The sequence below is a fragment of the Mixophyes fleayi genome, chromosome 6, assembly GCF_038048845.1.
Source record: "Mixophyes fleayi isolate aMixFle1 chromosome 6, aMixFle1.hap1, whole genome shotgun sequence".
NCBI lineage: Eukaryota > Metazoa > Chordata > Amphibia > Anura > Limnodynastidae > Mixophyes > Mixophyes fleayi.
Genome location: NC_134407.1, coordinates 87,738,608 through 88,892,040, shown reverse-complemented (window position 1 = coordinate 88,892,040; position 1,153,433 = coordinate 87,738,608). Strand labels below are relative to the sequence as shown.

At 39.0% G+C, this 1,153,433-nt stretch overlaps 1 protein-coding gene and 1 long non-coding RNA gene across 4 annotated transcripts; one reads left to right on the top strand and one right to left on the bottom strand.

Annotated features, from left to right (window-relative positions):
* Window positions 1–223,304: 223,304 nt before the first annotated feature.
* GRID1 (glutamate ionotropic receptor delta type subunit 1) lies at window positions 223,305–1,046,304 on the bottom strand. Of its 2 annotated transcripts, none has more exons than XM_075217027.1 (16): window positions 1,046,002–1,046,303; window positions 1,043,613–1,043,768; window positions 755,719–756,003; window positions 599,118–599,323; window positions 429,414–429,467; window positions 404,331–404,504; window positions 384,643–384,804; window positions 382,055–382,174; window positions 321,624–321,725; window positions 317,791–317,988; window positions 313,879–314,203; window positions 312,058–312,196; window positions 274,008–274,203; window positions 252,793–252,959; window positions 238,519–238,759; window positions 223,305–223,952 (listed from the first exon to the last, which is right to left on the bottom strand). In XM_075217027.1, exons 1-16 carry the CDS (start codon window positions 1,046,078–1,046,080, stop codon window positions 223,524–223,526), a joined length of 3,033 nt encoding a protein of 1,010 aa, XP_075073128.1. In that variant the 5' UTR covers window positions 1,046,081–1,046,303; the 3' UTR covers window positions 223,305–223,523. The 2 variants fall into 2 exon arrangements, with proteins under 2 accessions (XP_075073128.1, XP_075073129.1); XM_075217028.1 differs by having other exon boundaries at window positions 223,868–223,952; window positions 238,488–238,759; window positions 1,046,002–1,046,304.
* LOC142160333 (uncharacterized) lies at window positions 916,199–937,105 on the top strand. Of its 2 annotated transcripts, none has more exons than XR_012693162.1 (3): window positions 916,199–916,252; window positions 917,765–917,949; window positions 936,820–937,105. It is a non-coding gene; the product is annotated as an uncharacterized LOC142160333 (long non-coding RNA). The 2 variants fall into 2 exon arrangements; XR_012693163.1 differs by having other exon boundaries at window positions 916,208–916,258.
* Window positions 1,046,305–1,153,433: the final 107,129 nt, after the last annotated feature.

Genomic DNA, 1,153,433 nt, shown 5'->3' with positions numbered 1-1,153,433 from the left:
ATACAGATGACGTGGCTTGCTTCTATAGGTCCAGGCTTCAGGAGGGTGCAGTGTAATGCAGGTCATAGGCCAGTTCAAACAACACCTTCCAAGGGTGGGGTCTGCTCTCCAGATGATTCTGCCGCCCAGAAACCAGTTTTAGCTTGTCTATTAGCATTATACAGTCAGTATCACTTTAAACATTTATTCCCTAACATTGCTAACTAGAGTATGCAATGTCCGATCTCTTTGGTGAATGAACTGGACAACTGCTGATGAAAAGGGGATTAAAATTATACTAAACATGACATAGTTCCTGCAACCTGAACCTTAAATATTACTAAAGTGTACATATAATCTTAATATATATATATATATATATATATATATATAACTATAAACTAAATACCATCTGCTCAAAAATCACTGTGGAATGGAACCCTTATAAATATGAAATATATAAATAAATGAATGTGAGAGTGCGACTGTATGCGTGCGTATTTTATCGTGCGATCGTGCCGTACCACGTGTTACATGCGTACTGATCGCAATCGCATGGTAAAATAATATTAACCAATATACTTTTGTTCATCCAATTATATGACTTCGACAAAACTTTAACTTGATTTTGGGGAAATTAACTTAATTTAAATATAACTCAATTGTATGCTGCTTAGAAAGAGTTTGCACTTCAGAGGCCTTAGTGAAAATATTGCAGAGTTTAGTGTAGATCTACTTTATGTTAGTTCCTATAAAGAGGGATAAATTATGATTAGTTACCAGCTCCTTAATCTTAAGTAACAATATTTCTTTCTGTGCTTCTCTTTATTCCTTAAGGCATTAGTGCATTGAGATGGACTTTCTCTTGATTACACACTTGTGAGACTCCAATAGAGATCTTAGAAGTTTCTAGGAGGTCATCATGACTTAAATATTTTTAAATGGTGAAGTGTACTTGGTCTTTATAATATGTATCATGTATTAAAATCTCATTCAGTTTCCAGAAACACTGTCTAGGGGCAAGGCGATCTAGGGCTGTAGAAAGAAAAATGGGGGTATGGCCTAACTATGTGGACTAAAAAATATTAGCCTCTGTAACAGGATGAAGGTTCCTGTGACTTACAAATAGGTAGTTCAATCTAGAGTAGCTTGAATGTGGTTGGGAGTAGAAAGTAAAGTCAGTATGTGATGATTTAATCAGGGAATAGTAGATATTATCCATATTGTGAAATGTAAAATATATTATCTTTGTTCCTGTCTTTTATTGATGAGGTATGTCATAAAAAGGATTCCATAGTAAAATGTATATTTGTCATGCTTAATTGAGACATCATAGACAATGGTATCTTTCACAGTTTTGTGTACAAGTAATCACTCTAATCATGCATTGCATTTTAACTAGCACATTCTTACAGCATAACTTTATCTAGCATGGGCATAACTACTTTTACAGAGCACAGCAGTGAATAGTAGGACCAGCAATACATATTCATAAACTCTGGATATCCTTGCTTTTCACGGAGGCTGGCACATGCACAGTGGAGTTCAGTTACAACTTTCAGTTAAACTGTAATCATTTTTAAGAATTAGAATAATTATCACAGCAGAACTAAATCCCAAATAAGGGTCCTTTCATAATTATCATAATCTTTTATTTAGAAGGCATTGCTGATTCTGTAACACCAGATATCAGTCTTACAGGTTTGACAAACATGAGTAAAATAAATATAATGACCAATACAGATAATAACAGTGATATGAATACAATTAAGCAGAATAATGCCTGCATGAGCCATCATGAGCTAGCAATAACAACATGAGGTAATGGTGGATTCAGTTTAAGATAGTAAGATCTTTTGAGGGAGACAGACCTGAGATAAAAGGAGGAGAGGCACCTGCCTGTGAGAGCTTGCATTCTAGAGGGTGGGGGGTTATGAGAGACAGTAGGAGCAAATGGGGCAAGAGTAAATGTGGTGAATGGATGAGGTAGTGGAAAATAAGGGTTTAGGGGAGAGGCAAGCATGAAGTTGTGATTTTAGAGGTATTGTTTGAAAGAATGAAGGTTGGGGGAGAGTTTGGTAGGAAAAGACAAGGAGTTCCATAGGTGGGGAGCTACATGGAAGAGTGGGATAAGGTAATGAGAGGAGAAAAGAGTTGAAAGGTAGAGGTGAAGTGAAGTAGACATGCTTGTGTGTTATCAGAAATATATGGACAAGGCCTTGTAGTTGAGGATAGGAAGTTTAATTCTTGAGGCAATGGGGAGCCAGAAAAGGGATTTACAGAGAGGAGCAGTAGATGAGTATTGGTGGAAGAGGAAGACTAATCTACTGAGGCATTCAAGAGGAACTGGAGAAGAGAAAGATTGGTGTGGGGAAGCCACTAAGGAGCAGGGTACAATAGTCAAGATGCTAAATAATGAGCAAGTGGACCAGCGTTTAGATTTGTCTTGAGACAGGATGGGGTGTATTTTGACAGGCTGCAGGACTGTGAGAGAGTTTGGATGTGAAGGGTATGTCAAGGATGATTCTGAGATAATGCATGTAGGGAATAGGTGGAGAGAGTGATGTTGTCGAATGTGAGGTAGATGTGAGGAGGGATAGTGACATAAGCAGGGAGAGTGTTGATAAACTCTGATTTGGGCAAGTTACTATTTGAGGAAGCATACGGTCATACAGGTGGAGATGGCTGAGAGGCAGTTGAACATAGGAAAGTGGGTGAGAGGTTGTGGGAGTGCAGAAATTGTAGGAGGTTAGACACTTAGTACTCCTGCAGCTCAGTGTGCATATGGGCGTGTGCGCACACTTGTGCATGCGTGCACTTTTGTGCATGCATTTACGCGCATGTCAGTGTGTGTGTGTGTGTGTGTGTGCATGCGTGCTAGTGAACTAAGTGAGTTCTCTGTACAGTGGTACGGAATTAGTGGCTATATAACTAGCTGATGATGAAGAATATTATATATTAGGTACAGAGTGTGTAGTAGATAGACCTGTACATAATTACTTTACACTAGTTTCAGTGCACACCCAGATCCATTGAGTCAAAATGTACTTACCTGAAGCCCAGCACTCCCAAGGTTTGGCAGGTCCTCAAAACTTCCTATGCTTGCTTATTGTCAAATTTAAATTGTCCTGAAAGTGACCTCATGTGGTTGGTGCGGCCAAATTGTCAGGAGGTTGTCAGTTGATGTGGGTACTACCTTGCTGCTGGATGTGGAAGTAAAAAGCAAGCGGTGTTGATATCCCTTTAGTCAGAGCTAGGCCATTCTCCTGGCAACCACTGTTAAGAGCATGTAGATTCCCCTTAGAGCAGAGCATACCTCTTGACTGTCCCTATAGTCAGGACAAAGTATTGAGTCCATGACACACCACAATCAAGACAGTTGGCAGACAGTCTCTCTCCTACCTGTCTTAAACTCTTTTCCTGCTTGGCCAGATCCTGGAATGTTGGGGCCTGTCTAGAAAAGGGGTAGATGTTATTTACCTCCTGGTAAGCCAACTAATAAACACTCTAAGCCCAACAATCAACTCCAACACTAAATTAAGGCATATTTCCCTGAATGAAACCCCGCAATTAAATTATTAGCACACCCATTTTCAATATATAACCCCACACAATACAGCAATCAGTAATATATCTTCACAATCCTGAAATAAGTAATGTCCTCTACAATACAGAAATATGCAATACCCCCCCCACATTATACCATCCCTACCAACTTTCACAAAGTACCCAAACCACTCCACATTACAACAATTGACTGTACCCCCCCAACTCCCCCCACTAGAGCAATAACAAAACCAACCCTGCACTAACTCAACAGTCACTGCTGCCATTCAATCATCAGAAAAGATATTTGATGCATAAATATTTTTAATACCAAAATGTCTAAGGTAGAATGCCCTGTTTCAAAAGGGAATCTTAAAATGCATATGCAATTTAAGATGTGTCCATTCAAAATCTACTACTGTCTTGAGGCTCCATTTGCACTGAGGCAATGGCCGAGATGAGAAATGGCTCCCTTCCTAATTCCAAGGGTCCTGGAAGATAGACTGTTGAAGCTCATTTAGTTATGGGTCCATATGTGATAGACAGCCAGCACAAAGTGCCTGATAACAGTATCAGAGCAGTAGACCCAAAGTAACCCCTCCAACCTTAGTGTTTACTTGGAGCATGGCTGAAACTGTTAGTGATGGGGAGCCAGGGTAAAGGTGTCACGGTCGTCTGTATTTCTTGATCCGATTTGGGACCCTTGGGACGAGCTGGAGCAGGACTGAAACAGAACCTAGCAGCCTGGATGATCTTCCTGCTCATGTTCTTGTTGCATGTAGAATATAGAAGGGATATGAGCAGTCTGGAAATGCTGACAGGAACAGAGCACTTGGTAATGCTGACAGTTACAGAGCACTTGGAAATGCTGACAGGAACAGAGCACTTGGAAATGCTGACAGGAACAGAACACTTGGAAATGCTGACAGGAACAGAGCACTTGGTAATGCTAACAGGAACAGAGCACTTGGTAATGCTGACAGGAACAGAGCACTTGGAAATGCTGACAGGAACAGAGCACTTGGTAATGCCGACATGAACACTGGAGTCAAGAACTATCCTTTGGAGAGAAGTGTGTTGTTCTGGCAATGAACAGATCACAGCAGCAGGTTTAAATAGGGTGTCACAAACAACTATTGGCTGTACAGTTCATGTGATCACAGTTACTGAAACTGATTGGTCTGGAAAGATCACCTGACTGCATCCAAGATGACCGCGCCCATGCAGCAGAGCAAACAGTATGTGTTTGTTTACAAACGGAGGTGTAGAGGACGGGAATGCTGCAGACGACCATAAGGAACCCAGGTAGCCATGATATGACAGCGGCAGATGAGGTAAGTGTGGCTAAGATCCCGATGTGTGACAGTACCCCCTCACTTAAGAGTGGCCACTGGACACTTAGATTGGGGCTTAGTTGGAAACTTGAGGTGAAATTTTTTGATGGGAGATGGAGCGTGAACATCAGAAGCTTTGATCCAGGCCCTCTCTTCTGGACCATAGCCATTCCAGTCAACTAGATATTGTAAGGTCTTATGTCGAAACCGAGAGTCCAAGATCTCTTTAATTTCATATTCGTCATCATGTTCAGTCTGCACATCAGGAGAAACCAGTTTGGGTGTATAAAACCGACCAGTGGTTTTAAGAGAGAGATATGGAAGGAGTTGGGTACCTTGAGGTAAGATGGTAAATGTAATTTGTAGGACACTGGATTGATGACCCGGGATATGTTAAATGGTCCAATAAAGCGAGAAGCGAATTTCATAGATGGAACTCTGAGGCGTAGATTGCGAGTAGACAGCCAGACTCTGTCTCCAGGTTTTAAGCTTGGAATGGCTCGTCGCTTTTTGTCGGCCTGAATTTTAGGTAGAGATTCCCGTACCTGGCACCAGTGGCCTGCAAATTTTTTTAGGAAGACTTCAGAGGCAGGCACTGAGGCTGTTGGAAGTGGAGTAAACAAGGGTACTCTGGAGTGTAGGCCATAGACAGTATGAAATATAGTGGAAGCAGAGAATTCATGATAATGATTATTAAGAGCAAATTCTGCCCAAGGAAGCAGATCTACCCAGTCGTCTTGAGAAGAGGATATGTACAAACGGAGGAATGTTTCTAGGTCCTTATTGACTCTTTCCGTTTGCCCGTTGGATTGTGGATGATAGGCCAAAGAGAAGTTTAGTTTGATCTGTAGTGCTTGGCACAAGGATCTCCAGAATTTAGCCACAAACTGAACTCCTCTATCTGAGATGATTTCTTCATGAAAACAATGCAAACGAAAGATCTCCTTTATAAATAGCTGAGCCAGTATAGGTGCTGATGGGAGGCCACGGAGAGGAACAAAATGTACCATTTTGGAGAATCGGTCAATGATGACCCAGATGGTATTAAAATTATTAGAATTAGGCAAATCAGAAACAAGGTCCATAGAAATATGGATCCAGGGTTTGTTGGGAATAGGCAGAGGCAAAAGTTGACCAGCTGAAGATTGTCTTGAACTTTTATGTTGGGCACATCTGCCACATGCGGAAACAAATTGCTGAACATCCTGATGAAGCGTGGGCCACCAGTAACTTCTCGATATGAAAGACTGAGTTTTGCGGATGCCCACATGACCGGCAAATCCTCGAACAATGTGCCCATTGGAGCAATTTTTTTACGCAGATTCTCAGGAACAAAAAGTTTTCCCCTGGGGAGGTGTATTGTCAGGTCTACTGACTGCGATGCTGAGTGGGCTGATAATAGGCCGCGGATCCACAGTGATGGAATCTTCCTCTTTCACTATAGAACGTAACAGAGCATCGGCCTTGCGATTTTGAGAACCGGGACGGAGGTAAAATGGATATCAAATAGAGAAAAGAATAGTGCCCATCGGGCCTGACGTGGGTTCATGCACTGTGCAGTTTTAAGGTAGTGCAGATTCTTGTGATCCGTGTATATTGTGACAGAATAACGAGCTCCCTCAAGTAAATGCCTCCACTCTTCAAGCGCCAATTTGATGGCAAGCAGTTCTTTGTCCCCTATGGCATAATTTCGTTCAGCTGGTAAAAATTTTCAGGAGAAAAACCCGCAGGGATGCCATTGCTCATAAGCTGGCTTTTGGGAAAGAACTCCCCCTACTCCGACAGATGAGGCATCAACTTCCAAGTAGAATGGACAGGTTAAATCTGGTTGCCTGAGTATGGGAGCAGAAATAAATGCTTGTTTCAGAAGCTGAAAAGCAGATTGGGCTTCTTCAGACCCCTTGACAGGAATATATCCTTTCCTGGTGAGGGCGGTGACTGGTGCTACCACAGTAGAGTAGCCACTAATAAATTTTCGATAATACTTAACGAATCCCAGAAATCGCTGGACTGCCTTCAGTGTAGATGGTTGAGGCCAGTTAAGAATAGCTTGCACCGTCTTTTGGTCCATACGGAGACCAGTCCCTCAGATGATATTCCCCAAAAATGGAATGATTCAACTTCGAAGGTGTACTTTTCTAGCTTGCAATACAGTTTATTCCTTCTGAGACAGCTGAGGACCTCTTTAACATGTCTGCGATGGGACTGGATATCAGAGGAGAAAACAAGGATATCATCCTAATATACCACAGTAGTATGGTATAGTAGGTCACGAAAGATTTCGCTTATGAAATTCTGAAAAACCGCTAGGGCATTGCTCAGACCGAATGGCATGACAAGGTATTCGTAGTGCCCATCCCTGGTGTTAAAGGCAGTTTTCCATTCGTCGCCACGCCTGATGCAAATCAAATTGTAGGCCCCGCGGAGATCTAATTTCGTAAATATTTGAGCACCTTTGACTCTGTAAAATAACTCTGTGATGAGGGGCAGAGGATACCGGTCCTTGATGGTAATGTTGTTGAGACCGCGGTAATCGATGCAGGGACGTAATCCACCATCCTTTTTCTTTACAAAAAAGAACCCGGCTCCTGCCGGAGAAGAGGATGGGCGAATGAAGCCCCTTTCCAAGTTCTCTTTTATATATTCAGACATAGATTTAGGGGATAGAAAGAGGGTAGACTCTGCCACGCGGTGGAGTTTTATCCGGAAAAAGATCGGACAGTCCCAATCCCTATGAGGTGGCAGAGTTTCAGCTGCCTGCTTACTGAAAACGTCTGTGAACTCTTGGTAGGCAGAAGGAACTGGCAAAACTTCTTTATCAGAGGTGGAGCAATGTGGAAGAACACGTTGTAAACAGGACCCGTTGGAGCCCATGCCAAGATTTGTGGAGTCGACCAGTCGATATGATGGTTATGCGTTTGAATCCATGGAAACCCGAGAACCACAGGGCTAGTGGCTTCTGGTATGACCAAGAAGGTAAGAGACTAGGAATGCAGAACTCTTATTTGGAGCATCACTGGAGAAGTCTGATGCGTAATTGTATCCACTGGAAAACGGCTACCATCAACCGCAGAGAGAAAGATGGTCATGGGAATTTTCACTAGTGGAATGGCTAGTTCAGCAGCCAATTTGGCAGACATGAAATTCCCAACTGCTCCAAAATCTAGCAGGGCTGAAATGTATTGGGAGCCTTGAGCGTGTTTCAGGGTGACTGGGATAATACAGTCCTTGCCTTGTGGGGAGCGAAGGGCAACTCCTAAGCTCACCTCCTCATTGTCAGCTAGTAGGGTGCATTTACCAGACTTGCGAGGCCAATAATGTAGCAGATGTCCAGAACTAGCACAGCATAAGCAAAGTTTCTCTCTAACTCGCCGTTCTCGCTCGGTAGGAAAAAGGCGTGCTGTGCCTAGTTGCATGGGTCCTTCATGAAAAGGAGACAGTGCACGGACCCATCGAGTAGGGCGGACTTGGGGTGTTTCAGCCTCCTCCTTTCTAGAGCTCTCTCTCTGAACTGAAGATCAACCCAATTGCAGATGGTAATCAACAAGAGCATCATTATTCTAAGACAGCTCAGAGGAAAGTGTTTGAAATTGAACGGCATATTGGCCCCCGGACTGCTGCCCTTGCTGAAGCCGCAGAATATCTAAAGCGGCTGACGTTGTTCTTCCAGGCTCATCGAATATTTTGCGGAAGGTAGCCTGGAAGCAATCAATATCAGATAAAATTGGGGCAGATTTTTCCCAGATCGGTCATGCCCACGCCAGAACTTGCCCTAATAGTAGCAAAATAATATAAGCAGTTTTGGTACATGCAGTAGGGAAATTCCCAGGTTGTAATTCAAAGTGTATACTACACTGGTTGAGAAACCCGCTGCAATTCTTCCGATCGCCATCGTATTTACCTGGTGTGGGAAGATGGAGTGCAAGAATCTCAAAATTTGCCCCTGGTTAGTTTCTTGACTCTCAATGCGTTCAGCTAATATTTGGACAGTCCTCCCTCGTGTATGTTCACCTAGCGGATCCATTTGGCCAGAACAAACTGTCACGGTCGTCTATATTTTTTGATCCAATCCGGGACCCTTGGGACTAGCTTGAGCAAGACTGAAACAGAACCTAGCAGCCTGGATAATCTTCCTGCTCATGTTCTTGCTGAATGTAGAATATAGCAGGGGAATGAGCAGTCTGGAAATGCTGACAGGAACAGAGAACTTGGAAATGCTGACAGGAACAGAGAACTTGGAAATGCTGACAGGAACAGAGCACTTGGGAATGCTGACAGGAACAGAGCACTTGGGAATGCTGACAGGAACAGAGCACTGGGAAATGCTGACAGGAACAGAGCACTTGGTAATGCTGACAGGAACAAAGAACTTGGTAATGCTGACAGGAACAGAGCACTTGGTAATGCTGACGGGAACAGAGCACTTGGTAATGCTGACAGGAACAGAGCACTTGAAAATGCTGACAGGAACAGAGTACTTGGTAATGCTGACATGAACACTGGAGCCAAATACCATCCTCTGGAATGAAGTGTGTTGTTCTGGCAATGAACAGATCACAACAGCAGGTTTAAATAGGGTGTCACAAACAACTATTGACTATACAGTTCATGTGTGATCACAGCTACTGAATCTGGTTGGTCTGGAAAGATCACCTGACTGCATCAAAGATGGCTGCGCCCATGCAGCATAATAAACAGTATGTGTTTGTTTACAAACGGAGGTGTAGAGGACAGCAATGCTGCAGACGACCATAAGGATCCCAGGTAGCCGTAATATGACAGCGGCGGATGAGGTAAGTGCGGCTAAGATTCCGATGTGTGACAAGAGGTAAGAGACAAGGAGCAGGAAGGAGAGGAATGGATAAACACATTTTGCAGGGAGGCTGCTCCCAGGAAGCAAAATGATTTTGGGGTCGACCACTAATTGAATTGGGCTGGCCCGATTAGCGGCAGGTCTCTTACAAAGAAATTTAATAAAACAGAAATAATGAAGCCTTAAGTGGTCTCATAATTGGCCAGTCTACCAGGAAAGCTCCTGTTGAGGCCTATGGTCAATCCGCACTTCTGGGAGCACACAAACAGACTGTGCCTACATGGGCCTTTTTTTGAAAGGCAGCCTGGATCTGCAGCTCCATCAAGCTCATTCTTAATCTGGCCATAGCTATGGGGCTCATAATTACTAGTTATGCCCCTGGCTTCTATAGTATATTCTGTCTGGCTATGGTACCCAATTCACATCTAATTTCTGGCAAGTAATTTCTTGATTTCAGTTTAGATCTTGCTTTTGTCAAAGTTGTATAATTGGATGAACGAAAGTATATTGGTTAACATTGTTTTGTTGTGGGAATACACGTGGCATACTGCGATCGCACTGTAAAATACGCACGCACACACTCGCATTACAACATTTAGTTATTTATATAATTCATATTCATATTGGTTCCGTCATACAGTGATTTATGAGCAGATAGTATCTAGTTTATTATTAGTTTATATATTATGATGATTATATATATATATATATATATACACCTTAGTGTTATTTAAGGTTCAGGTTATATAAAAGGTGTCATGTCTGGTATCATATTAATCCCCTATTCATCAGCAGTTGTCTGGTTCATTCGCCTAAGAGATCGCACATTGCATACTCTAGTTAGTGATGTTAGGGAATAAATACTTAAAGTTATACTGACTGTAATGTGTACATAGACTAGCTTAAACTGGTTTTTGGGCGGGAGAATCATCTGGAATGTTGACCCTCAGCCATAGAAGGGGTTGTTTGAACTAGCCTATGACCTGTTTACATTGGACCCACCTGAAGTCTGGACCTATAGAAGCAAACCACATCATCTCCATTGTTCTCACTGTAACACTGAGTGTATATAATATAGCTGTGCTCCTACTGGTTTTCAGTCATTCTCTGACCACAGTATTCTAGAGTAAACTACTGTCCACTGGTACCCGTGGGAACGCAGTGAAAGCAATGCTAGCGCGGTATGTATGTATCTTTTGGTATTGGATGTACTGTATTATAATCATGTATTAAATTGTTGAATTTTACATCTGCTAAAAATAAATTACTTTGTGCTTCTGAAACACAATACAATCGCGTATGCAATACTTATTTGAAAACGATAGAATTACTTTAATACTTTAGCACATTAAACATACTTTAATGATCTTTCTGAGAGAACAAGCCAGAGGCTCTAGTAATAATGACTAGTTATTTCTGTTCCCTTTTTCAGAGTTGCACCCAATAATCTACTGTCTGTAAGGATGTGTCATAGGTACCTTCTCATGGTCATTTCAGTCTTCACATTCATTTTGATAATTGTTCCTGCTGATATTCATTTGAAGTCAGTAAAAAAGGTTTTGGGAAATATTGGGACAGCCATATTTTAAACTTAGAAAGGCCAGGCAGACAGAAGGTATTTGCTAATCATAGAAGACTTTCCAATCTTTGCTTTAACATTGGAAATTTGGTTTGGCTGTCTACAAGGAATATAACTGTGATGAACAAATAAATCTATTTTTTCATCTGACAATTATCAGTCTAGATGCTTTTTTATTTAATTGATTGTTCAAACAATTCGGACGTAAGGATATATATATCTTCCTGTCTTCTTCAAATTAATAATCTATTAAAAAGGGTAAGGGCAAAGGTAAAGTCTTCACAAAGTGCATCAGGGTTACAGAGGGGAAATTTGAACGGAGATTCAAAATTCTCAAAAAAGTTATCCACCATAAATGGGTGAGAACATTTTTGTAGGCAGGTTTAAACCTTTTGTATTGCTCAGAATGACCCTCTCTGTGGATAAGTCCTCTCCTCCTTCCTCCCCTAAATCCACCTCCCTCGCTATCTTGCTCACCCACCACCGTCTATATGATTCCTGGCGGCTATGTAAGTCTGCTGCCAGAGATTGTACACACTTCTCGGGCCCTGATGAAGAGTACATAAATAATCTATTATTTATGTTTCATTTTATAATTGAATTAGAATGTGACTAGGAACAAACCCTCCCACCTCCACTGAAAACATATGGCTTGTGAATACCAGAGAAACAAGTTTTGAGCAGTTGGTCAAATTAGAATATGAAAGGCTATGGCCTGGCTTCCTGTGAAAGGTAAACTCCGCCCGCAAGAAAGATTTTTAATATACGTTTCACAAGGAAGAAGTCCTTTTGGTGAGATGCTCCCAGCCTGACCAGTCATGCAGACAGAGCTTCTAGATGGACATGCAGGAAAGTGAGTTGCCTGAGGGCTTTGGGCCCTGGCTGGCAGAATAGATGTTAGAATGGAGTTTTTGAATGAAATGAATGAAAGGTGAGTGAGTCTGGAAATATAAATGTTGTAATGTGTTTTTGAATGGAAGATGGTCGAATCTGGTTGCATATGTGTAGAGTATATGAGACTGAATGATCATTAGTTGTAAGTGATATGGAAGTTTGTATACAGATGGTAAATGTGAATAGTGCTGAGTTCAAATAAAATGGAGTTAGTGAAGACTTTGGTTTAGTATGGATAGTGTTACATAACTGCAGGCTTTGTAATAATATTGCAATGCTGTGTAGATATAACGTAGGTAATGGTATGGTGTTAGTCTGGTTTGTATGGGATTGTCTAGTCTAATAAGAACTGGGCCCTGTTGCTATGAAAGTTGCATTGGTAGTAAATTAGACCATTACAAGCACATGTGCTTAAGATAGCGGACAATGTGTTGATTCCTGTAATACTATACAAATTCCTGGAGTTCCTATTATATTTAGGATGGATTGTTGGTTCACATGGAAGCTTTTGTGGTTTTGTCAAAGGTTATTGTTGGAAGGCTAATTGAAATTGCAAATGTTGTGTAATATAAGTGTATGAAAATAGTTTGTTTTATGCAGTTTAATGTAAATGTATAGAAGAGTATGGAAATGTTTGTGCATAGTTTGTTTGTTAGATAGAATGGTGGTGTTGGAAAAGCATTTCATGGGAAAGTTAAGAAACCGTGTAGATGGTATTGGAAAGTCTGCTATGCTGCTGAGGATTTAAATGCATAGCAAGTGATTGGATTGTAGAGGAAGTGGTCAGATTGATAAGTATAACGTTTTGTTATACTGTTGGTTTAAAGGGTAGTTTGTAACCCTGAATCTCTGAAATAATATGGTTTATTGCTGGAAATGTTAATGTACTTAATATGGCAGTAAGGATAAATACCATGTGTTTCGAGCATGCTGAGTTGAGATAATAGAGAAAATGGATCTAGTATCTGGCATGCTTATAAAATGGCTGCCAACTAGAAACTCTCATGTGAAGGGAATGTGGATAGTGAATAATGGTTGTTGGACTTTGACTGAGATAAGTCGAGTTAGGTAAGTAGGGCCAGATCATGCTGGGTCTGAGGTAGGGTGAGGAGAGCAGCAATTTCATGTTGTAATGATGACACCTATGATGCTGCCTTCTTTCTGGAAGACGCGGTCAGGCTAATTAGATACCCTCGAATAGTGGCCTTATGGGCCTCCGATAGGACACCCGGGGCTATGTCAGGGGTAGAGTTCTCTAGGAAATAGTTAGAGATGGAGGTTTTAACACATAGGAGGGTTGCTTGATTAAGCAGGAGGGAGTGGTCTAAGGGTCACCTGCCAGGAGGTTGCGGCTGTTTGACAAGGTCTAGAAGAAGAAAAACCCCTGAGTTGTCTGACCAAGAGAGCAGAGTTATTCATGCTTGTGTCACGTGAGGAGTAAGATAATGAGAAACGTGGAGCATATCTATGCTAGTGTATAGTTGGTGTGGGATTGTAAAAGGATTTCTGGGGATTTAATTTCCTTAATAATCTGGCAAATGTATGGATGACCATTTAATACCATTAATTATGCAACCAACTAATCGCAGATGATATTTATGATTTAATATGAGAAATATAATTCATCAGCCTGTCATCAGCTTTAATTATGCAACCAACTCCTCGCAAATATACGTATGATTTAATATGAGAAATATAATTCATCAGCCTGTCATCCGCTTCCCCTGTCATATGCTGCCGCTGTCATCTGTTGCCCCTCTCATCCGCTCCCCCGTCCTCTCCTTGTCATCTGCTGCCGCTTTCATCCGCTCCCCCTGTCCTCTCCTTGTCATCCGCTGCCGCTGTCTTGCGCTCCCCCTCTCATCCACTCAACCTTTCATCCGCTCCTCATGTCCTCCCCTTGCCATCCAGTCCCCATGCCATCCGCTGCCCCTGTCATTCACTCCCACTGTCATCCGCTCCCCCTGTTCTCCCCCTATTATACGCTGCCGCTGTCATCCGCTGCCCCTGTCATCATCTCCCTCTCTCATCAGTTCAATTTGTCATCTGCTCCTCCTGTCCTTCCCTTGTCATCTGCTGCCACTGTCATCCGCTGCCGCTGTCCTCCATGAGACTCTCATAGACACTTGTGAAGGCAGCTGATCCTTCTCCGGCTGATCCGCAGTTTGAAGCACAGAATGAGGTATAGCACATGGGTAAGTACAGCACCACCATGACATCAGGCTAGTCAGGTTTGCTACATACAGAACACTTTTAAATTTCCCGCCCCTCAGCTCAGTGCAGTGAATAAATTAACTGACGTCACTGAGGGGGCGGGAAGTTTAAACGGGCTCTTTTACACAGCTCTGGCACTGCTCGGAAAGAATAATACCTTGTGAAATGAGAGCGGTGCCATGGCTAATACTAGTGTGGTATAGATTGTTGAATTTTAGATTGTTCCTAAATTGTAATTTTTTATTCTTTTTTTCGAAAATTTCACATGCGGCACCTGTGGACAGTTCTCCATCCGCATGCCAAATTTCAGTTTAATAACGTTAATACTTTTTAAAATGTAGACACTCAAACACCATGCCCCCCTCTCACAGATTCCCTATGGCAAAATGACATTTTTTAGATGTAACCTTAATATAAGGGCACGACTGTGCCCTTATAATATATATATATATATATATATATATATATATATATATAGGCACCAAAAACTCTTAATGCTCCTAGTGGCTGTGGGCCATAAGGCAGTCCTCCAGCAGTAGATCCATGTTGCTCCACCTTCCCTAGTCATGGCCACCTCCAGGCTACTCTTTTTCTTTTAAATGGACTGGTTGGAAACCACACATAACAAAGAACTCCTGACCCCCACCCTTTTTTAATGCTGGGGGAAATACATTCATATACTCCACCCATCTACTAAATTTGCAATTGAAAAATGCTTTCAATACACTTCCTGGTACTACCTCCTTTGTCAGACCGGGTTCACATCATTATATGACACATGTCCTTTCCTCCCTTCCCCCATTTTACCTCCATATGCCCATTTTTTTTCAGATTCCAAATCCAAAACCTTTCAGTATTTTTGGGGAAAACTAGTAGCAAAACCAAAATACAAAGATGTTTTAGAACCAAAAGCACATCCAAAACCAAAACAGGTCAGCGGATATCTGTAATAAAAACATAATTAATTTGATTTTTCATTTTTCTACCATGGCTGATATAATAAAATAAATCTGCATTAAAAAATTAGTAGATGTGCTAAAATGATGACAATTTATATGAGGTGTGTGCTAAATTTCATAAGATTGCATTCATATGTAAAAAATATGTCTTCACTCATTGTAAATGTAATGATCCAACTAGACAGACAAGGTTACCAGTCCCTACTAAGGGAAGTTTCCTTGTGGCCTCATTTAGTTATGTTTATAAATTTTGAAAGGCAGGTAATTTGAAAATATTTGGAATTAATACTATATCTCTTGCTTCTTTAATTGTTATTCAAAATGTAGTGTTTATATGATATTGTACCCACGTGGACTTGTATATGTAGGTAAGACCAAAAGAGAACTATATGGTAGAGTTGAAGAGCACTGTAGACATAATAAAAAAGGTATGAGTATGGAACAGTTTTAAACAGGTGTATGGAATAGATTCTAAAGGATTTGTGCTTAGGGGATAAGAACTTGCGGTTTTCTTTAGTATGAAATAGAGAGAAGACAAGTGGATAAGCAAATTACAATGTGATTGGAACTGAGCTCAAATAATTAATTGGGGTGTTGTATGTTTGTATGTAAACATGAATGGTCGGAGGTATTCTAGCATTTCATTTTAGTTGTGTTTCTATTTATTTTTGGTACTGACATACAGAATGGTGGGAGACAGAGACAGGATTCTAAAAGAGGAGACAGATATTTAGCTGGCAATCTGCAGACAAAGGCTGCAAATAACATTACACATTTGTACTGTAGTTCACCTAAGTTAAAGAGATACAGGTGAAGGACATATGTGTGACAAAATAATAATAAAGAGTATGATTTAACATCTTTTCCACAGCAAGCAGCAAACTGACATGGTGTGTCTGCAACCAAAGGGCTGTGGGAGGAGTGCAAACTATTTAAACCTGTCTGTTTCATTGCTCACTTGTGACCGATGTCAGATAGTGGCCGGTGGCAGGGGAGTTGGTTTCTGGCTATCTAGTGTTAGGGTAACAAGAAAGAGTGTGAAACACTATGCTGTCAATTTTCTTTTCCAACTTTACAATAAAAGCAAAGTGAAAAGTAAGAAGCAGTTATTTAGTGCATGACCCATTGCTTTAAATTTTGGATACTTTAATAAATTGAATGAAATTGAATTTGTGATGGATGAAGAATATCAGCTGCTTTGCATCCACTTATAATAATTATGGGTAATGGCAGCTATGCCTTTAGATGGAATATTCCTACAAATAATCTACAAGTGTTCCCTCTGTTTTTAAGTAATCTTTAGTATTTAAGTACTGTGGAAAAAAATCCCTTCTTTTTATTCCATCAAAAGAGTGATGTTTTAAAATTAAATATATGTATTATGTAGTACATTATTTCAAGTAAGGATACACAGCAAGGAGTTATTACATTATTAGTTTGGTTAATTACTATATACAACTAGTTTAGCTACAATGGGCCTGATTTATCAAGGCATGTGTTTGCTGGTTTAGAACGTATCCTATGCAAAATTATTCTGCACATGCCCAGAAATGGGATATATACCAGTAAACATAGCCCTGCCCACTTCTTCTTTTCGGACACAAAGGTTGTTTACTTCAGCCTATGATTTTGGGAGTGAACAGGACTAGGAAGAGAGGGGCATGTCAAACTCAAGTGCATGCAACCACATCCAAATCAAGCTCTGAGCATTTCAAAGTTACTTGTTTTCTGCTGTATTTCTTGTTCCAGCTACAGGGCTAGTTATCACATGCTAAAAATGCATTTTTTTATTAGCACTTCAGATGTAAAGAATGTCACACCTACATAGGATACTTGAGATGGTGCAAAAGGTCTTAAACTATTTAAGAAAAATGGATTCTGAATTAAGTATTTTTACTATGGAAAAGAGCATAATGGATCATATGTACTGCACATAAATTTAGGGGTATCTAGTAGGCCAGTGTTACTTAAATCCGGTCTGCAGGAACCGCTGATAGTGCAAATTTTTTCAGGCCTCACAGAATCATTATAAAAAAAATTAGACCACCTGAGATTCTTTTAAATATAAATAAGTAAAATATAACTGTTTTCCTGCTGGGTGACATGGAAAACATGCACTGTTAGTGGCTCTAATCACTGGATTTCAATAACACTGTGGTGGGCAATTATGTACCACTGGTTGTGTGCTTTTAATACGCAATTATGGATGAACAGAGTGCTAGGGATTTGTGTTTCAAACTCAAAAGCACATCAACTGAGCACAAAAAAAGAATGCTCTGGATCTTTCTTTGATATTTAATTATTATTACTCTGTCCCTAAGATCATTGATGTCAATTTGTACAGTCGGCACAGGTTAGGGAGGGATTCAGAGAGTTTTAGATACAGTTTGGACTGTATCTTGTTGAAGTCAGTATTACTGTGACTTTATGTTAACCTGGCATTTACTAAAAACAAGACCAATTTATACTCAGAGATGAAAGGTAGTGATCCTAGTACCAATAAACATCACATAATGTTAGTGTATATAGTACAAAGGACTTAGAACTGGAAAGATTGTGAATCTGTGAACATACGATTTGCAATGAGTCAAATTTTATTTCACATTATTCGTTATGGATTGATAGATACATTATTATCCCACAGAAAAACCACCATTTGTTAAGTGTTTCTTTCCTCAATGCATAGTGCTTTCATGCTTTTTTTCTTCAATTATTATTTTTTTATAGCAGTAATTAAGCTATGCCTTGTATATTCTACCCATCTATAGCTTTTTGTAAAAGAGCCTTCAGTTTTACCAAAAATACAATAATTTAGGGTAGTACTCAACAATGCCTTTAAGTGCTATGCTGCTCAGAAAAACATTGGACAGTTTGTTTTGTTTATTAACTTTGAATTTAGGTTTAATCTTTACACTGAACCAATTTAATCAATTGGCTATCACCTTTTATCAGTCTAGTGTTGTGCAAATTATTATTATTATTATCATTTATTTGTTGGGTGCTACAGGGTTTTCGCAGCGCCTTACATAATACGAACAGTAGACCATACAGGGTAAACATCACAGAACAATAAACACTAAGTACCAATGCTTCGGAAACTCCGGGCAGACATATGGAGTGAGGGCGGAGCAGAAGAGTCGGTATGAAGACAGGAGGGTAGAGGGGCCCTGCTCATACGAGCTTACATCCTAAGGGAGGAAGAAACCTAAGAAATTAGACATAGGTTTTCATGACTTTAAGCCAGTCATGAGAGAATTGTGGTAACATTTTGCACAAACCAAGTTTCAGGTGGAGCACACCATTTTATATAGGTGCAAAGTTCTGCTGATGTAAACTTTGCACTCTGCTTTCACTGATTTCACACTAATTCATACTAGCTGACAATTAAAGCCATGTGATGAGCATATGAGGGGTTGTGGTGACACAGTTGTGTCATTGTGGCCCCCCATGCTATGAAATTCCATTTAATGCCTACTGTTCTGTGAGTCCAGGAGGACTCCCCAAATATCAGGAACCTTCTGGAAATCCTGGAAGAGTAGGCAAGTATGCCCTATATTTGTAAACTCTCATTTTATGAAGTCTATGAAGTGACATGGGACTTACTGTAAATAAAAATGAAAACATGCATACATGGATACCAGTAAATATTGGCATTAAAGCTCACAGTTTATTAAAACAAGACATGGTGGCAGAAACGGCATATTGCAAGTCAGCTTCAACTAGCAGAAACCAGACAGTGTATGGTCAACAGGCAGAAACCACTGGTCCCAGGATATAATCCTTGATGATTGCTAAATCTGGTGTCATATTGACTACACCCCATTCTGGAATCACAATGACGTGCCCACATAAAGCAGTTCAAGGGAACCGTGCACAAAAGAACCAAGGGCCAGGTTACTTTGAAGGGAGCAGTGACCTGTGGCCAACCAGTGGCAGCACCATATGAATTAGTTGAGAACTGCAAATGCTTTTCCGACCAACTGTGCCTGCTCTGTACGGAGGGAGAGAAAATTGTTAAACACGAACATACAAATGTAAATAAAACAGATACAGATGAAGAAAGGGATTTCCTGCAGCAAGAAAGAGGCCCAGCAACCACTGGGAAGAAAATATATAGAGAAGCTGAAGCTCCTTCCATTAACATTATTGGTTACAAGATGCAGTGGAACTGAACACCGAATAGGTAAGCAGAATGACACATGCACAAACTCATGTGTTTAAGTGCGGTCGGCTTATGGCCTCTCTTGTCAATGTGTGGTATATTTGGGGTACTAGAAACACTAAAGGAAAGTTCCACCAGTAAATTATGTGAAGTTGGGGGGGGCAAATGTGTCATTAAGCAAATATTTCACTAAACAGTTTTGAAATTTCACTAACATGTATATTATATTGTTAGTAAATTATTATCCTTTATTTATATAGCACCATGTTGCTCTTAACCTTGAAAAGAAGTCTGATCGATCACTCATAAAATGTATTCATCAGTAAATTGTAGATCAAAGAAACTTTATTTTCTAATGGTGATTTATGCTCCAGGTGACAGATTCAGGAAAACTCTTATGTCAATGCTAGCATCTTCATAATAGCTGGGTACTTTTGGGTACATTATCTACTCACCAAATTGTAATGTTATTACAGTCTGTTAATCGCTACCTACTCACTCCACAGATCTTTGACACATCTTTTTGGGTAGCTCAGTGCAGTTGCAGGCTAATATTTACTCACTGCATCTTTGCTGCTGAGGTGTGTGATCAACTTTACTATTAATTGCTTCCCTATTTAAAGGTGGTTTGGTGTAATTGCTGAGAAAAAAAGCACATCCCACAGTGTGGAAAAAAAATATTTATTTCACAAAAAGTTATAAAAAAAAAATATTGTAGCAGACCCTGCAGACACTCAGCAGGAAGGGGGTGATGATAATGTAAGGAAAAGGTGGTATGTGTGATCTCACCTTTTTATCTCTGGTGCAGTACCACCACCCAAATATCCACTGTTTCATTGAGGCTACAGAAGGGTTTTTCTTGACAGGGGTTGATTCAGGAGACCTTTTGTGTCACCGAGCTTTCTGATAGAACCACACACATAAGCAATGCTTTAAAAAAAAACAAAAAAAAACAACAACACGGCACACTTATCAAAGGGAGAAAAGAGTAGTGGTAGATTGGTGGTAAAAACACTTTCAAAAGCATTTTGAATTTCTTTCCTGGGTGGGTTTCTTTCCCTAGTGCTGGGGCTACATTATATTAAAATCTCTATATAGGTATACAAAGCTGTCCATAAGCCTCAATTATAGATGTAAGCAAAGATGAATAAACAGAAACTCATGGTGGTGTACAACCACAATGAGCAAAGAGATACTAAAACTGGCACAGGCAGTATCTCATCTTGCTCTTCGACCAAGTAGAGGTAACAGGCTCCTGTGCGAGTTTGTAAACAGGTTCTAATCAGGATATATAAAATTCTGGCAACGGTGTTGAGGACCATTTAATAAAGTTATTTATGACTATTACTGTTAATCAGCTTCTTGCAAAGTAGTTCTGATTTAACCTAAGAAATATATTTATTTTTTTACCATAAATCCACAGGACCAATTTATTTATAATAAACTTATGCTTATATTTTCAGGACAAACTGCACACCAGATGTAGCTTCATAAAACTCTTATATAATACGGTAAACAGAGAATATTATACATACTCAACCACCTATTAACATTTGTGGTATAGCATAGATGTTCATACAATATATTACATTCATTGCCTGTTTTATAAATATACATGTCATAGTGTGTATATGTTTCTCAGGTATTGTGTCGTGTAAATCTGTGCCTGTATCAGTTTCACCTCTTGTTAAAGGTGTGTGAATAAGCTTATACTGTGTGGAAAGAGGGCGTAGTATAAATCAGTGCCTATTGTGAAGGGTGTGATGATATTTGTAATGTGTGTGTGTCGGAGGAGGGGGGAACTATGGTGAAGTTGGGAGAGAGAGACTCCATTTTAAGCATTCAAAACACACATTTCAATCTTCCACATACATTTTACAACAATATAACCTTGGATCTGAACCAAAATCGTATTCTCATACTATAAACTTCTTCCACTTATTCAGCCATTACTCACTATCCACATTCCACTCACATGGAAACTACTAGCATCAGAGCAAAGACAATTTTTTTCCTTACATAGGAGCCATTTTATCTAATCAAGATGATCACATTAACTTACAATGGCAGCCATCTTGAAAGCATGGAATTACATTGATGCCATATTAACTAAATCAATTTCTCCAGCAATAAACTGCATTATCTCAAATGTTTCACATTACACATTACCTTCAGTCATTGCACAATAGGACTTACAGTTCAAAGAATATAGACTATAAATATATACTCCATTCAAACACCATCATAATTTTTCACTGTGTCTCATATATTGAATGTATAGTATAGTCTCACATTTGCACAGCATTGCAGGAGTTAATACATCTTACCACTATATCTAGCTATACTGCTCAATTATAATGCTATCTCAATTGTATACAATTCCTATTAATGAAACCTCAATTTACGCAGTCACATATCATACAACCTCCATTATCAAAACTACACATTGTCTTACTCAGTCAAACTTTTGCAAACTTACACAAACACCTCATATACTATCTTCTATTACACAGTACTTGCAATCCCAATACAATATGCACTGAAAGACAATTCCATTACAATTCCAAAACAAACTATAATACATTTTCCATACTAATGCTATATACTATTCTAATATAAATGGCCTAACAGGCGACCTCTCATATGCCCAGACCTCCATTGCATTCAACCACTAAAATAATGCAAACATGGCTGAATCTGAAGCTAATATATTAGAGAATGGAATATAAAATAGTAATAATAAAATATATATATATATATATATTCTACAAAAATTATGCCCCCCCCCACTCTCCTCTCCAATGGTATGGGTATCAATTAGGGAGGAGAAGGCTAGGAATCCTGATCTAGTTTTCTTCAGAGTGGGTAGTTTATTACACATTTTGGACAAGCGTGTCTGGGACTGGCCAATCTTACCTCAATTAATTATCCCAAATGGTGTTAATGTGTGTAAATAATAATATATATGGTAGCAAAATCTAAAATTTGCAATATAAAAATCACCTTGAAAAAACAAAACAAGATTTGTATAAAACTGATATTCAGATTTGGAATCAATTATAAAGTTCAGTTCCTAATGATCAGGCACTTTAGATTAGATGCTTGCCCTACCTCCTACATAACATTATTCTTGGTGCTGAGAAGAGCAATCACTAATTCCTATTGCAGTCACGGAAAGTGCTGCTCCATAACTATAATCAGCCTATGGCAGGGTTTCCCAAACCTAGTCCTCAGGGCTCCCTAACAGTGCAGGTTTTCCATATCTCCTTGCTGTAGCACAGGTGTGTTCATTACTGACTGACACATTGTAACAGATCCACAGGTGGTCCTAATTATGTCACATGTGATCTGGAAAACCTGCACTGTTGGGGAGCCCTGAGGACTGGGTTTGGGAAACCCTGGCCTATGGAATGGTCAGTTAGTACACCATCAGGGCTTGGGTTACAGCATTGCATGGCAGATGCTCTCTATTAATTTCATCAAGCCCAATGTTCTCCACAGTTGAATTCCCAGACCCCAATCTATGCAGGACTTATGCTGTTCTCTCTATTTCAGAGTGATCTCTTCTAATGACCTCCACAGCCAGTGATTGGGGTTCGTCCTGTCCCACATAGAAACAGGGGGGATGGGGTAAAACTCTTTCTGTCACAGTGAATGATTAGACAAGCTTGCTATAGCTATATTAAAAACCATAATTGATATTCTCATTAAAGATAAAAAAAAATGTTTAACAAATTGTATTGAAATAGAGTGTATTTGATATTTAATTTTCTACTCCCTTCTGATAAAGTAAGCATATTTTAACATATACTAGGGAAGGCAAACTAAATGATAATCCTAATTCTTCTTCCTATCTTTAGAATGAGCGCTTATTTTACAGTAACCTTAGGCTAAAAGATATTTTAATAATGTGATGTCAACCTTACACTGTGATTCTTATAAGTGAATGAAAGCATTAAGTATTTTTATCTTTTATGTCTTCCCACTTGCATACTTTGACAATTTATGAAGAACAATTATATTGAATTGCATTAAAAGTTCTCTTTAACCTCAGTTCTGATTATGGTAACTTTGGCATTTTCATGTAGTGCATTTTCCACTTTTATACTTAATGTTAATAATTATACTCTATTTATGTCTTAATCTTCTTTCCAATATGGCAATGTAATAAATGTGAAAGTGAGTGATTTGTTCTTGGAGTCTCTGTACAGCCTAGTATTCCATCTTCTTCAGTGTATGGCAGCTACTTACTTTTTTCTTTGTGTTTTGCCAAAAAAACTTGAAAAATGTATTTGTCTTGCCAATTCATTTGGTAGTTCATATATATTAGTTTAATCATACTCCCCCCACTTGCATAAAAACAGTCAATTTTAAATTATGCTGATATCTAAACTTGTATTATCTATAGCGTCACAGTTCCTACACATAGGCATTTTTGGCCTGATTCAGTAAGGTATGCAAAAAGAGCGTAATGTAGGTATTTTTAAAAAAGCACACAGAAATCGGGCATACTCATGTCCGTATTCAACTAGTAGCAGATGTAAAGATACATCTATTGTTGAAAATGGGTCTAGGTGAACCCTGTTCTAACAACCAATATAGAGCAAGACACTTCCACTACATGTGGAATATAAAGTTTCAAAAGAACACACAGGAAAAAAACAACAAAACGATTCAATTAATGTCACCTTTTAATTATATATTAATAACTAAACATAAAAACAAGATTTGAAAAAAAAAAATCAGAAAATACATTTATAAGGATGATATAAATGTCTGCTCTACAGAAAATGCATTTTTACAGTTGCTCCTGATTGCAAACATAAGTTCTAAATTGGACACGCGACCATCATCACTAGTAATCGGCATTTACACCAGACATGTAGCTGGTGCAAGTGATACGACAGAAAAACATGTACCTTTCAGATCCCCAAATCAGATTATATTGTTTGCGCTCAAGCTTGGCACACACTTACTGTACATTGACTAACTACATAAGACCAGTCTCAGCCCAATTCCTACAATGAAATCGTAGGCTGTAGCAAAGGTACTTTTTTTGCTTAAAGATGAATTGAATGTTTCTGCATTCACTTTTGTATGGTGCGGATTTTTTCCTGCGCAGAGCTTTTATTACGCAAAATACGAAACGTATAGGCATTTACATTATTTAATGAATCAGTCCCTTTATGTTAATTATTTGAATATTAGATGTGGAGATAATTAATGGATTTTCAGATTTCGATGGTTGTTAGATTTTCAGTGGTCTCAAACTTATGGAGCAGAATGCTTGAAGTTCAATCATAATAAAATTAGCTCAGGCAATAATATGACCATAGTCTGTATATCCTGCTACTAAGTTTTATGTTAAATGAGGCACCACACTAATGACTCAGGTTTGGGTAATGTTTTGGCTCCCTATTTTCACTTATTGGGTTCCTCTTATCTCCCCTTTAACTCTCCTTTATTATTTTTTGTTAAACACAATATATGTGACACTAAAAATGCAAAAGAGGTCATTTATGAAGTGCAAATCAGCTTTGCATAATTTGTGCTCCTTGATTTGTGAAAGTGTGCTTAGTTCTACGCAGGGGCAGAACACTACATAACTGGGCCCCATAGCAAAATATTGGGGTGATGATCCGACAATACTGTTCCTTCCATGACCCCATTCTGCACTTCTGAGCTGCATGCGGGGAAGCGCATGTGCAGAGATTCTCCATATGGACTTCACTGCACAGTCTCTGCGTTGATAAGAGATGGTAGTGGATTAAAGCAGTAGTGCTTTGGAGCCATCTACACTGCCAAGCACTGTACCTGGCACAACCTCTGCAATAGAGATAGAGTCACCAGTGGTTGACTGCCAAAGAGATTGGGTTTGCAAGGCATATGAGATTTAAATGTGTGTGAATGTCCTCCACTGTAAAATTTTCAGTAAAAATAATTTGTGCCTTAAAACTTTGTTTCCTGCCTAATTTCTCAAATAATAGATAAAATGGGAAAGAATGTGCAATGTGTGCTGACCAGTTCCATGTACAACTGTACATAGTGTGAATAAGTTTATGTCTTACACCTCATTAGTTTGAAAGTAATGATACTTTAAGCCAATAAAAGATTTGCACAGTCTGATGCCCATTGTCATAGTTTAAACCTCTGTAGTGATCTATAAATTGCTACAACAACTTTGGTATGTGCAGTAGTGGATTCAGGGGGGGACACTGGGGCATCTGCTTCCCCCCCCCCAGCCATTACTCCATTCCAACAATGTTAGTGAGCAGCAACACAGAGGAGCTGCTGCCATAAGAGAAGTCAAAAGAAAAGAATACCGTAGGAAGGTAACAGAGAACCAGATGAGGAAAGGGGCACAGTCTGGTTATAAGGAAGGGGGCACAGTGTGTTGATGAAGGAGGGGGGCAGTATGATGACGAGGTAACAGTGTGATGAAGGAGGAAAGCAATGATGAAGATAGATGGTTTCTAGTAAGCAAAATTACATTTTACAAACAAAGGTGCTGATTTCAGATGCTGAAGACAATATCTACTATGGTCTGTGATCATAATACCACCCTGTAGTGGCAATACAAATGAGCTTGTAATAATGTGCACCCATCACCTATATATGCCGAAGGCAGACATTTTAAGGTCTGAGCTAATATGTTCAGCATCATATTTTAGAAATTTCCCATACCTGCGCAAGCCTCTCTGCCCTTCCCTTACCTGCCTGAACCAGCCTCCCTGCTCTTCCCTTGCATGTGACAGATCATTCCCTTGATATAATGACATAGGTATCAATATACAATATTGGTAATTTGTCCATTGGTAGAAATATATTTGTATTATGGTGCCGCCCCTGTTTTTTTTTCCCTTCTGACACACACACACACACACATACACATATATATATATATATATATATATATATATATATATATATATATATATACTGTATATTAGACAGCATCTCATGCTTCAAAACCCCAAACTGGAAACTCTGGTTAACTGTATTTTTAGAATACAAATGGATCAAGGTAAGTGCCTTCATTTAGCAAATTAAGGCATAAATGTTAGGGGTTAGGCAAGTTTCTTAAATACATATTATGGTTATGGAAACACCCTTCAGCAGATAACGCGATCAAGTAATCAAGCTGAAGAAAAAAAAGATGGTAGAGTGTGCTGTGGAAACTGTGGCAAGTAAACTACTCATGGCAGTAAAAATGGTAGCATAATGTGGGATATAAATATATATTCAGGTGCAATAATAATTCTTATAATTATTCTTGCATCTGTATATAATTTTCAGGGAGTCTGAATGGTTTATTAATTTGTAGAGTTCCATAACTCAGACAGAAGTTGATTAAAAGTAGATGCTGAATTTACAGTGGGTCTTTACTTGAGTAATAATAAAAATAATCTTTATCCACCCTTGAACTGTAGATTTACTACTTCAACATTGAAAATGCATTTGTTACCAATACCCTAATGTTTCTATGATAATTTAGAACAAAACAAAAAGTTATAAGTAATATAATAAACAGCATTACTCCTTTACAGTGACAGAAGATTTCTTGCTGTTGCCAAAGCAGGACCTTTGAGAAAACAAAATGTCAATTTTGAAATTCTAATTATGGATTATATTCTATACAGCTAATATAAACCAGTAAACCAATAAAATAATTAACTAAGAAAATCATCTGGCTGAATTCCAAAATGTATACTATTTACGCTAATAGGTGCATTAGCTGCCAGCATGAATATTTTGTTACCATTTAGCATAATATTTGCTCTACATCAATTCAATTTGCATGTAGAATATATTGTAACAAACCTACATATTTAGTAGAAGACTCAACATTCCAAATGATTGTAGCATCAGTGTTGTAAACGAGATATGACAGTAGCCATAGAGTATGGTTTTAGCATACACTCTTATTCTAAACTGGAAGCCCGCAGTAAAGTATGCCTGTCTCAAGCACATGAGTGATACGCAGAACTTAAAATAATTTCACAGCACAAGCCATGAACATTTACATTATCTTATATTACTATAATGCCTATATTACCATTCTATTTTATTGATATAACCATATATAGAATATAGCAAATATATTGAAACATTAATATAAACATATACATGTAGAACACACAATCAATTACTCAACATGTTTGTGAGCTCTGTATGAGAAATAACTATTCTCTGTACCCAGCATCTTTTATGGATTTGTCTCTGACCTTCGTTTTAAACAAACATTGAAAAATGATGCTAGTTGAAGTGAAGACAACACCTTGTACTTTGTCCTCACTTTAACAGAGAAATAGAGGTGCATCCATTAACTTGTCTCAAAGCTTTCCTGCAGCATAGTGTACTTTCCATTTATTACGTGTTCACATAGAACTCCACAGTGTGTGAACAGGTCCTTTTGCTTATATTTTGTATTATCAGATTCATAGCATGTTTTATGTACAAGTTCGAAAAAACCACATACCCATTATGGTATAAATTTTCCTAATAGGATGTCCCAGATAATATACATGCTGGTAAAACACACAAATTATAGATATGTAGAAAGTGTAATGTCCTTGCTCTTCAAGTTTTAACAGATTTAATATTTACATAATATAAATTTGAAAACAGACCCATTTTATATTATCAAATAATTATATATTATTAACACAATGTTGGGAACAGATATAAACATATTAGGCCCCCAAAAATTGTGTCGTCATTTTACCATGAAACACCAAAAGTAAATAATTTTCAATAATGGCAAAATAAGTAAAAAGTGAGTTGAAAGCGAGGCTGGCTGCCGGTGCCAGAAAAATAAATATCAGGTCAACATTTGAAAAGCGAGGCAATTGTCTGGGCCCTTTGGACTTCCAAGAATCAGTTGCTTCACACAGATGCAAAGTAAAAAAGAACAAAAAACATTTCAACTACAAGGCTAGCTAAACACACATATAGGCTAGTTCATGAAGATACTAGGAGGTGGGTTGGGACCATGAATCAATTTGTATAATAATTAATAATTTATTTGTTTGTTTTTATTAAAAATTAAATCAGTAAGAAAGCAAATACCAGGGATTATAATTAAATAATATTGCCATTTTCTAGATATGGGGTGCAACCACTAAACTGAATTCAGTGATAGTAGAAGAGAAAAAGAAGTGTGTTTGAGGTAGTGCGCTATGTTTTCCCTTATTTATTATTTTTTAATAAATATCAATTGAGTTTAAAAATTAACCTTTACTTGTTATTCCATAACAATTATTCAATATAAAACAGCGAAATATAAAAAAGTGCATGTGAATAAATCAAAATGTGAATAAGAATTGCTGGGTGCATTTGGATTCGCTCCTATATTGAGTGAGGTTTTTGTTCTCAAGATATTCAGGCATGCAAATGAGGGGGGTTGCAATCGTCTCTAGGAGTTTATGTTACCTTTTATATGTAATTGGTAGCTTTCCTTGTATTGAAATTAGGTTCTGTCAGCTTTTCCCTTCATTTCTAAGTCTCAGCTGCTGCTCATAGTATTAACACTGGATACATTTAGACTACTTTGTTTTTAGTTTGTGAACAATGTTCATCAATGTATCTATTTGTATCCCTGTGTTAGAGCTTGCCTGCTGAAGGATGTGTGTCTACATCCATTCTGTAAAAGGAAGTGATTTGCTGGTTATCTCCTAAATGGTCCGTTCTGTCTTGTGGCTTTTCTGGAGCGATATTGAACCTAACCTCCATTTGTCACATATTTCTGCCTGTGTCTTATAGTGCTTCTTCTTATTTAAAAAGGAGCTCAAATGCAGCCAGCAAAAAGGCTGACGTGCGTTTCGCTGGATGAATGGCTTTGTCAGACAGGCCAGGGTTAGGATTCTCCAGAGAGCAGAAATACATGTAATATTCAAACCAAAAAAAAAAAGTATAGTCAGTTAGCCAGGGATAAATACCAGGAGCGAAATGAAAACATAAACAAGGCACATCCACAACAAAGAATATCAGACAAGATTGAGGCAGGAATAACACAAGGATATGGAAATGAAAGGACCTGTTCTGCAAACCATTACTGGAGAATCAACGTTCAATACAGCATGTTCTTGGGCCTATAGCAGCTGTCTTTTCCTTTGGGTCTGCCATCAGGTACTTTTATGCCCACATGACTTGGAATAGCAAATAAATATAGGGACAAATGCAAGGACTGATGAGAATGAGTTCTCTGTACAGTGCTGCGGAATCAGTGGCGCTATATAAATAAATGGTGATGATGATGATGATGAAGGGCAAACTGAGGGTGACAGGATCAGGACAAAGGAACATGAGACAATGGTAAAAAGGGAAAAAAGGATACAAGGGACACAGACCAATACAAAGCTGGCCCTTTCTTTATTTCTTTTCTTCTATTCTTACAAGCCCTTATTTTTGTGCCATCTTCTTCCTTCTGCTCTTTTGGTTTTCAGCATCTTCTTGTCTTTTCTATCTTTTACTTTATTTTTCCTTTACCATCCTGGTGCATACAGATAGATTCTCAAAAGTAAGTCTTGTACATAGACAATCCTCCCCGTGAAAGCTTCAACTAATCAGAGTGTTCTGGGAAAATTTCAAATCTGCTTTCAACTATTCAGAGCTCTTAGGAGGGCCAATATGATATTCTCTACAAATCAGATAAGTCTGTGCATTCTGTGTGCAGAGGATTGCTTGGGATGGGCCTTCATGTAATGTTTTGTCTTAGTCTATCCATGGTCTTCATGTTGTTAAGATATGAGGATTTTGTTGTTTGTTTGTTTTTAGATTAGATGAAGGGTAAGTAGTTTGAGATTTAATAAAATGTGTTAAAATTTGACTTGTAGTCTCCCATCAGCTGGTGAACCATAGATTATGTAAGTCTATCCATCCCCAAACAGCATGGAAAATGAGTGGACCCCAGGGGGTGATTGGAAGCTTCACTTTTGGGGCTTTTAATTCCACCACTCACCTGAAATAGGGGGTGAGAGATATAGATATATGTTTGTTCATTTATTTATTTATTTATGGCTAATTATTTAAATCCTAAATAGGGAAAGCCTAGCAATTCAATAGGAAATACTGCAGTAACCAATGAAAGACTGGTTACCAAGGCCAATGCTGCTCCAGTAAACTTCAAGGTACAATTTTGACACATAAAAATCTGTTAATAGATAAAAGGTAGAAACTTAATTTAAACAAATTACACGTTATAGCACAACAACTTCAACAATGCCAAGTTTTATTGATCATTTTCTGCCCATTCCCATACAGCATGGAAAATTTGTGGTTTTAGGTTTCAACTGGAAAATATTCTGAGAAAATCTTTTTTGAAACTGCTCTCAACATTGGCTAGAGATTTTTCGTGCCAATTTTCATGCAGATCTGTATTACTATTTTTTTAATCTGAAAATAGGGGGTTATAATGGAAAGCTCAGTTGAATGTTAATTATACTGATGGCTACCACCTTCATATGAGTACATTTCCTAACTTTAGTCCTTAGCCATACTTGTTTTTATTGCATCGTGAGGACCCAAGTCTGGATCAAGGCGCATAGGGACACCCCTTTCCTAGTGCCCTGTCAACAGAACAATAATATGGGTATGTGTAGGAGATGTTTGTCACCAGAGTTACTACTTGAGATTTACGCTTTGACTCTGCATTAAATACTGACACAGACTGCATAGTGAGAAGAGTTTCATATATTTTGACTGTCTGAGGACATCCACATTCCCGCATACATAAATGAATAACAATGATGGGGAAAGGATCATGTATTTTGGCCTTCTGAGGAGATCCGCATGATGGCATACACCAACACCAAGCCCTGGAGGTTACAGCCCTGTTCAACCACTGCATATGATTACAACAAGTTTTATCCCTCTTTAAAGATGTTATGCAGTTCTTTATGTAGAATTTCTCCTCTGACCAGGTCCAATCTTTTGGTATGGATGATTCTGCCATGAGGCACTCAACACAGTCACACTTGCCGGGCACCCAGCATGTTTGGATAAACTTCATCATGTGCTTCTCCACAGCTTGGATCTCCTGTCTGTCCAAGGTTTTTCGCCGCATTTCTCCTGAAAGATAGTGCAGTAGTCCATTAAGACCATGGAAAATACAGAGAAGGCAAAGTGATTTTGCCTTACAAAACTGTGTGCTACTCCTACCTGTGAAAGCCTTGGCTGGGCACTGGTCCTGTGTCTACACATCGCCTCTTTTCTGACGTGGAAGTGTCGACCGAACACTTGACCACTTGTCCCCCTGTCAAGGGGGGATTGCTCTTCATCCGACCTTTCGCTTTGTAGCTTGACCGATTCTGAAAATAAACGGATATATGAATGGCTGAGGTAAAAGTTAAACGCATATATCAGACACAAGATTTCCAACTTACCATCTGAAACAATGTGCGTCTCGTCCAAATTCTTGCCTTTGAATTCGGCCAGTCTGCCACTCTCTACAGCCAATAACAGTTTGCTGATCTTGGCGAGTTGGAGGGTACCTTCTGGGATTTGGTAACACTGCAAGTGCACCCTGATGTCGTGCCCAAGGAAGTCCACCAACAATTCCACTTCTGTGTCATTTAGGTTGAGGAACTTTGAGAAAATGGCAACATGCTTTCGAAGCATGGGGACTTTTCTCCCTCATTTTCCCCAGATTTCAATGCGAGTGAAGTGCCGGCAGAGCTTTCTCTCATCCTCGGAAAGCGCTACGGCTACATCTTCATGGAGATTGGAAGTATCTCTTGAAGAGAAGGTAGTCAGCAGCATCTTGGAACTTTCCCTTCCACTTTTGATTGAACAAGAATACCTGTGTCAGGGTAGCTTATGCAAGCAGTGCCAAGTGGTAAAGTGTAGGGTCGGTGGATAGACCACTTCAGTTGGTTTATTGCTTCTCATTGAGGTACAAATGAATCTTTTTCACATCTTCACATGTGACAGGTAAGAACTGAGGCATGTTCCACTTGGAATCCTTAAGAGTTTTCAAGGCAGCCGATGAGATCAATTCATTTCATCTCCCCTCATCTATCTTTCTGAAGTTGCGTGCTTTTTCAACTACAAAAGTGCAGCCCTCCATCATGGCTTAGCACTCCACAATGCTCACAATCTTTTGCATGCCATGCCCGATCTTGAGTGCAAGCGAGGGTGTCTTAAATGTGCCTGTCTCCTCGTCATAGCCAGCTACAAGGCTCACAATGTCTATTACGTGCAGAAAGTTCTTCCATCCTATCATAAGGCATAGCTCTTCTGTCCTGTAGCAGTAGCCTGCCCATTTCCCTAAGCCTCTGATGGATGTACTCGTGCCTGTCAACATCTTAACCGACCTATTTAAAGAAATTCCATCCTATCTGCATGATGCATTGGTGAAATTTGACCGAGAGTAAGATTTTATCTGGGGTTATATCATTCAAGAGTTTCCAAAAGCCACCACTGATGTTAGGTTGAACAGGCTGAGCAAAGATGCACAGTGACTGGACTGTTTTTGCCAGGTCTAGGGTTGTTGCCCCTTTGGTTTAGCTTACATCTTTTCATGTATCACCAAAGGTATTTTCTTACAAACAAGCCTTGGCAGGCAGCACAGTGCATGATCCCCTCGGCATCCATCTCTTTGTGTGGAAGTTTGCATGGGACCAGAATGCCATGCCTTGTCCTCAACACCTCAGAGTTATGTGCAAAGTTGCTCCTATTGCGAAGATGTGTGTCAAGTTTAATCTCATTGCAACTCCATATGCCAGACTATTTTTGAGAGGGGCTTCTCACAGTACAGGCAATACCCCATTTGTTATATGCCCTGGAGCCATCTCTGTTCCTAGATAGTGTTTGGACAGACAGTGCATCGTCTTTTAGACCCTCCTTGATTAAAACACCACTTCAAGAAGGTCAAGACTGGTCATACATAGAACACATCTCTGGATACCTGCACTTTGCTTCGCTGGCGAGCAATGGGGCATGACTGCTGGTGTCTGAACCGCTCTCTTCTGAAGTGTCAGGGACAAACTAATTGCCACTGCTGTTCGAGTTATAATGGGCTATGTCATTCTCCACTGTCCCTACTTTACCTTCAGCAGCAGACAGATGCAACCGTATCTTGACGTTTGGTGTATAAAGCATTCCCAGGAAAGCTGCAGTCATTTCCTCTTCCTACTCCTGCTATATATGTGGATGGTCTGTTGACCTCTAGTGGTGCAATGCACACACACACTCTCCCCTCCACATTGGACACACAAGACTTTTGGTCTGACAAATGTGACTCACAGGGAAATGCCAGATTTTTATACCAAGCATATCAGCAAGGTCCCCTGCATTGATTAGCCTTGGAAAGCTTTGTGGGGACCTTAATTTTTCTCTCCACAATGACTAAGGTCCCCACAGTGTTGGTGTGTAAACAGGTCAATGTCTCCACAAGCATATGAATGCGCACACACCCCCACACAAATACACACACACTCTATACTCACAAAAATCACACATTTTCAAAAAATGAGCACTGTTACACAGACCCTTCTTAATCTGTTGATACTAATATGCGGCTGATATTAAGTTAATAATTTGGCCCATACCACCACATTTGTTTTGGGTTGGTTTATGGTGTAATGTGCAAAATGATATTATAATGTTATGTTGGATATTATAAAATTCTTTTAAATTCATCTATCACAATATTTCTTATTAAGATTATGTTACTTTCCAATAACCACTTTATCTAACTAGTTTCAACATCCTGCAATCTTCTCTTTACTCTTCTCTTCTGCCTCTGGCATGAAGATTGTCTTTTCTCAATCTAAAACCGTTACTAGTTTGACTTTTGCTATGTTCCAGTTGTAGTTTTAAAATTCTTAGCTTAATAAAACTATGCATCTTCAGCAAATATATGCTGCAGTTAATTTCCAATATTAACGGATGATTTTAGCTTGACCCTGAAAATAGATAGACACCCATACATTTTCAAAATGGATGGGTATTTATTTTATTTGGAAACAAGAAGTTCAATGAAAAAATACTTTTCAGTGAAAGCCATAGCTTTTTTGTGACAATCCAGTACCATGTTTAAGATCTGTGAGTCTATTGTAGAGATGGTCACTGACCCCCGTGTTTTGGTTTTGGATTCGGTTTTGGATCTGGATTACCGTCGTGTTTTGGTTTTGGTTTTGGTTTTGCAAAACCGCCATTGCGTGTTTTGGTTTTGGTTTTGGTTTTGTTTGGTTTTGTTTTGCTATTTTTTGGGAAAATCCATGTTTTTGGGCCTAAATTAACCCAATTTAGTGCTCCAACTGTTTTAGAGACAAGTAATCTAATTGTTGAGGTAATAAATCATCCAAAAAAACAGTTTAATTCTTCGTTGGTAGGCCTATTCTACACACAAAACAGATTGTCTTCCTCTCCATCTATGCATATTGGCAATGCAGCCATCGTCTTTGAATGTATATTACACCCTACACTTATAGTTAAATATGTAAAGAAATGGAAAAAGCCAGTTTGCTTTCTGTCTCTCAAGGCCCCCCTCCACTTGTATAAAATAGCAAAAAATTCAGCCATTATAGACTGTACAATATTAATTGACATGGAGAAAGCCAGTTTGGTTTCTGTCTCTCTAGGCCCCCCTCCACTTGTATAAAATACTAAAAAATTCAGCCATTATAGACTGTACAATATTATGAAAAATGGACAAAGCCAGTTTAGGGTCACTCTGTCTATGACACCCTACCCTTAAGGATAAATTGCCCTAACAGCAGCCTTTCAAGATGGTATGTGATATGGAAATGCCACAAGTCCCTTTCCTCTTTGGGGGTAGATTGCACCCTACACTTACATAGAAAGTTTTAAAAAGATGTTATCGGCATCATCTTCAGCTTCATCCTCACCCTCATCAGTGTGTACGTCATCATCACAGACTATCAATTCATCGCCGCTTGAATCCGCCATTAGAGAACAGTCAGTGCTTGGATGTCTTGGATGGTGAAGGCCTTCCTCGTGGAAGATGTAGTTCATTTTTATAAACATCATTTTCTCCACATTTTTGGGAAGTAACCTTCTACGGCGATCACTGACTAAGTTCCCTGCTGTGCTGAACACTCGTTCAGAGTACACACTGGAGGGTGGGCAGCTTAGGTATTGCAAAGCAAGTTTGTACATGGGTTTCCAAATGGCTTGCTTTTCTTCCCAGTAAGGAAAGGGACTGTCTGACATTTCCATATCAACTACCTCTTGAAAGTAATCCTCCACCATCCTTTGCATGTTTATACTCATATTGGATGGGCTTATGGGCAAAGTGACACTTTTTTTTGAAAAATCCTTCAAACCAGCCCAGATGTTAAATTGTTCTCGTCTGCCCCCTGTGTCTTCCCTGCTTCTTTTTTGGAAATTTAATTTTTTACGAGCAACAGCTTGAGAAAGTGAAGGAGGACACGTCGTCAAGCCGAGGCCCAGTTCAGCGGCCAACTTGCTGAGCAATAGCTCCTTGCAAAAGTTCACATCTCGCTCATTTACAAGTAAAGACTCAATGTAGGTTTTAAACCTTGGATCAAGCACAGTGGCCAAAACGTACTGATCCGAGTTCAAGATCTTAATAACTCGAGGATCATTGTGAAGCGAATTAAGTACTTGATCGACAAGGCCAACATACTTTGCTGAATTGCTTGCTTTCAGCTCCTCCTTCATTTTCTCAAGCTGCTTTTCCAATAGTCTAATTAAAGGAATGACTTGGCTCAAACTAGCAGAGTCTGCACTGACCTCACATGTCACAACTTCAAATGGTTTCAGCACCTTGCACAGCACTGAAAGGATTCCCCACTGTGCAAGAGTGAAATACATCCCCCCTCCTTTCCCAATGTCATGACTTGTGCAATATGCTTGGATGGCTTTGCGCTGTTCCTCCATCCTCTGAAGCATGTACAGGGTGGAATTCCACCGAGTTACCACCTCTTGCTTAAGTTGGTGGCAGGGCAAGTTAAACTGCTCTTGGAGCTGCTGTAATCTCCTACATGCTGTGGCTGAATGCCTGAAATGGCCTGAAATTTTACGGGCCACCGAAAGCATCTCCTGCACCTCACGGTTATTTCGTAGGAAGCTCTGCACCACCAAGTTGATGGTGTGAGCAAAACAGGGAATATGTTGGAAATCACCCAGCTGTAATGCTCGCACTATATTGTTGGCGTTATCTGAAATGACATACCCTGGGGAGAGTCCGAGTGGTATAAGCCATGCATCAATCACATCTCTCAGTTTGCGTAACAAATTGTCAGCCGTATGCCTGTTAGTGAAGCCGGTGATACAAAGAGTGGCCTGCCTGTGACAAATGTTACGTAGTGGTGTACATGCTGCTGCTGTTCCTGCTGGTGAAGGTGAATGACCAACCCAGTGGGCTGTCACAGTCATATAGTCTTTGGTTTGGCCACTTCCACTTGTCCACATATCTGTGGTTAAGTGAACAGTGGGCAGAATGGCATTTTTCAGCGCAATCTCTACATTTTTACACACTTTTTGGTATAGTTGTGGAATAGCTTTACGGGAGAAATGGTGTCGCGATGGAATTCTGTAACGCGGACACAAAACCTCAATTAACTGTGAAAAACCAGCTGCGTTTATTGTGGAGATTGGACGCAGATCTAACACTAACATTGCAGCCATGGCGTCTGTGATTCGCTTGGCGACTGGGTGACTGCTGTCATATTTGCTTCCCCTCGCAAATGATTGTTTCACAGTTAATTGCTGAAATGTAGGACTGCTCATTTTATTCACCTGCCTCTGGGATGACGATTCACCCCCAGCAGCAGCAACAGCAGCAGCAGGACTAACGCTTTCTTCAGAGGAATCAATAATAGTGCCGGAGTCATCCAGCCTTAAGTGGGATGCCGGGCTAACTCCGAGCGCTACTGAGGATATTGATGAGGATGGTGTGGTGGGTGTATTTTGTAGCCGTCGGTATGTCGGTGAGCGGAGGGTCTTAGCTGATGAGGGAGTGCTTGTATTCTTTTGGGAAGAACTTTCAGCTTTTCCCAACACTTTGCCATGAACTCTCGTTAGATGGCGTAACATAGACGAGGTTCCAAGATGGTTAAGGTCCCTCCCTCGACTGACTGTGGCTTCACATACACTACAAATGGCTATACAATTGTTGTCTGGATTTGGGTAGAAATAATTCCACACATAAGAAGTGGATTTTTTTGTTTTATGCCCAGGCATGACAATGGCCTTTTTCTTGTCACGTGCCAGAACTGCTGCCACTGGTGCAGGACTTACACAAACAACCTCATCCTCATCAACATCCTCATTAGCGCCCTCGTCGCCTACACAAATCTCCCCCTCATCCTCTTCTAATTCCAAAGTGGCATCCTCAATTTGGGTATCACCGGCTACACTCGGGCTATTAAGGCACACATCAGCAGAATGCTCACGATTAGACATCCCACTGTTGGATGGACTCTCCACAGGGATTGTTGTCATTTGTGAATCAGAGCAAATATTCTCCTGTAATGCCTCACTGGTATCTTGCAGCTCAGCTTTGACGCGTAACAGTAGTTGTGCACCAATTGTAGCCTGGGTAACTTTTTGGGATCTGCCACTAATAGCCAAAGGTGAAGGCCTCATTCTCTCTTTGCCACTGCGTGTGTAGAATGGCATGCTTGCAATTTTTTTTTTATCGTCACTTAACTTTTGCTCAGTTACACTTCTTTTTCGCTTCAATACAGTAAATTTTTTTTTGGTTTTTGTTTTTTGCACTAATTTGAAAACACTCTGTTGTTTGACATCGCCTTGGCCAGATGACGTACTGGGAACACTAACATCAGGACTGGTGACAGAACCTGGTTGCTCATTTAGATCATATGTGGACTGCTTTGAATCCATTCTGAGCGCAAACCACTGAGGAGTGCTAAAAATTATTGAGTAGATACTGCTGACAGATATGACTTTTGACAGCCAGAAATATTAATGCACAATTAGGGAGGACACCCCAAAAACACTGAGGAGTGCTAAAAATTATTGAGTAGATACTGCTGACAGATATGACTTTTGACAGCCAGAAATATTAATGCACAATTAGGGAGGACACCCCAAAAACACTGAGGAGTGCTAAAAATTATTGAGTAGATACTGCTGACAGATATGACTTTTGACAGCCAGAAATATTAATGCACAATTAGGGAGGACACCCCAAAAACACTGAGGAGTGCTACAAATTATTGAGTAGATACTGCTGACAGATATGACTTTTGACAGCCAGAAATATTAATGCACAATTAGGGAGGACACCCCAAAAACACTGAGGAGTGCTAAAAATTATTGAGTAGATACTGCTGACAGATATGACTTTTGACAGCCAGAAATATTAATGCACAATTAGGGAGGACACCCCAAAAACACTGAGGAGTGCTAAAAATTATTGAGTAGATACTGCTGACAGATATGACTTTTGACAGCCAGAAATATTAATGCACAATTAGGGAGGACACCCCAAAAACACTGAGGAGTGCTACAAATTATTGAGTAGATACTGCTGACAGATATGACTTTTGACAGCCAGAAATATTAATGCACAATTAGGGAGGACACCCCAAAAACACTGAGGAGTGCTAAAAATTATTGAGTAGATACTGCTGACAGATATGACTTTTGACAGCCAGAAATATTAATGCACAATTAGGGAGGACACCCCAAAAACACTGAGGAGTGCTAAAAATTATTGAGTAGATACTGCTGACAGATATGACTTTTGACAGCCAGAAATATTAATGCACAATTAGGGAGGACACCCCAAAAACACTGAGGAGTGCTAAAAATTATTGAGTAGATACTGCTGACAGATATGACTTTTGACAGCCAGAAATATTAATGCACAATTAGGGAGGACACCCCAAAAACACTGAGGAGTGCTAAAAATTATTGAGTAGATACTGCTGACAGATATGACTTTTGACAGCCAGAAATATTAATGCACAATTAGGGAGGACACCCCAAAAACACTGAGGAGTGCTACAAATTATTGAGTAGATACTGCTGACAGATATGACTTTTGACAGCCAGAAATATTAATGCACAATTAGGGAGGACACCCCAAAAACACTGAGGAGTGCTAAAAATTATTGAGTAGATACTGCTGACAGATATGACTTTTGACAGCCAGAAATATTAATGCACAATTAGGGAGGACACCCCAAAAACACTGAGGAGTGCTAAAAATTATTGAGTAGATACTGCTGACAGATATGACTTTTGACAGCCAGAAATATTAATGCACAATTAGGGAGGACACCCCAAAAACACTGAGGAGTGCTACAAATTATTGAGTAGATACTGCTGACAGATATGACTTTTGACAGCCAGAAATATTAATGCACAATTAGGGAGGACACCCCAAAAACACTGAGGAGTGCTAAAAATTATTGAGTAGATACTGCTGACAGATATGACTTTTGACAGCCAGAAATATTAATGCACAATTAGGGAGGACACCCCAAAAACACTGAGGTGTGCTACAAATTATTTAGTAGATACTGCTGACAGATATGACTTTTGACAGCCAGAAATATTAATGCACAATTATGGGGGACACCCCAAAAGCGCTGGGGAGTGCCAAATATGAAGAAAAAATAATAAACCTCTATCCTCCTCTCTGCACTAGCGATTTTGGTTAGAGCAATTGCAAGAACAATATGGTATTCTCTGTCCCTGCTCTAATTAGCCTATGACTACACCCTGCTCTCTCCCTCTGTCAAATGGCGATGGATTGCTGTGGAGGCGTGTATTTATAAAGTTGAAGTATCGCGAGAACCGAGTCCCGAGATCCGACGACGTCACAATGACGTTCGGCCTCGATTTGGATTCGGAATGGGCGGGAGAGTACCGAGCTGCTCAGCTCGGTACTCGGATACCCAAAGTTCGGGTGGGTTCGGTTCTCGGAGAACCGGACCCGCCCATCTCTAGTCTATTGACCTAATCAGATTGCAAAAGTCTGGGCATCCTTATTTATTTTCTATTACATCTGGTGGGGACCTTAATTTTCAACTTGTGCAATGGATGAAGTGTATGTAACATGCTCCAGCATGTGTTTTATAGGATTGGAAAAAAAACAGATTTTGGATGCTAGCAACAAATGCTTTGGACATCAGTAGCAGTTTGCTGGGGGAATGGAATAGGATATCTTTCAGCATGGGAATAAGGATTGGAGGAAAAGATGCAATCTATCATTGTCATCCTTCCCCATTCATCATCTGTTTTTTAACTTTATACAAATGTATGTAAACTCTGTTTACCCCTACTTGTTGGGCTTTCTACTGAACTTCATCATTATAATTATCTTCAGAATAGTGAAGCAAAAGCAAGCTTCAAAGTTTGTAGTAATGGAGCTTAGCATTTTCTCTGTAATTAATATGCAGATTTTTCTGAATAGGAATGAACTTCTTGTCCACAAAGGTAACAAACAAAAGGTGCATTTCAGGAATGTCAGGAACTATATCATAAGTGGAACTATGAAAAGGATAGGCTGGTGCTCTAACTGTTATGAAGCACAACTATGAAAGCTACTTAAAACACTATGTAATTAACAGTTATCTTGACTTATTTTCTAGAGTGATCTGTTGGAGTGCCTATTATTGGCTCACTTCTAGTGAGTATATTCGCAAAGATAAAGTGGTTGTAATTTATTGTATAGACAGAAGAAATTGACTTGCCTGAAGACTCTGAAATCTAATTTAGTTGAACAGCTTATTGTTTGGATGTTCTGAGTAAGGATTCATACTATTATCTGTATATTTTATATATTTGGTTTGTTTTTTATCATTGTGCTTCATAAGAGTGAGAGTGTCAGCCTACCTTTTTTATAGTTTTATTTAGATTTAATATTGTCTGGTGTAACTATTTTAGGTATTTGTGCAGGGTACACTCATCTGCACACCAGTAGATTATATTTAAGTTTTGGCCTTGGTTATATCACAAATGGATTCAGAGTTCTTGTACAACAATTGTCAGTGGTTTGGAAGTCCATTTGCTGGAGTGACATATCAAGATTATACATTGATAGCAGAGTGTCAGGAACTCAGGATTGCACTTGGGTAGCAGAGAGTCAGGAACCCAGGAGGGCACATGGATAGTAGAGTGCCAGGAACTCAGTATTGCCGACTGGTAACAGGATGCCAGGAACTCAGGATTATACAGTGGTAAAAGAGTACCAAGAACAAAGAATTGCAAAATGGGAAAAGGCTACCACAACTACAAAGTCCACTGTCAGAAGGGACCAGAGGTTCAAGTCCTTACACTGCAGCTACAGATGCTAGAAGTACAATCACAATGTATTCTCTATCCATCTTGGGTTTCTCTATAAAAATTACATGAATCAAAGAACAGGTTTATTCCCACTGGACAATTTCTGCATACACTTTTGATTTATTTTTATGTAGTTGATTTATTTGTATTTAAAACGTTTAAAACATTATATAAAATTACTTTCTAAGAGCAAATCATACAGATAGAAAATTTGCAGCATTAATGCTTTAAGTACTAGCTTGATCATGAGATTTAAACAGAGTACAGAATATTGACCTTTCATCCAAAATGATCTTACAGTTCTATTGCATCAAAAACTGTTTCATTATTTTATCAAGTGTATCATTTAACAAGACAGCTTGACAATAACTTCTCAACATGTCAAAGTTTGTATTGGTTCCTTATAAAAGAACCCTACTATTAAATTATTTTATTGCAAAGATGACATTTTTTCTTCCACTATCTTCAGATGATCCCATATATTACATTAATACATCTTTAGTGAGAAGTAAAATAATATGTGGCTTTATTGAGTTGTCAGTCACTTATCCTGGCAGATTTGTGGAATACTTCACACCCTTGAATGCAATGCAAGATATATTCAGGTTTAAGGCAAGCTTTTGTGCCTGATTTCACTTTACACAATGGAATACTGCAAAGCTAGATATATTGACTTTTGAAAAAAATAAATAAATATATAAACTTCTTTTTGGAATATATTATTTTCATTGTGATTCATCAAAGATTCTGCTTGATTTCTATATTGTTATGTGTACTGAAAATACAAGCAAATGTCTCTTATTGATCAAGCCATTTTAAGGAAGCTGCAATAAAGGACAGCACTCTACTTTAATTATACTCAGGATATAAAGTCAGCTAAGAGATTTTTAAACCTGCATCTTAACTCTTACAGTGCACCCACAGCATATACACAGCGGAGGTGACAATTTTTGTATATTTAACCAATTTTCATGGGAATGATGTCTATTAAGTCTGACAGAACATGTGACATAAATAACGTAATTTCTGCCCTTTCCCTTAGTGTCTTCACTAAGCTAAATTATAGTCTTTACTGCTATGGGTGAGCTTTAAAAAGTAACATTGATGCCGTTTGTCAAAGTCGTATAATTGGATGAACGAAAGTATATTGGTTAATATTGTTTCATTGGCCGATTGCACTCAGTGCTACACGTGGCATACTGCGATCGCACGGTAAAATACGCACGTACACATTCGCATTACAACATTTAGTTATTTATATAATTCATATTCATATTGAATCTATTCTACAGTGATTTATGAGCAGATAGCATTTAGTTTATTATTAGTTTATATATTATGATTATATGTACACCACAGTGTTATTTAAGGTTCAGGTTAAAGATATGTGTCATGTCTGATATCATATTAATCCCCTTTACATCAGCAGCTGTCCGGTGCATTCGGCGAAGAGATCGCACATTGCATACTCTAGTTATTGATGTTAGGGAATAAACCTTTAATATGATGCTGACTATAAAATGCTAATAGACTAGTTGTAACTGGAGTCTTGGCTGGAACAAAGGAGCACATCCCCTGGAGAGATGACCCCCACCTTTGGATTTTTTAGTTTGAACTAGCCTATGACTTGTTTACCCTGGACCCACCCAAAGTCTGGACCTATAGAAACAAGCCACGTCATCTGCATTGTTCACTCTGTAACACTGAATGTATATATATCATAGCTGCGCTCCCACTAGCTTCAGTCTACTCTGACCACAGTATTCAAGGGTGAACTACTGTGCACTGGTACCCGTGGGAGCGCAGTGCGAGCGCATGCAAATGCAACAGTATGTATGTATCTTTTGGTATTGGCTGCACTGTACTGTATTATATTATAATCATGTATTGAACTGTTAACTTTTTACATCTGCTAAAAAAATCATTTTGTGCGTTGGAAACACAATACAATCGCTTGGGCAATGCTTATTTGAAAACGATGGAATTACTTTAATAATTTGGGGGCTCTGAGTTTGGAGGTTACATTATCAGCAGGTATGCAACGCTTACGGTTTTTGGTTCCTCAGCAAAGTGTGGATTGACGAATGCGTCTCATACGGGAAAGAACGCAATGGGTTCAAGACCCGTGGTTCACTCTGTGTTGCGAAACCGAATGTCCGTTGTTGCATAATCTGAAGAAATGCTAACTTGAATCTAGCGACAAGAAAGAAAAATGTTTCTTTTTATTGTCGTGTTACGTTTCAAAGGGTATTGCATTGCATAGGGTATGTGTACTTCCTGCCTTGCGTATGTGTACTTCCGGTAATGTTGCCACAAGGTTAAACAATCATTTTGATAGTTGTTATACATGTATAGTATAATCACTTGTGAAAGCCTCTGAAATATTATTACTATTGTTGATAACTTTTTGATTTTCTGCGCAGAAAAGGTGTATGTTGTGTGATTTTGTGATGTAGATACACTGTTTTATTGTTCATTGTGTTCAGTTGCTGTCTGACAAGGCGGGTTGCCCAACTGAAGGACGGTATACAAGGCAGGTATACCGAATGCGAAAACAAAGGGGGTTTTCGCAAAAGCGCCACCAATAGATCGCAGAGTTTACTGCTAATTAGTATCAGTAGGCAGTGCGATCTAACCGCACGACAACCATTAGTGCGAATTGGAAGAATAGCTTGGAGGAATTATATTGGAAAGGCTGGTTGATTGTATCAACTTAATGCTACCAGTTATAATAAACTCAACAGATTTTGTGGTAGAGCCAGGGTATCAAGGAGCTGATAGCCCTTGGGGCCCACAGTGATATTTCTGTGTTAGGGGTCCACGTTTGCTACGAGAAGAAGCGAGTGGACGCGGCTAGAGGAAATACGTCCACGGCCATTAGAGATCTCTAGCGGTAGAGTGTTTATAGTAAAGGGTTGAAATTGTTTGCTGAAAGGATATGTCTGTGTTCAGCATAAAAAGTATTGTTCAAAATAAGTGATAAACATACGCTAGAGATGGCCAAGATACTGCCTATGGAAGGTCTTATTGATTCAGCAAGGTTTCTCATGTGTAAGAAGTATGGGGCATAAGCAACGGCGTATTGCGACACGTTGGTCGAGATGACCAGAGATTGTGTTAGGCCTTTCCCAACAACAGGGAGTTTTAATTGAGAGGTACTGAATGATGTTAAAGAAAAGGTATGGTTGATTAGATCAACAGAAGTGAGAACTAGACATGATGATTGTTTAAAGTTGTGGCAAATGGAAGGCAACACGTGGCAGAGCAGAGAATGCACAGCGGAAGTAAGTGTGGCGAAAAGCGCGAGCACAGCGGAAATGAGCGTACCGGAAGTGAGCGTTCCCGGAAGTGTGCGTTGCAAAGCGTGGAGAACTGAGCGCAAGCATGCCCCCGACAAATTCGGTTGGGGCGGAAAGTACAGCCAATACCAAAAATGTAAAAACTGTAGCTAGTAACTTGTATGTTGTTTTAAGTAATGTTTAAGGACAAAGAAAAGGAACGATCCCACCAGCAGGGGCAGCGGCTGAAAGTGGTGAGAATAATGTAAAGGTTAACACAGGGGGAGACATCCATTGTACTGCAATAGCAATTTCAGCAACTAGTTCTGAAGATAGTGATTTGGTAGGCTCACATCCTGTTTGCACAACAGCAGTTCCCAATGGGAAGGTGGACAAAGATGGTGAAGTTCCCTTAAAACATGATCCATGGACTGGGTCTGAAATGTTTTCAATTATGTCTGATTTCCCTGATCCTAGAAATGATTTGGCCAAATGTCATAAGTTTATTAGATATTATGGTAATGTGTACGAGCCAACTCATAATGAGTGGCGAGTATTATTGAAGACCTGTCTTCCTCTCAATACTGATATACAAAAGTTTTTTAAGAATTGTATATTGGAGGAGGATAAATCCTTAACTGAGGATGATAATCACGACAATATTAGACATATAATCACACAGCTGGCTATAGATTTTCCAGTGATAGTGGACCGGAGTAAAATTTTTACTATCAAATAAAAGGACAGTGAAAATGCAACAGACTATGTTTGCAGGGCTCTGATAGCGATGGCCAAATATACTGGGGTATCAGACATAAAGGATAATGTACACTACAGGGAGGTTGCTGTTTCAGTTCTAATGGATAGCCTCAGGGAAAACTTGAAAAGAAGGGTGCAAACTCCATTACCACACTGATGAGGAATCACTGTAAGTGTTCTCAGGGAGTCAGTTATAGGTCATGATAAAAATATATGTAACAAGGAAAAAGCACAGATTGGTAGGCTAATGATGGTAAGTAGCCCAGCACCAGAGGGACTGCACACAAGACTACAGTATAATAACACCTGGTTTAAGGAACAGAAACAACATGAGAACTCATGGAAGTGTTTTAGATGCCATAAAACAGGACATCAAGCAAGGGGCTGTACAATGACAAGAGCGAAACAATTAGACTTGGGCCATCTAAGGGGGAATTACATAGACACCCACAGAGGTTTTCCAACAGGCATCTGCACACTTCACAACAGTAAATGTTTTGAGGGAGAACTATAGTCAACTAAAAAAAGATCAGGTTATATCTGTAGTCCTACAACCAGGCAAGGCAAAGGTTAAAACTGTGGTAAGTGGGGGCGTGGCTTGGGCGCCATTTCCGACTGCAGGCTTTGCTGAGAGCTCCGCTTCGTTCGGTCCAGAAAGCCCATATAAACCGTGCCTAATTCAGACAATACCTAGTCCCACATGTAGAGTTTGTCTCCGTACTTATGTGGAGCACCTTTGTGCCCCGAACAGAGCGGCAAAATGCTCCGTATCTCCACCCGGCCCTTGCTGAGGTCCTCCTGCGCTGCTTCTCGGAAGTTACTCCCCGCGAGTGATCAGCACCGGACCTACCTGGCGCCCAGCAGGAGAATACAGAACTGGGTCGGGGGTTCTCCCGAGTAATCCTGGAAAATTCCTGCCTCATTGTGCCCCTAAAGTCCAGCATGGTGATTCGGCTCTCGTGACCCCGCAACCCGGCACAGCAGCGCTTCCTCCCAGAGTGAACCCGCAGCCTTACCTCATCCTTGTGCCCTCTGGACGGTGATCGGGACTCCCTGCTGTTTGTTGCCTGTCCCCAGGCTCCAGCCGGCGGTCTTGCGTGCCGCGGATGGTTCACTTCCGGTTTGTGGATCCGAATTTCCAGTGGAGACACCCGATACGCGGAGGTAAGAGCCAGCCACAATTGCTCTCCTCCTCCTGCTCCCACGGCTCCTGTGCCATTCTGAGTTCCCTGGCCTGTACTAATTGAGATACCAAGGCAGATTGGAGGAATAACGGGCCCCGGACATCATTGCTATCTCTGGCCCTCCTCAGTGTACTTATCTATGAGCTTAGCAGTCGGAGTGTGTCTCAACCCTGCTTACAGTATCGGTGTGGTGTCAACGTGATATTACCTCCAACTAGGATGTATGCGACCTTACAGCTACTAGTAAAGTGATCATTCACCATAGCTGCACACAGACTTCAACACCAAGTCTAATACAGATCCATTATTCCTAGCTGTAAAAAGCTTTATAAAACAGCTACTAACTTTCCTCTGCACTCACCAAGCAGTGCATGCTGCCATCTAGTTGTCGTTTTCTGTATCACTCAAACAAATTTCACCACATTAATCCTTTCTCAGATTCAACTGAAACCCACTCCTCAGTACGTGGCTTGGTGTCCAGTTACATCGGATCGCCACAAGGCGTCCCTACATAACATCAGGGTAGCAGAAGTATCAACCTTCAACTCATCCTTCACCTGGTAGCCTTCGTTCTAGCCATAGTCCAACTCATCGACATACGCTGCCTGCTACCAACACTGTATGGTGTCCCCTTCTACTGATTGAGGCCCTGCACGTGACATTGCTAGCACTGCGAAGGGTCCCGTGCTCTCCCGCAATCTTTCCACTTCACGAGCTGCAGATGCCTGGGTCCTAACCATACCATTCTACTCCCCTTGGCCCTGAACTATTTAAGGCGAAGCAACCAGGGCCCTATTAAGAACCTCTTGGGCCCCTGGGCACAGCAGTGCACCGGGGCCCCTATATATACCCAAAAAAAAAAATGATTATAAATGTGGGCCCTGCAGCCCAGGGGGGCCCACCGGAGGCAGGAAAAAAAAAACCCTGCAAAAAAAGAAGAAAATACTTACCGTGCTGTCAGCTGGCGATCCGGCTCCCTCCCTGGTCTCCTCCTCTGTCGCGCTCCGCAATGGATGTTGGGCGGGCGTGATGACATCACGCCTGACATGCACTGCCAGCACATCGGAGGAGGAGACCAGGGAGGAAGCCGGATGGCCAGCTGACAGCACGGTAAGTATTTTCTTCTTTTTTTGCAGGGTTTTTTTTTTTCTGCCTACGGAAGGCCCCCCTGGGCTGCAGGGCAGCCGGGCACCTGCCCAGCATGTCCAATGGGAAAGACGGTCCTGGAAGCAACCATTCTCCCCTCTCTACTTTCTTTACAACCTGCTGACTTTGCTCTACCAGGATGCCTAGAGGAGAAAAAAAAACTCCAGGAGGAGATCTCCTCCCCTACCTCTCCAAAACTGTGGTAAGTATTAGCGTGCAGGTTTAGAGAAAAAAATACTGATTTTAAAAAAAAGGAATCGATCTTGATTTTACTTGTTTGTTTTATGTTGTCACATGCTTGCTTTTCTGATCGCTGGCCGATGGTAAATAATGAAAATGTTTGTTTCGTTTGTTGTTTAAAGATAACTATCTTGTTTTTTTCTTCTCACAGATAAGGGTACACAGAAGAAATATAGACTTTTAAATGGGTGGGATAGAGAAATAGAAAGATTACTCTTGAAAGACTAATTAACAATGGATCATTGGAACACTCTTTGTTTTAGGCTGCAGTGACTCATGAAAATTTGTTTGGCTGAGAATCATTATCCAAAAATGAAGAATGTACATACTTTGCTCGAAAATATCGTTTTATGTATCTCAGATGAATCATCAAGAATTATTTTTTTTATAATTCTTTGTCATAAGTCAGGAAGTCAGTTGCAAAGGTATGTAGTCAATGTGAAAACGAGTTCTTAATGAACAAATGACGGACGACACTGGATTGCACGGTTGATGTAAGAACCCCTAGTCAAGTATGGGGAGGGGCCATAGTTTAACAAATAACTAAGGGGATTAGTGAAAGTAATACAGCCATTTTCCCATAGAGTCCAATCCAGCTGTCATTTTTGCTATAAAATCTCCCTTTCTGCATGTATGTTTGTTTTCAAACCCTTGTATTCAAATCTTTGTATTCCTATTATTCAGTGCTTTCTTATTTCTCGTTCTTTACATCTATGCTAGTATCTCTCTCTCTCTCTCTCTCTCTCTCTCTCTCTCTCTGCTCTTGTAGAGATAAAAAAGACATAGACACAGTCTCAGTAATGGGGCTAAGACATATTTTTTTGACATAAGACAAACTCAGGGATATACACACTAGATTGACATGAGTTACAGAAACAATCAGGGGTTTGGTGTATAGAAGCTGCTAATGTTAAGCAGAAAGTTTTTTGTGTGGTAATACAATTCATGTTTTATAGATTGCATATCTGTTTTGTTTTTTTTGTGTTTTGTGCCTCCTGTACAAAAATGTGCCTTTATATGTATGCACAAAGGGTGGGGACAGGAGATTGCTGGAGGTTAGACATACAGAGATGCATCTCTGTGTAGAACATTGGAGTAGGATTTGTGCCACAAGATATGACATAATGTGAAACCCTAGAAAATGTAGAATTTTCGTGTTTTAGATTTTTTACTGTTAAACTGACATGTACTGGATACTGTTATATTTGAAAAAAGTGTTATAGAAATAGACCCCTTTGCCTTTCCCACTTAGTCAAGTAGCTGAATGTGAGGTACTGAGAATGGCATGTGAGTTGGCAGAGGAAAAATCGATTGATATACATTGGTCTTCAGCATTTTTCTATTCTAGGGGCGACGTTGAGTTGACTGAAAAATCTTTTATAGCAATACCAGCACATGAGTAGGACACTACATAGAGGACTTTACACAGTGACACAGTTACCAACTGAAGTAGCTGCTAGTAAAATCCACACTTACACACACGACCATACATGGCTGTCACACCAGGGCGAACATAGCTGTCAAATGGACAGCAGGGTTTTATGTGATCGCTGACAAATTTATGTTTTGCTTTGTTTTTCGTTGTATTGTTTTAAAATGTGAACACACACACACATGCACGCATACACATATTGATTAATATATGAAGATTTGTGTTACCTGAGGAATAAACTGTCTGGAAGGTGAAGAGATGTGGTGAGGAGTCTGGCGGACCCTGGAGAGATGGACAAGGAAGACCAGTAGCTCCCAGAGTGTATCTTCCAGACCCAGCGGTGCAAGCACATGGTCTGGCTCAGCTGGGTACAGAAGGTATGTGCAAGTTGGTAAGAGTAGATTGGGGTGCACCAGATGTTTCTTCTCAAGCTAGTAGGACGGCAACGTCCTGTCTTGATTGAGAGAATGTTAGGAAGATGATACCAATAGAGCCATCCCATATCTCTCCTGCAGATGGGTTTTTCTCCAGGTAAAACAAATCCACGTCATCCAATTACCACCATGCAGGATCCTCAAGTATACACTGGTGTACCAATGAAATATGTCTGGGTAAAGGTGTATTGAAATGTGTCTAATGTATTACTGTGTCATACTCAAAGCTTTTGTTATTCAATGTGATAGCCCTAGAGTTATAGTAGGTGATAGGGGTATTCATGTTATTGATGATAGATGTATAAATGTATAAGTAGTGGTAACAAATTACATACTTTCGATTAGCCACAAGCCAGTGTGAACATAAAGTAATGGTACTAGGTAGAATGAATTGAATAGAATGAGAGTTGGAAATTGAAGTGGTTGATAGCTTTGGCCACTAGTCCTTCCCCGCTACCAAAGATCACTCCTGGGCTGCCTCTTAACCTGTCGATTTTTAAAATGTTCTTGATCCCTCTTGAGATGAGATTGTAACTGAGAGGCTAGTTTAGACCTTGAGAGGGAAGGTAAATGGTGAGACAGTAACCGAGAACGTCCAAAACACTGTTTCCTGAAAAGTCAAACTAACTGTCAGGATGTTGGATCAGGAGAGTAAGTTGTGGAGCAGTAATTTCTTAGGTTCAGGTTATTTGACAGACAGGTACCGGGTATAGGCTACCAGCATCCCGACTTCAAGGGTAGCAGAGACACACTGGTGCCCATTTCACCCACTGCAGAGGCGCCAACACTCAAAGAAGGGTCCAAGTGCACTCAAGAATCTGTTCTGGGAGGCCTCAAAGGCAGTTAGTAGCACCTGGGCCAAAGGCTAAGACAGTTGTTCAACATGAAGTTGTAGTTTTTCCTGTTCTGTGTTTCTCTCATCACGTTCTCTTTTCAGGACAGTCAATTCTTTTGATTGTTGACAGGTGATCGATGCTGGTTCAGGAAATGATAATGAGGTATTGGGGATGAAGGAGAAGTTCAATTCAGAGGTAAAGGAAAATTTGGAAACCTTGGAGCTTGGAGAAAGTGCGAGGGGCTATTGTTTGAGTAGCATTACGTCCGTAAGTACGTTAACCACATAGTTAAAAAAGAGGTACACCCAGCAATGCCAGTCCAGTAATATTTGGACTTGAGCAGGCATCCTTGAGAATGATTATCATTCTTGGGTGGGTAAGGTTTTAGACCAAACATAATGCTGGGCGTGCTCTCACGTGCCTCAGTGATTATGTAAAGTAGGATTAGTTCTCTTTCCACTAAATATTCTTGAGATACCCGAATTATGGGTGGGAGGTGACTAGGGGAAAAGTACAACACCTAGGTCCCTTAGTCTGGAGTCTCCCAATAGTTTGCAAGCCATTCACTGTTTCATGTACAAAGAAACCTGAGTATTGGGAGACTGGAAAGAACGAACAGACAATAGCCCGCCCACAAGTGTTGATGAAAAGAACTGATGACATTATTAAAAGTGTGTATATTAACGCAAGCTGAAAGAGATTGTATATGACATTATTGATAGACATAGGATGATGCTATTGATGAACATGAAGTGTTTTAATGTATTCTGAGCTTAAAGACATGCGTTGGACAGATGAACCTGTTAAACTTGAAGTACTGTAGTAGAGTATTCTGTATAACCGATACATGTTCTATTGTACTCTGTACCTTTCCAAATAATGTATTACATGTTTTATTGCACCCTTGAAGGGCATACAAAAGGTTATCTCCAAGCTCCAGAAATGTACGGTCTATAGTAAAAGAAGAAATCGTTTTGAGGATTAAGACTCTCTCTTATGATAACTTGTTTAGATCTACAGACAGCATGGTCATACACCAAGGGGGACTTGCATTACATAACAATGAAACATGGTACTAAGGTCCTGCATATAACATCTTTAAGGTGATAGTTTATTATACTATCAAAGGGTGGAACTGTCGAAGTCGTATAATTGGATGAATGAAAGTATATTGGTTAATATTATTTTATTAGTCGATTGCACTCAGTATGCCACGCTACACGTGGCATACTGTGATCGCACGGTAAAATACGCACGTACACATTCGCATTACAACATTTAGTTATTTATATAATTCATATTCATATTGAATCTATTCTACAGTGATTTATGAGCAGATAGCATTTAGTTTATTATTAGTTTATATAATATGATTATATGTACACATCAGTGTTATTTAAGGTTCAGGTTAAAGGAAATGTGTCATGTCTGATATCATATTAATCCCCTTTACATCAGCAGCTGTCCGATGCATTCGGCAAAAAGATCGCACATTGCTTACTCTAGTTATTGATGTTAGGGAATAAACCTTTAATATGATGCTGACTATAAAATGCTAATAGACTAGTTGTAACTGGAGTCTTGACTGGAACAAAGGAGCACGTCCCTTGGAGAGATGACCCCCACCTTTGGATTCTTTAGTTTGAACTAGCCTATGACCTGTTTACCCTGGACCCACCCGAAGTCTGGACCTTTTAGAAGCAAGCAATGTCATCTGCATTGTTCACTCTGTAACACTGAATGTATATATATCATAGTTGCACTCCCACTAGCTTCAGTCTACTCTGACCACAGTATTCAAGGGTGAACTACTGTGCACTGGTACCCGTGGGAGCGCAGTGCGAGCGCATGCAAACGCAGCGGTATGTATTTATCTTTTGGTATTGGCTGTACTGTATTGTATTATATTATAATCATGTATTGAACTGTTAACTTTTTACATCTGCTAAAATAAATCACTTTGTGCGTTGGAAACACAATACAATCGCTTTGGCAATGCTTATTTGAAATCGATAGAATTACTTTAATACCGTTAAATATCACAAATGTTATAGGCTTTATTGATGGGAAAAAAACAAGAATGTATAAAAACACTAAAACACAATTTTGATTTCCGGTAAGGAAACCGGAGCACATGGAGGAAACCCACACAAACACTGGGGGGACATGCAGGGGGAATATATTAAGCAAAGCTTTTTGTTGGCTGTTTTAAAATTGCTACACATTGCTGACAGTTTTAGTCTCCAACCCACAGATTTACTGTGCAGCAGTTTAGAGGGTAAAAACTCACTGGCAATATGCAACGGTTTGAAATTGCAGTCTATTTCCAACAAATTGCCAGAGGTTTGGTACAAAAGTTAATTTTTTCTTAAAAAAAAAGCCTTTTAATTGTGTTTTTCTGTTGACTCTCAAAATCCATGGGATTTTAACCTGGGATGCACTATAAAAGCCTGACCACTCCCTCATTATAATTAATAGGGGCTGGTGATAGGAGTGTAGTATTTGAGACAGTGTTTGTTGCTTGTACATACATCTGAGGTTGTTAAGAACTGTTTTGTGACTTGTCTTGTGGATTTTATGATCTTGTTACATATTTCTCTATCATTGCTGTTTGTTGACTATTTTCATTAAAGTTCTGTCAGTGTTTTTTTTGTGTCAATGTGGTGTAATTGTCAGTGTTTATGTATTATATGTTTTTCTCTTTGTTTAGTGTTTGCTCTGTTGTGTAGGGTATGGAGAAAAAAAGTAGAGAGGATGAGATTGTGGACAAGGAAGAATGGTAATTAGTGTGGGAAGGAGAAGAGGAGACTCATGAGGTTTTAAAGGGGGCACGGGCTGATGAGGGTAGCCAGGTTGTAAAAACAAGTCTGAGAGAAATATCAGATTTTCACACGATGAAAACCATGTGCTTATCACTAGCATTATGCCCTGTTACGAACAAATATTAGTGAACCATGCAACCAAGAACCCCATAAGCTGCAAAAACATCTATGGACAAGTGTCTGTAATGCAGATGGGCCCATAAAGAAGACTGTGGGCCACTGCAGGAAAAGGTACTCTGACATTAAGCAATTCTTTTTGGAGAAAACAGCTGAGGAACGAAGGGCAGCTGAAGTCACAGTCAAGTGTCCACTCCTAGTACGAAGGTATGACTAATTCTAAAATTCATAAAGGGCATTAACATGCATTTGAGTGACAGCCCTCCAGTACACTGGTGAGTACACCTTTGAAATTTAATTATTAGATTTTTTTTTTTATTAACTAACAAAGTATGATAAATGTATCAAAATCAATACAAACACTGACAAATTAGTGGAATATGTCATGGGTATGATATGGTTTCACTTAACAGCATAAACATAGCTATCAATATTCTCAAATTAATATATTGTCCTTGCTTCAATCAACAAGTTCATCACAATGACAACCGTCACTATCCTCAATGCAGCGACCCTTACATGAGGAAGTTGTAGTTAATTCAACTTAAAAAACACGGAAAATGTTATGCAAATATTGTTAAAGTACTAAACTGGTTAACTGAAGAAAAACAACTGTGCTGCCAAATTATAAAAACTTACATATATTGTGGTTTAAAATTACATACGTACCTATATGTTTTCATTTACAGGAATATCCAAATAACTTGAACGGCACAAATAATTTGAATATGTACCTGCAGAGGAAGAGGAAGATAGCATGATCACTATTGAGTTTGTGGAATTTGACTTTTCCCCACTTGTCCAAGTTGAAAACCAACAATATCAACAGCCTGACCATGAGGCTATTCCTCACCCACCAAATGACCCTGTAATTGGCAGGGCAGCTGCGGTGGCATATTTTAGATACATATAAACTGAATTTATGTTGACCCAAAATCATCAGATGAGCAACATTAATATACAAATGAAAGGATAGTAAAGGACTTTAGTATTTACATCAATGCTCAAAACCATTATACCATGGAGCATATAAATACAACCTTTAGCTTAAGCCACTATGCCTCCTGGTTGTGGAAGCAGATACATGTTTGTGACAGTCTCTTTAGTGCACTTGAGAAAAGTGCTTTGGAAATGGTGACTTTGTTATGCCTACAACTTGAAAGCACACAGATTGGATTAAACCTGTGGCCATATTGATCTGTAACCTGCTCAAGGAGATGCAGGAGGTTTGTGCTGTTGTGCAAATGTTTTGACTCAATCTCCTAATCTTAGAGACCAAGGCCAATCTTAGAGGAAAATGCCAATCTTAGAGGACAAGGCTAATCTTAGTGGACAAGGCCAAGCTGACTGTAAATACAGGTGATGCAGCGACCCAGTGGACACTGGTGCTTGTGCTCCTCCACTCTTCTCCACTCCAATATCTTCAACATAACCACCTCCACAACTCCATGAAGCAAGTTTTAAATAAATTCCATATCGCCTCTCCCACAATTGCATAAAGGTTTAGGGCATTTGTTAAAGGCAACATAGGCTAGCATAGGCCAAAGGCCTGCCATTTGAGCAATCTAGCCTTTTACAACCACCTCTTTTTCTGGATGGTTTTCCAGTGGCTTGTCAAAGTGCAGCTAGATCTATTTCATAATTTATATCGTTTCATGTAAAAAATTGGGTTGGAGATATCTAAGGTGGTGCATTGAAAACCAGTAGTTTGGCCTTTAGTAACTTTGACAGTTTTTAAACAGCCAAGAATAATGCTAGAAAAGCAGTTTTTTTACAAAGCCGCACTTTGGTATATTTACCCCACAAACTCCACAGATAGGATATTACATGCCTGAGAGATGGGGCCATATTAATTAATTGCTAGAATAAATAAATACCATGCTCACTACAAAGCATATTCTGTAATGGAGTGTTAAACTGTCAAAACGAGGCATTTGTAAATTTTTTGTAAGAGACATAACTAACATCACTAATGTGCACTGGGAAGAACTCAACAATCATATAAATGGTTTTTGTGCAACAAATTCTCTCCAGTCACATAAAATCAGACAAACAGTGGTTTTCCACAAGCTCATCATTGTACACCTCTCCTTTGTCGTGCACTACTGGATGGCTGCTTTTCTATGGTGCTTTATTTTATTTTAAGACCGTGATGTTGCTTGATGACTTAATATTGAGCATATGTGTATAAGCAGGATCTGTCAGATCCTGTACCAATGTTGTTTATGCTAAATATTGAGTCTTTTTATGGTTGTATTCTCTATATATCAATTCATCTTGTTTTGACTTTATGTTTCTGCCAGTAACCTTAACCTCAATCTTCTTTACCTTTCCCAAACCATGCCGCCAGCCAGACCTTTACCTGCCCTTTAATCCCCTTTGTTAGTGGTGATCAGTAGGTTCCCCACAGCAAAGCCCATCGTTTTCTTCTAGCTGTCCCTGGTGAACCTGGTGAATACTAGTATTCCCAATAGAACCAGGTTAGCCAGTGCACATCATTAGAGGTATATCAGTTCTACATATGGCCGATCATTACATTTTAACAGTAAATAAGTGGAAAATGTATTTGTATATAGCAACATTTTAAAAAATGATCTGCCACCGATACGTGGTCTGTATATTTAGATATATTTTATATATAGAGTCTATGGAAGTTATCTGAGAAGATGGGTGTCACATAAAAAAGACTTGAAGAGCCAAATTTCACTGATGTGCCACCAGTTAAACAGCCCTGGTCTAGAGAAAAGATAATGTTTACACAATTGATCTGGAGTGTAGACTGGGTTGGACACCATATTCTGCAGTGGCTGTTTTTCAACTGCAATTTTCATCATTGGTACTTTGTAAAGTGAAATGAACGAAATCAAAGCAAAATATATTTTTATGGAAAACAAATTGTAATTTTGAATTCATCCAACAGAGCCACCATTAGACTAAAACCTGGTGGAAACACTAGTAAAGAAATATTATATCTGAACCACCTGACATCCTAGAAAAACAAGACTAGTGTATCAGGATAATCATCACTGTTCTACCCAGTGTAAAGATTAACAGATTAAGACTGCTCTCTACTCTCATTGCATTGATTTCCCTATTTTACCCTATTTTACCCAGAATTTACTCTATTGGTAGCTTTATAGGTTAAGAATAATTGAGTACTATGGCTTTACATTATACAAATTATCTTTCAAATGTTTTTTTTTCAGTCAAATACCTCAAAGCTGGTTCATTTGATTGTAATATACTTGATAACAATTGCAACTGAATATTCTCTCTCTTGTAATAGTCTTCATTTCGATCAAGCAAATGTCCAACGGTGTGCTATATACCAATTGTGACATAAAGTTTTCTCAATACCTTTTTCTTCAGTCAAATATCCAATAGATAATAACTTTTTTCTAAAGCAAAGGAAATAAAACTAAGTGCTCCAATTCAATAAAGGAAATAAAATATTGTCACACCAATCCTTAATTAGAACCACAGTAAATATGGAATATAATACTGATTTAAGACACAAAAATACTCACAAAATATTACATTTTATTTCAGCATTATACATGAAACAATCAAAGAGAAGTTTGTTATTCAAGTAATACGTATAGAGAAAGTAGGGTGTGGGTACGGTATCCTGATGCTTAGGATACCGACATCAAATATTCCTACAAAAGAAACCCGAAGCCTTAAATCAACGACCTATTAAAATCTACACTTGCACCTAAAATCTAAATCTGCACCTGAGTGTAGTGTGATTTAGTGTTAATGGTCTATATGACATATGTAAGGTATTTTTAAACTCTTTTCAGCATGTATTTTTTTATTAAGTAATGGACATCTTATTATGCAATACATTGTATTAATGTTCTAAAATAATAATAATTTTTTACCTTACATATTTCATATATAGACCACTAACACTATTTCAAACTACACTTAGTTGAGCTAGGGCCCTTTTCTATACTTATCTATATTTAACAGTTTAGAGGAAGAGATTACCTCAAGCAAATCTCACAGGAGCACCAACTCCCCATGAACACTTACAGTAGGAGTGCAGTTTTAGCAACAGTTCCAAAATGTCTAAAGTTTATATATAGCAAAAAGAAAAAAAACAACAACAACATGGAAATAAAACAAGCAAAAGCTCTAACAGTGCTAGCAAAAACAATCTGTACCTCCCAATCACGTTAGTCAAATTGGACAGTGTACATCTGCTACCCAGAAAATGGCAAGCCAGTTGCTTTGACTGCAGCATCCACAATGCTTTAGAGTGTTCCATGATAAAGAAACCTTATCCTCCTAAGTTTAGTTTACAAGAACACAGGTGTAATAGGGTAGGCCATACTGAATTTGGAGCTTTACTATAAATATATAGACTATTTCAAGTATAGATAGCTCAATGAGGCATATACTGATCAATACTGAGTTTTTTTGCTTTTAAAGGAAATTCAGCACAAATTAGCAAAGTTTTTCCTTCTAAATATACTGAGATTACAAATTACAGATAAAACAGATTTTTATACCAGTGAGTGCAAGATAAAATTGCATAACTCCATCTTTCTTTGACTTGCAGATAAGAAGCACAGCTTGTTATTGTTCTGCAGAGATGACATGTCAATATACCCAGCAGTATTTTCCTTTGCAATTTAATGATTAAATAAGTACTGGAATTACTTTAAAAATCTTTAATTTGTAGTCTGTACTAAACTGAACTTGATTTTTCTCTGTTTAATCTAACAAAAAAATAAAAAATATTGCAGCATTTTGTACTCTCAATTTGTAACGTTCAGAAGCGAGTTGGTGCAAACTTGTATTAGATCTTAGAAATGTCTAAATAATTAATTAAATGTAATCTGTTAACACTACAATGGCCACTTTCTAGTCCTTTTCATAATGCATATTACCGTGTTTCCCCGATAATAAGACACTGTCTTATTTTTTTTGAAGGGGAAAAAAATTGTATAGGGCTTATTTTCGGGGTAGGTCTTATTCTAATTAACATTGACAGCAATTTCAATAAACAGGTAATTATGAACAAAAAATCCTACCTTTATTCAAAAATGGTCATGTCATCTTCTTCAACAACATCATCATAAGTGTCCAAACCCCGAATTCCGGACTGGATTTCTTGCGCCTCCATTTTCTGCAGAAGAAGTGGACCCAATCTGTCATGTCCAGCAATATAGCTCTCCTTAAATGAGCATGTCTTGTCCAGGTAGACTGCTTGTAGTGCATTGGCGACACAGCTGTCAGTAATTTTATCCCATGACTTCTTCACCCAAGTCACGACCTCTTGCAAACGGGGCTTCACAAAGTTTCCACGCTGATTTCTTTCCATTCAATTTTCAATGAAGTCATTGACTTCCATGCGCAAATGGTCCTTGAATAGCTTGTTTATTGCAATATCAAGAGTCTGGAGATAGGCAGTCATTCCTGTGGGAATCATTACTTGATCTATTCTTCTCTCTGCAAGGAAGATCTTCATGTCTTTAGCGCGGTGAGTAAATCCAGCCACTTCCTTATAACTGCTTGTGTGCACCAGGCTTTTTTCGGTTTCAAGAACGTAAATGCCTGAAACACGTTCAATTTTATCTTTCTTGCCCTTACTGATGATTAGAGGTGTGGCTTTCTTTCCATCCAGACAAATTGCCAAAACACAGATAACTCGTGCACTTTCGTAGCCAGTGGTGGGAATGTAGATTGATGTGGCACCCCTGTGATTAACTGTCGTTTGAGATTCTTGACCCATAAACACTGCAGTTTCATCCATAGCAATCATATTGCAGGTTTGGTATTTTGAAAAGTCGATCCCATCAACAAAGGACTTGAATGCAAGTGAACGTTTAATAACTTCAACATCTTCCAGCTTAAACAGTGTTGTTGATCTTCTTAGAGACAGTTCATATCGCTGAAGGAAACCGTCCAACCAGTGTTGTGATGCTTTGAATCCATCTGGGTCCATTTAAAACTGTGGTGTCATTGCAAGGGCAAATGCTTGAATATCAGCCCTGCGTACAACCAACGCCTTTGCTCTCCTGTCAGCAATCCATTCACCAATGATGTCTTTCAGCTCAGGATATAAGGGTTGCCGACCTGATCCAGACCTGCGCTTCTTAGCTTTTCCCTCATCCACCTGTTGACTGAGCTTATTGTACTCCGCTCACCATTTCCGGACCATTCTGAGATCCAACATCTTTTCTTTACAGAAAGCTGAAAGATTCTTGCCTTGTGAGTCCTCCACAATTGCTTTCTTATACTCAACGGTATAGCTCTTCCTTTTTGCACTCATGTCTGTGGGGTCAAAACAGACAGGATAAGAAATAAAATGATGACTGTTATACCCCTCAGTCCTGCTTTTTACCACATCATGCCCCCTCAGTCCTGCTTTATCCTACATCGTGCCCCCTCAGTCCGGCTTTTTCACACATCATACCCCCTCAGTCCTGCTTTTTCCCACATCATGCCCCCTCAGTCCTGCTTTTTCCCACATCATGCCCCCTCAGTCCTGCTTTTTCCCATATCATGCCCCCTCAGTCCTGCTTTTTCCCATATCATGCCCCCTCAGTCCTGCTTTTTCCCACATCATGCCCCTCAGTCCTGCTTTTTCCTACATCATGCCCCCTCAGTCCTGCTTTTTCCCATATCATGCTCCCTCAGTCCTGCTTTTTCCCATATCATGCCCCCTCAGTCCGGCTTTTTCACACATCATGCCCCCTCAGTCCTTTTTTAATACTTTACTTACCGTTTCTTTCCTCCTTCTCTTTCCTTCTTTTCTTTTCTCTTCTCCGCGGTGCTGCTACATATGACGCTGGCACGCACGGGGGAGGGTGCGCGCTCACTGTGAGACAGTGAGCGCTGCAGCTGTGATTGGATGACACAGCGGCATCCATTTCATGCAGGGAGGCGGAGTTGGGGCCATGGATTGAATCACAGGGACCGGACAAAATGGGGATTAAGGTAGGGCTTATTATCGAGGTAGGGCTTATTTTGGAGCAGAAAGGAAAAGCGGGAGTAGGTCTTATTATCGGGGTAGGTCTAATTATCGGGGAAACACGGTATGACATTTCTCCAGTTGCAATAATATAGTTTCAAATATAAACTACAAACTCCTTGTAAGGAAAGTTTATTTTTGAAAATAGGATAACATAGAACAGCAGTATAGGTGACCCTGGGAAAGTGTGAATGTACTGTAAATTACAATTTTACTTTATATGTGCAATAAACAATAATAATAAAAAAAGTTAAAGTAATATGTTTTATGTAAAGTGCATTTGACTGAGGGATCCCTGAAATCAACATCAACCTAAATAACTGTCTACATCCCCATTTCCATAGTCATTGCATAAATATACTGTATATATATATATATATATATATATATATATATATATATATATATATATAGCCCCCCACCCGAGACAAAATAAAAAATATAGCTTTCGTACACCAGGGTCCTATACTCAACATTAGTCTTCAAAAACAACATTCATGGACTACCACCCACCACAATAAGTATGTGAGAAACCTTAAACATGCAAATCATGCAATACATTTGCCACTTTCTATATTCTTATAGAAATGTATATGATACTAGGATGTTAATGTTTGAACCCAGAGGAAAGTCCTGGTATCTAGGGGTTCAGGATCAAAAAGACAAAGGGAGAGAGGATGGATACAACTGTATCTTTCTTGCAAACAATGAACATCAAATGTAATCAATAGCCAATAATAAATAACACACTTTAAATCAACCCAAAATGTCCCTAATATCACCCAATAACTTTCCAGTGCTTTTAAAAAAAAAATCCCTATTAAAATGAATAGCCTTTATGTGCACGAACCAAGTTCTGTTACGCAGTTTCCTGGTCAAGCTGTTAGTTTGTATGCTTTCAATGGTAACTGCAGTTACTTACGCCTCTTGTGGTACCTGATTCCTGGCCAAGCTGTGTCCAAGTGGAGCGGTGCCACGGATGTTGCCAGAGCAAAAAATCATTCAGGTCTGCTGGATTTTTCAGAGATGATCTCCCGCCCAAAACTGTCTCTCGCATAGACATTAATAATATCAAGTCTCGCCAAGCTGTGGAAGCAATTTTCTTACTTGCTGGTCCTGGACACTCAGTCAAAGCTGTCTACCAAGATGGTAGGGATCTGAATCCAAGTCTTCCTGCTCCAGCAGGCTTACCAGGTGGCCCACAAGCTGATGAAGCAGAGGTTCCTGGCAGCAAGGGTTAGACAGGATGTGTGCAGTAGATACGTCTTAGTAGCAGAAACTGAAGCAGGAATCATGATTGAGTTGGTGTAAGACAAAACTCTACACCAAGTTCAAGAAATCGTTTAACACTCTTGGGTCCCCACTGCAGGATCTCTTAAACTGCCCAAATTTCCTATGTGGAGATTCCACTTTGCAGGTGTATGCCTAGATTTGATAATTTCAGGAATGGCCAGGTTGGAGATATGGGTTGGTGACGGGCAGGGTAACTCCCCACATGTGGCTCTCCCCTGCTGAGCTGGTGCCTTCAGGTCTACCAGATTTCAAGTGAGAACAACAGTAGATAAGGAAATTCCTAATGCCAGTTGATGAAGTGCAACTTATTGTTTATCCCCTTACAAGTCTTTGTGACTTTGAAGGAGCTGCTAACTTTCTGTGGGTGTAATGAGAGAGGGATGGAGTCTAGGAAATTGGAAATCCACTATTTTGTAATCTTACAGCACTGCGATGAAGTCCACCTGGCTCTATTTAAGAACTTAGGAGGTACCAGTCCATATAAAAGTTTATATAGGAAAGAAGTCCTTAAACCCTCGCAAGTCAAATAGGAATCAACATTCTTAATTATCAGCGAACACAAATCCACATGATCCGGATAAGTTGATGAAAGTCAGCAAAATGGGATGTTCTCTGTAGTCCATGCTGTCACATCCCCTTTATGCCCAAACAACGAATGTTAGATACTACGTTTCAGTAGTACCTTTGATATATAAACGAATCCCATAACCTTTGAGATAAAATTATGAGAGGACACCTTATCCGAGTTCTTTTGCCTGAATCAACGAAAACATTCACATGCTAACTATCATGGGGTGGTAGCTATATTCCCAGTGGTGGAAATGCAAACAGTATACCCACAAGCATGAAACACTTAAAAAAAAATTTAAACAATAATAAAGATTAAAACTACCACCCCCCAAACTTGTGCTGGAAGCCTGAAAACTTATTTCTGCAAAGACGAGAGGTCAATTTATAACCTAGCTGCAGTAGAAAAGCCCCTAGGTTATAAATAGACCTCTTTCATATTTTCATTATGCAGTGGGTTGCTTCTGTATATAGAAGCAAGTTTGCATCGTTTGTATGGGTTGTTTTGTTGCCAAGCATGTTCCCGTAGGAGTATTTTGGTGTTTTCAAGTTGCAAGCTTTTTTACAACACGTTTGTAATATTGTTATGGGGTTTTTTATGGACAGCTACAAGACATTTGACATTTGTTTTGGGCTTTAAAGCTTAGAAGAATTTGATCCATTAAAGCTTACAAGAGTTGGATCATTTACAGATGAAGAAAAGAGATGTTGGTAAGTATTTATGGGGTTGTTTATTTGTAAATAAAGTTTATGATGTTAACGGGGAGTGTGGTGTATTTACATTTTGGATTGGGTCACTACAGGTCACAGCGGGGCAGTGCATGCAGGCACTTGTGGTTCATGGCTGCCATGGGTATTCTGGTGCTTGTAGTACTACAAACACCAGCATGCCCAAACTGTTAATGGCAGCCTGTGTTTGCTAGGACCTGTAGTTGACAAACTCACAATAGTGTCTTACTTACTTTAACCATAATAATACCCCACACCCACCACCCAGGGGTATGGGAAGGGCCCAAGTGCTTTGAGCACTTGTCTGTGTACCCCTCGGAGAGTGCTCAAATTCTTTTTTGCAGACCTTAACTCCCTAGGGAATCCACACCCGTGCTGACCATAATGGCATGGGGACCCCACGCTGCTATAGTGCCACCAGCTCTGTCTGGCAAAGCCTGTGGTTCTAGTAAAGTCAACGGGACCTCTATCCTTTTGTCTCCCTGATTCTGCTAGTAGCAGCACTAGGGTTAATCTGATTGAGGAGCAAGGGGTGTGCACGCTTCTTTTTAACCCATTGCTGAGCTAGCACTTTTTAATTGGAACAGAGAGATGGAAATTTTCATTCCCAGGTAGATAGAATTGCAAAAGAGGGTTCCTAATCAGCCTCCTAATGTTCTTGTGATGAGTTTCCATCAGTCCCGATAAGATGTCTCTAACTTATCCCCCTGTCTGAAACAAGCATATCTGTTAATTGTAGGTTACATTCTACCTCTGATTTGTTAGATAGCATAAAAAAGGGCACATGTGACAATGGGTAAGAACGCATCAGGTGAATTTACATAACTATGTTGCTGAATTCGGTTGGACTTATCCTTTATTTTGGCAAAATTAAATAAGCCAGGACACTTTATTTCCTGTACTGTTGTTGGCAGAGCAGAGAGATACCTCAATCTATGGGACATTGCTGGTGTTCTTAATTAAGAGAGTAACAATGGTATAGAGCACAATATATTAAGTTCTTATCTTAGTACAGGTTCAATTTTTATATGCATAGATACTTCTAGCTGCCTAAAATTATTATCTCTGGAAAAAATATTTTTAAAAGACCAAGCCCAACAATTTATAAAGACAATTTATGTTTTTGAGATAACGTTTAAATTTTATATTTTGATAAATTGTTTTTTTGTATTACTGTACACTGATAAATTGTGCCATTTTATATATATCTATACTAACAAGTTAGTCTCTATCAATATTTACATTCTAGGTAATAATTGTTTTAGATATCTGCTCTAACATCTCATCTTTTATTTATTGTTTATTCTGTATATCATATTTATCACACACTGTGAGTAATGCAGGTATATTTTTTATGCTTTTGATAATTTTGAACAGATGCTACCAGTATCCTATTTAACAGCTGCTGTTTACTCCCACTGAGTGATTCGGCGCCCTCGTATTTCTTTCTTTGTTCTGGTTGTATTTGAGTCCCCAGAAATCTTTACTCTGCAGGTAATCTTATATTCTACTAGCACTACTGTGCATTACTTTGAAAATGTGCTCCTTGCTACTGTTCCTGATAATCTATATTTTTAATGTATATACTGACCTACTTCTCAAAACAAAATGTTGTATCTTGTTCTGTATGTTGCATGTCTTAATCAATATCTATTATTTTTCCCTTTTGTGGGAACAGTTTACTAATCGTACTACACATTGGCAGGGCTGGTGCATCACCATGCATGCATTTCCTTCTGCCCGGTGCCTCCTCCATGGGCACTGCCCCCCCACTGCATATTACCTTGTGTGGAGCAGAGGTGTTATGCCATCTTTCCTTCTTGGGAGTGTAGCAAAGTACCAAATTCCCATCCCAGATATGGTGGAGCAGCAGATTGCAGCTTCATGAGTAAACAGCTGCTGGCTACTACTCCTCCATATGAATGACCAGGCTCAGTGTGGGGTCACCATGGTGAAAACAAAGCCACTGTATGAGTGACATAATGTCTCATTTAGTGTTTTAAGCTCCCAGGCTCCCAGCACCCAGGCTCCGTAGAGGACCACCTAAGGTTACCTTGTGGTATCATCAGCTTTTTACTATGTATGGTGGGAGTCATTTTTATTATTTGATCTTCTTATGCAAAAAATAGAATGCCACATTTACTGTTACCTTAATATGAAAAATAACAAATATAATAACATTTGTTTCAAACTTGATGTAACAATGTGACAACAGAAATGCCCATCATTTACAAATAACAATAAACTGTCTAGAGTATGCCAGAATATAGATTTTACTAATTAAGTAGCACAAAGGGTTCTCCTCCTAATCTCCATTAGAAGTGGAAAAAATCCACTGTTGATAATGTCACCATGTGTGTCCCACAATGAAAGAGCTCCCTATAAGCTGAATGATGCCTTAGAATATCACTTGAAATGTTCACTATAAAGCCATTGATATTTAGTGAGGCAATGTTCCAAAATGATGAAAATGGCACTTAATAGCTAATTATAGCCAGTGTCAGATACACAAATCAGGGAAGTGAGTGTTTGAACACCACTTGGTGAATAATTAGATTATCTAGCAGTCGGCACAAATCACCTCCCCATGTGACGACTAGAAAAACATGTCTGTTCCCTCTATAGATGATATAGCATGCTCACACGGCCAATTTGAATGTTCTTAGTCATAAGGTAATGCGTGATTCACTACAATCTCCACTTAGTAATTGAGTTTAGCACAGCAGTGTACAAGTTAATTTTTGTCAATCAGCCTAAAAACAATCTGTAATTTTTATGTAAATAATAATTACATAGTCCCAAAACAAGCAAAAAGTTTACCTCTCTCCCTGGTCCTTGTAAATTGCAAGGACTTTAGAGAATGTACAGTGCAATGAAAGTATTTTTTACTATTTATATTACTTAGATAATTTTACATTACAATGCTAGTCCCAATTGGGAAAGAAGCAACTAAGAAAATATGTATTAATTTGAATTCTTTATTTGTATTTCAAATTGGCTTACTTTGTTCCTGCTCCACACTGTCTTTTGTGCCTCTTTTTCACATAATTGATTCTTTTATAAGCACTACACTACTTTAATCTGATGTAAGTGCATGGGACATCTCCAGATTAAGAATATGTCATCAATATACCATTTATAGGAAAATAAACATTTCTTCACTGCAGGGGGGGGGGATATGTTGTTCCTCAAACCATGTCATATATGCACTTGCATAACAGGGTGCCACTACAGATTCCATTGCAGTCCCTGTTAATTGAAAGTAGTAGATGCAAATGAAAAATTGTTATTGATTAGGGTAATGTTCAGAGGTCCAATAGGAATGGTATATGAGGACCAGTGTTATGTTAATTTTCAATTATGAGAGATCGTATAGCAGACAGCCTGTCTAGATCAATGATTCTTAAGCCTGGTCCTCAGGGCCCCTAACAGTGCATGTTTTCCATATCTCCTTGCTTTAGCACAGATGTATTCATTATTGACTGAGACATTGTAACAGATCCACAGGTGGCATAATTATTTCCCTTGTCACCTGGAAAACATGCACTGATAGGGGTCCTGAGGACTGGGTTTGAAAAACACTGGTCTAAATAAGGGACACAAGTGTATAAACTTGTCACATACACTGTGACTAAGTAGAAATCTGCTGGAAGGAGTAATAATTATTCTAAGAATAGTAGAAAATAACTAGAATCGCTTAAATAACTATGGATGCTTCTGAGACAGGGTTGCAGAAAAATATCCACAAACTGTGAAAGAGTTTGATTTAGGTAGCCAATGCATGAAATTGTGATTCGTCTGGGGAATTTTTTCATTGATTTATGTACTTTTGGTATATCAAGGAAATATAACGTATATAAAATCCAGGAGAGCTCTTCAAATTAATGAGCCAACTTACAATGTGTGTCAGGGTATTAACCTTCCCCTACAGATAAACATAAATATCCAAATTTGGGATATGCATCACTGGGCACTATACCATAAATCTAAACCAAGATGTAAAGAATCAAATCAAATTAAATAAATTCAACACAAAGTTCATAGTACCTAAAATTACAAGTCCATATACATACTAATTTGTGACTTGTCTGATCTTCCTCCGATGATGGTATCACAAATATCAAAATATGAAAAATACATGTAACATTAATCTTTGGGGACAAATCCCTTTGGTATATCTGCTTACTTATTTCAGAAGCCGATGTGTGTATGTGGTGTCAGCATTAATGATTTTCCACTCATTTTTTTTATATATAGTAAGAACAAAATACATTTTAAAGACAAATCTGTATGATGTCCCTCAGCTAACATCAATGAGTTTGCATGCCTACCAGAGCTCGCAGGTATAGTTTACATACAGCAGGTTCTTTAAAGGGCCCCAAAAACAACTGTAAGGCAAGATGATCAGGGTGAAGATCCTCAGATGGAGACAAGAAATGTAACCCTTCCATTTCAACTGTACAGGTATCAAGGCATACCATACCACCATCCTGTTTCTGTTATATAGTCCACAAAATTTTATTCATAAAAACTTTCAAAAATTGTGAAGATACCTGGTTCCCAAATCACTTGTACACGGTGTTAGGGGAAAAATAGAAGGATGATTTATTCTGCAGTACAGGATTAAATACAGCATGACCCCGTAATGATAGCAGGTCCAACAAATGAGGAAATCAGTTAAAATAAATCCAGTGAGATATGTTCCACAGAGCATCTCTGGTAGAGCATCACCTCTTGGCCAAAAGTTAGTCACGCACATCCAGCTCCCAGGGTAGCCTCTTTTATCACTTTGGGATCTGACTGTCCAGGGGAGTTGCAAATTGTCTCGTTTGGTGGGCTGCTTACACTATCCAGCCCCCTCCCCTACCTCCCCAGGTGTCTTGTCTCAGGTGACCCCTGCTGGGTCAGGCTCCTGGCTGGTTGTAGAGCTAACCAGTAAATAACAATGATAGCTTAATTCACTTAACTCCTGAGTGTTCCCTGTGGAGGTGGAATTTAACCCCTGAAGTACTTTTCCAAGAAGATGTTATAATTACATCACTGATTCTTTCTGATAACAACATGGCTAAAAAGTGCAGTTCATGTATGGATTAGATTAAAGGTTTGTAACACCCTACACCATGCCTGTTGCTTTACAAAAATCTATATAGTTAAACAAAAAAAATCTAAGATATATAAACAGTAAGAGATAATCCTAAACTGCATATTAGCATTGTATTAGCATTGCAAAATCAAGAACTCTGTTTCATGAAATGAAAACGAACACTTTTTGATCACATGATCTCTGTTCGCTTATCAGAACTGTTGCCTATAGTGTGATAGTGAAAATGAGAAACTGAGTATAAACATAACTACCGTAGGTGTATTACTAATATAAAGTAGTAGCCAAAGCTGACAAGTAAATAAAAAGGAGAATTTCTATAGATTTTGGGATCTATGTAAAACAAAAAACTGCAGAGAGATCACTTCAAAGAGTCCGATCACGTAATTGGAACTCGTCCAATCAGTGACCTCTGTTGGATGTCATTTGCATAAATAAATAAATAAGAGACATGTCTATCATGACATATAGAAACTAGCAATTAAAAGGAAATGTATCTCATTTTTCAGAGTAGGGTTGTTCTTTGATATACTGATATTACAAACAACTAAATGTATCATTTTTATGTAAAGGACAGTTTTCACAGAGCACAGGACCTTTGTAATATAATGGCTTTGCAATCCTATATGATCCCCAAAGCAACTGTTTTAGAGTAAATATCATAAAATTACAATATATTTGATACAGGTAAATGTGGCCAATAGGAAATGTATTATCCATTATAAATTTACACCCAAAAAAACAAATTTCTTAGACTAAAATCATCAAATCCAAAAAGTTAAATTTAAAAAATTAAATGAAATCTCTAATGATTTAATACACTTATGTATTAATTCCAGAGTATGAAAACATTAATATTTCAATGGCGTTTATAAGATATATAATAATCCATAAATTCTTGTATCTTGAGGCTCAAGTAAAATCTTGGATAATCCTAGATCACTTGACTGCTTTTCTTTTCCTGAAACCCAAGTGTAAGGTGTCTCAAAGCCATAGGCAAACCTCTCCCAGTTATCCTTAACAGTTTGTGTTCTGCTGACATTGTTTAGTAGCGTACTGTAGTCTTTTTGCACTGTGGACAACATTGCTAGAATTTTTGGGGTTTTGCTCCCGTTGACCTTTATCTTCATTTTCTTTCCTACTTATTGACTCTTGTTGGTCAGCCAGTGCATATATCTCTATTTCAGTCTGGACATGGAACTCTCTTAACTCTTGTACTTCTATTTGAGAAGCTTGCTCTTCTAATGGTGCTGTCTGAGCTAGAAGGGTTTCAGCAACCAGCTTATCATGCTGAATCTTATATTGCTATCCAACATTTTCAACCTGGGACATGATCTTAATTTTCTCTTGTATATCTGTGAATTTGGCATTAAGTTCTTTCTGCAAATTTTCCTTTTCATTCCTCAGTTTTTCTGCTTCCTCTTTTGCACTTTGACATTGACCTTTAATGTATCCTGGGCTGCAATTACCCTTGCAATATCAGTTTTTAACCTTCCATTCTCTGCAGTGAGCTGCTGTATTTGGGCCGTCCTACTTTTTACACCTTCCTCAAGAAACGTCTTTTCCGCCAGCAACGTTTCTCTTTTCTTGCTGAGTTTGGAGTTAGATTCTTGCAACAGTAACATATTTGCTTCAAGCTTCTGTATCTTAACTTGAAGATGCAGTATTTCACTGTTAAGTTTTTCACTCTGATAATGGTCATGTGCCTTTATATACTCTTGCTACATCTGTTCTTCGCATTTCTGTAGCTCTGACACTTTCTCCTTATGTTCCTTCCACGTCACATAGTCAGAACACATCTGTTCTATCAATTTCTGCAGCTATGATTGCAGTTCTACATGTATGATAGCTTATTTAGTTATTTGATATTGTATCTCTGCATTTACTGCAGCATTGCTTTTCAGCCTTTCTTGCAAGCCTGCCTCTTTTCCAACCCAACTCTTCAACTGCGTCTGCAACTCTGATTTTAGAGCCATCTCCCTGTCCTACTGAGCTTGCAGGGCTGCTTGCTTAGTAACCTCTCTCTGCAGCTCTGTCCGTATCTCAGTCAGGTTTTTTGTCTCACTCTCCAGTTGCTTCCTGATTACGGCTAGCTCAGCTGTAGCTTTCTCCACCTCTGTAGTCAGTACGGCAGAAGCTTGCTGGTGTGTTGTCAGCGGTATGTGGTTTTCCCGCAGCCTGGCATTTTCTGATAGGAGAGAGCTTGCTCTTTTTACCTCATCTTCACATTTCTGTGACACATCTGCCAACTGCTTCTCCAGTTTGTCACGATTTGCACTCTGCAGCTGCTGTCTGCAGTGACTCTATTGGATTTGGTATGCTTTCCACTTGTAGTACCACTGCCCACCAAAGGGGCCACTGTGCTACTTGATTATTCTCCTTGATCACTGGGAGTGGTTTCAGCTGCATGAGGCCTATTTATACCTGCCTGCTTCAAACAGTCTGGGCCAGATCAGCAGGTCATTCTGAGGAGCATTCCCTGTGCTCAGCTTCTATCTGCTATCTGGACTCCTGCATATTTCTTCGTTGAAATCTACTATTTGCTGTTACCTGTGTCCTGGACTCCTGCATCTTCAACCATTATACCTGGTACTTGTAGTTCTACGCTGCCTGTTGAAATCCACTATTTGCTGTTACCTGTGTCCTGGACTCCTGCATCTTCAAACATTATACCTGGTACTTGTAGTTCTACGCTGCCTTTTGAAATCCACTATTTGCTGTTACCTGTGTCCTGGACTCCTGCATCTTTAACCATTATACCTGGTACTTGTAGTTCTACGCTGCCTGTTGAAAACTACTATTGCAGTTACCTGTTTCTCATCTGCACTTTGAACTATCTCATGAGTTACCTTGTCATCTCTGTTTATTAATAAACTCATTATAACCACTTATCTCCTCTCCGTGGTCATACCTGGGAAATCCTGACAGTATGATCTGGCCATAAAACCAAGCCTGCTGCTGCACGGCTTTCATCTCTTTTGGAAAGGATTTCCAGGGAAGTGACCTACTCCGTTTTCAACATTAAGACCATGGCTGCTATTTCCTCAGAAAATTCCCTGTTCCAGTTGCTCCAAGTGGACATTCTTCAACTTCGCACTCAAATAGCGCAAGTATCTTCCTTGCTGAACCAAGTGCTTAAGCAACTTCCAGTTTCCACCCCTAATACATCCTGCTGTAAGGAGTCTAACTATGCTGCTAACATTTCATTACCAAATTTGTCTGCCTTTGACTCTCTGCAAACAGTACCTCCCAATATTCCTGTAACAAATTCCAGGTTTTCAGGTGCTCTACGCCCTCACCTGACCGAAGAGGAGCGATGGCGCAGGATGACCTACAAACTGTGTCTTTACTGTGCCAGTGATGTACATTTTTTACAGGATTGCCCGCTCCGTAGACTCCGACCATCTTCAACCTCTATCTCCAGCTCTAAATTACAAGCTTCTGTCTTCATTCCAGACATGTTATCTGCTCCCATGAGGACCCAGGTTCCCCAGTTCAACCCAGAGGGGGCGCTGCCCTTAAAGTCTGCTCCAGAGGGGGCGCTGCCCTTAAAGTCTGCTCCAGAGGGGGCGCTGCCCTTAAAGTCTGCTCCAGAGGGGGCGCTGCCCTTAAAGTCTGTTCCAGAGGGGGCGCTGCCCTTAAAGTCTGCTCCAGAGGGGGCGCTGCCCTTAAAGTCTGCTCCAGAGGGGGCGCTGCCCTTAAAGTCTGCTCCAGAGGGGGCGCTGCCCTTAAAGACTTCTCCAGAGGGGGCGCTGCCCTTCCAGTCCGCTCCAGAGGGGGCGCTGCCCTTCCAGTCCTCTCCAGAGGGGGCGCTGCCCTTCCAGTCCTCTCCAGAGGGGGCGCTGCCCTTCCAGTCTTCTCCAGAGGGGGCGCTGCCCTTCCAGTCTGCTCCAGAGGGGGCGCTGCCCTTCCAGTCTGCTCCAGAGGGGGCGCTGCCCTTCCAGTCTGCTCCAGAGGGGGCGCTGCCCTTCCAGTCTGCTCCAGAGGGGGCGCTGCCCTTCCAGTCTGCTCCAGAGGGGGCGCTGCCCTTCCAGTCCGCTCCAGAGGGGGCGCTGCCCTTCCAGTCTGCTCCAGAGAGGGCGCTGCCCTTCCAGTCTGCTCCAGAGGGGGCGCTTCCCTTCCAGTCTGCTACAGAGGGGGCGCTGCCCTTCCAGTCCGCTCCAGAGGGGGCGCTGCCCTTCCAGTCCGCTCCAGAGGGGGCGCTGCCCTTAAAGACTTCTCCAGAGGGGGTCCTGTCCCTCCAGTCTGCTCCAGAAGAGTTGCCAGTCCATGCGGTCCAGCCCGAGTTGCCAGTCCATGCGGTCCAGCCCGAGTTGCCAGTCCATGCGGTCCAGCCCGAGTTGCCAGTCCATGCGGTCCAGCCTGAGTTGCCAGTCCATGCGGTCCAGCCCGAGTTGCCACTTGGTGCTGTCTGCCCTCAGGCTTCTCAAAGTGCTGTCTGCCCTCAGGCTTCTCAAGGTGCTGTCTGCCCTCAGGCTTCTCAAGGTGCTGTCTGCCCTCAGGCTTCTCAAGGTGCTGTCTGCCCTCAGGCTTCTCAAAGTGCTGTCCCTGCCAGGCCTGCGGCCCAGTCCGGGCCTGCTCCCAAGTCTGCGGCCCAGTCCGGGCCTGCTCCCAAGTCTGCCGCCCAATCCGGGCGCCCTGCCAAGTCATCTGCCCAGTATGGATTGTCTTCTGCCAAGGGGGTCCTACCCAAGTCCCAAGGGATGTATGTTCAACCCGAGCTGGCCGAGTCTCATGCTAATTCGAATTCACCTTCTGTTCAAGTCTTCCAACCACCTACCTTCAATGGGGATATTCAGCAACTTCGTGCCCTTATTAAATTCTGTATATCCTATTTTCCCTCTGTATCCAACCTCCTTGATACTCAACGAAAGCAAGTGTTTTACATGTTGGCCAACTTTACAGGGGAAGCTCTGGAATGGGCAGAGCCCTTAATTGAAACCCAAGATCCCATTCTGTCTGATTTACAGCTTTTTACTGAGGCCGTGATCAAAGAATTTACACCAGCACCTGCTATTCTCACTCCCAGTGCTTCATCTATGCCACATGTTCTATCTCCAGCTACTCCCACTTTGAGATTATCGTTTGCTTCACTCCATTTCCAGCAACCCTCTAAAAACCATAAAAAGAAAGTGAAGAGGAAGAAGAAGAAAGATTCTCCTGGATCTCAACTCCCCTGTGGTGTGGTTTCTATACCCTTCCCGTCCTTGCATGAAGACTTCTCAAATACATGCCCAATTCTGGACTATGACTCTGACTTTTCTGACCATTTCTAGTATTTGGGCGTCTGGAATCCGCCCTTTAAGGAGGGGGTACTGTCACGATTTGCACTCTGCAGCTGCTGTCTGCAGTGACTCTATTGGATTTGGTATGCTTTCCACTTGTAGTACCAAAGGGGCCACTGTGCTACTTGATTATTCTCCTTGATCACTGGGAGTGGTTTCAGCTGCATGAGGCCTATTTATACCTGCCTGCTTCAAATAGTCTGGGCCAGATCAGCAGGTCATTCTGAGGAGCATTCCCTGTGCTCAGCTTCTATCTGCTATCTGGACTCCTGCATATTTCTTCGTTGAATCTACTACTTGCTGTTACCTGTGTCCTGGACTCCTGCATCTTCAACCATTATACCTGGTACTTGTAGTTCTACGCTGCCTGTTGAAATCCACTATTTGCTGTTACCTGTGTCCTGGACTCCTGCATCTTCAACCATTATACCTGGTACTTGTAGTTCTACGCTGCCTGTTGAAATCCACTATTTGCTGTTACCTGTGTCCTGGACTCCTGCATCTTCAACCATTATACCTGGTACTTGTAGTTCTACGCTGCCTGTTGAAAACTACTATTGCAGTTACCTGTTTCTCATCTGCACTTTGAACTGTCTCATGAGTTACCTTGTCATCTCTGTTTATTAATAAACTCATTATAACCACTTATCTCCTCTTTGTGGTCATACCTGGGAAATCCTGCCACAGTTGTATGATCCTTAACTGCATATCCTTCATATCTTTTTCATGGTCCGGGCGAGGAGTGGAGGATGCTTGGAGGAGCACCACACCCTCCTTTAGTGTCTTTTTCTCCATCAGTAACTTGCCCTGCTCCAGCTCAGCCTTGTTGTGATTCTGCTCTGACTCTACTAATTTTTGGCTTAGTTAAGAATGGTCTCCTCACAGGCTCTCTTGGTTTCTGCGTGCAGCTGTGCTGGGACATGACTACTTCTCACCTGTCCCTTTAACTCCTCAATCTGCTGCTGCAAAGAAGCTTCTCCTTTTCCCAAGTAAGAGTACTGCTCTTTACTTTCATTTCATCAAATTACTTCTTAAGCGTGTCCCACTTTGCATCTTCTCCCTGTCTGCAGTTACCAGAGGTTTTCACCACTCTGTCTTCAGGGTTTCAAGGGCTTGTTGCTGGGACTCCTGTAGTCGCTTCATGGACTCCTTTAAGTCTAACTTTTGTTGTCTGAGGGTTGCCTGCTGAATTGCGTTAGCTACCTGTTGTTGCCTCTGGGTCTCCTCCATTGCCATGGCATCATGTAACCACTGATGACTTAGGGCGGATTGCTGGGCCATAGCGGATTGCTGGGCCATAGCAGATAGCTGGTCCATAGCAGCTTATAGAAAGTCTTTAAGCATGTCCTCTTTTCCAGGGCACTGCATCACAGCCTTTTCCCAGAGTCCTAACAAATGTGCATCTAGCCCTTTATCAGACATAGATGCAGCATCAAGTAACAGCTATTGCCTAACGGCTGTCTGCTGGGCCGTAACAGTCTGCAGTAAGTCTTTATTATTATTATTATTATTAATTTTTATTTATAAGGCGCCACAAGGCGTCCGCAGCGCCGTACAGAGAAAAACAAATTACAATACAAAGGGAGACAGCACAGTACAGTAAACAGTAAGCACAGCAACTCAGTAAGCTCAATGCACAGCTAGAGAGGGCGGGGAAGGGGGAGGGAGGATCTGCAAATGACGGGGCCCAAGAAGGAGGGTGCAGAAGACAGGGAGACCCCCAGGGGGGAGGAGGGAGCGAGAGTGGACGTGGGGTGGAGGACCCTCGAGGAGGAGAGCTAAGTAGCTGGAAAGCAGAGTTACAAGTGGTGGAAACAGGAGGAGAGATGGCCCTGCTCAGAGGAGCGTACAATCTAAGGGGAGAAGTGGACAGACAGAGAGACGCAGGGGAGAGAGGGAGAGTAGGGGGACGGAGGCAGAAGATAAGGTAGGAAGTTAAGTGGGAGACAGAAAGGTTTTAAGAAAAAGGTGGGTTTTTAGGGCCCGTTTGAAACTGGACAGATTAGGGGAAGTTCTGATGGAGGGAGGGAGCTTGTTCCAGTGGAGGGGGGCAGCGCGGGCGAAGTCTTGGATACGCGCATGGGAGGAGGTTATAAGGGGGGAAGAGAGGCGACGGTCAGAGGCAGAACGGAGAGGGTGGGATGGAGCATGAATAGAGAGGAAGGTGGAGATGTAGGGCGCAGTGAAGTTGGCGAGGGCCTTTTAGGTAAGTGTGAGCAGCTTAAAGAGGATTCTGAAGGGGAATGGGAGCCAGTGAAGGGCTAGGTAGAGGGGGGAGACAAAAGAGGAGCGACGAGAAAGGAAAATAAGCCTAGCGGCAGCGTTAAGAACAGATCGAAGGGGATCGAGATGAGAGTGGGGGAGGCCAGTGAGGAGGAGGTTGCAGTAGTCCAGGCGGGAGATGATAAGAGAGTGGATAAGGCATTTGGTGGCATCTTGGGAGAGGAAGGGCCGGATGCGAGCGATGTTACGCAGCTGGAAGCGGCAGGATTTAGCAAGAGAGAGGATGTGAGGGCCAAAGGAGAGAGAGGAGTCGAGGATGACACCAAGGCAGTGAAGTTGGGGGACAGGGGAGATAGAGGTGTTGTCGACAGTGATGGAGAGGTCAGAAGGGGATGAGGTATGAGAAGGAGGAAAAACTATGAGCTCAGTTTTGGCAAGGTTAAGTTTGAGGAATCGAGAGGACATCCAGGAGGAGATGGCAGAGAGGCAGGCGGACACCCTAGAGAGGAGGTAGAAAGAGAGATCAGGAGTGGAGAGGTATAGTTGAGTGTCATCAGCGTAAAGGTGGTAGCTGAAGCCGAAACATCAGAAACATCAGAAACATCCTCCTCTTTTAACCTAGCACAATGTAAAGGGTCATAAACTACTGCCACATTAACGTGCTCCAAGTTCTGTTTTTTGTCTCTCTCCATATCGACACTTTGTCACACCTGTATGCACTCTGGGTTGAGACAGCTGGCTTCTGCTTTTTCTTGCCTATTGTAGCTTGAAACACAGCCAATTTATCCTCTTATAAATTAAGTACTTTCTTTATAGAAAAACCACTTCACTTGCTTTAGGAGGTGTGGCACTACAACACCCAGCATATGTCTCAAACTTTTCCTTCTTTAACTTCTGCTCAATAGTTTTGCAAACACATTTGCATGTTTCTTGTTGTTTCAGCACAGAAACATCCACTTTACACTGACAAAGATTCTCAATAAACTTTTCCCTTTAAAGTCTCTTGTTCTACATACAAAACCAATGTACAGCAGAGTGTATCACACTCACCACCTACTAAGATTGCGGGCCACTTGGGTAGAGAGCAGCCTCCAAACTTCTCTCATGCAAAAATGGAAATAAGTACTCTCAGTGCACAGCAACCTTATTTAATAACAATGTTAAAAATAAACTGGTCTAACCCTAATAAATAGAAAAATAAAAGGATAGCATCATTAAAAAACTCTGTTTATTAAGCCTTAAAAATGCCAAAGTTGTACATTGGGACTCATCTATTGCAGTATCTCATGCGATTAACTTGCAATAAGGACACACTGTTGCGCTGTCTTGTTATGTAGGTGTTAGGAACCCCCACAGTCAGCATCACAAAACCCGGAGTCTACTCAGAAGTCTAATTTTCACTGAAGCCCCTAGTGGTGGGGACAGACTTGACCGCAGACAGCTGAGGGTCGTATATTGTGCGCGGACTGGGGAGAACCCAGCGATAGAGGATAGGAGCAATAGCAGAGTGAGGTCTAGGCAAGGGTTGAGGCCAGCATTAGACAGAAAATCCAGTACACAAACCGGGGTCAGGGGTCACAGGCATAACAGCAGCGTAGGGGTCCAGGCAAAAAGGTCAAAAGGGCACAGGCAACCAAACGAAGTCAGGAGTCAGGCAAAAGGTCGGCAACAAGAAATCTATCCAAAGGTAACAGCAACCAGGAACACAGCAGGCTAGTCAGCAGCAAAGCAGGAACTATAACCGGCAGGGAGGGCTTGTCCCTTCCTGTCTAATAAATGAACAGGGGCCAATAGAAGCTGTCCTGCACAGCAGGAGGCACTTAGCCCAGCTGGGCTAAACTAAATGATTGTGCGCCTGTGCCCGGCTACCTAGATGCCGGGACGCATCGCTACTGACTGAGAGCGTCCGGACCATTGCCTAGGCAATGGCCGGGACCCAGGGTAAATGACGTCGGGACGCAGAGCCTGCTGGGGAAGTGAGTCGCGGCGGTGCCCAGAGCCGCCGCGGCTCATAATAATACCCCCCTTGAGGAGGGGTCAAAGGACTCAGACAACCTGGTTTTCCTTGAAATCTTCTAAAGCACTCAGTGAGTAACCTATCTGAGTGTAGGTTTCTTTGCAGTACCCACAACCATTCTTCGGGACCGTACCCCTAACAATGGACTAAGTAGTGAACCAGACCTTGGACCTTCTTTGAATCCAGGATTTTCTCCACTATAAATTCTTGATGTCCATCCAACGAAACTGGTTGAGGTTTGAATTTTCTGGAAGATCGGGCAGGTTTCAATAAAGAGCAGTGAAATGTACTGGGAATCTTTAAAGATTCCGGAAGCTTCAGTTTGAAGGCCACTGGGTTGATTTGCTTTAGGATGGTAAATGGACCAATAAATTTAGGTCCTAATTTCTTACATGGTTGACAGAGTCTTATATTCCGAGTGGAGAGCCACACAGAGTCCCCAACCTTGAATGAACAAGCGGAACGATGTAGATCAGCAAAAACCTTGGACCTAAAGGCAGCTCGAAGTAAAGACTGATGCACAGACTTCCATATCTTCCTAAGGCGGGTGGCCGTGGCTCTGGTTTCAGGTGGTCTATCGTTGAATAGAGAGAATAAGGAGTTGGCTCTGGGATGGTACCCCAGGTTGCAATAAAAAGGAGAGTACCGGGAAGACGTGTGGCATGCGTTGTTGTTTGCAAATTCGGCCCAGGGAAGGAGGTCAGCCCAATTGTCATGGTGTTTGGAAATATACAGTCAAAGGTATTGCTCCAAGGATTGATTCACCCTTTCGGTCTGTCCGTTTGACTGTGGGTGGTAGGCAGATGACACACTGAGGCTGATGCCTAGGAGAGAGCAAAAGGTCTTCCAGAAGACTGCGACAAATTGTGAGCCCCGGTCTGACACGATATCTTCCGGTAGTCCATGGTAACATAATATATATTTGAAGAACAAGGTGGCCAAAGAACGGGCAGAAGGTAATGTCACTCACCGGACCGTGAGTGCCTCTTCCCGGACATTTAGGAACCGTGGTCGTCCACCATCCTGAGGGTCTGCGCATGCGCAGCCCTTTTCTATACTTCAGTGTATACCCCTTTAACTCAATTGGCAGATCAGGCAACCTCCCTATATTAAGCACCTGTGGTCAACACCACGTTGCCTGATCTTGGAGTCTCATTCCCCATGAGCCTCTGAAGGTGTTCCTGTGTTTCCTCGTGTATTCAGCGCTGCTGATTCCTGTGGTTTCCAAACCACTTCTATTCCTGTGGTTTCCAAACCACTTCTACTACTGTGGTTCCCATACCACTTCTACCATCAACTGTATCATCAGGACTGTTTGCTGATTCCTATCCGCTGCCTCCGTGCATTACAGTCTTCTATACCACTTCATCGCTATTGTATATCTTTGGGACTGTTGCTGATTCCTATCCGCTGCCTCCGTGCACTACAGTCTTCTAAACCACTTCAACGTTATTTTATATCAATGTGACTGTTTGCTCATTGCTATCCGCTGCCTCCGTGCACTCCAGCTTTTACTTCACTCACCTGCTTCTCATCAAGTCTGTTTGCTGATTCCTATCCGCTGCCTCCGTGCACTACAGTCTCCTGCTTGCAACTCGCCTGTGTTCATCATCGTGACTGCCAGCTGACTACTATCCGCTGCCTCCGTGCACTACAGTCTCCTGCTTGCAACTCGCCTGTGTTCATCATCGTGACTGCCAGCTGGCTACTATCCGCTGCCTCCGTGCACTACAGTCTCCTGCTTGCAACTCGCCTGTGTTCAACATCGTGACTGCCAGCTGATTACTATCCGCTGCCTCCGTGCACTACAGTCTCATCTCATCTTTGCTGTGACTTCCTCGAGACTGCCGCTTTCATGACCATCTGCTACACTTCGTGATCAACAGCTCCTGCCCTGCGCTGCACTCCTGTTTCCCATCGCTGTTGGTTCCTGTGGTTGCTACTGGTTACCTCCGTGTGCCGCTGAGTCCTGCTGCTGTGGTCAGCGCTATCGTCCATCTCCTGCTGATCCACTCTCCACGCCTTCACGTGTTCCACTGGTCTCTACCCTCCTGTCAGCATTGGATTTGTATCTCATCTACTACCCGCTGCTGGATCATCTCCATTCTCCTGGGTCCCCTATGAGTCCAGTTCCACGTGTTGCTGACTCCTGTGGATTCGTGTCCCTGTTGGTCTACTCACCTGTGCGCTGCACCTGCTAGACCGCTGCCTCACCTATCCAGGGACTTCCTATCCAGTCGGCCTCCAGCCGCTCAGGTACCGCTGCAATCCCATCTGACTGCTACTGCTGAACCACGGTATGCATACTTCTCATTGACTGTGCTGTGTATTGCATATCTTGCTGGACTGTGTTTGGTTCTCTCTGGAGTCTGCTATCCGCTGAGTCTATTGCCATCATTGACTGTGTTATCATTGTGCTGGACTACTTCAAGAGACTTTCTAGATTGCAGACCTGCTCAGTCATTTATATATATATATATCTATATTGTGCATATTACTGTGGATCGTGTATAAGGTGCCTGTGTATATCCTGTGTTGCAGTCTTCCCCCGTGCACCTCCTCACATATATATTCAGTGGTACAACTTGCTGATGTCAGACCACTGATCCCTGTTTCCGGTATCATCTGCTCCATTATCCTCTCACATAGCAGTGGTACAACTTGCTACCGCAGACCACTGACTACCTGGATACCTCCACTTGGATTCCATTCCTTCACTCAGACAGCGGTACAACTTGCTACCCGCAGACCGCTGACTCTCATCACCTCCTTGTTTCTGTTGGACATTCCTCCTCACTATAGCAGTGGTACAACTTGCTATCGCAGACCACTGACTACCTTCACGTGTCCTTGTCCATACAGTTCCTTGTGTATTATTACCTCATTATTACCAGTGTTGCTAGTCATAGACTTTCCTGAGCATCTCATCGGCCATCATTTCATGTTCCGTGATCACCCAGCTACCAGAGTACCCTATTACCATCTACATTGCTCTGGTAAGCCTACCATCTGGTGATTCCTGGGTAAAGACTCCTAGTGCCCGTGACAGTAAGATCAGGCCATGACAGACCCAGATGCGGAACCTACCGCCAAAGAGATGCTGCAACATCTGGTTAGCCGTGTGGAGCAACAGGATGCCCGCCAACAGCTGTTACTTCAGTGTTATCAGTCATTAACCTCCCAAGGAACATCTGGACAGACTGTGACAGCTACTACTGAAGCTCCTGTGCTTTCCTCCGTTTCCCCATTGCCATCCCAGGTGTCTACAGCTTCCACGCTTCACCTGCCTACTCCATCAAAGTACGATGGAGACCCCAAAACTTGTAGGGGTTTCCTTAACCAATGTTCAGTCCATTTTGAGCTCCAACCTCAAAATTTTTCTACTCATCGTTCCAGAGTGGCCTATCTTATCTCTTTGTTTTCAGGACAAGCCCTGGCTTGGGCCTCCCCTCTGTGGGAGAGGAACGATCCAATATTACAAGATAGTGCCAAATTCATTTCTACATTTCGAAGTGTGTTCGATGAACCAGGTCGTGTGACCTCCGCTGCTTCCAGCATCCTCCGTCTGCGACAAGGATCTCATACTGTAGGCCAGTACGTCATTCAATTTAGGATCTTAGCCTCTGAACTTCAGTGGAACACTGAAGCCCTAGTTGCCGCCTTCTGGCAGGGGCTTTCCGATAAAATTAAAGATGCACTGACTACTCAAGAGCTTCCTTCGTCACTTGAAGATTTGATCTCTCTATGCCATCGTGTTGATATGAGATTTCGTGAAAGAGAGGCTGAGAAAACGACTTCTGCTAAAGCACCTCTTCGCTCTAACCCTCAATTTCGTCCAGTGTCACCCGCTGTGATTCCCATGGAGATAGGACGTTCCAAGTTATCTTCTGAGGAGAGGAAACGAAGAGTCAAGAATAGACTCTGTATCTATTGTGCTGATTCCACTCATGTCCTCAGCTCCTGCCCTAAGAGATCGGGAAATGCCAGGCCCTAACTAGTTCTGGAGAGGTGAAGTTAGGGTCCCTGGAGTCCTCTCCATCGTCTATGAAATCTAAAGTCTGCGCTTTTGATGTGACTATTTCCTTTGCTACCAAAACCTTTGAGTCACAGGCATTGATTGATTCCGGAGCAGCAGGAAATTTTATTTCCAAATCGTTAGTAAATCAATGGTCTCTACCAGTGATTACCTTAAAAACTCCCATTACTGTGACGGCTATCGATGGATCACGTCTCATCAACGGTCTCATCACCCAGAGTACGTCTCCAGTAACCCTTCAGATTGGTGCTCTGCATCATGAAGAGATATCGTTTTTAATTCTTCCTGTTACGACAAGTCCGATTGTCCTAGGCCTTCCATGGCTTCAGTGTCACTCTCCCCAGATTGACTGGCGCACCCCTCAAGTCACGTCTTGGGGGCCTGAATGTCACCATCATTGCCTTTCCCAAGTCATTCCTCTCAAGGTACAGCAAGCTTCCATCTCAGCTATTTCACCGGGACTCCCTCCTCAATATGCTTTATTTACCGATGTTTTTGATAAAGCTCAGTCTGAACGTCTTCCTCCTCATCGTTCTTGGGATTGTCCGATTGACCTTCTTCCTGGCAAGACTCCTCCCAGGGGCCGGGTCTATCCACTCTCGTTACCTGAAACTCAAGCTACATCTGAATATATACGGGAGAACCTCCAGCGTGGGTTCATTCGACCTTCCACCTCGCCCGCTGGAGCTGGGTTCTTCTTTGTCAAAAAGAAGGATGGATCATTACGCCCTTGTATAGATTTTCGTGGACTCAATGCCATTACTATCAAGAATCGGTATCCCATTCCGTTGATCACTGAGCTATTTGACCGCATCAAGGGAGCCCGTATTTTTACTAAGTTGGATCTTCGTGGTGCCTACAATTTAATCAGAATCCGTTCCGGTGACGAATGGAAGACAGCGTTTAACACCAGAGACGGGCATTACGAATATCTGGTAATGCCTTTCGGGCTATGTAATGCCCCCGCTGTTTTTCAGGGCTTCATCAATGAGATTTTTCGGGACTTATTATATGTATGTGTCGTCGTCTACCTGGACGACATATTGATTTTTTCACAGGACCTGCCTTCTCACCACCAACATGTGGCAGAAGTCCTCTCCAGGCTACGGAAAAATTCATTGTTTTGTAAATTAGAAAAATGTTCATTCGAATTACCCTAGATTTTATTCTTGGGGTATATAGTTTCCGGAGTTGGCCTGAAGATGGATCCTGACAAAGTAAATGCTGTACTACATTGGCCCCAGCCAACTACTCTTCGTGCGATCCAGCGTTTTTTAGGTTTTGCCAATTACTATAGACGCTTCATTCAAGACTTTTCTTCCATTGCATCTCCTATTGTGGCCCTGACTCGAAAAGGGGCTAATCCTAAGCAATGGTCAACTGAGGCTATTCAAGCCTTTCAAACATTAAAAGAGTCCTTCTCTTCGGCTCCAATCCTTCGACAGCCTGATGTGACACTCCCCTTCTTCCTAGAAGTAGATGCCTCTAATGTGGGCTTAGGAGCTATTCTCTCCCAACGCTCGGAACAGCAAAAATTCCACCCTTGTGCCTTCTATTCTCGGGGTCTCCTACCCGCAGAGAAGAATTATACCATCGGGGACAAGGAATTACTGGCTATCAAAGCCGCATTAGAGGAATGGAGATACTTGTTGGAGGGAGCTCGCCATCCGGTGACGATCTTCACGGATCATAAGAACTTGTCATATCTCCAGTCTGCCCAATGCTTGAACCCTCGTCAAGCAAGATGGTCTCTTTTCTTTTCCCGTTTTGAATTAATAATTACCTTCAAACCAGCTGCCAAGAACAAAAAAGCTGATGCCTTATCTAGAGCCTTTGTTACGTCCTCTGATATAGAAGAGGTTTCCAACCATACCATTCTAGACCCCAAATGTATCTCACTGGCTGCTTCATCCACCAGAACGCTACCATTTGGGAAGACCCTTGTGCCTCCTATACTAAGGAGGAAAATCCTTTCGTGGTTCCATGCCTCTCGTTTTTCTGGACACGCCGGTGAACACAAGACTTTTGAGATCCTCTCTCGAAGTTACTGGTGGCCTTCAATGAGGAGAGACGTCAAAGAGTTCATTGCTTCCTGTGAATTATGTTCGCAATTCAAATCCTCCCGCAGAACCCCAGCAGGGTTGCTGCGACCACTACCCATTCCGTCCAAACCATGGACCCATATTAGTATGGATTTCGTTACTGACTTACCACCTAGTAAGAACCATAACACTATTTGGGTGGTAGTGGACAGATTTTCGAAGATGGCTCATTTCATCCCTCTGTCTGGTTTGCCTTCCTCGTCTATCCTGGCTGAACATTTCATTAAAGAGATCTTCCGTATCCATGGATGTCCATCTGAGATTGTGTCTGATAGAGGAGTACAATTCGTGTCCAGATTCTGGCGAGCCCTTTGTAAAACCTTGGGCATACGATTAGCACTCTCATCTTCTTACCATCCACAATCCAATGGACAAACCGAACGTGTCAATCAAGATCTTGAGACTTTTATAAGGATATTTTCATCAGCCAATCAAGACAACTGGGTAGAGTTACTCCCTTGGGCTGAGTTCGCCCATAACAACATGTACCATGAGTCATCATCCAAAACTCCATTTTTTGTGGTCTACGGTCACCATCCGTCTTTTCCGGAATTTCCTGCCCTCCCGCCCACCCAAGTTCCTGCGGTGGAGACTGCTTGTCAGACCTTTAAAAATATCTGGTCTCAGGTCAGAACCTGTTTAAAGAAGACATCTGTCAAATATAAATCTTTCGCTGATAAGAAGAGGCGGGCTATTCCACCACTAAAAATTGGAGATCGTGTCTGGTTATCCACAAAAAATATTCGTTTGAAGGTTCCATCCATGAAATTCGCCCCTCGTTTTATTGGTCCATATAGGATCATTCAAGTTATCAATCCAGTATGTGTGAAACTCCTTCTTCCTAAGAGTCTTCGGATTTCTAATGCCTTCCATGTATCTTTGCTCAAACCTCTTATTATCAACCGTTTTTCAACTCCTCCCTCAGCTCCGCAGCCAGTTCAAGTTCATCAGGAGGAGGATTTTGAGATTACCGAGGTACTAGATGCAAAAATTTCGCGAGGAGTCCTCCACTTCCTCGTTCATTGGAAGGGCTTTGGTCCTGAGGAGCGCTCTTGGATCAAAGCTGAAGATCTTAATGCTCCTGCCCTTTTGAAGAAGTTTTACTCCAAAAATCCGGACAAGCCCGGTTCCAGGCGTTCTGTGCCCACCTTTAAAAGGGGGGGTACTGTCACTCACCGGACCGTGAGTGCCTCTTCCCGGACATTTAGGAACCGTGGTCGTCCACCATCCTGAGGGTCTGCGCATGCGCAGCCCTTTTCTATACTTCAGTGTATACCCCTTTAACTCAATTGGCAGATCAGGCAACCTCCCTATATTAAGCACCTGTGGTCAACACCACGTTGCCTGATCTTGGAGTCTCATTCCCCATGAGCCTCTGAAGGTGTTCCTGTGTTTCCTCGTGTATTCAGCGCTGCTGATTCCTGTGGTTTCCAAACCACTTCTATTCCTGTGGTTTCCAAACCACTTCTACTACTGTGGTTCCCATACCACTTCTACCATCAACTGTATCATCAGGACTGTTTGCTGATTCCTATCCGCTGCCTCCGTGCATTACAGTCTTCTATACCACTTCATCGCTATTGTATATCTTTGGGACTGTTGCTGATTCCTATCCGCTGCCTCCGTGCACTACAGTCTTCTAAACCACTTCAACGTTATTTTATATCAATGTGACTGTTTGCTCATTGCTATCCGCTGCCTCCGTGCACTCCAGCTTTTACTTCACTCACCTGCTTCTCATCAAGTCTGTTTGCTGATTCCTATCCGCTGCCTCCGTGCACTACAGTCTCCTGCTTGCAACTCGCCTGTGTTCATCATCGTGACTGCCAGCTGACTACTATCCGCTGCCTCCGTGCACTACAGTCTCCTGCTTGCAACTCGCCTGTGTTCATCATCGTGACTGCCAGCTGGCTACTATCCGCTGCCTCCGTGTACTACAGTCTCCTGCTTGCAACTCGCCTGTGTTCAACATCGTGACTGCCAGCTGATTACTATCCGCTGCCTCCGTGCACTACAGTCTCATCTCATCTTTGCTGTGACTTCCTCGAGACTGCCGCTTTCATGACCATCTGCTACACTTCGTGATCAACAGCTCCTGCCCTGCGCTGCACTCCTGTTTCCCATCGCTGTTGGTTCCTGTGGTTGCTACTGGTTACCTCCGTGTGCCGCTGAGTCCTGCTGCTGTGGTCAGCGCTATCGTCCATCTCCTGCTGATCCACTCTCCACGCCTTCACGTGTTCCACTGGTCTCTACCCTCCTGTCAGCATTGGATTTGTATCTCATCTACTACCCGCTGCTGGATCATCTCCATTCTCCTGGGTCCCCTATGAGTCCAGTTCCACGTGTTGCTGACTCCTGTGGATTCGTGTCCCTGTTGGTCTACTCACCTGTGCGCTGCACCTGCTAGACCGCTGCCTCACCTATCCAGGGACTTCCTATCCAGTCGGCCTCCAGCCGCTCAGGTACCGCTGCAATCCCATCTGACTGCTACTGCTGAACCACGGTATGCATACTTCTCATTGACTGTGCTGTGTATTGCATATCTTGCTGGACTGTGTTTGGTTCTCTCTGGAGTCTGCTATCCGCTGAGTCTATTGCCATCATTGACTGTGTTATCATTGTGCTGGACTACTTCAAGAGACTTTCTAGATTGCAGACCTGCTCAGTCATTTATATATATATATATCTATATTGTGCATATTACTGTGGATCGTGTATAAGGTGCCTGTGTATATCCTGTGTTGCAGTCTTCCCCCGTGCACCTCCTCACATATATATTCAGTGGTACAACTTGCTGATGTCAGACCACTGATCCCTGTTTCCGGTATCATCTGTTCCATTATCCTCTCACATAGCAGTGGTACAACTTGCTACCGCAGACCACTGACTACCTGGATACCTCCACTTGGATTCCATTCCTTCACTCAGACAGCGGTACAACTTGCTACCCGCAGACCGCTGACTCTCATCACCTCCTTGTTTCTGTTGGACATTCCTCCTCACTATAGCAGTGGTACAACTTGCTATCGCAGACCACTGACTACCTTCACGTGTCCTTGTCCATACAGTTCCTTGTGTATTATTACCTCATTATTACCAGTGTTGCTAGTCATAGACTTTCCTGAGCATCTCATCGGCCATCATTTCATGTTCCGTGATCACCCAGCTACCAGAGTACCCTATTACCATCTACATTGCTCTGGTAAGCCTACCATCTGGTGATTCCTGGGTAAAGACTCCTAGTGCCCGTGACAGGTAACTTGGTCAAAGGAATAAAATGGGCCATTTTGCTGAACCGGTCCATGGTTACCCAGATGGTGCTACACCCAGAGGATAGAGGTAAGTCCACGATAAAGTCCATGGACACATGGGTCCAAGGTCTGACCGGGACAGGTAATGGCAGTAATGGCCCAGAAGGGGAACTCCGGGAAACTTTGTTCTTGGAGCACAGGTCACAGGACGATATATACTCTCTTACATCCTTAGACAATGATGGCCACCAGACAGTACGAGAGACAATTTCAATGGTCTTGGCAATACCGGGATGTCCAGAAGCCTTGTTGTTATGACACTGTGAGAGGACCGACTTTCTAAGGTGTACAGGCACAAAAAGTTTGCCCACTGGAGTTTCAGAAGGTGCCTGTGGTTGACATTGCTGAAGGGTTTTACCCAATTCTTGTGTGAAGGCAACCAAAATAGAAGAAGCGGGAATAATGGAACAGGGCTCAGAAACTGAAGGTTGAGAAGAGATAAAGTTACGGGACAGGGCATCCGCTCTTAGGTTCTTTGAACCAGGCCAAAAAGTAAAAATAAACTGGAAATGGGAGAAGAAGAGAGACCACCGTGCTTGCCTGGAGTTCAATCTTTTAGCGGACTCAATGTAGTATAGGTTTTTGTGATCCGTGTAGATTGTGATGGTATGTTTTGCTCCTTCAAGCCAGTGGCGCCATTCTTCCAATGCCCATTTGGCGGCCAGTAACTCACGATTGCCCACATCGTAATGTTCTTCAGCGGACAAGAATTTTCAAGACAGATAAGCACAGGGATGAAGGCGGTGGTCTTTAGGATCTTTCTGAGACAATACAGCTCCTACTCCAACATCCGAAGCATCAACTTCAACAAAGAAAGGAAAGGTCTGGATTAGGATGTCTCAGAACTGGAGCAGACATGAAAGCACGTTTCAAGGAGTCGAAGGCGGAAACTGCAGTAGGCGACCAGACCTTAGGATCAGTGCCTTTGCGGGTGAGAGCTGTGATGGGGGCGATGAGAATGGAGAAAGAGCTAATAAACTTCCTATAATAATTGGCGAATCCCAGGAACCTTTGGATGGCCTTCAAATTAGATGGTTGTACCCAATCAAGATTAGCCTGTACCTTTGTGGGATCCATTGCAAAGCCTTCAGGAGAAATGACATACCCCAGAAAAGTGACCCTGGAAACTTCAAAGTTACACTTTTCTAGTTTAGCATACAGATGATGATGACAAAGCTTCAAAAGTACTTGTCGAACATGTTCCTGCTGTTGCTCTAATGAATGGGAGTAAATCAGGATGTCATCTAAATAGACCAATACGAAGGAACCCAAGAATTCACAAAGGACATCGTTGATCAAGTCTTGGAAAACAGCTGGAGCATTGCTGAGCCCGAAGGGCATAACGAGGTATTTGTAATGGCCCGTTTAAGTATTAAAGGCGGTCTTCCACTCGTCGCCACTTCGGATACGTATCAGATTGTAGGCCCCTCGTAGGTTAATTTTGGAGTAAATCTTGGCTCCCTTTAGTTGATCGAAGATGGGTGAGATAAGTGGCAAAGGATAAGTATTTTTAATGGTTATTTTATTTAACCCTCTGTAATCAGTACAAGGTCTAAGCCCACCATCTTTTTTAGCCACAAAGAAGAAGCCTGCTCCGGCGGGAGACTTGGAAGGCCGTATGAAGCCTTTTTGCAGGTTCTCCTTTACATATGATTCCATGGCTTGGGTCTCTGGAATAGATAAGGCATATAATCTTCCCTTGGGCAACCTAGAACCAGGGACAAGGTCAATAGCACAATCGTACTCCCGATGTGGAGGAAGAACATCTGCTTCTTTTTTAGAGAAGACGTCAGAAAACTCATGGTAATGAAGAGGCAACCGTTCAGGACAGATCTGAGTAATTCTGAGTGGTAGAGACAAGCATGATGAAGAACATCGAGGACCCCACTTGATGATCTCCCCCTTGGTCCAGTCGATACAAGGATTGTGAAGAACCAGCCAGGGGTAGCCCAGTATTAAAGGAACCGAAGGACAATTAATTAGATACAGAGAGATGGTCTCGGAGTGAAGGGCACCCAACTTTAACTGCAGAAGAGGTGAACGATGATGTATCTCACCCTTATCTAGACGATTTCCATCCAATCCGAAAACAGTGATGATAGATTCCAATGGAACGGCTGCGAAACCCAAGCACCGGGTGAGGGCCAAGTCCAAAAAGTTTCCGGCAGCTCCACTGTCCAGAAAGGCTGGGACGGACATATCTCGTCCGTTAAAGGTGAGCTGAGCAGGTACAAGCAATGAATTTTTTGGAGAGATTACTTGTAGGCCTAAGTGGACACTCTCCATGTTCACTTGGCCTGGTTTTTTCCCGGTTTAACGGGGCAGGAACGGAGCAGATGGCCCTTCTCTCCACAGTACAGGCAGAGACCCAAAGTACGCCTCCGGGTTCGTTCCTCCGATGATAGTCGATATGCCCCCAGTTGCATAGGTTCGACTTGGTCAAAAGGAGCAGCTTGCGGAGGCATAGGAGAAAAGGTGGAAGAACTTTCCTTTTCAGTCTTCCTTTCTCTGTATCTCCTGTCGATCTGGATAGCTTGTTGCATAAGTTCTTCGAGGGATCCTGCAGTAGGGTACTGGACCAGGGAGTATTTTATTTGCTCAAAAAGGCCCAGACGGAATTGACAACAAAGAGCTGGGTCATTCCATGCACAGTCTGAAGACCAACGCCTGAAATTGGAACAATATTCCTCCGCGGAACGTTGCCCTTGTAATAAGGATCGAAGCTATGCTTTGGCAGAAGCCACTCGGTCCTGGTCATCATAAATCAACCCAAGTGCTTCAAAGAAGGCGTCCACAGACTGTAACTGAGGGCTGTTGGAATCTAGGCTGAATGCCCAGGATTGTGGATCCCCTTGTAGGAGAGAGATAATTATCCCCACCCTCTGCTGTGGAGATCCAGACAAGAGTGGTCTCAATTTGAAATAGAGCTTTGCAGCTGTCACGGAAGTTACGGAAGAGCCTGCGATCTCCCGAAAAGCGGTCAGGTAAATGCATCTTGGGTTCCACCACAGCGGACTGAGCAGCTTGTGAAGCTCTAGACGCTTGTTCTTCGGCAGCCTATCGCGGGGACAGCTCCTGGGCCATCTGGGACAAAGTCTGGATTTGTCCTGCCAGCACTTGTGCCGGACTTGGTTCCATAGGACTGAATGATACAACTCACTCACTCAAATATAATTTTTTTGGACCGGTTATAATGTTAGGAACCCCCACAGTCAGCAACACAAAACCCGGAGTCTACTCAGAAGTCTGTTTTTCGCTGGAGCCCCTAGTGGTGGGGACAGACTTGGCCGCAGACAGCTGAGGGTCGTGAATTGTGCGCGGACTGGGGAGAACCCAGCGATAGAGGATAGGAGCAATAGCAGAGTGAGGTCTAGGCAAGGGTCGAGGCCGGCAGCATACAGAAAATCCAGTACACAAACCGGTGTCAGGGGTCACAGGCAAATCAGCAGCGTAGGGGTCCAGGCAAGAAGGTCAAAAGGGCACAGGCAACCAAACGAAGTAAGGAATCAGGCAAAAGGTCGGAAACAAAAAATCTATCCAAAATTAACAGCAACCAGGAACACAGCAGGCTAGTTAGCAGCAAAGCAGGAACTATAACCGGTAGGGAGGGCTTGTCCCTTCCAGCCTAACAAATGAACAGGGGCCAATAAAAGCTGTCCTGCACAGCAGGAGGCACTTAGCCCAGCTGGGCTAATTTAAATGATTGTGCGCCTGCGTCCGGCTGCCTAGATGCCAGGATGCAGTGCTACTGCCTGAGAGCGTCCGGACCGTTGCCTAGGCAATGGCCGGGACCCAGGATAAATGACGTCCCTGTCGTCATGACGACGGCCGGGACGTAGAGCCTGCCGGGGAAGTGAGTCGCGGCGGTGCCCGGAGCCGCCATGGCTCATAACAGTAGGTGGTAGATCTATAAAATTGATAAAATAAAATATAGTGAATAGAGTGTATACCTATACCAAATAACAGGTAATTCTAGATCTCCACTAGTATCCAACACACCTGCTCCAGAACCGATACGTGGATCCTAATTCTGAAGGTCCTATTTTGTATAGATTCACATGGACACCACTGCGTGTGCGCCACTGCCGTAAAGGGAAATAGGAGAATAATGGCTCAGTCCTCGGCTGTAATACGGATACATGCAATACTGTGTTTTGAAGTGGTGCAATTACCTCCGGTATAGGCGCTTCTACTCCCCAATGGTCCGAGAATCCCACCGATCCACTCAGCTCAAATTCCCCCTCGAGAAGTCTGTGTGAATCCTATGCTGCGTGTGCCAGCCTGATCCTGTCATGGTGTGGGCTGGACAAACTATTGGAATCCGCCTCACTTCCCAATGGTCATGTAACCGCAATAAGATAAGTCACATGACAATCCAAAAAACACTTCCACACGCTGTGGCCACAGCTACAATATAAAAAATGATTATGTACAAAATCCTTCAAGTTGATATGGTGAATTGAATAACTCCAACGTGTTTCGTCCTCACATAAGAACTTTTTCAATGAGATGGTGTATATTCAGTTTTGTGTCCTTTATATATCATATTCAACTTCTTAACTTTGCCCACTTGTATTAACTCCTTAAGTCTCTATCAGGGCAATCTGTCCCTGTGATTTTCCACTATGTGGATAAAATGCTAGTCCCTGTTGATAAAAGTCTCATTATCAGCACAATTAGCATCCCTCAATGCAGATATTACGTCAGAGGAAGTTTCTGATGCTATCAAAACTTTAAAGCGTCAGTCTGCCCCAGGCCCAGATGGATTTTCTGCTATTTATTACAAAAAATTCTCCCGCCAGCTAGTACCCATGCTCACGGGATTGATGGGATTGATTAGGGAAGGAGGCAAATTTGATGGTGCCACCACTAGAGAAGGGATTGTGGTGATACCCAAACCGGACAGAGACCCCACTGAGGTGGGTAGTTACAGACCCATATCACTTCTTAATGTAGGTTTAAAGCTTTTCACTAAATACCTGCCAATAGATTGGGTCGTGGTCTCCCCTCATTGGTCCACCCTGATCAAGTGGGTTTTGTTCCGGGAAGACAGGCCTCAGATAACACCAAAAGAATAATAGATTGAATTCACTTGGCTAATCGCACGTCTCTCCCTGCTCTGGTGGTCGCTTTAGATGCTGAGAAAGCTTTTGATAGAGTGGCCTGGCCCTTCATGCAGCAAACCTTAGTGAGCATGGGGATCCAGGGAGCTTTTTGTAAGGGAATCTCCACATTATACCATAACCCCAAAGTCTCGGTTTTAGCTAATGGTCTCACCTACTCTCCCTTTAGTATAAATAATGGCATCCGCCAAGGTTGTCCTTTATCCCCTCTACTTTTCGCCCTAATTATGGAACCCTTGGCAGCAAGGATTAGAAATAACCCGGACATCACAGGCATCCCCACGAGTACTAGGGACCATAAGATAGCATTATATGCGGATGATGTCATACTGACCCTCTCTAGGCCACATATTTCCCTGCCCAGCCTTTTTAATGAAATTGCGTCTTATAGCTCACTCTCGAACTATAAAATAAATGCCGATAAATCGGAAATCTTAGACTTAAACGCTCCTCAGCACATTATTCAATCGCTTAAGGCCAATTCTGATGATGTTTCCCTAGATTACCCTATTGCCATCCTCTACACTGCTAACGCAAGACAACAACCTTCTGACCAACATACACAGCCCACTCAGTACTTTTACCTTTGCAGTCTGGCTGGTCCATTGTGCAATATGATGTAGCACATGCCCTTGTGTTTCTAACTCCCATTGTCCTATAGATTGTAAGCTTTCGAGCAGGGTTCTCTTACCTCTCTGTCTGTATGTTTTACCCAGTATTGTCTTATTAATGTTTGTTCCCAATTGTAAAGCGCTACGGAATTTGCTGGCGCTATATAAATAAATGTTGATGATGATGATGATGAATTTTAATTTTAGATGGCAACATAGTAAGATTAAGTATTTGGGAATCTATTCAACTAAAAGCTACCCCTCATTATATGCAGCTAATTTTCCCAGACTCCTCAACACAATTAGAAATGACCTATCCCAATGGAATAAATTTCACATTTCATGGATTGGCCGTATGGCCTCTATCAAAATGAATGTTTTACCTAGATTATTGTATCTATGGCAGACTCTCCCAATTCAGGTTCCCTCACATATCCTTAAGCATCTACAGCAGATGATTTCCAAATTTGTTTGGACAGGTCGTAAGCCTAGGGTACGAATGCATATCTTCTTTAAGCACCAGACTGCGGGAGGCCTAGGACTCCCAAACATATTAAAGTATTATCAAGCTACACATATGTCCCAATGTATTCTCTGGCATTCCCCTCCTTATAATAGAGTGTGGACTCATATTGAATCAGATATACTACAGTTATACTCCCCATATTCCTTGCTTTGGATCTCACCCCAACATAGGACAAGGCGCCTAGCACAGCTTCCCACAGCCCGTTTTTCTGTTTCAATCTGGGACGAAGTGACTAGATCCTATAAAATTTTATCTGAATACCCGCTTCTTGTCCCACTTTGGAACAATAAAAAATTTGAACCTGGCCTAGATCACAAAACATTTCATCACTGGACCTCTCACAACCTGCTCTTTGCCTGGGATCTGGCTCCAATGAGGGTGTTCCCTACATTTTCAGAATTGCAAAATAGACTAGGTCTGCTGCAAATTTTCTTTTATCAATATTTACAGCTTAGGCATTTATATCGATCCCTAAGAACTCCCCCCGTCAGATCGATGTTCGCCCTTAGAGTCTCTATGTCGTACATCAACCATTACTGAATGCTTAATATCCACAGTTTACCAGCTGATCAATGGCTTTGGTCAGCCGGATAAAGTACCGCATGAACTGGCTTGGGAGCGGGACACTGGGCAGACCCTGACATCAAAAGAATGGTCAAAGATTAGAATTAATGTAGCTAAGACATCAATTTTGGTGAGAATAAAGGAAAATTCATGTAAAATTTATTACAGGTGGTATTTAGTCCCCTCCCGTCTACATACTATCTTTCCTGCTTCCAGTGATCGATGTTGGAGGGGTTGCGGACTGCAGGGTACCCTGTTGCACGTTTGGTGGAGTTGCCCTAAACTGCAATTTTACTGGGAGCAAATTCATAAGCTGATTGAATCTGTGACACAGGTTAAGATGCCTGATTACCCTCTTTATTCCCTTCTACCCAGACGGCTTCCTGACGTCACCCGACCCGTACAAAAACTCATTGGTCATATGGTAAATGCAGCTAAATGTCTGATTGCCGCTCACTGGAAAAATATTGCCCCCCCCTCGCTCTCAGTTACCATTAGTAAAATTTGGTCAATTTACAGAATGGAAAGCATTACAGCTGTTCTCAAAGATAAACCAGAGAATTTCCAAAACACATGGTCTCCTTGGACGAGCCATTTCCATGCTGAACTCCCATTAACAACCGTTTGACACTTATCCGCTCCCATAAACTATGATCATTAGAGGCTAGAAATGTCTTGTACTTTTAAATGGTAATCACAGACAATCTGTTTACACCTCCTTATAGCCAAGTTTATCGCTATTTTTCTTCTTTGCCACCTGATTTAAGGAACAATAGGTGATAAACTCCCCCCCTCCTCTTTCTCTTCCCCTAATCCCTCTTTCCTCATGGTTTGTCTTCCCCCTTTCCCCCATACAACAAAAATAAAAACAACCCTCGCTTCTTTACAGAAACTTGCCAATTTTCTTTGTGCTGTACATGCTCCCATTTATATGCATGTCTGTTATTTAAAGTGAATTGTTTCATATATTTGTCATATGATGTCTCATTTTCACACCTGTGTTGTTTTGAAAAACTACAATAAAAAATTTACTTTAAAAAAAAAAAAAAAGTCTCATTACCTTGATTATAATACCAATCATCCTGTCCATGCAAATCTACTAGCCATTATAGATGTATAAATGCATAAAATGACACTGGCTCTAAAATGTGTCATCTAATTATGCATTAATCTACTCTTTCACATTGTTCTTATTGGGTCACTGGACCCTTATACATTACATGAAATGCAACATGTATAACTCCATGTGTGCATAAATCTTACTTCACATGTACTGCTTGCATTGATATTGTATACATGCTCATTTGCCTATAGATTGCTTAACATCAAAATCTATGTTTAAACCCAAAGGGTGTAATGTTTTAATTCTGTAGATCCAGGACATCTCTTCCTTATTTATTTTCTTCAAAAAATCTCCCCCCTTCAATTCTTGTTGACTGCCTTGATGGCTACAAATTTCAATCCCTTAGGATTACAGGCATGTTCTTCAGCAAAATGTTTGGATACACTATGTTGGGCTAATCCCTTCCTTATATTCCGAACATGTTCGCCAATGCATGCTTTAAGCTTTCTAATTGTCTGACTGATATACTGGAGTTTGCACGGGCATTCAAGTAAGTATATAATATTCTGACTATTGCATGACAATACAGACTTAATTGAGATTTGTACACCTGTTTGATGTAATTGAATTATATTAATGCCTTTCGTGGATTTGTAACCCACTGTTCTACAGTTAATGCAATTGTTACAATAATAAAATCCTTGCTTCACACCTCTCGTATCTCTTGATTCTTGTAATGGTATATGGTTTCTCATTAACTATGTCTGGAGGTTGGGTGCTTTTCTGTAGACAATCTTCGGTTTTAATGAAAGTATACTTTTCGAAATATTATCCTTCATTAAAATATGCCAATGTTTGTTGATAGCATGTCTAATTTGACCTACTGAGGATGAGAATCCTGTAATGCAGTATGGATATTCCAACTGTTCCATTCTTGCAATATCCCTATTGGAAAGTAACATATCCCTGTCTTTAGCCTTGACTAGCTGAAATGCTGCTTCTACCTAAATTGGATTGTACAACTTATCTGCAAACTGACCCTTCATAAATTCTCCTTGTACTACATAATCATCTAAATTACTACAATTCTGCCTAATTCTAGTGAATTGGCCAGTGGGAATGCCCGCTAGCCAAGTAGTGTGATGATGGCTAGTCACCAAATAAAACTATTCATGTCAACCTGTTTGTAATGGGTCTTCGTGTGGATCTTGCCCTCCTTGATATGTATGTCCAAATCCAAAAATTGTATATGGTCCTGACTATACTGTGTTGTAAATTGTAGATTTCTATCATTGTGATTTATGTATTGCAACAAATTGTTCAGGGATGCTTGGTCATCCCTCCAAATAAACAAAATGTCATCTATAAAGCGCTTCCAGAGCACGAGGTTCACCCCGAACCCGCAATCCGTCCATATGCAATCCTCCTCCCACTTACTCATGAACAGATTCGTGTAGCTTGTGGCGAACCTCGTGCCCATAGCTGTCATCATACATTATCATACACTTTCCTCAGAAATGTTGTGAGTTCATGTTGGAATTCTGCAGTTGGATCCTGCTTTAGTGCGGTAGATGTATTAACATCGCTAAGAATCTTGTATGCACAGAACCAGGCCACACCCAACTTGTGCTTTGCAGAAATACACATCTCCTAGACTTCAGCAACACATACTTGGGTTTTCTTCCCAATTTTAATGAACACACCTGCTTTCTGTCAATTAACAAAACTTAGTCTTTGCATTGCAGAAAACATATCCTTTTTAATCTGTGCCAATAATGTGCTCATTTTTCTGAGACATCTTGCTGCTCTTTGTGGATACATTTTTTAGATTAATCATATCAACTGTAATGCAATGGTTGCACTAATCCATCTTTGTAAACATGGAGAATGGCTTCACAAACAAATTTGTATTGACTCTGCTTTAGAGCAATTAACAGACTCAGTCCATTAAACACTTGGGGGTAAATGTATCAAGCTGAGAGATTTCTGGCGGGTTTGAAAAGTGGAGATGTTGCCTATAGCAACCAATCAGATTCTAGCTATCATTTTGTAGAATGTACTAAATACATGATAGCTGGAATCTGATTGGTTTTTCAAACTCACCGGAAAACTCTCAGCTTGATACATTTACCCCGTGGTTTCTTTGCCTTTAATCTGTCTCTCACTGGTCTTTGCATACACTTCTGTTTTTCCAACACAAATAGCCAGTTTTCACTGACAACATTTAACTCTCAAATCATCATATATGCAGCAAATCTGTCTAAACAGTATTTCACAGTAGGATTTATTGCTCACATCCACGTGGTTCTCTGTTTCCCACTGTTGCTGTGCATAAGCATTCCAATTTTTAGCTGCTTTTCTCCACATGACAAGACATGCATGTATTTCTCCACGGTGTCTGTCCCTTTTAAATTTTCCAAGCACATACACAGAGCTGGTTCCTGCAAGTATCTCCAAAACTGCTGCTATTCTTGACATACGCAGATCTTTGCAAGCCAATTCTCCACTATATGTAGTAAAATCAGGGGAATAGCAGCAGTAAACCACACAAGTCCAGAGGTTTCAGGATAACAGCCACAGCCAGTTTATTCACCAGCTTATAAACAAACAAAACATAAATAAAATCCTAGCCGTCTGGCTAGCAGCTAATACATTTTTTGCAAGACCCTCTCTCTCTGGTGTTGGACCTTGTGTCAACATAATAATGCTCACCATAGCAGAGTGTCTCAGGAGGCAACTCACCTCCTCCCCAGGTCTGAGACAATGACTTCATCTTCTACCTGCTTTTCACAGGCACCTCCCGGGTGCATCTCTTGATCAGTCTCTTCTGAGACTGGCAGACCAGGAGACCCGGACTGGGCCTTATGTATACAATGCAGGAAGCCTAGGACACATACCTCTCCCAACTAGCCTCCTTCCAGTGACTCTGTCACAAAATATATATATATATATACACACACTCATTTGACTTCTTATGTGGACAATATAATCATTGATCGGTAACTAGATATAGCCTGACAGTTATGTCAAGGTGGCTGGAATTTTAGTTAGATTATCGTATGGTTTATGTCAATCTAATGTTGGTTGGTAAAGGGGGTGACAATTGAACAACTGAGGTTAGATATAAATATAATTCAGAATATATACAATATATATAACAATCACAATATATAAGAAAACAAAAAAGATTTTTGGTGTGGCAGGTGATAAATTGTTGATTTTGTACTTTACTTTATTTTATCTCTGAATTTCAAACTGAACTGTCTTACTTGCCAGATGGTTAGATATATATTCTTGCACATTGAACATGTGTCGCATCTCTGAAAGCTTTTAGTGATAGTGATACCTCCAATTTTCATATCAGATAAAGTGTCTTTGACAAGTTTATCTTTTTAGATTCCTGGATTTTCTAAAAATATTTATGTCTTTCAGGAAGGTGTCAGGCGCCGTCCCCGCTGTTCCTCTATGAAGTGGGGACGACCTACTGATGGTTCCGGCCAGGGGTGTCCTGTTGCTTAGCAACAGGCACGCAACGTCCCCGGTCGTCCTCACGCCGTCGAGCGCATGCGCACTGTCTCGTCCCGTTGCTAGGCAATGTGACGCTTCCCTGCTTTGGCGGTCAGCGTGCCTGACCACCCCTCTCCTCCTTCTGTTTGGCTGCCTCTATTTAAACCTGCTTTGAACCATTAGGGTGCCAGAGTATCAGGTCTCCTGTTCTCCAGCGTATTTATTGTTCCTGCTCCTGTATTGGTTTTGACCCGGCTTCCTCTGACTCCTCTCCTGGATTTGTCTGTTTGCCTCTGTTGTGACCCCGGCTTGCTGATTATTCTCCTGGATTTCATTATTGTCCATTTCTTGTGACCTCAGCCTGTCGGTTTTCCCATCGGTACTGCCTGTTCCTGTTTGGTTTGACCTGGACCATCTTGACCATTGTCTATCGCTACTCTGGTAACTGCCTAAGTGGACCATGACCTGCGTGCCCTTTGCAACTAAGCCCAAACCTCCTTGCGGGGATCCCTGGTGAACACCAGGGGTATGCTACACTCCGCACCTCCTAGTTCAGTGGCGCTAATACCATTTAGTGGTTTTTGAGCATCTTGAGTCCAGAGGCTCTCTGAGCCTGACAGTAAGGACCTAATATAGTCTATTTTTATGACCTTCCAATATTAACTACTATCCCAATTTCTTTGTGTTGTGAATTGTATCTAGTAATGAATTCCCATTCTGCATTATTGCCTTTTTTACTGTTATTACTCATTTTAGATTCCTTATTTAGAAGAGTGGATCTATCTACTTTCCAAAACATAAATTTTATTGTATTAAATAGGATTAATATTCTAATTAATGTTTATTTATATATTATTATTATTATTATTATTATTAATATTATTTTATTAATTCAGCGTCTTTCTTTTTCTCTCTTTCCTTGTAATGACATTACAATTTACGCTGATGGTTGCACCCTAGACTGATTTAATGATTTAATTTAGGCAAATAGAAATATAAAACATTTGGGTAGCTAAAAGTCTTATTTTTGTTCTTACTAGTGCGACATAATTCTTTCCTTTTTAGTTATTGAAATAATACCAGCCACAAAGGATCTTCCAGGAGGGTTGCAAATGTTATAAAATTTGGGAAGTATATATTTAAAATTAGAGTTAAAGGATTTTTAACATTGATAAAGTTATATTCCCCTCAGTGATAAAATTCAATGTTTTATATTTAGGAATAAAGCATTCCATTTTTTTTCTGAATAATGCTGAGTGCACCCTGTTTAATTGTACATAAGTATTATTATCCACAAGTAATCTGTATATTTTTTTCTCATTTTTTTTCCCTATTCATTATGACAATTTTACATCCCTTGCCCGCCGGGTTTTTGTTGCACCTTGATAAATTTACCCCAAAGTCTCTTTCTCTGTTTGCTATGATTAGTGGGACTTTCCAAAATTGTGGATATTTCTTTGTTTGAAAACCTCCATGTACCTTTTTTTAGAAATGGTTTCTTCAGATACTCTTACCCTATCTCTTATATATTTTTTATGTTTCCATTTTGTGATTTCTTTAGTATATGTGTTAATCTTGGAGAAATATATAATCTTTAAGTCTGTAAAGTGGCTCATTACGTTATGTAGATTTTTTTATCTGCTCCTCCAAATAAGAGAACTCTCTCCTTCTCTCTTTTAAAATAATTGCAATCAGTGAATAGAACATCTAATCTTACCTGCCACTCCTTTCTAAAAAATGTTTGAAGAACTGTCTATGGAGGGCATATTCTGTATTTTAAGGCATTTTTAAATGATCTGGTCCACCTGTTATTTTTTCTGGGTGACTATCTCCCACCATAAATGATTTTCTTTTAAAAGTAAAATATTATAATACCCTCTAGGGACCTCATTTACAGTCCGATGCAAAGTCCGTTATAGGTGTATCCAACAAAAAAACACTATCATGCATGTGCAGAAAGCACCAAATCCGCCTGCATCTTGGACACTTGCACTTAAAACAGACTTTGCGTCCGACTCTAAATGAGGTCCTATATCCTCAACCTCTATTGTATCATCATTGATATTAAAAATATTGTCTACTTGAGATCTTCTGTTCTCACTATGATGGAATGTAGTGCAGCTTTAAAAACATAAATGGTTAAAAAGAAATATATCAAGGAAATATAATGTATATACAATCCAGGAACACTGTTTAAATTACTGTGGCAGCCTACAATGCGTATTAGGGTGTATGGTAGAAAAGATTTGGCTACATCTCTCATCACCATCTGAGGATCTCCACCCTGATCATCTTGCCTTACAGCTGTTTCTGGAGACCTTAAAGAACCTGCTCTAAGCGAACTATGCCTGCATGCTCTAGAAGGCATGATATTAATTTTAGAATGTATATTATTGTAACTATATTAAAAATAAGAGGTAATGCTCTGTATGCCTCTCTTTTTAGTGTTCCCCTAAATATCTAAAGATTGAATCTTTCCTTAAATGTTTTTTGGAACCCAAATATTCCATTAAAATTTTTCACACACAGTGGTGTTTCTATAGTTATTTAACATATGTTTTCTGACATACTACACTATTTTTGCAATTGTTCTCTTTGTATTTTTCATATTTTGACATTTGTGAAACATTTAGAGGAAGACATGATAAATAACAAATTAGTATTTATATGTTCTTACCATTTTTGTGACTATAAACTTTTTATTGGATTTATTTGATTCTTCACATTTTGTTTTAGATTTAAGGTGCAGCGCAACACTAATTTATATACTTATGGACCATAGGTAGCGTATAGAATGAGGATAAAATGACTGTATATATATATATATATATATATATATTTATATATTTAAAGTTTTTGGCTCTAGACAGTATGCAAATCACACACAAATTTTATTTTGAAAGGAATTATATAAAACAATTTCTTATTGTAAACTAAGCCTAAATCAACCCACAAAATCTTTTGGTGCCTTACACCTTTATATTTGTTGTTTGTGCACAAAGACACACTATAATGGACAGAAAATATTTTCTAACTTCCCCTCTTCTACTCTTTTTACTGTGAATAAATATTAACTCTTTAATGTTATAACTCACTTAACTAATAACAGTTCATTGATAGTGACTCAGGCAGTCCAAAACAATTCCCGGCCAGGCTGTCGTTGTTGCACATATAGTATAGAAGTAAAAATACATTACAAATATATTTTTACATCTTGCTTTAGATACAAGTTACCAGAGGCTTATTTGCCACACCCCTTCTATAGGGAAACATGTAAAAGCCAGCGAGTCTGCGGGAGCAGGCTGCAGACAGGGTTAAACTCCCTCTGGGTACTTTTTCTAGTGTACCACATGGGTGTAGTAATTGTTTTTTGTGTTCTGATTCATTTGTATTGCTAGGGTGGTGGATTGAATTTGTGAGCAGGGCCACCAAAGCCTTTTAGTGGCCGGCTAGTAGTGGTAGAAACTACTGTTTAGCCAGATGTAGGGTAGCTGGAGAAATTGTGATGAAATTGCTGTTTATGCTATCCTGACACTTCCCAAATAAACAGCAAGATTGACTCAGCAGTGCAGTGTGTGCCATACTTTATTACATGTGGTGTCAGAAGTGTGATTTGAACACCTACATACGGAGACCAGAAGCAAAGGTGGTGAGTGGATTATATGTGAATGCCACTATTATACATCAACCTGTTGTAATGCTGTCAGTTGCAGGGGGGGGGCACTCTGTTTTATATGTTGTTGCTGTGGAGATATAGAGGAAAATCCAATAACCTGTGTACTTGGGACTGATTAGCAGCTATGTAGGTTGCAAAAAATAGCAAAGGTTTAAAAAAACAAACAAAAAAAACTGCTGCAGTGCCACACTTGTTAAATATTAACAAGGGTTTCTAAGACACTTGTCAGCTTTGGGAAAAAAAAGAAGTTGTAAAAACTGATGGCAATTGTAATGCCACATCTGATGGATCACTAAGTTGTGATTTGGGTATGGTCCAGAAAATGTTATTATTTGCCTATGAATGCTGAGAGAAGCTAGCTTCCACTTCCCAGCACAAACTTCTGTGGAAGTGGAAGACATTTTAAGAACCCTAGTGAATGTTGCAACAATACAGGAGGGAATTAACCATCTTCTCCATGAGGAGATCACTCAGGGGAGATGAGACAGGGAGGCTCCAGCTACCCCCACACTGCAGAAATTAACTTCTGATGATGATATGGAGGCATATTTCATAGCCTTTGAGCGTGCCGCCACCAAAGCCAAGGTTCTCTATCTTTCAAGGGAAGCACAGGGCACTTATATAGACCTGGACGAGGATAAGGCTGGAGACTATCAGTGACTGAAAACTGCCATCTTGGAGAGTGTTGGAGTCACCAGAGCGGGGGAAGCCCAACAATATCATAACTGGAGACTCTCCAAAGATTTACCAGTTCTGACTAAGCTTGCTGAACTTGGTAGAACACAGCTAGAAAAAAAACACTGCGGATAGAATAATAGAAATTCTGGCCATTGATTATTGTATCTGGGGTATGGAAAGAGGGCTCCAAAGATGAGCACTGTAGTCAGACTCTCAGGTGTATGAGGAACTGGCTGTTTTGGTGGAGAGTTACAGCGTCTTGCAGCATATGCCCAAACCTCCATTGCCCGCTCCAAAGTTTGTGCTTTGACCAAAGCCTGGTAGGTGGACCGGCCATTGATGAGGAAATATTGCATGACAAAAAAGGTGTCCAAAACTACATCAGGAGCAATCTGCTTTGAGTGCAAATAGCCAGGACATTTGCCAGCACAATACCTAACATTAGTAGAATCTATGGATTGTTCCCTTGCGTACACACAACCAACCTATCCGAGCTGTTTGTTCCGCATGGTGGTGTTTGTGAATCAGCATCTGGTATTGGCTCTGGTAGATTTGGGAAGTGAACTGTCATTACCTTCTAGCTCCATAATACCAGAGAAACTGGATCACAAATTGCCCAAGGTAAAGGTACTCTGTGTCCACGGGAAAGCCATGGAATACGACAGGACTCTTTTGCCTATGACCATAAACAGATAGACAGTTATGGTAATAGCAGCAGTTGTCCCAAAACTGCCATACCCTTTAATCCTGGGCAATGACTTTCCGCTGTTCAATCAGATCCTCCAGGACCGTATCCAGCTGGACACGTTGGCAATTGAAGCACCAGCCAAAAGTCCATGTCACGCATTGCACCAGCTAAACCTGCATTATGGTCACTGTTCTCACCTTTTTCCCTCTTTCTGCATTCACTTGCAGGGCTGAACTGAACAGGTACACACCTGGTTTGCTCAATACTTCCTGTATTCTCTTGATTGGCTAATTTCCTGTCATTTCTGTCTATTTAAAGCACCTGTGTCTCTACCAAGTTGCGAGATCTTCAGGTCTACTCTCCTGTTCACATGTCCTGTTCCCTGGCTTCTGTTTGCTACCTGTTCTCTGAGTCTCCAGCACATCTATCCACAGATCATCACAACCTGTGTGACTACTCCACTACCCTGTGGTAACGCTCTGCAGATTATTGCTAACTGTTCTCTGAAGTCTCCAGCACATCTCTCCGCAGATCATCACAGCCTCCGTGTTCACTCCACTATCCTGTGGTAATGCGCTACATATTATTGTTATCTGTTCTCTGAGTCCAATCCACAGATCATCACAGCCTCTGTGTCTACTCCACTATCCTTGTGGTAAACGTTGTACTGTTATTGCTACCATCGCTACCAGCCACCTGTGTTAATCAGTACACTGCTCTACTGTTTCTTAATCTCTCAGCCATCCTGGTAATCCACATCCAAAGCATCTTCAGTTATAGTCCTGGTTCTCTTTACAGTTTCACACATCAACTCCTAGGAGAACCGCAACCTGCGGTCAGGGAGCTGCGAAGTCCAAGCGCTCTTACGGGAGCCTCTGGCGAAAACCTCCCACTCTGGTAAATTCTGCGCCTTCTAGGAGGTAGTGCCAACGTGAGCAGACTGTATGGGTACTCCTCTGACTCTACTGGTTGTGACAGTAAGATCTGGCCAAAAATGGATCCCGATTGAGAACCATCTGCAAAGGACATGCTGCAGCACTTGGAGGGAAGAGTTGAGCAGCAAGATGCAGCTCAGGTTCAACTAATTCAATGTCTTTAAGTGTTAATTGCAAGCAGCGGCTCCTAATCCTGGTGCCCAACCGTCGGCTGCACACGCTTCTTCTTTGAGACTGCCAACTCCTCAAAAGTTTGATGGTGATCCGAAATGTTGTAGAGGGTTCCTCAACCAGTGCTCAATTCACTTTGAGTTACTTACACAGAACTTTCCCTCAGATTGCACTAAAGTAGCCTAAATCATTTTTCTGTTGCCTGGACAGACTCTGGCATGGGCGTCTCCTCTTTGTTAAAAAGATGATCCCATTCTCCTGGACAGCAAAACCTTTAATTCGGCCTTCCAGAAAATCATTGATGAGCCGGGATGAGTTTCATCTGCAGCTTCAAGTATACTCCGACTTCGCCTGGGTTCTCAGTCTGTTTCTCAGAACGTAATTCAATTCCGTACTCTTTCATCTGAACTCCAATGGAACAACGAAGCTTTCTGGCAGGGACTCTCCAACAGTATTTTATACTGTTGGAGAGTCCTCGCCTCCCAGGAATTACCAACTTCTGTTGATACTCTCATTTTTCTCTGCCATCGAGTGGACACCCGCTTCCGCTAAAGATCCTCAGAAAACAACATTGCCCGACGGTCTGAGAACAAACTGGCTCCCCAGTTCCAGCCGCCCAGCCGTCCCGGGGAAGCTATGCAATTAGGCCACTCCAGACTTTTACTTGAGGAAAGGCAGAGAATAATTACCAACAATCTCTGCATTTATTGTGGCGAGTATGGCCATTTCATAGTCTCTTGCCCAAAATGTCTGGGAAAAGGCCTGGCCCTAACCTGCTCTGGAAAGGTCAGGCTGGGGACATCATAATCCTCTCCAGGTTTTAAAAAACTTCTGTATGTTTCATTCCTGTCATCATTTGTGGACCCTCAGTCTCGTTCAACTCCTGTGCCCTTTTGGATTCTGGGGCCACAAGGAATTTCATTTCTTCCAATATAGTAAAAAACCTATTGCTACCTACTGAACTTTTGTCACAGCTCATTACCATTACCGCTATTGATGTCAATCATATTCCGAATGGAATCATTCGCCGTCAGACCAAGCCAATCACTCTTTAAGTTGGTGCCTTACATTTTGAGACCACCTCTTTCTTATTCTCTCCCAGGTCACTAGTCCAATTATACTGGACCTTCCCTGGCTCCAACAGCATTCTCCTCACATTGACTGGTCTTCCTCTCAGATCTTAGCTTGAGGATCTTCCTGCCATTCCCGCTGCCTGGTCCAGGTCAAACCCTTACTGGCTTTGTCATCTCAGTCTGACGATCCTGGGAAGCTCGTGCCTCCTCATCTCAAGCCCTTTTCCAATGACTTTGATAAAGTCCGTTCAGAGATCCGGCCTCCTCATCGTACTTGGGAATGTCTGATTGGCTTCCAACTGGGTAAAACACCACCCAGAGGTCGGGTGTACCCATTATCCCTACCCGAGACCCAAGTCATGGCCGAATATGTGAAGGAAAATCTTCAGCGCGGTTTCATTCGACCCTCTACCTCTTCAGCAGGCGCAGGCTTTTTCTTCGTGAAAAAGAATGACGAGACTTTATGACCTTGCATTGTTTATAGGGGTTTAAATTCTATCACAGTTAAGAATCGGTACCCTATTCCACTCATGGTCGAACTGTTCGATTGTATAAAAGGAGCACAGAGTTTCACCAGGCTAGACCATCGAGGAGCCTTCAATTTAATCCGCATTCGTAAGGGGGACAAATGTAAGACTGCTTTTAATAGGAGGGATGGCCATTATGAATACCTAGTAATGCCCCTTGGACTGTGAAACGCCCCAGCATTATTTCAGAGCTTCATGTATGTTCTTTAGGCATTTACTTTACTCTTGTGTAGTAGTGTACTTAGACAATATTTTGATTTTCTCCAGTCATCTATCTACTCATTGTCTCCAAGTAGCTGAGGTACTTACCCGTCTGCGAAAATATCACCTATTCTGCAAGCTCGAGATAGGCTCTTTTGAGACTACCCAGATGACCTTCTTGGGATCGATCGAATTGGGCTATGGCTTACAGATGGACCCAGACAAAGTCCAGGCTGTTCAGGATTGGCCCTTTACAGTTGGACTTAAAGCTATTCAGTGTTTTCTAGGATTCACCAACTATTATCGTCAATTCATACAAGGATATTCCACTCTTGTATCCCCAATCATGGCACTCACCCGGAAGGGAGCTGAAACGAAAGCGTGGCCTCCAGAAGCTATTGAAGCATTCAACATCCTTAAAAAGGCTTTATCTACAGCTCCAATTCTCAGACAGCCTAACCTCTCTCAACCCTACTTTGCTGAGGTTGATGCCTCTATGGTTGGAGTTGGTGCTGTGCTCTGACAGTATTTCCCACCAGAGAACAATTCCCAACCCTGTGCCTTCTTTTCTCTGAAATTTTTACAAGCAGAGAAGAACTACACAATTGGAAATACCTCTACCTATGAAACTAGCTCTATCTGAATGGAGATACCTCCTAGAAGGATCAAAATTTCCGGTCAATATTATTACTGATCACAAGAATCTGTTCCAAACAGTCCAGTGCTTAAACCCTCGCCAGGCATGCTGGTCCCTCTTTTTTCTCGCTTCACCCTGCACATCACTTTTAAACCGAGCTTTCAAAATAAGAAGGCTGATGCCCTCTCTCGAGTCTTTTCCCATGAACCCGAACCCAAAGAACTCTGGTCTTGACCTTTTCTAGATCATAGCTGTCTGTTGGCCACATCAGTATCTGGCGGGACCTCTAGTTCTTTTGCCCTTACCTACCAGGCCTTGGGTATACATCTCCATGGATTTTATTACAGAAGTCCCTACAAGTAAAGGGTTCAACACCGTCTGGATGGTCATAGACCATTATTCTAAAATGGCTCACTTTGTACCTCTTGTTGGCCTACCCTTGGCTGCCCAGCTGGCCCGCATATTTGTGAAAATTTTTTCGGCTACATGGATGTCCCTTGGAGATTGTAATAGATTGAGGAATTCAATTTCCCTCCAGATTCTGGAGGTCCTTGTGCAAACTTCTGAACATCCCGTTCAATTTCTCTTCACTACCACCCGCAGTCTACTAGACAAGCCGAGAGAGTGAACCAGGAACTGGAGACATTTATTCTGATCTATTCTTGAGCCTAGACAACTGGTCTGATCTCTTGCCTTGGGCAGAATTAGCCCACAATAAACCTTACCACAAATCTACCTCATCTACTCCATTTTTTATTACTCATAGGCAACATCCGAACCTCCCTAGGTTTGCTTCCCTCCCCCCCACCCAGATGCCTGCAGTTGATAAAACTCATCAGAGTTTTGTCTCCTTCTGGGCCCAAACCCTTAAATGTCTCAGGAAATCTTCCTATTGGTACAAATATTTTGCCGATAAGAAATAATGGGCCATCCCTCCTTTAAAAATTGGCAATAAGGTGTGGCTGTCCACTAAGATCAACCGACTTAGAGTGCCAAGCATAAAGTTTGCGCCCGATTTATCTGTCCATTCAAGAAGCTCCAGGTTATCAACCCAGCTTTGGTAAAATTTAAGTTGCCTGCTGCTCAACGGAAAGCCAACACCTTTCATGTGTCCTTATTCAAACCTCTCATCATTAATCGATTTTCCTCCATCAGGACATCTCCAGCACCTCTTCCTGCTACACAAGATGAGGAAATTGAGATAAGTAAAATCCTGGATAGTAAAATTTCTCATGGTAAGCTTAAGTATCTTGTGGATTTGAAGGGCTTTGGTTCTGAAGAACGCATGTGGATTGACTCTTCTGATGTCCATGCTCCTATCCTAGTGAAGAGATTCCATTCTAGAAATCCTAAGAAACCAACGCTTAGGTGTCCAGCCTCTACCTTTAAAAGGGTAAGTACTGTCACATATTGCACCAGCTAAACCTGCATTTTGGTCACTGTTCTCACCTGTTTCCCTCTTTCTGCATACACTTGCTGGGATGAACTGAGCAGGCACACATCTGGTCTGCTCAATACTTCCTGCATTCACTTGATTGACTTATTACCTGTAAGCTCTGTCTATTTAAAGCACCTGCTTCTCTACAAAGTTGCCAGATCTTCAGGTCTACTCTCCTGTTCAGATGTCCAGATTTTCCCTGGCTCCTGCTTGCTACCTGCTCTCTGTGTCTCTAGTACATCTATCCTCAGATCATCACAGCCTCTGTGCCTACTCCACTATCCTGTGGTAAACGCTCTGACGGTTATTGCTACCATCGCTTCCAGCCTCCAGTGTTAATCAGCACACTGCTTTACTGTCTCCTAATCTCTCAGCCATCCTGGTACTCCTTATCCGAAGCATCTTCAGTTATAGTACTTGTTCTCTTTACAGTTTCGCTCATCACCTCCTAGGAGAACCGTGACATGCGGTCAGGGAGTTGCGAAGACCAAGCGCCCTTGCAGGAGCCTCTAGCAAAAACCTCCCACTCCATTAGACTCTGCACCTTCTAGGAGATAGTGCCAATGTGAGCAAACTATACGGGTACTCCTCTGACCCTACTGGTTTTGACAGTCCAGCCTTGACGAGGGAACTTAAGGGAACAGAAAATAGAAAGTGCCATGATTTACCACGAAACCTAAGCCAGAAAGTTCGTGAAAAAGCACCTCCTAAGAAGTTGGAGCATAGACAAAGGAGAATGCAGAACCGGTTCCTGGCATCGTTTGTTGGCGAAACATTGGGTGAAGTGGCCACGCCTCCCAATGAGGACTCAGACTGGGCAGGATTGTCTAACTTATTTCCATTAAGAGACTTTGGCCGAGACCAACTTGAAGATGTTGTCTTACTTAAGGAGTGTAAGAATGTAGTTGAGATAAATGGGGTAGAGAAGGCTGACAAACCTGTAGAAGGTATTGCCTATTATATGGTAAAGAATGATCTGTTGCATTGAGTTGCTTATGTACAAGGTAGAATTGTAAAGCATTTGTTAGTACCACAAATCCATACATCACTTGTTCTCAAAGCTGTGCATTCACATCTGTGTGGGGAACACTTGGGGGAAGATAAAACATGGGAGCGTATATTGCTCAGGTTCTATTGGCCGGGAGTGTACGAGGCAATAAAAAAGTTTTGCGGGACATGTCCAGTATGTCAGAGAACGTGTCTAAAGCCAGACTAATGGGCACCACTACTTCCCATCCCTGTGGTGCAGTCCCCGTATGAGCGTATCGGTATGGATTTGGTAGGCCCATTAGAGAGGCTGTCCCTTGGGCAGAGGGCAGAGACTGGTTAATCCCGGTAGTGGCACTGACACAGAACTGAGGGTACTGACAGACTCCAGGTCTAACTGGAAGAGTAAATGAGCTAGAAAAGCGGAATAATATTCATGATTTTGGTGTTTTCCATTGATTGTTTTTTTGCAGCCTCTCATTGGTTAAAACGCAGACACCACATTACGTGGGTTGGTACTTGTTCTCTGTCAATCTGTGTGTTTTAACCAAACAGAGGCTGCAACCCTAAGACAGAGGGATAAGCACCATTTTTAGATCACTCCCACAGATCACTGCTCAGTGAGAAAAACACTGCAGTCAGTGAAACATAAGAGATCAATGGGCATTACCTTTCAAGGTCTCAAATGCTTTGTGTAAATCATTTTTCTAAATATTATACTTTTGTAATCTTTACTGCAAATGGCATCATTGTGATGACAGATAATAAAATAGAATTAAATGAGCAACTCATATGCATTTTAGCATGTGTTCACCATGAAAATAGGAGCTGGAAGTGGTATAGCCAGGGGCAGGGTATTAGAGACTGAAGAAAGCAGGTGAATAGCTAGAAAAGGGGTTACCTGGGATGAATATAGAGGCACACTGGGATAGTGGTCAGACAAACTAAACATAACAGAAAAGAGACAGGACATATGGATAACAGAGGGAGAGGTGAAGAAACATAGAGTAGACATTATGCATTATTGAAGGGATACGAGATATAGGTGAAAACGTAATTACACAAAGGAGACATGAAAGATACGGAAACATAGGAGACATGAGGAAGAGGTGAAGGGACATAGAAGAGAGGCAATTGGACACAGAAGAGGTGAGTGACATACAGTTGTTGCACTTAATATGTTTTAGATCATACTATACAGCGTTAAAAACATCTAAAGATAATTTCCCACTTTTGGTATCCCTAAAGCTTCAGGAGGCCAAAGTGGACTCCAGGCCCCCGGCCATTCACATCTAATTTCCATACCAGCGCTTCTGAATTCCCACTTCGACCACTGGTCCCAGGTTATCAACCTTATGGGCAGTTTCTGTATGGTTATCCTGGTCAACCGAAGAATGCCACCAAGGAGAGTACTACCATGTTGAAAGCCTGATTAAATAAGCACAGGAGGAACATGTACCCCACCAAAGGCGAAAGGATCATGCTGGCCATCATCATCAAGGTTACCCTAACCCAGTTCTCCATGTGGTTTGCCAACACCAGGAGGAGGCTCAAAAAAGAGAACAAGGTAACATGAGTGCCAGGAGTAAGGAAGATGGCAATCTTTGGGAATGACATCAAAGGAGACCATGATAAAACTGAAGAGGAAATTGACTTTGAGAGAATAGATATTGATAATATAGATGACATGACGGAGAACAGAGAAATGAAGGGGAGGACAACAAGGCTGAGCACTTGAAGTAATTTTAAAAAAGGAAAGTGATGTCATGTTAGACCTATGCACTTAAATCAAAAGACTCTTTGGGGTCTATGTATTAAAGCGCGATCAGCCATTAAAATGGAGAAAACAGCAGTTTTTTCCCTAAAATGCCAATCACAAAATCTATGAAAGGTTTATGGCAGAAGAAATCAAAGATTTTTCCTGCCATAACCCACTTAATGTTTCTTAACGCAGTTCCCATAGATTAATAAAGGGACTGTGAATTTCTGCAATGCATAAAGCTTTTCAAAGCTTACCTGTCATTTTCTATGGGATCCAGCTGAAGCCTCTCCGGCTTCTCTGGATTTCAAACCCGTGGAAGTGCTATACGCATGCGCACAACACATTCACCGGCAGTGCTGATGGTAAATAGTAAAAACAGTTTGTGCTGGAGGGGGGACTTCGCTGGGGCCCCTAGAGCAGCCCTGGCATGGTGAATTACAGTGGTGCTTCATTATGCATCACTGCGATTTGCATCGACGCATAGTGATTGTCACCGCACTGTTTTAATACATAGATCCCTTTGTCACTGGTGAAGAATAACTCTGAATCCAGTGTTGTATTGGAACGATATTGATTGAAAGCAATGAACAGTCTTTGATGCAAAATAGATGTTTATTCGGGACAGGTTACAGCGTGAATGTCATAAAGGTGTCAGAATCAGCTGAGATTTTATAAGGTACAGAGTCTATTTTTAGTATACATATCTTTTACACCCAAAATGACATAAATATCTTCTTAAACCAATCAAGATCCTTCTTAATTACGTATAATATAGTATAGTATAGGGGCAGCATGGTGGCGAAGTGGTTAGCACTTCTGCTTCACAGCACTGGGGTCATGAGTTCAATTCCCGACCATGGCCTTATCTGTGTGGAGTTTGTATGCTCTCCCTGTGTTTGTGTGGGTTTCCTCCGGGTGCTCCGGTTTCCTCCCACACTCCAAAAACATACTAGTAGGTTAAATGGCTGCTATCAAAAAAAAATAAAAAATACCCTAATCTCTCTCTCTATGTCTGTCTGTGTGTATGTTAGGAAATTTAGACTGTAAGCTCCAAAGGGGCAGGGACTGATGTGAATGAGTTCTCTGTACAGCGCTGCGGAATCAGTGGCACTATATAAATAAATGATGATGATGATGATAATGTTTGTTTCAGCACTTTTGGTAAAATTCTATGTTTTATTTAGACATTGACCAGGTGTCACACTATTTCTTTATCTGGCTTTATCAGACTTATTATGCTGACATTTTTCTATTTCTACCAACCATCCTGTCTATATTCCTTATTCCTGAACTTCGGCCCTCATCCTGCTATTCATTTTATGATATTGACCACATAATGTATTGTTTTGTATTGTTATCAGACCAGGTTACATAGACCTTGCTTAAGATAAGTAAAATTTTTCTTAAACTGCAAGTATTAAAACATAATATTTTCTATGCTTGTTAATATGTTAATGTATATAATGAATACATATTGTGATAATATGGATTATTGTGTGTTATTACTTCCACAACAGCAATGAAAGAGAGATATTTCTATCGCACTGATTATAGGGATAACCCTCTTTAATATTTTAATCCTAAAAAAAACAAACAACAAGTAAGAGGAAAGACTAGAAGGTAATTACTATGTGCACTAAAGTTCCCACATCGTAAATATTTGACTCATTCTTAGAACATCAGATACATCTAAAATATAACATTAATTAAAGAATTATAAATCTTTTATCAAAATACGCAAAATATATTGTGATATTAAGTGAAATATTGTGAATTAAAAATCTCTGGATGCACTGCTACTATACTTCCAATATCATAGAGAAAGGCAATTATAGGGTTAAACAGAAGTGAATTACTAACTTCAGTCCTATAGAGTAGTGGTGGGGTAGAGTGTTTAGTAGTTCCTCAGTTTTCCAGAAGGTGAATAGTATATATCTTTTTTCTCGACATAGTCCCAACATTCAGTACCTGACCAAGCAGCAACTGAGTTTAAGACACCAGCAGGTAGTGAAAGCTGCAAGAACAAGAAGGAGAGGGACTATACATCAACAGTCCCGATTGAGGTGAGACTGTACGCACACAGAACTTTGTCCCGAATGCAGGGATATATGTCTCTCTTAATGCTGGTATGCTTGAGGAGGGGGGCCACATGCACCTAGAAGTGGTGATGTGATATGTATATATATATATATATATATATATATCACATACATACTTCACCTACTACTTTCAGGACATACTGCACCGCACCCTACCACTGCCTGCTGGAACATACATACATACTGCAGCTCACTACTGCTGGGACATACATACTGCACCCCACTACTGCCAGGACATACATTCTGCACCCCATCCCTGCATGCCAAAACATACATACAACATACTGCACCTCACTACTGCCAGGACATACATACTGTACCCCACTCCTGCCTGCCAAAACATACATACTTACTGCACCTCACTACTGCCAGGACATACATACTGCCTTTCACAACTGCCAGCATATACATACCGCACCTCACTACTGCCAGGACATACATACTGCACCTCACTACTGCCAGGACATACATACTGCACCTCATTACTGCCAGGAAATACATACATACTGCATCTCATTACTGCCTGGATATACATACTGCACCTCATTACTGCCAGCATATACATACTGTACCTCACTACTGCCAGGACATACATACTGCACCTCACTACTGCCAGATCATACATACTGCACCTCACTACTGCCAGGACATACATACTGCAACACTCAGTGTAGCACATTAGATAAGGTTATGGGCATACAGGGTTGCATGTGAGAAAAAAATCTCATGGCATATGGGGTGGCACATGACTGAAAAGCTGGTGGGCATATTTGATGGCATGTTTGATAATGTTGGTTGGCATAAGGGTTGACGTGTGACAAAATCTGGTGCGAATGGTGTGATATTTGAAAGTAAAGGTGGTGACAGTTAAAAATAAAGCTGGAGCACAGGGAGGTCACATGTGAAAGAATAGCTGGTGATAATGGGGTGTCATGTGAGAGGGGCTGGTACATAGGAAGTGACATGTGAAAAGCTAGTGCACTTGGCAGTGGCATGTATGCATGTGATCACATAGCTGGTGGTCAGTGGGGTATATGTGAGAAAAAGACATGCACTGGAAATGGAGGGTACTAGGTTTAGAGGAAATCTGAGGAGAAATTACTTTATCAAAATGGTAGTAAATAGGTGGGATACGCATGATATTCCATAGACAAGAAACCTTAAGGTCTAACATGTCCGATTAGGGTTTCTTATGCTTACACACCATCTAAAATGTAAGAAAACAATTGAAGATCTTCCACTCAAACTCCAAAAATCATTGAAATTACGACGATTAAGGCAGAAGCCTTAATGGATGTGTTCTTTGTGCAATACAGACAGGGTATGCCATCACATCCTGTGATTAGCTGCAGATTCAGCACTATCATGGTGTGAGATTGCTGTCACTCACACAATGGTGGAGTTGCTAATTCCCAGATTTGTGTATTCACTGGAATACACACATGCAGTACTATTACATTTCCTTAGTTTATCTTTATCGTAGCTTAGGGCCTAAGAGACATTAGAGCAACTTCATTTAAAAAATGTAGAACACAAAATAACAATATTTCAGTTTCATATACATTTAATTGGTGTAGAAGCCTCTGATTAGTTTGGTTTTCAGTGAGAAATGTTTGCCATTGTATTCCTTTATAAGGCCTAAGCTGACTTTTAACAACAATTCAAGGATACTGTGATAGGCCTATCAAAATGGCCACTGAACTCAATTTTGTTGTATTCATACTTTTCTGTGTGCATTGTAAAATGCTTATCTGATCAAAGGCTGGGCAAAGACATCTATACATATTATGCCAGGGTTGTGTCTCAGATGTATCTGAACATATATTCTTTCTTATCAATAATGTACCAATAGCGAGTCTGAAAATATGTTTATGCCCTTATATGTAAGTTGATTCCAAGACCCTTTGTTCTCTGAGTATAAAACTGGAATGCAGACAGAGAGACCTTTGCCTCATGACTGGGCCTTGACGAAGAAAGGTGCCTATTGTATTTCCAGATTTCGTGTGAAAGAGGGGTCCTGGAAATTGACTGTTACTTGAACATTTTGGAAGTTAAGTATTTGATTTACTTTTTTCTTTTATGTTATGTTTATTTTAAAAATAAAGGTAAACACAATAAATCTTGCATTCATGAGTCATTAACTCTTTAAAACCGAAAGAACCTCATTCAACCTGAAACATATACATAAAGCCAACATATTTATTAATAAAATACTTCCCAGTAAACTGCTCAGTAGTGTAAATCAAACGCACAGAGAGTGCTAGAACAAAACTGCAAGGGGTATATACATAAAATTATAATATGTACCCACATTAAAAGTAAAATAAAAGCTAGTTTATTTTAATATAATAATGAAGCATATTAGATGCATTTATTCATAAAGTAAACACTTCATGCAAATAGATAGCCAACAATAATACCATGTATGTTAAACGTGCAGTGAGTGCTCAAATCAGCATATACAAGCAGACACAGACTTTATAATTGCTCAGAGAAAATTAAGGAACCAAAATTAGTCCAGCTCTGGACTAATGAAAGGTCCTCTATATGATAAGTTCCTATTGCAGAAGTAACCAGCTGGGTTACTAAATCCTCAGTTAAAAAGGGAGATTACTGGTGCTCAAACTTGAGTTACAAGCTCTAGTATGTAGCTCCAAATTTCCATACACACTTATCTAAATTTACAATCCATGAATCAGGACTGAGGATGATGGCTGTATTCCAGTGGTCACACAGATCTGTGAATTAGCAGCTCCATCAGTGTGTGAGTGACAGCAATCTCATTCCATGATAGTGATGAATCTGCAGGTAACCACACAATGTGATGGCATACCATGTCTGAATTGCACAAGGAACACGTCCATTAAGGCTTCTGCCTTAATCGTCGTAATTTCATTGCCTTTTGGAGTGTGAGTGGAGGAGTTTCAATCATTTTCCTATGAGAGAGAGAGAGAGAGTTCTGACACAGTTTTTAACTCTCTAGTTCCTTTAGTTTTCCAGACTTATTCACAAGAGCTTGGGTTTTATTTTGACCTAAAGAATTTCTTTTTTCAAGCCTATCAACCCTCCTCCTAACTCCCTTTTCTTGGCTACCACCTCCACTCCCCCACTCATTGAGGGGGGAGAGGAATTATATAAGTGTCTTCCCCTTAGGATGTTATTATAGATAAAGTAATTGTCCGATTCTATCGCTGTGGTTCCAAACCACAAATACTATTTATTAAGATGCAAGGGGTTCATATATTTAAAACAAACAGATTTTACAATGATAATGAGATGCAGGAAAAAGGGCAAGGTTAACAGAACAAAAATATATCTCCAAGACCAGCAAGTGTGGCCATCCAGCACAATAACTTCTCTGGGGTACTCCAATGTAGTACAATTTATTCACTTGACATCAGTTTCAAATTTACACATCATACAAGGACAATGGTCATTGTTACAATGTTGATTTTAGGATAAGAGCTAGTGAATTTAGCACAGACATGAACAATATGAGCTGCGTACTAACAACATGCAATGTTGAATGTAGAATAGAGATTGTCTTACATCCCAAGGTAATGTTGAATTTGTACCGATACTCAGTAATATTGGTATAACTTAAGTATTTCTAATGATTTGAATGATATTTTAATTTTTATTTAGCAAACCACCATTTGACAATCTATATCACATCAAACACTCTAGTTTAAGATTATAATGTAGGACTCCTGTTTCTGTGCTGGTAGCTTTCATCAGTATTAAAGCCCTAATATCAGTGGTATTAATTCCAGTAGTTGCTATGATATCTTTTTCCACACTTCAATACAGCAGGAACACTGTCACAAAAATAAAGCTATTTGGACCTAGGGGTCTGTTTGGCTTAGCTCTAATCTAACGAGAGGTGAGGAGTCTAACGTGGCAGATGGTATTCGCCAAGGACCTCCGCAAAGAGGTATGGATTTTGTGGCCTCTGTCCTGCAGGTCACAGCCCTCTGAGAAAGTGCTAGAGGAAACTTATTATGAGAACCTGGAAGCTAGAAAGGGAGGAAAGCTTCGTACTTTAGAATTACATACGGAGGAAAGCAGCACAGGATACTATGAGCAATAGTCTGCAGATCTTGCAGTAACCGCTGACAACAGGGCTCTAAGAAGAGATAGTCTGCGGACGTGCAGTAACCACTGGAGACCACGGAGCAGGATACAACAGTATGGTAGTCTGCGGACTTGAGGTACCTGCTAGCACAGCGGACTAGATACAAAGGTGTAATAATCTGTGGAGAGGTGGTAACCACTAAAAACAGAGGAGCAAGATACCATTGAGTAATAGTCTGTGGATTGGTAGTAACCACTGGAAGCAGCAAGCTGGACACAAGGGTGTGATAGTCTGCAGAGTAGTAGTGACCACTGGAGAACAGCGCAGAAGGAAACAATACAGTAATAGTCTGCAGACTTGTAGTAACCACTGGTACCGGCGAGCTGGACACAAGAGGAGGATGGTCTGCAAAGTAGTAGTTACCACCACGGGGGAACAGCAGAGCATGATACAATGGAGTAGAAGTTAAAAGTAAGTTTGCTGCAGTAAGAAGAAACAAAAGCACGAAGAGTCACACCTGAGCACTAGCAGGGAATTTGACACAATGAACAGGCACAATAGTGTTGCAGCCATTGCTTTAAATACCCTGCCAAAATGGAGGCCGGCAGCATGGAATCACTCCGCTCAGCGCTGAAGAGGATGGCAGCGGGGAACAGGTTAGATCGCCAGACTCCGGCTAGGGAGATCACGGATCAGGTATGTGACACACACACCTGTAAAACATAAATCAATTAATCTTGCCAGAGCCTGTCTATAATTAAAATTTAGGGTACAGAGTATCCTAGAAGAGTGCTAGATAAAGTTCTAATAAATCTACCCAAGTCCATAGTCTCAATCTGTTCAAAACAAGTATTTACCTGGATAGCCACTAGACAATATCTGGTTTGCATTCTACTAACAGACACTTTTCTAGGCTTACTCATGTGTACCGTTTTCTGGAAACCAGATGTACATTTGATAAGATTTAACCGGTTAATACCACTTGGTTAATACCATCAGCCCTCCTGGAGTAGGTCATTGTCTGATTGAGCAACATTAGTTCCCAATATCCAGGTTTCTTGGTGTTGGATAAATTTATACATAGCAAAAATCTCTCTGCTGAGTATTGGTGATGTTTCAAACTGGGGAATTTAGTAACATTATACATTTTATGGAATGGGGACTAATCCTACATTGTCGTTTCCCTGAGGTATTTGGGAACACACCCAGCAATCAAGCTAATTGAAAATCCTTCCCACTACAGCATGATGGTGGTTTAGATGGTGTCTGTCAAGGCTACTATTAGATTGACAAAGCTGGATGCACCTTTTTTCTATTACGGGGCCACAATATTTACAAATGCAGTACTTTTCAGAAATTAACCCCTCACATTGCTTCCGATCTCCAGGGTTGGCAGATCATTTATTGATTCCTGATTTAAGTAGAACATGGCGCTATACTGAGTGAACTACCAATTCATTCTTAATCTCCAAATGATCAATCCCATCCTCAGAGCCGATCTCCATGACAATGATGTCAACACAAAATTACAGGGTTCTGCAAAAATAGAAAAAGTAAAAAGAAAAATGGATGCATCATGTTAGGGGTAATAGAATCAGTTAAGTTTCTGTCTCAGGCTACTCTAACAGCAATTCAAATGTCTTGAAACAGGCTCATGAGTGACGGTGTTATATTATAGACCTTTTGTCTTTTCCCGAACCTCTTCCAGATTATTGACTCTTGTCAGGCACCGGACCCGCTAACTACTTGGTGATCTTGCCGGTCTGAACAGTGCATGCGCACATCCTGTCATGTCAAAACTCGATTCATTCACTGGATTGGCTGTTTGCCTGTCAGCCCTGTCTATTTAGAGTACCTGCCTACTTACCTGGCTGCCAGATCTTCAGGTCACCTTACCTGTCTAAACACGTTCTAGTCTGGCTCCTGTTTTATTGCTTCTGCAAACTGTTACTACCAGTCTCTGCTTTCTGCTTTCTGGTGCTATAGTTCCCCATCCTGCAGCAGAGTGTTACTACCTGTGTCACACTAACCAGCAGTTCATCGCACCACCTTGTGATCCTGACTCCAGGGACTTCCCAGCTCCCCAGGTACTCTGTGTCTTATCTACCTGTAGATCATTGCTCCTCTAGACAATCTTGCATCTCTACCTATTTCTTCTACCAGCATCCGTCCTGCTCCAGTCAATTAGTTCTTCTCTTGGTCTTGCTTGTAGCGCTCTTTGAGAACCACGACCTGCGGTTAGGGAGCTGCAAAGTCCAAATACCCTTGCGAGGGTCCATGGCGAATATCTCCCTCTCTGTTAGCGAATATCTCTGCGCCTCTAAACCCAAATCCCAAAACCACGATTGTGACCAGAAGTGTTTTTCTCTGTTACCTTCAAGTATGTGGTACTGGTCATCAGCACTAGATATGGCCCTTCCCAACGGCCTACTAGACAACATGAGCGCAAAAAGTTTTGTAAAACAGCATATTCTCCTGGTTCAATATCAATGGGTACCCCGATCACTGTTATTAACTTTGAGCATTCCAAATCTACACAAAATTTTTTGTACAATATTCTTAACAGGATGGGTCTCTGCCTATTTAGAAAATACTTCAATGCATATCAACACATACTTTTAATTTCTACAAGGAGGAAACTGTATGAAATCAGTCTGAATTTCCTAGAAAGGGCCATCTGTTGGAGAGATGTGTCATGGTTTGGCTTTCCTGTGTTTTTTCTCAGAAAAGTAAAGCATGAAGCAGCTTTCTTACTAGCAAGGAAGGACGGATGTTATGCATTAACAAATCTACACAAAATGCATCAACCTGTGCATTGCTTCCATGGAGCTACTGGCCTACCCGTTCTATCTTTCCATAAAACTGTTGTGTTCTGTCCCTTCAACTTCTAGATGGCATTTTCCTGTGGGAAACACATTTCTTGCATCCTGATTAGTTTTTTGTGCTGGAGCTTGAAATAGCAGTAATTTATTTGACTCATTGACAGTGTCAGTCTCTATGTTTTGAATCACAGGTGAAGTTGCCATTCTTTTTGCAGCCTCATATGTTCTTATGCTATCCATAAAGACTGGGCCAGTATTGTGTGTGTGTGCTTGACCTTTCATGACAGCTACCACCAATGGTAACTGTATGACAGTCAGTAGTCCTTGAATGTGTTGTGTGAGTGCTATGGGTATGCTTGCTGCTGTCATCAAGTGCTATTAGTTATGCGACTTGTGCCGAATGTGGCGGTCCTAATGGTTTGGCCTCTATGGTGCCCCTGTCATCTACTACAGCATATCCATGTCTCCTGTATCTGTCTGTCGGTGACAGCCCCCGTCAGTGTAAAATGTTAAGTCTGCGTCAACTAAAACACAGTCGCTAAGGTAAAAGTCTGATTTAAATACTCCATACAGTCATGAGTATCTGCACAAACGTTATAATTAATTTTTTCTAACTCTCCATCCTCATCCTCCACCATTTGTGCCTTCCGAGGCACATACGGTAGGAAATTTGCAGGAATCATTGTGTTACATTTTTTTAAATAGATGTTTGCTGGTGACATAAGGACTAGTTTCCACTTGGTGTATCTAGCAGATAAGACATGCCTTGTTTGAGACTAACTTAAAAGTGCAGGTATTGCATGAGGTGTGTGAAGCCTAAAATCAAAAATAAATACTACATCCTCGCTCATCTCTACTAGAAGAGCAGCTCCCACTTCTGTTCTTAAACAGGTGAGGACGGACTCTAATTGTGCACAGTAGTAGGCTACAGGTCTGTTATTGTCACCATGTTGTGTGTGCAGTTATTATCTAGTATGGCCTGTACTCTGTTGGGTGTCAGATGTCATAGTCCCAGGGTAAGACAGTCTCCTAAGTATTTAACTTTCGTCTGGCACGGCTGTAAGTTGTCTTTAGAAACCTTGTGACCTGTTTCTGAACGATGCCATAACAGAAGATTATTTCAGTCAACGAAGATTTAAACAAGTCTGAACACAACAATGAATCCTCAACATGCTGTATCAGAACACAACCGCAAGTATGCTGAAAAGACTGCAAAACAGTCATGCAAGGCATGAGAAAAAATACTAACCCTGTGTGAGAACAACTGAGTTAACCTTTTCCAAATATATTGTACCCCAATAGGTAAAAGCAAAGAGGTACTCTCAGTTAGGGTATAGGGAAACAGAAAAGAAAGCAAAACAGAGGTTAATTACAGTGAAATAGGTAGCAGAAGAACGGATTGGGCACTATGAGGAATTGGTTCTGAACTACTTTGTTAACATTCTTATATCCCGCAGTAGTCTATAGCCCCTCCCCGCACACTCCTTGACAGGGAAAATTGGACTTATGGCGGTACTGCTTGTACATATTAAAATACTTTGTTGTAATAGCCTTTCAATAACCAGAAAAATCCCAAGTTCAACTTCAGGCTTCACCGGATATTGTGGTATTTTTAGCATTAGCATTCCTACTTTAAATCGAACTACTACAGGAGCTATATTTACAATCAATCCAGTGTCTTGTCCATCCTTATTCCATAGGGAACCGGGTATTTGCAAGTATTTGTTCGACCCTTGATGGAACTGAGTCTATAACAGGGTGATGTAGCAATAGTCTTTGTGGGATCATTAATTCATCCTGCATTTATTGGGTATTATTTTCTGGATTATCTAAAAACACTCCTTCAGGAGTACAGCATTAATTGCTTCCCAATTTGCACAAACAAATATCGGCCAAGTTGGTTAGTAGAAGCTGCTGCAAGGAGAAAAGAGTATTTAGTCTGGATTGGTCCAATGGTAACTCTTGTAGGTGTAGTCAAAGGGTAATAGTTTACCTTGCCTGTTGCTCCACACCGATAATAGTTTCCCTGGTAAGAGATAAATTCAAGGGAGAGGTTAATAGAAATTCGCCCATCCCCGTATCTATGAGAAAATTTTGAGTATTTCCTGTACTGCTAATTTCCACATTTGCCTCCTTATAAGACCTGCTAATTAACTGTACCAGTAGTAGCTTACAGGTATGGCCTGATCTAATGAACCAAAACTTCCCTGATCCTGCTTGTCCATATGGCGGTTGCACACAGAGTGTGCACTCGCACTTGCTCAATTGCACTATTTGCGTGTGCGCGTACTACGTCACTGGTACACACACGCATTCATAAACCTTGTCATAAGGTTTGCACACTGTTACTCTTTTCTATTTAAAGAGCCATTCCCTAATTACTAAAAACGCAAGGGCTATTTGAGCAATTATGCGTTCTATATTAATTTGATTAATTTCATCAGTCAGGGCAATGTCTTCCTCTAATTTAGCTTGTTTAAAAAATTTGACATTATCAGTACCTTCAGGAAGGCAAGTCCTGAGTAATATATACCAATTTTTTTTGGTAGGCATGTGAGCTTTCCCCATGTCTTTCTTTTTTTTTAAGGGTTTGGAAAGTCTGAAAAATACAGACCAAAGCTCAGCCCTACTACAGGGACAAAATTTGGCCATGATATTAACTGGTACAACCCCATTTTTATCAGCCTGACCATTAGGAACAGCTATACAAGGTGTAACCTCGCGATTTGCATGCCTTCTGGTTTGGGAATGGGTGGCTCCAAAGCTTCCATTACTTCAGTCACCTCCCTGCATGTAGCCATCTGTTGCATAACTAACCCAGATCTGCTCACCTCATTAGGGTCAATCATGGCATTTTGGATTGTGCTCGCCCATACCTTGGGCGTCAATTTTGGATGTGTAGTACATGAGTAATTGCAGCCACGAGGGTGGGCTCTTCTCTCGCACTTTCATTTCTGCCAATTTGAGGGATTTGGGGATTTTTTAACTATTTGAACCTCCCCTGCAGGAGTTCACTTCCTTCCCTGATTGTCACTTGCACTACCCAACTGCCCAACATATCTACCCCAAACCGTGCACATTGCTAGTCATTAATTGTTCTTGTCTTTATCCTGTGTTTTGGATTGTCTTCTTCTAGTGTTTTTTCTTTTGCATCCCTGGATCTACCTGCTACCACTGTTCTTGCATTCTCCCAGAATCAGTTCTCATAATTTGCCTGTGTCTAATATCATCTGCATTCTAAGTGTCCTTTGCTCCTGCATTACCTGTTATCTAGAATTAGTTCAGAGACTGTTCCTTTCTTCCCAGCCAGAACTAGATTGTGTTTCTTATGTTCTAACATAACTGGACAGTGTATTATTTTGTTTTACCTGGACTGAGTTTTGTATGTCCTGCCTTTCTTGGATCATGTTTTGTTTTGCCTCTGCAACCTCAAATCTCATTTTGCAACTAGTGTTTTTCCTACAATGATACTGTTATACTCTTCGCCAACTACTGACTTCTCTTGCTATCATTGCAAACACCAAGTTATTCATAACAGGATTATATAGTACAATTTAGTAGTCTTGGTGATGTAAGATGTTGGAGGCTAAACCAACCCTGCCTTATATACTAAAATGGACCAATCAAAAAGGAGTAGACTATGTGGCCAGAAAAACCTCAGTAGGCTGTTAATTAGTAAATGAACAAATCGCTGGCGGGGACGCAGCAGTAATTACACGTTACCTTTGTGGCGGTCTGAATGAAAAGAGTGGAAGTAACTTCCAGCTGTTGCCATGACAGCCACTGCACGGCTAGAAAAAGCAAGCTGCGAGCCACCACGACTCATGACAGGTGCCATTGAAACAAAATAATCAATGTAAATCACTTCACTTTTCAGTGTCTTTAATGTTCTGGTTGATCAGTGTATATATTATAATTGTGTGAAATTAAACGTCTGAGTATTTGAATTTGAATGTGTATCTTCACATTTTTATCTGTTAATTATACCTGATCATTGTCATTAATTAATGTTGGTTTTTATCAACATTGAATCGTTTTTTGGATGTGTGGGTCTTTAGATGCTTTGAAAGACTGTGTAATAAATTAGTTTGGGAGATTTGATTGCATGATTATAGTTGATCATAGTTTTCATCTGTTATTATAATAGATCATAATTCAATGCATTAGCTCCATGTATCCCCTTTATTGTTGAAGATATTCAGATAGTTTTCGTACTGAAATATATGCTCCAGCCATATATAATATATGATCATCCACCGGATTTGTAACTGTTTTTACCTTGCGGTTTAGATTTTCATATTTTTAGACTCTAGTCTAGTTTAAGAGTCTTTTTTCTATAATATAGAAATGGAAGATAGTATGTAAGTTAAGTGTGTATCTATCTATCTATTTATCTATCTATCTATCTATATACGAGGTATGTCTATTAAATAACGAGACTGATTAAAAAAGTCACCTTTATTTATTGGTATTACAAATGTATTGTTTGTCCCCTTCAATATACTCCCCATTTGCACTAATACATCGCTGTAGTCTTCTGTCTTTCTGTAACTTGTTTCAACATATCTGCCATTTTCTTCTTTACAGCATCAACTGACTCAAAATGTGTTCCTTTAAGCACTGATTTAACTTTTGGGAAAAGATAAAAATCGCAAGGTGCTAAATCGGGCGAATATGGAGGATATTCAAGTGTAGTAATGTGTTTGTCAGTTAAAAACTGCTTCACAGAAAGTGCTGTGTGAGCAGGCGCATTGTCCTGGTGAAGAAAGAAACCATTTTTTCCACAGTTGCGGCTATTCCTGTCTGACTCTTTCTCTCAGCTTTTGCAAAACGTCCTTATAATAATGCTGATTAACTGTTGTGCCTTCTGGAAACCATTCTTCCAAAATTACACCCTTGATATCGAAAAAGACAATGAGCATTGCTTTGAATTTTGACTTGCTTTGACGACCTTTTTTCATTCTTGGTGATGACGGTGTTTTCCAGTGCATTGACCAGTGCAAAGTGTCTTTTGGTTTTAGGATCGTACTGGAAGATCCAGGTTTCATCACAAGTGACTACTTTATGAAACAGGTTTGGATCTGTGTCAAGTTGCTGCAGAATGTCAACACAACATTCCTTGCGACGTTCTTTTTGCTCTGGTGTGAGAACCCTTGGGACCATCTTTGCACAAACTTTTGTCATGTCAAGATCCTCACGCAAAATTTTCCATACGGTGTCTTTATCAATGTTTATGGATTCAGCTATCATTCAAACACAGTCGACGGTCTTTTCGAACAATCTGACTGAATTTTTCTACATTTTTTTCGGTTCTTGAAGTATAAGGTCATCCAGGGCATTCATCATCTTCGACATTCTCTTGTCCCTCGCAAAATCTTTTGTGTCACTCAAACACACGCGCACGAGACAGGCATTCATTCCCATAGGCCGTAGAAGGCATTTGAAAATATTCTGTGGGTGTTTTGCGCAATTTTAATACAAATTTCAAATTGACACGTTGTTCAACTTTTAAAGTTAGCATTTTTTCGGCACTCTACAGAAAACACAACCAAACTAAATGGTGACTCACAATCAACTGAATAGAGTGTTGCAGCTTGTCATGCAGGTTCAGACCGGTCCAAGGTTACTACATATGCAGTTATAACCGGTTCTGACTTCTTTGTTTACTATGTGTAATCACAGTCTTGTTATTTAATAGACACACCTCGTGTGTGTATATATATATATATATATATATATATATATATATACAAGTTAACCCGTGCATGATACTCATGCATTCTAATCAAATCAAGCTACTTAAGGTGTTAAAAAGGTTCTTGTCATGCATTTGGCCCATAGCCCAGGCCTCAACCACCAACCACTCCCCACTGTCACCCCCGGCAACCACCAACCACTCCCAACTGTCACTTCTCCTTCAAGAAATATATATATATATTTTTTAAATCTTTATAAACACTTTTAACAATTAACAAATTAAATTAACAAATTAAAAACATCTTAGTATACCAAATTTCAGCCCTTTCTGAATTTTTTTTTCCACACACACTAAGAATTTAGTAGGTCAGTGTATAACTCTGCCCAGCAGGTGGCGCTGCAGCTTGGTTTTATTTTTTCCACACACAGACAGACTAACACACGCCACTAGACATTTATATATACACACACACACACACACACACACACACACAGATATATGATGTGGGCTTTCTGAATTCATTGAAATTAATAAGAAATCTCAATTATCTCAATGTTTTTTAAAAAATCTCTGAACCCATTTGAGATTATTTCATGAAATCATCCATGATCTACTTTTCACAATACAAAAATCAATGATTTCTGTCATTTTAAGATTTACGTTTTTGCTTTGTTTTGTCTTTTTAAGGTTCGAGAAAGGGGAGATTTACATGGTAATTTGTCATTAGTAGATTAAATAAACTGCAAATTACCATGTAAGTCACTAAAAAATAGGTGATTTGGTTAAATGTGACCTCTGATAGATCTCCCCTTTGTGTTTACATTGTAGCATATTATCAGCAGTTGAGGAGCTATAGTGGTGTCCTGCACCAAAGACCAGTGTGACCTATTATTTTAAGCTGGTGATCCTTTCTTTTACAATATTACTACTGAAGAAAGCTCCATTAAGAAGGCTAATGTTAAAAATAATTCTGCTCCAAATTTAGAGTTCAGTATTTTTATATTTTGGGTTGAGGTATAACGTGTGAAATTCAAACAAAGATAACAAATAACAAATTAGTACAGTTAAAGCTGTGGCATTAAACACATTATCAGGTTAAAGATTTGTATATAATTTCAAGAGATTTAGAACAGCTGTAATAAATACAGTACCAACCTATAGTTTTTATTCTAGGGTATTTTGAAACATTTAGACCAATTTAGCTTCAAACACAGATACTGCATTGTGAAAGATAGGAAAAGAGAAAATGAGGCCGAAGTTCTTCACCTTTTTGAATGTTTATTTCTCCTGCTATAAGCACAATGACAGAAAGATAAAAGTCAAACCTCAACAGTGTGGCAGGAGCAAGCCGAGGTCACACCTCTCAGAGATAAACAGTACCCAGGCAGATGTAAGGTGACACACTACTATCTTAGTGATCTGATTGACACCGTTGCATAAACAACTCTTAATTTGAATTACAAAACATTGCTTTTGTTTAGTAATAAGTTTGCACATTATTTCAATAGTAAACATTAAAATGCCTTAAAAATAAAAGGAGTAAATACATTGAGGGACCAATTTAAAAAGGGGTGGCAAATAAAATATAATGTTTACAAATAATTTTGCCACTTTTCCATCTAGGTGTATCAATTCTAAAACCTGAAAACAATAAACCATAAACATAATGCATACTGTAAAAAAAGTGATAAAAAAACAGGAGGAGGGACTGACTAGCATGGGCAGCACCGTGGCTAAGTGGTTAGAACTTTTGCCTCACAGCATTGGGGTCGTGAGTTCAAAAAAATAAAAATAATATATATATATATATATAATTTATTGGGTGCGCCTGCTCATTAATGCAAATGTATAATCAGCCAATCATTTGGCAGCAACTCATTGCATAAAAGCATGCAGACATGGTCAAGAGATTCAGTTGTTGTTCAGACCAAACACCAGAATTGGGAAGAAATGTGATCTAATGGACTTTTACCAAGGAAGGATTGTTGGAGCCAGACAGGGAGGTTTAAGCATTTCAGAAACTGCTATCTCCCGGGATTTTCACACACAAGTCTCTAGATCATGGTTGTCCAACCCACGGCCCGCGGGCCACATGCAGCCCAGCATGCCTGTAAATGTGGCCCAGCAGGAGTTTTGGTTGTGGCAAGGGGGCAGCGCTAAAAAAAAAAAAAAAAAAGAAAATACTTACCTTGCGGTCACGTCAGCTGGCGCTCCGGCTCCCTCCCTGGTCTCCTCCTCCGTGTGGCACTCGCAGTGAATGTCGGGGGTGACGTCATCGCACCTGACATTCATTGCGTAGCGCAACACAGAGGAGTCACCCTCGCGAACTATCAGCAGCAGTGAAAGATTATCCAGTATCTTATTGTTGTTACTCTGAATTTGAACTTTCTGCACCATGCAATTATGAACTAGCTGTGTTCTCTGTATGTATCTAATATAAATATTAAGAGATAATTGTATTTTTAATATTTTAAACCATTTTAAATGTGCAGTGCTGAGTAGGGTGAAAATATCACCCACTGTTACCCTCATCGGAGGTTGCTCCATGAGCCATTTTTCCCGCCACCCTATCTTTAAAGCTCTGTAGATTTCTATTAGTCCTCCTGATGCTACCTATATCGGTGACCATTTCAAACTGGCCAATAAAAAAAATGATTCATGGGTGCAGAAAGAGAGGAAAAGAAAAGTTTTTGGCATTTAATTCCCTGAACCCCACTAAGGGGCAGATTCAGGTAAGTTAAATTGTAGCTGGTAATGGGACTACTGCTTTAATCATGATTCTGCAACAGGTTTCCTAACTCTTACTAACTTCATTTCCAAGTAAATTTAATATGTTAACTGTTTTCTATGTTTTTTTCGATGATCAGCTATCGTTAGTGTTAGTGTATTTTATGTGCGGCCCAAACCAACTCGTCGTCTTCCAATGTGGCCCAGGGAAGCTAAAAGGTTGGACACCCCTGCTCTAGATTTTGCAGCAAATGGTGCACAAAACAAAAAAACTCCAGTGAGCGGCAGTTCTGTGGTAAAAAATGTTTTTTTAATGAGAGAAGTTACAGGGGAAAGGCCATACTGGTTCAAGCTGCAAGGAAGATGACAGTAACTGGAATAGCCATGCATTACAGCAGTAGGATGTAGCAAAATATTTGACATACAGTACATCGAACCTTGAAGTATATAGGCTACAGCAGGAGAAGACCCCATCAGCTTTATTGCTTTCAGCTAAGAACAAGAAACTGCGATTACAGAGTGCACAGGCTCAACAAAACTGGACAGATGAAGATTGAAAAAAAGTCGCCTGGTCAGACAAATTAGGATTTCTGCTGTGACATGCAAATGGTAGGGTTAGAATTTGGCATAAACAACACAAATCCATGCATCCTTTCTTCCTTGGGTCAATGGTACAGGATAGTAGTGATGGTATATTGAGGGGGAAGTTGTTTTCTTGGCACATTTTAGGTCCTTTAATACCAAATGAACATTGTTTAAATAACACAATCTACATGAGTATTGATGTTACCCATGAGCATTCCTTTTTGGACACTGTTAACTCACATTCTAATGCCTTCTTCTAGCAAAATAATGCACCATGTTACAGAACACACAAGCTGGTTCCACAAACATGACAATGAGTATATTCCATTGCCCTACCCAGTACAATAAAAGGTTTACCATTGAGTGTATCTTTGTGTATGTATATATTTTTTTTTCTAAGGAGCCAGCAAGCTTCAGCAGTCATAAAAGTTATATTCTGGGAGGAAGTAAAGGAAAGACTAGTAGTTTTCCTGAGAATCTGCAGGCAGAGGATACAGCCAGGGTTAAGTATCCACAGTGTCACATACACAGCTCAGGAATACAGGTGGAGCACCTGGTTCTAATTAATTAAGTAATCAGCTAGTGCAGGGTTTTGGGAGGAAGCTTAAATAGCCAAACTTGTGCTGTAGGTGCTGCAACTAATGCTAATAAGTGGCCAATGTCCAGTTAGGGGACTAACTGTACAGCCAGTGTTAAGGTCGTGAGACTTGTAAATATTTTTGTGTGATATTTGGTGTCATTGCTGAAATTACTGAAGAAGCTGTATGTGCCATTCCTGACAAGACTGAATAAAACAGAAAAGTGATTCAGCAAAGCTGAGTGAGGAGCATTTCTTTGACATGCTTTACACTATATCTATGTATCTATCTATATGTATTCCAACTTGGAGATGGCACTCTGGATTTTAAATTCGCACGCTATACACAAACAAAATTAGATGTGATATTTCAGTTTAATAACCTTCTACAGAGATACAACATGTTAACACACAAAGTCTTTCAAAGTCTTCTGAAGTAAATATGAAGTCTTTATTGCATTCACATCATATGTAGACACTTTTTAAGCAGAGAGAAATGTGCTCTTGTGCAGACAATTGCAAGCTTTTATACTCTTTAACAACATATGTTGCACAGTATAATAACCTTTACTCTTATTTACAGTTTCCTAGCATGGTAGACAAGATTCTAATTTAAATTGAGATAAACAGCAACATATATCAACATTATTTAAAGCATATGTATAAGCATAGTGTTTTCTCCAACACTCCAAAAACATAAGTAAGTTGTCTGCTATTAAATTGACATAAGTCTCTCTCTGTCTGTGGGTGTATGTTAGGGAATTTAGTTTGTAAGCTCCAAGGGTGCAGGGACTGATGTGAGTGTGTTCTCTGTACAGCACTGCAAAATTAGTGGTGCTATATAAATAGGTGATAATAATAAAAGTATTTATTCAGGAAAACTTTTAATTTTATATAACTTTGTACATATACTGGCTATTGTTCCTGAATTGGATTAATTACTTTTAGCACTATAGGAATACCATACAATGGAATACCCTTTTCTGCAGAAGTAGGTGTTTGAGTACACACCCAACAATCAGTTTGTTTAGTTACATTTGCAGTAGCCAAATGATTCTGATGTATAGTGTTCTCGGTCCATGCTTCAGAAGCAACTGCCATTGTTGTAATAAAAATAAATAGACAGTACATGGTATAACAGTACAATACAGTAAACAAATAAAACTACAACATCTGGGAGATGAAGGACCTGAAACAGGCAATGTTGTGGAGCTGGAAGTGTCAGGAATGGGCAAAAAATTTAATGTGAGGCACGACAGAGAGGGAGGAGACAAGAATGACACCTCTGCAGAGACTGGACAGTGTCAGAAAGGCCAAAGGTGTGAAAGATGTGGAGTAGGTGAGAGTGAATCACGGTGTCAAAAACTGAGCAGAAGTGTGAAGGGGCAGAAGCCAGATGGGAGAGGACCAAGGAGGGAATTGTGAGAAAGATAGCTGTTGAAATGGTTGCAGACAAGTTGCTCAAGTATTTTGGAGGCAAAAGGGAGAAGAGAAATTGGGTGGTATTTAGAGGTGTAGTCAAGATAAGGGTGAGATGAGCATGTTTATAGGACGAGGAGATGATTCTAGTTGAGGGGGACAGATTGAAAAAGTGGGAGCAGGCAGTGGGGTGGTAGGGAGTGAGGGAGGTGAGAGGGGATGAGATCCAGGGTGCGGGTTGGGGGTGGAGAGGATAATATAAGAGAATAGCCTTCATCACCCATAGTGGGGTGGAAGGAGCATAAGAGGTGTTGGCTGGAGGGAGAGGAGGGTGGAGTGGTAGGCTGGAAGAAGAGTGATGGGTGGAGGAGATTAACTGTCTGATGGCCCCCCACAGGCGTGGGGGCAAAGTAGTATGTTGAAAGTGCCAAAAAGATGGTGTGGATTGGAGTACTATGAGGATATGAGATTTCTGAAGAATGATTGTTTAATGATAGAGAGGATGGAACTGTATTATGAGAGGATGAACTTGAAATGATGGAAGTTGTCAAGGAACGAGATTTCATCCATGTAAAAGGAGTTCCTCCATAGAGGGGTTTTAATCTCCTTAATATTCTGGCAAATATATGTATGACCATTTAATACCATTATATATATATATATATATATATATATATATACACAAGTTAACCCGTGCATGATACTCATGCATTCTAGTCAAAGCAAGCTACTTAAAGTGTTAAAAAGGTTCTTGTCATGCATTTGGGCCTAGCCCAGGCCTCCTCAGGGGAAGAGCGTTACTTCCCGACGCAAGTGCCCTTTTTTAACGTGGTTTTGTCCACATGTCACCACCTCATCATTTTTCTCCATCACCTCATCCTTCATCTTTATCGCCACATCTATCCAGATGTCTATCCAGACACAGGGATCTCTTTCAGCGGTCCTGAGTATCACACGCCTCTCGCTCTGTCACCCCCGGCAACCACCAACCACTCCCCACTGTCACCCCTGGCAACCACCAACCACTCCCAACTGTCCCCCATGGCAACCACCAACCACTCCCAACTGTCACCCCCGGCAACCACCAACCACTCCCAACTGTCACTTCTCCTTCAAGAAATATATATATATTTTTTTAAAATCTTTATAAACACTTTTAACAATTAACAAATTAAATGAACAAATTAAAAACATTTTAGTATACCAAATTTCAACCCTTTCTGAGTTTTTTTTCCACACACACTAATAATTTAGTAGGTCAGTGTATAACTCCACCCAGCAGGTGGCACTGCAGCTTGGTTTTTTTTTTTACACACACACACAAACACACGCCACTAGGCTTTTATAATATATATATATATATATATATATATATATATATATATAACTGTTACCGTCAACCAACTCCTAGCAAAGGTACTTCTAAATTAACCCAAAAACATCATTCTTATATTCCCTTAAGTCCACAGGCTTCAATAATAACCACAGCAAGATATAACTTAATTTAAAGTGTGTTGTATTATATTATAAAACAATAAACAGCGTAACAATATTTGACACAAATTATAGATGTTGGTGCCATATATTACACTAATTGCCTGTAATATAAATATATAAGTAGTTGTGTGTGTGTTTTGACTAACTATTGTCTAAAGGTGTGTATGTATGTTTTAAGCTATACCTATTTTGCTAGGCTGAATGCATTGTGTAAGAGAAGGGGGAGGGGGGAATCCACACAGACACACTCCATTCATCTTACATTTTAACACATGGTATTTTAACCACATTCTCTCAGAGACTCATAGCCACAAACTTCCCTATAAACCAACAGTCTAAGAAATCGTTATATTTAACAATCTGACCACTTCTGGAACCATCCAATTACTTTCTATGCATTCACACTAAACTGCATAAAGCAAACTATTTCCATACAAAACTCGATTACAGCATTAAGCCAACACAGAACCACAGAACTATGTATAACACCAATGCTTCAATGACTCAATTACAGCATTAAACCATCACAGAACTATGTATAACACCATGTGCTTCCATGACTCCATTACAGCATTAAACCAACACAGAACCACATAACTATGTATAACACCAATGCTTCCATGACTCCATTACAGCATTAAACCAACACAGAACCACAGAACTATGTATAACACCAATGCTTCCATGACTCAATTACAGCATTAAACCATCACAGAACTATGTATAACACCATGTGCTTCCATGACTCCATTACAGCATTAAACCAACACAGAACCACATAACTATGTATAACACCAATGCTTCCATGACTCCATTACAGCATAAAACCAACACAGAACCACAGAACTATGTATAACACCAATGCTTCCATGACTCCATTACAGCATTAAACCAACACAGAACCACAGAACTATGTATAACACCAATGCTTCCATGACTCAATTACAGCATTAAACCATCACAGAACTATGTATAACACCATGTGCTTCCATGACTCCATTACAGCATTAAACCAACACAGAACCACATAACTATGTATAACACCAATGCTTCCATGACTCCATTACAGCATAAAACCAACACAGAACCACAGAACTATGTATAACACCAATGCTTCCATGACTGAATTACAGCATTAAACCATCACAGAACTATGTATAACACCAATGCTTCCATGACTCCATTACAGCATTAAACCATCTGTATAAATGAATATTCACTCTCATATACTCTACACATATTTGACCATCCTCCATTCAACAACACACCACAATTCCAGTCTCACACTCACCCCTCATCCATTCCATTCAAACTTTATCATTCCCACTAGTCAGGGCCTCCATACACCATGAGGCCACTCCCTGCTTGTTCACCTAGGAGCAAAATGGCAGCATGTCCCCTCAGTCTGGGCACCAGGCATTAAGAGACAGAGCTTTTTTTTAATCATGTGTAAACCCTCTCTTGTGGGCGGAGACTACCTTTCACAGCATTCATATGCTAATTTGACCAACTGCTCCAAAACCTGATTATCTGTTATTTACAACCCATAGTCCCAGGTGGGGGGAGGATTTTTATGTGTACAGTCCCTTATCTAATTCCATTGGGGCTGAATCTGTTCATATATTATAAAATGAAACATAAATAATAGATGATTTATGTACTATTCATCACTCCAGTATTGTTAAATGGAAAATGTGAATTTTCAAAGGAACACGGTTATTTGGGTTGCCAAGGTTGGGGTTTAGAGCAGTGAAGATGGACAAAATAGGCAGGGGCAGCAGAATGAAGAGTGGTGATGAGGGTGTGGTTGTAGAGAGATGCTGCATGGTTGGGGCAGGCCAGTGTAAATAGAGGGGACAGGAATACTTAAAGTGAATAGTCAAAAATAGCAGGTCAAAGAGCATAAAGACTGCTTTTAGAAAGGGTAGATTTCAGCATGGAGATGGGTGTAGGAGATGAGGAAAGAGTGAAGGCAAGGAGATGATGATCAGAGAGTGGGAAGGGAGAGTTGGAGAAGTCAGAATTATCAGATTGATGGGTGAAAACAAGGTCAAGGAAGTGACCGAGACAGTGGGTGGAGGAAAAGGTGCATTGTGAGAGGCCAAAGGAGGAAAAAAGGGCAAAAATAGGGGTTGTCAATGGAGATGTTAAAGTCACCTAGGATTGATGAAAGGGAGGTCTGAGGAGAGGTAGTTAGAAAGCCAGGCTTTAAAATTATCAAGAACTTGGTAAGTGGGACCAGGGGGCGGTAGATGAATGAGACACAGAGATGGATGAGGTAGAAGAGATGGATGGATGATGACTTCAGAGATGGACTTCAAAGGAGGAGAATGATAGGGGGGTCTCAAGATAGATGATATGAAAGGTACAATTGGGAGAAAGGATGATGCCCACCCTACCATCTTGGCAGTCACCCTGTCTGATGGAGTGGGTGAAACAGATGACCCCATAGGAGAGATCAGCAGGAGAAGCAGTATCAGTGGAAAGAAGCCAGTGTCTGTGTTGGCAAGAAAATTAAGAGAGTTGGAGACGAAAAGGTCATGGATAGAGGGCAGTTTGTTACAGATGGATCTGGAATTCCAGAGAGCATGGTAGAAAGGGAGATAGGAAAGTGGGGAGATATGGATGACATTGGCAGGGTTGTTGGTGCGTGGGGGTGGGCTGGATCTGGGATGGAGGTGAGACTCCATCCCAGACAGGAGCAAGGAGACGTGTTGAAAGACTAAGAGAGTAGGAAGTGAAAAGATAAAAGCTGGAGGATGGATTTGCAAATGAGTGGGTGCAGGGTTCAGGGGTACTAGAAAGGGGATCAAGGGAAGAGAAGAAAAACAGCAATGTGTATAACTTACTGACATGACGTGCGTGAGATTGACTGACATGTATGTAACAATATTATTGTTATTATTATTATTATTATTATTATTATGGCCTACATGCTAAAGTGTAGTGCTCACTGGGAATTGGGGTGTGTACAGACTTGTTAGGGCCTTCCTTTTGCCTTTATCTTTTTACAATGTGATCCATTGATCCAAGTGTCTTTACATTCTACCTTTATGGCTGTAGGCGTCATCAGTACTACCTGTATGGTCCTTTCCCACTTTGCTAACAAGTCTTGTCTGATTTGAAGATACACTTGTTCTGGGACTATGGGAGTCAGTACAATATTACCAAGTCTTCCAAACAGGGTATCATAGGGTGATAACTTAATTGCACCACTAGGCGTTCTTCTGATAGAGAAAAGCACCACGGGTAAAGCATGAGAACAAAGTAAGCCTGTTTGCTTATGGATCATTGCATGTTTGTTTTTATAACTTCATTGTATCTCTCCATCTTACCACTGCTTTGTGGATGTTAGGGGCCGCCTGACTTATCGTACGATCGTAATGCCCGCATTAATTTAATGTATTTCAAAATTAATGTCATTCTCGGCACACTGCCGCCCCCCAGAGGCCAGCGCCCTAGGCGGCTGCCTAATGGTGGCGCCGACCATGCTAGAAGGTTTTACCCATGAAAAAAAGTGACAGCCAGGTCTGTACTTATGCTGTGTATGGAGGAGAGGTTGTGTTTTTAGTACTCTTCTGCTAGCATAAAAAAAATAATGACAATTTTTGGTAGAATACAATTATTTCATACATATATGACAGGGTAGATGTTATGGGTCATGTAAATCCATATCTCTTGGGAAGGAAGACACAACAAAAATCTATTTATAGCCATATATTCATTTTAACCCCATCCACTATAGGAGAACAACAAAGTATGCATTTGATATACATTTACAGTTATTATGGTAAATTGATTCACTGCACAATAAGTTAGCATGCTATTACAGTATAAATCCGATTTGTATTCCTGCACACCTTGAAAACAGGTAAAATATACCTGACATTTATAGTTTGGTAGTAAGATGCACTTGCAGCATACAGTGAATACACAGAGATACCCATTCTAGCCTTAAGTCAGTAGGCCTAGATTAAAAGAACTTTTACTTTTCAAATTAAACTGCTTATAAAACTGAATGAAACATAAACTGTTAATATAATTTATTTAAAAATATTGTTTATGCAATATTAGAATTAATTTCAGTTTGCTTCTAAATTCTTCCCCTTCATTGACCTAATTTAATTTTCTCATTACTAAAAATAATATTCTAAACTTATGATTTATTACATAGTAAATCCATTAGAAAAACAAAATCAGGCATTAATGATGCAGTTCATCGAAAAGTTTACATTTCTTAAGAGATAGCTAGCATCATTTAGCAATAATTAATGAATTACAATCCAGTTTTCACAGTGTGAATAGAATTAATTAACACATTTATACAAAAAAATATTTAACATGGAAAACTGAAAACCCTGCAGATTTCCTGATGTTACATAGTAAACGTTAATTTCAAGTTTTAATTTTCTGTTTGGTGGTAATCATGTTACAATCCCCTCTTTGGAGCTCATGTAGTTGGATGTAAACCTATTTTTTTTTCCCCAACAAGATACGCATTTTTGTACTGCACATGTGTACCAAAAAATTAGGCATTTGTCCATATCCAAATTTTTGATCTTCTTACACTTATGATTTCTTACGCCTGAAGAAGCAGAGTTGTAACTCAATTAGACCTAGATGCAGACACATATATGACTGTCAAAAGGCATATCTCTTGCAGGTGCTGGAGGAAAGATGCAACAATGATGTTGATGGTCAGCAGTAGCATTAGCTAGTTGCTTCTGATTAGCTGATTATGCACTGAACCCACTAGCTGAGTACTTAATTCCTTAGCATTGTGGCTATAATATATGAAGTTGAAGTCGCTTATTTGCATTACTTAACTGACATTTATATTTGGACTGTTTCAGGAAAGAAGTTTAACATTTGATTTTTAAAGGGGAAAGCAAGATAATTGTATTGTATTTAATGTATTTGTTATACTTGTATTTAATTGCATTTTGTATGGAAAATGTGACTTTCACATTCATTAATAACAATCAAGACATCATTCTCTCTTGTGTATATTACACTTCATTACATTGTTACATTTTATACAATAGGGCAGTGGTTCCCAAACTTTTGCAGTTCGCGGCACCCTTAGAGTCTCTGCCCCTCGCTGTGCCCTCAGCCTCTGCCCGCCCTGTCCCCTCAGCATCTGCCCCCTCAGCCTCTGTCCCCTCAGCCTCTGCCCCCTCAGCCTCTGCCCGCTCTGACCCCTCAGCATCTGCCCGCTCTGTCCCCTCAGTCTCTGCCCGCTCTCTCCCCTCAGCCTCTGCCCTTGCTCTGTCCCCTCAGCCTCTGCCCGCTCTGTCCCCGCTGTGGACAGGAAGAAAAAAACAACTACTTACCAATCCGGCGGTGCCCGGGACCCAGCATCCTCCTCCTTCCTCAATTCTCACTGAATGCCGGGCGTGACGTCAAATTGAGAGCTAACTTACCAAAGAGGTACCCCAGAAGCCTCCAAATAGCAATCCAATGTCAGCACTCCCCCTCAGCTACTGACACCAACATGCCTCTCAGACAAATACAAAAGTGGAAGTTGCTCAAATCAATTTATAGGCCATAACAGGTGCTGAAAGGGTGGGGTTATCCTGCAAGGAACATACACACAACATTTTTTCCCCCAGCACACTGCTATAGCCAGCAACAGATCTGCCATTTCTACTGTAGATAAAAATGCAAAAGTCTTTGTTGCACACATTTGCAAATGTATGTTTAAGCCACCCTGCCACGCCAAGGCGCTTTTGCTAATAGGATGGTCCTACTCTAAACAATGAGAGTCCCTATATTTGGGCCATACATATGTGTTTTTAAATTGAGAGCTAACTTACCAAAGAGGTACCCCAGAAGCCTCCAAATAGCAATCCAATGTCAGCACTCCCCCTCAGCTACTGACACCAACATGCCTCTCAGACAAATACAAAAGTGGAAGTTGCTCAAATCAATTTATAGGCCATAACAGGTGCTGAAAGGGTGGGGTTATCCTGCAAGGAACATACACACAACATTTTTTTCCCCAGCACACTGCTATAGCCAGCAACAGATCTGCCATTTCTACTGTAGATAAAAATGCAAAAGTCTTTGTTGCACACATTTGCAAATGTATGTTTAAGCCATCCTGCCACGCCAAGGCGCTTTTGCTAATAGGATGGTCCTACTCTAAACAATGAGAGTCCCTATATTTGGGCCATACATATGTGTTTTTAAATTGAGAGCTAACTTACCAAAGAGGTACCCCAGAAGCCTCCAAATAGCAATCCAATGTCAGCACTCCCCCTCAGCTACTGACACCAACATGCCTCTCAGACAAATACAAAAGTGGAAGTTGCTCAAATCAATTTATAGGCCATAACAGGTGCTGAAAGGGTGGGGTTATCCTGCAAGGAACATACACACAACATTTTTTCCCCCAGCACACTGCTATAGCCAGCAACAGATCTGCCATTTCTACTGTAGATAAAAATGCAAAAGTCTTTGTTGCACACATTTGCAAATGTATGTTTAAGCCATCCTGCCACGCCAAGGCGCTTTTGCTAATAGGATGGTCCTACTCTAAACAATGAGAGTCCCTATATTTGGGCCATACATATGTGTTTTTAAATTGAGAGCTAACTTACCAAAGATGTACCCCAGAAGCCTCCAAATAGCAATCCAATGTCAGCACTCCCCCTCAGCTACTGACACCAACATGCCTCTCAGACAAATACAAAAGTGGAAGTTGCTCAAATCAATTTATAGGCCATAACAGGTGCTGAAAGGGTGGGGTTATCCTGCAAGGAACATACACACAACATTTTTTCCCCCAGCACACTGCTATAGCCAGCAACAGATCTGCCATTTCTACTGTAGATAAAAATGCAAAAGTCTTTGTTGCACACATTTGCACCTGTTATGGCCTATAAATTGATTTGAGCAACTTCCACTTTTGTATTTGTCTGAGAGGCATGTTGGTGTCAGTAGCTGAGGGGGAGTGCTGACATTGGATTGCTATTTGGAGGCTTCTGGGGTACCTCTTTGGTAAGTTAGCTCTCAATTTAAAAACACATATGTATGGCCCAAATATAGGGACTCTCATTGTTTAGAGTAGGACCATCCTATTAGCAAAAGCGCCTTGGCGTGGCAGGATGGCTTAAACATACATTTGCAAATGTGTGCAACAAAGACTTTTGCATTTTTATCTACAGTAGAAATGGCAGATCTGTTGCTGGCTATAGCAGTGTGCTGGGGGAAAAAATGTTGTGTGTATGTTCCTTGCAGGATAACCCCACCCTTTCAGCACCTGTTATGGCCTATAAATTGATTTGAGCAACTTCCACTTTTGTATTTGTCTGAGAGGCATGTTGGTGTCAGTAGCTGAGGGGGAGTGCTGACATTGGATTGCTATTTGGAGGCTTCTGGGGTACCTCTTTGGTAAGTTAGCTCTCAATTTAAAAACACATATGTATGGCCCAAATATAGGGACTCTCATTGTTTAGAGTAGGACCATCCTATTAGCAAAAGCGCCTTGGCGTGGCAGGATGGCTTAAACATACATTTGCAAATGTGTGCAACAAAGACTTTTGCATTTTTATCTACAGTAGAAATGGCAGATCTGTTGCTGGCTATAGCAGTGTGCTGGGGGAAAAAATGTTGTGTGTATGTTCCTTGCAGGATAACCCCACCCTTTCAGCACCTGTTATGGCCTATAAATTGATTTGAGCAACTTCCACTTTTGTATTTGTCTGAGAGGCATGTTGGTGTCAGTAGCTGAGGGGGAGTGCTGACATTGGATTGCTATTTGGAGGCTTCTGGGGTACCTCTTTGGTAAGTTAGCTCTCAATTTAAAAACACATATGTATGGCCCAAATATAGGGACTCTCATTGTTTAGAGTAGGACCATCCTATTAGCAAAAGCGCCTTGGCGTGGCAGGATGGCTTAAACATACATTTGCAAATGTGTGCAACAAAGACTTTTGCATTTTTATCTACAGTAGAAATGGCAGATCTGTTGCTGGCTATAGCAGTGTGCTGGGGGAAAAAATGTTGTGTGTATGTTCCTTGCAGGATAACCCCACCCTTTCAGCACCTGTTATGGCCTATAAATTGATTTGAGCAACTTCCACTTTTGTATTTGTCTGAGAGGCATGTTGGTGTCAGTAGCTGAGGGGGAGTGCTGACATTGGATTGCTATTTGGAGGCTTCTGGGGTACCTCTTTGGTAAGTTAGCTCTCAATTTAAAAACACATATGTATGGCCCAAATATAGGGACTCTCATTGTTTAGAGTAGGACCATCCTATTAGCAAAAGCGCCTTGGCGTGGCAGGATGGCTTAAACATACATTTGCAAATGTGTGCAACAAAGACTTTTGCATTTTTATCTACAGTAGAAATGGCAGATCTGTTGCTGGCTATAGCAGTGTGCTGGGGGAAAAAATGTTGTGTGTATGTTCCTTGCAGGATAACCCCACCCTTTCAGCACCTGTTATGGCCTATAAATTGATTTGAGCAACTTCCACTTTTGTATTTGTCTGAGAGGCATGTTGGTGTCAGTAGCTGAGGGGGAGTGCTGACATTGGATTGCTATTTGGAGGCTTCTGGGGTACCTCTTTGGTAAGTTAGCTCTCAATTTAAAAACACATATGTATGGCCCAAATATAGGGACTCTCATTGTTTAGAGTAGGACCATCCTATTAGCAAAAGCGCCTTGGCGTGGCAGGATGGCTTAAACATACATTTGCAAATGTGTGCAACAAAGACTTTTGCATTTTTATCTACAGTAGAAATGGCAGATCTGTTGCTGGCTATAGCAGTGTGCTGGGGGAAAAAATGTTGTGTGTATGTTCCTTGCAGGATAACCCCACCCTTTCAGCACCTGTTATGGCCTATAAATTGATTTGAGCAACTTCCACTTTTGTATTTGTCTGAGAGGCATGTTGGTGTCAGTAGCTGAGGGGGAGTGCTGACATTGGATTGCTATTTGGAGGCTTCTGGGGTACCTCTTTGGTAAGTTAGCTCTCAATTTAAAAACACATATGTATGGCCCAAATATAGGGACTCTCATTGTTTAGAGTAGGACCATCCTATTAGCAAAAGCGCCTTGGCGTGGCAGGATGGCTTAAACATACATTTGCAAATGTGTGCAACAAAGACTTTTGCATTTTTATCTACAGTAGAAATGGCAGATCTGTTGCTGGCTATAGCAGTGTGCTGGGGGAAAAAATGTTGTGTGTATGTTCCTTGCAGGATAACCCCACCCTTTCAGCACCTGTTATGGCCTATAAATTGATTTGAGCAACTTCCACTTTTGTATTTAATCATGTTATGCCAGAAGCCTTCAGGCTTCAAGACCATATTGTTATGGCGCTGGTCATTTGAAGTGCGGGCTATGAGGCTGTCAGGGTGTTTTGCAGCATTGTTATTTCTCACGTGAAAGATCACTGCACCACCCAACCACCGATATAGAATTCTGCTGCTTAATATATTTCCTATAAGGTTGTTTTTTACAGTACAGTAAATGTTACCTTGCCATCTAAAGTTTAAAATTGATGTTCTGACTTGCAGTAATATGGGAATACCCAGTTCAAAGCTGACCACCAACCTGTCAGAAGGGCTGCCAAGAGGAATTCAGGGCCCTGGTACAACAACTTCATGGGGCCCTCCTTTTAGTCGAGCATGCTAAAAAAAATTTGCGCCACCGCTAAGCGGCGACACAAATATAATAGTGGGTGTGAGCATGCAATTGGGGGCGTAGCTATGTATAATTGGGGCGTGGCTAGCAGGTCAAAATCATTAGGCCCTGAATTCGCCAGAGTGTGACATATGACAGTGTAGTTTAGAAAGAATGCAGTGTGTACAGAAAGATTTCACAGTCTTGGCCTGCACCTTACATTGGGCAGAACACTCAACAAAAATTGTTATTGCCCCACTAGAATCACAACATTTCACACACTCTCCTGCTCTCTCCTACCTGTTCTCACTTTCACCATCCGTGGCTGCAGGTTTCTTTAGTCGCGGCATGTCTGGATCCTGGAATGCTAGGGGCCCTATTTGGAAAAAAAATGGGTACATTTAGAAAATTACAACCAGCCCAGCATTAAATAAATAGGACCCACAATTAATAATTAGGACTTCCTCCACCGCCAACATTAAAATAATAGTATTCCCATTTAATAAATAGACCTATATCCCTCCCTACAAAGCCCCAGCAATAAATTTATAGTATTTACATTTCAGAAATATACCTATTTACCGCAATTATCACTGCCATTAAATAATTCATTGTCACATTTAATAAAGAGACCTCATTCTCCCCAAACTCACCCCAACATTCAATAGCCCCCAAACCACTCCATCTGAAATTAATAGTCCCCACTATTACATTGCCCCACCATCACCTCACAAGGAAAATAGCACCCATTAATTAGCCATCACCTATCTCACACACACTACATTGCCAAAACACATTATTGTGCCCCTTCATCATCACCACGCTGTGCCTCCTTATGATCACACTGTGCTCCTTCATCACAACCACGCTATGCACACTGCATCATCTATGCTGCTTCTCCCTCGTCCACCTGGCCCCCCTTCATCACACTGTGCCATGCTGCTTTTGCTCCCCCCTTCTCCTGCCACCCGTTCATCACCATGTGCCATGCTGCTTTTGACCCCCTTCACACTTTGCCATGCTGCTTTTGCCCTCCTTCACACTCTGCCATGCTGCTTTTGCCCCTTCACACTCTGCTATGCTGCCTCCCTCCTTCTTTATCACCAAACTGTGCCTTTCTCTCCCCCCTCTTCTTTATCACCAAACCAAACTGTACCTTTCTTTCCCCCTCTCCTCTTCATCACTAAACTGTGCCTTTCTCTCTCTCCCCCCACCTCTTCTTCATCACCAAACTGTGCCCTTTTCTCCCTCCCCCCACCACTTCTTCATCACCAAACTGTGCTTTTTTCTCCCCACCCCTCTTCTTAATCACCAAACTGTGCCTTTCTCTCTCTCCCCCTGTTCTTCATCACCAAACTGTGCCTTTCCCCCCCCCTCTTCTTCATCAACAAGCTGTGCCTTTCTCTCCCCCTCTTCTTCAGCACCAAACTGTGCCTTTCTCTCTACTCCCTTCTTCTTCATCACAAAACTGTGCCTTTCTCTCTCTCCCCACCCTCTTCTTCATCACCAATCTGTGCCTGCCTTTCTTCCTTTTGCCCCCTCTTCCCTCTCATCACGCTGTGCCTTTCCTCCGTTCCTTTACTTACCTTTGTATCACCTTCTTCCGTCTTCCTTTTTTCTTCTCTTCTGTCTTGTGTTCTCTTCTGTCTTCTTTCTTCTGTGCGGCGCTCCTCACTGAATATCAGGCGTGACGTGATGATGTCACGCCCGACATTCAGAGCAAACGGAGGAGGGAAGACGCCGGGGCCGCGGTCATATGAGTATTTGTATACTCACATGACCACAGCGCCGGTGTCTACCCCCATCCCCACCCCCCCTGCGCAAAAAAAACAAACAAAAAGATGAAAAAAAGAAAGTTGTCACGACTTGCATCTTGAAACTCCTGTCTGCAGGTACTTTGTTGGACCTTTTACATATATTGTATCCTGCCTGTAGTACCACTGCCCACCAAAAGTGCCACTGTGGTACTTAGACGGCTCTTACCTGTCTTGTTATTGCTGGAAGCTTTACACCTGCTTCTGGCCTATATAAGCCTGCCTGTCCCAAGCAACTTTTGCCAGATCATGAGGTTAGTCTATCTAATGGGAAGCAATCCTTTGACTTCTGGTTATTCATTGCTGTTTGTTCCTTGCTGCTGTTTATTGGATTTCTTTCATCTCTGCATACCTATTCCACTACTCGTGGTAAATGCTATGATCTACACCTGTCATCCAATCGGCCTGCATTACTGTTATATTGTTATATTGTTACCTGTTCCACAATCCGTGGTAAGCTGCAATTCATCTCTGCTGTGTGTTCCTCGCTGCTGTATATTGGATTTCCTTCATCTCTGCATATCTGTTCCACAATCCGTGGTAAGCTGCTATTCATTGCTGATGTGTGTTAATCGTTGCTGTATATATCTGGACTTTGCTGATCTCCACGCACCAGTTCCACTTACCTGTGGTAATCGCTATGAGCAACGGCTGCTATCTACTCTGTTTGCACTGCTGACTACTGCTGTTCCATTCCACATCCCTGTGATAAGCTGAGGATCATCATTGCTGCATACCTGAATTTCTCTACCTGTTCATCTCCAGTATACTTCACTGAACTTGTGTTATGTTCCACTCCCTAGTGGTACTTGTTGTGACTTTGATCATTACATATGCAGTCTGTACTATTAAACATTGCTGATGGTGATTACTCTTTGCATATCTTCGTGACCATAATTTGCATCTTAAACCGGTATGATCTGTGTTGCTAATAAACCACTTTATTCACTTACCCTTTCTCAGTGGTCTTACCTTGGGAACCCTGACAAAAGTTAAGAAAAAAAGAAAATAAAAAAACCCCCGTTGGCAGTGAGGGCCTGGGCCGGGCACCCTGGCATGCCCGGGTAAATAATATCCGCCCCCCCCCATCTTCTCGGCAGCCCTGACTGCCAGACTACCACAGTAAAACAGGCGTAGTGGTTTATTATAAAAGGTATCTGTGAACACAGCAATTTTGAAATGACTGGGAGGAAAAATACCTATGGGCACACATTTCACGTAAAATCAAAGTCTGGTGGACAGAGCAAGAGAATTCCGCATCTTTGCTATTAACTACCATAATGCATTGATCCAAATCTGCATGCAGCTCATCTTAAGATGTGTCTGAGAATCTAGTGTGAGGTTTGATTTTTACTTTGCCTCACTCTGTGAACACCTGTAAAGGGAAATAAAGATTATGGGGAAATACCCCAACCCACCAAAAAAGGAAGCATATCTTTTTTTTTTAGCATCAATGTTATTTTTAAAAAAAGAGAAGGGATACAGAAGGCAAAAAAGCAGGGGAAAAGGGTGTAGTAGGCTGAGAGAAAAGAAAAAAATATATTTAAGAGAGGCAGCACAGTGGCCTAGTGGTTAGCACTTGTGCTTCGCAGCACTGGGGTCATGAGTTCAATTCCCGACCATGGCCTTATCTGTATGGAGTTTGGATGTTCTCCCTGTGTTTGTGTGGGTTTCCTCCAGATGCTCCGGTTTCCTCCCACACTCCAAAAACATACTGGTAGGTTAAGTGGCTGCTATCAAAAATTTACTCTAGTCTCTACCTCTCTGTCTATGTGTGTGTCTATATTAGGGAATTTAGACTGTAAGCTCCAATGGGACAGGGACTGATGTGCATGAGTTCTCTGTACAGCACTGCGGAATTAGTGGCGCTATATAAATAAATGATGATGATGTTTAAACATCTCAGTAAATTGTATATACCCACATATAAAGCCAAAAGAAATGCAAGGTACAAATTGAAAAAGTATCAAGGTGGGTCGCTTAAATTACAGAGAGAAGAGTTCACAGAAAATATCAGGTTGGGCAGCAAGGAACCTTCACTGTCTAGATTTCTTGCTTTTAAAATTTAAAAAGTGTTTCAATGTTAAAGCAATTGTGTGAGGGGCAGTATCAATGACATCTTTAATATTAAGCAGCCAAAAAAGAGTGTGCTCTTTGACAGTGAGCAGCACACCCCAAAAAAATAATAAACAGATTCCATGCTTTTAGAGTCCCAAGTGTTGCAATCTGTGCACAATTGTGTAAGAGGTAGTATTGGTGACATCTTCACTACTAAGTGGGCAAGAAACAGGATGCTCTTTGACTTTGAGCATAACCCCAAATAATATATTTCTTACTTTTAAAATCCAAAGTGTTTCAATCTGAATGCAGTTGTGTGAGGGACTGTATCAGTGACATCTTTATTACTAAGAACACAATAAACAGGGTGCAGCACACTGTCCAAAAAAATGAAACAATTGTATATATTTAAATTTTATTGTGTAGCATTGTCAGAAGAAATCAAGGTAACATTCCATTATTTTCCTATCTCATTGGATATTCCCTATCCCTATCTCATTGGTGTGGTGGCAGCTACAAGTAGCTCCAACTTCAAGTAGCTTTACTCCTCTTGTCAACTTTGGATCAGTCTACAGAAAAGGAGCAACCCAGTATCAGTACTGGTACTGGTAGTACTTTCTCAACCTCTACTACTAAAAAAGGTCATGTGAAGAAAGTTTAATACAGCATGCTCAAAATCCCAACACTGTTTGTCAATCTCAAAGAAAACATCAGCTTTTGAAGTAAGGATTAAGTGAAAAGTTTCTGGTGAATGTGGTGATTTGTCCCAAAAAATTAAAATAGCTAACATTCCATACACCACTCACAGTAGCAAGAAAAGGTTCAGAACATACCCATTTTTTCTAGTAAGGGTCCTGCTACTGCTGTTACTTGTACTAAAATGCCCATTTCAAAAAAATGTTTGTCACCTCCAAAACAGCTACATCAGTGCATGAAAAGAACACTGAGACTGAAAAACAACTTGGGCACTTACAGAATTCTGAGGAGAGTCTAAGGGTATCAATAAGTAATATATGTGAGTCTGACATTTCAGATTCAGACACAGTAATTATAGAGCAACCTCCTTCTCAAATTTAAAACACAAAACAACAAACTAATGACACTTGGCGCTGCAAATACCTTCAAACTTCAAAATGAGTCACCTCCCACTGTAAAAGGATGGTGTTACCAGCCAAGGCGTTTGACTCGGTGGAGTGGCCATACCTGTGGGAGGTATTATCCCGATTTGGAGTGGGCCCGGAATTTATAAAATGGGTTAAACTTTTGTATTCACATCCAGTGGCGCGGGTCTGTGTCAATGGGCATCTTTCTCAACAATTTCAATTAGAGCGGGGTACTAGACAGGGATGCCCGTTGTCTCCGGCCCTGTTTGCATTAGCAATAGAGCCGCTGGCCTGTAAGATCCGGCATGATAGAGAAATTGTGGGACTTAGATCAGAGCACAGAAAGGATAAGGTGACATTATATGCAGATGATATGCTGTTGTTCCTTTCAGATCACGACACTTCCCTAAAACATTTGCTGCGGGTGGTTGATGGATTTGGGTTTTTTTCCGGCCTAAAAATTAATTGGGATAAATCAAGCGTGTTCCCTCTGGGATGGGAGTGTCCCGTGACAATACCAGAAGGCTTACAGTTAAAATGGGCATCGAAATTCAAATACTTGGGAATATGGATCTTTAATACCCCCGCTGAATATGTAGAACTTAATTTGCGGCCCCAGATCAAATACATTAAAGAAAAAACTCATGTTTGGAAGAAGCTCCCACTTTCTGTCTCCGGTAGGATAAATTTAATTAAGATGATGGTGCAGCCAAAGTTTTTATATATACTCCAGCAGTCACCTGTATATATTCCACCCTCCATTTTCCGATGCATTGATAGCTATTTGATTTCATTGGTTTGGGGAGGGGGAAGGGCTAAGATCAAGCTCAGCTTGTTGTATAGATCCAGATCTTCTGGTGGATTTGCACTTCCTAACTTGAAATTATATTATTTTGCCTCTCAATTGGTCCACCTTAAGGCATGGGTTTCGGACCCCGATTACCATGAGCTACATTGGGTGTTGGTACACCAATTTAATCCTAATCACACTCCCTTACAGTCACTGCTGGCGGGGCGGCTTGGTATGCGGGCTCCTCCGCTCCTGATTCAGGCAGTTAAGATTTGGACAATCTATAATAAAATAATGAAACAAACTGACATTGATCCATATACTCCTATCTGGGGGGCAAAGAAATTTGAGAAGTTGAATACAGTGAAGAGGGCCAGGGAGTGGTCTCGGTTGGGTGTGGTGTCGGTAGGTCAGCTTTATGATACAAATGTACTTAAATCCTTCGAACAGTTGGTTGGGGAATTCTCTGTACCCAGAACAATGTTTTATTCTTACCTTCAGTTACGACACGCCCTAAGCACACAATTTAAAGGGGAGACTTTGGTGTTTGGGGTGGATCCACTGGGGAAACAATTACAGGCCTTGGGTTATAGAGGTCTGATCTCTCGAATGTATTCATGTCTTCTCTATGAATCCACTGCAGATGATTTGGATGGTTTGAGGAATCAGTGGGAAATAGATATTGGCCCTTTATCAGACAAGGAGTGGAAAATGGTTACAGACAGTACTAAAGGTTATACTTCATCATTAAAATGTCAACAAATACAGGTGTTTATCTTACACAGGGCCTACTTTACCCCTATTAGATTGGCAAAATTTCGCCCGGATGCTACCCCTAACTGTCCGAAATGCAATTCGATCAATGCTAACTTTTGGCACCTTCTATGGGAGTGTTCATGTATACAAATCTTCTGGCGAAGGATCAGGAGATGTATTCAGGTTACTGGAATTGAAGTGTCTCTTAGTTCACCGGCCACTTGTCTCTTTGGGCTCCGATTGAAGGGGAAAGTTAATAAACTGACAAAAATGTACATTTCACAGTTATTGATGTTGGCTAAGGTCTGTATAGCGAGGCTGTGGTTGGCCCCGACGAGTCCCACGGTTAAAAATTGGAAGGCACTGGTCAATACCACCATAAGGCATGAGAGATTTGTTTATACTAGCAGACAGGCTCTGAAGGAATTTGAGAATATATGGTACAGATGGTTAGAGTCTCCATTCTATCCTATGTCATCTAGTACAGATGCTCTATCTACTTAAATGTATGGCTACCGCAGTTCTTATAATACCCTGCATGTGTAACATACTTATGTATAAGCATTTACGATGTATGATCCTGAATGAATATAGCACATTTATTATTATTATGCTTTAATGTAATCTTGTAAATTCCGTCATTTAATTCCGATATGTATTTCAATAAAAATACTGGATTTAAAAAAAAAAAAAAGGATGGTGTTACATCCACATGAAAATGTAATAGGATAGGAAAGCATACAGCGCTTAACTGTCAATCCTCGCACCTAGAGAAAGATACTTTGGTATTGAAAAGCGTTGGTGATTTCAAGGTACTTCTCCACCTCATTTAGAAGATACAAATCAGTCTTTAACCCGGATTTTACAACAGCTACACAGCCGTAAGAGAGGAGATTTACATGATGATTCCTATATATCTAGTAAGAGTCCTAACACAATTTTGTGAAGGCGTCTGTTGTTGTTTTGCATTTTTTATGTTTTATTTATACATATTTTAAATCAAGCATTTTTTATTGGCATTTCAGAAAACAAGCAATATTAATTCTAAGAAAAGAAAACCAAGGTAAAAAAAATGTACATATATATCGCAAAGCAGCCCATATGTACTCAGGAAATTCTGGAACATAGAACATACAGGTAACAGCAGTTGTGATCTTGCATATAGAAATGTTCTCAGTTACCCAATATCCATTACGATGTTTGTACATTACAAAATGTTGAACATGGGCACCCGCGGGCTCAATCATCCAGGACCAGCTGTCTCATGAATGGCAGTGTAAACCAGGGGCACATCTAGAAAAATGCTGTACCCGGGGCGATTTAGGGGGGGGGGGGCGATTTAGGCCCTGCCCCTTTCTAACATCTTAGGCTGCCGACGGCTGCACACTATGTGCAGGTCCGTCCAGCCGTGACAGGTAGGGACAGTGTGCTGCCCAGCTGCTCTGATTGTGTTTTAAACACAGTGTGAAGGGAGAATCAATCGACCTGCACCATATGGTTTCCAATTTCTTTAGAGCTTGTCTGCTAGTATACACAAATCACTTGTGCCCTATGGTAGTATTGACCAGTGCTATCCAATGTTTAATCATAGGGCTTATCAGAGCCAGCCATGGCTATACTAATTTTAGCCACCATAAATAACTGAGAGATATAGAGTTGCATCAGCTTATCAACTTAGACCCGAGCAGGCAGGTAGGCGGTGACAGAAGAAGAATATCAATACCAGTTTTGCAAATAAGTTTGTATGTGGTCCATTCCCAAAGGATGTTCCAAAAGGTACAATTTTCTGAGTCACATTTTGGGTAGCTGGGAGTAGCATTAGGGCAGAATTTTGGGATGTGACGTCTCTTTGCCTGGCTTAAGCAGCACAACCACTATTGCCTCTGTTATAGAGGGGGAGGGGGTGCTGGCCTTGCAAAGGTCACTGAATGTGTCCAACAGCATGGACACATAGATTGGATGGTGTTTTATACATGTCTATTGGTATGCCATCCACTCCTGGAAACTTACCATTGGGGAATGATATGAGAGCTGTGTCATTTTTCTCAAGGGTAATTGGGGAGACAAAATATTCTATGTTATCAAAAGAGAGTGTGGGGAGAGAAACAGTTTTTAAATATGCCCACAGGGCATATTGAGTCATAATGAATGTGAGACTTGGGACACTTCCATCTAAAATGACTGTCATGAACATTTCAGCCCACTCATCTCCACTCATTCCAAGTATGCCCTCAGCATTTTATACATGTTTGGAGAAGAAGAGCTTACATTTGGATTTGTCAAAAGCATAAATCGACCCACTCCTTCTGTGCCAACTGCCATGCTCGCCTACTAGATTCAGATCTACCGTTTATGTATTGCAATTCTAGTAGTTTGCAATTATTTTCCAGCTCCTTTTTTCTCTATGTCTATAGGATTTTTTACTGTCCGCCACTCAAGTGATCAGGGTCCCCCTCAGGAAAGCCTTAAAGGCATTCTAGAGTAACAGAGGTTGTACCATCTCTGAATAGTCCACAAAGAATCCTTCCCATTGGGTCACTAAATCAGGGTCCCCCTCAAGAAAGCCTTAAAGGCATTCTAGAGTATCAGGGGTTGTGCCATCTCTGATTTGTCCGCAAAGAATCCTTCCCATTGGGTCACTAAAACTGCACACATGCCCATCAGGGAGAGCCAAAAGGGATTCGGTTTCCAGAAGTATTGACCCCTAGTAATGGCAAAATCTATAGACAGGAGAAGAGCAAAGTGGTCGGAGATCATTTGAGCCTTGCACTATATCATGCACACTGCCAGCACAAGAGAGCGAGTAAAAAAGACCAAATCAATCCTTGAGCATGCATTATAGGATGTGGAGAAATAGGAGAATTGGACAGCATGCAGATGACACATGGTTCAGACATTCACCAGGCCCAATGAATCTATTAAAGCAGACAAGACTGAGGCAGATTGAGTAACAGCAGTCTAGTGTTCCTGCCATCTATCAGCAGTTTTGTCCATGACATTGTTAAAATCACCCATGCAGACAATAGGTACCTCCGGGAACAGTACCATAGCCCTACTCTTTTGTACATCCAAAGCAAAATCAGGATACACTGCTACTCGTTGACCATGGTATTTCAAAGGACTCTTCTGCCGAGCCAGCTGCAGCACCACATTTTGTTCTTTGTAGTGCAAGATTTTGGCTATAAAGGTTCGGGAAGATGCCCCAGGCGGAGGCACCTGGGTAGGAATGCAGTGAGCATGCTCAACCGCGAACTAAGTCGTGAACAAATCTTTCTAAACATTTGAATTAACCACCATTCCAGGAAGGATTCTGGAGCAGTACCCTCTGCTTTTTCAGGTAGTCCAACCAAATGGATATTATTGTGGCGTATCCGCCCTTTGATATCTGAGAGTTTCTGCTTACACAGGGAGACTTGAGATTGCAAATTTGCAATGTGGCCTTTCGCTTGTGCAGAAGCGAATTCTAATGTGTAAATACGGGCCTTCACTTCTAACACTCTTTCTCTGATTTTTTACAAATTATGCTGGAGGAGGGAGACATTTGCCTGCACCCCCACAATTTTTTCCATCACACATTTTCAGAAGTTTCATGGCTGAGAAGGAGGATGTATTAGAGGTTTGGGGCAGTGCGTCACACTAGCCACGAGAAACGGTGAAAGAGCAAACTGCTCCAGGCATCAGGTCGTAGTAGCCTTGCTATGCTTGCCCATAATGTCAAGATCGAGGTAGTATAGCACAGTATGACGAGGCTGGAGAGTAGTTATCGTTCAGTCTTGTTTGGGACCTGCCAATAAGCCTGGAGTCATACAGATGCCTGTGTGTCTCAGGGTATAATGGTGGATCTGAGTTAAGCCATATCCATATAATTTGTCAAGTTACAGCAGGGTAGATTCACAGTCCAGCATATATTACAGAGTGAAGCACAGGCTCCTGGCCATTCAGACAAGGGTTAACAGTAATGGGTTCCAGGAATTCAGGCAAGTCTGGAATTGTAGTAGGTGGTGATTGCCTATGAGCTGCACTGTGTCAGGTTGTTTTGTGCCAGTGAGGGTTTCAGTATTATAATATTCAGCAGACCCAAAGAGCCCAGACACCACCACACACACCTCAGACAGAAGGAAGTTGTCAAGGATTATACAGATAGATAGTTCCAGCAGGTGTGACCATACCTGTGCTCCAGCAGGCACCTAATGTTAATTAGCAGCAGCAGCAGAGCCCATCTGTTCACCCAGGAACTTGGTGCACATATGTAAGCAATATGGAGAATCTCCAGCTACAAAAAGTTCCCCACGTCCCTGAAGGATATCACAGAAGGAACCCGACACCAGTCATGGAGTCAGATCACCGGGGTCAGCGGGTGAGCCTTGGACCCAGGGGAAACAAGAGATACTGTGCACAGGCACAGAAAGCAAGGCTGCTGTGGGTGCACTAGATCACCAACATGTTAGGGGTCTAGTTCTAGGTCCGATAAGACACTTTGGCCACAATACAGGATGCAACCAGGATATATGGGCTGAAGAGTATGCAATGGTGCTTGCAACATAATGTTTGTCCAGGCCACGTCCCAGAAGTTTTATATTTTCGTTTTTATGTACAAGATATTAAAATCTAATTTTATTTAAAAGATTGATCATTTACACACTGATTCATCTATATATCCATGTGAGTTTTGAATGGACAGTTCCCTTGTGGCTCTATAATATAACAAAATCACACTGTTGTATATATTTTATATTCCTTTGACAAGCCTTTCAAGGATTTATCCAGATATTATTACATCTATGTAAGCAGCATCATATGCCACTAAGATTTTTTTTTATTGTATTTTTCACGGTAGTGTGATCACTTTTTTTCCCAAAGAAACACATACTGCACTTTTTTGTGAGGCAACATTATCATTACGAAGAGTGAATTGAAATTCTCAACTCTCCTTTTTGCAACAGCAAGTTTGTGACAGAAGGATATTAAAAAATTATGGATTTTGATTTTTACACTTTCTGTTTTCTTAAACAGTGGGAGAAAAACACAATATTTTTAATGTTAAACGTAATGAATCATGAAAAATAAAGAGGTAGTAATCAGAGGTAATTAGATAGACAGCGGCATCAATAAACATTTAGATTAGTAGATAGATGAAGGTGGGCTGCACTCAGAAAGAAAATGGTTGGGAGAAATTCCACAGACACAATGGGCCTGAGTCATTAAGGCACAAAAGGAGTAAATGTTCTCTGGGACAAACCATGTTACAATGCAAGGGGTGCAAATTAGTTTATTATTTTGCACATGAGTTAAATACTGGCTGTTTTTTCAGCTAGCACACAAATACTTGATAGCTTAATTATTGCACTGAAATTTAAAGAGAAATGAAAGAGGCAGCAATCAAAGCCTTAATAGACGAACAGTGGCACCAGTAGACACTTAGAGAAGCAGCAAGATGAAATTGGGCTGCACTCAGACGAAAACTAGTGAAAGAAAGACTATGGACACAATATTTTTAACATTAGACAGCATGCATCATGGAAAGTAAAGAGGCAGTAATCAAAGCCTTAATAGATGAATAGTGGCACAAGTAGACACTTAGACAAGTAGAGAGACAAACGTTGGCTGCACCCAAAAGAGAAATGGTGGGAGAAAGAGCATGGATACAATATTTTTAATGTTAGACAGCATGCATCAAGGAAAGTAAAGTGATCAGATCTCGTTAGATGCACAGCATCAGTAGATAGTTTATGCAAATTATAAACCAAAGCCATAATTAAAATAGTGCAAGCTGGAATTGTGCTTGCTAAACAATTCAGTGACAGGGAATGCCACTTTTGTGACCAAAGTGCTTGATTTGTTTGGGCCCTCACAAAAGAGAAAATTTTGGTAGTTGAAATTGAGTATAGATAGGGATGTTAACAATTTATTAATGGGCATTTCGCTAACAGTGATAATCTTCCTCAATGGTGACAATGGCAACACACTCATCATCATCCTCATCACAATTTACATGGATCTTGACATCCCACACACTGATGTATAGATTAATTAAATTGCTTTTTTTAGAAAAGAAGATACACCAGGTAGGTGACTGTTAGGCAGCATGTGTAACACATTTGAAATGGACTGCAGAGGCAGTAACCAGTCCACATTTTACACAAGCTGATAGACCAAGGTCATTATGAAAAACAGTGTAAGATGGATTCGTCCTAGGGACTTTCCTCCCGGGAACTGGAATAGTGTTTTTGGGCAGATATGTTTGTCCCAGGTTTCTGAACTACATGTTTTAAAACCCCCAGGAAAATGTTTGTCTGTATTTAAACAGCTTGCTAAGAACTTTTTGGCCTTCGGTAAAAATTGATAAAGGGTTCCATGAGTTATAGATGGAGAGTGAGGGCAGGCTACATACATTAGGCCCCATTTTGAGTCTTTTGGGCCTCAAACCTGAGGATAGGCTGATTAGCACTGGCATCAGTGTTAGTGTGTTAAAAAAAACAAAAAACAGTTGAGCTATTCATCCACCTTGCACCCTCCTCATTTCCCCTGCTCTGCCTGGGGAAAGGGACTGTAGAGTCTGTATAAGAGTAAGCCTGATATTTTCTGTGAGTAAACTATACTTTCTGGTAATTCTAATGTTTTCTGTCACGGTCGTCTGAATTTCTTGATCCGATTCGGGACCCTTGGGACTAGCTGGAGCAGGAGTGAAACAGAACTTAGCAGCCTGGATGAACTTCTTGCTCATGTTCTTGCTGATTGTAGAATATAGCAGGGGAATTAGCAGTCTGGAAATGTAGACAGGAACACTGCACTTGTAATGCAGTCAGAAACACTGCACTTGTAATGCAGTCAGGAACACTGCACTTGTAATGCAGTCAGGAACACTGCACTTAGGAGTGCAGACAGGATTACTGCACTTGTAATGCAGTCAGGAACACTGCACTTAGGAATGCAGACAGGAACACTGGAGCCAAGAACTATCCTCTGGAGAGAAGTGTGTTGTTCTGGCAATGAACAGATCACAGCAGCAGGTTTAAATAGGATGTCCCAAACAACTATTGGCTGATCAGTTCATGTGATCACAGCTTCTGAATCTGGTTGGTTTGGAATGATCACCTGACTGCATCCAAGATGGCCGCGCCCATGCAGCAGGACAAACAGTATGTGTTTGTTTACAAATGAAGGTGTGGAGAACGGGAATGCAGCAGATGACCAGAAGGGACCCAGGTAGCCGTGATATGACAGCGGCGGATGAGGTAAGTGCGGCTAAGATCTCGATTTGTGACAGTACCCCCTCCCTTACGAGTGGCCACTGGACACTTAGATTGGGGCTTAGTTGGAAACTTGCGGTGAAATTTTTTGATGAGAGATGGAGCGTGAACATCAGAAGCTTTGATCCAGGCCCTCTCTTCTGGACCATAGCCTTTCCAGTCGACTAGATATTGTAAGGTTTTATGTCGAAACCGAGAGTCCAAGATCTCTTTAATTTCATATTCTTCACCATGTTCAGTCTGCACTTCAGGAGAAACCAGTTTGGGTGTATAAAACCGATTTAGCACCAGTGGTTTCAAGAGAGAGATATGGAAGGTGTTGGGTACCCTGAGGTTAGATGGTAGATGTAATTTGTAGGACACTGGATTGATGACTCGGGAGATGTTAAACGGTCCAATAAAGCGAGGAGCGAATTTCATAGATGGAACTCTGAGGCGTAGATTGCGAGTAGACAGCCAGACTCTGTCTCCGGGTTTCAAGCTTGGAATGGCTCGTCGCTTTTTGTCGGCCTGAATTTTGTACCGTTGGGACGCTTTAAGTAGAGATTCCCGTACCTGGCGCCAGTGGCCTGAAAAATTCTTTAGGAAAACTTCAGAGGCAGGTACTGAGGCTGTAGGAAGTGGAGTAAACAAGGGTACCCTGGGGTGTAGGCCATAGACCGTATGAAATGGAGTGGAAGCAGAGGATTCGTGATAATGATTATTATGAGCAAATTCTGCCCAAGGAAGCAGATCTACCCAGTCGTCTTGAGAAGAGGATATGTACAAACGGAGAAATGTTTCTAGGTCTTGATTAACTCTTTCCGTTTGCCCGTTGGATTGGGGATGATAGGCCGAAGAGAAGTTTAGTTTGATCTGTAGTGCTTGGCACAAGGATCTCCAGAATTTCGCCACAAACTGAACTCCTCTATCTGAGACGATCTCTTCAGGACACCCATGCAAACGGAAGATCTCCTTTATAAATTGCTGAGCCAGGATAGGTGCTGATGGGAGTCCACGGAGAGGAACAAAATGCGCCATTTTAGAGAATCGGTCAACGATGACCCAGATGGTATTGAAATTATTAGAATTGGGCAAATCGGAAACAAAGTCCATAGAAATATGGGTCCAGGGTTTGGTGGGAATAGGCAGAGGCAAAAGTTGACCAGCTGAAGATTGTCTTGAACTTTTATGTTGGGCACAGCTGCCACATGCGGAAACAAATTGCTGAACATCCTGATGAAGCGTAGGCCACCAGTAGCTTCTCAATATGAAAGATTGAGTTTTGCGGATGCCAGCATGACCGGCAAATCTGGAACAATGTGCCCATTGGAGCAATTTTTTACGCAGATTCTCAGGAACAAAAGTTTTCCCCTGGGGAGGTGTATTGTCGGGTCTACTGACTGCGATGCTGAGTGGGCTGATAATAGGCCGTGGATCCACAATGATGGAATCTTCATCTTTTACCATAGAACGTGACAGAGCATCGGCCTTGCGATTTTTGGAACCGGGACGGAAGGTGACATGGATATCAAATCGAGAAAAGAATAGTGCCCATCGGGCCTGACGTGGATTCATGCACTGTGCAGTTTTAAGGTAGAGCAGATTCTTGTGATCCGTGTATATTGTGACAGGATAACGAGCTCCCTCAAGTAAATGTCTCCACTCTTCAAGCGCCAATTTGATGGCAAGCAGCTCTTTGTCCCCTATGGCATAATTTCGTTCAGCTGGTAAAAATTTTCGGGAGAAGAACCCGCAGGGATGCCATTGCTCATCAGCCGGTTTTTGGGAGAGAACTGCCCCTACTCCGACAGATGAGGCATCAACTTCCAAGTAGAATGGACAGGTTAAATCTGGTTGCCTCAGTATGGGAGCAGAAATAAATGCTTGTTTCAGAAGTTGAAAAGCAGATTGGGCTTCTTCAGACCACTTGGCAGGATTAGCTCCTTTTTTGGTGAGGGCGGTGAGTGGTGCTACTACAGTAGAGTAGCCACGAATAAATTTTCGATAGTAGTTAGCAAATCCCAGAAATCGCTGTACTGCCTTTAGTGTAGATGGTTGAGGCCAGTTAAGAATAGCTTGCACCTTCTCTGGGTCCATACGGAGACCGGTGCCCGAGATGATATACCCCAAGAATGGAATGGATTCAACTTCGAAGGTGCATTTTTCAAGCTTGCAATACAGTTTATTCCTTCTGAGACGGCTGAGGACCTCTTTAACATGTCTGCGATGGGACTGGATATCAGAGGAGAAAACGAGGATATCGTCCAAATATGCCACAATAGTATGGTACAGTAAGTCCCGAAAGATTTCGTTTATGAAATTCTGAAAAACCGCTGGGGCATTGCTCAAACCGAATGGCATGACAAGATATTCATAGTGCCCATCCCTGGTGTTAAAGGCGGTTTTCCATTCATCGCCACGCCTGATACGGATCAAATTGTAGGCCCCGCGGAGATCCAACTTCGTAAATATTTGTGCACCTTTGACTCTGTCAAATAACTCTGTGATGAGGGGCAGAGGATACTGGTTCTTGATGGTAATGTCGTTGAGACCTCGGTAATCGATGCAGGGACGTAATCCACCATCTTTTTTTTTTACAAAAAAGAACCCGGCTCCTGCCGGTGAAGAGGATGGGCGAATAAAGCCCCTTTCCAAGTTCTCTTTTACATATTCAGACATAGATTTTGTCTCAGGGATAGAAAGAGGGTAGACTCTGCCACGCGGTGGGATTTTACCCGGAACAAGATCAATGGGACAGTCCCAATCCCGATGAGGTGGTAGAGTTTCAGCGGCCTGCTTACTGAAAACGTCTGTGAACTCTTGGTAGGCAGAAGGAACTGGCAAAACTTCCTTATCAGAGGTGGAGCAATGTGGAAGAACACGTTGTAAACAGGACCCGAAACAAGTTGGAGCCCACGCCAGGATTTGTGGAGTCGACCAGTCAATATGGGGGTTATGCGTTTGAAGCCATGGAAACCCGAGAACCACAGGGCTAGTGGCTTCTGGGATGACCAAAAAGGTAAGAGACTCGGAATGCAGAACTCCTATTTGGAGCGTCACTGGAGAAGTCTGATGCGTAATGGTACCCCCTGGAATACGGCTACCGTCAACCGCAGAGAGAAAGATGGTCACTGGAATTTTCTCTAGTGGAATGGCTAGTTCAGCAGCTAATCTGGCAGACATGAAATTCCCAGCTGCTCCAGAATCCAGCAGGGCTGAAGTGTATTGGGAGCCTTGAGCGTGTTTCAGAGTGACTGGGATAATACAGTCCTTGCCTTGTGGGGAGCGAAGAGCCACTCCTAGGCTCACTTCCTCATCATCAGCTAGGAGGTTGTGTTTACCCGGCTTGCGAGGACAATGATGTAACAGATGTCCGGAACTGGCACAGTATAAGCAAAGTTTCTCTCTAACTCGCCGTTCTCGCTCGGTGGGTAAAAGACGTGCTTTGCCTAATTGCATGGGTCCTTCAGGGAAAGGAGACGGTACACGGGCCCGTTGAATAGGGTGGAACTTGGGGTGTTTCAGCTTCCTCTTTTCTAGAGCTCTTTCTCTGAACCGAAGATCAACCCGATTGCAGGTGGTAATCAATTGGTCTAGCGTTGTAGGTAAGTCCCAAGACGCTAATACATCCTTAATGTGGTCAGACAGGCCCTGCCAGAAAACCGCAACAAGAGCATCGTTATTCCAAGATAGTTCAGAGGAAAGTGTTTGAAATTGAACGGCATATTGGCCCACAGACTGCTGCCCTTGTCGAAGGCGCAGAATATCTAAAGCGGCTGACGTTGTTCTTCCAGGCTCGTCGAATATTCTGCGGAAGGTAGACAGGAAGCTATCAATATCAAATAAAATTGGGTCAGATTTTTCCCAGAGCGGTGATGCCCATGCCAGAGCTTGCCCTGATAGTAGCGAAACAATATAAGCAGTTTTGGTACGTGCCGTGGGGAAATTTCCGGGTTGTAATTCAAAGTGTATACTACACTGGTTGAGAAACCCGCGGCAATTCTTCGGATCGCCATTGTATTTAGCTGGCGTGGGAAGATGGAGTCTGGATGAAGTAAGTAGTGAAGCAGGTATTACTGGCTCAGGCGGAGTATGGGATGGTTGACTGCGGAATAACTGCAAGGTATCCATACGTGTAGAAACATCCTGCAGCAATCTCAAAATTTGCCCCTGGTTAGTTTCTTGTCTCTCAATGCGTTCAGCTAATATTTGGACAGAGTCCTCCCTTGGGGTATGTTCCCCTAGCGGATCCATTAGGCCAGAACAAACTGTCACGGTCGTCTGAATTTCTTGATCCGATTCGGGACCCTTGGGACTAGCTGGAGCAGGAGTGAAACAGAACTTAGCAGCCTGGATGAACTTCTTGCTCATGTTCTTGCTGATTGTAGAATATAGCAGGGGAATTAGCAGTCTGGAAATGTAGACAGGAACACTGCACTTGTAATGCAGTCAGAAACACTGCACTTGTAATGCAGTCAGGAACACTGCACTTGTAATGCAGTCAGGAACACTGCACTTAGGAGTGCAGACAGGATTACTGCACTTGTAATGCAGTCAGGAACACTGCACTTAGGAATGCAGACAGGAACACTGGAGCCAAGAACTATCCTCTGGAGAGAAGTGTGTTGTTCTGGCAATGAACAGATCACAGCAGCAGGTTTAAATAGGATGTCCCAAACAACTATTGGCTGATCAGTTCATGTGATCACAGCTTCTGAATCTGGTTGGTTTGGAATGATCACCTGACTGCATCCAAGATGGCCGCGCCCATGCAGCAGGACAAACAGTATGTGTTTGTTTACAAATGAAGGTGTGGAGAACGGGAATGCAGCAGATGACCAGAAGGGACCCAGGTAGCCGTGATATGACAGCGGCGGATGAGGTAAGTGCGGCTAAGATCTCGATTTGTGACATTTTCTTTTATAGCTTGACAGTCAGGAATGACTGGTGTTTAGTTAGTGCTAGACAGGCAAGGTTACAACAATAGTTAGTGCCGGACAGGCCCTGGTACAATATGTTCAACAGTTACATGATCGACATTTATATGGTTGACACCATAATATAAACAGGGTTGTAAAGTCAACCATATGACATTGACAGTATTATTAGGTTGACAATCGAAATGTAGACAGTGTTTTTAGGTCGACAATCCTATCCCTAACCCTATCTCTAACCCTATAACTATCCCTAACTCTAACCATATAATAATATCTACATTTGAATAGTTAACCTAATAATACTGCCGGCCATGTGAATTTTTGACCTAATAATACTGTCGACACCTGAATTGTCGATCTAATGATGTCAAATTTGGGAATGTCGACCAAATGTATGTCTAGTATGTCGATCGCATATTCCACCACCTACCCATATGTTAAAATGAACATGCATAGTTTAACAAACCGAGCACTTCAGCGACAGGGAGTGCCTTTTTTGTCGCTGAAGTGCTTGATTTATTTTGGCCTCCACAAAAGAGAACATTTTGGTTGTTGTTGATGAACTGGAGAATAGATAGGAATTTAAACAATTTACTAATGGGCATTTGGCTAACAGTGGTAATCTTCCTCCGTGTTGACCATGTAATCATCCTTATCCTCCTCACTTTTGTCAAGATTATCATCACAAAATATTATTTTATCCCCACTGGAATCTAGCATTACAAATTCTATTAGAAAATGACGGCAACAATTGTATTCCTCATACAATTTGTAGTTCATTTTCATTAATGTAAAAGGGTATATAAAACCCTGTGCTATTTCCTGAGAGTCTGTTATTGATCTATGTTAGCACTGAGGCTCCAATGTGGAGGTAAATATGCTAATAACCATTTAATACCTACCTTTATTACCACTCACAAAGCACACAATCTTGTTTAAAGCCAGCCCTATTTCAATATGTGCTCAGTTTATTCTTATACATACAGTATAATTCAGTGAAAAATGATAATCATATCAAGAAAGATCTTCCACAAAGTCTCTTTTAATGTAATATGTATTCTTATTAACAACAGGTATTTTTCAGTAACAGTTTTTACACATAAAAGAAGAGTATAGAAAGCATAAAATAATTTACATCAAATACAATGCATTGTCTACTTCAACTGTTATATAGATATGTAAATGTGTCTTATTTCATTCTGTTACTAATTTAACATTGTAGTACTGGTCTCTGGACAGGACAGACGTGTCCTTCTTGCTCTCCGCTGGAGCCCAGCTTGGAAAACTTCTGGGCCCTGCATTCCAGCTTGGAGATGCCCAACTCCTCTACCGGATGCTGATCGCTGGTGAACACTAACTCCTACGATGCATCCCCCTGCTGCCATCCCTACTCTCGGCCGTGGCTTCGGCCTCACTCTCCGGCCACTCCTGGCGCGGGCTTACCTACTGCTGTCCACTTGCCTGCAATGCCTGCCGCCTTCTAGCACCCGCTGAATCCTGCTCCGCCTCAGCTATACTCACCGTGGATGATGCCTGCAGTCTTCCTGACCTCCACGACGCCGCTTCCAGCCTCCACTCCGTCTCTGCTCTACTCACCGGGTGATGATGCCTGCAGCCTTCCCGACCTCTGCGACGCTGCTTCCTGCCTCCACGTCACAGACCTGTGCCGCGGCTCTCCTTCAAGTCCTCTAGTCGCTGTTCCTCCTGGCCTGTGGTCTCCAGCTGCTGATGCTCCATTACTGGTCCTTGGGCTTTGGATCCTCCTGCTGCCACTCTGTAACGGGTCCTCTGGCTGCCGATCTTCTGCTGGTCTCCCGCTGCTCTGTTCCTGTGGCCTCTTCGCTCCGGTCCCAACGCTGCTGTTTGCCTCCAGTCCCGCGGATCCCATCCAGGTCAGTGTCCAGACCTCCAGCTGCTACGTCCTGGACTTTGCTCCTCGATTCCTGAGGCGCCCTCGCTGCTCCGGCTGTTGCCTCTCCCTGGCTGTGGCCCTGTGCCTGGAGGCATCCACGGCCTCGTGCCTCATCAATACTGGCCTCCATCTTTGTTGGCCTTAGTGTCCCAGTCTCTGCCTCCTGCCTCCGTAGGCTACCCCACGTGCCCCTGCCCTCCCCCACCTACAGCCCTTACTGAGGCCTACTGACCTCACCCAATGTCCTGACCCGCCTCCGGGTCCATCTGAACCCGTTCTGGACCTTTCAAACCGCCTGCATTACCCTCCGGGTCCACCTGAACTCTGGTCCGTTTGCCTTGACCCTCCGAACTCTGATCCCCCTAATCGCTGGACCCCTGGACCTCTCCTGCTCCCTGGACCTTTCCTGGCTCTGGTCCCCACGAACTACTCCTGCTCCTGTGATTACCTGGAACTCCTTGTCCCGTGTCCTTCGTCTCTCCTGGTACGGAGGACTCCCCATTTTTTTTTCTTGTGTTTTAGTTCACCCCATCACCAATCCATATATTTAACTTAATTTTATCTATGTATTTAATTACTCCACTTTATTTTACTGTTTACTGTACATTGTTCTGCTTTGCCACTCCTCTTCTCCATCTACATTGTTTACATTGTCCACACTGGTTACACTGCTATGCCACTGCCCTTCTGTTTCACTCCGTCTGGTTCTGTACAACTCACCTCCCGTCTTTCCACGCTCCGTTAGTGTCATCTAACTTTACTCGAGTACTCTCCTCCTGCCTCCATTGCCTCTTCACTCTCACTCCTGCCCCACATCTCTCACTATGCCGCCCCGCTCCTTTCCAATTCCCATCCTCTCCCCGAGTCACCCTTACCGGTCCTCCTCTCATGGTCCCATCTCTTTCCCGTGCTCCAATAACCTCTCCCCCACTCCCCCCCACTGGTCCAACTCTCACCCCCCCTCACTCCATCAACCCCGACAACCTTATTCGCATCTCCCCTCATCCTTCCCTCCCCTTCTCATGTGCCCTCTGGAACTCTAGGTCCATTCGTAACAAACTGACCTCCATCCATGACCTCTTCATCTCTAACTCTCTCAACCTTCTTGCCATCACTGAAACCTGGCTCACTCCCTCTGACACCACCTCACCTGCTGCCCTCTCCTATGGGGGCCTCTCCTTCACCCACTCCATCAGACCGGACGAGCGTCCAGGAGGTGGAGTGGGCCTCCTCCTATCTCCCTGATGCACTTACCGGGTAATTCCAACTGTACCTTCCCTCTCTTTCTCCTCCTTTGAAGTTGTCTCCATCCGTCTCTTCTCTCCTATCCACCTCCGTGTCTCCTTCATCTATCGTCCCCCTGGCCCTACCTCCCTTTTCCTGTAAAACTTCGCTGCCTGGCTCCCCCACTACCTTTCCTCTGACCTTCCTTCCATCATACTCGGCGACTTCAACATCCCTATTGATAACTGCTCTGACCCTGCCACCATCAAACTTCTCACCCTCTCCACCTCCCTTGGCCTCACCCAATGGACCTCCTCCCCCACCCACTGTCTTGGCCACTCCCTTGGCCTAGTCTTCTCTCACCTCTGCGATCTCTCTGATTTCCCAAACTCTCCCTTCCCACTCTCGGACCACCATCTTCTCTCCTTTACTCTGTCCTCCTCCCCTGCTTCCCCCCCCACCGAAAGTCACCCTCACCAGACGCAACCTTGAAGCGATTGACCTTACCTCTTTCTCCTCCTCTCTTGATTCTCTCCTCTCTCCCCTCCCTTTCCTGGCCTGTCCAGACCAAGCATCCTCTCTACAACCATTCACTCACTACTGCCCTGGATGCTGTTGCCCCCGCCGCTCCTATCCGCCGCCGCCGCCTTATTCCTCAACCGTGGCACTCCAAACTCACTCGCTTCCTCCAAAAGTGCTCCCGCACTGCCGAACGCCTCTGGAGGAAATCTCACTCCCTCTCTGACTTCCTTCACTTCAAATTCATCCTCTCCTCTTTCTGCTCTGCCCTCTCCCTTGCTAAACAAACCTTCTTTAAATCCCTCATCTCTTCTCAGTCCTCTAATCCCCGCCGCCTCTTCGAAACCTTCAACTCCCTCCTTTCCCCCCCCCTCCTCCAGTCCCACTTTCCCTCACCGCTGCTGACTTTGCCACTTTTTTCTCTTCCAAAATTGAGGCCATCAGACTTAACATCTATTCTTCCTCCCCTCTCCCCCTGCCCTTATTGCTCCACCCCCATCCAACACGCAACTCTGGTGCTCCTTCCACCCCACATCTGGCGATGAAGTTCGCTCCCTTATTCTTTCCTCTCCACCCTCCACCTGTCCGCTTGATCCCATCCCCTCTAACCTCCTTCGTTCTCTCTCTCCTACTGCCTGCTCCTACCTTGCACACCTACTCAACTTATCACTCGCCTCAGGTGTTGTACCCTCCTCATTCAAACATGCTCTCATCTCTCCTATCCTCAAAAAACCCAATCTTGACCCCACCTCCCTCGCCAACTATCGCCCCATCTCACTTCCCCCCTACGCCTCCAAATTACTTGAGCGGATAGTCTGCTGTCGTCTCACCAATTACCTCTCAGTCAATTCCCTCCTCGACCTTCTCCAATCTGGCTACCGCCCCCTCCACTCTACCGAAACCGCCCTGGCCAAAGTCACCAACGACCTCCTCTCAGCCAAATCCAGGGGTCACTTCTCCATACTCATCCTCCTCGACCTCTCTGCGGCCTTTGACACTGTGGATCACCCCCTCCTTCTGCAAACTCTTCTCTCTCTTGGCCTCTCTGGTTCTGTCCACGCCTGGTTCTGCTCTTATCTCGCCAACTGCACCTTTTCTGTCTCCACATCTGGCTCTGCCTCCACCCCCTCCCCTCTCCCGGTTGGAGTCCCCCAGGGCTCTGTTCTCGGCCCCCTACTATTCTCGCTCTACACTTCCTCACTCGGGACTCTCATCTCCTCCTACGGTCTTCAGTATCACCTCTATGCTGACGGAATTCAGCTCTACGTATCTTCTCCTGATCTCTCTCCCACTCTCCTCTCTCGTGTATCTGACTGCCTCTCTGCCATCTCCTCCTGGATGTCCTCGCGCTTTCTCAAAATTAATATCTCTAAAACTGAACTAATTGTCTTCCCTCCCCCCAGGCTCCCCTCTCACCACAACCTCTCCATCGTGGTTAATAATTCAACCATCTCCTCTGTCACCCAGCTCCGTTGCCTGGGTGTCACCCTTGACTCCTCTCTCTCCTTTGTCCCCCACATCCAATCTCTAGCCCAAACCTGCCGCTTCCAGCTGCGTAACATTGCCCGCATCCGGCCCTTCCTCTCACAATATGCCACCAAAACCATCATACACGCTCTCATCATCTCCCGCCTCGACTACTGCAACCTTCTCCTTACTAGCCTCGCCCTCTACCACCTTGCCCCCCTTCGCTCTGTTCTCAATGCGGCTGCCCGACTCATCTTTCTCTCACGCCGCTCCTCCTCCGCCTCCCCTCTCTGCCTTGCCTTACACTGGCTCCCCTTCCCCTACAGGATCCTTTTCAAGCTCCTCACCACCACTTAGAAAGCCCTCTCCCAGTCTACTGCCCCCTATATCTCCAAACTCCTCACCATTCACACCCCTGCCCGCTCCCTGCGCTCGGTCAATGACCGGTGCCTCTCCTCCACTCTGATCACGTCTTCCCACTCCAGAATCCAAGACTTCTCCTGAGCTGCTCCCCTCCACTGGAACGACCTCCCGAGCTCCATCCGTCTCTCACCCAGTCTGTGTTCCTTCAAACGGGCACTCAAAACTCACCTGTTCCTCAAAGCCTACCAACAATCCACTTAACCCTTACCTTGTTGCACCTTTGCAAGCATCCCTCTCTCGTTCTCCCCTCTCTCCACCAGCCCCGCCTTTCTCTCCCTTACTTTAATGGCTCCCTCCTGTGCCTGTTTGTCCACCCTCCCTTAGGATGTGAGCTCGTATGAGCAGGGCCCCTCTCCCCTCCTGTCTCCATACCTGTTCTTCTACTCCATCTTTGCTCATATGTCTGCCCGGAGTTCTGAAGTATTGGTACTTTGTGTTTATTGCTCTGTACTATGTCACCCTGTATGGTCTCCTGTTTGTATTATGTACGGCTCTGCGGAAACCTTGTGGCTCCTAACAAATAAATGATAATAATAATAATAATAATATATGTGTATATGTAAGTATGATTATGTGAGTGTGGAAATACAAAGATGGAGGACAGACCACATGGTAGAGGACAAAGACAAAACAGTAACACATGGCCCAAAGGCAGTCAGCTTTAACATCACATGGTCTACTGGAAGCCATATTGTCTATTATTTGCATATACCATTAAATCCTTATAGTCATACCATTCAATGTATGTGGATTTATACACAGTATTTTACTTTTGCAGTTTTTTTGCACTTTTGCAATAAACTATAAAACAAGTACAGTATATCTTAACCTTAATATACACAAAACACAATACAGTCCATATTAAATTATACAACCACATGTAATGTCCACATTACACCTAATTGGCATGAAAACTTTTACCATTACAACACATATATTATTTGTCTCACAAAGGAGCCTTTTGTCCAATCATGGTGATTATATAACTATAATCCCATCAACTCAATTTCTCCAAAACTAAACTGCATTACTTCAATCTAGCCATTTTTAAATCAAAAACACACATTCTAAACAGTTTATATAAGTAGCATGAAATATTTACCAAGTAAACAAACATCATCACTTAAACTATCTTTCCCAAGTACCAATTTCAAATCACTTAACAATCTTATCAGAAAACAATCTTATTTACCTTATCACTTACAATTTCACTTTCTAACTACACTTAGAATCCAACATTTCTTAAACAATGTATCTTAACAGCGTATTTAAGATTATATGTATTCTTATACAAAAACACTATACCACTAAACACTATTCACATAAAACATATTTAACCATTATATATCCTCTCATGATCAAATATTACCACAGCCTAGAAAGGCGTATAAAAGTGCCCTCCTGTTGCCTAGTCCATGGTGGTCAGAGAGGGAATGTGTGCTTCTCTGTTTTCCACTGTCCAGCTAGTGAATGATTGACCCACATAGGCTACTCAAACTTATCTTAAGAGATGCTAATTGCAAAGGCTTTTTGTAGGTGTAGCCCTTGTAGAGTGTGCCAGGCCTATTCAGTTTAAAGATATGCTAATTACAAAAGACCGGTGCAGGTCATATTTCTGATCACACCAGAAACACTGGTTTGCTAAATAAAAAGGGAGATATCTCTACTTCAATGAACACCAGTTTTTCTTGATTTTTGGGAAGTAGTCTCCAATGATCATTCACAATGTTCCTAGCTGTGGTAAACACGCTTGCCGAGATAACACTGGAGGGTGGGCAGCTTAAAAAGCTAGTTTGTACAAATTGCCTTTTTTCAAGAAATTCAAAGGCACTGCTAATTTATACATTATCATTAAAGTAATCCTCCACCATTCTACTAATACAAGGTGTATCAATTTGTGACATGGAAGAGTTGTCAATATACTTGGGCATTTCTTTTAAGCCTGACCAGATGTCATAATAAGCTTTCACACTGTGTGTTTTGTTGACTGATCATTAGTATGATTCTTAGAAAAGGGAAGTTTTCTTCTGGCAGTAGCATTTGCAGGAGAAGTTGAAGCAGGAGACGTGTCATGTGTGACTTGAGCCAATAGCTTGCTCACAAGAAGCAGTTTGCATCTGTGATGGTTTGTGCCAGTTAGAAAGAAAGACTTAAACCTAGGATCAAGCATGGTTCCTAAAATGTAGAGATCCAATTTCAAGATGCTGCAAACCTTTGGGTCCTGGAGAAGGGAATAAAGAACTTGATCTACAAGGCCAATATACTAAGCAAAATTGCAAAGTTTCATCTCCGCTCCTTCAGCTTCTCCAGCTGTTTTTCCAGTCGTTTGACTAGAGGTATTACTTGACTCAGACTGGCAGTGTCTGAACTCACTTCATTTGTTATAATTTCAAAAGGTTTAAGTAGCTTGCATAAAACAGAAATGATCTTCCAGTATGCTGGAGAAATTTAACATGTCCCCCTTCTCCCTATTTTATGGCTTGATATGTAGGTTTTGATGGCTTGTTGCTGTTCCTCTAGTCACTGAAGCATATAAAGCATGCAATTCTATCTTGTAACTGCCCTTTGCTTCAGTTGGTGGCACAGCAGATGATATTTATTGTTCAGCTGCTGCAATGTTCTGCATGCGGTTTCTGAATGTTGAAAATGCCCAGAAATTTTACAGGCCACAGACGCATTTCCTGCACTGACCTCTCAATTTTAAGGCATTCTGCACCACCAAGTTTATTGTGTGTGCAAAACATGGTACGTGTTGAAATTCATAATGCATGACATTGCTGAGTTTTTCCAACAGATTGACACTGGCATGTTTCTTAGTGAAACCAACAATACAGAGAGTATTTTGCCTGTGAATGACCTGGCATTGTGTGCTAGCACTACTATGCTGAAAAAATGAGGAGGATAATAATGAAGCTATGGTTGCTGATGATGATGGCGATACACCTACCCTGTGGGCTGTCATGGTCATTTAGTCTTCTGTTTCACCAGTACCACTTGTTCACATATCCATAGCTAAGTGAAAAGTTGGTACAAGGGCATTTTTTAGGAACGGAACTACATGTTCTTTAACCTCCCGCTACAGCTTAGGAATTGCTGTATGGAATTTGGTAGCGTGGAGACATAACCTCAACAAACCTGATGCATGGATGGCAGAAATTGGACGCACATCCAATGCTAACATAGCTGTCATGGCTTTAGTGGTCTGCTGTGCAACAGGATGCTGGTTGTCATACTTGGTTCCTCTTTCAAATGCTTGCTTTACAGACAGATGTTGATTAAGGTGTATCACTCCCCACCCCCCACCCCAGCAGCAGTAGCCGCTGTAGTGTGCAATAATGACTCTTGGGAATCATGGATTGCATTTGGGTGGTCAGTTTCCGTACTAATAGGGAGGAGGTTGATGATGAAGGTGTTGACAGTGGAGATTGCATGCAGTGTCTATCCATTTGGCTGCTAGCTGATGCTGAGCTACTTGTTACAATCCACAGTTTTCCACCTTTTGATTAACTACTTGAATGAACTTGCTGCAAATGACATAACAGAGAGAAGGTGCCTAGATGATCAACGACCCTATCTTTACTTATTGTTGCATCATAAATTCTACAGATGCCTTGACAAATAATGTCTGGATTGGGATAAAAATATTTACAAACACAAAAGAGGTGCTTTTTTGGTCTTATGCCCTGGTGGTGCTACTGGTGGCTGCCTTCCTTGAACACAATCATCATCATCCACTTCATTATCTTGTTCAAGTACAACACATTCATTATTTTCATATCCACAATTATCCCCCCTCATCTTCTTGAACATTAGCAAGTTCCAAAGTAGCATAATTAATTTCTATGTCTTAATCATCATCGTTACTACTCATCCTAACATTTCCAAATTGTTGAAAAATTTGGGAAGGACAGTTAAGGAGCCACTGCCTGTACAATGTTATTTAGAAAGCCTAATACATTGTACAGGTGGCGTCTCTTTAAAATAGCAGATAAAAACAGCAAACATAATGTGCGATTAAAAGTGATGTCATCATTACCTGCCGTCTTCTTCATTCATCGCCACGGTTTCCGGTCAGTCTTTACAGCTGTCAGCATTACCAGTGTGCCGGGGAATACACCTTCAGTGTATTCCTGTTGGCGTATCCAGTATCGGAGAGATGACCATCGTTTTAATGACTACCACCGGAATAGACATGACATAACTAAAATACTAATGCCCATATTATTAGAACACCATTAGTAATGCATGAATTTATAAATGAATACTATAGGACAAACCAATGATACTGGATTTGAATTTATATTGCAACACTAAAATAAACCTCTAGTTTAGAAAAAATATATAAAAAATTATACCATTGAGGTAGGACTAAGTAATGCTGTTAGGTGTTTCAGAATAGATTGCATAGTGCGTTTAACAATATTAATCAAATAAAATCTCTTTACATTGGTTATTATTGATAACAAAAGCAAATTGGCACTACACATGAAATCGTCTTTCACTTAGACATACTAGTCAGAAAAAAAATGACACTTTATTAGACTTAACAACAATATTCATACCAATGTTGTACTATAACAGCAGATTATCATCTAAATCCAGATGACATGGCAAAAAGTTTATTGGGCTAAGGGCTTTTTACATAAAATTTATGCAAAGTCATAACCCCAATGTTAAATCAAACCACCAGAAATCCTCTACAAACGTATGATCACACATAAGCCTGTATTACAAAAACCACTTGATCTTAAATTTTTAGTTTAAACCATTATGGCTAAGGGTATCAAATTAATAAATCAACTCCCCTTCAACTAATTTGATACTACAAAAATAAAAAAAATAGATTGCGTTCAAGTGACTGGAAAGGGAGTTTGGGTCATAATATTCTGGATATTTTCTCCCCATCTTTTTTTCAATTTTCTGAAAGCACAATATATTGTTTATTGCATATACATTTAATAAGGTATATACAGTTTTTTGTATTGTAGGTGATAAATTCATTAATCATACATTTCTTTCCTGTACTTGTAGATGTCACCTCTTTAGTGTAAATTTCTTTCTTTTTACATATTTTACACATGATACAGTTTGCACATATAAAAAACCCTTTAGTTTTACCTGATCTGGTTTGGAGACACTAATCTTCGCTAATTTGTCCCTTACATTTTTTGCTCTCCAATAGACAATTTTTGTAATTTCAGAAATCATATTTGTCAAAGATTTATTTATTTCTAATAAGGGCCTATGCTTGATAATAATATGTTCTAACTATTTGTATTGTGAATTAAATCCAGTGATAAACTGAACCCATTCCATAGTACCTTTAGACTTATCCTTATTTATTAATAGGGAACTATATTTAACATGTGAAATTTATTTTATTGTATCTTCCAAAATGTTCATATATTTTATTAATGAATTTTTGTTTCATATATTGAGCTTGATCCTTAAACTTTTCCAGATTAGTACACTTTCATCTGATTCTTTGAAACTGACTTTTTGGGATACTTTTCAACCATATTGGATGGTGATAACTTGTAGTGGCAATTTAAGTTTTGAACCCGTAGGTATTGTAAACATACTTGTCAATAAGTTCTCTTTTTCACATAAAGCCATAAATCCACAAAATTAACCCCAGTTTTACTATAATTAAAATAATTTTTGTTTAGTTTTCAACAGAAAAATTCTTCCACCATTTTTCTTTTGGGTATTGCCCACCTTCGTCTATCAACTTGTCTAAATGTATTCTGATGCCGCTGTTAATCCAATGAGCTCTGATTACTGCCTCTATACTTTCCATGATGCATGCTGTCTAATGTTGAACATATTGTGTAAGTGTCCTTTCTCCCATTATTTTTATTTTGGGTGCAGTCTACTTGTCTAAATGCATATTGATGCTGCTGTCTGTCTAATGAGCTTTGATTATTCTCTCTTTACATTCCATGACACATGCTGTCTAACAGGAACAAAAAGGTGTTGGGGATTTCCGCTCCTTAATGTGTGTGAAAGCCTAATGCTGCTGTAGGGACTGGTGTAATGTAAAAGGGGAGTCCCAGCCCTTCCAATAGAATGAAACAAAAAGGTTTTGTTCCTTGGCGCAAATGGATACAATGTATAAAGTAAAATTAATAATTTTATTCTTGCACAATGATAAGCATAATGTGGGCAAAAAATAGGTGCAACGTAAAGGCAGGCATGAATAATCAGATGGACAGTCTTGCATGAATATAACAGATAAAAAGGAATATATTTCAACAAAATATCAAAGTATTCCATCTGCCGGCGTATCCTTGCAGCATTTACCTTTGTCATAACCTAATTATGCCACCAGCTGCACAGATATACTGGAGAACTTTGGACTTTCATGGTTTTATACATTTTTACTGATTGACCCCCAAAGTCTTTATTTCCAGTGACCTTTGATATCCTTTATTGGAGACCTTGGACTGTCGTTGTATTCAGGTCTCATTGACTGACTTCCACATACCTTTTTCAAGTGGGTTTGATACTATAAACCGTCTGGAATACTTTCAGATTTTGTTGAAATGTATTCATTATTATCTGTTATATTCATGCAAGACTGTACATCTGATTATGCATGCTCATCTTTAGGTTGCAACCTATTTTTTTCCCACAGTATGCTTATTTTTGTGCAAGAATAAACTCATTTATTTTACTTTATACATTGTATCCATTTGCGCCAAGGGACAAAACCTTTTTGTTACATGCTGTCTAATGTTGAAAATATTGTGTATGTGACCTTTCCCACACCATTTCACTTCTGGGTCATGCAAACTGAGAGGCATGTTGGTGTCAGTAGCTGAGAGGGGGTACTGGCACTGAATTGCTGTTTGGAGGCTTCTGGGTACCTCTTTGGTAAGTTGGCTCTCAATTTAAAAACACATATGTATGGCCCAAATATATGGGACTCTCATTGTTTAGAGAAGGACCATCCTATTAGCAAAAGCGCCTTGGCTTGGCGGATGGCTTAAACATACATTTGCAAATGTGTGCAACAAAGACTTTTGCATTTTTATCTACAGTAGAAATGGCAGATCTGTTGCTGGCTATAGCAGTGTGCTGGGGGAAAAAATGTTGTGTGTATGTTCCTTGCAGGATAACCCCACCCTTTCTAGCACCTGTTATGGCCTATAAATTGATTTGAGCAGCTTCCACTTTTGTATTTGTCTGAGAGGCATGTTGGTGTCAGTAGCTGAGAGGGGGTACCGGCACTGAATTGTTGTTTGGAGGCTTCTGGGGTACCTCTTTGGTAAGTTGGCTCTCAATTTAAAAACACATATGTATGTCCCAAATATTTGGGACTCTCATTGTTTAGAGTAGGACCATCCTATTAGCAAAAGCGCCTTGGCATGGCGGATGGCTTAAACATACATTTGCAAATGTGTGCAACAAAGACTTTTGCATTTTTATCTACAGTAGAAATGGCAGATCTGTTGCTGGCTATAGCAGTGTGCTGGGGGAAAAAATGTTGTGTGTATGTTCCTTGTAGGATAACCCCACCCTTTCTAGCACCTGTTATGGCCTATAAATTGATTTGAGCAGCTTCCACTTTTGTATTTGTCTGAGAGGCATGTTGGTGTCAGTAGCTGAGAGGGGGTACTGACACTGAATTGCTGTTTGGAGGCTTCTGGGGTACCTCTTTGGTAAGTTGGCTCTCAATTTAAAAACACATATGTATGTCCCAAATATATGGGACTCTCATTGTTTAGAGTAGGACCATCCTATTAGCAAAAGCGCCTTGGCGTGGCGGATGGCTTAAACATACATTTGCAAATGTGTGCAACAAAGACTTTTGCATTTTTATCTACAGTAGAAATGGCAGATCTGTTGCTGGCTATAGCAGTGTGCTGGGGGAAAAATGTTGTGTGTATGTTCCTTGCAGGATAACTCCACCCTTTCTAGCACCTGTTATGGCCTATAAATTGATTTGAGCAGCTTCCACTTTTGTATCATGCAAACTGTTGTTTATTTTCTTTTTTAAAATGACTATCCTTTCATCCAGTGCATGGATTTGGCATTTTGCAGTACTGATACTTGCAGACAGTGCGCAAAAAGCTCTCTTATGCACTCGGTTAGGGCATCATCATCTGTGCTAAATGCACCTCATCCCCTGTGTGAGTGCATTGAACATTGTGTTGCTAAATTATTGTGTGCCTGTCACCAGTGTTTAGTTTATTCATGTTTCTAATGTCTCTTATTGTACCAGACCCGTGGCTTGGCTTGGCTTGACCAAGAGTATCAGTGTTTCCCAGTGCTTATCGCTCTAGGGTCTACGTCCTTTACCCTGGGCATGCTAAACACAGTTTCTTTGCTTTCAGTGACTTTTACACCCTGGATTTGTGTACTAGCCAACATTTCTGGGTCTGATTTGATTGCATCCTGTACGAGACACTTGGCTATAATCCTGACCACGAATATGATATTCCTGTGTTAGATGTTGCTGAGCTAACAAAATAACATTGTTGTCAGAAGTTTTAGAACTACAGGAAAAATAAAGCTGCTGAATAGAGAGAAATTAATTTGCTACCCATCATTTTGTGTGAATACAATTCATCCCATGAGTTGTGCTACTTACTATTAAAATCTGTTTCTGCAATTACTCAACAGTCAATTGATTTATCCTGTTATCTGCTGTGTGTGATTGCACACAATTTATTCAAGTGACTGTGTTTGTATACAAGTTGCTCATCTGCATACAGTGAGAGTGCTCAACTGTATATTTGTTTATAGAGAAGAGTTTATAGAGAACTGGATTACCAGAGATGTAAGAGGTCCCCATTCAAAGGCACCTGTGTAAAGTACTGTGTCCAATTCAAGGATTCTCTGCCTTGTTAAGGAATAGGCATAGACTGTGATGGATCACCACCGGTATGCACCAACAAGAGACCTAAAAGTATCACTGTGCATTTACATGTTTAAAGGCTTTGTGTTTGGTGCAGTGTGATGTGCAATGTGTAAAATACTACGAAATTATTGAATAACATGAGTAAAAAGTTAAACTGATAAGGGGAGTACTGCTGTAAGCTGTTGTGAAATCAATCCAGTAATTAGAGTGTCAGAGGTACCCCATCTATAGGCACTAAGTGAGAGGTAAATATAATAGTGCAACAGAAATTGAAGGAGTTGCTATGCAATCAGTTAGTTTTCAAATATAGTTTTTAAATATTTGTAATATAAGTAATTGTTGTCTTTATTATTGTATGTTGATGGTCATGGTCATAGTTGTGGGCAAGAGTGGGCAAGGGTCCCCCAAGTCTCCCATTGGTGTTCATGGTCCTGGACACTCACCAGAAGAGAAGCCACATGTGAAGATTTGGGTGGAGGCACTATTCTGAATAAGATTGGTGAGAGGAAATCCTACGCCCACGACCACGCCATCTTGAAGATGTGTCTGGGTGTTACACTATTTTAAAAAAATAAACAGATTTTTCTTGAATTTCTGAATTGTTAACAAAAGTAATGTTTCCACAAAAATAAAATGTTAACTCTCTGCTCTGATTTTCTTTTAATTTAAGATAACAAAATTATGTCATGACATAAGAAAATGAAAAAAAAATACATAATAAATTAAATGAAAGGTCACTTTCCCAAATGTGGTCCTCAAGGGCCACTAGCCGTTCATGTTTTCCATATCTCCTTGCTAGTTACTGAAAACACATTGTATGCTATCCACAGGTGGCATTAATTATTTCACTTGTGATACAATGAGACCTGGAAAACATGCTCTGTTAGGAGTCCCAAAGAACCCTAGTTGGGAAACACTGGGTAAAATTAATATTCATGAGAACATACCCCTAAATAAGATAAATATCTCAACAAGTATATTGGTCATCTCTTGTAAATATTTCTGGTACAGTGCCTCTCTTGTTCCTAATTGGTTCAGGCCATAAAATGGAGGTATCAAAAGCATATGATGCAAGTGTGTGCACACTGTATGAAAAACAAAAATAGAGGAAGGGAACTGCTTATTATAAATGAAACAGAAGCAACAACTGTATGTCTTTATTTGACTAACACTGCTGCCACAAACATTAACTAATAATATTTATAAGTACTGGCAAAATTAATATACAGCTACCACTCACCATGTGACAGCTGTCATGTCACATACACTCTCGAGTCAGGGAATAGGTGTGCTCACTTCATAGCCATGACAGCTCTTACATGGTAATAAGAGTTTGCTTGGGCATTTAACAAAGTAGATAAATATAAATATCACTGTACCTCAGACTTATAACAAAATAATAGCAGGACATAATAGGGACCATGCCCTAACCTAATAGTTCTCTTGAGGTTTAGCTAATGAGGGTGTTCTCCATGGCTGAGATGTAAGAGCAGTGAACAGTTGGAGAGCTTGCAGTTAGCTAATCAAGTTAGTGTCCCAGCAGCTGGACATTGTTAGGGTTTACATATGCAATTCTGCTTACAGAGGTCAAGAAAGTCATTGCTTCCATTGTGAATTAGCCTCAGCACTCCTTGTTTGAGATCAATGGCAAAATGGGAAATTAGCAGGGTCCAGATAGATGAAACAGCAACTATGGATAGCGTGGATGTCTGCTATTGTAAAATGGGAGTAAGCTTCATCTTCTTCCACTTATCTAGATGCCCACTATCATGTCTTAATAATTAGAAGCTATACAATATATAGTGTTAGTGTTGGATAAACTATATACCTTTGCTAAATATTTAATTTAGAGAATTATCTTCCCATTCTTCAAGGAATTGTATAACATTAACAAGTTTTCTGAGCCTGTCACTTTTTTGCTTCAAACTGCATGACATAGCTGTCCTGATGCTTGTGAATAATGTAATGAACGGACTTACCTTCAGTAGTGTTCCAGTCATCATTGCTACTGTTATCTGTGGTTGCACAAGTTAGTACAGAACAAAATATATTTCTGTCATAATAGTAAATGGTAATGGGAAACATACAATAAGACAATGTAAAATGTGCAAAATTGCTTCAATCCTTTCTTATATTTTGCATTGCAGAAATAATAAGCAGTTGGTCCTTAACAACAAAAGTTAGGCCTGTGAAAAAAAAATGGCTAGTTCCTTGTAATGATTTGATGTCAGTCACAGTAGGAGCTTGATTCATTAAGGCACATATAATCTGCAGAAATACGCATGCTCAGCACTAGATCATCGACCACAGAACACAGCAATGTTCAATTCATCTTCGAGCATAAAGGACATTTACTAAAGTCTATGATGTCAGGAAAGAACAGGACAGGGAAGGGGTGTGTACCCATAGTCAATGTACAGTAAAGTCCAAGCTCAAGCGCATGCAGCAGCATCCTATTCAAGCTCTGGGCATCTTTCAGGTACTTGTTTTTCAGCCGTATCCCTTTGCTCCAGCTACAGATCTGGGGGTAAATGTATTAATCTCCGGATTCTTGAACTCCCGCGAGTTCGGGGTCTTCAGCGCTTAAATTTAAAGCGGCACTGCCTTGTAAAGGGAAGTTTCCCGTTACAAGGCAGCGCCAGTTTAAATTTAAGCGCTGAAGACCCCGAACTCGCGGGAGTTCAAGAATCCGGAGATTAATACATTTACCCCCTAGTCTAAGTTCCAAACAGTTATTATTAATATTGCAAAGCCAAAATAAAATGTTATGAACATTATCATGTAGAATACTCAAAATAAATTAGATAAATTATGAACAAGGGGAGGAAGTAAGTATGAAAACAAATCAGAGGGGAGGACATAGGGTGAGATTGGGAAAGGGAGGAGGTAAGCTTACTCTATCTGTATACTGAGGGTATTTATAGTTAAAAAAGCAGGTTAACGACCAAAGCACCTGGCAAAGAATGCTATATGATATATGAGTCAGAACAAGTTTCTAGAAATTGAAATAGAGAATAGGGCAAAATCTATGGGCAAAAATATGATATTAACATCTCCAAGTTTGGGCATAAAAAACATAAAAGAGATGTAAATAAATTAAATAGTGGAAAATTAGAGATTTTTTCTATGGAGTGTTGAGTCTTTGAACTTTATTCACTGAAACCAAGTGTCTTGAAAAAAATCATAATCGTCATCTGCTGTAGAAGTAATGTCATCTATATTCATAAAGAGGTAAATTTTGGAGAACCATTCACCTATGTTCGGAGGAGAGGAGGGTCACCAGTGTGTGGGTATTACACATTTAGCAGCATCACAAAGGTGTTTTAAAAGTAGAGATGCTCACTGACCCCCGTGTTTTGGTTTTGGTTTTGGATCTGGATTACCGTCGTGTTTTGGTTTTGGTTTTGTTTAGTTTTGTTTTGCTATTTTGTTTAAAAATCAATGTTTTTGGGCATAAAATAACCAAATTTAGTGCTCCACCTGTTTCTTGGATAACTAATGTAATTCTAAAGCTAATAAATTAGGAAGAAAACAGTTTAATCCCTGGTAGGCTGTAATTAATTCTGCACACAAACCTGATTGTCTTCTTCTTCATCTTAGCCTATTGGCAATGCAGCCATCGTCTTTGGGTGTATACTACACCCTACACTTAAAGTTAAATATATAAAGAAATGGACAAAGGCAGTTTGATTTCTGTCTCTCTAGGCCCCCTCCACTTGTAGAAAATACTAAAAAATTCAGCCGTTATAGACTGTACAATATAAATTGAAATGGACAAAGGCAGTTTGGTTTCAGCCTGCATAGACTGAACAATATAAAAAATAGATGGACCAAGGTAATTTGGTGGCTGTCTATGACCCCCCCCCGCCCTCTACTTTTAGTTGAATAGAAAAAAAGCAGCCTGCATAGACTGAACCATATAAAACATAAATGGACCAAGGTAGTTTGGTGGCTGTCTATGACCCCCCTGCCCTCCACTTGTAGTTGAATAGAAAAAAAGCAGCCTTTCATAGACTGTAGAATTAGAATATAAAAATAAATGGTCAAAGGCAGTTTGGTATCTATCTGCATCAGACCCCCTATCCACTAGGAGTAAAATAGAAACTATTCAGCCATTATAGAGTCTAGAATATAAATAGAAATTTAGAAAGGCAATTTGGTATCTGTCTGCATCATAATCATCAACATCATTATTAGTGTCCTCGTCACCTACACAAATCTCCCCCTCATCCTCTTCTAATTCCAAAGTGGCATCCTCAAATGGTGTATCAGCGGCGACACTCGGCCTGTTAAGGCACACATCAGCAGAACTGCTGAAAGGACCCTTCTTTATGGGTACACTGGCACTAACAGAATGATCACGATTAGACATACCACTGGTGGATGGATTCTCCACAGGGATTGGTGTCATTTCTGATTCAGAGCATACATTATTCTCTAATGCCTTACTGTTATCTTTCAGCTCGGCTTTGATGCGTAACAGTAGTTGTGCACCACTTGTAGACTCCAAATTACTTGGTGTTGCTTGGTCACGAGTGACCGTACAAGAAGAAGGCTCGGTAACATTTTTGTATCTGCCACTAATAGAGAAAGGCAAAGGCCTCATTCTCTCTTTGCCACTGCGTGTGTAGAATGGCATGTTGGCAAAAAACTTTTTATCGGCAGTTAACTTTTCCTCAGTTACACTTCTTTTTCGCTTCAACATGGTAAATATTTGCTTGGTGTGTGTTTTTTTGCCTGATTTCAAAAGACTATGTAGTTTGACATCGCCTTTCCCAGATGACGTACTGGGAACATTACCATCAGGACTGGTGACAGAACCTGGTTGCTGATTCTGCTCATATGTGGACTGCTTTGAATCCATTTCAATGAGGCGAAAGCACTTGGAGTGCTAAAAATAGTTTTTTATACTGCTGACAAATATGACTTTTGACAGCAAGAAAAATTAATGCAAAAGAATGGGGAACACCCCAAAAGCACTTGGGAGTGCTAAATATATTTTTTTGACACTGCTGCCAAATAGGACTTTTGACAGCCATAAAAATGTATGCAAAAGAATGGGGGACACCCCAAAAGCACTTGGGGTAAATGTATGAAGCTCCGGGTACTTCAACACCCGCGAGTTCGGCGTCTTTAGCGCTTAAATTTAAAGCAGTGCTGCCTTGTAAAGGGAAACTTTCCTTTACAAGGCAGCGCAGCTTTAAATTTAAGTGCTGAAGACGCCGAACTTGAGGGTGTTGAAGAACCCGGAGCTTCATACATTTACCCCTTGGAGTGCTAAATATTATTTTTTTAGACTGCTGACAAACAGGACTTTTTTGACAGCCAGAAAAATTTATGCAAAAGAATGGGGGACACCCCAAAAGCACTTGGGAGTGCTAAATATATTTTTTTGACACTGCTGCCAAATTGGACTTTTTTGACAGCCAGAAAAATGTATGTAAAAGAATGGGGGACACCCCAAAAGCATTTGGGAGTGCTTAATATATTTTTTGGACACTGTTGCCAAATAGGACTTTTTTGACAGCCAGAAAAATGTATGCAAAAGAATGAGGGACACCCCAAAAGCACTTGGGAGTGCTAAATATATTTTTTGACACTGCCTGCCAAATAGAACTTTTTTGACAGACAGAAAAATGTATGCAAAAGAATGGGGGACACCCCAAAAGCACTTGGGAGTGCTAAATATATTTTTTTGACACTGCTGCCAAATTGGACTTTTTTGACAGCCAGAAAAATGTATGTAAAAGAATGGGGGACACCCCAAAAGCATTTGGGAGTGCTAAATATATTTTTTGGACACTGTTGCCAAATAGGACTTTTTTGACAGCCAGAAAAATGTATGCAAAAGAATGAGGGACACCCCAAAAGCACTTGGGAGTGCTAAATATATTTTTTGACACTGCCTGCCAAATAGAACTTTTTTGACAGACAGAAAAATGTATGCAAAAGAATGGGGGACACCCCAAAAGCACTTGGGAGTGCTAAATATATTTTTTTGACACTGCTGACAAATAGGACTTTTTTGACAGGCAGAAAAATGTATGCAAAATAATAGGGGACACCCAAAAAGCACTTGAAGTGCCAGAAACTGAACAAAAACCCTCCTCTCTTCTCCTCTTACTGCTGTAATAACTGGTATTAAGATTACAATGGTATTGAATAGAAACAATAATGTGTCCAATTACTGCTCTGTCCCTGCGCTGATATAGCCAGTGTGACCTAACCCTGCTCCCTCCCTCTGTCAAATGGCAATAGATTGCTGTGGAGGCTGGTATTTATGCTTTTCAAATCTTGCGAGAACCGAGCTCAGAAAAACGAATACGTCACGATGACATTTTGCCTCGATTTCGAATCCGAACGGGCGGGAGAGTACCGAGCGTGCTCGGCTCGGTACTCGGATAGGTTAAATTCAGTAGGATTCGGATCTCGGGGAACCGAGCCCGCCCATCTCTATTTAAAAGGGATTTTTTTAATATATAGAAATAGGTATTGTTGTGCAATTTACATTCCATAATTGCGGCTCATTAGGAATGTCTTCCCCCAGAATCATGCTAGAAAGATGTATAGCATTTTCCCAGAAGGTTTTTAATAGCATACAGTTCAACCATATGTGAAGCTGGTTACCAATCTCTGTGAGGAATCTCCAACATAAACTCAATGTTCTTTTCTTCATCTTGCTCAGGACACTTCTACCATCTATAGAGTATTTTAAATTGAGTTTTAATTACAATGGTAATTGGTGAGCTAACATGTAATATATATATTATGCCATCTACTCTCTCCAATTTTATGTCCCATCTCTCTTTCCCATGCTGTGGTGTAATGCGATAGAGAATTATATGTGTTCTCAAGAATAAGTTTGTATAATTTAAACTGAATGAAAGGGTTTAGTTGGATTAGAACATAACTTCTCAAATGGTGAAAGAAGTTTTCTAATTTTAGCAATATAACCTTTCGTCCCAAGGAAAGAATGTAATTGCAAATATCTCCTTTCCTATGTATGGGGGATATTCCATTTTTTTCAGAGCTCACGAAAATGGTATATTCCATTACAACTCTCCAGCTGGCCAACCTGATAAATTCCCACCTTTAACCAATGTCTAAAAGTACTGAGAAGTAGTCCTGGGAGAAACTGAGTGTTCAATAGAAGGAACAATAGAGGAGAGGCTATTAATGAAATGAATTATAGATATCTAAGCCTTTTTCAACAGAAAAGAGTGGTAGAAATGGAAGGATGTTTGATTATCGGAAAGGTAGGGATCCATAGGATAATGTTAATTTGGGTCTGTCAGAAATGTTCTTCGATCTCTATCCATTGTTTTGCCTTGCCACATCTGGTCCATTCCAATATTCTATTAAGTGAAGCTGCCTTCTTCATAAAAATAATTGATGACCTCCTCTATGCTTTGCTCTGTAAAGTACTTCCAATTCTAGACAAGAACATTTACCAGCCCCCCTTCCCCCCTCACTCTCCCATATAAAATAACAAATCATTACTTGTGTATCAAAAATCACTTGGAAGGTATGTGGATGTGTCAAATTTGATGAAGTTAAAATATTTTGGGCAGCAAATTTATTTTGAGTAGGTTAATACTCACCAAATAGGTGAAGTTCTTAGACCTTCAAGAGTTTAATTGTTTACGAACTTTGGTTAACAATGGTAAAATATGAACTTGAAAGAGTTGGCTCAGATCATTGGTGATAAGTACCCCTAAATATTTAATATGAGGACCATGTGAAACAAATGAGAAGGCTAGTTTCAGTCCCTCTACAACTTGACCTGGTGTGGTGATGTTCAGAGCCACCGATTTGGAATAATTCACTTTCAAATTGGAAGGTGTACTAAATTCTGTGAATTCTTTTAATAAATTAGGAAATTATAACACAGGGTTTGTAAGTGTAACAATCAGATCATCTATAAAAAGGGCATGTTTATGTTCATTATCTTTATTTTTGATCCCCAAAATATCAGGATTCAGTCTAATTGACTGCACAAGCACTTCCATTCAAAGAGTGAATATCAACAGAGAGTGGGCAGCCCTGGCTAGTACCATTTTTAGACTAAATTAATTTGAAAGGGAATCATTAATTAATTTTCTGCATCAGTCATCAGGAGGACTGCCAGGATTGTAGAGCCCGAGATGAAGTGGATAAGAACTAACACTTTCATAGTGTTGTCTCTAATTTCTTAATGCCTATATTATTTACAGATGACATTGAGTAATTTTTTTATTATGCATTAGTTTGTGAGTTTATATAAAATGCTTATTGATTGATGTTCTTATCTTCAATACCATCTTAACATTTACCTTAAATAATTGACAGTATACATACTTGTGGTAAAAAAGGGAGTTTATTTTAGGACCAAAAAACTGTATAGTGGAGGAGAAAACAGCAGGCAGTGCGTCAATGCTCAAAAATAGGATATCCCAACACGGGTAAATTACCCTTTGGATATCTATAAACATGGGTAATATTTTCACCCTGGCACACATATTATTCTTCACCTTCACTTGGGAAAAATTGTCCTGAGTCATCCAGAAACCACAATCCCTTTGGGCTGAAAGGAGTGCAATCACTAAGCATTGGCCACCATCTGCAGTGTTCTCCATCCACATCTGGTTCCTCAAGAACCAAGGCCCTCCACCATACCTAAACCTACACTAACTAAACTCCCTTAAGTCCCCCCAACAAACCCTGACCCTTATCGGTTAAGGAACCGCATCCAAACAATAAAGGGTAAGCACAATGGGATTTAAGTCAAAGATGCTCAATCCACAAACTACCAAAAGGAGAGAGGCAATGTACCTGTCTAACCACCCCTAACAGTAAAATAATCCGTATCCCCAAGGAACTACAACGTGCCAGCAGAGGACCTATTCAAGCCATAAGGAATGTATTCACATCAGGTCAGATCCAAATAGGGAGGCATTAAGGTATTTCAGAATGGGTGTGCCCAACACAGCACCAGACCAGAGTAGCACAGAGCAGAGAGTGGCACACTTGCTTCCATAAGAAAAAAGTGACCAAAGTCCTGTCGCCCGAAGACAGAAAGAGCAGAAAAGGAAAAAAAGAAATTCAGGAAAGAAATTCAAGAGAACAGAGAAGACGCTCATACATAAAAGCAAACAATTTCCACCTGCTCAACTGTTGAATGTATTGAATTGCCGTGCAATCGACAGTTGCAGATGTGGCCGCACCAATCCAAAAGAATGCTTGCCAAACAGCGCGTCATCCATACCCCTTAAGCCTAGTGTTTGCTTAAAGCAACTGTAAACAGGCATGCTGTCAGTGGGTGAAGGGACCCTCACAGTCCACCGTATGGCAGATGCAGAAGGGAAAACTCAGGGACAACTTTAAACCTGACAAACTGAGCCATTGCTTCTAGGAAATAAAGCGACCCACTGGCCTAGCAGATCGGGTGTGGAGACACGTACTTTGCAGACAGGGAAGGGACAATAATTAAACGCGTAGAGGACATGACAAAGGATGGAGCCAACCTAGAAGAGGCAATCAATTTTCTTGCCCGGAAAGCAACAAAAGAGCACTAAACAAACCAACATTAAAACGCATCATGCACCATCCCTGCCAGGTTCCTCAAAATAATGGGCCAATTCACATTCTCTGCCAGGATGGATTGGGCACCCATGCGTCCAGCAGAAAGGACACATACACTAGCCCTTGAAGCCTAGCAAAGAGGGCCATTCCTGGTCTGGAAGCTAGAATAAAAAATACAGACACACTGAACCAGCCCTCTCAGCAACCTGGGGTGGGGTGGAGTGAGAGAGGTACTCTGTTCGGTAAGGGTTTGCACAAGGGTAGTACAATCAAAAATGTCCAGCCCCAAATAAAACCCAGGTGCCCACAATTCATCCGCTATACAAAAGGGAAAAGGTCCAGCAGCACAAGATTAGCAGACCAACCGGAACAAACCCACTGAGCTCAGGTGGAGCGCACCAATCACTAGTAACATAGGCACCTAACATGACCGCCGCCGCTGCCTCCGTACTATCAAAACAGAGTACCATAGAAGGGGAATCTCACCGTACCAGAGGAGTTTAAATCTGAAAATTAACCAGTAGATACACTAACATGTCAAATGCAAAATTTATTGTTAAGTTTTTTGGGTGCTCTATAAGCCATATGTCATGAAAAATGTGATAAGGAAGAAAGTACTGCTGCCAAAAGCAGCTTTCCATAGTTCAGTAGTTTAGCACCCTATAGCAGGATTAGTTAATGAATCTACTGCAAGCCCAAAACCAATGGAGTATAAAACATTCTTCTATTACGTGCCAATAAAATTATTAAAAGAAAAAGGTGGGGCAACATAAAAAATAATAAAATGTGGAGCATATCAGTGGAAAGTCATGTGGCATATACAGCATGCCTGTCATTTAAAGTTTGGACTCTCTGTTGTAAGTGCCATTCGTGTGCATAATACATATATTTATATATATATATATATATATATATATATATATATATATATATATATATGAATATATTCTTTATTGCCACGCCACCATGCGTACAGTAGGGGAACTATTATCAAAAACACTCATCACTTACACCTTCTGAATTAATGAGAGGTTTATCACATAAAAAGGTTAATTGATGGTCTACCCCAAAAAAATGTTATACCATCTGACCCACTTGCTATGGTGGATATTACATAAGCCAAAGTGAGTAAAATATTTAGTACTTGATCGATCCACATGAATCATGGTATCGCCCAGGTGCAACTAATTCAAAACCCCAGAACTGGGATTTCAGTAAGGCTAGATAGTAAATTAAACCAGAGAGCTTCTGTATTAAATGCAAAAAATCATGGGGGTATGGAAAATAATTCCCAATGTAACATTTGGTCATAACACATTTTTTTATTTAATACTTGTGCAAAGTCAATACCAGGAAAGCAATATTTAGGTTTTTTTTTTTTTTGTTTGTGTTATTTTTGACATAATAAAGCCACAACCCAGGCCTGGGTGACAAGCCCATGGGCCCCGTTTCAAAATAAAAGGCAACCAAACAAAAACGCTGCTCCACCAGTTATAACACGGACTTGTATCCGGACACATCACACTGAGCCCTCCCAGTAGAGTCAAACAAACCCTGACATGGTGACTACAGAGCCACCCACACATCTGCATATGCACCCCACTAGAATTTAGCCACCAAATCCCACTGCCATGTGCAGCGACAAAATGCTAGGGCTAACTCTCAATCACCAAACTGGGGCATGCCAGAACTATGACAAGCATAGAAGCAGGCAAATAACATAGAGAATACATTATTCTCACCCAACTAGACAGAGCCATCTTCGGAGCTGGAACAGATAGTGACCAGGTTGAATCACGAAGAATGCATTGCCAGCATAGCTCTTGCAGTGATGTCACAGCAAAGTGGGGTCTGAGCAAGACATAACAGTGCTGAATTTTTTGAAGCCATTGTAAATTGTAGATGGCAATAGTGTGAAACAAAACCAGAGAAGAAATAAGCCAGGGCTCAGTTGATCCCGTAATATATATAGTACCAACTGCATAGCAATATAAACTATATATATATATATATATATATATATATATACACATGCAGATTCAGCACTATTATACACAATCTACAATGTAAGAAAATGATTGAAACTCTTCAACTCAAACTGCAAAAAGCAATGAAATTACGACGATTAAGGCAGAAACCTTAATGGACGTGTTACTTGCGCAATACAGACATGGTATGTCATCACATCCTGTGGTTAGCTGCAGATTCAGCACTATTATGGAGTGAGATTGCTGTCACTCACAAAATGGTGGAGCTGCTAATTCACAGATTTGTGTGTTCACTGGAATACACAGATGATAGTCCCCGCAGCCACCCCTCTTAGTCCTGATTTATGGATGGTAATTTATATAAGTGTGTATGCAAGTTTGGAGCTACATTCTAGAGCCTGGTTTGTGAATGTATCGAGATTTGGCTGAACAGAACCTTATATTGAGGATTTAGTATTTACTAGTGCATAACTGAAGTTTGAGCATCAGTACTCTTCCTTATTAACTGAGGATTTAGTAAACCAGCTGGTTACTTCTGCAATAAGACCTTATCCAATTGAGGACCTTTCATTTTTACCAGAGCTTAACTAATTTTGGTTCCTTAATTTTCTATGGGCAATTATAACATCTGTGTCTATCTGTATATGCTGATTTAACCACTCGCTGCACGTTTAAAATACTTTGTATTGTTGGCAATCCATTTGCATGAAGTTTTTACTTTATTAATAAATACATTTGATATCCTTTACTATTATATTAAAATAAACTAGTTTTTATTTTTCTTTCTGTGGGAACATATTCTTATTTTATGTATATACCCCTTGCAGCTTTGTTCTGGTGCTCTCTGTGCGTTCAGTTTACACTACTGAGCAGTTTACCGGGAAATATATTATTAGTTAAGTCTTGTTGGCTTCATGTATCCTTGAATTGTTGTTAAAAGTCAACTTAGGCTTTGTAAGGGAATGTAATGGCAAATTTTGCTCACTGATAACCAAACTAAGCAGAGACTTCTCTACCATTTAAATGTATTTCAAATATATTATTTTGTAGTTTTTTTTTTATGAAGTTATTCTACTGTCCCTTTCTAAGACACGGAGACCCTAAACTACGATAAAGGTAAACTAAGAAAATGTACTACTACTGTATGTGTGTATTTCAGTGAACACTTAAATCTGTGAATTAGCAGCTCCACCATTTTGTGAGTGACAGCAATCTCACTCCATGATAGTTCTGAATCTGTAGCTAACCACAGGATGTGATGGCAAACCATGTCTGTATTGTGCAAGGAACACGTCCATTAAGGTTTCTGCCTTAATCGTCATAATTTCATTGCTTTTTGCAATCTGAGTTGAAGAGTTTCAATCATTTTCTTACATTGCATATTGTGTTTAAGAAACCTTAATAGGACATGTTAAGCCATAAGGTTTTTTGTCTATAGAATTTCATGGCTTTATGTAAAGTGAAAATATTGATAATAGATTTTAGAATTTCACAGCAGTTAAAAATAGTGGAAACTTGACGGGCCAAGTGGTTCTTCTTAATCCTTTATAAACAAGACTGTTTACATTGCTTTACTATATTAGCCTCTACCACCTCTGTTAGATGCCTATCCCACCTGTCCCCTACTGTTTTGATAAAGTAATTTTTCCTCAGTTTTCCTCTAAACTTTGTACCCTCCATTTCCAGTGCATGTCTTTTTTTCACATATCCCCAACTGCCCATCAGCTTTGTAACCGCATGCACACGTCACCGCCAATTGCACCAGTTTTTATTATTATTATTATTATTATTATTATCATTTATTTGTTAGGTGCAACAAGGTTTCCACAGCACCACACACAGTACAAACAGTAGACTATACAGGGTGAAACCATACAGAACAACAAACAAAAAGTACAAATACTTCAGAAACTCCAGGCAGGCTACGATGGAGCAGAAGAATAGGTGAGGAGACAGGAGGAAAGAGGGCCCTGCTCATGCGAGCTTACATCCTAAGGGAGGGTAAACAGACTAGGCACAAGAGGAGCCAGTTAAGGCAAGAGGGAGAGAAGGGAGAATGAGCGGAGGAGAATGGGGGTTAAGTGGATGGTTGTTAGGCCTTGAGTAAGAGGTGAGTTTTGAGTGCACGTTTGAAGGAGCACAGAGTAGGAGAGAGACGGATAGAACGAGAGAGGTCATTCCAGTGGAGGGGGGCTGCACGGGAAAAGTCTTGGATTCTGGAGTGGGAAGAGGTGATAAGAGTGGATGAGAGGCGGCGGTCGTTGGTCGAGCACAGAGAGCGGGCAGAAATGTGAATGGAGAGGAGGTTAGAGATATAAGGAGCAGTAGAGTGGGAGAGAGCCTTGTATGTGGTGGTGAGGAGTTTGAAAAGAATTCTGTAGGGGAAGGGGAGCCAGTGTAAGGCAAGGCAGAGAGGGGAGGCAGAGGAGGAGCGGCGTGAGAGGGAGATGAGTCTTGCGGCCGCATTGAGTATAGAGCGGAGGGGGAAGAGACAGGAGTGGGGGAGGCCAGTTAGGAGGTTACAATAATCAAGGCGGGAGATAATGAGTGCGTGGATGATAGTTTTGGTGGCATCCTGAGAGAGAAAGGGATGGATGCGGGTGATGTTGCATAGTTGGTAGCAACAGGCTTGGGCAAGGGAATGAATGTGGGGGGCAAAAGAGAGAGAGGAGTCGAGGGTGACACCCAGGCAGCGGAGTTGGGTGACAGAGGAAATGGTGGTGTTTTTGACGATAATCGAGAGGTCATGGTGGGATGGGAGTCTGGGCGGAGGAAAGACAATGAGTTCAGTTTTAGAGATATTGATTTTGAGAAAGCGCTCAGACATCCAGGAGTAGATGGCAGAGAGACAGTCAGATACCCGAGCGAGGAGAGTATCACTTGACACCCCATTCTCATCAGCTCTATTTTCACTTGCCACCCCCTTTGCACCAATGAATCTTTCAAATGTCACTCCCTGCGCACCAGCTTATGTCACATGTCACACATGTATATATGTACATACAGGCAGGCAGTGATGGGATGAAGTATGTATGTTCTGGCAGGCATAGGTGCATATGTATGTTCTGGCAGGATTTTGTGCATATGTATGTTCTGGCAGATAGTGGTGGGGGGCAGTATGCATGTTCTGGCTGGCAGTGATGTGATGAAGTATGTATGTTCTGGCAGCCATTTGTGCATATCTATGTTCTGGCAGGATTTGGTGCATATGTATGTTCTGGCAGACAGTGTTGGGGTGCAGTATGCATGTTCTGGCTGGCAGTGATGGGATAAGGTATGTATTTTCTGGCAGCCATTGATGTAGTATGTATGTTTCTGGCAGAGAGTGGAAGTGTCTGTTGTGGCAGACAGTGGTGCGGTACAGAATATATGTATTTATATGTTCTGGCAGGAAGTAATCGGGTGCAGAATGTATGTTCTTGCAGGCAGCAATGTGGTGCAGTATGTATGTAAGTATGTTTTGGCAGGCAGTGATGGGGTGCAGCATGTACGTATGTTCGTTATGGCAGGCTGTGATAGGGTGCTTTATGTATGTTGTGACAGACAGTGGTGGGGTGCAGTATGTATGTATGTATGTATGTATGTATGTATGTTCTGGCAGTCAGTGGCGGAGTGCAGTATGTATGCATGCATGTTCTGTCAGTCAGTGGCGGCATGCAGTATGTATGTATGCATGCATGTTCTGGCAGTCAGTGGCGGTGTGCAGTATGTATGCATGCATGTTCTGGCAGTCAGTGGCGGTGTGCAGTATATATGCATGCATGTGCTGGTAGTCAGTGGCAGTGTGCAGTATGTATACATGTTCTGGCAGTCAGTGGCTGCGTGCAGTAAGTTATCAGAGACGAGACAAGGCACAGGTCGGAGGTAATACCTCTGTGAGAAAGGAAGGGATGTCATTGCAACATGGCTTATTCTGCTTAGACTCTTCTGAGGATATGTGATTTCTGCTAACGCCACCAATATTGTTAGAGCATTACAGCGGGGGGAATTCTGTCACATTTCCTGTTTTGCTCACACAATCAACTTGTGGTACAGAACGTTTTAAAAAATGACAATGACATGCAGGAGATTTTGTCTGTGTTCCAAAATATTTAGGGTCATTTTCGGGATTGTGCAACAGCATGTAGGAGAATGCAGCAGCTGCAAGAAGAATAGAATATGAGGGGGAAGATGTACACAATGATGAAGGTGAATATGATGACAGTGTAGATTGCAAGTTCTGAAATCTAGCTAAGAGAAGGGGGCTACCTGATGCTAGTATGCTTGGTAATATTTTGGGTAGAATGGCATCCTGGCAATTTTATGTTTTTCTACAGTAAAATTTCACCTTTATTAGACAGGTTTTTTTTTCTTTAAAAAGGTACAAGCTTTTTATTTACATTTTTGTTTCCATGACTTAAAACCACTATGCACTTGAACATAGGCTTTAGCACATGAGGTAGAGGGATTAGTATCATCATGACTTAGACTGGAGAGTGACAACATGGCACAGTAGAATGTCACTGGAGACTTTTAAGCACACTGACAGCCCCTATTATTACAATTTCTGTTTCAGCACTGAACCCTGCCACCTCTCCAGTTTCTGAGTGAGCTATGGTACAGATTTAGACCAAGCCAGCCAGTCCTAGAATTTCTATTTCAGCAATGACAATTAGCAATTTTGCAATGGAGCTCTCCTCTTTGTGTGTTACCTATATAACACTGTAAATTATGGGACTGCAGATTTAGAAAACCAAGCCTGCCCTATAAATTTTATTTCAGCAATGACAATTAGCAATGGAGCAATGGAGCTCTCCTCTTTGTGTGTTACCTGTACAACACTGTACATTATGGGACTGCAGATTTAGAAGACCAAGCCTGCCCTATTAATTCTATTTCAGCAATGACAATTTGCAATGAAGCAATGGAGCTCTCCTGAATGTCACTGTAGACTTTGAAAAACACTGCTACCCCTTCTCTTTCTATTCTACCTATGTTGCTGTCCAACTGCTCTACAGACTGTGCTACCCCTTCTATGTCCCTCTGTGAAATGGCGCTGCATCGCCATTGAGGGCGGTACTTTTAGAATCCAAAACTCGCGAGATTTGAGATCCGACGACGTAACGATGACGTTTTGCCTCTTATTCAATTCCGAAAAAACGCAAAACTACCTAGCCGGCTCGGCTCGGTACTCGGGTATGCTAAGTTCGGGTATGTTCGGTTCTCGGGCAACCGAGCCTGAGTATCTCTAATTTAAAGCACCTGCCTACCTACTAAGGTGCCAGATCTTCAGGTCTCCTTACCTGTTAGGTTGTCTTCTCTTCTGGCTCCTGTTTATTGCCTCCACCTCATTATTCATTGGATTCAGCAATCATGCTGCAGATTGTTGCCCATCACCTCTGATCCTGCTCCAGGGCTTCCAGCTCATCAGAACCTCGGCACTTCACCATCCTGCAGCCTGTTGCTCTCCTGTGTACTTCTTTATTACCTCTGAGGTCAAGACACTGCTGCCACTCTACAGATCGTTGTGCATCACCCATTATCCTGCTCCAGGGCATCAAGCTCATCAGGACCTCAGCGCTTCACCATGGTGCAGCCTGTTGCTCTCCTGTGTTCTTCTGTATCACCTCTGCAGTCAAGACGCTGCTGCCACTCTGTAGATTGTTGCGCATCACCTCTGTTCCTGCTTCAGGGCATCCAGCTCATCAGGACCTCAGTGTTTCAATATCCTGCAGCCTATTACTCTCCTGTGTATTCCTGTATCTCCTCCGCAGCCAAGACACTGCCGCCACTCTGCAGATCGTTGCGCATCTTCTCTGACCTTGCTCCAGGGCTTCCAGCTAATCAGGACCTCAGCGCTTAATCATTCTGCAGCCTTGCTCTTTTGTGCATACCGGACTCACTTGTGTCGCTGAAGACCGTTATGCCTCTCCTCCGATCCTTCTCTAGGGCCATCCTGTTCACCAGAACCTCGGTGCAGCAGCACCCCAATGACTGTTGCTCTATCTAGTTATCTAGAACTACTACTTACCTGTTGGACATGCCTCAGTGCTCTGACATATCTGCATTGTCACCTTTATCTCCTGACCATCCATCTAGTCTCACTCATCACCCCCCTAGAGGACTGCGACCTGTGGTTAGAGAGCCACTATCCCCTTGCCGGGATCCCTGGTGAAAACCTCTCTTCCGTTAGACTCTGCGCCTCTCTGGGGGTAGTATCCACCTGAGCAGACTTTGAGGCCCATCCTGATTCTGAAACTGTGACACCACCCTGCAGGAATCACAACTATTTATTAGTATGTATCAATCTATTTTCCAATTGGAAAGAGGCTTATCCAGCTGCTACTAATACTGCTGTTTTTACGGCTAAGAAAATCGTTCAGGAGTTCGTTTGTAGGTTTGGTATCCTCAAAAACATTGAAAGTGACCAGGGTACACATTTCACTTGGGATGTCTTTCAACTTATGTGTAAACTCATGGGTATTGATAGTAAGTTACACACTCCCTATAGGTCACAAGCCAGTGGGAAAGTAGAGAGGGTAAATAGTACTTTCAAGAACAAATGGAGTAAGGTGATGGCTGAAACTGGATTGGTGTGTCCAGAGGCTTTGCCACTAGTCCTCCAAAGCATCAGAACCACTCCTAGAGCACCTCTTAACTAGTCACCTTTAGAAATACTTTTTGGCCGACAACCTCATTTAATGATATATCCACAATATGATTTAAAATACAAAAATGAAGTGACTGTTCAATATAGTATGAAGATGAGCAAACAGCAATGACAGCAAAAAAGAATCTCAAAATATTGTCCTCTAATATTCCAAACACTAACTGTCATGACGTTGAACCCGGGGAATATGTTATGATCCGCAATTTCCTACGCTCACGTTGTGTAACATACAGATGGGAAGGCCCATACCAAGTTTTGATGACCAGCACCACATTTCTGAAAGTAGCAGAAAGAGACATTTGGATCCATTCCACTCACTGCAGAAAAGTCAACAATCCGAAGAAGGCCGAGGCTGACATGACAACCCCTTCACTCGTGAATCTGTTGCATAAGACTTAAAATCATAGTCAATAGCATCTGAGCCAAGGATTTCGCTGGGTCTTTCTAGTGTTTTTTTCGGGTTGGGTGCGATATAACTATAGTGAGAATATCGACACGCAGAATTCCTGAAAAAAAAAACCCGAAAGACTGAAAAAACGAAAAAAAATTAAACAGACTTTCCTTCAATCCGACGCTAGAGATGACCGATGGAAACAGCTAGGTAACAGCAAGGTATTGCGATGAAAGAACTGTATGGCAATGCAACTTGACGTCATCGCGATGTCTGTCAATCTAAATTTAAACCGGCAATGTGGGGACCCCTAATATTAAGTGTTTAAACACTTAACCCCACATTACCACCGTTTTTTCCATCTACCTTTTTTCCAGAACAGTTTATTTTTGTGATGGTGATCAGAAAATAGGGACAGGTTCGGGAGATGATACTGATGTTGTGGAGATGGAGGAAAATTTGCTAGCACAATCAGCTCAACCTAACCCCTTATTCAGTTTAAGGGTTAAAGAAAAGGTCTGTTATCTTTGGAGCTTGGAGACAGTGTGAGGGGCTATTGTCTGAAGAATATTGTATTTGTAATTACTATAACCCCATAATCGAAGAGAAAGGCATCCAGCGATGTCAGTCTTATAATAATTTGAGCTTAGGCAGACATCCATTAGATGATTATCATTGGTGGGTGAGGTCTTAAACCAAATTGAATGCGTTCTCATGTGCCTCAGGGACAAAATAATGTAGGACTAGTACCCTTTCTACAAAATATCTATGAGGTACTCGAATTGTAGGGTGGGAGACCAATTAAGGGAAGGTATAATATGACAAGGCCTAGTTTGACACTTCACCAATATCCGGTAGATAAGTCTTTGCTGTCCCTACATTTTAAACACACAAAGAAACCCGTGCATTGGGAAGCTGAACGAGATGATCAGATAATAGCCCGCTCCATAAATGTTATTGAAAAAACCCATTGATATAGTTAAAATGCAGGAATATCATAGACGAGGCCAGGTCAACAGATCTAAGAGGGAGTTGATTGGAAAGGTAACCCTTGTTGGTTACCGTTTGAACGGAAAGCTATCCAAGCTTAGACGTGCATTAAAGAGATGTAAATAATAGGTATGGGTAATTTTACAAAAACATTATGTGATACTATAACTAACCGTTTTGCGCCCTATATCCTTCCAGACAATGTATATTACATTTGTGAGCAAAGTTCTCAAAAATGATTAACTCCGAGCTCAAACGGAATTTGTTTTCTAGGAAGAGTAGTTCCTGAACTAATGACTATTTCCCATGATAAAATAGCTGACATCCATAGAACAACCTCCCCTCCAAAAGTTCAATCAATAAATGAAGAAAAGTAAAGAGTTCCAAATAATAAAGTTAGTTCATTTTCTGAGTTCAATCGAATCCTGATGACTGATTCATAGAAGTTCTCCAGAAATAAACATGTGAAAAAAGGAGAAACATAATATCATAGCATAGCCAATGCTACGAACAAGGACATCCTTATAGATACTCCCACTACCATAAGTGCCTGTAATGAATAGATGCGTTTCACCACGTGAGCCTCTCATAACCCCTTAGGGTATGCACTTACTCTCAATTAGTGGAGAGACAGCGTGGTATATCATCGTGATGTCTTGCACTTGTGGAGTCTTCTAAACAGCGATGCCTAGCAGATGTTAATCAGGCTCACGGTCGTTCCCAACAAACAGGATGTGACATGTATGGGAGACAAATATTACTCATAGTATAAAACCTTACAAATATTTATTATGAATAAAAATGCATTTATAAAATAATGTAGGAAATCTCCATACGAAGAAAACAGTCTTGGTGTGACAAAAATGGAAGTCCACTGCGGGTAGTAGAGATGGACTCTTACCCTGCCTCCGTGGTATTCAGGCGTGGAATGGAAACAATGTCTCTCAAGATCATTAACGAGATTACACCCCTCTGACGCATTTCGATATAACAATCTTTATCAAGGCTTAGAAGACTGACAAACAAGCACTTCTTAATAAACAGCTCTGTGACCAATCGTAATTGGTCTAACTAGCCTGTCTTAAAATCATGAATGACTCACCAATTCATTCATACTGCATGTAATACTATAATTATACGTATATAGTTTAACTAGTGCACAGTATTAAATATACAACCCGCAGCCATATCACATCGCTATTCTTATAGTCACTACAACATTCAAAATGAACGATATGTTTCAATTGATAATTACAATTAATAAAAATTATAAAAATTAATTAAGTATAAACCTTCAATCACAATAATTTGTGATATAAACATACTCCTACAAAAAATATTTTAAAACATTATATTGATATCCTAGAGTGGCAAAAACCTCAATCTGAACACACATTCTAAACACCAGATGTATGTGAAAATATTTATCTGCTCATATATCGTATAAACACCTAACAGTAGTCCCTGGGTTGTGTATCCCATATATATCTGTCTCTAACTATATGGCACTTTCAAAACATGTAATCCATCTGATATTCTGGTACCTTTCTTTAATTGCTGACTCCCAAACGAACTCCATAGGGTCCCAGTTCTATTGTTATTGTTTCTTTCATTATAATAGAAGTGCTGAAAAAGTTCTGACAAATATACTAACAAACTAGTGGAAAACAGCTTCCCACATACCCTCAGAATCTATTCCAGAAACTATTTAATGTCAAAATCAGTGTTTAGACCTTTAGGGACTAATGTTCCCACAGAGTATATACTTTTCATTTCTGCTTTTGCCAATTGATTTTTCTCCAATTTTCTATTAATTAATTGTTATACATCTAACATCACAATTGTATATATCTTTACAATGTGCTGACAGAAAGTGTTGCTCATAACCCCTCTTTTTATTTCTAAATGTTCACTCCAACGTTCCCTTAGTCTGCGCATTGTCCTGTCAACATACTGTTTTCCGCAATGACACTCAACCAAATATATAAAAAATTTTGAGTTACAGGTCATAAAGTCTTTCACCTTATAGATTATTTATAGATTATACCTGTAGAGTTAGACTTAATTGCTGTCATTTTGGCAGCCATGAATGTTGTATTCCTACAAGAACCACACCTAAAAAACCCTTTAGTACTATTTAGATCTTTTTTATTGGGGTTGGTGCTAACACTTTTGACCAGCATATTCTTAAAGGTGAGTTCTTTCCTAAAGCGTGGTTTAACAGAAATGACCTTTTGGAGTTCCGGATCTCTTCTCAGAATAGCCCAATGACGGTTCATTACTTTTTCTATATCTCTGTAATGCGTAATGTATTGTGTGATAAAAGGGATACCTTAAATCTTCTCCAAAATTTTTTATGTTCTTTATTATTTTTGGGGATGAGTAGATTCTCCCTATTCATATTCTGGACTTTGCCGATAGCTTTATCTAAATTTGCTTCTTTGTAATCTTTCTTCAATAATTGTCCTTTTTTAGGTCTGTGCTTGTGTGTGAAAAGTACCTATTTCTGTGCAATTCCGCCTAATCCTTTGGAATTGACCAGTAGGAATACTGTCAAGTCATTTTATGTAGTGATTGCTATTCTTTGGAATAAAATAATTTGAATCTGTAGGTTTACGATCATTTTTCGTAAGTAATCTACCTTCATTAATATAAATACTCAAATCCAGGAAGTGTACATCCTTTTTGCTCTTATCGAATGTGAGGGTAATATTTACAACAATGGTGCCCTATTGTTGTGAATAAAGATTATCTGAATACCCCAAAAAAATATATTCAAGGATTAACTGGATACCTTCTACTACAAAGTCTTGTACATCCTGATTAAGTGTAGATTGAACTAAAAAAGATTTGACAGCCCCTATTCCTTTATCGTGTTCAATGATCGTTTACAAGGATCCGACATCTGCCGTAAGTAATGTATGCGAGTCCTGGCATTCTATTGCATCCAATTTATTTAAGATGTCCGTTGTGTCTTTTAATGAGGATTTAATGGCTGTCTTGAATGTTTGAAGGTGATGATCCAAATAATGTGAGAGATAAGATGTAACAGACTCTGTGCCCGCAACAATGAGTCTACCAGGGGGACTCAAGGGGTTTTTATGAATTTTTGGGAGGGTGTATAATACAGTAATAGATGGATTGGTAATTGAAATGTAGTCATACATTTCCTTTGAAATCACCACTTTTAAATGGTATTTATCCAAAAATATTTGTAACCTTGTCCTTATATTTTTGGAGGGGTAACCTTTAAGGATTTTATAAGTTTCCCTATCATTAAGTTGTCTAATAATTTCTGCATGATAATTATCTTTTTCTTGGATCACTATACTCACACCCTTATCCGCAGGCTTAATAATTATCTCTTTATTAGCATTGAGATTTTTTAGGGCTGCTCTTTCTTTTTTTCTGAGATTAGAATTTGCTGATAAAAAACATCATTTGTGTTTCTTGTGGTAGTAGGATGTTCTGTGATGAAAAAAAAAATCCTTTTAGATCTATGAGGATCCTTCCTATTTCTATATGTTCCCCCTGATCTTCCTACCCTTCTCCACTCATAGTCCTTGTGTTTTCAATCATATTTGGGTTGATCCAACTTATGAAAATTGTCTTCTTGTCTTGCATTCTCCTTATAATATTTGTGACCTATTGCTACATTCTGATATCTACCCTCTGGTCTGATCTTGGAATCATAGCATGAAGTGAAGAAACCCTTCCTCCTATGATTGTATGGGGTCCTATCTACTTTTTGAGAGATGGTAGGTATATTACTCTTTTTAGGTAGAATTCCTTTCCTCATATCCTCTTTTTCCCTTTTGAGTTTCTTCATTTTTCTGTCAATAATAATGTTTTCCTGTTTCCTTAACTTCAAGACAATACTATGCTCCAACTCCTTGATGTCTTTTAATTCTGTAAAAGGAGAGATGAATGATTTCAGGATATCAATCTCCTGACTGACCTCAGATATTTCTCTCTTTCTTTCATTTACAATTGCCTCCATAAGAGACAATGAGCAATTATGTAGAGTTCTTTGCCATTTCTCAATGATCTCTTTAGATTTAGTTTTAAATGAGGGTACTTTAGACAGTTTCAAGCTTCTTGGAATTATTTGAACAGACAAATATTTTTCTAAAGTGGCTATATTTCTTTCCTTAATTAACTTCCTTTCTAATCTGCTCATCAGTCCTTCTAAGTAATCTTCAAAATAATCAAAATTCTCACTAGTGTGATGTGTATCGAACAAATGTTCCAATTGGAACTGACGATTATATCTATATCTAAACATATTGATCACTGCTGGTATTCACAGAATTGGATTGAAAAGAGAATATAACAATAAATGTACTGAATAGACCCGCGAAGATCAACACAGATGCTGTCCTCCGTTGGCCTGCACACAACCCAACAAATGTGATACAATGGAACGATAACATAAACAAATGGCAAACTGAGATGGCACTTCTAATGTTACCAGTGTGTGGAAGATGATCCACACTAAAATGCAAACATAAAATGCATAACAGAAAATCCCCAAAAAGAGATGACTCAATTGCCAGTCCAAAAATTCAATCAATAAATGAAGAAAAGTAAAGAGTTCCAAATAATAAAGTTAATACATTTCAATTGAATTGAATTGAATCCTAATGTCTGATTCATAGAAGTTCTCCAGAAATAAACATAGGAAAAAAGGAGAAACATAATATCATAACGTAACCAATGCTACGAACAAGGACATCCTTATAGATACTACCACTACCATAAGTGCATGTAATGAATAGATGCGTTTCACCACATGATCCTCTCGTAACCCCTTAGAGTATGCACTTACACTAAATTAGTGGGGAGACAGCGTGCAAGACAGCACGTCTTGCACTTGTGGAGTCTTCTAAACAGCGATGCCACTCAGATGTTAATTATTTGGAACTCTTTACCTTTCTTCATTTATTGATTGAACCTTCAGATTGTTAATTGAGTTGTCAGGATGAGAGCATAAATCTGATATGCTGAAATAGAATATTGACTGTCAGGGCCCAAATAAATCTTTACATAAATACCTAAATTAACCTGGTCTTCAACTTAGATAAATGTGTGACCAAATGAGCCCAGTAGGAGGTAATTGAGTTTGGCAAACCATTTGTGAAGAGACCAGCTTAAGATATGCAGATCACAGACATCCATTGTATTTGATCATGTATTTCCCTAGCTAATTTCCCTTTCAATAGGTATTGTAAACACAAACTAACCCCTGGGTGTAAATTGGAGAGCCATATGCCTAGGTGCGAATCTTGGAGACTCTTGTATAAAAATCTGCATGGTCTTTATGCAGGTATATAGAAATATGAACTTGAAAGGAAATGCCTTCATTTTTCATATTTTGGAAAATCCCTCTGCCACTCCGTACTGAGGGGCAAAAACCACACCAGGGTTTTAAAACATAGATACCAACTACACAGGGAACAGCCATAGTCACATATCTTTGGAAGAGGTATTTCACATTGTCATAATTCCATTATGTTTGGTATTTAAAGGTGCGGGAGATTATGACCGGTTTATTGAGGGGGGTGCTATTTCTCTGAGATATATCTGTGAAGAATTACAAACAGGTCAAGAATCTGGGAATATTTGTGAGCAAAGTATAGTGACACCCAGGGGACATCCCTACCCCTATTAGCATTAAACCCTGCCCCTGTGAAGACCATCCCATTTCATTTGGCTTAAAAACTGTGTGTGGAAAGGAAAAATTGTCAGACTTTTGGGGAAATCAAGTTACATTGAAAAGCCATCCATCTTCCTAGATAATTCCCCTTGGCCAGAATGCAATTCATGTAAGTGCAAATCTGAATGTAATCCTTTTTATTTTAAACTGTTTTTGCTTGTTATGTGAAATTTATTAATTGTTATTCATTATATTTGTTATCTGTATGCCCTGTACTTTTTGTATATTAAATCTATAATTTAATAAGTTACGTCCTTGATACTCTAAAGAATCCATTGCCTGTTTAGAAGAGATATTGCTCGACCAGGTTAACTCTTGGAATGCCAGTGTGTGATTTGTTGATACATTTGATTAACAAGCTATGTGTGCTTGTATTTACATTTGTGTAACAGTCTGAAGGTGTGAAGAGTTAACCCTGTGTGTGCTGGTGTGGGTGTTGTTAGTCTGTGGATAACTAGAAGTCTGTGTGCCAGTGGGGGACAGTATATTGGGGTCCTATTGCCCGTACTCAATAGGTGGTGGCAGAACCTGAAGTGTCTGGGGTGTGAGAGCGCTGTGTTTGGGGGCGATTCCATAGGTCTAGAACCTGTGTGATAGGTGAGAGAGACTGCGTGCTGAAATCCTGTGTGACCTCATACAGCAAACACCCCAAAGTCACGGCAGCTGGGAGCATTTTCGTGACAAATTAGTCATCTCTTTTTGGGGATTTGTTGTTATGCATTTTATCTTTACATTTTACTGTGGATCATCTAACACACACTGGTAACATTAGAAGTGGCATCTGTTTGCCATTTGTTTATGTTACACAACCTAATTATAATTGCATTAACATAAATACATTTAATCTTTGCCTTTTATTTAATATAAAAATTAAAGTGGTAAAGAAGTTAAATGTTTACAAATTACAAATTGTATCAAGTTTTTAATCAATCCAATCGAATTTGCATGAGAATGTTTCCGGTGTTATTTATGCAGCGTTCGCATCTTGTGAATGCTAATTACAAATAATATAACATTTTCATACACTACATATCCAGCTCACATATCCAGCACTCAGTTTAAAAAGGTCTAGAGTTATAATCTTTCAACCTATGATTGAAGACCTTTATACTATAACTGTGTACTTTGTGATGTCACTGTTATTTTTTCAACTGTGCAGTGTATGAATTGTACTCCTGTAGCTTTGAAGACTAGAGGGTTCTGATTGAAGCTTGAGTTGGTGTCAAAGAGCGCAAGCGAATATATACCAAACTGTGCCTTATTATTCTTTGCTAATAAATCCTTTGTGTTTTGGAACCACATTGATTTCATTGGAGAATCTTTATTACTGATGATAGTTATGGACGTAACAAGCTATTAACACAGAAGCTAAAATCTGCCCTTCAGGTTTACATTAAAATAAGGATGAGAAAAGCCACTCACAAATATTGGACAAGGACTAATGCATGAGGTTAGATTGCTGATTGAAATATAGGGGAGTTGGAGAACTTGGTTCAAATCCTTATCTTAAACTATTAGCTAGATGTGAAACTCCAGAAAGAGCAAAGGGTAAAGTAACAACAACAACACACTGCATGGAGTTGAAAATGTTTTTCTTTTAACGTAAATAATAAAAGCAAATATCATGTACTCAAAGGTTATGCTATGTTTTAAGAGGTGTGCTTTTCCAGTCACTTTTGGGTGAATACAAATTATTTCCATTGGATTTAACAGATTTCCAGTGTAATTATCCATAGGGGTTGGATTTTCAGTATTTTGCTAGCAAATAGCAAATGTGATTTGATATGATTTCAAAATCTGGAGGTAAATGTATTAAGCATTGGTTTCTGCAAGTCACCGTATATCGGCAACTCTGCAGAGGAATTTAAAACGGCAATCTCTTTCAAGGCAAGTTTAGCCCTGAAAGCAGTTGCCACTTTGAATTTCCTCTGCAAAGTCGCCGATATCCGGCAACTTGTAGAAACCGATGCTTAATACATTTATCCCCTGGTGTGATTTCTGCTGATTTTGCCTGATATCAAATGGCTTTATCTCCATACGCTTGATTTTCACCAGATTTCTGTGAATTCAAGGAAAAATACAAAAAAAAACAGTAACGGTCTATGTAAAATGTTTGTGCAAAACCATCATGAATAGTTGTTAACACATTTCTAAAGAAGCTGTATCTAAAAACTGCCCTTCAGCTTCACAGTAAAATTAGAAAGTTGAGAAAAGCCACATGCAGAGTTTGAACAAGAAGCTAGTGCAGGGGGCTAGATTACTTTCTGAAAGGTAGACTATTTTTTGGACAACTTGGTTCAAACCCTTATCTTGACATATTGAACTATTAGCTAGCTGTGTAACTTAGGATGGTGCAAAGTGTAATGTAACAACAACACACTAAAACTGCCCTTCAGCTTTTACAGAAAAATAATTTGTTTGAGAAAAAAAACTTGCACACACTGGTAAGGTACCTAGTGCAGTGGGTTAGTTTATTAGCTTAAAAAGTAGAGCTTTTGTAGTCCTGACATAATTATCTTGAACTATTAGCTAGTTGTGTAACTTAGGCTGAAGCGAAGGGCAATGAAACTAGAGATGGTCACTGACCCCCGTGTTTTGGTTTTGGTTTTGAATCTGGAATACCTTTGCGTTTTGGTTTTGGTTTTGGTTTTGCTAAAACCACCCTTGCGTGTTTTGGTTTTGGTTTTGGTTGGTTTTGTTTTGCAATTTGTTAAAAAAAAAAATTGGGGCTAAAATAACTTAATTTAGGTATTATTTTGTACCTACATTATTATTAACCTCACTAACACTAATTTCCAGTCATTTCCACTCAATTTTGACCACCTCATAGGTCACAATATGATTTTCATACACTTTCAAACAAAGATTGCAGCAGTTCTTGCCAGTGAAAAGAAAAAGGCCATTGTCATGCATGGGCATAAGACCAAAAATCCAACTCTGAAGTGTGGAATTATTTTTACACAAATACTGACAACAGTTGTCTAGCCATTTGTAGTGTTTTTAAAGCCACACTCAGTAGAGGTAGGGACCTTAACCATCTAGCATCCTCATCCATGTTACTGCATTTGAACTGAGTTCATGGAAAGCTGTTGGGAAAATCAGAAACTTATGTTAAAAAAATAGCAACAAGCAGTCCAGTATCATCTGCCTCCCTTCTCTCATCTACATCCCAACACCTGCAATCTACACACCCAAAACCTTCATCATCAATATCCCCAGAAGCAACAATTGACTGTCAAGCAATCGTTTGCATGAGGAAGCAAGGATGAAACCTGTCACCCAGTCACAAAGCGGATCATAGATGCCATGGGTACTATGCTAGTATTAGATCTGTATCCAATGTCTACTATTAATACAGTTGGTTTAAGATATTCAATTGAGGTCTTGTGTCCCTGTCAGGGGCGGGCTGGCCCGGGCCGCTCGGTCAGACCGCTACGCGGGCCGAGGGGGTGGGCCGGCCAGCCGCCCCCCGGATGCAAAATACAAGACTTTCCCCCGTGGCCGCATCAGCGCACAGGCGGCCGCATCACATGACAAGGGATGCGGCCGCGTCATCAATGACGTGGCCACATCCCCTGTCATGTGATGCAGCCGCCTGTGTGCCCCCCAGGCTTCCCTCTCCCAGCCCACGCCTGGTTCCTGTTACCAAATATCATCACTATACCATTATACTAAAAAAGCTATTACTCACATGTACCAGAAGGTTCCTAAAAATGTAATTACTGGGATACAAAATGCCATTCTATCCACTGTACAGATATGTGGACAAGCGGAATTGGGCAAACTAAATATTATATGACTGTGACAGCCCACTGGGTTGGTCATCCGCCTTCACCAGCAGGGACAGCGGCAGCATGTACCCAAGTATGTCACATTTTTCAGAAGTAGGCTACCCTTTGTATCAGCGGCTTCACTAAGAGGCATACAGCTGACAATCTGTTACAAAAACTAAGGGATGTTATTGAAACATGGCTAATCCTGCTTGGACTCTCCTAAAGATATGTCGATAACGACACCAATATTGTTCAAGCATTACAGCGAAGTTGAATTCCATCACATTTCCTGTTTTGCTCACACAATCAACTTGGTGTTACAGAATTTTTTAAAAATTACATGCAGGAGATGCTGTTTGTGTCCCTAAAAATTTAGGGTCATTTTCAGGATTCTGTAACAGCATGTAGGAGAATACAGCAGCTGCAAGAAGACTAGCATTTGAGGGGAATGTACTTTAGTCCAGCAAAGTTGTCGCCTGTGAAAAGAGTGCAGAGACGGTTAGCTTGAGTCAAGTGATTGCCTTAATAATACATTTTGAGAAGGAGCTACAGAAATTTAACGGATGAAATAAAACAAAGTAAATGTGCTAACTATATCTTAATTGTAGATTAAATACTTAATATGCTTCGCCAGGATCAAAGAACTATCAACATCTTGTAATGACGTTTTTTCCTTCAGTTTCTCTGGCAACTGCTTGTTGGAAAAAAGGTAGCTTTCACAAGACACCCAGTGGTGATGCAGATGAGTCCGCACAACATATTGATATTTGCTCTGCTGTAAAAAAATTGGCCAAAAATCGTGACAGCTCTGCCCTAAAATGAACTACTAATTCCATTTGGAAGGCCATTATTGGCAATTACATCATAGTACACAGACTTCTATGATGGTGGGATGAATTAGTATTGTTTGAGGAGCTATGGTACAATAAAATGTAACTGCAGATTTAGACCAAGACTGTAAGCCCTAATATTTCTATTTCAGCAATTACAATTAGCAATGGAGCTCTTCTCTTTGGGTGTTACCTATATAACGCAGTAGAATTTGCCTGCAAATTCTACAGACAAGCCTGCTTGTCTTCCTCTTCATCAATGACTCTTAGCAATTGATCACTCGTCTTTGGGTGTATATTACTCCCAAACCTTAATAGTGCAGATTAGGAATAACACAGTTTAATCCCTGCTAGGTCCTCCACCATCCTTTGCATGTTAATAGTAGGATTGGTTGGAGTTATGGGCAAGGTCACACATTTTTTGGTAAAATCTTTCAAACCAGCCCAGATGTCAAACTGTTGTGGTCTGCATCATCGCTGCTTCTGTTTGGAAAGTGCAATTTGGTGCCAGAACCTCACATGCCAGAACTGCTGCCACTGGTGCCACACTGCTGCCACTGGTGCAGGACTTACACAATCAACCGCATCCTCATCAGCGCCCTTGTCAGCTGCCCAAATCTCCCCCTCATCCTCTTCTAATTCCAAAGTGTCATCCTCACTTGGTGTATCACCGGCTACACTCGGGCTGTTCAGGCACACATCAGCAGAAATGCCGAAAGGGCCCTGCTTTATGGGTACACTATCTGAATGGTCACAATTACACATACCACTCGTGGATGGACTCTCCACAGGGATTGGTGTCATTTCTGATTCTGAGCATACATTTTCCTCTAATGCCTTACTGTTTACTTGCAGCTCAGCTTTCACACGTAACAGTACTTGTGCACCACTTTTGGACTCCGAATTACTTGGTCTTGCTTGCTCACGAGTGACCTTACAAGAAGAAGGCTCATTAACATTTTTAGATCTGGCAGTAATAGAGAAAGGCGAAGGCCTCATTCTTTCTTTGCCACTGCGTGTGTAGAATGGCATGTTGGCAATTTTTTTTTCTCGCGAGTTAACTGTTCATCAGTTACAGCTCTTTTTCTCTTCAACACGGTTACATTTTTTTTTGTGTGTTTTTTTCTCTCACTTAAAAAGACTATGCACTTTTACATAGGCTTTACCAAATGACGTACAGGGAAGATTACTATCAGGACTGGTGCCAGCAGCTGTTTGTTGATCCTGCTCATATGTGGACTGCTGTGAATCCATTTTAATGAGACCCAAAGCACTTGTAGTGCAAATGTAGAAATATATAGTGCTGCTAGATAATACTTTCAGCACCAGAAAAATTGTTTGTTCACACAGGGGAATATGGGAGACCCCAAAACACTTGCAGTGCAAAATATGAAATATATAGTGCTGCTAGATAATACTTTCAGCACCAGAAAAATTGTTTGTTCACACAGAGGAGAATGGGACACCCCAAAAAACTTGTGGTGCAAAATCCAAACTTTATACTACTGGTATATTTCTCTTTCTGCAGGCAGAATATAGTTTCTGGAGGAGGGAATATGACACCCCAAACAGTTGGTAATGTTTGCAAAAATGCCCCCTCTATCCTCCTCTCTTCCTGCTATAACAAGTGCTAGAAGAATTGCTCTCTCCCTGCTCTAATGCTGCCTGCGACCTAACCCTTCTCTCTCCCTCTGTCAAATGGTGCTGGATTGCCGTGGTGGCGGCTATTTATGGATTTCAAACATCACGAGAACCGAGCTCCGAGATCCGACGACGTCACAATGACGTTTTGCCTCGATTTCGAATCCGTATTGACGCCAGAGTACCGAGCCTACTCTGCTCGGCTCGGTACTCGGATACCGGAAGTACTCAGCAGCACACTAAATATTTATATTGCTTATAATAAAATACTAATTGCATTTTAGACGAAGCCTGCCATCTTTTATTTTATTTTACTTTATTTGCTAAGGATGGTTTGTAAAGGCAAACTTACCTTTACCATTTGATAGGTACCGGGTATGCCAGCTGTTCAGTATATAATGATACACTATGCCCAGTATCCTCACACAACAGTAACATAAGAACCTTGGGAAAAGTTACTTGTGAACAGTGTACAAGAAGCTGGTATTGGGGGTTACCTTGCTGATTGCTAAGCAGCCAGTTTTGTAAACTTGGTTAACATGCTTATGTTGACATCTTGAACTATTTGCTAGCTCTACATCTTAGAATACACTGTATGAAGATGACAATATTTTTGCAATTACAGACATAATAAATGCAACTACATGGTTCAAAATAGTTATGCTATGTTTTAGATCTAAACAGTGCATATCTGAGACTTGAGCATGAGTAATAGGTCTCCTAGCAGATATGTCGATGTCCTGATCATAATAAAACTCTCTCTCCCACTCTGTGAAGCGATAAGAAGTCATGCAGTCCTGAAACGCATCCAAAGTAGAAGTAGGTGAACAGAGACATAGGGGTTGAGATGGAATACATGGTGGAGTTAATGCCAAAATTTGCATGTGGACATCAGTAAAAGATTGTGGAGGACATGATGCAGTACTTCTTGACTATGGAGGTGTAAAATTGATATCAGATTGAGATCAAGGAGAAAGCTCTTGCTTGATTATAAAGGGTAACAGTAGTTATATTTATTCTTCCAATCGTTTTGGATTGTTGGAGTTTCACATGTCAGATTCTGGGTTTCTTATTTTCCAAATAAAGTTATGAAAGTTTGTGTCTATTTTAGTGGTATTTGCATGTTTTAACAGCAGAGGCAGAGCCAGAAGGTGGTACAGAAGTTTAGCAAATATTATAATTTTAATTAAATTAGCCCTTCCGCCATAGGAGAGGCACAAATTACCTGAGCCCCGTATCTCACGTTCGATGTTAATGATTGTCTTCATTATATTGAGAATATTGATTGGGAGCTGAATATTTAGATATGGAATGGTCAACTTAGTCCATGTGACACTCAAACACTGCACCCAAGATGTGCGTATAGACCCATCTTGGAGATAGAGTGCCATAGATTGATTGAAATTAAGCATAAGCCAGAAACGGATCCAAGTTCAGAAATTTTACTCATGAGGGGTCGAAGAGAAACGTCTGGATTGGAAATGTATATCATGAGATTGTCAGCAAAAACCGTCAGTTTGATCTCTCGATTGCCAACACCCCTGAGAACACAACATCTATGTAGAGCTCTGAGCATTTAGTCTAAGACCAGAGTAAAGAACAATGGAGAAAGGGCACACATTTGTCGTGTTCACTGAGACATGTCCAATTTTGTCCCCGTTATAGCACTGACCAACAAGGATGTAGAGGGCGAGACATAGAAAAATCTTATCAAAGTCACTTCCAAAACATCTATGTAGGAGGACCTCTTGAAGATACGCCAGTCATGCTTTCTGAGCACCCAAGCTGAGAAGCATGTTGGACGTAGATTGAGAGGAAGATGCCACTACCGCTGAGATTGCAGATCATATGCCTTTGACCGAGTGATGACCAGCAACAAACCCTAAATGATGTTCAGCCAGTAGGAAAGGAAGGATAGTCTGTAATCTATTTGATATTATTTTTGCCATTATCTTAAAGTCCAAGTTAAGAAGCTTAATGTAATGATAGAAGCTCTATAACTGAGGATCTTTACCTGTTTTGGTAATGAACACTGTATGGGTAGTATTGAAGGAGGGGTAAGTCGGACGTTTCCTATGTAACTTGTGGAACAATTCCAATATTGTATGAACTATATCCGTCTGCAAGCATTTGTAATATTCTGAAGTAAAACCGTCTGGGCCAGTAGCTTTATATAATTTCAAATCCACTAATACAGAATTTATTTCCAGAGTAGAGATACCTCTCGCAAGCAACCTCCATCTGTTTTGGTGTCAATTAGGGCAATTCTGCCTTCATCAAAAGTTTAGGTGTTAGCGAAGCATCAGATTGGGCCTCCTTGTACCAGGTCAAATAATATGTTTAAAAAGCATGAAGAATCTTTTCTCATTCAGTAATAAGCATGGAGGACTGTTTCGATTTAAGGGCTACTATGTGGCCTCTCTTCTTTTGGGACTTCGCCATATTGGCCGGGAGCTGAAAAAAGTCCTGTTGCACATAATTAGGGGCATAAATGTTAAGTAATGTAAATTTAGTATTGTTAATCTGTGTTTGAGCTAGTAAGTAATGGCCCTCAGGGTCTGCTATCTTGTCCAGAACAATGAATTGAAGCTGCTTAGCAACCACTATCCAATCCAGCCAGCATGCAAGGGGAGATCATAAGTGTCTCTCCAGTGAGATTCAGAGAAGGCTATATCCCCATGAGAACATTTAAGATAACTAACAGATTCATAATAATTTTTACATTTGAAGGGAGAATTTAGACCCCCAACATTCCAAGAAGCAAGTGTGAAGCATTGTGAGTGAGCGACCGCGAGAGGGATAGAATGCGAGGACTGCATGGCTAACATACCACCACATTCGGGTGGAACATATAGCAAGTGATGTGGCAGAAGAGGCACAAAATGGTCCTTCCACTAGCTAACAGCAGTTCAAAATACAGTCCAAGGTAATACCCATATGTGTGCTTAATAGCCGCACAAAAACATAGATGAGAAACAATACATGAAAAATGTACATAGTAAAATTTTCCTATCCAAATCTATTATTAAAAGATGTAAATGCCAGAGATCACAAAACAAATCAAAAGCAACATTACTTCTATATTCTAGAGAAAAGAGAGAGAGTTTGCTTTAATCTATCAAAACATTGTATTATGTAGTGCAACTCAGTGCTACAGTAACCCACTATTCAAGTATCATCCCACGAGATTAGGCCAAATCAATTAGGGAGGTGGAGAGATGACCGAGGACTGGCAGATGGGGAGATGGGGGGTGGGGATGAGCATCTGGAGGTGATGTTTAGCATCAGCCTGGTCATCAAAAATATACATTCTACCATTATCAAATAACATAAGTTTTGCCGGACACAAAAGCGCAAAATGCCTAATGTTGTTCCACCAAAAACTTGCACACTTGTGTGAATTTTTTATATTTATGTGTAAGCATTGCTGAGTAATCCTGAAAAATCAAGATCCTGTTGTCATCGATAACCAGATGCATAAGGCGTCTGTAGGCTATCAAAAATTTTTCCTTAACTATAACTCCCTTAGCTAGGTAGTCTTGAAGCAGTGCCCTCTCTAAATGGATCCAGTCGATGGGTCTGCTCAATTTGACAGGTATCAATTTCATCATGGATTTTCAGAGCAACTAGAAAGTCGTGGCTGAGGTAGCAGAATAAATCTTGACCTTTGACAAGTTCCTGGAATCCTATAAACCGTAAATTGTCCCTACAGTTATGATTTTCCAAGTCATCTAGTTTTTCTTGGAGTTGCAACAACTGTTGGGAGTTGCATTCGGATCCATTTTGTAAAAACAATATAGTATCTTCATGATCACTAGTGAGATGTTGAAGTGTATTTATGAGGGCTGTATTATCCGAAAATTTAGATATGGTAGTATTACAATTCTGTTCCAAAACTAGATCCTTGCAATGACAGCCATGAAACCAGAAGCATAATGAAAGCATAAAAAAACAATTTGTTGCAGCGAGAACACAATCCAGGTAATGCAAGGTAAATACTGACCAGGTCAGGCTTGGTATATAAACAAACATCCGGGTATGGCAGGATAGCAAGTAAATGATAATGAAAACAATGCAGCAGGTACGAGAAACTTAGATGAACAAAAAATAACAGCAAGAGCCAGGAATTCACAGGAACTGTCGAATTGCAGTATATCCAGGCATAAGACAGATATCAGGTTAACATCCTGGTGACTGGGTACAGGTGAGTAGTAAATGGTGACTGAATAGCAAATACAAGCAAGAGCATGGCTTTCACAGGAGCAGAATGTAGCAATGCACGTAGTCCAAGGGAAAAACAAACAACGACCAGCAAGATGCATGGGGAGTAACAGGCATGAATAATCAGTGACACAGGTGTAGTAATTAACAAGGAGCAGAAAATTAGCTCCTGACAGTGAGGGGGAAATGTCCATGGTTAAACAGCAGTACCTCTGGTGGCATAGAGGTACTGCAGTCAGGTATTAAACAATGGCAAAAATTTAACACAGATTCCTAACAGGCAGCAATAAGGGAAGTCTTTAGCACCGCAGATTTTTTGTCAATAAGTAGCAGAATGTTAATTATATCCTGATGTGTACCGGTACCTGTATTAGGAGAAGCCTGTACTGAGGGAGAACCAGCGCCTTCCTCTATATTAGTCAAAGAAAGGGGCAAGTTTGGAGGGGAAGTAGTTTTACTTTCGTCAGATTTGTTTATTTACCTATTTTAGCCTGCTCAGTTCTGCAGTTGAGTGTTTATTGCCAGCAAGAGGGACAGAGACAGAATCAATATAATCACCAGACAGATTGCAGCAAAATAGAAAACAATGCATTTGTAAAATAGCTATCTAGGTAAACTCTTTCTCAGTTACAAAAAGGCATTACATAGTCTCTAATTTTAAAAAAACTGGGCGTATGAGAAAACAGAAAGTGAGAAGGCAATCAAAAGAGTCATTGTACAATATAATAAGTCAGAATATGTGAGCCTTAGTCAGAATACATCTACAAAGCAAGTGAGAGCAATTATAGATAATACAGATTTTAAATACAATTTGTGGGAGTACTCCTGTGAATAAGAAGGTTAATAGAGTATGTGGTAAGTCAGAAATAAGAACATTGAGGCAAAAATGAGCAATAAGAACACGAAATGTACAAAGACGTATGCTTTTATGCTCACAGGAGATTTCTATCAGCCAGGGTTGGCACTGGCTTTCCTAAGGTGTGGAGTCTAATGAATCCCCCGGTCTTTACCTGAAACTGTCACAAGGCAGATTGGATTTTGCTGCCGGAGACTCGCTGGCCCTTAGGTTAGCCCACTGGCGTGATAGAAGATGCTGTTACCTGGTGAGCAGAAGCTTCAGTAGGTAAATTTCCTTTAATTTTTAGATGCTCATGATCTTGAGGAATACTAGATTGCTTAACGTCTTGTTTCTAAATAGAGAAAATGTAAATATACTGTATATATAACCTTCTATGTGCTTATTGCTCTAAACCACTACTAAAACATTATTAGCAAATAATGAGAAATCGTACGTCTTTCTATAATGTGTCTATTCGGAGGTTTTACTCATTAGTAGTTTTTCCTCAACAGTAATCCTTGTCCCAGTATGGTTGCCGTATTCTGCAATTTTAAAGGTACTTATCAGTTATGTGTATTGATTTTCATCTATTAAACCTTTAATTGTCTGTACCAGCAGAGGTAGTTAGTAACAAGGTTGCGTTTACCTTATTGTCAGTCAGTTTTTTGCTCGTAGCTTGTATTGTCATAAAATAATAGTTCACATTCCCAAAATCACAATGTAAGTAGGAATCTCCGGGTTTCAGGTTACAGGTGTTTGTGGCTCTCCCCAGCGATCATGTTCTACCAGCTGGGCAATAGAACACCACTGTGACCATGGTCTGTGCTGTAGGGTCAAATAAGTACCCTTTTAATTTGTTACTCCAGCACATACCATTAAACTGCTGTTGCTGATTACTATCAGGTTAGAAGTACTTTCAACTACTCATTCTTAGCAGTATTGCAGGTCTCTCATATGGATAAATCTCTGGATGAATAATGTATGTACACCAACGCGCTTCGTACTTTAAGCTGGACTTTTCAAGGAGATAATTTCTTCTCTCTCATTTAGTGTTTTTTATAGTCACGTAAAGGTATTCTACATATCCAGATGAATGATTTTCTGATTGACAATTAACAGGTTTATTTAAATGAATTGTTTTAATTAACTGAACCTAATCTTTAGGTAATCCTTTCTAGACAGGACTAAATGATCTAATTGTAATAACTGTATCTGTTTCTGGAGGACACAGGGAGCCATTGTAGGGATTTGCAAAGTTGTGCAGTAGATGGGGAGTGGTGAGAGAAGAAGATCAGTCTTGCAGCAGTTCTTGGATGGATTGAAGTGGGGATACATGGGTGTCAGGAATGCCAGATAGCACAAGGTTTCAGTAGTCAAGACTGGGTATTATGAGAGAATTGATTAGAGTTTTGGTAGCATGTTGGGTAAGAAAAGGGCATATTCAGAAAACTTTCCTCTTAAATTACAAAAATCATTTATTTATATTTTCAGCAAAAATGTAGTGTCTACTTCTTATGGACAATTATATTTACCGCAAAGAATATTTCAAGTACCATTTCAAAACCAGACACCTGAATCAACTTCTGTCACCACAGTGATAAATTTCAGTTAGGTGCTCGAAGTTTAAAGCAGAAACTTAGGCATCCTTAAAATTTTAATTTTTTAGCAAAAGTTCAGGGTCCAAGGCAAATGTAAATTTATATATAAAGCAGAGACAATTTAATTTCCCATTTCAAAAGCAGACATCAGAATCAACTTCTATCACCACAGTGATACATTTCAGATAGATATGCATAGTTTAAATTAGAAATTTGGACATCTTTGAAATTTTAATTTTCAGACAAAATTAATGTTCTGGGGCTCAGGGAAATGCATTTATACTGCAAAGACAATTTCTCATTTCAAAACCAGACACCAGAATCAACTTCTGTAGCTGCTATTATACATTTCCGATACAGTATAACGGAGAATTTTTCATCAAAAATTGTGGGTCCATGGCTTACTGAAATGTATTATACGGCAAATATCTTTTCATTTCCCATTTCAATCCAGAAACCAGAATTAAATGTTGTCATTGCAGTGATACATTTTGAATAAGCACTCAGTGTTAAGCAGAAACTGGATTATCCTTCAGATTTAAATTTTTCAGCAAAAATGGAGCATAGAAGGCGTATGAAAATGTGCATGTATATGCAGTATATATATATATATATATATATATATATATATATATATATATATATATATATATATATATGACTTTTCTGTAAAGAAGATATGTAGTTGTTTAACGGGGTGTGTTTACTTAGACACAAAATCATATCTATAAAAAAATGATTAGACCTAATTATAAAGAATAAAGTATTGTGTACTATTAAAATAACTATTTTCTCTGCAAAATCTTGTTGTGTACTGCAGATGTATAATAATTTAGATTTTTTTCACTGTCAAAAGCTATATATAATAGTGTAATCCTCCAGTACTGGGACAGTGCATGGCAAACGTGGTAAATCTGTGCTATTTTGAATACTCTCCAAAATGTATTTCTGAATTCTAAATAATATCAGGCTATTCTCAATTTCTAGATGCCTGTTGATCTCAATTTCAACCTCTAATGAAATGTATCCTAAAACATTTTTATATGTTTTATATAGCGATACATTTTAATATAGTTAAAAATATCCACATTAACAGAGCAGGTTTATGGAATTTCTTTTGCATCATGTGAATCATAGAACAGTAATAGTATAACATATATATTGAAAAAAGTGTATGAAAAAAACACATTTTTTTCTATACCCATGACAGTGTGTTATCTGGAATGGTTTCCTCATCAAAACAATCATTATTTAATCATGAGTCCAAAATTATGGAAACGTAAACATTGTGGGTGTCATTAATGAAGGTAAAAATAGCATGACAGCACACTATTTATGAGCGAAGGTACTCACTAGGCACCCTATTCTGATTTTGATTCAAGGTAAGTAGGAGGTTTGTGCAAGATTTTGTGGCAGTATGGTCTGAAAGTGAAATGGACTTGTTGGCAAAAGAAATCACCTTGAAATACAATCTATCTTCACATTAGAAACACTCAATTACAACTTAACATTTTGTTTCTCCTAAACTACTGCTTGTGTATACAATATACAAGCATGACAATAAGGGGACAAAGGAGAGCTTTTAAATTTTACATTTCCATTCCACTGTTGAACTGGTTGATCTGCACATGTTCAAGAGCTTCCGTTATACTTCCTCCCTCTATCAGAACCTGCCCTAATCTGTCCAGTTTCAAACGGGCTCTAAAAACCCACCTTTTTCTTAAAGCCTTCCAGTCTCCCACTTAACTCCCTACCAGATCTTCTGCCTCTTCCCCTTCACTCCCCCCTTCCCTTATCCTCCTTCACTCCCTCCCTCATGTCTCTCTGTCTGTCTACCCCGCCCCTTAGATTGTACGCTCCTTTGAGCAGGGTCATCTCTCCTCCTGTTTTCACCACTTTTAACTCTGCTCTCCAGCTACCTTGCCCTTCTCTTCTAGGACCTTCTTCTCCCCGTTCCCTCTTGCTCCCTCCTCTCCACTCTGGGGGTTTCCCTGCCATCCGTGCCCTCTTGGGCTCCGCCGTATGCAGGACCTTCCCCTCTCCCCTCCCCCGCCCCTCTAGCTGTGCTCTGAGCTCACTGAGTTACTGTGCGTTTTGTTTACTGTATCGTGCGGTCTCACCTTTGTATTGTAATTTTGTTTGTCCCTGTACGGCGCTACGAATACCTAGTGGCGCCCTATAAATAAAAATTATTAATAATAATAATAATAATAATAATAATAATACTTTGTGGCTAGACACATCAAAATATATCTCATTGAAAGTATTGGTTGTATAATTATTACTGCCATGGTAATTTTGTGTAGTTCATTATCATGCTCTTTCCATTAAAACAAAATCTTAGTTCCCATCCTGCATTTCATCTGAAACACCTAGATTGACACATTACATGGAGGAAATTGTTTATCTGTCCGCATTCAATGTGGTGCTTGTCGATGTAGACATTTGTTAAAATGGGTGCAAGCATAGATAAATGCATTGGGCCTGATTCATTAAGGCACAAATTATGAGCCCAACCTGCATTTAGTATTACACACACGTATTTCGGCTTTGAGTACTCCAGAATTCATCAAGGCACGGATCTCTACATACATGTGCTTTTTTAAATCAGGGCATATCTGCTCGACTACACAAGATGCTGCTGGATACATCCAATGCCTATGTGGATTATAAATTCACCAAAGAACGCACAAGAAATTTTTTTTTGAAATAATGTCACCTGGCATTAATGATAAAACAGTTTTAAATTTTTAAAAAATCTTTAGTCACCCCCCATGATATACATTTATTATAATGCTGTTAATGTATACTAAGCATAGAATACATTTTTACAGTTGCTAGTGATTGCAAACATATGTTATAGCATGCAAGAATGTTATCACTACTGATCAGGACTTAGACTAGCTCTTTAGCTGGAGCAAGAGAAACAGCAGAAAGACAAGTACATTTGAGATGGCCAGAACTGGATTCGGACATGGATTCATATGCCTGAGTTTGGTACGCCCCCTACAATAAATCGACTATGGCAAAACGCCTGTTCCCTGCTCCACTCACTCCAAGAAATCGTAGGCTTTAGTAAGTGTCCTTTGCATTCGATGACGCAGCGAACGAGGCTGCATTCACTGACATATCTCCCAGTTCTGGGCATGTGCAGAGTAATTTTATGTAAAATACGCTCAAAATCGGCAGATACGTGTTTAGATGGATGAGGATCATGATATCATGATAAAGAAGGGCATGTCTGATTGGTCTCCTATTTTTTCACATTTGTAAATTATCCTCATATGAGAAAGCAAAATAAGTACATCAGTGAGTGGCACAAATACAAAATAAATAATCCATAAATTGAGAATTAGCTATATATAACACATGCAGTCAATAGGACATACAACATTTGCATCATTAATAAAAGCCCTTAAAAAATAGAATATTCGTTTAAATAGAATTTGAATAGATTAGAAAATACAGAATTTTATTTTCCATCACAAAAATACAATCTACATATATGCTAATGTTCAGAATGTTTTCTGGGTTTTGAAAATCTGCCCTCAGAGAACAAACTTTGCAGTTATCATATGTTCATCAGTTCATAACAAAGTTATATGAATGCTAAGTATGCAAATAAGCATGTTAGTTTTCTTAACGCTGGTGCAAAATCTCCACTGCACCTCTTTCCTCTCATGGATGGTATCACAAAGCTGTGTTAAGGGACACATCACATGTCATCACAATACAATACGAAGTGCAAACAATTATATATATAAAGGAACACTACAGTTTTTATCAAAGCCATCTAAGGTAGATCAAAACTATAGTTGTCCAATTGATTTCACCTATGTTAATACTGTTTACCCATATAGTAAAAGTATAGTTCTCTAACAGGAAACTATGGAATGAGTTTTATATGCATAGTTATATCAATCAATTTAAAGTTAGATTTATTTTTCCAAAAGTAATAAAATTCTAACAGGCTGAATTGTAGGGAAACAAAATGAATCAACTATGTGAAGAAATACCCACCATTTCTTAGTGGATTTATAATTTATACATTCCTAATTGCAAGATAGTAATATAGTGAGATATATAATAGACTTGAATGCAACCTCAATGGTTCATAAAATCTCAGTGTTATTTGCATGTCTTTGATGCCCAAGATCAGGGAGAAGGTTGTATGAGAAATGTTGGCCACAGGTCACAAGCAGACATTTAAGCATCTCCAACCTGGAATTTCCTCCTTCTAAATGTTTACACTGGCCAAATGTTGTTAAAATCAATGTCCGGGTGTCAATGCAAGGGGCTATAATAATCTTTAAAATATTTGTTCAAAAGTTATTTTGTAATGAAAACCAACACATGTTGTAACATTTTCTATGATAATTTGCCCTCCGGGATACAATGTCCTCTAGATAAAATACACTACAAGACGAAAATAATCATTGCTTGTAAGCATCCATGAATATCCAATTTAAAGTTAAAAATAATTCAATTTTACTGTACAATTGTTACACAAAAATGTACAATAAATGCTCCCTTTTAGCATATTCTTGTTTGTCCATTTATAGCTTTTAGTCGTAGACAAACCTGTCCATGAGGATTTGACAGCACTTGATGACATTAATTAGCCAGTTATAGCAATAACATATGAAGGCTATAACCAACTATACTGTACTAAACTCTAAAGATCATCATAAAAATGTTAATATAAACAATTAATTTATTTTTGCGTGTATTTAACTGTATATTTTGTTTTATTTTTTTCGTTTTTAGTCCTTTGTTCTTTTTTCTTCCTATCCATATTTTATGCCCTCACTGTCACAATAGGCAGTAGATAACTTTTCCCCAATACCATCTCTACAATTATATATTAGTACTTCACAGCAGATTTTTTTTTTTTTTTTTAAATCCTTCTAATTATTTTGCACAGCATTCACATAAATTTTTCATATACTGTCAAAACTATACTACCTCATGGCAATAACAAATTTTAATTGAAATCAGGAAGCAAAATGAAAACCAGATGCATTTGTCAATGAAAGTCTATGTTCAACATACTAGTTAATCACTATCAGCAGCGGTAAGATACGGTAATGGTAACACAGTATATACAATTATATTAGCTACATCTATGGGATCTGTGGAAATGATAATAAATAATTCAAAGACAATCAATGATAACCAAGTCATTAACATTGAAAAAAAGCCCTAATGACATTCATACTAGGATTGAAGAATGACTAATGATTTAAATTGACAACCAACACATATAGTAAAATACAATTAAGGCACTAACTCTTCATTTGATATGAAGATTAATACTCAAAAGAACACATTTACTAAGAATCTACTAAGCAGAGTCATTTTTTAGTTTTTTCTCAGAAACATTTGCTAAATATTGATACATGTAGTAATGTAATAATTGTAATTCCTAAAATTGTTACTCTGGGCAAAATCCTAAATACATTTTAGTTTCAGAGAAATCCATATATTTGTCCATCTTTCCCTGTACTGTCAATAGTCATCTTGTTTACTGGAGGCCTCATTAGCAAGCAGTTGGCTTATATTAGGTTAGCAATGGGTAACACAGTATTTTATCATTAACTAGCAGAATTAAAAGTTACAATTAAGAATTAAACACATAAAATGGAAGTTCTCCACAATCCTATTTCAGTCATGCTACTAATAAAACTATATAGCAATTACTGCATGTGTATCAAAACAGACATATTTTAATGATATCTGCGCCTTATATATTTTCCTTCAAATATAGAATATATATCAATGTCACACATTTAACCTATTTTTACCTACAATTCTATGCAACTTTCATCCTGCCTAGCAATGCAGTTTCCAGTAGATGAGCCATATCACCATTGTGCTATTTATGTACGCTAAGTGCGACAGATCTGTCACTGTGACAATTGCAGTGTGCAATTAAAATTTCCCTCTAGGTTATAAGACTCAAACAGGGTACATAAGGACATTTTAAATTGTCTGGGTCGGCCAAGATCATTTCTCCCCAAATAGGAAGGTGCTTTCAATTCTTTACTCATTCCAATTAGCATTTTAACTATGAATTTCACTCACTTTAAGCTAAAACAGGCCCACATTCATGTGTTTATTTTTGAGGTAAAATAAATACAGCAGTTTATGAAAATTCATTACTTATGCATCAATGTGAAAAAATATCTAAAAAAAATGTTTGCTTGAAAAACTAAACTGTGATTTGATGATTTACAAGACAACAAAATATAATATCTAAAAAGTGAACAATTCAAAATTAGAATTCTTACAGAATACTTTTAGAATGTTAACACTGTGTGTATATTGTATGACAGGTATGCTAATTTTCTAAATACCTGAATGTACTACATATTTATCTGAAGACAATTACCTCAAATATAACATGAATGTAAAATAAAATACACATCCCTTGTTTTTCCAAACCACTATATGATTTTATAGCTGGGTAACTACAGTATACTAGTCACTAAATTACCTGTTACAGACAGGAATTGCTTTACTAACTGTGCACAAAAGTATAATTACTTTTTATCAAAAACAGATAATATCTCATATAACAAAAAATAGATCAATCTAATATTTACATAGATAAAACTTTGTAGCTTGCCAATAACCATAACTAAATTGTTGCATTAAATATATTAAAGTAATTCAAATGGAAACTTTAAACTGTCCATGCCAACAGATACACATAGTTTTCACAATGAGCAGGACTCTGTGCACTCAATGAATGGATTAGTAAAAACAAAGAAAAAATGTATCTTGTATATGCAAATTCACATGACTGACTACCCAAACAAAATATATATTATACACCAGTAAGTATACCAGTATATTCAATTCTCCCCAGACTTGACATTCAGATGGGATGTTGAAGGGGCTGTTTCCATTGCATGGGATACTCCTCCCCCATGTGCTCGAATATAATCAAGGGAGGTCTGGCAAATTTTAGCCTGGGAGGGCAAGATTCCACTCAGCAGTCTATGAGGAACATTTTAAAGGGAAAAATATCAGATGGCCCAGTGACCCAGCCAAAGGTAGACGACTATAAGACTAACCCAGGGGGCAGATGTCCCAATGCCCCCCAGCCCAGCCTGCCCATGTGTATAATGCTGGTAGGGACAATGCACAACAAGGGGAAGGGAACAGATGACTGGTCTGTGTCTGCAATGCACTAGCTAGGACATTCATTGTCCATGCCAGAAACTGATAAAAGATAATATATCAAACACTCAAAAAAAATATTAGTATACCAAAACATAATTTAACACTAAATAAAATACTACATGAAATGAGAAATTCTAAATTTAATGAACTACTACTCATGTAATAATTTACCATCAACTATTAAATACATGGTGATGGAAGTCTTCTGTGACTGGTAAGATCCTTATATTACACATCGGGAAGTGCATTATCCCATATACAATGAGTCTCTCTGGGGGAATCAATCAGCTGCAGCATGTGTATTCTTGCCTGTTGTGGACCAGAATTGCCTATTTCACTGACTACTCACCAAAAGATTCTAATGTCATTGATCTGGTTAAAATAAACTTTAAAGTGTTTTTCTACTCTTGGGTAGTATTAATTTACTGGGCTGTATATGCTCTCCAGCAAATGTTACTACTATACTTTTTTATCTTTCTTTGTTTATATTCATTATATCAGCAAGAGTTGATAATTTACATTGCTGTGGGATACAACACTGCTTTTGTTGTGCTCTCTGCATTGGAGACCATGATATCAAGAGAGCATCTTTGTATGGTACATACAAGTAACATCTATCTGAGTGTATCAATGTCACTTTATAATACACAGAAGGAAGTGACAGAAAAAAAGTACTGGTTTTAGTAAAAGATACAGGCAACATATATATATCAATGCATATAATTTATATAAAATTGAGAACCCTTTAAATAATGGTTTTAACTATATATATATATATATATATATTTTGTTCGTATTTAATTCCATAAGAAAAAAGTCACAGTATAAAGTATTTAAATTATGCACTCTGTAATTTTGTTGTTTGGATATGTCATTGTTTCCTATTGAGATGTACAGAACTGACAGCAACTTATTACACAGGAGAAGTGTCACAACCAAATTCAACACATATAATCAAAAAAAAATTCATGCAATGTATAAAAATAAAATCAAAACTAGTATTAAGACGAAAGTTATCATTGAATGAAAATATAGAAAAATATAGAAAAAGTATGAATTGAGTCTATGTATCGAAAATTGCATTATGAGTATACCCAGTGATCATTTTATGAAAGCTAAATATAAGCCTTTCTACTTAGGCCAAACAAATGCAAAATCAATTGTAGCAAAAAAGAGTCGAAAACTCTCGAAAATCCTTTTCAAACTCATATTTCTTTCTGCTGTTCAGAGTATTTGCTATCTTGTTTTTAATTATAGCATTTGATGGTTAATAATATAACAAGATATAATGAAAACTGTTCAATGCAGAGCATATTGCATGTGCGGAATAATTTTGCTTAGTGGCAGGGAACACACTTTAAAGCTCAGGACACAGTAGACTGTTTTCTATCAAACTTTTTTTTCCCATTTATAAATCATTGGTACCAACCAACCTTTTATTGTGCGTGCCACAAAAAGATGATTACTGGTTTCAGTGAACAGATTTTTCTTGTCACCTCTAACCTCTCCATTTCCCACCAAAGATATCATAGATCCTGCCAATTGTAAAGGTTAAATCAAAAGGCCACAGAGCACAGTACATATAAAATACAATTTAATAAACCAGTGCTTTAACCTATAAGTTTTTGTGGAGATTAAATCCCAAACGCTTCTTGTTAGAAGGAAACATTTCAGCTATAATTTAACTGACACTTTCCATTTTGTTTTAGAACATACACTAATACTGGTCTGTAAAATTTTTTCAGCCTATATTAAAATTAAATGCCACTCAGTGACTAAAGAATTGTTTGTAAAATGTGATAGTCTAAGCAATAAACCTAACTGAAAATGAAACGCGTGTTGAAGGACTGATGGCCTTCTGTCCCAGTCACAGGTCTTCTTTGGCACTTGAGAAGGGTCACAAGTAAGTTGCTGTTTTATTCATATAGAACAAAATTTACAAAGCCATTCATACATTTTTTGTTTGTTTTACTGACTTCAAAAAATGGGAATATTCAAAATACACTTTTACCCCACTTCATTCTTTTGTTATTTACAGATATGTACAAGAAAAATGTAAGAGTTTTTTTTGTTTGTTTTTAGTTGTATTAAAAAGCTTTGCAGGTTTTTTTTTAAACTATATAGATGTTCCATGAGAAGGCTCCATGGCTTCTGGAATGGGTCCCCCTGGCATGGACTGGAATGACATTGGCATGGGCATTTTCACAGGACTTTGACGAAATAGTCCTCCATTTGGCGATCTGTGTTTACATTGTATAGAGGGCATTGTGGCTGAGCTGCTAAGGGGCAAGGGTAAGTTACTGCTTGAGACAGAGCTAAGTGTCCTAACACCACCATGACCAGATTGTTCAGGTAAAAAGGTGGTGACTGAAAGCTGAGTGTTCTGGTATTCCCGAACTGGCTCCAAGGTTTGGTTAGATTGCATTCCTCCAATCTCCAGTGCTGATATTTCAATTGATGCTGTAGAGATTTGCTTGTGAGCCATATCTTCATCAATTAAGCTGTTCATACGTCTGTGTACTTGCTCCAAGTTTACTTCTTTATCCTACAGAGAAAAGAAAAGTCAGAAACAAGAGCATAAGGAAAGATGTAATAAAATGCACAGCTATTTAGTATAAATATTAATGTATTAATATACTTAAATTACTATACTTTCTACAAAATTAAAGAGTTAGTACATAAGCAATTAGCACTATAAAATATATTTAAAAGGTCATTAATTAATTGTTTAAATCACCAGTTTTTTTCACAATAAGGATATCTTCTTTAAAAAGTAAGCATATAATGTAATTTAGATGAATGTTGGCATATAGTGCTGATATATGAAACCTGAAATGCTGAAAACATGGTTGTAAGGACACTAAAAATAATTTAATAAGCGTAACTAATTTCATAGAGTAAATCTATTTTCTTGGGACACATGCAGTATTCATTTGATTGCATATTTGAATATTTGAATATAGTTTTGTGATCTCATATAGTAAGAAAATTAAAAAAAAAACAGAGAGGAAAAAAGTGCAATGTAGACAGTAATCAGATATCTGTATATTATATATATGTGTGTGTGTAAATATATGTGTGTGTAAATATATATATATACTATTTTATGGATCACAAATGAGGAACAATGTATTTTGTTTTAGACACTAATGTCAATTGCTGATACTGATCCTGACTTTTTTTTTTAATTGGAGGTCTGTGGCATTTATAGGGACATACAGGAGAATGATTTTTTTAATTGTAACCTTTTATTTTATTTATTTTTAAAAAACAGTTCCTATATGTTCATCACTATAAGATTTGATACAAACTAGACTGAATAGTAATTAAAAAACAAATTACTTTAAGAATTATGTAATGGCTATCTGGATTCAGCTCTCCCATGCATGGACCGGTGGTAGTCTATATCCCTACAAACACACCGACAACATACACCCCAACATAAACACAACGAATGCAAACTCCCTGACAGTGTTGTAATTCTGACTCGTTGAAAAACAGACCTTCAAGAAGTGCGACCAATCAACATGGACCTAGGCCTACTATCGAGAGGAAGTCAATGGTGATTCACTGTCACAGTTCCTTACTATGAGGAAGTGTTTAAGTGCTTTTCCATTGACAAAATATTGTTCAAATCTGAATTGATTAAGGTTGCAGGAACCAAACAAAGCAATGTGGATCCAGTCACTGGATTTTACAACTGCAATTGACAGCAGAGACCCAGCAATTGCAGCATTCATGAAATGCCATAATTCAACATTAAATATTTGACATTTAAAAATGCCAATTTGCAGCACTTCAAAAAATAATGGTTATATATGTCAAATTGCAGTAAATGGTCAAATAAAATAGTTACTATCTTGAGTATTATTTCAGGGCTTCCACACATAATTATTAGGGGTTTGCAATGCTACAAAAGAAGAATGATATTAGTAAAGACAACATATTAAATAATCTATGTATATTTCTTTATATGTACTTTTAACAACCAACTGTGAGGAAAACAAGCACAGCACAAAATGTAACCAGACACTGATTTGTATAAACCATTTAGAGTATGAATTGAAACTTCTCCTTCAAAGTATTTCTGATTACTCTGCTGACTGTTACAATAGAAAAATTGGAGTCCCCTGTCAACCTCCATCAGGAAATGTTTGATATATGTAATATGTATGTTGTCAGGACAGTTTAGCAAATAATATTGATGGTTTCATCTCTATGTATACTGACTCTACAAGTAAACCAGTAAGAAATTCAATTCTTCATCATGTCTCTTACATTGGCCACACAGATGCAGATCTAGCCAGCCAGTTTGTCACAATTCCAAAAATAACACTGAGCTAAGTGTTTATAGCGATGTTTGTCATCCACAAACAGGGTCGACATAGCCGTAAGTCACCCCAGTAAATTGAAAATAGCATGAAGGTACTAAGAAAATGTCTGCTAGAGCACAGGTAAGTGATATAATATAGAGAAGAAGCAGTGGTGGAATGCCTCTCCCACACAATAGTTGATAAAGATATTCTATTTTCAAATATACAGGTTTTAGTTTCAGCCATGTTTGGGTCAGCCCTAGTGCACAAAAGTTGTGAAACCAGTTCTATACCTGAGAAGCAGCTCCCACTTGCATATCAAATGCTGTGAGACAACTTCCTGTTTAAGAAGGGCTCTACAACAAAGAAGATTTTATCTCATGAAACAAAGCTGAAGAAGTGGTGAGTATGGAAACTAAGGCTAGAATGTGAAACTGTAAGTTATGGCATTTCTTTTGTATTTTAAATAGATTGAATGGACGGCAGTTTGTGATGCAGTTTATGTTAGAGTATGGCTAAGATTAGAGAGTTTGTACTAATTTGTAATGGAGTTGTAGTGTGAAGGAGTATAGTTTGTTAGTTTGGGTAATTTGCATTACTTTAGATTATGTAATGTGATAAATTCAAATGAGAATTGTAGTTTAGATAATTAATTATTTAAAGTGTGTAAAGTTATTAATTTAATTGTGGAAATATATATTTGATGATAAGGGATATTTAATTCAATAGTGTTGTGTCTACTACTTTAAGTGGGGTGACAGGACTATTAATTTCGTGCTGGGATGGTTTGGGGGTTAGTAATTTAATGTGGGGCTAAACTTGAGTAGAAGGAGGGCTATTTATTTAATGTGAATAATATTTTATGTTGGTGCTGGTTCCAGGGAAGGATCCTAAGTATTAAATGTGGGTGCTATTGATTTAACAGCAGGACAGGTTGTATGAAGGGTGACCTAGCATGTTCATTCATAAATAGGATAGCTGCCCATATTTCATGCTCCTATCCATTTTCCAAACAGGGATCCAACATTCCTGGATACAGGCAAACAGCAACTTAGCTTAAGACATGAGCAGCAGCAGTTTGTGAAAACTGTAAAAAGAGGTAGGAGAGAGCACAACAGTCCACTAACTGTCCTGATTCTGGTGGGGCAGATTGATAGTGTCCCACTTCCCACGGTGCTGCTCATGAAATGGGAGCTGCATGCACCTAACAATAGTTCAAGCAGCAATGTCTGTGTATTTGAAGTGTATGGGAAGGAGTTGTAGAGCAACCTAACATACTAGACATGTCCACTCTGGTGACGTGGCATGAAAACTCCATCTAGAAATCCTGTGTTTGCACCTGCTAATAGAGTAAATGTTGATGTTATATAATATACTTTGTTTACTGAAACTGTTTTATATTATATGTGTGTAACAATTAGAATGTGTTTGAAGAATATAAAGCATTTTAAATGAAGACACATCTTGTGTGCAGTCTTTGTTGAAAATATAAGCATAAGCTGATTATATAAATATAGGTACTGTGAATTAGGAAGTGTAGGAAGTGTATTACTTTAGTTACACCAGAACTACCTTTGTGAAGAATTGGTTGACATTAAAAGTCATAAATATGTTATTAAATGGCCATCACCACATTTGCCATTACAATAATCTGTTCCCCTTTAACATTAGTCACACAACATTAGGAATTCTAATTTTCTTTGTCTTAGTACTGTATATATCTATTTTTCAGAATCTAGATAGGTAGAGAGATAAGATACACAGAGATAGAAAGCGATAGATAGATAGATAGATAGATAGATAGATAGATAGATAGATAGATAGATAGATAGATAGATAGCTAGATAAATAGATAGATAGATAGATAGATAGATAGATAGATAGATAGATAGATAGATAGATAGATAGATAGAATTTGAGAATTATTTTGCTAGTAACAGTAGAGAACAATAAAGAAAATATATACCGTATGTCTAAGTACATTCTAACTAGGTTACTTCTTAAGTACAAGTTTAACTTGTAACTCAGATTTGGCCATTGACATTATGAGAATAACATTCATTTGCTACAGTATTACATATTTCTGAATCTCAAACTTCAAGTAGGTCAAGTGGTGAGCGATAATGCAAAATATCCATTGATTTCTTCAATCTCCAATTTGATGGGCCACCAGACAATTTAATGAAGAGCATACAATGCAATTCAGAAAAAAGATGACCTTTTATAGGAGCCAAAAAGAAGTTCAAGAGCTCTCACAAGGTATATTCTTTCTACTGCTGTCATAAGGTTTTGGATACATCAAAATTATTTTTTCTCTGCCATTTCACATTTAAGAGTTAAGCTTGACAGCTATATTCTGCAATAACCTATTTTTATCAAATCACACTGTAAATTACCCTTGCAGGAATAGATTCCTAGGGCTAGATTTACTAAGCTGCGGGTTTGAAAAAGTGGGGATGTTGCCTATAGCAACCAATCCGATTCTAGCTTTCATTTATTTAGTACTTTCTACAAAATGACAGCTAGAATCTGATTGGTTGCTATAGGCAACATCCCCACTTTTTCAAACCCGCAGCTTAGTAAATCTAGCTCCTAAAGTTAAACTAAACAAACAAAAATAAAATGTAAATGGACAGACATCTATTCATACACATGAACATGATAAAAGGATACTCTGTTTAATATGAACTTAAGTCAATTCTACAATATTATCTTTTTTAGGAAGAGGGCCAACCATCATATTGCACCAAAATGCAAAAACAGGGTCGAGGGACTAAATATTTAAATGTATTTAAAGGTGTATAGATTAAGCATTTAAGGGGTCGTGACTAGTAGGTGGCTGCAGAACCTTTTAGCCCCTAAAATGGCTCAATTTTTCCATGTTCCCACTTTTCATGAGAATTTATTGTGTGCCATCGAGGTGCACTTTAGTAAGCGCATTTATAGGTGCACAAGTATCAAAGCACTGAAAACATTAAAGTGTACAAATGTGACATGAGAAAAAAAGACCATCCCAAGGAGATACTGAAAGCTGAATTCGGACATACAAACATTGTCTAGAAGCATTGTTGCCAAACAGCCACCTTTGTTCAAATGTTATGAGCTGGACTTTTCTGATTAATCACAGCCGTTCTACCTTCATCACATCATTATCACCATTTATTTATATAGCACCACTGATTCCGCAGCGCTGTACAGAGAACTCACTCACATCAGTCCCTGCTCCATTGGAGCTTACAGTCTAAATTCCCTAACATACACACACACAGACCGAGACAGACACACACATAGAGAGAGAGAGAGAGATTAGAGTGTCAATTTTTGATAGCAGCCAATTAACCTACCAGTATGTTTTTTGGAGTGTGGGAGGAAACTGAAGCACCCGGAGGAAACCCACGCAAACATGGGGAGAACATACAAACTCCACACAGATAAGACCATGGTCAGGAATTGAACTCATGACCCCAGTGCTGTGAGGCAGAAGTGCTAACCACTTAGCCATCGTGCTGCCCAATATTTTTGGGAGTTCAAATTTACACTCAAAGTATCTTGTTTTTAAAAAGTATGATTAAAGAATTAAAAACACATGCCTGAGGTCTGCTGTTCAACCTCATTTAAATGCAGACAAAGCTCACCATCCTGGCTCCAGAGAGAGGTATAATGGAGAGATGATTGAAATTTTCAAAACTGTTCTACAAAATATTTGCTTCCTTCTGCATTTGACTGCAAAATTTTGAATGTTTTGTAAGTGAAATGTGCCCTTAAGTGTTCCCAATCAGACAGAAGAGTGAGTTGGTTGTCATCATCCCAGTTCTATTCAAAGGTTATAAATTCAACAAAATGTGATCTTACAAATACAGGAGTCTATGTAAGACCCCTGCATGGTAGCTCTCAATATTTACAGCTGCAAAGCTCTGATTACTCCTGTGTTAATTCTTTCTTAAATAGAAAAAAGTGGAGAAAGAGCCTAATTTTGGCTCTTCTCTACTTAATAAATAGACACCATAGTGTGGAATGCCGAAGGAAAAGTGAAAGTTAAAGTTTGGATCGCTGGAACTTCACACCTATTACACTGTTGACATTGATTTGTGTGAAATTCTGCTGCAATTTTGCTCATCTCTAAGCCTACGCTATGCAGGATACAGTGCAGAGTTTATTGTAATATTTGCATAAATCAGTAATATTGTACTGATGAGCACCAAAAAGCAGTACAATTTAATGGTGCCAAATGCAGACACTTGTGTAGAATTGTAATTGATTTGATAATACTGAGCATTTATGCTTTTTTTTCAGCGTCAATTATGTGGAGAATTTAGCTATAAAATACCAAACACCTACAGAAAACAAAATCATTAAATTCTAAATACTCTATAAGTAGAGCAAAAAGTTTATTATTATTTTTTATTTATTTGTTTGCTTTAAGATTACATGGATATTGCAATACTTTTAAAGCAGAGTAATATATTTACACTGAGATAACTAAAAAGGTATTTAACCAGTTATCTAAAATAAACTACACATTATCATTTTTGGTTCATGACCATGAAAACCGATATTTCTCAGTTTACCGGCATACAACCTTTACTGTGTAGTTTATTTCATGATTGCTTTCAGCTCTACTAAACTACAAAGAAAATAGGTGGCATGAAATAAAAAAATCAAGCATATTTTTAAAACAGTTAATTCTTTATTAAGGGTTATTCAGGTATTAGCAAATGTTCATTGGTACTGATTCGGCCTGGAACCTGAAGACAGTCGGCCAGTGACGTTTGTGACAGTACTGCATTGTAGAGGTGTCTAGAGCATTTTCAGGTGATTGGCTGAGGGATAAGTTTGTAGCATATTACTTGGGGATATCTGTGCAATATATGGCTTATAATGAATGTATTTCAGTGCAATGCATTACTAGTAATGGGGGGTTACTCTGTTCTCTGAGCTGAAAAATGTCAGGGGAGCCATTTATGTGAGATATACAACTGACAATAAGGAGGAAACTCCAAATTAAGATGAGGATGAATCCTCTTATTGCTAGCCTTGGTATGTATATAGAGATTCCAAGTTTGCAGAGGGCAAGTCATGCTGATTCCTTTCTGGACTGAACAAAAAATTAAATAGCGCTTATAAGAAAAAGGATGACCAGCAGCTATACCTACTGGATTTTTCTATAAATCTGTTTTTCTAATATTCAAAATGGATTGTGGCAACACCGACAGTAAATAGAACTCTATTTCAGAGCAATTTTACAATGCCAAGTTCAACAGCGTTTATTTTCAGACTCATCACTGAAAATTACTGCATTACTGACACTGGCTGTGACACCCACATAAAACATTTGTGTTGTTAAACATACATAAAATATCAGCATTCCATTGAAATAAAAGTTCTGCTTTATGGCATCTTGCATTGTCATCCACAGAACTCAGTTGTTTAAATTTATAGCATGGCAAGTCCTTCAAGGTTGTTACCAGCTGACCGTTCTCAACCTAGTAAATGTAAAACCCCATTTGTTATATTCTGCCTTACTGTAGTGAGGAAAATACATTGTCAGTAATCATTAATGATGACTGTGAGTTGTGCAGGCTGAAACTCAAGCCAGCTGGATGGAAATGTGGGATCCAGATGCTACTGTAGAATGTTATTGTTCAGTTAATGGTGCAACTGGGCTAGATTCTTGCCAATTCTAACACTACTATTGAAGTACAGGAAGGGTCAGTGCAATCATTAATGCTAAACCAAAGCCAACAGTTGTAATACAGTGTACGCAAGGTTCTGCTTTAAACATTCAATTACACAGACTATAAGATTCTTTATGTAATCATTGTGGGACTTTTTTTTTTACACTGATCTAGCTATTTCCTACAGTATATGTGTTCTTTTCAATTTCTTTTTTATTGTATTTCCATGTGGATAAAAAGTGTTCTAATTTTTGCTGTTTTAACTGTGATGGAAAACTTTTTATGTTTACTCTATGTCAATTTGTACTTGAAGGAGGAAAGTAAAGTAAACATGTGCTATAAGATACCCAAGCAATAAAAGGAGTAAATTTGCTCTTGGACAAACCATGTTACAATGCAAGGGGTACAAATTAGTTTAGTATTTTGCACGTAAGGAAAATACTAGCTGCTTTTTCATGTAGCACACAAATGCTTTATTTTTACACAGAAATTCAAAATAGATCTAGGACATGCCCTACCTCAATTATAAATCTGTCCCCACATTTTAAATGTACCTCCCCCTCCAATGCAACATGATTTTGCCTTTTTTTGCTTTGCTTTCCTTAATGAATCACGCTATATGTATTATTTAATTTGTGCCGCCAAAATAACTCTGACCCATTGAGGTTCAAGGTGTCCTGTAATATCTGGAACCAATAGGTTAGCTGCAGATCCTTTCAGTCCTGTAAGTTGAGAGGTAGGGCCTCCATGGCTCATACTGTTTTTCTAGCACATTCCACAGATGCTTGATCAGATTCAGATCTGGGGAACTTGGAGGCACCTTGAACTCTTTGTAATGTTCAACCATTCCTGAACAATTTTTGTAGTGTGGCGGGGTGCATTGTCCTGCTGAAAGAGGCCACATGCATCAGGGAATACAGTTGCTATGAAGGGGTGTACTTGGTCTGCAACAATGTTTAGGTAGGTGGCATGTGTCAAAATATCAAAATAACAATCACATGAATGCTAGGACTGAAGGTTTCATGGCAGAACATTGCCCAGAGCATCTCACTGCCCCCATCGGCTTGCTTTCTTCCCATAGTGCATACTATGCACACGCACCCGGTCGTCCACTTGATGTAAAAGAAAACATGATTTATCAGACCAGGCCACATTTTTCCTTTGCTTAATTGTCCAGTTCTGGAACTCACATGCCCATTGTAGGTGTATTCGATGCTGGACAGGTCAGCATGGCACTCGGACCGGACTGCAGTGTGTTCTGACACTTTTCTCTCATAGCCAGCATTAACTTTTTCAGCAATTTGTACTACAGTAGTTCTTCTGTGGGATTGAACCAGACGGACTAGCCCTCGCACTTTACGCGCATCAATGAGCCTTTGGCGCCCATGACCCTATCGCTGGTTCACCATTTGTCCTTCTTTAGACCACTTTTGGTAGGTAATACCCACTGCATACTAGGAACACCCCACAAGACCTGCTATTTTGAAGATGCTCTGACTAAGTCACCACAATTTGGCCCTTGTTAAAGTCGCTCAGATCCTTGCGCTTGCCCACTCTTTCTGCTTCCAACACATAAACTTCAATAACTGCTGTTCATTAGCTGCCTAATATATCCCACCCCTTGACAGGTGTCATTGTAACTAGATAATCAATGTTATTTACTTCGCTTGTCAGTGGCTTTAATGTTGTGGCTGATCAGTGTATATTATATGTTAATAGAGGTAGTGTTTTACAGGCTAGGCAAACTGTCACTAACCAGAAACTAAAACAATATAGTGGGGGACATTTATGAAAACTCTTCTATAGTGTAGGAAATGAAGCAGAAAAAGTGATGTTGCCCAACCGGATTCTGACATTTTGCTATTTCAGCTTCGAAAAATTTCTAGATACAAGAGAACTGGTTCAAAATTCAATCAAAATACACTGGTGCGATGGCCACAAACATGTTCGCAATACAATTAGCAATAAATTACAATTCAAATTTTTAGTTTGAAATTTGCAGTTAGAGTTCAACATTCTCTTCTGTCCACAGTTTGTGTTAAAATGAATGTTTTCAAATAATACAAATAGTTTGATTTTTATAATAATAAATAATAATTTGATTATTATATAATTTTTTTTTGCTATTTAAACTGCAAACTCTACTATGTTCAAAGTTCACATTCACTAATTGTGTTCTAGTTCGCCATTAAAAACAGTTAAAATTGATAAAATTGAGCTTGAACATGGCTATACAGACTTGAACATGTATGAAGCGACTCATACATAGCCTAATTGACTGGAACATGGTCAAACCTGTTTGTCTTTTTTGTAGATTTTTTATCAGTCAAAAATTGTAAAAACTGTTGAAATCTTGTACCAATTTGTCGAAATAGTGGGAGAAATTATGTATGTTTGGTTTGAGCAATTGGTTCAATGTAATTTTCTCCTACACTGCCAGGTCCGCCAACCAGAAAAATTTACAGTATATGAAAGAATTGGGAAAATGTCTATACTTATGATCGTGAATATGCATACACTGCACTGTGCCTGTCCTCTTTCCTTGCAAGCAAGGGCTTTCTCTGTTGTATGTCTTCATGGCTGCAAACCACTTTAACAACATAGGGCTTACATCGGTGCTGAGATTGTTACACAGCTATTTCAAGCTTTGCGAACACAGAAGATACATTGTGTATTGAGCACCAAAGGGCCGACTGAGTAAATGGTCTTGCAAAATTGCATGATTATAGAGCTTGAAGTAGTGTATTGGAGATGCATTTCCACCCATTTGAAAGCAATTTCATTATTCCATACCATCTCAATCTTTGCTACTGTATTCCTTTGAGTGTGTATATATCTAAGGTGCAACAGTATGTTATCAACTGAAATTTTCAATGCCTGTAATGGGTCGGATTTATGTGAGAAGTATAGGGTCTACTGCTGGATGAACTGCCTATTTGAAAATGGGGTTGTTATATGAATGTTCTCGCATTGGCTTTAGTTTTCCCTAGTCCGATACCTGCACTTCCTTCCCCCCTTCCGCTCCTCCCTTCCCTTTCCTGTATCCTTAAAAATTTACAAAAGCCAAAGGAGACGATTTGCCTGTTTGTTTACCATTTTATATTGTTTTTGTGCACATTTGTCTCCTGTACAAATAGAGAATTTAAATAAAAATGGGGTTGTCTGGTCATCCACTAGTTCAAGTATAGGAAATTGAGTGAAGAGGGTGGTAAAAATTTGCAGCAAGTCATCCAGTATGTGTACAACATGTGCCCAGAATGAGAGAACATGATTGCATATCCAAAGAGCAAATGAAGGAAAGTTGCACCCTCCTGAAAACTTTTAGGTGACATAGGCTATCTGTATTCAGCACTTCAGCCATGAGATTACTTGCAGATGGTGTAGACAGATGCCTTATGCAAAAGTAGCACTTGAATTAATGTATCGTTGTTATTATTTATTTGTATACAGAAATGTTTTTCTGCAGCAGTTTCCAGAGAATATTAGCCTCTGAATCCAACCAATACTATATCATAACTAAATTTGATCAAAATGCTCCTTATGAATGAGTCAAATGCTTTTGCTGCACCCAGAGACACCAACATTGGTGAATGAGCTAGAGTGTGAGAAATACAAATGCATTTGGAAGAAGTGAATCCTTATAGAGGTACATTTGCCTGGAATAAAGCTGATTTTGACTTTATGTATTATTGTGGTAATTGCATTGTGTAGTCTTGTAGATAGCAGTTTGACCAGTATTTGGCCTCTGTATTTATAAGGGATATTGGACGGCAAAACTCTTTTGGGTCTCTGACATACTTAGGGAATATACTAATGCAAGCTTCAGACATTGTCTTGGTAGAAGAAGTTCTTCCTCCCCAAACTGCAACAAAGTTGATCGGTAGATTGGAAGTTATAAGACCATCTTATTTTGAATGGGTCGAAAGGAATGCCATCTTGTCCCTGGGTCATTGGTTGCAGAGCATTGTTTAATGGTTTCAATAACCTTCTCCAAGTGAATTGGGGTGTCTAGGGCAATTCTGGACATGAAGCAAAGCTTTGGAAAATCTAGCCCCAAGAGGTAGATGTCTATGGATTTTGGCACACCTGTAATTGTGGCAAGTATAATTTAGTCTAGAAATCTTATTGATCTTAATAGTGGTGTGTAGTTCATTTGAGGAGCCTCTAACAGCAATAATGGGAGAATACTGTTCACACAGCATCACAGGCGTTCCATTTTAATCCTGTGTTTAATAATATAAATTTGCTGGGCATAATGCATAATTTGATCAGTGTTAGATTTCAGCCACATCTGATTTAAATTATTTGTCCTCCGGGCATTCTCTGCTGCTACAAAAGCTTTTACTAGCATGTACCTCTAGTGGCTATAAGTTTTGCGTATGCAGGCCACACCATTAGTTGAAAGTAATCAGTTCTTGTAGTCAGAAAGACATTAGAGATTTTTGGGATAGAGAGCCAAAAGGGGTCTATACAGCAGGTTCTGGTTCCAGGGAGGCCCAATTTAATCTTGACAGAACAGTGATCTGAGCTACCTGTGACAGATATTACATATTGCTAACGTATCATCATCAACATCAACATTTATTTATATAGCGCAAGCAAATTCCGTAGCGCTTTACAATTGGGGAATAATGTATGGCATTCATTGCAGCAAAGACTAGTGTTAGATTAATGCAGGATAATGATTTCTGAGTTGTTGAATAGCATAGGTATGTCTTTGTATTTCTAGCTATCTAATCATCTATAATTTGTAAAATCAACTATGGAGGATGTGAGGGAGTTGGTTGCTATTTGGTTTCTAATGAGAGAGAAATAATTACATGAAAACCACCAACAAATTTAAGTGTAATATCTGTGTTTTTGCCACAAATAGAATACATGTCCAAAAAATGTGACTGTACAACAGTTTAGAGATCCAAATAGCAAATATAATTACTAAAGCAGTATAAATGAGGCAAGGAAGAAATACACAGCACCCTTTGTGGTCTGTGTGGACTTAAGACAACTCGTCTGGTAGGGATTTCTTGATTAAGATAGACACTCCTCAGGTATAATTGTTTTATAGAGAGTGGTACATTTGGCTTATTCAGATCAGTTTTAAAGCCCAATCAGTATGCATCTTTCAATATAATACGCAAATTAAAGCATACTCAAATATGTTCCAAATTTAACTTTTAACTATATTAAAAATGTCATCTCAAATGATATGTGATATATAAAAAACAAAGATGTACTTTTTTCTAATAAAATAAATTCAAATGGTATTCTTTACTTTATAATTGTATCAAAAATCACAAAAATAGCACATAAAAACAAGTGCCTACATGATGCTGGTGTCATATCGTTGGCATGCATTTATTGAATCGGGTGTTCTTGATTTGCGTGTGAGTGCACAAAATGTATAAATGCTAACTAATTAACTTTAGGACTGTGAGGACTAGTGCACAACAAAATGCATGGCACTATATAAAGCAAAGTTTACAGATTGGTGGAACCAAACACATCAAATGAAATGCAGAGCAAATTTCCTATTTGGTGCACCAGGAGATAACCCTTCATTTGCAGGAAGTAATTCAGAAAAGTCACAAATGACTAGGCAAATTCTTCTGCACAAGCTATATAAAATAACATCGTCCAAAGTTGTAAATTTTTTCTAAACCTCTATATTAATTAGCATTACAAACCCAACAAGCAAACTAACTTAGCTTATCTGATATAAGAGGGCATTTGGGGAAAAATGAAGTAATGAAGTATGGCGAGGTGGGCTAAAAGGACTCAAAATGCACTTCAATGTAAATGTACATGTAACAGCCTTCTTAGAACAAAAGTTATTCACATGCCTCTGCTATAAAATAGAATTGCTTAGCTTGAAGAAGCAATGATAGAAGAAAAGTGGAATTGGTCAATAGTCAGTAGAGATTTAGATTTCGGGTACAACCACATTTTTTTTTTCTGTTTTTAAAACAACATAAGCATTTTGTTCTCCTCACACCATGTCTAAATGCTTGGAAAAATTAGGTAGTCTTAATTTCCCTTGCATGTTCTAAAACAAAAAAATGTCCATAGACGTTCATGAGGGTTTTTTTTTAGAAATCCATTTAAGTGAACAGAGGGTATTTTAGAAACGTATCTAAAGCATCAAAGAGCTTTAGTCCAAAACACCTTTTGGACTCACATTTAGATGTTTTGTACATCCAAAGAACTCCTATCAAACAACAATCACTTAAAATGCATAAAGCAAATCCAAGTTGGGTTTCAGTTTAAAGAGTAATCAAAATATGAACGGCTTTCATTATATAAGAAAGAAGAAAAACACAATATATTTACATGCACAAGCTTCGTCAACACTATCTTCATTTGTATATTAGTGTTTTGTTTAGAGACAGCTGCTGCACAAAAGAAAATCTCTGAAAGGTTAGCTTGTTAAGAAGTTTAATTGATGGAAATGGATGTTTGTTTTATGCATGACAACATTCAGCATTGCTGTGCTCACAATATGATTTTTTTTTTCTGTTTGTTAGTTTTTGCTTTGCTCTGCTTTTTAGCAATGCAAAATGGAATGCTTCAGAGCTCCAATTATCACATACTTTTAAACTAAACAAAAACCTCTGTAATGACTGTATTGCGATTGTATTCATAACAAATTTCTGTTATATATTCCAATAGCATCACTGAGCCACCGAATCTACATGTCAGTGAACAGGGAGGCTCAAAATAAGATGACAAAGTTAATCCAGTGACTTCAATTATCCACTCGAATTACTATTTCAGTCTCTATCAATCATTTTGCATCTGGCAGATTTATTTTAAGTGCATTGGTGCAGAAAGTGTTAAACGCTTAATCATTTTAAAGACAGGGAAGTGAATCATGAATTTGCTTATACGTCTATGCATGAAACACATACACCTTTGCATTTGTAACTGTCACAGCACAGTCCTATCTGCTGTGTAGGGATATGCATTATTGGTGCATATACACTTATACTGTACCTCTGGCCAGAAGAGCCTTTAGAAAGGTGCTGTAGGTTGTCATTGCATAACTAAATCTACTAATTGGGTTATTGCTTCCAATGATGCATGTCCCTAAGGTACCTTTTATATAATAAGAATAGTAGTTATGGACCTCTTTTGGTGACTCCTGCCGACAGCGATTGCTGTTCCACCATAATTCCAGAGCTGCTACCAGGCAAGCGAGAAGTAATCCTATTGCCAGAATGCAGAAGACTCCAGCAAAACTGTGCAACTTTAGTGCCTTGCCATCCGTTTGTGCATTATTATGACTGTTTAAATCACAGCGTCCCATCCGTGGCCACCACTTTTGTTTTAGGACATCTAAGTAACCTGTATCTTGAAATTCAAGGATTCTGAAAAACAAAAACAACAAATGTACAAAGGGGTAAGATAGTTGTATGAGGTGATACATATATCCAGGTGCAATTTGTATTTGTTTTTTTTTGTGAAACACTATTATATGATGGTAACATTCCAAGTACATAGAGAGTAAGTGAGAGCAACATGTGTTACTTATGTTGGATGCTTCTTGTAGAGTATGATATAGTACTTTTTCCTGACCTTTGAAATAAATACCTAAATGCAACATTCAGCAGTCTGAAGTGTTTTTAAAACTTGAAAGTAGCAATATCCTAATAAATGTAATCAATATTGGGCCTTTTCTTCAAAGCCTAGTTTTTGGTATATAGCGAGAGAGCTAAATAAGTTGTTGTGAGTTTGGGACAATAAAGTCATCTCTGCATAGGTAATCACAGGTAGTCAGTATTAACTGTTAAGGCTATAACAAATCATCTCCTTCTCTTTGGTGTCATATGCACCAACAACTTATTGGCCACAAAACTTATACAGTTTGAGGGCCTACTGATAATTTGAAATATGTTAAGAAACTCCATTACAGACCATCAAATCATACACATTATTACATCACATTATTCTCAATTTCTTTCAGCCAAATGTAATAATTAAATCAATCATAGTGCAAATTAAAAGCTTATACCATCTATTATAGAACTATATAAATTAGGTATGGTTCCTCGTTATGTTAACTCTACACTGTACCATTGCACCAGCAGACACTGATGCTAAATTCTAACCAAAGTTAGCTTATTGTTTTGTACCAACAGTCAGTGCCCCTTCCAGAGGCGGAACTAGTGAGCTGTGGGCCCGGGTGCAGGGTGGTGGGGAGGAAGGAACCGGGCTCTCGACCCTCTGCATCTGCCATGTAGTGGGCCCCCTTATCTCCATGGACCTATTGCATGGCATTTGTCGCACCAATGGTAGCTCCGCCACTGGCTCTCTACAACCACAATGCATAGCTGACAGCTACAGACATTATAGTCACAATACCCAAACCCACAACCATAGTGTACAAACCCTCAACCAATAAGTCCCATAGCTGTTTAGGAGGGGGAGGGGCAGGCAACATAGTCCTGACTGATAGCTGCAGAGTGATCTATTACAGGGAGATCCATTGCTATGAACTCCTCTCTACTTTGTATATTTGTTTAGAGAAATTTAGCAGCGGATGTCCTTGTATGCACCACTTCTCAGACCAGCAGACATAAGAGGTTTCTGTAGAATTCGTACACAGCAGCAGTCACCAGCTTGGAGATTATAAAAGGACGGGTAGTAGGTGTAACAATGATTTGTCTGCGTCTACCCCCATCTCATTCATGTGATACCAGTCACTGCCAAGTATAGCTGGTGGTATACTTTGCCTAGCTCTAAATCCAGACAGGAAATGAAAAGAGATAATGGAGTTAGTTATGGTTTACAGTGAAATGCAAGAAACCATTGAGACTGATTAGGTAGGGTGACTACTGAGATAGCTACTGCAGCACTAGTATTTATTCATACATTAAAATATAAAACATTGCTACTACAGTGTAAACTTGTACCTATACAAATTGTGTAGCAAGTATACTTTCTCTAAAGCTCTAAAGTATGATAAATATCATTATTGTGTATTTTAAACTCAAATAACAATTTGGATTACATTGCGTCTGCTTAGGATCACCTCTAGTCCTTGGAGTACTTTTAGCATAAAGATATATCTGTGATGTTTTATTATTTTGCATATGTACATTTTGTCACTGTAATATTTAACAGAGGCATTGCTATTTAATTGTATAGATGGGCTAAAAAGGTTATGACTAATACTAGAAGCTACTCCGTGCATACCCACACACGTTCTCAATATCGTGTGTGAGTATGCACAACTTCTAGAATTAGTTATAACCTTTTAACCCATTTATACAATCCAATAGCAATGCCACTATGAAGGAGCAGAAGTGAAAGAAAAAATATTAAATATTACAGAGACAAAATGTACATATGCAAAATAATACATCACAGATATATTATTATGCTAAAAAGTACTCCAAGGAATAGAGGTGATCCTGAACAATTTATTGCCTCAGACAAAATCTTGCTTAAGTCAAATGTCATGTGCTCTGATTATGTACCATTGTGAGGACTTAGTCTGATTTGAAAATAAAACTTCCAAACACCCACTTAGTGTTATATATGTATACCTTTATGGTCCAATAATGCCTCTGAACCACTTCTTTGTATTGTCAAACACTTATATGATAGGTTATGTTAATGCAGCACTTTATCCTACTGTCAATTATTCTATTTTAATCATGTCACTCATTATAATTGTCCTTAACCTACTCACATTCTAAATATATGTTCAGTGTCTCTACAAATATGAAGAGCTTAGTAAAAAAAAAAATATGCCACTACAAGGATATAAATAGCACATCAATTGTGTTAAAATTATAGGCGTATCTTTTACAATGTAATAACTAACATAAACAGAAAGATCTATGATGAGTAAAGGGAAACAAAAACTGAAGTAAGCATATATGAAGATGTTTCAGTGGTTTGGGGCCTTTGGGGAAACAGTAATAAAAAACCATAACTGGTTCCTGTGACATGACCACCAAAACTAGATTAGAAAGTTAATTGTGACTGCATCAGGAGCTGGGCCCTGTACACCCCTTGTCTCTTGTCTCCCGTTCCTGTCTACCTGAAATGTTCATGTTTTGTCTTTGTTTATTTTCTATTTGTGTGTCTGTTGAGATTTTCCGTTTAACTTGCACTTGTTTATTTGTACTTTTATTATTTATTTATAATATTTTTTATTATTTCTATTTGTAGAGGCACTCCAATGTTTTGCTATTGTTTGATTTGTTATTATGTTTACTCATATGCCTAAGTTTTTCATAATGACTTCCAGCGCTACGGAATTTGTGAGCCTTTTTATGAATAATGATGATGATGATAATGATGAAAAGTACATCTTAAAATATGTGTACAACTGTAAAATATTTCATAGTAAAAAAGCCTTAGTTATCCTAAACCGCTTGGACCACCACTACAATATGGTTTATTGCATCCTATCAATGAAGTGCTGTCGGTTAGGGTAGGGCTGGCAAATTTTAGGCCAGGGGGCAAGACTCGAATCAGCAGCCTATTTTAAAAGATAAAAATGCATGTGGCCCAGTTACCCATCCCTAGGTAGTCAATTGTGGGTCCAGCCCAGGCAGTGCCTGAGGTTGGCACACATGTTTGTTCAGGTAATGCTGGACAGTCATGTTGCATTTTTGTCCTATTGTCCTACTTTTAATAAGTGTTATAGTACTTGCATCATAAACTTTAATGACTCCCATTTGCATTGCCAGTTAAGTGTGAGTGCAGCTCAGAGTAAAGGTGCTAATGGTGCAAGGAAACACTTAAGTGTATGAGTCCTAAATATCAAGATTGATATATGGCAAAGAGGAAGAGACAAAAAAAATGAAATTCTCTTGATAAAATGAAACATATTTAAGCTTGTACTGTGCGAGGTCAGTTTCCATGACTATACAGACCCCATCTGTTTCAATCTCTGGTGGATCTGACACTGCTTGTGTTTGGACTAGCATATGAGAAATATTCATATTTGACCTTTCTTTAAGCTTGAGCAATTTCTTTACTTTTCTCACTCAACACTACAGCAGAAGTGTATTTGACATTTCAATACATTTTGTAATAAGCATGTTGTGTCAGCTGGTTCACTTTTAAAAAAAAAAGCAGGTAACATATTTACGACAAGAAGGTGACCATGACAGGATAAAATAAGCAGCAGTTAGAAAAAAAAATTACAAATTGCAAATTGAGAGAACAAACTTTAATTACCAAATTGCTTCCTTAAGTGGACCATGAAATTATGCTTCAGAAACAGACCATGAATAATTTCTAAGATTTTCTTTCTAGTGGTTGAGACCAGAGTGATACTGTATATATTTTCAGTATAATACATAACATTTAGAGCATACAGCACTGATTCAATATTTTCATGATAGTATGTGGAAATCCAAGCTTAATGTAGTTCCACATTCAGATGTCAGCTGTGGGGTTTACAAAATACTAGAAATAAAATAAGAGCATATCTTGCATGAAATCATTCTGCATATGCCCAGAAAATGGGAACACGCATATACGCCTATGCAAACTTGCACGTATCTGGGAGGACAGGGATGTGAGGGGCATTCCATCATTGGTCGAGTACAGGTAACGAGTGTTTACACAAATGCACCACATGCAGACCTGCCAAACATGTTAAGAGGTGTATCTTTTGCACTTGCACTAGGGCAGATGCAAACACTTATGATGGTAATGACTTATTGTAAATCAGATGCATATGCTGCTGTTGCAGAGGCATAATGCATCTTGAGATGTGTACGGCTCTGCATGTGGGAAGAAAAATGCCTGACTTCCATCTTTTTATTCTAAGAGTAATTTGCTCCCTTTTTAAGTCCAACTTTGTATCGGCCCCAAAGTCTCTACTGTAACTGGGATAAGCTAAGTTAACTGGGATCCCACTGTTACAGGCAAGAGGCAAAAACAGCAAGGGTCATAGAGTTGTGTGAACAGCCCTGGATAAGCCCCTTTTCGACTAGCGTCCAATACAGACGTCACAATAGATGCAAAGATCACCCATAGTGCACCTTGAGAATGATGGGGGAGTAGAGGGTTTAAAACAGGGAATCCATTGTCGGGACCCATTGTTCTACACTGTCATGCTGGCATTGAAGATCTGAGATAACCTCAGCCACGCTAACTACAATTTCTGCTGAGCTCACTCCATCGAAGAAAGACCATGATTCCTGTAAGTTTGAGTGGACTTGCTGGAGAAAGAGGACTTAGAACAGGAGTCTTGCTAAGTTGGTAGAGGGCAACAAAACCGGCCAAGCAGTCGAAACCTCAAGACAGAGATTATCTACAATTCTGCAGGTCCTTGATACTGTGGGGTAAGGCACATTGAAAACATTGTCACTTGCCTGGCCATTGCTTAAAGTTTATTTTGCTATTTATTGTTGCTGTATTACAGTGTATCTACTTTGTAATAAAAATACAATTGTATCTTCCTGTTGTTGCCTTGGCAGTGTTACCTGGGAATCTCCTAAAGGGCTGGGATACCACTATAGTCCTGTTTCATACCCTAATCTCATACTTGCATCTAGGCTCAGTAGGATGAAACCAGCAACATGGGGGTATCATATCATGTAGACTCAAGTAAGGACTGTTTTTTCACTTTTTCAACTTTACATTACTTAGCTATTATGCATCACTTCTCTATTATACACGGGCCATGGGTGCGGCATTAATTGATATCCCCATGGTCTTTACAGAATTACTACCCCACTCCTTCCAAAGCACAGGAGATTTGAAAAGTCCCTAGCTTAGAATCTGAGCGTTCAGTGCTATGCTACAAGAGTTCAATGCTAAGTACATGGGCCCATATATATCTCTGTATACATCACCTCTAACATTACATTAGGAGCTATGTTGGTTATTATATTCTTAAATTGAACATTGGAATGAATTACATTTTCAGAGTAAGGTAGGCAATTAGTGCAGTGGAGTGTTCGAAAAATAACTGTCAGTATTGTTTAATAACAGGGGCTATGAGCTTTGATTAGTGTGCACTACATTAAGAGGACAACCAAAATTAATTTACATTCCATAACAATTTCCCTACTGTGGCACTACAGTATATATGTAATGTAGAGGTTTTCTTTTTGCCATAATTTTGCCATGTTCTATAACACTACGTAGTGTCAAGTACTGTTATGATACTTTAGCAAGAGAGTGTTATTTTCATGTGGTTTATAAGACATGTTTTTCAAAGATCATTTATTGTATTTATACTTTAGGTTATTTGGCCAGGGAATACAAGGCTACACTAACAGTAAATTAAATGGAAGTGTCAAGCGTTAAGTGAACTGAAAGTGTGCAGAAACAGCCCTGAACTCCGCTAACCTATCATTGACCAATTGTGCTTCAACACTTGCATTATTAATAGAATGTAAGTGCTAGCTATAAGTACTAGTAGCATTTAAGTGCTAGCTATTTATTTGACAGCAATGTAGTAGTTTAACTATTTTTGTAAAATATAAACCGTCCTACTTCAGAAATATAACAAGAACACATTTGCTAATTTTCATGCTTAAAATTAACCTAGGTTTCTTTGGTCTAATATGGAGAAATACAGTATATTGTATAGCAGTGGCGGGCCTACTGGCACTGCAGGAGGTGTAGCCTCTATGGAGCCCAGAGGTGATGGGGGGCAACAATGCCTGGACCACCACCCTGAATAATTGTCAGAGGAGCAGAGTGGGAGCTTTGGGAGGGTGGATCTTCAGGTTCCTAACCCAAATGTTGCTGCCCGGCACTGCAGTGGTCCACTCCTGCTGTATAATAATATTCTGAACTAAATAACCATTTCACAGTCTCATACCAACATGAGTGGTTCTCCTGCCAGTGACTAGCTGTCCTCACAAATTCTACTCTTTCACTGCAGTAGAATTTGAGAGGACCAAGACAAAATAGTTTAAATGTTACACTGAATGAAGGAGTTATCTATTTTATACTACAATTACAAGAACTATTATGCAGAAGTATACTGAATTTAGGGATTATAGGAAAGCGGACCAAAAATGGCTCACTATATGGTCAGCTCTTCAAGTAGGTTTAGGCTTAAGCGTAGGAACGCCTTTCTAAAAACTAGGTAAAATCCTACAAGAATATTTCAACCCCAAAAGCATACTAGTAGGTTAATTGGCTGCTATCAAAATTGACCCTAGTCTCTCTCTCTCTGTCTGTCTGTGTGTATGTTAGGGAGTTTAGACTGTAAGCTCTAATGGGGCAGGGACTGATGTAAATGAGTTCTCTGTACAGCGCTGCGGAATTAGTGGCGCTATATAAATAATGGTGATGACGATGATGAAATATCGCTCATCTTTGATGTTAGACAGCCACAAGGGTAAAACCAAATAAGGTTAGAGTGCCTTTTATCTATTCTGGTAAAGCACTTCATCAGCCCTTTTTGTTTACTTTCTGTAATGTAAAACTACCTCAACAATAGAATACTTATAAATTCATGTATTTATACTGAAAATGTAAGCCCTGAGTTTTGTGCACTTTTTTCCCCCCACTAGGCCATTTAGCTTCAACAATTTTAGAAGCTCTTTAACAAGAAGCAATAAAAAGTTAATTTGTGGGCTGCCATACAGTCATTCTTACCATAGAGGTCATTTGGCAACTTTAATTAGGACTCAGCAAGATTAAACTTGCTCTAGAACATCCAGCAAGCATTTCACTTAATATATTTATGGATCATGGCAATTCTTTACTAACTTTGTCCCTCTCTTAAAAGGGTTATTGTTTGCCAATTTAACTTTTTAATTTATTTTAATTAAGCAAGGACATAAAATTAAATTTCACAATGCATTTAAGAAAAGTAAACATGGTTTGCCTAATTGTATTACAAACCCAATTTGAGAAGTCAAGATCCTTAAAAGAATTGAATTCTAAAACCATCAATTGTTTTAGTGATCAAAAATGTCTAAGTTTAAGCATCCAAATGTCAGCGCTTCCCAAGGTTATAAGCATTCCATGATTCAAGGTTAAATGTTTTTTTTCTATAAGTTGCAGGTTTCCTATAGAAATTGAACAGCTGGGCTAAAATCTACTAAAACAAATTTAAACATTATGGGCCTGATTCATTAAGAAAAGTAAGGAAAAATTAGTAAGTGCAAGGGGTGCAAATTAGTTTATTACATTGCACATAAGATAAATACTGGCTGTTTTTTCATGTAGCACACAAATACTTGATAGCTTTATTTGTACACTGAAATTTAAAGTTGATCTAGAACATGCCTTACTCCAACTATAAATTTGTCATCACATTTTAAAGTTGCCTCCCCCTTTCAGTGCACCATGGTTTTGCCAAGGTGCAAAGTTACTCAATTTTTTTGCCTTACTTTCCTTAATAAATCAGGCCCTATCTGTGAATGCATGTACTACAACCAGCATCCTCCTCCTCCTCAATAGATTACCGGTGTTTCTCACAGTGACTGTACAAAGAAGGGATCAATGATCATGCCCTTTGTTCCCCGACAATTTTACCCCAGCACAGCAGAAATTTTTAACATTTGTATAACATATATTATACTTGTGCAATTTAAATATACTTAATTTGGAACTAACACCATAAGGGTAGCATGGTGACTAAGTGGTTAGCACTTCTGCCTTACAGCACTGGGGTCATGAGTTCAATTCCCGACCATTGCCTTATCTGTGAGAAGTTTGTATGTTCACCCCGTGTTTGTGTGGGTTTCCTCCAGGTGCTCCGGTTTCCTCCCACTCTCTAAAACATACTGGTAGGTTAACTGGCTGCTAACAAATTGACGCTAGTCTGTCTGTCTGTCCGTGTGTGTGGGTCTGTCCGTGTGTGTTAGGGAATTTAGACTGTAAGCCCCAATGGGGCAGGGACTAATGTGAGTGAGTTCTCTTTACAGCGCTGCGGTATTAGTGGCGCTATATAAAAAAATGGTAATAATAATAATAATTTGTTAAGTTGCAAATAGCTGCTACTAAATTTCCTTCCCTTGAATGGAAGCCAGTCGACTGTTGGATAATGGAATGTACAAGAGAGTCACCTTTTAGACGAACGAAATTAAATAGTGACAGTGTTGCATTCGTGTTTGCACTTACCTGAAAGAGTTAACGTGGGGTGTGGGTCTGGCCAGTGATGCTGAGGGGAGATCCTTGTGGCTTTGTAGAGGTGACGCATTTCCTGGGTGAGTCATTCGGTCTGGCAAAATCCCGCCCACCCATTTTAAGTAAGCTTTAGTGTATTATGGTGGTTTAGCATAAAGTCGGTTGGTAGGTTTACAGTTTTGGTGGGGAGGAAGGCACTGTGATCAGCGGCTGATATAGACGGCTCTATCGTGATTGGCGCAGGTATCTGTCCCCTTACAAGGCAATCGGTTACTCTTGTCCCTTCCGTAGGGAGGGGCCTCGCCCGGCTCAGTGAGGGAGGGGGAGTGAGTAATGAGGTGAGTGCAGTTTACTCTGACGTCAGGTTAGGGCCGGCCAAGCAGTGGGGTTATGAGAGAAGTGGGTGGACTTAAGGCTATGTTGCCATGTCCACGCTTGGTTGGGTATCGCTGGAGCTGATCTTCAGTGCCCTTTCTCCGCCACCAGGTTTAATTAGGTTATAATAAAAATATTTTTAGTGCCACTTTACTCAAGTCTCCGTGTCTTTATTCTATAAAAGTGGTTTATATTATTTAAGGTGTGGTGTAGAGCGAAGAGTATACACAGTGAACTATTTATATATCTATAATAATTTATGTAATATATTTTTCTGGCCATATTTTATTTAACTGAGTTTTATTTTGTTTCATTAATTTCTGCATAGGTCTGACAGGTGCTTCCTATACCTACACTGTGCTATTTTGCTACCTGCTCCTTCTACCATTTAATTCTCAGTCTGTGGTATCCAGTTTCCTCCATTTACCTATTTATATAATAACACTGCAGCCCTGTCCTCACTAACCTAATCACACAACTGGGCAGGTCACTGTTTCCCAAAAGATCAACACATTAATATCTATTATGACAACATCATAAACCAATCAAGTATATACTGATCAGTCAAGTCTATATTGAAGATACATATGTATTTATGGCATGAGCGATGTGCAATACATTTTATTTTACATTTTACAGTTTGCTCTTGCAACAGGATTTATTTATGGGCCCTGTCTACCCTAGCCCAACACTGAACATTCATACTAGCCTTGCTATTGTTTATATTTTTATGTCATACATGTTAAAATAAGAAACATTAGGGGTCTATTTGATATGAGGCCAATTTTTGCCCTTTAATAAACAGACCATTCAATCTTTAAATCAAAACTAAAAAGTACCAACAAAAACTATAAAGGTCCTCTTATAAAGTTGGAAATCCCCAAAATAATGAAGGATACTGTCTGCCTCATTCTTTTCAGTAGAACAAGGTCCTCAACTCTGGTTGTCAAGGGCTCCACAAAGGACAGACATTTTAAACAAAATTGAATTAGATACTTGCTCGGTGATGTGATTTTTATCGTATCACTTGGACTAAAGCATAAATGGGCAATCCCCATAATTCTAATAGAATGCAAATGACTTAATAGGTTGAAATGTACATAGTTCAGTGCTATTCTGCACTTTCTAATTAAAATTCATTATTGAATCATGAGACTGGTAGAATCTTTAACTTTGTTGTCTAGTGGTTCTCTAATTGCTGCTTTTTTTTTGCACAGTTTAGCAGGTTAACATATACAAAAATAATAATAAGTTATTCTCAGGCCAAAAGAATAAGGCAGCATTTTATTACAGCAAATTGCTTGCTCATGTCTAATTTAAACCTCATTCATTCTTTCCCTCAGCAGTGAGAAAGCTGCCCATACACTTCCTGTCTATTACTGCTCAGTACTACCTGTTCAACTGTTGTAGATTTCAGTCTGAAAAGTCCTAGGTCTCTCATAATTATCCCACATCCACCTCAACTGACATGCAGAAAACACACGTTACATAAACCTCAAGCTTCGAAAAAAGCACAATGAGCTATGTCCCTATGCCTGATATGTCAGCGCTGACACTCTTCGGTGGAGAACAGTACATGAGGTTAAATAATTGGGTGCTCAATGTGTTTTATTTCAAATTCACCACTGATCAGAATCATGTAGACTTAGAGAGGTTGATACCTAAAACAGCACTATTCAAAGGTTATCAGAACAATGGTATGATATTTTAATTGCTGCTTTTATTCTTGTGTAACTTTTATAATTTTGTAACTTTCCGACAAACTATTTAAACAATGTAGCGTGAACATATAACAAACAATTAGGGGGACATTTAGAGTTGGATGTTGGGGCACCATGGTGGCTTAATGGTTAGCACTTCTGCCTCTCTGCACTAGGTTTGATTTCCGGCCATTGCCTTATCTGTGTGGAGTTGTATGTTTCCCTATGTGTATGTGGGTTTCCTCCGGGTGCTCCAGTTTCCTCCCACACTCCAAAAACATATTAGTAGGTTAATTGACCCTAATCTGTGTGTTTGTCTGTGTGTGTGTTAGGAAATTTAGACTGTAAGCTCCAATAGGGCAGGGACTGATGTGAGTGAGTTCTCTGTACAGTGCTGCAGAGTTGGCACTATATAAATAAATATATGATGATGTATTGCTTTGAGAAAGTACGTCAGGAACGGACGAAACATGTCAGTGAGTGGTGAGTTGATGTCCTAGTAGGATCTGAGAGAGCCCCTATCCATTGTCAGTCACTGACATCGAAAGTAGTTGTAGGAACCAAAAATACAGGAACCTTCAATACACAGATTTGTTTTCACCCTGACAGCTAAAGGGTGCGCACCCACCTTTAAGTGATCACTATATGCCGGAAAAGAGAGGGATACCACCTAATGTGGAGATTGTGAGTTTTTCTAAAAAGACTACGCATAAGATTCTGTCTTTTTTCATCATAAGTACTTGGAAAGCGGTGAACTATTCCATCCTGTTCCTTAGACTACTTACTGATTGAGACATTTTTCCCTAAAGGATTTGTATCCATTGAAGCTATACTCTACAAGGGTCTGGATCCTGATTGTGATTTATCAACAGATTGATCTATATGTTATATTCTATTGGCAATGGTCTATTGATTGATGTGATTTTAGATGGGTTTATCCATTTTGATTAATTAGATGATCTAATCATATTAGAATCTATTTGCACCAATAGCATTTGTATGGTTTTATATTTTGTGTTTATATATATATATATATATATATTTATAAATATATAAATATATATTTATTCATTACCCCAATTTGTTCCTTATTTGATTAATATTTGGACACTCTCTATTTCACTTGTTTTGCATTGTCATCTCTCATGATGATGATGTACGTCTTTTTTTTGTGAATTATATAACTTTCCACACCCAGCATGCACACCAAAATGTGCAGAAATACGTGCAAATATTATTTTTGTGGGTTGTTAAAGTGCATCTCCCTATGAATGGAGAGGCATAACAGGGGAAGACAAAGGCAGTATGTGTAGGCTGACTATAGCAAAGGTGTGTTCACATAATTGATGAACAATCAGCCGGGGATGTATCTACAGATCTTGCTTATTGACTTAAATAATTACAATTGCAGCTATATTTTATGTTGCAGGTGTCTATTTGACCATTTTAATACTGAAAGAGATTCACGACAACAGATGTTGTATACAATTGAATTTTGTATTAAATTATATTTTATATTGAAAATAAGATTTTCTTATTAATTAATCAAAGTCAAGGCAATATTCTTAATTGTGCACATGACACTTTATTACATTATGATACTGTACACAAATAGGGTAATGCTACTTTAACACTGTCAAGTCATATCTCAACACAAGTCATTTATATGTGATGCATATTTAGAATTTTAAAATATACCACTGTTTTCTGGGGACACAAATCAAAATAATGTGCAGCACATAGGTGGGGGTGGTTTTCAATTGTCATCTAGTTCTTTTTTGACCGCGTTAAGTCATTTTAACTCTGTTTTTATCATTTTTGAGCGGGTTAAATTTACCCGCGATTCAATTCCATTTTTAACGCTGTTTTTTTTAATGAAACAGTCCTCTCGCACTCCAGTAGAACGTCTATTGAAAGTATTGGGTGTGCGAGAGGCAGCCGCGTTAAAAGCTATACAATTGTTTTTCAATGCGGCGCAATAAACAGGAAAATATGCTGTTTTATCTCCCACCTCTTTGGGGTGTGTTAAAAATTAAAAACCTCTGAAAAGTATTTGAAATCATGTAATAATGTGGAAAAAAGTTAAACTTATGTTTATCACTAATGCCTAATTTGTGTAAGTTGATTTTCTTGTGAAAAAATAATGAAATAAAATAAACATAAAAAAATAAATAAAGTAAAATCACTAATTAATTATATTTATGTATGTTTTTGGTACAAATATGAATGTAGTAATGTGTTTTGACATGGTATAGATGATTCTATGGTAAAAAATATTTAAATTAAAAAATATGCTAAAGAAAGTACTGTAATGTAGATATTATCAATGTGTAATGCAATATATCGTATGGAAATGTATGCAAAACTTTTTTTTTATGCTATACATAACCGCGTTAAAACTCCCCTTCACTCCCCTAAAAACTCGCAAACACAATGTTTAACGCACGGGGGCAGCGGTCCCTCTTTTTCAATTGAATTGCACTAGTTTTCCCGCTGCGCTAACTCAAAACGGTCGCTGTTGCCGTCAAAAACCCACAGGAGATTTTTTTATTTTTTTTTAACGCTGTGGGGGGAAAAAAAAACTCGCTGACAATTGAATACCCCCCATAGAATTGTATACTAAAATGGGCAGTAGAGGTGGAATGCTCAACATTCTTGAGTAGGTATTTCAATTAGTAAATTAGGTCATGTTCATTTATAATGAATTAGTCAATCAAGTACTCAGTTAATCTTGGTATATAATGCAGAATGTGTGCAAAGTATTGGTTTATTTCCATGCTTAACCAGCCAAAGATGTATAAAGTTTATACAGTTTTTGGTAAAATGATTCAAACACAAATTTGAATTGGATGAATCATCAAAATGCTTCTATACGAATCCATGATGTACTGCTCCACATAATATCAGATTATGGTCTACATTTAATGTAATGCTTTGCAAAAAGCCTCATGTCAGTCTGTAAACATGTAAAATACTTGTTTATAATGCTATAAAACAATGGAGAATGCATACTATTGTTGCTATCTTATTATTATTATTATTATTATTATTATTATTATTATACAGCTAATAGAAATCATTAATAGATAGCAGAAGTTGGATACACTCACACACACATTGATACTGGCTCTCTTTTGTCCTAGACCTTTCCCTTTCACATTTGGACATGGTCTAGACTCCTGTCAGAAAGAAGCATCATCTCCTTTATTGCAGTACAAAAGACATTAACCTGAGAACAAATGGAAGCAGACTTCTATTACCTCTGGGAGAAAATATCTCTATACGGACTGCCATGTTGGAGAGCTATCCCATAGCCTTTGCTACTAATGCTGTTTCCGATGACAGTCACTGAGCATTCATCATCTGTGAGGGCTGCGTACTCTACCACTGTCACATCCCATAAGAAGGCATAGTTTCCTTTCTTTGCCTGAAAGTAAGAAAAAATACAAAGGGAAGGAAAACATCCACAATAAAAATATAGTGTGTTTCAGATCAATTATTAGATAAAAATTTAAATGACAAACTGAAATTATGAATACATGTCTGGATTAAAGTTGGGGACTTTCTTTGACAAAGAAAAACATGATTGACTGTTTCACATAAACATGCTCATTTAAGCCTTAATGAAATGTCAGTTTTACATTGGCATACAGTACTATTACAATAGGCAAAGTTTTGTTGTTTTTTTTTTTTTTTTTCAAAACACAAACATTTTCTATACATGTAGATGGTGTGCATTGCTTGCTGTTCTGTTGATGGAAAGTAATCAGGACTTTAATGGTGTATTATTTTTTCATATCTATATATAAATAATAAATACTGAGCAACAGATGGCTCAAGGATTAAGCACAAAATAATGTGAATTTATAGGACCTGGCTTTCTTCAGTGTACATTTGCATAAATAATGCATGAACACGAATTCATCATCAGTGATCAGTGCATACATAGGCTGCTTTATCAAATCACAGAAACCGTTCCAGACAACAAAAAAACAGTGAATTAAACAAGCCTATTCTGTTCAGCATAGTTTTTATTACTTCATAAAGAATTTGCAGGACAACTGACATTAAAAGGAACAATTATAGCTAAACGTTTGTACAAGTATTTCTTAAGTGATAAAGCATTAAAAAAAAGAATAATCGCACAAAAATGGCTGTGTTCCTCAATGCTTTAACAGTACCAACAATTTGCTTATTTTACAAACTCTAATTATAAACATATAATACACAAGTGATGTAAACTTCTGTAATGAATATCTCTATTAATAATGAGTTCTAAGGTCATCATTTACAGTTTAATCATGAGTTCTGATGTAATTACTTCATTGTTCATTAGGATAATGTGCGTATTATAAGGAAAAACATACCCCTTACTTTAAATTATTGCATATATTAGAAATCACTTCATAATTCCCGAACCTGTGGCCTTGTGCAGTGAACAGTAAGTGGTACATTATCATAGATAGATTATGTTAATAGGTTTTGTAAAACAGTAAGTTTTAATGTCATTTCTTATCATCGGTAAGTTCTGATATCATAACTTCAATGAACATAAGTGAAACATGCTTAATATAGGAATAATGTAGTTCTACTGTACAATATTATGAATAATATAAGTAACCCTGGATTTCTGTGACTCATATAAAAGCACATGGCCAAGATCCTTATGCTTTTATATGACCACAGCATCCTGCATATTATGTTGAATTATACTTATTCAGAAGCAGAATATATATGGAAGATTGCACACAACAGTATCTAATATCCATGTTTGTTACTCCTCCCTGCAGTACACTCCATTCTTAAAGTAACAGACTCTATTAAAACATAGTGTTTTAATAGCACAGAAAATCTTAATTAATTATGGAACACATACATAATGAGTAATGTGTTTGACTGATTTTATCTGTAGTTTAAATTTAAACAAAGCCTACAAGAGAGGTTTACTTCAGAAATCCATCACCTCTATAAGAACAGTCTGAACCAATAAAATTGTCACGTAAATCATTTGTGATTTCTAACATCTGCCCAATTTTCATATGAATTATCTCTCCCATGCTATATATCAAATGCTTAAGTAACACATCATTCATTATAACTTTATGCATTTCTACTCCAAGACCATTTTAGTATACACTAACATGCCCTTTTTTAGTCATAGTATAAATATTAACATTACTCATGTATTATAGACTATAGAAGCTGAATTTATTTATAAAATGACAACCCCCTTTCTAAAGGGGGTGTATATTTACTAATATATAATGATATGGATCACCAGTTATCTCAGTGATAGAAAACCAATTGTTGCCATGAATTATTATTATTACACATTTTTATTACAATATTGCTGAGGCAGCTGAATGATACTTAGCTATCTTGCCAATACTGGCTCAGAGTGACAAGAGTTAACTTACATCTTCACCGGGCCAGTATGAAGGATCTGTGGCACCTGGCTTCCAGCAGTTGCATTGGAAGCCTGGACTGTTTAAAAACAAGAAAAATCTAAAAACAACAACTACTGAACATCCTGAGATGGCAATAACAGAATAAAGGTTGTGCCAGCACTTGTACCACTGTAATCCTTGTAAAATAGGCATTTTGCTGACAAGACCGCAAATATTTTCTATCCTTGCTATGGCCTTTGGTGTCCTTTGATAAATAGGGTAAAGCTCTATCTCTGGCAAAAAAAAACCTTTTTCATCAGAATTAGGACTATTCACCCGTTAATATATAGAGCTCTAAGTGCAATAAAATCCAACAAGAAGTTACATAATAGAAAAGTAAGAACTTGGGTAGTTCCAACATCCATAATATATACAGAAGAAATATGTGTTATTCCTTATAATATATATAAGTGGTCTTAATGAATGCAGACATAATAATGAGTTCACTAACAATTATTTACATAGTATTGACACATTTAGATTATATATTAAGATAATTTAAGCATTATCTATGTAGAAATTCAGGCTGATTACCATAGCTAACCACAGAAAAACAAGAGGTCATTTTTTGTTACATATTATAAAAAGGGCTTGGGTAACTCAAGGTTTCTGATTTCTGGCTATTTATTTATAAAAACAAATTGATACACTGTTGTTCCAAAAATCAATATCAGTCAGGTGGTTCCATTACAGCTGAGCTGAACCATAAGCAATACATGAACTTCTTTGATCCTCTAAAACTATTCCCTACCTTTACATTGTTGACTTCAAATTGTATTAATATTTAGCAAAGACTGTTGGTCAAAGAAACCTGATGAACTAGATACTTTTTGCATTAGAACACTATGTCCTTGAAATTCAATTGAATGAGTGCATCTGATCTTAAAATCATTGACACATAGACTCCTTTGTGTTGTTATATAACATGGAGCACAATGGATTTGTCAGTGAAATTCCAGTTCTCTTCTCTGTTACTTCTACTACTGCATTTGTGCCAAAATTGCTAATTCTTTGGGGTCTAGTTATAAATGAGCAGCAATAGCAATCATTATGTACCGCTGCTATTTTCCATGCCTGGGCTGCTCTGGGAGGCCCAGCAATGACCCAAACCTCTAGGAAGTATTTTTACTGTTTATCAGCAGCCTAATTATGAAGGTAGTAGGTAGCACATGCACATAGCACTTTCAGGTGAGGGATCCAGCGAAGTCAGAGAGGTTTCAGCTGGATCCCATTGTAAAGTTTTTCACATCTTTGGTCAAAGATGTGAACCCTTTGTTCAATAGCAAAAAGCGGGGGAAAGAGCCTTTTGCCAGAATTTAAGCCAGCATTTTGGTCCTTTACTGCATATTAAATAGAACCCTTTCAGTCTTTTTTTTCTATCAGAATTGTCATATGTATACTAAATCAATAAAATGTGCAATATCTTTAAAAAGCGGTCATGTCTCATTTAATTTCCTTTTAAAAATCACAGGTTCATCTCCTGACTCATTTCTTAAGGGGATGCGGTCATTTGTCAGACACTGGAAATGTCGTCATTTTTCCTGTCGACATGAAAAAGCCAGCTGGCTAAATGCCGACACTTCCATTCTGGTGACAGCTTCACACTGTTGACAGTCATAAAGCCAACATGTAAAAAGCAATGCTGGCGGGTCCAGCTGTATTTTTCATGTCGACAGGATAACTACCAACATTTCCAGTGTCTAGATTTTGTACTCAACCCATCTCAAGAAGCCCTTATTAGAGCCAATCCAATATGACATATACCTAAGAAAAACTTAAAAGTATTATTGAAAACTTAGCAAAGAGTGTGCCTTTTTATTTACCTGAGAGAAAAATATTGCATTCAAAAACGTAATCTGAAAGGAACACATTTCCTGTGGTCCACACATAACAGTAAATAATTAGCAATAATAATAGTTGGGCATTGTAGGAATTGGTTAATTGTATGTGAACCAATTAATGAATACATGAGTCATGCTGAGCTTCATTCAATAATTAGATGTCTACATATCCAAATATTTTTTATTGGTTAATTATTTTTCTTCTATTGTTCCTGTTTTATATCCAGATAACAAATGCAATATGGCAGAACTAAGTAAGTAGAACTGAAATAAACTGCTTACAGATTTGTGAACTTGTAGTGATTTGCTAAAAAAAATAATTAGAGCAATTAGCCAGATAGTTTGAATTTAAAACAAGAAAACAATTATTTTCAAGTGGGAACTTGAAGTGATTTTATGTCACTTCATTTTTTACATTACATTTATTCTTACAAGTGTTTGGTGCATGTAATACACATTTTCAATATCTGACAAGTAGGGGGTCCCATCATTTTGAATCAGGAAAACAGGTTCAATATGCAGTGAGATGGTTGTAGAAACATATTCCCATTAATTGTGGTAATTTATGTGAACCAGTAGTCTAAATTAAGTTTGAATAGGTTCAAGTTTAAGCAGACCTTTAATTCTTTCATCCATTAGGCTGAGCGTTTGAAAGGGCTCTAAATCAAAGGTGGAGTGTGGAGTAGCATTAGAAAGATATCCTATTTGTGTAGATGTTCTGTATGCACAAACTTCCAGCGTTTGAGACTCCTGAATCTCATAAAAGCTTGTAAAGTACAAAAGTTCGCTAAATAGTTTACTTGTTTCTAGATATAGTCCAGGGACAAAATTGATGTTATAATGCAGTTAGGTTCTGCAAGCAACATTAGAGCAGGGTGCCATATGAAGTACAGTCAGCAGGACACAGCAACAGTCATATGGTGTGGTTGTTAGAGGTGTCCTGGTGTATTTGATTAGGTTTGTATTTAGATGTGGGACCTGTGATAAATGTTTTGCACAGTGTTACCAACATATTTTTTCAAGATTATTCTTTCACAATTTTTAGGAAGCTAACACACTACAGAACGATTTGATGGGAGTTTGCAATGATTTTATGGTTTAATAGGAAGGGTTTGTCGCTTGTCATTCTACCTCTTGCCCAAGTGATGTCATTTTATTACCACCTAAATCAGGTGAGGGCTGGCAAATTTTAGCCCAAGGGGAAAGACTGGAGTCAGCAGCCTATTAGGAACATTTTAAAAAGAAAAAAAATGCAGGTGGCCCAGTAATCCAGCCCAAGTATCCCACACTACGGGAATGGCCCGGGGGGAGATGCCCCCGGCCCCTCTTCCCAGCCTGCCCCTGACCTAAATCTTACCCCGGGGTATGCAGCCGTAACAGATATGACTCCTAGAGGCAAATCTGCGGCTACTTCCAGCTCAGTATGGTATGTAAGGACCATTAACACATCCTTACTTTACTATGCCTATGAATGCCCGCCTACACCCTCCCCTGTTCTGCTTCACTAAGCATAGTTAGACACCTAGTGGGAGACAGATCTCGGTTTGAGAGCAAACTGAGACATAGATTGTTCTACTACGCCTGGGCAGTTGAAGAAATTGCTGTTTGCGTTTAAGAGTCAGACTTACTGCTAACTCATCAAGAAAAAACGAAAAAATATTTACCTAAAGATGGCGCACAGATAGAATATCATTATAGACAATATACTTATAATCGTCTGTCTAGACTTAAAGTAAGCTGCTGCAATGAGAAGGTAGCAACCGTCCTCAATCAAAAAAATATTCCTTTACAGTCACCAACTTATAAAAACACATTTATCAATTGTTATAATATATATATACATATATTACATAGCGACGCAGAAGTCCTATTGTGTCAGCTAACGGAGGTGCTGGGTATTTGATACCAGAGAATTCCACACACGTGTAACATTATAAGATTTTTTTCTGTGGATTTGAATGATTGTATCGTATCCTTAAAATTAATAACATCGCGTAAACAAACCTCTGATCTCCATGGGAATTAAGTAAAACTGTGGGCCCTCAGTATATGAGTACAACAAGTAAGGAGACTGGACTCATTTATTTATGCTGCAGTTTTTGAATAGACCTTTTCTGATCTGTCTTCCAAAAGATTATACATTGGGTCAAAGTATATTTGTGGTCACAATCATCTCTTAACAGGGATATATATATATATATATATATATATATATATATATATATATATATATATATATATATATATTTTAGTTTTACTGATGTATGTTTTATAACAATAAATGTTGTGATTTTACCAATTTTTAACTGTAAAGGAATATTTTTTTGATTGTGTCTTCTGTGAGTTGCATCTTTGGTTTATTTTGGTTACTCCTAACGCAACAGGACCCCCTGTATGTCTATTAAATAGATTACATAAATACTGTCCATACTGAGTCAGTGAACTCTGGCTTTCTATATGATTGATTGGCCTATCAGTGATGCTATTGATGAATATGAAGAAAGAGCGAAAAAACATATATTTAAGGGTCATTCACTTCCAATATGTTTGGGAGTCCCAGCATGAGAGACCATTTAATTAGTTTTGTTGACATATGTTAAAACACGCATATAGTCTCCATATAGAAAGTCGTTGGACTGTTAGGGGCTTAACTGCCCTAAATATCCACACAATGTGCCTCTGAAACGGCTGCCAGCCACCTCGCGCAGATATTTTTTTTACTGAAGAAACATTGACTACTTCTACTCGCGCTCCATCGAGGTGTGAGCAAAAATCTGCGTTATTTTTTACCGTAATGTTGGCAAAAACGAGCTTCCGTGATGTTCTAAGGAACATCATGGACAATTGATTTTGACCCTTAAAGAGACTTGAATAAAGGTTAGGGAATCACTGATTAATACATTGCTTACTAATGATCTTCCAATAAGAATTCCTTAAATTTGTAGATATAAGTAATGGGGGAATGTTTTATTACAGCTGGACAAACTAAAATTCAGAACAGTGACTGTGTCTGGAATCAGTAATATTCTTGTTTTGTTTATTTAAAGTCTTGTATTACATCCAAAAGCTGCCAAAGTCTATAGTGTTAATATTTTATTTTGTTTCCACAGAGATTTCTGTTTCAACTGTTCATTTGAAAAAAAAATGTTATCAAGTCAACAGCAGAAAGATTAAACTTTTCATTATAGCTCCTAGCAATTATACCTTTTTCATGATATTTAGGACAAGATGTACTCTATGTACTGTATTTCTTTGCAATGGATTTGTTTTCTTGGATACTAACAGAATCTCTCAACTTTCTTGAAGTTCATCACTGCTTCCTAGCTTAGGATTTTTTTATCTGGCCTTTCCTGAACTTTTGATATTTTGATTTCATGTACTGAATGGGTTTTATGCACACAAGATATATGCCTCATTTGAAATGACTGTTAGCAGTTTGTAAGGGAGAAGTTTTGATTGTCTGTCTGATTTAGTCCTGTGGAGTTAAGAGATGGTTAATAAGAAAAAAGTACATTTCTATTAAAGTATTGATGCTGCTACTTGCTGCATACACTGCCTTCCCATTGTACTTAGTAAATAGTTGCAGAACATTCCTCTTACATCACTGTTCTTTACTATACCAACACAATTGGATTACTACTACTTACAAAATAGGTATTCTCTATTATTTATTTCATAGGCCAGAGCCATAACTAGGGATGTGCAATAGGGGCGACCGCTCAGGGCACAACGCTGAAGGGGGGCACAGTTTATGAATATTTTAGGTTCAATAGGTTAAAATTGATGGCTGGGGTGAAGGGATTTTTCTTTCTCAACCTAGGTGCTACAATTTTAAGTTATAGCACTGTCACAGACAATAGATCTAAGTCAAAGGAGGGATTATGGTTCACATCAACAAAATAAATTAAATACCTTAAAAACAAGATAACCACATTTGGGCCTGATTCCAGTTCATATTGACGCATTTGCTGCGTCATTTTACACTGCACATGCCCAGAAACCAAACTTATGCAACTGCATGCAATTGCACAGAATTCATATCAATACGCATCTGACATGTACGACCCTTTATAACTTGAGGCGGAACATGGGAGGGAATGCATATGCTGCTAATTCAAATCCTGTGTTTAGTGTAAGTACACTTGTTTTCAGCTGTATCTTATGCACCTCCTACAGGGCAGGTGTAAATGCTGGATGACAGTGATGGCTAAAATTTGTTTACTACCTTTCACACATGCGCCTCAATAGTTAGCACAGAACAATAGTAAGCATTGCAGATTTATTTATTTAGTTAGTAATTTTAAAATAATACATGAATTAAAAAAATGCAAATATATGGACTATATAAAAAAAAGAATTAAATTTGTTAATTTTTTTGTAAATTGGCTTATTGTTTTTATATTGTTTCCAGTATTTAATTTACTGTATTATCACATAAAAGTTATGTGCGTTCTGATTTATTGAATTAATTGTAAATATGCATGTAATAAACATATAACAAATACTCCTAATAAATGCTTCAGCCTGTTTGTGTGTCTATTCTTACAGAACGTATGCACTGTTTACACATGGCATATTTCCACCCCTTTTTAAATTGTACTGCATCTTAAGAAACATTTGGCTTTGAAGCCGGGCAGAACTAAAAGAAAGTTGCATACTCCTTTTTTTAAACATAGAGATTATGCACAATTTGGGTTCCAACTTGAATCAGGCCCATTTGTGTACACTGATTTAATACCTGCATTTAAGAGTAAGACAGTATACTACACAGCCTGTACACTCAGCTTCTGACATGCACCTCTGTCTGTTCTCTACACTGGAGACTGCAATTGCAGATCTCAACAATTACATCACCGATGCATAGCATTCTATACTGAATACTGTGCTAGTACAGGAGCTGTGCATCTGGCGGACCCAGTGAAATCATCTGAGACTATCTGAAGAAGATATCTATTTTAATAGCATCCAGATATAATGTCCATCTGTTAGAGCATGTGAGGTTAAATAATAAAAAAAATTGTCCTGGTGTTAATGTGTGGAAATTAGTCGATCAGGAAAACTTGCTCTTAATTATAAAAGAGTTAATGAAAGCATTTATTTGCAAAGAGAAAGAATTTAGTAGTTTACTTCAAACATACCTCCCAACTGTCCCGAGTTTAACAGAGCATCCCGATTTGCGGGCCACAACAGGGATGGGGCTTAAAAGTGGGTGGGGTTGTTTAATGTGCCCATCTGCGGGAGGAAAGGGGTGGGGCTTATTTTGTCCAGCTTTTTGCATTCTAAATCTTGGAAGGTATGCTTCAGTTTGTTTTTCCCCAACCACTGAGAGGTACAATTTCTGTCAGCCGCCCCATTCTCATTTCTAATTTGAGCCCCATTAGGTGGTGTGTGGAAAGCTCTAAGTAAAGCTAATTTCATCATGTTTGCCTCACTGCGTAATGCATCTTACCACCTGCCCAAGTGATGGATTGCCATGGTTTTATCTTTTCAATATGAAAATAACTCATTGTGTAAAGGTATTGCACAATAAATTTCACAAACATTGGGGTATCCTGCCAACATAAATGTTTATTGGCTTTCAATTCGGGGACTTGCATACAAATACTTGGTAATCTCCTACATCTGACAATCCCAATCATAATCCAATGACACGTGCAATCGCATCAGCGGATAGGCGGAAAGGCTACATCATTGTTTGTGGTCATGGCTAATGGCGCAGTACAAAAAACACTGGCTTCCTGTCCTTAGAGAGTGCAGCAATATTGCTGGGGACTCGGGACAGGTAAGGAGGAGCCCACGAGGCTTCCCCAGTAATTTGGTAAAGGGGGCCTGCAGCCAATGCCTGTAGGGGGTACTACAAAGACAGGTGATCCCATCAATTTAAGCTTCAAGTCTCCATTAAAAAAGAGGGTAAGCAGCAGGTGCCATCAGTGGCACATTAAGGATTCCATTAGGGGGTGTGCAGAAACCAAATTTTCAGGAGGCACCAGAGGGGGTTCCTCATAGACTGGGGGTGCCCCCAACATATTGGGAGTGCCAGTTTAATTAAAGAGGGGAAGAGAACCCAAGTAACCATAAGAACCCCAATGGTTGAAGTATAACAAAGGAAGACAGCAAGATACTAGCAGTAGGATCCCTACCTCCAGGGGTACCCAAAAGTAAGATCTACCAAACAGACACAGTGTTAGCACCACAGGGAAATGTAAGAGACAAATCTGAAGAGCCCCTTCCTACAGGTACCCCATGGAGTAGCCCCCTTGGAAAGACCCCCATACAATGAGTGGGTTCGCTGCATGGTGCAGCCCAGCTAACTGGAAGTGTGGCTGTAAAGGAGGTGGAGACTGCCTGGCAATTCACTCCCTGGAGAGTGGGATGGATGTCCTTAAGATCCATGAAATGTCCATCTGAATACCTGCAACTTTGTGAGCTGAATTACTAGTGAATAACCTGTGTGATGCACCTGTGGTCTAGTACAGTGGAATGCAATTTCTAAAGTTGATGCAGTTGTTGCCAGTTTATCAGCAAAAACTACTATATCCTTAGAGGATAATGGGCCATTAAGGGATCCTATGGATTGGAAGATTGAGAGAGGTTTAAAAGAATTGCATATTTCTGCAGGATCAACAATTAATGCCTATGGCCTCAGTTTCTAGAGCATTAAAAATCTGGGTGAATACTTTATGCAAGGATACTCAGCAACAAATAAGTAGAGAGTATCTACTCAGGAATATGGATATCATGAGGAAAGGGATTAATTTCCTGAGTGATGATCTTTACACATCATCACACTTTCAGCTAGACGTGTGGCAAATACGGTAGTAGCCAGAAGAGCCCTTTGGTTAAGGCTTTGGGCAGCAGATCCACAGTCTAAGAATATACTTACTACAACTCTCTTATGAAGTTTAGCACTCTTTGAAGGCGAACTTTATCGAATGATCCAGAGAATGACAAGTGGTAAATGGCAGCCTCTGTCACAGGACATCAGAAGATATACTTATTCTTCCCAACAATGCTTTAAGGAAACTAGGAAATATTGCACTCGCAAACAATATTCAGACTATACAAACAGTTAAGGAAAACATATCCAGACAAACTGGAGAAAAGACTTGCATTAAATGCCTTGGAGGCACAAATGTCTGCTCTGAGTTTGGACACTAGGCTTGCATTAAATTAAATTATACTAAGATTATTTCTAGAGGTAAAGTGAATCAGACCTTCCATTAAGCCCTTGATAGCTCCATGGGACTTTAATCTTGTTTTGGAAGTGCTGGTAACAAGTCCTTTTGACCCTTTGCAGGAAGTCCCACTGAAGTGGCTCACTCTTAAGATAATATTTCTAGTGGCAATTACTTCTGTTAGAAGAACTGAGAACTACATGCATTGTGGTGTAAACAGCCTTTCTTCAATATCTTCCAGGCCATGGTAGTACTTTGGTCAAATCCTGAATTCCTACCTAAGTAGAGTCAACCTTTCATATTAAGCATGTGATTATTTTACTCTATTTTTGTCCACAAGCATCAAATCAAAAGGTATGTCTGCATATTCTTGACCTTGTGAGATCTTTCTTTATTTATCTCTCCAGAACTAAAGACCCAGCTAGTTATCCTTCCTATAGAAGCTCGGAAAGGATTAGCTCCATCTAAAGACACTATTGCAAGATGGAACCGAGAAGTTATTATACAGACATAAAAGGGGTTAGAGCGTGAGGTGCCTTAGAGCTCATTCAACCAGAGCAGTCGCTACATCCTGGGCTTGAAAAGCTTATACCAAAACAATTGACATTTATAGAGCAGCCGAATGGTCATCACTGCATATTTTTTCTAGATATTATCTCCTTGATGTGAGTTAATCTAAGAATGGTCAATTTGGACGACAGATTATTTAGTCAATAGATCAATAAAATCTTTTATTTGCATTACTGGCGTCATTTTACCTCATTTTCTTACCCTCTGGCTTTGCTATTGTGTATTCCATTAACAATGGTTGCTAGATAGTCAGGGGACAAAATAAATTATTTGCTGTTAATCTGCATTCCTCCAAGGACTTCATGGCAGCCCTAATATATAACACTCATGTTGAATGTTATATGTTTTAGACACAGATTGGGAGCTTACTTATAGACACACGAGGGAAGGAGGAGCTGGGCTATATCCCTGGTGAGGTTTTTGCTTCTCATGTCTCTGTCAGCTGAGCAAGGAGTTAACCAGTTAGTAATGGCTGCCATGGAGTCCTTTGAGGAAAGAAAATGAATGGTAAATAATTTTTCAATGTATATAATTTGTATGGTAATTTGATACATGAAAGGATTCATGTATTTTTGAAAATATATTTTTAGAAAAGAAGAAAACATTATCACTTACAGTGATACATTCTATCCTCTTCCTCCTTTTAGGAAATATATAAATAGAGAACCTGATCTTGAGGAAAGAGAAATAGATTTGATTTATAAAGTTCAAAGGTCACCTTTACTTTTTTGTTCATATTCCCCACAGTGTTGTTTTCTATGGATGACACATTTACCATTGTCTATGCAGATGACATTAAACAAGCCCTAAAAGGTACTGTACAGTAAGAGCTAAAATGAAATGTCATTGCTACAAAGTACAGTATGGACATTATCAGCTGATCATCTTATTTATTATTGAGAAAGTAGTTATATAAATATGTCTACATTTAGTGTACAGGATAGCTTAAATAATGTCGGTATAGATCCGGCTAATTCTTAAAAGTTTAAATTCTTAAAACAGAGTTGTTAGTTTTTCAGTTGCTTTATAGCTGAAAAACAACATTGAGGTTTATTAGCTTCTTAGAAGCAAGGGTTAATAGTTGTGCAATATGTAAAATTGCAATTTACTTTGATAAGTTATGGTGAGAAGGGATAAGAGACTAAACTATTGTCATAAGAAATCACCAGCAACAAGGTAAATTAGAAGCAACTTTACTATCATCATCATCACCATTTATTTATATAGCGCCACTAATTCCGCAGCGCTGTACAGAGAACTCACTCACATCAGTCCCTGCCCCATTGGAGCTTACAGTCTAAATTCCCTAACACACACACAAACAGACAGACAGACACACAGACTAGGGTCAATTTGTTAGCAGCCAAGTAACCTACCAGTATGTTTTTGGAATGTGGGAGGAAACCGGAGCATCCAGAGGAAACCCCTGCAAACACAGGGAGAACATACAAACTCCTCACAGATAAGGCCATGGTCGGGTATTGAACTCATGACCCCAGTGCTGTAAGACAGAAGTGCTAACCACTTAGTCACCGTGCTGCCCACTTATATTTTTCAGCAGAAACCAGAGGAAAACATGAGAATAATATATGCATTAATGCAAATTATAAGGATATTTGAAGTCACCAGGAAGTTCTGAGACCAAAAAACGCCTGTAGACTGAGGGCTAGATTTTGCTAAAGGGCGGTTTAGTCAATCCGCCGGTTTTGCCTCAATAATTTAGATATGATTGATGCTTCCTCTTATGTTCTGAATGGCAAAATAGCTCAAACAGCATGCAGTTTGCCAATCAGAGGCAGGCATTTAAAAACCTGTCTTTTGGATGGAGGTTTTGATGCCGGTTTAATCAAACTGCCAGCGGTTTTGCTGTTTCCAAACCGCCACACTTCGCCAGCCATTTCAAATCACAGCCTCAAATCGTAACCCAATACCTAAACCTCCTATAGTAAATGCGATGTGTGGCGGTTTCAAACCTCCACCAAACTCCATTCTTAGTAAATCTAGTCCAAAAACATACTGGTAGGTTAATTGGCTGCAATAAAAAATAAAAAATTGACCCTAGTCTCTCCCTCTCTGTCTGTCTGTGTGTGTGAGTGTGTGTCTATAGTAGGGAATTTAGACTGTGAGCTCCAATGGGGCAGGGACTGATGTGAATGAGTTCTCTGTACAGCGCTGCGGAATTAGTGGCGCTATATAAATAAATGATGATGATGATGATAGTACCTAAGTGATTTTTTTCAGGCCATAGATATCTCAGGTAACTTCTAATATTTGTAATAATTTATAGTAGAAAGTTCAGTATTCCCTATAATATACTAGTTTGTTCCAAATTAACAAATAAGTGATGACATTAGAACTCGCAGTTTATATAAATGTTAATTAAAGATGTGCAATAATAATAATAATCCATACCTCCCAAAATGCAAGTCCCAGGCAGTGGAACAGGGGTTGTGGCTACACCGTGATGGAAAGGTGGTTGCCCATTAGATATCTCCAGCGTCGGACTGGCCTGCTGGGCAGCCGGTCTAATCACCGGTAGGCCCGGCCTCGTTGAAGCTCCACCCCCTCCGCTGTTAGGGCGAAGCTTACGGACAGGAGGCTCACATAGAGCAAATCCAGTTTCAGCAACGAGACAACCTTTGTCTTTCTACCGGTTTAGTAAGAGTACACTAGATCGGTACAAGGTGTCAGCAGCACCCAGCCGATCCGACCGATACTAACTAACCTAGAAGACTTCAGCTTTAATTAATAGAGTGAAATATGAGCTAATCGTGCTGTGAGAGGGTTTACAAGGGAGCGGATTAGACAGCCGGAACATGAGAGATCAGAAGGGCTAACGGAACAGTCAGTAAGCATTAGCTCCGCTGTCTCTGCTCAGGAGAACTAGTTAGTGAGTCTATGACAAGAAGAGACACATTTCTGATCCCTGTGATTACTGCTGATCGTTAGTTACATTTCACTACGAGAAGAGGTGGGTGGCGTTTTGTTAGTTTTGTGGGCTGATGGAATGTAATGCATGTTGTCCCAATGTGTGAGCTTGAGTGAATTACTCTCTGCCCCACAAAGCTTACATTCCATGACACACTACTCAGCCTGCAAAATCAGTAGACCCGCTGGCTCATCCAAGCATATCCGCCTCCCCCATGATCACTCATTTTAGACGTACTCTCCCGAAGAGGAACCTGTCACATTCATCAAGCAGTTATTTCCCCTCTACCTTATACACCCTATAGATTGTAAATTATTTTAAATGTTGACTACAATGCTCATGCTTCAGCATGTAAACACATGCTTCAATGCTGAAGTACTTTGGGATAATGACTCCAGGCCTTATTAGACCCAAGTGTCTCCTTCAAGTAGAGGAATGTTTGGTGATAACTGTATGAAACAGTTCTTGGATGATGGACCAGAAGTAGTGGTAAAAAATGCAGAGTACAATGCAATAGTACGTGCACAGAGAACACTATAGGAAGGGGGTGATGGGACCTTTAATTTAATGCTGAGGTGTTTTGGGTATATAATTGCATGTGGGGCTGAGTGTGTGGAGGAGTGCTAATTATTAAATATGAATATTATTTAATGCTCAGGTTTATTTATTAAATGGGAATACTATTTAATGTTGGGGCTAGAGGAAGGCCTAAGTATTATTTGTGGGTCCTATTTATTTAATGCTGGGGCTAGTTGGAATTTTCTAAATGTACTCATTATTTTTTCCAAATAGGGCCCTCAACATTCCAGGATCCAGACAAGCCGCAACTAAAGAAACCAGCAGCCACAGGTGGCAAAAGTCACAAGAACAGGTAGGACAGTCTGTCAAATGATCTGAGTCTAGTGCAGGCTTGGCTTACCTGTGGTACTCCAGGTGTTGTGAAACCCAGCATACCCTTCCAGCAATAAGATGCTATAATTTGGCAAGCCTGGTCTAGTAGGACAATCCTGATTTTTGCTGACTGTTCTGTCCAAACTAAGGGGCAGGTCAACACTGTGTACTCCTTATACACATACTGCATTCTTTATGTATTACACTATGGTGCTAGCTGTCCTTTGTGGACTGACCACTCCCCCTCTAGTTTCTGGTCCCGCCTCTATGATGGCTGACCACACCACCTCTGGTGGGCCCCAGTGTTGCAGTTCCCCGGTGGGCCCTTCATGCCCCAGTCCAACACTGGATATCTCCCTCCCCCCCAAACATTCCTAACCACAAGACAAACAAGTCCCCAGACGGGACAGCAGGACAGAGGCCTACATTTAGGACTGTCCTACTGAAATCAGGACAGTTGTGAGGTATGGTAATTAAACCAGGTTATTATTATCTTTATTATTATCTTTCATTATAAGGCGCCACAAGGCTTCTGCAGTGACGTACGTAGGGGGTAATAACTTAAAACAAAATTGCATAATGTGAAATATGAATAAAAATGTGGCGTTATATTTAAGATAAAATATAAATAAATTCAATTCAGAGTCCATTCACAATACTCTTGAGCCCTGACCTTTCTATTAAATACCAAGATTGTAATATACGTATTTGCCATAGCACCAGAAGGCTTAATAATAATGTGATCAATCCAAAGTCAATATATCTTAACTAACTTTTAGAGAACTGCATATTAAAATTTAGATATTCCCAACACATTATTGATGCTGCAGACCATTGATAAACGCCTACACAGAAAGGAAGAATCAATGCAGATCTCATAACCACAGTTGTAAATAACTTTAGAAGCAATAATTAGCTAACATTTTTGCATTTGCTTCATTCTGTTTTAAAACCACAATACATTTAGAGGAACGACTAAAGCACTGTGTCTTAATCAAAGTTCTAATAAAATGCAATATTTGTTTTCTGAACAGTCACCATCTGATTATCCAGTATACTGGAGTGAAGCTCTAGTTTTAATGAAGAAGATGAATGGGATGTGTCACTCATTGTCTTGCATTCTAAAGATGTCACCCACAAACATTTTGAAGCTGTCTGGCCTACATTATAAGTATCATTATGACTGATAATCTTTGGCTTTTAAGTTGAATAATTCTCTGTGCACTTTTTAAAATCCAACCTTGAAATGTTCTGGCAGAAAGCTTGTTCTCATGTCAGGATGTTCTATTAGAGTCTATGTTTAGCAAACTGCAGCCTTTTATCTATAGACATATCTAGACAAGATAATTGTAATAATTCTATCAGAACCAAATGAAAGCTTTGAGAAGATTACATTCTAAATAAAAGATGCTTATTTATTTAGTAGTAATGTCACCTGTGCCCACTGCTTACTTTCCTAACCAATCTTAACCATTGAAGCAGCTACCTCATATTTAAAAATAAAAATAAAGCAAAAACATTAATCTGTACAAATGCTAAACATTTATATGCTCCTTTTCTTATTTTCTTAAAGTGTTCATAACAACTTAAAATAAGAGACAGGAAACAGCATGCTCCTTATCTGTAGTCACAGAGCAATTAAGGCTATAGCACACTAAGGGCAATAAAACCACAAGCATTTTACCTAAATGGTTTTGGTCTCACACCACATAACATTTGAAATAAAGTGTGTACTAAAAAATGTTGCATATAGTAAATTTTTCACTCTCTTATTCTAATCTCTATGGGCCTGATCCATCTTCGGACATAAGTCCTGTCATGTATCATATCTTGCATGAAATTGCTCTTTGCATGCTCAGAAACGGATTTCACGCCATATCCAAACGCAAATAGCACTTTTGACTGCTTATGTCTTGAAGGATGGGAAGGGGCGGATTGAGGACTTAAAGTGGCCCTGGAAAAAAAGTGACCTCATGTGGGCGGGACCAAATCAACCATAGGTGGGTCGAACACAAAAGTAGGTTGGATTAGCACACAGTGATTGATAGCTATGTCGTTGGTAGATGACGCTAATGCAGTATGCCATTTTAGGCAGAGTCATATCGACAGAAAGCGGAAGTAATGCACTAAAAAAGGATTTAATGACCGCAAAGAACTGAAAACTTGGGCTGCGACCACCCTTTCAAGCACCTGTTATGACCTATAAATTGATTTGAGCAGCTTCCACTTTTGTATTTGTCTGAGAGGCATGTTGGTGTCAGTAGCTGAGAGGGGGTACTGGCACTGAATTGCTGTTTGGAGGCTTCTGGGGTACCTCTTTGGTAAGTTGGCTCTCAATTTAAAAACACATATGTATGGCCCAAATATATGGGACTCTCATTGTTTAGAGTAGGACCATCCTATTAGCAAAAGCGCCTTGGCATGGCGGATGGCTTAAACATACATTTGCAAATGTGTGCAACAAAGACTTTTGCATTTTTATCTACAGTAGAAATGGCAGATCTGTTGCTGGCTATAGCAGTGTGCTGGGGGAAAAAATGTTGTGTGTATGTTCCTTGCAGGATAACCCCACCCTTTCAAGCACCTGTTATGACCTATAAATTGATTTGAGCAGCTTCCACTTTTGTATTTGTCTGCGACCACATTTGTAAACAAAAAGGTATTTGATCCTCTGCACTCACTAAATACTGTACATTATGCATTTTATTCTAGCTCCTTCAAGCAATATATGTTATTGCAATACATGATAAGCTAACCTACTCTCTCCAACATCTTGCCCTTCTGGCCAGTTCTACACTAAATATTATTCTTATTATTACTATTGTTTATTTGTTAGGCGCCACAAGATTTCCACAGCAGTACTCATCAAGCAATAGGAGCTATAAGACACCTAGTGAATCACCTAACACTAATTGGATAGGGAACTAACAAACAAGTAGGTGAGATATTTCTAGAGACCTATATATATTGCAGACATCATTCTTGTGACCGCCGCACAATACTGGGGGAATCCTTGTGACAATCACCCAATACAGAGGGCAAAATGGGAAATTTATTGATACAAACTGTACAGTTATGGCCTGATTCATTTCTGGACATAACATGCATGTAAGTTTTGTTTAAAAAACGATCATGGAAGTTGAGCGTAGTTCCGGCCCTCTTCAAATCCAAATTGATATATATCCTTACATTTAAATAAATAGGCATTATGCATGCCAGAACATGTGTTTGCAAGTAACACAAACTATTAAACTGCATTTTATGTACAGTACACATGAGAACATTTAAAAATGTAAATATCATTTTATTAATGATTTTAGTATTAAGAGTTGTAGATTCATTTTAAAAAATATTTTTTTTGCATTTGTTGTGATGGGACTTGATATTGAATATATACATGTGCCTGTCCTGCAGTCTGTCTGCATACAGCAAGTAACTTATGGCCAGAGCATACTTTTACCCATATTTAAATGGAATGGTTTCTTAAGATTCGCTACGTCCATTTGTTTTAAAAGGAAGTTGTATTGTAGAGTGAAAAAAAAATAGTTTCATAGACGTATAAAATTTTATTTGCATCCCATTTTTATTAACCCCATAGCTATTATTATTATTAATTTTTATTTATAAGGCGCCACTAGGTATCCGTAGCGCCGTACAGGGACATACAGAAACACGATACAGAGTGAGACAGCACGGTACAGTTAACAAAAAGCACAGTAACTCAGAAGCTCAATGTACAGCTAGATGAAAGGTGAGAGCCCCCAGTGGTGAAGCTAGAGGGGCAGAAGGGCAGGAGGACCTCATGGAGGAGACAAGGAGCTGGAGAGCAGAGTTAAGGTGGTGGAGAACAGGAGGAGAGGAGTCCCTGCTCGAAGGAGTGTACAATCTAAAGGGAGGGTAGGACGGACAGAGACACAAGTGTAGGAGGAGGAAATGGGGAGAACGCAGAGAGGGAGAGGGGGGAGAGGAGAATGACGAGGAGGGAGGCAGCAGGAGGGCAGGATAGGGAGGGCGGTAGGTGGGAGGCTGGAAGGAGGTCGGTTAGGTGGGGGACTGGAAGGCTAGGGCTGCTCCAAGACCTACACAGTAGAAATGTCTATTCCACATGGCTCTGCTGATTTCAGTTATATCATGTAAGTGGGCATGGCTGGTATTATGGATATTTATGGACTATTCAAATCACTGAGATAAACAAATACCTAGGCAATTTACACATAAATTATTACATCATACTTTATTACACCTACAGTGCTTATTAGTCAAAGGTGAACAATTATTATTGAATAGTTGCTGAGACTTTATTGGAGAGATTTTGACTCTTCAGTCTGTGTTTTAAAAGCAAAAAAGTGACTTTATAGTGATAAACATTCTTTTCACAGTAAGAGTTACATTATAGTAGGTATTTAGTTATAATTATAAAATTTGACAAATGTGTGCACAATACATTCTTTAAAAGCGAAATGTACTTTAACAATTGTCTAAATACACTAGAATGGTAAACTGTAGCTTCAAATGCCAGTTTGCCTACCGTTGTAGAGAACATATATTTAAATAGAAACAGATGATTCAATGATCTTAAACATTTTAAAATAAAACACATTGGGCCTGATAGATTAAGAAAATGAAAGCAAAAAAAGGAGTAAGTTTTCTTCTGGACAAACAATGTCACAATGCAAGGGGTGCAAATTAGTTTATTATTTTGAACATATGTTAAATACTGGTTGTTTTTTCATGTAGCACACAAATAATTGATAGCTTTATGCTTACACTGATATTTAAAGTTGATCTAGGGCATGGCCTATCCCAACTATAAATCTGCCATCCCATTTTCAATTTATCTGCCCCTCCAATGAAAATGGTTTTGCCAAGGTGCAAAGTTACTCCTTTTTTTGGCTTTCCTTTCCTTAATAAATCAGGCCCATTGTGTATTATGGTAACTTACTATCTCAAAAAACATAGTGATGTTTATTAAGCTGTGTTCACATTGCGTTAGAAGATGAATCAGGCCCTATGTGTATAATCAAATGTTAATCATCATGTTTTCTCACAAATAATACATAGAATTTTTTTATCATTAACGAAAGTAAAGTAAAATGAGCCCTATGTAAACAGTGAAAAGACCTCAATGAAGTTATGTCATTAATCCATTTTTTCCTTGATTCCAAGTAGCTCTGCAGAAAATACTGAGCTCCAGCCAGTACAGATACTACTATAAGACACTACTATAAAGCATAACACTGTACGTTATTATTCAACATCATATTCTTTTGACGCTTTATGGATGATTTAGAGCTGAATGTAAATGTTGCCCTTTTGCGTATGTGCAGACACACACTTACATTTCCATGTGTGTACTTTGATTTGGATGCATTATAATGCATGGAACTATAAATCTAGTGTGTAGATGATAATATTCAAGTGTGGTTTTTTTAAGATATTATTTTTGGCTTGATGTGTTTTAAATATTTTTTTTTTCAGTTACATATCTTTGGAGGTTGGACATATGAGCAATCTCTTTTCCTCATACTTATCTTTCCTCATACAGTTTTTAATGATTATTCTAGTTGTTTTATCATTTGAAAGAATGATTAGCATGGTTATGAATGAAGACATTTTGCCTACCTTCCTAATACCTTCAGAAGGGCTGGAAACACAATTGTCAGCTCCATTGTTTTTGCTAATAGTCCTCCATAGTTCTGCAAATGTGCTGTCTTGTTCCAAAGTGTTTGTTCCTTTTGCTTTGAAATATTCATATACAGCTGAATCCTTAACTGTACCATATGATAAATCCATTTGTTTAGCCAAGTCTTGAAACGTTCTACAACAAAAATTCATAAATAAGAGACATAAAGATGAGTTTTTTTCTGCAAGCGAAAGTGGAAAGTCACAACATCAGCCACTGAAGATATAAAATATAGCACACAAATAGGACAGTTGTATGTCCCTGCAAAGGGACTGATAGCTTAAATTGTAATTTAAAGATCTCCAAAAATATTAATTGTAATGAATTTTAACACTTCACACAGTGTTGTCATGAGTTCCTAGTGAATTGATAGGCTGGATTTTCATGAACACTTTTCAGGCAACAAAATGGCTGCTTCTTCTAACTGGATGTGACAGATCCACTTTAAGATTTGAAGCCGTATTCATGAAAAAAAAGTATGTTTATGTAATAAAATGTGATAATAAATATATATTTGTTACACTCAATTATTTCTCTGGAATTTAGCAGCTAAATGTTGCAATTCCAGGTCTGAAAGGTTTTATTTATTTTGTCATTTTTAATCAGAAAATAACTTTATGTTAAAAATAACAAATTCTTAGCCATATTTAACAGAGTTGCAATTATTTCACTAAGCATTTTAGGTTTGTAATGTTTCAAAAGGCGGCAGGTATATGTAATTAGTATATTAAACAAAGAGTCCACCTAAAAAAAAAAATTAAATAGTAAACCTTTCTGTAACTTTGTGAATATTTCTAGTAATGTCTAAATAGTTTTTATTGTAAAAAATCTTAGCAGATTAAGTATCATTATTATTGATCTACAAGATCTGCCAAAGTTAATTTTTGGCATAAATGTTTTGCTAAAGAAATAGATTACTAATAGATCTCTAAATAAAATAGAATAATACAAATAAAATAGGAAGCCAGTAACCATGATACCACTGAGGAATGTTTGTTATGGATCCCAGCTCCAATCTATCTCCATACATAGCATGGACTGAGCGGAGGATCATAACTAACATGAGAGTTCTGGAACTTTTACAAAAGTTCTCTATTTAACACAGTCCATAACACATTTAAGTTAAAGATTCATAATTACCCCATTTAACTGAATTGTTTTAAAGTATACACAACTTCATAATATGAAGTTGGGTGTATTATAAGCGCATCAAAAATATCATGCACTTTGATGCACCTTGATATGCTAAGCTGGACTCGGAAAATGATTACAATGGACTGACAACCTAAAATGATAGAAGCAGAAGGTATGCAAAGTTTAGAGTGAAAAATAATAGTTTCATGAACTAAAGGCAATAATTTTAATATATAGTTAATCATCCCATTTTATTAACCCCACAGCTAAGGCTGCTCCAAGACCTACACAGTAGAAATGTCTATTCTACATGGCTCTGCTGATTTCAGTTATATCACTTGAGTAGGCATGGCTGGTATTATGAGTATGTATGGACTACTCAAATCACTGAGATAAATTATTACATCATAGTTTATTACACCTACTGTACTTATTAGTCAAAGGTGAACAATTATTATTGAATAGTTGCTGAGACTTTATTGCAGAGATTTTGACACTTCAGTCTCTGTTTTAAAAGCAAAAAAGTGACTTTATACTACTGTTAAACATTGTTTTCACAGTAAGAGTTACATTATAGTAGGTATTTAGCTATAATATAAATATATATAAAACATATATATATAAAACTATATATATAAAAAATAATATATATAAAACTTGACAAATGTGTGCACAATATATTCTTTAAAAGCTAAAAGTAGTTTAAAGATAGTCTAAATACACTACAATTGTAGACTATAGCTTCAAATGCCAGTTTGCCTACTAAATAAAACAGTTGTGGAACACATATATTTAAATAGAAACAGATGATTCAATGGGCTTAAACATTTTAAAATAAAATGGGCCTGATTCATTAAGGATATGAAAAAAAGGAGTAGGCTTTCTCCTTGACAAACCATGTCACAGTACAAGGGGTGTAAATTAGTTTATTATTTTGCACATATGTTAAATACTGGTTGTTTTTTCATCTTATACTGATATTTAAAGTTGATCTAGGACATTTCCTATCCCAACTATAAATCTGCCATCACATTTTAAATTTACCTCCCCCTCCAATGAAAATGGTTTTGCCAAGGTGTTAAGTTACTCCTTTTTTTTTGGCTTTCCTTTCCTTAATAAATCAGGCCCATTGTATATTATAGTAACTTACTATCTCAAAAAACATAGGGATGTTTATTAAGCTGTTCTAACCGAAAGCTTTGGCAAAAGCAGCTGTAGAGAAGGTCAAATAACACTCAGCCCATTTATCAAAGAGTTAACACTTGAGCTATCACAAATTTATCCGACATTAGCATAGATTTCAGCGATTGTCGTTTTCCCCATAGAGGTCTAGAACCATCACTTAGCGAGTAAGCTTAATGCCATATTTGAATGGTGAATAGTAAACAGCGTTCAGCTTCCTTTGCTGCCTCGCTGAAGAGAAGAGACAGCTTTTCATGATCTCTCCCCTGCAGGCTTGATGCTCCTTTTCTCCATCCTGTACCAAAGCAAAAGTGCTGTAGTATGAGTAAACGAGAGGTGGGCTGGTCTGGACAATAAAAATGTATTTTGGGCCACCTGGTGGTCCAGTGGGAATGCGGTGAGGACAGTCTATGCAGTCTGTGCATAGGCACAGTAATGTCAGGCACAGTGTGATGCAAGGGTTACAGTGTGGTGAGGGGCATAGTAATGATGGGCACAGTAAGGAGGAGGCACAGGGTGGTGCAGGGGGACAGTGTGATGAGGGGCACAGTGCAATGAGGGGCACAACATGATGCAGGGGGCAGAGCGAGGGCAGTGTGATGAGGGGCACGATGTGATGCAGGGGGAGCCGTGTAATGAAGGGGGAACAATCTACTTAAAGGGAACAGTGTGATGAAGGGGGCAGCGGTGTGCTGAGGGGACTGACATATCTGTTATTTGTTGCTCTTATTGTTGTGATCTTATAGATATATAGTACACATCAAAAGGTCTAATTAGCATGAGATCAACATGAGTCCTTTCTTCCAACAGCTGCAGAATACACATTTCCTCCAAAGAAAAGAATTTCCCAAGAAAAGTTCCAAACCCCAAACAAGACATTTCCTTACACCAAGATATACAAAAAGGCTTTCTAAGCAAAGGCTTATTGTATCAGATATATACATCAGAAATAAAGCATTTCCTCTAGAATGGTTAAACCAGAAAAAAACAATTTTCTCCCCGTGGTCTCAGAAATTATAGATTTCCCTTACCAAAATATATACAATATCAAAAATAAGTGCATGTGCAATTATTTAAATAATCGCCCTGCGCTATTGCCTTTAAATTAATTTATTCCAGAAGTTATTTATAAGTGATCGAGTCACAGCAACAATAAATCATTTGTTATCTCTGCAATAAGCATTAATAAGCGGTGGTAGTGGTTTCATTGGCACTGACAATGTCAACAGAGTTTACAACTACAAGAACAGGCTCTGCTACATTAAGATCCTCTAGAACTTAATATACACACTAATGTATATGGGATAGGGTAGTGAGTTTGTATTCTAAAGAGCCAGGCTTGGATTTGTGGTACAGATATGAAGGGATTATACTTTGTACATCATTAATTTATTATTTACATTTTATAACTACAATAGCATGCAAAAGTTTGCAATCACTAAGACATTTCTTGATTTTTGAAAAAAAAGTATAGTTTTGAATCAAGGAACCATTACATTGATTTAAAAATATAATTAAGACATTGGTAATGTTGCAAATGATTACTACTGCCTGAATTGACTGATTTATAATGTATTATTCACATATGATTGCAAAGCCCCATTTTCAGCAACCATTACTCCAGTATCCTAATTTTGGGTTAAAAAATGATCAAAACAAAAGACACACATCAGTCTATTCTTGTTTTGAGAATGTAAAAGCTATTCCATGTGTCAGGGTACCATGAAACTGAAGATTTCATCCAAAGGTGTCTACTACGGTCTTGAAAGAAAAGGAAAAAGTGGATTTAACCAGGAAGAAGAAGAATAAGCAGAAGATCTGGATGCACAAATGCACAAGAGGATAAGTAAACCCCAGTCCACAGTTTGAGAACCACATGCAGCACTGTGGCTTAGTGGTTAGCACTTCTGCCTCATAGCACCGGGGTCTTGAGTTTGTTTCTCGACCATGGCCTTATCTGTGTGGGGTTTGTATGTTCTCCCTGTGTTTGTGTGGGTTTCCTCTAGGTGCTCCGGTTTCCTTCCACACTCCAAAAACATACTAGTAGCTTAATAGGCTTTTATTTACAAAACTTTTGCATGCTAGTGTACATATGATAAACATTTAACTAGGTGAATTATTTCAATGTATATATTTTATACAGATGGAAGTTTGGTTGAGACCACAGAACACTATAGTTGTGGTGAGGGGTTGTAACAGAAAAAGCCAAAAAAAAATTAAAAACAGATTTTTAGGTCCTCATTGATTTACTTTTCCTGTGTTTGGTTTTCAACTTCAACAAACATGAAACAGTCCTCAGAAAATCTTAATGGATGTCTAAAAACCTGGCTGTCCACAAGAAAATCCCCGTGCGTACATCTGCTATCTCAAGGTGGCAACATATGGACCTGAATGTCAGGCACCAGAATCACTGTAAAGTTTGCGTACTGAGACAGGTCTTTGTTACTGTGGACAAGTGATCAGGTCACTTACTGCTTCACTGGAGGTCAGATAGTGTTGTCGTAAGATGATTGCACACACTGCCCTATAACGGTCATTATCCAATACTTTTACAAACATGCCCAATAATGATCTTACCAATTGTGATAGGATTATTATTATTGTTATTATTGTTAGACATCATGGTCATCTTTATGACCAATTGCCTGATATATCCAGCAATATTGCAGTATGTGTTGCCACCATACGGTTTCTAGACCTTCCCAGATCGTTGGAACATATATCAATAATACAGCCTAGCTCTATCTATTATGATGTTGATATATTTGATACAATTATATGTTCCCTCTCTGCCATATTTAATTAACAGCTTATTCTAATTAACATACTTAACTCAAATACTATTTTTATAGGATTCTTTTGCTGAAATCTTCACATCTCATACTTTCTTTCATGAATCAGGTTTCAGAACTGCAGCACAGGCAGAACACATGACAGAATCATAAAACAAAACACATCAATGAAGATATTGAATATATGAATGTCATAGTTATCATTCAGTTTATTTTTTAAGGACTGTTTTTGATTAGTGTCTAAGAAAGCTAATTGGTAGGGACAAACATGATTACATTTTTTCAAGTGCTATTCTTTTCCAGAGATACTTTATGTCAGTTTTCCACATCAAAGCTGTTAGTGCTAAATATGCTATTTACAAGATGACAATTATTCAATGTTAATTTGAAACTAAATTACTCTAATTAACTACAGATTAAATGTAACATTGAATACATCAGACACTGATAGGCAGAGTGTTTTACTCTATTTCTTGTTGAACTGTAGTATGTAAACAATGGTGTGTACTTTACTTGTGATTTACAATAAGCATCCGATAGGAGTCAGACGGCAGGTCAAGGCTGCAGCAGAGGGTCCCATTGAGTTTTTTAGGTCAATGAGAGTGCCCCTGACAAAACTGGACAGATAGAAAAAAAGAAGACAATCAAGGTAATTGTCACCAGGACTCAAGGTCAAGTGGCCAGTTTAGTTGGGCATGGCGGATGTGACCCTTGGTTTTATTAGGGTACTTGTAGAACAACAACATCACCCCTCACAAGAGATGGAAATACATTAAAGGCTGTGGCCATGTTCTCCGAGGACGGAAGGACAGATAGCTTCCTTGTCTAAGTTCATGATATTTATATTTGGTCTAACCGTTATTTGTTCAGGAACTCTCCATGCACATTACAAAAGAATTGTCCCAAGTACATAATACCCATAGATACTTAACTAGAAAAATCAATGTTTAAACAGAATGCACTGATAACCCTTATTGATTTTATTGGATCTTGGAGCCAAAGCAAGAACTGCACTTAAGTGTGATTAAGCCTAAACTCAGTGGAGCAGCAAGTTATAATGGCTCTTATTTAATCTGTGAAGATATAGACCACAGAGGATTTGTCACACTGGAATTGAAAAAGCTTAGTGGTACCACAATAGTGGCAAATTGTTACATTTATCAAGCATACCTTAAGTTAGATTTCCACATAAAGTGCCCAATTACTCGCTGTATTGTTTGAGCTCATAAATTGTGAACTAAAATGTGTAAAGAAAAAAAAGTAATAATTTAGAGATTAAATCATTTCTTTCGAGGGAACAGAATTCTATATGCAATTTATGATAAATTAAATGTTTCAAAATTTTTCATACTTGAATTAAATCATGATAATGGCCAACCTGGATTTAATTCATAATTGTCCATAATTTCACCTTTGATTGTGCAGTTATTTATGGATTTGGCAAATTAAAAAAACAGCTTTTCAGGCTAGCAAATGAATAACTTTATGACCCAGGCCTACAGTTGTAATGGTGATGCTCTACTTCTTTTCCAATAATTGTTTGTATGTGTTTAAAATAGATTTGCATAAATCTGCCACTTACGCCTGCCTATGCCTGGAAAGCTGGGGTGGAGGAGGGATTGCAAATGCAGGCAGAATACACTAAAGGCGCATGCAGACTGCAGAAACAGGAATATACGCCTGTTGGAATGCAATAGGGCTAATATAACTACACACTGATGATAATGATAACTTATTGTAAACCAGACACCTGTGCTGCTGATACAGAAGCAAAGATTCGAGATGTGAATGGCTCTGCATTTAGGCGGAAGCAAGCTCCTTTTCTGTGCTCTTTTTTTAGAGTAATTTACTCCTGTTTTGCATCCAACTCTGTATCAGGCCCTACGTAAGAAACAGGTTTCTTTTAAACTAAAATAAGTAACTGTTATTGGAAAGTTTGCTTTATTTATAACCAAATTCTTTATAATACTCATTTATTAATCATGCATAATTATTTTGATACTAATTACACATTTCAAATGAATGCTTGCAATTCAATTCTTGTTTTAATCCAAGAAAATAATTTTTTATGTTACTCGGGGCATAAAGATTTTTTTATTTTATTTTTGGCAGTGTAAATCTCACCAGAGGTTAATGTGTCAGCAAGGCTAAGACATTCAAATCCTTGCTTTATTAATTAAAGTAAAACCTGCAGATGGTGTTTAATAACTGGCTAGTCCCAGCAGCAGGTTTCAGTCACTTTACCTTCTCGTAAAGTTGCCATGGAAATCATATAGCCTGAATCAAACACATCTGGTGGGTGACTCTTTCTTTCACCTATCTAGTAATAAAAATAACAAAATACTTTATTTATGCAGATCTGGTATTTTTCGTTCTAGCTGGATCAATTTTCATACTTTGAGAAGTTTGACTCTGAGGACCTCATTTAAAGTCGGATGCAAAGTCCATTTTAGGCGCAGCGAACAAAAAAACACTATCACGCATGTGTAGCAAGCACCATATCCGCCTGCATCTTGGACGCAATTAACACTTGCGACAGGTTGCAGCTCACTACGAGAGAAAGGGCGGAACGCGGAATTGTGAAGGTGTGACTCTGTAAGTAAATCCTAAACGCAGTGAGGCGCAGATGCAACACACGTCACAAAAAAGGGCTAAAACTGTGTGGCAGGAATTAGGTGGCACAAGCAGGCCCGGCGCTCCCATTAGGCAACCTTAGGCAGTTGCCTAGTGCGCCGGGACCTGCAGGGCGCCGCTGACTAGATTTTATAATCTAGTGTGTGGTTCAGCGGCACGAGAGAGATGCACAGCAGCGGCGGCGTTTTTCAATGTCCGCATGATCACTGACTGACGTCAGTGATCATGTGATAGTCTGTCCAGCGGCGCCTCTGAGGTATCACACTGTCTGTCAGTGACAGACAGTGTGAATAAAGTTATTCCCCCCTCCTCTCTCCTCTCAGCATGCATCGCGAGGAGCAGCTAGAGGAAGAAAAGGTAAGTAAAATCTAATTTTTTTTTAATTTAGTGTGTTCGGGATTCAGGGGGCGCAGGCGCGGGCGGGGGCGGTGGCAAAATTTTGCCTAGGGCGCCGAGAACCCTAGCACTGCCCCTGGGCACAAGCAGTTAGCTAGCTGCACGAACTGCTCGCAGCTCAGTAGGTTATTACGAGTGGGACGCATCTGGAGTTGCTTGCCACTCATAATACCCTACCAAGCTGCGGCACATTCCCACTCCTCCTAAACTTGTTACATGGACTTTGTGTTCCACTCTAAATGAGGTCCTTAATGTCATCTGTTAGTTCATTTTTTAAATAAATCCTATGGTGTGCCTTTACAAAGAGAGCAGGGGGTAAATGTATTAAAGTCCGTTTTTTTCAACTCGCCGGGAATCGGCGAGTTGACAGATAAAATTTATAGCGGCGCTGCCTTGTAAAGGGAAACTTGCCTTTACAAGGTAGCGCCGCTTTAAATTTTAGCTGTCAACTCGCCGATTCCCGTTGAGTTGAAAAAAATGGACTTTAATACATTTACACCCCAGGTTCCTTAAGTGAGATGTGTATTTATAATACCCAATCCAGTTAAATGCTTATACCTTTTCTATAACTTCACTGATTGGGTGATCTAGTTCAATGTAGATTTAGAGTATGCTTTCAATTAAATGTATTTTATTATTATTTAAAATAAATTAACTCTTATGTTGCAATTTACAATTCTGCAGACAAAATTTAGACATCAGCACAACCAATATTTTAAAATTTTCCTTATAGTTACTGATTTTAGCAATAAATAAGGTTGTATTATCTTGATCTTCAGAGTCACTATGTGCTGTGTCCTCATTTTTTTTTTTTTACAAATTTTTCAGTCTGGTCATTTATTAAAGGGCAATCTGTGTAAAATATATTTTATTGTCCAACAATTTAAGTCTGATAATTTTTCACTTTGTGGGCCTGATTCATTAAGGGACATAAATGCTGATCCATGTTACATTTCACGTAATATCGCTCTACATGTGTAAAGAACCGGACTATATGCCAGTGAGCGCAGCAACACCTAATTCATCTTCAAGCGCCAAGGACCATTATGATAGTCCATGATTTCATGGGTAGGGGAGTGGGAACGGTCTGACAAGCCCGCAGCAGCGTCCGATTCAAGCTTTATATATCTCTAAGGCACGTGTTTTTCTGCCGCATCATTTGCACCATCTACAGGTTTGGTGTAAGTGCTGATTACTAGTGATGATGGCTGTGTATGCATGCTAGAATATGTGCTTGCGATCAGGAGCAACTGTAATATATATATATATATATATTTATACATATATATATATATATATATATATATATGTACAGTAGACATTAATGACATCATGATAAATGTAAAATACATAAAAAGCATATATATTTTTTTAATCAATTTTGTCATATATTATATGAACAGGTGACAATCATTCAATCCTTTTATTTTTTGGGGGAGACTTTAAATTACACATATGTATTGGATGTATCCTGCAGTGTATTGTTTGTAAGACCAGAGGGTACCTAGACCCTTATTCAACAAGAGACGTATCTTCAGATCTGCTTCTAGTTGCGGATGTGTGTATGCCAGACTAACGTGTGTTTTTAAAAGAACACAATTTAGGTTTATTTTGCATGTCTTAATTCATGAGGTTTTGTATCACTAATAATAGGAAAAAAGATTTAATTAAAGCTACCAAAAATAAATGTTTTACAAAACAGTCTTATTAAAAATGACAGGTATTTTATATATATTTTTATTATACAATAAAATGAAGTATTTCTAAAGGAAAAACAGTACGCAAACTAGTTTCCCTGGATTGTTTCTGCTTTACAAATGGTAGTGTCAGAACATAACAAACAGATAATGACTTTCCTCACAGTCTCAAGGGCCAATAAATCTTTACTCGGATGAAAAATGGAAGCCAAATTTGTTCTACATAGGATATGAAGACAGGAGTGAGATACAGCACATATAGGGCAAAATAAAATAAATTAATCCCATTTGCTACCAAGCATTCAGATTGTAGTTTAAAGTCTAAATTTTTCCAATTAATTTTAAGGTGTGTGTCCTGAAACACCAAAATGATAAAGGCATTTCTGCATCATGGTAAATTGTTGTAATTTGGGTAATTTTAAAGAGGTGAAAAGCAATGAGAAAATCATTTTAAGAGAATGGCATATTGTTTGTGATTATTTTAATAAATAAGTATCAAGAGTTTAATAATAGTTTTATAGGAGACTAGGGGGTAAATGTATTAAGCTCCGGGTTCTTCAACACCCGCGAGTTCGGCGTCTTTAAAGCGGCGCTACCTTGTAAAGGGAGGTTTCCCTTTACAAGGCAGCGCTGTTTTAAATTTAATCGCCAAAGACACCGAACTCGCGGGTGTTGAAGAACCCGGAGCTTAATACATTTACCCCTAGATAGCATATAAAAAGCTATTTGCTGTTATGTGAAACATGTAAGAAGATGTATAATTTTGCTTGATGTCCCCTTCACCCTTTTTAATCATATATAACATCATATGAAATCTATGTAATCTTATTCTCATCCCTCTGGAATGCTCAATCTATAATGGATGCCATTCTGCAGAGCAAATACATGCACTTTCCTATAAAAATAGCCATACTTCTTTGTGGCATTACAAAAGCATGTACAGGTCACTTGCTCAGCGATGTCACTTTATAAGTAACCCATGGTAATGGTATCTTGCACTATATGCTTTATACATGAAAATATGAGAGTACAAAACAACATCATTTAGTTATTATCATCAAACCTTGTTAGATACTAAAAATAGTTCAAAAACTTGAATGTAGGAGATGAAAGTGGTGAAACAATGAAATGCAAACACTCACAATTTAATGTATTTAATTATTACAGATTTATACTGGGACAAGCACTGAGAACAAGTGTCTTCCTTATGGAAATCTTACAAGGGAACGCCAACATCATACTATTGTATCTGCCAGGAAGGTTTATTTATTATTCCTGTTCCTTCAGAAAATTAACATATCAACAATTGCATCCAATGAACTGATCGGAACTTATGTATTGTATATCCAAGGGTAACAAGCCAAATAAATCTCCTGATGGATAGAAATCTCTTAAGATTGTGTTCCCCTTTAAGATTATTTAGTTTTCCTCTTTGTATACAAAGAAATGTAATACTTACAAAGGAGAATCCATTCAAAGAACTGTGTATGTGCCTGAATTTTGTACTTGTATAATAATAGTATGAAAACAAGCAGAAAAATAACCTCTGTGGCGTCATTTAAGATGGTAAATATGCAGAAGATGAAAATTGTTGTGATACACCTTTAGTGATGTAGGAGGTACTGCTTTAAGCAGGTCCATTTTAAGACATTTGTTTGCTCAGGGGAAGTTCACAATGATTGGCCCCTATATCTCTTTGCCAAATATGACTGGAAAAGTGAAGTAAATCACATTTTCTTCAACAAAGAATTACAACACAATGTTTTTCTATCTTTACACTGGTATGATTACTCTGATTTTAGTAATATTTTTTTATTGAACCCAGGAACCCACATTGATCAATTAACCTGGAAGGGAGCACTTATTTCTACTTCCCGGGGTAACAACCAGAGGCTGAACTAGTGAGCTGTGGGCCCCGATGCAAGGAAGTGGGGAGGAGGGAACTGGGGCCCACAGCAGGCTCCATTATCTCCATGGGTCCGGATGCACGGCACCTGCTGCACCAATGGTAGTTCCGCCACTGGTAACAACACATCAGGGGATGACATTAATGTTCCATTAGATGTCATCATGTAGAACATATGATGTCAACCGATGTATTTCAATAAGAGCTGTTTCTATTCTCTACAATAGCAGATTGTTGCTAGAAATTGCATTCAAATACTGGCAGCTCTGAAATCTCAATATAAAATAAAAGGTTGCCTTTTCTGCCTGTTCAAGATTAAATATTTTACATTTAACTGGCAATTGAAGAATAAATTGACCATTCACATAGAAACACATTAAAAGCACTACACACAATTGAAGCATGTGTGTATTTAACTGCACTTTATAATCTACATACAACTATATATCTTTTATATTATTTTTTTTTAAAAATACAAACTGTGTGAGTAGTTCTTCACTATTTTACCAAGAAATAATGCTGAATGTGACTAAGACATGCCATCTATTGTACTAGACCTAGATTGTATTATTGTTTTGAAAATCAATAAAATATTCATCATTATAATATCAGAATACACTGTAGCCATTTAAGCTTGAACAAGCTCGAACATGATAGAATCAACTCAAACATTGTCAGCACTGTTGGCTTGCTCGAATTTACAGAAAAGAGAATTTATTGCAAACTTTTGGACTTTAGAAACAGTTCAATGACATAGTTGAAAAACAATTTGAAACAATTTTGATCATCTGTAGTGTAAACATTTGTAAACTTAAATGATATGTAGGTGGCTACATTGGCCACTTAAAAAAATCATACATGGTCCAGAGATAACAACAGTGCATAGCTAAGTATTGGCTCTGACTTGATAGGCACTGAACTCAGAATGAAAGAAGTAACTAAATCTGGAAAAGTGCATTGGATCAGCATGTAGACTAACCAAAACCAGTGTGCTTAATGTGTACATAATGTAAAATGCATATGTCTGCTATAGATATATGAAGAGATGAGTAGAGGTGCAATTAAATTTCACTAAAATCGTTTTATAGAGGGACAGGCTTTTGCAGAAGTGTGATAGAGTCATTGAGTTATTCTTTTTCTAAATTCCAAATGTGGACTGAAACATATTTCATAGAAGAATTTTTAAATGTTCCCTCACCTCTAGATATATGGGTTAATACTCCAGTACTGTGAATCATAAGGATCTGTGATGACAAAGAGGAGTTCTGTGACCAGAGAATAGCAGGACTGTTTTTGTTACAGACCTCTGAGGTGACTTTTCACATCTATATATCTATCACGCATTTCACTAGTTTAGTTCCGTGCTGTCCATTGTGTTCATTGATTTCCCTTGGTTACCACTATCTGCTCTTCAAGCTGGCATTCCTCTATCATTGGACGTCATCTTGCCAAGTGGTCTGTGCATGCGCTACCCCGTGAACCTTTTAAACCTCTGCTCCACAGTGATTGGATCATCTTCAGCCAGTTCACTTTATAAGGGCCCTCCTCCATTTAATGGGTGTCAGATCATTAGGTCTCTCTACCTGATATGAAGCATCTCCTCTGACTCCTGTTCAAATACTTCCGTTGTACCTGACATTGTGGATTGTGCAGCTCACTGCTTCTCAGCATTACCGGTGCAGCTCATCGCTTCTCAGCATTGCCTGTGCAGCTCATCGCTTCTCAGCATTACCTGTTCAGCAAAAAACCCAGCGGCACCAGCACCCTCCTCCCCCTCCCCTCAGCTCCCTTAACAGTCCTGAGCGTGAAGTCATCACGTCCCGACACAGTATCCATGCGGATTAACCCGACATGAGAACTCTGAAAGGCTCCTTCCCGACGATCAGCAATAACGACTACTCTTCAAAGGGACTTCAACCAATCACAATCAAGTAAGAAGCCGACTCCACTTCATGACGTCATTAACAATGGCAGCAGCATTATCACTGTTGTTAAAGGGGTAATGTAAGTATGCGCTCATGTACAATGTAGAAGGCTTTGTAAACTACATTGAAGTGGAGCCGGCTTCTTTCTTCATCATGATTGGTTGAAGTCGCTTTGAAGAGTAGTCGTCATCGCTGATCGTCGGGAAGGAGCCCTTAAGAGTCCTCATGTCAGGGTAAGTGTTGTCGGGGTACTCGTTATCGATATGCCATACCCCATCCCATTGAATTGGGTGGGAACAAAATAGGATGTACACTAACAAACACAGATCCTACAAAATTAGCATTTCTACTTGGTCCATAATTTCCAAGTTATATTTTTATAGCAGGACGTACTGACAATAACTTTAACCAGGAAAACTACATTACAACAAGAAGTTAAGTGGAAAGTTGCGGGAATAGAGCATTATTTGATTGAGCCAAGGTAAAGCATCAACAATCAGACCAATAGAACCTTAAGTTTAACAGTTAAAGAGCAACAAGTAGAAGTGTTCTTCTGTACTTTTAATTCGATACAGAACAGTGCATCATCGAGCCCATAGCCAAACATGGTTAGGGGCCCAGCAATGCTGCTGTAGCCTCCTGGGATGCTGCTCAGCTCTGAAAAGAAAGGTGGGGGAGCAGCATTGTCACCATACCAGCTGCGCCACATGCACTGGTAGTACTGCCACTGTTTTTAATTCCTACTAAATGGACTTATTTTCTTATATACTGCAAAGTGCAAAAACAACATATTATGTTTAAAACAACATCCTGTATAAAACAAAGTTCATACATCCAACTCATTTAAGTGGTCAATGGTATAATACAGGACTGTCAGTAAAAGCAAAACAATTAAATCACACACATTACTAGACACAAAAATAATGTGAAGTGTAAAAATATAGCACCCCAATGCAACCTCCTACGCCCACAGCAACAGCCATTAATGCTACAGTTGTCATCAGTTGAGCAATTGTAAATTTGTCAAGCTCAATAACAGTATTATTTGCGTCAGGCAAGAGTAGAGATGGCATATTTCCAAATCTAAATTTGTCCCTGAGTGTTTATTCAGCAGTCCTTATGAAGCCACATTTCATCACTTAATACATTGTCTTGTTTGACTCACTGGGTCAACTAACCCTCCCCTTTCTTGCCAACCTGTGATTTTATATTCAGTGCTTTACCATTACACTTACACAGACCTCCATCTATCCTCCTCTTACTCTTTACTTTTTCACAGTGATCTCTTTTCTCCCATTATTGATTTTACAATTGTTTTACTATTATATTGGGTCATACATTTATTGCCTGCCACAAATGGTACTACAGGATTAGTAATTATTAATTCTATTTGATTGTTATAAGCCTCATACTGTGATATCAGGCTAATTGCCCGATGTAGCTGCCTTTACGTCTTATATCTTATGTCTTAAGATATAAGTAGTATTCATCATCCTCTTTGTTATAGGATGTCTTTATCCATAGTTTCTAAAGTAACTCCTTTAGAGTGTGAGGGGAAGAAATTATATAGTATATATTCACTGATAAGAGAGGGGTCTAGTGCCTAGATATTCTAATTATTTTATGTACCAAATAACTTGTGGACCGATAATGTTTCCTAATCTACTTGTTAACCAATCTCATTTCAAGATGCATGGCCATGTTAAAGTCTTAGGAAATACCTCCCATAAAAGTAGTCTTCTGTTGTGGGATTTGAGAATAAACCTGAGAAGGTGAAGGATGGCAACAAGAAACATCAAATGCTACCACAACATCTTTATTAGTGTGGCTAATGCATACTTAGCAAGGAATGCCTTCAATCCACCAAACGCCTCCCATTGATTCTGCACACCCACAAATGCCGCCAACTTAGCCTACCGCACATTTTTTCACAAAATAGCACATGTCCTGCAGTTTTCCAATTTGGTGTTTGTAAATGGCTTCACTGGTTTCTAATCTTCAAAGCCTAAACTGCCTTTTTGAGGGATATCTATACATGGCTGATTGTTGTTACTTGTTAGACTAGGTACACACTACAGGATGTTCACCCGATTGTCCTGCTGATCACATGATAAATGACTGTTAGGGCCGATATTGCATTAGTGTGCACACTCCCATCAAGTTTTATTGTACCAAAGCACATTGTATCATTTCATTTTATTTTATAACCAGATTAAAAATCTCTATAAAACAATGGAGGAATGTTGGGCAAATTCTTAAGTGTATATGCAGATCTCCATAGAGTGTGCAGATTCAGTCATTGGTAACATTGGTAGACATATTTCATCAGGTGAACTTTCTGTAGTGTGCACCTAGCTTTACTATTACTCAATTGTTTACAGGGGAGTGCACCACCATATATATATATATATATATATATATATATATATATATATATATATATATATCTTTTGTTTTCAGGTCTGCACTTGTTAATGATAACATAATTAATGATAATAATAATAATAATAATACAGTGTTGGTCTTGATTCAATTCCACTTTGTACGGTAATAGGCCAATAGCTTTAGAAAATAACTATATATATATATATATATATATATATATATATATATATATATATATATATATATATATATACAGGTACATATAGTTAAGTATATTAAATAGATAAAAATTACATTTCAGGAATGCATATCACAGACAGTAGGAATACATTTAAAGACAGAGAAGCCAAGTGAAACAAATTTTACTATGCAATAAGAGAACAGAGAACGTCAACTTAAAATCTCTCCACTGCCACATGACAAATACTGCTATTAGCCTTACAACTATTGGAAGAGAGGGGTGTTTTGTTTTCATTTTATCAATGTTGCTGTTTACCTACAAATTTTATCTAAGTAAAGGCAACATAATCTAAGTACCGAATCTCCTAATAACATAGTAGTGTGGTGCAAAATCCATGTCAATCTCTGCAACAAACACTCATAGCAGCTGTGTATATTATGTAGCAAAATGGAAGTCTTTCTAGAAAATGAACCCATTTTCTCAGCTACAGCTATGAGTCACTCAATATACAAGTGTCATTTCAACCATTACCTCTAAGAAGCTATTAAATTGAATCACAGAAATTATGATTGGTTTACAGCACCTGAACTGCTGAGATTATACTTGCTCCTGTTCTGAACCCTAGCTGTACAATGTACTGTAGCTATGAAAAATGCAGCATGTTAGCATCAACACCGACATCTAGTTTGTGTTATAAGTCTGGGCAGCCTAAATAATATTAAGCAATCATAACCCAATAATAAACCTTGTGCATATGCAAAATTCGAAAATCCACATATAAAAGCTAAACATGCATGTTCCCAAAATATACAGCCACAACATTAAAACTACTGGACAAGCTAAAGCATCCAATTGTTCTCTTGTTTTATCCGTGGCGCAACCTGTGATGGGAATAAGATGGGGAGTGGGGGGAGAGAGAGGAGAGAACAGGCGAGTGTATACAAAAGCTAGCAGTACACCTGCTATATTTAAACCCCAAACCCACACAGGGCAAATCTACCCCCCTGCCCGCCACACCCCATAGAGCTACTAACTCTGAGAACTCCGTAGACCATCATAGTATACATGGCACTAGAGCTATAAACCAAAGCAAAAGAGCTGTAAACAAAACTGCAAAACAAGCTATAAACATTTCCCACTGCAGCAGAGCCACCGCTCCAGCTGTTATCGTGTATACTCTCGCCTGTTCTCTCCTCTCTCCCCCCCCCACTCCCCATCTTATTCCCATCACAGGTTGCGCCACGGATAAAACAAGAGAACAACCAACAACAACCGGAACTGGAACCTCAAATCAACAAAACCAAGCGCAGACGTCCAAGGTAAGCCCTCCCAAGAGGGTCTCTACCACCCACCTCATAAAGCATCCAATTGACTTTGACAAGGGCCAAATTGTAATGACTAGAAAACTGGGTCAGAGCATCTCCAAAATGGCAGGCCTTGTGGGGTATTCCCAGTTTGCAGTGAGTAGTACCAACCAAAAGTGGTCCAAGAAAGGACAGCTCGTGAACCGGCGGCAGGGTCATAGGCACCCAAGGGTCATTGATGCGCGTGGGGAGCGAAGGCTAGTCCGTCTGCTCCAATCCCACAGTGAAGCTACTGTAGCACAAATTGCTGAAAAAGTTAATGCTGGCTATGATAGAAAGGTGGCAGAACACACAGAGCATCACAGCTTGCTGTATATGGAGCTGCATAGCCACAGAACAATCAGCGTGCCCATGCTGACCCCTGTCCACCACCAAAAGCGCCTACAATTGGCACATGACTGGACCATGGAGCAATGGAAGATGGTGGCCTGGTCTGATGAATCACATTTTCTTATACATCTTATCCTCCCATGCAGCCTGCAACTTGTTCTGCCGCATAGGGATCAGAACCAGAACCTTTTGACCAACATCAAATATGCATTCTCCCGTATTGCGGTCATATCACAGTTTCTGCTTTGCCTGCACAGCTTTCAGGTTGCTCTGTGCCATCCCCATTAAGAACTGAACTTTTTCCCTGAACTGCACTACATAGTGTACCACTGACGTTTCTGGGGTGACCAATATCCCTTCCCACTCTTCCCTAATCAAATCTTACGGTACTTATACCCGGAGCCGTACAGGAGTTCAAAGGGTGAGAAGCCAGTGGATTCCTGCGGTACCTCACTGTATGCAAATAGGAGCAGCAGCAGGAACTTCTCCCAGTCTCTTCCCTGCGACTCCACAAAAGTCCTAAGTATTTGTTTTAGGGTGCTATTAAGGCGTTCGCACAGCCCATTGGCCTGCGGGTGATACGGGGAATTAATTAAATGATTCACCTACATATTTTTGCAAAGACTCTGCATGAGGTTAGACATGAACTGAGTACCTTGATCAGTTAACATTTTTTTGGGAACCCCACCCTGGAGAAGATAGTTATAAGGGTATCTGCTACTTTGTCTGAGTGAATGGAGGAGAGAGCTAGTGCTTCTGGGTACCTAGTAGCATAATCCACTACAGTCAGAATGTACAGGGTGATTCAAAAGTCGCAGTACACCCTTTTATTTCAAAAACTCTACAGGAAATTGGGAAACCTGAATACTCCAGTAAGGTAGGGGTGACGTGGTCTATCTTTTACGGTATGTACCAAACATGGGCGCCATCTTGAAATTGGCCAATCGGCCCAATTCCTGTAGAGTTTTTGAAATAAGAGGGTGTACTGCGACTTTTGAATCACCCTGTACTTTTTCCCTGAGCTACTGGGAATGGCTAGAAGACCCACAATATCCACAGCAACCTGTTCAACGGGTTCTGATATGATGGGCAAGGGAATGAAAGGGTCCATCCCCACATCACCAGACTTCCCAACCACCTGGCATTCATGGTATGAGTGACAGTACTTGGTTATGTCAGTCAGCATGCCGGGCCAGTAAAAATTATGTACCAAACAAGCTTTAGTTCTGGCAACACGCAAATGTCCTGCTGGGGCAATTTCATGGGCCACTTTCAGTAACCCTATCCTAAAGGTTTGTGGTACTACTAGCTGTCTGTCAGCAATTACATCTGGATGCATACTCGTGACATTTTTCTCTCTGTACAAAATGCCATTTTCCCAAAAAATTCTATCATCCTCACCTTCAAGACAAGATTGGCTTACTTCCTCTTTCTAGTGAGCTTCCCTCCACACATGCAGGGCCTTAGTGCACAGCTCCTCTGTGCTGCTCTATGGGTCACTATTGCTAAGACATTGGATATATTTTCACACTTTGGATCACCTTCAGAACTGGACACATGTAAATTGACCTGCCTACCTAAAACATTAACAGACATGGTATCAGACATGGCCAGTGGATTTAAAACATTATTCTCTCCAGCAAGAGTATTACCTTTAGACACATAGGGCCTGATTCATTAAGGATCTTAATTGAAGAGGTATCTTATTTCAGTCTCCTGGACAAAACCATGTTACAATACAAGGGGTGCAAACTAGTTTTCTGTTTTGCACATAAGTTAAATACTGACTGTTTTTTCATGTAGCACACAAATATTAACTTTAAATTTCAATGTACAAATAAGCTATCAAGCATTTCTGTGCTACATGAAAAAACAGTCAGTATTTAACTTATGTGCAAAACAGAAAACTAGTTTGCACCCCTTGCATTGTAACATGGTTTTGTCCAGGAGACTGAAATAAGATACCTCTTCATTTAAGATCCTTAATGAATCAGGCCCATTGCCACATAATTCCTCCCCCTGCATCACAGGAACCTGTAAATCTGCATGAGTATTCTCAACAGCACATGAAATGTAATTACATATGTTTGCACTTATGCTATGCTGGTCAGCAGAGCCCATCTGCAAAAGAAAAGGGTTAGTTTGCATCAGTGCATCAGAAATGACATCACTTTCATTTATATAAGCAGCGTGCATCCTTCCCAATCAGTTCCCAACAGTACCGTGGCAGGCAAATTACCTCAACGTCTCGTATTTCTCTGCCAGATCCCCAATCTAGGTACACATTGGTTAGGGGTACTGCAGAGTGTAGGCTCCCCACTCCTTGCACAGCAATAGTCTTTTTCGGGAATAATGTTCTCTGGGCTCACTAGAGCTGGATGTACAAGAGTCAGGTCTGCTCCAGAGTCTAACAACCCAAGTGTGACTTGGTGTCCTACCTTTACCGCTAGCAGATTTCTAGGGCATTTTTGAGGTCCTCCCGCACATTGGATGGCCGGCACTGGCTTCCCTACCAAGGCCCCACACAGGAGAAGGTGTTGTTTTCTTCTTTTTGTCGCAATTAGCACTGACCTGCCCCACTTCTTCACACGTAAAACATCTGCGGACAGTTGCCAAAACAGGCTTTCCCCCCACCCCTCCCAAAACATGCAGCAACTGCTGGTTTCATTGACAGGGATCCTCCAGGTTGCCTCTCTTTCCACGTAGTTTGCCCTGGCGCTCTCCAACTCTTCAATACAGGAGCCCTGGAAATGGTGTACTTGTTGCGCAGGCTGGCAGCCTCTTGCAATGTTTTAGGGTCACGTTCCACAACCCATTCTTTCACCTTAGCTGGGCATAGAGTGAGGAACTGCTACTGGAGAATGAGATCCTTTAGTTCAGTACTTGCAATCCCTCAATCCATTGATGCATCATGCTTGATAATTGCGCTACAGTCCGGTATAGGTATCAAAGGTACTGCACCTTGATTCTCTGAACTTTCTTCGATAATCCTCTGGAGTTATGTTTAAACGACATAACAAGGCTTTTCCTAATTTGCGCATAATCGCCATCCAGTTCCTGGGGAAGGTCAGCAAACGTTTCCAAAGCTTTCCCTCTCAGTCCAGGGGTTAAATACCTGGCCCACTCACTGGGGTCCAGTGCAAACTGTCACCGTCTTTTTCCAAAAACGGGGAATTGGTCATGTCTGGGTTTTTTTTTTTACCCAGACCTCGGCCCACCGAAGGGCTGCTGAGCCTGGCAAGCTCCAGCTGGTGTTCGCGTTCGATTTGACCCTCTGCAGCTTCCCTGTTTGCAGCAGCGCGGTGTTCAGCTGCCTCCATGTCTTCCCGACGTTCTGCAGCCTCTTGGAGTTGCTGGATCAGCCGCAGTGATGTTGCAGAGTCAGCATCCTTCATCTGTTTGAGAGCAGTGGGAAGGTAACTGTCCAGGGTATACTCCCCACTTGATTCAATAGAGATATTTGTGGTAATGTTCAGTGCTGACTGCTCTGCTGAACCAGAGGGGTTTTCTCCACTGCCTCCTTCGACACTTAGCTCCTGATCAGCCTCCACAAGCGCTTGAAATAGTTTCTCTCAGTTCCTGCTGGCAAAGACAATTCCTCTGTCGACACACAAAGCCAAAAGTTCATCCTTTTTCATCTGCTTATAAACAGTGGCCATGCTGGACATTACAAATAAAAAATAGAAAAGAAAACAAGAAGTGGCAGAGCAGAAACTATCTGCGCAGTATGTCTTTCAAAATTTTGTAAGCCTTGAGCGTAGTCTCCGGTCAATTAGGATGCTGACTCGTTCTAGAATCACACACCACTAATTTGCATAAGTTCTTATGATAAAAAGAAAAATATTATCAATCCCTCCAAGCTGCCAACCAGTTTGTCATGAGCGCCAAGCCTGTCTCAGAAATAATAATCTGAACAGCTCGTCGTGACTGGAGTCACCTTATTCACTTACCAATGAATACACCTTTTTCTGCCATCACGAAGGATTTACTATGGCGTCTTTGTGTTCACCAAAACCGCTTTTTACTGTTTCACACTTAAATCACATACACATGTAGCATGAGCCTTACCAGGCTTCATAAGTTCACAAAGAATCACAAAGAATACGCTAGGCTTAATTACAAAACAGCTAATAACAAGACATACAAGATAAGTTGCACAAATAAGTTTCAGAAATAAAATACGAAATAAAAACAGAATCACTAACTTACTAGTTAAGATGTGATGTGTGAGGAGGAGAAGGATGGCACACTTTCACCTATGACAGGTCCCCTCTAAATACACACGTTATTGTGTAAGACAGAAGATTTTAAACCTTTTGCCACATAGCTCTAACCCCCACCTTTGGAGGTTAGCTGTCAATCAGGACAGAGCTTAAAAAGTGAGTTAGGGATGTCCTGAGATCTGGAATGTTCGCAGGGCCTGAGTTCTTACCTCTCCTACTTCTGCTTGGCTGATCAGGGCCACATCCTCTACATACAAAAACTCCACAGAGATGCTTAATTGTCCCTGGCTCTGGCTAATTTCAAAACATTATTGACACTTGCATAGGTTCATACTCATGTCATTTAGGAAAGTACATGTTGAGATTACATTACAAGGTTACATACAATATACATTGTCATACCTGAATATTAATACAGGATTTGCCACTAACATCATATGCCACTTCTCCAACTACCTTCTCTTTTGCCTCCCAAAACAGCCTGAGTTTTTTGAGGCATGTATTCAACAATGTGCTGAAAGCATTACGCAGTTCCTGCAAACTTGTCAGCTTTATATCCATGTTGCAAATTTTCTGTTGCACCACATCCCAAAGGTGCTCTATTGTATATCTGGTGAACGCCATTGGAGTACAATGTACTCATTGTAATGTTTGTGAAACCAGCTTGAGATCACGTGCCTGAGTCCTTAATGAGGGCAAGGCAAACAAAAGGAGTACATTTGATCCCGGACAAACCATGTTACAATGTACAGGGTGCAAATTAGTTTATCATTTTGTACATAAAGAAAATGTATTAGTGTCAAGTAGCACACAAATACTTGATAACTATATTTTTACACTGAAATTTAAAGTTAATCTAGGACATACCCTATCCCAACTATAAATCTGTCCCCACATTTTAAATTTACCTCCCCATCCAATGCTACATGGTTTTGCCAAGGTGAAAAGTTACTCCTTTTTTTGCTTTGCTCTCCTTAATGACTCAGACCCAACGTGTTTTGTGACCAGATGTGGTATCTTGGTGGAACTGGCCAATTGGAACATGGGTAGAGTGTGGCCATAAGTGGGATGCACAGTCAGGAACAATACTCATTTAGGCTGTGGCATTTAAACGATGCTCAGTTGGCATTAAGAGGCCTAATGTGTGAAAACAAAATATTCCCCATACCATTACACAACCAATATAAGCCTGCACGATGGACACAAGACAGGATGTATACATGGATTCATGCACTTTATGCCAAATTCTGACACTACCATCTACAAGTTACAGCAGTAATAGAGATTCATCAGACCAAGCAAAATTTTCCAATGTTTATTTGTCTATTTTTGGCGCGTCTGTGCCCACTGTAGCCTAAGTTTCCTGTACTTGACTGATACTAGTAGAAGTCAAAATGGTCTTCTGCCACTGTAGCCCATCCACTCCAAGGTTTTATGTCATGCGTATTCGGAGATGCTCATCTGCATACAACTGTTTTAATGCATTGCTATTTGTGTTACTTTCACCTTCTGCAAGCCTGAATTAGTCTGGCAATTTTCACCCACAGTAATGACACTCACTGTATGTTTTATGGTTTACACACCATCCTCTGTAAATTCTTGACCATGTCTGCATGCTTCTATGCGTTTTGTTGCTGACAAATACCTAATAAAGTGGGTACTGAGTAAATATATATATACATATACTTACATACATACACACACACACACACACACACACACACACACACACACACACACACACACACACACACACAGTCATGTTTTAGGCAGTCTTCTCTTACAGTCAGGCAATGTGAAACCAGTCTCAGTCAGTAGGGACTGTTATTCCTAGGTAAATCAAACCCGCAAAAGCATGACCTATCCCTATGGGTCAACCAGTGGCCTGGGACTCATCCTGGTAAACCTGGTGGTGCCTGTATAATAGTGCAAATTGAAAATGTTAATAAATTCTATTATGGAGCTGCAAATCCCAGCAAGATTTGTCAGTTTATTGACTGTTTGGGTTCGCTGGTACTTGTGGAACACCAGTCAGTTAGGGGTTGGAAGACTGGGATGATATTCACAAATTGAAGTAAGTTTGCTTGCCAAGTGAAAGGGCAGGTGTGAGGATACAGGTTTCTCAGATCAATCAGGAAACCAGTTAGGTCAGGTTTTATATATATAAGGAAATAACATTAACAATATGTAACTTTGGTCACTGCGACCATATTACCCACTTCAGCCAGACGTGAATGTTCACAGTTTCAAAAACATGGATAGTTCACAGTTTCCGCAGGATTAGCAAGGTATAGCAGAATTTAACACTGGTGCTTGCAGCCAAGCAGTCCATGATAGCACGCATTCATAGTGGGGAATAACTCTGTGTCTCATGGCTTGTGATACCATCTCACACAGCCGGCTATACCGATGATCGATATTGCAGACTAATGGAACCTGAATACCTGCTCAGCCTTCATCCAAAGTAGCACACACCCTAGTGTTTGAGTCCCATCATTATACTCTCCCTCTGATGCCTGGACAAGGATAGTATTATATTCATCCTATCTTCTTCCACACAATAGGGAACATAATTAAATTGCCATTCAACCCAAACAATGCAAAGTCTATTAGGTCCCAGTGATTGAACAATGGACTTCATTATCTCCAGCACTCATCTGGCTGACTTTTAAGGTCAACGATGTTAATTGTTAAAGACATCACACACAATTTTTTTTTACAAAGGCACATATGAAGTTACAAAAATTAACAGGTACATGCTTAGTCTAAGTATCTGTAGAACTGTCTGAAAAGTTAGAACAAAGGACAAGACAATCCCCCACTTCTGTAGAAAATGTAATTATTCTGGTTAGCTTAAACAATGATCTAATATATTAAGCCATGTTGTTAGAAATACATCATACAGTAGATATTGAGATGATTTTAAAATTTATAAACAAAGTGGGAAAGTAAATGCTAAAAAAGTCCATGCCTTTACAGTCAATATTAATGTGGAAAACGAGGTACAGCAATTACAGTTTAAAATTAACCCTGTGTTTAGTTAAAGCAGGTTTGTAAGATGAAAGGATGAATTTATAATGGAATAAGTCTGTGCTGGAGCAAGATTTCTTCCAATCACCTCAGCAGTGTGGGAGCACTTTTGCAGGTAGTGGGTCTGTTTAGTGTGCCATGATTGTATGTGGTGGCTGGAGCTTCATTGTCTAGTGCTGAAGTGCGTTGTTGTAGTAAGAGGCAGTTAGATCAGGCCAGAACAGGGCAATTACAGGAGACATTATTCATTTTAGTGAAGATGAGAAGTGGTTAGGTGCAAAGTATTTAGGTGTTGCGGTGTACTTGTGGATTTTGGTGCAGAGGGGGAGCATGAGGTAACATGAGGCTCAAGGAAAGGAGGTTAAGGTCGGACAGCGGGAATGCCAAACAACTAGAGGTGGAGCAGAAGCAGGAGAATTGAAGGAAAATGGAGTGTCCATCACAGTGAGCGGGAGATGTACACTGGGGGGAGAATGAACCAACTTTTGTGGCAGAAGAGATACTGTTGTTGTTAATGGGAATGTTGAAATCATCTAAAATGAGAGCAGTTAGGTCATATGATAGAAAATAAGTGAGCAAAGCAAATAAAGTTGTTAAGGAATTGGGAAACTGGACTTCATGCCAGCATGAAGGTAGAGCTGAGGGAATTGATGGATGGTGTGTATTTTAAAGGGAGAGAATAGAAGGGGTTGTGCCAGGTGTATGGCTCAGAAATGTAACATGGAGAAATTGTTATAAATACTACAGCGCTAGTGTCAGGGTCTAGGATTGTGGCTGACAAGGGCCCCCTTTAGAAGAAAGCTGCACGGCATATGGTGTACGCGGAATTAAGATAGGATTCTGCAATTGCATGGTGGTTGTGGAGTTTTGAAGTTAATAACTCATGAGTGGATTCAGGCTTTTTATATACAAATCCCACATTCCAGAATGCCCAGAAATGAGATGGGAGGCTAGTGGAGAAATGTGCATAAGGTTGGAGACAATGGAAAAACAAGTTTAATGGAAAGTTTTGGGGTGGAATGAGGAGTGTGAGCAGATAGTGGTTGTTCCACAGGGCCCAGATTTGTATGAAATATCACCAGCAGCCACGAGATGGTGCAGGGTAAGAAAGAAGACATGCAATAATGTCTTGTGGATGTGAGGTTTGTTTTTGTTTGTGAATGTCAGTGAGTGAAGTTTGATGCAGAAGAGAAAAGAGTTCATGGTTAAAGACTAACAAAGGGGAAGTAGTAAGGGGCAAAAAAATGCTGTGGGGGGATACTGCAGAGATAAGAGGCATTTGGAGAGGTGTGTGGTTAAAGTGAGTAGGAGAAAGAGAGAGTAAACTGCTCCTGAACAGAGATTGTAACAGCAATCACATCTGAGTTTAGTGGGTCAACAGCTGAAAAGAAATGGCAACAGAAATCACAGTTGAGTTCAGTGGGTCCAGCACCTGAATAGATTTTAGTTTTGTCGATCTTTGAAACAGTTTTGTTTTTGGTGGGATAGCTACTCTTTTATTTACCATGTTTGTTTTTTTCACAACTTTTAGATGTTTTATATTTGAGAATCGATAATGTCAGTGGTGGTACATAAAGTTGAACTTATTGTGCAGCTATCTCTAACTGCCAGCTGCATACCAGAGACACTTTACACTATTACCTTTATATCCATCACACCAGGGGTGATGGGATGAGCTTCAGTGATATTCAGTATGGGGCTAGTTGTCTCTGGAGGACTGCACAAATATCACATTATGGAAGGACGACCAACACTGCAGGTCTTCCTGTTATAGTGTAACCTGTTGCAGGCTACTATATTTTTCAATGAGACCCTAAGCTTGTTGTCCACCTGCTTTAGCAGTAACAAGCCAAGGATATAGCATTTGTGCTGATTTTGTATTTTTTTTGGGGGGGTGGGGGGGGGGGTTATAATTATTATGTTAAAAAAAATACTGCAGTCAACAAGTTAATGATAATGACTGACATGTCTTCACTCTGGTGCACCTATATTCTGTACTTTAAGTTCCACATATCTTAAGATATCAAAACGAGTTGGGTCTACCACTACACCCAGAAGCCCAGTGTCTTTTCCAGTGTTCTGCCATGCTTGGTTTTTTTTTTCCGCATGCTGGGAAAATACTGCATGTAGCACTCAAATACTGGGCTGCTTTACCTGCAATAGTTCATTCTGAACATTTTAATTGTAACCCCCCCTCCCCTTGCAGTACAACATGGTTTTGCCCAGATGCAAATTTGTACCTTCAAACTGGATTAACTCACAACTTTAAACGAGTCCCAATAATAGCTGCAAGTTATGATAGTTCAGTTTCTGTGCACATATTTTACCACAGTTTGTATAGAATGATAGAGAACATAATGGATACATTGGGAGAAGCTAGCACAGAGAAAATGCATGCTTCTCTGCTAAATACATTCAGCAAAGCTTAGAGGCTCACATTTTGAAAGTGAATATTTAGACATAATTTTTTAGTCAATGAACACATTATCTATCTGATCAATAAGAGGAACACAATACAGTAGTCTACATTTTAACATAGTGTTTTACATTATTTTTTTCCGGTATAACTTTTCATATTCTGTGCAATTTAATATCTTGAAAAGTGCATGAGTAGTACAATTATTCCTAAATCAAAAGTAAAAACACTCTTATAGGGCACCTACCTCGGTTTTTGTGCCCCATGACTGATGCGTCTTACCTTACCTATGTGGGAGGAAAGAGTGGTATCCTCTGCTCCTCAGACTGGGAGCATTGCGCTTGGCTGTGACATCATAGTCAAGTGCCACACTCCCACCATATCACTGGCATTGAGGAGCAGCACCTGACAGCTTCAAGTGTAACAAGTTGCCGGCTGCTTCTCCTTCATGTCATGGCCTGTGCTCTTTGTGCAGGCATTACATATTATGTAACATCCATTGTTTCAGGCACCCTTAAATACTGATGCCCTAAGCAACCGCCTAGACTCATCTAGTCCATGGTAAACAATGTAATATGGCACCAGTACAATTTATCAGCTTTCATCGAAGAGAGTTGTGATCAATTCAGTGCCACAGAAGGCAGTATTTGATTCACTGTGCCAAATGCCGCCTTCCTATGGCTTTGAATGCTACCCACTCTTCGAAGTGCTCCCAGACAAAACTTTTTAAAACTCCTTAGCCCCTTTTGCTGCAACATTGGTGAAACTTAAGGCAAAAATGCACACTTTTCTATTATTGTATATTAAGTATTTGAACTTCAAAAAAATATAACTCTATGTATACTCCAAAATGTAAGAAAAATGAAAGTCAATATATTCTCGGACTAACTTGATCTTTTCCTGAGAATAAACTTTGAATATGAACTTTGAACAGATCCTAATCAAAAATTAAAAAGATCAAGATCACGGCTTTATCTGACAAACACGTTGATTTAAACTTCTTTAAAACTTTTAAAAATTCCTTTCATCTGCCCTCATTATGCTGCTTTATTAACAGAGAGAATGATCTTACAACCTAAGCTCCATAAAATGCATTGCTTCTGTACGTAGCATGTTTAAAGGCCAGAAGCAAGACTATATTCAATACAGCAGTTTAACCTTATATAAAATGGACATGGGCTGTAATTTGCTCTCTGATGTAGAGCCATTAATTGTCAAGGCAAGAACAAGCTAAGGACCATTTATACTGGCTTAGCACAAATTTACAGTGTGTATCTTATTAGCTGTTATACATTGAACAGAATATTCCAAGACTACAATACACTGGTTTATACAAGTCACAGCTTAAATTGATCTTTAAATGTTTTGTGCTTTTTAACCTTAATTGGGTGTTCCACCTACAGTACAGATAACTTTATTTTCTTGGTGCAAGCTATCTTTCAGTGTTTACTAATTACATTACTTTATATATTTTTATTTCATTTGGTGTTTCCACAATGACTTTTGCTCAGCTTTGACAACAACTGTATATACACTATTGTGTAAAACATAGAATCACTATGAAATTTCATAGTTTTGTAAAGAATTGATACTTTTTTTTTATCAAGATACCTTTAAATTGACCTGAAATTAAAGTCAATACATTGATAATATCATAACTTATTTTTATTTCATATAATTGTCTTGTTCATCAAACTTTACATTCATTAAAGAATCCTCCATTTGCACCAAATACAGCTTTGTAGACATTGTCAGTTTTTTAAGATATTCAGGGAAAATTTGTACCCGCAATGTCTGTAGCTCTTTCCAGTGGTGCAAATGGCTTGTAGGCCATTTTTATCTGACCTAATGGCCAAGCTCATACCACAAGAGATCAAAAGGGTTGAGATCTGGCAATTCTGCTGGACAGTCATCATCATCATCAACATTTATTTATATAGCACCACTGATCCCGCAGCGCTGTACAGAGAACTCATTCACATCAGTCCCTGCCCCATTGGAGCTTACAATCTAAATTCCCTAACATACACACACAGACAGACAGACAGAGACTAGGGTCTATTTTGGTAGCAGCCAATTAACCTGCTAGTATGTTTTTGGAGTGTGGGAGGAAATTGGAGAACCTGGAGGAAACCCACGCAAACACGGGGAGAACATACAAACTCCACACAGATAAGGCCATGGTCGGGAATTAAACTCATGACCCCAGCGCTATGAGACAGAAGTGCTAACCACTTAGCCACCGGGCAGTCCATTAAATATAGTACTCTGGCTCCCTGTTTCTTCATCGAATAGTTTTTGCATAGCTTAAAAGTATGCTTAGGATTGTTGTCCTGCTACATGCTGAAATTTGCAACAAACAAGCACTGACCACAGGGGGTGGTATGGAGTTGGAAAGTGAGGGCAGGCTCCATCCATAAAGCCCATTATCTGGTCTTCCAAGTTACCAGTGATTCTGTTGGTAATCAGGAGTACACCTGAGTGGTGCTGGGAAAAGGCTACAAAGTTGCTCAAGCAGTCTCTTACTCGCCTGGGGACAGGGGCTGGAGAGTCTCTGTGAGGGAAAGCCTGATATCTGCCTGTAAGTAAACTTTGTTAAAACTTCTTTTTGTTTTGTCTTAGTTTGTTATACCACTTTCATATTGCCGGGGCACAGGGCAGTATAGATAAGAAGATTCCCGGGTCGGGCGGGTTCATACTGCACCTGCCCGACCCGGGTTTTAGAAAATGACCATTAGAAATGATGTCATTTTAGTACCCAGAGGTCCCCCTGACAGCCGGCAACGCACCGGAGACATCGCTGGCTGAAAATAAGTTAAGTAAACATTTGTTATGTATTTTTTATTAATTAGAATCTTTTTTTTTTACTTTCCCATTTTTTTTTTTACAGTATGAATGGTGAGACCCGGGAATTACACGGGTTGCACCATTCATACTGCAGGCGAGCGGGGTCCAACCCGGGAATTACCCCTCGCAAAATCCCGGGTCTAAGTCCCGGGATTTTAGACCCGGGATTTTGTGGTTGGACTATTCATACTGCACCAAGACCCGGGTTTTTCAGCGTGCCTCTGCAAAAACCCAGGTTTTTGGTGCAGTATGAATGGGGTATTAGTCAGGAGTGACCAGTGTTTAGTGAGAGCCAGGCGGCAAAGTGTTTATTTTTGCTTTCTTACTGGCTGAGGCAAGTTGCACGAAATCTCTGGACTTGTGTGAAAACACCATCTACTCCAAGAGATGCCTTCTACCCACTCACAATATATAGTGATAAAAGTAGGTTGGTATATGATGGTACGACATACCACCACCTCTCCCACTGCCTTCATTGTAAAACTATCAAATCCCATTCACTCACATTCTCCATTTTTCCATACTGCGTCTTCTAGAGAACCATTTCTCCCATTACTGTGATTGCCTGTTTGGTACGTTTGCTCTGTGTGCTGAGCCAATGTATTCTTATACCTCTGACACGGTCTCCTTACCCTTCCTGTATAACCATACACTTGTTCCTCCTTTATTAAGCTGCTGTAATCTGTTCAAGTGTTATGGATCTGTCTCGAGGTATTGTGTGAGTCCGACTGCCACCAGTTCGGAATCTACCACTGCTTTTGATAACTGATGTTAACTGACAGCCTCAGCTGCACAATGCCGTTTGCAATCTTTGGGTCCTTCTATCACATAACTCCCAGAGGAACCCATGCAGTGTGCTATCACCCTTCATGATACCGTAGCCATCCTCTAACAACTCAGGAATCCGCTGCAGCTCTTTTAATCCTCTACTCATCTGGCCTAATGATATTTGAGTTTATACTAAATGTCATTATTTAGTACATGACTCATGTCTGTCTGTCAGGTGCTATGGAATCTGATAATCTAACAGTGGTGGACAGAGGCAGCAGATTGCCCTTGTGCAGAATAGGTGTTTGGGCCTAATAATCCCCAGTTGTATATACCGTATATAACTAGGCCGTTATGTAAATTTGGACACATAGGAATTGAAAATGCTTCATGCCTGCATTGCAATTAGTCCACAACTTGCTTGTGAAATAATAGCTGTACAGCCACGCAATACATGTAACTTATGTGTGTCTAGATTTACATGTATGACCTTTAAACTCTACTTTTGTTGATAGAAAAAAACTAATTGGGAGTATGATTTTTATTTCAACTCCCTTCTGTATACACCAAAAGTGCTGCTATACCATTAAATGAATAGTGTAATTATTTAAAAAAGGGTTTTTATAGGTATTGATGTGGCGTAACCTACTGCAACCAAATAAATGTTGTTTTCTTTTTGTACAATTATACAAAAAAAAAATAAACTTACAGTCTGTGTGATTGCCATGGACAACAGCACATTTGTGGGCATTGCACCATGTGCCCTAGAGTATTTCATTGCAGGCAGGAGAATACAGGCATCAAATTCATCTACACAATGCTTGTACGGCATTATTTGTTGATGCAATTTGTCAACACCGCGCAAAAATATAATTGTATTATTCACTTTTAAATACATTAAAAAAAATAAAAGCAATCAAATAAAAAAAAATATTTCCAGCATACAGAACAACAGAAATGTTAGCATTTTTCAGTAAGATCACAGAGTAAAAAATATTTATTTCACAGTTATTGGGTAACTTTAGGCAAGTGTATATGAGCAAGATAGTCATATCTAGTGTTTACAGAACCTGAACTACCAGATGAATACGATAAGTGAGGTGGACACACTAGAAAATTATATGCCATGTAGCTCACTTATTAATGTGATTTAAATCTTCCTTTGGTTAGGGAAAAACAGCAGCTATTACAGAATATGCGGTCTAGTACAAATGTACTGTAGCCTGGATGTCTGTGCTGAAAATAATGAATTGCCCATGAAGGATTTACAAATGTTTGTCCTCAGGAAGGGTACTGGTTAAAATGCACATATAATTGGGAGGAGCTTATTTTATATGTCAGGAAAGCTGGTTGTGACTGATATTCCATAAGACAGAGCTCATGTTGATAATTAATACATTCAGACATCTTCACTAACATGGTACTGTACACTTAATGCAGCAATTAGCCAATAAGAAGGCACATTTACATGAAAGCTACCAATTGATTGGCAATCTTTGATGCTACTAGTGTATTTGTTTGTTTGATTATGTCTGCATCCTAGTTTGTGCTATATAGTATATTTTAACAGATCCCTGTGCCCTAAAAATGGCACATGCTCTGAGTAGTAAGGGTAACTATTATGATGCAGGGTTGGTTGTCATTGTAGGAATAGTGCCTACAGATCAAAGTTATTTCTAGTTATGCCCTGGAGTAAATGAAAACAAAAACACTTATTTAAGTTTTATATTCAAAGATACTGGAAGTATGTGTAAATCATGTCCGCTAGTTTCCAGGGGAAATTCACAATCTACTTACCCTTTATCAATGGATGGGGGTATTCTCTACCCTCTGCCCTTTCTGCTATTATTTAAATACAGTGAACAGTATAGTTTAGTTTAAAGTGCCATTTTACCATTATTATATTATATGGATCAGTGCAAATCCTTTAGCAGCCGCAAAACGCCATACATGCAATACGCTGATTATTAACTGTGTCCTGCTGATTGTGTGAATATCAGTAGAAAAGAATGTCCCATCTATCTTATCATCTGCCCTCAACTAAAAGTAAGAGCAGCACAGGGGGAAATTGCTGCACTACCTCACTTGGCATCCTTCCCTTCCAAAAAAATAACTTGTTTTTTTCCTCTTGGTCTGGAATTTGTTTCTTTTAAATATGATAGCAAGTTAAATGACAAAGTCCTTTTCTCCTTCTGTATTAGATTTAGAAGAAGAATGACTACTCTTGGATAAATCTTTCACTGCACAATTCAAAATTGTTCCAACCTTATCTCTGTAACCAAGCATATATTTTACATAAGCCCAAGAAGTAGTATAACTGTATAATTTACTAAGATGCCATATCAATTTATGTCAACAAAATGGAAACTAAAAAATGATAATTCTGTCCAGTTTTTATTTATAGCTATTCTCTATTTAACCTCTGATACAGATGAGTGCTATTTTGCCAGCAATAAATGGTTATATCACCTACTGGTTTATATTTTATGGGTAACGAGTCATACCTTAATGAGCAGAGTAATAAAATTTTAACTGCTCATACTTCAATCATCCAAATAGAGAGATAATGTTGCTAGATTTTGCAAGCATTTGAAATTAAAGACATGCATGTCACATGAACTTTAAATCTAGATTTATGGATTTTAAGCTGCTATATCTGCCGTAGTTTGGAGTTCAAGGTCATAAAAGGGTGTTCGTATTCTCAATAATATTCTCATCAGACTATTAGGTCAGTTTTTAAATATTTTCATTTGTCCAGCTGAATATAAATATAGATACTTTGATTACTTCAATTATAAAGCAAGAATAATTCCTACTATAAAGAAATTAAAGGAGGCTTAAATGTAATTTTTTATTTTAACTAAAATTATAGTTTCATTGGGATTATGAAAAATAAAAATAAACACAAAATCTTAAGTACCTGTGCTCCTATAGCACTCAGAAGTTTTCTAAGCTTCACCCAAATCAGAGCACCACAAGATAGCAGGTAAGAATGTTTTTGGGGATTATTTTGCCTAATCGAATTCCAATAAATACTACACTTATAACTTTGTGCAGAATCTATAGATATTATTTGGGGCTATATTTAAAGTTGACACTGTCATAGGTATTGGAAATGAATATAATGAAATTGGTAATAATACACCCTATGCTCCCTTCCATCTATCCATCATATTGATGCCCCTAACACATGTCTAGATTGCACAAATGATAAATACAGCCCTAGAATTACTTAAAGTACAAAGCTAAATTTACACTCATAGCAACTAATACACTTTTATCATCTTATTTCGATTTTTTACAATCAAAGCTCTATTAGGGAAATACTTGTACCACCAGAAAGGTTTTCAAGCTTAGGGAATCACTAACATGATCAGTTGGCGGAATTTATGTCAAAATGTAATTGGAAAAAGATGAATCTATTTGATGCACTTGAACTTCTCAATAAATATTATGTAGGAGAAAAAATATATTTCCTATGCAGTCATACAATATGAATTTGCTCATGTTCATGTAAGGCTAAGCAATGCTGCAGCTGATATAGAACTATTCTACATGCAAACATAATCCTTTCTATAACAACCATAGGTGTGCTGTCCATGAGACACAGTGGTCAGGGGTATTTTAAGTGAGACAAATAAACGGGCTGCACATGAAGCGAATTAGTACATTTCTATCCACTCTGGTTGTGATAACAAGGAGTGTTTCCTAGCAACAGCCTAACACTTGTTACCTGCAGTGTGATTTTTTTAATACAGTTTGATTTTTTTAATACAGGAGTTTGAACCTTGGATGATAGACAGACTTTTACATCAGTTATATCAGCTGCATTGAATGACACAAGTTGGCTTCAAAGGAGATAATTGAACATATTTGCTCTGTCAACCAGCAACTGGGAAGCAGCACATATTCTCCCTGCTCTGTATCATTTAAAGAAAATGTACTTTTCCTTTAAGCGGTACTTTCAAAATTTGAGCATATCTATTACTTCTTAAACACAATTATAATACTACTATATTGCAAGATTCATATGGCTTGTTTCTGACAAATGTAATGCTACAATAAGCATCTGAAAAACAGAAAAAGCTATATGTATAAAATGCTTTTTAGCAGATGTAATTTTTCACAAACTGACATGTTATTGTACTTCACTTTTTAAACAGAGATGAGTAGTAAATTATGTAAAAAGTTACACCTCTGTAAGAAGTCTTATTGCTTCCTGAAAGCACTGCCGCTCCTATAGCTAAGGCACAGCAGTGGTGTAGAAGCTGGATGTAAGCCAGCACTGTGGGATATCTGATTCTTCAGTACCAGACTCTCGCCTCTCCAATCACAGATAGATTGCTTTCTGACAGTTAAACGGTGTTGCTTGTGCTTGGATTCCAATCCTGATGCTTCTTTATCACTGTGTTTCTGAAGTCACATTGCCTAGCACATTAATAACCAACCTCATTTCTAAGGAACTGGCTTTACCAGTTAAGCTATCTGTTCTATTACTAATATACTAATACTAATATAGCATTGAATATAAAAATACTAGGTTAAAAAGACATGGGGACACTATAGGGCAGAACGTCAATGCTGCCACTATTAATTGGCTCCACACTGCTTAATGGAGAACCCCCTTTTATTCTTTCAGTTGGCTTTTTTTTATTATTACTCCTTCCCCTTCTCGTGGCTTTCTGAATGTGGCGACTCCTTCCTCTATTAATAAGCCGCCACACTCTGAGATAATTTATCCCACAAATCTATCTCATTTCATGCATATTCTCTCAGTCATAATGTACTTTGGCCCCTCGTGGCAGCAGGACACGGACGTGCTCCCAAATTTGACGAGGTATCCGGGGTGTCTTCCCCTGTCTGTCTCACTCTCATCACACACTTCTCCTCAACTTATACCAGCCTTATGTTGTTAAGCAACTGTTCCTGAAATAGGAGGATAAGCTTGATAAAATCTTAGAAAGCAAGTAATCAGCACCAGGCTTTGTCAGGCTAGACTGTGGTTCTCCTGTAACAAGAAGAAACCACAAATTGGAGCCCCTATATCATAATGTGAAGCAACCCCACCCAGTCCTGCCTGTGAAAAACATGTGCCACACCCCTAGGCAAAGTCTGGTGCTGATTATCGCTTTATTTCAATATATTAATATAATATACTATTTGCTATTAAGGGGTTATTACATCTGCTTGCAGTATATTGCTTCTTTTAGGTCTCTTTCATAATTCCTTTATCTTGTTCCAGGGCCTTCCTGTTAAGCTTATTTAGGTAATATTATGAGCTGACAGTGACCTAATAAGTATGACTTTACTGGGCTGTGGAATGATATAATTATAGAAGTGATCCTGAGGACTAAAAAAATGGCAAAGAACAGGTAAAGGGTAGGCAGTCACAGCTCCTTAAATTTGCACCTACGGCCTTAGTTGAAAACAAATAGGGACAAACATTAATTTCTCTCCTCCTTGAAATGGCTGCAATGGCTGCTGGCTTCAGTTCAAGAGGGCTCTGAAAACATACTATGATGTTCCAGTTACTTTTTCCCAACTATGTGATCAATTCTGCAACACTTTGTGAAGCAAAACAAGCCAATGCTGGTCATGGCCCCTTTGAGTGAAGTGCTCAATTCAGCTAGTTGCTCTTATGGTTTCAAATTCTCCCTTCATATGATTGACGGCCTTATCTATTTAGCTAATGGAAAAAGTAGGCGGAAGTATCTATGGGAGATTTTCAGAGGGGGGTGATTCCAATATACTAAAAAAGGCAGATACAATAAACTACAATACAAATGTGATTGCATGACAAAACTCTAATAATAGTAAAGAGCATATTTAATAAAAGTTGGACAGCAGGACACTGCAATATAAAATGCAATACTGTTATTACCACTACTACTACTATTATTACTACTACTAATAATAATGTTATGGTTTTGCACATTTACATACTTTTACTTTATACTTTTATAATCATGCAATTTTGGAATAACAATACATTATTTGATCCTGTGAAATGTCTCTCATAGAAATTTCACTTTGGAGTTAGGTAAGGACATCTTTGGCTGATCTAAGGCGATATTCAGGGAAATCATATAATTTGTGTTCATAAATATTTGAATTTCCCATTTTAATTGACAGCAAAAGATTTTTTATAACTCCAGTGCAAAAGGTAAGTTCTAACGTTACCCCGGATGCAAACCATTTAAAATATATTCAATATTGTATCTCTAGGGTAGATGATATTCACAATGCTACTCTCTAATAACTGTAGTTTTATCAATATTATATTTTTAAATAGATGGAATATACCCAATAATTCTCTTTTTATGAAAGTCAAATCAGAACCCTAACATTGATGAAAAAAGATATGTAATATTGTGCCCTATGCACAAAAATATATCAAGATTTGGTGGGTCAAATCCAGCCAAAGTCAAATCTTGCTAAAGCCCTAGATACTGAATGGAAATCTAGATTTGATGCAATCATATATTTCACACTAGCTTAAGAGACACTATACAGAAACTTATTGAGAAGGGCTAAGACCTAAAATACTCTGCTACATGAATACATCTGGCCCAGAACAATTTAAACAATAAGTATACAATAGATATATAAATGTCCACTAATACCAAACAAAATCAACAATGTATTATTAATTGTGCAGTTTTAACATCCATTGAAGAAATAAAAGATATGAAGATATATTTGATAATACCCTGACCATGATATCAGCTAATTTGATGTATTAGTCTTAAAGTCAATGAAATTTATATAATCAATTGTACCTTATAGGGTTGTCCATTCTTGACACTGTTAAGAATGCTGCCAGGTTTGCTGTGTAAGAAGAGCACACAATTAGGGTAAACAGCCACCAGCTACCCATGACAATCCGCATTGCCACTGAATTGGCAATTGATTCTCCACCTAAAGAAAAAGAGTTGAGACAGTGAATTAATTCAATTAGTAGAAATACTTGTTTTGTCTGTAGCAAAAATAAATAAATAAGACAATTATAAAGAATCACTCCAGGCCATAAATACACTAGTGTTACTTGTTCCAAATAATGAGAGAGTCATGTTTTATTACAAAGGTCATCTCTCATTGGGTTGTATACTGTGACCCAAAGACATTTGTACTCAATGAAGCATGGAATGAAACATCTGCACATGAGATGATGGAGGCCAGAAGGTTATACGTGAGGTACAGAAGGAAAAGACCTTTTATATTTTTACTGAAACTGATGTTTTCTAACAATAGGTTTAATGTAAAAGTAAGATTAAATAAAATATAAAAAGCAACAGCATTAAAAACAAAACACCCACACATCTGATCATTTTCAATAACTGATAAAAGCTAATAAAGTTTTTTAGATATAGATAATCTAGGTTCTAGCAATTTTTATAAACCATATATTTGCACAGCCTATAGAAAAGCAATATTCCAAACACGGTAAATGACAGGAGATAAGTCCTGTGAATGTAGCATTCTACTTCTCCTATTCTACTTCTCCTGTTCTATATTTGGATCTTCGTGTGCTTCATAAACATCAATCGTTTTGAATCTGTTTATATAAGAAACCCAGTAATAATGGTCTTCTCTGAGTTATTGATTTCTAGCAGTAGGTGTATAAGAGTAGAAGACAGAGTCATTGAGGGCGATGAGAAAGACTGAAGCTCTGTGAAGAAGCGGTGTAATAAAGAGGAGAGTGAATGACAGAAGATTCAGTAGCAGAGAGAGAGGTAAATGAGAGACATGGGAAGAAAGGAGCAGAACGATTTGAAGATCATGCCTAGTAAAATTTGCTTAGTAAAACTAAGACATCTTATTGGCACTACTAAACTCCACATACGATCATGGACCACACCAGTGACATAAAACTGTGTAGGTTTGTGTTTCTGTGAACTCTATATTTCTATTTACTGGGTATCTTTTTACATCTAGATTCTCTTAAGTTAAATTTTTTATACTATTATTTTCCATTGCAAAAATTAGACATATCAGTGAACATTATGAGTCAAATCCCGTTGACCATGCAGGGTTAAGGTGATATTTTCCTGCTCAAAGCAGACTTCTTCTCAGTACTACATATTACTAGTGTCTCCTCAAAATCAGAAAAAATGTAGTCTCTCAGGTTCTGTCAAATTAAGCAAAAATGCCTTTTTTTATATAAGGCAAGTTGTATTAGTTTAGTGGTCCTTTCTTTAAAGAAGAACTTTGCCAAAAATATAATATGTGGTTTTCGGTGGAGATTAAATAGAACATTAAAACAAGCTTTCATTGCAGGCACCTTTAACTGATTCTGTCATGGTCTCTGCTGGCTGTAACGGTAACCGTCTGGGACTGATCCCATGGACAGTGCCTGGAGGGAAGTATGTTTATATTTTGCTGTTTTGTTTTGTTTTTTAACTGCTTAATTTTTACTCCAAACTACCTTTTTTGATTGTGTATAGAGTTTAGAAATGCTAGAGAATTACAGATGTAAAATGTACAACCGAGAAAGATCTGCTTGCAAATACCATGTTATTTAAATACGTAAATATATTTAGCAGATTTTCCTATTGTAACAAAGTTCTGATAGTACCAATTTAATGGTTTTAATAATGTACCTTGCTGAACAAATGCCCCATACACAATCCATATGGCACTGTGCAGAGTAGAAGAGGTAGATGGACTTGGTTGTGATGAAGTCTGTGCCCTCACTGCCTGGATACGATTCAAAACAAATATCAGCACGCCGACCACTGGTATGACTGCTGCAATGCAGGCCCAGACGGCAAAGTCAAATGGAGCAAAGAGTGAGAAAATGTTTATTCTTTCCTCTGGTTTCTTGATGAGAATTCCAACTGAATAATCCAAGTAACGCTTGCTGAAATCCACTACGCTTTCTCTTTCCGGTGTAATGGTGATTGCTGACACAGCAATATCTGCCCTCTTTGGAAATATGGAGAATTGTTAAAATACAGCCACAACTATCAATAATCTGCACACAAACCTAAAGTGGGTTATTTAATAGCATGGTGCAACAAGTTATGATGTGCTCTAAAGCTGGCCAAAAGGTTTGTTTGGACAATGTGATCATTGTGTCATGTCTGGGTTCACCATACCTGAAAATAATACAATGCTATTGTATCAGATTTGACCTGTATGGCGAAAAACCAGGTCAAACAATCACCCTTCTTTTTCTTCATGTCCACCATTTGGCTTTTTTTGCACTGTTAATTAGCTTTTCTGCATTGCACCTGAACAACCAGATCAATGCAGACTGGATACTCAAATATGCTGTCAAATTAATAACAGATCTGGTTGCTTTGTGATTGTGTCAGTCCAACTAGTGTGCACTGCTAAACCCATAGAAACCAATCAGCTATTAGCTTTTAGAATCTGGTGTAGGCAGGGGTTATAGCAAGGACCCATTGTTCTGTATTGAGCACATTCTATGGTACCCCCTTCCCCCCCTCCACACACAACATCTCTTTGGCCAGTGTGCATAGGCCTTAACCAGCATGGAGAAGAGGCATAGCAGATATGCAGAGGGCGAGTTAAACTGAAGGGTGTCTGGATGAGCAGACCTTATAAAGAGGCTCAGAAATCCCTGCTCTTCTTGACTGTTATATTTTACCTGTTTCTCACAACAGATTTTTCCTTATCTTTCACTTTTTATTTATCCTTCACTTTTTTCTCACCCTTTTCAGTATAACTTTATATATTTCTAACTTTCATTGTCCATTTCACTCTTCTTTTACATGTTATTTCTCGCACACTTTCCCCTTTTTCCCTCTTTAGTTTAAACCCTCCAGTGCTGGGATTCGTCCTCAGCAAATAATGTTAAAGTGCTAAAGAGGAGTCTCACACGTTCTTAATGCTGCAGGAGTTGAAATAATGTAATAACTTACATAGAAGTGCTCGCAAGGCTTTAAATGCCAACAGGCCTGGAATAGATATGGAACTTGATGATGTCATTGTATCCACCCCTTTCAACCGCTGCACAACAGTAAATTCTTAAGAGCAGAGGATGAAGGGAGGGCACTAAGAGTGCAACATATCCTTCATCCTGACACCTAGAGACTCTGGGGTGTGCTTTTTTGCAATTTATATAGCCTATGAGAAGCTATTGTGTGTGATCATGTGTGATCACCAGAGAATAACTCCCTACACTACTGAAATCATTAAGTCCAGGGATGGGGAGGACTGATGCTAAGGCAAGAACCACAATTTATTTCTTGGTGTTGTTTAGAAAAAAAATATACACATTTGTTTTTAGTTCAATTTCAATAAAAAAAAACACTTTTGGCTACTGTGGGATAATTTTCTTTGCTATGACAGTATGTATAAGTAAACAAATGGTATTTCCTGAAAATTCAAAGGGTTCTGAAAAAAGCAGCCATAATTTCTGTGGGTACTGCATAATCTAATTACAGATATTGAAGTTGGAATGTGACCAGTTTAAAACTGCCCCCAGGCTCAGCACTGGGGCCAGAAAAGCCTCATCAGCAGAGGGGTTAAACATTATCTTTCTCTCCCACTTTCTTTCCTAATGTCACCTCTCATTCCTTTTCTCTTCAATGTTATCTTTCCTGCGTCTTTCTTTCTCTTGGTTGTTTCTTTACTGACAACTCAGGGAATCAGTTTTCCTTGGCTTTGAGTGCCTCTACTCCCATGTGCACTCCCCACTCTCTGCATGAGAATGTGCTCATAAGGAACATCCCAATTGGCTGCATCTGCCCATGCATGCATGCTTTGCAACCGTGCATCAAGCAGTTCCGTAAGCAGCCCACTTCCCATACACTGCCTATTCAGAACGCAACAGGAGGGGTGTGACAGGATTGATTTAATTAAAAATTACAGCAAGGGGGAAAATTCAATGCAATACACTTGCCTTGGTGCCCTAGAACACGTTTAGCAACCGAAACACATTCTATTTGCTCTGTCCACACTATGGCCCCTGGGTGTAGGCAAGATAATAAAAGCTTGTATCTGCTGGGTTTCTATGGGCAGCATTTTGTTAAACTTGCATAATATTTTATCTTTAATTAATCTTTTATTTTAAATTGTAATAAAATTGTTAGAGCAGTGAACACAATTCTGTTTGCAAATTTGAAAATACAATATAGACAGAAGAAATACACAAATGTCATAAGTAAATGATATTTTTGAGTCATTGTTTTTTGTATGATAGCAGCCAATGGGAAACATATATGATTATTTTTCTTTTTACTTTAATTTTATTATACAAATATTTAAGTATAACATATGGGTAGTGGTTAAAGGATAACCCAAACCAAACTGAAACGTCAATTTTGATTAGCATTCCATAAACTATACACTATTACAAAATATTATTTACCTGGAACCATCTGCAATAGACCAGGGAGGCAGTCTTTAATCTTGCCGGTAGAGTATTGCCAATTGAAAAAAGCCAGAGCAGTTTGCCAGAACGCAACAAGTGATAACACCAGACCCCAGGGTAAGTAGGGTAAGTAACATTTTATGATAGTGTATAACTTATGGCGTTCCACTCAAAACTTAACAGAAACATCATTTAAATCGCTTAACTGCATTTTTATTTCATATTTGTGAAAATATTATCACTAGACAGCTAATTAATACTGCCACTAAGTAGCCAAGGTATCATAAATACATTAAATAATACTTGTTTTGGTGTTACTATATTTAAAGCTGCACTGCCACCTAAGGAAGGAGTGGCACATTATAGTTCAACCCCATCATAGTAGATTGAGGGCTGCTCCATTCAACTGTATTTCCCCAGACTCTGTAGGTTCCCTCCTCACAGTTCTGGCTACAGACTGAGGCTTTGTGAAGAGGGAGAATCAACGAGAAGTTTCAATCATGGACATTGCATTTTCGTTTTGATCCTCCGGCTCATGCCCCCGTTCAGCACTTTAGGTGGTATTGCAGCTTTAGACAAAATATCTTTTTGAGTACGCTTGTTTGCCAGCAAGAAAAACAGTTCATAATACAGGCTTATTTAATAAACTGCTAAGCAAATAAGGTACACAACTATAATAAAGAATGAAATAGTTCACAGCTAGCTTAGAACTCTATCTTTCTATCTGTACCTATGTGCTGCAATTGGATAATAATTTACTGCACCAAGCATATTTAAATAATCATCATTAAAAATTATCTCCAGAAAGGATAAAATGATGATGAAAAGGCGATTGTTTCATATTTCCCACCTCTTCTTTTCACAAACAAATCATATTTCCAAACGATGTCCTGGGGGGTAAATGTATCAAACTGCGAGTTTCCAGTGGGTTTGGAAAGTGGAGATGTTGCCTATGGCAACCAATCAGTTTCTAGCTTTAATTTTGTAGATTTTACTAAATAAATGATAGCTAGAATCTGAGTGGTTGCTATAGGCAACATCTCCACTCTTCAAGCCCGCTGGAAGCTCGCAGCTTGATACATTTACCCCCTAGTGTTTACTGTAGAAAAAAAGTTATTTGTACAGTAACTTAAAGTTCTGGGCATTTATTGTAGGCTTAGTTATTTATTACCTTATTTATGAGTTCTCCTATCATACCATTCCATGAACCATTGGCAAGTGGGTGTCCATATTTTCCATCAGGGACCTGGTAGATTTCATATTTAAAGCCAAGGTTCTGAGATAATGCATCCAAAACATCTATTGAAAAACCTTTATATTTCTTTGGTTGTCCAAGTATGTTCTCTGCAACCATCACAAAAGGTTCTTCCTAAGAGAAGAGAAGAAAATATGTTTAGTTCACCTTGAATGATTATGCAGAATTTACTAAAAATGTGGAGTAAAATTGTTACTGAAAGCTCTTCTACAAATCATTATGTAATTTTCAAAATCTCTATATAAGAACAGAGTTTGGTTGACAGTCCCACATACACAGGCTCATATTCTCAGTATGTAATATGAAGGCAGAGGGGAGAGAAGGAGGGGAAGACTTTACAGTGCACAGAACTCAGAGGGCATTCCAAAGCCTGCTTACTTCATCAGCTTGCCATGGTAGTCACAGGACATTTTGCAGACTTATAATTAGAATAATTAGCAATAGCCTGAAGAAACAAACCAATGAAAATGGTAATTACCAAGATTGTTCGTAAAGCCTGCACAGTGAATTAATCCACCTTTTTTCATTTATATCTTACAAATGAAAAGAGACAAACATTGTTATTTATTTTTATGCTGCTTTATGGCTGAAATAAAAAAAATTACCAGAGTCACTGCAACATTATCAGTTTACCGTTTTGAAGAAAAGAGTAACAAAGCTGCAACAATGTAGATAACTAAGGGTCCCAGTGCATGGTTTTTTTTTCTGCAACTTTCATTCTATTTCCTGTTTAAGAAATGGACCAAAACCAGAAAATTCCAGCCTATGGTGAAAGCAATAGCAATACACAGACTGTATTACTGCTTTGTGCCTCTGCTTTTTGTCCGATTATATAAAGCATATTTCACTATGCATTTTAAATCCGTTGCAACTATCATGCCAAAAAATGTATTAAAAGGATTTTTAAAAAAAGGGAAAATATCATAAAAAAAATGCATTTAAAAAACACATCATACTTAAGAAAACCACAATAAACACTTTGATAAAAAAAAAAAAATGATTTATACATGGTGGAATACAAATACCCTAGCAGTCGTGGTGGCTGACTACCAAATTCTGCCGAAGATAACAGTTTATGGGGATGTGACAGCTGAGCCTATCATTTAATATTCACTGTATAAAGTGTTAGAAACTAATGCAGAAGGATACAGAAAAGTTAATACTTTGCAAATCATTTTATGAACAATTGAAGGATATGGATTTAAACATCTGCATAAAAATAACAGCACTTTGCAAAATTATCCATTTTTGTCAATACAATGAACTATCTTACAGCCACAGTTTTCGATCTACTGGAGCTTTTCTGACTCAAACTTCTGCCTAACATTTTTATTGTTTGCTAGAAAATCTGGATTTACAAATGATTGACCCTTTTTTGTAACAGGGAAGATATTTTTGCCTTCACTATACAACATTAGTGAGCAATTTTTTAAAAATGTTAGACCTTTCTAACTGGAGAAGAGCAACCACCCTTATTTTCCAACATTGCTGGAAGGTACAAATCTGCACTAAAACCCCAGCTACCAGACATTTGGTTTCTCTAACTGAACTTGACAGATAAAAGCTAATTGTTGATTGGTTCACATGGTTTTAAACTTGCACATTTGAGCAGTGGTAGCAAATAATCCTCACTATTTTCAAATGATACCTGTTGAATGACCAGAGGTCCTGGATGATTATACGTACAGAGAGGGGGAAAGTACAGCATAGGGAATTGAACAAAAAAATAAAGAAGTGAACCTTAGGTGTGATTATGTTAGTATATATCAGTATTCATAACTCTATCACCTGTCATTTTTCATGTTAGACTCCAAATCACTGTCTGCTGTGTTTTTCAATAGACTTATAAGCAAGGCATCTGGATTGAAAGGATATATTTTTCTGTGTGATAATATCAAATCTTTTATGAAATGCATCTTGTATTTTAAAATGATTAGTTTGTTAAATAGTAAATAGTTAACAATGAGGATATAGTCCATTGGTGAGAAACATGTGCAAAAAATACAAGTGAACCTTTAAACAGCACAAGTGAACTGTTCAATTTCTAGAAATTTCTTTGCAAAAAAACTAATGTCACAATCTCAATATATTGGAATATGACACCCTATCAAATGCCAAATATGAGGTTCCTGAAATACAATTTCATGGCACTGTCTTAATAAAGGGCCTGGTGTTTTGCCCAAAACATTGGCCTATTGAATATCTACACTAGTTAATAAGGAATCTTTTGCATTAATGTGTACTTTTAAGTGATAATTGTTTTATTAGTACTGCCTATACTTTTGTATTTTTATTTCTGATTTAGTTCCAAAATGTATCCTGTGACTAAAATTTCATACAAATATAAGAATTTTGCTTTGAGTAGAGCTTTGCACTCTTAGGGGCTCCAGTTTAACCACCAATCAGGAGTGGCTAGCTAGTGCTGGCGACTGTTATCATCAACTGCATCTAATATACCTACAGTCATATCTGCGTCATTGTGCATGTCTGCCTCAGTTTGTAATTACACAAATACTCCCGTACTGTACTCAGTCTGCATTTACAGGTCCCTTCCCTCCCTAGTTCGGCCTTTCAAATGGTTAGGAAAGCAAATGGGCATACTCCAAACTCAGCATGAGCCCATTAAAGTGTAATATTTTCTCTTCACACATTATAATACCATTAAATTGTAAAACCAAAAAAGGGTAATGGAAAAAATAATTGATTTAAAACATAACTCACAATGGTTTTTTATTCAACTTATATATCCATGTCATCTCCATGTATTCACAGTAACTTGCTATGATCAATAAATTTGTATACACTTGTACCAAACAATAACTTCATAGTTCCCCTTTTACAGAATATTTAAATTGCTTTTTGGACAAGTTCTGCAATTTATTTTATTATTTAAGGCAAACAAATGCTAGTCATGTTGCTCATTGGCAGACTAATAATGATACTGTATATATTATGTGATACTGTCCAATACCACATACATTCACTGCTGCTGTTTGTAGAAATAGCTCAAATCTGAAAGAGCAGCACATTTGACTTGCAAAAAATGAAGACTTGTTAAGTTTCCATTAAAATCTGTGTTCTCATTGCTTGGACCTAATTTCTTCGGAAACACTCAAGTTCAGCACACTTTCTATGTTCAGGAGAGCAGGAGACAAATATTAAACAGTAATGTCAACAGCTATGCCTATTTATATTTTTCCTCAATTAACTAGAAAAGCTAGTTGGCATTCACTAAACTTTAGCTGTCAAAAGTTTATTAAATGACAAAGCAAACGGTTCAGCTAACACTAGCGTAAAAGTTTCTTGTAACTGCAGAGCAATTAGAGATGGGCAGTGACAGAGGAGGAGATGTTAGAGGCTCTGGATGAGTAATCGCATCAGAGTTTGTGGATCTGCATTGTATACTCACCATTAGAATGGTGTTCTTCATTGTATAGTGGTCATTGCCGATGGAGCTTTTGTATATTATATTTGATAAAACTTTTATACATGAAAGATTTCTTAAAATATAATTTTTCCAAAATGTCAACAGCTGTGAAATTATAGTCTGACAAATATAGTCTGTTGGCCTAGCGCAAGCACCAGAGCCTGATATCTCTGCAGACAGTTCGCCATATAAAGTTCTGCTTTATACTAAATTTTTACATACAGTATAATCCCTTATGTCAGAGCAATGATGCAATAAAATGGAATGGTCACATTTTGTATAAGATGCAAACATTTTTGTTATTTTGTGGACAGCAGCATACCAAGATAGTCACCACTTTCAGCGTTAATCCTTGCAGGTCATTCTCAAGTCGTTTCTCCTGCAAGCTTCCATTAAGGCCTCTTAAGGAATCCCAGGTTGCCAGCTAAAACAATAGAAGAAGACATTTTAAAATACCACTTCTAAGACTTAGAAACAATATGAAATGCCTGGAAATAAAGTATAAGTCATTAACAAGCAGATGTTGAAATTTAAATAAAATAACCTATATTATTTATCTGTCATTTACAGCAAGAAAATCAACTAAAGATGAAATACAAAATATTCTTGCACTAATATTATGCTTTGACAGTTACACAGAGAGACAAAATCATTCATATAATAGGGTTATGTGACTGTAGGCCAAGACTATTGTAATAGTTTCAGTGTAAGCATATGTCTTCTAGTAATACATAGATGCCAATATTTAAATTAAAGGCTACTTTCAAAGATAGTGTTGTTTATAACACCTTTATTGAAAACTGTATTTGTATATGACTGCTTTAATATCAGTGGCTGATGATGTGTCTGCCTTACAGTAGCTACACACTTTCCCACCACCAGCTACAATTGTTATTCCACTGACTTATATATCAATGACCAGTGACCCACGCATCTTAGATTGTAATCTCACATAATAATAATAATAATAATAATAATAATAATAATAATAATAATAATAATGATTTAAACTGGGGATATAATGCTCACTCCATACTTTAGATTATGATCTAACACCAAACCACTTAAGAAAAATTCAGATGACTCTGAACCGTAATTTGCATATTCAAATCAAGATGGGTGGAATTCAATGGTAACATTGTATTCTTAGTTTTGACTCCTAGAAGTAATAATAATAATAATAACTACATAGAATTCAAGTTTTGGATTTGGACCCAAATTTGGCTAAAAGAAAACAACTATGTACTGTATATGCTGAGTGCCCTGCATGAATCTTGAGTCTACATATCCCTGAAATAAATAGGGTTTTCTAGTCATTCATTTAATACTGTCTATATATGAAATACAAATGTTGCATGGTTGCAATCAGTTCAGATGTAGAGGGGAAAACACAGGATTTCTAGAGAGGGGTTTCCGAGCCATGCCGCTAATGGACATGACTAGCATGCATGGCGGCATGTCTATAATTTTAGAAAGTGCTGAGCTGTTCTCCCACTCTTCCTATCCCCATCATTTACACAGGGCAAGCCACCTCAAGCATACAGTGCCCAAAGCTGGCAGGGGGGTTTTCAGGCACCAGGAAATGCCCATGGGTGTGCCCCTGGATGTATGTTACATTCTTGCATAATAAGCTCTGGAGACAAACAAAATGAAGCTGAATTGACTTCAGTGTAACCATGCAACACATATATTTTATATACAGCCAACATTAAATGGCCTATACCACTATTGTCAATAAATATGAATAAACGTGTGAAACTGTCAGCTGTTACTCCTCAATGTCATTAATGGACTGGGCTGGGAGAGTGGTGCTGAGCTATTATGGCACAGGACAGTTCCAAACTCACAGACTGAAAGAAGCAGGAGATGTCACCCCCCTTTTATTCATGTCTGATAAGGTAACAAGCAGCGTAGGATGGGGTCACCACCTTGTGCGGGGTGAAAGCTTAGGTTTCCACAGTCAGGGCTGGAGGAACACAGTAAGCATCGCAGGAGAGTGTCACCCTTCATCATCATCACCATTTATTTATATAGCGCCACTGATTCCGCAGCGCTGTACAGAGAACTCATTCACATCAGTCCCTGCCCCATTGGAGCTTACAGTCTAAATTCCCTAACATACACATACACACACAGACAGACAGAGATAGAGAGAGAGACTAGGGTCAATTTTGATAGCAGCCAATTAACCTACTAGTATGTTTTTTTGGAGTGTGGGAGGAAACCGGAGCACCCGGAGGAAAACCCACGCAAACACGGGGAGAACATACAAACTCCACACAGATAAGGCCATGGTCGGGAATTGAACTCATGACCCCAGTGCTATGAGGCAGAAGTGCTAACCACTGAGCCACCGTGCTACCCTTGTTGGAGTCCAGGGCAAGCCCATCTGTGCCACAAAAATATGTTTTTCTGATGTGGGCATTGTACCATTTTAAGTCTGAGTCACTGTTCTGTTGATAATAGAGCAGCTATTAGAACAAGAGTATGGGTATAGAGAATCAGCACAGGATTGGTCCTGTGGTTACCTGGCTTCTGCTCATCTCCTCTGCCCGTTTGGTGAGTCACAAAGTTAGTTTAAAAATAGTTTAAATCAGTGAATATATGCTCTCGGTCAGTGCGATTATCTTAGTTGAAACCAATCTGGTCCTGGGAGAATGTAAAAGTACAACCTGTGCTGCCACCGAAAGGATTAATCTGAGATGGCCAAAATTGCTCTCTCTACATGTTTAGCTGATTTTATCTAGTTATTTAATGTAAACATGTAATCACATTTCTAATGGTTATCGTGTCTATTAACTTTTGGCAAAAAGAAAATTCTTCATGTTACAGTCTCTGTGAACTAATTTTTAATAAAAAGTAACTTTAATATATTGGCTTTTACAAGCGCTCCTGGAACTTTTACTATATATATATATTTTACTTACCCTTTCTTAATTCTATGCTTTACAGCTATGTATTTATGTAATCAGGAGCAGCTAATTATTTTTATTGTCCTGGGGATATGACAAAAAGCTGCTCTCTGGATACAATTATTTCCCCTTCATTCCTCCATGGCAGTCTTTACTGTTTTCTTTAGCTAGAAACAGATCAAGCAAAGACGCCTCCTCAGAGAGTGTATATTATCTGCTCTTCCTCCATGTCTTTTTCTGTCTCTAGCTAAACAAGGAGTTTATTATTTTTGATTTGTTTGGGCTTACCTGCTTTCATATTCTAGCGGCACTCCGCAGGTGGGGTAAGCTGCTATAAAGAGTATTCCCTGTCTAAATGGAAAGTGCTGTTTATCGCTACTAAACAAATAGAGCAGACTCATGTTGGTCAGTCCAATCCCAAATCTCTGAAGAACACATGCTCCATGTAAGCCTCTAAATTATGGGTGTTTAATTAAAAATGGCTTGCATATATTTGTATAACGTTAGCAATAATGTGCCCATTCTCAGTACTCTTTGGAGCATGGAGAAATCTAGAAGGAAAACAAAAACACAAAGGATTTGTGCAACTGTTGATAAAACATTTATGGCAGGTTCTGAAGTAGTGTTTTGTGCTATGTGCATATCCCAAAATCAATTCACCCTCCTGAGCAATTTAAGGAGCTTATTACATGTATGAAACAATTATGTTAACAAGTATAGATAGGGAAGACAGATACTCTCATCAGTGAGAGTAGGAGTCTCCAGAATTATTGGAACATTCTATTAGTGATGGATCAGGAAAATTATCTATCTATCTATCTATCTATCTATCTATATATATATATATATATATATATATATATATATATATATAGTAAGAATTATCGAATGAGAAACTCCTTACTTCAGTCTTCTTAACCAATTGCTGTTTTATTTTGTCACAACACCTTAACACAATCATTAAATAATCCATGGCTTCCTGACACTAACTAAACCCACCAGTTCCAGCTATCGTCCGGCTGCTATTCAGCGTCAGAAGCCCCACCCAACTGATCCCACCCATGTTGTTCACCTGTGAGCTAAAATCCTTCCTTAAGTTAACAGCAGGATCCTTAACCTTGTCTGTTCCTTTCCCAGGTGGACGGGTCCTATTCTGGTTATCGGACCATGGCAAATTACCCCTTTTTCAACAATATATATAAGTCTATACTAATGTGTGAAATTGTTATTTCTAATACAAATCAGAAATCTTTCTTTGAAGAATGTGTTAGAAAAATAGAGTTGTTCCTGTAGATCAAGTGGTGAAAAAATGAACTTATAAGGAATGGACCCAGGCAGAGAAACATCAGTCTAAATTAAAAAGACTGAAGCCGATGTATCCATTCAGAAATGAGGAAGCTCAGAAGTGGAGCTAAATTCCAAGAGTAGATATAGCTATAGCTTGTATGTCTGCTAATCAAGTTCTCATGACCCCTAACAGTGCATGTTTCTTAGGTGACAGGGGAAATAATTATACTACATGTGGATCTGTTACAATGTGTTAGTCAGTAATGAATACATCTGTGCTAAAGCAAGGAGATAGGGAAAACATGTACTGTTAGAGGTCCTAAGGACCAGGTTAAGAAACACTGTACTAGAACAACAATTCCATTAGAAGATAGGGGTCCTTTAAAGGATCCTAAGGACAGGAAAGCAGAAGGTTCATTGAAAAATATTAATTCTTCATCTGGAACCACATTGAAATCAGGTAGATTCAGTAGCCAGAGCCTTAAGGTTACAGGGAGAAAGTGGCAATACAGACAACCAGGAAAAATAAACTGGCACAATTTATTAAAAAGTATGAAACCTATGCAAAAAGGTATATAATTTCTCTATAAAGCATCTTTGGATGCTATTGTTTTTTCCTGCAGGAGCTATAGCATCAGCAGTATTTTTCACTAGCCAACTTAATATACATAAGTTGGCTATTGAAAAATCAAACAGATAGCCACAAGATCGTAGAACCAAAATTTTTGCATCTTCATTCTCTCTGCAGCAGTTTAAGGAGACAAGAAGTTATAAGCCAGGAAGGCTCCTGAAAAATTTTCTATACTGCACCCAGACAGTCCTTTTGGCTATACAGACCTAAGGATAGAAGAACAATTCAAATTTCAAAACAATGACCATTGTCAGGAGCATCCCTTAATTACATCAATAGGGGACAGGATTTCATTTTTTTCAGAAGCATGGAACCATCTCGGATCAGTGGGTATTGGACATTATATAAAGGCTCTACAGAATAGTGTTTAGACATCTATCCAATGGGAATTTATTTGTCTAGTTAAAAAATCCATTAAGGAAAATAGAGATGAAGTGTGATACAAAAGTTTGAAAGGTATATTGAAGATCAAGGGAATTTCTCAGGTTTCTCTAGAGCAAGAAAGTCAGGGGATTTTATTCCAACTGTTCCTTGTCAAGAAAGATTCAAAAGCCATTTACACGGTTTTCAATTGAGAAGACTCTACAAGTTTGTCAAACATTTTGTTTGGACTCTATGGTAAAAGCCATCAGGAAATAGGACATTATGACATCCATAGACTTCAGGATGCTTACTTTCATATTCTGGTAGCCATACAGCACAGAAAATGTCTCAGATTCTGGATAACAGGGCATCATTTTCAATGTACATGCTTACCTTCCAAGCTGTTGACATCACCAAGCTGTTATGTTACACTGTTAGCAGAAATAAGGAAATTAGGAGTCAAGATATGGCCATATATGGATGATATTCTTGTTGTGGGAGAGTCTGAAAAAATAATCAGCCTCCGAATAGCCCGGCTAATACGTTTTCTTAATAAGTTCATTACAACAACATGAAAGGGTACTGAACAATAAAAATATTTATCTTGTATCAACACAACACATGACATTTCTGGGAGTACAAATAGACACCATAAATAATAGAATATTACTTTCAGAAGAAAAATGCACCAAAATTCTACATCTGGCAAAACAAGTACAGTTTCATTATATGACGATAAGGAAAGGGCTGCAGTTATTGGGAACGTTTTGGGCAGAAAAGAATACAAAAGCACTATTAGCATTATATATGATCAGGCAAGCAGAATATACAAGTATATTACATCAGCCTCACACATATGCCTCCAGGGGAGTGGAGTCTAAATCAAGAAGTATTCCAGAACTAATACAAAAGTTTGGGTTTCCACAAACACACATAATGGCAACAAACCACAATGCCAAAGTACCCAGATTCCTGTCTCGACTTAGAATTTCAAAAACAGAAAAATAAATGTCTCTCATTCCCTGCATCCTGAGGAATATCAAATAATATTTTTTTTTAGCCAAAGCATCCTTGGTTCCAATAACATGGTAAATGCTCAGAGAATCGCCTCTACCTCTTTGGACAGATTTACTAAATCATGTTCCAGTTCTACATCAAAATGTAAAACGTCTAGCTTTAATGGCTTGGAGATTGAGCAGGAAATGTTCGAAAACAAAGGTTTTTCAGAATCTGTGATCAGTACACTGCTGCAAGCTAAGGAAAAAATTCTTCCATCATCTATCACAACATAGGGAAAAGATCTCTGTCTCGGTGTGAGCCTAAAGTTAATATATATATATATATATATATATATATATATATATATATACATACAGTATATAATTTAGTTTTATTATTGCATAATATAGGTAGGCACCTCCGATTGTCTTTTATTTTTCCTGTATTAATCTTTAGAGAAGGTGGCATTACCCCCTCTATTGGGGAGTAACAAATTAGAGCTGCATTTTTCAATATATTACTGCCTAGGAGTTTTCAGTGTTATAAAGTTAATCCAACTTTAGTGACTATTTTTTCACATATCTTCAAGATGGACTTGCTACACTGAAAGTGTTGGTACTAAGTGTCCTGTTAATTAGCCTTGGAAGAACTAATTACACATTTTTTCCAAGCAGTAAAAAGCATCTGTCCTTCAGTCAGACCTTTTATGGCTCAATGGAACCAAACATTTGGTCCTTAATATGCTAGTGAATGACCCCCTTGAACCATTACAAGAATTTCTGGTGAAATGGATGACTTTAAAAATGCTATTTCTAGTGGTGGTGACATATGCCAGAAGAATTGGGGAATTACAAGCACTATGTTGCAAGGAACCTTTCCTGAATATGTATTCAGAAAGAGTGGTGTTGAGAGCCAATCCAGTTTTTTCATTGAACAGAGTATCTGCATTCCACATCAATCAAGAAGTTTTGGTATCAGCTTAATTTCCACAACCTAAAGATGAGAAAGAAAATAAACTATATTCTCTATATCTGGTCAGAGTCATTTCTATATTATTGTCTAGAACACAGTAGATAAAAAAAAGTGTTTGTGATACCTGTAGGCTATTGGAAAGAATATGCTGCTTCTAAACAAGCTAGCTCCAGATGGATCAGAGAAGTAATCAGACCGAAGAAGAGTAGAGGGAAGCCAGTACCTGAAGTACTGAAATCCCATTCAGAACAATCAGTAGCTATATCTTAGACAAAGAAGACTTGGGCTTCTTTGACAGAGTTGTGCAAATCAGCATGGTGTGCATCCTGAGATACCTTGACAAATCATTGCCTTGATGTGTTATCATTGGAAGATTCTCAATTTGGAAGACATGTCCTCTCTGAGCTAAACAAAATGGAAACTATCTTATAGTAAAGGAGGGAGTAAAGGAGGCCGTGGAGTATTTAGAGGAAAAGGAATTAACAGCAAGATAATTCACATTTATCTAATGCTGTGAGCACAGCAGAGCTGTTTATTGCATCTCAGGGAAAAAAAAATATTTTTGGATATAAGGAACATTTAAGGAAGTTCGAAAGATGAATCAGTTTATTTTGTAATATGTTTAGAAGAACACATACAAGACAGTACATTAATTGGAGATGGAAACCTCCTTTACTGATTAGAGATATAACAGGTTATGTTTGGGAAGATTTTTTAGTAGATATAAATTGTCACAAACATCACTTATCGATTTTCATCATTTGGATGCCTAGTGAAACAAATATTATAACATGACCTAATCTCCATTTACTTTATTTCTGAAACCTCTCAAACTGAAATGATAAAGCTGTCACATCTGTATCTTTTATGGGCTAGAAATAAACAGGCTCCTAACTCCAAGCGGAATATTTTATATATCCCCATTTCTTGAACAAAGACAAGGAACACTGAGCAAAACAGTCCATCAAACAGGAAACAAAAATGTCAAGATAATTTTATGGTTTTCTGTATTTCAATTCAACCGTAAATTCACAGAATTCCTTTCATTACAGGGATGGGAATATCCTCCATTGATAAGAAATAAAGACTCCAAGCAACTGGGGAGATGAGGGGAGATAGAAAACAATAAAATAGTTTACTTGAAAGCCCTCATCTGAATCCCATTGTTCCAGATCATTTTATTTCTGAATACATGTGGAAAATGTAGCTGCCAATTGTTTGGTTGGTATGATTTAATTTAGCTTTACAGTCTAGCATTTGACCGTTGATCTATTTTGCACATAGCCAAATAAATGGTAAATAATTAACTTCAAACACTTGTAAGTAGGCATAAGCAACATTTTCAAAACTGTTTAGTGGGATATTCACCTCATTTAGCTCTGAAAATCTGTTCGGATCAACAGTGGAATTTGGCCTTAAGTGTTCCCAGTCCTACCTCTACTACACCACCCAATAGAAAGAATTGCTCATTGACGTCCCAGATCTATTCATACAGGGAAATTCAATTGACCGTGTTACTCTCATGAGTAATGTGGCTCGTGCCCTATTACAGTTACTACGGTAATAGTGGGCATTATTACCGTCAGTACGGTAATTTCAACTCTGATTTTTGCTCGCTGCTCTGAGAGCCGAGAGCAGAAATCTGCATTAAAATTACCATACTAACAGAAATAGTGCGCGGGCCGTGTTACTCTCACGAGTAACGTCGTCAATTGTATTCCCCCCATAGACTCTAAATTCCATGAAATGCACATTTACAAAAACACTGTGAAATGGTTATTCCACGGAACGCTGAAGCAAAAGTGTAACACAAAGATTATATTGCTGGAACGTTGCACCTCTGTGAAATGGCCTGTTGCAGCATGAAATTCAATTTGCGGAAAATTCAGTACAACTTTTCTTCTATAAGCTAATATGTGCAGCCATATTTCGGGAAGGTAGCAGGAAATTTCTCATTTTGCTAACACTAAGTGTATTTAACCCTAGTTCTGGAACAATTGGAGGTAGATAGGAGATACATAGCTATTCAATCTCTTCATATCATACAGCTCAATATATGACCAACTAATGGTACAATTTATTTCATAAACCATTGGTTTTAGGAAAATTATTTGCTAAAGCTATTTCTGGGGTTTTAATGCTTCTGTTATTGGATCTCTGAATATGGGCTTTAGAAAAGTTCTCAAGAAAAGCAATAGCTTTTATATTATTCCAGTTACAAGAAGTTAGACGGACAGAAAGATTAAAATGGAAATAAAGTAAGACAGATAAAAGACAAAATGATAATGTGATAATAACTCATTTTTAATTTTAATTCAGAATGTGTGGCACTCACATTCAATAATACAATTTTAAGCATGTTTAGACTATGTTTTAATCTTTATGTTTCAATTTTATCTTTAGTAAATATATATTAAGGGAGTTGTCCCCTTACCATTATGTTTCCTATTCCACGCACTTTTCTAAAAAGTACTAATAATATACAATAGCCATACACATCTTAAAACTGGTGTATAGATATTGCTACTGTCACCTATGCTGAATATAATATGTTATACTATTTTAGCACATTATAGAATAGGACATATTATACAATGTTATCAGAGTATAGCAATTTACAATAAATTATTGGTGAAAGTGGAATGCAAGGGCTACACTAGTTATTTTCATTAGCACAATTATGTGCAATTAAGCACAAGACAAATTGATCTTTAACCAATGGTTTCCTATGGGACAGGGTCATAACAGTAACCTTATGTGCCCCATAGCAAAATTTGAGGAACATGCACTGGCTTTGCAGTTCTATGCTCTCTGGAGGACTTCGCTCTTCTTTCCAGAGCATGAACAGGGGACAGCATAGCGTCTTTTTGTCATAAAGTAAACCAGTCCCAGCCTGTTCATCATGGAGCCTATAAAGCAGGCAAAGACACCCTGTGGCTTTCCACGTGTTGTGAAACTACATGTTCCTGCATGCTTTGCTAGCCAATAGCCAGCCTATAGCAGGCAAAGTGTGCTGAGACTTGTAGTTTCAGAACATCCGAAGATCCACAGGTGTTCAGGCCTATTCTAGAGGGACTGGGGCCACAAAAAAATGTTCCAACCAGACACATTCTGAACTGCCTTGGGGCTTAGCTAGAGCAATATTAATATGTCAAAAATATATTGCATACTATTGTGGAACCAAGGTTAACTAGAACACATAACCAGGGGGTATGCTACACTTATTTTTGCATGCCCTTACTTGCACATGCATGCCCCTGATTGGCATCTTCAGGAGATAGCAAGCGCAAGCTACTTTCAACTCTAAATTTGTTCGCATTTATTTGCACATTTGTAGTGCGGCAAAGCACATTTCTATAAAGTGAAAATGGACACATGGCTAACTCTAAAGCAGGGCTTTGTTATCAATTTATTTTATTGCACTTGACATAAAAAAAGAAGAAAATTTCAACAGACTATGCAAACTTACAAAAAGAGCTCATTTATTTACATTTACTGGTTTTAACTGAAAACCACTGCTGAAATATTGTCTGTGATTTGTTTTAGTATGAAATAATGTTATGCCACACATACAATGGAATCATGTTTATATATATGACAACATTTAAAGAACATTTCCATGGACAGATTGCTGTTGAACAGGTGCACTTTACATGTAGTATGCTGAACCCCCTTGCCCTCATTTAGAGGTTGATGCAAATCAAATTTTGTGGCGCAAGTATACAGAATTTTGAATATGTGCACCAAAATCTGTTTGTATTTAGATTTGAGCATATCTCATGCATTCCCTTATACTGGAAGATCATAGTGACACAGTGATTAGAATTGCTGCCTCACAACTCTAGAGTCATGGATTTGATGCTGACCAGCTGACCAGGACCATATCTGTGTGGCATTGTACTTCCTAGGCCTGAGTCATTAAAGAGAAGAAAGCCAAAAAAAAAAAAAGGAGTAACTTTCTGTGAAAAACCATGCTGCATTGGAGGGGGAGGTAAATTTAAAATGTGAGGATAGATTTATTGTTGGGGTAGGGCATGTCCTAGATCAACTTTCAATTTCTTTTTTTCTTTTTTTTAGTTATGCACACCTAAAATAAATATAAATGAGAATGTGATGTCTTTGCCATTCCCATTGAAACTTGAAGCTAAATAAAAAGATAAACTAGTGATTAAGGTGCATTATTTAAATATGTTTGTTACAGTAGGCTCTGGCTTTCAATGTAAAAATAAAGCTATCAAGTATTTGTGTGCTACATGAAAAAACAGCCAGTATTTTCCTTACATGTAAAATCATAAAGTAATTTGCACCCCTTGCATTGCAACATGGTTTGTCCGGGATCAAATTTACTCATTTTTTTGTCTTACCCTCCTTAATGACTCAAAGATACCAGTAGGTTAATTTACATTTAAAGTTGAGCATAAAGGCCATTTCTAAGTGTAAATTTTTTTTTGTACTGTTCATGCGCATGAAAAATACATGTCCTTGTGTCCATGTTAAGCTATTTGCGCATGCCTGACTTGTGTCGACTTCTGTATGAAGAGAAGAACAGGGGAGATAAGTGGCATTTGAAAGTATGGCATGTACAGTAAAAGCATGACACAGATATTCCAATCAGGAAGTGAATCTGTTGCAGAAGCTCAACCCCGGATCAGTGGCGCACGCAGGGGGGGTTTCTGAGTCTCCAGAAACCACCCCCCCTGCGCTAACTAAGTGGCCGCCATAGCGGCACTATCCTATACAGCAGCCGCGGCGCTGTCAAAGAAGCGTCCACAGCGGTGCTGTATTGTATACAGCGCCGCCGCGGACGCTTCTTTGACAGCGCAGCGGCTGCTGTATAGGACAGCGCTGCCTATACGGAGCTGCTGACATTCTCCCCCTGACAATCCTGCGTGCGCCCCTGCCGGATAAAGATCTGTGTTGATGATGTCCACCATCAGCATGGACCTTAATAATGTAAAAAAAAAATTAAAATAATTAATTTTTTTAAAACGACGCCCTCACCAAAAAATACTTTACAGACTATGCTGATAGCAGCAATGGAGTTGGTGAATTCATTCTAGAACAGGCTAGGACTGTGTGACATTATGACAGGGGGACCGTTTCCCTATTATAGTGACTCCAGCCCAGTCAGCTGTAACCTGTTCTTTCCAACAAAATTGCATCTATACTCCCAGTCTAGGAGTGCTGGTGGTGGAATCATTTTGAGGGGGATCCTATATTTTTTGAATTTTGTTTCATTTAGTGAAGATTATGAATGGTGCTTCGAGTAGGCTGCAGAATGTTAATTCTTATGTGTTAAAATGTTTTAAACATGTACTCACCTGGGCGGCTTTATGTGTTTGTTTTGAATTGCACATATCAAAAGATATGTGCAATTCAAAATGTATTTTGTATCTGGTTTTTTTTACGCAAATGCATCCAATGCTAAATGAGCCTCAATTATTTAATACATCTTCCTTACTGTATTTTGTCTAAATATTTAATCCATTGTTCCTCCTTTTAACTTTTGCATTAGACAAAATAAATCTGTAGTGTCCTGGACTACTCTACAAATACATTTTAGTGTATAAGGATGTTAGAATGAAAAAAATTATAAGAAATTACATTGGAATGTTAAATAATGTTAGCAATTGATGTTACAATGCTAGGCATGGTAGGTGTTCAATTTAGAATTTGATTGTTTGCAATAAAGTTGTATAATTTGAAACATTGCTGTGTGAGTTACACAGTAACATCTGATGATCAGCAGAGAGTGGTAGTTGAAGATACGAAATGACAGTTAAAGATGGAGAGCCTGAGTCATAACGGAGAGCAAAGCATAAAAAAGGAGTAACTTTGCACCTGGGCAAAACCATGTTACATTGGAGGGGGGGGGTGGTAAATTTATGTGGGAACAACTTTTTAATTGGGAATCTAGATCAATGTTAAGGGGGAGATCCAATTCCTGAGAACATTAAAGCTGCGCATTTTTACAGTTACTACGGTAATATCTCCTCTCATTTTTCCTTTAGGTTGTAAGGAAAAATCAGCAGAGATTTCTGTAACAATCCTGCAGTTCTGCAGTTCAAAGTTCTGGGCAACAACGTGGCTAATTTAATTACCCCCCCTAATTTTCAGTGCAAAAATAAAGCTGTCAAGTATTTGTGTGCTACATAAAAAAATAGCCAGGATTTCACTTATATGCAAAATAATAAACTAATTTTCACCCTTTGCATTCTTTGGTTTAACCAGGAGCACGCTTACTCCGTTTTTTTGCTTTGCTCCCCTTAATGACTAAGTAATCAACTGTAGAGAAAATAAAGAGAGCTGACGGGATTTAGGTGGAAGAAAGAAAAGAGAGACAAGATTAGCTAGAGAGAGAGAGAGCTGACAGAAATCTGAAAGAGAGGTTAAAAGAACGTCTATATAGAGATACAGCAGGAATGAGGCGTCGGCTGAGAGTCACCCAGCACCTGAAGAAGAGAGATCATAAACACCTCTCAGAGAGAGAAGTAGCAACACTCAAAGCCATCACAATATCCTCACCAAAGATCATTTGTTGTACATATAAGCCCTGGCTAGGTAATAATATATCAGAGTACACATAATAGCCAAAGAGAGACTACCAATATGACCAAAACTGCACCACATACATGAGATTGAACCCAAAAGTGAGAGTCAATACCGTCAATCTCCAATTTTTTTAGTGACAGAACAGAACAAATTTGTGATACTCAGAACTTAATTGTAGACGATCTGAGGACCTATTTAGACTGTGAGCTCCAACGGGGCAGGGACTGATGTGAATGAGTTCTCTGTACAGCGCTGCAGAATTAGTGGCGCTATATAAATAACTGATGATGATGATGGTTTTGAATAAATACTGTGCAGGACTATTTAGCGCAAATAAGAGTATTGCATCCTTAATCCTGGATATTTAGGCTGTTAAGACGGTGATTATACCACTAAAAAGTTTGTGTTGTGATCATCTAAGAAATTAACTTATTTTTAATTGCTTATAGAGTAATGTTTATATTGTATTGATTGCTTTTAGATTAATTTATTGAGCAATTAAAGAATACTGCACATATTTTTACAGTAATTTAAATAAGAATTGTCTTCGCTATTGTATTGTGTTTAATTGTTGTTAAATCCTACCCCCAAATCCTTCCCTAACAAAAGCCTATCCTGACATAGCAGCAGTCTGCCTCGCTTTCTCTGGGTCTCTGCCCTACTGGGGCCTAGCTGCTCTCTGCCATGGGGTCAGGTGTGCACTCTCCAGAGATGTTGTCATTGCCCCATCATTCCACTCAGGTCCTTACAAATCAAACATTTTCTTACTTATGCATTAAATGATTCTTCATTTCATCTCTAATCAGGACCAAGAAACATCTACCTTTTGTAAAATGTCATAAACCTTGCTTTGACATAATGCACATTACACTTTCCCAGTAAACCTTTTTCTCTCTTCTCCACTCACATAAAAATATACTTTGCTGCCAGGGGGACTGTGAAGTGGTGACCAAAAATATGACTGCACAATTTATTGACTTAGAAAACACTTACCAGAAATCAACAAGCAGTGACTGCCAGCATCGCTCAGACAGCATGATAGGCTGATAATAAAAGTAAATTGATAGAGTTGCATTGTTTCTACACAACGCAAAAGGAATTGTTGCTTCACATAATATTACATAATATTAAATTTAACCTGTGCCCAATTTCAAAACTTAACATTATCACATCACCCGAACATTACACAAAATCCCTTACAGATTTTTCTTTTACATTATGTGCTAGATCTTTGCATCAATGTCGGCACACTCATTATCTACTGCTGTGAACATTCTGAGGATCTGATTGCTTGCTGATTGTAGGCTGTTCTTTCCCCACCCACTGTAATCAGAGGACATTACAGAGGAGAAGGAGATGAAGAATGAAGACAATAATGTGATGAGACCCTAATCAAACACACTTTATAAATGATAATATTATTGATAGATACTGATAGATAAGTCTAAATTATAGTGATTTTACCTTGTTGTAGATATAAGAAAGATTATAAATTACAATATTTACCTTTTAAGTTCCATGTAATTTATATATAAATGTTTACAGTAGTTTGTGTAAGGGTTGATAAGAGTGGCATTTCAGTTGCCACTTCCGGCAGCACAATGGCTAAGCACCCCCCTTCACCCCGAAAGGCTGCATTAATGACTGCCTAACAGTACCCAATGTCCTTTGAACATTCTTCATGCTGCTGCCTATCAATGTTCTGTCAATGTCTGCTGTTCACACACCTGCCATCTTAAGAGGATTTAATCAATTTCATTACAGAACTTCACTATATAAGTTTTTCTCTTTTTGTTCTATTGTGCTAGTGATTTGGCGATGATTATTCGACACCTGTATGTTAAAATATATGGACTTTATACATTTGTGAATTTGTTTCTCTTTTTATAAGTATGTTTTGTCCATGTTGCTATGTGCTTAAATAATGTAATTTAATTGTGCTGATATTGGGTAATTAGTTGTGCACTAAAGGAAGGCATCCTATTGTAGACATGTTGTGATTCGCAACAGTACTAGGTTTATTCTGGTTATTCTGGTTATTTTTACAAGGAGATGGTACTGTGATTCCTGGCACAGCAACTTTCCACTAGGTTTAGCACCTGGGGTTTCTCTTCTATTTTAACATTTAGAGGATGCCAGGGATTGGTCTGGGAGGAGGTTCCCCTCATTATTATTTAACAGTGACATCATCTATCATATTCTCAGTTATGAAGATTTTATTCTGTCCACTACTTACACAGACATCATTGCAGATGCAGAGTGGCGCAATAGCAAAAAAAGATTAATTTTCTCAGCCAGGAGTAGATATTGCTTTATACAAAGGACCTTAAAAAATTTTGATCATGGCAAGAGGGACTTTTGCCTGAATACATTCATATACTAGTTATATATCTGATGGACAATTATCAATAACATTTCATTCTGTATGTTATTTCCTAATGGATTTAACACAGTAATTATTGCATAAATTTGGAGTTTGGGGTTGATGCAATAACATCATATTATATTATAATTAAATATTCTCTAGGCTAAAAAAATGTTTCACAAGTTATCAAACAAGAGTTCTCAGCAGCCCCACATCAGAGAAACCACAGCATAAGGAGGACAAACTATTCTGTTTGTTGCTGTAACAAATTTTCTATTCCAAAAGAATCCTTTGCCAAACTGAGTTCACTATAAGGATCAGATTGTGAATAACATTGATGGATTGATGCAAGATAACGATGCTGGAGTCCAGAGCAATGGACTAAGGAAAAAAAATAGAAACTCAGACAGTGTAGAATAATGGATGACATGTGTTTACATGATGACTTATTGAGCCAAGACTGAGCTCTTCTTTCACAGCCTGAGCTCAGGCAGAAAAAAATATGTCCATAGTGTATTACTGGCAAATTCAAAAAACGTTGTAAAAAAGTCTTATCTCATATGATTTAATATGTAAAGCAAATAAGAAATAAAGTGCAATAAAAATGTCTAGATGTGTATTTTAGTAATGGACCATCTTCTTTCATACTACAGACTGTATGGCACACTTGCCTACTTTTGAAAAATTATTTCAGGCAGATTGTGCAAGGAACATCTACTGGGGCGTGGAAGGTTGTCCTGCTCCACCAGGGGCATATCTAGACACACTCATGGGTGTATCTAGTGTCATCACTACCAGGTGGAACCCATATATACATATAGGAGAGAGGCCCCTCTCACAACAACCCTTCTTACTACCATTCCCCTACTTTCTCTCTCTGCCTCACCCACAGACCGTCCTCCCCATTTTCTCTGTCCTTCATTTTTCTCTCTCACCCTTCTCTTTCTTTCTTCCTTTCTTTCCCCCACCTCCTTTCACCCCTATCTCCACTCTCTTCCCACTCTTTTTTTCTGCCACCTCTACTCTCTCTACCTCTTAGCCCCTCTGCTCCATTTGTCTTTCTCTATCTCATCCTCCCCTTACCACATATCTTTATTCTCTCAACCTCTATCACCTACTCTTCTCCACTGATTATTCAAACAGTGTCCAGTGCACTGGAACTGTCTAATGGAGGGAATGCTCAGACATTGTTTCGTTCATGTGCATCCTGGCAATTTGAGGAGCACAGATTGAATTCAGGAGGTTACCCTTCCTTCCAGAGAGTCCTGGACATCTTCCAATATCCCAGGAATCTCCTGGAAAATCCAGCCAGGAAAGTAGTTTAGTTTTTTATGCCCCACTTTTTCTTCAGGATAACGGTCTTTTATTACATAAAAGTGAATATCCTTTATACAGTATAGATATAGTGCTGAAGAATAAGTAATGACCCTCTGTGTGTTGAAGAACACAGGCCATTACCTTGTAGCACACTTCTTCCTTGTAAATAAAGTTTATCGTAGTGGGAATTTCCTTGCAGCACACCTCCTCCTAGTAAATAAACTTTATTGTAGTGGCCATTTTCTTGTAGTACACTTCTTCCTGGTAAATATAGTTTATTTACCAGGAGGAGGTGGGCTGCAAGAAAATGGCCATGGCTCTAGAGCACACCTGCTTCCAGGAGATTTTGCAAGACTCTCTCGAACAGTAGAACATCTACTATGTTCAGAGTACCCAGGACATTCCAAGAGAATTAGCAAGTATGGTTTTGGGCATGATCCCATACAAACTTATCTATGACAGATCCTGCAGTCTTTCAATCCTGCAGTTTGAAAGTAACCTCCTGCCAACGACAATGTTTAATACAGCTAAGCTGCATAAACTACCGGAAACTGCAGGAGTTTACAATGGTATTAAAAGCACATCAGATCAACAGGAAATTCTTTCAGAACTACAGGTATGGGGGTTATTCCAGAACTCTTGTTTGAATAAGTTTCAGTAAAAATAAAAAAATTTGGTAAGTATTTTTGATCCATGCAGGATTCTACTTTTGTGAAAAGTGATTTTAATGGAACATAGGGAGCCTTCCACATACCTCACAACATTTCAAATGGCAAAAAAAGGACACACATGATATGTTATACAACATGTCAGTGTGCCGTTGTTCTTGGACCAAAAGCGTCAGTATGCCATTGCTGTGGAACTGCAAAAGATGCTGTTTCTAAAATAATGTATGACATATAAGACAAATGTGTACAAAGTTCCAGGCACACTGTATTTGTAAATTTGAATATCTGAATATTTCACGTTACAGTTTTTAAACTATTTTCCATATCTACTTATTTATATAGACATATACTGTATTTATTTTAAAGTGATCATCAACCTATTGTTAGGGTTCAATTGGTTACTCCCTGCATCTTTGCTTTCTAGAATGCTGAGCTGCTGTCTAGTTGTGTCTCCCTCTGAAAACTGTTCCCTGCACCGTTGCTTTCAATCAAGTTTTAAGTGCTATGTAGGTGTATCTCCCTCTAAAGAACTGTTTCCTGCATCTTTGCTTTCAATGCACTGTTTAAAGACTCCTCCCGCCTTCATAGCTTGGCCGGTGCGGTGGTAATCGGGTTTACCATTACCACCATAACGACTCTATCGAGATGCAGGTAAGTCTGCTTCTATTTAAATTGTATTTTTACAGATTTGGATTTTAATTAAAGGAGTCCTCGGTGTCGGAATATTCCACATCAATAACCCGTACCCAACCCAGCTGGTGATAGAGTTGGATACACATGCATGTTGACTCCTGTATCTTGTAAAGTTTATCGTGATTACTGCGTTAATTTACACCAGTCTTGCTTCAAGAGACATTCTGTATTATCTTGCTTACTTTAAGACTGTATAATCTGCTCCAGTATAACTTCAAGGGATAATGTTTATTTCAGAATTACATAAAGAGGGGTTTTGTAGTGATTGCTGAACTTTGTATTAGTTTTCATCAGCATTGCATCAAGAGACAATGTGCATTGTCTCTTGTCTTGTCTGAGAGTGAATAAACTGTTCAAGTATAACTTCGAGGGATATTGTTTATTCAATATTGCCCAAAGAGGGGTTTTCCAGTGTTTTCAGAAGATGTACCTCTGTTAAATACATGAAAAAGCCTTATTTTGAAACACCAAAATACACAAATTAAAATACAGGTGAATGAATATACGTTTTATTATTGCACACAAATAGGAATGTAATTATTTTGCAATTTCTTTGTTCAGCCATTCAATTTATCATATGATATTTGTATCAGAATGATATACAAATATTTACTCGGAGCTGAATGGACAGAAAAATTGTAATCTCTTTGCAATCTTCTTTGTCCAAATATTATGCTGTTTAATGAAAGTTGCATAACTGTACATTGGAAACAATTAAAAGATGTTTTAAAAATTGTCATAGCTAGTTATTTTAGGGAATTGTAAGGTTGTGTCTTAAGTCACAATGGTGTCACTGCTGTTCTGAATACTTTCTGCAAGCCTAATAAAAATCTCTTTTGGGCACAGTCACTATTATGTACTGAAAATGTGTTATAATTAAATTTAGCATAATTACTTTACAGAGTGATCAGTGACAGTGTATTGTTCAGGAAGAATTAATCCTGCGAGCATTCCACAGCATTTTTGTTCCTGGTTCTAAATGAGATTTCAAAGAATGTAATTTATAATAACTAAACTCCCTAATGCACAATTTAATATATTCTATCTTTGTTACAGCAGTTCACTGGTGAAATCAGTCTGAATTAAAATCCTCCTGAGTCAGAATAAGTTACCTATATTCAATCTTGTTACCAGCTTTAAATCAGAATTTAATAATGATATGTAGTGATCTCATATTTGTGCTTCCAACATTGAAAAATGTATTGTAAAATCCTAATTTTTAAATATGTTTATTTTTAAAGATTGGAATGGTGACATCTTAGAGTTTAGAAAGAAAATTTAAATTTAAAATATTTTGGAGACAAAGTCTCATGCAGAGATGAACACAAAAACATGCAAATAACTTAGAAACAAAACCTACCTGCACACGCACGCGTTCTTACATCTATATTTTAAGTTGAATATATCTTAAGGCTCGGTTTTCCAAAAACCAACCCCCCCCAAACATTGCCAATCCGAGTACCAATCCGAGCCGGCTCGGTACTTTCCCGCTTCCTTGGATCTGAATCGAGGCAAAACATAATTGTTGCATCATCGGATCTTGCGGGTTTTAGATTCCATAAGTACCTCCCTCTCATGGAGATGCAGCACCATTGTTCATACAGAAATAGGAGGGGTATCAGTGTTCTTGTCAGTTGACAAAAATGTATTGAAAATTATTGCAAATTAATGTTATTGAGGTTAATAATAATGTTGGAACAAAAAAAAGAGCCAAATTATGTGATTTAGCATTTTTTTAGCAATTTGTTTAAAAAAAAACAAGAAACAAAACAGATACAAAGCCATAACCAAAACACGAAGTTAATGCAGATCCAAAACCAAAACCAAAACACTGGGGACAGTGAACATTTACTATTGCACAATGTAATTTGGCACCCCCGATTGTCTTTTATCATTCAACAGACATGAGTTTATAATAATGACTAGCGTATGTTTGTTCCAGATGCACCTATAAGCTTGCCGTTCAGTTGAAAGTATCTTAAGATATATTCAACTCAAAATATAGATGTAAATATATATATATATATATATATATATATATATTAGGCCTTTTTGCCACACCTCTCCTGCATAGGGACAGTTGAGGTCCCAGGGAATCTGCAGGAGAAAACTGCGTACGGGGTTAAGCTCTTACTAACCAAGGACCCTAGGTTTGATAATCACATGCGGAGAAAAGGGTCTATTGAGGTAATTAGACCAAAGGGAGGAGCTTTGTGTATTTGTGGCCTGTCTTTCCAGTTAAAAGGTGTGACTGATGCTGAGCAAGTGAGCCAGTTCTGTTATTAGTTAGCATTAGGGTCACCGGGAGCTGTAGGAAACTTTAATTGCTTACTGGTGCCAACCTGACAAGGTTGCTGTTTATTGTGATGCAAACAATAACAGTACATTTGATTTCAAACAAGAAGCTGTCTGATAGGTGTCAGTGTGGCAAGGTGTCAAAAGTTCTGCAATATAAAGTATATATATTAAATTAGTTTATTCTTTCCCCTCTAAAATCCGTAGCCACAACCAATACTATACTGTATTGGTTGAATTCTAGTAAAACTGGGACAACCAACGTGGGGTTGCTATGTTAGAGCAAAAGCAGGCTCAAGATACACAGACTGGGCTGGTTCTCACAGTGTGGAGTCCCTTTTTCATAGTGGGAACCTAATTCAGTGTTGTCAGATTAGACTACTGCTATGGTAAGTATGGACTGCAAAAAAACAATTATGCACCCCTACCAAAGACAACTGGCTTTGCACTGAACTGTACTGTGGCTGTTTCTGGCAATGCTGGGCTGTAAGTGTAGGAATAATGTTAAATATCTGGAACCCTGTAGTGCCAACTTTGCAACCCCAGGATATCCCAGTTTAACTGTAAGGGTCTGTGATGAAACAAGGTATTAATATCACCTTAACCAGTGTGCACCTCATTTCTCAAAAAGTGTGGACTATAAAAACTTTTTCTAGCCCTCTGGTTCCTCATATCTGCCAATCTGTCAGGATTCTCAATATATAATCCACTGAGAAAATGTAAGTGGAATGAAGTGTTTTTATTTAACACGGGTTATACAGGTAAGTGAGGCAATAAATAGTAAGGCAAGAAAAGTCAGCAGAGTAGGGCAGTTATAGCAAGGAGATGACACACCGGATGTAATAGTCTGCAGACCGATACACAGGAAAGACTGGAAATAGGATGCGATGGCCTGCAAGGCATTACCACTAGGCAGTGGAGATGACACACAGGATGCAATTGTCTGCAGACCGATATACAGGAGATACTGGAGAAAGGATGCATTGGTCTGCGAGGCATTACCACTAGACAGTGGAGATGACACACAGGATGCAATAGCCGGTGGACCGATACACAGCAGATACTGGAAACAGGATGCTATGGTCTGCAAGGCCTTACCACTAGACAGTGGAGATGATACACAGGATACAATAGTCTGCGGACCGATACACAGGAGATACTGGAGACAGGACGCGGACTGTGGGTACTGTCAATGCTGAGTCATAGGTCACAGGAAGAGATGCCAAAACGGAGAGACTACCAGAGGTTAAAACCAGGCTGTCAAGCAGGAGAACCAGAAGAGGTCAAGACAACAGATGAAGTGGCACAGACTATTATCACAGGCAGTTTTATATAGGTCAGGGAAAGATGTTAAGCATCCTGGAGTAACGAGCCTAGCTCTGGCAGGTAGGAGAGATGTCTAAGTACCACAGAGACCCCTTTAGTGGAACAGTGGAACGGCAAGCTAGATACCTATAAATGCAAAATACCAACACAGCTCTTGGCAGACAGGAGCCACAGGAGGCAGATCATGACACAATCATATTTAAACTGGAATATATTGTATTTTTAAGTTGCAATATCTCAGGCAGCATGGTTTTCTTTTATTGTGTATACATGCAGACTAGACCATTGTTTCAACCTAGGCAAAAGGATTATTGTCCACCATTCCTGTATAAATGTACATCACACCAGGGGGTATTATGTGTTAAGAGGTCCACAGATAGAGCTCTTTGTTTAATTACAGAGGACTACATTGTGTATTTAAATGTAATGTCTCTGGATTGTGATCTTTCCTGTTTAAACTACAGCTGTATAGCATGTCCCTAATTGTATCAAGAGCAAATCATCTGCTATCTGTGAAAATCAAAGGACCAATCATGCAGGTCCTGTGACTCCTCAGAAGGTCACTTCTGCCTTTAAAAGACAGCTCCTAAGAACAGCAAATTGGCATTTACTACCCAGTGATAGCTGAAATCAGGCCAGCATTGAGTCTTAGGTCTCTGCCAGGTAACCAGGAAGGAACAATAGGTCCCTTGAGTACTACCCTTATCCTAATCTACCTCTCCAGGGCTTGGGAATCTGTGTGTCTGCCAAAAGCAGAGTGATGGTGACTCAGAACAGCTGCCTTGCTGGTAGCATTAAACGAGAGAGGGTCTGCATCCCAGAAGAAGCATCCACTGAGAGTAGCTAGGATACCAAAGAGGTGGTTTTATTATATGCTGCATTTTGTCTGTGCCAGACTGTAGTGCTATTTGTCACAGGTTATTATTTAAATATTATTATTGCTGTTTGGTGTTACCTTTTTGTTAAATAAATCTATTTATATTATTCTGGATATTTACCTGGGTGATTTTTGAAAGAATCCACAAGAAGATATGGTCCTCATCGGGTCCATAAGATCTCGACCCAATTATACCAAATGTGTAAAACATGTAACTAAACACACAGGCACGTTAATGTTAGAAAGTAAAATTTTAGTGAAAGACTCCCCAAAACCCACATATATCATTATTTTAAGAAATTAACTTTTATTTCTTGATGTAGTAAAATTAAAACTTTTATTTATTGACAGTCCACAGGCAATAAATTATAACCCTATGACACAATGAAAACTATTTTATTCGGAGCCCGGACAAGTTTCTCCATGCTGGCCACTTGTGATTGGCAGAGCAGCTATTGGCCCTCCTGATCAATTGTGGAAACATTGGAGATTATTTGGAATTGAACAAATTTGTGTCCAAAACACACACCTGATGCAAAATGGCGGATTTATGCATTTATTTTGAGTTGCACATGTCACATGACAATACCAGTAGGAAAAATTGCATCCTTAAAACGCTGATAAAGAAACAAGAGTGCTTTGAAACAAATTAAAGGTTTTTAATTAGACATTGAATTATATTTTTATTTTATCAGTGCTTTTTTTTTTTTATATATATAATAAAACCATAATATACTGCATCCATGCTGCTGCTGCTGATTTAATCATTCCGTTACATCCTCCAAGTTATGACATATACAGTGTAACCTGTTAATGACCTTACTGAAGAAGGTGTGGACTCTACGGGTCCGAAGGTAAGGTGGGCTTTTCGAGGTCCCTGCAGTTCCCAAGATCACTGCTCTGCTCGTAAAAGACTCTTCTGAACCAGCAAATGCACCCACTTTTAAGAGTAGAGGGGCCTAGGAAGCTAGAGCAGCAATGCTGGGCCCCTAACCAAATTTCACTGTGGGACCCAGCAATGCATGTTTTTCCCTTGTTTAAAGGTGACTAAGGGATATATTTACTATGTGGCGGTTCTGTAGATCCAATGATTCCCTGCACTTTTAAGTAATTTTCTTCAAACTGCAATTTTATTAAAAAACCTGATGGGCTTTGTTTTTAATAAAAGTGCTATTTTAAAAATTGAATTCAATGCGCTGGGAAATGGCGGTTCTACGGAACCGCCACATAATAAATATACCCCTAAGTATTTCACAAGCTGCTTCTTATATTAGGTCTCCAGGAGCTGTGTGTACAGTGTATGCAGAAATGTTATTTGTGATGTCACGTTTTGGCTTGCATTTATGCATTGCAATCACATTGAGAGGGTACAATATGTTCTCTAACTAAACCCATCAGTAGAGCAGATTATCTTATGGTATTCATTATACTGTATTTATTTTTCCTTATATTGCAAACTACTAATGAAGGAAATGGAATGCAATGAAAGGAATATGTAAACTTGATGAAAGCAGGATGAGTACATTGGGTTATCGCTAATGCCTGCCAGAAGTAAATGGCTAATCTCATATGTCTGCTTCAATATCATTCCCTTGCAGGTATTACTTCATATCACTATTCTCCAGAACAAATTACCGTTCTTAATCTACTTTTTCCTGACATTGGACAAACATCCTATTATAGGCAGAGCAAGAAAATGGAATCTAATAATGGAATGTACAAGACAAAAAATACACATTTTAGACGTACTTTTCCCTACAGCTATAATTTATCATAACATGGGAGCAGGTGTGGAAAATAGGTACAGGCTGTTATCTTTCTTCAAATACTTGAGTAATTATGACCGAGCACTGTTTTTAAAGAAACAGTTCAGTGGTGTATATAAGAGTAGCCTATATGAAACATAAGGTAAATTTATTCACCACAACCAGCAAAAACACATAGCACAATAACAAGTCAATCAGGGCTGCTTATATGTGAGGAATGTCTGTTGTGGCATAATTAATTTCTGTGACTGCAAACACATGGTCACTAATCAGTAATGCAAGATAGAGAAGATCTTTGCTTTGTAATACCCAGGGTATAGTATGTACCAGAAATTTTAAACTGTATATAGTAATGTTTATAGTGTATGAGAGCATGTATATAACTATGTAAATTGACAAAATATCTTGTTTTGTTGTTTGTAAGACACTGCATTAGTCCCAATATAGTTGTACAGTCTGAAACCTAATAGGTTTGATAGTTGGTCAAGAGAGAGGTAGGTTTGTGTAAGTCACAGTTTTTACTTAATTTACTTGAGATCTGTGAGTCTGGAAAGAAAAAGCACTGTTTGTTCCACTCCAACTAAACACCTGCATATCAAATACAGTTTGGGTTTTCTTGTAAGTCCTTGGAGCTCAGGTTTTTGGTTTAGCTCAAACCAGAGATAGATAAGTAATAATTGCTATATATGAGCTAGATAAAGACCTTTTAATTCCTTATACCAACAGAATATCACTGCATTTAATTCCATAAATAGCAACAAGCCTATGATTTCTCAGTCAAGGGGTATTTTGTTCCAGATTGCATTTAGCTATTTTGATTTTCTCAAGTTGATATGAAGAAGCCTTCCAGTGGTAGATTGTTAAATGTGTGGTAAGTGCCAAGGTGCAAATATGTTGTTTGATTTTTTTAGTGTTGTATTAGAGTCCCACTGTATCTATATAAATAAAAGACTAACGGTGCTCCTCACCTTTATGTATGTGGTGGAACACTAGGGGGTAAATGTATGAAGCTCCGGGTTCTTCAACACCCGCGAGTTCAGCGTCTTCTGCGCTTAAATTTAAAGCGGCGCTGCCTTGTAAAGGGAAACTTCCCTTTACAAGGCAGCGCCGCTTTAAATTTAAGCGCTGAAGACGCCGAACTTGCGGGTGTTGAAGAACCCGGAGCTTCATACATTTACCCCTAGGTGACAGTAAAGAGCTATAATACATTATATAACTGTACTGGAATGCATTTGATGTAACTATATGTTACTATCTATATATATAAAAGGCTAACACTTCTCCTCGCCTTTATATGTGTGTGGTAAAACACTAGGTGGCAGAAAAGAGCAACAACACAACATATAACTGTACTTAAATGCATTAGATATAACTATGTGTTACTATATATATATATATATATATATATATATATATATATATATATATAAGGCTAACGCTGCTCCTAACCTTTATAAATACACACACAGAACACACAAATTTTGCAAAATTTTTGCGAATGACTCTTTTGTGCACTGACTAGATGTTCCTCATTTATTGGCCTTATTTTGTTTGGTTTAGATAGCTTTTTTGGGTGGGAGTTACCATTTATAATGACCTAAACTATTCCAAATTGGCTTGATTTTCTAGTCATTCGTTTTATTTGCACTTCGTGTTATATTAATAGGAATGTACTAATTAATTTAAGCAACAAAGTGTAACTGCAAGGCCACCTAAACGGCAAATGTCTGCTGTGGGAGTAACTGCACAGCAAGAAGCAGCAAAAAGACAAAGGGCGGAGTGGGATAAAGCCCAACGACAAACTATGACTGATGACCAAAGAGAACGTGAACGTGAACATCATCGCCATGCAAACTTGATTTCTCAGCAAATTACCCCTCACAGAGAAAACAATCACAGTGGCTTAGTGGTTAGCACTTCTGTCTTACAGCACTGGGGTCATAAGTTCAATTCCCGACCATGGCATTACCTGTGTGAAGTTTGTATGTTCTCCCCGTGTTTGCGTGGCTTTCCTCCGGGTGCTCCGGTTTCCTCCCACACTCCCAAAAACATACTAGTAGGTTAATTGGCTGCTATCAAATTGACCCTAGCCTCTCTGTCTGTGTGTGTGTGTTGGGAAATTTAGACTGCAAGCTCCAATGGGCAGGGACTGATGTGAATGAGTTCTGTGTACAGCGCTGCGGAATTAGTGGCGCTATATAAATAAATGGTGATGATGATGAAACACTGAACAGGACAGAGGTAATATCACCCCCCACTCTCATCTCGATCCCCTTCGATCCGTCCTTAACGCTGCAGCTAGGCTTATTTTCCTCTCTCGCCGCTCCTCTTTTGTCTCCCCCCTCTACCTAGCCCTTCACTGGCTCCCATTCCCCTTCAGAATCCTCTTTAAGCTCCTCACACTCACCTACAAGGCCCTCGCCAACTCCACTGCGCCCTACATCTCCACCCTCCTCTCTATTCATGCTCCATCCCGCCCTCTCCGTTCTGCCTCTGACCGTCGCCTCTCTTCCCCCCTTATAACCTCCTCCCACGCGCGTATCCAAAACTTCGCCCGCGTTGCCCCCCTCCACTGGAACAAGCTCCCTCCCTCCATCAGAACTTCCCCTAATCTGTCCAGCTTCAAACGGGCCCTAAAAACCCACCTTTTTCTTAAAGCCTTTCTGTCTCCCACTTAACTTCCTACCTTATCTTCTGCCTCTGTCCCCCTACTCTCCCTCTCTCCCCTGCGTCTCTCTGTCTGTCCACCCCTCCCCTTAGATTGTACGCTCCTCTGAGCAGGGCCATCTCTCCTCCTGTTTCCACCACTTCTAACTCTGCTCTCCAGCTACTTAGCCCTCCTCCTCGAGGGTCCTCCACCCCACGTCCACTCTCGCTCCCTCCTCCCCCCTGGGGGTCTCCCTGTCTTCCGCGCCCTCCTTCTTGGGCCCCGTCATTTGCGGATCCTCCCTCCCCCTTCCCCGCCCTCTCTAGCTGTGCATTGAGCGTACTGAGTTGCTGTGTTTACTGTGCTGTCTCCCATTGTATTGTGATTTTGTTTGTCTCTGTACGGCGCTGCGGACGCCTTGTGGCGCCTTATAAATAAATATTAATAATAATAATAATAATAAAAACACCTACAAAGTCAGCGAACAAGATGTCATGCCAGTCTTGATGTCAGTAACTTTGATTAAACAAATTTACATTTTTATAACTGTGGTCCCATGAACAGTATTTGTGAATTTTGCCATACTAAGCATTTTGCAGCTGAGCAGCCATCTCACAATCTATTAATCAATGCTGCCACAAGGGTAAAGTCAAACTGGATGAAAAGGGTCCAACATGATCTTACTCTTATTTTTTCAAATAATTTTTGATGGACTTTTTACTAGTGATCAAATACATGAACAGGGAACTGACTTTAAACAAAGATAACCCGAGAAGACTGAAAACATGATCCAAAGACACTATCCTATCCCCCTTCTACCAGGAAGGTCCATTTGTCACATTTGGTGTAGGAATAGCTGCCGTTCAAAGGTCTGAGGGTAACAGCGCTGCTTATGATTCAAAATGGTTGATGTTATAAAGGCTTTAATGCTGCACTGTAGTGGAGTGCAAGAGACAATCAGGCAAGCTGCTTTGAAACCTATCACTTTAATGCAACTGTTCCTTCAAAAAACTGAGATTGTTACTACCTTGGCCAAAATTCAGAAAGAAAGCACTTAAAGTTTAGCATTACAGATGGTGCAAGCACAAACTGAAACATAGAGTAACAATACTGACTGCAAAAAATGTCAGCCACAGAAGAAGACATTTAGGCATACTTCATAATCATCATTTATTTATATAGCGTCACTAATTCCACGGCAATGTACAGAGAACGCACTCACATCAGTCCCAGCCCCAATAGAGCTTACAGTCTAAATTCACTAACACACACACACAGTCAAACACACAGACTAGGGTCAAATTAATAGCAACCAATTAACCTACTAATTTGTTTTTGGAGTGTGGGAGGAAACTGGAGCACCCGGAGGAAACCCATGCACACACGGGGAAAACATACAAACTCCACACAGATAAAGCCATGGTCGAGAATCTAACCCAGTGCAGAGAGGCAGAAGTGCTAACCACTAAGCCACCGTGGTGCCCCAACATCCAACTCTAAATGACGCCATAATTGTTTGTTGTATGTTCACGCTAAATTGTTTAAATGGTTTGTTATGAATTTACAAAACTATAAAGGTTACACAAGTATAAAAGCAGCAATTAAAATATTATACCATTGCTCTGATAACCTTTAAATAGTACTGTCTTACGTGTCAACTTCTCTAAGTCTACATGATTCTGATCAGTGGTGAGTTTGAAAAAAAACACATTGTGCACCCAATTATTAGGGTCAATTTGATAGCAGCCAATTAACCTACTAATATGTGTTTGGATTGTCAAAGGAAACCGGAGCTCATGGAGGAAGCCCACGCAAAACACAGGGAGGGCATACAAACTCCACACAAATAAGGCCATGGTTGGGAATCAAACTCATGGCCTCAGTGCTGTGAGGAAGAAGTGCTAACCACTAAGCCACCATGTATTTCAATACACTGCAGAAGGATCCCTCTACAGCATGCTAGCCAATTTATAAGTGGATAAGCTTACCATTCACACCATTGCTGAGCAGAGATTCCCGGAAGGCATACTAGGCCTGAACCCTGCACAAGGCAGTACCTACAGGTACAAGTTAAAGACCCATTTTCTTGCATGATTGGGAGTAATGTTTACATTTCATGTCTATAGATTCCATGCCTGGTCATATGTTCCTGACAAAGCTGCCCAGTCCCAGATGTTCAACCTAGTACAATCATGTATGTTGTAGACTTGTTAGTAGTGAATCACTTCCAGGTATGTCCATCTCACTCCAATGCTAGCTCAGTCAGTGACCCTAGAATGTCAACAGACTGCAAACCCACTTGCCATATATCGCTTTAGGAAAACTGCTGCACCCTCTAGTGCAGAGTGGCCCCATAGCTCCATATTCCAGAATTGTGCTAAATCTGGTAAGGTCTGTATTCACAGGGTAGCCAGGGCATTGCAAGAGATCATAAACCTAGGAAAGGGACTAAGCAATGTGCAAACAATTTAATACAATGTTTTAAGTGAATATGAAGATATAACTAAGAGCTGTCCTTTCAATGATGAACATATGCAAAATAATATTGGTTAACATGTTGAACCTTCCTGTGTCAACCGTAAGTGGCCATGGTGAAAAGTCCTAATGGTGTACTGTGAAGGTAAATGGGAAATAGGTCCACGCATTGCATACTTAGTAATTAACTCTATAGAAATGTTATTTACTATTTGCAATGCATAATAACAAGTTCTGAAAGATGCAAGATCAGGATGTATAAACCCAATATTATTATTATTATTATTATTATCATTTATTTGTTAGGCGCCACAAGGTATCCGCAGCGCCGCACACAGTACTAACAGTAGAATATACAAGGTGAAACCATACAGAACAATGAACAAAAAGTACCAATACTTCAGAAACTCCGGCTAGTCATATGCAGTAAAGACGGAGCGGAAGAACAGGTATAGAGACAGGAGGGCAGGGGGCCCTGCTCATACGAGCTTACATCCTAAGGGAGGGTAAACAGACCAGGCACAAGAGAAGCCAGTTGAGGCAAGAGGAGAGAAGGGAGGACGAGCAAAGGGAGGAGATGGGGGTTAAGTAGATGGTTGGTAGGCTTTGAGGAAGAGGTGAGTTTTGAGTGCACATTTGAAGGAGCACATAGCAGGAGAGAGACGGATGGAACGAGGGAGGTCGTTCCAGAGAAGGGGGGCTGCACGGGAAAAGTCTTGGATTCTGCAGTGGGAAGAGGTGATAAGGGTGGAGGAGAGGCGGTGGTCATTGGCCGAGCGCAGGGAGAGGGCAGGAGTGTGAATGGAGAGGAGGTTAGAGATATAAGGGGCAGTAGAGTTGAAGAGAGCCTTGTAAGTGGTGGTGAGGAGTTTGAAAAGGATTCTGTAGGAGAAGGGGAGCCAGTGTAAGGCAAGGCAGAGAGGGGAGGCAGAGGAGGATCGGCGTGAGAGGAAGATGAGTCTTGCGGCCGCATTGATTATAGAGAGGAGGGGGGAGGGGGGAGAGATGGGAGTGGGGGAGGCCAGTGAGGAGGAGGTTACAATACACAGGTTAAAGTGATGACATCATCCCAAAAAAACATATTTTATTGTATTCTTTTAAAATTTTCTATAATCTAAGTTAACATTTTGATTGATGCTGTAAGGGGCTGAAGGAAGGTACCCTGGTAACGGTAGAGCTCTATAAATACGTTTTAGGTAAGTAGGAATATTAAAATGTAAAATGTACCAGCTATTATGTAAAAATGTTTATTAATGTTTTATCATTGGTGATCAGTTTATACTGTGAGAAATTGTTATAAATGACAATTTATGGTTTGATAAAGTCCTGTTAGTTTGATGTATTGGTTTTGCATGAGTTACCATGATAACATCAAGTGAGGGCAGTGACTGTGAAAAAAAGAGGAGCTGACAGGTTGTGACGGGAAAGGCGACCTGACAGTGAGAGGGATAAAGGTTTTGCTGAGAAAGTGTTGAGAGAAAAACAAGTAATAAAACACAGTCAGAGTGACGCGTAGGTGAGGAAAGATATAGAACAATAACAGGAAGCTGCACGGTGTGTCAAAAGAGCACAAAAAGACAAAGAACTGACAGGAGAATATAAAGGGGACACAGGCTAGCATTCATTTTATGTCAGCAGACAATTCTGAGGGGGCAAACAAGCAGTCAGATCCTGAAATTGGATTTCTTTTGAAGAAGAGAATGTAAGATAAGTAGCGGCTTCCGAAATTAAGATTTAATAATACCCTGATAGCTAATTTACTGTAGTGGTGCATAACATAGGGATGGTTAGTCATTAGTTACACAGGGTATTGCTTGGCTTGAGGTAAAAGTCTTTCAATAAGGGACTGTATTTAATAGTAATTTAAATTAATATTAGACACACAAAGTTTTAAAAAGATTTCAAGTATACTATAGTTAATATTGTTACTGTGGTTGTTGCTAGGTTATTGTCTGACTTAAATTAAAAGTATCACATTGATATATATTTTTAAATTTATTAATACAATTTAATTTAAGTAACCAAAAACAGATTATAACATAGTTCCAAATAAATAAAAATGATTTTATAACAAATGTATCTTCTTCTTCTTCTTCTTCTTCTTCTTCTTATTATTATTATTATTATTATTATTATTATTATAATACGACATGTAATGGGTGAAACATAGGAGGCCAGTCAAAGCATATATATTGCCTACAATGCCACTTCCACATCTAGCTCCAGATATGACCCTACGACGTTCAGCCATTTCAGCCTTCTTGTTTTCTAAATTGTGATTAGACTTGGTGGTTTATTAATGTCAATAGACAGCTGCCAGCCTATTTGGACCTCTGCTCCCGATACCTTCTAATTAAAGAGACAGTGCTTGAAAACAACACCACAAATTATCCCTTTAGAGTTTCTGAAGGAAGACATTAATGTTATCGCAATGCACAAATCTAGATTTATAAGCTAAATCTCTTCAAAATGTGTTTCTTTTTATTTAATTAGCAAAAGTGCTAATTATTTAAATGTATGTATAAAATGGGCCAGGTAACCAAAGTTCTCAGAAATGACAGCTTCTGTAATTGAGTTTGCATAATATTCAATGGAAAGGATGAGCTCTCTGACCTATTTCACTTTCCGAGTAATGTTGTAGTAAATGTAGTAAAATTTGTATGCTTAGAGAGACAAAATGGGGGTGGGAAAGATAATTACTGTAAGTCCGTGGTCATGAAGTTGTGATATGATTCAACACATCCGCAAGTACACCCTGGGTAAAAGAAGCACAACAATAACTGTCAGCAGCATTATCTAGTTTCTGCTGATTGGCTGATATCATATTCACCTCTCTAGCTGATAGTACTTCAGGGGCGCACGCAGGATTGTAAGGGGGGGTTTCCCCCCCACCAAAAAAAAAGAGCGAGAGAGTTGCTGCGCATGCGCCCGTTTTGGCAGCACTATACTATACAGCAGCCGCGGCGCTGTCAAAGAAGCATCCGTGGTGGTGCTGTATACACCGCGGACGCTTCTTTGACAGCGCCGCAGCTGCTGTATAGTATAGTGCCACTATGTGGGACACTTAGTTAGTGGAGGGGAGGGGTTTCTGGAGACCCAGAAACCTTCCCTGCGTGCGCCACTGTACTTTATTCACTGGAGTTGCAGTCATATGATGTCAAGTCTATTCGTATTGACATTTCCATTTGGACTGCTGCAGGAATTGAGATTCACAATTCATTTTTAAAGGAAAAACAACACAGATGGTGGTATTTGTGTTTCATTATATTTTATATTAAAAATGTCACCTATTAATTAATAACTGTCAAGATAATATTAATAACTGTCAACACAATATTCTCTCTTGTATATATGACACTTCATTACATTATTTTATTGTGGATGAGTAGGGTAATGCAACTTAAACATTTTCTACTAACACTGTCAAACCACTAATCTACACTATCATGGGGTGTAAGAATACACATTTGTATACCTGACGTGCTATTGTTTTTGAGCTGCATCCAACTAAACATATATACGTAAACACTGATTTTTTTTGTGTGCATACCTGCAAATATATGGTGTGCAAATGTGTCCACCTTTAAATGAGCACTCTTTGAGTAAATTAAAGCTTTTGAAAGTCTGAAAGTCTTTCAACAGAGCATTCATATTTACATTTTTCTATAACAATATTAAGAAGACCCCAGGTTTGTTCACTCCTGTTACCCATTCATTTGTGTGTGTGTGTACGTGCGTGTGTGTGTGTGTGTGTGTGTGTGTGTGTGTGTGTGTGTGTGTGTGTGTGTGTGTAAATTTAAAAGTGACGATATGGAAAATGTAAGTGAATGGAATTTGATAGTTTTACAATGAAGGCAGTAGAAGAAGTGCATACATTAAGATTCCTTTAATAATGCCTATTGTTTAATTTAAGGTACACTTCAGGAGACAAATATGACATTCAGTCATTATCACAACCACTTTTTTCTAATTAGAATTAAGCCAGACCAAAATAGATAATTATAAAGCAATTGCTTTGTAGTTAATAAGTGTCCTAAATGAAGACTAAATACTAATTGATCAGCAGAGTCATAGCAACATGAACTGTTGATAAGATTAATACATAAACTGTTTTTAAGTGCTTATGCTGGTCATTAAGAATTGCCTAATTATAAATTAATTATAGTGATATTTACATGAGCCATGTTTCAAGTATGTGCAAATTATCAATTACTGGTATATAATGCATTAGTTATAAATCTGCTGCAATGGCCATCTGAAAGCTATTATTGTAGTCTAAGTGGGGATGCAAAATCCTTAAAGCACCACAGTAAAGTCACTATAATCTAGACTTAATTTACTGCAATGTGGGAAGAAAATTAAAATACTTTAAAAACAATGGGATCTAGAACCATGGAGCATGATTCATGTTTGAACGCAACTTGCGTTTTAAAGTAAAAAATAGGTCTTACCGCATTCAAATCAAAACGGATCTCAAGGTGCATTTGGATTTGAATCTGGGTGGAAGTATGCTTTACCTAAAATGTGTTTGTCGTATGTAGACACACAGAACAGACTGCAGTATACGCAAGTGCATATGTGCAATAAAATATTCTATCATAAAGTAAATGAACATCTTTTAGGAGTAAAGTCAATCAATAAAAATGGATTAAGAGGAAAACAAAGTTTAACATTAAATACATATATTCAGATGCTTTCAATGCATACTAAATATACAGTGCCTCATTCATCAAGGAAAACAAAAGGAATGTAATGTGTGTTTTATTAAACACAAGTACATCAGGGATGCGCATGTCTGTATTCAACAAGAACCGGATCTGAAGACACGTCTGTTGATGAATGCGGATCTAGAGCTGCTTTAACAGACAAAATACTGCAGGATATGTGCAATATCAAAAAAATCACAAAAGAAAGCACAGAAAAAAAATCTATTTAATTAATGTCATCTGTTACTAAGTCATTAATGACAAAACCTTATAAAATAAAAAAGTTTATTTTTGGTTTTTCCACATGAAATACATTTATTAGGATGTTATTAATGTCTATTGTACATAAATGCAATTTTACAGTTGCGCCTGGTTTCAAACACATGTTCTAGCTTGAGCTTGGCATGCCCTTACTGTACATTGGCTATGTGCATAAGCCCATTCCCCTCCTTGTTTTGCCCGTGAAATCTGGCTGTAATTAGGGCCCTTTGCACTGAAAGATGAATTAGACATTGCTGCGTTCACTGACTTATGCTCCGGTTCTGGACACGCGCAGAACGATTTTATACAAAATACGGCATATCGGCATTTACGTTCCTTGATGATTCAGGTCCATAATGAATTTTTATAGTCTATCTTGCTTTCATACATATGTTCTGTGCTACTTAGTGGCACATACCTGTACTTTGTAAAATAATGACTATGTTGTGTCAGTCATAACTATCATTTGGTACTGACGCTGCATTTGCCCCTGAGTACAGTATAGAGAAATGAAAGCATATATTTTAATAATGATCCCAAAACAATTAAACCACATATTTAGTTATACATATTCAGCAATACTGACATTTAAAGTGGCTAATCAAATGTGTACTTTATTTAATATTTGAAGGAGTAATAGCGCTTTGAATACAAGCTACATTTAAAAAAAGAACCAAAAAAACACAGGCTCTGCATTGTTTAGTCTTAAATGAGGGTTTGATGGATATCCCTTTACCTTCTGTTTCATGCAATTTTATGTGGTATTGTTGTGTCATGATGAGCTAAACAGTGGTGCATAATATGTCAGTGCTTTATAAATAAAAAGAAAATAATAATAATGGTGCTTGCAGACAAGAGATACAGGCTTCTGGTGCACTACATTGGGACCAGAACAGGCCCAACAGACTACTGAGGATATCCCGGAGGGCCCTACTGCCCAAGGGTCATTATAATAAAAATATTCAGCACCACAAGTTTATTATTAGCCCGGATATCTGAACAAATACAATTAATGAAGAACATACAACACTTCCAGGAAAAGTATTTGATTAAATTCAAACTTTGACCACAACATGTGAAAAGGTGGGATTAATACTCTATTCCTAAGTCCAGTCTATACTTGTCATATCCCAGATACATATCTGTGGTCTAGCTATAACAAGTCAGGTGTATGCTTTCACTATATATGGCAAGGAGCAAGCTTGAGCAAGAACAGAGATGGCAGCTTATGAGCTCTGTGTTGCAGTTTTAGAAAGACACCATTATGAAAGGCTCTGGAAGAGATAAAGCTATGTCTATGCAAAGCTGCAATTGCAATTATATAATAATAATTTAAGAATTAGCGTATTGCGTATTATATTTTTACTAGTCAACGTACGTAGTTGGATAAAAATAATTGTAACTGAGGATTGGAGGTGTTGTTTGAGAGATCCAGTGGACATGGGGAACAGTGAAGTGGAGAGAACTGGCATTATGTGGTGGTGTTGCAGAGAAGAAGGTAAGTGTGTTCGGTCATGGTAGTGCCACGATCCGGTATCCAGAGCAACAGCCAACCCGCTCACCAAAGATAACCTGTACACCAAACTGCTCTTTTTAGAGCTTTGGAGCAAAACGCTAATACATTGTTACCCATCCACCTAAGCATCTACATAGCACCCACAACATAACACTTTCCTGTTACCTCTAAACTCCCCACATATCTCTCCCCCTATCTACCTGAACATAACTACACACACCGCATCTCCCTTTTAGAAGGGAACATTACTAAATTTAGGTTTAAACGAAAAGCTTGCTCCACCCCCTCACCCTACAGCCACACACTACATTATTTTAGGGATAGCAAGCTTATATACCAATTAGCAGTTTTACTGCATAGCTCTTACCGAAGCAATTTGGAACCGGGCACCGTAATCCCACTGCCCGGCCCACCCCTAAGAGTTTACTACTCTGCATACCCACATAGTCGCCCCAGTATACACGGCATTAGAGCTATAAACAAGACAAAACAGCTATAAACATACTGCAAAAGGAGCTATAAACATCTCCCACTCTAGAAGAGCCACCTAACGGCCGAATTCGTGTATACTGTCTCGCCTGTTCTGCCCCCCCCCATTCCCCCCCCCCTCTCTCCCTCCCTATCCCCATCCTATCTTCCCACAGGTCGCGCCACGGAAAAAACAAAGAAACAACCAACAAAAACCGGAACTGGAAGATCCGGAGCATCCGTCAAGGCAGCATCAACCCTCATAACAACGAAACAAAGCGCAGACGCCCCAGGTAAGCCCTTCCATAAGGGTCCCTACCACCCACTCCATATTAATTTATTGTGGGTGATCGGAATATTTATTTAATGTTTGTATGGTTAGAGACTAACAGTTGAACAAAGGTCTCAATCTGGGGAGAAGGACTATTTGGGAGGGGGAGAAGGAATAAGTTATTTAGTACATGTGAATACTAGGAGTTTTATGTCAGGATTCTTTGGGGGATATAATTCTAGTTATTAAATGTGAATATAATTAATTTAATGTCAGAATGGTTGCAAGTAGGAAGGCCTATTTATTAAACATGGTTGCTATTGATTTAATGTTGGGGCTGGTTTGGAATGGAGGCCTATAGGGTTCACTCATTGCTAAACTTTTTATATTTCATGTACCTAACCTTTTTCCAAACTGGGGCCTAACATTCCAGGATCCAGAGAAGCAGCAATTTAACCAATTTGGAGCAAAAGAAAGACGGGAATGTGTCTATCTCTGAGGCACTCAGTGATTGATACAATTAAAATTAAAAAGTCAATCTTTACTAATTTGTGTTAAAAATACTAGATATATAATGCCCATATCTAGATTGGCCTCTTTATGACAGATGGTCTTATTAAAACTTACAGCGAAATAATAAAAATTGATCAGTGAAAATGAACTGCAAATATTGTAATCCCATTTAAAATGGCAGAGAAAATTGCCAACCCCTTCGCTGTTGCTGATAATATCTATCTCTCAAAATTATGATGAAAAGTCAACTGCTTTCTTGTATAAGAATATATAGCTGACCACTAAATAGTGACAAACAATAAAATATATCTCATTATTCCCTGTGTCTCTGTATATATAATTATTTGATTTCGTATTATTGTTTGTCTTGGAGTGGTGAGTGATAAAGTTTATTAATTTATCAAGAAGAATAAAGCCTCTATAGATGGATCGATAATTTAAATGTATACCATTATTGGTCTTATGTTAATATTAAGTTAATATTAGTTGACATATAGTAACCTAGTTTAAATCTCTGTTTGAGTATATAGACAATTATATTGTCTCCTATTCACACTAGTCCTGGGCTAGAAGAGGTTAAATTTCCTCTTTTATAAATCACCTCACACATTTATAGCAACCATTTAGGCATGCACACTCCCAGACATACTCTGTAGAAGGGATAAATACACCCTATTACTGGTAAACGATGCAGCATTGCAACGCTAATCTTATTGGTAAGCTATATCATAGTCATTTTCTAAGCAGAGCAACAGCATGCGTGCCAGATGCCGATGCGTGTTTCACTATAGGCTTAATTATGGCCTCTTTTTCTCAGCAGTAGAAGGTAGTGAAAGCTGTAAGAACAGTTGAGAGAGATTTCGGGTTACTGTCCGACTTAAAGGGCAGGACTTTGTCTCCACTGAAAGGACAGTTGGGATTTATGACCCGCTTCACACTGCTCTGCTCATCAAGGGAAAGCTGTGTACACCTAACAGTCGTGCACACAGCATTGCACATCCATTTGGAGTGGATGGGAAGGGGTTTGAGAGTGGCCTGTTACCCATCACTGTTCTATGAATTAGGAACACTTTAAAAGTAGCAAATGACATGTATTTTGGGGTTGAAGTTATGTCAGCAGTAGCATAAGTAAGGATTGGCCAGGTATTACGGTTCCTGCTAGTCTGAAGTTTCATAGTTTGAATGAAAATTGGAGATGAAGGCAATAGGGATCTGAAAAAAGCTTAAAGCAGCGGTGAAGTGTGCTTAGTAGGGCTATGGCTCCCACTGGACTAATACAGTCATGCCATGTTTGAGAGACCACCGACTCTTGAAAAATACAGTCTTTGTGCACAACTAAAGTGGATTGACACTTTGTATGGACCACTGCCACAGCAGGCAGTAGGATGGGAACAATCCAGAACTCCTTTTAGAAGAAGTGCCTCTATAATACGGGTCAACTTAAAGTCTTTTCTGTTTGTTGTTTATATAGTAAGTATATTATAATTGTCATTTTTATATAGTATTGTTAGTCTCATATAATAGTTCATAGAGTAATGTGTGATTGTTCAATAAAATAGAGTTTAAGCTACAATTTGCACTTGAAGAAACTCTTCGAGCATAAAAAGCCCCAAGAAGATGCATAGGAGATCCAAACCAAAGAAAATCATATGTTACATGGTTATTGGGAAGATCATAAATGCATTTAGATGGGTAGTTTGGGATACTGTAAAATAAGACATAAAATTCAAAAGAATATACCATTTTGGGATACAGAGTTCTTTCTGGATAAATATTTATTTTAAAATAAGAACTACACAAACAATATATTGTGAAAAGCGTGCAAACAGATGGTTCCTCACACAGGTTTCTGCTGAACCACGTTGACGTTTATTTACTTGTTAGGATAGATAAACAGTCTTGGCAGTGTCTTCAGCAATCAAATGAAACATTCATAGAAATAAACATAATACCATAGCCCTAAATGCTGGCATTCACAGTTAGATCCCTAAATGGTCACTGGCCACTTGTTGGCTTCAGTCTCTCACACACAGTTCAAACTCTGCTTCTTAAGCTTCCTGTCAGGCCTTGTTCTGGCTGATTCCTTAATGCATTAGACCATCTGCTCATCCTTGTCTCCTGCTGAGTGTGTGTGTGTGTGTGTGTGTGTGTGCGCGCAGATTTAACCCTGTCTGCACCTTTAGGCTGTGGTCTCCCAGGGAAACCATCACTCTTTCCTCTATTAGAAGGAGACAAATTGACCCAATTGCTACAATATATATAAATATATATATTTAGATCAGTGAATGAAGAAATAGATAGGTAGGTAAGTTAGGTATTATGTCAGATCAGGAATATTATTAAGAGTTTATTCTAGCACGGGGAAGCAGGTGTGATCCTTTTCTATATTCTAATCATTTTTTATGCACTGAAGAGTACAGAAAAAAAGTAAAATGTGCAAGTATGTTTCTGGACATCGTAAATCTTATCAAGACCTCTAGAACGAGAGCCATTATAAAAATAAAAAATAAGTTAGGGAATACATTTTTCACAGACATTTGTCAGTTTCTGATATGGTAAAGTTAGCTGTGTGCCAATGACTAATGTTAAGGTGAGCTTGTCTGCAACTCTTATTTTCGACCAAAAGATGAATAAGAATTCTCTCATTCCAGTCAAGAGATTAAAAGGTCCAAATTGTGTACACAGTGATGTATCAAGCAAAACTGCTTCGTGAGGTAGGATCTGAATTTTACTCTCTCATCCATTATAAACATCAATATTTGTGCTTTATATACAGTACATTATTATTAACTATTATCATCATTATTATTAGATACATGATAAAAACCATGAATCTCTTTCAGCTACATTAAATTTGCATTTTATTACCACTTTACATTTTGACTCCCACCCAAAAAAAACAAAAACTGTCTCCTTACTACCATGCCCCCAAACAGTCCTGCTCTTGACAAGACAGTAACCATTTTCAATGTCTAAAAGGGCGGAACTATCAATTTGGATCCTGACATTGGCTAATATGGGTGTTCTTTAAGTGGATTGTGGCAACTTTTGACCCATTTTTGTGCATATTAGGATGTTAGAACCATTGCTACAGTTGTAAAAGATACATCCCTGTCTGGGTATGTTAAAAGGCTTAGTACAAGAAGTGAAAAAAGCATCTGGCAGCACCACCACTACACTTCTGAACAGGGCCATCTTAACAATATTATGGGCCCCCGGGCAAAGCAGTGCACCGGGGCCCCTATAATATATATATATATATATATATATATATATATATATATATATATATAAAATATATAAATGCTTAGTGGCGTCTGTCTGTCTGTGTTTGTGTGGAAAAAAAAAAAAAAAGTTGCAGCGCCACCTGCTGGGCAGAGTTATACACTGACCTACTAAATTCTTAGTGTGTGTGGGAAAAAAAATTCAAAAAGGGCTGAAATTTGGTAGGGCTCAAACTCATTTTCGTGAGGTAATTTTACCTCTTGAACACACATGTGTAGAGGCGTGCGTTAGTGTGTGTGTGTGTGGAAAAACTATTTTCTCAGAAAGGGCTCATCCAATTGACATGAAATTTGGTATACTGACATCATTTGACAAAAAAATTAGAATAGTCAAGTCAGTTAACTTCCATCATCTCCCCCTTCCCCCCATGGGAGGGGTAGTAAAGGCTAAATTTACGAGTTGAGGGGTCAAACTCATTTTCGTGAGGTAATTTTACCTCATGAACACACATTAAAATGGGGGCTTGCGTCGGGAAGTAACGATTTTCCCCTGAGGAGGCCTGGGCTAGGCCCAAATGCATGACAAGAACCTTTTTAAGACCTTAAGTATCTTGATTTGACTAGAATGCATGAGTGTCATGCACAGGTTAACTTGTATGTATATATATATATAAATATATATATATATATATATATATATATATATATATATATATATATGTACATACACGTAAAAAAAAAAAGAAGTGATTTTATATATATATATATATATATATATATATATATATATATAAATATAATGATGATGAAGTAGTGTATAAGTATTTCATGGTGATATAGAGAGGATACAGCTCTCCCTGCAGCAATAACTGTATAAATATAGGATAAATGTAATACATTAAAGGTGTTTATTTTCAGTCTGTAGCTATATAAAATAGCATATTGTGGGGTTCTACTTACTAGACTAATACTAAAGCCCCTGGGATTGCCAAAAGGTCGTACACCCATTGTATGATTACGATCTGGTAAGTCTCACTTCCTCTAATTTGTCACTGCTGCTGCCTGCTGATGTTTTCATGCGAGGGATGGGGCCCGTCGGAGGCAGCGCTGATGAAAAAAAAATCCTGCAAAAAAAAAAAAGAGAAAAGAAAATACTTACCTTATGGTCAGCTGGCGATCCGGCTTCCTCCCTGGTCTCCTGCTCCTCTGTGCGGCGCTCACATCAGCGCTGCCTCGAATGGGCCCCCTGGCCCGCAGGGCCCCTGGGCACCTGGGCATTGTGCCCAATGGAAGAGATGGCCCTGCTTCTGAACACTTTTATATATGTTCATCAGTATTACCATAATATTATAACTTATAGCAGTGATCATGGCAAATTAAGAGCTGAGCTCTTTATGCTTTACCTGCCTCCACCGTAACAAATTAAAGGCAAACAAAACAGCATACACTGTATTATAAACAAATCATCAAAGAATACATATTTATTTAATAAACATATATATTTCTCATTGTGTAAATCAAATCAGGATAACTTGGCCATTTCTTTTTGGGACCAAGATTACAAAAAATGATTATAAATTGTTTTATTGCTGCTAGTGATTGAACTGTGAAATTTGACATCTAAATAAAGTGTATTTTATTTTATTGACTACACTCTTGTTATAACTTGTAAACAGTCAAACAAAAACAAACAATTTGGTGCCATATTATTAAAACCACAAAGAACTCAAATTCTATTTCAAGACAGCAATAAAGCATCTAAAAAATTAATATCAAATACTACATGAAGATTTCTTCAATAACATTAATTTTACTGAATCTCATACACAAGATAAAACATTTTTTCTCAGAGTGCTAAAAAAAGTCTTTTTTATATCTATATTTTATTGCAGCAATCCAAGATATATTGATAAACACAGATACCAGGGATGAATAGAGTATATAAACTGTGTAATATAATATGTATTGCAATATACTTTGGTACTGTATCTTGTTACCTTCACTTTATAACAAAGGTGGCAAGACACACACTTAAGTTTACATTGCTTCATAAGGGATTGTTCAAAAAAATGACTAGAAATTACCACCGTGTTTAGAACTGTTCTAAGAAATATTCATTTAAGTATAGCAGCAAAATTTGGCAATTATTGTTCCCATATCTATCCCAACTACACCACCCAACAGGAGGAAAAGAAACAGCTCTATTTATAGACTTCAAATTCTGTGAAGTGCAGATTTATGAATACAATGAGGAATAGTGCACCTCTGCGAAACACAATTCACACAATTCTTTACAGCAATTTTACTCATCTCTACAAATGGCATTCATCCATTAGTTTTCTAATGTAGTGTAAGTGGACACACACTGTACACACCCAGGGACTCATGAAGAGTTGGAATCATTTTTTGTTAAAACACCATTTCAAGATGCATTCAGCTCTGCAACAGCACAAACGCACCAGGTTTGCAGCAGCAGGATATAGTAGCATATGCGTTTGGTTTATGCCAGAAGATGTGGCCTGACAGTGGAATATATTTTTTTTAATCAGAGTTAGTTTTCAATGCAAATTTGGACACAATATAATACTGTAAATGAAGTGTCATATCCATAAGACAGTTTAGTGTCTAGACAGTGTTAACAATAAATATGAGTCACATTTACCATGTAAAATAACAATTAAATAAAGCAAATATAAATTAAAAGTACAAATTACATTCAATTAATATGCCCCAATTTGGAACATCACAAGAATTTCCCCAAGGATTCTCTACCCCTCATGTTAAACAATGGATGCAGGCTGGGATAAGAATGGGTAACAAACTTAATATTTAATAAACATGTGCGCCTCTACACAACACCCACCAAGAATTATCTTCCTTTATACCCCTGTTCTTGTACTTTTTCCAGGTTAGAAACTTTTTTATGTCCTTTCCCCTAAGGAACACTCTGATTGATCCAACCCCTTTATAAAATATATGTTTAAAGACCCTGATATGTACAAGTATGTTCACTATGATCTATAACCTACCCTTTGAAATTATCCATGACTGTGTTGGTCTCCATGAAAGAAAGTGAAAGAGGGATCTAGTGTCACCCCCTGATGAATCCTGCCAGGAAGAGGCCAGTAAGGGCATAACCACCAGTTCAATATCAACTCGGATCAAAGAAACAGCATATAAGCTGTTATTACAGATGGTACTATATTCCTGAGAAATTATCCAAAATGTTTCCAACCTCCAATGGAAATTGCTGACAGAACTGTGATATAGATGGTGGTCTTGTTCACCTATTATTTCTTTTTGGGGTAAAGCACACTCTATTATCAACACAGTTTCAGAACAATTAATACTCAAAGACCCATGGACCTTTTTACTCTTCCGCCCCCACAAGATGTGAGCAACCAAATAAAAAAATGGAACCTTATACATTTTTATAATCAGAAAATCTAGCCTAAAAATAGCTAAAAACTATAAACAAAAAAGCCTCCTTCTATTCCAGCTCTCAAATACTTCATCTGGCATATCACATGCAAAGAAAACATCACATATTTTTTACATAAGATATCCGCTTCCCTCAAGGACGCCAACAACCCCCTGACCTGCAAACAAAACAACTACTTACTGAGCATACTTATCACTGTGTATTAGCATAAGTGGTTGGTGTATGGCTAGTTTTGCAGTGAGAAGGGAATATAAAACACAACAGAGCAGTGTTATCCAGTGTGCAAGTTATTAAGGCAAATGAGAGAATATATTGCTTGGCATTAGCCAGCAAAAACAGAGCGTCTAACTCTTAAATACAAAAGATACATTGCATTTAAAATAAGTCATTTTTCAGTATAATGCCTATTTAAATGACAAAATCTCCTCATCTAATCCACACACGCATTGTTGAGTTTAATAAAGAATGTGGCATTGTAAGCAGAAGTCGTCTAAAATTATTTGCCACTGTGTTGCTTTTATGAAATGCTGGAGTAATAACTACCATTAATATTCATTCTGCACCTTGTTATGGTCTTTGACAGACGGAACATGAGTTTTCAGCGCATTCCACATGAATACATGATGTATGCTGTCAGGTTAAAGCAAATTTTCCAACATGATAGCACCTTGTTTTTGATTAAATAACGATCCTGCTTTTCAAGTGAAAAATTATAATTTTGGGCTTTTAGCCCTAATGTCTAGGGGAATTAAATAATGATGCAGAACTTCAAATATTTATAACATAATTGTTTCTTTTTTGCCATTAAGATGGAAAATATTGCAGGAGAACCTTTCATATGCTATTGTTATAGATGTGTGTGTGTGTGTGTGCGGTCTGCAGTTTCATGAAAAGAAATACGTTTAAAAAAGCAAAACCTCAATCTTTAAATAAGATGTGTGTTCTAGATTGGACGGGAATTGTCCAAGCTTTACAGTATATAAACATAATAATAAAAGAACAAAGGAACAATATTACCAAGGTAATGTACTTATTTATAATAAAAATGTCAAACTAAAGACATTTATGGAAGATAAGTGAAATAATGGGCTTGAATTGAGTAAGTAAGGAGCAAAATAGCCAATTTCCTCTATAAAAACAGTGAGTAAAGATATTCAGAAATAGTGTTCTAAAACAGTAGTCTCCCTATTTTCATTAAGAAGTATTGTATTGACTATAAAATTCTCAGTGTGAGCTACTTACCAAATACAAATAGGCTATGCTGTCTTGTCTCACTGTGAGAATCATTTTATTATTACCACAGGGTAAACAAAATAAAACAAATTCTAACAAGTTCAGCAAGCAAATCAATGGCTCAATATTCAAGGAAAGCATATTTTTCCACCTCTGATAATTATTTCAGTGATGCATAAGGTAGTGAGTGCCTTTGAATGTATCTATAGAATTCATAATTTAATCTCAATTGGTAACATAATATTTGAAACCTACCAAACTCTGTAAAGCTATTAAGCACCATTATAAATATTTAAGCACATTTCTTATCAATTCTCAGATGGTTAGGAGAGAAATTGTTTTAATTTGAATCTGTTATAAATCTATTTCTACCAAGAACTGTTCCAACATAATTAGTTGGTAACATTTGTAGCTAGTGATACCATTTTAGAAATATATGTTGTTAAAAACATAATTCACAACTTCTGTACATCTGATAAGACAAATATTAGCTTTTTAAAGCTTGTTACAAAATTGGTTTGACAGGCCCCATTTTCACCATCTGTCACTTTGGAAACTTATTTTGGAGTGTGCTCGTTTGAACTGTTTAGATGAACATTATTTTATTTTCACTAATTCCACAGTTATAATCCATAATTATGGATATCCCCTATCAGGGATGGACTTAATCTTAGCCATCTTGTTCTTAAATGCAGCCAGATAGTCTGCATGTGCCTTATTTTCTGTTATGTTTCCTGGCCAGTTATCTCCTCCCACAAAATGGACAGGAAGTCTGGAGCAGCTGGAGCCCTTTCTCATCATAAAGGCATTGAAGGATTTAAAACAGTGAGTTGTTATTCATCAACTTGGACTAAGCCCTGCAGTAACCAGTTTGATCCTTCATTGTTCCCGAAGTGGACTTCGGTAGAATTCAATGCACCATCTCAGCAGGGGATAATCTCAACCCTGAGGCTGCTCAAACATTCCACCCAGCTCCAACTGCTAGACACCACCCAGCTAAACCTAAGGCAGTTGACTCAGGATCAGCTTGCAGGGTGCTATTTTCCCCGTGGGACAGTGGCTGGGAAAAGCAAATTACAAGAAGCTCATCTAAAACTTGATAGGGAATTATTCTCACTGCTACAGAATAGGAACCTACAGCGTGGCCTGAGAGAAACTACAACTTGGCCTAGAGTTAAACCGTTCCATTGCTTGTATTGGTCCTACAACTTGGCCTGAGAACCGCTGCAGCTTGGTCTGACAAAGTTATTATCATTGAAATCTATACCAGTTAAAGGATAATTGACTCTGGGATGCTGTGGGGGTTCTTTTGAACAGAAAGGAATGAGAGCAAGAGTTCTGATTCTGGAGGCACTATTATTCTCTATGCCAATAGTCTTGTATCTTTTTCCTCCCTTGCCTGTGTGATTCTAAAGAACCCTAAGGTGCCAGTGTTAGCTAGTGAGCTCTGGTTCTAGCAACCTGGTATCATCACAGAGCTTCTCTTTCATTTTTTTTTTTTAAGTAACAAGTGTTCTAGTTTGTAAATAAAATAGCGAGCTTTCTACTTCTAATATGGTTTTTTAAACATATTTTTATCGAGCTATAGTACTCATAAAGTGCAACAGCTAAAAAATACAGATCATTTAGATATATCTAACTGCCTGTGTGGAGGAATACAAAGTAAATTGTCCATTCCTATCAAACGTCCAATTGATGGTTCAATCAACAATACAATTATTGCAATAAAATCAGTAAAACAGTGTTGATATCAAACTATAGAAAATAAATGGATTTACAAGTTAATTCTTTTGTATTACAAGTATTGTAACAAAATTATCAGACCATAAAAAACCCAAATAAACTAAATCAAACCATAACTATAACTCCAGGTGCGTCTCATCTCAGTGTAAATACAAATATGTGGAATCAATTAATTTTTAGCATCCAATTGTTCAATGTATATACCCTATTTCTTATTGAACCTCAAAACTCCATTTTCTATATCGGGAACAATCGCTCATCTGCCAAAATGCAAAATTTGCAATGGCATATTTTTAACTGTTTCCACAAAGGTTGGGGTAGTGACTAACCATGTCTTTGGTATAGCTTTCATAGCCACGGTGACAATAGCAGTAAGCAATGTTATGACAGCTCTACTCTGTGGCCTCAGATCCCAATTATCAAAATTGGAGCATAGCTAGTGACTCCTTTTCCTGTTGAGATGTAAACATGGAATTAAAAAAAATACATAATTTTTATCCCAGAACTTCCTATTTTTGCCACAAGATTCAATTTTGGTTCCATCTTTCTGTCAGCTATAAATGCATTTCACCCAAACTTTATCTGGATTAGAATGTATTAACTCCATATAAACAAACCTAATTTTATATTTATTAGTTCTCAAAAAATTCAGTAGGCCAACCATTGGGAACAGAGCGGGTGAAATGTCTTATCTGCATAGATATATAAAATACAGTGAATTTGGAAGACTGTATTTAGATTTTGGTTCCTGAAATGTGAAAATAGTGCTGACTGGATCAGAGAGATTTTTGATGGCATTGATGTCTTTTTCCATACACTGTGAATACATCATGTTTTCTAGACATGGGCTAAAACTCAGATTACCCCCCAGAATGTTATATATTTAGAGCTTTTAAAATTGTTTGAGTATTTAATATTTATAGATATCCACTACAAGTAGGCATCCTTAAAAAATATGTTGTCCATTATGTGCGAAGGAATGTACTTTTTGTGAAGATGTAATAAGGCTGCTGGTAGTAAGGGGTAAAAATTGCCTCTTCTAAATGTTTATTAGTGAAAACTTCTCTGTCCAGTAACCATCTGTAATATACCAGAACAATACTGTAAAGGTTAAGAGGCCAGGCCTAGAAACCCCATACCCCCTTGCTGTCTACTTAAGCACCACTTAGACAGTGCAATTTGAGATTTTTTATTTTGCCATGAATATTTGGAGAATAAAGAGGTCCAACTCTTAATGTCAGCTCAAGATAAACATATAAGTAACATCTGAATAATGTACGATAGCTTTGTAAAGATAACACTTTCAAGAGCCACAATCATACCTAACAAAGACAAGGGGAGAAGATTTCAATTTTCTAATAGTATGGAAGTCTTCATGGGTTGCAAAATTAGCCCTATATAGACCGTTGGTATTAAATGTTATATTTATCTCTAGATATTTAAATTGATGGCATGTAATTCTAAATTGCGCAGCAATTTGAGTTATATTCTGAATCTGATCTTTACCAGTCACAGGGCTAATCTCTGACTTTTGGAAATTGACTATGTAACCTGCAAAAGCTCCAAACTGACCGATAGTGGGAATTGAGGAGACTGGATCAGACACAAACAAAAGCATAACATCAGCGAATAAAGCAAATGGTCTTGGTCGAGCCTATTCAAATTTCCCTAAAATTAGCAGACTGTCCGAAAGAAACTGCTAGAGGGTCAAAAGCAATTGCAAATAACAAAGGTGATAGGGAACACCCCTGACAGGTTCTGGGTTGCACCAAGAAGGGAGTAGATTAATAGTCATTACCAATTACCTGTGTCTTAGGGTGTGCATATAAAATATTAATGTCAATAGTTTATAAATAACATTTAGCAAAGAGATTGGCCTATAAAAGACTTCTTGTTCCAGATCTCTACCTGTCTTTGGCAGGACCTTAATGATTGCAGATTTGAAAAAGGCTGGCAGAATCCCCTTGTTAATGATAGTGCAGAAGACTGCCAACATCCTATGAGAGAGGGTCTTCTAAAATTCCCCACTTAATCCATCAGGACCAGGAGCCTTTGAAGGCTTAAGATGTTTAATCACCTTATTTCATCAGCTATGATTGGAGCAGTAATCACTCTGTCTGTGACCTGGGGGAGACACATTCTAGTCCAAAATTATTTTTTTTATCAGTAACAATGGGGTTATGCGAACAAAGCAACTCATAGAAAGCCTTCAAATTATTAGCAATGTACAGCAAATGACCTTATGTACCTTCAACCCATCCTCCCGATGCAGTGTTAAAATATTTTTAGAAGATCTTTAACCTCTTAAAAGATTAGATAGAAGATGACTTACTTTATTGCCAAGTTTATAGAAAACCATTTAATATATAACCTTATAATCTCCCATTTGTGTTAGTACATTACTTTGGTATATCTTTTACTGTACATATATATATTCTTATTGCGCTGAGAAGGGGCAGATTTAAATGTTTGAATGGTGACTGTTAATCTTTCTGCGAGTTTCAGAAGAAATTTTACTATGTTTCTTAATAGAAGAGACAATTTCAACTTTAGCTGTCTGCCTAAATTTATCTCCTGTAACAGTGCTGTATCTACTTTATTTTGCTAAGATAGGTGAGTATTTTTTTCCATTTCCAGGGGAATTAATTCCTCTTCCATTCCAAGAATCTATCTCCAAACTTGACATAAGGCCATATAAAATAAAGTAAAGTTTGCTTTTCTCTGAGAAGCATACACGTGTAAAACAGTTACAATGTCCATGATCATATATTATTCTCCCTACAAGAATGTTTAACTCACACACAACAACAAATCCAAGTATTGGAGGACACAGATGGCACAGAGAGAAACCGAGTAAGAATATAGAACATAATGGAAAAAAAAAGTAAAAAAACCCATAAACTATAGAACATAACATACATGATAAAAATACCTCTGACTGCTAACTAGCAGAAATGCGATCGTAAATATAATAACCATAAGAGTGTACTGTAACAAAACAAGGATCACTGCAGACAAATACAAAAAAATGTGTGATAGGATGAGAAAAAAGGAACATTCTCATTCATTCTGGTAATTTTTTTTTAATAAATGGTGCAACATGATATATAAAAAAAATAGAAAAATGTGTACATAATCCAAACATTTATCTTTTTACCACTAAAAGTGTATTATGACTGGTTGTCAATCTTATAAAACTAGAAACATGAGAATATCAGCGTAAAGACTCCTGTCAAGGATTATCATTACCAGCCAATGCAATCAAAATAGAAAGTTATAGTCATAAGTGCTCTAATTTAGAAACAAGAGACACTAGACTTCTCATGTGCCTCAGAATCTTCTTGCAGAAAGGCCTATCATGTTTCCCCTTTACAAGAAAGAGCAATATAAGTGTGAACAAAATCAAATAGTGTTCTGCATCCCTGAGATGCAGTTATCTAAGCTGTGGTGACCAATGCTAGAGTCAGTGGCTAAAAAGATGTTTGTGGTGGATGTCACAATTGGTTTCCTGGGAGATCAATAGTGCTAGATTTTTTTAAAAAAATCTATTTTTACAGCACTGGTGCAGTTAAAAAAGGACCATCACTGCGGTACAGAGGGTTATAACAGATTGGTAAATTGTATATCACAGGATTGTTTCATTAACAACCATCACTTATCACTGAAATCTGTAACTTACCACTGAATAGTGTGGCCTGATACTGGATCCAACAAGTATTAAAATTAACTTTGCCTCACTGCTGAACACTTTTACATTGCTGTCTAGTAAACGACTCCTTTGATCTGCTTTGAGAAGTGGCGAGTAGATATCATACTTAAGCAGATTAAACCTATCATGGACCCAGGGTGGTGCTCAATCTATGAGCCTAAAACTCCCATGTACTTTAATATATACAACAAGCTAATTGTGCAATAAACAGCAAAATAATTGTTTTAATCTTGTCATAATATACAGCCAAATCCTACATCCAAGATTACTTTGTCTTCCTCAAAACTGTACCTGTACCGATTAGATTTGATTGGGGAAGGTCTTAGTACACCTCCCCCCCAATCCCCCTGTCCCATCCCCTTGCACCCCACAGCCCAAGCTACTCAAAATACTCAATTGTAATACACAGAAGAGTATAATGAATGGCTGTCTGTTAATAGGTAGCAAATCAGTAAATAAACTATATGTACAGCCTACCCTAATGTAGCTGCTAGAAAACAGACAGCTATATTTTCTGGACAGCAGTTATATGAACATTACAATGAAAATAATTAACTTTGCCCACTCATTACTGGAGACCATTTGCTGCTCAAAGACCAGAACCATTCTCACATTTTTGTCTTGTTTTGTGTTCGTTGAGAATAATTTCTTAATCTATCTACGCAAGTTTTAAATTGTTCACGTTTCACTACACACCTAGGTCTTGTAGAATAATGGAGTAGAAACCTTTTTAATTTTACTTTATTTGATTTGATTTTATACTATAAAGGAAAATAGGCAAAAACTTAATTCCATAGATTCTTTTACGCACTTTTAGCAAAGCCCCAGACTATATTTTCTAACATTTGAAGCATCATGCCTAAAAGGAAGTAAATTGTATATAAAAATGAACCCTAACTTGTTTATTAAATTGTTTCATTATCTATAATATAAATGCTTAGTGGCGTGTGTTAGTCTGTCTGTGTGTGTGTGTGTGTGTGTGGAAAAAATAAAAGCAAGCTGCAGCGCCACCTGCTGGGCGGAGTTATACACTGACCTACTAAATTCTTAGTGTGTGTGGAAAAAAAAATTCAGAAAGGGCTGAAATTTGGTATACTAAGATGTTTTTAATTTGTTAATTTAATTTGTTAATTGTTAAAAATGTTTATAAAGATTTAAAAAATATATATATATATTTCTTGAAGAAGAAGTGACAGTTGGGAGTGGTTGGTAGTTGCCGGGGGTGACAGTGGGGAGTGGTTGGTGGTTGCCGGGGGTGACAGAGTGAGAGGAGTGTGATACTCAGGACCGCTGAGAGAGATCCCTGTGTCTGGATAGACATCTGGATAGATGTGGCGATGAAAATGAAGGATGAGGTGATGAAGAAGAATGATGAGGTGGTGACATGTGGACAAAACCACGTTAAAAAAGGGCGCTTACGTCGGGAAGTAACGGTCTTCCCCTGAGGAGGCCTGGGCTATGGCCCAAATGCATGACAAGAACATTTTTAACACCTTAAGTAGCTTGATTTGACTAGAATGCATGAGTATCATGCACGGGTTAACTTGTTTTGTAATATGTCTCAATACAGGGTATAAACAAACTCAGGGAATGAATTTGCTAAATCTTTGTCTGCTCGCTGATATATTTTCATATCTCCCCAGAACTTGCCACGCCTCCAATGATGTCAAACACAATCCCAACATATCCCTTGCTATTAGGCCACACCCCCAAGCTATTGTATTGTTGTAAAGAATTATCACACCTCATTTAGATTGGTAGCAGAGTTCTTGCCATTTATGTGTAACTACTGGTGGTATGTCACAGTTGGAACGAGGACAGACAATGGTAGGCAAAGACATTAAACATGAACCAGTCACTGTAGAAACCTTAAAAGAGTTATCTACTGTCAACCATATTTGTCCTTCAACATTTATCTTGAATAAAACTCCTTCCTCTTCAGGTTCTGGAGAAGGCTGGTGAGTTCATGGTGCATAAGTGCTCGTGTGATTATCTGCCAGCTATGTGAAGCTGGCAGTAGCTGTGTGTATAACGTTGGAGAGATAAGAAGTTGGTTAATAAGGTGCACATGAGCTCATAGTTAGAATGTGAGTAGAAGAGCATGGAACATGAATATAAAACTTTTATTTATGTAGTTTAAAAATACCAGCGAAATATCTAAAATAATAAAACAAATAGAAACAAACAATGTGTGAATCTGAAATCAGCTGGATGCACTGATTGCCATATTTTCAAACAAGAATGGGGAAAATCGTGTATAGAATAGGCACAGATTTAAATATTATATAGGTAAGGTAGCTATAATTTATGGGAGTTTGTATTCTCCTATATATCAATACAATTCCTCCAAATACACTATTGTATTTTCTTTACTGACAATTCACATAAAACATCTGGTATGTGTCAGGAGCCGCAACGGGCACCGCCGCGACTCTCCTTCTTCCTGCATTGACGTCCCCGGCCATCGCCATGACGACCGGGGCATCACTTCCGGTTTCTCTGCCCAACCGTTGCCTAGGCAACGGCCGGACACCGAGTGTGTGAAGCGCTGTGTCCCGGCAAGTGCTGCAGCTGGGCGCATGCGCTAAGTGTAGCCTGCGGGCTAATTAAGCATGATCATTAGGAAATCTGAGCCTCTTTATCATTACAGGGCTGAGCCCTGATTGGTGCATGACAGTATGTAAGGCAGGGAGGGCTTAGCCTCCCTGCAAGTTATAGCGTCCAGTTTGTCTGTCTGCCTAACCTGCTCCTGCTCCTGCTCCCTTTTGTATTGGTAAAACCTGTTGGACTGATTGCCTGTGTATGGCCCCTTGCCTGGATTTGGACCCTGCCTGTGTTTCCTGTGACCCCGACCTCTGGCGTGTTTACCGACCTTCCTGTTTGCTCGTGACCCATGACCCTTGCCTGGACTCCACTTTGCTTGCCTGGGTTCTCCCCAGCCGGTACACACTTCACGACCCTCTGTCAGTATGCGGCCAAGTCTTTCCCCACCACTAGGGGCTCCAGTGAACACCTGAGCAGACTCTGGGTTGTGTTGTACAGCCTGGGGGGTTCCTAACAGTATGAGACAGTCTCTATACATATATAGATGATCGGCAGATCTGAATGGAGGTATTACTAGCTAGCCTGCTAGTTCTCAATAAACAGAGGAAAAATTAAACTACTGCCTCTATTGTAATAATACGGGGAGTGATTTGCTGCCTACCTCCTAAGTGCTCCAAACTAACTTTGGATTTAATGGAGCAATGTGCCTTAATAAATAACCCCTATTTTTTCAAGAGTCAGCAAGTGCATCCAGCAAAACGCTGATGCGCGTTTCATTTGTGTGTGCTTATTCAAGGCAAGCCGAAAGACTGTTTTGACAGCTCTTAAATACTGTCTGCGTGGGGCTAACAGAGTGACGTGTCATCCCTTGGCCAATCACCACTCGTGATTATCGTCATGATTGACAGGAATATGAGCCAGGATAGATAATACTTAAACTCCGCCTACTGAAACAAGAAGCAAAGATGATCTTTTTGATGGGAATGACACATCCTAATGGATTAAATGAAAATAATAAATATACAGTTTTCCTTTAAATAACCACGCTTAGAAATACTATGAGTAATGGATTATGGCATGGGGATATATATATATATATATATACACAGTTTACCCCAGATGGAACATTTTTCCAAATATTGATAGCAATTAATAAAATATCTGGGAGAAGGCATATACTTCTGAAATATCAGATTTTGTCTTCACGAACTCCTAGCATAAAAGACAATGGAAAAAAAACAACAATTTCTTTTTGTTATCTAAAGACAAAACAAAATCCATATATATCTATGGGCTATATATTTATATTGTCAACAAGCTTCTGACCCAAGATTATATTATATCTATAGAAGTATATTTTATTCAATCTTATCTACCTACAATGAGTGAAAAAAAAATCACAATAAATACATGCTATTTTTAATGTATACAGATAGCATTAGACGATATAAAGGAATAACACATGAGATAATAGAGTTTATTATGACACAGTTGCAAACATTGAGCTTTATAGCTTGATATAATATTTTTTATGGCAATTCACATTCAATAATTTACTCCCATGTCACTTCTTTTTTATTATTTTTTATTCTACATTATAAAGGATGTCATAACTTCACATTTTTTGTTCACTTAGTTTATTAATTGGTATTCAACTTATTTGAATCCTCTTATTGGTTACATATATTTATAGTGTTTTTTTAAGCAGTTTATGACATCACAATCTTCTCCTTTTCAACACATTAGGAGCCTATCCAATGACTCCCTTAACCATAGCACTAATTTTCATCATCCCATATATAATTTAGTACACCTTATAAAATTATTTAAGTATAACCTTATTAAACATTAATTTATTGCTTCACTTACACCTGAATATAAATCTTAGCTATGTATTTAATCCTGAGTTATAATGATAAAACCCCATTAAAATGTTCCAAACTCCAATAGTATAAAGAACAATATTGTATAATTTCATTTTGATATTATGTCATCATTAGTCCCAAATCCGAAATCTTAATAGTTATGATTAGTTATAAATGCTGCTCTAATCCCTACTTTCCATAATCTAAATAAAAATTCTGCCCCCTTTACTATTGAGACGATTCCCGGGCCAATAGGATGCCTGATAGGCAGAGTTTAAGTATTATCTATCCTGATTGGCTGATATTGCTGCCAATCATGATGATAATCATGAGTTGTGATTGGCCAAGGAATGACATAACTCTGTGAGCCCCCTCACACAGACAGTATTTAAGAGCTGTCAAAACAGTCTTTCGGCTTGCCTTGAATAAGCACACACAAGCGAAACGTGCGTCGGCGTCTCACTGGATGCACTTAACTATTATTCCAAACTAACTTTAGATTTAATTGAGCAGTGCTCCATTAAATCTAAAGTTAGTTTTGAACGCTTAGGAGGTAGGCAACAAATCAATCCCTGAATTATTACAATAGAGGCAGTAGTTTAATTTTTACTCTGTTCATTGAAAACTAGCAGGCTAGCTAGTAATACCGCCATTCAGATCTGCCTTTCATCTATATACGTATAGAGACTCTCTCATACCAGACGTTTTATGTGAATTGTCAGTAAAGAAAATACAATAGATAGTGTATTTGGAGGAATTGTATTGATTTATAGGAGAATACATACTCCCATAAATTATACCTTCCTTACCTATATAATATTTAAATCTGTGCCTATTCTATACACGATATTCCCCATTCTTGTATGAAAATATGGCAATCAGTGCATCCAGCTGATTTTAGATTTACACATTGTTTGTTTCTATTTGTTTTATTATTTTAGATATTTCGCTGGTATTTTTAAACTATATTAATAAAAGTTGAGTTTTATATTCATGTTCTATGACACTTCCACTCACATTCTTAACTATGAGCTCATGTGCTCCTTATTAACCAACTTCTTATCTGTCCAATGTTATGCTCTACTTCAGTTCAAGGTTGCACCCCATATAGCACTTAAAATAACATTTATTGGTTCAATAGTGAATTATTGGGTTTGTTGCTCTTACTCTTTGGTGCGACAGGCACCCCTTCTTTCCCCCTTTCCTTATGTTATGGACTAGTAGCTGTGGTAGCCTGGTGTCTTTCTTTAGTAACATGCTCAATACTGGAAACAAAACAGTTTTTTTCCCCATGTTTGTTGGCAGGTGCTGGTGCTAGGATGTAGCAGAAGTCACCAAGGGAGGAACAGGGATAGCAGCAGCTATGGCAGCTACGTGAGCCAGCATACACCAAGACAAACATAACAGGGAACACAGATACGTTGTGTGGATTCAAATTGTGTGATTACTCCCTTTGCAAAACACACCAGAAAGAATCCTACTAATGACAAAATAGATAATAATTTAATAGTCTACAGTAGTTTTATGAACGAGGTCTCACAATTACCAATTCTATAAAAGAGTTTTATATTGCATGAAATATGACGAAATTATTCCATGTATATTCCAAAAAGAATCTCTTATGCTATACTTATATCCATTATAATTTATAATTGAGTTCCATGTTTCATCTATTAAACTCATTAAATCCTCCTCTGCTTTTCTTTACACAATTACTCCTTAGTTCTACTTTTGATAATGTACAATCTTAGTGAAGTTAAATGTAATAGGTATAACTATACCATCTCTGATGAGACTCTGACACTAGTTCCCACTTCGTAATTATATTTTTTCTGTGAATTTCATACCAAAATTAAGTGGAAATGTCATTAATTGCTTATTCGCTTTGTCACATGTTCTACAAACAATCCTCTGTTGATATAGAGTATGTCTCTATGTAAACTGTGCAGTCATGTACAATAACAACTATGCATTTAATTTAGGTTAATAAAACTGCAAACAGGAATGTATAAATCAATATTTTATTACATATTTTGCCTGGCTTAGGTAAAGTTCAATACTCAAAATGTAGAAGACATTTTTTTTGCTGGTCTATGTAAGTAATGTGGCACCTTTCCATCATACTAATAAAAACAAAGACAAATGAAACAACATTACTGCACAAATTAAATCCCTAATTTACACCAGAGAATTATAGATCCCTCTAATGTACTAAGCAATGTACTGCAACAATTCATCTGGAAAATGTGACTACAACATGCTCTTCATACTATATGTAAGGAATATACTTAAAGATGTTAACAATGGCATTGGAGACTAAAAATCCCACATCTGTGGGCTTAAAACGGCATATGTTTGTAAAGCACAAATATCATTTTGAATTCTCAGCATCATAATAAAGTAGATGTTGGAAAATGGAGAAAAATTGTGACAGTAAATAAATAATTTGCATTTTAATATTGCATTTTAATATGGCTAGTGATTGCTTTTATAATATTGCTTGTATGAACAATTATTTATTTTTATGAATGTGTTTATTATTATTTGTTGGTGAACATATTCTTAGTGTTAATTATTAAATTGGCCATTCATCCCATAGTTAATACTTCAGTACTTGATCTCTACATCACATTTCAACATTCGTAGCAATAATGCTTGTAGAATAATTATTGTTTCTCATCTTTCCCCAGATATACAACATTGTAATTCAATGTGATGTAATTAAAGCAACTAGATGTATTAATGCAAACTTGATAAATTATTCTGGGTAACAAATAAGTGGTAGTTTATAAACTGCTATGGTATACACTGTATTATTACAGGACTATCTAGAAATCCATATATATGCAACATAGTAAGTTCTATGTCTCACTTTTCATCCTGCTACAATAAGTTGTTTTTCACACTGATACCTAGAACATTAAACATTTGTTCAAGTACGGCAATGTACAAGACAAGATTAATAGGGATCCCTCAAGGCCCTGCAAGTGAAAATGAGGAAGAAAGTTATACTCTGCATGCACTAACTGGAAATGTTTTTGTCTCTTACTGATGAAAAGCATTGTCTAAGCTGATGTTCAGGGACTTAACTAACTTTTTGTCAAATCACAAACAAATGAGAGCAAGGAGAAAGATTCATTTGGTTTGTTAATTCATATACTGTATACCAGAAAACATCACAGAAAAATAAATTTGTGTAATCCATAGGGGCATATTCAATTGTTACCGTTTCCCACAGCGTTAAAAGTATTACCGTTATTACGGTATTACTAAGCCGGATTTCAGCTCGCAGCTCGGGGAGCTGCGAGCTGAAATCTAGCATGAAATGTACCGTAATAACGGTAATTAGGCGCACTATTACCGTAATGACAGTAATAGTGCGCATGCCGCGTTACTTTTTCAAGTAACGCCAACAACTGAATAAGCCCCTCAGAATGATAAGATCCAACTAAATAATCTCATATGCACATTTTTATTATATTTAGCTATTGCTTAATAATTATACTGTTTGTATTGCCTAATCATTATACTGTAGTTCACTCTGAATTTCACAAAACTCTACAAAACATTTTTGTTTCCTTTTACCTGAGATTTAGTATTTTCAAATGGATATCAGTGAGCATTCGCTTCCCGGTTTGTTATACAAGAAACACTCTACATCCAAGCCTGCTTTAACTAATACCCAAAAACATACTAGTAGGTTAATTGGTTTCTATAAATTGACCTTAATTGGTCTCTGTCTCTGTGTGTATGCTAAGGAATTTAGACTCTAAGCTCCAATGGGGCAGGTACTGATGTGAGTGTGTTCTCTGTACAGAACTGCAAAATTAGTGGCGCTATATAAATAGCTGCTGATGATGATGATGTTTAACTATTCAAGCATTTAACAAGACTTTGACATTTTACCTTGCTGAGGCCTTCAGGATCTTGGCTAGCATACATGCAGACAATCAAAATCTAATCTAGCTGAACAGAAAACAAGAATGGTGGATTACCCCATTAAAACCTGTTTCAGGTCATTGGTTAAGCTCTAAGTAATAGGAAAGTGTGCAGTTTGTCTCAGTTGTTCAGTCCATTAGAATACTTATCTCTCTTGAGATCTGTCAAGGTTTATTCTTTTGTTTTTTATAGAAAGATTGTTATTTTTACATTCTATATCATGATAGTTTCTGTCAGGTGCCTTCCCTGTGTCTCTCCTCTCGCACAGGGACAGCCACCTGCTTCCAGGTGTGCAGCTTCCTTTGGTTGCCAGGTAACCAGAAACACTGATTCCTGCTTCCTGGGTGATCCAACTGGGCATGTAATGCCAAGCAACAGGACGCTATTCTGGGACCCAGTGGTGGCTGCCTACATCACTGCCGCCGGTAATTAGCATGCCTCCTGTCTCCTATTTAAAGCAGACTCTGGCACCATTAGGGTGCCAGTGTACCAGGTCTTCTATGCTCCAGTGTTCCTGTCTGTTAGCTTCCAGCTTCTAGTCTGACTCCCTGGTTATCGACTTGGCTTCTCCTGACTTTGATTTTGGACTCTCTCTTAACCTCTGGCTGCCTGACCACTCTTCTGGATTCACCCTGTGTACCTCGCTGACCACACGGCTTGAATTTGGATCGCCTGACTATCCTCAAACATCTTGTTGCTCACTTGTAGCTCTTTTGGAGGACCACGACCTGCGTGTCTCTCGCAGCAAAATCCAAACCTCCTTATGGGGGTCCCTGGCGAAGACCAGGGTCACGTTAGAATCTGTACCTCCAAATTGAGCTGTGTCAGTGCCAGCAAGTAGCCATCTCAAGTTCGTACTTGACAGTTTCATAATGAGAAATAAGTATTTATTTGCAAAATACTGAACTACAGTTACTTGGGCTATCCTAATCTTACAAATACTTTCATTCTACTTATATTTCTGAAAAAAAGTGAACCTGTGTTTTCTAATCTCTCAGTGTTCATGTTTATATATTTTTTTTATTTTTCTGTTATGAGACTGGTGCTTATTCAGTAACCTTCCAGTTTTAAAACATTTTCTGTAAGTGTGATTAAAGGATCTAGCCTTCAGATATGCTGCTTCAATTTTATTGAAACCCACTTTTAGGTAAAGATAATATAATATAGTATTTACCCGCCGCACATCTTTGCCAAATGTCTCACTGTAGCTGGTTCCAAGAATTTCAAACTGTACATGAGGATTGGAGCCGTCCTCCCTGAACTCCATAATCCCGGTTAATCCTGTTATGCGACCCTGAAGAAATAGGATTTACAAAGAAATTAGAGGAAGCATTTTTGGTATATTGAAATGTAATTATCTGCAAAACAAAGTTGAAGAACTATGACCTTGCATCCATGCTTACTGTAAAAACATAATTTAATTAGCAAACCATATATTGTAGAGCCTGTAAAAACAGGAAATGCGGCTAAACATTGCATGCAAAATATATGTGAACGATTAAATAACTGATGTGAATTTTGAAGACAATAAATTGTTTGCTGCTATTAAATTAATATTAATATTGTAAACATGTAAAACATAAACAACAGTGGTTGATTAGTATAGCAAAAATATAATTTAATATAAATATAACTTAAGTGTTGTGAGTGGTATCAAGATGGAAAGCATTACAGGATCAATGAAGATTAAAAAAATTATTTAAATTTTTATCTGACTTCTAGGCATTTAAGTTTGAATTTGGATTAATGATTATCTTGCTTTCTCCTTATGGAGTTTACATATGGGCTACATGTTTGCTAAAATTATAGTGTTATGTCAGACGACATTGAAACAAGGAGATAAAATATTCCACACTATTGCTGAACCTCCTTTCCCACTTTAATGGACTGTGGGCAAGATATTTTGTGTCCCTTTAGTGTTCTCCTGTCGCCACATGTTCAAGGAGAGTGGGGGTACAGGGCCATTTCTCCTTCTGATATATGAAGTTCTTTCCCTTTCTATGTGTGCAAAATTCTGTGTAAACTGTATCTCCATGTACATATCTGTACTGTATCTGTGAGAAATCTATAGCCATCCTGGTAATGAATGATCCTGCAAAGATTGTTCTAAGCACAGCCTGCTCCAGAGGTGCACTAATACTGGTTCTCGCCTCTGCTCTAATGTCTGCATAGAGTCAACCAGATTCTATTGGAAATATTGGTCAACACGGAACTCAGAGGTCTACAGACAGAAACAAATGGATGTCATCATTAATTACATCTCCACTGATTAGGAGCATTTGTTGATATTGTAGGAACCCGTTATATACTGGCAGGCAACTTGAGATGGAGACTGGCAGTGCCTGAGTCACAATCCAGTCCCCAGGAGATAAGAGTCTCCAAACAGGGAGTCAGAGGAAGCAGTTCCACACTGAAGGATGAGAACCAGAGACCGGGGAGTGTCTCAGAGATTCAGCGTTGAAGACAAAATTAGCTAGGGGTTACGGATCCTGCTGGACTACAATTTCGGAAGCCACTGAGATGGACTATGAAAAACAGAACACTTTAACCTCCTTCTTCATTCCATGCAGTTCTTGTGGATGTGTGTTCCCACCAAAAGTGGGATGACATTTATGCAAGACCGTTGCCATGCTGCAACAATGGCAGAGGAGTCTCACTAGTACCGGATTCAGCTCAAAGTAGATATCTCAATGTTGGCTATAAGTACTATCTGAAACCAGTGAGATTATGTTTGAATATTTCCATGGAAGTTTTGTAAATAGCCATTTATTAGATTTTCCCTTCTCTAAACTACACAATGCAGAAATCAGTAATCTCTGTGAAAAATTACATGGCATTATGCCTTTCGCAGACTAGGCAAACTGTAAATCACCATGTAAATCACCAAAAATATACAAGGTTTCAATAAAATCAATTTTTGATAGCTCTCCTACTGAAAGGGGAGATCTGATTATAAATCACCAAAAATATACAAGGTTGTGCTAAAATCTATATTGGATAGCTCTCCCACTGAAAGGGGAGATCTGATTAGATAGACAGAAAGACAGACAGACAGACAGACAGACAGATAGATAGATAGATAGATATATAGATAGATAGATAGATTGATAGATAGATAGATAAAACAGACAATGAAATATTGTTGGCAACAGACACATCAAGTTGTAGATCATTTCTCAATATATCTCTCAGGAGGCTTTTTAATGTGACCTCCTTTTACCCTTGTATATCGTTCTATACTTACAGGACATGTTGCATTATTATGACCATTTGGTGTTGATGCTTGTCCTGTTGGTGGGAAGACATACTCTGAAGTTGCTGTCTCAGTAATCGAGACTCCTGTGTGTAGTGGGAGACCATGCTAAATGCACAACCCTGGACAACAGGCTATCTTAATCTACCACGCGGTCAATATACATAGGGATGAACAGGGACAAAAGAGAAGGTGGCAGGTAAACATATTATGGCTGATTTTAAAAACATGCAGAAGGTGTAGTCAGTGTTAGGGAACCTAGTTGTGTACTTGTATACTGTTTATTCATCAATATTTTCTGATCTACAGTACTTTTATAAATTATAAGACAAATTATTATGAATGTTAAAATATCGCATTTATTGATGGAAATGGTTTATCAGGCCAGTGACTGTGGTCAATAAAGTGTGTGCAGTCATTAAAATTTGCATATTCTTTGCAACACAAATATAAAACATTGGTCACCATTGAAATGCAAATTAATAGGAACAAACAGATTTTTTTAATACCTTTTTTATAGTATCCAACATGGATCTTCCACCATTCCAGGGTTTGGTTGATTTTCTCATGCAATTCAAACTTGCCATACTGTGCCACTTTCTGTCTTCTAGTTTTCTATGAAAAGCATTTGCCAACATCAGTACACTGTCATACAGGTATAGGTTGGACACCTGTAAACAATAAAACATAAATAATTCTTTCACAATCAAGTAAATGCTATAAACAACATATGAAAGTAAAAATAAATTAAGTCAAATTCAGTAACACCATTATCAATTGTACATTTATCAAGGAGAGAAATTGCCTTTTTCCATAGATGTGAAATAAAGCATGTGGAACATGAAAATCAGAAAACAGAATGAACTGTGATGTTATGTCAATAACAACAAAGGGAAAGGACCTTGGAATTATTGTTTTCAGATTATAAAAAGGTATATAAGCAGTGTAGTCAAGCAATGGGAAATGCCAGTACATTACTTTGTAAAGGAAGAGGTATTTGTAGTAGGAAGAGAGAGAGGTTATAGTGTCACTTTATAGGTCCCTGGTAAGACCAAGCCCTGAATATAATGCACAATCCAGGAGGACCAGAAAGACATTAGTGAAATAGAATAATAATTCAGAGAAGGCCGACTAAAATGGTAAATGGAATTCTAAAACAAAACTTATGTGCATTGACTTCAAGAGCTCAACATTTACAGCTTAGATGAGAGAAGGAGATACTATGATATATTCAAACATAATACATTCACATATTTAAATATTTTTTTTTTTTTTGTCCAGAAAGGATGATTGATCCATTGAATAATCTCCCAGCAGTTGGAGGACTCATACAGTAACAGAATTTAAGAATGCATGGGACACATATTTCTATTACGACTTACACAGAAAATAATAAAACAAAAATAAACAATCACACATAACAAAGGAGAAGTCCAAATGAATGTGTAATTGTTTTCTGCAAATTCTAAGTTTCTATGTTTCTCTACCATATCATACCTTTTTGGACATGGCCCTCAATTGAGTTCTAACTTGCCCCTATTCATGTCGCACACATTACTGGTCACTTATCCCACCTCTATCTATTGTATTGTGAGCAAAGTAGTGACAGTATTGTGACCTGGGTTAGAAAAGAGAAAAATGGCATCTCTACAGAATGGCAAAACCTTTAGGTGTACTCACTAGCAAAATAGGTTTAACACATTTGAAAAATAATGTATTAACATTTTATTGACAGTTGATGTATAACTTTAATAGCGCAGCTTAAAATGCAACTCTCATTCCTAGCATTTGTTTGCTTTCAAAATCACATGCACAAAATAAAAAGAATAATTATACCAAAACCATAACATACGGTATCTAACGTTATTCTATCATGTGCAGTTCAGAATTCATTTGCTGTGTCAAAAATTGACATAAATGATTCGGGCGGTACAACCCAGATGTGTCAGGTTGCAAGTGATAGAAAAGTTATTTAAAGGATTTTTCATGAAAAAATATCAAATGCTTCTGCAGCAAAACATGTTTTTTATCATGGAAGGAATTTAGCACCAAACAGCTCTTAACCCTGCGGGAAGATCAATGAAACAGAACAGATTGTGCTGCAGAATTAATAAAATAATTCAAAAGTCTACAAGGCTCTTGAATAAATATGCTTCTTGTTAAACCCATAAACACACAATATTTCATAAGTAAAACTTAAGTTAACATACCAGGACATCAACAATTAAAAGATGTGTAAAATAAATCAAAAGATCTTCCTTTTTTTTATGTCAGAAAATATAGGGGGCTTTCATAAGGACAACCCTTCAGCCAGGAATGTTGTAAGGCAGTGGTGGACAGCATGCCCTAGTAGGTTCTAGGACAATCACCTAGGCAGATTGTCTCAACCAAAATGCAATTTATTTCATAGATGGCAATACAGACTTGTTGATAAAAATATCACCAGGCAGATGCCATTCTTTGCAGGTACAGCATACACATTTGACGGAAGCACAGTTCCTAGTCACTTACCCACGAACACCCAATACAGTAAAAAACACAGATTAAATCCCCTTCAATATTCCCACGGTGGAGTAGAGTGGACACTGAGTGTTCTCCCCCATGGTGGTTGGGGACCTTCTCTCCCTGTGGAGAAGGTGCCTAAGAGTCTATTTCATGGCACTGGTATAAAAATGACCTTGTTGGCTAAACATGAAAAGTTTTATGGTATTGTATCTGCATACACAAATTGTTTAACCCAGATTTAATACTCTACCTGGAGACAATTCAGAATAACTTGTCTAATTTATATAACAATTAACATAAATACTCACGGCATACAATAACATGAGTTATCCAATTGTGTATGAACAACAAATGACAAACTGTAAGGTAGCTAGACGATGACAGTTCAATGTACACAGATAAAGAGAGGATGAACTGCAAGTATTTCTATGCAATCACACACTAATGTATTGGTTTATAAGAACAGTCAATAGGGTTTGTAAAGAGATAATTTCTGAAACGCTTAGGTAGCTTTAACAAAACTTTGTGTGCAGTATACATATGGTTATCAATAGAAACACCCACAGAAATATTGGCAAATATTCCCAATTTTCAAATGACAAGGTTTTGAAGACAAGTATTTTCACAATAACCGAGTACTCCTTTTGTTTACATGCTGGAAGCATATACATTTGTTATTTCACTGTGTAAGTCAATGTGCTTTTGAGTATTAAAATAAAATAGCTTTTTTATTATGTCCATTGGTCTTGTTATGTTGGGCATAGGGTAACAGAATTGCATTATGATTATGTCATGCACAACGAAGTGAGGTCATGCTGAATAACAGAGGAGGAAGTGTACTGTGCTCTCCCTCCTTCCACTGTGCAGCCCTTTTAAAAATTGATGCGGCCCTCGAAGAACAAGAGGTTGCTCATTACTGCTGTAGGGGAATTATATGTGATTCGTTGTATGTGGTCTACATCCTTAAGTCCCCATGCAGGATACTTCATCATTGCGAATACGCAGAAACTGAGAGACAGGATTGTATTAGATGTCTTGTATCAGAACTAAAAGTGTCATTCTTATAAGAAATACATGTTCTGAGATTGGATGCAGAGAGAATTAGAAAATGTAAATATGGGGGGCGTTTCAGGTAAGGAAATTGATGAAGTGTTGTGAGCTAGCCTCTAAATTTAACACAGATTTGACATTTGACTAATAAATTTGCCCATTTTAGCCCAATTATTTGTATTCATACTGGGTCATATTGTACCACACTCACCTCTAAAAACAATGGTACAAACTCAAAGGTACAAATACTTTACAGTTTGGTTACATTTTTTTTTATGTTAATAGGTAGAACTAAGGCTCTTAGGAACATTTAAGGCAATTACAGAAGCACTTGATCTCATTACTTATATAAATCAAGCTTGCTCCTTCAGTTTTTTTGTCTAATTTAGGCAAGTGGCTTCCCGATAGCCAAATACAGTAAGGTATACACAGATAATTTCAGGAGTAGATGCTTAGAACTAATGCTTTATAGATTAACAATGTTTAATTATATTTTGACTTTGTAATTGATCTTTCACTTCCAAATCATGGTTATACATGTTATGCAGTACATTTATGCATCTATCTGTTTGCATAGGTCTGTGTTTTTCACTACTGTATACTTTATTTTTTTATTTGATATTAATATAGTCGAAAAAGGGAGTGTATCTAATAATAAATATGTTACTTCTGGGTTAAAGTAATATAAGTTGTTCTTACTAAGAATACTTTTTTGAACCTATAAATACAGTTTCTTTAGAGTGTTAGGCGCATATTTAATTAGATTTGAGGTCCATGTTTACGCATGGCTGCACAAGCATCGTTACCGCAACATCGTAGATTTCCGTGCGTACCCCATAGAGTTGCGAAGGGAAGTCTGCGATGTTGTGGTACCATATTGTCACTTTACAGGCACAGCTGCGCGTAATCGCGGACGGCAAAGCTAATTGAATATGCCCCTCAGTTTTGTTTTTGCAAAGTGAGGTTCAATAACTTTAAATAAATAGTGGGTTATTTAGCTTTTAAGACATTCTTTCAGAGTATTGCAATTATTATGGCAAATAAATAAGTATATTTATAAGTGTTTCTTTATTAACATAAACGATGTTATTCTACCTGTGTAAGCTTTTGTGAACAATGTACTGATTTGCATATATAATAGTCCACCTTTCATTGGATGCACTGAGAGTGCGGTCAGGCTTTGTGCAACAATAGAAACCTCCGAGTAGCTAAAGTCACACACATATGAACAACCCATGTGCTTTAAAAATACCCCACCACATGGTGGCAATTACATACAATTCAGTTAGAGAAAATAATAAAACCTGGGGTAAACGCCAAACTTGTTATCAAGTAACTCATTCCATCTAATGCATTACTATCACAGCTTGAAGTTTCATAAACTTCATGCAAAAGTAAAAAAAATCTTTAACTGTATAAATAATGAACTTCAAATGCATCTCAATAAATGAAGTTTTGTTTACAATACCTATTTCTTCCCAGCTGGATGACAAAGAGCACCAGGAAAGAGTAAATCTCCCTCTTTCTTCATATTGGTATAAACATAAAATTGAACATTTATGTTTAAGGATGCAAATGATAGTTATTATCATAATAAAATATTGTTAATTGAATGAAAACGGACATGACAGGAGAACTGGTCAAGATAATTCATTATTTAGTTTAAATTAAATGTGTAACCAATTTTATGAAGGGAGCAAGGCGCATTCAGTATTGCAGATGCAAGCTACTGAGAGGGAATATTGATGGCCACCTTATTGATCAAACCAATTGGGGAAGGGGTACTTAGATGTTAAAGATTGCTTAATTTTGATTAGTATACATTTGTTAAGAAATAATAAGTATCACATAAAAAAACAAATAGAGGACATTTTGTTAAAATAACCCCATTAGTACTTTCCAGGTCTCATTTTAAGCATTGCCAAGTCATGCACTTGTCTTCAATCTTCATCAGAAGTAATCCAATAAGAAAAGTGGCCCTGTCTCACACCTTTCTACCAATTTAGCTAAATCCACAGATTCAAGAGAACAGGTTTCTGCATGTCCTGTTTCCTTTGTTTGCTAGCACCCACTAACTATCTGTGAATTTATCCTCTCCCCCTTTTTCCACCCTATCTCCCCCTCTCTTGTCCTTGTTTATATTTTGAAAAATAGGACCTTGTGTTGTATGTTCATTTATTATTGTATCATTACACTAATTGTAACTGTTACATGTGTCCATTGGAAATAAAAAGTAAAAAAAAACCTCTTGATTGAAGCCTTTGTTCCACATGTTATGACCCAATATAGTCTGCATTAGGGGGGAAAAACATTTTAGCCTACACTAACTGGATCATAGGCTACTCATAATGAATTACCCTGGTGTGGCTATGTTCCCTCTTTTGCACCATGATTTTATGGGTAAGGGTCACTATGACTACTTTTACAGTGCACAAGTATCCTGGGAGGCGGCATATTAATTACCTAGCATCATCATGGTTTGGAATAGACCTGTGCGCTAATATGTGGACACCTCACGTACATGACTGTCTGTCACTTTCCCCTCCTCGGGTTTAGAACCTCAAACCTTTCTCTATATTTTCTTTAGTTCTGCCATTCCTTATTTAAGATAATAAAAAAAATTATGCAAATGTAGTTTACATCTGACACAGGCCACAGATGCCAATGTATTTGGTGTCTCATGTAAATCTCCACCAATGGATGGTGCAAAATGTATCCCATTAATAGTATAGGCCGAACTCTCTCTCCCCATTAACAATATTTGATGAAACCTCCTCTGAAATGCTGGAAATGATCTTTTATGATGATTAAAGGGCTGTCTGCGCAAGACAAGGAACACCTCTGTAAGTGCAACTATTTATCTCATTTAAATAATAATTTGTACTATGCAAACTTTTGTATCCATGCAAATGCCTCTGTGTCTGGCAACAAATTCACGCATTCGCCAGTAAAAACAGTGTGCAATTGCGCAAACGTAAAAGAGTGATGTTAGCATATGACCCTTAATGGTAAAGTTTTAAGAAATAAGACAGTAATACTTACTTAAGAATAAGGAAGAGAACAAGTTTTGAAATTGGAAAATAAGATTTCATAAGAATATGATATGTGTGTTACGAGCCGCGGCGGTGCCCAGCCGCCGCGACTCAGTCACCTGCGTCCCGGCCGTCGCTATGTCGACCGGGACGTCACTTCCGGCCCTGACCCGGCCGTTGCCGGGGCAACGAGAAGACGCTTTGGCGCTGCGTCCCGGCAATGAGAGGAAGCCGGGCGCAGCGCTCACCATATGTTCTAGCCTGTGGGCTAATTAATGCAGCCTATTAATTATGCTGGGGGCTGTGTCTAATTCAGAGCTAGGCTCTGATTGGTGGCCACTGGTATTTAAGGCAATGAGGTCTGCTGCCTCATTGCCGGTTATAGCTTCTGTGTTCCAGTCTGCTGACCTGCTAGTTCCTGTCCTGTATCCTGATATCTCTATTTGACTCCCCGTGTATGACCCTTGGCTTTGATTTGGACCTTGCTCGTGTTTCCTGTGACCCTGATCTTTGGCCTGTTTACCCGTTCTGCTATTTGCCTGTGACCCCTGACCTCAGCTTGTTCATCGATACCCTTGTCTGCTGCCGGCCATTGACCTCTGCGTGGACCTGACTCCTCTTGCCTGGGTTCTCCCCAGCTGGTACGCACTTCACGACCCTCTGTCAGTCTGCGGCCCAGTCTTTCCCCACCATCAGGGGCTCCAGTGAACACCTGACTGGCAGAGTAGATTCCGGGTTGTGTTGTGCCGGCTGGAGGGGTTCCTAACAATGTGCTTTGCTACCAGAGTCTAAGCAATAATGTAAAGCCTTTTATCTCCCTAACTTATGTATGAGCTTGCAGTGGTGGAAAATATTTTGATTATCTATGGACAAGTAGGTCTATCTCACATCTCAGGACACAGTGGGCACAACTACTACACAACATGCCAACCAGTGGATTTGCATTGTCCTATGGCTACAGACTTCCCCCAGCCTACCTGTGGTGCAGAAAGTAGTGGGAATTGTGATAATCTCCATCCATCTCAGCAGTGTTCTGCAAAGACTTGCTCTCACTTCCACAGGATGAGACTTCTCCTCCGAACTCCTTTCTCAAAGGGTTGGTCTTTGGCTATAGAAGCTTCCCAGCATGTCTGTTGGTGGACTTTCTAACTTCTTCTTCTCATACACAACTTAGAGACAAACTAGTACAAATGTTCTCCCACATGCATAAGATGCTGTAAATGGCAATTCCTTTTTTGAATTATAAGGGGTCCTTCCTTGCAGCAGTTCATTTTGAAAAACAGGCTGTTTTGTAATATGTGTATTACATATGATCACAAAGTCTCAAACTAGATAAAAAATGGTTGGTAAGTCATCATCCTGTTGGGGACCTTTGTTGGGGATTGTCACAATTGATGGTCATATGTGGTACCCCCAAAGGTTTTACTCTCTCTGTTTGCACTGCATCAACAGTCCGGAGACTGAAGCCATAATCCACTTTGTTGTGCTTGAAATTTCAAAAAGCAGAGGGCCCCACAATGGTCATTTTTAATCCCCTTTTACAGTGGTGTGTCAAAGTGAAATATGGGTTTTTAAATAGGCAGCTACATCTCCTATTAGCTTACACCTCTCTTACCCTTGCTCAGGCTCTGTTTGGTTTTAGTGTAAAAATAGCCCTTTCACTGGCTTATTTAATAATAAGTTTGATGCCTGAGGTGAAACATGTGCAGCACTGCAGTACAAACATAGATGTTAGAGAAATGGGCGCAAGACCCCTTCACAAATAAATCATATTCCTTTGTTTACTCCTCCAGCTCTTCATGCAGTTCTATAGGGTGTATAAATTCCACAGTGGTTCACAGGTGAGCATCAGAGCTGATGCTCACTTGTCTTGAGAACTGTCCCTCTTTTAATCGACTTGTACTTTATCTTTCTGTCCAGATGGGCACACTGTCAGTAGCAGCATGCCCGCCAGTAATTTTAGCATCCCTACAGGTCTCCACAGTGCACACTAAACTTAGTCTCCCTCTCAAACCTCAGGGTAGCATGTCTATTGAATATAGCTCAGTATCCTTATAGCCACATTGTAGGTCAGTTCTCAAATGGAAAGCAAAGTAGGATTTAAAAAGTGAAATATTCATTTATGCATGGTAGTCCTATACTTTTGCCATATCCATAAAAGATATACTTGTCATAAATTCTTTACTTCATTCAGCTGAGCCGCTGCTAATTACAAACTGTTCATTACATGCTGTTCGTTTACTGCAGGAAAAATTCTGAAGAGTTAAGAGCCCAAATAAAGCAAATCCCTCCTGTGACAGACAAATAAGAAATTACCTAACCTACCAGTGTGTTTTTTTCTCTAATTACCTGCTAAATGCTTTGTGCGTACATAAAGCAATATATTTCTAAGGCTCTAATTAGGTTCAGTTAGGATTAGAAGAACAGAGTGCAGGGATTCAGGCATGTTCTGCTAGTTGTCTTCTCAGTTCATATTTGTCCAAACAAAACAGTGGTATTCTCTGATCATTCAAACAAAAACTTCAGTAGCTCTGAATTCAAAGAAACAAAGTAAAACAGAACATTAGGTCATATAATCAGCAGGTCTTCACAACTACTCATTGCTTTATTTACACTTTCTGCTGCCTTAACCAGCTGTAAATGACCACTTATTATGTTCATACAGAACATTATCCAGCACACTGTCCTTTATGTAGAAGAAAATAATTGTCAGCTTGTACAAATGAAGAATAAAATAAACAAAAGCGAATATAGTAAAAACATGCTGTAAAGCATAGACTGTACCATATTGCCTTTTCTTGAATGTTAAGGCACTGCTGCTATAGAGAAAATCACTCAAAAAGTTGATCACTGTGCAATTTTTTTTTGTAAAATTCCTTCCCACATCCCAAGTTACAACTGGATCAGTTATATGTCATGTAAAGCAGACAGGATCAGCGAACAGTTTGGCCACACAGAAGCAAATAGCAGCCATCTTCCAATAGCATTTACCAAAGTATCCAATAATGATTCAGATTTGGTTTCCTACATTTGCAAAAATGTCCCACTGAATCCTCTTTGGTCATATCAAGTACCCCGATTTGTGCTGATGAACTTTCACTAGCCAAGGAGTTGGGCAGAGTGAGGATATTCCTTGCACCGATGCGTATTGTGAGGTTCAAAAGCAAGATTTCAATTTGCGAGGCAAGATTACAGAAATGAGAAAAAGAGGGTGAATTGCAATTTTTTAAAAGGTATTCTTGGAGGGAGATTGGAATACACACAAAAAAATAAATAGGCGCAATGTGTCTTCAGAGCGGCCGCAGGAAACACCTCGAACATATTTAGTGAAATCTCCATTGATTTTTGCTTGTGCACCATAGAGGTACTACTGGTAAAATTCACAGCTGGGATGTTCTCAGGAAGATCTTGGCTAAGTGAATCTCCACCATGATTTGCAGAAGGATACATTTACTTTCTCACTATGCATATACTTGAATTTTGCACCAACACGGCATAGTGGAATTTGTTCTTATACTAATAGATGTGTTTTGCACTATTTTTTGCAGCTCTTAGAAGCGTTAAAAAAAATCTTCACACAAAAGTGCAACAATGACCCTTCACAGTCAAATTACAATAAATTAGGCTAAAGAAAAACTGCATTTTAGAAAAAAAATTGTAGCATTTCATTTAATGAAAGAGGTGGTTCAAAAGTGGTAGCAGAATGAGTTTTTATGTGAATTTTACACTTTTGCACAATGTGTCTCTTCAAATTTTTCCACTAGCTTGCACAGTTAGCTGCACTACCAGTTTGCGGAGTCATATCCCTAGAGAGGAGATTACACATGCGTCATAAAGTGCACTGAGCAGACAAACTAGGCACATCCAGTGTGCATCATAAATGAGATCTAATGACAATGTTAAGAAAAACACTAATTCTGAGAAACTATGTGACATTTTTAATACTCAATTGTTTGAGGCATAATGTAACCCATATACATATCTTCTGTTGAGGTTTCTATTGCTATATACATGTTGCCATATGATTTCAGATTTTTTTTAAACTCCACTGGTTTATATTTTTAAATATATTTAAGATAGAAACATTATGAGAGCAAAAACATGTTTTGCTTTCTTGCTAATTAAGGAAATGAGATATTAAGAGTTATAAACAAATATAAAATACAAAACCAAGATCTTCTTTCAGGCAACGCTTCTGTAATATTTTTGACAATCATTCTGATTTTTGTTTTGGCAATAGACATACTACATTTTCCAACAACATGGCAATCTTTAAAGAACCAACTTAAATCTTCCACCAAACTGAGGTGCACTATCCCAAGCACTCACTTGTGAACGGATGCGGGGGTACCGCAGGGAAGAGGGGAGCAAGAAACAGAGGGGAAAAAGATAGGGAGCGAGAAAATAATGGAAAACGTAGAGCGGAGAACTGAAGACTAGCCAACGGGGGGAAGCGAGGGAGGCCAACAAGTAAGGGGGAGTGAAAAATGAAGCAACAAAAAAAAATACAATAAAAAGTGAAAGGAGAGAATGAAAAGTAAAATGGAGAGAGAGAGAGAAATGCAAAAATTGGGAGAAAGAGGCATAAACAGGAGTGCAAGGAGAGAGAGAAAACACAACGGGACAAAGAGAGACCACAAAACAGGATAATTAGAGGCATAAGAGACAAATAAACAAGTGTAAGCAGGAATATAAACAACCATGGGTAATAGAGAAACTAATGTGGAAAGACAAAATCAGTCGGGGAAAAAGAGAGAAAGAGAGAGATGAGAGAGAGAGAGATAGACGAAAGAGAGAGAAATAGATGAGAGAGATAAGGGCTAAAGCGAGAGATAGACGAGAAATAGAGAGAGAGAGAGTGAGAGAGAGAAAGGAAAGAGAAAAGTCATACAAGGACGGGTGAGAGAGACAGAATCAAATGTTAGAGAGAAACAAACATAGAGGGTAAGGTAAGAAAGACACACAAACACACAGCTCTGCAAGAGACAAACAAACAGATGGGAGAGATGCTGGTAAAAGACAATCACATATGTTATTAATGTGGGCACATTATGGGCCTCATTTAGAGCGAAAAGTAATTCAAAGTAGAAGGAGTAATTCTGCACCTTGGCAAAATTATTTTGCTCTATCAGGGGGAGCAAATTTAAAATGTGTGTACAGATTTAGATTTGGAAGGAGGTGTTTCCAAGTGCCTCTCAAAGTTACAGAGTTAATAAAAGTTGCCCGGTTGCTGTATGCAAAAACAGGCACAATTTTCTCTTAAAAATGGCATGGTTTACCATGAGGCAAATTTGCAGTGGTGGGCAACAGGTGTCACATCTGTATGCCCCCATTCTGACTTATGCTCTGCTTTATAACATAAGACTTAATATAAGCAGAGCAGCCAGCTTCCACATCACGTAACCTTCACTGCACAACATAGAGGTAACAAAGCGCATCCAATCAGAGGAGGAGAAGGGAGTGCAGTCTGCACAATATGGTCTCTCTCATTCCTCTGCTAAAAATGACTGAGCTGAATGTAAGCAATAACTTTTAGCAGGCGCGGGCTGGGAGAGGGATGGCCTGGGGGCACACAGGCGGTCGCATCCCCTGTCATGTGATGCGGCCGTCTGTGCGCTGACACGGCCGCATCTGATGACATCAGATGCGGCCGCGGGGGGGAAACTATGTTTTTTGCATCAGGGGGGCAGCCTACCCCTCGGCCCTAATAGCCGTCTGACCCAGCGGCCCGGGGGGGCCATTGCCTCCCTGCCCCCCGGACCAGCCCGCCCCTGACTTTTAGGCAGAGTGGCATTCAGAAAATATAACTAATAATATAATTATTGACTTTTTCTTCTTCTTAGTGGTTACTATTTTAGTAGCGGGTGGTTTCTTGTGCCCCCAGTGAGTGGACTACACCTGGCATCTGAGTGCATGTGTGGCATTTTGGGTTAAGTGGGAGCATGTCCTGAGTGGCATGTGAAAGGTCTGAGGGTTATGTGGAGGTATTTTGGGATGAGTGATGTTGGGATGTGAAGGTCATATTGTTTTTTTCCCAAAAAAATATCATTTATTGAAAGCATCGGAAGGATTACAAATAAAGGTTACAGAAATATAATAATACAAATAGTTTGACCACCAAAAATACAAGACAATCTCTAACAATGAACAAACTGTACAATTAGAAAGGAACTTGCCATGTAGATTTTACCAATAAATTGGCTAAGGGGAAAGGAAAAGCGATAAGAAGGACCAGGAACAAGTTAGACAGGGAGGGAGTGAAGGAAAGGCCACATGCATGGGTTTAAAAATGAGAGTCACATAAGTTTGCAAAAACATTGAACTGTTCGATAGACAAAATCCTTAAGACCAGAACCTAAGTTCCAGCTAAGAAATTGAGGAGAGTTTGATCAAGGAAGGAGACCCCATCTTTTAGAAAGAGAAGTTCCTCAGAATACATATTATGTACTCCATAGTGTGCCACATGGTAGCTGGGGAGCTCCACCAGATGTGCAGGAAGGACCTCGCTTGGCCACAGTTCCTCCAACAGGACTCATTGACACTTGGGAAGATGTCATGGAGCCTAATGGGGACATAGTACCATGGGCATAGTGATTTCTAAGCATTCTCTTTGATGTGTACAATAATGGAGGACTTTACAATCCTTTTGCAGATTCAGACCAATCTTCAGGGTCTAGAGATTTGCCAACATTGACTCATTTTAAATTGAATAGATTCTTCTCACCATTAGAAATTGGCAAAAAAGCAATGTAGAGCTTTGTAATAAGACCCTTTGAAGAGTGGACAGAAGCGAAGTTTCTCAAAAGCAGAGGATTATCTAACTAGGAGGTGGTTCTTAACAGAATGGAAGAAAATGTTTAATTGCAAGTAATGTGGAAATGCATCTTAGAGGAACCTTGTTGGCCTCCCAAATCTGAGTACTGAGGAAATATCCCTTTTCTGCAAAATTTGTTTAAAAGCATGATGCCCTCTTGTGACCATGTAGAGAAAATATGCGACGATAGGCATGGGGAGAAAACAGAAATACCACAGAGAAGGATTATGGAAGGGGAGGGTCCATTTAATACATTAAGTCTATATCGCTATAAGTGGAGCACTAAGGAGCGATGAAACCTGGAGCCACTGCACTGCCACTGTCAGTGCAGACTCTATGGGGGAGATTCAATTCAGGGGGTTGTGTCTGCAGAACAGTCCCCAGAGACACATCCATCCGATGTTCAGGCTGAAATCTCTGTTTATTTTTCCTCACACCATAGAGGTGTGCAGAACAAAATGCACAGTAAGGATCTCTCCTATGTGCACAGCCAGACATCAAGGCAATTTATCAGTATAAAAATTGCAACATAAAATTGTAAACCACAAAAATAAAAGAGTGCACTGCGGATAATGCAAACTATTTATTCTAATACAAATGCAAATAAAACATCATATATGCATTTGTATTAAAATAGCTTGCATTATCCGCAGTGCACTTTTTTGTTTTTGTGGTTCACAATTTACTTTTGTACTGTATTCTTTATACTGGTAAATAGTTTTGGGGGGGATTGCTGACCCCTTGCAACTAGTAGTTTTTGAACCATAGACTGTTAAGCTTCAGAAGATGTTTTCTTTTGCTGTATTAGACATCAAGGCAATATCTCACTCCAAATTAAATCTACAACTATGTCCACCCAAACGCTGGTACCTGGGGGGCGAATGGCATTGAAGGCATTACACCAACTGGTTGAAGTAGTAGTATTTATAGAAGTTAGGAATGCCAAAGCCATCTTTGGAGGGGAACTTTGGAGGATGTGGAATGAATTTTCAGCTTTTTAGCAGAAAAAATTAATTGTATGACATCTTTGCAAAGAGATGGGAATTGAGGGGAATTCTAATAAACAGGGTGTGGAAAAGGTAAAGCAATTTGGGAAGAATGGTCACCTTTATTGAGGCAATGCATCCCACCTAGGAGATAATAAAAGTATTCCATGAATCAAGGCTAATTTTGATATGTTGAAGGGGGTGGGGGTAATCAGCGTGGAAGAGGTTTTCAACCTTTTTTAGTGAGTATGAATTCAAGGCATATAATCTGGGAGGATAAGCTCTATCAGCTGCTTACATTTAGAGAGGAGAAAATGTCCAAGATTTCGGTTTTGGTCATTTTTGTTTTGAAATTGGATGAGGTTAAGAAACAATGTATCAGCAATCAGGTGCTAGAACACCAGCAAATTTATTTTAATTAAAGTCCAACTTTGCATGGAGCTGAGGCTAGTTTAGTAAAGTGTTTCCTTCTCTGAAATTTTGGAGTTGAGCATTTTAACAGCCTCACGGGCTGAAAGAGGTTGGAAGAGTCTTAGGAGAATGAGGGAACCAAGAATATAATCATCAATGTGTCGCAGAAGGTACAACTATAACCAGATGATAGGCAAGTGAAATGGGAAGTGTACATAACTCAATTATTCGAAAGGGAAAACAATGAAGTGTCTTTGAATTCTATCCAGTCATACCATATGGCACAATAATCATGAAAATTTTCTTCAGAGGATAAAATCAAGCCATCCATGGAGACCTCCTTCCTGGCCAAAGTGAGATATTTCAAAATAGATTTCTTATATTGGGAAATAGGCATATCAGTAACATTAAACAGCCAAAAACTTGGAAATCTGAGGCCTCAGCCCTGGCGATTGCTTTGGAGAAAAGTATCCCTACCTTCCAGAAGGAATGAAGTGTGAAGAATTCCCCCCAAATGTGCAGTGGGGAACCAGGTGTCTGTGAGGACTGTATACATCTTAGTCAATAGGATGGGTCACTGGTACCACCTGGATAGGACATTGTACTGTATTTCAATAACACTGACTGAACTGATATGCATCGTTAGAAAATATGCCAATATTGGTCTTTAATTATATTTCCTAGATCTTATTCCCAATGTTTGGTAACTTTTGGCAATGAGCTAAACAATTGTTCGATCGGGATTTTATATATGGATAACAGAGAGTGTGCCTTGGGTATTGTGCGGTTGTGCACAGGGTCTCAAATGCTGTGAGCTCCCTCCCTGCCATATCATACATTTCTGCAGTTCTCTCCAAAACTCCCATTTTGCTTGGATATCTGCAAATGGTAGGACACCTGACATTCCCATCAGCTGACTGACCCGAGAGACTCTTGCCCATGACAAATGGCAAAAGCCATCACCAACTCGCCTGTGGGAAAGTCTGGATTGTCAAGTAATGGAGTCAAGGGAGAGGTCAGAGAGAATACATGGTCTATTGATTGAAGTCTGGACCAGCGTATTAAATGATGGGATTATTGTTGAGTGAAGTTTAGAGGGAAGCGTGGAGAACCAAAGCATGTTTTTAAGTGAAGACTTCAGCATAAATCCACATAAATACACCCACTGTTTAACACTTCCATCTCTTGTCCAATCTAAAATTCGGTTTAACATTACTGCATCTCAGTATGTGGTGAAATATGGCAATTGTAAACCTCCTAGATGTTTGTGTCTGTAAAGGGCGTCATGCTTGAATGAAGGTTCTTCCTCTCCATATAAAGTTGCGTATCACCTGATGTAGGCTGTTGAACCAGAGGTTGTGCATGTGCACAGGAAGAGATGTGCAGGAGATATAAGATTCTAAGAAGTAAGTTTATTTTAACTACATTAACTTCCCTATCCAAGAAAAGCCCTTAGGGTGCCAGTCTCTCAAGGTCTTTATGTATTATATCAGTAACAGGCATAAAATTGGCAGGTACTTTAACTGGGTAAGATGCCAGGCAAAAGAGAATTAATGCTTCCGACTTTCAATTACTCCTAGTGAGGTCCTTCTCTCATGACGTCCACTTGATCTAGGAGATTCTCTAAAAAAGTAGATTTTCCTTGATTAGGAGCATAGACAGAAATAAATGTGATGGATTGGAGCAAAATTTTACATCTTAATAGTAAACCTCTACCTTCCATGAATCCATGTGTAACAACTTCTGGGATAAGTTGACTTTTGGAGAGGAGTATAGCAATACCCAAAGTCTTACCATCTTTATTATTGAAAAGGAATGAACGGGGGTAAGTAGGGCTATGCAAAGGAGGTTCCAAACCATGTCTAAAGTGAGTTTCTTGTAAAAAGCAACATCTATCCTGTCTACTAAAAGATCTCTCAATAAACTTGATCTTTTTTCTGGAATGTTCAGGACGTTGATAAGTTATCCTTGATGGCAGCTGGAGTGTACCCTGTATCGTGTCATGTTTAGACATGGGTTGACCCATCTTAGGTTGGGGGGGGGGGTGACAAGGACATGGATTGAGAGGGAAGTAAAGAGGTTGAGGGAGTAAAAATATGCAAACAATATAAATAATGGGTACATAGGACTAGAAAATAGCAAAAGTAAAAAAACAAAACTGCTCTTTAGAGTCATGGCAAATTGTAACCTGACCATGATCCGGAATTAACTTACGAGGTTTTGGAGTCAATTACAAAAACAACCACAAAACATGAGTTATTGTGAATAACAGTGTTTAGAATATCATATCAATATGAGAGTACTTAGCAACAGCAAGTAGAAAACAAGCAAATGTTGGGCTTTACTTAAACCAGGAAATGCTGAGGAGGGATCACAGTGGCAATCCAGAGACTCGCAAAATGCAGTGCCCCCGACCACAACCGCCCTCCATTAGTACAGTAGGAATGCAAGAATGTAAAATAAATGGTGTTAGGGCAAACATAGGACTATTATTACAAAACGTAAAGCCAACACATCAGGTATTTGCGTAGAGAGTACTCTTCAAGCCACAGAACAAATATGTCTGGAAAGAAAGCCGTCTCCAAATGAGGTAGGATAAGAAAACTTAGCAGCTGTGAAGTTAAAGTTGGTGGGTTTGACAGGTGAAATACGTGAGGAATAAGGCCCATAGTCTAAATATTCACAGAGTCCCAAAGAAACCTGTCTTACAACGATGGCTGCCAGGCTACGCTCCCAAAACTCTGTCATCTTTAATCCAACAATAGCTTATTTATACTACAGTCCACAGTAAAAAATTGCATTACATTATGATAAATTTCTCACATTTGTGACACAAGATTTGACAACACCTTTATAAACTATAAGAGGAATAAAATTAATGGAGAAAATCAGACTACTGATATCTACAGGGAAAATATAGTACAGATCAATAATATCTGCCAGACATCTTCTGTGAAACATTCAGTCTGTTCTGTAATTAGCAGGAAAAGAGATTGCATAATTGGTCTCTTTACTGTGATATGTGTATTATTAGCTTATATTTCATGCGGCAGAGAAAATAAGTGTTTTTTTAATCATCTGCAAGTAGCCAGTTATAGGAACACCAGAAAAATTGCAAATAGACTATTTTTGTTGAACAATTGTTATTATAAATATATGCTAATTATGTGCATATAGTACTGTTCACTGGCAGTAACTCTTACGACTTAGGGAAAATCAATGGATAATGTGATTTTTTTGAAAGGCACCAACATTGTTATATAACATACCTAAATATCCCCAAACTATCATATATTCAGGCTCTTTTGCTTCCCTTCCGGTAGCCAAATACATTAATGTATCAATAACAGATTAACATTATCTTCAGCTCTGGGCAGTAATAAAGTTAAGAATTAATTTTATTAAGATAATTACTCTAGGTAATTTTTCAGAGGTGCTCATACTCCTGAAGAGCTACCGACAGTTCATATTTTCAGGATTTCTTTAACAATGCACAGTTGAATGAATTGATTTTTCTGGGCCAGTAATTTTCCCACCTATATCTACAGACATTAGTCCTGAAAATATTACTTGTTGGTAAATCCTGTGCACTGGGTTTGAGCACCTCTGTTTTACATTTTCTTCAAAAAGAACAGCAAATGCTTAGCTGTGTTCATTACATTACACGGCACTCAGTGCATGTTTTCCATATCTCCTTATGGTACACAGGTGTATTCATTACTGACCAACATATTTGTAAAATATCTACAGGAGGTAATAATTATTTCACTTTTACCTGGAAAACCTGCACTGTTAGGGCTCCATGAGGACTGGATTTGAGAAACCTTGCCCTAAAGTCCTGATTCAGAGTTGCAAGTAAAAATAGAATAATTTACTAAAAACAAATTAATTATCTACTCCTATATGCTGGAGATCCATGCGGCTCAGCATATTGGAGTAAATGCACGTGTATGAGTAAATATTAGGATATGCCTTGGTGCGATGTGTGAAGGATAAATACATAAAAAAAAAAAAATTTTTGCTGCTGAACTACATGCTGGTTACTGCATTACATCCTGCATTACACTGGTTACTCCCTTTGTCAGTCTACAATAACTGACATGCTAAACTATATCATAAAAGTGTTATCTCCTATGTCAGATGTATAATGTTTAAAAGATTTTGGGTGGCTAGAACTGGGTTACTAGTGTATGCAATAGAAAGTCATGGATAGAACAAACATCCTAAATATTACGTAAAAACATTTTTTTAGGTGTAATTGATGCTTAACTTCTCTAATTGAAGTACTTGTCCACCTACAGCTCTAATCCTGGGTAAGCAAATATACCATGATTCAGGTCATAATATCCATTCTGACTGGATTAAATTGTAAACTGTTTCCCAAAATTGCTAGGTATCCATAGTGTTATGTACAGGTTCTGCACTTATGTATTTCACCAAGCATTGGGTGAAATCCAATTCCTCCTGTAACCCCCTGTCACTGTGTGTAGTGTGTGGTGCATAGGTTTCACAGTGCACCTCCATATCAAGTACTGGATAACTGCTGGGCATGTGTGTAAATGACCAGGGGCTCCCTGCACATGCATGTGTTTCTTTGAAAGTAGTGGGACACAGGTGATGTCACTTTGTGGTGCAGTGCAATAGAAGTCACAATAATTTGGGACTAAGAATACAGATTCCCAGGCGCAATGTTAAAGGTTAAATGGAAATTATGTGTGTCATCATCATTTATTTATATAGCTCCAACATATTCCATAGCGCTTTACAATTGAGGACAAACATAGTAAACTAATAAACAAACTGGGTAAAACGGACAAAGAGGTGAAAAGGCCCTGCTCGCAAGCTTACAATCTATGGGACAATGGGAGTTTGACACATGAGGATTGCAGGTGTAATTGGTTATGTTTTAAAGTAATAGGTAAGGTATATATATATATATATATATATATATATATATAATGGTATGTTTCATATAAATATCTTAAAGCAATAAAAATGACCACTGTTGATAGTGATTTTTTTTTTTTACCCATGATGCATTAAGAATAGGTGGCTTTTATGATGGTGATTAAACTAGATTTATCAAAGGGCAAAGGGCAAAGACCTACTGCAGGCCATCTTATGGCTAAAACAGGATGGTGAAAACAGAACAAAACCTTCTATTGATAGAATATCACATTTAGAAAAAAAAATATTGTTTTAGAATATTTAAAATAAAATAAATCTATTTCTTTCAGTTTTATTCCACATTGAACTCTCAAATCTGATTTTAGTTCCACTGCACAAGAGAGAGCTGGCAAGTCAACGGATGCATGTGCAAATCTCCAAAGACTTTTATAAATACATATATATTCATATATACCTTCATTCAATGATATTAAAAGTGATTGCATACTGACCTGAAGCATTTGCAGATAGCCTTCTTGAGGGTCACAAGGAAGTGAAGCCACTCGATGGTTGTTACTTATACATCTGATATTACTGTCTTTTAGGGAAGGAAAGATTTGTCTTATAACTGTAATCCTTCCAAGAGCACTGTGCACAAGCTCCACTATTTCAGCATCATTGATTTCCTAAAACAAAAGAAAAAAAGCACAATTGGTATTTACTGCCTGCTTGCTTCTTCCTGCACAATGCAGCTGGAACATCACAACTCTAATGTTTTAAAGGATTTGTGCGCTTAAGCCTGTGCAGCTAAGCAAATGGCTGGTACACTAGGACTTTTACACATGAGCAATTTTGTAAAAATCTGTGCAGTCAATACTATAAATAATTTCATAAGGGACACAGATGGACAGTGGACAGAGAAAGACAAGAAATAGTTACCTCAAATTAAGTTGGAAGATTAACTCTACAACCTATAACCTAAAATAATTGACTAAACTATATTAATTAGAGTTAGCTTAGAGAGAAACAATTTAGCTCAGTAAATTTTAGTATTCAACACATTTTGCCCATTTCTGGCCCTCAACATCATCCATCTTTTTTTCCCCTACTCCTGCATTAAACAATAGAACTTTTTCTCATCCTCAGTAGGATATATATCTTGCCTTGGGAACAGGGCCGGATTAACCTGAGGTCTAACTGGGCTACAGCCCAGGGGCCTCGGGCATTCAGGGGGCCCTTGAAAGTGCTCAGCCGCATTATTGATCGGTCAGGGGCAGGCTGCCCCCGCCCCGATCAATGCTGCTGAGCACTTTCACTGCGGTCCTTCCCGGGTGCGCTGTAGTCTTCTTACTGAGGAGATTTCGTGAGTCTCACTCTCACGAGATCTCCTCAGTAAGGAGCGTACAGCGCGCCGGGGAAGGACTGCAATGCCAGGAGAAGGAGGTAAGTGCCTTGGGGCCTGGGGGCGGCTCGGCTCACAGGGGGAGCCTCACCGGCGGGGCGGCTCGGATCATGGGGGGAGGCCTAATGGGCGAATTGAGGCCCCCATAGCTCAGGGGCCTCCATTTCCTTAATCAGGCCCTGCTTGGGAAGCTCATTTAGGCAACACTCAACCCATGTTTAAGAAGCATAAGAGTGTTTACAGTATGATTGCATCAAAATTGGAGGAGTGCAAGAATGAACTGTCTGGTAAAGGACTTGGTACTAATTGGAGAGCTTAACATGCAATGCAATTAAAGGTACCACCATGCCATGTTTTAACACAAAGTGCCTTTTAATCTTAAGTGATGCAGACACAGACATCAGTCACATACAACTTCTTGCTGATAATATGACTTTTATTGTTCATTCACAATAAACAGCATGTTTTCGTCAGGATGACACCAGTAAACAACATCAAGTTGCATACATCTCCTTGTGACCCTAATGCTAGCTCCAGCTCTCTAGCCACTGGCTGACTTGTTCAACATCTTTCACACCTTGAGAACTGAAAAGACAGGTTTAAATACACAAAGCTCCTCCCTTTGGTCTAATTACACCATTAGACCCTATTTTCCACATGTGTGTATTAAATCTAGGGTTCTTGATCTGAAAGTGCTTAACCTTGTACCTGGAGACTTCCCAGGAACTCGCCTGGCCCTATGCAGGAGAGGTGTGGCAAATAGGCCTCTTTTCTACGATCTTTGCTAAAATATATATAAATATCTATATTCACATCCAATAATAATGGTCTGATAATAAATACTGTCTAACAAGTGAAAAATAAAACTTATTATCAGACCAGGTAAGGGCTGCAAAGTGTGTTCCCAAGTGTAGTAGCTGTCATCTTGAGTTGAATAATTCTGGTGATGATGGATGTCTTTTAAATTTTTCCTGACTTTGCTGGCTTTTGCCAACCCAAACAAACCCAACCCTGCCACTCCTATGTCAAACCAATAGTGTACTTGTGGTATTATTTTATCTTGCAAAATTAAAAGTACAATGGGTCCATATGGTAAACAGCCAAGAGTATTTAAATAAATAAAAGTAGTGATTGAAGCGCAACTAACAAATTTTTTAAGCAATTGCTGCTGAGAGGTATAATCTTCGGTGATTGAAAAATGGCAAAAACGTTGCTCCACTACACAAAAAAAGTTGTAGGGCTGAATATGATAACTACAGACATGTGAGTCTCACATCAATAGTAGGGAAATTAATAGAAACACTTTTAAAAAAAAAACATTTAGAGTGAAACAGATTACAAGATTCTAGGCAGCATGGAATTGCTGCTGGAAGATCATGTCAAACAAATCTAGGGGATTTTTTACTCAGTGTTAGAAGTGGATGTTTCAGTTTCACTTAAACTGCGGTTCAGCTGTACAATCATGCAATACTGACATAGAGAAGAAATAGTAACATATATGGAGGTATAATTATTAAAGAGTTAGAAGTGTTTATTATTATTAATTTATAGAGTGCACAGATTTTGTAGTGCCAGATAATTACATTACTTAACTTTGTAGGCAATCAAACAGGTACAAGCACCAAGAACCAGTGCAAGAAATCTCAGGCAATACACTTGAAGACCTTTAGCTGGAGATTACCAGGGCACTTGTATCTAAATCCACTGGAGAGATTTCAAAGTACTTCCACTGAGACTTTTTATACTCATAATCAGGCCCCACAAGATTACACTAGTTAAGCACACAATATTTTCACAATATATACAACAGTAGATGGCAACAGCACAACATATTACAAACTATTCTAATGTTTATTTCTTCAAGGGTATAGCTCTCAAAATAAATTTTGCTCCAACACATTCTAGGTATAATCATATTTTGTCTTGAAATGAAAGGTCCCAAATGTTCTCTAATCTGTTCTCTGGAACTTCCAACACTGGCAATGTTAAAGGAGAAAATAACACAGTATGTAATAAGGGTTATATATAATATTAACGCCCCTATCTGTGTCAGTTTAGGATATAATAGGTATGATAAAGCCTAGCATAAGTTATAACAAATGATTTTCCTTACATATGCATGTACAGGAAAAGAAATATAAATGTAATTGACAAAGTATCTTTGTCGCACTCAGTAAAGAAAGTGATGGATCAGGTTGGATCAGTGTATATAGCTTTATATATTAGCAAGTGATTTTTATATTGTATCTCATAGTTGAATGGGTGTAGGCTTGGCTAGAGGACAGGAAACAGAGTGCTGCAGTCAATGGTGTAAGCTCAGATGAAAGGGTGGTGACTGGTGGTCAGTTCAGGTTTATTTATTTTTTTGTGTAGGACACACTTTCATTTCCTGTTTTTTCCAAAAATGCCAATATATTTCTCGATACGTACAAGCCCTCCATCACCCACTAGAAATATGACTCCTAAAAGACAAATCTGTGGATGCGTGTCGCCAGTACATGAACTTGCACTTTCAGTACTTAGCCTATGCTTGCCCGCCCCTATTCTAGGTCTTCAGGCATAAGGGGATGATAGACAATAATGTACATAAGGAGTGTGCATAGGCATTTTTGATGCACATGCACAGTATGTAATAAATAGACATCAGAATAGGTAAAATGTACTTATTTTGTGAGTGCGACATGGGGGCCCAGGAGGATAGAGTGGCATCGCTGGGCCCCTCCGAAAATTTTGCTATTGGGTCGGGTGATGTACTGTTCCACCCCAGAGAAGCAGCCTTTTCTAATTATGTCACGCATGTTTTAAAATGGACTGTATCCCATTTTTTTTCCCTTTCCAGTTCCCTAATATAAACATTAAGGGACAAATGTATAAAAAAAATATTCTTGCTAGCACTATGTCTAATATCTATTATTACGCTGGTAGTTTCTGAAATTGTAAAGCTTATCACTCAGATGAGGTGTCATGAATTGTCTTCTCTTCCCCATTATGCGTTTAGCCCAGAACTCTGTCAATCTTATTGAGGTGCAATAATCGACTTAGGTAGCAAACATTTGGGGGCATGGCCTTGTGGAAAGTAATATGTATAACATCATTAGGGGAGGGTATTGTGTTATTTGTAGCGTGCCCATGTCCACAAAGGATTGAAAATATGACAGACAGAGAGGTGACAAACACAATTCTTTGACTTTGCAGACAGAATACACAGAGGGATAACAGAAAACTATATATATATATATATATATTACATACAAGCCCATTTACTGATCATAAAGCAAAGGCAATTTTTATGCCCCTTTATAAACAGGCCATGTTAAAAAAACAAATCCTTTGCAGGAGGAGATTACACACCACAAAGAAACATTAACCTCCATGTGAGCTACCCATGACTTTGTAAGTGCTGAATATATATTTTATACTGCACACATCAGTTGTGTAAGCCTTTGTTGATTGACAGCTGCCATGATGATACCTTTCAAAGTGCATTTTACTGCATTTTCTATTCTAATAGCAAGGGAAATTTCATGATAATGTAAATGTGTTGTTATGATGTATTTTTAATGTGAGATACAATATCTGTATAAAGTAAGATAAAGAAGTATGTGTTAACCTATGTTGCTACTGCAGTATACAGCATGTAATGGATTAAAGCCAATGACCCTGCATACCGTGAACTAATCTTAAACTTCAAAATGTATATTTAAACACATTTACAATCTTATTATCTTTATATATGACTACTTGCCAACTCTATGTAGCTGGCATCATGGAGATCCTGGGAAGGGAGTGTTGTGGGAGGGGGCGGGATAGGGCAATTTGCGTCATTTTGGTCTCGCCCCGAGACAAAATCGTCAGGAGACTTGCCTGTTCTCCCAGGAGTCCGGGAGACCTACTCAGAATTTTTGAGGCTCCCGTACATTCCGGGAGAGTGGGAAAGTATGATATATGATCCCCAAGCAGACTTCATTTCACACATATGAAGCGTTCATATTCATGTCTTTGTAGGAACCCTTGCCAGTTCTACACTAAGAAATCGCCTTTTAACACATTTTTAAAAAGAAACTAAACTATTTGTATTTTCCGAGATATTTAATGAATCCCTTTAGTGCCAAACTACCAGACCTGTTTGTCAAATATTTGCTTTCTATTAGAAAGTGCCATCGTTGGTTTGAATAGAACAGCAACAACCCAAAAGCAAAAAAAAAATCAACATTTATTTGTTTTTATCCCCATGTGTAAACTTGGGTTTATTTGAAAGAATAAAAGAGATCTAACCAGTGAGAATATCGCAGTGAGTATTTTTATTGAAATGTATTTTCCAGGATTGTTTGTGCATTTTTATAGCATCGGTTCTGTCATGTGACTAACTCTTTTGACGCTGAATAACTTTGACAGCAGTTTCTTAGCAAAAACACAATTTTATTTACAACTGAACAGTTTTTTCAAATATGTCACTTCATGGCTTAACATTTCTTTCAACACTTTCTTCTCTCAATGTATAGTTGTTTATAAAGCGCCATAGCTTACTAGTTACTTTAATAGAAACACATATTACATATCTTATTGCTTTACGGTCTTAAAGAAATAATACAATAAGCACAACAGTGCTGGTTGTTTAAACATTCATTCTTCTTGTCTGAATTATATGTATTACCAGCACCTTAGTTTTGTGACTATTCTTATCATACATCTTTACAGTCCTAGTTATATATTCCAATTGTATTAGGTGCCTGGAAGCACACTTTTCCTGTCAACTTGGGTTTATCATTACTGCCTCTGCTTTACTGCCTATTTGTGTATTTTGTGTATTTATATATACTGTAAAAAATCGATGCCATACTGGTGATTCTTGTCAGCTGGCAGCACTGCATACACCATAAAAACAAGCGTCATCAGCTTCTGGCATAATGGGATGATGCAACATATTGCAATGCTGCAAAATACATCTCACCATTATTGCTATGAACAGCAATGAGAACTGAGAAGCAACACATCATTACAGTTCTAATATATAGATCATTAACAGTCAAGCTTTGCAGGGGTAAACTTTGGATTCCAGCATTGTTGTGTCTAAAACCACAGAATTGTATTATTCTGTTATTAACCATACTTGCCTACTTTTTCTGTTGCAGTTTTGGGAGTTCCTGGAGGGGCAAGGGTGGAGTGGGCGGGGCATAGAAAATTGTGTCATTTTAGTCCCCTGACGTAATGCTGCAAATGCGTCATTTGACAGCAAGGGGCGGGCCCAAAATGATGTGATTCCCAAAGAATTGCAGGATTGCGGCACTAATTCTGCCCACTTCACTAGGAAGTGGGCAGATGTGGGAGGTTGCCCTACTCTCTCAGGATTCCAGGAGACCTACCCGGAATTCAGAAGTTTCCTAGACATTCCAGAAGAGTTGGTAGGTATGTTATTAACCCAGGGCCTGATTGAGGATTCAGGTAGCACTAGGCTAATACGCTCATAACGCCCGTCACCTTCCATGCCAGGCTAATACACGGTAGGTAAAAATGGACTTGTCCTTAATATAAAATCCTACTTTCTTCACCCTCTCCAGTATTTTGAAAGGGTCACAGCAATCCTTGTCATTTATTTTATTTTCATTAAAATCACAACTGTATAGCAGAGCGGAGGCATGAGTGAATACTAATGAGAGTGAAGATGTGAATGGGGAGGGGATGACATATCTGCATCTCTTACCATCTTTGTTTATCCTATTTGCTTATCCTCAAATGCTCGCTCAAGGATGACTCATTGTCTTCAGACCATAGGAATATGTCAAGATTAAAAACGTATTACATTTTTCCTTCATGATTTTTTTCTCAAACTGCAGTACAGTCTCTTCTCAGTAGACCCTGGCTTATCTCACCAATAGTCTACAGTCTCTTATGCTTTCTCCACAGAATTGCTCATCACAATTTGTCCTACCGGAACAAGCTCCTTGGTGAAGAGTGTGTGCTTCTCCTGATAACTCCACAAATGAACTTCTTCCTGGAAATGGCATACCTACACTCCAGGGGGTATATTTACTAAACTGCAGGTTTGAAAAAGTGGAGATGTTGCCTATAGCAACCAATCAGATTCTATGTATCAGTTATTTAATACATTCTACAAAATTACATCTAGAATCTGATTGGTTGCTATAGGCAACATCTCCACTTTTTCAAACCCGCCGATTAGAAAATATACCCCCAGGAGTCCTCAGACAGACCTTCAGAGAGACTGGCTTGTGACACGTATGTTTATACATAATTATATTATTGAGGAAGCAATTTTAGCCATTGTTGTTTTTTCTGTCTCAATAAAGTTTTTATGTTAAACAGCACCTGTCTATACCACAGATCTGAAGCAATGCCACTAATCACAGCTGATTTCACTCAACACCACAGTTGATGGAACTTATACAGATGCAGTCCAGTGCACATCACCCTCAAGTGCTGGTGATATCAGTCATACATGTTTCTTGGAAGCAGCTGCGCTACACCACTCACTCTCCTGTTCTCTGAAACTCCGGAAAAAGCAAAAACCCACACCTTATTCCTGTTTCTGCTCCTAGAGTAATACAAGGAAACAGATTGCGCATAAGATGACCTAGTATAGATGTAATAATAAAATCAACAAACAAAAGGAGCAATGGTAAGTATAAACTGGTATTTAATTCATTTTATTATATCTATACTAGGTCATCTTATGCGCAATCTGTTTCCTTGTATTTATCTATGTTTATTAGAGGATTTGCACTTCCTCTATTTGATTTGCTGCATTTGATGTCCTATTTATATTTACGTGTTTGTTGTATTGCCTATTAGCGCCGGAGACCTTCTATTATCCTGCTCCTAGAGTGTTCAGCACCCACATCATAGCTCAACAAATAACATAAAACTCACAACAGTATGTGACATTTTGTATAAGGTTGTGTTAGAAACAGTCTGTTAGTTCAAGCTCAACTCTGGGAAACTTGAACATGGAAGCTAGCGCTCCAATAATATTGAGATCCAAGACACCCATGGGATTTTGGTTAGTCTATAAATGTCAGTTGGTGCATAAAGAGTATAATTCTAAAAAGATAATTGTGAATAAAAGATTCTGGGCAAGAAGATCGGGGATATATGGGAGCCACATCACACATAATTTCTCTTATTATGTTCTCTAGGGTTGATGCACATGGGCACTAAGCATGTGCTACCCCTTCACTTGAGCTGCGTTCTGTTCATCTCCTGTTCAACAGAATACAATACAACTTTAGCAGAATTTAAAAAGTGGTCATTGGCACAATGATAGTGAATGTGTGTGCCTGGGGATGTTACATGTTAAGTTGTATTGTTAAGTTTATTTAAAAAGAAAAATTCTCTTTAAAAAACTAAAAAAATAAAGAAACATATTCAAAATCTTCCTTCGAATGTATAAACCCTCCTTTCAGGTGGGAGTGGGGGAGGTTAACCATGCTTGCTCTAGGTGGCTAACATATAGATTTAGGAAAAACAGACCTTTATGAAAATAGATGCATAATTAACAACCCACAATGGATGTGTCCTTTTGCAGAATAATTACCTACCTTATCACCTATTTCCTTTGCAGTGACTGTGTGTTGCTAACTACACTAATAGCAGCACCCATGGAAGTTCCACCTTTTTTCTGTGCAATCACTCACTTAATATTAAATGCAGCCCAAGTCGCAATTGCCTTCCTACTTCTATTGTTCGTCCTTCATCTTTGCCTCTTACACAAACAATTGTCAGCTGTCAAGATATTGTACTATATTAGGGAAGCAGCAAAATCACCTTATAAATGCAAAGGTGAAAATGGTCAGATGTTTTCAAGGTCATTTACAAAGTCTGAGATCTTAAAGAGATAGATCAGAAAACTACATTTTAACAAAACTCAACTTGGCAATTTCTCTTTGCCCTTCTCTGCATCAGATAAATCAGACAAAATATATAACATTTGACCTAAAGTGACTACAGGCTGCTGATGTGAATCATAGCTAGAAATGGCCCAGCAGTAAGAGAGCTCTGCCCATTTAGAACCAGGCAACCGATTTGCAAATGAATGAAAATTATATCTAAAGCAAAATTAATCAAAAGGAGAACATGATTAAAGGTATGGCTGAGAACAGTTAGACTGAAAATATCTTTATTAGCGTGTGAAAGTTCTGTGATACTATTTATAAGTAAAAGGAATATGCTTGATAGAGTCTCTACTATTTAATATTTTAATATTTTTTTTTTACACTTACACAAGTGTTCAAGATATTGTCATTCCCATGTTGATTTTTATTACAGATAACTGTGCTGCAAGGGACAGACATGCACAATGTTATTATAAAGATAAAATGGATCCTTGCATTCAGGCAATCCACATCAATTAAACGGCATAAAAATAACCACACTGATATTTTTCTTTCTGTAGTATGAATATGTACCATATCAACCTACTATGCATTCAGCTTCCACGATGCATTATATTTTGCCTTTAAACAGATATTGGAAAGCAATATCACTGTAGTTACTGAAGTGCTAGAAGCCAGCAGGTCATCATGTAAGAGATAATTCAGTGACAGCTGCGCTGCCGCCGGTTGTACATTCTTGCTCTAAGACATTCTTTAGTCAACATAAGATACGTTCTATTATGCCAGAATATGGAAAAACAAGGCATAATCACACATGAAAGCTAAGTTACATGTTTTAAATTATCTAAGCATCTGTTAATTTTAATATTTATCCATGAGGCAGTAAATAAATATATGTTAATCTCTCTCTCCCCAGTGCAATCACACTTCATTTCACAGCAGTGGGAGAAACAAATATCATTTTCCATCAAGTAAGTAAGCTGAAGTATCATTCACTAAGACATCTGCAAGAAAACATCCCAAGAGTTGGTGCTGAGTAAGTGGAACTGTCCTTAATTTAGAAGGCCCACATAAGTGATTGACTGAATCTCTGTGGACTTTATTTGAGAAGATTTTAATCAATATTCATGCCAGAAAAACAGGCAAGCGTAAGGCTTTCAAAATTAGGTTCTGTTCCGCCTTCGTAACATTTGCTAAAAAGTCAAATGGGGCCATTTAAGATATGTTTTTTCTGTGTTATACATAGCATAGCAAAGTCTATCAGGGAAGAGGCAAGTCAAAGCTAAGGGACCTAAGTTCCCTATTACATTACTGCTAAATGTAAATTAATGGATCTGCTATGTCAGAATTAATACCATTATTTACAGTACCACTGTTCACATATTGCTCTAGATTATTCCCTTCTATACCTTGTAATCTGTTTCGTACATGTTAATTAACCTTTAAGACAGGTGAGAATATGATTTTGTATGAAAGGATAAAATCAGATTTAAGCTCATTGATGTTAGTAAAAGAACTTTTAACTTTTAAATAAAATGCACAGCTCTTTAACTGCAAGAATCTTGTGTAATCCTTATTTAGTGAGGGTGTAATAAAGGGGTAGTGGTGACACATCAATGTGTCTTGTTTTTGTCATTATCTCCACCCAAGTCTTCTTTTTCAGACTTTGTGACTTGGCTGATGGATGTATCTACCTGTTAGAGGATGACCCTTGAATTGCTCTTACCCAATGAACATGCGTGTGATACATAAAAAGCCTATCAGCAAACTTATTAGAGGAAAAAAGTGTGATTGGGAAAGGAATTATCAGGAACGGGAGTCATGAATGTCTGTTTGACACAACTCAAACAGAGTGGTCAAAAATAAGAAGGAATATAATATCAGGACTTTAGCTTTGCTGGCCCTGTAAGTGCTGGGTGTCTCCTACTCTCTGACAATACCTCACCAACACTCAGCAAATAATTGACATACAGAACGACTCCCCCCACAGTAGTGTTATTCACATGTGCTGCAAGCACACTTAAGCTGGGTACACACCTATGCAATCTTACTGCAGATGCAATTTCTGTAATGATTTCATCAACGATTGAAAGTACAGATGAGCATGTCAATTCATGCATAGACACCTACACAATTTACCTTCAGATCTTTGATCTTCATCTCTCATAACCAATGCTGATATGTACAGATATCTGCCTACACACATTTCATGACATCGCTCCATCGTTGATCATGATTTTTAGGAAGTTTAGAAAAGCAAATCAACAGCGATGTGTGTTGGTACGATAAAAGATGATTGTGGTCGCCTACACACTCCTGAAGTATTTGAAGAAATGGTCGTGAATTGTGTGATCTGTACCATTATTACACAGATGTGTTCCCAGCTTAGCATCTAGCTGTTACAACCGGAGTTGATATCTGAAGCTGTGCTGATCCTAATTAGCGCTGGCAAACCAAGGGTGCGGAATCTAACAGGTTCCCCGATATTCACCAAGAACCGCTGCAAGACACGATGGACTTTTCTGCCGAGAACTCGCAGGTTGTGTTCCCCTGGAATGCCTTAGGAGCCAGCACCACAGAGCTACAGATCTGAGGAATGAATGGATGTACCCAGAAGAGAACACTGACCCCAGCGAGGTATAATAGATTCCAGCAGAGCATAGTCAGACAGGCAGGGTTTGGTACACGGAAGATCCACCAGAGCGTAGTCAGACAGGCAGGGTTTAATACACGGAAGATCCAGCAGAGCGTAGTCAGACACGCAGGATTTGGTACACGGAAGATCTAGCAGAGCGTAGTCAGACAGGCAGGGTTTGATACATGGAAGATCCAGCAGAGCATAGCCAGACACACAGGGTTTGGTACACGGAAGATCCAGCAGAGCGTAGCCAGACACACAGGGTTTGGTACACGGAAGATACAGCAGAGTGTAGTCAGACACGCAGAGTTTGGTATACAGAGGATCCAGCAGAGCGTAGTCAGACAAGCAGGGTTTGGTACATGGAAAATCCAGCAGAGCGTAGCCAGACACACAGGGTTTGGTACACGGAAGATCCAGCAGAGTGTAACCAGACACACAGGGTTTGGTACATGGAAAATCCAGCAGAGTGTAGTCAGACACGCAGAGTTTGGTATACAGAAGATCCAGCAGAGCGTAGTCAGACAAGCAGGGTTTGGTACATGGAAAATCCAGCAGAGCGTAGCCAGACACACAGGGTTTGGTACACGGAAGATACAGCAGAGCGTAGTCAGACAAGCAGGGTTTGATACATGGAAAATCCAGCAGAGCGTAGTCAGACAAGCAGGGTTTAGTACATGGAAAATCCAGCAAAACGTAGTCAGACAAGCAGGGTTTGGTATATGGAAGATCCAGCAGAAGGCACTCACAGGGAGAACAGCGGTACAGACACAAGAAATTGCAGGGAGTCCGACGCATGTCAACTATGTTGCTCTGACACATGATCAGTGTCAGAGTGAGGTTTAAGTATAGGAGGAGATTTGAACTACCCGCCCCAGTCAGGTCATGTGACCCACCACCGGGAAGCGCCGATCGTGGCGCTGGCAGAGAATGGCGCTGGAACCCAGAGAGGTGAGTCTGTAACACTAGCTTTTCCTCAGCATGATGTTGCTGCTCAGTCTATACCAGTGGTTTCCAAACTTTCTCAGTTCAAGTCATCCTTAGGGTCCCCATAATTTTTTCAAGGGACCCCTAAGCCAAAATAATTACCGAGCAGTCCTGTTTTTTTTAAGTAGTTGGGTCAAATAACATTATAAGTATTTTAGTCAGGACAGAAATACTTATAAAGTTGTTTGCAAAAATAATACACATAAATCCAGGGATAAGGAATATTTTTATATTTTTTTTAATTATAGTTCTTTCAAAGAACAATTTATAGCACTCATTAACAGGAATAAGAAAAAAACAAAATAAAACAACAATATGTACAAAATGTGCTTGGTTATTAAAGAATGTTATAAAAATACCAAACTTATTTATTAATGGGATGTGTGGGATTAGCTTGGACATTGCTCCCTTATTTCTTGTTCCACATTGATTTTTGAACAGTGTCTGCTTTTTATTACAGCAACAGCTAAAAACCCAGCTTCACACAGATATGTTGTGGCAAATGGATCTAGGATTCGCTGTGGTTTAGCACACTGGGCCCTATTATAACACTGTGCCCCTTTTAACACTGTACCCCAGTGAGAGCACTGTGGCACCCAGGAAGCCGTGCCGCACAGTTTGGGAACTGCTGGTTTATAGTGTACATAACTTGGCAGTGCAGCTGGCAATGTTTATGTGCATCAAAACCAACAAAGTATGACTGTGTTTCCTCTAGCAGCCAAGGTTTGTGTTTCCTGGTTTGTGTAAATCAATATTTAATAAGGTGTCGAGAATGTCTCCCAAGTGGGCTATCACTGGCCTGACACCCCCACTCAGAAAAGTACATGGCTGCTGAGGCTGAAAAGATGGTGTCTGACTCCACTTTCTCAACAACACTGCAGACAGGGGATGTGCCACACTATCCCAGAGTCTTCTCTCTCCACAGTAACAAGTAAGCCTCCACAATATCTACAGGTAGGCAACTCTTGCAGCACAGTTCTCTAACTTTCTTGCTTTGTACAATCTAGTCTTCCACATGTGTGCACTCACTGACTTTAGAGATCCACAAAGTCCTGATTTCCAGGAAGACTCTTAAACTCTTAAGCTGCAAGTTCAGTCCCAATTCCTCAGCCCTTATACAGTCCCAGGCTCCTGTAATATAGGAGCCTGGAAGATGTAGTCTTGTATTCAGTGACATATATATTAACATATCCTTATATGCCTCTATCATATAAGCCTCTTCCTTGACCTCTCCTGATCCAGATGGAGAATTGCATATAATTATGTCTATTTTAAAACTTTCAGAGGTTTTAAGGTAACTTTTACTCTGCACTATTGTTTTTTTTGTATTATTCTGAAAACAGTGATGATATTTACTTCTTTACTAGTGTGCTGTGTATTAGAGGTAGCATTTCCCTTGTATTTTTGGACCTTTTTCCAAATTAAAAATATTTCACAGTATGTTCCATGGAACATACATAGTGCAGCACAAAATTGAAAACTTACCGTGCGTGAGAGTAAAAGTAAAGACTTCTCTTAATGCATCAGGAGTCATTTGGGGCTGTAATATTATACATCCCCAAATGGCCAACATATTATATAGTCCCCAACAGTCCAACTTATTATTTGTTCCACTGCATTTTAATGTGCAGGATAAAAAAATATGTAAACAGACACAGAAAAAAACTGTATATACTTTACTACAGTATATGTATGAATCATCCTCAGACATCTAATCTCTACTTGTAAGGAAAATACATGTTCTCCTCTACAAGAAAAACTCATTTTAAGCTTCTGGAGCAAGGAATTGAGAGCAGATCTCAAACTAGTGAAGCTTGGCACTGAGACCCGACAGGAAACATCAAAATCAACAGGAAGGAAACAGCCGTTTTCCCTCTTTAGATATTGTTATCTAAAGAATCCCTTAGTTGATGTTATCTAGAGAATTTTGAGTGAAAATGGGAAATAACAGTTGGAAATTTAAAATAGATACTGTTTGTTCTACTGCTTTCCCTTTTGTATTGGATTAAAATAATATGTATACTTGTGAATTTGTATCCAATTCCAAATTTATTATTTATTAATTATATCACTTAAAAGTTTACCCATGAATTTCTCATGAATTTAGGACTGAACCTGTTTTTCATAAAGTATTGTATCATCATATGATTTATTCCACACTGGTTTGGATTAAGCAGCACTACTATCTTCAGTTTGATGAATTTATAAGATTCCAATATATTTGGTCTCCATTTTTCATTTTAATTTATGGTATTTTATAATCAGTTCCTTTCTTTTAATGACTTTACAGTTGCCTATTTAGGTGTATTATTGTTAATTACTGCATAAACACAAATATTAGTCTGGGAATTATTCATGATCTTATATGAAAAGTGTACTTTTTACCAGATGTCTAATGCTTGTGTATTGATAAAGTTCATCTTTCTACTGTGTTGTCTTATCTCCACTGAAAGCATTAACATTATCTTTATGTGCGTGTCACAACATCTATCTGGTGTGGTTTGAATCAACCTGAATAAATTAAAGCATTAGAATGTTGACAGGGCTGATCATCATGTAGCCAAAGTTTAAGTATTAGACAATTCACATTGCTAGAGTAAACTGTAACCAGATTAAAATATGGTGAGAATGGGTATCACCCAGCTGCTCCAGCGATATTTTAATAATATATTGCGGTAATAACATATCTATTGCTGCGATAAACGGCTATAAAATATCTGTGTTATCAGATTAATAAATAGGGGCCTAGATCATACTCTTTGTCTGTTTAAGGCAACACCATAAAACAACAAAATAATTCTTATATGCTCATCTGAGATGGGTTATTTTATTATATACACAGTAGGTGTTTTAAGTTAAGCAAAATTGGACAACAATTTGCTTCTGATCAAACTCCATACATTTTCTATACACAGCCTCTCATTGTTAAAACCATTAGCATCATGAGATGAAATTACAAAAATTATTGGGAATCTATACTATATATCCAAAGATGTAATGCACTGATGCTTCAGCTCTGCTTAATGTATCATCCATACCCAAATTAAATAAATAAAATGAAAACTACAAGGCCTTTTTGAGTACTGTCAAGGGAGCCATTGTTTTGTGCTATAACCAGGTGATACACAATTAAGGCATAACTATACTCTATTCTCACAGAGTAAATGTACTTTTATAAATAGTGTGCCATCAGTGTTTCATTATGTTTAAGGAACCACGTCTAATGAATACCTGAGTATATTAAATGTTTTCTGTTAAGATACATCCTGTTGACAGTTAAAATAAAAGATAATGAAGATAATTGGGAATCTATTAAAGTGTTCATCAGTTTAAAATTGATCAGAATTGTCATAATAAATTGTGAATTAGCCAATCTCCCTAGTCTAGTAAACAGGGATTATTTCTACATGAACCAAATTTTGAGGATTTGGAACAGGGATTTAACTAGCTTTTTATTTCACAAGCATCAGCATGCATAGTGAACCCCTGCCAGGTCTTGCTGGCACATTTAGTTCTACAACAGCTGAGCGTACTAGGGTATTATACTGTTAAGGCCAGTAACCTTTGCCAAAACCCTGACACTCACTGTCTCATTATCATTTAGGTCAGGAGAAAAGCCAGCTAAAGGGTGAAAATTTGCAATTAGACAAACCGTGTTGGGATGCAAGGGGTGCAAATACAATATTGTTTTTGCAAGTAGCTACAAATACAGCTTTATTTTAACACTGTGATTTAGAGTTAAGCTAAGACATGCCCTTCTCCTAACTCTAAATCTGTCCTCACATTTTAAATTTGCACCCCCCTTCCCCTTCCAATGCAACATAGTTTAGCCAAGGTGCAAAATTGCACATTCAAGCTGGATTTACTCCTCCATCTCTAACTCAGGCCCATACTGTTTAGATAGCATAAGTCCAAATGTAAATTAATGTAAGCAAAGAAAAGCATTGGAAATGACGGTAGGATAGGAAAAGTAGGAAAGAAACAAACATATAGATCATACAGTGAATCTCCAGTACAGTATAAATCTTGGCAACAAAGTTTGCAGAATAAAATTTAGGATCAGTAATTTTCATTCAATTAGCTAAGGGAACAATCATGAATGTGCATTGTGTTTTAAAGAAAATTTGGCTATGTTAAAACCCTATTTGTCACAAAAAAAAAATATAAAATTTCGTTGGGTTTGTAAAAAGGATATTCCCAATGAAAAAACTATGTAAAAATGTTATGGCCTCCGTGTGTGCACATTTAGCACAGACCCCTAGCAGCAGTAGCATAATTACCACAGTAGCATGTGTATAACTTCAGTGGGCCAACTACACCCATATGTGTAGATGTGTTTTTTTTTCACTCTTGGACTGTTTTTGAGGGTCTTCCTGCAGACTGTTGAAACAATCTTGTGTGAAGCTGATTAATAATTATTTGGACTGACTTTTTTTTCTTAAATTCAGCGTAGTGCAATCTTATGAATATCACCACAGTGTGGCATATAGGAGGTGATGACAGGAGATAACCGAGGTTAGGAACAAGCCGGGTTCTCAGGGCAGATGCAGGGAGTAAAGTAAGGTTCAGGTAAGGGTCAGGGACGGCAGAAAACAATTGTACCTGAGTCACAAGCAAAAGGTCAAGGCCACCAGCAAGAAAAACACAGTCCAGGAAACAAGCCAAAGGTCATACACAGAAAATAAATCCAGAAATCAATACAATACATAGGAGCAGGTCAGCAACCAGGAACTAAACGCTATAACCGTCAGAGAGGCTAAGTCCTCCCTGCCTAATATACAGGAATGAACCATTTTCAGCCTAGGGGCGAACCCTGATATCACCAGCAGTTGCCTAATTAGTAAGGAAAGCCTTTAAGGGCTAGAAGAAATCTAGCTCAACCTGTGCACGTGTCCGCCACTGTCTCACGCAGGGATGCGGCGCTACACTATCCTGGTGTCCCCAGGAGATCATCGCCCAGGAGATGGTCGCGACAACGTCACTGGATATGATGTCTCGGTTGTGATGATGACTGTCAGGGCATGGTTGGTAAGTGAGTCGCGGTGAGTTGGCATTGCCACGGCTCGTAATACCTACTAGTTAATTTATCAGAATCTGTTGTATCCAAGAGCTTCACCTTTAGCAACCATTGTTCCCATTGAACCAGATATGTTCACTGGTACTTGCTTGCCCCCAGGACTTGAGTAGTAATAATTTAACTCAGAGGACTTGGTAATGGGATCCAGCACTGAGATCTCTATGGCAACAGGGATGCAGGATGAAGCTCGACCAGGTTTAGCAGATATACTGAGTTGCAATAGGATGTAATACCAACTGGAAGGGGTAAGTTTTTGCCATTTCCACAATTCCGACAATCGCAACCTGACGCCTCTATAATGTAGAACCCTTTATCCTAATTCTAATTGTAACCCTTGACCTAATCCTAACTCTTAAATTAGATTATAGAGGCAGTGGGTCCTGGCATTGCCACTTTAAAACTGGAAATCTCACTCTCGCCATTTTAATTGACGTCATTTGCAACTGTCGGGATTTTCTGTATTCGCTATGTATAGCAGACATGTCAGTGATGTTGTGTGTCTTTTTAGGGTAAGTCTGGATTTTCTGTATATTAGGATTATTCTAATTGGCATTATTTTGTCGCGATTGTCGGAATTGTGGCAATCACAATCACGACTAACATAGATACCAACTTCCACCAGTATAACAGCTTGGCAGTGTAGAGAAGAGAATAGATGTAATGCCAGTTGTGGCCAGTGTGAGATGGCACTGGAGAGCAGCACACAGTGCAAGGAAAAGTGCAGAGGCAGGGTTTCACTATAAATCTGTAAAGAGTCCAGCTGGCACCACGATCCTGCAGTTGGGAACTGGTATCACAGACAAAAGCCAAACACTTGCAAAAGGATCGATCCATACAGTAATATATGTAGTCGGGGGTCACAAGCAATAAGGTAAATCCAGGCAGTAATCAGGAGTGGGCAGGTCACAGGCACCCTAACAAGTATTTAATGCAGCAGTCACCAATCAGGGCAGGTGTCAGATTTTGCTGTAGGTGAGTGGAGGTCATGTGATCACACCCAGGCTGACATCCTAAGGTATGCAACATTGCAGCAGCTAAAACAAAAACAGCAATTACCAACAAAATGAGGGCAGGGCTGCATGTAACAGGGTCAATGTCATGATGTGAGGAGTGGAATGGAGGCAAACAGAAACCTACAACCTAAGAGTTTGAGAGTAGCCACAGCAGGAACCCAACATCAAAGTAGTGATGTGAGGCTATTGTCAGACAAAAGAAAGAAGAATGTGGTGTAGAACACCACTATATGAAACAATTTGATCCTGTTAATATCTATATGTCAGCATTACTTACAATATTTAGGATAGTCCTTACTACCAAGGAGTCTGCTTTAGAGGGTTCAGAGTATATTCTTCATACATAGATAACTATTGTAACATAATGCTATTGTTCATTTATTGTATTTTGCAGCTCGTTGCAAAAAATTATTTTTTATTAATACATTTCCATGTTGTCAAGTTTGCTTGCTTCTTATTGTATTAGCTTTGAGTGATTGGTTAGGAATTTTCTTTGGATGCTTAAGTGTCATGTACTGGATGTAGATACTATACCACCAACCTGGTGAACACAATTTTGAACAATGGATAACTCTTCATTTCTATAACAGGTGGCACCATGCCAGACTACAAAGGTAATATGTGCTATATCATATATATAAATTAATGTACCCCTAAAGACAAAGTGTAGGGAAATTTTGAAAACATAGAGTAATTCATAAACTTCATAAACTAGGAGCAGACTGGGCTGGGGGGCTGGGGGGCAGGGGGCTATGAGTCCCCCGGGCCACTCCCATAGTGAGCTCCCTTGGGCTGGATCACTGGACTAGGTCACCTGTACTTTTTTTATTTTAAAATGTTCCTAATAGATTGCTGAGTCGAGTCTTGCCCCCCAGGCTAAAGTTTGCCAGCCCTCCCCTGTCATAAACCATATAAGAGCAAGATATATTATTTGCATGCTTCTGTAAGGGGTACCAATATACTTAAATGTATAGTTCATGCAAAACAAATTATCCATGCTCAAGAGCAGCTCACTACAGTGTATATGAATATAAATACATTTTCTGCTTTTGTCAAGAGTAAATAGGATCAAAAGGAACACAATTCTACCACTATAGATTCCTGAACAAGAAGAATGAATGGTCTACCTTACTATTGCCACTTGCTTGGGAAATATTATATATTTATCTCATGTAATATACATGTTCTATTATAAAATTAGAAAATCTGGTTATGTAAGGTTACATTGTATCAACACACTTTTTCTACATTAAGGCTATATATGTGGTGGGCTGGATTTGCAGTTATCACACCGCTATTAGGGACAAGATGTGTGGATTAACATCCCTATAGAAATTTAGAGCATACAAGCTACATGAAATGACTGTTGGTGGGTGATGTGGAATATCATTGTTTCGTAAAGGATTTTAGCTGTAATAATTTGAGATAAACTAACATTCGTGGAGAGGTGAGTGCAGTTGACTTTTGCTGCTTCATTTGTGTCACACATGAAGTCCAATGTGCCTTCTAATATCATTTTTCATACACTTCATACATTTTGTACTTTGAATCTGAAATGGGATAAACCGCAAAATCGGTGCATTTTGACCTTTTCTGGCGTCCTTTAGGTAATTGTAATCTTGCAAAACAAATTAATAACTCTCATCGCTTTTTACTTGTCTTGCTGATTCCAAATGAACAGATCAGTGATTACATCACCACGCACCAAATATACAATAGCAATACAACTATTCTTATAACTGTACCTTACTGAAGGACACATTAAGTTCTGACAACAAAAACAAGAAGAAATACTACATTAATGTCTCAGGCTTATTCATTAGAGCCGCTCACAGAAAGTCTAATAAATGGAAAGAAAGAATAAATACACTGGTAAATGACTTGGCTGTAGTCTATTAATGTGTGCCGTAGGGAGCTTATTCTAAATTAAAGTATTGTGTCTGCTATCATGAGGCCTGGATGGATTAGTTCACTGCATATGTAAATCAGAAGAGTCAGTCTAGCTGAAGCTGACAGTTCCACATAGAATACAAAAGAGATTTAATTCTTAAGTAATATTGATAACAAAAATGTTTTGTTTTCTCCACACAAGAAAAAAACTGTATGTGTATGTCATAGTTAAAAACATAACAGTAGTGGATAATGTTGACAATATCCATTTGTTTATAGATTAGCTAAACATGCTTATTGAAGGGAGGGAAAGCAGTACTAGGTATAGAATTACTATCTTGTATGTGATTCTACTATTACGACTCAAATGCTCTTGTTTCCTACATAAGGTAAAAGCAGTTGTGTGGCTGAACTAATACTCATAATTGTCAGAAATTAGCCGTAGTAAGAGACATCACAGATCAAGTTTGTGACGTAGGTTGTTGTACAGAGGTACAAAGTTTTGGCAATATAATGTTTGAGTTTTGCTTATGTTTAACTATTCTGCAGAATGCCACTCCAAACTTTATTTGTAAATCCTCATTTTACTTCTGCCGTGCGGTGTGGGTGGGGTATGGCTGTGAATTTTAAAGTCAAATTCCACAGGTGTAATGGAAATTTTTGGTGCCACAGAACAGTTTTACATATTTTGTTCACTTCTAACTGTAGATCTTAAACTTTACTTTCAACTATGAGCAACTGTGGGGTTTGCCTAATAAATCCTTAAAATAAACACATATAAATACCTTCCTTCTATTCGCAAAGTCTTCACATGGAAAATTTCAGATAACATTTTTTTGTCCATGCTTAATTTTCCCATTTAAACACATATCGACTGCATCATACAACCTCCTCCTTTTCTATAGATGGATTATGAGTCTCAGTTTGCATGTAAAGACAACTGCACACTTCACTTGTTCTGTAGAGTGGGTGTAAATTGCTCAATAGGACGACTATAGAATTCATACAAAATGTAAAGTGATATAATCCAAGCAAAACAATAATTATCTAAACAGTATTTGTTTGGGTATATATTATTAATAGTGCTATGCAGTAGTTGTTCTAACTTTGTGTTTGATCCTCCTGCTATGGTAGAAGATATATAAAAACATCTGTCTCATACACCCTTAAGCTTTCAATATATATTTTGAATGTTCCAAACCATATGAGTGTTATGTTTTGCTGCTATGTGTTTTGTTTCTGCTCTGCCTCAAAAATCAATTCCAGATATTGCTGAATACCAGGGTTGTTGTTTGTCCAGGCCCGGCGCTCCCATTAGGCAAGGTTAGGCAGTTGCCTAGGGCGCCGGGCTCTGGAGGGCGCCTCAGAAATAAAATTACTTTAAAACTGTGCAGCGACCGCTGACCATACCTTCCTCGGCCGCCGCACAGCGTTCAGATAAATCCACGGGGAGGGGGGAAGGGGTAATGGATCAACACCGCCGCCTCTCTGCTCCGTCTCCTCCTCTTCACTCCACTCACTGACTGTCGGGCGTGACATCATCATCTCGGCCGACAGTGTCAGTGAGCGGAGGGAAGCCGATTTTGACAGTGTGCCTAAGGCCGACCCTGTGTGTGTCTGCTCCTGAGCAACCTTACTCACCCTGCTTCCTGACCTGCTAATGAGGATTCCACATTGCAGCTGATTACCAGTTCTGGCTAGAACCATCGCTTCTCATTACTTAACACCTAAGCAGTCACCTTGCTCTGCTTACATGCTTTCTAACCAGCAGCTGATTGGCCAGGATCTACATAATTACACTTTTTGCCATTACTGCCTTGCTTGTGATAGGTGTACCTAAGCTAGTTCCTGCATCTTTGCCCTGAGATTTGATGATCTTCTGCTGCTGGATTTCAGTATTTGACCTTGGCTTTGTTTATTGAACCTTGCTGTTGGATCTCTGCCTGCCCTTGAACTCCTTCCTGTTTATCGACTTTGTGTACCTCTACTGTCGCCTGACCCGGTTGGTCAATTGACCATTCTCTTTTGTGTCCTGTTTGTCTTGGTTTGTCTGCATGTTGCTCTACAGTTGTGAGTCTCCCTGACTACCTCACTCACAATTAATAACAACTTGTCATGAGTCGCTGTGGTGCCTCAAGCCGCTGCGACTCACTTTGCCCGCATGACGCGTCCCGGCCGTCCCCAAGATGATTGGGATGTCACTTCCTGTTTCTGCCCCAGCCGTTACCTAGGCAACGGATGGGACGCTGTATTTGCTAGCACCGCAACCTGGCATTAGTGGCACCCGGCCGCGTGGGCAACTAGTTAATTTAATTATATTTATTAAACAGCCCCTGAGGCTGAGTACTTCCTGCTAGACCTCCTCTGCTGCCATTGGCCAATCTCTGTATATACGACAGGGAGGGCTTAGCCTCCCTGCCAGTTATAGCGCTCAGTATCCTGCCTGCTTGCCTGCTCCTGTGCCGTTTGCTAAAACTTTTGGATTGACTAGTGTGTTTGACCTTCTGCCTGGAATCTGGACCTTGATTGATTGCTTGTTGCCCTGATATTTGCTTTGTTTTCTGGACCTCCTTTGATCGCTGCCAGCCCTGACTATCTGCCTGTACCTGACCACGTATCCTGCTTCAGGCCCTAGACCTTTGGCTTGTCCCTTAATCCGATTGTACCATCTCCTGCTATCTTGGGCGGCAGTACGTTCATAAGCTTGTATTACTTTGAGTGTTAAGTCCTAGGGGCATCTGAGTACCTGTGAGCATAACCAGCTCTACGGGAAAGGCGGCTGCTATAGGTGAAGACCTCTTCTACTGGTTCTACAAGCTCATGATAATACTGTTAGCCGTAACACAACTATACACTTCTGGGATCAAGAACAGAGGGCATACAAGTATCAGTGTGATTCTGGGAAAGGCAGCTGCTAATGGTGAAAAACATCCACTATAGGTTCTGTATCGGGGTTATTTGTTGCTGATTGTGGGGTTCAAAAAAATTAGGTGATGCAGAATAGAAAAGGATAAAGATAAGGTGAAAATGAATTCCATGTTGGAATCAAGGTCAATAGATCTCTCTGTTGTGCTGCGTATGCTGTCCACATGGACAGCAATTATATAAAGGGACACAGCCAACTAAGCAATTTAAATATCAGTGCTTCAGAATATGAGTCATAGTATCAAACATCCTCTTAATTGTAACAAGGCACTTTTGCACAATATGAAAATTATTTTGAGTTGGGCCATGAAGTAGATTTATTTTTCAAAATCAATTTTGTAGCCCCAAAATAGTTTTTGTTATGCAATACAAAATCTGTTTCAATGTAAAATTTTTGGAACCACTATTCAATTGTGTTAAACATGATTCAAAGGTATTAATGTAACTCAAATTTATAGCATTAAATAATCTAATCAAATAATCAAAGTGATGCATTTTATATTTTACAGTTTGGCCTTTTTCTAATATAGTTCTTATCTGTATCCTTGTAATAGTATAGAAAAGAACCACAAATAAACAAATATGTAAGGGTAAAATAACTGTGATTAAACAAAGGTAACTATTTATAAGCATGGCAAAACTTTATGTTCAGTTGGTTGGTTATGCAAAGACTTAGGGATATATTTACTAAACTGCAGGTTTGAAAAAGTGGAGATGTTGCCTATAGCAACCAATCAGATTCTAGCTGTCATTTTCTAGAATGTAGTAATTAAATGGTAACTAGAATCTGGTTGCTATAGACAACATCTCCAGTTTTTAAAGCCCGCAGTTTAGTAAATATAATCCTTAAACTGATTGCAGTTCATGGACATGATTCTTTCAGTCCAGATGGCAATGACAACATTATTTGTTTTATAAAAAGAGAAAACCGTCTCTTCTACACATCATAGAACTAACTTATTAAACCCAATCGGGAATTAAAAACGGAGGAAGGCCATAAACTTCAGGGTGTGTCCACCATAGCAAGTTTAATTGTTTCAAGGGCTTAGGACAATAAAGTGTAGCTTAATCCCAGAAGATTTCAAAATGAAGTCCTCAAGTTTTTAACAAACACGAGATGACAATCGTCATAAAACAGTCACAGTACTAAAAATGGCTGGATTAGATTAATTAGAATAACTTGTATGCTAGAATCCTAACCAGAACAAATGTTGCTGCACTAGATGTATAATAACTCTAATACCATAAGTGGTGGATTTTGACGTTCCTCTCAGCTTAATGACCACAAAGTTGTAGAGCCAAGGTGGGAACTGGTGAAAAACGAGCTACATGCATCACTTAAGAGTCTCAGCAATTGCCTTCCTAATCAATTTATTTTCCCTGTTTTTGCCTTTACTAGTAATTTTGATGTAAAATTGCTAACATGATTCATTCACAAAGCCAAAGAAGGAAATGATCCATAATTGGATGGTGAAACCTTTTAACCATGATTATCCTTCTGCATTGCGCCAAATTATGCTTTTTCATGATGCAGAAGAACTTTCACAGTCTAAAAAAGGGGATAAATGACCCCTGCTGACAATCCTGCGGTCAGTAATATAGATCAGAGAGGTAAGAATTTATGTGATCACACATACAATAATGTACATATAAAGCTGGTAAGACATATATTTTTACTAAAAAAACTAAAAAAAAAAATGGTTGCCAGTATCTTAATGGCCTTAAAAAGTGACCCTAAAACACCCATTGAATGCCATGCCATACTGGTATACTATCCCCTTACCAGAATACAGTATACTATATATGTTCTTACCTCATTTACATAAACCCAGTGACTATCCTTGGAAGCAAGATTTGTTTCCACCGCCTGCAGGAAAAAGAGAGAAACAAGCATATTAATACAGTCACAATCATTTTCATCAGCACTTTCTAAAACAGCTTAATAACAGTGTTTATCATTTAAAAAAAATTAGATCCTATTCAAGACATCAACAATTAGAAAACAAGAATTATAAAACTGTAGTGTTTCTTATTAGACACCACTCATTATTTCAATGGTTACCCTTATCTTTTAGGACACACTGAGAAAATACATTTTTAATATAGCAAACATAAATACATAACACAATTAAACAGTGGGTTATAAACACAGCACATTGACATTACTGAATAAGTATGTATTAAAGACAACCAATTTTCAGGTTTCACCATAGAGAATATTTATTTCTGTCTCCTGACACTCACTTCTGTACTTTTAATTACAATACACGATACAAAGCACAGAACATTATACCTTGTCACGGACATATACAATAGCTGCTTTCTCTGATCCTTTATCACTTTATGCTCCCTTTCAGTATCTGGTGCACTTGTGTCGCTACTAACAAGTTTTCTGCCTTTGTCTTGTTTGTATTTTCTGATTGAGAAATATATGTTTGGAATTTCCTAACAGAGGGCAGACAGATATCTACATCCTTGTACAACTTTTTGGGGAACCACACTTATTCTATAACATGTAAATGTCATTTATTTCAATGTGGCCTTAGAAAATGAAATTAATTGGGAAATGCATGCAGTCACATAATACAATGCTTGGCACCTCAAGGTGCTTTATCAAGCTTTAAGATGCACAACTTGATAAAGTACCTTTAAGGGCAAATTGTCATATTATGTAACTTCATTATGCTTCATGTCATTACCTTATGTAATGTCATGGATGTACTGTTTTCCACCCATACATATTTCTTGATGAGATAGTAGGTATATGTCCTAGAGAATGAGCATCATGCATTGTTACTCACTGGCAAGAAATTAACTACAGCACACCCAAGAGACTTTATCTCCCAGCACCCACTCCATCATTGCCTTAATTCCAACCAAATATAACTAATGATCCTTAATGTTGGCAGCCACCAGCCATATATTCATTGTTGTTAATATTTTCACATTATTTCCAGGGACATGTTTCTGCTGAGCAGGTGCATTACACATGTCATGTGCTTAGGTGAACATTATAAGATTAAAACCAATGTTATATTTTTACTAAGTTTTATTTTGCATTTAATTACCCTAAGTTTATGAATTTTAACTTTTCAAACTAAAATAATAAGTATATAATAAATATAATAACAATACAGAGTGAGAATAGTATCCAGTGCACAGAATAATATAAATTGCATTGTATATGTCATCAGCAAATAAAGACAGATGCTGCACATATTCAAAATGTTATACTTTGTTTTCTATTGGAATCACAGCAGAGATTCCCTGCCTAGGGGATTGCAATGTGCAGGTAGAGAGAAATTATATCATTTTGCTAACGGAGGCAAAAGGTTTGTAAAACATATGTATATAAAATAGTGAATTGATTCCCTTTTATAGTCCAGCATGTTATTAGATTAAATAAGATTAGGTCACTATATTTAATAGAGGTTAAAGTGTTTAACTTGCCGAATCAGAAAACTTGATTTCAGTTAGGGTATCTCTAGCTAACTATATCATTTTTTTTTCTTTTTAAATAAACCATGGGCTTTATTCTCCTTATGTCACACCCCGACATGTGGAAAGTGAGGCAGTATATTAGGTAAGGCAATATATATATAATACACAATGGGCTTGATTCATGTTTGGATGTATGTCCATTTGCGTAGCATATCTTGTGTGAATGCTCAGAAACGGTCCTTATGCCAATGAATGCAGGTGCATGCAATTCATGTCTGAACGCTAATTATGACATTTACACCGATATACGACTTGAGAGGAGGAATGGGGGAGGGAAGGGGCAGACTAACATAGACCATGTACAGTAAGGGCGTGCCGTGGGCATTCTGAAGCAAATGCAGAAAATTAAAGTTTTTGGCTTCTTGCAAGTACGCTTGTTCCAGCTATATCATTTGCACCAGCTAAAGGGCAGGTGTAAGTGCCGATTGATAGTGATGACTATCATGGCATAGTCTTTTTTTAAAAAACTATACATATATGTGCCACAAGATAGCACACAAGACACATTCTATTTAGTCAAACCACAAAACTGTGAGACCTTTTATCCAAAAAACTGTGAGACCTTTAAGTGACTTCCTGTTATTAGGATATATTTCCAAAGATTTTCTGTCATGTTGCAATTTGAAAGGAACATATATACAAAACATAAGGATCATTCATAAAATAGATACAGTACTATCATATGAGGTGTCACAAAATAATCACTAGTTCTCCTAAAATGGATCATTACATAATTTTATGAATATTTCAATTTAATGTCCTTATAAGATAATGAGGTAAGGTAACATACATCAAAGACAAAATGCCAAGACAGATCAATGCACAATGCTCAATGAAATGAAAAGCATCAGTATAGCAGGACATAGTAACTGCCTAAAGCCACATTGATGTGCAAATAGCAAACAATATAAAAAGAACAACATTGTTGGTTATATAAAAAGATGTTGTAATAAGCTATTTTTATCTGAAATGCTGATGGCACTTTTCAAATTATATGGTTTCTCTAGAAAACACATTTTAATTCAAGGATTTAAAATGAAACTTTACTTTTATATTTATTGTAGGCTTTATATATGTTTTCCTCATATAATTATAGCAAGTGTGTACTAGTACAATACCACATTGGAGAGGAAAAGTCGAACTCGTCTCTTAAGCTAGGGCTACAATAATTATTTAGTTGTGTTGACAAATACCATAAAACAATCACATGCAGCAACGTGCATATTGTCAAATTGGCTTTATTTCTGGACTTCTGTTGTCAATTATGTTTTTCTTCATGGGACTTCTGACCATAGGCAACAACAAGAAACAACTCAAATTGCATTAACGTGAATGGACACGAGTTATCATGCAACAGGTACAATTTAAGAATTGCGACATGCTGAGGTTTTATTTTGCCTTAAACATGACAGTAAAACAGACTGACTGTCTAACAGGCCTCATTAGGAACCATTGTTTACAGGTCTTGCAACCTACCTAATCTGTTGCTTCAAAAAAAAAGAATTAAGCAAATCAATTGTATATCAAAAAAGCCACACAAGCACGTAGCAATCGGGCTGTTAAGCACAACCACACCTATGTGGCCAAACTGCTCTACTTAGTTGTTCAGACACCTTACTGAGCAACCAGATTGCTGTACAGAGCAGGTAATTCTGCTACTTCCTCTGCTGCCAGCATATATGAGTATGAATACAGCAATACGAGTCAAATTTTGTCCTTTCTATGCAGCATACAAGACAAAAAAAAATAACCAGTTCAAGAGTATTTTGATCCTATGTGATGAGCCCACATAGTCTAGCAGTTCATCTATTTAATTGTGAAACCAAAAATTGTATGTAGCCAACTTTAGGTTTGGTCATGGATGACTTAAGGGACTAGTTTTTTTTGCATTTCTAGTGCAAGTGCTGCACTTATATTTTCTTGAAATGCACTATTTTATATTACTTTTAAAAAGATAAATTAATGTAATTTGACTAAGTTGTCCAATTAGCATTAGTAATGAATACATAATGATATTCTAGTTGCAAGATTTACTGTTATACTAAGTATATGTGCAGAGCTTTACATACATTATAGACTCATACTTTTATGTTTGTCATCTAAATTCCCTTTTGTCTCCCAAAGCCACATGATAATCATATGTATGATAACCCTTTCACAATGCAACAACTTTTGGTAGTCTATTAACAAGGGCAGAGCCTGGTGTTATTGGCAGTGTGTTCAGGACGAAGAACAAGAACAGAGAGGAACAAAGGGGTGGTGGACAGACACAACCCCCTAAGTGTTCTCTTTGCCTGTCTAGTTTGATAAGCAAAGAAAATGTATGTTACTGCCCTTTAGAATTAATGCTCTTTTGTAGCCAGGTGTGAATAACAGTCAAATGCAGGGGTGGATTGGGAACTTAAAGTGGCCCTGGAAAAAAATTTGAATGTTGCCTCATGTAAATGGGACCAAATAATTGATAGGCGGGGCCAATAGTAGACAAAGTTCACACATCATCAGCCCTAGCCACATCGGTTTTAGACAAGGCAAATGCAAAACTCATAGTAGGCAGAGTCCACCTGTCACAATTGGCGGAGCAAACAAACAAGTAGGCAAAGCATGGCATTGATAGGTGGAGCAAACACAAGTAGGCAGAGTCAGCACACCAGTGATTGGAGTACACACATTGGATATGTGAGTGCAGTAGCTTAATCCAGCAGCAGGAAGTTCCCAGGGTTAGCATTAATTTAATAGTAGTTTGGTCTCCCATCGGTTCAAATGTCTCCCCAACAGTATACTGCCATGGATGTGCCATACAAAATGTATTGCAAGATTTATACTGCCCTGCATGATAATTTGGTCAGTAATTATTTATATATATATATATATATATATATATATATATATATATATATATACACAAGTTAACCCGTGCATGATACTCATGCATTCTAGTCAACTCAAGCTACTTAAGGTGTTAAAAAGGTTCTTGTCATGCATTTGGGCCTAGCCCAGGCCTCCTCAGGGGAAGAGCGTTACTTGCCGACGCAAGCGCCCTTTTTTAACGTGGTTTTGTCCACATGTCACCACCTCATCATTTTTCTGCATCACCTCATCCTTCATCTTTATCGCCACATCTATCCAGATGTCTATCTAGACACAGGGATCTCTCTCAGCAGTCCTGAGTATCATACTCCTCTCGCTCTGTCACCCCCAGCAACCACCAACCACTCCCAACTGTCACCTCCGGCAACCACCAACCACTCCCAACTGTCACTTCTCCTTCAAGAAATATATATATATTTTTTTTAAATCTTTATAAACACTTTTAACAATTAACAAATGAAATTAACAAATTAAAAACATCTTAGTATACCAAATTTCAGCCCTTTCTGAGTTTTTTTCCACACACTAAGAATTTAGTAAGTCAGTGTATAACTCCGCACAGCAGGTGGCGCTGCAGCTTGTTGTTTTTTTCCACACACACACACAGACTAACACACGCCACTAGGCTTTTATATTATAGATATATATATATATATACATATATACACACACACACAGACACAATACAAGAGCAGACCACCATACAATACAGAGAGCATTCATATGACCGCCATACAATACAGAGAGCATTCATATAACCATCATACAATACAGAGAGCATTTATATTACCGTCATACAATACAGAGAGCATTCCTGTGACTGCCATACAAGAGGGTGAGCGTTCTTGTGACCACAATACAGGTTTCATCCTCGTGCCATTCACCTCCCTTCCCTCACACATTAAGGCAGCATACTTCCCTTCCCTTTACCTCATGCATTATGAGAGCATACTCCCCCCCCTTCCCTCACACACTGTGGCAGCATATTTCTACCCCTTTCCCCCAAACATTATGGCAGCATGTTCCCCCCCTCCCCTCACACATTATGGCAGTATATACCCCCTATCCCTCACACTTATACTCACCTTGTAACTGCAGCAGTTTGATGAAGACTACACTCTGCCTCTTGCCCTGCACAGACATAGGGCGGCACCTGTCACATGGTGTACGTCCCATGTGACATCTAGCTGGACGGAGTTTGGGGAAGGCCACAAATAGGTGAGAGGAAGGGGATCAAGAGATCAGCAGGCACATTAAGGAAGGTGGCTGGTTCTGGAGCAGGGATCAGCAACCTAGTACCACACTGTCTCCCCTCATTGGAAACTGGTTCGTCGGGGAGGGGTCCTAGGCACGTTTCATGTTTTTTTTCAAATAATCCAGGAGGCCTTGGACTGGCACATACACACAAATATATTTAAAGCAAAAAATCACCCCACCCCCCTCAAAAATATAGACCAATATAAAAGAAGTTGAAAACCAAACAAGCTGTCAAAGAGTTACTCTGTACTTTTTTTAAAAAAAGCATTTGTTTATTTTATTTTTGCTCAATAAACCAAACTTCTCATAACTCACAGAGATGTGTGAACTTTAAAATGTGCAAACTAAAATGTCTTACAAATGAATTACTATATCATTGATTATTATTTTTTCAGAAAATAAGTCATGTTGATAACAGCATTGCAGAGAAGCCGGGATTTTGCAGTAACTTGGCTAACAGAAAACCTGCTGTCATTATTATTTCTATTGCTGGCCACTTGTTACAACATATTCTGCATTGGTTATGTTGAGAGCCAGCTTGGAAGCAGCATGCAATAAAGCAAACCACGGCTCATCATAACAAGGATTTTCTGTGCCAAACTATCTGACAGAGGTCTCTTCGCCATAATGAACTTTCAAGTGCAAGATGCTACAAATTTCAGCCCATCGTTTCCAAGGAGCAGACTAAATAGCAATCTGCTTGTAATGTGGCATTATTCATAATACTATGCTCAAAATGTGTAAGGTGTGTATAGTGTAAAGCTTTCTATGTTAAACCAGATGAGACTACATGAGATAAAGCAACCTTTAAACAAAAACATAATTGCTTAGAGTAGTAATAAAAGTGTAGGTTTGCAATCATTTTTAGTTTATTTACAAATATAGGGTTGCCATCATCAAAATAAGTCATGTGATTGACTACAAGTACAGTTTAATGAAAGTTTACTTACTTAGCAAACCCTTGTTTAATTTTGTTGACAAATAAAAGAGCTATAGAATTATACTCCATGTGAAAACCGAGGTACATACCTCTACATTGCTAAATATTCATTATGAGTTAAAAAATTTCTGTGGCAAAAACTGTGACTGTCCTATGTAATTTGGCCCTACTGTTATTCACTTTTGTATCTTAAATCTGCACTACAATCTAGGTAAAAGATTTTGTTAAGGTGCCTCCTCCCCTCCCCAGAGCTGCAGTTGTTTTGCCTGGGGTTTTGTGACACAGAACTGACAAATCAATTTTGTTCCAATTTAAAAGGGGTGTGTGAGCAGAAGGACCAATCACAAACTGTAATCTTTTGATTGCAGTTTGTGACTGGTCCTTCCACTCAGACCCCTTCTTGCACATGGCTCCGGCAAAACAGAGAGCAAAAGGATGTATTTCAGCTTTAAGTACACAACATTACAACACAATAATCAGTGTTGTAATATTAAATGTTTGTTCCTCTTGTTGTGTTTTAAATTAGTTCAGGGTGTAAATAACTGAACTGTAAGCCTTATAAAATATTTTAAAGAATATTAGTTCAACTGTTAAAATATACAGTTGTGGCTACTGAAACAAAGTTCATATATAGTATTTTGGAAATAGTCCTCTTCATTCATATTGTGACATGATGTCAGTTTAATAGTTATATACACCCTGACCATTTCCAATCAGTCCTTCTATGATTGTTAAATGACCATTGCAAGCCAAAAATAGAGGAACCTATACATCATATTAGATTGCTCAATTTATGGCCTGTATTACATGTGTGTGATGGATACTTTGTAACAATGTGTGCTCATCATACACTGTTCAGTGATATTTTAAAAAATGTACTAAACTATTTTCCTTGTTCTAGTACCAGCAAATATGTTCATCTGTACTTTGTTTTTGTAAAATGCAACATAACTCAATGGCTGCTATAGCTTATTCCAATCATCTAATATAGTGTAAAGTACCCTCATTTAATCTATTCTTGTCCAGATGGGTTCTATCTCTCAAGCAAACCTCCCCCTATTTTCAACAGAAGAGCAAATTATTTTTGTTACTTAGAAACATTTGAGCAAGTACAGGCCTTATTTCAAATTGCATGCAAGGTGCCTTTTTAAGCATAAAACATGCTTTTTCATATTGTATAAAACTATCTATCGCTGCATCCATATTATGCTTTTTGCGTATACCTTTCTTGCACTTCTTTACATCTACAGCCATGAACTAGGTTAGGTAAGGAGCGTGAAAGTGTAAAAGTGTGTCCACTTAATTGCTCTCTACTAAGGAGGTTAATACAGGGCCATCTCTTCAATTGGGCACGCCTGTTCTACAAGCGACAGCATACCCAAGCAGTTTATGGCTGCCAGGCCATGCTGAGATTAGACGTGCCACATATAAAATACATATTGCCTGTCGTAGCCTGGTTCTGGTTGTGGCTTTTGCGGTCAGACCGCACGCTGTTCATCCCCAAGCAATTGCCTCCACCAGCGCAGGCCATGTGTGCTAGTGCTTGGATAACTCTATGGTGGGAGGAAGGGGGGTTCCACTGCGGGTTTTTTTAAAACCAATATTTGTTTAATCGTTTATTTAAACAGAAACTCCATTTATCATCTTCAACTTCATGATAGTGAATGGTGTTGTAAGTATGCGGATGCATTTATGTGTTTATTTTGTTTATTTTGAATTGCATATATTGCAACATATGTGCACCTCAATGCAAACATGTAAGTGTGCTTTTTAGCACAAAGTATTTTACGCCTGTGCTTTTCACGCAATTGCGCCCTACTCTAAAAGACCATGAAATGTTTTGGTTGTGGTGTAGTGTAGTGTACTAATATGATGGACTTAACAATTCTAAAAACAAGAAGCTTTATTATATGGTAACCTTCCAATGCTTAAGCTGGCTAGTGATGACTGAGGAGCCAATTTAGAAATAAACAAGAGGCTCAGTTCCCTGGCAACATAATACTGTTGATTGTTATCCAAGTCTGAGCTATAATCTGTTTTTCTGTATTTGTCAATGTTCTTGTTTCCAGTGAACAACTGAAGACGCATGTTGTATAATAGCTACTATACAAGAAGAAATGTAATACTATAATCTTAAAGGAACATTATATGTCAATAAAAGTTGTCCCCAACATGTCTGTTTTCAAGGTAAATTTAAAAATGTAAATATGCAGCTTCATTAAAAGCAGAAAATACAAATACATTTTCAGCACAATATACAGAACTAAAGAGGCTGTCACGGGCACTAGGAGTCTTTACCCAGGGATCACCAGATGGTAGGCTTACCAGAGCAATGTAGATGGTAATAGGGTACTCTGGTAGCTGGGTGATCACGGAACATGAAATGATGGCCGATGAGATGCTCAGGAAAGTCTATGACTAGCAACACTGGTAATAATGAGGTAATGATACACAAGGAACTGTCTGGACAAGGACACGTGAAGGTAGTCAGTGGTCTGCGATAGCAAGTTGTACCACTGCGATAGTGAGGAGGAATGTCCAACAGAAACAAGGAGGTGATGAGAGTCAGCGGTCTGCGGGTAGCAAGTTGTACCGCTGTCTGAGTGAAGGAATGGAATCCAAGTGGAGGTATCCAGGTAGTCAGTGGTCTGCGGTAGCAAGTTGTACCACTGCTATGTGAGAGGATAATGGAACAGGTGATACCGGAAACAGGGATCAGTGGTCTGACATCAGCAAGTTGTACCACTGAATATATATGTGAGGAGGTGCACGGGGGAAGACTGCAACACAGGATATACACAGGCACCTTATACACGATCCACAGTAATATGCACAATATAGATATATATATATGTAAATGACTGATCAGGTCTGCAATCTAGAAAGTCTCTTGAAGTAGTCCAGCACAATGATAACACAGTCAATGATGGCAATAGACTCAGCGGATAGCAAACTCCAGAGAGAACCAAACACAGTCCAGCAAGATATGCAATACACAGCACAGTCAATGAGAAGTATGCATACCGTGGTTCAGCAGTAGCAGTCAGATGGGATTGCAGCGGTACCTGAGCGGCTGGAGGCCGACTGGATAGGAAGTCCCTGGATAGGTGAAGCAGCGGTCTAGCAGGTGCAGCGCACAGGTGAGTAGACCGACAGGGACACGAACCCACAGGAGTCAGCAACACGTGGAACTGGACTCATAGGAAACCCAGGAGAATGGAGATGATCCAGCAGAGGGTAGTAGAAGAGATACAAATCCAATGCTGACAGGAGGGTAGAGACCAGTGGAACACGTGAAGGCGTGGAGAGTGGATCAGCAGGAGATGGACGATAGCGCTGACCACAGCGGCAGGACTCAGCGGCACACGGAGGTAACCAGTAGCAACCACAGGAACCAACAGCGATGGGAAACAGGAGTGCAGCGCAGGGCAGGAGCTGTAGATCACGAAGTGTAGCAGATGGTAATGAAAAGCGGCAGTCTCGAGGAAGTCACAGCAAAGATGAGATGAGAGTGTAGTGCACGGAGGCAGCGGATAGTAATCAGCTGGCAGTCACGATGTTGAACACAGGCGAGTTGCAAGCAGGAGACTGTAGTGCACAGAGGCAGCGGATAGTAGTCAGCTGGCAGTCACGATGTTGAACACAGGCGAGTTGCAAGCAGGAGACTGTAGTGCACGGAGGCAGCGGATAGAAATCAGCAAACAGACTTGATGAGAAGCAGGTGAGTGAGGTAAAAGCTGGAGTGCACGGAGGCAGCGGATAGCAATGAGCAAACAGTCACATTGATATAAAACAACGTTGAAGTGGTGTAGAAGACTGTAGTGCACGGAGGCAGCGGATAGGAATCAGCAAACAGTCATGATGATACAGTTGATGGTAGAAGTGGTATGGAACCACAGTAGTAGAAGTGGTTAGGAAACCACAGGAATCAGCAGCGCTGAATACACGAGTAATACAGGAACACCTTCAGAGACTCATGAGGAATGAGACTCCAAGGTCAGGCCACGTGGTGGTGACCACAGGTGCTTAATATAGGGAGGTTGCCTGATCTGCCAATTAAGTTAAAGGAGTATACACTGAAGTATAGAAAAGGGCTGCGCATGCGCAGACCCTCAGGATGGTGGACGGCCACGGTTCCTAAATGTCCGGGAAGAGGCACTCACGGTTCGGTGAGTGACAGTACCCCCCCTTTTAAAGGTGGGCACAGAACGCCTGGAACCGGGCTTGTCCGGATTTTTGGAGTAAAACTTCTTCAAAAGGGCAGGAGCATTAAGATCTTCAGCTTTGATCCAAGAGCGCTCCTCAGGACCAAAGCCCTTCCAATGAACGAGGAAGTGGAGGACTCCTCGCGAAATTTTTGCATCTAGTACCTCGGTAATCTCAAAATCCTCCTCCTGATGAACTTGAACTGGCTGCGGAGCTGAGGGAGGAGTTGAAAAACGGTTGATAATAAGAGGTTTGAGCAAAGATACATGGAAGGCATTAGAAATCCGAAGACTCTTAGGAAGAAGGAGTTTCACACATACTGGATTGATAACTTGAATGATCCTATATGGACCAATAAAACGAGGGGCGAATTTCATGGATGGAACCTTCAAACGAATATTTTTTGTGGATAACCAGACACGATCTCCAATTTTTAGTGGTGGAATAGCCCGCCTCTTCTTATCAGCGAAAGATTTATATTTGACAGATGTCTTCTTTAAACAGGTTCTGACCTGAGACCAGATATTTTTAAAGGTCTGACAAACCGTTTCCACCGCAGGAACTTGGGTGGACGGGAGGGCAGGAAATTCCGGAAAAGACGGATGGTGACCGTAGACCACAAAGAATGGAGTTTTGGATGATGACTCATGGTACATGTTGTTATGGGCGAACTCAGCCCAAGGGAGTAACTCTACCCAGTTGTCTTGATTGGCTGATGAAAATATCCTTATAAAAGTCTCAAGATCTTGATTGACACGTTCGGTTTGTCCATTGGATTGCGGATGGTAAGAAGATGAGAGTGCTAATCGTATGCCCAAGGTTTTACAAAGGGCTCGCCAGAATCTGGACACGAATTGTACTCCTCTATCAGACACAATCTCAGATGGACATCCATGGATACGGAAGATCTCTTTAATGAAGTGTTCAGCCAGGATAGACGAGGAAGGCAAACCAGACAGAGGGATGAAATGAGCCATCTTCGAAAATCTGTCCACTACCACCCAAATAGTGTTATGGTTCTTACTAGGTGGTAAGTCAGTAACGAAATCCATACTAATATGGGTCCATGGTTTGGACGGAATGGGTAGTGGTCGCAGCAACCCTGCTGGGGTTCTGCGGGAGGATTTGAATTGCGAACATAATTCACAGGAAGCAATGAACTCTTTGACGTCTCTCCTCATTGAAGGCCACCAGTAACTTCGAGAGAGGATCTCAAAAGTCTTGTGTTCACCGGCGTGTCCAGAAAAACGAGAGGCATGGAACCACGAAAGGATTTTCCTCCTTAGAGTAGGAGGCACGAGGGTCTTCCCAAATGGTAGCGTTTTGGTGGATGAAGCAGCCAGTGAGATACATTTGGGGTCTAGAATGGTATGGTTGGAAACTTCTTCTATATCAGAGGACGTAACAAAGGCTCTAGATAAGGCATCAGCTTTTTTGTTCTTGGCAGCTGGTTTGAAGGTAATTATTAATTCAAAACGGGAAAAGAAAAGAGACCATCTTGCTTGACGAGGGTTCAAGCATTGGGCAGACTGGAGATATGACAAGTTCTTATGATCCGTGAAGATCGTCACCGGATGGCGAGCTCCCTCCAACAAGTATCTCCATTCCTCTAATGCGGCTTTGATAGCCAGTAATTCCTTGTCTCCGATGGTATAATTCTTCTCTGCGGGTAGGAGACCCCGAGAATAGAAGGCACAAGGGTGGAATTTTTGCTGTTCCGAGCGTTGGGAGAGAATAGCTCCTAAGCCCACATTAGAGGCATCTACTTCTAGAAAAAAGGGGAGTGTCACATCAGGCTGACGAAGGATTGGAGCCGAAGAGAAGGACTCTTTTAATGTTTGAAAGGCTTGAATAGCCTCAGTAGACCATTGCTTAGGATTAGCCCCTTTTCGAGTCAGGGCCACAATAGGAGATGCAATGGAAGAAAAGTCTTGAATGAAGCGTCTATAGTAATTGGCAAAACCTAAAAAACGCTGGATGGCACGAAGAGTAGTTGGCTGGGGCCAATGTAGTACAGCATTTACTTTGTCAGGATCCATCTTCAGACCAACTCCGGAAACAATATACCCCAAGAATGGAATCTGGGGTAATTCGAATGAACATTTTTCTAATTTACAGAACAATGAATTTTTCCGTAGCCTGGAGAGGACTTCTGCCACATGTTGGTGGTGAGAAGGCAGGTCCTGTGAAAAAATCAATATGTCGTCCAGGTAGACGACGACACATACATATAATAAGTCCCGAAAAATCTCATTGATGAAGCCCTGAAAAACAGCGGGGGCATTACATAGCCCGAAAGGCATTACCAGATATTCGTAATGCCCATCTCTGGTGTTAAACGCCGTCTTCCATTCGTCACCGGAACGGATTCTGATTAAATTGTAGGCACCACGAAGATCCAACTTAGTAAAAATACGGGCTCCCTTGATGCGGTCAAATAGCTCAGTGATCAACGGAATGGGATACCGATTCTTGATAGTAATGGCATTGAGTCCACGAAAATCTATACAAGGGCGTAATGATCCATCCTTCTTTTTGACAAAGAAGAACCCAGCTCCAGCGGGCGAGGTGGAAGGTCGAATGAACCCACGCTGGAGGTTCTCCCGTATATATTCAGATGTAGCTTGAGTTTCAGGTAACGAGAGTGGATAGACCCGGCCCCTGGGAGGAGTCTTGCCAGGAAGAAGATCAATCGGACAATCCCAAGAACGATGAGGAGGAAGACGTTCAGACTGAGCTTTATCAAAAACATCGGTAAATGAAGCATATTGAGGAGGGAGTCCCGGTGAAATAGCTGAGATGGAAGCTTGCTGTACCTTGAGAGGGATGACTTGGGAAAGGCAATGATGGTGACATTCAGGCCCCCAAGACGTGACTTGAGGGGTGCGCCAGTCAATCTGGGGAGAGTGACACTGAAGCCATGGAAGGCCTAGGACAATCGGACTTGTCGTAACAGGAAGAATTAAAAACGATATCTCTTCATGATGCAGAGCACCAATCTGAAGGGTTACTGGAGACGTACTCTGGGTGATGAGACCGTTGATGAGACGTGATCCATCGATAGCCGTCACAGTAATGGGAGTTTTTAAGGTAATCATTGGTAGAGACCATTGATTAACTAACGATTTGGAAATAAAATTTCCTGCTGCTCCGGAATCAATCAATGCCTGTGACTCAAAGGTCTTGGTAGCAAAGGAAATAGTCACATCAAAAGCGCAGACTTTAGATTTCATAGACGATGGAGAGGACTCCAGGGACCCTAACTTCACCTCTCCAGAACTAGTTAGGGCCTGGCATTTCCCGATCTCTTAGGGCAGGAGCTGAGGACATGAGTGGAATCAGCACAATAGATACAGAGTCTATTCTTGACTCTTCGTTTCCTCTCCTCAGAAGATAACTTGGAACGTCCTATCTCCATGGGAATCACAGCGGGTGACACTGGACGAAATTGAGGGTTAGAGCGAAAAGGTGCTTTAGCAGAAGTCGTTTTCTCAGCCTCTCTTTCACGAAATCTCATATCAACACGATGGCATAGAGAGATCAAATCTTCAAGTGACGAAGGAAGCTCTTGGGTAGTCAGTGCATCTTTAATTTTATCGGAAAGCCCCTGCCAGAAGGCGGCAACTAGGGCTTCAGTGTTCCACTGAAGTTCAGAGGCTAAGATCCTAAATTGAATGACGTACTGGCCTACAGTATGAGATCCTTGTCGCAGACGGAGGATGCTGGAAGCAGCGGAGGTCACACGACCTGGTTCATCGAACACACTTCGGAATGTAGAAATGAATTTGGCACTATCTTGTAATATTGGATCGTTCCTCTCCCACAGAGGGGAGGCCCAAGCCAGGGCTTGTCCTGAAAACAAAGAGATAAGATAGGCCACTCTGGAACGATGGGTAGAAAAATTTTGAGGTTGGAGCTCAAAATGGACTGAACATTGGTTAAGGAAACCCCTACAAGTTTTGGGGTCTCCATCGTACTTTGACGGAGTAGGCAGGTGAAGCGTGGAAGCTATAGACACCTGGGATGGCAATGGGGAAACGGAGGAAAGCACAGGAGCTTCAGTAGTAGCTGTCACAGTCTGTCCAGATGTTCCTTGGGAGGTTAATGACTGATAACACTGAAGTAACAGCTGTTGGCGGGCATCCTGTTGCTCCACACGGCTAACCAGATGTTGCAGCATCTCTTTGGCGGTAGGTTCCACATCTGGGTCTGTCATGGCCTGATCTTACTGTCACGGGCACTAGGAGTCTTTACCCAGGGATCACCAGATGGTAGGCTTACCAGAGCAATGTAGATGGTAATAGGGTACTCTGGTAGCTGGGTGATCACGGAACATGAAATGATGGCCGATGAGATGCTCAGGAAAGTCTATGACTAGCAACACTGGTAATAATGAGGTAATGATACACAAGGAACTGTCTGGACAAGGACACGTGAAGGTAGTCAGTGGTCTGCGATAGCAAGTTGTACCACTGCGATAGTGAGGAGGAATGTCCAACAGAAACAAGGAGGTGATGAGAGTCAGCGGTCTGCGGGTAGCAAGTTGTACCGCTGTCTGAGTGAAGGAATGGAATCCAAGTGGAGGTATCCAGGTAGTCAGTGGTCTGCGGTAGCAAGTTGTACCACTGCTATGTGAGAGGATAATGGAACAGGTGATACCGGAAACAGGGATCAGTGGTCTGACATCAGCAAGTTGTACCACTGAATATATATGTGAGGAGGTGCACGGGGGAAGACTGCAACACAGGATATACACAGGCACCTTATACACGATCCACAGTAATATGCACAATATAGATATATATATATGTAAATGACTGATCAGGTCTGCAATCTAGAAAGTCTCTTGAAGTAGTCCAGCACAATGATAACACAGTCAATGATGGCAATAGACTCAGCGGATAGCAAACTCCAGAGAGAACCAAACACAGTCCAGCAAGATATGCAATACACAGCACAGTCAATGAGAAGTATGCATACCGTGGTTCAGCAGTAGCAGTCAGATGGGATTGCAGCGGTACCTGAGCGGCTGGAGGCCGACTGGATAGGAAGTCCCTGGATAGGTGAAGCAGCGGTCTAGCAGGTGCAGCGCACAGGTGAGTAGACCGACAGGGACACGAACCCACAGGAGTCAGCAACACGTGGAACTGGACTCATAGGAAACCCAGGAGAATGGAGATGATCCAGCAGAGGGTAGTAGAAGAGATACAAATCCAATGCTGACAGGAGGGTAGAGACCAGTGGAACACGTGAAGGCGTGGAGAGTGGATCAGCAGGAGATGGACGATAGCGCTGACCACAGCGGCAGGACTCAGCGGCACACGGAGGTAACCAGTAGCAACCACAGGAACCAACAGCGATGGGAAACAGGAGTGCAGCGCAGGGCAGGAGCTGTAGATCACGAAGTGTAGCAGATGGTAATGAAAAGCGGCAGTCTCGAGGAAGTCACAGCAAAGATGAGATGAGAGTGTAGTGCACGGAGGCAGCGGATAGTAATCAGCTGGCAGTCACGATGTTGAACACAGGCGAGTTGCAAGCAGGAGACTGTAGTGCACAGAGGCAGCGGATAGTAGTCAGCTGGCAGTCACGATGTTGAACACAGGCGAGTTGCAAGCAGGAGACTGTAGTGCACGGAGGCAGCGGATAGAAATCAGCAAACAGACTTGATGAGAAGCAGGTGAGTGAGGTAAAAGCTGGAGTGCACGGAGGCAGCGGATAGCAATGAGCAAACAGTCACATTGATATAAAACAACGTTGAAGTGGTGTAGAAGACTGTAGTGCACGGAGGCAGCGGATAGGAATCAGCAAACAGTCATGATGATACAGTTGATGGTAGAAGTGGTATGGAACCACAGTAGTAGAAGTGGTTAGGAAACCACAGGAATCAGCAGCGCTGAATACACGAGTAATACAGGAACACCTTCAGAGACTCATGAGGAATGAGACTCCAAGATCAGGCCACGTGGTGGTGACCACAGGTGCTTAATATAGGGAGGTTGCCTGATCTGCCAATTAAGTTAAAGGAGTATACACTGAAGTATAGAAAAGGGCTGCGCATGCGCAGACCCTCAGGATGGTGGACGGCCACGGTTCCTAAATGTCCGGGAAGAGGCACTCACGGTCCGGTGAGTGACAGAGGCCCATTACAAATAGATGCTGTCTAACATAAGGCATGCTTCCATATGTAATTATGCTCTTATTTTGATGTGTTCTGGCAGTAAAAAGGTAAAATTTTTTGCAGTTTTCCTGCATTGCAATTCATGCAACCCCTTGCCTTTCTCATTTACTAAGCTGCAGAGCCCAACAGTAGTGTACAAATTGTGCCACTGGTGGAATCCTCTGATGCCCTTGCCAGTAGTTATTAGGGTAATATATAATGCTGAATGGGGTCATTATACATTTTTATCATCTTTTTTTCTTTGAAATTCAATCAATTCACTAGATACTAATGACATCATTAAGGCTTAAAGTTGTCACTGTTGCCTATTCAATTGATAGGTTATATTCTTAATTATTGGTTAGTCCAAAACTGTCTACTTGCACTGCGTGAAGGAAGCAGGTGCACTGTAAATTAAAACAATGTTCCCAGTAAATATATCTGAAGTCTACTTGCTGGTATATATGACATCTACTTGCTTTGTCTTTGGCATTTTATCTCTGTTGCTATTAACCGCTTAATATATGTACTTTTTATTTAGCACAAATGTGATATTTTCATAGAGAACATAATAAAGCTAGCCGGTACTATCCTCCAGAGAAAACAGTCTGGCAAGAAATCCTGAGAAAGTCAAGTACAAGTTAATTTTCTCAAATACTCTGACCTCATGATCGCAACTGGAAGACAAAGGTTTTAAAATAACTTCAGAAGTTGTTATTGGAAAGACTCAAGGTGATATCAAGCAAATAGAGTATGTGACCATAAGCTCCTCAAACTATGGTTCAATAAAAGATGCAACATTGTTAAACCTTACATCATAATATATCCATAACTATTAAAATTAGTTCAGACTACTATTATACTCTTTTTAATAAGAATGGCAAAATGAATGCACACATTGCTACTTGTTTCTGTATATTTTAGGCATACTGCTCAAACTTACGCTAAAACCCCAAGCATTTCAGATAATAGTACCTATAGCTGTATGTAAAGAAAAGTCTGGCAATAAAATGCACACAGTACAATAGCAGTAGAAGAGATTCCACAACAGAATTGCAAGTTTTTATTATCTTTAGTCAAACAAAGCACTAGGTCTATAGATATCAGTAGCTGTGTACCTTTCAAGTTGTAGAGCATAGATATTCCCATTATAAATTAGCCTTATACGTGCAGGCTGATATCTCATCTCACCTCAAGTAGAGGCAAGACAAAGCTTTATTATGCACTATGTTTCCACCAGTAGGCAGTAAAAACAATTATAACAATAAACTGTAATCTTATTAATGTATAAGATGTATAATATGTAATAAATATAATTATTGTAATTAATAATCTTTTCAAAATAGCAACCATCAGTTTGACAATTTAAATGTATTTCTTGCTCCACAGCATATATTTTATAGTAGCAGTGAGCAAAATTTTCAAAACTGTTTAGCTAAAATATTTGTCTTATCCTGCATTTGACTGTAGCGGAATTTGCCCTTAGTTGTTCTCCTTCCTACCCCAACCACACCACACAGCAGAATTAATTGACTGTCATCATCCCAACCCCATTCATAGGGATGGATTCAATTGGTCATGATGTGTCATCGAACATCACCACAATGTCCGACTGCATGTGTTGTCGGCACTTGCAGTAAGGATTCTCCACTCATATTTCCTTGCACCTCTATGGGGCGTGAGGAAAAATATCACGCTGACTTGAATCTCCCCCATAGACTATACATTTTTTCAAATGCAAATTTACAAATACAGTGTGGAATGCTTTCACTGGAATGGTGAAGAAATGTTAAAATTCAATTAGTTTATCACTGGAACATTGCATCTCTGTGAAATGACCTGTTCCACCTTGAAACGTGATTTGTACAAATTTTTGCTGAAACTTTACTCTTCTCTACTTTATATACTTTTACGTTTTCAACAGGATTCTCTATTTATCGTCTCTACTTTATACTTTTATGTTTTCAACAGGATTTTCTATTTAATCACCACTCCAGGCAATTTTATCTACACTGAAGCTGTATCAGAAGAAAGATATTTTCATGATAACAAACATGCTAATTGCATACATTTTATTAAATTATGTCTGAGGTAAGAACCTCAACAGGGTATTACTCAAAGAGATATTGAACAGATGGCTTATCATTTGAACAAAAATGGCACCCATACAGAATGAGTCAATTTTGAGGGCATTAAAAACATAACTCACTAATAGCTTTTGATATAATTCAAACACAACATTAAAAATATATTCAAATGTGAACTACGGTATTTGCAGTTTCATATTCAAATGTCCAACTATTTGTAGATGAGGTCTGAAAGCAGGGGTTAGATGGCATCTCAAGGATATAGATATATATATATATATATATATATATATATATATATATATATATATATATATATATATATATATATATACTGTACACTGTAGATAGATAGATAGATAGACATGCTTCTAAAAGAGGAGACAGGTATTTTTCTTGCAATCTGAAGAGAAAAGCTGCAAACAGTTACATATTTGTAAAGTAGTTCACCTAAGTTAAAGAGATACAGGTGGTGGACATATGAGTGACGAAATAATAGTAAAGAGTCTGATTTAACATATTTATTTTGAAATGGTTTAAAAAACATCTTTTCCACAGCAAGCTGCAGCCTAACAATGTGTGTCTGCAAACAAGCAGAGCACCTGCAACAAACTCCCTTTTAAAAGCATGGTGGAAGTGTCATTTGTCACCTCTAATGAATTCATCACATATACTGCTAACTACCACTCCTATCGAAAATGCTCTGGACACTGAAAAAAACAAAACATACTTCAATCTCTCAACTATGCTCAGACTTGTAACCCCAAATTCCTTTTTAATACATTTAAATCTCTTCTAAACCCTCCCACCCCCAACCCTCCAACTACCATCAGTACCCAGGATCTTGCTTTCTATTTCAAGGACAAAATTGATAAGATCAGGCTTGAAATGGTATCTTCTCCATCGACAATCAATCAGCTCAATTCCTTTGTAGCACCCTCTGACAATCTCTCTTCATTTGATCCCACAAATGAGGATGAAGTTTCTACTCTCTTCTTATCTTCCTACTCTACTTCCTGTCCTCTTGATCACATATCCTCACAAATTGGAAGGTCCATGTCTCCTGTGCTCATTCCACCTCTAACTAAAATCTGTAATTTCTCTCTCTCTACTGGTATCTTTAAATCACTATTCAAGCACGCAGTGATTACTCCTATTTTGAAAAAACAAAATTCTGACCCAAACCCTCTCTCAAATTACCGCCCCATCTCTTAGCTTCCATGCCCCTCCAAGCTTTTTGAGAGAATTGCCTACACTCGCCTCACACACTTTAATACAGCAAACAACCTACTGATTCTCTTCAGTCAGGCTTTCCCTCTCAACACTCCACAGAGACTGCGCTGACCAAAGTTGTCATTGATTTGATCACAGCAAAAACTAAAGGCCATTACTCTCTTCTAATCCTCCTAAATCTCTCTGCTTCATTCGATGCTGTTGACCACTCTCTCCTCATACAAACGGTACAATCCCTAGGTCTTTAATGCACTGTCCTATCCCGGTTCTCATCCTACCTATCTAATCGCTCTTTCTGTGTTAATTTCTCTGAACCCACTTCTGCTCCACTTTCTTTATAAGTTGAAGTACCACAAGGCTCAGTCTTAGGTCCTCTGCTATTCTCTATCTACACCACTTCTCCTAGAAAACGAATAAGCTCCTTTGGATTTCAGTATCATATCTTTGCGGATGATACACAAACCTATCTTTCCTCTCCTGATCTCTCACAATCTGTGTTGTCTGCTGTTACTGACTGTCTTTCTGCCATTTCAACTTGGATGTCTTCCAACTCAAACTTAATCTTTCAAAAACAGAATTAATAACATTCCCACCCAAAAACAGAAGCTTCCTGTCTGACATTTCTATATCTGTTGATAGCATAACCATAAATCCCACCCTGCAAGCTCTCTGCCTAGGTATAAAATTTGAGGTACTGCCATATCAGGGGAGGAGAATGTAGAGATAGAGTTGAGATCTCTGTGGGTATGAGAAGGCTTGGTAGAGTTTGACAGCAGAAAGGTTAAAGTATTGGAGGTGAGCATGTAGCTGATAAGGTGAGGGGGATAAGTGTGTTAAGTAAATCAGAAACTCAGCATAGTCTAGAGAAAACAAGATCAAGGCAATGGCATTCCCATTGAATAGATGATTCAACCCACTGGGAGAGGTCGAGGGAGAGGTTAGAGAGAATAGTTTAGAAGCAGCATTGGAATGTGGATTAGTAGTTGGGATGTTGAAGTCACCCTGGACGGTGGTGTGGATGTCAAAAGATAAGAAGTGAGGGAACCATGCAGAAAAATCCTCAAGAAATTGTTGGTGCACTCCACCGATAGAACAAGCCAACAGAATGGATTAAATATCAGAGAAGCACGTACTTCAAAAGATGTGAACGTACGTGATGGGACATTTGATATAAATGTGAATGTGAACTGTTGGGGGAGAAAAGGTCCAACCCCCACATTCTTGTCTGCCTCCAAGTGTGGACTTATAGGTGACATAGTGAAAAAGCTGCAGGTGAGGCAGTGTCTGATTATGTAAGCCATGTTTCAGTTTCTTGCAGAATGTTGAAGTAGTTTGAGAGGAAGAGGTCCTGTATTTTGGAGGTAAGTTTGTTACAAACAGAACGTGCATTGTAAAGGACTTTGGAAGTGTTGGAAGACAGGTAATGCACAACACATACACACACACACATACAACAAAAGGGATCAAGATAGTGTACATAGTATAGTAAATTCTGCAATTTAAATTAAAAAGGCAGGCTTATTTGAAATATGGAATCTTCATCCCTCAATAGCCACACACAATGAATCTTGTACTGGGTCTGTAAAATACCCTCACACTAGCCACACAACTTAGAAACAGGACCAATTCTCATGTAAATTCTTTTTCATTTTATAAGAAACACAAATTATAAGCCCATACTGTTATAAAAAAATACTAAATTTCTAAATTTCTAAACCCACAATCGCAAAGAAAACCCGGTACTGACTTTACCGTCTATGTTATATGTAAATAATAAATCAATAAAATACAGATTTAAATACTCAATAAGTATACTTAAAAAAGGATTAGATTTGCTGCTTAATTTAGGAAGTTGATGTGTTTCAACTTCAAAAGAGAGGCAAATTACAAGAGAAACCAACAAAAAAAGCACAAGAAAGATCCTGTCTAAGTTAGAATAAATGAATACGTATTAAAATTTATCTAAATCACAACAAACAACAACATGTATACATCAATATTAATCACAAATTTTATAAAAATAATTTATAGTGCACTTACAGGAAAAAGTTATCTCTTATTATTTTTCACAATGTCTGCTGCCTCAATGTTAATGATGGCAATTTGCATATACTCCAGAATGTCATGAAGAGTGATCAGATGAATTGCAATTCATTTCAAAGTCCCCCTTTGCCGTTACAATGAACTTTATCCCAAAAACAACATTTCCACTACATTTCAGCCCTGCCACAAAAGGACCAGCTGACATCAGGTCAATGATTCTCTCGTTAAACACAGGTGAGAGTGTTGATGAGGACAAGGCTGGAGATCACTCTGTCATGATGATTGAGTTAGAATAACAGACTGGAAGCTTTAAAAGGAGGGTTGTACTTGAAATCATTGTTCTTCCTCTGTTAACCATGGTTATCTGCAAGGAAACACATGCAGTCATCATTGCTTTGCACAAAAATGGCTTCATAGGCAAGGATTTTGCTGCTAGTAAGAGTGCACCTAAATCAACCATTTATCGGTTCATCAGGAACTTCAAGGAGAGAGGTTCAATAGTTGTGAAGAAGGCTTCAGGGCGCCCAAGAATGTCCAGTAAGCACCAGGACCGTCTCCTAAAGTTGATTCAGCTATGGGATCGGGGCACCACAGTGCAGAGCTTGCTTAGAAATGGCAGCAGGCAGGTGTGAGTGCATCTGCATGCAAAGTGAGGCGAAGCATTTTGTAGGATTGGCTGGTGTCAAGAAGGCCAGCAAAGAAGCCACTTCTCTCCAGGTAAAACATCAGGGACAGACTGATATGCTGCAACAGGTACAGGGATTGGACTGCTGACGACTATGGTAAAGTCATTTTCTCTAATGAATGCCCTTTCAGATTGTTTGGGCATCTGGAAAAACACTTCTCCAGAGAAGGAAAGGTGAGCGCTACCAAGAGTCCTGTTCCATGCCAACAGTAAAGCATCCTGAGACCATTCATGCGTGGGGTTGCTTCTCGGCTAAGGGAGTGGGCTCACTCACAATTTTGCCTAAGAACACAGCCATGAATAAGAGCAATTTCTCCCAACCATCCATGAACAGTTGGTGAAGAACAATATATTTTCCAGCATAATGAAGCACCTTGCCGTAAGGCAAAAGTGATAACTAAGTGGCTTTGGGATCAAAACATTGTAATTTTGGGTCCATGGCCAGGAAACGCCCCAGACCTTAGTCTCATTGAGAACTTGTAGTCAATCCTCAAGAGGCGGGTGGACAAAAAAAACCCCACAAATTCTGACAAACTCCAAGCATTGATTAGGCAAGACAGGGTGGCCATCAGTATTTATGTGGCCCAGAAATTGAGTGACAGTATGCCATGGCGAATTGCAGAGGTCTTCAAAAAGAAGGGTCAACACTGCAAATATTGACTCTTTGCATAAACTTAATGTAATTGTCAATAAAAGCCTTTGACACTTATGAAATGCTTGTTATTTTACCTCAGTCTAAAAATACTGATCAGCAAAGTTTGTGAAAACCAACACTTGTGTCATTCTCAAAACTTTTTGCCATTACTGTATATTATATTATATATATATAGGTTAAGCTGTGTGCAGGTAAGCCTTAAGCCCAAATAAAATAGCATAGCATTTGATCATGTTAGGACTGACCAGATTGGGAAGACTTTGGCGTGAGTTGGTCAGCTTAACATATATTGCAGAATGTGGAACTAACATTCCCTGTTTTTATTATAGAACAGTATTTAGTACAGCATTAATTATGTGTTTAGAGAGTAGAGAGTATCCCTGTTTTTCTGTCTATATATATGTATATATATATATATATATATATATATATATATATATATATATATATATATATCTACACACTCTTAGATATAAAAAACAAAGATACAATATATATAACTCACAAATTCACTTGTACCTTAACTAGTCAGAATGCCTAGGCCCTATCCACAGAATTAAGGCAGTGTCTACATTGTTACAGTTTAAACAAGTGGTGACTACGATTAAATTTCTACATATATGGCAGGGTGGGCAGAAGTAGAGAAAAGTTGCGTGGCATAAGACACTTTCCAGCCAATACTGTAAAACAAATGTATCCTTTAATACTTTAAGTTGCTGAATCTTTTCCAAAATAAAATAATTTTAAAGAAATTGTTAATGGAACAAAGACAGAAAAAAGCTTTCTGTCTTCTGAAGTTAAAAGTATACAAACCATATTGTGGTCAGTGGAGATTTTACTGGTCGATTAAATGGATTGGGCTACCTGACAACTGTATTTTTCATGTATTGGCCTCGAAGAAACATTAAACATGCAAAGCATTCAAGAACAAACGGGAATCAAATGTGATAAAATGGGGTACAGTATTATATTCTTGTAAACATCAAAAATTGTACAGCATTTGAGTTATCGTACAGTAATACTGTTAGGATATTGACATCACATATTCAGCTGTGATGGGCATGAGTCATTGACCACATGTCTAATTAATTAAGATTTGCTTCTACCCTGACATGATTGAACCCTTGGCATTTAGAAGTCCCTCCTATTCTATGCAACTTTGTCAGTTTTACTCTGGACTCCTGTACAGACTCCTATCTGGGATTCTTCAGTTTTATGATTTTATAAAACTGCCTAACAGCATACAACGACTTCTGTTTCTGGACCTTGGCAAACAGCATTGTTTCTTCAACTCAGCATTCCTGAATACTGCTTTCTGTGAGCTCTCTCTGTGAGAACAGAATATTGAACATTGAGCTGCATATTAAACATTGGTCAACTGACTAGGAAGGAAATCATGCTATTTTACTCTGCCTGCTGATTACAACTCTAAGAGGCTTTGGGCTTGTCTCAGTCGCGTTTTCACTTTTGCTATCTACAGGTAGATCATGAAGATTGGCTATTCTCTATCACCAACATTGCATCTTGTGATTACTTTTTCTGCTTCTACTAGTCTGTGCCTTAATTATTCTGTGTGAAACACTACAGACTACCAGTGTCTCAGGAGATCATGTATTCCAGAGGTAGGCAACCTGCGGCTCTCCAGGTGTTGTGAAACTACAAATCCCAGCATGCCTTGCCACCTATCTGCTGGTTATCTACTGGCAAAGCATGCTGGGACTTGTAGTTTCACAACACCTGGAGAGCCGCAGGTTGCCTACCCCTGATGTATTCAGTACAGCTGTCAGAGACTGACATTACTAGAGACTTTTTCTTTGTTTACAAATCAATAGCAAGCTGTATTTTCACTCTTTTTGATTGCCAGTTTCTGTGGATGCTTAGGTTATATTTAAATAAACTCTCAGTCAACTGAACCTCTCTCCTGACTCCTTCTATCACTGAACTACCTAAACCTATAATTTGAAAATAGAACATTATTAAATTAATTACATTTGTTTGCCTTCCACAACCTCTTTATGTTAATATATAACAAAACTTCATCACCTCGTTCAACATATTGCTATTCTTGATGTAATATCTCTTTTGGACTGTGTTCTAACAGAAAAATACATTAGTGATATAAAGAATATTGAAAGTAAGTGGCTCAATAGACATCTGCTACCAAAGTTTATGTATAAAAAAGATGGGAGGATGAGTTAACAAGTTTTTGGCTACAAGAAGAAAGCTCAATAAATTTGTAAATAGGGGTGAGCAACTTTCATTCATTTGACTTCAACTATCTAAATCCCAGTATGTAGAAGCCACTTCATGGTTGGCGATGAAATCATTTGCGATTTAGGACACAGACTAAGAAGCCACATCCAATGCATTTCACATACAAATGTACTACATCAGATTAATGGCTACTTTGATCTGTGCCTCTCTTAACTACTAGCATTTTATTTGTAACTCCTTGAGTGCAGCATTCATGATATGATAAAAATATAAGTGCAAATGAAAAAAATATGAATTCAAAATATAGAGCAATAAATAATAATAATAATAATTATAATAATAATAATAATAATAATAATAATAATAATAATAATAATAATAATTGTAACCTAAAAAAGAAAGAATGTCAGTCTGTTTATTAAGAGCTAGTGGTGCAAGTATATCCAATAGGAGTCTATCAGAGGTAACTTGAGTTCCCTATAGCTCTCTTATTGCAAACAACACATGCTCAATAGCTACATTTAATATAAGTAAAATCTTTATTCTGATGTAAAGTACTGTAAATTGTTGGGCTATGGTATGATCATAACCCCTCCCATAAAATTCTTAAGGTTCTCCTGTACTTAGATTGTAGGTATTTTGTCTTTTTCCTATATATATCTAAGATCACTACCATATTTGATCAGATAAATTACAAAGGGGGGTTCTAACCCTATATAGTTATAGATTAGCCAACATTGTGTATATGAAATAACCCTTACACTTAAACTATTATTCCAAAAGTGACATTTTAAATAGAGAATTTTTATAGTAGTAAAATAGTGCTTGATCTGTCATATTCTACAACATACAGATATCTATCACTATTAAAAAATATAGTTCAAACTATGATATCTTCTGCAAAATTATTTAAATGCTAAAATAAAGAACTAAATGCCATCAATAAATTGTGAACATTTTCATGTAAATAAAAATGATTAAGGTTAACATACTACAAAAAAACAGTGAATTCCAATAAATAGTTAGTGCTATATTTAACATTTAAGTCCTAACAAAGTAACTATTTTCTTGGTGATATAAAAAAATTCAATGACATTAAAATTAATCTTGATGTATACAAGTCAGGTGAGTCAATAAAGTGTCAAGAAGACTATTAAAATGTTAATTATCAATTGGTTATCACTTTATTGCATATGCAAGCCTCTGGCAATACCTAATAAAAATCACATAAATGCTTCTTAGATTGATTTTTAGCTAAGTGATTGTAATGTTAAAAAAACAATAAAGCTTTTAAAGCCAATTGGTCTGCATTTTCATATGTCTATGCATTTGTACAAACTTTTTCAGTTTATTATACAAAGTGTTCAGTGATGCAAATAGCTATACATTTTCTTATGAGGACATTTCTGTCTTGAATTATGATTTTTTTTTAAACAATGTAGCAGGTGGAAATGTATTTTATTGATTAAAAATAAGGTGTGACTGACTTGATAAGAGGTCTTCCTATTCCTATTCCAATTATGCTTGCTAATTCAGTTAATTTTTTGAGACTGAAGCGATATGTATAGTTGAGAGAGATGTTGTGGTCCAAGAGAAACCTAGGATGGTTCTCACCTTGCCTCATGGTAGGACCATCCCAATATGTAATGACCATCCCTATGTAGCCTAACCCCAATGTTTAAAAAATAAAAGCAAAATGTAGGCAAAACTGTAAACCCTAAATTTTGACCCTTACCCCACTCCCCTTTAAATTAATGATTTTATTTAAAATTAACAGACTGTTATGATCAGGGGTGGGTTACTTGTGTCCTGCTTAATCACAGTGGTAGTAATGTGTCTTGGGTGTGGCTGTGTTCTGGAGTGCAGGATATGGATGAAAGATATGTCACTGGAACAGTACCATTATATATAGAGAATAGAGGGATTGCTATGCATTGAGTATTATGTGTATGTAAGGTGTAAGTGTGTGTATGTATATTTACTATATATAAATTAGTTACACCTGTACCAATCATTCGGCAGCATCTTAATGTATAAAATAATGCATACATAGTTAAGAGGGTTAGTTGTAGTTCAGACCAAACACCGGAATTGTTAGTAAATGGGATATAAGTAACATTAGTCCGTGGAATGATTGTTGGTGCTAGATGGGGTGGTTTGAGTATCTCAGAAACTGCTCATGTCCTTGGAATTTCACACACAACAGTTTCTAGAGTTTACAGAGAATGATGAACAAAACAAAAAATATCCAGTGAGCGGTAGTTCTGTGGGTGAAAACGCTTTGTTAAGGATATAGGTCAGAGGATAATAGCCAGACTGGTTCAAGCTGACAGGAAGGCGACAGTAACTTTATTTAGCATGTGTTACAACAGTAATGCGGAAAAGCAGCTCTGAACATACAACACATTGAACCTTGAAATGGATGGGCTACTACAGCAGAAAACCACATTGTGCTCCACTCCTGTCACTAAAAGAACAGGAAACTGAGACTACAGTGGGCTCAGGCTCACGGAAGCTGGACACTTGAAGATCGGAAAAATGTCGCCTGGTCTGATAAATCCTAATTTCTGCTGCAATATGCGGATGGTAGGATCAGAATTTGATGTAAGCAACATGAATTGGGCAGCACAGCGGCCTAGTGGTTAGCACTTTTGCCTCACAGCACTTGGGTCATGAGTTTGATTCCCGACCATGGCCTTATCTGTGTGGAGTTTGTATGTTCTCCCTGTGTTTGTGTGGGTTTCCTCCGGGTGCTCCGGTTTCCTCCCACACTCCAAAAACCTACTGCTAGGTTAATTGGCTGCTATCAAAAATGACCCTAGTCTCTGTCTATTTCCCTCTTTGTCTGTCTGTGTCTGTGTGAGTGTGTTTCTATATTAGGGAATTTAGACTGTAAGCTCCAATGGGGCAGGGACTGATGTGAATGTACTCTGTACAGCGCTGCAGAATTAGTGGCGCTATATAAATAAATGATGATGATGATGATGATGATGATGAATTCATGTATCCATCCTGCTGTGTGTCAACGCTGCAGTCTTGTGGTGGTAATGTAATTGTGTTTTTTTCGTACAAATTAGGTCCCTTAATACCAGCTGAACATCTAAATGCCACAGCCTACCATCTTCTAATGGCTACTTACAGCAGGATAATGTGCCATGTCACAAAGCACATGTCATCACAAGCTGGTTCCAGATCTCAATCCAACAGAGTACCTCTGGGGTGTGATTGAAAGGGAGATACATAACTGCATGATGCTATCATGTCAATGTGGACCAGAATATCTAAAGAAGCTCCTTGTTGAGTCCATGCCACAAAATACATATTCAGGCTTTTATGGTAGCAAAGGGGTGTCCAACCTAGTAACAGAAAGGTGTTCTTAATAAAGGAGCCACTGAGTGTAAAAACACATTTATATATAATTAGATGCAGCCCTATAAAATTAGATGTGTACTGGAATTAGATATGTCCACTGGAAAATCCATTCATAGTCACAAAATGTTCTTCAATAAAGGACCAAGGCCCACCAGATAATTAAATGCATCCATTTCCTAATTAAAGGAAACAACTACTACAGATACTTAATCTACTGTAGATATTGTAAAATAAAAGTGTCAGGTGACCTTCTCTGTGTGAACAGCAGCTTTCTATATATGATACAAACATCACATCTATTGACATCACGCCCTCTATTCTTTGCAGCTATGTTTCTTGATTGTCTACAAAAATAACGTTACACTTGATCTTTCACATCTATATTACAAGTGTCATTAAATTACAATTGGATTGAAAATAGTAATTTACAAACGTTAAAGTATTTCACAGCTTGGGAAAACTTGACATCTCAGTTCATAACATGTGATAACTTACAATTTAGAGAAGTGAATATGTTTAACTATATAGCACGTGATGAATGATTGAAATCTATACTGCATTTAGAGAAGTATAATATTGGTTGTGATTTGTCGATCAATATTCCTCGTGCTCTAAAAAAATCTTTACTTTATTCAACAAAAAAGGACCATCTAATAGAATGGGGAGCTGACGAAGACATAAAAAAATAAATAATGCATATCCTCTCCTGTTGTCAGACGTTTGTCCGCAGCAATGTAGATGTATTGATATATTTTTTATTGGTTTAGGAAAGACTCATTTACATAATATGTATTGCTCTTGGGCTAAGTGGAATTATTACAATTGCTGTTAACCACATAAAATGGCATTTGTGCTACAAAATAGTACTTTCTTGTGACAAATAGGAGTAAGATAAAGATTCTCCACATAATTAGAAAACACCCATGATTATTTTACACAAAACTGTCACTGACATCTTTACAGCTGTGAAACAGCTCATTAATAAAACTGAAGAATGGTCTATATTTGATTTACTGGATCTCAAACCCAACAACCAAACAATCTTTTACATTCTTATTCACACATCTTCTAAAAAATAAGCTTGAAAAAAAAAACAGTCCCTGTATTTGTTATACTGTAACTGAATGGATCATCATAATGTGAAGAAAAAAATAACCTAGGGACTGATGCAGAGTGTCACATACACTTGTTTGCATAGTATAAAAAATGCAGTGAGCATGCCCAAAAAGAGAACTCCTGTATAAGAACACACATAGGGGCATATTCAATTAGCTTTTTGATTCGCGGTAACGCGCGTTGCCGCAAAAAGTGCGCTTTCTTGCGGGTATTACGGTACCGCATTAACGCGGATTTTCGTTCGCAACCCTATGGGCTGCGAACGAAAATCCACGTTATTGCGGTACCGTGTATTACGTTTCACGGCTGTTCCGGCGCGTTACCGCGAATCCAAAAGCTAATTGAATATGCCCCTTAGAGTTGTACAATTCTGGCACTTACGTCTCCTTACGACTGGGGAGGTCAAGTACCGTAAAGGCATCAATACAGCTGGTGCAGACAAGCACGGATAAGCATATAGGCCTGTCAGAACCTGTATCTATTGCAGGTGCTAGAGGGCAGGTGCAAATCCATGCTGATGATGCTGACTGGCACCATTAGCTAGTTGCTTCTGATTGGATGATTGGCTCAGCATATGAGGGTATACTCTCTAATTTTGTATGCACTTATTTTTTTTAGATGAAATCACGCAAAATTTGTGTACAACTCAGCATTAGACTTCTAGTGGTTAATTTATCAAACCTTCTAAAATGAAAAAGTGGATGTGTTGTACGTAGCACCCAGAATCTGATGGGTTGCTATGAGCAACCTCCATTTTTGGTTTTTAGAAGGTTTGATATATCTACCAACTAATGTTTAGACAAGGAAATCATTCATCAAACAACACCACAGTGCAATATACATTTTTATTTTTTAACAAATATCACTCTCTTCCTGCTTTTCTGGAAAACACAAGGAAATTAGATTAAACAATTACACCTTTCACAAGTTTGTGGATTTTATTTTGCTCAAGGGAAGAAATGTATGTGGTACAAATACAAACTTGCATGACAGATTTCAATTTAGAACACAAACATACAAACTAGACTATCAATATTTTCAGGGCTCTGTGTTTCTGTGGCTGCTAGCTGTTTCACCATCCTTTGAACAGTCCAATGGACTTTATTGTACTTTTTTAATGTTTTGCAAAGAGTTATATTTCATCAGTGGTGGACTATAGACTGTTGTCCATACTTGCCTACTTTTGGCAAGTTGTATCCGGGAGAAGGGCGTGTCTAGAAGGCAGGAGGGGGTGTGGCGCGGCCACACGCTTCATTTCGCCCCCGCAACAAATATGCCGTTTTGTCGCAAGGGAGGGGCCAAAATTACGCGATTCTCAGCGAATCGTGTCACTTTAGCCCCGCAATTGAGGGATGCGGTAGACCGACCCAAATTTTGGGAGTGTCCCGGACATTCCGGGAGAGTTGACAAGTATGCTGTTGTCATAAATCTTACCAATAGCCTTCTGAACATGAGTAATTTCTCTTCTTAGGCCATCACCATAGTGAAGATAAGTAGCCAGAAGACATGTTCAAACGCTGACAGGAAGCAGTCATGCATTAACTAATATCCAGTTAATTAGACTGTATGCATTCCCTGCAACAGGTACATTTCTTTGAGTAGCAATTTTGAATGCTGGCTAAATGAGTGGTCAATTGGATTGCAAGAAGTAGATGGGTGGATCTAAGGCATTCTTAAATGCATTAGAGCTGTGGACAGTTTTATTTGGAGGGATGTATATAAACATGCCACATTAGTACTCCAATGTGATGATGTAATGGTAAGATTGCAATGGGGAATTAACTTTGATTAAATTGCGCATTTAGGGGCTCAGGTAGAGTTGGACGCAAGTCTATTTGCATAGCTTAAAATGTGAATATCACAAAATAGAATTACGATTGTATCTATAAGTAGAATCTGTTGCATCTTGCATATATGACTATCCTAGCACTTATAGAGGTCGAATGGTTAGGCAAGGGGTGTGTAGGCCAAGTACAATAAGGGCCTGTTCAAGTAAATGTGACTGAAACATATCTGTTGGGGGTGGCTCTTCCCTAGAGTAAGCTACAAATTAATAATGATGACTATTAGCTGAGCTGCATCTGACTGCGCATACTACATAGAATGATAGAATGTGTCCTTTTTTCAGGCGCAATTTACACCTGCATTTTAGACAGAAAATGTGCCCAACTCTACAAAAAGACCCTTAATCAGAGAAAAGAAAAGTTCAAAATGTCTTTGTTGGATACATAGGAAAGACAAACAGATCTCACAAATTCAAAATATACTTCTTTCCTCCGACATAACAGCTAAAGGCTCATTTAGATATTGTTCTCACATATATATTAGACTTCTAAACTTCTTTACGTTGAATAATTGGCATATGCCCTGCTGGCAGTAAATTTCTTGCCCACTGTGTTATTGAGAATTTTGTTTACAATGTGTTAACTCAATGATTACATGTTTTAAGTATCTGCTTACACATTTAATTTGTATGCAGACCATGGAATGAAATTCTGTAATCATGTTTAATTCACAGGATTGCAACCTTTAATTAAAATCTAGTAAGACTATAGAAGCACTCATTAATAGCGATTGCTATCAAGAATAGTAATTCTTACCTTCCTATGCTGTTTTGACTAGTGCTTTATTTCCACAGACAGATGGCAGGAAATGCATGTATTGTGGTGTGTGAATTGGATTTTACACACTGACTGTGTAAAATTGAATTTTAATCATCGCTAGCAGATTGACAGATATACCTGCACATCTCTTGTCTATCTGTGTAACACATGTCATCTGATCTAAAGCAAATAATGAAAATATTATTCTATACCTACATATGGCTACAGATAAATTACATTTTAATGATATACCAGAGGTGGATTAGTCTGAGACAGCTAATCAGTTGCGGAATATTAGGTAATGCACAGAGGTGAAAATACTTTGAATTACAAAGGTAAACAACTGAAAATACATGTCATAAAACTGTTGTTTTGTAGTAAATATTAGCTACTGTGCCCCAGCATTACTTACAATAACAGTGTGAAATGTAGTATTTGAAGTATTATATTGAAAAAGCCCATATGAAAAGCTAGCTACACACGATAGAAATCGGCAGAGCTGCCATCAGAAACCGTGGGGTCCACTACATATTAATCTGACAGGGCCCCCGTCCGCCCTCTGCACAATACATGCTCCCTTCCCTCTGCACATTACACCCCCCTTTTCACTATACATGCCCCAATCGTCACAATACATGCCCCTATCTTCCCAATACATGCCCCCTCCCTCTGCACAATACATTCCCCCAATTCACTTACATTGTTCTACCTTTGCAATATGAGTCCCTGTGTTGTTATTTCAGTGATGTGAGCAGTAATGATGACATTATCCTAATGATCATAGCATTGGGTCACCCTATGATCAACTTTTTATTCAGCCATGTACCTACCCCTCCTACACTCCGGAATTCGGCAGCTGTCAGACACTAATTAGACTGGGAGCGCAGTGTGCAGTGATGATATCACCGCATCGCACGCTCCCTGCTTATCAGTGACTAGGAGCCCACGTATCTCGAAGGGATGAGAGTCCTGGCATTCAGAATAGAAGGCCCAGACAGACCAGGGGGTCCAAACAGACTGAGGGGTCTGTCTTGGCCCCCTGGGCTGTCTGGGCACCTTAGCGCTGTAGAGCAATATTAACCTCACTTGATTATATATATTTTTTTATTATTATTATTATTAGTTATCTTTATAGAGTGCCACATGTGAAGTTGGAGCAGATGAATAGGTAGAGAGACAGGAGGGCAGATGGGCTTGGTCATAAAACCTTACTTCCTAAAGGGAGGGCAAACAGACATGAGGCACAATGGGGAGTCAGAGGGAATCAGGCGCAAGAGGAGCGAGCAGCTGACAGAAGAGGAGAAAGGTGAGGTGATCAAGCATGGAGACAAAGTTAGGTGGATGGCTGGTAAGCTGTGAGGAACAGATGAGTTTTAAGTGCCCGTTTGAAGGTGCACAAATTAGGGGACAGTTGGACAGAGCATCGGGGGTTGTTCCAGTGGAGGGTGCAGCATTGGAGCAATCTTGGATTCTGGACTGAGATGAGGTTATCAGAGTGGAGGAGAGGCAATGGTTATTGAATGGGATGCAGTGTGAGTGGAGAGGCGGTTGGAGATGTATGGGGCTGTGGAGTGGGTGAGGGCTTTGTAGGCAAGGGTGAGGAGTTTAAAAAGGATTCTGTAGGGGAAGGGGAGCCAATATATGGCAAGGCAGAGAAGGAAGGCAGAAGCGGAATGGCAGGAGAGAAAGATGAGTCTCAGAGGTATGTTTAGTATAGACCGGAGGGGGGCGAGGTGGGAGAAAAGAAGGCCAGTGAGAAGATTACAGCAATCAAAGGAAGAAGTGATGAGAGCCTAGATAATGGTTTTAGTGGCATCCTGAGATAGGAAGGGCTGGATGTGGGCTATGTTCCGGAGTTGGAAGCGACAGGATATTGAATGTGGGGGGCAAAAGAGAGCGAAGATTCGAGGGTAATGCCCAGGCAGAGGATTTGGGGAACGGATTAAATTGTGTTATTTTTAACAGTGATAGAGATATCAAATTTGGGATAAAAGAGGGAAGGCAATGAGCTCGATTTTGGCAACGTTAATTTTGAGAAAAAGTGAAGCCATCCAGGAGGAGAAGGTGGAAAAGCAGTCAGAAACCTGAGGAGAAGAGTTGTAGAGTTGAATGTCATCCACGTTATGGTGATATTGGAGACCAAAAGTGGTGATAAGATTACCCGGGGAGGAGTAGAGGTCCAAGAACAGAGCCCTGAGGTACTCCATCAGGGAGGGCGAAGGGAGTGGGGGATGAACCAGAAATGGATAGAGAGAAGGAGCAGTTGTGGAGGTATGAGATTAACCAGGCAAGAACAGAGCCAGAGTGGTCGAGAGAAAGTAGGGTCTGCAAAAGGAGTGGGAGGTCAACGATATCGAAGGCCAAGGAGAGGTCCAGAAGGATGAGCAGGGAGGAGCGACCCTTAGAATTAGCCCAAAGGTCACTAGTAAATTTGGCCAGGGCGGTTTCAGTGGAGTGGATGGGGCGGAAACCGGATTGGAGAGGGTCGAGGAGGGAGTTATCTGAGTGTTGCTTATTGAGTCAGTTGCAGACTACTCTCTTAAGTAATTTAGAGGCAAAGGGAGAAGTGAGATGGGGCGGTAATTAGCGAGTGAGGTGGGGTCAAGATTGGGTTTTTTTTGAGAATGGGAGAGATAAGGGCATGTTTAAAGGAAGAGGGAACAATGTCAGTGGAGAGGGGCAGACTGAAGAGGTGAGCAAGATAGGAGCAGGCAGTCAGGGAGAGGGAGCGAAGGAGGTGAGAGAGGATGGGATCCAGTTTGCTTGTAGAAGGGGGAAGGGAAAGAATGAGGGAGTTGATTTCATTGCCCCGGGTAGGGGGGAAGGAGCAGCAGAGTTGGTTGTTAAAGGAAGGCGCAGCGATTAGGGTGGTAGGAAAATGATGCATGGAGGAGATGTCGAGTCTCATAGCCTCAATTTTGGAGGAGAAAAAGGAGGCAAAGTCGGTGGCAGAAAGGGAGAGTTGGATAGGAGGAGGGGGAGAGGAGAGGAGATCTCTTCCACTTGCTCTACATGTCTTTTTCCTTTGCAGCGCTCCTCTCTACACTATTCATGGCAATAAGTGGAACTGTATTAATAATTGACTAACATTTATTAAAACTGGTACACAAGTAACAATGTAAAAAAGGTGCTGTAACCCAGAGCAACCAGTCACTTTCATTCAGTTGTTAAAATAGCAATAGGAGAACTAATTGGAGATCAACTTTAGGCAGCTGGACAGGAGACTCCAGCAACAAATCCAAGAGATATGGCTCACTTTTTGTGCTAGGCATGGCTCGGCACATTATTCTAGGTATCACATATGGTTTACATGTGCATACTTACCACCATATATGACACAGCATACCTCCAATTCAATAGATGGCTCAGATATTTTGACAAAGTTTTTGAGAACTGCTTATCCTCTAAGTACTTCTAGAGCCTGCCCTATTAGCTGTTTGCTGAACCCAGATTCTGCTGTGCAGGACTATATGCAGTCTGTCTCAATTCAGTGAGCATATAACAAGGCAGGCTTTCTGAGGAACTGGGGAAAATGTATGATCTGCAGCACAAGCTACTGATCACTTTTCTATTATGCAGCAGTGAATAGAAATTAGGGATGTGCGCAGACCCCAGTGCTTTAGTTCTAAAATCATCTTCATTAAACAGCACCTTGTTTTTTTTACACTAAATAGTTTAGATGTTAGTGATACTGACCCTCACACTATTACCTTCAGATTGAAATAATTTGATTTTAAAAGCAAGAAATAATGTTTATTTGTCCACGCCTAATGATACTACCAGTAGTCACTAACTGTCTACTCTTCACTTTCTCACACCCAATTTATCAACACACATTTCTTACAGGCTGATTTGTAAATAAACTGTGTTAATTTGTGCAGAGAAATCACAGCTCTTTAAAAATATAAATTGCATCTTCACACTGCCCAACCCACTACAAGCCAGTTTAAGAGGACACAATTACAGCAAACGCCCTATTCACATGCTATCAATTCTAAAATGGAAGCTGAGGACAGGACAGGGTGATATATATAGAGATATTGATCCAAAACTCAAGAGATCCAATATTACAAAAACAAAGTTTTGCCTTGTTTTCAGATCCGAGTTTGCCTCATTTTCAGATGCGAGTTTGACAGAAGAAACGGAGTCATGACTCTGTTCAATTACCCCAAACTTCAGACCTATTGGGTTTCTCTGAAGCTGAACTGCACTCATCTCTAATAAACATGATACAGAAATTTTTATATATGTATATATATATATATATATATATATATATATATATTACACTCACTATGTGCAGTAAGGATTGTCTAATGTAAAACAGTGTTTTACTAGATATTTATTAAAAAATAAAGCGAAACTAATCCATTTAAATATGAATTGGTTTACGCTCTATAAGTGTTTGACATACAGTGATTGCATTTTGTATTCATACTTTCAATAATTTTGATACCCTTATGTCACACTAGATCGTGGTAGTGAATGTAAAGAAAGGAGTTAGAAATCACATACTTGGCTCTGAAATATTCAAGTTGTGTCCAGTGGGATTTCTCACTGACTTAACAGGGCTTTTGCGTCCTTCCACACACAGCTGTGCCAAACACAAGGTGAAGAAGAGTAGAGATGAATAGAGATGGAGGGACAGTTTGTTCAGCAGGAGATTAATGACAAATCTCTATGTAACTGTAACACAGCTTCCAGTGTAATACAGTTTGTAATAAGATGTTTATCTATATGGCTTATAGGGCCATAAAAACATAGAACTTGATGGCAGATAAGAACCAATGGGGCTCATCATCTACAGTAGTCTATTTTCCAATCTGTTTTAAAGTCTCCTGGGTCTTATTTTGAGCTTGATATATCTCTTCTCTTGCACACAGAGGCAGATATCCCCTTTTCAACAGTCTACGGGCCAAAGCGTCATAACTGCTGATGTGAAGGGTTAAGATTTCTGCCTTAAGTAAAATATAATTCAGGCATAATGCAACCCATTATGATGCAAGGATACTTATGAGCATAAATAAAATGTCAAAACATTGTCTAAAGCAGTTGGAATGCTGAATCTCTGTGATGTGGCGCGGAAACTGTGTTTCCCTTTAAATAATGTGTATGTGAAGAGGGGCTTCTGACAGCTTTGAGCTGCCTGAAAAATAAAATAAAAAAGTTAAAAAATGCCCATGTGATATGTCGGTTCACTTAATGAGCTAGGACTCTCATCTAAGAAATTATTTTATTAAGAGCTTTTTATCTTGGGAGTAGATCCAATTTCCTAAATATCATCACGATGTGCCTCCAGAACGGCCGTGAGACACCTCGCGCAGATATGTTTTTACCGAGGTAACGTTGATTTCTACACACTCTCCTTAGAACTGCGAGCAAATACCTGCGTTCCTTTTTACAGTAATGTCAGTAATAATCCACGTTCTGTGATGTTCTTAGAAACATCGCAGACAATTGAATCTGCCCTTTGGTGTTGTGGTACAGTGACTTACTTACCACATGTGTGTAGCAAAGCTGTCATTCTCCAGGCAGTGGCAGTAATGAAGTCTTGCAAACAGGTCAAACAGAGCATCTCTTGTAATCAGGCTGGATGGTGTCAGACTGATAGAGAGGAAGACATGGAATCAGGCTAGGGCTGGGGGAGGAGCTTAGGGTTATAAGGCTTGTGTTTCCTGTGAGTGGGGCAATCGATTGTTAGGTCAGTGCTAGGATTTGCCAAGGAGAAACTCTTTGTTTATGTTTTTTTAGTTGCTTGCCACCCAGACAGATAAAGCAGATGGCTATAATATCAGATTTACAAGTATGTGCTATCTTGAAGGTACCAGTGTCACAGTATATATATATAGTCTGTAATTTATCCATTGCAATTTTCCCACAAGGGTCACTGTACAACTGAAGTCAATGGATATTTCATTATACATGTCACATAAGTATAAGTTTTTCCCACATATTTGAAGTATGGTAGCTCAATCCAAAGCAAATAAATGCTAATTTGCCAAATTGTACAGCTTTTGATCAGAAAAAATCAAAATATATTATACATTCAGTGGGTTCAAATATTATCATCATTATTTATTTGCCAGGTGGCACAAAACTCTGCGGAGCCGGACTATCCATATAACAAACTCTACAAAAACAAATCAAACAGAAAACATACATTCAAGACTGACGAAGAAGGTGTAGGTGTGTGTCAGAGAGGATCCTGCTCGTTACAGCTTACAAATAGGTGCACTTTTAAAATGATAAACATCTTACATGATGCTATTAGCCTCAAGATGCATTGTTTATTTTGCTACAGCTCTTTTGCTACAGTGGTTAAAAAATATACACACTCGTATTGAAATTGCAGGCATTTGTGATGCAACCAGGATATAGAAGGTTTTTCTCCTAAAAGGAAATTACTTTTTGTTTTTACCTTGAATTTTGTTGGTTGCAGGCTCACATTAAAGACATTAAAGGTGGAAAAAGGTCTAGCATTATTTATCTTGATGTCATGCTTTACATCCCAACCCACTCCACCAGGCTATACCACCCCATTTGTGTCTCCCCCTTTACTTTAGGATGTAAGCTCTCATGAGCAGGGCCCTCTTTCCTTGTGTTCTCCTTCTAATATTCTATCACCCTCTATACCGCTTGGCCTGCTTCCCTACCTCTGTTTTCTTAAGCTTAGGCCTACTTCTCGCTGGTCACAACCATCACTCTCATTGACGGTCCCGCAAATAATTTGTCCTGCACTAACATACTACCTGTATATTTATTCATTCAGTATGTCTGGTCTTTGTAATTTGTTCTTCATGTATCATGTTGTGTGTTATGGATCACTGTTTTCTGTATATGTCATGTATGGCGCTACAGACCCTTTGTAGCGCCTTATAAAGAAATAATAATAATAATAATAATAATAATAATAATATCACAAATACCTACAAATTCAATAAGGGTGCGTAGACTTTTTATATCCACTATATGTAAAATGCTTAGGGTACAAATTTGCAACACTGTAAATGTCAGCACTTAACCTGCTGACATAAAAATGTTGGCAGGCTAAATGCGGACTCTTACATTATGCTGACAGGTTGACAATGTGTACATTGTGATTGACAACCATGTCGGCAATCAGAATGCTGACAGTAAAAGACCAATGCTGTTGGGTCCGAGGTATTGCAAGCAGACTCGCCGGTATTGGTCTTTTAATGTCAGCATTGTGATTGGCAACATTGTGCATGTCGACAATCACAATGTACACATTCTCAATCTGTCAGCATAATGTAAGTGTTGGCATTTAGCCTGCCAACATTTTTATGTCGGCAGGTTAAGTGCCAACATTTACAGTGTCGCAATTATGACAGCCAGCAATTTAAAATATATCAGTCTTTGTAAAGTTATTGGTTCACTAAAACTGGCTTATATGCAAAAAGATATTGACAAAATCGCAGAAGGACAGAGCAGTTATTTTTTTCAGAAAAGCCTATTGCTTGAAATGTGGAACTGCACTTTCAAATAAACTGTCAAAGTCGAATAATTGGATGAAAGAAAGTATATTAATATTGTTTTACTGTGCGATTGCGATCAGTGCGCCACGTGTTATGATGCAAGGGCACAATAAATAACGCACGCATACACTTACACTTACACATTCACTTGTACATAGTTTATTTTTATAATAGTTCCAACTCACAGTCGTTTATGAACAGATGTTATTGAGTTTATAGTTAAATATTATAATGTTATATGCACTTTATTGAGATCTAAGGTTCAGGTTACAGGAAACATATAATGTTTGGTGTCATTCTAATCCCCTATTTATCCTTAGAGATTCGGTTCCATCGGCTATGAGATTGCACCTCGTGTATGCTAGTTATGTAATACAGGGAATTAGTGATCAGAATGGTATTATGTGTATAGTGTAAATAGACCAGTTTGAACTAGCTTGCTTTTGGCGGGAAGATTAGTATGCATCTGACCCCCACCCTTGGAGAGCTGACCCCCACCCTTGGAGGGTGTCGTTTGAACTGACCTATGAACTACACTATGTTGGACTGTACTGGAGCCTGAACCTATGGAAACATGCCAAGTCATCTGTATTGTATTTACTGTAACACCAAATGTATATATATTGCTCTCTGGAATCAGCTTACAGTCTCTTTGACCACAGACCTCAGGACTGAATGACTGTAAACTGGATCCAGCAGAGCATGGCGTATGTATCGGCTGTACTTCTTTATTTAACTGTTATTCTTTTGCTTTTGCTAATTAATCGCTTTGTGAGTTGAAACCACACAAATCGCATAGACAATGATTATTGGTAAACGATAAAATAACTTTAATAAAACAGACACTGTGACATGAGCAACATCTGAATGAGCTGTCAAGACATTGAATGAAAGGTAAGACATTAATATGCCCTCTGTATTATAATATGTCATAGTATTTTTATGGTTCAGTTTTACTGTAAATACTTTTGTCGTATCAGAGACAGACAGACATTTCAGATATATATATAAATCAATATTTAGACTAGAATACTAATAGAGAAAGTACCGTAGTAGTTTACAGAGTTAACTCCACTTTCCTGAAATGAAATATGCTGCAGTTTAATTAATGTAAATGTAGTTAAAAATTCAATTTAAAGCTGAAAGATGGAAGCAGCTTGAGCTTCCACATTAGAATTGGCTGTATACTTTATACATTGGCAGGCACCCAGAAAAATATACAATCCTGCTATTCCTTGTATTCATAATTTTAAATGAGACTTTTTGTCAATAGCAAATCAATAAACATATATTAATATGTTTATAGGTCAGTCAGAAAAGGGGAGAAACTATTTTCAACTTTGCGGTGCCGGTTTCTTATTCTTATTTTTTGTACAGCAGATGAAAGTATTCCTGGACGGTTGCATTTGATTTGACAATTTATACATAAGGAGATATGATATTGCTAGAAGTGCCTAAAGGAGCCTTAGAGGAGAGCAAAATACCATGGAAAATTCATACGTTCTACAAATGGCTGCAGGACAAGAGTTCAACAGATTTGCAATACACGTTCCTGACATGTCCTAGGCTTTAATGTGGAAATGATAGGCATTGAAAACTCACTGCAAGGAACTGCGACTAGAGGATGACGGCACAAATCCACTGAAGACCACTGACTTAATAATGACATTATCATAACTGTAAAAGTATTTTATAGGTGAGATAGTGACATCCCAGCTCCTCATAATACTTCAACAAATGTCACTCTTATTTCTGCAGTGCATCACTTAGGTGCATTAAACAAAGGGGTTCTAATGGTCTGATTAAACAATACAGGTCTAACAGATATTAGGCGACAGGCACTTGCAAGCAATAATGCCCTTTGGCTACATATAACCAATTGTATGGCACAACCAACAGTGTAGCCTATTTGCTTTAATATAATTGTTAAAGTAAACCTGATTTGCTAAATATTTCAATGTTTTAATAGAAATGAATGGGAAAATATAGAGAATTAAAAAATAATTAAGCTTGTCCAATAACACATTGCACAGAGCGCACAAGTGTTTCATTCTATAGAGATAAAAGAAATGTTTGCTTACATTAGTCTAAAACACATTTCATGCATCAATGTGTATTTAGATGCATTCCAATGTATGGTAAGTGTGGCAGCTCAAAATAGATACTGTATGGAGAACGTACCAAAGAACACACAAGTGAATATTGGATGGACTATGGACATAAGTGTATAAGTGTATAATGCATCTATATTACATCCATTGATAACTGCCAACACTCGTTGGTCAATTTTCCATGGGGCATCCATGATCTTTGGTGCACCAAAGCTGCAGTTAGTACCAGACATTGGATGCAACGCAAATCAGTGCACCATGGGGCTCATGAAAATTGCTTTTGTGTACGTAGCCTCATATTGATTGAAGCTAGAATTTCATTGGTTGTTGGAAACATCATTTAAATGCCATCTGTAGAGTGTTAGTAGACTAGAACATTTATAAAAAAAAGCTGTAAATGAATGCTCATGCTTATGATTTAGCAAAGAATTATCTTCCCGCCCTCCACCTACTATAGTAATATGCCAGGTAGTGCATTAATCAGATATACGCATGTAGCTTGGGCCATTGAAACACCCAATTTTTGAAGAAATTATAAATATTGAACGCTGGAAATTGCAACCAATACTATAAACAACCATGCAGAGATGGGAATATGTGGATAATCACAAAAAGCTTAACAACATTTCTAATCTGTATGTATTCAAATGTGAAGAGCAATACAAACATCTACCTGCAAAAAAAAAACAAAGAACCTCTCCTCTATACTTGTTTTATGCTCTTTTATACATGATCTTTAATAGCCAAGCTAAAATAATGTTAAATACTATATCCTTCTAAATCTACATAGGGGAAAAAGTACTAGTTTTCAAAGCCTACCAGCCATCCATCTAACCAATTCTCCATGACTGTCTGTACGCTGTACGGCACTGCGGATACCTTGTGGCGCCATAAAATAAAGATTACTAAAAATAATAATAGTTTTGGCAGTATTTGTACCCAGCAATATACATTACTGCTAGTCATCATGATTCCATACAGATTGCATTATCCCCAACATTACCAATTATTTAACAGAACTACAATGAGGTGTTCCATAATACAATAGAGGTAGTACATATAACACTTTGTTAGTGGACATCTGAGTTTGCAGTCTACGCTACTGCAGCACCCTCCCTTTCCCTGGAAGATGTTCCCCCTCTTGTGGCAGCTGCAGGTACGGAGAACAAATTGAAGAGGAAGAGGAAAGAGGGTGACAGCCCAGCAGCCTATTCTAAATATTCAAAGAAACCAGCGAGTGAGCTCGCTGAGGAACCTCTACCACAGGAGGGGGCCCTGGAAGATATGGTAGAAGAGCTGCTGGCAGTTCATGATTTGGAAGAAGAGGAGGAGTTGAAGGTGAACTAATTCCAGTGTAGCTGACAGACTTCTGCCTTTTTCTTGAGCAGCTAGAAGAGAGAGGTCTGCTTCCATCTCACGGACAGACCAGAACAAGACCCACCTAACAAGAATGTTATCTACTGTATTGTATGTGCTAACTTTCTCTTTTCAATTTGGACAATTTGTGAGGGAACACCATCTAGATTAACTTAAATCAGACTTGTGGAAGCTTAAATCCACAATTTCATCAGAGCTAAATACATTATGGAGTCTGTTCCAGGGTTCTCTGCTGCTACAACCAAACATGTGTATGAGAATGTGGCCTCTAAGAGGCAGACTAATAGACATAAAGACATTGCATGGATGGCTATCCAGGGGGGTCTGCCTCTCAGGACATTCATGCACACCCGGAATCTGTGCAGATATGTTCACTGCCCCATTTGTATCACCAGAAAGGAAACAGCAGAGCGTATTTTTGGGACTGCCCCACTGGACAGGCACTGTTGGATGCCTTGGAACACAAACTTAAGGACAGTGTGCCCAGGACTTGCCTTTCAGTATTTTATGTATTCAACATTTTATGGATTATTTCCTGGGTCCCACAGTATTAGGGCATTTCAGGAGGCCTGGCACCTTATGAACTGTTTTAAGGACGCTATATGACTTGTCAGGAATAGCCTCATTTTGAAAAGGGAGAAGATGACCATGCAGCACTGCCGCAGGCTGATCCACAGCCTGCTTAGAGACTATAACACCATTGGCAATCCTGAGGAAGATGATTGATTTTTGTTTCCCTCTTATCCTTCTCCCCCCATGTGCCTGTATTTTTCAAAAAAGTTTTGGGCTTGTGACTTCCCCTCCCTGACTGCCTCCAACCCACTCTCCCATCACCGTTTGAAGTGTCTTGCCTTAATTTATGTCCCCTTCCCTATATTTGTGTCTGTCTCTCAATAAATCTTCTGTAACCCTCCATTATCCTACTCCCCTATCTTCCCACACATTAGAGCATGAAACTAGAAGCATGCATACAAAAATGCACTACACCAACATGATGGTGTGAACAGCTTAATAAAGGTTGCAATTAGTTATAGCACCTTTCTCGGCTTTCATAAATTGTCAGTGAATTATTTCCCTTTAAAATGCATTCTAATTCACTTGTAAAGTGGTGTACGTGCATTAAAAACATGCAATAACCAACCAGAAAAAGCAAAGATTGCTTTAGTTCACCAATTTCTTCTCCATAATTTTGGATCAGTGCAAGTACTAATTACATAATTGATGAACAGTAAAGTCTTAACAGTCCAATAGAATTTTAACTTAATTCTTTGGTTTCCACAGTAGGGCAAGCCACTTGTTGTTGTGTATCTTCTATCAGTCAGCAGAGTGACAAATTTATATTGCAACATAGAAGAATTGTACTTAAAGTACATATGTAGGCCTAATATAAAGCAGTTTCATATACGCTCTGCAGTACATCACACAGTTTCACATTCTACAGCACATCATGCAAATTATTATAAATACTCTTCAGTCTCGCATACATTCTGCACCATATGGAAGAAGGGTGAGTGGGGGAGGATTCCACATAGTTAATAAATGACTCCTCTTGGAATGACTAAACTGATTGTGTAAATTGGATTATAAGGTGTTACAATCGATGTAATGGCAAAGTAACCAGCTGCATCTCAAAATTTTGTGCTTTCACAGTAACTCAATGCTAAAATCTGCACAAAAGATTTAATTGGTTAATGTAGTGATGTTTCATGGCATCTTTGCAGCAACAAATTTTTCAAAGAGTAAAATAATATATTTTCTCAGCTTTTGGACCAGTTTTGCAAGGGGTTAATTGTTTAATGATGGGTGGGAATTATTAACTTATAAGAGAGTAAGTTTAAGAGAAGGAGGGCCATTTATTTAATGTTAATACTAAATTAATGTCAGGACTATTTGGGATGGTAACAGATCAATTTATTTAATGTGAAACTTATTAATTTAAAGTCTGGACTCATTAGAGGGAAATAAGTCTATTATTAAATGGGAATACTATTAATGTAATGTCAAGGTCAGTTAGGGAAAATAGGTCTATTTATTAAATGTGAATTATATTAATTTAAGGTCAGAGCTGGTTGCATGCAGAGAGGTCTAATTATTAAACATGGGTGCTGCTGTTTTGGAGACAGGTTGGCCCAGATGGTTCACTCATTGCTAAACTTTTTATATTTCATGTACCTATCCTTTTTCCAAACAGGGACCCAATATTCCAGGCTCCAAACAATTAGCAAATGAGCTAAAGACCCTGGCAGCCACAGGAAGTAAATGATTCAAGAACAGGTAGGAGAGAGCAAGAGAGCAGGACAGTTTGCCAACTGCACTGGTTCTAGTGGAGCAGTCCCGATTTTGAGCAACTGTCATGCTCAGTCAAGACTTTGTCCCCATTGCAAGGACAGTTGGGAGGTATGTCCCGCTTCACATGGCTCTGCTCATAAAAGGCGACACTAGTACACACAGCATTGCCCCAGTATTTGAGGGGAATAAGAAGGGGTTGTAGAGCAGCCTAACACTGTATAAAGTAAAAGCAACTCCCCTTGCATGACGACTATGCCCACTCTGGCAACATGATGTGGAAAACTTTCTTTACAAATCCTGCATACTAAATGCAGAATTTGAATTCATTCAGTCAGGTGTGTGTGTGTGTGTGTGTGTGTGTGTATGTGTGTGTGTGAAGGTATTGAAGGGAAGCAGCGGCAGTGGGCTGAAGCTTTGTCTAGGGTGCCAAGAAACCTTAGACCGGCCCTGCCTAGAACAACCACACAGTTCTGCACCTGACATAAAGCATCCTGAACATACTGCCTACCTCTACGTTTGCTGCTCCCACAGGGGCACACTGGATTGGGCAGGCTAGTGCAGTAAGATCCAACAACTCATTTTAACTTAGTATTGTCAAATTGCACCATGCTCTATCTATACATTATGCAATATCAGTGAGTTGTCAAGATAGATATTTACTTTAAACTCCCACCTGCAGTAACTCACAAAGAGCTCCTTATGAATAAATGTAAATAATAATCAGATAATATAAGAGTAAATATAAAAATATTATACATTTGATATGAATGAGAACAGAGGAGGGTGATTGCAATTTTTTTTATATAAGTGGTGAAAAGACATGAATACAATAATTGCAGTTATGTAATTAAAATTATGTAATTAAATGTTTATCCATTATCCTAGAAGGGACTACGTACTCTATGACTATGCTTATTTGGTCTATTTGGATACTGGGCTTTTCAATGTCCTGCCTGTCAACAGCAGTAGCAGGTACTAGGGTCACTGAAGCTGAAATCCCCACCCACAAAAATGTCCTCTTCCTCTTTTTCCCTATTGAAAGATTTTTAAATTACAAGGCCATTGATTTGGTTTCCTTTACTTATCAGGGCTGCCAATTGGTTTTTAAATTACACAATAACCTATCAGGGGCACTGCATATCCCCAAGGCTACACTGAAAGTCCCTCCCTTTTCTCAAAAATCTTTTGGAAAGATATAGGGTGTGATTCATTAAGGATATTAACTTCAGAAACTTCTTACTTCAGTCTCCTGGACAAAACCATGTTACAATGCAAGGGGTGCACATTAGTATTCTGTTTGGCACATAAGTTAAATACTGACTGTTTTTTTCATGTAGTTTCCCTTTACAAGGCAGCGCCCCTTTAAATTTAAGCGCTGAAGACCCCGAACTCGCGGGTGTTGAAGAACCCGGAGCTTCATACATTTACCCCAAGGTCTATAGAGATTAAAAAACAAAATCAATCAAGTGCAGAGGATTGAGAGAGTAATCAAATATGTAATAAATGTTACATTCGTTTAATACTACATATTTAAAAACATTAAGTCAAGACTGCTGCTATTCAAAAGGTCGCCATTAAACTCTCATTAGAAAAAAATAAAAGCAAATTGTTAGCTCTGTTTAATTAAAGTGCATCAGCTAGGGCACACTATTTCAACAGGGGAACTCTCCCTATTCGCTAAAAAAACAAAAATAAAAAATTGAAGTAATTCTTATGGTTCCAAGGCCCACCATTTTTTCCCAGATGAGAACAACCTCTTTGGTTATTACAGGTTAATACCACCTGTGGACTCTGGGTTACACTTTAATTGTCAAACCACTTCATGCTTTGCCCAGTTTTACAATTTTGAATATGAGTGTAATTGTTTGCATGTACTCTAGTTGAAGCTTATCGATGTGCAAAAGATATAATCACTGTTATCAATTCGGATAAATGAACCTACTTCACTGGCTAGGTAGCAAAAGAAATGTGTATTATGTTAGGGATAAAACAGAAATTGTCCTTACTATGAACTTACCCAGTGGGAATTAGTTAATGTATGGTGCTTGAAATGAACAATCTAGATGCTGGTCAGTAGTGCCCTAAATATAAATGATGTGCCCATATTCAGGCTATAATGGTATTGTTATTCTATATGGAAAAATAGTAGTGTCCTGTAACTTGTATGGTGAATCTATGCGGTGGTAGTCACTAAATGCCCAAAGAGCAGACAACATTTACCCCGACATGTTCAGGACAAGGCGCTCATCCCTGACACATGTATAACCACACTGTTTGAAAAACTGACATCCAACAATTGCGACCAATCAACATCCCGGCACCAGTAAATGATGTTACTGTCAAACTCAACACTATTATTCCTGCTGTTAAGGCTTCAACAATGTACAGTCGTCGCCTCCATCCATTACTCCTTTAACAGCAGGAATAATAGTGTCGACTTTGACAGTGACATCATTTACTGGTGCTGGGATGTTAATTTGTCACAATTTTTGGACATCGTTTTTTCAAACACTTGGGATTTTAAGTCTAATGACAGCTTTGGCCTCAACATGTCGGGGTAAGAGTTGTCAGCGTTTTGGTCATCGATATAAAGTACCCAACCCAATCCATGCTAATTTGAATATTCTCACTATAGATATCTGATTTCTAAGTAAGCATAACTCTTTTCAGATCTTGATTTGTTCCACAATGTTTTCCCATATGTGTAGGATGATTACAACTAATGACTGCATTAAGTACAATAAGACATCTAAACATGTGGTGTGGTGAAATACAACACAACTCCCATTAAAAAAGTAGAGTTACACAGGCACTGTGACCGGTTGAGACCAGATGAGATATAGACTTAAATATGCTTTGCACTTGGTTCAAATCAGCCTGACTAAACTTGAATATATGTTTCCCTTGTTAATGGAAGGATATGCCAACCCAGCTATACCTGTAGGCTACATAAATGTGCAAAAAAAATGTCTTTATTCAAACACTGCATGTCCCTAAATATAGACTAATGTGTAGCTGGCTGTTATTATGAATTATCAGTTCCTAATTCAAACGTTTTAGATTTAAAACAAAAAACCTTATTGCTTACATTATAGTCATTTCTTTTGTCACAATCTGTCTTCTTCCTTTCCTACTTGCAGTTGATGCCTTAAGATGTCCATACTCAACTGGATCTATGTGCACCCATGTGTATGACCTGGGCCTAGTTAGTGTAATTGGCTGGGAACACAGTTGCAGATCATAGTTGTTTCATATTTAAGAAAAAAAGTTTTTCTAGAGTGTATTTATAACAAAGGGCTCTTATTTAAAGTTAATTTTAGCTCAACTTAAGCAACTTTCATATCCACTTTCACTTATTAAGATGTTGCATTTATTCCTGTGCAGAAATATCGTTAATTAAAATATTCCCTTAGCAAGGATAGTGAAAAAATAAAACATTTGCTGCTGTATTACTTAGTTGGAAATAAGTGTACTGCAAAATATATTCAAATATAGTGCAATTAATTTTCCAAATTTTGCATAAATATGAAAAAAATCAACCCAATATTTTATGCTGTGTCTGTTCATTCCATAACTATTTTGCATGTAATATTTTTTTATCAACTTTGAAACTAAGCCCCCAATGTGTTTTTTCCTTTCCATCTACACTACTTCACAGATTCCTTATCACATTAATATTCATTATTTAAAATAGCATTGGCACATTCCAAAGTCAAATGCCAGAGGCGTTATAGTTCCCCGTTGTCAGACTCTTGCCTCAAAGTTTCTGAGTTCCTAATTTCAACCTATTCAGCCTGTAAATGTATTCTAAATAAAACTTGCCTGCCTAATTTCAATGTTTAGATCAGGCCCTGGAATAGGGACTGCTAAGTGCTCTCTAAATGCACAAGTTACCTAAGCCTGTCTCTATAATGAGACAGACTCACATTTGTAGCTTCACAATGAGCAATTCTACGTTTGTATTGATATTGCAGCTAAAACTGTGTAAAAAAGCTGCACTATAGTTGATCTTTACATGAAACACATAACACACCTATAGCAAGGGTCCCTGTATGTGTGGAGTTGTATGTTCTTCCCATGCAGTGGCAGAACTACTATTGGTGTGGCAGCTGCCGTGTACTGGGGGCCCATGGGGATAATCGGGATTGCTGCCTGGCAGATGCAGAAGGTCGTTGGCCCCGGTTCCCTCCTTCCTGCCTCCCTGCTCCGGGGTCCACAGATCGCTAGTTCAGCCTCTGTTCCCATGTTATTACCTGTAAAGCGCTGCATAATATGTGAGCACTACATAAATAACTGTTAATCAATAAATAATAATGTTAAATAAAATACATGACTTTTTTATATACTCAGAACCTGACTAGTCTGTATATTTACATGTATTAACATAAGTTTGATGTGATTATTGTTGACAATATAAATCTAACATATACAAATTTAACACAATACCACCTTTGATAGCATCAGCTAAAAGTAGACAGCCTTTTAATTAATACATGTGAAAAGTATAGGAAAGCATAATTTTTTCTTGATGCTCACCTGCAGTATAAATATTTATCCACTTTACAATTTAAGCCCTAATCCAGCATATATTTTACACATACTGTTCCCATATAATTAGGCCATCTATTTGTTTAACCAAACTTGTAGAATTTCATCATATTCATGAGTAAGTTCTCTAATGTTTTGATAATCATAGCATCTGGAGAATCAGATCCCACATGACCTGCTCACCTCCAAAACAGTGCTTTGTGATGCAGACCATGTCACTGTAATGAAGGGGGATTAATGATACCTAATTTAGTGGTAGAGAAAATATTCACTAGTTGCCATGGTGATGCAAGGCAACATATATTTGAAACCACTTATACTTTCACATTATGTGCTCTTAATAGAAAATAATAGAAAAATGAAGTAACTTACACATTACCATATAAACAACCAAATTAACTGTTATTTAACAAAGCATATCATGCAAAAAGCTAGGTCTTTATGTGGACACAAAGGGCTTGATTCAAGTCCCGTTGTGTGCTGTATCTAGCGTGAAATTGCTCTTGCGTGCTGAGAAGCTGACCTTACAGCAGTGAGCACAATTACAACCAATTCATGTCCAACCGTAAATGACACGCTGCCTATGACTTTAATGGCGGGAAGGGGCAGATGCACGTCGGCAATATACTGTAAGGGCATGCCAAGGTCGAGTGCACGCACATACGTCCCATTCAAACTCTGGGCACCTCTTAGGTACATGTTTTTTAGCAGTATCATTTGCACCAGCTAAAGGGCAAGTGTAAGTGCCTATTGATAGTGATGACTGACACATATGCATACTATACCAGAACATGTGTTTGCAAGAAAGATAAACCATAAAAATGCATTGTATGTACAGTATGCATTAAGAACATACTGAGTTATGTATTTAATGTAAAAAACTGAAATAAAAATAAAAACATTTTTAACATTTTTTTTATTGATTATAGTATTATTTTTTAGAACTATTTTTTATAAAATCTTTTTTTGCATGAATTTTTATGGGACTTGATCTTACATAATAGATTTTCTTCTAAAATATTTACATTAATAATATTTTGTTATAAGTTGTAAGGTGTGATATTAAAAATGACAAATTAATTAATCTGCACCCTACTGCAATTTGACACAAATGAAAGTCGTATCTAGGGGTGCCACATATAAGCCATTATAGGGATGAGGCGCTTGCAACTCTCCCTTTGAGGAAGATACATTATAGAGTCAAATGATGTCTTAAGGTCTTGCCTGGTTTCAAAAAATGGAAAAAGTGAAAAATAAGTGTTGACAGAACTGAATAAATTTGTTTCTCTCCCTACAATTACCTAAGAGCTTTAGCAAAGTATACAAGTATGATATCTCATACCAATGAGACCTACACTAAGTGCTATTTACCACTGCGTCTGCGCAGTAGAAAAACTTACATCTCCCCTATGTATCTCGCACTTGTACATCTATACGCTTAGAGAGAGGCAGATCGGGAGGTGGTAGGGGGCACACAGACGTAGTCATAGTGCAGTAAGGGGGTGTTATCACTTCTTACTCATTACACTATGGGAGAAGTAGCCGCAGATACACCTCTATGAGGTGTATCTGTTGTGGCTGCTTTCCCTCAAGTGTAAGATCCCCACTGATGATGATGACAATGATTGTTTGCATTTTGCCACACATACTATTCCAAGTCAGATGTATTTTAAGTTACATGAAGCTTGGGATACAAAGTAAAGTATTGGACACAATGTATACTTACCTAGTTAGTGTAAATTGGGTCCATCTATACATGACACCCTAAGTGCTTAAAACTACCAATATATTCACAGAAGAGTGTGTTATTTTATGCGCTGAAACATGGGTTTAGGTGCAGACATGTACTGCAAAACAATTAACTAAATATCAACCTTATTTCAATGTTACAGTTTTGCGCACATACACATTTTCCTTTATTGTATTTGTCAACATGCACATTGAATAAAATTATTTTTTTGTCTAGTAGAGCAGAGCAAACCTACACCTGTATTCATCACCACACCTACAGTATCTTTAGATCCGCTCCTTGTTGAATTTGGACATGTATATACCTGATTTACAGGCATTTCTACACATTACGTTCAGTATGCGTCCCTTAATAAATCAGGCCCACTATCATTATCATCTATTTATATAGTGCCACTAATTTCACAGCCCTGTACAGAGAACTCTCTCACTCACATCAGTCCCTGCCCCATTGGAGCTTACAGTCTAAATTCCCTAACGTACATACACAATGGAAGAGACTAGGGACAATTTGATAGCAGCCAATTAACCTACCAGTATGTTTTTGGAGTGTGGGAGGAAACCGTAGCACCTGGAGAAAACTCACACAAACACGGGGAGAACATGCAAACTCCACACTGATGATACCATGGTCAGGAATCAAACTCATGACTCCAGTGCTGTGAGGCAGAAGTGCTAACCACTAAGCCACCATGTTGTCCACTATGTTTAAATGCCATCACTCTCAGAGTCATGCCCGCTTTTGGGCGCACAAAGCACTACGTAAAACTTGTCACAAAACTGACAGGTGTTCTCTAAAGGCAATAATATGGAAAACATAAGGTACAATCTTAATAATTATAAACAAAACAGATTGCTGCTGATCCAGCAATTCTGAGCCCCAAATATATGGGTAATGATAGTACTACACCATTCAATATGTAAGTGCCTGTCTGAAATTACAAGGGTATTAGGTAGTTTGTTTTCCTTTTGTTTACTTAAGATTGTAAATCAAAAACTTTTTTTAATTTAAATGAAATCATTGGTTTAGTAAATGTATTTTTTACAGATGAGATGTGTTGAATGCTGGAGCATCAATGTGTGGGGCCTAGAGTGGTTAATAATGTAACTCTTGGCCCTGTTTGGGCTATGAATAAATCATAGACAAGTTCTTAGCATCTCTGGATAGAAATCTGTTATAAATTACACCATACAAGTGCTTGTGCCCGTGGGCTTTTTTAGATATCAGTTTCCCCTCCATTCAGTGTCTCATGATCTCTCCGGATGCAGTACACATGGACATTTCAGAGAGTGGATTAGAGAATGGAAAACTGTACCGGAATTAAGGAAAATATTATCCTTTATTTATAAAGTCATAACATATTAGACAACACTGTACATTAATGTAGTAGTGTATATTCTTTTTTCGCTATCACTGCTCTGTCACCATTACTTCTTAAAAGCACCTCTATTACACTGTATCATTTTCTCTACATATCCCAATGAGTATCTTCCTCCTTCAATCACCTACAAAATAAAACTACAGAAGAGAGGATGATAAAAAGTGTGTAAACTATTGGTCTGTAAAGTGTCTGAAATTTGTTCAGCTCTCCCTAAAGTGTCATCAATTAGTCCCACTGACTGGTTCATAGTGATTACACAAGCAACCTGACAGAGCTCTGTCTGAGCGTGAAAATGGGCTGTGTCTGTCTTTTTAAACATTGTGTGGTTTTGGGTATGTTTACGTATTTTTTATTTAACATAGATTTAATTAAATATTTATTTAACATAGATTTAATTAAATGTGAAGTAACACCGTTTGCACAGATTGAGAAGTCTCTGGATACTGATTAGATGCTGACTGGCTACCACGGGAGTTGTACTTCAGTAACATCAAGGGAGGACACATTCTAGAAATTAAAATCACATTGAAAGCAGAAATACAGGTTTAGTTCTTATAATAGCGACAAAAATAAAAGAAAAACACTTGTATAAAAATATGGCAGCAATGCAAATGCTCCCGCATGTAAACAGCAGCGCTTGCTACGCTATTAATAATTTAGCTACATTTATTAGAAATCCAACTGAGAGGTGAGTGGGTGTAAACAAACATATGCCAATATAGCAATTCTAGTTAAGCAATTAGCAGAATTCCTTATTCGCTGTTTAAAAACAAAAAAACAGTTCTCAGTATTATAATAGCCATAAAGTGACATTCACGAATAGAGTACTAACACTTTGAGCTGGTTAAAGACAGACGTGCACAAATCACAGTAGTCTTCTGTATGCGAATAATTAAAAAACATAATAACAAAAACCTCAAATAACAGAGTGCTCTAAGAAATAATATTATTCGGGTGCATATAATTATGGTACTAATCTTGGGAGCCAGTGAAAGGATCAGTTGGAAGTTATACACACAAGCTGCAAAATTATTGCACTTAAGATATAGTTACATTGTGTTATAGCTAATTAGGTATGTACAAAAAAATGTTCCTCAAGTTCAAAGCTTCATCCTCAAAAACCCTATTTAATTGACTGAACAGACGGCAAATAACCCAATAAACCACTGTTTATTTGCTCCGAGAATGAAAAGCAAAATTCCCAACTTCTGTTTACAACTAAATGCCATTATATCATTAAAAACATTAATCTGAAATGATTTTATTGTCCTCGGAAGATGTCTAATCCTTCCTTTAATCTATCTACAGTGTTTGCCAATACAAGAGTGTAATTGCTCTGACTATGAAGAATGTCTTTAGCAGCTGAAAAATAAATCCCTTTATTTCCAGTCTCAAGAAGTGACCTTTTGTCTTCTGCAGAGAACGTTCAGATGGACTTAAACCATATCCACACAGTATGTGCTTTTTCTCTTGTCCAAGTGGAAAATCACAGTTCAAAATAAATTAACGTGTGTACCCAAAAGGCCTTAGACTTTTACTATATTGACAATGTGGGTACACTTTACAGTAAGCTTGATTTTCCCTACAATGGAAAGGGACCTGTTGTGCTAGGGTAGAATTTTCTGAAATGTCTTTAGAAATTGTAAAAGTGATAGGAAAGCCCATGGCCACATCTTAGCATTATTGTGATGCAGCTAGGGGACTTTGCCCGAGAGGTCATTTCTGGTTTGGCTGTGAGTGTCACATCCTACCCTGAGATGACTGTATAGTTCAGCAGCATCATTATGATAAAGGTTCTGATGCGGACATCTTTTTCGGCACCTTTCAGTTAGATATGCAAAATGCATATGGGGTGCTAAAATTGTTTGCTAGAAATAGACTACACTATGAGCCATTGGGGTGTGGGATCTACTATATTAAATATTGATTCTCCAACCTTTTCTAAAATCAATTAAAATTGCTAGAACTTATTAAGAAACAGGAAATCTTTGTCCCAACACCTTTCAAATTAGTGTGTGTGTGTGTGTGTGTGTGTGTGTTTTCCATGGGTCTGGATTCCCCAGCAGCATTAACATGCCTTTTATCACACCAAAAAAAGATTAAAACATTTTTCAGTGCTTAATTCACCTGTGAACACTGTATGATTTCAGTTTCTAAATGCTGCAAAAAGGCAAATGTACCTGTTTGACAAACTGTATTAACATAAGAAAATGAATCATCTATATAAAAGGAAAGAAATAATTCTGGAATAAAGATATCCAGTAACAAAAGATGGGACCATTCTAGGAATATCAGGACAAATGAGGACCCTAGAAGACAAGACTTGTCTAGCACAGTGATAAACACACAGCGCTTCTGGGTGTATTCTGTAATTTTTAAACATGTTGAATGATTATTGCCAGAAAGCTTATAATGTCTACCCGAGTGACATTTAATGAACCAATACTTTACATTATATTGGTGAAGAAGTTTATAGTATTGAGATGAATGGATGTTTAAGTAGTTAAGTTCAGCAGATAATCAGCTGAATGTTATTTATATATTTATTCCTTTGGGGATAAGATGCATAAAATAGAATGACACTGTAAAAGTTAACAGTGTTGTAAAAGAAGCTCTTTGATTTTTATTTGTGGAGTAATTTGAATGTTATACGTTTGTTTAAGTTCACTTGTACCTCATAAAACATTGCTGAGATAACAATGCATTGCGTTTGGTACTTGATGTTTGTACATGCCATATTTAATTATTTACATGAATAAAAGTTTGTTGTCAACCCCTGTTTCTGCATTGATCCATAGGTATAAAATTTTGGGCAACCTCCTCAGTGATTCAGTTGGTACTGTCCATTCTATCATATGCCTTGTCTTGCATATTAGCACTGTAACAAAGCACCTGACTGTAGCATTCATTATATTACGGGCATACCTGTGTGCTGACATTGACTGGTTCAGCAGATTATCAGAATGGTTTATCAAAAGGCGAAATGCCCTATTGCCAGCAAAAATGGCTATCTTTGCAGGCAATAGGGCTTTTTCTTGTATTGCCATATACAACAATGGTTTATTGCCAGCCATAACCTTGCTATCATGTGTGATAATGATGCCAGCATATGATACACTGTCTGTTACCTAGGGTTGACATAGTCCTGCTCCATGTGCAAATATGAGAGATCATTCTGAATGAAAGCACTTCTGTCTGGCCTGAATTTTAGGTAGTGTTCATTCCAGAAGGTTTCTCTGGGATACTGAGGCTGCCACCAGCCAATTCAAGGTGACAGATAATAGGGAAAAGTCAATTACTTCACATACTGTAGGCAGACAACTCATTCAAACTTATCAAATTACAGACCAGAGATCCTGTGTTTGGTTGTTCTTCATCTTGGGTTCACTGAAAGCTTGTAAAACATACTCTTGGTATAAAATTGTGCCACTGACTGTTTTTATAATATAGGGGGAACTGAAGACTGGTGGTTAGTATAATGTGAGGTCACTGGAAGCAGTTATGTCATGGGGCTATATTTACTAAACTGTGGGTTTGAAAAAGTGGAGATGTTGCCTATAGCAACCAATCAGATTATAGCTGTCATTTTGCAGAATGTACTAAATAGGTGATAACTAGAATCTGATTGTCCTCGGAAGATGTCTGATTTATCGCAAGTAACAGAGTTGTTGTTTATGACTACAATCATTGTATAGAGTGGGTCTGATTTAGATTTTCCGATGCACTCTTCAGCTTGAGTATCAACAAGCATCTTTACGATGCACAAATGAACATGCGTGCAACTGTAAATGGGGCCTAGAGTGTTGCTGTAACTACAGTCTGGTCTTCTCCCCCTTGAACTACATTTTGTAAAGATACAAAGCCAGAAAACTGTAAGGGATTTACAGAATCCAGAAGGTATTTCTGGGGTCACAATAATAAATCAAAGGCGAAAACACATTTCTTGGACAAATATTAGCTTTATGACAGATATCGTCTACAGATGAAATTATTATTTAGCTTTAACAGACTACTTAAACCCTTCCATTATTTTCCCCTTTTATAACTCGTCCCCACAAACTTAAATTAAAAAACCTCTCATATTTCTAAACAACATCGTACAGAGGAATAGTGATTTTTTAAAAGTAAAAATTGGAACAAAAGAATAAAGGGAAAATGTCACTCAATAACAACTGATCAAATAGAGAATATTGACTTGCTACGTACCAGTGAACAACAGAATTGTACTATCAGTTATTTCTCCAACGATAGACTTTTCGTGTATTAAACATAGGGGAACATATTCTTCCCTAACATATATTACAAGCAACACAATGATGACAAACAGAGTTCTGAAAAATAGAAGTATCAACCACAGTTGCATTTTGTCTATACCTAGTTTTCATTTCTGACAAACTACTGTTTAAATACATTGTGAATTTATTTTATTATGGGAAATAATGAAATTGAAGGAAACTTTTTAAAAGTTTTTTTTTTTAAGAATAAGAGTTATGTGATAACTGGGAACACAAAGTATCACTGGTTCCAAGAAAATCAATAGCCTGCATTAATATTGACTTACTCAAACAAACTGACTTCCTGCTGTATGTCATCATTTTCATTTGGCGTCACTCACTTGGGACAATCTAGCTTTACATTAGAGATGCTCACTCACCCTCGTGAAGTGCTTTTGGTTTGGATCTGGATTAGCTTCGTGTTCTGGTTTTGGTTTTGGCAAAACCTCCCTCGTGTGTTTTGGTTTTGGTTTTGGTTCTGGGTTTTTTTGTTGTTGTTTTTTTCAAAAATTGCTAAAATATGCTAAAATCACACAATTTTGCTTTTTTTTTTTTTATCCTACAGTATTATTAACCTCAATAACACTAATTTCAAGTTATTTGCAGTCAATTTTGACCACCTCACAGGTCACAATATTATTTTCATACACTTTCAGACAAATACTGCAGCGACCTGGCTGGATGCTAAGCAACAAAGCAATGACTCAAACACACCGCAGTTCCTAGCATATCTAGGACACATTGGCACACAGCAGTGGCAGAAAATAAAAATATGTGCAAATGGAATTGTCCTTGGGCCCTCCCACCCACCCTTATGTTGGATCTTAAAAAGGACATGCACACTTTAACAACTTGGTTTGTTTGGGCCCCCACAAAATGAGGTAATATTGGCTTTAAGGAACCTAAGATAACAGTGCTGTTAATGAACTCTACTGTGGCAAGATGTTGTTGTTATCATTGTCAGCCTCATCCTCACCCTCATCAGTGTGTACATCATTCTCACACATTACTAATTCATCACCGCTGGAATCCACCATTACAGAAGTCTCAGTATTTTGATGGAATTGGCGGGAAAGGCCTTCCACATGGAACTTGAAATTCATTTTTATGAACATCATCTTTTCCACATTTTGAGGAAGTAGCCTCCTACGCCGATTGCTGACAAGGTTCCCGGCTGTACTAAAAACTCTTTCCGAGTACACACTGGAGGGTGGGCAACTTAGGCAGTGCAAAGCGAGTTGGTACATGGGTCTCCAAATTCCCTTTTTACAGTATGTAAAGGGACTGTCTGTTGTGTCTATTTCTATGCTGTTGTGAAAATAATCCTCCACCATCCTTTGGATGCTGATAGTAGGATAAGGTTGAGTTACGGCAGAGGTGTCACGTGTTTTGGTCAATTCTTTTAGACCAGACCAGATGTCAAAATTTGCTGTTGAGTCATCTGCATCATCCCTGGGTCTCTTGGGAAAGATACGTTTTTTCCTAGCAGCAGTTGAGTGAGAAACTGAAGAAGGAGACGCCGTCCTGGCACATAAGACTTGAGCTGTCATCTTGCTCACAGGAGCTCCTTGCATCTCTTCAGATCTGGGTCAGTTGGAAACAAAGAGAAGACATAGCTCTTAAACCGAGGATCAAGCACAGTCATGAAAATGTAGTGATCCGACTTCAAAATTTTGATGACTCTTGGATCCTGGCAAAGCGAGTAAAGTACTTGATCTACAAGTCCAACATACTCGTAAGTCATGTAAGTATTTGGATGTCTAAAAAGATGTGTATATGTATTACTCAAACCTTCCACTTTGCTGCTGTTTCATCAGTATTGCACAGTGTTTGTAATCTGCACTTTACGTCAAAGGTATCAAACTATATTATAATTTTGTGGGAATTGGGGCTGAATCGAAGCTCAGTGATTACCTTTCTTTTTGCTGTGAATTTCAATGGTTTTTTTTAGTGCATTATCTGGAACAAGATCTGATAAACTTATGTCAGAGTGATCACAGGCAATTTTGGACACCTGCCGGATTTACGCTTCTGATGTTTGTTTTCAATCATCCTTTCAATTGCTTCTCTCTCGTACGTGTGGCCACATACTTTGTTTTTCACTGGGTTCACCATCTTCAACCCACCGGGGCAACCTGGATTGGTCTTGGTTTGATAAATGCATGCATCCCGGGGGGTCAGCACTCATCACCATGTATTAGCTGTAGAATTATCACAGTTATCCAAGGAACGGGTGGAGCGATCAAATGAAACATAACTGATTTTATGAGCCATTCTCAATTTCACTGTACCGGCCGTGTGCTCAGGGAGACAGAGATCTCCTTGTCTTCATCTTCCAAAGCTTAGTCTGTAGGGGCCGGTGACACACCCATTTGTTTTCTGAGGTCTCTTAGCTGTTCTTTAAACTGAACATATTTATCGTTCTGCTTTAGGGCCTCCTCTGTATTATTCTTCTGAAGCGCAGTGTATCTCTCTTGTACAAGCTCTCTTAAATCCGGGATCTAATCCAGTTGGTCACTTTTTAACTTATCATCATCATCATTTATTTATATAGCGCCACTAATTCCGCAGCGCTGTACAGAGAACTCATTCACATCAGTCCCTGCCCCATTGGAGCTTACAGTCTAAATTCCCTAATATATACACACACTCACACAAAGACAGACAGAGAGGGAGACAGACAGAGACTAGGGTCAATTTTTTTTTTGATTGCAGCCAATTAACCTACCAGTATGTTTTTGGAGTGTGGGAGGAAACCGGAGCACCCGGAGGAAACCCACGCAAACACAGGGAGAACATACAAACTCCACACAGATAAGGCCATGGTCGGGAATCGAACTCATGACCCCAGTGCTGTGAGGCAGACGTGCTAACCACTAGGCCACTGTGCTGCCACTTAAGTAGGGTCTCCTCAACTGTGTCTATATATTGGTTTAAATCTCTGTTCAATGCACCGTATTCCAACATGACAGATTCAATGCTGCCCACATGTTCCATGTCACAGTCTGTTTGAAGCAGAGCTAATGCCACTCCTGTTGTAATATCAATTTCTGTGTCTACATAGGTTTGGCAGTTCTTTAGGGATGAAAGGGAGGTATCCACAGAGGAGAAGGAGATTAAAGATGTAACACGAGCAGACATGGTTTAATAATGTAGAGTTCATTGACAGCACTGTTAGGTTTAAGGCAGCTAAGCTATTGGTAGTTTGTTTTGTGGGGTCCCAAATAAACCTATCACTTCAGCCATAAAAGTGGCACTGCTTGTCACTGGAATGCTTGGTTTGTTAAACTGTACATGTCCTTCTCAATATCTTACGGGTGCGTGGGAGGGCCCGAGGACATTTCCACCTTGCACCACTTTTCTTTACTGCCACTGCTGTGTGGCAATGTTTCCTACATGTGCTATGAACTGACGTGTGTTTGTGTCGTTGCTCTTTCGCTTAGCATCCAGCCAGCTCGCTGCAGTCTTTGTCCGAGAGTGGATGAAAATAATATTGTGACCTGTGAGGTGGTCAAAATTGACTGGAAATTACTGGAAATTAGTGCTATTGAGGTTAATAATAATGTAGGAAGAAAAAAAGAGCACAATTATGTGATTTTTGCATATTTTAGCTATTTTTTTTAAGAAATACAGATCCAAAACCAAAACCAAAACACACAAGGGTGGTTTTTCAAAAACCAAAACACAAAGTCAATCCAGATCCAAACCAGAACCAAAATACGGGGGTCAGTGAACATATATATATATATATATATATTTTTTCCTTCAGTTTTCTGTGCAAGTTGAATGAACATTAATATATGAAAAATGAACATAATAATGAAAAATGCATGGACAAACATCTTGCAACACAAACTTGAGACTTATATATTACTTAAAACTTATAAATACTTTAGAAAAAGATGATAACATTCACTGTATTTTGATACATGTTTTTGATACATGAATAAAAATATTGGTTTTATGGTTGAGTAAATACTGGTTGCGCATTTTGTTCAATAACATATGTTCCAATGAGAAGAGTACATCAAAATCTTGCTTTAAAAATGTAAAGGATCAGTACAGTTAAACTCCACATACACTTAATCACAATACATTTCTAGAATTCATGTTAACCATAACTATTTCTAATGTCTTACAATGTGAGTAATCTTCTTCTTCATAATCCCATTAATGATGGGTATTGGTTTTTATCAGTTAAATACATTATATAATAAAAGAATAAGTTGGTTTCAGTCGATAACATTGAATTTTCACTCCCCTGTACTGCAATTTCACTGCGCATACACTTTCCTAACTTGTCAGAGGTATTTAAAAGAAATAATGACATTTCCAATACAATGTATGGAGAGATAAATGGTACGTAAATCAATACAGGCTTCTCATTTATTGGTTTATGTGCAATTTATCTCTGAGTTTGCTCCTTAGATAATCCAGATATTTCTCTTATGCTCAATTTCAAATGAAAAGTCCAGATGGAAGAAGGGATGTTATTCAAATTTATAGCATTTTTAAAGTTCAGCAAAAGTTTAAATCTTAAATGTTCAAGAGGAACATCTCATATTTTTATGTGAGTTTTTACTTAATTTTTCAAAAGCTGTATGCAGTGTCCTGATTATATGGTACATGCCTCTGATTGGCAAAGTTGAGAAACAATCTATATTTTAACTCTATTTTATCCTAAACGCCAGATTAAATTGCAAACACCCATGTCTTATGCAAGCATTTTATTTGATAACCACTATACAGAGGAGTATTAGCCAGAAACATTTTACTTCTATGAAAAGGTTACCTGTATAGTAGTAGTATAGTGTCTGTAAATAGATGTGTAAATATGTGTTACACAATTTGTTCTCACAGCAATGAGTCCAATTTGTACCAGATTACAAGAAGGACCTGAGGACTAAACTGGTTTAGCTAGATTTAAAGATTGTCTGTGCCAGGACCAATTGATCTGAAAACATTTTCTAAAAACTGTCATCTTTATTTGTATTGATTTTTATAGGATGTCTCTAGGCTCTTACTATGGATTGTGTGCAACAATTAGTTATACACAGTTAGTCGCTTGCTTGTATATTAAAAAAAAAAGACTGCGATTCAATGTAGCAGGACAAAAAAAGTAAGTTAGTCCTTTCAAAATGCTAATTTATTTAATAGAAAAATAGTAACATTATGGCGTTATGTTTCACACCATGTTCTCAATATGACAAAGGGGTCAGTTATTTTTTAACTTAATATTGTGCAATGCCACACTGAAATGTTGATGATTTTATAATAAAGTTAAAAGTATTTTGGGAAACTTCATTACTGTCCATTCTTCTATTGTGTCTTTACTAAACAATCCACCTTGCCTAAATATTATCACTGGTGTCACTTGTATTTTAGGTCAGTACAGACTGCATGACCTTTAGTCAAGTTGAAACATTCAGGCTGTGTTGGAGAAGGTGTATGGTGACCTGACTGGGTGCTGCAGCACCAATTAGAATCAATTAATGCACTGAAAATCAGCATAAATGCACTACGCTAAAATGTTAAAAAAAAAAAGAACACAAATCTAATTTCTATTCCTGTCAGTATCTGGGCAGTTGGCATTACACAATATAGATACTGATGGAGTAAATGGGTGCTTTTAAAAACTTACCAATATAAATATGTCAACAGTAAGTTGAAATAAGGAAATGTTTTGCAGGCATCAGGTTTAGTAAACAAATAAATAATTGGTAGTAACAAGTTATGATGTTCTGAACATTAGGAGTAAAAGTCAATTTATTCAGCATTTGTAAAAACAAAGCTCCTGATTCATCAAGAAACGCAAAATGAACTTGTTAAAAGTTTTTTTAAAAAAATGCACATAAATCGAGAATAAGCACGTCCATATTCAACTAGAAGCAGATCTGAAGAAACATCTTTGTTGAAAACGGGTCTAGGTATGCTATGCCTATATGGCACTTGCCGTATAGAGACAGACACAATACACTGCAAGATTCTTACAATACATATGTTCAATATAAAGTGCCATCAGAATGCACAGAAAAAAAAAATATTCAATCATCGTCACCTGTTAATAATATAGGGCCTGATTCATTAAGGAACTTAGGCAAGACATTTCTTACTGAAATCTTCTGGACAAAACCATGTTAAAATTAAAGGGGTGAAAATTAGTTTTCTATTTTGCACATAAGTTAAATACTGACTGTTTTTTCATGTAGCACACAAATAATAACTTTAAATTTCAGTGTACAAATAAGCTATCAAGTATTTGTGTGCTACATGAAAAAACAAACAGTATTTAACTTATGTGCAAAATAGAAAACTAATTTTCACCCCTTTCATTTTTTGTCCAGGAGACTTAAGTAAGACATTTATTGTCTAAATTCCTTAATGAATCAGGCCCATAGTCATTAAAGAAAAATCATTACCCATGAAATACATTTATCAGGATGTTATTGATATCTACTGTACATAAAATACATTTTTGCAGTTGCTCCTGATGGCAATCACATAACTGCATGCATACACAGCCGTCATTACTATCACTCGTCACTTACACCTGACATGTAGCTGGTGCAAGTGATACAGCCAGGGGCGGATTGGGAACTTAAAGTGGCCCTGGAAAAAATTATTGAAGTGGCCTCATGTGGACGGGGCCAACTTAAATGTAGGTGGGGCCAACACAAAAGTAGGCGGGATTTAGAACTTGGAATTTGGTTGGGGAAACATTTAGGAAAACCTAGATATGATGACTTAATACACTGTGGGTCATTTCTAAAGCAATGCAGGAAAAAAGCTGTAGCCCCCTCACTTATAGTTTTTCTAGATGTAGCCCCTTCACATAGTTTTCCCAGTTGCAGCCCCCTTACATATAGTTTTCCCAGATGTAGCTCCCTTGTATATAGTTTTCTCAGATATAGCCCCCTCACATATAGTCCCCTCACATATAGTTTTCCCAGATATAGCCCCCTCACATATAGTTTTCCCAGATATAGCCCCCTCACATATAGTTTTCACAGATATAGCCTCCTCACATATAGTTTTCACAGATATAGCCTCCTCATATATAGTTTTCACTGATATAGCCCCTTCACATATAGTTTTCACAGATATAGCCCCCTCACATATAGTTTTCACAGATATAGCCCCCTCAAATATAGTTTTCACAGATGTAGCCCCTCACATATAGTTTTCACATATGTAGCCCCCTCACATATAGTTTTCACATATGTAGCCCCCTCACATATAGTTTTCACATATGTAATCCCCTTACATATAGTTTTCCCATATGTAGCCCCCTCACATATAGTATCACATATGATGCCCCTCTCACTTACCTTAAGTATCAGGGCCGGCTCGCTCTGCAGCGTTGCTCCGCAGACCTGATCAGACAGACAGCAAGTGAATACTTCCTGCTTCCTGTCTGATCGGTGCACAGTGCTGTAGGACCCACTGTGCTGCAGCACCAGGCAGCCTCGCGATGCGTGAGGCTGCCTGGTGCTTACCACTGACCACCAATTTTGTTATTGTTGCCCTCCTTCCGACCGCGCCGGGTGACACAAAAAAAAAAAAAAAAAAGGAAAAAATAGAAGGCGGCCTCGTTAGGCCACCGGCCTCCCGGGGGGCTTCCCGGTAAAGGTAATGGCCAATCCGCCCCTGGATACAGCTGAAAAACACGTACCGGAGAGATACCCAAAGCTTAAATCGGATGCTGTGTGTACTGAAGCTTGCCATGCCCTTACTGTACATTGTCTACAAGCATATGCCCCTTTTCCTCCCCATTCCACCCATGAAATTGTAGGCTCTTGTAAGTGTCATTTACGTGCAAACATGAATTGCATTCTTTGTCATATGTATCGTTTCGCTTATCTGCAGAGTGAAAACACGCAATATACGGCACGTATGAGCATTTAAGTTCCATAATGAATCAGGCACTATATCTCTTCTGCAGACTTAGGTAATAGCAATTAGTATGGATTTAATCATTTTACAGATAGGTCTATATAGTAAATACAAAAGTTGTTATTATAGACCAATTCAATCCGTTGTTTTGTTTTTACTGTATTTTTTTATTTCACGCTGTTTCAGAACTTGAACAAAACAGTTCCAGGAACAGTGGGCTAGAAATGAAGTTATATTTTCCATTGCAATATATATAGTCTAGAGTACTTCTGTGAAATGTAAGCTATTACTCAATGTGAGTACATTTGAGAGACCCAACATGCAATAAAGACGTATTAAATACCAGGGCACCAGAACACTGCAGCAACTTTGAAAACGTATCAATATTGTTGCTCTCCTAAATTCAGCTGTTTTAGTGGCATAAATATAATAGGGAACAATATATAGCAATTCATAAATTAACTAGTAAAGCACCTTATGTTCACAGTTGTACACTAAATGTTCCAGCTGCCATACAGGTGAAACACAAGCTTATTGATGGTCCGAAATCATTACAACTGAAGGAGAACAAAGAACATAGTTTACCAAAGCTAGTTACTGAATACATGTAATACAATAATGGGGTTGCTTACTTTAGCATTTGTCTATTTCATGTTTCTGAAGCTGTAAAATGTTTCACATGTGGCTGTCATTTAATAGTGCATTGCAGAGTGTAGTTTTGATTCCTAATTGCTTGTCCAAAGACCATTTCATCATCATCATCATAATCATCATCATCACCATTTATTTATATAGCGCCACTGATTCCGCAGCACTGTAGAGAGAACTCGTTCACATCTGTCCCTGCCCCTCTGGAGCTTACAGTCTAAATTCACACACACAGACAGAGAGAGAGACTAGGGTCAATTTTGATAGCAGCCAATTAACCTACTAGTATGTTTTTGTGTGGGAGGAAACCGGAGCACTCGGAGGAAACCCACGCAAACATGGGGGAACATACAAACTCCACACAGATAAGACCATGGTCAGGAATTGAACTCAAGACCCCAGCGCTGTGAGACAGAAGTGCTAACCACTTAGCCACAGTGCTGCCCATTTAGCAGGATTTGTTCTTTGGGGCGTGGGATGGGGGGGGAATTAAGATTAAGACTACAGTAATAAATTAAAAATCTTTTTTGTTTCAAAATATGTAAGTGCAATAGTAGTAACACTAACTGTACATATTCTGTACTAAATGCATATTCAATTGTTGGAATACAAACATGAAAAGTCAAGAAAATACAAAAGTCCCACTGAAAAACCTCTGTGTTCTAATGTGTGAAAATGCAGTATTAGAATTACTACATGTCTGTACATGTAATAATTCTAATACTGCATTTTCACACATTAGAACACAGAAGTTTTTCAGTGGGACTTTTGTCTTTTCTTGACTTTTCATGTTTGTATACCAAAAATAAAAATCTTGAAAGTGACCCTAATCTGTATTAGGGTCACTTTCAAGATTTTTATTTTTTGAGAAAAAAAAACATCTTAAAAGAAAAACACAATTTGTGTTAGGTGCCTGCAAGGACATAAACCGACCAGGTAAGATTATTGTGTTAGTCAGGATTTTGCTTTAAGCCAATTAAACCTGGTCTTCTGATTGGAGCAGCACTTGACAATCTAGGCTTACTTTTGATAAAACTAGGGATTGTTATAATATAATGCAATGAAACTTAAATCAGTGCTTTCACAGGATTTTAGTCATTCTCTGACACCTGGGGAATCACTAGCAAACATTTACAAGCCTAAAGATTACATGCTTTTGATAAGATAGTACACTAACTAGAGAATCATCTGGTTAATACCCCATTTTTATTAATTACCCTCTAAAGACTTCCTGCAGATTCTATGGCACATTAATACATTTGAAAGCACTGATATCTAACAGGTCCTAATGAAGGAAACACTTTCCATAATAAAGGGTATTGGTGTCTCATTCTCTGTAAGGATGAACAGCAAAAATCAATATTAGTCACTATAAGCTCAGCATTTTTATACCTTGGTTCACCAGAACAGTCTCTGTAATTAGTCTGTGGGAAACTGGTAATGAAGCATGAATAAAATACCCACAGACTAAGAATAACTTTTTTTCTAGACAAGCAAGGGATATATATGGGAAAGAACAGAGAAATCAGAAAATCCTATCTTTTGTAGATTCCAATTTAGAAACTTCCTGCTCAGTAATTTTACCCAAGCCTTAACGCTTTACCAGTTGTACAGAACATGTATTAAACTGGATTCGCTCAACTGTTAATATTTTGAATTATTATTTCATATGCACCTGCAGGATCAATACTGGGAGATCTGGATGGTCGAGCAAAGTCATAGAAAGTGTGAATAGAAGAAGAGAATATTGTGATCTTAAAGGTCATAACATCAATAAAGAATGATCCATGGTAGCCTTTAAATCTTCAGTGATCCATTTACAGCTTAACATTTAAATCTTAATATCATGTCTTTTCTGTTTAATAAAGTCCCAACATACCTGTACATTTATGTAAGAATGCATGTTTATATTACCATTTCCTAATAATATTATTAGATATAAAATATACTTATCACTCAAAAAAATAATAAAATACTATATTTTCATCATAAAGCATAATACTTAGTTTCTCAAGTACATGTACTTTGCTGTACTTGGACACATCTGTAAGAGTTTGTGTTATAATTGCATTAAGGCTCTAGACAGTGTTATGAACCAAGGCTACAGTAATATTTGCAGAAACTTCTTGTGGAGGTATTCGGCTATATGAACTACCTCTCCATAAGAGCATTATGCTCTCTGCCGTATTAAGATGCCCCCAGGACATAGTCTCCAGTAGTGCAAACTTACTTAAGCAAGTCCTAATTTTATAAAGGAGGAGACATGCTAGCATGCAATCATCATAAAATACTAATAAAAATAAACGTTAGATCACACAGGAGTTGAAGGTCTTGGAATCTCAGCCACAAACGGAGTGCGGCTCCTTGCTGTTGTAGTTGAGTAAATAGAAGCAGCTTTCTTAAGTGATGTGTGTGAAGCCACATTAATAACTAGCAGGTAACCAATTAGTTCTGGATAGAGCAAGCTGCAAAAGAGTATACAGCAAAGGTAATCTATCCTCAACAAGAAGTAAAATTCAGTAAACTGCTCTCAAAGGTATATAGGAAATTGTAGAGTTACTGTCCAATATCAGAAGCAAATTGTAGGTTAACAAATCAGGTAGCTAGAAAAGTCTGTGGTTCAAAGCAAAAATTGTTTGGAAAGCAGAAGACAAACATAATGAGCCTGATTCATTAAGGAAAGTAAGGTAAAATAAAAATGAGTATGTTTTCTCCTATACAAAACCATTTAGCAATGCAAAGGGTGCAAATTATTTTGCACATAAGTTAAATACTGGCTGTTTTTTCACACAAATACTTGATAGCTTATTTGTTCACTGACATATAAAGATGATCCAGGACATGCTCTATCCCAACTATAAATCTGCCATCACATTTTAAATTTATTTCCCCCTGCAATGCAATATGGTTTTGCCAAGGTGCAAAGTTACTAATTTTTTTTGCTTTACTTTCCTTAATGAATCATGCCCAATCTGTTTCCAAAGTCATGGACAGGCAAAGGTCAAGTGTAAACTATTTTCCAAAGCAAGGTTTGTTATTAGGCAGCAGTCAAGAGGAGCTGAGGTTCACAGTAGCTGAGAGTACTAATATCAGAACGTCAAACTATAACCAGCACTGGAGAGAAAGTGAGACCAGAATATATAGTGCCTGATTGAAACGCCTGTCTCATTCCTATGACTCACATGCTCAGATGCAGCTTCTGTGCATTCAAAGATGGTGATGTCCAGGACCGAAGCCAAGAGTAGCCATAGCAACAGAAAAACATGTAATAACTCAGAGACTTGCACAGCTGTGTAGAATTTGGTATCTAGCTTTGAGCGGCCATATCCTGAGCAGCACGGTGCCCGCCACAACTTCTAACAGACATTCACCACCATGGCTTAATCCGAAATTTAGGTAAATGAATGATCTCTGTGGGAGATCCAAACTAATTACAGTCCCTGAACTGTACTTAAATCATAGGCAGGGCCAGCAAAGGTTGCAGACATGAGAATAAAATTTGACAAAATGTTAAATAGTCAGAACAGTTGGCTTATAACTGAGATTGAAACAAAATATTACAAGGACAATATTGAGTGTCCTGGAAGCAAGACAAAGCTTCAAGTTGTTAGCATTGCTGGAGCCCTGGTTTCATTTCCGACTAGTAACCTATATGTGTGGAGTTTGCATATTCTCCCTGTGTTTGCTTGGGTCTTAACTGGGTTCTCTACACACTCCAAAGATATATTGGTTGGCTAATTGGCTTCTGACAAAAATTAGCCCTAGTGAGTGTGTATGTTTCCATGTGGTAGGGAATATAGATTGCAATATATAAATAACAATAAATAAAGGTACTGGGGATTATGTGGAGATATCAATATGAGGTTTGGAGAATCACACCAAAACCTTGCATAAGCATGTGTTCCAGTAGATGTGCATGAATTATGGTATGTTTGCAGGACCAGATTTGTGGAATAACCACATAGTCCTCATCCTAGGGTATCCTAGTTGTGGGCTTAGCAAACTGTTCACTTCACACATCATTGTTTCTATTTTCTTCTTTGTGCAGCACCTGTTCTTTGTGTGTGTGTCAGACTCTGAACATGATAAGACGTGGCTCCTTTGATCCAGCTACTTCAGCTCACTGTTCCAGTTTCTCCCCGGTTGCTGTTCAATGTCACCTCTGCAACTAACATCTTCAGCTCGCTGTTCCAATGATTCTTTGGTTGCTGTTCGGTGCCACTCATACACAGCTATCGTCTTCTCATGTTCAGCTCGCTATCCCAGTGATTCCTTGGTTGCTGTTCAATGCCACTCATCCACAACTATCACCTCATCGTGTTCAGCTCGTTGTTACAGGGATTCCTCAGTTGCTGTTCAATGCCACTTACCCACTGTTACCCACTGTTATCTTCTCCTCAAGTCCACCCTGTTGCTCTGTTGTACCTCTCTGAAAAATTTCACCTGTTCCTCTTCTCTCCATATAGGTCTCGCCTAACACTAATGTTAAAAGAAACTGACACTTATAAAGGTCAATTACCAATTTGCAGATCAAACTGTTCTATTTGTTATAGCTGAATGCTAAATGCTATTTAACAGAGATCCAAAAAAGTTGTTTTTCTAAGTCCTGTATCACTCTAGCAATGATGTTTAGCAATAGGAAAAATCTTCTCATATCTATCCTGCTTACATCAATACCAATGCTACATTATTGTCATGCGGATCATGCACCAACTTCCTCTTAGCCCAGATGAGTCACTCTGCCAGAACAACTGATTTCAATACAAGAATATTAATAAATTGTGCAGAAAGCAGAGTCTATGAAAGTATTTTACTGAAAGAGAACATCCTTATAAAGGATACTAATTGAATTCACATTTTGTAAGCACTAGAGGGAAAAAAAGAGAGAGGCATGTTTTTCTAAAATGCATAGGAAGGAATAGAATAATTTATTGATTCTGAAGAAGGAGGGAATAATAAGTACACGGCTGAATTCAGTGGAGGAAAGAATACATTTCTTTGTGTGTTTTAGTGTGCTGTGTAATGTGAATAAAACAGATGTTGCTTTTGATTACACAAATAATGAGTTGTTATCAATTCCTAAATGCAATAATATGTGATATGATACCTTTAAATTAAACCATTTAGAATTTTTATTTCATCTTCTATTGCTGTGGAAAATAATATTTTATACAGCAACTGGGTATAAACAGAATTTTGCTAAATTTTGGCCAAATTTAATTTCAGGACCTAACAGACCGTTTCACAGTGGTGCAGAGGTTCCAGAATAGCTTCACTATTCTGCAGAACACTGCAGCATTTACACTGTATTTTTAAATTCACGTTTCTGCATAATTTATAGAGTTGGGGCAATGATTGCCAATTCAATCTGCAGTGTGGTGTGGTTGAAAAAGGACTTGGAACACTTAAGAACAAACTGTGTAACAGTTTTGTAAATTTCATTCATATCTAGGTATAAAGATGGCAGAAACTATTTTGTCTAAGGGTATTATGATTTCTAGTGCAGTTAGTATTCAAGAAATCTCAGCCAAGGCATATTCAGGCTTAGCTTAATCATAGTTATCTTCATAATATGACTCCTCAGCTGAGGGATGGGCTTAGGCATTCTGCAGTTTGAGGCCCTTCTCATCCTTTATGCAAGATACCATAAACTTTTCAGTAGGAACTATGTACTCTAAAGCGACAATATTGTTATGCATTATTTGAACTACCAAAAATACCACTTATTTATACATTTGCAATATGAAAATAAGCATTTTTTTTTTAAAAAAAAATATTCTCCATTTTGCTTTTCTGTAAAACTTGCTAACAATGACAGCTATCTCAGGTTGCTCTATTATATATATAATCTTTTCCTCTTTGTTTGGTGCCATCAAGAATAGAACTAAGCTAAAAGTTTAGCTTTCCGGTATATAATCACTCCAAATTCTGATTGTCAGGTGCTGGAAGTTGACCTGTGGTCTGCAGTTTGGAGAGTACTTCATTAAGGATTGTGGTGAGCTGTAACATGTTGTGATCTATTATTACCACAGACCATGTGTGAACAGATTCAATGGTTCTATTTTCTTTGATGTTAGTATCCATTATGCATAGGATACATTTAATATAAAATAAATCAATATACTAAGAATCTTTAATATAGTATAATTTGTCTTGACCCGACTTTTGTCTATGAGTCAAATAAATCAGGTCACATGGGGCATTTCTCAGCTAACGCAGATGGTCACAGACTACTTGAGCTCTGGCAGACCCGCTTCTAATTATACTGTATTGGAGACTCCTTCCACCAATCCTCCCCAGATAACTTTGTGTTACACTATTGGGCTCTCCTAAACATAATATCTGTTACAGACGAATCGGCAAACACCAGCGGTGGCCAAAACCGTGAGTACGTGCCTGTCCAAACTTGTTAGGCCATTGAACCCAGGATTTGCCGTGATTCGGGCCTCTTTGAAGCCGCTATGGACTCTGAGACAGCTGTGGCACTTTAAAACACACTTCGGTGGGAAGTGGGATTGGAGTGCCCAACTCAGGTTCCTGATGCATGGAGCAGTGCACTTACTGCTAATTCGGATACCACTTGCTTCTTGAAATGGCAAGTAATGTCTTCCATACACCGTAGGGAGAGCTCCCTTCTCATGCTAGCAACCTGCAGATTATGGGCAGCCTTAATATTGTGAAGCCTTTTTTCCTTGTATGGGCTCCTGTCGATTACCTGCTATGACAAGAAGGACACTGAGTATTCCAAGGAGCACACTGTTCTTATTTCCAGCAGTAACATGATTCCAATACCCTTTACTTCTAACTGCACTCTCTAAGTACCTTTATTGTATAATCTTAAAAGCAAAAAGCTCTCTTTATATGAAATCTGCAACCAATGTATTACTTGTGCTTTGACAAACCACTGTCAGGCTTCAACTTTCGCTAGATAATGTATAAAGCCTATCACTAGCAAATTTGTTGTACAGACATTTAATAGAGAAGTACTCATTTCTAACTGCAGAGGCACACATACTGCCCACGTGTCCCACAGCACAATTTGGCTTCTTAGCGCTATGTCCTGTTTCACCATCTGATGGAATAGCCACTCCCCTTCCATAACGAGAGACTTCGATTGACTGCCATCATATTTAAAAGTGCAGACACTCTCTATGTCCTCAAATGGTCCAAACATAGCTGTCCGAAATGAGAAACAATATACGGAGACAATCGATTAAGGGGTCTTCAAAAATAAGAAAAACTTCTTCCCACCTTGGTATGTGCCAATTCCTCACACCACCAACCCTGGACTCACCTTCTCCTTCGTCACAGCCTGAAAATTCTCCCTATCCACGAATGGAAAAGCCATGCCAGGAACCAACAGCCAACACCTGCCACCTCACCAGACAACAATGAAGTTGGTGAGATGCTTCAATACCTATCTGTTCTGACAAAGCAAGATTTGTTACTTTTAAAAGCAGGAGCTTAAAAAAGATCTCCAGGAAGCCTTCAGATCAGAATTCGCCACCCTTCAAACAGTCCTCTTCCAAATTGCTTCCATGCTTACAACACTGGAGGAGACTAAGGAGTCCCAGGAAAACATTATTTGTAAAATGCATGATACCACCTCCTCACAAGCCCATGAGCTCTGCACATTCCAGATATGCCTCTGTGATCTGGACAATAGACATAGACACAAAAAATTTGCAAATCAGGGGGATCCTTGAAGATATCCCACCCTCCGGCCCAATGGCTATCCTTACTAAAATATTCAATGAGATCCAGACAATCAAATATAATCCAATAGGATCTGAAGATGTGGATAATTTAAAAGAAATCCTAAAACTAGGAAAAGTATTTCTAATCGACTGGCATACATCCTACTCACAACTCAAACCACCCTTGGTTCCACGTGTTCAGAAATGGCAAACCATCAGTCTCAACAAGAGAAAACAAACAGTGCCTCCTAACCCAAATCACCAGCTGTCAGGAAGGCACTCCCACTTGGCTAAGTTGGCTGGTGTTTAAAGAAATTAAACCTATCGCTCTCATCTAAGCTCCACCTCCCTTCATAACCTTACACTTACCTTGAAATAAAGTTCATTTAATCTCTAATAGTGTTTAATAAATTTCTTTCACTTGTTACTTAACTTTGTGATGATTCTCCCTCAGCCTATTTTACATTGGACCATAGCCACCCTTTTGTGATGTGTCTTTATTCAAGTGACCTATTTCCCACATTCCCCTTCACCATAATTTCTTCTAGTTTTAATAAATAATACAAAAAATCATTGCCATACTATCCATGCAATTGTTAAATTACAGACATGAATCTTAAAGGTTATATGAAAAGGTATCTGTAAATCTAGATATCTGACAAGCAATAGATAAAGAATACATGAAAAAAAATTAGGTCACCAAAGAACACAGGTAAATTAAATGATGGAACAATGCATTTGACTACTTCTCCACTACACTCCATGCCTTCTTTTTATATTTGTCTTCCAGTGGAAGAACAGCCCCCACGCACAGCTAGCGCTGCAGCAAGGATTAAAAGGTACAAATAGCTAGCAAGATTCATTTTTAATATTTAGACCATTTGCTATTTCTAATATTCTAACCCTTGTAATGTTTTAATGTTAAATACAGGGTGTGTTTTTCTAATAACTATCGAAACTAGTGGGGATTAAATAACAAAGAATAATTCAGAAAGTGGAGCATTTTAAAACTGTTTTTATGCTTTGTTCCAATTGAAGTATTGGCATATGTAAACCAATCAAAAAAATGTAGCAGACTCAGAGATCATTGATCCCTGTGCCAAATTGTAAGTGCTGTTCACAATAACAAAAGAACAACATTGTTGAATGCGAGTCAGAGGAAAACACTAGATAACAATGTAAGTGCTATTTTTTTTGCATTTACACTTATATAAATGAAAAGCAGTACTACACTTATGTAAGTTTACATTTTCACAACAATCACTGTGCCTGCGATTGTGTCTTTTATTTGCATTAGAACTATACTAAAAGCTTGGGTTAAAGCTGACCACACTCAGGACCACCTTGCTGCTTGGACTGAGCACAGACAACCTAATATGTTTGACATGAAGGCAGACAAATCCAGCCATTTTGGTGCTTGGTTCGACCAGCCAGATTTCATAGGGCCTATTCTACCAACTTAATTTAGGACATTTAAAAAAAAAAATCAGTTTTGGAAGGATCAGTCTAGGCATTACATTTCTTTTGAGGCCACACAAGCATTGATATTGGGTAACTTATCTTAAATTGCTGCCTAAGTCTGTAATAGTAACGTCCCACGCAATATTCCTTAACAGGTGATAAGAAGTGATATTGATGCAGGAGTGTTGTTGGCTTGTTCCTTTGTAAATCTTTTTCTTGCTACACGAGTAGTTGTATGCTATGCCTATATTTTACAAACAGTACATATGGACCAACACAATTATCTGATAAAGAGGTCACATCTTCAAACTTTGCATTTATTCTACTGTCCCTTTGGGTGCAAATTGACATTGAAGTGGCCCCTGGTTGTAGTATACTAAAAGCTGAAATACAACCTGCCAATGTATTGTGTCAATGTTTGTTTTAGCATTTCTAACAAGCTTAGAATAACCGCTGTTTGTTTAAAATATTTGAACTGCACAGCCTGTGAATGATAATTTACATCTATATTTGACCAGCAGTCCTTTTGATTTTTACCTGCAGCCCAGGGCACATAAATTTCTTCATAGTGTGTAGCTTTGGTAAATGTCAGCTGTGACGATTATGTAGTATATCTAATGACTGATTGTTATTTTCTGCCGAATTCATGTATGACAATGTGAATATTTGATGTAATCCTGTAATGAAATCTCAATGTGTGCTTTGCTAGATGACATGAGTTTGAACTTATACAAGTGTCATTAATATTTTGAAACTAGCCAGGCCCGGGATAGATAAGGTTCGTGGAGGAGTTTGAAGCCCCAAATTTGTAAACCATCTAGCTACTCACCAGGTCTTAACTGGTAAGTAGTAATTCTGATTTTATTCCCTATTTTAGTTTCTGAAACTTATTTGTGCAAATATATTGTATGTTTTGTTATTATTCTTTTGTAACTAAGCCTTGGAACCATTTTTCAGCTTAAATAAATTTAATCTAGTGTATTCTCTGTGATTCTTTGTGAATTTACGAAGCCCAGAGAGGCTCATGCTACATGTGTATGAAACATTATGTGTGAAACATTAATAAGTGGTTGTGGTGAACGTAAGGACACCATAATAAATCCTTCATGGTGGCAGAGCAGATATATTTGTGACAGACCCGGGCCTTATATTGGGAATATCGTGCCAACCCGGTCTGTCCTCAGTGGGCCAACTGAACAACCGTGGCCCACTCTGTTATTAAATGCCAACCGGTGGCCAGATTTGTTATTACTGTGGTGTTGAGGGAGTGGGGAGGCAGCTCACAGGAAGTGTGAATCAGCTGTGGACCCTGTGACATCAAAAAGTAGTGGAATGGATTAAAAAGAGGAGGGTCAGGATCTTATCTAAAATCAGGAGGGGGTATCTCCCTGTTTGCTAGCTATTGTTCTAGCAACTCTGCAACACAGTCTGAATGGCACCATCACCGCAGGTGGGAGACCACTGATGTCATGCTCTATTTCCACCCCTGTTACCACCCAAACTCTTCACACCACCAATCACAGGAGGACAATGAGCGGGATGTTGACCCAGGGAGGTGGCCAGGATCAGATGTCTTGTGAGAAGGGACAAAAAGGAGCTGTCTGTGGGAGGGGGTTGTTGTTGGAGAATCTTGAGACAGCGAGGACTTGGACTGTTTGAGAGTAAGCGTATTCTCGTAGGGCCTTAAAGGAATGCTTGAAGCAGGAGCTTCTTGACAGAGATCGGACATTGTACCTCTAGGACTGATTCTGTTACCACTCCATCAGGAGACACTTGCAGATTCTGGGGAATTGGTGAGCCTACTTCGGTAGGGAGACTAATACCCAGGGTTCCACCAAGCTGGTGGAGAGTTGGACGAGCGGCTGGGATCAGCAAGATACACAGACCCACCTTGAGGATCAGAAACCCTGGCCCACTTGGATTGTCAACTGTGGATTTTATTACCAGGAGTTTGGGCCTGCTAGGACTCTGTGATTGGAGGTAACCTGCTGGGGACTTTGTTGAGGAGTTTTTACTTGCACTGGTGATTTTCTGACAGTTGATATATTTGGTGGGGGAACAAGTTTCTCCTTGGGGAGCACTGTTGTATTTTACTAAGTGTGTGTACTTTGTTTAATAAAAGGGATTATTATTTCTTTCCTATCTCCTTACCTGTGTGACCTGTGAACCTAGAGAACTGGGTATCTAGTGAGCTTTGGTTCTAACCCTGGTATCCTCACAATATTCATTGCTAAGTGACTAAGGTAACGCCAGTCACGGCCAGCTGTTTAGTTTGCTGCATCTGGAACAGGCTGGGCATTCGTGACATCAGCGTTTACAGCAGACATGATATCACAGCATTTGTAAATACTAGTGATGGATGAATCAATTTGGATGCTTTTGAAATTCAGCTGAATTTTACAATTTCCCCATTGGCAAATAAATTTCCAAACTGCTCCGGATTTTCCAAAGGAGATAAGTAAAACCCAATGTAAAATCAAGCTGATCACACTGCATGGAATGTAGATATTGGCAATCTGCAAGTATCAACAATTGTCACACATGCGTAGCTTCCAGCCCCTTGGATAATCATTCGTCCTGGATTCTACTAGGCAGACCTCCCAAGTGTCCCGATTCCAGCAGGACTGTCCCGACTTCAGTGGACTGTGTGGTTTTACTATGTAAGTTGAAAAATGATTTATATTTTTTACATACAAATTTCTACCCACATGATTTACCAAATACTGGGCCTTACTTATTGCAGTGTTTACTATGACAGCACCAATGTGTTTTGCTTTTATCTTACAATAAATATTGTCATATGATTAGACCAAACTCTAGAACCCTATATTTTTATACACACATAGCACCGGGGACTTAATAATTTTTTTGAGCAAACAGGAAGTTTGTGGGCAGAGATTGGGCTCAATGGGGGCGTGACTTTTTTTGTCCCTCTTTCGGGACTCTAAATGTTGGGAGGTATGTACTAGGGGAAAGTTTGAAACGCTCTTTGTGACAATCAGTATTCCAGACTACTACATATTTGTATGTCTACTACATTTGGTACAAATTTTGGAAATAATACTGCAGCATTTGAACTATGCAGCTCCTTGCAGATCTCAGATCACCGCTCCCTGGTGCAGTTGATCTGAGGCATACTTACCAACTTTGGAGATCTCCCCTCATGGAGGGGGGATATTGCTAATTCATCTTGGAGGGTGTGTGGCCACGCAAATAATCTATTTAGGCCCCGCCCCTATGTTACATTATAGCAATTTTGGCCTATTACTGCAGGGAGCGGGGCCAGGATGACACATTTAGCCCCGTACCACCGACTTCACCAATGACGTCGACAGGATGTGGGAGGTTGCCCCTTGCTTACCCCGGGATAATTCCTAAAAATTCGAGAGTTTCCCAGACATTCTTGGAAAGTAGGCAACTATGATCTGAGGTCTGCAAGGAGCTGCACAGTTCACACCTAATGGTGATTCACCAGAGATGTGAACAAATTTTTTATCAATGTACATTTTTAATTGCCATTAAAATCTTCTGTCACTCACCGGAGTGTGAGTGCCTCCCCTCTGGTTCGTGGTTCTCCATCTTTCCCGCTCACACCTGTGTGGAACCGCGGCCGTCCGCCATCCTGTCGCACTGGGCATGCGCAGGTCCCTTTAACAACTACACCTGACCACTAATGTGATTGATGGATCAATCACCCCTCCCTACTTAAGGCCCCTGCAGCCTTAGGTAGGGGCCTGATCTTGAAGTCTCACTCCCAGTGAACTTCTATAGGTGTGTGCAGTTTCCAAACTGCTTCCAGCTCTACTCCTGTGTGCAGTTTCCAAACTGCTTCCAGCTATACTCCTGTGTGCAGTTTCCAAACTGCTTCCAGCTCTACTCCTGTGTTCAGTTTCCAAACTGCTTCCAGCTCTACTCCTGTGTGCAGTTTCCAAACTGCTTCCAGCTCTACTCCTGTGTGCATTTTCCAAACTGCTTCCAGCTCTACTCGTGTGTACAGTTTCCAAACTGCTTCCAGCTCTACTCGTGCTTCAGCTTCCATGCTGCTCCCTGCTCAACTCAGCGGCGGTCCCCATACCGCTACAACGCTTCACTTCTCAGCTGATTCCGGATCTACACAGCTGGGTATGCTCTACTGACTATTGACTATTGCCTATTGCTCACATACCAGTTGTATCCATTGTTGTTTGCTGCACAGGGTACAAGTACCCATATAGACTGTGTTACTGCATTGCTTCATTTAGGACAAGCTTTCACTCAAGCTAGGATATCTCCTCACGCTACTATTTAGCGTTATTGTGCATATCTGCTGTGACCAGCTTCTCCTCACTGCAATGCATCTACTCCATACAGACTATTCATTGGGCCTTCCATCTCTGCCTCACAAGACATTGCTCTACTCGCGCTGTTTCCATACAGCCACAGTTTGCCTTTCAACTTCACTCTCCTGCACCTGGACAAGTCCTCATTACTTCTCACAGCAGTGGTACAACTTGCTGCACGCAGACCACTGATTTCCCTGCTACCTACCCGCACCTGGACAAGTCCTCCTATCACAGCGGTGGTACAACTTGCTATACGCAGACGACTGACTCTCCTATTACCTACCTACACCTGGACCAGACTCCTCACCATAGCGGTGGTACAACTTGCTGAACGCAGACCACCGACTACCCTGCTACCTACCTGCACCAGTACTATTCTTCCCATCACTACAGTAGTACAACTTGCTGTACGCAGACCACTGACTCCTCCTCTACCTACCATCACCTATCCACGTCCACTCCTCGTGTCTACATTATCTTCAGCCTCCAGTTTACTGCTCCAAGTCGCTGACTTTCCTCTAACCATAGCTGCAAGTCGCTGACTTCCTCAGACTATATCTACTCTCCTGCTGTTGTGTCGCTCCAATCATTCACCTGCCTGCTTTGAGATGCGTGCCATAACCCCGCCTCTCTAGCAGAGTTCCATATGGTGAAACTCGGGTAAGCAACTCCTAGTGCCCGTGACATCTTCATTTTAATAAAATGTATTACACTATTGTGCTTCCACTTTTCTTTTTTTTACAGATATTGTCATCCATTGAGAAGTGATTATAATAAGGGGAACTAACCAATTATAACTATTTGTGAAGGCTGTCTGTGGGAAACTGATAATTTTATTCTGCTGAGATTAAGCCTAGTTACAATTTGCCCCCCCTAAATTGTAAAATAAAGTAAATTTAACAGTGTTATAATAACCTTTGTGAGAGTAGTACAGTACTAATAACTTGTAGTACTGCAGCATTGCAGCTTGATTTATTATTCCCCCATTTTTTTACCAGACCTTACCCCCTGTACAGTACTGACTGATGCAAAACACACTTTTTTATATATACTTCTGGTTATCTAGATGCAGATACACAAGCAATTCCTTGCAATATTAACGGGTACAGGGCAAGAAAAGGAAATATGTCAGAGAAACACTGTATGAGTGTGTTCACAACAACCTTATGTCAATGGTAATGCATGTAATAAGTACATACTGTCATTAAAATTATCCCACAATAAAAATAATCTATTAATAATGCCCCAACAAAAATCTATTTTAATAGGAAGGATGCAGAAGTTTTTGCGATTTATAAACAGAAAATGGTGGAACCATGCCTAAATTGCCCTATAGTGCTGCCAAAGAAATATTAGCAGAAGAATCTTGACCAGTGGTCATAATTAATACAGTGTGCAATTGACTTTTCTAGTACAGTGATGGGCAGCCAATTACAATTCAGGAGCCCTCTAGCCTTCAAAAGGCTGATGTGCCGCACATTACCCTTAATCCCAGTAATTAAAAGAAAGCCCCAAAATGACCTCCGACATCACTCAGACCCCCACCCCCCTTCCTCAATAATTCCCTGAGACCCCCACGTGTCACTCATATCTCACATTTGCCACAAAATATCCTCATATCCCACATGTATAACACAAAATGGACAGGCACTTCTATACGTCTAGAAATTGAACAATTATAAAATAACATGGGCTTTATAGTAAGTAGAAGCATTTCCCATAGAAAATTTGTCATTCAAATTAAAACTTAATTAAGAGAAACAGATGAAAAAGTTAATTAAATGTAGTCTCTGAAAAAAATAAAAATAAAAGGAAAACATCATAAAATTATTCAAGTAAACATCATATACTAATGTTCTAAAGAAAGCATAAAGTACACAAAGCAGATTGTTAAGCAATATGTATATAGTTACTGCAGGGCAACCATGATTAAAACATAAGGTTAAAATCACTTATTCCTCAATCGTATGATTAATGATGCAGGCCCTTTGAAGTGACATTGCAGCAGTGCTGAAAAATGATGCAATTACTGTTTTTGAATAGAAAAGTAAAATACTTGTTAGCAAAGGGCAGCATGTCTAATTTAATAGTTAACTAGGGTTCTTTTTTTTAACCTGGAACTGTGACATGAAGCATTTTTAAATGTTGAAACAAAAATATATAAAGATATTTTGCTTGACTGCGTATTTTTGCAACAACCCAATACAGTTAGAGCACAATCAGATTTACATACATATTTCACCAGGGCCAAAGTTCTTCTTATTCAACTGCATAAGACTATGGGCAGGTCACAAGTGATCCACTTTTTGCATTTAATGATCACAATGATATTGACATCTGCTTCTAAGTTTGTTAGCTGCAGTCATATATTTTAAAAACAATTCATGATTACTTGGATTTCACATTTGTGAATAACACACAATGGCAGTCTTCCTCAACTATACTAAAATGTACTGTTGTTGCATTCTTAATTTCACCTATTTCTAGTCAAATCAAAGCTATCATGCTATATCCAAGTCACTTTTCTCATATGTCATTATATCCTCCTTAAAAGATCATTTCTATTTCTTAGTGATATTTTCCTCTAAAGACATTAGGCCATGACAGAGGAGTGGACTACAAACAGCAAACAAGCTTTTTGCTGGCATCATCTCCTGTCTCCATCATCACCATCCTACAGCAGAAGATGCTCAAAGTCCCAGAACCAATTATTATCACACAGGGATTATTATGTTGCTGGTTCAAAGAAGTGTGATGATGGGGCAGGAAGCAAGACCAAACATAAGCCTCTACTTGGAGCCTTCTGTGCAAGAAAACCATAGAGGAAAGTAGCATGAAGTAAAAGGGTGGAGGTTAATTTGCAAATTTGTTAACTCAAAAGGTGAAATTATGATTTAGTACTACAGGGTAGACACTTTATTTGAGTGTTCCGCAACTTGCCCAATGGATACTATATAACATATTTGTATGAATTAATTGAAGCAAAGAAATTTCACCTACAGCTAGGGTAATTGCTAAAGTGCGTGTAGTGTGTCTGCCAGAAGTAGTTACTTTAAATGTTCCTGGGCATCCCATATTACTTAGAGAGTGCAGCAAGAAAAAGAAGCCCCCTGTTTTTGATTGTGTCTAATTGAATGCAATGCTACACTTATCCTGTGTGTTCCATTGCTTCTTGTAAGTGATTTAGGAAATAGATCAGTAGAAGAGAGGAGGGAGACCGTGGCTCTCAGGGATCATAGTCATGAAAATACACACATACTTATACTGTGCCCACATTTCTAAAAAAGCAGAAGATGGAGAAAGGAAAATAGATGAAGTATTACTTCATGGAGGCATTGGATACTATCTTCAGAGTGAGGAGCTGAACTTGCACCCTTCTCATACAAACTAGCATGCATATTTTTACCAGAGTTGTGTTTAGTCTATTTTAAAACACATAAATAATATTATAGGATCTACCAGCACAGTAAATGCCCCAATTCAGACAATCACATGAAGAAATCTGACTTTTTTAGATGAATTCCCCTCATTCTGCTGACCCACCCCAATACCTCCTCCGCTAACCACATCTTGCTACTTAAAACAGCTGGCTCAGGTTGCCTCATTATAGGCACACCTGTATAGATATCTAACTGGTTCTAAGGGGTCTTCCCGAGGCAGCTCTTTTTTCCAAGCATGACATCACCACTTGTGACATCTTAATCTCTGACAGCCGCAAAGTTCCGAGCCATGATCATAGAAGTCCTGGCACTTCCTGATCACAACTCTGCAGGGAAAACATTCATCAGTTGCCATTAACACAGAAATAGATAGATAGAAAGACAGATATTGTAATATTGAAGACAAAACCAAAATGACTCTTCTTTGTGTAACAGCAGCAGGCAAAATAAAGTTTTGAATGTCAGCTCTAAGGAAACTGCTAAATTTAGCAAAGTATTTCTGGTGTCTCCGAGTCCTGGAAGTTGTTTCCTTTAGTTTAAGTATTTTGTAATTGAACATTTTGAAAAGACAAATAAAGCACACTTTAAATTGTGCAATTTCCTTTGCACAGCATGAAATACAATGACTAAAATCACACTATGAAAATGAATAACATTTTTAATTATATAAGGAAACAGAAGTGTTTTTTTTGTTACATTTAAGAAACAGTATGGTATATTTTTATCAAATAATCAAATCAAATTTGCATAGCTCCAGAAACAATAAGGGTTGAAAAAATGTTTCCAGCTCATTAAGCTATATCTGCCAGTTTCCTTTGTCCTTGTTCAGATGACAATGGAAATGGGCGGCAAAAGTAAATTTGATGAATTTAACTTAATGCTCATTCAAGTAAAACTATCAGTGACAGGAGAACCAACTTTTACTTCGCTATTCAAAGCTGCAAATTGTTTTTGCATTATTTAAAGTTTATATACATTATTAAAGTTTTATATACATAGTGTAATTATTTTTATCATATATCAGGTGCAAATTACAATCAGTTTATCTGATGTGTAGATTAGTGCAATGATGAAACACTCTGTAGTCCTTTTTCTCATCACCCGTAGATAAATCCAGATTTGAACACAGGGAGGGACCAGGTAAAACATTGTCCTTCCCTATGGTCAGATCTGGGTTTATCTTCGTGAAAGAGTGAGTACCTGTTACGACAACCAGTGCGGCATAAACTTATAGAACAGGTAGAAGAGATCTTCACCTTTAGCAGCCGCCTTTCCCGTAGAGACTGGTTATGCTCACAGGTACTCAGATGCCCCCAGGTCTTAAACTCAAAGTAGGATAGGTTTATACTCACACGGCTGCGCACAGGTACAGGAGGCAACACACGGAATAGAGGCAGGCCAGCGATCTGCAGACTGGATGGAGCAGCGGTGGAGAGGTTAGGTACCAACAGGATCAGGGTCACAAGCAACGGTTCAGAATCCGTGTAGAAGCAATGGATCAGGATCACAGGCAATGGTTCAGAGTCCGGGTACAAGCAATAGGTCAAGGTCACAGGCAATGGTTGAGAATCCGGGGATAGGCAATAGGTAGAGGTCACAGGAAATGGTTCAGAATCCGAGGACAGGTAATAGGTCATACACAGGTAATCAATCCAAAGGTTCAACACCAAACAAAAGCTCAGGAGCAGGCAGCAGTACTGGAAACAGGACGCTATAACCAGCAGGGAGGCTAAGCCCTCCCTGCCTAATATACTGCAACTAGCCAATCAGGGCTTAGCCCTGTAATCATATACAGGCCAGGGTAATAGGTAATGAGGAGTCTAATTAATCAGCCCACAGGCTGTACACTAGCGCACGCGCCCGGCTGCCCTGTGTTGGCGGGGCGTGCTAGTACTGACTTTGGCGTCCTGCCGTTGCCCTGGCAATGGTCAGGAAAGTGAAACCGGATGTGACGATGGATAGCGACGGCCGGGACGCCAGGAACCAGGGGCAGTGAGTCACCGCCGCGGCTCATGACAGTACCTACATCATACTGCTTTAGAAATCTAATACAACAATCCCCCTTTTTTCTTTCCCAAAAAATGGTCACCCTACTGAAAGACAATGGACTTTAATAATAAGGAATTATTTGTACTCTGCAACATATCAATATAATATCTGAAAAATTAAATTTTACCACTGCCAAGAGTTTATTTACTGAAATGTATTTATCCCTGTTGGTTTTAGAATGTAATTTATATTTATTTATATTAAAACTGTTATACTATTATTCATAGGTGATCCATTTTTGGGAATGCTGCACTAGAATAAGAGGTACAACCTGTATTATAAAGGTAGGAACTTATTCATTCTCATCCTACATACACCTTATTACGCTTCATCCAGTTTGTGGATCCAAAAGAGAAACCTGCCCATTTTAACTGTACAAACATATTCTCCCTTGAACTAACAATATTTAACATTAATTTATTAATTTCAAACTATCAAAATCCCTAAAGCTTCCCCGGCACTTCAAATTTCCATACCAGCACTTCTAAATTCTCACTTCAACCACTGATATAAAAGTTAATAATACATCAGTAAGCCATAGCTTCACTAATCTGTCTATACTGTGATATGATGATTTTGCTATGTGTGGTTTTTGTAAACTGCAGAACATTTTGCATAAAGTAACGATTGACAGATTTTAGACATGACTGAATCCAATCTTTCAATAACTTTATATAAAGTATTCCATCAATAGACAAATAATAATATAGTACTGATAGATGTTTAGCAGAAAAACGTATCTTATAACTTTATTTGACATAAGAGAGGACGGAGAAAATACAGTGATTGTTTGTGCTCTCTCTGACAAGTTGCACTTTTTTTAGTATTATTCCAAGATATGAGTAATGTGGATAATATGACATACAGTAGCTTGCGTTTTTATACATTACATTGAAGGAACAGCTATACAAGTCTGAATTTTAATGAGCCTTTCAAAGACATGTACCTTTGCATTCATTATTGTTCTCTTTAGTTTCTTAGATGCAGAAATGACCTGCGTCTTTTTGTTTTCTAATCAGCAAGGATTTATTATTGGCTTCCAAGGAAGATAGAGCAGGAAATGAGGAGTAGAATATCAATCAAGGCTTCACTTGACATCACAATGTATTATAAACCTGGGATGTCTCACAAGCCAATGTAAATATAAACCTTTCCTGAAAGAGCCATGTTATACATGTTTTACAATATACAAATTAAACATATGTCTATCAGTAACAATAAAAATGTTCACGTTCCGCTTTGGTAAAGACCACATCTGTTCACCATTTTGAGACTTTAATACCATTCTTTAGCTTTGGCTCGACAGGTCCCGTTTTACAGCTTACTCCCCCTCCCAATCTCATAGCAAGTGTTAGACCAAGCACATAAAGAGGCTCGACTTTTCAACTACTGGTGTCTGCTTAACCCACCAGCACAGGATTACACCTTTAATTCTTACCCGTACAAGGTCTACTCGAGGATAGACAAGGTAATGGGTTGTAATCTTGTATCATGCCACCTTATGCATTCAGAGATTACTAAGAACCCCTGGTTTGACAATTCTGTGCTATCCTCCCTTTTTAGTCTACTGAAGAGTCTAGTGGGATGCTCCTCGTGGTGTCTCAACAAAACTTTCCTGCAGGTTCCTCAATTTCAATCCAGGGATAAAGAAACCATTGCAGATTATTTCTCAAATTATATCCAAGCAGATTTTTGCTTCCCATTGGTCTAGGAAGTGCACAAGGCAGTCATCAGAGACTGCATAATTAATTATGCCTCAAGAGGGAATAGAAATGCCTTGTAGACCAGCTCACCACTAAGGTGCAACTACTGGAAGACACCCATAAAAAATGCCCCTCTGGTTGAATTTGAAATTGTAGCAACCTTTTGTCAGCCAGAAGTGAATTGAACAACATTTTGGCTGAAACAAAGGATAGGGCCCTGCATTGGTTTAACCAAAGCTTTTATCAAAAGAGCACCAAAGCTCTAATAAGCTTAAAACTTGCCGTTCCTCCCAAGCAATCTCACTTACAAAAGCCCTAGATGGTACTCCCCACTACAATGGTGGTTATCAACGATATTTTTAAGACTTACTATGCAGCGCTCTATAATCTCCAGACGGCTGACCCACAGGAAGAAAACCCTCCTGCCGCCATCTGCCATTATCTATCCTTGAGCAGACTCCCTAAACTCATCCTTCATCTGCGTGTTTGCTGAGCAACAACATCACCAATGAGGATATTGTGGCTGCTATCAAGTCCCAAAAGCCTTCGGGACCAGATGACTACCCAATGTGCTAGTACAAATCTTTTGCTCTGAGCTTAACCCCACACCTTCGCTACCTGTTTACCTGAATCCTGAATGCGGAGCATTTCCACCCAAATACCACCAAGCTACTATAATATGGTTTCCCAAAGCTGGGCAAGGACCCTACTATCTGTTCCAATTACTGCCCCATATCTTTACTGAAGACCGACCTTAAATTTTTTTCAAAAATTCTTGCTAATATGCCAAACCCACTTCTCCCTGGCTTAATCCACCCTGACTAAGTGGGCTTCATCCCATCCAGGCAGGCACTTGCAACACTAGGCGAGTCATAGATTTGATCCATCTCATTAACAAATCCAAGATCCCATCTGTTGTGCTTACCATGGATGCGGAGAAGGCCTTTGACAGGGTTCCATGTATATGTGTTTTGTATATGGCCTCCAGACATTTGGATTCACAGGTAGATTCCTGAGGGCTATTGGCGACCTCTATCGCAATTCATCCTCCTCGGTCCTTACCAATGGTTTGGCATCAAATCTAATACTTATTTCAGACCCTGCCATCCATCTGTCAGATCAGATCTCTCCACTCACCCCAAAATGGTGTCATCCTCTTTTTTTCCACTGGTCTCTGGTCCCTCCACAGGAGCCTTATGGGGCATCCGAGTGGAGGGCTGCAGGGATCTTCATCATAGATGGGTGACTTGAATCCGTTCTCAGACATACAAAAGTCCACAAAGTTTGAGATGCTTGGTAAAAACACTACACAACCCCGTCATTCCTACTAGGATTTGGGAAATGTTAAATTGAGTAATATCTGGATAATACAACAAAGACAAACTATAAAGTGGATAATAAGAAATGCAGCAAATAGGAGTGGTAGGTACATAAAAGCAGAATGAATATACGTTAAGGTAGTAACAAGAAAGTGTTAAGGAAAAACATTATAATGTATATGCATTGTGTCAATTCTGTTGTGATATATATTGTTTTGTTTCTTGTATGATTTTGAATTCAAGGAACATAAAGCAAATAACTGCTGCTGTTGGGTGATAATGCCATACACACAGATTTGATATACACATATATATTATAAATTGCCAGCTTCTATATTCACTGTGCTAAATAATTTAATGTGGAAAGGAATTTCGGGAACAGTTTGATGAAAGATTGGGGTAGTGTTTTTAAATTATGATAAATTAGACATGGTGCTTCAAAATATAAGAAAACTCACTGCCAGGAAAACCCAAGTGACAAACATTCTCTCTGTACATTTAAACCTATAGTTGTTTCAAGAATAGTTTCCAAAGCGAGCATTTTGTCATTGATTAAATCTCTCCATAAACAGCAACAATATCAGCAGTAAACTGCTATAGTACTTTAAAACCTAAAGATAAACCTAAGATAAAGCCAATAGCAGAACTTATAAATATATCAATAAAAAATATATAAAACAAACTGTGTGCATTTTACATATCCTGCAGTGTCTTGTGTAGTAGAGCAAAGCAGACCTACACTCGAATTCATCAGCTCACAAATCTTCAGATCTGTTCCTTGTTGAATTCGAAAGTATGCAGAGCCAATTTACATGTGTTTTTAAACGTGCCTTGATGAATCAGGGCCAGAGTGTGTATGGTGAAACTGATGTCTGTTATGTCCCATCAAAATCCATTTCAATTGATTGCAGTAGATAGAAAATCCAGTTGGCTGAAAATGCTGATAATGTTCAATAAGAAAACAAGCCAGGAAAGGACTGGTCATATTGCCTGATTACCCGCTATGTCACATTAATGGATCCTGTCATGAACACCCAGCCTCTCCCAGACACAGCAATCTGAACAGCTGGCCTTGACTGGTGTCACCTTAGTTACTTAGCAATGAATACACCTTTTCTGCCAACACAAAGAATTTATTATAGTGTCCTTATGTTCACCAAAACCACTTATTAATGTTTCACACTTAAATCACATACACATGTAGCATGAGCCTCCCTGGGCTTCATAAGTTCACAAAGAATCACAGAGAAAATGCTAAATTAAATGTATTTTAATCCTAAAAATGTTTCCAAAGCCTAGTTACAAAAAAGTTAATGACAAGACATACAATAAATTGCACAAATAAGTTTCAGAAATAAAATATGAAATTAAAACCAGATTCACTACTTACTAGGTAAGACTTGGGGATATATTTACTAATCTGCGGGTTTGCAAAAGTGGAGATGTTGTCTATAGCAACCAATCAGATTATATCTTTCATTTATTTAGTGCATTCTACAAAATGAAACCTAGAATCTGATTGGTTGCTATAGACAACATCCCCACTTTTTGGGATATTTCAGTCTTGATAGACCATCTCATGAAAATGCACACATTATTGTCTAAGGCAGAAGAATTTAAGCCTTCTTCCACATAGCTCTCACCCCCCACCTTTGGAGTTTAGCTGTCAATAGGACAGATTGATCTCCCAAATGTCACAGGGCTTTCAAAGTGAGCTAGGAATGTCTTGAGATCGGGAATGTTCACAGGACCTTGAGTTCTCACCTCTGTTCGTTCTGCTTGGTTAGGTGGTTTACAACTTTGGGGCTTCAAACTCCTCAGAGATGCCTATCTCTCCCTGGTCTGGCTAATTTCACAAATCATTGACACTTGTCAAAGGTTCAAACTCATGTCATCTAGCAAAGCACACATTGAGATTACATTGCAAGGTTACATACAATATATATTGTCATACATGAATTCAACAGAAACTAACAATCAGTCATTAGATATACTACATAATCGTCACAGACCCAATGTGTGCGACTAAGTGTGGTCAACTTAAAGATCCACAGGGGCTTTGTTATATTCATATATTAAGTTTATTAATGGTATTAACTTATTTTTTTTAACTACATTACATTCCAGTACTCACAATTATGTTTCTGTTTATAAATAGTGCATTTTATTTTCTTATGTCACATTTCTTTTTCCGGATTTAATTCTTTTAACAAAGCCTGAGATTGTTAATCTTAAATCTGGTCACTGACTGGCCAAACATTCAACAACACCTGAAATACCACAGGTTACCTAACATTAATGCTTGAATTAATAACATTAGATTTACTTAACTTTCAGCAGGTGCCACTTCACTAGTGAACGCTGCCATTAACTGCAGATGCAGGGTGCAATTTCTCCATTAGCAAAATATCTTTTTAACCTAAAGCTCATAATTTTCATTGGTGTATAATTCATATGATTAACTACTACACACAGATTAAATTACAATATTTAGATAAAATTAATGTTAAAATATATAAACAAGCAACTAATACATAAATATATATTGTTGATATTAGAATGTTTCTTTTATCCGCATTGTAATTTATTCAAAATGTCACAATCTTATTTAGATACTTTAGCTCAGAGTGTGTCATCTCATCCTGCTTTTAGATATATATCAGTTGAGATATTTTAAGAGAAAGTTGGATTAGTGAAAGTGACACTTATTTACAGTGCATATAGAAACTATTATACCCTGTCAAAATAATTATATTTTGCATTACACCATGGAAATTGAAAGAAATTAAATCAAACAATTTCCAGCTTTGTTTACACATTTCACCTTACAATGTACAACTAACGAAAAAATAACAGTTCTTAAAATTAATAAAAAATTAAAAATTTCAATAACCTTTTGCTGTAATTACAGCCATCAATCTGTTTGGATATGTCTCTACCAGCTTTGTGCACCTTGATTGGGGAAAATTTTCCATTCTTTGTAGAATTGATCAAGTTCAGTCAAATTTTGTGCTGAGCGGCTATAGACTGCTTTCTTCAAGTCCGTCCACAGATTTTCCATGGGGTTGAAGTCAGGGCTTTTTGCAAGCCAGTCAAGTTCTTCCACACCAAGCTCATCAAACCAGGTCTTTATAGTCCTTTTTTTGTGCACAGTCATGTTGGAATAGAAAAGCGCCTTCCCCAAAATGTTGACTGAAAGTTGAAAGTATAGCATTGTCCAAAATGACTTGTTATGCTGAAGCATTAAGATTGCCCTTCACTGGAGGTAAAAGGCCTAGCCGAAACCTTGAAAAACTACCACATACATTATCCCTCCTCCACCACACTTCACAATGGGCATAATGCAGTCAGGCATGTAAAGTTCATGTAGCATGTAGCATCCACAAACCCAGACTCGCTTTACACCACTCCATCTGACGCTTGGCATTGGTCTTGGTGATGTGAGGCTGGCATGGCCATGGAAATCCATTATATTAAGCTACCACTGCACAGTTTTTGTGCTTACATTAATGCCAGTGGAAGTTTGGAACTTTTCAGCTATGGAATCAGCAGAGTGTTGGCGAATTTTACGCACCATGCACCTTAGCAGTGGTTGACTCCGCTCTGTGATTTTACATGATGTTCTGCGTCATGCCTGAGTTGCTGTTGCTCTTTACGCTTCCACTTTCTAATAATATCACTTACAGTTGACTGTGGAATATCCAGCAGGGATGAAATTTCATGTTTTCTTGCAAGGGTGGCATTCTATCAAAGCACCACACTTGAAGTCACTGAGCTCTTCAGATATTATTATTATTATTATTATTATTATTAGTTTTTATTTATAGGGCGCCACAAAGTATCCGTAGCGCCGTACAAGGACAAACAATGGCACAGTACAAGGTGAAACAGCACAGTACATGTAACAGTAAGCACTATAACTCTGGGGGCTCAGGCACAGCATGAAAGAGAGGGAGGGAGGGGAAAAGTGAGTATAGGCAGGTAACTATGGCCCAAGAGGGTGGGCACGGATGACAGGTTGAGAGTCACTGAGGGGAGCGGAGAGAAGCGAGAGGAGACAGAGGGCAGAGGGACTGAGAGGAGGTGAGCTGAGTAGCTGGAGAGCGCAGTTAAAAGTGATGGAAACAGAAGGTTGGAGAGCCCTGCTCAAAGGAGCGAATAATCTAAAGGGAGGGGAAGACAGAAAGACACATGGATGAGATGGGGAGACGGGAGAAACGGAGATGGAGTCGAGGAAGGGGGAGAAGGGAAGAAGGGATGAGAAAGAGAGGTAGCCGACCGGTGGGAGTTTAGGCATGAGACTGGAAGGCTTTAAGGAAAAGGTGGGTTTTTAATGTTCGTTTGAAAGAGGACAGATTAGGGGAAGTTCTGATGGAGCGGGGGAGCTTGTTCCAATGGAGGGGAGCTGCGCGGGAGAAGTCTTGGATACGTGCGTGAGAGGAGGTAATCAGAGGGGAAGAGAGATAGACCCATTTTGTATCACAAATGTTTGCAAATAGAGACTGCATGACAAGGTGCTTGATTTTATACACCTCTGGCAACAGGTCTGATTGAAACACCTTAATTCAGATCATCGGCTGCGAGATGCAGAAACAGTGGACAAGCTTGACAGCATCATGTTCTTGGATGTGAGTTATCATGTTCTTGGATGTGTGCAATGGATAATACCTCTTCTTCGTTTTGTGCCATCTCATGGGGGTAAATGTATGAAGCATTGGTTTCTGCAAGTCGCCGGAAATCAGCGACCTTGCAGGGGAAATTTAAAGCAGTGATACCTTTTAAAGGCAAACTTGTGAGGAAGGACCTTCATTGCTCGGACTTGTTTTTCCACCACATCCCACAGATGCACGATTGGAATGAGCTCTGGGGAATTTGAAAGCCAAGTCAACACCTTGAACTTTTTATCATGTTCCTCAACCCATTCCTAAACAATTTTTGCAGTGTGGCATTATCCTGCTGAAAGAGGCCACTGCCATCAGAGAATATCATTACCATGAAGGGGTGTACTTGGTGTGCAACAATGTTTAGGTAGGTGGTATGTGTCAAAATAACAACCACATGAAAGCCAGAACCCAAAGATTCCAAGAAGAATGTTTCCCAGAGCATCACATTGCCCGCGCCGGCTTGCCTTGCCTTTCCATATTGCAACCTGGTGCCACTTCATCTCCAGGTAAACGAAGCACATGCACATGTCCGTCCACATGATGTAAAAGAAAACGTGATTCATCAAACCAGGCCACCTTCTTCCATTCTTCCACGGTCCAGTTCTGGTACTCACGTGTCCATTATAGACACTTTCAGCAGTGGACAGGGGACCATTGGCACTCTGAGCGGTCTGTGGTATGCAGCAAGCTACGATGCACTGTGTGTTCTGTCACCTTTTTATCATAGCCAGCACTAACATTTTCAGCAATTATGCTGCAGTAGCTCTTCTGTGTGATTGGACCGAATGGGCTAGGCTTCACTTTCCATGCACATTATTTAACCCTGGGCACCCATGGACCTTTTTCAGCAGTTGTCCTTCCTTGGACCAGTTATGCTAGATGCTAACCACTTCATATCAGGAAAACACCACAAGACCTGTCGTTTTGGAGTTGTTTTGAACCAGTCGTCTAGCCTCACATCTCACAATTTGGCCCTTGTCAAAGTTGCTCAGATCCTTACACTTACCCTTTTTTCCTGGTTCCAACGTGTCAATTTTAAGAACTGACTGTTCACTTGCTGCCTAATATATACAACCCCTTTGGCAGTTGCCATTGTAACAGGTTAATCAATGTCCTCCACTTCACTTGTCAGTGGTTTGTGGGTGATCACTGTCACAAATCCAGTAGTCAGGCATCCAATTATGAAATAGCTACCCAGTAGCTTTCCTCTGCACTTGCTCTCTCTAGATAGCACTATGTATAAGATCTAAGTGAGGCAGCAAAAAAAGGAATTTTACCAGCAAGGTATAGCAGCAATATGTGTTTTTTTCAACCATTCCAGTGTTTCAGTTTCACCCTAGTCTCTGCGTCTGTGTGTGTATGTTAGGGAATTTAGACTGTAAGCTCCAATGGGGCAGGGACTGATGTGAGTGAGTTCTCTGTACAGCGCTACAAAATCAGTGGCGCTATATAAATAAATGGTGATGATGATGATGATGGTGATGTGTGTGTATATAAATATTTCTTTCTTTAAAGTCCAAAGGAACCCAAACAGGTTATATTCACCATCGATCTCCTTTGAGAGAATCCCGGGAACTCCAAGACGGATGCAAATAAGACTTTCTATTTATTTAAACATTCGGTAGAAGGCCACTCAGTTTTCTTCACAGTGCACTTAATCTTATACTGAATTTACTTTACAATTGGGTGCCCCTTATGTTCCTTTCTCCAAGGATAATGTTCAACTTAAAAATGATAAAAGCACATACCTCTATCTGGTCAATACTGATACTATAATAATTTCATGATAAAAAAACATAACTTTTTAAAAGCCTAGCTTTTTTATCTTGAACATTTGGACATATTTCTGTGACAAAATAAATATTACTCTTGATAAATCTGCATTAATATTCCCTATGAGTGATGAAGGTGCAAGACATACTGTATATAACGCTTACATTAATTTGTAAGGGATTTAAAGGAAACAGAGGGTGGTAATAACTATTCTATTTCAGAAACGCTCACTTCTAAATTACACTAATATGCCAATAAAGGTTAATTTCATTGTACAAGGCACAATTTATCCTGAAATACACATACAGGGCTTCATTTGGGGTTTCCATCTAAAAACGCAGATTTAAATTTAGTCGCAAAAACGATGTATTCTACAGAGTCGGACACATCTCAACTGATCGTCAAGTTTTCACTTTGTAACTTAAACCCAGGGGTAGACCATCTGCAACAGATACATTTCCTGAAAGGAGCATCTGCATCTGTGTACAGGTCTATATTAATCACATTTACTTGAACACACCCATAATGTATTTTGCTTACACTAGCACACCCCTTGCCTACCCCACTCCACCTCTATAAATGTACGGAGTTGTATACACAGGAGGTGACTGACTCTGCATACTCACTGAAATCTGTTTTTTGCGCATGTGCATTAGTGAGATTCACAATTTACAATATGCAAATGAACTTGTGTCAGTGGCAGATCCAGGGGGGCCATTGGGGCAATCGCCCCCCCCCCCCTAGCAGGGTCTTGCTGCCGGCGGCTGCACACTATGTGCAGGACGTTCGGCAGAGACAGGCAGCGAGTGTGTGCTGCTTGGCTGCTCTGATTGTGTTTTAAATACAATTAGAGCGACCGGGCTGCACACTCTCCCTACCTGTCTCTGCCAAATGGACCTGCACATGGTGTAGATCGTAGGCAGCCTTAGCTGTCAAAAAGGGGTGGAGACTAAATCGCCCCCCCCCCTCTAAATCGCCCCCGATAAAATTATTTTCTAGATCCGCCCCTGACTTTTGTACAACTCTACATGAGGCCCTACTGTTGTATTTGTTAATACCACATGATCTATGAATAGCGTCAACATTGTAAAAAGGATATGTCCCCAATCTAATAGGGTTTTTTTATTTATTTTAAGCATGGTGATTAATTAATTTTGAAAAATATTTTTCTCCTATCCACTCGGCATTCTCTAACAATAGGCTTTCAAAAAGTGCCCACTAACTGCAGAAATTAGTAACCCACAGACAATGCCACATTCCCTTCTACATGCCACATCTTCTTAAATTTTGGACCAGTAAAGAGAGTGAATGTACAGAAAATGCATTGGAAAGATAAAGAAGTGCCCAGAAGGGAAAACACCTGATAGCCACTGCCGGGCAGAGCCGTTTCTCTCCATTGCACCCCCTCCTATATGCCAGAGTACCTGTGTGTGCAGAGAGGGGAGCACAAGTCTATGTATAATTTTTCATTGTTATATGCCACCACCGTTTAGTTATGAAACTGTGTAATTTGTACAGCAAAATGTATACAAAATCTTGGGGGGTGCCTACTTTGGGCAAAAAGGAGCATTCCTCACTGCTTCTGGATTCATTAACTGAGGTACTAAATACAAAAAATAAGATTTTATTTTGTGGAATGAGAAATACATGGGCAGTAAAGTGTAGAGAGTGCACAAATTTAAAGGTGATCCTGTTTTAGCTTCACAAATTGAACTAAAACTAACATTACCTTGAAGGTGGCTGAGATGAGAGTTTTACGATAATTTCAACCATGACCCTTGTCTTACTGGTCATAAATATGCCGTAAATAAGCGTTAGTGTGAACTAATGTACTTTACCTAATATATATATATATATATATTAGGGATGAGCGGGCTCGGATATCTGAAATCCGAGCGCACCCGAACCTTGCCGATCCGAGCCGGATCCGAGACAGATCCGGGTATTCCCGCCAATTGCAAAACTGAAAGGCTCCGAGTCATAATCCCGTTGTCGGATCTCGCGATACTCGGATTCTATAAATTCCCCGCTGGCCGCCGCCATTTTCACTCAGGCATTGATCAGGGTAGAGGGAGGTTGTGTTAGGTGGTCCTCTGCCCTGCTATATCCTGTGCTGTGCTCAGTCCAGTGGTGCTGTGTCCTGTGCTCTGTCCTTCTGAGTTCAGTGGTGCTGCTTGGTCCTGTGCTGTGTCCTGTTCAGTCCAGTGGTGCTGTGTCCTGTGCTCTGTCCTTTTAAGGGCATTGTTATTTCCCCATTATTCCCAAGTTATAAAAAATTTAAAAAAAAGTTATAAAAAAAAAATATATAATAATTATAAAAAAAAGAAATTAAAAAAAAATATCCAAAAACAATCCTGCAGTATAAGTTCATTGGTACTGCAATATTACAAAGTTCACTGATTCTGCAGTATAAGTCCAGTGGTACTGCAATATTACAAAGTTCACTGATTCTGCAGTATAAGTCCAGTGGTATTCTCCTGTGCCGCATATAATTTTTAAAGGCTTTGCCGAGTGTGTGTGGCTTAGGGGTACGCTCTCTTGTGCTACATATAATGGAAAACAAAAATTTGGAGGATAAAGCTGCGAGGAAAAAGCTCAGTTTTCCTAAAAGACCCGCTGGCGGGGATGCTGATAACATCTGGTCCGGACTGAAGGACCTACCAATCATTGCAGACATGTCTACTCTCGCTGCATTGGATGCTGTCACAATAGAAAAAATGGTGGAGGATTATTTTGCTGACACCATCCAAATAGACATGTCAGACAGTCCATATTGTTACTGGCAGGAATAAAAGGCAGTTTGGAAGCCCCTGTACAAACTGGCTCTATTTTACCTGAGTTGTCCCCCCCCTCCAGTGTGTACTCGGAAAGAGTTTTTAGTGCAGCGGGGAACCTGGTCAGTGAGCGGTGAAGGGGTTTGCTTCCTCACAACGTTGAAAAAATGATGTTCATAAAAATGAATTATCAATTCCTCAATCAATACAGCACTGCCCTCCAGATAGTACAGAGGAACCTGTGGTTGTGGAGTCCAGCGGGGACGAATTGATAATGTGTGAGGAGGAGGAAGTACACACTGTAGGGGGAGAGGAATCAGAGGTTGAGGATGAGGACGACATCTTTCCTCAGTAGAGCCTGTTTAGTTTGTACAGGGAGAGATGAATTTTTTTTTGGTGTGGGGGCCCAAACAAACCAATCATTTCAGCCACAGTTGTTTGGTAGGCCCTATCGCTGTAATGATTGGTTTGTTAAAGTGTGCATGTCCTATTTCAACAACATAAGGGTGGGTGGGAGGGCCCAAGGACAATTCCATCTTGCAACTCTTTTTTTGGCATTATGTGACCATTCAACAGTCGTTTGCCATGTTCAAAAAGTAAAACAAAATGTCAACAAATTCAAAAAATTAAACCAAAAGTAAAATGCCCTGTCATAATTTAAAACAAGAGGTATTGACGTGCTAGAACTACTGTAGTGTTTATATGTTATAAACACTACACTTGGAAGTTGGAGGAGGTATTGTGGCCCCGGTACCAAATTTAGTACCGGGGCCACTCCACTATGCAGTCCAGATAGAGGTGTATCAGATATTAAACATTGTTAACTGTTGCTGCAAAATTTTTAAATAATATTGTGGGGAACACTACACTATGCAGTCCATAAACATTTTTGGTAGAATTCAGACCCGTGGAGGGTTTTTTAATTATATTGTGGCCCCGGTAAAAAATTGTGTACCGGGGCCACCCCACTACGCAGTCAAGAAACTTTTTTTTTGGAATTCAGACCCGTGGAGAGTTTTTTAATTATATTGTGGCCCTGGTAAAAAATTGTGTACCGGGGCCACCCCACTACGCAGTCAAGAAACTTTTTTTTGGAATTCAGACCCGTGGAGGGTTTTTTAATTATATTGTAGGGACCACTCCTCTACGCAGTCCAGGTACATTTTTTGGTGGGATTCGGACCATTTGAGGGTTTTCTTATTATATTGTGGTGACCACTCCTCTATGCAGTCCAGGAACAATTTTTGGTGTAATTAAGACCAGTTGATGGTTTTCTTATTATATTGTGGTGACCACTCCTCTACGCAGTCCAGGTACATTTTTTGGTGGGATTCAGACCATTTGAGGGTTTTTAAATTATATTGTGGTGACTACTCCTCTACGCAGTCCAAATACAATTTTTGGTGTAATTAAGACCAGTTGATGGTTTTCTTATTATATTGTGGTGACCACTCCTCTACGCAGTCCAGGTACATTTTTTGGTGTAATTAAGACCAGTTGATGGTTTTCTTATTATATTGTGGTGACCACTCCTCTACGCAGTCCAGGTACAATTTTTGGTGTAATTAAGACCAGTTGATGGTTTTCTTATTATATTGTGGTGACCACTCCTCTACGCAGTCCAGATACAATTTTTGGTGTAATTAAGACCAGTTGATGGGTTTCTTATTATATTGTGGTGACCACTCCTCTACGCAGTCCAGGTACATTTTTTGGTGGGATTCAGACCATTTGAGGGTTTTCTTATTATATTGTGGTGACCACTCCTCTACGCAGTCCAGATACAATTTTTGGTGTAATTAAGACCGGTTGATGGTTTTCTTATTATATTGTGGGGACCACTGCACTACGCAGTCCAGAAAGATACCTTGTTGCAACGTTTTGGACTAATAACAATATTATGAGGTGTTCTGAATACACTGAAAATTAGTGGAAATGATTGTTATTGAATGTTATTGAGGTTAATAATAGCGTAAGAGTGAAAATAAGCCCAAAAACTTGATTTTTGAACTTTTTATGCTTTTTTCAAAATAAATCCGAATCCAAAACCTTAAATCCGAACCAAAACCTTTCGGCAGGTGTTTTGCGAAACAAATCCGAACCCAAAACCTCAAGAAAATCCGAATCCAAAACACAAAACACGAGACACCAAAAGTCGCCAGTGCACATCCCTAATATATATATATATATATATATATATATATATATATATATATATAGTGACAAAGGGAGTGGTTTTGCACAGTGAAATTCCTAGGCTTAACACACACAGGTGGTGGACAGGGTCTAATGAAGCAATTAGACCAAAGGGAGGGTTTTGTGCATATAAACCTGAATTGTGCATTTGAACAGGGTGACCGATGCTAGATATTGGCCGGTGTTGAGACAGAGGTATTATGTCTAGCAAGCGTTAGGTCACCTGCTGTCAGCCTAATGGAAAGTGTGCTGTTCATCTGTGGTACGATTAAAAAAAGAGCTGTTGATTCAGCAAGACATTGTTCATGTTTGCATCACCAGAAGGGTGCCCATGGCACAATAAACAATATATATATATTTTTTTTACCTAGTAAAAGCATCCTTGCTGTCATCTTACTTTTCAGGAGCTATATGAATGAGGATCACACAAGAAGTATATTTGGAAAAGAACAGAATATGATGGGGGCAGGTAAAATCTAAAAGTGTTTAATGGTGATGTTTTTCTTTGAACATGATGTGCTGAATCAATGCAGCCTATCGCATTCATACATGAACTTGTCAATGCACAATTATGTGAACAGATTTGCAAACGTTTGTGTATTTGCACATGTATAAATACTGTGCTCGACTTAGATGTAGGTTGATTCTCAGTTATATGGTTTTGAAAATGCAGGGTCTGATTATCCAATACATTGACTAGGGTGCAAGGCTTGGGCCGGGGTCCAAAATTGTTGTAACTCTTTAATAAAGCCAAGTACAGATTGTTTTTCAAAACACTGGAACATAAGCATTGTTTGGGTGGGTCAGGGGGTAAATGTGTGAAGGAAGTGAGATTTTAAATTACGGAGGGGTTTGTTTTTTACCTCCCAGGTATTAGCCTGGAGTGGAAAGTAATGGGGCACTGTGAGCGTATAAGCCTAGGGCGGCCTAAACCATTAATCAGGCCCTGTACAAATGTTCTATTTTTTTTAAGACACAAAAGGGCATTGCTTCATGTTTCAGTTTGAATAACTGAATTAAGTATACATGGAAGTGTAGCAGTGCAACTCTATTCTGTATCTGCCAGCTGCAGAAAATATTACACAGACAATCCATCTTAATGGACAGACATGCAACTCTGTAGGTCATTGGATGTCAGAGTAATTATGTGCTTGTTACATGTGTTCTTGAGACAAATAGCTAAAGGATGGCTAGTAGCACTTGCACGATCGCACTGCACCATTGCCTTTGTCTGATAGCTCTTCTGTCAGTCCTCTACATAAACAAGGAGCAGGAATCATTACAGAAAGCTAAAGGCATGCAGTGTTGGACATAGAGGATGCATGATTTTAAATGAGAAGCACCTGCTATGAAAAAAGGCATATTAATTATGAATACACTGTAGCCCTAATGTGTTATTTGGTAGAAAAGAAAATATATTTTAACATAGAGTTAGTTTGATCGCAGATGTTAAACATTTTAAATATTGAGTCATTTATTTAGCTCTCACAAGATTCACCAATGTTGCATTGGGCTCTATATTTAGCACAACTTCCTCAAAGATAAATGCTATCTTTCACAGGTTTGAAAATTAAGTCCAAGGTTCACATATAAATAACTGTGTATATGAAAACAAAAGAAAAAATAGTCAGGTGCTCTAAAACAAATCATATACAAATAACTACGTGTCAGCATATACATAAATAGGAGATTTGTGTATACAATTTAGCTATATTGGGATAAGCTCACCTGCCAACATCAAGGCATCCCCTGTAGGTGAGTACCTAGCATGTGATCCCTAGGGGATGGGTCTGACGCCAAAAAACTAATTAGAAATCTTACAAGATTCTTAACATAAATAACTATGCCCATTATATCTCCAATCTCCTCTCCATCCGCACTCCTGCCTGTTCCCTGCGTTCGGCCAATGACCGTCGCCTTTCCTCTGTACTGAACACCTCATCCCATGCCAGAGTCCGAGACTTCTCCCGTGCTTCCCCCTTCACTGGAACAACCTCCCTTCCTCCATCCGCCTGTCCCCTAATCTTGGCTCCTTCAAGCGGGCTCTCAAAACCCATCTGTTCCTTAAGGCCTTCCAACCTTCCACTTAACCTTATCGTTCTCATCTCCTCCCACTTTCCCGTCTACTCTTGTACTTGAACCCCTCTGACTCCCCTTGTGCCTGCTGTCCGTCTCCCCTCCCCTTAGTATGTAAGCTCCTTTGAGCAGGGCCCTCTTCCCTTCTGTCTCAATACCATTTCTTCTTCTCCTACACCACTCTATTTGCTTTGCTTGGAGATATTGAAGTCTTGGTGATACTTGTTCTACTCTGTACTGTCATACCCTTGTATTCTGTCTGTACTGTATATTGTACGGCGCTGCAGACACCTTGTGGTGCCATATAAATAAAGAATAATAATAATAATAATAACTATTTATGTATCTCATAGAGCAATAGTCATGGAGCTATGTATTATGCACTTAGACTTCTTTTAACCATTGCATGTTAAACAACAAAATTCTCTAAACATTTATATGTGCATTAGACACTCTTCAGACTACTGCATTACATTTCCCCTTACAAGGAATGGAAGTCATACCACCCCAAGTGTCCCTGTATTGTGGACAAGTAATTTTTTAATAAAGAAAAAACAGTATCTTATGGGGTCCACACAATGGACTGGACATGCAGGTACAATAATGACGCCCACAGGTCAATATTTCAGCATCCTAGTTTAAAATCTCACTGATCTCAATAGGAATTTGATTGACATTGTTGGTTATTTTGGGCTCACAGTTATCTGTTCGAAAGTGGCCAAATTGGCCAACAAAATATGTTATTAGTAATTAACAATTTGATGATAACGGAAATCATTTTATAAACTGATCATGTTTTCTATGTGAACTAAACTGTTGTAACATTAAATGCTACAAATGTACAGTTTATCTGTTTCTACAGTATAATAAAATATATTTATAGGGTTATTTCCCACCTTAAGTGTAATCTCAAAAATGTATGAATTTGCAGTTATTATATTACTTTGTTATGTATGTTTCTCTGTTTAAATAACCATATATGACAACTACTTTTGAAATTGCTTTACATAGATAAAAACATACTATACCTACACAAATAACATACTTCATATATGTACTGTAACTTATTCTACATTTCCAAAACCATCAGTTCAGTGTTGTGTATTATAATCTCTATCATGTTCAAAGCAGAAAATAAGCTTTGATGCCACACACAAGCCTATGCACGCAGCTGTTTGTACATATCAAATGCAAACATCATATTGTGCAATGTCTGCATGATACTTCTGGGTGGTTGGTAAGCGAGTGAATATATAAAGCAGGTTCTTTGTTTTTTCTGTATAATCAGTCTGTAACTCAGTGCATGTCCCAGGGGTCAGTGGCTGCTCCTCTGAGCACTGATACTATTTGTAGTTGTCTCTGCCACTGTAGATTGCTTGATGGCCGCAGACCCTGTCATGGAAGCGTGAGACGCATTTTAAGTTGTGCTAGTTGGCAAGCATTCAACAATTTACCTTATAGGCTACTGGGGAAAAAGGAATTATATGCAACAAATTAAATATATGTTGCCTTAATGTTCTGAAAACAGTATACTACAGTAGAAAACTCTGATCACACTGTTTCACTGTGTCATTACTGGGACAGCATCCTATTTACTACCCTCTTTAAAGAGGCTACATGTATCTTTCATACAGTAACAACAGCAATGCAGATAAAATAAAAGGTCCCCAGTACTACTTTTAAATTGACCCTGGAAGGCATTTAAAATTCTGTCTTTCCTAGACAGGTGTTTATCAGTGCACATGTAGTTTGCTTTTTGCATACCCTCGTGGTAAGAAAATTAGCACACTGCAGCGTGAATCAAGAGAATAACTCAGGGCATAGTTATTTAAAGCGTGTTTAAAGTATCAATTCTACAGTATCCTGTGTCCGATTTACTTATCTTGTAATGCATTAACCAGCTTACAAGCTCTGAGCTTTATTATTTTCTGTGTAGAGAATATTTAAAAACTCAATTGAAGAGTAAGTCTTCGCAATTTATAAGTTGGGAAAATGTTGATACTGAATAAAGACACTGTATAGGGTTACATACCGTATTGTGTCATACTTCTCTAGCGATATTAGCTAAATAATACAATGCTTAGATGTGCACAGAATAACGGTGCAAACATTTTTTTTTAGAATTACTATTAATTTACTCCAAAATAACAAAATATACATCCTTACTTCTCAGTAAACTGAAGACTGCCAAAAACAACACCTATTGTAGTCATGGGACCATGTCTCCTATTACTCTCTATTTAGTTGATAGTTGCTACATATTTTTAGTGGATTTGATTAGGGTTAGATCACCTATTCCATTCATTTTTCAAAATTGGTAATACAGAGATATAAAGGAGATTTAAAAAGATAGAACCATGTACCTGTATTTAATTAGAACATTAGAATGCTAACAGCAGCACAGAGTAATTCACTCATGTCAACTCCTGCATATCCATGTGAAGGCAAGTTTGAAATGGTAGAAGCTAGGGCAACATGTATCTCATTCAACATCAGCAACACCTAATCAATAGCAGAAGCGCAGAGTAATGATGAAAGGTTCCTGTTAAACTAGTGTGGGAAGATTGTGATTTTTAATGCTCCTCTATATGAAACAAAGTTGTCTGATATAGAGGTGTTCTAACAGTCCTGGTCAAAAACGGGTCAACATTGTGTGTGAATAAGAGGACCAATCACAAACTGCAATCAAGAGATTGTGGCTTGTGATTTGTCCTTCCACTCACACCCCCTCCATCTCCATTTTTAAATGGAGAGCAAAATTAATTTCTGGTTCTGTTTTATAGAACCAGTGGAGCCCAAGGAATAATGTCTTCATGTAGCAGTCCCACGGCTAGGGCTAGGGTAGGCAGAAGATTAGTAAGATTAATTGAATATGTTGTAGAGCAGCTCAAAGAAGCTACATTTCCAAATTCTCTAATGACACACAGCCCAGTATTTTCAAATTCTTATACCTAAACACATTAACATCACTTATTCCGAATAACTAGAGCTATCTGCATTATACACATCAAGATGCTCATATGCCATGGATTGTAAGCTTGTGAGCAGGGCCTCCTTACCTCTTTGTCTGTATTACCAAGAATTGTTTATTACTGTGTTAGTCCCCAATTGTAAAGTGCTACGGAATTGGCTGGCGCTATATAAATAAATGTTGACGATCATGATAATAACATTTCAGGTTTCAGTAGCGAACTGGTTAATGAAATTCCAAGCGTATAAATTGTAATTTGGTCTGTGAAGAGTTACAGTGCCTGATGTCGAGTTGGATGCCAACAATATATTTATGTTAATTGTACGCATTGCCAGATGCGTCCTGCTCTGCACCTGTAGGATATGCACCAGGTTTACGCCAGGCACACATTCACTCACATATGCAAACACACAAACAAGTCACAAACACAGGAAAACGTTATCAACATTTGTTTTGATACCAAAAAACACATTCACTATTAGGCTTGATACAGCAGATATAATATTCCTTCGTGCGAACTAATGAAAGTAGAAACAAAATTAAAAATATGCCCACTAAAGCCTATAATAAGATCAATGAAGAATCCATCTATTAGCTTTAGAGCTGCATTCGCAATCAGCCAATGAGAAGCAGATAGCTGGTTCCATCATCATCAGCATGTAATTACACCAGCCCGCAGACACCTGCCAATGGTAAGGATTTAACAGGTGTATATGTTTCTCTGTTGGGGTCTACATCTGTACAAATTATACAAACACAACCTTACTGTACTTGACCTACATTAGCTCGTCCCTTCCCTCCCTGCCCCACTTCTCCAGTAGCAAGCCGGCACAAGTATAGACACGTGCAACGCTGCATACATGCTTATGCAAAGCTTTTTTTGTGGGCATGCACAGTACAAATGTGCGTATTTTCTGCAAACAGGAGTACGTCTAACTCAGCATCATGCCCATAAGTTCCACCATTGCAGGTTTTCAGCTTCCAGTTTTACGGTGAAAAAGTTGCTATCCTCAGCATAGATGAGGTTAAACTAACTGATCCTGAATTAAACAGTAAGCCATATGGGAAATATTCTAGTTTTAGCTCAAATGATTTACAAAACAAACATACATTGTCCGTAATTAAATTTTTAACAATGTTTCTTCTTTAGAATAACAATTGTTCTTTTGGAGCAATTAATAATGTAAGTAGCCTTAGAAATGAATTTCAAAGATCTCCCTAGAGCCATATTAAGCAAACACAATTGTGTATACTATGGTGGCAATGAACTTGACACATTTAGCAATTTTTCAGTAAAGAACATTGTGCTAATTAACAGTTTAATTAAACACAGCATTAAAAGCAAATGTAGGATGTCTGTTAACAGATAGCTGTCAAGTCTCCTTACTGACAATGTTTGTCCAACAGACTGATACAAATTACATTACAGAGATTGGAGTCTAAACATATCTAACACAATGAACTTGCAGCTGTACATGAGATAATTGGCTTTACATTATCAAAGCTGAAATATGTGAAGAGACTGAAGCTGCCCATGCACACAGCATTGAATAGCCACTTTGGTCACTTTAAACTAAATTAGCCACAAATCCGAATGTGTGAGTGTGTGCAACATAGTGAACGGCTTAAAAGAGTAGAGCAGGTGTTAACTGGAACTAGCAGAGAAATTGGTTATAATCTGTCCAATTTGGTCACACACAGGGCATATATTTGTTGAATACGGAGACAAGACAGATGCACACTTTCTTTTCTTACAATAATGCTGGTGAGATGGGTTGATCCTCTGCTTAGCCTCTGCACTGAACAAGAGGATGTCTTGCTATGTTGACCACACACATGGGGGGCTAAATTAGACAGGATTCAAATGTTCAGTATTTGTTTTTTTCATTTCTGAAATTTTGACTCTGTATTGCATAAATATTTGTGAACGTTACGAAGCCCAATTTTGGGATTTTCGTTTGCACAACCTGCAATCATTAGACCTCTTAGCAAACAAATTGGGGGGCCAGAGGTGCTTTTCTACGCACTCTACAGCCCCATGATCTGCTCTTCTGAGCAGACACAGGAGCAAGTGCATGCACAGTGTAGTGCACATCATTTGAATGAAAAAACAGCCCCAAAAGCAACCTTGGCATGCCCACATCATACATTCCAAAATGCCACCACATGCTGCAAAATTCTTCCACATGTCCTCAGACCCATACCTACCACAACACAGACTCACATGCACTCAGGCCCACACAAGCCATTAGATCTCACAAGTACTTCAAAACTCCACCACATGCCACCCAGGCTTTACTACATGACCCCACCATACAACTCAGATCTGCTCACTTGTCCACACATCAACTCTGACCTCTCCACATGCCCTTTAAAACTTCCCATACGCACCGCAGATCATAACACATGCCCTTCAGATCTCCCCACATGCCCACTAGACCTTTCCATATGCCCTTTACATGCCCATCAGGCCTCTGTCACATGCCAATCAGACTTCCCCACAAGCCAAATAGAAGAGGATATATGATAGGTGCTTGGGGGAGATGGCAGTCATTCTTAAAAAGTCAATGTTGACAAGGAAGATTTATTATACAGAAATCCTGGTTGTAAACAGATATAAGGTTGATCAACAGACCAGGAGATAAATGTTTGAAGCTGAGAGTTTTCCAGTTTTCAGATTCTAGCTATCATTTATTTAGTACATTCACAAAATGATAGCTAGAATCTGATTGGTTGCTATAGGCAACATCTCCACTTTTCAAACCCACCTGAAAACTCTCAGCTTGATACATTTACCCCCAAATGTCCAACACTGCAAGATAGGGGGTCAATTTCTTCCACTTCTTTGCAACCTGATATCTACCAATTAATTAATTGTACAGTGTTCAAACATTAGTAATTTGCTTTATCAAGTCTAGCATTCCAGCCCAAAAATGTTTACATTATTTTGCACTTTCACCATAATGCATATACACAGTTTGAAAAGCAAATATTGCCGGTCTGAGAGAATATATTGTGTCTAGGATAAAAATAAAAAATACATTTTTAACGCGGCCTCATGGATGGGTCTATCGATGGATGTTTTCTTGATTCTTTGTCTGATTATCTACCATTCCTCATTATCTTGAGATATACCTTAAGTTTCTTTCCCAAGTTGTCTCATGTGATCTCTATAGGTTAGAGATTGCCCATTCCCTACCTAACAAACTGTATTAAATGGCATAGTCTGGTTGTTTTTTAAAGTGTTTATATGCAATTTCTAATTTGTAGATATTGAAAGTGAAAAAATTGGGGAATTTGATATTTTTTTTGCAAATAAAGTCCAATAAAATATGTAGAAAACATTTAATGCCCATATGAAAATTACCAAATGGGAAGAGATGGAGGTGAGGGATATTCAGATAACTTTTATCGCAAACTGAGAGCAGGAACCATACAGGCCAAGGTTGCCATTTAATCCTATAAAAGCAGGTGCTTCCTTTATTTATACAGCTCTTGATGAAATCAATAGGTACCATTCAATGTCTTTAAGGGGAAATTTGCCCTTAAAGACACTGCCGTTTTAAATTTGCCCTGCCAAGTCACCGAATATTGGCGAGTTGCAGAGAGTACAAGATAATACATTTACCCCCTGGAGTCTTTAGGGAGATGCAGTCAAGAAACAACATTGTGCTTCAGTTTGCATAGAGCTTAAAAGATCAGATGAACTATATGTTTAGCTGCACTCAGAGGCTGGTAGGGGGGGCACAGGTTCCCCAGGCTGGTCCCATACTGGGCTACTTTAGGCTGGGTCATTGGGCTACAAGCATTTATTCTTCTTAAAAATCTTCCTAACAGGCTGCTAAGTCGAATCTCGCCCCATGGCGAAATTTTGCAAGCCCTCCCCTGGTTGCACTGAAACCAATTAACCTATATCAAACTACTCTTGTTTTGCAACTATTAATAATAATAATAATAATAATAATAATTATAATAATAATTTATATATCTATAATATAAATGTCTAGTGGCGTGTGTTAGTCTGTCTGTCTGTGTGTGTGTGTGGAAAAAATAAAACCAAGCTGCAGCGCCACCTGCTGGGCGGAGTTATACACTGACCTACTAAATTCTTAGTGTGTGTGGGAAAAAAAATTCAGAAAGGGCTGAAATTTGGTATACTAAGATGTTTTTAATTTGTTAATTTAATTTGTTAATTGTTAAAAGTGTTTATAAAGATTTAAAATATATATATATATATTTCTTGAAGGAGAAGTGACAGTTGGGAGTGGCTGGTGGTTCCCGGGGGTGACAGTGGGGAGTGGTTGGTGGTTGAGGCCTGGGCTATGGCCCAAATGCATGACAAGAACCTTTTTAACACCTTAAGTAGCTTGATTTGACTAGAATGCATGAGTATCATGCACGGGTTAACTTATATATATATTTATATATATATATATATATATATATATAAAAATAGATTGTTTACGAATATCTTCCACAGCTCTCAAGATAAAGCTTCCAAATATCACATTGTTAATTAGTATCAAAAAAGTAGCCAGACGACAGCACATCAAAGCAACAGAGCGACAAATATTGAAAACATCATTTTTTGGTTGTAAACAATTGTTTAACTGCTGGAGGGAAACCTTACCACGATGCAACATAACGACAACGCAACAAATCTTATTGCCTAAATAGCATTTTTGGTCAATTTACTGTAATTTGCTAATATTTAAAAACTGCCACACATTACAAATGGGACCGTGCTTGTTCCAATTAGAAGCTATAAATTTATCACAACATTAACCTATTACTGTTTGTTCATCTGCCCTAGAAAGACTAGATCAGTAAACTATGTCCTGTATCTCTGTCGAATGTTTTTCAAATAGTAATAGAAAAAATGTAAATGATAGTCCTCCCCTAAATTAAAACCATTGTGGACAGACAATCCCATTCTTATCCGACCAATTTATTAAAAATAGCTGAAATGCTCTTAATAGCTCAGTTAACAAGATGGGTGCTAAGTCTCCTATAGGTATGATTGAATCGGTTTACTTGTTTTGCTTCTCTTTTTAAGACTAAAAATAATTTTGACTTCTCTTGACATTAATCTGGTGTGCCTATATATGAGATAGATCTAAACCTGAAGATATGAATTGGAGTTAAAACTCAGTCAAGAAATATATTTATTTGCTCTCAGATCATTTTTATGTAATTGAAATATATTTCTATAGTGAAATGATTAACAAGATTGAACAATTATGGTAGAAAAAAAAAGATCAATGTGAAGGATATAGTTACAGTATAATATACATGCCTAATGGTGTTTTTAAAGCTTTTTTTGTAATTTTGTCTCTTTCATTTCTTCATTCTACTGTATGCTGTCAAATGAAAACATAACTGTACAGAAAAGAAATATGTGTATCATAAAATGGAGACTACATTAACTACTGTATTTTTTAATACTCAAAATTATGGAACATTATTCTGAAAAAAATGGAACTTGGTCAATCAAAGAAGATTTACAGCTCTTGTACAGAGGGGAATGAAGACAAGCAGGATGACACTGACAGAGAGATAATGACCAACACTGTTATCCAATAGCACAGAGTAGTAACGTGAGGCTCCTGTCAAACAGACACAGGAAAAATGTGGTGTCTATATTAAAAGAAGTTCCTACATCCACTTTACAGGGCTTTCATAGAGGAAGTGGGTCCCTCCGCTGCAGGCCCAAAAGCATCTGTACCCCCTGCTACTATGGTAGTTTCGTCTTTCAGTCCTATTATTTTCAAATTGTATATTTTCTCATAAAAATCTTTATGATGGTCCTGATAGCTGCTTATCATTAGTTTTTTTACCTCAGAAACACTTCACAAAGTTGCAAAGATTTAGGATGATGCTGCTGACCTAACATGAGCCACCTAGTAGGGGTGGGGTATGGGTCACCGATGATGATAACACCGACACTGAGCACACCTACAAGATAAAAATGATTTAATGAAAAAACGACAGGTATATTGACAGACTTACCTTAAAAACTACTGTGCACATCTCCGATGGCAGCAGAAGGCTGAAAGGACCTTCTTCCGACTTAAAGCGGTAATGTCTGGACCCTGTTTAAACAGTGTCCCTGCAGGGTCCCGACATTGCAGCTTTAAATTTAAAGGCATATAGGGCGCACTGATGTCACACAGTACTACTGGAGGGCTGGCCAGTCGGAAGTAGGTCCTGTCAGCCTTCTGCTGCCATCGGAGATGTGCACAGTCGTTTTTAAGGTAAGTCTGTCAATATTCCTGTGGTTTTTTCATTAAATTGTTTTTTTCTTGTAGGTGTGCTGTGTGTTGGTGTTATCGTCATCGGCTAAGCGATTACCACTGCTTAGTAGTGCCTGCCCACTGGACCTAATGTTATGCTAGACAAAAAGTTCCTATATGTGATTTCTGAGGAAGGAAAACGTATTTCTTTCCCTTCCCATCACCACATTATGGGCCTGACTCATTAAGGAGAGTAAAGCAAAAAAACCAAAAAGGAGTAACGTTGCACCTTGGCAGAACCATGTTGCATTGAAGGGGGATTTAAATTTGAAATGTTGGGACAGATTTATAGGGTTAGGGCAGGTCCTACATCAACTTTAAACGTCAGTAAAAACAATTTAAGCTATCAAGTATTTGTGTGCTACATGAAAAAGCAGTCAGTATTTCCCTTACATGCAAAATAATAAACTAATTTGCACCTCATGTATTGTAACATGGTTTGTCCAGGATTAAATTTACTCCTTTTGCCTAGCTCTCCTTAATGACTCAGGCCCAATATATTCAATATATGCAGTATATGCAATATATTCACAATTTTTATTCATATCTCAATTTATAAATCCACACAGAAATGATGATCTAATTATCATTTTTATATAGTACAGCAAGTTGAAGAGACCGTGTCTAAAAGTCATAAACATTCCTCAAAACCACGCAGAGAGCAGACATAAGCAGCACATCAAGTAAACAAGAAAAACATTTTAAAAGCTTTCCCTCAGAGAGGGTCAGCAAAAGAGTAACATATCAAACATCTGAAAATTAAGATTTTTCTATGCTGCAGTGGCCTCACATTTAAGATTAGAGCAAGATGTTTGCCAAAATACAGATACTAGACATTTCAGAATTTATAAAATTGCTGTGTATGTGGAAAACAGTAAATACATTAACAACTGGAGAAGACTTCAAATATAGACTTCAGATATTTGAAATAAATGACTATTTCTAACATTATGTTAACAATATTTGCTAACAAACCTGTTGAGCTATTTTAAAAGCAGATCTTTTATATTTCCGAAAAAAAGAACATGCAGTTTAAATTATATCTGATGCTTTGTCTTTTTTTCCACTCGTAATTCAAGTTGCTTTGGGCTGGTGGATGAGGGAGAGAGAATATGTTACACAAACGTGTCAGGAGTAAAGATATTCTGAAAAATATTTTTTTTCTATGCAGTACAGACAGTTTTCTGAAAAAATGCAGCAGAAAGCTACTCAGATTATAAAATGGAAAACTAACCAGATAAATCCTAACTTTCATTGTGCTATGGTAACTGTACAAAATGTTTTTCATACTGAATTAACTTATTTGTTAATGTTTAATGGCCCTTTAACACAATCTTCAAAACAGTGCTTGAGTACTATTTCCAGGGATACTATTCTATAGTGAAAATACAACTGAACTACATTAGAGATGATGGTGGTCCCACTGATATCACCACATTGGATGGGGGAGTGAGTGTGGTTAGTGACTAGGAGAACAATAGTTATATCCCCGAACTGAGAGGTTTTAAAGGGAGTCTTGAGATTGCACTTTCCAGTGTCACCTCTACTTGGAAAGCATGTAGTCTATAGTCTGCCACATTAGGAGGCTAAATAGGTAAATACTTGTAAACATTTTGCACATAGTTTACATTTATTTATTTTAAATAAGATCATGCTGGTTAAAGTAAATTAAAATATTACTGTGCTAGGTGATTACTATTTTTGCTGTTTTCAAGCTGCAGTGTGCCCATGTTAATAGTTACACAGTGTATCAGATTGTGCGAGCCTGTCGAAAGACCTGTGTGGTTCTTGCTAGATATTCTGAATCCTACACAACAGATACTGTCATTTTATATAATATATCCTTCGATTACAATAAAATCATTAATCTTACATCTAAAGTATAATCAAAGATCAAAATATTGCTTTTATTTAGACTAGGGAATATATATATATATATATATATATATATATATATATACATACACATAACTGATTCACCCCCTTCAGATGTGGTGTGACGCCCACGAGTGATGTGGCATGCACAGGAAAAGCTTTGTGTTCCTCACTTTCAAACCCTTGAATTCAATCTGAGCTCAGTCTCTGATTACGGATTGAGAGTAACTAACTACCGCCTCACCTTCAAGTCTAAACTTTTACATTGAGGTGGTGGAGCCCTTCCTATCCAATACACTTCCAATATGCAGCAGGAGCTAAAGAAAGTGGCATCCACAGTCTGGAAACTGCATGCTGGGCTGAATACAGATGGAGACTCAGGGAATTAACTTGAGCAAATTTGTTTCAGAGAGCAAGAGACTGAGCTCTGCAGCACTACGAGATGAGTTTAGAGATCAGAGGTGCAGCCAAGCCAGGTGCAGTCATACGTAGCTAAAAATGCAGAACCGTGGAAACATCCAGAGAGGAGCATACAATCGGTCTTAGACAGACCAGTGCGAGAAGATGAGAATAACCATTATTATGAACAACAATAAAGTTAAGTGAGTGAAGGCGTAAGTCTATTGTGAAAAGGGCCAGGATGTGAAGGAAACAATTTTACCTATGGAGGACCTTGATAGTTTAACACTGCTGCAGATGGCCCCAAAGGAAATAAAATAAAATAGTGTGTACTGTTCAAGAATAATGCATGTGACATAGTGTAAAGTGAATTGCACTCACCTATTTGAGGTGATAAATTCACCTGTAGGGTTACTTTAATCTTTTCTTCTTATATGAGGAGTACATGTCAGATTGAACTCAAAATGGAAAACAAATTAAGAAGAAGAGTGCTCTCTGTGTAAGAAGATATATAAATGTGCTTCTTTTATGTGTATTGCCACTCACCTATTGTAAGGTGTGATAAACCTTTAAACACCCTCCGATAATGGTTTCTGTGATCAATTTCAAAAGACTGGTAAAGTGGATGGCAAATAAAGGAAGTGAGAAAATATAGTTCTGTCTGAAACCATTACGTGTATAAATTGTACTTTAAGAGTTACACTCACCTAAACAATGAAAAACGAAAGATTATACTATGTATAAGTTGCCAATAGTATTTAAACAATCTTTATACTGAAAAGAGTACATACAAATCAATTATATATCCTTAAAATTAATATGGAACTAAAATAAATACACTCACAGTTTGTAAATTGTTAAACAGTGTTGAAAAGTTTCCCATGTTTTCCAGCAGCAGATGCCATTCAGAATTAGTCCATACTGAAATGCTCCACTGGTCCTGCTATGGTTGATTGGAAATCTTCTCCAGAAAGAAAAATAGTCACCACTTCTACAAAACAGAGCTGGTGCAGGTGTTTGTACTTGTCTGGATGCACAAACCAGTAGCAATCCATCCCTGTGGTCCTTTAAGATGCCCATAAACATTTAAGGGGACGTTTTTCAAGCTGCAAGTTTGATAAAGTGGAGATGCTGCCTATAGCAACCAATCAGATTCTAGTTATCATTTACTTAGTACAATCTGCAAAATAACAGCTAGAATCTGATTGATTGCAATGGACAATCATCTTCATCATCATTTATTTATATAGCGCCACTCATTCACATCAGTCCCTGCCCCTTTGGAGCTTACAGTCTAAATTCCCTAACATGCACACACACACAGACAGACAGACACACAGACTATGGTTAATTTTCTAGCAGCCAATTAACCTACCAGTATGTTTTTGGAGTGTGGGAGGAAACCGAAGCACCCAGAGGAAACCCACGCAAACAGGTAGAACATACAAACTCCTCACAGATATGGCCATGGTTGGAAATTGAACTCATGACCCCAGTGCTGTAAGGCCACAGTGATGCCAAAACATCTCCACTTTTTCAAACACAGAGCTTGATAAAATTTACCCCTTAGAGTTCGCTTGGAGGTCAGAGCAGCTTGATCTCTGCTAGATTTGGTCATAGAGGTAAATAAATTGATGGAGTCAAATCTAAAATATCTGGGGTAACTGTATCAAAGTGCAATTTTCTCAGCAACTTTAAATCCTGCAAAACGCTTGAGATCACTGGCGATTTTATGTGCAAAGTCACCTATATGTATTATCCTATGATTTTCAGATTACAAAATCCAATCTCTAGCGATTTGTTTTGATTTTAAAATATCTATCTAGCTGGCAGTTTAGTCAAACTTGACGGAGGTTCAGCAGAAACTTGCCCCCAACACTTAATATAATGTTTCACTACCAGTGGGGCAATAATATTTTTTTTCAATGAGGGGGCAACACCTAATATTTCAATATGTGGACACCATTTAAAGTACCACTAAATGCTTTGTAACCTTATCATTCTAGCTGGACAAATATTCATGATGTAGAACTTAACCTTGTGTATGAAACCATTGTCCCTGTCTGTATGCATTACCCAGTATTGTTTTATGACTGTTTGTTCCAATTGTGAAGTGATACAGAATCTGCTGGTTCTATATAAATAAATGTTGATGATGATGATGATGATGATGCTTGTGACACTACAAGTGGCAGCATGTAGTGTGTTGATTTTGGTTACATCAGTTTACTGGTGATTTACTATCAACTCACACTTTCATACATTGACGGTTTCCAACGTGCCCTAGAAAAATGCTGAAAAGGGCAAATCGCAGCTTGATATATTTTGCCCCTGGTCATTCAGCACTTGAGCTAAATCCAGCACTACCATTGCAATTGGACGATGACCACATTCACACTCAGTATTTGTAATCGTCCAACTGTACTTACTGTCTGTCCTGACTGATATTTGGTAGATTTTTATCAGATATTAAATACAACCAATTTGATCTAAAATGACTTAATTAGCTATAATAACCAGATCTATGAGCAGATTAAAATGCACTATTCTGCCAATTTGATTATTAAGCATACTTGCCCACTTTGAGGGATCTCCCTCGGGGAGGGTGGAAAGGAACGAGGCATGGCGAATCGCATCATTTTGACCTCACCCCAGCAACAAAATCAGGGCCAAAATAACACGATTTGCCATGAATCGTGTCATTGAGGCCCATTATTGACAGGATGCTGGAGAATTGCCTGGGAGACATACCCGGAATTTGGGAGTCTCTCGGATATTTCGGGAGAGTATGCAAGTATGATATTAAGTGATTTTACAAAGGCAGACCATAAAACCATACTAGCTTTGATAGATACCTGTCTAATTGAAAAAACTACAGAAGTGCTTATTAAGTTGTTGCTTAGTGAAAGTGTATTGCCCAATTAAAGTTTAAAACATTTGAATAGATTGAGAAATAGACAGTTTTCATAGAAAACAACAGACTATATGATGCCTCTCATTCTACAGCTCCTCCAGGACACTCTTTACATATTTTTCCTCTGTGTTGCAAGTAAAGTAAATCAGTGGTCGAAATGGGCTGGTATACAGTGGCATGCTATACCACCACTGCTCCTTCTGCTTTAATTGTAACACTATCACATTCCATTCACTCATTTTTTCCATATTGCCACTTCTAAACTATCATACCGCTATTTTTTTAACTGTCCACATTGACCACTGATGTAAATATTAAATAATACATTTGTCATTATATTTTATTACTTTGTCTAGCTACTAAACATTTTCACCAATTGACTGCAAGTTAAACTTCAAGCAGAAATCCATTGTTTTTATATGTTAAAAGAATTCCATATTGTTTTTACTTCCTCAAAAACTCTTTGTATTATTCATATGTAATAATCATTGGAAACTACAAAAGAATGAGGAATAGTGATAGGGTGCAGGTATAATATCAATGTGGGCATGACCATACTTTACCAAACTTGATCAAGAAACAGTTGTGGGGTAAATAGAACATTCACTATATTCACCAGTCCCTACTCCCTTATCCATATATGTGCACTGTATCTGTGTCTGTCCATATAGACCAATAAGCTGTATGTGATTATACATCTCTACTCTGTTCACCTAACAAAAAAATAAATGGAGAGGAGACAGGTTAAAATACAATTGTGTTCACAAGACCTGAGTTTGTTTATATGTTGTAGCAGAGGATTTTGCATTGATATTAAAATGTACTGGGCAAAACTAAGCAAATAAATTCCATGTGGTTACAGTGCCTTAAAACCCTTGCCTTAATGCAAGGGATGTATTTCATGGATAAGCCCATCAGTAGAAACACCAATTATTTGCTTGCACTTGAAGGATTGTAAGTAGATTTATAGAATGTTGTAGAAAGCATTAACTGGACAAGATGCTTTAAGTGTCTCTTTGTATTTAGGGCTTGACAGCCTTGTTCCACAGGCTCCCCAGGTTTAAATTTAGAGAGCAGCACATAAACTCTATTTATCCACATTTCAAATCAGACTGCAGGAAAATCTCACACCAAATTCAACCTGCCAGTCAAAATCAAATGGGTGTTTGCTTTCCAGAAAGAATGCTCAGTCCGGCATTCATCTGTATGCATGTATTCACAGAGTAAAGCTTTTTTTTATCTATCACTGTATTCTGTTTAATTTATTTTGAAATGTACTCGTTGAATTCAGGTCAGATGAGATGTGTAAACCTGGCTGCTAATCCCACATCTGCAGCAGGGATTTGTAGCCTGTCTTATTTTTTTAAAGACAATTAGTAGTGTGATTATTCCAAGATTGCACTGGGATTGGACAGCTCGCCGAAGGCATTACTTAATGACATTTACAGGTGAAGCTCATTGATGTATTTGGTTTAGTAGTTATGATATTTGTAAAGGTGTGAATGCACTGGAAGTAAGCAAATAAACCCCAGAGAATAGAGACAGAGTTCTAAGAATGAATATGTTTTAAGGATCTCTCTGTTTAAGCACATGTCAGAGAAATAGCACAGCATATAGCATTGATCTCCATTATGTGCTGCATGTGCTGTCCACTCATGATGTACGCTGCACAAAAGAGACTGCAATAAAATTGTGTCTGCATCATTTATCGTGGTTTACTTCATACTATTTATTAATGAGTCTTCATGCCAAGCTATTTCCCTAGGGGTTTATTCTCACATTGACTTCAATTTGGAACGCAACAAGAGTAGACACTCATTTTGGACGTGCTCCTAGTTTACAGAATGTTGTCCACCCCCTCACTGATGGGACACAACTTCACCTCTCCACGTGATCATGTGATCAGTTTCATGTAATCCAACTAGCAAAACTGCAGCGCTTAATCACGCCACAAACCACCTGTAAAGGGATTTGATTAAATAACAATAACAGTCACAGTCTACAGACCTGTCAAGTTTTGTGTATTTACAACATGACAGTCATGCGGTGTTCCTGAAAAAATATTTTGATAAATGCATAATGATAATCCCATGGGAAAAAGCTTAGTTTTCTTTGAACTTGCTCCTAACCCAAAACCACTTATCTTTCTTATACTATCTCCCATTTTCTAATCACATGTCTGCCAATTGGCTATGAATAGAAATCATAGTCATAGTAATCTGAAGTCCAATAGATGCATTCACAGCACTTTATGTTCATGCTACATAACACACATTTCATTTGATGCTTGACATAGACATGTTTGTATATCACTAATTGGTAATACATGGAATAAAGTACCCCTAGTTTGTCATTAACTTCACATATAGTGCATGTATATTTGAATGTTAAAGTAGTCAAAATTGTAATTGTTATAATATATAAATACAGTAATATACCATTGTAATTTTGCACAGCAAAATGATATGTAATGATCAGGTAGTTAAAGGACATGAATGTATAATATCCACATGATTATTTCAGTGAATTTCCATACAGTTTAAACATAAAGAAACTATAGTAATTATACGGTATGTGAGAACTTGTAATTACTGTATTCTACATAAAATGACCATGTTATAGATAACATTAGTGATGAAATAGAACAATGATTATGATGATTAAAATGATGTGCTCAATTTGAGACTAACTGAAGTATCTCTCTTCCCACTATAGTAACTAAAATGTTTTGCGCTCATTTACACAATTTTTAAACCCTAGGTTACTGTATTTTGTCACTAAATTGTAAGCTCTAACAACCAGGAACTTGTGAAATTCTGTATTTTATTTTACTGCAGGTATATTTGCCTTTTCTCTTATACTGGCAGAAATATAACAGATTATATTAACAATAAACTATACAATATATTTTACCAAACAATAAAAAGTAAACTATGAGTTTTGTGAACATATATAAAATAGAGACAATGCAGCTCAACTGGAGACAGAAGTATAAATAAATGTATTACCCTGTTACACCTTTTGCTTTCCCAAAAAATTATAGCGCTATCTTCAAATTTGCCGCCTCAAATATTAGGCCACAAATGTGTCACTAATTGTCATTCAGCTACCACACGCCCCACTTCTGCAGACCTATTAATGCTAATGACCAGGGGCTATATTTACTAAACTGTGGTTTTAAAAAAGTGGAGATGTTGCCTACAGCAACCAAATAGAATCTAGCTATCATTTTGCAGAACGTACTAAATAATTTATAACTAGAATCTGATTAGTTGCTATAGGCAACATCTCCACTTTTCTCAGGATTGAGCTGGGATAAGCCATCCAATTCTGTAAACTGTCTTTTGCTAAAACTGCAGTGATATTCTACATAGAGGGCAATCACCTTACAACATCTCTTCTCTATACGATTAAGTATTTAGCTGTTGGTGAACAGTTACACCAATAACTACTTTTCAGTAATATTTTCAGGCAGTTTATCATTTAACAGTGTATCAGAGACAACACTGGATGCCTTTAAAAAAAGAGAAGCTCACACTAGTTATTTTGAATTATTCACAGTTACCCTATTTTTAGCCTGTTCCCAATCCTCTTCTCCTGCAATTATGTTATCTGCACTGCTTGCATTGGATTCTGGCCTCATTAATAAAAAACAGCAAACCTAGACTTTTATTTCAGTTCTACCAAAGTAAAAAAGAGCTAAGGAACTAAACACATAATTTCACAGAATTCATAAGGTCTTAGACAGATTGTGGAAATTCTACGTAACAGCCATTTAACATAGATCAGGTATAATGCAGTCTTCTAGTGACGTTTAGACATCATGGTGCATTAATTATTACTACTATTACTACTACTACTACTACTACTACTACTACTACTACTACTGTGCACATTTTCATTTCTTTATCCAATTTCATATAAATCGCCAACACATTCTGCAGTGCTGTACACTGGAGTTATAAAATATACATTGATCACAATATAGGATTGTAAAACATGACATAACTTTAGACAAATGTAGTGAGGGCTCTTGGAAACAAGGGAATGATGCAGTAGGTAAAAGCGCATGATTTGAATAATAGACCAGCCACATATGTGCCGGAATTGTTATAGAATAGTAGGTGCTCACAGATGCTGAGTGAGTCAGCCTCACAGCTTGTTTCAGTCTGGACACAGTGATAAGATGCTGTGGGACAAACCCAGAAAATAGAGTGCAATGGAGACGCTTACAAACAAATGGCAGTGCATATATTAGAGCTATCTGAAAGGTGACTACTAGGCTAAGGTGGTCCTACAATGCTTTTATTTTGCTCCCAATATAGTGAAAACTTGCAAAAATATTATTGTATCATATTAACAATAGTATTTCAAGAGAAGTTAGGGACCACAAACATATATTCACTATTATTATTCCATTCTATGGGGCAGATTTAATTTACCGTGTTACTCTCGAACGTACTACGGTAATAGTGTGCATTATTACCATTAATACGGTAATTTCAGCGCTGATTTTTGCTTGCAGCTCAGGGAGCTGCGAGCAGAAATCCAGTTTAAAATTACCGTATTAATGGTAATAGTGCGCAGGCCGCATTACTCAAGCGAGAGTAATGCGACCATTTGAATCTGCCCTTATTACTGTTATTATAGGTTATTTTAATAAAATGTTTTTTCTTTGCCTCATTGCAAGGGATGTCATTTACTAATCTAGGTGAAATGGTGCACAATGCAATAGCCCATAGCAACCATTCAGGAGTAAGCTTAGACTAGACTGCTATAGATTGTAGTTTCACCAGAGATAATCTGGATTTATGATCATCACAATGAGATAAATCTTTGTCGGCTTTATATCCACTTTTGCAGGATCTCTTTAGTACAATTATATCATTCTTCATACCCTTGCTGGGTTCATTTATATGGAGGTGGGAGAGACTCTTTAGGATGGCTGTAAATCATTCAAGTATTGAATTACTCCATATAACAGATAAGTGTGGACTTTATCTGCACTATGTTGCAACAAACTTGATATTGGAGTTCTAATAAACAGTTCATTATTTTTGTGACATCTAAACATTGCAAATATTTTAACACATAATTGAGATAACAACCAAGTTTGGTATGCAATATTGTTGCAATTCCTTTTTGAAGCACATTGTAAGTTGATCAGCAGCTGTTTTAGATGATATTACCAGTGTACTCTGATATTAAATTTATTATATCTTAGTGGTTTGTTCATTATTATAAGTGTTAAAGTAATATATTTGTTTTATTATATGTTTTTTATTAAATATCTGATTTGTGGAAGGCAGACTTAGTGTACTTATACAGTGTTAAGGATGTATCATTTAACACAGTTCATCTGTATTTTTATCCAATACTAGTTAAAAGCCCATAATAATGATGGAAAAAATAAGAGTAAGCTCCCGTTGGAGCTAAAGGTTAAATGCCGCGCATCATTTATCCCACGAATGTGGAAACAAGTATCAGCTCCAAAAAAAAAAAAGAACTTAACACAATTCCTATTTCACAAATATTTCTTTATATACCACATTGTTTGTGTAAAGCTTCTCAGAGTATTTTACCAATTTCCCCTGTTCCATGCCACCAATAATTTTGATGACTGTTAATTTAGAAACAATAGGGACCGTGGCCAAGTAAGTGGTGGAGCAATATTAGCACCCATAGACACAAATGCTAAAGCATTTAATGATTAATGCTAATTAATCGATCTTATGCTGTCAAAGAAATTTTTTAATGTTCATACTGTCCTTTCAGTAAGTGCTCAATAACAGGAGAAGACCTTATTGCAGCCAATTTGAGTTTACCCTTGTGGAAGCATTGGTTGAATAGATTGTCAGATGGCTGTTCAGCCACAAAATGCTTAGTGTGGCAAAATTCACAAATAGTGTTCATGGGACCACAGTTATGAGCATTAATATTTGTTTAATCAAACTGACACTGACATCAAGAATGACTTGGCATCTTCTTCGTTGACTTTGTAGACACTGACATGATATTACCTCTGTCCTGTTCGCTTCCTGATTGTTTTCTCTGTGACGGGCAATTTGCTGAGGAGTGATATTTGCATGGCTATGACAATCACATTCGCATTCTCTTTGGTCATTAGTCATAGTCATTCGATAGGAAATTGAGTCAATTTGGAAAAGCAAATGGTAACTGATGCACAAAAACACAAAAAAAAAACCAAACCAAATAAGCCCAAGAAATGTGTAAAATCTAGTCAGTAGGTATAGTCAAGTACAAAAATGAGTCATTTGCAAACATTTTACCAAATTTGCATGTGTGTTTTGCATGTGTATTTCTAAACGTGAGGAACAGTGTTAGCCATATATATATAATATATGTATATGTATATATATATATATATATATATATATATATATATATATATATATATATATAAAATCAGACGCTGGTTTAAACTTGTAAATTAAATTTGTAGCTATAGATTGTATGCTTGAGAGCAGGGCCCTTTTAAGTCTTTGACTACTTGGTAATACGTAGTCTTGCTTTATTACGGTGTTTATTCTAAATTGTAAAGGATTGCAGAGTATGCTGTCATTATATAAATAAATGTTATTAATAATAATAATAATAATAATAATAATAATAATAATAATAATAATAATAATAATAATAACAATAGTTACTGCACTGTATCATTTTTCACCTCTGTTTATAAATATCCCGCAGTGTGTAGTTGCTGTTCTACCGATTCTAAAATAATGAGACACCTTGACTCTTTCACAGAGAAAAAAAATATTTTATAAAGGATTTAAATCAGGGTCACTTTGAGACATTAGTGGGTCCATGACAAAAGTTACATTAGTGGGCTACCAATTCCTTTTGCTTAGGGCAAATGCGTGATAATATCCTAAATGTAAAAGTTATCTAAGTTTCATGAGAGCTTAAAAGGTTTCCAGTACGGTTTCTCCGGTAAGTTTAATAGTGGGCATCTGTCTCGGGGTGACAGGAAAATTCCCCTTTATGCTCCTTAATGAAAACAGTGATTTAAATTAAGACACTCTTTAAGATGAGGATGTGACTGCAAATAATCTCACATCATAAACAGACATTATCTGAAAATGATAATAAGAGTCTTGAAGTGGTCTGATGTTTTTTATTTTGCAATTTGGAACATTAATTATGTGATTTTGGCTACTGTAATTGGCTAGTGCTGGGAACAGGATGAGCACCGTCATTTAAATGCAAAGCTGCTAAAATAAACATCTGTTTTTCTTAAAGCTGTGAAAGTCAACTCAAGAGTTTCCAATTATGCTCCCCTCTGTTTAATTTGGTGGAGCGAATTAGAGGAACAATTAGCCTATGATAAAAGCACAGATCACATCTCTGAAAAGAAACAGAAAAAAAAATGCTTTCAAAAGCTAATGCAATATAAAAGTATGACACAATGCAATCACATAAAAGATCAAAGGCAACAAATATGTGCAGATTTCATGATAGCATGAGAAATTCTATGCAAATTATACAAGAGACCAAATCACAAAGGTTCAAGGCTCTCTGCCAGCCCTGAAGACATGGTAAAGCAAAAAAACAATAAAACACACACAAAATATCAGATAAAATACCAGATAACACCATGTGCATGCTGCCACTTATAGTGCCACAAGTATGTACTTTAAATGAAATTTTATTTTCACATCAGAAAATAGTAAGTATTGCCACGTCAGGAAAAAAATTATTATGATCCTACTGATAACCAAATAGTATGCCCTATTATTATAATAAAAGAGGATTTTATACTCACGTTAAATCCATTTCTCTGATTCCATCTGGGGGACCCTGCTTACCATGGGGGCGTACCAAAGCAGCCCCCTAAGAAAGGGACCGCTCTGACAGTCCTGGTCTGCAACATTCTGAGGCCAAAACTGGTGTCCGGAGACACAAACACATTAAATTGATAAAACCAAGTGAAGGTATGGACAGAGGACCAGGTGGCCGCCCGGCAGAGCTGATCCGCTGAGACCCCATTATGTGCAGCCCAAGAAGCCCCACTGAGCAGGTGGAATGGGCAGCAATACAACTATCTTCAGGCTGATTGGAACTGACGTAGGCCTGCTTTATTGTGGACGTAATCAACCGAGCGATTTTCTGCTTAAAAGCCGGCCAGGGCTGCTCCATCGAACCCAATGATTTAAAGGGGGACCTCTGAAGCATGGTCAGAACCAAGTTTAGGCCCCAGGGAGCCATAGGCATAACATAAAGGGGCTGTATATATGCAGGACCCCTTGAAGGAAGGTTCTTACTTACAGAATATCAGCCTTTTTCAGATAGATAAGACCGACACCTGGACTTTTAGGGACCCAAGTCACAGACCTGCGTCAAATCCCTCGCGGAGAAAGGCTAGGATATGGAAAAGATGAAAATTAGTCCAGTGGCAGAGTCTTCGTTCCACCACTTAATGTAGGTATGTCACACTGAGGGCTGAGGTCAGTTTCCTGGCTCGTAACATGGTATCTACCACTCTGGAGGAAAGCCTCTGGACCGCCAGAGTTTTCTCTCAAAGACCATGAATTCAAAACCAACAGAGGTAGGTGCTGGTAAAGAACCAGGTTCTGCCATAACAGGTCGCCTCAAAAGAGTAGAAACCTTCTTGGAACTGCTACCCTGCTTAGAATGTCTGTGGACCAAATGTGTCGGGGCCAATCGGGTACCCTCAGGCTCACTGGAAGCTGCCCTAGAAAGACCAGCAACTTCTAGGGGTCTGTGAGGGATGGAAAGTCCCTCTGCCTGCTCAAGGGGCCCTACAGAAAGTAGCGAGACTATCCCCCCCCAGGGATTTGTATCTGAAGAGAGCAAACTTTCATACCCAGCCATCTCTTGAGGAGAGGTCTGAGGGGAGTGAAAGGAACCTTCTCCTGGTCATATTCCGGCAGATGACTTCCGCTGAAGGAAGCAAAGCAACAGCCTGGCTTTACTTTAGTGTCATTGTTATGTGAAAAGAACAAGGGGGGATGACCCTAGAACAACAGCTATGCTGACCCCCTGTATGATCACCCCTCTCTTCAAGTTCTGGGATGACACCGCTCCACAAATTCTGACCCACAGCAGGCGTCCCCCTACCCCTGAGGTCACGGAGAGGGGAAGGGTCCATCAGGCTGACGATTTGTCCAGGAGCCTGGGGTCTGGGTGTTTTGTAGAGAATAGGGCTCTACCTCTCTGGGAATGACCTCTGGTCATAGAGGACCTGCCCTTAATGGTCTGTCTTCTCACCAATGGACGCACCCTGAAGGGATTGGTGAAAAGACCCAAACCTCAGAACCCTAGGTTTAGGGGTACTCACCATAAAGAAGGTACTTTTACTTCTCATGGCCTGAAAGATAATATTATCTGATTCTGGGCCATAAAGGGCTTAGCCCGAGTAGGGAAGAGCCTCCAGAGATTTGTTTGACTCTTCATCGGCATCCCAGGACCTGAACCAGAGAGTCCTACGGGCCACTATTGCTGATGCTGAGATAGATGAGGAAACTGAGGCTGCATTTTTGAGCAGCCTCATACAGGTAACTGTAGAGCCAGGATGAAGAAGATCTGAGTCTGTAACCCTGCTACCAGCTTGTCAGCCCAGTTCTCTATTGTCTAGGCAACTCACGCTGAAGACAGCATAGGTCTTAGTGAGGCGCCTTCTGCATGGAAGATGTATTTAAGAAAACCCTCCACTGACATTATTATATAACAAAGAAATACTTTCCCCCTATTACCAGCCACCTGTCTAGTATAGAAGCAGAAGGTAACAGCTCAAATAGAATGGAAAACTTGTTTTTTTAGGAAAGGAAAGAAAAATAACTTTCTAGAGGATACTGTTTTGTTTATAACACACTATAACTCCCAACCATATAAATATGTGTATAATATATATATATATATATATATATATATATATATATATATATATATATAAGCTCTGTGTGTGTTGCCTATAGTACATGCGAGGTATGTCTATTAAATAACAAGACTGTGATTCCACCTAGTAAACAAAGCAGTCAGAACCGGTTATAACTGCATACGTAGTAACCTTCAACCGGTCTGAACCTGCATGACAAGCTGCAACACTCTATGACGTTCAGTTGATTGTGAGTCACCATTTAGTTTGATTGTGTTTTCTGTAGAGTGCCAAAAAAAATCTAAGTTTAAAAGTTGAACAATGTGTCAATTTGAAATTTTTAGTAAAATTGCACAAAACACCAACAGAATGCTTTCAAATGCTTACTACGTCCTATGGGAATGACTGGCTGTCTCATGCGCATGTGTTTGAGTGGCACAAAAGATTTAGCAAGGGACGTGAGAATGTCGAAGATGATGAATGTCCTGGACGACCTTGTACTTTAAGAACTGACGAAAATGTAGAGAAAATCAGTCAGATTGTTCGAAAAGACCGCCGACTCAGTATTCGAATGATAGCTGAATCCGTGAACATTGACAAAGACACTGTATGGAAAAATTTTGCGTGAGGATCTTAACATGAGGAACGTTTGTGCAAAGATGATCCCAAGGGTTCTCACACCAGAGCAAATAGAACATTGCAAGGAATGTTGTGTTGACATTCTTCAGCAACTTGACACAGATCCAAAACTGTTTCATAAAGTAATCACTTGTGATGAGACCTGGATCTTCCAGTGCGATCCTGAAACCAAAAGACAGTCAATGCACTGGAAAACATCGTCATCACCGTCATCACCAAGAATTAAAATAGCTTGTCAAAGCAAGCCAAAATTCAAAGCAATGCTCATTGGGTTTTTTTCGATATCAAGGGTGCAGTTTTGGAAGAATGGGTTCCAGAAGGCACAACAGTTAATCAGTATAATTATCAGGAAGTTTTGCAAAAGTTGAGAGAAAGAGTCAGAGAGAAACAGCTACAACTGTGGAAAAATGGTTTCTTTCTTCACCAGGACAATGCGACTGCTCACACAGCACTTTCTGTGAAGCAGTTTTTGACCGACAAATACATTACTACACTTGAACATCCTCCATATTCACCCGATTTAGCACCTTGCAATTTTTATCTTTTCCCAAAAGTGAAATCCGTGCTTAAAGGGACACATTTTGAGTCAGTTGATGCTGTAAAAAAGAAAATGGCAGATATGTTTAAACAAGTGACAGAAATTGATTTGCTCCATGCCTTCGACCAGTGGAAAACAAGACTATCATCATCATCATTTATTTATATAGTGCCAACATATTCCATAGCGTTTTACAATTGGGGACAAACATAGTAAACTAATAAATAAACTGGGTAAAATGGACAAAGAGGTGAGAAGGCCCTGCTCGCAAGCTTACAATCTATGGCTACAGCAATGTATTAGTGTAAATGGGGAGTATATTGAAGGGGACAAACACTAAATTTGTAATACCACTAAATAAAGGTGAGTTATTAAATCAGTCTCGTTATTTAACAGACATACCTCGTACACCTTCTAAAAAGGTAATAAGTATTATTTAAAAAGGAAATGGCTACAGCACGCCAGAGGTCCTACTCCTCTGGCACTCAAACATATACTGAAGTTCACACAGGGTTGCAGAGGGGATATAGCCTGTCAGCAGGGAAGTTAACTATTTGAGTGTCTACTCCAAGTTCCCTCATACAAACCCATCGTAAGCAGAGTCCCAAAGGTGGAGGTAAGAGAAATTAACATTTATTACCATAACATATAACTGTACCCAAAATTTAGGCTGCTAATTTATTAATAAAATAATTTTGCCCAGTAATGTAATAAATAATATTTTTTTGCCCCTCAAATAATAAATCATGATTACATGCATTGTTCCTCCTGTTATGTTAAGAATTGTTAGATACTCTAGCAACATGCTGTTGGAGCTATCTATCCAATCAGAAGCAGGTCTAAAAAATGCTGCAATTTCTCTGTTGAATTTCCAGTGATTTTGCAACTAGTTTGACTAAACCGCTGGAGAGAAAGGTGTTTTGAAATCGACACACATCGTCAGAGTTTGGATTTTGCACTCTCAAAAATGTAGTTTAATACATATGACGACTTCGGGAATAAAATCACTGGCAATCTTGAGCGATTTGCAGCAATTTCAAATCGCTGAAAGAAATTGTGCTTTGATACATTTACCTCCTAATCTTGTATGAAGTGTAATTGTATTCCTTAGGACAGGGATACACAAGTGGTAGTGTCATGATGTGGATAGGTGAATGGAAGCAAGCAGGAAGCCATAGGCAGCGATAAATGATGGAAGGAGCAGGCTCTCTAGCTGCACATAATAAGAATGTGTGACTTATCGAACTGATAGAGGAAGATAGTAATATGAAATGCACCTATACATGAAACAAAGTCCGTATGTGCAACCTAATAGTAATATATATATGTCCCATAGATTGTAAGCATGCGAGCAGGGCCTTCTCACCTCTTTGTCTGTTTTACCCAGTTTGTTTACTATGTTTATTCCCAATTGCAAAGCGCTACGGAATATGTTGGCACTATATAAATAAATGATGATGATGATATGTATATATATATATATATATATATACATATATATATATATATATATATACATACATGTACACAATACAAAAGAGAAGGGGCGTCAAACATAGTGCATTAAATGTGTGACATAACAAGTATATTCCACATATGTATAATTCCTCCTAAAAAATAAGTCTGAGTTACACACGGTCTCTAGACATTTTCTAACATTCCATAATGCAGACCCAAGTGGTTTGAGGTTCAAAGGTATTGAACACGTGGAGTTGGGTGCACGAGGTGGAGATTTGGCTAAGAAACTTATTAATAGAGAGATGTATTGGGTATATAGACTAGATACTTTAGCACCTAAAGGTTTAAATGAAGCGTTTGAAATGACCTTGTTTCTACTATAAATGTACTAATGCTATCTTTTATTCTTTCCAGATATTCTCTGTTCCCCCCTTTTTTAGTTAGGAGGACTATGTAATAGGTACTTCTGTGGTTAATGCACTATGTTTTATATAGTATAGTCGTGTTGGTCATATGATACTGTTCAGTGTGGCCTTGTGGCCACTTATTCCCTCCCTATATGTCGTGTTGACATTCATGTTATGGTAATTAGTCACACATTCTTGTGAGCCTAAGTAGGTTATTTTTGTATTAGATAGGATCTGGTATGTTGTTCTAGTGGACGGATCAAGCCTAATATTAATGTATATATGTGCTGCTATAGGGATATTTATCCTTACACTATGTATTAGTCTTTATCGCAGTAGATGTATTATGTTAGTCTTTCTCTGTGTTATAGTATGTATGCTGACAATTAGCATTTTTATCGGAGCTTACTCTTCTATATGAGAGTTTAGTTAGGAATTTTCTGTATTAGTTAGGAATTTGTAGGCTCTGTATGTATTACTACTGATTATTAAGTGGGCGGTATTCAGCCTAATATTATTTACATGTTGCCATGGCGACGCATAAATGATAACTTTTTTCTAATTCATATTTGGAATGCTTATTGATGACTCCAACATCCAGCTATATTCCAATTGTCATAAAGTAATTTTTGACCCTTTCCGTTTTAATTAGTATGTTGCAAATCTGATATTCATTCGTGTTGTCTTTTGCCCGGAAGTGAGATACCGGAAGTGAGGTATCACAACTCCCGGAGTTCTGCCCACAACTCGGAGGTGTGCTTTTTGATTTGGATTATGTATTTGACTATATAAGCTCGTCGGTTTGGTGTTCTAATTATATCCCTTGGGAAAGTCTACGATTAAGAGGACGAAACGCGTCAGGATTGGCTTGCTGCTGTCTTGGATCTGTGCGCCAGTGTGGGCTCACTGGCCAGAACTTGCCCTGCTTGAGACACCATCTTTGCATGTGGACAGGACAGATAAGCTGTTTTTAACTTTCTTTCATGAACGAGCATATTGTACTTGAGCTGCAGTGTGAGGCATTTGTGCCTCCTTTTATTAAAAGTTTCTTTTTTACATCATATTTGCCTGTTAATATGTGTATGACGGTATTACACTATTGTGGTCATGTTTGAGTTCTAGTACACTCCGGAGTTGTGATACACGTGGTTCAGTGATCCATCATAGATGGTACCTGAGTGGACTCATCAGCATTCATTTCAAGCTGTTATCACGAGAACCTTTGGTACGGGAATTATACATATGTGGATTATACTTGTTATGTCACACATTTAATGCACTATGTTTGGCGCCCCTTCTCTTTTGTATTGTATTTAATAGGCTGACATTTGCAGACAAGTGTTGAATGTTTTGGGAGCTGCCATCCTGTATACTGAGTATTCATCTTTCCAATTTTTACTCACTATTGCACATTTGCACTTATAAGCGCCTGTTTGCTTAAATTTGTTGGGAGTGGATAGATATATATATATATATAAATTAATAGTAATGATAATTATAATAATAATAATAATAATAATAATAATAATAATAATAATCATAGCAATAATATTATGAGGCATACATTATAGATAGTATGGTATTAGATCACATTTGCCTCAGTGATGCCATTGGTTCCAAATGAATGGATAGAACTGTAATCTTGATTGGTTCAGCCTGTAAAATGGCTGCTTCCACTGTCACACTTTTAAATATGTTTTTTTGTACACATAGCCACAACTGCTTCTGCAACGTCGCAAACAATTTGAGATTAGTAAGTTTATTCTTTTAACTTAACTAAAACAACTTAGCTGAGACAATAGTCAAATAAACTTCCCAAGAAAATAAGATTTCTGGAAAGGACCATATCTGTACATCTATCAGCTTGTGTAGAAATACATACACTCTTATATTGGTAATTTCTGTATGTAAGTAGTAGATTAACTGGCATCCAGATGAAATACTTTCCTTGGCCCATACATTTAAAATAAATTATTGCCATAACTGAAAATGCCTATGTACTAAAATAAAACATCTCCCAACAGATGCTACACTAACTGCTTAGACATTTGTAAGCCATAGATAATTAGTTTAATTAGCTCTGGAAAAAAAACACACATAATACAAAATCCAACAATTTAAAAACTGCAATTAACATGTATCGTACAAAGAAGTCAAATCCCGAGTGAGCTGTAGAATTAGTCTGAGACTTAGACAAAGATGTTTACAGGCTTTCAAAAATTCTTCCAGGCTGAACATATGAGCAAACACGGTACATGTGATTTGACTATCGGCCTTTAATATAGCATTTTTATTTTTGACTTATGGGAGCAGCTCCAAAATTAACTTTATTTATCTCTCTAAGGTAAACAAATGCACAAAATGCTGTAAGGGACAGCATCATTTCCATACTTGTGTGACTGAAACAAAAATGGAAATATTATTCTACTGTTTATTTGTGAAATTAGCTTAATTTATGACATTTACAGAATTAGTGATAATAAAGGTGACTGGAACAAATTTTTCTTCAGTTATAACTGCTAATTGATAATAAGCTATTTTGCAGATCATGGTCATTACATTTTCTGAAGCTTTATCATTTACAATAAACTTATTAGTACCATCAAGAGTCATCTATTTCTAGAGGATATATATGGTTAGTTACCAACGTTACTGGCTGTCTGCCAACATCTGTTGTAATGAATTAACTAGACTAAGGGAAGAGGAAGGTCAGCTAGACTGCTTCCGACCAGTAGATGTGCTAAAATTGATTTTATATGTGCTTTTTATTTAACAAGTCAGCAAAAAAAAAATGTGTAAAAAAATAAAAAAAATTAAATCAGTGAGGAGAATATGATCTTAAAAATAACTTTTAGGTTTGACAGATTTCAATTAGTCCCTTAACATAATTAAAGGCCACGGACACCAAGTCCATTTTCTTCCTTCAGACACTAAAGCAAATTAGGACATAATGATGCAAATCAATAGGTATTCATAACTCTAAAAGCATCATGCACCAAATACAGAAAGAATCACTAACAGCTCATTAAAGAAATCTGGTAACACCTCACCCCAAATATAGCCAACAGAAGGGATCATCATAAAAAAACTGCAACTGGTGACAAGCAACAGACTGCACCACAATTTTTACACCCTAAAATCCACACAGTGTTTCCAGGAATAACAAGTTCAGGCTCTAATTTGAGTTGAGATTTTAACGGTCCTAAACGTGTAAAATACCCAGCACTAAGGTGTTAAGAGAACATAATGTTCTCACTACAGAAGCACAAAATTACTTCAACTTCTATTTATGCACTTACATTGTTGTGCTTAGGTCTACTTTCAATGTTGAAAAATTGATCAGGTTGGATTTTCAATGGGGAAGATATGCAGACACCTGTGTAAATGCCCAGAAACTGCTTGGTGTGCAATATTTGTACACCCACATGCAAATTAATAAAATAGATTTTCATTGACAACCAAAACACATTTTAGAAGACCAAGAGCTTCTTGGTCCCTTTGCTTCTTTAAGTTGCTTACTAATAAAATGAGGTTATACAGAAAAGTTTAACAACAATGCTTTGGTAAGGCTGCTTTAATTAGATGTGTGAGCCAAATTAACAATTAGTAGACTCCACTTTGCTCCTTTACCTGGTGCAGTGCACACATCCCACAGCTGTAGTACTGCAAATGGGATGACAAAAAGGTGGAATCGTTAGAGAGAAGTGAAAGTACGAGATTCCAAATATGTTTTACATCTATATTACAGAGACACATGAAAGCATTAAAGTATTATTGTTAGTGAAGTTTGCAGTATTGCGGGTATGGAGAGCTCAATAGAAATCACACTACTCTGTACTGCTTAATAAATGGCATTAAATACCCCCCTTAAATTAGTTCACTGATTCATAGCAGCCCTTCAGATGTAACATATATTTCTGTAAAGCCGAACCAAAATCCTAGACAGCTCATTTTATAACTTTTTATTGATCATATTTTATAGAGTTATGAAGCCAAAGCAACTCAGCAAAGAGTAAGTTCACCCATGTGTAAATTGAGCAAAATGTACCTTTCATTGCAAAATTAACTCTTTCCAGCAAGAGAGAAGTTTAATGAAAATTAAACATCGTCTACCTGTTTGTGCTTTTCAAAAATATCTGTATTGAAAATAGATTTTTCAGAAGGCTGCGGAGTGTTCTGACATTTAATAAAATATTAATTTAAGACCTTGGGCTTGTTATACAGGGAAATGAGCCAATTTTTTATCTCCTACTGAGTGATTAGGTGGTCTCATTAAAACTGACTTCTATTGCTACAAAATAATGGAGCCGTTGATTTATTTTTAAGTTTAGTCTTAGTAGTTTTTGCTCTTGATACTCCCCCTGTTTAACACAATACAACTAATCTTGTAGCATATAATGAATACTATTCTATATATGTTATTATTCTATGTTTATGAGCACCTGCACAGTGCCAGTTCTCTTGCTCTGTATGCTGGATGCATATTTTACTGTTTTATAAATATATAGACAGTTAGGCAGTATCACATGTCTGGTTATGTATGTTAGGTGCATTTGTCATATTCATTTTTATTCTGTTTATATAGATCATTTCTTAGTGCAACTTCTCGTATTCCATATGTTGCAACAATTTTCGATATAAGCATAATTTTTCTGCATAAGTGGATAAGCACACAATACCACTTTTTTTATACTATATGCTATTCTCTGTACGTTTGTTTTAAAGGTGTTAGAAAGAAAGGAAATTAGTGATTGGGAGTTCGAGTTCAGCCAGCATAAGAGCAATTCCAGGTTAAAAGTTTTACTCCTCACCCAGGCCACTGCTGCTCGGCCCGATTTCTCTCCCCACTAGGTGTCCAACCTACTCTATGTCCCATATGTATAATAGAATGCAGTTCACAAGTTATTAAATAGGAACATGTATATTTGTTATGCTAGCAGACATGTGTGACCAACACACAGCTCTCCTATTCCAGCAGAAGTACATACACACATATATATATATATATATATATATATATATATATATATAATGACCAGACCCAACACTCATGTGTGGGGAGACAGATAGCGGGCCAAGGGAGGGCAGGAAGAGTTAACAGCAGTAGAGGACAATTCACTGGTGCCTTGGGTGCCAAATACTACAGTTCCCAGTATGTTCTAGGTACTTGGACACAGGTTATGATGTCAGTAATGGGTCAGACACCAAATGAGAATGTTGCACTTTTTATAGAGAGAGAATTGCCAACATCACAGAAGCCTCAAGATTTCCAGAACTGGTCAGTGTCCATTGCAGGTGGAGGCAACCTGCCTAACACTACTTTGCACTATATCTGTAGCCATTTGCCCATGTTATAGCCAGTTTGAGGTAGAAGTAGAGCCTTGCATTGCCGTACACTACTGGGACTACCTTTCCTCTTATCCTTTGAAGTAAGTAGTAAATAAGACCCAAGGGAATCTTTGCCCCTTTTCCATTGCACTTTACACCTGTTCAAGAGACAGTATTTTTTTTGTGTGATGAATTTCCAGTTACCCTAGAACTGGGCATATTATCACCACATTATCCTTTTCTAAATAATAGTGTTTGGACTGCAACTGCTATAATCGTTGTCTTTTTTATCTTGAAAGTTATACTCAATTACATTGATATTATACAGACTTTCTACCATTAATAAGGTTGCAATACATTTTAATACTACCTCTTCTTCTTCTAATTTAAGCCCACTCCTGGTCTAGAATGTAAACTTGACATTAGTTTTGGTTTTTCCATTTTGTCCATGTTTCCTGCACTCAATTTCACTGTTTCACTCTTCTTATTCAAAGTTGAATATACTACCATGCTTAAGAGTGATTTAAAGTGTCTCCATAACATTGTTGTTATTCATCTTACATTGTACTGAAACTGTTTATGTCATTTGCATTCCGATATTATCTTATAATCCTCAAATAACCCCACAATGCATTATTATTATTATTATTATTATTATTATTATTAATAATCTTACTTTTTGAATATTTTATTTTCTTGCAGTTACAATACTCTGCACCTTTTCCATCATATCAAAGATTAACCTTGTTATACACCAACCACTACTTGTCTGGATTCAGGCCATTAGGTTACAAGGGCTGAAAATAAATGTGCCAAGTGGCTTATCCCCTTTACCTACGTGTGCGTGTGTGTGTGTGTGTGTGTGTTTCCACTATTTACTCTCAGGGAGTCAGGTGGGGGTTTCCAGAGCTACCCCAACTGGATACAGTATGAAGTAAAATAATGAAGTCAGGAAAAGGTGGAAAAGCCCTAACCATGAGGTTCACCGGTCCTCTACCCACCAGGTATATTGAAGCACTCGGCAGCGAATAGACTACTATAACAATAATAAAGAAAAAATAAAAATGCCAACAGGAACTAAAATTCAAGCCTGATACCACTGTAATTTTGCCACCTTGACTCAAATGACCTTTCTACCAATACATCCTTGAGGAAGGATTTATTAATATGTGGGCTGAGGGCAAGCTTGTGCTGTATCAATGAGATAATGTAATTTAAAAATAAAATGGAAGAGCAGGTAAATTGGAAATGAATAGAACTACAGGGAACCTATTAGTAGATGCATGACAAATTCTGGTGTATAAGGCATTACAGAATCTTAGGACACTAGAAAAATGCCGCTCCTTTCTTGTCCTAAAACCTGAAATTCAGGAATTCTGCAAGTTTTGTACTCCTAATATATCAAGTCCAGGGCTGAAGGTAAGCAGTGCAGGAGAATGGTATGCTTCAGGGGCACTCTGCTCTCCCAACTTATTATTAAGCTACAACAAGGCTCTCACTCTGTCTGAATTTGTCTATAGAGTTGTAGAGAGGGCTGTTGGGGACCCAGAACCTTGATTTGGGTGGCCTGGGGATTATCATTATTGCTATGCTTCCTGGGGTGGGGGAACAGCCACCCATCATCTGCTAACCATTCTGTACCACACCTTCCCTTCTGTTGCAGAAGGTGTGGCAGCAATGATCCACGGAGATGAGGGGGACATTGCTGACGCACTCCCGTTAATGACAGCATTCTGCCACTGTCTGCACCTACTATCACCTGAGATCATGCCAAAACAGGGTAGAGCAGGTCCACAGCAGACCCAGCAATGTAGTGTTCTGCCCCTGCCCTCATCTCTCATGTTCTCTCTAGCCCTGTCTTACTACTTTCCTTTATATCTCCAGTTCACTCTACCCTTCCCCTTTGCTCTGCATACATTTCTACCTTTTTACAGTTTTCTAGGATATATAATTGTCTTGGTGGTATTAATGTTATGTGCTGAGATGGTGCTAATGTTATATAGGGCTTTTTAATGTTATGTGTGTGGGGGGATTAATATAATGTGGGTGCTGGTGCAGCAGTAATAACGGGTGCTAATTTATAGATTGCAAGGAGGTGTCAAGCATCCCAGCAAATATCTATGTAATAAATGCCTTTTAAGCAATTCCAAAGCGTGAGAAACTAATAGACAGTCACCACATGGCTGTGCATCAATTAGAATGATTGTGTATCTGTTATACTTGGAAAACCCAAGCAAGCGTATGACCATTTCTCTTAATAATTCAACCACTGGGACCACTGCTCTGGTCCCAGCAGGGCCGGATTTACCACTAGGCAACCTAGGCAATTGCCTAGGGCCTAGCGGTCCTCAGAGGGCCCTCCCAGGGCAGGCGGTGAGACCAACCTTTAAAAATGGGCCGCTACTTATGGGCTAGTGCTATGTGCTTGCCCCCCGGGCTAAAGTCTGCCAGCCAGCCCCTGAATAGGGATATATGTTATGCTAAAAAACTATAGTGCTATGGATTTTTTCAGGGAGGGGGCCCCAAACCAGTATCTTGCCTAGGGCCCCATGAGGTCTAAATCCGGCTCTGGGTCCCAGTGATTGTTTATTAATGCAAGTATGCAGAATAATGTCATGTTTCATTGATACAGGGAACCTCAATGCACTACTGATAGTGTATATATACATTTTTACTTGAATAGCTAGTAAAAGATAGTTAAAGCTAAAGCTATGAGTATTCCAGCTCTTTACTTTATAGCACTTGTTCTTAAATTATTTGGGATCATTTAACCATCCTACCAGGGTAATGTCAGACAACTGCTTTAATTACACGTTCAGTTGAAACTGACGGTTGCATTTGTGTTATACTCTACAATATCATCTATGATTAGGTCCATAGCAGCATGAACCACCCACAGTTACAATCTTAGGTTCTGTCAAAGAAAGACTCATATTTGAAAGACTGTGCATAATCCTTATAATACGTGCCATGTAGCAGTTGGAGGATATGGCAGATCTCATACTGTTTTTTACATGCTGCATAAAAAAAAACTTAAAGAAAGAGAAACTTAGGTTAAAAGGCTTAGGGTTTAGTACAATACAAAAATGTAAAGCAGATTAAGGCAAAGCACATAGTAAGGTCACATGGTAGGGTCTTATAGAGACTTTGTGGGTTGTTTTATGTTTACATTTTATAAGAACACAGGGCTAATCAGATTAAAGAAGAGGCCAGTCTTGTTCCTTGTCCTAAAGATCAAAGATTGCAATGTATAAAACAACTGCAGACTAGGGATTCTCTTAACAAAAGGAGGATAGGTTACATTGGACTTTATCTGAAAGGTGCAGTTTTGTGCTTTCTGCTTAATATAACTTTATAAAAATGATAGATAGGTTTTTAAAATTGAAACTTTTCAAAAAGAATACAAAACAAATGTCAATATTGATTATTTAAAATATACAATTTCAGTTAAACATATTCATTTTGAGGAAAGACTGATACAAAATGTATTTACATGATTGCTGGTATCATCTGGGAGCAATGCAGGTATCCACTTAGGGACAGTTTATTCTGTTATTACACTTTTTGAGCAAGAATGCTAAAAAGAATAGATACACATGTTGAGTTTATACCTTGGGGTGCACTGTGATAAACACCACATTAAAGGCCTGTAAGGTGAAAACTGTAATACTACTCCTGCTGCAACAGAAATAAGGCTAACATAGGAATTATGGTCTCTTGCCAGGGGCCCATATATCAAATTACTTTATAAATAAATTAAGTGCAGCTGTACAAGATTCACACATTGTTTGTGCTACACGACTTGTTCTTCATTCATTCCATAACACTTAATCCCTTTTCTTAGATTTAAAGTCACTGCTTAGTATGACGTGCAGATGCTGTGCAAAAGTGTCTACGTAGTTTTGCATCCTAGCACCTGCTTCAGTCAAACATACATTCACAATTTCAAAATGAATATATTAGCCCAGTGGTTCCCAAACTTTTGCAGTTCGCGGCACCCTTAGAGTCTCCAAATTTTTTTCAAGGCACCCCTCCAAAATAATTATTGAGCAGTCCTGTTTTAGAAGTAGTTGGGTCTAAAAAATGTAATAAGTATTTAGGTCAGGACAGAAATACTTATTTAGTTCTATGCAAAAATGCCCTCTCTGCATCCAGACACTCTGCCCTCAGGTACTCTGCCCCCTCTGCATCCAGACACTCTGCCCCCTCTGTCACGCTGTCCCCCCTTCTCTGCTCTCTGTCACGCTGTCCCCCCTCCTCTGCTCTCTGTCATGCTGTCCCCCCTCCTCTGCTCTCTGTCACGCTGTCCCCCCTCCTCTGCCCTCTCTCATGATGTCCCCCTCCTCTGCCATCTCTCACGGTGTCCCCCCTCCTCTGCCCTCTCTCACGATGTCCCCCCTTCCTCTGCCCTCTCTCACGATGTCCCCCCCTCCTCTGCACTCTGTTACACTGTCCCCTCCTCTGTCCTCTCTCACGCTGTCCCCCCCTCTGCCCTCTCTCACTCTGTCCCCCTCCTCTGCCCCTCTCAGGCTGTGTCCCCCTCCACTGCCCCTCTCAGGCTGTGTCCCCCTCCACTGCCCCTCTCACACTGTGTCCCCCCTCCACTGCCCCTCTCACGCTGTGTCCCCCTCCACTGCCCCTCTCACACTGTGTCCCCACTCCACTGCCCCTCTCACGCTGTGTCCCCCCTCCACTGCCCTGCTGTCTGCCCCGCTGTCACCCTCCTCTGCCCCTCTGTCTGCCCGCTGTCTGCCCCGCTGTCACCCTCCTCTGCCCCTCTGTCACCCTCCTTTGCCCCTCTGTCTGCCCCTCTGTCACACTCCTTTGCCCCTCTGTCTGCCCCGCTGTCTGCCCCGCTATCACCCTCCTTTGCCCCTCTGTCTGCCCCGCTGTCACCCTCCTTTGCCCCTCTGTCTGCCCCGCTGTCACCCTCCTCTGCCCCTCTGTCTGCCTGCTGTCACCCTCCTCTGCCTGCCAGCTGTCTGCCCCGCTGTCACCCTCCTCTGCCCCTCTGTCACCCTCCTCTGCCCCTCTGTCTGCCCGCTGTCTGCCCCGCTGTCACCCTCCTCTGCCCCTCTGTCACCCTCCTTTGCCCCTCTGTCTTCCCCTCTGTCACACTCCTTTGCCCCTCTGTCTGCCCCGCTGTCTGCCCCGCTATCACCCTCCTTTGCCCCTCTGTCTGCCCCACTGTCACCCTCCTTTGCCCCTCTGTCTGCCCCGCTGTCACCCTCCTCTGCCCCTCTGTCTGCCTGCTGTCACCCTCCTCTGCCTGCCAGCTGTCTGCCCCGCTGTCACCCTCCTCTGCCCCTCTGTCACCCTCCTCTGCCCCTCTGTCTGCTCCTCTGTCACACTCCTTTGCCCCTCTGTCTGCCCCTCTGTCACACTCCTTTGCCCCTCTGTCTGCCCCGCTGTCTGCCCTGCTGTCACCCTCCTTTGCCCCTCTGTCTGCCCCACTGTCACCCTTCTTTGCCCCGCTGCCTGCCCCTCTGTCTGCCCCTCTGTCTGCCCCGCTGTCTGCCCCGCTGTCTGCCCCTCTGTCTGCCCCGCTGTCCCGCTCCCTCTCACTCCTCTGCCACGAGCCAGCTATAGGAAAAAACAAAGAGCACATAAACTTACCAATCTGCGCGGCGCCGGGACCCAGCAGACTCCTCTCTCCCGCAGCTGTCACTGATGTCGATATTCAGTGACAGCTGCTGCGGTAGAGAGGAGTCTGCTGGGTCCCGGCACCGCGCAGATTGGTAAGTTTATGTGCTCTTTGTTTTTCCTATAGCTGGCTCACGGCACCCCAGTGACAGCGCCGTGGCACCCCTGGGAGCCGCGGTGCACACTTTGGGAACCGCCGTATTAGCCCAATATTTGTTGCTGTTGCAGTGTTATACTAATATGTTGTATAGTTTTAGTTGTGGATCCACAGCAATTCTGAGGTTTATATTGTTGTTTTTATAGAGTAAATAAATATATATATTGTTTACTATCCGCAGTGCACTTATGCTGGTCATTAATGATACTTGTGATGTACTCAAATACTCTAAGTGCATTTTACCTTTACCTTGTGATTACGCAAACCAGTAATGGAAATTTTGTTCATGTAAAGTTTGTAAATGTAACAATAATACAATAATAATTGTATTGCTTTCTTATGCACACATTTTATATGTGCATATGGGTAGTCACAGATTTTCATTAGAAATGTGAGCCTAATTAACGTTCGAGTGAGTCTAAAAATACCACGTTTTTGTGTTCTGGAAAAACACTTAGGCCCATCACAGATAAAAGTAAATGAGTTGTCAAAGGGCAAATTTAGCTGTTCTACAATGGATGATGATGTATAAATCTTTGCAGAAACAAAGTATGTATAATAACACACTTTAACACTTTAATTTAAAAAACTTGACAACATTATATAAAAATAAAAAAATAAAAAATCGTTCCACCCCCTTTGGTCCCCCTGGAGATTATTTGGTAAAAAAGCCCTGTATTGTGATTACTCAATTGGTAGCATTCCGCCTCACCACTGCCAGCGCACCCTAGAAAGTGTTCTCACTAATTCTCATTGATCTACAGTGCTGATACCTAGGGCGGTAGAGAGGTGCACAATCGGACCATTAGCATATCAGCTGCTATACCAACCACATTGCTGGTAAAATGCTTTTATTAGACATGCTCTGGCTCGATGCCCCGAAAACTGAACACACCGAACAGATCCAAGTATCGAGCAGAGCCGGTACTTTAGCGTGCCCTCAGAATTGAAAACGAGGCAAAACGTCATTGTTACATCGTCGGATCTCGCAAGTTTTGGATTCTATAAGTACCGCCCTCCACGGCGATCCAGATCCATTTCACAGAGGGACTCAGAAGGGGTAGCACAGTTCTTGGCAGTGTCTAGTGCATTTGGGCAGCATCATATGTAGAAAAGAAAGAGGAGGGGTAGTAGTGTTCTTCAAAGTCTCCAGTGACATTCAGGAGAGCTCCATTGCTCCATTGCTAATTGTCATTGCTGAAAAAGAAATAATAGGTCTGGCAGGCTTGGTCTTCTAAATCTGCAGTCACATTGTACTGTGTTATATAGGTAACACACAAAGAGGAGAGCTCCATTGCTAAATGTCATTGGTGAAATAGAAATAATAGGGCTGGCAGGCTTGGTCTTCTAAATCTTCAGTCACTTTGCACTGTGTTATATAGGTAAAACACAAAGAGGAGAGCTTGATTGCTAATTGTCGTTGCTGAAATAGAAATAATAGGACCGGCGGGCTTGGTCTAAATCTGCAGTTAGATTTTACTGTACCATAGCTCACTCAGAAACAGGAGAGGTGGCAGGGTTCAGTGCTGAAACAGAAATTTTAATAATAGGGCTGTCAGTGTTCTTAAAAGTCTCCAGTGACATTCTGCTGTGACATAGCTCATACAGAAACAGGAGGGGTGGCATTGTTCTTGTCACTCTCCAGTCTTAGTCATGATGATACTAATCGCTCTACCTTGTGTGCTAAAGTCTATATTCAAGTGCATAGTGGTTTTAAGTCAGGGAAACAAAAATGTAAATAAAAAGCTTGCACCTTTTTAAAGAAAAAAATACCTCTTTAATAAAGGCGAAAGTTTACTGTAGAAAAACATAAAATTGTCAACATACCATTCTACCAAAAATATTGCCCATTATACTAGCATCAGCTCCCTTCTCTCAGCTAGATCTCAGCACCTGCAATCTACACTGTCATTATTTTCATCCTCGTCAGTGTGTACATCATCCTCAAACAATACTAATTTATCCCCGCTGGAATCCACAATCACAGAAGTCTGTGTACTTTGATGTAATTGCCGGTAATGGCCATCCTCATGGAATTTGAAGTTCATTTTTACGGAAGAGCTGTCTCGACTTTTGGGCAATAATTTTAGACCAGACCAAATGTCAAAATGTTGTACAGACTCATCTGCATCACCACTGGGTGTCTTGGGAAAGCTACGTTTTTTCCTAGTAGCAATTTCCAGAGAAACTGAAGGAGGAGACGTCATTGTGTCATGTACCACTTGAGCTATCAGATTGCTGACCAGGAGCTCATTGCATCTCTTGAGATCTGGGTCAGTTGGAAAGAAAGAAAAGACATAGCTTTTAAACCTAGGATCAAGCACAATTGCCAAACTGTAATGATCCAATTTCAAGATGTTGATAACTCTTGGATCCTGGCGAAGCGAATAAAGTACTTAATCTACAAGTCCAACATAATTAGCGGAATTGCTTTGTTTAATTTCCTCCTTCAATTATTCTTGCTGCTTTTCAAAAAGTCTAATTAGGGGAATCACTTGACTCAAGCTAACAGTGTCTGCACTCTCTTCACAGGTGACTACTTCGAGTGGTTTCAGCACCTTGCACAACACAGAATTCTCCACTGCGTTGGTCTAAAGTACATTCTCCCTAAATTATATTCTTCTTGCAGCTGCTGCATTCTCCTACAAGCTGTTGCAGAATCCAAAAAATGCCCCTAAAAATTTCGGGACACAGACAGCATCTCCTGCATGTCATTGTCATTTTTTAAAAAGTTCTTTACCACCATTTGATTGTGTGAGCAAAACAAGGAATGTGATGAAATTCCTCCCTCTGTAATGCTCTAATAATATTGGTGGCGTTATCAGAAATCACATATCCTCAGGAGAGTCCAACCAGAATACGCCATGTTGTAATGACATCCCTTAGATTTTTAAACAGGTTGTCAGCATTATTACCTCTGACCTGTGCCTTATCTCGTCTCTGATAACCACCTCTCACTCCCGCCTTCAAGACTTCTCCTATGCTGCTCCCCACTTATGGAATTCCCTACCACGCTCAATCAGACTTCCCACAGCCTTCAAATCTTTAGATGCTCTCTGAAAACCCATCTCTTTTTTAGAGGTGGCCTTATCCTCGATAACACTGTTCACACTAATGCACCCTCACAACTATCCCAATCTCCACTCTGAGCCACACTCGCGCCTCTTGTTTCAGCTGTGCCCTCTATCCTTTAGAATGTAAGCTCTCTAATAAGCAGGGTCCTCCATACTCTTTGTTTTCATGTCTCCATTCATTTTGTCTGCCTATTTATTTTGACTGTCTTGTTTTATGTATGTCCTTGTCTTCCCTACTGTACGGCGCTGTGGAGCACTGTGGTGCCTTACAAATCTATGATAATAATAATAATAATAATAATAATAATAATTATAATAATAATATGTCTCTTAGTGAAGCAGATGATACACAGAGTAGCCTGCCTCTGAAAAATGTGACGTTCTTGGGTACATGCTGCTGCTGTCCCTGCTGGTGAAGGCGAATCACCAACCCAGTGGGCTGTCACAATCATATAATCTTTAGTTTGCCCAGTTCCGCTTATCCATATATCTGTGGTTAAATGTACAGTGTGTAGAATGGCATTCTGTAGCCCGATAATTGCATTTTTACGAACCTTCTGGTGCTGTGCTGGAATTTGGTAATGAGGACACAAGACCTCAAGTAACTGTCCAAAACCAGCTGCATTATTAGTGGATTTTGGATGCAGATTTAATACTAACATAGTTGCCATGGCGTCTGTGATCCGCTTTGCGACTGGGTGACAGCTTTCATACTTGCTTCCTCTTGCAAATGATTGTTTATAACAGTCAATTGTTGTAAACTACTAGTAGTCTTCTTCTTGGTCAGCTTCTGGGTTGAAGATCCACCCCCAGCAGCAGAAGCAGCAGCAGTGTGCCTAACGCTCAAGGATTCTTCTGAGGAGTCCTGGATAGGGGAGGAGTTATCTCGCCTTAGAAACTTGAATGCAGGACTAACTCTGATCACTTGTGAGGATATTGATGATGAAGGTGTTGGGGGTGTAAATTGCAGGTGCTGGGATCTAGCTGAGAGAAGGGAGGTAGCTGATGCTGGACTGCTTGTTGTTATTTTTCAGCATAAGTTTCTGATTTTCCCAACAGCTTTCTATGAACTTGCTTCAAATGGCGTAACATGGATGAGGTTCCTAAATGTTTAAGGTCCCTACCTCTATTGACTGTGGGTTTACAATGCTACAAATGGCTAGACAATTGTTGTCAGGATTTGGGTAAAAATAATTATAGGTGGATTTTTTGGTCTTATGCGCAGGTATGACAATGGCCTTCTTGTTATCACTGGCAGGAACTGCTGCAGTCTTGGTTTGAAAGTGTATGAAAATAATATTGTTACCTGTGAGGTGGTCAAAATTGACTGCAAATTACTTTAAATTAGTGTTATTGAGGTCAATAATAATGTAGGGGGGAAAAAAGCAAAATTATGTGATTTTAGCAAAAAAAAAAAGGGATTTTAGTGAAAAATAGTGATCCAAAACCAAAACCAAAACATGCAAGGGCAGTTTTGTCAAAACCAAAACCAAAACACGAAGTTAATCCAGACCCAAAGCCAAATCCAAAACCAGAACACGGGGGTCAGTGAACATCTCTAGGTTTTATATAGCAAAAGAAAGGGGAGGGAAAATATATATATTTTGTATTACAATTTTATTACTGTCAAATGTATTAAATAACTTCTACCCCAGGTCAAAATATTGAAATATATTACTTTATCTCTATAAAGTGTAATTTACCTTAACAAATAAAAATAATTAAAAACAATTCATTAGAAAACATTTTCATGAAAGTTTGTAAAAGTATTATCCACAGTAATAATAATAATAATAATAATAATAATAATAATAATAAAAAAGTAGCTAAAGCACTTGCAACGGGTATTATTTGCTTTAGCTAATATTTCCCATAAATATAGTATCCAACAACCTTAATTAGCTGGTATCCCTTCATTAACTTGACTGCTGTCATAGGAGGTGACAGTGAAATATAGTGAAACAGTAGTCTTTTGGAGAACCACGCTGCCTTGCCTGGAACAGTTTGCTGAAGTAATGATGCGTTCAATACGAATGTGCAGACAATTTCAGCATCAAATCACTGAGACAAAGCAAAGCTGCCTGTTACCTACCAATTAATATGCTTTACCACAAATCATAGCAGTGCATCCGGACCACAACAATGTAACACTGAAGATAAGCAGGGAGCATCTGCATGACAGTGAAACAGGTATGATGTATTGGTACTCAAAGTGCACATTGTTGTGCTTAATGTAACAGCAGGGATTCATTTCTACACAACCAAGAAATATATTCAGTTTTAGAGAAAACACCTATAATTTTAAATTCAATAAAAAAAAACTAAAAAGTAAACATTATTTTCTGTTGCTTTCCCCATGTGCAACTGTAAGTGTAATCTAATATCCTTAGTAAAAAAATAATGTGCAAAGCTTATGTTTTAGTCCAGAGAGTAAAGGGGTTATATCACATCAGTCACTTCTCGTGCAAAATACATTTAGAGTAGAGTTTGGATCACCGCACTGACTATAAGATTTTACCCAATATTAATACACATATCCCTATAAATATCTCCTAAATAGGGTCTCTGGATTGGTAATTGGGGTGCAACCTTGAAACTCCAGGTGTAATCTGAACAAAAGGAGAAAAAAGCAAAGTTTCTGATATAAGGTGCACTAAATCTTCTAATTGATAATTATGATTATCAATTAGAAGATTTAGTGCACCTTATATCAGAAACTTTGCTTTTTTCTCCTTTTGTGCAAAATACATTTACCAAGATAAACTATTTTTTCCCATTGAAAATCTTTCTGTCAGAACACCAATATCTGGATAGTGATGATATTAAACTAATCAAAAGTTTTGATGTCAATTTAGGTTGTGCTCTTCATGGCCACTGGGACTTATTTGCAATACAGATAGATCTGACTTGAAACATGAACTCAAAGTAAAACATGTGGACCCTATACTGGCAAAGTAAGGTGTAACTAAGGAATAGGCAAATGTATAGTACAGGAATGCTCATTGCAGGCACAGAGGTAAGAAACACCAAGGGAAGACAAATGGCAAACATATGAGATCAGAAATATCGTTAGGTCAGATAGCTAAAAATCAGAAAGAATAAGTCAAAGTAACAAGCATTAGGATTGGTAGCAATGCACAAAGATAATATTTGAGCAACATATCTGTGTTAAGGGTCATTGGTGCAAAAGGTAATCACTGCTCTTAACCCCCCCCCACACCCACACACACATACACACAAACATACACACACATTTTCTGGTTCATTATTCAATCCATCAGAAAAATATGAAAGGCAGACAAGTACTGGAATATGTTGAATATGCTATTTTCATACAAAATCAGAAACATTTCAGTGCAACAGCATCTTTGTTTGCATTCAGCAATCTACTAGTTCCTGCTACCTGGCTTTGGATCTTATAGACTACTTGTTCCTGGCTCTGCTTTCACTTGTCTTCTGGCTACTGATATCTGGCTTTGCATCTGCATGCTATTCATATAATTCTTAACAGGAACAGACTGCAATGATAATCATTTGTTGGAACTTCATAGTGATCGCTGTGTTAGATCCCTGCGTTGCTTTAAAGACTGTGAAAATCTGCACCAACATTACCTCAGACTCTGTGTTATATTCCTGCATTGCCTCAGAGAATGTGTCAAAGTGGGCAGCACGGTGGCGTAGTGGTTAGCACTTCTGCCTCACAGCACTGGGGTCATGAGTTCAATTCCCGACCATGGCCTTATCTGTGAGGAGTTTATATGTTCTCCCCGTGTTTGCGTGGGTTTCCCCCGGGTGCTCCGGTTTCCTCCCACACTCCAAAAAACATACTGGTAGGTTAATTGGCTGCTAACAAATTGACCCTAGTCTGTGTGTGTCTGTGTGTGCCTCTCTCTGTCTGTGTGTGTGTGTGTGTGTGTGTGTGTGTGTGTGTGTGTGTGTGTGTGTGTGTGTGTGTGTATGTTAGGGAATTTAGACTGTAAGCTCCAATGGGGCAGGGACTGATGTGAGTGAGTTCTCTGTACAGCGCTGCGGAATTAGTGGCGCTATATAAATAAATGATGATGATAAATAAATGATGATGAAAGTCCTGCACTGCCTAAGAGACTGTGTTATATTCCTGCATTATCAAAGAGAATGTGTCATATTCCTTTACTGCCTCAGAGAATTTTATATTCCTGCATTACCTCAGAGAATGTGTCATATTCCTGCACTGCCTCAGAGACTTGTTATATCCTGCATTACTTGCAATATACACCAATAACCTTCATTTTAAACCAGTACAAATGTACCTACCAAGAGCATTATGTGTTTTTTTGGTGAATATAGGGCCTTTAGGATATTTAGACAATAAGCGGTTTTCAGTTCATTTATGTATGCAAGCCTTTAGGTATCTAGGTATGCTGCAGCAACTCTTGACAAAGTATAATAATTTGACCAACTTTGTAAGCTGAATTTAAAAATGAGGTCTATTTTCATTAAAAGGAACACATAAAAGTAGCTGAGATTTCTGGAACAACTCAAACACAATGTTTATTAAGAAGTTCTTGTCAATGTGTGCTACATAATTAATGCCCACTTAGTGATGTTTTTATATTTATAGGGGAAAAAACAATACACACATGAATAATCTTTAAAAAGAAACAAACATATATCGAAGCATAGTAATATATAGAATGGGAATAGCTAAACAAAACTGGACTTTGGCTCAGTTGCTTAATCAATTTAAATCTAGTCCATCTTCATATTGGGGAAAATCATAAAAATAAAATACATTTCATCTAACTATATGAACAAGAAATGACAATGCAATGTAAATATGTATTGCATCTAGCCACCGCACAACCCATATTCCTGACAATACTTCAAATAATGTGATTTGCAGTTACATGCCTCCTTTGGCACATACTCCATAAATTAGGTTTTCCATAAGTCCTTGAAAGTAATAATACTTCAGGGAATTGCTAAGTCAGCCCATTGGATTAATGTAACTGCCTCAATTTGTGCAAGGACTGTAAATGTCATACAATTTCCGAGCGCTTCAGCTAAAGAAATTATTTACTCTTTGGATAAATGATGATTAGATAATATGAAAACTTTTACCTAATGCAGAGTTGCCAACATTTAAAAAAAAAAACAATAATTTCCAGGGACACTTTGTGCTGAGCCAGTGCATCTAAGCACACCACACACAATGCTGTTTCCATGTACCTTGGAGCCCTACAATCCCAAGCATCAAAGTAAGTGAATTTTAACGTGCTATTTCAACATTTTAAATACACTCCCTTAATAAATGTTCATCATATGGCCCAGAGAATAAGAATGCATGATAAGACATATATACAACATACCACAAAAATAAATGTTATTGTACAGTTGGTTAATATTAATAATTAGGGACATTTCCATAGAAATGAATACATGCTTTCTATTTTATCAAATGCCAAATTGCCTGATTTTGTAAATACATGAATGAAAATCACAGAAGAAATGCAGAATGATAAAGCAATGCCATTTGTAAAAGTTGCAGAGGGCACTTACAAGCCAATAAATTAGCGTCATTTGAAGATCGAAAACCAAATAGTCCTAAAGTAATATGCTACTTGAACAATATAATTAACCAAGTTCATAGTCCATGTAAATCCTCCACCTATGTTGTTAAATATGCATCATCTACATTTTTATATACAATTTGATGATTTAGTTTGGTTTCCCATAGCAATACTAAATTTACAGAACAAGTGCAGTATGTAAATTTTGCATTTACAATGCACAATGATGCAATTTATAAATAGATCATTTTCCACTCACAAGATCTATAAGGTGGCTAAAGAAAGGTGGGTAGCAGTTTGCAATCTCCTATAGGGGATAACTCTACTCATCAACCACACTCTCATCATTTCCCACCTCGATTACTGTAACCTTCTCCTCACCGGCCTCCCCCACTCCCATGTCGCTCCCCTTCGCTCTATTTTAAATGCGGCTGCAAGACTTATCTTTCTTTCACGCTGCTCTTCCTCCCCTCTCTGCTTTGCCTTACACTGGCTCTCCATCCCCTTGTAATCCTCTTTAAACTCCTCATTGTTACTTACAAAGCCCTCTCCTATTCCACTGCCCCGTATACCTCTAACCTCCTCACCATCCACACTCCCGCCTGCTATCTGCGTTCAGCCAATAACTGTCATCTCTTCTCCACACTGATTACCTCATCCCATGCCAGAATTCAAGACTTCTCCCATGCTGTCCCCCTCCACTGGAATGACCTCCCTCCATCCATCCATCTGTCCCCTACTCTTAGTACCTTCAGACTCTCAAAACCCATCTGTTCATCAATGTCTATGAGCCATCCACCTTACCTTCTCCTTCCTTGTTCTCCTCACCTTCCACTTTCCTGTCTTTTCTTGCGCTTGATCCCCTCTACTGACTCCTATTCTGCCTGCTGTCTGTTTCCCTTCCTCTTAGTATGTGACCAAACAGTAGCTCAAACCCTGTTTGGTCTACTGTTTGTACTGTATTTTGTACGGTGCTATGACACCATATAAATAAAGAATAATAATAATAATACTCTGGTTCTCCTTCTGTTTGCAGTTTGAAATTCCAATGTTAGAAACAGTGGAGCTTTGGTGATTATATTTTATAGTATTTCTAACAGTGTACATCATATTTCGAGTTAGAAGTTTCTTGTTCGCATGGAAAACTATGAAATGTACTAAACAATGTACCCATTAAGCTTGAACAATATGGGACATGTTTGAAGCAGCTTGAATATGGTTAAATATGTTTGTTAAATATGTTTAAACATTATCTAGCCTGGATTGACATGGTTGAACTGGCCCAACATGATCAAACTGGCCCCAACATGGTCAAACTGGTCCCCAACATACTTGAAGCAGCCTCTTTACCAAGTCAGTGGGCCTTTGTCATTTCATTCAGCTCATATTTAATAGAATACTGCACTAGATGTGTGCAGTTTATTTTTCTTAACATTGAGTCTTTGTTGATGGCTCAAAAAAGAAAAATATATTTTCAATTAATTTTAATGCAGATTTTAAACTGCAAATTATGCATAAAACTGATTTTTTTTAAAAAGAAAAAAAAAATAATCCCATTAAAAATACAACCAAAAACTCATCACACTTTAAACATATAATAAATGGATCTAAAAAATATAGTGGCTATAAAAAGTATTTACCCCCTTGGACTAAATATTCTTCCAAGTCCAAGCGCTCTTGTAGACTGCAGAAGGTTTTCCTCCAGGATTTCTCTGTACATTGCTCCTTCCATTTTCCGCTCTATTATTATGAGAGTTCCAGTCCCTGCCGCAGAGAAGCAAACCTGTAACATGATGTTGCTATCACCATTCTTCACTGTAGGGATGGTGTTTTCAATGTAATGTGCAGTGTTAGGTTGGCGCCAAGCATAGCACTTAGCTTTGAAACTGAAAAGATGTTTCAACAAAGGATTGTTTTCTTGCCACCCTCCCATGCATCCTAGACTTATGCTCCTTTAGAGTTGACATTGGCCTCTATTTGGCCAGCTTTACTACAGCTCTTCTTGCCCAGACACAACGTTTTGGAGCATGACCAGTTTTAGGCAGATTCACGGTTTTTCCATATCTTCTCCATTTTTGTTTGATGGATTTAGCTGTGCTTCAGGTTATGTTCAATGCCTTGGAAATATTCTTGGACCCTTTGTTGTGACTGGTACTTCTCAATGACTTTGTCCTGATTCTACATTTTGTAGTCTTTACTTGGAAATTTGTGTTGATTAGTGGGAATAGATTTCAAATAAATCCATCATGGAACTATATTGTAAAACAGTAATATATTGAAAAGAATAAGGGGGTGAATACCTTTTATAGTCACTGTATATGAATTTTTTTTTATATAAAGATTGGTTGCATAAACGCTTAGTTTTAAGAATTGCCAGTTAGGCCACCTAGGGCCCAGCTGGCTTGGAGGGACTTGTCAGTTTCCCAGATACCCTAAGTATTTTTTTTTTATAGTGGTGTCTAGGTAAGGGCAGGGGAACAGGGGCAGATGGAGCAACAATATCTGGGACCCAGAACAATGGGGGAAGGTGCAGCCCTGGCCCCATTCATACTACGTTACCTGTGCATGGCAAAGGGAGACTGTATAAAGAACGGAGAGGTCTCTCATAGTGATGTCTTCCCTCTGGTCTACCCTCTCAAAGAGTCATCACTGGGGAGTACACAGTTCCATTGTGGAAGCATCTTTGTATTTATTATATGACCAGTGCACCTGAGAAAACAAGGGACGTGCAAAAGTGACATGCAATGTCACAGGTTAGGAACTAATGAGAATGAATGGCCGAGATCAGCAACCAGGAGTGCAAACCCCCCACCCACTTAAAAAACAGAGGTGTAAATAGAGAGTCTAAGGGAGGAGTGAGCATTAGTAAGAGAAAGCTCTATAAAATTAAAAAGCAACAGAGAAGGAGAGAGAGCTCGACTTTCCTCAGAGAGCTACTGTTAAGACAACCTAGGCAGTGATTTCACAGCAGACTGCAACTGACCGGCTCTGCTTCAAAAGCTCAGCATTTGGCAGATCCAACTAGAGTGCTAAAGATTATGATGTTGCTTCAGAATAAACTTTAGCTTTTAGCAGACCTTTAGTTGATTGTCAATGTAAAAATGAATACCTCCATGCTTCTTATCTGAAAATTTTAATTTTGGAGATTATAGGTACTCTAATTTGTAAAGAAAATATCTATATTTTTACATTAAGAGAGCCACATTTAGCAACAAACAAAGACAGAAATATAAACAAGATATAAACTCAAAATGGGCCACATTGGCTGGATTTTCTTTAGAATGTTTTAAATGTGTACCATATAACATTCACAAAAAAAAAAGCCAGAGGAACACATTAACCAATGCACATAAATAAATCCATAAAATGTGTAATATTTACATTGTGTTTCCTTCAAGGTCAGTAAGAAAGTCATGATTAATTATACCCTGGCCATTCTCAAAGAAGTCTAGTTCAATATAAGAGAGAAGCAGCATTGTGTAATTACCCAGACAGTAGCTGTCCATGCTTGCCAGCTGCAAATACATATCCCTGTCATCTATTTTCACATTGGTTTCTATTCCAAGACAGTCTTAGTTGCTTTCTTGCAAAAATACATTGTTTTGTGTAGAATAAAACAGGAGCATGTCAATTTTATCTGACACTATTAATTCAGAAAAATTGTGTTATGGGATCGAACTAGACGGATCTACAAGCTGGCCTAGAGCCCATGTAGGGCTATCTATAGGTAGTGGATCAGTGCGTTTATACTCCCACTGCACTGTACTCTTCCTAATCCAGCACCAGTGAGACCTGTTCAGCAACTATGGTATCTTTAAAATAGCTAAAGCTTATGTGAGTGCTGTGATGACCTCAGTTTACAGCACAGAGTTCTAGTGAGTATTTAATATGTTAACCACAACTGCTGTGTAAAGATGTCATTGTTGCTGCCAATTTATCTTTAGTTCTTTTCTCCTAGAGCAAAGAAAACTGAGAGCCAGAGAGCCCACACATAATCAAGGACCACATTGTGTGATGACATTGGGACATAGAATAATCAGACATGAACATGGATACAATATACAGACATATCAAATGTACAACAAGGAGTTAGGTTGAACAATACTATTCTACATATCACCACCGGATGGCACTGCATTTGTGGCTCAATATCAATAAACGAAAAAAAATAATACCAACAATAATAGTGGTGGGGGGCAGGTACAGAAGAAGCTGACAAGAGACATGGAGCTGTTAAGGCCAGTGAAAAGGCATAGGGGAGGATTTTGCAACTCACATTTTGTATCTCAGGGGCTCAGCTTCAGTCTGCATTGTAGAATGAATCACTTTTAGAGGGATTTGTAGTGGCAGAAACTGAGATACTGGAATGGGAAAATAGGACACATGGGAGCACTTATCTTGAGTCACGCAGCAACATGATTGTTGCAACAAAGATTTTTGAGATATTATATATTCAGACTGCAGAATATAGATCAAATCTGAATATAATGCAATGCAAGTTGCATGTCAGCAGTGGTGCTACATTTGATTGTACTGCATGTATGCAGTCAGCTGCATTCCACTGTAATATGCCCCCCACCCAGTGTATTTACCGATTGGCTGGGCTTTGGCACTATAAACATTTTTATTCAACAAAGACAAGTACTGTTCACCTTTATGACCAATGACATCTGAGGCAGAGGCAGATTTAAAATTAGATACATTAGGCTGGCAACTAGGGACAGATCAGACTCTTACCCTTCATAGTGTGTATGCAAAAGAACAAACATTATTTCATCAGTAAAAAGAGGGAAATATTTTTTAGTGTAGGTGAGCTGTTAGGTACTTCTGAAACATGGCACCCTCCTGCAAAGCTTACCGCTTTACGCCTTGAATGTACAAAGCAGTTTTGTGTTGATCCCACGGTATACAATGCATGGAACAGATTTGTGTCACAACCTAGTGCTATTTAAATAAAATATTCTAAGTAGCTAATATAAAGGAATACAATTTGAAATAACTGGAAAACCAGAGAAAAAAAATCTGCTAATAAATGTACCTGTCATTTGTATTAGCACCCATAGTATTTGTATAGACAGTGCAGGCAAAGTTTCACATTGTATACTTTAATATATTTATAGGTTGCTCATATTATTTACAAGACAGTTATATCAACACAGTGCATTTGCATTGTGTGTTTATTTATTTATTTTACTATTATTTTTCTACAAAACTGAATAGAAACTGTTCACAGGCCTCATTGAACATGCAATGCCATTGTCGGTTATTATTAGAGCCTGTGTTACACTCAAAATAACTGCATGTAATGTGCTTCATAATCATGAAAAGTCATATAGTGAAAGACTATTAAATCAATAACATAACAGTTCTGTACTTCCTAACGTGATTGGGCTTTCTCAGTTATGCAGTAAATGCTTTCCACATTCAGTAATGTGTGTTTTGTTTGTTTATTACCTAGTAACACCTGTAGTGTGGATTTTTTACATTACTTAATTCATTTTGCAGAACATCGAACATATTACTACACCTTTCACATCTTCGAAAACTATAAGAAGCAAAAATTCAGATCTCTGCAAAATGACACAGTGGATATTAAATAATGTTTTATAAGCTTATTATATAAGTATGTTCACTAGTAATTGTTTTACATGTATCGAGGATATGCTGGTCCAATCTCTATAACCAACTTACTTTTGCAGCTGCTTGTTCGTCTTATTATGGCAAATCACCATTTTAAACCTGCATGCTAACAGAATTCACATCCAAACACATTAATTTTTATGATAACGTTTGAATAGTGCATCACACAAAAAATAGGCTAGCCTAGTCTTGTAAGAGATCCCAATCTCTTCAAAATATTTTAATTACATTATACTCCCTTTTGATGGGTTTATTTTCAAAGTTACGATTCTTTGTGCGTTCAGAGTGACAAATGTTAGTGCTGGGGATAGTTGTGTAGGAGCTAGAATATTAAGCGCTTTTTGAGTCTCTATAAATCTACAAAAAGCAATCGGAACATTAGGAGTTTAATTTGAAACTTCAGTGTCAGCAACACATTTTTACTACATTGCACCTCAGAACATGAATATTTAACAATAAAAATCTGATTGAAAAAAGGTTTTTTACTTACTAGTATGGTAAATTCACATTGAAGTTATTCCAGCTGTTTACAGCCACTGTTTAAAAGCACCTTAAATCTACAGTACATATGTATTTTATGATTGAACTTTACTGAAATGACCCTAACAATGTAAATATTTTGTCTGAAGACCAATCATTTGCTGATCCTATTTTGTATAGATACAGCAAATGTCTTGCAACATAAAAGTAATTTTAGAAGACCTTTAAGGAAAGCAAACTATATGGCTGCATTGTATCTGGTGCATGTAGTATGGTAAGTATAGCATAGTTACTTAGCTCTATTTATACACAAATGGATGGGAAAATGTGACTTTACTGTCTGATGGTAATAACATTGACAGATGCATTAATTATAATGTCTCATTTAAGGTTATGATTTTAACCTGGACACCTATCTGTACCACTAACATCCTCAATAAAAGTAGATAAACAATATATGCAGAAAAGTAACTAAGAGCATCCTTTAATTGCAAAGAAAATCACTACCTCTGCATTGGGCCATATAGGCCTGTTTGGCAACAGCCAATCCTAACGAATGATTTCTATAAATGGACAATAAAAGCTGTTTTTACAATGCTATTTGTTGAATAGGATTATATTTACATAAACTTTAGAACCTAAATCTCTCTTCATGTCACTATTTTAACTTTTTCCATGGAGTATTCCGCACCCGCTTTAATCCAAATACAGATTTCAGATGCTGCGGATTTCACCCCATCCTTCGTTAAACAATCCTCCTCCCATTCATTTAATTTCACATTCATCCACATTATGTAAACTTAGTCTATGTCTCTCATTTTATCAATTAATTTCGATTGCTAATAAAAGAAAAAAGTGGACATGCAGATTGTATGAGGAAAGAGCTAAATCCACCTTGACTATACCTTTTCCAGATATAGGCCCTGAGTCAGTAAGGAGAGCAAAGCATAAAAAGGAGTAACTTTGCATCTTGACAAAACCATGTTGCATTGGAGGGGGAGGTAAATTTAAAATGTGCGGACATGTTTATAGTTGGGGTAGGGCATGTCCTAGATCAACTTTAAATATCAGTGTAAAAATAAAGCTATCAAGTATTTGTGTGTTACATGAAAAAACAGCCAGTATTTAACTTATGTGCAAAATAATAAACTAATTTGCACCCCTTGCATTGTAACATGGTTTGTCCAGGATCAAATTTACTATTTTTTTTTGCTTTACTCTCCTTAATGACTCAGGCCTATAGTGTTTTTGTTGATGGCCAATACATCAGCACAAATGTTTGCATGTAAGATGATAATTGGCAGACTGTAGTTTCCAAAGTGCTGTATAACATGGGATGCACCATTTCGTCATTAACAGCAATAGAACTGAATTCAAATTTAAGAGTGCATTCTCTATTAGCAGATGTGAAACCCTAATTTAACCAACAGGATGAGCAGCTCTTCAGATCAACATTTACAATATTCTTAACAGTACTTATTTGAAAAGGAATTTTAATTCTCACGACATCCAAAGTTCTAAGAATGCACTTCACCTTTAGAGACCGTGTCTCCATTATATGCAAGTAATAACATAATGCAGATAACTATCATGACGCAGATGGTTCTGATTGAAATAGATAGAGGTAAATGAGTTCATAATAAGGTGTATACAGAGAAAGGACCTCTAAAAACCCGTAGAGAGACTAATTATTTATGTAAGGATAGAATTTATCCATTGTAGTATCTTCTCAGTAGAACAGTTATTTCAATTAAAATCTTATAGATTTTGAACTGCGCTATAATTTGTCGAATCAGTGGCTGTGACATATTGTGTCTACGTAATGAACAGCACAGAACAAATCTAATGTAAATGCTTTGCAAATGTGTTTATCAAGGGATATACAAGGACAAGAGGACAATATTATAAAAAACAAATATTCCTTATGTGTAACAGTAGCAAGAAAACCTGTTTAATCAATAGTTCAGTTATATACATACTGGACTTGCTTTATCAAGGGATGTATCTGCCGATTTTGTGCATATCATACACAAAATTAATGAACTGACTTATACACCAGTGACTGCTGCCACGTATGATTTATCTTACTACAGTATACAATTTCTGGGAGGGAAAGGGGCGGGCAAAGGGGTGGAGAAGGGGCATTCACCCATAGTCAATGTACAGTAAGGGCATGCCAAACTCAAGCGGAAGCAGCCACTTTTGACTCAAGATCTGAGTATCTCAAAGTTACTTGTCTTCTGTGCATTCTTTTGTGAATGTATATTCCGCATAGGCTTTGGAGGTATCTTGCAGTGTCTTGTGTAGTAGAGCAGAGCAGTGATACACCCACATTCATCTCCTGAATTGTGTATGTTCTGAAACAGACACACATTGCGCTCAGTATGTGTGCCTTCATGAATCAGGCCCTATGAAATGTCATTCTGCTGACCAAACTATGTTTACTGCTTACTAGTAATGAATCGGTAGGTATGAAAAAATGTCAACAAATTTTAAACTCCCCAAAAAGAAAAACAATAAAATGTACATAATAAACAAATTGTATGTAAGATAAATTGCATACAGAAACATTATTCAGAAGCAGTCCAAATTAATTGTTTATGTATATGTTTAAATTTGATTATTTGATCACCATAAATGACAAAGTAATTTATGGTTGTCTACATTTTGAGTATTTCCACTTCAAATTATACAATACCTTTAAAGAAAAATATTGGCATGTTTCTTAAAACTTAATATATTATGTCCATGGATTTAAAGGAGACTGTTACATCATTATCATCATCATTGATTTATATAGCGCCAGCAGATTCCGTAGCGTTTTACAATTGGGAACAAACAGTACTAAAACAATAGTCAGTAATAGTTACAGAGTGGTAAGAGGGCCCTGTTCAAATATATTTAACCTCATTTTAGTAGCTTTATTCTACAGAGAATCTTTGACAGTCAATGTTTCCAGGTCCATTTGCGATGATTTTATCACCAACAGCCATTTCGCTTATGCAAGTGCAAACACTAGCAGAATATTTTCTCCTACAATGGAGGAATGTAAGCTCTTAGGCAAGTCAAATAACTGACATAGCCTTCTGCAAATCATGCCTTAAATTAAGATTGCAGGTATACAGCCCTGTCTGAATGTGCTTAGCATGTATATAACTTTTCCTGTCTGGGCAACAGTTCTAACAGGGCCATCTTTTCCATTGGACATGATGGGCAGCTGCCCGGGAGCCCCATAGGCTCTTAATGAGAATAAATAGTCCTGCAAAAGAAAAAAACCTGCAAAAAAAACCTACAAGGGTCACTGAGCAAGTACATCTATCTATCTCTATCTCTATATATCTATATCTGTATCTGTATACAGCTATATATCTATATCTAGGGGCCCCGGTGCACTGCTTTGCCCGGGGGCCCATAATGTTGTTAAGATGGCCCTGAGTTCTAAATACACTGCAATTGTCACAAATATTCCATATCCATAGATAAAATTTCTGTTTTTCTCCTACACACAGGCACCAATAAAGTGTCTGCTCTGCAGCACACTGAGGGGTAGATTTACTGAGAAGCGTGTTTGGCATGTCACACATCGCATGCAATTTATTGCTCCAAGTCCCCACATTTACAATAGGGTGGTTTAAGGCTGAGCTGTTAAATGACTGGCGATGTGTGGCGGATTGCAAACAGCTAAATAGCCACCAAAAAATGGACAGGTTTTTTTTTTATACTTGCTTCTGAAAGCTGGATTGCCATTCAGAACACAAGAGGAGGCACCATTGACTTATAAATTGTGGGGCAACCATTATTTATTGATTAAGGTGGAACATATTTTTAATTAACTTATTGGGGCAAATTACATTAAGGGGACAATATTATTGTTTTATTATATTATGGGGACACTATAGAGTGCCACATGTGTGCATCATAAATGATTGTCGCTCCCATTATCAATCAAATAGTTTTGCCCAGTTAAGATAATTATATATTCATAATCCCCCCATAATATAAAACAATAATATTGCCCCCTTAATATAATGAAAGATTGCATTTGTCCCAATAAGTTAATTATGAATTAATTTTGCCTCTTACTCAGTAAATAATGATTGCCCCCATAATGTATATGTTAATGGGGCCTCTTCTTATGTTCTGAATAGCAATACAGCTTAAATAGAATGCAGTTTGTGCAGTCTCGCCTCTCACAACCACCTTTTTTTCTGTCTGTTTTTCTGGAGGTTTTCCCAGCGGTTTGTCAAACAGCAGCCAAGTAAATCTGACTGTTTGTATTTTGATCATTTTTATTAAACTGTGTTTTTTTCAGCCTTTTAACTTTCGGTTTAGCATTTAGTAAATCCAGCGGTTTAAAAACTGCAGGAAAAAAATGGCGGAAACTTGCCCTGAGGGTGATTTCAACGTACTGCTAATGCTCAAAAATTGTGCTCATAAGCACAAGGTGACTGCTCACTTGGATGATCAATCTGGCTGTGGGGCTGTCTTTGCATTGCAGGCAGCTATAGTAGTACACTAAAAAAAAATTGTAAAGGGCTGCAAATGAATAATGTATTCAATGTATTAATTTAATAATGAAATTATATAAGAGCAATAATGCTGTTTTTATGTGTTGTTGAGTAGGTTCAGACAAACTACCTAATTAGCATATTTATGATATAATGTTCAAACATTCTGTGGATATTAAGCACCTGCAATGTATATGTTAATTTACTGCAACTATTAAATATGATAAAGAATTGCATTAGATGTTTTGTGATAATTACAACTATGACAAAGGTCTATTATCTTAGCTATTACAAGTTCCTGTCACACTTAAGCTTTAATTAAGGAAGCTGCTACCATAACTCATTAGCATCTAAATAATCTGCATCCATGGACACCTCATTTGATTTTAAGATCAAACAGCCATGTTGAAAAATAATTACATGTGAACCACGGAGCTGAATATAATACTTTGTATTGTTCATGAACAAAACCAAACTAATGTCATATGACATTCAGGTTTAGATTCATTAGACCACAGTGTGCTTTCGGAGTCCGTTGCTCCAATTTGCATAGCTAAGATTATAAGCGACAAATGAATCCTAGCAACCAATGGGGGAAGAAAAAAATCAGCACTGCAAGATATTTCATCTGTTTGAAAGTTTAATGTCACCATTGCTTACCTCTCTTTACTATATTACTTGTTGTATAATACTAATATTATTTATTGTGGCATGCTTATCCTATAGGGAAAGGCGAAATATAAAGAGAAATGTCATGGCTTTACATATTAGCCTTAAGTTATGGGTAAAATAAGAATTTTGAAATACAGACTAATTTAAAAATAGCATACCAATAACACAACTGTGCTCTAACTAAAAGCAACCATTCAGCCATTAACTTACCTTAATGATGTCCAATGCTATAATCTGATTGGTTGCAAAAGGTTACATCATATATGTGCTTTGGAAACTTTTTTTTTGCTAATTAAATAAGACTTTTAGTATTCTCCATTAATTTCTTATGTGAGTTTACATGTGTACAAATACAAATGTGCACGGTGCAATATAGACCAAAAGGGTATATTTGCAAACATGACCTCTTGCCATCTCCTTCATGTCAGTAGATCCCAAACTTTCGCAGTTCGAGGCACCCTTTGGGTCTCCATTATTATTTCAAGGCAAAATAATTACCAATTAGTCCCCCGCATTGCTTACCACCGGCCCTGGCACCCCTGTGAGATAACCACGGCACCCCAAGGAGCCACGGCGCACACTTTGGGAACCACTGCTTTATGTACTCGTGCTTCCATACTGCAAATAGGGACCTTCATAGTTCCCTGCAGATAAGATCACGAATTATGTGCAGGCAGCTGTTGCCTAGAGATTCTCGAACTGGCTACATATCTTTTCTCCAATTGTTCTGTCGGACAAGAACAAAAATAAAGGAATTTTCCACAATTTCTCAAATTTATGATTGGTTAAAAAAAAATTAAGAAAATAGCTCAATATTAGCCATGTTCGAGTCTGTTCAATCATGATTAAGCTGGCTGTCACGTGCTTGAGATTATATTGATAAGTTAACTGTTTTTAATTGCACACAGCAAACCTTGAATGTGGACATCAAACTTTAAACGCAGCAGTGTTCACAGTACCAATTAGAAAAGGTTAAGATGCTTTCTTATTATTTAATAGATAAAAATACAAGGTTAACCCACGGCGCTAGAAATAGCAGCAACACAGTGGAAATAGAATGCAACAATACTCAACATGGATGGTATTATACAAACAGGAGTCACTAATGTAAATAGCCAAACAAAATTTATTTTGGCTTGGTATAAATCCAAACTAAATCCAAAATATAAGTCATAAAAAATCCAGGTAGGTACAAATGATCCAATCGTATACACTGTGGTTAAAAAAGATGGTAATGCAGATGTAAATCACAAAAAAGAGAAATGGAAAGATAGGGATAAAAAATGTACCTTAGTAAAGGTCATAATGTCTTTCTCGGAGGTGCCAAAGTCCGTGGAGCCACACATTTTTCTGTACATTCCCTGAGGAAGCCCCCAATGGAGGGGTGAAACGCATTGGACCTATATATATATTGATATCTTTTCTACAAGAAGAGGACCCTTCACTCACTGGGGCATATTCAATTAGCTTTTGGATTCGCGGTAACGCGCCGGAACAGCCACGAAACGTAATACACGGTACCGCAATAACGTGGATTTTCGTTCGCAGCCCATAGGGTTGCGAACGAAAATCCGCGTTAATGCGGTACCGTAATACCCGCAAGAACGCGCACTTTTCGCGGCAACGCGCGTTACCGCGAATCAAAAAGCTAATTGAATATGCCCCTAAATGTTTTAAAAAAAATTATATAGTGCTGCGGCAAGTTCCGGCTGTCCGAAACCGGAAGTGCGGGATTTGGAATACAGGCTTGCGTTCCAAAGCATCATAATTATAGATGGAGCCGTTGAAACTTAATACCATCGGCGGTGCACCGTCTCCGGAAAGAGAAAACACTCATTTATAGCCCTGGAGGGCTCCACGGACTTTGGCACCTCCGAGAAAGACTTTATGACCTTTACTAAGGTACATTTTTTTATCCCTATCTTTCCATTTCTCTTTTTTGTGATTTACATCTGCATTACCATCTTTTTGAACCACAGTGTATACGATTGGATCATTTGTACCTACCTGGATTTTTTATGACTTATATTTTGGATTTAGTTTGGATTTATACCAAGCCAAAATAAATTTTGTTTGGCTATTTACATTAGTGACTCCTGTTTGTATAATACCATCCATGTTGAGTATTGTTGCATTCTATTTCCACTGTGTTGCTGCTATTTCAAGTGCCGTGGGTTAACCTTGTATTTTTATCTGTTTATACTGGGAAGTTTTGGAATTCGTCCCACTCAGACCCACTTTGGCAGCTTTATACATATTTTTTAGAGCAGCGCTGTTATCCCTACAATCCTTTTTTATCCTTATTATTTAATAGTATTATTTAAATAAAGTTTACAAATAAGAGTTTTTAGAGAAAAAATTGTAACAAGAGTGGCAAAACTCTACACAAATGGTAAACCTTGAACTCAAGTCACAGATTTCAATCAGCAAATATGACTTGGGGGTTAGTTAGCGGTTGTATTGCAAACCTGTCTATGGCCAGCGCAATATGTGAAATTTGCATCTCTAATCAGAATTCAGGTGGATACAATCTTGCTTAATACAACATAATATGACCACCAATTTGCTACATGGGGGAACAAGTATAAGGAAATTAAGCAATTAAGGCCTGCCAAAGGTGGAAATAACTTAAGTAATCTGTAATAAAACCTTTATGCTCTACAAATCGTATGGTAGACTATAGGGATATTTCAAATTACTTAGGAGTAGGAGGAATATATTTCGTTAGTAAATCATTATTTTTATATTTAGGATTGGGTGCACATTGTTTTCTAACTTATTTATTTCACTGTTTACATAAGACTGGTAACCCATTGGGGTTGAGAAAACACCATTGACACTGCATGTCAAACGCAATCACGTTTGACATGTTTTGATAACCAGCCTTTGTACTTATGTCTGGGAGTCATCAATGGAGGTGGGATGATACTCTATTGACCCTGTTGCAGTCAATTGCAATGCAAGAAAATGGAGCATGCAGTGTTCAAAAGATGCTGCAGCTCTCACCTGCACACATGTACACACTCACACATAGTACCCCGCAGCAGCCGCCGTTTACCACACACAGGAGTTAGCACACTGACACACAACCTCCTGCAGTCACTATCTGAGAGATTTATATTATTCTTGTGACTTGTATGATATCAAACTGTAAACAATCTAAAGCTAAGTGAATTAATTTTGTTTATGTTGCACAAACACACTATGAAGGAGACTCATAAACCTTTACTTGTTTATTGGCTGTTATGCAGCACTAAGATGCCAGGAAATGTATTTAAGGACAACTAACTAAAAAAAAACACTATTCAGAATGTCCTTTCAGGCAAAACCACACAATCCACTTCACTAACACTTTAATTTTAAAGCACAAGAGCAAGGCTCCACATACTAGGTAATTATTTGGCAGGGGGGTGTTTTTTCTTCTTTCAGAAGTTTCCTAGGAGCATGCATCACTTCTTGGCTACAGAATCTCACCCTTTCATCCTATAACCATTGTTTTTACTAGCCATCCTGCTGTTTGTAGCCAATTTGCTGAGTAAATGTTACTGTGCATTACCTTGTGGTTGTCCAACAAAAGAGAAGCTGGCATCAGTGACATTAGCTTGTTACCACATGAATAAACACAGCATCACAGTTCGCAAAAAAGTCTGTCTTACTTTAAAGCACAATACAGTAATAGTTGTCAACTCAAGCATGCAATGCAACTCAGCAAAACACATAGTTGGTTCCTAGCAAATGGCTATTTCAGCGCTGAAAAGAATTGATGAAACAGCTCAGTGTGAAAAATGTAGTCAAAGAGCATACGTTTTAGGATTATTTGAGCCCCAAACCATTACAGTAAATTACTGAGTGCATTGCTCCAGTGACATAGTGCTCTGGTATTAGGTAAACATAGGGAGGTAGAGGGAGTGGAGAGAAAAAAAAACAAAAGTTGAACCATCATCAATGAAAAACCTCTATCCTATCTGTGTTTGTTATAAACACTCTACTTCACAATCTTACAGTTCCTGCCATCTTTGAGTTTGAAATAGGTCATGCTAATCTGTCTAAATTTGATGATGTCAGCAAGATGGAGGGGGTCAGCCACAGACACTGTGGTCATCCCACAAAAGATGGCAGGAGCTGTAAAATAGGTAAGTGCTGTAAACCTTCTGTGTGCTTTCGTATAGATAAATAGATATACAGTATATGTATATATCAACCATTGGCATATGCGATAAGTATTATATTTGCAAAATAAACTACTGCACACTTAGTGCCTGATTCTTTCAGGCACATATCTGTCGATTTTGTGCGCATGCCGCGAACCGAGCCATACACAACTAAATGCAGCAATGTTCACTACATCTGCGTACACAAGGGAAACTTACTAGAACCTACAATTTCTAGGAATGAACAGGGCGGGAATGGGGTGTACATCCATAGTCAATGTACATTAAGGGTGTGACAAACACGAGCACACGCAGCCACGTCCGAGCTTTGGGCACCTAAAGTTATTTGTTTTTCTGCTATATCTGTTGCTCCAGCTACAAGGCTAGTCTGTGTCCTGAGTACTAGTGATGCCAGTCTTGTATGCATGCCATAACATGTGTTTGTAATCAATCTGGGACAACTGTAAAAATGTAATTTATGTGCTGTAGACATTAGGATCATCCTAATAAATGTATATCATGGAATATATATATAGAGTTATATATATATAGTGTTTAACTGTTTTTATATTAACAATAATTCAACAGTATTTTTTCTCAATTAGTCAGACATGATTGGATGTCAATCGTCTTTTCCAAATCAAATAGATTGTTTTATCTTTCAGGATTGCTGTGATGGGTTAAAATCAACTCACCAGCCAAATATTTGAGGACGTTTCAAACAGGATCTTTATTGGGAGGATGATCATCAAACCAGAGCTCAAACCAGAGCTATGCAAAACATCAGGGTATGTTGACTGCTTCATTGGAGAGGTGTGAGACTTCCACCTTCCCCAGAAACCAGCCCAGACTATACTAAATTTGAGCCCTTAAATAATTGAAAACTCCTCTTGTAGATGTGGGTGTACAAAGACTGGAGTGATAATTTTCAGGAGAGAAACAAATGTGTTTACTCAGCATGAATTATATATCTAGAAAATGCAAAAATGTAACTACCCAGCATGCATATCCCATAACCTCACTTTCTGCTAGGAGCTGGCAGATCATACATTTACATCCTTGCCTTCAAGATATAGTTAATAGGTTAGGCATAAAGTAGAAACCGGGTAGGGTAGGGCTTCAAGCTAATGGGAGAAAGGGCCATGGAAGAATTACCACTAAGCTACAAAGTCCTGGAATTTTGGGTTAGGCTTGGGAACCCGTCCAGACCTCGTGATGATAGCAAGTGTCAATGGTCAAGTGATGGTTTTGAGTCTGCAGGTATGGTCATGGGCCTGTCAGATCTTGACTTCTGTGAAGTGTGAATGAGTTCAGATTTAACATACTGTGGTGTGTTTCTTAAGTTAAGCAATGCTGCAAAGATATTGGTATAATCACATGTGCATTTTTCCAACAGCTGTTTGGCTGAGTGGACAGCCCTCTCTGCTAATCCATTGGATTGAGGATAGTGGGGGCTACTAGTAGTGTGTTTAAAGTCCCAGGTGTTTGGAAATACTTTGATCTTTCTATTCATTAATTACATGGTATTGTCCATGATAAGGTGTTGTGGAATGCCATGTGTAGCAAAGTATCTCATGAGTTTGGCAATAACAGTGGCACTGGTGAAATTTGGTAGGTATCTCAGACCACACTGAATAAGAATCCACAATATCTAGATGTTCCTTTCCTCTCCATTCAAAGACATCTGCAGCAGTGACAGTCCAGGGCAAGTTGGTAAGCCTGTGTATGTGCAGAGGTTCCCTTTGGTAATGTGCATTGAGAGCATTGCAGGGGGCACATATGGAGACTTCTCTTTCAATGTCACTGAACATGGTGGACTGAACATTGTGGACCAATATAGTGACTTCTTGGCCCTGCACTTGGTGACTTCAAGGTCTGGGTTCCCCTGGTGAAGCTGCTTTGCAAAGTACCTCTGCATGGTGTACAGTATAATTAGTATTTGACCTCTCAGGATGACTCCACCAAAAAGAGTAAGCTAATTTCTCACGGCAAAGAAGGGGTACATATCTTGCAAGATCTCCCTAGAGGACTGGGGCCACCCTTGTAGCATGATTTGAGATAGCTGTTGGCACAGATCATCTGCTAAGGTTTCACACTGTAGCTTATCCATTTGGTTGGAGGATAGTATTTGCACAGACATCACATCTTGTTCATTTTCAATTGGTATGATAGGGCATTAGCCACAAATAATTCTTTGCAATGCTTGTATATGAGATCCAGATGGTATCTCTGTAAGTTGAGCATGATTATTTGTATGCAAGCAGAAGCATTATGCAGGGGCTTCCTCAGTATGACTATGAGTGGCTGATAGTTCGTCTGAACAGTGACAGGACACCCATATATAAAGTCATGGCACTTGTGGAGGCACTAATCATTCCCCAGATGAGGGTGTCATTGACAATGATTTAACACGGGTAACCCAGCTGTTCCATGCATAGATGTAAAATTTCACTGCTGGTGGTCAAGCATATACAAAAAGCATATCGGCCAGCAGGTGTCATGAACATAGAGAGCCTGGATGACTATTTTTTGAGAAGTATCTGCCAAAATCCACATTTAGCATCCAGAGTGCTGAAGATTTTTGCCTCAAGCATGTCAACAATAACTTGTTCGACCATTCTCAATGGGTGTCAAGGCAGCATTAGTGCTTTCTTTAGGTGCACGGGGTCTATGTATAGTCTGACTGACCCATCTTTTTTGACTGAAGCTATCATGGCCCACTTTGTCGCTTCTTCTGTTAGAATAATTATACCAACCCTTGTCATCCTGTCTAGTTCAGCGGGTACTTTGTCCTTCATGACATTGGGGAGGCATTGTGGTGCACAGAAGGGACAATGGACTCACCTTGGTGCATGTTGTAAATGACAGGGAGTTTACCAATGGTATCACAGTCAAGCAGATCGTTGAATTTCTTGAGCTCTGGAATTTCTTGCTGCACCATATGGACTTTAGCTACCAGATGTATCAAGTGTAGTTTTATGCTATCAGGTAGTCCTAGCAGAGGTCTAATGGTAAGATCAAGAATGTGAAACTGTAACAACACAGATGTGAATTCTAGTGTGGTGGAGCCTATGGTTTCTAAATTCAAATTATTTTCTTTTGACAACTGTGTTTTTACAGTATCATTCTGAATACCACAAACAATTATGTGTGATTAATTTGTTGGTGATGGCAACAAAATCAATTTTTTTGTTGGCAGCTTTAATGTTGACACCTATGACTGCACATTTTCAAAATGATTTGTGGTATTAACTATATATCTGTCTATTATTACTTTCTGTTAGGGTAAACTTATCTCCTCAAACTTTTTTAGAAGCCCTTCGGGGTCCTTATTATCCTCCACTTCCTCATAGACAAATGTGTCCGCTTTGACCAGGTCGACTGGTTATTTATACAGCGTCTTCTGGAACGTTTGGGCTTGGGCCGATAGGTCTCCATAGCATTTTGACTCTCTACTGTACACCGACTGCACGCTTTAAAATTAATGACATTCATTTTTTGGCGTGAATTGTCTTTGACAAAAATAACTATGCAATGCCTCATAATAACTCTATCTGCACTATTCATTACTAACTAAAGCAAAGATCACATGTGTTGCAAAAAACCCAAAACATACCTTTACTCAACTCCAATACTTTGACGCAACATAAATCACTTGGCAAGCTATAAATAGAATGATGGTATTTACCAATTTTCCTTGATTTATTTCTTCAGGCTGCTATTAATGAGTTATAATTCTGCACAGAGTCATGTACTAACATGGCAACCACAGTCACATGGCACATAATGTATTGAGCAAGGAGGCTTTGGAACGCCTCTTTGAGCTCTGTCTGCGCTGTGTACTTTCCGCCTCCCCCCCTGCCTTCACATGAAAAGACGAGAGATGTCTGTGTAACTATCAGCCATATTTTTTGCAAAACCTGCAGAAACATTTTGAAACAGAAATAATGATTTGGAGATGAACAGCTAAAACAAATGAAGATACATGCTTAAAAGGTACTTAACTTGCTATTTAAAGAAAAAAACTGCTATGTGGGATTGCTGCTTTAAGAAACAATCTTCAATAAGAGAAACTGAAATAAAATGTTATTAACCTGAATTTCACATAAATGTATACTATGGTATTTAACTGCTGACACTGGAAATTGATTGGATCATCTGAATTTTATAGATACAAAACATGAAATATAATGTGACAAAATGACAACATCTTATTGGAAGGATAAATTGATATAATCATATACCCACACGAAGATGTTCTGTATTTAAATGCCTGCTTTCTAGTATTCTTACATTGGAGCTCTTTTCATTTTGGACTGTGCATTTCAACTGTTTGTTTTTTGACCTTGAAAATAAATAAATTTCTTCATTGATAAAGCTGATGGTCTTTCTGCTCCATTGCATCAATGTAGTAAAACTCTGTCAGAAGCTTTTGATAGAAAAGGCATTAGGATATTGTCACTGGTAGAATGATAGACTTTAGGTGCTCTTGGGGTCATCTTACACTGACATTCCCAATTTCTTCCTGTCTAGCCAGGACAAAGTTATGTTTTGTTGCATTTATTTTTTGAGCTACGTGTACATCTGTTTTACCTATCATTTTGAATAGCTGCTGTTTTCACACAAAACAAAAAAACTGATAAACTACTATATACCAGAAAGCAAAGAAACATCTTCAAATACAAAGCAAACTGATATTTAACATAATAAACCTTTAGAAGACTTACAAATTTTAAGAGAGTTAACACATCTTTAGCTTGCAATACAAAATGTTTACTGACCTCATTGATGAAATTTTGTGCCCCCCTTGGACTCAGAAGCAAAATTGCCCTCCGCAGGGTGTCTCGATACCGGTTAAGCTCTTCTGTTTTCATAGAAGTGAAAAGGCTGGCAAACACTCTGCTGATATTTCTGTCCACTTTTTGCAATGACACATCAAGCCCTAATCTTGATGCCTGGTCTAGAAAACCCTGCAGTCCCCGAATATCTGCAACAGAAAACATGAATACATTATACCGGATTGACATTCTAACATCTTTAATTATGTTTTGTTACATATACCAAAAGTATTAAAGATTTTCCAACATTTTAACATGATGGGCCTGATTCATTAAGGAAAGTAAGGCAAAAAAATGAGTACATTTTCTCCTGGACAAAACCATGTTTCAATGCAAGGGGTGCAAATTAGTGTATTATTTTGCACATAAGTTAAATACTGGCTGTTTATCATGTAGCACACAAATACTTGATAGCTTATTTGTTCACTTAAATTTAAAGTTGATCTAGGACATGCCCTACCCCAACTATAAATCTGCCATCACATTTTACATTTGCATCCCCCTCTAATGCAACATGGTTTTGACAAGGTGCAAAGTTACTCATTTGTTTTGCTTTACTTTCTTTAATGAATTAGGCCCAATGTAACTAGTCTGGTGGTGAAAGCAATTTTACAGCAATACAATAAAGCAATCTCTGTTTGAATACATACACCCCCCATTGGATGTTCGTGTGAAACTGTATAGCACTGCATGACATATATAGATCCATCTGATCAGCAGGAAAGTTTCTCAAGAAGTGATTTTCAAATGTAGGTAGCTATAAGTTAAAGGTTGAAAAATATCTTATATTCATTCATCAGTATCCATTTTTGGGGTTTCTGGAATTTAGCAGAACTAAGACTTTTTACATATAAACATATAAAAGTACTATGCAAGAAACCAGAAAGAGCCTTAACTGGCTTACAATAAAATAACAATTAAATGTACTTAAAATAATAAATGCACACTGTAAGTAACATATTATGTCAGATCCTGGGGATGTCTATATGTATTTTATATTAAAGAAAGCAGTCTTCATTATGATTTTTCATTTTGAATCAACCTGAATTTTACATTTTGAAGTCATTTAATATATCATATAATATAGTATAACTCCCAACTGTCCTGGTATAAGTAAGACAGTCTTGACATCCTGAAGTCAGTGCTTTTGTTTACACTAGTTCGGAAATGCGGTGAGTTTTTTTTTTTAATGTGTGCAGTTGTGGGAGGCTTAGTCTGTTTAAAAGCACTAAGCAAATCCCAGAGAACCACAGCTGACCCCAATACGATGCAGTCACGCACCCTTTCAGTGGTGTTTATGTATGAGAAACACAGGTAAATGTTGGGAGGTATTGTATAGTGGTGTTGTCTACATTTTCACAGGACTGCTCTGTATGTCTAAAAAATGACTGTTCCATCTATAATTACTGTAGCAATTATATTTAAAGTTATTGATGCCTTTGTGTGGCACTGCTTCTAAAGGAGCATTTGAGCAGGTTTTTGCTAAGGGAAACAAACTAGATTTATTATTTCAGATCATGACAATCTTGTTCTTTGAACTGGGAAGCAAGATCTTTGATAATGATGTTGGTTGGTGTAGTTGGTCAGAGAAGAAAGTTAGATGTAATAAAGAGGTATTTTGGATTATACGCCTGAATGGAGATTGGGAATGTATTTGTTTGGCAGTGTTGAAAGCATTTTCAGTAGGAAGGGTAAATAGCAATATATCTGAGGAAGTCCTGAAAAGTGTAAGACTTTTTGCCATTGATCCATTATACTTAGCGGGAGAGTTTTAAAGGCGGCATTTTTTGTGTGCATTGGTTGAGATCACGGGGACTAAGAAGAATGAAAAGCTGAAGTCAGTTGATCAATGATTGTTAGTAGGGTGTAATTAGAGTGTGATTAGGGTCACCCATAATAATTATGGGCCCCTGAAATTTATAAAAAAAAATTGATCCTGGGTCCACCTATTCTTCAAGCAAAGGTTCAATTGTATGCACTCTATGGGTATATGAGCCACATGCAGATTTGAATCAAACTGTGATTAATATTAAAGATTCAGACTTCCCCCTTGGCTCTGTCCACCACACGCTCTGATTGCAGATGAAATGTGCGCACCTGGGTATTTTCCCTTACAGTTAATTTAAGTTTCTGCAGAGAGAACTTTTACATTTAACTACTACACCTGTTTTAATTTGGTGGTTTTCTGAAAGGTGGGTGGTAAGCTTTGAACTGGGTATTCCCAGTTACTGAAGATCAGACGCTGTAAACGATAGATGGTGCTACAACTTTTACTGTATTTTCACTGTGCTGTAAAATCCACATTTATCGGAACTATATCAAGTAGCAAAACTGTATATCAGTGGCAGGGTGGTGCAGTGATCTTTTTACTTGAGAAATGACAATGCTGTGTGGCACGCTGGAAACCTCACATCACAAGACTGGTACCATGACAATGCTATTGTAAGGCTTTGGGGATCGGCGTGATTGAATGCCAGCAGTGTGTTTGAATTCTTCTGTGTCCCTAAATATTACAGTTACAGTAATAGCTGTGGGGCCCTATCATGGGCACTATGACCTAACAGGACCCCCTGACAATTGTACTCCCTGTCCACCCCTATGGATGGTCCTGGCTGTGAATATGATGTGGAACTGCCAGGTCAGGACAGGGGAAATGTTGTTGAAGATAGGTGGAAATGTGTTGATAGTGGAGAAGACCTTTGAAAGGGCTGCAGATGAGGCAGTGTCTGATACTGTGAGCTATGTTTATATTATTGCCAGAAGATTGAGGTAGTTTAAAATGAGTGGTAATAGATTAGGTTGGTTTTCTATGAAGCGTGTATTCCATATGACATATTTAAAGTATCTTGAAAGTGACAGGAGACAGGAGATATGTTTAAGGTTTGCTAGATTTCTAGTGTGTGCAGAATCATAATGAAGTGCATGGGAGATGTGAAGGTGACCTGGATTTGGTGACATATCACAAGCTGCTAGTAGCAGAAGAATTGAGAGAAGATGACTAATGTATAAAAGGTCTTATTTTCTCCTGACAGACCAAGGCTGTTACAAAGAGGAGCAACTCTGAGCCTATGTGTCTTAAGTGTGTGATAGAAAGTTTCTTAGCTTTGCCTTAAAATGATAGGAGTTTGGGTACTAAAAAGAGATGGAAATAAAATGATCCTTGCAGAAAGAAGGTGAGGAGTTATAATAAATGGAAATATATTTTTTTTATGTTGTGTTAATGGTAGATGATGGATATCCTTTTGGCAACATGTGAAATTTGAGAATGACAACAGAGAGGGGTGTAAGCAAATATGGTTGAGAAAAATATATAACTAAAATAAATAATAGCATATTGAGAAAAACAATAAAAATAATTTATGAATGAAGACACTAACTAAATGAAATACACACACTCACTCTGTCACTTTGTGGGAAGCCTACTTCCACTGGCACTGCCACTGGGGGCAAAGGCAGAAAGTCAAAGGGCTGAATGAATAGGAGAGTATGAGTTACAGTTATATAGTAGATGGGAGTATTAATGAAAATGTTACAGAGAGAGCATAGTAAATAAAAGAGATAAGAGGGAGCTGTTTAAAAAAGGGCATGTAGCGGAGGTGTGAGAGGCATGTAAGGAGGTGTGAGAGGCATGTAGGGGAAGTAGGAGGAGCATGTGGGGTGGTCTGAGAGACATGTGGGGGTGTCTGATGGTATCTGATGAGCAGGTGAGGGGCATGTGGAGATGTCTGATGGGCCTGTAATGAACATGAGAGAAGGTCTGGGTGACATGTTAGGGGCATGTGGGGAGGTCTGAGTGGCATGTGAGGGAGTTATGGAATACATATCAGATCTAAGGGCTTGTGTGGGCATTTTTTGCCAACTATTTAAGAAAAAGGGGGATATGAATTGAATATAATCACATATGGACAGGAAAGGATTAAGAAGGGCATAAGAGGCAGAGAGGTAAAAATGTTTTCACTAGATTATCCCGTTACTCAGGGAGGTGTGAGAGGAATATGGGGAGGTTTGAAGGGCATTTCGGGAGGTCTAATGGGAATGTGAGGTGGTCAGAGGGGCGTGGGGAGCTATGAAGGACATGCAAGGTGTATGTGGAGAGGTTTTAGGGGAATTAGGCAATACCTAAGGGGCCTCTGATCTACACCTCTCCTCCTCTCCAGCAACCACCTCTCACTCCCACCTCCAAGATTTCTCCTGTGCTGCTCCCCACTTAAGAAACATCCTAGCCAATCTGAAAAGACCTTAAATCTTTCAAGCGCTCTTTCAAAACTCAACTCTTCACTACAGCCTTTCCTACCCCCAACTGATACTACTTCGTCTGCATGCTCTACCAGCTGCAGTCCCATGTCTACTCCTGTCCCACTAGCTCCTGTTGCCTTAGCTTTGCTTTCTCCCTCTGAAGGATATGCTTTAAGGAGCAGAGCCCTCTCTACTCTTTGTGTGATATCTGCACCTCCGTCACCAACATTGTCTGTACTTGTTCTTTTTCTATGTGTGATTGCATTTTGTATAGTTTGCAACTCGGACTGTTTGGCATAGCCGATGATCTCACAGAGAGTTACAGCAGTGGCATTTGGTTTAGAAAGTCCAGAAACAAATTTTTACTTGTGAGAAGACAATGATATGTTGTCACATAACAGATCTAATGTATTTATCTGCCATCCATATGCACAAATATATTCATTAGCTCTACTTACCACAATAGGTAAGTGCAGTAAAGTATGCATACGCTAATATATTTTTATCTCTACCTACCATATTCAAATAGTACAGCGCAGAACACATTAGATAACAGGTGATTCAAAATTTCAAGACAAGTTAAAAATAAACATTTAGTCATGAAAGCGTGACATTTTGTTAAATACCAACATTTAAGTAGATTTAAATCCTTAGCAAATGACAGAAACTTGGACAATCATATATCAAATTTAGTACAAAAAGGATCGTTAACACCAATGAAAACCATCTGGTTAATGACAAAAAAGAATTATGGTAGCTGACTACAAATGCTATTTGTGTAACATATATGCAACGTTGCAGGTTGTCTATAATTATAGTCTGTGCTTAGATGCAGCATATGACAATGCTATTTGTAACGCAGTTAGTTTTTGTTGAAAAGCTAAATTTCATGTAACAGCCCCCAACAAGCTTACATAAAACTGAACACATTACACACATCTTTAGAGAAGACTGTCAGAATATGAGTTGGGAATGTAGGAACATTAGTACATTTTTTTGACTGGCCTGTCCCATGAATTATTTGAAGGTGAAATGATTATAGTTTTGTTGACTTTAGTTATTTTACCTATTTGCTAAATGTCTGAAAAATATATAAAAGGCTTTTAGCTGTGTCTCACAAAAAATATGCGTAGCTAATGGTCCATTTTTACATTGACTCAAAATACTTTAACTTTAGGAAACTAGATGACTGTAGGAACTTTCTTGCTTTAGGATAGGATATTGATCATTTGTTTGAGCCCCCAGTTTTAAGAGGTTTTCTAGTTTCATATTAGTATGACTCTATTTGAAAATATTGTTTTAAAGGAACACTGAATTTAAAAAAAAAACATGCCATCTATTTAAAAAACCTTTTATGGCTTCTATAATCTAAAGCGTTTGCATTTTAAGAGCTTCCAGAAAAATGGATATTTCAGAGAACATTGGATTTCTTCCTATTGTGACAGAGCACTGGGAAAGTGATAAATGGCAGATATTTGTGTCCTGAATTTCCGTCACATGTGTTTTAAACCCCAGGGAGATTGTTTGTGTGTGGGAATTAGCTTACCAATGTGTGTTTCAGTTTTAGGAAAAGCTGGTATAAGGACTCCTGGGGTTATGAATGGAGAGAGAAGGTTGGGGTCCATTCATAAGGTCCTTTCCAGGTTTTCCAATATGCTGGCCAGTTGCTGGCTAATCAGGAGTTGCACCTGTGAGGTGCTGATAAAAAGCTTCTAAGTAGTTCTCTCAGCCTCTTTCCAACTGAGGAACAGGTATAATACCTCTAGAGAGGCTGCATTTTGTTACCATTAAGTGTTGTTATTTTGATATGTGTGAGGCACAAGGGTCCTTCATTTTAGAGAGGGCATTCTTTATGTATTAGTTAGAAGCCTGACTGGTTAGGAATTTTGTTAATATGATTTTTACTCTACTGCTAGTGAATAAAATTAGCTGAGGCTATTTGAACCAAGACACTGGACTGGTATGATATCCTTGGCTGATGTGTAAAAGTGCAGTCGTCAACTCCAGAAGACGACAACCCCAATCCGATCTTGCAACACAATGCATCTCCATCCATTGTCCTACTAATTCCAACTTAATATCATGTTGGCAATATTCAAAAAACTCCTTTAACATCTATTAATTTAGTTTTGGATAATTTTATTGTTAAATAAATATGAAAAACAGGAGCAACACATTGTGTCTCAGGAGAAATATAGTATGTGCGGGTCATGTCTTTACTTCAGACCGTGAGAAACTAAACATATGATAATGTGGTTGTGTTAATTCTTTAGAACTTAACCATCAATTGTTAACAGCCAGAAATTAATACAGTATATCAACAGTGTTAATTGTACATGTACCAGTTACAATTTGTAAGGGGCCACTCAAGGACAATACTATTGATCTGACATTCCAAGGAAGATTTAAGCCATATACTTAACACAATAACTACTATCGGATACATGATCAAGGAGTCACACCATTGCAGGCAATGATCTGAACTGGCCCCCAGATCATAAACTAACAGCCCCAAGGCTGTGAATCCTTACTACACACAAGAGATACAATATCAGCTGAACACATCAATTGACACCAGGGATCTGATAGTCAAGATTCCAATTGGGCATACAGTGATTCACGACTCCCTCTCAGCCTCACAAGAGTGTTGAGAACTATTAAATATCAAGATAACTGAAAAGCCGAATCTTAATCTGGATTGACAGGTGGGTGGAGTCCGCCATTTAAGTGGTGGCCATTTAATTAAGAAGTGCCCAGAAAACTTGTCTATAACACGGTAATTTAAAAAATGCAGTATAGAATGTCACATATGCAAGTTTGGATGTTAAAAAATGCCTTTAGCCCCAGATAATTAACTCAGCCCCTGTGCTTACAGTTTGAACTGCAAGTGTGAAAAGCAGAAATTAAGTATTATCTTACTATGAAAGTCCTGTTTGTAAACAGGAAGCATAAAAACAAGCACCCATTCCAATACTACAGCCATGCCTTGATAAACTACTTCACAAGGTCCACCGTTGAGTAAGTAAAGACAAAATTTATATGTTCGCCTTGTTCCAAACAATATTTAGATGTGGTGGTGGGGAATTTTGTTGATTTAATGATCTAATAGTTACATAGAAGTAATGAAATAAAAGATCATCTAAATGTAGCAATGATAGTGTAATAGATCTTTTCATGTTTCTTGACATTTACAGCTACTCTTCGGTTACATAATAACTGGTACAAATAATAAACATTCACTTAAGTAAATAAGTAAAGAAAATAGACAGGTCCCCTATGACTAAAAAAAAGAAAGCTAAAAAGAAAACAAAGGTGTATTTATGATCAAAGTTATATCTTCAAGGTATCATTTTAAAGGAACAAACAAGTTTTTTTTTACCAACAAGCCAGTAAATGGGTAGTAGTATTAGTAGTAATAATAATAACAATAAAAATAATAATAGTAATAATAATCAATTTTAGAAGCAAAAAAATTGCAATTTTAATGATTAAATGCAATTGACTGTCAAAAACAATAGCATAGACCTTAGGGCAGGCATGAGCGGAAATGAGAAAGAGACCTAACCCCCCCTCCCATCCCACGACGAAGAATCTTGGGAGATAATCAGAGATAAGATAGCATCCAGCTCCATCCCGATTAAAGAGGATGCCTACAAAGTATATTACTGGTGATCAGGGGCGTGCTGGACCGAGGGGGTAGGGAGACAGCAGTCCCCCGGGCCTCTCTGTCTAATGGCTGTTCGGGACGGCCGCCCCCCCCTCCCCGTGGATGCAATACTGTCCGAATACTACCGTCGGCAGCATCACTTGTCATGTGATGCGGCTGCCTGTGCGCCCCCCGGGCTGCAACCTGCCAGCCCGCGCCTGCTGGTGGTACTATGACCCTAAAAATCTTGAGACTATGTTCACTTCTGTCACACTGTTGGAGAGACTGTGGCAAGTACTATCATATTTAGTGAACCTGCCCCAAAATATCAGCATATTGGGATAAAGTTTAGGATCTTCTGACCTCAATCTTGCTGTGCCCTGTTGTTAAATATCCCTGGACCTTCCTCCTTTGCCAACCACTGCAAGAAGCTGACAAGCACTCTGCTAAACTACCTCTCCACATTATTGCAGCAGCCAAAAATGTCATTGCCAAGTCCTGGAAGTAAAGTGACATTTGGTGTAAGGGCTCACATGGAAAAAATTACCTATTACCTGCAAGACAAGAGAAATACTCATGGGAGGGCTGACAAATTATAGCCTGGGGGGCAAGACTCGACTCAGCAGTCTATTAGGAACATTTTAAAGGAAAAAAAATGCAGGTGGCCCAGTGACCCAACACAAGGTAGCCCATTATGGGACTGGCCAGGGGGAAGAAGCCCTGCCGCCACCCAGCCCAGCCTGCCGCTAGAAATACCTTTACTAAGGTTTGGACTCTTCTCCCAGGGCCACTCAGCCATCCCCAACACCCTGATGAGAACAAAGGTCTTTGCTGCATCGCCTTTAGATTTCTCCCAGTTATTCTCTCCCATCATAGTGTCACTTAAAGCCACCCTAGCACATTCAACCCTTTATTCCATGTACCTCACCATTTATATATATATATATATATAATATATATATATATATACATATACATACATACATACATACATATATACATACATGCATACATATATATATATATATATATATATATATATATATACATATATATATATAGATACATACATATATATATATATATATATATATATATATATATATATATATATATATATATACATACAATAGTGAGAAATAATTAGATCAATTTATACTCAGTATACAGGGTGGCAGCTCCCAACATATTCAACACCTGTCTGCAGGTGTCAACCTAATAGATGAAATACAAAAAAGAAAGAAGGGGCGCCAAACATAGTGCATTAAATGTAAATGTAAAACATAAGAAGTATATTCCACATATGTATCATTCCCGTACCAGAGATTCAAATAATAACAGCTTGATATAAATGCTGATCAGTCCTCTCTAGGTACCGTCTATAATGGATCACTGGACCAAAGAATGATGATTCGGGCAGGAGATCCTCATAAACCATGTGACAGTAGCACAACTCCGGAGTGACTAGAACTCAAACATAACCACAATAGTGTAATGCCGTCATACTTAATCACAGACAAATGTGATAAAAAAGGGACTTTTAATAGAGGCAACAGACGCCTCACACTGCAGCTCAAGTACAAATTGCTCGTACATAAAACAAGTTTAAAAACAGCTTAGCTGTCCTGTCCGCGTGTCGTGATGGTGATCCAGCAGGGCAAATTCTGGCCAGTAAGCCCACGCTGTACACGAGTCCAAGGCCAAACAGCAAGCCACATTCCGGACGCGTTTCGTCTCCTATTTGTAGTCTTTCTCAAGGGGTAATACTTAGAACAAGAACCATACGAGCTTAAATAGTTGAATAAATACTCCAGATCCAATCGAGAAGCAACTCCGGGTTGTAGGTGGGATTCCGGCATTTGTGATACCTCACTTCCGGTATCTCACTTCCAGACAACGAACAATACAAATATAAAAGTTATCAAAGGTACTAATTCAGAAAGCTAATATATTTCGAAGATTAACACATATTTAATAACTTTAAAGCAGATGGAACATAGCTGGATATTTAGATCACCAAAAAGATAGATAGAAATTATTGCGTCACCATGGCAACATGTAAATACATATTAGGCTTAATTACCGCCCACTTAGATTGCAGCATAACAAAAAAATGGGGGCATGCAAGCTCCTACCTATACAATTAAACAATCACTCCAAACAATATATATATATGAGTCAGCGGAATATCAGAACATATAAAGACAGAGTGGAATAAAGAGGATAATACATATATATATATATGTGAAAAATACATAAATATATGCCAGAGGAATAGGTAACAAATTGTTAGACTATCATTTCACCATAGCAACATGCAAAAAATAATAGGTTAAATGACGTCCACTCAAAATACAGTACACAAAATAGAGCCTATCAAATCCTATGTATTAGCCGGGTCTAAATAGACTTCATATGATATATGCAGATCAGCAGTTAGAAAAAAGGCAAAATGGAATATAGAAAATAAGCGGCCAAAAATACCATAAAAACTGTCAAAAGGACAGAGACGAACCTCTAACATAATGACAATGTTACAGCATATATATTACAAAACAATTAGCTAATACATAAGCCTCCTAACTACAAATATTGCAGCAGAAAAAAACCTAGAAAGAATGAGATACCATTAGTACATCATAATAGAAACGAGGTCATCTTAAACGCTTCATTTAAACCTTTGGATGCTAAGGTATCTAATCGATATACCCAATACATCTCTCTGTTGCTAAGTTTTTCAGCCAAATCTCCACCCCGTGCACCCAACACCACGTGTTCAATACCTTTAAACCTCAAACCTCTTGGGTCTGCATTATGGGATGTCAGGAAATGTCTAGAGACAGTATGTAATTCAGACTTATTTTTTATGGCCCTCACATGTTCCTGAAGACGTAATTTTAGAGCCCTTTTGATTTTTCCTACATATGCCTTACCACAAGGACATTCTAATAAATAGATGACTGAAGTTGTTATAGTCAATTCGATCTTGAATTTTAAATTCTCTCTGATGTGAAGAGTCCACAAAAGTCCTACTGAAGGGAGATACTAATCTACACATGTTACAATTATTACATCTGTAGAAACCATTTCCCAATTTATCCAAGAACGTCCCTTTGGTATCCTTCATATCTTTTAGTAAACTAGATGCCAGAAATGACTTCAAGTTTTTTGTTTTCTTAAATACAATATCAGGTTTTGATGGAACTACAGATCCCAAAATTGGATCCATAGAATGAGTTTCCAATACTTGTTCAAAATTAACTTAGTCTTCTTTTCAACCCTACCGAACTCTGTGATAAATGGAACAATATTACTTTTGTCTTTCTTATTCTTATTTTTATATACCAACATATTCTTTCTCTCTACACCATCAGTTTTAGCTAGTGCATCCATAATGATCTGATCAGGATAGCATCTTTCTTTAAATCTTTCAACATAGATGCGTGATTGTTCCTTATAGATAGTTTCATTAGAGCAATTTCGTTTAATACGATTAAACTGAGATCTGGGGATGTTATTTTTACACTTGACAAGATGGCAACTATCATAGTGCAGATAGCTGTTTGAATCTACATCTTTAATATATGTTTTAGTATGGATCACATCCACAGGTCTCAGACCTGGAAAGGAGGCTGTGTGTCTTCTGAGAGAACCTGTGAAGGTATAGATATCCTGCTTGATGAAAGATGCCTGCTGCAAACGTTACAGATAAGCTTTAAAGATTTTTTTTTTGGTACGCATATACTATATGCATAAGGTGTTGGTGCTTCAAAGTGTGTATAACCATACATAGCACTGTACAGATAAGCTATAAAGCTTCAATATCTGATACGCATATTGCACATATAAGGTGTCTGTGTTTTAGAGTGGTGATCACTCTATGTATTTCCATCTATTCACTGATCTTCGGGCAAACTCTGTTACTTTACATTGTCACTCCAGCATATTCACGTGGAGGTTGTCATTTCTGGGCTTGTGGAACAGTCACTATATTTGTGCCTCTTGAAATACAGTATTATATGTGGCACCACATCCCTTCTGTTTTGCTTTAGATTTTTCCAGTTCACCATCTGGATTTTGGGAATTGGCAGCCGCCTGTACAAAGGCAGAATGTTATTCTATAGAGACTTTATTGGGACTTCTTTATCTATTCAGAGTTACGCGCTGTAATACCTATTTGTTGTGCTATATATATAAATATATATATATATATATATATATATATATATATATATATATATATATATATATAAATAAAAGAAAAATGGAGGAGGAGGCGCACAATAGTGTAGTATATTGGTATAATATTGGGATCACACAAGAACCCACAATAGGACCGGAAACACCAGTGGAGAGGAAACCAGGAAACAAAAACTGTAATATAACATCCAATGCGTAGGTGTAGAATACAAATTACAGCTTATTCTCAAACAAAGTCACAGTGGCTGAACTCGCAGTATTTCCATATAGTATATGTGAAACACCCAGGACACACTTATGCAGATGTATGCGTACCAGATAACAAAACTTTTATGGTTTGTGTACGTAGATATCCTTCATCTGGTCAGAAACGGGTCACACGACTGGATACATAACTGTCAGCAGTGGGGAGCCCCATATTCTGACTTTAGAAGGACCTTAGGTAGTTAGACAATGGGTCTTTGTATACTCCTGTGTCAATGTCTTCTATTGTGAAAACCACGCGAGAAGCAGTTTCTGGTTCTGATTTACCAGAGTCACCAGTCTGACGATGCGTGAGAGGTGGGAGTTGTGGAGTACCAGAATAACGCCTCTTGATTGCACTCAATGAAGGTGAAATGGAGTATGAACTGAGGTCAAAACTTTCTCGAGACCTACAGATTGCCTTGAAATTCACATTGATTACTCCTTGCAAAAGATGGGGGGGACAGGCAATCTGTAGGTCTCGAGAAAGTTTTGACCTCAGTTCATACTCCATTTCACCTTCATTGAGTGCAATCATTACTATGTGTCTTTTTCAAGTGTTTCTTGACTTTATTGCAGCATTTTAGTTTTCTGACAATGCATTTTTTGTGGTACTATTATGTCTTCAAATCCTGCTAAATAAAAAATTATAAAGAAAACAAAATAGTAACATATTACAAACGATGTGGGCTACAGGTTGGACTATTACCTAGATCCAAGCAGTGTAGTGACTGAAGTGCTTTTTCATCTAACTTTAGTGGTGTATGGAGTTACTGAACTTGCTAATGTGTATCACAGTGTATAATTCACAAAAGGCATTTCAAGGAAAGGGTGTCATAATAAATCTCTAGGTAGTGCTAACTGCTGAGCTAAGAGTTACATTTTCAGGCATAGTGTACTTACACATAACATTTCCTTACCCCTGGACAGAGAGAGCGGGGGTTGGCAATTGTAAGTTGAGTATAGTAAGGGCGTGTTCATGTAAGTGTAGCATGACTCCTGGACATGCAACATAAGTAGACATGGGTGAATCATCATATATGCCACTTAGGAGGTATATCACTTGTGGGTACTGAAGGGATGGTGCAAAGATATGTGATGATGATGATGACCATTCCTGGCACTATCTAGACTGGCAAGATTTCGCCTGCAGCTACCGGCTACTGGCAACTTATTATCTGCTTTCTTATGAAGCAGGGTAAAAGACTCAATGGAAGCAGTTGGCTTCTGCCTCATGTGACCTCCCCTGCAGGGAGGTCATAAAGCACAACCAATTGGAGGAGGGGATTGTGTACAAAGTACTCTCCCTCCTTCCTCTGTGGGATTCAGGTTTTGGACTAAAGGTAAGTATGATCACTAAAGGTTACTAGATTGGCTAGTGAGTGGGGGCATGTGAGGAAATTTGATTTGTATTTGTGGAGACCTGGGGTATGTGGGGAAGTCTGAGGGGCATGGGAGTGGTCTGAGTGGCATGTGGGGGCACCTTTGGAGGTCTGAGTGGCATGTTGGGGGCGTGTGGGAGGGCCTGAAAAGCAGGTGGGATCATGCACAGAGCTCTGAATGGAACATGGGGAGATCTGAACAACATGTAGTGAGCATGTAGGAAGGTCTGAGTGGCATATGTGAAGTTCTGATTGGCATGTGTGAAGGTATGACTGGCATGTGGGGGCAGATGGGGAGGTCTGAGTGACATGTTGGAGCAGGTGGATCCCTTCTTTTCATACATCTCAGATCTTGTCACAAGATCGTTCTCCTACTCTGTAAACTGCATCTGACCTACGCCTCTCTTTCTGACTGGTAAACACCTCTCACTCCTAACTCTGGTTCTGCTCTCCACTTATGGAACTCCATAGCCCACCTGACCAAATTCTCCTAAACCTTCAATCTTTCAAACGCTTTGTCAAAACCCAACTCTTCACTATAGCCTATATGATACTAGTCCCACTGCATGTTCTACCAGTTCCAATCCCACGTCCACTAGCTCATATTGTCTCAGTATTGACCTTTCCCTCTAGATTGTAAGCTCTCACAAGTAGTGCCTTCTCTAACCTTTGTCTCAGGTCTGCATATCCTTTATCAAACCATCTGTAATCTATTTATGTGCGATTGTATTTTGTATGATTTTTAACTCTGGCTGTGGAATTTCAGTACATTTTCCTAAATATCCTCAATTAAAACAATGGTGTTGTAAACCTAACTGAATTCAATGAGACAGTGTAGGTATTTTTTTTTATTTATTTAAGATTTCTATGCTGAGGAGGTTTTTGCATTAGCCTACCTTCTTATCTCTGCAATATGTCATAACCAAAGTCTTCTAAAACTATTAATTATATAAAATGTTAGATGAGTATCTTGAAGAAACTACTGGGACGAAAAGAAGAATTGGAATGTCGTTAAGGATAATAAAACAAATTATGCAGATGATCGCTATTATTCAGGATTGGATAGGTTTTAAGATTACGGTGACACAAGTAATGCCTCCAGATCCTTACGTGTTCTGGGATTTTTCTAATGTAATAATGACAAAAAAGTACTTCATTAACGGCTCATTACTTTTGGGTTGACAGGCAAACATAATTATGAGCTGCACAAAAAAGTACAGAGATTATGCAGCACACTGCAGTGATTGATCTTCAGGAAAACTCATTCTTCTAGAGTAATGGCACAAACAGCCTAATACAATTTTGTTGACGTAATGTGTGCTTGAGATATGCTTCTGGAACACTTGCTGTACATGTTATTGATTCTCCAAGTGGAGATAAAACAAGTGTCTTTAATTACAATATTCCCTATTTTTAGGGTAGCTTAACACCGTGGAGGCAGCAATTGACGAAACCAATCATCAAAAGAACAATGATTTGCAGATACATAATGATAAAATTACAAATAAATATAACAACATGTCTACTAAAAGAAAAGAAGGAAAAGGGCACCTAATGTAGTATTTAGAAGGTGATGCCTAATAGAAAAGATGGCAATAATTGTGCATTCCAAATGCATGGCTCAATAAAGCATGTCTATGTTATGGTCATAAACTTTCAAACTTGTGTCTTGAAGGGCTCCATAACATATGACGAGAGAATAGAAAAACCACAGATAGTGTGAAAACTTTTTGACATATGACTAGTTACAACACCACTTCCATCTTTAGTGCTTGTGCGTATCTGTATTAATCTTGGGTAGTGCTCTGCTTCGTGGCATTCCTGAATACCTCCAATAGGGTAAGATGGAAAACTATATGATGTAGTGTTTTTATGATATGTCAATTTTAATCATACAAATCTGTAGTTAATACACTAACAAAACAAATATAAAGATGTGCTTTTCTGAAGTCCTGGAATAACAGTCCAAGCACAGTTGGTGGTCGGCTTGCTGATATTTTCCCAGGGCTGGTTCCCAAAGTTCTGCTGCTCAGATGTACATCCAGGAGAGACCATGAAAAAGTTCCAATTTAAACACAACAATGGAGTCCGGAGCGTAAATGTATCAAGCTGGGGGTTCTTAGGCGGGTTTGAAAAGTGGAGATGTTGCCTATAGCAACCAATCAGATTCTAGCTATCCTTTTGTAGAATGTACTAAATAAATTCAAACCCACCGGAAAACTCTCAGCTTGATACATTTACCCCCAGATATCATTTGGTACAATCTCAATGTTTTTTGTTTCACTCGAAACTTCATCAGAAGGAGTCTTGCTTCAGAGTAAGGACAGTGGGCCTGATTCATTAAAGAAAGTTAAGCAAACAAAACGAGCAAGTTTTCTTACTCAAGTTTTCTGGACAAAACCATGGTGCAATGCAAGGGGTGCAAATTAGTTTATTATTTTGCACATAAGGAAAATACTGGTTGTTTTTTCATGTAGCTTATTTGTACACTGAAATGTAATGTTGATCTAGGACATGCGGTACCCCAACTATAAATTCACTCTCAAATGTTAAATGTACCTCCCCTTCCAAAGCAACATGGTTTTGCGTTACTTGCTTACTTTTGCTTAACTTTCCTAAATGAATCAGGCCCAGAGCCCTAACATATCCACTTATAACTACCATCATAGTGACACCTTGAGTTAACTTTGTGTGCATAAGATAGATGTGTACCAGCATCCTTGCAAAATTTGCTTATTTTAAACACACTGATTATCCCTGAACATATGCATTACACAAAGGGGCACTTGACTGAAGTGCCCCTATTTAAAGTTTCATTGGCAGGACATCAGGATGCTTTCACAGAACACAGAGCACACCAATGTAGAGGCTACCCTCTGTGAGTTTAGATAGATATCCTATCATTTTATTAAAGTGAATATACATTACATAAATGTAAGTGCATAGTGCATAGTGCAAGTGCATAGTGTATGGTTCTTCCCAATAACATTAGAGATGTGATTCCCCTCTTGGCCTTTCTTGTTCACATACTGCAACTCAGAGGTTACAGGGAGACCAACAGTCAACCAGCCTCTTTGAAATAAGCAACGGATTCTTAACAAGCCTTAAGTGCACAGTGCTATGTATATTTTCCCATTGAAATACAGTATTATGCAATATACTTTCTCCTCTTCTTTGCATATGTCACCCACTTAATCTGAGAGTATGAAACACACAAACAACTATATGGAGGAATTATACTACATAATATAAAAGACCCGACCAAGAAACACCACAGAGTTGAAGGTAATCTAAGTAGTGCAACTTTACCCACCAACTGTTTATTTCTGGATAAAAGCACAAACTATGAACTGCATGAATAAGGTGTTTGGAGAAAGTAATTTAGAGCATGCATAATTTTTTTTCAATACGGTAGCTTCATGTGGCTAGTTACATTGTGTCTAATAAATTAGCTACTCAAAATATAGAAAATTACATTATGTGGAGACAGGTGCTGGGGTGTCCCCATATGGTACAAATCTCTCAGGCAAAGGAGACTTGTACCATGGTCTGGGGAAGTGTGGGTCTGTTAACAATGACAGTGTGGATATTATGTTTACCTGCTTATCTGCACAGTCTCAGCACCTGGGTATTGTAGTGCCACAAGATGTCGGTGACTGTGTTGTTTAACTATATGTGAATGCAGCAGTACTTCTACTAAATATTATAAACTGAACATTACGATAAACTGCATGATATAAATGCACTTTGCACAACAATTGCATAAAGCCATCAATCAACAGTACATAAGGCAGGCACATTGGAACATGAATAATAGTACATTTGAACCTTTTGACTGGGGCAGTAACTGTGACATATATTTTTACTGTAATAAAGTCTGTGATGAGGGGACCAGGGATAAAAAACATAGTAACCCTGTGGGGCATACAATCTGTAAGCATGTGCTAGGTATATTAATGGGTAGGTCTATGTAAGAAGTGCAGTATTAATGGGCTATCTGTGTCTGTCTCTTACATGCCGACATTTACTTTGTGAATGGGGGGGGGGTGCATCTTTGTGCTAGCTTCAGGTAGCTTGAAGTGGCAAAAAGGAATAGTAAGTTGGATTAAGCCTACTTTACAAACAATATCTGAATTTATGAAATATATATTAGTGCACAAGAGAAATTGTGACATAGAACAACAATGACACTTCTAATTATAATTAGACAATACTGTCTGCATATTAACATAGTAAGACCATATATAGTATATCTGCTTTATCAATTCTGATTTTAATATGATGAAAAAAAATCCACCTGAAAAAAAAATCTACTTAACATCATCATTGAACTTGTCATTATATAAATATTTCATGAAGTTCTTAGATGGTAAACCACACCTGATTGTAAAGAGTTCAAAGAATAATTGTTCTTGTCAATGGTTACTAACTACACATTTCATAAGTTCCTGAAAATTAATAAAGATGTAAAGCAATTCATAATAAGTCCAGGGAGTGTTCATTAGGCTGCTAACCAGCATCGCTGTAAGGTAATGTCACTTTATAGCTACAAATTTAATAGGATAAGTAATTTGATAAAAAGTCACATCTAACCATAGAATGAATATACACAACCTGGCAGATGAAGTTACAGTGAATAATAATTTCATTTTAAAAAAACTTTGGCTTTGCATTTTTACAAAGACTATATTAACTCACTAATGGGCCTGTTATTTAGAAATTATCTGTCAATTGCAAGTGAGCATGCAAATAGGGAACTTGAAAGGGTTTATTCTAAAAAATGTAGAGCATGTGTATTTATTTACTTAACATCTAGGAGCACAAAAAAGTTATAAAAAATAAAAATGGAATGTTTTTATAGTACATTATTTTGTTTCCACATCTGTGCCTCTCCCCTCCCTCTTTTTTCTTCTTTACCTCTTCCTTGTCATCCACTCCTTATCTGCTTGCCCATGGACTGAACACACCTTTATGTCTAACACTTGAATGATTAATAATCAATTAATAAAAAGAATTGACCAAGTTTGTCAAGTTGCCTTGATGATCTATGCGTAACGGAGACAGAACGTGTAGGCAGGTGACATCCCAAGTAAACTCCCCGAGTGTGATGGATACATTATGGCTTTATCTTTCTTCATACTTGAAAGAAGATTGATGTGTAACCACAAGGCTCCTTATTAGGAATGTTTACATTACATCTTCACCATTGACTGGACCATTGTACTTTTTATTTCCCAGCAAGCAGGTGTCCCAGTACTAATTTACAAATTGCTATTCATTTTTATGAACTTTCAGGAACTTTTGACATGTATATTTAGTAATTTCATACAAGCATTCATTATTCTTTCAGCTTTTTTCACAACTGTGTTGTTTACTAAGAACATTATAATATGTTTATTCAGTGTATAAGTCCAATCATGAGTTAAATAGGAGGCAGATATATCAAACAATTTACTGTGTTGATGTGTGGACAACATTATGGATTTTCAATCAGATGTGTTTTTGTTGCACTATGTTACAATTTTTCTTTTGCGCCAATTGTAATAGACAATAAAATTCCACATCGAAACTAGTCACTTTTCTTATTCCAATTACTTTTTCTTGTTGCTGATTTTAGTTGAGAGCACCATATTAATAAATATAGTTGGTTATTTACAGCAAAGTAGCACTTCAATTTCAAGTCCACATACCTCATTGTATTGGCTTGAAGTGACAGCCTGATGGGGAATTATTATTACCTTGATGCTTACTATGGGGGTAGGAACATAACACTGCATGCTCTACCTGCAGCTTCTAGCCCTGCCTTACAAACCAGCAAACATTTTCTAGTTGCATTGGTAACTGCCATTTGTCCAGGTGTGAAATATACGTCATATAGTGACTTTATGTACTCAGTTAAGACCAAATACATGTACTGCAAAAAATACATAATGAAACTAACTTATTTTCTTTATATTATTTATTTAAGTACATACAATGTTTTTTTTCTGGTGCACAAAACAGATGCTTCAGAACAGCTACTTGTTACAAACTTTTTATAATGTAAGGAGTCAATGAAGTTCTACCTAGTGATGTGAAAAATCAAAAGCAAATTACGAAGACACCTCAACTTTAATAAGTTGCAGATATCACAGCAGCTGAACAAGTACAAGAAAAACAGACAATCAACCATAATTCAGTAAAAAATAGAAAATCAAAGAAGCAGAAAATGAAAGAGACAAAAAGAATAATCTAGCGATATTTCTTGTCATGGTTTGAAAAAATATAACATTAAATCAAACAGGAACTTGATATTATCATATTGAAATACTCAGTAGGTGCACCTTGGCGTTTTGCTCTGTGTAACTGTGGACAAAGTCAATTTCAAAAGCAAATTTTGATTGTTTACGAAATAGAGGTGATTCATCAAATACAAGCAACCGTTTTATCTACTTTCCATGGCACATTTCTACCCACTGGCACTTAATCTAAAAGTGTGTTCTTATTCTTGTGACCTACATAAAAAGATAATTGACTTGGTTCCATGAAATTGTACCTAAGATTAGAAAAAAACCTTGGGCAAGTGGTCAATCTGTTCCACAGAATTTTACTAACAGCTATTATAAATATTACTATTATAATTATGCCAGATCTATTAAATAGGATTAATTATTGAGACTGCAGATAAAGGTGGTCCTGCCAAAACAACGACCTTCATCACCACAATTCCTTCATCAAATCTCTTCAGGGCCAATCTCTGTCAAAAGAAGTGATCTTCATGTAAGACAGGGGGAGTATAAAACCCCTTTAAAGATTCTGATTGTAGACGAGAGCCTGAAAGGTCATGATGGTAGAAAGATTTAGAAATGGGAAGGGGGGCTGCATAAGAAAATCTGCGTTGCCTTTAAATTAAAGGAGGTTAGGAGTGAAAATAATTGAATAAGAATTAGGGGGACAGATCTTTTAAAAGTGCAAAATACACCAAGATGACTATTTATTGTAATTACAATATAAATTACAGTACATTCATTGAAGCTTAAATGCTTCAATATACAGTATACAGATTTTGTTAATACATTTTATATTATATGTTCTAGTATTTGCCTCCAATATTATATTTCCTGCAGCTATTCTATACAGGTGGAGCATCTTCTAGACAAACAGTGCACAGAGGCTCATGACAGCATAAAGAACATGACCCTTATTACTTCTGCCAACTCACACCTAGGGGCTGATATAGAGATAGGAGCAAAATCAGCTTCTGGGTGCAGAATTTGTAACTGGATAAAAACATTTTGTGCTGTAAGGGGGTGGGAAGGATGAGTAAGTGGAAAATGCACAAGAGTATGCAGAATAAAATTTACCTTTATTACCTCTGCAGTGCAACATAGTATGCTCAGCTGCAGATTCTGCACCAAAGCAAAATTTGCTCCTAACTCTAAAGTTGCCCTATATTGTATATGGAAGTTCAGCATCTGTGAGTGGTCTTGTAAATGCTTCATGTGCTTTGCGAATAGTGGTTTAGCAACTATTTGTCTGAAATTACTTTGCTGTATCTGACTATTCCTCTACACTGAGGAATTCTATCATTTTTTAACATTGACACATACAGTTTAATATGTTATTCCCTGTGTGGCAGCCCAGAAAGTTCAGCTTGCGCTATATGGCACCTTGAAATCAATGGAGAGATGTCCCATTCTGCACTGTGTTACTTTCAATTTTAATAAAAATTGGATGATTATTCACATTTACCAGACTATTTTTCTATACTATAAATAAAGAATTGTTACCAATTCTTTATTTACATCATAATGTTCCGAACCATTTGAAACAATCAATCTGCAAAAATTAGAATTGGCCTACATTATGAACTACTCTAAAATTCAAGGAGCAACAGATCACATAATTTGGCAAATGCAGAGAATTAATAATCTCAAGACTACACAGCCAAGTTCCTTCTGTAAACATGTCACTGCTTGCATAGCTGTATAAGTAGATGTGGTTATATTTATAGAAGTGGGAGGTAATGAAGTCTGAATTCAGCAGTAAATTGTAGATGTCCAGATCTGATGGTTAATTATTAGTCATGATTGGGTTAGATGATCTTTATTCTATAATTAAACATATACATTCTACATAAAAATAAAGGGTGTAACTATAGCCACGGTAGTCACTGTTATATTGTCTGGCCCAGAGGAGAAAATATGCCTTAATACACAGACTTAATATAACATCATAATAAATGTTTAAAGTTAATTGTAGAATTTGGAAAACAACAAGGATAACATGACTATATATAATTCAGATGAAAGGAGGTGATTGAATTGTAAATTATAGCATACAAGCCATGAGTACTCATTATAACAACACAACATTTAAATAGGAATCTGTTTAGGTAAACAAGACAATTCAGATGCTGGAGATCTTGGAGGCAATCAGAGGTATGGGTGAAGTGCTAGATTGACATTTAGGTCTATCAAGGAGCTTTGAAGAAGCTGGAAGCTTTCTGTTAGGTGTCTATGCGTTTGCTGGCGATATCAGAAATGATGAGCAGCAATTACGCTTCTACATGACCAATTTTTGCATTGTACAGAGTGTGTTTTAAACACAGATAGTAAATATATAATGCTGTATGGCAACAAATCCCAGCAAGCTCATATTTTTCAAACCCAGACAAAGCATTTCCCGAGTGTGCCACGAATTTCACATCTATATTATGTAGCATTTAAACTAATGATATACTACAGTACATGGCAGTATGCTGTATTTTAAAAAAGGAAAAAAAAAAGCGCACACACGCACAAACTTCTAAATGTTAATAGGGGCCATAAACAGTGAGCTATTAATGTCTGTCCGCAAGTTCTAAAATCATAATTATATTTCTGAATTTACATCTATGTTTTGTATACAGATCAAAATGGTGTGAGCTAAATTGGACACTGGGTTATAATCAGCAATGTCTCTGGTGTTTTCACTGGAGAAACGGCTTTTCTCCCTATAATAAATAGGGGCCTAATACTTATTAACAGTCATACATAAATTAAAATTGTGTTATACTGCTGACAGCACCTGCAGCAGGCTCTTCACTACCACTATGTCCTGGGCTGTTAGCTTAAAGAATGTAATGGCATTCTCTTGAGCTTCAGGCCACTTACCAGCTAGACAATAAAAGTGTTTGATTGGTTTCTATGCTGCATCTCAATTTGCACCTCAAATGTGTGTAAAAAAAAAATACACTGGTTGATATCACAATGATTATTTATATTTATACCTACAATGGCACTAATTAAAAGTAAAGAAAACAATTTATGTTTTGCAGTGGTCAATGTGATGTTGTGAGAGTGTTAAATGTGTAATAAAAAAAGGGATGAGATAAATCAGCAATGCTGCAGTACTGTTTAAACAGTTTTGTAGAAAATGCAGTATGGACATGAGTGTACGGCAGCCTGGGCTGCTAATGCAGGGAGAGCAGCCGAAGACATTTTCTACTAGTACAATCCAGAATGTGTGTCGGAGGGGCTTTAAACCCTTTTTGAAATTTATTATTATAATTGCCAACATTTTAAAATAATCAGGGACATTATAGCTGAGCAAGTCACGTGTGATACAGTCTAGGTAGACATTTGAGAACCACAATTCTCAAATGATATGTTACATGCCTATAATGCCATATATTTGCCCTTGCATTGCTCCTATTCAATAAATATTAATAAAATAATAAAGCCCAAAGAATAATAATGGATAATAATAATCATTGCATTTAGTATAGAAATTAACATGAAAGGTTGGTATTATATAAAACCTGCCATCTTTTGGGACAAAAATGTTAAAGGACCAATTCTTGGACAGGTCCCATTAAACTAGGGACCATCGGTAGTTATGCTATAAGCACATGACATTTGTTGATGACTGATAATTGACTTAGTTGCGATCAATGCACTTTGATTTTTCCAATTTTCCAGACGACAGTTTATTCTTTGATTTTTTTTTTGGTGAACCATTTTTAGAATTAGCCTAATTTATCTTTCCATCTCCTATTATAATGTGCTGTACAGTGAGGCCAGCAAATACAAGCTATATAAGCTTGTATAATACAATCTATGCTGTACTTAGCTTCTAACATATGTCATACCTGCCTATTTTTCTTTACTGCCCCTGGGAAAACAGGCATGAAACGAACAAATAGTGAAGGCTTGGCGGCACCATTAGCTACATAAAGTGGGTGTGGCAATGCATATGATTATGCTAATTGTCTCTTAACTGGGGCTTAAAAGGGCAATTTGGCTTGCAAGCAGGCAAACACCCTTGTGAAATAATAGCTTGCTCTCCTTGGAGGTCAACCCTTATTTTGGGAACCTCCCAGACATTCTTGGAGAGTAGGCAGTTATGCCAAATAGCATATTAACATCAACTAGGTATAACCGGGAGGAGCTGAGAAACTAGAACCCACAAACTCTGTCAAATGCTGTAATCATAAATAAATGCACACAGCTTTATACCAGGGCTTGGTAGACGTGCGATAGCAAATTACTAGCTGAAAATTGATTGGATGAGGAAAATATAAAAAGAACTCTTTTAAATTTCAGTACATAACTTTAGCCTCAATGATGAAATAGATGAGCATTTACAATCTGAATTCACCTGCACTTCTTTACTTGCACAAAAGTGATGGATCTAATATTTTATGTTGTTTCATGAGAAAATATCTCACCAAACCTGAACTAAGAGCAAAACATTAAAATTAAAAGCTCTCGGGGTACTGATCACGTTAGCAGCAGGACTCCTGTCTAGACAGAAACAATATGTGACAAACTTGTTAACCTACATGGTTTTGATTTGTTGGTTTTGGTATCTAATAAAAAAATAAACTTTATCTGTTCCTCTCTGGGTTTACAGGAGAATATTACAAATATGATCCTACTGACATTTAACCAAAGATTACAGGTCCTGAAAAATGAAAAATGTATTATGCCAACTGCATATGAATGTTTCATCAATATGGCTTCATGTTTTCAGCTGAAGTCATAAAGAGTCAATGTATTTTTCAAGAATTTTTTTTTTTATTTGTCACGAACAGCACTCACCTGAGACTGCGTGATGCGGGTGTGACACAGGGTTAACCAAAACACAACCACCTGGTCTGTCTAAAATGATTAAATCCTTCCCTATCTATGCCACACACTAGCTTTGCAATACTAATTTGTCACAACCAAGGTTTTTTCGGACAAGAGCTGACACTCTTATTTAGGAAGCCTTCGGTTCTCCCTAGCATTAATCTAACACAATTTATTTTAATCAGAGTTCACATAAACCACAAGGTTTGCACAGTTTCAATTATGTAGCGTCTGGACCAAACTGTTGCGTGAATTCGTAAGAACACAGAGACTAGAACTTATTAAGTGTAATTTAATATGGAAAATACATCCACAATGCTTACGATTAAACCGATAATAAAAGACATACAAATATAGTGCAATTGTTTCTTATAAAATAAAAAGGATGAAACACAGAATTGATACCTCACGTAGAATCAAGGTTCTGGTGCTGGGAGAAGCATGAAAAATGGGACCTCTTCAATCAAATGACTCCCTCAGAGTGAACCAAGACTTAAATTTACTCTATAGTTTTAAAACCCAGCTACAGGACCCCCCAGCCCCCTTTCCTGTGAGGTCAGAACCCACAGGATGGTAGAATGCAAATTAGGGTTTTATGACTTTGCTGTTGGAATACCTTTAAGTCAAGTTTTCTTTACACCGTCCTAACTTTTCAACAGTATGGTTTACAAACCTGATTTTACCTCCACACAACATGTCATAAGTTTCCCTTCATCTGCATACCACACATGCATCTGGTAGGTATGATATTGGAGAAAATGAGATGATATTTTCTTGTGACCCTATTCAGCTTGAATCTGTCATTAACATACAACCCAGTCTCTGCAGTCGGCATGTCTGGGGCCTCCCAAACATGTGTTAGATTTCATTGTCTTGCAAGAGATATCCTCAAAGGCTTTCACATTTGCGTCCTGCCATAAATGGTATAAGGTGCTACCCTTATCTACCAGCCCCCTCTGGGTAGTTTAACATACACAAAACCCATTGATCTAACAGCTTCTAAGAGATTCATGTCACACTATTTCTAGGAAGTAATTTACAAAGATATTTGCAGATTTACGCCTAAAAATTAGCTTGCACATGACACCTCCCCATCCTAGAGGGTGGCAGGGAAATTGTTACCTACATGACGATTTTCCCTGCTCACCTGACACAAGGCTTTCGTTCTGACGTGATAATCCATCTGCATTACCATGGTGGCTCCCTTTTCGGTGCTGAACAGTGAAAGTGTATTGCTGGAGGGTCATACTCCACCGGAGCAACTTTCCATTGTCCCCAGCCACCCTGTGCAACCAGCTGAGAGGGTTGTGATCTGTGATTACCGTAAAGTCCTGTCCATGCAGGTAGGACTGCAACTTTTGCAAGGCCCACACTATAGCTAAACACTCTTTTTCCACAATTGCGTAGGCCAACTCCCTGGGAACACGGTGGCTCAGTGGTTAGCACTTCTAACTCACAACACTGAGGTCAAGAGTTCAATTCCCGACCATGGCCTTATCTGTGTGGAGTTTGTATGATCTCCCCGTGTTTGCGTGGGATTTCTCCGGGTGCTTCGGTTTCCTCCCACACTCCAAAAACATACTGGTAGGTTAATTGGCTGCTAACAAATTGACCCTAGTCTGTGTGTGTGTGTGTGTGTGTGTGTGTGTTAGGGAATTTAGACTGTAAGCCCCAATGCGGCAGGGACTGATGTGAGCGAGTTCTCTGTACAGCGCTGCGGAATTAGTGGCGCTATATAAATAAATGGTGATGATGGTGATGATTATAAAATTTGCACAAATTTGCAATAGTTCATTTCAGATCAGCATCGATAGACCAGATTAAGAGAAACCAATGAAAGCAAATTATTGATTGCTTTTTACTGGCTGTAGCTCAGTTGTGATAACAATAAAATATTAAAACACTATACAAAGGGCATAAATATATGGTTTTGAAGGCAATGCATGAGCTATATAAAACCTACAATCCTGGCAAGGATCTGTCAAAGTGCTCTTTTCAAACAATGGCGAGTACTGTGACTTCTGTGTGTTTATAGCTGTGGCTACAGTGGAAAGTGATACCCTCTTTTAAAGCTATTTCTCCCTTGGCCATATGAGGGTTACATTTTACATTTTACAGAAACGATTTTGGGCCCGATTCACTAACACAAACCGAACGTCTATATTCAACTACAAATGGATCTGAAGAAACGTCTCTTGTTGAAAACTGGTCTAGGTACCCTCTGTTCTGACAGACAACACACTGCAGGACACGTACATATGTGGAAAATAAAGTCCCATAAAAAATTATTCAATAACAAGTTAACCCGTGCATGATACTCATGCATTCTAGTCAAATCAAGCTACTTAAGGTGTTAAAAAGGTTATTGTCATGCATTTGGGGCTAGGCCAGGCCTCCTCTGGGGAAGAGCAGTACTTTCCGACGCAAGCGCCCTTTTTTAACGTGGTTTTGTCCACATGTCACCACCTCATTTTTCTCCATCACCTCATCCTTCATCTTTATCGCCACATCTATCCAGATGTCTATCCAGACACAGGGATCTCTCTCAGCGGTCCTGAGTATCACACTCCTCTCGCTCTGTCACCCCCGGCAACCACCAACCACTCCCCACTGTCACCCCCGGCAACCACCAACCACTCCAAACTGTCACTTCTCCTTTAAGAAATATATATATATTTTTTTTAAATCTTTATAAACACTTTTAAAAATTAAAAAATTAAATTAACAAATTAAAAACATCTTAGTATACCAAATTTCAGCCCTTTCTAATTTTTTTTTCCACACACACTAAGAATTTAGTAGGTCAGTGTATAACTCCGCCCAACAGGTGGCACTGCAGCAAATTTCAGCCCTTTCTAAGTTTTTTTTTCCACACACACTAAGAATTTAGTAGGTCAGTGTGTAACTTCGCCCAGCAGGTGGCGCTGCAGCTTGGTTTTTTTTTTTTTCAACACACAGACACACGCCACTAGGCTTTTATATGGTAGATTGTCACCTGGTAATTATATAGTCATTAATGAAAAATAAAAACAATAAAGACAGTAAACACCCTCATTTATACCATTTATTTTTATTAAAAATAATAAATGCCCTATACGCACCACAGATGTTTTCATCTGTTGTCAGCAGCTTGTAATCCTAAAATGGCTGTCAACCAAGTCCCAATTAAATATGTGCATAAATGAGGGTGTTTACTGTCTTTATTGTGGGTATATTGTTTTTATTAAATGTATGTGGTTTTAACAAGGGAGTGGTGGTTTATTTAACATTTTGTTTTGTGGAACTACAGGTCCCAGCCAGCCCTGGGTGTCAGAGCATGTTGGCACTTGTTTTTCTCCAAGTGGCAACATGCCCTGGCTGCCATGGGTATGCTGGTGCTTGTAATTATATAAGTAGCAGCATACCCACACTATTTATGTCACCCTGGCTGGCTGGGACTTGTAGTTCCACAAAAAACAATAGCGCGTGTTTTTTTTTTTATACTTTAATCGCCGTTACACCCACCACCCAGGGGTGTAGGAAGAGCCCTAGTGCTTTCAGCAGTGGGCTGGTTTTTCCTAGAGGGGGGGCCTGCTCATTTTTTTTGGCGGACCCCACGCTCTAAGGAATCCAGCCCAGCGTTGAACAGCCTGGGGTTGGCTGTCATGGCAGGGAGACACCTGCCGCGTGTCCCCCTGCTATAGTGCCTCCAACCCCGGCTGGATTGCCTAGTGCTGGTTCTGTGAAAATCGGGGGGGACTTCACACAAAATTTTCCCCGATTTTCATGGAATCAGCAGTAGTCTGGCAGCAATAGGGTTAATAGTGAATAGAGGAGGGACCCCACGCTTTTTTTTTTTAAAAACTTTCATCTATTTTTTACAGTTTAGACAGCTGCCGGAGCTCCAGCTGAATAACAAGCAGTGTAACAGTGATGTATTTATAGAACACGCTGCTACAACACAGGAGAGTTAGCTAACACGGGAGTGTTTTACATCGCAGCAAACACCAGAGATGACCAGCGATTTTGAAGATCAGAGTAGAAATCTCAGCTTGATACATTTGATGAGTTTTGGACTAAAATCGAGGGTTACCACCCGCGATTTTAACACGTTGAAAAAATCGGACCTTGATACTAGAGATGGGCGGGCTCGGTTCCCCGAGATCCGAACTTCGACAATCCGAGTAGGCTTAGTACTCTCCTGCCCATTCGGTATCGAAATCGAGGCAAAACGTCATTGTGACGTATTTGTATTTCAGAGCTCGGTTCTCGTGAGATTTGAAAAGCATCCATCGCCATTTGACAGAGGGAGAGAGCAGGGTTAGGTCACAGGCTGTATTAGAGCAGGGACTGACCAATAAATGTACAGCTTATTGTTTGTATTATTATTTCATTTCTAATCTATTCAATTCTATTATTAATTCCAATTCTATTAGCAATTGTTAGAGCAGGAAGAGAGGAGGATAGAGGAGGCTTTTTTTCAATTGTTTGCACTACAAGTGCTTTGGGGTGTCCCATATTCCCCAGTGTTTTACACTAATTTTTCTGGCTATCAAAAGTCATATTTGTCAGCAGTATCTATCTAATAGAATTTTTTGCACTACAAGTGCTTTGGAGTGTCCCATATTCCCCAGTGTTTTACACTAATTTTTCTGGCTATCAAAAGTCATATTTGTCGGCAGTATCTATCTAATACAATTTTTTGCACTACAAGTGCTTTGGGATGTCCCATATTCCCCAGTGTTTTACACTAATTTTTCTGGCTATCAAAAGTCATATTTGTCGGCAGTATCTATCTAATACAATTTTTTGCACTACAAGTGCTTTGGGTGTCCCATATTCCCCAGTGTTTTACACTAATTTTTCTGGCTGTTAAAAGTCATATTTGTCAGCAGTATCTATCTAATACAATTTTTTGCACTACAAGTGTTTGGGGTGTCGCATATTCCCCAGTGTTTTACACTAATTTTTCTGGCTATCAAAAGTCATATTTGTCGGCAGTATCTATCTAATACAATTTTTTGCACTACAAGTGCTTTGGGATGTCCCATATTCCCCAGTGTTTTACACAAATTTCTGGTTGTCAAAAGTCATATTTGTCAGCAGTATCTATCTAGTACAATTTTTTGCACTACAAGTGCTTTGGGGTGTCCTATATTCCCCAGTGTGAAACACAAATTTTTCTGGCTGTCAAAAGTCATATTTGTCATCAGTATCTAATACAATATTTTGCACTACAAGTATTTTGGGCTCATTAAACTGGATTCAAAGCAGTCCACATATGAGCAGAATCAGCAAGCAGGTTCTGGCACCAGTCCTGATGGTAGTGTTCCCAGTATGTCATCTGGTAAAGCCTATGTAAAAGTACATAGTCTTTTTAAATCAGGGAAAAAAACACACACCCCAAAACAATTACTGTGTTGAAGCGAAAAAGAAGTGTAACTGAGGAAAAGCTAACTGCCGTTAAAAAAAAAAATGCCAACATGCCATTCTACACACACAGTGGCATAGAAAGAATGAGGCCTTCGCCTTTGTCTATTAGTGGCAGATCAAAAAATGTTATTGAGTCTTCTTTTTGTACGGTCACTCGTAACCAAGCAAGACCAAGTAATTTGTAGTCTAAAAGTCGTGCACAACTACTGTTATGCGTCAAAGCCGAGCTGCAAGAAAACAGTAAGGCTTTAGAGGATAATGTATGCTCAGAATCAGAAATGACACCAATCCCTGTGGAGAGTCCATCCACCAGTGGTATGTGTTATCGTGAGCATTCTGATAATGTACCCATAAAGAAGGGCCCTTTCAGCAGTTCTGCTGATGTGTGCCTAAACAGCCCAAGTATAGCCAGTGATACACCAATTGTGGATGCCACTTTGGAGTTAGAAGAGGATGAGGGGGAGATTTGTGTAGGCGACGAGGGCGCTAATGATGATGTTAATGAGGATGATGCAGACAGATACCAAATTGCCTTTCTCAATTTATATTTATATTCTACAGTCTTTAACGGCTGAATAGTTTTCTATTTGGCTCCTATTGGAGAGGGGGTCTGATGCAGACAGATACCAAACTGCCTTTGTCCATTTCTTTTAATATTCTATTTCTACAGTCTATGCAGGCTGCTTTTTTTCTATTTAACCACAAGTGGAGGGGGGGGGGGCATAGACAACCACCAAACTACCTTGGTCCATTTATTCTTTATATTGTTGTCTATGCAGGCTGCTTTTTTTTTATTTAACTACAAGTGGAGGGTGTAATATACACCCAAAGACGATGGCTACATTACCAATAGTCAAAGATGGAGGGGGAAGACAACCAGGTTTGTCTGTATAATTTGCAGGCAAGTGTTAGAATTAAGGACTGCCTACCAGGGATTAAACTGTTTTTTCATAATTTATTAGCTTTAGAATTACCTCAGTTATTCATGAAACTGGTGGAGCACTAAATTAGGTTATTTTAGACCAAAAAAAATAGTATTTTTTTCAAAAATAGCAAAACAAAAGCAAACAAAACCAAAACCAAAACCAAAACACGCAAGGGCGGTTTGGCAAAACCAAAACCAAAACACAACGGTAATCCAGATCCAAAACCTAAACCAAAACCAAAACACGGGGGTCAGTGAGCATCTCTACTTGATACATTTACCCCCAGAGGTGTTTAACTGATTTTCATATATGAATGTGTGTTTGTCTATTTCATATTTGGGACTGCATTTTATTGTTCTAATAAATCAGCTTCTACACTTAAAAAAAATGCATTTTTACAGTTGTTCTTCATTGCAAATACATGTTCTAGCATGTACAAGGGACCGTCATCAATATAACTCGGCACTTACACCTGAACTGTTGCTGGTGAAAGAGATACGACAGAAAAACATGTACATTAGGGAAGTCCAAAGCTTGAATTCGGTGCTGCTGCATGTGTTCAAGCTTGACACCCCCTTGCTGTAAATTGACTATGTGCATATGCTCCTTCTCCTTCCCATTATGCACATGAAATTGTAGGCTGTCGGAAGTGTCCCTTGAACTTGAAGATGAATTACATACACTTGCATTCTCTGGAATTAAATTTTTTTCTAGGAATGCGCAAAGCAATATTACACAAAACACGGCAAGCAGGGCCGTAACTAGGGCTGTGCAAGTGGGGCGACCGTTCAGGGCATACTGCTCAGGGGGGGCACAGTTTATGACTATTTTAGGTTAATATGGTTAAAATTGAAGACTAGGCGGGCGGTAGTATTCCTTCTAGACCTGGGCGCTAAAATGTTAAGTTACGGCTCTGACGGCAAGCATCAGCATTTACGTTCCTTCATGAATCAGGTCCTTTGTATCAACCCAATGGTGTAGTATGTCTAAACAAACTAGCTCTACAAGTACAGATGTACCAAGTGTTAACGTGACACTGGGCACATAAAAATTTTAACAAGTTGTGTCATTCCTTAGTTACCATTTTACATTGCACTACAACAGCATAACTGTCCAATAAGCATTACCATTTTGCATATAGTACCAGTAGTGACTTGTGAACACTTATCAGGAGGCACCAAATATGCATTTCAGCACACCTGAAAACATTACCTGACATTAACCATCTTTTAGTGCACCGATTGTTTAATGTCTTACAACTGTAAATAATCCACAGTACAAACTGTATTTCAATGTACTGCAGCATTATAGGTGACACATAACAAAGGATTCCACATTTAATCATCATTAAAATTCAATGTAGCTGCACTAACTGCACTAATATGCCTCTTCCCTGCTTTGAGCCCCAGGGCTGCATTCATGCAACCATTGTTACTGGACTCCATGGTTACCTGCCACTCATTTTAGGGTGGAGAACAAAAATGTTTTGACTCATACGGCCTGAGTCATTAAGGAAAGCAAGGCAAAAAAAGGAGAACATTTGATCCTGGACAAACCATATTACAATGCAAGGGGTGCAAATTAGTTTATTATTTTGCACAGAAGTTAAATACTGGCTGAATTTTTCATGTAGCACACAAATACTTTATTTTTACACTGATATTTAAAGTTGATCTAGGACATGCCCTACCCCAACTATATATCCGTCCCCACATTTTAAATTTTCCTCCCCCTTCAGTGCAACATGGTTTACTCCTTTTTTATGCTTTGCTCTCCATAATGACTCAGGCCCATAGGGGATAATGTAGATTTAAATGAGGAATGCACCTTCTTATTATCCCCTCTAATAGTTATATAATTGAGTGATATACATACTGTAGGTCTGCAATATGGAAACGATGAAGAGAACATCGTATTTATAATAGACACAACATACAGTGGAGACCATCATTTTGAGCTTGAACAATACAGTACATCACTGATATCACTGGTGGTTAATAACACACAATAACTACATTACCTATGATGTGACTATGTGAGAGTGTAGACATTGCAATAATTCTGTATACTGTGCACATCCAAAATGTACTTGTAAAAAAAAAATACAACAGTCTACCCCACACTGTCAGATACAGAGACAGTATGTATCGTTCTGTAGATGCTAGTTTGTGAATGTCTGTGGTAAAAATATGTGTGATTTTGCAGCATCATATATTGTACCAGTTGATACATGAGGAATCTCTGTGCCTCCATACAGTTCAATTATTATTATTATTTATTTATATAGTGTCAGTCACTACGCAGAGCTGGACAGAGAATATTTAATCATTCACATCATTATGTGCCCTTTAGAAACTTACACTATAAATTTCCTATAACACACATACACAGACATACACACACACACACACACACACACACACACTGGGGTCCAATGTCAATAAGTTATCAGATAGAGTATTACAACTGTGCCATCCCCAGAACACAACAATGGCCTTCGGTAAAAAAAAGATGTACTGTAATACTGTACTATAATGTATAGATGAGGCTGACTCATGGCTGTTTAAGTCGCAGATGCATGAGGCATTCCATTCACTTCAATTTCATTTTGTTAACAGATAGAGCATTTCAAATGCAACATACGCAGAACATAACAGTGGAGTCGGGTAAAAAGACATACTGGAAAATTGTATTACTATGTATTCTAAAGACTGGCTTGTTGTGGATTCTGGCACAGAAATGTATCGTATGTATCATGACAAAAAAGTTAGGTAGGTCCATTTGGTGATAGTCATCATATCGATGATGACTACCCCGACAAGACTCACCCCGACGTGACTATTCCGAAGGAGCTGGTTCCCGACTCTGCCCGATGACGGCTCCTCTTCACCCCAACAGCAGCAAATGACGTAAGTATGCACCCATGTACACAGGGCCGTCTCTTCCATTGGGGACAATGGGCAGGTGTCCGGGGGCAAGGGGCTCGTCCGCGGCAGCTCTGTAAAAAAAAAATCCTGAAAAAAAAAAAAATGAAAATACCTTGTGGTCACGTCAGTGGCGATCCGGCTCCCTCCCTGGTCCCCTCTTCCCTGCTGTGCTCGCAGTGAATGCTGGGCGTGATGTCACGCCCAGCATTCACTGCGAGCACAACACGGAAGAGCGCAGAAGAGACTCAGCAGCGCGGAAAAAAGGAGAAGGGGATCGGACTGAAGGTAAGTTAAGGGGGCCCCTATATATATATACAGGGTGATTCAAAAGTCGCAGTACACCCTTTTATTTCAAAAACTCTACAGGAAATTGGGAAACCTGAATACTCCAGTAAGGTATGGGTGACGTGGTCTATCTTTTACGGTATGTACCAAACATGGGTGCCATCTTGAAATCGGCCAATCGGCCCAATTCCTGTAGAGTTTTTTAAGTAAAAGGGTGTACTGCGACTTTTGAATCACCCTGTATAAAGTAGTTAAGGTGGCCCTGCATGTACAATGTATTTTAGAAAAGATTATACATTGTACATGGGTGCATACTTACCTCACCCCCTTAACAACAGCGATAATCCCGTTGGCATGCTCACTGACGTCATCAGCTGCAGCCCCCTTCTTGCTTCTCCGTCATTGGCTGCTGTCGGGGTGAAGAGGAGTAGTCATCGGGCAGGGTTGGGAACCAGCTCCTTCGGAATAGTCACGTCGGGGTGAGTCTTGTCGCTCTTCTCAGCATCGGTATGCCGTACCACACCCGGTCCATTGAATTTGATGACATTTGCTGGTGGGACTTTGTAAGGAAAAATTGCATTCATCCTTTGTTTTTTTTAATTTCATTTCCTTAAACATAAATAAGCGTGATTTGAAAGCTAGTGTTTGGGTGTTTATTATAATTAGTTTAGTATGTGGAACTACAGATTCCTGCAGGTCCTGGCTGCCATGGCATGCTGGTGCATTTAGTTTTCCAAACACCAGCATGCACTGGCAGCCACTAGTATGCTGGCACTTGTAGTTTAAGAAGCCTCAGCATGCACAAGCAATTAATGGCTGTCATGTTTTGTTGGGGCTTGTATTTCTACACACTAAACCAGGGTTTCCAAAACCCAGTCCTCAGGGCTTCTCAACAGTGCAGGTTTTTTCCGGATCACATGTCACATAATTAGGACCAGCTGTGGATCTGTTACAATGTGTCAGTCAGTAATGAATACACCTGTGCTCCAGCATAGAGATATGGAAAACTTGCACTGTTGTGGAGCCCTGAGGACTGGGTTTGGGAAACCCTGCACTAAACTAATGAAATTAAGGATTAAATTTAACTCATTACTAGACCAGAAAGGCTGAGAAGAACCCTAATGCTATTCATCACTGGGCTGGAAATCCCCCCCCCCCGTGCTAACCAGGCCGGTGCTGACTCACATTATGTGGGTCTGCCTGTAATAGTGTAACCAAGCCATCCTGGCATAGCCTGGTACTGGTGACCAACTTTGCAATGCTCGTTTCTCTGCATTAGCAATAACCAGCCCATATTATAAACACTGGTGATAGTTTTTCATTTAGGGGGCATACTTTCGGTTGATTGTATTTACTTATTTTCAAAGGCGAACTGTCTTTGATGAATAAATGACTCTGGCAATGTGAGCTACATAGCACGTCAATGGGAAATCTGGTGGTAGAAAAAAGTACTGTATGCAAAACATTTCATTATGAATTGAACATTGGAAAACAAAATGCAATATGTTTCCCCGAAGAGCTACAATAATGGCAATGTGACGCACTGGGTGTCATGTTAACACTTGCTAAATCTGCAATATAGTATAATTTATATCTCTGCTACATAAATAGATAGGTTAGCGCTTACAAAATGCTATCTATCTATTTATATAAGCTCTAAGGATAAGCAGCTTCCACAACGCATTACATAAACCAAATAGAATGAGTTGAGTGCGAGTGTTTTTGTCATATTTTTATACCTCTGCTGTAACAAATCAATAATTAACCTTACATACTTAACCCGAGACTTCAAATACTAATACTTGTACATCCATTTAATCACTGGACATGTGCTCATGTCGGGTAGGATGATTCATTGTTTTGCTTAAATTATTTGAAATAGATTTCAATGAATAGTAAAAGACCAAAAAGTAAAATATATAGAATAAATCATTTTTTTGCCTGTAACTCTCTTTAACATGACCATCTATTGCTATTTATACAAATGTTTTTATTAATACCTTGTTTGAAACATGCATCAAGCTCATGCTCATTCAATGAACTATTAGTTATATTGACAACATTGTTTGTTCATAATTGAAAAAGGTGGGTGGGGGAAAGCAAGCAACAAAATGGTAAATTAAAAATAATTTGGAAGAAATGTACACTGATAGCTCTGGAAAACATAGCAATTATTGTTTTAATCAAGGAAATCAAGTAAATTATACCAACTACCAATTTTCATTATGTGGAAATTTACATTTCACACATTAGTATGTAAATAGGATTTATAGAATAATGGATCACAAGTGTAGCGTGTGCTGGTTTAGCTATGTTCAGCTAAAGATTAGAAGGATCTGTTAATCTGGTTGCATTGCCAGGGATGTTTTCTCTTGCAGATTTCAGGCTTGTTTTTCTTCCTTTCCATCCCTTTTCCCATAGCAATAAACACTTTCTTTCATTACTATTCCCTTTAGGACTCACAGTTGGATTGTATGCAGATTTGTAATATCCAGGATTTACGACTTGCTTTGCCTACAGTCAAAGGTCTGCTTTTTAAAGTAGCATTTTATGCACATATTATTTGATCCAGCTTCTGAGGTCTGCTACACAGATGTGTTTCATGAACACAAGCTGCAACACCGAAACATTGGGGCTTTTCATAGCTTTTGCACTAATGGTGACTAGAGAAATAAAAGGTAAATGAGCTAAAGGTTCACAAGACCACATGTCTCTTACTTACCTGCCACTGTGCCAGTCCCCAACATTTTGGGGTGACTCACAATAAGGGGTCCATCATGGCATACACAGTGGTGTGTTGATTGCTTTTAGTAGAGGTGGAGAACAAACAAGAGAAGGATAGTGCTCTGCTAAGTACAACCACTCACAGCACTTAAAAATGTAGGGGTTATCCCTAGCCACGGTGAATTATGCAACAAGTCAGTATTAGCAGGAGTAATCCCAGAGGACTGGGAAAAGTAAGTGTAGTCCCTAGCTAGGGGCTTATGTGAAGAGACGTGTGAACAAAGACTTAAATATCAGGTTAAATGACTTAAATAAGACAGTGTGCACAAAAGGACTATTATCACAAAATATACCATGAAAGCTGTAGGACCTTAATACCTTGCAGCAGAGAACAGAGAGAGGTGGGGGGGAAGGCTGCGATTTTGATAGGAGCTTTTAAATATATGAAGAGCTTTAACCAAGTGGAGGAAGGCAATTTACAGAGGAAGAGAAGTATTATAATAGAGAGCATGTACTAAAATTGTTGTTGCAACAACACTCTCTTGAGCATATATGACGTGTGGGCGTTAAAAGATTAACCAAAACAAAACCTCTAGGTCTGTCTAAATGTTACTAAATCTGCCCCTAAATTACATCTCATAATCAACATTCACTACCCAGTTCTGCCACCACTAAGATTTGGATCAAAAGCTGACACTCTTCAGTTACTCGCTGACATATCAAAATACAATCCCGACCTATTTTAATCAGAGATACTGTACATCAAACAATGCTATGTGCTTATTTGTGTAGTGTTTATAGAACATTATTAGAGTTTAATATGACAAAGAAAATCATAATATTTATTGTATAAAATATATAACAACTTAACATACAGAAACAAAAATGTAAAACAGTGTAAACAGAACTAAAAACAGAAATACACACTCACATACTCTTTGTGTAATTCTGCCACCTGGGAAAAGACTTGAAAATAAACAGAACAGTATCAGACTGACCCCCAAGAACTGACAAAATTTCACGATTTTCAGCACCTTTTTTGTCTTAATTGAAAGAGTAGTGCTGAATTCTGATTTCTTTTATGGTATTAAGGTCCCATTCACACATCACTGTCCTAGTGATGAATTATATAACTTGGATATCTCTCTCTTAACACATACCAGAATACAAATGCATGCACATATGAAACATTATTAAAAATACTAATTTGTTAGGAAAATATGTAATTCCTCTATGTTTCCTATCAGACTTGTATTTACAATTAAGCCATACCATGTAGTTCTTTTCACTGATTACAAATTGGCACAGACTTTCCCAAGAAATAACAAACATTATGAAAAATATAATTTTGATTCATCTTCCTTATAAAAGATAGCAAAGACCTGGGATAGATCCTCAATTATTGTCATGATGATCTTATTTTATAGCTGAGCCCAGGCCACTCTGCATATAAACATTTCTCTATGTAACAGGACCCAAGCCTGTTAAATTCAACACCCATTAACCCCTGGTTTATTTACACACAATGACTTCATATGTACTTATATTGCTAGGAGCAATCATGACTACATATATTAATTCCCTGACTCCTGATAATGCCATAATCAGGACAAGCATTTGAGGAAAAAATACTTCATAGAAATATAGAGGATAGGTTGGTAGAGACTAATATAAAAATAAGGTATGGATCCAATTGGCTCTGAGCCTTTTAGGAATATAGATGGGCAGAATGGATGGGCTGTGTTATTCTTATCTGCCACCAAAGTCTATTCTATATTGAAACTTGGATGGGTGCAGCAGAACGGCTTAGCGAATGACCATTGTTCAATTCTGTCACTTCACTGCCACCAAGATGTGACTATTGCCAGCAATGAGAGCAAAGGCTACAGAGATAAAGCTCAAATAAAGAGTTTTAACATCTCACCAGAATATTTCATGCAGCCACCTCATGCACTGCGGGCTCTGAAAGCAACAAACAATACTATCCATTGTCAATGAGAAAGACAATTTCCAGGCAGCTGCCACTAGTGGGAAATTACATAAACAATATAAGGGTTTAATATTTGTGTGAAGAGCTCTACTAATACTGCAAAAGAAAAATAGTTCACACTTTCGCAATATATCAGTTTCAATTAAAACAACTGTTTTAATTTTATTGCCTTCAAAAGTATACTCAAACCCGATATATTGAGATTACGGTTTTTTAAATATCAAGGCAAAATATTATGTTATTTGTATGTTGTAACTAAAAACCTCAATAAAAATACATTATTTAAATATCAAGGCATTTGACCACAGTTTCACCCATGTTGTTTAACACAGTTAATACCACATCTCAAATGTTTCTCAAATCTCAAGTACATTTATTTGTACTAGTTATACTTCTTAAACTATAATATGTGCATTATTGGAGATTTGGAGTACTAAAGGGACCATAATACTGTTTACAATTGATGCTATCAAATAAAATGTTTTATCAGTTGCTGCATTGTCCAGGGCCTGATTAAGGATTCAGGCCGCTCAAAGCTAATATTCTTTTTGTGCCCCCTCGACTGCCAGACAAGTTTAATATACGGTAGGTATAACTCATATTTAATTTATAATCCGGCTTATCCCCCACCCATGTATATGTTCCTGTGTTTTTAAAATCTAGCTCCAATTCTCCACTTGGCTTTTCAAAATGGAAATGGCAATCTTTGTCATTCATTTTGTTTTCAATAAAATCAGAGCTGTATAACAGAATGGAGGCGTGAAGAAGTACTACAAAGGGTGAAGATGTGAAGGTGGAGGGGTCACATCTGCACCTGTCGCCATCCTTATCTCTCCTACTCACTTATCCTCAAGTGCCCACCCAAGGATGACTCATTGTCTTCAGCCTTTACCATGGGAATAAGTCAAGATTGAAACCTTACTACATTTTCCTTTCAGGTTTTACTTTTAATCTAAAGAACAACTATTCTCTTATATTTTAAAAGCCCATCGGAATTTGTCTTTAATGAAATTGGCATTTTAAATATTGACGGCAATCCTCCGAAAAATCGGCGGGTTTACATAACAGCAGACTGATATATATACTCCTTAGATTCTTTAAAAATGATTACTTGTCATCCTCAGTCATTTGTCCAGGCAGTAATACATTTCCATTTAAATTATGGTAATCAATCCTAATGATTCAAGGGCTTCAAGTTGTGCAGACTGCGTTGTAAAATAATTCTAGCCAAGATACTTAGAAAAAAAATAGAGGATTGTTTTTTTCCATATCTATTTGGATAAAAAATAACATTAGAAAACAAAAAAAAGTTACTGAAAAGACAACAACCCATTTAATCATACCAAATAAATAAATGTGCTATAAAAAGTATTGTCTAAAAAAGTTTGTACACATCTATATCTATATAAATCCCTGATGCCTGCCCTGATGACTATGGCAATGTATATATCAGACGCCGTCCACGCGCCCCACTCGCCAGGGACGGCTGTCTTCCTCTGACGGAGCGCCCCGTTGCTAGGCAATGGGGACGCTCCTTCCAGCGGGCCTTGGCGCATGCGCGCCCGTTGCCTAGCAACGGGACGTGCTTGCCCTGCTTCCTCTCGGAGGTCAGCGCGTCTGACCGCCGACCCACTGACCACCAATCACAGCAGCCTGCTCATTATATAAACCATGCTTTGACACCACTAGGGTGCCAGAGCAACTAGTAGTAGCTAGCCTTCAGCGTTGTGCTAGATATCTATATTTGCCATTTATATATATATATATATATATATATATTCTGCATCGATTCCTGTGTACCGACCCGGCTCCCTCTGACCTCGTTTTAGATTCTCCTTTTGTTCAGTATTATATCTCCGGTTTTGACCTTGGCCTGTTGACTATTCTCCTGCTTCCTGATTTTGTACCTTTTCTGCCCGCATGGTTCCTGACTCCAGCCTGTACGACGACGAACACACCCGCCATCTCGCAGGTAGCTTTCTCGGAGGGCCGCGACCTGCACGTCGTTCACCGCGAAGTCCAAACTTCCTTGCGGGGTCCCTGGTGAAGACCGGCGGCGTATTAGACTCCGTGCCTCTTAGCATAGCAGTGCCAATACTTGCAGGTGCCGCAATCTTCTCCATGACAGTTTGCTCTGGCCATGTCAACCGAAACACCTGGCGAACCGTCTGCCCGAGACCTACTTCTCCACCTTGCCCACAGAGTAGAGAAACAGGAATCCGAACAGGCACAGTTGCTCCAGTGCATCCAGGGAGTCGCTGCACGCCTTGAATCCCTCCAGGCTTTCGTGACCTCTCAAGCCGTTCCTGTGACGTCCTCTGGTGCCGCGGCTACCTCATCTTCTCCTGTTGTGGCTGCTACCGTTTCGTTAAAACTTTCTCCGCCGGACAAGTTTGATGGGGAACCCAAGAAATGCAGAGGATTCCTTAATCAGTGCCTTATCCACTTCGAGTGTATTCCTGCATCCTTTCCTTCCGAACGAATAAAGGTGGCCTTCATTATTTCTCTCTTGTCCGGACAAGCCCTTGCCTGGGCTTCCCCCCTGTGGGAGCGGAATGACCCTCTCTTGTCTAGTGTGACTTCCTTTATTGAGGCCTTTCGGAGAGTTTTCGATGAACCCGGCCGGGTTACTTCTGCTGCCTCCAGTCTTTTGAACCTTCGCCAGGGATCTCTGACAGTCGGTCAGTACGCGATTCAGTTTCGCACACTTTCCTCCGAACTCAGATGGAATAATGAAGCCTTAGTAGCAACATTTTGGCAAGGCCTGGCAGATCGCGTCAAGGACGAGTTAGTTTCACGAGAACTCCCTGCGGATCTTGACTGCCTGATTTCTCTATGTAGTCGCATTGATCTATGCTTTCGGAAGCTTTCTCAGGAACGTACTGCCACCAGACGGGTCTCTCCACGTCTTGCTCCCCTCTTTCAGAACCCAGCACCTTTGGAGGAACCGATGCAGATTGGTCATTCTCGCTTATCCCCTGAAGAACGTCAGAGACGCTTCAAGCAAAATCTCTGTTTATATTGCAAGGAATCTGGTCATGTCATTTCTTCTTGCACTAAGAGACCAGGAAACGCCCCCTCCTAGTCGGTGACAGGGAGGCCAACCTAGAAGTTGGGGTTACTACTCCCTACTCTAACTCCGGCACTGATTGCCTCATGCCCATCTCTCTGGATACACCGGTCGGTCCCTTTGGAACCTTAGCCTTTGTGGACTCCGGCTCCGCCGGAAATTTCATCTCTGCCACACTGGCATCGCAACTCCAATTGTCCACTCGAAAATTGCCTCAGCCGCCCTTTCTCACCGCTGTGGACGGGAATCGAATTTCCAATGGTTCCGTTTCCCACATCTGCTCTCCTATTCGACTGATGGTAGGGGTGCTACATTCTGAAGTCATCGAGTTCTTGGTTCTTCCTCATTCTGTAATTCTAGGATTACCTTGACTCAAGCTTCATTCTCCCCAATTCGATTGGAATCGTGCAATGGTTATATCTTGGGGTTCCCGGTGCTTCAAGTCATGCCTCTCCAGCGTTAAACCTGGGCAATCCTCATTCCCGTGTCGTCTGACGTCTCCTCAAACTGACCTGCCGTCTCCCTACATCTCCTTCCAGGATGTGTTTTGCAAGACTGCTGCAGAAACTCTACCTCCTCACCGCCACTGGGACTGCGCTATCGAGTTACTCCCGGATAAACCGCTTCCTAAGGGCAGAATCTATCCATTCTCCCTTCCTGAGAATTCTGCTATGTCCACTTATATCTCAGAAAATCTCCAGCGAGGCTTCATCAGGAAGTCTACCTCTCCCGCGGGCGCAGGATTCTTTTTCGTTAAAAAGAAGGATGGCACCTTACGGCCTTGCATTGATTACCGACGATTGAATGCCATTACTGTCAAAAACAGGTACCCATTACCACTCATCTCCGAACTTTTTGACAGGATCACTGGATCTAAGATCTTTACTAAGTTGGATCTGCGAGGAGCATATAATCTCATTCGCATTCGCCCAGGAGATGAGTGGAAGACGGCCTTCTGTACTAGAGAGGGTATTTTCGAGGACCTAGTCATGTCCTTTGGCCTGTGCAACGCCCCAGCTGTCTTCCAGTCTTTCATCAATGAGCTTTTCCAAGACTTCCTCTACATATCTGTAGTACCCTACCTGGATGACATTTTAATCTTCTCACCAGATCTATCTTTCCATCGTCTTCATGTGAAGGAGGTCTTATCTCGCTTACGTGCCAATAAGTTATATTGTAAGCTCGAAAAGTGTGTCTTTGACGTTCCACAAATCCCTTTTCTAGGCTACATTGTGTGGGGCACCGGCCTCCAGATGGATTCTGTGAAGTTGTCCGCTATTCACAATTGGCCTAGACCCATTGGCCTAAAAGCAGTGCAGAGATTTATTGGATTCGCCAACTATTACCGGCAGTTTATACCGCAATTTTCCTCCATCATTGCTCCTATCACTACCTTAACCAGAAAGTCTGCTAACCCCCATAACTGGTCTTCGGAGGCCATCTCAGCCTTTGAATTACTCAAAAAGGCCTTTTCATCTGCTTCCGTGCTGGCCCTGCCTGATCAGAGCAGACCCTTCTTAGTAGAAGTAAATGCTTCCTCTGTTGGTGGTGTCGGAGTAGTATTATCACAAGAATCCATCTCTGGGACAATTCTCCCCTGCGGCTTCTTCTCTAGATGATTCTCTTCATCCGAGATTAACTATGGCATCGGTGACAAGGAGTTACTCGCAGTAAAATCTGCGCTCGAGGAATAGCGTCACTTCTTGAGGGGGCTTTTTACCCAGTTACTGTCTTCACCGATCATAAAAATCTTATTTATCTTCGGGATGCCGATGTCTGAACCCCCGTCAGGCAAGATGGTCCTCGATTTTTGCTTGGTTCGATCTGAAATTCACCTACCGGGCTGGTACTCTGAATTCCAAGGCTGATGCTTTCTCTCGGTCCTTCGATGTTTCCGATGTCCCACCCATTTCTGAACCTCCACCGGTTATCGAACCTTCCTGCATTGTGGCTATTACTCATACCACCCCTGTTGCTTGTTCGTTTCTGGAACCTCATTTGCGCCTAAAAGCGCTTTGTTGGGCACATGTTTCAAGATTCGCGGGACATGCTGGTACTGAGAAGACTCTCTCACTCTTATCTCGGCATTATTGATGGCCAACTGTTTGTACGGATGTTCGTGGCTTCTTGTACTATCTGCACCCAGAATAAGATTCCCAGGCAACTCCCCACGGGACTATTGTAGCCACTTCCCATTCCTGATTATCCATGGTCCAGTATCTCAATGGATTTCATCACGGATTTGCCTCCCAGCTGTGGTTTCAACCCCATTTGGGTAACAGTGGACAGATTTTATAAGATGGCCCATTTTGTCCCTCTAAAAGGTCTTCCGTCTGCCTCCAAACTGGCGCAAGTTTTTATCAAGGGAATCTTTTGCCTCCACGGTTGTCCTCTGGAGATAATCTCTGACCAAGGTGTTCAGTTCATTTCACACTTTTGGAGGGCCTTTTGCAAGGATTTAGGCATAGCCCTTAAATTTTCTTCTGGCTATCATCCACAAACCAATGGACAGACAGAACGGGTAAATCAGGACTTGGAATTATTTCTCTGCTGCTTCTCATCCCATAACAAATCCAATTGGAGTCTTCTGCTGCCTTGGGCTGAATTTGCCCACAACAATCCTAGTCATTCTTGCTCTGGATATTCTCCTTTCTTCACTGTGTATGGTACCCATCCTATTCTTCCCATGTTTTCTTCTCAGTCTCATGCTGTTCCTTCCACCCATGCCATGACTCAAGATATGGCTAAGCTATGGGCCTCCACTAAACAGAACCTTCTAAAGTCTGGACGTCATTATAAATCCTCCGCTGACCATCACAGAAGACTTGTGCCGGCTCTCCAGATTGGGGACAAAGTGTGGCTGTCCACTCGAAACCTTAAATTACGGGTCCACTCTATGAAACTGGCACCTCGCTTCATTGGTCCCTTTCCTGTGATTCAAGTATCAACCCAGTTACCTTCAGACTCAAACTCCCTCCGGCCTTGAAGATCCATAACACCTTCCATATCTCGCTTCTTAAACCGCTGGTTCTTAACAAATTCTTTCATGCCACCTTGGTTTCTCGAGCCATCCCGACCACCACGGGTGATGAATATGAGGTTAGCCAAGTCCTGTCTGAACGCAAATTGCGAGGACATTTTCAATACCTGGTGCATTGGAAGGGCTTCGGACCAGAGGAGAGGTCCTGGGTTTTCAAAGAGGACTTACATGCCCCATGCTTATTGGCCGCCTTCCTTAAACGGCGGTTGCCACCCACTGATCCTCCCAATTGTGAGGGGGGTACTATAAGACGCCGTCCCCGCGCCCCGCTCGCCGGGGACGGTCGTCTTCCTCTGACGGAGCGCCCCGTTGCTAGGTAACGGGGACGCTCCTTCCAGCGGGCCTCGGCACTCCAGCGTTGTGCTAGATATTTAAATTTTCCATATATATATATATATATATATATATATATTCTGCATTGATTCCTGTGTACCGACCCGGCTCCCTCTGACCTCGTTTTGGATTCTGCTTTTGTTCAGTATTATACCTCCGGTTTTGACCTTGGCCTGTTGACTATTCTCCTGCTTCCTGATTTTGTACCTTTTCTGCCCGTACGGTTCCTGACTCCAGCCTGTACGACCACGAACACCCCCGCCATCTCGCAGGTAGCTCCCTGGGAGGGCCGCGACCTGCACGTCGTTTGCCGCGAAGTCCAAACTTCCTTGCGGGGGTCCCTGGTGAAGACTGGCGGCGTGTTAGACTCTGTGCCTCCTAGCATAGCAGTGCCAATACTTGCAGGTGCCGCAATCTTCTCCATGACAGTATATAAATGACAGTATAGGAGACAGTAAGTGAGTAGTCTAGTTAGTAGATATAAATAAATGCTTCTGATAGCATCTTTTGGAGAGGTATCAAAAAAGATTACTAACAATTTTTTGGAAATTAGAACTTTCCTCTGTCAGATGATCTTAATATATCGGCTTGTGTACGCCCTGCTAGAGCCACTTTGTGTGTGTCCTAGAGCAACAAAAATGAACAACACTGCCTATAGACACACAACTGATAAATCTAATATATAAAAGAGAAAATTTGTCCTTCTGTCCTTCTGTCTGTCTTTCTATACAAATCCACATTTTTCAAGCTAAGATCATGAAATTTTGCATACGAGTGTATTAAAACATGACGGAGGCAACTAAAAAAAATTAAAATTGAAATTCATTACGGGGTGGGGGTGGCGAGGGGGGTAACACCTAAAAATCATCGAAAACGACCATAACTCTGGAATGTCTGGAACAATTTACACCAAACCTGGTACACATATGACTTACAGTCTGACAACAAATATTGTGTGGGCAACACACCCCTAGCACTCCTAAGGGTGGAGGTGGCGAGGGGGGTAACACCTAAAAATCATCGAAAACGACCATAACTCTGGAATGTCTGGAACAATTTACTCCAAACCTGGTACACATATGACTTACAGTCTGACAACAAATATTGTGGGGGCAAGACACCCCTAGCACTCCTAAGGGTGGGGGTGGCAAGGGGGATAACACCTAAAAATCATCGAAAACGACCATAACTCTGGAATGTCTGGAACAATTTACACCAAACCTGGTACACATATGACTTACAGTCTGACAACAAATATTGTAGGGGCAAGACACCCCTAGCACTCCTAAGGGTGGGGGTGGCGAGGGGGTAACACCTAAAAATCATCGAAAACAACCATAACTCTGGAATGTCTGGAACAATTTACACCAAACCTGGTACACATATGACTTACAGTCTGACAACAAGTATTGTAGGGGCAAGACACCCCTAGCACTCCTAAGGGTGGGGGTGGCGAGGGGGGTAACACCTAAAAATCATCGAAAACGACCATAACTCTGGAATGTCTGGAACAATTTACTCCAAACCTGGTACACATATGACTTACAGTCTAACAACAAATATTGTGGGGGCAAGACACCCCTAGCACTCCTAAGGGTGGGGGTGGCGAGGGGGGTAACAACTAAAAATCATCTAAAACGACCATAACTCTGGAATGTCTGGAACAATGTCTTGGAAGAAGTTCCAAAAAAAAAGGGGAAATATATTTTTTCTGGATGCACCCGGCGGAACAGGTAAAATGTTTCTCATGAAGCTGTTACTTGCTAAAATTCGAGTACATTCCAATATAGCTATTGCTATGGCCTCTTCTGGAATTGCTGCAACTTTGCTCCCTGGTGGAAGGACAGCACATTCAGCTTTCAAGTTACCGCTTAATCTGGCCCGAAGTGAAACTCACGTCTGCAATATCACTAAACGAACAGAAAAAACTCAGATTCTGCAGCAATGTCAGGTCATTGTATGGGATGAATGCACAATGTCACACAAAAATGCTTTACAGGCCCTCAATCAAACACTTCAATTTTTAAGAGGCAATGATTTACTAATGGGTGGAGTCACTATTGTATTGGCTGGAGATTTTCGACAAACATTGCCGGTCATTCCAAAAGGAACAATGGCGGATGAAATTAATGCATGCCTTAAATCATCACATCTTTGCAGGCATGTTCGCACTTTGCGACTAACCACAAATATGAAAGTTTCTCTGCATGGCAACACAATGGACGGTCAGTTTGCTGATCATTTCTTAAATATTGGAAATGGTTTAATGCCGCTTCATCCAGTAACTGGTCTCTTCAAATTTAGAAAAACACTTTGTAACACAGTTGTGTCTTAAAATTCTTTAAATCCCGGACAACGCCGGGTATTCTGCTAGTACATATATAAAGTAAAAGTAATCTGGAGGTGCAATATTGATTTAACCAGTGAAGCCTCATTTTTATGTTTTACAAATAACAATAACATTTTACATGGTGTTGACAGCTGATCCTTAAACACACAAACATGCAAATAATCTATATTTTATGCATAATGGTTTATTTTCACTAAAAGTGAAATAAACCATTATCTCAAAATAAATGTATGTTTCATTTGTGAGAAGGTGGATAGACTATTTTTATCCCAGGACATTGTCATGTGTGTTATAAGAAGGGGTTAATTATGTTAGAGATCACCTGCGAGGATTTGTGAACTGAGCTATAATTCTGTGACCAGTGTTTGTAGAATACCCTGAATAGTGAGGATTTGTTTTCTGTTAGTTAGAGATCAGATGAGCAGGATTTATTTACTTGACTGCTCACAGATCAGAAAGTCATGTGAACTTTGTTTTGATGCTGATATAAGCCAGCCAGACTGGGTTTAAACCTTTACCTGTGGATTATCTGACTGTTAATGCAGCTAAGCGTACCTGGAAAGGAGCTAGAACCCCACAATTGGTGGCGAAAAGGCTTGCTAGAAAAGAACTGCACATGTTATGTGAATTTCAGCAACCAGAACTTGGATGCTTTTGTGCACAGCAGCAGTGGAATAATCAGGAACGCACCCGCAACTTCCAATAAAATATCTATAATGTTTGCTGCATACATGTGAAGATTTAAAAGTGATGCAAAGTTTAACTACAATGATAATGTGTTCAATTACCAATTTCAAGTGGATGCTTTGTCTTGCAAAACAGAAAAAAAATAAAGTGCTTATGAGCTGTCCATTACAGTTAAGAACATTGCTGTTTTTCAAGGGGAGCAAACTTTTGGTCAGTGATGAGAGCAAATAGAAATAATGTATCTGCGAAGTATTCAGTTCCCTTTGTGTAAAAGAAAGCAAAGTTTTAAAATTGGTGAAAGTGAAAATCGGCAAAGGATTTCATGGACTGGTTTGTGTTAAAACTGTGTATGCTGATAATTGTAGTTCAGCCAAGGAGGCCTTATAACTAATGGCAGAGAGCATACAGAGGACTCAAATTCCAGTCTCCACTGCACTAGAGGTGGTGCAGTATTCAAGAGGATTGCTGACGATGTGATACAAAAAGATTACTTTAACATTGATAAACTGGACACTTAAAATGACTTCAAGTTAAATAAGAAAATATTAACTGTGAGGAAGTGGCTACAACCGGAGAAATCCTTGCCTGGGCACATTTTGGATAAAGTGGTGAAGAACAAGTATGTTCACTCTCCACAACCTACAATTCAATGCTGGGTAGGACAATTAGATCACCAGTATGCATAAAAACTAGTCAATGAAGTGGAAAGGTTTCAGGCTACAGAGAAATTCCAGGAGCAATTTGCCCAATAAAACTTTCCCTTATTTTCATCTAGGAATAGTGCTTTACCAAAGGCTGATTCTGAGAAGAAATTGGCTGTTGAGGGAAAATCCCTAGGACTAATAAACCCCGAAATTGGGATTGACTTCAGGGACCAGAGTACTAAACGGTGTTAAAATTACCAGGAGCCAGCTAACCTCTCCTTTAGTACTGAGCCAATTGACTGCAGAGCAGCAAAGCAATTGTCCTTGTCTAACCTCCCCATTTGTTCTGCCCAGATCTCAGAGATGGAACAAACGACGTTGGACTCATGTTTGGGTCATCTGTGTACTTGGGACATTAAAAACCATCCCATAGACCCCAACTAACATGGTCTACTGTGACGTTGAGTTAGTCAACATAGTGTAATCTTGGGGAGATTTGATGGATTCTGGGGGGAATGGTGATGTTAGGGTAAAATCTGACATCAACCTGTTACTCTTTGAAGAAGTTAAAGATATAAAAGCAGTAGGGGTGACACCTAAAAAGTCTGTTGATTTCCCCTTAGCGGTGTTAGCTGGTGAGAGCACAGAAGAAGAGGGAAAATATTAAAGTGGTTAACGGAAAATCTCAATTTCTAGAGGCTAATAAAGTGTTTCTCCATATGGCACAGGATCTTGATCGTCTATACTAAGTAGACAAATTAAAAGGTAAGGTAATAGAACAATTACGTGTACCTTATCCCTATTGTAGGAACATGCTAAATGTGGCATCCAGGCATGAGTTAAGGTGACACTTAGGAAGTGAAAAAAATCGAACACTTACGTACTTCTGTCTATCATCCCCAAATGGATGGTCATGTCGAGAGGTTTGATAAGAATTTGAAGGTCTACAACTGAAGTACAGAGTAACAAACTGGCAGGTACACATCCAACTGTACCCATACCCCTCCCACACTATAATTCCCCGCACACACATATACACTATATTATGACTATTATCACTAATTATTAAAGCAATGCTTTATTTAATGTTTTTATTATTGAAAATGTAAACTGGCATGTATTTTAGCACTGTCTGATGATTGATACCTCTAGGCAAGAACTCCCATGAGGATTATATTAGCACACTTATGGCAGCTAATGAGGGAAATGTAAAAAGAAGAGATCCTCAAAGGCCACCTTAAGGACTTGTTCAGAGAAGCTAAGTTAAGTCAACATTAGATCAATGTTTGCTCACATGGTTCCAAGTGCTACGTGGGCAAAGGACTCTGAATATTGCATAGGCATCAGGATTATTAATCCCAGTGTCTACACCCTTCTATCATTCAAGTGAGCAGTGCTATAAGCAATGTACATTGAGCATGTCTGCTTTTCCAACATTTGGGGCTGATGTGTCATTTCTACGGCTGTTTGTCTCAAATTCAGTGATCCAAAAGTCTGCGTACTATTCAGAAGACTTTGTTCATGTCATATTTAGAACTGCACAAGAGCAAATTCTGACTCAATGCTGACTAAACATCTATATGTCCTTAAGGTAAATACTAAGCAAGAGTAAAATGTGTCCAAAAATACTTTACTTATTTTCGAAGAAAAAAAAATCTATTTTTTTTTATACTTGCATAAGCATTCCATAATCACTACTATGAATAATCAAAATGTCTTTTGATGACCAATGGCAGGGAGGCAGCAGCACTGTGCATGTCATAATGCATCACATGCCATGGTTCATTGTGTGAAGAAGCATTAAAGAGTACATCACTGATCATGCACAGAGACGAATAGCAAGTTAATTTATTGTATCCCTATGAACCCATTAATGATAGTTATGTATAGGACTTAAAATGCCTAATTAAAAAAAAAGTTAATTTATCTAATTTAATTAAGAAATACTGAAATGACATTTCCATACACAAGCTTCTTCTAGTTACTTAAGCACTGTAATGCTGGTTTGCTCACATCACTCTTGAAATAGACTATGGCACAAACCTACTCTTAGGAGAATGCTGTTAATGCTAATCAACATGTCAGACTATAGGAACTACTGTAGCATGTGTATAACAGTTATGGGTTCAGCCAATCCTGCCAACAGTTGTGCATAAAAAGTAATGTTCTATAAGTAGCATTTTTTTCAATATATATTATAGCTCTGGCTTAACCTTATTGATGTTACATAATTACCCTTTAAGTTAGCTTAGATTTACATTGTTAACATTTTCAGTTAGGTTGAAAAAAAGATAAGGCAAATAGTTCAACCTCTAACAGTACTAATAACTGAAAAACAGAAAAGGAATTGAATTAGACTGGTACAAGATAAATTAATCTGGCAACATTTCAGAGGTTCAGAGCCAGCTAATCATAGTTTTACTGAAAAAAATAAATGAATAAAAAATAAAATCTCCTTTTACACAGTAAGTGTATTTGTAAATGTATTTTATTTTCAGGACAAATTCAGTTTTCCAGTCTGAATTTCACGTTTTGTGTTATGATGCCATAAATGGAGGAAATAATACATTAAATGTGTGTTCTCGTCATTGTACACGTTCAATAAATTAGATGGAATGGTGAAAAGTAGCACATATCTTAAAATGCTGGACATTGCTGTGGAAATTGAAACCATACTATGCCTCTTATAACATAACCAGCACAGCCCCCACAACACAGCAGTGATTAGTAATTATTATTATTATTATTATTATTATTACCACATTGAGGGAATCATGACACAAATAAATAATATACAATGACATGAAACAGAATGTGCAATGGCCCTGTCCAAATGAGTTTACAATATTTAAGGTGTAACGAACAACTGATCCATAAAGCTGAAAAATAACAAGTGTAGTTACTAATGGGGAAGTATGTATGGTCACTAATATTAAAGCAGCCATTGGCATTTGACATTTCTGTGTAGCTATCAGTCATGTGATATGGTTGAAATGAGGAAAGGTGGAGAAATAAAAGATTAACTAGTTTAAAAGAAAATAGCCCAAGGCCAACCTCCCCACCAATCCATGATCTTTCTGAAGCTACACAGCCTAAAGAATTAAATGTAATTCTTACATGTTTGTAATTCAATTTCAATTATGAAATGTTGGGTTAAATTGTACACCACAGCTTCTGCAAGTATACAGATTCAATATTTTTATAAGTTGGCTAGGTTTATATAGAGGTGATCATAGTGAAAAGATCTCAATGAAAATTGCTTAGAAAGGTGTTCTCTACCAAATGGAAACTGGTGAAAATGTGTTAGTTGCTTGGGTTCTTTGATGTAAAGTAGTAGGGTAGAATTGAAAGTTGTGTTGGGAAGTGCATGTGGGCAAATAGAACTGGTTCCTTGGCATGGCCACTCTAAACAGATTGGCATGCTAGACCTCATGAAGTGGCACAGACTTTTTCAATTTGGCATTTTCTTGCATGATGCACTACAAACACTATTAATAAACAGTTTAATATAAAAAAAATGTTATAGGAGGGGGGTTATTAAGTTGTCTTTTGTTTACATTATATGTTCCACAATGCCCCTTCTCCCACTACAACATAGGGAGATGGGACTCTTTCTTATATTGATTATTGCTAATCAACAGCTAGGGTAAGGGTATCCCCAAATAAGCATAGCGGTCTGGCTTCCCCAAGTTCGGTGATATCCATACTAAATGGGAACTTGGAGCATGAATTGGCTATATGCACTGCTTCCTGTATGGTTAACTTATAGAATACTGCATGTGTCTCAGTAGGGGAGAATCCCAATAGTATGGGTTAACGTGGAGAGAGTGGATAGTACTTCCAAATGCTCAGTGAACCTGAAAAACAACTGTTGCTACTAGTCAACTACTAAAAATGCAAAACATTAAAAAGTGTCTCTGATATTGTAGTGGAGAATGCTGTAAGAAATACAATGTGTTTTAATATGTACATTAATGCCTTTTTATAAAACATATTTCAACCGATTGTGAAATATTTGTGAACCTATTCAATGAAAATAAAGGTATTGGTCTAATATCATACATTCTTCATCTGATCAAAGTACAAAAGGGAGACCCTAGGTAATGCCTAGTGAAAGTTATTTTAGAAACTTAATAATCATCACTGAGCAAGTGACATGTAAGTTGTCAGGTTATAAAACTGGCATCAACCAAGGAATTGGTGAGCTAAAGCGGTGTTTTTTCGTATGCTAGTAATATCACTTTATAAATTGTGTGTTTTTTCCTTATGGTAACCATTTTCTTCCATAGTTCTAGCCTTAGCGTGAAGACCTTAATTTCTATGTATTTCACTTTAACTGTAGCTTCCATTTAAAAATAAATATAATAACAATTTCTTGGCTAGAATGTTGTGACATTTTCAAAAACCTTTTAATAATAATTTTTCATTCCTTAAAAAAATGGGGGAAAAAAATCAATCTTGGTTTTTCAAGTGAGATATCTAACACAATTTATCAAACACTTTGAAATCACTCATATTAATTTCCCATAAATCTGGCACTAACCCCCGATGTATAATTATTTTTACTACAGGCATAAATGTTGCATTTCAATTACTGTAGTTTTGTAGGTGACATTAGAGGATATGTTTCTTACTTCGTAAATACTTCCTGATGCGGAAATGCAAAGTACGTTCAAGGACACAAGAAGTTTTCTGAGGTGACTTTGTGGCAGGGAACACTGTCAGACAAATGTATTTACTGTGTGTCATTTAGATACAGTCACCAGAATTTAAGACTCTTCTATAAAAGCATGGTGTAGAACACAGCAAGGTCATAACAAATGTTGGGGGATTTCCCATGCTCACTCCCAAGCATGATGAAGTGAAGTATGTTGATCTATATGACAAAGGCGGATAACGAGCACTGGAATGTGAAATGCCTGTTTCCAGAATTCTATTAGCAGTGGGATAATGAGTTTTCGAGCTTATGTATTCCTTTAATCAATCTGCTATTTCTCCCTATGGCTCATATCACATCATCCCATCCTAGTCTACAAGACATTTCTCAGGCTCACTTTAACTAAACTATTCACTACACTATACCAGCTTCATCCCTGAAAACTAACTTATTTTACAAAACCTATTTGAACTTGTCATCTAAACAGTGGATGCAGCTATTTTGTCGACTGAACTAATATTCAAAGTAATCAATTCATTTTTTTTTTTTGTGAAATGCCTCAGTGATGTCAATGGTTCCAAGTGCATTTTCAGGCATGAATATTAGTTCCATCAAAAAAATAGCTGATTCTACCATGTGAGGCTGACAGGTACTTGTGTACTTTCCCCAAGACTTCTTTCTTTCACGTGAACAGTTCCAAAAAACTGTTTCCTAATTAAGTGGAACCATGATGCTCCTAATGTGCATAATTGTTCCACAAGTGTGTGCTGAACTTGTGGAAGGCAGTGACATGTTCAAAACAAAAAGTAGAATGATCAGTGCAGCTCAGTATATGATATGAAATATGCTGCTGCCATAAGGGAAAGAATGAGGAGTAAATAAATTCCTGAAAGTCTCCCAAAAACACTAGAAGCAAAAAAGTGATTCCCAAGGCGCAAATAAAGTAGTATGTACTATGGTATGTAAAGACAATGTTTATAAATAAACTGGTTAAAACACAATAACAGCACTTATATATAAGTTCAAAACAATCATAACCTTAATATGAGAAATTGGATCCTAGTCAAATACAGTTCTTATGAATAGATAAACAAATCCTTGGTATAGGTCACCTATCCAAAATTGTAGTTAAAAGGCAATGCTAATGTAAGTGTTCAAGGAGGAGCTCAGAGGACTAATGTCATAGTCCACCCAGCATTATGGTGGATAGTACAGAAATATTCTTTAGCTGTGATAATACAAAGTCATGGCTCTTCATTAAAAACTGCACAGCTCAGACTTACATTCCAGAGAGTCCCCACTGTGGCTCGATGTGTACTCCAGAGGGGTAGAGGTCCTCCCGCAATAGTCCTTGATTTACCTCCCCTTGATCCGGGTGGCAGATGCAGTATAAGGTCCAACGTTGGAGGAGCTCGGTCTTACATCCAGCACGAGCTCGCACTTCCACAAACATCTTCTGTTGATCCTCTTCATTACCTGCCCTGTCAGGGGGGCAAATGTATCGTGGAACAGTTTCCCAGAGTCTGAATATCCGCGCATGTGCGGTCCGCCAGTCCTCGTTCCTGTGGTATAAACTGACAGTGGGCAAGCCACTTACGTTTCTTCTGGAATGTAAATTGTTTGGTTGGTGTTAAACAAGCAAATACAACTCCTCATCATCTCCCTCCTCCAAGGGAGATGATGCTAGATTTACTTATTGGATTGGTTGAATTTCTATTATAAGCAAAGGGTAAATATGTTTATCTAATAAGGAGAATTGAAAAACTGCAATGTTCACTGGATCTCTGTAGAAGATCATAAACACACAATATAAAATGTGTAGAAGAAGTAAAACTCACTATGCAAAAGATTAAGTAGTATATGGTGCTAGTGCATACTGAACAGTTTTCAAGTTTTGAGAATGACACAAGTAATGGTTTTCACATAGTTTGCTGTGTCAGTGTTTTTAAACCTTTTTGTCAGATGTTGCTATGGTATACTGAAGTAAAATTACAAGCATTTCATAAGTGTCAAAGGCTTTTATTGACAATTTCATTAAATTTATGCAAAGAGTCAATATTTGCAGTGTTGACCCTTCTTTTTGAAAACCTCTGCAATTCGCACTGGCATACTGTCAATCAATTTCTGGGCCATATACTGACTGATGGCTGCCCATTCTTGCCTAATCAATGCTTGGAGTTTGTCAGAATTTGTGAGTTTTTGTTTGTCCACCCGACTCTTGAGTATTGACCACAAGTTCTCAATGAGATTAAGGTCTGGGGAGTTTCCTGGCCATGGACCCTAAATTTTGATGTTTTGATCCCCGAGCCACTTAGCTATCACTTTTCCTTTATGGCAAGATGACCCATGCTGGAAAAGACATTGTTCATCACCAAACTGTTTTTGGATGATTGGGAGAAGTTGCTCTTGGAGGATGTTTTGGTACCATTCTTTATTCATGGCTGTGTTCTTAGGTAAAATTGTGAGTGAGCCCACTCCCTTGGCTGAGAAGCAACCCACATATGAATGGTCTCAGGATGCTTTACTGTTGGCATGACACAGGACTGATGGCAGCGCTCACCTTCCCTCCCAGACATACATTTTTCAAGATACCCCAAACAATCTTAAAGGGGATTCATTAGAGAAAATGACTTCACCCCAGTCCTCAGCATACCAATCAATATACCTTTTGCAGAATATCAGTCTGTCCCTGATGTTTTTCCTGGAGAGAAGCGGCTTCTTTGTTGGCCTTCTTGACACCAGGCCATCCTCCAAAAGTCTCCGCAGATGAATAAACTTTAGGAGATGGTCCTGGTGCTTGCTGGATGTTCTTGGGCACCCTGAAGCCTTCTTCACAACTATTGTACCTCTTTCCCTGAAGTTCTTGATGATCCAATCAATAGTTGATTTAGGTGCAATCTTACTAGCAGCAATATTCTTGCCTGTGAAGCCCTTTTGTGCAAGCACGTGTTTCTTTCCAGATAACCATGTTTAACAGAGGAAGAACAATGATTTCAAGAACCACCCTCCTTTAAAAGCTTCCAGTCTGTTATTCTAACTCAATCAGCATGACAGAGTGATCTCCAGCCTTGTCCTTGTCAACACTCTCACCTGTGTTAACAAGAGAATCCCTGACCTGATGTCAGCTGGTCCTTTTGTGGCAGGACTGAAATGCAGTGGAAATGTTGTTTTGGGATAAAGTTCATTGTCATGGCAAAGAAGGACTTTGAAATTAATTTCAATTCAACTGATCATTCTTCATGACATTCTGGAGTATATGCAAATTGGCATCATAAAAACTGAAGCAGCAGACAGAAAACTAATTTTCGTGTCATTCTCAAAACTTTTGGCCATGACTGTAAGTTGACCAATTTTGTTTGAGTAAACTTTTAGCATCTATCCCTACATAATGACTAACCTCTTGTATGTCATTGAGAAGAAGAAACTGATTATTTTTTTAGTGTCTAGAAGTAAATATACATTTCTGTCTGTGAAGAAATATCATTTTATTTAATAAGTTATGAACTCAAATGATTTAAAGATGCTGATCTACACTGCAGGCAAAGCAAACGAAACCATTTATCACTGTGTATCTACCAGTAGAAGATTAAATCTGCACAATGAAAAAAAAAAAATATATAATTGTTTAATATATAAATCACTATCAGTATATATTTTTTTCCAAAATCCCACGGATTAATCTTTCTTCGTTTAAGGAGTCTTATCTCAGAATAGCTTAAATGACCAGAGAAGTTATTAATCTTTCATTAACATATCGCTCTATTGCACTGATTCCAGGGATGGTTGAGTGTGAAGGGATATTATTTACCATATGCTTCATGATGTCATTATTTCTGTATAACAGAACGATTTTGAGTTATCTTGTGGTGTGCCTTGTAAAAGAAATTGATTTGAAAAGAACCTATTACCTCTGTGGGTCTGGGCCTGTTTTGTTAAGTATGGGACTGCATAGCCCGCAGCAAGCAAAAACAAAATCCCACAACCTATTTGCCCAGAAGAGATTCAATGGCTCTAACATGCTAATAAGTCTGTTTACAGTGTTAATCGACCAAGCTAGTACGCTAAGCAGCCCAGCGAGCATGCTAATCCTGGCCACTACTACTGTAATTGCTTTGTACAAGTAAGAAATGCTGGGGTGGAGCAGACAGGGCCGTAACTAGGGCTGTGCGACAGGGGCGACCGCCCAGGGCGCAACGATGAAGGGGGGCGCAGTTTAGGAATCGCCCCAGGCGCTAGAATTCTAAGTTACGGCTCTGGGAGCAGAGGCCCAGTGGCAGCGGGACAGAAAGCTGCTCACTATGATATTAGCACCATGTATACACTATCTGTTTATAAAGAGAGGGAGGGGACATTTTTTCTGTTAAAATATTTTAATATACTTACTAAGCTGAAGAGAACCCATCACAAAAGGTGACAGATTCTTTTTAACCCTTAATGAAATAGTACTGCATTAATTAAAAGGTTACCATATCAAGTAAATTGTTTTTTCCCCCACCATTAGGACCAATGTAGGTTAGACAGCTGTTCAATGCATTGTGCTGTGTTTCGTAAATGGACACCGTATCAAAAAGCCACTGAAGGGCTTTGTATGAAACCATTCTGACGCTAAAATGACTAATATCAAGAGACAATACAGTACTTTTACATACACAGTTGCTGAATGTTACAAGATACTTTTCCAATTTGTTCCTCAGATTTTGGGATTAGTGCCCTTTAAATATCCTCAAGACCAGGACCTCAAGAGTGGATTATGAAGAGCTCGTTCCTGGTCAGACCCCTATCCACAAGGCTACATGTAGGACTATGGTAGGGTTGTAGTCAAGTAAATGATGAAAATGTCAGAGAGGGAATTAGCTGTGGTTTAGACATGATATAGAATTACCTAGGAAATGTAAAGTCTCTAATTAAATATAGAGTTCATAAATATGCTGCAGAAAACGAAGCATACAAATATGAGAAATTAAATTCAAGTCACACTTAGTTTCCATGGAAACATAGCTACTTTAAAACAAAAACTAAATTACATTTCTCTTTTTGAATAGACACTACCTAACTTATAATAGTAGTAGAACACTCACCATGTCAATTATTTGATGCTTAACACAAATAAATAACTGGCATTAGATGATAAAATTGATGTATTAGGATGCAGGGACAGTGAGGAGGAAACACCTTGAATTATGTAACCAGAATAGATGCAATTTCATTCATTAACAGCAGTGGATTCCAGAATGATGAATGCCTCTGTTCAGTGCAATATTCTTCATGCATCAATTACATTTTGTACCAGTGGTTTCAAAATAATTGATCTCGTTTGATACAAAAGTAGCAGCTGAAGCCCAAAAAATTTTGCAGAGAATCAATCAAACCAATTTAACTGCTGAAATCTATTTGTCAAAATCTACTATAATATAAGCTACAAATGGCTATCCAAGGTAATTTACATAGTACACACTTGCTAAATGTTTTTATTTCCAAAAAAAGAATTTGAATGTGAGTCATCTATTTTATTAAAAACTTCTATCCTATTTCTAATCATTGGGTAGATACATTCTTCAGCACTAGTGTACACTAGCGTTACTTTCCTGCTGCCAATCCATCTTCAGTAAGCCAGGCGTATGTGGTCCTTAATCTATTTCAGCCTATACCTCTCCATCATCTGTCTCACGATAGTTGGGTTGAATTAAATAATGCTAAACTCTGCTCACTCTAGTCACTTTAAAGGTGATGCCAAATATTCCACATACACTCTGATAGAGTGTGTTTCCAGCAAATAAGAAGATAAGGGTGAAGAAAATTAGGATAGGGAGTTTGGGTCAATATCCTGCACAAGATAAAAGTGAACTAATGCTTTCACTCCATCAGGACCATATATATTTTGACCACATGGTCAGACAAATTTCCATATTTCCTCTACAAGTCACTTTCATTGACAATAAAAAAGGCACATAATCATTGGATTCACCTTTTTTTAACAGCTAGTGCAACCCCATAGAAAAAATGTTAAGTTTATTCTACAATTTCTACTATGTTTTCTTTATTACAGAATATTTTAACTAATAAGTGTCACAATAAATTTTATACGTAATGGTATGTGTGTTTGTTTTTTCCACTTATTAAATATCTCTTAGCCGCTTAAGGAGAGATTTTTTTATATTTTTTACTTCTATTAAATATCATGTGTTTACATCATCACCATTGTTTATTTATTTATATAGCGCCACTAATTCTGCAGCGCTGTACAGAGAACTCACATCAGAAATAGCATATTTTATGATACTTATGCTAAAGTTAGAGCTTGTTAACTCCAGTTTCAACAGTAAATGAAGGTTTGTTGACAACTTTAGTATGCCTAGTGGTTCATTGGGGACTTCTGATTAACCGTTGTTTTTTTTAGTGTTTTGATGAACAATCAGATTTTAACATTTCATCATGGAATGTTCATTGCTGTCAGCAAAGTGCTGTCAGCAAAGTACTGTCAGCTCAAAGTGAGATATTTAATGGCAGCTCCCACAGCAAAGCTAGAGTAGAATAAATAAATGTCCATGACCCCTAAGACACTCTCTGTACTATAGTAATAATGCAGGCATATGGAGATTAAAAAAAATGTGTAGTATTGCATTTCTATTTTTCTACTTTAAGCATTGAGACATCATTTCATCGCACCCATGATGCTTAAATGTTTTACGGAGGAGTGAAGCCGCTGTCTGGTCTGCTAGCCTAGCAAGGTAATAGAACTGCTAAGGGAAAATAAGTGGGGTGGGTGAGAGATCCATTTCAAGAAAAAGAGAATGATGGAAGGAAACACGCTGTGCTTGTACTGTGTGAAGGGGACATGACGGGGCAGGATGATTATGAGGGTGACATGTTATTGGGGGCATTACAGTGGGATAGAGAATGGGACTAAGTGGACAATGATGACATTGAGGATCTGGAAAATTGGTTTGTGATGTAAGAGGGACCATAGTGGATGGTCTTAAGGAGGGATAGTGGAGTGAGATGAAGGAAATTATTGGACTGGAAATAGAAGGGTCTAGAAAAGGTTAACCTCACTACATTACCCTATTACCACCCGTTATACAACTACTCCTTGACCAACATTGTTGTGTGACAGGATCATTTAGCTTATGAGTCACTTTTACCTTTGCAGTCTGGCTGGGCCGACTGCAAATGTAGATTTAACCTCATGTGTCAAACTCCCATTGTCCAATGGATTGTAAGCTTGCGAGCAGGGCCTTCTCACCTCTTTGTCTGTTTTATCCAGTTTGTTTATTAGTTTACTATGTTTGTCCCCAATTGTAAAGCGCTACGGAATATGTTAGCGCTATATAAATAAATGATGATGATAATGATGAAGGATTAAAGTCATTAAAATGGGATGAGAAGTGTTTTAAAATTTGCCTGGCTCCCAATCTTTTAGGATGACTCCTAGGGAAAATTCGACAAGCACCGCTTAATTACATTTGAGGAGTAAAAGGGGGAGAACCCACAGATTTCTATATAAAGGCCAAGTTCTAATAAAAGTACCTCTGTACCAAATCTATAATTAAACTTTGTGTTCAGTTCTTGCAGTCTTACCTGCAGTCTCATAAGTTTTGTAGATCTTAAGATCTGATGCAGAGTGTGAACACAATTATAGCAAATCAAAAATGTTTTCACCAAATTTTGACGTTACAGGCTTTTTTTCATCAAGACCTCTGATCAGATGTAATTGCTATACCTACTCTACACCTGCTTGTTTCAGCTTTGAACACTGCTTTGCAGGTAAGCAACAATCATTGTCCTTGCAGTGCCTGCGCTTGGAACCTCTACACATGATTATTAACATGTATTTCTAAGGTAAGGAGGGGGCCACACAATATATTTCACTCAGGGCCCTTTCCAAAGGCCCTTCCTGTAAATATAGTTAATGTAAAACTAAGTCATTACATGTACAGTATTCAAAATGTGTAGCATATGATACAGTCAATATAAGAAGAGTTATGTATTTATTCATTTCAATCATTTAGTTTAAGCAGTCTGTCTAAGCTTAGCCTGTAAGCCTGTAAAATTCTTCCCATTTTAAACAAAAAAAGTGCTTGAATACAGGACTAGGTAATTAAAACAATCATACTAGTACAATTGCTCCTAAAAACAAAGCAACGAGGATCATAGTACATTGATCTATTGAAATACATTTCTGAAGCAGATAAAGTGCAACGAGGTTAATCAATGACATTCTGAATCCACCTGGATAATTGGTATGTTCTCCAACAGTACCATCTGTAGCAAATTAATTTGACTTTATCTCTGTTTCTCTACAGCAGAGGTTACAGAAAGTTTCACATTTTACAACAGCTAATATGCTTTTGTTAATTATAATAAGGTGTGGAGAGAGCTGACAATACAAGGAGCAGTACAAGGAGATGTACAATTTTTACAATGTGAACCTTTCAATGGACATATAATTTATGGATCAATAAAGATAAAATAAAACTATATTTGTATAAAGAAGCTGATAGTAGCATTAAATAAATATCAACATAAAAGTACATGGTAGGCCTTTCAACATGCAATAATCAACATACTTTCCAGCTACCATCATGGAGATGTAGCAGTTTCAGAAAAGGAGAAATAGGAATGTATGACAAGAAAGTATCAGGGTCATAAGAAATATTTTCTTCCTTGATATAACGTGTCACTTAATTTAAGTTATATCTACTGTATTATATATCCTTCAGATCTGTGACCATAAATAGGCCCACTGCTACTAACCTTATTGTTACCTGTGGTCTATACTGTTGCTAAAAAATACTAATGAAACAGTATAGCATTGTACATATTGCATAAAGTACTCTGTAAAATAAATGACACTTATATTGTCATAGAAGAACCATGACCATAAAAGACAGAATAGGTGTAGGGTGAGTGCTTCTGCATGAAAAACAAAACTCCAAATTGTCTAAAAATATCTGTACAATTGACAGTTGCAGGTATATTATATTATACTATAAGGGGGAATTAAATTCCCTGTGATGTATTATGGAGTAGTTCAGAAACGGTTGTAAGATACTCCGTGGTGATGTAACATCACAGATTTTTCCTCTCACCAGACAGAGGTGCACGGTTCGAGTAACGGAATACCTGGAAATGAGTGCAGCCGGACATCACAATAATGTCTGATGGCTCATTGAGCCAAATTGTTAAATCGTCCCCTAAATGTTCACAATAAATTATAAGTGATGATATCACTATACCATTTATTTATACATGTTTTGCTTTGTAGACGTTTCACATAGTATAGCATAAATGGTATAAAGCATACAGAGATGCAAATATAAATGTAAGTCACATGTACCTTATATAATACAATGCAGTTAGCATTTCATAGGAGTATTTCTGAAGCAATATTAAAGTCACTTCTCCACTCTATGATGTATCCCTTTAGAGTGCCTCAAGATTAATTATTACAGAGTGCACTTACTTCTTGCTACCCATCTGTAATAAAGAGAGAGAGAGAGAGACAGAGAGCGAGAGAGAGAGACAGTGAGAGAGAGAGAGAGAGAGAGAGAGAGAGAGAGGAAACCTTGCACTGTGCTTTAATTTTTGCATGATAGGGATGAATAACCTACTCTGTACAGGGACAATTACTTTAATGAATCCTCAGTTCTCTGACAAGTCAAAAGCCTTCTGAGATATAATCCCTTACGCCTGCAGTTGTATATACCTACTTTTAAAATATGATTAAACCATAGTGCCTGTGAGAGTGTAGGTTTTTTTCAGAAGCCTTCAACAGTACAGAATAAAGTAGCAAGTAGGTAAAAGTGAGTTATTTTCTTATAATACAAGATATGCCCCAAAGGAAGCATTGCAGCCTATTTATTGCAACTAATAGAATTTAATTACAGACAATATTTTCACAAAGCCAGCCTGAATCTGGTGGTTAATGAGTATTTTTATTGTCTAAAATAAAAGATACTTATTATGAGCTCAATGTTGACTGCTTCTAAAATCACCTCTATTATTTTGTAGTGCTTAAAATAAGTGTTATACAAAGCAGTGTAAGAACTGCCTGCAAGCGGTGGATTCATTTTTTTTTACAAAGTATACCACATGTGGTATATGTAGAAACATACACACCCACTAACTAATCCAATCAGGATTTAAAATATTTATAACTTGTACTGGATTTATTTATTTATTTATATTGACCAGTGCTAATATATGGCATTGTTTAGACATGCAAGAGTAATTTGCCACCAGGAATGTCAATACCTGCTAAGGCTGGGTACATACTACAGATTTTTCAGGCAACTATCGGACCAAACACCTGATAAACAGTGTAGCCCAATATGGCATTAATGTGTATGCTTACACGATGAACTAGAGTCGTTCCAAAGTACCGATCGTCATTTCATTTGATTGCTTATCCTATTTAAAAATCTCGTTCTAACCGCCTTCCGATCCTGTGGAGTGTATGTACTCACACGACTGTCAGCCAAGAGAAAGAGTAGGAACCTGTCACTGCTGTAGGTGGATTAATTTGTCTGTTTGTTCTGAGACTGAATATTTCATTTCGGAGTCACAAAAGCTAACAAAATGTATAATGACATTGTGGAAAGTCAAAGTTTATTTTGTGTGTTATAATCAGTGTGACAGAAATGACTGACTGTGCTGTTCTTGGACCAGATGAAGAGCACAGATCTGAAGGTAAATTGTGTATAGTGTGTACACATGAATCAGCAGACTGATTGGAACTTCAGTTGTTTGTAAAACTGTTAGTAAAATTGGTTGAAAGTTTTAGCAGTGTGTACCTAGCCAAGTCAATAACAAGTAGCTAGTGTGGGAAACTGCTTGTGATTGGCTAAGCAGGTATTGACTATTTCCTTATTCTTTTCCCACTTGTATTATGCAGATTCCCTTTAGACTACTTCAAGAAAAGAAGATTTTAGAGATAATAAATTGGTGAAAGAGGGGTGTGTTTTTTTTAATAAAATGTATATTAACCCTGTTTGTGCCTGTTTATTTTTTTTGCTATTTAAGTTATTGTGGGACTACATATTTCACAATAGCCACTGGCAGTCATGGGAATGCTGGTGCTTGTAGTTCATCCAGCACCAGTATGCTCAGTTAACAGCTTCAGGGCCTTGCTGGGGCATATGTAGTTCCACAATAGCAGGGTGCTCTGGGTTGACATATTTTTACAAATACCATTAGTTGGCTCTCACCATACCAGTGGTGTCAGGAAGAGCCCCAGTGCTGTTCATTTTTTATATAACTTGAAGAATGGTTACATAATTTTGCTAACTTTTAACAGTTCAAATCCTAATGGAGAATGCATTTCCAAAATGTGTAATCTCATTAACCAAAAAAATGCCCTGTCAGTGTTAGCAAGTAGACAGATGTGAGATCAAATTAATAGTAGAAAACAATAAAAATGTTTAAAAATGATATGTTTTCATTAATAATCAGGGGAATGCTTTAGGAAGGGACCTTCAATCGCATATATAGCCATTCATATCACACAATAATTATTATCCATGGCCAGTATTAAATTATCTATAATAGTTCAAGCCCATTCATTTTTTTCTGTATTGTTTATATTCACCCAAAAAACACCTCGCCAAACAATTTCTTACAAAATGTTAAAGTGGTAGTCTAAATTTAGACATCCTCTCCTTAAGTAAGTATGTCCCCATCTATAGTATATGGTGGGATAACTCCTCAGAACCCACCTACAACATGAAGCAAGGAGCTGCCTAGCTCTGAATTGTGCTAGTTTCCCTGCAGAGTAAACAAGCATTGTCCACTGTATAGGGGGTTGCGAGGGGCAAATACAGGATTTAGAGACGCAGGTTCCAAATATTTGATATCTAAACAAGTTAAATGATGTGTGTGTGTTGGGGGGGGGGGGGTATTGGCAAAGGGAAACACCCTTAACTGCACAGCTGTGTGTCATTGCAACTTAAGTTGAAAATGTTCCACCTGATTGGACGGCTGCCACAGCTCTATATATATATATATATATATATATATATATATATATATATATACATATATATTTCTCTTTTTTTTACTCTTTTTTTTTGTTTTACTTCACCACAGTTTTCATTTTTACTTGTAGAACCTGTCCTGTAAACGTCAACAAAATCACTAGTGCCAAGATTAAGGAAATCTTTGCCTAACATGTTACGATCAGCTCCCAAGTAATATGTGAAGTTTGTGAACCAATTCTTTAAACTATCAAAGACACTGGCTACACTACAAAATGTAAATACAAAGGTAATAAATGTTTCTCATAGTATAAAATGGTAAACCCATAACTACATACAGTAGCTTGAATAGAGGCTGTACACTTGTTATTGGCAATATAGTTATAACTCCAATTAACAGACAGGATTTTAAAGCTTCAGAAATCGCCATGTGTAAAGAGTATGAATATGTTCTCCAGCCATTTTGTCACTGACTTCTCTCTCCTAACTGGAGGCCTGGGGATTTCCCCGGCTGCTCCATACTGCTGGGCTTGCCCCTTCCCCTGCACAGAGTTCTGTCTGCACTGAGCAGATTCGTCTCTGTGGCAGAAGCCAGCAGGGTTGCCAACTCTGAAATGAAAAACAAGCAACCGCTAAGTGGAAAAACAAGCCCAAAACAATTCTAAAAAGAGCCCAAAAAAGCAAAAAATTTATTATTTTTTTATTTATGATACAACTATCAAGATAATATTAATAGTAATGGGATCTGCAGCAGTTTCTGCAGTTACAATAACTAAAGATGAAGATTCAGGAGTTATAGCTGCACTTTAGGGGTTTGTTTTCTCTGTAAACTACAATATATCCCTAACTTTACACTATAATTACACACATCATGTTCTGTCTGGTCACATATATACTCTCCATATCTACTGCATACAACACAGACAGGCTCCCCCAAGAGGAGCCAACGCTGAAGTTTACCTACCAACACTTCAAGTCACGCCCACATAGAGGAGACCAGCAGCATCTTTACACTGACTAAAACGTTATTATACACAAGGCAATAAAGTTTTTTGAAAAAAAAAAAAAAAGGTTGTAAAGCCCAAAAACCCGTAACCCGCGACAACCAGAAAAACCCCGCAAATCTGAAAAAAACAAGCACAATTCTGCTTGTTATAAGCGGAATTGGCAACTATGGAAGCCAGCTGTGCTCAAACACAGAAGAAGAGTCGGAGAGACCATTATCTGAGCATGAAGGGGTGTTTCTGGGCAACAGGAAACCCCCACCCCAAGCATGCACAGATGTATTAAGACTATAAGAACCTTTATGTCAACAATGCATGTTAATGGAAACACAGTGAAATTAATTTTGTTAATTTAAATCATGGTACAGAAAAGTGTAGGTAGAGTCCTCCCATGCTGCCACTAATATGATGGGTAGTAACGAGCTGCAAATGACCCTTTCACCTCACAGACAAGTTTAAATCTTTATGTTTTTACAGTTCTTTTTCAATTGCAGAATATTTGGGAACTAAACTTTAAATATTTTTCAATAGTTACAATGAGCGTAATGAGAAACAAGCCATCTTTCATTTATTAGACTCACTTCTACAATAAACTAATTATGCAAGTTTATGGTATTGTATAGCTGAGAATCACATCAACCAAGAGGTTGAATTAATATGCAGTGGTGTTATAACTGTGCTCCATGAATTTCTATAATACATTTTCCATACACTGAAACATTTACTAAGAACTTGTTCTATCTAGACTATGCATTGTGGAAGCCCAAGAAGGTTAAAAGTGATTACCAGGGGAGGGCTGGCAAATGTTAGCCCAGGGGGCAAGACACGATTCAGCAGCCTATTAGGAACATTTTAAAGGAAGAAGAAATGCAGGTGGCTCAGTAACCCAGGACAAAGGTAGTCCACTATGGGACCAGCATGGGGAACAGATGCCCTCCTTGCCCCTAGCCCAGCCTGTCCCTGGTGATCACTGATATTAACAACAAAAGGAGAGACCAAATCCAGTACTGAGGTGCAGATTTCTTTAATACAGATTGAATGGACAAACTGGTTCCATGGGATAAGTTTTAATATAGCTAAGACTGCAATATACTGTTGTATGTGTTCTTTTCCCTGGAAGAGTCAGGGGGGAAACTTTACCAAAGTTTGGTTCAGTGACCACTTTGTGTGCAGTTTTTGGGCCATTTTCAAATCGCCAGATTTACTAAAGGCCAAACAGCTCAAGAAAGCACTGGATTTCATTACACATTGCTATCAACATTTTGTTGCATAGGAAAAATACAAAGTGTGAAATTTATCAAGCTGCAGTTTGACAAATGCCAGAAAAAAGTGAGAGGCGATATATATCTCAAACCTCATGCTGATTGAGCTATCTGGCCATTCAGAACATAGGAGGAAGCACAATACACTTGTTAATTATTATTTATGAATTATAGAGGCAAAAATAATTAATAATGATCTTACGGGGTAAATGATTTTATATCAGGGGGTCCTAAATATTATTTAACAATATATGAAAGGGGTAAGATTATTTTATAATTATATTATGGGGACAATACTATTCCATTGTTAACTGGAGCAATGATAATTTATATGTGAGGGGGTATCATTTATAGTGTATACTTGTGGCACTACAAATGCCAACATGCTCTTGCACCAATATGAAACAACCTAAGCTTTGGTGGGCAGTAAAAGGAAAGGTCTTTTTTGTAAAAAAAAATCTTGATACAAAAGACTTACTTTGTCTTATAAATTACAATATTGGACTTTGAAATGCACACAATTCATATACAATCATGTATAGTAGTTTGTATAATGCATGAAAAAGGCACCATTTTGGTTGCCATCTTACCATTGCAGAATGACTAAGCATATGCCTGACTGATTGATTGCATTTGTCACCTGGTTGCTAGGTAACATCACTGCGGAGATAGAACTTACATACAAGTTCAACAGTTGAGAGTTCACCAACTGAGCAGCATGTATTCATTGAGGACCTCTTAAGCACTTACTGTACCTGAAAATAAACCCAACCCAAACTAAGCCATGTTTACTGTTTTTCATATTCACAACTACCATCAAAATGTTTGAAACTTTGATATTTTACAGCATTGCCCTTTGCAAGAATCAATGATACATATCACTATACCTGCCTAGGTAAATCACTGCGCTGTTGCCCGTGAAAAAAAAAAAAGATTAGCTGAAGCCTTCAAAAGACATCAGGAGAAGGCCACATTTACAACTGACCCCCATCCCAGTGTTGAGGACAAAACCTACTTTGACTTTCCCCAGCATGTTGCAATCTGCTGTTCTACTACTCAAGACCATTTGAGGCTATATAGTTTGGATGGGTGTTTCAATTTCATGAACAGTTAACGTATTTTCATCTCTAATTACAACATATAGCACAGATGAAGATTTCGAATGGTTTCATAAAATCAATCCATAATTCTTTTTTAGTCAGACAAATAAACATATTATAAGTCGCGCATTGTTTTCAAATCTTGATTCTAGTTCATTGTATAGTAATGTTGACATGCATTCACAAAAGTGTCATAATAGTCCAGTCCTCCACGATTTAAGAATGTCCCAGCTTCAGCCCAAGTGTGTTAATCCAAATGACAAATCCACTGATTGACACACGTGTGCAAAAACAGGGATATCTTCAAAGCTAATCCGTTGGCAGCTTTCAAGGACTATACAATTTATTCATGTATAGTGTAAAGGCATCAAACTGTGATTGAGAGACTGCTCCTGTAACTAATTATACATGGGAAATGTTACAAATCAGTACTAGTTATAGGAACAACATCTCTCCAAGCCTCATGCTCCACGTTTTACCGAGTTATGTTCCAATAGCACACATGGGAACATTCATTTCCAGACAGCTAAAGATGGAATCAACTGCTAAATTATTTTATTTAATGTCTGGGGGAGGTGGCAGGATTAATCTAGGCAGGGAGTTAATATTCCCTGCTATTAAATGTGATATTAGCAGACATCAACGTTAGGGCAGATGGGGTGGCTGCTGAATCTGCTAATGTAACAGGTGAAAGTGTATTGACATGGAACTTTTTCAAATGCAATTGGGTCTTCATCTCCCAACAGACTTGCCTCCCCAATGCTAAAAATGAGGAAGCAATGGTAAATATTAAAGATCATTCAATAATTAAAGCAAAAAAAGTGGCACTAAGTCAACTGTACATATGCCAATTCCTGTTGGCTGTCTCTCATCCTTTCAGTAAACTCTGAGGAGCACCTTCTTCTTTCATCAATGGGAATATGTGATCATAAAACAGATGTAAGACATTATAAGTACAGATGGGCATTGAAAAATATAACTAGTTAAAAGTGTAAATCAAACCTTCTAATTTGTCCTCGTTTTAAACATAGCATTTGAACAATGTTCCCAAAGCTTCCCTGCAGCATAGTATACTTGCTATGTACATAATGAGCATACCTATAGACCTCCATTGTATTTTACCAAGTATTAATGCTTGTTAAAGCTGCCAGCAATGTGAAAATTGATCCAGAACAAAGCAAATGATTTATCGGTGTGCACAAGTCCATTCACTTACATCATTTTTGTGTCTATCAGCGACAAAGAACAAACCCTAATCTAAAGACTAGAGATGGGCAAATTAATTTCAGGAATTCATGAATAAGTCTAGATTCACCCAAATATCACCTAATAATTTATGCCCCTTGGAAAATCAGGCAAATCACAGAGCTTGGAGCGTAAAATCAGGACCATTTCAATGCTACTATTTGCGGTTTGCGAATTAAGCTGTGACTTATCAGTGAGCTGGCCTCTGACTATTCTAAGCTTCATTTCTGTTCTGTGCACACTTAGTAGATTTACTTCTTAGTTAGTGTAAAGCAACGGGCATAGTGTATGGTGTTACAACCCCTTGTCATAATCCATACATGAACTCCACTTTTTAGCCACGTTGTTATCAAGAAGTATCAGTGATGGAACTATAACATCTCCTTGGAAAAGTACTTCAGGGGTTAAATTCCACCATCACAGGGAACACTCAGGAGTTGAGTGAATAAGCTACCATTGTTATTTCTGTTTGCTCCCTATTATCCACTAGTGAGCTCTACAGGCAGCAAGGAGCCAGACCCAGCAGGGGTCACCTGAGGAAAGACACCTGGGGAGGTAGGGGAGGGGACTGGATAGTGTGAGAAACCCACCAATCGAGACCTTTTGCAACTCCCCTGGGCAGTCAGTTCTCAAGGTGGGATTATGAGGTGATAAAAGAGGCTACCCTGGAAGCTGGACATGTATGTGACTGAGTTTGGCCAAGAGGTGATGCTCTGCCAGAGATGTGCTGTGGAACCTATCTCACTTCTTGGACCTGCTATTGTTAACTGTACTTTACTGTACCTATCCCACTGGATTTATTTGAACTGATTTCCTCACTAGTTGGACCTGCTATTGTTAAGGGGCCGTTCTGTATTTAATCCTGTTCTGCAGAATAAATCATCCTTCTATTTTTCCTCTAATGCCGTGAGTGATTTGGGAACCACGTATCTTCACAGTTAGCTCTAGTGGCAAAAGGGTTAACTTTAGATATTGCCTTTTAAGCTTGTTAAATTGTAATAATTTCAGAAATGTATGGCTTACGCAGAACTGAGATAAGTAAGTCCTATGAATTTTAAAACAAAGTTGTACACATCCCTAGCTTTTACTCACTGTATTGTGCTGCCTTCTGCTTCCACTGAGGTGGACATCTATGAAGTTTACTCATTTTCAACTCTAATTACAACATATAGCACAGATTTCGAATTGTTTCATAAATTCAATCCATAGTTTTTTTTAGTCAGACAAATAAACATATTATAAGTCGCGCATTGTTTTCACAAGAGTGGGGTACCCCTGCCATAGTAAAAACTAGCCCTAGGCTGGTCAGGGCAGGCTAATAGCGCTGGGGCTTTTCCGAACCCCCTGGGCTGTGGAAGCCAGGGTAAATTACTAGATTAGTTCACCTGGGTAGGCAACTTTTCCACCTGAGTAGACCCAGTAAAATAGGCAGATGTCCCTAAAATCTGTTAAACCAAAAGAGTAAAATACACCCAAAAAATACAGTTTTAGAAGAAACTTGAATTGAAAAAAAGTCCCCAAAACCCTCATACACTACTTTGTTAAATATATAAAAGAAAGTGGTAGACCAAATTCCAAGAAATACCTTAAAAATCTCCATCAAAATATGTCCCACCCACACACTAACGCCAACAGTGTGTTAAGTGTTATTACATTACCCAGAGCCTATAAAGGCACACCTCCACAGATCTACCAAACTGATCCCATTAAAAGTATACAGCAGGATGAGACTCAATCTCGGCCCTCCTTCAGCACACAAGTGCACATACAAGTCTATTCCAAACAATGCAATGCAAAGCTTCACATGCACAAAAGTGACAAGTAATAAAAACATGTATAGCAAATAACACAAAAACAGATGCTGGAATTCTTCCTACCTTCTTTTAGATGTAAAAGTACTTTGAACAAATCCAATCAATTGCAATAAACTGCAATTTATTTGGCAATTTGTTCAAAATAAAAACGGAAATACACTAGGACTGCGGTTTCACAGCCTATTTATCTGTCTGAGTTCCTAGTGACTTCAAGACCTGCCCTACAACAATCGGTTTCCAAGTGGGCTTAATTCAACATTGAAAACAACAGGAATCAAAAGGCATGAACAACAAAGTACATCATTCTACAGTAGAAAACGTCCATATGCCCCATTGATCAAGTGAGTGTACACACAAGGGAGGAACACAGATCTACAGTCTGGATAAGAACATATTATTATTTCATTTTGGACTTTTATACTAAAAATATATTTTAAAGTGCTTTCAATGCATGTTTGACTATAGAATAGCACCAAGTCACCAATCATTTGTTAAAATTAATTTTGTTCAAGGTTTGTGGCATTCGTAGATTGGTGACAGGCAATAATTTCAGTGTCATTGTGAGCCCTCTGGAGGGCTATCCCTTATTTATTTCAATAATAGAAAAATATTTTTTTATTTAAAAAAAATCTGTAAGGGATTTTGAATTTTTTTTTTTTTTACTAAAGCTACAATTGCAATGAATGCTCATTTTAATTCCCACTACAAAGCGTGATTATTCATCCTCCTCCCTGCTCTCAATCAAGACTTATGCTGACTGCAAAATAACTGCAATACCTAATAATAATCCTAGAGAAAATATTATTATGGGGCATACTGGAAATTGCAGCCATATTAGCTAGTCTCTGAAAGTGAAGTATCAAGTTGCTGATGTCTGAAAGAGCCCACATTGGCAAGTGACCTTCTCATTTGGCTCTCAGGGTGACCAATGGGTTCAGAGCATGGGGCCAGCTTAACTGGAATAGAGAAATAAATAAGATGGTAAACAACTAAAAATTAAGAATTCAAGAACAAATGAAAAGTATCATATTTAGATGCAATAGCTAAAAGAAATGCAATGACACATTTTGCGTCCATTTTTTCACCAGTTCCTGCAGCTCTCTCTTATTCAGTTCTGTATGTTAATGCAAGATAAATTACAAAAGTGTGTGCCTAAAAGCTGATTACGGACATACATCAAGGTTTGCAAGAGCACATGATGCTTAGCGAAGATTCAAGTGTACGGTGGAAGTTGTAGTCAGTTTACTAACAAGGAACACAAGGCCCTGTCTAGAATGATGGAGATATTGTGTGCACTGTTGTATGTTAATGGTGACATGCTCATTTTAAAATAAGTGACAATTGGTATTTTAGCCATGGTATCATTTATAATTGTGATTACTGTTCTCCTTTAAAATGTATTTCCATATTTTTTACATCAGTTTTTAATGTTTCACTTTATAATAACTACAAATAGATACTATTGAAATGTATCTAATTTATTCTGAGAATAAATAACGATCAGACAAGATAAAAACGATTTTGCTGTGAAATATAAAAATGCTACAAAACAACATAAGATGTCAATGATAATTTGAAAAGCAAGAAAAAATATGGTCGGATTGTCAGATTTCATTACAGCTCATTTAGTTTGTGTTTATATCACTATAAGTTACATAATTATTACAAACTAATACAAATGGGATGAAATTTGTGTTTTGAGACAACAGTCTTACCCAACTGGCTTAATTTATTGCAATGTGACTAATGTAATAAACATTTTAGCTTTGACAAAGGGAACCAGTGTGCTCTGAAACAGTAATTATGGTTTTACAATTTGTCTTTTTATTCAGATGAGCTTTACATTATTAATTGAACATCCTGAGGTCTGTGGTTGACTTCCAACATTCAGAACCAGATAAGACACAGAAGTATTCATTAGAGCAACAGCCAGCAAATGTTCAAATGAGACCAGGGGCACCCATGGGGGGTTTCCAGTTGCTCAGAAACCCCCATACACTTGTATCATGACAGTTCTGTGGTTTAGAAGGAGGAAATGGCTTCTAGGAACCTCCTCCTCCTGCCTGTATTAAAAAACTATGTTCAATAACAGTTTTGGTGTAATCCGCACTAGAATTAGATACTTCTCTATAATCAGTATTATACTACTAGGAAAATGATATCCTACTGTTCCTGATTAAAGGAAGGGGTACCCCCAAACATTAACTCAAGGCCAATTAGTAAATAAAAGATCAGATTGTTTGAAGAACAGGGCAATCTGTTCCACTAGAATTGTAAAAGAAATTATAATTTTTTTTTATTGATTTTTATTATATTCATTATTTGAAAAAATTCTTCATAAACAAAAAGAGAAAAGAAAAAAAGACCATCTCTATTTCATAATTTGTCAATTTTGTATTTCATTTTTTATATATTTTTCATTTTTATTTAAGCTCGATAGTAAAGTGAAATGAAGTGAAGAAGATGGTGAATATTAGAAGTTAAAAGTTAAAAAACACAGAAAGATAGATACCCATTAGGACAGGTTTCTATTACTTTAGTGTAGTTATGTCTGATCTGACAGTTTGACCAATGTAGCGCTTTTATCATGATATAATATATCATTATACGTTTTAATAAGTTTTAATCCCCTAAATAGTTAAGAGGTATATCCTTAGTAACGTAAATGTATGTCATACCGGTAATGATTGCCGCGTTCCTTTTGTGTTCCCTAATGTTTTATTAGCTGAGACAAACAGTATAAATTGTTTGACCAAAGCTCACTTTTTATTTTCCCTCTTTAGTTTTTTAATAGGTGTATGTTTTTAATAGTATATATATATATATATATATATATATATATATACATACACCGTACTGTTATCTATTGCCTCACTGGTTCTGTGTCCCCTAATTTCTCAGTTTATTATAAGTTAACTGAAAACTAAAGTTCAGTTGTATTTCGCCAGTGTTCAGTCATTCATTGAGTGGCAGGGGAATAACCACATATGGATCTCCTGAATGAGAAGTATGTATTAGCTTCATAGAGGAATTCGTAGCCGCCTCTTTATGTTAGTCAGATATCAGCTATTTCAAGGAGATTTTTTTATTTCAGCAAAAATAAAATGTTGTATTAGTTTCATTCTCATATGTTATCCTTTCATAAACCATGTATAGTGCATTTCAGTGCATATTATTACAGGTATGTCATTCTGAGTATATATATATATATATATATATATATATATATATATATATATACAGCCATGTACCAAAACGCTCTTGTACGTTTGTTACAGGAAATATATGAGATTTTTAAGGTGATGATTTCAATATGAATAAATGTTATTCTCCTATGTTGTTCCTCAATAGAATGTCTACAGTGTGTTTTAGTGCATGTTACCAACAGTATACCACTCTGAATTTATATACAGTAGTGAACAAATGCAGGTTCAACAGTTATTGCACATTCTTTACATAACAATTGTAAGGCTATAGTAATTATCACTGTTTATAAATTATAGTTACTTAATACAAGTGAGTTAATCATAGGTGCAGAGAAAATTTAACTCAAAATTACCAAGCGGAGACTGATATCATCCAGTGACAGAATTATTAACTGTCCAGGCCAGCCGATCAAATACAACACATTTCAGAATTAAGATTGCAGGTTTCTTGAGAGTATTATTATATTTTCTCATTGTATTTTTCTCACATCGTTGGTTCCACAAGCTCGCTTCACAAACCTATGTTGAATTAACTGGAGATCGGTGGATTAGCGATCGGTGGATATATGTGTAGTTTGTTGCTAGGAGTGCAAACATTTACTATACACCTATTTCCAATGTTAGGGGTATTGATATGTTACTAAGACCATCAGAATAACTTAAATACCCATAATACAGGTTGTCAGTATCATTAGATATTTTGTGATCACAGAGAAAGCAATTCAATCACTTTAGTCAGACTTCTCAGTTAGCCTTAATAATCAGCACATGAAGAGACACATGCACTTTGTAAGTATGTTAAGATGCCACTTTCTATTCTCCAAAAATACACTGTTTTACACATCTAGTATCTTGTTGTGTACATGTTTTTAATGACTTATTTGCTCTATAAGTTATATACCGTTAAAAATATGTAAAAAAATAATTACAGAATAGACAAACTACAAAAGATTGGCTTCTTTTCTCTCTTGTGCCTATGAAGACTTTTTTCAAGTAATGAGTATAATAAAGATAAATTAATTTTATAATTTTATAATTCTAGTGGATCGGAGTGCCCTGTTCTTCATACATTCACATCTTTTAGCTACTAATGTATAAAAAAAAACTAAAACAGTCTGTAGTATAACATACATTTTTGTGAAGATCTAGCTATGTTTTAATGAGCTTGGCTTCAACAAAATGGCCACTGGGATAGTTCTCAATATTGGTTTTAGTATATCTGTGACTTTAGAGAAAAGTAAAATGCAGTAAAAAAAAGTTATGTGTGATATTCTGCATGGGAAGAACTAGGTGAGTAACTTTAACACTAATATTAGTATAGTAATAATATAGTATAATAATATAGTATACATTTTGTTGTATTACTTTACAAGGTGTTACATCATCATCATCATCATTTATTTATATAGCACCAGCAAATTCCATAGGTTTTTACAATTTGGAACAAACAGTAATAAAACAATACTGGTTGATACAGACAGAGAAGTAAAAAGTTAGTACATTATTTTATTTTGGTGAAATGGGCAAGAATAATTTATTTAAATTATATTAATATTAATGTGGGTTTTTTAATGTACAACTTACATTATGCCTCATTTTTTCTTTAACATGCGTTATTACACATATACATTGTACTTTTCTATTTTTATTATTATTGCAGTAAGTGTTTTATGGGTTTTTTTTCTGAATCCAAGCATTTGGAAACCCCCTGTAGAAATCCTGCATTTGCTGCTGAAACCACTTGGAATAACAATCAGTTTTACCTATATATAAGGACAAACTGACTGTTTGTTCATGTAGCACACAAATATCAACTTTAAATTTCAGTGTACAAATAAGCTATCAAGTATTTGTGTGCTACATGAACAAAAAGTCAATATTTAACTTATGTGCAAAACAGAAAACTAGTTTGCACCCCTTGCATTGTAACATGGTTTTGTCCAGGAGACTGAAATAAGATACCTCTTCATTTAAGATCCTTAATGAATCAGGCCCCTTATTACTCCCATGGTAAGCCACATTCAAAACTGCCCAATTTCATACAGTGCTGCAATCTGCAAGTGATATTGACCAAGTAATAGCTATATTCCACAGAATATATTATGGAGAAACTCTGAATTTTTCAGTTTGCTTTCAAAATGAACTTAAAATTTAAGTAAAAATACCATTATCCATTGCTTGATATGTTATCCCAGTAAACTATTTGAGCTTGGGTTGTGATTTTCTACAGTCATGTAGGATTTATATATGCAGTCCCTGGAGTGTGTAGGCAGTTGTCACTATCCGAGATGTAACATTTTGCAAGTGTAATGATTATATATGTCAATACCATGTGCTGTTAATCACATTTACAGCTATGTCTTCATCAGCAGAAACTGAAAAAACATTAATATAATATAGGAATTATGGAATTGCTAATCATGAGGCAGGAGTAAATGTCAACTATTACAGTGTCTGAATCAGGGTATCATCAGTTATCGAAGATGTGACTTTTATTTAGACTCAAAATATGTTATTGTGCAGTTTCTGGTTAGTTAGGTTAGTACACAGAGCACTATTACCAGTTCATTAAGGAGTGATGAGGTTTTTCTGGGAGTGGCAGAAACTGTTAAATTGCTTTTTGTTTCTAGTTAGCACAGTCATGATCGCACATTTTAATCAGCTGTAGATAACTGTAAACCATAGTTGTTTAACTCCTCCGGGAGTCTCGGTGTATAGGTAGGTGTGAGGGGGCGGGCTCTGCAAATGGCATCATTTTGGTCCCGCCCTATGTGACATAATGACGTGTCATTTTGGCACGGGGGGCGGGCCAAACTGATGCGATTCCCGAAGAATCGCATCATGGAGTCTTCAAATCTTCACTAGGAAGTGGGCAGATGCGAGAGAATTGTCAGCTCTCCCGGGAGTCCGGGAGACCTACCCGGAATTCGGGAGTCTCCCGGGCATTCCGGGAGAGTTGGCAAGTATGCTCTGAACAGACTAGTATATTATACCCACATGTATTAATATTTCAACTAAACAAAACAGTTATGTTCAGAGATTGTTTATGAACTGTTACCAATAGAATATGTACTGCATTTATTGACTATAGTAAAATGATTGAATGTATGTCTACAGGGAAAAGGTGTATAAAGGGTATTGCGGAAAACTTTGTTTAGACCACACCTTGGGCAGATTAGTTGTGAAATCACCAAGATATATCCGTCTGATTGTTAAATCAGAAGTACCGGTATCCTTTAATAGAACTTTGATCATAAGCAGATATGAATGTATACTATTCCAAGAGTCACAATCAAACTATTTTATGTCAAATTTAAGATATCTTTGTTTGTCAGAGTAAATTGTGAGAATCAGATAATTTTTAGTCATTTGCCAGCTTTGAGAATTGACATTATCTCAAACAACAACATTTGCTTAGCGAGCATGAAAAGTGACGTACGATGAGAAAGCATAAAAAGTGACTTGTGATGAGCTAGTATTAAAAGTGATCTGCAATGTATACATTTAATGATAGTTCAATATATCCCAACTAACTCATTATTTTGTTTTAAAAAGCATAGTTGAATGGCCAATAGAGGGCACTATTCACTGCTATTTGCACAGAATTCTCAGGCCAAAGGCAGAACAGGTCTCTATAATGGACATGAAAATATAGTATGATTTTGATGTTTGACTGTGATAAGCGAGGATTTTCTCAAACTGACATTGAAATATAACTTGCAACACAGTAGTTCTTATCTGTGAATGTTTATTTGTGACTCCAATATATTATTATGTCCTAAAATGGACAGCTATTATTTTTTAAATTGTAGCAATCGATATTTCTGTTTCATAATGAATTCAATCAATCTGTGCATGCCCAGAGAGTGGGTGCCTGCATAAGCATCTGTGCATACTTGCTCAATTCTTGCATTTATGTCAGCTTGTTACTGGAGAGGAGGGACGGGGCAGTGAAGAGGCACTAAGTATATTTAATATACTCAGCCTACGTACTAACATAGGCTGTGTATATTAAAGACGTGTTTACACAAATGCAGCTCATGCAGAACCGCAGAAACACACAACTTTTAAGGAGGAATATTTTTTGCACCTGCTATAGGGCAGGTGCCAATACATGCTGATGAGATGTCTTATTATAAACAAGGGACATATGCTGCCAATGCAGAGGTGGATGCATCGCAAAATGTGCAGTATGTCTCTGCATATGGGTGAAAGTACTCTTTTTAGGGGTAATTTATGCCAATTTTGCAAACAATTCTGCATCAGCCACTCAGTGCTTAACCATTGCCAATGTCTTTGGTATTGAACCGAGAGTCATGATATAAACCGTTTAATCCAATCTGCTATCTTGCATCTGCTGAGTGATAAGAAAGACAATGACAAAAAGAAGTGATGGCCACTATTTTTTCACTAGAAATACAAGTGATTTGTATAGTATCACCTCCATTTAAAGCACTTTGTCCTCAAAACTGTTATTTTTTGCACTACAGAGGATGTGCTGGATATAGTTGTTTTTCAATATCTCTCTGTATGGGTTATGAGCAAATTTGCAGAGTTGGCTATTGAGCTCTTCCCCCACTGATGTCTGTGCCTTGCCTCTGGGACATGCCTCCAGGTTATTGCATTGAGAGAGAGAATGGTTACTGTCGGAGATGATAAAGGAACTATGGGGAACAGAGTATATACAATAGCAACTTTACTGAATTGCAAGTTCTACAAAATGACTTGCAGCACTTAATTTCCAAATATCCTCGATCCAGGATAACAACTGGACATATCAGAAATTTGGTCTAATGTCTTATAATTTTCCAATTGGGAATGTTGTTAGGTATGTAACAACTTCATGGTAAATATATACATACATAATGGTATAGATGTTCAGGGTAATATAATACTTATGTCCTTCAAGTGCAATCTTTCATCCTCAATTACCCTAGTTCATCCAAAGGAAAGCGAAAATTCATATAAAGAATAGTCTAATTTGCCTTAAGAGGGGAAGAGTTCATTCAAACAAAATACTAGATTGTGTTATTAATGCCACTAGCCTTGCATATTATTTCTTCTTAAGAAAAAAATACTATCCTTTCTTATACAATTCAAAAGTGTCTGTTAATAATGTCTGTCAATACCAGTTTAGGAGTACATTTAACAGTTTCACAGCCCTTGCAACAAATAATTAACTGTCTTTTCTGCCAGCTGTAAAGGACCTTAATCTAAACAGGTTGCTACAGAAATGTTGTTCTGAACCATTAATATACACAGTATAAATATCTAACTCTGACAGTTTTACTCACAGCAGAGATCATCCAGGACAGCCTTTTGTGAAATGATGCCCAACATTGTACCATACATTCAAGATAAGGCCTCACCAGTGCTTTTTCAAGGGGCAAATTATAACTTTCCCTTTTTACGATATGGACCCTGCTGACTCTGGATGCAGCAGATTAGCACTACATGCTATTTCTAAGCCTATGATTTGCAATATAATCTAGAACCTTTGTCATAATAATTTCACCCAATAGTGTTTCGTCTAAAGTGTGAGCTGTATGCTTATTTTTAGCTCCCAAATGCAAATACTTACTTTTATCTATATTGACATTCATCTGCCATGTTGTTGCCCAATAATCTCAGTCATGCTACCTTCACGGACCAATACTCTTATTTACTGGGTCCTTACAAATCAACCTGACAACATGATATGTGCAGACATTTTTTTACTGATGCTATTAGTGATCACTCCCCCATCTACTGCATCTACTGTTCAACAATTAAGTTGTCTCTGCCACCTCAACTCTTTACCTTTCACAATTTGTCCAATTCTACTATAAACAGTTTATTCATGATTTTTCATTGATTATTTGGACTCACATCTACACCTTAAGGAGACACTGATAATTATCTCATTCTGCCAAGCTGCATGACTTCCCATGTTACTCATTGTATTTGTGCAATTGAAAGTTAGTGGTTAACCAAAGACTGACTTACTTAATAAAAGGTCAGGGGCAAATTATAGCAACACTTTAAAACTACTGGTCTATAGGCTGATTATAGCTCTTATTGATCAAAACTATTGATAAGGGTATAGTCTCTCAAAACTCGTGCAAAAAAAACATTTACTTAACAATAAATGCCTTTGGCAAATATACTAATGCCCTGCCCCATTGGAGCTTATAATCTAAATCCCCTAATACACACACATACCGAGAAAGACTAAGAGCAATTTAATAGCAGCCAATTGACCTACCAGTATGTTTTTGGAGTTAGCTCTACTAACAAGGCACATAGTAGTAAAATGCTTAAAAATGGCATACATTGCAGTATTCCGGTGACAATAACCAATGCCTTCAATTGTCACTTCTCGGACCTGTCTGACTACTTAACCCCCTTCCCACCCTCAGGTAAAGCCTCTCCATCAAATGATCCTACATTCATTTAAGTAATGGTTGAAGTCCTAAAACTGTTACTTTCTGCTCCTAGCAATACTAGGATAGCCTTCCACCAGGCCTTCCCAAAAGCTCCTGCCTATCACATTGCCTTTCCACAAATAAAAACATCTAAAATAAAAGACAAAATGATCCCAATTCTAAACAGATGAAACTCAAAAGAATACAAGAACTATCATCCCACAGCAATTGTCTGCATGATTGGTAAACTTCTGGAAAAACTTGTCTGCTCCAATCTATTGAATATCTTCAGAATTCCAACCTCCGATCATGCTCCCAACAAAGGCCACAGTAACCACCACCACTCTCCTAAAACTAACCAACGCTATCATTGTTTCCATTAACTCAGGCCTCTTTACAGGAGCTGTTTTCATTGATTTAACAGAGGCTTTTGATTTACTAAACACAATCTTTATCAAGATAAACTTTGCTGCCTTGCCTTGTCTGCATATGTAACAGCCTGTTTGAAGACTATAGGACAGGAGACCAACTATAATTTTCAAATCTACATCTGACTTCTCCTCCATCCATGTTGGAGCACCCCTGGGCTCAATACTTGGTCCCTTGTTTTTCACAATTCATTGATGAACTATTGCTCCTACAACCAAACTGTGCTTCTCCTCGGCTCCGTTGACCTAGTCATGTATCACAGTGCTAGAAATGCTATTGACATGAACTGCACACTTGCCTAAACTTCAGAAATATCTAATATATAAAAGCCTAGCGGCGTGTGTTAGTATGTGTGTGTGTGTGGAAAAAACTATCGGGTGACAGAGTGCTCAAGCTGCAGCGCCACCTGCTGGGCGGAGTTATATACTACACTGACCTACTAAATTCTTAGCATTATCTTCTAATATATAAAAGCCTAGCGGCGTGTGTTAGTGTGTGTGTGAGTGTGTGGAAAAAAACTATTTTCTCAGAAAGGGCTCATCCAATTGACCTGAAATTTGGTATACTGACATTATTTGACAAACAAATTATAATAGTAAAGTCAGTTAACTTCCATCATCCCCCCTTCCCCCGTGGGAGGGGTAGTAAAGGCTAAATTTATGAGTTGAGGGCTCAAACTCATTTTCGTGAGGTAATTTTACCTCATGAACACACATGCTGTGTTAGTGTGTGTGTGTGTGTGTGTTTGTGTGTGTGTGTGGAAAAAACTACCGGGTGACAGAGTGCTTAAGCTGCAGCGCCACCTGCTTTGCGGAGTTATATACTACACTGACCTACTAAATTCTTAGCATTATCTAATATATAAAAGCCTAGCGGTGTGTGTGTGTGTGGCGATGAAGATGACAAGAACCTTTTTAACACCTTAAGTAGCTTGATTTGACTAGAATGCATGAGTAACATGCACGGGTTAACTTGTATATATATATAATACTAACAAGACATACTCCATGCTCTTTGGCTCGCCTTCTGACTATAACTTAGTCACTTTCATCTCAACCTCAAAATCATCCTTTCATAAATGGGACATAGCCTATTGTGCTATCTGCTGCAATGGCTCGGCATCCCTCAGGCACCATTGTCAGCTCCATGCGGACCTAAAATGCCCAACTCCCCTTCCTACTGATTAATGCTTTTGGTACTCTGATTGATTGTGTAGCCATATCAGAGACAAATTTAAAAAACAACGCTGGGAAGGATATGCAATTGCATGCACATTATATTTGGTATACTATAAAACTCACCATTTATGACTGTATACTCATATAAGGGAATTAACTCAATTCTATATATAACAGATTTACAATTACAATAGCATAGACATGGTAGCACTAGGCATTAGTCATGCCCCAACGAAAACTACTACATATGGAATAATGTACTTCAAACATGTATTATAGAGATTATAATTTTCTCACAATCATTTCAAAACCTTATATTGTACAATAAGGGATATAATTTCATTATTATAAATGCATTATAACTATGCTACTAAAACTAAATAATGAAGTGATGATGTCACTGCTCAACAAGTGTGACTAAAAATAAAAGAATAAAAGTCTTTGTAATTACTCAGATAGTACAACAATCTGCAAAACATTGTCACTGGCTCAAGTGTTTTAAAACAAAATCATTATTATGCCTTCTAAAAAAAAAAAATCATCAATGTCTACCTACTTTTTCATTTCGAATAATGCAAAGTTAGCAGTACAGCCTAAAAGTGTAAAATCCTATATTGCAGGGTACAATTATAAATATGCATTTCATTGAGAAAAAATAGCTATAAAATCTGTCCCAATCTGTGTTATAAATGTGTAAGGTATTATTTAAATTAGCAGTTAGTGTGGACAGAAATTCATGTGGCCCTGAGGTCCTATGATCGTTCAGAGCAAATAATAGTGACAGATTGAGGATGTTACATGATGTTTCTCAGGTGCATTGTGAACATGTTCTTGCCAATACAAGGGCTGTTTTGGCTCTTGAATATTCAAAACTGCTCAGAAGATGGCTACCCTCATGCGTATATGTAAAAAGGTCAGAGGTAACACACAGTTAGTGTATTGTCTCTTCAAATATGCTTAATATCATAACTCCCAACTATACTGATTCAAGGGGTGTAAAAGGGGCAGAGCTTACAAAACCGTGCAGAGTTTTGCCCCAAAGTGGGAAGGGGTTTATGCTGATTTTGCAGGGCTTATTTTGTTCCTATTCCGTGTAAGGAGAATGTAATATGCATGTGTGTCTATAAATATACAGGTATGCTTAGGATTTTGACATAAAATTCCCAACAAGTTCTCAACAAAAACTGATGTATGAAGATAATTCATTCATGCTCATTCATTGATGAGACCTTGATAATCTTCAGGGAAAAAAACATTCTAAAAAATTCTACATCTCATCTAATTATCTGATGGACACAATAATCAAAAATGTGTATAATTTAAATTTATTTAAATATGGATTTATTCAAGAAGGATCCAATTATTTTATGGTTTTATAACCCATGGTGCATTTTTTATGTTTTATTAATTAAATAAAGTACTGTGTAGTAGCCTCAGTGATTGCCTCTGCAACATTTCTCGCACACTCTGGATAACTTGTCTCTTTTCACTGTGCTGTAAAAAATAAGATGCAGCATTGACATTAATTAACTGATAATGTTTTCTGCAGCTCGGGCAACCGGGACCCAGCTTTTTGAGTGAATGGGTATGGGTGAAGAAGTATCACCAAGTGGGAAGTAGTAGATGTAATGGGTTACCTGCAAGGGTAGCAATTAACCTTGTTCAAACACATGGACATTTTATTATTGCACTGTTGCTTATAAGACAATACTTTATACTAAAACATACAACTTGGTAGTGTCATTTCAAGCATTCATTGTTGCTTATTTGAAAAATAAACAAGAAAAACAGCCCTAACTCTAGTGTACTTAAGATTAAATATTCTGGGGCTACAATTAGGATTCTTTGTAAACCCCTCCAAAGAATTGCCTGCCACCTAATTGGATCAATCAGCCTGGACCACTGACCTCAGTCTGGAACAGACGTGGGCTGGCAAATTTCAGGCCGGGGGGCGCACAGGCGGTCGCATCATTGATGACGCGGCCGCATCACGTGTCATGTGATGTGGCCGCCGGTAATATTCAAGTAAAATGGTATCCACGGAGGGGGGGGAGGTGGGTGGGGCCCTGGTCTGGAAACTCAATCTGCCATTGATACAATTCTCGTGCCAGTGGGTCCAACTCGTTATCAGATTCTAATACAATGTGCTCAAGTCCATTGGGGCAACTGAATAATTATGAGACATAATGTGCTCTATGGGAGGGTGAATAGGTGAAAACCATTATAAACTGGTTCTTGTACTCTTATCCCATGTCCAAAACACCAACTGCACTAGAAGCATATTTTACCACTGGATTTGAAGATGTTGGTTTCTGGGTGGGAGGGCGTATGTCGAGGCTTAATTAGGGACCTTATGGCCTATGAGCTTCAGTAAATGTTTCATCTCAGGGGAAAAAGAAACCAGTCCTGAGGCAAGTCACATTCTGTATCACTCATTGGCAGTTCTCCACAATGTAATGATGCAAATAAATTAAATGCAAAGGAATAATCTGCATGGTTGATATGAAACCTCAATAACAGTTTTCCTCAATAACCAGCATTTAATATGTTTCACTGCAGATTCTTCATAAATGGGTAAACATAATTGCCTATTTAATACCAAGCTCACATGTTACTTGGTTTAATATGAGGATGAAACTGCAGTATGAAGTATGTTCATATTTTCCATATTTATTAAATGTTAACATTATAATGATACCACAGGGAATGTCCTCATAAAGTATGAAAAATTATGTATCAGCATTTGGCAAAAATATAGTGGAACCTTTTTTAATAACATGTCAATTTTCTCAAATAAACCTCATTTTTATACTGCTACCTTGTGTAATTTGGTAGGAAAGTAGGTCTACATCTTATTACAAGAGGACAAAGGATGGGCAGAAAACGAGACAGCAATGTATGCAACATCCCTTAACTTAATTAATCATTGCTCCATATCTCAAGCAAAGCACAGCAGTTGTTTATGGACAACTATTTTGCCACTGGGAAAGACACAGCCCACAATAAAAGCTAGTGGTGTCCCTACAGATCTCACTTGTATAATACAATATTCCATAGTGGAGCACAAATAATTATGGATTCCCAGAACCACTTGATACTAGTGGCAATAACTCTCAAGCCATAAAATATAATAATAGATATGATAACTAGGTAAAGGGCCTCTGGTAAGGAACTTGATTTAAAGAGAATTATCCATATCTGACAGACACATATTGCACATACACACCTACACATACACACCTACATGTATTTATGATATGAACACAAATGTACATTTCCATGTACTCTCTTTGACGAGGTGTACAAGATTTACCCTGGATAAATTGCATTAGGTAGAATGTTGTAATATTTCTAAGGTTCCCATAATTGAACAAAAACAATGGTTGTTTTTGTTGTTGTTTTTTTTCAATTAAAGACACAATTAAAATGTGGGTGTTTCTGTAGATGATCTGGAGCAACACTCTAAAATGAGTCGAGTATATATATATATATATATATATATATATATATATATATATATATATACACACACGCAGTATATACATAGATCTACAGAATGCATGTGTCCCTAATCCTGCATGAAGAGGTTTATTCTAAACCAATACACCAGACGTCCTATCTTGGAGTAAACAGGATACTTGTTGAACTCTACTAAATCTGTCTCATTTAAACTAAGAGCAAAACCAGCTATAAGGGGCAAATTTGCACTTGGACAGGCCATGCCACGGTGCAAGGGGTGTAAATACATTTTGTTTGCATACATATACTGGCTACGTTTGAATGTAGCACACAAATAGTGGCCATCTTTACTATAACACTACCATTTAGAGTAGAATTAGGGCACCCCTTTCTTACAACTCTAAATACCTTCCCTAAATACCTTCTAGCTTGATTTACTTCTAACACTAAATCAGTCCCTATATATATAAATTTAGATTTCGCTCACATTAACTATTACCAGGTTCAACTAAAGAACACAGTATTTGAAGATAGCTTTGAAAGATTACGCATCTCTAAGCAAGAAAGGATACAAAATAACATGCACACATCAAGTGTGTGACATCTAGTCAGTTGATGAGGCAGCTTGAGAATACAGTAAAACAAACCACACTATCTGACCTTAATCATGAGGAAAAAAGCTATCTTAACTCACAACTCTCTCCCAGGTGAATAACACATTGTTAAATTTCAGCTTATCAACATCTTCACAAAACAAGCCTTTGTTCAGAAGGGATAGACTTGTTGGTTATGTAGCTCAAGGTTCAACTCAGTGACAGATCCCACAAGCCCATATACTCCAGTGCTGAACCATTTATAATTCCCTGGGTTATTCAGTATGTTACTTTAATTGTAGAGATATGTAATGAAAAGCTAAAGCAAAAGCACAAACTCAGAGTTTCTCTGTATTTTATAAATAATGCATAGCTTCAGCTTTGCACATTTCTTTTTTCTTAGCCTGTTGGTCTATAATAAACACATTTCATACACCATTTTACCTACTTCACAAGAGAAATAATATATTTAAGACTAGGCCCTCATTAAGTAATTAAATGAAAATAAAATATTACCTCAAAAATTAACTTTGAGTCCCAAAGCTCACTTCCTGCTATAATATCTATCCTATGGCGAAATGGAATAAAAGAAAACTCCATTCTCCATTAAAATATTACCCAGATGCCCACCTTCCAATAAATTGAACTGTGTTTGCTCATACCCCTGGTCCTCTTCAATTTACCTAATACATGCCAGCAGGTCCGGTGCATATGTCCTGGTGCCCTAGGTGCCTCCTTACAGGCACCCTTCCCCTGTTGGACATCACCCATAGGCACTTCTCTGTCCCCCCTGCTTCTTACCTTGTATGGAATGAAAATAGGGTGGCTTCTTCTTCTCTTGGGAGTGTGACACACACAAGGCTGTGACTTCATAACCCAGCACCGCATTCCCAGACCATTACCAACATGCAGAAACACCACCCATGCTTCATAATGAAGAAGTTACTGGCTTCCGCCACCCTATGTCAGAGTCCGGTGCAGTCACTTATTCACCATAATAGGTGTCCTTTAATCTCTAGAGCCCTAGGCGACCGCCTTGGTTCACCTAATGGTAGCGCTGGCCCTGCTTGCCAACATTGCTACTTCTTTTCAGTGTGTTCAGTGTATTCATCAGGCGATAAAGGACTGACTGTGAGTAGGATCGGAGCAGACTGTAGCTTTTCCAATCTACCGAGATCCAACACATGAGGGTAAATGTATCAAGCTGCGAGTTTCTGGTGGTTTGCCATAAAACTGTAGATGTTGCTTATAGCAACCAATCAGAATCTAGCTTTCATTTTGTAGACTGTACTAAATAAATGATAACTACAATCTGATTGGTGGCTACAGGCAATATCTCCACTTTTCAAACCCGCCGGAAACTCACAGCTTGATACATTTACTCCATGATGTCCGTATGAGAGTTTTCACTTGATGGACAAGCCTCAAGTACCCAATATCTGATACACAATTGGTCCCATTCAGTTTGAATATCCTCTGGACTTAGACATCCAGATAAGATATCCAAAAGAAGAAGCGCAGAGAGGTATGGATCATATTATACTGGACATTGAAGTTCTCTTTTAAGAACCACTTGTCTATAAAAATGCTCAAAAGTTAAAATGCATGGCTCATGCAGGGGCGAATGCAGGATTTAGAATGGGGGGTTTCCGCCCCCCCCCCCCCGAAAAAAAAAAATATTGCGCAGCAGCTCCATTTCGGCGAGTCTGAAATCTACAGCGGCCGTGGCACTGTCAAGCAGCATCCGCGGCAGTGCTGTATTATACTACAATACAGCACTGCCGTGGCTGCTGTACAGTACCGTTGGTTTGCGGAGGGGAGGGGTTTCTGGAGAACCCACTGCTCATGTGGTCTGCTCGTTTATGTGTGCACATGCAAATTCTATAATACAGCCTTGAAGAGCAAATCAGTAATAAGTGAGAGAAGATGCATTGCATGCAATCATTGGGCTCTTTTTAATCGAAATATATATATATATATATATATATATATATACACATATACATACACCCATGCACATAGGTTTGCTGAAGTATTTCGGATTTTAGCAAACCTAGGTACAAAATGTGTTTATGTGGCACAATGTTTACTCCAAAACAATAGCATATTTCTACTTACTGGGAACCTTTACCTTGTCTGACGTATAACAAGGTAATGATTCGTCCCTATTACATGCCGCCTGTCCAGCCTATACTCCTATAGCAAACCTAGGTACAGAGATTGTGAATTATGTGGTGTTTACTCCAAACAACAGCATACATATATCCACTATAACAATACTGTGTACAGTATGAAAAAAATGATGGAAAAAGGTACTTAGCCTACTGTTGGCCAAGAGCCAGTTCAAACGATTATAGAGGAGAGGAGCCTGTCTCTGAACTACAGCCTTTTCTCCAGTCCCCTTACAGTAGATAGGTGCCTCCCTTGTATTTCCTGGGTTGAAACATATCAACTTGTTATAACAAACAGAAAGTTCTTTTTCAATCACTCCCTCCCGTCTCAGACAGCCTAGGCATATTGGCTTTTGTTAGCATAACCCCAGTGGCCTCTTATCTATAGCTATAAGTTTTCCAACATCCCTGCAGAAACCTCCTCTTGTCCGTGGCTATAGCACATACACATTCTAAAAAGGTAATAAGTTATATTTAAAAAGAAAATGGCTGCAGCAGAGCACGCTTGAGGTCCTACTTCTCTGACACTCAAACATACACTGAAGTTCACACAGGGTTGCAGAGGGGATATAGTCTGTCAGCAGGAGTAAAGTTAACTATTTGAGTGCCTCCTCCAAGTTCCCTCATACAACCCCATGGTTTACCTAGGTGGAGGTAAGAGAAATATTTATAATATAGATAATATATAGCTTATATTATATTAAATGTGCTTTTTTTAACTTGTTTATATTGAATAAAGTTTTTGTCTTTTGTCTTTTTTCTTTTGGTACTTGGTGCTCATCATCACTGTGAGGCTACTGCCACTTGAGCTGCTGTTTACAAACCTTACACTGGGTGGTCAATGTGATGACTTATCCACTGACCTGAGACTGGTAGCAGGGGATTTGAAAAAGTGTTTCAAGTGGAAGTGGTACAGTGGCATCTGTATAATTAATACCAAAAGGAAAAAAAATAACTTTATTCTATAGGTTGACCACGCCCTCTCTAGTGGCTCACCTCTCCTCTCACAGATGGCCATGCTCCTTCAGTGGCGCTTCCACTGCTTTATGGGCCCCTATAAACCGCATGGCATAAATTACCCATGTGCAAACCCCTGCATTTTATATATAATTTTCCTAATTATCCTTCTCTACTGCAGTTGCAAATGAGGTGCATTGCTGCATAAAACAATGAAAAATGAGGTCATTATCTTCTGCTGCATATATATAACATTCTCTGAGTTCCTTATGTAAGCCCGCCTTATTATATGTCCACTGAACCAAAACTGACTGCTTATGCCTGCACAGCAACCTGCGGGCTCAGTTCCAGTTCAGGAAGCAGATCGCTGGCCTCAACATATTTATCCAAAATCTCTGATCTAGCTCCAAATGTTAGAAGCCAATGTATGCTGTGCCATATCTGCTGCCAAATATAATATGCTGAACCAATGCTGTTGTTAAGCAAATGTTAACAATATATGATACTTAGTAAAATATGTTGAGCCCTGACTGGTAACAAGTATCCAATGCACAGCATACAAATTTAAGACAATCTGCAGTTAAGTATAATATGAAGAGACATATCTTATTTCATGTTTAATATGGGTAAAAATATCTGGTGCTGAGATAAATTTGCAGAGCATTTATGTGGTGCCAAAAATGATGAGCACAGAATCATCTGGCAACTTTAATGTGCAAAGCCATATATACCTACCAACCAGCACATTTCTCCCGTTGACTTTCTCTCCGGTCCAACTCCTGTCATTACTATCTGTTGGAAGGTCAGCTGAATTGGCATGGGCAGTTATGCAGTGGACTCCAACAGCCAATCAGAGTTCACGCTACAAATGCTCCCATTATCCAGTTAATACTCCCATGGCTCTCTAGACGACAAAGAGGAGCTCTGACTGGATTATAATACTGGACATTATAATTGCAGAGAATTGCGTTCGGCTGTTGGAGTCTGCCATACATGTCCTCTTATACCCCATTCATACTGCACCAAAATCCTGTGTGTTTCCCGGGGCAAGCTCAAACGACCCGGGTCTTGGTGCAGTATGAATGGTACAAGTGAAAAATCTCGGGTCTAAAAACCTGGGTCTTCAACCTGGGATTTATCTGGGGGTAATTCCAGGGTCGGACCCGGGTTGCCTGCACTATGAATGGTGCAACCCGGGATAGAGATAGAGATAGAGAGAGAGATAGAGAGAGAGATAGAGAGATAGAGAGATAGAGAGAGAGAGAGAGATAGAGAGAGAGAGAGAGAGAGAGATTTTTCTTTCATATTCCAGCTTTCAGCCAATGAAAAGTGCTCTGTTGATGACTCCTACAAATTGCCAGGGCACAGACTTGTGCAGTATGAATGGGGTCAACCCGGGAAATTCCCGGGTCCAAGGTGCAGTATGAATGGTGTTTCTGAGCTGGGACGCTCCGAGCCCATGCAAAAACCCGGCTTCAAAAACCCGGGATATTGCCAGGGCGGCAGTATGAAAGTGGTATTAGTTGTTATAAAATAGTAAATTATGCACTTTTAAAGGTAAGCAGATAAAAACAGACAGAGACAGAAAGAACATGTGAAACGGAGGTCAAATGTATTTTTATCATTCACATAGAAGAATGCCATCTGTTACATGACTGTATACTGAAGATTAGAGATAGAAGTCCTTGTCATTTTTCAACTATATTATGTAGGATGACATTGATTTTTATATTGCTTATATCGATAGTTAAATACATTTTTTTTGTTAGCATAAGATTCTTATACATAAAGATGTATATACAGATCATTGGTGATTTAAAAACACTAAAAAACCATGTGAAAATATGTACATAGCACCATGGTTTTATTTTTTGTGGGAGATTTTCTTGCAGTTAAATATGTCAATTTATCTCAACCATATGGTTTGTTCATAACTGGCCAGATTTGTGTTGTGCTTTCTCTGAAAAGAAAATGAGGAATATCAACAAATGTTCTCTAAAAGATATACATATACAAAGTCAAATTTGCTGAGTATGGCTTTTTAGGCATCAGTCCATTTGGGTATTGCCAAATCCTAATCAGATTCTAGCTGTTATTTTGTAGAATGTATTAAATAAATGATAACTAGAAGCTGATTGGTTGCTATAGGCAACATCTCCACTTTTCAAACCTGCTGATAAATATACCTCTGAAAGTCAGAGCTGGATTAATAATGGGAGTGATCTGACTGCAGCCCCAGGCTTCTCCACAAAAATAGGCCCAGGCCAGCCAAGGGGAATCACTACTGTTTTTTTTTTACTTTTTTTGTGCGGGCACCCAGCATGTGGGGGGGGGGGGGGGGGGTTGGTGGGGTGTAAGTGCTAGGGGGAATCAGGATGATGAGTGGTGATGTGGACCGTCTGCTATCAGCTTTCCTGGTTGCCACAGGGCGATCCCATTGTTGGAGAGAAACAAGCAGCATTTGTGAGGCTGTCCCTGATTTCCAGTTATATAAAGAGTGCCACCACTCCATGGTGCTGGCAACGCCCAACCACACAACTGGCCATCCCTACTCATTAGTGGCCACACCTCCGGTGGGACGGTACTTCTCATACTAGGCCATTAATAATTTTCAGCCCCAGGCCCATGTGGCCCTTAGTTTGGTCCTTCTGAGAGTTAGTGTCTCCCAGACTGTGGGGTCCTATTTTTAGGGCTGCCTTTTGTTTTACTGCCTCTTCTCTTTCAACAACACTTTTTTAAATAGTGGCTCTAAAATTAGCAAGGCATACTAATTACTAGTTACAAATATAAGTGTAACACCCTGTCTCCTCAGCTAGGGTGTGTGTACTAGTCTTTGTGTGTCCTGTCTGCAAAAGGACTGTTTACCTTGTTTTCAGTTTCGAGTAGGTCTCTTCCTTGGTCTAAGTACTGTAGGCTCTTCGTGGGGTAGTGTTCTGGAGTTACCAACACCAGAGAGAGACCAAGGAACCCACCGTTCCCCTACACTGAACCACAGGCACAAACAAAGGAAATATTATCACACTAAATTGGTCTTTAGAAGCCACACTGGCATGTTTATTAGTGAGGCATGGACCTCTTAAGGTTTTTTTTATTAGATTGTATATCAAAAATAGAATACTTTGGTGTGGAACAAAATGGTCTCGTATAGCTTATGAACAACACTGCTTAGTGTATTTATATATATATATATATATATATATATACATATATATATATATATATATATATATATATATATATATATATATATATATATATACACATGGAGAAACATTTTCAAATCAGGCCCATACAGGTAACTATGCAGTTTCTTCCATTAGGTAGTGTCAGCACAATTCTCTCCTTCTCTTTCTTAATTTGATCATTTAGCAACCAGTTGGAACAAAGCACTGTCCTGGCTCCTCACTATATTGCTCTCCTCAAACAGCACTTGGTTCCTGTAGACTCTCGCTACTCCATAATAAAAGCGGCCTATTCTTTACACTTTTGTTGCATCCTCTCTCCCCTGTACACGATCATGTAGTCACTTTGATAACACAGGCTCCTCACAATGTGGATACATGGGCCGTTCACATACAGTAGATTGTAGAAAAGCAGCTCTACACCAATATAACTCAGTCTCTTTCCCCTAGCTGACTGTCCCTGCACTTCACCCTTGTTATTATTTCTCAGTCCAGCAAAAGAGCAGAACACAATATTCTTCAGGTCCCCCCACCTGTTCCCTTCCTTACTAATAAAGAATGGCTCAGCCCAGTCACTCAAAAGTGAAATAAACATGGATTACTTAACAGTTTTGCTCCCAGCCTCTGAAGCCCAAAATGGCTCCTCTCTGCACAAACACCCAGTAATCTCTCTCTTCCCAGCTCCCCTCTGCTCCCCTCTGCTCCCCTCCAGACCTCTCAGACCTTTCTAAGATATCCACTCTGGCTGACATACATGGGGTCTCTCCGTGTCTTACTGGTCGGATTATCCTCTCTGCAACCCCTGCAGCCATGTCCTACAGGCACACACTCGCCTCTCCTTCCTTCTCCTCTTCTTCCAGCTGCTCTCCCCCTAGCCTCAGTAGCTGCTGTATTCTAACTACTTCTTCAAAAGCTCCTCCTCCCCACTGCATGCTGGGAGATGCTGTTCTCGGCCTGTAAGGGAGGTATCTAAAGCGCATGTGCGGCTTGCTCGGGTCACCAGTACTAAATAGGCTTATAGTAACTATTAAACATCTAATATACTTACGAACAACTTGCCCTAAACCTTTAAAAAAATCTATTTTCAGCATTCTTTGTTACTTTCCAGTACCATTATTCCAAAATATTTGTTTTCAAGACATTTTAAAATGAGTACATACAGTTACCTCACCCATGTTAAAGTTTCTGTTAGATAAGACAAAATGATTTAAGACTTAGGCCTACATAGGTCTCTGTCGGCTACCATGACAACAAAGAATAGAAAAAAAATCATGTTGAAGTTGTCTATCTTGTCCAGGGTATTTTTATCTACTCTGTTGGATAAAGAAACAGCAGTATCATGAAAACCTGGTAGTAATGCACAAGCTACTATTGCACAAGCTTTTCCATTTTCTTTATGCAAATCAGGACTGTAGAAACGACAAGACAGATGGAAGATAGTGAAGGAATTTATTAGAAAAGTTGATTTTGACCTCTATGGAGAGTAAAAGAACACATTTTAAGGGATAAATTGCATTTCCCTGATGCACTGTTACTTACAATAGAGGGTAGTTTATTCCCGTAATAACAATCATTCTGCGTGAAGCATTCTCTTACAGCCATACAAAACACAGCCTCTGCTTGATGAAAACAGCTTATGCGGAGGTGAGTAGGTGGTAATTTATGTCGCAAGTTACTTGGATTTAGTGAGCTATGAAAATTTGCACAATGCAGCATTCTGCCATGTCCCATCTTTACAGAAAGGAATGAAAAGTAAAATTGGAAACCTGCAGTTCCATTTGAGGATACATTTAACATTGAGGAATCTGTATCCTGTGGAATTTTCACTCTAACCAAAAAGGTAATACAATATTTCACTCAGAAGTTGTATAGAGCATTTTAAAATGCAAACCGTAAGATCGAGACTCGCAGTGTAACGGAGGCCTGTCTAAATAGCATTATTCTCTTTTCCTAGCTAATTAAGGAATTGTACAATAATGTCTCTTTCTTCCCACAGTGCAATTTTACACAGTTGAGACTAAATAAGCAAGTGTTACATTGTTTTCTTTCAGGGCAGGGATTATCCATAGTAGCCAGAGATGTGGCTATATAATGAATGAACATAACATGGGGCACAAAGCTACAGGGTTTTGTGGCACAATGTAAATAAAGGATAATAATATTATAAGCGACAACATATGACAGAACCATATTACATTACCACAGTACGCAAAATTTAAAACACCTTCAAAAAAATCTAAAACTGAGCAGCGCACAGAAAAATAAGTACTGTGACTATGCACCAAGCATATATAAAAAAGTAGAGAATATGTACTGCAGCATTGGTGAATAATATTAATAAAAAAAGGCCTGTTAAAGTTCTGTCAAATTATTCTACTAAGTGGCGTCACTTGGACGCATTGCAGGCTAGTACATTTCCAGCTTCAGAAGCACTCATGTCTGGTGTTTATAGCATTCATTTGCAGCTGGAAAAATGTAGCGCTTTTAAATCTCATAGCTTACAATGAGCGCTGTGTGACAACATCTGCTCAAATATAATACATTTTAATAGGAATTGGATTCAAAAGTTTTTTATTGAGAATTTTTGGACATTTGTCTAGAACACTCTGCTTTCAGAATTTGAAAAAAGTTTTAGAGCAATTAAAATCGTTTGTGTGACATCCTCTACGTATTACTCTCAGAAGCAAATTGTTTCAATTTGGAGCAATTAGCACCGAGCTACAAACATAGAGAGAAAAGCACCTGTTTCACACAGGGGGAGGGGGTCAGGATGATGATAGCTGGTGGGTGATGATGTGGACTGCGTTTTGTCGGCTTTCCTTGTTACCACAGGGTGGTCTCGTTGTTGGAGAGCAACAGGCAGCCAATCGCGAGGCTGCCTGTTGCTGAGTGGGGTTGGGGCTGCACCTACGGAGACTCTCACGAGAGTGTGACTCATATAACATTAAATAATATTTACCTCCCAAGTGTTCCAATTCCATCAGGGTAGTGCTGATTGGAGGGCACTATACTGATCATCAAGGAGCTTCTACAAGCATGAGGGACAGCTGGGACATATTTCCACTCTTCACTTTACATACATGCTGTGTGAACCAGATAGTATTGCACTCTTTATATAAGGGAAGTTGGGAGGGAGATGTAGGTGGTTGGAATGAAGTGTAAGCTGTGCCATCCATGGTGCTGACCACGCCCACACAAAACTGACCACCCCACACATCACTGGCCACACCTCCGGCGGAACGGCATTTCTTATAATAGGCCCTTAATAATTTTTAGCCCCAGGCCCATGTGACCTTTAGTCTATCCCTGGTAGTAGTAGTAGTAAACATTTAACTGAAAATCCAATTAAGTCCTCATGGTAAGGTTTGGCTATCAGCTGCAAAATGTACTACTATATTTATATTTAAAATTGAACACATGAAAAGATTGCATGTGTTAGGGGTATTTTGAAATAACTGTTCCGTGTTGAATATATGTAAGTACACATGAACTGCAAGTTGTTTATGATAAAAATGCATGGAGATATTTTAACGAGCATTAACAAAAGTAGCAAAGTATTTAATTATTCTTGTGTATAAGCAACTAATATATCAAACACCATGGAATACCATGGAATTCATGCAAAATATGAGTTTTCCACATTTGTTTTTTATTTGGTCTTTAGCAAAACATTACCTTGGTGAGATGTAAATGACATATTTTTCATTGATTTATTAATATATGTTATTAAATATATATTATACATAAGCAAGTCTTACATGGTTATCTCGTTGTTGTAAGGCACTTTTTCATGTCTTTCATACCAACCATTAAATGATATGTATAAAAAAAAATAGTGGTAAGACTTTTCAAGTAGAAGTTCCCTGGCCATGGTGCAGTAATACCGTATTTTTCACAATGATTTTTATAACTGTTCACTGTAGAACACAAACATTAAGAACACCACAGTAAAAATAAATCATTTGAAGAATTATAATGCAAATGTCTCATTTAACAGACACCACCACAAATTGCAACTCTGGTGATAGTCATTGCATGCTGGCTGGCAATTCTGTGCTTGCAGTTAATGCTAAGAGTTAAATAGAGACACTTCTTGGGAGCCCTATCCCATGATACACATATATGGCCCTGAAGTCATATGCTCGTCATCATAAAAGAGAAAATGCTAGTAGTACAATTGTAAGAGCTAAGATCGAACTTAACTATGAAAGCGAAGATGTTAGACAACAGTAGAACAAGAGAAGCAGACTCCACAGAGACAACCCAGAGCCTGTATCGTACAGCTGATGACACCTTGGCTGATGTTGCAAAACCACAGAAGGATTCACCATGTCAGTGAGGAGAACTCAGTGAGTTGCTGGGCTGCTCTGCAACAATAAGGCAATGGCTTAACTTACGTGACCTAATATTTAAATTGTGACATTAAGAAAGAGACAAACGACAATCACATTTTAACACAAATTATAGAATTAGAAGTGTTTCTTAGTGAAATTATCATTGCAGGGTTAATCTGGAACACATGTGTATTGTAAGAAATAATAAAGTCCTAACAGTAGAAAACATGAAATAATGTCAATAACAGGGCTATTAGAAGTCACTGAGAAATTTCATGATTATGTAAATTCGCTATGCTGATGGATATTTTTCTTCAGTGTACACAACTCCAAGGCAGAATCAAATATCATTATACATACTGTTATTTTTTTTAGCAAACAAGTTTAGCGATGACATCACTATGCGTCAGTTACAAATGATGACATTAAAAGACATTTATACAGATAGGGTCTGATTCATTAAGGCAAACATGTCCATATTCAAATACAAGTGGATATGAAGAAACGTCCCTTGTAGGTAGCTTCTGCTCAGTGGCGGATCCAGGGGGGGGGCGATCGGGGCGATCGCCCCCCCCCCTAGCAGACACTTGCTGCCGACGGCTGCACAGTATGTGCAGGTCCGTCCAGCCGTGACAGGCAGGGACAGTGTGCTGCCCGGCTGCTCTGACTGTGTTTAAAACACAATCAGAGCAGCCAGGCAGCACACTGTCCCTGCCTGTCACGGCTGGACGGACCTGCACATACTGTGCAGCCGTCGGCAGCCTAAACTGTTAGAAAGGGGCGGGGCCTAAATCGCCTCCCCCCTAAATCGCCCCGGGTACAGCATTTTTCTAGATCCGTCCCTGCTTCTGCTTATACGGAACTTGCTGTATTAAGACAGACACAACACACTGCAGGATATGTACAATACATATGTGCAATATAATGTCCCAGCAGAACATACAGGGAAAATTGTCACCTATAAATAATATAGTCAGTAATGAAAATACATTAAACAAAAGTTGTTGTTTTTTTCATTTTTTTCCCCATGAAATACATTTATCATGATGTTATTAATGTCTACTGCACATAAAACGCATATTTATAGTTGCTCCTGTTCGCAAACACATGTTCTAGCATACATACACAGCCGTCATCACTATCACTCGGCACTTTCACCAGCCCTGTAGCTTGTGATATGACTGAAAATCAGATACCTTAGAGATGCCCAGAGCTTGAATCGGACACTGCTGCATGCATGCGTTTGACCTTGGCATGTCCTTGCTGTGCATTGACTACGTGCATACAACCCTTCCCCTCCCCGTTCCTCCCTCGTAGGCAGTCAGAAGTGTAATTTACATGTGAACATGAATTGTGTTCTCTGGTGTATGTTTCAGTATCACGCATGTGCAGAGCAGAGGGGAAAAAACACAAAATGCACAACGTAAATGGAATTACATTCCTTGCACTATGATCTAATGGTTAATAAAGAAAAACAAAACAATTTGGCAAAGTATATGAGCTTCTGCATTTTGAAGCTTACAAATCCGCTCAAAAAGATAGAGCTGTAAAAAATGAAAATTGAAGAAAATTTCCATAGCTCAGACAGAAATTGTCCAATTGATGGAAACAAACAAAACAAGCCCAGAGCCTCTGATTCATTAAGGAACGTAAATGCTGATACGTATTGCGCGTAAAACCACTCTGTGCATCCCCAGAAACTGACTATATGCAAGAACATCCAATTCGAGTGCAAATGATTTTGCATGCCTTAATGAATCTGACCCACAGAGAGCAATACATGCATGATAACATTTATTGTTATACATTGCTATACATAAGTATTATGTTCAATTAAAAAATATTGACCCCTATTTAAGTTATATTCTTTATAATTGTAAACAGGTTAACATTTGTGTAAACTTTGTATATCCTATAACAGAAGCAGAACGTTGGGGTTGATATAATTAAATAATAATAGTGGTTGTCAATTCCATTGTGTACTGCAGGTTTTTTAATTTTAAAAGGTAATAATGAGGTTTAAAAATCAAGATAATTGTAAATGCCTGGAGGATAACTTTGTAAAAAGCAATAACATTTCAGGATTGTCTGTTAATGTTTACGAACATGGATATCAGCTACTAATTGTGGTTATTGTAACGATGGTGCATGGAAGAGAAACATTTCAATTAAGTTAAAACAAATGTGATATGCTAAATGGGTGCTTGGGTTCTAGAATCCATTCACAAATGCATTATGATTGTGTGGTCTTCATTTGCGTTAACTGCATCATTGGGATCATGGATTCCTATGGTACCAGTGAAGGCTACATATTTCCCAATAAATAATAAGATGATTTGAAAATATTGGTATATGTCTGCTGCCTTATGACAAAAAAAAATATGTTTGGCTTCTCTACAGCACTAATAATGTTTAACTGTTTTGCAGAGTACAGCAACAATATTGCAGCAAACTATAACACTAACAGTAATCCTAGTTTGTATGTTGTAGTGTAAAGGAAAGAGAAGGAAGGGGGTCTGAGCCCAAACTATTATATTTCAAAATTCCTTAAATGATATTGGCTAAAATCACCAGCTTACAAATATACAGGATAGAACAACTAAATAAGAACTTATTTTTACAACAGAAGGCAGAGAAACAATTAACAAAACTATGCAGATATTATTAACTGAGACAGATTAACTGTTTTAAAATAATAACTTGCACATTTATTTTTGTTTATTGAGTATTGTGCTCTTGTGAGATAAATGAACTAATTTATATATTGTCCTTTAGGCATGCAATAATCATCAATGTAAATAGAATTATTAATATATTATTGGAAAACAATCTGTGTTTAACATAAATAAAGCCATGATTAGTCTCACTGAATGATCAATGCACTTCATCTGCTTTAGAAGAGGGAAAGTCTTCTCCCTAAATTTATAATGGCTCCTTATCTTGTGGTATTGTTGCATTGACTTATCATTGTTGCATATTTAACTGTACTTATGCTAGAAGGCCCCAGCATAATGAACATTGTTTACCTTTAAACGTTCTGTCAACCCAAGAGCAGACCCATAGATGTTTATTTTCCTACCAAATCTCACATGTAGACCAATATTATTTTTGTGTGTGTATTTAAGCTACCTTAAATTTCAATATACCCTTTAACAGTAGCAGGGATCTTTGCTCTTTTCCCTCCCTTTATTGAATGTACAATATATATTTTAAAATTATTATGCAGCTGTAAAGGAACTGGTTATATTGATTTCACAGTGAATTAAAAGTCAAAAGACAGTACCTAACCAATGGGTCATCATTGGGTCATCATGTTATCACCATGCTTGTCAGGTTGATATATTTTTCATACAACATTGCTGCGTTTGGCATTTATATATGGCTTAGAAACAATAATTAAATAGGCTTTTGGATGGCTTTCACAATAAATGGACATAGAAGACAACCTAGATGCTTTTATCTTAAGATTAAAGTAATTTAAGTAACAATGTCAGATTTATACCAGCTTCTGATGTGTATATAATCATATAAAATAAAATATTTCACCCACCTTAGTCACAGAAGTACATGAGCAGAAGAAAACCTCACACCCACAAATCATCTTCACTTATCATCTTTCTGGCCCTGTTCCTTCTCAGCGACACTGCCAACATCTCAGCCAGCACAGGGCCTTATGCAATCCCAACCATAATGTTTCCATTGCACCCCAAACTTTCTCATCCACCTCACACTTCAATCTGGACAAGACTGATTTTCTTTTTTCCCCATTCTACATCTATCTCACCACTCCTTATGGCCTCCAGAATCAAATTCAAATTACTCATCCTCCACTACCCTCAAAACACCACTCCTTTATATATCTCAAGCCTTATGAAGTGATGTACTCCAAAACTCCATCTTAGAGCTATCCTTGTCCTGCATCTCACCTCATCTCTGAAAACATCTCTCACTCCAGCTACAAGACTTCTGTAGTGCCGCTATTGTGTTCGGATTGCTTGCTGGATTGGGGAGGTCCCAAACCGCATAGCACTGTCTAGTGCTCTCTAATCAAAAACTAATTTTTAACCTTTTTGGTGTGGCAGTGTTGATTCCAAATGATGTACAGGTGGGCAGGTTGAATTTGCAGTTGGCTTTAAGGTAGGTTTACAACCTATTTACACTCCTGGCAAACGTTCACTATACCAGACTGGTAAAATCTATGAAAAGATCATTTATACTAATACGGAATGGGGTTGTTCTTTTGCCACTGGTATGTTAAGCAGCTGAGTTGTATCTAACCAGGTTATCTGGCCAGGTTGTCTTAGAACACACATGCTTTGCCTTACCTCCTCTATGATAATCAGCTCTTACTCCTGCCTAGAAGACTTCTCTTCTGCCGCAATCCATTGGAATTCCCTACCATGTTTCGTTAGCCTTGAAATCTTTACATGCTCTCAGAAAACCTGCATCTATACTGCAGCCTAGTAGAGAACAACTAAGCAATCATTTTTTTAAAAAAAATCTTTTTTTTTCCTCTCAATAAAACAATTTGTTATTAGTAAGTCATTCAAAACTAATCCAAAATGTATTTTTAAAGCACACCAAGATATAAACGAAAGGATCACTACAGCTGAGCCCAAAATCAATTCTGCAGCTAAATCTCCATCAATGAACATACATACTACCAATGATAAGTCACAGTTTGATATCATCATTGTAATAAGTTTATAATAGTTGCATATTAATAACATCTCAATGTTTTGTGGAATCTATAACTTGCAATAGGCTTAATATGATAGAATACCTGTCTAGTCTTATTTGTGTTTTGTTAAATCATATTGAAATTAGATATACATTCCAAGTGTACTAGATGGAAAAAATGGTGTGTATTTTAGCATATAGGGTACAATATTACTGCCACTATGGTAACAGCTCAGTGGTTCCTTAGTAATGCACGTCTATATATTTGACAAAACCATAAACCCTGATTTGTTAGTCCAAAAGTAGCTATGAACAAAGTAATTATAGTAGTAATTGTAGCAGTAATATAATCCCATAACATAACTTTCCCTCAATATCAATTACTATGTTTCAATATCACAAACACCATTTATGATACCTCTGAATCTATCAGTAGTAATGAAGAAATTAAACATTTGTTTTTTCATTTTGTTATATGCTGCACTTACCCAGAAAACTGGTCTGCAGCTTCAACTCTGTCTTTGAGATGATGTGTGAGTCCTGTAAAGATGAACCTATACCAAATATTGAATTTTGTGTATAACGTGTTGGACAGTATAGTATACTGTATACTGCCGTAATATACAGGGCTGCCATCAGAAATTGTGGGGCCCAGTACAAATGAAACAGGCAGAGCCCCCCAACCCCGCTGCTGCCCCCCTCAAGAGGATGACTACAGAGTCCTTCAGTCAGATTATTGACAGGAAATTTGACATGTCTATGAAAAGCATTTTCCCCAACTATCACAACTATCCCAAATATCTTCTCGTCTGGTACACAACTGACACACTTTTTGTTAGCCTTAAAAAACTTTTTGGTTGCTTTTGCAGTATGCTTCGGGTCATTGTCCATCTGCACTGTGAAGCGCTGTCCAATGAGTTCTGAAGCATTTGACTGAATTTGAGCAGATAATATTGCCCGAAACACTTCAGAATTCATCCTGCTGCTTTTGTCAGCAGTCACATCATCAATAAATACAAGGGAACCAGTTCTATAGGCAGCCATACATTCCCACGCCATGACACTACCACCACCATTCTTCACTAATGAGGTGGTATGTTTTGAATCATGAGCAGTTCCTTTCCTTCTCCATACTCTTCTCTTCCCATCAGTCTGGTACAAGTTGATCTTTGTCTCATCTGTCCATAGGATGTTGTTCCAGAACTGTAAGGATTGTTTTAGATGTTGTTTGGCAAACTCTAATCTGGTCTTCCTGTTGTTGTGGCTCACAAATGGTTTATATCTTGTGGTGAACCCTCTATATTCACTCTTGTAAAGTTTTTTTTTGATTGTTGACTTTGGCACCTACTTCCTGGAGAGTGTTCTTGATTTGGCAAACTGTTGTGAAGGGGTTTTTCTTCACCAGGGAAGAAATTCTTCTGTCATCCACCACAGTTGTTTTCCGTGGTCTTCCGGGTCTTTTGGTGTTGCTGAGCTCTCCGATGCCTTCTTTCTTTTTAAGAATGTTCCAAACAGTTATTTTGGCCACACCTAATGTTTTTGCTAACTCTCTGATGGGTTTCTTTTGATTTTTCAGCCTAATGATGGCTTGCTTCACTGATAGTGACAGCTATTTGGATCTCATATTGAGAGTCAACAGCAACAGATTCCAAATGCAAATGTCACACCTAGAATCAACTCCAGACCTTTTACCTGCTTAATTGATGATGAAATAATGAGGGAATAGCCCACACATGTCCATGAAATAACTTTTGAGTCGATTGTCCCATTACTTTTGGTCCCTTAAAAAGTGGGAGGCACATATAGAAACCGTTGTAATTCCTACACCGTTCACCTGATTTGGATATAAATTCCCTCAAATTAAAGCTGAAAGTCTGCAGTTAAAGAACATCTTGTTAGTTTCATTTCAAATCCATTGTGGTGGTGTATAGAGCCCAAAATATGAAAATTGTGTCGATGTCCCAATATTTATGGACTTGACTGTATATTCTTGTAAAAAGCAAAAGGGATTGTAAGCAATTTATCAATCTCAAATCCATAACAACTGTTTTGGTTTCAATAGTTTTAAACAGACATGAGCTTATAGTACATTTTGTGACCCCCTTATCGTGTACCGATTGAAACTAGTTTATTGAAATTGTTAGCACTTTTTCAAAACTGAAGTATTGACATATTTTATAATTAACGTGAGAGGTTTTTGTTTGGCTACTACGGTGATATAGTATTTTTTACACTCCCTAAAAAAATAAGTAATGTGGGGGCTTTTGCCAACTAGTTAACTTTTTTAGTGTATGAAGAAACTATACAATTCTTCCACATTTTCTTTGTTAGGAGAGACACCAAACTAAGGCTGTATGGGTACATACATTATGCTTGACTCCTTACAGCAATTGTATCACATAAGCTAACAAGTGTATTTTGCAATGGTATTTTTGTTCCCCTTCCATTGCTTTCAGCAGTAACTTTAAAAGCAAAATAATGACTGTCATGCTCCTAAATTGAAGCAATTATACAAATTATTTGTCTATTCTGCTTTACATTGCACTCCACTTGTGATGACAATTTACAATCATCGTTGCTCCCACTGTTTCAAATGAGGCAATAATGAGCTATAACTGTTGCCTATGCCAGCCTCCAACTCAGTGCTCCCTTTTTTGGAAGGACTTTTTGCACTGTCTATTTGCCTTTAAAGTTTCTGTGTGACAAAGGACACTATAATCAGTTCAGACTATATTTTCCTGACAATAGTTCTATGTCACGCTGAAAAATAAGTAATAAATCATTTTTAAAGGAACAATTGTTGTTTGCCTTGTATTCATTGTACTTTAATAGCCTTAAGCAGTGACCAAACTCATGCACCAGAACTCCTGTACTGGTGGAGTAGATGGACACATTACAACTGGGAAATGCTGAAACATGGACAAAGACAGGACTATCATTCAATGCCAAACAGCACCATCACTTCATGCAGCACAGTACAGTCACTTTGACAATTTTGTTTTACTGTGAACAGACTCACATGCTGGTTATAATAAGATTTGTCTGGCAGGTTTTACAAAAGATGGAGGCTGCTATCATAGTGCATCTCATTGCAAGTCTCTGAGTCAGTGCCCTTCTTCCATGTTCATTTTGGCAAACAAAGAAAGGTGTTGGTGATTTTGCTATGAATGAGTATCCTAAGAAGAGTCTCTCTGCTCACTATGTAATATATCATGTGACTCTAGTTGCCACGGTAGTCACTTAACGCTTCACCTATACTACTAGCTCTGTAAACAGGGCAGGTGCCACAATTAGGCAGCATTAGGCAGCTGCCTAGGGGGCGGCACTGTGGCCGAGGAGTCAGTAATGTCTCAGAAGGAGACATTATGAGTTAAATTAATGCCCGCCCGCAATTTCATTTCTGTAGAATATGCGGTGCTGCTACAGTGCAGCATCGCATATTAAAATTTACCCGGCACCCGGCTCCTAGCAGCGTTGTGATGTCACGATGCTGTCAGTATAGAGGAGCCAACGGAGAAGACAGAAACAGGAATCAAGAAGTGAAAAGAAGGAAGGTGAATACAGAAAATAGGAAAGCTACAAAAGTTGGGGGATGGTGAAAGTATGCTACAGATAACAGGAGGGAGAGAAGAGAATGCTACAGATGACAGGGGGTGAGAGAGGGATGCTATAAATAACAGAGGGGTGGGGGAGAAGGAGATGCTACAGATAACGGGGGGGGAGAAGAGGATGCAACAGAGAACTGGGGGGAGAGAAGAGGAGGCTACAGATGACAGGGGGGAGAGAAGGGGGGATGCTACAGATAACTGGGGGAGAAGGAGATGCTACAGATAACGGGGGGGAGAAGGGGATGCTACAGGTAACGGGAGGGAGAAGGGGATGCTACAGATAACGGGGGGAGAAGGGGATGCTACAGGTAACGGGAGGGAGAAGGGGATGCTACAGGTAACGGGAGGGAGAAGGGGAGGCTACAGGTAACGGGAGGGAGAAGGGGATGCTACAGGTAATGGGGGAAAGGTATTGCTATAGATAACAGGGGGAGATGGGGGTGCAACAGATAACATGGGGGGAGAAGGGGATGCTACAGAGAATGGGGGTAGGGAAGAGGATGCTACAGAGAATGGGGGGAGGAAAGAGAATGCTACATTTAACAGGGGGCGAGAAGGCAATGTTACAAAAAATGGGGAGGAGGCTGGAAAAAGTGAGGGAGATGTGGCTGGAGCAAATGGTGGTAGAAAAGGGGGAGGTGGGGAGATCACACTGAGAAATCCCCTATGGGAGACTATGGGGTCTATGTATTAAAATAGTCTGATGACAAACCTTATGCATAGCTGCAAGTTGCATTGATGCATAATGAAACACCGCTGTAACTCACCATGCCAGGGCTACTTTAGGAGAGTTGAGGAACCATTTATGTTTTTTAGTTTTTGCCCTCTATTTGTCTCTTCTCTGCTGCTTTTTATATGTATAATTCATTTTACTTCTACATAATACACTAACAAATGCAAATAAATATAGAATGGTCTAGATTATCTATATCGTTTATATTACCTTTTTCTATACATTTGCATGTGTTAGTATATTTAATATTACATCTACAGAACACATTATTAGACAGCAACAGAGGAGAGCTAAGTAGTGGGCAAATACTACAAAAATAAAAGGTTGCTCAACCATTAAGCATTAAGCTGGTTATTTGTTAAAAGTTTGTGGGCAAGAGGGTATGTGAGAAGAAAGTAGTTTGGCAGGGGAGCATGTTTGGGAAAAGCAGGTGGATGTGGGAGGCAGGGGGGGTGTTTTAAAGAAAAGCTGGTGGGCGAAAAGCTGGCTAGGGCGCTTAAGTCAGCGATGTACGTGAGAGATAAGCAGGTGGGCAGGGGGTCATATAAGTACAGCTGGTATTATGCGGTTAACATATGTGACAAACTCTGATGGGCAAGGGGTGGCATGTGAGAATATCTAGTGGGCAGATGAGATGGCCATGTGTGAGAAACGTTGTTGGGCAGCCGAGGACATGTCAGTGTGTAACAGGTGAGGGATGTCAAGTTTTTTTTGTTTTGTTCTGAAATGTAACATTTGGAGCCTCTCCTTTAGATATCCTGCATTTGCCCCTGGGCAGCAGTGAAGCCTGGACAGCATTCTGCATCAGACATCAATACATCTGGACTGCAGCCTTGACCGCCCACCAGCCAACCAGGAGGAGGTAAGAGTTATTATTTTTATATTAGATATGTCAAGGGTGTTAGGGTCTGGGAAGTGAGATTTTTTGGTGGAGGAGGGGCGGTAAGCCTAAGATTTGCCTAGGGCTCCGAGTAACCTTGCACCGGCCCTGTCTATAAGTACAATAAATATATTATTGTCCAATAAATTTTAATAACACTTGATCTATTATAGCTTTTCTTCATTTCAGCGCTCTGCCTTTTCAATGTTAATATTTTTTTATTTTTTTTATAACATGCCACAAAAAGTCCAAAGCACTGTACATGACACATGCAGAAAGCACTGATCCATTACATAATGCATGAAGAGCTAAATACAAAGACCAGACATACAGAATAAACAAATATACAGTTAAAATATATATTATTATTAATAATAATAGAACAAGGAAAAGGAAATATTTTACAAGGGTGCTCAAACAGTTAACAATGACTGTCCATTAACAATGAATAATATCTAAAATTTGAGACAGTGGTAATAACAAGACAATGATAATTATGAAATATAGCAGAATAACAAACAAGGACAAACTAATTCTCACAAAGATCAACAGGTGTGTTACCCAGTAACTAGCAAGCAAAATATATAGCCAGTACTAACAATTTCTCTGATACAATCAATCAAGAACAAACTGTATAAATTTCAGCTACTTTGCTGATGCGGATGAAAGGCAAATTTAACAGACACAGTGCAGAATGAAATGACAAAGCCAAATCGGAAATGTATTGCCACAACTTTGCGCTTCCCTAGTGAAATTCTATTTGTGTGAAATTTCGCTGTAGTTTCAATCATCTCTAGGCTGCATTCTCAGAAATATTTATTCTGTCCACAGAATGGATGCCTTCATTCAGGGACACTTTCTACAAATTTTATTTATCTACTTTGTTACAGATATTACAGAATGTAAAATAAAAAAAGGATCAATCACAGGCTTGTCATTGGTCATCATGCTCACACTACCCTTGCTCCCCAGATTTTAGCCTGGACTGTCAGAAAAACGTAGAAGACCTGGGGAAAACAGCTGCACGAAGCTGCCATATGACTCCAGCTAGCAGGATGAACACCTTAGTAAGATATTTTACTAGGTGGTAGTGCAGATTTAATAGTAAGAACATTTTTCTTTTGAGGTTTTATATTATGAGTGTGGATTATAGGTGAGCTTGATAGCTCAGTGGTATTATTTTTTCTAACAGTTGATTGGAACTACCTTATTTGACCTAACTTAACACTTAAATATATATTTTAATTAGAGATGCTCGCTGACCCGATGAAGTGGTTTGGTTTTGGATCTGGATTAGCTTCATGTTTTAGTTTTGGCAAAACCGCCCTTGTGTGTTTTGGTTTTGAATTTTTTTAAAAAAAATTGCTAAAATCACATAATTTTGCTCTTTTTTTGATCCTACAATATTATTAACCTCAATAACACTAATTTCAAGTCATTTGCAGTCAATTTGGACCACCTCACAGGTCACATTATTATTTTCATACACTTTCGGACAAATACTGCAGCGACCTGGCTGGATGCTAAGCGACAGAGCAATGACTCAAACACACGGCAGTTCCTAGCACAACTAGGACACATTGGCACACAGCAGTGGCAGAAAAGAAAAGTCAGAAGAAAAGCTTGCAAGACCTATTAATTGTACTTCAGCAATGACAATTAGCAATGTAGCAATGGAGCGCTTCTCTTTGTGTGTAACCTATATAACACTGTACAATTTGACTGCAAAGTCAGAAGAAAAGCGTGCCAGCACTAGTATTTGTATTTTTCTGCAATGAGCATTACCAACGCAGCTCTCCTTTTTGTATGTTACCTATTTAACACAGTAGAATTTGACTGCAGAATTACACCAACCCTGACAACACTAATATTTGTATTTTTCTGCAATGAGAATTACCAATGGAGCTCTCCTCTTTGTATGTTACCTATATAACACAGTAGAATTTGACTGTAGAACTACATCAACCCTGACACCCTAGTATTTGTATTTTTCTGTAATGAGAATTAGCAATGGAGCTCTCCTCTTTGTGTGTTACCTATTTAACACAGTAGAATTTGACTGCAGAATTTCACCAATCCTGCCAGCACTAGTATTTGTATTTTTCTGCAATGAGAATTACCAATGGAGCTCTCCTGAATGTCACTGTAGACTTTCTTGAACACTGCTACCCCCTCCTCTTTCAATTCTATCTATTTGCCAGCCCAACTGCTCTACACTCTGTGCTACCCCTTATGTGTCCCTCTCTGAAATAGCGCTAGATCGCTGTGGAGGGCAGTATTTATAGATTCCAAAACCTATGAGATCCGAGATACGACGACGTAGCGATGACGTTTTGCCTCGTTTTTGATTCTGAAAAAACGCGAAAGTACCGAGCGAGTTGGCTCGGTACTTGGATCCCCTAAGTTCGGGTCTGTTCTGTTCCCCAGAAACCGAGCCTGAGCATCTCTAATTTTAATGTGCATTTTTGCAAAGGAAAACACTGCTTGCTTGCAGCTTAATTTATTCCTATTTTAGTAAGTGATATTTTTTTCCCAACTGCTGTTTTGGTTTTACTTTATTGTGAGCAGATAATGATTTCAGTTGATGGGTTTAGCTATACAAAGGCAGCAGATTTCAAATTATGTATAATGACTATTTAGGGCAGATATTTATATAGATTGTACAATGTCATTCTGTGGCTTATTTTTTAACCAATTCATAAACATTACACGTTTCTCTCCTCTTTGACTCAAAATGTATAATAAATATTTTTTTAAAAGTTGATTATATAATTTGTCTAATACATACATACATACATCATATGTCTATCATACATCTAATATAAATATTTTAAAAAAAGTTGATGATATCATATGTACTTCTAATATAAATATTTAAGAAATGTAAACATTGCCAAGTGCTTCTTGACAGAAGCTTAATGTATTGAATACAAATTATTCCTTACAACTTTAGTCAGTGAAAATTCACATAATAAAATCCCAACAATTATAATATTTCATACACTTAACCTCCAAACCAATTATCTACTAAATTATAAACAGTTAAGCCTGTTAAACATAGCAGGTCCACTCTTGATGCCCCACCTGGTTCTCCAAGGCAACAAAGTGTAATTCCTACCCACAAGTCAAACTGGTTTAACACAAGACTTCCCAATCATACAAATTTAAAATCCAGATTATGCCCCCTCTTACAATGGATGTCAGCTGTGACAAATTATATGCTCCCCTTTGGACTAATAAAGAAGGGGTGTGTAGGTGGGAAAATGGCAAGTTAATTTTAAATCACTTCCTGGCAAGCTAGACAGCTAAACCTAATTCTAAATACCCTACCACTTTGGTCCTCTATATTAATCTTCTAGCCAATACTCTGGCTCTAAACATATTTAACTATCCGTACACCTAGCTCACCTAGCTGAAGGTGGCAGATGCCTACACACAATTTTCTTTATGGAAGTTGCTTTGTATTTTATGAAGAAGATCACTATCACCTATACCTATAATGGGATCAAATATGTCTATAGTAGAGGGCACTTTTGTCTAATTGACAAATATGTAATTAATGCACTCCAGTTTTGTCATGGAGCAGAGCTCAGGGGTTGGGTGTTATATCGTGAGTGGTTTGGAAAGTGACAGTGGGCACCTTCATATTATTGCAATGGGGCCAGCATTTCTAGCTGCACTCCTGCATATTCCATATCAGTATTCTGACCTGTTTCGCAATTTCTTGTTAGATTAGATGGTTCTGTACCATTTTGCCATAAAAGATGGTTATGGACAAAGTAAGGACTAAAGCAATATCAGAAAGCCAGAGGTACACCTAAAAATATCATGGCTCCATCACAAATTTGATGGGACCCTCTGTGTATCATCGTAAAGATCATACCCACCATGATGCCCCTAGTCAGTAAACAATAGGGCAGACTACTAGTTGCATTACTAGTAACCTGACACATTAGGATGAATTACATATTCAATAATTTTATGCTCATTTTTCAAATCAAAATCATGAAGCCATTTTACATTTTTACTCTAAAGCATATCTTTCCCTCCCTCTGCTACATAGCCCCATAACAGTCATTTGGACTGATATGGCTATATATACACACGCTTGGAGATAGCTCACCAAGTAACTCATGCAGAAAGATCAACACAGTATATGAAGAAGATGTAACTTAAAAGTGATTTGTATTATCTTACTTAAAATGATGCCTTTCATTCCTGCTTCATTATCTATGGGAAGTGACAAAGATTCGTAATGGTCTGTAGTACATAAATGACCGTACTAAATTGCAATCAATTATGGGACATGTTTATGGCTCTCACATCGCTAATTATAAATGGAACCCAATGACATGTCGATTTGAAGGTTTTGCAAGTGGCTTCTCATTTCTTTGTGACTGCAGTATATGCCTATATCCATCTTTTATCTCCAATTTGATGACATTATGACTAGGAAGTAAGCTTGTTACATGGTGTGTTTGATGAACCACAAGAAGACTTTCATTAAAAACCAACACATATTTTTCACATGATTTCCAGCTGCAGCAAATATTGGTAGAGTCAATGTATTATACAAACAAGCAGAAATTGGTTGGTTAATCATACTCTGTGCATCGACTGTGTACATAGATGAAGACAATGGCTATCAATAGTTCTGAGTACTGAAAAGTAGACAACTGAAACCTGAAACTAGTTATTACAGTTAAGGCAATATCGGAATTGTGTGAGAAAAAAATATTTTATACAAAATAAGATTAATTTGACAAAATAAGCTCCACTTTTAAAAAAAAAAAAACTATTATGAAAGTGCCCACATTGGGAATGGTACCTAGACAGTACTGATCACCTTGTTTCAGAAAAATATGAAAAGTGGAAACATCAGTTGCCTATAAACCTGGAAACACATGGCCTGATTTAGAGGTAGAAGGAAATCCAGCTAAATGGAGCAAATTAGTCCGCACACTTTAAATTTGCCTTCCCACCTTGTAACGCAACATGTTTTTGCCATTGTGCAAAATAGCATATTCTAGCTGAATTTACTCCTAACTCTAACTGAGGCCCATAGTTTTCATTCCCAGTAGTTAGGACTTATCTATTTTGCTTTTGGGATGATCAATGCCTCAATGGGGAAGCTGTTACATTGTGCAAATAAAGACCTTCTACAGGTTGAACACTTGGAGCACCATGAGGTTCTGGATTTTATATGTTTATTAAAAGGAAAATAATATTACATGGACAGAAATATCTTGCAGACAGAGTCTATTATTCATCAAAAGTCATCAGCCAGGAGAGTCTCTAATGCTGTAAAAACTTTGGGGTCCTTGGGGAATCACTTTAAAAGGACATTTAACTTTGGATACCTTTAGAAGACACAGTCTAACATCTATACCCGACAGGGATGCACTTGATTAGAAACACTGGATTATATAGTCAGGAAGTTAAAGTAAACAGCAATAACTGAATTATATTAGTAGTGAATAAGCACTGATTACATGCATCAATAACCCAACGTACCCTCATGGGGAAAAATATCTCCACCACAACATATAACACAATGCAGAAAAGTATTATAAAGACCCACAGCTATGTTGACTGACCTGGCTAAATGAGGGGCCATTCCCAATCTCCCTGTAACAGGCTTAAACTGACAGTCATAATTAGTCATCATCATGAAAATGTTCTTTTGGCCTGGTCCCTCTTCCATCTGCTCTTGCAGGTGTAGCGCAAGTGCATATGAGAGATCCCAGGAATCCCCTTCTGGCATGCTGTAAGCTGATGCCAGCGTCTTTCTGCAGACAGCCTGTCACGCTTAGGCAAAGTCACAATGCTGCATTCAAAGTAAAACATAATATTGGGGAGGTCCTATGAGAACTCATAGGTAACGTACTAATACCCTCCGTACAAAGAAATCACAAACACGAGAAAGCACACAAGCAAACATATGTAAAGAATAAATAAATACAGGCTCAATTTAATGCAGCATGTGTAAACAGTAGCAAAATTCACACCGTGTAAAAAGACAGAATTAAAAAGTGAGCAGTTGCTTTTAACATGTGTCACACTGCTAAGGACTCTCCATATGCTGTTCATTCTTCAATAAATCAAAACCTATTGCACCTTTTTTACATAAACAGTATATGCTTGAGTGTCTCATTTTTGTTTACTTTTTGGCACAGAGTTAATCTGGGAAAGATCCTCCCTCCCTGACAGGGTTACTATCCCATATTCTGCCCTAGGTCCTCTCTATAGATCTGTGTTTTTTTTACACCTGTTCAGTTAAAAACACAAATATCAGAGGCTCCTGGCATCATTGGTTATAGAGTATCCTACTTAATTAACATTGCAGGACACAGATGATTCTGCTAATTTCTCCATGGTGTTACCCATGTCCTAATCAGACAGGATCAAATATGAAATATACTGGTCTAAATGCCGGCAAAAGGCTCTTTCACCACCTTTTCTTATTTATCAAAGGGTAACCCTGGCAAAATCCATGATTTTCCTGGCATTGACCTAATTACCGCACGTACCGCTGTCAGCAGCATTTGCATCTCAGGATGGCATCACCTGTCTTTTTCAATGGGATCCAACTGAATCCTCTCCAGCTTCGCTGGATCCCTCCCAGAAGAAAGCGCCATGCGCATACACATAGCACTTCCTCCATTCACCAGCAGTGTTAGGCTACTGGTGAACATAAAAGGTGTTCGCAGAGGAGGGGGGATCAATTTCGAAGATCCCAGAGTAGCCTCGGCATGAAAAAATACAGCAGTGTTTCATTATATATTGGTATGATTTACAGGTTTGCATATTGTCACTGCATGTTATTAATCAATAGACCCCATAATCATAAAGAGAATCTGCTAAAGAGTATAGATTGTGTGTGCTCTCATTCAATACAAAAATCTTCAGTGACCTACAAGCTCTTAGGTGCCACCTATGGTTTTCAGACACTCACAAGTGAGTAAGAGCAGTTACTCTTGTGGTTATTGAAGCACATATAGCTCCGTATTAAAACACTTCTTAAAAATGCATATTTTATGATAATGTTCCACTGGCAATCATAAGGTGAAGATTACTGTAGCTATTCAGTTCAAACATGACTAATATTCACACAGGGGCGTACCTCCTGTTATAGCAGCAAATTCGGCATCTACTCTGCCCTTTGAACATGCGTATTGGAGCCCTGATTGGACTTTCATTTGCACTATGATTCTTTGGGAGTTCAGTTCCACTGTGATAGCTATTGTAAGAATTGTCATTGTGAAACTAAAATCCAAAACATATTTACACACTCCAAACACATACTAGTAGGTTAATTGGTTGTTGACAAAAAATTAACACTAGTCTGGGTGTGTCTGTCTGAGTGTGAGATTTTAGGCTGTAAGCTCCAACGGGACAGGCACTGATATAAACATCAAAATAGACAAAATATTCTCTGTACAGCGCTGCGGAAATGGTGGCACTATATAAATAAATGGTGATGATGGTGGTGATATTTGCCCAGTATATGATTTACTGCTTTCCTCTTTGCTCCTGAAACCTTACCTTAAGGTCTTTTCTATGTGTAGTGTTGATAAATACTGTTTACATGTGGGTGGTATATATATTTTTTTATTTAAACAAACTTTTATGGTAAGGAAAAAAGTACAAATCTTTAAATTCATGATTGTGTCACTAGGTACAGCAATAGAAATTAGTAAGAAAAACAACAAAATATAGGGGTGATAGAAAAATATGTTATTGCTGTAAATTATCAATATAATCTTGGTATTGATACTCTGCTGCCCCAGCAATACTGGCCTAAAGCAGTAAGGGTTAACTTACTGCTTCACCAGGCCAGTCTCTACCGATATTCGCATGCATGAGGTATCTAACCATTTCACTCATGCACATGTGGATCTAAAAGCCAAGATTTGGACTTTCTGTTCCACTTTATAGAAAATCTAAAATATTTTGTAAAAATAGTTAAAAACAGTTTTAATTTTTTTTTTTTTTTTTTAAATAAAAAATGTAAGATTCTGAGAGCAAGTATTTTAATGGTATTAAATTGTTTGGATAACAGCTCTCACCCCTTGATGTGTAGGGTGGTTTCCAAACCCCACAGATGCAGTTGTGCTTTTCATCCTATGATCAATATACCACTTAATGTTTATCCACTGTGTTTTTTGTGATAATTGACTAAATTTGAAGGTTTAAATTGATTTAAAAAAAATGCATACTATTTTTTTAATTATATAACACAGAATTGTTGTTACATAGACTTGTTAGACGTCGTTTAAATGTGTGCTGCTTTCAAGGGTGCGCTGCTTTTTTATATTTAGAGGATTTCTCTAAAGGAGTTACTATGGAAATATACATGCACACAGTATTGTACTGCAAGCCTGGTCGTACTTCATATACTCAGTTACACGAGGCAGCACCTCTTTCATTTGAACAACTTCCATTATTCTTATTGTTCTTACACCAAGGGAATAAAAAAAGGACTGATGTGATTGCATCTGTGGACGAGGTAGTGCTGCTACTTTCTGCTTGTGATAGAAGAGGGGAGCTGGAGACTGTATAGAAATGTGTCTAGTGGATAGGATGGGACATAGGGTGCTAAGAGTTGTGTGTCTATAGGCTTTAATGGTGTGCCTACCTAGCTAAGAGGAATTAAGCAGAATGAAAACACCACAGGTTTGGACCAAAATGTATTGGTCTGGCATAACACAAAAATGGATAAATTATACATCATTGTTATTATTATTCATTTTTATTTATAAGGTGCCACAAACTGTCTGCAGCACTGTACAATGTACAAACCATGGGACAGTACAAGGTAGAACAGTACAGTACAATAAACAACTAACACTGTAACTCAGGTAGCTCAAAGCACAGCTAAAAAGGAAGGGAGAGGGATGTTCAGCACCAGTTGGAAACCTGTACCCAAGAGTGTGGGTGCAACTTACAGGTTAAGAGCCACTGAAGAGGTGCATAAAAAGGCAAGAGTAGAGTCAGTAGGCAGAAAGCCCAAGAAGGAGGTGGGTAGAGTAGCTGGAGAGCAAAGTTAAAAGTAGTGCAAACAGGAGAGAAGGGCATGCTCAATGAAGCTTACAATCTAAAGGGGAAGGGAGATATACCAAAGACACAAGGGGTGAAATGGGGACAGTGTCACATGGGCTGAGAAAAGAAGAGAGAAGACTGAATGAGAGGTGGGTAGTTATGCAGAGCAGTGGAGTCGGAAAGGACTCTGTATGATGTGAGGGTGAAGCGCTTGAAAAGAATTCTGTAGGGGATGGGGAGCCAGTGAAAGGCTTGGTAAAGGGGGAGACAGATGTGGAGTAGCGAGAATGGAAGATAAGCCGCATTGAGTATAGATCGAAGAAGAGCAAGTTGTGAGTGGATGAGGCCTGTAAGAAGAAGGTTATGAGAGATTTGGTAGCATCCTGGGAGAGAAAGGGCCGAAAGCGAGCAATATTACCTAACTGGAAGCAGTAGGATTTGGCAAGAGATTGAATGTGGAGAGCAAAGGAGAGAGAGGAGTCGAGGATGACACCCAGGCAGCAGAGAACAGGTGAGATAGTGGAAGTGTCAACAGTGATAGAGGGGTCGGAGGTTCTAGATGGAGGGAAGACAATTAGTTTGGTTTTGGCAATGTTGAGCCTCGTAAGCTGGTTACATCATAATTAGGAATATCTTAATTCTGTTCCAATTAGTTAGCATTTAAACATGTCTAAAGCATGATAAATATGCACTCCAGTAGAACATCAGTGAGTTGTTACGCTTCAAAGTCTGTGTGGACTATATGATCTGCTGGTAAAATTGACTTGTATTATAATTTAGCTGCATTGACAGATTTATCATCTTTGAAGTTGTGTCCAATCTGGTGTCATTACCGTGGGTAAAGTGTTACATGTCAGCTCTTAGTGAATCACTTGGCTATCAGTCTTTGTATTACCTAGCATGACCTACGTCAAAGCCCCTTATGAATTTTACATCACACCTCCTGTTTGGCCCGACTGAAATGATAGAATGCCCTATACAGCAGTAGAGAAATGCTGAAGTTCCTTAGAGCTGTTCTATTTGTAGATTGTGGAGGATGTTTAGCTCTATATAAGGCTGCACATTGCAGTTTAAGAGCATCTGGTTCTCAGCACAAGGTTGAAGGCGTATTCTTTGTTTGCTTTCTTTTCATTTTATTACACATCTTACAAAACCATTCACCAGACTCTTTCATTTCAACAATCTGTAATAATGAACCTACGATTACGGCATATATTCTGTGATATTTCGCCTGTACTGTATTTGCATTTCTCTTCTTAGCCTCTCCAACTATTTTCCAGTGTCCTCACAAGGGACTGCTAAGCCTGTTCTTATTTTACTCTATATTTTTCTATCACAGCACTTATTTATGACTGTAAAAGACTAAACCTGCATTGTTACATGCAGGTCTGATGCTGGAATTTGCAGCCCCCCCTGCCAGTAATTTGCGCAATGAAGCCCCTTCCAAATCCTGGCTTTGTTCACAGCTGGGACTTGAAAGTTAATGTAGAAGGCGTCTATACAATTTTTTTTTTGGCGTATGTGGGTTGCCATGGTAAGCGCAGCTGCGCTTATCGTGTTCCGTCAGCCCTGGTCACATGACTTGTGCACCTGGCTTACAGAGAAATGCATGGATTAACTGGCTAGGATAGTTGCATCTGCACAGGTGCAAACATTTAGAGAAGATAAGCTTAGTGGGACTGTGCCATCCAGGGTTCAGCTTAGGTGCACGTACAAATAAGATATTTTTTTGAATGAGATAAAGGAGCGAACTTACAAGGGAGTTACCTGCTGTGAGGGAGGTCGCAAGCTCTGAGTTGGCAGGATCTATACTTTTAAGGGGACGCATTTCCATCCTCCAGTTGCGGAAAAGGCTCATTTTTAGACACATTTTGTCCAATATGAAGAAAAACATTGAAATACACTAAAGAAAAAGTGTAATAAAGTCTCTATGTTCCTTCACTGTCATGAAACATTTAAGGCAAGAAAGAAGCTAATCTGGGCCGTATTTTACAATAAGCACACATATATACACCCTATGTCCCATCCTAACCACAGCCAGTCAATTTAACATTTTGCAGAACTATAGGCACATGCTTAGGACAGAAATAGCGACATTTAACTTTTAATTGCTTTTTTCCCTGGTAGTCTCTAGGAAAGGCATTTGCTTTCCCCCCCCCCCCATTTTCTTTCCAACTAGAGCAAAATTCAGTGCAAATCGCAACTTTTGAGCCACAAATTGGATGAATTACAGCAAACAGAGTTTTGGGGGCTTCGTAGAAATCTACAATTTGTAAATCAGAGGTATCAGGTATGATGGAAGCATAAGTTGGTATGTGCAAAAGTTGGAAAAAAATTGTTGTGTTTTTTTTTACAACACTTATCTTGCATTTCAAAAAAGTGTATTTGAAACACAATTATTGAGCATGTATTTCTTCATACTGATGCACTTTGCTGGAGAAGTCCTCCTATCATATTCTATGTTATTTCACTCAGAAAGATAACTTAAACTACTAGCCATACTGTATTAAATACCTGATGGAGAAGACCAAAATGTTTCGGAAAATGTTGACATACAGAGCCTAATTCACCAAGGAGCGTAAATGTCGATTTTGAGCGTATAATCCACAAATTTGATCTGTGCATGCTCAGAAAGGAACCATACACAACTAAACACAGCAACGTTCAATTCATCTTTGTACGCAAACGACACTTACTACAGCTTACAATTTCTGGGAGGGAATGGGGTGTGGAAGGGGCATTCTGGTGTAGTTAATGCCAAATTTGAGCGCACACAGCCACATCCAAATCAAACTTTGGGCATCTGAAAACGACTTGTTTTTCGTATCCCTTGCTCCAGCTACAGGGCTAGTCTAAGCCCTGAGTACTAGTGATGAGGGCTACAAACGCATGCTATAACATCTGTTTGCAATCAGGAGCAACTGTAAAAATTTATTTTATGTTCAGTAGACATTATGAACATCCTAATAAATGTATTTCAAGGAAAAATAAAATATATTACAAAACACTTTTTTTTACTGTTTTATCATTATGCCTATATTGTTAACAGGTGACATTAATTGAGGATTTAAGTTTATATGTGCGTTCTTTTGCAAATGTATTTTCCACATAGGTATTGGACGTATTCCTCAGTGTCTTGTGTAGTGGAGCTGAGCAGCCTACACCCAAATTCATCAGCGCACTTATCTTAATATCCGCTCCTTGTTGAATTCGGTCATGCGTGTGCCCGAATTCCATGCAGTTTACAACAAATGCATGTTTTGCTCATTATGTATGCCTTGATGAATCAGGGTCCCCAATGAATAACTGAGTTTTGAGACAACCAAATTTGTTTGCTAAAGTTACATGAAATAAAAGTTTCAACATTTGGAATAATATTGTCTTTAAAATGTATTTATTTTATTTATAATTAATTTAACAAACTTGGTGTACAAACTTTGTTTCATATAGAGGTGTTTTTGATGGCACCATCATCCTTCATTGTTTAAATGGGTGCCTCTGATCAGTACTCTGTGCTGTTAGGGGAGCCTGCTCTTTCCACTATCTAGCTCTCATTCTAAAGTATTGTTCTTCATTCCATTCCACATCTGAACAGTTGGCTATATATGGGCATATGTCTGACTGGTACCATGGGTTTTGCATCTTTAGACTTTGGGCGCCCATTTGCGTAGTGTATCTTGCGTGATTTTGCATTGTTGCATGGCCAGAAATTATACTTACGCAACTGCATGCACTTGCAAGGACTTCATATGCATATTACGATGTTCTACAACTTGAGAGGCAGAAGGAGCAGACTAATGTAGGCCATGTACAGTAAGGGATGTTCACTCAGGTGCAGTTAATTCAAACCCTGTGATTAGCATAAGTACGCTTGTTTTCCGCCATATATTTTGCACCTGCTACAGGGCAGATTTAAATGCCGGATGATAGTGATGAGTGCGGTTTCTTGTTACCAGCTGTTTTTTTTATTTATGATCATATAAAAGTTAAGCACGGTCTGAGATGAATTAATTGTAAATATGCATGTAAACATAGTGCAAAAAAATACTTCAGCTTGTATGTGTGTCTATGCTTATGGAAAGTACGCACTCTTTATACAGAGCATAGTTCCATCCTATTAAAATGGTAACACATCTTAAGAAATATTTGGATTTGAATATGGTGGAACTGCACAAAAGTAATGTATACTCTTTTAAAAATAGAAATTATGCTCAATTTGCATTCCAACTTGAATCAGGCCCTTTGTCAGTAAATCCCCTTAAGTACAATTATCACTATGTTAAGATGGGTACACACTACAGGATTTTCGTCCAATAATTGGACAAATCAGCCGACATCCGACCGTTTGATCAGATATCGTGTGAGTGTGTATAGTGACACAACTATGTAAAGTCGTCCCAAAGTGCTGATCATCGTTGCATTTGGTTGGTCATACCGTTTAATATTTTCCGATCAATCACCTGATGATCATGTAGTGTGTATGCACTCATGCTCATGAACTCCATAGAGTTTAGCCGATGTTAGCACTGAATGTCAGAGTGAATAAATGTAGAGAGTGCTGTAGAAGGAATAATTCATTTGTTCGTTCTGAGACAGAATATTTAGTTTCAGAGTCACAGATGCTAACGAAATTCGTTAGGACATGTGGATAGCTATAACAAGGCGGTTTTAATCAGTGTGACAATGTAACAGTAGTGAATGAATGAATATTGCGCTGTCATTCTCCGGACTAGAGAACCAGATAAAGGACCAGATGAAGAGCACAGATCTGAAGGTAAATCATGTCAGTGTGTACGCGTGAATCGCCAGACTGATCAGACCTTCAGTCATAGGTATAATCGTTTGAGATAACACCTTGGTCGGAAAAATTCTTCAGTGTGTACCCAGCTTTACTTTCTAACACAGAAATTGAATGTACAAAGCCTATCAGCACATGTGTTAGAGAGTCTAACACAACAATGTTTAGATTTCAATTGTTCTAGTTTGCCGATGCTGGAAAAAGCAGCATTACATCGCCAGTAAGAGGGTGTTGTCCTGCACTATAGAGGTCCATGGAAAGAGCATTCCACAATTCTTCTTGTTGTGCTGAAGTGGTATTTAAAGGAATTTTGGATGACATTTATCCTTTATTTCTGATCTTAATTCTCATCTGATTTATAAAGCAGCTGAGGCAGGTAAGGTACTTTGATGGCATCTTGCAATAGTATCACGTTTTAATATTGACAATTTATACATGGCTGTAAACATGCCCCTCTTTTTCAATTATATTATCAGTAGAATGAGATGTACCAACAGAAACTGTACAATACGAATAGATAGCACAACCGTAGAGCACATCAATTGAAATATTGAAGAGATAATCTTGCTAAACATATCAAATTTAATGTGAAATGATAACAAAATATTTCAATTTCTGGTCATCATTTTCAGCAGTAGTATCAGACTCATTCTGTAGGTCAAACTCAAAATTGTATGGGATAAACTAAACAGTTATAGAAATTGCTGGTTCATCTGTTCCCGCTATCTGAAGCCTCAGACTCCCATAGAAACAGATTTTGTCGAAGGAAAATGTTCACAAATCCAACAACATTCAAATTGTATATGGTGGCTTGACAGCTTAAGAGCTAGTTCCCCTGAAATGATACAGTCTAGTTGAAAAAAGTTATTTTATTAAACCTAATCTTCAAAAAAAACGGTCATCAGAAAAAATCAAGATGTCATTTTAGTTTTTTTAAGTAGCACATCTACAAATACTGTATCTGTTCCTTACTCTATTTACAGGTGGAAGTGTGGAGTGTGGAACCTTACAAACAAAAGGAATATAAGACTCTTCTTTACAGTGATACAGTGAAAGTATGGAATGCACGATTTTATTTACAATATAGTGGAGGGTAATTGAAAACCATATACCACTAAATCCCTTGTCAATGGGCTTCAGTACTTTTCAAAGCTCACTACTCTCAATTCTGGAATGATAGTGTCTATAATTTGTAAGTCACTTAGTTGGGCTCATGTCTAATTTCTTAATATATTTTAGTAATTTTAAAGAATAAAAAAATGATCATGGTTTTTCTGTTTCCTACAGTAAACAATAAGTCACACATGAACTAGATCTGGACCAAATTAAGGTTAAGTCTGTGGTCAAAACACAATGAGGTATTAGTACTCAGACAATTATAAACCAGTAGACAATACTTCCTGATAAGAGTGATGTGATAATAATAGTAGCAACCAGACAAGATTGGGACTAAGAAGCAAAGCATTCGCAACAGACCATCAATCTGATGAACCATATGATTATAATATAGTATCTGATGGATGTCATTTCTACTGACACATGAAAAGTTGTCGTAATTGTTATTGGCTGCAAATGAAGTGACGGCTGACAATCCCCTTTAGTTATATTTCTGGATAATTCATGTCTTTGTCTTTCAGGTAGGTTTAACATGAATACATCAGTTTTATACATGAAATATTTAGATTTCACAAACTATCCTGATAAAGCGAGGAGCAAAAAAAAAATATTCTCTTCATATTATTACATGTACTTATATCAGAAAACGCAAAAAGTTTTATGTTAGTCGATGAGTATTAATGACATTATTTGATATATAGATCACACATCATGCACCTATCATGTATATAGAGCATCTCATTTAAAGTTAGGAGAAAATCCAGCTACAAGGGACAAATTTGGACATGGACAAACCATGTTGCAATGCGAGTGATGTAAAGTGAGTTATGGCAGACTACCTCCCAACTCTAGATCTGTCCTCCAATATTAAATTTGCACCTTTTTGCTGGATTTGCGCTGGGCTCTAAATGGCGGCCATAGTGTAAGGGAATCTTTATCCCAAAAGGTAACGGAATGAAATTGGAGTCTCATTGTGCTTAACATACAAAACTAAATGCAATGTAAATTTTGCTGATGTCGGGTCAGATTATGTCACAATATGTCAGTTCCTGTTAGGCCGGATCATGGCTGCTGGTAATCTGACATGATGCACGTATGAATCAGAGTAAGATGCTGACAACTCGGATCAGGATAAATACCTGTGCATTGTCTTAGATGAGCATTTTTTATGATCATCAAGTGAAGCTTGTAGTACACAGCTGTATAACTACCTGTGTTACAACCCTCCTAAATGGGCACATCTGTACTGTTGTAAAACTTCAAAGTCAAAGAGCCCACAGCTCCTTTCCTGTGTAAATGGCTTAATGTTAGTGTACAGCAGTTGAGGGCAAATATGAAAACAATAGTAATTTGAAAAAGACATGAGGCTGTATTTAATATGATACAAATAGAACAAATGGTGTAAGCCTTCGTAAATTAATTAACTTTTATTTGTCCATGCCTGGCCAACCTGTGTCTCTCCGGGTGTTGTAAAACTACAATTCCCACCATAACCTGCAAGCTATCGGCTGGCTTTCTGCTGGCAGAGCATGCTGGGGTATGCAGTTTCACAACTCCTGGAGAGTCACAGGTTGGCCAGGCCTGTACTAGTCTATATTAGTTTTCAAAAAGCTGGTATTTGTTTGCAATGGGTTACAGCACATCATTGTTTTTTGCACCACATTACTAAATAAGCTTTATAGTTGGGGCAATAATATATGATATTATCATAGTTCCCAACCTTTAACGATCAGCCTCCAGGAGTCTCAGTGTAGAGGTGGGCGTGAGGGGGCAGGGCTCCATCAATTGTGTCCTTTTGGCCCCGCCCCCGGTGATGTATTGGTGCAAACGTGTCATTTTAGCATGGGGGGGGGCGAGCCAGAATGATGCAATTCCTGGAGAATCGCATCATGGAGGTTTCAAATCTGCCCACTTCACTAGGACGTGCACAGATGCGGGAGAATTGTCATTGAATGCCCGGGAGACTCCCGAATTCCGGGAGAGTTGGCAAGTATGGATAATATATGATTTCCAGCATCTATTTCCAAGTCTCCCTCTAGTTTCCAAAGTGTATGCTATTTTGCTATAGACTGTGTACTTGTAAGCAGGGCTCTCTTACCTCTTTATCCATTTGTTAATACCCAGTCTTGTTTTATGAATGTGTTTGTTCCTAATTGTAAAGTGCTGCTAAGCATGCTGGTGCTACAAAAATAAATAATTAAATGAATTACTCAGCTCTCTATATCTTTTATATGTTTCTATGCTGTAATGCTCAACACTGCTGATCATCTCTGAACAAAAGTGTTTTAGCAGAAATGATATGAACAGCAATAAAGTTGGCGTCTTATCTTGGACAGTACACCTGCACCACTGTAGCACATACTGATCTGCAGCAATATGCTCACACTTACCTTATAATAGAAAGCTATTAATTAAGCCTTTAAAGCAGCAGGTGTCTGGCAGTGCATCAGACATCAGTAATCACTGGCATGTCCTAATTAGTGACCTAGCCCAAATGTTTGGCAGTGAAGTACTAACAGTTATTAGCATTAATGCTAACAGATGAAAAAAAAAACTTGCATTAGCATCTTCATTTTTATTCTGAAGATGCTAAAAGCTAAAGATATTTACTATTTAACTAACACAGGTGAAATACAATTTGCCCGAGACGTGTAAATGTATCTTTATATTTTGTGATGATGAATTCAAGACCTAGTAAGAAGTATTGAGATTTATTCACATGGCATAATGTGTGGAGCATATCTGCCTAGGGTGTTCATTAGCGTGCCACACAGAATGTAGGACAGAATATTAAACCTTCTGGTTAGCACCAATAGATCTCATACTTTGTCAGTTATTTAATAATGTGAGTGACATACATATAGATGATAGGTCCCTCCGCAGTGTCATTTGCTTATGTTTTATGTAGGAGGTATGAGAACCATGCTTAAGAAGCTAGATAGCATCCAGTTCTGGTGCACTTTGAGCCTTTATGTTTTTTTAACACTTGCTTATATAATGTCTTTGAATAATGGTAATTAGGTTTTATTAAAACAAAATATGTCCTGTTCCATTTACACAAGTTACTCCCAGCTAAGAGTGGTAGAAGTCACTGGTTTCTCAGGACTATAATTACTGATATAACGTTAGATGTTGCATTCACATGTACAATGTGCAGTGAGGAAGGATTGTTCATATGACAATGCTTTAACTGGAAAGAAGGAAAAACCCAGCGCTGTCCCAAGTAAGTATGTATAGATGTACAGGTGGTGCTGCCTATGGGGATAAGGTTGTATCCCTATCTTAAATAAAGATTGTATGTATTGCCCCTTGCCGCTCCACAATTGGAATGTGTTACAATATATTCCAATTTGATAGCATTTATAGAAACAATAGTGTTTCCAGTGATTCTGGCCAGAACACAACAATCAATATAATCTGCTATCATTTAAGTGTTTTAATCACCTTATATTTTCTTAAACCATTGAGTCCAGGTCGACTATACAAGATGATTAAGGTGATAATCTTAATTTAATAGTGTTTGCATAAATAAATCATGTTAATAGTCCAAGGACTTGCAAGTCATCCACTGTTTACAATGGTGTATTCATATATTTTATTCAGATAATCTAAGTGGGTTGCGCCTTAATCATCTTGTATAGTCAACCTGGACTCAATGGCTTAAGAAAATATAAGGTGATTAAAACACTTGCATGATAGCAGATTATATCGATTGGTATGTTCTGGCCAGAATCACTGTTTAACATTTTGCCAATAAATGCTATTTTATCGTCTCTATAAATGCGATAAAATTGGAATATATTGTAACACATTCAAATTGTGGAGCACCAAGGGGCAATACATACAATGCTTTAACTGGACTCATTTATCCCAACATGCATCTACTGCTCAATAAGGTAACTCAACAATTACCCAATTACCGTTTACAGGACCATACAAACGGCACATATTAGAGGACTTAATTTACAACCTTTGGGGCTTAGTACATAAATGAGCTAGGGGTGGAGTAGTGGAGCATTAATGTCATCTGAGAATACCAACTCCAAGAAGTCACTCTTCTACAGAAATATAATCGAACATTACACTATATTTCACACAAGAAATGCAGAATTTGTTGAGATGCAGCAAGCAAGTTCTTAATTAAATCAATGAAAATGTAAATGCTGGACGCAAACCATTTGTTGGAAAAATTTATACATATACAATTTGGACAAATACAATAAGTCAATTAGTGATATTATAGCATTTACTATTTTGGAGCACAGTAAAAATGAATAACCCATTGAAGCCAAGGAAGTAAATCTTTAACCCCCTACAGTTTTGTATTAAATAGGCCAAACAGTAAAATAAACGTGCTCTTCAAACAAATTTTATATATGTGGTGCACTGAAGGTTACAGTAAGGTGTGTGAATAACTGGTCAGTGATAGGAGTCTCTAAAAGCTAACATTTGCTTACTTTGATAAAATTAAATAGTTTAACATCCATATCTAATGCTACTGTTTTTACAACGAATTAAAACATAATCAACAAATTATTATTCTTAAAGACAATTAACAGCATATACTACAAAGAGCCAACTAAGGGGACATGTAATTTATTAATAAGAAGAAAACAAGGTAAAGGCATTTGACATTAGTAAAAACATTAAGACAACCACAAGACACTGTGACATTTATTGTTTATTATGAGTTTGCAGCGTCCCCAATTTTCATATAATTTAGGTCAGGCTATTATAATTTAATACATGCAGAATCTGTTGTAGAGATTGCCATAGTGCAAATCAGCAACATGGGATTTCTGAAGAATTAGAAGAGTTAGATGATGTGGTAGGTCTAATGGTGATTATAGGAAACAAATTTTGCATTAGCTATTAACCAAAATTAAGAGCCTTTTACCTCCTAGGTTCAGTTTCCAAAATTGCTTTAATATTTGTCCATAGAGTGTAGATACAATTGAAAGAGAATACAAGAGGTACTGCAATTTGGAGAATATGCTGAAACAACCCATTCAGTAAAGTTTAAATAGCAATCAGAGCCATCCAAAATGGAAAGCCCTTGCCTTTCTACTGCTGCAGAACTAATCAACCCACTTGAATCAACATACTAATATTTTTACTACTTTACAACTAATAAAAATACTGAAGTTGAACTCTAAAATGTCTTTTCGTAGCCAGGTACAGGTTCTTCATAGCTTGTACTCTCTTCTCGTGTCATCTTCTCTGCTCTTGCCTCATCGTTCCTGTGTCTCTACATGTCCTATACTAAGTTTTAACTTGTTTTTATATGGTCTGCATTTTGCCTTTGCTTGTTCTGTATTTGCTTGTTGTTGGACCTTTACATTTTATATACTATGCTCCTTTTCCTTACTCCATGCTGCTGCAGAATTTTGTGGTGCCTTAGCTATATAAATAATAATACTAATAATAATATACTTGACAAATTCATCGGTAACCACCTTAAATTAAACTGAAATATAATGACTAAATCACTTTATTAACAGAATTCAATAACTTTTTTATACACATTAGAAGTAGAAATATTAATAACGGATTATAATGAATAAATAACTATATTATCAATGACTATATCAAAGAAGCTAAAGAATATATTTATATCCTACAATATATTTATAAATCCCTCCATCAAAGTTACATTGCTGGGCAAGATGCGCTGATATATGTGGCTGCAAATAACTGTCACAATCTGTAGACCACCCAGCAAGTCACATGTTTCAGGTCACGCAGCAGGGCTGCAAATAGCTGTCACAGTTTCCAGAGCAACTAGCAGGTCACATATTCCAGATGACCCAGCAGGTGCACAGGGAGAGTTCACTAACTGTCACAGTTTCCAAAGCAACCTGGAGATGCACAGGTGTATTGCCAACTGTCACAGTTTCCAGAGGACAATGGTGATGTATTGTTGTAAATGGCGGGTGGACGTTTTGCAAAATAACTTTGATGCAAGCGATTACAATGGCAATATTTTTTTTGCAAATCTACAGACCAAGATCTTTAATTTGATACATGATTTGCCCTGCTCAGACAATGGCATCATAGAAACAAGTCACTCATAAAAGTCGTGCTTATGTTTTTAATATATAGATAACACTGTTAAAACATGTAAATATATTAGTTATTAGTTATATCAGTAGTCTATCATGGGTTGCTTAATGCCAACAGTGCTGGACCGTTGTCGGCATTAAGAAGGAAAGCTACCAGTAAAGGGAGCATTATCTTATTTGTGGAAAGGCAACAAAGACTTACTGTTTAGTATAGGATATAAAATTGGATGTTAGTTCTTAGTCTGATGTTGCAGGTTAATAATGGAAAATTTCTGCTTAAAAAAAATTACCGCTAGTATAAAACACCGGTAAACAAGTGTAAAAATGTTACATGGTAGTTTAGAAAACTGTTGTAAAAGACTAGACTTGTTCAGTCCTTTGTGCCATTTGCAACTGTTTTCTGACTGTAAAAGAAAGCAAGTTTTATGTTTGTAAACTGTAGAGACACATAAACAAGTATTACATTTCAAGTTTGCAAGATTTTTTAAGGTACTAAACAGACATAAATAACCAGGCTCCAGACAGACACAGGATAGGGACGGGAACAAGATTGTTATTTGCAGATGCTAATGGAACAAATTCATAAAAGTGGTACAATATTTTTATACTTTTGCACAATGCAGGACAAGTTCCCACCTTTTTGTGATAAAAAGGAATTAAAAACATGGAAATAGCATCTAATGTTTTGCATAATATTTTGTTAGTGGAAATACTGGACCAGAGTTTGCACTGTATCACAATTAGTAATACAGTACTAACATTTGTTTTGCTTGATTACAAGTGAGAGAGATCTTTTTAAAGGAAAGAGTAAGAGACTGTCGCACCAATTGCTAAGAGTTGAATACCCCTAAATTAAATTGTATATATGTCCTTTAATTTTGATATAGTATATCGAGGGTGTTACCTTGAACTTGATTAATATAATAAAGGGAAAAAGAGGTTATTTGATGTAGGTGCACTATCAACTCTATATCTAAAATATATTCTGGATCACAGGAGAGATGAATAAATAAAACGTAACTTTTATTAAGTATATAAAATTAGCGAAATGTAAGATACCGGTACATTAAACAAAAAGTGCAAGTGGTCAAACATAAGTGAATTTAAAACTGCTGTCTGCACCCTATATCTTTCCTTATACTAAATGAGGCTGTGATTTAGTATATTCCATATCATAAGCTCCTGCTATATCAAATTTCAGTAGTCTTGCTGTATAAATAGATAGCGTTATTTAATCCTTTTGTGTCAATATCCATTCATGTATAATGGGCTCCTCAGCTTAAAGCTTGGATATAAACCCCATATAGGGTATAGTATAGTTCACCCCAGCTGTAAATTCACGATTGACTAGTGCTGCTATCGGTGGTAGGCTACGGGAGGTAATTTGCTATCTACCTAGCCATTGCTGCCAGCTATCTGTTGTCTTAGTGGAGCAAAGGAATATGCACAGCTTCCAAATTGTATTGAGATTGAATGCAGACAGCAAGAAGCCGACACGCGTTTCGCTAATTCTGCTGAATCAATGGCAAAAAAGTTTTGCCACTGATTAAGCAGACTTAGCCCCTAGTGTAGGGGATAGTGTGCACATATGGAGCATCCCATTCCCTGGGTATTGGGATGGCAGAAGGGAAGAAGTGCAAGAACCAGTGACACATGCCAACTGTGTGCCTGTGCGTATGAAGAACCATGACCGTATGCTGCAGAACTACTGCACTCAGTAACACCAGATATGTGGGTAGAACAAAAAATGTTTTACATCTGCTAAGTGTATCCTGGAGCAGTTGGTATTAAGGGAAAAAAATTATATCTGCAACCGTTATTGCTATGTGCAGGAGGAAGAAGTGGCTACTGTACACCACACATGTGAGTACTAAGGAGATTGCCTTGGTTGTGGATACTGTATCCATGTAATAGCCGTAGCAGAAGTGGAGGGTGACAGAGAGTGGTGTACCTCACAACAACAGGCACCCCAAAGTAAGTAATCGCATAACACCAACAGCCGCTGAACCCCCCCCCCCCACATACACACCGATGGAAGTCATTAGAATTCATCCACAAATTTATTCTGATCTCACTGGATATGACTTTTATCTGTCACGATGGGGTCACTGACAGTGTAATAATTGCAAACCAAAACTACACATTTGTAAGCAGTTTAACAATGTTATTTAAAAGTTATAGTTTGCTTTATGTTCCTCTGCTTTTAATAAAGTGCTTTTTCTGATAGTGATTTGCAAAGCATATCATATACAAAAGATATCCTGTGAGTATTTTTTTTTTTTGTCAGTGCAGTGGAGGAGAAAACAGGCGGCAGATGTCACTTTGTCTACAAACGTCCATATACCCAGTGTACCCACCTCTCTTACTGTGTGCTCTACATCAGACACTTCTGATTACAGTCTAAATCACCCAGAGATAAAGATGATGTGCCAGTAATCCAGGTCCATAAAATAGTAGCAAGGAAACTGTGTTAATCCATTCAAATAATCCTCTTTCAAATTCAGTTTAACTTTCAGATCTTTTGTATGGTTACATTCACAAGGTTCATATAATCATTGCATCTCACAATGACAGAACGCAGCTCTCTAATGAGCAGAAAATCATACGGATGGGAGTTCGTTTTCCGATCAGGCTTCATTAAAAGATATAATTTTTTTAAAGGACTTCATTTTCTGACTGATTTGTCACTACAAAGCAGAGATGATCATCATTATAATGGTTTAGGGTGCTAAGAACTGAGACATTCAGGTATCCTATCAAATGCAAAACTTGTTTTCCTCTAAAGGCAGGACTGCAAAGTGAATTTCATTTAATTTTAAAAAGATCTATATTCTCTCAAATTAACAAGTCTCCTAAACCGCTACCATCTTATTTTGGTTTCTAAGAAATCTTTTCATGACAAACCATAATTCTTAGCAGCCTACGATGTTTTTGAGGACTAACATTAACCTGCTCTTGACTTATTAATATAAATAGACAACCATAAATGTATAGTAAATGTATACTCCGTTTTATTTACTTTACCTATGCACAGTAAAGGCAGCCACTGGATTGTTCCAGTATTCATTTGAATGCACTGATATTCCTTAGTGATGTCACTGGTTCTTTGCCAGTACTGTCATTTTGGTACAGGCGGTCTGCAAGCTTTTGTCTAAAATGGGGGACGAAGACCTGAAAAGGGATGAGGATATTTAAACAACGTTTTTTTTTGTAAACACAAGACCCTTGCCTTATATGGTTAAGTTGAAGAATTGTGGATCAGCCAATGAGGAGAAAGGGGGCGGCATGTTCATAGGGCTCTTTATCACAGTGTCATAGGAAGTGGTCACATTCTCTCTCAGGAACATTGAGGAGCAGCAAGGTGTCAGATAAATATATCTTCAATTTTGTATTGTTTAAACCTACTTGTCTTTTCTTTAACTTTTTCTAACTCTTTTTTCAATTCGCTTGCTATTTTTTTGCTGTTTTACTTTAATTTTCTTCATACTTCTTTCTTATCTTATAGCTTGCTTATATCCTCCTCCTTTTGGTTGCTTTTTTTCCCATTTCCCTCGTCTATTTACTGTCACTGTGGGGATGCCACGACTGCGCCACCGGACTCAGGCTCCTGCCCGTCTTTGCGACGGGGACTCCACTGGTATTCCCCTACTACTGCAGGGCTTAACTCCTGCCCACACTAGACAATGCAGCCAGATGCCAGGAGGGGAAGGCGGGTAACAGAGGGAACCAGGATCTCTCACGCTGAACAAAGGGGCATTAGATGCGCAGGAACAGTCGGGGAGAACGGTCAGTCTTCCTTGCAAGTGAGGTGGTAAACATCCATTATGTCACCAACAGCTTTAATAACTGATGTTCCCGGTGGCCATATTAAGGAATACTGGGCAAATTCAGAATGGGGATATTAATGTTTTAGAACATAATATGTTAAATAACAAAGTTCCTCAAATTCAGAGGCAAATTACTGAGGATATTGCATCAAAGTCACCACTGCAATCTTTGGTAATTAAGCCCTCACATGCAGCAAGTTCTCAGGGGAATGAGCAAGTGTTGGAGCATAGTGGAACGGCATCAATACAGCAGGCTGCCCAGCTAAGCTCCTTGTCCTCTGCACATAATTCACCGGCCAATATAATTCAATGTATACATAGAGACAGGGTTCAGTCACTTAGGACTCAGCAACCCACTTCACATTTATCGTCCTCTTCTGCTTCTAGCTTTGTGCACCCATCTCATTTTTCTGTGCAGACTTCGCCTGCGGTTGTGGATGCTGCAGTTTCTCAATTTTCTGTTGCTGCACATTATGGCACTCAAAATGTTATTCCTCCTGCGGGGCAGTTTGTTTCATCATTTATGGTCGCCCCACCCCATCCAGCTAAGCCTTTGCAAAGTTTGCATGGCATTCCTGATTTTGGTCCGCAAGATTGGTTTTCTCAGCCTTTACCATCATCATCTACTATGCAATACCCTTTCCCCCAGATGTGTTCTCACCAGGTGTACCTCCTCAGCAAAGACCTTTTGTTAATAAGCATATTTTTCCCTCATGGAGCCCAAACTTGTTTTTGATTCCAGTACAGCAAAACAATAAATTCAAATAGTTCTGGGAGCAAATGTATCAAGCTCCAATTTCGAATATCCTGCAATTTTCTTGCGGGTGTTTCATCTCGCAGATGCTTTAAAGTGAGATTTTATGTAAAATCGCCAAAGATGTGTTTCTGTCAAAATCACCATTTCTAAAATCGATAGAGATCAAAGTCCCGACTGTTTGCCACATTAGCTATGCAAGTCTCAAATGTATGAGGCTGCAATTAAGCAAACTCTCCCGAGTTAGCTTTAAAAATCACTAGATACAACACACTGTTTCCTAGCTGCTTGAGTAGTAAACCCATCACTGTTATATTGCCCCGTCTATAGAGACTAGAGATGGTCACTGACCCCCGTGTTTTGGTTTTGGATTCGGTTTTGGATCTGGATTACCGTCGTGTTTTGGTTTTGGTTTTGGTTTTGCAAAACCTCCATTGCGTGTTTTGGTTTTGGTTTTGGTTTTGTTTGGTTTTGTTTTGCTATTTTTTGGGAAAATCCATGTTTTTGGGCCTAAATTAACCCAATTTAGTGCTCCAACTGTTTTAGAGACAAGTAATCTAATTGTTGAGGTAATAAATCATCCCAAAAAACAGTTTAATTCTTCGTTGGTAGGCCTATTCTACACACAAAACAGATTGTCTTCCTCTCCATCTATGCATATTGGCAAGGCAGCCATCGTCTTTGAATGTATATTACACCCTACACTTATAGTTAAATATGTAAAGAAATGGAAAAAGCCAGTTTGGTTTCTGTCTCTCAAGGCCCCCCTCCACTTGTATAAAATACCAAAAAATTCAGCCATTATAGACTGTACAATATTAATTGACATGGAGAAAGCCAGTTTGGTTTCTGTCTCTCAAGGCCCCCCTCCACTTGTATAAAATACCCAAAAATTCAGCCATTATAGACTGTACAATATTAATTGACATGGAGAAAGCCAGTTTGGTTTCTGTCTCTCTAGGCCCCCCTCCACTTGTATAAAATACTAAAAAATTCAGCCATTATAGACTGTACAATATTAATTGACATGGAGAAAGCCAGTTTGGTTTCTGTCTCTCTAGGCCCCCCTCCACTTGTATAAAATACTAAAAAATTCAGCCATTATAGACTGTACAATATTAATTGACATGGAGAAAGCCAGTTTGGTTTCTGTCTCTCTAGGCCCCCCTCCACTTGTATAAAATACTAAAAAATTCAGCCATTATAGACTGTACAATATTAATTGACATGGAGAAAGCCAGTTTGGTTTCTGTCTCTCTAGGCCCCCCTCCACTTGTATAAAATACTAAAAAATTCAGCCATTATAGACTGTACAATATTATGAAAAATGGACAAAGCCAGTTTAGGGTCACTCTGTCTATGACACCCTACCCTTAAGGATAAATTGCCCTAACAGCAGCCTTTCAAGATGGTATGTGATATGGAAATGCCACAAGTCCCTTTCCTCTTTGGGGGTAGATTGCACCCTACACTTACATAGAAAGTTTTAAAAAGATGTTATCGGCATCATCTTCAGCTTCATCCTCACCCTCATCAGTGTTATCGTCATCATCACAGACTATCAATTCATCGCCGCTTGAATCCGCCATTAGAGAACAGTCAGTGCTTGCATGTCTTGGATGGTGAAGGCCTTCCTCGTGGAAGATGTAGTTCATTTTTATAAACATCATTTTCTCCACATTTTTGGGAAGTAACCTTCTACGGCGATCACTGACTAAGTTCCCTGCTGTGCTGAACACTCGTTCAGAGTACACACTGGAGGGTGGGCAGCTTAGGTATTGCAAAGCAAGTTTGTACATGGGTTTCCAAATAGCTTGCTTTTCTTCCCAGTAAGGAAAGGGACTGTCTGACATTTCCATATCAACTACCTCTTGAAAGTAATCCTCCACCATCCTTTGCATGTTTATACTCATATTGGATGGACTTATGGGCAAAGTGACACTTTTTTTTGAAAAATCCTTCAAACCAGCCCAGATGTTAAATTGTTCTCGTCTGCCCCCTGTGTCTTCCCTGCTTCTTTTTTGGAAATTTAATTTTTTACGAGCAACAGCTTGAGAAAGTGAAGGAGGACACGTCGTCAAGCCGAGGCCCAGTTCAGCGGCCAACTTGCTGAGCAATAGCTCCTTGCAAAAGTTCACATCTCGCTCATTTACAAGTAAAGACTCAATGTAGGTTTTAAACCTTGGATCAAGCACAGTGGCCAAAACGTACTGATCCGAGTTCAAGATCTTAATAACTCGAGGATCATTGTGAAGCGAATTAAGTACTTGATCGACAAGGCCAACATACTTTGCTGAATTGCTTGCTTTCAGCTCCTCCTTCATTTTCTCAAGCTGCTTTTCCAATAGTCTAATTAAAGGAATGACTTGGCTCAAACTAGCAGAGTCTGCACTGACCTCACATGTCACAACTTCAAATGGTTTCAGCACCTTGCACAGCACTGAAAGGATTCCCCACTGTGCAAGAGTGAAATACATCCCCCCTCCTTTCCCAATGTCATGACTTGTGCAATATGCTTGGATGGCTTTGCGCTGTTCCTCCATCCTCTGAAGCATGTACAGGGTGGAATTCCACCGAGTTACCACCTCTTGCTTAAGTTGGTGGCAGGGCAAGTTAAACTGCTCTTGGAGCTGCTGTAATCTCCTACATGCTGTGGCTGAATGCCTGAAATGGCCTGAAATTTTACGGGCCACCGAAAGCATCTCCTGCACCTCACGGTTGTTTCGTAGGAAGCTCTGCACCACCAAGTTGATGGTGTGAGCAAAACAGGGAATATGTTGGAAATCACCCAGCTGTAATGCTCGCACTATATTGTTGGCGTTATCTGAAATGACATACCCTGGGGAGAGTCCGAGTGGTATAAGCCATGCATCAATCACATCTCTCAGTTTGCGTAACAAATTGTCAGCCGTATGCCTGTTAGTGAAGCCGGTGATACAAAGAGTGGCCTGCCTGTGACAAATGTTACGTAGTGGTGTACATGCTGCTGCTGTTCCTGCTGGTGAAGGTGAATGACCAACCCAGTGGGCTGTCACAGTCATATAGTCTTTGGTTTGGCCACTTCCACTTGTCCACATATCTGTGGTTAAGTGAACAGTGGGCAGAATGGCATTTTTCAGCGCAATCTCTACATTTTTACACACTTTTTGGTATAGTTGTGGAATAGCTTTACGGGAGAAATGGTGTCGCGATGGAATTCTGTAACGCGGACACAAAACCTCAATTAACTGTGAAAAACCAGCTGCGTTTATGGTGGAGATTGGACGCAGATCTAACACTAACATTGCAGCCATGGCGTCTGTGATTCGCTTGGCGACTGGGTGACTGCTGTCATATTTGCTTCCCCTCGCAAAGGATTGTTTCACAGTTAATTGCTGAAATGTAGGACTGCTCATTTTATTCACCTGCCTCTGGGATGACGATTCACCCCCAGCAGCAGCAACAGCAGCAGCAGGACTAACGCTTTCTTCAGAGGAATCAATAATAGTGCCGGAGTCATCCAGCCTTAAGTGGGATGCCGGGCTAACTCCGAGCGCTACTGAGGATATTGATGAGGATGGTGTGGTGGGTGTATTTTGTGGCCGTCGGTATGTCGGTGAGCGGAGGGTCTTAGCTGATGAGGGAGTGCTTGTATTCTTTTGGGAAGAACTTTCAGCTTTTCCCAACACTTTGCCATGAACTCTCGTTAAATGGCGTAACATAGACGAGGTTCCAAGATGGTTAAGGTCCCTCCCTCGACTGACTGTGGCTTCACATACACTACAAATGGCTATACAATTGTTGTCTGGATTTGGGTAGAAATAATTCCACACATAAGAAGTGGATTTTTTTGTTTTATGCCCAGGCATGACAATGGCCTTTTTCTTGTCACGTGCCAGAACTGCTGCCACTGGTGCAGGACTTACACAAACAACCTCATCCTCATCAACATCCTCATTAGCGCCCTCGTCGCCTACACAAATCTCCCCCTCATCCTCTTCTAATTCCAAAGTGGCATCCTCAATTTGGGTATCACCGGCTACACTCGGGCTATTAAGGCACACATCAGCAGAATGCTCACGATTAGACATCCCACTGTTGGATGGACTCTCCACAGGGATTGTTGTCATTTGTGAATCAGAGCAAATATTCTCCTGTAATGCCTCACTGGTATCTTGCAGCTCAGCTTTGACGCGTAACAGTAGTTGTGCACCAATTGTAGGCTGGGTAACTTTTTGGGATCTGCCACTAATAGCCAAAGGTGAAGGCCTCATTCTCTCTTTGCCACTGCGTGTGTAGAATGGCATGCTTGCAATTTTTTTTTTATCGTCACTTAACTTTTGCTCAGTTACACTTCGTTTTCGCTTCAATACAGTAAATTTTTTTTTGGTTTTTGTTTTTTGCACTAATTTGAAAACACTCTGTTGTTTGACATCGCCTTGGCCAGATGACGTACTGGGAACACTAACATCAGGACTGGTGACAGAACCTGGTTGCTCATTTAGATCATATGTGGACTGCTTTGAATCCATTGCGTAGATACTGCTGACAGATATGACTTTTGACAGCCAGAAATATTAATGCACAATTAGGGAGGACACCCCAAAAACACTGAGGAGTGCTAAAATTTATTGAGTAGATACTGCTGACAGATATGACTTTTGACAGCCAGAAATATTAATGCACAATTAGAGAGGACACCCCAAAAACACTGAGGAGTGCTAACATTTATTGAGTAGATACTGCTGACAGATATGACTTTTGACAGCCAGAAATATTAATGCACAATTAGAGAGGACACCCCAAAAACACTGAGGAGTGCTAACATTTATTGAGTAGATACTGCTGACAGATATGACTTTTGACAGCCAGAAATATTAATGCACAATTAGGGAGGACACCCCAAAAACACAGAGGAGTGCTAAAATTTATTGAGTAGATACTGCTGACAGATATGACTTTTGACAGCCAGAAATATTAATGCACAATTAGAGAGGACACCCCAAAAACACTGAGGAGTGCTAAAATTTATTGAGTAGATACTGCTGACAGATATGACTTTTGACAGCCAGAAATATTAATGCACAATTAGAGAGGACACCCCAAAAACACTGAGGAGTGCTAACATTTATTGAGTAGATACTGCTGACAGATATGACTTTTGACAGCCAGAAATATTAATGCACAATTAGGGAGGACACCCCAAAAACACAGAGGAGTGCTAAAATTTATTGAGTAGATACTGCTGACAGATATGACTTTTGACAGCCAGAAATATTAATGCACAATTAGAGAGGACACCCCAAAAACACTGAGGAGTGCTAACATTTATTGAGTAGATACTGCTGACAGATATGACTTTTGACAGCCAGAAATATTAATGCACAATTAGAGAGGACACCCCAAAAACACTGAGGAGTGCTAACATTTATTGAGTAGATACTGCTGACAGATATGACTTTTGACAGCCAGAAATATTAATGCACAATTAGAGAGGACACCCCAAAAACACTGAGGAGTGCTAACATTTATTGAGTAGATACTGCTGACAGATATGACTTTTGACAGCCAGAAATATTAATGCACAATTAGGGAGGACACCCCAAAAACACAGAGGAGTGCTAAAATTTATTGAGTAGATACTGCTGACAGATATGACTTTTGACAGCCAGAAATATTAATGCACAATTAGAGAGGACACCCCAAAAACACTGAGGAGTGCTAACATTTATTGAGTAGATACTGCTGACAGATATGACTTTTGACAGCCAGAAATATTAATGCACAATTAGAGAGGACACCCCAAAAACACTGAGGAGTGCTAACATTTATTGAGTAGATACTGCTGACAGATATGACTTTTGACAGCCAGAAATATTAATGCACAATTAGGGAGGACACCCCAAAAACACAGAGGAGTGCTAAAATTTATTGAGTAGATACTGCTGACAGATATGACTTTTGACAGCCAGAAATATTAATGCACAATTAGAGAGGACACCCCAAAAACACTGAGGAGTGCTAACATTTATTGAGTAGATACTGCTGACAGATATGACTTTTGACAGCCAGAAATATTAATGCACAATTAGAGAGGACACCCCAAAAACACTGAGGAGTGCTTAAAATTATTGAGTAGATACTGCTGACAGATATGACTTTTGACAGCCAGAAATATTAATGCACAATTAGAGAGGACACCCCAAAAACACTGAGGAGTGCTAACATTTATTGAGTAGATACTGCTGACAGATATGACTTTTGACAGCCAGAAATATTAATGCACAATTATGGGGGACAACCCAAAAGCGCTGGGGAGTGCCAAATATGAAGAAAAAATAATAAACCTCTATCCTCCTCTCTGCACTAGCGATTTTGGTTAGAGCAATTGCAAGAACAATATTGTATTCTTTCTCTGTCCCTGCTCTAATTAGCCTATGACTACACCCTGCTCTCTCCCTCTGTCAAATGGCGATGGATTGCTGTGGAGGCGTGTATTTATAAAGTTGAAGTATCGCGAGAACCGAGTCCCGAGATCCGACGACGTCACAATGACGTTCGGCCTCGATTTGGATTCGGAATTGGCGGGAGAGTACCGAGCTGCTCAGCTCGGTACTCGGATACCCAAAGTTCGGGTGGGTTCGGTTCTCGGAGAACCGGACCCGCCCATCTCTAATAGAGACAGAGGTCCGGCGGTTGTCAAAAGTTTAAAAATAGATACATTTTCCAAAACAAAAAAAGCGTGGGGTCCCCCCGTCCGACCACTATTAACCCTAGCGCTGCCAGCCTCCTGCTGGGGAAAATTGGGGGGAAATTTGCGTGGGGTCCCCCCGATTTTCATCCAATTAGCACTAGGCAAACCAGCCCATGGTGGGTGGCACTAAAGTAGGGGGACACATGTCAGGGGTCCCCCTGCCATAATGGTAACCAACCCCAGGCTGTTCAGCACTGGGCTGGATTCCCTAGGGAGTGGGGTTCGCCGAAAAAAGTGAGCGGGCCCCCCTCTAGGAATAACCAGCCAGGTGCTGAAAGCACTAGGGCTTTCCTTACGCCCGTGGGCTGTGGGTGTAGGGTAATATCGGCAATAATAAAGGGAGGGGAAAAAACAGACGCCATTTTGTTATATGGAACTACTAGTCCCAGCCAGCCTGGGCTGCCCTAAACAGTGTGGGCATGATGATGCTTGTATAACTACAAGCACCAGCATACCCATGGCAGCCAGGGCATGCTGGCTCTTAGGCAGCATGCTGTTCCTGCTCACAATATATTGTCTGTTTCAGTATCACAGGCGGCAGAATCTGCAGCAGTTGTTGGTGATTCTGTGGAACAACACATTGAGGAGGATCAGGCCATTGGGTTGGAGAACGCTAAGAGAATTGTGGAGGGCGTTTTTGGTGATAGATCGTCTGGTGAGTATGTGCTAACAGCTGGGTTTGGAGATTGTATGATGGGGAATTTAGGAAGAAAGTTTCCGGTGAACATAGCATCCCCTTTGCGTTCAAAGATATAGAGATTTGGGTTGCAGTTCAACAATCTTATATGTCTAATCAAGCTGTGGGGCAGTTCAGGAGGCAGTCATTTGCTGGTAGATCAGGGCAGGCCTTGCAGGTTGGAAACAAGTATTTCGCATACAACAATTCGCAATGTCTTAAGGGTCCCCAATGCAAATTTAAACATCCCTGCTTATGTTGTGGCGGTAGACACCCGGTTAAGGAATGTAGTCGTGGTTCAGGACCCCAGTCCAAGAGACCTCCCCAACCAGTTACTTCTAAGTAGGGCTCCCACCCCTATATCTGTGGATAATATTGATGGCTTAGCTTTAACCTGGATAGTGAAATGGCTGGTTTTCTGTTAAGAGGTTTCAGTGAGGGATTTCGATAACCGATTGCTGGGGACATACGGGTTGAGGCTTACAAGAATTTTAAATCAGCTTATCAACACCCTGATGTTTTAGTGGAAAACAATATAAGAGAAATTCAATTGGGTTGCATTTGTGGGCCATTTGCTTACCCCCCTTCGTGGGTTTAGTTGTTTCACCAGTTGGTCCAGTTCCCAAAAAAGTTGCAGGCAAGTTTCGATTCATTCATCATTTATCTTATCCAGAGGAATATTCGGTGAATGACGCTATTGATTCCCGGTTTACTAGAATTTGTTATTTGGATTTTGAGTATGCTCTGGACCTTGTGAGAAGTTTTGGTGTTGGAGCATTGATGGCGAAGATAGATAATGAGTCTGCCTTCTGTCTTTTGCCCTGACACCCTTCAGCTTTTCGTTTATGGGTTTTCACACTTAGGATGGTTTCTTTGTTGATAGATGTCTGCCAATGGGGTGTTCGGTTTCATGTTCTTATTTTGCAAGTTTTAGATAATTTTTACACTGGTGCGTGACGGCTTGCACTGAGCATGTTGGTATATCACATTACTTTGATGATTTTCTTATTGTAGCTCCTGCTGATTTTGACAGTTGTGATAGAGTCCTTTTTGATTTTAAGGCTCTCTTTAAAGTTTTTAGAGTACCCATTGCACACGAGAAGATGGAGGGCCCCTCTACATATTTATCCTTTTTAGGCATTGAAATAGATACTGTAGTGGGTTGTTGTCGTCTTCCAGCGGATAAAATGAAAAAATTAAGAGACACTATTGTTTTGTTTGGAACAGTGGCTAAAGTTTCCCTTCGACAGGTGCAATCAATATTGGGGCCTCTGAATTTTACTTGTTGTGTGATTCCAATGGGGAAAGTTATTTCTCGTACATTGCAAATGAGCATTGCCGCTGTAACTAATGCTCATTATAGGTTTAGACAGTCCCTAGAAATTAAAGATTATTTAGCAGTTTGGGATCAGTTTTTAGTTCACTTAAATGGGATTAGAATTTGGATTAAGCCTGCAGTATCTAACAGGGAGCTTCAGCTTTTTACAGATGCAGCAGGCTAGGTTGGTTTTGGAGCTTTTCTTGAAGGGTCTTGGTGTGCTGCGGCTTGGTTTACTAGATGGATTTCATCAGGTTTGACAGCCAATTTGCTTGTTTTAGAGATTTTTCTCATCATTGTTCCAATTGAACTGTGTGCGCATCGGCTTCGTGATATGGAAATAGTGTTCAAGCGCGACAAATTGGGTGCAGTTCAGACCATTAATAAGCAGAGCGCAACCGCTGCCCCTGCAATTAGGCTAATTGGGCACCTAGTTTTGCATTGTTTGGAATTCAATATTATATTTAAGGTAAAACATGTTCCAGGAGTAGATAACACATTAGCTGATTTGCTTTTTCGTTTTAATTGGAGTAAGTTTAGAGAGTTGGCACCTGATGGTGATATTGATTGTACTCCCTGTCCTTCTCATGTTTGGCAGATTGTTGAGATGGCATGGAAGGGCTTGCGGAGGCATCTTTGGCTCCCTCCACTTTGAAGGCATACAGAACGACATGGAGTGAGTGGGTTTTATTTTCAGGAAAAGCGGGAAATCGGTGTGCTGATTTGAAGCGGACTATGTTGGAGTTTATCTGGTATAAATATAAGCTTGGTGTTTCTAAAGCAATAATGTCTTCCATCTTGGATGGGGTTTCATTTTTAGCGCAGTTGTAGGGGGTTAAGAATTACAGTAAAGGCTTTTTGATTAGGAAAGCGCTGCGAGGTTGGGCTAAAACTAGACCAGTTGCAGAAGATAATAGAAGGCACATTGATTGTAATATGTTACATGGGTTAATTGAGGAGGCTAAGAACTTTACATTTTCAGTTTGAAGGTTTGCTCTTTAGTACAGCTTTTTCATTAGCATATTTCGGTACATTTAAAATAGGGGAGCTGGTTGTTCCATCAAAAACATTGTGTAATAAGGGTTTGCTTGCAAGAAATGTTTGTATTTCAGATACATCCTTGCTGTGTATAATACACAAATCTAAAATTGATCAATTAGGTAGGGGGCGTTGGATACTATGACAACACATCCAGATGTTGTGGTATGTCCAGTGACTTTGGCTAAGGCTTGCTTGGAGGTTAGGCCTTTAGGAGGACAATTATGGCTTCTTCACCTGGATGGTTCACCCCTTACTAAGTATCAATTTAATTTTATTTTCAAAAAGTGTGTTGCTGATTTAGGTTTGAATAAGGAAAATTATGGCACACACTCATTCAGAGTTGGTGCAGCCACCTCCATGGCAGTAGAAGGGTCCTCCGTGGAGCGCATCAAGCGGTTGGGTGGTTGGAAGTCAACCGTTTATAAGAAATATATCAGACTCAACAAATTCTGATTTTCCATCACATTATAGCAACCCAGGGTTCATCCTCTCGTCACTTTTGGAAGTGGGGGCATGAATGGAATTCCTTATTTTTCCTTTACAAGAAGGACCTCATAGCATGAGTACCTTTGAGGTTTTGTAAGGTTTTAACCTTCATATGGGTTGCTCAATATCCTTCCCATGTCATGTTCATCATCACCACATGCGGCAATAAAGCCGTTATTTGTGCTCTTCCAACAAGATGTATCTCCAGTGCAATTGTGATGTGGATCAGTGTGATTGTGTTTTCATATTTAGTAGATCTGTATATTATCCTGATTACAGATACTGACACACTGCTCCCTCAAGTCTGGGTTTTTGGGTATTCTTTTTTTTATTGGGCTGCTAAGCACCCATTGGTGCAGGATGCCTCTAAGTGTCTCATCTCTGTGGCTTTTCAATGGATTGGGAGAAGAGGATTGTGTTGGAATAAATTTAAGTCGATGATTCTTGATAAGATTGCAGTGAGCCAAGCCCCGGATGTCTTGATAATTCATCTTGGGAGTAATGATCTGGGCAAAGGGAAAGCGATTGGCCTTATATTATGTATCATTAATGATCTGAAGTCTATTACAGCTGTTTGGCCCAGTAATAATATATGTTGGTCCCATATTGTTTCTCGATGAAATTGGAGAGAAGCTCGTAGTGGGGTAGTTATGGACAATATGAGACGGCAAGTCAATTGTGCAGTGACAAAGTATTTGGAAGGATCAAGTGGTTGGGCCATTCCTCACCCGGCGATTACGTTTTGCTATCTGCATCTTTATAGGCCAGATGGGGTTCACCTCACAGACACGGGTTTAGGATTGTTTACTGAGTAGATTTATTCTAGCTTGGCGGAGTTCATAGGGTCGGTTGGTGGCGGGTAGCTAAAACAAAGAACAAACTGCTTTGGCGGGAAAGCGGTGCAGGCAGCGGTTAATACATGGCACAAAAATGTTTATTGTTGGCCGCAGGAGTCTTCCTCCCTTCGATCTTGTCTCTTTAACGGGTCATCTCTGCAGGTGCCCTAGGTATCGTTTTAGAAAGCATACCCGTGAGGCCAGAGGGGTTGGAGTCTTTCTGGCGCTGTAAGGTTGCGCAATGGATGGATTGGCCGGCTGGCCATTCCTTTAAGGTTTTGTATAAGGTATTTGAGTGTTCACTGGAGTTAGACTGTATCCGCTTTCATTACCACCATTCTTGATTCAATTCAATAAACTATGACCTTAGATCGCCAAAATTTATTCTGCTGTCTGTGTCGCTATTTTAGTTTATTATATTTATAAGAAAATCTTAAGACATTTCAAGGTTGGTAGTGTGTTGAAATAAACCCATTGGCGTTTATGGAGTAGAAGAGGACAATGTTTGGCAATGGTGGAAGATAGACTCAAATAGCAACATTATTTTACAGCTTTATATTAACAGCCTTTTGCTGGAAGATTACTTTTGATGTTGTAGTGAAATCTGCTCAGTGACTGCTGGTAAGAGACTGAGATGTCTTTTAAATAATCAAACAACTACATTGGTAAATGGCGCTCAATACATTGTGGCATGTCAGCCTATATAGTATTGTCAAGTAGCTGTATGCTGGAATGGGGAGGGAGGCTATAATAAATAATTTAATGGCCATGTAACTCTTAATGGTGGATGACAGGACTGTGTGTAGTGTATGTGGATATACTGTATGTGCTGGGCATTAAGAAGGACAGTTGCACCTGAGGTGCATAATCTATATCACACATGTTACATTTTTATTCTTATTTTTCTTAGTGCTTACAGCACAACACAAAGTATATCAGGGAAAGTATAATAGGTGTTTTGTTTGTTCATTAAATGTTGATATATTGTCTACATACAGTTGTATAGATTGAGCTCCGAAAATAGGTACACTCTATTGCCAAAAGTATTTAGCCACACCTGTTAATTATTGAATTGAGGTGTTTCAATCAGACCCATTGCCAGAGGTGTGTAAGATCAAGCACCTAGCTATGCAGTCTCCATTTGAAAATATTTGTGATACAAAATGGATCATTCTGAATAGCTGAGTGACTTCAAGTGTGGTACTGTAATAGGATGCCACCTTTGCAATAAGACAGTTCTTGAAATTTCATCCCTACTGGATATTCCACGATCAACTGTAAGGGATATAATTAGAAAGTGAAAGCGTTTAGGAACAACAGCATCTCAGCCATGAAGACCATATAAAATAGCAGAGCTGGGTCAACGACTGCTAAGGCGCATGGTGTGTAAAAGTCGCCAATGCTCTGCTGATTCCATATTTGAAGAGTTCCGAACTTCCACTGGCATTAATGTAAGCACAAAAACTGTGTGGCCAAGTAGCTGCATGCAAGCCTCACCAAGATCAATGCCAAGCATCGGATGGAGTGGTATAAAGCACACCGACACTTGACTGTGGAGCAGTGGAAAAATATCCTCTGGAATGACGAATCACACTTCTCTGTTTGGCAGTCAGATGGGCAAATCTGAGTTTGGTGGATGCTGGTTAAACGTGACCTAACTCACTGCAGTATGCCAATTGGAATTTGGTAGAGGAAAGATAATGGTATGGGGCTGTTTCAGGGTGTGGGCTAGGCCCCTTATCTCCAGTGAAGGGCAATCTTGAAGCTTCAGCATACCAAGTCATTTTGGACAATGCTATGTTTCCAACTTTGTGGCAACAGTTTGGGGAAGGCCCTTCCAACATAACTTTGCCCCAGTGCACAAAGCAAGGACTACAAAGACATGGTTCGATAAGTTTGGTGTGAAAGAGCTTGATTGGCCCACACAGAGCCCTGACCCCATCGAACACCTTTGGGAGAAACTGGAACAGAGATTGCAATCAAGCCCTTCTCATCCAACATCAGTGCCTGACCTCATAAATGCTCTACAGAGTGAATGGGCACAAATTCTTACAGAAACACTCCAACATCTTGTTGAAAGCTTTCATAAAACAGTGGAAGCTGTTATCGCTGCAAAAAGAGGGACCAACTCCATATTAAAGTATATGTATTTGAATACAATGTTATTACAGTTCCTGTTTGTGTGATGGTCAAGTGTCCAAATACTTTTGTCCATATAGTGTATATTAAAGCAAATAGAGGATAGAGATTACTAAGAAGAAATACAAAGTTTATATGCAATCAGTCTGGCATTGCCACAGTATGATTGTTCTCCAAGAGGCTTCACCGGTCCAGTGCAATAATCTCTTTTATATAATTCAATCAGCTTCCTCTATAAACTTTCCCATTGTTTACAGGGAGGAATATCGACTATACCACTGGAAGTTGTAAAAAGCCATCTTAATAAAATAAGATTGGTGGCAATGGTACACTGTTGCTTACATGAAGCAAGAAAAGCCAGCAGTATAAGGAACAGTTCCTGATTTGTAGAAAGGCAATTTAGACTTACTGTTTAGCATAGGATGTAAACTAGGACGCTATATATACTTAGTCATATGCTTGCTGATTTTGTCACCTTCAGAAACACAGCACAGGTTCTTAGTGTGCAACTCCAAATGTTAAAATCACATTTCCTGCTCTGTCTGGAAAATTATATTTCAGGAAGTGTTTGTGTGTGTGTAAATGGGGTGGTGTTTGGGGTACAAAATTCTCCAATTAATTGGTTTGCAATCCCTTCTGAGCTCCAAAATGCACTAAATACATAACTGCAGACACTGGAAAAGACATTATCCACCTGCTGCAGATGAAAAGTGACTACAGAAAAAAAGGGGAAATAAATGTTTGTATCTTATTCTCTACTAAATAAAATTATTCCAATATGTATCTAATTATTCAAGCACTGTTTTTTTTGTGACTTGGCAACAAAAGGGCATAAGAGTAAATCAGCAGTCAGTTTGTGCTCAACATCTGCTAATTATTTGCAAATGAATTTACTCTTGCGGACTTACTGCACAAATCTCTTATGATAAACTGAGGGAAAGAATTAACTAAGCAACTAGCTAATTATTTTGCATCTTCTTTGAGTTCTGGCTGACAGTTAGTGGGTTAGCCATGTAATTCTAACTCCATGATAGTTCCGAATGAACAAAAAAATCACATTCAGTTTATTTACAAAATGAAAAAGCCATTCCAGTAGATTAACAGTGGTTTGCCTCCTAACCAATACTCTTTAGCAGGAGGAACAATTTAGTGGGGATAAATCCACTAGAGTTCCATTGGTTCTTTTTTATATGTAATCTAGCACTGTAGGTCCATATTTACAATATACTTTCACGTACACACTTAGGGGGGTTTCCAGCTGCACCCCCCCCATCACCACCACCCCGGACAGATTCATAAGTTGGACCCTCCTTTGGGCGTGGGTATTAATTTAATGGTTAGGGTGAGTGCTAATCATTTAATAGTAAGTGAGGAAAATATTTTTTTTGTTGGACTGTTTATCTTAAAAAAGGGGTCATGGTAGTGACTATTAATTTAATCTGGCGTGATGGCATTATTTAATTAATGCTGGGTAGATTTGTTGGCTATTAATTGAACATGGGGCTGAGTTTGGGGAGAAAGAAGGCTATTTATTAAATGTAAATACGTATTATTTAATGTTGGGGTGGTTGGAAAGGGGAATAAGTTTAATTATTAAATGTGAATATTAATTGTTTAACATTGGGGTTGTGTGTTGGGGGATAATAGGTGTATTTGTTAAATGTAAGTACTATAAATTTAATGTTGGGTTGTTAGGGGGAAATTGATCTACTAATAAATGTGAATGTTTTTAATTTAATGTTGCCCTGCTGTCCAAAAGGGAGGCCTAATAATTAAAAATGGGTGCTATTATTTTAGTGGTGGTGCTTTGGGGAGTGAGGCCTAAGTAGTTCACACACTGCTAGATTTTCCACATTTTTTTCCAAATAGGGCCCCTACATTCCAGGATCCAGACAAGCAGCAACTGAGCTTAAGACATGAGCTGCAACAGATAGTGGAAGCTTCAAACAGATAGGGTCTGCCAACTGTCCTGATTCTGGTGGGGCAGTCCTGAACTTCTGACACTGCCCTACTCACTCAGGACTTTTTCTTGACTGCAAAGATGGTTGGTGTGTATGTCCTGCTTCACAATGTACTGCTCGTTAGGAGCAAGCTACATGCACTAGTTAGATGTAAGCAGCTCGCCCTTAAGCAATAGAGTGTGAAGCAGGACATACCACCCAACTATCCTTGCAGTCAGGACAAAGTGCTGACTGAGCAGGACAGTCACATTGGGACTGCTCTACCAGAATATGGACAATTGGCTACAAATTGGCTACAAATGCCTGTGTATTTGAAGGAGATGGGAAGAGTTGGATAGCTTCCAAGCACTGTCTCAAATGATAGCCACACTCCCTTTCCATGGCATTCCACTCTGGTGGCTTGATGTTGAACCCCCCTCTAGAAATCTTAAATTTGCCCCTGACTTTAAGGGGTACCTACTAAAGGTGAAAGATGCATTCTAAATAATCATTTTATGTCCAGAACTTTAATCATGTCATCAAAGTGTCTAACAAGGCTAAATACAGTATATTAGGAGTTTTTATATATATATACTGAGCTAAATCTATCCTGCTTTATATTGCTTTTGTCCTTTGCTAAAATCTTAAAGGGTTTTTCCCGACCAGATGTATTTATTATTATTTATTAATGTGTGGGAAAGCAGCTATTTTAAAAAGTAAAATAAAATAAAAATACCTAATATCCCTATATTTACCTCCAGTCAGGGTGCTACAGGAAAAATGATTGAGATGGTAAGCATGTTTTTTTTTTGTTTGTTTATTTTTAAATGAGCTGCCCTCTTTATAACAATTGGGACACAGAAATTAAGAGTTGAAATGTTCTTTAATATGCTGTGTTGAGTAAACTGCATGAACAGTTGCAAGTGAATCACACAACTTTGAAGAGGAATAACCATCACGCTAGAATTTGCTACTCCAACTTTTTAGTTCCATTTCACATTTTCTGGAAATGTTAAATAGCTTATGAATAGTATTTTGGTATTTTGAGAACCGAAACACTCTAAGGCAGTGGTTCCCAAAGTTTTTCAGTTTGCGGCACCCTTAGAGTCTCCAAATTTTTTCAAGGCACCCCTCCAAAATAATTACTGAGCAGTCCTGTTTTAGAAGTAGTTGGGTCAAAAAATTGTAATAAGTATTTAGGTCATGACAGAAATACTTATTTAGTTGTATGCAAAAATGCCCCTCTGCATCCAGACACTCTGCCCCCTCTGCATCCAGGAACACTGCCCCCTCTGCATCCAGGCACTCTGCCCCCTCTGCATCCAGGCACACTGCCCCCTCTGCATCCAGGCACACTGCCCTCTGGCACGCTGTCCCCTCCTCTGCCCTCTGTCACGCTGTCCCCTCCTCTGCCCTCTGTCACGCTGTCCCTCTCCTCTGCCCTCTCTCACGCTGCCCCCCTCCTCTGCCCTCTCTCATGCTGTCCCCCTCCTCTGCCCTCTCTCACGCTGTCCTTCTCCTCTGCCCTCTGTCCCCCTCCTCTGCTCTCTGTCCCCCTCCTCTGCCATTTGTCCCACTCCTCTGCCCTCTGTCCTCCTCCTCTGCCATCTGTCCCCCTCCTCTGCTCTCTGTCCCCCAGCAGACTCCTCTCTCCCGCAGCTGTCACTGACATTGATATTCAGTGACAGCTGCGGGAGAGAGGTGTCTGCTGGGTCCCGGCGCCCGGTGGATTGGTAAGTTCCTGTTTTCTTTCTTTTTTCTAGGTCTGGCTCGCGGCACCCCAGTGACAGCGCAGCGGCACCCCTGGGAGCCGCGGCACACAGTTTGGGAACCGCCACTCTAAGGGCTAGATTTACTAAGAATCGTGTTTGGTGGCGGTTTGAAATGGCCACCCATCGCCACCGGTTTAGTGGTTCAAACCGCCGCATTTACTATAGGGTGGCTTGAGGCTTCAAATTAAAATAACTGGCGATGCATGGCGGATTGAAAAAGCTAAACCGCCGGCGGTTTGGATGAAACCGCCATCAAAATCGCCATCCAAAAGACAGGACAGGACAGTTTTAATACCTGCTTCAGAATGGCTTGATAGCTTAAATGTGCTGTTTGAACTATTTTGCCATTCAGAACATTAGAGAAAGCCTGACCTCATAAATAATTATATGGTGGATATAAATATTTATGTTGCACAATTTGTCATGACTAATTGTCCAAATAATATAATAATTAAATAATTGTATCCCCTTAATATAATGAAAAAATGTTATTCCCTCATAAGTTAATATTTAATTTGTTTTTCCCCTTAATCAATAAATAATGATTGCCAACATTATTTAAATGTCAATTGTGCTTTCTCTAATGTTCTGAATGGCAAAATAGTTCAAACAGCACATTTAAGCTATCTAGCCATTCTGAAGCAGGTATTAAAACTGTCCTGTCCTGTCTTTTGGATAACTGTTTTGATGGCGGTTTCATCCAAACCGCCGGCGGTTTAGCTTTTTCAATCCGCCATGCATCGCCAGTCATTTTAAATTGAAGCCTCAAGCCGCCCTACTGTAAATGCTGCGGTTTGAACCACTAAACCGCCGGCGATGGGTGGCCGTTTCAAACCGCCACCAAACACGATTCTTAGTAAATCTAGCCCTTAGAGTGTTTCGGTTCTCAAAATACCAAAATACTATTCATAAGCTATTTAACATTTCCAGAAAATGTGAAATGGAACTAAAAAGTTGGAGTAGCAAATTCTAGCGTGACGGTTATTCCTCTTCAAAGTTGTGTGATTCACTTGCTACTGGTCATGCAGTTTACTCAACACAGCATATTAAAGAACATTTCAACTCTTAATTTCTGTGTCCCAATTGTCCCAAATCAAACCGCCACCAAACATGATCCTTAGTAAATCTAGCCCTTGGACTTTAAAACTCTGAATGAATGAATGAATATAATATATATATATATATATATATATATATATATATATATACATACCTATATATATATATACGTATATAAATACATATACATATATATAATATACCCAGAAAATGCAGAATATGCACATTTTAACAGTGTGATTGCAGCAATGCAGGACAGATGGTCATTAAAATAATAGCTGCCTCAGTGTCAAAGCTTTAAAAATTGATTACATATTAAAGTCACCTTTGCCACCAGAGAGTCATAGCTCAATGCTATCTAAGGAATGACTAACTTTGATACCCACAGTTCTGACAAAACCTGAATATAACTCAGTCTGAGTCAGTCTCGTGCCATTTGCAGTTAGCAATTTTTCGCTCCATGTAATAGCATTCTGTGTCACAACCAGTTTAAAAATAGGGAGACAAACCGAACATCTGATATGATGTGACAAAATGGAATCTAGAGGCTTAGTTTGTGATATGTATTTCATACTGTATATATAACTAATGTATTATGGAACAGTTTTGAAAACAAATACAACCTTGTGGAAATGGACATATTTTTCAGAGTACAAACTAAAATGATTTAACATAATCAAATCATTTTAATATGAAGCCCATTAAAAGCGACAGGTTCAGAATTTGCCGGTATCACAGGAGACAAAATTAGAATTTTTACCGCTTTCTGCAAAATGAGCATCTCAGTCCCTGTCCATCAATTTCAGAAGATTATGACTATTTCATTGAAAGACTAACTGTCATGATAGCAACTTATTAAACATCTTTCTAGTGTGGGTGTATGGCAAAATTAAATTCTAGATGGACTACATTATAATTTAACCAGACAAATAGATTTAAAATTGCAGGCACTGAGTGTAATGACCAAAAAAATATTAACAGGCTGAATTTATACATTTTGTTACACATGGAGATATGTTACATCTATTGTACAGCTCTTTATGAAATGAAGGCTGTATATTAGCAGGGCTCTAGAAAGAGTGCTTACAAAATGCTGTGCTATTGAAACAAGTTTGTGGAGTAAATTATGTTATGCTATTGGTGTCACTAGTAATGATTCACAGTCTGATGCTGATTCGTAAACAACCAGCAAATAGTTTTACTTTTTTTTCAAATTCTATTATTTTAATATTGTATATTTTGCAATTTGTTGTACTGAGAATAGTATTACTTCTGTGTTCCAGTATGTTTTTTCTTTAAATAAAACTCTACTATTTGTTATTATCGTTTGATGGATGCAGAAAAGAAAGAAAAAAGAAATTACTGTTTTTTTTATTATGTTTCTTTGTTTTATTTTTTGCTTGTCTTGGTGTTTTAAACTTTTACCATGTATATATATATATATATATATATATATATATATATATATATATATATATATATATATATATAATTGTTTTTTTGTTTAATTATCTATGTTTCCTTTTAATTTTTGTATGTGTATTTGTAATATATGAAAATCAAAAAAATATACTTGATTAAAAAAAGACCACCTTTGTCAGTATTTTTTTCCTATTTGTTGGATAAATGGAACCCTGCTGACAGTTTCAAAAGCACAAATACATTTTTTAGGACTGCTCTCAGATAATCTCAGGACCTCACATGAAGCCCTGCTCTACACATCATGTTCACCTCCGGATGTCACAAACTATTATGCTAGGGTGTCATCTTCTATTACAACACGTCTAAAAACTACAAGGTAATATTGGTAAAACTCGCAATTGAAGGCAATATATTCCAATGTTGAGCTAATTGAAGTAGTGCTAATTGAATTACCAGCCATTCTAAATACAAATTTTTTTTATCATCAATTTATAGACTGATATTTAATGTTACACAGAAATTGTTTATTTTACTCTTCCGGTTTATATATTACTCAACTTTATTCAAACTTCAAAACAATCTTAGAAATGTCTTGTAAATGTTTTATAAGTCCTAGCCTCTACCTCGTTGCTGTCAAACTAGTGTTTGGGTATGTTGCATTTCCAAAATGCATCTTAAATGCAAGTTAAACACTTTAGGAAAGCCTACAGAGACCTCCAATGACCTCAAAGGGAAAAAGGCAGTAGGAACAAGGCCTTAGTTATTACAATTCTAAGATCTGATTTGAATGAACCAAAGTGTTGTTTTTTTGTGTAAGAAACTATGGGCCTGAGTCATTAAGGAGAGCAAGGCAAAAAAAGGAGTAAATTTGATCCTGGACAAACCATGTTGCAATGTGAGGGGTGTTTATTATTTTGCACATAAAGAAAATACTGGCTTTTTTGTCATGAAACACACATGTACTTGATAACTTTATTTTCACACTGAAATCTAAAGTTAATCTAGAATATGACCTACCCCAACTATGTATCTGTCCCTACATTTTAAATGTACCTCTCCCTCCAATGCAACATGGTTTTGTCAAGGTGCAAAGTTACTCCTTTTTTTTTGCTTTATTCTCCGTAATAACTCAGATCCTACATGTGTTATAAACTAGACTAGAAATAGGCTTTGTTACTCTGCAACTCATATGGGAATATATTTGAGAACTTTTATATTATGTATTATGGACTTTTACAATTGAACTGTCAAACAAATTGAACAGTTATTATACTGACTGCACAATAACATTGGGAGAACAGATATAGATATTGGGTAGAAGATAGGACCAAATGTCTGGATTTAATTTTGCAGAACAATTTCTAATACCAGGCCAATAGTTCTTTTTTCAGAAAATGAATGAATTCAGAATGTTTTATGTGCACCAGCTTCTAAATGATTTGCACATTATAAAACCACTGAAATTCTAAGGGTAACAGCCAGAGTTTCAGCATAACTATTCAATTCATAGTGAATACCAAAACTGAGCACGTTTTTGATTGTTTTTTACAACATCAAATATTATTAAAATATATTAAATGCTTCAGATACTTCATATAAAAACATAAAAGAAGCCGTCTTTATGGATTGTAATTTATTCAACAAATAGTCTTTACAACTTTATGTTGAAAAGCACAGACGATAAACTAAAGATAAATGGTGCTCATGATGTGAATCTGTTGGGACTTCCACCCACAGTGCAGAGAGTTGGTGATTGCAGTCAAACGGACAACGTTTTACAGGATGCCGAGTGGGGGCCCAAATACATTCTGATAATGAGACTATCTATCATCCTTGGGTCTGTAGGGTTTAAGGCTAGGATTCAGGACATCTTTGTTATTGTGGCAGCTCAGGCTAAGGAGTTGGTTTAGTGACAGAGGACAGTCAATTAATCTCTAGCTATACAGTAAAAAAAACAGATAAAAATAGAAACGCTAGATGTTTTCCCTTCTGCAAGCACATGAATCACTTGTATATCTTATTTTTTTTATCAAATGTCCAAATTAAACACAATTTATCATGTGGTAAATTTTAATCCTGGAAAGCAACTGTGGCAGGAGAGACTTGTAATTTAAGTCCCCCCTCTTTATGTCATTTAATTTTATTTAACAGAATTGATGAGCATACAGGATAGAGATCACCCTGGGTAATGTAGCAATAAATGACTGAATATGATTGAAATGCATCAAAGTTTAAAGGTACAGTGCCAGCTTAAAAAATATAAGGGTGTTATACACATTTAAGTTTCTAGTGATTGTCACCATCAACATTTCAAATTCTTCAGGCCTGGAGAGACATTTAACACAATTATGTTTATCTTTGCACTAGCAGCTGAATATATTTGGCAGCTCAGTTGTCCTGACTGCTAACTTAAGTCATGTATAGACTGACAATGAATATATACATATCCCAAATTGATTTGTCAGGCTATCCCAGAGAGTACTCTCAATTTGGACTGCAAAGGTGAAAAGATCATTGAGAACATCTGTCAAGCATTCTATGATATTCTTTGTAGACTCTGTGTTGCATTTCATCATATTCCAATAAATTGAATATTCAAGGCTACTTAATGGGGTTTTCTTAACATCTGTCAGTATTGTTAAAGTGCAAGTTATCTCACATTCAAACAAAACAACAAATAATACACAAATAATACACAATGAAATATAAGACTTGTGTATTACTGAAAAATAACTTGTAAGATTGACTTTAGTTACAAATAAGATCCAGTGATGTTATAGCGAGTATAACTGACATGCTATGCATTAAAATGTAGGTTTTTGTCCTATATTAGCAACACCTTCAATATTGTAGCTGCGGTGATTTTGCTGGAGGCTATAGCTCCGGAATGCTGTGGGCAAAACTATATCAATGTGCAGTTCCTAGGGCACAGGACTGGCCCACATAGGGGCATGTCAATCCCCTGATACCAACTTGGTCTGTCTGGACCAATGTAATAATGTAACTATGTAGTAATTGTGCAGTGTAGGCTATGACAAGTAAATCAATGTCATTGTGTACTTTGCAAGAGCAAAATTCATAGACAGAGAAATCTGAAGAAAAAAAAATTGAAACCCTCCAGTTTGCTACCTTGGACTCATGGCCTTAAGCAATGCAGCTTGCATCTGTATAACATCATACTGTATCTTTATAGTCAATAGACTAAAACCTAACAACCTCAGGAAGCTATCTATATATGCAGGAAATGATGACATAGAAACATAGAGTTTGATGGCAGAAATTAATCTTCCTAGCAATATCCAAAGATATGTCCCATGAATTTACAACTGGTAGGAGACTATCAGGCCTATCACCCTTACTTTTTAAAAAATAAAAATCACCATTTCTGACATTTCCTTATTGTTTAAATTTCTTGCTTTTGCTCAAAAAGCAAGTGTAAAATTGACTATAAATCAATTACTACTTACCATAATAGCTGTCATAAAACACTATGAATTTTTGCCATCGAAGTTCGGTGACCAATTTCAACATCACATCATTGAGGCGAACTGGTGGTCTAGCAGCCAATGTGTATTCCTCTCCATCCAGGCTAGGATTAAAGTGACAAATAGTTCGTGGTGAGCCAGCGCTGTTGCGTTGTATGAAGATGTGAGGGATGTGCATGGCATTTGTCAGCGACTGCAGTGCATTTGCTGAGGCACAACCAGTAGAAGTCACTAAAGCTAAAATCCCCTGGGTCATCAAGTCACAAGCTGAAATGCAAAAACAATAAATTTGGTTAAAATTCACTGTATATACATGTAATAGGCACTACAATGTAAAAACAAATAAAAACTATGTTTCAGGTGTACAGTAGACTTGACCATTTTATACAATACATGGTTTCAGCTACTTTATGTAGCTTGAAAAATTATTAGGATTATTGTGATAAAATAATTATCGAGATCAAACTGTTAGTTGATTTACACATTTCTCAATTCGATTCACCACATTTTATGTAACTTCCAGTTAAGTACCAAAAATGATATTAAAAGTATTCCTACAGAGTGATTTTTGAGGGACTGAGTTTACCATCCTGGGTTACATTTATAATATTTAGTTTGGATATAGCTGCACCTCTTGCAGAAACATCATATGGAGATTTTGAGTTACTGATGCTGTAAATAGTATAAATGATACAGTCCATTGTGCTAGCACAGATATTTTTTAAAAAAAGAGGGAATAGCAAAACATTGTTTTGTACTACTACATAATCTATGCAATGTGTGCAAGATGTAGAGAAATACTCTGCACCACAACCAAATAATACAACCCAAGACATTTGGATGCAAAAGGAAGAATCACTAAGCTATGGCTCAGGAGCTTAAACCCAGGCCAAGAATTCATGTTACAAGAACAATCTCAGGAGTAGCAGTAACTTTAAAATAAGTTTGGAGCCTTGCTATTATATTTGTATCTTTTCGACTGTTATGCATTCAGCATTGTTGCTTTACATATGCATTAGTTCTGTGTAAACTCCATCTAGTGGCCAGCCTAGTATCAGCTTAAACTGAACTCTCAGTGCCTCCGAAGTTAGTTTCCAATGCACCATGGGTAATGACAGGAGGTCTCCATTTCAGATATTACATGCTAAGAAGTAAGATGTGCAGTATATATACCCTTAGCACAGCATTGATGGTAAGATATTCGTTTGCGTTTATGCTATTTTTTGATGTTTGCATTGCATTATATCTGTACATATTGTGATTGTATTCTATAATTTCTGTATTACAGCTTTACCATTTGATCTAGCATGTTCTTAACTACTTGAATAAACACCATTCTTCAGATTTTCACATCTAGACTGAATTACTTAATTAGGAGTGGTTATGGTGATAGGCTGATTATACTCAGGCCAAAGGGAAGTTAAAGTGAGGCGAGAACATTGACTGTAGTTATGCCGTAAGGACCATAGTAAGGCACATTAAGTAGGTCATATAGCATGAGGGTTTATGTTTTTTTCCAAGAGCAAGTTAATACCTCTGGCGCTAGGTGACGTCATGATACACTGTTTCTCAGTGCGGTCTATGGCCAATAGAAGACAGCAAGGATCTTCTCTTTCCTGTTTTGGAGATCACTAATATTAGTTATAGGTTTGTTATGAAGAAAGTATAAAGGCTTCTTCAGGGAAAGGGATATGTACTGGTGCTGATAGAGAAAGCAGAGATGAAGTGAATCTAGAGAAATAATAGCTTAACAGGTTGGATGAGAACCAGGATAGGACAGTGTCCTAAGTGAGTGGCTAACAGTGCCATATGTAGCAGAGAGGTCAAGAAGAATTAGAAGTGAATTGTGGCTTCAGATTTAACAGTGATCAAAATGACCACCTTAGTCAGTGCAGTCCCTGTGGAGTGATGGGAACGAAAGCTCTTGTGTGAAGAAAGGAAGTACATACTTTACAAGTTTTGAGAGCCATGGGAGCTGAGAGATGAGGCTTAATCTTAGAGCGAATTTGATATCAGTATTTGTGTTTTCAGAACAATTACTGTATGTTTGAATTATGATTAAGAGATATCAGTGGACAGGCAGAGACTACATATGCTTCTTAATGCTTGGATAAGCAAAAGCGATCATGAAAAACTGATTTTTGAAGAAATAGGATTGAGTAGACTGGTAGTAGAAAGGGAAAAGAATAAGAAGATAGAGAATTTGGGCCTGAATAAGGAAGGAATGCAAGCATAAGTGTAACTTGCAATTGAGAAAGTCATATGCAAGAGTATGCATATGTATGCCGTATTCAGAGCTAAAGATGCGTCCAGGTCTGAATGAGTAGCAGATGCGTCAACTTGGCAACAGGCACACTCCTCAGACACTTACTTCCAACTTGCGAACATGTATAAAAACCTTTTATTTTATATGTTATGAGTGCATTTGCTATGAAGCATTATTTAAAATTAAATAACCTAGCATTTACCGTAGGAACAACATCTGGACATGCATACAATTTTTTTTTTATCTTTGCTACAACACGCTTCCAAATCCATAAATCCTAATCTATGGCAGAGTGACTACGTAAGTCTCAATAAGTGTCTTCAAATAATGTTCAAACATCTAATTACAAACAGTTTGATAGTTTGTGTCTTTCATCATCACTATCTGCTGCTTATACCTGCCCCTGACTACTTCCCAGTCTGAATATGTACGCAATTGCTCAAACATGCCCTTATGGAACATTGCATACGTTACACTCCTTCCATCCACTGTCACACCTCTTTAGGCGTTATGGAGTCATAAGTGCTAAAAAGTTGCAGGTCTCAAATACCACAGTTGAGTACGTTCGAATATGTCTCCCCCTGTATCAGGCCCGTTAAGTGAATTTTTGGGGTAGAAGAAGAGTGTGGTAAAGGAATTGATCAAGGTCTTGCTCAGGGAAGAAGATATAATTTCTTATTGCATCCATTCACTCTTGCCTTTGAAGTAGGAAGTAAGATTTTTGCCATTTATGGTAGTCAGAGGAGTATATGTAGGAGGGTTCAGAAGAGGTTTGAATGCATTAAAAATGCTCTTGTGGTTAGAATCCTGATTGAAAATGAGATATTGGAAGTATATTTGTTTGTCAATGTTTACATTATTTGAGTTGGAATGTTAAATAGCAGTATAGTTCAAGAAGTCAGTATTTAATTTTTCCTGCCATAGCCGAGTACGATCAATCTTAGCTGTGTCTGCGCAATAGTCACATAGAATCACCTCATTTTGCCGGTAGGGTTAAGCTGCTGGCAAAGGGGTTTTGTTAGTTTAGGAAGGAGGATTTTTGCGATATGTAACAATACAAAATGATATTTACTGTGCCCACTAGCCACAAGTGGCAAACAGACCCCCAAGTCTCAAAACAAAGTATATTCTTGCATATCAGAAAGCAAGTTTTAAAGTCAAAATACATTCACCAATTTCTCATTGTTATAAACAGAATGAGAAGATGACCTGTTTTTTTTCCATCTAGTCATACTAAATAGTTAGACTTCATTCGAATTTTCAGTCCTAACTTTTCATAGAATTAATTCTTATTAACCTGTAATGCACATATTTATTCTTAAAATGGCTAGCTTTATTTTAGCAGAGAGTCTACTGAAAAAAATGATTTACCTGTTGTCTCTATTGCATTATTGGAAGCTAAAGGAGTCATTAAAATTGTGACTATCCACACATGTTAGATAGGGCAGTAATGGGCATCTAAGTCATGGCCAAAAGTTTTGAGAATGACACAAATATTATTTTTCACAAAGCCTTCTGCCTCAGTTTTTATGATGGCGATATTTATATATATTCCAGAATGTCATGAAGAGTGTTCAGATGAATTTCAATTAAAGTCCCTCTTTGCCATGACATTGAACTTCATCCCAAAAACAACATTTTCACTGCATTGCAGCCCTGCCACAAAATGACCAGCTGACATCAGGTCAGTGATTCTCTCGTTAATACAGGTGAGAGTGTTGACAGGGACAAAGCTGGAGATAACTCTGTCATGCTAATTGAGTTAACAGACTGGAAAGTTTAATAGGAAGGTGGCGCATGAAATCATTGTTCTTCCTCTGTCCTTGCAGGTAACCGTGGTTGACAGAGCCATTTTTGAGATGAATCCCCTTCTAGATTGTTTGAGGCATCTGGAAAACGCTTGTCTGGAGAAGGAAAGGTAAGTGCTACCATCAGTCCTGTGTCATGCCAACAGTAAAGCATCCTGAGACCAATTATGTGTGGGGTTGCTTCTCAGCCAAGGGAGTGGGATCACTTTCAATTTTGCCTAAGAACACAGCCATGAATAAAGAATGGTACCAAAATATCCTCCAAGAGCAACTTCTCCCATCCAAGAATAGTTTGGTGAGGAACAATGCATTTTCCAGCATGATGGAGCACCTTGCAAAAAGGCAAAAGTGATGTGAAGTGAGCTAAGTGGCTTGGGGATCAAAACATTAAAATTTTGGGTGTATGGCCAGGAAACTCCCCAGACCTTAATCCCATTGAAAACTTGTGGTCAATCCTTAAGAGGCGGGTGGACAAACAAAAACCCACAATTTCTGACAAACTCCAAGCAATGATTAGGCAACAATGAGCGGCCATCGGTCAGTATGTGGCCCAGAAGTTGATTGACAGCATGCCAGGGCGAATTGCAGAGGTCTTCAAAAAGAAGGGTCAATACTGCAAATATTGACTCTTTGCAGAAACTTAATGTAATTGTCAATAAAAGCCTTTGACACTTATGCAATGCTTGTAATTTTTCTTCATTATACCATAGCAACATCTGACAAAAAGGTCTAAAAACACTGAAGCAGCAAACTTTGTGAAAACCAATACTTGTGTCATTCTCAAAACTTTTGGCCATGACTCTAGAAGAAAAATCTGAATTACTGTGTCATCAATTACCTTTTAAGTATCTTAAGTAAATCCAAACTCTGTTCTCTGAAAAACAACTTCTAATGCATAAAATGTTGGTGATAATAGCGAAGACAAAAAGGTTAATAGACAGCACTCTCTCAAGTATACTCTTAAGTGGAAAGTACAATTAGAAGTCATTTTAATCTTTCAGTGAATATCTCTATAATAATGTAATGTTGCAATCATCGGAAGCTCTTTCATTATATTAGTTGCACATGGAGAGCCTTCCTTTCTACTAACACTCTCAAATAAAATGTGTTTAGCTAATGTGCATTTGCCAATTTCTAAATTAACTATTCCTTTGCTGCTGATTTTTTTTTTTTCATTTTTTGATTTGATAAGGATATGAGTGATCTGGTGACAATTAAGTACCTTTGTAGTTTTTATGTATTTTTGGACACAAATCATGGACACATAGTAAGCGTATTTCTTGACAGTATTTCAACTAGCACATATGGTAATTATGATTTAATCATGGGCAGAACACTACATTGCAGGGCCCCATAGCAAAGTTTGTGGGAGCCTTATCTGCTGTTCCAAGCATGTGTGTCAGCTAGTGCATGCACAGTGAAGCCCTGTTTTTGCTTCATTGTGCTTCCTCTGATATGATAGTGTGAGCAGGCTATGTTAGAACTACCGCCATTGCAAGGTGTGAGACAGCTACAGGCAATGGCAGTAGTTCAGCCACTGGACTTGATGATTAACACTGTCACAACTTTAACCTCACAACACGGATGTTTGCATATTTACAGTGTATGCCTGTGATGACAAACGGACATTGTCCTGAAAATGGTTAATTTAACACATCTTTGTTAGCTCCGCATCACTAGATTTATTCGCTTAACCCACCCATGTAAAACGAATTGCTCAGGAATACTGAATACAGGTATCTACATTTTTTCATACACATGCAGATTTGTATAAATGTGTACAAATAAAATTTGTTCAACTAAAATTCAGAATTATTGAATGTAAACAGCAAACATTATGTGGCACATTTTAAAAAACAGAATTATTTGCCGTTTAGGTTTATAAAAGAAAATTGTGACTGGTAAGTATGAACATATTTTCATTTACTGTGTCATCTGTAATCTTCTGTTAAATAAATCGTGGAATCAGTTTGCATAGCAGCTTTAAATGCAACATTTGAATTTCTTTTTTGTTAATGTAGTAGCATATGGGATTCTAAAGATAGCCATACATGATAACACAATACAGGAAAACATAATATAATATACTATTAAAACACATCACAATATAATCATTTAAAGGTAGCAGGAGGCAGTGGGGCAGCTGGAACCTGGAAACACAGTTAAAGGTTGCTTGGTAACATACTTATAGCTAAGACTCGGAAACAAAGGCTGATCAGGGCTGAACCATGGTTATTAGGCATGTATTCTCAATATACTTTCTAATTATATTCTACAGTGAACAAGGATGTTCCATTATGGCAAACATTTTGGAGGAGAATTCCTTCAACGCTGGCCATACATGAAAACATTGGTGCTAAAATGTCCACATCCTTGATATATTGTATACTATTAGTGTAGTAGATAGTTAGAGACTGTATCATACCACATGTGAAACTAGTGGAAGTAAAATTCAGTTTGTGTAGGATGACATACTTGCATCACAGTTAAGTTCACAAATGGAATAAGCTTCTATTATTGACTTTCACATACATTTGAATTCGGTAACCATGTTTGTTGTCTGGCACCGGTCCAGCTTCTCATAATCTGGTTGCTAAAGAAATAGTGTCAACATTTGTAACACAATACCAATCTTAGAGGAGTATTATGTTCTTCAAGAATCCCCATCAACAGCGCTTTATACACATTTATAGCTTCATTTGACATTCACTCAGCCAATTGTGGCCCAACAATATCCCATTAATGTAAATACTGACTATGAACATTAGGAATAGAGGTCCAAGCATTTCCTAATAGGAGTGAAGGTTCAGGCACTTTCAGAAAGTGACAGAGAGACCGGCAACAAACTGCAAGGAAGCACTTTTTACAAATGTAATGACAAACCCACAGAGAAAAAAAAAATCACACGAAAAATAGGCATACAAATAGGAAGATGGATATCACAACTACCCTGAACTTACATACTTGACCCCTCCTGGCTGCAGATACTTCCCAGTGATGTCACAATGGTGAAATAAATTACAGTGGCACCCCCCACATGCAGAACCGGATTAAGGGAATGGAGGCCCCTGGGCTAAAGGGGCCTCCATTCCCCCGTGAGGGCCCCCCAATGTGATCCGAGCCGCCCCCAAGGCACTTACCTCCTCCTGGCATTGCAGTCGTTCCCTGGCACGCTGTACGCTCTTTACTGAGGAGATCTCGGGACAGTGAGACTCACGAGATCTCCTCAGTAAGGAGACTACAGTGCGCCAGGGAAGGACCGCAGTGAAAGTGCTCAGCAGCATGGATCGCGCTGGGGGTGCCCCCGCCCCCGACCGATCAATACTGCTGCTGAGCACTTTCAAGGGCCCCCTGGATGCCTGAGGCCCCTGGGCTGTAGCCCAGTTAGCCCTATGGTTAATCCGGCCCTGCCCACATGTTAGACATTACTTTGTTGTGCTTATTGTTTTACTAGGAACTGAAACAATCAGTTAATGGGTACAATGCTGGAACAGGAGAATTCGTTCAGCTCTTGCAGTAATTGGTGGTGGGAGGTAGATACATTGAAGTCCGAAAGCACAATTATAAGATACAAGATCACTAAACTTAAAAATTAAAATTTTATATGTATAAGCTAAAGGTTTCAGGTGCTTGCTCATGAAATGTTTGAGAATAGATATATTTGGTATAAGACTTGAAGAGGCTTCTTTACCTATGCATGTCAGACTTCCTGACAATAAATCCATTGATGGACAGAGCAAGCGTAGGGAAATGTGACCTCCCCTTATGAAAATGCAGTGCTGCACACACTACCCAGGAAGAGTGGTCGGTGCAGCCACTACTCCTGCCCATAATCCAGGTCAGTTGGGGCCATAGAAAGGCAGATAGGAACGGGCCCCATCTGCTCTCACCATAATCACAACAACCGTGCCCAAATCAGGTACGTTTTATTGTCCTCATCCCCATGGTGCCCATGAAATGTTACAAATAAGTTTGATACAATATGAAAATGCATATTTATATTCTGAAAAATTGTACTTTAGGTTTAGTGACAACCTTTAATATACGATGTCTCAGCAGAAATTGCTTTGTGAGATGAAAGTTTATGAGACATTGATGAAGCAGTAGGACTGCCCTTATTTCTCACATCACAATCTCTATCTGTACATTGTAATATCTTGCTGGAATTTTACACTGCTCCGCTGCATATGTGGTCCAGATTTTATTCACATAAAATAATGACACCCAGTACACTTTCCTCAAAAGCAGCTAACATTGAAAGGTCATTTATCTTGGAAACTGCCTATGGGCTTCCATATAAGGTTACATGTATAAAGCACAATGTTTTAGCTTCAAAATTTTCAGTCTCTTTATCTGAGTGGATTCACACAGCAATGCAGCATGTGAATTGGCTCATTACTTTAAACTGGATGGTTTTGACTTCTAGCGCTGTGCATGTGTGCACAATTACAACTTATGTTTGATGAGAACTGAGAAACTGGAGTTTTTCTGGTTATCATCTTAGAAAGAGATGCTCTATATTGGGTAATGCAACTCTTTCTGTAGAATGTACTGATAAGCCACATGGTGTTCAATGGCAATAGAATGCTGTGGCACCCACTTGAATCCTCATATTTCACAAATGTGGCCAAATTATTCTTTATAAACCAAAATAACATTTTTACATTTGAAAATCAGAGTAACTCAGTGGAGACTATTTTTGCACCTAAACACAAAGTACTGACAGAAAGAGCTATTTCCCTGATCACTATATCATTTTTCCCATAAAAAATACCCACACACCTGCTTTATAGCTTAGAAGGTGTCTAGATGGATTCCTTGTTCTACTAAGTGAAACTTTCTCTCCTGCATACAGCCAATAAATTCAATTCAACACTTAAAATTAAGCTAGAAAAGACACTCACATTTAGTCTTTTTAGTAATGACATTGTAGGTGGCTGACAATGTAAGGACTATTAACACATAGCTGAAAAGTATTATTATTATTATTATTATTATCAGTTATTTATAAGGCGCCACAAGGTTTCCGTAGCACCGTACACGGTACGAACAGTAGACAATACAGGGTAAAACAGTACAGAACAATAAACACAAAGTACCAGTACTCCAGAAACTCCAGGCAGGCAAATACAGTAGAGACAGAGCGGAAGAACAGGTATGGAGACAGCAAGGAAGGGGGGCCCTGCTCATACGAGCTTACATCCTAAGGGAGGGTAAACAAATCAGGCACAGAAGGGAGCCAGTGAAGCAAAGGGAAGAGAAAAAAGGGGCCAGGGGAGAAACAGAAGAGATGATAGGTTAAGTGGATAGTTGGTAGGCCTTGAGAAGCAGGTGAGTTTTAAGTGCCCGCTTGAAGGAGCACAGATTGGGTGAGAGACGGATAGAGCGAGGGAGGTCGTTCCAGTGAAGGGGGGCAGCGCGGGAAAAGTCTTGGATTCTGGAATGGGAAGAGGTGATCAGAGTGGAGGAGAGGCGGCGATCATTGATCATTAGCAAGTAACTTGCTACAGTAAGATTTAAACAAAATGGTATAGGGGGCTGTGAAATGGAAAATTAAATGTAATATAGATAAATGTAGAGTTATGCACCTAAGACAAGGAAACAAATCTATTACCTATAAATTAAATACAATTTTAAAACTTAGGAATATTATTTAACAGGAAGTTGAGCAGCAACACACAGTGCAGCAACTGCAAAGGAAAATAAAATGCTAGGAAGCATCAAAAGGGGAAAAATGTGATACAAACATAGTATTACCATTTTTTATGATGTGCTGTAAGTAACACTAAGTGAATAACTAGCAGGTAGCTCTGAATAGAGCAAGTTGCCAGAGTTTTCAGAAATAGTCATCTATCCTGCTAAAAGTGACAGACTCATCAGGTGGTAATGTTCAGTAAACTGCCCTAGATTGTAAATGGGAAAACCTAGTCTGAGACACTGACCAATTTTAAAAACAAGTTGTAGGTTAACAAAATCCAAGAAGTAAAGCAGGATTCACTAGCAGGTGGCAGACAATATGTCAGGGATCCTATATGCTCACTGCAAAGCATGGCAAGCACAGCTATTGCAAGTTTACTGAGTTTCAATCAGATGATTGCTTACATCATATAGGCGGTTAGTTTAACTTCCAAACAGTATATACACCTGCTCTGCCTGTCATTCCCTGCCAGAGTATAAGCTTTGCTGTTCTGAGCTCCTGAACCTGTTATCTTGTTTACTGCTTGATTCCTGATTTTTGACCTGGCTTTGACTTTGTGATACTTGTATCTTGACTTTGTACTCACTGACAGATTGGTTTTGACCTTTGGCTTTTCCTGACTTTTCCTCTGCTTGCCAATTCTGTTGGGTATACCTGCATCCTGCTGACCTCATTTTCCCTGACTATTCTGCCTCCAGAGCTACATATCTGAAGTGCTGTGCCTACCATGTTAAGGAGCAGTTTGGTGGACAACATGCAGCCAAATCCATCCTGCTTTGTGGTGGGGCTATGGTGAATACCGGTGGTAACTTAGACTCCGCACCACCACTTTCTGGCTGTGTCAATCTTAGCTGGTGTTGTGTCCATAACCCCGGATCCGATAGTATATTCAAGTCATGGACCAGGCTGGAGAACCTACACCTTGCGACTTGCTGCAACACTTCATTGCAAGAATTGTGGAACAAGAGGCTAATCATATCCAAATCCTGCAATGTCTTGATGGGTTCTCCCTTTGCTTGGACTCCCTACAGACAACCACAGCTTCTCTTGCACTTCCATTAACAACCAGCCAGCCCTTCCATCTTAGAATTCCAAACACTCCAATGTACGATGCTGATCCCAAAGAGGAATCTTGAACCAGTGTGCATTCATTTTGAATTACAGTTTGTAAATATTGCATCTAAAAAGGCTAAGTTAGACTTCACAATTTTGATACTCTCTGGTCAGTCCTTGGCTTGGGCCTCACCACTTTGGGAGTGTAATGATCCTATGTTGCACAGAGCTGCAGTTTTCATTGAGACATTAATGCTAATGCTTAACAGTTAGAGCCATGTTTTCCCAAAAATACTGTTTACGGGAAATGCCATCCATGCGGATTGTCTCGCATAAGTTTCTCCCTCCTGAGAAAAATGTATGTATCGGGGAAACAGGGTTATTGGCCATTAGATGAGTGGAGACATTTGGTAGAGGAAACTAATCATGAAATCACAGTATACACTGATCACAAAAATATGGAATATCTACAGTCAGCCCATAATCTGTATTAAAGCCAGACTAAGTGGAATCTCTTTTTCTCTATATTCAACTTTGAGATTACCTTCCATCCTAGTACTCAAAACACTAAAACCGAAGCACTCTCTAGATCATAATGATAATAATGAACAAATAAATGATAATAATAATAATAACAATAATAATAATGATGTTGACAAATCTAACGAACCTGAGCACATACTGGATCCAGCTTGCATTGTGGGAAGTATTACCATTGTACTCAAAGAACTTCCACAGAGAAGACTTTTGTTGTGCCCAAATTAAAACCTAGGCTATTACAGTGGGCACATCAGCCTAAAAGAAGCTATTGGTGGCCTACTCTCTTCAAAGATATTCAAGAGTTTGTGGCTTCCTGCGACACTTTTGCTCAGCATAAAGTGGCCACTCAAATAACTACAGGACTATTGCAACCAGACCATGGACAGATCTCTATGGACTTTGTGGTTGAACTCCAATTGTCAGCAGGGTGCGATACTATATAGGTTGTGGTAGATCAATTCTCTAAAATGGCCCATTTTATGCCCCTCGAGAATTCACCTTTTACGGTCTCTATAGCCGATCTATTTGTTAAGGAAATCTGTCGGCTTCATGGATCCCGAGAGGAGATCGTTTCGGACGAGGTTACACAATTTATTTTGTAAGTTTTGGCGAGCTCTATGCAGAAATATGGGCATTAAGCTCAAATTCTCTTCATCATCAGACCAATGGGTAAACTTAGAGAGTAAACAATGATCTTGATAAATACCTTAGGATGTATGTCTCCGCTCATCAGGATAACTGCCATGGGTAAGTTTCCCCTTTCTTTCAGTTTTATGGATATCATCCGTGCCCACCCTTTATGTCTTTCCTCCCAGCACTCGAGGTTCCTGTAGCAAATTCTGCTTTACACAAATTTTTCAGATATTTGGGCTCAAGTCAAGAAGGAATTGGAAAAGACTTCAAGACATTATAAAGTAGCTGCTGATAACATAATGCGTATGGCACAATGTTTGTCTCCTGGAGCTAGGATAAGATTATCCACCCACAAACTCAGACTTGAAAATTGTGCCTAGATTCATAGTACCCTCTAAAATACTCCAAAAGATAAATTCAGAAGCATATAAGTTGGGTTTGCCTGCGGCACTGACAATACCCAACTCATTTCATGTTTTGTTGTTGAAACCATTAGTCATCAACAGATATTCATCTTTTTGTCATCCTCCCATTCAGTAATTGTTCAGCACCAGGAGGAGTATGAGGTTAAGCAAATACAGGTTTCCCACATCTCTATGGGAGTCTTGCAGTTTTTGTTAAATTGGAAAGGATATGGTTCTGAGAATTGTGTTAAGGCTTCAGACATACCTGTACCTAGAGGCTTGAAAACTTTTCATAAGAAATATCTCCCCCCAAAAAATCTTTTATTGGGTGTTTAGAGCCCACCATTAAGAGGAGTCCTAAATTTAGCTACAGGACTCAGTATTCAACTCTCACTGCACAGCATGCATGCACAGATGATGCAAGTTTACTAAGTTGCAGTATATAAAACTGCTCTGCCTGTCATTCCCTGCCAGAATATCAGATTTCCTGTTCTGAGCTCCTGAGTGTGTTATCCTAATTATTGGTTGATTCTTGATTATTGACCCGCTTGTTCCTGACTTCATAATACTTGGATCCTGACCTTTTATTGCACTGACAGATTAGTTTTGACCTTTGGCTTTTTTGACTATTCCTCTACTTGATGAATCTGATTGGTTTACCTGGCTCCTGCTAACCTTGGCTTGTCTGACTATTCTGCCTCCAGAGCTACATACCTGAAGTTCCCACCATGCTAAGGGCCAGTTTGGTGGACTGTGATCTGGTTATTATACGCAGCCAAATCCATCCTGCTTTGTGACAGGCTCTGGTGAATATCAACAGTAACCTAGACTCCTCACCACCGTTCTTTGGCTGTGTCAGTCTTAGCTGGTATTGTACCCAATGCAAAAAGGTCTGTGATTCAAAGAAAAGTTGGTTTGGCAGGCAGAAAACAAACATAATCCATTTTCCAAAGCAAGACATGTGGGCAGGCAGAAGTTATGGGTAATGCTTTTTCCAAAGCAGGGTTCACTAATAGGCAGAAGGCAAGAGTCACACAGGTTCACAGTAGCTGAGAGTACTAGTACCAGAAGGTCAGACTATCACCAGCACTGGAGAGACAGTGAGACCAGATTGAAAGACTCATTCCTATGACTCACATACTCAGCTGTAGGTACTGAGCATTCAAAAATGGCAATGCCAATGGCAGAAGCCAACAGTAGCCATGGGATTACATGTAATAGCTCAGAGAATTGTAGGGCCATACAGAATCCAGTATCTAGCTCTGAGTAGCGGTGTACTGATCAGGGCAGTACCAGTCGAGGCTCCTAACATTTACTAACTATGCAACATTGCATAACTGGCTGTGTTTGGACTTTATATTGAATAAAATAGAGCAAAGGGTATAAGTAAAAGGTGGAACAATGCAGTAATTAATTTTGATAGACTACATTTAGAGCTCCCACTGTCATTATTTCAAATAGTCATATTATGTAATAAGGAATACATTAATATAGTAAGACAGAATTGTATATAATATAATAGAAAATATAGATTATCAATCATATAAACTTTTCAGAGTCCTCCCCTTCTTTACTACCCTCCAATTGAGCCCTTCCCTCTGCCTTTGCAGCAATCATGCGTTCTCCTGGGGGAATGCATTATACATCCAGCAAAAGGCACATTGACCAGGTACATTCTTGTTTCACAATTTACATATTTGCTTGAGGCTGTATGCAAGACAGAAGGGTTCCACTACCCTTCAGCCATTATGCATACATAAGAAAACATAGGCGAGGGAGGGATTCATAAACCCTTTAATATATTTCTAGATTTTTATTTTGTAAACTTTTATAAATCCTTTAAAAGTTGGATGTTACTTCTATGTGTAGAGCATGGCAAACACTCTGGAAACAGCACCAGCTAGTTCCCATTGAAAAGTATTTCACTAAAATGCTACGCAACTACATAAATAACTGCTAAACAAAAATAATGTACTTTAAAAATCTGTAGTAGTCTTAGCACCTTGATAAATTATTCCCAACCCACGTATTGAATTTGTGTGTAAACAATGTTATATCCAGTATTTGCATGTATATTCCATAAATCAAATATTTAAAAAAAGACAAGCTCTAACTCTGCATAATAATTATATCCACTACAAACATAGGCTTTCAAGTATTCATCAAAATAATTTCAGACACAGTATTTATCTACTTCTGTAATCCTTCTATTCATGCTTTTGCTTTGGTATTTTGATTTGTGGGCTGTGAACATTGCTCTGTTCTCAAACATCTCTGCGCAGACACGTGGCAAACAAATTATGTAACTTTATTCTGCATTAATTATGCTAATAGAAGATTGTTTCATAAATCTGGCCTTCATGAATGAGTTTCAAAGTATTGCGCTGTCATCAGGGACATTTTGCGTTCGGAACGGATATTGAGACTGTTGCCAGATAAGGCTTATCCTGTCAGATGAGTAATACATTCAGTCACCTTGACGTGATAATAGTGTGGAGGTGCACAAGACCATAGATATAATTTTCTTTATAGAGTGTACCTCCTTCTGGCAAAGCAATTACTATAACGTCATCTGTGGAAAGATTTGTCTCTGACATATTCTGCATTAAAGCAGTCAGACGCACAAGAGGTCACAGGGAGAGCAAATATACAATATGAATAATGTTTACACAATAGCACAAAAAATTTATTGAATTCTAAACTACAGAGCAGATAACTTATAACAGTTGTGAACACAGTGGTTACAAATTTCAATCTGGTCTCTGTTTTAATTGATTTTATTTCCACACATTGTTCTTCCTCTATGAATCTGCCCAGACGTCACCAACAGCTGCTCTAGTACAGAATTTCTAAAGTGTTGTTTAAAGAGACATGATGTACATCTCCTACAATATGCCAATTGTGTCTAGAAGTAGTTTCTTGGATTTAGAATACTGCCACTCCTGATCTCATGTAACCAAGATCTGTTAAGGGACATGTGGCTTCATTTTAAGGGGCAAATGTTTCCATGCATGGAATGTTTTAAGTTCTTTTCACATTTACCGCAAACCCCAAATGCAATTGGCTTTGTGTATTAGTTTATCAAAGGGCAAGTGTTTTCACTAGTGTTAGGGCTTTGTCCTTCCCATTAAGGGGTAAGAGTATGCTAATCTAACAAACATTTTGCCATTACATCTCAGGTTGGTGATAAACAAGCAGGTACCCAATTCAGAATAGAAGTTCTATTTGAAACCATCCCTGTCGAGGCCACGCCCTCATGGTAGACAGGTCGGGATTGAAAGGGGGATCTTAGTCTTCCACTGAGGTTCTACTTCAGGACAGATTAACTAGGGGTTAAGGCTATTGTTGGACTAGTCCAGGATATGTGGATCTCAAAGCCTCCGTGAACCTGCCAAAAGCAGGAGGACAACGGACCAGACAGAGGAGTGAACTTTGTGACTCAGTGGCTGTTACCACATTTAATGGGCCCTGGACAGCTCTCCAAATGATTTGGTGATTATAGCCCTTTTATGGTAAGGTTATCTAGCAAGCTATTGTGCAATGAACTCTCTGGGGCATATTCAATTCTTTGAATTCCCCACGGCGTTAAAACTATTACCGTTATTACGGTAATAGTAAGCTGGATTTCAACTCACGGCTCAGGGAGCTGTGAGCTGAGATCCAGCGAGAAAACTACCATAGTAACAGTATTTACATGCACTATTACTGTAATAGTGCCCGTGCCGCAAGATTTTTGGCTATAACTCCAAGAATTGAATATGCCCCTTTATCTGTTGTTAAATGTGTTTTGCTCTTTTATGAATGTATATACCTATATCTATTTTTTATATAAAATAAAGTACATTTGTACCTTTCCAATTGTTTGCCTAAGGGATTCTGAACACAGAAGAGTATGTAGTGTCCTCAGTTAGCACAAAAAGCTGCTAATAGTCAAACCATCTAATCCAGGGTTGTCCAACCCGCGGCCCGCAGGCCGCATACGGCCCAGCACACCTGTAAATGTGGCCCAGAAGGAGTTTTGGTTGTGGCAAGGGGGCAGCACTGTTAATGGAAAAAAAAAATCCTGCAAAAAAAAGAAAAGAAAATACTTACCTTGCGGTCACGTCAGCTGGTACTCCGGCTCCCTCCCTTGTCTCCTCCTCCGAGAGGTTCTCGCAGTGAATGTCGGGCGTGATGTCATCACGCCCAACATCCATTGCGGAGCGCAGCACAGAGAAGTCACCCGCGCAAGAAGAACAATCAGCAGCACAGTATTGGAGAAAAGAAGAGAAGAGGACAGGAGAACAAGCCGATTAAAAGGTAAGTTAAGGGGGATTTTTTTTATTATTTCAAGGGACGCTGACCAGTGAATAAAAGTCACCTGGTCCTGGAGCATCATGGACCTTATCTCCCTGCTACATACTTCTACTTGTAATACTAATGGGGCATTATATATTATTCTCTTTGGCCCATTATAAGTTGTTATCCCTTAACTAACATAGTGGTGTAATTAGCAAAACAGTTGACAATTTGGGGTCACAGTGGTGTATATGTCAGGTACCGCAGGCCTGGTCAGGGCACCCTGATATACAATGCTTGGCTTAAATGCACTTTATTGATATTGCATCGAAACAATACAAAAAGTGATTATAGTATAATAACTAGAGAGGATTTTTTGAACAGGGCGATTGAAAGGTAAGTATACGGGGATTTGAAAAAAAAGTGATATATATATATATCACTTTTTTTCTCATATATATATGTTAACTATGTTTTCTATGGTTTTTTGGATGATCAGCTATCGTTATTGTTAGTGTATCTTATGTGCGGCCCAAACCAACTCGTCGTCTTCCAATGTGGCCCAGGGAAGCTAAAAGGTTGGACACCCCTGATCTAATCTGTCTGGCAAAAGAAGTAAACGTAATATAGGGTTAAATTAACCCTGCCATAGCTACAGTCACTGGAAATCATAAAAATGTTGACAAAAGTCTGCCCCCTGAGAATTCTAATTCTGGGATTAGAAAAGGGTAGTCTAGAGCTGACGAAACGCACCAGTTTATTGCTTATTATGTACCGGACAGACAAGTTTGGCATCTTTTATGCACCAACAACCATCATTCATTTGGAAAAGATTACTCATTTTCCTCTTTGCTGAGAGCTCTAACTCACCTACATGTTTGATACTAGAGAGAGATCTAGCTGTGGAAATCCCATCTTGCTGTGTGATTATTAGAAGGAGGGAGCCATCCCCAACAGCCCATATGCCCACTTTCAGATATCTCTAGCTCCTGCTGCTGGAAGCGTGCTACATCCACGAGAACACTAATACAGAGCGATTTGAAGTGTGGAAATATACCCGGCTGTGTCAACTTCTTAGAGAGAGAGTTTCCTCAACAGACCGCTTGTATCAATTTGGTGAAATCGTTCCAGAGCACTAATTCATTAACTGATTAAATGCAGGTCTGTTTTTGCATTTGATTTTAGAAGTCTTCATTGGATATTAAACATATATGTTTACATCTAACTAACAAGTGAACTGGCCACTCACTACATTCAGTTTTTTACAAACAAGACACTTCAATACAGACTTTATGAATATACCTATTATACCTATTTACCTCATGGGTAGATGATTAACTGTGCATACTACATTTTTTATGGATATATCCGCTATTTTCAGAGTTTAAGATTTTCTCATTGGGAATATTGAAATGTGATCATAGTGCAAGCTATCTCTTTGTTATTATTATTATTATTATTATTCACTCTTATTTTACTTTGTATTTATATCAATTTACCAGACATTGTTATTTTTTAAACCAGATAGCATATCTAATGAGGCTTATAATACTTATTCCGTCATACTTATTATAGGCCCACTTTTAGCTTTTCCCCTGGCGAACCTTATATTGTATTTTGTTTGTTCTATTTCCCACAAGAATTGACACCCTTTAGTAGGGTTGCAACAGGGTTTCTATAGCTACTCACACATTTACATGGGTTTGAGCGCATAAGAGCTAGTTGTTTAGTAATTCTGGGAATTGTTTGATAAGCTGCATTCTATATTATCACATGTTATACACAAAAACAGGCTGTTACTTTAAATGTAAGAACATAGAGTGCAGTGACTGACTATCAAATATAATCAAAAAGGCAGAAGCACTTTTTAAAATAATAAGTCCGTAGGCAAAATATATACTCAATAACTATGAATATACAGCAACTGCTATATGCTATTATATTTGGATAAAATATCTAAAACAACACGTCACAGTGATCTCAATTCAGAAAGGTCTCTACACCAAAATTGTAGGCAATTCATTTATGTAATAATGAATGTATATTTACCAGCAGCATGTTTTTGCAAATACATAATGTAGCTAGGCCATAGTTGCCTACTCTCCCGGAATGTCCGGGAGACTCCTGAATTTCTGGGAGTTCTCCCGGACTCCCGAGAGAGCAGGTCAACCTCCCGGATCCTGATAATCTAAATATTAATGTGGCAGCTGTGGGGTTTAGGATGCGAATCACGTGTCATCGTGGCCCCCTGCTTCAATTGATCAGAACGGGTGATTGCTGCTTAGGGGGCGGGACCATGTGACGTGACACACTGAGCCCCGCCCCCAACACGCCCACCTTCCCCTGAGCTCCCGGCGCCCTCATTATGATAGTTGGCAAGTATGAACAAGGTACTTGTCTATACGCTTTAAAAAAAAACACATGTCACAGTCTGCTGAGAACGCGCCTGTCCGGAGCATGCACAGTTAGACCCCAGCCAGGGCTCTCCTGAACCTACTCCAGACTCGTCATGCTCAGAAGAGACTCCTGCTCTGCTTTTCTGAGAGCAGAACAGGGCCCACCAAAGCTGGAGTGGCATCGCCAGGCCCTCCTCAAATTTTGCTATGGGGCCCCACAATGCCACGTTCTGTCCCTGCTCAGACCATTCAAAAATATAATAATATACAGGGCTGATGCTATTATACATTTAGAATTTTTAGAAGCCAGTTGAAGAGTTTATCAATGCTAACCTAAAACTATATTACCAAAGAAGTGACAATTTGGAAGGAAAGAAAGAAGGGAATTTGGGTCCAAAAGGAAAGGAAGTTAGGAGACAATAATAATAATAATAATAATAATAATAATAATATTATTAATAATAATATTATTAATAATAATAATAATAATAATAATAAGTAATATGGCCTGGAATATCACTTGTTGCAATTTGCACCTTGTATTTAAAAATCAATCCCTTCTGTTACCCAAAAAACCTCTTTAACTAGTAAGAAAATACATCAATACAGTTGTTATTGCTCTAATCAGTGTCAATTATTTTTAACAAGAGAAGCAAATAAGGAAAATGTCATAAATTGCATCATCCAACTCGCTAAAGAAAATAAAAAAAGTCAATTATGATCCTTGCGGCGTGATTGCCCTAAAAGAATGTTGGTCCTCTACAATCATAATAAAATAATGGCCTCTGGACAAACAAATGAGTACCCACTGTAAATATATGTTTTATGTTGAATAATCGCTACTGCCCGTGGAAACATTTATCCAGAATAAAAAAGCAGATTTCATCTTAATGCGGAATACATATTGTTATAAATAACATAATTAAAATCCAATTATATCACAGTTAAAATCCAATCACTGACAATTAAAACAGTCTTAAGCAAATGAATAATGTGTTCTATTCTGTCTCCCATTATGAAAAGCTGTTAAAATACATAAAAAAATTGTTTCATGGGGGATCAAAACCAGCAAAGCTGCTCTGTTAACTTTACTTAGAGGAAACTGAGGTAAGTCGGATGAAAAACTCAAACATATTACCATTCAAAAGCAAAAACATTATTAGACTGTGCACTGTAGATAATCTGAATATGCAAGGATCTCTGGCTGCGCCTGGTTCAGTGGTAGTGTACACAAATAACCTTTGCAGACTGCAAGTAGTGTCCATTATCTGCAAAAATATAAGACAGACTACATATAATTAATAGCCACTATTACTATTACTATAACTAGGTCACTACCTACAGTTTCTACAAGTCTATTATATCATTTAAAGTTTAGTTAAAGTGTACCTGGCATCTCACACGGTAAAGGCAGCTATTTTCTGGATTCAACCAATATGCATGACAACACAGTCCAATAACTAGCCTGGGAACATCGCTGAGACACTCTAGGATCAATGTTCATGTGGCAGGCTTTACTAGTGAAATGATATGCTATAGTCTCAAAAACATTGTCTTAACCTAAAACATGGCTGCACTCACATTCTGTTGTCAACAGCTGCTCTATTCTTTAAATTAAAAATATTCTTATTATAATGTATCCATATAGCTCCGCCATTTTACGTAGCACTTTACAGAGAATATTTGAACATTGACACAATTCCCTTTCTCAATGGAGCTTAGAATCTAAATGCTCAACCACACAAACACACACACATTAGGATCCATGTTGTCAGCAGAAATAAAATAAGGTGAACATCTTATGAATGTACAATGCCTTAAATACATTTATTAACAGGAACAATAGGACAATGTTTAAAAACATATATATGGACAGAACAAAAGATAGATAGATAGATAGATAGATAGATAGATAGGGGCCCTATAATTCCAGCTAGACAATCCTTAGTCATACCACCAGGGGAACCTGTGAGTGTGTGAGTATGGGAAAAGACAGCCAGGTAACATTCCCTTTATGACTGCTAATCCCATTTAGATCCCCTATCTAGGACCGGTCTGGCCCATCTCCATGTGCATAGGAACTATACTGGATTTTACAATGAGGGCCTGTCTACTTGGGGCAGTCTATGTGTTGAAGTTTAGGTTTCTGTTAGATTGAATATCCTGTTATCGCTGTTGGAGATCACTGAAACCACATGAGTTCTGCTAGGTGAGCCTGCTGGAGCAGGGAGAACTTGGGCTTGACTCCTACCATGCTGTTAGATGGGAGAAAATTGGGCCAAGCAGCCAGGACCAAGGGACAAGAGAACTAAGGTGATTGCGGGCCGTGGGAGTGCGGTAAGGGACAGTGCCTGTCTGGCATTTATTTTACACTGTATTTTCTAGCATTTGTATTTTGCACTGTAAAAGTACCATTGTACTTCCTGACTTAGGACCCCTAAAAAGTATAGGTTACCATGAAGTGGCACATATGGTAAGTCTGGGTGTCAAGTCAGCATTAAGTGGGCCAAAACTATAACAGGGGCAACCACAAATAAATGTTCTATAGATTGAAGGGAGGAGGGAGTCCATTCAGTAATTTACTGCTCTGTGATAAATATGTCATACAAAATTATAATTTTTTGTTTATTATTTTTTAATTGCTCAATGTAAAATAATAGCACAAGTTTTTATATTGCAGTAGAGGAACTTTCTGCTGCATAGTTGGAAGAGAAATGTGTTCACAGAATAGATAGTCAGGACTCCGAACAGCAAGACACCAGAAGACACAACGTCAGTCACAAACTCCCCATCTGGATGTGCAGTCAGATTAGTCTTAAAGACTAAACAAGATGTCCCTCAAAATGAGGCGAAAAACAGCAGGCCAACATCACGAGATTGAAGACTAGGCAAACACCTAATCCCCTAACACCAATCAATAAAAAGAAAGTGATTCTATAGTAATTTAAATCTCTTTCTTATGAATAAATAACAATAAGCATATTACCAAAATAAGGCCGTCCTCACTTAGGGTCTGTGGGGATTGTTCATTTATACAAGCTTCTGCTAGCTAAATGTTCAACACATGCATTTTCTACATAGTGTTATCCTTAGCTGGAGACCGACACCTAGCTTGAGTTATAATAATGACACAAGGAATTTAATTTTCCACAAAATACATGGTAGAATATCACCTATTTATGTTTGTCTGCAGATTCGCATCAGTGAAACATAAAGGAAAAGTAACCTATATCAATTTATACATCAAAGCTTTCATTTTAGAAAATGGAAAAGTTATATAATGTGTAAATTCTGCTTAGACTTTCTTCTCAAACACTAGAAATTTTGGACAGTAAAATACATAAAAGAAGGAAAAGCAGATTCTATCAACTATGAAATAAATGGTAACTGTTAAAGGAATAGTATGTCCAGATCAGTGGGAATTGCTAATACATTTGCATTGTTTATTTTAATATCTAGTTGTTACTCTCCACCTGTTCCCTTTGATGAAATAATGCTTGTTTAAGGTACAGAACAAAAAGAAAAGGCATTTATAGGACATCTGAACTGGAAGGGAGAATATAATTTTATTTTAGCATCATATATGCATTAGAATATAGTCAGATAATGTACTAACAAGGTGGTAGCTGCATACAGTGATACCACTGTGATTGGTAGATTATAAAAATCAAAGTAAAGTTAAAACAAAATGATTTTCATTAGGGTTCTAAATTCCATATATCAAATAACTCATTAGAAGAATGGTTCCACTGAAGTGCAGGGCACATGGGCGTCATATAGTGTCTGACATAAGTCTGGCTTCTAAGCAGAAAAAATGTTTTTTACAGCTGCACATACGCAGTAGAATAACTTGTATCTTATTCTGCTCTCAGGCTAAGATGAATATCCCCCTTGTACCTCTCTAAGCTTAGAGAGCAGAATGGGGAGATAGTGGGTGGACAGTCGTAGGCATAGTGTAGCAAGGACGTGTTAACACTCCTTACTCAGTATGCTGAGGAGGACGTACATGCAGATATCCCTGTATGGGATTATTATCCATAGTGTGCACATGCTTGTGCCATGTATGCATCATGTAAAGTCCACTGTTTAATATATTTTTTTGCACTTCTATTTAATACATACATGCAGGATCCCTGCAAAATTTTGCATAGTAGAAAATGTCAGTTTTGCAGAGGTGCACAGTCCTGGCGATACAATCTTGAAGTTGTGCTTTTGCTTTACCAGTCTGTGATATTCCTCACTGTATTTTTAAATTCACTTTTCTTGGAATTTATAACTGAAGCAAGGAGCTGGGATGACGATTGTCACTTCATTCAACTGTATTTCATTTGTTTGAGTATTTTAATACCTAAGCTCAACTGGACACATTTGTAAGCTTTCTTTTTCATTTAGGAACCTGATTCATCACATACACCATTTTCAAAACAAGGTTTCAATAATATTACATTTAATGGCAGCATTTTTGGCTGTTGACTTATTTCACCTGTATGTCACAGATTCACTTTCAAGGAGGCAGGAAAGAAACTGTCTACTACAGCAAAAAAGTTAATTGCCTTTCATGTTAGTCACTGACGCATCAGAAATCAATGTACAGATAGGTAGAGATGGGTGAAATTTTGTAAACTGTTCCAAGGAACATTCACTTAATTCCACGTAAGGCTGCAGAATTAGCCCTTAACTGTTCTGCATGGAATTTTTTCCTATACTTTTTTATTCTGGATAGAGTGTTCCCTTATTGGTTCCATTCCACACCATGACATATCAGGTATCGTGCTAATAGTATAAACGGAACTACCAACAGAAAAGAGTAATTCTCACAGTGATCACAGTGATCAATAGGGGCATTTGCATACTACTAGCCAGTTGGCAAAAATAATTAATAACCAGTGTTAGTAATATATATTAACACCACAGAGCTAATTTATAGACCATTTATAAACCATAAACTCCATGAAGATACAAATACAGGGCCATATGGATAGTCTCTGGAATGGCAGACCAAAAGCAGAACTCAAAGATTGTATCTTTGGAATTTTGCATCTCTGGGATACATCCTTTGCGCCTTTGGGATATGTCCTGTTCTTATTGCACCAACTTCACTTATCTTTACATATAGGCAGCACAGTAAGGCTGGTCTCAAAACATGGTTTTTATCAGCAACATATTTCTGCTGCTTTCAAACATTCAGAAACATATTAGGGTCATTTTCATGAGCATTTTTTACCTGTTAGGGAAAAGGCTGCTGTGACACTTCAGCTGCATTTAATAACTTGTGTCTGACATGACAGATTGCTTTATATTCATTTCAAAGGACCTGGATCTGTGCAACTTTTTTATCTTCTAATAGAAAATGCTACACGTGATGTTTGTGAGCAATAAAAGCTTTGGAATCGTCTAGCTTGTCAGCAAAGAACAGAAAGAACATAGACATTTTCAGTTTGATTAATCTTTGGACGCAACCTGCACGCAACTTACAATTAAAAATGGCCACGGAACTTGAGCGTAGTTCCGACCGTATTCAAATACAAATGCATATAAAGATATGTTTCTCATTGAATCTGGCTATAAGTACACTCTGGCTAAATGCTACAGAGTGCAGGATACGCACATGCATATGTGCAATATAAACTTCTATCAGAACGCATGCACAAAAATATTTTATAAAGAAAATTAACACCTCTTATTACTATAATCTTTAATAAAAATTTGTAAAAATTGTTTTTTTAATAGTAAATACCTAAACTAGGATGTTCTTAATGTGTACTGTATATATATTCTGTTTTTTTAGAGTTTATCTTACTTGCATGAAAATGTTCTGTGCTAGTTAGTGGCACACATATGTGTAGTTTTAAAAAGAGAGACTATGCCATGTTAGTTATCACTATCAGTCGGCACCTATCTGCCCTGTAGCTGGTGCAAATAATACGGCAAAAACACATACTTAAGAGAAGCCCAGTACTTGAATGGACAAATCTGCACTGAAACGCCTTTAATGTACATTGCCTACATTCATCTGACCCTTCCCTCCCCATTCCTCCCTCCAAGTAGTAGGCATTAGTGAGTGTCATTTGCGTTCAGATATAAATTGCATGCTATTGCGTTCATTGGCACAAGGTCCATTTCTGAGCATGAGCAGAGCTACTTCACGCAAGAAATGGCACACAAAGAAACTTACATTTGAAGTTGAATCAGGCTCCATGAATGAACAGCAAATATATGCTGCTTTTTACGACACATAAAAACCTGCTTCCAAATCACAGGTTTCATAATAAGTTAGTGGGATTAGCAGTACTACAGACACTGAAAGAAGTGTGACCACTATGGGGTCCAAACGTGAGGGGGGCCCAGCTAAGCCAGGCCACTCTTCTGAGGTCCAAAATATGCTGTCAGAAGAACAGATTTTCCAGGGGTGGATTGGGAACTTAAAGCAGCCCTGGAAAAAGATTCTGAAAGTGGCCTCATGTAGACAGGGTCAACAAACAGTAGGTGGAGTTAGCACACCATTAGCTCTAGCCACATTGCTAGTCAATCTCCCTCTAGTTGATAACTCTCCACTTACCAATATAAAAGAAAAGGAAGATCATATTGCCTTTCCTACTTGTATGCAAATCTTTAGGGTGTCCCAACCATGGTGGTGTGTATGCCCTTACCCTGAAGAAGATATTCAACTTTCCAAATGCCCTCTGTATCTCTTCTAGAGGGCAGGGGTATGTGTCAAGGATAAAAATACTTTTAAATATAACTGATTACTTGCAAACATGAGGATCAGCAATCAAAAAATGTTTTGCTTGAATTAAAGGAAAATTTTGCCATGTATGTGCCCTGCAAAATGTATTGCAAGACAATGCTAGTATTATATGGTTTTGCATGATAATTTGGCCAGTATTAGTGATCTATATATACACAATAAGAGAGCATACTAGTGTCGGCCATACAATACAGACTACATTCTAGTGACAAATATACAAGAGCTCATCCTAGAGATCACCATACAATACAGACTGCATTCTAGTGACCGATATACAAGAGTGCATCCTAGTGACCATCATATAATACAATGACCACAATACAATAAAGACAGTATTATTGTGACCACCATACATTGCAGAGAGCATTCTTTTGACTACAATTCAATATAGGGATCATCCTAGTGATCGCTATATAATACAGAGAGCATCCTAGTGACCACAATACAATACAGGGAGCATTCTTGTGACCGCAATGCAATGCAGAGAGCATTCTAGCGACAACATTACAATACAGAGTGCATCTTTGTGACCGCCATACAATACAGAAAGCATTATAGTAACCACCATACAATACAGAGAGCATTCTTGTGACCAACTTAAAATACAGAGAGCATTCCTGTGGCCGCCATGAAAAACAGAGAGCATCCCAGTGACCACAATACAATATAGAAAGCATCACAGTGACCGCCATGCCTTATAAAGATAATTCTTGTAATCACCATACAGAGATTATACTTGTGACTGTCATACAATGCAGATAGCATCCTAGTGACCGCCATATAATTACAGAGCATTTTGTGACCACCACACAATATCAATCCCTCATCATTAATTAACCCTTACTCAAAATCATTAACTCCTTCAGCATCATTGTAACAACCCCATTCAACATAATTAACGCTTTTATAATCATTAACTTCGTCATCTACATTACTAATTAACCCCAACATCATCAATTAATTATATTCATTAACCCCCTTATTATCTCTCTGTCTCATCAAAGAACCCTTTTATCGTAATGTATTGAATTAAATCATTAATCCCTTCAACCTAATAAGCATTATAACTAAGCCATTATTCTGCACATTAACTTCCCTCACTTATAGTCATTGAGTCCCTCCACCCCCACTAACCTGTTGCTGATCCAATTTTTCTTTTTTGTGTTGCTGTCACACAATTTGCCCATAGTACAGATGAAGGGGTCCCCAGTGGCCACCAGAAAGGAAGTGGGGGACATACACTGTAGCAATAGGCTGCACGACCCCCTCCCCCTCAAGAAGTGGAATTAATTACTTTATCCATACGGCAGCACACCGCCCACCATCCCCCCCAAATGAATTTTTTTTTTAACTTAAAAAAAGACTTCAGATGGCCTCTGGGCAGCTCCATGAGGCCTTCTGGAAAAAGCCAAGCAATGCCTATGGCCAATCCTCCCCTGCCATCTTCTGAGTTAGATCTTCATTGCGTATAGCTGGGCTCTCCTACAAATGTTGTTTGTGGGAGCTGAAATTGCTATATTCCACTCCTGGTTATAGGAGACAAGTGATATTGTTCTTATTTAGTATTTCTCAACACTAAAATATGAGGACTGCAGGTTTCAGTATACTACTTTTCCATGCAAAATTAGGTTAGTAGTTACCCTATCCCAGATATTGGGGTACTGGAAAATTATACTTCTGCATTAATCTATTAGCTAAATACATAATATTTTCACCACAAATATTTTGGATGAATTATTGTCTTGTGTATGTGCTTGTTCTGCAATATTGCTAACCACTCTGTAGATAGAAACCTGTACTTTCACATGATGACTTGCTCTATCTGATGGATAAGGAATACATAGATTGTACTGTAGAATCTATTGTAGTGCCCGCACTGCTAATCAATGTTTTAGACATCTGTCAAGTTAAAAGAATTGCTGAACTTAAGTTTCGAGCGCAGCGTCGTAGACTCAGTCATTTGTAAAGTAAATCAATCAATCAACACTTGGTAGAATATATATATATATATATATATATATATATATATATAAAATTTATATGAGAGATGTGCGCTAGCCCCCATGTTTTGGTTTTGGATGTGATTTTGTTTCTAAAATACATTTGTCGTAAAAGGTTTTGATTTTGGCTTTGGATCTGGATTTAATTAAAAATTGTGAAAAATAAGTAGATATATGTGGTTTTAAGCTGTTTTTTTGCTCCTATATTACCATTTATAGCTGCAACCAGCCCCATAATATGAGACCACTGAGTAAGGAAAGAGACTTGCTCTTTCCTGCACCTGGAAAGCTCTACAATGGGAACCGTAGCCAGTATAGAAAGTGGAGTTTGTGGACCTTGTTGGCATGTGGCTGGGGATTACAGTTCCCACTGGACTGTCGTGGATGACAGAATCAAAGGCAACATTGTAAAGAATGTTAAGTGTCTTCTTCGATCACTGAACTCCATGAGTCCATACATTGGTGTGTGTCCACAAAAAGTGGGGTGGCACCGAGGCTGGACCACTGCAGGTTGCAAGAGATAATCAAACCTCTACCCATCCAGGACTGAATCAAGGTATAAGTGTTTGTAATTTTATTTATCATTTCAAGTTGTTTTGCAATGGCATAGAGTTATAATGCAATTGTTCATAAAAGAGTCATAGCTGTGCTGGTAAATCTTAAATAATTTCCATATGTTTTATTCAAAAATGTACTTAGGTGTGAAAATAATTATCAATGTAACAATAATGGGGCCTGGGGAATATGGCCGAAGTGCAGTCTTTCAGTGTTAAGCTAGCGAGGGAGTTGTCTCTAGTGGACTCCGGGTACATTCTCCACCAGACTTCATTGGTAATTGGCCCAAGGGTAGCCCCAGTATCATGACAAGAACATCATTGGTGAAACAATAAAGCAAAATAAAATGATAAGGACAGATATATAGAAAGTGCTCAATGTAAGAGACTCACTGTAAGAGACTAGAGAAAGACATCAGGGGTTTCTTTCTCCAATCTCTTACAATCTTGGCTCTCGAGAGGTTCTGTATTTCTCTTTGGATGTTTTCCTAAAAGGGATAAAAGTTGTTCCGGGAGCAGAGAAGAAGCTTTCAATGATTAGGTTATCAGCCCCATAGGTAGTATAGATAGATTTCCCATATAGGCTAAAGCTAATACAGTAGGTCAAACTCTCTCATCTGAATGTTCTTGAAAATTTCCTTGTTGTCATCAGGACTTGTCAGGTATTTATCTTCCTCCTTCCTTCGTCAAGCCCCAAGATGAGTTCCAAATTCCTTTGAGCAAGTCATCACAGAAAGGATAAAACATATCCCTCAACCAGAACTGAATTTCAAAATAAGATATTAGGCAAAATTGCTAACAATAATTTCAGGTAGCTATAAAGAACAGGAAAGAAGGAGCCAGTCTACCTGCAGACAAGCACATAGTTATAAAATTACATATACAAAAAAAAGAAGGTAATAACAGGATTAGTATTAACACATGTTCTTGGGTATATTTCTGCTATACAGTGAGCAGACAATGTGACAAAAGGGCTGTGACAGGAACATATGATGGCTTGTAGGTATTAGTGGAGACCCAGACAGCTGGTCTGGGGCAACAATGGGGGCAGATATAAATGAGAAAATAGTTGTGGTAGGTCCGCTGGTGTGTGTACAGTTACCAAACAGCCTTATTATTTTTTAATTAACAGATGAAAAGGGCATCCCCAGCAGCATTTTGCACCTTCCCATTTTATGTAGCTCTAGAAGTAGTTTTGAAATCCTGTGCACCTGCCAGTCTGGAAAAATCAGGTAGGTTTTAAAACATGGCTCCATCAATACCGTTATCGAAAGCTTCCCTCAAAAGATAATCTATAAAGGTATAGTAATGGATACAACATATCATGTCAGCGTCTGACAGGGGCTGTGATTTTCAGGATAAATACCCTGTAAATATTATGGAGTTCTACATCAGATGTTACAGTCTATTCAAGTATGGTGTTAAAGATTCCACTTACTGTAGGCTTTGCTCTGCTTGGTTTTTTGCCTCAAGGAAGCCACAGATATAATCATTATTGCCCCTGTATCTATTTTCTAAATCTATTAGCTTGTAAGTTGAGATAGAGAAGTTTTTACTCCTCCACTGCCCTATGGATTAAACTTGTTCCAGTGTGAAATGGGACTGTACAATCACATTTTCTATTTCCACTAAAAATTTTAAATCTTTTCTCGCTTCTTTAATATCTTTGCAGTTTCTACTCTGGTAAAAAATGTGTCATAGTCTGTTATAATAGGCATATATCTATGACTTTTTCAGATATCCAGCTCTTCTCCTGAGTACTCTGTGTCAGCTGAACTGTTGGAACGGCTGCTTTTCCATGAAAGAGCATGCCAAAGATGCCTTGGTACATTCATCATTGGCAAGTGTGGATGGGTACACTATTTGTAAAACTTGTGGCCCAGATGTAGCTAAAAGCTATTCAGTGTTTGAAACAGAGATGAGAATATCTCTGAGCCAAGGAGGAAGTGGTGTGTGAGAAATGGCCTGGTGCCATTTTGGAAATGCATGGTGCAACAGTGCTGACAGACATTCTCAAAATACTGCTCAATTTCACCTCCTTCCAAAATTTCCAAGTTATACGGTGATGACTTCTTCCTCCAAGGGCCTCCAATAACAAAGGAAAGTGAGGTAAATACCCCAAAATACTGTTAGCAGCCAACCTGGACCTGAAACTAACAGAACTGTATCCTCATGCCAACATGTTAAGTCAAGGCCCCTAAATGTTATTTTTCAGAAGACAGCAGAAAAAGAATAAATGTTAATAAATTGTTAGTTGGGAAAATGAATTAAAAGAAATAACTCTTTTAGTCAAAAAATTGTACATGTGCAGTAAAAAATAATTTTGACAGCTAAAACTGAGATCTGTAACATCAAAATATTTCTGTAATCTAATGAACATTAAAATTCAACAGGCTTTATTCAAAAGGTTTTCCACTGGACCCAGGAAAATTAAGGGGAATTTAGTTTCTTGCAAACGTACCAGATGTACAGAAGTGAATATAAAGAGGAATGTTGATTCAGTGCTCCTTAAAAATGTGGTATGTTTAATCTGCAGCCTCTTGGGACCAGAAGGGGGGAGGGGGAAGGGGGAAGGGATGGGTTATAGGGTGGCTCAACCCTTGGTTACAGTAAATATTGATGGTAGTCCCTGGGCGCATGAACAATACTGACATGTAAAATAGACATTTATTGAATAATCGAGTTGCAACTCTGTATATAAAGCTGTACATAAATCACATATATAACAGTGGTGCAAATACATGTGTCCAGTTGCCGTGGGGATGCTCACGCGTCCTGCTGCCTGGCGGAAGTGTCCGTCTTCCAATAAATGAAACATATTTGGTTTCACCCGATGGACATATCTGCCAACTCTGCCAACTCTTGTTTGGACATTGCTTGTATTTATTTCACGTTGCGTGACGGACTTGTGGGCTAGGAACCCCAGTACATGGTATATTTACGACTAGCCCGATTGGCTACCAGCTGGATAGATATATATAAATTTATGCATGTTGTTTACAATTGCCTACCTATGCTTGTTGTATATAATGTGCTGTCTCTGACATATCACAATAAGTATTTGCACCCCTGCTATATGTGTGATTTATGTACAGCTTTATATACAGAGTTGCAACTCGATTATTCAATAAATGTCTATTTTACATGTCAGTATTGTTCATGCGCCCAGGGACTACCATCAATATTTACAGAAGTGAATATGCCCAACAGAATAGGCAATTTAGAGAAATCTGCAGAAGAATGAGACATACACTTTATGCTATGATTTAGGTTAAATAACAATGAATAACAGTTTCAAACCAAGTCATCTAATGTTTCAATTGGTCAAGTCCCATGAGTGCAACTAGCAAGATGGCAGCTGCTATGGGGATCAGCAGCTGAAGGGGCCCAAAAGAGTTGCTCAGATTCTGAGACTGAGGGGTATATTTACTAAACTGCAGTTTTGAAAAAGTGGAGATGGTCTCTATAGCAACCAATCAGATTCTAGCTTTCTTTTATTTAGTGCATTCTACAAAATGACAGCTAGAATCTGATTGGTTGCTATAGGCAACATCTCCACTTTTTCAAACCTGCAATTTAGTAAATATACCCCTGAATGTTGTTCTGGGCCCTGCTCCCTTCTGTCGCCTCAGAGAAGAATAATGCGTGTCTGTAGTCAGCAGGGATCTTAATTAGATCTCTTCTGTGTGACTGTTAAACACCTTAAGGTGTTTGAAACCCCAGAATCTTTGGCATATGAGTCAACATTATAGAGTGCAAAAACTAAATTCTTCTCAGAGGGAGAGGGAACTCTGATGTTTCCTTCCTTAATGAGCAAGAAGTGCATAGCAGTGCACACAGTAAAGTGCAGGTGGGCAGCTCAGCAAGGTAAGTTAGAGGATGGTGTCCTTTCCTAGAAACTTTGTGAGTCTCTTCAAAATGTTGCTATGTGACCCATATATTTTACATTACACCCCTTCTGTTTATGAAAAATATGCTTGTGGAGTTGGCTTCAGTGTGTTTCCTGTGACTGTAATGGTGCACATGCCAAATGAGATAAAAAATGTAATAATGATTGCTTCATATCTATGGACATACTGATAAATAATGCAGGAAGCTACTTGTTTTTCTGTTATTAAGAAAATAAAGGTTTTAAAATTACAGTTTTCTGAAAGGCATGGATTCTGATGAGTTCCCCGCCACCAAAACACATAATGGCAGCAATTTATATACGCAACAATTTCTCAGAATTCCTACTTCTCTGAAATGGTTTGGCCTGGGTAAATAGTCTCATTTAATTTACTAAATAGATGTGAGCTGTCAATAACATATATGCTAAAAGGCATGTATCATACTAAACCAATATGGTAGAGCTACAAAATGTATAAGCACTGGGCAGAAATTGACTTTAGAATGTAGTAAGAATGAGCAACCAATGTGTATAATTAGAAATGTTTGTGTACATGTGTAATAAACATTGATTTCGCTTTGTATGAACTATATGTTCACATAATATATATAAGTGATAAACTGTGGAATCACAGACTTGTAGCTGAAAAGAAGACATACAATGCTTTATGCATTACATATTGAATTATATCAAAATAACTGCAATACATTACACTATATTATTCAACTGATTCAGCATATGAAGATGTCAACATATACTCAACACAGTTATATTTTTCAGAATAAGATTGTGTCAATGTGACTGCTAATTTAAAAAAGGAAGATTTCTAAAGATAAGGACTCTTTAACATTCAGGACAAGATGTTCTGAATGGAGCCAGTCAGAGTAATGCAAAATCCAGCATACTACTTGGCTGTTGCCGTTCCTATAGCAACAACATTCACCCTGTACGCATTCAGTGGATTGAATGAGCTAAGCAGCTGAAGGACCTATTTGTGTCCAACAGTGTGATAAATCAGTGGAATGCAGAAATAATTTCAAGGGTATGCTCGTTTTCAAGTAACAAAAGTGTGTCTACTCACCCTTCCATTAACTGCCTAATTTTGTTTTAAAAAAGGTATTTTAGGAACAGCTAAATCCAATAAAATGGTTCTGATTTCACTGGAGTGTAAAATCCTGCAGTCTCATATTCACTGATCTTTGCTTAAACAACATTATTGCCTTACCAGGAACCAAACTTTTCTAACCATTGCCAAATTATTATCAGAGAATTAAACTTTTTGTTATTATAAATCAAATAAGACCAGTCACTGAGAAATGATTTTCAGTCTGTACCCATAACCTTTTTGTTTATGGTTGACATTCTAGAATGCTTGTAAGAATTGTAAGGTTCATGCCAGTTGAGGAAGTAATTTACTTAGCAAAAATGTTTATATAAAAGTAGACAAAGCAGTCACTGTTCAAATGCGTTACAACATCCTCCATTTTTTAAGAAGTTGGAGAAGGCTACCAAGAGAAGTTTGCAAGTTCAAGTAGTTAGTTCTTTCCTTGGCTTCCCACGACATTGAATAAGTCCAGCACTAACTTTAAAGTATCTCCACTAATTGTGTGATAATCAAACATAGTAGGTTTTGTATCATATAGCTGATGTGCTATGGCATTAACCCTTCAGTTTTATTAGAAAAACTAGTACAGCTCATATAGTACATTCTAATGTATACCTGTCACCTACACACAGTGGCTAGAGATGAGCTACTGTAGCTTGTCAGTCCAAATGTCAAATGTATATGAATTTTACAAATTCTGCTATATCAAATACATTTAAAATTGGCCATGAGTCAGGCAAAATTATGAAAATAAAAACAAACAGTATCAGACCAATGCTACAAAATTAAAAGACAAGAAGCCAACCAAAAAGAAACAGCTACCATCATGTGACCATAACCAGTTTTATAATGATTCCTCCTGATGTTCTTTGAGTCTCTCAGTAGCAAATTTTGATTCTCCTGCTTACCCTATTTCAGTGTAAAACCTGCTCTCAGAAGGTATATTGAAATGTCATAGCTTTTTAGATATAATTTGCAAATTGGAATTATATAAACTTGAAATATAGTTCACCCAACCTTTCTAACATATTCTATTCTGTCAACTAAATATCTCAGTCTTTTTGGTTCAAAATAATTTTAATATATTTTACAGGATATGTGACTTTGTCTGTTTTGCAAAACTCAAATACTGCAATATGTGGTTGAAATTATTGAAATATTCTGTAATAAAACATAAATTATGACAAAGTCACTTCCTATTAAAGTGGAGTATTTCAGCACTGTAATATTAAGTCTCTGGTGATGTTGCATTGACATTATTAAAGATTTCTTCCTAGTAATCATGCATGGTTCCTGCTTGGAATAACTAAATCAACTATTTCATGCAAGGCAATCGTAGTAGATCCATGATAATTGCTATTTCACTTACTATTAGATTAAGTTTGCATTGGATCTAAAAATGATAAAATATGGGAGACATATTTAGGTCATTAATGATTCCTAAAGTTAAAAAAAGTCAAATTATTAAAAGAAAGTAGAATATAACAAAAACAATGACAAAAGTAATATTTTTAAGCAATGGAGAATAATTTTCTTGGCTTCCCCCAATGCACTAACAATCCCCACAAATAGGTATAGTGATGGCTACCATAATAGATTAATAATTGATAGCACAGCACTTCTGTGACCAGTGACCCAACGGATTATCGAAAGAATGTATTGATCTTTATCTCGCACAACAGAGAGGTCCTGGTCAAAAATGTAGGCTAATTAAAGGTTAACACCTTCATAACTATGTGCATAATTGTGAACATATATTTGTGTCTGGTTTTTTTTGTGCCCTACCTAACTCTACCTGTGCAAAATTTAAGGGAATTAAAAAATCGATTTTATATGCTAAAATTCAAAATGATTTCCAAAGACAGGCATTTACCGCTATGCAACCTAGGCACCTAGGCAGTATTTTAAGTAGTATATGGTGTGGTGTTGTTTTAAGTAGTGTGCAGCATTTTGAGTAGCATGCGGTGTTATTGTAAGTAGTATGTGGTATTTTATGTAGCATACAGTGTTATAAGTAATATACGGTATTTTAAGAAGTATATGGTGTGGTTTTATGGTAGTATGTGGTATTTCGAGTAGCATACGGTGTATTGAAGAAGTTGAATAAGTAGTATATAAGGTATACAGTGAAAACAGATTTTGCTGGAGATTCAAGGGTATCAAGGAGCTGATAGCCCATTAGTCCGCAGTGATATCTCTGTGTTAGGAGGTGTGTGGGCGTAGCCTGTGAAACCGTCCATGCATAAAAATCTCTAGTAAGTTCTGTTTGAAAGGAGAACAGGTAAAAAGTCTTTTTGCGTAGCGTTGAGAAATAGGCTGTTTTCACAATGGATGCGAAGCAAACACTAGAGATAGTTCAGTATTGTGAGAGACCTTTCCCAAACATAGGTAGTTTTGAGTCGGAGGTGTTAAATAATGTTAGAAATAAAGTGCGGTTGATTAAATCAACAAAAACGAGAATTAAACATGATGATTGTTTAAAATTGTGGCAAATGGAAGGCATCACGTGGCAGAGCAGCGAGTGCACAGCGGAAGTAGACGTTGCGCAAAGAGCGCGCACAGCGGAAGTGAGCGTTGCGAAACGTGGAGAACTGAGCGCACGTGCGCCCTTGCAGCCAAATGCGATTGAGGTGATAAATACAGCCAATACCAAAAATGTTAAGAATGTAACCAGTAACTTGTATCCTATAATTTACGTTAAGGATAATCTATCAAGGTAAGAAAGTGAACCCTCCGTCATTTCGGCCACTGCCCATGCTAGTAACATGCAAGAGGCACCACCTGGACAAGGAAAGGGAACGGTTCCACCAACAGTGGCAGTGGCTAAAATCGGTGAGAATAATGTAGAGATTAATAGAAGGGGAGACATCCATTATACTGCAACATCAATTCCAGCAACTAGTTCAGAATGTAGTGATTTAGTAGGTTTGCATCCTGTCCGCACACAATAGCAGTTCCCAATGGGAAGGCGGACAGAGATGGCGTAGTTCCCATAAGACATGTAGAAATGCATTGTCCATGGACTAGATCTGAACTGCGTGCAATTATATCTGAGTTCCCAGACCCTAGGAAAGATTTAGCCAAGTGTCAGAAATTTGTTAGAGATTTAGGTTATGCACATGAGCCAACTAATAAAGATTGGCAAGTGGTGTTTAGGGCCTGACTTCCTCCCGGTACTGATATACAAAAGTTTATTAAGGATTGTATGTTGGAGGAAGAGAAGTCCTTAACAGATGATGATAATCAGGAAAATATTAAACGCATAATCTCTCAGTTGGCCATATACTTTCCTGTGGTAGTGGACTGGAGTAAAATTTTCACTATTAAACAACAGGATAGTGAAAATGCAGTGGACTATTTTTCTAGAGCTCTGATAGCGATGGCCAAATACACTGGGTTATCAGACATAAAGGATAATGTACACTACAGGGAGGTTGCTGTTTCAGTTCTAATGGATGGCCTCAGAGAAGATTTAAAAACAAGGGTGCAAACTTCATTACCGAACTGGAGAGCGATCACTGTAGATGCTCTCAGGGAGTCAGCTATAGAACATGATAAGAATATAAATAAACAGAAAGAGACACTAAGTGATAGATTAATGATGGTGAGTATACAAGCACTACAGGGACGACACACACAACCACAGCATAATGACACCTGGTTTAAGGAAAAGAAACAACATGAGTTGAGGAAGTGTTTTAGATGCACTAAAACGGGACACCAAGCAAAGGACTGTACAATGACAATAGCGGAAGCAAAGAGACTTGGCCCATCTAAGGGGGAATCATACAGACACCCACAGAGATGGCGCACAGAAGTCTCAGAGGCTTATCAACAGTTGCCTGCGCACCTCATAGCAGCCAATGCCTTGGGGGAAAACTATAGCCAACCCTAGAGGTTAGGTCAGACCTGTAGTCCTACAACCAGGCAAGGTAAAGGTTAATCCGTGGTAAGTATTAATGTGCAGGTTTAGAAAGAAACTGATTTAAAAGTGTATTTTGTTGTAATTTCTTGTTTGTTTTATGTTGTCACATGCTTGCTTTCCTAATCGCTGGCCGATGGTAAAGAATGAAAATGTTTGTTTCGTTTGTTGTTTAAAGATAACTATCTTGTTTTTTTCTTCTCACAGATAAGGGTACACAGAAGAAATATAGACTTATTGTTTAACGGGGTGGGATAGAGAAATAGAAAGATTACTCTTGAAAGACTAATTAACAATGGATCATTGGAACACTCTTTGTTTTACGCTGCAGTGACTCATGATAATTTGTTTGGCTGAGAATCATTATCCAAAAATGAAGTATGTACATACTTTGCTCCAAAATATCGTTTTATGTATCTCAGATAAGTCATCAAGAGTTATTTTTTTTACATTTCTCTGTCATAAGTCAGAAAGACCATTGAAAAGGTATGTAGTTAATGTGATACTGAGTTCTTAATGAACAAATGACGAACGACACTAGATTGCACGGTTGATTTAAGACCCCCTAGTCAAGTATGGAGAGGGGGTCATAGTTTAGCAAATAGCTAAGGGGATTAGTGGAATAAATACATCCATTTTCCCATAGAGTCCAATCCAGCTGTCATGTTTGCTGTAAAATCTCCCTTTTTGCATGTATGTTTGTTTTCAAACCCTTGTATTCAAATCTTTGTATTCCTATTATTCATGGCTTTCTTATTTCTCATTTTTTTACATATATGCTAGTATCTCTCTCTCTCTCTGCTCTGGTAGAGATAAAAAAAAAGACAGACACAGTCTCATCAATGGGGCTAAGACATATTTTTTTTACATAAGACAAATTCAGGGATACACAAACTAGATTGACATGAGTTACAGAAACATTCAGGGGTTTTGTTTTCATATGTATAGAAGCTGCTAATTTTAAGCAGAAAGTTTTTTTTGTGTGGAATTACAATTCATGTTTTTATAGATGCGTATCTGTTTTGGTGTTTTTTTGTTTTGTTTTTTGTTTTGTGCCTCCTGTACATAAATGTGCCTTTATATGTATGCACAAAGGGTGGGGACAGGAGATTGCTGGAGGTTAGGCATACATATATGCATCTCTGTGTAGAACATTGGAGTAGGATTTGTGCCACAAGATATGACATAATGTGAAACCCTTGAAAATGTAGAATTTTCGTGTTTTATATTTTTTGACTGTTAGACAAACATGTACTGGGTACTGTTATATTTGAAGAAAGTGTTATAGAAATAGACCCCTTTGTCTTTCTCACTTAGTCAAGTAGCTGAATGTGAGGTACTGAGAATGGCATGTGAGTTGGCAGAGGGAAAATCGATTGATATACATTGGTCTTCAGCATTTTTCTAGTCTAGGGGGCGATGTTGAGGTGACTGAGAAATCCTTTATAGCAATACCAACACATGAGTAGGACACTACATAGAGGACTTTACACAGTGACACAGTTACCAACTGAAGTAGCTGCTAGTAAAGTCCACACTTACACACACGACCATACATGGCTGTCACACCAGGGCGAACATAGCTGTCAAATAGACAGCAGGGTTTTATGTGACAGCTGACAAATCTATGTTTTGTTTTGTCTTTCGTTGTATTGTTTTTGTTTTAAAATGTGAACACACACACATACACACATTAGTTAATATATGAAGATTTGGGTTACCTGAAGAATTTCCCCAGGTAAAACAAATCCACATCATCCAATTACCACCATGCAGGATCCTCAAGTATACAGTGGTGTACTAATGAAATATGTCTGGGTAAAGGTGTATTAAAATGTGTCTAATGTATTACTGTGTAATACTCAAAGCTTTTGTTACTCAATGTGATAGCCCTAGAGTTATAAATGGTGATAGGGGTATTCATGTTATTGATAATAGATGTATAATGTATGAGTAGTGGTAACAAATCACATACTTTCGATTAGCCACAAACCAGTGTGAACATAAAGTAACGGTACTAGGTAGAACGAATTGAATAGAATGAGAGTTGGAACTTGAATGAAGTGCCTGATAGCTCTGGCCACTAGTCCTTCCCCGCTATCAAAGTCACTCCTAGGCAGCCTCTTAACCTGTCAGTTTTTGGGATGTTCTTGACCCCCCTAGAGATGAGATTGTAACTGAGAGGCTAGCTTAGACCTTGAGAGGAGGTAAATGGTGAGACAGCAACCGAGAACGTCCAAAACACTGTTTCCTGAAAAGTCACACTAACTGTCAGGATGTTGGATCGGGAGAGTAAGTTGTGGAACAGCAATTTCTTAGGCTCAGGTTATTTGACAGACAGGTACCAAGTGTAAGCTACCAGCACCAAAAGTAGCAGAGACACTGGTACCCATTCCACCCACTGCAGAGGAGCCAACGCTCAGAGAAGGGTCCAAGGGCACTCATGAATCTGTTCTGGAAGGCCTCGAATGCAGTCAATAGCACCTGAGCCAAAAGCTAAGACATTTGTCCAGCATGAAGTTGTAGTTTTTCCTGTTTAGTGTTTTTCTCATTTCATTCTCTTCTCAGGACGGTCAATTTTTTTAATTGTTGACAGGTGACAGAGGCTGGTTCAGGTAATGATATTGAGGAGTTGGGGATGAAGGAGAAGTTAGTAGCATAATCGGTCCAGCCAATTACTCTATTCAATTCAGGGGTAAAGGAAAATTTGGAAACCCTGGAGCTTGGAGAAAGTGCGAGGGGCTATTGTCTGAGTAGCATTACGTCCGTAAGTACGTTGACCACATAGTTAAAAAAGAGGTACACCCAGCGATGCCAGTCCAGTAATATTCGGACTTGAGCAGGTATCCTTGAGAATGATTATCATTCTTTGGTGGGTAAGGTTTTAGACCAAACATAGTGCTGGGCGTGCTCTCACGTGCCTCAGTGATTATATCAAGTAGGATTAGTTCTCTCTAAATATTCTTGAGATACCCGAATTATGGGTGGGAGTTCACTAGGGGAAAAGTACAACACATAGTTCCCTTAAACTGGAGTCTCTAAATATTTTACAAGCCGATCACTGTTTCATGTACAAAGAAACCTGAGTATTGGGAGACTGGGAAGAACAAACAGACAATAGCCCGCCCACAAGTGTTGATGAAAAGAACTGATGACATTATTAGAAGTGTGTACAGTAACGCAAGCTGAAGGAGATTGTATATGACATTATTGATAGACATAGGATGATGCTATTGATGAACATGAAATGTTTAAATGTATTCTGAGCTTTAGGACATGCGTTGGACAGATGAACCTGTTAAACTTGAAGAACTGTAGTAGAGTATTCTGTATAGCTGATACATGTTCTATTGTACTCTGTACCTTTCCAAATAATGAATTACGTGTTTTATTGCACCCTTGAAGGGCATACAAAAGGTTATCTCCAAGCTCCAGAAATGTACGGTCTATAGTAAAAGAAGAAGTTGTTTTGAGGATTAAGACTCTCTCTTATGATAACTTGTTTAGATCTACAAACAGCGTGGTTCTACCCCAAGGGGGATTTGCATTACATAGCAATGAAACGTGGTACTGAGATCCTGCATATAACATCTTTAAGGTGATAGTTTATTATACTCTCAAAGGGTGGAACTGTCGAAGTCGTATAATTGGATGAACGAAAGTATATTGGTTAATATTCTTTTAGTGGTCGATTGCACTCAGTATGCCACGCTACACGTGGCATACAGCGATCGCAAGGTAAAATACGCACGTACACACTCGCATTACAACATTTAGTTATTTATATAATTCATATTCATATTGGTTCCGTTACACAGTAATTTATGAGTAGATAGTATTTAGTTTATTATTAGTTTATATAATATGATTATATGTACACTTCAGTGTTATTTAAGGTTCAGGTTATAGGAAAGGTGTCATGTCTAGTATCATATTAAACCCCTATTCATCAGCAGCTGTCCGGTTCATTCGGCGAAGAGATAGCACATTGCATACTCAAGTTATTGTTTTTAGGGAATAAACCTTTAATATGATGCTGGCTGTAAAATGCTAATGGACTGATTGTAATTGGAGTTTTGGCGGGAAGAACAGAGCTCATCCCCTGGAGAGATGACCCCCACCTTTGGATTCCTTAGATTGAACCAGCCTATGACCTGTTTACCCTGCACCCATCTGAAGTCTAGACCTATAGAAACAAGCCACGTCATCTCTATTGTTCACTCTGTAACACTGAAAGTATATATAATCATAGCTGCACCCCCACTAGCCTCAGTCTACTCTGATCACAGTATTCAAGGGTGAACTACTGTCCACTGGTGCCCGTGGATAGCGCAGCGGTATGTATGTTTCTTTTGGTATTGGCTGTACTGTACTGTATCATAAGAAAATCATGTATTGAACTGTTAAACTTTGCATCTGCTAAAATAAATCACTTTGTGCGTTAGAAACACAATACAATCGCTTGGGCAATGCTTATTTGAAAATTATAAAATTACTTTAATAGAGGGCACAGTGTGATCAGAGGGACAAAAATGAGGGGCTGCATGGTGATGCAAGAGGAGCAGTGTGATGTGCAGTGGCACATAGCTTACCCTTCTATTTAACTATAGGAGTATATGCTACGCTAAAATATAGTGCTATGGATTGTTTCAGGGGGGGGGTCTCCAAACCAATATCTTGCCTAGGGCCCCATGAGCCCTAAATCCGGCTCTGAAAACAGGTGATGCATCACAAAAACGTAAATGGGTCTGGTCACAATGATGATGAACCACCTCCAATTTGAAATGGAATAGGGCATAACAATTCTTCCTACAATATCCAGCAGCCTTGTGCATTTACAATGTTACTAAATGTCTAGGCTATGATCAATATCCTTGCAATCTATAATATGTCAAAGCTGTTTATATCTCTTCTATAAGATATAGAACTCTTTCAGTGAAAGTTATAGTTACATCAGGGTTAATCCACTCTGCTCAGAGCCTATTCAAGCATTTACCAACAAACCATAGATGGTCCGTCTGTATTCTCAAGATTGAACAATACAACAGTATTATATATTTTTTTCCAATCAGACAATGTTAAATCCACTGTCCTCTGTTACACCACTTCATTCAGGCCCAAAAATGTATTGCCATTGTTGATTATTTACAGATAAAGCAAATTATTTGACTTAAAAGGTTTTCCACATCTCACTTGAACCTTTACATTTGGTGCTCCAGACACAACCTCAGAGTTATGGGGTTAAGGCGTAACGGGATGGAAAAAGCAGATGATAAAAAAAAATACAAGGATCCTTAACAGAATAAGGCCTCACGTACATGGGGATGATAAATGCATTTTCAGTGGTTCATGGCAATGGTGCTTTAAAGGCATTTTAAAGACTCTGTTAATTATGGTTCATTGAATCTTTTGGTGAATGCTCACTCTGTATGCATAATTGTCAGCAATGGTAAAAAAGTTCAAGGACACCTCTCTGGAAGACAACGTGTGCAAGAAACATTATGTGGGCAGTAATGCCCAGTAACATGTCCTTTAGTAGCAATAATGCACAATAATTACCAATCAGTAAAAATAGCATCTAGTAACATGTTCTTTAGTATCAGTAATCTTCAGTAATATAAACATTAGTAAAATTAATGACAATCAGCAGAAGTAATGGGCAGGACAAAGCCCATCAGTAGCTGAAAGCTCAATATGATGGCCACGTGTTATAGCAATACCTAATAAGATGACAATAGTTTGCAATGAGGCCTAGTAACATGATCATTAGATGTATTAATGCCTGCCAGCATGCCCATTAGTTATAATAATGCTCTCCAAGATTTCCATCAGGATCAGTAATGTACAGTAAGAAACTCATTGGTACCAGTAATGGCCACCAGGATGAACATTGGGTGCAATAGCTATAAAGATAATGGTTGTTAATGCTCACTCCCTTGTGCATATCTCCTTCTCTGCACTTGAATGCCTTCTCCAGCAGCACTCACTATCACACTTAAAGTAACATAAGAGTGTACACTGCTAACTTCTAATTGGATACTGCAAGTAGTATTAGAAGACAGAGGGTGCACCAAGTGCTACGTACTGTACTGTCACTCCCCTCTTCTATCCCTGGAATAATTACAGTGGGATGGATGAGGGATAGTAGTAAAATAAAGTTAAGACTCTAAACTAACTGAACTGAACAGAACATTTCTCAGAATTCAGTGAACACATGACTGACATAAAATTGTTGGGATTGTCCTTGGACATTAAGGGCAGTTGACAGGAATGCTGTACACATTTGCATCCTTGAAGCAAGGCATATGTGTATGAGACTTAAGAGACTGACAATTGAAACTTTATAATAAAATAGGACTGACTAGCTTTCTGCTACACCTTAAAAAAATATAAAAATAACTTTTGCACTGGACACACATAGGGTGTGCAGTAAAAAGGAAGAAGCCTATTTACAACAGTAAAATAAAGTTACTATTTATTTTATGCATTTCGTCGGGAAGACTTTATCAAAAGGTAAAGTCTTCCCGACGAAACGCGTTAAGGTTTGAGGAGGCATCGCTTCTGAAGGATCGAGGAGGCATCGCTTCTGCTGTTTATCCTATGGTCCCCTATATAGGAAAACTCTTTGGTATACCTGTATTTGAGGACTCAATCAGATAAGCTATATGTTTTACATTTTAATCTACGGGCATTCATTTGCTTATGCACCCGGATGTGTAATAAAATTCTTTTAACAGTCACATGGGCATATTACACTATGTTGCTATTTTTTTGAGTTCTAGTGAACCTATGAATCTGTTATCTTCTGAGGAGGATCTGGAATTGGACTGAATCACTAACCAGATAAGCCTGATATATTTATACATTTGGTACGCGGCTTTTAGAGCACAACATTTATGTATTATAATCTGATGGTATTACACTATGTTTGGCGCTTCTTCTCTTATGTTTACATATATATATATATATATTACCTTTAACCCGGCGCTGGAGATCACCGATGGAAGCACAATGCTGAAAGCAAGGCATTCCGATTGAAGAACTGTTCGGCAGTGCGGTGTGACGTCATAGCGACGGCTGTCAAGACAAATTTAAAGCGGCAATGTGGGCTTAAGTGTTTAAGTACTTAACCTTAGGGCTCCCCACATTGCTGTTTTAAATTTGTCTTGACAGCCGTCGCTATGACGTCACCCTGTACTGGCGAACAGTTCTTCAATCGGAATGCCTTTCAGCATTGTGCTTCCATCGGTGATCCCCAGCATCGGGTTAAAGGTAAGTCTCTTTATTTTACATTCGGATTCTAACTATTTTGGGTTTTTTTTAATTAGGAATTGCCCCTGTCGGAATTGTCAACATAGATAATTCATACTTAACCCATATATATATATATGTATATATAGTAGAAATCACCAAATAAATACTCCTTACTCCAGGTTTCTCCAGCAGTAGCTGTTTTTTGCTACATAAAACAGCACATCACAAATGTAAATAATCCTGACTACTAGCTTAGCCCACAATTCCTCACTGCCGCCAATTAGCATCGGAAGCCCCTCCCCCTATATCCTGCAATCCTTTTATACACACACCACAGCAATCACGCCCATGTCGTGAACCTGTGTGTGAACTCTTTTCTCCAAGTAATAACAGGATCATTAACCGTGTCTGTACTACTCCCTGCTGGACAGGTCCTATTCTGGTTACCTTTTCCACATGTCCTTCTCCTTAGCTTTGCCATAATTGGCGAAGCGGACCCTGGCAAAACTTTCTCTTTGCCAACTCCCCCTCTTCTTGTCTCACCAAATCAGGCAAATCGCTGACCTGGGAAGCTCATCCCTCCATGACAGGGCATCAGGATTATTATGCAGAGCCCCTGGCCTATGTTTTATCTTAACGCTAAAGGGTTGTAACGCCAGGAACCAACGTGTGAACCTGGCATTCACCTCCTAATTTGTGTGCATCCACTGTAATGGGGCATGGTCGGTAAACAAGGTGAAATCCCTACCATGTAGGTAGTACCTGAGTGCCTCTACTGTCCATGTAATGGCCAAATACTCCTGTTCCACTGTGGCATACCTCTTTATTTCTCGGGAGGAGTTTACAACTGAGGAAAAGAACCGGTCTCTCCTCATCCTTCACCCTCTGGGACAATACTACCACCAGACCTGTCCCAGAAGCATCTGTCTGGAGAAAGAACAGCTCCCAAAATTTAGGTGCTTGTAAGACCGGTGCAGTGCACAATGCTTTTTCAAGTCTTACCAGTAGTTCCCAAACATTTAGACCAAACTAACTTGTTTGGGTTATTTTTTTTAAGAAGTCAATGGGGTGGCTCGGGTAGCGAAGTTTTGAATAAACCGTCGGTAATATCCAACTAACCCCAGGAAAGTCTGTAGTTGAGACTTTTTCTCTGGTTTAGGCCATTTCCTCACAGCCTTTACCTTATCCACCTGGAGTTTTACTTTGCCCCGACTGACCACATAACCCAGATATTTAGCCTCTGCTATGGCTAGTGCAAGCTTCAGGGAACTCGCCGTAGCTGGAACACCTTAATGACTGCAAAGCCATCTCCACCTTGGAAAGATGGGACTCCCTGACTATGTCATCAAGGTAAGCAGTGGCGGATTCCTGGTGAGGCTGTCCATTGCCCACTGGAACGTGGCTGGCACCTCTTGCAGGCCAAACAGCAATACCTTGTACTGAAACAGCCCTTCAGCTGTTAAAAAGACTGTTTTGGGTTTGGCTTAGGCAGTGAGTGGTATCTGCCATTCATTATTTAGTGCATTCTACAAGCTAACAGCTAAAATCTAAATGGTCACTATAGTCAACATCCCCAATTTTTCAAACCCACGGTTTAGTAACTATACCCCCTGGAGTCAGCAATGGTCTGAATCTGGTGGAGCTTCATCACGTCATCATGTACACGATAAGCTCAGCAGTTCAGGAGCCTCTGCAAAAATCCAGAAACATATCCTACCGTCAATGTCATCATTATCACTAATTCCGCAGTGCTGTACAGAGAACTCACTCACATCAGTCCCTGCCCCATTGGAGCTTACAATCTAAATTCCCTAACACATACACACACACTCAGAGACACACACGCACACATGGAAACCGGAGCACCCGTTAAAAACCCATGCAAACACAGGGAGAACATACAAACTCCACACATATGGTTGGGAATCGAACTCATGACCACAGTGCTGTGAGGCAAAAGTGTAAGCCACTAAGCCACTGTGCTGTCCATCAATAGCATTAAGTACTATGGGGGGACTTGATGCTTAATGTTGTGGTATGTCATGCACTTCCTATTATCATGTTTTCTCTGTGAGAACTGGAGTGGGGACCTGAAATATATATTTGCACTTGGGTTCAAATCTCCCAACAGTTGTCTAGGCAAAATTGAGACAAAATATGCACAGCTCTGTACAAACCTTGCACCAAACTCACCAAAAATGAATCCATTCAACTACTCCCACATTCTGCACAAGCCCAAACCACATCCTGTAAGCTCTGACCCATACAAGTCCATGAATCGGGACTGTGCTTCTGGTCTTTTGGGAGCCGAACTGGGGCCTCGGGAGGAGCAGAGAGGGGTATCCCAGCATTTTCAGGCCCTCCTCCCTTCCAGGCTTTGTATCGGCTGCACTCCCTGCACCCACTGTAGTTCCTATATTGACTGCAGCCCAACAGCTACAAAAACAGAGTTTACAGTAAGAATGAAGATAAAGAAGTAGGAATGGGATTGGGAGAAGTTGTGAATACACAGAACTGAGAACCTGTCCGATGCCATCATGGATTATTATTTTCTAGCTGTTCTGATCAGCTATTTGTGCTGTAGGTAATCTGGATGCTGCTAAGACTCTTCCCACAATCACACTCATATACACACACGCTTACACCATACTTGCCACCTTTTTGATGTCCCCCTCTAAGAGGGTATGGGTGGAGGGGGAGCGGCTTGATGAATATCGCCATTTTGGTCCCTGCCCCCATGAAGTGACTCCGAGAACCGCTTCATGGCAGATCTAACCCTACCCACTTCACTAGGAAGTGGGCAGAGATAGGGGGTTTCCCTACTCTCCTGGAATTCTGGGAGACCTACCCAGAATCCAGAAGTTTTCCGGACATTCCGGGAGAGTTGGCAAGTATGACACATACACAGTTAAGTGCAGCATTAACATAAATGGTGTACATATCACAGGCGACTCCTATTAGTTAGAGTTGACACAGGCCTTCCCAAGGAGCAGAGTCTAACGGACCCCCTGGTCTTCACCAAGAACCTCTGCAAGGCGGATGGGTTTTTCTGCCGGAGGCCCACAGGTTGCAGCCCTTAGGTTAACCCCCTGACGTAATCGGTGAGAGGATGTAGATGAGAGATCTGAAGAGCAGACTCTGAAGCAGTAAGGCACGACAGGATAACTAGCTGAGATAGATCAGCACGGTCTGAAGAATCCTGTCACATCTCAGTGGAACACCGGGTCGGATACACTGAAGAGATACCACAATCAGGAGAGTCCTAGAGATGGTTACACAGATACTCTGGCAGCGGAAGGACAATAATAAACCGGTTCGGATACACAGAGGTACAGCCGGGTCGGATACACAGGAGCTCAGACAGTAGAGTAGTCAATAGAAAAAGCCAGGTCGGATACACAGGATAACGGGCAGAAGGATAATCCAGAAGCAGTGGTCTAACAAGGCAGAGGTCAAACACTCGTAATCACCAGGATACACAGAGGAAGTGAGCACATGATACACAGAGGAAGTGAGCACAGGATACACAGAGGAAGTGAGCCAGACGCCAAGCTCCAACTTGTTGCTCGGACACAGGGAGTGTGTCAGATCGAGAAAGATATTGGAGAGAGGAATTCAAATTTCCCGCCTCCCTGTCACACAACCGCAGTAGCGCGCCACCCGGAACAACAGAGCAGCGATTGAGATCGAGAACAGCATACTTGCCAACTCTCCCGGAATGTCTAGGAGACTCCCGATATTCGGGTAGGTCTCCCGGGCGAGCAAAAGATATCCCGCATATGGCATCTGCTCCTCAAAATGACGCGATTTGTGGTGCATTGCTTCATTTTGTCCCCGCCCCCTGCGACAAAATGACGGTTTTGTCGTGGGGGCGGGGCCAAAAATAACGCAAATTACCGCGTCCCGCCCCTCCCACCCACCAACCACGCTCCCTGCCTGGGATTTCCCAGAAGGAACTTACCAAAGCTTGGTAAGTATGGAACAGGAGCGAGAAAAAGTTAAGTGTCTTACAAATGGCTGGCATTCATTCATTCTTGTCACCACACCAAAACATTTAGCAAAGTTGCTACCACAAGACAGGTGCAGCAGGTATTCTCAAGAAGCAAAGCATATAAAACAAATAGAAGTGACACTATGCTGTATATTAACGACAATGGAGATTTACCCTTTAAACTGGAACAGTACTTAAACTGGGAATAGTTCTTTATATTTTGCATTCACTAACTGCAGGCTGGAGCTAACAATGTACAAAACCCATATAAGCACTGTAATATCATGCAGCAAGTTCTTCTGACCCAAACATATTTCCATCTGCAAATGCAACTGTTCATTTATTTATTTTATTGTTCAATAACATTAAAATCTGAAAAATCCACAAGAGAGCGGTACATGAAGAATGTTCAGTTTAATACAACCTTGGAAATGCAGTGCTTTAAAATAAGCTGTGTTTACTATTTCATGTTTGAGCACTGGTGGTAAGTTTGCAATTGTACAGTAAATCTGCCAGTTTCAAGTACTATACGTCCTTTTAATACATATAAGGAGGAAAAGTGAAAGAAAGGCAACATATTTAACCGTTGTAACTTGTACTGTGGGAGGGTTATATGTGTAACACAATAGGAAAGTGTTGTGTTAATATTAGCACTAAGCTGTATGTTCAGAATTCACCCATATGTGCATTTTCCACGCATGAGCGCCATTAAGTGTATATTTTTCCAGTCTCAGATTCACAGCCCACACAGATTTTGACAGTGCTGTTAGAATATTCATAACTACACTGGTAATCTACTTTATACAGAAGGGACTAAAAGTTATCTGGAACAAACTTAGGAGAATTTTATTTATTGTTTTTCCTTGAGTAACAGAAAGTAATTTTTAGCTGCCACGACTGCATTCAAATGATATCTGCGAGACATGCACAGCTTGTGTAAGCATTTCAACACTAGATGAAATGCACAGGTTTCCCAATCAGAACAAAAGGAACGGGTGTTGCTCAAGTAACTGATAACTTTAATCTTTCTGTCATAGTTTGAGATTTATTATAGTCAAATTATAAAAACATTTACTATGCATTAATACCTTCCAGGATGGTGTAGCCTTCACAAAGTTACATTCGTTTGTGCAGTGGTTCACTGTGGTCACATGCACTTACCATTCTCTACTAGTGCATTTGACAGATGTTAATATTTTTGTTGTTTTGACACAACTAGCACAATGACAAAATACATTTTTCATGAAACACCAATAAGGGCTCTTTGTATCACATTACAATATACAGGAACTCTCCACCATAATTACACACCATCCCCTACAACAGGGATTCTCTTACGCAGTCGCCACACTCCTGTCCTCTGTGCTTTCTTTTCTATAGGGCATTCTCTCTCTCTCTCTCTCTCCCTCTCTCTCCTCAGGTGGTTATCACCTGATAGGGATCTTCATGGGCTCTTTATCAATGGGGCACCCCTCCCCTCTCCATGCAACTGCCCCTTCTGATGGCTTCTTAATGTGGTATCTTGGTTCATCCCATTGGGTAACCTTTGAAGGTGAGGTGCCCCTTTTTTATTACCCCTTCAGAGGCTATCAGTAACATGTCATCTCTGTTACACTCACCTCTCCTCACTCCAGCACCGTTCTTGTTCTCTGCATCGGAACGGCGCTTCTGGGTATCAGCAATTACATGACCTCTTGTTGGGTGGGGAATTTGAATTCACTGTGTATTTAAACTGCGCTCTGACACTCGTCAGAGCAACTTATGTGTATCCTGTCTTGTTCCTGCGTGCCTTGCTTGTATACTGATTGATTCTCATGTACAAGTTCCTGCCTGTCTGACCATTCCTGCTCTCCTGGATTTCTGCACTGATCTTGGCTTGCTGACTACTCGCTGTCTTAGTGTTACCTGCCTTAGTGTTACAGACCTTGGCTGCCCTGACCTTGATTCCGCCTGTCGTTCCTGTACTCTGCTGCCAGATTGTATTACCAGACCTGACTAGTTCAGACTTTTCTTCCGCTTGCTGATTTGTTTCCCCATTGTCAGATTGTGAACCAGACCCCGACTTGTCCTGACTCTGTCTTACATGGTGACTCTGTACTTTCGTGCCAGTTTGTGTACTGGACCCAGCTGTCTGACCAATCTCTTCGCGATCATCTATTGGCCAACTGTCACTCCCTCTTCCGCAGTGCCACATTTAGATGCAGATCAGTAGACCACGACCTGCGAGCCCTTGACAGCAAAGACCATCCTGCCTTGCGTAGGTTCTTGAACACCAGAGGGCTCTTTAGACTCTGCACCACTGTCCAGCCAGCCCTAACCTAGTTTAGCACAGAGATTCCAACCTCATTGCATCTGCTGTGAACCTTCCCCCACTGGGGACCTGTGACCTGTCACCTACCTCCCAGGCCCCGCTGCTGCCCAGACTCCTCTAATAACTAACAACTGGTCCTCATGGCTACCCGCTATGCACCAGCTCCCAGGAATGACGGGTGAGCCTAGGATCTCCTCTCCTTCTGTTCTGGGTACCCGGCAAGAGGACACTTTTTTACAGATGTGGGAAACCAGAGCTTTAAACAAACTATGGTGCCCACATGATTGCCCTACACCCGGCAATTGCGCTTTCTGCAAAGCTCTAGTTGACCAACTCTAATTCAATGAGGCTCCCGCCTCTCCTCTTCAGCAGCCCTCGTCTGCCATCAATGAGGGGTGTGTTTTACAATATTAAACACCAGCGGGCATTACAAAGGTATAAAGGAGTAGACATGGTAAAAGGGACTGACATAACTAATATTCTAAACTATTGTATTATATGTTGGCACATATCTATATGCATATAGCCATTACATGAGTTTAAACATGTTGGTTTCAAATTTATTCTTTTATGTAGCATCTTACAAATGGTGACATATATTTTTTCCTATAGTTAGAGAAGAGCCTCTGCAATTCAATTGTAATTCTGAAATAGTGCTTCTCCCTATTTATCAAGACCTCCTTGATAAATAGTTTTCGCCGGCAGCGGTATGGCAAAATCTTCCCCATGCTGAGCCTATTTACCAAGGACAATGGCGGTACAATTACAGCCGCTGTGCTCCTATCTTTATCCCATATCAGAATGCAGATAGCTGGGGGTCAGTACTGGAAAAAAAACCTAATTATTCAAAAGAAGCATATTTCCTTTTTTATGATATTGAAATAAGTTCTTCCATTTTGTAACTTTTGGAATTTTAACATTTTTGGACTTTTTATGCAACGTGAAACTGAAAGACCAAAGGGTCTATGCATCAAGCTCAATGAATACTTAAAAGATTCATACATTAGTTTCCGCATCTTTTAAGTATGTTTCCTATGCATGAACTGCCTAACGTAGGAAATTTCACAGAAATCTCCTCCGTTTAGGCAAGATAAATACCATTCAGCATCGCTTTCCCATAGATTACTATGGGGACATAGATTACTATGTTCTGCAATGCATCAAGCTTTGATAAGCTTTGCATTGCGCAGACAGGTAATGCCATCTGAGGATGAACGTTACCTGTCATTTCCTATGGGATTCTGCTTAAGCCTCTTCGGCTTTGCAGAATCCGATACAAGGATAGTGCTGTGCACACTTCCTCCTGTCACCGGCAGCGCTAAAGCTGCAGGTAAGCAGGAAAATTAGATCACAGGTGATGTGTCATTCCCCCCGGGGCTCCCAGAGTAGCGAGTAGCCCCGGCATGATGCATTCAAGCGGTTCATAAATATGTATCACTACGATGTGCAGCAATGCATATTTAGTTACACCGGATCAAATGGATCCATAGACTCCCAAGTCTGAGCCTCCAGTTCCACTGCGCATGTGTCAAGAGACTAGAGATGGGCGGGTCCGGTTCTCCGAGAACCGAACCCACCCGAACTTTGGGTATCCGAGTACTGAGCTGAGCAGCTCGGTACTCTCCGCCCGTTCCGAATCCAAATCGAGGCCGAACGTCATTGTGACGTCGTCGGATCTCGGGGCTCGGTTCTCGCGATACTTCAACTTTATAAATACACGCCTCCACAGCAATCCATCGCCATTTGACAGAGGGAGAGAGCAGGGTGTAGTCATAGGCTAATTAGAGCAGGGACAGAGAATACAATATTGTTCTTGCAATTGCTCTAACCAAAATCGCTAGTGCAGAGAGGAGGATAGAGGTTTATTATTTTTTCTTCATATTTGGCACTCCCCAGCGCTTTTGGGGTGTCCCCCATAATTGTGCATAAATATTTCTGGCTGTCAAAAGTCATATCTGTCAGCAGTATCTACTAAATAATTTTTAGCACTCCTCAGTGCTTTTGGGGTGTCCTCCCTAATTGTGCATTAATATTTCTGGCTGTCAAAAGTCATATCTGTCAGCAGTATCTACTAAATAATTTTTAGCACTCCCCAGTGGTTTGCGCTCAGAATGGATTCAAAGCAGTCCACATATGATCTGAATGAGCAACCAGGTTCTGTCACCAGTCCTGATGTTAGTGTTCCCAGTACGTCATCTGGCCAAGGCGATTGTCAAACAACAGAGTGTTTTCAAATTAGTGCAAAAAACAAAAAACAAAAAAAAATTTACTGTATTGAAGCGAAAAAGAAGTGTAACTGAGCAAAAGTTAAGTGACGATAAAAAAAAAATTGCAAGCATGCCATTCTACACACGCAGTGGCAAAGAGAGAATGAGGCCTTCACCTTTGGCTATTAGTGGCAGATCCCAAAAAGTTACCCAGCCTACAATTGGTGCACAACTACTGTTACGCGTCAAAGCCGAGCTGCAAGATAACAGTGAGGCATTACAGGAGAATATTTGCTCTGATTCAGAAATGACAACAATCCCTGTGGAGAGTCCATCCAACAGTGGGATGTCTAATCGTGAGCATTCTGCTGATGTGTGCCTTAATAGCCCGAGTGTAGCCGGTGATACCCAAATTGAGGATGCCACTTTGGAATTAGAAGAGGATGAGGGGGAGATTTGTGTAGGCGACGAGGGCGCTAATGATGATGTTGATGATTATGATGCAGACAGATACCAAATTGCCTTTCTCAATTTCTATTTATATTCTAGATTATATAACGGCTGAATAGTTTTCTATTTTACTCCTAGTGGAGAGAGGATCTGATGCAGACAGATACCAAACTGCCTTTGTCCATTTCAATTTATATTGTACAGTATATAACGGCTGGATTTATTAGTATTTTATACAAGTGGAGGGGGGCCTAGAGAGACAGAAACCAAACTGGCTTTCTCCATGTCAATTAATAATGTACAGTCTATAACGGCTGGATTTTTTGGTATTTTATACAAGTGGAGGGGGGCCTAGAGAGACAGAAACCAAACTGGCTTTCTCCATGTCAATTAATAATGTACAGTCTATAACGGCTGGATTTTTTGGTATTTTATACAAGTGGAGGGGGGCCTATAGAGACAGAAACCAAACTGGCTTTCTCCATGTCAATTAATATTGTACAGTCTATAATGGCTGAATTTTTTGTTTTTTTAAAAAAGTGGAGGGGGGCCTATAGAGACAGAAAGCAAACTGTCTTTTTCCATTTCTTTACATATTTAACTATAAGTGTAGGGTGTAATATACATCCAAAGACGATGGCTGCATTGCCAATATGCATAGATGGAGAGGAAGACAATCTGTTTTGTGTGTAGAATAAATGAAGGCCTACCAACGAAGAATTAAACAGTTTTTTGGGATGATTTATTACCTCAACAATTAGATTACTTATCTCTAAAACAGTTGGAGCACTAAATTGGGTTATTTTAGGCACAAAAACATGTATTTTCCAACAAAATAGCAAAACAAAACCAAACAAAACCAAAACCAAAACCAAAACACGCAATGGCGGTTTTGCAAAACCAAAACCAAAACCAAAACACAACGGTAATCCAGATCCAAAACCGAATCCAAAACCAAAACACGGGGGTCAGTGACCATCTCTACAAGAGACACAGTCGGGTCACGCCTGCGCATTGGCACTGAAGACTGGTTGCCAGCCAGTATCACCGTGGAGCCGATCATCACTCAGCTGTCCTGGTGAAGTTTTTATTTAAATTGGGGTGAAACAAGATTTCTATTGCTGCACTAAGCAGTGGTAGAAAATCTAGATTATCGCCAGGGCAGAGTAAATAGGCCCCTTAGGCCTTTGAAATAGATAATGGTGTTAAAAATATAATAAAGAGTTGACCACTATAAAACTACATCCACTGTTTTGCTTATACACACCGCTTAGCTCAATTCAGTATTCACACCAAGAAACTACCCCCCTTATTTGCCCCCTCTCCCAGCCATTGCAAAATTCACCATCTTTGCTATTTTACAGCTATGCAGTCTATAGTGATCAGCAATACCTATCACTGAAAATGCTGTCTGACCCACATATTTACATAATCTTCAATCCAAATGCATTGAAAGCTAATGAAATATTACTTCTATTCTGTAATATTACAAACATAAATCCGGTATGTAAAGCATTATTACCAGCCCTGTAACCAAGAAGTAGATGTGTGATATATGATTTTTCCTCCCTGAACTTTAGTCAAAAATAATCTTCTTTTATCAGAACACGAAAACCAGAGAGAAAACAGCAGTAAGCAAATATACAATAACCAACATGCGGAATGAATAGGACTGACCCAGACGCTTTACAGCTTATGAGATTCACATCGCTGGAATTCAAATGAATCTCTGCAAAATAAATATCATTTTCAACCAACGAGCAGGAACGGAGATTTGCTTAATGATGTCCGCACAGATGTTACTGCATACAGGATCAGCCAGCAAGATTGATGGCACTTCAGTTAGATATTGTAATATCTCCCAAATCTGTCTTAGTAAAAAGCTTGTGTCTCTTACAAGTGATCTGTCATCTTGTAAAATTTGCATAAAGATGCATTCAGGAAGGCGAAAAACAAGACAACTGTTGCTCCATGTGTGGACAGTTAGTGAGCTTTTATTTTATTGGAAGCAAGAGCATTGATACCAAAAATGTCTACATGATACATAAAATACACCGTTTACAGAGCAATAAGATTTGTTGTAGCAGTCAGTGTGTGGGATACTGGGGATCTTATCAAGGTTTTATGATGTAGTATGGATTATGCATTGATATTGTGAGAAACTGATAGCTATCTCTACATGCTCACGGTTTGGCTGAGGCTTCAACCCCATTTTAAAAGCTTATTAACATCCTGTTACTAGATAGATAGATAGATATTGAAGTTGTACGTTATATTCGGTAATAAACGGAGACTACATAAGTTTATTTGTATAATTCTCAAACTCCAAAATAAATAAGAATGAAAGATAGAGAACAGTAACTAAAATACAGAGCCATATTCTTTTTTCACCCAAATAGTGCAAACTGACATTTCTATAGTTGGAGAAAATGCACCAGACACACATTGCATTAGCTCTTCCCACTCACATTCACTGCTGTAGATGGTGTGGCTAGAGACGTACATGGTTCCTACTAGTTCTTTACTATAGAAGCTGACTGCATATGTGGCTGTGGTTCATTAGAACATTTTGTTAATGTTTGACTTTTTTTTATATTTAAGCCATTTTGAGGTCCAGAACAAAATCAAGGGATATATTCAGCATCAGCATACAACATCTGAATAATGACACTATTTTTAAATGTTTTTAACTATGATCATTACTGTTCCTGCAACTGCATATTTGGGACATCTGGACTACCTGCTGTCAGCTACACTCACTCTTTACATAGGTTCAACTTATCTTATTATTCTCTTTCTGTTTTACTGATATTTATATATTATGCCTTTGCGTTTTATCTTTAAGTGGCTATCGAATGTAAGTTTATTACTATGAAACTTTGTGTTGTTTTGCAATAATTTGTAACTTTCTCTAAAAAAAGGTGTCATGTAGAATTTGGCAGTGATGTCGTTATGCTTGTCTACTTTATAGACATCTCTTCCTGGATCTTGGAGAGCCCAGAGGCGAGCTCCGAGAGGGTAAGTACAGGGAGACAATAAGATTCTTTCACAATGGCCCCTCCCTACGTGGCTCAATGCTGCAATTCCCTTCATCGTGCAGCGATGGATGGGGCCATTATGACGTGATTCACAGGGAAGTGGGCAGGATCCTGGAGCGTGGCCTGCTCTCCCAGGAGTCCAGGTGAATTCTACAAAACTCACGGACATTCAGGAAGAGTAGACAAGTATATGTCGGTGCACAGTGTGAAAAGGGCAATGACATAAAAAAATAAATTAGAGCTTCCTGCTTAGATTTCGTTGGTTCCACTGTTTGAGACAAAATGAAAGATTTAATGGCTAAAAATACAACTCTTGCTTACCTCTCATTATGGTGCACAAGGTTAGAGCAGAAATTATATCTAGGCACATATTGATGTGTCAGTTATGCAGTGATACATATTTGGGATATGTCACAAAACAGCATAATATGGCATTATAGCCTTGTCTTAAAGATGCAATCCCCTCTAAAAATAAGGTGTGTTTTGTTAACATAAATCAAGCTCCATAACCACATTTTGGGGGTGTGTCCAGTGATCAAAACCCCTGCATTGCCCTTATGAATAGGAGTAAGAGTCGTGCATGTACAGTGAAGCCCAGTTTGGGCTTTCTTTTCTGGAGCATTGAGAAGGGCCTCTGGAGCACATGGAAGCCCTATGAGCTACTCCAGCGGTAGTTCCATTGCTGCATAAATACCTCTGTTTATGCACCAGTAAGAAAAATATGAAGTTATTAATTTTTCTGTTGATTCTGTGGCGCCAGATAAATATAACAATGATGATGATTTTTTTCTCATGGGTTTGATCCAAGCTGAAGTGATGATTTACAGTTTGCTAAGTGTCATGTGATCACCATGGTAACCACAGTCATATGACATGAGGTGATCAGAGCGCCTTTAGATCTTTTTTAGTGTAAGATCACCCCCCTCCCCTAAGCGTTCAGGTTAACAGGTTACACATTTGCAAAGGGTACAATGTTGTAAGAGAACCTCCTCAGCTTTAGCTTCATGTTGCAAATTTACAAAATTTGCTGTTGCAAAATAAAGAAATGTGGGATTGCAGCTTCAACCATACCTCCTAAAATATGGCTCTTCAAAGAGTCAGGGAGGGGGCATGGCTGTGTCATGATGGAGGGGGGCGGTATCATGATGACAGTGTAACCATGCCACTTGGGGTTATGCCTAAGAGCTAGGCCACCCCAAATTCAACTTTTCTAAATCAGAAAGCAACACATACCACTGGAAGGTGCACTCAACACCTGCTCTGAATTGCAAAGTGGTGGTGAGCCAGATATTCCTTCCCTCAGTCTCGCAAGATGGGACTGACAAGATGGCAGAACAGTCCCCTAGAATCTGCACACTTTCACCTAAATTGGGACATTTGGGAGGTATACTTTAAATACTTTAAAGAATCACAGCCCTCTCATGTGCTTTATGTTTCACTATTTAGAGACACATAAAGCACATGAGAGGGTTTATTTAATAGGCTAGTGGAAGTACAGAAAGTACAATAGTACAGAACAGGTGCCATAAGCTATAGCAACCAGATAGCATCTATTGGTTTAATTACACTAGGCTGTTGAAAGTGGATATCTGATTGGGTATTAAAACTCATTATTGCACTGTGTTAATAAACAAACCCCAATATGTAGGGGTGCAAAGGAACTGCTTTAGTAACCTTTGTACATGTAAAAACGAAGTCGCAGATGTAAAAAAACATCTATATATGTTAGGAAACATTAACTACTGTACAGAGGTTGAACTGTGTCCTTAACATGTGTGTCATTCAGTTCCTTTGTTCCACCAGAAAGACTACTGTTCTGGCCTTTATGTAAGACTGCATACACACTACAGGTTTTTCACCCGATTATCGGGCCAATCACATGATAAACGACCATTCAACCCGATATCACATTAGTATGTACGCTCCAACAAAGATCGTTTATCGTTATAAAGCACATTGTACTGTTTCAGTTCATTTTATAAATGGACTAATAATCTCATTCAACGATGGAACAATATCGTTGCAATTCTGCAGTGTATATGCACTAATGACCAGCAGTGTAGGCAGATCTCCATAGACTTTAAAGAGTCATGATCTTTTCAGCCTGTGGTTATGACAGATGAAGAGCACAGATCTGAAGGTAAATCCTGTAAAACGTATATAGGGTGTACACATTGATCAGCATGCTGATTGGGACTTTCAGTCGTTGGTAAAATTGTTAATGATATCGCATCAGGAGAAATTCTCTGTAGTGTGTACCTTTATATTCCTGCCCCTTTATCTGTTCATTGCTGGTCATTGTTTTTTTGTGCCTATGCACAGATTGTTTTTCTGACCTCCAGCTTGATCGAGCCTTTTGTTCCAAAGTCTCATCAGTTTGTTCATGGTCATCAAGCATTTCTGCAGATTCCTTACCCTGGCTGCTCTATTTCACCATTGCACCTTCCAGCTTATTACCATGTAAGCCTACCACTCCATATTATGATTTCAAGATGAGTTTACCTGCACTTTGGTGATTTTTGCTTTTATAATATTGTTGCTGTTATTATTTTTCTTTTATAACCGGGACTATTTTCTGTGCTCTATGTTTTGTTACTCTCCAGGCTAAGTGCTCTGCTATACTGCCATCACGTGAGTTAATCATAATAAACTTTACTGTTATGTCACTTAACTTTAATTTCTGCTTCAGAAAAACACACTGTGATTCATAATATACAGTATGACAGAACGAGCAACTGATTATTTTTTTTTATTGCACAACTGCTTAAATGGCATGATATTGGCTAATTAATGCTTCAATCACACAGTACATATTAAGTCTTTATTCTACACTAATAGTAAAAGCTTTCCAGTCATTTATATAACAGACTGTTATTATAGTCAAAAAAAGTATTATAACAGAATTACATTTTGCCACTTTCTAACACTTGTTGTCTAACATATATAATACACAGATTTCCCTGCAGCTGAACACAGGTTGAAAGAAAATGACTAAATTGCTCCTAATAGAAAAAATAATCGTATTTAACTAATTATGCAACATTTTAAAGGGAACAAACTGTTTCCCAACACCTTAATTATTTTGATGCATGGCCTTAAAAAGTGGTAGAATGGTTCATTTTAGGAGTGACATAATTTGGGAGGTACCTGCCCCCATATTTCTTACCTCCGAGCTGGTCATGTTAGCTGTCCATATGACCATGCCCATGGCCATATATTTCCTTACTGTAAAAATCACCAACATCATATAAAGATATAATCCCACTTCTAGTCACATTAACAGCAGTCTAATTTATTTATCCTAATGCTATTAGAGTGTATTTGTGTAGTTAGCATTGATTGAGTATTTGATAAAATAATATTACCTGTAATGAAAATGCTTGTAAAGCTGCAATACCACTTAAAGTTGTAATCATTTTTGATCACCACTTTAAAATGGCCTAAGTACACGTGCTTAAGCCGGTGGCCCAATGAGAAGCCACTATTTATTATCACTTTTTTAAATAGTGCCAGCAGATTACGCAGCACTATACAGAAAATATTTAATCACTCACATGAGTCTCTGCCACAATAGAGCTTACAGTCTAAATTCCATACCACACAAACATTCTACGCTATATAGTTTTCTGCAGTCAATTATCTTAACAGTATATTTTTGGGCTGTGGGAGGAAAACAGAACAGCCAGTGGAAGCCTATGCAAACACAGGGAGAACATACAAACTCCACATAGATAGTGCCCGGAATTAAACACATTGCCCCAGTGCTGTCAGACAACAATGGTAACCAATGTTCTAATTTGTCTCCCAGTGTCCATGATTGCAGCTTCTAATTTGTCTTCACGCTCACACCCCCCTCGAAAATCTCACACAGCTTCAGTTATTAGCTGGGGAGACTACCGCAGAGTGGCGAGAAGAACAGACTCAGAGGAAGGTGAGTAATTATAATGTTCTACTCCCTCCCTATTAGATAGTGCAACTTAAAAGAGCCCTAGCCAGAGCCCCAGGGACTTTTATATGCAAACATTTATCCCCAGTGTTCTATTCTGCTTATAGCACCAGGTGAAAGCTGGAGGGCAGGGTGAGCATGTGGATCAAGAAATTATGGCTTGTGATTGGTCCTTCCACTCACACTCCCTCCCCCACCAATTAAAGTTGGTTAGATAAATTGATTTGCCAATTCTGTATATCAGAATTGACAAAGCTCTGGGGAAAAACGACTGCACGTACCAGCACATGGGAAAACAGCACCTTAGTAAAATGTCTAACCTAGTGTCAAAGTCGAATAATTGGATGAAGTCGTTTTAAATTAATAAATAATGACTGTAATAGTTTTCAATGCAATTGCAATTAGTACGCAATGTCACACCAGGGTAAATATGTAATCGCACCTGTAAACACAGCAAATACACTTACATTCGCATCTAAACTTGTAAATAATTCACTTTTAATAAAGCATTTTACTAGTAAGACTTAAAGGTTATTTATACAAAGATAAATTTGCATTAAAGTCATTTATGGTTCAGGTCCTAAAAACTATATGGTGCATGGTCTTACATTAATCCACAGTTCAACAACAAGAATCCAGTATCATCAGCTAAGCGATCACACATAGAGTTCGCTAGTTATGATTAGAATAAGATTCATACTAATAAATACTTTGTTAAAGGGTTAGTTCAAAGCAGAGTTGAGGAGGAGCTTAGTGTGGTGCGGAAGAGAAATAAAGATCTTTTTGACTTCTCTGTCAATATCCTCACAAAACCATGACCTGGTATACACTAAACCTGGACATTCTCCTTCTGTCTACTCGCAATTGAGAGTGAGTTGAGTGAGTTGCCCCTACCTTTGTAAGAGCTTTGTTTAAACCAACCTATGACCTGCATTATATTGGACTAACTTGACCCTGGATCAATGAAGAAAGATCTTAGTGTTATCATTGTATACACTGTGACATCATTACTGTTTTTTTCTAACCTAAACTGTATAAAACAAAAAAACAAAGCCACCGGGGCAGCCACACCCTGTTTGTCATCACAGACTTCAGAACTGATGACTATCCAAGCACTGAGTAATGTATCGGTTATACTTTCTTATACTTTTTGTTATATTTTGCTATTAAATCTCTTGTGCATTGGAACCACATTAATCTCATCAGACAATCTTTATTGGTGACGGTAGAAACGGACAAATCACTAGGTAGTAGCGCAACTTTAAAATTAGTAGTTTATGGTCTATATTAAGAGTAAAGTTGGGTTAAAAACAAAAGGCCCTTATGGACAGAACACAACCAACCCGGCAATTAAATTGATTAAGAGGTCAGTTAATTCATACATGGTGTTTATATTTAAAAAATAAAGGTCAAGGATAGAGCTAAGGAAGAGATTTGCAAATATTCTGATTTCCTAAGAATGCTGCATCATTTAAACAAAACAACAGTAAATAATTGTATTTTTACATTGGCCATAGGCACTCAGACATTGCAGCTGATGAAGAAAACTGGACAGATCGTGGTATTAAGACAATAGGACATGTTGCATTTATGATCCATCCAGCTTTTACTCTTAATGCTCATGTGTACTACTGTCATAATTTCATACGATTCCATAATCCCTATTTGAAGCTCTGATTAAGTTCTATTCAATAACTTCTGGATGCAGCAAAGACAGGATTTATCATGGGGGCATAGTAAGTCCCCTTATGTTCGAGTCCTTAAACTGTTCACCAATAACAATCTTGAGAAGTCACCTAGTATAACATGAAACATCAAATGACATCAGCAGACCTTAAAATTCTGCACAAAATGACAAATGCATGTATACAATTTTAACGTTGTTTTCATCACTACTTTAAAAGTTACTAAATACAGGCACAAGCATATAAGCATTGGATGAAATTGACAAATGCATTTTGCACTAGTGACATTCAATAAATCTAAACTAATTATACTGAAAAAAAGCTGGATATCTAAAATAGAACCTGTTGCCCAAAGCAACCTCATGAGCCATTGTTGTGTTCCCATATTCCATTGGAATTATCTGCTGCTGTAAAGCTTAGTGGGTGTCAGCAATGAGGAACAGACTGTGGCATTGTTTACATTCCCGTGCTGGGAGAGCTCAGTTGCATAGCAGAAAGTGACTAGATTTTCTTTTCTACACAAAGAAAGAGGAAGTGCATTAAACAAATGCTCCCAGCATGAAATTCTCTCACTCCAGTGAAGAGTCTAAGTGAATGCTGAACAGTGCAAATGGATGCTTGCAATACAATTAATAAAACTAGAAGACTTTACAAAATAAATGTGTATGTATCATTGGTTGAAGAGCGCCCATATACAGTTGTATGCATTACTGCCACTTCTCCTACTGCTTTGATTGTAATATTATCAAATTCCATACACTTACCTTCTCCATACCGACACTTCTAAATTTCCACTTTGACCACTGAATGTATGTTCAAATAATTCACACACACAGCTATAAATATATTCAGCCATACCGGTAAATATTTTGTCCTGATTTTTCAAAGTAGTAATTGGCGAATGGAATTGATGATTGTGAAATTCAGATGAATTTAATAGCTTTACCACCAGTGATTTCATTTTGAAGCCTAACGCGTTTTGTCAGAAATCTGGTGAAAAAATAATACCAACTGAAGAAACACCGCTTCTCTACCATTATTTGCCCAAACCCATAGATCTCGCTGCCAGCCCTGACAGGACCGAAATTGTTTAAGATACAGTAAATTATCAATTTCAAAACTGAGCAGCATGTTCCCCTCCTTTACTTCTCAACCAGCCACATTTACACAGACCAGCCACAACTTAAAAACCACTGACAAGTGAAGTGAATAACATTGATTATCTTGTTACAATGGCACCTGTCAAGGGGTGGGATATATTAGGCAGCAAGTGAGCAGTCAGTTCTCAAAGTTGATGTGTTGAAAGCAGGAAAAATGGACAACCGTAAGGATCTGAGCGACTATGACAAAGGTCTAATTGTGATGGCTAGACCACTGGCTCAGAGCAACTCCAAAACGGCAGGTCTTTTGGGGTGTTCCTGTTATGCAGTGGTTAGTATCTCCCAAAAGTGGTCCAAGGAAGACAACCCATGAAACGGGTGTCCAAGGCGTGGGGAGCGAAGGCTATCTTGTCTGGTCCAATCACACAGAAGAACTATTGCAGCACACATTGCTGTAAAAGTTAATGCTGGCTGTGATAGAAAGGTGCCAGAAACCACAGTGCATCACAGCTTGCTATGTATGGAGCTTTGTAGCTGTAGACTGGTCAGAGTGCCCATGCTGACTCCGGTCCACCGCTGAAAGCGCCTACAATGGGCACGTGAGCACCAGAATTGGACCATGAAGCAATGTAGAAAGGTGTCTGTCTGATGAATCACATATTATTTTAAATTATGTGGACAGCCAGGTGTGTGTGCATTGTTTACCTGGTGAAAAGATAACACCAGGATGTACTATTGGAAGATGGCAAGCTGGCAGAGGCAGTGTGATGCTCTGGACAATGTTCTGCTGGAAAACCTTGGGTCCTGACATTCATGTGGATGTTACTTTGACACATACCACTTACATAAACATTGTTGCAGGCAACAGTACACTCCTTAATGACAATAGTATTTCTTGATGGCAGTGGCCTCTTTCAGCAGGATAATGCACCCTACCACACTGCAAAAATGGTTTAGGAACGGTTTGAGTAACATGACAAAGAGTTCAAGGTGTTGACGGGGCCTCCAAATTCCCCAGATCACAATCCGATTGAGTATCTGTGGAATTTGCTGGAAAAACATGTGAGAGTCATGGAAGTCCCACCTCGCAACTTACAGGATCTGCTTCTTACCTCTTGGTGTCAGATACCACACGCAGGGCCGCAACAATAGCTGTGCCCAGGGTACAACGTGAAGGGTGCTAAAATTTAAAATTATGGCTCTGACCACAGGACACCTTCAGTGGTCTTGTGGAGTCCATGCCTCAATTGGTCAGTGCTGTTTTGGTTGGAAGAGGTGAACCTACATAATATTAGGCTAGTGGTATTCATGTTGTGACTGATCGGTGTACAATTTTCTTTATGCCACCTGCTTGAAATACAGGCTAAAGTTGCTGTTCAGAATATAATACAATGGAGCTAATATCTTCAGCTTAAACAGTGCATCAATTAAAGAGAAATTAAACAGCACCTGTCAACTACATACGTGGAAGTCAGCCATTTTTCAAGATTAACCAATATTCATGATAATGCAGCTCATCAATTCACTGGAAGTAAAAATCCACATTAAGTGACCCTATATCACTGGTTCTAAGGGTAGCTCAGTGTCATGTCCAATTAATGATGATTCAAAGTGACCAGAATAGAACTTCTAAAAGCCCCTAATCAGAACACACTAATAATGTATTTTATTTTAAAGTAGCACAGGATTCAGATGTTTAAAGTACAGCATAAACAGTCTATTTCATGTTTCAGGATATGCCATAAATATGTGTTGAATTTATTTCAAGCGACATATGTTTTACATTTAAGTCCAGGGCCTAGTGTTACTTTCGAAACCAGGATGCACACAAGCTTATCACAACATCTGCACTTCACAAATGACAGAAGTGACTATATACAGCCAACATTTAATCAGTAATATAAACAAAGGATGCAACTGTCAGTGTCAAGATTTTCATTAACAGGTGTAAGCTAATCGTATTGGGGTTACCGCCTTCTGCGGTAGATAGCTGCACTTCAGACAGACCAGACAAGGGTATCAAACACGTCAATTGTTTTTGTTTGACTAGCCACAGATTTTATTCACCTGCAGTAAAAACAAATAAAACACAAACAAAAGACCCCAACACATAGGATCTCCCTCTCTAAAGTGAGGGAGGGACCTAGTGTCCCACACACGCATTGAAAACCACAGTACTCACTGGCTATAAACTGCAGTTTCTCTCAGCAAGCTCCCCAGACAGCGTGAGAGTGAATGAGTTACTTTGCAGGCTATTAACAGCAACCCATCAGGTGCAATTCCTGATTATCCAGAACTGATACAGGTAATTTAGTAGACCCAGAAATGATCCATATGTATGGAGTTCACCCTTTTCTCACCATACATAACCCCAGACACCCTTATCAGCTTTTTCTATAGCTGAAAACAACTTTGGGAAGCTCCTTTCCACATACAAATAATGGGAAGCTCCTTTCCACATACAAATAATCTCCTTGCGGCTTTAGAGTACATAAGACAGACAGCCTGAGACACATATACCTTCCATCTGCCACTGTCCCAGTGCTTCTGTCACGCAGGTTACAGAGTATGAGTGAACCATCCAGCAAATGGCACTTAAAATTCAGATTTCTATAATTCAGTAGCAAAATGAATGTATGTACATAAATATACACTATATATAGTCTTCAAAGCCACATCGCGGACCCTGGTCGCAATTATCCTGAAGATTTCATTCCAGTTGCGCAAACAGAAAATAAAAAATAAAAGAGTAAACGATCATGTAGATCAAGCTCATTAACTCCAAAGCCATATATTGCGAACAGAACTAAAGATGGCAGATCCCAAGTTGTCTGGGTCTTGATCATGTATTCAAAATTTCAGGCAAATCCTTTGAATGGTTGCAAAATTTTAGGTGTTACTTGCAAATGCTTCTCAAATTCTAACTATGATAACACTGCAGTGCTACCATGATATATATTATAGTTTTGAGAGTAGAAAAATTCAAGAACCATCTGTGCTTTATTATATCAAAAGGATTCCAATGTCCTTTAATAAGTGTGTTTAATCCCAGAATTGTGTTTGAGATTAACCTTGCAAACGATTACATGTATTTAGAGGACCTTGCTTTCAAACACTTTAGCTAGGATGATATTATTCAGTAATAATTTGTCACTTGCAGACTAAGCATTCTGCTCCTGCAGGCTTGCAAAGAATCAATCATGACCAGGAATAAAATCATAAATCTTCTTTACTCCAGTCTATTTTCCAGATAGATATTGTACAATATTAAATCAAGTGGCTGGATAGGCCCAAATCAAATCCACACATTGAGCATTGGCATTATTCGCAGATGCAACACTCACATTTTCTTTTATAACTTCCTGTGTGTAATTCTATCATTCCAAAAGGTCAAGATAGGTTTTGTAGCTGCTCTAGATAAAGCAACTGTTTGCTAAGGCTGATATTCATTGGTTTTATCAGCGTGTATAGCTGAATGGCTTGTACTAGGCAAGAAACCTACCAGGCTAAATTGGGTTTTTACCTCTTACAAGTTTCTTCCAGAATCTCTAGATTTTGATGTTACAGTATCTTGCTGCACAACAATGGGTCTATTTACTAAGAAGAAGTGATAGGGCTGGTTTTACTATCTCAGCTTATGATAGCGATAGAATTCACCTACAACCATGATTAAATCTCACCAAGGCAGATGAGCAATACTCTGATGCCTCAGCGTCAGCGATACTGGACAGGAGTGGTAAGGCTATACTTAAGTCTTCACTGAGCCAGCCTGGGTGTATGTGCTTATGTGTGAGCTGATTAACAGTTTGGGCTTTTAGTTTCACTAAGGGGTTTATTTAAGACGCACTGCATAATATGAAAGATATTTTTCAATCCACATTGCATTGATAAGAATTGAAATATCTTTCATATTTATCAAAAAACCTCAACAGGGACAGCAGTCACGTAAAACTGCTGTCCATGTGAAGTTTATCACTTACCATTTCTCAGCTTCTTCGGTGCGAAGAGAACTGTCTCTCCTGTATTTTTCTGAAAATCCTAGTGCGCATGCGCCGACTGAAAGTATCGGGCATGCACACAGAGAGAGACCTGTCCCAGTGCAATACGAGGAACTGTTATCATGTGACAGGGAGGGATCACTTGATCCCTTCACACATGCGCTGTCCAGCTCTGCTCTTCGGAGCAGAGCTGACAGCAGTGAAAGTTTTCAATTATCTGAATGCAGAGCCGTAACTAGGGTGGTGCGGGTGGTGACGTTGCTTATCTGTTATGTGTATTTTATAATTGCTGTAAATAAGAAGAAAAATAAGCAAACACTAAAATATTACAATCATGATAGCTTTATATTGTCCACGGAACATTTCAACTTTATTACATCCTACATATAATGAAGCATGTAATGAAGACTGTTGATACCACTAAAAAAAATCAAGGCCTAGCATCTTACCCATACTTGCCAACTCTCCCGGAAATTCGGGTCAGTCTCCCGGGCTCCTGCGAGAACTGGCATTTCTCCCGCATCCATGAATTCCCTGGTAAAAATGACGTGATTCACCGAGAATCGCGTCATTTTGCCCCCCCCCCCCCCCTGTGACAAAATGGCATTTTACTCCCGCCCATTAATCACGCCCCTCTCCCGGACGTCGCCTACTCAAAGTAGGCAAGTATGATCTCACCCACACACCATGTTGCTAATTGTTTACCTTTTTGTGGGTATAGCAATAGCACACGTCTACAAAACATTCTTCAGAATCGATAGCAAAATGTTTGTTTTAAATACAGTTACATCATATTCAGTTAACATAGGTATGAAAAAAATATTTTGCTAAACATCTTTTGTCAATAATTATATTATAGTTAAGCTCCAATATAACAAAAACAATGTCTTTTGTTTTAAAAAAAATAAAGGAAAAACAAAGTTTAAGCCTCAGCGAGTTAATTTCTATTCCGCTGGCTTTGTCCTCCTAGGGATATATATGCCTGCTTACTTCTTATGTATTGCAACATTTGCCATCCATGTAAACAGAAACATAAAGTATCACTATGAAACATGTCAGGCCAAATCCTTCTTGCTGCTTCCAACTGGGTCAAAAGCAAAGACACAATGTAAATAGCGTAAGGGAATGAAAATCTTTTACTTCGCTTCCAGTGCATCTCAGACTCCTGTGACAGAGAGCAAGAATAAACAGCCCTGGCTCCTTGGTGACATACAGCATCTCTAAATCCTGTGACATCAAGGCAGAAAAAGCTCACATAACCTTCCACAAGAAGGAAACATATTCTGACTGAATTTGCTCTTAAAAATGAGCAGCCATCCTATATCTCAGGCATAAGATGTAAGGCAAAGCTCACCAGACCAATTTCCCCTCCAAATACAAACATGAACTTAGCTGTAAAGAAGTAATATGCCTTATTATAGTGAATACATTAAATTGGCAAACACCTCAATTTCTACCTCAATACTTAAGATCCAAATGCCATAATTGTCACTATTTGAAAGCAGTTTCCAGTGCTGTTGCTGTTGGTCATTAATGCACAGACATGAGATACGTGACCACCTCTGGACAACATAATAATACAATCTCCCAAGACCTAAGCAACATTTGTTTAAAACGGTTCTGCGACTTATTAGCCTTGTTCCACATTTGCCCATGAAATGTTGTATGTTCACCAGTGGAATTTGCCCTTAACTGTTCCCAGACCAAACCCAATCACACCACACTTCAGAATCATTTGACGGTTGTTGTCCCATCTCTATGCAGATTATAAACTCTGTAAAATGTGATTTACGTGAATTTTTCGCTATAACGTTGCTTGTTTTGCTGTAGCCCCAATGAAATGCACTGTACCGAAGGTTCTTCTGTCCTTTGTTGCAGTACTTTGTATATAGGTAACTGATTTATGCTTTCGCTGTCCAGTTGCAATGATATGTATAATTGTCTGCATAGTGCATATCATACGTAAAACAAAAATAAACATATGAAAGTAGTACATTAAAACTAGTTTCCATTGTGTCAAGAACAACTGTAACAGGTGAGGCTAAGATTCATATAAAATGAGCTTATATAATGTAAATCACTATTAAGACACAATTTGGAGACAATATATGGTTTTGGATAAAACATTTTCCCATGCACCAGCAATTGTTCACTTAAAATACAATGGTGTAAGTGTGTTAAGAATGAAACATGCTGTGACCAGAATAGGCTGTTTTTATACAGTGAAAGGCAGACAAATGTAAATTGTCAGATTCTGCTCTTTTCCCATTTGCCTGTCCTTTTCTAAGCTGAGTCATTGTTTGTCATGCATTATGTTCAATCCTCTACTCAACACCAGGATTTGCAACATGACTGTGAATGTTTACACAGCTTAAGGGAAGTAGTAATCTGAAGTGCTTGGGGGTAAAAGCACTGCAGCACTAGCTGGCCTGGTAATGTATATTAAAGACTGTTCACTGTGATGCTGATGCAACATATTTGCTTATCTAAAACAACTCATTCATTTGTTACTGTACATTAAACACAATTAGAGGGAAAGGAGTAATCAACCTTCAGATGACTTTAATTTATTGGCTTGTACAAAGCGCTCCATCAACTTTTACTAAATACTGTACATTCTATTATCTTTTTTCTTGGCTTTTGTGTTTTTTAACCATAGCTTTATATCACTGCTTTGCTCAGTGTAATGGATATAATTATAGCTAGAGAGCAGTTTTGTGTCTTATTTCACGGCAATGAAAATAACCTCATCTGTCAAAGGATATAAGGATATGGCTGAAAAGCACAATATTTCACTTCGCTAAGCTCTCAAAGTCAGTGATGTCATGCAGCATATGGATGGGGAAAGGACTGGCACAGATGGGCACCCTAGGCAGCTCCCTCCCTCCTTCAGCATTCCCCACCACTCCTCCGATGCTGCCACGACAGCTTCTTACCTTGTTATGAGCGGCAGGGCATATTCTGTTTCTCTTAGACTGCTAGTGTGGCTCTGGGCTGTGACATCATGTTGCATCATTCATTCAGTGTTTTAGCCAACCCCTAAATGTTGCTAGTCTAGGAGCCTGCTTTGGTTCGCCTAGTGGTAGCGCCAGCCCCGGATGGAGACAGATTACACAAGTGCAAAAGGGATTTTCTGTCTTTTGTATAAAAAAGTTGTCATTGTTTTTTTTAAATTAATATATTGCATAAACTTTTCAGATAACACAGATACCATTTTAATTTATAAGTGTCATTATAATTTATAACCACTTCGCAAAATACTAATTATTAGCTTGCATTTCAAAACTACCTAGTGGCTACCATGTCATAATATTTTTCACATTAAATATATGACAGAAGTACCAATGGCTTGGAACTTGACCATTGTATAAAACAGTCATGTGAAGGGTGAAAATCCATTGCTCTGCCGCCAGCTCTGAAAACCCGGCAATTACATCAGGAATACACTGGTTCTCCTCACAATATAGCAACACAATTATCATCATTATTCTAGGACTAGCTTGTGTAATTCTCAATTTTTAATACTAATAACTGTAGTATCACTTGCATTGTTCTGTTCCAAGTACTTTAAGTTGTAAAGTGAAGATTCAGAGAAAGCTATTGTTTCAAACGCAGTTGTATTTGAAACTCAGTCCAGGTAAGTCATTGATGCTTGACAAATAGGATACAGACGAACGTGCGTGTCCCTGTTTTTAAATGCTGAAAACCACAACATATTAAACCTCCTTTACACCCAAATCTCTCTATTCTTTTATATTATCCAAATCATTGGTCTGCAGTACAGATCTGTCAGGGTAAACTCATCTTTGACTCCAAAAAATGCATGTTTGGCTTTTACAGTTTGTCTATTTCATAGTGCTGTACTTTGTATTCTTTATACCTGTGTATAGTTAGAAACCTGTATAATATGCTAATTGGCATAAAAAAATCTTGAAGGCTACATCTGCATATACTTGAATGCATGAATATAAGTATATTTAAAATTGCATTGACCTCATTTATGATGAACACAACAGTTGTAGGACACAGCAACATTCTCTTTGGTTTTGAAGTGTTCCTCTATTTGAACAGGTGGACCTCGGTTTGCTCTAAAGCACATGTTTTTGCTAAGCGATATGGTGACATTTGTGGCCGAGTAGAAGTGTGGACCAGGTGATGAGCAGAATTAGTTTTGCAGTAAAGTGCAAAGCGCATGTTTGAATCCTTTTTCCACTTGACTTTGCAGTGTGAGATTACTGAAATGTGATAAAAGGGTGGAAACGATGCAGGTTTTGGGCATTCCTTTGGTTTGTGAAAGGGAGTACTGCTGTCTTCACTCTTCACAAACTCTTTCATTTTGCATCAGATTTACATTGCTGTAGAATAGTTCGCAATTTTTAATTGTTTGCATTTTGCTCCTCCCAGTTACAATTGAAATAAGCTTCACACACATAAGTGACACATGCAATAAAGACCAACCCTGATGTTCTCTCACAATCATGATTAATTTAACTTAAACGTTTAATTGAATGACAGGTGTGGTTTTAACGTTGTAGGAGGTCGGATCTTGATGTGACATTTACATTTTTACACAGTGCGTTTTTTCGGATTGGTTCACCTCACTGCTAAGCAAGGTGCGCTAGTTTGAGGAGGAGTCTCCCGAAAGCAAAGCTACCTATGTACTGGACAGACCATTTTAGCACACTTGAGAAAATTTAAGGTGCCCTGCAATGTGAATCTAGTTTATTACTTAGATAAGAAGCATTATGAGGAAAATCTATGTTATTGGAGAATGTTCCAAGTTTTGCATTATATCTCCCAAAATGTACAAAAAACTGGATAAAAAAAAGTCTTAATTGTTTGGAGTAGAAAAAAAGTAATAGAAAAATACTAATTCCTGCTGAGATATCCCAAATGGCACTCATTGCATCCATAAGTTCAGATTATTAATTTGTTTTAAAGACGTACCTCAGGGAAATATGTTTAGGTGTTCGCCTGTGTCTCCTGCAATTCTGGAGATACACACAAGAGCCCATGATGGATAGTTTGCTTTGCATACTAAATAGACTGATTAGTATGCTAATTATTACCCAAGAAAGAGAGCCTCCACTGGGGCAAAATGGTGTGTGCGTGTTCTGCAGAGGTTATAAAACCTCTTTAAAAGTAAACTACGTCCACTGTAAGGCTGTCTGTAAATTCAGTTAGACAAGCTGCGGTAACGATCTAATTACAACTATCATTAACCTTACAAGACTCAGATTTGATGCTAATTTCCACCAGCTGAGTCACATGCAAACACTGGTGGTGGTGAGTATCTCCCAAATAATATGATTTTGCGCATAGGACCCTTGCAGTTCTCCGTTTTTTTTGGAGTAGTAAGTGGTCAAATGTCCCAATTGCTCCTAGATTTCTCATATAACTGATACTTGCCATTTTTTTCTGTAAGAGGCACAATCTAGAGCCTATGGTATGAATGTTATTCCCATTGTATCAGTTTCTGGCAAAGACATTTCAACATTCATTACAGCTGTGTTCAGCATATGTCTCCAGCAACAAAAGCGTGCATCATAATAACAAAATATTCAAGAAATGTTTGCTTCACTTTTCACTCTAATAAACACGACATAAGGAATACATGAATAAATCAACTGATCTTATGCTTGGGTGATTATGCAGATAGACACTGTATCTAGTAATAATATTATTTTTTACATGACCAACAGAACAATTCTCAGAATTTCTAGAGAGTAAGTTATTACTAAAGTAAATAAAAATTAGAAGCGTAAAATGGTTTCCTGCAACCTCAGATGTCCTCAGATAAAGTGGTCTCTCTTTATTTAAGGAATGATTTAACTTATATAAATATTGAAATTCTTGATAGAAACTTGCATACTGGTACTTGTTCCAATTCTTTAAAGTGACAGTCTGCTAAAAAAAATAATATATCACTTTAACTGAACAACTTTTAGTATTTATTATCTATTTAATTGTATTCAAACTTCATCTCCTGCTTGTACTTCATCTCCTGCTTGTACATGTGTACCTTGTTTGCCAGCCAATCAGATGGCTCTTTTCCATTATGACATACTTATGTGGAGTTGTCTGAGTACATTTGTCCATGCTAAGTATTTGTCTTTTGCTTGGTGGTAAAAGTTTATCCTCATCTGACCACCTGCGAGCATGGTGCGAGAAAGAGTAAATGTCCCCTTAAATTCTCCCCTTTGCCTCACTGGCTCCGTTCTGTGCCTGATTCTGTCCACCCTCCCTTAGGATGTAAGCTCGTATGAGCAGGGCCTCTTTCCTCCTGTCTCCATACCTGTTCTTCCACTCCGTCTCTACTGTATTTGCCTGCCCGGAGTTTACGAAGTATTGGTATTTTATGTTTAATGTTCTGTACTGTTTTGCCCTGTATGGTCTACTGTTTGTACTGTGTACGGCGCTGCGGAAACCATGTGGCGCCTTACAAATAAACGATAATAACATAATAATAATAATGTCCATCCTGATTATCTTTAATCTGATTAACTTTAAGAGCCTCACCCTGTTGGCAGAAACTAAAAGGACACACATCTTACAATCATCTTTCCTACCATTCTTCCTCCCTGCTTCTATTAGCTGGTGATATATCACCTAATCCAGGTCCCCCTCACTTCTCCCACACACATATATCTGAACGTTACAGAAATCCAGCAACCCTCAAATGCTGTCTCCCCTGTCTCCCCTGTCTTCTAAAGTCCTTTAAATGTGCCCTTTGGAATGCACGCTCTGTTTGTAACAAACTTACCTCTGTACACGATCTATTCCTCTCAAACATCCTAAACCTTCTAGCAATAACAGAACATGGCTCACGCAATCAGACATTGACACACCTGCAGCCCTTTCGCATTGTTGTCTCCATGTCACCCACACCCCCAGACCATGAGGCAGACAAGGAGGTGGAGTTGGACTACTTCTCTCCCCACAATGCACATTCACAGCTCTACCAAATGTCCCATCACTCACATTCACATCTTTTTAAGTACATACTGTTAGTATTTTTAACCCGTTCTCTATCCGTGTTGCTTTTATCTATCGCACCTTCCCCCCTTCCTGGATCACACCAACAATTTATTGAACACTTCTCTGCATGGCTCCCTCACTTCTTATCCTCTGACATCCCCACCATTATCATGGGTGATTTCAACATCCCTATTTCTAATCCACATTCCAATGCTGCTTCCAAACTACTCTCTCTAACATCCTCACTTGACCTCTCCCAGTGGATTGAATCCGTTACTCATCAGGATGGCAACTGTCTTGATCTTGTTTTCTCTAGACTATGCTCAGTTTCTCATTTCCTTAGCACTCCTTTCCCGCTCCTGGATCATCACTTTATTAGCTACTCGCTCACCCCCCGATTCTTTACCCTCCCCAAAGTCAAACTCTTGCAAGCCTCCTCACAGCCGCAGTAATATCAACTCTATTAATCTCCAACAGTTTTTCAACTTTGTTCAACACCTTCTCTCTCCAATTTCTACATTCTCCTCCCCTGATAGGACAGTACCCCATTTTCACCAAACTCTAGCAACTGCCCTTGATCAAGTGGCTCCAGCGATGCTACATACTCGCGTGGACTTCGTTGCCAAAAGTCGCATACTAAAGTAACAAGAACTCTACAAAAACTTTCTCGTAAAGCAGAACGTCACTAGCGTAAATATTGTACCTCTAATGATTTCATCACATATACTGGTATCTACCACTTCTATAGAAATTCTCTGGACTCTGCAAAACAAACATACTTGCAATCTCTCATCTATGCTCACCCTTCCAACCCCAAACGCCTTTTTAACACATTTAAATCTCTTCTCAATCCTCCCACCCCAAACCCTTTGACTACCATCAGTACCCAGGATCTTGCTTCCTATTTCAAGGACAAAATAGATAAGATCAAACTTGAAATGGTATCATCTCTCTCGACAAGCAATCAGCTTAATTCCTGTGTAGCACCCTCTCACACTCACTCTTTATTTGATCCCACAAATGAAGAGAAAGTTTCTACTCTCTTCTTATCTTCCTACTCTACCTCCTGTCCTCTTGATCCCATACACTCAAAAATTGGTAGGTCCCTGTCTCCTGTGCCTATTCCACCTCTAACTAAAATCTGTAATCTCTCTCTCATTACTTGTATTTTTCCATCACTAATCAAGCAAGCAGTGATTACTCCTATTTTAAAAAAACAAAATCCTGACCCAAACTCTCTCTCAAATTACTGCCTCATCTCTCAGTTCCCATGCCCCTCCAAGCTTCTCAAGAGAATTCCCTACACTCGCCTCACACACTTTCTTACAGCAAACAACCTACTGGATTCTCTTCAGTCAGGCTTTCGCTCTTAACACTCCACAGAGACTTCGCTGACCAAGGTTGTAAATGATTTGATCACAGCAAAAACTGAAGGCCATTACTCTCTTCTAATTCTCCTGGATCTCTCGGCTGCATTTCACACTGTTGACCTCTCTCTCCTCATACAAATGCTAAAATTCCTTGAAGTCTTGAAGGCACTCTCCTCTCCTGGTTCTCATCCTACCTATCTAATCGCTCTTTCTGTGTTAATTTCCCTGGATCCACCTCTGTTCCACTACCTTTATCAGTTGGAGTACCACGAGGCTCAGTCCTAGGTCCTCTGCTATTCTCTATCTACACCACTTCTCTTGGAAAACTAATAAGCTCCTTTGGATTTCAGTATCATCTCTATGTGGATGATACACAAATCTATCTATCCTCTCCTGATCTTTCACCATCTGTGTTGTCTCGCGTTACTGACTGTCTTTCTGCCATTTCATCTTGGATGTCTTCTCGCCAATTCAAACTCAATCTTCCAAAAACTGAATTAATAATATTCCCACCCAAAAACAGAAGCTTCCTGCCTGGCATTTCTATTTCTGTTGATAACATGACCATAAATTCCACCCCACAAGCTCACTGCCTAAGTGTAATACTTGACTCACAACCATCGTTTATCCCCCACATCGACTCTATATCTAAATCATGTTACATACATCTAAAGAACATTTCCAGAATACGCACATATCTCACACAGGACACTGCAAAAACCTTAATTCATACACTCATCATCTCCCGCATCGACTATTGCAAATCCCTCCTTACTGTTCTTCCCAAAATCAGATTTGAACCCCTACAATCTATTTTGCATGCAACGGCTAGATTGATTTTCCTTGCAAACCGTTCTTTCTCTGCTGAGCCACCTCTGTCAGTCTCTACATTGGTTGCCTGTTTTTCAACGAATCCAATAAAAAATTGTTCTACTAACAATCAAGGCCATCAACAAAATTGACAATCCACAACAAACAACAAACTGAAAACCCACCTCTGCAGAAGAGCTTATGATATTCTTCAAGCAGCCTCTTCATCTCCCTAGGTTACCCTATTACCACCCTCTACACAACTAACACAAGACATCAACCCTCTGACCAACATTGCTGTGTGACTGATCACATATAGCCCACTCAATACTTCTTACCTTTTCATTCTAGCTAGTCCAATGTGCAATATGACGTAGCACATGCCTTTGTGTTTCAAACTTCCATTGTCCCATAGATTGTAAGCTTGTGAGCAGGGCCCTTTTACCTCTCCATCTGTATGTATTACCCAGTATTGTTTTATTAATGTTTGTTTCCAATTGTAAAGCACTAAGGAATTTGCTGGCACTATCTAAATAAATGATGATGATTGTCCCTTGATGATGACTTTTACATTGGAATAGTAATATCTCATCATGTTCATCCTCTACTGCTGCAAATAGTTACTGGTACTGAGTTGTAGCTTTCAATGTAATTTGCTTTCATCACTTTTAGGACCTGTCATATTGTAAAAATGACCAAAGAATGGCCAATTTCATTGTATTATGCATTATCATCTGAACTATTAACTTAGAATGCTTGTTTCATAATTTCATCTTATATAAATATAACCACCCTCATTTGGAATTTCAGTTCCACTTTAATAGGAATGTGATGTCGATAGTGTCTCCCCTGCCTGGGTTTTTGTACACTGAAATAGCTAATTGGGTTAATAACAAGTAGAGGAAAAAATATATTTTTGCACCAATTCATACCAAAAAGTGCATTGCCTGGACATTTCACTAATGATGATTTTCTGCATATGTGCATTGGAAACATAACTATTTTATATATGTTCCTTGTGATGATACAGTCCAACTTCATAACTCCCTTATGGCGCTAGTATCTATGAATGATATGCGATTGGTTCCAGTGGTTACAAATTTGTACACAGGTATTATCAAACAATTATGGAAGGTAGTGCTTTATGTAATATGTTACCTATCTATAATATAAATGTCTAGTGGCGTGTGTTAGTCTGTCTGTGTGTGTGTGGAAAAAATAAAACCAAGCTGCAGCGCCACCTGCTGGGCGCAGTTATACACTGACCTACTAAATTCTTAGGGGCATATTCAATTCCGATCCGATCTGCGGTAACGCGCGTTACCGCGGAAAATGCGCAGTACTGCCGGTAATACGGTACCGCAATAACGCAGATTTTCGTACGCAGCCCTATGGGTTGCGAACGAAAATCCACGTTATTGCGGTACCGTGGATTAGGTTTGCGGCCGTTCTGGCGCGATACCGCGGATCGGGATCGGAATTGAATATGCCCCTTAGTGTGTGTGGAAAAAAAAATTCAGAAAGGGCTGAAATTTGGTATACTAAGATGTTTTTAATTTGCTAATTTAATTTGTTAATTGTTAAAAGTGTTTATAAAGATTTAAAAAAAAAAATATATATATTTCTTGAAGGAGAAGTGACAGTTGGGAGTGGTTGGTGGTTGCCGGGGGTGACAGAGTGAGAGGAGTGTGATACTCAGGACCGCTGAGAGAGATCCCTGTGTCTGGATAGACATCTGGATAGATGTGGCGATGAAAATGAAGGATGAGGTGATGGAGAAGAATGATGAGGTGGTGACATGTGGACAAAACCACATTAAAAAAGGGCGCTTACGTCAGGAAGTAACGCTCTTCCCCTGAGGATGCCTGGGCTATGGCCCAAATGCATGACAAGAACCTTTTTAACACCTTAAGTAGCTTGATTTGACTAGAATGCATGAGTATCATGCACGGGTTAACTTGTATGAATATATAATGCATTTGGAGTGAAATTAATTGGTCCTGTCTAGTCAACAAAATTTCCCAAACTTTTAGAATCTGTGATTGGGCCATAAACCATAGTGAACTGGATGTCTGTGACACTCAAGCATCTCTGCATAAATACTCAAGTTAGGTGAAAATAAACAGCACTGTGAAGCATGCCATGAACATACATTAAGCCCTTGATTGATTCATCAACATAACATAACCCCTTGTTTACTTACACACAGTGATTTCAAATGTTACCTTAAACAAATATCTTTGGGAGGTATCGAAACTACATTGATATATTTTCCTATTTCCTGATCAGGTCATAATCATGACATACTGTATGGAAGAAAGTTTGTCAGCAACACTGACAAACTTTTGTTCAAAGAAAACATAGGAGGTTTTGACATGTAGCATGCTACAGCAGCAATTATTGACAAATAAAATGAAAGCAAAAAGGAGTCCTTCTACCTGCTCCTGGCAGCTTTTTTTGCACAATGCCAAAAAATTGTCAAAAGGCTCAAAGAACTTTGACAATCATTTTAAAAGGATTTATCTAGTAGATAAATGTGGCGTCTAGCAAAAATAAATACTTGTAAAATACCTTCAACTTAATTAGCGTCCTCATTTTTCTCCCCAGAACTACAGTGGAGGGAGCCATCTTTTTTTATACACTGCACATGCTTGCTGGATATTTCACCATCCACAAAAGCTAAACAACTGAAAACTAAGCACAATATGCGCATAGAATGTTTTCCATATCAGACCGACAGTCATAAACTGCAGATTGAAGATGTTTCACATTTGCAGCTTGCTAGGATCGCATCTATTGATAAGCCTTTAGAACCGGACTAGCAGAGGTCTTCACCTTTAGCATTCGCCATTCCCATAGAATTATATAGGCTCACCAGTACTCGGATGCCCCCAGGACTTATGTCTATGGTAGTAGAGGCTTATCAGGATAGCTGCGACACTAGATAGAGTAACTGGTACACTGGAGGTGGAGGTTAGAACCGGAAGCGGATCCTTAGCCAGAAGAAAGGGCAGGGTACAGGTCAGAGGACGGGGCTAGCAGCAAACAAGCACATCCAATATTCAGGCGAAGGTCAAGGTCACAAGCAGAGAAGCAAGATCCAATACCCAGGCAAATGGTCAGGGCAGTATTGCCTGGCGCAAAAAGTATAAAGGGTAAATTTAAACAATTAAAACAAATATTTATTGTAAAGTTAATACACCATAATTGGCCCAGACCAAAAATAACCAGGAATTAATACACTTGTATAATCCATATATGAGGGATGGTGGATCCAAAAAGTCCAGAACACCACCTGTCCATTTAGAACATGTCCAAACTAAATATCTTCTAACATATATATCCCTGAGGAAGCTCAATATGAGTGAAATGCGTAGGTTTTAACAACCTGATTTTATTTTATTTTATTTTAAGTTACATTATCTCCCTCTTGTGGCCCCAGCGCTGAATCTCTGTTTACCATTAAGAGACAGCACATGCGCGGACCGTGCATCAGGAAGTACGAGCCGGCCGGCCGGCCGTCTCTTTGTTAGTGCCCATCTGGATACATCTACCATCAAGAAGCCGCAGTCGTCCTATGCAAGATAGAAGGCATCGGGAGCTGTGCAGAGAAGCATCGGAGGCAATGAGCCCAGACGTCTCGAAGAGGAACTATCCAGAGGCAGCTGTGTAGGATCCACATCAAGTGAGTGACTGCTCAATTTAATATCGTCATTGACTTTTTAACTCTTGCACCCTATTGGTATGTGGACCCTCTGTTTACCTAAACCATCCCTATTCATCCGGCTTGGTTCTGTCAGAGAAGATGTTTAGTTTGGACCTGTCCTAAATGGACAGGTGGTGTTCTGGACTTTTTGGATTACCCTTTATACTCTTTGCGTCAGGCAATACCGCTCTTTGTTTTATTTTGTATCTGGCTGATTAGGGGAAGGGACTCCCCTTGTTACAAGGTATTCCCGCAAAGGCAGCATTCTTATATATTACTTAGGAAGCGCGGTGTATCCCCAGTTTATTTTGTTTGTTAAATGGTCAGGGAAACAGGCAAGGTCCAAAAGTTCAGGCAAGGTCACAACGGAGAATCAATCAGAAATGTCAGGAAACAAAGCAAGTCAGCAATACACAGGCAGTGGACTGTATAACTGGCAGGTAGGCTAAGCCCTCCCTGCCTTAAATACATGGAAGGGTCAATCACAGGGAAGGAGGCCAGCAGGAATAAATCAGCCCCAGAGATGAATAATTAATTAATTGATGATTTGTGCAGGCGTCCGACTGCCCCTCCTGCCGGAATGCAGTGATTCGGGAGCAGAGCGCCCCAACCATTGCCCTGGCAGCGGCTGGGATGTCCCTGTCGTCATGGAGATGACTGGGACACAAACAGGTGGCCAAAGCGAGTAGTGGTGGCTCGTAACTCTGCTATAAACCCCAAATACACCTTAAGTCCTAAATGCTTATCTGAAATAAAGACACAACCAGAGTTTGTTAGCAATATAATAGCTCACAGTTTAGTAAAGATAAATGGTGGAGGAGAAGACAAATTGCGATAACCAGTGTATGGCCATCCGGCACTAACCGCTCGTCCCACGACCAAAGTCCTTTGGGATTTGCTTGTGCTAAATCTGACATCAGAGTGATGCCCCCTCTGGACTCACTATGACGTGCCCGCACAAGGCAAGTCAAGAGATTCTTCTCAAAAGGAGAACGAGAGCCAAAGTACTTCGAAGAGGGTAGTGACCTGTGACCAATCAGCGATAGCACCGTATGAACTGGTCACCGATTCACAAATGCCTTTCTGCCAACTGTGCCTACTCTGTATAGAAAGGAAAGAAAGTGTTTAAACATAACATGATACATTATAAAATTGATGGGAGGAAGGAGGGATTTCCAGCAGAGGAAGAGGATCCAACATGCCCTGGGAGGAGCTATATACTATGCTTAGGAACACTCCCATGGACTTCCTATTGGCTGGGATCTGCAGTGGACTTAACCCCGAATGGAAAAGCACCAGATGTTAACCCTATCACCTGAGTTTAAGGTCGTTTAACTTATGGTTTCATAATGTCGAATCACACCATATTTTACTAACTGACTTGCTGTTACTATTGTGCCTATTTCCTGTTAAATAAGTTGATGTATCAGAGAAGGAGGACATAGGAGAGATGGGGGCCACAGTTAGTGTAGCGGCACACTGCTGCTTTCTGCAATGGAGTGTATCAGCCATTATCTCCTACCCTTTAGGTCTGCACTTAACAGATAATTTTAAAACCATGTCCCTATCAAACTACAGCTTATATTGTCTATCAACACTGAGCAGAGCTCATCATTGCCAGTATGACAGTAACCAACCATTTACTTTTCCTACAATGTGCATGCAAAAGAAACACACATATGCCAGGTGGTTGTGACTGATATACTCAAGGGCAGAAAGAGATAAATGTGACACTGCCCTTAGTGACCTCTAGCTCATGATATGTCAGATAAGCGAATAGTAATTGTATTTTTAACTACTTTGTATACTCTAAATTCTGTATGTATACTGTACATTCACAATGGTATGTTGAGGAAAGATAGACTATTTTTTGGTAGCATAGTGAACTAATAAAAATAAGTTTAAAAAAACTTACTTGATGACTCCTGTAGTTACTCTTTAAAGATAATGCAAACCTAGTATATGACAATTAATGTCCTAGTTCTACTGAATAGAGAGATACCAAATATGTGTAAATTATGTAAGGTAAGGCAGAGTTATAGGTCCTAGAAATAAAGGTAAATGATTGTATTTATTTATTTACTTTTCTTTTTGGCAACTAGGGATCTTGCCTCAGGTCCATCCTATTGTCATATTTAATAAATTCATTGTAACCTAATCAAGAACCTAGAGCCCTGCGCACAACCAAGCACACAAAAACTTGCAGCGTTGCGACGTTCCAGCTGTTCAATCTCTGAGCTTGGACAATCTGTATTGTATTTGTAAATTAAGGAACAGAGCTGCGACAACAATGGTTAATTCATTCTGCTGTGTGGTGTAAACCATATAATCTTTTTACAGTCAAGTGCAGAACTAGACCCATATTTAGGAAAAATTGTGAAAATTTTGCTCATGTGAATTCGGAGGTACAGAACATGCAGATTTCTTTCTTTTCTTATAGAAGCTGAAAATATTTAAGCTCCATCCAACCACTTCCAATCCCTCTTCTGAGCAGCACCTCAGTATTTATAATTTGCAGGTTTTTAGTTTAATATTTTTCTTTTGTCTCATGACAGATGCTGTTAGATTGATTTGGCGATTGTGCAGATCATCTACTTTAACACCAGGAATAACTAAGCTTATTTTGCCTTTTGCTGCCTGAACATATGAAGTTCTTAAGAGCTCTTTTCCTGCAAATATTTTCTAACATAAATTCCGATTCTGACAGTTTCTTTTTCTACCCTCAAACTGACTGGCCAGCTGAATACACAAGTCATTGTCTCTATGTGGTTCACTGATGATCATTTCAAGGGATCTGTCAAACAATCTATTTTCAAAGTATTTATTGTTGCCTATTTACTGTTATTTCTGTAAAAATGCTATTAAAATCCTGCATGCGAGGAGGTTATTGAATTTTGTACTGTTTTGTTGCATTAAATTTGACCGTAAGTGTTCCTAGTCCAACCACAACCAAACAGCAGAATGAATTGACTGTCATGATCCCAATATGTTATATTCATTCCCTGAAATGTAAATTTATATAGTACAAAATGACATTTTGTGAATAGTACAGCAAAAGGGAAACTTCAAGACTGCATCGCCGGAATATTACACCTCTGTGAAATGACCTGTGCTGCCACAAAACTCTGTTTGCAAGAAACTTTGCTATGATTTCACTCATGCCACATATCTTTTTCCGCATAATAAGCACACAACGATATAATACCGCCCTGTTAAAATATAGTCACGCTCGGTATCTATAAGGAAGGAAATTCAGCTCTGTTCTCACAAACGAAATCTGTAACTTTAAGAAAATGGAAATGACTAAATTTTGACATGTTTAAACTCATTTCTCAATTTTCTCGCTGTGCCATCTCCAAAGGCAGTTTTAGCTAATCAAATGTAATCTAAAACCCATTACAATGTAATTACCTATATAGTATGAAACTGCACTGCAGTAACTTCAACTTCTATAGAGACTGTTCTTTCTCCCTAGTGGTTTATTGTGCTGTAGTTTGAAGATGGAGAGTTTCATCTTCTTTGGATAGCAGATTCAAACTGAATAAAGAATTAATTCTATGTATAGATCTCCAGGAAGACATAAATAAGAGATTGTGCACAGAGGGGCTACTAAAATGGTGCATGGTTTTCATAACAAAATTTACCAGGAAAGACTAATGGGGCTCAATATGTATAGTATGGAGCAGAGAGAGGAGAGAGAGGGGATATGATGGAAGTGTTGTATCAAGGTACAGGAGGAATGTAGTCTACAGAGGAAGAGAAGTATTAAAAAGAGACACACACTAAATCTGGAAATAGCACTTTTAGGGGAAATTTAGAAGAAGGACCATTTTACTGAAAGGGTAGTAGATGGGTGGAATAGCCTTTCAACAGAGGTAATGCAGTGGGGAAATTTAAATATGCTTGGGTTAAACATAAAGTTATCTTAAATTTTAAAAAAGCTAAGGATCTAAGTTTTTTTTAACAATAAAAGCTGACAGACTAGAGGAGTCATGTGTTTCTACTGGCAATGTCTATGTTTCTATGTTTTAAGAATCGTGGATGTGCTTGCAGTGTAGGGGGCTATGTAGCTACAAACTGGTCAGAGAGCCCATGCTGACCTGTGTCCACCGCCAAAAGTGCCTACAATTGGTATGGGAACACCAGAACTGGACCATGGATTAATGGAAGAACCTGGCTTGGTCTGATAAATCACTTTTGCTTTTACATCATGTGGTCAACTGGGTGCATGTACATTGTTTCCCGGGGGAAGAGATGGCACTGGGATGCACTATGGGAAGAAGACAAGTCGGCAGAGGCAGTGTGATGTTCTGGGCAATGTTCTGCTGGGAAACCTTGGGTCCTGATATTAATGTGGATGTTACTTTGACACATACCACATATCACCATTGTATCAGATCAAGTACACTTCTTCATGGCAATGGTATTCCCTGATGGGAGTGGCCAATTTCAGCAGCCCTGCCACACTGCAAAAATTGAGCAGGAATGGTTTAAGGAATATGACAAAGAGTACAAAGTATTGACTTGGCCTCTGAATTTCCCAGATCACAGTTTGTTTGAGCATCTGTGGGATTTGCTGGAAAAACAAATGGAGACCTACCTTGCGACTTAAAGGAACTACTGCTAACGACTAGGTGCCAGGTACCACAGGACACCTTCAGAGGTCTTGTGGAGTCCATACCTCGATGGGTCAGAGCTGTTTTGGCAGCTCAAGTGGATCCTACACAATATTAGGCATAATATTATTGTTAATGCATGGTACACACATATATATATATATATATAGTGACAAAGTTAATGGGTTGGTGTTTGAAAGCAGGTACATATCACCTAGGTTCCTAACCTATTGCTTTTAAAAACCTGAGGAGAATGTTTGTCTGTATTGTCTGTTAGCTGCTGAATGGCTATAGGTTTGTTGAAAAGCCAAAAAAGGGTTCTTGGGTTTATGGGTGGAGATATATGGTGGGCTCCATCCATTAGGCCTGTTTACTGGGTCTTCCAGGTTACCAGTGATCCTGGTATTCATGAGTTTCACCTGAGTGGTGCTGGTAGAAGGCTGCTCAGTCAGTCTCTCACTGCCTAGGGACAGGGACTGCAGAGTCCCTGTAAGAGAAAGCCTGATCTCTGCCTGTAAGTTACTGTGCTGAAGCCTCTTTTGTTTTGTCTTACTTTGTTAGTCAGGAGTGACCTATGTTTAGTTAGAGCCGGAGCATGGTGTTAATTTTGGATTTTTCTTTTTGTTTTCTTAATGAATAAAACTGTCTGACACCAGTTGCACAAAACCTTTTGACTTGTGTGAAGTCTTTTGGCTGCTATAAACACCTTCTACCCAAGGAGGTGGTACCAAGCCTCCCTACCCAGTTACAATATTTTTTTCAAGTAATTTAAAAACGTTAAGTAACTTACTATACATTGTTTTAAATTACATACTAAAATGACCATGGAGTCTTTGGAGGAAATAAAAAAATATAGGATATTGATTGTACTTTTTGCAAATGGTTCAAAATGTTCAGACATGCTATGCTGGTTATTGTTTAACACCAGCCAACTGTTTTGTTTGAAATGATTTCTATTCAATACTTGGGGCAATAAACCGTCAACAGACACTTTTTTGTAATACAATTGTTTGAGTGTAAATAAGAAGTTTGGTTGAGTCACAGAGTGCAAGAAGTAAGAAGAAGCAGCTACTGAGAGGCATTTGCTCAACTATTTCCACTTGCTGGTTTCATTCCCGGTTTTCGAGAAATTTTACCCTGGTCAGGAAATTTTTCGTGAAACCCAGTTAATTCTAACTTATTTAAAGAAACAAAAAAAACAAAAAAAAAAAACGGCTGCCGCCAGGGTTCCAAGACCTTAATCTGTGTATGGGCAGGAAAGATTTTCTCTAATGTACAGCATGAGAATGACATGAAGAGAACTGATACTGTGCAGTGTATATATGTATAGCATGGAAATGACAAAGAGAAAAGTAACTGCAGCGTCCACACATTCAGCATAACAAAACAAATCAGAACTGCATACAAAACAGAAAATAGGCATTAGTGCTGCATTCAGATATAAAAATTAGAACTAGAACAGAAAAATGTAGCTAATGTATTAAAATATTACATAAAAAAGCTGCACAGTAATGTGAACACTGCTTTAAATAAATCTAATCATCTAACCAAAGTAATATTATTCTACAAAATTAATACTCATCTCCCCTCACACCCAATTAAAATAAAAACTATTAAAATTAGTCTTATAGTTACATACCCAGTGCTGTACATCAGACTGCAGATAATAATAGCTCATTTACTTTCTGTATTTTTTATGTCAAACACTAGAGCACTTAATACAAAACTGTAAAAATAATACACTAGAGACAAAAGTGATAGTGGCCATTTTGTTAAAGCCAATATTCTTGAAAACATATAGAGATGCTCTGAGAAATGTGTCCTAGGCTGTAGACAATTTGTTGTAGTATTTTTATCTAGTAACTAGGAGGTTACATGATTAGGGAAAGGAGAGTTCTCGGTAACTGGACCCCCCCTCCCTCACTGCACTGCACCCATGACCTCCACTTTTCCTTTTTAGATTTAATATATCTGCCACTGTGTCTGAAATGGACTTACACAAAGCTACCATTTGATTTAAAATCTGACAGACAATATAATTAAAACAAGACAAATTATAGGACCATAGATAAATGGAATTTGACTGCAGACAAGAACCACTTGGCCCATCTAGTCTGCCCATTTTTAAACCTATGGTAACTTCCAAATATATATATTTATTATTTGTATTTAAGGATACCCTTATGTCTATCCCAAATTGCTCCACTGTATTAGCCTCTACGACCTCTAATGATAGGCTATTCCACTTATCCATAGAAAATATAGAAAAGCGCAAGCTTTTCCACTTATCCACAACCCTTTCTGGGAAGTAGGAAAGTCATTTTTCCTAAAATTATCTACTTCCTTCCAGTTTCAGTGCATGTCCTTGTGTCCTAATACTTCTCTTCCTTTGAAGAATGTTTTCCTTCTGTACCTTGTAAATAACCCTTGGTATATTTGAAAGTTTATATCATAACCCCACTTTCTCTTCTCTTTTCTAAACTGTACATATTAAGATCTTTTAGTCTATCTGGGTAAGTTTTGTGATGTAGGCCATGCAGCATTTTAGTTGCTCTTCTTTGTACAGTATCTAATTTATTTATATTCTTCAGGAGATATGGCCTCCGGAACTGAACACAGTATTCTAGATGAGGCCATACCAATGACCTATACAGGGGCATTAATACTTCTTTCTTTCTGCTACTAATTTGTCTCCCTAATTTGTTTTATTTATATTGGTTACTAGCCATTAAGTCACCTGAGTAACTCCTAGATCTCTTTCCTCATCAGTAGTTTTCATTAAAATGCCATTAATACTATAATTAGCCATTGGGTTTTTGAGATACAAGTGCATGATTTTGCAATTTTTGGCATTAAACTGTAGTTGCCATGCTTGACCATTTCTTTAGACTACCTAGCTCATCAATCATTTGCTTTTCCCTTCCTGGTGTGTCTACCCTGTTGTATAACTTTGTGTCATCTGCAAAAAGGCATATTTTCCTTTCCACTGGTCCAAGTATGGATCCCTGGGCTATTCCACTGGTAATCTCTTCCTCCTGTGAATACACTCCATTTACTGCAACTCTCTGTTTTCTATCCTTCCAACAAAATCTTATCCATTCAACCATCTTAGAATTCAATCTCAAACTTTTGAGTTTATTTAACCCGGCATCATTGAGGTTCAGTCATAATGACCTGGGGCGTTTTAATTTACCTGTATCATTTTACTTAGTTATGTGATGTTGCCAAACCTTTCAGTAGATGGAGTTAAGACCCCTCCCTACACGATTTTCTCTAGCAGAGTCAGCCACCGTCAGCGTAGAGAAGTAGACGGGGCAAACTCCAAAAAGGTTATTATGACCTAACCTCAATGTCGGTGTAACAATTTCATTCCATTTTAGTATGTGATTTTTTGCATAAAAATAAAAGACAAATTCCTCCAGAGTCCACTAAAACCTGTGATAGATATGTTTAATCATCTAGATTTGGCTTCCAGAAAGATGTTACTATTGAGTCCCATATTCCTAAGAAGAGTAAGGTAGTTTTGCTTATGTCGAGTCTACACCATGATGAACAAATTGATGCGTTAACCGAAGAAAAGAAGAAACTGGAAGTAAATACATTTTATAACTTGACAAAAGGCGGAGAAGATGTTGCAGACAAGCTTTGTGCAACATATGATGGGAGCCGCAATTTGAGAAAATGGCCCTTAACTATTTTTTATGCCGTGCTATGGCTGGAATCAATGCGATCACATAATGTCAGTGAAATAATAATAGTGTGTTGAAAAAAACAACGTAAATTCATCAAAACCTTGGGTATAGCTCTCCTAAATGAACACTTGAGCATCTACAAAGATGTATTTTGTTTACCAAAAGAAATACACAAAAGAATTTAAGATTTCACTGGAGAATCTTCAGAGGAGCTCCCAGGAAAAGTACCAGAAGTTCAACAATGATGTCAAGTGTGCATTGCTAAAAAAGGTCATAGGATCACTCATACATGCCAAGCGTAGTGCAAATTTATATGACTGGAACACCTGATTTCATATTGCAGTATTTGTAGATATAAGCTGGGTGAAACTGATTAGTTGTAAGACTGATTTTGGTTTTCCATTGTTTTAATTTTCAAAGAACTTGACGTAAGTCAATGAAAAAGTTTAATTTTAGATGAAAAGTTTATTTTTTGTTAAGATATTAGCAATAGCACAGAACTTTTGAACTACATAGAAATAAAAAAAAGTTCCTTCTCTATTCTCTATAACTTTTTTTTAAATCAAAATACCTCACTTAGTATTTCATTATTCCAAATATACTAATAATCTTCTAAAATCATCCTTAAAATTGCAAAGTCAGGCATAAAATATACCCGGGTCATAATGATCCACCTCAACGAACGTGTAACATCTTTCCACCACAATGACACTGGGTTAAACTTCTGCAATGTGGCACAGTGTCAAAGGCTTGCTAAAATCTAGATAAGCAACATCTATGCCCCCCCCCCCCTTGATCTAATATTTATTCACTCAGTCAAAAAAGTAAATAAGGTTTGTTTGACACAATCTCCCTTCCCCCCCAGTAAATCCATGCTCTTTGGGTTCCTGTAAATTGCTGGATTTGAGATATTCTACAATTCTTTCTTATAAGAGTGTTCCATCAATTTCTATACTACTGATGTAAGGCTCACTGGTTTGCAGTTGCTTGCCTCTTCCTTGCTTCCACTTTTGTGCAGGGGGACTACATTCGCTCTTTTAAAGTCCTCTGGAATTACTCCTGTAGCTTGTGACTGCTTGAAAAATTCTGTTGACATTGTCATCAGGACCCCTTTAATCTCTTTTAATATCCTTGGATGTATCCCATCTGGCCCCATTGATTTATCCACTTTCAGTTTTGAGAGTAGTTTTAGGACCTTCTCCTCCGTAAATATACTTGTATCTACCTCCTTTTTCTGAATATACTTCCAACTTAACTGTGGTCCCTTCCCCTCTTTTTCTGTAATGTATACTGAGCAAAAATCATTATTAAAATTTGTCATTTTCTTGTCTCCCTCAATAAGACGCTCACACTCTGTCTTCTGCCTTTGCACATCTGATTACCTTCTAAATTTCCTTTGATTTTTGTATTGCACTTTTTCATTTTCCCCAACTCTTCTGCACACCTTTCAAGTTCCTCCGCTCTGCCAAAGTGTCACTTCCACATTTTCCCATCTCTACAAAGTCAGCCTATCTAAAAACTAACACCTTTGTTTTTGTGTGGTATAAGTCAGTCTCTGTATTTATATTAAACCATACTGTTTGTTGGTCACTTGCTACTAGGTTCTCTTCCACATTTGCATTGAATATTCTGTCACCATTTGTCAGGATTAAGTCTAACACTGCGTCTTTGAGAGTGGGCTCCCAATCCAATTACATGAGGGATTCTCCCTGTAAGGAATTCAGAATGTCCCTACTTATAGTGGAACTTGCAAACTCTATTACTATCTGTTACGATTTACAGGTCAAGCTGTGTCTTCTTTTCTATACATTACATCTGTACCATTGGCTTTGTGCCCACTTGTCAGGTCTAAATGTGGATTGACTTTAACAGTCAGTTTGTGTCACATAAATTCAAGGGATGATAAAATGATAAGACTGACAAATCTTGGGAGGGTTTAGCAAAACCACAATGGCGATTGTTAAAATGTGCTAAAACTAAAGTAAATTTATGTAATTTCACTACATTTGTGCATTATAGGTAGTTTTTGTTTTCCAATGATTATACTATAATGCAGGTTATAAAAAAGGAAGCTTTACTTTGAACAGAGGCAGAGCAGTGTATCGGAAAGAAAAGTTCATAATAAAATTTGGGTAAAATTTGATCGCTCTCACCTCCCGGGCCCCACTTTGCTTTCAATAGAGCAGAGCGGGGTGCTTCTTCTGAGCATGTATTGTCCGGCGCATGCACTGCCAAGAAGCAGCCTCCACTCTACCCCTCACGTCCAGGACCCATGGATGCCATACCCTTTATTGTTGCACCCCTGACTTTGGAAACTAATAAATGCTATTCAAGAGTTAGTGCAAGTCATTTGGTTTTAGCCTAAATGTAATGTTCTTTATCAAGGCCGTTTATTATGGGACATCATCAAAATTTACATTTCTGATGCTCTGGCACCCCAACATTAGAAAAACACATTCAGTATGAACATCGAGTGCAGCGATCATCGGGCCAAGATCAGAAAGATATGACTCCTGGCCCAACAACTTGACAGCATTTAACAGTGGGGTACAGTGATAGTGGTATGGGTAGGAGAGAGCACTGCTGCCATCTGTACTTGCCATTTATAAGCTATCACTTTGCGACGTGGCGTCTGCAGAAGAACAATTAGCCCATATAGAACATAGGTTTAAAGAGGATCTAAACATAAATTATTATATTGTGTATGAGCAATCAAACCTTACAAAGGATGTCAGAACAACTTTAACCTAAACTTTTTTAATTTCTATCAACAAACAGTGGATGCTACCTTATTTCAGGAATAGTCCATCCCACAAGTGACACCAATGATTTGGATGAGTGAATTGTCTAGTAAGTTGATCATACAAAAGCCACAGCTAATTCAAGTAATAAACAACAATATTATTCTTATCAACCTCTCTTATCTCTCTCCATCACACATCCTCCAAAATAAGACAATTGGTGCATTTATTTTTCTTTTCTCAGGGAAATGCAGGATTTCTGTATTAAAATGAAAATTATCCCACCCCTACACTTCCAAACATACCCTCTCTCTGTAATACACACACACACACGTACATAGTTATGAAATTAGTGTCTAGAAATCATAATGTGTTAGAATTACTTAAATCACACTAGTTACAGTGACAATATAAAATATTACCGCTAACAAGACTTTTTTACTCTCTACACCAGTTTACATATGAACTGAAAACTTTTACATTATTGTTGATTTCTTAACTGCAATACCATAGAGCATGGTACTGTCCACGGATAATTAACTGTAAACTTAGAGTAAAATCTGTCCATATTTAGCCTGTTCTCTTAAATAAATAGATGTCTCCTACATGACATTTTAAAATATTTTCTGAACTATGAACAATCAAATTAAACAGAAAATATGAAAACATGTAGTGAACACTTATCTTATGAGAACAAACAAGCACCTTCGTGATCCCACTACCCTTTTGTACAATTTGCATAAAATTAATATTTTTCCATCATCCTTCAATTAATTACAGTTACGGAAATAAAAGGTAGTATTTGAACATTGCTCAGTTTACTTGCCTTGAAAAAAATTCACGCCAGTTATAGGGTTTATATGTGACATCTTATAACTGCCCAAAGCATACTAAGAAAAACAGTTTTAATATTAAGAGGCATTCATTACATACTTACAAAAAACTGTTTAACATGTGGCTACAGAAGTGAGCCTGAAGGTTTAACAAAGATTAACACAAAACCACTACTGAGCTTTGGAACTTAAACTGCAGCCACAATGTGTAATGGAGTTGTTTCTATAATACCGAACAGCATGCAAGTCCTTCATTTCCTGAACATTTCTTCATGGACTCTAATTAGGCTCCCTATTAGGCAAGGTAAAGTGTTTTTTTTTAAGGCAAAAAAAGCTGCTTGCTTGTGGTATTGCTACTCACAATCTATACACTTGTTTTCATCTGCAAGATTATTCACCCCTTTTTGTGGTATGCACCAAAAGCCACCAAATCAAAGCACAGAAGAAGATATATAGTATAGTATCATGCATTGTAGCAAAACAACAAATCATATATTTGGTGAAATAAAACAGAGCTATTAGAAGGTGTGCATAGATTGAGTTTGAGATATGCTATATGTTCCTATAGATAACTACACAGACTGTGTGCACTGTTGCAATTTAAATTTAGAAGTGGAAATTTAGAAGTGGTGGTAAGCAAATGGAATTTGATAGTTTTACAATAAAGGCACTAGAATAAGTGGCGGTATGGCATACCACAGTATACCAGCCCGCTTCAACCATTGGGATCATCAATAAAAAAGTGCATTGTCCAAAGGAATAGCTATTCTATGTTTTACCAAAGGAGTTTCTTGGGGAAAATAAAAGGGTATTTAATTTACATAAACACGCAGTTTGTGTTGTACTTAAATGGTTTATCCACCTCCACATAACATTATCATGATTCATTTGTAAGGTTTCATGGTGTTCCGCAGCTCTGGACAGTGGTGAAAACAGGACATACGAGGGTGATAAAATATAAACGGAGGCCAGAAAACAAAGCATTTTGAAGGTGAAAAAAACCCAAAAAATCTAATAAAAAAAAAGGACTCGCAAATCTAATAGTATAAAAAAAGCAATAATAATGTGCTCCCTACTAGGGGTAAGGACCAATACCTGTCTTTAAAGAGGTAAACACCAGGGGTGGGCTGGGTCGGGGGGCAGGGGGGCACATGTCCCCTTTGCCGGATATCAAATTACTACTTTGGGCCAATGCATGAACCGGCCCAAGTGTTTATTACTTGGTGGCTGGCCCTTCTTCCGTGTGGCTTGTCACATGGGACGCGCACCATGTGACAGGTGCGTCCCATGTGTGAACTGCCGCAGATGTGCGAGTGGAATAAGGTAAATGGGGTGTTGATTTTGTGTGCGTGTAGTATATAACTATAGTGCATGTATGTGTGTAGCATATATCTATAGTGTGTGTGTGTGCAGGGGCGCACGGAGGATTGTCGGGGGGGGGGGGTTCTCCCCGCCGACCCCAAAAAAACAAACAAAAAAAAAACACGAGAGAGAGCTGCTGCGCAGGGGGGATTTCTGTATACAATACAGCACCGCCGCGGACGCTTCTTTGACAGTGGCCACTTTGTTAGCTTGGGGGGGTTTCTAGAGACTCAGAAACCCCCCCTGCATGCGCCACTGGTGTGTGTGTGTGTAGTATAGAACTATGGAGTGTGTGTGTGGGCAGTATAGAACTATAGAGTATTTCTCTGTCTGTGTGTATATGTTAGGGAATTTAGACTGTAAGCTCCAATGGGGAGAAGAGCAATCAGGCGTGTAGCAGTGGCAGCAACTTCGGCAAAGGAAGAAGCGAGCAAGGAAGGCCAATCGGGGTGAGAGGGTGAGCATGACAATTGCACCACTCTGTCAACATATACACTCAGCCCACCTAGATCAACACTAGCAAGGCCTCTTCAGGTTCAGATCAGGGACAGCGCAAGCTAATAAGAAAGTTAGGAGGACCTCTAGTTAAATGTGAAAATACCGTACTTCTCACTTCAATTCGCCCTAGCGTAAGGGATAAGATACATAAAGGCTATTACGTTGATATGTTCTCTCTCATGGAAAAGGCTAGAAAGTAATCCATAGCAGCCTGCTCCAGAGTAGGTATAGGTCTAGAGGCATTTCGTTGTTTCCCTAACTGGTTAATAGGTTTCTGTATGTTTGCATGATGTTACTTAGAGACTAGAGCACAGGCCAACATAGACGTTTGCCGCTACCTACACCTTGTCACAGAAATGACCACCTGCGAAGAACCTATAATATGGTGTACATACGATGGAAGTTTCCGAGGGTAAGTTTCGGGCCAATTAATAATTCCTTTTGCATTTAAGGACGTTGAGACATGTATGGCGCTGATGCAACCTAGCGTATCAGACTCACAAACAACAGCGGACACCAGGTTTCCAGCGACGGGGACGAGTGGCCCTCCCCGGGGCTCCAGGAACCACTGTTTTGCCTTGAACTCTGCTACATGCTCGCAGGGGGAAACCTCAGCCCATCAGGCAACCTTAGGCAGTTGCCTAGGGCGCCGGGACCTGCAGGGCGCCGCTGACTAGATTTTCTAATCTAGTCAGCGGTTCAGCGGTTCAGGAGAGAAGTGCAGCGGCGGCGGGGTGCATCTCACACATGATCACTGACTGACGTCAGTGATCATGTGATAGTCTGTCCGGCGGCGCCTTTGAGGTATCACACTGTCTGTCACTGACAGACAGTGTGAATAAAGTTCTTCCCGACGCCCCCCTCCCCTCTCAGAATGCATCGCGATGAGCAGCTAGAGGAAGAAAAGGTAAGTAAAATGTAATTATTTTTTTATTTAGTGTGTTCGGGGGGCGGGGGCGAAATTTTGCCTAGGGCGCCGAGAACCCTAGCACCGGCCCTGGGAAACCTGCAAATATCAGCACGCATGTTCAACCTGCCATGGGGCTAACCCAGCGAAGGAGTGCCCCAGGGATGCAGCGAATGTGGGAAGAGGTCTCAACAACCTCGGAGCCTCTGGGCAATGCCCCGTCACCCATTAACATCCCAGTTTTGAACAGATGGCTTAATTTATTTCCTGATACCTCCCAGTCCCACTTCCTAAAAAAAGGTTTTCAAGACGGTTTCCAAATTCCAACATGCAGGGTGGTGAGAAAGGCAGCTTCAAAAAACTTAAATCGGCATACTTATTGCCGGACATACTGTTAGAAAAGGTTTGTAAGGAAGTCAGATTGGGATGCATGGTTGGTCCTTTTAAATCACCACCAATATATAATTTGGTAATTTTCCAGCTAGGTGTAGTGCCTAAAAAAATTGAAGGAAAATTCCATCTAATTCAACACCTTTCCCATCCAAAAGGGTGCTCAGTATATGACGCCATCGAGGTCAGCAATAGCTCGGAAGTTTATCAGTCTTTTGATGAGGCCCTTACTTTAGCCACATGTTTCAGAAAGGGGACGCAGTTGGCGAAGCTGGACATTGAATCCGCGTTTCAACTGCAGCCTCTCCACCCTGATTCATTCCAGTTGATGGGATTTAGGCTTCCAGTTTACATAGATAGGTGCCGCCCCATGGGGTGTTCGATCTCATGTGCATTTTTTGAGAGGTTCAGCTCCTTCCTGCAGTGGTGTAACCAGGCAGGTACGGGCCACCATGGGATAGCACACTACCTAGATGACGTCTTGTTCATGGGTCCTGCACTATCTCAGGCATTTCAAGACACACTATCTTCAGCTCAAGCTTTGTTCAATGAAATGGGTGTCCCAATTGCTCAGGACAAGATGGAAGGTCCCACAACCTGTTTGTCTTATTTGGGCATTGGACCTATGGATAAGGTCAAGAAATTATCTGACTTAATAGTGAAGGTCCTGTCAGCCTCTTTGAGCCCTCTTCGTCGCGTTCATTCTCATTAGGCTCCTTTAATTTCACCTGTTAGATCATCTCGATGGGTAGAATATTTTGTAGGAGGCTTCAGTTGGCCATGGCCAGTTTAGTTAAGCCACACGCTAGGGTCCGTCTTAACAGAGAGCAAAACAAGATATGTAGATCTGGATGGCATTTCTACAGAGTTTCAATGGAATTCGCATATGGCCTGCCCCAGCTATTTCCAGCCCAACCCTTAATCTGCACACGAATGTCTCCTGTGCCATAGGTTTCGGGGCATTCTTCCAAGGAGATTGGTGCGTGCCTATTGGCCGGCATCTTGGGAATACAATGGTTTAGTACGAAATTTGATAGTTTTAGAACTATTCCCTATAGTGGTTGCCCTGGAGCTGTGGGCCCATAGGTTCCGTGGCGGTTATATGGAATTTTGGTCTGACAACTTCGGGGTGGTGCAAGCAATTAACAGCCAAACCGCCACCTCATTACCAGCAGTTCAATTGGCGTCATATTAGGAAGCTAGCCCCTCACGCGCAACTAACCGGTACCCCTTGTATATATTGTGATGAAAACCACCGTTTAAGGATGGGCCACTACTTATGGGCCAGTGTGGTGTGCTTGCCCCCCAGGCTAAAGTCTGCCAGCCAGCCCCTGGTAACCACTCACCTCCAAATTTTCAAAATAAGGCAATATAATGACAGAGTAAAATGTAGTTAAAAACTAATATAGGCAAATCCCAATAAATAACCTTAATAGTATGAAGATAAGTCAAACCAAGTGTGTCTGTTCATGGCATATGATATTATGGGCAGCACGGTGACTTAGTGGTTAGCACTACTGCCTCACTGTACCTCACAGCACTGGGGTCATGAGTTTGATTCCCAACCATGGCCTTATCTGTAAGGAGTTTGTATGTTCTCCCCAAGTTTGCGTGAGTATCCTCCAGGTGCTCCGGTTTCCTCCCACACTCCAAAAACATACTAGTAGGTTAATTGGCTGATATCAAATTGACCCTAGTCTCTCTGTCTGTGTGCGTATGTTAGGGAATTTAGACTGTAAGCTCCAATGGGGCAGGGACAGATGTGAGTGAGTCCTGTGGGCTGTGGTTCCCTCCTCCCCACTTCCCTGCACAGGAGCCCACAGCTTGCTAGTTCTGCCTTCCGCCTCGGTGTATTATATATATATATATATATATATATATATATATATATATATATATATATATATATATTAGGATATAAATGGTAAAGGGCGGCGCCTTCAGGTGTATACAGTGTATATAAACATATAAGCACAAATGTACACAGAAATAGTCCAGAGGAGTTAGAACAGGACGGTGTCTGTATCTGCACCGCAGGTAACTAAAAATCACTGTAGTACAGGATAAATATATTCAAATGTTGATCGTGCAGAATAAATAGAAGTGGTGTGCGTACCAGATATATAAAATCAAACCGCTTATCTGTATAGTAGCTCCTTAGAAATCCCGGAGTATGATCTGCAACCAATTCTCCTCCGCGATGGATAAAATGTATGTTCTAAAACAACCGCGACACCAAACTTATCCGCTCATCATAAAAGGAAATCTTTTTATTGATGTCTCTCTCCATACACAGGATTACACTCCACCTTGTACAGGGCCCGGATGTTATATATGGTTGACTGATGGCAGCTGTCCAGGTTCTAAGATGGCGTCTGAGAGAGCATGTGACAACGCCCCCTGTCAGTAAAATCAAACCGCTACAGATAAGCGGTTTGATTTTATATATCTGGTACGCACACCACTTCTATTTATTCTGCACGATCAACATTTGAATATATTTATCCTGTACTACAGTGATTTTTAGTTACCTGCGGTGCAGATACAGACACCGTCCTGTTCTAACTCCTCTGGACTATTTCTGTGTACATTTGTGCTTATATGTTTATATACACTGTATACACCTGAAGGCGCCGCCCTTTACCATTTATATCCTAATATGTTATCGGACTAACCATCCGCTTTTAAGGTTGGCTGCCACACGCACGTTGTGGAGGTGTTGCTTTTACTATTATATATTCATCTATTTATTTATTGTCATACACGCATATGCAATTTTGTATTTGTGTTATCTTCCATATATTGGGTAAGCGCCATCTATAGATATCTTGTTTGTTCTCTCTACCCTATATATATATATATGTGCAACTTTAAGCAACTGTAGCACTTGTGGGTGCCTAAAGGATGGTGCAAGTACATGCTGAAGACTGTTGCCAGCCTTACCAAGCAGCTTCTGATTGGCTGATTTTGGATTCATCTCCGAAGCTGCTTTCTTTATTACTTATGCATATATTATATGATTTTGTGGGTTATTTTAAAATACAGTTTTTTTTACTTTCATTTGTACGTGAAAAAGGAAAATTAAATGTGATTATTTATAGAAGTATTTTTTTATTTAAATCAAACCAAATAGCTGTTGAGCTGTACACATATTGTGATGCCTCCAGAGCCACATATGTGCCTAAATATGCTATTTGTATGTGCAGCTTATTAGAGCTTATTTTTTGGACACATATGCATCAGACTTACCATCAGGCCCTGTGTCTGTGTCTGCAAGTCTGCTGCTGTATATTTATTGGGACAGTGTCTCTTGCTGTTTCTATCGTCTAAATATTTCTTCGGTAGCTGAGTGATGTACTCTGATTATATAGCTGTACAAATATTTCTTTATTGAAAAAAAATGTGTAGCCCACTTTGTCCACCAGGGGACATACTTAGTCTATGCTGAGCTTCTCAGTCATCTTGAGCCGATTTGACCTCATCTCTCGGCTTCCCACCATCATCCATTCCTTAAACTGCCATGACATTTATTTTTAAACAGAGTTATCTGCTGAAAAAATGCCAGCTTGTCAAAAAGATACAAATCAAGAGTTATAGTGCCAGATCTACATATTCATGTGGAATCAAACACATATCTGCTTTTTATGTTTTTGTAAAATGATTGCAAAAAGATAAGGTTTTTGATAGAATTTATGGAGGAATGTTTATGAAACTGAAATGTAAGTCTTTAATGTAATAGGGGCTGAAATGTAGGATCTTGCATGATACCAGATCTCACAGGTGACTTGATATTAAAATATTGCAAAAAAAATAGTTTTATTTATATGTAACATGAAAGAAAATACATTGTTCCGTTTTGAAAGCTAACTCCACTTTCATTGTTTTTTTGTTTTTTTTAATGTAAGGGTCTATTACATAATTAACACACCTATCCAATTTTTAACCATTTTCTATATACTGTACATGCTTTAGAAGAGGATCTATAAAACTAACCTGTCCTGAAGCTGCTGTCATCTTTGACAGAGCTGGTCATATAAATTTCCCTGTCTATGGCTGGTACCATCCACAATTCCACAAGCCCAACGTCATCAGTTTTGAATGAAGTAACACAAATAGATGTTCATGCTGCTGTTCTGTTGAAATCCAATGAAGTCAACAAGATGGCACTGTAGTGGGGGGCAATCTTAGACAGAGTACTCCCAATGGCCATATAACACACGCACATATAGGGCCTGATTCATCTTCAGACGCAAGTCCACTTATGTGGTGTACATTGCATACAATAGCTCTGTGTATGCGCCAGAACAGGACTTACGTCAATGGGCGCAACTGCGTGCAATTCATGCAAGTATGCAAATGACACTTGACTATGACTGTCTACGATTTGCAAAGTACAGTAAGTGCATACCAACGCAGATGCAGTCGATTCAAGGTCTGGCTTTCTCTTAAGCACAAGTTTTTTAGCTATACTATATTCACCAGCTACAGGGTAGGTGTAAGTGCCAATGTCATGACTGTCATGGTATTGTATTTGTATTAAAAACTACACATATACACGTGCCACTAGATAGCAGAGACCATGTTTTTGCAAATAAGAGAAACGGATTGTACTGTATGCATTAAGAACATCCTGATTAATTTATTTAATGTAAAAAAAGAAAACACATATATATCTTTAATGATTAGAGTATAGAGTTGTTAATTTCTTTTATAATTTTTCTTTTTTTTTAATGTGTTGTGATTTGCCTTTATATTGCATATATGCATATATGTATCCTTCACTCTGTCCACATACAGCAAGAAACATTTAGGCAGAACTTACTTATACCCTGAATCAAATGGAAACATAGCTTGAGACCAACTTTGATTTGAATACGGTGGCATGTACGTTTAACTTCTGCGCTCATTTTAAAAATGCAACTTGAGTGCAGGTTGCGTTTGAAGATAAATCAATCCCATAGTTACTAATAAAAATAATTTAAAAAAAATTATTTAACCTGAATTTCCATTAAATCTTTGCTGAAAAGCAATGTTTTATTAAGCATGTCCTCTTTTCCATCACAACCAGCAAAAGATATATGCAAAAACCCTTAGACACTGTCTTAGCTGTTAGATATTCAGTTATTTGTCCAACTGATACTAGGCAAACAGCTAAAATAATAAAGCATAGCCAGTTTGTGCTTCCTGTGACTCAATATGATGACTCAATAGTATATCAAAAAGCCTTTAGTGTTTTATGCTATTATACAAAAATGTACACGTGAGCACAGACAAAGGTATATTTCCGCCCATATACCTACGCATCAGTAGAATATGCTGGTTTATGACAAGTCATCATCATCAGCAGGTATTTGCATCTACAAACCAAAACACCTGGCGCAAGGAGAGATGAAGTGAATAATGGAGACTGCGTGTACAACAGTATCTGCAGCTGTAGAGATCAATGAGATCTCAGCAAAGGGAATACAACAAAACAAACAACAGCGCTGATAACTGATGTACACATATGAAAAATACACATCAATCCGTGTGGTATAGTGAACACTTTAATAAAAATATATATATGAATCAACCATAAAATATGCAATATAAAATCAACACTGGCCAGTGGATGAAAAAAGACAGAGCATCAAATGAATCTATTGCAATGGTACACCATACAATAGAGATGATAGAATTTGAATGAATGATTCTCTGATAGATGGCAAATAAGGTGTCCCACAATAGAGCACTAGTACTGTCCAATAACCCAGTCACAAAACATGAAGTGGAGCCATGTTGTTGGTATGAGTGTGGCCACACTACTAATACAAAGGTGATTAGCACCAAAAATAGAAAGAGCACCACTTCTATAATTCTGGCCCGTGAATCCCGGAGCTGATTCTGCCGTAAATACCAAAGGAAGTCCTCTGATGAAATCACCCGGCAGGTGAAGAAATGCGTCAGGTGACTTGGATATCCCACTGAGCCGCTGGACACCCCAGTTCCATCCATCTGGCCTTTATTTCAGTGAATTCCCCGAGACCGCTACCACTTCAAGTTGCTACATCTTCGCACTCTGTGCTATGATCGTATCAGCCGTCCCTCATTGGATTGGATCATTCAGCTACGGCTTCACTACAGGCTCCACGGAGCTCCATGTCATGAGGAGTATATACACACAGACACCTTTACGGGACTGAGAATTGGACCAGGTCTGTAGTGCGTCCCCTGCCTTGGCAGTTTAGTAACATTGTCTTACTTCACAGAGTTTACATTCTATTTGTGGTATTTACGGCAGAATCAGCTCCGGGATTCACGGGCCAGAATTATAGAAGTGGTGCTCTTTCTATTTTTGGTGCTAATCACCTTTGTATTAGTAGTGTGGCCACACTCATACCAACAACATGGCTCCACTTCATGGTTTGTGACTGGGTTATTGGACAGTACTAGTCCTCTATTGTGGGACACCTTATTTGCCATCTATCAGAGAATCATTCATTCGAATTCTATCATCTCTATTGTATGGTGTACCATTGCAATAGATTCATTTGATGCTCTGTCTTTCATCCACTGGCCAGTGTTGATTTTATATTGCATATTTTATGGTTGATTTATATATATATTTTTATTAAAGTGTTCACTATACCACACGGATTGATGTGTATTTTTCATATGTGTACATCAGTTATCAGCGCTGTTGTTTGTTTTGAAGTATTTGCATCTGCCTTATAGCAGGTGCAAAAGATACGCCCCTTAACAGGCATATAGGCGTGTTTCTACATGTCTGCATGAGCCGCATTTGCATAAACACACCTTTACTGTACTCAGCCAATGTTAGAAATTCCCTTCCACCCCCCATCATACCTCTCCAAATGAAGACGAATCTAAGTCTGCATAGGTGCATATGCGTGCACCCACTATCTGGGCATACACAGAGCGATTTCACGCCAGATATGCTACTGGCGTATGTCCAACTATGCATCATCCCCATATAGGACACATACTGTATATACCAAATGAAATCTGTAGACAAAATAGGCTACACACCACATCCACATAACCAGTCATTAAGCTACCAAACCATTATACTTTCATACTAAACTACACTGCTTTTCCGAATGGCCTGTCAGGACTGTCAGAAATCAGGACTATCCTAAAAATATCTGAACTATAGACAAAAGGATACTGTAGTGTAAAGATAAACTGTTCACATTTTATCCCCAGCTCTGTGTTTTGTGTTTCTTGTGTAAACCTGGAGTTGCATGGGGCGAGGCATTGTTTTACAACTTTTGCAAATAAACAACAGTCCATAAATGATGCATTAAAACATTTGAAAACCAAACTGTATCATTTATATATTTATTTAAAAAAGAATTATGGTCCTCATTACTGTCCTATGTCTAGAGGGATGTTAATATTTTACTGAAGTTACTGTATGTTTTCAACATCTTTTAAAATTCTTATTTACCATCGGTAAATACATTTTGTGACGGAGTGGGGGTGTATGCCATACCGGCACTTCTCCTACTGCCATTATTGTAAAACTATCAAATTCCATTCACTTACATTCCCAGTACATTTTTTTTATACCACCACTTCTAAATTTCCATACCACCACTTCTACATGTCCACTTCGAATGTTGTATGTTGTAAATATAATATAAGTATCCCAAATATTTTCTTAGAAATATGTAATGTATCCCAAATATTCTGTGACATAAAGCATTCATTTTACAGTTCCTTGTAATGAAATCTGGCCGCCAGTTATCCCATGGTTAATATTGCACCTCCATTAATAAGACTATTACATTTTACTCTACAAGTGAATTGCTGCAGAAACCTGCACCACGTCCCAATTAGCTGGCATGAATGTGCTGAACATGACAATTTTCATTAACCATCTGACTGTATGGATCTTTCAAGTGCCAAGTTTATGGGATTGGAAAAGTAGCTTGGGCAATTTGAAGTACAGCAGAAATTTTCCAAGTGGACCCCAGGTCACTTTAAAATCATGATAAGTGGATTCAGTATCTGCTTCTTATTGGAATAATATCTACTAAAGCATTTCTTTATTTTTCTACGCAATATGCCTGATGCTGAGTTAGGAGCAAAGTAAAAAAAGGGAGTACATTGGACAAACCATGTTGCAATGCAAGGGGTGTAATTTATTTAATTTTTTTTGCATGCCGGAAAATACTTGTTTTTACTCTCTCAACTCTAAATTTTTCTGTACATTTTAAATTGACCTCCCCTCTCCAGTGCAACATGGTTTTTCCAAGGTCCAAATGTGTTCCTTTATTTGCTCTTGTCTCAACATCAGGCCCAATTTATCTCCCCCCTTTGCTTAGCATTTAAATATTTCATCATCATCATCATCATCATCATCATCATCATCATTTATCTTACTATTTTCATTAGGTTACCAGGCAATGGTGAACATTTACAAACCGACATTAAAATGCTTAAGTCACATCAAATTGTTAATGATTACTTTTTATTTTTTTATATTTTATATGTACCATGATGCAAACCTATACCAGCACAGAGCATGCATATATGCAATTGCCTTAAGCTAAACGTACTGTTTTGTTTTTTACATTCTTAATGTCCCCAGTATCATAGCATTCATTTAACCGAAATCTATGCCAATTATTGTTCAATCTGACTGACGCTGCATAATCCTAAACTGCCATATTTTATGAACCCATTTCCTACTGTGGCAAACAGTGTAAGTATTTATCCATATTTAGATAATAATATAGTTGATGGAGGGGACTGAATTGCAGACATATGATCAATAAGGAAATGTAGTTTCATTTATATTTGGATGATGCAGCAGCAAATTACTTGGATGAAAGCCCCAAAAGTGGTATCTGTATCATGATAATACCAGCAGCTCGAGCTAATGGGCTGGAATATATGAAAAGTATGATAAATTTACAGTCACTTTTCTATGCAAGCTCAGAGCTAATATTTTATTGCCTATACCATGCAATCAGTAGACAACCTACACTACCAACTAATGATTTACAAATATTGGAACCATTCCCACTTTAACAAGGAAAGTAGAAGTATTTGTCAAACTTATCGGGTGTGTTAAAAACATAGGGACATGTGTAAAAAAAAGCCAACAAACACACATTTTATATATATATATATATATATATATATATATATATATATATATACTGTATATACACGATATGGACAAAAGTATTCGGACGCGTGACCATTCATCCCAAAGGTGTTCGATGGGGTTGAGGTCAGGGCTCCTTGCAAGTCAGTCAAGTTCTCCCACACCAAGCTCATCAAACCGTGTCTTTGTAGTCCTTGCTTTGTGCACTGGGGCACATTCATGTTGGAATAGAAAAGGGCTTTCCCCAAGCTGATGCCACAAAATTGGAAGCATAGCATTGTCCAAAATTACTTGGTATGTTGAAGCATTAAGATTGCCCTCCACTGGAGATAAGGGGCCTAGCCCAAACCCTGAAAAACAGCCCCATACCATTATCCCTCCTCCACCAAACTTCACAGTTTACATAATGCAGTCAGGCAGGTAACATTCTCCTGGCATCTGCCAAACCCAAACCCGCCAATCAGACTGCCAACAGAGAAGCGTGATACGTCACTCCACAAAACACGTTTCCACTGCTCCACAGTCCAATGCCGATGTGCTTTACACCACTCCATCCGATGCTTGGCATTGGTCTTGATGATATGAGGCTTACATGCAGATGCTCGGCCATGGAAACCCATTCCATTAAGCTCAGTTTTTGTGCTTAGGTTGTTATGGCAAATTGTACCAAATGGAAAAGATCCACTCAATTATCCTGGAAGCCGAGAAATATAGAAGAATAAAAGTCTCCAAATCTTGGTTCACTCTTTCAGTTTGACCATTGGATTGCTGATGGTAAGATGACGAGAAGTCCAGCTGGATATACAGGAGTTTATAGAGAGCTCTCCAAAATTTGGATGTTAATTGGACTTCCCGGTCAGAGACAATCTCAAGAGGACATTCATGTAAGCGGAATATTTCCTTGACAAAAATATTTGCTAAACAGGACGATTGTAACCATTGTCTCGTTGTCTGCACACAGATATCCCTGCGGATATGGGTACACGTGTTAGCCTGGTTTAGCACTGGCCGAACAGAGTTGCGGAGTCTAACGGGTTTTCCGTTCTTCACCAAGAACCGCCGCAAGGCAGGATGAACTTTAGGGCCAGAAACATGCAGGTCCCAGCCCTCTAAACAGTCACTAGGTGTAACACAGCGGAAAGAAATGAAAATCCGAAAGCAGGTCAGCTAGCCCAAGACTGGTACACTGGCGGTAGCGAGGTACAAAATCAGTATGCAGAAGGAAAGTCTGACAACAGGCCGGAATCTGGTACACAGGCAGTAGCGCAGTACAGAATCAGGATCCGAGAAAGAGGTCAAAACAAGCAAGGACTGGTACACAAGGGGAGGCAGAAGCACTTCCCAAGGAGGATTCACAAGGAAAACAAAGGACAGCAGCAATACAGTATAACAGGGAGTCAGTCTGGGTATGGAAACCTGTTGCTCTGACACTGTTAGAGTGTGAGAGTGAGCTTTATATACACTGCAGAATATGCCGCCTCCCAGCCACAATCATGTGACTGTCCAAACCAGGAAGTGCTGATCTAACACAGAGACAGAGGGAATCAGAAGCACAGTTTTGTGAGCAGGGAGGTTTGTGACAATGCTGATGAAAGCCCAACAAGAGGGATAAAATGTGCCATCTTCGAGAAACGGTCTACGACCACCAAGATGGTGTTAAACTAAATGCAGGGAGGGAGATCAGTCACAAAATCCATGGATATATGTGACCATTGTTTGGAAGCGGCATGAGAGAACCAGCAGGAGACTGACAAGGGGTATTATGTTGTGCACAAAGATGAAAAACCACCATAAACTGTTCAACCTAAGGGATGAGTTCAATTATTTTGGTGGATCCGGCATTGACTGGAAAATCGAGAACAGTGAAGCCAATGAAAAAGATTTTTTGAAGATTCCGAGGCACAAAACTTCTTCCAGGAGGCGATACTGGGTCAGGAGACAAAGACATGGCCTGAAGAAATTTTGGTTCCAAAATAAGCCGATTCACAACATCCGGATATTCAGGTTCACAATGAAACGCCGTTGATCAACTTCATCAACTTTTCCATTTCTTGAAGCTGGCCGAAAAAGTGACATAGATTAAAACGAAAAAAGAAGAGAGACCACCGTGCCTGCATAGCTAGGTGCTTGATTTTATACACCTCTGGCAATGGGTCTGATTGAAACACCTCAGTTCAATAATTAACAGGTGTGACCAAATACTTTTCTCCATATAGTGAATAACCCAACAGGCATCTCGTTCTGTCTTATCTGAGCCTCAGTCTTTGGATACCAGCTTTTCATACACTAAAAGTTAACAATTCAATTGCCAATTGTTTGCCTTGTTTACATTAAAACTGGTTTCATACGCTACTACTGGATGCAGAGCACTATGGAATCAAATGTCCCATTCTGGCAGCTGAGTCACAATGGCTTTGTCACAGAGATCAGTAAGTGAGGAGACATAGGCAACTTAATCTGCAGCTTGGAAAGAGTGGGACACATTAGTCAGAAGTGTCTCATGTTCTTGCCCACAATGGGAGAGTCATTGTGAAGGGAATTTGAACTCGAGTCTGCTTTGAGTAATTTCATTAGGGATAGTGGTATTACCTTGAATGCAGAAAGGATTGAAAAAGCTGGCTAAATATTCACATCTTGTCAAGGACGCGTCTACCGTATTGCTAACATTCTCAGAATCTCTGCTCGTCTCATGAAAGAACACAGTGCTTACCCAAACAATGTCAGTCACGATACTGCTGGCTCAGGGGACTGCAATAAAGCTGCCATGACAGGTAATGAGACCAAGGTTGGTTGTAGAGGCAGAGCTGATATACTAATAATAAATACTTTGGTAATTGGTCAATAAAATAAAACAATGTTAATGGGAATAGCAGTACATATTTATTGCATTTAAAAATGTTGTGAAGTATAAGAAACAGTAAAGAAATAATTTATAAAAGGTTGCATAGAGAGATAACTTGTCTAAAAAATCTGCTCCATAATGCATGAGAAAAGTTGTATGTCAGATTATAACTAATACATTTGATTACTATTACCTTTAGCAACCTCTTTTTTGTTGCACACAGGAGCTAGCATGGTTAGTCCACTTTATGGGGGAAATTCAATTGCAGGTAACGTGGCGAGCAAACATTGTGTGGCACACATTGCCGGCAATTACGGTAGAAATCTCTGCTCATTTTTCTTCGCACCTCTATAAATGAGCAGAGATTTCTGTCAAATTTCTGCCACAAAGTGTCTCACAGACCTTCGGAAGACACTTTGCGGCTAATTGAATTCCCCATATGTGCGTGGGGATAGTGTGTCAGGCTTCACTGTCTACTTATAAATGAGCTAGCTATTTAAACATATGTAGTAAGATATTGTTCGTTCAGTAGAAAAAAAGTTTACGAAAATCATCAAAAATTTACACAAGCTCTGCATGTCTAGGTAAAGGGGTTTTAGATCACTTATTTAACTTCATGTTTTACATCTACCATGCATGCTGTGATCCACTTGGTCAAATAAGAGAGAAACCGGGTCTGTGGTTGATTTTGATACACACAGGATAGCAACATTTTGAAAAGAATACATCTAATGGTTCTACAGGACTGGAAGAGGTTCTCATTCTTTCTTAAATGTTGTTGGCCAGATTTTCCAGTGAGCCTCATCAAAACACAAATATTATTATTATTATTATTAGTATTTATTTATAGGGCGCCACTAGGTATCCGTAGCGCCGTACACGGACAGACAGAAACACGGTACAGCGTGAGACAGCACGGAACAGTTAACAAAAAGCACAGTAACTCGGAAGCTCAAAGTACAGCTAGATGAAAGGTGAGAGGCCCTGGGGGTAGAGAGAGGGGTAGAAGGGCCTCACGGAAGAGACAAGGAGCCGGAGAGCAGAGTTAAGGTGGTGGAGAACAAGAGGAGAGGAGGCCCTGCTCGAAGGAGCGTACAATCTAAGGGGAGGGTAGGACGGACAGAGACGCAAGGGTAGGTTTGAATGGCGCAAAATGATTTAGTTCCTTAGGATTTGCAAGATATTATTTGCTATCAAACGCTTTAACATTACTGGCAAGTGACAATTTGACGTGTCTTTCACTTACAATCAGAAGACTTTAATCAAGGTTGGCAAAGCTGCCAAAAAGTAATAGTAGTTGAACCTAGACAAAACCAAACTGTTCCTCACATCTCTTGTGATAACGCCCACACTCCCCATTAACTTTTCTAACTTGGTTTGGTATTTGAGTATTGAAGCAGGTATGGAACTAATTAGAATAATATAGGAGCATGATAATGCCGAGTGACTAAGAACTATGCTCTCCAGTTGCATTCAAACAGCTTATTTCCAAATATAAGAGGTGAAATCAGGTGCTGGCAAAGTGGCACGCAGAGTTCATGTTGTGCACATTGTTGGCAATTACGGTAGAAACCTCTATCGGGTGCTGGGAAAAATGAGAGGAAATTTCTGTTAAAATCCCCACCGCAAAGTGTCTCCGGAGCATCCGTAAGAAACTTCACGGCTAATTGAATTCCCCCTCCTAAATTATTACTCCACCAGCAATGCAGTCAGTTGTTTATCTCTTATTCTTCTCTCTTATTCTTCTGGAAAAGATAAAATATAAAATATATATATTCTTAATTTCTCAATACGTACACAGTGTGAGCACTTCTGTGCATAGCAACAAGTACATTTACACAAATACATACATAGGTATCACTAGGGAAAAAATAAAACCGACAAAACACCCTAAAGATAATTTGCTCTCCTGAAATTAATGTGTGAAAATAGTTAAGTCCTCATTGAAGATGGCAAAGGAATGTAATCAAATATACAGGACACACTGGGTTCTTTGTCTACTGGGTCTGCAGATGTACCAAGCACATAGAGACTATGAATTACAGGGTCATTCAAAGCATGTCTAGGTATTCCATGCCAGCTGGCCAGGAAATGGCAAAAAGGGGCCAGATGCAGAATCCACTGCTAGCTTTACACGGGTATCAGGGAGCTGCCTGGATACAGCAACCAGCATGAAATCAGTAGCAGGAAATAAACAGAACAGAGAGCTAGGAGAAATTATAGATTACACGTGAGATGAAAGAAAAGTGCTATACTTAAAAACCTTAAGAAGAACAGATTTGCATTGAGAAAAGAACAGAAAAGTGAAGAAAAATTGCATTTAAATATTCAACTTTTGGTAATTCCTGGGAAGAAGTTAGCTATGAAGCAGTAGCTTTAAAAGATCCTTCAGAAAAAGAAACCATTTCTGCATGATATACTCTCAAGGATGACATCTCCCAAGGAGGTTTCTTTTATACAGCATTCTAGCCCTATTGCTATTCAATCAATTCCCAATGCCTTTAGTGTGCAGCCCTCTGGTCAGTGCAACACCAGCTCCCACAATTATAATACAATCATTTGGGTATCTATGGACAATTATTATTATTTTTGTTTCAATTGATTTGCCATGCACTACAGTGGTCTGCAGTGCTAGATAGTGGGGAGAACATACATAAAAAGGAACATATAAAAATTCAGATATAAGAAAATAAGGGTATGGAGGGCCCTGCTTGTGAGAGAGGTTATAAGATAAGGATTGAGGAAGCAACAGGTCATAGACTAAATGAAAAAGGAAATTTCATTTCTACCCACGCACTATTATTAATTCTAAGTCAATATATATTATGATTAGAGAGGAGGCAAACTCCAGCGGTTCAGTTCACATAAAAATATTATTATATTGGGTCAACAAGTTTATGTTCAGCAAATTATTCATTAACCTTTTAATAATAAGAATTCTAAAAATAATGATTCTAAAATTATTTATATAGCTCCTTTCCCTGCTAGGACTTCAAGCATTTTTGCATTGCTACAGAGTGTGAGGCAGTCATCCTGGGCGTGCTCAGCTCTTATTCTATTGAATCAATCATATGAGTCCCCACCCCATTGGAGCTTACAGCCAATTAATCTACCGGTATGTCTTTGGACTGTGTTGGAGGAAACTGGAGTACCCGGAGGAAACCCATACAAACAAGGGGAGAACATACAAACTCCACACAGATAGCTACACGGTGGGAATCAAAACCATGACATCAGCACTGTGAGGATCTTTAACGACTGATTCAAACATAATTATTTAAGGATTAATAATTAAAGTCCTTTTTTTATTACAGTAAATTTTTCTGTATGCTTGTTGCAATTTTCATCATCAGTTATGTGTTTTTGCACACTCATTTAGAATAATGTTAAGGGATGTATTTTAGTCATTATAATTACTTAAATAATTTTCAGTACTCTTCAGTACTCAGGCTTTAACCTGGAGAATGTTTTGTGCTGCTTTTTTTATTTTTAAATTCCTAATCTGCTTCCACTATGATGGTGGAGAAACTGATGGACATTCCTAGCAAAATCGTTTAAGTCCCATATGAAATTGATTATTTTGTGCTTGCTTTAAGCTTGATCTTTCATTTCCTCAATAAACAAGATGTTGACTCCTCAGGCAATTTATTAAATAAAAAAAAATCCCAAAACTAATTGACATCATTTTAATCTGTGGAGTCAAATCAAAACTCTTGATCTGGATTTTGGATTCTCCACTTACTCTGGAGCAAACAAAAAAGCTACTTATAATAATTATTAATTATTATGATTATTATGTAGAAGGGACACTTGAATCAGTGGTGGAAATTTAGAAGTAGTGGTATGAAAAATGTAATGGGAATGTAAGTGAATGGAATCTGATCATGTAATGTAAGTATAAGGATAATTATAATGGTACTTTACCGTACCATTAGGGTTAGGGTAAGGGTTAGGGTTAAAATTAGGGTTAGGGTTAGGATTAAGATTCAAGTTCAGACTTACATTACACGATCCTATGCCGGGCCCGTTGTTTTGCTGATTTAAATATGAAAGTCGCGCTTACAAGTGATGTAATTTTCAAGAGTCGGCCTCTCCTCAGATCGGAACTCTTGTGTGTCTGTGTATACTTTTGTCTCTGTTTTAGACAGGTCGGTGAGTTATGTTTCGGATTATTTTTGTCGCTGTAAACACTGTCGGTGTTTACAGCACAGTTAAGACGTAGTACACCCCTTTTCAGAGCATTACAGTGAAATAAATGGTATAATAATAATAATTTTGGAAAAATATTAACAAAAAGTTAGGCATAAAAGAAAAACAAGTGTAACACTTTAAAGATTTATTGTAAACCCAAGCATTTAAAATACTCAACCTTGGACAATTTGGAATTTGTTCAAGTCAGAAGAATGCTATTGCTCACATTGGTGCTAATTGATAGAGGTATAATGAATTTGTGCATGCAATAAATTTTTCAGGTCCATAGACAATATTTGCTGCATTCCTCTGATTCACTGCTGCTTCTATTCAATTAAGAGGCAGTTAAGCCAGTGTATTGTGCTCTGCTCAGGCAAAACACTTGATAAACAAAAAAATGACTTAGCTATCACTCATCATTAAAAAACTCTCATTGAAATATTTGCATGATAGGTCAGGAAAACTTTGTTTCACTCTTTAACTTTGTCAGCACTGTTTGGCTGTCTACCATTCACATGCCTGTCTTGTGCTACTATATTTTATCCCATTATTTACCCACTCAACATCAACAGCACTTTTCAAAAAGGATGGCGAAAAACCCCACAATATATCATCTTAGTTGTTCAATGTCCTTTTGCTGGGAGAAAGTAAAAAAAAATGAAATACAGTCACTAAATACTTCACAATCCTCCCATGAATTCTCTGACTGAAAGTTCTATGCTTTAGTCAATTGGAGAAGGAGACTAGACCATTGTAAAAATAAAGCACTTTATTATTGCTAAAATAACCTCTATCACTAATGAATTCCAACTATTGATTGCATGTATTGGAAAGAATTATAACTGAGGGATGAATTAAGCCCAAGGGAAATTAAAAGCTGAGGTTTGTGTTTGTAACTCTCTTATCCCTCTCTAAAGGGTTAAAGAGAGCAGACAAAGTGAGCCTTTGCTGTGGCACTGTGGGAGATCACGTATGCCACATTATAAATTTCCTTGACTGTTGGTATTCTGCCTCTAGTGTACAAGCCAAGGGGCCGGCCCTCCCTCCTTGTTTTTGGGGGCCATCACCTGCTTGTGGTGTGTTTTATTGGTACCCTGTGTGAGGGGGATTTGATTTGGTTTTCAATACCTTTCGGATTTGTTATCAGAACTTTGTGGCTGGTGCTTTGGGTGCCAACACCAGCTGGTTTGAGCAGTTGGCGGCCTATGCTTCTTGGGTGCACATTAGCTTTATTTGTGTAATGACTGAGCCCATCTCCCTTTGAAGAGTTGGATTTGGTTTCAGCACAGGCACTGGCCTCTGGGGTGGGTTTGTTGGGTTGGTGCCATCATCCCAGAAGGGACGTGGGTTCTGCTTGGGATAAGGATAATGGATACCCAAGCCTAAGGATAAGAGTGCGCCCAGGTGAAATGTTTTCCCATGTATTGATATTGAGAGGGTAAACGAACCTCACTGTCATATTAGAAGCATTGGTCCTAGCCAAACTGCTTATTGTTTTCTCCTCTACCATACAATGTTGGTATGTTAATAGACTCCTTTATTTGCCAAGCTCTTTTTTTATCCTTTATTATTACTAGATTGGTAAGAGGAGATGTAAAGAAGGGGGCTGACTGTTATGTGAGAACATCAACCATTCGTGTTCATGTACTGGCAAAAAAATATTAGTTCCTCTAATTCTTAAGGGACACTTTTGTGAGTTCACATCATAGGGATAAAGCACACACATTTAAAAGAGAGAGGAAAACAGAATTATCCAATAATAGAAGCATTTGTTAATCACCAGTAGCCCTTAGGCTATTAAACCCACGGCTGTGACTTGGAAAGATGGAGACTGCAATGTCCTACCATACCGTGATGGTCCAAAATGTTCATAATTTATTCCCAAATGGCATAAACAAATTAAATATTAAAAATGTGTATAAGTTGCCATCAGGAAAGATAGAAAATAAAGGAATGACTAGTCACACTTATTAATCAATCACCACCTTTGTTTAAATGCCACATGCTGTTGGTGCTTTGACATATGCTATCACAAGCTACCATATTATGGCCATCACTTACACCAATATGTGCTATATTCATGTCTTTTTTTGAATTTCTGATCAGGTTATTTTGCCCTAAATGGTTTTGACCCTTTAACAGAAGGTGGAGTAAAGTCACAACCTCAGGTAATATTTTGCGTACATCTGTTGAGAGACCAATAATTTTCATTTGCACTTCAATGCCATACTTTAATGTGAGCAGAACAAATTATTTATGTTATTACCTCATAACATAATTGCATGCAGTAAAACACAGTTGCTTTTCTTTCTTAGTCCTCTCAATAACAGCAAAGCTTTTCCCCACCTAGTTGCTGCTGATAATAAAATGTTCTACCTAGCAAACAGCAGACCTCAAGGGGCTCAGAGAAACAGATCAGGCTGGAATGGCAGGAAAATCTGTAAACATCTTATTTTAAATAATAAGAAACAGATGCATGTTAGGTAGAAGATGAAAGGAAAAAAGGTGACATGGGTTGTATGGTAAATACAATGTTTTCATTGTGAAAGGGCCCAGAATGCTCAATTACAAAAGGTGTGAGTCACACCAAAATCACCTCGTAACACCATGGTAAATATAGCAAAATATTTTGCACCTCTAGCCTTTAAAGGTCCATAAAAGCTTTGTTGGTTTTACGTTGAAAGGCAAGCAACAGGTTTTTCTGGAAATGAGCCAAATTTCCCATTAAAACAATTGAAATACAGAAGCACCTCAACTACGCTTTGAGCCTAAGTAACTTAAAATTGGCTAGCTTTCATGAACCCTTTGTGTGCCAAAACACTTCAACACGCCTAATATTTATACTTCTGAAAATGTGATCAACACAAAAATCGCAAATCAAGTTAATGAAAGCAAGTTGATTTTTTTCCATTATGTTTAAAACTTTCTAGCTGGGTCACTTCTATATTTATAGCTCTTTCATCGTAAAGGTTTTGGGTCAGTGTCTTATGGGGGAGTTCCATGCAGTGAACACTGTTGAATACAGCTGTATTTTTTGGACGACCCACTTGCCAGGAAAGCCAAGTCTCCTGTAATATCTCTGCATGCGGACAGAAAGAAGACAAGACAAATGCCTCTACCTGTGCCAGGAGATATGGTACAGGTGAAGAGAGTACTCTCTGGGTTAAGGAAGTAAGGGGGGGCATCACGAGGCTTTAGACTGTGGGAGGAAACCAGCACATGTTATATAATTTGGTATGCTTTACACAGTTAATTTTGCCATGTGCAGCGCACTATAAATAATTTTTGCAGAAACGGTATGTTCATTTACCCTCTTTGCTCTAATTTAATGCATTCATTTCTCAACATACAGCTCAAAAGCAATAAGTGCTGCACTAATTTTACCTCTTGCTCTGCTAGCTAAACTTGTTCTCAACAATCTCACTGTAAGAAAGATTTTCACGTTGGCAGCTCATTTGCTCATTTCCATAGGTTTCTGGCCTGTCCTCTGTTGCCCCAATGCATTTCAATTAGAAAAATTACATGAACCGGAAAAGACCTTTAAACGCTAGGCACAAACAATTTTGTATTTATTTTTTGACTGCTTCTATATTATGATTTGTGATTTTTGAATTGGAATAAAATGCTCTGGGTATTTAAATGGCTGCAAATAACAGTAACAATATGCTTCATCATAGTCTCAGTTTCCCAGTCTGAACAACACAAATTCTAAGTTTCAACAGCATAATTCAATTTCATGAGCACACATTTGAGGCCGGCAATAACATTGTTACTTAAACTATTTTAAAAATCAAAGTTTCAACACGTTTTTGTGTGTACCTGAGATTTAAGGCACTATAGCATCTTACATTTTTTTTGCATAATTGCGTGTAATACAGAAGAATGCATATCATAAATGATACTATATTATACATGCTTTGAAATACCAATGTTTTTCTCAACCTGGCTATATCCCAACTATACCAGGTTATAAAATAAATCCTTGAATAGAATAATTCCCTGTATTTTTGACTACTCTGAATACTATTGGGTTTGTAAATATCATATCTTAAAAAGAAGATTTATGTTTTACATATAAAGAAACATGAACTAAATTTTCTAATTTTATCCAGTGTCCAACTGCTCTTTTCTCTTATAAATCCATCAAGCTCTTCATTACCCACTGTCCTATTTCTGTGTTAGGACAGTGGTTAATTAAATGTTATCAACAATGTGCATAAGGGTGGGTTTGTTTGTACCCCCTTTGTGAGAGATAAATATATATATATATATATATATATATATATATATACATACATACAAGTTAACCCGTGCATGATACTCATGCATTCTAGTCAAATCAAGATACTTAAGTTCTTAAAAAGGTTCTTGTTATGCATTTGGGCCTAGCCCAGGCCTCTTCAGGGGAAGATCGTTACTTCCCGACGCAAGCGCCCTTTTTAATGTGTGTTCATGAGGTAAAAGTACCTCACGAAAATGAGTTTGACCCCTCAACTCGTAAATTTAGCCTTTACTACCCCTCCCACGGGGGGAAGGGGGGATGATGGAAGTTAACTGACTTGACTATTATAATTTTTTTGTCAAATAATGTCAGTATACCAAATTTCAGGTCAATTGGATGAGCCCTTTCTGAGAAAATGAGTTTGAGCCCTACCAAATTTCAGCCCTTTTTGAATTTTTTTTCCTACACACACTAAGAATTTAGTAGGTCAGTGTATAACTCTGCCCAGCAGGTGGCACTGCAACTTGTTTTTTTTTTTGCACACACACAGACAGACAGACGCCACTAAGCATTTATATATTAGATAATATAATATAATATAGTCTAGCAGCCATGATATGCATAGTCATATTGTTTATGTACAAAATGAATATGCTTTTGTAGAGGTTACTGCTTGCTTCTAGGAATATGCTCTAAGTAGTGTTTTAGCAAGAAACGCTGATAAGAAGTAATGTCACCATTTTTCAGAGATTAGGACTTCTGTTAATATGTTTCAGTTGAAGAGGTGTATTCTTTGGTTGATGATCCACGCAACTAGTAATTTTCCAATCAATGCAAATGTTAAACGTAAACATCCCTCTGTTAAGGGTGCCAAGATTATTGCTTATAAAACTTATGTCTAATGTACATTGTTTGCTTTCTGATCTGATATGATGGTGGTCCATGCGCACGTGAATCAATAAACTTGATTCTTTTCTACATCAAAAGCATCTGACACTCCATCTTAGTAAGATGGCTACATCACCTTTTCAATCTATAAATTATACTGACAAAACCAAAAATTCATGTAAACATCTCCATAATGCAAGTTTCAGTGTTCTTAGCATTTGAAACACAGTATCATCCACTATGAAAGAGATGACAACAGCAGAGTATATATATATATATATTTTGGTTTTGGATGTGGTTTTGGTTCTAAAATGTCCTCGTGTTATGGTTTTGTTACAAGTTTTGCCAAAAAATCCTGAAAGGTTTTGGATCTGGATTTAATAAAAAATTGTGAAAAATAAATACAATTATGTGATTTTGAGCTGCTTTTGCTCCTATATTGCTATTTAACATTCATGTACAGTCATTCAGTCTATTATCTAATGATCTCTTCAGAACTGTCCAGATTTTCCCTAATTTTGGCCAGAGTCTTCAGCGAGCTGGCTGGCTAAAATTAGTGACAAGGAGTTGCAAAAATATATGGCAGTTTACTAAAAGATACAATTACCATTTCTGCTTTCATTTTCTTTTAATTCAATTCCATACCTCACATTATAAGTCAGTGTATCGGTCCTACATTTGGACCTTTGTCAAGACAACCACATAGACCAACAGAAAGGACCGATATTAAAAAAAAACATGTAGTTACCTGACTTCTTATGCAATCCCAGATTGTCTTCAGTTGCAGCTCATGATTCAACAGAAGGTGATAGTCTGCATATGATTGCAAAATATATGAGGCTCTCTTGTATTCTCTATGAAGCACTACAAACAATATGCATTCCACCCTGGAACACATAAACCGGAAGTGCCAAAATCTGGAAGTGCCAAAACTGGAAGCACACAATCAGGTTCTCACTATACCAACCAAACACAGCGATTCCTAGATGAGTCACTGGGACACCTGCCTAGCAGGTGTGTATTCCCCATGGGTACCTGAAACATGTACTGAGGAGGTGCAATAACGCATCTCCACTATCAAATGCACACTCCGGCTTGGAACGCATTAACTGGAAGTGCAATGACACACTTTCTATATGACAAGCAATTTCGATCCATATTTTCCTGGAAATTACGAAGGATTGAGTTGTTTTGTATCTATTCAGAACTCCAAATAATTTGGAATCTGTCAGATCTCTCCAAATCTGAACCGATCATCTTTAATATATATATATATATGTATATATTACCGGGGAATCTCTCAAAACTTAGCTCCTCAACGCAATTTACATCAAGCATGCAACAAAATCACTGCATACTATTTACTGCATATAAAAAAGTAGTTGAATATAGAACGAGTAGTCACTGTCAGAAATAGGACCTATTTCTGACAGTGCCTTCTGACTTCATTTTCAATTACCTTCTTACATGTGTGGCGGTGGAACCAGGACACCCCAGTTTTCCTGGCCAGTAGTGCAGCAGTTTAGGATGTCAGCGCACCTTGTGATCTGTTCTGAACTGTATCTCAGATAATACTGGTATACTATCTACTTGTCGGTAAGATTTATATTAGCAAAACAGTGCCAGGATTTTGTCCTCAGTTAGAAGATTTTGACAAAACTATGAAAAAGTATGTAAATCAACTTTTTTTTTAAAATAGAGTAGTAGGTTTTCAGGAATTTTATTTCAACTTTGACTACATACCCAATAAAATTACTTTTAAACTGTGAGCAAAAGAACATTGGCAATCACATTAACTGAACAGAGCCAAAATACTATTACAGTAATGAAATGTTCTCAGTTTCAATACTATTAAATTGTGTTACGTTCTCCAATTCTGTTTACCTTGTCTGCACCATTTTGAATCTATTGCATTCAGAAATAGAAGTAGCCAAATTGTTTTATACAGTCCAGATTTATAATATGTATAGATTTAGGAACAAAGACTAAAATGCTGCAGAAAAGTATTTATGGAGCGCTTTCATACTAGAGAATAGGCATGTTTTAGCTACCGCTGTCTAGCTGTGCTTTGACATTTAAATGTTGTTACACAATGATTCTTCTTAGCAACGCTAATAAGCATCTTATTCATGTTTACAACGTCACCTTTCTAATGATTGGACACATTAGTCTGCTTTCTGTCACGCAATTACACATGCCAACAGATGCATATGGAAGGGGACTGGAATATGAACATTGATGAGATGTCAAAATTGTCAGTTTATCATTAAAATGTAAGAAATATGTTCAGATATGCAGCAACATTTCATGTCAGTCTAACATTAATTTCCACCGTAGAAAAATCAAGAATCTTCTGGGTATTGTGCTACATTATAATATCAATATAAAGCAGACCCACCCTGCAAGGATCAAGTACCCATGTGTGGTTTTAGCCAGCTCCTATGATGCCCAGAGGTGACAGGGGCCCGACAATACAGGTCCTCACCACCAAGGTCCTCGCTGTGTTTCTTCTGAGCAAGCACCTGGGCCAGGACAGCGAAGCCCTATTTGGTTCAGTAGTGCCCTTAACCCCTGCAGTAGCAGGATCTCCACCACTGGCTGGAGATTAGTCTCCAATATACTACAGGATATTGCTACATTGTGAAATATGACTTGTGTGTTACCTATCATTTTTCATTCTGCTTCATGCTCTTATTAGGTGCTTTGTGCACTGTTCCAGTTAAGATGTGTGATTAGCAAATTACAGTTTTATTGATCTGAGCCTTTAAATAGAAGCAAGTTACTTATTTCCAACCAAATATGAAATAAAAAAACATACAAATGGTTCATGCAGTTCACAACAGAACATTAACCTTTTGTTGCATGGATTAGTGAAGTTGGTGAGGACATCACCATTCAATCATAGACCTACCAATTATATAGACTGGATATGCAGTTCCCTCACTCTAGAAACGTTAGGAAAAGGACCAGAGAGGGAAAGTTACTTTTGCCTGTTGTCCATCACTTATCTACAATTTCATAAATGTTTTATATAATATCATGCCATGCATAACCCAAAAGGAGAGTAGAAACGTCATCACTAGAGTACCAACAACAGAAGTACATGATGAACACATATATTTCTCTTCAACGCAGTGCCTGGTTACTAAGCACTTGTGTGATTTACTATTCACCAATACTCTAGCCATTAGTCCTGCCTATTAGATTACTCAGAACAAGTCTCGGGATTAGATAATGCAATTATTTTTTTTTACAAGAAACCAAAAACACTGTCTGGAAACGGCAACTGCCACGCCAGCCAGGAAGTACAGAGGGCATTCCAGTATTAGGAAATATAAAGCTGAAGTGTACCCTTTCATGTAAAGTAATCCAGCTACAGTATTTGTGGATGTAATACGCAACATCGCCTGCATCTGTCCTTTTCTCTCTCAGGATGCCACCAAAACTATCATCCACGCACTTATCATCTCCCGCCTTGATTATTGTAACCTCCTCCTCACTGGCCTCCCCCACTCCCATCTCTCCCCCCTCCGCTCTATATCAATGCGGCCGCAAGGCTCATCTTCCTCTCAGGCCGCTCCTCCTCTGCCTCCCTTCTCTGCCTTGCCTTAAACTGGCTCCCCTTCCCCTACAGAATCCTTTTCAAACTCCTCACCACCACTTACAAGGCTCTCTCCAACTCTACTGCCCCTTATATCTCTAACCTCCTCTCCATTCACACTCCTGCCCGCTCCCTGCGCTCGGCCAATGACCGCCGCCTCTCCTCCACTCTTATCACCTCTTCCCACTCCAGAATCCAAGACTTTTCCCATGCAGCCCCCCATTTCTGGAACGACCTCCCTCGTTCCATCCGTCTCTCTCCTACTCTGTGCTCCTTCAAACGTGCACTCAAAACTCACCTCTTCCTCAAAGCCTACCAACCATCTACTTAACCCCCATCTCCTCCCTTTAGCTCGTCCTCCCTTCTCTCCTCTTGCCTCAACAGGCTCCTCTTGTGCCTGGTCTGTTTACCCTCCCTTAGGATGTAAGCTCATATGAGCAGGGCCCCCTCCCCTCCTGTCTCCATACCTGTACTTCCGCTCCGTCTTTACTGCATATCACTAGCCGGAGTTTCTGAAGTATTGGTACTTTTTGTTCATTGTTCTGTATGGTTTCACCCTGTATAGTCTACTGTTAGTACTGTGTGCGGCACTGCGGATACCTTGTGGCGCCTAACAAATAAATGATAATAATAATAATAATAATAATAGCAATCACAGAAAAAAGTATCCCTGATGAAAAAAAAAGTCTAGACTATTCATCCTTTACTCCACATTTTAAACAGAATGATAACAGGTAAGAGATATTGTATAGGAATGGGCAAGAACATCATTATGAGATTTCATAAGTCAAGGAAGACAGAGCGATATTGCTGTTGTACTGTGCGTCTGATCTAGAGTACAGAAGTTCTAGTTAGGCGATATATTTACAACAATATACAAGGTGCTGTAAACAGCAGATTCCTTTTTCATTCTGTAAAATGTCAAATTGTGCCATTGTTGTTTAAGTATTTGTATCTCAACAGCATGTAGGATTTTTGCTTTATTTAATGTGTGGGTTACCATAGGCATCAGCATCACCTATTGTACTTAACCTGTTCAACTGTCATTTTGTATGTACGGAATGCAGTTCATAGCCTGAATATCAAATATTCTGAAATAGTGTCCTGGAAATGGAATGCATAGTATAGTTACTGAATGCAGCAAGCACCCATTATTGCCATAGCTAACACATATTTCTGCAATAATTGATTTTGGCAGATTCATCCCCTTCACTATCTGCCTTTCATTTTTGCCTGTAGTCCTGCCGAAGTAGTATTCACTACCAACTTGACTTCTCTAATAGAGGCTCCTGTTCTAATGATATATACCTTTTATAATCCACTACTTGTAGAAAAGGAATAGCGCAAACTTCTGAATAATAATATAAGACTTGGCTGATCTATGAAAACTGCTCTGTTTAAAAGTAACTTGCATACACCGGTTTGATTCTATATAGATGCCACATCTAATCACTCTCAGTAGCCTTCTGTGAGCACAGGTTATGCTAACAGAAATTAGTAGCAGGGTTGTGCACATATAGTTTCATTACACAGATTGTGGCTGTTAAGCAGTGATTTGCAGATGTGATATTAGAACATATACTTCTTTATATTGTGTGCTCTGAAAACATAACATGTAACATAAATTAACAGAAAAAAACAAAAACAAAACGAATGTAATGCAATAAGGCAATCTCCAAGGCAATCAATTTCTACGTCTGGATCATTAGAATTGAGGCTTCTGACTTATTACTACTGTGCCAATGGGAATTACTGGTGTGTGGCATTAAATGAAAATTTATTAACAAAAAGGAAAAAAAAGAAAATAGGGGAAGTGAGTTTTTAAAAGCTACTTTGTGACTGAACTGAACTACAAAGAAGCCTTCAATCTTTAGAATGGGAACTTGAAAAAAACAAACCCAAAAAGGTTTTGACGTCAATGCTTTAGGGATATGCTGAGACAATTTCTCTGTTGAGTTGGCCAACTCCCAGTGTCTTCAGGGAATCACAAGTCTGAAAATACTTAAGTGACTCATTGAACTGTAGCTGCAGTCAGACTCCAGTTCCAGCTAACAGGCAGTAGTAATTTACAGTTCTTCCATTCATCAAGCAATGATAACTGACTGATTTAAAGGGGGGTGGGATCTAACGTTGTATAAAAAGGGGCTGACAAGGCTTCTTGGTACTCGTATTTACATCTAGAATAGCATTAGCTGCTGTAACCTAGAGTCACATACATCAGTGACATAAATACATGTCTACAGCTACCTATAACAATATGGTCTTCGAGTACCCTGGTTGAGCAAGCATTGCCTATGCATTAGAATACATATATACTTATAACATTGATATGTAGGATATGACAAACTATTTATTTTTCAAAATTGTATTCATCAATAAACCACATAAAGAAAATAAACATTTATGTACAAATTTACATAAAAATATTCATGCTGGTTTTGTGTTTTGACTAAGACCAGGAAAAAAATTGCCATTGGCTGTTCAGTTGAGTTTTACATGTCTTATATCTGAAAATGAATATTCAGTACCCCAGAGTTTTACAGTAAGAGGAGGGAGGAAGAAGCCCTCATACTCACTAAAATATACAGATCTTTATGGCAGCATTTGCTAGATGACTTTGCCTGTATATTAAATTCCATGCTAGCTTCACTACACCAATTCCTTCAGCGGTGAAACCCATTTCTCATTTCTGCTTTAAAAGGGCTCCTTTTCATTTTCTTCCGCACAGTAAGATAATTAAAGTCTTTACTCTCAATTTGTCACATTGAAATGCTCATCTCTCAATGGTGCATGTGGCTAAGCAAAATGATTTTTATATGAGGGGTCATTTCCCAGACGTTTTGTTAAGATAGAAACAACAGCACCTCTTCAGTTGCAAAAATACTATTTATCATTGTGAGAAAAGCCCTTTCTCAGGCCAAAATAGATGTTTCCACCAGAGTTAGGGCTTCTCACTATACACCAAGATTTTGCTACCAGTGGTAGCCACCATCCGGCCAACAGTTTTGCCAGATTTCTATTATTATTTCAATAAAGTATTTTTCTCTTTTGCTTTTTTTTTTTAATTCTTTTGTTTTTTTTACTATTTAATTTCTAATGTTTTATTTTATTTTACATTGAAAATGTAACTGAAAGCCCAGGTCCCAAAGTTGCAATTTGCTTGTGTGAGTTAGCAAATCCATGTCACGCATGCACAGGGCATTGTACACTGGCTGGCAGAGCAGTAAGACTTTTTTTTACCACTGCCAGCTAGTATTGACAGTGAATTTCCCATGTTAAACTGCAGCAATTGTAAGTTTTTTATTGCTGCTATAAGCAGAGATAAAAACGTCTTATCGTTGCTTTTTAATAAACAGACCCCTAGACTTCATTCTGCTGTGTGGCTTAAGCCACTCCTGGGGGTAAATGTATCAAGGTCCGATTTTTTTTCATTGTTTAAAAATCGCGGCAAATCACAGGTGATAACCCGTGATTTTAGTCCCCAAGTCTACAGATGTATTAAGTTGCGATTTTGACTCTGATCTTCAAAATCGCTGGTCATCTCTAGCGATTTGCTGGGATTTCAAACACTCCAGTGTTTAGCCAACTCTCCCATGTTTAGCAAACTCTCCTGTGTGTCCTAGCTGCGAGATTAGTAAAAGCATCACTGTTAGACTGTCTGTCTATAGAGCCAGAGGTCCGGCAGCTATCAAAAGTTTAAAAATAGATAAATGTTCAAAAAAAAATAAAGCGTGGGGTGCAAAAAGGGTGTTGTTTGTAAATTGGGTTTCTAATTTTATTCAAGCATATTCCAGATTTGGATTTACAAATACTAGGGCCCTTTTTGCCTGAAGACTGCAAGCAACTAGGGGGTCTTGATGACCAGAAGAACAGAAGATATTTACAATCTTGGACATATGGATCTACAATTATTTGGGACATTTTCAGGCATGGACATTTGGATCTACAGTTATTTGGGACATTTTCAAGCCTGGACATTTGGATCTATAAATATTTATGGACATGGGATTAAAACACATTTGGATTAAAAGCTGCTGACAAAGAGGAAGAATTCAGATTGGTGAGTATTTTGGGTTTTATTATTTGTATTACAATTATGTGGTAATAAAGAGACTCTGTTATATTTTTATTGTTTTTTTATTATTATTAAAAGTATGCTGGTGCTTGTAGTTATATAGGCATCAGCATGCCCACACTGTGTGACACCCTGGCATGGCTGGGACTTGTAGCTTCACAAAACAAAATGGCGTCTGTTTGTTTCTTTTACATTATAATCGCTGATATTACCTTACACCCACTGCCCAGAGGTGTAGGAAGAGCCCTAGTGCTTTCAGAACTGGGCTGGTTTTTCCTAGAGGGAGGGCCCGCATGTTTTTTTTTGTGGACCCCACTCCCTAGGGAATACAGCCCAGCGCTGAACAGCCTAGAGTTGGTATGTCATTATGGCAGGGGGACCCATGCAGCGTGTCCCTCTGTTATAGTGCCAATCATCCGGGTTGGTTTGCATAGTGCTCGTTATGTGAAAATTGGGGCACCCCACGCAATTTTTTCATGCAACCAGCAGTAGGCTGGCAGCACTAGGGTTAATAGTGCTCAGATAGGGGGACCCCACACTTTTTTTCTTCGAGCATTTATATATTTTTAAACTTTTGACAGCCGTCCTGTGGCTCTATAGACAGGACAGTGTAACAGTGATGTGTTTACTAATCTCGCAGTTAGGAAGCAGCATGTTGTATCTGGCGATTTTTACAGCAAACTCAGGAGAGTTTGTTTAATCGCAGCTTCAAACATTTGACACTTGTATAGTTAGAGTGGCAAACAGTCAGGACTTTGATCTCTATCGATTTTTGAAATAGCGATTTTAACAGAAACACATCTCTGGCAATTTTACATGAAATCTCAGGTTCATACATCAGCGAGTTTCAACTCTCCCGAGAAAATCACTGAATTTCCAAAATCGCAGCTTGATACATTTACCCTGTGGATTCTTCACTTTATCAGAGCCATCCAAACGGGAGCTTTGCATTTTTATTGTGATGACTAGAAAGATGGGCTTTTTGATTGTTTAAAATTAAATTGGATTCAATCTACACACACCTAATAAAAGGACTTTATATATTTACCAATGGTGTCATTCTTGACCTGCTGTTGTGGTTATGAGTCCGTTTAAGGCAGCTGAATCACAAATTTGGAAAGGTTGGTTTAAACAACTGTAATACCAATTACATGAGACGCACAAGTTATTAATAGGTGTCACTGTTACTACTCTGGAAATGCTGGAAAAAGACTTTACTGTATTAAAATATGAAATAATTTAGTATTTTTGAATGCCCTATAAATGAAATATATACCCCATTACAAAATTAGCAATACAAGGAGTCCCATTGGCTGATATAATATAGAAATAGTGCATAGTAATTAAATATAGGGTACACATATGTAGCCATAGTAAAAATATACACGTTGTGTTCATTGGTATACAGTGAAATATATATATAACTGTAATTACAACTAAAGGGTCAGTGTACTTTTTAATGAAGGAAATAAGGGGTTAACTGCTAGTAGCTGGGGGCTATTGGCCGCCATGTCTCCAGGCCAGCCAATCAGCTGAGAGAGACATGAGCTGTGCATAACTTGAATTTAAGAGAAGGAGTGTGTAGTGAGAGAGGAAAGATTACGCAAGAGAGTAACAAAAGAGACAAAAGGTAGCAAATGCTGAAGAGAAATAGATAAAGGTTTGATAAAAAGTTGAAATAAGAATAGGAGTGACTGAAAAGTGAAGAAAGTGAAACAATTAAAATAAAAAGAAACAAAAGGTAAAGAGAATAAAAGTTGAAAAATTAAGATACATAGCTTAAAAGAGAGCGGCAAATACAACAAGCCCCCAGAACAGCGTCTTAAGCTGCAACTGTTCAATTGTCCCCAAAGGTTAGCCAGCTACAGCTCGTCAGAACTAATTCTACTAGGACCAGGAGGATGTCAACCAATCTCTTCATCCTTCTGGGTTCAACAAGAACAAATAAATTGTACCCCAAAATAACTGATTTACATCTGCAAAAAAAATAATCAAAGAGAGACTGAGCAGAACATGTAAATCATAATATTAAGGGTTTTATCTCTTTCAGATAGTAGCTGGAATTAGTCCTTCACTAGGGACAAAGACCTCTTTAGAGATAGGAGTAGAGTTGACACCTTGACTAGAGCACCATACACTGCAAATTCAGATTTTGCTTTTAGCAATACAATTCAACATATGATAGAGGATGTAGGCTCACACATGCAATTTAACATTACTGCTCCCTGTAAACTCACCTAACCCTTCTAAAAAAAACCTTATTAAAACACTAATATATTATTCACACTTACTACTTAATTTTGCCATTATTGGACATTTCTCCTAAGTAAGTTTTGGATCAACTTCCCTTATTTCTGTTAAACTGCTTAACAGTTTGGCGATAAATAGTGATAGATGTGAGACAAAATATGCATGCAAGGATATTTTAGCTAATAAGTGAAAATTATAATACAGATAGACCACTCTCTAGTTATCAAACGCTTTGGGTATGGCTTTGATGTTTTTCAGACTGAGGCTTGGATGAAATCAAGAATGAGATTAGGAGTCACCGCTTGATTCCTTTGCCAGCACTGATTATATCTGTGGAAGTTAATGCCCAATTCTGATACGTAGCAACCATTGAGTTTAAGTGTACGTTTTAATCACTTTAATAATTGCCAATAAAATGTTTATGTACTAATGTGCACCCCTTCCTTTAATAGTAGATATACACAAGTATTAATGTAAACATAATAATTACTTTTTCTTGATGCTCTTGTTAATTAAAAAAGGTCAGTTAGTCACAAGTTAATCCTGTTCAGGGACTATAGCAGTTATTAGTAAATCATAGCCAATATTACTAAAGTCATCTCTGACTTCTGTAGTGCACTTGTGTCTACCAACTAAAGCTCATTGGTGACTTCACAGTATCTAGTAGTTGCATGCATGATTTTGTTCGGCTCTTGAAACATCATCGATGTTAAGTCATGCATGTAAATTCATTCATTGGTTAATCTTTCAGGTTAATGTATTTAAGTTTTCAACTTCAAAGCTTTTTTTAGTTTCTTATATATGTTTATTAACCTAACTTCTATGTAAATAGAATACACAATTCATTTTTTGTTTTGAAATTTCATGCCACTTTCAGCGCCATAAGCAGTTAATATTAGTAAGAAAATATATTGCTAGATACATATTTTTCAGCCATAAAATGCATAACATTTCGTAATGTATTTACAGAAAGAACCCAAGGCTGTGTGCAGATGTTAGAGAAATAAAATCCTTCTCTAGGATGAAAATGACATAACATGTTAAAATGCAAAATGAGTGTTCTGTTCAAGATATCTCAAAAAGTAAATGTCATTAGCTATGAAAGGCCACAATGATATTTACAAGAGTATAGTCTGACAATGAATGTACTGTAGCTATAGCAACAAAACACTAAGTGCAAAACTTATACATGACAGCTTTATAGTCAACTGCAAAAATAGCAGATCTCACAAACAAACAGGTACTCTACCAAAAGAAACCAAACGTAAATTATTTTTTACCATATTGGCCAGTACCTTTCATTTAAGTTTGGCATTAGTTAAATAAATATCATGATAATTATATATTTTTTTGTAAACAGCCACCTAACCCTGCAGCGCTGAACAGTTGGTATAACAAACCAATTAGGATACAAAAACATTCAAGGTTGATAAATGAGGTGCAGACGGGAGACAGACGGGAGAGAGTGTCCTGCTTTTGAAAGCTTACAGCCTAGAGTGAGAGGGTAAAACAGAGACATTAGGAGCTAGAGGGACTAGATAGGCTATTGCGAAGCGATTGATTTTGCAAGAGTAGGTGAAAGATGGAAGATTGGGGGAGATTCTGGTCAGATGTGGTAGGAATTCCATAAATAGGGAGCAGTACAGGAGCGGTTTTGGAGGTGAAAGTTTAAAGTGGTTATCAGAGAAGAGGTGAGGGGCAGGTCAGAGGCAGATCTAAAGGGGACAACAGGAGGGGGAGTATCTTGTGACAAGGTTAGAGATGTATGTGTAGAAGGTTTGGGAAAGGCAAGCATGAATTGTGTTTTGGAGGTAATGGAGAGCAAGTGTGTGGTGCAGTGGATGTGGAGCGGAGAAAGGAAGACCAGTCTCATTGTGGCATTAAAGACAGGTTGTAGCAGGGATAGATGAGTGAGTGGAAATGTCCAGAGTGAGAAAGGGTCATATTCTTGCAATGCTTTGAAGGCGGAGGATACATTACATCACAAGGGACTGGATATGTGTAGTGATTATTTGAAAGGGAGAGGAGAGAGAAATAAAATGAAACAAAGAGAAGACCACCTTTTTCCATTGAAAATGCAGAAGGCACATTAGTAACACACTTCCTCTATTCACTCACAACACAGAACACTACACTTAAAATGTCCATGCACAAAACAACTAAAAGTTTGCACATATACATGGACAAGTCATTGCTTCATAATATGGTGCACAGATTACTAATGATCATCACCTAGGCTTATTGAAACATATGGTGGAGTGTGGATGGAACAAGTACAATTACAGCAAGTACAATTTTGAAAGTCATTCAAAGCCATGTTCAGCACATGCATACTATTTACTTATGTAAGCACCCATAGACCTAGCAAGGATGCAGCACTGACCAAGCTATGGGCAAAGACTACACAATGTCAATCTCCCTGCATGGAAAGATGTTGGCATCTCTATAATGTAATGGATTTAACACATACTTGCCAACTCTCCCGGAATGTCCGAGAGACTCCTGGATTCGGGGTAGGTCTCCTGGACTCCCGGGAGAGTATGGCAGCCCCCTACATCACTAGGAAGGGGGCAGAATTAGATCCAAAACACAGCGATTCTCAGGGAATTACGGCATTTGACCCCACCCCTGATGTAAAATGACGAGTCCGATATTTGCTTAGCTCCGCCCTTACATGCCCATTTTCCCCAGACAGCTCCCAGACGTTGACTTCAGGAAGTCGGCAAGTATTATTTAACAGTGTAGTAAACAGGCAGGAGAGCTGCATGGACTTGCAGGTCTAGAGACCTGTCAAATCTGTAAGCATGCAGAGTGAAAGGAGGAAGATCGGTGTTGTGCAGTCTCTGTATATCACTCAATCAGTCCCGAACCATCAATTAAGTGTAGATAAAAAATACTTTAACACTATAGGGGATATTCAATAATGTTCTTTTTACCTAAAGATCCTTTTTAAAGGGATGGACTACATTAATATTTAAAATACACAGCATGCTGATTAACAATCCCAGCACCATCATCTACAACTTTCACTGAAACTATTCATCAGCACGATTTCAGCATTATTGCCAGCAGTGGGGGATTTTAAAACTCTGAACTGCTTATCTCAGGGCTGGATTCTCCAATAGCTAAGAGGAAAGACCATTGGAAATGGAAGTAGTTGCACTGCGCAATAGTAACTCTTGGCAAATCTTAAAAACAGAGTCAGCCAAATAAGAGGCCATATTGACTAAAACACAGAATTACACACACAATCAACTCCTAAAAATGTTTAAAGTCTATGCCCTCCTTTTAACACAGAAATATGAGAATGTCTTCTGCTAAACTGTTACTTAGCATATAAAGAACAATTACATGGTGTTTTCAAGTGACTCTGTTTCTCCTTTGAATTGATTAAAATGAACTTTCTCTTCCTCAGAGGAGTCCTGCTGTTGTATAATTACAGAGCTCTGTCACAAAAATGCTTTCTTAAACAGTTTTGCTCAGCATTGAGAATAAAAAGAGAAACCTTTCTTACTCAGTGACAGTATGTCAAATGGGACAAGGGAACTGTTTGTGTGCGTTTAGCTACATATAAAAGATTTCTAATAAAATAAAACCACACATGCTACAATACATTCTCTAGCTTAGTAAGTACATTTAAATATTCCAGGTTGCAAAATGCTCAAAATCATTTACTGCTACCGCTTATGTCTTTTCCCCTTATGGTAATTCTTTAACATACAGCTCCTGTTCTTCTGAGATTGTCTAATATAGCCAATTACCATCATCAATCTGGTTGGTCTCATGTTTATAACATAACATGAGACCAACCAGATCATGTAGCTGGTGTAGTCTTTTAACATCATAATTATGGTACGCTGTCTAGTATAGCCTCATAATATCATCATCATGGGACCGTTTTGTTCCCCATTTGCCTGTCCCGGCACTAATGCATTTTATCTAGTTCAATCTGCTACTGACATGACCATAGTGACACTGCTGGTTCACCTTCCTGCTACGATCACCATTATGCTATGACTATACCTACTGCCATTGTCACCAAAGAGCAACCTAAATTCACCATCACCTTGCACCTATATCTGATACATCCTACTGACATTATTCATTAGCTGTGTCTACTACACTTAACATGTTGTTAAAGTATTCCTTGATAAACCAGCTACCGACATCACTGTGGGACAGTAGTTGATATAACAGGCCAGGTGCCACAACAACACAAGCAATGCATTATGTGCTTCATTTTCTACACTGGAACTAATCAATTATTACTCTTTAAATCTCTTGTTGATCTTTTCCAGTTTAAGCAATCTGTGTTCTCTGATATTTCCAGTAACCATGTCGGAATTGATGTGCGCCTGTTACTATGCAGAACAACATGTCAATTTTTATTACAAAAATGATAACGCATATCATTATTCAATGAATGTGTAACGAAACACATAAAATGAAAACCTAAAATGCAAGTTGTTTTAGATTATTAATATTCATAAAAATCAGACATGACAAGTGTCACACAAATAGAGGGATATGCATTTATGCTAAACAAGAGGAGGAATATGGTAAATCCTGATATGTTACTGAATTGTCATTGTCAAATGTGACAGGCAAGCCAACCCATGAGCAGAGAGGGGGTGGGGCAGTGGTAGATTATGTGGGGGCAGATAGGGTTCCAGTACCACATTAAAGGCTGGGCAAAGTGATTGCACTGACCAATAGCTTTCTATTGGTCCTCATTTTCACATCCTTCCTAGGCTGTATGCACAGCACTAGCCTTTGCCTAAGCTGTGCGCACAGCCTGGGGTGATCCGTTCACACCTAACCTGGGGGTGCAAGAATTGGCATCACCATGGCCCTTTGATTACTCTAATATGTGAAATTTTATGCCATCTATTAAATGTCACATCTATATAAAAGATAATCTAACTCAATACTTTAAAAACCTATGAGAGGTGTAGTCTATACAATTTATCTATTTAGTATTCTAAAATATTTCTTAAATCACATGTCTATTACTACAGTTCTTTTGTTATTGGAACACATTATTATTTATCATTCCAAATAATGCAGATTGTGACATTTTCATATTGTGCAAATAACAAATTAATGTTATGCAGCACATAAATTGCGTGCTATAAACATGGACTACAATGGCCAAGATCATCTCCAATAATCCCACACATAGTCACAGCTAGAAAGCTCTCCACTGACAATTCATACAGATAAGGTAATTGTAGTTCTGCTTTAGAGTTGAATTTGTAATATCACATGGTTACCATTAACTCTAAGATCTCTCAGGAGTGCCTGTAATGTAATGGTGGAACAAGACCATTATGTCTTTTTTTATTATTTAATTATCCACACTGGTGTCCAGGAGTCATAAAACTTCCCTTCACCTTTGAGATAGTTAGAAAAAAAAAATAGTTCCTCCACTTCAAGACTTAAACTCTCTGCTCAATGAGACAAGGAACAAAAGACATTGGCACAAAAGATATATCCAGCCTCTGAGAGTCAGTATAAGTTTCGAGAGAGAGTCTCTAGGACTTAGACTCTCTCTTTTTGGCACTGAAGTAAATCTCTTATCACAGTTAAGTACTGGAGTCTCCCTCTTGAATCTCAGGCTTTCTCTTTCTGGCACTCAGGTACATCTCTTGTCACAGCTTAATTCCGAGAAGGAGGCTACAGAACCCAGTGAGAGGCAGAGAGGAGTCTCATAGAGAGTTTTGGAGGCTGTCAGCCTGATTTGCCAGAGAGATGAGTGTCAGGAAAGTGGATGTCCACAGTGAGAAGCATCCAGAGTGGAGTGGGTGTAGAGGCTGTGTACCTGTGAGAACTTAGACACACAAGGGATACCTTGGTGTGAAGTGGGATCAGAGAGAGTGAAGTTACCCTTGGAGCACTCAGACTGGACAGTGACATACAATTCCAATCAGTGGCAGGAGAGGAAAGATATAATTAAAACGATTTTTGCATCAGAAAGTTGATCTGGTGACCGTTTATTGTTATCTGTGACTGTACTGCACTACAAGGCCTACATATGCTCCACACTTCACTTACATTTTCAGGACTGACAGATCTGTGTACAAGCCTGATAAGAGTCCAATAAGTAGGGCTGTTTATAAAGAAAGTGGAACACTGGGACGCAGGTTCGAAAAGGGCACGTACTTTAAAGGATTGACAGTTTAGACATAGGTCCGCTCTTGTTTTAATGCCACTTCAGAAAGGTTAATGAAAAATATCAGACATTTTTACATGTGTTCAAGAAGAAAGTTCTACCATTTAAATCATCAAGGACAAGAGTGAAGATCTCTGTTATGTACTGTGATATTTTCCCCTTGTGTAAGGAAAACTTCACACAGAAATATTAACAATGATGTATACAATAGTGGTCCTTACATTTGTCCATGGATTCCGACTGCACAAAGTCACAAAGATTTTATCCACGTCTGTAACCTAAAGAAAAAAGTATACAATATGGGCCTAAAATGTATTTAACAAATTGTGCCATTAAGCAGATAAACGCTGAGCATGTTTGAAAAGGATTGCAGTTTTTCCTCCACCGTCAGTAAGTCATGAATGCCAAGACATCCTCACAGCATCACATGTCATTGTTACCCTTGAAAAGATGGGGCACTAAAAATGTTTGTTTTGAAATATTTAAATGTTGTTATTTTGTTTTTCACATAGAATTTGGCCATATTGGCCCTGATTCATTAAGGAAAGTTAAGCAAAAAATTGAGTAAGCTTTCTTACTCAAGATTTCTGGACAAAACCATGTTGCAATCCAAGGAGTGCAAATTAGTTTATTATTTTGCACATAAGATAAATACTAGCTGTTTTTTTAATGTAGCAAACAAATATTTGATAGCTTATTTATACACTGAAATTTAAAGTTGATCTAGGACATGCCCTACCCCAAATATAATGCCATCATATTTTAAATTTACCTCCCCCTCCAATGCAACATGGTTTTGTCTTAGTTACTTTTGCTTAACTTTCCTTAGTGAATCTGGCCCATTATCTTTTTGCTCCTAAAATTCTGAACCATCAAAATAACTTTCAGTAAAAGGTTGTACATGATAGACCTTTGTCATTTTTCAATGTAACCAACTATGTAACTATGATAGATTATCCATCATGGCCAACAGTTAACAAGTCATTGTTATTTGCTCAGTTGATCTACTTCCCAGTGTGGAAGCAATTTCCAATTGTCAATACACATGCAGCCTCCATAGGCTAATATATAATTGTCTTTCACCCCTCTGCCAAAAGTGCTGGGAGAGTATAAAGCAATCTATTCTTAGGGCTCCCATATGTTTCATATGAAAACCCAAAAAACTTATGTGACCTAGTCAAACAAAGTTAACACATCATGAAACCAAAACCCGAAAAAAGCCCTATATGTGCTAGACATGAACTTTAATATTACAGGCGTTTTGACTTCAGTGATTTGCCACAGTTCACTGTAGGGTCATAGCTAATAAAGGCACAGGCTGATTCCAAATCAAAATGATATTTGTAGGGCGTTACGATGAACACTGGCCCATTGACTGCAGAACTGGGGAAGCAAGATTTGGCACAGACACATAGGGGCAGCTAGCAGGGAATTTGGGCAATGACTGTGAGGATCACAACATAGTTTACATAGATTCTGGTCAGAAAGAAGACTGCTGCCTACTACGGCTGCTACAGCAACACTAGAAGGAATTAGCTGAGGAACTGTCAGGGGCCTTCAAATCATCAGTTTCATTAGTACAAGTGCTTTTAATTATAACAATTTAATTTCAGCTACAATTACATTCTTGCCCAAAATCCTTATTTCCCTGAACTAGCAGAACCATAGGCCCAATGCCAGGAACCCCTTGAGTGCTTGAGACGTTACGCCCACCAATGTTGCAATGAATATCCCATCATGGACTACCAGGAGTAGGGGTTATGCAAACAAACAGATATCGGCTGCAGCTCTGTGGTAGAAATAAATAACACACTGTTTAAATATGACCTGTTCTCAATTGTTAACACTGACCAAGAAGCAGTGCAACTTTTGATAGGAGAATTATAGTGATCATAGGAGATACCTGATATGGATTCCCTGCAATTCTGCTATCTGGGAGGCAGATGGATTGTTGGGTAAAAATGTAATTTAGCTGCAGCTATCTATTAAGTCAATTTTGTTGCTGCACCCTAGAATCATTGGAATAATTAGGCTCTGAATTAACACATAAGGAGAAATTGTTTTATTTGTAGGAAGGTCTGTTATAACTTCTCTTTAAAGCTGAATTCAAAGTCCTGTCAATTGACTAAAAATACTGTTCATGATTAAGTCATTTTGCTTTTTGAATGGAAGATATTTGAGTCATTATATATGTAAAATGATTGGTACACGGGCAGACTGTCACCTACTTCCAATACCCTTCATCAGACTTAAGGTGTCATTTATCACAGGATCCCAGAGGCAAAAGCTGAACTCAACAGATGCCAAAAGTGAAATACAATGCTCTCTCCAATATATTTTATTAATGTCTACACTTTTGACGTCCTCCAACTAATGTGACCTCCGCTTATGAATGCTGCACAATATACATCTTCTTAACACATCTGCAGTACATTACTTTGTAATTTTGTTATGGAACTTATTCGACACTATTATGCAGTATGCCCCATGAAATTCTATTGCCATATTTCAGAAAACGATGTTCTGGTTTAGTGACTGTGAATTAAACTACGGAGATTAGTTTTTTATCCATCATCGGTGCTTCAACACATCATTCTATGCATCTGAGAATAGCAGTTTTTCTTTTTTTCCCCATTCACATTACTGTACATATTTCTACGATAAAGCAGAAGTATCATTTTTATAATCAAAATCGTGCTTCAAGAACACAGCACAAAGTCCTTAAACTAGATAAATTTGTGCAAGGACATTGCTTAACACTAAACGAAATAAAGTGCTTCTGCTAAAGAAAAGGTAATGAGCCTTTGTACATGCAGTTATACCCAAATCACAAATGCAGAAAGATGACAGTGACACAGACCCATTTCAAGTATTTCCCTTGGATGATAAACAAGAACACAACAAACAGAGCAAGTAAGTTATATTAGGTGTGACACACTGAGATCCTTTAGATTGTTAGCTCCTTTGAGCAGGGCTCTCCTACCTTCTGTTTCCATCACTTTTAACTGCGCTCTCCAGCTACTCAGCTCACCTCCTCTCAGTCCCTCTGCCCTCTGTCTCCTCCCGCTTCTCTCCGCTCCCCTCAGTGACTCTCAACCTGTCATCCGTGCCCACCCTCTTGGGCCATAGTTACCTGCCTATACTCACTTTTCCCCTCCCTCCCTCTCTTTCATGCTGTGCCTGAGCCCCCAGAGTTATAGTGCTTACTGTTACTTGTATTGTGCTGTTTCACCTTGTACTGTGCCATTGTTTGTCCTTGTACGGCGCTACGGATACTTTGTGGCGCCCTATAAATAAAAAGTAATAATAATAATAATAATCTATAGTAGCTCACCACACAGAGGGGATGATTCAGAGTGGGATGTATGCCAATGTCCGTTGCGAATCTTGCTTGAAATTGCTCTGCACATGCCCTAAAAATGAGTACATGCATATGCACCTATGTATGGTTCTACCACTTGAGTCTAGAGAGGCGGAACAGGAGAGGCAAGGCGTGATCAAACATTGAGTAATTTTTCTCCCGCAGAGTTTGCAAATCAAATATTGAGTATCAGGTGGCAAATAGTAATTTTAATACGGTAGAAAAATGACTATTTTCCACCTCATGATCTATATTTGAGTGGCAAACTCTGCGGGCAAAAAATTACTATTATATTCCAACGCATGCCCTATATTTGATTTTCAAACTACGGTGGGGAAAATGACTATTTAATTGGCACCTCATGCTCTATATTTGACTTGCAAACTATGGGGTAGAATCTTTACACCATAGTTTGCAAGTGATGGTGCAATGGTGTGATGCAGAGGGAGGGTGCAGTGGTGCAATAAAGGAACATATGTGTGATGAAGGGACATGTTAGGGCCATCCATTGCTTTTAACAAGTGCATAATTCATAGGCCTATTGTGTCAAGATTTTTGTTTAGAAATCTAACACCTGGATACCTCCCCTCTAGAAATCCTGTGTCTGCAGTGGAGTCTGGACAGGCTTATCCAGGGCCTGATCAACCACTAGGCTGATCAGGCTGCAGCCTGGGGTGCTGAGTCCTGGGGGGCGCAGCGCGGAACACTGACAAGCTGTTTTTTTTTTTGTTTTTTTTTTTCTTCAAGTGCCGGTGATCGGCTTCTTTCTCCTCTAATGGGGCCGCCCCTGGTCTCAAAGGGGCGGTCTCGCATGTTCCTGTGCCCAATCACGCAGCTAACAGCATCCGACGCTGTTAGCTGCCCTATCAGATTATTGCTTAGTGTGGTCACGTGAGATCTCACATATCACGTGACCACACTAATCACACAGAGCGCGCCCGCAGCTAACAGCGTCGGATGCTGTTAGCTGCGTGTGAAGATGACAGAAGCGCCGGCGTCTGGTCAGAGGAGAACAGAAGACAGCAAGGTAAGTGCTTGTTAAATGTCAGGGGGGTGACACATCGGATGTGGAGGGGGGGAGATGACTGGGGGGGATCTTATAAATTGGATATGGGGGGATTAATGATCTGCTAGTATGGATTGGATAGGGGGGATTAATGGAGTGAAAATGGTGAGGTAATGAACTGGCTGGAGGGGGGGGGGTTATGAATTGGATGGGGGGATTAATGAAATGGCTAGAGGGGGGATTAATGAAGTGAAAATGGGGATTAATGAACTGGCTAGAGGGGGGGATTAATAAAGTGAATATGGGGATTAATGAACTGGCTAGAGGGGGGGATAAATGAAGTGAAAATGGGGATTAATGAACTGGCTAGAGGGGGGGGTTTATGAATTGGATAGAGGGGCATATCAATGGGATGGGGGTGTTAATGAAATGGCTAGAGGGGGGATTAATGAAGTGAAAATGGTGAGGTAATGAACTGGCTAGAGGAGGGGTTAATGAATTGGATAGGGGAGATTAATGAAAAAGCAATGGGGAGGTAAGGAACTGGCTACGGGGGGGGGGGGGGGGCAGGGGTTAGTGAATTGGATAGTTGGGGTCATAAACTGTCTGGTGCGGGTTGATAAAAATGACAGGGGGGATGAATTGGTGGGGAGGTGATGAAATAGCTTGTAGGGGGCAGGATTTCTGTATTGTGTGGCGGTGATGTTGATGCTGACTGTGGTTTCAACGGTCACTAGAATACTAAATACTAGATAGACAGGGCTGGTAGATGTTACTATAGGAGTGTAAATAATTTTCATATACCGTATTTCCCCAAGTATAAAACGCACCCATGTATAAGACGCACCTCACCTTAATTTTGGGGCCCAAAATGAAAAAAAAGCTTCCTGAGACGACTGGGGTCTCCCACTGCTGGCTGGACGTCCCGCACCATCTGATGCTCTGAGCATGCTGCCCTCCTGGCGGTTTCCAGATTCCCGGGTGCCCCCGCCTTCTGAGAGTCCCCCCTGGCCCTGGTGGCTCCTTACCTCTCGGAGCGCCTATCACGGCAGTTGTGGCCTGTTTCCAGTGGAGACCAGGGGCTGGAGTTGGAACAGCCCGGTGGACCCGCTACTTCCGGTTTCGCGGCGGGACTTCCGGTTCACCCGGATCGATTGGAGTCAGCACCTCATCACTGGAGCCTCTAGTGCAAGTTACCCCCACTGCTCCTCTTAATCGCTGGGTTAAAGCTCGCATAGGGATGGCTCCTGCCAGCGGGGACACGCTGTTCCATACAGCCAGCGGGGACTCCTCTCTCACATCCAGGTGCTGACTTCTTCATTGAGGTAAGTAAGACTTGCAGTGTATAAGACGCACCTTTTTTTTAGACCCAAAATTTGGGGGGAAAAGGTGCATCTTATACATGGGGAAATATGGTATTTTATTGTCTGTCTGTACTAGGGGGTTGTTTTGTATCATTCAGGGTTTGTTAAAATTTTGCACTACAATACAATTTTTGCAATATTTTTTGCAATTTTTTTTAAATACAGGGCTCCCAAGTTTCCAGAAGCCAGCCAACGGACAACACTCCAAGAACAAGCAAAAGAGAACACCAGGTAGTCTACGCTGCAAGATCAGGTAAGAGAGGAAGTGCATAATGAAGTGTGTTTTATGTATTAATGTTTTACAATTTTATTTACAGATATATATCTATATATATATATATATATAAAACAAATTTATTTACACACACACACTGGGGGGGGGGGCAACTAGTGTAGTAGCCTGGGGCGGCTGTGACCCTTAATCAGGCCCTGGGCTTATCTGTGAGATGGGTATTTGGTGTGTTCGCGCTGGTGGGCGGGGGGGATTTTGAAATTTTGCCTAGGGCGCTGAGAACCTTTGCACCGGCCTTGCCTACACTGGTTCTCCATATCGTCCAGAACCAAATTTAATTCCTCACCCTCGACTACAAAGACCTCAACAAAACAACCCTTTCATACACGTCATCTCAATCTCATCTCAAAATACTGCTCCTTATACCCTCTTAGGTCTACTTCTGACCTGTGCCCTAACTGGTCTCTTATATCCACATCTTACTTCCCCTCACAAATAAAAACAAGTTTCAGGAAGTTTTCTTTTTTTTTAACACATCACATGTCAATGCAGATGAACACCACTCCCTTAAGTTTCTTACACCTACCACACATTCAAATAAGCTGAATGACTCTTTGTTTTCATATGCCAGTAGGTGTCGGGATGAGGGCCTAAATAGAATATTAAATATCAGGGCCCAATAAAAAATATCAAGTTGCTAAACAGAAATTAACATGATTTTCCATCAGATAAAAGTTTTTTTTGGTTTAAAACATTTGGTCAATTAGCCCAGTTGGAGGTAATTAAGTTAAGCATATATTCTTTCAGAAAGCTAATTAAGATATGCAGACCATAGCCATGCATTATCTTTGATCCTGTGTTTCCTACTTAGAGAAGACGGTCTCATAAGGCAGTGTAAAAGCGAAGTAACCACTAAGTGTAAATTAGGGAAAACTATAGGCTAGGTGAGAACCTTGTAGACAAATGCAAAACATGTAGGCTCTCTATTCAGGCATATAGAAATATGAACTTCAAAGAGCATGCCTTCATATTTAAAATTTTATACTTGGAACAGTAATAGTCACATGTCTTTCGTAATGATCTGATATTGTTGTAATTCCATCAAATGTGGTATTTAAATGTGTGGGAGGTTATGATCGCTTTATTGAATGGGGAGTTATGTTTCTGGGATATATCTGAGAAAAGATAAGAAAGGTCAAAACGTTTGCAATAGTTTTGAGCAATCCATAGTTGACACCCAGGGAACAATTCCACCACCCACATTAGCATCCACACTGCCCCTCAGAATGCTGTCCCATTTCAGTTTGCTTAAAAAGTCTGTATGTGAAGGGACAAAGGGTCAGATTTTTGGGAAATCAATCAACAGCTGTCCATCTTCCAAGCCAATTTCCCTTGGAGCAGATTATACAACTCATATGTAAGTTTATATTCTGAATATTTTTATTATACATGTTTTGCTTATGTTATGTCATATCAACTTTTATTAAAATGTTTTTATAACCTGTAAGCATTGTACTTTTTTGTATATTAAATCTAAAATTTAATAAGTGTTATCCTTACTTCTCTAAACAAAGAAAGTGTCTGTTTAGAAGAGATTGAGCGCTTGGTTGTGTTAATCCTTTAATTACCAGTGTCAGAAGTATTTTCGCTTACATAGCTCAGACTGTGTGTAATCGAGTAATTAAGTCATAGGTGTCCTACGGGCCTTATATGCAGATGGTGGCAGAACCTAAGTGTGTAAGAGGTGTGGAAGTGGGGAGTCTGTGTTGGGGAAGGGACCAGTTAAATCTGTAACGTTAGGGATAGGTGAGAATAATGTCTAGGCTGGAATCCTGTGTGTTCCCTTATAGTAAAACTTCCAAGTCACGATACGCAGAGTGTGGTTTGTGACAGGTAAAAAGGTAATTAGGGGAGGTTTCCTGATGAAATAGTGGTGATATGTTGTGTCACTGTTTGAATATATGATAAGACTAAATTAGGGAGCCAATAGAGATTGGTATACCTGACAATAGGTTTAAAGCTTGGAGAATATGCAAAAGCCAGGCTCTGGCTGGTGTTAAAAGAGTAGACACAGGAAACTTGGAGCCAGAAACCATTTTGTTTATACCATGCATGCGGGACATACATCAACTAACTGTAGTTAACATATGTTATATTATAATCCCATAATGTGGTATAACTGTCTTGCAATTTATTTATAAATGGTTTAGTACACTTTTCTTCACTTGCAACTCCAACAAATCTAGACATCACTTGGGAGCATGATCTATTTAATGACCATTGCAAATAATTCATTACAAAAGTGTACATTTAAGTAAAGTTTAATTGTGGTAATAAAGCATTTTCATGTTATTATTTTATTAATGTGTTTTATATTTTTTTAATTTAGAAATAAAAGTTAATATTTTATGTTGTATCTGATTAAATCATTAGAGATGAAATATATTAAGTAACTGTTTTAATGTATATTTTTAATTAAATATTTTAAAATGATGCAGTTTGTCTTTAAATCACTGAGAGTTTGCGGAAAGACTATTTATAATATTGTATAGTGTAATAAGTGAATGCTAGATTGGCTAATAAGAGGTGTTACCCAATGTTAATCTTGAAAAATTAGGACTAATAGCAGAGAATGTGGCTTCCTTTTAGTCTGTGCAATCACACACCCCAGGCTGTGCGTGCATTCCCCTGGCTGGGGGAGGTGACATCAAGAAGCCACCACAAGAGGGCCCGAGCCCTGCAAATAGATAAATACACTTTTACAGGATCAGATAGTTAGATACATGCAGAATGTATACAAAAAATAGAAGACACACTGAAATACAAATGTGCAGAAACAGACACATTTCCACCTTCATTAAAAACTTTAATTTTGCTGTTACACATACATACACAGTCTGGAATACATAGTATTTCCACAAAATGGGTTACACTGGCTATTCACCTTCTGCATACAGTATATACAGCTTATAGCAGATACTCAAGACCTTAAAACATATCAGGCCTGATTCATTAAGGAAAGTAAAGCAAAAAAATGAATAACTTTGCACCTTGGCAAAACAATGTTGGATTGGAGGGGGGTGTAAATTTAAAATGTGGGGCTAGGTTTAGAGTTGGGTTAGGGCATGTCCTAGATCAACTTTAAAATTCAGTGTAAAAATAAAGCTATCAAATATTTATGTGCTACGCGAAAAAACAGCCAGTATATGTGCAAAATGATTAACTAATTTGCACCCCTTGCATTGTAATATGGTTTGTCCAGGAGAAAACTTACTCATTTATGTCTTACTTTCCTTAATGAATCAGGCCCATCATGTACAAGTTATTATTCTTGTAAATTATTAACAGTGTAAATAAAGTGTGTATCTGTTGAAATTACTTACATTTCTTATATTAAACATACTAGGTTGCAGTGTTATTTTTAGAATCCTTCAGAAATATGATAATGAAAATACTTATGCAAAAAAATAAAAATAAAACGCACAGAGTATACAAGCTGCTATACTTCATGGACACTGTAGGCTTATGTGCACTGCTATGAGAGGCATGGATGGGAAGAAAAAGCAAATGAGGTGCCATTATTTCTCTATCTCAAGCCAGGATGTGGCAATCTCCCTCTTCCAGCTTCCCTGATTCTGAGAGAAGATCCTTACTATGGACCCAACTTCCCATCCCTCTCTAGTCTCCCAAAATGCCCAAAATGCTCTCTTATGCTTAATTATAGATATGCATGGTTGAACAAAAGTGTCTACTTGGCTCCCAAATATGAAAAGCTATGGTCTACTGGTGCATGAATAGGTTTGTTTTGTTTTACAATAGTGTATCTCTTTGTTTAGTAAATTTCTTATTTGACACTGAAAACATTGGGATTTATGTACTATATACAGTTAGTCTTCTACATTTCTAAACACGCATCAGTAAAATAAGGCTCTGTTTCACACTTAGCCATCTAGGATCATGCTGCTGGGCATATGTGTCACCATAGCAGACTGGTCTTGAAGAGGATCAAGTTAGGAACCCTCCACCACCTCACATACCGGTCTCCAATTCTGAAGGACTGGAGAACAGTCCCCAAGGGTGGCAAGAGCTCCAGATTTGCTTCACAATTTCTAGTTGCAGCCTGGTGTCCTTACAAAGGCACGTAGCCCAGACAACTACTCTTTTGATTTGATGGCAAGATCCACTAGCTTTAAACAAATAAAGGGACAGCTTTTCTTTACCAGTCTATAGGTTTAGTGGTGCCAAAAAGTCCAAACACAGTCATGTGGCAAATCACATTCTTTACTTATTGTCCTGTCATTTGTTTTACCAAGATCCATTATGAATTACACTTATGGAAAGCACAGTGGGAAGAGGGATGCAGGCCAACATAATATGTTAACCCATGGAGTTCAAGGCTTTGATTTTACTACATATTTATTTGATATATGGGCAGAGAAAGATTAGAGCAACATTACAGAATGAATAACAGGAAACAAGAACCTCCCACAATGACCTGTGTGACATATGTCACTTCCTCCTAGTCCCAGCAGCTCATACACTGACAGGATCTGTCACCAAGTTTAACTACAACAGATAGATACAATTATATTATTTACATTTGAGCAAGAGATCATTCACTCTAGGATTCAATTCACAAAACAAAAATGGCTACTGCAGTAGAAAGGTCCTACACATTAACTGGCGCCCAGTCACTCAGTCATATATATATATATATATATATATATATATATATATATAAATGGGGGATTTCCCATGCCCTGAACTCAAGGCTTGATATGCTTATAGCTGGGGCAGGAGATGGGTGCCCACATTTTTCTTATGCCCTTGGTCCTCCCAATTTTGCTATTGCCAGCCTAGGCTAGAAGTACTAAGTCTGGTTAAGCTCTTTTTTTTTTAAAATTATTTATTTATCGGCCTTACAGGCCGTTGAAAATGAGACCTTTAATGCACATCTTATGCTTGTAATGTAAGATTCACTGAAGATGTATGCAACTTACTTAGTAATCCTGGTCCCACGGTGTCTTAAGACACTTGCATTTCGGAACACTAAGTAAAATACAGTACAATATACAATTTACGCTGTATGTTTAAACCAATAATAAAAGTTATGTTCTGGTGTGCAGTGCTAAAAATAAAGTACGGACTTATATTATAGCCACAGAGTACAAGGTAAATGATTTGGTGTTCAAGGTTTATTGATCACTTAGAAACAGCTATTGTGGGAAAAGACAATTGACATGTTAGGTGTGAAAGTGATTTCTGCCAGTCAATCAGTCACAAAACACTGATCAGATGGCAGCTGTCACAATCAGAGACACCCAGCTCAGTGAGACGTGACAATAAGCTGAGTGATGGAATCTACCTTTTAATATTTCCATATACAATAAATGATGTTGGCATTTGTACATTAAACCCAATCATGAAAACAATTTAACTTGTCCTATAATTTTAATTTTGTGACAGTTCTGTAATGCAATTCACACTGTTTATTCATAAAATCTGGAATTTATACATTAATATATAAAACTGATGTGGTACGATGATGGTGCCAAACAAAAAGCCTATAAACGCAAATTCATACATTTAACTTGTTAAAATATAATTGCTCCCAAAATGAAAATTGTAGTATTGTGCAGATTTAAGTTATATAACAAAAACAGCATAATTGCATTTTGATTTACTCCCTAGACCCTTGACCCTGCGGGGCCAAAGATAATCTTCCCTGTGATACTCCTATTCTGATGCATAAGAAGCTTATTTGGGATCTGACAACTCTGCCTGCAGCCTGCCTGATGCAGGAGAGAGGATCTTCTGCCCGACCTGGAAGGCAGGATCAGTGGAGTGCAAGTAAGTGGGATTTTTTTTATTTAACTTGTCGCACCTAATTCCACCCACAACTATATTTACAGTTTCTAGTTGAACTACCTAGTTATTGAATCTTTCATCACCATCTACCTTTGAAATACATGAGCCGTGATCTCTGCAGGTATACTCAATGACTGCACCAACCAACCATTAGACAACTGCTCAGTATAAATATGTCTGAAAAATACCAGTGACAATATCCACCACATATTATTTCAATTAAATAATTAATCTTAATCACATGATTAAACTATGGAATGCTACTGCATGTCAAGACTCATTTACAGGCCTCAGCTGGGAGCAGTGCATGGTAATAATCACTTTTCCTTGTGTGAAATGAGTGGGATAATATGAGAAATCAAGTCTGATGTTGACTGTTGTTGACTAATATCAGTGGTATGCCTGCTGCTCACACTTTGATCCTGCGTGCAAGAGCGAGCAAAGGAAAATGACATTTACTGTCTAAGGAGCCTTGTGTTGAATCTAGGCCAGGCCTTCACATAAATTATGCTTGTTTGCATGCTTGGAAAACTGTCAATGCTTCTCTTTTCGTAAACAGATCTAAAGCATTTGCCGTTTTTGCATGACTGTCCTTTTACTTTTCCTGTGTTCACATCAAGGCGAATCTGACTGAATCAAAGAAAAAAGACTTGAAAGCAAAAGAGCGGGTAGAAAGGAATATTTATTCATTTCCTTTTTAATGGCGCCACTTTGCACTAATGGATCGGTTTATTAAAAGAAGAAAATCCTTATCTCTGGCAAAAACTGGACTGCTCCCTATCTATGAAAGACCCTATTCTACCAACATGTAGAATAGAAGCCTGTCACTATCCCAAATTCTTTATTTATTCATTTATTTAAATAAAGCATTTTTTGCAGAATGGCAGCAAATCATTTTTACTTTTTTTTAAAATATTTTTTAGATATTTGTTTTACATCTTTATTTTTTTTAGTGGAAATGGAAGTCAAAGTCAGGACTAGTTCCACTGCGCATGCCTAAACCGGCAAGCCGGGTCACACATGCACAGGTTCACCAAAACTGGCTGCAAAGTGGTAAGACTATATTTACCCATACTTGCCAAATGACTCCCGCATTTCGCGAGAGTCTCACGGAATCCCGTGTGGCATCCTAGTGAAGTGGGCAGAATTAGGTCCAAAACGCCTTGATTCACCGGAAATTGTGGTGTTTGGCCCCACCCACTGCTGTAAAATGACGCGTTTACGTCATTACATCATGGGGCGGGTCCAAAATGACGCAAATTTCGGAGTCCCGCCCCCATCATGCCCACCTCCTCTGGCAGACTCCCGGAAGCCAACTTTCAAAAGTTGGTAAGTATGTACTTACCGCTGCCAGCCAGTGTTGTCGCTGAGTAACACTCAGCTGCTCTGGTAATATTTACTTGGTAATGAACAGATTTTCTATCATCTATGTTACTGATGCATAAAAATAAATAGGAACTACCTGCACCAGGGATGAAGTTTCATGCTTTAAGCATGAAACTTCAATAGTTTTTAATGACATTTGTTCCAGGTAAAATCAAATAGATCTTCCACAAAGTGAATGCATGTAATATGCAACGGAAACTTAGATGGTCATAAGACTCACTAATTATTACAAAGCCTGCATCAAAAATATAAAAAGCTATCACAGGATAAGGGAAAACACAAACAGCATTTTAATTAGGCAACAAATCCTTTTAGTCACCAAGATTGGGCCTGTACTACAAAAATCTGGACTGTTGAGATGTAATTTAAACATGCAAATGTTTTTCTTGTCTTTTTTTGTCATTTCCATATTCAATATATTTTGTTAAAAGTTCTTATTAGTAATATTCATTATATTTAAATACACTTGCTAAGATTGCAAAAGAACTCCAGGCCCCTCCAAATCCAGTGGAAATAATATATGAAGCAAAACACCTTGGTTTTGCAGCGCACATCAAGATACACACCCAGGAGCAGTGCACAAAAGTGTAAACATCAAAAAAAACAATTTGCTACCACTTTGACCACCCATGTTTAATTAAGCCTTATTTGTGGCTGAAATAAATTATCACTTGTGTCACTTTTGTGCACATGAAGATTATTACACTACTTTGAGTGCACCTAGAAGTGCACGCCACGGACCTGTATTTTTAATGGAATCTGTTCGACAGAATATAACATTTTCAGGGACACTGGAAAGAGCTGGGACTCTTGCAGAACAGTTTGGAGATTTCTGCTTCTCTCTGATTGCTTTGTTTTGAATTGTTTGTGAACCTTCACAAAGAGGCAGTAAAGACAAACATGGAATCAGATGAGAACCATATACTAGCGAGAAACAAGGGATGATGTTGCTTTGAGTCTGACTCTAGTCTTAGAGTGGAATGAGTAGGATGTATATAGTAGAAATGCATTTTGATCCAATGAATTTAATAGGGCACGTATGTATCATTGATGCAAATTCATCTAGTTCTGCTGGATTATCAGATCAGCCTAACATGAGCCCCTTAGTGTGCACCTGTTACTTTTACTTTGTTACTGGGAGTTTTAAATGAGCATGTCCAAATCAATAGTTTGCATACTGTTGCTTTAACATGGTCACCATCCACGCTAGCTGGCCAGAGAAAAATCTTACTGTAGTATGCTTTTAAAGCAGGGAGTTGAAGTAAAGGTGGGGGTGGGGTATAAATTTAGAAAATTGTCAACAACAGAGAAACATAATTATTTGGCAAAATTGACTCCAGATTAATTGTTATTAACATTTTGTACTAAAAACTATGAAAAGAGGGCTCTATTCACAGCTGTGCAGTGTTATGTGCAAGGCGGGACAGTGCATTTCCGGGCCTCATAGCAAAATATGGGTAGGGGCAAGACCTTTTTAGTATCCCAGGCCTCCGTTCTGCTCTCAATAGATCAGCATGGGCATGTGCGGTCCGGCTTAGGTGTCCACTTCTCTAAATAGAGCGGGACCCTTGGAGGGTTAGGATGAACCCACTATAGTTCTGCCCATGGGTATGTGGGTATTTTATACAGGCTTACATCAGCCCTACAATCTACAACAGTCTATTGTGCAAATTAAACAGTTTTTGTTTTATTTTCATGTCTGTATGCAGCATCTCCCTGTGCACTGCTTGACGAACGGAGATTCAGTAACGTGCGGCTGCACTACCTCCCCATTGTGTGGGCAATCTGCAAGATGCCAGTAATCACATGGGACGTGCACCACAAGACAGGTGCTGTCCCATGTGTGAAGTGAAGTAGACTGTGCACGCTAATCGCGTCATTTTGACAGCAAGTTGCCATATGCAGGATACTTGCCTGCTCTCCTGGGAGTCCGGGAATTTCAGGAATCTCCCGGACATTCCGGGAGAGTTGGCAAGTATGATGTTAAAATAGTGTGTGTGTTATGTTAATATAGTATGTGTGTGTGTGTGTGTGTGTATGTGTGTGTGTGTGTAGTATGTTAATATAGTGTATATGTGTGTGTGTAGGTGCAGTATGTTAATATAATCTGTGTGTGTGGGCGCAGTATTTTAATATAGTGTGTGTGTGGGGTGCAGTACATTAATATAGGGTGTGTGTGTGTGTGTGTGGGCTCAGTATGTTAATATAGTGTGTATGTGGGCACAGTATGTTAATATAGTGTGTGTGCCTGTGTGTGTTTGTGTGGGTGCAGTATGTTAATATAGTGTGTGTGTGGGCACAGTATGCTAATATAACGTGTGTTTGTGTGTGTGTGTGTGTGTGTGCGCAGTATGTTAATATATTGAGTGTGTGTGTGGGCGTAGTATGTTAATATAATATGGGAAGGGAGGATCTTAATATAGTGTAGGAGGTAGGCTATTTAATGGTGGAGTGTAGGTGGGGGCTAATTATTTAAGGTGAGGTGACAGAGCCTTAAATTTAATGCTGGGGTGGTTTGGGGCTATTAAATATGGGGCTGATTTTGGGTAGGAGGTCTAGTTATTAACTGTGAATATGAATTATTTAATGCCGGTGATGCTTGTGGAAAATGGTTATATTTATTAAACGTAAATGCTATTTAATTTATTGCTTGGACTGTTTGGAGGGAGGGAAATAGGTTTTGATTAAATGAGTATACTGTTAATTTAATGTTGGGGCTGGTTGGAGGGAAATCGGTGTACTTATTAAATGTGAATATTATTATTGTTGGAAATGGAGGGAGGCCTAATTATAAAAAGTGAGTACTATTGATTTAACACTGGAGCTGGTTAGAGTTTTCTTAATCTCATGTACCCATTTTTAAAAAAAAAATAGGGCCTCCAACATTCCAGGATCAAGACAAGCAGGAACTGAGCTAAAGAAACCAGTTGCCACAAGTGGTAAAAGTGACAAGACAGGTAGGAGAGAGCAGGACAGCCTGCCAACTGCCCTGAATCTGGTGAGGCAGTCCTGAATTTGGGTGACTGTATCACTTAGTCAGGTTTAGTCCGACTGCAAGGACAGTTGGGAGGTATGTCCCGCTTCACAATGTACTGTTTATGAAGGCAGAGCTGTGTGCATCTCACAGTAGTGCACACAGCATTGCCTGTGCATTTGTCTAAAATGATAACCATGTTACATAATAGGGGCCCTGCTGTCTAAAATACCCTGGGCCTCCCGAACCTTAATCAAGCTCTGGTTATGGGAAGGGAGCTGATAGCTGCTCCCGATCCTCGGACAGGACACAGACTGCAGAGCAAGCCGAGGAGCTCTAAGTATCACACGATTTGGTAATCTCATGAGGCAAAGAGCTTCCCTGCTTACTCTACAGGAAGTTCCCACCCTGATGGATGTCAGCAGCACCAGAAGCATAGATAAGTACAGTGGGCTGGGGGTGACATAATGTGACTCGGAAGGCGTAATAAATGTAATGTTTTATTACAAAATATGTATCAATGCCCCATGTTGACCACTCCCCCAGCACAATGTGGTCACACCCTTTTCGGCACCGCCGCACAGCGGCGGGACACAGTTTGTTGCAACTCGTCTATGGAGGGGGCTCAAAAAGTTCACTTTACCTGGGCCCCAAATTTCTCTTGTCGGTCCTGTACATACCATTATCTGATACTGGTTCGTTGAATGCGGTAAATAGAGAGTCAAGTTGCGTGTAATACATTTGTATCTCACGGGACACCGTATAACAATGACCTTTGTAAAAATTACTGTAATATTATTATTATCTGGAACAGAGGTGGGCCTGTGTGCTTTAAATGCCATGGCTGATTTGTAGTCCCAGTCCGACCCTGTCTGTATGTATATTATCTACCTTGTATGTCCTAGTTTTATGTATGCCTTTGTTATCTGTACTGTACGGCGCTGCAGACGACTGTGGCTCCTTACAAATCTATGATAATAACAATAATAGTAACAATGCTTGCCAGCCTAACGTTAATTCCAGGGTCTCATTGCTGCTGAGCAGGTGCATGTAATAAATAAATGCAGCATCGCTCAGGTTGACCTTGAAGCATTACAATCCACATAATTACTGAGCTTGATTCTAAAGTTTTTTTCTCCATTTAAAAGTATGCATCTCAGGAGGTGTAAAGCGCAGAGAATTTACTTATTATTAGCATCTTAATTTCCAAGGACAAGCCTAATTTGTAGAGTATTGTCCTGGAAATGACCTAAACATTTAATACCAACCTATATCACATGCCAGTTGCAAATTGTCCATGAGACTAGTTTCCAAATTGGAAACTATTCATTAACAAATTTATGACCAGGGATTTGAGATTTGCTTTCACTGAAATATGGTAGTGTTAAGTGTGCAGTTTCATTTTTTTGTATACTGTAAAATGCACAGTAACTTAACAGGTAGTATGATAAAGTGGATACTACTATATATGTGGTACTAGCTCATTATACTGAACATTTCTATATTATCCCCTAGATAAGCAATATACAGTAATCATTAATCAGTATGTCATAAAAACCATTTACAGCAATAAATAAATATAAACAAATATTGAGTCAGTATATCCATGAACAACTAATTTAATTTACTGGCACTACTTCCTATGGCAGCTTCATCCAAATAATGAACTGTCTATGTCTAGCATACAAAAATATCTTCATATAGGACTAGCATTTTGATTTCAAGTAATAGGGAGAGCATGTTAGTCTATCATTACCGTACATTAAATGTGAAGTCACTATTACTGGACTTCATTAATCACAACTTGTGACCATTAGTGCTACTTTGCCTCAGGCTCTTACTATAAATCATAAACACCTGCTCACTGTGCAACATTAATTAGGACAGTTAGATTCCCTGACTTGTGTAGAATTGGACGCAAATAGTGTTTTCAGCATGTGCTTATTTACTTCTGCGCATACCTACCAAGCACTGGTTACAGTTACATATGTAAACAGAGTCACATCTTGCGAATATGGTCCTTGCAGCCCCTTACATTTGAAGAGCGGAACGGGGGACAGAGAGGACATGTAAGGGCGTGTTGGAGGAAAAGCAATATATGTAGACAGACTCAGACGCATATGCTTCTGCCAGGAGACAGGAAACTTGCAGGTGTTTGATCATTAGTTTAAGTTATGAACTGATCGTGATGACGATCAGCTTAGCTGCGTCCAACTCAACATTCCTGTGTCATATGTGTCTTTCTTTGGATGTCATTTCCGTCTGCGTTTTAGAAGGAAATTGCTTCCAACACTACAAGAGGCCCATTGTTGTGATTCTTGTTTCAGGGTATACTAAGGACAGATATTTGCGGTTTGCCATATGCCACTCTTGTCAACCTACAATTTGGAGGCAGAGCTCATTGAGTTGTGGTAGTTTACAAATCCCAGAGCACCTCTTGGTCTTATCCAGGTTTACTTAGCAAAATTGTGTGGAGTGCTTGGCGAGTTGGCCCCCTCACCTAGAGAGTTCTGACCTTTATCATCATCATCGTCGGTTATTTATATAGCGCCACTAAATCCGCAGCGCTGTACAAAGAACTCCCACACATCAGTCCCTTATGTTGTGAAACAGCAATACATGCTGTCTACTTGTTTAAAGTGTTAAAACTGTCCACTATGTATCCACTAAACAGTCAGGACCAAGTCTTTAGTTTGTTTACTATTAGGAGGCAGTTTTCCATGAAACTAAATGCTGCGTAATAATTGCGATGGTTTGTATCCTAGAGAGGTCTCTAAACTATAATTGCAGTTTGAGATCTTGTGATGTTGTTTGATGCTATTTGATGCCTTTTTTGTTTTTAGTAAAAATCGCACAGTTTACTAATCACACATCAATCAGCATAAAAATGTATGGTTTTGTTAAATAATTCTTTAGTATATCCAGCCCATCTGGAGTAAAGTATAACCCCAAACAGTATTTTCATGGTCCTCAATGGTGTACAAACTCCTTCCTTGAAATCCAGACCAGTATTTATTGCATTAGGAAAACAATTGATGTAACAGTAGTGTGGCTACAGAAAAAAATGATGCTTGTATAATCCAAATAAAGTGAACATACTAAAAATAAACAAAAATAGAGAAACATAAAACATGGTTTCCCTTTTTACTTATTTTCTTTACTTCCTTATTACTTCTAATGAGCTACAAATGACAATGCAGGTATTCTCCAGTTCAAATCCATTAACTCAGTTATTGATCATTCCTCCCCCCTTCTCTGTGACCCAGAGCTCACTATTACTGAAGCAGTTCAGTTTTATTGAGGGACGTGATGTGTGAGAAAAATAACTAATAGCACACAGAAAAGTACCCGCCTGTCCTTTACTTCTTTCCTATATTTTATTATTGTTTATTGTTTATATGGCATCACAAATTATCTGCAGCACCGTACACGGGGGGTACACAAACAACTATATGTGTTAGGCTTAAGTTGTTTTAATGGGAGACTTAATGGGAGGTTTAAACAAAAGTAAAGGTACTCAATTTATAACTAGCAAAAGTGTCACATTCATTATCTCTTTAGTGACCCCATGGGGATGGGGAAAGTAAGCATAACTTTAAAACTTAAATGCCAACTAATTTTAATTGCAATTGTTCCCAGTACGTTCAAATTTGCACATCATGCATTTTCCTGCAATCATGTGAAAACAGATATAGGTATTGTTGATTCCTATGATACATGTATGAAATACACCCTCCAATAAAAAATTTTTTTGGGGGGGGTATAAATCGGCCATGGTACAATACACCAATTCATACCCCCCTAAGGCAACACACCAAATTAGTAGGCCTTTTGTTCACTGAATATCAGTACTACACTGCAAACATCTGGCATGTAAGTTAACTATGCAAATGTTTTCTTGCATTTAAATACAGATTTAGTGGCGGCAACACGGAAGTTGCGGTTGCATAATTTTGGCAAAAAATATATTTAAGCCATCCAGCAGTTTCAAAAGGTGATACCCTCTGTATTTAATAAACTCACCTCCCTCACCCACCACAGTAATGCTAAGTAATACAATGCCAGTAGTAAAGCCAGTGAGAGGCCTCCAAAGTCACTATTAGTCATGGTGTAACGTCAGTTTGATCACAATTCAATTCCAGGTATATTTCCCTTCTGCAGACCAGCCAGAGCAGTTCTTACTAGTAAAGCAGAAGGAAAGTAAATGAGACAATGGCGTTTTTACTTCCCCCAGATATAACTGTAAACCACCTTTGTGGGCCTACACAATGTCAGCAGAACTGTGCAGCACATCACAAGATATACTATTGATGGGGGACTTGAAGGGAGCGAGGGAGAGATCTGCTAATCAGGGTCTGGTTGGCAAATTTTAGCTAGAGGAGCGAGACTGTGCTCAGCAGCCTATTAGGAACATCTTAAAAGAAAGAAAAATGCAGGTAGCCCAATGACCCAGCCCAAGGTAGCCCACTATGAGGGCGACCCAGATGCCACCCTAGACCCTGCTGCCAATATATAACCAAACAGGCACATGTGGCTGGCATAATATTTCCTCATATGGGCTCCTCTGGCTGGTGTATAATTTATATGGCACTTGTGCTAAATGGTATACAATCATGTGAGCAGTTCTTCTATCAGATATGTGATGAAGTAGCCACTTCTGCTCTCTGGTATATAATAAAGTGTGTGCCTCTGCTGGCTGGTCTATAATCTTTCTGGCACTCCATTATATATTTATATATGGGCCACTGATTGTGCAAAAAGTTGTACTGTAGCTGCAAAATCGCAGTGTGTTGTAATGCTGCATAATGTGAGGAAAGCACTGAGGAGATTTCAGATAGCAGCCTTAAAACTGTTACCTGAAATACTAATTATTTCCCGGTTCCTTATCACTTAAGTCACATATTAGCTATTAGGTCAACTCATCTCACACAGGAGACAACACAGGATTCTGGTTTTCACACTAACTTGCCAACTGAATGATCCTGGACTGGACTAAATAAATGATTAATTGAAAGGGTGATTTAATATCTTTGTTTACATAATTTGTATACCTATTTCAGGCTACGTTAGAAGAATGTGGAAAAATGGACCTGAACACTCACATCACATACCTAGTGTACAGTGAGTAAAGATAAGGAGATAGATAAAAGAGTATTGTCAGTTTGTAGTCATAGTGTAGGTCAAATATCTATCACACTAGAAATACTCCAATTCAAAGAAAAAACACTGAGTTGTAAATCAAATATATGTTTATGAACCCACAGATAAGTGCCCACGTTAAGGGAAACTACTTATACAGAAATTTTTCAGTACACATAGTAACATTCGTTACTATTATTTGTTTGTGTAATTTGTTTGCATCTATGTGTTTACTTGGCATGGGTTAAAACTATTTTTTAAATATACAGTAATTCAAATATTAATTTGTAAATCTATGTCCCCCCCCCCCCGAGTCAGAATTATAACTCTTAACCTGCTAGGATTAAAACTGTACATCCTTCAAAAGTCAGTACACACTACCCTAAAAATTTTATTAATTGTCTTGTAATCAAAGGGATAATCCCATTTGGGGGTATTCTATAAAGAAGTCTATTAGAAAATCGCCTTTACACTCGATGCTCTATACCATTATTTCACACTTTTCTCCCATCACTTCCTTTCCTTATTTCCTTTGGGAGTAAAAAAGGAGCGTGGTTTGGTTAATACCGTAATAAAAAGTCAATTTCAAAGGATACGTAATGTATTACATTTTCAAATATTTATTTCCACCTAAATCTTCACCCCAAAATCAAAGGGGATTTCCACTTTTGGACACCCCCCACCTAATATAACCTAACCACCTCTAATGTAAATAAAGAAGGTTGAGCCCTGGAGCTCCAGTTACCTAAAGCTGTATGATGAGGCAAACTGCTTATTTTGGCTACAGCTCAAAGGTGAATACTACAATCCAGCTAGTCCCCTTCAAAACGTAACTAGCGAGCTGGAATTGATTGAGTTATCCGGCCCTGTGAGCTGGGCCAGATTAAGGGTTCAGGCCGCCCTAGGCTAATATGCTTGTAGTACCCCTTCATCTTCCACACCAGCCTAATACTCAGTAGGTAAAAGCAAACCAGTCCTTCATTTAAATCCAGCATCCTTCACCCCCCACCCCTACCCAATGTTTATGTTTCCTTTTTAAAAGGGTCCTGGCAATCTTTGACACTCATTTCATTTTCATTAATATCAGAAGAGTATGACAGAACAAAGGTATGTACAAGTGCTTCTAAAGGTATAGCTATGAACGTGGAGGGGGCTGTCACGTCTGCGGCTATCCTTGTCTATCCTACTTGCTTATATTCAAGCTCCCACCCAAGGATTACTCATTGTCTTCAGCCTTATTTCTACTTTGGAAAACAATTTTTCTCTTATATTTTAAAATTAATTTCAGTTCATACTTCTCCCTATCACAAATTTCCACCCCCAAGGTAAGAAGCAACAGGGAAGGGGGCGCTGTTTCTGAGTGAGAAGAGGCACCAGCTAGGGCACCGCCAGGGCTTGTACCAGCCCTGGATACATTCCAAATGTGGAAAGGCCAACCTAAAGTTTAATAAATATACCCCAGGTGTGTCCTTCTAATGCCACTGTAGCAGAAAACACGTCACAACTCTGGAAGCCAGGGGAGTTCCAGCAGCACTTCTTACTATACAGAAAGGCAAAAGGAAGCTAAGAACACCACGGACACTGGATCTTTGCAACTGGAATTGCAAAGAGGAGGAGAGTGACATCAAGGCTAGTGGATAGGATAAGATTTACCACTCTAATTCAGAGACAATGCTTTGATTGCAGTCCAAATTTTCCTGGCTGCAGGAAAAGTATCCGGTGTGTATATGCATCCTTTGTGCCCAAAACATCTGAAAGAGAACTACAGCGCCATTCCCCACAAAATCTTTATATGTGTGCATTTATTGCTCTTTAATTCTTTGCATGCTACAGAATTAAAAAGTTATTAACCTGTTAATTTTTGTGCACATCTTAGGGTTTTATTTAAAAGTAACAAGTTATAGTTAATTGTTTTACATTTTGTATCCAACTTTTTTTCGGTGGCAAATGGGAGTTGTGCTTTCAAAACACAGAGTTTCTTATATTTCCTTACCTATTTTCTATGCTTAAAATGTAAATTAGGTCCACTGCTGACATTACAAGAGCACTGAAATGCAGCTAAAGTACTTGAAATTTAAGGTCAAGCGTTATTCTCTTATACTCTATAATAAGATTATTTAGCACTAAACAATAGAACATGCCGAATTGAGAATACTAAAGGGAAATGCTGGAGTATTTAAATCACTGATATGGATATGACCCAGTACACGTAATGTGTGCTTGTTTCAATGCGTTTTTCAGGCGTGAATTGCTATAATAGTCTAATATTTTTAAGTGGTTACGTATTGTATTAAAGCTTGTGGCATTAAATAAATCACATCAAACATACAGCCTACACTTATCCTTCTTGAACTGTAGCATTAATTCTTTAGGATATTGACACACCAAAAAGCAAGAGATGAAATGGAGGATAAGATCAATGTGTAGCCAATCAGTGTTTTATGATGTTAACAGTAGCACATACTGTAGTATTTCAGTTGTATCATGTCCTGTGTTAGCAATTTTGAAGTAAACTATGCAGCTCAATCTGAATGTCTAACAGCGCAGATTAGTGGCAGACCGGTGCTGTACATTTGTGGTGTCAAAATGCAACTCTATGAAGCCAAGATCATAAATTTAATTTCTGTCCTCTGACAGATGCAACTAACTTGGATGGAGAAGCAAATACTAAGTTAAAGCAGCTATACCACATTTTTTAGGTTAAATTGCAAGTCTAGTACCTTTCAGAAATGTATAATTTTTCTTAGCTGCCCTGCTAGAAATCAGTATCTCCTTTCCAAAATTTCTCTGTAGGTCAGGCAAGTATGACTGCCAGTGACACACACAGATTCTCATATGAAAGTAGAAGAAGGAGATAGAGGGGGAAGATTTTACAGTGCAGAGCTCAGAGGGGCATACCAAAGCCTCGCTGCTCACTACATCAAGGGGCATGTCACGGTGGTTCCCATTGTAGTCACATGCCACTGTGGAAACTCTGCAGAATTGGAAATCATTAATAGGAGCCTGAAGAAACAAATCAAGGAAATATGGTAATTGCCAAACTTCTTCTTATATCCTTCTGCAGTAATGCTAACAAAAAGACAGTTGTGTAAAAAAAATACACCTAAATTTGTATGGGATTGCTAAACCACAGTAAACTGCAAGATGTGGAAGTAAATCATTAGAGCTAAAGTTGAATTTAAAATAATCATAGCCAATCTGTTCAGAATTGCTTAAATTCATCCACTTGTCTCTAATTGCGTCAATATAATTGCCTATTTAGCAGAGGCAGAGAGGACACGGCGTCGCCTTGGGATGAAACTAGGTTGGTAACTTTTAAAATAATTTCCAACTTAAACATTCTTTCATTATATTAGCAAATGTTTCAACTCTTTTAATTCAATAAACAAGAACACGGAAACGACAAAAGAATAAAAGAAGCAGCCATGCTGTCCAAGAGATTTGGTTTAATGGATTATCCCACAGAATAAAGGAAAAAGCATTTTATAATTTTATTTAATCATCTATTTATATTAGGCAGCACCACTGTGATTTTCAATAGAATAAGGTAGGCCATAGTCCTATATGGTTGTCATTTTGTGTTCCCTGTCATTATCTGTAATTGCTGTTATACAAACTAGTTGACAAAAAATACCAATTGGTTTTTCCTTTTCACTGCCATGTAACAATGGCAGAAAGAACAGGGGAAAAATCTCATTAAATCATTATATTAGTATGGATTCATAGTACTGCAGTACTTTACATTCTGTAATCTTATGTAGGCTTTTAAGTCTATCGCAATGATCTTTTTAAGGAGCAAAAAAACCTACTATTGGACATTATATTAAAGCCTATGAATAACAAAGTAATACAACTAAAATAGTGTAACTACAATATTGTGTATGCTCAAATCTATTTAGCATCATTTCTGTTCTATAACTTTGCCAGAAGCAGAATCTAAAACAAACAAACAAGAGTTTGGTACTTTTCTATAATAGATGCTATATAAATAAATGTTAATAAATAAATCCCTCTGGAGTAGGGAAGAAGGTTGAAGTACCGGGTTGGGTACGCAATACTGAAGACCTAAATCCCGACAACAGTTTCAATGACAATTTTAAAGCGATAGATGTAATTTCCATAATGACTAAAATTAGATGTGTTTAAATAGGGACATATTAGTATTCAGACAAACAGACATCCCGACAGTGAGATTCATGTCACTTGTCAGGGCTGAGGCAATTAAGAGGGCAATGCAAGGACCCAGCCACTGTATAATGTAGAACTGTTCCTAAAAAACATTATGCAGCCGCTGAATATTTCGGAAATTACACCTGTCGCTTTAAAAAAATAGTTGAATCTGTTGTTGGGATTTAGGTATTCAATGTATTGACTACCACCAGAAGTACCAAAGGTGGAGACCAATGCATTGACTTGCATCTAGTAAAGAGAAAAGCTTTATACAGTTGAGTAGAGTGCCACACATGGACATGGTCAGTGGAGTCACAGGAAAAGTACTTTTTTCTACTTTATAAACAATCCTTCAGTCACTGTTGTTTGTGGTTTTGGTCTTTTAAATGAAGAGTCAAGACACCCTCCACCACACTGTATTTGTTGACAGCTCTGCAGTAGAAATTCAGATTACTGAATATAAATGAAAATGTACAAATTGTACCTTAGCTACTCAATAGCCTTCAATTTGCAATCTGTTGTATTTTCTAATTTTTTTCTTCATAAAGCCCGATGCATGCATGGTCATACTGATGAACTGCGCATGCGTTTTGAGGCCAGGGGTGATGACATCTACAACCCTAGCCAACGCACAGCGTCCACATATGTGTAATGAAGTACCACACACACCTAGTCACAGGTCACAGGTGAGGCTGGGAGATTCCGAGTCGGCCCGGGACTCCCCCTCCTTCTTTCTGCCGCCTGCCTGCCTGCCACTGGGCGTCTCCCTGCACTACAGAGAGGTATGTATGTACATTGCCCTAACTATTACTATACATTCATATCGGGTTTTACTATTTCTTACTATACATTATCTGAATTATACTAAACCTTATTAAAGATACTTGTATAGATAAAATAGAGTGTAAGAATAATATAGAGGTAAATAGTTAGTATAGGGAATAGATGGTGGTGAATAAAGGGTTAACTTTACATTGATATTATTATACTGTATTTCTTATGCTGAACAATATATATGTATGAACTGTAAACGCAATTAAGGTGTAACCGCAGAATCTTTAACAATGTAATTTTTCTATATTCATATATGCTTTTCCTTACATACACTGCTTCTTCACTATAAAAGCCAGCTTAAATACATAGGCTGAAACTGGTTTTATTATGAGGGGTTGACATATATAATTACACTAAAGATCATTCAAATGTACTAGAGAAAAAAACCTGGTGGAAAGCAGCCTTGTTATGTCCTGTACCCCCTATGAATGTGGTATAAATATGTTATTTACATTTTTACTTTATCTTGTGGTTTCCAGGATCTTGTCCGGCAAATGAATCAAAGAACCTGACTGGTTGAAAAGCAGCTGTCGGGGATGGAGGAAGTTACTGTCCAAACATGAAAGCATGACATTATGGATGGACAAGGTTTGTTTTTGTTTTTTTTTAACCTTCATGAAAAATCCTTCCAAAGCGTAATGTTGTTATTAAAGGACAAAGGGGTATGTTTACTAAACTGAGGGTTTGAAAAATTGGAGATGTTGCCTACATCAACCAATAAGATTCTAGCTGTCATTTTGTACAATGTACTAAATAAAGGATAACTAGAATCTGGTTGCTACAGGTAACATCGCAACTTTTTCAAACCAGCAGTTTTGTAAGTATACCCCAAAGCATATTTTTTTTACACTCATCATACACATCAGTAAGTGTTTGTTTACAGTACTTTAGAAATCACTTCATACCTATTCATTATACCAGTGGTTCCCAAACTTTTGCAGTTCACGGCACCCTTAGAGTCTCCAAATTTTTTCAAGGCACCCCTCCAAAATAATTATTGAGCAGTCCTGTTTTAGAAGTAGTTGGGTCAAAAAAATTTAATAAGTATTTAGGTCAGGACAGAAATACTTATTTAGTTGTATGCAAAAATGCCCCCTCTGCATCCAGACACTCTGCCCTCAGGCACTCTGCCCCCTCTGCATCCAGACACACTGCCCCCTCTTCATCCAGACACACTGCCTCCTCTGCATCCAGACACACTGCCCTCTCTCACACTGCCCCCTCTGTCACGCTGTCCCCCCTCCTCTGCTCTCTGTCATGCTGTCCCCCCTCCTCTACCCTCTCTCACGATGTCGCCTTACCAGGGGCGGATTGACAACGTAACCTACCGGGAAAAACCCCGGGAGGCCGACGACCTCAGGAGGCCGACTAGTGTCTTTTTAGGAGTTATTTTAAAAAAAAAAATTATGTGTAGCGCGCCCCCCCCCCACCCCGAACGGCGGGGGAGGGGGAAAGGCAGTGTGGTACTAGGTAGCTGGCCCTTCCTCCGGGAGAGCCACCTACCTTACTGTGGCCACAGAGAATGGTCTCTCCCCACTCCCCCCCCTTTTCTGTGGCTGCAGTCTCCTACACAGGTCACATGGGACGTGTCACATGACAGCTGCCGTCCCATGTGTGCAGTGAGGGGAGTCTGCAGAAGGAACAAGGTAAGTGTATGTCTGCTAAAGTGTATGTCTCTGCTATAAAGTGTGTGTGTGTGTGTGTGTGTGTGTATGTGTCTCTCTCTCTGCTAAAGTGTGTGTGTGTGTGTGTGTTACTGCTAAAGTGTGTGTGTCTCTGCTATAAAGTGTGTATGTGTCTCTCTCTCTGCTAAAATGTGTCTCTCTGCTAAAGTGTGTGTGTGTGTGTGTGTGTGTGTGTGTGTGTGTGTGTTACTGCTAAAGTGTGTGTGTCTCTGCTATAAAGTGTGTATGTGTCTCTCTCTCTCTCTGCTAAAGTGTGTGTCACTGCTAAAGTGTGTGTGTGTGTGTGTGTGTGTGTGTGTCACTGCTAAAGTGTGTGTCTCTCTGCTAAAGTGTGTGTGTGTGTGTGTGTCACTGCTAAAGTGTGTGTGTCTCTGCTATAAAGTGTGTATGTGTCTCTCTCTCTGCTAAAATGTGTCTCTCTGCTAAAGTGTGTGTGTGTGTGTGTGTGTGTGTGTGTGTGTGTGTGTGTGTGTGTGTGTGTGTTACTGCTAAAGTGTGTGTGTCTCTGCTATAAAGTGTGTATGTGTCTCTCTCTCTCTCTGCTAAAGTGTGTATCTCTACTAAAGTGTGTGTGTGTATCACTGCTAAAGTGTGTGTATGTCACTCTGCTAAAGTGTGTGTGTGTGTGTGTGTGTGTGTGTGTGTGTGTGTGTGTGTGTGTGTGTGTGGGCTACTAAAGAGTATGTAGGAGAGAAGGGGGGCTACTAAAGGGTGTTTAGGATAGGAGTTGGGTCTGCTAAAGGGTATGTAGGATAGGAGTGAGGGCTGCTACAGGGTATGTAGGATAGGAGAGGGGGCTACTAAAGGGTGTGTAGGATAGAAGGAGCGCTACTAAAGGGTGTTTTGATAGGAGTGGAGGCTGCTAAAGGGTATGTAGGATAGGAGTGAGGGCTGCTACAGGGTATGTAGGATAGGAGTGGGGGCTACTAAAGGGTGTTTAGGATAGGAGTGGGGGCTGCTAAAGGTTGGAATGGGAGGGTCTTAATATATTGTGTGATAAGAGGGAAGGTAGGGGGCTGTCTTAATAGTTCATTGGTGGGAGATAGGGTATTAATTTAACGGCGGAGTTTATGTTGGGTCTAATTATTTAATGGGTGCTAATATTTGTGGGGTGATGGTGGGGCAATTTAATTTATTGGTGGGATAATTTCATTTAATACTGGGCCTATTAAATTAATATGGAGTGAAGGGACCTTTAATTTATTGCTGGGATGGTTTGGGGCTATTAATTGAATGTAGGGCTGAGTTTGGGAAGGAGAGCTATTTATTATTTAAATGTGAATATTAATTATGTAATGTCGTGATGTTTTTGGAAAATGGTTATATTAAATGTAAATGCTATTAATTTATTGCTGGGGCTGTTTGGAGGGAGGGAAACAGGCCTAATTATTAAATGTGGGTGCTATTGATTAAATGCCAGGGATGGTTGGAGTTTTCTGAATTTTGTGTACCCATTTTTTTTTTTACATGTAGGGCCGCCAACATTCCAGAATCCAGACAAGCAGCAAATGATCCAACAGCCACAGGTGGTGACAGTGACAAGAACAGGTATCAGAGAGGAGGACAGTCTGCCAACTGTCCTGAATCTGGTGGGACAGTCCAGAATTTCGGTGACCGTCTCGCTTAGGATTTGGTCCTACTGAAAGGACAGTTGGGAGGTATGCCCCGCTTCACACTGTACTACTTGTGAAGGCAGAGCTGCGTGTACCTAACAGTAGTGCACACAGTTTTGCCTGTTTATTTGTCATATATAATAACCCCCCCTGTCTTAAGTGCCCCGGGCCCCACGGAGCCTTATTCCAGCTCTAGCGATACTTTAGTGGTTCTCGCCTTGATTCCATTGCCTCCTTCTACCTTGCATTGGTCCCATTCTCAGATCACTTTGCTGAACATATGGCCAGCCCCCATTGTACTGACAATATAATTAATCCTGCCTCCTTTAAACTTACTATATCACCAGCAAACCATTGGAATAGCTCTCCCCTTCACTTATGCCACTGTCTGCCAACCCTCCCTGCACTGTTATTAAATCAAAACACCACCAATCACAGGGCACATTTAGGGCTCATACATAATTGTTACCAAAGAAGTGTTTTCTTGCAGATGCTTGAAGCATTTTACTTTTCTGGTGATCGCACTTGATAGTAGGGATGTGCACCGGCGACTTTTGAGGTCTCGTGTTTTGTGTTTTGGATCCGGATTTTCGTTATTTTTGGGGTTCGGATTTGTCTCGCAAAACACTTGACGAAAGGTCTCGGTTCGGATTTAAGGTTTTGGATTCGGATTTTTTTGGAAAAAAACATAAAAAGTTTAAAAATCAAGTTTTTGGGCTTATTTTCACTCCTAGGCTATTATTAACCTCAATAACATTCAATAACAAGCATTTCCACTAATTTACAGTGTATTCTGAACACCTCACAATATAGTTATTAGTCCAAAACGTTGCAACAAGGTATCTTTCTGGACTGCGTAGAGGAGTGGGTCACCACAATATATATTAAAAACCCTGAACTTTTATGATTCGCAGCAATAAATGTACCTGGACTGCGTAGAGGAGTGGGTCACCACAAGATATATTAAAAACCCTGAACTTTTATGATTCGCACCAATAAATGTACCTGGACTGCGTAGAGGAGTGGGTCAACACAATATCTATTAAAAACCCTGAACTTTTATGAATCGCACCAATAAATGTACCTGGACTGCGTATAGGAGTGGGTCACCACAAGATATATTAAAAACCCTGAACTTTTATGATTCGCACCAATAAATGTACCTGGACTGCGTAGAGGAGTGGGTCACCACAATATCTATTAAAAACCCTGAACTTTTATGAATCGCACCAATAAATGTAGCTGGACTGCGTATAGGAGTGGGTCACCACAAGATATATTAAAAACCCTGAACTTTTATGATTCGCACCAATAAATGTACCTGGACTGCGTAGAGGAGTGGGTCACCACAATATCTATTAAAAACCCTGAACTTTAATGAATCGCACCAATAAATGTACCTGGACTGCGTATAGGAGTGGGTCACCACAAGATATATTAAAAACCCTGAACTTTTATGATTCGCACCAATAAATGTACCTGGACTGCGTAGAGGAGTGGGTCACCACAAGATATATTAAAAACCCTGAACTTTTATGATTCGCACCAATAAATGTACCTGGACTGCGTAGAGGAGTGGGTCACCACAATATCTATTAAAAACCCTGAACTTTTATGAATCGCACCAATAAATGTACCTGGACTGCGTATAGGAGTGGGTCACCACAAGATATATTAAAAACCCTGAACTTTTATGATTCGCACCAATAAATGTACCTGGACTGCGTAGAGGAGTGGGTCACCACAATATCTATTAAAAACCCTGAACTTTTATGAATCACACCAATAAATGTACCTGGACTGCGTATAGGAGTGGGTCACCACAAGATATATTAAAAACCCTGAACTTTTATGATTCGCACCAATAAATGTACCTGGACTGCCTAGAGGAGTGGGCACTGGGCACCACAATAAAATATATAAAAAACCTTCAACAGGTCTGCATTACACTACACATACGGCTGCTCCTCCATCCTCTCCATCATATACATGTTGGAGTTTTAGCGTGTGACAACCTCTTGTTTTTGATAATGTCAGTGCATTTTGAATATTTTTCAATTTGCCCCACACCACTGAATGAACTTTATCTATGATACGCATCTATCTATCTTGACTGCGTAGTGTGGTGGCCCCGGTACACAATTTGGTACCGAGGCCACAATATAATTAAAAAACCCTCCACGTGTCAGAATTCCACCAAACAAGTATCTGGACTGCATAGTGGGGTGGCCCCGGTACCCAATTTGATACCGGGGCCACAATACCTCCTCCAAACATGGTACAGACAATTCGTCATTGAGATCCCATCAAGTATGTTAAAGACAGACAGGGTCGAAGTGTTATTCGTTGACTTTGTAAACCCAAAAAACTGTCCCTGTTGCACATAGTCGTGCAATGAAGACTGACTTTTTCATTTAAAGGCACGATCTTTCAAGTGTAGTGTTTGTAAGTCTAAGTCATATTATACTTTTGGTAAAATTGGTTTATTTTGTTCCTCTTTATGGTAATTAGTCATAGAATTAAAGTATGAAATAGAATTAAAGTATGAAATAGAATTAAAGTATGAAATAGAATTAAAGTATGAAATAGAATTAAAGTATGAAATAGAGTGGTATAGAGTTGTAGTGTGGTATAGATAGAGTGGTCCACACAATATAATAATAAAACCCTCAACTGGTCTGAATTCCACCAAACAAGTATCTGGACTGCATAGTGTGGTGGCCCCGGTACACAATTTGGTACCGAGGCCACAATATAATTAAAAAATTGGGCATCAACTGTCACCGTTGTTTAATATCTGATACACCTAAATATGGACTGCACAGTGGAGTGGCCCCGGTAGTAAATTTGGTGCCGGGGCCACAATACCTCCTCCAACTTCCAAGTGTAGTGTTTATAAAGACAGACAGCGTCGAAGTGTTATTAGTTGACTTTCTTAACCCTAAAATTGTCCCTGTTGCAAATATTCGTGCAATGGACAATTACTTTTTTATTGAAAGACTCAAGCTTTCAAGTGTAGTGTTTATAAAATATAAACAACAATACAGTAGTTTTAGAGCACGTCAATACCTCTTGTTTTAAATTATGACACGGCATTTTACTTTTGGTTTAATTTCTTGTATTTTTTTAAATTTGGTTTTACTTTTTGAACATGGCAAACGACTGTTGATTGGTCATATAATGCAAAAAAAAAAGGTCCAAGATGGAATTGTCCTTGGGCCCTCACACCCACCCTTATGTTGTTTAAATAGGACATGCACACTTTAACAAACCAATCATTTCAGCGACAGGGCCTACCAAACAACTTTGGCTGAAATGATTGGTTTGTTTGGGCCCCCACACCAAAAAAGCTATTCATCTCTCCCTGTACAGACTAAACAGGCTCTACTGAGGCAAGATGTCGTCCTCATCCTCAACCTCTGATTCCTCTCCCCCTACAGTGTGTACTTCCTCCTCATCACACATTATCAATTCGTCCCCGCTGGACTCCACAACCACAGGTCCCTCTGTAGTATCTGGAGGGCAGTGCTGTACTTCATTGAGGAATTGATTATTCATTTTTATAAACATCATTTTTTCAACGTTGTGAGGAAGCAACCTCCTTCGCCGCTCACTGACCAGGTTCCCCGCTGCACTAAAAACTCTTTCCGAGTACACACTGGAGGGGGGACAACTCAGGTAAAATAGAGCCAGTTTGTACAGGGGCTTCCAAACTGCCTTTTTTTCCTGCCAGTAACAATATGGACTGTCTGACATGTCTACTTGGATGGTGTCAGCAAAGTAATCATCCACAATTTTTTCTATTGTGACAGCATCCAATGCAGCGAGAGTAGACATGTCTGCAATGGTTGGCAGGTCCTTCAGTCCGGACCAGATGTTATCAGCATCCACGCCAGTGCCTCTTTTGGGAAAACTGAGCTTTTTCCTCGCAGCCATAGATGTGGAAGAAAATGAGGGTGGAGCTGTTGGCATGTCACGGTCCTCTTCAGAGGACAATCTCCTGACCAGCAGGTCTTTGCACCGCTGTAGACTTGTGTCCGCCGGAAACAGAGACACAACATACGCTTTAAACCGAGGATCGAGCACGGTGGCCAGAATGTATTCCTCTGACTTTAAAAGAGTGACCACCCTCGGATCCTGGCAAAGCGTACGAAGGGCTACATCCACAAGAGCTACATGCTTGGTGTAATCGCAATGGCTTACCAGCTCCTCCCTCACTTTCTCCAGCTGCTTCTGCAACAGCCTGATCAGGGGAATGACCTGACTCAAGCTGGTAGTGTCGGAACTGACTTCTCGTGTGGCAAGTTCAAATGGCTGCAGAACCTTGCACAACACGGAAATCAGTCTCCACTGCGCTTGACTGAGGCGCATCCCCACTCCTTTGCCTATGTCGTAGGTGGCTGTGTAGGCCTGAATGGCCTTTTGCTGCTCCTCCATCCTCTGCAGCATATAGAGGGTGGAGTTCCAGCACGTCACAACCTCTTGTTTGAGGTGATGGCAGGGCAGGTTCATGCTTTTTTGATGTGCCTCTAGTCTGCGGTAGGCACTGGCTGAATGCCGAAAGTGTCCAGCAATTTTGCGCGCCACCGCAAGCATCTCCTGCACACCCCTGTCACTCTTGAGGTAATGCTGCACCACCAAATTAATGGTGTGGGCAAAACATGGGACGTGCTGGAAATTGCCCATATTTAATGCCCGCACAATGTTACTGGCATTGTCTGACACCACAAATCCCCATGAGAGTCTAAGTGGGGTAAGCCACTGGGAGATAATTTCCCTCATTTTCTCTAATATGTTGTCAGCGTTGTGCCTCTTATTAAAGCCTGTAATACACAATGTTGCCTGCCTTTGCATGAGCAGCCATTTTGTAGATGCTGCTACTGATGCAGCTGTTGCTGTTGCTGCGGAAGGGGATGCATCTACCCAGTGGGCTGTCACAGTCATATAGTCCTTCGTTTGCCCAGAACCACTTGTCCACATGTCCGTGGTTAAGTGGACAGTGGGTACAACCGCATTTTTAAGAGCACTGAGGACACTTGATCGTACTTCTCTGTACATTTTTGGTATCGCCTGCCTAGTGAAGTGGAATCTCGAGGGGATTTGGTACCGGGGACACAATACCTCCATCAACCCTCTAAATCCCACTCCACTGATGGCGGACACCGGGCGCACGTCTAACACCAACATTGCAGTTACAGCCGCAGTTATACGCTTTGCAATAGGGTGACTACTATCGTATTTTGTGGTCATGGCAAACGACTGTTGGACGGTCAATTGTTTTGTGAAAGACTTAGCGGTCTTACGACTTCCCCTCTGGGAAGATGACCGACTAACAGCAGCAACAGCAGCAGTGGCAGTAGTAGGCGTACCGCTGCAGGATTCCTCGGATGAATCCCATATTGAGGAGGACTCAGTCTGGCTGCTGACTTGGGCTGCAGGACTGAATCTGATGGAGATTGTGGAGGAAGTTGACGAGGAGGGTGTTGCTGGTGTGTATCCAACTGGACCACGGGATTTAGGTGTCCCTGTACCGATGAGGGTCCTAGCCCCAGTTCCTGAACTAACCACTGAACTATGAAGGTTATTCAGGTGACGTATAAGGGAGGATGTTCCTAGGTGGGCAAGATCCTTACCCCTGCTTATTTGAGCTTTACATAAGCTACATATGGCCATACATTGGTTGTCTGGATTTGGATAAAAATAACTCCAGACCGAAGAGGTGCATTTTTTGGTCTTCTGACCAGGCATGACGATGGGCTTTTTCATCCCATGGACATCAGCTGTTTCCCCCCCTGGTGCCTCATTTACAATAACCACATCACCATCCTCATCATCAAGTTCCTCCACAGCGCCAGCTACATCATCAATAGCCTCCTCCCGAGCCACCTCTTCCCGTACAGTGATGGGAAGGTCAGGCTTGACAACCACCAACATCCTTGGACTCGCCTTGTGGATTTGTGATAATTTCTCTTTAGAAGGCAGAGTTGTTTGCTGTTTTGTTGCTGACAGCATAACTCTCTTCAATTTTTTGTAGGGGGGGGAGGAGGAGGAGGGCTAAGATCCGTGGGTGAAGCTGAACCACTAGTCATGAACACGGGCCAGGGCCTAAGCCGTTCCTTGCCACTCCGTGTCGTAAATGGCATATTGGCAACTTTACGTTTCTCCTCAGATGATTTTAAGTTTCTCTTTTTGCTACTTTTTCTTAACTTGGGCTTTTTGGATTTTACATGCCCGGTACTACGAGATTGGGCATCGGGCTTGGAAGACGACGTTGATGGCATTTCATCGTCTATGTCATGACTAGTGGCAGCAGCTTCAGCATTAGGAGGAAGTGGGTCTTGATCTTTCCCTACTTTATCCTCCAAATTTTTGGTCTCCATTATATGTAGCACAAGATACTGCAGAATGTGTGAACTTGGTAATATTGCAGTACCAATGGACTTATACTGCTGGATTGGTTTTGCAAATTTGGTTATAATTATTATATATTTTTTTTTTTTTTAATTTTTTATTTTTTTTTACTTTTTTTTTATTTTTAAAAAACTTGGGAATAGTGGGGAAATAACTATGCCCTTAGAAGCACAGAGCACAGGACACAGCACCACTGGACTGAACAGGACACGGCACAGGACCCAGCAGCACTACGGAACTCAGCAGGACAGAGCACAGGACACAGCACCACTGGACTGATACTGCAGAATGTGTGAACTTGGTAATATTGCAGTACCAATGGACTTATACTGCTGGATTGGTTTTGCAAATTTGGTTATAATTATTATATATATTTTTTTTTTTTTAAATTTTTTATTTTTTTTTACTTTTTTTTTATTTTTTAAAAACTTGGGAATAATGGGGAAATAACTATGCCCTTAGAAGCACAGAGCACAGGACACAGCACCACTGGACTGAACAGGACACGGCACAGGACCCAGCAGCACTACGGAACTCAGCAGGACAGAGCACAGGACACAGCACCACTGGACTGATACTGCAGAACACAGCACAGCACAGCACAGCACAGCACAGCACAGCACAGAACTAAACAGCACAGAGGACCACCTAACACACCCTCCCTCTACCCTGATCAATGCCCGAGTGAAGATGGCGGCGACTAGCGGGGAATTTATAGGATCCGAGTATCGCGAGATCCGACAACGGGATTATGAGTCAGAGCCTCAGTTTCACATTTGAATTTGGCGCCAATACCCGGATCTGTCTCGGATCCGACTCGGATCCGCAACGTTCGGGTGGGCTCGGATTTCATAAATCCGAGTGCGCTCATCCCTACTTGATAGCCATTTATTATAAGGATTATTTTTTATGCATTTTTTGAAACACACAGTACACATTTTTAAATATTAAAGAGAGAGATTTGGCTGGTAGTTACAGCTCATGATGTCAGGGAAAGATGCAACAGTGCGGTGCGGTGCTCATATGCTGCTCTGGCAGACTGATCAAATAGGATTCTGCCAACATGTTTTGTAATAGTTAAACTTATTAAACAAAGTCAGATATGTTTCTATGAAGGGAATTTTGGAAGAATGTGTTAGTAGGCAACTAAAGAAGTTTGAGCACAGAGGCATAAATCAGTCTCAGATAATGTAAAAGATTTCATGTATTTTTATAGCACAGGACTGGCAGCTTTTTCCCTGCTTTGCTTTAGAAATGACCCACTGTGTCTTAAGTCATCACATATAGGTGTCACACTTCTCTGCCCCGCTGTCTGCCCCGCTGTCTGCCCCTCTGTTACACTTCTCTGCCCCGCTGTCTGTCCCTCTGTCTGCCCCGCTGTCACACTCATCCGCCCCTCTGTCTGCCCCTCTGTCACGAGCCAGCCATAGGAAAAAACAAAGAGCACATAAACCTACCAATCCACGCGGCGCCGGGACCCAGCAGACTCCTCTCTCCCGCATCTGTCACTGAATATCGACGTCAGTGACAGCTGCGGGAGAGAGGAGTCTGCTGGGTCCCGGCACCACGCGGATTGGTAAGTTTATGTGCTCTTTGTTTTTTCCTATGGCTGGCTCACGGCACTCCCGTGACAGCGCAGGTGCACCCCTGGGTGCCGCGGCGCACACTTTGGGAACCGACGCATTATACTATAAATCTCATTGATATTGTCTGTGCTATCAGTTCCTAAAAAAAACATGTTCAATTTATTGTTTTGTTCTACAAGTATCTACGGAAAAAAAAAATCACCTCATAACTGAAAAGCATGTATTTAGTCACATTCACTGCTGACAGACCATACAAGGAAACCAAGAGATCTACTGGTGGACTCAGCCCTCAGGGGAGTCTACCATCATGTTTATACAATAAAAACCTCACTATGGTATATGATTATATAACAACATAAATATGCTCAGACACTGGCTCATGCAATCAATAAAACCATTTTACCAGCAGCACAACTAGCTGTGCTTACTGCAATGTAAACACTTGTCCCATATTACTTCAAGTGCAGAATACATATGAAGTGCTACATCCTAATTTGGGGGCATCCTGCACTTCAGTGACTGTGAATAATGAGTTTAACAGAGATCAATCCACTCTGTATTGGATGCAGCTAACTGACATAGGGTAAAACAAACACATGTATTAGGTAACCCTTACAAAATTAATACTAGAAGACGATTCACATGCATGTTTTCATACAAAGAAAACAAGTTTAAAAAAAATAATATATATATATATATATATATATATATATATATATATATATATATATATATATATATATAGTAAACTCTGCAATAAAAGTTACAAATAAGCCATATTTTCCATATGAAAATATGGCTTAATAGCATTATACTATTACATATGGTATTAAAACAAGTGCCAATAAGATATCATTATCTTCCTTTATTTCAAATGTCAATTACTGTATTCTAAATAGTAGCCGACTCCATTTGCAAGTATTAGACTATTTTTCATAATTATGGCCATTTACAGAGCAAGAAATTCATGTAATGAATCAAGACGGGCACAGTGAATTGTGATGCATTACAAATACTTATTAGCAGGTTATTACCATGTGCCCTGCTGCAGCAAATATTCAGTGTATTTTATGGTGCTATTGTGGGGAGAAATGGATCAGTTGGAAAATCACAAATCTATAGATTTACTGGAATATTCATTACACTGAATTTATACTTGTGTAATGAGAAAATTGAGCATTATATTTTTGCACACGCTGTGGTACCTGCTACTGTCAGCTAATAAATAATGTAATACAAAGTATTGCTATTTACATGTGATTTATGCTGTCATTCTATGAAACATCATTCAAAATAGGCATGTTTTATTGTATTAATATCTTGTAATCATTTTACTACACCTAAATGTGTAAAATAGCATGCTTGTAAAGAGGTCTAGTATTAACTAGAAATGTTCAGTCTCGGTTTCCCGAGAACCGAACACACTTGAACTTAGCAGATCCGAGTACCGAGCTGAGCTGGAGTTTTGGATTCTATAAGTACCGCCCTCCACGGTGATCCAGTGCCATTTCACAGAGGGACACAGAAGGGGTAGCACAGTTCTTGCCAGTCTCTAGAGCAGTTGGGTAGTGTCATAGGTAAAGAGAGAGGAGGGGTAGCAGTGTTCTTCAAAGTCTCCAGTGACATTCAGGAGAGCTCAATTGCTCCATTGCTAATTGTCATTGCTGAAATAGAATTAACAGGTCTGGCAGGCTTGGTCTTCTAAATCTGCAGTCACATTGTACAGTGTTATATAGGTAACACACAAAGAGGAGAGCTCCAGTGCTCCATTGCTAATTATCATTTCTGAAATACAGATAATAGGGCTGGCAGTCTTGCTGTGAATTTGCAGTTACATTGTACTGTGTTATATAGGTAACACAAAAAGAGGAGAGCTCCATTGCTCAATTGCTAATTCTCATTGCTGAAATACAAATAATAGGGCTGGCAGGCTTGGTCTTCTGAATCTGCAGTCACAGTGTACTGTGTTATATAGGTAACACACAAAGAGGAGAACTTCATTGCTCCATTGCTAATTGTTATAGCTGACATAGAAATACTAGGGCTGGCAGGCTTGGTCTTCTGAATTTGCAATCAAATTGTACAGTGTTATATAGGTAACACACAAAGAGGAGAGCTCCATTGCTCCATTGCTAAATGTCATTGCTGAAACAGAAAATCCAGGGCTGGCAGGCTTGGTCTTCTGAATTTGCAGTCAAATTGTACAGTGTTATCAAAATGGATTCACAGCAGTACACAGAAGAGCAGGAGCACCAAGCAGCTGCACCAGTCATGATGATAGTAATCCTTCTACGTCATCTGGTAAAGCCTATGTTAAAGTGCATAGTGTTTGTAAGTCAGGGAAACAAAAATGTAAAATAAAACACCTTTTCATCTTGGTCAAGAAAAAAAGACCTGTAATCCAGACAAAGTTATCTGCAGTAAAAATTAAAATTGCCAACATGCCAGTCTACAAACGCAGTGGCAAGGAAAGAATAAGGCCTTCACCTTTCTCTATGAGTGCGAGTTCTGCAATTGTCACTGAGGTATCTTCTTGTAAGGTCAGTCATGACCAAGCAAGACCTTGTCATTTGAACTCCAAAAGTGGTGTCCAAATACTTTTACGTGTAAAAGCCGAGCTGGAAGAAAACAGTAAGGCATAAGAGGTAAATGTATGTTCAGATTCAGAAATGAAACAAATCCCTGAGGAGAGTCTATCCACGAATGCTATGTGTAATCCTGACTATCCTGATAGTGTACCCATAAAGAAGGCCCCTTTCAGCATTTCTGCCGATGTGTGCATGTACAGCCCAAGTGTAGCCGGTGATAGACAAATTGAGAATGCCACTTTAGAATTGTAACAGGATGAGGGGGATAATTGTGTAGCCAACGAGGGCGCTAATGAGCATGTTGATAAGGATAATGTTGTTTGTGTAAGTCCTGCACTGGTGGAAGCAGTTCTTACACGTCATAAGAAGAAGGCCATTGTCATGCCTGGACATAAGACCAATAAATCCACCACTTATGTGTAGAATTATTTTTACCAAAATCCTGACAACAGTTGTCTAGCCATTTGTAGCATTTGTAAAGCCACAGTCAGTCGAGGTAGGGACTTTAACCATCTAGGAACCTCATCCATGTTGCACCATTTGAAGCGAGTTCATGGCAAGCTGTTGGGAAAATTGGAAACTTATGCTAAAAAAATAACAACAAGCAGTCCATCATCAGTTAGGTCCCTTCTGTCAGTTAGATCCCGACACCTGCAATCTACACCCACAACACCGTCCTCATTAATATCCTCAGTAACGATCGGAGTTAGTCCTGCATCCAAGTTGCTAAGGCTAGATGACTCCTCCACTATTCTGGATTCCTCAGAAAAATTCTTGAGAGTTAGTTCCACTACTGCTGCTGCTGCTGCTGGGGGTGAATCATCATCCCAGAAGCAGACCAAGAAGAAGACTACTAGTAGTTTGCAACAATTAACTGTTAAATAATCCTTTGCAAGAGGAAGCAAGTATGAAAGCTGTCACCCAGTCGAAAGCGGATCACAGATGCCATGGCGTCTAGGCTAGTATTAGATCTGCGTCCAATATCCACTATTAATTCAGCTGGTTTTAGACAGTTACTTGAGGTCTTGTGTCCCCATTTCCAAACTCCATCACGACACAATTTCACTAGAAAAGCTATTCCTCACCTCTACCAGAAGGTTGGTAAAAATGTAATTATTGGGCTACAAAATACCATTTTATCCACAATACACTTAACCAGAGATATGTGGACAAGCGGAACTGGGCAAACTAAAGATTATATGACTGTGACAGCCCACTGGGTTGGTCATTCGCCTTCACCAGCAGGGACAGCAGCAGCATGTACCCAAGTATGTCACATTTGTAAGAGGCAGACTACTCTGTGTATCACCGGCTTCACTAAGAGGCATACAGTTGACAATCTGTTACAAAAACTAAGGCATGTCATTGCAACATGGCTTATCCCGCTTGGACTCTCCTCGGAATATGTAATTTCTGATAACGCCACCAATGTTGTGAGAGCATTACAGCAGGGTGAATTTCATTACATTCCCTGTTTTGCTCACACAATAAACTTGGTGGTGCAGAGCTTTTTAAGAAATGACAAGGATATGCAGGAGATGCTGTCTGTGGCCCGTAAAATATCTGGACATTTCCGGCATTCGGCAACAGCATGCAGGAGATTGCAGCAGCTACAAGAGCAATTTAATTTGCCCTGCCACCAACTGAAGCAAGAGGTGGTGACAAGGTGGAAATTCACCCCGTATAGGCTTCTGCTGATGGAGGAACAGCGAAAAGCCATCATTGCTTACTCCACAAGCCATAACATTGGGAAATGAGGGGGGATGCATTTTACTTAAGCGCAGTTGAGAATACTTTCCGTATTGTGCAAGGTGCTGAAACCACTCGAACTAGTCACCTGTGAAGTGACTTCAGACACTGCTAGCTTGAGTCAAGTGATCCCGTTAATTAGGCTTTTGGAAAAGCAGCTTGAGAATGAAGGAGGAGATTGAAGAAAGCAATTACACTAAGTATGTTGGACTTGTAGATCAAGTACTTTATTCGCTTCGGCAGGATCCAAGAGTTATCAAAATCTTGAAATCAGATCACTGCATTTTGGCAACTGTGCTTGATCCTAGGTTTAAGAGCTATGTCTTGTCTTTGTTTCCAACTGACCCAGATCTGAAAAGATGCAAGAAGCTCCTGGTGAGCAAGATGACAACTCAAGTGTTACGTGACAGGATGGCGTCTCCTCCTTCAGTTTCTCACTCAACTGCTGCTATAAAAATACTTAGCTTTCCCAAAGGACCCAGGGATGATGCAGATGACTCAACACAACATTTTGACATCTGGTCTTGTCTAAAAGAATTGACCAAAAAAACATGACACCTCTGCCGCAACACCACCTGATCCTACTATCAACATCCAAAGGATGGTGGAGGAATATTTTCATGACAGCATAGAAATAGACACATCAGACAGTCCCTTTACATACTGGGAGGAAAAAAGGGGAATTTAGAGACTCATGTACCTAATCGCTTTGCAATGCGTAAGCTGCCCATCCTACAGTGTGTACTCCGAAAGAGTTTTCAGCACACCCGGGAACCTAGTCAGTGATCGGCATAGAAGGCTACTTCCTCAAAATGTGGAAAATATGATGTTCATAAAAATGAACTTCAATGTCTACGAGGAAGGCCTTTCCTGCCAATTAAATCAAAATACTGAGACTTCTGTAATGGTGGATTCCAGCGGTGATGAATTAATAATGTGTGAGGATGATGTACAAACTGATGAGGTTGTGGATAAGGCTGAGGATGATGATAACAACATCTTGCCACAGTAGCGTTTATTAACAGCACTATTACTTTAGGTGCCTTAAGTCCATAGCTAGCTTGTTTTGTGGGGTCCCGAACAAACCAAGCACTTCAGCCTCAAGGAGTGCCACTTTTGTGGCTGAAGTGCTTGGTTTGTAAAAGTGTGCATGTCCTTTTTTAGATCCAACATAAGGGTGGGTGGAAGGGCCCGAGGATAATTCCATCTTGCACCACTTTTCCTTTCAGCTACAACTGTGTGCCAATGTTACCTACATGTGCTATATACTGTTGTGTGCTTTGCAAAAATCCTAGACACCCCTTGATGATGCAGATGATTCATCACAACATTTTGACATCTAGTCTTGTTTACTGTAAAATAATTGACCAGAATTAGTGACACCTCTGTTGTAATTCCTCCTGATCTTACTATCAACTATCAACATCCAAAGAATGGTGTAGGATTATTTTTTTTTTTAAATCCAGTAATTTTATTGAAATTTTTTAAGATATAAACATACTAAACAACAAAAAGAAAAGAAAAACAATCGCATACATATCGGAATTAAATGACGGAATTTACAAGATTACATTAAAGCATAATAATAATAAATGTGCTATATTCATTCAGGATCATACATCGTAAATGCTTATACATAAGTATGTTACACATGCAGGGTTTATTACATGGACTCAGATACTTATTATAAGAACTGCGGTAGCCATACATTTAAGTAGATAGAGCATCTGTACTAGATGACATAGGATAGAATGGAGACTCTAACCATCTGTACCATATATTCTCAAATTCCTTCAGAGCCTGTCTGCTAGTATAAACAAATCTCTCATGCCTTATGGTGGTATTGACCAGTGCCTTCCAATTTTTAACCGTGGGACTCGTCGGGGCCAACCACAGCCTCGCTATACAGACCTTAGCCAACATCAATAACTGTGAAATGTACATTTTTGTCAGTTTATTAACTTTCCCCTTCAATCGGAGCCCAAAGAGACAAGTGGCCGGTGAACTAAGAGACACTTCAATTCCAGTAACCTGAATACATCTCCTGATCCTTCGCCAGAAGATTTGTATACATGAACACTCCCATAGTAGGTGCCAAAAGTTAGCATTGATCGAATTGCATTTCGGACAGTTAGGGGTAGCATCCGGGCGAAATTTTGCCAATCTAATAGGGGTAAAGTAGGCCCTATGTAAGATAAACATACTGTAGGTGTAGGATTATTTTAATTTTTTTTTGAATGGAATAAAGACAACAGTTTTATTAGCAAAGAACAATGTTGCTTGCAGAAGTAATGTAAGCATGGATGTCTAAATAGACATGTATAATTATTACCTTCCACTTTGTTGCTGTTTCATCAAGTGTTTGTAATCTGCACTTTATGTCAAAGGTACCTAACAATATTATAATTTAAAATGAATTAAGGCTGATTCGAAGCTCAGTGATGAACTTGCTTTTTGAATTACAATGGCTCTTTTTAGTGCATTGTCTGGTACCCTGGATTGGTCTGGGTCTGATAAAAGCAAGCATCCCGGGGAAGTCAGCGCTCATCGCCATGTATTAGCTGTAGAATTACCACAGTTATCCAAGAAACGGGTGGAGCAATCAAATGAACCACAACTGGTTTCATGATCCGAAGACAATTCCATCTTGAACCACTTTTCTTTTCTGCCACTGCTGTTTGCAAATGTTTCCTAGATGTGCTAGGAACTGCTGTGTGTTTCAGTCATTGCTCTGTCGCTTATCATCCAGCCAGGTCGCTGCAGTCTTTGCTTGAAAATATATGAAAATATTATTGTGACGTGTGAGGTGGTCAAAATTGACTGAAAATTACTTGAAATTAGTTGTTATTGAGGTTAATAATAATATAGGGGGACAAAAAGCAAAATTTTGTGATTTTTTAAAAAACATGCAAAGGCGGTTTTGCCAAAACCAAAACACAAAGTTAATCCAGATCCAAAAATAAAACCAAAAGCAGAATACGGGGGTCAGTGAACATCTCTACTATTAACATGTTTTCATTGTATGTTTGGTGAGTTTATTCCAAAATTCACAGATTATACTTTATAAGCAGCATATACATAGAAAACACCTAAGTGCATCCTCAGCACAAGGCAATTTCAGGGCCTCATTAAAGTGTCTTTTCCACATCCATTATGCATTCATTATACATCCACAGATGAGCTTGTCTGTGTGCTATATATTAAATCTGACATCAAGAAAGGATCATTGACAAAGCTCTTGAACACAGAAGAGGAAGGCACATCACAATCAACAAAGCAATTTTCTATAGCCTGCCTTAGCCTTCAATTTCAGACTTTAGGCAATAGCCTAGGTTGTCTTGTTGATAATTTAGGAATGAACATTCCGTTGTCTTGTGTGACATCGGTTCAAGCGTTGGTTCATATGGTCAGTGTTATACCATAATAAGCTGCTCATTTGAACCTGAGCAAGGGCAATATCTGTACCAGGAACCATAACTGAATTATAATCCATAAAATCTATATTTCTTTAATAATATATGATCCTATTAACATCATTTGTACTTTTAATATAAAACATTCATTTGGTGCACCTATTCCTAGATTTCCTGAGCAGTATATATATATATATATATATATATATATATATATATATATGAATAGAGAGAGAGGCACAGAGATACACACACATAGAGGAGGGAGAGATACACTGTATTTAAATATATATAATATATATATATATATATATATATATATATATATATATATAAATATATATACACACACCTATATATGTATATATATATATATATATATATATATATATATACATACACATCTCCCAACTGTTCCTTCCATGTCATAGCGATGCCCCTCTGGCGTTCGTTAGAGTTAGCAATGGAATTAAGGCTAGGGTAGAGCTGTCCGTGATTTATCCCAGCAAAAGGTCCTTGCTCTCTTATAATTTTATGCACTTGGGTTCGGGAAATGGTGAGGAGCATAAATTTGCCTGCCAAGATGGTAGCATCTGCAGGGTTTTTCTTTGCCAAGAGTTTATTTGGCATGCAAGTGGGCCTACCTTTTCACTGAGCTGCAGAAATTACATTTAACTATGGGGAAACGGATTATATAAACAAGATAAATGAGCAAAGTGACACATTTACAATGCTTTACTGGAGGACACATAGCCTTTTCCTCCCAGCAAAAGCACTTGAACTCTCAGCCACCTCTGAGGTCCCAGTGATCAGGTATTTTGCACCTTACAGTTGTAATTCTGGGAGAAAGAGCATTTCTAGGCCCACTTAGACAAATTTAACGAAAATAAACACACAGAAGGGACACATGTAGTAAAGTCTATCCTGTCTTGCCACTCTATGATTAATCTAATGCATAAATGGGAAAAAAGGGGGGGATTAGGCTTGAATTTAATGTTTGATTGATGTTTTACTATTTCCAGTCATTGCATTTTCCAGATCATCCGCCAAACCACTATACTAGGTACAGATTGCTTTTACAAGGGTGTTTCCAAAATCATGAAGTGGAAGTGCAGCTTGCAATGTGCTAAGTGAACAAGCAGAGTTACTTGCCATCATATAAATACATTCTGTGTCTTCGGATTTTGAAGTTCATAAATGCCACTTGGTGACAGTTGTGTGTACACACTGGAATAGTTTGCATGTTTGTTTGGAATTTTATCACAGATTTGTGCAAATTATAAAAAATACTAATCATTTTAAGGGCTGTCTAATCTAGATGACTCCCTTTTCATTGTACTTAAGGCATCATTGAATGGTTTATAATTGCATACATTTAGAATGTTAAAGCAGTCAAAGTTGATGTTGCTTGGAAACATGCAGCGGAATGAATAGTGACATTTACTGCCTCATGCCTACTAATCAAAGCCCATAAGCAGACATGCTCTGGTCACAGATCTACAACTACCTTTAGCACCCCAATTACAGGAGGTCATTTTTATTCCAGAGCTGCTGTGTTAACCTTGTCCCACTCAGTTCATGATAAGAAGCAAAGCTCTACTAGAGACACTGCAGCACTGGCCAATTTCCATTTATGTAGCTTTTGTTTCAGCTCCCCTGTGACCCATTTAAATGAACATGCTATTATCTCTTGGGCGGTATTCCCCCTCCGCCTCCACTTTCTTTTCAATGAAGAGCCGCCTTGTACCTATTGCTTTCACCAGCTCACAAATGACACACAATTTTTACAATGCCCTGTGAACTCTTGTGTATGAGCTGGAAAAGGAAGCCATCTGAACCTTATACTGGAATAAGACTGTCATTTTTTTCTTTTAACTCTAAAACACTGACAGCACAACAGACTAAGAGTAACTGCGTACTGCTAAGTGCTATGGTGAAAAACACTGTATAATACACAAACACAAGAAAGCAAAGAAATAAAATGTAGAACACGACACAGGCTCAGATGCTGAGCAGTCCTAGTCTTCTCTGCTCTAATAAGAGATATGAAATTGGCAGGTTCAGACTTACATATCCTCAGATTGCATGCTTACTTTGATAAAAAAAAAATGTGAACAAATGACAAATGCTACAGATCCCCTCTAGTTAAATAATCTCAAGAGCCTGTGGAATGAATCTGACATTTTTATTTTTAGTGAAGCTGTGGGATTCTAGGTTTGATGTTCCAATATTTCTTTTTAGATAAAGCTTTCTGCAGGAATTCTTACTTCCATATTTGATTGTTTTATTACTCTCTGTGGGTTATGCATTAATGTCTGTTAAATGTTGTGGCATTTGCCACACTCTCGCTGTGCATTACAAAAATTGTAATTGAAAAGTACACTACCAGGTAACAATCAATAATACTGTTAGAGAATCAACTGAAGATATTAAGACGTTTAAAATAGGCAAACTGTGATTTTTGTCAACTAATGAAATTTCTGGAACAGTTTTACATATTCAAAGTAGTATATTCACATTTTGCAGAGACTTTTGGGTATATAACCAATTACACTAAAGTTGTGCTAGTCAATTAGGTTGTTTTATTATCTAATTATACACAACTTGCAGTATGTCTGGGCTCAGTATAACTCAGATCCATTTCTAAATAGGGTCGTCCAAAAGCTGACAATCCTATTTAGAAGCATATATGTATAGCTGGTAAATCCAGTAGGATGATCTCTGCATCTGACAGATTATGCAGTTAATATCAAAGCTACTTGACTGTGCCTTATGAGATAAGGCCATTTGGCCAGAGCGCAGAATGGTTACACCTTTCAGATTTGGTTGTACAAATATTTGTACGTGTATAGTTAAATCTGACAAAGAACTGGCTAGTGAGCAGTCCTGCTTATATCTTGGTGTCCAGATCTCCTTGTACATGGGCACCTCACAGCTGTTCTCACAGTCTGCTAGATCAATAGTCAATATTGAGTATAACATATATGATAATGCTCTATTATTTTAATTTTTTGTTGATATACACCATATTATATAATATATTCAGAGTAGCCAATGGGCCCCGACTATTTTTCATTCCAGGTCTACCTCTCCTTGAGAGACTAGTTTGAAAAATGTTTTATCTCAACGTTAATTCATTTTATTATGTTATGTTTTCTGTCCGGACAGAATTAGTGGTGCACACCCGATCAAACGTGGTATACAGGAATATTCCAAGCTGGAGAGCTGCATTCGGCGAGCATAAGTGGAGTTCAGGAGACGTATTATGTATTTCTTTCTCTATACTTTGGCCGGTTACTATTTTCGGAGATTTACATGCTTGGTTTTTATCCATTGTTATTGAAACTTTTAAAGTATCCTATCCTATATGGGACATTTCTCCGTAATAGAATATTTATGTGGTGTCTTAATTCTTTAATAAGGTCTGGAAACCCGTTATTTTTACCAATATATACATACGTGAATTTCTTCTTTGATATTCTTAAATTAATATGTTATTGGACCATTTAATTCATTGGTTTGAATTTTTATTATTGTAATATACTATTCTTATAATACTTTTGGATTGTAAATTACGGTCAAAAACTATATTGGTTTTAAAATAAAAGAATATTATATATTTTTATATGCCGATTGGTTTTCCTCCATCATTATTACTTTTCATTTTCTGGTATATGTTTTGCGCTGATATTTTTTTGTTTGTTGTTTGCTGATTGTGTGGGTTGTCACTTCCCCAAATCTAGCTGCAGTCACATCCAGGTTATTAATTATTTATTGATCTGTAGCGTCTGATTTTCTTTTTTTCCTGTATGTGTAGGGTAAACAAACTGTAATAACCTGTGTGTTAGAATGTTTCTTCAGAATGTAAGTTCTTGCAATAATAGCCATGGGCCTACTGAGATCATGCCGCCTTCCCAGTATGTGTCTTCCGTGTTCCCCTATGATGGTGTTCAGGGCATATGAATGATCGGGAAAGGCTCACAACCAATCATATGCTTCTCTCTACAGCACTTAGGTTCCTATTTATCAATAGACCCCTTACTCCGGCGATAAGTCAGATGTTTATTTCAATAATCGCAGCAATAAAAACGAAGAAATTAGTTATCACTGCAAATTAACAAAAAAAAACATCACTGGGTGGGTGAGAGATAGTCAGTACTACTGGCGCGTAGTAGTAAGAGTTAATTAACCAATTCACCGGGTCAGTCTTTACAGGTAAGCACAAGCTTGAGTTGGCTAACAGCTTTAGACTATTAATTCCGCTAATGTGGAGGAAAAAAGGTTTACAAAATTGATTACATTTATTAAAAAGATTAAAACATATTTCCCTATGCAAAAGAGACAACAGTACCTGGAAAATTGACAGTGGATGGGCCATTTTGGCATTATGGTTCAATTGTCTAGTCACAGCTGATACACCACTACATCATTGAAAAACACCTCAGCATTGGCACCAAAATGGGGGGCGGGGGGGCTATTTATCAACAATCATGGTAGTCCCTGGGCAAACGCCTACTTTCTGTTAGCTACAGAGAGTAGGCTGTTGGGAATTTACCCTGTCTCCATCCCTTTTTTAAGGAATTTGAGGCACGTCAATAACTATACTGCATTTTAAATGAACACAAAACCATCCATGTATGTAAGTGTATATAAAACAATTGCTTGATTCATTTGTGCCTTTCAAACAACTTTTCATTACAAAAATAAAATAAAATTGAAATCTGTTTGAAGAGCAATAAAAAGATGTATCTGCTGCGGAACAAATAAAAAGAAGCTTTTTGATAATGTAAGCACAGCATGAACAACATTACTATTTGTACAGAAACATATACTACATAAGTTGTAGTATAAAATATTTTTTTTAAGTTTTACTGTGCATTGCTGCCAAAGTTTAACTACTCTTATATATCCTCATAACTTCTGTCATACGGCTTTACTCACAGTGATACAATTATAAATAGGTGATATTCTTTCCATTTTATTAACATCATTTTATATAAATGAAACAATATGCCATATCCCAAGTCTCTACAATTTATACTTGTCTTTTATAACTATGATAACCAGTTTGCAGATATTTCCAGAATATAGGCTGTGTTTGGTAGAACATAAATAAACTTCACTAGATACTTATTCAGAAACAAGGAGGTTTTTGCTTAGGATACCGATTTCCGATTAAAGTAAAGCTTGAAAATGCAGAACACTTAATTTTTCACAAAGATTAATCAACAAATATAACAAAGTTTGAAATCTTGCAAAATGTATACTCTGTTCTAGTATGAAAATAATCTTAAGTCGAGTCATGGCAATTGTTTTTCTATTATGCAATTTTGTCTATATAAAATACTAGTAAAATTATATTACATTAATTACAAATGCTACAAATAGAAAGCCTAATTACAAAGAAAATAATTTAAAATTGTCCTGAAAATCATTCAAAAATGAATGATATTCAATAACATTATTAATTTGTTCTCTATTTAATTAACACACAGCAAAATTGTTGAAATTAGTAAAATGTTCTCATCAAGGAGCTAAACTGTTGATAGACAGCAAGGATTTGATTATATAGTGTTAAGGTTCCAGGGCCACTTTAATCAATGAGCAAATGAATCTTTTGCCCTGGGCCCACCAGCACCTGGGGCTAAACCATTTCTGAGTCCACAACCACCTTAAAAAACCTGGCAACATGTTCCTGCCACTAGCAACCAAGCTTCTCGCTAAGGTAGCTGGTGTAGTACATCGCTGAGGACATCTGAAGGTTAGTTATTCATTAGTACAGCCTGTACTTTACAATGCAGCGTGTAGGCAGGTCTAATATTGCAAAATCAAGCATTGCACTGCTCTGGCGCCTCGTGACCTGTCACTAGGTGTAGTGAGCTCTTCCAATCAGCAGTCCTTCCCTTCTTGTGGTGCTCATATGAGAGAGCACCACGAACAGGCTGCAATCATTGCCATTTCCAAGGACCAGAGTGACTGGGCATGCTGTCCAGGATGGACTAATTTACAGAAAGATGCCTGACATCAAAACCTGGGAGTAGAGCTTTAAGAAAAAATAACTTTAACAAATCTTATACAACCTGTTGCCCTCATTTTGTTTTAAATCGACAACGGTTAGATCGTGGTGAGTTTCCTAAATCTGGATGTCAGCCTCTAATTTATATTTTAAAAAAATATGTTGTGATGTCTATTATAAAAATATATTATCTTAAATGCAATTTTGTGAAACGATTATGATTTTCTGTGATGTTTTGTACTTTAAGAAAAATAGATGAAGTGTATATTGAACATTAAGAAGAAATGATGGAGAACGGGCACCAATGATATCTTTAAGCAGCCCTCGTCAGGCATGGTTTATGTAAAATAGATCCAGCAGTAGATAAGCGAATAATGTGGAATAGAAGAGCACAAGTCTAATGAAAACACTAATACTCATTGTGAATTTAAATTTACCATACAAGGAGCGCGCTGGATTAAGAAAAAATGATTACGCTGTAAGTTTCTAATACGAAAAGCAGTGGCACAACATTACTAAGGCTGGGACAATGGAGTCAGTCTGTAGTTTTCCTATTAGATAACAAATCATCGCTGTGACAACACTATCATTTCTGAACACGTACACACAAATCTTCACAATCGCCTGCTGAGGATTTGGAAGAGATTAGTGGAAGTTCACCGATTTCTGTCTGATAACTGCTAATTTATACCACTGAGTGTTAGAAACCTAATAACCTCCAACCCAAACACAAAGATATTACTTGTGACATGGGACATAATGGACATGTTTTGTATTCTACATGCAGAGTATTACTCAAGTAAATCAGCACTACGTAAAATAAACCACTGAGTGCAAATATGTTGTGTGAAGAGAAAACCGTGCAAATTAGTATGCTGGTTGGTGACACCGTTGCTATAGACGTTATCAGATTGAAGAATGTTTTCTTTAGAGCTTCATGCTGTAAAGAGGAGTTCATTATGTCATGACTCAAAGATAAAACATCTCAGCAGCAAGGAATAAACCACATTAAATTCACAAATATAAATAAGCAAAAATGTAGATAAAAATGCTATACATAGAAAAAAGGTACATGTCCCAAAAAGCGTTTTTTGCTCTATCTGCTTAGACATTGAGGGGCTCATTTAGCGTTAGTCATAAATACAGAAAAAGGGTGCAATTTTGCACCCATGTTGTTCTGCAGTGGGCAAATTTAAAATGTAAAGACATATTTAGAGTTGGAAGGAGGAGCATCCTAGCTCAACTCTAAATCGCAGTGTTAAAATAAAGTTACATATTACTTTTGTGCTCCAAAGGGGCAGTGACTGATGTGAATAACTACATTTTCTCTGTACAGCACTGCATAATGATTGATTTTATATAAATAAATTATAATAATAAAAAAAAGTACCAGGGACACAATCCAAATCAAACAACTTCTGAAGGAATTTATTTAAACAAAAAAAATAATTAAAAAGCGTGAGTCTCATTAAACTACTATATAACTCTATAATATAACTACAGAACTCCTGGCGTTTCCCTTTGTGAATTGATGGTTTCGGATCCATTCACCTGGGGGATGTGAACTAGGACTCCAAGTGGTACCCAGCCTGGATAACAAATAAGCTCAAAACTTTTTAACCTTGTGTGAGTGTAAAATGTAAATGATTTTCTGTAATAAATGTGGTTTAGAAGAATTTACTACACTATATGGCATTCCAAACTTGGTAATGGAGTGTCCCGGGTGTATGGCTGTAGTAGCAAGCACCAGTACAGATAAGCTGATAATTACTTTATTTCTGGCACAAACCTATACCTTTAGCCTACTGTGTTAGATTTCATGAATTGGTTTAAAAGTATTCCACTATTTTTGGTATCTTTCTTTGTTTCGGTCCTTCCTGAGCTATCCAGGATTCATGTGTTGTAGAGCCTTTGATTCATCCACATCTGGTAAGCTTTTAATAGACTCCTATTAGGTTTTGGACCATATTCCTAAACTACTACACTCTGTCCTTTTATCCCCCTTTTTTTACTATATAACTCAATCAAGTAAAGGGATTGGCACAGTCATAACTTGATGTGTTTCTTGTTTATTTTTATTATTTATTGATTTATATGGGCATAATTCATCATCATCATCATTATCCGCTGTTTATATAGCGCTACTAATTCCGCAGCGCTGTACAGAGAACTCACTCACATCAGTTCCTGCCCCATTGGCGCTTACAATCTAAATTCCCTAACATACACACACAGAGACACAGACACACACACACACACACACACACACACACACACACACACACACAGAGACTATGGTCAATTCTGTTATAGTGTTACAGTATACTGTGGTTCTATAGAGAGCAAATATCATACTAATGAAAGTTGGGGTAAAATCATCTCAGAGTTACTGTCAATGCCTTTTGTACAGTTCAAATTTTTAATGGATTTCTAAGATCACCTTCAATTACAATGCACTCCCCAAATTACCATCACACTATTGTGCAGAGGACTGTAACTGAAGAACAGACAAACATACTAAACCTGGGGAAAACCCAAGTGCGTCCTTTTGGCTCTGGGCCTTGCCCTCTACCATTGAGAGACAAGACATTGCATCTATCATAAATGTTGAGAGTCTGATCTGGCTCCCTGCACCTTTAAGCATTGCAAACATCAACTAATAATGTTACGGCGCTGTCAGTGAAGAGGAGTCAAGAAGAGCCTTCTGGACTGCCAAGTGGCAGCTGCAGAAGGTGGATACAGGAATAAATTAACAATAAGAGGAGTGGTGCATGATGGGGAAAACATGGAGAAGGTAGGTGGGGGAGCAGTGTATAGTGGGACAAAATAAAGAATAAGGTAGCGGGAGCAGGATGTAGATTTAAGGAAAAGGAGCAGTGCTTGGTGTTAGGATATAGGAGTGAGACAGAAAAGCAATGGGATGGTGGGAACAATACAAGGAACCACTTAAGCAACAGGTTTTATTACTAATTAATGTCTATGGTGTCAAGTGATGGTCCCAAATAAAATATTAAATATCCGCAGATAAATATAAAACTGATAAACATCATCATCAGCAGCAGCAGCTTTTTATATAGCGCCACTAATTCTGCAGCGCTGTACAGAGAACTCACAACAGTCCCTGCCCCATTGGTACTTACAGTCTAAATTCCCTAACATACACATACACACACACACACACTCACATACACACACACTAGGGTCAATTTGATAACAATCACTTAACCTACTAGTATGTTTTTGGAGTGTGGAAGGAAACCAAAGCACACGGAGGAAACCCACACAAACATGGTCGAGAATTGAATGCGCTCTATGTCTCTCTTAGGGTTCTTTCTGTGAAGGCCCTGGACAGCGTTTCAGAGCATGTGCCCTTTGAGGTCAGAAGGGGTGTAATCTCTCTGATGCTGTAAGAAAGCCGATTGGCCATTCCTACATTTTGTTGTGTAGTATTAGCTTGGTAGTTGAACATGTATTGCTGTCTTTGCCAACATCATTTATATAATAAAACTGTGACCTTAGTTTGCCAACATTGAAAACTATGTCTGTGTCTTATTACAGGTTATTAAATATGTATCTTTATTATATAAAGAATAGAAAGTGAAAGCGCAGAGAGAGAATATCTGCTGTTAGGCGTTTAAATTTAATCAATAGTAAAAATACATACTTTAATAAACATTAATACATTGTGTAACAAAGGGAGGCATTTATCTCACAATATGCAAAGAAAACATACAAGCAGAGTAAGACATTGGCGCAGTTATGCACCTAGATTCAGGTTAAACCAAGTAAAGACTTATGTGTAGTTTAAAGTTGGTTAACTTACATGATTTAAAAGCTGCTTCCTCTCAGCCAACAGACAGGGTGTGTCTGTTAGTTGAAACAGAGCCAGTGATGGGCGTTTTCTCTTAAAGAGAAGGTGGGTGTGTCACTTGTCCATCAAGCTAAGGCTGGGGGAGGAGTATCATGTATAAAAGCTTGTTTGTGTTATTTGTCCACTGAGACCAACGCTGGGAAAGCTGGCTGGTCCTGAGAGAGAGCTGGTCTATGTATAGCTAGCGTTTAGGGTCTCCATAATTGCTGTGAAAGTATACGGTGTCAAAACATTTACCATCCTGACAATAAAGCTACATAAAAAGGAAGAAGTTGTTCGAGTGTGCTTCTGCAGTAGCGGGCTCTTGCCACAATTGTTACAGTACAAATTATACTCATAAATATTAATACAATACAGTTTAGCTCTTGGTGCCTTGGCACATGGGGGAGAAGAAAGTGACTTGAAATATGAACTGTGATATTTAGCAAGTCTTGCTGTGCCAAGTAATTGGTGTATTTAACCACTGTGAAACCCTATCAATCAGCACAAAACAGAAATAAAGAAGTTGTTTAATGACCAGATACATTTATTGCATCACCTAGAACAATTTTCCTGTGTCACCCCTTGCTGCCGCAACCCTCAATGATTCCAAACCCTAGTGCATCTAATCAGTTTAAAATAATTATAGGAAAATGATTCATCCCCAATAAATGGTTTGACTTTCATTATGTGTAAATAAATTATTCACATACGAAACTAAAAAAATTAAAAACAAAAAGAAAAGTATGTAGAGTAATCAGGATGCTGCCCATCCAATTCCATTGCACTAGACCCAGGCCTATGTGAGTTTCCATAAACTGCGAGCCTGTGTAATAGTATAGCAGTTATTATACATAATAATAGATTGCAGACCTCAAATGAGATATCATATTGAAAGTCAATAGTAATATCAAAAGAGATATAATTGATAGAATTTCATATCGTTAATGCTGTATTTTCAGAAAAATTAATTATGACATCCAGGAGTACCTAATATGAAATATGAAAATATGAATGTTCACTCTGCAAGAGAGGAGTACATGTGAAAGGTACACCAGGAGTTAAAAATATAACAATGGAGTGTGTGTAGATCATTGTGGGCAAGTAATGAGGGGTTATCTAGCTTTGCTGACCTATCAAGTAACCATTTGCCACAGCCAGGCAATTTTCTCATAGCAGGGGTGCTATAGCAATGTCGCCTCAGTACAGTTATCAGATCACATATCAGATAAGAATTTATGCCCATCCAATGAATTATTCTTTGTGGATTGCATGTATTATTAGGATTTCTTCATGTTTGAGAGGAATTTAATTGCCTACATAAGAATTTCTGGCTATTCCAGAATATATTATGATTCACGCCCAGGTGTGAGTTTTGCTACTCATGCCAGTCTGAGTGACCTTACAAGAGGTGGACTGTGGCAGGAAAGCATTTAAAGTCTCCTTAAAACTGTACGGAATTGCCATGTTCCTAGCGGAAAATCTGTGTTGAGTTTTTGACAATGTTTCTGTGTCTTCGTGCAATAGATAGAAAATTGTGTACGGTTTTTCTGTTTTCTGCTTTTCTCCATTTCACGTTAAAAAAACATGTTTGCATAATACTCTGGGTCATTTTGATATTTTATTTTTGATGTCTTAAGCAATGGGATCATGTCATATTAAATTCCATTTAATAACTTTCTGTTTATGTGCTCTTAACAAATTCACATGCTATTTAAGCTTGGCAATTTTATTAAACAATACATAGAGGGGGGAAATAGAGGGGATTGTTGGCTATAACAATAGTTGTAATGGAGTTTTGAGTTAGGATAGTAATCTAATACTTTTTTAAAGTAGGATCTTTGAAAATAAATTTTTGAGGTGGAAATGTTAGATTGGTAGATTGTGAAGTATAATTTTGAAGGTTGTCTTGCAGTGATTAACCCTTTGTCAAATACATGTTACACAGGCTAAGTTGAGTTTGTTTGTGTCAGGATAATTATTTTGGTGGGAGGTAATCAAGCCCCCCTGATTCTAGCTGGCACCAAAATGTCTGATATTACATCAGATAATTCAACATCAGGATGTGATATATCCTGAATTCTAGCATTTAAAGCAATTTAACTTACAAAAGTCAAACTGTGAGTTCCTAAATTTTGCTGTGATTTCCTGCATCCTGTCTTAAAGACATAGGACCTAGTAGCAACTCTAATTACACCCTCCTATGCCTGTAAGTTATAGGATCTGTTGGATCCTCACACATCAAAAAGTCTAATTAACATGAGATTAACATGATGTCCTTTCTTCAGATAGTTGCAAAAACTAATTTCCTTTACACACATGCCTATTACATCAGAAATCAATAATTGAATATGAAAATAAATACATTTATACGCCCAGCGCCCAGTGCAGGGACTTAGTCCTTTCTGTCACTGTGCGCCGGTTACTAACCAGCACCACAGCGACCATACATTAAATATTTACATTTAAATTAATAAATATACCCTTTAATACATCTTTAATCCTTTAGTGCTCAGGTTTAACCCACTCGATGCTCCCCCGCCACAGTAACCAGTTCCAAAAGTATTAAAAAGGTATGTAGTTTAAAGTAGTGAAATTCAGTTAAGGCAATATGGCAACAAGACACATAAATTTAAGAGGTGAAATAAACCATATATTCGGATGATTGTAGCATAAATTATACACAATGTGTTGGGGTTTAAATACCAAGATGTGTTCATATCAAATCATATTCTAGCCCAAAAAGCCATAGTTAAAGTCCAATATGATCCTCCTACGCAGACTTCAATCCATCTAGTTATAATTATTTTAGAAGCAAATTTGCATGGCTGAGTGCATTCTATACTCATTTTGACTGTTCACCTTACATTGAACTTATGTAATCTGTCGTCTTTCGAGCTTTCAAGCCTAGGGCGGAAAGAGGGAAGCACTATACCTCCTGTCTGAGGTAAAAGGGCTTATTGATCTAAAGGATGCAATTTGGAGCAATTCTGACATCCATTTCTGTCCTGTTGAATCTCAAAAAGCAGCGCTCTACGTGAAAGGGGGGAGGGTGATCTCAAAATTGAGATTTTCAAGGAAAAGAAAAGACAGCTTCATTGAGTTCAAATGACAAATCAATGACATCAGTGAGAGATAACAAAACACAGTCCTGGGCACATTTGCTATGTGAAAAATTACTTGATGCTGCAGGGGAGAATTTCATATGTTAGCACTGCTGCTACTGTTTTGAATAACATGTAACTCAACTCTTGCATTGCTTTGGAAAAACTCTCAGAAGAATGCACTGATAGGGGTTGAACTTAATTATGCTATTTAAAATTGTCTTTGGCCCAAAAAATAACATTGCATTGAAATTGCATTGCAACTGTCAACTGGGTTAAAATTTAAAGTAGTATTATTAAATTTGCATGGTGTGCACACAACTAAAACAATACAGTATGCAAAATCAAACTTTACATAATATTTAAATCTGAATACATGGTCCGAATGTGAGGTCAAGCTCAGCTGGAGCTGAAAGAGCATGCTTTAAAGGCCACTGTAAATTATCAAGAATTGATAATCTTACCTGTTGACCACATAGATTGGGGTTATGATCCATACTTATATGTTCTCCCAAAACAGAGATAAGAAATTGAGTATGTTTTTGTTTTCTGAATTTTTTTACTTTTACTGTAACAAATGGTTTTGCATAATATGACTGTATTCTAATAATATTATGTTATTTTTAAATATCTTTTTATATACCTTAAGCATTGTAGCTATTCTGCCATATTAAATTCCATGTAATAACATTCTGTTTAATAACGCTCTGTCTTTGTGTTTTTAAGCAATTTATGTTAAGCTTTGTCATTAAGAATGCTACATATCTAAGGTCCATGTAACAGGGTTTTATTTGGTTAATGATAACTCTGATTGTAGTGTTGATTGTAGTTTAAGATAGATCAGAGAGTAAAGGAAGGCTTCCTGCATAAATTCTGTTCTTAAAACAAATCTTGGTAGTGGCAGAATTGTTGACAGACCAGGTGGGTTTGCGGTGAACCTTTGCCACACATGTTATGCAGGCTCAGATGGTTCTGACAAGACTCCACAAAGAGAGACTAAACTGCAAACTCATAAAAACCATGAAGACTGACAGACCAGCTTTAAACCACATTCAGCATGTTTAGAACAATATATACAGTAATTGCATTCATCTTTAAACACAATTTCATCTTAAAACAAAAACATATTGCTCGAGATCTGAATATTTTTATGATAAAAGATGTTCATACATCCAGGAGTTTACAAGAAAAATAAAAGTATATTTGCTGGGAGATTGTTTTATCCACTTTCCAAGATTTTCAAATATAGAGACTATGTGGTCTATTTATCAAACAGAGCAAAGCCCTATCTCCAGTGAAAAATGGATGTTTTTGCCAGACAAGGGCTTTCCTGGCAAACAAATGTGCCAGGTCTCGCTAGCCTATGTAAGAAAAAGATCTACTGCTTCACTACATCTTCTGCTATTCTCATTTCAGGAAGTCGATAGCAGAAGAAAATCAATGAAAAATGCTTTATTACTTAAATAAAGCATTTTTTTCATATGGAAATTGTTATAAAATATTTTTAATTTGTTTTAAAATTTATTGTTTTAAATTATTATTTTTTTCTTCAACAAGTGAAACTTAAAAGCCGAAACCAGTCGTTCAGTTGTACTGTGCATGGTTCATTCGGCTAGTGAGGTCATGCAAGCGCAGAGGCCCTAAAACTTGGCATGGTGAAGTGGTAAGTCAAGTCTTACCATTCCCGGATAGAACTGCTGAGGAAGTATCACTCAGCTGCCAAGGGCGGTATTTTATGGATAAATCACGCCAAACTGTTGTTTTCTATTGCTGCAATAAACACAGGTAGAAAATACAGCCCTTTCACTAGATCTTAATAAATAGAAATATACAGAATGGTCAACTGTCCTAAGACTAATAGACCAATGATTAACAGTTGTTTGAAAGTTGAAATCAGGTAAAAGGGTAAAGTAGGTGATCTATGCTGTTCTGTTTGCTAGTAATATTTATGTTTCAAAATAAATATTTGGAGGCACGTATCTTCTGTACTTGACCCAAGGCTCCAAGTATTTTTAATTCTCCAATATTCACTTGATTAGTCTGTTAATATGTACTGAAAAAACAAACTTCAACCATTTGTATGCCACACTGTATAAAATAGTCAACAATGATGCAAATCACAAAATCAAGAGAACTATTTATGATATCACTCAAGGTAACTAATTTGTTAATATCACCTTTAAGGCGTTACATCTGAATTGCGCATTCCCTCAAGATATCCATAATAGCACAACACTAATCCTGTTTTTTTCCATTAATTAAATGGTTAATTTTCTCTTTGTGCCGTTTCTTTTTTCTTTTCCCTATTGACCATTTTAAGCAATTATAAAATGATTTGCAGCATGTTTACATAAAGATGCAAGCCTGACCGACCAATTATTTTCTGTTCAATAAAATCATGAATGAAGCTTTACCAGTATGAAAGGAAACTTATAAATAACTTTTTAATAGTCTGCAGAGATTACACAGGTTAGGAGAACAAGTAGACAGATCAATAAATCCACCCGCTTCGCCCAACTCAGGGAAAGTACAGTCATCACTTGGGTCACAGGAGAAATTAAGTGTAAAGGGCTTCCATTACCATAGATATAAATATCTATGCACACAAATCTCTCCACATACAGCACTGATAGTTTAATACATCCTAACTTATGTGTATGACTGTGTATTGATCACAAGTACGAAGAAAAAAAATGTGATGCACTAACTTACAAGCCCTCAAAGAAACCAAAGTGAAGCCAACAGAGAGCAAATACCAATGTGTTTTTTCATGATCATGAAAGATCTGTATAGAATGGGCAGCACAGTGGTGCAGTGGTTAGCATTGCTGCCTCACAGCTCTGGGGTAATGAGTTCGATTCCACCCAGGGCCCTATCTCTGTGGAGTTTTTTTTCTCTCTCTGTGTTTGTGTGTGTTTACTCCAGTTTCCCCCTACCATCCAAAAACTTGCTGGTAGGTTAACTGACTTCTGACAAAAATGAACCCTAGTATATATGTATATGTTCATGTGTTCGTTATAGGGAGCTGCAATGGGACAGAAACTGGGCAATATGAATGGCACTATATAAATAAATGATAATAATAATAAGAAGAAAAGAAACATAAATTATTACAGTGCTTTACATGGGCTGCAGTAGGTGCAGGGTAACACAACAGTGTTTGGTAATGGGATGTCGAGTAGAGATGAGCAAAGTTTTCAAAACTGTTCTGCAGAACTTTTGCACATTCCTCAGGCAGAATGTCCACTATAATTTTTGCTCCACACAGAAAACTCAGTCCTAACCCAAGTAGAGTGAATTTACACCTACATTGATTCAGTAGTTAATGCCATAGCGTAGAATGGCAAAGCAAAAGTGAAACTCAAGGATTGTATTGCTGGAGTGTTTTGTTGCAAATTTTATAGTGAGGGTCATCCTTGTTTAGCATCTATAGAGCATTTTTTCTGCATAATCTTTTTTTATATGACAATGACCATGAGCGTCTAATAGGAATCACTGATTCTTACCACCACAGCATTCACCTTTTTCCCCATGCTCCCTGATATATGGACATACAGCCATATGTGTCCAATGATTTCCATGTGATAGTCCAGAACCTTCTAGATACCGTGACACTCTCTTTAATTTTTATAGATCAGCCAGTTTATCAGTTTTCAGATCACTGGTCAAGTAAAAGAAGCAAATGTTGTTCAAGGCTGCTCTGCAGAGTCAGTGGGGTGTCAGTACTATCCTGCAAGTTTCATTTCAAACACAGCAGTTGCATTAAAAGTTATTTCTCAGAAAACTAATACCATATACACTCCCCTTTCTCTTATTGCAATGACACAAATCATTTTGTCTACACGTTTCTATGAAATAGACACACATCCATAGAGGTACCTCTTTGGTCAGTTGGCTCTCAATTTAAAAACACATATGTATGGCCCAAATATATGGGACTCTCATTGTTTAGAGTAGGACCATCCTATTAGCAAAAGCGCCTTGGCGTGGCGGATGGCTTAAACATACATTTGCAAATGTGTGCAACAAAGACTTTTGCATTTTTATCTACAGTAGAAATGGCAGATCTGTTGCTGGCTATAGCAGTGTGCTGGGGGAAAAAATGTTGTGTGTATGTTCCTTGCAGGATAACCCCACCCTTTCAAGCACCTGTTATGGCCTATATATTGATTTGAACAGCTTCCACTTTTGTACACATCCATAGAGGATCAGCATGCCTGCTCTAAAACATTAGTATATTTAATAAACCTCTGTAGATAATAAATAGAGTTTAGTAAGTTGTCAAAAAAAGAAACATATTAAAAAATTGGTTGAGGCACTGTGAAGAGGACCCTGCTAGGAGGAAAAGAAGATTCCTTACTTGCTTGGCGACAACCAGTTAATTTTCAGGCGTTCGCTGCATCTTCCGGCCCTGGACCAAGCAAATCTGAAAAGATTCACTGTGGTCCAAATAAAGGCAGCTGAAATATATATTTAGCCGTTGTAAGTGGCAGGAGGCAGTCCTTCGATGGAGTTCAAGATAGAGGAATCTCCGTGATTAAACAAAGAAGACAAGCAAATAAGAGAGGACAGTGGTGATGTCAGAGACAGAGAGGAAGATGGCAGGATCAAGCCAAGAAGGCAAAAAACACTGGGATCAAGTAGAGAAGACTGCTGGAGCAGATACACTAAAGAAGCAGCAGAGGAAGGCAAAAGAGCTATCATGGTTCCCTCTAATTGCAGGCCAAAGCTGCAAGCCAGCACTATTGTAGCGGGCACTAGGCTCATGATGCATCAGTTTAATCAGGCTCTAAGCCTCTGTCACATTCATTCAGGCATTAGGCTTGTGGGCTTTATTTCCGGTATTAGTACTGCTGCACTTTAGCAGTAACTTCCCTGTTTAGTTTCCCACCATATTCCCGGTTGTCTTCACCGACTAAACCACCAGGGAAACTAGGTTTAGTGCACTCAGTTCAATTAATCAGATGCCACACCCAAGATACATATTCCTGCACTTTTTAATGTATACAATAGTGCTTTGTACAGTGTTGTTCACGTAATTCTTTTTCTGCCACACAGGTTTTCCTGTGCCCTCTCCCCAGTGTAGCACTCAGTCAGGCCCCCATTAAAGGTAGGCTTCTGGTATGCCCCGTTTAGAGGTTCCATTAGTCAGGCCCCCAATAAAGGTAGACTTTTAGTTTTTGGTATTTGATCTGTAATATCTGTTGTCTGAGTTCTTATTGTATGGCGGGTGTCATAGTTAAAGTAGTACACTACGCCTAGTGCTAGGAGTTATTACTGCACAGCATTCTGGTCATCTAGTATGTTAATAGGACCAGGGTGCTGCTTGTATTGTTCTATGGTAACTAACACTAGAGTGAGTGGTAAATACTAGATGAGGAATAGCTAGTTCTGTAGGAAGGCTGTTGTATCTCGCCCCTTTCTTTGGAGCCATCTATAGTTCAAAGCAACTATCAAGACAACACAGTGTCTCCACAGGGAGTGCCTCCCATTCCATTTCATTCATGGTTAGTCCCTTGGACTTGGTGAGTGGGATATTCAGGCAGGTGTCTTACCTATCATGAATATGTTAATATGATTATGTTCTTGATAGAACAAAATAGAGTTGTCACCAACCGGAGTGGGATGCAGTTACCCTACTCCAGCCTATCACCTCGGACACTCCCTCTTCCCCTCCACTCTGCACCCTTTCACAGAGTAATTGTCATTTACAGAACAATTTATTATTATTATTATTATTATTATTATCTTCTATTTATAAGGCACCACAAAGGGTCTGCAGCATCACACATAGCCCGTAGAAAAAAATGGGAAAGGCGAATAGAGCAGTACAAGTACAAAAACAAAGTGAAATTAATACCAACTTAGTTGAGAGCAGATGCACAGGGCAAAGAAGTATAGGTGAATTCTAGAACACTTAGAAGCTAGGAAAGGGAAGGAGGAGAGGTGGGGGGTGAAAAAGAGCAAACTGAACCTGTGCCCAGCAGTGTGGGGAGACCAACAGGATCAGAGTACTAATGGAGATGCAAAGGTAAGGGAGTTGAACCAACAGCAGGGGTTATAATGTAGAGATGCAAAAGTGAGGCTAGAGAGCCAAAGGCAGAGTTAAAAGGAGGAGGAGAACGTGAGGATTAGAGGGCACTGCTCATAGGAGTTTACAATCTAAAGGGAAAGGGCAGACTGACAGGAAGCACAAAGTGGGAGCCAGGGTGAGGGGACTAGAAATCTCAATGTATGAGGAACAAAGAAAGAATGAGGGTGAAGTATACTACTATAGTGAAGAAGGATAATGAAGTGGGGAAGAAGAGGGCAAGGAGAAGTTAGGCAGAGGACTAGCAGTTACACACATCAGTCAGTTACATACATCAGTTAGTTATACACATCAGGCAGCTATACACATCAGGCAGTTATACACATCAGTCATACAGATTTGTGGGCAGCACGGTGGCTTAGTGGTTAGCACTTCTCCCTCACAGCACTGGGGTCATAAGTTTGATTCCTGACCATCGCCTTATCTGTGTGGATTTTGTATGTTCTCCCCGTGTTTGCGTGGGTTTCCTCCGGGTGCTCCGGTTTCCTCCCACACTACAAAAACTTACTGATAAGTTAATTGGCTGCTATTAAATTGCACTTAGTATCTTTCGGTCTGTGTGTTTGTATATTAGGGGATTTAGATTGTAAGCTCCAATGGGGCAGGGACTGGTGTGATTGAGTTCTCTGTACAGCGCTACAGAATTAGTGGCACTATATAAATAGATGATGATGATGAATGATAGGCTTTCCTGAACATGTGGGTTTTAAGGAATCGTTTGAAGTTATGCAGGTTAGGGCTTAGCCTGATAGAACAAGGGAGATCATTTCAGAGATAGGGGGCAGCTCGGGTGAAATCTTGAATGTGGGAGTGAGGCATGGTAAGCAGATGGGAGGTGAAGAGGTGGTTGTTGGTTGACAGTAGAGGGCGCAAGTTACTGGAAGTTCAGGGTTGGTGTCAGGTGGACTGGTAGAGACCAGGTAGATCCATTTACAGCACGATCAGTGTACAGTTATGTATTGGGATAGAAAGAGATCTTGAGCTAATTTAAGATTTAGAGTCTATTGAAGACCCTTCCCAGTTGTAGCCCGTTAACCAAAATTCTTTATTGCAGCTAATCCCAGTGATATTGGTCCATTTTGCCATCCCCAAATTCATGTGAACATTTTTTGACTGAACGATACAATAATGTTAGATACCTAGGATACGTAAATATTGCTGTATTCTTATGAAAACTGATTTTTGCAGGATGTAATAACTGTGAGGCCTCTTAAACTTGGATTAGGGCTTGAGCTAATATTAGATTTAGCTTGGTCATATTCTAATTTAGAACATAGCCTAATATTAGGACTATGCATGTGCAACGGGATGTAAACCCAAATAGTGTTTATAGAGCAGAGAAACTGATTCATTCATTATGACTATTATTATCATCTCATACCAATGGTAAAATATATTAATGGAGAGCAAATGTGGTTAGATAAGCAGCTTGATTGATAAAACTTAGAAAAATGTAATTATTATTATACTGTACATGTGTTCTGAGTGCAACAGCGAAAGGCTTAACTCTATTCTTAGTCAGCCAGGCAACAAATCTGATTTGCTGTCAGACTGTCACGAAATGAAGAGTCCAGGTAGTGACTCACAAGCATACACTCCCTCCCCCAATCCCACCAGATGAAAAAAGAATCAAACAAAAATAATAATAAAATACATCATCAGACGGACTGCCTTGCAGGCCCAGGAACCACAGGCACCCTTCCCCCAGGCCTCGCTGCTTTGTACATTCAGCTCTCTTGGTGCCCCAGGAGTGAGGAAGGAGAGATAAGAGGGAAAGAACTATAGTAATTATAAAAAGAGTCAAAGAAGGAGAGACTGAATAGCACCAGAAAGGGAACATGAAGAATTAGAAAGAAAGGGAAAACTCAAAAACTAGACAGACAAAAAACAGAAATTGGAGAAAGGAAGTGAAATAGATATCCTACAGATAGTGAAAAAAATAAGGATAAAGCAAGACAATAAAATCTTATTTGTGTCTCTACTTATGGCTATCGATGCTAAAAAAGCATTCAATAGCATTTCCAGGTCTTTTATGAATGGGTTAATCGGAGCAATGGGATTCTCTGGCAAGTTTTAGAATGGCATCTTGGCCCTGTATCGCTCTCCCTTGGCTACGATTTCTGCGAATGGTCTGACATCAGTGCCCTTTGTTATTTCGAATGGCACTCGTCAAGGTTGCCCCCTCTTCCCCCTTATATTTGCTTTCATCATTGAGCCTTTGGCTGCCAGGATCCAGGCCAACCATGATTTATTTGGTATACCTGTGGGTCCAAATACCCATAAAATTGTGCTCTATGTCCTACTGTCCATTACTCACCCGACTACTTCTTTGCTTCCCCTCCTTACTGAGTTGAATCTATATGGTCACTTTTCGGGCTACAAGATCTACTTGGACAAGACTGAGGTTCTGGACTTTAATATTCCTGCCACTGACAAGTCACTGCTTGAGCGCTCCTTCCCATTTCAGTGGCGATTTAAAAAAATTAAATATCTCAGGGTTTTAATTACGAAACACTACCGTGATCTTTTTTCAAGCAAATTATCCTTGTCTCATCGCCTTAATAGAAATAAGAGATGTTCACTGACCCCCGTGTTCTGGTTTTGGTTTTGGATCTGGATTAACTTCAGGTTTTGGTTTTGGTTTTGGCAAAACTGCCCTTGCCTGTTTTGGTTTTGGTTCTGGTTTTGAATCCCAGTTCTTTTCTAAAATCCCAATTTTTTTCCGCTAAAATAACATATATTTGCTTTTTTTCCCCCTACATTATTATTAACCCCAATAACACTAATTTCAAGTCATTTGCAGTCAATTTTGACCACCTCAGAGGTCACAATATTATTTTCATACACTTTCAAACAAAGACTGCAGTGACCTGGCTGGATGCTAAGCGACAGAGCAATGACTGAAATACACGGCAGTTCCTAGCACATCTAGGAAACATTGCCACACAGCAGTGTCAGTAAAGAAAAGTGGTGCAAGATGGAATTGTCCTTTGATCATGAAATCGGTTATGGTTCATTTGATCGCCTCACCCGTTCCTTGGATACCTTTAGTAATTCTACAGCTAATACATGATGACAAGCGCTGCCCCCCCCCAGGATGTGTGCTTTTATCAGACCCAGACCAATCCAGGGTGCCAAACAATGCAATAAAAAGAGCCATTGTAATTCACAGTAAAAATCAAGTTCGTCACTGAGCTTCGAATTAGCCCCAATTCCCAAAAAATTATAATATATTTATGTACCTTTGACATAAAGTGCCGATTACAAACACTTTGTGCAATACTGATAAAACAAGTGTAAGGTAATACATATACACGTCTATTTAGACATCCATGCTTACATTACTTCTGCAAGCAACGTTGTTCTTTGTTAATAAAACTGTTGTCTTTATACCATTCAAATTTTTTTTTAAATAATCCTCCACGATTCATTGGATGTTGATAGGTGATAGTAGGATCAGGTGGAGATACAGCAGGATCTTAAAAAGGACATGCACACTTTAACGAACCAAGCACTTCAACGACAAGGAGTGCCACTTTTGAGGCTGATGTGCTTGGTTTGTTTGGGCCCCCACAAAACAAGTAAACAATGGGCTTAAGGCACCTAAGGTAACAGTGCTGCTAATGAACTCTACTGTGACAAGATGTTGTCATCCTCCTCAGCCTCATCTTCACTCTCATCAATTTGAACATCATCCTCACACATTATTAATTCATCACCGCTGGAATCCACCATTACAGAAGTCTCAGTATTTTGATTTAATTGGCGGGAAAGGCCTTCCTCGTGGAAATTGAAGTTCATTTTTATGAACATCATCTTTTCCACATTTTGAGAAAGTAGCCTTCTACACCAATCGCTGACAAGGTTCCTAGCTGTACTGAAAACTCTTTCCGAGTACACACTGGAGGGTGGGCAGCTTAGTCAGTGCAAAGCGAGTTGGTACATGGGTCTCCAAATTCCCTTTTTTTCCTCCCAGTATGCAAAGGTACTGTCAGATGTGTCTATTTCTATGCTGTCATGAAAAAAATCCTACACCACCATTTGGATGTTGATAGTAGGATCAGGTGGAGTTACGGCAGAGGTGTCACGTTTTTTGGTCAATTCTTTTAAACCAGACTAGATGTCAAAATGTTGTGCTGAGTCATCTGCATCATCCCTGGGTCTCTTGGGAAAGCTAAGTTTTTTCCTAGCAGCAGTTGAGTGAGAAATAGAAGGAGGAGACGTCTTCCTGTCACGTATCACTTGAGCTGTCATTCTGCTCACCAAGAGTTCCTTGCATATTTTCAGATCTGTTGGAAACAAAGAGAAGACAGAGCTCTTAAACCTAGGATCAAGCACAGTCGCGAAAATGTGGTGATCCGATTTCAAGATTTTGATAACCCTTGGATCCTGGCGAAGCGAATAAAGTACTTGATCTACAAGTCTGACATAGCGTAATTGCTTTGTTTAATCTCCTCCTTCAGTTTCTCAAGCTGCTTTTCCAAAAGTCTAATTAATGGAATCACTTGACTCAAGCTAGCAGTGTCTGAACTCACTTCACAGGTGACTACTTCGATTGGTTTTAGCACCTTGCACAAAACGGAAAGTATTCTCCACTGCGCTTGAATAAAATACATCCTTCCAAAAGTAATGGCTTGTGGAGTAAGCGTGGGTGGCTTTTCGCTGTTATTCCATCCTCAATAGCATATACAGGGTGGAATTCTACCTTGTTACCACCCCTTGCTTCAGTTGGTGGTAGGGCAAACCAACTGAAGCAAGAGGTGCTCTTGTAGCTGCTGCAATCTTCTACATTATGTTGCCAAATGCCGGAAATGTCCAGATATTTTACGGGCCACAGATAGCATCTACTGCACATCCTTGTCATTTTTTAAAAAGCTCTGCACCACCAAGTTTATTGTGTGAGCAAAACAGGGAATGTGATGGAATTCACCCATCTGTTATGGTCTCACAATATTGGTGGCATTATCAGAAATGATATATCCTGAGGAGAGTCCAAGTGGGATAAGCCATGTTGCAGTGACATCCCTTAGATTTTGTAACATATTGTCAGCTGTATGCCTGTTAGTGAAGCCGGTGCTATACAGAGTAGCCTGCCTCTGACAAATGTGACATACTTGGTCACATTTGTCATGCTGCTGCTGTGACTATTGGTGAAGGTGAATCACTAACCCAGTGGGCTGTCACAGTCAGATAATCTTTTGTTTGCCCTGTTCCGCTTGTCCACATATCTGTGGTTAAGAGTACAGTGGGTAGAATGGTATTTTGCAGCCCAATAATAATATTTTTATGAATCTTCTGTTAGAGGTGAAGAATAGCTGTACTACTGAAATGATGTCGTGATGGAATTTGGTAACGGGGACACAAGACCTCAAGTAACTGTCTAAAACCAGCTGCAATAATAGTGGATATTGGACACAGATCTAATACGAGCATAGTCGCCATGGCGTCTGTGATCCGCTTTGCGACTGGTTGACAGCTTTCATACTTGCTTCCTCTTGCAAAGGATTGCTTAGCAGTCAGTTGTTGTAAACTAATAGTAGTCTTCTTCTTGATCTGCTTTTCGGGTGAAGATTCACCCCCAGCAGCAGCAGCAGAAGGACTAAAGTTCAAGAACTCTTCTGAGGAATCCAGGATAGTGGAGGAGTCATCTAGCCTTAGGAACCTGGATGCAGGACTAACTCCGATCGCTACTGAGGATATTGATGAGGACGGTGTTGTGGGTGTAGATTGCAGGTGTCGGGATCTAGCTGACAGAAGAAACCTAGCTAAAGATGGACTGCTTGTTGTTATTTTTTTAGCATAAGTTTGCACTTTTTCCAACAGCTTGCCATGAACTTGCTTCAAATGGCTTAACATGGATGAGGTTCCTAGATGGTTAAAGTCCCTACCTCGACTGACTTGTGCTTTACAAATGCTAAAAATGGCTAGACAACTGTTGTCAGGATTTTGGTAAAAATAATTCCACACATAAGAAGTGAATTTTTTGGTCTTATGTCCAGGCATGACAATGGCCTTCTTATCACGTGTCAGAGACTTACATAAACAACATTATCCTCATCAACATCCTCATTAGCGCCCTCTTCGGCTACACAAATATCCACCTTATCCTGTTGCAATTCCAAAGTGGCATCCTCAATTTGTCTATCACTGGCTACACTTGGGCTGTTCAGGCACACATCTGCAGAAATGCTGAAAGGGGTCTTCTTTATGGGTACACTATCAGAATGGTCAGGATTACACATAGCACTCGTGGATAGACTCTCCTCAGGGATTTCTGTCATTTCTGAATCTGAACATACATTTTCCTCTAATGCCTTACTGTTTTCTTCCAGCTTTGCTTTTACACGTAAAACATTTGGACATCACTTTTGGTCTTGCTTGGTCACGACTGACCTTACAAGAAAATGCCTCAGTGACAGTTGCAGAACTAGCACTCATAGAGAAAGACGAAGGCCTGCGTGTGTAGAATGGCATGTTGGCAATTTTTTTTTTCTGCAGATAACTTTGCCTGGATTACAGGTCTTCTTTTCTTGACAAAGGTGAAAGGTATTTTTCTACATTTTTGTATCCCTGACTTACAAACATTATGCACTTTAACATAGGCTTTACCAGATGACGTAGAGGGATTATGTGACAGGATGGACCGCCTATGCCACCCTCTCTGTTGTTGCTGGGAACTGTTTGGGCTTACTTTGCTACCATCCCCTTTCGTTATTTCAAATACGCCCCTCCTGTCGCAGTGCGAGGGGCCTGCTGCCACCACTGAGCTCCTTCTATGGCACTCAGAACCACGTTCCTTCTGGGTAACTGACGCTGCTAGCGTATCTCGTTGCTGGTGTACCTGGGCTGGTTCTCCTGACCTCTTACTATGGATCAGGGTTGCTGTGGATGGATCCCCCCTTGCTTATCACATTGACCAGGGCTGCATGGGTAGCAGGCAGAGAGGTGGTACTGGAGAGCTGGGTCCAACCTCAGAATCAGCCGGAGAACAGATTAGAGTTTGGGTGTAATCTTTATGTCACAGGATTTCAGCATGGACGATATTTTCAAGCAGGTCTATGAAGCAAGTGATGTTTATTTTCTCAAACACTGGTTGAAGGTGCCAGCATTCAGGTCAGATGAAATCAGAATGATACATTTCAGTGTACAAGTCAGTCCATTTTATACAGATTTGGACACAGGCTATTTTTAGAATCAGGATGTAACCTGCTTACCAGAACATAGATTTACATGCATTGCAAAACTAACAATATCTACACTTGTCTGTGATATCTTTCAAATACAGTGATGTCTTGCATCTTGTCTTTAGACACAGGAAATTTAGAAGCAATTACTCTTAATTAACCCTTCAAAAGGCCTCACATATCACAAGATCTAATCCACATAAATCCTTTCATTAGACCGTAGTAGGATGCGCATTCCCAAAGACAGGAACAACAAAGCATTTCCTTGCACCAAGATATGCAAAAGGTTTTCAAAACAAATACTTATTGTATCAGATATAAATCAGAGACAGAAAAAACAAATTTTCTACCCTGGTCTCAGAGATATCTCACAATATACACAATATAAAAAAAAAGTGCACGTGCAATTATATAAATAAGCGCCCTGCGTTATTTTCTTTAAATAAATTTGATGTATATCTGATAAATATTTATTGTATCAGATATACATCAGAGACAGAAAAAACAAATTTTCTACCCTGGTCTCAGAGATATCTCACAATATACACAATATAAAAAAAAAGTGCATGTGCAATTATATAAATAAGCGCCCTGCGTTATTTTCTTTAAATAAATTTATACCAAAAGTTATTTATCAGTGATCCAGTCACAGATTACTATCATCATGACTGGTGCCAGCAGCTGCTTGGTGCTCCTGCTCTTTTGTGTACTGCTGTGAATCCATTTTGATAACTCTAGTATTTCTATTTCAGCAATGACAATTAGCAATGGAACAATGGAGCTCTCCTCTTTCTCTTTGTGTGTTACCTACATAACACAGTACAATGTGACTGCAGATTTAGAAGAACAAGCCTGCCAGCCCTATTTCTACTTCAGCAATGACAATTATCAATGGAGCAATGGAGCTCTACTAAATGTCACTGGAGACTTTGAATAACACTCTTGTGAAATGGCACTGGATCGCCGTGGAGGGCGGTACTTATAGAATCCAAAACTCGCGTTGATGTCACAATGACATTTTGCCTCGTTTTCAATTCCGAGGGTGCGCAAACGTACCCAGTCGGCTCGGCTTGATACTTGGATCTGCTGAGTTTGGGTGTGTTCGGTTCCCGGTAAACCAAGCCCAAGCATCTCTAATAAAAATAGATCTTTTCACCTGGTCACATATTTATATTTCCCGGTAAACCAAGCCCAAGCATCTCTAATAAAAATAGATCTTTTCACCTGGTCACATATTTATATTTCCTGACTGCTTTACCTATTCCAAGCCCTGCCCATCTGCATTCCTCCCTGTTTTTAAATTTCTCCAATTTCACGTCTCTAAATTCATTTTGTCTGGTTAGCGCCCCGGGTCAGTCTTAAAGTTCTTTAGAGGTCCACACGGGGAGGGGGACTGGGGATTTCTGATTTCTGATGATACTACCTCTCCTCCTAAATTGCTCAAGGCGTTCTATGGTGCGGTTCAGCAAATCCTAGAGTATGGTCTAAAATTGAGGCTGAGGGTCTGGGATTACTGTCGCTATCCACCCTTCTATGGCTCCCAAGGGCTCGTCACCCTAAATGCTCCCTACTCCATCCAGTCATTTCATACTCTCTATCCATATGGGACTCCTCTTCTCAAAAATATGGCCTTTCACCTCACCCCTCTCCTATGATACCATTATTTAATTCCCAGATTTCCCCCTAGGACTTAACCCTAAAGCATTTTTGCCAGTTCGCAGGTAGTCAGATATCTTAATCGACTAACTTCTATGACATTTCCTCAATTCTCTAACATTCAATTTCACATCCCCTCGAAACAGTTCTATTAATATCATCTCTCCTCCTGCCCACCTACTACTTTTAAATCTATCTGCCTACGTCAATCCTATACAAAGGGTCTTTTCTTTATGTTATACTATGAACTTGCTCTCTCTACTTCAAGCCTCCGAGACCCCCATAAACTAGCTTGGGAATGTGAAAAATTGGCAAAACCTTAGCAGATGAAGAATGGTCAGAGATTCACGAGAATGCTGCCTCCAGTTCTATTTGTGTCAGAAGAAAAGAGAGCATTTACAAGATGTTGTTTCGTTGGTACTATGTGCCTACAAGACTACATAGTATCCTCTCCAACTCCTCTGATCGGTATTGGCGAGGGTGCTCTTGCGAGGGTGGGATGTGGATGTGACCAAAATTTAAACGTTTTTGGTCTGAGGCCAAACACTTGATTCAAGCAATTCTGCAGGTGGATGTGTCCTTGGAGCCTAAATTTTTTCTTCTCCCTCTGGGGGCCCCTACGGCAACCCGGCATCAGAATAAGATGGCTAGACACATTCTCTCGGCAGCCACTTGCCAAATTGCTGCAGACTGATGGCAGCAGCCCCTTCCCTCCCTCCAAGCCATAATTAATAGTGTCTGGCAGACACAACAAATGGAATACATGACTAGCATTATTCGCAACTCATCGAGAGCTTACACCAAGCTTTGGGACCCGAGGATCTCCTTTTTCCAGGCTCGCTCGACATTCACATAACTTTTTACTGCTGTCTGTTCCCCTTTCTTACTTTTCTTTGCTAACGTCCTGTCCCTTCTAATATGGAAATAGGCACTCTTCTTTTCTTTCTTTCTCTTCTTTGCCTTTTCCCCCCTCTTTTCTCTATAAGAAAAACTCTTGGTCACTCTTCCTATTCATTTATATCCCTATGCTAAAGTCAGCTAATACTACGCTGGTCATAGTCACTATTTGCTTATATCTTTAGCTGGTTCAGATGTACTTTCACTGTCAGTTGTAAACCATTTTTCATTTGATCTTGCAAAAATAACAGTTAAAAAAAAAATCTTATTTGTGAAAAGCGAAGGATTTAAATAGCTAGTTCGTAGTTTATCAGTAAGCTGAATAGCAATTAGTCAGTTATTCACATTTAGTCAGATAATCAGTGAGTGTGAAAATAATCAGTCAGACGGCTTAAGCTAGGTACACACTACAACAAATTTCTAACGATTAGTGATTTACCAACGACAGAGAAAAAAAAAATGTCCCGTTCAGCATGCCGATTCATGTGTACACACTATACACGATTTACCTTCAGATCTGTGCTCTTTATCTGGTCCAAGAGCAGTGTAGTCGTTTAGAGAATGACAGCACAATATTCATTTGACCACTTATCACAGCGCTGCACTCATTTGGCAAACTGTCATATATACAGAAGATTTGTAAGCTAAGATTTGTAAGATTTGCAATGTCAATTGACCCAACGGTGTTCAGCTGCTGATTCCCTGCACGGTGATCACACTTATTTTAATTTTTAACAGAGCAATTAGAAGGCAGCTAGCAATACACTAATGAACGAACAAGGATAGATAGCTATCTGCAAGTAAGCTCCAACGGAGCAAGTAGGAGATACAAACTGATACAATTGCAAACATTATTTTCACAATAAAAATGAAGAAGATACAAATGTATCCACAGTGAATAAACAAGCAGAAGCTGATTATAACTAAAGCACAGTGTGATTTACATAATGTTCAGATAAATCTATAGGGCTAAAATGGATATCAATTCTGCATAGTTGCATACCAAATGCCCAGGACATTAAATAGATTTCAGGTGTCCATTTTAGAGCCAGAATTTAGTGAACCGAAAACTAAATTTTAATCAGTGAAATACAAGCAAGATTGATGCGCTGTGCTTTGGAAATCAGATAGATCTCACCTGCCTGTTTCAGAGCTAAAAGCATGGACACTGAACCTTCTGCTAATTAAGAAATTTGTGTAGTTATAGCATGAAGACACTCATTCGTGGAAGCCGTATCAGTCTGGCTAGGTAATCCTTCATCTGGTGTCGGATTCATTGATGTTTTGAGTTGTAAACTTGTCAAGTTGTGGTATAGTAAGTTTCCTCTCCCTGTAGGGAGCTTCAAATAATCAGAAGGGTGTTTCCCTGTCCGTACCCCCTTCGATTCACATGAAACCGTCTCTCGCTGTATACATTAATCACACTGCATATCAGCTAAATTTCACTTGCTGTCTTTATTCTCAATAACTGCCAGTACATGGGGAAGCCTTTTAGTGACCTTTGCTCCCACTATGATTATGTCGCTTCGTTTTATCTGTGTTATGTTTATGTTTTTATGCTGTCCTCTGCCCTAATAATAACATTTATAACGCACCTTATTTCCTCTGTTATCGGGGCATATGGTAATGCTAATGTCATCTATTACTTGCAGTGTATTGACAGCTGAGGAGATTGATAGGTGTCTGTGTGAATGGCTTGAACTCCATTACATGAAGAATAAGAGAAGAGGATCAGAGAGGCCATCCAGGAAGAGGAGGAGAGGGGTTACAGCTATCTGAAATAACGGACACTGGCTCATCTCTCAGGACCGCATACTGCCTCCTCTCCTGTGTGCACCCCATACTGCTCTTTCTCCTGTCTGCATCCCATCACTGAATACAATTTTTTCCTAGCAGCGCAAATTGTATTTAACCCCTACCTGATGCAGGCAAGGTAGTAGCCGCAGCAGTGGGAGACTCAGCTGCACTGGAGCGCACACTGTAGACCCAATGCTAGGAGCTGCCTTCATTACACAAATAGGATCGGGGTACACCTGCTCACTCATGCGGTCATGCTTTTATTTAATGAACCTGGATTTTATCCTCTGCAGGTCTTGCACTTAACCACGTGGGACTGATACAAACATCACAAATTTACATACACACCCCCCAGGTCAAGGAAGTATCGGAGGATTGTCGTGGATCGGTTGGAAATTTATGCACAATACACAACGGAAAGGAGATTGGAACAAAAATATTGAACGGTACGACCAACCAAATGAGGCAACAATCGTCCATTTGGGCAGACTTTCGACCATCGTGTCACTACACACACTGACCCAACTTTCGAATGAGCGGTCGTATGTTGGCTGGTTGAGCCGATTATTGGACCCAGCTTTAGTCACCAAGACAAATGATAGTCAGGCAGTGTGGGTATTAGCTGTCTGCCAATTAGTCTGTCAGTTGCTAGAGAAAATAGAAAAGGAGGCTATGGTAGGGGGATCGCTAATAGATAAAGAACACATGAGAAAGGGGAGTCGGGAGTGAGGGACAGGTAATGGTAAAACATAAGGTAGTGTAGGGAGTAGGCCACATCAGTCATCCAGATCATGAGAAACAACCACTATCATTGACCCAAAGCGTGAACTGGGTCAATGTCCTATATGAACAATGTCCTATACAGCAGCCAGACATCATATTCTGTATCCACATAAGATAAATTCCCAAGACCTAGACCGACAGTGCCAGCATGCTAACAGACACTCAAAACAAGAAAGACCTTAGTGCACAATTCCCAAGACCTAGAACGACAGTGCCAGCTCGCTAACAGATACTCAAAACAAGAAAGACCTTAGTGAACACACCTAAATCCTGGCAAGGTGAAACATTTAAAAATATTGATGTCTAATGACAGTTATGCCAAGTAACAAATATAATACTACTCAAACTGTTATTCAACCTGTTATCCAGTACAGGTGAGCTTTGCTAAAAATGTACTGGTTCTGAGATGAACATCTCATTGGCTGGGAGTCTTAAGGATAAAGTGCGTAAACTTGAGAATAATTTTTATAAGACATTCAGCTTAATGTACTTAAAAGTGATTATAAGAAATTATTTCAATGTTGTCATTTCCAGGTATTGTTGCTTAGAGAATTTGCAAAGGGTATTGGAAAATCTCTCTGGGACTGTGAAAATATTGTGTACATTTTGGTAATGTTGGTAGTCCAAAGGGAGATTTGGTGAAAAATTTAAGAAAATAACACATTAAAGAACACAATACAATAACACAAAAGTAATAACTTCTAACATATACCTTAAGCCGGCGGTTCCCAAAGTGTGCGCTGCAGCTCCCAGGGGTGCCGCGACGCTGTCACTGGGGTGCCGCAAGCCAGCTATAGGAAAAAACAAAGAGCACATAAACTTACCAATCCGCGCGGCGCCGGGACCCAGCAGACTCCTCTCTACCGCAGCTGTCACTGAATATCGACGTCAGTGACAGCTACGGGAGAGAGGAGTCTGCTGGGTCCCGGCACCACGTGGATTGGCAAGTTTATGTGCTCTTTGTTTTTTCCTATAGTTGGCTCGTGGCAGAGGAGTGAGAGGGAGCGTGACAGCGGGCAGACAGAGGGGCAAAGGAGGGTGACAGCGGGGCAGACAGAGGGGCAAAGGAGGGTGACAGAGGGGCAGACAGAGGGGCAGAGGAGTGTGACAGAGGGGCAAAGGAGGGTGACAGAGGGGCAGACAGAGGGGCAGAGGAGTTTGACAGAGGGGCAGAGGAGGGTGACAGCGAGCAGACAGAGTGCAGAGGAGGGTGACAGCGGGGCAGAGGAGGGGGACATCGTGAGAGGGGCAGTGGAGGGGGGACATCGTAAGAGGGGCAGTGGAGGGGGGACATTGTGAGAGGGGCAGTGGAGGGGGGACACAGCGTGACAGAGGAAGAGGAGGAGTACAGCGTGAGAGGGGCAGTGGAGGGGGACACAGAGTGAGAGGGGCAGTGGAGGGGAACACAGCGTGAGAGGGGCAGTGGAGGGGGACACAGCGTGACAAGGGCAGTGGAGGGGGACACAGCCGGAGAGGGGCAGTGGAGGGGGACACAGCCTGAGAGGGGCAGTGGAGGGGGACACAGCCTGAGAGGGGCAGTGGAGGGGGACACAGCGTGAGAGAGGGCAGAGGAAGGGGGGACATCGTGAGAGAGGGCAGAGGAGGGGGGACATCGTGAGAGATGGCAGAGGAGGGGGGACATCGTGAGAGATGGCAGAGGAGGGGGACATCATGAGAGAGGGCAGAGGATGGGGGACAGCGTGACAGAGAGCAGAGGAGGGGGGACAGCGTGACAGAGGGGGCAGTGTGTCTGGATGCAGAGGGGGCAGTGTGTCTGGATGCAGAGGGGGCAGTGTGTCTGGATGCAGAGGGGGCAGAGTACCTGAGGGCAGAGTGTCTGGATGCAGAGGGGGCATTTTTGCATACAACTAAATAAGTATTTCTGTCCTGACCTAAATACTTATTACATTTTTTTGACCCAACTACTTCTAAAACAGGACTGCTCAATAATTATTTTGGAGCGGTGCCTTTAAAAAATTTGGAGACTCTAAGGGGCATATTCAATTAGCTTTTGGATTTGCGGTAACGCGCCGGAACAGCCGCGAAACGTAATACACGGTACCGCAATAACGTGGATTTTCGTTCGCAGCCCATAGGGTTGCGAACGAAAATCCGCGTTAATGCGGTACCGTAATACCCACAAGAACGCGCACTTTTCGCGGCAACGCGCGTTACCGCGAATCAAAAAGCTAATTGAATATGCCCCTAAGGGTGCCGCGAACTGCAAAAGTTTGGCAACCACTGGCTTAAGCATTTATTGTTTTAGATTACTATTATAGTTCATACAGTCATACTGGGTTTTTTGTTTGTTTTTAAATGTCTCTGTAATGTGTCCCAAGTGGAACATATCATCAACACCAGTTATTTAAAAAGCACCAATAATTCCACATCACTGTACAGAGTGTATTTGTCACTCACATCAGTCCTTCCTCCATTGGAGCTTACAGTCTAAATTCCCTAACCTACACACACTCAGACAGAAAGACTAGTGTCAATTTGATAGCAGTCAATTAACCTACTAGTATGTTTTTGGAGTGTGGGAGAAAATCAGAGCACCCGGAAGCAAGCCATGCAAACACGGGGAGAAACATACAAACTCCAAACAGATAAGGCCATGGTCAGGAATCAAACTCATTACCTTGGTGTTGTGAGGTAGAAGTGCTAACCACAAATGGAAAGGAATTGGAGATATAGGATCATGATTACTTATTTCAATATGTGTATGTTGGGCACCAAATAAAAAATACAAACAGCATTTTTTCCCATGTGTAAATTTTAAGGAAATTTTAGGAACTGCTGTGGATGAGTCCTTATTTGCAACCAGTGTTCCCTCTAAGCTGAGCAATCTGGAAATGATAGAGTTAAACCTGTATCTTACTAGGAAACATCCTGCAGATTGTGAATGCAAACCTTTTGGGTGGAGCCCTCATTAGAGTGACCTTTTAACTCTTTCCTTTCAAGATTGCTCAGCTTAGAGGGAACACTGTTTGCAACTACAACAAGCCTGTTGCTATGAGTGGACCATGCTATCACCCATTATTTTGTATAGCCACGTGTCCCTACTTTAGCATGTTTTTAGTGGGGGGAGTTGGAAATTTTGGATTTTCACCTATGACAGAAACTGCCCAATAACAGACTAACCAAAAGTGAGTGAAAAGCAAAAATACAGTGCTGCCATAGGAAAAGGCCATCTGAGGTCTACACTCAGTACATAACATGCAAGATCATATATTTGCAACATCAAAAAGACCAAGGGGTATATTTACAAAACTGTGGGTTTGAAAAAGTGGGGATGTTGCCTATAGCAACCAATCCGATTCTAGCTATCATTTATTTATTACATGCTTAAAAATGATAACTAGAATCTGATTGGTTGCTATAGTCAACATCTCCACTTTTTCAAACCCGCAGTTTAGTAAACATACCCCCAAGATTCCATAACATTGGTAACCAATTTAGAGTTAAAGGATTTACATTCATAAAAGTATTTATTTTACTTTGAGATCAGTTTTTAGGGCAATATCCTTGTTATTTTTAGAGATGCTCAGGCTCGGTTCCAAGAGAACACACCCGAACTAAGCAGATCTGAGTACCGAGCCGAGCCCGCTCGGTACTTTCGCACGCCATCAGAATTGAAAACAAAGCAAAACGTCATTGTCACGTCATCAGATCTCGGATCTTGCGAGCTTTGGATTCTGCAAGTACGGCCCTCCACGGCAATCCAGCACCATTTCACAGAGGGACACAAAAGGGTTAGCACAGTTCTTGGCAGTCTCTAGTGCAGTTGGGTAGCATCATAGGTAGAAAAGAAAGAGGAGGGGTAGCAGTGTTCTTCAAAATCTCCAGTGACATTCAGGATAGCTCCATTGCTAATTGGCGATGGAAGAGAAATAATAGGTCTGGCAGGCTTGGTCTTCTAAATCTGCAGTCACAGTGTACTGTGTTATATAGGTAACATACAAAGAGGAGAGCTCCATTGATAATTGTCATTGCTGAAATACAAATAATAGGTCTGGCAGGCTTGGTCTTCTAAATCTGCAGTCTTTGTTTAAAAGTGTGTGACAATAATATTGTGACCTGTGAGATGGCCAAAATTTAGGGATTTTAGAAAAAAGTCAGGATCCAAAACCAAAACCAAAACATGCAAGGGTGGTTGATCCAAAACCAAAACCAGAACATGGAAGTCAGTGAATATCTCTAGTTCTTTTCAATCAATAGGCTATCTATGTAGCTTTTTCTCTGTCAGTTTTACTGCCGTAAATCAGTCCCAATACCTGCAATTTCAGTAATGTACTTTTATCATTTATAATGCTACAAATGATAGTCACACAATATCACTGCAGGAGTAAAGTAAACAACTGAGAGAAATGTGTTTATTTTCATGAACTGTGCAAGAGATCCAGTGGGGGACAAGGAGAAAGTGATTTGTTAGAAGACAAAAGCCTTTATTGCTGTCAACATTATATTATTTGTTATTTAGCACACACTGCTGAATAAGTAGCAATTAAATGTTTGGGTGTTTATTGCGATATCAGCTACTGTATAGTGTTTCATTTTGGTATTACTCAAGTTGTATCTTGCGTGAATCTCAATTTGCCCATAATAATCCTACAATCAAGGATTTATTCAAAATCAATAGCACTCACAGGAACTGTTAGAACACATACAATATTTTAAGTTTTTCATCTGCGAATTAAACAGATACTAGGAGTGAAGATATTTTAAATTTATAATTAGAAGCATACAAGTGAGCAATTTTTATTTTGAAAAGAGGCAAATAAACATGACATATTTCCCAACGTTATTGCGTGGTATATAACTTAATTGCATACTTTATTCTGCTATTTTATTTAAAAAAAATAAATTCTAGTGTCATTTGTCCTATTGGTTGTTTATGCAATTAGCATACAAAAAAGTTCCCTGTGCAGGATATATCTGGTCTATTGTCTTTAGTGTAACTGAATAGGTATTTGAGAAACTAACTAACACAATCCTGATTCATAAAGTATAGTTGAATTGCAATCATATTCACTTTCTAACTCACTCAGATAATGCTGCAATTTACTGGTGACCACTTCCACAGTACAGGCAACGTGACTTTTATCCTTGTCTTTTTTTATTTCCATTTTTTCTTTGCTCCCACCTGGAGGAAAACTTCCTGGCACCGAAGGGGGAGAGTAGCCAGGAGCTTGTAAAACATTATGAAATGTGACAAAAGTGCCTCCTCCAGCTCCTAATAAGCCAGTGTCACACTTGACGCAACGCAACTACTTCAAGTATGAGAGCGCGCACAGAATGGACAGCTCTACCTTCAACTGACTCAGAACACACAAGAGGAGGAAGTGGTTGCAGTGAGGGCTAAGTAATGACTTATTTCTTAGAATCTTACTGGAGTTTGCCACTACCATGTACCTTATTGGTCTTTACTACTAACTGACATGTTTCTGGGCACTTTGCTGGACCCTACTATTAATTGGCATCTTATCGGGCTTTATCTACTTGACACTATAATTGACATTACTATTAATAGGCATCTTACTGGTGATTATAACTACTGCACACATTACTGGACACTGCCAGTAATGAGCTTTGCTACTGGCTATCTTACTGAATATTACTGATAGGCATCTGTCTTGATATTACTGCTATAAATTAGACTATTTCTGGGCATTTTATTCAATTATATTCTATTAAGACCCTTTACTGTGCACAGGCTGGCACCGTATGTGGGGCATTCCTTAGGTATCCAATTATGGGTAGTTGACAACTATAGGCACTTTGTTAGTTTCTGGCTCCATGCCATATATTTATCTTATGCTTATGCTTGGAATATGAAGCATAAAACAGTAGGTTTCCAAATAATATTTTACATCTTGTCTGTTTTTCTGTTTCTAAAAGAGAAGAAGATAGGGGTGTAACCAAAGGGTTTTCCAGGAGTTTACCCAACTTTCTTCTAAGCCAGTGATGACTAACCTGTGACACTCAAGGTGTTGTGAAACTACAAGCCCCAGAATGCTTTGCCAGTAGATAACTAGCTGATAGCTGGCAGAGCATGCTGGGGCTTGTAGTTTCACAACACCTGGAGTGTCACAGGTTAGCCATCACTGTTCTAAGCCATAGATATCGTTGAGCTACAGTCCCATGTAACTAGGAATGCTCATTCATACAAAACATTATGGTGCTTCTGATGCGGTTTTCATGCATTCATCAAGACTCTATTGATTTGAATAGAGACCTGTTAAATGCATATGCACACGTCAAAACAACATAAACAGTGCATATGCACTATTCACCTATTTTTGATACTCCGAAGAGGACCTGTCTATTGAATTAAACAGTATAATATTTTTTAAAAACAGTGTTTTTATCTGTCTGAAATTTGTTGTTTACTAAAATATTTTTAAATAACTTTGCATCATTTAATAGACTAATCACCATCATCTGCGATACTGTACAGGAAATCCTGGTTTATCAAATTCCTAAATACAGCAGGAAAGACTCAGTATAAATAAGTATCTAGTTGCAATAAATTATTATGGTTATCCCTACCAGTAAATAAAAATAAATCTTGCTATTAGACATAAAAAATATGCAAGTGCCTAGATTGTATGACCTTTAAAGAGTATAGTTGTGCAGTAGAGCACTGAAAGCACCCCGCAATACTCTACTCTTATATCTGGTTTAGTTCTGGTGCTAGAGACTCGATATACACAAGAGAGTTTCCACGTCTCTCCTGACTTCAAATCTTAGAGAGGTTGGATCACAGTTAGGATTCATAAACGTCTTAGAGCTTCAGTCAGTTCTACAGTTCTAACTAAAGCACTTCCTTAATGATAATCTGCACATATTAGACAAAATGGCTTTACAAAACTTGTACTGAAAGCTCAGAGCTATAAAGGTTAATTACACTTCACCTAGTTAAAAGATGGAAATGAATTGGTGCCAATGTCTTTGAAAAGTCCTCTGGGTAGTCTCTGCATTAGCCTGCCATCAGTGTTTCTTTTCTGTTCAGCCACTGATTTTCAAAGTCGAATTTGAATTTATACCAATAATGCAAATTTTAGTCTTAACCAAAAGATCATGGTGAGAATTTCACCTTGAAACTATTAATTGTATGTGCAATCTTATTTTACTGTATTATTGTATTCTCTATATAGTAGAGTTCAGGGTTTCATATATTGACTACGTCTGCTTTCTGTATCTGGCCATGAACATTCACCTCAACATTCCCACTATGGAAAATCAAAACAATCTTAGACCATATCCCAAACTGGTCCCTTCTTGCTGTGGACTGTCAGACTGTTGGGGTGGATGTACTTACATGTACATTTGTATGCAAACTAAATTATTTAATAAAGTTTAGTTTTCTTGTAGAATAAAACTCTATTTTGAACATGTATGACAAGATAGAAGTTCTGTCACTCTGGTCCTGTAGTGCATCCCCTGCATTTCTGGTAATTACATCCCTGATCCACTTTGTGCATTTATAAAGGGGCCATCAATGTTTTTTATGCAACTTAATCAGTATGTCATATATTTTGCATGCCAATTCCAACGAGCAGTAACCGAAACATGCCATATCCACAAAATGTCACATTGCAAAGGGGATGCGACCTAAAAACTTTAGGAAGTGAGAATAGTAACATGGAGGTAGGTTTAAACAGGTTATGGTTGGGAAACACATCTATTAACCAGGACACCAACCCACTACAAGGGGAGTCATTCCAGCTACACCCATCTGCTACCAGCCAGTGGCTACCACTTCTACCCACAAGTGGAATTTATATTCTATCACCACTCTCTGTGTTCGTATTGCCCTTGCATGCTTGGGAAACAGTTATTTGTGACATTTGGCATTTGTAAACTTTGGATCTCATTCTACTACTTATCCCCTTCAGATACCCTGACCTGCTCTTTATGCTACCAAAGCAGGAATGGAACTATTATTAAGATCATAACTTGACATGTTCCAAGAGGGACATCCACTGTTCTGAACATCACTTTGCTACTGTTTCTTACTGGTGCCTATCAAGCCCAGCACTTGAAATGAATTATACTGTTGGACCTGATATTGCACTGAGTCTTTGTACAGCCCAGGAAATGAATTTAGGCATTTATACTTAGTTTGAATTAAACTAGTCACTTATTTGCTCTGAGGCTGTCTTATACCTGTACTCTGTGTAATTTGAATTTTTTTATGTGTATCCAGTGCACTTGGACTTAGTGTCTAGTGTTGATTTAATACACAGCTTGACGATTATTGATTGTGCATTCTGTTCTCTGTATATCGCACCCACTACCATGCACATCAGTCTACACCACTGTGATTATCTGTACACACCTACAATGCACCTGGGACTATATTATATAGGTTATGGTTGTAACTAGGTGGGTAAACACATTGCCTATTTCACCTATTTTGCTTTTCTTGTACAATGGACTACTGGTAGTTACGAATATGGACCTGCTGGCTGCCGTTGAACCGATGTTGCGCAGTATGAGATGAGGGTTGTGAATAGTGCATATATAAACAGCAAATATAGAATACCTAACAATAAGCAGCAATTGATTTAGGGTTTTACTTGTCCTTGTAAATTGACTATTTTTTCACCTTTAAATTACCTTGCTGTTTATCTCACTGCTATTTGAATGTGAAGCTTTGTCTTTGTGTGGCACCTTGTCATTAAGTATACCTTTAAAAAGCAAAGGGTTTTACTCTATTGAGATTTTAAATGTTACAGTCGTTCATTAGGATATCCATTAATTATTCAAGCTACTCCGCATATTATCCTGGTCACAATTGCTTCCACCTTCCTCTGTCTCATTTGCTCATTTTTACGGCTTTACCGTTTTGTTTTTTTTCCTAAGTATCGACCAAACAGGGAGAAACTAATCAAGAGCTTGGTTGATAAACCAACTCGGAATGAGCAACTTGTTCATAGCTGTCACCTTGTACTTTCTCAAGGTTGATTTTATAATTTCCCATTTGCAGTATAAATAAATGGAAATGAGAGGGATTCAGAAGCATATTTCCCTTAAAGGGGTTTATAGTCAAAATTTGCATTGAGTCTATAATTATTAAGAGGTACCTTTTGGTATAATAACTAATAATAATAGATTGTATTTGACAGCATATAGCAATGATATTTCATAAATATGCTTTAAATCAGCTTATCTCAAATGATTGGGTCAACTATATGGTATGAAGTCATTCAGTAGAGCTGCAGACTAAAACATTATTGACAATGTACTGTTGGAACAAACTTTCGAAATAAAGCCTTTCAAATTCCTTACTATAACAATATAATTTGATATACGGCAGTATGGAAGCGTTAAGATGTAGATGGGAGAAAACTGAAGGTTGATATATTTGTAACTTAGTTATATAACTACTTGCAGCCAGAGGTGGATTGACCATAGGCCTCACAGAGATCTTTCCTGATAGGCCGGTGGACCCCATGATGTCATTGGGCCACATTTTAAAAAACAAAACTGCCTTGTATACAGTGTCAAAGTGGGCTAAAGTGTTTGCTAAAAGTTCTGTTTGCACCTCAGTCTATTTTTCCATAGTGATCACTATTTAATGTCAATTCAAGCGTCAACATTCGGTAAGCTGTATTTGCCAAAAGATGACTCCTGTCCAGGGCCGGACTGGCCATCTGGCACTTCTGGCATTTGCAAATGCCAGAAGGGGCCGATGGCTGTATGGGCCGGTCCGGTCCCTGTGCTTCATGTCCCGCAGCTTTTTCTTCTTTTTTTTTTTAACTTCCGCACGGCTGCGCAATGTGACGTCATGACGTCACGCAGCCGCCTAGAAGCCGTCAGTCTGCTGAGCACGCGGGGTTGTTCAGGTGAGTTGGTGTGTCCGGGGGATAATGACAGGTACTGCAAGGGAGGGGAATGAATAAAAATACACGGAGGAAGTGATTGAAAATGGCTGCAGGGGGAAGGGGAGATGTGACAATGTCTGCAGATGGAAGGGGGGTGTGTGACTGGCTGCAGGGGGAAGGGGGTGTGTGTGACAATGGCTGCAGGGGGAAGGGGGGTGTGACAATGGCTGCAGGGGGAAGGGGGTGTGTGTGTGACAATGGCTGCAGGGGGAAGGGGGGTGTGTGACAATGGCTGCAGGGGGAAGGGGGGTGTGTGACAATGGCTGCAGGGGGAAGGGGGGTGTGTGACAATGGCTGCAGGGGGAAGGGGGGGTGTGACAATGGCTGCAGGGGGAATTGGGGGTGAAAATGTCTGCATGGGGCAATGGCTGTAGGAGGGGGAAAAAAAATGGCTAATCTGTGTGGGAGACAGTATATGACTATAATGTGTGTGGGGGGACAGTATATGACTGTAATGTGTGGGGGACAGTATATGACTGTAAAGTGTGTGGGGGGACAGTATATGACTGTAATGTGTGTGGGGGGACAGTATATGACTGTAATGTATGTGGGGGGACAGTATATGACTGTAATGTGTGTGGGGGGACAGTATATGACTGTAATGTGTGTGGGGGACAGTATATGACTATAATGTGTGTGGGGGACAGTATATGACTATAATGTGTGCTATTAAGTGAATGTGGGGCTGTTTGCTGAAAATTAGGTATATTTATTAAATGAAATTATGAATTATTTAATGCCTGAGATGGTTGTGGGAAATGTTTATTTTTATTAAATATAAATGCTATTTAATTTCTTGCTGGGGTTGTTTGGAGGGAGGGAAAGTGGTTTATTTATTAAATGGGAATACTAATAATTTAATGTTGGGCTGGTTGTAGGGAAATAGGTCTATTTATTAAATGTATATACTATTTAATGTCAGGGCTAGTTGGAGGGAAATAGATGTATTTATCAAATGTGAATACTATCATTTTAATGTTGGGGCTGGAGTAAGGCCTAATTTTAAAACGTGGGTGTTATATTGATTTAACACCGCTGCTGGTTGGAGTTTTCTAAATTTTGTGTAACCATTTTTTTTCCAAATAGGGTCCCCAGCATTCCAGGATCCAGACAAGCAGCAACTGATCTAAAGACACCAGCAGTCACAAGTGGAGACAATGACATAACAGGTAAGAGAGACCAGGACATTCTGCCAACTGTCCTGAATTTTGTGAGTGACTGTCCCGCTTAGTCAGGATTTGGTCTGACTACAAGGACAGTTGAGAGGTATGTACTGCTTCACATTGTACTGCTTGTGAAGGCAGAACTGTGTGCACCTAATAGTAGTGCTCACAGTAATGCCTGTGTATTTGTTGAAAATGTGTCTAATAACCATATTACATCATAGGAGTCCCCCTGTCTTAAATGCCTAGGGTCCCCCGAGCCTTAATCCAGCTCTGGTTAGCAGGAGGTAGTGGATAGCTACTCCCAGTTCCTGGATAGGACACAGCCTACAGAGCAAGCCGAGAAGCTCTAAGTCTCATGAGATTTATTAATCTTGTGAGACCAAGTGCTTCCCTGCTCACTCTGCAGGAAGTTCCCACCCTGCTGGATGTCAGCAGCATCAGAAGCATAGATAAGTGCAGTGGGCTGGGGGTGTTGTAATGTGTTTCTGGGGTGGGGTGGCATGATAGGGAGGGCCTGATAAATGTAATGTTTTATTATAATGTATGTATCAATGCCCCATTTTGACCACACCCCCAACATAATGTGGGCACGCACCTGGTGGCGCCGCTGCTGCACAGCGGCACACAGTTTTGTCCTACTCATCAACACAGATGGGCCTGTATGCTTGAAATGCCAGGGCTGATTTTTAGTCCCAGTCCGGCCCTGCTCCTGTCACTTTGGCTTTGAAGAGAAGACTAAAAAGCTATTTACAGTTGTTACGAAGCAGTAACAGTGTCCATGAATATCATGAAACAATGACAGCATGTGTAATCTCTTTTATATAAGAAACATTAACAGATCTGGTTCAACTTTTACTTGTTATTGCAATTTTATTGTTCTTCTTAAAGAATAAAATAGAGTTTATGGATATTCCCTTTAGATAAAATTAGAGTGGACTGGCTGAACATAATATTATTGTCAAAGGTTTGTCATACAGAGAAGCTGGTAACATGATTGCCATCTTTGAAATAGATCTCGAAATCTAAAAGTAAACTGTGGGATAAAACCACAAAAAAAGAAATGTGAGAGATTTGTGTAGACTTAAATATGTTCAATTTCTTCCAAATAGATTAGATAACAAGATAAACAACATGATGCCCCTGCAGCATTCAATTTTAAGGCAGAAAGAAATATTACTTTTGATACTATAAATGGTCCCTTCTACATTCTACATCAAAACTAAAATCCATTTTAAATGTTTAACCCTTTCGCTGTTGAGGCATTTCTCATCCCTGTACTGAGCCTATTTTGGCACTTTTAGGGCTGATCACATTCCGATATCAATATCAATGATCTGTTTTCACAGTAACCATGCAAATTATACTTTGCTTTTTTTTCAGAAGACTTTGGGTTAGATTTACTAAACTGTGGATTTGAAAAAGTGGAGATGTTGCCTATAGCAACCAATCAGATTCTAGTTACCATTTATTTAGTACATTCTACAAAATGACAGCTATAATCTGATTGGTTGCTATAGGCAACATCTCCACTTTTTCAAACCCACAGTTTAGTAAATATACTCCTAAGTGTAGTTAGGTATGGCAACTGAGGAAGATTTTCTTCTACCTGAAACCTGGGATTGGTTAATAATGTTTCAAATTTACTGGTTTCCCACCTTTCCAATTGCTTTGCACCCCACAGCTAGAATCTGATTGGTTGCTATAGGCAACATCTCCACTTTTTCAAACCCGCAGTTTAGTAAATATACCTCTTTGACTTTTTTAGTAAATACCATAAGTTTGCTTATACTTCCTGACACCGCAAAGGAAATATACCCAAAATGGCAAAACAAGTGTTACAAGTTACAAGAAAGTGAACTAAAAGTTAATGTGTGCATATTCGTCCTTAGCACTTTAAAGGTATATGTGGAGGATAAGTGCCACTCATCCTTGGCCCTGAAAGGGTTAATAACTGATTTTATATATTGACTTGGACTTCACTCTTATGAATACTAATTAGGTTATCATCATGTCATAGATAGACATATAGCATTCTGGCATTTATTTTTAGGGAATTTAAAGCACATTATGTGTTCATTGTATTTGTTGGCTTGAGAAAGGTTTGGGTTGAACTAAAAGGTCATAACATAATGCCCTGTGATGGATAAAGACCCTGACCTGGAGGCTTATTTGGCACTAATTGTTATAAAATCTTTCAGGTACACCACCAATAGTATAAAATTTTTAAGAGTTTGGACTCGAAAACAACTGTGTCTGTGTTCAATAGATGTTTCTTGTTATTGGCAAAGATCTATAGTCCATTGTTAATTCTTTTGAACCTTTGTATATACTTTGAGCCCATTCTCTGTAGGAATGAAGCATCCATTTTTTTAGACAAGTCCAAGGTGCACTTACCATGGAGCAGAAGACAGTTTAAAATGACCAGCTGTATTAATTAGCAGTGGTTTGATGAAACTGCCAGAATGAACTTTTTTACTTTTTTTACTTCTTTAAAAAATGCCACTTTACAGATCGCCATCCAGAACTTAACAATGATGAACATACATGCTGGATTTTCTATGCTATTTAGAACAAAAGAGGAAGCACCACTTACATAGAAATTATAATTATGAAAGAATTCATTATTTATTGATTAAGAGTGAAAATTAATTTATAATTTACTTATGGGGAAATGTCTTTTTTATTATATTATGTGGATAATTGTATTTATGGGGAATATGAATATATAATGATATCAACTTGGCAATACTATTTGATTGCTAATAGGGACAATAATTATTTATGATGCACACATGTGGCCCCCATGATATGATATAATAACATAACAATATTGTCTCCCTCCCTAATATAATGGAAGATAAAATTTTTCCACATAAGTTAATTATAAATTAAATTTGCCTCTTAATCATTAATTAATGATTGTCCCCATAATTGATACGTCAATAGTGTCTCCTCTTATGTTCTGAATGTCAAGACAGCTCAAGCAGCATGTTTGAGCTACCAAGCCAATCAGAAAATGGGGTAGACAAACCTTTCTTTTATCTGGCGGTATTGATGGCAGTTTTGGCCAAACCAATGGTGGTTTAACTGTTTTTAATTTGCCACACATTGCAAGGCAATTTACATCGCAGCCTCAAACTGTACTATAGTAAATGTAGCAGTTGGAGTACTAAGCCGTCGGCAATGTGTGGCGGTGTTAAACCGCCACCAAACAAGATTCTAATTTTAACCCTTAGACTGATCTATTCCTGCCATTCCTTGCCACTCCTTTCCCTTACCCAGTGCCGTAATGTGGAAAGGCACAGTGGAGGTGCTGCAATATGGAAGAGTATATCTGTAATGTGAGGGAGGTCATTGTGGTAATATGTGGAGGAGTATTGCTTTTGTGTGTGGAGGGGGATTGCCGCAATGTAAGGGGTATTGCTAATTACTCTAATGTGGAGGGGTATTGCTGGTATTACTAGTGGGAGTGGCACAGCCAATTGCTGTAATGTGAGGGAGGGTATTGCTGTAATATGTGGAAGAGTATTGCTGATGTGTGTGGAAGGGGATTTCTGTAATGTGGGTGAGGGGGTCGCTGTAATATAAGGGGTATTGCTAGCTGCTGTAATGTGGATGGATATCGCAGAGTGCTGTAGTGTGTTTGGGATATTGATATAGTGTGTGTCTAAATTGATATCATTCGGTGCTTATAATGTAATGTCAGGGGTCAATAGGGGAAATATGCCTGTTTGTTAAATGTTCTTTATTTAAGGTTGGAGTTGGTAAAGGGCCTACAGTGTTTAGTATTTGTGTGGCTTTTCAAAAGATGAATACTCTATATCCCTTTTCCAAACAGAAGCCAACATTTCAGGACCAAGTAGCAACTGAGCTTAAGATACCTGCTGGTAGTGCAAGCTGCAAGAACAAGTAGGAGAGAGACTGTGTGCCAATTGTTTTGACTGTGGTGGGCAGGACTTTGTTTCACCTGCAGGGACAGTCTAGAGCAGTGTTGGCTAACCTGTGACACTCCAGGTGTTGTGAAACTACAAGTTCAAGCATACCCTTCCAGCAATAAGCTGCTATATATTGGCAAAGCATGCTGGGACTTGTAGTTTCACAACACCTGGAGTGTCACAGGTTAGCCGACACTGGTCTAGAGGTATGTCCCTCTTCATGTTGGTCTGCTTTAAAGGGAGCCACAAGCACCACACAGTGGCATGTGCAGTGTTGTCAGTATGTTTGAAGGGTAAATGGTTTGAGGATGGCCTAACACTGTCTAAAGGAATAGCTACCTCCTTTCCCTGCGGCTTACTCACTTATCCAGCTCGTGGCAGCACCTATACCGGCAGCCCACCTCCTGTTGATTTGACCCCACCTACTGACAATTTGCCAATACCTACCACTTTCAGAATACTTTCCAGGGCCACTTTAAATTCACAATCTACTCCTGCATCCATCTTACCGGATAAATCATTTTGGGAAATTTTGAATTAAACCCTAGTAGCTATCTGCACAGAGTAATAGCGTTTAAAAACATATTGTAGCTGTTTTACACATAAAGTTCAACTTTCACTAAACCGGAACTTCGAAAAATAACAAATGTAAACCTCACACTTACACAAACGCATTTGGCACTTCACTATGTTTCTGCATTTCACATAGGAAGTGGTTATTTCTCTGAAAATGTGACCATTGATTGGTCTGTGCACCATCTTCAACCTATACATGACAGAGGACCAACCGAAATGTCAGCAGTGATGTCATTAAACTTAGTTAAACTTAGTTCCCTGTTTTGCCACAGAACAGGAAGTAGAGCCAGTCAGACAGAAAATGCATGCCAAGCTGTGATTATCTCCTTCTCAGTTGTCCAACTACGGCTTCAATCAAAGCAATTCTGTATATATGGCATTTAACAAGCCCTAGCATTAAACATCTGTATTAATTGTGCATGATTCATGTAATTATGCCACTGAATAACTACTTCATGTCATTTATTTCAAAATGGCTAAATCCAAATGCATTAATTTGGTACAAGATAATCCATTGCTGAGATTCAAGTGCATATTTGTATATTTGTTAAGGTACGTAAATGCCGATATGTAATGTATTTTGCATAAAATTGCTCTGCGCATGCCCAGATACAAACCATACACCTGAAAACGCAGCAATGCTCAATTCGAGCGTAAAGGACCCTTACAACAGCCTAAGATTTCAGGGTCGCAATTGGGAGGGGCGAATGCACATAGTCAGTGTGCTGCCTGGCTGCTCTGATTGTGTTTTAAAAACAATCAGAGCGGCCGGGCAGCACACTCTCCCTGCCTGTCTCTGCCAAACGGACCTGCACATAGTGTGCAGCCGTAGGCAGCCTTAGCTGTCAAAAAGGGGACAGGGACTAAGTGTCCCCCCCAAATCACCCCCGGTAAAATTATTTTCTTGATCTGCCCCTGGTAAGTGCATGCTAAGCTCGAGCACGTGCAGCAGCATCCAATTCAAGCTTTGAGCATCTCAAACGGTATGTGTTTTTAAGTCGAATCACTTGCGCCAGCTACAGGACTCGTGTAAGTGCCGATTAGTGATGTAATGTTAAGTGATTAGTGATGAAGTATGCAAGCTGGAACATGTGTTGAAACAAGTGTATAGATGCATTTTATGTACAGTAGACATTAATATTATCCTACTAAATGTAGTTTTTGTAAAAATTTTAAAAAAATATATATTATTTTTTAGAAATTATTGAAATGTTGAATAAAATAAATAAATGAAAACAGTACAAGAGTTTGCTGAATGGAAAATCTTTACATTCTACCTTTAAAATTGTCCCATTTACTTTAATGATATCTCTTTACCTATTGCCTTCAATAATCATAGCCCCCTCCACAGAAAGTAATAGCTAAAGCAGGCAAACATTTTCAGACAATAAATAAATAAGTGGTTTTAAATTCAGCTCAATTGCTCATCAAATGCTTGTTAAATTGATTTCAAATTGGCGAAGCATAGCCGAAGACCTGACTTTCATGCTGCATTTTGGTGGAAACAATTAATAGTGTTAAACCTTGTACACCTCTGCAAAGCACACAAAAACATTTTATTTGAAAATACAGAACACCAATATACTTTTGCACAGAGGAAAGTATACAAGTAAAACACTTCATAAATAAGTCTCTTAGAGTGAGGGGCAGATTTGAAGCTTAAAGTAGCCCAGAAAAAATTCTGAAACTGGCCTCATGTAACTGTATAAATGGAAGACGGGACCGCTAGTAGGCACAGATAGCACACCATTAGCGCTATCCACATCGGTTTTAGGCAAGGCAAATGCAAATCTCAATGGTAGGCAGAGTCTGCCTGTCACAGTTGGCGGAGCTAACACTGAAGTGGGCAAATCATTGCCATGGTAGGCAGAGCAAACACCAGCAAGCAGAGTCAGCAAACTAGTGGATGGCGTACACACATTGGTTACGCAACTGGAGCAGCTTAATCCAGCAGCATGGAGCTCCCAGGGTTAGAATTAATTTAATTGTAGTTGGGTCTCCCACAGGTTCATTTAAGAAAACAAAACACATTGCTTCTGCCTACCTTAATGCAAAACTTTAGGGTGTCCCAACCATGGTTGTGCGTGCCCTAACTCCCAAGAAAAGGTTGCACCCTCCCAGTGCTCTCTATTCCTTGAAAAGCCCTTGGTACCTGGTGGTTAGTGGTGGGATTTTAAAGAAAAAACGCATATCTTTAAATTAAACTGTGATTACTTGGAAAAACAATATAACGTGAACAATCAAAAAGATGCTTTTATTCTGAATTAGAGGAAAATACTCCCATGGATGCGCCATACAAATTGTATTGCAAGGTTTATTCTGCATACATTAAAATTTGGCGCGCATTAGTGATACTTATACAAATAAAAAAAAACGGCATCCTAGTAACTGTCATACAATACAGAGAGTATCCTAGTAATCATCATACAATACAGACCGCATGTGACCACTATATAATACAGAGAGCTTCCAGGTGACCACCATAAAATACAGAGAGCAATTGTGTGACAGCCACACAATACCACCCCCCATCATCATGAATTAACTCCTCTTCAAAATTATTACCTCCAGCCTCATCACAAAAACCCCCCTCATCATTAACCACTTTATAACAATTAACTCCCTCATCCACTTTAATTATTAATCCCCACATCATCAATTAATTTAATTCATATTCATTAAACACCTAATTTCCCCCCTCAGATTCATCAAAAGACTGTAATGTGTTCCCAGTGTATCCATACTTGCCAACTCTCACAGAATGTCCGGGAGACTCCCGCATTTTGCTCTCGAAAGAGTGTGGCAATCTCCCGCATCTGGCAGAATTCTGCCCACTTCCTAGTGAAGTGGGCAGAATTAGGTCCAAGACGCAGCGATTTACCGGGAATCTCGGTGTTTGGCCCCGCCCCTTACTGTCAAATGACGCAATTGCGTCATTACATCACGGGGGCAGGGCCAAAATGACATGGATTTTGGAGCCCCACCCCCATCATGCCCACCTCCCCCGACAGGCTCCCGGAAGCCAACTTCAGCAAGTTGGCAAGTATGAGTGTATCTGTCCCTGTATATGTGTGCCCAGCGTGTCTGTCCCTATATATGTGCACCCAGAGTGTCTGTCCTTGTATATTTGTGCCCAGAGTGTCTGTCCCTGTATATAGGTGCCCAGAGTGTCTTTCCCCATTAGCAATCAATTACACAGCCACATGTGGAATGAGGCTGTGTGACTATTATGATTATAGAGTGAAAGTAATGTCCAGCATGTTAAGTTCTGTTTGGTTTGTAAACTTTTAAACATACAATTATTAATGTTTTAAAATATGATTTTAAATTTTATCAACGTGTATTTTAATTTAGTACAGTACATCTCCCACAGCTAACTGACTCTAGAATCACACTGTGCACATAAAATGATGTCTTGTAGCAGTGAGACCTGTACCAATGGCGCTTTCAGAACAGTTTGTTTGCCTCTTCTCAGTTAATCATGCAGTTCAGGCATCCATCTAGTTATCATCCACTGACTAAGAGATGTGTGAAGGAAATTAATTTCACTCCAAATTTGTATTCACACCCATTCATCCCTTCTTTAAGAGGGAATTAAAAAGGAGAAGGGTAGGAGAAACCCCCCCCCTCCTCCCTTAGTAAAAAACCCTCCATTCACCAATGGATACTTTGAAATTAAATAAATGTAAACCATGCACAATAGTTAATCCAGATACAGAGAGGATAATCTCTCTTGGCCCATTTGAAAAGACGCTTGTGAATTAGCGTTCCTGTGATCAGTTTTTGATCTAAGAGGTTTGTGTGTGGTTTGCTGCCAAGATCATGGCATGAATTAAATGAGCAGCAGCATGTTGGCATCCTCTTGGCGCCTTTACTTCGGTGTGCTTCAGATAACACACCAAATCCTCATATCACAAGGCAGCCTTAAAAACAATTAAAAGGAGCAGCTACGGAGAAACCATTCTATTTTCAGTGTCCACTGTTGCCCGGCGTCTAAGATTTCTGCATGAAGCAGTCAATAGGGCTAAACACAGCTTTAAATCCTATGTATTATAATTGTGTTGCATCTATGTCTTTTCCCTAACATATAATTTTACTTGGGTTTATATGGGATTTGTTTTTATTGCCCGTTTGAATTTGACCTACCTCTAAATGGAATACATAACAAATACACCAGTATAAAGCCTACTACAATGCATTTGGAGAGCTGATGTTGAAGAAACTTAACTAGACTGTAAGTAGTAAAACTTCAGTACTTCATAATATTACACATATAATAAGGGTTATGCTCCTATCCATATGTTTGCTTTTCATGAATGATAGCTTTCACGTGATCTATAGTAACTGTGTACATGGAAATGTCCCCTTACAAAAGTACACAACAACACCAAAATTAAAAATATTTTAATTCAATGTGTTCAGTCCATTTACTATTCCCAATCATCATGGAAAGGATTGTTCAATTACAAATCTTGTAGCTGAAGTGGAACAGGGATTATTGAATAAAAGAGCCTTTATGTATCTTCATTGAACAGATTCATTATATACAAATGACAATTATTTTACATTTTAGACTACAGCTTTCCCTATTTCTGCACTCAATTGCTCATTGCAATGTTGTGTGGTTTAGTAATTGCAGTATTTACACCAAAATGTATATAATTAAATTATATAAATTAAGTTTTCTCCCAAAATTTAAAAATGAATTTACTGCTCATCCAATCAGCTTGTATCCCAAAGTTCCACCCCCGCACACTCACCCAGCTTTTCTGCACCATTGCAGTATTTCATGTTTGTTTTTTTTAAAAAAAAAACAATAATGGGTGTTTTCTGCGATGGTAGGTAGGGGCAGCACGGTGGCTTAGGGGTTAGCACTTCTGCCTCACAGCACTGGGGTCATGAGTTTGATTCCTGCCCATGACCTGTGTGGAGTTTGTATGTTTTCCCCATGTTTGCGTGGGTTTCCTCCGAGTGCTCCGGTTTCCTCCCACACTCTAAAAACATACTAGTAGTTTAATTGGCTGCTATTAAATTGACCTTAGTTGGTCTGTCTGTGTGTATGTTAGGGAATTTAGACTGTAAGCTCCAATAGGGCAGGGACTGATGTGAGTGAGTTCTCTGTACAGTGCTGCGGAATTAGTGGCACTATATAAATAGGTGATGATGATGATCATGATGATGCATGGTAACATCAGTGTTAAATCCAGATGATACACTGGCAATAATTGGATGCATTCCCTTTGACAGTACAACTGATTTGGCTGTCACAACATTACCTTGATATGCTTGTCCATTTCAACAAAAGAATATCATTTGGATACACACTTCAAAGGAATGGATCCATTGTCCCATACTTCACAGCTTCCTCAATTGCCAAGACATGTTAGGTTGTACACTTTCTGTAGACATGTTCGCAAACAGGGGCGTTCCAAAATGTGTTGGCTAAATTTACTCACAAGGTGAGAACAATACCTTACCTGCTGTCAAATCAGGTTTTAATAGCAGCTTTTTGAAAGTTACTACTTGGTGATTAAAAGCCGTCCAGCTTTCTAATATCATACCAGGCATATAAGCATGATATGTTACAGGCCTCAGGGGAAGCCACTGTATGCATATCTCTTCTGCTCACCTTGTCCTCCCCTCTCCTTCTCTGCTCTAGCATCAGCCGATTAAGAGAAATGGGGTCCCATTGCTTTTGTGACACATGAATAGAAGGTCGGAAGAAATGAAGCATGTCCTAATAATGCTATATTCTGTCTCCATGGTGACTCTCCCATTCAGAAGGCCAAGTTATTTTAGTTTGTTGACAGGATGATTTGTTACAGAATTTAGAAAAATGTTATATTAGGCATTTTTTGACTGAAACAGCTCATTTCTGTCTTGTGTTTCCATCTCTGCTTTGTAAACTTTCTTAGCACTGTCTGCGGCAAGGACTTTATAGTCAATATGTGGTCTGGATGTGGTAGAGGGAATAAGGCATTCTAGTCTGATCGTAACAGTTTAAAACACTTTGTAGGGGTCAATTACATAAATCAGTTCATCAAAAGCATCTGCAGAACCTCATGGGAACTGCAACAGTAAAGCATCCTTTGTTATCCAAAAAGTAAGACTTAAGAATTATAAATGGAAAGCTGCCTTCCAAAAAGTCTCTGAGCAGCTAATGTTTAGTTTAAGTGTCATCTCCAATTCTATAAACCCTGGATGAGCAGACTGTTCAGGCTTTTCCAGCCCTGCTTGCTTTGCAATGGAGGCATGAAAATGTGTTTATGGGGAAAGGTGCAAATGTCTGGAAAGCAACATAACATCCGCTAGATCAGGCCTGTCCAACCTGCGGCCCTCCAGATGTTGTGAAACTACAAGTCCCAGCATGCCCTCCCAGCTATCAACAGGTTGTCTACTGGCAAAGCATGCTGGGGCTTATAGTTTCACAACACCTGGAGGGCCGCAGGTTGGACAGGCCTGCGCTAGATGATGTGGCTGGGAGAAACGGTATACACTGAGCACTCTAAACACCTGGCCTTATCAAGTTGAGAAAGCTGCATGTAAGTGCTAGATTGAAAAAGAGTGGACTTAACCTTTAATAAATAAAAGTACTTTTTGACTTTTATTGCTTGAAGCAAAAAGAAAAGCAGATCCATGATTCTAAATCATTTTAAGTTATTCTTGCCTCAGCTTAAAAAAATGTCTTATTACTTTCCCAAATGGGGCACTTTAAAAGCATTTCCATGTATCTAGGCCTAACATTCATTCTGGATGGCAACACACCGGTTAATGATGATTCATATTGCAGGGCTGCAAGATTGCAAGAGGCTCCCTTCATAGAATCATGTTATTTTCCAAAGAGAGCGTTTTAGAGGGGCAATTTTCTGGCATAACTAAAAAGTGGTATTCAGTAACAGAGGCTGACTATACAATGTGAATTAAAATATAATAAATGATAAAGTGGATTGCTTACAGAGCAGATTTTTTTTCTCTGACATGATAGGTCGATGAGGTGACCTTAAATTGGCACGAGTTCTAGAATTTTCTGGCCCAGAAATGGTCACTGCCATCAGCACTTCTCTCATAATACAAATGTATAAGGTCAAAGAAGATTAGCAGGAGGAATACAAATCCAGTGTACCGGATGCAATGTTAATCTATTATAGCTGAGTATCAAGACCAGCTCCAAAACACCCTCTTTTATAGAGAAAAACAGACTCAATGTCTGTGTTCTTGTATTCGGGTGCACTTATAATTAAACTTCTTCATTACACATGTACTATGTCTCTCTATCTCTGTTCTCTGCACACCTCACTCAAATGTTGTAAGATGCATAATGTAAGCAATAACACAGGTCAAGCTGCCTTTTTTCCTTATATGTCCTGTATATGCTAATATTGTATTACCTGTTTAAACTTTACTCTTCAATTCTGAGCTCCATTTTAAGCAAAGACAGTTTTAAAAAATTAAATAAAAATACAAAAAAGCAGAAGTTGTGTATTGCAATGTATTCTATGAAAATTCAGTTAATTGATGCAAATAATAGTTTTCTAAATTCAAGTGTTTTTGCAGAGTGGCTTTCACAGAGCAAGGAAACCATTGTGCTCTTTCCACCCTTTAATCCCATCTCAATAATATATCAGTTTTGCACAGATCTTCAAAATTAGGCACAATCTGCACTTGTCACAGAATGACCTCATTCCACCCAACTTTTCCCATCAGATAGTACAAATGTCATCCTTTTGTCACACAAAGCCATAGACTTTGGCTGAAAATTAGATGCAAATCAAGGTACATGACATGAAAGAGTATTGTGCATCGTACTTCTGCAGCTTTGTGCACTGCAATTGATCTAAGTATTCAAGTGGACATATGTCAAGAGGATTCTCAATAGTTTTTGTTACAAATGAATGTAATGTTAATAGATTTTCTCACTTTAGCCGGGAGGGAGTCATTGCTATGTTTATTACTATGCTATGTTTATTACTAACTTTATTAACTGAGACGATATTCGGACACTACTGACTTGCTTGCTGTATTAGCGACCGAAGAGTTTGTGTAATAATTTATGTTAATGTGCAAGTAGTGGCTCCCTTTCAGGTGATCATTTACCGCTTGAAGCGTTTGGCCTAATAAACCAGTTGATGTCAGAATGAATTCTCAAATTTTCTCTACACCTAGATTGGTAGTAGGGCTAATGGCAAGTATGTAAAACTGGTGGGATTTGCAGCAGTATGTGCATTATAGTGAAGGTGTAAAATGTGTAAGAAGATAAATATTGTGAAAGCCAGCAGATAATGCAGTAATACTGTTTACACAGTCTGTTGTACTAAAAGTCTGAGTCAAAGAGGCCATCTTCAGACACTTTCCCCTATAGTAATATCCAACAAGAATGCATGTTAAACTTGTGAAATTTTACTTTCCATTTAATGTGATTAGTATGACTCTACAGTGTCCGGTTAATTTATTTGGCAAATCGAGACCGATGGTGAATCTCTGAAATGTGGCCAAATTTCAGAATTGGGCAAATCAATTTGCACATCTATAGTTATGTACTGCTTAGACCAGATGAAGAAAGAAGGTGTCTTCTTGAATTCTTCAGTATTTAAAAGTACTTGGTATATATTTAAAAATGTGTTCAGAAGGGACATAGATAGGTAATCACTCTGACAGGATGTGAGCCTCTTCAGCTCCTGCTGCAGACTTTATTGAAACCAAATATTAGGGACCTCCCATTTATATTTCCTTCTTTAATGTACCAATATTGAGCTCCTGTACCCTGTGGAGCCTGCGGTGGGGACTGTGCTGCAGATTCCCCACTTGTACCACCAGAAACATGGTCTTGGGTCTATGCTACAAGAACTCACACCTCACAGACAGCATCCAGTTAACTGAGATCCCGAGCAACACTGCACTTGTCAAGGTTCCGCATTGTGCTAGGCTCATGCTGTCATTTAATCTACTCAGTGTCCACACACAATTCCTACTGCAGATCTGTGGCTTAGAAAGAGAATAAATTCTTCCAGCATCCTCTAGGCTGTCTCATTAAGCTGACTTCGGTACACTATATGTTACACACCTGTGTAACTGACACATACACGGGGCCTACCCCCCAATCAGATCTATCTGCTTATAGTGGTACTACATGTGATCTCTCTTTCACCTAACTAAAGCCAGTACTGTTGCTTAGGTGTGAAACCTACAACTGCTGATCTCCTATATCTACTCTCAGGACATTATTGGACCTGGGTAGACCTGCTTATTCATATTTTCTGTGATTAAATCTACAAATTCTGCTTCACCAACCACATTTTGGCTGAAAAACTGTCCTTAGAACAAGTTTCACTATTTTAAAGACTTTGCTGCTCTTTACTGGCACCCAGTGAATAACACTTATTTGAACCTGCTTGAAGGAGACGCTCTTGTGGCAACTCTTATTATTGCAGAAAGACTCTTCCTCAATTTCTTACCAATTCAAAATTCAGATCATGACTTATTAGGACAAGATGAGTAAAATCTAAATAAAATCAATGCTTAATCCCAATATTTTTGCAATTGAAGCTATCTGCACCAATGTTCACGATATAAATTCCTTTGACCAGACACCACCCAATAAAATGCCTAAAGGAAAAAAAACAGCAGGGGGTGATCTGTCCCTGTGACGACCACCCCAGATAAGTCGGACCCCTAAAAATCTAAAGCCCTCCTCCTCTACAACTTTAGGAGATTTAAGGAACCATCTACCCGTGAATATACATACTACCACGCAGTTCACATCTCTATTTCCTGTATAGACATTATCCTGCTCAGCCAGTTTGGAATTTGGAGTCCACCCACTAATTTTGTCTAACCACTCCCCTGTACCCAGTGACCTGTCCAAATTAGTTTCTCGTCCTATGACTTGCTGTCTTATTGATTTCCTTCTTCATATGCAATGAGATAATAGCCCAGCCCTTCTCACAGAATACTTTGAACTCAATGACTTCACACTATCATCATCATCACCATTTATTTATATAGCACCACTGATTCCACATCGCTGTACAGAAAACTCATTCACATCAGTCCCTGCCCCATTGGAGCTTACAGTCTAAATTCCCTAAAATACACACACACACACACACACACACACACACACACACACACACACACACACACACACACACACACACACAGAAAGAGAGACTAGGGTCAATTTTAATAGCAGTCAATTTACCTACTAGTATGAAGTGTGGGAGGAAACCGGAGCACCCGGAGAAAACCCATGCAAACACAGGGAGAACATACAAACTCCACACAGATAAGGCCATTGTCGGGAATTGAACTCATTACCCCAGTGCTGTGAGGCAGAAAGTGCTAACCACTTAGTCTCCGTGCTGCCCTTCACTTTAGCCTCTTCTAACCTTTGGACAGCCCACAAAGTGGTCCTGAAGGGTCATCTGATCAGCATGGACTCGCAGAAAAAAAAGATTTATGAATTGTCCATCAAACTTCAAAATTTAGAATCCAAACATAAGCTTACCCCTGACTTAACCACTCTGACTGATCTCAATACAACTACAGACAAACTTGATTTTCTTTAAAAAAGAAGTCAAGTGCCTTAAATGACAAACCTATTATGAGATGAAGGAAAAGGCAGTTAGAATCTTGGTGTCAGAAACCCATAAAAATATTGATCCCACAACCTTTATAATCTGTGTAAACTTACAGTGATGGCTACAAAGTCAATTACTCAAAATCAGAAGCCATGATGCTTCATGTCTCTCCTTAGGATGTTTATTTTCTTACAGCAAACTTTGATTTTATGTGTACAGGGAACTCATTCACATCAGTCGCTGCCCCATAGGAGCTTACAGTCTAAATACCCTAACATACATACACACAGACAGATAGAAAGAGACTAGGGTCAATTTTGATAGCAGCCAATTAACCTACTAGTATGTTTTTGGAGTGTGGGAGGAAACCGGAGCACCCGGAGGAAACCCACGCAAACACCCTTCTTTTAACATATCCAAGATACCCCTGGGCTGTCTCCCAAACAATAATTCAAAGGTACTAAACCCTGTTGAAGCTTGAGGTACCTCATGGATGGCAAACATCAAATAGGGAATAAGAGTGTCCCAATCTTTTTTCTCTTGAGCCACTGCTTTCCTGAGCATGTGCTTTAATGTGCGGTTAAAGCGTTCCACCAAGCCATCTGTTTGTGGATGGTATACAGAGGTGTGAAGCGCCGTAACCCCTAGCAACTGGCACATGTCCTTCATCAGTTTAGACATGAATGGAGTACCCTGATCTGTGAGAATTTCTTTGGGTATTCCCAACATCAATACAAGTTCCTTAGCTGGGGTGCTGGACTTTATGTTTCGTAGGGGAATTGCCTCTGGATACCTGGTTGCATAGTCAAGCACCACTAGTATATATTGGTGCCCACGTGCGGATTTTTCCAGTGGCCCCACAAGGTCTATTGCTATCCGTTCAAAGGGAACTTGTACTATTGGTATTGGAATGAGAGGTGCCCTGTACATGGGTTTGGGACAGGTTCTCTGACAAATGGGACAGGACCGACAATACTTTTTCACTGCCATGTGTACACTGGGCCAGTAAAACCTAAGCAGAGCTCGTTCCCGTGTTTTATCCTCCCCTAGGTGTCCCCCACAGACATGTGTGTGTGCTGCTTTTAACACTAGGGGTACATGGACCTGAGGAACCATTAATTGTTCTACTTGTTCCCCCTGTACATTAGCAACTCTATACAGGAAATTATTTTTAACAATAAAATATCGTATACCTTCTGCAGGCTGGGCGGCTTTCGCTACCCCATTTACCTCAGTCACACTTTTGAAGGCATGTTCCAAAGTGGCATCATTAAGTTGGTCTCGAGCAAAGTCCTGCAGAGGAAACAAAATTGGTATTGCGGACCAGTCCGTATACTCACTGACAGGCGGGGTGGGCTCATCTGCGACATCACCGACCAGTGCTAGTTTGGACTGTCCACGTTTCCCCGCAGGTGGATGCTTTTGTGGAACTCCTGCTGTGACTCCCAGGATGGCATTCCGGTTTGGGGGTTCCCAAAGATCGATGCCCAGATGTTGTGGATTCTTAGGCGGTTCCTTTAAGGCCGGGCTTCCGACCGTTGAATCAATTGCCGGCATGTCCGGGCGGATCCGCTCACCGAGGACATCATTAAACAGTGGGAAGTCTCGCCCCAAAATGAGTGGATGTGGGAGTTTAGGTGCTATGGCAGCTACCACCATAACAGTTTTGTCTTTGAGTGTGACTGGTAGTATTGTTCTTTCATACTCCTCTGTCGTGCCATGTACGCAAAGAACCTTCACCTTGGGCAACCAAGATGTTATGGTTACCACTTGTGGCAAGAGCCCGCTACTGCAGAAGCACACGCGAACAACTTCTTCCTTTTTATGTAGCTTCATTGTCAGGATGGTAAATGTTTTGACACCGTATACTTTCACAGCAGTTATGGAGACCCTAAACGCTAGCTATACATAGACCAGCTCTCTCTCAGGACCAGCCAGGTTACCCAGCATTGGTCTCTGTGCACAAATGATACAAACAAGCCTTTATACCTGATACTCCTCCCCCAGTCTTAGCTTGATGGACAGGTGACACACCCACCTTCTCTTTTAAAGGAAACGCCCCATCACTGGCTCTGTTTGTACTAAAAGACACACCCTGTCTGTTTGCTGAGAGGAAGGATTTCTCTATCAGGTAAGTTAACCAAACTTAAACTATTGTTTGTTACACATAAGTCATCAATCTAGGTGCATTACTGCACAAATGTTTTACTCTACTTCCATGCTTTCTCTGCGTATTGCCAGCTAAATGCCTCCCTTTGTTACAATACATATTAATATAAACATATATATATATATATATATATATATATATATATATATATATATATATGCATATATATACACACACAAACTCACATACTTTTTATTGCATCATGAGGACCCCTGTTTGGAGCATGGCGCATAGGGACACCACTTTCCTAATGCCCTGTCAACAAAACAATCATGGAGGTATGTGTAGGAGCAGTTTGTCACCAGAGTTACCATATGAGATTTACACTTTGACTTTGACACGGACTGCATCATGGGGAAAGTGTCATGTGTGTTGACTGTTTGAGGACATCCACATTCCCGCATACATAAACTAATAAATAACAACAATGGTAGGGAAAGTTTCTGTATTCTGGCCATCTGAGGACATCCGCATATCGATTTACACCGACACCTAGCCATGGAGGCTACAGCCCTGTTCAACCACTTTGCATCATTTCAACAAGTTTGATCCCTCTTTAAAGCTGTTATGCTGTTCTTTATGTAGAATTTCACTGCCAACCATTTCTGATATTTCAGTATGGATACTTTACTCATGAGGCACGCAACACAGTCTCGCTTTCCGGGCACCAGGCAGGTCTGTATAAACCTCTTCAGGTGTTTCTCCACAGCCTGGACCTCCTCTCTGTCCCAGGATTTCCTCTGCACTTCTTTGCAAAGTGAAAGGAAGTAAAGTGGTCCATTATGTCTGCCAACTGATCCAGGTCTGTGTTGTTTAGGTTGAGGACCTTCAAGAGAGTGGCAGTGTTCTCTCGAAGCTTCGTGGAAGACAGCGTGTGGGGATGCTTGGCCCCACACTCTTGGGCAAACAGTCGTATGCAATCAGAGCCCCTGAAGTGTGACAAGGCAGCTGGTCTGGTGAACATGTAGTCATTTTGGCAATCCACTCCACATTTGTCATGATTTTCTGCGAGTAGTTCCATTGCTGCTTGCATGGCTGGTGTCAGCAGGATGGGGTCTTTTCTCCCTCGTTTTTCTCGGATTTCAATGCGAGTGAAGTGCTGGCATAGCTTCCTCTCAGCCTCGGAAAGCACTAGGGACACATTTTTGTGGAGATCCAAGGTATCTCTTGAGGAAAAGGTAGTCAGCAACATTTTTGAACCTTCCCCTTCCCTTCTTCGATTGAACAAGATCACCTGTGCCAGGGAGACTTTTGAAAGTAGTGTCCAGTCGTTAACCATAGGCTAGGTAGATAGTCCACTTCGGAAGGCTTGCTGTTTCTCATTGAGGTACAAATGCATCTTTTTCACATCTACCATGAAAGGTAATTGCCGAGGCATGTTCCACTTGGACTACATAAGAGTTTTCAAGGCAGTCGATGAGATCAACACGTTCCATCTCGCCTTATATAGCTTCCTGAAATTTTGTGTGTTTTCAACCAAAGCAGTGCAGCACTCAATCATGGCTCGGCACTCCACAATGCTTGCTATCTTTTGCTGGCCGTGTCCGATCTTGAGTGCCAGCAAAGATGTCTTAAATGTACCTGTCTCCTGGTCATAGCCATCTACCAGCTTCACAGTGTCTACTACGTGCTGAAAGTTTGATGGGGCTGTAAAGTTTTTCATCCTCTCTAAAGGGCTAGCTCTTCTGGCCTGTAGCAGTAGCCTGCCCATTTCTCTAAGCTTCTGACGGATGTACTCATGCCTGCCAACATCTGATCTGACCCAGTTGAGCAGATGCTTTCTCATCTGCATGATGCATCGATCATTTTTGGCTGCGAGTAAGACTTCATCCTGGGTCATGTCACTCAAGACCTTCCAAAAGCCATCACTGATGTCAGGTGTAACAGACTGAACAAAGGCGCACAGTGACTGGACTCTGTTCTTGCCAGGTGTGAGCTTGTGCCCCTTCGGTTTAGCTAACATCTCTTCATGTGTCGCCACAGATATTTCATTGCAAACAAGCCTTGGCAGGTTACACAGTGCATAAAGCCTTCAGCATCCATCTCTTTGGAAGTTTCCATTTGACCAGAACGCCATGACCTGCCCTCATTGCCTTAGCATTGTGTGTAAAGTTGCCTCTATTGCAAAGATGTGCCATTTGCATGCACCTTTCTTTGAGTGCTTGGGGAATTTCAGGGCCCAGGCTACAGCAGTCTCATTGCGGTGAACATGCTCCATGCATCAGGCAATTTTTAAGAGGAGCTTCTCACAGTACAGGCAGTACCGCTTTTTGTTATACGTACTGGAGCCATCACTGTTTCTGGATAGCGTTTGGACAGATACCGCGTTGTCTCTCCGACCCTCTGTGTTTAAAACACAGCTAGCAGAAGGTCGAGAATGGTCGTACATAGAACTCATCTCTGGGTACCTGCACTCTGCTGCGCTGGTGGGCAATGGGGCATCACTGCTGGTGTCTGAACCGCTCTCCTCCGAAGTGTCAGGGGTGTTCTCATCTCCACTGCTCTCTGGGCTATAGTGGGAGCTACCAGTGGGCTCTGTCATGCTTCACTGTCCCCGCTTTACCTTCAGCAGCAGACGTATCCGACTGTGTCTTTGGTGTACAAAGCGCTGCAGGATGCAGTCACTTCCGTTTCCTGCACCTGCTATACATTTGGATGGAATACTGGCCTATAGCGGTGGGATGCACACACACTTTCTCCCCTCCCCATTGGACACATGCACACTTTTGTTCCAACAAATGTGACTCATGGGGACATATCAGGTTTTTATGCTGAACATATCAGCAAGGTCCCCTGCATTGATTATCCTTGAGAAACTTTGGGGGGACCTCAAATTTTGTGCCCACTATGACTCAGGTCCCCATAGTGTTGGAGTGTAAACAGGTCAATGTCCCCACAAGTATATGAATGCAAGTACACACACACACACACACACACACACACACACACTAACACAGACACACGAGCTGGAACAGGTTAGTGCAACATTACAGGAGAAAAGAGAAAAAAACACTTTCCATTTGCATTACAGTACAAAGAATTATCAGTTTATATTTTAAACTATATGAATATTGTCAACACAGCTTCTAAATCCACTCAGCAAAAATGCTAAACATTGCAATACTTTTTCCACTAGTAAAAAATGTGTACTCTTATGAACAGCCAGAGGCAATTACAATAATATAAAGACAAATAAAATGGTTCACTTAATAGTTTGTTTTGTAAACAATACAGGTCACTTCTTCCCAATATGTTTCATCTGAAACCAACTCAGATGAAATCATACTCAGCAGTTTTTCCATCCTTGAAGAAAGAAAAAAAAAGCCAATGTACAGTTAATTGCTAAACAAATCATACTAACTGAAGCCAAATTTTATAATGGCCAAAACACCAAAAACATATAATTTTAAGCACTACAACAGAGCATATGTTCCAGTTAAAAATACAATGTGACATCTGTAACAAAAAATAAAACATACACAAAAAAGGAAGAGCAATACCAGGGGAGGGCTGGCAAATTTTAGCCCAGGGGGCAAGATTCCACTAAGCAGCCTGTTACTAACATTTTAAAGGGAATAAATTGTAGCTGGCCCAGTGACTGAGCCCATGTTGTTTAACTGCTGTCATATTGTGATTAAACAACATAAGCAATGCAGGCAGAGCATGAGAACAGCTATTTGTTGTAAAGCTGCAAGAGGAGAATTTGAAACCTTGCCCCCCTACCTCTTCCTAGGTCTCTGGGTCCTGCAGCAACCATATGGACCATTATATAGAAAACCTTACACTAAAGCTTGTCTTAAGATAATAAAGAAAAAATGGTGCATTTATGGAAACGCCCACGTAGGATCTGTATTAAGGCTAAAGGTGTGGGTTTACTTTCTCCAGCTTCCCTCTTCTGGCTTCCGCGGGCACGTCATCCTAAACGAGCTAAGTCCCATCCCGTGGTCTCCCATTCTCTAGCAATTTGGGATTCCGCTGGCTGTAAATATAGTCTATCATCTCATCCCTCTCTGATAATTTCACTTTTTAATTCCCCATTCAGGATTTCTCCCTTGACACACGCAAGGTGTGAGGTATCCGAGTGATTTGACCCACGTTGAGATATTCTCTTCCTTTTTTGACATACAAACTAGGTTTTACATTCCCTCAAAGTCCTTCTACCAATATTTAAAAATATGGAACTTCCATAAATTGGTCAGAGGCAGTCTGTCCTATGCAGAATTCACCCTATCAATTACAAATGCTCGAGACACCCATGAGAGGACTTGGGAACGAGACCTGGGAGAGACCTTAGGTGAGGACGATTGGTCGGAGATAAGGGAGAACACTGTTTCCTGTTCTATATGTGTTAAAATCAAAGAAAATGGTAATAGGTCCGAACCCGACTCCAAAAATGCTCACTAACTTCCCTGACTGATTAAAAGGTTAATTTCTCCATATCTGGTGGGCTTGCCCAAATCTTACTCGCTCGTGACTTGGCATTAAGACCCTGATATCTACAGTCCTACAAATTGACATTCCTATGGAAATCAAATCCTCTCTTCTCCCACTGGGAGCCCCCTCAGCCACTCGTCACCAGAACATACTGATTAGGCATATAATTTTGACTGCCACTTATCAATTGCGACTGACTGGAAACAACACGCTCCCCCCTTACTCTCCTCTATAATTACCAGAATCTGGTATGTGCATCGGATGGAATTTATGACCAGCATCCTCAGCAACCCCTCTCAATCCTTCGACAATGTTTGGAAACTCTGGATATCCTTCTTCCAATTCCGCTTACCGTTTACCTAAATAGTCCTTCTAATGTCCACTCCTGTTTCCCCCATTTTATTTCTCTTACTGTTTCTCGCTCTCCTCTTTGTTTCTTCATTTGTCTTGCCTCTTCACTCTGATGGTTCCAGGCACACGTCTCCCTCCCTCCCTTTCTTTTCCCCTCCTCTCACTACACCCTCCAAAATGTGGTCACTCAGCTCAAATATTGTGATGCATATTTGTGGGCTGCTTTTGGCCTGTAATGTTATTCTGATAATTTTCCTGTTCAGTTTATACCCTTCGATGCCAAATGTCATTGTACTGTTCTGACCTTTCATAAATAAACATCTTAAAAAAAAATATAGCAAGCAATTTTAAGTCAAACGGTAAGGGAATGTACTTGTTCGTGAGCAGTGTTGTATGCAAAAATAGAAAATAAATCTAATTAAAGAAGTCAAGTAGATATTAAAAATGTCTATTTTTTTATTTGTTTGTTCTGATATTTGATGGTTTGTTCTGAAATATATGTGGAAAATTAAGTTACTTTTGAAGGTTTGTGAGTGAGTTACTGTGGCTTAAGAAACAGTAAACAAGTTGATTGCTTATACTCCATATTCTAAAAGGAGAACATTCAAAAATACAAATAATTAGGTATGTATTACTTCCCTCATTTAGTTAGTCGTCTTCATATCTGGAAACAGTAATCTACTGCCCTCTCAGTACTGAGGCCACAACACCGTAGGATTGTAGTTGGGTATAAAAAGGGACATCGCCCAAGATTTAAGGTACATCAACGGAGAGTACTGATTGGGTGGTACTGTTTCAGTTGGACTGGTCAGGAACTGCTATAGCGATTCTGCCAGGACGCTGCTAAAAGACTCTGCTTGCCTTATGTTGATGTGTGCTTGCCAAAATGGGGGGTTACATCAGACTTGGTAACTGCCTCTCAGGCAGAGGAGCAAACCAGGAACGGGCTGCTCAGCTGGATTCATCATCCAGATGTAGGGTGACTGCATTGCTTCATTTGCACAAATTGTGTAGCAGTGTAAGTGCATTAAATTAATGGTTGCTTTATAAAAGTCTTATAGCAACTTGGTAAACGTGTTAATAAATTCTGTTTTCAAAAATTCTCACTTATATGTGCAATTCATACTCAGGGGTACCGTAAGGTAAGAGATAAGAGTTTAGGCACATCTCATTGGTCTTGATTCAGTGCTGGAGATGCTCCTGATTAAGTGCACTTTTTGCTGGTTGGCATAGGCAGAGAGCTATCCTGACACCCTGTATTCTGACATATGAACATGCCCTAGTCTTTTCAAAGCTGCTGTCAATAGCAGCATCGAACGTAGAGGGTGCTTTAGAACATTTATTAAATATATTGTACAATGGTTCCCCTTTTCATATTTTTATACACAACTTACAGTTCACTATCTTTAGTGACACATTAATGTGCAAATATTGTTATAAACGAAAATATATTTAGTGTACAAGTATATATTTTTTGGGGTGGGAGGGGTAACTGAATAGTTTTTTTTTTATCCACCTTCTTTAAGTTGCAGAATTATTCTACATAAATGTGATTTTGGGGTGTTGGAACATGTAAAGCTATATGCATTTTGATTTTCAAATAAAGAAATCTTAATTTATTATAAGGAGAAACAAATGACATATAAACCTTCAACATATAAACTGGTGTATATCTATTGATTGAATTTTACTTGTAGATAGGGAGTATTTGATATATTTTTTTTTTAATAAATGTTCATTTAAAACTTTATGAACAAAGTTTCCATACAAGCAAACTTATATCAAAGACAAAGTGCTAGAGCATCAACAGATTCCAGTGAAAGATCCCTGGCAACTGAGTAAAATAATTGTATAGTATAGTATAGATTTTTGTGGAAATACCCTTAACCATTTATGGGAGAGCCTTAATCAACAAGAGGTGCTCAATGAATTATTTTTAAAGTTTACAGTAAGGAATACCTTTAAATTCACTTGTTCAGGCGCAGAGCATTTTGTAATAGATGGAAAGGAGGAACTGGAAATGTATTCTGTCTTGTAAGTCCCATTTCATTTTAGTATAGTCACATTTAAACTGACAAATATTGCATGATCATGGCTATAGGGCGCCATTACTTGTACACGGAACGACTGGAGGACACATGTCTTTTCTAAAGATTGGGCTGTAGGATACCCATGAGAGATGGCTCCGCAGCTGTAATATAACTGAACAATTCTGGAGTAGAGAAAAGATTATTAAAGTACATTTCCAAATCATAATCTTATATTACACTGCTACATACAGGGCATTTCAATACAATATTCTTGCAGCCACGGTTCTGTAGGAAAAAGGTTGCTATTTCCTTGCTATGATTAAATTAGGCAAGCCCATTCCACAGACTTCACAAAGAGGTTATGCCATTTTTCTATCATGTTTCATTACAGCTATTACAGGTTTAATTAATTGAAGTAATGCACAGACTATATCAGGCAGAACAATACCAACCTGAAGCAAATAGATCTATTACGGTTTTGCAGAGTTGGATAGTTGAGGCAGCTAAATCATTTAAGCATGTTAAAACATATTGCAGCAGCTCTCTCATCAAGAATGACGATAGTCCAGTGGACGAATGCCAAAATGCTGGACCAACTTTATCATAAGTCAAGATCATTAACCCTTCCAATGATACAGAAGAAATAGCCATTATCTTATATTTCATTTTGTTCCATCTTCCTTAAAATGAGAGCTGTATAATTTACCGTGTTCAGAAACCTTGTCTTCACTGCACAGACAATAATGGAATTACCAAGACGCTTTTCTCATCACAGGCAAATGTGAATGTTTTATTTTATTTTACCTTGATACTAACAGTCTCAACTAGGTGTTAAAAAACACAACAAAATGCAGCACAAATCATTTTTAAATGAATAATTCTTAACAGCTGGGAATAATGGGAGGAACTAAATATTATATTGATATATGATAGGTTTAATAGATACATAGTAATTCCTTATCATCATTTATTTATATAGCGCCAGCAAATTCTGTAGCGCTTTACAATTGGAGACACACATAGTAATAGACAATACTGGGTAATACAGACAAAGACGTGATGAAGCCCTGCTCGCAAGCTTTGTAGCAATTGCAATTAAATACAATAATTTGTGTTAGACTGTTCCTGTATTAAAAAAAAAGTTTTTCCTTTTATTAAACTTCACTACACAGATAGATAGATAGATAGATAGATAGATAGATAGATAGATAGATAGATAGATAGATACATACATACATACATACATACATACATACATACATACATATATACATACATACATATATACATAAGGTACTTAAAGCTTGGCAAGTGGACCAAAGTATTATAATTTCTAGGGTTGTTGGTTATATTTATACCAGATCATAGATCAAGTTAAATAGCAAGTAAAACCACTACTTGGTAAAATAGCTTACTATTATAAATGAAATAAAGGCAGGGTTTATACAAAATATGTCTACAATGTTCCCTTGCACTATTCTGTAGAGAGTTGCTATGTTAGGATGGAGGTGCTTCTGTAACACACCAGCATGTTGTGGCTGACAACTTGGCTCACTTGCTTTGTGAATACCGTTAAGTCAGTCTTGTCACAGTAAAACAAATGACTACATTATCAGGTGTTATCCTGCATCAGATCCCATTAGGAATGGAGTGGAAAGAAAGTAGCTGCAGTTGAATGTTAGGATAACTATGAACTTTGTTTTTCATGACCCATTTATTCAAATTTCAAGTTCTAGGTTTCTGGACCTTTAAGCATGTTTATTACTTCTTTTAAAAACAGCATTGTCTTCTGCACTTCATGGCAGCACAGTGGCTTAGTGGTTAGTACTTCTGCCTCACAGCACTGGGGTCATGAGTTGGATTCCTGACCATAGTCTTGATGATGAAGAACCAGCTGATGACACATATTTCAGCATGTAGTCATAAATATGTAGCATATGTGTAAATATGTAACATCTGACAATCAGTCGTCATTCTTTTTTTTTCTTTGCAATATCTATTTAATAACTTGCTAAGATCAGTTATGTGTGTCAGACCTAAACTTACATGGTGTGACGACTGTTCCAGAAGCAGACTAGTTTTCTGCTATCAATATGTTGACCACTATGAATATGTAAAGGAATTCACCGCAAGGAACCCACAGGTTGTAGCCACAGACTATTCTCGCCAGACAGCAGATGACATAACAGAAGACAATATAAGCCATTGTTGGGGCCTTCAAATATAACACGGTCACAAACCAAACCAAAGGTAGGGCAGGCAGCACAGGATTAAGGTCAATAATTGGAGTCAAGGACACAAGAAAAGGAATGTAGATAATGCCTATCTGAGTGGATGAAAGCCATACAAGATCACACTTCATTGGATGTGCCCAGATAGAAGTGCTAATAACATAAGCAAACATTTAGAAACATAATTTAATTAATCTGATAGTGGAAATTCCCATCAATAAATTCTAATGTCCATAACATAATGAATGACTAACTGTGGTGTAGTGCAAATGGGAGCTCGGAACCTGAATCAGCATTAATAAAAAAGACATGCTATTTACAGAGGTATATATGGGCATTTACTGAGTATGTGTTATATTATGTATTACTATTATTTATTTATTATTTAATGTGAAGTTTTATTTACAGTGTTTAATAGTGGCTAATATTAGGTCTAATTTAGAAATGGATTTTGGCTGGTTCTGGAATAGAAAAGAGCATTGGTGACCTATAATGAGGACACTGCTGCAGTCGCCAATGTCATCCTCAGAGCAAGAACATTGTAATGCTTTCTGGATTATGAACAATATGAGAGAGATTAACAGCATGCTGGGGAATGGAAGGAGGAGGTGTGCTGCAGGGAATGCACAAAAACTTCACACCAGAGAAAGGTGTTTTTCTAGTGCTTGCCCTATACTTGCTTATAACTGTTTATTACTCTGTGGAGAAATAAAAGCATAAACCACTTTTTCATGGATTTCTTCTCACCACTGTAATCATAGGCAGATCATTTTGTTAAACTATATGCATATTTAATGGCTAAATTGCATGAATAATTCCCAGCAATACTGATGGACAATCACTGCTATAGCCAAAATGCGTGATGTCTTCCAGTGACTCATAGAACATGATAAATGAAACATAACTACCTTTCTACACTTTCGTAATCTGAGTATATTTTTTGTCTTGGGGTTACTTTAGCTTTTTGTCTTACATACGTCTTCATGTAACATTTACTAAATACATTGTTTTATCTTTCTAGCCTTATTCTATGCTTTTATGATATGCATTTGTATCAGTAGACATAGTTGTTTATTTTTGAATCCTTAACATACTAGAAAAAGCTCCCTTATAAATCCAATTGTATGTAATGCTGTGAGCTGTGTGATTGGGTGAAATATACAGATTGAAGACAGACAGATAAAGCAATGTATTTAGACATTTTACAGGTAGACCAATACCTAATAATAATTTAATTAATCTGATAGTGGAAATTTCCATCAATAAATTCTAATGTCCATAACATATAGAGTATAATAAATTATTATATATATATATATATATATATATATATATATATATATATATATATATGTATATATATATATATAACATATAGAGTAACAACATCAATAAAGAATTGCACTTGACACACAGAGCAAGAGAAAGATTTTTATGTAGTTCATCCAATCTACAGGAATGAGGATTGCTCCTGCGAATTTGGAACTGTTAGGAAAAAAGGGAAGGAACATGCCAAAAATGAGAAAGACTGAGACACTTACCTCAAGAAAGGGTTTTGGTGCAGTGGTGTATCTATAATCAGTGCAGGATGTGTAGTTCACACAGGCTCATGAGTCAAGAAAGCCCTAGGACACCCACATCACACCAAGAACTGTGACATATCTGACACTCTTTATAGTGCCACTAACTAGTCGGAGTCTCCTGACTGTATCCAAAGAGAGACTTGTTACCATGGGGGGGGGGGGTGCAGGGAGAAAACTTTTGAACATGGGACTATTAGTTTTTAATAAGCTTTAGGAGACAACAATATTTATGCAATCACAAAAAAAATACTTTTCGTGTTGCAAAACATGTGGTCAGAGCAAATGGGGATGGTTTTAAAATTGGTAAGGGTTGTTTTATTTTTCACTACCCTTTGGCTTTCTGTATTTCCCGATCGCTGTTCAGTATGTCACAGTATATTATTATCGTAAATTTGTAAGGTGCCATGGTGTGGTACAATAGGGAAAACAGGACATACAAAGTAGACAAAATAAATGCAGACATAAAAACAAAGGGGATGGAGGAACCTGCTCATTACAGAGCTTACATTGTAATTGGAAGAGGGCACAGCTGAAACAAGAGGAGCGAGTGTGGCTCAAAGTGGAGATTGGGAAAGTTCTGGAGGACACAGGGAGCCAGTGTAGGGAATTCCAAAGTGGTAGAGCAAAGGTTGAGCTGTGAGAGAGAAATATCTATATATATTCTTGTTACTAAAATGTTCTATTCAATTGTTTGTTTTCTTGTGTATACTGTATTTACTTACCTGTCGATTTTTATAAATAAAGAGATTTTTTTTTTTTTAAATGGTAATTTTGCTCTTCCACAGATAGAACGAGCAAGATTCTTTATTTCATTTCAGTCACTGCATTTTTAAAATTTAACGGTCCCCATGGATCAAATTTATTTGCATAAGCCTGTGGGTAATCAACTTAAAATATTCATTATTCATTTTCAGTTCTTTTTTTTTTTAATTATGTAAAGTGCTAAGCTGAACTTTTGAGTAGGTTATCATGTCTAGAATTGACTAGTGACTTGTGACAAGCAGCTGATGTAATGTAAATGAACTACTGTAATACAATCTGGTTTTACAGAAACACAGTTTAATATCTAGTAATTCGGCCTTATCTTCTAAACACTTAACTTGGCAGGAATGTTAGTCTATTATCCGAACAAGTAATCATTATTATTAAGTTATTTCTTTTTTTTTTTAAAATCATTTTCTGCATGCAATAGAATATTAAACAATGTGTGAATTTGTGCTATTGTGTAGATACTATATATATGTGCAACATAATATAATGACAGTCAATCATAATTCTGTCCCCAATGGCATTATTAACTCTGAAGTATTAATGGATACGTAAGGTACTTCATAATTGTAACAACACAGTAATTAGAGAAAAATATTTTTATTATTTATTTTGTGAACTGCGCTAATTATTGGGGAACTTTATTTCTTACAGAATAGTCCACCAAGGTGATAACACCAGCTACCAAACACACATAACACCAATATACTCCACATGGAAAATGAGTAATATTAACGCATTTCCAAAGGAATGCATGACATTCATTTGCAATATATCACAACTGCCTGATGCTATCTTAATATGCTGGAGATGGGGTTAGGAAAAGGAAGGACGAGGCTCTAATGATTTAATGGGGGGTATTCAATTGTTAGCGAGTTTTTATTTTCCCCGTCGTGTAAAAAAAAAAAAAATCTCCCGCAGGTTTTTGATGGCAATAGCGACCGTTTTGAGTTAGCTCAGCAGGAAAACTCGTGCAATTAATTTGAAAAAGAGGGACCGCTGCCCCCCCCCCATGTTAAAAATTGGGTTTGCGAGATTTTAGGGGAGTGAAGGGGAGTTTTAACGCGGTCATGTTTAACACAAAAAAAAATGTTTTGCATACATTTCCAGACATTAGATTGCATTACACATTGATAATATCTACATTACAGTACTTTCTTTAGCATATTTTTTAATTGAAAAAAATGTAATTGAATTGCGAGCAAAGTTAACCCTCTCGAAAATGATTAAAAAAAACAGCGTTAAAACGACTTAACATGGTCCAAAAAAAATCGCTGACAATTGAATACCCCCCAATGATTTATTTGATTTTACACTGGTTTATTTTTTACATTCTATTTTTCTCCAGCTTTATTAAACTTCTGGAGTCTGAGGAAGTCTAATGTTCCCTGCACTCTAACACTAGCCCCCAACTAGCCCCCATGATCATCATTATGGGCAGCACGGTGGCTAAGTGGTTAGCATTTCTGCCTCACAGCACTGGGGTCATGAGTTCAATTCCTGACCATGGCCTTATCTGTGTGGAGTTTGTATGTTCTCCCCATGTTTGTGTGGATTTCCTCCGGGTGCTCCAGTTTCCTCCCACACTCCAAAAAACAAACTAGTAGGTTAATTGGCTGCTATCAAAAATTGACCCTAGTCTCTGTCTGTCTGTGTGTCTGTGTGTGTGTGTGTGTGTGTGTGTTAGGGAATTTAGACTGTAAGCTCCAATGGGGCAGGGACTGATGTGAATGAGTTCTCTGTACAGCGCTGCATGTATATATATATATATATATATATATATATATACACATATATTCCCCTTTATGATATACTATAGATTTCCTCCCACAGCCCAGTAACATAGAAGTAGATTATTTTGCAAACTGGACACTACTATGTGTGGTAGAGAATTTAAACTGTAAGCTCCGGGGCTTACAGTCTATTGACATGAACAATTACATATTATCTGTAAAACACTGTTTAATATGGTGGCACTATATAAACAAGAATGATAACACATCCTAGTGTGCACAATTACATTTACTACAAAACAGTAAAATGAATATAATAATATACAACACAGGTGCTAAGATACTGTTAAGTGCCAGAAATGAGGAACTTATCAATACAAGACTCAGAGGTGAAGGAGAGATGGGATGTTTGGGTAAAAGTGGGCTTGGCCCATATGAAGAATGAAGAATTAAGAAGCACAGATGCACACAAATAAATTCTGCTTTAACCTGATTTGAGGTAAACAGCAATATTGCAGCTCTAATCACAAACATTTATTGATCAGCATGTAATTTGTAATGTCTAAAGAGTGATGAACGATTCTTTAATGCTAAGAAAGGATCAGCAGTTGATATATCACAGGGAATTTATATGAACTTTTGTTCGATGGATCTGTCAGTGACACTGTGATATCTAAAAAGTCTTTAAAAAAACACACACAAATGGAAGATATTGCAATATTAATGCAGTCAGTATAGAGAGAAGCAGAATCTGATACATCATGCTCTACCCAGTACATCTTTTTTCTCAAGATAGAAGTAGGATAGCTGTCAAAAATACACACCATTTATTTATCTTCTACAGCTAATGCACAATATATAAAGATTATAAATGTGCATACAGACAACATGCATAAATGAGAGATGCGATACTGGAAATAGATGGTCTTACAAAGAATAGCAATGTTAATAGTATCAGCTCAGGAGAGTATAGGTTTTATAGACAGACAGACAGACAGACAGACACACCTCTGACCTTGCCTCGAGGTACATACCTACTTGGCCAATCCCAACTGCCTATGACCTCAGCCTCAATTCACCTCTCATTACCTCCTCCCATGCTCGCCTCCAAAACTTCTGCCGTGCTGCTCCTAATATTTGGAACTATCTACCCCGTCTCACTCGACTCTCCCCCAACCTTCAGTCCTTCAAACGCTCTCTCACAACTCACCATTTCAAACTCGCCTATCCTACCACATACTAACCATTCTATCCACCACCTTCTCTTCCGCCCCTGCCATCTCCATCTTTTCTCAGTTGTTCCTACTGTCTCTCACCACCGATACCACAAATATGTAAGCTCTCATGGGCAGGGTCCTCTTTACCTATTGTCCCATATCTGTCTGACTCCCTTGTTCGTCCTGTCATGTCTTTTGCTGTACTTTGTGTGAGTCCCCATAGCATTACTCACACTCATTTGTGCTACTTATGTGTATTAGCCCATCTATTTGTTACTTGCTTCTGTATCCGGCGCTATGGAATCTGTGGCACCTTATAAATAAATAATAATAATAATTATAATAGATATAACATTTACAGTTGCTGAATGGCTTTTGTTATTGCTTCTTAGATCACTTTATCATTTATAAACTGCAGCCAGTTTTCCATTGTGTCCTCTCTATTGAAGCATATTACTGAATGAATAAACGAGTGAGAAGTTTGGTATGTGGAGGCCAATATTGCACAAAACTGGTCTTTCAGGTGCCAGACAAATGCCTGGTTTGAAATAAATAAATACGATTGAATGCATTTCATTACTTTTTACAACATCACAAATGCCCAGACTGGGGTCACCGGCTAATTTGGTTTCCGTGCTGCTGGCCAAAAACAATGGTCAGTTAAATTTGTCAAAAATAACTGAGCAAAATTCACATGATGAACACCACTCTCAACCCTAATTATCAATACTAAAGCCTTAGTTAAAATCATATCCTATATTGTATTAAACATATTAATTGCAAATAAAATGTTGGTGATGTGCTGAGCCTGGTGGTTCCTCTGTCACACTGCCTCTAATACTAGTCAAATAACTCAAGAGAATGGATTTTGAAGCCTATTTAACAGTAAGTAAGATAAAAATAGGTTATTGTTTCACAGAAAGCTTCAGGAAAATCTTCAGCATTGTACTGACAGACAATACTCATGTTCCAACTTTTGCGCGACCCTTAAAAGCAGCGTGTATGAGAAAGTAATGTTATTCCCTGCCGCTTAGGTGCCTCTGGGGAATGAACAGATTACATGACATATATACATTATATATTATCTGAATGCCAGGAACACTGTGCAATCGACCGAGAACATGTAAGACAAAGATTCTCTCTCCTAGTTCTACTTGTCTCAGTCTGAATTATTTTATTTTACGTCCCTTGCCCAAACAGCATATTGTTTTAAATGTTTAACTAAAGCCCCAATATATGAATTTTCGTGAAAACATGTCTCATAATAGTTCATTGCACAGATAGAATATCACAGGCACTGCATGTTTTCTAAAACTATCATATTATTTTAAATGCTTACTACTTCAACCGGGGAAAATTCTAGTACCAAATCTACACGTTAAGCTTTCTGCAGCTCAGAGCAGTTTCTAGTTCCACCTAGCGGACAACTTGTTCCTCCACGCACCGAAAATATAAATAGCAGAATAAAAATCTAAAGAAAAAAAAACATGAACAAACACTAGGCCCAAAGCAATGTGTCTGAAGCTGTTGACATCAACATGTATGCATATTTTGTGCAATACCGTTTCCGATCTACACTACTTAAATTTGCAGCAACCTTATATGACCTACCATCACAGATATTGCTTATAATAAACATGCAACAATAGATACAGTGCAACCAGGATTTCAGTTAGCAATATTTAGAAGCTGACAGCTAGAGCTATAAATGTAAATTGTTTTTGTACCGTTGCATTCATAGTCCAATGAACACATATGAAACCACTGACCTGTATATTCAAATAATTTATACATTTTAAAAATCATTCAGCAGAAGTGTAGTGAGAACCAGAAGATTGGATTTCAAGAGACAACTAGCCCGATTCAAATATTCTATAGCAAACAATTTGTGCATGGAGAATTAAATTTATTCTGCCTATATACCCAATAAAAAAAAAATTATATATATCAAAGGGCTGTAATGTTTGTGTCACTGGTGCAAATAGGAAGGATACCAATGAAGACTAACCATAAGAACTACAGATATGCCTATTTATTTATATCATTGGTACACTTAATCACATGAGGATTGTGCTGTGTGGTGGTGGGATCTACATTGGTTCTAATACATTTTAATATTTACTACAATACATGCGATTTTTCTCCTGTTTTTTTGATATATGAGATGATTCCATACATTTGAGAAGTGCGTTGGAGTGGACCAACATTACAGATCTGTTGATGTGTGCATGTCCCTATCCACATCTGGTACGTGTATAAGAATAATTGGGTTCGTGATGACTTACACTATTAGGCGCCTATCCCTATTTCTTTGTTTTTAAATATTCTTTCTGGACTCACCATCTGGTACTGGGAATAAGGCAGCCACCTGTACATGAGGAGTGATCTTATGATATATTTATGTTTGTTATATATCAACCAGATTATTAAGTTGAGTGCAGAGTGTATTTGGATTCATAACAATATATATATATATATATATATATATATATATATATATATATATATATATATATAATATAAAGAACAGACATTATGTGAATAATATATTTTAAACAATGTACCCCTTACTGTGAAATATAAGGATATCAGAATTTGAAGACATTTACATGTTCCTTGATCATATAAAATCATTTCGCTGTGGGCAGAGTACTTTAATAAAGGTCACATGACCCTGATGTTTGCAGGGTTGTGCCAAAGTTTGGATGACACCAGCCTAGCTAAGGATCTGTCATACCTGTACGATTTTATATATATATATATATATATATATATATATATATATATATATTCACACGCATACATACACAGTGGTCGATTTTGGAGTGCATATACGGTTTCCTGCCATACTGCCTTCATTGTAGTCCCCTCCTGTAATTCATGATAGGAAGTGTGTGGGTGCTTGTCTGATGCAAGCCCAGGGCTGGGCCACCCAGGTTGGGGAAACTCCCCAGGCAAGCCCCAGGGCTAGACAGCAGAGCTTTGAAAACCTAAAGTTATTTCTCAGTCAGATAATGCAATGAATGTCACCAGAGCAAGTGCAGTGATTGTGGAAACAGGGACATATGAAGGAAGGAAAGTGAATGTGACACAGAAAGTAAGTGCAGTTACTAAACAAGACAAATGTTTGGAAAGGCAAACTAGCAGCAACCAAATGCAACAGATTCAAACAAAGTGAATGCAGCAGCCTCAAGAAGAAATGCAACAAATACAGGAAAAACCAAAGGAAAGTACACAACATAAACTGCAACGAGCACGGAAGGGCAAACAATGTGCAGCAAACCAGGGGAGGGCTGGCAAATGTTAGCCCTGGGGGCATAACTCAACTCAGCAGCATATTAGGAACATTTTAAAGGAAAAAAGAATACAGTTGGTCCAGTGACCCAGCCCAAGGTAGCCCACCATTAGACCGGCCCAGAGGGCAGATGCCTCCCTGCCCCCCATCCCAGCTTGCCCCTACAGCAAACTCACCTAGGGTCTAATTTTGAGTTAGGAGCAAAGCAAAGAAAAGGAGTAACTTTGCAACTTGGTTAAACTATGTTGCATTGGAGGGGAGGTAAATTTAAAATGTAGGGCCAAATTTTTAGTTTGAATACGACATGTCCTGGATCAACTTTAATTTCAATGGAAAAATAAAGCTATAAAGTATTTATGTGCTACATGAAAAAACAGCCAGCATTTTCCTTGCATGCAAAAAAATAAGTCAATTTGTACCCCTTGCATTGTAACATGGTTTGTCCAGGTGCAAAGTTGCTCCTTTTCTTTGCCTTGCTCATAACTCAAAATCAGGCCCCTGGTGTGAAAATGCCCCCCCCCCCCTCGAGACAGAAGAGAACATCTCTGGAAAGACAGACTATGCAAGAAAACTGGCAACAGCAAGTGCTTGTAACCAGCCTGGTGTGCCAAGGTCGCCCTTGATCCCAGTCAGGTAGAGGTGATCCTGGGAGCACTAATAAAGTGGCAAATAATGAGTCAGTGGATCACACTAAGCTGCTATCTGCAGAGCAGCCAGGGGCAGGCTGGGTTGGGGAGAAGGGGGGGCGTCTGCCCCTCAGGCCGGTCCCATAGTTTGCTACCTTAGGCTGGGTCACTGCACCACCTAAAATGTTCCTAATAGGCTGCTGAGTTGAACCTTGTCCCCCAACTAAAATTTGCCGGCCCTCCCCTAAGAGAAGCACTTTTGCTAGTAAAGCAAAGTGCTGATAAAACTGCAGCTACAACAAACCCAGGGTTCAGGCTACAATCTGGAGATCCTGACCACATGGGAGCAGCAGTCATAGCTATTTCAACTCCTGGGGAGGGCTGACAAATTTTAGCCCAGGGGGCCAAGACTTGGCTCAGCAGCGTATTTTAAAGACAAAAATGCAGGTGGCCCAGTGACACAGCCCAAGATAACCCACTATGGGTCCGGCCCAGGGGGGCAGATGCTTCCTACCCCTGCTGAGAGACATGTGACAGGAAAGAGCAGTGATATAGGAAATATGAACATGATTGAGGGAAGATATTCTCCAAGGGCAGAAGTGAAAGGGTCTGAGTTGTTTTAAACAGCCAGGAGAATATCCAAAGCAGAGTCATTCTTAAAGGGGCAGGGTGTGCACCTGAGCTGCACTTAGCAGATAAAATCCCTGCACTTGTAAAAAAATATATAGGCTTTAAAGAAAACAAATTGAATAAATGTGTTTATAAACTAAAAGCTGCAAAACCTACCAAAGATGATGGTAGACTCAATTCATCAAGTGTACGCCTTGCAATTGTTGCAAAAGACATTGATTCTGTCTCAGAGCAGTTGGGACCAGTTGGAGAAGTTTATAAAAACCAGGAACATTTTGAAGCAAATGAAGAGGTCACAAAGTACAGACAGATATGGAGCCAGAGTCCAGATCTTCATGTGAATCTAACTCTGAAGACTTCCCATATGATGCATAACTGCTACAGAAGAGACCTGTGTTGCAGGAAACTAGTGTCTCCTTTAAGGATGGAGACTTGTACAAGACAGGGCAGACAGCAGTGGTAAAGCAGCAGAGAGGAAGCACAAGTCCAGTTCAAATACCTGAGGGACAGTGTTAAAAAACAGATGAGAGGAGATGTCAGGAAAATGGATCCTAGCAGAGAGATGCAACAGCAGGGACATAGGAGAGAGAGAAATACCTGAGCACTAAATACAGGAGACTCCCGCCATGCATAGTGCTAATACTGAAAATACTCTGCATAATAATGGTGTTGCTGCAGATAAGGTAGAATATACAGATGGTAACATACAAGAGGTGGTAGTAATGTGGGTGAGGAAGATTTGCAATCAATATGGAATGTTGAACCTTCCACAGAAATAGAACAATCAGTGGAGCAATTAGGGGATCAGAATACTGAGAGAGATGAGATTGAAGTCACAGTAGAGGATACTAAACTAGATTTTCCTCTTTATCTGGAGTAGGACAGTCTCAGGTATAAGCAGATGTACCCGCTACAGTAAGTGATCATTCTTCTCTGGATCATACACAAAATAGTACACAAGGAAAGAATACAAATAGTGGATCCTTCTGGGAATTTCTGGAGCCGCGGGGCACCAACATTTAGTTCTAATACAAACTATACAGGCCATGCTTTTAGGAGAAGGATGTGGTAAGATTCAGAAACAAAGGTACCAGAGAGGAGTTGCCAAACAGTAGATATGTCATATGAGAGTTATTGTGTCACCAGCAAATATATTGAAAACAATAAACCTACCAGACACACAGGGGTATGATGTGAGTTTTAAACTTATGTCTGATCTGGACAGATTCTGGGTAAATGTCATCAGGTTTAGGGATGTAAAAGGCTGAAATAAGTTTAGTTTTATTCCAATCTTCAGACACAATCAGTAAGTAATATTTTTTTGGAATAAAGCCTTCTCAGGACATTGTTATCTGGCTCAGGAAACATTGTGATCTAGTGTCAGACTTGACAAAGAATAAAGACACTGATGGTGTCTGGACTGTTGGTTGGAAAGTTTTGCAACCCAACATCTACTAAATTATTTCTTCATTGGACAAGAGAGAGGGGTATGTTTCTATACAGGTCAGCCAAGGACATGTTTTAAAAAAGTCTGGTCATGTGGCCAGTATTTGCACAGTCCTTAAGTGTACTAATCTGTGCTTGGCCATGTAAGTGCTACCTGTGTAAATGTTAGGTGCAATTTTTAAGGAAGAATTGGCCACCCCCATAAGGATTCTCCAGATGCCTGGCATAACATTTGTAAGGATTCTCAAGATAAGGGTTTGGTGGTAGAAGAAAAGATTTTGGAAGAGGAGGAGACTTTGGAAGAGGAGGCATAAATAACAGGGTCAATAGTAACACGACAGGAAGTTCAGCAGGAGATGGCTGATACAAGTTGAGAGCATTACCAGCCAGTAAGCATCCAACAGCCAATAGAAAATGTTCTTCAGGTTGAGAAAACACCAGTTGAACTTTTACACCAGTGCATGTTTCTGGACAGAGGAAGGGTATGGGGAATAGGAGGAGGAAAAAAATAAGTCCTCTCATAAGCTTGAAGGTGAATGGAGTGTTGTCCAAAAACCAGGTAAAAAAAAAAAAATTCAGGGAGGAGCAGGTGTGCAAAATAACAGTTACTTCCATTAGATATGAGATTTTATCTGAGTCGGATACTGACGTCTGTTGACTGGATGCATTAGAACTGAAGCAGGAGGTGAAACAGAAATGTGATCCAAATTCAGAAGATGCCCCACCAATAAAAAGAAGGTCTCTTCCTGAGAAGGTGCAAGTAGAGTCAGATATGGAAACAGGAGTTCAGCAAGGTGGCTCTGACTATTTTTATTGTTTCTCTGTTATATGTTTCTCTGTTTTTTATTATCTGTTATATAAAATACTGTTAATAAATAATGTAATAAGTGGCTAGGGATATAACATATATCAGTTAGAAAAATTAGAGTATTCACAGCAGCAATAAATAAGTGTGCTGACCTTGTGGGAGGAAGTGACCAAACCACTAGTGTAATTGTTGAAGTGACTATAGGGCTACATGTGACAGGGGCAATGTTTTGATATAAGCAGAAGAATTGTGGGAAGTGGAAAACCACAGACTGAACGTTAGATAGTGGAAAGAGCAGGGTCCTCCAACAGCACAGACTAGTAATATCATTCTCCTTAGAAACTAGTGCCCGAATACAGTATGGTCAGATACACCTCTATGTGAAACAAAGGTTCATATATGCAAGTTGTTTCAATACTTTCCATGTACGTTATATCCTCTACCCAGCACTAACAGGCACCACTGCAGGCTTTGTACTGCTCTCGGGTTCTTGCTGTATGCTGTTATGCTATTTCAACTTCTACATACATGCCTGACAGATACGCTTATTATTTTGTGCTATTTTATGATTGTGCATTATAGTGTAGCTCATATACAAATGTCAAGGGAGCATAGGAAAAGATGGAACCCATGAACTCCATCAAAGGCTGTTAACATAAATGCTTGTTCTCTTGTAAGCTTTTTGCGACAATGTAGAAATAAAAAATGAAAAAAAAGTGCATGTACCACCCACAGCGAAGTGCTGTATTCAATGCAATCAGCGGTGCGTGACATACTGTAAAGACTGAAAACAGCAGGGTATTGAGGCTGAAGAGCATATGATTGGATAGGAAAGCATGTGGTGCATTTTCTAGTTCCCACCCAATTAAGTGCTGGCCTCATCGACTTGAAATGCATAACTTAATTCTTTACATCTTTACATTCTTTACATCTAATTATTGCCAAGGCAGCAAAGCAATTGAGGCTGAAGGGTAAAATCTACTGGAATAACCACTGTTCCATCCCATTTTGCATCTCTTTATAAAATGAGGTTAATACATCCAACTTGTAGTCTCTGTGAGGGGTAAATTGTTCTTTGTAATAATAATTATTTAAATGTAAACCAAAACAGGCCTGATTTATTAAGGAAAGTAAAAGCAAAAAACAAGAGTAACTTTGCACCTTGGCAAAACCATGTTGCATTGAAGGGGGAGGCAAATTTAAAATGTGATGGCAGATTTATAGTTGGGTTAAGGAATGTCCTAGATCAACTTTAAATTTCAGTGTACAAATAAATATATCAAGTATTTGTGTACTACATGTAAAAACAGTCATAATTTATATTATGTGCAAGATAATAAGCTAATTTGCACCCCTTGCATTGTGACATGGTTTTGTCCAGGAGACTACTTACTCATTTGTTTGCCTTACTTTCCTTAATGAATCAGGCCCAACATGGTACTTGCAGAGATTAATGCTCACATCCAATGATCAGGTGGAGAAACAACAAATAAAATAAATAATAATAATAATAGTAATAATTACTTGCATAAAAAACAGCTGTGGTTTTGGTGCTGTACACAGCAAAAGCCCCTCTACGACTATCACTGCAAGGGTTCAATTAATTTGTCACACAATTATATTTATAATCACTTATTCATTATAGCAACTGATTTGATATAACTTTATTTCCTTTATTTTTCCTCTAAATTACTGTGACATTTGTAATAAGGTGAGTTAAATCTATATATTCCAGTATTCCCCTATAGTGTTTAAAACATTTATTTCTCATAGAGTTTACAATTTACTAAGTATTATACATTCTATTCAAAGAGAGATAAAAGTCGTTTTGTTTCAAAATGCATCATGATCAGGCAACTGCAATGACATTCACATAGCAAAAAAAGGTTAATATAGTTGTATATATATTAAAAAAAAAAAGATTGAAATAAAAAAAAAAAGGCTTCATCATTTCCAGTAATATATGCAAGCTTGTAGAGAAAATAAATGAAATTGATAAGGAGGCTGCAAAAAGTCTATTGTGAATGTAATGCTGGGAAAGAAATCTTCACAAGAGCAGGATGATGGCCATTAATATTAATGAGCAATGATGTATTGGGAAGCACGAGGTAAACAGACATCAGTGAAAATCTCTTGTTACTGAATGTGTACAAGAGCTGCTAGCAGATAATTATCAGACACCCTATTCATAGATATACATTTTTGAACCAAGATAGACCTACAAGAATACAGCAAAGTATTGCATGGAAATATAATGTTACAGTCACTGTTATCCTAGAGTAGGGGCTATTCGACATCTCATCTGTGCTATAATTACAGAAGTCAAGTATTGTATATCTAATCCACCTTTTATGGGTAGTGGAACAACAATACACTAAATACAACAAAAAAGCCTAATAACTACATGTGCTTTAGAACTGGTGCAGACATAGCAGCACATCCTTTGGTTTATACTGTATGTACACTGCAGTGTGGCTTGTTATCTGCTTGCACAGGAAATATAAACTCAACATATGGGTGACCCAATAATGTCTCAGGAATATAGGGAATACACATATTCTTGTCTCCTTAGTGATCATAACCATGCTTGTAGGCACTTAATAGTACTATTACTTATTATATAGTGTCAATTAGCGTATTATCAGCACTGTCCCCTAAGGAAATCCGATCATGTAACAAATACATTACATACAATGACAGAAGATAAAGCTGTCCCTGCCTACAATGTATAGATTGCCCTATAGTAAATATGTTCTTCCGGCCTGTACCATCATTAATGCAGAAAATCCTTATGGAATGGGCCTATGGTGTAAGAATATGTGATACTATGATTGGGAAGAGTTAAAATTCCACTATCGAGTTAGTCACTTTCAGTGTTGAGTGGTGCTGTATTAAGTGAAGTGAGATGAAGGAGAGTGACCAGCCCACAACAAGTGAGCTCTTGAAACAAGAGAACTTGTTAGCACCAATATACCTAATGTGGCATAGGATAATAATGAATGAATATACCGCAAAGTACAGATATGTTATGAGATGTTAAGATAAGAAATTGTGTATAGAGAATGTAAACACATATACCTAATGCAGGGGTTGTCAACCTTTTTCTATCAGTGTGCCGACAACATCTCTCAGTTGTGTGTGTGTGTGTGTGTGTGTGTGTGTGTTTGTATAGTGTACAGTGGTCGAACAGTTCTGTATACTGTGGTAAGCCATACCGCCAATTTTTCTACTGCTTTGATTGGAAAAATATAAAGTTCCATTCACTTACATTGTTCATACCGCCACTACTAAATTTCCTCTTCGACCACTGTGTGTGTGGGTTTAAATCGAAAATAAATAAATAAATATATATATATATATATATATATATATATATGTATTAACACACACATATTTATATATATGTATATATGCAATTGTTTCTTAGTTTATCACACTAATATCATGACAATATTAATAGCAATGGCACCAACAAATAAACGTTGTTATGCCACACAATAGGGCCCCCAGTTCGTATTATGCCACAGTAATGCTCCCAGTTCATATTATGCCACACAGTATTGCTCCCAATACATATTATACCACAGTAGTGCCCCCAGTTCATATTATGCCACATAGTATTGCCCCCAATTAATATGCCACATCCATGTGCCCCCAATTCATAGTATGCACAGTAATGCCCCCAGTTCATATTATGCCACAGTAATGCTCCCAATTCAATTAATGCCACATATAAATGCCCCAATCCATATTATACCACATAGTTGGGTCCCCAATCCTTATTATACCACAGTGGTGCCCCCAGTTTATATTATGCCACATATTATTTCCCCCAATTATTATGCCACTGTCACGGTTTAAGTATTTGGATCCTAGGTTTGCCTAGGAGAAGAAAGGAGCCAGGTCCAGCACCTAATGAAAGGTGACTATAAGAACAGGCACCGAACATCTGAAGGAGGTGCCTTTTAAAGTTGGAGCCAAAATAAGCATCCAATAGGAGGAGAGCAAAGGAAATGAATAGACCCGAAAGGAAGATAGCGGCCGGCCGGGACGGAGCGCGGCAGTCAGCAGGGACCAGGTAAGTGCGCCGGGTACCGGGTGCGCAGCCCGACTGCCCATCATTTGACAGCCACATAGATGTGCCCCCAATTCAAAGTATACCACACAGTTGTCCCCCAATTCGAAGTATGCCACATAGTTGTCCCCCAATTTAAAAAATGCCACATAGTTATATCCCCATAGATGTACCCCCAATTCAAAGTGTGCCTTCATACTTACCTTTGGAGTCAGCGCACAGCCGCACACATGTCTTCTTCCATGAATGGCTTCTTCAATTGAAATCTGGGAGCTGCTTCATTAAAGCAGCCAAAGATAGCCGTTTCAGCTACCTTTGGCTGCTTTAGTGAGGCTGCAGAGCTCTGCGTGCCATACCAAAGTGGTCCGTGTGCCAGACGTGGCACACGGATGGGGGGTTGGCGACCCCTGACCTAATGTATTCAAGATGACCTGGTGCCCAATACTCACATCATTCAGGTATGTGCACTATTTCACCAACCACACCTGTTTTTCATCATTAGTCACATCTGCATATTTGCCCACATGAACCTATACACCCTGGATTCACAGAGAAAGAGTGGGCTGTATTACATCTGGACATTTGACCTAGTGCAGCACAAAAGGATGCACTAACTTACTATGACACATCAATACAAACAGGGGGTTGAACTAAGATTATATTTCCTGATCTGTTGTACCTCTCCAGATTGGCAAATCAGACCTGGTCAAACCATCTAATGAGTAAAGTTCCAAGATCCAAGGCCTTGGTCCATCTCTTTTCCAATCAGTAAAGTTTCACATGCCCCGAGACAAGACATCTGCCTATTTACAAATGGCCCCCTGAACACACTAAAGTTATTCCTCCATTCTAGCTGCCTCAGACTAACACATCAGAGCTGCAACCTAAACATCACTATCTCTCAAATCTTCCTTCCAGAATCTTACATTAAGTATAATTGCATAAATATGGTGCATTTATATCTTTTATATGCCTGTGTGTATTTTGTGTAAGTACAGTACCACCCGCCTACTGCATTTGATATTCAGAAAATATTAACATACAGAGATTTGACATGCTCCACATACTTTCATGACATAATATTTTAAGTTATAACATAGTGGTTAATGAAAAAGTAAAACCAACAGACCTAGAAGTCTATTTATCGTTCTCTTCCTGAATATGGAAAAAAATAATATTTTTATCACTGCTTATCAAAAAATATGTTTTCCCACTATTTCATAAGAGCATCCGCTGGCTTTGTGTTTGTCTTTTAACTCACATAACCGCCACTGGCAGAACCAGAGGAGGGCGATTGGGGCAATCACCCATCCTAGCAGCAATCTTCATCCCACTAAATTGCGGTAGAGAGGTCCGACCATCGGGGGGTGGGAAAGGGGGCAACTGGGACCAACCAATGAGAGTGAAGTAGGGGCGTGGCTATGCAAAATTGCCTCCCCCTAATAAAGCCTAATATCCACTCCATTCCAGGTGCCAGTGGTTCGTGGGAAGACATGGTTAGTCTGACAGGGACAGTGACATCGTCTGCAGCGGCAGAAAGAGATACCTTTGAAGCCAGGCCCTTGCAATTACCTTCCTAAAGGTACATCCTTCAAAATGTTAAACAGAGCCCATGATGTGATCACAAAAATTCGATTTCAGGAGTCTGCTCTGAGTTGCAGTTGAATTTAATGGTTAATGCCATGCAAAGATGGAGTTAAGTTTCCAAGAGAAAACTGGCCGAGCAGTGAAATCCTTATTAAATAGTGCTCTATGCAAAATATAGGTTAATGCTGGAGAAACCAGTGATTTCTCTGGCGGTAATCCTTAAGTAAATAGGGTCAAGTGATAAAAGAACCTTTCTCCAACGAAAATAGACTTTTCACTCAAACATAAATAGACCCCCTAGAGATAAAAAAAAAAAGGCACATTATATTTTGCCTTTTACATTTACCTCTAAACTGGACATTTTCAGCATTACACCATTGGTCATGGATAAGAAACTATTCTTTCTAATTGTCTAAACAAGATAATGTAAATAATTACAGATTTGTTACTTCTTGTTTTTAAATATCCTTTTCGCAGTGTTACTTTGTTTCTTATACCAGGAAAGCTGAAAACCTTTCAAGGAAATTAATCTAGCACCAAGTCGATATAAAATCACAAGTGGGTTAAAGGTTTGGAACAGAAAATCTGGGCTGTTTATATGCAATAACTATTCTGTACTCTTGCAGTTGTCTGTTTTAATCACCATTAGTTCTCAAACACCTTGACGAAGAAATATAAGCCCACTACTGAATGCCAATGGATCATTTCACTCTGGAGGAAAACAAAAGTTCACCTTCAAAAACCTGAACATACTGTAATTGAAACCCTGTGTACATCATAAAAACACTTATTCATTTGTCAGCTAAAAACTCTTGAAGACTTTAATAAAAACACATGAAATATTTTAAATTCATACATTATGATGAGGGTCCCTGCTCCCACAAAGCTTACAATCTATGTCCAATAACATACTTGTAGGTTAATTAGCTGTTAACATAACAAAACAAAAATGGACTCTAGTGTGTGTATGTGTGTGTGTGTATGTATATATGTGTATGTGTGTGTGTGTGTGTATGTGTGTGGTAAGGAACTTAGAGTGTAAGCTTCAGTGGGACATGTGTATTGTACAATACCTATGTATATTGTAAATATATAATTTGATGGTGCTATATAAATAAAATAATAAATAAATGTACAATAGGAGACATTCTCCAACCTAAGTAGGTAAAGTAAAAATTAATTCCTCACAAGGTAAAGAGCACATCTTATAACATTTCTGCAGCGCTTACTGTGATGCTGCTGGCAAAATTGCCGCAAAACAGACATCAGAAAATGTGTATGTGTGTGTCTATGTATATAGGTCCATTTAGCTGTCATTTATTGCTCTTTGTGAACATGTATTAAATGCCTAAAAGATTTCCTGTGTATGAGACCTAATACAGATCTATGATCCCTTTGGGCACGCTGAACATAGGGACACTGAGCTCATAGACCAACAGGACTTGTATTAGGGACCAATGATCCTCACTCTTATTTGCTACATATACATCCCTGAAATGGTACATATATTTTAGCATCTACATAGACAGAATTCAAATTGTTTTGTTGAAAATTTAATAGAGATGGTCTGCGGAGAGAACTGTGACGCCGGGGTGAGCGAGCTGAAAAAATAATCAGCAGCAGCTTCATTTATTTGAAGCACTAATACATGATGTTACGTAAGGTTCTGAAAAATAATATTAAACATCTGTTCCTTTATTCTGACAGCTGTTTCCAATTACATCAAATCCTTGTGAGGTATGTAGAACAAAATGTAATCAGAATACCAATGCTCATTGTTAAATATGGATACCTATACAAGTATGATTAACTGCCCCTTAATCCTATGTGATAAAAGGTGGCATTCATGTTGCAGGCTAGTGTATTTAATCTGGTGAATTTTTAGAATTAATTGTTTGCAAAAGAGACTAGAAACCTTCACTCAGTAGATACAAAGGGTAATGAGATGTAGGGGGAGACAAATGTATGCTGGGAAATTAAGCCACTGTTTTGGCCATGTAAACACTGACTCAACAAGAGACCTAATACATAATGAAAAACTTTAATATCCATTATTTAATTTATTTTTTTAATCTCCTGGAGCCATGGCTAACATAAATGCTTTAACTCTATTAAAATATTATAAATATGATTGAAAAACACAACAAAGGGATATTAATACATTGATAACACCTTAATCATTATTTCATTGGTTCACTTGTGGAACTTTAAAGTAAGAAAGAAAATAATATATATTGTTTTAAGGGGTTATTATATGACACTGTTTCACTTTTTTTGTGATGTAATATTAATTAAACGTTATCAATAGCGTCACTTCTGTTCCAAATTTAGTATTGTATTGTTTAGTTTAGTTTAAGTATTCATCATGTTGGATTCACATGTGGGTCAGAGTCTGGGACATAGGGTTGCTTATGATTGCTTGCACTGATTCACTTTAAGTTTTTTTGTGTAGCATGCTTTAATAATTATAACAGTATGCACTTAACAAGTCATCTAATGACAGTTTTGTGAATTCTATAGAGTCCTTATGGAGTCAATACAACACGATGTAAACTTTGCTCTATTCAAGATCAATAAGCAGCTTAGAGATTGGTTATAGAATTTTGCGGAAACGCAAGATTAAGGCAAATATTAGTATCAGGTCACTTTAGCAGTATACAAAAGCAGAACAAATTGAAGATATCTCATGCTTTGATCCAATTTACCCTCAGTGCTGCAGTCCCCTAAGTTTTCTGGAGTCAATTTACCAAGCTCTGGAAAAGCTAAGCTTTTTGGAGCTTGTAGTCGGTTGCTCTTTAAGTGGCGTTAGCAGCTGAAATCTATGGGCACTGTAATGCAAATGCAATAGGCAGGTTCAGTGGCGGAACTACCATTGGTGCAGCAGGTGCGGTGCACCGGGGCCATGGAGATAATGGGGCCCATTGCACATGGAACTAGCGAGCTGTGGGCCCTGGTTCTATCCTCTCCACTTTCCTGCACCGGGGCCCACAGCTCGCTAGTTCCACCTTTGGGTAGGTTGATCTTTTTGGATCCCTCTCGTCAAGTTATTTACCCATAAACAAATAAATCAGCTGGAGAACAGAATGAGAAAGTTTAGTTTTTCTCAATGGAATTGTCTTCACCGGGACAGTTTCGTACCAGGCAGACTGTCTCCGCATTTTTTGGGATCATAAATTGATCTGAAAATGCATCTCTTATTACTGCAGTTAGCACAGATGCTATTTAAGGGCTAAATATGCGACCTTATATAAATAGGCCTCACATACCTGTATGTATCAGCATATTTATTACTGCTGCTTTAAAAGTGTACATGCTTCTTAAGTTTTTTTGTTTTTCTTTTAAAAAAAATAACACACTATTAGAATGTATTTACAATGGGCCTGATTCATGTTTGGCTGTAAGTCAGTTTGTGTAATGTATCCTGCGTGAAATAGCTCTGGGAATGCTCAGAAACAGAGCTTACACCAATAGACACAATTGCATGTAATTCATGTCTGAACGCAAATTACACTTACAACTACCTACATCTTGAAGGGGGAAGGAACCTAGGCCATGTACAATAAGGGCGAACCAATCACGTGCCAAGTGTGCACTGAAGCAGATGTGGCCAATTCAATCCTGGGTTTCTCGTAAGTACATCTGGTTTCAGCCATATCACTTGCACAAGCTACAGGGCTGATGTAAGTTCCAACTGACAGTGATGACTGACATGGTACAGTCATTGTATTACAAACTACATGCATGCATGTCACTAGCATTAACAGAACATGTGTATGCAAGGAAGATTGACTACATAAAATTATTGTTGTTAAGTACACATTAAAAGCATCTTGATTTATGTATTTAATGTCATTTCATTTAATACAAAATATGAAAAATATAATTTTTTTTTAAATCCATATTTTTAATAATGATTATACTGTTAAGAGTTGTTCATTTAAATTATAATTTCAAATATTTATGTATTCTGATGTGACATTTTAGGGAACAGACACTTGAGCGTATACTACAAACTGTTGTGTATTCAGTAAGTAACGTTTAGGCAGAGCGTACCTATAACCAGATTCAAATGGAAACGTATCTTGAGATACGTTTGGATTTGAATATGGTCGGAACTACGTACAAGTTCTGTGCTCTTTTTTAAAATGCAAGTTGCGTGCAAGTTGCATTCGAACATGAATCAGGTGCAAATGTTTCTATGAAATGTTTCTATAAAATACACCATTGTTGAACAGTCACTCACTGAACTGCTCCAATATTCCAGCATATTAGCACTTAAAAATTAACCCCTCACACATTTTTCCCATTGAAGGCCCCTAACAGTCTGGAATTTTGTCAGAAATGAAATGTTGTATTCTCACTTCGACAAAGTAAGAGCTGTACAGGAGCATAAAGGAGCTGAATAGATATATATTGAAGTCAAACAAGTATTCAATGCCAAAGTCCTATACCCTGACTGATTTTTTTTTTCCATTTTAATTCAGTTTTGTTTAGCAATTTCTTCAGTTTTATTTCCTCCAACTCATAGCATGCAGAACACATAGCAGTGCAGCATATATAAATCATGTATGGCTAGCTTCCCAAATTTTGTAAGTATACATTAAAATTTAATCTTATCTCATTTGTTGGACTAAATGTGCACTCTCACGTTTTCGAGCAAGTATATTATCTCTTAATATCCATGATGCTCAGTCTGTGGCAAAAGGTTGTCTGTTACTGGTGCAAACTAGCTGGCTAAGTGTCATGGGAGATGTATTGTAGTTCAGCAGCAAGTAGAGTGTGAAATAGATTCTGATCCCTTATACATACTGGCTAAGCATCATGGGAGATATAGTTCATCAGCATCGCCAAAGTTTGTCTGTGCAGCACGTACAATGTAGAAATCTTACTTTTGCAGAGACCGAGCATCAGTCTCAAGCTGCTTAGTCAAATCCTTCATGTGGTTTGTTGAACGCTCCTTGACAGCAGACTTAGCCAGTTATAAATTGGTGATCTTGTGCTCAAACATCCACCCCTGACAAATTAAACGAGAATGTGTCTAGCTCTGTCAAGTATAGTAATGGAATAGGAATTTATTCTGGTTCTGATATTTACGCAGCATCTGCTGGGTGTTCTCTAACTATTGAACGAAAAGGCTACAAATCATGTTTGCAAACCTCAGACAGGGATGAAAAACTGGAGGAAGAGAAAGACGAACAAAGTACACAAAAACTTAGAAACTAAAACTAATTAAGGGCACAGGGTAACTAGTAATATTTAGATAGACTTCTGTTAAAATTCAATACTGAAAATATACTGTTTTCGTAAGGTTTAAAATGACAAAAATAGAAAGTATGTAGTAAAGCTTTGGATGTAAGTGAAAAGCACATATCTAGTATGAATGCCTACAAGTCCATCATTCATACTGAGCCTGCTCAGTGACAAGCATGCCCCTCCTAATGTGGCAGCCTGTAACAGGGTGAAAGAAAACACCATGACTAGACATTTCATGTATATTATTCAATTTAGCAATACACAGCTTCTGATATACATTACTGTCAAATAGTGATTTTATTTAGCTCTGCGAAAATTTGCAATGATGGTCCTTTTACAGAACCTTTCTGGTGGGTTACACCTACCAGATGGTGGTCCATACCATTTACATTACTACATTTTCTGTAACAATCTCACAATTACCTGAACTGCATATGCATTTGTTTTATCTTCAGTGGCTGCTAATGCCAAGTGCTCCAAGTATAATGTGCTAATGTTTGAGGAGTGCGAAGGTCTTTGAGGCACAAATTCCCATATATAAGCCCATGCCAGCAGCTTTTGAGTCAGTAGAGAGGTTTTGCAATAAAGAATGGTATATGGCACTTGAGCAATTAACTAGTCATTTTGTGTTCCTATGCCTTACCTGCATGTTTACATTTAAAAATGTGTGCAAAAAACTCCATGCTTGTGGATTTCTTGGCCAAAACCATAAAAAAATAACATAATTGTTTCCTACTTTTAATTAAATATTTATTTTTGTTAAATATTTTTAAATATTGTTCATTTAGCTTTGCATGACATGAAATTAAGAAACAAGAAAACTAGTAATCATTTCTGAAAGCACCGTCACTTTAAACGTTAATTGGGCTGAAGGCTTCAAATAAAAACATGGGCATAGTAGCTTTTATGCCATAAATTTCTGTGTGACCAGTTTATCAAATTCAGGACTTATCACAGTGTGTCAGCTGTAACAAGGGAACTCTGTATTTGCTACCTGCACTGATGCAGAAACGGAATACAATAAGTCTTTCAGAAAAGACGATCCAGTCTAAAAAAAGGTGTTTACATCAGGCATGCACTGTGAAAAATGCCATTTAAATGGTTTATTGCTTGGGCTGCCAATTGGGGAGAGATTTATAGCCATCAATCCCTATAGGGAAAAAATCTGAAATGAACCAGGCACAGTAAACAAAAACAAAATAATGTAAAACTATAGGCAGTCCCATATCAGTTGTCAAGATAAGTGAAGGAAGAAATGCTTTAGGAGAATAACAAAATAATACACATACAAAAAATATAACTTTGTTGCCTTCTGGTTATTAAAAAAGCATACTGTATTAATGTGGTTTCTAACCTATCAACTTGTAAGTTGGAGACTTTAGGTAACATATCAAAGACACTTGAAGATATATTAACCTGAGGCACACAGCTTTCTTCTTCCCTATTTTCTACAACACATTTTAACAAACAGAATAATTTTATATATTACTTTGTTGAAATAAAGTTGCTGTTTACAGCAAACAATAATTAGTTAGGGGCCAATTTATTAAAGGGTGAAAAATGGGCTTGCCTCTTCATCATATATATGAAAGGGGATTCCACTAATCACACCTGGCATTAAGTATCAGTTCTCGTGGCGAAGGATTACCCATATATTTGCATAGGGGTGCCTAATTAGCAAATACATGTACTGCTGCAATTCTTGTCCTCTTAATGCCTTCTTAGGATGGCACTAGCAGATGAGAACAAATGGTTTATTGATTAAATCAATTTTTTTTCAGTCCATAGTTATTCCAAATGAATAAAGCTATAGCACCACCCTGCATGAAACAAATATTATTTTCTAATGGGGAGAAACAATAGATCTTATCATATTTATTAATATATTTTGTATGTAGAAAAGCTTCTTTTTTTAATAATAAAATGTAAATAAGTTTTCAACTTTTTATTTTATTTAGTTTGTAATAGAAAAAAAGCTGTGTACTCAAACCGGGCTTTCAGTTCAATGCATGCGACAGGCCCCCACATATGCTCAAGAGAGCAGAATGCAGGTCTCCAAATTAATAACGAACTCATCACTTAGCATACCTTTCGGCGGAGTGCCGATACAATTTTTAAAACGCATCAAACAAGTCAATTAAACTCGGCAGCTTTTCAGTAGCACAGTTCTTCAACAGTAAGGCAGCATAAAATAACTTTATACAAATGTGTGATTAAGATTGAGGATAGTCCCAGTGCCATATAGTGAATAATGGGGATATAAAAGCAGTTCAGCCACGTTCAGTTGAAGTAAGTGAAAAATTATGCTCAAGAGCAAAGGAACTTCTATAATACTATTCCACATAGGATATAAAATGAGCAATCTAAACAATTTAGCGGGCAGAGGCAGGCTGGGCTGGGGGTAGGGGGGCAAATGCCCCCACCTTGCCGGTCTCATAGTGGGCTACCTTGGGCTGGGTCACTGGGCCGCCTGCATTTTTTTTTCCTTTAAAATGTTCCTAAAAGGCTGCTGAGTTAAGTCTTGCTTTGTATTCCAAGTCACACAAATCTTAATATACGTGTGACTTGGAATACTATGCAAAATGCGTACAACACTGGCGTATCTTCGGCTACTTCCTCCTCAGTATTTTATGTAAGGAGCGTTAACACACCCTTACTGTACTATGACTACACCTACCCATCCACTACCTCCTCCGTTCTGCCTCTCTCTTACATCCAACTCTACAAGAATCTGTTCCTTTATAAATTGAAGTTAACTAACAGAAATTTCAATAAATAGAATTGTAATAAGGAGAACTATGTGTAATAGGATGGCCATACTTATCCTCATTTTAAACTGTTTTAGGAAGATGTTTAAATGAACTTTGAAAATTGTTGTTGTGTTAACCTTTCTTGTGGATTTTAAGCAAATGCTGTTAGTTCATGTCTGAGAAGAAGAAATATAAAATGAAGTATATGATGCATGTGAGAGGAGGATTCATCTTTTTCTTCAGTCTGTTCATAAAAGTTACATATTGTCATCCTAGTGCCACCCACTAATTGCTAAATAATAACGATGAGAAATCTGGATATCCAGAAGTTCAATCTTTACGTAGTAGGAGCTCAGTATTCTCTGAGCTATGAAATTAGTTTTCAAACAAATAAGCACCTTGATTTACATATTCTTTTTCCAATAGTGAATTTTCTCTCCTGCCAAAAAGAAATGTGATTTCTCTCTCCTGCCAAACAAAATGTTTCCTTTTGGTGTTGTGATTTCAGATGAAAAAATAGGGAAGCCATGCGTTAGTAATGTCCTCAAACATGACATCTTAAAGTTTGTCAACATTCTTTGCCAGCTGAAGTGTTCCTTTAATGTAATAATTACAACAAAAAATGTGGGGCACATTTTAAGTTTTTAAGTTTGGGTTCAGGGGTCACCTCATCAATGGAGTTGTTTACTGATGATAATTCACACACATTGTCTTTCAAAATTCTTTGTTCTTGCTCTAAAAATTATTGCTCAGTCTGTTCTATGGAAGATTTGCTCAAACAAATGTGTATCACTTATATGGCTTAAATTCCCCAAGACTGTGCGGGATTTCACCTCTGAAAATGTTCAGCTGGCAATGACTGAAGTAGAAACTAGAAAAAATCTGGGGCATAACTAGAAATTTCTGGCCCTATTACAAAATTTTGAAGGGGACTCCAAAACTTGTAAGTAGAGACACTCCTTAACACCCCCTCCCCGCCTCCTTTCACATATCTTAATGCTGGCTGCCTGATCTTAGTTCTTTGTATTCTGCTCCACACTTCACTCCAGAGCAGAATTTAATTTTGGAGCTTTGGGGCTTCAAACAGTTTGTGGTGTCGGCAATCACACAGCAAGGTGCTAATTAAGTTCCCTGCTGACCAGACACTGCAGAGGTGTTTAGAGCCCCAAATCATCATGTTGTGGTAACTACATAAGGCCTAGTAGCTGAGGTCCCTCATGGGAGCCCTTAGTGGACGATACTCCAGCTACCCCAGTAGTTATACCCTTAGACTACCAATTTATCAAGTATTAATACTATAAAAGGGGGGAAAAGCACTCTATTAAAACATATACATAATACATTTCAGCAATCAAGCCATGTTTTGTAAATACCACCCTGACAAATACCAAGACAAAATGACAGAACCAAGAAAAATGGATTCCATTAGTGAGAATGCATTTAAAACATGCTCAGTATTTACATAAAATGTGGAGAGGCTCTGCACTATTTTTCCTAAAAGTTGACCATGCAGATCAAATCCTGGTCGGCCAACCTTGTCCTTTTCAAGTAAGTGGACTACCAGACTAAAGCATGTAGGAACCAAGATGACCATTCTTCTTCATCAAAGTCAGAGATGAATTGACTGGATTTGGTCAGAGAAGATGAAAAACCTAGTTTGCAGTTGACCTGGTCAGAGTATGATGTCATCGGCCATACAGGGAATATCAAAGGGAATATCAATAGTTTTGTCATGAGGTCATTGTGCCCAACCAATGAATAACTTGTTCTGTCCAATATGGTCCCCATCTATGCCACCAAATCTGCAACAGATCTTGTCATTTAGTGACCAGGTGAAATTTCCAGATCAATATCCTTTTTGTGCTTGAGTAACATTCGAAAATGTACTTTTTGTCCAACATACAATCCTTATTACAATGTTTTAATTTCACTCAAATAACATATTTAATAGATGAGTTATATGCCTATTCATAAAAAAATCTAACAAAAAGATTTTGCTTAAAAAACAAAAAGCTTAGAGCACAGAGAAATGTTTAACAGGGAAATTATATCATTGCTAGGAAATGTTTCAAAGTTGTGCAGGCCCCAATGGAAAGTGAAGTTAAATATCAATATCACTATAGTTTCAAGTTAACAACTTAGATATTCTGTAGTTATAGCAACCATTCTCCAAAGTTTCCACAACTTTGCGATTAACCTGGTACAGATCATGTGCTGTCCCCTGGATACCGTCCAAGCTCCCTTCAATATGTTTATCTATTTATACCCATGGTTAAAGTAATTTGCATTCAATAACAGCAGATCAAAGCAAGCTGCTGAGTCCGTCATTCAGATGGGAATTTTCATCAGCATCTGAATGGGCTAAAAAGTAAAGTCCCACAATAATTTTCACGCCTAGCATTTATTCTGCTGAAAAATGCCCTGCACACAAATTAGGAATGGAATAAAGGAGAATTATTCATAGTTCACTTTACTTTCTTAAACAAAAGACAAGCTATAAACCATAAAAGAATTGCAAAAACAAATACAAAATAAATATCAGTTAAGTTGCACAATTGAAGTCTTTACATTTTTATCTTTCGGTATTTTTGTTTTATAGAATGGAGGGGCACAGTTTTCTTGTAGCCTTGGAGAACTAGCTTGCTCTGAATGCTTACCATAAACAGAGGCACCTACAAAATTCCTGTAAAGTTTTGGTTTCATATGTAAACTAATGTTGTTGTACCATACTTGCCAACTCTCCCGGATTGTCCGGGAGACTCCCGCATTTTGCGAGAGTTTCACGGACTCCCGGGAGAGTGTGGCAATCTCCCGAATTTTGCCCACTTCCTAGTGAAGTAGGCAGAATTAGATCCAAAATGCCGCGATTCACCAGGCCCGGCCCCCGCTGCAAAATGATGCGTTTGCGTCATTACGTCACAGGGCCAGGTCCAAAATGACGTGATTTTGGAGCCCCGCCCCCCCATCATGCCCACCTCCCCCCGGCAGGCTCCCGGAAAACAAATTTTAATAGTTGGTAAGTATGTGTTGTACTCACATTAAAGTTACTGTAAACCAGCTCATACACACCACTATTAGGTTTATAAATAATTGACCATGAATGTATTGGCACAAACAGGCCTCAGATCCCCATCTACATTTTACGGGGAGCCTTCAGATATTTATTTATAGTAATAATTCTAATCTGTAACTATATTCCATTTCCATTTCAGTTATGCATCACCTTAGGTTGTCCAAACAGAGGCAGATCTGTCTGCTTGTCTTCAACACCAAGCGGCTGCATCTATTTTCAGTTGGCCACCTACATAAAAGCAGAGAGTGTGGCTGGACAATGACCACAGATATGGCAAGACTGCCTGCCCGCACTATCCACCAGCTATGTTTGACGAGTGAATATTCTTCATCAGATACAGAATGGGATCAACAGTCTTTGCACCAGAAAAATCTACGTTTTGTGGCAAATTAGACATGAAACAGACTAAATAGCCTTCAAAATCCCAGTGTGAATGGGCCTCTTACGATTATACTATCTACCATAAGAGCAATAGATATCAGTATACAATAATTACATGCAACTTGAAGACCTTGGGGTAAATGTATCAAGCTGAGAGTTCTCTGGCAAGTTTGAAAATCCAATCAGATTCTAGCTATCATTTATTTAGTACATTCTACAAAATGACAGCTAGAATCTGATTGGTTGCTATAGGCAACATCTCCACTTTTCAAACCCGCCGGAAAACTCTCAGCTTGATACATTTACCCCCTGGTCTACCATCTTCTTATGAACTTTGGAAAAAGTCATTTCTAAATCTCCATCTACTTCTATGCTGGCAGAAAAACTAACATCAAAAGGATGTGTATCCTTTTTCTATACTAAAAGAAAAAGAAGCTATGCAGGGTAGGAAGTGTTATTTGCTTTGGTATGGAAACAGGTATTTCCACATGATAGTCTTAATCATAGATTAGACTGACAGACAGAATTCACAACCATGCTGTTGTTTTCTCAGCGGCAATCTCACATAACTCCTGGTTTCATGAGGAAGTACATTGTTAAAAGAGCTCACCCCACTGGGCGATAGCTTTTAACAACAGCAAGCTTGTGAGAAAATGTGCAGTTACATGCGATCCCCTGGCTGTTAGTGTGATCCCATACTCAGCTGGTTAGTGTACAATCCTTTCTGTAGACATTACTGAAATACAACTAAAATTGCATGCTTAGATAAGCAGTACTTTCATGAAAAATTATTTTATGTTTAGCTCTGAACTACAGGTATAGAGAGAAACGAAAGTAACATATGAAAAGCTAACTATTCCTCTTTTAATGTTAAAATCTGTATTTTACAAAACATTTAGGCTGAGTCCAATAATGTATCTATGATGTACCAATTTTTTTTACATATTGAGACTTAGGGGCATATTCAATTTTCGCGGCGTTAAAACTACTACCGTTATTACGGTAGTAGTTAGCTGGATTTCAGCTCTCGGCTCAGGGAGCTGTGAGCTGAAATCCAGCGAGAAAATTACCGTAATAATGGTTTTCCGTGCACTATTACCGTAATAAGGGTAATAGTGAGCGGAGCGCAAGATTTTCGGCGTTTCTGCTTACAATTGAATATGCCCCACAAAGTTTTAATAAATCACTACTCGGCCTCTGCTTACACTTGTTTTTAATCATTGAACCTTTTTCTAAGCTGTAAGAGGATATTTACTACAATTGTGGTAATGGTTACTGTACTGAGCAATTAATGAGTGTTAGTCATTCTCTCATGCTTTCCCACCTTGGCTCTTGCAACCTCCTCCCACCTGACATTCCCGTCAACTTTCTAACCGTGCTTCAATCTATCCTTAATGCTACAGGAAGATTGATCTTCATCTCTCTCAAATTCTCATCTGCTGCACCCCTCTGCAAATTCATAGACTGTCCTTGTGTGCTCCAGAACCCAATTCAAACTACTCACCTTCTCTTACAAAACCCTCAAATCATCCCATCATACATCTTAAATCTCATATCAGAATATTCTTCCTCACACCCTCTTAGATCTACCTCCAACTTCATCTCTGTTAATTACATCTTACAACCAAATACAAGTCTTCTCTGTGCCTTTACCCACTTAAGGAATTCCCCACCACTTCTGTTCAGACCCCAGCCTTTAAATCTTTAAATGCTCTTTTAAAACCCATCTGTTTATTAGCGCTTACCTATCTCCCAACTAAATCTACTCACACTGGTATACCCTTGCTACAGTCACAATCTCCAATCTGAGGCACACTCACTACTCTTCTCAGTTGTGCCATTTATCAACAATAATAATATTAAGTATGTTTAGTTAAAACATCAGCAATATAATCTTTAGCCTATCTAGCCTACCTATTCTGTATAGTATCCACCAGCTCCTCCATCAGCTCTAAATTTATTTAAAATTTTAATACTGTAATTGTACTATACAAATGGATTTAAAATATATTTATAGAAAGGTATAATTATTTATTAAGAAAGCAGTGCTAAAACTATGTTACAGCTATAAGAAGAGCACAACTTAGTGGAATGGTATCCTAAACAACCCAAAAGCTCAGCTTTATGCTGACATCACTAAAAGCTTTCTATAAAGACAGTATTCAGGCTTTCCACAAGGTATTTAAACACACACCTAGGGATAGATTTACTAAAACTTCTAAAAAGGAAAAGTGGAGATGTTGCCCATAGCAACCAATCGGAATCTAGCTAGCATTTTCTAGAGTGTACTAGATAAATGATAGCTAGAATCTGATTGGTTGCTTCTATCCAACAGTGAAAGGGATAAGTACTGTTCTCCAGGAGATAAAAAAAAAGTGTTAAAAGTCAAATAACGGTTATTCTCTAAACAAAGGTTGAAAAATTTGTTCAAAGCATCATGGACACTTACAGTTTTTAAGCTGTATTTAAAAAGGGCAGATACAATCAAAATGATAAAAAGCAATGTGTAAATTGTTTTGAATCATCATTTGGTATATGCACACGGAAAGAGAATAGGCATACACTCAACAATTAAACACAAAAAATCTAATAAAGAACATTTACATTTGAAAAAAATTGTCTTTAATAAAAGTGCTATTTTAAAAAATGCTTTCAAAGTGCTGGGAATCAGCGGTTCTACGGAATGCTGCATAGTTTATATATCCCCATTTCCAGTTAAGCTCATGCATCCTGTATTTGCACAGGCATATTATGTATAATTGTAAATAGAGAATAGCGAACTATACTCTATATATTCTTCTTTCTTTGTTGCCCTAAAAACCAAAAGGAATAAATATTTTTAATTTAATGACAGTTCTCATAAGAATTTTCTTAACAACTTAGAAGCTTACTGTATGATTTCCAGCAATGCCTTCCAGAAACAGCCTATTGCAGAGCCAAGGTAAAACATAGCTGGGGAATTAAACAGAGAGAAAGACTATGAACTTATGCCAAGTAAGCACATACTGTTATGAAATAAAAGAATCCAGAGTCACCTTTATTGCACCTAGGGTTTTCTTTTATACTTAACAGTTCTTCACATAACACTTTACATACGTACTGTTCAGAACTGGTATTGTTATAAGCAGTACAATACTACAGCAGACCAAAAAGACTGTGTGGGCGGTCTTAAGTATGTTATTAATCTGTGTTGTTCTTCGTCCAGTGTACTTTAAACCCCTTGCCAACACATAATATTCTTAAGGAGTCTGGATTTCAGTATGTTATATTGTATTTTCATTCACTGCATTTTTTTTGCTGCATGGAAATAAGCACAGAAATAACACTTTTGGAAAAAGCCTTTGTTGTCAAAGCTTTTGCGGTGCCCAAGTCCAGGCCTGTCATCAGGAGGTTACAGGGGTTTTGGGGGGTGATGGGGTACTATAGTAAGAGGCCCCTACACACCAAGGCTGAACCGGCAGCAGAGAGCTCCTCAGTGTTCTGTCTGAATGTCAAACCTTGGGGGGAAAGTCAGTCATCCCGCAGAGAGTGATTCATCCAATCATATTCCGCCACCTCACCAAACCTACAAGTGAATCAGCTCTCCCATACACTTCCACCCCGTGGTCTTTATGCTCTCCTTCTAGTTCATCCGGCTGGCTGATTGAAGCATGCAATTACCAATCATTTCACCTCTTAACACATGATGTAAAGAAACCCACTTTTTGTGTATGTGAATGCAAATGGAATGAATCTGATGGGTATTTAAGGGGCATGTGTGGAGGTCTAAGGGGCATCTGGAGAGGTCTGATGGGCATGTAATGGGCCACATCTGTGGGGCATGTGGGGTGGTCTGATGACATGTAAGGGACACATGTTGAGGTCTGGGTTGCATTTGAGATTATAAAGGGCATGTGGGGAGCTCTGATGGCATATGTGAAAGTCTGACTGGCATGTAGGGGACATGTGGGAAAGTCTGAAGGGCATGCAGGTAGATGTGATGGACATGTAAAAGGCATGTGCAGAATCCTGAGGGTAAGGTAGGGGTTATGTGGAAAGTTCTGATGGGCATGTAAAGGGTATGTGGGGAGATATGGAGGCATGTCAGAGCATGTGGAGAAGTCTAGGTGGCATGTAAAGGGCATATAGGAGGTCTGGGGGAAAATATAGGGCAGATATGGTGTTCGGGGGGCATGTGGCAAAGTCTAAAAGGCATGTGGGGACGCCTCAATAGTATGTTTAGGAATTATGGAGTATATTAGAGATCTAAGAGCTTGTGGGAGTCTAAGAGAATGTGGGAGATTTTGTGGCAAGTGGGGGTCTGTGGGCATGTGGGGCTACAGACCATGTAATAGGTCTGAATGGCATTTGATGGAAATTCAAGCAAGAGAGGGGCATTTGGGGGCATTTTAGAATGAGTGATGCTTAGGTCATTTTTGGGATATTTTTTATATTTTCAAAATGAAGGGTAATGTGTGACCCTTTGGAAGGTTGGTTGTATGTGTTATATACTGGGTGATCTATGGTAAGTATTGTGTTCACTTACTGATTGGCTTTTCGTTAATTCTTATATATACCAATATGTTTTTCAAACAGGCCCCAACACTCCAGGATTCAGACAACAAACCAGCAGCAGGTTGTGAATGCTGCAATAACAGGTAGGAGAGAACAAAACAGTCCACAAACAGGGGAGACACATAGCATACGCCTGCTCCATGTGCCATGGCTCCACCTCTGTGTCCACTGGACTTGGGAAGATGGGGGTTGAACATGCCTGTTTCATTTGTACTGGACCCTACATTTTCTGATGTCAGCCCTGTCCAAGTTTGCATAAAAAGTTGTGTTTATGAATAGTGAGTATTTAAAGTACCCACCTTTTACAATGCTTGCTTAAACCAGAAACTGAAATTTCCAATCATGAACCATGAAGGTAAAATATATTGCTCAGTGTTCAGCTGACATTCTATTACAGCTTAGTTAACAAGTAAAAGGTTACCTCCTTACTCCATTACATACAGCTGAAGTCCCTGCCACATCTTTAGGACAATGTCTTAGTGGGATCTGATGTAAGACAAAAGCCTGAGAATGTAGTTATTTGAGTTTCTGTGACACCACTAACCCCACCATCTGTCCCAACTTGTGGACATTGAATGGGGCAGGGCCAGGCCCGGCGCTCCCATTAGGCAAGGTTAGGCACTTGCCTAGGGCGCCGGGCTCTGGAGGGCACCTGGAGGGCGCCACAGAATTCTAAAATACTTTAAAACTGTGCGCCGACCGCTGACCATACCTGTCACGGCCGCCGCACAGCATTCAGATGGACGGGGAGTGGGGAAAGAGGCTATTTTGTCACCACCGCCGCCTCTCTGCTCCGTCTCCTCCCCTCCACTTACTAGTGTCAGTGAGTGGAGAGGAGGAGACGGAGCAGAGAGGCGGCGGTGGTGAGACAAGGTAAGGAGAGGAGGGAGGAGGGAGGAGGGCGGCGATTTTTGCGGGGGGGGGCGCCACTTTTTTAAAAATGCCTAGGGCACCGTGGACCCTAGCACCGGCCCTGGGCAGGGCTCTCACTGAAGTGGGTGTCTTTGGACAGATTAGGGCGGGGTTGGGCAGAACAGGGTGGGGCTTATTTTGTCTTAATTTTACAAGTCAAAATGTTGGGAGGTATGGATTGCATTTTTTCAAAGCAAGTCAATCACTTCAAGTCCCGAGTGTTAGAGAAGTAATATGTAACCCTTATGCAAAGGAGTGCATGGTGGACTTAAAAACACTCCAATTATTATCATGTTCTAGCCTTGTAGCCAGCATGAATTTTACTAAGCTAAAGTGGAAAAGATCTGGTGAAAGATTATGGGAGTGTTTGAGTTACTGCAAGCACTAAAACATTTTTTATTTCAGAAAGGTCACAGAAAGGATAGTGTGCATGTCCTATTTTATGGTAATTACTCATGGGATTGTAAGAAAGACATTTACTTCATCTTCATTAGTCTTATGACAATAGAAGCATCCAAACTCCTCCCATAACTGCAGTCATTAATTTTTATTTTAACAGGTTGCCGAAGCCTTAGTTGGGCTGAATTGCCAAATGTATGAAACATAGGTTAAAGAAGCACAATATGCAAATGAAATTTGTTAACATTGGAGGCTGGAAAGAAGCCATTACTCTTAATATCCACTCTTTTTAACTTAAATCCATTTTATATACATTGGATATAGATCTGGATTTATTTATTTTTTACTTAACTCCACTTTATATACATTAAGGACACCAAAGCAAAAAAAAAGGAGTAAATTTGCTCCTGGACAAACCATGTTACAATGCAAGGGGTGCAAGTTAGTTTATTATTTTGCACATTCACTGAATACCGGCTGTTTTTTCATGTAGCACACAAATACTTGATAGCTTTATTTTTACACTGAAATTTTAAGTTGATCTAGGACATGTCCTACCCCAACAATAAATCTGTCCCCACATTATAAATTTACCTCCCCCTCCAATGCAACATGGCTTTGCTCAGGTGCAAAGTTACTCCTTTTTATGCTTTTCTCTCCTTAATGACTCAGGCCCATTGTTTCTATTTATGCAGTTAAAGAAAAATCAATTTCTGTAAGTTTCTTACAGAATTGGTGGATAAGCAGATTTGCTTTTTACGAGAAATGAAACCCATTATTGGGCACTAATATATATTAATCATGTCTACTTCTAAATTTAAAAAAAATATAGCTGAAATAAAAGAAATCTTTAAAGTTAAAGCCCTTTCATGATGCTACCTTATCCCTACATTTGCAGAAAGCAGAGATATTTAGCAAGCTGTGCAGGGATGGTGTTTCTCTGTCTTGCATCACTCAGAGAGAATATAGGAGGGTCAGTACACTACAGAGAAACCTGCTGCTTCCTACAGTATATTTTATTGATTGTCTTTCAGTTTTCTATAGAGCTGAAATGAAAATCAAAAGCAAATAACTAGACAGGCTCTACATTGGAGTTTCTTGACTGTGTAGTTAAAGAATGTCGGGCATATAGTGGTTTGGGATGTTGTTGAGGATATAATACTGCATCAAACTTTAAACATAGCAGAGAGGAAAATCAGTGTAAGGCTACTAATGTAGTTTAACTCCATGTTTCATAAATGAAATATTCATTTTGGAATAAGCCTTGCTGCTTTTACAAGTCTGCAAAATTTATGGTCATATATAAGTAGAAAGTTGTATGCATCACTCTTTTGCCATTTAAAATGTTGGGAGGTAATAAAACGCTCCGTGAAGCAGCATTTTGTTGATTTAAGTTCATGGCAACAAAAAAAAACTTAATTGGATGGCGCGACTTGCTTACTGGCTGAACACCATGGGTGTACTTAGCTCTTCTGCTGCCTGACGTGACAACACAAACGACTCAAATCTCATTTCTTATATAAACCACCATTAAACATTTGAGTCATGTGCATTTAAAAAGAGAAATGATGCAATATTTAGGCATTTTGTAGATTTGTTAGATGTATTCCATTTATATTGCTGCCCTCTCAGTCAACTCCAGCACCCCCCTAAAACAAAAGTTCTCTCTGAGACAGCTATCTCATGTTCTCCTACTATGGGCGCAGCTCTGCTCTATACATAGGAAGTTTCTCTAACATCTTCTTCGGTAGTCCCAAGTACATGAAAAATCCCTCTAAAATAACATATGTTTATTATATAAATGTTTACATGGCAATTGCCTTAAGGTAACAATATGCTAAAGGTAGTCTGTTTTTCATCTAAGATTACATAACTCCAACATCTGTGCTTATTTTTAAATGAAATACATATGGGATACATGTAGGCTTTAAATTAAGTAGAGAATTATTACAAGAAGATACACTAAACAAGAAAAACAAATAGATGCAGCCAAAAAAAGGTCATAGCATAATGGGACTTGTAGTGAAACAGCTTATCGGATTCAGTGCAAGACTAACAACATTTTTTAAAAAAAAAACAAAAACAGCTCATAACATTCAGAAAGAAAATCTGTCAAAATCACTGAAAACAGGTTGCAAGGTATATGCAATCCAGCTTGCTTAGAAATCTCTTATGTTCCAGATTTACAAAAGCTATCTGATTATTCATCATCATCATCATCATTCATTCACATTCTTATTTTGTTTACTGCATATGGCATCAAAAAAAGTGCCTTTACAAAATTATAAGTAAAGAAACACTACAAAATAGGAGTAACAAGTGCAACAGAAGCAAATGATTAGGATTCAGTTTACAGTCCTGAAATGTTTACAATCTGACATTTTCCTAGAGTTATAGAACCACCCTCATCAAAGGATGCCCTAGTTTTCTGTTTCAAAAAAGCCACCTACTTGCAATATACTGAGGAATCAGGAAAACGGTTGCTGACAAGTGATGTGGAATCAGTCAAAAAAGAGACTTCTAATAAATCCAGTGTGACACACATATACTAAATACTGAGTAGCACATTGCTGATATATAAAATAATGATCCAAGACTTTTTATCCCACTTGAAGTCATTGAAACCTAACTTGCTTTCGGAGTATATTTCCCACTTAAAAATAGGTATTATAAATTTGTTGAATGTTGATTGTGCCATCTGTTCACAAATCCCTTAATTTGCTGCCAAAGGCAAGTATTACGGTCAAGGGGAGCAATATTCTGGGTGCCTCATGTACTCGGGCAATGCCAATGTAGCCACAACATGAGAGGTCACAGGTTTCTAGATACATGCAAAGACATTGAAATAGTCAATTTGCAATAAGCATGGTAAGAATAGAATCACGTCCTATGTATGAGTAACAAAGTTAACATTGCTCTATAGCAATGAAATTAATGTCAGATTACAATAATAGAAATAATACAGAGCACAACAACCGTGTTTAAGTGATGTATCAATGAACTATGAGCATTGTGTGCACCGGAACTTTGTAATCATTACATGTCATAAACGTAAGATTTCCCATAGGAGAACCCTCTCTACCCTCTGGCTTATGACTGCACATTCTTCTCTAACTTTACATGTTCTTGTTACATTTTTATGTATGATTTTTGTATGATCTAATATACTGACTATCCAGCACTATAGAGTTTTGTAGTCTTATAAAAAAAACTATAATGAGAATGCTCATTGCTGTATTTACTGCAAGATAGTGTAGAGTTGGAATGGGACATTTTGACACTGCAGCTTTAAATCAATGTCTTGCAGCAAGGAATGCAGCCCAACACATGGATATGTAGTGCTGGTGCACCAACGGATGCCACAAAAAAATTACTAGAGCACAATGAGAACACTTGTTTTTGTTCTTTTAGATCAACTAAACAAAATTACCAGACCCCGTTGTAACATATTGAAAAGACTCAGCTCTTCCAAGCTACTCCTCACTTAAGCTCCATTATTAAAGTCACCCCCTACAATCTGAAATGTGTCCTCTCAAAACACTTTACACAATATTTGTGCAAAAATAGAGCCGTGTCACACTAGCCAGTGTGGTGGCTGGAGCTTGCTGGTGGGGAAAAAAATATCAGCTTTAAAAATCCAGTCTCATAAAATTAGTGATCCCAGCACTATAATCTCTCAGTGTAACGTGCTCGTGGTGGTTTACCTTATTTTCAGCTGTGCAGCGTTTTACCCAGCAATTTTCTCACTCTGTCAAATTGCTGTTCACAGTGTTTTCCTGGCGGCACAAGCTACAAAATCTGTAGTGTGACAACCTGACAGACGAAACCAGCCATTTGTATGGAATCGTATTTGGCTTGAAAATCACTGTGATTAAAATGTTGAAAGTAAATCGCTCCTGTAACACAGCACTAAGTTGGGAATTAGAGACCTGTTCTCTCTGCACTTGCATGTGCATCTGTAGCTGTAGCTACACCTTTGCTTGCCCCGCTAGGGCGTACCTGCCTCACTTCCAGTTTGTCAGTCATACTTCAAGATGGCACAATCTTACTATACAATCCAAAGTATGTGCATTTCTTTTTTCACACTCACATACATGGACATCAGTCTGCTAACGACAGTAAACAATAATTGGGATGCCTTAACTTGACAAACTTCTGAAAAAAATAGGGAGATCATTCAATCCCTGTTTTACGTAATTCTTCATTTATAATCTATATTTGTGCACAATTGTCATTATGAGTACACCTATTTTAAACTGTACAATTTAGGCACAACAGAAATCTGATTTTAGCCATACTCACAAGTTTTAAGTAACTTTAAGCAACATTATGACATGTACCACCAATATATATATTTTTTGTCTAATTTTGTATTATTATTACATCAACCGCCTGAAAACAAAATCAGCATATTCAGATATCATTACCATCTTTGAAGAGCCTCTGGAGAATGAATTTTGTGTTAAAGCTCTGTTATAAATAATAGAGCTAACACGACTTGCTGCTATATATATATATATATATATATATATATATATATATATATGCTAACTTTAGAACTTTAGAATGACGTTTTGTAAACTTTTAATTCTTACAGTTTAGAGTACCTCTGTATGGTGTATGGTTTCTTATGTAGGGCCTGAGTCACTAAGGGGAGCACAGCATAACAATGGAGTAACTTTGCACCTGGTCAATACCATGTTGTATTGGAGGGGAAGATACATTTAAAATGTGGGGACAGATTTATAGTTGGGATAGGGTAAGTCCTAGATCAATTTTTCATTTCAGTGTAAAAATAAAGCTATTGAGTATTTGTGTGCTACAAGAAAAAGCAGCCAGTATTTCCTTATGTGCAAAAAAAACCTAATTGGTACCCCTTGCATTGTAAATTGGTTTGTGCAGGAAAAAAGTTACTCCTTTTTTCTGTTTGCTCTCCTTAATGACTCAGGCCCATAATGTTTTTCAGCCAACTATCAACACAACCTTCTCTTGCAGTCATCAGACAAATAAAGATATCCATAGTTTAACTTGGTTGGCTTCTTTTTATCGTTTTGCACTTTGAATTGTAATATAAAGAAAAAATATGTTAGTAGTTAAAAGCGTTCAATAAATCCCTTTGTGACAAAGTCAAGTATTTAAATAATTTTGTTCTAAAATGAAGGGGTTAATGCATATGATGTCCAAGGATCCCCCAGGCTACTGGCACTGCTACACTAAATGCAGTATTTTAAGAAATGACCTTGAACCAGTCCACAATCTCTACCTTTGGAACAGAAAGAGCTTGGCAAGCACTTACACGCTGCTCTTTCTCCGCTGTGAAACAATGAGCGATCTTTCAATGATTTATCATGTTTTATTTCGTCAATGCCCAAGTTTCCAATAACAACGCACAAAAAAAGGGATAATCAATTTTAGAGTCTCGGTAATTCATTAATGCATCCCTGCACTAAAAGTGCCACAGCAACACAAAGTAGGAAAGCACAACGTCACTGTTGTCAAATCCGTTTAACCCTTTAGTGAATAACCATAAATAACTGACAAGTGAGTGGTACTAATCAGAGACTATAAATCCAGGACGTTGGGGAGAGCAGGATCATCGCTTCACAAGTCTAAAGTCTCTTTTCTGGTAACACAGCGCCCACTTCCGGCAGAACAAAAGTTTCAACAAGCTCTCATCCAAAGGAAGTAGAGATTACAATGCCTCCTTTGTGAGCCATACTGCCATTCTGGTACTTGAATATTCGGTTCCTTTAAGCTACATTTCGCAGCTGTGTTTCCCCAGCAAAATGGAATGATCAGACTGGCAGACAAATAAAAACATTCATCTATAGTCGATTTTTCTGTGCATTATAAATCTCCTGCATGTTATAAAATATAAAAAGTACTCATCCTCTAGTGTCAAAGACAATGTGCAAATGTAATAATTGGCAAATACACAGCATTTAGTGCGCTAAGCAGATATTGAATAGAATTATGATCTTAACATTGAAAGAAGAGGACATAAACATTTAATAGAGGCATGAATTATGCTTTTAACTATTAGACGTTTAAATTAAATGTTGCCAATGCCTTTCTTGCTATAGAAAACATTCTACAAACGACTGGTGTAAATGATAGAATGGAGCTGGCTTACCTTCCTGGACAGCCTGGAAAGGATTGTTAGCTTCTATAATTTTGATAGTGTGCCCAATTTTTTCACTTTGTAAAATATCGTCATTGAGATTCAGATCTGATACAGCCAGCTGAAAAACTTCATTGTCCTTTGCTGCATTTTCTTCAAATATTGCACCTGTTGTGGAAAGACCAATCAGTGGCCGCATTACTAAGCAACTACATACAGGGGGCAGTTTGGAATACAAATACACCATAGTGGGCTGACGGCCTTAACAAACCTGGCAGCTGATGCAAAGTCTTCTACTAGGTGTATATCTATACTGACCTGTCTATCAGCACCAGTTGCCCTACTTTGGACTGATGACCAGCATCACTTGTTTTGGTGCCATAAAAATAAAATGAAACCCAAGAAACAAAATATGATGTATTATTGAAGAGTGCAGCTTTCAGCTACTCTGTAAATATTGGATGCATTGCAGTACATATTCCTTAGTACAAAGTTAAGTCTAGGAATGTTAATTAGCAATAAGAGAAGCAACATCAGGTCCAACTGACTACGGTTATGTCATCCTATGCATTATACATTCAGTAGACAATCATGCTAATATTTTTATGTAAATATGATTTGTTTCATAGAGAAAGCAGAGGGAAAGCAGTGTAAGTGCTCCTGGCGTGTTCAGTGGAATACATGTGCAATTACGAAATATATTCCACTGATCAGGTTTATGTAATAAATGACTTATAGGGCGCGTTTCTCTTTATTAATGCTTCCTCGGGGACACGCGTTTTATTGGAGTGCAGCCTCGGATGATTCATTAATAAAGCATTCCTTATTCACTCCCCATTAGTAAATCTCACACCGTGGATGAGAGGAGCACCGAGACAGCAGAGGAAAAATGGGGTAAATATCTGATTTTATGAAGGATGGGCACTTGATCTCAAGCATCCAGAGACACTGTGATAATCCAGGTCTTGCATATCTTGAGCAAGCCTGTACTCCAACTGTATATTCGGCGCTTGCATAGGCTGTCACTGCTCATCTAAAGCCCTGTGGGTCTCATCATTGAAGAAGAGCAAACAACTGTGCGGTAATATTAAATGGATGGTATGACATATTTCTAACAAAGATAGACTTTTGCAAATCTGTGCAACCATGATGTTTTGTTACACCCTGTTTATGAGTATTTTGTTAATTGTTTATAGTTCTATCACGAATGCAGAATGACTGTAAGATTACTGATAGCGAAAAGGTCAATTAATAGCTGTACAGCGATCAAAGTTCATCCAATCTTATTTAATAGATCCGCAATGCTGTGTGCTTGGACAGGCTCACTACACCTACTCGTGGCTTCAGCATGGCAACTGTGTATTGTCCTAGTCACTAATCCATAAGACTATTACGACTTTACCCATATCTAGCAGAGCTACAGGCACCCTTTATCCATTCTCTTTGGCACAACACTTGCCCTTGTGTTTTGATTTCTGTCTCCCTAGATTAGGTATGCCATCTGCTCTATGTGACATCAGTATTACCTTGTTATATTCATTCTGCCAAGCGCCTAGGTCTGAGATGAATCATTATATCTCGGTTCATCTTGGACGTGCCTGTCGTTTTTGGTCAGATATCTGCATTAGTCTGTATTTTTCCTCTCCTGACTGCGGTTGCAATACATGTCTCTCATCCCTAGCAATCAACAAACATGCATCCTTGTCCCCCTGCCATTAATTCCCTGATTACTACATCTCCTATAGCAGCGGACTGTACAGTGCATCCTTAGTCTCTCATCTGCTCTATACACTCCCCACACAAGCCATTGATAGACACAAAAGTTCCCTTTTGCACCGTACCTATCCCAGCACCTAGACCTACATGCTGCCTTTGTGACTTACATATTCCGGATTACAGCAGCCTTGAACGATGTGCTAATACAGGCTGCAGTCATATTAAAACATCAGCTATTATCATTACCAACCATAATCTGTCCATGTATTATGCCCTCGGCCTCTCTCTATCCACCAAACTCAAGACTCACATATACTCTTCACTGTGGGCATCTCTGTCCATGGTGCTAGTTTACAGTGTATTTGCAGTTCTTTGTAAGCAGACAAGTTTGCACTGATCCCACAATATGAAATCCTATTAAAGTAACACACAAACATTCCCATCGATACCAACCTGTTTTTGGCATTAAGCTACCCATAACACATTACAATCAACCAAATGACCCCCCCCCCCCCCCCATCCCACATATAAGTTTGCATGGCACCCAGCTAGGTTGTTGCAGCATTTCTCAGTAGGAGTTTAGTCGTCGGTTGCAGCTTTGTGGAGATTTTAAGGAGACAGCTCTCCCTACCCCTTTCATCCTGGTGACCATCATTACAATTCCACACGCCGGGTCCTTTCTTACCAATGTGGATGATGGAGTCCGCCCGTACTGAAAAACACTGAAATATCCAGGGGAAAAAGCAGAGCATCAACACTTCCATTTCCAGCCTTTCAAACAGCACATCAGCTCGGATTTGTTGGTGGTACAGAGGGAAGAATGATGAAAATGCTCTCCAGATAAGGCAAACGATGTAGAAGGGAAAATAGTGATGGAAACGCAAGGCAGATTCTGATAGAATTGTTTTTGCAGTATATACAATATATCTTATTTTGCTTAGACCGAGAAAAGAATAGACTTGCAGCTCTCTCCAACACTCTATGTGTGTCTGAGACCCAACAAACAGCAAACTGCGGAGGACCCCCCCTCCTTCTCTCCTACCACGTGATTGCAGAGACTCACCACTCAATATAGTCTTGGTGAAAAGACTGAGAGATGGAGAGATGAGCTCAGATGGGGAACACTGGAGCTCAGTTTCACAGGAGCATCTTAGGGAAAAAAAGGAAATACAGAAGATCGCTAGGCACATAATCTAGAGGGAAATGACATGTATGACTGTGTAAAGCTTGACAAAGGCGTAAGAGCTCTAGGGCAATATGATGGCTATCGATAAAAAAAACTGAACTGTGTGCATGTAGTTAAAGGTACGGGACACAGTGGATGGAGCATGTTGCCTTAAGGTTAAGCTAATTGCTAAATACACAGTGGATCTCGGCACTCCTCATGAAGTAGATGGGTTATTAACGACCGTGATAGAGACACACGATAGACTGTCTCCAGAATTGAGCTGTACATCTCACCATTGATGGGAGGAGGAGAGTTAAGTTTAGGGGAGAAGAGTTAAGTTTGCTGAACAACACGATCCGAGCAGACTGGATTACACAAATGGGTGATGGAATCGGACTGCTGTAAAGGAAGGAACTGCAACCGTTCGGAGTATACCTATTTCATTTACTTGCGAAAAAGTTATTGTGTGGATCTATATTAAGGACTGATATTTGGGCAGAAAGGCAGCCATTCCAAAGAGCTCGAACTTGTGGATTGTTATAGACCATCTTGTTGGAGCACACATATCCATGTAATTAGTCGCTTGATCTCCCAGCTCATGTACTTAATTGCCAAGGGGATACCCTTTTCAGCTGGAGCTGGTATTACTACAGAGCCTACATAAAATATAATTCCCACACTAGCCAGAACATGCTGATGCTTTAGAAGACTAATTGTTTAATTAAAACAAAAGCATCACTGGTTGCTCAGCCATTGAAACACGAGCAGAGTTTATATCTTCATAAAATGTCAAGGAAAGACCGGTTTCTAAACATTGAACTTTAAGTAAAAAAAAAACCTGTTTTACAAAAATAGGGACTCTGCAGGAATCTGGAGAAAACTCTGTGTGATCTACCCTGCAAGCGTATATGGTGGCAGTCTGATTAAATGGTTAAATCATTTGCAGCTAATGTAAAGGACTTTGATGTATATTCTTCACAGTGGGCTTATTATGCTGTATTTTATTTGAACAAGTGAATGTAAAGACAATCTGCTTTAAGTCAGGCTACAGATCAGTTCAGATTGTTTCAAGAATACTTGTGAGTGTTATAATAAGCTCCTTACACAATCAACAGGAAAACCGTAATTAATGCTTCCTAATCATCATCCAGCTATGATATCTCTCATTAGTAAAATCACATCGTGCAGACTGTGCTTTAGAAAAGCAAATGTGGATAGGAAAAAAATATATCAGTTTAAAATAAACTATTTGCCGACCAGCTACATTTGCATCGTTTGGTTTCATAACTATAATTCTCCAATAGTCACAGAGGAAAAACTGCATAACTTAGCTAATGTTTCATGTTACAGACATGGCTGATACAAATGTGACGAAAAGCCTCCTTCTCCTTTTGGCTTTTAAAAGTTATGCTGTATTAGTTTCATTGACTTTTGTGCTGCCTATAAAATTATTAATGCGCTCCCTGCGATGCAAACCGTGATAGAGGGTTATACAAAAAATCTCTGCTCTGTATAATGCAATATTAACATCTGAGCTTGCACTTTATCTGCTACTGCTGTTGTGATGGCATTAGGTGTAACTTGCGTTTGCACTAGTAAATTATCGTATGCATGTAAGAAATATTAACAGAAATGGATTTATGCATATATAATCATACCTCATGATAGTTCTAAACCGATGCTATCTGCCACACACTAGAACTGTATGTTGTTTGTAAATAAAGCCTACATCTGATGGGACGTTGTTCTTTTATTTCATTGCATTTACAATGACTAATATGGACCACTTGGAGGTTTAACCAAGGGGCAGTGCTGTGTATAAAGCCAGAAAGGCAAATCATTGTACATTAAATAGTAACTCTAATCGTGTCTTATAGGAACCTACAGATTAAAAACACAAATTGTTTAAAGTAATGGAATAGATAACTGTTGCTGTTTAATTTGTGACCATATTTTAAATTGTCATAAATGTTTACATAGGCTGTAGAGGAGAAAAGCACACCATTTTCTGCAATGAACAAGCAAGGGCATAATTATAGCCATAACAGTCCATGCAGCTATTAAGGGCTTCCACAGTACAGGAGAAAAAGTGTGCCTTAAAATAACGCAACAAATGTTTTTAGCAAGTTATGTGATTGGAAAATAAACAGGATAAAATGAGTTATGTGTCAAATTGCTACTAATGCAATTATAAATCTGCCTTATTGGATATTGACTGGGATAGAGCAGAATTTGTGGTGGGTATAACTTTATGATGATGCATACGTTTGCTATGAGACCTATTGGTGGGCAGGATGTTTTCACTTCTGCTTTTTCAGAAAATGCATGACAAATACTTGAGTAACAATGCTGTAGCACATGTGAGGAGACCAGATGAAAAGAATGATTTTACAAGCAAGGGTTAGCATGGAGGACTAGCACTGATAAGCACAGGAATATAGTGCCAATGTTAATATTAATGGTGTGTTCAGATTAAAGTGTTAGAAACCACTGGTCAACCCCAAACATGGGAATATTGTGATGTTTGTGGATGACCCATGACTTCTCTAACCGTGTTTTTGAGCAGAGGTGAGGAGCACCAAGATTATCAATCTCAATGATCGTGGGATATTTAGAACAGTTTGCTCGCATCCTGTCATGTATGGAATACTGCACAAACAAAGGGCATATGAGTTGGATTTTAGTTGGTTCACCTATGCAAGCAAGGACATCTTTAATGATGACATGCTGGGCCTGAGTCATTAAGGAGAACAAAGCAAATAAAAGGAGTAACTTTGCACCTCGGCAAAACCATGTTGCATTGGAAGGGGAGGTAAATTTAAAATGTGGGGACAGATTTATAGTTGGGGTAGGGCATGTCCTAGATCAACTTTAAATTTCAGCATAAAAGTAAACTTAGCAAGTATTCATGTACTACATGAAAAAAAGCCAGTATTTTCCTTTTGTGCAAAATAATTGTCCAGGATCAAAATTACTTCTCTTTTTACCTTGCTCCCCTTCATGACTCAGGGCCGCTAAGTTTAACTATTATCTGTCCTTAGTCTTAAAAGAACATATCCTTGCTTAGATAGGGTCATCACTACTTTAGCCATTTTAATTATTGCCGCACTTGTATTAAAGCATCCACAATACAACCATGCAATCTAATCAATCAAATATTTTTCACTTGACACTGTGTATAGCCATTGTAAGCAATATGTAAGCAACATGCTGCAATAAAGACTGGTACATCTGTAAGCTTTTATTAAACAAATATAGCTTTCAATACAATAAAATCATTGACTGGCCCATAAGTGCTACTGGATTATGACATTTTGGAAGCTGAGCAATGCAAGGGGCATATCTGAATTTTGGAATGACAATGATAACCTCCAGTGTGCAATGTGGTAACAGAATCTGAATGTCATCACAGGATAAAAGGTTTGACTGTAAAGATAGTCTGATTATAATCTTATTGTGAGCTATTCACCATCATGACAAAGCAAAGATATTCAAGGCTCTATGGAATCCCAACAGTCCACATTCCTGGCAGATATGCCAAACCTAGGTTATTAAAACTATATTATATGAAATGAATTTTTCATTGCATGCACTGAGATTAATACATTTTTAATGTGGGATTTCAAAATCTATATCTTCATAGTGGAAATGTAAAATACCCTCTAGCATGTTTCTGAAACAGGTGGCAATGCTGCAACCATGTGACCTGACCTCAACCTTTATAACAAAACAAATCTCACTATTCAATTTTTTTTGAGAAAAACTGAATTGATCATTATAAATATTTTAAATTATAAAGGCCCTGTTTCTCAATGTAGTCTGAGAAAAAAGGCCGTGAGAAAATAAAAATGCGCATTTTCTAAAGAGTGAATGTATATCCCTTACCATCACATAGTGCTGACAACCATTTTGTGGCCTGAACGAATATTAATGAGAATGCGGTCAATTAATTCACTAGAAATTTGGTTATGTGCTTTTCCATAATTTCAATAACTTTCTTTTAAAATAGATGTGGTAGGTCACCCCGTAAATGCCCAGCGCATATCGAGGTGCAGCCTATTCTCTGCTCTTGGAAGGTGCATCCGCAAATCATGTGTGTGCCTAGGTCTTCAGAGAGGTGGAAACATCCTAAAAGGTGTACTTATAGATCACATATCACATAAAAAGATCAACTTCCAATCGCCCTAGCCTATAAGCCAGTGATGTGGAACCTGATACAGCTCAGGGGCCTCATGGTGCCGCACTCTTCATAAAGGCCGCACATAACTTTTAATGTCAGTAAGAAGTTAAAACAATACATTTAATCAAACAAAGAGACACCTGTCTGTAATAACATATCAGCAGCCATTTTAATTAAATGTTACAAGCTATAACAAACAAATCTTGCAATAAAGCCAGGAGGAGTTAGGGGCAGCAGGTAAAGGCTTGGAGGGCAAATGTGGCCCTAGGGGCTTCTGTTGCCCATCACTGCTTTAAACTACCAACTTTAAACTTTTTGATTTCTCTGTCATGTGAGACTGACCATCACCACCACCACTGGGATGTGATTCCCTGTATTCACAACTTCATTTATGAACCTGTCATTCTTATGTTCCCTGTTAGTTTGCCAGTATTTTCTGTTTCTAACAAAGGCCTTCAGAGCGCATGTAATGACCCATAACTTGACTGCCAAAGTTTAGTGGGTGCTGTACAGAAGATGTCCTCACTAGCGGCACAAAAGGAAATGATGTCCATTACATAATTCATAGTGACATTAATATGTATCCTATTGAAATAATACTTTGCTTGTTTTCATTGCATACAAACCTCGCTACAGCTCAAACAGGTTGGATTCTGTCATCACAGATGTATTGCTCTTATCTACACATGCGGCTTTGCAAGATGAGAAGTCAGAAAGGGATTATAATATAATTAGCATTTAAACATGGGCATCTGAGGAATATATTATACGATAAAGGGATTTCCCCAAGATCATACTTACACTGTGCATAATAAAGAAGGTATATTTATTTACTCTATCAACAGTTTTCCACAACACAATGCCTGTAACACATTAATCTCTCATACAATTATTTTCTGTTTTGTCATTTTAAATGTGTCCTAGAGACATATTATCTAGTATTACACCACACATTGTTATTTTCCTGCATAGCAATTTATAGAATCTCTGGATGTCTGTAGAACTCTGTCCTGGTTGTTACTAATATACTGTATCAGTCTCTTTGGCTAAATATGCCCGCAGCACAATTGAAAGGACACCTTCAGACGTCGTGATTTTGAGTCAAATGTGTTGGGCCAAATTGAGAATGGAGCCAGATTGGTGGGCAAGCATACAAAGTGTTACCTATTCTGGGAAATAGATTACAAAGCAGAATTTATTCTGTTGGCAGGTGAATAATGCAGAGGCAAGTGTGATGGTTACTGTGCAAAGCAGATCCCAATCTGTCCAGTATGTTAAGCATACCCCAAGCCTGGAGACTAGTGTATTATGGTGGCTAGTGTACAAAGATGACCTTCAATTTGATGGCCAGTGAATAGCAGACATCAGATCTTTGGTGCCTTGTGTACAACTAACCTGACTTCCAGTCGTCTCCTATGACGTACGTAATGCCCACCTGTCCCACTCTGCTGCTTGCCCATTGTTAGGGGGATGAGCTTCTAGATGCTGTCAGTTACAACTAGCAGACAAACAAGGCAGTTTACAAGCACAAGAGTGCAAAGCCATATTGAAAATGCTATTATTGTGATGGTATGCACCTACCCTTGTGCAAGTGTGCCTAGATTTGCGGAGGTGAGGACTAAGATGGTAGCATTTGTAGGGACACAAACATTTGCACTGATGGGAAGAGTTCATTGTTGGATGCCAGTATTTAAATAGGTGGAGAGGGTATATTTACACTGTATTTTCTTGCTTTGTGGGACAGTTCTGATCATTTTCCTCCCCACAAAAAGCCTTCAATTCTCCACCTCTGAGGTCCTGGAGATTGGATCTCGTCCCTATGCTCAAAATGTTCCATTTTGCATCTACCAGTTGCGATTCTGAGGGAAGACACATTTTTTAAATGCACTTTGATCAACGTAATAAAAATATTGAAACACACAAAATTGACACGTTATATTTATTAACATTTATTTCTATAATACCAACAAAAAATACGGGTTAGATACATGAGGTCACATGTCCCTTAGTGAACAGCCAGATTGTAATGGTAAAAAGTACTGGGCTATGTGATCCAGTACCAGATCAATGTGGTTTGGGGGCCAGAGGACTGTTGAGTATAGAAAGAGACTACATGTATGTTTTGTGTAAAACTGTGTATGAGGGGTAGTAATTGGGGATAATAGCCTAGGGTGGTTCTGGCATACTAAAGGAAGTCTGGATGTACTATCACTCTTATGACTAATTTAAGACATATATGAAGCTAAGCTGATCTGTATATTAAAAGAAAAACAGAAAAGCATAAATGAACCATAGTGGTGGTCGTTAAGTGGTAGTAGGTTGAACCATGCTAGGGCATGTTTGCTATTTCATCTTTCCACTATACACCTTTTCCAGAACATCCAGCAACCAACAAAACTAGGCCCAGATTGCGTGAGCATGTATCTTGAAATCCTATATTCGGAAAAGGACACATAATTGTATGAATAAGACGTATTGCTGACTGCATATTACACATATGGAAAATGACCCTTTGTTTGTAGAGTTTTCTATTTAATGCTATGAACAAATCACCTGCTCTTGCCCCAGGAATGAGCATGTGGCAGAGGAGATGGTGGTTGAGGGAAGGTGGCCATGTGCTCCCAAGATTTATAGTTCTGACCCCATACACAGCTTCAAGCTGTTCCTCCTGATGGGGGCCTTAAATACATGCATATCTTATCCATCAATGAAGGAATGTCCAGGCTAAAATATCTGTTGCATATAATATTTTATTGAATGGGCAACACAGTTCATACTACCTCTAATAAATCACATTCTGACCATACATTATTATACTGAGGGTGGAGTGGATAAGCACTTCCTACTGAAACACCGTCATTGTTGACATTTCACACAATGTAGGTCTAAAATATGCAAATAGGTTATATTTTATTACTGTATCCTTAAGTTGATATTACTATATATGTTTTGTATTCCCTCTTGTTTCCATCTCAAAGACGTTAGCTGCACGTACCCTGAAAGAAACGAAGATAGACATTATTTACTGAGATAGAAATACAAGTGGGCTTCACACAGTAAAGTTTTCAAACAGTTCTCTTTTCAATTACCAACTTAGCAACCACAAGGATCCTCTTGACTGGGGAATAATAAGCTCTAAGGAACAACATCAGCTTTCACCATCACAGCTTTCTTTATTGTGGGTTTTGTTGATAAATATGAATGACATGAATGTAGAAATGCCACAGCCAAGAATTTTAGACAATAGATTAATTCTTTTCAAGGAATGGGCAGAAAATACACTGCAATTTATTGCATGGGTTATTAAATTAGGCTTCTATGTTTTATTGTGGCTTCATAGACATTTGTTTTAAAATTAATTTAGTATGTACTGGACAGTAGATGATATCACTTATTTAATGCAGACAACCTGAAAGGTATTTTGAAATGTACAAAAACATCAGCAGTAAAATAGGGTCTGAGACACTGACAAGACAAAGTATTTTGACAGCAAAGGCAAAGATATCAAACTGCTCCAATTCCTCTAGGCCTCTACATATACACATGATTACAGCACAGATATTCTGTGGAGATTCAATTCTATATTTCTGTTGTTGTAAATGTATAACAAGCAACTGTAAAGCCGGAAAACCTTCTTTCTAATGGTAGTCATGTACAGTCTTCACATTGAAGACACAGCTCTCCTGCTGAAGCTGTGCTCCTAAGCCTTGTTCCGCCAAATATAGTTTCATCTTCTGCCTCATACACATCCAAGAACCCAGAACCATGAAAATACATAACATTCATTGCAAGTTTCATAAGGCTATACAGGAATGACATAAATATAGCCAGTTTATTATGAAGTTCATTTCTTAAGATACAGGGTAGTCACACATGCTGAATTAAATCCCCCATGACAACAAATATTGCTATTCGAAAGTCACCCTGATGTCTTCAGAGAATGATCTGATAGAAAAGGATAGGACCGGTTTTGGGAATACCAAAAATGAAGCAGGCATATGACATGTGCAACCATCTGCCCACTGCACCATCCTATTTGATCTGGCTGCTAGGCCAGTCATGTAGCAAAAGAGTATGTATCCAGAGCAAGATCACACTATTGTGCCTGTCACTTCTCTCCTCCTTCCCCACTGAAGACAAAAAAAGCCATATTGTCATATATAACCCATGTTTGTGAAGACAGTATTGCTGTTCATCTTTTGCTAAATAGGGTTATATGATTATTAGAATATAGCTTTAGATCATGGTCCAATGATCACAGGCAAAACGACTAGTAAAAATTGTAATTTATGTAATAATGTGTCATACAGTCAAAATACATTTCAGTGTTCATTATTAAGCTCACCCAGTTGGCTCTCTGCAGGTTTCATTCTTCTTCTGCTTATTGTCTCAGTGTCTTCTCTTCAGTTCACACTCTGTCGTCCACAGATCTAGTGAATCCATGTGGCACTGAAATGATTATTGCTACTCACTCAGAAGTTGCATGACAGCCTGCAGCCTGGTCACACAGGGAGATAACATCGGACCCACGGACACCAGCTCCTCCAGTGACAGGTGAGTGCTGCTTCATAGCTAAATGAACGTTCCAATTCTGCAGAGTGCTACACACTGCAGAATTGGAATGACAATTCAATCTTTGATCAAGATTTTCAGTTCAATTTGAAAATCTCGATCAACGATTTCATGTGCTTTGGAATGATAATTGTTTACCATTCCAGGATACACACTACCGTGATTGTCTGATTGGCTCGATAATTTGCAGACAACACTGTAGTGTGTACCCAGCCTAAGGATGAGGTTAAAGGGAAACTGAACAATGTATCTCAGGAGCATACCAGTAGGTATGGTGTCTAGACCAGGAAAGAACCTCATTAGCTTCCTTTTTTCCTGATTATCTGCTTCCTCAACCACCCTGTCCTTTGATCTATGCTTTCCCTCTTAGTTCTGGACTTGCCTTCACTTCAGACTATAACTTGACTGACAGCAGGTAGGATCTGTACACAAGCTGGGAAACCCGTGGTGTGTGCCAGTGGCGGATCAAGGGGGGGGGGGGTGAACAGGGCAATTGCCACCTTAGAAGGGCTTCCTGTGGCCACACACAATGTGCAGATCCGTGTCGGCAGAGACAGGCAGACAGAGAATCCTGCCTGGCCGCTCAAATTGTGTTTTAATCACAATTAGCATGGCCGTGCAGCATGATCCGCCCTTGGTGTGTGCTCTGTGCACTTCAGTTGTAAACTCATGCTCTCTGTGTCTGATCAGCTTACTTCCCGCACCCCTCACAAAACAGTAAAAGGAACCAGGGCCAGGAGATCATCATGGGTGTTTCTCTATTCAAACATTACTGAAAATGTCAGAAACCATAATTAAGTCCTTGGTAAATAAAGTAAAATGGAAATTGAATTGTAACAAATTTACTTGTGATAATTGCTATAAGTAACAGATACAGGGCAGAAAAATATCAAAATATGCACTGTGCATCTGCCACTTTATTACCAACTCTTTTAATTAAAAGTTTCCATTTTTCTTCTAAAATACTGCTCAGTTTAGCCTATTTTATGGAATAAATTAATCATGAGTTAAGGAGCACTTTTTGGGTATATTACATCTAGAATGTTGTTCTTCAATGAAGTGCAGCTGGAGGGCGACATAGGGCGACATCAGAGCTGGATTAAGGCGTGCCCCGGATCCCCCTCTGTCAGGGCGGCCCCCCAACCAGGTACCAGTGGGGGGAGCAACAGTATAGTAGCTAGTGGCTGGTCCCTTCCCCAAGACCAGCCACCTAAATTCTAGTGGCTGCATCCGTCCTCCCCCCCATAGCATATAATATGATGTAAGTCCTTCCTTGATGCATATCTATCCTTTCTGTACTGTGCCAACGCAATTATATGAGTTTGCATTTATATTGCAGCGATCTCTTATTTTGTATTTACATTTGGGCTACTGCAAAAATGAAGATTACCATTGGATTTATACAACAGAAAACAAATGGATGTGGAGGTGTTTGTATTTCGTTACAGTTTATAAAATGTGACTTTATTTATTAATAACACTGTTAAGACACTATTCTATATTGTGTAAATGCACTTTATTAAATTCAATTTTGTATGAATAGGGTAATGCAACGTTCACATTTATAACTACCACTATCAAGAGTCATCTATATATTATGGCTTGGCATAAATATATGCATTTTTGCATCTAAAGTATGTCTAATGTGGAAATACTGCTGTGCTTTGAGATGGACATATTTTGTGATACCTCAACTTAATACATACCTGTAGGACTGCAATTATCGCATTTGAATTTTTATGTGTACATTTGGGATGCAAGAAGCGTAAAACTCTAAATCAAGCCCATGGTGTGAAATAGCATAAAATTACAGCAAAATAGCATAAAATTACATGGACCCCTGAGGTTCAAACCAGGGGTTTATTAAAGCAACTCTGGATAACAGAGATTTCACATTCAATTATAGTCTCTTCTGTGGTGTACAATGTTGTAGTTTAATGACAGATGTAAACCCCAAACATAACAAATAGAATACAAAAAATATATATAATTTTAAAATAAAGAAGCCAACATCCAAATTTTCTCTTACTTATATCCCAGAAAACTGGTAGGCAACCTGTGTATCTTGTCATTAGGCTCCCGCTGTTGTGGAACTACAAGCCTCAGCATACCAAGAATGCTGGGGCTTGTAGTTCCACAACAGCTGGAGCCAATGCATTGCATAAGACAGGTCTACATCACCATTACTTCAGATTTTATTAAAATGCTGTACTCACAGATTTTGACAAAAAAAATGGTATGCTTACAGTCAAATAATACCCCATTCATACTGCACCAAAATCCCAGGTTTTTGCCAGGGCGAGCAGTATGGTGCAGTATGAATGGTACAAGTGAAAAATCCCGGGTGTAAAAACCCGGGTCTTCAACCCGGGATTTATCGAGGGGTAATTCCCAGGTCGGACCCGGGTTGCCTGCACTATGAACGGTGCAAGCCGGGTTGCCATAGTGTTGAGAGAGAGAGAGAGAGAGAGAGAGGGTTTTTTTTCATATTCCAGCTTTCAGCCAATGAAAAGTGCTCTGGTGACTCCCACAAATTGCCAGGGCACAGACTTGTGCAGTATGAATGGGGTCAACCCGGGAAATTCCAGGGTCCGAGGTGCAGTATGAATGGTGTTTCTGAGTTGGGACACTCTGAGCCCCTGCAAGAACCCGCCTTGAAAAACCCGGGATATTGCCGGGGCGGCAGTATGAAAGTGGTATAACTGTTCAAATAGCTGCTGCCTCCATTAGGGAAACATGTGCCAAGTCCCGACTAGAGAAGCTCAACACACATAGGAGTAGATTTATCAAATCTTTTAAATCAGATTCTAGCTATCATTTTCCAGAATGTATTAAATAAATTTCCTTTTTAGAACCAGACTCCACCTGTGGCCCCCAGCCAGCTGCTCCAGATCTCATTAAGAGAGAACCGGGGCAGACAACTTTCACATCATATGAAACCTTCAAAACAATGCAGGGAGGTCACGCTACATAACAGAGGAGAAGGGAGTGCAATGTGCTCTCCCTCCTTCCTCTGTGCATGCCCTTCGAAGGTTTGAGGGCTGCACATGTGGACATCGCAGAAGGAGATGTTGCCCATTACTGTTTTAGAAGGTTTGATAAATGAACCCCCAGATTGACAGCCAACTGGGGCTGAGTAGCACATGATCATTTCAAAACGGAGCTTTGCACTGCACTGCGTTACAAGAACAGCTGCAGCGTGCCTATTACAATATAGTGTCTGCAGTGGTAGTCTTGTCACTCCGGGGGATAAATTAAGTGAGCCCCAGATTGTGGCATTATGAACTAACACCTCTTTCTGATGCCTAGGGCCGTCAATTTGATGCTTTTACCTTATTACAGTCCTGAGAATATCTGTCCAATTTATCCACCTATACGAGTGTTAGTTTTGATATTTGACAGATCATGGTCTTTTCGTCTAGCTTGTGATCTGGAAAACGAAACTGACAGACTTTCTACTGCCTAATCCTGTGTAATCCAGACAGCGCCTGATTATCCAAAAGGCTGACTAGGCTGCAGCCTAGTGCTGGGGGATTTTTAATGGTAAAATGTTTGGGAGTGCAAAATTGTGACAGGAAAAAATATGAACTGAAAAAAAGAGAGAAAAGAATGGGGACAGGCGCAGGAGTGACAGCCCGTTTCACCATCAGTAGCGCTTGTTTATGCCTCCGTTTTACTATACAGTGCTGATTTTAATGGAAATGAGTGACAAAGATTGCTGTGATCCTTTTAAAAAGACAAAAAAAAATAGAAATGAAACTGTATTGTATTGTAAATGGGAGAAAAATATTTATGAATGGCCAATGGCTAAATACAGCTACGGATGTGAGAGTTGTTGAAGTCACTTGAATATATATTTCTTTGTAAAAATTGAAATGATTGTGTCAGAATTAGATCATGTTTGTTAATGCAATATTTATATAATTTCCTATCTCATCAATAATTTATTGACATATTCCAGGTTGAGGATGTGCATGTAGGACTCACAGATGCACTTTTGTTTTAAATTGCTCTGAATAATCTCACAGACCAGTATATAACAAAACCTATCAACACTTAGCTTCACAGAATTATGAGACGGTTACTATAGCAACTACAATCAGATTCCAGACCAAAGTAGCTACATTAAGTTAGTGTCTCACAGGGGAGATACACCATTGGCTGGAGTAGAGGGCTTTGTATATATGACACAAATACCTGCAGACACTTTATGCCCCAGGCAAAAACAATATATTTTTGTCCAACATAGATTTTCCAGATTCTATTTTAATCTGTATAGTAAAATGTCTAACTCCTTTGCTCATTGATAGTTTTGCTTGAAGCTACTACTTAAATCTATGCTTTTTAGGGGAGCACCATGTTTTACTATAATCTGGATTGTAAATTTATACCGGGGAACACATAGTTTATGCAATAAATCATCTGCAGGGAAGGGGAGCTATAATTTATGATGTGGAGCTTCAACATTGTATTTTTTCATAAATATATCAAATGAAAAATGTTACCCAAGGAACAATAAAATATGCAACCAATATAGATATAAGGTGATATCAAAATATCATTGGCATTCAGGGTGAGAAATATGCATTGTGTTTCAACCCAGCGGCAAACTTGAATTTGCATATACTGCATGTAAGCAGCCTGGCACATGACAAGAGTTCCTTATTTGTATCTAAGCTACCTTTAAGAAAAATAAACAAATAAAAAATCACTTTAGGCTATTTTTTTAATGCAAATAATTAGATGGTGCTCTATTTATCTATAACATCTCTCACTTGGGAGCATGACTGGAGAATCAATAATGTGCTTCCTAGAGCAGAGCTCTTGAATCTTTTACAACTAGAACTGACATCCATGGGCAGATGTGGCACTTCTAGACATTTCTTTGGTCCCAGTTTCCCAAACAGCATTTATAGCTTTGTTGTTTAACACTGTTTTTTAAAGGACAGATCACAAACATGCTCTTCTTGCCTGCCCTCCCTTTCATGAAAAGATGTGCCGTACTGGAAACTAAGTCTAGGCAGAATAAACTGCAATGTCTTTAGTGCTATTACATTTAATAGTGTTATAATTAGCAAAGCTTGAGGGTGGTGCCATTTCACTTGAAATGTCTAGTACATGTCCAGAAATATATAACTAAAGACCAAGGCACAACATTACATTTGTAAGAATTTTCTGTACCCTAACACTCTACCACTAATATGTAAACATATCTATCCTCAATGCACAAATACACATATCTGAACTATGTATATGTTCATATTTTTTTGCAAATTTTATATACCAGCGTTACCTGAAGTCCATAATAATTTGACATGTTATATTACAGAGGGCCATTAAATTATGAAAAGAGATGGCTTGGTTAAAGTCAAGCAACTGCATAAATACATATACATGCACAGATAAGTTCAAAGCTCTCATTATACTACCTGGTACAAATTATTCTTCTCTCAACCATTTGTATAATTATATTCAAGCTGCAATATTCTCAGTGTGTTTATACAGTGCTTCTGTCACTGCCTTTGAAGTTTTGCATCCTACTGTCGCTCGCTTATAACTGGCTTATAACCTTTACTTAGATCTCTTCAAACTCCTGGAGCAGCCTGTACTTTATGTTGTAACAATAATACATTAAATATATACGCCCTAATCATAAGCAGAATATGTAACTCATTGTGTGATTAGTAAATCGCATAGGAATAAAAAATACCTTGATAGTGTTTTTTTACTGGCCAGTCAGAGCCAGGATTAACAGAAATGGTGTATTGTGACAGGTATGACATGTTTTCTGACAATCGTAACATATGATTCCAGGTGATGTAAATTACATTGATTAGCCAGTGTAATACACTAACGATATCTCGGAATGAGAAGCTCTTGTCAATGGGTTCAGCGATTTTATTATATCTCATCCGAGGTACCAGTGAAAATTCTAAATGTTTACTGAACTGGTGATGTGAATGCATAACTAGGGTACAGCCCCCTACTATGTAATGCTGAGATTCATTGTGTAATTATGTCATTCAGCGTCAAGCGCTGGTTCATTTATGTTCCTTTATTTACATCATTGGTGGCACTATATGGACATTTCTATATTGGGATAAGTCCCTTAAGTCCTTTATATGACTATCTGTGGCTCAAAATTTGGATCATCATCACGCTAATCCATGCTATTCTGGTGATTACTTTATTCGTGCTATGGTAGCATATGGACACACTGCTTTCTTCATTATTGTCATTTTATCATTATACCATACATGTGACATTATTGATGTTATATGATATTGAAAGGTGTATTTTCTTGTAGTCATATTAACCATCATGGTTATATGTGTTGACATTTAATGTTATATACTATTAATAGGTGCACCTTTGTTTTACTATTTTGTAATAAATATGTTTGTTGTATCCTTCTACATGCCAGTTTGAATACTTGACACAGTATTTACTTTTACCTTTTTCCTTGTGGATATATTGCGCTGGTCTCTCTTTTTTGTATTCATTGTGTAATTAAGCCCTTTCGGGATCCGGGAGTCCTGGAGAGTAGGCAAGAATGGATTATACTAGTGATTCGTATAGTGTGACTATAGTGGCACAGATAACTAATCACATCTGCGTTTTCAATGTTACTGAAAAAATTTGTGCATTTTGTCATATCCACTCAGGTGATTGATGCAGCAAATTAAAGGCACCTCTTTTATCCATCGCACAAATTTACCTAAACATTCCCATGAATGTAATATACACCATCATCATCATCTATTTATATTGCGCCACTAATTCCCCAGTGCTGTACAATGAACTCACTCACATCAGTCCCTGCCCGCTTGGAGCTTACAGTCTAAATTCCCTAAGCTACACACACACTATAAAATCAAAACTTTATCGCTTCCATATTTTTTTTTTATTACTGAACTAGAAAGCTCCCATTATAAAGCAATAAAGCTTGGTCTTCTTTATTTAAATTATTGAGGCTGATGCCCCCACCCAATGTTTTCATTCTTACCATGGTCCTATTGTGTGGAGTTTGCATGTTTTCCCTATGTTTGTGTGGGTTTCCTCCCACACACTCCAAAAAGATACTGGTACAAGTGTGTTTGTGCATGGTAGGAAATTTGGAGGTCTATTTCATATGGGAGTTTTCACAGAATTTAGGGCTTCTCCCTATTTAACAAACACCTGGCTGGTGCTGGCTATGAACAGTCATCCAGACTCCTCTTACTGCTGCCAATGTTGCCTGAGAGCTGAACAACTGCCATGGTGACAGTGATGAGCAGCGATTAATAATGTTATTAATGTAGGGATCTTAATACTATAAATTCCAATGGAGCAGGGACTGATTCCATAAAATAGCACCTGATCGTGCTCAAGATGGCTTCCTCACTCTCTACAACAATATAAAGTGTTTTGAGTCCTTTTGGGAGAAAGGCGATTTATAAAGAATTATTATTATTATTATTATTATAATTATTATTAATTGCATACAATTAAAAATGTACCTGTGCTAATTCTTGCAGGACATTTGTTTTAAAAGTATGTTTGACTAAGGTAAAACTGGGGTTGTAAGATCATGACGAGCTTGTCTTACCACTTCATTGTATTCTATCATCATCTTCATGTTAGCTCTGTTTATTAACCAGATCCTTGTTTATTAGCCAGATCAATGGAATGTTCGCAGCAGAGACAGGAGAGGACTGTGCTCATCTTGTGGGAAGCAATGACCTGTCGCCTATGTGATGATATTATTGAGGACAGGGCTGTCCAATCGCACAGAGTAGTTATGCGAGACGCCTGTCAGACTGATGCAGGAAGATTTTGTTGAGACACCTCTCTATGAAAAAAGTCTATACATCCAAATTGTTTCTTTAGTAACAAATCTATTTTTCAATACCTTGTGCCAACATGAGCAGTGCAAGCTTTTATTTTGGGCATATGCGCATATATCTGATAATCATATTTAGCCCTACCATATAGATGTTAAACATCTGATCACAGTAGGTGTTGCAGCTCAGATTATATCAGCATAAGGTGAATGAGCCAGTTTACTCATCCTTCACTCCTCCCACCCATGTACAAGTCTGTCTGTGTAGCTTAATACATAGGACACGATTGGTGGAATGTGTGACAGGTGACATTTCACAATGACCATTGAGAACAAAGTTGCGACATATGTCCTGTGTACCAGTTTTTAAAGCTTTAATTTGGTTTGGAGCGCTTACTATAATTTTGATTTTTAACAAATCCAATTAATTCAATTAGTGTAAATATATTATTAAATCAACTACACAAATAGACATAATAACAATTACTTATAGTTTTCATTAATACAATTTATACTGAAGGAAGGTTGCTAGGTACATCTATTTTACTGTATACCTCAACGGCATTAGATACTGGCTATGACATTTATTGTGTAATAACCCTGCTTCCTAATGACCAAACATCTACTTAGCAGACTTATTTTATTTATATTGTCCCACCACCTTTCCCCACATAAATGTGCTACCTTCAACGATAGAAACAGAGGAGAGGAAAGGGCAGGGTGAAGAGGAGACGAATAAAAGAGAGCTAGAAACTGAAGCAGTATGTGGAATATAGAAAGGAGAGTGATATGGAGGCTGTAGATTGAAGAAGAGAGAGATCAGCAGGGATCACGATGATGCAGAGGGAGAGAAGTTGTAAGATAAAACAGAGAGAGACCGATTGAAGAGATAGATGAAAACTTGAAAAGTTTAAGTAGAAAAAAAAAAAAACATCATACATGGCACCTGCTGTGCATACCCAGTTCATCACATTAAATTATTTATTAAGGAAAAGAAAATAGGAGTGAGCATCAAAAGTGCCATTGGACCCAGCTGGTGACAGACTTCCATTCTCAGACTATTGGGTTCCATTAATTTTTTATTTGCTTTGCAACACATTATGAAATGTTAAGCACCATCCTATCTCTTTATGTTTGCTGGAATCCATCTGCACTACTAATACAGCACATCATTTTCTATCTCACGGCACTACAAGAAATCTATTGGCAGCAGAGAGCCATCCAGAACCTCTTTGGTGGATTCATAATCCTGTAGTGAAACCTATAATGTGTTCACTCTTGCCGTCAACAGTGGTTTTCTTAGCTTGTCATATATTTATATGTAGGTTGTTTCACGCTTGCACTGTCCATGTGTGCTCAGGTGGGACAATAAGGGCAGAAACAGTTCACTGGCATGTAGTACAGAGCTAATTACATACCACGGACATCTCAATAAAAGGGTAATTACAGCTAAGACAGCGGTAACCCTGAGATAAAAAGATACATAACATTCACATGTATTTATGTAATAGCTTCCAGCAGAATAAATATCTTCTCTTCAATATGCTTTCTAGGTAAAGCAATTTTGCTTTCAATCTTCTGCATAAAGGTGGAGCTGTTGCTATTACTGGCTATGAAGAAAATTTGTCTTAACATTTCAAATATTGAAGCTTACATATTTATATACATATGGCTAATATTTGTTTTGTGATCAACTTAGTTAAAGTATTTATTGTCTATGAATTATATAGTATGTAGCCCACAATTCGACTAGTGAGTGATGTTGGCGTAACCTCTCAGTGACTTCTACCTTTGGTACACTCTTAGGTCAGCCACCTCAGTCTCTCACGCCTCAGGCTCTGCCAGTGAACTATTAAACAGATGCCCCCTCCACATGTAGGTTTAATAACAGCAAAGTACTTGTAGTACAGATACATAAAGTGCAGTGGTGTAAAGTTAAAAGTTGGCTTTATTTCCATGTTCTGACTACACACTCCAGCAGAGTTCATTCTCAATCACTGAACCCTCACTACTGCAGTCACCCTAGCCTACTCCTTTGACCGGAGCACTGGTTCACCTCCTTCCAACCTGAGGTACATTCAGGGTCTGATTAAGACAATGAAGGCCCCTGGGCTAAGGGTACTGTGAGGCTCCCAGTAATTTGTAAAGGCTCCCACCCCCCCTGCATCCAATTCATCTCCCCAACACCAGTCATAACCCCTCCTCAGCCTCAATGTATAACCTCCTCTCCTCCTTCCCACCCATACATAGAAAAACAGCACTTATCCTCTTTGCTACAGCCTAAATGGTGTTGCGCGTAGAATATATAACTTCATTTGATTGTATAGGCATATTATATCTTTGAATAGATGCGCTTACACATAATTGTTGCATAACATGCAACCCACACTTGTACAAGACATATAAGTGTCCTCTTATTGCAGATTTGACCCACTAACAACTCATCACTGAGGAAGTGGGTTACTAAACAAGGGATATTCACCTACTGTGGAGAGAGCAGCAATTAATTCCACCCTTGGTAACCTAAAATATCATTTTAAATATTTTAACTTCTTACATTTTTCTTTTCAACTCCTGTAGTATGTAGTAATCTTCTAAAATGATCTGAATAAGTAAATACAGCATTTCAAATTTTATATAATTGCCAACAGCGTCCAGGGCACTGATGTGAATCTGTATTCCAGACTACTATTTTATGACATTTTCCTTCAGAAAAAAAGCTGTGCAAGTTCTTTTGAAGTTCCATTCAAATTAATTATCTTGCTGTAAAAGAAAGAGTATTGATCGGATAAAATCATATTCCATCACCAAATACATCCCAAAGCCACTCTCAGAGTAGTTGTCCTCAAGGAGGGGTGTTAGACCACAGCCTTATAAAGGCACAACCAAGGAGACAACTCTTCATTTGGAGAAGTGACCGTTTCAAGGTATATTGAAGTCATTAGTAGCACGGTATTGTTTGTTACAGCCATTGTGTTGATTGAACTGATAGCTTCTGACACCTTATGGCACACAGCATTGAAACCAAGCTAGATAGAGCAGTTGATTCCTTTAATAATCTCTCTGCCTTTTTACGGTTACAAGTTTAATATAAAGATAAAGGTGCTTCCCATTAATATGGGATCTGATACATTCATTTCACACACACAAACATGACTTAAAAATAGGTCTCACTTTAAGTATGATTCTAAATTATCAGCAGCTTCTTACCCCCAAATGATAATGCAATAGGTTTATTGAATGGGATGAATGACACAAAATACATGCATGGAAGATTTATAACTCAAAGGTGTACACTTATGAGTAAAGGCTTGTTGTGCAAAATGCATAAGAAGCCCCCATATTAAGGCTTTTAACAAGATAAAATCAACATATTTATTTTAATCAGGTCTGGTGTTGTCTAGAGTGTTACTATTATTCTGCCATTTGACTGAGGTTTAAGCTTGTCGATGACGTCTGTGGGTAGCAGTTCTGCTGTTCATATGACCTCTGAGTTCTTAGCAAAGGAATGGTCACAGGGGTGGCTAAATTATACACATATTGAGCCTGAGTCACTAAGGCACACATACTGAACGCAATGTGTGTTTGTTTTAGAGCACTTGTAAAGTCCAGTATCTATGCGCCCAATCAAGGATTAGATCAGAAGATACGTGTGGTGCTGCCTATGGCTGTAGATTTACTCTGCTCTACTAGACAGGACACTGCAGGATACGTGCAACACCTAGGTAAAATATAAACTCACAAAAGAACATACAGCTAAAAAAACTATTCAATCAATGTTACTTGTTTATAATATAAACATTAATGAGAGCATGTAAATGAAAAAAAAAAAACTTTAAAAAAAAAAGAAAAAATGTTTTCATGAAAAACAATTATTAGGCTGTTCTTAATGTGTACTGTACATAACATATTTTTTTTTACAGTTGTTCCTAATTGCAAACATGTTTTAACATGCATACTCAGCTGTCATAACTAGTATACAGGACTCAGACTAGTCCTGTAGCTGGAGCAAGAGATACGGCAGAAAAACAGAAAAACTTCTGTGTGCACCGGAGGTTGACTTAAACGATGCTGCACAGGAACCACCTTACTGTAAATTGACTACGTGCATATGCCTATTCCCCTCCCCGCTGTCGCCCTGAAATTGTATGGTGTAGTAAGTGGCCTATGCGCTCCAAGATAATATGGATGTGGCATGTAGTCCGGTTTTGGGCACGTGTAGAAGGAATGTGTGAATGATAAGCTCAAAATCGGCAGATACACTCAGGCCCATCGTGTTGACCAGCACTTGCGCAAAGCAACTGCATCTGCCCAAAAAGCCACTGGAAATAATTTTTAATTTTTAATAGATACAGCTTGCTAATATGCAGTTTTAACGCATTATTTTCTTTACAGTTAAATTTTTCTAGTTATCTTTCATGTGTTAACGCATGTGGAAATACACAGAGTAGAATGCAAAGTGGGAAGTGTCGTAATACAAGATGATGATGAATGGATCTGTGCACTGAACTTAGCATAAATTACTTTTAAGGTGCTTTTGACTAGGGTCTGAGCCCCATTTATTCACTCTTCAACTTCTGCTCATCCTGGATGCCTTCAGCTTTGAAGAGGGTGGACATAGAATAACCTGTAGACAATCAGGTTATCGGAATGTTCAGCAACACAGAGGTTGTTTCTGTGAATGTTCTCTACACACTCTATGCAGGTGGCTTGATGCAGTGGCTCTGTGCACTGTGTGCACCAACGTATCTTGAAGTAGCCATGGTCAGTGTGACCCTGTAAAGGGCTGGACAAGGCTGCACCGTAGTCCTGGCTTAACCTGCTCCTACTACTAGCAGTGCTGAGAGATGATTTCCTGTTCAAGGTGAGTTGCAGTGCAGTCTCTTGGGTGGGGAAAGTATCTTTTGTCACTGCACCAACATCATTACCCAGGTAAGGCAAGTTTCCAATTCCAAAGCCCCCCCCCTCTATTTTAGAAATCAGTAATCTGCTGGTACACTATTCTCACCAAGATATACCATACATGTGTGACATGCTCTGCCAATATTCCCGCTTTCACACAGCATCAGCTTCCAGGGCCAATCACGCAGCTCTCTCTTATGCGGAGTGAGGCTGAAGGGGAGTTGCGTATAAAGTTTCGGTCACATGGTCTCCCGCCTGTGTGTAAAGCAGACACTCCCCTCAGGAGCTCTTGTTAGTACCCTTTGTGGACAAGAGGGCACAAATTTTATTTGAAGGTTTTTTTTTGCTTTGTTCCAAAAATGAGAATTTGGACCCCACCCTCCTCTATAAGTCCTGTGTTTTCCAGAAAAAGGACAGGGCTGCAAGTAACAGGGGCAGTGTCATGGTCTGAGAAGGAGGATGTGGTAAACAAAAAGCCACAGACTGAGAGCTACATAGTAGAAAGAGCAGATCCCTTAACAGCATAGTGTAGTCATGTACAGCTCCTATCAAACTAGTGCAGAAGGATTATGGTGCCAATTGTCCCTCTGTATGAAATAAAGTTCATATATCCAGCTTATTGTTCTTTATATGCACCTCACAGCTGACAAAACAAATTTGTGTATTTATCATTCGGTAAAGGGCTTTTCTGAACTTAAGTAGAGGCCACAAACAGCATGTTCATTTTTAATTGCCTTTTGATTTTCTTTCTCTTAACACATTTTTATAATTATACTACCCACCTTATGCATTAGAGTAGCATGACATTTTTGCAAGTACAATTATTCATAATTTCATATAAAAGTTCTTTCTAAAATAAGTGCAATGATAATTGCACATTCTGTTAAGTTTAATGGCTTTTATGTAAAAAAACAATTGAGATATGATATATTGGTAAATTTTAATGTGACTATATTAGAAAAAGAATAATTCTGAATTTTAGGGGTAACTGTTGCACTACAGGCTCCAGTTGTTCCCTGTGGCTTGTGAACTTGTAATGGGTAGACCATAACTCATACATTTCAAGATGAAAAGCGTTGTATAGAGAGACAGACAGACACACTGACTGATGCTTACCCCTTAAGCTACACATGGACATTTCTACGTCAGTTTATCTAAATTCGTTCTGGACACCAGACTGCTCTCTGATCATCTCCGCACTCTCTTGCATACAGCAGAGTAAGAGACAACATTACAAGATTGCAACTAAGACAGTTTCTTTCTTTTGGAATGCCTTCCTGCAGACATACACATCCCTCACAGGCTCAGGACAACAGTCTAGATAAGCCAGTATAGCTCATAAAGTGATTTTTCACTTTGAAACCTTTTCAAGATGACAACAGCGTTATCTCATTAAGACATCTTACACTGCATTCACAGACGGCATCATTAGAGCAATTTATGCAATCATATTTATTTGTTCTCATTTAATATTTTTATCTATTTTACTCATTGCATATTTTGTAGCTTTAAAAAATATAACTATTTATTAATTTTCATTTATTTTATAATAGTTTGCAATGTTTTTCATAGAATATTATATTATTATATAATATTATTATATATATATATATATATATATATATACACAAGTTAACCCGTGCATGATACTGCATTCTAGTCAAATCAAGCTACTTAAGGTGTTAAAAAGGTTCTTGTCATGCATTTGGGCCATAGCCCAGGCCTCCTCAGGGGAAGAGCGTTACTTCCCGACGCAAGCGCCCTTTTTTAACGTGGTTTTGTCCACAAGTCACCACCTCATCATTTTTCTCCATCACCTCAACCTTCATCTTTATCGCCACATCTATCCAGATGTCTATCCAGACACAGGGATCTCTCTCAGCGGTCCTGAGTATCACACTCCTCTCGCACTGTCACCCGTGGCAACCACCAACCACTCCCCACTGTCACCCCCGGCAACCACAAACCACTACCAACTGTCACCCCCGGCAACCACCAACCACTCCCAACTGTCACCCCCGGCAACCACCAACCACTCCCAACTGTCACTTCTCCTTCAAGAAATATATATATATTTTTTTAAAATCTTTATAAACACTTTTAACAATTAACAAATTAAATTAACAAATTAAAAACATCTTAGTATACCAAATTTCAGCCCTTTCTGAGTTTTTTTTCCCACACACACTAAGAATTTAGTAGGTCAGTGTATAACTCCGCCCAGCAGGTGGCGCTGCAGCTTGTTGTTTTTTTTCCACACACACACACAGACTAACACACGCCACTAGGCTTTTATATTATAGATATATATGTATAATATTCAGCCTACTTGCCCGAATACCTTATACTTCCTATTATTGTGTTTAATGGATACAGAAAGTCAGAGGATATACACACATTACACCTATTGATTGCAAATTGTACCCGAAACCCCCTACAACTCATATCTTCCACCAGGTCTCAATTTAGGAGATACACAATTGCCTGCTTTAGTTTTTTCGTCTTATTTAACTATTGTAGCTATCTGTATTAATTAGATTTTATTGAATGTGTTGTGTGCTTTTACAGCAATTTCATAATCTAGCTATGCTTGCTTGTTGCAATTGGGAGCAGTCAATAGTATACCTCCCAACAACAACAAAAAATATGGACAAAAGTGACCCCTCTCTCAATCCACCAAGATCATTCCTTAACGCATCTGGCCCCGTTCCTGATATGCACTCTCATGTATCCAAACCGTGATAGTAATATCCACAATCCACTAGGCCACATCCCTTTTGCCAGCAGGACAATAAACGGCTTGAAGGATGTGTGCAAATGTGTACCGAGACTATGGAGGGTATGGACCATTCTGCCAGAAATAAGAGCTCTGATATGCTTAGGTTAAAAGTGTAAGACAGAATGGATTTCTTACTGAACTTAAATTGCTCCATGCAGAAACCTTTGTCCAAAAGCTTTTATGGGAAGACAAAAACTTAAACTAATGATGAATAAATTGAATAATAGAAATAATAATAGTTTACTCAGTACATATAAAAGTAAATACAACGGGCCTGTTTCATTAAGGAAAGTAAAGCAAAAAAAAATTTGAACTTTTGAAAAATCATGTTATATTGGAGGGGGAGGTAAACTTAAAATGTGATGGTAGACTTATAGTTGGGGTAAGACATGTCCTAGTTCAACTTTAAATTTCAGTGTATAACTAAAGCTATCAAGTATATGTGTGCTGCATGAAAAAAAAAACAGCTAGTATTAACTTATGTGCAAAATAATAAACTAATTTGCACCCCTTGGATTCTAACATGGTTTGTCCAGGAGAAAACTTACTCCTTTGTTTGCCTTAATAAATCAGACCCAACGTGTATAAAATGACTTATTTTTACAAAGTTCAAGTATAATATAAATATCAGCCTGTCTAGGAAAAGCAAAGTCAGATGTGCCCTCCACGTAGGAGCATTTTTGGTGGTGGAAGTCATTCATAATTACTTGGAAATTTATGCATTGTCTTGGGACTTTATGTATTTAATAATCATTGGAGGAAAGACAATTTTCAATCAATTTTGAGGGATGACATCTTTCATTAATAAAATGGGATGCGACACCAGTCAAACAAATCTGCCAGAATAGACCCATTGTCATTTTCAGCTATAGACCAATAAAACGCTTGAAAACAATTTCATTACCCTGCCCCCATTCTCCAGAGATAACTAAAATGAGCATCCCTTCCCTTGTTCCATGTGGTCTCAGCATAATGGAAAATAAAAATCATGGTTATTTGCTTCTTTTATAACAGTGCTGGCCTTGCACCAGTGGTAGAACAAGCACCATTGTAGTGGGCAACTATTCAGTGAATGGTTTCCCACCATTTCCTCTGAATATGACTGGTTGACCCTGCCCACTAAGTACACAGAGGAAAATATATGTATTTAGTTGGTTGACTGTTCCAACAATAGAGACAGGAAGTCTGTGACATTGCAGGTTACATTTACAGGGCCAGCTTCCAGAGAAAATAATGATATTTGTCATCTAACGTATGGTGAGCATATTTCTGTGAACTTGAGCAACAGTCACTATTGTACTCTATCAAAGCTATTGTATTATGCATACTCGTCTTTTCTCCCGGAATGTCCAGGAGACTCCCGAATCCCGGGTAGGTCTCTCGGACTCCCGGAAGAGCAGGCAATTCTTCCGCATCCTGTCCCTGCTGAGACTCAATGACACGACTCACCACAAATCTTGGAAATTTGGTCCCGCAACAAAATGACAATTTTGACACAGCGGCGGGCCAAAATGATGCAATTCTGCCCTAGCCACCCCCTTCCACCCTCCCACCATGCCCCCTCCTCTTGGATCTCCCGGAGGGCTAGAACGCAAAGTCGGCAAGTATGGTATTATTATTATTATTATTGGGTTATAAATTGAGTGGCTAGACAAAGTTTGGCAGAATGACAGCTACATGTAAATTTTATGTTGCATTACTTTTATATTGCCTTTTAAATGTATCTTTTTTGTTTGCAGGTGATATTTCTACAGTAATTCTATTGCCCATGGTCATACATAAGTTGCCCACGGTACATGCCTAAGTTATTAACAGTATTCAGTATTAATACATTGGTTTTTTAGTCATCATTGTTTTGGATATTTAGATTATGACATAATACAGATGCAACTGTTATCTCGTTTTAATGAGTTCACCAGTGTTATATCTGTGGGACATTTGCATGTCAGTCTTCATAACAATAAATGCCTAAACATGTTTCTTAGTAATATCGCCATATTACGAACTGAATAACAAAAAGCAAACTTTTCCCCAAAGGAGCCGACCTGCGGCCTCCAATAGAAGCACCTCTTTGGTCTACTGAGCCAGCTGAAATAACTTGCCTGGCATTGCATTGTGCTGTATACATTGTTATTCATCTCTAGATACTTTGAGAATACATGTGCATTTTAATCTTGTCCCTTGATGAATCATGATTTCCATATATTTATGTATTTATTTTTGTTACCAGTTATCTTTGCTCAGAGTATCCAAAATAAATTAGATATGTGATGAATAATAATGAATCATTACACTTTAGCAAACGTTTGTCTTTTGGTTCACTGCTGGGGCAGCAGTGCCATCTTCTGGTGAAGAATATGGGTAATCAGCATTTACTGTGGTGTTACACAAGAGCATATAAAAAAATCTAGATTTATGTGCATTTGACTGCTCTGCAATTAGATATGCATCACCTGAAATCCACATGGCTAATCCAAGGGCAACCTTTACATCATTGTACATGAACGCTGATGTGTTAGTACATGAATTTTCCTCACCTCCACGCCTTCAGTAACATCTGAAATATGCACTGTTCTCTAATGTGCTTCTATTGATTCTACAACACTCATCAGTTCTTCTTAGAGCAGGATGCCTCCTATTGAGGCAATGTTATAGTGACAGGCAAACCATGAAATACATACACTTCCAGAATAGAATGCCCCCTCTCCTCCAATCCGTTTATACATTTGAGCAAATGGTTGGCCAGGTATTGAATAAATCAAACTGCCATTATTAAAACCACACTTCTGAGGCATATCTGAGGTGGGGGGAACCCCCCAGTGGATTCATATTATCAATGTAAAAAATATTCAACATAATAAACATAATAAACAATGTTGAATTTGAGATAATTAAGTCACCCAGTGTTGTTGGGTGTTTGATTTTGGATTTTAACGAAAAAGACAAAATCATGTTATTTTATTTGTTTTCTCCCTTTATTAGTATTTATATTAGTTTATAGTCAATTTATACATTTTTTTTACATTTGGACCCCTCGCAATACCTTTTTTTTCAGTTTACTTCCATGTATATTTTCAAGAAATTTATTCCAAAACAATAGCAAAAGAATGTAATGGATATCATAAATCTTAAAAGACAGTGATTAGTTATCCATAGACTGGATTAAATGGTAGCAGCATGTTGTCTTTTTAGCTCTATAGACAACTGTAAAATGCTTGCAGTTTACTTTCAAACATCTACTGGTGTACATGTAGCTAGTGCTGGATTGGATGAGTCTCTTGAACTACAGGGGTCCCAATGTAATGGGGGAAGATGGGAGTTCTGGGAAACTCTAGCTGATTATTTTTCTTAAAGAAGTTCTGAATGCATGTGAAAAGAAGTATATTATTATTATCCTTTATTTGTTGGGCACCACAAGGTTTCCGCAGCGCCGTACATAGTACAAACAGTAGTACAAAACAGGGTGACAAAGTACAGAACAATAAACACAAAGTACCAATGCTTCAGGAACTCCAGGAAGACATATGGAGTAAAGAAAGAGCAGAAGAACCGGTATATAAACAGGAGGGGAGGGGGGCCCGGCTCATAAGAGCTTACATCCTAAGGGAGGGTGAAACAAAAACAGGCACGAAAGGGAGCCAGTGAAGCAGGGGGAGAGAAGAGAGGGGCCAGGGGAGAGAGGGAGAACAAAAAGAGTGGATTAGGGTTAGGTGGCTGGTTGGTAGGCTTTAAGGAACAGGTGGGTTTTAAGTGCCCGTTTAAGTGCCCGTTTAAGTATACTGAAGTTGTTTAATATCCCAGTGCTGGAAAATCCATGTCAGGCCCATGTTGTCTGGCAAGAGAATTTTATAAACTGTTGTTATGCTAATTTATAATAGATATATATTTTATTGAATGTGTCTTACCAGAAAGGTAAAAAAAAAATTAATGAGAGTTAAGTTTGTCAAAATGGAATGTAATTATTAGAGATGCTCACTGACACCCGTGTTTTGGTTTTGGTTTTGGATCTGGATTACCGTTGTGTTTTGGTTTTGACAAACCGACATTGTGTGTTTTGATTTTGGTTTTGGTTTTGTTTGGTTTTGTTTTGCTATTTTGTTCAAAAATCAATGTTTTTGGTCATAAAAGAACCAAATTTAGTGATCCACCTGTTTCTTGGATAAGTAATGTAGTTGTAAAGCTAATAAATTATCAAAAAAAAAGGTTAATTCCTGGTAAGCCTTCATTAATTTGACACACAAACCAGATTGTCTTCCTCTTCATCTATGCATATTGGCAATGCATCCATCATCTTTGGATGTATATTACACCCTACACTTATAGTTAAATATGTAAAGAAATGGATGAGGGCAGTTTGCTTTCTGTCTCTCTAGGCCCCCCTTCACTTGTATAAAATACCAAAAAATTCAGCCGTTATAGACTGTACAATATTAATTGAAATGGAGAAAGCCAGTTTGGTTTCTGTCTCTCTAGGCCCCGCTCCACTTGTATAAAATACCCAAAAATTCAGCCGTTATAGACTGTACAATATTAAGAGAAATGGACAAAGCCAGTTTGGGGTCACTCTGTGTATGACACCCTACCTTTAAGGAGAAATTGCCCAAACAGCAGCCTTTCAAGACGGTACGTGATATGGAAATGCCCCAAGTCCTTTTCCTCTTTGGGGGTAGATTGCACCCCACACTTAAATAGAAAGTTTTAAAAAGATGTTATGGTCATCATCTGGAGCTTCATCCTCACCCTCATCAGTGTGTACGTCTTAATCACAGACTATCAATTCATCACCGCTTGAATCCGCCATTAGAGAACAGTCAGTGCTTGGATGTCTTGGATGGTGAAGGCCTTCCTCGTGGAAGATGTAGTTCATTTTTATAAACATCATTTTCTCCACATTTTTGGGAAGTAACCTGCTACGGCGATCACTGACTAAGTTCCCTGCTGTGCTGAACACTTGTTCAGAGTACACACTGGAGGGTGGGCAGCTTAAGTATTGCAAAGCAAGTTTGTACATGGGTTTCCAAATTGCTTTTCTTCCCAGTAAGGAAAGGGACTGTCTGACATTTCCATATCAATTACCTCTTGAAAATAATCCTCCACCATCCTTTGCATGTTAATACTCATATTGGATGGAGTTATGGGCAAGGTCACACATTTTTTTGAAAAATCCTTCAAACCAGCCCAGATGTTAAACTGTTCTGGTCTCCCTCTGCGCCTTCCCTGCTTAATTTTTGAAAACTTAATTTTTTACGAGCAGCAGCTGCTTGAGAGACTGAAGGAAGACACGTCGCCAAGCCAAAGCCCAGTTCAGCGGACAACGTGCTGAGCAATAGCTCCTTGCAAAAGTTCACATCTCGTTCATTTTGAAGCAAAGCCTCAATGTAGGTCTTAAAGCTTGGATCAAGCACAGTGGCCAAAACGTACTGATCCGAGTTCAAGATCTTATTAACTCGAGGATCATTGTGAAGCAAATTAAGTACTTGATCGACAAGGCCAACATACTTTGCGGAATTGCTTGCTTTCAGCTCCTCCTTCAGTTTCTCAAGCTGCTTTTCCAATTGTCTAATTAAAGGAATGACTTGGCTCAAACTAGCAGAATCTGCACTCACTTCACAAGTCACAACTTCAAATGGTTTCAGCACCTTCACAGCACTGAAAGGATTCCCCACTGTGCAAGAGTGAAATACATCCCCCCTCCTTTCCCAATGTCATGGCTTGTGCAATATGCTTGGATGGCTTTGCGCTGTTCCTCCATCCTCTGAAGAATGTACAGCGTGAAATTCCACCTAGTTACCACTTTTTGCTTAAGTTGGTGGCAGGGCAAGTTAAACTGCTCTTGGAGCTGCTGCAATCTCCTACATGCTGTGGCCGAATGCCTGAAATAGCCTGAAATTTTACGGGCAACCGAAAACATCTCCTGCACCTCACGGTTATTTTGTAGGAAGCTCTGCACCACCAATTTGATGGTGTGAGCAAAACAGGGAATGTGATGGAATTCACCCAGCTGTAATGCTCGCACTATATTGTTGGCGTTATCAGAAATGACGTATCCTGGGGAGAGTCCAAGTGGTATAAGCCATGTATCAATCACATCTCTCAGTTTGTGTAACAAATTGTCAGCTGTATGCCTGTTAGTGAAGCCGGTGTATTAGGGCCAGGCATGACAATAACCTTTTTCTTGTCACGTGCCAGAACTGCTGCCACTGGTGCAGGACTTACACAAACAAACTCATCCTCATCAACATCATTATAAGCGCCCTCATCGCCTACGCAAATCTCCCCATCATCCTCCTCTAACTCTAAAGTGGCATCCTCAATTTGTGTATTACCGACTAAACTTGGGCTGTTCAGGCACATATCAGCAGAACTGCTGAAAGGGCCCTTCTTTATGGGTACACTAACAGAATGCTCACGATTAGACATACCACTGTTGGATGGACTCTCCACAGGGATTGTTGTCATTTCTGATTCAGAGCATACATTATCTTCTACTGCCTCACTGTTTTCTTGCAGCTCGGCTTTGACGCGTAACAGTAGTTGTGCACCACTTTTAGACTCCAAATTGGTCTTGGTTGGTCACAAATGACCGTACAAGAAGAAGGCTTGGTAACATTTTTGGATCTGCCACTAATAGAGGAAGGCGAAGGCCTCATTCTTTCTTTGCCACTGCGTGTGTAGAATGGCATGTTGGCAATTTTTTTTTCATCGGCACTTAACTTTTCCTCAGTTACACTTCTTTTTCGCTTCAACACGGTAAATTGTTTTTTGGTGTGTGTTTTTTCCTCTGATTTAAAAAGACTATGTAATTTGATATCGCCTTTCCCAGATGACGTACTGGTAACACTATCATCAGGACTGGTGACAGAACCGGGTTGCTGTTTCTGCTCATATGTGGACTGCTTTGAATCCATTTTAATTTTGCCAAAGCACTTGTAGTGCCAAAATTGTATAAGATAGATACTGCTGACAAATATGACTTTTGACAGCCAGAAAAATTACTGTAAGCACTGGGCAATATAGGACACCCCAAAAGCACTTGTAGTGCTAAATATTGTTTTAGATACTGCTGACAAACATTACTTTTGACAGCTAGAAAAATTACTGTAAAACACTGGGGAATATGGGACACCTCAAAAGCACTTGTAGTGCTAAATATATTTTTTTATACTGCTGAGAAATATGACTTTTGTCAGCCAGAAAAATTACTGCAAAAGTATGGGGAATAAGGGACACCCCAAAAGCACTTGGAGTGCCAGAAGTTGGAAAAAAAAACCCCTCCTCTATCCTCCTCTTACTGCTGTAACAATTGGTATTAAGATTAGAATTGTATAGAATAGAGACAATAATGCATCCAATTATTGCTCTGTCCCTGCGCTGATATAGCCTGTGACCTAACCCTGCTCTCTCCCTCTGTCAAATGGTAATGGATTGCTGTGGATTTATGCTTTTCAAATTTTGCGAGAACCGAGCTCAGAAATAAGAAGACGTCACGATTAAGTTTTGCCTCGATTTCGACTCCGAATGGGAGGGAGTGTACTGAGCGTGCTCGGCTCGGTACTCGGATAGGCTAAATTCGGATGGATTCGGATCTCGTGGAACCGAGCCCGCCCATCTCTAGTAATTATAAATATAGCGGTAAAAAACAAAACACATTCTAAACAGCTCACTGTATGTATAAAGTTTAAATAAATAAACAAACGGCAAAAACCTTTCAAATTATAGCCTTGAGAGTAATAGTACTATTAATGATCAGCAGCTCATTATATTTGGACCAATAACACAGCTGTAATGGGATTATGTTTCCCCTCACTCTCATAGACAAACGTAAATAGAAAAAAAAAACTCACAGCGCTCAACTGGCCAAATATTGAGCAATGAGAAACCAACACAATGATGAAATAATTTAAAACCAATTTATTATTCCTCTAACAATAAAATAATAATACAATTGATAACATGCTGCAGTAGATTACAAAAGATATTGTACACACATTTGAAAAGCAATCTTCAAATTGTTCTGATAAAGATAGTTTATATAATCGATCTTTTATTCAAATAGATCACAATAACAACAAGTTCTTCCAGCCAACAATATCACTAGTAAATTAATATAATTGAATACTTTTACACTTCCGAAAAAATATATTATACTAGTAGTATCTGAATCTGGCTAAATATCATCAGTTTGTGAATAGCCATATTATAATTAATTACAATAGAAAACGAAAGTGCCAACCAGATCCGTAGTTAATGTGCAAACACAGCTATTTTGCTATAAATGTCTTACATGAAGTTAATATGTCAAGTTGCCTTGAGGGAACTGTAGTGAATATGACAATCAAGGTGCTCACTTACGGTTTATGTTTGATGTCCAGCAGTGAAATATTTCATTACCAGAAAGGCAATTTCTGATTATCAGACATACATGAAAGTGGGTTGAGCTAATAACGAAGTTGGAGGAGCTAGCATGGTCAGGGTAGCATCATCTTAATGTTCAGTTATTTATTTGCTCTGGGACATAGATCATTAGGCCTTGTACACAAGGGTGTTGGTTTTACGATTTTCATGCACCTGATCAAAGCTTATTACACACACTTTTATCCAGAAAGCCCAAAAAAAAACTTAAGTGGAAGAACCAGTACCTAGACACACTTTGAGACAAGTGCTCACTTGGACATTGCCTGCAGTGTTCAAAGGCATTAACACTTGGTTAAATGCAATTATAACTGAGAAATGGAATAAGCCAGAGGGAAATTAAAAGCTGAGGTTTCTGTACATAACTAGTTTGGACCGCACTAAGAGTTAACAAAACAAGGGAAAGTTTGGGTACGCCCACTGTGGATGTCATAGGGGAAGGATTAATGGAAAGGTATAAAGTTCAGTGGATAAGTACTCTCTGCCAACCCATACTGTCTCTGGTATTTTTCTGTTGCGATTCTTCTCTTTCCCTTTGACTTTTACATTCTTTTATTTCCTCCTCCTCTCGCTGGTGTTTTCTGTCTCAATTTTATCTCTGTCTTATTTTCTTTTCCTGTTCTTTTTCCCCCTAGCTTGTGATTGCTATCCTTTGTCCTTCCTTCCCCTAGTCCTGTCCTTTTTCACCCCCCATTTGTGATTACCTATTGCTTTGTAGCTACGGAGGGTTTCTGGGAGCAGGGCCCTTCTGTTGTGACTCGTAGGGGGAGTCAGTTCACAGGGACAGAGATGATTCACTGCAAAAGTACAGCCATTTACAGCAGAATTTGTGCGTTGGTTAGGGAAAAGATATATAAGGGTCGGTATGTGGATATGTTTACCATTACCGAGAAAGCCAAGAAGGTCGTGGCTGTGGCACTCACCAAAGGGGGCGGGATTGAGGCCAGTGTTAAGAAATACCACAACTGATTTAGCAGTACGTATCTCTTTGCGGCCTGCTACTTGGAGACTCGCCCTGGGGAATATATGGATGTGCTCAAGTACTTGCAGATAATACATGAAATGTACGTGACATCCAGGCCCAGTTACTGGCTCAACTACGACGAGGAGTTCCCGGCCAAGTATGATGTTCATCTGAGCCGTATGCTCAGTTTTAAGGCAGGAGGGCCAGGATGGCGTCTTTACTGCTACTAGACGGTGACCACTGTGGCAGGGGAGACCTGGCGAGCCATTTCAGTGAAGAGGAAAATGTTACACTTTCAATAATGCCAGATGTGGGCATGGACCAGCGTGTAGTTTCACCCATGCCTGTCTGTACTGAGGGAGAAGTCACATGGCCATGGCTTGTGACAAGCCCATTAAAGGGGGTGGGGATAGGAGCCCTGCACCCCATGTCACATTGTAAGGCCATGTCCCTCATCAAATTTGCGAGCTTGTCTCATTGACTGACCTGTCATCCACCGAAGTTGGACGCCGACATTCTGGGTTCTGGCTTTCAGAAAGGGTTCCGCTTTCCTAATGAGGGGTCTCTGGGGACCCCTCTGAAATTTGAAAAATGAAATCTGCCTTTGTGTATACTTGGATTTTTGTGGAGAAAGTGGGCAGAGAGATGGCATTGGGGCACATGAGCGGCCCTATTCCAGAGCCCCCATTGAGGACCTGGTGGTTTCTACAATCGCTATTTCGGTGTGCCTTTTGTAGCTTGTCCTACCAGACTTTTGCGTCCGCTCTGGATCTGGTGTGCAGTTTGGGAGCTGGGGCTTTATTGGCGAAGGTGGATTTCGAAGTCCTCCTGTTGCACCATTGTTGTGGCGGTGGAACTGTGGCTCCCAAAGTTCTGGGGTAAGTAGGCTATGTTTTGGTGCAACAAATTGGGTCTGCAATGGTAGGGGCCCACCAGAGGGGGTTTGGTAAATCACTATAGAGGTGAGACCAGACACACACACATATATATATATATATATATATATATATATATATATATATATATATATATATATACACATAGTGAGGAGGACGGTGTAAGATATAAGTAATTATAACTTTATAACTGCACCAGGTACAACAGGGAAGGAACCAGCCTGAGAGGATCAGAAGAGGGATCTCCATACAACAATGATCACAGTATCTGACCCATCCTCACATTACTCTACACTGGGGTCTTCAAAGCATTAAATCCACATTTGTCCGGGTATAAACCTACCAGTACAGTTTCTATTTTGCCTCTTGTACCCTATGGGACTATGCAGTGGGGATATTGTACTTTTCTGATATCTTCCTGCAGAACATACGTAATCATCATTATATATAATCATCTTTATATATAAGCTCTGGCAATTCCCATCATGCAACAGTATTTTTGGACACAAGCGAGAATACGGTAACTTGCCTCGTGGGTCGCCAGCTTGTCACTAAGTTGCTCCGCCTCCTCAATGTCTCCTCTCTGCAACGCTTCATCCATAATGTCCTCCAGACGTGACTTTTTCAGGACTTTCTTGCACACAGGAGGCTTCAGATGATCAATAATTCCAAAGTATTTCTGAAGAGTATCCAGAGGCGTCATCTTCTCCGGAGCTGGGCTTGTATCCCTCTTGGGGTCTTCTGAATGCTGAGGTTTCCACTGTGTCATACTGCGCCCACACATATCAGCAGGGCAATCACCTTTCCTGCGCTGCCTCCTCTTCTCTCTGCGAACAGATTCATCCTGTAACTCACGTCGCTTCCTCTGAAGTTGCAGAAACTTAGTGGCATAGCTCTTGGACACCCAGCCCGCCGCCTCCGGCTCCTCCTCCTCCTACCCGGACAGTTCGGCCTCTGTATTAGTCCGCTCCACATCTCTCTTCCCCGGGCATCCGCTGAACGCCGCCCAGGAAAGATGACTGGCTGTCAGTGACAGCCAGTCATCTGCAGCAGCAGGGACGCCGGGGAAGGCAGCGGACCCCTGGTGAGGACAACCCAGGTAAGCTGGATGGGCTCCGCCTACTTCGAAAAGAGGGTGTGGCCGTAATGCAGCGGGGCCTACTGGTGATTTTTCCGGTATCCTGGTGGGCCAGTCCGACGCTGGGCTTAAGGGAAAGGTATAAAGGTATAAAGTTCAGTGTAAAGTATAAAGTTCTCTTGGAGCCCGAAGAAACTGTCCTCTCACTCATTCCCATTTGCTGGCCATGGCGTCAACTTCCAGCACCTCTATGCAGGGTTCTGGTGCAGACCCGATGGTATGTTTCTCTGGGGTATCCAAGCTCTGTGGATACAGTCCTATGACTGGTGCAACCTTTGGTTTTGCAGGAGAACACTGTATAGTCATCGGGCAAGGTTGGTGGGGTGCACATTACTTGTAGTGAGGCATTTGGACACCATTTCCCTTTGAAGAGTCGGCATAGGTTCAGTGTAAGTACCATCCCTGATGGGGGGCTTGTGATTTCATTACAATTAGCCCAGAAGGGTTCCGGTTCTGGTTTGCCTGGGCCGTTGCCGAGTATAGTAAGTACATTAGGTACAGTATAATCTAAATATGCTGCAGGGAATCTTTGACAACACACATCTAATGCTATGGTAAAGGTAAGGTTTTATCTATGCTTTTAACTAGCATTTTTCTATGTCTATGTGCTCAAACCTATAATCTTTGCTTCTGGTCTAAACAGCTTTGTTGTATGCTGCTATTGCAGTCTCTTTTGCAAATCTACTATCAGTTAATAAACTAATCATAAATCATATTTTAATATAATTTAGCATAATACCTAATTACATTTCAATGAAAAAAATTAGATTCTACTTGTAGTCAAAAGTGCAGTATTTTAACAGAAATACATTATTAATTTAAAACTGAACCATAGTTTATTTGTGAACAGACCATTTATTCTTCTGTTCCTGTACATCAGTGTTTCCCAGATCTAGTCCTCGGGGAACCCTAACAGTGCATGTTTTCCAGGTCACAAGTGAAATAACTAGAACTACCTATGGACCTATGTACAGCATTCAATATTTTGTTATTAATGTTGTTTGCCCCTTGTCAGGGAAACACAAAATACACACAAATAACAAAAACAAACTACACAATACTTTATACACACAAATTTTGTAGAGTAAAATGCAAAAAAACTTTTTGCTATGCCCAATTAGGAACTGCTTCTATGTATTCTCAATCCATCATGATCATGGGCAATATTATTCAGATAAATGCCCTGCAGCATGATTGTAGCATATGGGATTTATCCAACCCGATCTATAACACACAGCTGCAAACATTTGTCAAGTTGATATTTAATATATTTTCATACACAAGTTCTAAATATGCCATAGATACAATCATATTCTGCAGTTAGGCTCAATACATATTCCCCATACAACAATATGGAAGAAAATACTAAACTTAAAAAAGTACAGAGAAACCGATTCATATATAAGCTTCACTTTGGCCTGTAAATATGAACCATATCTCTAATAGATTACACATACACGTGTATAATTAATGTTATAGGCCTGTGATGTACCTAGATTTTGTAAGAATTCAAGAGGAATAATGAACAGACATATGATTTATAGACATATGTTATTTTCTCTTTTTATCTCGAAACATTATTTTTAGTTTATGAACTCAATTTTTTACATACTGTCTAGCTGTTAAAATGATAACTTGTCCCTTTACTTATGTATATATTACCAATGAAACAGATTGGCGGTTGCCTTATCTGGATCAATTTCAGATATAAGAGAGGGATTGCAGGAGATCCAAATAGCTTGAACTTGATGGACTGGTGTCTTTATTTCAACCTTAACTATGTTACTATGTTACCATGTATGGTTTTGTCAATTTTATCATAAGACTGTCTCCTGTGATGACAACAGGGAATATTTCCTCACTGTCATTATTCCATGTTGGTGGGCTTCTCTCACTGGTAGATCCACCTTATAAAGAATAAAAGCAACATTTTGATCAATCAACACTCAAATTACCTTCTGTGTGATATTTTCACAACAATTCTTTGGTACCTTGCATGGGGTGCAAAACAATTGGAACAGTGGGAAACCAGTAAATTTGAAACATTATAAGTCAATCACAGGTTCCATATAGGAGAAAATCTTCCTCAGTTGCCATACCTAACTACACTTAATGTAAGTCTTGATTATTGATTCTGTTTCTTGCAATCTCCATACATTCTATTAATATGTTTTAGCATATGTATTTCTACAGTAGTCTTATTAAAGTTATTTCATTGCTTCCCAATAAACATTGTCTGCTGCGATTGTTGTGGTCCCAACTCACAATGCGATTTAGTAGCAAAAGTAAAAGAATAATAATTCAATAATATTAGTACAGCCGATTACATACACGGGCGCTCTGGATCCAGCATACAGATATTCAATCCTGAAGTCTGTGGTCAAAAGACTGTCTGTTGGCCCCAGAGCCCCTGCTTATATACAGTTAGTGATACAGTGAAAACAATACAGATGATTTGGCAAGTTTCCATAGGTTCAGGCTTCAGGACAGTCCAGTTTAATGTAGGTCATTGGCCAGTTCAAACGATGCCCTCCAAGGGTGGGGGTCAGCTCTCCAAAAGATGCATGCTAATCTTCCTGCCGAAAAAGCTGGTTCAAACTGGTCTATTTACATTACACACACACAATACCATTCTGATCATTTATTCCCTATAATCCATATCTTGCATATGCAAGGTGCGATCTCTTAGGTGATTGTACCAGACGTCTGAGGATAAATAGGGGGTTAGAATGATACTAGACATGATATGTTTCCTGTATCCTGAACCTTAGATCTCACTAAAGTGTATATAACATTATAATAAATATATATATATATATATATATATATATATATATATATATATAGATATAGATATATATATATATATATATATATATATATATATCTATACACACATATATATTATAAATTTATATAATGTACATTTGGTCATAAATAACTATGTGTTGGAACTATTTTTAATATGAACTAATTACAAGTGTATGTGCTTGTGTAAATGTGTGTGTGTGTGTTATTTATTGTGCAATTGCATCATAACACGTGGCGTACTGATCACAATTGCACGGTAAAACAATATTAATCAGTTTGATTTACTTCATCCAATTATTTGACTTTGACAGTCTGCCTAGTCAAAGAAATAAGTAACACTATAGATTACCCTGGCTTGATGAATGTATATTGTAGAAGTGTTTGTGTATTAAGAGAATAACTGCTGTTACTCAATCTGGGACTATACATTGTTTGTTCTGGAAAAACACTGTGACCTATCAGTGTGAGTTATATGTGTGAGTTGGCCCACAAGGGCCCTATTTCAGATGCCTGAGTGAATTAAAGATAACAGGTTCTAATACTGGGTATGAGCTGTCTGAGTATGTCCTGGGGAATTAAAGACTTTCTGACACGACTGGGATTTGTATAAAGGATTTTCTCTATGTCATTATTTTAATTTCTCAATAAAAAATAAAACTGTTAATACTAGCTTCCATTCGACATGTTGGGACATTTCAGGTCTCATTTACAGTTAAGAGCAAAACAAAAAAGGAACACATTTGCTCCTAGACAAACCATGCTACAATGCAGGGAAATTATGGCTGCTTTTGCATGTAGCAATCAAATACTGGACAACCTCATTTTTACACTGCAATTTAGAGTTAAGCTTTTGTTTTCAGAATTATTCAAGGAATAATTCTATTCTAGTTTTCTTACTTTAGTAAGAAGCATGGGGGGCTAAGTGCTTAGCACTTTTACCTCACAGCACTGGGGTCATGAGTTCTATTCCCGACCATGGCCTTTTCTGTGTGGAGTTTGTATGTTCTCCCCCCACATTCCAAAACATACTACTAGAATAATTGGCTGTTATAAAATTGACTCTGGTTTCTCTCGCTCTGCGTGTATGTTAGAGAATTTAGACTGTAAACTCCAATGGGGCAGGGACAGATGTGAGTTTTCTGTATAGCGCTGCAGAATTAGTGACACTATATAAATGGCTGCTGATGATTTAAGGTATGAATAAGAACTATAGATTGCAAATTCTATATCTATATGTAAGGAGTGAATAAGCACTAAAGAGTTTAAGTTCTATATGACAGAAACATAGATTTTGAACTATACGTCTATAGAAGCCACTAAAAGGAGTACCATACCCTTTTTATTCATGTGTTTGAGTATTGTGTGCCATCTCAGTTCATTGAACTTTTTTCAAAAGACCTTTAAAAAGGACCCCTCAACTCTGTGTGCCTGTCCCGTCTGAATTGTGGTCATAAAGATAGGGGCATGTAATAGTAAAAATAGTAATAGTACACCAGCAGAATACGTATAAATGTATATGCACACTATAGAACTATGTTAACTTGCAAATACATGCAGGTTTTTTAGCTGGCTCTCTGAGGCTGTTACAGACATAGACACTTATATGTAGGAGGAAAGGGGGAGAGAAGGTTGGGGAATGACAAGCAGGGAGCAGGATATCACATCCTCAAATAAGAACAGTGTGTGCTTGTGGTCATTTGTCCTGAGACACATGCCTTTCTCATAGTTTTACTAGGGAAAGGTGTATTATGCATACTTGTTTGCTGTACCCATAGCTTTGTTCCCTTAGGAAATTAACATGAGGTTTTAGCTGCACTAGAGGAGATTTCCAGCTCCTTAAAAAGCCCAGAATAAAGAGATAATAGCCCTGATACACATCCTATCTAATGGAGCCAACATGCAAATAAAGCAGGACAAATACAACCACTCCAGTTAAAATAACAACTAGAAGCGGGGATAAGACCAGTAATTAAATCGAGGAATTATTCTTCCAATCCAAAGTACCTGACTACTAAATAAGTCAAGTTAAAATACTTAGTATGTACAGGATCTTAGAACTTTTTCTGTTCATGATGTCTGTCACCTGCATTAGGTAATTGAGAGTCGTTACGTCTGTCTTCTCAACACAGGTAGCAGACCATAAAACCTTGACATGTTTGTGCTTCAAAAGAGAAAGTCACTAAATATTTTTACTGACTCCAGAAATGGCTCTATTGGTGTTTATGGTCATGGACAGCTCTGCAAACAAAGAGGTTATCTCAGATTAGTAGGTTTGCAGATTAAGAATGCTATTTAAGTGGATTGACTACTAAGTGTGATTGTGTTATTCTCGGAGATACCTATTATCAAATGTGCAGCATAAACTTTGCAAAGGAAGTGTCCATTTCTGGAATTCCTTAGGAAAAAAGCCACTTGCTTTGATTGCACTACACCCCAATTCTCTTCTATCTACTGTAGAGGATCTTGCTACATTTCAAAATAAAGACCCTGATTCTGGGATGTTGCATGAAGGTCTTTTGGCTGTATTGTGCTTTGGAAGATACCAGTTCACCTGGTGGCTCCACATGCTCTACTCCCATGTCTTTCGCACATGCACCATGACACAGGGCCGTCTCTTCCATTGGGCACGATGGGCAGGTGCCCGGGGGCCCTGCAGGCAAAGGGGGCCCGTCCGAATCCTAGAAAAAATTTTTTTTTTTTTAAATACTTACCTTGCGGTCACATCAGCGGTGATCCGGCTCCCTCCCTGGTCCCCTCTTCCGTGCTGTGTTCGCAGTGAATGCTGGGCGTGATGTCACGCCCAGCATTCACTGCAACCACAGCACGGAAGAGGGCAGAAGAGACTCAGCGGCGCGGAAAAAAGAAGAGGATCGGACTAAAGGTAAGTTAAGGGGGCCCCTATATATATATATATATATATATATATATATATATATATGTAAAAAAAAAAGTGATTATATATATATAATCACATTTTTTTTTACATACATATATATTTTTTTTACACACACACACTATTTATATATATATATAATTTTTTAATTTTTTTTTAGGGGCCCGGTACACTGCATTGCCCGGGGGCCCATAAAGTAGTTAAGGTGGCCCTGCCATGACATGGAACATGTCAGCAAAGGAGGGATGCCTTCTGCTAATAACTAAACTCGGTTTGTGCCAAGATTTACGTCTATTGCACAATATTATTGACAAACTTTTCCTATATGCCAAGCATACAATGTAGTTAAATCTGAAAAGACGGAAAATCATAAAGTCTCCACCGTGGGGCTAAACTACTGTTTACAGATATTGTAAACAGTAGTTTACAATACACTGGGTCTCCTCCCAACACCCACCACACACAGGTGTTGGGATTAGACCCAGTGCTTTAAACATAGAACTGAAGGGGGATAGGGTTGAAAGACATTATGATAGTGAGCGCCCACACTGTGGGATTCCCTTAAATAATTCCACCAGGCCAGCCTGTCATAGGCTAGTTCTGGCAGTGAATTTCTGGGGGACCTTACATTGTCCCCCTAAATTTTCCGCTACCAGCCTAGGCAATGAGCATTGGTGGTGGGAACTCTTTTTTTTGGGTGGCTCACCAATTTTAATTTATTTCTTAAATTTTGCTTTATTTATATAAAGCAGCAGCACAGATCTTGCACCTGCCAGTATAGATGGATGGCTCCTCATAAGCATGCATGCGGCTGTGACAAGGTCAGTTGCATTTGTGTACATGCCTTTACTGTACACTGCCTACAATTACCCACCCCTTCCCTCCCAGCCTCTCTAAGCGAAAGGCAGTGCAAGTGTCAGATGCGAGTAATCAGCATGCCTGCATATGTGGTCATGTTTAGGGCAAATTTGTGCCCTAAACATGAACTGATGAAAAATTATGTATAGACAGATGGGCTGATGCAAAATTTCATTCTGCATCAGCCCATCTGTCTATACATAAAGGTGCACCATAGAATATGTTAATTTGAACCAAGGTGGTCTCGACCAGACAAAGGGCTAGATTTACTAAGCTGCGGGTTTGACAAAGTGGGGATGTTGCCTATAGCAACCAATCAGATTCTAGATATCATTTTGTAGAAGGTACTAAATAAATGAAAGCTAGAATCTGATTGGTTGCTATAGGCAACATCCCCACTTCTTCAAACCTGCAGCTTAGTAAATCTAGCCCAAAGTGTTGCTGACTGCACATACAAATCTGGGTCCATGCATTTCACTGCAGGAAAATGACTGTTCTGCATCCAGACAAGACTTCTGTTCCAGAGAAGTAAAGTCTAACTGTCCACCAAAGACCTTCTTAACCTACACCCATAATACAGCACAGAGACAAGGATGGTATTGCTGGAAGCAAAATGCCGGCAAAAAATGAGCGTCAGGACAGGCCTTACATAGTACAGTCAGCCAATCAGGATAATGCAGGTAACATGCCCGCAATGCAGGTCAGCCTAATAGAAAACAGAGAACTCTCACACACAGGGAAATATAGTTGTAACTGACAACTAACAACAGAATCCTAACACATGCAAGTAGCACAACTGCATTGCCGCTCAAACTAATTTAAAAAGAAAGAAGCTCTCACACATAGGGAAACAGCAACAGAAGAAGATAACAGAAGCAGACTCCTAACAGTGGGCAAGTATGATATACAATGAGGGAGGATTTCCCATGATAGCCATGTGTATAGCCCTAACATGAATGTGAAACTTAAGGACCATTATCTGAGTTTTCAGAGTGGGTCTGTTCTTACAAGGTAGAGTTAGGCAAATTGGACACATTTCCTTTAAGAGATTAGGATGTGTGAAGATGGAAAACAACAAATGTAATTTCAGTGTACAATTCCAAGACCATAATGATCAATGTCTTTATAATAGTGAAAACATTTTGAAACACAAGATCTATTAAGCAACAGTAAACATATCACCCTTAACAATAATATATACTTTCTACCTGCTGTGTAGTGGTCAGAATACAGATAAGTGTACCAGCAGTATCATCCAACACAGAGTTTATTCAGCATAAAGATGTCCTTACAACCGTAGCAGCCATGAAGTAATATTCTATTCACATGAGTGCTCAATGTTCTTTTTCATATCACCACCTATTGTCATAAACTGGTGTGACAGAAGGACTGGGAAAGAAGTGAATGGCAGGTATGTAAGTCCTAAATTTCTATCATTTTATTTTAAAATACCAGGGAGATTGAGAAGCTTTTCTTCCGACACAAACAAAGTGTTTCTCAGTTGTAGGGAAATATGGTAAGGGTCCCTAGTATTATGTATTGAGAGAGAAGAGTGGGCTTCATACATAAGATCCAATCCGGGTCTTCTGTCTCACAGCAGACTAATCAGGATTTGCACCTGCAAGGTGCTGTTAAAAGGTTGCTAGGCAGTTTAGTAAGTCTCTCATTGTTTGGGGAGTATGGTCAGATGGTTTCTGAGAGAGACTGCAAATATGATCTGTAAATTTCATTGTTTGGTTTAAGTGGGGGACACTAGGCCCCTTACGCTAGAGAGGGAATAACTTTGTATCAGTTTGTAGCCAAGGATTTTGTTTATGTTTTGTTTTGTTTTGTTTGCAAGCTAGTGAATAAAACTAACTGAGGCTATTGAACCTGATCTTGTGTGATTTATCTGGCTGAAGTGCAGCTGTATACCACAGAGGATGATAACCCTAATACGAACTTGTGACACTGGTAATACACCATGTATTAAATTTTGTAAAAACAACATTACTATTCTAACTCTGAGTAAGAGTAGGGATGTGCACCGGCGACTTTTGGTGTCTCTTGTTTTGTATTCGGATTTTTGTGATGTTTTGGGTTCGGATTTGTTTCGCAAAACACCTGCCGAAAGGTTTTGGTTCGGATTTAAGGTTTTGGATTTGGATTTTTTTTGAAAAAAGCATAAAAAGTTCAAAAATCAAGTTTTTGGCTTATTTTCACTCCTACGCTATTATTAACCTCAATAACATTCAATAACAAGCATTTCCACTAATTTACAGTGTATTCTGAACACCTCACAATATAGTTATTAGTCCAAAACGTTGCAACGAGGTATCTTTCTGGACTGCGTAGTGGAGTGGTCCCCACAATATAATAAGAAAACCATCAACTGGTCTTAATCGCACCAAAAAATGTACCTGGACTGCGTAGAGGAGTGGGTCACCACAATATAATTTAAAAACCCTGAACTTGTATTATTCGCACCAATAAATGTATCTGGACTGCGTAGAGGAGTGGTCACCACAATATAATAAGAAAACCATCAACTGGTATGAATCGCACCGAATAATGTACCTGGACTGCGTAGAGGAGTGGGTGACCACAATATAATTAATAAAAACCCTCCACGGCTCTGAATTTACCAAAAAATAAAATCTGGACTGCGTAGTGGGGTGGCCCCGGTACTAAATCTGATACCCGGGCCACAATACCTCCTCCAAGTTCCAAGTGTAGTGTTTATAACATATTAACACTACACTAATTCTAGCACGTCAAACCCTTTTGTTTTAAATAATGACAGGGCATTTAACTTTTGGTTTAATTTTTTGAATTTGTTGACATTTTCTTTTACTTTTTGAACATGGCAAACGACTGTTGAATGGTCACATAATGCCAAAAAAATAGTTGCAAGATGGAATTGTCCTTGGGCCCTCCCACCCACCCTTATGTTGTTGAAATAGGACATGCACACTTTAACAAACCAATCATTTCAGCGACAGGGCCTACCAAACAACTGCGGCTGAAATGATTGGTTTGTTTGGGCCCCCACACCAAAAAAAACAATTCATCTCTCCCTGTAATAACTAAACAGGCTCTACTGAGGAAAGATGTCATCCTCATCCTCAACCTCTGATTCCTCTCCCCCTACAGTGTGTACTTCCTCCTCCTCACACATTATCAATTCGTCCCCGCTGGACTCCACAACCACAGGTCCCTCTGTAGTATCTGGAGGGCAGTGCTGTACTTCATTGAGGAATTGATTATTCATTTTTATAAACATAATTTTTTCAACGTTGTGAGGAAGCAACCTCCTTCTCCGCTCATTGACCAGGTTCCCCGCTGCACTAAAAACTCTTTCCGAGTACACACTGGAGGGGGGACAACTCAGGTAAAATAGAGCCAGTTTGTACAGGGGCTTCCAAACTGCCTTTTTTTCCTGCCAGTACAATATGGACTGTCTGACATGTCTATTTGGATGGTGTCAGCAAAATAATCCTCCACCATTTTTTCAATTGTGACAGCATCTAATGCAGCGACAGTAGACATGTCTGCAATAGTTGGCAGGTCCTTCAGTTCGGACCAGATGTTATCAGCATCCCCGCCAGCGGCTCTTTAAGGAAAACTGAGCTTTTTCCTCGCAGCCATAGATGTGGAAGAAAATGAGGGTGGAGCTGTTGGCATGTCACGGTCCTCTTTAGAGGACAATCTCCTGACCAGAAGGTCTTTGCACCGCTGTAGACTTGTGTCCGCCGGAAACAGAGACACAACATACGCTTTAAACCGAGGATCGAGCACGGTGGACAGAATGTATTTCTCTGACTTTAAAAGAGTGACCACCCTCAGATCCTGGCAAAGCGTACGAAGGGCTACATCCACAAGAGCTACATGCTTGGTGTAATCGCAATAGTTTACCAGCTCCTCCCTCACTTTCTCCAGCTGCTTCTGCAACAGCCTGATCAGGGAATGACCTGACTCAAGCTGGCAGTGTCGGAACTGACTTTTCGTGGGGCAAGTTCAAACGGCTGGAGAACCTTGCACAACACGGAAATCAGTCTCCACTGCGCTTGACTCAGGCGCATCCTCACTCCTTTGCCTATGTCGTAGGTGGCTGTGTAGGCCTGAATGGCCTTTTGCTGCTCCTCCATCCTCTGCAGCATATAGAGGGTGGAGTTCCAGCGCGTCACAGTCTCTTGTTTGAGGTGATGGCAGGGCAGGTTCAAGCTTTTTTGATGTGCCTCTAGTCTGCGGTAGGCACTGGCTGAATGCCGAAAGTGTCCAGCAATTTTGCGCGCCACCGCAAGCATCTCCTGCACACCCCTGTCACTCTTGAGGTAATGCTGCATCACCAAATTAATGGTGTGTGCAAAACATGGGACGTGCTGGAAATTGCCCATATTTAATGCCCGCACAATGTTACTGGCATTGTCTGACACCACAAATCCCCATGAGAGTCTAAGTGGGGTAAGCCACTGGGAGATAATTTCTCTCAGTTTCTCTAATATGTTGTCAGCGTTGTGCCTCTTATTAAAGCCTGTAATACACAATGTTGCGTGCCTTTGCACGAGCAGCCATTTTGTAGATGCTGCTACTGATGCAGCTGTTGCTGTGGAAGGCGATGCATCTACCCAGTGGGCTGTCACAGTCATATAGTCCTTAGTTTGCCCAGAACCACTTGTCCACATGTCCGTGGTTAAGTGGACAGTGGGTACAACCGCATTTTTCAGAGCACTGAGGACACTTGATCGTACTTCTCTGTACATTTTTGGTATCGCCTGCCTAGTGAAGTGGAATCTTGACGGGATTTGGTACCGGGGACACAATACCTCCATCAACCCTCTAAATCCCACTCCACTGATGGCGGACACCGGGCGCACGTCTAACACCAACATTGCAGTTACAGCCGCAGTTATACGCTTTGCAATAGGGTGACTACTATCGTATTTTGTGGTCATGGCAAACGACTGTTGGACGGTCAATTGTTTTGTGAAAGACTTAGCGGTCTTACGACTTCCCTTCTGGGAAGATGACCGACTAACAGCAGCAACAGCAGCAGTGGCAGTAGGAGGCGTACCGCTGCAGGATTCCTCGGATGAATCCCGTATTAGAGAGGACTCAGTCTGGCTGCTGACTTGGGCTGCAGGACTGAATCTGATGGAGATCGTGGAGGAAGTTGACGAGAAGGGTGTTGCTGGTGTGTATCCAACTGGACCACGGGATTTAGGTGTCCCTGTACCGATGACGGTCCTAGCCCCAGTTCCTGAACTAACCACTTAACTATGAAGGTTATTTAGGTGACGTATAAGGGAGGATGTCCCTAGGTGGGCAAGATCCTTACCCCTGCTTATTTGAGCTTTACATAAGCTACATATGGCCATACATTGGTTGTCCGGATTTGGATAAAAATAACTCCAGAACGAAGAGGTGCATTTTTTGGTCTTCTGACCAGGCATGACGATGGGCTTTTTCATCCCATGGACATCAGCTGTTTCCCCCCCCTGGTGCCTCATTTACAATAACCACATCACTATCCTCATCATCAAGTTCCTCCACAGCGCCAGCTACATCATCAATAGCCTCCTCCCGAGCCACCTCTTCCCGTACAGTGATGGGAAGGTTAGGCTTGACAACCACCAACACCCTTGGACTCGCCTTGGGGATTTGTGATAATTTCTCTTTAGAAGGCAGAGTTGTTTGCTGTTTTGTTGCTGACAGCATAACTCTCTTCAATTTTTTGTAGGGGGGGAGGAGGAGGAGGGCTAAGATCCTTGGGTGAAGATGGACCACTAGTCATGAACACGGGCCAGGGCCTAAGCCGTTCCTTGCCACTACGTGTCGTAAATGGCATATTGCCAACTTTACGGTTCTCCTCAGATGATTTTAAGTTTCTCTTTTTGCTTTTTTTTGAGAACTTGGGCTTTTTGGATTTTACATGCCCTGTACTAGGAGATTGGGCATCGGGCTTGGAAGACGACGTTGATGGCATTTCATCATCTATGTCATGACTAGTGGCAGCAGCTTCAGCATTAGGAGGAAGTGGGTCTTGATCTTTCCCTACTTTATCCTCCAAATTTTTGGTCTCCATTATATGTAGCACAAGATACTGCAGAATGTGTGAACTTGGTAATATTGCAGTACCAATGGGCTTATACTGTAGGATTGGTTTGGCAAATTTTGTTTTAATTATTTTTTTTTTTAAATTAGTTTTTTGTATTTTTTTTTATTAACTTTTTTTAAATTTTTTAAACACTTGGGAATATTGGGGAAATAACTATGCCCTTAGAAGCACAGAGCATGGGACACAGGACCACTGGACTAAACAGGACACAGCACACAGGACCCAGCAGCACCACTGAACTCAAAATTGACAGAGCACAGCACACAGCACCACTGGACTGATACTGCAGAATGTGTGAACTTTGTAATATTGCAGCAGTACCACTGGACTTTTACTGCTGAATGTGTGAACTTGGTAATATTGCAGTATCAATGGGCTTATACTGCAGGATTGGTTTGGCAAATTTTGTTGTAATTAAAAAAAAATTTAATTAGTTTTTTGTATATTTTTTTTATTAACTTTTTTTAAATTTTTTAAACACTTGGGAATATTGGGGAAATAACTATGCCCTTAGAAGCACAGAGCATGGGACACAGGACCACTGGACTGAACAGGACACAGCACACAGGACCCAGCAGCACCACTGAACTCAAAATTGACAGAGCACAGCACCACTGGACTGATACTGCAGAACACAGCACAGCACAGCACAGAACTAAACTGCACAGCACGAGATCTACCAGAACAGAGGACCACCTAACACACCCTCCCTCTACCCTGATCAATGCCCGAGTGAAGATGGCGGCGACTAGCGGGGAATTTATAGGTTCCGAGTATCGCGAGATCCGACAGCGGGATTATGACTCCGAGCCTCGGTTTCAATTTTTCATTTGGCACCAATACCCGGATCTGTCTCGGATCCGACTCGGATCGGCAATGTTCGGGTGGGCTCGGATTCAGGAAATCCGAGTGCGCTCATCTCTAAGTAAGAGTATTACATTACGTAGTCCATACTGGTGGCTGTCTAACTCTTAGAGCTAGATTTACTAACAGGCGGGATGCATGGAGGCTTGAAGCTGCCATGCATCGCCGCGGTTTTCCGGCGGGTTTGCATTGCAAACAGCCATATTTACTAATGGGCGCATTTCATCTTCAATTTGAAGCCGCCAGCGATGTCACGGCGGGTTGTAATGCTCAAAGCCGCCGGCGGCTTTGATTTGACCACGGCACTTTTGCTTTAAATGACGACGCTTTCGTGTGAAGGCGTTTTTTTTGAAAATTACACCTGTCTCATGGCCTGTTACTATTGGCTATTTTCAAACTCAGGAGATTTGACATCACAAGCCCTATATAAACCACTGGCCTGACACTTTTTCTTTGATAGGGTATTGAGGAGTTTTGTGAGAGGAGTTTGGAGGATTGTGGTTTGCTGAGAGTTGGATTGAGTTGGAGTTTGGTGGTTTGGTGTTGCGTATTCTGCTTGAAGTGTGAGTAGTCCTGTGGTATTTTTCTGTTTTGTACATTTATTTTTTCATTTATTTTCTGTCTTGTATTTTTTGTATTTGACTTGTCCTTTGTCTGTGTTACTTGTGTGTGACTGTGTTGAGAGTGTGTCTGTAGTTAGTGTAGTTTATATTTTGTGTTTGTACGTCTTTCTGTGTTTTGTGTGTTTCACATTTATTTGTGAATATGTCCAGAGAGAGGAGGGGAGCAGAGGCTGAAGAGAGGGAGATGGAGGTTGAGGGGGCAGAGGAGGGAGAGGAAGAGGTTGAGGAGACAGGACAGGGCAGGAAGACAAAATCAGGGAGAAATGTCAGATTCTCCCATGATGAAAATTGTGTGCTGGTGCACAATATCATTCCCTGCTATGAGGTGATCTTAGGGAACCTTGCAGCCTGGACTCCGTTTCGGCGGCGCCACCAATTGTGGGCTAGAGTGTGTGATGCAGTGAATGCGGTGGGGCCACTAAAGCGGACAGTAGCTCACTGCCGCAAAAGATTCTCTGACATCAAAAGGAGACTCAAGGAAAAAATGGCTGCGGAAAGGAGGTCAACCAGAAGAACGGGTAGTGGCCCCCCTCTTCGTATGGAATATACAAGTTACGAGGAGGAGCTGCGCCAAATCATGCCGGCCGAGATTGTTGAGGGCATAAATGTAGAAGACACAGATTCGCCCTTGTTTGGCCAAGTAGTTGGTGAGTTATTTGCCCTTTTTACGCTAACACTATTGAAAATGTGTATTTATTTTAAAAGTGCCTTTTTTATTTTAAAAGTGCCTTTTTTACTCAATCAGTATTTAAAGGCCAAATTTTATGTTTAGAACTGTTTTATTATTTGCAAACACATTTTTTAAAAAAAAATGTATATTTGTAAATTGCTTTTTGCTGCAAATACATTGTATGCTTTTACTAATACATCCAGATTCGCCAGGACCGCAGTTAAGTCCCAGTCCGAGAGCTACACCTCCACCTTCACTGAGAGATTTGGGCACAGAAGAGCAAGCAGGTGCGTGATTTCTATTTAGGAGAGAAATAATGGAGTTAGTAGATTTTCTGTGCAAATGTTGCTGTCAATGTTATATTTCGTTTCTTTTAGATGGTTTGCAATGAGAACATAGGGCTACATTTACTAAACTGAGATGTTGCCTATAGCAACCAATCAGATTATAACTTTACTTTATTTCTTGCTTTCTACAAAATGACAGATAAAATCTGATTGGTCGCTGTGGGGGGGGGGGGGGGGTCGCCGCAGGGGGGGTGGAGGGCTCGACGATCAAAAGCATTGGTGGTCAGTGGTTAGCAACACACAGCCAATCACCAGGCTGCCTGTTGCTGTGCAGCAGACAGGAAGCAGGACGTCTTCACTTCCTATCTGCTGATCTGAGGAGAGGAGCGACGCTGTCACAACTACAGGTAAGTGAAGGGGGAACTGCCCTGCATATCTATAGGGATGGGGGGGGAACTGCCCTGCATATCTATAGGGAGGGGGGGAACTGCCCTGCATATCTATAGGGAGGGGGGGAACTGCCCTGCATATCTATAGGGAGGGGGGGAACTACCCTGCATATCTATAGGGAGGGGGGGGAACTACCCTGCATATCTATAGGGAGGGAGAGGGGGGACTGTCATGCATATGTATAGGGAGGGAGAGGGGGACTGTCATAGAAATCTATAGGGTGGGAGGGGGGGGGGCTGCCATGAAAATCTATAGGGAGGGATAGAGGTTGATATGTATGAAGGAGGGCAGAGGAGGGGGGCTGATATATGTGACTGGGGGAGTTTTGATGTGACGGGGGGGGATAGCTACAGAGTGGAGGTAAGGAAAATAGCTGCAAGGGGATGGATGCAGGGTGGGAGGTAAAGAAAATGGCTGCAGCAGGGGTTAAGGAAAATGGCTGTGGGGGGGGGTTGTGGTTAAGGAAAATGGCTGCAGGGGGTATTTAAAAAATAGAGCAGCTTTGGGGGGCAGAATCTCATGATTGTGTGGTGGTCACATGGGTGGTCTCAGCAATCACTAGCAATCACTAGAATACTAAAATTTTGAACAGTAACATAATTACTGTAGCAGAAGTCACTCATACAGTAAAAGCAAACTCTGGCCATTTATTGTAGTAATTAATTAATGCAATAGCAAACACTTGCAGTGGTGGTGTATGTGTTACAGCTGTCTTGTCATGCGTATGACAGGATAGCTGCTTCGACTTGCGCATCCATTCTCAGCTACAAGTACAGCTCACGCAGGTGTTCCTTGTTTTCACTATTCCCTGATGCATGTGGTGTACAAACTGTATGAAGTTGACCTACAGGTGATCAGGGACAAGACGATGTGTACCATAAATGACACTTGCACAGAGTCAGATTGGCTCATTGGGGAAATCCTCAGTGGCCCCCGCTGCCGGAGAGTCCCGAATCCATTCTTAGGGGCTCGGACTGTACCATCCAGCCCGGCTCTCTGCTTCTGGCTCATTGTTCCTTTAAGTGTTGTGGACATCAAGAAATGACATTGTGACACTCAGTGTAAAGGTGCCGGGAGGAGCATGCCTAACTGCAAAAAAGCGAGACAAGAAACTTGTTAACTTCCAGCTCTTCAGCTCTCCACTCTACTAAACTGTCTAAGGTCTTCATCCAGCACTGTGTGTCTTACCCGGCCCAGCTCTCAACATTCCACTTTCTATGTCATCCGCAGTTAATTAGCCAAAGATACCCCTTTAATGCAATATAACCTCTCCTATGAGTTCCTCCAACCCACAAGGCTCCCACTTTGCTCATTTTCTGAAATGCCCCCAGCGACTCTCTCCTAACAGCTCACAACTACTAGAGACATTCCGGAACTCTCTACACAAACAGCACAAATGTTATTATTCACCCTTTACTCCTCAACATGTCTCTGCTCCTCAATGCTAGCTGCCTTAATTTCACTTACCACAATACCAACCGCCAAATTCTGACTTACTGGTCAGCTCTCACATAGCAGCAGATTGCAGTTGCTCTGGTGTACTCTATTTGCATGTAGCTGGGTAACATGCATGTGTAGGTGGGCCGAATGTGTTTGTAGCTGGGTAAGATGCATTTGTAGTTGGGCAGGATATCTGTGTGAGCAGCATGCATGTGTATGCGTGGGTACCAAAGAACGATATGTGTGTATGTGTGGGTATCAAGGCAGCATGCGAGTGTATGCATAGGTACTGAGGCAGGATGAGTGTATATGTAGGTACCAAGGTGATATAGAGGAGCTGAAAGTCACTGACGCAATGCATGTGTATCTGTGTGAACTGGTTGTAACTCACACAAATGAATATAAGTGACTTATTGTCTGCAATGCAATCCCCATCCCTTAGCTACCACCACAGAGATGGGGGCAGTTGCACTCCAAATTGCAGACGCAATTTGTGTTTACTTAAAAAAGTGTAACCGCAGACTTCTTCCTTGCTGCAACTATTGGAAGCTAATTGTAGGTCGGTACCAGTAGCATATGCACCTGGTTTATGCTAGGCAAATATCACATACTCTTACACCATACTTACGTTCATGTTTTAATTTAATTATAATTTTTGCAACAATTGAAAAAAACTTAAAAACTGCTCTAATACAGCAGAAACAACTCCCTGTCTTGTACATAATAATATGCCCGAGTGACAAATAAAACACCAATCCGTGTCAGAGGGGCATTCGCAAACAGCCTGTCCTGGTCTGTATTGTCTGCAATTGCTTGTACACACACTTACTGTGCTGGGCCTACAGTAGAATGTCCCTGTCATGCAAGTCCAGGCTTGGGCTGGAGTAAGTGCCTGTATCACGCTAGTCTGATGGGTGCATTTGTGGACACCCACTTGCTATGCATTTGCCGATTGTTTTCAGACAAGATACGCTGAGCTAACTGAAATATTGCTCAATCTACATCAGGCCTAAATGTCTTAATGTTTATTTATTAAAGTATGTATTCTTACTATTGACTAGCTTTATTGCAAGCTATACTTTTTCTTTATATACTACACTATTGTGCTAACCATGTCCTCTGTGGGCTGAAAAGCCCCCGCCTCGTCATCTCATTGTCAGATTCACATAATTTCGCTTGAATAGGACAGGCAAGACAAACAGCTTTGAATTGCTCTGTCATGGCAGGAAGATGAGCGGTTGTAAGGTCAACCACTTTTACGTCATCATCCAGTCTGGTGTCAGAGACACATAAAGAGAGGCCAGACAAACAATCCACTGCAACATTGTCAGATCCTGGTTTGTACTGAATGTCATATGCCTCCGTTTTGATTTTGTCACTTGTACCAGTTGAAATTGGATCTATGTTGAAGTGCAATCAATTGTTTGTAGAAATAAGTACATTTTTAACATGTGTAATGCAGCAAACAAGACCGCAGTTCTACTATGTACAATGTAAAATTCTGCTGGTACGCAGTGTGCGTTAAAAGTCACATTGGCTTTTAAGCAACCATATACGGGATCTCCTCTACCAACTCACCAAACACAGTCTCTATTCAGCCTGTGGCATATCAGCAAAGCTTTTCAAGTAGACCGATACAGGTAATATTGAAACTGCTGAACCAGTAAACACTAATTCAATAGCCTGTAGCTGTCCTCTCAATGTAGTTTCAATCTGTACAGTGTTCAGCAACACATGTACTTATGTTTTCATGACTTATCACAGTAATCTCAGGTGTTGCAACTTCATATACTTTAGATTGAGTACTCCATCACAACGTGGCAAAATGTCCTTTCTTTTTGAAGTTATTGCACTGCACTTATTTAGCAGGGCATCCAGTAAAATCTGCAGCGTGAAGTGTTGGTCCGTACCTGTAGTACAATTCCCATTCTATATTAGGGAATTTAGACTGTAAGCTCCAATGGGGCAGGGACTGATGTGAATGGGTTCTCTATATAGCGCTGCAGAATTAGTGGCGCTATATAAATGATGATTATTATTTTATTATTATTAATTTTTATTTATAGGGCGCCACAAGGTGTCCGTGGCACCGTACAGGGACAAAAACTAATTACAATACAATGTGAGACAGCACAGTACAGTAAACATAAAGCACGTAACTCAGTAAGCTCAATGCACAGCTAGTGAGGGCGGGGGGAGTATCCGCAAATGACGGGGCCCAAAAGGAGGGCGTGGAAGACAGGGAGACCCCCAGAGGGGGGAGGAGGACCCTCGAGGAGGAGGGCAAAGTAGCTGGAGTGCAGAGTTAGAAGTGGTGGAAACAGGAGGAGAGATGGCCCTGCTCAGAAGAGCGTACAATCTAAGGGGAGGGGTGGACAGATGGAGAAATGCAGGGGAGAGAGGGAGAGTAGAGTGACGGAGGCAGGGAAGGGGAAAGAAGGGGGAGAGGCAGAGGATAAGGTAGGTAGTTAAGTGGGAGACTGGATGATGTGCTGATGTTGTGTAGCCCCAATCACACCATTTTGGTAGAGCTTTGAATACTTCTGTGTAACCTGGACCTCTACAGGATGTATGACTTGCACGGTGCACACAGCCCCTTGGCCTTTTATTTTAGCCTCTGCCATACTGATCTGACAAGCAATAGTAAAAACTTTCTGAAGTGTCAGACCTTTTTTCATAGCAAATGATCTCTTATGCGGGGCGAAATAGTTTCTCCCAAGAGCTGAGCTGATGTGATCTAATTTCATCCGCCAGATTACCAAATTCACATGTGACCACCATCTCCCTCAAGGTAGTGTAAAGAGGGAGACAAGTGGGAGAGAAACAGCTACTTATTTGAATCACTGCACAAGGTTCTGTCCATCCTCGTGGAGTGTGTTCACTATAACAGACTGTGTCTGCACTAGGATGAATAGCGCAACAGGGGAGGGAGACATTTGTCTTAACCAGATGCGGTGACCCCGAACGGCTTCTCTTCCGACATGGCTCCAGGACGACTGCTGTGACCAGCAACCGCAAGGGAACGCGACCTATGAAGAATCATAACAGTCTTGATGACATCACTGCCGACGCTCTTTTCCTTGCTGTTGAACTGAAAATGTAAGTATGCGGGCATAGACATTGTACACAATATACTTTGCTTAGCGTTGTACATTGTCTATGCCCGCATACTTACATTTCTACCTTAACAGCATGGAAAAGAGCATCGCGGTCGGCAGTGATGTCATCAAGACTGTTCGGATTCTTCATAGGTCACGATCCCTTGCGGTCGCCGTTCCCAGCAGTCATCCTGAAGCCAGGTCGGGAAGGAGTCGTTCGGGGTCACCGTGTCAGGGTAAGTATTGTCGTGGTAGTCAGCATCGATATGATGACTACCATCGGTCCCGACAAGTGTGCGCAGCAAATGTTTTAGATTCGTCATTACCTATAGATCCGGATCCAAGAATATCAAGGCGGATGCTCTATCTCAAAGTTTTACCCTTCAAAGTAATACTCTTCATCATTTCCAGAAATGAGCTCCTCAAGAAACACCTGGAGGTTGCCTATTTGTTGCAGTCCATATGCGGAAAGTAGTTATTTCTGAGGCTCACAAGAAATAGTCTGCCTGGCATCCTGGTATCTCCAAGACTAGTGAGATTGTTTTGCGCTCTGTTTGATGGCCTTCCCAGTCCTCTGATGTCAGGAACTTTGTTCTTTCCTGTGAAGACAAAAACCAAAATCCCCAGAAGCGGTCTGTCCTTCAGGCCAGCTTACGCCCTTGACTACCCCATCAAAACCGTGGACGCATTTGTCAATGGATTTTATTGTAGACTTGACATGCTCTTCAGGATACAACAGCATATGGGTAGTAGTGGACCGTTTCAGTAAGATGTTCCATTTTGTTTCGTTGACCAAGCTTTCTAGAGTGTGGCTCTACAGCATACAGCATATTTTCCACCTACACAGCCTACCTATAGATATTGTCTCAGATCGTGGCTCCCAATTTGTTGCCCAATTTTAGAAGTCCTTCTGTACCCTCCTCGGGATTAACATCAGTCTCTCATCAGCATATCATCCTCAGTCTGATAGACAGACTGAATCAATCCATTGAACAAATTCTACGCTTTTATATCTCCGAATTTCATGAAAATTGGTCATCTTTGCTCCCGTAGCTGAGTTTTCTTATAATAACTCATGTCATTCCTCTGTCTCTCCATTTTTCTGCAATTTTTCACACAAGGTCTAACTCCTTGTCCTCTCTCAAACATTCTGGCCTCCTGCTTCTCTTCTCAGGATCATCTGTAAATAAAAGCTCACTCCGCTTTACTACGAGCCTTTTTCCAGTCCAAAACATCTGCAGACTGTAAGCTTAGAACTTGCTCTTTTAAAGTAGGTCAAAAAGTCTGGCTTTCCACCCACAATATCAGGTTCAGACAAGCCTGTTGTTACGACTATGCCTATATTTTGTATGTGGCAGCAGTACCTTTAATTCACCAGAGGTGCTGCTGTTCTGTTCCTGAACTTTTCCCCATGCCTGTAGGAGTTAATCTAATTGTCTGATGCCTGATTAGAACTGCACCTGTCTCACAGCTTTAAAGACCTGCCTCAGTCTGTGCTCTGTGCAGTTCATCGTTTTTACCTGGCTGCTGCTGGTCTCCTGTTTATCCCTGTTCCTGTTCTGCTTTGCTGCTGTTTGATCTCCTGTTGTGACCCTCTGCCTGATTACCGGACTCTTCTAGTTTGCCTGTTGCCCTGACCTCTGCTTGATTACTGGACTATGCTTATTTGCTTGTGACCCGGACCTCTGCCTGGCTATTGGATTTTGCTAGAACTCTTTTTGCCCTGATCTCTTCTTGGTCACTGGACACTGTTTGTCTGCTTCCCTGGACAGCCTCGTGCCTCCTGGATTGGGGTAACTCATTATACTTGTCCCTGCTATTTACCTGTATCTGTCATTACTTGGAACCTGTTGCTCTGTGGACTTTCCTGCTATTGATCACATATGTTCATATCTGTGGATTTGAGTTATACCTGTTTATACTGCTACCTGGAAATCTGCATATCCCACGAACTGAATCCATGTTTATGTATTTTGCCTGAATAAAGACAATTGTTTTATTATACTTCTGTTGCAGCTTCTTTAAATCGCTAGGAATCCTAACACCTGTAAGAAACTTGGGGCTAGATTTACTAAACTGCGGGTTTGAAAAAGTGGAGATGTTGCCTATAGCAACCAATCAGATACTAGCTGTCTTTTTGTAGAGTGCACTAAATTAATGAAAGCTAGAATCTGATTGGTTGCTATAGGCAACATCTCCACTATTTCAAACCCACAGTTTAGTATATATACCCCTTGGTCTTAGGATCATTGGATCTTTTTCCATTTTCCTCACTGAGGATCCCAAATACTTTCCACTGCTCTCTTCTGAAGCCTGTTATCCTTGCATACAAATTTAGACTCCAACAAGGTTCTCGGCCTGTCAACATGGACGATCGTTAGGAATTTGTGAGGGAGAAAATTCTTGACTCCAAAAGGGTCCAGGGTCAAATAAATTTCCTAGTGCACTAGACGGGACTGGCCTGGAAGATCCACGGAAGTGTTTAGAAGCCGGTAAGTTCATTAAAGAATTTTTCAAACAATTTCCCAGCAAACCAGGTTGTTAGGGTTCCTTAACCCCTCCTCGTGGGGAGTAGTGTTAGAAGCAGCAGCCGCGCTGTCTCCCTCAGCGGGTGGCATCTCGTCTGTCATGACAACAGCCGGGATCTCACTTATGGTTCCTCTATCCCGGCCATCACCTAGGCAACGGGTGGGTTGCTAATTCATTCATTTATGCGCAGAGTCCTGGCTGGTGTGTGCAGCTGACGTGTGCGCATCAGGGCTTCATTCATTAAGCAGTCTCCTGGGGATAATTAGACACATGAATTTATAGTATTCTGATTGGCTAGTTTGAGTATATAAGGCAGGGACGGCTTAACCTCTCTTCCGGTTATAACGTCCTGTGCCCCGCATATGTTACTGACCTGCTCTGAGATGATCCTTGCTTTCCTGTGGATGCTCTACCTGTTTTTGGACTTTGCTTGTGTCACTGGTTGCCTTAACCTCTTGCTTGTACCTCTGATCATCCTGCTCGCTGTCAGCCCTGACCCTTTGGCTAGTTCCTGACTTCTCTGCCTGCTACGGATCCCTGACAATGGCCTGTCCTTGACTATTACCTATTAAGACTTGGGGGCATCCAAGTACCTAAGAGCATATAAAACTCTACAGGTATGGCGGCTGCTATAGGCGAAGACCACTGTCACCTGTTCTGGGAGCTCATATCTATATTCGCTAGCCATAAAACTATGCACCTAATTTATGACCTACATAGTCTTTATCTTGAAATATGATACATCTGCTTTGGGTGCTTTGCTCTGATAGTAATCCTATGTGTTACTCAGCTGTATTGATGACTCAAAACCTATATATGAACCTTCTCCAATATTTAACCCTAAACTAAGCCTAGTTCTAACCAAGTAACTAGAACAAGTTCTTAACCTATTCTGTGTTAATGTATTCTTAAAGGAACTCTAATTTTGGATGTCCAAATTACAAAAATATAAGAAGCTGTTTAATAAGTGTGGTACAGATTTCAGATAATTGGCTAGGGATGTTTCTAGGTTCTTAAAAGAACTGTCAGGAACAGTAGGTACAGGCACATGCCAGCACTACTTGCAGCTCCTCCCTGCTGGCCACCAATATACTATGATGCTTCTAAGCAGCCAGGCAGATAGTTTCCCTCGATAGTATAAACTCTCATGAGTAGGGAAAACTACTGTATATCTCTTGTCTTGTCTGGTGATTTGTTCTGTTAAATCATCCATGACTTTATCATTCTGCTGAACTGTAATCTCGATCCTGTTTAAAGTACACTATTTTTATGTTTCTCATTTCTGTGTGACTATGCCAGGTGCTACAGAATCTGTGGCACCATAAAAATAAACACTGATGATAAATAAACCATGTTGAAGTGACATCTCATTACTGCAATGCAGATGAATTGGCTGCACTTTTATAGTGCAGGCAGCTGTACTATTCACTGCCTGTAATAGGTGCAGTTACCTTGTTGTGGGTTTGCTCTGCTGTTTGGTTCTGGTACTTGTTATGACTTTGCTGAACATTCTATGAATAGAGTGTTATATATTTCAAGAGATGCACTAGGAAATAGTGGATGGTGTATTTGTATGTCCCAGGTTTCTGTCTTACATTGTTTTCCAACACATACTAGTGGAACCTTGTGTGATATTCTGCTGGTGTAGCCCATACACTTAAAGACTTCATGTGCTGTGGGATCAGATATGCTCTTCTAAATACTATTGTTGGTCATTTGAGTTATTTCTTGTGAGCCAGAATCAGTCTAGCCATTTTCTTCTGACCTCTCTTATTAACAAGGCATTTTAGCCTAAATCTAGACTGTTGTGAAAAATCCCAAGAGATCAGTAGTTTATGAAATACTACCCACTCTGTCTAGCACCCACAATCATTCCACGGTCAAAGTCACTTGGATCACATTTCTTCCCCATTCTGGTGTTTGGTCTGACCAACAACTGAACCTCTTGACCACATCTGTATGCTTTTAATGCTTTGAGTTGCTGCCACGTGATTTGCTTATTAGATATTTGCATTAACAACCGTACCTAATAATCTGGCCACTGCGTGTATATATGTGTGTGCAGATATATACACTCAGTGGCCACTTTTTGTTGTTTTGGATGTGGTTTTGGTTATTAAATGTCTTCAAGTTTTGCTTTTGTTACTAGTTTTTCCCAAAAATCATGAAAGGTTTTTTTTTTTTGAGTTTGGTTTTGGATCTGGATTTAATTGAAAATTGTGAAAAATAGGTAAATTATGTGATTTTTAGCTGTTTTTGCTTCTATTTATAGCATTAACAGTCATTTCCACACTATTTTCTAAAGATCCCTTCACAATGGTCCAAATTTTCACCAGGGTTGTGTTCCAGTCCCACCACCACTGCTTTTTCTGGTCACCTACGAGCACTGTCTCCCTGAGGCACAGGTACCTCAGGCTCCAAATAACACCGGCTTTCCAGAATCAGAACAAGGAGACCCGCTCATTCAACGAGTCCCGTAAAAACAGTACTAGATCAGATATATTAAAGTAATTTTATCGTTTTCAATAAGCATTGCCCAATCAATTGTATGTGTTTCCAAAGCACAAAGTTATTTATTTTAGCAGATGTAAATAGTCAACAATTTTATACATTATTATATTGTAATAAAGTACAGTACAACACAGCCAATACCAAAAGATAAATACATACCAAAGCAATCGCATGCACTCGCTGCGCACCCACGGAACCCGGTGGACAGTATATCTGTTAGAATACTGTGTCAGAGTTGACTGAGGTCTGGATGCACAGCTATGAATATATATACAGTCAGTGTTTCATTGTGAACAATAGAGATGACGTAGCTTGCTTCTATAGGTCCAGACACAGGGTGGCTCCAGGGTAAACAGTTCATAGGCTGATTCAATCTAAGGAATCCAAAGGAGGGGGTCGTCTCTCCAGGGGGTCTGCTCCTTTCATAGCCAGCATCATAGAAAAGGTTTATTCCCTAATATCAATAACTAAAGTATGCAATGTGCGATCACTTCGCCGACTGCACCGGACAGCTACTGATGAATAGGGCTTCAATATGATATCAGGCATGACACCTTTCCTATAACCTAAACCTTTAATGACACTGAAGTGTACATATAATCAATGTATATATATATATATATATATATATATATATATATATATAAACTAATAATAAATCAAAAGCTATCTGCTCATAAATTACAGTGTAACTGAACCAATATGAATATGAATTGTATAAATAACTAAATGTTGTAATGCGAGTGTGTGCGTATTTTACCGTGCGAACGCACCACGCCACGTGTTACATAGCGTACGGATCGCATTTACATGGCTAAACAATATTAAACCAATATACTTTCGTTCATCCAATTATACGACTTCAACAGATAGTACACTTGAGTTAGGCAAAAGGACGAATCGAGATTGAAATTTTAATCTCAAGCTAACATTAGTAGGTAGCTATATATGGTAACTGGATGTAGATATGCATGGTAACTGGTAAATATATCAGAGTCCCATTGTTTCACAAGTGCAGCATTATGGCACATATTACTATTCAGCCAGATGTACCTACTCATCGCAAAAAAAAAACCACTTATAAGTAAAGCAAGGTATTTAAAAGCTCTGCGCTTGGCTACCAATGAATCTAACGCCCAAAGAGAAGTGCGTAGTCCTTCAACATTTTTATTATGGGTGCAGCCCACCTTCGTCTATCATCACCATTTATTTATATAGCACCATGAAATTACATACCACTTTACAATTGTGTATCTATTTGAACTCCACTTCTTGCTGACATTCCCTTTCTATGAGGCATGCTGTCTTTTGTTGAAATGTATTGCATGTGTAATTTAAATTTTTTAGTATGGGTGCAGGCCACCTTCATATGTTTACTTTTATAAATGCCTAACTCTTTCATTTATACCACTGTATATCCAATGACCTCTGCCTGTTCCTGTAGTTTAACTCTCTATGATGGATGTCCTGTAACGTTCAAAATTTATTAAATTCTTATTATTACTATTATTTATTATTATTAATAGTAACACAATACTTTTAAGCCAGATCTACCCTATTTATAGCATAAACAACCATTTAGAAGTAAAACAAGACATTTGAAAGCTCCATCTTTAGCTCTCGATGAATACTCTACCCATCGAGAAGTGCAGAGTACTTCTTGCTTGAAGTCTTCCTTTCTTCGCCAGGGGGGCCCCATATTTGTAAGCTAAGCTCATTGCGCAGCGGAGCTCCTACTGTGTAAAAGCTCCGATACGCAATGAACTTAGTTCATTGCGCTAGGTCTATTTATAGTATTAGGGGATTTTCTCACGGTCGTGGGAAAATCCCCTAATACTATAAATAGACCTAGCACAATGAGCTAAGCTCATTGCGTATTGGAGCTCCTACTAGGTAGGAGCTGTTTGCAGTGGCTCCTCCCATTTTTATTTTTATTTAATCAAGCCAGAAGAATCGTGGATCTTACAAATATGGGCCCCCCCTGGCCGAAGAAAGGAAGTCTTCAAGCAATAATGGGCCCCCCTGGGCAGAAGAAGTGAATAGATTTCAAGCATGTGTAAGGTCCCTAATCGGAGATGTGCCTCACAGGGCGACTAACTCCTAATACCTCCGAATTTACCACGATCCGCGTGGATGACTGGATCCTACCTCGGTCCCTGATTGGGGTTTCTCCGGGCGCCCGCAGGTAACACCTAAGAGGAAAAACACAGTTAAACCGAGCCTACCAAGTAAGGGCTGTCCGAGACCACGGCAAAGAACAAGGACACGGTCAGTCCAAGCTCACTTGCCGCCTCCTCACTTTGTTCTTGCCAAGACGCGGGGGACTACAGGCACTGAAGGCCAAGACTAGTCCGAGGACTAATCCCGCCTCAAGTACCTCACACACCTGCCGGTGAGGGCCTAACCGAAAGGAGGAATCGAGCGTGATACTCACCAGGACACTCCCACTTCCGATCCGGTCCCTCTGCGCCTTCCCGACTGACTGCGGAGACAAGAACACACAGCCTCCCTCTACGCTCTCAGTGAGACTAAGATGGCACCCACAAACTGGACTGACTACAACAGCGACCCGACCCTAACAACGTTCTAATGGTCGGCAACGCAACTAAGTCAAACCACTATCACTAACTAGGTGTGGTGCACTAACGGAACTGCTCACTTACACACTACGGGGAACACCAGCCGGTGTTCACGGACTGAACCGGAGGGCGGTTCCTAACCCCCTCACCCAGGTCGTACCAAGAAGCTGCCTTCTTGCTATGGGGTCACCCACAGACCCTAAGGACCGGTTCTTTAAGCCCGGCTGAGGCTCAGTGGAACAGCACACTAACCCGCGGGCCGACTGCCGCACGGAACAGCCGATCGAACTGAACCGCCCGACTGCCTGTACTCGGGTATCTCACACGTGTCCCTACGTCCGGAACCACAGGTCCACCTGCACGGAACCGGCCTTGAGGACCCTTGATCAGAACCACGGCCGCCCCTGGAACTGCCTCAAGGTGTGCTGCACTGCCACCAACTCACTCAGCCACCCCCTCTGGGTACCAGTGTGACCCCGGGGACCTAAGGGACAGGAAAACTACGTGTGTTCTCCCCTGACTATGTGTATGCTGGTAACTACACTTGTCCCCACAACACGGGTTAGCACAGGAAACCACAGGGAACAAGAGCCTACCTTTAATGGGGGCCTGACGTCTTGCCCCTGGACACAGTTATGTAGCACACCCCAAAATACCGTAATATAAACAATACTCGCCGCACAGACAGAATAAATATACAGTACTTTGTAAGCTACTTACCAGAGCACACCGCTGTTAGCCAACCAGCAGGTTGCTACAGCACCACAGGAGCCGCCGCTCTACTGTACCTCCTAACTACGTGTGCTCACCTCACACAGGACCGCGCCTACACTCACGAGGCTCCCACGCCTCTACCTCATCACCACCAGGGCCTTCTGCCCTTCTCACCATGGGCCTCTGCCCAGATACACAGAGCCTTGTACTCTGATTAATGGGCCTCAGCCCCCTCTCTACCTCAGGGCTCTGAGCCCACTAACTAGGGCCTTGTGCCCTGCTACCTAGGGGTCCTAGTCCCTGCCTGAGGCCTCTGGCCTCCCTGACTGACTGAGGGCCTTGTGCCCTTAATAGTCTACGGGCTACCAGCCCCTAACCAGGCTCTCTGGCCTTCCTATGGCCTCTAGGCCACTAACTACCTAAGGGCCTTGTGCCCTTGTACACCTGGGGCTCTACGCCCCCTGTCTAACTAACAGGGGCTTGTCCCCTTTATAAAAGTTATGGCCTACTGGCCCACTAAATAGCAAGGGGCCTAGTGCCCAGGTCCCTGGGCCTTGTGCCCCTAATTCACGGTGCCACGGGCCGTGTGCCCGACTGTGCCCACGGGCCTAGTGCCCGACTTTAGCTAGTGTGCTGCGGGCGTGGACCCGAGAGAGGAGTTGCCTGGCAAAGGCCTTACCTGGGGCTGTCTTCGGGGAGCTTCTCCTGGACTCCTTCCCTGTCTGCCGCTGCTTCCACGCTCTGCCGCCGGCTTCTTGTCTTGATCCCGCCGGTCTTCAGGCAGCAGAGGCGCTCTTAGCCCTAACAAGGGCTCTCTGCCGCCACTGCTGGTCTCCGCTGTCTTCTCTTCGGTTCTTGAACCCGCAGCTCTCCGCGACACGTCCTCTTCTTGTTCTCTCCGCCGACGAACTGCCCAACATGGCGGCGCGCGCGCCGACTTACATAGTCGGCGCCGCGCTAACGTCATCACGTAGCGTCGACGCGACGCCACGTGACGACATGGCGGGTCCGGATTGGTCCGCCGCCATTTTCCCTTTTGAAATGGCCGGGAGGTGAGCCCTGATTGGCTCACCGTCCCGACTGAACTGAGTTAACCGCCGCCCGAGGGATGACGACGGCCCCGGCCAGGTAAGTCCTCCACACATGAACATTTGGAAGTACAAATTTCTTTGGGACAGGGGCAAGCATGGACTTTGGATACAAATTTCTTTCGGAATTTGTTTACAGCCATTTTGGGATTAAAAGCCGCTTGACAACAGATGAAAACTTCATTGGTGAGTATTTTAGGGAATTTATAATTTATAATAAAAATATGTGGTGTAAATGAGGGTGTTTACTGTCTTTATTGTGGTTCATTATTTTTAATAAATGTTAGTGGTTTTAACCAGGGTGTTATGATTTTGTAAACATTTTATTTTGTGGAACTACAGGTTCCAGCCAGCTGTGTGTCAGGGCTTGTTGGCACTTGTGATTCTCCAAGTGCCAACATGCCCTGGTTGCCGTGGGTATGCTGGTGCTTGTAGTTATACAAGTAGCAGCATGCCCACACTATTTAGGGCAACCTGGCTGGCTGGGACTTGTAGTTCCACAAAACAAAATGGCGTCTGTATGTTTTTTTATGACTTATATCGCCGTTATATTACCCTACACCCACCACCCAGGGGTGTAGGAAGAGCCCTAGTGCTATCAGCACTGGGCTGGATGTCCCTGGGGGGGGATGCTTGTTTATTTTGGCAGACCCCACTCCCTAGGAAATCCAGCCTAGCGCTGAACAGCCTGGGGTTGGTTAGTCATTATGGCAGGGGGACCCCTGCCGCGTGTCCCACTGCAATAGTGCCTCCAACCCCTGCTGGTTTGCCTAGTGCTGGTTCTGTGAAAATAGGGAGGACCCGACGCAAATATTTTCACGGAACCAGCAGTAGGCTGGCAGCACTAGGGTTAAGACTAAATAGAGGAGGGACCCCACGCTTTTTTTTTTTTACTTTGATCTATTTTTAACACTTTTGACAGCTACAGGAGCTCCAGCTCTATTGCAGAACAGTGTAACAGTGATGTGTTTATACAACACGCTGCTAGCAAGCAGCATGTTGTATCTGGCGTGTTTGAAAGCAAACTCTCCTGAGTTTGCTTAATCGCAGCTTCATACATTTGAGACTTGTATAGCTGCAGTGGCAAACAGTCGGGAGTTTGATCTCTATCGATTTTGCAAATAGCAATTTTGACAGAAGCACAACTCTGGCGATTTTACATGAAATCTCAGCTTCATACATCTGCGAGTTTCAACTCTCCTGAGAAAATTGCTAGGTTTGCAAAATCGCACCTTGATACATTTATCAGCAGGACTCCAGTATGACAGGCGATGGGAGTTCCTAATTTAACGTGTCAGCATGCTAGCGATTTTCTAATTGGAAATCAACTATTATTTGGAATGCCAGAGTGATATTACTCTAATACTGTAAAAAAAACTCATTCTATTTTGTCTGGTCTGTTTTGGTACATTAGATATGGTCTAGGATGCTTATGTTCTGCTTCCCATGACTATGACCGATGTATGTGTAAAACAGAGGATTGATTGATTGATTGACCAGTTACTATTCATGCTCTCGTGTTAAGTGATGTATACTTAATATAACATAATACAACAGTGGACATTGATGCTCTTTTGAATTAACATTTAGAATTAATAGCGCATCAGATATTACTAGATGATTTATGAAGAACATAATTGTCAGGGTAATAATATCGGACATTTACAACCCTCTGATTTAACAGAGATATGTAGATGACAGCAACTGATGAACTCCAAAATTGGATCTAGCAGCAGGATGATATAATCATATTGGATGCATCCGATCCCCTTCTCCTCTGCCTGTCATCCGATCCCCTTCTCCTCTGCCTGTCACCCGATCCCCTTCTCCTCTGCCTGTCACCCGATCCCCTTGTCCTCTGCCTGTCATCCGATCGCCTTCTCCTCTGCCTGTCATCCGATCGCCCTCTCCTCTGCCTGTCATCCGATCGCCCTCTCCTCTGCCTGTCATCCGATCGCCCTCTCCTCTGCCTGTCATCCGATCCCCTACTGCTCTGCCTGTCATCCGATCCCCTACTGCTCTGCCTGTCATCCGATCCCCTACTGCTCTGCCTGTCATCCGATCCCCTACTCCTCTGCTTGTCATCCGATCCCCTACTCCTCTGCCTGTCATCCGATCCCCTACTGCTCTGCCTGTCATCCGATCCCCTACTCCTCTGCTTGTCATCCGATCCCCTACTCCTCTGCCTGTCATCCGATCCACTTCTCCTCTGCCTTTCATCCGATCCCCTACTGCTCTGCCTGTCATCCGATCCCCTACTCCTCTGCTTGTCATCTGATCCCCTACTCCTCTGCCTGTCATCCTATCCACTTCTCCTCTGCCTGTCATCCGATCCACCCTCCCTCCCCACAGCAGTGTAATTGTGATCCCTTCCCACCCAGCACTGTGTTTGCGATGCCGATCCCCCCTCCCTTCCAACAGCAGTGTATTTGTGATCCCTTCCCCCAGCACTCTGTTTGCGATCCCGATCCCCCCTCCCTTCCCACAGCAGTGTATTTGTGATCCCTTCCCCCCCCAGCACTGTGTTTGCGATCCCGCAGGGGTGACGTGAAAGAAAAGCTGGTGCGCAAAGTATGCTATGTGAGAGAAAAGCTGGTGCAGAAGTGGTGATGTGAGATAAAATCTGGTGCATAGGCAGTAACAAGTGAGAGAAAAGTTAGTGTGAATGGGGGTGACGTGAGAGAAAAGCTGGTGTGCAGGAGGTGACATGAGAATAAAGCTGGTGCACTTGGCAATGGCATGTGTGCATGTGATCACAAAGCTAGTGGGCATTGGGTGCGAGAAAGCCGTGCACTGGACATGGAGGGTGCTAGGTTTAGAGGAAAAATTACTTTATAAAAACTGTAGTGGATAGGTGGGACAATCATCCAACAGAGGTGGTAGAGGTTAGTATAATAGAGCAATATTAAAACTCTTGTTTTTTAGGGATTAAGAAAAATAGTGGAAATTAGATTGGCCAAGTTATTTTTAAAGGCCGTACAATTTTAGGCTTATAAATTTATGATCAATATTTTTACTTTACAAAAAGCCATGAAATTCATAGACAAAAAGCCTTACGGTTTAACATGTCCGATTAAGGTTCCTTACACACCATCTGTGAATTAGCAGCTCCACCATTTTGTGAGTGACAGCAATCTCACTCCATGATGGTGCTGAATCTGCAGCTAACCACAGGATGTGATGGCATATACCATGTCTGTATTGCGCAAAACACACGTCCATTAAGGTTTCTGCCTTAATCGTCATAATTTCATTGCTTTTTGGAGTTTGAGTGGAAGAGTTTCAATAGTTTTCTTACATTTTAGATGGTGTGTAAGGATTCATAATCAGACATGTTAAACCGTCATTTTTTTGTCTATGGAATATATATATATATATATATATATATATATATATATATATATATGATGGTATGGTATGGTTACTAGCTGATGGGAAGTGCTGGTCCTGTATTCCCATTGGAGGCTTTTTGGGGAACCTTTTGGTAAGTGGCTCTCAATTTAAAAAAAACACTATATATATATATATATATATATATATATATATATATATATATATATATATATATATAGCCCAAAAATAGGGATTCTTACTGTTTAGGGTTAGACCCAACCATTTAGCAGAAGCATCATGCAGTGGTGGGTTTCTTACCATGCATTTGCAAATGTGTGAAACTGAGAATTCTGCATATTTATGTAAAAATGGAAATTGTAACTCTTTTGCTCGTTATAACAATGTGCTGGGGGATTTTTCTCTGTATTTGTTCCTTGCTGGATAAATCCCACCCTCTCAAGCTCCTGCTAGGAACCTATAAATTGATTGAGCAAACTCCACATCAGTCATATCAGTCCATCCCAAGTCAGTCAGGCCATCAGGCCACTCTATCCTGCCCACTGACAGCCAGATAAAAACTTTATGGTATTGCATAGCTTGAGATATGGTTGCTTATATCATGGTTACCAACTGTCTTTATTATTGATACTGTACTGTTCATACACTGTATAATACTTTTAATTCATCCTGATTATGTTCTATATATTTTTATATATTTTCTTTATTGTTGTATTTTATCTTCTTTTAAACTTTAAAAATTACTATGGGGACAGCGCTTTTGACTCAGGGGCTGGGCCTGTGGTGCCAGCCTTTAATGGCAAATTATAGCGCCAGGTTTCACTATAGTAATATCAAATATAGGACATTACAGTTTATTAGACTAACAAAGAAGCTGTATGGAAACACGGTCTAGATTTCCTTCAAATCCATTACCATGCAAACTAAGAGCATGAAGATCAGCAGTAAGCAGTTTCTGCACAATGCACAATCAGTGCTGGATCACCAGTTATGTAGCTTCAATTAAAAAGTAATGTACCATTACGGGGGAGGTCATAAATGAGTGAGGAGAAGATATAATAATTTTTAACTGGAAAAGTAATATGCCAACTATGCTATTGTTATGTTGATGTAGTTTTGATGTAATTTTGCAAGGGGTGTGAATGCTAATAAAACTATGTAGAAAGAAAGTACAGATCAGCGCTAATATGGGTTGTTCTGACCAGGTCGTTTGAGCAGTTTGAAGTGTGAAGATACCCAAGAGGATGTGAGGTTCATCACCAGCTGCACCCCCCCCCCCCCAAAACCGCTGATCTCTTCTATTTTTCAATACTCGTCAGTTTTGAAAGTGTTTTTCAGTGACATCCATATTAAAAGAAAGGGTAACTGGAAATATGGTTTCCCTGGCATAATAGTGATGTTTGGGGAGTAGCTGGATACAGCATTAGAAGTAAGTTGCATAGAAACAAATTAGCATAATCATAATGCAATATCAAATAAAACAGTATTTCCTGGCTAAATAAGTAGTATAGCAAACAATAATTTATTACATAGATGCCAAGAATTAAAACACATATAATTATGAGGTCCAGACCAAACAAGGGAGCTATCATAGATTATGGCAATACAGACACAGTACAGTGATATTTATATAACCCAATATTCATGGGACAAATTGTCCAAGCAGCCCAAGTACCACAATTGTAAAAAAAAAAAGTAAAATAGAGAATGAGTTCCAAGAACATAAGCCATAGGAGTAGATGTATATTACTTCAATACCTATTCTTGGATATCACAGTCCATAATGAAGAATCCAATAATTGTCCACAAAGAAGCAGATGTCACAAACAACGTTTTCAAGTGCAAAATTGTTCATATAGGCCACTCACCGCTATTTGTTCCTAAAGTGTTCGGAGAAAAACACAGGCCAACATTATACAACAAAGATTTCTGGAAAGAGATGCCAACAAGGAATTGATTGAACAGGCTTACAATATAATTAACGACACGGATTGAAAGTGTCTATTAAACAAAACCTTAAAAAGGAGGGAAGACAGTAAGGACTTAATTGATATTCCCTTCATTTCCAAATACAGCAACAACTCATATGAAGTTGAAAATATCATTAAGAAACACTGGGGAATTCTCTTAGGAGACGATACACTTAGAGTCATCTTAACCCCCAAACCTTCCTTTATTTGCAGGAAAGCTGATAATTTGAGAAACCAGTTAGTAAAAAGCACTATACCCCCTAAGGTGGAGGAAAAGAAGAGTTTCCAATTCTCCTTTACTAGAGGAAAGGGACCCTCCTCTAACATACATTTTCGCATCTAGGCAGCACTTATTTATACATACACAAGTGAAGCACAGTTGTCTCTTTCTATACAGTTGCATATTAAAAAAAGGTGTTTACATGTGATAGTTAATAAAATATAAAAGTTGTTTGTTAGAAGTACGTTGTGGGGCAATGTCATAAAATTTGTAAGATAACAATCCTTCCTTTTCCTATCTTATTGGGCATTTCCCTGGTGTGGTGGCAGCCATCTAAATGTAGCTCCAATCTGTTCAAGTAGCATTACTCCTCTTGGCAACCATGGATCACTGTATAGATCAGGAGCAGCCCAGTACCAGTACTGGCAGTAGTACTGGTACTGTTACGACCTCTACTAGTAGAAAAGGTAATGCGGGAAGAAAGTTGACGAAAGCGTCCTCAAAATCCAAACACAATTTGTCAAATTCAATCTCAAAGAAAATATCAGCTCTTCATGTAAATAGGAGGATCAAAAGGGAATTTTCTGATGAATGTAGTGATTTGAGCAAAAAAATGAAAATAGCTAGCATTCCATACACTACCTGCAGTGGCAAGACAAGGTTCTGACTATGTTCACTTTTTGCTAGTAGGGGTCCTGCTAATGCTGGTACTGGTATACATACTAGAATGGCCATTTCAAACAGAGTGCCCAACGCGGTCGTGCATCTTCCTCAACTTCCCATGCATCCTAAATGCAGGTCTGAGGTTCCAGATTTAGAAACTAATAGAGCAACCTCTTTCAAAAAGTCTTCAACCATTTGGAAATGTGAAGATGGATAGTAGTAGTATTAATGTTAATGATGATCTACTTATAGAAATTGAGGAGGCTAGTATGAAAGCTGCAAATGTGCAAGAGGATGAGGGGGATAATTGTGGACCTGAGAAGGTGTAGTACATGGGCGAGATAATGAGAATGATGATGATTGTGCTGAAGTAAGGCAGCCACCAGTGTTTCCACTAGCAAATGCCCATAATAAGTGCACTATCATGCCAGGGCATAAGGCGGGGAAAAAAAACATCTTGGGCCTGATTCATTAGTGATCTTATCTTGTGCAATGATCTTATCTTGTGCAAAAGTTAAGATGCTTATTTTAAGAAGAAATGGGGAGATAAGAGTGAAGTTAAAATGGATTTTCATCTTAATTTAAGAAATGTTTCACTTATGCAGTGGATTTTGCTTCTTATCTCCCTTTTCAGAGCATGCACAGAGTGGATTTGCTTAAGATAAGCAAAACAAGGCAGCTAAGATCACTAATGAATCAGGCTTCTTGTGTTTGGAAATATTTTATCCAAACCCAGACAAGGCCTTAGTCTTTATCATACCAAAATAAGTAGAGGTAGGGATGATGAACATCTAGGCACCTTCTCCCTGTTTTGTAATTTGCAGCGAGTTCATTTAAGTCGTCTTTCCAAATGTGGCAAATTGTGTAGAGTAGCAAGCAGCCCAGCATCATCTACCAGAATGGATAGACAATTGCAATGCTCACCAGTGTCAATACCTTCATCATCAGTATCCTCATTATTGGTACCTAGTCCAGCATCCAATTATCAAATTCTAAATAACTCTCCTAATGCAATCCATGATTCCCAAGACACATCCTTGCACACTACAGCTGCTGCTGATGCTACTGCTAAGGGGGAGAAATCTATACAGAATGGGAGCAAGACGAGTAAGCATTTTACACAATTGTCTGTGAAGCAAGCATTTGCAAGAAGAAACAAGTATGACAGTCAGCATTCTGTTGCACAGCAGGTCACTAAAGCCATGACAGCTATATTAGCATTGGGTGTGCCTCCAATTTCTGCCATCAATTCATCAGGTTTTAGACGATTAGTTGAGGTCATGTGTCCACGCTATCAAATTCCAACTCAATTCCAATTCTCCAGAATTACAATTCCTCAGCTGTGCCGTGAGGTTAAGTAAAAAGTCATTCAGCCCTTAGAAAATGCCATTGTACCGACAGTCCACTTAACTATGGGTATGTGGACAAGCCGTCCTGGTCAAAACAAAGACTATATGACCATGACAGCCCATAATATTTCTGGCCATTTTAGACATTCTACGACCGCATGTAGAACACTGCAGCAGCTGCAAAAAAAAAAAAAGTCATCTGCCATGCCACCATCTGAAGCAAGAGGTAGTAACAAGGTGGAATTCCACATTTTATATGCTTCAGTGAATAAGGAAACAGCAGCAAGTCATCAAGACCTACACAGCAAACCATGAGATTAGGAGAGCGGGGACATGTTATCTTATGCCAGCACATTGGAAAATACTTACTGTTTTATGCAAGCTACTGAAACCCTTTGAAATTGTAACAAAGTGAGCTCAGACACTGGCAGTCTGAGTCGAGTCATATCTCTAATCAAACTACTGGAAAAGCAGGTGGAGAAGCTGTAGGAGGAGGTGAAAGTTAGTGATTCGGAAAAGTATGTTGGCCTTGTGTATCAAGTTCTTCATTCACTTCGCCAGGACCCAAGGGTTTGCAGCATCTTGAAATAAGATCACTACTTTTGCAAACCATGCTTGATCCTAGGTTTAAGTCATATTTCATGTCTTTCTTTCTTTCGGAATGACTCAAATCTTCACAGATGGAAACAGCTCCTTGTGAGTAATCTGTCGGCACATTACCTGCTTCAGCTTCTACTCCAAATGCTACTGCTGGAAAAAAAGCCTCCCTTTTCTAACAGTCACACTGATTAGGAGTCAACAACACAGCAGCACACCAATGTGAAAGTTTATGACATCTGGTCAAGCTTAAAAGAATTGTCCAATTGTACAATTGACACCTCTAGTGTGTCTCAATCGGACACACCTTATCTAAGTAGAATGGTGGAGGATTACTTTAATGATAGAGTAGAAGTTAGTATCTCAGACAGTCCCTTTGAATTCTGAGTAAAAAATGGAAAATTGGATTATAGAGAGAAGAATAAGTGTGAAGAGGAGAAAATATGTGTTATTACATATAATAAAGTCAAGTACATAAATAAAATGCAGTACATTACACATATAGAAGTTGTATAGCATATCTGGTCCTTATTAATTTAATCTGTGTCTAACAACTGACTATTGTATGTGTTGAAGGTACATATTATAATGAAGACCCATACGTTTTACATACAACATGTTTGCATACATTCTGGGTCATGCATCAGGTCTGATCCTAAGTGGGCTAAAAGTGTGTATGACAATTATTTGATGTGTCTTTCTATTGGATAGTCACGTGTGTGGCTAATTGACTTATTGGGCATATTTGATAAATCATGTGTGACTGATACATATTTTAAAGTTGGATCATGTAAAAGGTGATCCTGTTTGTAATTATTTATTTCCTTAGTATTTCTTGAGCTTTTCCATACTTGTACAGTGCATGGTTCAGTGTTGTGTTATGTGTATGTAGTCTAATGTAGCGGTTCCCAAATTGTGCGCCGCGGCTCCCAGGGTACCGCAGTGCTATCACAGGGGTGCAGTGGCCAGGAAGAAAACAAAAAACAAAAAGAGTAACAAACCAGTGGCACCTGGGATCGAGCGTCGTCCTCCCTCCTCGCTTCTCACTGGATGTCGGATGTGAAGTCATCACGTCTGACATATTCAGTGAGAAGCGGCGGAAGAGAGGAGGATGCTGGGTCCAGTGGCGGATCAGAGCGGCCGGGCAGCACACTCTTCCTGTCTATCTCTGCCGATCGTAGTGTGCAGCCGCTAGGGACCAAATCCGCCACTAAATTGCCTCCCGTAAAATAAAATTCTAGATACACTCCTGGCTGGGTCCCGGGTGCCGGATTGGTAAGAAGACAGAAGAAATAGAAGAAAGAAGTCCAAGTATGGTAAGTAAAGAAAGGGGAGGGGAAATAGTGATAGGAAACAGCAATGGAGGGGCAGAGTGAGGATGAAGAGGGCCAGAGTGAGGATGAAGAGGTCACAGAGTGTGAATGAAGAGGTCACAGAGTGTGGATAAAGAGGGCACAGAGTGTGTGGATGAAGGAGGGCACAGAGTGTGTGGATGAAGGAGGGCACAGAGTGTGTGGATGAAGGAGGGCACAGAGTGTGTGGATGAAGGAGGGCACAGAGTGTGTGGATGAAGGAGGGAACAGAGTGTGTGGATGAAGGAGGGAATAGAGTGTGTGGATGAAGGAGGGCACAGAGTGTGTGGAAATTATTCTTTGACAGAAATATAATTAAAAAAATATATAAAAATATTCTGTTCCCTTGGATTTATGTGTATTATTTTTGCAAACAACTTACTAAGTATTTCTGTCCTAATCTAAATACTTATTACGTAATTTTGATCCAACTGCTTATAAAATGGGACTGCTCGGTAATTACTTTGGAGGGGTGTCTTGAAAAAATTATGGAGACTCTAAGGGTGCCACGAACTGAAAACATTTGGGAACCACTGGTCTAATGTAATGTCCTGGATTTTAACAAGGTGATGAGATGACAAACGTTGTGGTTACATTTGTGTACTTCACCGAAGTGTTGGGATACACTGTGCATAGGGTACAATTTTCTGACGTTGCATACATGTTCAATAATTCTTGTTTTCAATTTTCTAATCATGCGACTAATTTATTGTAACTTGCATGGACAGTCAAGGATGTATAGGAAGTTACTGCTGTTACATGAAAGAAATTGATGTTAAACATCTCTTTTGTAGCATTTGTTGTAGCTGTTTTCGAAGAAGGAGTCAGATGATTTGAGAATGGAAAAAAAGTCAAGTTTATTAAAACTTGCATGTACACAGACCTTCTAGACTGGTTAGAGTAGAAGATAACAAGGCATTTGCACTGACTGACAAACTATTTATTACGTGCACCTCTAATTAAAGAATGTGCCTCCTCAACCACAAGGTGTTAAAAAATGAGGCCTTGCCTCAGAGGTTTGGAGACACTAATTCTCTTATCAAGGTTTCTAAATAATTACTAGTACAAAACAGTATGGTCTTGGGGAAAGGGTACATTTCCATGAAGCATGAAAGTCATAAACATTTCTTGCAAAACTTAGTTTAAAGCTATAGCATACAGTTACAATAATAGCTGCTAGACTCCATTTTGTAATCCAGACTTTAAACAATTCTACATCAAATTGGAATTGAATTGTAAAAAAGATTTTGTGCTAGTGCACTAAGTTCTTGCAATTGATGCACTTGCCGAAAAAAAAAGAAACACTCCCTATTCTTACTCTTGTCCACCCATGTGTCTTTGTTTTGCTGTATTATTGGTATGTGGTTTTTGATTAATTTGTCACTCAGGTTTGGAGCTTTTCAGAATACTACTTTTGGGAGTGATGGAAGTGTTTGTCCCAGAGTGACGTCTTCAAGGAATATATGCAGTGTTTATTAATCACTTCAGTGATACAGATCCAGAGGATTGTGTTGTGATGGAAACAGTGACTGTTTCTGTCGGGTAAGTCTGAGAGATCTATTCCGCTTAGGCATACTTGCCAACTTTGGCAAGTCTTCCTCTGGAAGATGCGGGGGGGGGGGTTCATGTGGGCATGTGTGTGGGGGGCTCAGTGAGTCACGTTCTTTGGCCCCAGGGGGTAGGGCAATGATGATTTGTAATTCACGACATAACCCCTACCCAGTCATTTAATTAATTAAGTATGTCCAAGACCTGAGAGGTTGCCTTGCTCTCCCAGGAGTTCCCAGGACATTCCAGGAGAGTAGGCAACTATGTGCTTAGGTGAGCAGTCAAACTGCCAGAGGTACAGCATTGATTCATTCACTTAACTGTGGAAGGAACACGCTAAATTGCAAGTTTATGCTGGGGATTTATAAACATATTATCCACTCATTTGGAGTGATACACTGTATTGCACACAGTGGGCCTGATTCATTAAGGTACTCATACTGAGCGCAACGTGCATTTGCTTTAAAACGCACGTAAATCAAGTATCATGTATGCCCGAATTCAACAAGAAGCGGATGACAAATACGTGTGGTGATGAATACGGGTGTAGGTCTGCTATGCTTTGCTAGACAGGACACTGCAGGATACCTCCAATACATATGTGGAATATAAAGTCACAAAAGAGCGCACAGAAAAAAAATCTATTCAATTATTGCCACCTGTTAATAATATAGGCATTAATGATAAAACATTAAAAAATAAAAAGTGTTTTTTTTGTTTTCCATAAAATACATTTATAAGTATGTTATGAACGTCTACCTACAAAAAATTAATTTTTACAGTTGCTCCTGTTGTAATAGCAAGCATACACAGCTGTCATCACTAGTAATCAGCAGTTAGACTAGACCTGTAGCTGGAGCAAGAAATATACGGCTGAAAAACAAGTTTGAGATGCCCATAGCTTGAAACGGACACTGCTGCGTGTGCTTGAGATTGGCTGCCCTTACTGTACATTGACTATGGGCAAACACCCCATCCCCACTCCGTTCCCTGCCTGAAATCATAGGCTGTAGTAAATATTCTTTGAGCTTATAGATGTAATTTTGCAGATTGTATGCATAAATTCGCAGTTTACATCCATTAGTGAATTAGGACCAGTGTGTCAGTTGCATGCTTATGTCCATCAGAGGCTCTGTCTCATTGCACGAGTGGCAATAAGGTGGGTGTTTCTATTGGCGAACTATAGACATTTACCTGTCAGTCTGTTAACTAATTTCTCCAAATCACAGCGTACTAGTAAGACCAGTGGAATTCCAAAGGATTATGTGGTTACTCATTACCAACTTAAGGATAGCAAATTCATGCTATTTGCTCCTATACTATTATTAATGAATTAATGTGTACATTTCTCTAAGAGTGTAAGAACCTTTTACAAATAGAGGAGAAAACAATAATATTTATCTGTAGCATATTGTTTTCCAAACCATATATGTGATTATTTTCATTAAATTTATTTTATTATTTCTCTTGTGTATATTGTGGGATATTTAAATTTGATTGTTTCGATGAAATTGATGTCATTTGCGGTGGTAGTCTCTAACACGGCACTAGAAATGCCGACATAGTTTAAAACTATGTGACCATATCGATTTCTATAAGCCCAACAATTATAAAATTAAGACTTACCATATAACACACATCAAGTTTGTCCAAAACCTTAAATCACCATCCTGTGTAAAATCCGAGTGGCACAAATATATACAGTACAAAATATAGTCATTTACAATGGGCACAGTGAAAATAGCGCTTTTAAAGCTGCAATACTCGGACCCCACGCCTGTATTCCATTATTGATATTGTCACGTCGTTTTAAACTAAATCGCCATTTCCAGTGCCGTTCTACCATACCCCACCCATCATATAAGATTATAATAGCTTTTTAGTTTTTAGAAACATTCAGATTGAGATTAGTATTGGTTTTATATGTTTATAATGTATTTTTTTATTACATCATTAGAGAGTAATATGTGATTTATATGATTGTTGAATGTATTGAAATTATATACAATATATTTGTACTGGTGATTTGTGAGAGACTGTATTAATACATATGCTACCATTTGTAGTGGATTTTAGTTTAATTAGCGTAGTATTTTTCTTTTCTTGGTTTATCTGTGGAGGATTGCAGCCTCCTTCTTATAGCTACCTAACCGTTACACTGAATTTTGATCATTATACATTTTTTACATAGTGTTGTCTATTGATAAAAGGGCTCCTTTTTTTCTTTTTCTTTTTTTCAACATACAGTTATAAGATCCTTGTCTGTATTGTCTATAATAGATCTATGTGCTGTTCATCGCATTATGCAAAACTTTACGCTAATCTGCGATGTTACAAATGCAATTTAAAGGGAGTGGATTTAAAAATTTCCCTCTAATGCTGTGACTATTCTAGTCCATGTCAGCACATCTATGGTAATATTGTATGCATTAGATTCTCTATGGGTTTTCTTTTCATGCAACTATAATAGAAAATAAATAAGTAACACTCTGCAAAAACAGCATTGTATTCTAATTCAGATTTCTCTACTTTTACTTTCACTTTATTTAGATATGAAGTAAAGATATGGTAACCATGTTGTATACATTATATATATATTATGCATCAGATGTACACAAATAATACTACAAATTAATAAACTAATCAAGCCTTTGTTGTAACATTTTACTCATAGACTCTACTGTGCAATTGTTTGCCTTTAAGAATGAGCAGTGGCTCGTGTTAATCAGGCTGAGCATATCACAGTGTGAAGGGCATGCAAAACAGGGAGAACTGAAAATATATTCCTCCATTAATAAACGACTGCTGTATAAATGAACACATTAAGACCTCCATTCTATTATATAACCTCTTGCATTATTTCTTATTAACTCACTAAGTAATACAGATTGTGTACAGAAGATCAGTTTAGACTGTGCAGCCTAGATTGGGAACACATAGGGCCTGATTCATTAAGGAATGGAAAGGAAAGCAAGAAAAAAATAGTACATTTGAAACGTAGCAAAACCATGTTGCATTGGAGGGGGAGGTACATTTAAAATGTGATGACAGATTTATATTTGGGGTAGGGCATGTCCTAGATCAACTTTTAATGTCAGTCTAAAAATAAAGCTATCAAGTATTTGCACTCCCTGCATTGAAACATGTTTTTGCCAAGGTTCAAAAGGTAATAATTTTCTTGCTTTCCTTTCCTTAATGAATCAGGTCCATAGTATTAATACTGTAGAACTACAAATTCTTTTCTGCTTGAGGTGATCCATAGGAAATTATATATGTTTTTTAATAAATTGTCATATTTATATTTATTCAGTTCTTTCCTGGTTCACTTCCTACTAGAGATGCTCAGACTCGATTCTCCAAGAACCGAGCCCACCCGAACTTCTCCGATCTGATACTTGGATCGGCGAAATACATTGTAAGAAAACGTATCCGAAATACAAAGTGGTATCCTACATTTGTTCATTACCGGGTACACTAAGAGGCATACCGATGACAACCTGTTTGAAAAAGTAAGGGATGTCATTGCAACATGGCTTATCTCGTTTGGACTCTCCTGAGGATATGTAATTTATGATAACACCACCAATATTCTGAGAGCATTACAGCTGGGTGAAATCCATCACACTCCCTGTTTTGTTCACACATTCTACTTGGTGGTACAGAGCTTTTTAAAAAATGACAGGGATGTGCAGGAGATGCTATCTGTGGCCTGAAAAATTTCAAGACATTTTTGACATTCTGCAACAGTACGTAGGAAATTGCAGCAGCAGCAAGTGGAGCTTGCAATCTATATTCCCTACCACACACACAAGGGGGTACATTTATCAAGGTGCGAGATTCTGGGGGGTTTGAAAAGTGGAGATGTTGCTTACAGCAATCAATAGATTGTAACTATCACTTTGAAAAATGTACTAAATAAATGATAACTAGAATCTGATTGGTTGCTGGCAACATCTCCACTCTTCAAACCTGCCGGAAAATCGCAGCTTGATAAATTTGCCCCTAGGAATCATTTTGTCAGCAACCAGTTAATCTATCAGTTTGTTTTTAGAGTGTAAAAAACCATAGCACCTGGAGGAAGCCCAAGCAAACACGGACAGGACATAAAAACTCCATACAGGTAGGGCTTTGCTTGGAATAAAAGCATAACCTCAGCTCTGTGAGGTAGCAATGCTAACCACTATGCCACTATCCCACCTTGTGCAGACGGTCTTGTAATTCCATGGGATTACTGCTGTGTGTATAACTGACAGATCCTGCCTACGGAAATAATGATCAATTTTGCCACAAACAATAGCCAAATTCCGTGAGATCCAGCCATTCCCTCATCCTTCAGGTAAAGTAGCCTCATCTCTTGCAGCATGACTGAGGCCTGTTAGTACGTTCTGTTGATAACACTACCCCCTTCTCTGTCCCTCAAGACCTCTGTTGATGGAGCATTCTTGGTCACTACCATTCCTTCCAACCACATTCAGTCCATCTCCAAAACCTGCTGTTTTCAGCTCCAAAATATATCCAAGATCCGCAACTTTATCACCATGGAAGCTGCTAAAACTCTTATTCACTCACTTAAAATCTCTTAAATTGATTACTGTAACCTCCTCCTCTCTGCTGCTCTATCTCTGTGCACCCTCTCTGCCAGTTACTTCACTACATAAATGCCTTATCCTCACCTACAAAATCCTCAGCCAATCCCCCCAACAACTTGTCGAAGTCGTGTAATTGGATGAAAGAAAGTATATTGATTAATATTATATTACCGTGCGATTGCGATCAGTACGCCACGTAACACGTGGCATGACGCGATCGCATGATAAAACATGCACGCATACACTTGCACTTTTTACATTCATCTATTTATATATTACATATTTATAATGGTTCCATTCCACAGTGGTTTATGATCAGATTGTATTTGGTTTATAGTTATATATATATTAAGATTATATGTACACTTTAGTGATATTTAAGGTTCAGGTTACAGGAAATATGTCATGTTTAGTATCATTTTAATCCCCTATTTATCCGCAGTTGTCCGGTTCATTCGCAGAAGGGATTGCACATTACATACTCTAGTTAGCGATGTTAGGAAATAAATGTTTAAAATGATACTGATCTCTTATACCCTAGCAAATTATCCTTTTCTCTCCAATGCTCCAAACATGCCCATAAAACTAATTTCTTTATTCAAGCCTATCAGCCCTCCTTAGAACTTCTATGTCTCTGCTGTCTCTTCTAGTCGCCCACACTTTGACACCATATTTGTATTTTCCGCCTCGTTTTAGGAGATAAGCTCTTATGGGCAGGACTCTCTTTCCTGTTGCTCTCATTCTACTATTACATCATACTCTGTACCTCTAGGCCTGCTTCCCAATACGTGTTTTCTTGAACCATGGCCTACTTCATTTTAGACAATACCTTCACTCTTGCTCACTGTCCTGTACATTGCTTGATCTACATTACCAAGTTATCTGTGTAATCTGTTGACTAGTAGATGCCTGGTATTTGTATTTTTATGTTTAGTCTAATAATGTATTACATAGTATAATATGTATTGTTGCTGTCTGTGTATTGTTTACTACTGTAGATTTCATGTACTGGGCTACGGACCATTTGTGGTGCCTTTTAATAATAATATGTAACACCCTTATGTAGTACTATGGCGTGTAATTAAGTGTGTCAATTTGTGTGTGTGGTCGGTAAATAAATTTTGTTCCTTTTATTCCGCATTGCGCAGTGCCTCCACCTTGATCTGATTACAGAAGGGTCTTCAGTAGGTAGTGTTCTGGTTGTAGCAACACTGGAGAGAGTCCTTCTCTGGACCACAGGCACACACAAATGGGAATTTTTTAAAGCCACACCGACACATTTATTGCTGAGGCATGAGCTTTTTAAAGGGATTTTTGTATTTTATATAAAAAATAGACTATGCAATTTAAATAAACAATTATAGAGTATTGAGAACAATACTATCTAATATATCTCCTACAAATATACACACACTCCAGTGAATACAGTGACTAAGAGGTACCCATTTACCCTTTAACACTATTTAGCTATCTATATAAATACATATCACAGTTGCTTAACCATAGACCTAGGTAACATCTTTATCTCAAAACTATAACAGTAACGATATGCATAAATACAGTGCCAGCTGCTAAGTCTCTTCAGGAAAAAAGACAAATTGTTTGACCTTGCAGCCGCACTCAATAGAACAAATAAATATTATTCTCCTCCAGCGACAAAGATTTAGAAAATTATTCTTGCTCTTTAATAAGAATGACAAAGATGTGGTAAACATATTGTGTTCTATCAAATTTCACTAACTATGCCGTAAGCTGAACTCCTCTTTACATTGATATGGGAATGGTCCTCACAGGTAGTACAAACTCAATAAATAAAATGTTTTTTGCATGTTTTTCACTTATATAACTTAGTCTCTTCTCCCTAACTACTTGTCCCTGCTTCACCCTTGTAGCATTAACACAGTCCCGCAAAAGGGTGCAGTAAAAGCTTCTTTGAGGCTTCCCACCAAGTCCCTATCTTAATAGTATTACAATACACAGTCCCAGTAAATATATATACAAAAACAAAGCGGTTACTTATCCATGTGACAGCCAGCCTCTGGATTCCAAATGGTTTTCTCCAGTCAGGACTACAGCAGTCCCCTTCTGTCTGAAATTCCTTCTTCTTCACTTCACAGATGTCCCTCCGCTGTCTCTCAGGAGTCTCTATTTTAGTTTTTAAAAGAAAGGCAGGTAGAGGCGCCTCTCACCATCTTTATGTCCATGGCCAGCCTAACAGGTTCATATACACTGTATTATCTTCAGCTCCTTTTTACTGTATACCTTCTGGTAAGGATTTGCTCCCCCTCTCAATCACTCTCCAATAGCTCTTTCAGTTTATTCCTGTCTGTTAGAGACTATTCCTCTCACCCCTAAATGCCGCTCTCTGAGGTAATCCCTCTTCCTCTCCATAGGGCCTGATCAACTAATAGGCTGATCAGGCTGCAGCCGTGGGCGCTGGGATCTGGGGGGCTGCAGCGCCGGCAGCATGTAAGATTTTTTTTTAAATTTTTTGTTTATACTATTGACACACAGAGCTGCCCCCCTCTTTCCTCCTCCTCACCATCGCTTCCCCCTCCGCACTGTCGCTTCCTCCTCCACACTGTCGCTTCCTCCTCCACACTGTCGCTTCCTCCTCCACACTGTCGCTGCTTCCTTCCCTCCTTCCCACTCCTTCCTAACTCCTCTCCTCACCGGCTGTCTGGCGTGATGTCATTATCACGTCCCGACTGTGTCAGTGAAGAGCTGCAGTGAGAGGAGCTGGCTGCCAGCAGAATAGAAGATGGGAGCCAGGTAAGTAGATTTGTGTTTATGCAGGGGGACAGCAGGCAGAAAAGGGGACAGAGAGCGTGCAAAAAGGGGGTGCAGAGTAGTGGACAGAGAGTGTGTTCTGAGGAGGACAGAGTGTGTTCTGAGAGGGACAGCGTGCAGAAAGGGGTACAAGTTACAGAAAGGGGGACATATATATAGGCACAGCACTAAAATAAATATAAACATATACAATATTACATAAATATCTAATGCCTGTATTATAAAACATATAGTGTATCATGGGACTCCTCCTTAGTGCACTAGGTGGTCGCCCATCCAGAAAACAGCCCAGCCAAACTCTGCTGAGCTTCCAAGATCTGACAAGACTGCGTTGTGGGACTCCTCCTTCTTATTGCAATTAAATAGTAAGCAAGGATCCATATGCATTTATACGTGAAAAAAAGCAAGCACTCATAGTGCATTATCTTTATACTTAAAAAAGATAATTTCTTTCCAGTAATCCAGCATCTCACAATAAAAATCGAATATATATATAAAAAAAATGCAAAACTACAAAAATACATAAAGACTTTAGCGACAAATATCAGCACATCACGTCCAAGGTGGACTCTTACCCTAAGGCAGATGATATACACCGTATAAACAGTGTAAGTGAAGAGCCAGCTTTCTCCTCAGACGCCCACTTCAGGAAAAGAGCTGTACCGGACTAAGTGTGTACCCCAACAGCAAACGCGTTTCAATCCTTAAGCTCTTTATCAAGGCTAACAGGGCTCTTACCATTTCCTCCTATTTAAACTAAAGCTAACCAATCACTAACTAATGGGATCATATGCACCTGTCCAGGAACACGCATGACTGATTATGTTCTCTATTTCAACTACTTAAATAGTTCAAACACTAGGGAATATTTATAAAGCATATAATACAACTCTGAACTGTCAATCAGTGATCTAGATCTTCTTAGTAAGTCCACAATAATATCTGTTTCCCCCTTGTTGCTATATATCTTAATTAGTATGATATATGACAAATTCATATTAAAACAGTCTGCACTATGATGTTTTCTCTGTGACTTTTTCTTCCCCTACATATAACATCACGGGAATACATGAGAAATAAAGAATGACTCTCCACAATCAACTATAATGGTCCTAGACTGACCAGTACTTGTCACCATCGGTTTATGTCCACTTTCTGGCTATTGGACAGACTGCTATGGTCTAAAGCGATTGAAGAAATTGTATTTCAGTGAAATTTGATAGAGACTCTATATACATAATTAGATATTTATGTAATATTGTATAGGTTTATATTTATTTTAGCACCGTGCCTATATATATATGTTTTTTTAGTAATTAGATTTTAACTCATTGGTGGATCAGAGTTTTTATATAGGTGGCTGCTGTCTTATTCTGTACATTTTGAGGTTTGAGTTGGAGACACCTTTTCCATATTTTTTAGAAAGGGGTACAGTGTGTTCTGAGGGCACAGAGTGTGTTCTATGGGGGACAGCATGCAGAAGGGAGACATAGTAATGAGTGGTGACAGAGTGTAATGTACAAGCTATGCAAGAAGGAGCTCAAACTCTGTGCCACCATTGGGATAGATTCTGCAAAGTAGGCATCTCTGAGAGGTCAGAGTTTTAGGATTAGAAAGGGAAGTCATCAATTGGCCACTGTGGTGTGATGAAATGGCTGCGGTTCATGATTTGGCCACTGTGGTGTGATGAAATGGCTGGGGGGGTCATGAGTTTGCTGCTTGTGGGGGGCCATGATCTCTGTATTGTGAGTCATTTATGAGGATGCTCTTTAAAGACCCTAATCATTGAGGGTTTGTAATGTTTGCACATTTTCAAAACGGGACCCCAACTTTCAAGAAGACAGCTAAACGATAATAAAGCTGCAAGAACAAGCAAGAAAGAACAGCAAGAACAGGTGGGAGAATCTGTCTAAATTTGTTTTCTGGAGAATACTCCTAAAGTTTCCTTTAATGATTTGGGGGGTGGGGGTAGCTATGGGTGTATTAGCCTAGGGCAGCCAGAACCCTTAATCAGGCCCTGCTGAGTAAACAGTAGTATAGACTGGCAGAGCAGCCACACATAGGATGGCTGTTTCATTCAAACATACATTTTCTACTAGTAAATTAAATAGTATTTAATGCAAATTAAACAGAGTAGCAGAGCAGTGGCAGATTGGTTGGCAGTTTAATAGATAGCCGATCCACCAAATCTTATTTTGTAGATTTAAACAGGACATGCATAGTTTAACAAACAAACAATCATGAATGTTTTTATCTAATTGTTGTTTTGTTGGGATTTTGGCCTATGGATCAAGGTTCAGCTTCAAAGTGAAGTTAAACTACAAAAAATAAGGAAATAGGATTTTACAGAGCTCCACAACAGAATGCAGCCCAGATATTTCTTGACAAACCATACACTAATTTTTAAATATTGTATTGAACAAAATGTATAAGAATCTAGGTGCTGGTGGCGTGGCTTGAATGCCATCTTGACTAGAAGCTGGGAGATAGAGCTCTCTCCATGGAGATCCCAGTATTACACTTTTAGAGGTCCCTAGCGTCACCATCTTTCTCCTACTGCCTTCTAACATCACCAGGCACCCCAAGAGTGCTCAAGTGTCGCGTTTGGAGACCTGGCTGGACCTCCTGGGCATCCCCACCCACAGATACCACAGTGGACTGCGCTGCGCGGGCGGATCCCGGAATGGTCTCCTAGCCTTCCCCTGGCTCCTTACCTGATTCGGGAGCCTGAGAGTGGTTGGAACACTCAGAGTGGACCGCGGACGGCCCCTTCCGGTTTGCGGCAGTGCTCTACCGGTCCGCGGTATTAGAGAGGCATGAACGGGACAGATGAGCTGGGCAATGGGTGGACTGCTCACCAGGGCTTCCTAAAGTAAATCTTAGGATATGCCAGAATTGGACACCCAATCGCCTCACAAACAAGAGGTAAGTGAGACATTATCATCCAAGCAATTGCCCTGTTTCTGGCTGGCACAGCCTCTGGAGGTCTTCGGCAGCCCACTTTTCTGTAGTACTCACTTGTACTTATACCTGTCAGGTTAGCTCACGAATAATTGAGTGAGATCCTGCTGTCTCAATGAGTATTGACTAAACTTCCCTGGAGGCGCGGAGTCTAATAAAATGGGAGGTGTTCACCAGGTATTCCTACAAGGGAATATGAGCTTCTGCGGCTCCCATCTTGCAGGTCGCGGCCCTCCAGGAAAGCTCCCAATGTGACAGCTGAGAACAAGTTACATAGCAGAGGAATAATCCAATTCGGACATCGAATAGTGGTAACGAAGATTACCATTTTATTATAAAACATTAATACAAGAGTTCAATGCAGGATTGAGTAATTTGCAAATGATGATCACGAAGACATGCAAGAATAGCAACTGTCAGCAACATTCATAAATACAAGCTGCACATGCAATAATCAGTGTCTCCATTAGTAATAAACTTGAGGCACAGAAATCAACAAAGTCCAGACATACTCAGCCAAGATAGACACAGTTTGTCACGAGATTGTGGAGTTGATAACAGTGGTCAACAATGCAGGTCAATAAGATAATAGATGTGGATCATAGCGTTTACCACAATCAGCGGAACAGGTATGCAGAGTTTGAGGAAGTCCAACATACAGCAGCGATGAACACACAGCAGCGAAGAATAGCAGCTTACCACGGATTGTGGAACAGGTAACAGTAGTCAGCAATGCAGGCCGAGTAGGTAACAGGTGTAGATCATAGCATTCACCATGGACAGTGGAACAATTATGCAGAGGTCAATGAATTCCAGCCATGCAGCAGTAATAACGCACAGTTTCCACAGGTGTGCATCGCAACAGAGACATCAGAGTAACAGATATGACTCGAAGAACCAGCAATGCGAGAATGAAAGGAGGGGCCTTATAAAGGGAGACTGACCAATGGTAAAACTGACCAGCACACTGATGTAGTAATCACAGGTGCAGACCGTGACTAAGAGTCTGCACAGAAGTTAAAGTGACGGTCAGTGTTTAGAAGCTCAGGTAGAGATACCCTGGGAGCGGAGTGTGACAATACCTCTTTTGTCTGCATAGGGCCTAAACAGTATGCCATTATATACCATACCACACCACATTGTACCATATGTGATGCTGCAGTGCTTTCTACAGTCATGTTTAAGCATGGATTATGGACCGGCATGTTTTTGCTCCCTCGTTCACACACCTGAAGCTGCCTAGTAACTATTCCGGTTACAGCTGTACACTTGGCATTACAGTATATCGGCCCACTTGCTACAACGTTACGGGAAACAACACTGCACACCTTCAGTGGTGATCAGCATTCTAATGGAAACTTTTTGAATATGAAGGCTATCCCTCCCCCATGGCAGTCTAATTAACAGATCGCTAGTCAGAGTCTATCAGCAGATCTTGCAGTTTTAGCCCACTTTGCAGACGACCATGCCTCCTAAAATGCTTAAGCCTAATGTTTTGGCTCCTCCAATTAAATTTCAAGCTAAGACTAAGTCTGGAACAAGCTCACCCTCTACGTCAAAAGGCTCTCCCCCTCTGACTTGGACCCCAGAACCAGCGGTCCCTCCTCCATGTGCTCCTATCCCTAATCTGGGATCTGATGAAGCGTTGGACGCCCCATTACCAGTTCGCACTTTACACCAGATGATAACTGCCCCACGGGCTGATCTGACTTCTGAGTTGAGGGCGGCGATTGGAGGCCTGAAGACTGACATTTCTGAGCTTGGCAACCACACGGACCATCTGGAGATAAAGATGGGGGAATTGGTTGCCTCCCATAACGACCTTTCTTCCTCACACATTTCTCTTCAGAGTGAAGTTAACTTCTTAAAAGACAAAGTTGCAGACCTAGAAGACCGCTCCTGCAGGAACAATATCAAGATCAGGGGCATTCCAGAATCTGTCTCAAACACAGATCTACAGGACTATGTTCTTCCATTGTTCAGGAAACTTCTACCTTCTGTGGACATTAAGGACCTTCTTATTGACCGCATACACCATCTCCCATGCCCTCGTTCTGTGCAGAAAATGACACTCTCCTCCGGGTCCATTTCTTTTACATCAAGGAGACTATACTCCGAGCGACTTGGTATCCAACCAATGCAGTGGTGCTTAATGACCTACAACTCTTTCAAGACCTTTCACCATAAACCAAAGAACAGTTCTTCATCCAGTCACAACAGCCTTGCAGGCAAACGACACCTCCTACAGATGGGGCTTTCCGGTCAAGCTGTTGGTCCAATATGAAGGCTCTACTTATATCATTTCGTCCCTTAAAGCTGGTACTAAAATTCTAGAAGAATGGCATTTAAATCTTCATCCTAGTCCTGCTGCAAGCAACCCACCGCCTCAACATCAATGGACTCATGTTACTAAAGACTGAGGTTCTTGCTGAAGTCTTTATAACTGCTACCTCCGACTAGATAGGTATAGCTAATTCTGATGTTAATGTTTGATGCACTATGTCCTAAGTTTTTTTTCTTTTTGGACATTCAGGCTGCTATGCTGCAATAGGCATACTTATGTGAGGTGGAATAAATGAATATATGTATGTACCCAGTGATGGGGTTTCGAGAAGCGCACCCCACCTGTGGGCTGGTGGGCCACTGCCGTGGTGCCTCTCTGAACTCACGTTACTGTTACCTGCAATATATTAGTGCATCCCTTTTTGTTGCTATACTGTTTCTTTCCCCCTTCCTACTTTGGGTGCTTCATGGGTGGGACCTTGTTTCACCACTCCTCCACATGATTCCTAGTTTGCCACACGCTTTCCCCTGTGGCAAATACTCTGACCCCGTTCCTTGGGTCAGTTCAGTTTTTTTTCCTCCCTTCTCTTGCTGAACCTATCCACCCAGCCTCTTCCCCTCCCCACCGGTCACTCAGATACTATGCTCCGAGAACAGAACAGGTCTCTTAGCTACAAACCTTCCTCCCCCAGAACCTTGACCCATGGTTAGGTTTTATTCTTTGAATGTTAAGGGACCTAACTCCCCCAATAAGCGCTGCCTGGCGCTTGCCACATTCTACAGACGCAGAGCAGGTGTTATAGCCCTCCAGGAAAAACATTTTTCATCCCGTGCTTTCCCCCCCTCCACCTGAGAGACCCAAGATATCCACTGGGATAATTCACTAATGGCCCCATCAAAATAAATTGTGTGGCTGTCCTGTTTAGTGCCCAAGTCTATTTCCACCTCCAATTAAAAATAGAAGATAAATCAGGATGGTTTATAATTCTGGTTGGACTTTTAGAGGACAAACCAGTGACTATAGTCTAGTTATATGCACCTAACTCCTGTCAAGTTCCTTTCCTTAAGACACTATGTGACGAGATACATTAAGTGCGCAGGGGCCACCTAGTTATAATGAGGGACTTCAACCTGACTCTAGACCCCATAATAGACAAGTCCAGACCCAAAAGACTGGCAGGCCCTGACCCCACCCTTGGCCCCTCTACCACTTTCCGCAGATTATTAACAGAACATGATCTATATGACATTTGGCGAGTTCAATCCCAATACACCTACCATTCCATGGTCCATAAAATTACTCTAGAATAGATATGGTCTTGACAAATAAATGGACACTTCAGAACACTGGCACTATTGGCATACTCCTCATCACATGGTCAGACCACGCTCCAATAGAGTGGTCCTGAAACCTACAACTTCCTAAAGTTCCCCCAAGACCTTGGCTTATCTACTTACTTCCTTGGAAATAAGAGAATACCTCTCTTTCCACTCATTGGTGCGTGCTGAAAGCACTCCTTCGAGGCTCGGCCATTCAAATAGGTGCCGGTTTAAAAAAACAGTACCTCTTTCACCAACAAACCCTCGAGTCCAGTCTGGCTACTCTGGAACTACAAAACCAGATGCGCTCCTCTAAAGCCCTCCAAAGAGAAATAAATAGCATTAGGAAACAACTTAATACTCTTTGTATATATCACATGAAATCTTCTCTTACTAAACTGCAAAAAAAATTTGACTCCATGGGCAACAGAGCCAGCCGACTCCTGTCCCGCAAACTCAGAGGTAAACAAGCCAGAAATCGACTAAAAGCTCTCCATGACTTCAGAGGTAATAAGATCTACAACCCTGCCGCTATAGCCAACCATATCCCTAAATATTATGCCAGACTCTAACTTGCAGGATGACAAGGGCAATATACAACCAACAGAAGCCACCATATCTACATCCCTACAGCACCTGAACCTCCCCTCATTAGATGTAAATAGTAAGGAGTCACTTAACCTCCCTTGGTCCCAGCGGGAGGTCGAAGATGTTGTCAAACGCCTCCTGAAAGACAAGGCCCCTGGTCCGGATGGTTTTGTTAATGCCTTTTATACCACTCTTAGGTCAGAGCTGGCCGCGCTTCTTACCAACTTATATAACAATGTCTTAAGGAGTGGTAGTTTCCCAGCTGAGATGCTGGAAGCACAAATTACAACGATCCCGAAACCTGGTAAGGACCATTCCGATTGTAAGAATTATAGACCCATAGCGTTACTTAATACTGACTTGAAAATCTATGCTAGGCTGATATCTGATTGTCTGAACCCTCTTCTACCACAGTTGATCCACCCAGTCCAGGTAGGCTTCATAGTGGGGCGTGAGACATCAGATAATACGCGTCACATTCTGAATGTTGTGAACCTCTTGTCTGGGACCCAAGAAAAGCTCGTTTTGCTTTCTCTAGATGCAAAGAAAGCCTTTGATAGGCTTCATTGGCTTTATATGAAAGAGGTATTACTTGAATTTGGTATACAAGGAAATATACTACATTCTATACTGGCTTCTAATGCCAGGGACCTTCCGCAAAAGTATTTAGTAACGGTTTCCTATCCCACCCCCTTTTCCTATCACCAATGGTACTAGGCAGAAGTGTCCCCTTTTCCCTCTGATGTTTGTTCTTGCCATAGAATCTCTTGCCCACACAATTCGACAGGCCTCTGACTTCCCATGTATAACTCTACACTCATACACACACAAACTGTGTCTGTATGCAGATGATGTATTCTTATTTGTCACCGGCCCGGAGACCTTGTTTTCATCATTGAAACTTATCTTGTACTGTTATAGTGAAGCCACATTCAACAAACTAAATATCACTAAATCTGTGGCTCTCCCTATCAACATATCGCAACCCTCATTATTGACTCTGCAAAAGCAATTACATTTCATGTGGGTTAAGTAGTCCCTGCCATATCTGGGCATACACATACCCCCTTAGCCTATCTACTATATTGAAATTAACTTTTCCCCAATTTTCCTCCATCTCTCCTCCTTGGCCAAGAATTGTATTAACTCCGAGGTCTCCTGTCTGGGTAGCATAGTGACTTTCAAAATTATGTTGTTACCTAAACTTTTGTATATATTCCACACCATACTATATATTGTACATAAACAAATGATGACCTGCTTCCACACTCTAATGATGACATATGTGTGGAGACAGAAACTCCCCCTTCTTACCCATAAATGTATGGCCCTGCCTAAACTACGAGGTGGCCTAATGTTCCCCAACACAGTATTAGGAAGCCTGTATACTGAATCACTTGCAGGATTGGGCAGTCCCTCATCCTCTAAACCATGGGTAGACACTGACAGGCCCTTGTGTCCAAGTTATCCTCTAACTGACCTCCTTTGGACATCCAAGCCTGTCCGTCCTTCAGCAGCAAATAGACTATTGTCCATCTCAGATGCCATGCAGATGTGGGACAGGGTTATAGGAATTCACACAAATTTTGCACTCCCATCCTGAAATCTCTCCCTCCAAGCATATCCAAACTCATTCCAGATCTCAATCTCACCACCTGGATGGATAAGGGGATCGCTTCCCTATCAGATCTGTATTCCCAGAGTCTTTTTCTGCCCTTCAACTTGCTCCAAGACCGTTCTAGCCTCCCCTCATCTGAGACATTTAAGTACTTGCAAATCGGGCACTGGGTGGCAACTGTCTCTAAGATCCCTTACTCTCTCTCCCCACCGCCAGCCCTTGTATTAAATAGACTGACAAAAGGGGCTAATAAAGGAGGAATAACGTTCTGGTACCGATATCTTCACTCCTTGACACTCTCCCCTAAGGCTCCAGCTCAACTTCGTTTGGAAGCAGACATCTGCCTAACCCTTAGCTGATGTTTTCCACGTCTTCTGGATATTCCCAGTGCTTAAGACGCTCTGCTGTGAGGTCTCCGCCTTAATATCCACTGTTTTGAAAACAACAGTTGCTCCAGACCCTGCCTTAGATCTTCTTCATGTATACCCGACAGTACTTATACTCCATTTCCACTGCCTATAAAACCCAGGTTTTTGCCCGGGCGAGCTCCAACAACCCGGGTTGTGGCTCAGCAGGGGCAGGCTGGGCTGGGGCAGAGGGGCATCTGCTCCTCATGCCGGTCCCATAGTGGGCTACCTTGGGCTAGGTCACTGGGTCACCTGCATGTTTTTTCCTTTAAAATATTCCCAATAGGCTGCTGAATAGAGAATTGCCCCCCCCCCAGGGCTACAGTGAATTTATTAATACTAACCTAGATCGCCTGTTGCCAATACGGCAAGGGCCTGCACAAGCTCAACCACAACCTCCATACCACGTTGAGGGCCCTTACCTTTTATATAACAGAGGGCAAAAAATATTTCCCCTTAACGCAGGCACAGCACTAAACACCCCACATCATCATCCACAAATGGCTCCATATAACCCTGAATACCCGGCTACTCCCCATAACCCTGAGTATCCGTCCACTATACATAGTTCAAACATTAGTTCAAACCAAAATATCCAAAGGTGGGGGTCATCTCTCCAGGGGATGTGCTCCGACTTTCCCACCAAGAATCCAGTCTCAACTAGTCTATTAGCATTTTATAGTCAGTATTACTTTAAAGGTTTATTCCCTAACATCAATAACTAGAGTATGCAATGTGCGATCTCTTCGGCGAAGGAATCAGACAACTGCTGATGAATAGGGGATTAAAATGATACCAGACATGACACATTTCCTTTAACCTGAACCATAGGTTTTACTAACATGCATATAACTTATAATATTAAACATGAATAGTACTATATTTCGACATAAATAACTATGTGTTGCAACTACAATTAATGTGTACTATTTACAAATGTGTGTATTTGTGCGAATGTGTGTAAATGTGTAAAAACTGTTATTGCCACGTGTTGCGGCTGCGTACGTCCTTCCACGCCGTAGCGTGCTCTACGCATCTTTTCAGACAAAGACAACCAAGTTTGCTCGATATTAATTGAAATGACTTTATCCAATTTGCTGACTTCGACAAAGCTTACCAGAGGTATTCTTTAAATGAACCTTTATAGAAAGACCATTTATAGTTGACAATGTATTTCAACAGATTCTCCCTTTCTTTGTTCATTCCCTCATCACTGGATGTATGCAAATCACATAAAAGAAAGCAAATCTAGGGTAATGATATTTAAAAACTCCTCCATTTTTAATAAAAATAATTGAACTCTCACATAAAATAAAAAAATAAGAACACTCCAAAAGACAAAATGTATGCAAGTTCTACTACTGGAACAACTGGGTAAATAGTCATAGTGTAAGATCTTTTATTTCCCCAGGGTGTTGGAAATACTGGATATTTCATTCAGATCTAGATGTTGACACCGGCATGGTAGTTATCTCAAAAACTTGATTCTCATTCTTTATCAAGGTAGATGAGAAGCAAGTGTCAGGAATCCATTTTATAGTCACACTATCCAATCAAATTTCAAATAAGTTATGTTTTAATCTTAAACTTTAAACATCAAGGACCAGTAAATGTTCAAGTTACGGAATCAGAGGGCTTTGCAGGATAAACAGGACAGTCTCAGCCCTTAAACATACATACATATTTAGAAGTTGCAGTATAGAATGTGTATTTTTTGCATTGGTGCCTGAAGATTTCTAGTGTTAAAAATAAATAAATATCCAAATACTTGTTCCATATTCCCTCCAAGGATTCATATATGTCTCTACTTTATGCCATCATATAAGGCTACCTGTTCATGTAGTGGCTTTTAGAGATTATTGTGTTTCAACTTGGATATTTAGAATGTCAATAACACAATTTTCCAATTGATCTACAGTAGTTGTAATTACAACATGTTAGGTCACATAAGCAGCAAAAACTGATTTACATACTAAATAAATCAATGTTAAAGCTTTCCGAAACAATTATTCAAGCTGTTTATGTTTGTGAACAATCTGGTATTAGTGTCTCCTGTAAGATATACACTGATCAGCCACAATATTAAAACCACTGACAAGTGAAGTGAATAACCTTGATTATCTCGTTACACTGGCACTTGTCAAGGCATGGGCTATATTAGGCAGCAAGTGAACAGTCAGTTCTTGAAGTTGATGTGTTGGATGCAGGAATAATGGACAAGCGTAAGGATCTGAGCAATTTTGACAAGGGCTAAATTGTGTTGGGTAGATGACTGGGTCAGAGCATCTTCAAAACGGTAGGTCTTGTGGGGTGTTCCCGGTATGCAGTGGTTAGTACTAAGGATGGGAGGGCTCGGATTATGCTAATCCGAGCCCACCCGAACAGTGCGGATCCGACGGGATCCGAGCACTGTTCGGGAACTTCCGGGCGCCAAACTAATCCAAACCGAGGCTATGACATCCAAGTCTCGCGTCGGATCTCGCGAGACTCGGATGTCATAAATACTCACCTTGCGACCGCCATCTTCATTTCGCCTGACATCAGGGAAGAGGGAGGGTGTGTAGGGTAGTGGTGCTCTGTCCTTGTGTCCAGTGCTCTGTCCTTGCTGAGTCCAGTGGTGCATCAGTCCAGTGCTCTGTCCCTGCTGAGTCCAGTGGTGCATCAGTCCAGTGCTCTGTCCCTGCTGAGTCCAGTGGTGCATCAGTCCAGTGGTGCATCAGTCCAGTGCTCTGTCCTTGCTGAGTCCAGTGGTGCGTCAGTCCAGTGCTCTGTCCTTAATGAGTCCAGTGGTGCATCAGTCCAGTGCTCTGTGCTGCTGAGTACAGTGGTGCTTTTGTCCTGTGCTTTGTTCTGCTAAGTGCATAGTTAATTTAAAAGTATTAAAAAATCTTGGAAAAAAATAAAAAATAAAAAATAAATTTTTATACAAAAATCATTTAAAAAAAATATAATTTTTTTTTTTAAAAAGTATAAAAAAAATTCTTGCAGTCCAGAAACATTAATACTGCAATCTATAAAAAATTGTTCACTGTTCTTGCAGTCCAGAAACATTAATACTGCAATATATAAAAAATTGTTCACTGTTCTTTCAGTCCAGAAACATTAATACTGCAATCTATTAAAAATTGTTCACTGTTCTTGCAGTCCAGAAACACTAATACTGCAATATATAAAAAATTGTTCACTGTTCTTGCAGTCCAGAAACATTAATACTGCAATATATAAAAAATTGTTCACTGTTCCAGCAGTATTTAAAAAATAGTACTGTAATACAACGTGTGCTGCATATAATGGAGTACAAAAATTTGGAGGATAAAGTAGGGAAAGATCAAGACCCACTTCCTCCTAATGCTGAAGCTGCTGCCACTATTCATGACATAGACGATGAAATGCCATCAACGTCGTCTGCCAAGGCCGATGCCCAATCTCCTAGTAGAGGGCATGTAAAATCCAAAAACCCAAAGTTCAATAAAATTACCAAAAAAAGGAAATAAAAAACATCTGAGGAGAAACGTAAAGTTGGCAATATGCCATTTACGACACGGAGTGGCAAGGAACGGCTTAGGCCCTGGGCCATGTTCAGGACTAGTGGCTCAGCTTCACCCAAGGATCTAAGCCCTCCTCCTCCCCCCTTCTAAAACATTTAAGAGACTTAAGCTGTCATCAACAACACAGCAAACAACTCTGCCTTCTAAAGAGATGGCATCACAAATCCCCAAGGCGAGTCCAAGGGTGTTGGTGGTTGCGAAGCCTGACCTTCCTATCACTGTACGGGAAGAGGTGGCTCCTTCCACCATTTGCAGCATGCCCTCTGCATATGCTGGAAGGATCACCCACAGTCCAGTTACAGATTTGGCTAATAAAGGTGTGAATGTTGTACTCCGGGAGGAGGATATTGATGTAGCTGGCGCTGAGGAGGAACTTGACGAGGAGGATGCTTATGTGGTTATCTTAAATGAGGCACCAGGGGGGAATCAGTTGTTGTCCATGGGATGAAAAAGCCCATCGTCATGCCTAGTCAGAAGAGCAAAAAATCCACCTCTTCGGTCTGGAGTTATTTTTATCCCAATCCGGACAACAAATGTATGGCCATATGTAGCTTATGTAAAGCTCAAATAAGCAGGGGTAAGGATCTTGGGCACCTAGGGACATCCTCCCTTATATGTCACCTGAATAACCTTCATAGTTCAGTGATTAGTTCAGGAACTGTGGCTAGGACCGTCAACAGTCCAGGGACACATAAATCCCTTGGTCCTGCATCCGGTGTCCGCCATCTGTGCAGTGAAATTGAGACTAGTTGGAGGAGGTATTGTGGCCCCGGTACCAAATTGGGTACCGGGGCCACTCCACTACGCAGTCCATAAAGCTTCGTTATCAGATATTAAACTACGTTCAATGTTCCTGCCAAATAAAAAAATAATGAAAATGCCCTGTCATCAACGAAAACAAGAGGTAGTGACGCGCTAGAACTCCACCCTCTATATGTTGCAGAGGATGGAGGAGCAGAAAAAGGCCATTCAAGCCTACACAGCCACCTACGATGGGCCACAAGTTTGTGCCGCCGACTCGTGTCGCTTTGCTTAGACATCCAGCTACCTCGGTGCAACCTTTTGGACTAAAAACAATATTGTGAGGTGTTCACAATAGACTGGAAATTAGTGGAAATGAATGTTATTGAGGTTAATAATAGTGTAAGAGTGAAAAAAAAAAACGAAATATGGATTTTAGCACTTTTTTAAAAAAAAAATCAGAACCCAAAACCCAAAATCAGAACCAAAACCTTTCGTGAGGCGTTTTGGCAAACCAAATCAGAACCCAAAACCTCAAGCTAATCAGAACCCAAAACACCAAAAGTGGCCGGTGCACACCCCTAGTTAGTACCTACCAAAAGTGGTCCAAGGTAGGACAACTGGTGAACCGGTGACAGGTTCATTTATGCGCATGGTGAGTGAAGGCTGTCGAGGTACCAAGGCTTGGTGCCCTCATTATCGATCTCTGATAACCTGATTTCCTATGTGGTATTTTGCTGTTAACAGGAGAGTGAAGAATAAAACACAAACGAGGTGTTGCAGTTTCAAAATCAGCTCTGAGGGTCCATGCAAACTGATCCTTTATTTATACATAGTGATCAGCATTAACTGGTTAACAACAAGGACATATAAGGAAATCTCTTTAGCTAAGCAAATATACATATAAGCCCACATCCTCTGTTCAGCATTACATGCTTCTTCCTGCCAGTTGCTTGCTTCAGTCTGGCATCTTGCTGCTGTCTTGTTCCATAGGAAGAATCTGTTTTTTTTCCTTCAAAGTGTAGTCCTATATAGTTCTTTTTTAAGGCATTTACCATATATTTGTACATCTTAATAACTATCAATTATTTTATACTCTCACAATCCCCTCTTTTATTACATTAAACAAATATACATGTGTTTCCTGACCCTTCCTATCATGTCATGATACAGGGCTACCTAATCTCAAGCTACATTTATCCCGACTTTGACATAAAGTCTCCATGAAGATAGAGAATTAATCATTCACAAGAGAAAGTATCCTTGCATCATTTATTCTTTCCCTAGCAGTATTTTACTGCAGTATACACATGTTATTTTTGCTTGATAGGGGTTCTTCCGTTTACATGAGGTACATACTTTTTGAGTTTGATTAAAATATGTTGGTACCGGAGTCATGGCCTGATTAACCATTTTCCTAAACTTACAGGACAAATAACAATTCCACACAATCAACAGGATCAAAACCATTACTAGATGAGTAACATTTTGGATACATCCTGAAAATGGGTTAGTCAAGTTATACATTTCTATAGTTTGTTTATCATGGGTTACTAAGCACACTATTTGTGGTGCTACTTCTATAAACATATCATTTCTCCTGTCATGGAGCTCCCAATTACAGACACTAGTTGTATGTTCTAGCTTACAAGGTTCATAAACTTGAGTGTTTTGAGAGCACACTATTCCATTGTCTGTATTTGAACACAATCCTAAGTTATGTGTGTTGTTATTATCATCTATATACTCCCCTCTTATCTGCGGGGTCCATAATTGTGTTCCACCGACCTGGGCATAGAGTGGGACAGGCAATATGAGGAATTTACACATTATCTCAGTCCTCAGTATACTGTATGTCTGAAAACTTCCTATGCACCAGTAAATGTAAAGTTTAACTTACAACAGGGATATGGAATCATTCTTCTACTACTTCCTGTTCCTACATCTACCATCACACATTCTTCTTGATTACTTGATTTATTCCATATCATACCTGCACATTTGGTTAAGTCTACCTTCTTAACTTTATTTCCTGGCGTATACATCTGTATATACATTATCTGTACTGTTACTAGTGCTATGCACATTATCATACAAAAAGGATTCATGGTGCTTCAATTTTCACTGTCAGCTTTTTGCAGTGAGATGCGTGGACCCAGGTGTCTCGTCCTCCTAACTTAACAGAAGTGGGAGTAGTCAAGACCACTTGATATGGACCATCAAATCTGGGTTCCAAAGTTTTCCTCATGTGTTCCTGTATCGTTATTTGGATCTGGAATGGAGGAGAAAACTTGAAAGTGCACATTAGTCATTATCTTTGTAAGCTGTATTAAATAATCAGTTAGATCTGCATGATTATGTTGCAATTGCTGAGGAAAATAACACCCTGTCTTCAGGGCTCCCCCAAACAATATTTCATAAGGGGACAACTTATGCTTCTTTCCTGGTGTTGTTCTAACTGAATATAGAGCTAAAGGTAGACAATCTACCCAGGTTTTTTCTGTTTCTGCAATCATTTTCTGAATTTTTTAATTTTAATGTGCCATTCAATCTTTCAATATAGCTACCTTCTTGGGTAGCTGCAGAGCTCTAAACAGAGCCCTTATCTGTTCTGCATGCTTGATAGGTTTTCCTGCTGACCCCACAAAATCCCTGCTCTTCCATATTGGCCCAAAATCATGGGCCACGCCATATGCGTACCTGGAGTCTGTGTATATGTTAGCTGTTTGGTTTTCTGCCATTATACATGCCTCAGTGAGTGCATGCAACTCCGCCTCCTGAGCTGAGCAGAAAGGTGGGAGTGGTTGTTGTATCAAAGTCTCTTCCAGGGTGGTCACAGCATACCCTGTGTGTGGTGACCCTTCATAATAATACTTGGAACCATCAACAAATAAGTTCCAATCTGCATTAGGTATAGGGACATCTGTCACATTTTCTAATTCCTTCATTTCTAGCTTCATTAGTTCAGCACAGTCATGTGACTCAGAAAAGGGAAAATTTTTGTGTGTATTTTGTCTGGTACTGATACATTTCTCCCTTTCTGATTCATCAAGGGTAGGTAGGTCCCCACCCACCTCTCTCCCCTCTGTTGAACCTGCTTCAACTGGAAACAGTGTAGCAGGTTCAAAACTGTGCATCTTTTAATTGTTACATGTGCATGACTTAATAATGACACCTCATACTTAGTGAGCCTTGCTGTGGACAGATGCTTTGTTCTTGCTTGGTTTAGTATTTCTGTAACTGCATGTGGGACCTGTATAGTTAAGGGGTGGTCTAGTACTATATCTGCCACCTTATCTTTTAGCAAGGCTGCGGCTGCCACCGCCCTTATACAGGACGGGGCTCCTCTTATGATACTGTCTAGATGTAATGAATAGTAAGCCAGCGGTCTCTGTTTATGTGAGTGTACCTGTGAAAGGACCCCTTGGTGCATGTCCCTTAGATTCATTGCAGAACAAGGTAAATGGCTTATCATATTGTGGTAATCCTAACGCTGGTGCCTGCACAATGGCTTGTTTTAATGTTTCAAACGATGTTAGTTGTGATTCAGTTAAATATATCCTGGACCCTTTTACCTCACTAAGAGCATCATAGAGGGGTTGCATTAGGAGGGATGCTCCGGCAATCCATTCCCTGCAGTACCCTACCAAACCTAGGAATGCCCTTAATTTCTTGGTGTTCTGTGGTGGCTTTACCTGCTGGATTGCAGTTATCCTGTCCTGTGTGAGGTGTCTGGTACCTTGTGAGATGCAATGTCCTAAAAATATTACCTCACTCTGCGCTGATTTTATTTTTGTGGGTGATACCTTGCAATTTTGCTGCCCTAAGAAGTTAATTAATGATGTAGTCTCTTCCTGACACCTGTCATTCATTTGGCAACATGGTAATAAGTTATCTACATATTAGAAGAGTGTCTTGTTTTTATTCAACAGCTGCTTCATTCATTTGACTCTGTGAAATAGCCTGTGTCACTGAATCTCCTGCATCCAACATATCGTTGTATGCGGGTGGGGCAGGAGGTTCTTTTGGTTTCAATTCACCTGGTCTAGGGGTCTGACATTAAATCACACACAAATGTTCACCTAACATTCTCTCAACTGAATATACTTTCAGCAGGCATACATTTATCCATAGAGGCAACACCAAAATAAATAAATAAATCATTTGCACCTACAATAGGCTAAAATGACCTAGCTGGAATCCTAACATTGTACCACAAATCAAATTACTAACAAAAATCCCTTCAAATCAATATCCAGAAATGTGGTAAAATTATACTAATACAAGTTTAAAAATGGAAAAGCAGAAAATATTATTCTTTCAGTAATCCACAAAACACTCTCTTTCTTGCTAAAAGAGGAAGAAAAAAATAAATATAACTGGTATGTTACAGCATAGAGTTGTGGAACTACAAGTCCCAGCATTCAATTAGCTTCAGCTTCAATTAGGTTGTTACCACCGCTGAGATGTTTCAATTACTCTTGAATTACCGAAGCACACGTGAAAAACCTTTTTTTCTATCAACCACATATATTGTCAAATAAATCCTTCTCTTTCACACTGAACACTGAACAAACTGGGGAGAGAATCTGCAACTTCATTCCCCCTCTGCTCATATCCCCCCTCCCTTTCTCAACAAACTGAAGTCTTTTACACAAATAAGAAGGGGAAGACATTCCATTCTCTGTCTCTCACTCACAGGTTGTAAGACAGAAACATAACAAAAACTAAAACAAAAATATGCACAATGTGTAATTTGTCTTTTCTTTTTCCTAAATCATTTTGCACAACCAATACAAAAAGTATTATATCTGGCGCAAAAGAGAATATATGAAAAATAAGACTGCAGCTAAAAATAGTCCAGTGCAATTCTCAAGTTCCAATAGCCAAAAATAGAATGACCCTCTGAATTTAAAAGGCTTTCTCGAATTTCTACCAGCACAAATACTGTTAACTCTAAATCCTTCAGTGGCTAATTTAAATATTATTGTACACCTTTCTTCAACAGACATATAAAGCAATATGTCAAAATATAACAAATACAAACAATGAATCTTACCAGAACCAGAAGGGTGAGTATTCTTGAACCTTCACATCAAACTGATGAATCTTAGAAGACACAGAAATAACAACGACCTTTTTAGAGCAGAATAAAACTTCTACCCACCGCGGTTTTGTCGTTCCTAGTTCTGCCTCTCCCCGACTCCTTCACAGTTTTTCAGGAAGATTTTCGAAGCTCACTGTGGCCTCTAAGTATGTTAAAGGCAATAGACCTTTTGCCACCAGTAAAATCCCTTCTAATTCAGGTGTATGGTGCACACTGGAGAATTGATCTGAGACTCACACTGTTGTCTAGATTAATCAGTTCTGTTTTACTGAAACTGGTATACTAATATTTATACATAAAACCTCGCATACCCTCTTATGGTTACATACTATAATAATAAACAAAATCCTTTAAATTGTAGCTATGACCTGCAACCAATTGAACAAAGACATCTGTAAATCTTTCTCACTTAGAGCAGGACAGACACCTTATCTTGCTTATCTTTACTGAAAGTGAGTTATATCCATATTTTTAAAGCATAACCGCTCATCCTTTAAATCTGTTTATCTAATTGGAATTTCTTTACCTACGAAGGTCTGTAGTTAGTCATTTTTAACTAATTGACTTCTACATTATCTATGAAAGCTATATATTGCTTAATTAAAAATATCACAATTTCCTTTACAGGGGGTAGTTGTCCTGACGTCCCTTCTAATGGGTGACTATGTGGGTCTGATGGTGCACTTGGGGGTGGCTGAGTAGGAGGCAAGTTTACAGCTGTATGTCCCTGGATGTCTTCTAACATCTCTTCCTTTAACATTTGTTCTTGTTCTATATGTCTACATGCCCTTACCCATGCTGATACTTGGTGTTCTTTATTATTCCTAGTAATCTATATACTATATTCTTTCTGAAAATCTGGCAATCCCGCCTTCCTAAAGATGATATGGATTTCTCTAACAGCCACAATACCTTCTCTTTCCTTAACTAGATCCGCAGGAGTGTATGATGTCTGTACCATCATACCTTTACTGCCCTGGGCCCCCATTACTGCAGTTATGGGAATACCGGCCCCTAGTGTGCCTGAGAAGTGACTGTTATTCTAATTTTATACACCTTTACAATTAAATCCTGTTATGTATTGCTTGATCAACTTGGGTACATACTTTACTGATATTTTATTAATTAATAGACATGTAGGTGGCCTTATCCTTCTAAAAAATGATATATTAGCCACCATCCCAATCCTATTTGGGTTTTTAGATAGTCTGGACAACCATGACTTCCAACTATTGCTGTATATATCGTTGGATTAAAAATTCCCTCCTTATGTTTACCATATGTTACTGAACAATCAGTGTCAGTTCCTATCACCGCTATAAATTTACTAGTTTGTATTGTCAATGCCTTTTGAATTAGAACAACACATTTACAGTCTGGACAACTAAGATTATTTTCTGACATTTTTATACTCCCCACAGCATATCTCTGATTCCCTCAGCTCCCTTTGATGTTTTTATGAAACAATATATTAATACTAGTACAATTATTACTCAATCTTTTCAGGAGCGAAGGGTTCTTATAATGACCTCTCAAACCCAAGGACAATCATTTACACAAAACAAGGCGAGGTCTCAGCAACAAGTATAGAGGACTGCTTTTGATTATCAAGGTCAATCAATAAGTTATGTATTTGCATCCTTTTATATATATCCTGTATCGACACAAACACATACATTCACTTATCTATTTTTCACAAAAAAAAACCAAATATATATCAGGAAAACAGGTTATTCAGTAATTTGTTCAAATACCCGTTATACCATCCCCTACTGAACCCCACCTTATATCTTACAGGAAGAGCAGATGGAGTAGCGAGTTGCAAATGCAAAAAACTTCGACTGCTCACCGCACGGTTTTCTCTGCTGTTCCTGAAGATTTAGGAGGTCTCTGGTCAGTCCTGGGCTGGTATGTTGAGTATCCCAGACGAAGTCCCCAGAAAATGTCGGGGTACCAAGGCTTGGTGCCCTCATTATCGATCTCTGATAACCTGATTTCCTATGTGGTATTTTGCTGTTAACAGGAGAGTGAAGAATAAAACACAAACGAGGTGTTGCAGTTTCAAAATCAGCTCTTAGGGTCCATGCAAACTGATCCTTTATTTATACATAGTGATCAGCATTAACTGGTTAACAACAAGGACATATAAGGAAATCTCTTTAGCTAAGCAAATATACATATAAGCCCACATCCTCTGTTCAGCATTACATGCTTCTTCCTGCCAGTTGCTTGCTTCAGTCTGGCATCTTGCTGCTGTCTTGTTCCATAGGAAGAATCTGTTTTTTTTCCTTCAAAGTGTAGTCCTATATAGTTCTTTTTTAAGGCATTTACCATATATTTGTACATCTTAATAACTATCAATTATTTTATACTCTCACAAGGCTAACCCATCTGATCCAATCCCATAGAAGAGCTACTGTAGCACAAATTTCTGAAAAAGTTAATGCTGGATATGATAATACGGTGTCAAAACACACAGTGCATCCCAGCTTGCTACGTATGGGGCTGTGTAACCACAGAGCAGTCAGAGTGCCCATGCTGACCCCTGTCCAGTGCTGGAATGAGGCCCAATATAGTTAACTAATCATTATCTTCTCCCCTCTCATTAACTGAGACCCCATCTGATGTCTGTGTCATGCATCAAACTAAACAGTATTTAATACAGTATTACATTTGCGGCTTCATTATTTCAAGAGCTTTTCAAGTTGTTTTTCAAAGCATACTTATTTTCATGTATATGCACAGATGTTGAAACAGATGTGATGTGCTAATGACTGCAGCATCTGCTTACGCTAACATGCATAGTGGTGACATTGATAGACTTCTCATTTTGTTTGTCAAATTTCTGGTTATCCTGTATTAGACAGAATTAGCTAACTTGTTCTATAGCATTACAGAGGAACTAAACCCAATGCATAATTAAAATTAAAACTTAACTACCTTTAAATAAATTGTGTTGCTCCTCTACACTACTATATTTTCAGGTGGGCCAGCCCCAGGTCTAGCATTAACAAAGAAAAACCAGGGCCTCTCAAGGATGTAATTGGAATAATACAATGTAATTTATTATACACACATATATTATATAATATATATATATATATATATATATATATATATATATATATATATATATATATATATATAATATTTTGTGACAAAGTCACTGGGTTAGTGCTGAAATGCAGAGGGACATGTCCCAGGCTTTCTGCCTTGTGTACATTAAAACACCAGGGAGATTGGGAAGCTTTTCCCACAAACAGAAGCAAAGTGTGTTTCCCAGCCGTAAGAAAATATGGCAAAGGTCCCAGGTGTTAAGGATGGAAGGAGAGGGCGGGCTCCATCCATTATACCTGTTAAAAAGATCTTCCAGGTTGCCAATGATCCTGCTGGTAATCAGGAGATGCACCTAAGTGGTGCCAGTAATAGACTGGAAGGCAGCTCAGTCACTCTCTCAGACTTGGGGAGGAGGTTGGATGCCTCCTAAGAGACTTTGGTAATGTTGAGCAATTATCTCTATGTCTTTTATGTGTGTGGGACATAAGGTCCTTCACAGGAGAGAGGCCTGAGTGTTTAGTTAGTGTCGGACAGGCAAGGTGTTTATTTTTGAACTTTTCATGTTTTATTGTTTAAAAAGACTGGCTGAAGAGAGTTGTAACGTAAACCCTGGACTTGTGTGATTTCATTGCTGCTGTTCACTACCATCTACACACACATACACACAACAATATATATTGTTTGTTTTAGAGCACCTGACTATATACATCATTATGTGTCAGCATATACATAAATAGGAGAATGTTGTGGACAATATAACTAGCTAATGTATATGTATATATATATATATATATATATATATATATATATATATATATTTAATTATATGTTAGAGATGTTCACTGACCCCCGTGTTCTGGATTTGGATCTGGATTAACTTCATGTTTTGGTTTTGGCAAAACCGCCCTTGCGTGTTATGGTTTTGGTTCCCTATTTTTTCTAAAATCCCTATTTTTTTTGCTAAAGTCACATAATTTAGCTTTTTTTTCCCCCCTACATTATCATTAACACTAATTTCAAGTCATTTGCAGTAAATTTTGACCACCTCACAGGTCACATATTATTTTCATACACTTTGAAACAAAGACTGCAAGTACCTGGCTGGATGCTAAGTGACAGAGCAATGACTCAAACACACGGCAGTTCCTAGCACATCTAGGAAATATTGCCACACAGCAGTGTCAGTAAAGAAAATTGGTGCAAGATGGAATTGTCCTTGGACCATGAAATCCGTTATGGTTCATATGATCGCTCCACCCGTTCCTTGGATAACTGTAGTAATTCTACAGCTAATACATGGCGATGACATCTGACCCCGCCCCCTCGGGATGTGTGCTTTTGTCAGACCCGAACCAATCCAGGGGGCAAGACAATGCACTAAAAAGAGCCATTGTAATTCACAGCAAAAGGCAAGTTCATCACTGAGCTTTGAATCAGCCAGCCCCAATTCCCCAAAAATTATAATATAGCTAAGTACCTTTGACGTAAAGTGCATATTACAAATACTTTGTGCAATACTAATGAAACAGCAGCAAAGTGGATGGTAATACATATACACGTCTATTTAGACATCCATGCTTACATTACTTCTGCAAAAAATTAAAAATAATCCTCCACCATTCTTTGGATGTTGATAGTTCATAGTAGGATCAGGTGGAGATACAGCAGAGGTGTCAATAATTCTGGCCAATTCTTTTACAGTAGAGAAGACCA

What these genes read in the sequence shown, in the direction of transcription:
- GRID1 (XM_075217027.1), bottom strand. Translation starts at nt 1,046,080, where the DNA reads ATGGAAGTGTTGATGCTCTGCTTTTTCCCCTGGATATTTCAGTGTTTT. An exon ending in TAGGAGAACTCATAAATAAG is followed by an intron (nt 314,204 to 317,790) that starts GTAATAAATAAC and finishes ATATTTCCAAAG; the next exon opens with AGGGCAGATATTGCTGTGTC. An exon ending in TGGGGCATTTGTTCAGCAAG is followed by an intron (nt 312,197 to 313,878) that starts GTACATTATTAA and finishes CTTTTTCTTTAG; the next exon opens with GTGGAGAATCAATTGCCAAT.